This window comes from Molothrus ater, chromosome 7 (assembly GCF_012460135.2).
Source record: "Molothrus ater isolate BHLD 08-10-18 breed brown headed cowbird chromosome 7, BPBGC_Mater_1.1, whole genome shotgun sequence".
NCBI lineage: Eukaryota > Metazoa > Chordata > Aves > Passeriformes > Icteridae > Molothrus > Molothrus ater.
Window position 1 is genome coordinate 32832066 of NC_050484.2, and position 1153433 is coordinate 33985498.

Below are 1153433 nucleotides of genomic sequence, written 5' to 3' on the forward strand. Positions count from 1 at the left end.
TTGAGAGCTGGAGATTGAGCAGCCAGGACATCTGACAGGAATTGTGTTTGTGGTTTGGGCGATGACTGTGGCTGAAAAATCCCACTGGTGTGATGGCCAGGTCAGGCTCAGCTGTGCAATAGCCTTGCAAACCATTCTGGTAATCAGACAGATCTGACTGAGGATAAGGCATAAAAAAGGGGGAAAAAAAGTTCTCTAAACTTGAATGTGGCCTAGTTTGCAGCTGAGCAGTCATTCAACTTCCTTTCAAATATTCTATAACCTTATTTACATCTTCCACAGGGTTAACAAGGCTTTATTCATTTACCTGTTAGCTGTTTCAGTTGCATCTGGTTATTTTTGTTGTTACCACAAGGATCAGTGGCTTTGGGCCTTACCTTCTTCTCACATGCTGAGCCAGCATAGCCACATGTGCAAGCACAGACATTTGGTCTGATGCATCTGCTCCCAGATTAGCAGTTTGGCTCACAAAGTGCCACAAATGAAGAACAAAATTCTTTGGAAATGCACTTATTCTAAGTCTTGTAATCAGGATGTGAATATTTGGAAATACTGAAAATTAAAGATGGTTTGTCATAGGCTTCTCATGCCTCTGTGTCTCTTATGTTTACAATTTCTAGTATTTCATTTTTTTCCCATTTATGGGGGAAAGAGAAGACTGACAAAGTAGTGACCTTGGCTCAGTTGGAAATGGATCAGTACAAGGCCTAAATTTGAAAGACAGGATACATTCTGGGCATTGATGGTTGGGCAAGATTTGTGACAAAATTGATTTTCTTTTGCTCCAATTAAAATAAATTACAGCTGTTAAAAGAGCTGACCTCTAGCTGAGATGAAAGAATATGTTAAAATATGTACTCCCAAAGGTGGTTCTATCACAATACACAAATAAATGGGAGAATTTGGTGAACTTCACACTTCACACCTCTGGAAACCAAATAAGAATATGTGATTTCATGGTCATAGAGAGTTATTAATGAACTACTTATCCCAAGGAAAAAAAAAACCCAGAGAAATGTTTTATCTAGAGCACCACTGCATTTCTAAAGACCCATCAATTTGAAGATATTCTGTAAATAAAAGAATTAGTGCTCTATTATTTTTTTAAGAGAGAAAAAAGCAATTAGTCAAATTTCAGCTGGTTTTTCATCCTCATTAGCAATTTCCATTTGTTATGACATTGTTTTGGCATAGAGGAAAAAGAACAGCCAATTCAGAGGGCACCAATTCAAGAAGAACACACATCACAGTATTTTAATTAGATCTCATGAGCTAAACCTTCTAAAAATATTGCCAGAATATTGTATCCTAGTTTCATGCAGTCAAACTAAGTGCCTTAAAAACTGGTCAGATGTGACTCAACAAGTGGTTTCTTACATTTTCTTGTGTGGCACAGGAGTACAGGAAGCTGCCAACCATGCTGAGCTGAAAATAAAGTAGACACATGCCTGTGAACAATTTCCTTCATGATGGAGCAGGATGTTCCATCAGATTTAAATGAATTTGCTGCATTCTATGAGATTTTATTTCCTACAGAAGATCAGCTTAATAAATTAAGTGGCTGAAGGACCAAATTCTGCAATTTCAGTTTGTTGCACTTAGGTTCTGATTCAGACATGGATTTAAGTTGGTGCAAAGTCTTTGTGTTGAGATCTGAAGTCTCAGAGATAGACCAGGGCAAACTTTTATCGAAACACATTGTGGGATCCTAAGGCATCCAAAAGTGATTCTCAGAGTTATAATCATTGTTATAATGACCTTGGCTGCATGGAATGATCTGGAATTGGGCTTGTTCTGTCAGGTTATTATCCCATTGAGGGGGCAGGGTAAGGAATAATAAAATGTAAATATCTCTAACAAACTTCACAGCTATGGGGCAGAGAAGCAAAGAACCAGGTTTGCTGCTACTCTTACACATCTTAAAGATGAGAGTCTGTAACCAGCTTGGCAAAAGAATGTTTTTATGATCAGGTGGTGAGAGCTCATGCTGTGTCACATGCACTGCCCCAGAGCATGTCCAGAATGAGAGCACACACAGACCTGCATGTGCTGGTGCCCTCCAGGTGCTCCTTTGGGAAAAGCCAGCTGTGCCAGAGGCTGTGTGCTGTAGGACTCCAGTGACCTGGAGCTGTGAACTTGCCTTCCTGGTCTATGAGTTTGTTGATGTATTCCCGTCTCTCTGAAAAGGCAAAAGTGCTGTTCTCTTGAAACAAATTTTAAGGAGGAAACTTTGTTTTGTTGGGTGTCTGTTGCAAAAATCTCCTTAAGATACAGAATAGTGAACTGCAAACCTTAGAATTTCTCCTTTTTCTGAGAGGGCAGGGGACAAGTTTGCATTCTGGGTGTGGAGGGGGCAGAGGAGGAATGAAATCACACTCAGGCTAGAACAGGGAGCTTATCATTTCTGGAGTGCTACTCCAGCTCTTCCAGGAACCTTGAAAGGACAGATTTACAATTGGAAAATTAGGGTTTGGCTCACTGGAACAAAACCATTTCCCAACAGAGATTGCATTGTCAGCAGAAAAGGCTCCTTGTGCCCCACCCAGTTTTGTTCGACTGTATGGTAAGCAGGAAGAGAGAGACCTGTCTGTGTTAATGTTATTAGAGAAAGAATTGTGTATATTTCTATTATTTGTTTGATATGAATATGGGCTGGAGAAAAATGGAAGCTGGGTTTTCTTTCATCTTGATAGCAGATAAAATAGGAACAGGTAATGCAAAGATAAGTGGATTTTCTGCAGATCCCTATAGCATCTGGGGGTGTTCTGGTACACATGGGCATTAGATGAGGTACTAGGATTTTGTTTTCTGTCTGTGGTTTCCCTGATTCTTGTGTGTGAAAATAAATTTTACAAAGGAAATATATTTCCTCTTTTTTTTCATCCTTTTCTTCCTATCTCCCCATGTTCAACCCCCCAGCTTCTTTCTGTAGTGCTCAGAAAAACAAGAGCTCAGTTAGGAGAAAAGTTAAAAACATTTTGGAGGAAAATTGGAATTGACATCACAGAGGATAATAACAGAGCTGAAGTTCAAATGAATATTTCATAAATGTATTTACAAGCGATGCTAAGCCACTAAACACTAAAAATGACACCAGCTATGTATGCATTATCCTGTACAGATTCAGCAAAGTCATTTAACAGGCTAAGCTTATGTTAAAATTATAATCAATAAATGCCAATTACAGAAGGAGTTTTATCCCTGCATGTTAAAAGAACAGAGCTATAATTTGCATGCGAATGGCATTCTTTTCAAAATTATTTGCTTTTTTTTAAGGTTTGGAAGGGTTACAGAGGAAAGCTTGAGGAAATCCTGCCTAGGATGTTGTTCAAGGCAGAGAGAGAATGGGAAGAATATTGAGGAAATTATAAGGCCATAAGCTTGACACTTATAACATGCAAATAAAGAGAAGTTATTCTGAAGGGCAATGAGGAGCCAGTATGGGTTCAATAATATTAGAACAGAAGACAGCAGCATGAATTTTAATGATGAACATCCTTCACAACTACAACCTTCTTATGCTTTATAATTAATTGTTAGAATTATACCTTGATCCTGCATTCAGAGCCTTGAACAACAGACCTGTACCCCTGGCCAGAAGCCTTCTGACTTTACTGAGCTGTGTTTTGGGTGTATCTGTCAGGGTGATCAGGTTCTGCTGCCAGATGCTCGTTTCTTTGGCCCAATGTTTCCTTCTGAGCCCAAGAAAAAGAGAGATGTGAGTTACCAGCACAGGAGGCAAGGGGAAGCCACAGGCATGGAGCTTTAAATTGGTGTCTAATATGGAATAGGAATGGAATAAGTGATGGAAAAACATGGTGACCCTGGGATACTGTTTCTTTCTTTTCAGAAAGGCAAGTTTTTGGATATTTTTGCAGCCATGAAAGCTAAAAACAGAGTCACACAAAAAAGCTTCTAATGGAAGAACCCTCCTCTGTGACCGTGTGTTCACCAGGGGTCTCAGGGTGAGGGAAGAGATGAGGATCTGACTCCATGTTTCAGAAGGCTGATTTATTATTTTATGATATATATTACATTAAAACTATACTAAAAGAATAGAAGAAAGGATTTCATCAGAAGCCTGGTTAAGAATAGAATAGGAAAGAATGATAACAAAAGCTTCTGTCTCGGACAGAGTCTGAGCCAGCTGAATGTGATTGGCCATTAATTAAAAACAACCAACATGGACCAATCAAAGATCTACCTGTTGCATTCCACAGCAGCAGATAATGATTATTTACATGTTATTCCTGAGGCTTCTCAGCTTCTCAGGAGGAAAAATCTTAAAAGATTTTTCATAGAAGATGTCTGTGACACTCCTCTATAAAGCTGCTCTTTTCTATAGTTGAGACATGTTGAATATTTCAAACTACTTTTTTTAACCTGTTCTTCCAAAAGGTTATTTCCCTACATTTGCAGCACAGTCTGAAAATTGACCATTATTCCTTAAACTATGCCCCTCAAAGTCACAGGTATTTATCAAGGCTAACGTGTGTATTCCCCCATACACCTTATTTGTTGGGACAAATGACCTATTTTATTGATTCTCTTTCAGAAGCCATTCTGCTCAGTTACAGATGAGTGAGGAAGAAAACTACTCTTTTGACTGACCTCTTTATTTACAGTCTGATAAAGGAGGACTATTGTGTTTTATCCATTATCAATGTCTGCTGAAAGTCTCTTTTGCTCTTGCCAAGTTCTCTAGTTGCAGCCAGGGGCCGGTGAAACTGTAAATACACTTTCCTGCACAGATGTCTCTGCAATGTCATTGGGAGTTTGACTGATTTTAGCATTAAGAAATCATAATTCACTGCATGACATGCACATGCAATTTCATTGTGCCTCATTGCAAAAGAGACAGAGTTTCTGCCTGTGTGGTTGCATCTCCAAAATGTAGCAGAGCTGCTCCAAATTAGTTATAAGCTCCTTGTTACCTTTGATATTACAGCCCATTCTAGTTCTCTGAGGCATTTTCAAAATATTTTAGACATAAAATTATTCTGCCTTAGACATTGCCAATCTTCATTGCAGTAGAATGGAAAATCTGCTCTAGGATACTGTGAATGGGTTTGTCTGCTAAAGGGCTGAAGCCTTTTGGGTTATCACTTGTGGTAGAGATCTATTGCTTTGTTCCTGGTGGAATGTGACAAGAAAATCTGAGGCATCAGTATTTGAGGCTGTAAATAGTTAAATTATTAAAGACCTAAAGCAGAGAATGTTTTGCCTTTTTTGGTTTAGTAGAAGGCTGAAGGAAGAAAGTGCTTATAGAGAGGAATTATTGTGGCAGCTGCTGCCTCCAAACATCTTCTTGAATGGTCCATGTGGGCTCAGGCCTTTGTGAGTTAGAAACTGAACAGGTGGAGGTGATCTGGGACTCTTATGAAAGATAAATCAAAAAGCAGATGTCCAAGTAGATGTCCAAGATTATTTCTTAGTATTTGTCCATTGTTTCCTTTGTTGGCTTAAGAACCTGCTCTGGCTTTGTATCTCAGTATAAAGGATTGCAACAACCTGTTCCATCTGGGAAATGTCCAGAAAATAGCAGTGGAAGTCTCTGTGTGTCCTGTGGTTTAGTCACCCTCCCCAATGTGTTAGGAAGTCAGGGAGGAAAAAATGAGGGTATAGATGAAACCAGTATCTGCATTTCCATCACCACCATCCCGATAAGGGCACTCAAGTGAATTCACAGGCTGAAAACAAAGAATGAAGCTGGGATTATCTAATCATCTCCCACCCTTGAAAAAGCCCCTGAGAAAAAAAAATTCTGCCCTAATGGATTCTGGATTACAGAGTGATTGTTGAAAAAACCTATACTCTGAATTGTTACTTGTAGAGCGAGATGGAATATTTGCATTATGAAATGGAAACTATTGAGATTAACAATTTAAAAACATAGAAATAGATAGTATGAATCAAATATTAAAATATATGTAGTTTTGATTTAATTCAGTGTCATAGAATAAATATGAAATAATATATTCATATAATGAAAAATATGTGGCAGCTACTACTTTCTTATGTTACAATGTGAAAATTTTGCCTGTTGTTGAGTTTAATAGCCAAAGTCTGTGGTTAAAGTGGTGCAAATCTAGGTTGAATTCAGCCTTGCTGATGTTACAGTGGAACACAGAATTTGGGAATACACATCCGAGCAAGACAGGGGTGCTGAGCTCAGGGAAACCTCAGGAGCTTAAATGTGACAAAGCAGTTTTGCACAGGGGAGTGGGGTGATGAACCAAAGAGCTCCTTGCCAGAAGCTGAGGGGTTCTGGCAGAGCCTCTGGGCTTGGCCCACTGTCCCTGTGCTGCTGGGAGATGGGACAGAGGCCAAAGCAGTACAAGAGCAACAAAAACAGCAACCAGGGGTTGGTCTCAGCCCTCTGTGCTGCTGCAGCCTCTGCCAGGGCTGAGGAGGAGATGAGCAAGGGAGGCAATCAGGAGGCTTCTCGTGTTTAGACAGATAAATACATTTGTTCCATTGAGTCCAGGGTTTGAGGGAATAGCCTCCCATTAAACATGAAACATGACTTACTTTCAGGGTTACACTTCCATACCTAACATCTGTGAGGATGAAGGTTTTCCTGTTCCCTTGCTTCCCCCCTGCCTCGCTGTGAATACCCTGGAGCAGCATTGTAAGACCTCACCATCTGCTCTCTGACAAAAGTCTTCTCTCCTCTCTTTAAAAAAGCAGAAATTTGGGGTTGCTGTGGGACCTGGGAGTTTCAGCCAGACCCTTTTGGACAAAAAAAAAAAAAAAGATTTAACCTCCCACTATGGGAAGAAGTAGTAAAATCAGAATGACTAGCAGATGAAGGGATTTGGATCAAAGTTTCAGAGGTTAGATAAATCTATAAAAAAATTACCTGGCTTGTGTGCCTGCATAGGACAGCAGAAATTGTTAATGCTAGTCCTACTTGCCTTTCCCAGGAGCAAGCACGATTTGTTTATTTATTTTATAAACTGAGTCAAGAATATGCCATCAATAACTTTAAACATTCCCATGTTTGAACTAGAAGACAGCTGGCACAAAGAAACAATTACACAGCCATTGGGAGTTAGCTGACAGAAGATTTCCATAAGTAATTACGCTCTGTGAGCGTGAGGGAAAGGAGATAAAGGAGATAATGACCTTTACAGGGGATAATGCCTTGATATTTTCCTCATACCCTTTTGCTGTGAAGCTAATGGCAGCCACAAACTGAAGTGACCCTGGATGTAATTGGCAATAACAGATCTCTTCCCATTCCAGGTCTTCCAACCCCCCCCAAATGCAAATACTTCCAGCCACCTTGGTCAGCCTGAACAAGCAGAATTTACAGGGTCAGGCTCTAAGGTTAGCAGACACACAGAATTTCTGTGCTTAATGCCACTTGGGTATAGAGAATGGGTACTCCACTTCCTTTTCTCCTTGGCCTCTCCTTTTAACCTTGTATTTCAAATTATTTAATTTAAAAAGTACTTATTTTGTCTGACAGGTTGATGTCAGCATCCATGTGAGAAAAAAGATGAGTCAGGCCTCTTATATTGAGTCTAGAAATGTCTTTGAAAGTACCAGTTTTACTGGCAGCATAGGACAGTTCTGACAAATCAGAGGAAGAATTCACGTGCTAATCGTGTTAGGGTTGACTTTGACAGGTAATAGAATCATGGAATCCTTTAGGTTGGAAAAGACCTTTAAGATGACTGCGTTCAGGCACAAACCTGACAGAATACACACACAGGAGAAAATGCAGTGTGTAAAAAGCTGAGGTGGTTACAATCTGCAGGAATGAGGAGCACTCACGGGTCTGGCAGAGCGTTCCCACCCATCCTGCGGAGCACTGGCAGATGTTGGGACCCACACACTCCCCTCCATGGAGACACCTCTGCAGGCAAGCAGCTGGGAAGGGACATGGAGCAAGTGAGAGCATGGATGGGATGGGTCTGTGTGCTCAAGAACTGGCTGAGAGGTCACCTGCTAGGCTTTATTCCATGTGGCTGATGTCATGAATGAAATGAAATTTGAACTTTTTGGGATAAAGTAGTTAATTAAATTGAGAAGTGTGTAATGTTAAGTGTTTGTTAATACAAGTATAATAATAGTGTAATGCTAAGTGTTTGTTAATACAAGTAACTAAATGTAATTGGTTGTATGAGAAACTAATACTGTTGTGTATTTATGGAGGGGGAGTGGAACCAGGGAAAAGATAAAGTGGCAATCATTTTAAAATACAAGGAACTTTCTAGAAACATTACCTCATGGAGCACAATCTCAGCTAGAGCTAAGATTGGAGGAAAGATCAACCAGTGAGAAGTGAAAATACCAAAATTATTGGTTCAGAACAATCCAAGCTATAAACCAATTAAAGACAGAAAGAACAGACCTGTCACAACACAGATCCTGAGCACCCCAATCAGCTGAGTCGAGAGACTTTGAAAGGCCTGAGGTGCTGGACACCCAGGTCTTTCCTCGGAGTCAGTTTCCCTGGAAATATCCCTGTATTATGATTATAGTTACTAAGTGGTTGATACAAGTCTCTGGCTTATCCAGGGGCTTTGCTTCCAGTTGTTCAGTTTTGCAATTAACAGGCTTACCTTTTTTTTTTTTTTTTAATGCAACAAGCCTAATCTTTGTTCTTTAAGAAATTTATTTTTTTAAGCCTGTTCACAACAGCTGACTTCCAGAGGAATGGGTGTGTTCTGTTCATCACATCATCAGTACGATGATCAGAATTCTTTGATATTTTCTTCTTAAGAAATTTATCTCTGATAACTGTCTACTGTGAGACTTGGCATTTCTAATGCTTAGCTCATCATCAGCTAAGAATAATCTCTCTATAATACATTCATGCACTACATATTCCATGCAAAAAACAAATATTTTCATGGAAAAGTTTGATATGTTTATTGCATATAGTTTTTGTTCAGAGATCCTGAAAGAGTGAGTGCATGATCTGGTGTATATGTATGAGAGACACTTCCTTCCTTCAGCATTTCTGAATAAATTATTAACATTATAAATTCAAGCCACTGGTTCTGAAATCATATTTACTAGCAGGACCTAAAGGGTAAGAAGCCAATATTTTAATCTGGTTTACATACAGTATGTCATCTTGATTATAAATTTATTCAGTTTATCTGTCAACTTCATGGTAATGAATAGCCATGTAAGGAAAAATATTCCTTGAAAATATTTTAGGGTGAGAGGTTTTTTTTTTTAATTACATTTTTATGTAACTGTAGTCAGAGTTACAGAGTAAGAACACGTCATTCTCCAAATTATGCACCGATGACCTTGAGAGTACATCAGTTTGGAAAGCTTTATAGCAGGCTTTAGATAGTTCTGTACTTTGAAATACATGACATTTCTCTGCAGAATATAACAAAATATGTGAAGCTGTTAAAACATAAAATCAATGCTTCAAGTTTAATACTGTAAAAATGAATTTCCATAACAAGATGTATAACAGAGCTGCATGAAGCAGAACCAGGGTTCCCCCACACAGCTTTTTCTCCTCTGCAAGCATCAAGTGTTTACAGCATTTTGTAGTACCTGTACTTAAAACTGTTATTTCTTCAAACTGCTGAAACAGCAAAACAGATTCTGTGCTGGTTTTTAGTATTAGAAGATTGCAAATTGCTGTTGACTGGGCTAATGAATATAAACTTTGATGGGAGCAGAGGTGCTTACGTTTGCTGCAGTGCTTTCCCCTCCAGCCAGACGGGCAGTCACAGACATTGGGGTGGACACATCTCCCCCCATTCATGCACGTGGGCTCACAGACACCTGCAGGAACAAACAAAGGAAGAATGTGGGGCTGGGAAATGAGGGGAGACTTTAGTGGGGGCTCACCTGCTTCCTTGCGGAAGGTGAGTTGGCTTGTAATTAAAAACAAGAAACAGGAAAGTGGTTTGGGATTGAGAATCTGAAACACAGAGCCTTGATAGGTCCCAGAAATCCTCATGGGAAATGCTGTGTCATGTGGAAACTCTTTGGCTGAACCTTTAGTAAGGGCTGCCTCACCAGAGAAGAGAGGCTGATTACAGAGATTCTCAGAAAAGCAAGTGGAAAGGCCAAAGATTGTTGGAGCTTTCACTTCCATGTGGGGAAATTCCTTCTTCCTGTTCTCAAATGTTCATTTAGATAAGAAACCTTGGTGAGGATGGATTGTTTTCACACCGTTCTGGGTGTGATTTTGCATTCAAGCAAGCATAAATCCTAAAGATCTATTCTTCCCTTGCCCTCTTGAACCATTACTTTTTAAAATACTTACCTTTTTACTCTATTCTTTTGTACAAATAAGATGTGAGAGCTGAGTTCTTTCAAACACAAGAAGCCAGATATGTTTATTTGTTGACTGCATGAAAAAAATGAATACCTAGTTTTTGTGTCTTTGATTAAGCTGTACTTATCAATGTTGTTTTAGAACATTTAACATTAAAATCTCAAATTTCTGGGAAGTCACACGGCCTGCTTTGATGTAGGTAGGTGCCATAGGCAGGTACCCAAATTCCTCCTGTCCTGTCTCTCCTTGCCTGTTAAGGTAAGTGCAGAAGAACCCATCAGAGGCTGGGTAATTCAGAAACATGGCAGTGCCAGTATGGTGGGAGTGGGAAAGATTTGCATTTTACATGGAAGGAGGCATTGGATAATTGGGTGGAGTACAAAAAGCTGTGTAACACAGCAAGAGGCTGCACTGGGCTAGGAGAGCCAAGTCAGGAGTTTGGCAGTGAAGCTGTGAGAATACATTTGTGCCCAAGGGCTCCTGCCATGCCCAATGCTTTGTTTGCACAGTGGAGCTGGCAGAGACCCCTTCCCACCCGTGGAAATTGGTGTTGTTCCTCCCTGCCTGCAGGGAGGGGAGGCTGTGGGACACCCAGCTCCTCTCAGCAGAGCAGCTAAAACCCAGCAGTGCCTCCATCAGCCCCCAGGCTGTGCTGCCTTTTTGCACATCAGTGAGTGTTAATGCTGCAGCAATCCTGACTGCAGAGCTGTCACTGCACACAGGACTCTGCATGACCACAGTCCCCCCTCAGACCTCTGCTGTAGGAGCTGGAATCCTGATGGGGCCTCAAAATAGGGGTGATTACTAAAAGACAGCATGCAAAAATGCAGCAACTTTTATTTGATGGGAGAATAACCTTTTGCTCCTCTCTCAGGGATGATCAGGCATTTTTAAGTAGGTAGATTTAGGTTGCCTAGTTATTGCTGTGATGTAGTGAAATATTGCTTTTGTGGCACTTTGTGTGCTGGTCTCTCCCTTCAGCCCAGATGCTGCTGCCTTGGCAGCTTTTGGAGCTGTATTGCTGCTCTTGCTTGGCTGCTGCATTTGCATTTCACTCTGTGCCAAACCTCCTGGATCCCTCAGCATCCTGACCTGCCCTTAGGCAGGGCAGGCATGGCCATGATTATGGGGGCTGCTTGGACCCCAGCCCTCAAACTGTCATCCTCCATTTCCTTCCTTCTCCACCTCTCCTGATCCATGCTGCAATCTTGGCCTCTGCTTACTCAGGCTAACAGGGATCCAGGGTTCTTGCTGAGCTGTTTAAAAAATGCTTCAACCACTGGTTCAAACCTGCATGAGTTCAAAGGGTCATGGCCTCCATAACTCTGAAATCATTTAATCTCTTATTTTCCCTCTTCCTTTTTCTCTCCCCTTTGATCTCACATCTCCAGTAAGAGATTTTTGATCCACAATCTTGGATCAATTCACATTTCAATTATAAAACAGCTCAGACATTCAGAATTTAGAAAAGATGAGCCCAAACCATGAAGTTTGGTTCCAGATTTAAAATCACTTTGTGCTTTTTGATATTCGTGGACTGTAATGCCCCAGCACTAACCTGCTCTCCTAAAATCACTTGAAAATCTACAGATTTTGTTTTGAGATAGTCTGAAACTTGGACAATATCTTCCCACAACCTCTTAGAAAGCAAAATCAAGGAAAGGTAATGAGGACAGCAGCACTTGTTCATATGGATATTTCACCTTTTCTTCTTTCTTTCGTTGCTTACATTTTCTGTACATTTTTAACCTTACACAAACAATCGCATTCCTGTTGTTTTTCGTTTCTTTTTTTCTTTGTACTGACAGCAGACAGCTGTAAGGAATCAAATTAGTAATTCAGCAATGGTTTCAGCAGCAGGTGGGGTCCAGTCTTGATCTGAATAAAACTCATAAGTTCAAACTGACATTTGACTTTCCATTTCTCCCTTTTTTTTTTTTTTTTTTGCTCAGTTGCCATACAAATGACCAGGTAGCTATGAAAATATAGCATGAACTGCCTTTATTACTTACGGCATCTCTGATTTCAGTGTTAAATCCAAAGGAGTTCAATTCAAAGTGAACTGAGGGTTGAAGTCAGTACCAAACCTGTTCTGAACTGGAGGAGCACTTCTGCCTGCCTGCCCTCTGGGGAACAAACTCTCCTTTTGCCAAGATATTCACAAGCACCTTTAGGTAAATGAATGCAGTGTTACCTCTCCCCTTTTCCTTCCTGACACCTCCACCTTGTCCTCCCTTTCTTTAACTTTCTTAAGTACAACTCCATCTCAATACCCATCAGGCAGACTTCAACATTTGTTAATGATAACTAGTTTGGATCCTTTCTGGTCCCACTCCTTGGCCTCTGTGGAGGAGTTCCAATTTCAAAATAGCAAACAAAAATGCTAGAGCCTCTCACAGGAAAACTAAATAAATTATCAGACACTAGGAGAGCAAATCAAATTATTGCAATCCTTCCAGGTACTGGCATGACTTTGAAAAGATTAAATTTTTTTTTTTTTGCCCTCCTCTTAAGAAAGCCCTGGCATCTTGACCCTGAGAGAGCAGGGTTTGGTAAGTTTTCCATCTCTCTTGGGGACTAGTCCTAATGCCATGGGTATAAACACATTTGTGTGGTGTTTCTCAAGCCTTGTAATGTGCCACAATTCTGTAAGGCCACCATTTACAGCTCAGAACCACTTCCATGGTCTTCTGCTTGCCTGAACTGGTGGGTTAGATGGGGTCAGCCTTGCTGAAGGTGGTGATGCAGGATGAAGGAGCAGTGTGGTTCTGTGCTGTATTTCAGAGGAGGGGTGCTTTTGATAAGGTAACAAGCAGCTGCAGGTGTAAAGATAAAACACAGGTGTTGCACAGAGCATCACATAAAACAGGCACACTCCTCCCACACACTGAAAGGCATTCACAGCTTGCTGAGTTTTCTGTTTAATGCAGCAGCTATTTCTCTTTGATGGCTTTAATGTGTTTTGACCTTACAATCACTTAAAATTTCCTGTGACCCTTTTCATGGCTTATCCCCTCTAGGCTCACTTGACACAGTGAAGTGCTTTGTGAAACTCTTTTATCAACCTCCATGAAGCTCCATACCAAACTCTTCAGCCCTAAAATCTCTAAGGTATTCAGACCTTCTGCTTTGTCAGCCAAAGAGAGGAATTTGCCTTCAAAATAAATATTTCTGTGGATTACTAAAACCCCCCAACACCTGAAATGTTGTGTTTGAAGTGAACCTTGTTCTCCTGCTGTGAGTAGCACCAGCCATGAACACCCACAATTTCAGTGACTTCTGCTGCCTGCCTTTGTTCCCATTGATCTGCAGCGACATTCCTACTAAAATATAAACACTATGAAGCAAATTATCTGTTATGTAAAACCAGATGGGACTGGGGGCCAAGTTAAGCACTGGACATGCTTTGCTGGGTGAAGGGTCACTATTAAGCAGCAGGATCTGCTGACCAGATACAGAGATCACAAACAGCCAGACATGTCCTCCAGACCTCCACTGCTTCTGTGGATTATCAAAACCTTTCCTAGTTTAACCTAAGCCACCTTTAGACAAAAGGAACTCATTACACTGTTTCACACTAGAAGGAGATAATAAGTAGTGAAAAGCTTTTAATTTTGCTGAAATAAGATACATCACCACCCTCAGAAAGTAAAGAAAAAAAAGAGGAGGAATATTACACCATGGCCCTGAAATCTTAGAAGAAAGAGATCTTCTGCAATGTTTCAGGAACTGAAACATCCTTGTCCTTTCCTGGCCACGAGACTGCAGAGACTATTTCTTTCTGAATCAAAATTGCCTGTCATCAGGTATCCTGAGCCAAGGCTCTGATGAGGAGACAGTGAATCAGGCTGCAGTGCTGATTAGAAGGTGTAGTTTTCAAAATAGCTTTTATTTTTTTCTCTCTCTCTCTCTTTTTCCTCTCCTGTGGAAGCTGAGTAAATTGACCTGCTTCTGGGTGCATCCTGCCTTTGGATGGAGGAGAGAAAATAGCCTCAAGCAGTAACATCTGTGTGGGCCAGCTAAGGCAATGCATCAGGCTGTATCTTGCTGACAAAGAACACAGAAAGGCAGCCAAAAGAACACCTACTGGTAGATACTTCAACTTATCCCTTAAGTCACCATCCCTGTGCTGACATTTCTGGGTGATTCACAGGCACTGCTCTTATTTCTGGCTGGTGTTGGTTTTGAACTGATGATTTCTCTGTGGGTCCAGTGAATATTTCAACTTGTTCTATTGCTCTTCTGTGGAGCAGGGAGCTTGATCAGCCTCAGGTTTGTTTTTTTTTTCTATGGGTACATGTTGTTTTAATGTTTGTTTCCTCCTTGCTGCTTAGTGGTTACCTTGATTTGGTGTGACATTCTCAAAAGCAGAGAGCTGTAGCTGGGGAGATACAACCCAGTATGGACACAGAGCATGGGACAGATTTAAAAATATCACTGACTGCTCTTGCCAGGAAAATACAGCTGGCAGAAGTCGAGCTGTGGACAAAAATGAAGCCAGTAAATGTGAAAGAAGTGGATTTTGTGCTAAAGCTGGCACTTCTAGCCCTTTTAAGTGTTTGTAGGTAAAATATATCAGCTATTGATAAAACAAAATGAAGGTGGAGAAGCTCTGTGCCAGGAATGGCATGATCATGGCACTGTGGGGATGTTGCTGATCCCTTTCACAGGACACAAACTGGAAGGTCAGACCAGCAGTTTCACCAAATAACACAGTTTAATTGATCCACTGGAGGAAGGCTCTCCATCTCTCTGTGTGCATTATGCACCCGAGCAGCGCTGCTCAGATGAAACATTATCCTGACTGCAGAAGGGGAACAACTCTTTGGATTCTTCTAGGCTCCAAATAAAGATTTGATCTTGCTGAGTGATTTTCAATCCTTTAAAATAAAAAATAAGAAATAAATTAAAAATTATCCCCAAATGGGTGTGTTCTGGCCAAAAAAAAAAAAAAAAAAGATGTTTCTAACATAGGACAACATTGTTTGGATTCTACTGGCAGAAACTAGTGGAGGTAGAAAAATGTCATTCACCCTTTAGAGGGTATAACTGATGCTCAACAGATCATTAGTGAGATGGATGTACCAATATATCTGCTGCTGTGAAGGTCCCAAATGCACACAGCTCTGAAAAACACATTATGGATTCGGGACACCAGCAATTTCTAGTCCCCTTTTTTTTCTGCTTCCAAGGGCAGTGAGGAAATAGTTTTGCCCATGCTGAGTTTTAGGCACATATGTTTTCCCACAGCTTGATTTTATATGAAATTCCCCATCTGCCTTGGTTTGGGTTTGTAAATAAAGGAATAAGTTTCTCTGCAAGCTCTATCTGAGTAACCTCAGATGTGTGATCCACTGAATGCCAGTAATTATAGGCACAGATTAAATTTTAGGGAGAAAGAATACTTGTCATATAATAAAATTCCAAATTTTGTGCAATGCTCGAAAATTTGAATCCTTATCCATATCAAGATACCAATCATTTTGAGGTTTGCTCACCCTATTTCTCGCTTCATGTACCTCTGACAGAGATGCAAAGCACTTCTTCAATAAATTACCTTTCTGAATAATAAAAAATAATCTGGTAGAAACCTCTGAGGGATGCAGTGCGGGAGAACAAATTACTACAAGACACAGAGGAAGCTGTAAATGTAATTGTGATGGTTGTGGTGACAGTTTGCATTTCTAATATATTCACTTTACCACAGAGCTCTAACAATAAGAGTTAGTTTGCATGACCTAGCACACATTTCAGAAGAAAAAAATGGTCAGAAAAATTGCAAACCATATAGATAGCAGTGCAATGTCGGTGCTTTGCCTAATTATGTCTGGGTCTTCATTCTGATGTGTACTCTGATATACTTACGGGGCCTTTTAGAGATATTAAAGCAGGAAATAAATCTAATTTAGTTATTAGTTCAGTAAAAATGAGAAAAATAATTACTACTATATGGAAAAACTACTGAGCTGCCAGGCTGCCCTGCCAGAGTCAGTGTGTGATGCACTGCAATCCTGTCTGCTGTCACGTTGCTCTCAGCAGCTGATAACATTTTCTGTCAGCTAAGGAGGATCCTGATCTCTCCATCTCTACCTCCAAAAGATTTCCTGGGTGTGGTGGTGTTCACAGGGGTCCCAGGACGAGGGAAGAGATGAAAACCATGGCTCTGTGTTTCAGAAGGCTTGATTTATTATTTTATGATATATATTATATTAAAACTGTACTAAAAGAATAGAAGAAAGGTTCTCATCAGAAGGATAGCAAGGAATAGCAAGGGAATGGAATGATAACAAAAGCTCCTGACTCTCAGAGAGTCCAAGCCAGCTGACTGTGATTGGCCATTAATTAGAAACAACCAACATGGACCAATCACAGGTGCACCTGTTGCATTCCACAGTAGCAGATAATTATTGTTTTTCTTTTCCTCTGAGGCTTCTCAGGAGAAAAAATCCTGGCAAAGGGATTTTTCAGAAAATATCATGCTACACCTGGGACTAAGCGGTAGGCAAGAGTCCTAAACCTCAGGAAACCAGTGGGGAATGTCACTGCCATACAGGCAGGGGACTCCCCACTCTCCTTGGACTGAAATGTCTCTGTCTTGGTCTCATGATCTTCATTTTGCCTATTGTCAGGTGACACTCTGGACATGCAGTAGTATGTTGGGATAGCTGTGGAATACTTCAGCACTTTGAAGAATGAAACCGCCATAAACAAAGCACGTGTAGGTGCATATTTAGATGTTTGGGGAATATTCTGCTAGGAACTGTGAGATTTAGAAACCATTAGTAAATCCTTTTTCTCATTTACAGACTGGTTTTAGTCTGATTGCAGCACTATTAATTTGAAAAGGCCTAAAGCTCTACTTTATTCTCAGCTTTGCAACTGTTAGTGTATAATTAATGTGGGGAATTGCAAAGTATACCCTCAGCACAGGTTACATTCCCAACTTGTTAGGGGCTTGAGTTTGGTAACACTTTCTCTTCATTGAAGAATGCTCTGTGTTTTATTAGGTCAGTGAACCATTCCAGCCTGCATATAAATTGTTCTGCTGAGCTGCTTCCTTGTCATGCCTGAATGAGACGTGAAGGAGGGCTCATACACGCAGTTTCTCCTCTGCTGGTTGTTTTTGCAGCTCTGTGCTTGAGGATGACCTGCAATTTAGGCCATTTGGGCTCATTCTCCTTGCCCTGAGCAGGCTGAGGCACTGCCTGTGCTTGGTGCAGTTTGGTTCATTTTCATCTGTGCAAAAGAAAAGGGAGATTCAAGTCTCAAGACAAGGGGAGCAGCCACAGGGTGCAGTGGTCTGGCTGATAACCCAGCCAAAAAATGAGGACTTGGTCAGGAAGTTTGGAATAGGACTGCTGCCTGCACTGGCACTGCACCAATCTCTTCATCACCCTGTTATTTTCTGCCTCAGAAATAAGCTTGAGCTTACATGGAAATCAGTGCTGGTGAGGATTGTCTTGCTTGTGTCTTTTTGTGGATAAACAGACAACATTAATCTCCATGACCATCTGTCCTCTGGGCTTTTCAAGTGGTAGATCCATTGCTCCTTTTTTAAGAGACGTTTAAAAAATATTTTAATCGAAAAGTAGATCCCCAAAATGTTGTTTCTTAAATCAATTAGTGGGCAAAAAGCACTTTTTGTCACACAGAAGCCCACTGCAAAGAGAGATGCAGTAATTCAGGAATCCTTTTTCTTTTGCTTTGAGCATGCTTTTACATACAGCAGCAGATCTGGCCCATTTCTTCTGTGCATTTAAGATACAGGTAAAGAATATTAAAATTTAGATGTTCTACTCCAGTAAAATTCATGCTGTAGTCTGGGGATGTTTTGCTTATGGAATGAATAAAAAATTTAATAACATTTTTGGGCTTGTTTAGGAAATATATTCAGTTCTTACCCAGATTTATTCTTGTTCCCTTCCTGAAAAATAAATTTAGACAGATGCATGTACTCAAACCCCCTATTAAAATAAATGCATCGCCTACATATATATGAAAAAAATGACTTTTTAAGAAAGGCCAACCAATGGTTTTGTCACAAATCCTTACTAAGGGTGAGCAGTGAGGAGCAGTGCTCTGAGAGCACACCAAAAACCAGGTTGTGCCTGAGTCACTGTCTCCTGTTGGGATGTCACAGCTCTCCCTGTTCCCCCCAGGCAAGATTCATGGATCATGTTTTGTTCAGCTGAATAGGAAAGACAGCAGTAGCCTGATTTTTTTTGTTTGTTTGTTTGTTTGTTCATCTTCTGTTGTATTTCCTGCCCAGGGGATGAAGATGACATCTAATGTGGGATCTCAGCACATCGTTCCCGATGTCCAGAGATGCCAGGAGAACCCTTGGGGGGTCTCGAAATCCTGGAATGTTGCCAAGAGTGTTTGGTGGCTTGATTTTGATCCATCCACAGAAGTGACAAGAATTTGAGGACATGAGAATCACTTTAGAGTGAAGGGTGTAAAAGGGACACATTTAGAGGGTGAAATATAGACTTTAAGGTATTTGGTACAGGGGGGTTATGGAGACAAGATGGAGGGATCAGGGCGTGTCTCGTCCTTCTTCTTTCTTCTTCTTGTCTTCCATCTCTGTGGTGATGTTGGCACTTGGGGATTGGTTTATGGTGAAGGTGCACTTGCTAACACGGGTGAAAAGTATTGGAAAATAAAGGTAAATATTATGTACGTAGATTTTAGTATAAAAGGACATGACTGCCCCGTGGGTGGTCAGAGTGCCCTTGGCTGCTTTGCAGATCAGACCTCTGTTGGGCAGACAGAAAATTTTGTAGATAAGAAACAATAAACAATCTGAAGATCGAAAAGCTGAAGAGTCCAGACTCGTCCTTTGAAACGCGTGCCACCCAAGAACCACCCTACCCGTGTCGGGGCAGAGACAGCCGGACCCGACAATCTAATATGAACCTATTCTGTTACATAGACTGGAAAACCAAGTAGGAACTGAGACCAGTGTTTCCTTTTCCTGTGTCTCCAGACTGGGCACCAACCAGGGGAAAAGCCAGCCCACAAACCTTTGTACTTTTGATGCTTTGAACAGGAAGCTACAGGTCTGCTTGCTATAAGCAGCTGCTCATTTCCTTCCAAACACCCTCTGTTCAAGCATATTTGCTGTCCAGGAATCCTAGACAAACACTTGTTGCTTTTAAGCCCATCCTTGCTGTATGAAAGGCAAGTCTGATGTGAATGATTTCTCCATCCATTTGGATGAGATACATGGTTTGTTCCCTGCTTGTTTGTGTGGGAGGGTTTGCTGGACCTTTGGCTTGCAAACTGGCTGGTTTTTGATAGCTTAAGTCAATCTGGCTACTCAGTGAAGGCATTGCAGAGAATATATCACACGGTGTCAAGATGACAACTCGGTGGGAGTCTGATTTGTTGAGCAGTAAAACTTCCTGCTTATGCAGCTGGCGAGGCAGTAATGTACAGAAACATTACATGGGAAGGCTGGAATGTGGGAAATCAGTGACTTTCACAATATGACATTGCTTAGCAAAGAGCTGCCTTTGAAACCCAGTGTTCACATTTCCAATTAGTTTGCCTCTAGCTCTCATGCAAGGAAAGTCCTCATGCTACCAGGAAGGGAGAAGAAAGGAGGAGGGAAGAGGAGCAAGCAGAGCTGGAGGAATGACTGTGAGTTATATTGCCCACTGTGAATTGGCTATAAATCCTGGCTTGCAGGAATTACTGAAATGGAGAAATAGTTATCTCCTAACTCTGAGATCCAATCTGCAAAGCCCCAGTGTCAGTGGGATGATTTATGTGATACAAAGCCCAACACAACGAAACAGAAGCACACAGAAACTCGCTCTCAGTTTTACATGGGGAGCAAACCCCACGTCTCTGGCTGTGTTGCCTGGCCATGGGGTAGCTCCAAAAGAGAGGCTGAGGTCAGGCTCCAGGTGTGCCTGGTGTGCTGGGAAAGGCAGGAGGAGGATGCTGTTCTCCCCTGACCTCTGCTTGCTGATGAGCTCCAGAGGGAGCTGTGGCTCGCCTTTTCTCGCTCAGAGATGCGCTCACAAGGAGCAGACAGCAGAGGAAAGGAATAATGTGTGGTCCTGTGAATCCCTCTTCCTCTCCCCTTCTCTTCATTCCAACCTTTCCTAAGAAAATGCAGCTTTCTATGGGCTTTCATTTTTAAAGGTTGTTTGTAGAGCAGTCCTATGAAAATACACATAGTAAATAAAGGAAACTTACTGTGTTGTCTTTGTTTATAATTTTTGTAAGGATGCAGTAGATATCAGTCAGAACCCTGCTTTAAAGCCTCCTGAAAAGCAGTGACATCCCAGGATTGTTAAATCTGTGTTTTTCAAAAGAGAATTCAAACCATTGCACAAACAGTTTTTCTCCAGCGCCCGAGCGTGTTTGTTGGATGGAAAATTGATCCAGAAACATATTTTATTTTGAGGTGCTGCCAGCATTTGCCTCTTCCCTCTCAACAAGACTGATCACACTGGAAACAATCCTTCTCAAGTGAGGGTATGAGGCTGCAGATTGCTGAAGCACAAGCACACATTTCCCTGTCAGTTTTACACCTGTGCCCGGGCTGTGGGTGTCTGCTCTGCATAATCACCAGGCACTTACTGCAGCTGGCAGCAGGTCACACCTCCCTGATTTACACTTTTCAGGGGTTTGGAGTGATGTTTATTTAGATACAAAACACAAACTTTCAGGCTGAATGCCTTTTTCCACACACTCAGGAAGAAAAGGAGACCGAGCCTGAATAGAAAAGATGAGGAGCCTCCACTGTGTCCTGCGCGTTTTTGGCTGTCATGCAGACAGTATTAGAAATTCCAAACAGTACAGGGATGAAAATAAAATTCATAAGGCAGAAATTCCAAACTGTACAGGGATGAAAATGAAAACCCTAAGCCATGCTTCTATGTGTTTGAAATAAACCAATAGCCTGTTTGGGTTCAGTTCAAAAATAACCTCTTTGATGGGTTGTGTGGCTTTTGGTTTTTATTATCTCCTTCAATTGAGAATCTGAAGCTGCCAAAATTAAATAGACACCTTTTTTTCTTCTCTCTGTCCCTGCAGGTGAGATATTAAGAAGGAAAGAGAAACGTCTAAAAGCAGTGGAAACAATATCAATGTATCAAACAATGACAACATTGAATTAACTGCCAATTTATCTGCCTTAATATTAGGTTTACTCACTCTGTCTTGATAGGTTTTATTAGTCAGGTAATAATCTACCCTAAATTTCTAAGATTATAGACTGTGTGTATATAAGTACATAATAAAGCTGTTTTGCGGTCAGAAGTGTTTGAAACTGTACTAGAAGTGTAAAAGTACATAAGAACTCAGCAATATCGTATTCAGAGTGCAAAGAACAATTAAAATAATTATAAAATCCTTCAAAAGGATTTTTTTCCTCAGAATTGTCACATTCATCGTTGTGGCTAAGCCACCTGTACATTTCTCAGCGTGAGGTCACCTGGCAGCAACAGGGGACACCACAGAGCTGTGATTTGGGCCACAGGCTCACCTCTAGCAGTCTCTCTGACATTGTCCTGGTGATTTGGAAATGGGAGGTGATGCAGTGTTAAACTTCCAGTAAACTTCACATCTGATCACAGCTTTGCTACCACGATATGTGCATTTTTTCCCCTCACTCTTTGTATGGATTTTACAACTCTGTGCAAGCTGAAGTGTCCTGTGCAACTCAGGGCTCAGCTACCTTACACGGAGTCCTTAAAGCCTGACAGAAAGGATGCTTAAATCCAGAAAGAAACCCTCTGTAAAGCAGAAATGTACTGGTTTTTCCTGATTCCTTCCTGCCACACCCTTCCCAGGAAGGCCAGCAGGAGCCCTGCACAAAAAGTCTCCCAGCTGGATTTCTGAGCACTCAGGCACACAGCCCAGGGGGCTGCCTCACCTCTGCAGAGTCATCTGCCCCAGGTGGCCTCAGGATTGTCAGAATTAACCTGATTAATGTATAAGTACAGATATGTTTACTGCTAGTGACACTGCAGAATGAGCAGCATGGTACTCAGCTCTATTTGGAATTTCAAATGGATATTATGGTAGCTTTTACATATAGTTTTTTTTAATGTAGTTTTTACATGTTTTATTTAAGAAAAAGAGGGGTTGGGTAGTGGGAATTCTTCATGCTAGGGACTTATTCTCTACTTTTTCATTTGTCTGTATGTGAGTGAGGAACACGTGCCTGTGTTCACACTTTATCCTTTCAGTGTATGCCACATATTCTATCTAATCCCCCAATCTAGTCCATGCCTGATAAAAAATGATACAAAATCATGCCTAAAAGAGGGGTGAGATGTGTTCTGCATTTGAACTCTGAGAGGTTTATGGGACAGAGAGCAGCCTCCCACTGCTGGAAGCACTGGTTTTCTGCATTTTGTGGGGAGGGAAGTTTGGAAAAGTCAGCTGAGACTGACTTCTGCTGTGCCCTGCAGGCTTCTGCTCCAGAGGAGCTGCAAAATCTGGAGCCTCTGCTAGAGGAGAGAGAAGTTATTCTATATAACAACAGGAAGACATACAGCTCTAACATAAACTGCTTGTTACAAAATCTTGTGAATTAACTACTTCTTTTGATGGATCTTGATACTTGTCCCATGTGCTCTTGATTTTAGGCAAGAAAAAAGAAACATTGCTTAACATTTTTCACCAATTAGCAGTCAGTGGCCAGTAAGAATCAGCAAAAAGTAGTGTTTTGCTTCCACTTAATTATGTTGCTCTTCATTAATCACATTCACAGGCCCTTTATTTGAGTTTTTATAACACTAGACTAAATAAACCAGACTATATAGCAGTTATTGAAGTAGAATGAAGGCTTGGATCAGACAGAACAAAATCGTTTTCATCACCTCAAAAAAAACATTTTTTCAAAAGATTATACCAAGATGGGCAACAAAACCTCAGAAACTTTTGGGAAGTGGAAAGGAACCTGCTGTGAGTTGGTGGGGTTTGGTGGAGTGCTTTGCTAGACTGCAATCATCATCAGCACGCTTCCCTTTGATCTGCCTGGAGATATGGCAGGGTGTTTAAAGCTGGAAACAGCACTTTTCTAATGTTCCCTAACCTCAGAAACAGGATGCCAAACATAAGGTTTTTTCCTCCTTTTTTCTCCCTCCAGCACATTCCTGCCAGAACAGACTATTCAATTGTGCACTGTGCATCACAACCCTCTCTGCTGAAGGAGGGGAGAGCTGCAGTGTGGGGAATGAGAGGGCTTTTGTTGCTGCAGGGAATTTTTTACTGGCTTTTTTTTTTTTTTTTCCCTCTGTGTGTGAGAGACATAAAATGCTCTGGAAATGTACAGATTCTTCCTGCCAAGAATGGTTGTTTTCACAGCTCCCCTCTTGCCAATTTCAAACTGATTAAGAAATAATAAAGAAAAAAAAAAAAAGTTTTCACATACATATCCTAAACCCCCTGGCTGACAGATATTGTTGAGCAATTGAGTCTGTAAAAGTGCCAAAATAACCTATTTCCCCAGAAGAATCGAAGAATCAAATATTAATGCTGATGGTACTGTGAAAAAAGGGAGTTTTCAGTGACAAGAACAAATTCAAGGATAAAGGGCTGTTAACCAATTACCTTAATTAAGCTGGAACTATGACTTTCTAATATTTTTAAGGATCTTAGTCAGCTTCTTGGCCTTTGGCCTTAATTTTTTTCCCCCAAAAAAATCTTTCATGCAAAATAATTAATTAATCTCCGAATATGAATGTTACTCATTTTGAATGCATGAAATATTTAGAGAGGATTCCAGCAAAATGTTCTCCTTCCAACGTTGACTTGACTTATTCTAATTAACAAGTTGGTTTTGGGTATATTATGAGCTCTGATGGAAATATAGGTGATCACAGCACAAATACAGGCTAAATGTTCTGTGGAACATGCACAAAAGGGAGAAAAGCTGTTCAGGACCCAGAGAACTGTTGGAAAACAAAGGGAAATGTGTAACTCACTTTTCTGGCACCTCCTTCCAGTGTAGCCCTCGGCACAGGAGCAGACATTGGTCCGGACACAGTGACCACCATTCTTACAGGGGGGGATGCAAACAGCTGGGGAGAGGAAAGGAAAAGTTCTGAGCACCAAACTCACCTGGGGGATCAGCACTGCCAAAGCACAGGCTCCTTATTTGGGTGCCTCTGTTGGGAGAGCAGCTCACAGAGGTATTTTTGGGGAAGGTGTCTCCCCAAAGGGTGATTTGGGCTGTTGCCTGGATGGAGACCCTGATTCTTTGTGGCAAAAATGTGGGACATGATTCCCAGCACCCGAGGGTCTCTCAGATACTTAAGTGGTCAGAATATTCCCAGTGGTGTCAGGTTTTTAAGTCTCTGTCAAAGGGCTCCTCAAGGGCTTCTCCCCATGAAATATAGATCAGTGTTGGACATTTGCTAACTTGTCCTTGGTGCTGTTTCTTCTCCCTTTCTCCAAGAAGCAGAAGGAAGGGCTTTGCTTTCCCTCAGCATCCATCCATTATATCCTGCTATCAATTTCAGATCCCGTGAATGTGGATACTTATTTTCAAATTTTAGCTCTGTCTAAACCACAACACTTGAGAGCAAAAACTTCAAATCACCTAGATGTTGAAAATCACCTTCTCTGTTCAAGAGCAAGATCATCAAGTTACAGCCTATAATTTTCACTCTTTCCTTCACCCCCAACATCATTAAAAAAAAAGTTTCCAGCAAGCTCCATTTGCAATTAGATTTTTCTGTGTGAATCATTCACTTGCAAAAATATACATCAAGACCACACGAATCTAGGAATGTGGGAAACAAAAGAAATTAAGAGCAAAGAACTTTAAATGCTGAAGTTGTTTTGGTAATAAGCAACTGCTGTTGGATGCAAAGTTAATATTCCCAGATTGAGGAGGAGTTACTAGATCCATATTGAAAATATTCCCAGATTCAGCAGGAGTTGCTAGATCCATATTGGAAAAAGATAAGCCAGTGGTGTTAGCACAGGGGTGCTCCAGCTGCTTGGACCCTAAGTTCCCTTCCTTGTATGAGATACTGGGTCATTAAAGGATTAATTAATTTGCCTTCTGCAGCACAGAGTGAGTGAGAAGCCCAGGACACTGTTAGCCTGAATTTAGAGCTGGAACAGGGATTCAAAATCAGCTCCTGCTCTGTCGGAGCAATATTGGATCACATTTTTAGGGATCTGATGAAGTCCTACAGAAGTCTCCCATGCACAGCACTTTAGGGTGGTCAAGTAGGTGACATTGTGAACCCCATTTGAAGGTAAATTATCACCTGGCTCTGAAACCAGTATAGTACACACCACAGGGTACCAAAATGAACAAAGCACCGCCATGCTTTCTCATTTAATTGAATAGTTGCTAATCAATGATGTCACTGACTCAGGTAGTTTTAGAGTAATTATTTAGTTACCATTAATGGCATCACCAATAAGTTCTTACTTCTTCCCAATACCAATGGGAACAATAAAAAGTGGATTTATGGCAGACTATAACAACAAGGGAGCACACATAGTTATGACAAGGAGAGTCTCTGGATATATTTCATGTGGGGGTAGGTAATGTTATGAGTATATTTATATTTTGAGCCTGGGCCCTTTATCAAGATGATAAATAGAATTTTCTTACCTCTCTGGCACTGTGGCCCATAGAAACCAGAAGGACAGGAGCACGTGTTTGGCCGTACACAGACTCCTCCATTCAGGCACACAGGATTGCACACAGCTGGATGGGAATGTAAGAGAACTGCATGAATCTCTGATAATGTTGAACTTTTCAGAGCAGGCACTCTTTTACTGCTGCACTTGCCATTAGAATGAATATTTCTAGTGGTACTGTGAAAAGTTTAATGCAACCCTTGCAGATCAGTTGTGCTGCAGCACTTATTCATGGTCGACACAGTGGGAGCATTTCAGAGGTGTTTTAGCATAGCTTGGGAGATGAAATAGGCTATAATTCAATGTAATAATTTAATTTATTTCGGATGTATTCTTTTGATTCGCACAGTTCATTTATTTCCATTCCAGTATTCTCACCAAGCATGATCCTAAGGTAGCAAATGTAGTCAAATAAAATACACCCTGGATAAGGTGGAGATGAGATATTAATTGTTTGCTGCTTTGTCTGCGTTCAGCAGAGCATTGTGGCATTTCCATGGACTTGAATAGGTGTGCACCAAAAAACCTGTTTGTTCTGCCTCATTTAAATGCCAGTTCCCACAACACATTGGCTCATTCATCACCAACAAAGCCACTGGCTGAGCTCCCTTTGCCTCTTTATGTATCTGTTATTACTCTAGATGATACAACAGGCATTAGGAATTAAAAGCTGCCTTGCATATTTCTATGTGGCGAGTACCAGACTGTTAAAAACAAAACTATTAGAATTTCAAATTGATTTAGATGGGAAGTCAGTGTGTGAAGAATAAGGAATCTGATAAAGTTTTCATTGTAAAGCAGAGTGATACTTTAAATCAGACTTTTTCTTTCTGTTCCCTTTGTCTTTCAGTATCTTACAGGAAAGTCTATTAAAAATATAAATGCATTTAAGCTTAAATAAATTAGGGGCCGCTAAAATGTTTCAGTTGAACTAAAGAAGAAATAAAATGTCAATTTGGAAAGAGAGAGAAAAAAAAAAGTGAAATTGTAGTCTAGATGAGAGGTTTTTCTGACTAAGGAGCAGTCACTTATGAAGTCAAAATGGATTTAATTCAATGTTTAAGGGGAATTTGGTTTAGTCATGTTATTGTCCTGGCTACTTCATAGATGTCCATAATCGTGTCAGTCTGTCATTGTTTATATTTCCAGTGGTAAAGTCTCTTTTTTTCCATTTTATACCTGTATTCTTCCTGACATTCCTTTTATAACACTTGAGGTGGGAAACCCCAGCAGCGCCCACAAAATATTCTGTGCAGTGCACTCAAAAATGTGCCAGAGAGGGGAGTCTGGCAGCCTTTCACCAAAGCTGTCAGGAGACAAAAAATCCTGCTGCTGTTATTCTGGTCTGGAAGTGACTGCTACTGTTGCTTGTTGTCTGCCCTTCTCTTGGAATGATTCTGTTCAAAGCCACCCCAAAATAAAATTGCAGAACTCCTTGAGAAGAAAAAGCAGAGCTAGTGGGAACCAGAGTAGCAGTGACAATCCCAGTCATTTCCTGTGGATCATAGCTGGGCTAATTTATGTTTCCTCAGTAGGTCTGTCATTTTAACACTTACAGGAAGAGCAATCTCCAGGAGATGGAGGTTAAAATGACATCTCTCACCTTCCAGGAAAGGTAATGCAGGCTGAAGGTGTCTCAGCCATTTAATATTCACCGTGGCAGAGGCAGACTGCCTCTGGAGCCTTCAGGTCTGGCACTGATTCAGGTAGTTCTCATCTTTTAATATTTCACTATTTTGCATGCCTTGTCCCAGGTGAGTTCTGCAGTTTCTGTGCCTTTGGAGAAAATATCCACCCCAGATTTTAGGACTTCGATCCTGAGAGGGGGCTCTGAGCTGTGTCTGTTTAAAACTTTGAGAAATAAGTACCTAAGTCCAGTCCACACCTTGTCATTTTGTACTGATGGGTGGAGGTGGCTTTTTCCTGAGCCCCCCTATTCCTGTGGATGCTTTCTGTAGGTGCTCTTCAAGGGAGAGATGCAGGCAGGAGGAGCAGTGTGAATTCTGGCAGCACAGCGTGATAAGATTCTGTGCTCCAGAATCACACAAGCCTAAAGAGCTGCAAAAAGATTCTGTTTGTAGGTTCCCTGAGATTTAGGTAAGCATTTAAACTCAGGAATACTTATATAAACATCTAAACTTATGAACAATTACATAAACTCAAGCCTTTCTGAGGTCTTGCCCTGTACTTGCTCTCCTCTTCTTAAGCTTTAATTCTTACTTGGTCTCCTCTTCTTAGGCTTTAATTCTTTAAGCAGCAATTCCCAGTCTGAGCACTGGGGTGTGGGGGACTGTCAGGGATTTTTTGGGCACTTTTGGGCAGAGGATGAGGCCCTGCCAAGCACTCACCTGTGTCACAGGAGGGGCTGCTCCAGCCGTGCCTGCACTGGCACTCGTCTGGTGACACGCACACACCCCCGTTGTGACAGTGCCTGCTGCACACCACTGCAAAACACACAAAAACCCCAAAATATCTCATCACCAACAGCACCGCAGACCCTAAAGCTGCCCTATTACAGCCAATAACTGATAGTATTAGTCCTGGAGATAAACTAAAGGTTTGCTTGATTTGCTTTCTCCCTTTCCTTGATTTGCTTTCTCTATGAGAAGCCACACACCTAAAATCCTTTGCTTTTTAAGTATTCCAGCTACTCGGTTTCATAGATAAAATTATATTCCTCTCAAGGGCAGCCTGATATTTAAATAAGCAGTGAGGTCTGTAATGATGGCAGTGCATGTGTTTTGCTGATAGAGAAGGGTTTGAAGGCTGATTTTCAGATATTTTCTGTATTGAACCTCTTTTTAAACTTGTATTGCAGAGTAGCATTACTCCTAATAGGTATGGCTGCTCTTTTGTGTTCTCAAAATTAGCATTACTATGTTCATTCACAATCTTAAATTTCCTAAATATAACTATTAATAACATGCACTTTTTTTCTTCTTTTTTTGTTTGTTTTTCCAGAAGCAATTTTACGTAGAAAATGTTGATTTAGATGTGCATATTTTTACATAATACAGCAATGCTGCTGGTAAATATATGCTGTGAAATAGCTACTGTATTCCTTGAATCCTTTGTATTCAAGAAACATTTTAAGGGAAAATATAGGGGAGAAAAAAGAAAAAAAAAAAGGTTTTTTGGTGGTTTTTTTTTTTTTTCTCTCTTGTAATTTTCTGCTAATTGAAACATGTGATGAAGAAAGCCTGAGAGAGTTCATACATACTTGTTTCACACCGAGGCCCTACGAATCCATAAGCACAAGAGCAGGTGTTGTGAGGCAGGCAAGTTCCTCCATGCTCACACGGGGGCTCACACCGAGCTGCAAGAGTGAAAAAACACAGTTCAAATATGGAATTCTCAGTGGCTGTGAGCACAGCACAGGTTACACCTTTCCCCATCCCTGGATTTTATTAATCCAGTGAGTAATTTGGGTGAGGAAAACACTGCAGGACAGCAGTAGCTATCCCATTAGCAACACAGCACTGATGAGCAGCGGCATGGAGCCTGCAAGAGAATGGTTTCAACATAATCATATTTAACTTCTGGGCATGCACGTTTTTTAGGACATGTTTTGAAGGCCAGTGATGGATGAAGCACAAATGCAGTTACACCTCAAGACCTTGCCCATGCCTCTCTACAAATTTGCCTTGAGGATGGTCAGCAAGCCTTAACAGGTGTCAGAACTCACAATAAGGCAGAGATTGTTTCTTCCTCATAGAAAAGACTTGTGAGTGGATTTGTCAGCAAAATGGCAAACATTTAAACAAAAAAAAAAGTTATTATTTAATGAGTAGCATGAGTTCTGTAGACAAAGCAGCAAGCTAGGTAAAGATTTCTTGACTCATTGCAGAATGCAATGTAATTCTGTGAAATGAAGAGGATGAGTGTGGAAAGGACTGCAGCTCCTGAAACAGCCTGTTTGCTGAAAGCATGTTTGTTTTTCAAGTGTTGATAATTTTGAATCTAAAAACTTTATTGTACAGGGAGCCTGGAAATTTTGGACCATTGAAGCTATGATCTAAGGCAGGTACATGAGAATTCTTTTGTAACCCTCTAATAAGAGTTAATTGCATGTGGCAAACTCAAAAGAGGAGGAACATCACAGAAGGGACAGGATGATCACTGAAGAGACAAAATCATCACAGAAGGGACAGGATGACTACTAGCACTCAAAGGAGAAACTCTGTGGCAGGAGCACAGCAAGAAATGTGTTCCAGAGGCACCTCATGTTATTGGAAAAAAAAAAAAAAAAGGGCACCTCACATAACAGAATGAAAAATATCTTCCCTTGTGTGTGGGAAGTGAATACAGTGAAAAATGTTGTACTTTGGCTCACTTCACTGGCAGAGTTTTGTCTTTTATGAAGGATATGAGGCTAAGCAAGGTTATTCCAAGGAAAAAGCAAAATGAAGCTAACGAGACCTGAAACAAAGCATCTTTCATTTTAAGCATTGTTAACGAGGGAAGAGAACCTTAATGCACCACATTTTGTTCCTAAAGCTGGAAAATGGGCTATGGAAATGGAAAGCCAAATGAAGGACTAATTCTTGGGGAGCCACATAATTTAAATGCAGTTATTGTGTTAAAGACCTCATCACCTCTTGTGATTGTCACCAGGCCATGGAATATGAACTTTGTCGTCCAAAAAAATAATGAAAGCCCTCACACATTTTCTAATTGTATTAGAAAAGACATACTCCAAGAAGGTGCTGTTAAATAAACCACTTTGACACAAATAGCATTGAAGAAATATATTTGGTATTTAATGATGAAATTTTCAATGCTGCATTATGTAACTTTAGGATTTGACCTTCCTGAAAAGAGGAGACTTACAAGTGTATTTTAGAGCATACTGTATATGCTGAGAATGTCATTAAGCTAAATTTATTTTTCATTAGATAAGGTTGAGACATTTGCAAATCAACATGAGCTTAGCTGAAATTCCAAGTATACATCCATGAGGGAAAAAAAATAAAAAAAAGAAGGGATAAACCCAAATTATCTTTGTCTGGACAACTAAATAGATTTAGATAAGTGTTAGGAAGAAATTATCAGCTGTGAAGATGATGAGGCATTGGCACAGCTTGACCAGAGAAGTTGTGGCTGCTCCATCCTTGGAAGTGTCCAAAAACCAGCTTGGATGGGGCTTGGAGCAGCCTGGGATTGTGATTTCTTTGCCCCTCTTTGTAAGGGGGGGTACAAAACCTGGGGAAAAAATGTACCACTCTTTTAAAAGTACATTAAATGTGATTGCCTTTCCTGTAGGATGATGGCTGCATAAAGCCTCCAGGTGCCTCAGAGCTGTGCCAAGCACGGTGACATTCAAGCATTCTACGCTTTATTTCAGCATGGTTTGTGTTAGAGCAAGAGTGTCCGTGTGAATGGAGCACTTTCCATCTGGCCTTTGCACATCCTGAGATGCATCTGAACTGTCAGAAAAGAACATGGTATTTTGGATATTAAAACATTTAGCTCTTAGGGTGACATTTAATAGTAAAATGTTTAAAACTGTTCTATTACTGGTGAAAAGCAAGAGATAAAAACTGAACACTGGCTCCTCTGTGAGAGTAAGAGTAATATTCACTTAAAAGACATTTCCCACTGTAATAGAAATATACTGCTTATGTCAAATTATTTTCCCAAACTTCTGTCTTTCATCTTCTGAAATGAATACTTTTTTCCATGAGCATTTGCTAAATTGTAGGAAGGTATTGCGGTGTTTTTATCCTAAGCGGTTTTGGATAGGGAAAAATAACAGCAAAGAGGAAAACATTGCTGCAAATGGTCAATCTTGCTGTCAAGTGTACATATGTTTATGTTTACAATTTAAAATCTGGAGGTGAAAATGGAGAAGTGCATTATTGTTTCCTTTGAAAAGGCTTTTTGGGAAATATCCCCAAACTTCTATTTTCCATTAAAATGAGATCATACAGTTTTTATAAGTTTCTCTGCAATAACTTCAGGGGCACTCAGGAATACCAGATGCTGTGATTTTTCCCTCATTTTCCATAGCTTAATCAGCAAATATCCTCCAGGACAGAGTTATTGCTTGGCACCTCCACAGTGAGTAACTCCCTGTGCCATCCCCACGTGAGGCCCTGGGTCTGTGCAAATAAAGCCAGGCTTGGAGCTGTGAGAGCTTTGCCTGCTTAGACTTTTGCACCAAAGTCAGATCAGGACAGACTTCAGTGAAGTCTACCTTTTTTCATTGTACATTATTTATTTCCTTTCAAAGATACATTAACCTAACTTCCCAAATGTGCAGATGAAGTTTTAATGTGTTCAGCACAAGGGCAGGGTGAAAAAAGGGAAAGGAAAGTTCCTCAGTTGTTTTTTCTTTTGGAAAGCTGTGGACTGGAGCATTTCTTTTGCATGTAAGATGCACAGATAAATGAAATGAAGCATAGGATTAAAGCATGTATTAGTGCAATTAAATTAACTCATTGCATATTTAAATATTCCAGCACTCTGGAGCCCAGTTGTGAGAGAAATGTCCACCACAGCAATTGGAATATTAACAAGAGAAACTTGACTGAATAAATTGGGAATAAAAGTGCAGGTACCATTGCTGGCTAGGTTGTACCAATGCATTTTGCTTTGTGAAATGTCAGCTGAGTGCTCATCTGCAGTCCAAAAAATCCCAAAAGAAGTGGTAGGAATTGTTCAGAATGGAGCAGAGCACAGAATGCCAGACTTCCTTATGGCCTGAACCCATGGTGAACTCCATCTCAAATACCATGGACAGGTCTGAGCCCTCAGCTCAGAAAAGCTACAGTGAAAGTAGGAAAGATGCAGAAAAAGAGGCAAGGATAAATAAACAAAATTATAGAAGAGCTTTTGTACAAAGAACAAGTGAATAATGAGGTCCTTCAGAAAAATATGACTTTAGGATAGAAAACTCTGAAATCAGATGTGACCTGGAAAGGGTGAACAGGATAAAGTTCCAAGGCATCACCTTGGTGCACATGATCCATAATTTCTGAGAAGCTATTTCAGGCAGTATCCCTATAGCTTTCCCACATATTGTCAGACAAATGCAGTTGGCAGCTCTTGGAGAAAGGGAGAGGACTTCTGGTTTGATATGGTAGATCTTTTTTGGGTGTAAAATGTCAAAAAAATTAATGTGAGCTACCCAATTTTTTTTTCTCATTTCATGCAGCTGTGCATAGTGAAGCCATAATGCTTTCCCAATTTCTCCATCTCTTCTGTTATGATGAAAATTATGAAAAGTGGTTTTGTAATGTCAAGGCAACACTGAGTTTTTGACTCTTGAGCAGAAAACATCACTCCCACTGTTCTAGACTTCCCATTGTTCTAGACTTCCCCTGCTCCTAGAAAATTCTGCACAAAAGCAATTAAATAATTCAAATTTTTATTGACTTCACCCTCTTAAGAATATTTTTCTAAAGTATTATAATTTTATCTTTGACAGGAATGCTGAGGCTCTTTTATGACTGCTGAAATACCAGAATGATACCACTCCTTAGCTGTCAACCTAATCCAAAATGGTTTTAAATAATTGTCTGTATTCTATGAAATGGAGGCTGACTTTTTAATGGTATAGGTTTAGGGACCAGACAATCCCTATCAAAGGAGCTTGGAATCAGGAAAATGAAACAAAACAAACAAACAAACAAAAAAGGATGACAAGAAATTTGATTTAAATCCCTATGTTTCATCAGTTTTCAGGTCTAGGCCTCTCAGAAAGAAGCCCAACAATGATACCCAGAGCAGAATTTTTCATTCAGATCAATTCTGTTATCAAATGGAAAGGCAGTGTTCCACCTTGGGGCGCCCTAAGGAGCTCCAGGGCTCCAACAGCTGCTCTCAGGCAGTGCCACATGCACAGACCCTGGGCAGTGAGCTGAGCCCAGGGAAATGGCAGCATTTCCCCCTTTTCCTTGCCCATGGGTTCAGCAGCTTTGCAAGTGATGGCCTGTGCACCTTGGCAGAGTGGGGAACAGAGGCAGGATGGCAAGGAGCTGCTCTGGGGTGACTCCCAACACTAACAAATATTTCAGAGTGTTAGCCCCAGATGTTACAAATCACTGCAGCACATGTGCCACTTGTAACACACCAGATAAAATGTCAGAAATGCTTTGATATCTGATATCAGTCCTGTCTGGGCTCGTTCTGCATCATTACAGTGCTAGGTTTTTATTCATCTGGCACATGGAGCTAAATGTGTAAATCTCTGTTTGTGCTCTGCTGCTCTTGCAGGGCTCCTTGGCAGGTGATTCGTGCTGTCCCAAAACCTGCTAGGAGGAGACTGTCCCAATGCATTGGTTTTTACTGCAGAAATCCTTGGAAACAGCACTCAGAGTCAAAATTAAGTATTTAGCAAAACCTCCCTCATCACCAGAGGGATGCTTGGCTAAGCTGACTCCAGAAATGCCAGAGAGCATCTTCTGCTGGAGAAAATGTGGGAGAATCCAGTGGACTACAGCAGGCCTTTCCCCCCCTACTTATTTTTTATTTTTGTATAGGTGATGCTGATTGTCTCCAAAACACTGCTCTGAAATGAAGATTTTAAAGCTGGCCTGTTGGGCTGTGAAGTCTTAATATTAGGCTACTAAAAAAAGGTCTCATTGCCTTTGTGCAGCAAGGGGAAAGAGCAGCAGAGCCTTGAGGAACTGTTTCATCTCCCCTCACCTGCAGAGTACATGGCTGCTAGTAGAAGGAAAACAATCTGTAGTTCTTTATAATAATAACATTCTTTATAATAATAATAATAATAATAATATTACACCAAAGCAGGAGGAGCAAAAGCAGGGTTCCACTTCTGACAGACAACGCAGATGTCAGCAGTGAAGGGAGTCATCCAAATGGAAATTGCTGAAATGGCCTGAAAATATCTCAGTTTAGAGATCTTAAATATGAGCCAAACACACTGACATTTAGCTGTGTTTGCCCAAGAGAAGGTAGGGGGTTACACCTGATGGTCCCCAGGGCTCTCTTCCATCCTGTGGTCCTGAGATTGTGTCACCCCCAGTGCAGCGGTGACCCAAAGCAGAGGGAGAGGACTTCCAACTGAACTGTGACAAGGAGGCTGAGGGGCTTGTCCAGAGGGATAATAATATTAAAGATATAAAATTTTATATATATATAAATATAAAATATCTTTATCTATTAAATATGTAAAATGTTATAATTTTAATATATTTAATATTTTATATTAAATTTATTCAATATTTTAATATGAAAAATAATAAATATATAAAATTATATATATAATATAAATATATATCTATTAAATATATAAAATGTTATATTTAATATATTTAATATTCTATATTAAATATATTTAATATTTTATATGAAATACTTTAGGAAAGAAATTAATTTTCAGGATACTCCTTATGTTTTTTTCCTACGAGTCCTCCAAGCCTGGTTTTGAATCTGCACATTTGGAAAAAAATAAATTGCATTCTATCACAACATACAGACCACTTGGTAAAGTACTTCTTATTTAGATTATTTTCAGGCATTCTTATTAAACAAAGGTCACATCCCCTCAAGATCCAAAGGCATTAAAACTTGCTATCAGCAGGCTGGCTCTTTTATCTTGTTGAATTTTGATATGAAGTAAGATGGTGACAACTGTCAATAGTGTCTGAGTCTCTTGACATTTTTGCTCACTTGCCAAGGATGTTATGTTGAAGCCTGGAGATTTTGCAAATGTTGGTCTCATCCAAGCTTTGATTTTTTGCCCAATAGTTGTGCCTCCTGTTCCCAGAGGGCACTGCTGTCTCGAGGGGAGTTGGTACAGTGTGGGCATCACAAGGTGCTGATAGCTGAGGTTGTGACAGGCCTTAATCCAAGAAATTGCCCTCATTTTTCAGCCTTGTTTCTCAGGATGAATCACCTTCATCTGACATGGGACGGGACATCCACAGCTGGAGAAACAATGGGTGCTGTTCACAGCACTGGCTCTGCTCAGGGGGGCAGATGTGCAGGGGCTCAGGATGGAGAAGAAAAAGGAAGGGACAGGATAGTTATTGAGTCAGTTGTCATGGACACTGACAAGAGACAAAAAAAGATGTTTGTGCATTGTGTCATCAAGCCCCAAAAGGCAGAATGATGTTGGTAATAAAGTATTTCATCCTAAGGACTCTCCAGGGAGATTTTCAGTAATAGAAGTAACTGAAGGAAACATCTCACAAGTAAAAGGCAGAGAGAGATTTACATTTTAAGGTAGATTTATGTTTTAAGGAGTATACTGATGGGTCGCTAAACACACAGCAGCCTTATGTCCAGACTGTAAATATTCATATATATGTGGGAAAGGTTTTTGAGGAGAGGCCAGACTTGCTTTAAGCTTCCCGGTACCAGAACCTGCTTGGTGCTTTTTCATCTCTAGGTATAAACCAGAAGTTAAAGACAAACTCCTTTGTGCCAAGTAACTCTAAATCCTTTAGGAGGGGCGTTTCAGAAATGTGCAAATAGGCAAAAAAATGAAGTGCTCAAGGCTGCAGAAACCTTTTTTTGTACATTTTATAGTATATCTCCAATAGTGCTCTAAGCTCAGAGAGCTGCAGCAGTGTTGGGGGCTTCACACCCCCACAAAGCCTGGCTCACAGCAAGGTCCTTCCCAGGACATCATGGCTGAGACCCCCCTGTTCTGTGCATGAGGAATGAGAGACCAGATGAGAAAGAGGGGAATGAATGTTACAAATACTTTTGCTTTTTGTGGTGGAAGGCCAGTTAAGATATCAACTTATCAGAGGGATGTCAGCAAAAGGTGTGATTAATGATAGCAAAGTCAGGGAATTCATTGCTTCAACAAAGTACATAATCTTATGGGTTTATGGAGGGATTCTCAGGTGCCTAATAAATAACTCAATATATTGTGAAAACCCCTCTGGTGCTGTACATTTCAGATGACAAGTTCAGTTTCAAATTTGAGATATTAGATAGATATTTACAGGTAATTTTTAAGATATTAGAAAAATTAGTTTTTCCTAGAATGTGTTGTATAGAGAAGTAGAATCAATTTTCCTGTTTCTCACAGAAATTTTATATGGTTTTGAATGTGATGACTTTAGTAGAATGAATCTGGCATTAAGCAAGATCACAATCTGTCCCTGGTTTTAATAGATTAGATGGTATCAAATAAACAGGTCATTTTTGTAAGCAGAAAGAGCTGTTTCAAAGGTATAGGTTTTATTTATCATTTTGAAATATAATTGGTTTTGAAAACAGAATGGCCCCAAAAATCTCCGAATTTATAACAAAAAATAATTTTTACTTTGGAGAATTATTAGACTTGGAGATATTAGAGCATTTAAAAGAGGATTTTCTCCCTTACCTTCACATGTAATTCCATCACCACTGTATCCAGGGGGACAAGGACCACACTGAACCTCTCCATCTGCAGCTGGCTCACACTGCACACCACTGAAACAGAGCAGCTCAGCACACACTGCCCTGGGCTGCACCCCACCGCTGGTTTTCAGCACCTCCACAGCCCCCCTTGCTCTGCTGAACCCCCTCCTGGCTGCTGTGGGGTGTGCTGGGAGCCTTGCTCCAGGAGCAGAGCCTGCACCCCGGGATGGAGCATCCAGGGAAGGACCCAGCCATTGGGGAGGGACCGGGAGCTGCGGGGCCACAGGAGATGCTCTGGGCTGCTCGGTTGGGAAACCCTGGGGGGGTTTGTTCCTCAAGACTGAGACTCCACTGGGCCATTTCCTGGGAGGATAACCATGCCTGGAATGAGGCTGTGAGCTTGCAGGGAATGAACCTGGATTTGTGTTGGGATGAGGAGGAACAGTCCGTGCTGTCGCTTCTTTGTGCTGCTTAAAATGGAGAGGAGGGTGGGAGGTCACACTGGCACCCGGGGCTCTGGGCTCTGGCTCCTCATGCAGAAGGGGTGTGAGTGTGCCACCTTTCTCAAGAAAAGGTTGTTTCTCAGGTGCTGTGAATTCCATATCAGGCTGTTTTTCTGGTGGTCTCTGAGCTTGGGAAGTCTCCCTTTCCATTGTAAGGGATGGAGTGTGAATGGCTGTGGGGTTTCTTTCCAAAAGGAATGTAATATCTCGTCTTGGAATTTGGAGTTGGGAAAGAAGGGAAAATGCATTTCTTGATGTCTTAGATGCATCTTCTTGGTGAGAGCCTCCAGCATCTTCAATATTTCTTCCAGGAGAGTCCACGTGGGTTTGGAAAGATCTTGAAACTAGGGCAGAAGGAAGATATATATTAGCTACATTTGCTGGTCTAGAGTTGAAAGGAACCACAGTGAACTTTTGAGCTTGGAGCAAACAACAGAACATCAATTCTAGAAGTAAAAGAGTTAATTATCAGTTATTACAGGGATGCTTATGCCAACTGGTTCAGCACTTATGTGGGGGCTGTCTGCTGTGGGTGACACCAGCACTGATGCATAGGGAACTGCAGTGATGACCCTCAAAGGGTGGTATTCATGAACCAGATGAAATATATTTTTAGTAGCAAGTCTCAGGGAAGGTCAGGCATTATTTGAGTTGCAGCACTGGGCTGACATGCAGGGGTTAAATTGCAGCCAAGCAAAAACTTGCCCTGCTGCTTTACTAATTTTGGCTTGAACTAGTCCATGATGTTTTGGTACTGTGCACCTTTTTTGTGTTGAATCTTCCAGTTCTTGACCTCCTGAGCCAGAATTTGCTTCTTATTACCTGCCTGTGCTGGGAAATGCTCTGAGGGCATAACTCAGAGTTTGCATTCCAGCTCCTAGAGTCAAGGAGACAGAACACCACAGCTTGGCACAGACAGGTGCTGGAGGTGGAGAAACACACGGTGTCAACATGGCCCTTGGCAAGAGCGTGCCCTGGAGAGGCTCCAGTGCCATCACACCCGTGGGTGACTCTGGAATGCTTCTGCAGCCCTTCTGATGGCAAAGGGAAGTTTTAGGAGAGCTTTTAAAGGAGACAAATGGAAGAGCTTTGTTGGTGCTGCGTACAGCTCCCCGCAGACGTCAGGGGCAGCATGCGAGGGAGCGGCCGGTTTGTTACTGTCACCCACTTGTCCCAAAGCCAGCCACCTTTTCAGCTGTGTAAGGAGGGATGATAGATGGGCAGAGGGGACTCTGTGAAGGGCCTTGAAAGTGGAGACGAGGAGTTTGAATCAATACTTTCAGGAAGATTAATGGCCATCTGCTGACGCTAATGAATGGAAGAGGCTATTTTTAACCGGTTCTGGCACATTCACTCTGTAGGATATGGAATATATTGGATCCTGAACAACAACCCTCACTTGCTTCTGGGGTTAACCCCATGCAGGATGCACCTCTTTCTTTAAATATCAATATTAATCACTTTCTAAAAACTCCCATTGATGGAGATCTTAACCATATTTAGCAAGGAAAGATATTTGGATGCTTGGCAAGGGTCAGATGAAAGTTAGGGCATTGACTGGACCAAAACAAATCCTGGCAGCCAAAGCAGTGTTTATTTGGCTGATAAATAGTGTCATTCTGCTGGCAGCTGATGAGTTTCTATTGCCCTGAAGCACAATGCTTTGGAGATTTACAGTGGTGCTGGATCGAGCTGTGGCCATCAGCAGGTAAATATGTGTATTTAGTGGAGCAGAAGGCAAATACATGGATTTCAGTATCCAAAGTAAGGCTGGTGAATGATGAGGGACACACATTGGGAGAACAGAGATGATGAAGCAGGAGGACATCAGCAACAAGAGCATGTGAGGATAGGAGAAGTCAAAGGATTTTTAAAAATGAATGAATGAGAGAAAGATGAAAGAAGTATCTCCACAGAAAATTATCAGTAATAGATGATCATTAGAGCCCTTAGAAAATTTGATTCAGGGACAAGAAATCAACAGGAATGACAGTGAAGGGCTGAATGACCTCTCTGACAAATTTCCAAAATGAGCCCTGATTATAGCTTTGAGCTCCTTCTACTGTGTCATAATTAAATGGGTTTTCCTCCCAATAAAATTTGAGTAACTGGTAAGGGGATCAGACTGACTACCTGAGAAAGAGAAATCTTTTATTTCTTTAGCAGATAATAGAGGTGAGATACCCATCCTTCAAATAAACTTCATCTTTCCCTGTAAGGGGGAGCATATTTTTGGAGTATTTCTGTGATAAGGTAATTTTTTACATCTCAAATGCTACCAATGAAGAGTAGTGACACATTTTTGTTGGTCATTCATTATGATATATACTGATAAAGGTCTCTCAGCCACTTCGTAGAGGTGACTAAACTTCATGAGATGTTGGTGTCATTCAAGGCTGTTGACCAGACTGCCCTCTCTCATCTTTCATTGCTTCAGATTTTTGCTTGTACTGATAGTATGCAATTTAGTTCAGGTAAGAACATGATAGATTTTTCTCTGGAATACCTGAAAATTTCTTTCTGCAGCCCTCCAAGTATCTAAATAAGCTTAAACAAAGAAAGCAAACCAAAAGAATGCAGACTCAGTTGTCTGTAGTCAGCAGCTTTCCTCAAATCCTGCATTACTTCAATTTATTTTCCTTGCTCTGATCAATATCTTCAAATGGGTAACCCATTATCAATGCACACTGTGAGTGTGTGAATCTGGTTTTCCCTGCTATGCCAGCCTATGATTGCATATTGGACTGGGTGAAATCACCACAAAACCCCACAAGGTGAAGTGCTCAAAGTTATATGATGGAACAAACCCACATTTTCACTCCCTGTCAGTATTTCTGCCTAAACTAACAGGGAGATGGGCAGCAGTGGAATGACTGAGTTTATTTTTCATGGAAGTAGATAAGAGACCGAGATGCTTCTGCTCTGCTCCAGCTGGGCATGGCAGGACCTCTGTTCTTATTGATGCACTGTGAGCAGAGATCATTCCTGTATGGATCAGGTCCCAAAAAGACAGATCCCTCTGCTGTCCCCCCTCTTGGGGACATTGGAGCAAGGGTGACAGAGAGCAAATTTCGGAGACACAGGTTTAACATCCCTCATCCAACTGGACACCAGGACACTTTCCATCCCTGTGGTGCAGGGGTACCCCAGCCTGTGACCCTCCAGCCTCTGGTTTTCCCAGGGTTTCCCACTGGGATTTCACAAATCAGAACTGTCTCAGGCAGCCCCTGGTTCTCCAGTGCCATCATGGTGTTGCTAAGGCACAGCAAATCTGGAGGATCCACATCATTCCCAAGGGAATAAAAATGACCACTGAGGCTGGTGAAAACAGCCATTCACAGAGAAGGAACTTGAAATCTCTTAAACCCAGGGTGAGATATCAACATTCTGAAACAGAAAAGAAATCCAATCTATTTTTTCTCTTCTGAGTTTATGATTTGTTCGATTGGAGTTTCTTTTTTTTTTTTTTTTTTTTTTTTTTTTACATTTACTGTCTTAAAAAAAAAAAGACCAGATCCAGACTGGAATTAAGAGAAGCCATGTCCCCTTCTGACCCCAACTATTTCTGCTCCAGTGAAGCAGCATACATTTCACAGCCTGGCTAGAGCAGGGTGCACCAGGCTGGTTTCCATATTCCTTGGTGCTGTTCCCCCACATCTCTGCTGGGCTTAGACTTATAAACCTTCACACAGTTCTTCCAAGCCACGTGCCGTGGAGCCCCATCCTGACCTAAACTGGCAGCTGGCACTTCAAACACTTGCTTAAGCTTCCTGCAGATATCAGTATTTATCACCTTTCCATTGCCATGCTTCTCTTTGCAGCTGTTGGAGTTAGAAACCTTCCTTTTGTGTTTTAAATATGAGTGTAACTTTATTATGTAATGATTTGAGCATCACCATGTAACCTCAAGTGCTTCTCTCTCTTTTAATCTAATAAAATGCCCCAAACCAATCTGATCTTCAGGTGGAGACGGGCTCCTTCTCCTTAAACTCCTCTGGCTGTGGTCACTTCTGCCTGTGACTTCAGTGGTTATGGGCACCTTTAATTCTGCTTGAGTTACAACTCCTTCAGAATTCTGTGAGCAGTTTAAGGATTCATTATTAACACAATTCAATAAATTTACAATTTGTGTAGTTTTAGAGCTATTAACATTTAGTAGTACCTGCTGTCCAGCCCATTTCTCATTCAGAAGAATGTTGGCAGAGAAATGCTCTTTTGACATATTACACTGTGTGGGTCATCATTTAAAATTTGAGACATCTACCAGCACATAAATCTTATTTAAAATGTCAAGAGAGAGCAGAAAAATTACACTGGTCTAAGAAGTCTTGTTACTAGAGTGCTAAGGACATTCCTATTCCCTCTGTATGTTTCCATGTTAATATTTGTTTCTGTATTTACTGAGTGAGAAAAGGAAAACAGGAGCAGCTGTCAATAGGATGCTCCAGGGAAATTCTGGTTTTTCATCAACTCTTAGTTTCCTATTTTATATTATTATGTCCTGGCATTACTTTCTTTTCTACTCAGAGTGTGTTTAATTCCTACATCTCTTGTTTTGCCATCCAGTGATACCCTAATGTCTTCACTCTCCTAAATATTCAGTAACACAGTTTTGATTCTCCTTTCCTTCCTCTTAAGCATCCAGAGGCTCCCCATATTAGATGCTGGGAGTAATTCCCAGTCACCATATCCCTTCTCCTACAAGCACAAGCAGTAACTCCCAGAATCAATTCTACACCACCTTTAAGTGAAATACAGATTCAACCTCCCCAGTTTTACACAGAGTTACTTCCAAAAAAAAAAAAAAACATTTCAAAGGCTCATTGTGATTGGGATATTAATGTAAATTCAGATAGGAGCTTAATTTTTGATCTAATGATCCTTGACATATTTTTTAATGTAAAAAAGTGGAAAGTCAAATGTGGTGTGCCTCACATCCACACAGCTTAGCACAGAGCAGAGCAGTCACACGACTGTCTCTCCAGCTGTACAGGAGTGTTCAGTCCTTGTGCTCTCAAACCACCACTTCTGTGATGGGCAAATTTACTCACTTGATGCTTTAATGATGAAATTAAAAGGTGAACATCTAGTTCACTATCCCTGAGCTCTTTCAGCCTGATAGAAAATGAGATTGTGTCGCTGATGTTGCTGTCTGGTGAGCAATTTTCTTCCCCTTCACCTACCAAAATCATGAGCAGCAGGGAATAGTTTGTGGACTCTGCATCACTCAGCCACTTCTGATTATAACAACTCCTCTGCTCCAGACTCTGTTTGCCAACGTGGCTGCAGCTGCACATACACAATTCCCTAACGCCATTCAGAACTTGCAAGACAAATTTGTCTTGTGCCAAGGAAATACAGAATCATTCTGTTTTAACACAACACTTGTGGGGAGGAGAAAACATGGGATCTTCAGTCAGCTCACCCACTAAACCTTGTTTATGAGACTTTCTGTGTTCAGAGTAAATGATTCCCACAAATGGAAGGGGGTCTAGACTCTGCTGTCAAAGAAAGTCTAGACCTTTTCCAGTTCCAGTTCCAGGATCCTTTTCCAGTTTCTAGATCCTTTTCCAGTTTCTAGATCCTTTTCCATTTCTGGGATGTTGAAAACCTATGTGAGTATACAAGAAAATATTACCTGAGTGTGAGGTAGTGAGTTTGCTTATGCCACGTTAAAGGTCATTTATAATTTTTGCATCACTGTGCAGTTCATTTGCTTCAAGGTTTTCAGAGCTATATAATTGACATCTCAATTTATTAACTGCTGTCTTTAAAGAAAATGGGGATTCTGAGATGGCTGGCCAGGAAAGAAACTGTTCATGAAGATACAAATGATATTATTGACTGCTTGACAAAGTTTTCAGTCTGATCTAAGATGTGTCAAGGAGTACATAAAGATTAGCCATTTCATCCTGAGCAAATACAAAACAATTGTTAGAAAGATTTTGCTAAGGTATAGCTCTTTTTAAATTAGGAATATTTTTCCATTTGTAAAATTTTTGCAATAGAAAGCATTATGATTTAGAGTTTAAGAAACAGAAAACTTTTCATGACGTTTAAGAGATTGTGGAGATTAATTAAAGACAATTATGAAGAATACATGACAGAAAAAACTAAGAAGAACAAAGAGTTGGGGCACTAATAGTGCCTTAGTTTATAATCATTTAAGCCAGATTTCTCATAGATTTAAGTGATCAGCTCCTTTCTTGGCCTCCTGGGTAGATAAGAGCACTGTTAGGCCATGAGTTGGAGTCCAAGTCTGACACTCAAGTCTGAAACTGATGAAACAGCTTTAAATATGAAATGTATCCTAATACATTACATTTCCCTCTCTTATGTGGATCTGCTTTCCAAGTAAGATTCTTGGGACTAGACATCATATACAGGCAAAGTGCAGGGAGATGATTAACACCATGAGAGAAAAATGGGTCTTTGAGGAAAATAATGTATTTTGAGCTCTTTCTTTTCAGACTCTTTGCTGGGGAGGTTTTCTTTATTTCTTTTGTGATTTTTCTTCTGTATGTTTTCAATACAAATTTTACCATCAGGGTCACAAGAGACAGCATTTTTAAAATGGTGTAAGAATTACTAATTGTAAAGATATGAACATGCTCCCCACACAAGGATTTTTTTTCCCCTTCACTACCAACAATTTTCTTTATCAGTATCTTTGGTTTTTTTTTTTTTGATTGCCTAGGGAGATTTATAAACCTGCTATGTTTTTACTAAAAATGGTTTCTCAAACATCTTCCAGTTTATTTCAAGATCTAATTGAAAACTTCCCTCATGTGGGTTGGAAAAAACCTCAGGATGTTTGAAGTGCTTTCACCCCTGGCACAGGAGCCGTGCTCCTCTCACTGCTTTGTTGCCAGATCTCCTTCCGTGCTCTTTATATTCCTTGGGTCTAACCCATCCTCTGCTGCTGCTTTCAGAAGTGCTCTTCCTGTGCTTTCCTCTCAATTCCCAGCCAAGAAAACAGGAAGAGAGGGAGAAGTGTGGTTGTGTTTCAAAACACACCCTGGCTCTCCCACTTAATCCCCCTGTAGCTGATTTATCACCCTTCCTTTCACTGTCCCTTGTCCATCTCTCAAGTGGGAGCTTTTACTCCTCCTCCTTTGTGTTCTGCCTCCTCCAATTACTGGAGCCTGAAACTGCATTATTTCAGCAGCTACAAAGGTGGTGTTAAGATTGAGTTCATGGAACCAAATTATATTTTCTATTCAAGAATTGACAGTATGTTTTACTTCTCAGAAGTGAGATAGATGGAAAAATTAATAGAAACTGTGTTCTTATCTGGTGATGCCTCATGGGCCTTCAGACTCTCTCATGGCATGAACAGGTTGATAGATATATACAAAATAGGCTAAATTAAGGAAGATCATTTCTGAAGCATCCCTGTCTAATACTCTGAAATATCTATGTAGAATCCTTTAGAAGAGTAATAATAGATTATAAAGAAAGTTCATTTCTTCAGAAGAAAAGCCCTAATATTTCTTCAAAGAAAAAAATAGCTGAAATACTTCAAAGTATTTCAGCAAAGAAATAGCAAAGAATAAATTACCGAAAAAACTTCTTTTATTCAATTCAAGAAATAAATGGTCTAAAACAATAATTATGTTGTTTTGGGCTGTAAACATATAAAAATTGAGCTATTTTACATATGAAAGCCAAGACACAAAGTGAACTATGCCTTACTGGGAACCAGTAATGAATCTATTTAAAAATTGTGTAAGCATGTATAAATACTCTCGGTAAATTCATGTTTTTATTGAATTCTTCACAATTTCAGCTGATTAGGTTGACAAGTACCTAGACTTTCTTCCCAATTTAGAAAGCAAAAGGCAAGGAATTAGAATAATAAGATTTCAGATGGTATGGCACAGAAGAATTTAGCTAGTTCTCTTAGAGAAAACAAAGGTTGGACCGGATATCTTTTGAGGTCCCTTCCAACACTGTTATTCTGATTCTCTGAAATTCTAAATCTAACATATTATCAGCATGGGCAGTGATTTTCTCCTCCATCCCAGAGGATCATTTGCCTTGTGTTGGCTATAGGCTGTTGCTGTGTCCCTTCAGGAATGAACCAACCCCATTCATGTGATGTGTAATATTTGGGGCAAAATTCACGAGATTTGGCAGGGGACATCCCCTGGTTCTGCAAGAAAGTCCTGTGAAGTCCTACTATACCCTTATATACCTGTTCAAAACCAGAAAGATGTTTAGGAACTGGTCCTAAATTTCTCCTGACCATGGTAAATCTGTATATTTCACACCTATTTTTATTTAAACCCTGTACTGTGTTGTGTTCTGTGTTGTTTCCGAGTCCTTTCTCTTCAAATCCTTCTTTGCTTTGTCCATTAGTGGAAAGACTCTTGTGTTGCTTTATTGGGGCCAGGATATTGGTCCAGTCTGAGTTACTTCCAGTCTAAAGGGGCCTTTAAGTGCCTTTAACAAAACAGAAATCTTGTCAAATTTGTGCAAACAGGGCTGGCTCCCTTTAAAAGCCGTGTGCTATTATAGCTGGATGATTAAATGAGCCTGGAAATTGTAAGAGAAGATAATCTTGCTCTGCTCTGTCAATGTAAAAAACTACTGAGCCTGTATCCTGTGCAGATTATTTGTTGGAGACTGAGTTGTTATTATCACTTAAAAGTCATGATGGCCCAGTGATTGCTTAAGCAAAAGGTGGCACATTCTTGGTAGGAGAGAAATGTAATCTGTACTTGATATTCTGATTGAATGTAAATATTATTCATGGCATATAGCTGAGTCCTCTTCCCTAGTGGTTTTATGGCTTGGGCTTCATTGGTCTTCTATTGCTGAGCTACATCATTTCCTAAATATATCATCTGTATTGGAAGCACTTAACAAGTTCTGGATTGACAGAGTGTATGGATCAGTGAAGCTGGAGACCATTTATCTTTTAAATTATCTAAACATATTCTTCCCACTGTGTCTACTTTGGTTGTTATGTTTGGGTCATGACATATACTGTAAAGGCCTCTTGATATTTTTCTGAAAATACTTAATATTTTATGAGGTATCCTTAAGGAGGAGAAAGACATCAGAAAGACTCTTTCTGATTCCCTTTCTGTCTTGACAAGCCCAGGAGTGGATTTCCAGTGGCAATTACAGACTCAGAGGGCAGGAAAGGGTCAGAGCTTATGTCCAAAATGCCAGGCTGATCCAGGCCTCATGTGAAGATAACTGGTATGCCATTTGCAAAACTGACTCTTTCATAAGACCAAATTTATATGGAATGTCTTTGTGTGGCATTTCTAACCCCATTTCAGTGGCCATTTCATCACATACCCCTTGAAGGAGACATCTTTACATCCTAACTGCTCCATCTGAAAAAAATGTACATTTTGTCCTGAAATACACCCCAGCTAGAAACACTGAAACTGTGTTTCTGAAAGGGATCAGCAGCTCCCACCATGCATTCCAGGCATGGATTGTGGACAGAGTTTCCATGGCCTGAGTCAGAGCTAGGAGCTGGAAGCCATTTAATTACATTCAATGCTTCCCAGTTTTGGAGCCCAGAGGCAGAGCTGAGAGCTCTTACCCCACAGAGGCAGATCAGAGTATCCTTTGCTGTGTGTTCAGTGTTTCTGTTTTGTGTTTGCAAGGATCTGAGACAACCTCACAGCTGATGGCTGCAGCATCTCCATCCCTGCCTTCATTCAGGCCGTGTAACTTGTTGCATAAACCCCATCAGGATGGGTTAGCTCCTCTTTGCAGAGCACCCTCTGAATGCTGAACAGCGCTTGCCTTTTATCTACACCTATTGGTACACACAGAACTTGGATTTAAAGGTCCTGTGTGTGATGTGCCTGCCTTAACAGGGGCTTTTTGTGTCTTCCAGGAGCTGTGCTCAGCTCAGTCCATTAGGGTAATGCTACTTGCTCAGTGGAGTCACTTATGATTTACACTGGGGTAAGTGAGACTGGAAGCTGGGCCTTGATCTTTTTAATGCAAATTCATCAATTCTGTTAGATAAAAGATGAAAGGAATCTATTACATTCCTCAGTCATCTCTTGAAACAAAATCATTTGATTGGTTCCAGGCAGTAAGAAGTCCTTACTCCTGCAGTTATCTCCAGACTTGAAACCTTGAGTTAGTGACCAAAGCTCTTACTGGAGATATTTATTTTTCATAGGTAGTGATTAATGATGAGTGCTAATAATGACAGAAGTGATTTCCAAGTTAAAATGTAAGAATGCAAAACTTAAGGTGAACATGTTCCTCTGGTGTTTGAGCAGTGTGTGTTTAAAGACACACACCTTCTTGTACTTCAAAATGTTTCATTCTCCTTTGAAATCCACACCTTGATGTTGATCTGACCGTGGTGCAAATGAGAGGGTGACAGAGGTCTCCCTGATGTAAAATCAAAGTGAATTCAGATGCACAGTGCAGACACTGGAGGAGTGTGAAGCACAGAGCACGTAAACATAACAAATAGCTGCACATGCAAAAGTACAGCAAGTGCCAAATGTCTACAATACTGCAAATTAACTGCTATGACAGGAGATCTTGCAGTGCTGTTCTGAATGGGAAAGCAGAACTCGATTACAGAGATCATAAAATCACCTCCTCCCTTGATCTTCAGCTGCCTAAACCAGGAGAGGCAGGAAGAGCTGGCTCTGAACTAACAATCTTTTATGGGTGATGGATGTGGCACTGCTTTGTCCAGTAAAATTGCTGATTTACTAATAGTTAAAAAATAAATCCTTTGTGATGACACCAACCTCTCCAACCTGCTAAAGAAAGTGCAAACAGATGGGTATCTGTGTGACTGTGAGTGATGAAAGCAGTCTGCAGAAATATCCACAGCTCCTGAGCAGAACGGATATTGCAGCGTGCAGGAACATCACCAGCATCCCCATTAGGATATATTCATTTTCTTTGTGCCAACAGTATGACCAATGATACTGGGTGGTTTGATTTACTAGATCTGCCTCTTCTAGCAAAAAAGAAACAGATATTTTATACAAAAGTGAAATGTGCCCAGGGAAGCCTGGACAGATTTAAATTCCTCAGGCTTTCCTCTTTATTGCAATGCCAGCAGACTTAAGGGACTTTTGACCCTGCTAGTAAATTTTTAAATAAATGTAGGATACCTGCTTTATGGGTCTGAAAGGCACAGGAATAGCTTTTTGTTTCTGATAGGAGAATCTGTTTAAAAAAAAAAAATCACTTCCCTCTATATGTGAAATTCCATACTGGCTTTTCTTTAAGACTGTTCTGATGTACTTCAAAAAAAATTGCAACCAAGTCTGGTCTGTTTAAAGTGGTACAAACTACAAATATAAGCCAGGTAAAATATGTGAGAACAGAATGAGGCCCTGCATTTTTAGAGCAGATAAATGTAGCTCAGAAACTTATTTTTAGAGTTACATAGTTTGCAGTAAGTCAGGCACTTCAAGAGATGAATACCTATCACATATCAATGCTGAGGAAATGGTACTTTGTTGATTATAAATCAAAATTGAAGGAATTTTTGGGTGCAGCTCATCAAACACTGACTTAGGAAACAATTTTCCTCTGGAATATTTTTCTCCTCAGCAGCCTACAAAGGCAGTTGGGTAATTTTTGTGGTTTTGGTATGAAGAAATACTTATCCTTTAATCCTTAAATCACTGCAATTGACTATAATTTCATGTGAAAAGCAGCCAATAAAAGTACAAAATAGGGATTAGCAGGAGCATTTTTAGATTAAAATTACTTGAGTTGGAAAGAAGTGGCACATAATCTCAGTACCTTCACAGGCACTGTAGCAAGTTGAAGAGGATTTGTTCTGTTTCATTTGAAGACTGATGGCATAAGTTACAAGGGATAGAAGCTATTATTACAACAGGGAGGATTTCACAATAATCATAATCCACAACTGTACATAAATTTAATTGAGAGTTAATTCTTTTTTGTCTGATATCTTTTAATAATCAATGCTATACAATACTTCTGCTTCTACTGGCAAAGCACTTGGGAAGCAGAGTTAAACCCATCATTTTGGCCATAAATTAGGACACTCATAAAGCTGCAACAATTGCTTCCATTTCTAAGTATTAAAACAAATGACTACTCTCATTTAACCTCGAGGCACAAGATTCTCATTGCTTGCATTGTGATATAACTCACAGGAGTGAATATAAGCTTCTGTTGGAACAAAAAAAATAATTCCTCTTCATTCCCTTCCTGAAGTAGTGCCTCTGATGTACAGCTCACTTTTGAAGGAAGCAAGTACTTGTTTCAGGTCCTGATACCTGGGATATTTCTTAAATCTTTGCCTGGAGTTGTATATGGCAGGTATGAATCACAGCAAATGGCAGCTTCTCTCTGCATTCCCCTTTCCAGAACACAGACAAATTTATTGGTTAATGTTTATATAAGCACAGTGTAAGTGTGCCTGATTTACTGTACCAATACCTGCAGCTGTAGAATGCCTGTTCTACTCAACAGCATTTAAAGGACCTTTGGGGTGCACAATGTGTGTCCCATTATCCCATTAATGACAAGGCTCAGCTTTGGGCAATAACAGAAAAGTTATTTATATGCAGAATGATTTTTTTTCTTCCTCAACCACTTTTACAGCTTCCCCAAGTTATAGAAGAGTCAATAGCTGGCTTAGTGATGCTGGCAGACTAAGTAATACTTTGTACATACTCATTGCTAGGGAGAGAAAAATGTTGAGTTTATTTTTGTGACCTTTAGATTCTGAGAACTGGCTAAAATAAATTTATAGTTCCACGAGATTGGATGATACCTACACTAAGCAGTAAAATTGCTCCCACTTTGATAGAGTGTGTGAAAATATAACAGCAAGGTAACAGCCATTGATTTGGGTACAGAATGGGAAGCGAAGGGGGGTTGGTCAGGTGTGGGAGGTCAGGGAACAATTTGGCAGGTTTCAGCCACTCTGACTTGAATACTTAGGAAAAAGATTTCAAGGAATCTAACCTGGCAACAGCTGTTATTAAGGAATAAACATGAGTAGCCCTGGCAGTAAAAATGGGACAATCATCCAGACTGTGCCATAGAACCATACATTGAATTATGGGAATATCATTGAGAGAGAGCAGGATCAGATGACAGCTGTGTCAGTGCCATTTTGTGCCTGGGGTCAGGACACAGCTTTTCTTTCACCACAGCAGAAGACCTCTTTTAATGAGGCCTTCCCTTCAGTCCTCACAGATTAATGGGAGCAGCTGATTTTCAGAGCTCCCCGAGGAAGATTACTGCTTAGGCTATGAATAATACTACAAAAATTCTTTAATTATCTGTTGCCTTCAGTCGTTTGTATAGTTCTTCTTACATGACACTTTGTTTATTATTGTCTTCACAGGTCACCTTGCAGAACAGATGCCTTACAGAAGAATTAGGAAAGAAGGAGGGCTGAGTGATACTGGCACGTATCTATCACATCATGTTCTGATCTTACTGAGGAGGAAACGAGTCCTGCATTCCTGTGCCAGGGCATGGCAGAAACACAGATGTGGTGATTCAGTACAGATGTAGTGATTCATACCACTGAACAAGTCCTGACATGAAGAATTCCCCCTAGTAGCAAATGAGGTGGTTCATCTACTGGATTTACATGGAGCCATGTATTGCTGAAATAATTCCTGCCGGCTGCTCCTCAGCTGAGAGTGACACAACACAGCCACCAGCACTTGACCCCAGAGCTCAGAGTGTTGTGGTGCCCTGCTAGGTCACACTGTCTCACGGCCTTTCTGTTGTCATCTTATTGTAGGGGTTCCGTGCTGTTGTCTCCTCATCACAAAAGTTTCACACCTTCTTGGTGTTTTCTCACAGGCAGCTCCTCAGAGCACTGACTCTTTCTTCTTCACAAAGCAGCCAACTGACTCCAGTTCCCTTCTCACCCACCCCACTCTTTTATAGCACTCTCCTTCTCATTGCTTACACCTGTGGCCTGTTAAAGGCAGGCCTGTTCCTAATCTTTGCTAATTGGCCCAGCTGCAACTCCTTCGGGGTAAGATTATTTTCTACGCTATCTTTATTTTCTTATATTCTATCTCCCTACACCTTTCTATGCAAAACCTTTGTAAAAATTCAAAAAAACCAGCACGTACCTGCTCTGGGGACTTTGGTACAGCTCCGACCATTTCCAACAAAGCCAGCAGGGCAGCGGCCACAGAGGTACCCGAGGTAGGGGGGCTTGCGGTCAAAGCAGGGCGCTCCAGGGAAGCACGGCCTGCTGGCACAGCTGGGCACCTGTGCCACAGCCCCTGCACGGCCAAAACAGGACATTTATTCACCATTTATCAGATGAAACACATACCTAAAGTTTAGCCCAGCTAAAGCTTTGTAACTGCTTTTGTTCTTTTCACGTCTAATTAATGCGAAATGTTTGCAAACCTTGAGCCGAAGATGGGAATGTGGCACCTGTGCCACAGCCCCTGCACAGCCAAAACAGGACAGGTCAAGCATTTATTCACCATTTATCAGATGAAACACATACCTAAAGTTTAGCCCAGCTAAAGCTTTGTAACTGCTTTTGTTCTTTTCAAGTCTAATTAAAGCGAAATGTTCGCAAACCTTGAGCCAAAGATGGGAATGTCCTGTAGGCACAGTGCAACAGAGCAGCTGTTTCTCATTAAAGCAAGATTTATTAGTCCTCTAATTGCATGTTTTCAAGTTTATTACTCGAAGTTGTTTGGCGTTTATCATGTAAAATATAGAAAATGTAATTTTCAGCATAAGTGAAAGATTAACTGAGTGAAAAAAGGTATTATTTGACATCTTTTTGGTCTTTTATAATTGGAAGGTAATTATCAAACCTTACAGCACCTATACTGTACTTTTGAAATTACACTGTGAAGTACATATGTTTCTGAGCTGGAAATCATCCTTAATGTGCCAAACCTTGTATTACAGAAAACTGCTTTAATTATCTTAGGACTATGTGCAAAATTTGACACTCTGGTAGTATATAATATTTTAGAACTTATGATGTCACTGAATAGCAAGTGTATATGAACTGCCTGTGAAGTATTTAATAGTGTCAAGGCAGACAACAGATGATGAATAGAATCTTAATGATGGTTGTAGATCCTTTTTAATTGCTTCCAGTGAGGTCTCCATCGTGATTCTCATGTATCTTCTGCATTATTCTTGAACTTTACCTAGAGTATCATGATATAGGATACCTGCAGGAGGCAGGCTCTGCTTAGGGGCTGGCTGGACTGGTACAGATATTTTTAAAAAAGAGAGTAAAAAAAAATTCTTTTATTTTACATGCAAAATATGTTATTTTTACATATAATATATGTATATAATATATGTATATAATACATGCACATATTAGATATAATATATATACCTATACATAATACACATATATTATATATAATATATGTATACAATATATACATATATTATATGCACACACATATTATATGCACACACATATATGTTATTTTTACATATAAAATATGTTATTTATCTGTTGTCTCTGTACAACATATATGACCAATCTCAATTTTTTGCTGTCTGCTTTCACTGGAAAATCAATTAAAAATGTAACACTCATTAGAGCGGGACCAACACAAGCATGGTGCAGGTGCACACCCATGTCAGAGAGTGCTGCACCTCTGGGAAAAGCTACTGCCACAGGCAAGTTCATTCCTTGAGTTGATCTCATGATTAAAACTCAGTAGCAATTCAATGGCTGCCCATTAAATACTGAAATAAAACACCAGCATCACTTGGTAATGGCAAGCTGGCATAAGCTGCCACTTTTATCATCTTCCTTGGCATTGATCACTATAATTTGGGGTGGTTTTGTCCTACCTCAGAAGTGGTGATGTCTAATTAAGCCTGACCACTCTGATTGTTATCGTTGTAATGCCTCACTTCCACGTCAAATTGTTTAGCAGCAGTCCACAGTCTGATGTATTGAGTGTTTTTTTTCTATCTCAAATTTTCTTTTGTTATAAACAGCTAGTTTGTGTTTGCTGTTAAGGTGTTAAAATTAATGATTTCTGAATCCATAATCTGCCCCAAATGGAAAAGATTTATATCCTTGTATACCTACCTTGCCTATCACTTATGTTAAAATTCTTAATTACAGGAGAATCCTTTGTCTCCAAGGATTGCAGTGGCTGCTTAACCTTAGTCCTGTTCAATTCACCTTTGCCACTGCTTAAAGCTTCTGTAACATCAGCAGCAAGCACAGCTGTGGAAAATATCACAGAGACAAAAACAAGGTGTTAGAGCTCAGCTGTGATTGATGATAAAAACCCACAGCAGCAGCAAATCAGGTAACCTGGCACAAATTTACCCTGGAAGCCAACAAGCAAATAAAGGCAGGTTAGGTGGGTCTAGCTGCTGGCATACAGCAAAGTTTTAACCAGTTATTATTATGAAATTATTATGGCTAAGCATTCTGAAATTATTATGGCTAAGCATTCTGAACTTTGCCTGTCTGGGGTCCTGAATGTGCACTGTGATTTTTTTTACTGGGCTCAGGTCAAGCAGTGTCTGACAGCGCTGCCCCTTGGATGGGGATGCTGTGCCTCACCCTGGGAGCTGTGCTCTGGCTGAGTTTTGCCTCTCCTTGAAACCTCTGCTTCTCTCTGAAACTCTGGTGGGTGTGTTTGTCAGTCAGTTCAGCTGCCAGCTTTGTGTGAATGGAAACACTTTTGTGAAAAGTGCACGTGGATGCCATGAAGAAACTCTGAAAAAATGGGATTTTCTGCATAATTTTAAGGTAGTGAATTAGGGGTAAAGTCTATGTGGATAGTGCTGCAAGCTAAACAATTATTGCCTTGGGTGTCTTGAATATTCTTTGCTCTTAATAGAGCCTGAAATTCTGACTCTTTATATATATATTAAACAATACAATGAGCTGTTTCTCACTTTGGAAGCTACAGAACAACTTCAATCCTTCTTCTCTTTATACTCATTTAGGCAAGGAAGGTAAGAGCAGGAATGTTAAGTTTCTGAATCAGAGCTAAAAATAATGATTTCTGTCCTATCCTAGGTGAACAAATAAGCCCTCAGGTTTATTCCTTCTAATAAACTTCCATTTCAGAAACAGTTTTTTTTTTTCTGTAATTAAAAAATGCAAAATAAGAAATGTTACATTTTTCAAAAGCACATTATTTGGTATATCCCTCCTTTGTGGATCAAGTTAACCACTAAAACATGCATTTGTGAAACAGATGCAAAATCACTTTGAAATAACCAATGTGGCCAAATGATACAGCACAGAAAACTTTATATACAGGTGTTTGGCAATGTGATTGAAGGAATGTTTGGTAAATCTGGCAAAAGCAGTGCTGCTGGTGCCAGGGTCCTGCAGCTTCCACTCAGTCTGTTTACAGTGGATATTTCTTTCCTTTCTGTAGTCAATATGAGGAAATGTTAATGGCTGCACAGGAAATATCTGCATCTTCCACTTGGATTTCTTTGGAAATACCAAGAAACAAAACAACCGAAAAAGTCTTCAAGTGTTGATTTATTGCCTTCTGCTTAAAAAAAAAAAGAAAAGAAAAATTCTTTTGGAGAAGGCTTTTGTCATGTGACTGGAACAAGCAGACTGTGTGTGAGTCACATCAAGTGCACTGGCAAGGTCTCAGAGTCACTGTAGGCTCCCCAGTGAAGAGTCTGTTGCTCTAAAAGCAAATATTGAGCAGATCTAAAACTGTTCATGACCCTTTCCTTCACCTCAGGGATCTGAGGAATGACTTCATGCCAAGCATTCCCTGGGCTGTGTCCTCTAATGAAAGCACACCTTGGAAACAGAGGTGAAAGGATGGAAGGGTTGGGCACATTGGCCTTTCTCTTACTCTCCTAGCAGCTCTCACCCAAAGCAAAATCAGCCCTGGAGGTGCTCACCAAATGGATGTGTATTTAGGTGTGAAATAGTGGGGAATGTGCAGTGTCCTTGGTAAATTATCTATCTGTAAAGTGCTCTTTTGTAGGCTGTGGTGCTCCTTCTCCACCAGAATGAAAGACAGCAGAGCAATTTGCAAATATCCATTAATATAACATGACAATAGTCTGATTTGTACATTTAAGGGTCTGTACTTGAAATGAGTGGCAAAATACTCAATTAGGGATAATAGTAGTAGAATTGAACCCATTCCCCCCCAGTCTCTTAAAATAAATCATGTAAAGCACTTACATTTGCAAGTTTTACCATCTCCCTCCATCCCAGTGGGGCAAATTCCACATGCATAAGATCCAAAGGTATTCATACAAGACACTCCAGGAAAACAAAGACCCTCTTCACATTCATTCTTGTCTTCCTGGCAAGTGAGCCCTGTGGCAAAGCAAAGGGGAAGTTAATCAGGAAAGGTTCCCTGTTTATAGTTCAGCTCGAATGTTGAAGCAGACAAAGGGTCACTTCTCAGCTGCAAACTCATTACAGGGTATGTCACTCATGTTCCAGCCAAATTCCCCACTGTCTCACTTAAACCTGCTTTTATCACACTGTTTATTGCTGTCATTATTGGCACCAGAAGTGCTGAATTTGAGACTACTGCTCATGGAAAGCTGTGCATGTTAAATAAAAATGCACATAAATGAAATTAATATTGCCCCTTCATGTCATGCCTTTGCTGCTGTTTTTGTTATCTTGTTAATGTGAGATCTGTGGCATGTACTGAAGAACCTCATGAATTTCACCATTTTGGCTTCAGGATATGAGGAGCCATGTACTGACCTCTATTGTACTTTCTGTTTCCATGTGAACCTCACACAACTGTGAACTGGCCTGATAGAGTCTGCTTGAAGGTAAACCTTACAAAATGATCACAGTTCTAAAAAGCAACCCAAATTTTTCAATTTAAAATCAAAATTTGAAGGAACATTCTGAAAATGTCACTGAGCCACAGCGCTGGTATTCAGAGGACAGGCTGCCACAGGATCTGAATCCAAAACAGTATCTCTTGACTATTGCTGATTTTAGAAAGAAGGTTTTAAAAATCCCTTAAAGCAACTGATTTTCAAATTCACAACTTTGAGTGATTTAATGAATCAAATTAAGGGAGAGTGACCCAAAAGATAAAATCACTATCTGAACAGCAATGAGGCAGAGTAACCAAATGTAATGTTGTTTAAAACTTCTCCAGGCTGCAGGTGCTGCTGTCTCTGCACTTGGGCAAACTTGCTTGGCTACTGCTGGTCACAGGATGTACAGCCCTGGGGGCAGCCACAAACCAGCCCTGACCACTTTTATTAATTTAATATAATTTTATTCCCTGCAGGAATAAACAAGGAGATTGGGACAGCTTCTGGAGAATCCAGGCACATGCCTCAACACACAGCACCAGGTACAGAAAGGTTTGATCCATATCAGATATCCAGCTTTATTGGGACAAAAGGTCTAAGAATAAAAGAATTTTTTTTTTCTTTCAAAAAATACATTTGTCACAGAGGAATGAATTGCAGGATGATAAAACCAGAGAATTATTATTCACCTCCTACAACATAATCTCTCATTGCTTCAGCATTGCAGACAGCTTCCACTAGTCCTTTCATGTTAAAATAGTATCTCACTGTAGAAAAACTCAAATTGAAGTCTCTTTATAGTTTGAGCTGCCTAAAAAGCCAGTGACATCTTCCCATGCCTGCTTCTTCTTGAGGAAAAAAAGAGCAGCAGCAAGAAAGCTGCATCCCTTTTCCTGTGCCATCTCAACATAATTTATTAAGGTTTTCATGCTTCTTGCTTCATTAATTGAAACTGGACATCACACAGCATTGTAGGTCTGGGCTTACCTTTTTCCTTCCCTTGTTAAATTTTGGCTGACTGTTTATATTTCATCATATTTCAATTATCACATTCCTGGCATCAGGCTGCTTTTCTCTGATGCTGATTTCTGGTGATGCATTGGGAAATTATTAGACATCACATGGAAAATATTGAATGAGTAGCCCTCTGATTAAATTAGCAATTACTTTCTTTCTCTGAGTATCATACAAAGACTGAACATGCCACCATAAACAATGACAGGAGGATCAAAGTTCCCAGTTCCAGTAACAACAGTCACTTCTCCCTTGGTCCCTCTCATACTTTAAATACTCTTTTTTTATTTTCACTGCAAAGGGTTGTCTTTCATATCTCAAAGACAAGGGCATTACAGAAATCAAAGGAACACCATAAGTAACAAGATGAAATTCAGCCCCTTGGCTGATTTTTGTGATGTAAAGGTGAAACTATGCAAGCACTGCTTGTCACACAGAGATTTTAAACAGTGTCTGACCAATTTGGGCATAATGACAAACCTGATGAATCCAAGGAGAAATGTTTGCAAAGACTGAAACTTGGCTGCATGATGCTGAAGAAGCAGCAGAAATGGACATGAAACTGCACCAAGAAGTGTCAATTATGCTGTTTACAGGACCTCCTGTGCACTGTAGCACAGGGGAGTCTCAACTGTCTTGGCACTGCTACAGTACAAATAAAAATAATAGGAATAGAAGTTCATCAAATTCCAAGGCTGAACCATCTGTTTGTGTGCCAGCTATATTTCTCCATCCCTGCATGGGAAGTTGTTTGAGAAAATAAAGTCCTTTCATGCCTCGATAGGAGCTGACCACATACAGATGCAAAGAAAGATTTTTTGCTCACATTAAGCTGACTCTAAAGGAACAGAAAAATCCCCTTTAGGGTCTCTATGGCTATAAGAAACCAGTAACAGATCCTGTGAGTTTCTTCAGTTTCCTGAAATATAAAATGAAATTGTGGTTCCATCTTGCTGCCCATCCCACCCCCAACTTTGTACTAATCACTGCTGTATGGGGAAAGAAATAATGATTTTGTGATTGGAATAGTTATCAAGGATGAGTTCTCAGGTGGGTGATGTTCTTGCTTTTGTGGCCAAAAGAATAAACAACAGGGAGCTTTGTTATCTTGTTGACAATGCAGATGAAAAATGAATGAGCTTTGAACACTCAGAAATCCAGTAATAACTCTGGATCAGCCTTCTCTCAGATTTCCTACTGGTTTTTCTCCCTGCCTTGTTGCCATTCTTACGTTTTACCCTCACACTGGTGCACCTGAGCTGCTGCTTCCCTTGCAGGGCTGTTGGGGAAGCTCTCACAAGTTCACTTCTTGTTTCTACTGCCTGCTTGCTGTCATTTGTAAAGGTTTGATGGGGAAGTGGTGCTGTCACTTGAGCTGCACAGCACTGCCTTCTCATTAGATTATTGATGGTTTTCTGGGGAATTGAGGCATAAACACAGCATCAAGAATGAGCTTTTATTGTTGTCACCGAACCTGCCCTGAAGTAAAATCATCTGCTTCCCAGCTGGCTTGCAGCTCCACTTGTTTATAATTTTTCACCTGCTATTAAAACTTTGAGATGTATTCCTTTTTCACTCAATCATATCTTATTTTATTTTCTTTTGTTGCTTGTGTTTTGGCATTTTGGGAAGAACAACAAAACCTGTTATTTAACTTGCAAGATCTAAAGGTGCAGGAGAACCTGGTTTTTCTCTGCCATCAAAGTTCTGTGTGCCCTTGTCTCTCCAGCCAGCAGGTCCACTGAAGTTATTAACTCATGGAACTATATTGATTTTTATTCATTTAATCAAACTCCTTACAGGCAATCAAAACTTTTTCTCATTGTGTAGCTCCATAAATTACACCAAAAAAAATCCCAGTTTTTCCTCTACTCATTGGAATGTTCTTTCCAGGGGACTACAGACATTCTGCATGTGTTTGGTTGGCTTAGGGATTTTTATATTTTGATCAAACTTCTATGTTAGAGCTTTATTCTCCATGCATAGGCTTAGTGCTCTTGCCTCAGTGGAGTCTCAGGTGGTTTAGAGACTTTGGACAGCAGCAGGCTTTGGCCATCAGGTAGCATTACCTGGAGTCAACACAGATGAGGTGTCACAGAACTTTTAGGCCATTTTCATGGACTTCTGAAGGATTTTTATTTTTCATTTCTGCTGGAATTTTACAGAAATGCAATCTGGGCTTGCAGTCCCACATGACCAAAGCAATAAAGCTGCTGACAGGCAGGAGGGGTACTTTGCCCACTGAGGAAAATCTGTTCACTGCTTCTGTTTAAAAATTAGTGTTTTTCTGTATATATGCACAATAAGCAGTAATAATTATGTGCATTTGATGTTGCTTCTACTTTAGTTTTAAAACCTATAACACTGGCAGCAGCCAACCTCAAGAATGTGAACAGAGCAGGGGGTCAAGTGATCATCTTTCTTCCCTTTATTTCTTAAAATCACATTTTGGCCAGCTGTTCTGGTTTTGGCTTGGATGTAATTTTGAAACCAGGGCACCAGCCTGGAAGAGTTTCAGGGGTTAGAGTTTGTTTCATCATCATGTCTGACAACTCACTGAGCTTGTGATTTTCTAGTGCTTAAATTTAACAAAGCTTCAAGCAGGACTAATTTATTTTTCCATGTTTTCCATATCTTCTTCTTCTTCTTCTTCTTTCTAGACCTAAGAAACCTCATTTAATTCTTGTTCTTTCCTCAGCTTAATTAAGTGAAATCCTCCTGTCAAGTGCAAAAAGGCCCTGGATCTTTGCCTTTTCTCTCTTTCACTCAGTCTTCTCCTTGCTCCATGAGATCATTGATCCATGAGATCCACGAGATCTCCTTGCATCCATGAGATCATGGATGGACAAACCCATGGAAATGAGCAGGAAGCAACAGAGATCTGGGAGGTTCACATCCTCCTTGAGTGATCATTGCAGGACAGCAGAGCTTTAGGCCATTTTCCCTCATTGTTAGATAGAGAAATATTATCTTTCTCTGTCTACAGCTAAGCCATGGCAGCAGAAGAGCAGGACTAAATTTTCAGTCCATTTGGCAGATGTTGGTGGTGCCATACTCAAAGAATCCTGTAGCTCAGTACATCTGTGGTTAAAGCAGAGATGCAAACAGAGAAGTGTTACCTCCCAGACCAGGGGGGCATTGACAAGAGTAGCTCCCCACGCTGTCCACGCAGGTCCCGCTGCCACAGGGGTTCGATTTGCAGTCCCTGATGTCTTCCTGGCAGAATTCTCCATCAAATCCATTTGGGCACAAGCACAGGTATTCACCAAGGCCTGGAGGGTATTTAATATTGGTGACACACGTGCCACCACTGAGGCAGCTGCAGGGCTTCACTCCAACCTGGAAAAGTCAAAAGGGGATTCTGGTAAGGTTCCACTGAATAATCACAGCTGGGATGTGGATTGCTATCCTTTAGGAAGGGAGAGATTTGCACTGCAAACATGTTATCCACTATTATGGAAACTTATTTCAATTTCCTTTGTCTAGATGGATGGTCTTATACTCACTGTACTTATTTATTTGACTGAGAGCTCGACTTCAAAGGGATTTCTTTTTTCATCATTTAGGGGCACATTCTGACTTCTTATAAGGATAAAAACCCCAATCCTGTTTGCTGTAACAGCAGATTTCACATTGTATCTGAGGGCAGAATTTGTTCCTTATTCTTCAAAGAAGAAAGGAGAAATCTTTTCTCTTTGCCTGCCTGCCCACCTTCCTCTTTCACATTACAAATGTCTCCCAGGCAGGAACATGACTGTGGCATTCCTTATCTGGTGTCTCCCTTCAGGAAAGGGAGATCCATAGGTTGTATTTTACGTATGTACAAGAACTGCATTTCCACAGATTCAAAGCTCTGCATTATCTCCCCCAGATAACACAGGTCTAGCTTGAAATATTTCCATTAAAGCCATATCTAGGCTCCAGTTTCCCTTTTGCTGTGTGGGTTCAGCAGATTGGTATTTTGTGGTTTGAATGAGTAAAAATAGGAATCTCTGGGAATAAAAATCTTTTCTTCACGAAACTGTTCTTATGTCAAGAGTCTGTGTCCTGCTTTATTATCTTATCTGATCAGAGGATTAATATTAGACCATACAATAAAGACAAAGCCATGCACAAGCTCTGCCAAGAAACTTAGAGTGTGGAGTAAAGACATAAGAGCAAGACGTCCTCTAAAAATATCATTGAGAATGAGTTATAATCTCCATTTTATAGTTAAAGCCTGGTCTTCTATGTTATATGCTTTTTTTTGTGCAATCCAGATGCAAAATGTGAATTTTAAAGCAGATTAATGAACCATTAAAAGGCTCTGCAAGAATGTTCTTTCAAACAGCAATCAATAGCACTCTCTCTGTGTATATAGTTTCTGTGTTCTCAGAGATATTTATTCCATTAATTGATCATTATTGCTGTGCTGGATATTATACACTTATGAGGAAATAGCTGAAGCCTTCTTTTTCAAGACAATAACAAATTATTAGCTATGATGACAATTGCACAATGGCGTTGACGTGACAAAACAGGTTTGTTTTGTTTTTCAAGTGTTCTTTCCCTTACCTCAATGGAGTATCTGCTCTGTGCATTGCACTCATCTGACACAGTGAATTCAAAGGTCTGCATTTCTTCTGAATCCACTTTCCAGAGGAGCAGGCCAGCAGGAGAGAGCCTGGCATCCCGTGGCCCAGCCTCCAAGATGAATAGCACAGCTGACCCTTCTGGATCCACTGCTATTAGCTGGTAAACAAAATTCTCACCAATAAATGTCAGCAGCTGGCTGGAGGGGGCCTGGAACACAGGAGGCAGGTTGTCTAAACAGCAAAAATGAAACCATGATTACATAAACTCCAGTTTCTCCCACGTAAAGGTTCTCAGTGAGGGTCTTTGAAGGAAGGCTCTCAAAGAAAACATGCAGATCATACCCAGAGGCTGATGGAGGAAGAGATTTGTGTGTTAGAGGCAGCAAATAGCTTTACCAAAAGAACACCATTTCCCTCCCCCTTTTTTTGGTGCCCTATGCTGAATTTTTGTCCCATCCTGCACTTGGATTAATTTTGATGCACTATCTGATACATGGGAGTAAATAATACATGATTTCTATAACCTCCCCCTAGTCCCAGTTCTTCTTAAAACTGTATTTACTTATATACCTTATACATATTTACATACATATTTAATCCACCTATCATCCATCCATTTAAACATACATAAAATGAATCTCAAAATGCTGAATGACAAATGAACTGGGCAGGCAACTCAGAAGGAAAAATAAATTGTAACCCTTCCACTGAGTAGAGTCTCTTGCCTTTACCCATGAGGAGTAATTAAACAAGCAGTTTGAGTGAATCCAGTTGGGCATTTCATCAGGAACAAAGGTCATTTCAGTGCCAGAGACTGTCCATCCCCAGTGACAGGGGTGTGCATCATGTCACCACTGGCACTGTTATTTCCAGGGTTGCTGTTTACATTCACTATTTCCTTGATGAAGATAAACCCCCCCTAATTTTACAAGGGTATTTAGCAGTAGAAGATAAATGCTACCTGAAGACACTTTCAATGTACATAGGTAAGGAGGACAAGGTAGAGAAAATGATTACATTTTATAATTAGAAACCAAGGAAAAGTAAGATCAGATGAGTACCCTGAGGTGACAGCAGCTCTTTTTGGGCCAGGAATTTCATCTCCATGTCCTAAGCCTCCTCAGTCTCAAGGCATCTTTCCTCTTTAGCCAGCAGTACAAATTGACAGGTATTGATATTTAAAGGAATCTTCTCACAGTGTAATTTGACTATATTTATGTTTAACTTAAAGCACATTTCTAATACCCAGGATTAATTTCAAGCCGTGCTCTAACATTATGAACTATATATGTGTTCTCATAAAGACTCCTTGCACTATGCTCATGGGAAATCATCATTAGGAGTTTTTTTTTTTGTGGTGCATATAATTTTTATCCAACTTTGCTTTTCATAGCACGGCTTAGATGATGCAATTATTTAAATATGTGTCTCCTTTATTGCTGCTGTGTTATGAGAGCTTTCTAAAATGCTTGTCCAGCAGCTTGTCCTGGCATAACTGTTGAAAGCTTCCATCTATTCATTTACCTTTTATTTTCCAAACACTAAAGCCATGGAGCCCATAAAAGTTGTGCCCAAAGTAATCGATGAAATATTGATGCAGGCTATGCATTTATGGGTAAACACAAAGGTGTTAACTGAATGGATGGTAAGTGGAAGTGGTAGGCACAAAATAGCATAAAATCAGATGTTCTGCAAGGAGTCTGTGGAGGAGAGTTTCTAATCCTACAGAGATCTTCTTGCCATCCAGTAAATATATATTCACTCCCCCTATTACTGCAGAACTTTTAAAGAAGTTCTCACACTTTTGAAAAAAGGCGTGACAAACCCTTTCTTCTGAATATTTTTAAATTTTGACATCATTTAAAAGTGAACCATGACGTGCGTCAGAGTTCCCAAATCACTTTTAGTTTTATAAATTTCAAAACAAATGCAGTTTTTATTTTTCAAACCCTTTCCTGAATTTGACAATCAAGCTGTCTTGGTATTAGTAATGAGTCTGTCTGTAACACCCAGGACCAGCTCATCCCTGGGGATGCTGCTGCTCTGGCCAGCAGAATATGAGGTCAGGTTGGATGTGGCTCTGAGCAACCTGGTCTAGTGGAAGGTGTCTCTGCCCGTGGCAGGGAGTGGGACAAGATGATCTTTGAGATCCATTTCAAACCCTTCAAAACTTTCTATGATTCTATGACAGAAAGGAGGCAAGGTTTGTGAGTCACAGATAATATCCCTCGTTGGATTAAATATTTTTCTGGTGAAAAAAACACAGCTTTCAAGTGTACAGACTCTCTTTCACATCTAACTCACCCTTAGGCATTTTAACTACTCATCCAAATGGATTTTTAGTTGGCCCATTTTTGGGATGTAATAAAACCCCAAACAACTGAAGCAGGCTGGTTCTGTGACTCACACACCTTTCTGTAATGTGTTTGGGTCTACAAAGCCTAAAATGCAGAGAAACACCTTCTGGAAGCACCACATGAATTTATATAAAAGCAGTAATATAATCTTTATATTGACCAGATGCAAACATGTGAGGGAGGAGATGGGCTGTGAGGATAATGCTGCTGGAAGCACAGATTGTCTGTAAAGAGTGGGCTGAGCAATGGTTGTTGTTTACACTGGGCAGGTAGCCATGAAAAAACTATGATTCAGTCTTCATCCTTCAGGAGATGCTTCAAAAGGCAGCCTCCCCATGACCCCTGCCTCGAGGGGCTGCAGAATGAGGGTTCTGTGGCACTGAAGGTAATGAGTGCCTGATCCCTATCACTTGGACTCCCTGCCAAGCCAGGCTCTGCTATGAGGCATTTCATAGGATTTGGTTCAGCAAAAGGAAGAAATTCTTGCAGACACCAAAAATACATGCTAGTGTTTTAAAAACAGTATTTTCCCCAAATTGCCTCCTTAAAGATTTGTACCTGCGAGATGCTGACAGAGATATTTAGGGCTCATCACCTTTAGCTGATAGACTTGGGCACTGCATGGGGCACTGGCATATCAAATTCTAATTTTCAGGCATTTTTTTCATTTATTAATCTGAGATTTATCAGGTTTCAGACAGAACAAGGTGCATAGTGCATGCAGAGGAGTCTGCATTTCTGATGCACCCAATTATTCCCACTAGAAACAGCCCATGTGCACTCACAGGATAGATTCAGCTAAATGGAGGGATGATATATTTCATAAATTAAGTCATAAATTCCCAGATAAGTGCTTCTAAATTCTAGAAAAGAAACCCCTGTCTTACTTTCATTAACAGACCAGGTGAACTTAGAAATGTCAGGTTCACAGAGAAGACAAGGGCTTGTAGGGCTTGACTCTCCTTCACCATAGCAAAGTCCATCTATATTGCATGTATTTTCCTGCCAAAAAAAAAAAAGGAAATAAAAAGAGGTGGGAGCTGAAGGTAATGAAAAAAAAAAGGAATAAAAAGATAGGAAATTAGCAATTATTAATTTCTGGATATAAGCAGAAATTCACTTGTCTCTTGAAACAAGGAAACAGCGGCAATTTAAATGTTGGTGCTTTTTGCTTGCAGTGAGGAAACTGTGGAAGTTTTCCAGCCCCAGACTGGGATCCTTGTAGCTTTGAATGTTTTAGCTTAGAAGAAGGGGTGTTGCTTTGTCATAAATGGGTGATGGATCCAGGAGAATGTGACTCTAATGTGACTCTTTTCCCATTTGCACACTCATGTGGTCGATGTCGTCACTGTTCCCAGCTGTGACTGTTCATATGGGAAGTATCAGGTGTCCATGAAAGGTCAGCTCCACCAGACTCCCAAAGCCTGAGACTAGACTATTTCCATTTGAAACACTGGAATCGTGCTCTTCATAAACATTTGCAAAAGCAAATTCTGCTGTAGCAAATTCTGCTATAAAGGCAGAATAAAGAAGTGCATTAGAATTAAGGCTCCCATGAGGGAGCTGCAGAGGAGAGCTGAGCACATCCCTGGTGCCTTGGTGGGGCAGAACATCCCAAAAGCCATCTGTGAGGGGATGCTCTGTGGGCACAGCAGCCTTTGGGCTGACCTGCTCCTCTCATGGGTTGAAGGCATTTGGGTTATCTAAGAAGGGAACGCAGGAATTGACAGATGGAGTTAAAGATCTATCCCATGGGAAGATCCTATGGAGGAGTCAGGCCTTGTAGCCTGTGCTGGGCAGGTGAGACTTTATCTGACCATGCAGATTCCCAGAAAAACATGGAATAATCCTGGGAACAAGGGGGATGTCCTTGCCACAGTGGGACAGCAGGACAGACAAACTACCAAACATATTTTTCTCTTTCCTTCCTTTGTTTTTCTGAGACTGAGATGTGTCCTGTTACTGGCCCTGTGTTTTCTGCCTACTGCTTTACTGGTGTCCCAAACTACTTCTGCAAACTGCATTAGTCAGTAATACCACTTTAGGGTAATGGGTCAGGTAGAGAAACAAAAAGCATTCTCATAATGGCCACAACATGATAGAACATGACAGATCTCCAGCACTAAACCCTGGATGTTAATTAGATTTTATTACATTGTTGTTTTCAAGGGCTTGATGCTATGATAAAAAAAAAAAAAGATATTTTTTTTCTGATGTGATACAGTGTGGTGCAGAATGGGCTCCATAAAAGAACACAGAATGTGAAATGGGCTGATATAAAATGTCCCCTAATTGAAACACCTTTTCTGAAAGCAATTTAGGTGTTGCAGAGTAATGCAGAAAGGGTATAATTAGACTGTGGTCTGATGCAATTGGAAGCCTAGCTCAAATATTCCCTTGAAGCATCTTAGAATAGAAATTACTATAATCCCTAGAGAACACCATATTGAGAGACCATATACATATCTGAGTTTCAAACATGTAAGAATTAGTAAAGCCTTTGACAGAAAGCCCTCACCTTAGCTTTAAGTGAAATGATTCTAACACAATTATTTCAATCTATAACTAAAGTGGTTTTGCCCTCAGTTGGGCTGTGCTGGGTTTCCCTGCCCTTATCTCTCTGAGGGCAGTGACAGAGGGACTTTGAGACATTCAGTCAGGGTCAAACTACCACACAGGCCTGTAAAGTAACTTCTGTTCACTCACTCACTTGGAAAAAAAGTGAACTTTAAAAAGATTTTGGTAACTGGTGTGTGCTTGCAATCAGTGCAGATTTTAAAACTGTATTTTCTCATTAGCATTAATGAGAACAGTGAGGCAAATGAGTTAAGATGTACCTGATTAATCTTCATTTTACAAAAAAGCAGACTGGTGGCCTCCTATTAATTCATTCTTGCCTCAGGGCGGGAAAGCAGAATCAGCACATTCAAATATCCCACCTAAATACCCTCCAAAAATTTTTTGAAGCCCCACTGCAAACCAGATAATTTGCTTAATGCAGGCCTCTGGAAAAAAGAGAAGGGAAGATCTTTTTAAGGGATGCTACACCAACGATTCCACGGGAAAACTGAGGATTATAGTGCTCTGCAGGCAGTTTTTAACACGTTGGCAGTTTAAAACATAGCTGTAGACTTTTGGTTAGGGTTTAGAGACTGTCAGAATACTCAATGTTTGTACTTAGCAGTGTTTAATGCAAGCAGGAATGGTTTATGCTCTCTCAAGGGTGTTCTCACATGACAAAAACTGTATAACATGCATCTTTGTGTGCCTCTTGCTAAGGCAGAAAATGGGAATAGAAATGATGTACCCTCACCAAACAGGCTGGGAGAGGGAAAATAGCAGAGACACTTCAGAAGTGAAGCTAAGCCTCTCAGGGCAGGCTCCTCACTCTTATTTACTCCCACTAACAGCTGCAAAGGATAAATATTGGCAGCCATGAGCTTTCCTGAGGTGTTTGTGTGAGGAAGGTCCATCATAAAGCATGCTCCATCAGGTGTAAATATGAAAAGGAAATAAAATATCGCAGACACGGGGCTGTGAAAGAGAAAAGCAAAGTGTGGGGCTGTGCAGCTGATCTGTGAAATAGGCTTTTCCCCTTCCAGAGCAGTTATTACACCCAGCCCATCAGAGGGAGGGAGAGGGCTAAGGAAGAGATGAAGGATCCGTTTGAAACCTTGATGATCTTTAAATTACCTTTAATTTGCAGAGTGCGGTGGGGTGGAATTGGCAGAGCTGGCAGAGCGCGTCGTACAGGGTCAGCACCCGGGAGTTACTGTACTGCACGCCATCATTAGTGACCTGAACGAGACAAAAATCTTCCTCAGAACTCATCATGCTCCATATGGAGACTGTCTGCTCGTTGTGGAGCCATACCACTGCCCCTTGAGCTGGATGTGGGCCAGCAGGATAAATTAAACCACTCGTGAGCAGCTCTGCGAGCTAACAAATTGCTTAATGCTCCAAACTGGAAATTCTTCATTAATAACCAAAAGATCTTTTGGCTCAGCTGGCATTCAGCTTTCTGATTGCTATTAGGTTTTATCCTGAAAGTGTTTTTTTTTTTCTTTTCTGATTTCCTCATGGAAGCTTTACTCAAGTACTACAAGGGGGATTTCAAGGAGTTGTGAAACACAATTAACGTTCTTGGCTGGGACTCAGAACCACTCTTTTACTAAAAGCAAATCAGTAAGTAAAATCCTTGGCCTGAAAAAAAAAAAAAGAAAAGAATGTGGAATGTGTATTATATAGGTCTATTTGAAATGAGAATGAGAACAACTTTTTTACTAATAGCGAATCAGTAAGTAAAATCCTTGGCCTTGAAGTGAAAAAAAAAAAAGAATGTGTATTATATAGGTTTATTTGAAATTAACCTTATAAAAGATGCAAGGGATGACAATATGAGAGAGAAACAGTCTCATTTCTGTAGGAAGGTACATTACAGCAGTCACCTGTCCCAGCTCATAATGGATAATTCAGGAAGCCTTACACATGCCCTTTTTTATATGAGTGCTTGCACAGCACAAAAGAGTTGAGTAAATTTATATTTTAATTTCTCCACAGTAAAAATGAAAAGATACCAGAGAAGTGTGGATAAGAGGAAAGCTTTTGAGAGTGCTTTGTGAGACGTCTTGAGAGGTGTGAACCTTGAAGAGCACCTCAAAACCCTGGGGAAGGCCACGCTGTAGACACTGATGAGAACCAGCAGGAAACCCTTTTGTCAGGTATTTTTCAGGTTTTGTCTTCTCACAGTCAAAATAAAGCTGCTGCTTAGCAAATCTAACAGGCTTTGCTTTGGATTCATCAGGTACCCCTGTGTTTTCTTGCTATTAAAAAAGAATCCCCAGCCCTCCTCCATCTCTCCCAAGACCACAAAACTGAAACATCCTTGGTCCCTTTGCAGGGGATTTTTACAAGACTGAGGCCATAAAGTTTTGATCACTCAATAAACTCTTCCAGCTCACAGAAAAAAAAAGTTAAATTTAACAAAGATAAACAGAAGTACAGAGATCAACAAATATTTGGTAAGTTTCGTCAAAAACAGCAATTTTCATGAATTGGTTGAAAGTTCATGGGAGATAATAGAGCAGATTCTCCCATAATGTCTCATGGGATGGTTCTACATTTTAAGCTGAGTGTTTGTGTTTGCAGAAACCACCACAAGGGCAGGAACTGGCAATATTCTTAGATATTCCCATTTTCAACTTGTAGAAGTGAAATAACTTCTTTGGACTAATATAAATTGGTCCAAAAATTCAGTAAAATTCATTGATCTAGTAAAATTCATTGGTTTAAGGAAAATATTAGACTATTGACATATTAGATTATAGTGTGTTGTACTATAGGTAAAAGTGCTTTTAAAAGAAATAAAGGATTTCTCCTGCAGTTTGAGAAAAAACTGAAACCCCCCTGTAGACCTGCTCTTCACTGAAGGACTCTGGCAGCAAGATTTCCATTAAGAATTTCTTATTCCTAATGCAATTTAAGCTTAATTGAAATTCATTATTTTACTGGAGTGTCCAGTGTTGTCTCAATACCCGTGTACTAATAATGGGTGAAAAAATGGCTAGACAGGGAAAAAAATAAAAAGCTGCAAAATTGTACTAATTGTTCTGTCTGAAGTGAGTGTTGTGAGTGAGATGTAACTCCTGTAATTAGATTATTTTTTAATCTGTTTTGGTTTTTTTTTTCCTACATTCTATTATAAACATCTATTTTGGTCTCTTTTCAGAATCGGGCTGGTTTATAGCTATTTTAATTGCTTTTTCATTAGTCATCTTAGTGATGTGGAACAAACACTTTGATGAGAACTAAGCTGAGCAAACCTTTAATTTGTTTGGACCTTAAGAGGCAAAAACCAACTTAGAGCTGGGCCTTGTTTGCTTGGGCATAGGTATCATCTGGAAAGAAGGAGCTGCTTCTGCAGAAATGCAAAGGATGCTCATGAACTCTGTTGCTTCTGCCTCAGGTTTTTCACCCATCATGAAATGATCTTGGCTATTGGCAGCACGCTACATAGACTTTGTAAGAAAGTTTCTAAAAAAAAAAAATTGAAAGGTGTAAAACTGTGCTGAGTTCAAATTCAGTTTTTGCCTCACTGAATTTTTTGTGATTTTTTTTTTCCCATTCTAGACAAATACAGCAACAACAACTTAATGAAAAGGATGAGAGCTGCTTCCCAAATTAGATAAGTGCTGCCAAACTCTTTCACCTCTTCACCCAGGCATCTGCCTGGACAGCTCGAGTCATCTGCTGCCCAAGCATGGGTTTGTATTTTGATATCTCAATTAATTATGCCAAACACTCTGGTGTAGCCACATGTACTTTCTTATCTGCGTTCAGCAGCATGTCATGGGAACAATGGGCAAAATCTGAAACACGACTACAACAGGAGATTAAATGAAAGAGCACTGAGAAGAGCTCCTGCTCCCCCAATGCTGGTAGTGAAAAAAGCTGTAGTGGAATTTTTCTGATTCCTTTGAAATTTCATTTGGGAAGGGGGAAAGATTCTGAAAATATTGAACAGTGACATTTCCAGAAAGAATTGTGTTGACTTTTGGTTCTGAAAAATCCTTTAGCTATGTTTTGAAAAGTAGATACATAGATACATAACCCAGATCATCAATAAGTCTTATGAGCTGCAATAAGTCTTAAGAGGAATTTTCTGGAACACGAATTTTTGAACACCTGTGGAATTAATTGAAAGTAATTTTTTATCTTGAGAAGCTCCATGATTTCGTTCTTTGTGCTGCCATGTAAGGCCAGCTGCCTTTGAAAGTGAGCACTAGGCTCTGCCTTCCCAATTTGTTCATCTAAAGATCCACAGGAGTTCCAGACTCACGTGCAGACTGAGATGATTTAATTGAGCATTCGCGGTGTAGCCGTCAGCCTGGTTCCTCTGCAGGGTTTGAAGGAGAGGGAAAGGGCAGAAAGCTTGCAGGTGCAGAGCTTTTCTGGAGCTTTAGTGCATGGAAAGAGTTTTTGTAGCTGTTTTTGAGGGGAAAGAATGAGAAAAATTGTACAGACCTCCTCAGGGCTGAAAGGAAGCACTCGAACACAATCAGAATTGTAATAGACCTGTGCTGTGAGGACGATGTCCTGGAACACTGGAGAAACCTTCCTGTGCCCATACCAGGATTTTCTCTCTCCTCTTGGGCCAGGAACACCCAGGGTGTCTCCCTCTCAGATCCTTCCACCATGAGGCAGCATTTTATCTCACAGCTGGCAGAGTTCAATACCTTTTTGGAGCAGTTTTGAGCAGAGCACCTTCCCTCCTGGTTCAGCCCTGGTGTGTGACACAAGGGAGGTCCAGGGTCCACCCCAGCAGCAAACAGGCTCTGCACCCACAGGGTTTTACCCTAATGTCCTTAACTCCCAAATCTTTAACTTTTAATAATAAATGGCTGACTAGAAGATGTGCCCTGCCAAACATCCTTTTGTTTCCCCCAGGCCACACGGCAGGACATGTCCCCAGCTGGGTGCAGGCAGCGGCAGGGTGCAGGACAGGCAGTTGTGAGGGGAGTGTTTTACGTGTTTCATTTGGCATTCTGCAATTTTCAGGGCACATCTGCAGTCTCCCTACAATGGCAATATATTCTTCTCAGCTTCAGAGCCTTAAAAAAAAAAATCTCATTTTTGTAAAAAACAACTGATCTGCAGAAAAAAAACCCCATCCAGGCCTAGAGGGAGACCAAGGGCAGCAGGCACGCAGGGTCGGGAAGGCAGTGGTTTCCTGGGGATATTTAGAAAAATAGGTACCATTTTGTGAAAAAAAGAGGCTAAATCTGCAGCAGAAAACCCAGAAGAAGCAGATAATGCACATGCTTCTTCCTTCAGCCATTCAGACCATGACTGTGACCGTGACATCCCAGCTCAATCCTGCCCAGGAGCCAGCCCGGGCACGCACCGCTCACGCACCCAGGGAGTCAAAGCTCTCTGACACTTGCAGTCTAATCAGGAGTTCGAGCTGGGGTTTTCAGAAATGGAATACTAATGATTAACAATTGATTAGCACAACTGCATCAATTTCAGGTGATTACCTCTAGAAGTGGTTGTAATTTGCCCTTTTGGATTGGCTACAGAGACACCTGGGTTTAGCTCATTGTTTTGGTTGGCGAGGTGTTTTTTCTTTTCCTCTACATGACATTAGTGTGAGTATTTCTACAGGCATTTTCATTTCTGAAAGGAAGAAAGCTGTGCTTTGCATTTTAATTTACCATGACAACTGATTTTCTCTTTCTAAAGCGTTTCTTAGAAACATAATAAAATTCCTACTTTCACTTGCCATCTTGCGAACGGCTCGTCACCAGCCACGAAGTGCACAGCCTCTGTGATGTTCAGGAGTGGGATCTGGCAGTCCACAGCCTCAGAGCTCAGGAAATCTGCTTTTGTGCTTTCTTCTTCTCTTGACAGCCATTCGCCATTGAGATGCTACAGGAAAGCAGAGGGAGAGTGCAGAAAATGAAGGCTCATAAAGAGATTCCAGTTGTCAGTGTATGCTTATATTTATAATCAATAATATCAGGCATTCCACGGTGGTTTATTTAAAAGGAAACATGCTGTTACTATAGCTACAGTAAAGGGGAAGCCATGCTTAGCTAGGCATGCAGGTGGTCTATTGATTTAGGAAGTGTTGTGGTCTGCACTTGGGATGAGCAGCCAGGATGAGATGGGCTGATGTAATGGAGTAACTTTGCGTTTCCTGCTGGAGCTCAGCAGCCGGCTCGTGGCTCCTTGAAGGTGATGTCAGCTGCTCCCCCGGATCAGCTGCACAAAACATCCCAACTCCAGCCCATGGAGCCCTAAGGGGGCACAGCAAATCTCAGCTGTGCCTCGTGAGCATGCCAGCACCGACTGGGATTCAGGCTGAGTGTCTGTTCTGAGGTGGATTTATGAGTTTAATCAAACATTTCATAACTGAGGATGCTGATCCATCAAATCACTCAGTTGCAGCATTGCCTGTATATAGCTGTTTATGATAAAATTACAGTGCTTGCATAAGAGATGGATTTGATGCTCATCAAAACCTCTGATTTGGTGGTGAAGTATGACTAAGAAAATTCAAATAGAAGCCTCTGTAACTGTGGTGAGGAAACCCTATATTCAACCACAAAACTTAACATTTAAATGTGTTTAGGAAAATAACCAAGTGTAGTGATTCCAGATGTACAAAATGAGAAATAATATTGTGATTTCAGGCTTCAGTGGACTACAGAGCAGCTGAACCAAAGAGGAGTCAAAGAAAACTCCACAGAGATTATGAGCAAGAACTCATAGCTGTGCATTTCCAGGGAACCAGTCCTGGAAAGGTCTGAACCTCTTCAGCTCCCCTCACTTGTAGCAAACACATTGGCAGTGGGCTTGGAAGGTACTTGTAACCTGCTGAAGCAGTGAGGGAAGATAGCACAGATCAGAGTAAAACATTTCTATATAAACATGTCAGTGTTTGACTGTATCATCCATATTTCATATTTTAGGAGCCAACAGGAGGCAGCTTACAATTAGCCTGGTGACCTGGCAGTGCAGGCTGGGAGACTCTCTGAAGCCGAGGCCAAACACCCGGATCCTGCTGCACTCCGAGGCGCGCACATCACAGAGACCCCCGTTCTCCAGGGCTGTGATTTCCAAAGCTGGCTCTGCAGGGTGAGATGGATACAGAGCTTCAGAGGGCAGCACTTACACTCTGCTCTGCTCTGCTGCAGCAGAGATTTTGTTGTAGTTGTTCCTGGTTGTTGCAGTTTAATACTTTTCCTTAAGGAAGTCTTGTCTCCCTGTGGATTTCTCTTGAACACAAAAACAGCAGTTGTCAGAAGGGGAAGCAGCAAACCTCCATTAAATATTGTCCTGTGCACCCAGTGCTGCAAGATGTATTAGAGAGTGTCAGAGCTCCTGAATCAATTCTCTGAAGCTGTGGCTTTGAGTTAAAAGGTCTCCAGGGCTAAAACTTTTGTCGACCTAAGTATCCAGTGGCAACACATCCCTGACCCAGGAAAGAAGAGGGGCAACACATCCCTGACCCAGGAAAGAGGGGCAACACATCCCTGACCCAGGCAACAGGATGGGAGCACAGCTGAGAGGACAAACCCTCATCCCATAGCATAGAGAAATATGGGAACAAGAGATAACCGTGCCACCAGGATCCCTGGAGTGTTAAAAAGCAGGGAAAAAGCCAGCCTGATGTTTTTGACTTTTTGTTTGTTTTTCCCCTAAAGTTTTGGCAGCAGTAAAAGGATCCTTAAAGTAAAGCTTTCTTACGAGGGTTAAATCATTAATAGTAGCACTCAGCTCTGCACTGTGTCAGCACAAGGGTCATGCACCAGCTAAGTTTCACTTAAATGCTACATTAAAGCCTTAAGTAGAGCTTAAGTGAAGTACAGCCTGTGCTAGCCCCCTTACAAGGCTGACTTCCACCCATTACTGTTTTAAAAATGTTTTATGGCTCTCAGGTAAAGTTTCATTTGGGTTCATTTGTACTTTGGATATTCATCTTTTAAAATTGCTCATTGCTTTCAAATTGGGGTTATTTCGACAGAGGAAAATGCAAGTCCATTGGATGTCAGAATTCACATCCTGAATTAAGAAAAATTATAATTTGGTAGATATTTGCACCAGCTCTTGGATAGCACAAGACTCCAATGGCTCCAATGATAGCATCTGATGTATAGCAGATGCTATCACTGCTGTACATCAATGATAGCAGTCAGTTGAGATCATGGCTGAATATTTTCATTTATGCCATTTGTAGATCCAGTGGTCAGGAGAAGCCACAATGATGACAAGTAACACAAAGCAGAACACTTTCTTCTTGTCTCCTGAACAACATTTAATAGCAGAGGCATGACCAGGAGCCCTGGGAGGGATGTTGTTCACCAGCAGAGTGGAGTCCCAGTTGTTATTCCTGCTTGGTTCCTCTTCCCTGCCCCATCCCCACTGCTCTGGCAAAGCAATATTGCCCATCAGTTTTCTCTGAGCTGTAGCTTGGCTAAAACAGAAGCTCTCCATCACCTAATATTTTAATGGTACCTTAGTTCAGCTCTGATTTGAGGGGCAAAATGCCCTGAGTGGAGCTGATAACCTTTCCCAGCACCTTGCTGTTCCTTAAGGGCTCTGCTATTTAGGCTGTCATTAGGAAAAATGCTGTTTAAACACTGCCATCCCACCAGATTGCAGCCTGTAACAACAGAGCCACATGACTTGTGTTTTTCCAGATGAAAAAAAGGAAGGAAAGCAACATAAACATGAAAAAAAAAAAAGAAAATACTTTTTTCCCCTGCACTTCTGAAGTGCTTTTAGCTTTTCTTTCATTTTTTAAAAAAATTGATTGTATTGCAGCAGTATTACCAACACTGCTGGACACTTTGCAATATTTACAAGAAGAGAAATCATTTACAGCTTATCAGCTTTCATCAGTTACTGGTGGATTCCTGTAATGTACAAAACTATTAGTCAGATGTGGTGACTGGTTTTGATAAATTGCCTTCTTCTGTGGTTAGTGCATAAAAATTAAAAAATAAAAATGCTTCATTATGTTTTTCATGAGATTTTAATAGTTAGCCCCACTAGTACTGAGGCAGCTTGCATTGCATTAATGTTTTCATTATCACTGCAGATTTTCAGGCTTCTGTGGGTGCAGCAGAATCTCAGAGCCTGGGAAGGAGTGGGGCACAGGAATGTGCTCCTGCAGCCCTTCCTGCTCCACAAAAGCACTCTCAGGGCCCAGTGCCTTACAGTATCAGCTCAAAAGCACTCTCAGGGCCCAGTGCCTTACAGTATCAGCTCAGCATTTTGAATTTATTTCTCTCAAACCATTCTGTACACACTTGTCAGGGTTGAAGCCCATCCAGGAACTGAATATCACACAGGCACTTCTCACTGCTCCTCCTGGCAGGATTAGGGAGACAATCACAAGGGAGAGAGTGAGAAAATGTGTGAGTTGACTTAAGGGCAGTTTAATGGGAGAAAAAAAAGGAAGAAAATGCAGTAATGATAATGATAAAATATTTAGAATATATGCACAATGCAGTTGCTCACCACTTGCCAAGAGATGCTCAGGTACTGGCTGGGATGCCTGCCCAGCTTTTCTCCCCGATTATGTACTGAGAGTGATGCCATATGGAATGGGATATCCCTGTGGCCATTTGGGGTCAGCTGTCCTGTTGGTGTCCCCTCCCAGCTCTCTGAGCATCCCCAGACTCCTCATTGGCAGGGCATGAGAACCTGGAAAGTCCTTTCCTTAATGCAAACACTACTTGGCAACATCAGTGTCTTACCCACTTGAAATCTGATGGAAAATAAAAGTAATTACAATGTCTCTTTCTTAAAGAAATAGATACTAGAGTTTGGCTTTTAGACTTTAGTTTAAGCAGTACATAAATATTGATAAGGGTTTTTATTTTTATATTTTTTATTTCTTTTTAAATGTCACACGTAATGGGTGTGGGGATTTTAGGCATTTGGTTTTAATGAGGGTTTCTGTTTGTCTTCCTCTCTGCCTTCTAGTGTTGTTGCATTTTAGCCAGTTTCAACCAAAAAAAGGAGAGCAAATCTCCAATTCCACTGGCTTTGGAAAAGTCTCCTGGCAGCTGGGCACTCAAACATCCAGACCCTGTTCTTGCTGGGTACAGGGATCAAGGTGTGGTTCATGGAGGGGGAGCTGGAAGTCCAGAGAGGTGCTGACATCAGAAGGAAATATTGGAGAGCCTAAGAACCTCAGCAAAAGGGCTGCAAGTAGATCAGCTAAAGTCTGGAGGGAAGAAGGACAGGAGAAATAAAAAGAGCTGGGAAACATCACAAAGGTGAGAGTGAGGGCAAAAGTGCAAATATGTAGAGAAAGCTGAGGTTGTGGAGACCTGGGATGGGTGTCTGATGTCTGTAGAGGGGCAAGTTAGAGAGGAGAGAAATCTGTAGGTAATCAGGCAGTTCCTGGAAGGTGCTTATAAAAAGTACAATATATTTGAGCATTAATAATTTATGTTTAGGGAGTGTGAATGTCAAAATACAACGAAATCCAGTGCAGAACATCCTCCTTCTTTTCCTGTATGGCCTATAGGCCAAAAATGTGCTTTGACTTTTACTAGTAGATTAAAAACTGAAGCTCAGGGTGGCACCCTGGGGCTCAGATGTGTGACAGGGTAGCAGTTACGGAGGAGGATTTGAGGAGCTGTGTGTTCAAATCCATCCTGGCTCAGACATGGGCCTCCCACTGCATTTCCAGTACCCAGTCTGTACCCACAGCAAGTAAATGCAAAAAAAATATGCATCTGTCACCTGGCAGAACATTGCATAGGGACAGTGTGAACAGCAGGAAATGTTGGGGAAAAAAAGTAAAAAAAATCTTGTGTTTTAATGAAACTGTCTTGAGATAAATTGGAGAGAAGGGTCTGGATTTGAAGGTGGAAATCTCAGAGGCCTCCAGACAGAATAAAGGATCTTTCCTCTTTGGTTTGCAATGCTTGCCCTCAAGGCACACCTCCCCTGCCTTCCTTTCCTTCTCCTCCCATCTCCAGTAGGAATTTCCAGGAAAGAACAGTAAATTCAGAGTTGCTGACGGTGCAGTTTCATTCTGTAATCATTTACATGAATCAAACCTGACAAGGAGCACAGGCTAAATAATGGACTGAAACCCCCACCCCCCCCCCATAAATATACAGTTGGTTTTACAGGTATTTTTTGCAGTGTGTTATGTAAATAATAGGCACAGATTTAGAAGTAAAATGAAGACAGTTGACACAAAATCAAGAATATTGCAAAACTACACTTATGGAAGTATAACTGACATGTAGAAATGGTTCATGTTGGATTCACTATTTGATTAGAAAAGTATCCCAGCACAAATAAACTTTCTTCTGCAATGTTTGAAAACTACACATGAGGCTTTGGGCTGGAGCGGCAGACCTGAAATTGAAACCAGCAGGAATTTTGTTTGAATAAAGAAAAGGAAAGGAATGGCCTTGCTTTTCTTAAAGGGAATGATAAATAAGCAATCTAAGTCATGAAAAGCAAATCAAGAACCAGATCATAAGTGCTGGGTTGGGTTAAATCTTTGCTGAAGTGAGAAAGTAAATGGCCCATGATGCCCAGGTGTCCCTTCCTTGGAATCAGGCAGCTGATTGAACAATTTTCCATGCCAGAGCTTGCTGGTGTGAATGTGGACCTCCAGCTACCATAGGTATCCATAGGTATGAGGGCTCTGTATCAGAGCAAACTGATGCCCAATTATCTCTGCAGTTTGGACAGAGCAAGTCCGAGTCTGCCTCCATCCAAATGTTTGCACAAACATTGTATTTCTTTTGTATATAATGTTATTTTGGTAATCATAGACACAATCATTGAATGCATTATCCTGGGACTTGTGCTATCCATGACTCAAAGTTCATTTGATACTCCTCCCTAAGAAAAAACTACCAGCAGCCACATGCTCTTTGCCAGAATTCTTGCACATCAGTGACCTCCCTGCTTTCTGTAGGAAAACTGTGTTTTTCCTGCTTCCAAAGACAGGTCTCAGAGGACCAGAGCAGCTGAAGGAGCTGGGGGTGTCTATTCTGGAGAAAAGGAGGCTCATGGGGACCATCCCTCTATGACTCCCAGAAAGGAGGCTGTGGCAAGGTGTGGGTTGGTCTCTTCTCCCAGCTAGGAAGTGACAGGACAAGAGAAAATGGACTCAAATTGCAGCAGGGGAGGTTTAGATGGGATACTATGGAAAGTTTCCACATGAAAGGGTGGTCAGCACTGGAATGGGCTTCCCAGGGAAGTGGCAGAGTCACCACTCCTGGGATATTTAAAAGCTGTGTAGATGTGGCACTTGGGGACATGGTTTAGTGCTGGGCTTGGTATTGCTGGATTAACAGCTGGACTCACAGACCTCAGGGATTTTTCCCAACCTAAACAACTCTGTTTCCACAGTACCAAACTCTAGATCTGTGACCTTTTGCTGGCATGGAGTGAATCTGGTTTTCTGCTTTGAGGGTCCCTGGTATCCAGTATGGATTGCAGAAATGAGCCCTGAGAGAGAGTAGAGAAAAAACATTTTGCAAGAGCTCCCTGCATGTGAGAAATGGCCTGGCTCAATTTCACACTGAAAGCATCCATGTGCTGCAACAATATGGTAGATTATTTTTTGCTTTAGAAAACTCACTGTGACATTTTAGGTTTATTTAATCCTTCTATTTTTAAAAGGCTTGTTAGCAATGTACTTCAGCAATAGAAAAGAAGAGGATTGTGCTGCTGACTACAGACTATTTCTTCTTTTCCAGATGGCCTGGAGAGGTGACCTCAGGTAAAGTTCTGGTTGTGCATTCATGGTGCTCACTGGCACACCAAAGAAGGTCTCGGTTTTTGTCCCTCAATGGCACTTTGGGGAAGAATCCTTGGCAGCATCTTGAGGCTTCCTAAGAGTGAGTGCAGTGATGCCACGAAAAGGATTTGGGTCATTGTGGTGTGATCTTGGTCCTTATGTCCACTCTAGTGCCCAATTAGATGGTTTTAGTAATTTTCCCATGTTTAAAGTTACTGAATTAGATTAAATCTGGTAATTACACTCGGGTTTTGTTCACAATTGGTTGGATGTTCTGTATCTGGTGGATTGTGAGCTCTTTACACAACATAAGATATTATGTAAAGGCCTTAAAGGTTTGCTCTGAATTTTTGATTTTGGTCAACTTAAATCAGACCTTTGAATGGTTTCCAAGTTTTAATTCTAGTTTATAAACTGTTGTGAATGTGTTGTTTATCTTGTATGTGCATTGTGAGTATTTGGAGAAGGAGGTTGCTTTGTCATGGCTTTTTGGTTATTTTTTTTGGATTTAACAAGATTCAAGGTTGAAATTTCCTGTGGTACCTGATGTAAAGAAGTTATAGGTATGCTTCTGGCATGTCTGGCTTTGGTCAGTTTGAATGAGACCTATAATTTTTTAAACTTTTGTAGAAATTTAACCCTATCTTCCTTGGAAAATAGTTTTGTTTAGCTACATGTTTTTTTTGGACTGTTTTCACTGTTTTCATTTTGCATTAAAGCAAATAAACTAATCTGCAGAAAAGACTGATCTCCCTAGCCTGGTTTGCAGGGAATAGTATGGATCACTGAGCATGCAACCTTCCATGTCCCTTATCACCAAGATTTGATATCCTTTTAAAATTCATTTTCTATTGACTTTATAACTATAAAGCTAATAGTCCTCTTCCTGCTCAGCCAGGTCTGTGCCTCAAATGGAAAGAACTGGGAGTTAAAACAGTAGATTAAAGCTGGTATTGATGTTTGCCTCTTCTGATGCTTGTTTATTGCATCTGCACCAGCAAAAACTAAAGTAAAACTGCTATGAAAAGAAGAAAGGCTTCAAAACTAGCAAGAAGTCCCCAGTCCCTGAGAATTGCCCACAAAGATGTTTGATGTGACAGAGAAAAATGTTTCTCTGAGCAAAGTATGTGGGTGTCAGTGAGGATGCATCTGTGGTAGTTAAAGTTTGTGCTTTTCCTCTCTTTTGATTCTAAACTGTTTTTCTTTTGTAAATTTTGTAGTTCTTGCTAAAACTTTTGTGGTTGGAGGTGTTCATTCCTCTAAAAGAACAAGAGTGCTATTTTCAAAAGGTGACAAGTCCTAGGCTCAAAAATTGGTGTTTTGACAAGTAATCTCAAAGCTTAATATTTGATCATTATACCTTTTAAAATTATGTCTGCTAATACCGGCTCTGTTTTCTGCTGAGAAGAATGTATTTGTTTAAATTTTTATGGCCCAGACCTGAAGACATCATAGAATGATTTTCTTCAAATAGGATGCTCCAAGTCCTGAACACTTCCAGGGGTGGGAGATCCACAACTTTTCTGGGCATCCTGTGCCAGGGCCTCAATGAAGATGAGGACCACTCCTCTGCAGATGGCTGGGAGAAGGAAAGTGCGTTTTGCAAACAAACATTTAAAAGATATTTTCCCCAGTTTTCTTTCAGTACTAAATCATAAATTGCTTTAACTAGGAAAAAGCTGACTAACTGAACACAATGTAATCTTAAATTGCATAATATGTATCTTCATACTTATTCTTTATCTACTTTCCAATATTGGTAAGCTGAGGGGAAAAATTCACAGTAAGTGGAGATAACAGGTCTCAAAAGAAAAGTTTTCATTTTCAAGCTTTATAGAACCTCTTTTATGGAGTATTGATATCTTAGTGAGTCTTCTTTAATGTCAGCTTAAAGGAAATAAGAATATATCTTTAATATCTTTGAGCCCAGTGTAAAGAACACAGTCCCAGTGGGAGGGGAGGCGTGTATTAAAATGTGGTTTATGCTTCAATGGTACACAGGGATCTGCTTGAAATATTCTCTGCCTTACAGGATTCACTACTGAAGAAAAATGTATTTGATAGAAACGGATGCCCCAGCTTCTAAACTTTAGTCCAAGAACACAGCCTCACGCCCATCAGCTGCTGGGTGAACCTTTAAACAGGAGAGGGAATGGGCAGGCTGCAGGCAGTGGAGAGCTTCAAACCTCCCTCAGCTGGATAGACAGGAAAATTCAACATTGTGGAGTGCAAAAGTCAACAATTAGTGTGAGAAAAAGGGAAAAAGAAAAGAACACTTGTGAAAAAAGAGACCTGATTTTTGTCTTGATAGTGTAACTTCATCAATGTGACAGGAACTGTGATTTTGTTAATACTGTGCTCACCAAAGTCAATGGGATTGTTATAATGAAGAGTAGAATTAAGCCCAATGACTTACTATTTGAAAAGAAAAAGGGCTTTTTCAGGGATAATGCAATTTAACACTTTTTTATAGCAATGGTAGTTTGGTGAGAAAAGTTTAAAACAGTAAGAATGGTTTTTGCTGTTCTCACGCGCACATTTGACTCTTCTTATGAAATCCAATTTTGAAAAATCAATGGAATTGCTAAAGTGTACTGCATCCTCTCTGCCATAGAACATGTTTTGCCATATTAGCAAAAAGCCTGGTTGTTTTTTCTTTGTTTACAAGCCCAAGTGATTTGAAAAAAAAAAAAAAGATCAGTTCCAGTGGAAAGGGTCACAGTTTCTGGTAACTGTTTCTGGGGCCCTTGTGTTGCTATTAAATGGAATTCTCCCTTGAAGGCCTGGTCACCACAGGCTGGTCCCAGCCACAGGGAACACCAGCCTTACACACAGTGAGCAATATTTTTCATTGTAGATATCTTGGGGATTTAAGAAATGGATTATATTTCCTTTGAAAAGTCTAAGATGCATTTTTTACTCTGCATAATATTTTAATTTATTTACTTTAATTTATGCGAGGACAGCATCTATTGTGCCAACACACACTGATGGCTCCCTCTGCATCTTATCAGCAAAACACATATTGAAAATATCAGAAAGTATTAATTTACTTGACTTCCTAACAGCCCTCAAATAATCATTATGATCTGGAATTTTAAGATCATTGAATTGATTCAAGTGGGAGGAAAGTATTTACTTCAGCCATTATGCTCCCATACAAATGCTCCAATCTCCAAAACAGATTGGAGTTTGATGTAGACAACTGAAATACTCTGTCCACTTTCACCTGGGGATCCTGAAAAAAAATTAAGTATTTTCTTTCAATGTCTTCCTCGTGCTTTGTCTTTGAAAATGAGAACTAAGTTTAAAATTAGATCACAATTACATAAATGGTGAGATTTCTATAATATGTACCTGACCTTACATACCTGGTCTGATCAAAACTCTGAGCTTATTCTTCCAAGGCAGGAGAGGCATTATCCATTGGAAGACCCAGCCTGAGGAACTGCAATAGCTGACCTCACACTTTTGCTCATTATAAATAAATTTTTAAAAATATTGCGCGCTTTAATTCATATTATTTAATTACAGCACATGAACAGGACCCAAAGCAGACTGCTGAATTCAGAAAGGTCTGTGTAACCACTCTAAAAATAACAGGGTGTAGCAGATGGGTCTGGGGGACCTGTGTGGTTGTGGTTCACAGCTCTGAAAATGCAGTTGGGTTCACAGCCCCTCTTAATATCACCACTGAAACGCACTGATATGAAAATGGGATCTCTGTAAGTGTGGAAGGTGAACATTCCCTTCTCACCTTCTCACCATCATTTTTTGCTGGCTTTGATTTCTTTGCTGGTTAATTTTTTTTTCGCCCCAGAACTTTCCACATCGAAATTTAAACTTCAAGTGTCATTACTTCACTGAAACTAATTTGTCGTTATTACTCCTCATTACCTTTTATCTTGTAATTGCTCTTTAGAGCTTCATACAATCTGCATATTACATTACTCTATGTGTGCTTTACCAGTCCTGATATTTTTTAATAAGCAACATGGTCAATATATACAAATGGTAAGCACCAACCCGATTTGCTATCTGCTGTAATTGGATTCTGCCTTTAATTACAGGTGGTAATGACATTTTAAGCACCTTATACAGGTGTTGGGGGGAGGGTGGGGGTTATGAAATGTTAAGCAACATTAAGAAATTCTAAGCTTCTGGAGTGCTGCCAAGTTTCAGAGGTGCCTTTCAACTCCAAATAGCGATTTTCATGTGAGGATAATTATAGCTCTGGCCACCTGGACTGCTCCTGTTGGAGTCAGGCAGAGGAGAGGAGTGAACTTGTCTGCAAGCCACACTTCACATCTTCTCTATTTATTTCTGCTTTCATTTAAAATCACTCCAAATATATCATGGCCTGTATTTTGATTCCTAAAAATACTGCAGGACCATCATTTTGGGTGTGTTTGCTGGCCAAAACCAGTGGCAGAATATATTGTTCTGTATTGGCAGCGTAGCTGAGGTTGGGTGACCTTGGAAAATATATTTGAATTATGTTGATAACCTCCTTGATCTTGGGGGAGTTTTAATTCACATCTATAATTCCAGCCTGAGAAAATTAGACAGAGATTTGTTTTGGAACTGATGGGAAAATATATAGCCAGCAAAAGGAGTTGCCTTCTCCTTCATTACTTATGTAGCTTCTCCTGGAAAATAACTTCTCCCTAGCAATAGCACTTAAAACTCAGCATTTCTGAGATTAACACTCATTCTCCTGTTTCTTCTGTCCTGACTTTTTGAAAAGAAAGTGAAAGAGACAGCACTTTTATGTCCTGCAGGAACCTAATTCAATTCTTAATTTCTCCTCCTTTCTTTCCCTTCCTACAGAACCCCTGCTCATTAGTCACAAAGCCCAGGGGCTTATCCAGCCTGTGCTGATTTCCTGGGCTCTGCCAGCCAGGCCAGGACTCCTGAGCTCCCAGGGATGGGGCTCAAGCTGCTCTGGTTGGAGCACAGAGCTTTATTTCTGACATTTACATTAATTCTTCATCTCTAGTAACCAATTCTGTTGTGAAAGCCTTTAGTGATGTCAGCAGGACCTTGTTCTGAGTGCTTCCTGCGAAGTGACATTTGAGAGGCTGGTGGTTGCTGTGGGGCGCTGCTGGATTTTTCCCTGGAAAGAGGTGTCCCATCACCCATGTGCCTTGGGATCTGTAGGGGAACAGCCCTGGGGGGTGTTCAGCCTGGAGAAAAAGAGGCCCGGGGGGATTTTATTGCTCTCTGCACTGCCTGAAGGGAGGTTGTACCTGGTGGGGATTGGACTCTTCTCCCAAGTAAAAAGCAATCGGACAAAAGGATCTTGTTGCTGTCATCACCAAGAGACGTTTAAATTGGATATTAGGGAAAATGCATTTCCTGGAAAGGTGGTCAGGCATCGAAAGAGGCAGCCCAGGGAAGTGGTGGAGTCACCATGCCTGTAAGTGTTCAAAAAACCACCTCGGATGTGACACCTGGGGACATGGTTTGGTGGTGAAGATGGCAGTGCTGGCTTAAGGGTTGGATTCCATGATCTCCCAGATCCTTTCCAATCTAAATGATTCCATGCTGTCTGTGTAGAACATTTCTTTCACATTCTGTGAAATGTGAAAACAAGCAAATAACCTTAAATATATTTTGAATTAAATTCAAAAATCAAGAACAGCCAAAGGTGAAGTTCCCATGGAGGCTTGCCTTGATTGACTGTACCAAATAATCTAGATGACCTTTTCTTGGTATAATAATGTCAGGATGATTGGCATGCCAGAACTAAGATTTTATTTCTCCTTGCAGGGGATCTGACCTCAGGCTGTATGTATAGATCTGCTTTATATTTCATTCACAAGATCAGGTAATTTTATATGTATATATCTATATCTATCTATATCTGTGTATATATATATATATATAAAACAGCTTCTCAATTCTTGTATATATAGAAAAATATTCTAAATCACTAATAAATGAATTCATAAATGGTCTTTAATAATGGATCTCATTGCAGCTCATTCCACTGATTCACTCCAGAAAGTGGCAGCACTTTTTCCTCACCATAGTTAATGTTGAAATGAATTTATTGTGTGATGTTTTCTCCTAACTTTTCTGCATTTATACCAAAGACAAGGAAGAATATCCTGAAAATTAAGCATGCCACTTGTTAACTTGGTTTTAATTTTTATGTTTTTTTTTTTTATTCTCAATTTTTCTCTAATTCAGGAAAAAGCATTGTCTAGACAAGATGGCCCAGCACCTTGTCCAGCTGAACATTGGAAATGCACAAGGCAAAGGCAGCAAGAGGCAGAAAAAGCAGTCAGGGAAGAGGAAGGCAATGGTTTTGGGGGTGTTTGCCACAGCTGATGCGTGTTTGTTTTCCAGTTCTCACCTCCCTGTGCAATCACAGGCTGAGCTCTGTTCCCTGTCCTTGTTTATATTTGATGTCACAGCAAGATGACAAGGTGCCATTAGCTTTTACTTGAAAGGTCATATTGAAGCTATTTTCCTCCAATCTGAGAGATTTCAGCCATAGAAAAATAAAATTTTAAAATTTGGCCCAAGCAAGCCCCCTAATCTCTTTGTATCACAGAGAAATAAGTTAAACATTGAACATTGTATGTTGGGCAATTGCTTCAAAATTGCTCAACTCACTTTTCAGTCCCTGGTGTCAGTTATTCTCTGTGTGAAAGAGAATTAGTTCTTCCATATTTGGGAAGTTATTCTGCAAATTTTAGCCTGTCATTAACAGAAAAAAAGGATGTCAGGATATATTTTAACTGTTTTAAACCCATGCACTGAAGTTATGTTTAATGTGAAGAATATTGGTTAACCCATCCCTGATAATAAATTCATTGGGGTATCAGATGTGCCACTGGGCTCCTGGGGCTGGCTGAAGATTTGGATGTCTCAGCTAAGCCATGGTGACTGACCCTAGACTGACCCTATCTGATGGCTTTGGCAGAATTGCTTGTTCATTTTGTCACTTTTAATTTTGTGTTGTTACTAGTATAGTGTTTGAAATTAAGGCTCAAACTTTATTTTCTCTTGACCAGAAAAAAAAAAGAAGAAAGACATATCTCTACACTGCTTACATGAATATTGACCACAAGGTGAGCAGGACGCTCCTCTTCTTTTTTTGTGAGAAGCCTGCTTGTCAGCATGCCAGTGATAGATCAGATGTAAAGAAAATCACTTCTGCAAAACCAATTTGCTAAGGGGCTTGTAAAATCCATTTTTAAAAAGTTACTGAGGCAAAAAAAGCGAAGGACCAGCCAACCAGATATTTTGATTGGCTCCTCAAGGTCAAAACCTGATTACTAATTCATCAAATACCTTACCGGTAGCGCCGCTTGAAGAGCAAACAACTCTGTGCAGATGTTCTGCCTAATAATGCCAATATGGAAGGAAGGTTTTACTCACTGCCAATATGGAAAGAAGGTTTTACTCACTTTTGGCAGTGCTGCAGTGGTGGGAGCTGTGGCCTGCAGGGCACTGGCAGCCCTGCTCCGTGCAGGGACACCGGAGAGCAGCGAGGATCTCCTCCCAGGCAGCAGAGGGCTGGTTTCCAACAGGGAACTCTCCCTTCCTGCTCCCCAGCACTCTCCTTTCACACTCATTTTCCAAAAGGGCGATCAGTGCCCTCGCCCAAGCCACGTCATCTTTGAGCTGCAGGTCCAACAGGCAAATATCTATTGCCTCATCCAGGTGTTTGGCCAGGAGGCCTTTGCATGCCAAGCCAATGGTGGAGTTTGCAAGAATTTGGTGGCAAATCTCCTGAGCTTTGGTGGCAGTCAGGCCATTGGGAGTGGGCCATGACAGTGGAATTTTCATCCGAACCCCTTCAAAATAGTCCTCGGGGAAAAAATATGCAAAGCTCTCGGAGTGTCTCTGGGCTGGGCCATGCACTGGGTGAAAGGATGAGTCTTTAAAATACTTGTCTTGCCTTTTTGCTTTCCTTAGCTCTCCTGTTGGTTTGGTAGAGTCAATGGAGCTGTTGCTATTCATGGAAACATTGTGTGGGAGGTGCTTTAGTGGGACCTCGGGGCTTCTTCGCTTTTGGACTGATTTAGAAAAATATCTTTGACCAAAAGCCTTGGTCGGTAGTTTCCCATCTTTTCTCAGAGTTGACTCTGCTTCTGAGTGAGTGACAAACTCAGATGTAACATCCAGATATGGGATTGCAAAGCTGTGGTCCACATGGTCATGATGGCAACCAGAGGGCTCCGGAGAAGGAGTCTGAAAGGCATTTTTTGTGTTTGCCACGGGCACAGGCTTGGTGCTCTGCTTCTGGCATCTGCAGAAACTTTTCCTTTGCTTCCTCTCAGAGGGTGCTGGAGTCTTGTCAAATAAACTCTTCCCTGGAGGAATTCTGATTTAAAAATAGGAAGGGATTAGAAGAAGAAAGCTTTCAACAAATTAGTCTATCATAGAAGGAAACTTTCACTTAGGGTAGGGTAAACATAAATTCCCAATCTGCAAAAGTACTTGAAAAAACACTTAAGTTTAACCTGTTTTCTTTAGTCACTTTTGCACTGCCCTTCTTGAGTTGTCCTGTGTGTTTTCTAGCCATTCATGGAGACTTTTTATACCAGATGTTTAAGTGGTTTGCTGGAGCATTGCCCAACTGCTTGACTTCTCTTTGCAGGACTTTTTCTGAGGTGCAAGTTACCCTTTGTGTATTGTACTTGAAAGAGGCCTTTGATTTGTCCCTGGGTGTCACAGCTAACTCTTGGAGAATAAAAAAAAAAGTCATATTTGTTTCAAATCCTATATTATGAAAATAATCTTTATCTGTGTGCCTGATCTGTCCTCTAAGATGTATATTGCTAACTTTTTTCTTTTAAATGTCTTCCCCCTCTTTTTTTTTTTCATACTTCATTTCATTCTTTCCTTGTACTAGAGGTTTCTCTGATTTTTTTTTTCTTTCTACACAAAGCAGTTCTCTATTGATCATAGGGCTAGGCTATCATATAAGTTGAGATGATTCTCTTCCCCCTTTTAAATTTAGTCTTTAATGATGGATGAACTTCTAGAGACTTCAGTTTGAATAAACAGCCATGATTCAAGTTTCTTCAGAAATCTCATATCTCTTATTGATCTTGTTTGTTCAGCACAAGAGGAATCCTAGAGCTTCACAGGAAAGGATATGTTTTTTGTCCCAATATTTTGCAGCATGTCATTACCAGAAAAATTTGAAAGAGCACCAAAAATTAAAATTATTTTGGCATTAATTTTGTCCTACAGCCAGAATGTTGGGGTTTCAGGAAAGGGAAAGCATTCGCCAACATATTGGAGCCAAACACTAGATACTGTTGTTGGAAACTGTAATTGCCTTTATCCAATTTGTTAGAAATACATTTTAAATGGCATATCTGATAGTACCATTTTAATCATTGGCACAATCATGACTTTAAAACAGAACATCTTAGTGACAGTGGCAAAATGAACCTATTTCTCCTCCTGAAACATGAGCACAAACATTTACGGAACTGTTTTGCCCAAAGTGTGGGCTCAGCAGGAGACAGTATGAGACAAAAGGGTGGTTTTCAGGCTCATGGAAATGCACAAGCTGTTCTGCACTTCTCTATGGTCTAGGAAAATAAAATGTTTTTGGTGATTGAGAGATTTGTCCTTTGAACAAAACATTTTAGTGTCTGAATGAGCGTCCTTCACGCTCCATTCCTCTGGTTCTAATAGAGGGGTTATCTGGCCCTGAAGCTTCCCAGACTCAGCATCAAGTACATTTAAATCTAGACTAAGGCAGCAGTAGTAGCTCCTCCTTTGATATAATACTACATAAACTAGAAGCTATTGTAAATATTATTTATTTAATAAAAAAATAATTCAACCACACAAACTGGTCCGGAATCAGGACAGAAACTTAATGCACCAATGAAAATTTCACTAAAATGAAACTCTTTTGCCTTGACTTGCCTTTCTTACTGAAACAAAATCCTCTGTTAATCCCACATGAAACCAATTACGTTCTTTTGGTCAGCCCCTGTCCACAGAACAGAGGTGTATGGTGTGGAAAGAAAGGAAACTCCCTCCTTCCTCACAGCCATGCATGTACAGCTGCTCCTCAGTGAGCTCAAATGCCCCTCTGTCCCCTGCATGAGATGACCAGACTATCATTCCTCTGACCCACCCACTATAATCCAGGAAGAGCTAAAGAAAAGTTTTTTTCATCCAATTGAGTTGGATGCTATTACAGAGAAAGTGTCCAGAATTTAACAGCATTGCTGCTGGTCTCTTGGAGTATTTTTAAATGTCTGAAGATTTTATTTTGCCTACTTAAATCACATGTTTCAAAATTCATCTCTTCTCTGGTTGCTATTTAGTGGCTGGGAAGCTCTGATGTTGTTTTACTGTTTAAAAGTTGTGTAGGAAAGCTGGTGTGTAAAACTGATCTGTGCATGCAGGGCCCTGCAGCTGCTTGAGAGAGGTGGGAGCCAGGGAAAGCTCTGAACTGCCAGATGGTGGGCACTCAGATGGCTTCAGGTGCTGGAGAAAGCCTAGCATGCTTTCAGGGTTATTTAAAATGAAATTAAAAACAGCAGCAGAAAAGTCACCCTCCAGCTTTTGTTTTTTACTGGGCTGTTTCTCAGTGAGTGGATCAGAGAAAGATCCAGTCTCCTCTGGAGGTGACCTCAGTTTCTCTATTGGTTTGGTTTTTTTTACAGGTTCTGAGGACTCCTTGAGAATCCATCCTTGGGAGTACTGCAAGATGAAACTCAGCACCCCTCCTGCCCTTCTCACTTAGCAGGAGCTTCTGCCTTCCCTGAGGAATCTCCATCACACAGCCCTAGAAAACTCCTCAGTGCTTCATAACCAAATTCCTTTGCACTGTGCTTTGGCTTCAGCTTTTTCAACAAAATTGCTTTGAGCAAGTGCTCCTAAGGACCTTTTAGCTCCTTTTTGGGGCAGTGAGCTATTGGCTGGTTCTAGCACCAAGCTATTTCTCCATCTGCCTTCTCAGAAGCAATCTCTGACTGATTACCCCATTATTAGGATGTTTATGATGGCTGTTGAATTCTAAATAGTAGAATTCATAATGACAGGCCAAAATAGACATTAGGTAGCCATTATTTAGGCCCACTGAATAGAACTAGAATATGTCAGAGGTGCTTGTTTATTTTCTGAAGTGTAAGAAGCCTAAAAATTCGTTGCTCCTATAGGATTGTGCTGACCTCCCATATACAGATTAAGTGCTATGTTAGTGTTTTGCCTTCTTTTTCCTTACTTCACAAACCAGGCTACACAAGCAAAACCATTTTGGTTTTAGGAGCACCTATTAGGCATGTTTGAAGTTCAGCAACAGGAATTAAAATGTGGGATAGGGATAGAGACAGGAGCAGGGATAGGGACAGGGACTGTGACAGGGAGATGTCAGAGTCAGACTCCTGGCTCTGTTTCCAGACCATCTGTCCCAGAAAGTCCAAGTTTTCAGAGCTCACTGTCATTATTGGTAGAGTTGATATTAGGTTTTAGCATGGTACATATATTACCAGACTTTGTCAAAATGTAACATTTAATCTATATTCACATGTTGTAATTAGCATTCAGGAATAAAAGAACAAGAGAAATCCGAAACCCTTAATTAATCCCTTTTGTCAGCTACCTACATTTTCAAGGGTGGGTGAGAACTGCACTTATTTTTTAACAGCTGAGAGGGATCTTAACACAGCTGTTAACATGACATCACTTGTGAATATAAAACTTCTCTCTTGGAAACTGCTGATGTGTTTTGTGCTGACTGAAGATTAAGCCCCTGTGCTGTTGGGATGGAGATGGGTCTCCAGGCTTCTCCCTTAGGTTAAGGAGATCTCTTTACAGGCCATTAGGGGAGTCTGTAATGAAATAAACCCATCAAGGCCATTTGGAACAGTGCTAAGTGTAAGAGTGGAAAAGAGAGATGCAGGACTCCAGGGGCTCTTCAAAATGCAATTTATCCCATCCAAGAGGTTACAGCAGTCCAGGGTCATGGGTGACAGAGCCTGTGCCTACAGCTGTCAGCTCCAGCTGCAGGCAGCCCTGGAGACCCTTTGGTTTTGGTTATATTGCATTATAGACTTTTCTTTTGGTCACAATGCATTATATACTTCTCTTTGCTGAGCATTTTAATACAGTAGAACCAACCTATACCTGAACTTTTATCTATAGCCTATCATGACTACTATAATTACCATATTCATGTTACTGTTCTCCAATCACTAAAGTCAGTACATTACAGTTTAAGCTAGAAGTTGTGTTTCAGTTTTCTTGCAGTGGAAAATTCTGAGACCTTTTCTCTACTTGCAACATTTGCTGAATTGTTTGCCTGTGCTATCTTTCTGCTTGGTAAAAGCATCTTCTTGTTTGAGGTGGGTTTATCCTTTGCTCTAAGCCATAAAAACCCCTTCTCGCTAACACACCCTTTGCCTCCTTGGTTATCCAGTAAGACTGGCTCAGCAATTCTTTTCTTCCATATCAAAACTTGCTTTAATTTCCATTCCTTCTTCAGATTCTACATTCAAAAATCTTTCTGCTAAGCACACATATCTGTGAGACTTTCTTGTCAAACTTTCGTCCTTCCCAACAGCTCAGAGCATCTCCTGGCTGGGATCTCTGTACCTCCACTCCTCTATGAAGTCTTCCTGAGGCATGTTGTTGAGGTCGTTGTGAGCCCTCCCATCAAAGAGGCCACACAAGCCCCGGGTGCTGTTGAAGTCCCTGCCCGGTGTCCTCACTGTCACACCCATTCCCCGCTCGCTCAGGTCTGCTCGAACAAATGCCCCAGAAGGGAACAGGATCTGAAAAGGCAGAAAAAAAACAAAACAAAACTCCAGTACATTGAAGCTCTTACCAAGCTTTTTATGCAATAAAAAACATCTCTTTCCATAAGCAAAAATTTCAAAGCAGGATGTTAGTGATGGCAGAGGTAATTTAAGATCACTTAGAAACACTATAAATATTTATTTGTGCTATTATTTTGCTTGCTTTCAGATTCCATGGCATTAGTATCTGATAGCATTACATAAATATATAACTCTATGAGTATTTTCTTCTTAAATTAATATTTGCCTCCATTGAAGTTTTCCCAGTGGTAAGTTACCAGCTAATTTTTGAAGTGACTTCCCTGACAATAAGGCCAACATTGTGTCTTTTATATTATATTATTATATTATAATTTTATAATAATAACTTTTTTTAGAGAAACTGCCAAGATTGAAAAATATCTTTCTTCCTTCTAAGCAATTGTTTCATTTTCCAAGGCCGGATTATCCAGAAAATGATTGTGTTTTAAAGTGGATAAAACAATTTTCTCATTAAAGGACTAGTGGTAGGCTTACACTGACCTTTAAAAGGGAAAAAAAGCCTAGCAGTGTTCAAAACAAGAAGTAACTGTGTGGATAATGGATTTTTCAGATTGGTTTACTAACCAAATAATATAAGGGGAAAAAAAAAGCAAAAAGAAAATATCTGTTCAACTGACTTTTTTTTTTTTATTTGCTGTATTTTTACAGGTTAAAAAAAACTCTTTGAAAATTTTCTGAGCCTGGAGAGGGAGCAGGAACATGCTATCCTGATAAGTAGCATTAATACTTTCTTTTTATCCAGAAGTAAACATTTTCAGTTAATCTTAAAAAATACATTAGAGTTGCCAACATCTCATTATAATAATTTCAAAAGTATTATTTTCCTTTTTTTAAGTGGCCCCTGCCTAAATATAATTTATTCATCCAAATAATGTCCTTCGTTTTCCTTTATTTTGGGTGGGGATTTTCTGGTCCCTTTGAAGTTCCTCCCCATCATATCTACTGATACCTGTGAAGGTGTAACAAGCTCATATTTTTATTTTTGTGCTTGAATCCAGAGTTTAATCAGAGTTTGGCTTCACTAAATTATAATTCTGCCCATTTTATTTCCCCATTACTTCAGGCTTTTTCTAGAGGGCTGCGTGTAAAACCCTTGCAGTCAGAATTGCTCAGTCTTCTGCGCTGACCAGATTAATATTTCCACGTGTGAATTTATTCTGGCAGTTTGGAGGGCTCTAACCCTTTCCTATCCTGCTGCCCTGGGCAAGGCATCACACCTGGATTTAATGCTGCTAATTGAGGCTTCAAAGAACGTTTTTTGAGCCCTCAGTTTGCCTAGTTATTCAGTTATTATTATACTCCCTGCTGGAAGCTGCCGCTTTGCGTGACCCAACCCCATTCTGATCCTCCTTGAATGTTGTGGGAGCCTGTGGGAGCCAGTTCCTGAGCTGCGTGAGGATAATGATGGACAAGTGCTGGGAAGATTGGGATGCATCCCACTCAGTGGTGTGCTCTGGGATCTTGCTCTCTGCTGCACGGTTCCTGTAGATTCCCACTCACCTCACAGCAGCATTCATATTGTGTCCCCAGCCTGCCCTGATTTGCTTCCCTGAGTTTTACCTCAGGTGTAAATGAGAGTAGGGATTCCTTGCTAAGATTATCCTAGTAATAAAACAGTAATTATATTGCATTCAGGTCGCAAAATGAAATGACAGCTTGATTCCTGCTTTTCTCTATTCTATAATTAACAGACTTTCAATTACTGCCTTCCTGAGGTCTATTCCAAGTGAGATCACAAGGAGAGCCAAGCACAAGGCACTTCCTGCATCATTCTGGCTCTGCTGTGGACCGATCTTCATCCAAAACATTTCATAGCAATAAATCTTGATGATACAACTCTAGGATAAAATTATCTTCTTGGCCTTAATTTGCAGCTCTTTTCTTTACCAAAACCCCTGGTGCAGCCTGCTCTTATTTTTCCAGTGATTTCAGTCTATTAGTGTGGATAAGCAATACTTATGCAAAGTAAGTTGTGGCCATATATTTGTTTAGGCAAATGCTTTATGTTACAGCAAATGTTGCACATTTACAGCCCATTTTCATAGCTTTTGGGGGCTCTTAGGCTCTGGATAATAGTGTCTTACTGCTCCACTCAAAAATTCCATTACTCTGCTACCTGTGATCTTTCCTTGCATATTTATATCTTGAGCTCTGCAAAGAAATTTGCTTTATGTGATGTGGTTGGGTAGTGCCTGGCATAAGCAAACATGGAGTGCTGCAGAGAGCAAGCGGTGCTATCAGAGCTCCGCTGTGTCGCCAAAAAATTTCCAGAGGTACTTGTTTTGTTTGGTTTCACACTTTGCTTAACCAACACTTTAACCAGCTACTTCCCTGCCTCTCTTTTTGCAGTACCTATGGCTGCAGGCACTCTGATGGCTTCAGATATTTTCATAGGAACTGTTGGAACCCAGGACATCCCTCTGGGTGCCCTGGATGGCTCGAGCCCCTGCCAGGGGGCTCAGAGACGTTGGCATAAAGCCAAAGACACCTGCGGCTTTGATTTTAGCCCATGGAAAAAACTGAAAATTGCCAACCTTATATGAGGATTCTCAAGCCAAAAGAGTTTAAGTAGAATGACAGTTAGTTTGCTACAAGATAAAAAAGTAGAATGTTGAGTTTTTAGAATGGGGGTTCAGAAGCCAAGATGGAGGGACTTGGGCGTGCCTTGCCCTTCTTCTTTCTTCTTCTTAGCCTCCATCCTCTGGGTGATGTTGACACTTTTGGATTGGTTTAGAGAGAGACTGTCTAACATAGGTGATAGGTATTGGGAAATTATTGTAAATAATGTAAAGGTAGTTTTTAGTATAAAAAGATAACACTGCCTCAGGGGTGGGCAGTGTGCCTCGGACTGACTTGCTGGACAGATCTCAGCAGTTCAGGAAAAGAATGTTTTAGATAACAGAGAATAAACCACCTTGAAAAGCACAGCCAAAGGATCCTGACTCCTTCTTCAATCTCAGGGCTGGGAAAAAGAGACTTTCTAACACCTCGGTGTCATCACGACCACAGAAACCCTGAGAACAACTTCAGTGATAATTCAGAAATATTAAACACTAGTTCTCAAAGCGCAACCGCCACCAGAGCGCTCAGCCATCCACTCACATACTGTTATTTTCCTGCCTCCGTACGACTTCAGGATCTTGACTTGTGGTGATGCCTCGGTGCTTATGATGGTCAGCTCGGGCCTGCTGTCCTGAAAGTGGCCATTGCAGGTGTCCAGCACCACGGTGTCCCCCCCTTCTCGCGCAGCCACGCCGCAGTTGCAGGCGGTGGCGGAGCGGTGGCCGCCACAGTCCCACTGGCGGACGTGCACCTCGAACGCCCGCGACTCGCTGCGGCTCAGCAGGAACGTCCCGATTTTATGGCTGTCGTAGCGCCTGAACAGCCACAAAGAAACAAAACCAGACAGGGTTAGGCACCCTCAGCATGCACCTGTGTTGGGAGTCGCTCAGCAGCGCGCCATCATTAGAGCAGAGCGCTGGCTGGACTTGGGGAAGAGTTTCTCTGGCTCTGTATCCAAGGGAACGCCGTGGCAGTTGTTGGCTGGAAGTGACTAAGGATTCCTGTGAAAAGCAGGAGTTGTGTCCCAGCTGCTGCCATGGCAATGGGCATGGGCAAAAAGGGTAAACATTTGATGTAAAGCAAATGGGAAGAAGTTTCCTGCCTCAACAAAATTGGTTGATTTTTAGAGTGTGATGTTCAAAGGGAAATCAGTGCTCAAATAACCTCTTCTGTGACTAATCACCAAATTTTACAAGTCTGGCTGTGGCTAGGTGAAGGGTTCCTGTGAAAATCTGGGATTCTACTGAAAGCCAGCTAAAATGAAGTTTGTTCCTCCCCCTCAATGACTTTCCCCTAAGCACAACTACCACACTCCGTGGATCAGCAATCAGCGTGGAGAGCAATTTAGGACTTTCATTCTTTTCTGTAAGGAATGTCCCTGCTCCGTCTGGGTGAGGCCAAGAGCAGGATAACTTTAACAACTTTGCTTGGCCTCTGCATGAACCATCTGGAACCTCTGGGGTTTCCACCACAGAGGCCTGTGAGAGGACCCTCTTCTGCTTGTTCTTTGTGCTCTCACTCCATAAGCTTGTCTCATTCTCACTCTATTTTATTCTGTTATATAAAAGGAAATAGTAGCCATATAATTAATATATGTTATTGATGTTTTCTTCCTATAAGCCAACAGCTTCTATCTTTAAAAACAATGGATTATTCTGCTTTCTTTTAAGGCATTGTGATTAGTTTTCAACTCAATTTTTATGAAATTAACTAATGTGGAAACTAAACTATAAGCTTATAATAATAAGCTTTATTATTTTGTACAATAAAAAACATTAAAAGCCATGTATAAAATGCTTCTGCTAAATAACAGGATTATTTTTAAAACAGTACATACAAACATCCTCATTGTTTCAGGCCATTAATGTTTCTTATGCAGAGAAGCAAATGGCTTATGAACTGTGACTTTTTTACATGTACATTTCTGTGTTTTGCTCCTCTTCAGAAAAAAAAAGCTAGAGATAACTTTGTAGCTTAAAACATAGTAAAAAATTTAAACTTCAGCTCCTTTTCTCTGATAGAAAGCACATCTGACTTTATCTTTCATCTTGAAAAACTTAGGTTGGCCATAAAGTGATAAGATTTTGAATGGTTCTGTCTCATCCTACTTTCTAATCAGATACATAAATCCTGTATTACACTGCATAGATGCTGCTGCTAAGATTGATCAGAACTAAGGACAACATAAAAACCAGATAATCTCTTTAAACCTCTAGTACTCGCTCCATTTGGACATCTTTGTGGGGGAGAAAGAGGATATTTTATGAGAGCACCTTCACAGTTTCCTTCCACAGGATCAGCTTAGAAGGAGAGGAGTTTAAGGAGGCTGATGGGAAATCAGGCATCAGATTGGCTGTACCCAGACTAATCATCTCTGCCTGGTAGAGAAGGCTCTTTTTGCATATGCATGTAAATGTCATTGCAGTCAGGGGAGCTATTTATTGCTTAATAATCACTGACAGTGGACCCAATCCAACCCTCCTGGAAGTCACTCTGAGTCCCTCAATTAAGTCATGGCAGAGATTGCACAGCACAAGCCTGCACTGTGCCTAAAATAGAGCTTCCAGGAGCCTTCAGATCAGTTAGATGGATAATTGGATGTAGTCAGGTAAACTTTTGTGATGTTTACACAACTGTAATTGTGATAATGATTCTTTGGACAACCTTGGAGTTGCTTGTAGTACTAAATGCCTGAAGTAGGCTTGGAGCAGCTTTTGCAGGAGGGAGTTCTGCATGTTCCTTGTGAACCAGGCACCACTGTTTGTGTCTAAATCTCCCTCCACAGTGCCCTTCCCCACCCTGTTCCCCTGAGAGTCTGCAGCAATGGGCAGATGGGGTGAAAAGGGGTTCCCTCCCTCCCCCTCTTGTACTTAGATTGTTTTCCAAGGGGGGAAGCAAGTTCTTGTCCTGGCATGAAGTCATGGCTTGAGTTATGCTCTTTATCCAGTAATTGTAAAACACTCCTGAGTGTTGGTTATGGCAGTGAGCTTCTATAGGAACAATTTCTGTTGGTAAATCATAAGAGAGGGACAGAAGGGGATATAAACATATGTAAACAACTACTACCTAGCAGCGTTCAATTAACTCACACACTGCACTTCCTCTTCACCAAGCTGCACTTTACCTTTGTATTTGTTCAGTGTTTTTTGTGGTCATTCCTGAAGATTTTCCACCACAGCTTTGCCACCAAATGATTTGATTTGTTGGCCTGACCCTCTAGGCTCCATCTTTCTCTGCTACTAGGAACAATTTCACGGCAGGCTTGACCCTATGAGGAGCTGGGTGGTGCTGAAGGACGTTCTCTGCTTTCAGAGTGTTCATCCCATCACGTCGCTCTCAGAGCAGATGTTGGGTTATATTCAGCAGGCACTGGATGCCTGGGGACAGCTAAACTGCTGCAGACTATCAAAACCCCAGCACCTGGCAGGGCTACTCATGCCCAGGACTTAGCTGTGGGCTCCTATGATGAAAGCAATTAAAGCCAACCAGCAAATGGTGCCATTTCCTTGGTGGTAATATTGTTGGGATAATATAGATTAGTGAAAATTTTTGAGAAGTCTGAAAAATCTTTTAACTTTTTTTGGTTAGGTAAAATGCAAAATAACATAAATGATGTATATAGTTCCCCAACCAAAAGAAATTCCCCTTTTTACTTTGCCCTAAAAGGATTTTCTGCATATTTAGTTTTAAGCTAGTACTTCATATTTAAGAATCTGCGATTTATGGCATGAAAAGCTTTTATATTTATTATGTGCCATAACCAGTAATGAGGGCTATACTTTTGCTTTACCAGGCTTTCACATTTGTTTAATTTAGAAGGTACTTTGCTATAAAAGGAAGTGCTCTCTCTGGATTTTAGCTGGTGTAATTAACGTTATTTCACATCTACGCTCCAATATACACAAATTGATTGTGCTTATGCTGTAAAATATGACACATTCTTCTTTGATTTTCAGTCACAGCCTTTGGTGAGAAGAATGAAAAGATTACAAGATAAATATTCCTACAGACATGTATTAGCAGGAGGCACAGCAAAGGGGAGTGCTATTAAGGAGTGGGAGTTGGGTATTTCAGTGGTCTAATGAATAGCTAACTACCTCAGATGTCACGTGAGCTCACTATGTCAGATTAAAACCATTGGAAACATCACAATAGAACTCAAAATTACATTGGAAGTGGCCCTTTCAGTAAGAAAATTGTACTGCCAATAAGAAAAACACTTCCAGACTTTTGATTTTTTGTACCATTTTTCAATTTTACAAATTTATTTAAATAACTATTTTTACTGAAGTTAAATTTTAAATTTTTCACGATTTTCATTTAACTTTTGAAACCACAAAAAGTTTCTCATTTCAAACACATTTTCCCACCACATTTCCTTACATGAAAAAAGGGGAACGCTTCCCTTCCAGACCTTGCTTTCCTCACTCCTTAAAGGCAGAGCTTTAAAATCATTTGCTAGTGTGGTAGCAATTTTTTTTTGGATAGGCAGTCAGAGAAGTTGCTTAACTGATGTGTAATAAGGTAGTCTAATCATTATAATAATTGAAAGAGAAATTATTTACAATAATAAATGGGAATATAAGTAGGAGTAATGGGACTGTGAAATGATGGGTAAGAAACTTGGCTGAATACCAAGAAGTGATCTATCTTAGGGACATAACCTGGTTATTGAGATGGACGAAGCCCCACCAATGTGGCTCATTAAAAGCTGCACTGGACAGAGCAGGGATGAATTTGTGTCCACAAGGAAAAAAAGTGCAGCTTTTGAGGGGCCAAGCTGATCCCGGGTTTTTCCTCTTTTGAGTTTGTGTGACTCTGAGGAAGGATGACACAGACTGATGGGCTTTTTCAAACTCCCTGGGTCAAAATAGAACATAAATTGCTTAGAAGCATTTCTGCGTGACATCAACAATAGGATTCAAAAATGAGTTATTCAAATCAAGTTGCTTTATTTGGTTTTAGACCTTTTTTTTTCATGGAAGCAATGTAAAAATGTGCTACATGGCTGGAAGGGTATCCCCATTCCAAGAAGTACTTTTCAGCTATTTATAATTTCCTAAACACAACAATCTGACAGATAACTGCCTGTTCCCAGCCCTAAATCAAAAGGGAGTATTTTAGAATATAAACGTATGGAGAGGTTTGAAATAATACTCTGATCTAGTTTAATATCCCAGAGTTGAAATAATTGCAGCTACATAAGGTATGGGAATACCTTTGAACCTCATGCAGCTCTAATGAAGCTTCCAAGGCAAGAAAAGCACCCAAACTTCTATGAAACAAGTTCCTGGCCACATTTAAATGCTGTTCAGCAAAGCAGAAGGGGGACTGGGAAACCATGGATAAGCAGAGCTAATTTCCTATCTCAGACTGCCCAATTTACATGAAATCTTTGTTAGAAGCAGAAGTGTAACCTTTAATGGAGTCACTGCCTTTCTTACTCACATTTCATCAACAGATTTCTCCAGCTTTGACATCATTTCAGATGCCACCTCCAGAGCATGTTGGACTGAAATTGGGATGTCAGGATAGCAGAAATTCCCACCTGCCAAGCCCTTGTGGATGCTGTGCACCCAAAGTCACTGTCTGTGCCATCAGGAGGTCAATGGCAGAATGACAAAATTGGAATGTCATCTCAAATATTGGCAACATGGGATCAAATGTGCCAGGTGCAAATTTTAAAAGCTTTCAGTGATGCCAATTAGCTGGGATAAATAGATTAATGAATGATTAGAGGAGTTAAATGTGGAAAAGTTCTGTACAGTTCAGGCTGTCAAACACAAAGGCACCACTTTGACTCTGTAAGTCTTTAAGCAGCTTATTGCTGGGTAATACAGAAGGACATTTGGACACTACAGGAGGACGTACAACTTTATTTTTGCATTCTTCTCCTGATATTTGACATTTATAATTTCTGCACTTTTTTATCTGAGACATTAGAGCCATCTTTTTGGGGTTTTTTGGTTGTGTTTATGATTGGCAACTCCAGCTAGACACAAACCAGCTCTGGAAACAGAAGAAACCAAGAGCATCCTTCTGATGAGTGACTTTGCAGCAGATCTTGCTAAACTCCTGTGGAGGCTGTCCCTGTGTGCTGTGCAGCCCTGGTGACATAAAGTGTCACTTGGGTGGCACTAGGGTGTCACTAACACAACAACTTGTGGTGTAGACACCCTCACAAAGACACTGGTGATGGTTCTATTTGAAGAACATTTTGGAATCTGACCTTTGTCTTTTAAAAATTATTCAGACTCAAACGCATTGCTTCTCAAAGATGAATCCATTTCTAGTCCTTTTGTTAAAAGAAGTACACAGCTGGAAGGAAACCACTTGTGCTGTTGAAGGAGAAGATTCCTCATTGTAAGCAAACCTGTTCAATGCTTTTTTTGATATTCTAATGTAAGCCCAAATGCATGCCACGTCCAGAAACTGATAACTGCAGTAATTGAGCCAAATTATTTCAAAGTAAAATACTCACCATCCATCAAATGTGATAATGTGTGGATCAGTGAAAGAGTAGCAGTTCCCTGTTGGGAGGTCTCGAACTGTGACCTAGTTAAAATGAAATGTGTAATGAATACAGTCTACACAGCAGTTTTCCTTCATTACTGTTCCTCACAAAACATTAGGGGCAGGATTCATGGGTTAAGTACAAACTACAATCTGACTTCTGAAACATGATTGCAGATAGGGACAAAATGGGCTTTGCTTTCAAACAGCAGCATTTAATCATAGCCAATGAGGGAATTCAAAGTGTTCCTGTTCATCTGATGTAATGTCTTCCTTTATCTGGTAAAAGCTGAAGTATTTTTATTAAAATTTTTGCTAAGGAGCAGATCATTCACTGAAATTACCAAGAGAATAGAGTGCTCATTAAATTGTACTAATTTTACTGCCTGAAGTATGGTAAAAAGGTATGCTATAATTAAGTAACATTAGCATGTTTTAGTAGTAGCTGCCTGTCCCCCAATTTGACCTCAGATTTCCCATTACAGCATCTCAATGGCTGATTTATTTATTTGATGTGGATATTGATCAGATATTGATGAGGAAGCTCCAAATGACACTGATTTAGGTATGTGGGTGAAACAGGAAAGGACCTACTGCAGCTGCAGTGATCTTCATCTGCATCAGCCCTTGCCTCCTTGGGCACCAGGTGGGTCACAGAGAGAGCCCTGGTGCCCTGCAGGGAGCAGATGTGCCTGCAGAAGCCAGGGGCAGGGCTCTGAAGCTGTAACACCTGAATCCCAGGCAGTGCTGCACCCACACTGCCAGGTCTGCTCAGGAGGGTGTTTTTTCAATGGCTGAGTGCTCTGCTGACCAGCTCCCAAAAATGCAGGACTGGGTTATGTAGTGATTTGTGATATGAAGAGCTCCCCCAGTCATACTGGTGGGAGTGATGGAGTGTTATGGTTTTCCATTATCCATCCTGACAGACTGATTTCTTGGCCAGGGCTGTTAATTCTTTGCTCCCTCCCTGCCCATGAGGAGCCCAGAGGTGCACTTCAGTTAGTTCTACCAGGATCCATGGAGCAGGGAAGAAGGATGGCTGCTATATCCCTGTGCAGTGTCTCAGTGACAAAGCAGAACCTGGCTTTTGGGAACAGGGGTGAAATTAAATAAATGAATTAGAGGGTGAAGATAGAACTTCAGTTCCCGACAACAATCCTCACCTGCAGCAATACATCATCTGTATTTCAAAATACCCCTTAACCACGACACAGAAACACTGAGATGCCCACCTGTGTCTGGCACGCCAAACTTTTAGAATGATGGTCTTGAGGACTCAAAAAATTAACCTCTCTTTGAACAACTTTTTGATCTGGGGTCAGCTGTGTCATTTGGATTTACTGTGTGATATGAAGTGTCTCAGAATTTTCCCATTTTCTCCACAGCCTCACACAACCTAAGTAAAAATTTAGCACGAACAAATCCATGTGGCTCTTCCTGCTCTGTTCCTTCTTGCATGATGCCAGCAGAAGACACAAATCCTGGTTGGAGGCAGGAGTAGTTTGCTGAGGAAGTCCTGTTTACAGGTATCTAGATGTGTTAGGATGTTCTGCCCACCATTTCTGTTCAATTTTCAGATAAATCAAAAATATCTGAACAAGTCAGAAGGATTAAAGATTATGTGGATTTTAATACATGGACTTTTTCTTGCTATGCTTCAAGAGCCATGTTACATTAAGGCCTCTAATTAACTACAAAGCAGCAATGTGAAAATGGGGGGGAGGGAAGTATTGTCTGTTATGTTTCCATATATCAAATTTTAACAGAGATAAATGGAATTTATTATTAAAATTGATTTATTCAATTTCACACTTGATACATCTTCATATTTTAATGAAAGCATTTGTAATTTCAAGAAAAAATATGAGTGTGTGAGTGCATGATGCTGAATTAGCTGTAATTTCTGGTTTAAGAACCTTAAAAAGAAGCCAGTTCTGGAGATGAAATGTTATACACCCATGCTAGGCATTTTACCTTTGAAGACAAACATTCTTTTGGCCCAGTTTAACCTTATTTTCTCATGACAAAATCCACAAAAATTAGGGCAGGGAATTTGTGGATTTCACTGGGGGGTTGCTTTCAGTTACTTAAGATATTCCAGCTTGGATGTGCCCCTGCTCTGAGAAATTCAGCTCAGTCAAATCTGTGCTCTGGTTAATTTTTTGGGACGGTGGGATTACAGCTCTCAAACCTCCCAGCTGAGGTCCTGAAATAACTTCATGGAGAAAGGGCTGGTCCTTGCTCACCGCATTTCTTTAGCCAGGCTTTCTACAGGGAAAGTGTGGCTTGCCTTCCTGATTGTTTCTTTTTGTTTGTTTGTTTGTTTGGTTTTTTAAATTTTTTTTTATTTTGGACATTTTGTAGTGGTATAAATGAAAAGGTGGGGCAGCCACGTGTCATTGAAAGTGTCCTGGCAATTCACAGCACAGTTACAAATTGAACACGGCACTGCTGAGTCCCCTTCTCCTCTCTCCTTTCTGAGGCTCTGCCTTTCCTCTGCTTTTTCAGAAAATGTTCTCCAAACACTCAGATTCCCCCTCCCTCCTTCTCAAAAGGTGCTCATTCCCTAAACCATGTTCTCCCTCTCCCCTTTTCCAGTGGACAGGAGCATTCCTGGTGACCTCTGTGTTCCAGCTCTTGGCCTTATGGATGTGCTGACTAATAATCAAACCTAAACCTGTCAAAGCACAGGGAATTCCATTTCATTTTCTTGGTGTGTAAAGTGACTGATTTGCTTTATTCTGCTGAAAGAGGGATCAAATATTAGGGAAAAAAAAAATTTATTGTGAAGGTAGGGAGGCCCTGGCATAGGTGGCCCAGAGAAGCTGTGACTGCCCATTCCCTGGAAGTGTCCAAGGCCAGGTTGGATGGGGCTTGGAGCAACCTGGGACAGTGGAAGGTGTCCCTGCCCATAGGAGGGGGTAGAACTGGATGGTCTTTAAGGTCCCTTCCAACCCAAATCATTATGACAATCATCCCTAAAATTTTATTTTCTTTGGGAAAAAAATGAGGAAAAAAAAGGAAAAAAGAAAAGATTTGTAATATTTTCCAAGTGATTTCAGGACCTCACCTTCACATCCCTGGGTGTGTAAGCCCTCCAGAGCACATCCCCTGGCGCGGCCAGCCGGGCGCTGAGGCGGCTGACGCGGTTCCCGTCCTGCGCAAAGTCGGTCACGGCTGTCACTGTCACCCTGGCTGCTGCACAGCTGCTCCCCGAGCACGGCCCCGGCAGCAGATCCACCTGGCAGGCCGAGAGGGCGATGTCTGGGGGCCCTGGGACCTGGCTGCCTGGAGTGAACACCAACACAGAGCCTGACAAGAGTCGTCCAAAGTGCCACCCATGCCCTGCTCTGCTCAACAGAAACGCTTCTGGTTCCAGGACACACACCCCTTGTGTCTTGGGTTGAAAGATTTAGCTGGGATGTGTGTTCTGTTGCCATCTGTTAGAGGTGGGGCAGTGATTCTGTTCATTGGGCAGTTTTCTTTATCTCTTCCACAGCCAATCCTCCCTTCAGGAATCCCCTGTTCATGGCCAGCGAGTGTCCCTGCAGGGCTGATCAAATTCCATCATCCCATGGGGAGATGCTCCGCCCAGGGGGAGGCGCCAAGCATTCCTGCCGGGATATAATCTGACATTTGGAGCAACAGAGCCCCCTTTTCCCACTGCATTCCCAGAGGAGCAGCTTTCTGCTCCCCTGCATTCCCAGAGGGAGCCAGGCCCATCTCCAGCAGCCCTGGAGCTGCAGAGGAAAACTCCCCCCTTGTGCAGGATCCCTGCTCCAGCAGAACCACAGCTGGCAATGCAGGAGGCTGAGCCACCATGGGATGGGACTGTGCCACCACCCTGACACACAGCGTGTCAGGTCATGTTCTGACTCTGTCTGTAGTTTGGTTTTTTGTTTTTTGGTTTTTTTTTTTTCCTACTATTGCATTTGGATTTTTTAAAATTCTCCTAGTAAAGAACTGTTATTCCTATTCCCATATCTTTGCCTGAGAGCCACTTAATTTCAAAATTATTATAATTTGGAGGTTTATATTTTCCATTTGAAGGAAGGCTCCTGCCTTCCTTAGCAGACACCTGTCTTTTCAAACCAAGACACCTTGGAACGAGATGGGCTTTGCATGAAGACAGTTGTGACTGACTGAATCTGGCATGCCCCTGCACTCTTCAGGGTCCTGTTTTTTTATCCTCAAAGTTTGCTAAAAGCTCGGTGGTCTCTATTTTTCCACAGGTGCTAATATTTCTGGGACAACGGTGTTACCTTTATGGGTCCATGCCCAGGCAATGAAGACAAGTGGTTCTCATGACAAAGAAAAAGATGGATCTGTGTTCTGGAAAACATTTCTCCTTCACTGTCTGGATTATAAGGAGGTATCTGCTGAGAGTTATTTAATTTAAAGTAAACAGGTGTTTTGATGTGAAAAGGGAGGGTTCTTGAGTAAGTTTTTGGTGAACTACGGGTTCACAACAGCAAGGCAAATGCAGCAGGTCTGTATTTATATTTTTTTGGCTTAGTTATGGTGTTTTGCTTCCAATCAGTAAAACGATGGTAGTTTTATTTGTGTCCTTTGCAGAAGAATTGTGCTGATAAATTCCCTAAAAAAATGAGGAAAATAATAAGCTATGGAGATACTGGCTATGTGAGCATCTGTGGTGGGTAGAGAAATGATGTATGGTGACAAAACCAGTGTTACAATGGCACTGCACATCATATCTTTCCTAAAGGGACCTCTACATGCAGCCAGAATGGCAGTGTCCACTTCTCTCAGGTGCTGACCCTTTCTGCTGAGGTCTCAGGTGAAGGGCAAACCTGGATTTTTATTTCCATAGGTGTGTTTTCCCTTACACACTCTGAATTATGATAGCATTTAGTTCTGAGCCATCTGGTCTGCACTACATACAGTGTGCATTTTCTTCTCAAGAAGCCACTCAAGCTTTCATGAATCCTTTGGTTGATAGGAAATGAAACTGTGGTCCCACTGAAACCAGTCAGAATCTAAATGCTGATTTTGGGACTTACAGTGTTTCTTGAGGAGTACTTAGTTTTCTGTCCCAGACTGCTAATTATCATCAGATGAGAATAAGGTTCTAGAAATGGTGGACATAAAATTAATCTGAGATGAAAACAAGTGGTTTTCTGATATTAAAATAAGTGATTTTTGTACCATTTTTCCCATTTGTAGAATTGCTTAATAATTTCTAGAGATGGCATAAAGAATTTTAAGATGGCATTTTTAACACAATCAAATAATCACTGTCTTATTCCTTATGGAAAATCTCATGAAATATAATTTAAATTAACCCTGTACAGTACTATGGGAACTGAACCAAAATCTACAGATATTAATGACATTTTATCTCTCCTATCAAGTCCTTAAAGGCTGCCTCACCTCACATCTTAGAAAAGTCCTGGTTCATTTTCAAGGTTCTTGATTCAATTAAATTGGAGGTTTCCATGAGGAATAGCTATTGCCATTACAGCCCCATGAGCCGTGCTCAAAACCCAGAACAAAAGTTTAAAATCAAAGAAAATCATCTTGTCAAAATAGTAGCGATAAACTTAACAGGAGCCGAACTCCAGTGGCTCTGCTGTGCCTTGGCATTCATTATGATATTGTCTGAACTTGGAGAGATATTTCTGTGCTTGTAATTAGCTTTCTTATCACTTATTCCCTACATAATTAGCACAAGAATGCAGTTATATGGATTCAGTCAGACAAGGAGCTTGTCAGTTAATTTATTCGGTATAAACGAATTGCGGCTGAAATGGTTTTTATTTTTAATTTCCAGCACTGTGGCCAGCACACATTTTTCAGAAGCCCGCAGTGTTCCTTCAGATAAACTAATGGAGCCTAAAGACAATAAAGGCTCAGAGCAAATGTGGTTGTGCAGACACCCAGCAGCAGATCCTCAGCCTTAAGTATATATAGATAGCTCAATAGATAACAGCCCGAGTGTCATTCCAGGAAACAGCCTCAGGATGGAGCAACCAAGGGCTAGAGCTGGGTCTAGTCTAAGCTGCAGAAATGAGTTGATCAAAACTAACAGGAATTTTCCACTTCAGTGACAACTTCCTTCAAATATGAGTTAATTGGACGAGCTGTGCCTTCCTCCTGGCACCTCTTGGCACCAACACATCAAGCCCATTGACGGCTTGGAAATAGAGCTGCTTCTGCAAGTCCTGCATCCTCTCTTTCTTCCAGTCAAGGGCACACTGTGGGACTGGAGGAGACCTTGGTGAGAGTCAGTCTCAGTCCAATGTGCTGAGCTCAGCCTCCCCCACCTGAGAGCTCCTGGCCCAGGCTCCCAGTGCCAGAGAGATTCTGAAAGCCTTGATGGATGCCTCAGAAAATGTGAGTTAAACAAATGGCCTTGACTGGGGCTCATTCCTATCTGATCCTCAGTGCCTGAGCTGCTCGGGGTCTGTGGGGATGCCCCAGCACGCACCAGCCCTGGCACCCAGTCCCTCAGTGTGAGGCAGCCTTTCCTCCACCTGGCCATCCAAGGAAATCTGCTCCCATGAGCTCAGAGGATGTTTGCCTGATGGAGCAGCCCAGACTCCAAGCCAAGAGCAGGTGTAGAACAGAGCAGCACTGAGCCATGGAGAAATGCAAAGTACTGCATGTATGAGAGCCAGCACAGCTGCTGGAACCATAAGGTGCTGCTCAGTTTAAGTTCATTGTGTTGTGGTACCATTTAAATTATTTTTCTTTCTTCTGTCTAAGCACTTGGCTGATGGTGAGGAGAGCTAGGAAAGGGAATTAAAAAGAGAAAAATATCAGGACCTATCTGGGTTTTGCCAACATTTTTTAGAGCTGCCTTTTTGTGGGTAGAGAAATTGCAGCTGTAATCCTATCTCTAAACATTTCTCTTGTTGAATCACTTATGGAAGAGAAAGAAGTGACTTGTTAGAAAAAAGCTTGGGTGTTTTATTTGGTGCAAATGGAAAGTAAATACCCACATGCCACCCTTAGGCAGGACACTTATTCCACCTGGTTGACATGAAGACAGCATTTATTGACTAAAAGGGCAAGAGTTTTCTCAGTGACACTGTCAATGTTTTCAAGTTAATAAAATAAAAAAAAATCCTAAATGTTTAGAAAGAGAATAATACATAAGCACAAAAATGATTTTTTCTTACTGTATTAAGTTAGACAAAAACTATAAGCCAACAAAAGAAAGAAAAAAGGCTTCACTATGCATTTACTGAATAATAAATCTGCAGGGGAGCTTTTTATTGATAATTAATGAAATTATTCTACCTAAGAACATTCCTGTTACAAAAAAAACCCTAAAAATGGAATTTTATGCTCCTGGAATTTAAAATAAATTCTTCTACTCTCAGTTATTTCATCCATAAATCTCAACAGACTACTGTTCAGGTTATTGCTAGTCAGATTTATGGCCTTGGGGTTTTTTTCTCTCAAAAATCTGTCTGATATAATCAGCTGTTTTATTTTGCAGATAAAAATATGGCCTAGTTTGCTGATTTTATGGCTTCCGCCCTTTGGTATTATTGATATATCATATTTTCTATTAGAATTCATTGTAACCTAAATACTGGCAAAAACAATCACATTGATTAGATGTCAATATGTAAAACTCTTACCCAAGTCCTCAGTACTTAGTTGCAAAGTGATTTTACAGGAATCATCCTGCCCAGGACAGGCAATGGGCACCGTGCTCAGGACAGTCAAAACATGCTCCTTGCCATCCTCTGCAATTTCTAGTGACTCTGGCAGGAACTGGAAATAAGAAAAGAACTTTAAGATAATTTTGACAAGCAAGAGTGATGACAGATTAATCAGGCAACGCTGACATCTATGAAGTGTGAAGTGGTTTTAACCAATTATTAAGATATTACTTGCAAAATAATAATAACCTTTATCATAATCTCCTTAATAATAATAATAATAATACATTTTGCCATAGTGATCTTCAACTTTATAAGGTAAAATTGCTGTTAACATACTTAAACTACATTATTTGCAATTAAGAAAATGTTTGCGGTTCCCATATAATGTGTAATTGCTTCTCATCTCCAAATCAGAAAGCCAGCCTTTATTAAGCCTGAGAATAATACTGTGGAGTTTATTTAATTTTTAATATCCCTGGTTTAAAGGAGCTCCTTCCCCAGTGCAGTAGGAGAAGTACCATGGCATAAAGCCTGGCAGAACCTCATGGTCATGGACTCCATGTTTGTAGTCTGCATCAGGTGCAAAAATGCAATTTTTCACCAATTCCTCTTCCCTACTATGGCAGGAAGAATTGCTCTGCATATAAAATATTACAGGTTCGGAGAGAGAGCTGGAGTTGTGCCTTTTCTGTCTGCCCATTGTCCTGGGAAAAGAACAGCACTCAGGGCTAGTTGGAAATGGGAATTTCCACTCCCTGGAAAATCCTGACGTTTAAAAAAATTCCTCAGAAACTATTCTTCAGATGCCACACAGAATGGGCTGCCAGATGTTTGAAACCCCTTTCATGCAGGCATGACACTCAGATACTCAGAAGATCCCAAAAATCTCCTGACAGTCTAATCCTCGAGTGGGATTAGAACTGGTCCTTGCACTCAGTGTGAATTTATGTCCAGCAACTTCTGTTTTGTAATGCCTGACCATAACAGGATGATGGATAAAAATTCATATTTTGTCTTCACTTTGTTCTGGTTTATTTGCAACAGAATTGTGCATCCTTTGTTTGTAGGTTTGTTGGTGTGACTTCCCATCCCAAAAAACCCCCAGAGGTGTTCAGGGCACCTTTACTAGCACATGGAGCTTTCCCATATTTTGTGGCACATCAGTGTCTACACATGCACATGGTGCCATGTCGCCATGATATTTTATGAAAAATCCCTTTGCCAGGATTTCTTCTCCTGGGAAGATGAGAAGCCTCAGCTTCTCCATGTTTTGCTCCTCTGGAATGTGATTTGGAGAATTGTTTATCCAGCATGTGGCTTGTTTTTAATTCATGGCCAATCACAGCCAGCTGTGTCAGACTCTGTCACGGGTTTTTATTCTTCATTCTTGTCGAGCCTTCTGATGTCTCCTTTCTCTTTCTTTAGTATAGTTTTAGTATATAATTTTCATAATATAATATAATATAATATAATATAATATAATATAATATAATATAATATAATATAATATAATAATGAATCAGCCTTCTGAGAACTTGGAGTCAGATTCTCATCTCTCACCTCGTCCTGGGGACCCTGACAACACCGCAACAGTGCCAGTGGTGCTTCAGGGTGTTTTACAGACAAACTGAAAGCCATTTTCTCACAGTGAACAGCACTGCTTGTGATCATCAGAACTTATGTTTCTTCATTGTGATTTTCAGATATTCCCTAGTCAGTGACTCAGGGCCATGGTGTTACCTTAATGCCAGCATAGAAACCTTTGCTGTCCTCAGGCAGTGACTGCTGCTCAGGAGAGCCCCTCCTAAAAGCTGTGACAGTGCAAAAGACCTGTAACAAATAAATAAACATCACATGCTATAACATTTCTTGAATAACACTCATATAATTATGCATCTTCCTGTTGCTCAGAATTTTTAAGCTTTCATTCTACTGCTGAGATATATTTTGGGGATTTAGACTTTGAGCATATTTATGTGTAAATTTTGAGATTTGGAAGAATTTTTGATGCATTTAATAAGCAAAGAAGTATGGCTTTTGTCTCAACAATTAATAACACTTTATGCTTACAATGTGTTTTCTTCTTCTTAGGATGTGTTTTTCTTCTTTCTTTAAACACTTTGGTTTGTTATTTTGACTCATTTTACTCAGGAAAAACTACATTGTTCATAGATGTCACTGTCAGAATTCAGACATTTGCTCTTGGGATCCCAGACTCCTGTCTGTCCACTGGATCAAGCATCTTCTCTCTCTACCACGTTTGTAAGCATTTTATTTTAAAATTTGAATTTGTTTGACAGTCATCCAGTCTCAGAAACTGTGTCAGCAATAAGAGAAGCTCCTTTTTTTTCCCTTATAGTTTTATAAAAGATGATGCAGATGTGCCTACAGGGTTTATATTGTATTAAAAAAGAAAAGAAAATTCACCCAAATAAAAAAACTCCTCCAAACACAATGTACTAGGACACTTATGTTGTATTCCTAGCACAGCCACACAACTTTTATCTCTGCTGAGCCTGCACACCATCTGCCAACTTAATGTTTCATTGGTTTCAGAAAAACCAAATTGCAAAAATAATTTCTAGGACCATAAGATTAAAATACAGAAATTTTCCTTAAAGCAAATGACAATAGACTCTGAAACTGTAGCTCTGAATATTTTTTTTTAGTCTTCTTGGAAATGAAGTAACAGATTGTGACATATTAAATCAAATTCCAGATACTCAGATGACATATTTATAGCTGCTGCCTTTTTTAAGCCTCAAGTAACCCACAAGGAAGAACTGGACCAATCCAATTTATTTTCCATTATAACAAATGCCTTTGGATAGATTTTCCAGCATCACTCACTGGCCATGCTGATGCTTGTAGCTCTCACCTGCTGGCTCAGGCACAACGCTCATGCCACAACCTGCAAAGCAGGTTCTACACCAGGATATTCCCAGATTCATGTGGCCATGAGCTGCATAACACCCTGCAATATTTCTTTTAGCACCCTAAAAGTCCCTCCTCGTTACCATCAAGTCATGAGTTCCCTCCAAACTGAAGAATCCTCTTTCCCACCTCATTTGTGCGCAGCAGAAATTCCCCACCAGCAGTACAGGGTCATTTGTAGGGCTGTGGGGAAAAACAAGTGTTTTCTGTGCTCTTCAAGTGGATTATTTCCAGTTCAGCTCAGTCCCAGGCTTATGTGCCTTTTGGGATGGTTTTACCTTCACAATTTTTCTCACTCTCTTGCAGACAGCTCCAGACAGTTTGGCCCAGTGAAAATGGTGTCATTTGTTACATTAACAAGATGGAAGCCTTGAGGTCATACTGGGTGTACTGGGGGAAAAAACAGACAGATCTCACCTCACAGAGACACTTTACAGCTAAAATTCCTCAGATATTTCATAGTTATCCAGCCTGCCTCTGAAGGAGAGCAAGTTGTTGTCTCCTCAAGGTAATAAGCCCCTGTTATCATTAGATATTTATTATCTCCAATCCTCCCCTAAAGGCTTGTGTTCAGCTTACAGACTTTCCTAAACACTTCATCTGCTGGGAAGGCAGAAAGTGAGTGTTGATCATGCTCCTGCAGCTTCTCCTGCTGCTGCCACAGGGAGAGTCTGCAAAATCAGGATCTGGCAAGGTGGTGACAACAGAGAAAGGGCTCAGATAATGCATCTTCCCCCTACCAAAAACAAACAGCACTGACCCCCTTGCAGAGCTCATGGAGCAGATCACATGCACCCACATTGCAGGTGATGTATTTGCACTCGCTGGGCTGTTTGCACTTTTGGCTTCAGTGCTTTTAACCAAAAATGCTCACACTGAGATTCCCTCTGAGCCCAGCACGAGGAGGGTTTGTGCCAGGGAAGGAGCAGCAGCTGCCATGGACAGGCACAGGGATGCCCAGCACTGACAGAGGATGGCCTGGTGATCTTCCCCAAAGTGATTTTCTGGCACATATCAGAACCCAGCTTCATTGTATTTCCTCTCATATCTATTTTAGAAGTATATTTTATTGATAAAGCACCAAACACTCAAATAAAAACTTACTCCCTAATGACACACAGAGATCTCTGTAGACTATCAGTCCATCCCAGCTCAATCTTCAGTGCTTTTGGAGGTCAGCACAAACTTTCAAAATTCAAAATGTATGGACAGCCATCATTTAAAATACAATTTACATTTTATTTCTGTCTTTTATATAATTCCCACCCTTATTGGGTGCACACCTCACAATCAGCAAAGTTCATCAGATACCGAGCTACAGGTTGACAGTTTGTCACATAATTATGATAGTCATCCCAAGGAGGAGGGATTTTTTTGCCTTTAGCTAAATACTAACTCTTTTTTCTGCACTTCAGTAATCAACTTCTTCTTTCTCTTTTTCTCTTCCCCCCCTACACCCATCTCAGGATGCAGCCTTTTTAAAGCAAAGAGATAAAAGCACCACTGACAGCAGTATGCTGATGGCCGTGACAAGTTAGGAAGTATTTTTCCACAAACTCATTGGATCTGTTAAAAAAAAAGTCAAATTCTATTTTTTCATCATCTCTTTTAAAGGGACAGGTACCCTTGGACAGGATGACTGGATTGCTTCTTATTATGGGATGCTTTGCTTTCCCTGTGTGCTGGCAAAACTTCCCATAGGGCAGAAGGCTTCTTCTAGGCACAAAACTCTTATCAAAAAAGGCTCTTTTAGGTAAGAAGAGTGTATGTTGTGTGTGTTGGAGCAGATTTCCCCCCTTCCATGGACTCAAACAGAGTTGTACGCATTTTGACATGAACCCCATGAGCAGCTTCTTTAGCTAAAGGCAGAAGTCATTCATTAATTTGGTGAGGGTCAGTTACTTCTGTGAAACAATTTAGGAGAATATTTTAATCTCAGGACCTGTCGCCATCCCCAGAAAATTTCTCCTTAATAACTTGCACATTAAAATGTGAGTATTTTCCCCTATAGCTTTCAGAATTCAGGTTTCCTCCAAATCAGTTATTTCTACTTGTTTTGATGATAATAATGTCTTCAATTTCACCTTTTCTCTTAACTAACTCTGAATGTGGTCATTCATTAATTTGGTGAGGGTCAGTTAATTCTGTGAAACAATTTAGGAGAATATTTTAATTTCAGGACCTGTCACCATCCCCAGAAAATTTCTCCTTTGCACATTAAAATGTGGGTATTTTCCCCTATAGCTTTCAGAATTCAGGTTTCCTCCAAATCAGTTATTTCTACTTGTTTTGATGATAATAATGTCTTCAATTTCACCTTTTCCCCATACTAATTCTGAATGTGGTGTGGGCAGCCCAGGCTGGGGCAAGGATGGGGTCGTTTGCCAGCAGATCCAGCACTTCCCTCTCCATCAGCCTCTCCCCCTGTGCTCATACAGGAGGTTCAGTTAACCAAGGCAGTTGTGGGGAGCTCCCCTCTCCCCACAAGGAGCCCTTTAGGGTCACCTCCTGCTGGCCATTCCCTCAGCAGGGCAGTCTGGGGGCTGCAGAAGGTGCAGAAGGGGATTATTAACAGGAAGGTGATTGTTAACCCTGGGGCTGGGTCACCCTCCTGCAGTATCACCCGTGTCAGAGCAGGCTGGGGCTGCAGGGCGCTCCTGGGTGGAAGGTGGAGGCTGGGCAGGGAATCACCAGGCCAGGTGAAAGGGGGCACTGCAGCTGCCATTGCCTTCTCCATTAAACACTAATGGGCTGAGGTTAGAAACTCTGCTGGGAGCTGGGAGGGAGCTGTGGTTTGCAGCCTTGATGAAAAGAGCAAAGGATGAGCAGAACTGAGGGATGGCATTTCTAGGGAAGCTGGAAGAAAAGAAAAATAGTTCTCATTAGCTTGAGAAAACGATCTGGCTGTAGGTATTTGCAGAAAGGGGTAGGAACAAAGTCTCTGGGAAGGGTTACAGGAAGGGGAAAGTCAGGAGAATCTGTCTTTGATTTAATTAATGAACTAGACCTTGCAGCTTTAGAACACAAATCACTCCCTGTGAGGGGCTGTTGGCTGTGCAAAGGAGGGAGCAGGTGCAGCTGTGTGACCTGGCCCTGTGGGTAGCCCAGCTCTGCTCACTTTGCTGCTGGCTGCACAGGAAGGAGGCAGCTCCTCCTTCCCAGGTGCCACATGGCCAGGCAGTGTGTGGGAGCTGACTCTGGGTCATCATTCTGCTAAGGAAGGGAATTTTCCCAGGGTAATAGTAAGGTGTTTTATCATCTGCAGAGTTTTGCTCATCAGCTCTCTGACCCTTTCTGCTTTAAAATCTCTGCTCAAGTTCACCTAGAGTTCTGTTTCTGTGGGGATGCTTCTCATTTTCTACCTGAAGGTTGAGGAAGAAATTGCTGTTGTTGATTTTGACAAATCCAGTGGCTGGGAGGGGATTAGTGCTCGAGATGGGGAAATGCCACTTTGTCACTTTGGAGTCCAGGTGGTGTTGCAGACCTCTGGACTGGGCAGTGACAGAGTCTGAGTCAGTGGGAGCTGAGCCAAGGGCATGAAGTGACCCCAAAGGGGAGATGCTGAGAGCCAGTGCTGACTGGGGGTCTGTAGGATGAAACCTTGCTATATCTGGGAGAGGAGAAGGGGCAAACCCTCAAGATGGCCTTCTAAGTGCTTGAGTATTTCCATAGGTACAGAATTAATATGATTTAACATTTATGAGCCCGTATGCCCAGGATTTTCCATCTAAATGCAATAAATGTAGTGAATCCATCATCTGGAATGAGCTGCTTCTCTGCCCTGGGCTGAACTGGGGCATCTCTTAGAAGTGCTGGCAATAAGACAAAAATCCTATTTTCCCTGAGAGATGAAGTGTAAGTGCTCTGCAAGGTCTGGCTTTCTTCAGCACCAAGAACAACAGGACTGCAAGATCTCTTGCCTCATCACTGGAGGTGTTTAAGGCCAGCTGGAATGGGGTTTGGAGCAACCTGGCCTAGCAGAAGGTGTCCCTGCCCTTGCAGGGGGGTTAGAACTGGATGATCTTTGGACCCTCCTCCAATCCCAACCACTCTATGAAATTTCACGCTTTTTCCCCTGTGAGAGAAAAACAGTTATTTTATATATTGAGGCAATAATTTGCTATCTGTTTGGCTGGGGCATAATCTCCTTCTGTTGCAGAGTGCCATGCAAAGCAGTCACTTCTATCAGAGAGCTCAGAAAGGCTGGTTTTGCTTAAACATTCTTATTTTACAACAAGCACCGTGGTTTATGTAGGGTGACAATTGCTCCTTGCCATGTGAACTTTTGGATTGCTGTGCTGAGCAAAATCTGCACAGTTTTCTCCTAAACACCTTTCTTTCTTAGCATAACTCATTACTCACAGTGTGCTGCTATAATTTATAGATGGCTGTGCCTCGAGGAATGAAATGACCTCTGTCACTATCACATAAATAAGGCTTAGGAATGCCAGGATTTTCATATCAGATGGAGTGGGCTCCTTTCAGAGCTTATAGAGAAATAGTGGCATGTTATAGATTTATTTAAGACTGAAATAGTTTCATGAACATTGTGCTGCCAGCATTACTGTCTGGAATAACAAAATTGGAACCCAAAGATGGGGGAAGAAAGGACACATGATGGCTATTAAAAAATAACTGGCTGTTTAGTCAATACAAGTTCAGGGATGTTGGCTGTTAAATCTCAACTCTTCTCTAAGGTTTGACTGCGTATTAAAATATATCAATAGCTATTCCATTATGTGACTGACCTATTGCCTGGAGGTGTTTTTACAAAGAATAGCATTGACATCAACCACCCAAAAAGTGATGTAAAAAAAAATATCGTCTTGCTTGGCTGTGGTTTTTTGTCAAGAAAGGAACAGAGAAGATGCTGACTTCAGGCCATGAATGTGTGGAACCAAATGCAGGTTATTGTGCAAGTAGAAATTATGAGTTAAAAAGGTTCAAAAAAGGCAAGTGGTTTTCAAAATGCTGCAAATTCTCTGTCCTGGGGGACAAATTCTGCCTTGAATGCCCCTCGTGCAACCTGGCAATGCTCAGCCTTGGGGATGCTACCACTGGGCTCTGCATGGAGAAGGGGAAAAGTACTGGAAAGTGCTCCTGATTTACTGTCTCCCCTCTCCTATCAATGTGAATCTGGCCACCCTTTAATTGTGCCTGAGAGAATATACTTCCATCTGCATCTTTCCTGGGCAGGTGAGAGTCACCCATTGCCTCTGGGTAACTCTCACCTGGTGGTGGAATTTGGTGCCAGGGTTTGATTCTCCTCTTAGAGGCATCACTTTTCCTCTAGAGTAGCCCTATAAATGCTAAATTTCTTCAGATTTACACCACTGGAGGTGAGAGTCCCTTTTGACTCCTGTTAGACACCCAGACTGGGATGGCAAACAGTGACGTGCTGTTTTTAAAACCTTTATTTTGTAAAACTGAATTCTCAGTTGCAGCTGCAGCTTCATTGCTTGGTTTTCACCTGTGATGATTTATGGATAATTATAATTAGTCTAATAGGCCATGAAGACCTTTAAAGAAGCCTAACAAGGAAGAGAATGCTTTAGTCTCACTAAACCCACTAAATTAAACATGTAGTTTCAGCAGAGGACAAAGAAGGACTTACTGGAAACTCAATACAATAAAAATAGTCTTATAAAGATTTGGCAATGCTACTTGTTAACAGAACCATATTTTCTCTGAATCCCTCAGGACTGTTAAAACAAGATTTGAAGTGATTGCAAGTGAAATAATTTGGATGAGAATATCTCTTCATAGCACAAACTTGTCTTAAACTGGCAGAATGATCTGCCTCATCTTATTACATGCAAGGGCATCATCAGTCAGACCCTGAACTGGGCTAAAGAAATCGTTATCTCAGTCAGCATTTCTCAGGCCACATCTGGAATATTGTGTTCAGTTTGGGTCACCACCACACAAAAACATGTGGGCAGCCTGGAGAGGGTCCAGAGAAGGGCGACAAAGATGAGCCAGGGCCTGGGAAGCTGCCATGTGATGAAAGGTTGAGAGAACTGGGTTCATTCAGCCTTGATAAAAGAAGGCTTATGGGAAACCTCATCGCCTGCTTTTAAAGAGTGGATTCAAAGATGGAGGGTCCCTTTTTACAAGTAGTAACATGGAAAAGATGAGGGAAAATTCAGATTGACCACAAAAAGAATTTTTTTTCACAATGAGAGCAGTTAGCCATTGGAATAATCTCAGGAGTGGTGGATTTCCCTACATTGGACACTTCAAGTTCAGCGGGAAAAGGTGCTGGGCTGTCTTGTCTAGACTGTGCTTTTGCCAAGAAAATTTAGACCAGATGAACCTTGAACCCTTGTGAGGGCTGGTATTCTATGATTCCATGGTCTCAAAGAAGAGCTGCAAAATGCCAAGACTATTTCCTACTTTTAACACCAGGACATTATCCCTATTTGTTCTGTCTGCTGTAGCATCACTAATGTCCCTCTGCCTGTAAAAGTTCTGAACCTAATTTAAATTTAAAAGCCTTGTTTCTGTACCATAAAAGGCCATGAATTCATACACAAGTCATTTTTTTTCCACATCTGTATTGGTTTCTGTTTTGTTGTTGTTGTTGTTGTTGTTGAGAGCAGATCATTGTTGCTGTGTAAGCCATCAAATATACTTCTTAAAGATTGTTTTGTAATGAACTCTATCTTTCAGTATGCTATTGAACCAGGAATTTGGAATCAGAGAGGCAGAACAACATGAAAAAAACCCCATAAAATGAATCTCCCTCTATTTTAAAATGTATAATTTTTTTTTTTTCCCTGTGAAAAGATGTTATTGTGTCTCTGGTCCATGGATATAAAAATTACTGAGTGCATGCAGCTGAGCCTGCCTCTGCCGCAAGATACAAAAAGTACTAAACAAAAATTGGCTCAGGCACATGTACCCACCACTTACACAAACCCCACAGCATTCAAGGTGTAATGTAACTGCAAATATTCAATTTGCCTTTAGAATGTGGCAAAATACCTTCCAAGAACTCAGTGCAATTCACAGAAATTTTACAGGTTCTGAACCCGGTTAACGTTATTAAATAACCTTGCCATGAAACAGTCTCAGGTCTCTTTTTGGGCAGTAGCTCTAAGCACAGGGAGTGAGGAGCAGCACTAATAAAAACACCACAGAGGTTTAGGAAGGAGGTTGGATCCCCTGTGGGTGTGTGACTTGTGCTGCTGGAGGTGGTGGCATTACCGCGTCTCCCACGCGGAGATTCGTGCTGTCCACCTCCACGTAGGAATAAAATAAAAGGTAAATAATAAAATAAAAAATAATAAATAAAATAAAAATAAATGTAGGAATAAATCTCCACGTGGGAATAAAATAAAAGGTAAATAATAAAATAAAAAATAATAAATAAAAATAAAAAAGGTAAAATACCTTCCAAGAACTCACTGCAATTCACAGAAATTTTACAGGTCCTGAACCCGGTTAACGTTATTAAATAACCTTGCCATGAAACAGTCTCAGGTCTCTTTTTGGGCAGTAGCTCTAAGCACAGGGAGTGAGGAGCAGCACTAATAAAAACACCACAGAGGTTTAGGAAGGAGGTTGGATCCCCTGTGGGTGTGTGACATGGAGGCGGTGGCGTTACCGTGTCTCCCAGGCGGAGATTCGCGCCGTCCATCTCCACGTAGGAAAACGGCTGTGGGGTTGTCTCCTGCTGGATCTGCTCCCTCTTCCCTGGGCTGGAGAGGCGAGACCAGAGCACCCTGAACTGCACTGGGGGCTCAGGGGGAGAGGGGCTGTAGCTGCATTTCAGGTGGACTCGGCCTTGCACGAGCTCGGGGGTGATCGCCGGTTGCAAAGCCAGGCTTGCAAGCTTGTCTGGAAAAGGAGAACAAAAGAGGGACGTAGCACACAATGTTATTTTGGTGTTATGGTTGTTCACCTAACAAGAAGATGTCAATGTAATTAAACATGGGATGAGCACTACATTTTGTCTTCTGGTGACTTAATTAGTAACCATGCAAGCAAGAAGGTGTGTTTTGTATGAAATGTTTTGTATGAAATGCAAAAATTGCTAATTGTGTCCTGACTACCTATTGCTGTTGTACCGACCTGCTGGTTTTGAATTTTTTTTTTAATTTTTTTAATTTCTTTTAATTTTGCAGTGAGAGAAACATTATTGAAATGGAGCACTCAGATTAATACAAATTAATTACTCTGGCAAAGGTCCTCAGCTTTGCATTTCCCTGGAGCACAGCCTTTTGATCCAAGTTTTGCAATAAGCCCAGGAGAGATATGAGAAATCACTATGTTGCAGAGGTAAACTGACTCCCAGAAAGCAGCCAGCCTCTATTGCCTTACTTTTTTGCCTTACTCTATTGCTTTACTGAACATCCTTTCCAGGCTGTTTTAGGATGTATCTAGGCTAGGTCTGCTCAATATAGTCTCCCTCTGCCCAGAATAATGCTATTGCTCTAAAAGTACAGCTTGCTTTCTGTAGGCTTCAACAAGTAATGAAGTCTGAAACCTTTCTTCCTGTTAAACTCCCCTAGAAAGTAGAAACAAAGAAAGGTATAATAGTGTAAGGAGATGTTTTTCATCTCTAGGGACCCAGACTCAAGCAAAACACGAAGCTGGTTCAGATGCTTTGAAAGGATAAATTAAGTAACTTTTTCGGACAAGTGTAGAAAATATAATACGTGGGAACCCAAGAGAATAAAATATGAAGCTGTTCTAGCAGAACAGAGAACCAATGTATTAACATCTGTCCAGGGCAAGCAGCAAGAGGTAAGAAACAAGTTACTTAAAAGATGAATAAGGACCAGTTGTTTATACCCGTTTGTGTTTCACTTCTTAGAGGAGCAGCCTCAAACCTGTGGCTCACATCATGACTGTGTGCAGGAAATTATCCCAGAAGGACAGAGTTAGGTGATCAGCTTAGGGGAGGATGTGAGTGGAATTGCAAGCACAAACTCTGCTTTTCCCAGCTGTGTCCTTTCTGCCAAGTTATGGAGTTTTAAATTCAGCTTGTTTTGCAGCTCGGAAGTGCTGATTGCTGTCCTGCTCCTGAACCTCCAGCAGAAGGAGCCAGGGAATTGACCCCAACACAAAGCCATGGCAGCTGGACCCAGCTGAGCCTCCTGTGGTGCAATATTTACAGCTGAATTGAAGCCATGAGGTAAAAAAACCCCAGTAAAAAAACTCCAGATTTAGATTTAGTTTTTTTCCATCCAATGTATGAGACTGCAAAAACATCCTAAAGGCTAGAAATTAAAGACTCTGAAGGACTGGACCTCACTGCAAATGAGATTGGGAAGGGATAAGCATTCTTTTCTTAGAAGTGCAGGTGGCTTTATATCACTGAACAGGTGTGAATCATCAAATAGGACAAAATTATTCACCCAAAATGTATTGGCAAAAAAGTTCTTTGAACAAGAATAGTGGAAATCTTATAGTTTATAAAAAAGCCAAGCTTAAACTGAAAAATGACTATTCAGTTAAAAAGTAATTTCTGAGTAAGAATCGGTTTCATTTATTTTAATGGATTTTTTTTTATTTCAAATACTGAATTAATCTTATGTCCTTTGAGCCTTTCTTCCTTCCTTCCTCTTCTTCAAGTAGAAATGTTAAAATATTGATAAAGATAAGAAAATAGTTATCTTTCTCTTTAAAATTTATTTAAGCTTGGATTTTGAAAATTGAAAAGCTGATAACCCTAGTTTCTCAGTGTCATGTCTCTGTCCAAAAACACTAAAAGGAAAGTATAAAGGTAATTTTTTCATTTCGAGAAAGAAGCATGTTTTCTGATGAAATCTACATGCACCTGGCCATGCTCCAAAGTTCAGGAGGTTTAACTGAATGAGCAATTGCTTTCTGCTTTCCCTTTGTTTCCTAGCTACCGAGCAGGGCTTACATCTCTCGTAGTAGGCTGAAAATTATTTCTGACGAGAACAATTATATAAATGTCATGAAAAAGATGTTATCAATTTGGTTTGGGTTTTTTTTTTTTTTTTTCTCCTTGAAGAGTTTCAGAATTACCTTTTTTTGAGGGGGGATACTGCATTATTAAAGATAAGGAGAGGCCTTAGAGACAGTCTCCTGGATACAGCTGAGATGCCTCTGCTCCCTCGCTTTGCAACTTCAAGCCAAAGTGGAGCCAAAGACAGTGGGAAAGGTTACATGTGAGCTGTAACCAAGCAGAGAACGCTTCAGCAATACACACCAGATTACATTTTGCACTGGTAATAGGAGCTATTCTTCAGGAACACCTTGGACTGCCACTGATTTATTTCCTACACGCTCCGCGCCTTCGCGGGAGTGACGCTTGACTCGCAAGGTCAGCGAGATGCACACTGCAACACCGGGGCCTTTGAGCACCCAGCCTGAGAGGCACAAGCAATCTTATTGATAAATTCTGTACTGGTCCTCACCTTCTGCACAGTAGCCCATGCATCCTGGGGTGGGCTGCAGGAGATACACAAAGAAAGCGCCGCAGTTCCTGACGGCGACTGGGATCCGGAACAGGCAGCAGTCCCTGGTGCCCGCAAAGCCCTGCCAGGTGGCACAGCCCGTCAGCCTCTTGCTCTCCCCTGGAGCTGGCAGGGATTCAGACTTCAGGGACAGCCACACCGGGGCTTGGGTCCCACATTTGTTCATCTGAGGGTGCGCACAAAGGAGAGGTTTACGTTTAAGTGTGATAAGATTCCTTTCAGGAAAACAAATGGAATCGTGGAATCAGAGAACAAAGTCTAACAAACACTCTGGAAAGAAGCATTTGATATGATCAAATTGATATCATTTGATATGATCAAATAAAATGGAATTGAAAAAAAAATCCAGAAGATTTGGAAATGGAGTGACTACAACCAAATGGACTGAGATGAAATGAGGGGCAGTGCAAATGACCAAAACTTGCCAAAATTAGTCCAATTAAAATCCTGAAATCAGGGAAGAAAAGTAAACAAAGAGACAGAAGAAATGAAACATTTAAAAAAAATGAAAAAGGAAAAATTCTGGTACTAATTAAAAACAGTAAAAGTGAATGAGATGATGAGAAGTGCAGGGAAATGGACCAAAGCTTGCCCAAATAATCCTCGTTGAAATCTTGAAATCAGAGAACAAAGACCAACACACACTCTGGAAGGGAGATACAATCAAAACCAATGCAATTGAAAAAAACCAGAAAATTAGGAAATGGAGTGGCTACAACCAAATGGACTGAGATGAAATGAGGCGCAGTGAAAAGGACCAAAACTTACCAAAATTACTCCAATCAAAATCCTGAAATCAGAGAAGAAAGATAAATAGAGAGGAGAGGAACCTAAAGAAGTGAAATGTTAAATTTAAAAAGGAAAAATTCCGGTACCAAGTGAAAACAATAAAAGTGAATGGGATGACAAGACGTGCAGGGAAATGGATGGAAGCTTGCCCAAATAATCCTCATTGAAATCACAAGATTTCATTCCCTTCTTGAAAGTGGAGATCACTAAAACCCAAGAGCCTGTGTGAACCTGGAGGGTCAGTGAAAAAGCTGTGTAGGTGGGGATAAAAATGTCTTGCTCGGTTTTGAGAGGTGGCTTTACACAGATAAAAATGCTTAAAGGACACAATAACAGGATTCCAAAGTATTTTCCTCTGGCTTTGGTTGGTTTGTATGAAGAAGATGAAAGCATGAAATCAAGCTAGATCACCTGCCCCCAAACCATCTGCTGCCCTGCTGCTGGCAGCTCCTGCCCTTCCAGCACACCCTGGACACATTTGTGGGGCCTGTACCTCTCCCTCACTCTTGAAGAGAGACACATATGAAGATGGACAAAACATATGTGCAGGATGTGCATGAATTAATTGTCTAAATTTTTTTTTTTATTTTTTTTTTGCTTTCAGGCTTTTATCTATTAACAAATTTCCTGAATACAGAAAATCCCAAAGCAGAAGGCATTGGTCTTAAATGGTTTAAATGACAGCATGTTGAGTCATGGCCAGGAGAGATTGATTTCCATTTCCCAGCTTTGGGATGTGTGTTCAGGAATCTCAGATCTGAGCTGCCCTCTGTACCTGTCAGGCTCTCTCCTCTGACTAAAGGAACATGGTTCTCTAAAGCTGTCTTTAATTTAAGCACCTCAGTGAGGAGATTAGGTGTAATCAGGGCCTTATTAAATATACAAAGCCAATTACAATGGTGACTCATTTTTCTGCACCATTACCTAGCATTTGCCAATATGCAAAGCACAGAGGTATTTGAGCTAAAGTTTGGAAATTATTACCAAATACTGACAATAATTTGCTCTCAGACATCAGTCATATTCAGCAGAGCGTGACTGCTGCTGTCACTTTGCATTTCTTCAGCCAGTGACAGTGAACCATCTCTACTAGTCCAGCTTGGGGAACGTGATTCTTCCCAGTGTGTTTGGCTATAAATCACATTGGGGGGAGAAAAAAAAAAACCAACCCAAAACCCAGCATTTTTTCCCATTGGCCCGGGTTTGCTGTTTCTCTTTCAAGATCAAAAGTTATTTGTGACAGCAGGGGAAGCAGTGAAAGCCAAAGGATAAATTTATTAAGTCACGCACCAGTTCCCTCCTGCGGTCTGGGTTGTACCTGGGAGCTATTCAAGCCAGGAAGCAGGGGCAGGGGAGAAGGGCTGCACACCCAGGAAAGCCAGGGTACTAGAGAAACAATCAACAACGTGACATGGCACAGTCTGATTTCCATTTGGAGCCAGTTATAGTCAGGCTTCTGAAAACAAGGATTCCAGAGAGACACCACTGAAATTGTCCAAGGTTGTTGGGTTTTTGGTTTTTTTTTCCTCCTGAAAAGTAGCAGCAGCTGAGCAGAGAGGCTGACCCTGCCTTCCCTGCTTGGTGTCCTGGTGGTCTTGCAGGTGGCACTGGAGTTCCCTGGGGAGCAGCAGCCTTCCAGCACCGTGCAACCAAAGGAGAAGAGGGGCCAACATAAAAATTCTTCTAGATGGAATTTAGACCAATCCCTTCCCTTGTTTTCTTTAATACCCACATAGTGTGTAAGTTTAAAGAGGTTTGTTCTGTTTATTTATTTACAGCTTTAAGGGACACGGGTGTTTTCTGTGCTGGTAAAAATACAGATGATGGGAATTTATTGCATCCTGGTCAGTTTTTGACCTAGAGTGCAAGGAGTGGTGTGGAGAAGCGCGTTTCCAAAGCATGCTTATGAGCATACACTTGTGATGACCTGGGAGAGTGGAGAAAACAACATCCAGAGAAGCAGCATGGGAAAGGAGGAGAATGGAAACTGAAGCTCAGTGGTCTCTGCTTCATCCTCATCTGGGTGTGATACCTGCAGCCTGAATTTCCTCTTACACAAGGAAACCACAAGCTTCAGTGCCTCTTTAAAGATTGCCAGACTGGAACATTCTTTTTGAAATTGCACTAAATGCAGGTATTAGTGAGTTCACCCTGGAGGTGTTTGGAACCACACAAGCTGGAAGAATTAGTTATGGGGAGCAGAGCAGCAGGGATGAGTGAGCACTGGATTTCAATGGATGTGTGCAAACTCAGAGAGTCTTCTAGCATGGGGTTTGGTGAGGAGACACAGCACAACCTACCCATCCCAACTGAAAAAATACTCTTACAATTCTCTGTAAAATAACTTTTGTTGCTTAAAATGAGCTACAGCATCCATCTGATGCTGCCTTTACCAATGTAACTGGTGCCAACATGTCAGTGCTGCTCCACTGGGAGTGCAGCTGCTGAGCTGCCTCTGGCCAGGCACACACAGTGCCTCAGTTTCCCTGGCTGCTTGACCTTGGGCAAATAACAAATCACTGACTCTCTGTGTACCTCACTTTCTTATCTCTCAACCAGAGGTGGAGGTGGCTGAGATGGTAATAGCCTTTGGTGCCTTGCAGGAGTGCTGGGAAGATAATTCCTTAATGAGACACCCATCTCTCTGTTGTGCTGGGGGCCATGGAGATGAATAGATGTGAGTGCATTCTGGCTGTGAAAAAAGACAGAAAGTCATCCATACATAAAACTGGGCCTGGATCTCTTGTTAACACACAGAGGAAAAACTGAAATGCTGGAAGAAGAGGATGGTGGTTTTCCCCCTCTGTTTTTATCCTCACCAGCAGTCTGTGAGGCATTTCAGTGCTGGAGAAAGTGTGGATTGGCATCACAGATGTCAGAATGCAGCTTTCTGATAAACCCCCACGGGGATCTCCTGCATTTGCCCTGGCCAAAAACTGAAACCACTTGAGAGACAGTTTGTTATATAACATGCACAAATTACAAGCAATGACCAACCCTTTTGAGGGTAAAAAAATCAGACTGTGAGACAGCAAGTCATTGCAACAAACTGTGATACAGGATTACAGGCTGGCCAAGGAAGGATTTTGGTATAAATCAAGTATTTCTGTTTTCCTGGCAGCTCTATGACGCACATGAATTTATTTTCTGTTATGAGCTGCATGTGGTCCTTCTGAGTCAGGCAAGTTGCCACACACTAGCCAAAAGGATTTGCTGCATGAGGCCTCTGTGAATTAGAAGACAGACCTGGGAAGGCAAGGGCAAATGTATATTCATGTGTTCAACCAGCAGTAGAGATAAGAATGGGAGAAAAAAAACAACAAACAAAACAAAAAAGCAAAGAAACTTAGAAGAATAATCTAGGAGAAGAGGCTTCAAAGAGCCAAAACTTTCAAGTCCCCACTGTGGCATGATTTGCATTGAATTTTGTAGCTGTCATTTGGGAGAGTAACCAGAAAATTGAATACAGAGGTAGCAAATGATTGGCATTTCAAACAGAGCATTTACCTGCAATGCCTGCAGTCACTGCTCCTCTAAGGATGTTGGAGAGACGTGGGAGTCTCACTCAGCAGCATTTCCAAAAGGAAGGAGGAATTACACAGCTGCCTCTATGGGAGAGCAAACTCCACAGGTTCAGGTGTCCAGCGACACAGATTGCACAAAGGAGAACTTCTCCAACACAGAAGGGACACTTCAGGCTTTTGGCAGTCTTCTTTAGTATCCTTCCATACTTATCCAATCATAATTAAGTGGTATTTTTAATCTTCAAAGCATTTTATAAACCTTACCCAATTAATCTTTGCAACACCTCAATGTGGCAGGTGAGCATTCATTAAGTATTTTTGATTCCTAATTAGACACCAGATAATAATTTAAATAATCCAATTTAGAAAACCTAAACAATAAAAAAAAAAAATGTTTTCTCCCTTTGCCAAAACAAGGGAGACAAGCCATTATTGTTTAATCCAATGATGTCTCCTTCCATTTGCTTGGGGTTTGGAGTATCAACCAGTTTGATTGATTGGACACTGTGGTTCTTCATAATTGCACAAAGAAATCAAGCTCGATTGTTCTTGTCACTTGGGTATTGCTGAAATTATGCTGTTAAAAATAAGTAGCACCATATGTGAGGAATGCATTGTTTTAGTTGGATGGAGATGGAAGGCTTTTTGGTGTGCTGCTGGTTGGCAGTTAAAGCATTATGATTTTGCATCTGTTATCCACTCAAAACTTTACTTTAGCTTTTTTTTTTTTTAATTTCTTTGTAGTTAGTTAAAGTAAATAAGTTTGGGGTTTTTTTTTAATTTAAGTCTGGGGCCAAACTCCACAGTAATCAGTTTACGTCAGGAATATCTGTAGTAGCAATTAAACTGGTGCTTGTCTTGTTTTTCTTTTAAGCACATGCCTCTGAACAATAAAGGCTGTTATTGTAATTTCTACAGAAGAGGTTTTAAATGTCTGAAAAACAATCCAGAAAAACAAAGCCTCTTCATACCTAGCATTATGATTTGGAATATTCACATAAGTGTTCAAGAAAGAATTAAAGATTAAATAATACCTTGAAGGTGTCACTTGCTTTTAAATTCATAGAACAATTGCAAATCAAAGTGGGGCTGGATTCAGAGCAAAATAATAATTGAAACAAAATAATAAATTAATGGCATGCAGCGGAGGTGCTGTGTTTTGATTGTGAGTATAAAATGTTCTAGAAGAGGTTTAAGAGGAGGGAATGAAACTAAGCATGGAAAATAAAATCTTCTCCTCTAGGAACTGGCACATTAAGGTTAGATTTGCCATGCTTTAACATGACCTTGTTTTATACACCAAAGATTAACATTTAAACTTGTGTTTGATCCTAGTATACACGTAAAAAATTAAACCTATAGTGCTAGAAATGAAACTATTGAGAAAATACCCACCCTTACTGCATAACACATCCTCCATTTACACATGCACATTTTCAGTTGCACAGGAATTTAGAGCATGCTCAGATTTGGAGAGGGTTTTGCTCATTCAGAGGATGAAATTTCTGAAGAAAGGCATTGGAAGTTATCTTGATAACCCATCACAGGCAGGTATTATTGGACATTTCTCAAACAGAGTCTCATTTCCATAAGTAGCCTGTAGAAAAGCTCACTACAGAATGTGTGTGTCAAAAAATTGCAGTTATGGGGCTGGCTCATGGGAGAGAAATTAAATCACAGAATCACAGAATCTGTGGGGCTGGAAGGGACTCACAAGGTCCCCATTAAAATCAAGTCCAAATCCTGGCCCTGCACAGGACAAACCCAAGAGTCCCACCAGGTGCCTGAGAGCATTGTTCAAACACTTCTGAGCTCTGTCAGGATCTGTGGATCACTTCCTTGCACTTCTTGGAGCTGTGACCGCTTCCCTGGGAGCCTGTTCACTGCCCAACCACCTCTGGGGAAAGAACCTTTTCCTAATATCCAACCTAAACCCCACCTGACACAATTTCAGGCCATTCCCTCGGGTCCTGTCACTGTCACCACAAAGCAGAGATCAGGGTCTGCCCCTCCTCTTGCCCTCACAAGAAAATTGAACAACCCAGAAGTGTTTGAACCCAGAAGTCTCTGAACCAGGGGTTGCTGGAGATTGTTAATGTGCAAAAAATGAAATTATTCCCCTATCCTGCCATTCCCTCCAGAAAATGACATTCAGCTGCTGGTGAGGACAAGCACCTGGGGCCAGTGGAACTTCTCCACAGGAAGAAGAGAATTTTCAGCCCATTTCTGGCTTTGCTGTGAGTGTGGTGTGGCACTTGAATTTACATTACAGGCAGCATTACAGGCAGCGCTGCTCCGCTGTAATCCACAGATTGATCTTTTATCTGACTGTGGAGCAGAGCTTCAATAACATTAGTGTGTGATGTTCCCTCACATTTCTTTTTAATGTTTGTGCCTCCCACGGGGCTTGCCCATATGTACATGAATCCAGGTGTATGCATATACCCTGTATTGTTTGAATTCAGAAGCTGGATTTTCTGTAATTGATGTATGTTTTCCCATATTGGCTGTTAAGTACTTCTCTGTATTTTTAATAGATTTTCTGTTGAGCTTTAATTTTCACATCTTTTGTTCTTCCTCTGAAGGTCATTTTACTATGATCTGGCCATGTCTGTGCATTGTTTCTTGCTTCTTAATATAGTGACTTAATCTTATTAAAAGCTCCACTATACTTTTTTTCATTCAGTGTTTTTGCCTTTCACAGAAGATTTGGCAGTTCTTGAAGAACAAACCATGATCTGTGACAGCAGCCTCAACACATGAGGATCCAAAATTTGCAAATTTTTATTGGACTTCTACTACAATATATCTTTGGATAGGGAAATGGCTGTGGCCAGGAGTGCATGTCCAGGATCTGGTAATTGCTGAGCCTCCTTTGGGAGCATGGGGGGAAAGGCAAGGAAGAAATAGAGGGAGGGAGGTCAGGATCATTTGTTACCTGCCCTGAGAAATTCAGTAGGCGAAGCCTAAATTGGAAAGCTCCTTCAATCAAAAACATTTTGCCACTGGAAGAATAAGTTTATGGACAGCAGTTGGATTCAAGGCATGATAAGTTCAGGAATGCAATTAATATTTTCACTTTCTCAGACATAAAAGCTTTTGGGTTTTTCTTCTGTCTTTTTTTCCACTTTGTAGCTTGTGGGGTTTTCTTCTGTCTTTTCTCCCTTTTTTTTCCCCCCTTTTTTAATTAAATGAGTGGATGGGAAGCAGCTCCTTAAGAGCTGCTGCTCGTTTTCCATTGCAAAGTTTGCTGTGCCCCTGAGCTGTGGCAGGGCTGCATTCTGGGGCTCACAACCCCCCTGTGTGACCTGCTGGATCTAACACTCCCTGTGCTTGTGAAACAGCATGCAGACAGGGATGTATTTTTGTTGTGGAGGTTTATTTCATGGCAAGATTCAGAGCACAGGCTGTCTGGAGGAGTCAGGCTGTGGGAGCTCCCCTCCCTCGTGTCCCCCAGCACGTGCCATTTGTCCTCCCACCCTTCTCCCCCAAGCTCCAAATCTCCAGCATGGCTTAAATCCCTCCTGAGCTCAGCTGGGTGGCAGGAGTCCTTACCTACCAGCACTGTGAATTAAGAAGTTAATCTCATCTGTTGATAAGCAGCTAATTGTATCTGGCCAGTATCAACATGCTATCACTGGGTATATATTTTACAAGGTGCTGGAGTAATGTACTTTTTAATTCTGCAGCTGTATTGTCAGGCTTTATTTGGTCTCTTTTCTCTTCTATCTGTTCAGGGTTTTGTCTTTGACTTTTTTAATTAAAATCAGCTCGCTCCAGCCAGACTGGAATGTCCAATAATAACTGCTTATTAAGGAGTGGAAGCTGCACAGTTATTAATTTAAATTATTTTGTTCCAGAGGTTTTGCTGAAATTAAATGGAAAACCAAATCAAACAATGATTTAATTAAGTGGAAGAGATAGAATGTAGAGGCAGATTTAGAAGGTGAAGATCTAAAAGAAGTGTATTCTTTCAGTTTTGACATCTAACAGATGTAATCCTTCATCAGCATGGCGAAGAAGAGATTTACTGTCATTCAGAGGATAATGAAGAAACCAATGGCAAGAATTATGTGACAAGATAAGAAACTAAACTAATGAATATACCTTCACAAACCTGAATGAAAAACTCCAGAGAAGAGATTAAAAGAAACAAAAGCATGCATTGTTAGAAAGCAACCTCATGCAGCTGAGCACTGCTGCACACTCAGAATTGCTGAAATAGAATGAAAAATTAAATAATATTATAGAATATATTTGTACACTTATAGAGCAACCTGAAAAACTTCATAGTGCATTGGGATAATTGAGGATGCCATGAAATTAATCTTTCAATCATAAGCCCACCACTTAATGTCAATAAGATTTATAGTTTATATATTCAAAGTGTTAAAAATTCTACAGAAATAACGACTATCTCTTAACATTTCACTAAATGTTAAATTATTAAGGTAAACTTCAGTTGTGATGAGTTCACAGGTCCAGTTTGAATGGATATAAAATGTTTTTGCTAATTTTGAGAGGGTTCTCCAGCTAGAGTAGAATCACCCCATACCAAAGATCCTGGCACCCTAGGTTGAATATTTAATCTTTTAAGTAATTTATGGTAATTAGTTTATTATTTTCTGAATAATTTTGTTTAACTTTATGTTTGAAATTATGCTAACCTCCTGCAGTTGGGATATTTGAGGTGGCAGTGACTTTAGTGAGGGGCTCAAGTTGCTCTGGCAACAATGATTGCAAGTCAAACATTATTGTCATACATATTAAACACAGATAAAACCAGATAATTATTGTTTTGTCTCTTTTACAGAGAATGGTGAAGGGTTTTTTGCTCCACAAAGCCATTAGCATACTTATGAAACTAAAGAATGTAAGAATTGATTCAATGCAGAAAGAGATTCAACTTTAACTTTTCCTTCAGTTTCCCCAAAGATCTCTTTAAATATTATTTCTTCTGATTTTTCTCTTCTAATTTCATCAGCAGAAGCAGTCCTTAACTCATAATAATTTATATGAGAGAAGAGTCAGGCTGCAGAATCCATTCCTAAAGCCATACAGTTGCTTGGAAAAAGCACAGCTTGAGGTGACATACATGGTTTACTAAAAATCTCTCTGTGGAGCTGGAAAACACCTGGCTTTATGCTGGAATATTTCCTAGCCTGGCTGAATATTGGCTGTTCCATGGGGATCCTGGTCTCTGACTGATGTCCTTGCATGTGACAGTGGTGTTGTTGGTTTTGATGGTGAGGGTGGTGGTTTTGTTGCTGTTGGTTTTATTGTTGCGGCCATTATTCTTGTAATTATTATTATTATTATTTCCATCATCATCATTCAAGTGCTTTTCCCATTACTACCCCTCTCGGGTTTTGTGTTGGTGAAATGGCTCCTAAGGTATTAAAGAGTCTTTTTCCCAGCCCCACGACCAAAGAAGAAGTTGAGATTCCTCAGCTCTGGTTCTCAAGGTTGTTTATTTTCTCTTATCTCTTACATCTTTCTCTGACCTGCTGAGATCTGCTCAGCAGGTCGGTTCATGGCACACTGACTGTGTTATCTTTTTATGCTAAAACTATGTGTGCTTTATTTACAATAATTTTCCAATACCTATCATCTATGTTAGACAGTCTGTCTCTACTTTAAACCAATCCAAAAGTGTCACCATCACAGCAGAAGATGGAGGACAAGAAGAAGAAGAAGAAGAAGAAGAAGAAGAGGACACGCCCAGATTCCTCCATCTTGCCTCTTGAACCCCATTCTAAAAACCCCAAAATTCTACCTTTTCACCTTGTGACAAATTTACCATCATTCTACTCAAACTCTTGTGGCTTGTAACTCTTCATACAAAGTTGTTCATTTTTTCCATGGGTTAAAATTGAAGGCACAGGTGTTTTTGACTCCATGCCAAGGTCTCTGAGCCCCTTGCCAGGGTCTCAAGTCCTCCAGGGCAGTCAGAGGAATGTCCTGGGTTCTGACACACCCCCCTATCCCCACTGGATACACAGCCTAGGACAGCACAGAGAGGGATGGGGAAGGAAACCCCCCCAGAGGGTTTTATTGCAGCTCCCCAGGGGAGAGCTCATGTTCTGCTGACCTCGACACATCTGGTGGGCATTTCCACGGGCCGCTGGCCGAGCATGAGGCGGTACCATGCCGGTGGCAAGGAGTGGTCACACACCAGCTCCTGGCTGCCTGCCCTCTGCAGCTCCAGGGAGTCGAAGCTGGTGCTCCTGCGCGGGTTGCGGAGGATGCGGTGTCCCCCGGGCCAGCACTCGGGAGCTGGGAAGGATGGAGAGGGCAATGAGTCATTAGTTAATCACTTTAATTTAGATGCCACTAATAGCTGCCTAAATTCTTGTCTGAGATTGGAAATAGGGGTGTGTGTTCTATTCCTATCTGTTAGAGGTGGGGCAGTTATCTTCTTTTCATTGGGCAGGTTTCTTTATCACTTCCACAACCAATCCTCCCCCGGGAAATATCGTCTATGAATGGGCCATTAATTATTAATTATCTTCTGTTAATGGGCCATTAAATATTAATCATCTTCTGTTAATGGGCCACTGAGTGCCCCTGCAGGGCTGATCAAATTCCATCATCCCACTGGGACATGCTCTGCCCAGGGGGAGGAGCCAAGCATTCCTATCTGGATATAATCTGAGGTTTGGAACACCACAGCAGCCTCTACCCACTGCATTCCCAGAGGAGCAGCTTTGTGCTGCCCTGCATTGCCAGAGGGACACCAGGTCCATCTGCAGCAGCCCTGGAGCTGCAGAGGAAAACTCCCCCCTTGTGCAGGATCCCTGCTCCAGCAGAGCCACAGCTGGCACTGCAGGAGGGCTGAGCCCCCATGGGATGGGGCTGTGCCACCACCCTGACACACAGGGGGGTCAGATCGTGTTCTGACTCTATCACTGTTGGTTTTTTTTTTGTACTATTCCATTTGTATTTTAATTTTCCTAGTAAAGAACTGTTATTCCTATTCCCATATCTTTGCATGAGAGCCCCTTAATTTAAAAATTATAATAATTTGGAGGGAGAGGGTTTACGTTTTCCATTTGAAGGAAGGCTCCTGCCTTCCTTAGCAGACAACTGTCTTTTCCAGCCACGACAATCCTATACCCTTTTATGTTCTGATTCATTTTAGGATTGGGATAATTTTCAAGGCAAACAAATCCAGATTTAAATATATCAAGATGCAAGCTTAGTAACATAAAGATTTTAGTTATCTAGATTTTCATCATATCTGAATCAGGACCAAACCCCCTCACCTTTTAACGTGATTTCAGCCTAATTTTAGGGATTAACATCTGAGTGTCTCCTCCTCAGAAATCAAGTCGTGTTTTGGGGTTCCAAAGCCTTGTGACCTTTGAAAGTATGTGGGGTTTTAATTTCATTTACTACATGCATGAACGATTTAATCATGATATAAATTGATGCTCAAGTACAAAGCGCTCTTCAATGCTTTTAAATATGTGCTGAGAAGATGCAGAACAAGAAATATCGAAAAGACAAAAAAAAAAAAAAGAAGTGGTATAAAAACAACAGTAAAGGGTTTTGAGAAATCAGCTCAAGTTAGGCTTGCAAATATTGAAGCTACAGGTCAGACTCACTTGAGCTTGGCATTAAAGCCAAGCGCATCAGGGCTTGTGTGTGTGCATCTCAAAGTCTGAATCAAACCTGCTGCCCCTTGACGTGTGTTTGTTTACTCACCTGCCCTGTTTATTTTCATACATTTCTTGACTTTTACAGAATATTCAATTCTTTTCTTCTCACCTAATAAAAAGAAGCCTTGTGGTGATTCTGTTAGAAGTTGTTTATCTCCAAAGAGCTGATCAAAAATGGCCTTTTCTTGGTTATCTGAGCCATTCCCTGATGAGGCCAGGTCCCTTTTCCCCAAGTCAGCACTGCAGAGTGGGCATAGGAGGGGACTGAGGTGGAGCTGCTCTGCTCTGTGCCTCAGCAGCAGAAGGCTCAGCTAATTTCTTGCTGCAGTAATCTTTAATTGCTAATGATGATGTAAGAGGCAGAGGCCACATCACAGGAATTGCACAAGCTGGCAGTTAGCAAAATCACCCCTTTTCACTGTAAATAGAGCTTATTTATGTGGCACTGCTGACAGAGAATAAGACCCCTCCCCACAACTTAATTTTTCAAATGTCACTTTTCAGATTGTAACTCTGCTTTAATATTGCGCCAGTGGCACTCTGAAACACATTTATCATTTTTATTTTATTGACAAGATACTCAGAAGGTCAAAGTCAATCCATTTATGGCAGTATTTTTAAAGATTATTTTGATTGTGCCAAAGGCAAGGCAATGGTACACAAGACAAATGGGGACAAAATGTAGTGTAACGAAGGCTTTATTGCAATTTTCAGGGAACTAAACTGTCAAAGCCATTGCAATTCCAATGCAAAATTCTGCTGAATTAATACAATTGCCTTTTTAAATAAAAAAGAAGTGCCCTAAGCTTTTCTTTCCTATACGTAAGAGACATTTCAGAGAGGGAACACTTGGAAATATTGCACCTCTAATTAAATATGGGATCAAATTCCTTCCCTCAGAAGTCCTTTCTGGAGACCACATAGAGACTGTCCTTTGCTAATTCTCAGCCCAAGGGAAGATGTGACATTTCAGCAGACCAACTATTTTACAAAAATTGAAAGTTTACCCTATATTTAAAACCCCTTAAAAAAATGCAGACCCTTGCTGACCCCTCCAGTACCACTCAAGGCTTCAGGAGTGTTAATGGGAACAGAATCTTGGCTCCTTATGCCTTTTGCTTGCCTGAATTAGCTCCTGTCTGAACAAAAGGAAAAAGAATCTAAAAGCAAACAGCTCTTTGCATGGTATTGCCACAGGAATCTTGCAAGGACATTGTAATATAATTAATTGCATTCAGTCTCTCAATAATAATAATATCAAATAGTGCCTTTAGATGTAACTAATAGCCTTCTGCTTGATATGTATTAGCTATAATCCAAATTCACACCACATGTTGTGGTCTTACCAGTGATTAACTACTCTGTCTAAACAATGCAAATATATCAGACACTGACACATGGCTAATTATTTTTCATGGTTTTGTTTGCAGTAGTTTAGAAAAGGCTTTCTCACATCATCACCAGAGGAGCTGAACACTGCAGGTGGGCCTGGCAGAGGCCAGGGAGGCACATGGGGGACACCTCCAAGGTCCCTCAGGAGAGGGGTGCTCATCCAGTAAATTTAACAGCATTTGGGACAAAAAGCCATGTGTTTGGTCCCAAAGGAGCCCTGTCTCAAACAGCCACCTCTGAAGGTGTGTTTCACCCTGAGCTCACTGCCAGAGCGTGTTTCTGTAGCTGTGCCTGGGTTTGGCTGTGCTGGCAGGCTGTCACTGGGGAGGCAGGATGGCAAATTGATCTGCTGTCACTGCCCCGGAGCCAGCCTGATGGGCTCTGTCCCCTGCCTGACGCAGAGCAGACCCTGGTGGCACAAAAAGCCTCACCCAGGTTTTGCAGCGAGCCAGGAGCAAAACAAACCCTCAATTACTGAGTTCCCCTTGTAAAATGGTGCTTATTATGGCCCCGTGGCAGGGTGATTGTCAACTTTAACATGCAAATTGCAGGCTGCGGTGCGAGTTAATTACCACTGGCTTTCCTGCAGAAATAAATGAATAAAGGCATCAATGTAATCAGACTTTATTATGTTATTTAAAAGAAAAATGTTATTTAAAAGAAAACAACAAGAAGGCACAGCTGAGCCCTGTTGGTTGTTCATCTGAGAGATGCCCACTTGTACCTTATGGTGGCTGCGGCTACATTCAAATCAGATGAAAAACTTTCCTGTTCTTTTTTACTTCAGGTGCAGGTGTCAAGCTTATGGACAACAACAACATCCCAGCTGTTCCCCTTCATGTCCACATTCATATCTAGTATGGAACCAGTGCTACTCTGGGCTATGCAGATTAGGTTGTCTTAAAAAGGAAATATTTGTTTTATTAAGATAACAAATTTAATTTAATTCAGCTCTATTCTTACTATTGTATTTAAGGGGCCCATGGAAAAAAAAAAAAAAAGAAAAATCTGGCTTTTTTGGGAACTGGTCATTGTGACCATTCTGCTTTCCTTCAGGAAGAAATTAAACATTGCAGTGAGATTTTGTGGCTCTATCCAGAGCTGTTGGAATTAAATGCTGGATGTACCTGGTGCTTTAGTCTCCTGCAAAGAGCTGCTTCTTGAACTACCACCAACTCAATATAGGCAAGGAGCTGTTGCTGAGACATAAACATTTGTTTGCTTTACTATCGACTCAAAAGCTTTTTTTTTTTTTTAATTTAACAATTTTTTGTCAGAAAGTTGTGGCAAAGAGACACTGAGTAGCTCCTTTTTGACACTGAAAGCAAACAGATAATAGTACCTGCTGTATCTGCTAAGTGAAAATGACATTTGAGTAACTCTGGTGGCGTGATGGAGCAGGTTCCTTGGGGAGAAGCCTGTCTCCATCGAAGCCATCAGGAATGCTGCTGTTAATGCCTGGGTGTTGAGAGTCGCCTGTTAATGTGTGGGAAAGGAGGGGCAGCCTGTGGGCTCGCTGGGGGGAGGAGAGCCTCCTGCAGAAGGCAGAAGCATCCAGCAATATCCCATGGAAAATGAGCAGGAGTTGGGTCTCTGAACTGCATGTGCCGCTGTGGGCACATGGTTTGGCTCTCAGCTAAAGGAAACATCGATGTGACCACAGCTGGGGAGATGTTTGTGTCAACAGGTCCTGGGGGCAGCCTGGAAGCCCTTTCTGTGCCAAACATGACTCTGGAAAGGTGAACACAGGGCATCATCACTTTGGGAGACTCCCTGCTTCGGGATACCCTCCCTGCCCACACATTTAACACCGGAAACACCCGCTGCTGTTTCAAGCTGGATGCTCTGCAAACAGCTGAGTCCCTGTACACTTTTTGGGCAGAGGTATTGGTGAGAAAAATGCTGCTTTGAGTCTTTTTGCTGAGGGTCTGTCCCTCCTGCTTATGGCTATGGGAAGAAGCATCAACCATATCAGAGATAAAGCCAGGAAACTTAAGAGTGGCAGGCTGAAAAATCATAAGGAAATAACTTGCTAAACCTTTGCTTTTATTTCTAAAGACAGATAAGTACAAGTGTAATAGAGCTTTACCCATCCCTCTTGCTCCCAGTAAATATCAGTGGCTTAGGTGGAGGAAGGTTTAAGAAGTTGTGAGATTTTGTTTGTTTGCTTTGAATAGCGGCTGCAAATCAAATAATATCAATAGGTGATGGCAGCCAGGAAAACCTGCAAGAAATATAGTCCACAAGCCTGAGGTGCATGTTTGCTTTGGGCAAAGCCACACAATATATCTAAAGGGCATTCTAAAGCCTTGGGAAATAGCTGGCAAATTGTAAAATAACTTTTGTGTGGCGGATGATTGAAAAGCCAGTGACTGATGCAGGCAATGCTAACCAAGAGCAGCGTTTGGTGATTGATGGGCTGTGATTGCTCTGTGATCAGGAATGATGGGTCCCCGCATGCAGATTTCCTTCTTGCCATCATCTCCCATCTTGTGAGAACTCAATCTGGAGTTTGCCCCAAAAATACATGTAGGCACATGTATGTAAGCATACATACATTAAAAAAATATGTATTTCAAATTATGTATGAGTACGTACTTTTGACACTTGTATGACATACAGTAAATTTTTGAGGTCTCTCCCTCTGTGGCAGATTTTCACATTTCTGCTTTTTGTTTCTTACAGTCCACAGTGGAACAGGACCTTTTCCATTGTGTTTGACTTTCTCTTCACGGGAAAATTATGAAATATTTTCATTTGGAAAACTCATTCTGAAATGCTGAGGCTAATAATAAGCCATAACTCCAAATTAATTGCAGACAAAGGATGTGTTGTTCCCTTTCTTATATTTCTGTTTTAGAAACAGAAGGAAACATTTTAATCACCAGCCACTTCCATGCTCAGGGGCTGGATTTCAGTGATGTAGAAAACCTCAGGTAAGAGTTTCTGAAGCTTTCAGCATGTCAGTGCCATCACTTCCCCAAATTGTCATTTACCACACATTGAAAGAGAGTTTGTGTAGAGAAGGAAGGGCAGATGTTGGGGAAGGGAAATTCTTTCCAAGCTCTTAATGGATGTGTTCAAAATTACAATAGAATCCAACTGATCTCATAACATTTAAAAATTCCTTTTGGTGGGTGCACGTTCCAGGTGAGCAAACATCTATTAGTAGATATTTGTAGCTAAGGAACACCTGACAGTTTATTAAAGATAAGAGTTCCTGCCCTTGTTTCACTGATACTTTAAAGATTTTTGCTTCAATTATTCTTCCTGCTGATGACAAAAATTTTCATTCTTAATTATATTCAGAGGCAGAAATTTGTTGTGAATGTGACAGTGATCACTACATTAAAGTGCTTGAACCATGAGTGCCTCTCTGGTAGATAAAACATAATAACTGTATTAAAAAACCTTGATAGCTAATAAATAAAGCTATTTTCAGAGATTTCAGAAGCAGAGGAGCCTCCTACTGAACTGAAATGATAAGGGAGCCCATTGTACAAACACCACACACTTGTAGTGGCCAGGTCTTGAACAAGTCACAAAGCATTCATAAGGCAAAATTGATAGAGACAAATGAGCCATTGTGCAAAATGAATGTAATTATAGAAATTTTGACCCAGGAAGAGGCAAGAGGCTGAGCACCTGCTGAAAAGAATATGACATGTTATTTGTACTGAATAACAGGCAGATCTGAGAAAAAAACAAAACAAAACAAAACAAAAAACCTACAATCTGAAGGTGTTGCTTTATAATGCATCTGAATTTCATTTGTTTGGGAACAAGGTCACTTGTCATCCTGGTCTTCTGTGGAGTAAAGCAAAGATATTGACAAACCAAGGGCCAATGCTCAGTTCCAGAGCAAACAATTATTTATTCACGCTCCTATCTCTTATCTTGCCTTGCATTTCTATTTTTAACTTGTGCTTTAGAAAGGAGGAATTGATTATGTGAGATATTCTTCTGGTTTGTGTATCCCCTGAATAATTTGCAGAATAATGAGCTGCATAGAGCTCCCACAGGAGGATGCAGGGACAGGCAGAGAAGCATTTTGTGTGGGGCCAGGGGAGGTGTCAGGAGGGGCTGATCAAATAGGTGAAAACAAGGGGGCCCTGTGAGAGTGGGAGCAAAGTCTGAGGAGCTTCCTGGCAGGTTACAGTGGATTTTGGAGAACTGTCACAGCAGATGGGACAGAGAGCACTTTCTTCAGAGCAGATGAAGGAATGTTTCCTTTTCGGGGACAATGCATGTGTGGCCAACTGAAGTAAATGAGGCAAGAAGTGTCCGGCAAAATTGTTTTCTTTTAAAATGCTTCAATCTCCAAGAATCACTGTCTGGCATCTCTCATCAATGTGGAAATTGCTCATGGATAATGTGGTGGACACAAAAAGGACAGGATAAAAAGCACATGGATAAAAAGCAATGGGCAGTTGTACAGGCCAGGTGAAGTCTGTGTACCTGCTTTGCAAAATGCAGCCTTATTTATTAAGTGTGCCACTTAAAAAAAAAAAACAAAACAAAACAGGAAAGCCACATTTTGTCAATAGTTCTATTATATTTGACCAAATCTCCTCCTCACTCATTCTGGTTCAGTCCTAAAGCTAGGAAGGTTGAGAATCTGAATATAGAAATCACTTACTATTGCTGTGTCACAACAGAATTCAAAGCCTCATAAATTTCCTCAAGTTTTCTCTAAGTTAATCATGATGCCTTTAAGGGCTTCTCAATAAAAATCAATAAAAAGAAAATTATAATTATTGTTATTGATTGGTCTATTTTGCTCTTATCCCTCAGAATGAAAAAGTGAAATCAAAGGAAAAGGGTCTTTCTTACCTCCTAATCTCAGCTGAGCATGCAGTCACAAATTTAGCTTTCCTAAATAGAAGCAACAAAAACAAACTCACAGGTTTTGATTTTAGAAGCCGCTGGGCTCTATTCAGATGGAAATTTGATTTCCATGGAGAGCTGGAGGTGTTTCTACACCTCAGCTATGACACTGGCTAATTACCATTTGCGAGCCACACATTTTTCCAGACTGCCCCCATGGATAATGCTGAATTTTGGCCACATCTTCCTGCACTTCCTCAATGCAGTGCTGTATGTGGGTGATATTATGCAGGGGAAGGTGTCAGCACTCCCTTGCTGTCAGTGCTTCCAGGCTGCAGCAGGGGCTGGTGAGCAGATAAGGGCACTCTGAGTGCAGGCAGCTCAGCGCTGCCAAATTCCAGGTCTGCCGTGTGGCCTGGCTGTGATTCAGCCCCTGTTGGATGCAGGGTGACCAGGCAATTTTTCCTGCTATTGTTTTGCTATTATTCATTGCTGTTATTCATCCCATTCACTGGCACAACAGTGGCTTTAGCTCCTCACGTGTTTATAATGGGCTTTTCTGTCAGGGCTCTGACATTTAGGATGAATGGCTGGGTTCCCTCCTGCCTTTGGAGTAAGGCTTTATTTGTTACAGTGCTGCAGTAATGCACACAGACATGCTCCACTTCCCAGCTACTGCACTAACCTGGAAGGATCTCTCCACTAAAATTTAGGTTTTCTTTGACCCTGTCCTCCATCCCTTTGTGGGCTGTGTGAAACTTGGAGAGTTTCGAGCACAGGCTCGAGCACATAGCAGCTCCTGCTGTGGATGCAAAACATTCTTCTCATGCATTATAGCACTCTGGATGGATTTAAAAAATATTGAAATAAAAGGTCATGAGCTAGAAATAGCCAGCAGCCTGCCTGGCCACTGTGATAAGATAAAGCCGTGTACTCCCAACCGTGGAATTGCGACATTAAGCCTAATAGATTTCTAAAATCCAAATTTATCAGCAATCCTCACTGTTTGTTTCTTCAGCTTTTGAAAGGCACTGATTGGGTACATATAGTCATGGTATCTTCAAACCTAAAAGAAGTCAGTGCCTTCCTCCTATGGAAACAGGATTGTATCAGTTCCAGCCAGCGTTTTCCCTGGGCCATGATGGAATTCCAGGGAATCTCACAGGCCTGGTTGTGTGTCTAGCACCTGACAGAGGTCTGGTCATGCCCATTCACACCATGAAACAGCAAGGCTTTCAGTTCCTCTATACAGAAACCTCCAGATAAATGTATTTGCTATTTTTATTTAGTTGAATTTAAGTCTCAGTTCTAACAGGCGCTGATTTTCCTTTTTTTTTTTTTTGTTTGGTTTTTTTTTTTTTTTGTTTTTTGTTTTTTGTTTTTTGTTTTTTGTTTAGGGTCATCTCTGCTTTGGTTGCTCCACAGATCTCTGCTTATTTACCAGGAAGAGTAGGACCATCAATAAAAATAGCAAGGTTTCAGGAACCTATAAGGCCTTCAGCTATAAGCTGTTTTTTGATGTAAAAGAAAATGCAGCTCAGCTGGTATCAGCTGAGTCTTCACCACATTTACAGCTGCTACCTGTGCAACATTTTGGGATGCAATTACCATAATAAGAAAAACCATCTCCATAATTATATATATGTAAAGCCCAATGCCTTTCTGAGGCCATCCAGCCAGAGCTGCAGGTACAGATCTGCATGTTCCCAGGGGATTAGGGACGCACAGAACAAACAGGAGACAATTGCTGCCCCATATGGTGCACATTATTGGCAGCTGTGCTCTGATCAGGATCAGCCATGCAGAAGGCAAACCTACTGATTTCTTCTCATTTACACTGAATTAACTTTGATCACAGTGTAGGTTTGTGTGTTTTAAAGCTTCTGCTGTCTTAAAAATGTGCCTGTGTCCTCAGAAGAGAGGAAATGAGCAGAAATGAGCCCTGTCCCTCAATGGGTGATGGGGCTGTGGGAGGGTTTCCCATGCAGGATGGGTTGGAATGGGATGGGGATTTCTTCCACCACGGTCTACATGGTGTTTCTTACAGGAGGTATAGCACTGGCACTTTCTGTTCTTTAGAAAGAAAAGAAAGGAAAATCAGATTGCCAGATGGAGTATTCTCAATGGGAACCACTCTGCTCCTCAGACACTGACAATGCAGAACAGTTGCTTCTCACCAGATGAGATGAATCCTAGCAATTTTTTATTTCTGTGGAGCCATTTCCATGCTGAGCTTTTCATTCTACTCTTCCACCTCCTTCTTGCCTGATAACAGCCAGAACATGCTTTTAGATTATGAAATAAAGTTATACCTTTTAGTGAAATACATGCTTTAAAAAAATAGCATTACTGAAGAGAAGGGGGAAGCAACCAGATCTCAGTTCTTTTGCTAGGGAATAATTCAACTGAAAATGTTATCTGTGCATCTCCATCCCCAGGTAAACAAGGCAGACAGGCAGCATTTCAGGTTTTCTTCCATCTTTCTGTCATCAAAACAACTCAGTTTTCCATTCTTAGTTGGTAATTGGCTAATAACTGTAATTTTCATCCTGAGAAGATAGGCCAGTAACCAGTGCTCAGAAAAACCCTACAATATGACAATTGATCAATTCTTCATTAGACTTGATGCATTCAGGTTACCACAGTCATTTCTTTTGCAATTTGAGCTAAAAATAAAAAACAATCAGCAAAAATCTACTCAAGCAATTTCAGATTGGAAAGCCATAACACAAATTAATGCACAAAGAACCAGCAGGCAATCAATTTATCATTTGCTACTTTATTCTTTAGCAATTTGCAGTCATTGCTGAGTTGCTTTTGAAACTTGTAAAATTTGATTATGTGAAGCCTGGTGAGTGTCAGGCTTTGGTCATTTTGTGTTTTATGAGTTGTTTTATGACAAAAGGATGTAACCTCAAGCTGTGCCAGGAGAGGTTCATGTTGGAAATCAGAAACATTTATTCACTGAAAAGGTTGTTAAGCATTGGAATGGACTTCCCAGGGAAGTGGTGGAGTCACCATCCCTGGAGGTGTTCAAGAATTGACTGGATGTGGCACACAGGGCTCAGGTCTAGTTGAAAAGGTGGTGTTTGGGCAGAGGTTGGACTCAATCATCTTAGAGGCTTTTTCCAACCTTAATGAAGCTGTGATTCTGTGATTCTATTCTAGGAGCTGGTTGGAGAGCAGAGGGTTGTTGGTACAGGTAGACCTGTCTGGCATCTGCTGATATCCTGCACAGGCACACGTAGCTAAGTGTTAGCCTGGAAGCCTTGGCAGCAATCTTTCTGCAGTTTTCTACAATTAACCCTGTTCAGAGAAGGTTTAGAAGCCCCTACAACTTCAAATGCCACTTTGAAAGCTGCAGTGTGGACCTACAAGTGCAAATAGTGCAGGATTGGCTGTGGTTCCTTGTGCAGGAGTGGCTGCTGCCTCTCCCACTGCACCCCCAGGGTGGGTGGGGCAGCACAGAACTGTGATGATGATTTTGAGAACTGTGATGATGATTTTGACCCCGGGGTTTGGATAACTCGCCTGCCAGTCCATGAGCAGGGAGGGGTTTGCCTGAGAGACTGAGGAGTGGTGGTGCAGCCCTTACAGCTCTCACGTTCACCCACAGGTGACTTCAAGAGCCCCTTCTCTTTTATTATCCCCCACAGTGCTCATCTTTTGCATTCAGAAATGAGGACCCCACTAGCCCTGATAATGAAATGAGTTGAATAAATGTTGCTTGCAAGCAGCAGGAATGCTCTGAGAGGCACTGGGTGTGTTTGGAGCACAGGCAGCAGAACAGGCCCAGCAGAAGGCAAAAGTAAAACAGGTGAAAGGGGCAGGGTGATTTGGGGACGTTTTCTGCTGGGTTTGAGCTTCATGGGCAGATTTGGAGCTGGCTGATTTTCCCTGACTTCAAACCATGACTGCCATGTGCTGGGGCAATGGCCTGAGCATTTGGCTGTTTCATGGCAGATCCCCTCCCACTGAAACCACTCTCTTTTCTGTAATTTTGTTAACTATTCAAATATAAATATAAATAAGAATGCTCTAACTTTGCCAACTTCCAGTGCTGTTTCCCTTCTTTGAATTTTTCTTTTCTTTGATTTTTTCTTTTCTTCGCGTTTTTCTTTTCACTGATGCATATTCAATTCTGTTTATAAAATGCATATTTTCTTGAAGAAAACCAACAGGTCTAGTGCCAAAATGCCTCCTTGCTGGACTCTCATTCTCACCCCATGTCACTTAAGCAAGCTTGCCCGTTTTGCCACTGACTGCAGCTCTCTGTGAAGATCTCTCAACTCTCCCTCCATGACCCTTGTGGGTCCCTTCCAATTCAGGCCACTCTGGGATTCTATTTTTAACCCACAAAGGCTTTAAAATGTGGTGTGGAAGGAAATCCAGGGCCCAAATTTACTGTGAAGATCTCTGCTAGATATTCCTCAGCCTCTCATTGCTCCTCTGTCATGCCACAGTAACACTCTGGGCTAAAGTCAAGTTCCATTTCATCCTTTCTATTGTGTGCTGAAATAAATGTCTGCTGCAAAGCAAGGCACTCAAATCTAGGTTATTCCCTTACAGAACATGTAGATTCAGCAGCATGGCTTGATATTAATGACATCTGAATGGCTAAATCCCTGCAAAGTGGGGTAAAAGTTTGCTCCTAGGGATCCAGCAAACACACTTAAACCACTGAATTATCTTAATTCTAAAATAGCCTCCCAGCAGCACCACAGGGCCAGGATACACTCAGGGGTTATTTTGCTGTATCTGGAATTTTGAGGCTATTCCAGAGACATGAAGGCACAATGAAATGCAGAGTTGGACAAACATGTGAAGGCTTGAGGTATAAAAGGATTAACAGATGCTAATGTTCTACATTTTTCTGCTGCAGTGATATAAGTACAGACAGCTCCCAGAGCAAAGCAGAAAGTGAAGGATTGCATGTAGGAGGGACAGAAAGACATGGCTATCATGGTGTGCTGCTGTAAATTTTGAAAAAAGGCAACTGTTGAACAGATGTTACCAGCATACAGAAGATTTAGTGTGCAGATGATTTGCAATTCACTGGTCCACTGAGGAAAAGTTATTTTTTTCCATCTAAAGTAAAATCTTTCCAGTTTCCCAGAGAAATAAAATCTTTAAAATCACAAAGAATGATTGATAATATTGAAATTCAAGCTAAACCCCTCTTTAGCCTGAAATTAAACATTTTGTAAGCAGGAGGCATTGAGGCATTTTGTTTGCAAAGACATTGAAAGGAAAAAAAAATTAAGCTTTCAGAAAAATATAGCTCTTTTTCTCCAGGCGAAAGAGCTTGTCAGATTCTAAATGAAATGAGGGTAGATCTTGCTGACGTGGGGAAAAGTGTCACTGGTGCCATTTGAACCCCCTGTTACCCCAAAACACTCTCCCAAGGGCGCTCACAGCTTTGGGTCTGCACCAAGGGGAATTATCCCTGTGTTTTTGTTTTCCTTATCTCCATTGCCTTCATTCACATGAAATGCTTTGTAGGATGAGCTCTTTTTTATTTTTTTTATTTTATTATTTTTTTTAATTCTGGCTGTGAGATAGCCAGGTCCAAAATGCAGATCACCTCAAGCAAGGATGTCTAATTCAAATTTATCTCCCATACAGTACAAGCACCTCAATGAATACCTCCCCTAGATACTCCTGCAAGATTTTTACATATTTCTTCAACAGCACCGCAGTCTTCATCCATCCTGAGAGACAGCTGCCCTTGCCACCATTTTGGACCTTTTGGGTTGCAGTTCTTCATGGTCCCAATGGAAATGTGTTGACTGACCTGCCATTGGGGCCTCAGTCACTGCCATGCTGAGGCAGGGCAGGCCTGACTCCAGTGGCCACAAGCCCCAGTTAATTTCTGTGTTTCTCTCAAGCCCATTTCTTGGTATTTTTTGCTTATTCACCATGACTCCTGGCTGCAGAGAGCACATCAAAGTGGAATTTTTCCCTTTAATCAGGGACCAAAACCATTATCACTCTGATCATAGGATTGCAGTCTCCATATTTTCTTCTCAGACATTCTCTTGGAATGTGTCCCATCATTTAAAATCCTCTTCTAAGGCAGGACAAATTCGCTTTTCTCTTTCAAGGCAAACCTTTTCTTAGGAGATAGACCTTGTGGGTACATGCCAAGAATGACACAGATTTTTATACAGATTAAATCTTATTTGCAATAATGATTTGCAGTATTTTCACATCACCAAAGTCCTTTCCAAGATTCCTTACAACAGCAGGTTATTTTGGCTGTGATTACATGAGAAATGACAGTCTAGCTCTTTGCAAAAGCCTCTGCAAATAGTCATTAAGCTAAATCTCCTTTCCTCTGAGAGTGGGATGTAAAGAACTGACATGTCATCATATGAGTGTGCACATGAAATAGGCAGAGGAGACTGCTTTTCACCCTTTTTAAAAGATAGGTGCATAACAACTATATTATATAGTTATTATATATTTATAGTAGCTAAAATAAGAGTTGTTTTCCTGCCAGATCAAGCAGAAGTTGGACCTGGTAACAAACAATGTCAAGATTAAACAGAATAAACAGACCAACTGATCACTTCTTCTGGCCCAAGTAAAATTAACACTACAGCTGAGTTAGCACCTCTTGCACTGAGAGGGGGGAAAATCCCTATCCACAGGGCAAAACCTTGCCAGAAGGAGAAAGAGAGGGATGATCTGGGGACAGACTGCCTGTCCCTGCTGTGCTGAGGTCCCAGCTGAGCAGCAAGGAGCCACAGGACACTTGGGCACTGCAATGGGAGGTCAAAGCAGACAGGGCAGGAAAGGACTGGGGAAGGTAATTTAATGTCCCTGCATGCAACAGCACCCCCAGGGACTGTCACACACCTGGTAACTCTGTGAACTTTAGGGATGCTCAATTGCTGGGTGTGTGTTCTTAGCAGAGAGCTTCTTTGGGGTCGTTTTGGGGTTTTTTGGGTTGTTTTGGGAAAGCACTTATCTCTCTGAGCAGCTCCCAGTGCTGGAGCTGTGCTCCTCATGGGAATATCTGCAGGTCCCTCTAAGGAGAGGATTCCAAGCATTCCCCTGCTGCTCTACAGCAAGGGGGGCTTCTTCACACCCCTGTGTGTTTAGGGCTTGGCATGGATTTTCTGTGCTTGTTTTACTCTCTCCCTGCTAACAGCTTGCCCCTGAGTATTTGGATTCAGTAGCAAGTAAACAGAGTGAGATGCTATATGTTAATTGCAGCATGCTTTTTGCCTGATAAAAGTGAAAAGTATAAGCTCTTGGGGAGATTATTGCATATAAATAGGCCAAGGCAACGGCATGGAGAACCCAGCCAAGCAGCAGCTTCACCATTAAGATTTTATCTAAATGATCCAATGTTGTGAAGGAAGGAAAAAAAAAGCAGCAGAAGGCTGGGTAGCAAAATCAAACCACCTAAAAATCTGATTTCTGCTCATGCAGAAGTTTTGAATGTTGAGGTTTTTAGTATGTCTAGGAGGTGCTCAGGCTGTGGTGGTGCATCAGAACAGTTAATCTCTTGCTGGGGTGACTGTGTACATCTTGCTAGAGCAAACAAATATAAGTGGCAGGGGAAAGGACATTGTTCCTTGACGCAGTTGTTCTCCTGACACTTCACACTGTGAAATACACTCCAATTTCCCACCAGAAAAGAAACTGAAATTATGAAGAGTAAGACTGACTGAAATGGATGGCAGTGTTTAAAAAATGTTAGCTGGTATTGATGTTTTGGAGGGAAAAAATGACTCCAGGAATGCTGGCCCGAGGAGGTGATGGATAGGGCTGCCATGAGGGCTGTGTCATGCTGGATAAGTCACTCCAGCCGTGTCAGGGGTGATCATTACTCCTGTGCTCCTTGTTTTCTGGGTGCCTGACTGACGACCCTGATATGCAGAAATACGAGGCACTTAAAGTTAGCTGCCTCTGGAATCTTGGTGTTGGAGCAGGCTGTGAGCTTCTGATGGAAATATTTTTTGTTTTTTCCTCTGTTGGAAAGCATTGGCTCGCCACAGCTGAGGTTTTCACAGAGTGTGTTTCTCCACTGAAGTTCTTGTTGTGTGATTTTCAGCACAGAATTGCTGGAGGGCAGAAAGGGAGAAAAGAAAAGGGAGAAAGCTCTGCACTTTGGCATAATCAAAGCACATGAGAAAACACAAAATGAGGGGCTTGGGCTCTGCTCTGGGTCTGCCTGAGCAAAACTTCCCAAATTAATGCCACTGTCTCCTGGGCTGATAGCTACTAGGGGGTTGTGGATGTGGGGAAAAGGGAGGAGAAAAGGATCTTTCTCCCTTTCCTTCTCTTTCTGTGTGCTTTGACTAAACATTTCAAAAGAATTTGTTTCATTTCAGTGTGAAAGAGTGGAAAAAAAGTCTTTGAGCTTTTCATGAAAGGGAAGAGCAGCTCTGTGCTTGCTCTGCTTTGGGCAGCTCTGGGTTCAGGGGTCAGACACCTCAGCAGATGGGACACACTCAGCCCCGTTTCCCTGTCTCTGCAATTACAAATTAACAAAAACAATTAACTCCTTGTCCTGGAGATGCTGGTGAAGTCAGGATAACCCTCACCTCACACTTACCTCTTACTAGACCAGTAATGCTGTAAGAAAAGAGAATTGGCTCTCATGCTGCAATTGGCTTTTAATAATCCAGCTTTTTCCCTGTTTCCCTGTTTCCTGAGGCAGGATTAAGTTTGCTAAGCCATGCACCTGTGGGGTTTGCCTGCCCCCCTTCCTGTCCCAGGTGAAGGAGTTTTGTGAACAATGATCACCAGACAAGGTGTCTCAGCACTTAAATCATGGCTATCCCCATTCCAGCCCTGCTCAGGCTGCTCTCCCTCTTTCTCCACCATCTGTGGCCATGAGGAATCACCAGCTGTTGTCTCCCTGCTCTACATGTAAGAAGAATAACCACAGCCCCTTCCAGTGCTCCCTTCTCTGAGGTAAGCCCGTTTCCTTTTCACTTTCTTTCAGGTCATAATTCCAGGTCCCTTGTTAGCATTGCAGCTCACTTTCTGAACTGCCTCTAATTTGTCCAGCTTTATTTCAGTAGGATGATCAAAATTAGTCACAGTAGTCCAGCTGTGGCCTCTCCAATCCATGGGCACAGGTCTAATGAGTTGCTGTGTTTTATGTGCACTGTGCTCAGTAACAAATTCCAGTCTTAATTTTTCCTAATAACTTTGCGAGTTGCAAATCATTAGGAGGAACCTGCATGGAAGGCAGTCTGGCTGGTTTGTAGCATCTCAAACCATCCTTTTTTTCCCCACTTTTTCTTGTTAAGCACTGAATTTTTGCCTCTGTGTTTGCCCTTTGGATGTTAGAAGTTCTGTGTTCATTTTTGAAGGCAACTTTTGTTTCTAATGATTTGGTTTTTTACTCATGGTGGTATAGCCATTTTTAGCTCTTTCTCTCATTTTTGTGCCTTGTGTTCTTATTAAGGTTCTTGAAATAAGCTGCTAAATATCTGATTGTAATGAAATGTCTCTGAGAAAAACGAAGCAAAAAAAGATTTTGAATGCATTTATGTTCCCTTTCTATTACCTGCTCTTTTCCCCTCTTAATGGCTCTGCACTACTTCCCTTTGCCTTTAACATTGATATTATTTTGCCTTCACCCTACAAAGGCTATGAAAGTAAATTAAACCCTACAAAGGCTATGAAAGTAAATTAATGACTGCAAATTAAGTACCCAGTTAGGCTTTTTCCTTCTTTATTATACTGTCTGGAAATAAATGGCATTTCCAAGATGGGTTTTGCTACTTTGAGCAATGCATGCATTAAAGCCACGTGCTCACAATAAGAATGACGTGAAATACTGGCTCACTGCTCTGTCATCTGTCCTGGGAGCTGCAGGAAGCACCAGTCCTCCAGAAATCAGGGCTTGGTGGTGCCACAGGGGCTGGATCACCATTTACAGGCACCAGGAGCAAATTGCAGAGGCGCAATTTGGGGTTGCAGCTGCACTTTTGGGGTTTCCTGGTTGGTGAGAACTTCCTACCGTGACTTCATGTGTTGATAGATGGAAGGGGAAATATTTGCTCTGCCCTTGTAGTGTCATGTCAGGTTTTTTGGGGTGAAGGGAGTTTTGTGAACCATGATCTCCCGGGCAAGGTGTCTCAGCACTTAAATCATGACTATCCCTATTCCAGCCCTGCTCAGGCTGCTCTCCCTCTTTCTCCACCATCTGTGGCCATGAGGAATCGCCAGCTATTGTCCTGTCAGCTTCTTCAGGGCTCTGAGTGCTTCCTTGCCTTGGAAGGAGTTGGGTCTTTCCCTCCTGCCTGGGATTGTACCTCCATCTGTCACTGTTCCGTGCTTATCCACTGGAAAAGGACACAATAATGAATATACTCTCAGTGAACAAATGCATTTGTAGCCATTCCCACTGCTGAGGTGGGTGGTGGGTGTCTGATTGTGCCAGGCAGTGCTGCTCTCTTCAGTGCTGGCACCAGGTCTCATGTGAGCATCTGTTTTGGGACTTGTATCCGCTCTGCCCTACCCAGAGGGAACAATTAAGGTGAGCTATGTTGTCTCTGAAGTGACCAGGATTTCCTGCAATAAGGCTGTTCTTACCTGGTGACCTGCAGCAAAATTAAGACCTTATTTTCTGCTGGAGAGGTGTGAACAACCACCAGAGTGAGTCCAGGCTTGACCTTGCTTTCCTCTCAAATACTTTCTCTTTTTTTTCCTTGTACTTGTTTTTTTTTATTCTCTTGTCCAATCTGGCTGCTGGGGATTTTACTCACAGGCTGTCATCTGACCTTTCTGCCCACGACTGCAAAATTAATTAAACATGCCTCTCTCCATGCCTGCTCACCAAACAGTCTGTCCATTCCAGCATTAGGGAGTGCAGCGTTCCCATCAATATTAACAGGAAATATCTGAATACAGGGCATGGCAATCCTGCACTCTGCCTGCTGTACAAACCAGCTCTCTGTGCATCCTCTCCATGTCCTGTATGTGTAGCCTCTTGTCTCCTGTGTCCTTTTGACTTAATTTTAGTTTGCCCTCTGCTTTCCCCTCCATTACTGTGTTATACATGGGCAGTTGGCCGTGTGACTTAATCATATTGGTCTCCTCCTGCTGCTTTACCTCAATCATCTCCAACCTTTCTCCACTGAACTGACAAAGGGACTTTCTCCTGTGCCATGGAAAACATGAGCTAAGCCAATATGACAGAGCTGGGGTTCTGCATGCATAATTTCAATAACACCCCGTGGAACCAGTCACCACCGGGCTGAGCTCTTTTTAATGAAATCACCCTTGTTATCAGCCTGTTCTCATTCAGTTCTCACAGAAGGATTGCTCACAGCATGAGTCATGCCAGGCATTTCAGTGTCTCTCTCAGGAAAACAGTGAAGATAATAAAAAGGGGTAAAAGCAGAAAAAAACCATTTGGAAATGCAACACTTAGGATCAGTGATGCTGCTGATAATTTTCAGCCATTTTGCAGAACATTAAGAAGAAGAAAACCCAATCAAATGCCAAAAGTGACATTTTATTCATTGATTTTTTTTTTCCTTTAGATTTATTTCTGGGCTTACATGCATCATTGTGCAACTCTGAAGTTCCATCTTTTTTTTTTTCCATTTAAGGTTTTCTGCTCTCAGAACTCTTTTCTCCACAGAATAACAGAAAGCTCAGCAGGGCAGGAAAAGACACTCATTTAATCATGTGAGGTTGGGGCTGAGCCCCTGCCATGGCTCCAGGGAGGAGGTGCTGAGGCTGAAATGTGCCCTCCTGCTGCCATCCCTAGGGAGCAGGGTGAGATCTGTCTCTCTGGGGAGGTGGTTTCTGACCTCAATCCTCTCCTGTCCAAGCAAGGAAGGATCACACCACACACAAGTGTGCACTGAGCTCATCTGTTGGTGGCTTTTTTTGCACACGTTTTCCTCCAAAAAATGCCTTTTTTTTTTCTTTTTTGCAAAGTCAGTTGGTGATATCTACATCATTATGAAGCTTTCCTGGCACTGCATCTGCTGATTGATGGCTGTGAAAATGCAACATATTTCATTTTCTTTTCCTAGACGTGAAGCCAGCTGCTAATGGTTTTCCCAGGGTGAAGCTGGCAGCTGCAGGATCAGGTCTGGGGCTCTGAAATGTACATTTGCAGGAGAGCCACCTGGGCTTTTGGCTGTTTCATTAGTGGTCATTACTGCTTGTGGAAAAGGATCTGAGCAGAGTGGGTGCTGAGCCTGGCTGTAAATTCTGGGGTTTGATTTGGGAAACCACAGCCATTAGTGTCAGGTGGAGGCGAGCTCAGTGACCTCAAAATCTTTCTGTCTGCAATTAAAACTTCCATCTCCTGTTTCCAGAACCATATTGAGTCCCATGGTTTAACAGTTCACATTTATTTACTTTTATTCATCTGCCTCTTCAAGTCAAATACAGAGACTAATGCACAAGAAGCACCCTTTTTATGTTAATTGTGAGTGCTTGCTGAGGGCTGGAGTGTGAATGCCAGAGCATCATTAAGATGAAACTGTGGCTCTCTGCAGACACCAGACAGCAATAAGTAATCTTCTCCTTCAGTTCTTGGGTAAAATTATTATCTAATTCACTCTAGAAAGAGGTGCTTTATTTCAACATGTCTATATTTAGTCTGACTTTCCTGTATTCAATACACAGCAAGGGACAAGGGACTTGTGGTGGTCTCCAAGGCCACCTGGGCTGTGGGATTGTTGTTCTGCTGCTTCAAAACCCCTCTTTGGCTTTGAAAAAAATGGCTGGGATTGGTCCCTCCTAGACGTGTGTGCGCCATGTTCTTCAGGGAGGTGGAGGCAGGCAAACCACAGTGTTGGGATCTCTGGCTGCTCAGAGTGACCCCGAGAAAAGCTGGAAAGTCTCTTTTCCCAGCCCGGCACTTGAAGAGAGTCAGGGCTCTTCATTTCTCGGTCTCAAGGTTGTTTATTGCATCTTATCTATAAAATTCTTTCTCCTGCCCTGCCGAGGTCCGCTCAGCAAGACAGGCAGAGGCACTCTGCCTGCCCCGGGGGTGGCGTTATGTCTTTATGCTAAAAACTACATATACAATGTTTATCATTACTTTCCAATACCTATCACCTATGTTAGACAGTGAGCTTCTACTCTAGACCAATCTGTAAGTGCCAACATCACAGCAGAAGATGGAGGCCAAGAAGAAGAAGGAGAAAGGCTGGACACGCTCAGTTCCCTCCATCTTGCCTCGTGAACCCCCATTCCAGAAACCCCAAAATCTACTTTTTCACCTTGTGATAAATTCACTATCATTCTACTTAATTTGTCATGGCTTGCAGATCTTCACCTAAGGTTGGTAACTTGTTCCACGGGTCATAATAAAAACCAGAGGTGTTTTGGGCTCTGTGCCAGGGCTTCTGAGCCCCCTGGCAGGGGTCTTGGCCATCCTGGAGAGCCAGAGGGGGATGTCCTGGGTTCCGACATTACAGGGGCTGGCTGTTGCTCCCTAAGCTGGATTTTAAAAAGGCAGGCAGGAATTCTTATCTTTCCTAGAGAAAGATAGACTCACCTGGATGCCTGGGGGAAAAAAAAAAATAAAGTAAAGCAGAGCTGTGAAGAGATTCCCCATCAGTTTTGTAAGCTGCTGTCAGGCAAGGAGCAGGAGGATCTGCATTTGCATTTCGTGGAGTGTTTCACAGCCACTTAAATGGGGAGGAACAAAGCAGGAATGATTGCTTGTGCTGCAGTTTCTGAGAGCAGCAAGAGGATTTCATAATCACACAAAATCACGCAAGCACAAATTTTGCATTGTTGGCCCCTGACAGAAGACTGACCTTGACAAACACTTGAATGATCTTAAATGGGAGAAATAGGTTCTATAAGCAGAAATACTGTAAATCAGAACCTTGCTTCCAGAGAGGAAAGTCCTGTTTGCTGGATTTCTAATCTAAATGATCAAGAAAAAGCATTCATAATTGTTGAGTGGTTGAGAAGTGGCCCTGGAGTGTGCATCCTTTTCTCCTGTGAGGCTCCTGGGTTGAATTCTCTCTCCTCAGTGAGTGCCACAGAGGCTTTAGATAAGGAACCTGTGAAGAATAGCTGAGCAGTGAAAGCTATTATCCTAAAGACTGATATTTACTGGATTCCTGCTTTTTGCCTTTCTAGCTGAGTCACAGAATTTCCTTTGTTGCTGCACATTCATTTCCCGCCGTCCCCCAGCAAATCCCATTGAATTGAGCAGGCACACGTCTTATACACAGCTATCCAGAACCATCTCCAAAAACCCTTTTAAGTCCTGCTCACACACAAATGAGCCTTGAACACTCCCAGGGCAGAGCAGTACATTAGCAAGCCTGAGAATTAACAACAGAATTGGGTCAATAAAAAAAGGCTGTGCTATCTGATCACAAGGTGACTGCTCCCACTGCAACGTGAAAAGCAGTGCTGGAAATGCAGTAGAGCAACAGTTAAATTGGTGCCACTGTACAGAGCTCATTTGGATCCCTGCCTGCTTGTTCTGATTTGCACAAGCAGTGGGAAAGGCTATTAAGATAATCAGGAGAATGAAAAGCTTGCTTTTAAAGTATAGGTTGAAATTAATTTGCTTAGCCTAGCAAGAGGGAAAGCGAGGATGCATTTTGTGCTGCTGATATGTGCATAGCAGGGAGAGGAACTTGGGTAGGGGAGAATGTGACGAAAACATCTGCTTTCAGAGCAACATCTGTCAACATATTTGAGGTGGAAAACAGGGAATTTCTTTCTTTTGAAAGGTAAAGATCTAGGTGATTTGAGCAAAATATCTTTTTTCCAAGATGGATTTGTCCCTTGCCGCTATAGCAAGGGACTTGACCCGAGCAAGGGCCATGGCATGGTTGGTTCAGGAGGAGCTTCTGTCCTGGCACTGGAGGAGCTCTGTGTGCTGGCATTGGCCAAATCCTCTCTTTTCTCTGTCTCAGAACGTGGGTATGACAAAAACAAGCCCTCTGTGTGGCAGGCAAAAAAACAGAGATACCCCAGGTACACTGACTGGGAAAACAGGTCTCTCCTACCACCCTCTTTCTCTTGTGGCTATAATGCCTGAAAAAATTTCAGGAGACAAAAAGTGACCATGATGCAAGAATCTCTTCCCCCATTACTTATGTATTAATAAGTATATTTAATGAAAGGAAAATGTCTGCATATTGCTGCAGACACTGAAGCAGTGAAGCTGGAAGATTCTAGATCGGAGGATCACAGAGCTCTAAAAGTTTTGAAAATATATTCTTGCCCTCACCCACTGCAGATTTGATGGAATGCTTGCAAATCATGTTATTGTTTACAATATTTCACTCTTCTGATGCAAGTATTTTGAAACCTGTTATCTATTTTGTTATTTTATCATCAGTTATTGAATTATTGGTGGGGGGAAGTTTATACATTCACCATCTTATCATAAATATCCTGGAATATAAAAATATCCGATTTTTACGCTCTTCCTATGAATAAATTAAGTTGGATTTATGAGGCTTATGGCCAGTTCTTCCTCTGTTCTTTGGAGGGCTTTGTGAATGTGCAATGAGAGCTCTTATTTCTTATTATGGAATTTTATAGTCAGCATGTAACTGGGTTAATATAAGAAGTATAAATAAGGATATGCATTTGCCTGTGAGATATTTGAATATGGAGAAGAGCATCTGAAGTTCAGAAAATATGAACTGAAGCACAGACTGTATATCTCACTCTGCAAATAGGAAGAGAAACTGTTTCAAGTGGTGAAAAAAGAATGGAGTGTGTGGGAATTGTCCCCTAGGAAAGGTAAAAAAGCCATTGGATTTTTATTTTTTTTTAAGCCATCATGCCCTACTCTCCAACTACATTTTAGCAAACAGCCTCAGATGCTGCAGTTGCTCCCTCTCACCTGCTGGTCTCCTGCACAGAGTTCCACAAAGTGAAAGGAAAGGCACTGAGAGCAAGAGAAGCTGGAAAGGATTAACAGCCAGGCTGCTTTGCCTTCCAATAGCTCCTCTTCTCTTTGGTCTACAGGAACTTGGGTGATGTTAGCTCATGCAGCCTGAGACCCAGACAATAACCCCATGCTAATTTTAAATAAATAGAGACACACAAAATGGTCTTTTTAGTAAAGAACACAGGCTAAATCCTGTGATTCTCTCTCCTGTGTCTGAGCAAAAATTATCCTCACTCTTCCCTGCTCTGTGTTGTTGTCCTTGCCACAGCTGAACTCTGCTTGAGCAGCACTAGCTCCAGAGGGATGCAGGCCATGTCCATGCACACAAAGGAGGGATGGGGATGGAGCCAGCACAGCTGTGCCTGAAGAGACAGCAGCTGGACAGGACTGGGGTGCCACCAAAAGAGACAACAGCTGGAAAACAACAACAAAAAAATGTCTTAAAGGAGGCACAGACAAGCTGGCTTAAGTGAGAGGAGCAGGTGCTGGCTCTGGAGAGACAGCATTGCCTGGGAAAGGAGCAGAATGGGAGATGGGAAGGAGGAAAGAGAGTTTGTGCTTCACACAGGTTGGGGGAAAAGCCATTCCAGCAGCTCTGCAGCCTCTGGGCTGTGGCAGTAAAAGGCCATGGGGAAGCGGCTTGGTACAAGTGGCATTTCTGGTTTCCCTTCAAAGCAGAAACACAGGGGGAAGCCAGCACGAGGCTGCTGCTCCCAAAGGAGCAGATTTCCTTCTGCTGCCAGCAGGATTGGCTGTGGCTGTCTGTAGGAATGGCACAGCCACAGCTCCATGGACAGGCTGACTCTAAACTCAGTGTTTTGGAGTAGGGGTTCACTGCTCTTTGTGCAGTACTGTAGATGAGAACCTTTGTACTCCTTTCAGTGTTAAAAGGCCCATTTTCCTTTAGCCCTAAAAGTGAGAGTGCAACAGGTATTCTAAGCATAATGGGCACTTTATTCAAAAGGTTAAAAATCACTCTCCTGTAAAGGAAAATGGTGATTTCCCACTGTGCCTCAGTGCTGTACCCATCTTTGGTGCTCTGGGGTGTCAGAGGGAGAGCCAGGCAATTGTGCTGTGTTCTGCTTTGCTGTGAAATACAGTCAGATTAATGAATCTGGGGTCCCTCGAGATTTGCATAATTTATATCCATGACTTGCTGTTTAAAGTGTTTTACAAAGTCAGGAAATAAATTGTAGTTTTTCTAAAAATATCATAATTAAAAATTGACTTGTACTAAATATTGGCTCCAGGAACGTGTATGAAGTTCAAGTATGATGGATTGTTTTGCTCACTGAAAACTATAAAAAACCAGGAGAGACTTATGATGATAAAAAGTACCTTTTTTAGGTGGTTACATTATCAATCTTTATATTGAGCCAAATGCTGCTTGCATTTCTTCTGTGCATATTTTATTGACTTCATTGTGACCCATTGGGAAAGGACAGAAATATTTGTATTACAGTGAAGAAATATTGTCACATACAAAATCAAACTGTGTTCTTTAACCAAATATAAAATTTCAGAAGACAGAAATGCCTTTAATATGACTTAATCACTCCATATTCTGGCAACCTGCAATAAATTTTCTGCTGTAAAAACAGAAGGGGAATTTTCTTGCCTTCCTTTGCCTTAGCAATACAGATATCAAGATGATGAATGTTATTTTTTCAATAGGTTGATTCAGGAGAAAAAAATGTAAAACTATGCAAAGGGGAATCTGTGACATGTAAGGCTGATCTCAATGTTTTTTTAATGAAAATGAGTTTGAGGACAGCTGTTACAATGAAAAAATGAGCCAAACTCTGTTCACTGTATGGCTGTTCTGTTCCCAGTGAAAATCAGTGGAGCTGGACAGGACCAACAGCCTTGAATTTCCCATGGTATTGCATGTTAAATAACATGAGTTTAAAATTAGACACACACTCTTCTATTTTCATGTGCTATCAAACCAAGACTCAATTGTTTGAGCAGGGTACAGAGACATGCAAAAGAACTGCTAAAAATGTAAAGTTCCACCTTGCTGCCATGATTAAGTTTTTTGTAGAAAGGGTGAGAAAGTTCTGGAATGGTTTCCCTGGGAAGGTGGTGGAGTCCCCATCCCTGGGTGTGTTTATCAAAGCCTGGATGTGGCACTGGGTGCCAGGGTTTAGCTGGGGTCTTGGGGCTGGGTTGGACTCCATGATGTTGAAGGTCTCTTCCCACCTGGTCATTCTTTGATTAGAGATGAAGCAAGAAATGCTTTCCTACCCTTTTCCCCTGGAATGAGATGTTGGGAGAGACAAAATATCCAAGGAAAAGACTGAGCAGGAGCTGGAGAACAGCAGGTGGGATGAGCAGGGCAGGAAGGAAGCAAAGCCCCTGGACAGGGATGGGAGGCACAACAGAATCAAAACCTTCTGCTAAAGCTCCTCTCACAGCCCTTGGCTTGATCAGAGTGACTTGGGCACACAAATGTCTCCTGATCAAGCACTGGAACGGCTGCCCAGGGAGGTGGTGGAGTCCCCATCCCTGGGGGTGTTTAACAAAGCCTGGATGTGGCACTGGGTGCCAGGGTTTAGCTGAGGGGTTGGGGCTGGGTTGGACTCCATGATCCTGAAGGTCTCTTCCAACCTGGTCATTCTGTGAATTCTGTTTGTTTGGGCCACAGTGTGAGACTGCAGGGGCAGGGCAGGGCTGGCTGGAGGCTCCTGGAGCACAGCCAGGAGCTCTCTCCTGCTGGATTTACTGCTCAGCAAGCTCTGCCTCAGTCATGGAATAGAATGGCCAGGCAAAAGGGAGGGAGGCGTCCATCCTTCTGGTGCACTCTCATGATATAAATAAGCTTGAAATGAGTTTTGATCTCTATGTCAGATATCTGTGAAAATAAAAATTAAATTCTCCTCAACAGCTGCTTTTTCTCCCATTTTGCTGCCCAATTCTTGTCTGTTTCACTGTCTTACCTCGCTGAGAGCCCTGAGAGGAGCCAAAACAGAATGTGACTCTCTTTAAATAACAGCACTGAGATGTGACCGTGTTCACAGGGGCCTCAGGTTGAGGGGAAGAGATGAGGATCTGACTCCATGTTTCAGAAGGCTTGATTTATTATTTTATGATATATATTACATTAAAACTATACTAAAAGAATAGAAGAAAGGATTTTCTCAGAAGGCTGGCTAAGAATAGAATAAGAAGGAATGATAACAAAGGTTTGTGGCTCGGACTCTCTGTCTGAGCCAGCTGGGCTGTGATTGGCCATTAATTAGAAACAACTAACATAGGCCGATCAAAGATCTACTTGTTGCATTCTACAGCAGCAGATAATCAATGTTTACATTTTGCTCTTGAGGTTTCTCAGCTTCCCAGGAGGAAAAATCCTAAAGAAAAGATTTTTCATAAAAGATGTCTGCAACACTGAGATCATGAGGCAAATATGGGCAGAGCTGTGTAAAAACTGCTTGGTGATGAGCACATGATGAAAGTGGTCCCTTAAAGCCAGGAGGCTGATTTTGGGCAGTGGCAGTCCCACAGATGCTGTTCTGCTGCTTGGTGCTGTCTGTGACTGCCAGCTCACGTTCCTCCCCAGCTCCACTTGGGTTTCATATCAACAATCACACACTGATAAGTTTCCTGGGCCTTCATTTTCCAGTTCCCTGAATTATGGGCTAGTGGCAAAATCACACAGATAAAATCTTCCAGATGCCTTATCTGCGTCTCAGAAGTAAATAACATGCTGGGTTTACTCTTGAACTCTCTCACAAAATGCATCACTAGGGGTCACCAGAAAGAAGCAAAACTTTTGTTATTTAACGTGGAATGCCTATGAATTTATACAGTGGTTTTCAGCTAATCTTTTAGAGAAGGTAATTTAGTCTTCAAAAAGCAAGACAAATTATTTTTCTACAGACAACAGGTATTTCCTGCTAATGAAAATGCCATTGTAGAAGGCCTGCATTAAAAAAAGAGAGTGAAAAAAAGAAAGGCTTGTGTGCAATTCCCCACTCCCATAATTGCATGCTGATACTGAATGGACACTGTGATTTGAAATTTTACTCCAAGCTAAAATAAGATGTTTGCCTTTCTGGTTTGTGTCAGAATGCTGACTAATTTAGCAGTCTGAATTTTAATTTTTCAGCTGGGCTTTAACCAAGCAGCAATGATTTGATTCTGATAAAAACTTACTACAATATCTTTAGGTTCAACATTGTAGAAATACAGCTTTTCAGAATTTGTTCCAGCTCTTTGCTTGCAAATCTTAGAAAATATATCATGTGAGGTGATGAGGACTTACCCAAGGACAGTCTGCTGAGGTCAAAAGATTCATATTTTGGGAGAAAAGAGCAAAGATAACATGGGTGGAGTTCAGTGGAGATTTGAGAAAGAATGAAGAGAAGAACAATAAAATGATGCTAAGCCAAATTCTTGGTGCTGAACAGAGGCCAAGTTTACTTGTGAACATTCAGCCAATGGCCAGTTTGGCTTTAACAAACATTAAGAACAAGTCAAGGGATCAATCTTTTTTTGAAATAGATCTATTTCTGCATTTTTCCAATGGCTTGATGCCTGTTACAGGAGAGGCCAGTGTTTTTGGGGGTGTTTGGATGTGCTGGGAACAGAGATCTGCCTGTGCACAGTCTGTGCTGCCATCAGTGAACGTTCATGCAAGTTCTCCCACGCTTTGTCTTGTCCTCCTTCAGTTTGGGTAGAAATGACATTCTTTCCTCCTCCCTCCTTGAATGTATATATTTTACAGCTAATGAAAAAGCTCAGGAAATATAACTGTCCCTTGTATTGATTTTGCTTTTATGTAGTGCCTTTTCCCCAAATGGATGCCAGAAGGCACTCTTAAAATCAAACTACATAGAACAATAATTTCTACCAGAATGGAAAAACATGGCAGCAGCTTAACAGAGCACTTTAGTACTAGGCAACACTTTAGGAAATGAAGGTGGCTTTAAAGAGCAGGAATAAGCTCGTGGCCTTGAAGAAGTTATTGGAAATGAATAAAGAGCAAGATCAAGAGCAGCCTCTGTAATCCACAGCTGCCCACTCTGGATGCAGGGAATATATTTCCAGCCCCTTGCTCGGAGCCTCTGATATTAGGAAAGGGGTATTCCCAAGAATATCTTATAGGCTGAAATGTTATTTAAGTTATGAGGGCTCTTAAGGTGTCAGATTTCAGCTCATGTCACAAATAAGCCCAGAGCCCCCAGCCCTTCACACAGAAATTGCTCCAATATATCCCTGTCTGCTGTGTGCCTGCTGCCCCAGCTCCAGGACCCTTCCAGAACCTCCCAAATTAAGGGGTCTTGTGCCTTAAGCAAAATGATGCTCTTTGTAAAGTAGAAATCAGGTTCTCTTTATCCCTTTTTCTTCATGCAAAATATCTAGTTGCCTTATGTCTTCCCTGAAGCATAAAACAATAGGGGAGTGCAGGATAGTCCATGGCTTTCTTTTGGCATAAAAGGACCTCTGATTAAAAAAAGAAGTTGAAAATTGGTGTGTTAAAGCATTGCTTCCCAAGCACAAATGAACATAAATCACTCCTTTCTGCATTGCTGGGGACTCACAAACGAGTATCATTACTAAAATTGAAATGTATTGCCCCTTTTATTCAGCTTGTTTATTCTTCTAAAAAAAAAAAAAGTATGTTCTGGTTGGAACTGGTCAGGAATTTCAAGTGTTGTTTATTTTACATGCTGTTAATGAAACTTTTTATAGAAATTTGAAGGCAAATTTCGTTGTTGGTGAAGGTTTTATGTTAGGAAAGGAAGACTTTGAAGGTTCATGCACTTGGACATAAGATTTTGACCAAAATAACATGTATTGATCAGTCCATCTACTCATCTAACTATGCCAGAACTGCTTTATTATTATTTTTTATAAATAGCATATCTTCATTATGCCATAGAATGATTGAAGCTGCTGTCCATCACAGGTATTTATACCTTTACTGAACACATGGGACGCTGACACCAAAGCCCTCATTTTGAGATGTATTTAATTGCTAATAGAAAGTGAAGCAGTTCAGATAAGATCTTCTCTGTGGCATAATTGACAGAGCAGCTCTGAGGGCACCTGTCTGTGACAGAAGAGATTGATCCAACTCCTGTATCCTAAAACACAACCTCTTTCCTGTCAGCAGTGATCAACAAAATATCGCTTAACACTTTGGGCTTCTACTGGCTATGTCTCAGTGGGAAAACATTAACATTTCCAAATGTTTGCAGTTGTGAAAGCAATCAGAAGAGAAGCTCTCTGTGTGGACCAGCAGTGGTTGCTCCAGCTGAAGTAGGAGCTCTTTGGGCAGTCACCTAACCTGTAATAATGCAGGTAATCACACAGGAGCTGGGCTGGAACAGCAGCGATGGAATTCAGAGGCAAAACCCCCCCTTAATGGGTGGATTTGTGATTTGTGAGGTTTAATTTTTGTGACTGTAATTTTTCTTGCAGCATTTCTGCAGCACTAATTGCTGTGATTATTGCATGAGGCAGGGATAACTCTGGAGGCCAGAGGGATATTTCCTGTGTTTAGGTCCCCACCTGTGCCACCTTTTTTAGGACTGCAGTATTTTAGTCCCGTACTCATTGAAAACAACATAAAGTTGTCTTCTACAGGTCTTTAAAAATAAAACCTGATGCTACCACAAACCCCAGATTTTTTTTGTTTCCAGAGCTGATTGTTTTCCAGCTAATCAGGTACTTAGGGTTGCTGCCTCCAGCTTTTTTTTTCTGCCTTCTTCCAACACAGTTTTTTGCCCTTGTGGGGGTTTCTGTGCCTTGGGAGCAGAGTGGGGCTGACCAAGGACAGCTCTCTAGGTCCCCTCACATCCTTCCAGCACCTCATGGGGGTGCTTGGTATTCTCAGGAGGAAAAGCTGCAAGCTCAGATCTAAGAGAAGAGATGAAGTTGCTTGGAAAAAAGCAGATGGATAAGATTGTCAGAGGTGCATTAATGAGAGAAAGTGTCTCCACACCCATGCAGAGTAGAGGTAATAGCAAACAGAACAAGAAATCTTGGTGGATAGCAGACTTTAGGAAGCAGCAGGAATAACTGTGGGGGATTTTCATGATTAAGATATCAGTTATTGGGGAAAGGCAGAGAAGCAGCGAGGGACTGGGGTGGACAGGAAGCAGATTTATGATTTATGTCAGAGCTGTTTGCACTGTAAGGCAGCAATCATGTCAGGAGGAGCAAGGAGTTGTGAAATTCCTCTGGGAGATGCAAGGGCTGTGCAGGGATCGCCTGCAGCCCCAGCCCAGCTGCCCTGAGCACATCAGTGCTGAGAGCCCAGTGCCTTCAACCAGGACAGGGGCTGAGTCAAACCTCATCCTGAGCACATCCAGCACTGAGAAATTCCATGTGCTGTGGGCCCCCAAGGGAATGGCAAAGCTTCCTTCCTCTGAGGGGCACGAATGAGCCCTGGGAGGGCAGATGCTGAGCCCAGAGGCGATGGCACAGCCTGCCCTGCCCCTGACCCCACACCCAGCCAGGGCAGGGGGAGCCAAGTGCATCTTTGCTGCAGCCTGGGAATGCTCTGAGCCACTCCAGCTTCCACAGGGAGTTTAGGCTGCATGATCAACTGGAAAAAACTAAACCTGGCAAAAGACTGAAAATTGTCTGAAACTGGAGGGTTTGTATATTTAACAGTTGTGAGTTAAAGGATAATATGGCAGAAAATGATAATAAAGGATAACATGGGAGATATGGGATAATATCTCCCATATTAAAGGATAATATGGGAGCAAGGATAATATGGGAGAAAAGGAGCCCAAATGCTCCAGGAAGTTTATGGGATGTGGGTCTCTGGCACTTACAAGGCTCCGTTGGATGCAAAAACTTCTGGGATGGTTCTGGGATAGCTAAGGGAAAAGGATAGATTTCTTTGCCCTTTACCCTGCTTTATACATGTTCAGAAAATCAAATATCCATGTATTTTAGCATTTGAAGAGGGAGTTGCAGGTACAGTGGGATAGGAAATGGCCTTCTCTTCATTTTCCTTCTATTTCTCCCAGAAGAAAACCAACAAATTAATTAGATTTCATCCTGTTTATGTCTTTGTTGCCAGCTTTAATCTTAACATCTAATAGAAAAAACAGAGCAAATGGCTTTGTGAATTTTTATATATTTTTTCCTCTAGTCCATTAAGAAAAGAGCTGATGATAAGGTAGCCTGAGTGAATCAAAGCATCTGTGCTGTGCTGTTGAGGGAGGCTGAGTCACAGACAATGAGTTTTATAGCAAGCCTACAGTTGATTATAAAGTAAATAACTGGGGGAAAGGGAAAAAGAAGATTAAAGTAATTTCTGAATCATGTTTGTGAATTGGTCTGATCTGGTACCTGGACCAGATCAACAAATAACACATCTGATGGATGCAGTGAAGTCTAATATGCTAATTCTGAAGAAATTTTTGATTATTAAGTTATGACTAACAAAACATTAGCTTAGGTGTTGAATAAGCCACTGCCTGAATTTTACCTTCCTTTGCTCTTTATACAGACCTGCAGGTGATATCGGGATATCAATGAGATAAAACTCCATGAAAAGTTTGCATGATGGTCAAACATGAGCAAAAATACAATTTCAAATGGAGATGAGAAGGAAGAAAGTGTTGACATAAGACAGGCTCCTTTCTGTGGAGGAATTGTCTCATTCAGATCCCAAGTAATTTTTCATATTTACCATTAAACTCATTAGAGAGCTATTCAGGAACTTCTGAGAACCCTCTTGTCTTTGTATCATCTTCTAGATTTATTTTTGTTCCACAGGCTTTTGCCTTCTGAGACAAATTGAACATAAATTGATCAGCCATTTAAACAGTGGAGAGAAAGGCTGGGGGATGTTGTGCATCCTCTTATTAGAATGAGGAGGAGGCCAAGTTGGGGCACCCTCCAGTTTTGTATTCCAGATACCTAGCAAGGAAGTTTTTTTATCTGTGGGCAAAAATAACATTTGGACAAGTCCTCCCTTCCAAGTTCTCCCTTCCAGATAAAATTGCAGAACTCAGAGGTGGAGGTTTTTTTGTTTGTTGTTTGGTTGGTTTTTGTTTTGTATTTTTTGTTTGTTTGTTTTGCTTTATTTTGTTTTTCAGGAGGGTTTTTTTTTTGTTTTGGTTTGGTTTTTTTAATGGCTTAGTGGTAAACCACTGGGCTAAAAGAGTACTGGCTGCCAGGGAAATATTTGGATGCATTTTGAGATCACTTGAAGATTTTCTTTGGGTACCTTTCTTGCTCTTGCTTTTTTTTGTTTGTTTTTAATAATCATGGTTAAGCTTCTATTAACCAAATTCATAGGAATTGTGTTTTGATAAAGTTGACCAGTATGTGCATATAAATGATGGGATGTGATTGGGATACCTGCTTTAAATTTAACTATTTCCCAAAGTTCTGATGACAGAGATTTCACAGACAGGGGGAAGAGCAGTGGCTACTGAAATGATTGACAAATACTTCAGGAGGGGGCATTTACTGAAGCAGTCAGCACACAAAGCTGCCAAGGGACAGCTGAGTTGTAAAACACTTCAGCTACCACAGGACGTGCATTACATTATTGTGGCAAGCAGATAATTTGCTACCCAGCTCTGGGAAGCTGCTTTGTAGAAAAAAAAAATAAAAATGGGGGAATAAGCAAACTCATTCTCAATCGATGAATTAATATAAAACCAGCAAAAGGAGCAGAGCAGACTACTACAATCCCTCAGCTATATTAGGCAATCAATTTTTTTTCTCTTTCAATATGTAGAATATTCCCTGGCGGCTGCCTGTGGATGCCATGCAGTGTGAACACAGCAATCAAAGTAATAGACGTCAGAATAATCAAAATAAGATGTGTCAGAAAGAAGCAAATGAGTACATACTCTCATTAAGTAAATCTCCTAAGAGCTTAACATAGAAAACTCTTCCCAGAAAAGCTGCACAAACAATTGCCTGCACTAACACATGGCTCTATTGCTGTTTCAGAGACAGATAAAAATATTCTTCAATCTAATCCGTGTTTTTTCAGATTTCACCATAAGTAATCTCTACCTGAGGCAAAACACATAATGTAGCTGTCACAGTGACATTAATAAAGGTCATAACTAAAGGTAAAATATACTACTTCAGAAAAACTTCAAAATCATTAAACAAGCAGTGTGCTGCAAACCATGTTAAGGACAAGATCCATTTCTGCAGTGGACTGGCAATGTGCAACACCAAACTTCCATCTGTTAGGTGACAAGATGCTTCATCCAGCTAGCAAGTACCAAAAAAGTCAGTGCAAATCTTCCAGGGAAACAATTTTTTAGACAAAATCAGTAATCTGTCTGCCTTGAGGACTTATCCCAGAAAAAAAAAAAAAAAATCAAAGAGATGCAGTACAAACCCAGTCCAAAATGAACAAAATGGTACTTCCACAATGTTCCCAGCCTTTTGAGGCAGCAAGCTTATGGCACAAAAAAAGGGGAGGAAATGTATCTGGAGGAAAGAACCATTTCCAAAGCCTGAATTATTTTAATACATCACAGAAGTGGTCTAGGAAGAAGTAGGAACAATTGGAAAAGAAATTCTGTCTCTAATAAAGCTAATTCAGGATTAACTTTTCCTTCTGCTCTCCTACTATATTTGTATGATAAAGAACTTAGAGCATTTTGGGAGGCAAATGGATCGTTTCTCATGGAAAACAAAGGGAATTTGGGGGAATTTCAAGTACTGGCCACCTAAAACCTGTTAAGCAGACTAGAACCTACCAGAAATACTTTGTGTCCCCTTGAGTTTGAGCCCCATTTGACTTAGGCTTTGCAGGGAGGGTGGCGAGGGGCTGAGCGTTTTTATTGCCCTCAAATTTACAGGATTTTGTGCCGCTTCTGAGCCGTGCCAGAGCTGATGGGGCTGGGTTGTGACTCCTGGGACCCCTCTCAGCCTCACCAGAGGGTTTTCCTCACGACCTTGAGGCAGTGCAGGTGCCCATGCCATCCGTGAGGCAGAGGGATGATGCTCCCTCTCTGCAGTGATCTGTCTTGTCAGCTCAGCAGCAAACACTGATTTGTCTCGGCTCCTATCGATTGCCGGGGGACTTGGATGTGCACCATGCTTCCTCAGCTTTGGCATCCTGAGACAAAATAACTTTGAGGAACTGGACCATTAAAGGAAACATTTTGGCCATGGATGTCCTATACTGTTATGAGCAGTGTCTCATAAATTGATTCTCAATTTTAGCACAGGGCAGAGCAGTAAATAGCTGCTAAGGGGTTTAAACAGCTTACACGTTTGGCAGGATCATGGGAAATAGGCAAATCCTTGGGAGATGCAGCTGAAAGGCAGCCCTCTCACACCAAACATATCTTTGAGCCTGTATAACTTTGAAGACAATCATTAATTTTCGTCAGAAGATTAAAAAGCAAATGCGGGAGCAAAAAATTATTTCCCTGAAAAGTTCAAAGTCTAAAATCCCATAGCGACACACCAGTACAGATCAGGAGAGTCAAAAAATTAAGGTGACAGAGGTTCCTTCACCTCTAGACTGCAACAGTGCCCAATTTTGCCTTCCTTATAAATGAACTTTCCCTGAAGTGGCACGGCCCTTGTCCTTCAGGTAAAAAGGAAGAAAAAAGTTATCAGCAAGCAGAAATAATTGTGCAGCTCCTGCTTCCCTTTGACAGCACAAAATCCGATAAATTCAAATTTCTATCTTAGTTTAAAAAGTACAAACTGGCTTAATTTGGGCCAGTGGCTTGGTCTGGCGGGTGGCAGCCCTGCCCATGGCAGGAGAGTTGAAAGCAGGTGATATTTTAGGTCCCTTCCAACCCAAACTGTTCTGGGACTCTGTGATAATTCCAGACAGGGAGGCTATAGTGGTATTTGATAATGACAAAATCTAATGAGAGGGAAATAAAATATTAGCCTGTGAACAACTTTTGATGATTAAAAATAACGTTGGGAGAGAAACATATGGTGAAGGTTGTTCCTCTCCCTTGCTACTATATTTTTGGCATGTGGCTCTACTTCCACAGGAAAGCATTCATTGGGTTATTGTTTGCTTGTGAATGTTTGCTGTGTTTTGCACAGAGCAGAGCCACAGAGCCAGATTAATCCCAGGGCTATTTCCAGAGGAACAGGAATGGTGTGACCAGACCCACTCGTGGCCTGAGAGCTTGATCCCTGTAAGCTGTTTCCAGGGATTGGGGATCCCTGGGATGGCCAGACCCCTCTCTGCTCAGGGACCCTGAGGGTGGAAGAACTCCAGGGAGTTGCTGGAGATCTGTGTGGAATGTTTGAGCCTGACCAAGGGATGGGAGAGTTTGTCACCTGTGGCCGATACTTGAAGCAGGTGGGAAAAGTCCTGAATAGTTTGATTGGTTCCTTTTGAAGTACTCATGGGGAAATGCCTTCTGAGCTCTAGCAGATTTTTGTTTCCAGGATGGACAGCCCATGGCACTCAGGTTTTACAGCAGAAGCTCACAGTGAAATCATGGTTTGCTTGTGGGTAGAACACAAAGTAAGTTAGATACTCTGATTTTTATTTCACTCCTGTACAAAACAAGACCAGGACTCATGTAATTGCAAGATATACTGGGTTTTGCCTATTTCTATTTTGACTATTTCCATTTACTTTCTTAAATCAAATTAAACCACTTGGGTCACTGCAAACACACCATCTTGCCACGCTGGCTGTAGGCACCTCCCCTTCCCCTGACACCATCCTCTCTCTTCTCTTTCTCCACCTCTGGATACGCTCAAATTTCTTCTTGTGTGTTTCAGAGTTGAGGGGAACCCACTGGAGTAAACTTGCCAACAATTAATTGTAGCTGAGTTTACTACATATGTAAGACCTTGCAGTGAAGCCCCAGTGGATTTTGGGAGCTTCAAGGGTACCTTTGCAGGAAACTCATATCCAAATACATTATGAAATGTATGTACATTATGAAAAGGCTCCAGAGGGGATGGGGAGAAATTCCTTTTCGCTGGTGATGTTACAAGCAACTGTTTTAAGATAAATGTTTTCCTGTACCACTGTAAAAAATCTATTGCCTTTTTCTCTTGACTGACTTATTTAGAGAATTTCATCTCAGAAAAGTCTGACAAACTGTGCTGTGTCAGCCCTCCCACATCTGTGATTCTCTGAGTTGCTTTTGTCCTGTAATAGAGAACAGCTATGGGTATTGCTGGTAACATTTTTCTGTTTCTCAGTCTTGGGATTTAATGTAAAAATCCCAAATATTGAGAATTCCCTTATTCACAGGGAGCATCATTTCCTAAATTAAGAGCGCAGAAGATTATAAAGTTCTTCCTTAGTCTTTAAATTACTTTTTCATCTTCCTCTTCTTTTTTTTTTTAACAAAGCATCTGCAAAGAGCTCTTTGGTCAGATCTTTCTTATTCACCATTAAATTCTTATGGGATTAGTAGGTTTATTAGAGTACAAAAGTAAACAGCATATGGTTCTGTTAATAACCTTGTAATTTCCCAGCCCAATCTGTCAGAATGTAAACTTTTTTGAGCAGTTTCATTTACTTCAAGCTCCCTTTATGGAAAAAAAAAAAACCCACACAACAAGCCTGATGAATCCTTCTGCATCACCTAAGAGACAGCACAATACTTAATTCTTTTGTGTTCCCAGTTTATTAAGTATGTCCATACGTATTACCTGCAGCAGGAAAAATACAGTGGCAAATGCAGTTACTTAGTTACTAGGAGTTAAAAGGTCGTTTCCCCCTGATGAAAAGCCTGTTCTATCAGATAAGCTGCTGCTACACTCCACAAAACTGGCAACCCTTCAAAAGGTTTCAGAAATTAAAGGCATTGTTTGAAGATAAAGGCGATAAGGTCATTTGCTTTGAGTTTGGTCCTGCAGAACTTTCTGGGTGACCCTTTGATATTCAAGTGAGGAGAGCTCCAAATTGTTTCATCTTCATAGAGCTAATGAGGGCTGGCTGACAGTCACTGTTAGGACCAGTTGGGATTCTGCTGGAATTAAATATCGTAAAATATTGTAAAATATTACAACACATTTCCTTTAAGGGGGAGTGCCTCTGCAGAGCTTGCCAAAGCTGAACCCATAATCACTCACAGCACTACACTCTTTGCTTTTCTCAGTTTCTTGTATTAACTCAGTTTTCACTGGCTGAATAATGTCTAACATGATTCTCAATGTATTTTTGTGTTCAATTAATAAAGCTGTATAAACAAGCCACACATGTGAAATCTATGTCCCCTTCAAACTCTCTGCTAGAGTGAAACAAGACTTACATTTCATGTGTACAGTAGTAGAGAAATTACTCAAGAACTTTTTATTGCCAGAGGCTGTAGAGCTGTGTATGATTATTATATGTGTAATTAACTAATCTATAATGTTCCTCTGATATATGGTGTGTATAATTCTTTCCTAGAGGAATAGAATGTTATTTTAAAGCGGTTTTTTTTCTTTTATGGTTTGTTTCATTTATTCCATTTATGGGAAAATATTATGTATTATATTCCTTAAATAATTTTACTTTTTTTTTCCTCTAGTAGGAAGTAAGAATTTTTGCAGGTTTTAATTCTTTTTTTTTTTGTTAAAAAATGTAGCAAAGGGAATATCCTGTATGATCAATATACATCGTGTGCTTGGCTTTCACTGTGACCTTCTTCATTACTTTAGTTGTTTATTTTAACCTTACTTCCATCCTATTTCAGAGACTCTCTAATAATAACCCCCTGTCACTCTAACCCACATTCAAAAGTAAACGTAAACAAGATCATCTCAGCTTCAAACACACACGAACTCTATCCCCCAAATGCCCATCAGGTAATTAAAAAGCACAAAATCCTTACCTAATGTCACTGACTCAGCACTAATGGCCAGCAAGGGAATCCAGCAGAGGCAGGCAACGAGCTGGAGATGCTGATGGGAAGGAAGGGGCTGCTGCATAGTGTCCAAGGCAGCTTTTATCCCTCATCTGCACTTGCTTACAAGTTAACTTTTGAAGTCCTAAACTTTGCAGGAAAAGCCATCAGCCCGCCTGCCTGTTTCAATTTTTTTTTTTTTCCTCCCCGCCTTTCTTTCTTTCTTTCTTTTTCAATGCACTCTCTTGGAGAGGGTTGATGTGTCATTAATCCCCGAATTTCCAGGAGGGAAGCCCTCCAGCCACACACACACACACACACACACATACACAGAGCACACGTGTCCCTGCAGCTGCTGTGCTGCAGCTGCCTGGGTTTGTCCCCAGAGCTCCAGGACAGCCTGAGCCTTGCTGGGGGAGCTGATCCCAAAGGAGCTGCGGGTGGGAACGTGCTGCTCCTCAGGGTTTGGAGGCTGCCAGCACTGAGGGAAGATCAGCAGCCACATCTGAGGAATGAGAGATGCTTTTCAGCGTCACCACAGCCAGCCGGAGTGACAGAATAGAGCAGAGAAGCAAAGGATTCCATCACTCAGGTGGCACTGGTGCCTTAGGATTTTAGCTTTTATATTTTTCATATGTCTGTAATCCTGCAATTCTTTAGTGTACAGCTCTCAACTCCACAGAGAGCAGAAGGTGCCGTCTTCACATTTTGGTCAGACACAACAATTTCTCTCTAGGCTTGAGAACCAAGCACACCTTTCTGTCTCAGGCCCTGAAAAGCGTAAACAAAAGTGATTTGGGGGGGAGCAAACTGGAGCTAAATAACTTCACTGCCTGTAGCTGTAATTGGAAGATTAACCCCCAATATTATGGTCCAAACTTCTGAGAAAACCTGTGGTCCATTTTGGGTGTAGCCCCTGGGGAGGCTTCATCTGCCCAAAATGTACCTGGGGGCCTTTCAATAAATAGAACAGCTTTTTATTCTCTTAATTTTGTCTGGCCTCTGCTTTAGGTAGCCCCAAAAGGCATCAGCACTATCACATTTCTCTGAAGTTTGGTCTCTCAAGGGGGCCTGTTGCTGGCACATGGCTCCTGCTTTCACTCAGTGTGAGCAGAGTTTATTGTGTGACAATGCAGTTCCCACCTTAATGCAAAGCAAGATGAATTTGCTGTTGAATTGCATTTTATACTCTGATATTTACACTCACAGTGTTTTATTTAGAAAATATTGCATCCCCACCCACTGTTCAGTGTTTTCCATACCTGCCAGCACTCCTTTTCTTTGACTTGTCAGGTTTAAGTATCTTGTGTCTGCTTGTTTAAGTGAGGATATTGTGAATTATCTGATAAGAGAATATTATGCAAGGCTGTAAACATTCCACACAAATCACTGTGAGGAGCATTTCATGGCAAATCACACTCCAAGCCATTAAAAATATTTTGCAGTATAGCCATGGAGTTTCAAAAGTTGTTCATTTGGCTTAACTACAATGCTCAAGGAGTTTTATTCTTGGATTCCTTGAGGAAAAAATAGGCTACTTAAGAAGAAACTTCTAAATCTTTGTTCCTAATTTTGATTTAGGATTTTGCTGTTGCAGAATCACTGGTTATAGCATCTCCTTGCATTAGCCATTTTAAAGGCTTTACTTGTAGCCCTTTGGGAGTCTTTGGAAGTTTTTCCATTAATTTCACTGATGTTTAGATTTTATTCCTTCAAGATCACCAAGACTCCAAGTCCAGTATTTCTGATATTTTTTAATAAGAGATCTCTGTCTGTTTCCTGTAAATGGAAAAAAAAATATTTTTAACAGTACACAATTTTTACTTTTCTATGGCTTTCTCTGCTAATGTTTGAATTTATTTGTGGCAATTTCTGTGCACTGGTAGGGGTCCAGTGTGGATTTTGACTCTTAAGTTTTGGCCTAAAAGGCACAGCTCTGAAATCTGTTGAAGGGTGAGATTTATCCTTGCCAAAATATTGGTAATCAAAACCAATTTCCAACAAAGAGAGTTTTCCAAAATCAGTCCAGGCTTTTTTAGTTGTCTGTTTACAAAAAAAAAAAAAAGTAAAAAAGAAAAAGTAAGTGGAAGGTATTCAGGTCAACAGAAAAGGGAAAATTTTGGAGACTTGCTTATCCTCTTATCTGTGTTCTCCTGAACAGGTTTTAATCAAAGGGAGCCTTTGAGGGTGGTAAAAATGAAATTGAAGCTTCCCATTGTCTCAAGCAGGAATTTTCCCTGGGCTGGATATGGCTCCCTTCATTTCAGGAAAACAAAAAAATGGCAGGTCAGACAATGAGGTATTTCCCATTCTCCCCATCCAAGACAAGACTTTACAGAATTCAGAAAAAAAGAATGACACTGGTTTCTCCTTTCCCCTCAAAAATGTCCTAAAAAAAAACAACCAAGTGAAACTAAAACCATGAAGAACCTGCATAAAAACATCAAAAAATATTTTCACAGTTTCCACAATTATTAGTGTGAATAAGAGGAGAACCTGAAACTCCACAGAAGATTGGTGTAGTCAGGTGTGGGCAGTGGGTGCTTGGAACAATTCTCTTCACTGTGAACAGCACTACAGTGAACCCCTGACACCATTCCTGCCAGTATTAAATGAATTTTCAATGGTGGGGATGGATACAGGGAGGTAAAACAAGCCAAAAGTCACAGCTGGGAGCTGCCAGCAGCATTTCAGACTCAGCCAAAAGTTGCCTGATGGAGACACACGTTGGGTACTGAGATGTCTTCACTTTGTAAGGAGGAGAAAATGTTTGCCTGAACATCCCTGCTGGCATGCCAGAGTGGGGATGGGCTGGCTCTGCAGGGAGGATGGAGCAGCCTGGGGGAACAGCAGAGCGGGAGGAAGGCTGGAGGAAGAGGATTAAGAGCAACAGTCTTTCCCTTTTCCTTCAGGCGCAGGACTGAGTGTCAGGATGGAAGTGAATGATAACACTGTGATAAAAATGCCAACACATAAAAGCCTCCAAAGATGTGGCTGCTTGACACTGTGCTCCAAGTGTGAAATGCTCAGGCTCCAGAGTCAGTGTAGGAGGTTTGAGTGGCCCACAGAAGATCTGGGTTACAGAGGAATGCTGAGAGATGAATCCCATCCCTCACAGATTTTCTGAAGGTCAGGTAGAAGCATCCTTGCACTTGGGTTCCCCCAAGAAGGAAAGGAGAGGGGAGGTTCATGTTCTGCTTCTCAAAAAGTGTGGCTAGCAGTTTCCTTTTGCACTCCAGCCAGCAGGGAGCTGTGCAATCTTTTATTTCCTTCTGCTTCCTATGAGGAGTACCCTTAACACGAGGCTGTCCCCTGGGGTGGCTTTCTGGGCAGAGAAGTGATTTGTTATTCACAGGTGACACCGAGAGCATGACCCTGCCTGTACACACAGGACAGTGTCCTTCAGAGGGAAAAGATGTCTTCGCTATAAAGTTTTATTTTTTTCTGCAAGTCTGAATTTACACATTTCTCTTGATAAAACTCTCCTCTGTCCATTTTTGTTTGCTTTCTTTTTTTTTTTTACCTGACTGAAAATACCTGCCAAGTCCAGTGACAAGACATAAACTCACTGTGCCCCCAGGGTAATCCCCTCTCTGTTGGTATGGGCTGGTCGTGTCCTCTGATCATCCCAGTCCTTTCTGCAGCTCCTGAGCAGGAGGAAAGTTTGGCATAATGGATTTTGACTGAGTCCCAGCACCCCTCCCACCAAAGGATTTTCCTAACAGGGATGAGAAGAGGATCAGTTTTGGGATTCTCTCTCCCTATTCCTTTTGATCACCTTTGTCCACATATTTTAGAGATATGCCAAAAATCTTAGGATCACCAAAGTGCAGTATTCAAACCTCTTGTTAGCCCAAAAAACTGCTCCTTCTCTCTTACCTGAGGACTGCACAGATGACATGGAATGGGAAGAAATTCATCTGAGTTTCTTTGGGGAAATACACAGTGGGCACACAGTGATTAGAGTTTGTGTTTCCCTCTGTTTTTTGTTGTTGAGTACAGAAGAGAGCATGGCTATTTCTTCAGAAAATCATGAAAGGAATACTGTATGTAATTTAGAGGACCAAGCTCTTCATTTAAGTGAGAACTAGTTGTGATTTTTAGGGTAATAATTAATTACACATGAGAATATCCTCCTTCTCAGAGCTCTGGGATTACAAAGAATGATTTCTACATTAGATCATTTGGTGTGTTTATCTTCCAGCTCCTAATTCCCTTGTGAGAGGGAGAACTCTTTTAGAGAATCACTCCTCATTATCCAGTGAAGGAAAATGCAGGACTTCAAACTCCAAAGCAGAGACAAAATGCAGGAAACTCATGATCATCTCCAGGTTTTTTTCAGGGTAGCAAGAGCATGAGTGCCTGGGCTCTGGGACAGCATAAGTGCACCTATTAGAGGCAATAAATCAGCTCCTTGTAACTGCAGTGCCCCTTGGCATGGACCAAGGTAGGCTGTGCTCCCTGACCTGACCTGGAGCCCTCCCAGCTCTGGCAGAGCAGGGGCAGGAGTCTCTGCTTCTCTCTCCTCACTGTTTTGCTGCTCTGACCACCCTGTACTTCATCTGTGCCCTTATTAAATCTGCAGAGTGCCCCCTCAGTGCCCTTCTTGGATGGCACCACTGCCAGGTGCCAGGGCACAGCCAGAACTGACGTGTATCACGGACATCTTTTATGAAAAATCCTTTCCTTAGGAGTTTTTCTCCTGAGAAGCTGAGAGGCCTCAGGAACAAAATGTAACCAATGGTTATCTGCTGCTGTGGAATGCAACAGGTGCATCTGGGATTGGTCTCATGTGGTTGTTTCTGATTAATGGCCAATCACAGTCAGCTGGCTCAGACTCTCTGTCTGAGACACAAGCCTTTGTTATCATTCTTTCCTTTTCTATTCTTAGCCAGCCTTCTGATGAAATCCTTTCTTCTATTCTTTTAGTATAGTTTTAATGTAATATATATCATAAAATAATAAATCAAGCCTTCTGAAACATGGAGTCAGATCCTCGTTTCTTCCCTCATCCTCAGATCCCTGTGAACACGGTCACAGACGTGTGGATTATTCATATCAGCTCCTTATTTAATGGAAAACCCCAAATTGTTGCAGAGGTGTCAAAATAAATCACATTGCAATTTGCCTCTGCTCCAGAGTGCCCCAAGACATGTCTGAGAAGGGTTGCTGTTGCTCAGCAGCTCAAACCCAAAGATGATTATTCTGTGGGAAGAGATTGGCAATTTCCAAATATTCATAAAGAGGACACTCATGTATAAACTATGTGTATTGGAGCTGGCTGGTGATCTCCCATCAGAATCCATTTTCAGAAAAGCATATGATTTCCACAAAATCTGTATAAAAGAGAAATCTTTCATTTTTTACAAATATTTTCTTTCCTTCTTCTTCCTAGATCAGCTCAGTATTTATTTCACTTTTGTGAACTGCTCTGACTGTCTGAATTCCTTCTACCAGGGATTCCTTCAGCCTCTGCAAACATCATTTACTGTGCAACTTAAGTGAAATGGATGCTTGATTATATAACCAAAAAACTACATTTTGATCCTTCTTCTGCAAAATTAATATTAATGACTATGGAATTGTTATTGAAGCACTTTGCCTCTCCTCCCTAAGTCTTGACTTATTTTGTCTCAATAGTAAAAGAAAGAGTAAGAGAAATGGCTTCTCACAGCCTTCATGCAGTCACTATTGCTCAGGAAATTTTCTGGCTGAATTTTCCCACTGAGTGAACTTTCCATTTAGGAATGAATTTCCTTTGAAAAGGCAGCAGAAAGACATTCCACAGGAGGTTTTCATCAGCATCAGCAGTGGAAAGGCATGAAGTGGAAAGGTGTTGCCCAACCCTTGAACCATTTCATTCAGCCTTTTCCTTTTCTGTTTTGAAGAAATCAAAACACTCCAGGGCAATCCCCTCCTAGGTGCTCCAGCCAGGGGTAATAACGAGAGTCAGAGCAGAACCACCAGCTTGGACTGGAAACAGACTGGAACCAGCCCTGGAACTGGCTGTCCACACATCTGTCCTCTCTTCTCTCACCCTGCTTTCCCACCCTGGCTGCTGCAATTTGATGTTGTGGGAGAGGTTGTGTGAGCAGATGTTGTGTTCATGGAGAACTCTATTCCTGTTGTGTTCCTGTTGTGTTCATGGAGAGCTCAGTTCCTGTTGTGTCCATGTTGTGTTCATGGAGAGCTCAGTTCCTGTTGTGTTCATGGAGAGCTCAGTTCCTGTTGTGTCCATGTTGTGTTCATGGAGAGCTCAGTTCCTGTTGTGTCCATGTTGTGTCCATGGAGAGCTCAGTTCCTGTTGTATCCATGGAGAGCTCAGTTCCTGTTGTGTCCATGGAGAGCTCAGTTCCTGTTGTGTCCATGGAGAGCTCAGTTCCTGTTGTGTTCATGGAGAGCTCAGTTCCTGTTGTATCCATGTTGTGTTCATGGAGAGCTCAGTTCCTGTTGTGTCCATGTTGTGTTCATGGAGAGCTCAGTTCCTGTTGTGTCCATGTTGCGTTCATGGAGAGCTCAATCCCTGCCCCTGGCCTTGCCAGGACTCCTCTGGAGCAGGACTGGAGATTTCTGCCACTCCTTCCACGCCCATATTCCCTTTTCCAAGCTTTCAAACAGGATGCCAGGAGTAAATGTTATTTAAATGGTATGAGATGTAAAATATGGCGAAGCTATTGGGTGAATGAAAACAAGTGGCAGAGAAATGTGAGTATTGCAGTGTAGATCACTCCCCTAATTTGATTCAATTGCCTTTCCACATTCATTCCAGACAGAGGAATGCTGCAAATATAATTTCTTTTCAGAGCTGATGGGTTAATATAAGTATTAATGGGAGTTTTCATCACTATCAGATTAAGTCTAAAGCCCTAAGAGGCAGGCATCCCAGCAGATTTAGGAGGACACTTAGGCTCCTCCATAGGATGCTCACCATAATTTATTGTTTCAGGATCCCTGAGAAATCCCCTGGAGAATCCTCACTGCATCCCTGTAAAGGAAACCAAGGCACCAAAGTGTGCTTTTAAAACTCCTCCTCTTCTTCCAGTCTGTGTCATACAGAAATAGGAAATGAGGTTTAACAATTTTGTTAAAACATTTGCAATTACAAATAAGAATTTTATGTCAAGCTCCCAGTGACATATGTTTCACTCTACAACCTTATCTCAGAGTAGATTGCTTTGGGAAAGACAGAGATTTATTCTGAAACATTTTCCTTTCATCTCTTTATAGTTCTTTTGATGATTTTAAATGTTTGTGCTATTGGTACTTACATACAGTAAATGATAAATGATATATTATAACAACAACTCCACGAAGCTGAATTGCTTTTTTTACTGAATTTAGTGAATTTACTGCCTTGAAAGGTAACAGATTGATAGCACTAGTGAATTAAAGCCTCTCTTTATCCCCAGAACAAGAATAATATGGGCGTGCAAATATTTTCCAGGCCTATAAATCAGCCATGGCACCTCAACTCTCATCCACAGGGACCTGCTGCTCCCTGCTTTTATTTTGCTTTTTTTTCTAAAGCTTCTTTAGGGATTTTACAGAATGTATCAATTTTAAGAAGAAAAGGGTGGTGGAATACCTCATAAGCCTCTGGTTTATGTATGAAAATAAAAGTTATTAAATTATAAATTGTTAGAATTATTAGGAATACGTGATTTTGTGGTTAGTGCTGCCTCAGAAGGTGGAACAGGAGCTGCTGAAATAAACTCCTAATCCAGCCATGGATGGGAGGTTCTCCTCCACCTCTCACAGACACTGTTTTCAAAATCTCCACTCTTTTACTGCTGATACTGTCATAAACCTCCAAGTGACCACCTTGGAAACACCAGAAACCATTGAAATGTTGGAAATACAGTGCTGTATTCTCTCAGATATATTTACTTCATTGCTCTCAGTGAAGTTAATCTGATTTATACACATCATCCCACAGGAAAAGCAAGTTTCCAACAGAGCTCAGAAAGACCTCATGGGAGCTAAGGGTCAATTTCTAGCCAGCCCAATAATTTATTTTCCACAAGGCTTCCTCTGTTCAGTATTCTCCACCACACATTTTGCAAAATCCAGATTTTCATCTTTTGAGACAGGTAAAAATCAATTCATTACTGAATTTTTCTGAAGAAAATTGTGTGCAGGGAAAAAGCAGGTGTTAAATAAAAACTGAGGCACTCCAAACACATTATTTCAGCTCTTATAAATAACAGTTGTCTCTTAAATTCATCTCTTGTAAAGAGATCTCATCTAATTCACCTGCCTTTGAAAACCCAGTAATATAGAACTAATGGAATAATATTTATTGTTATAGACCAGTAGCATTTTAGAGGCAATGAAGGGGCTAGAATGGGTTTTATTTCATGTGGATTTTTTTTTTCCACCAAGGTAAGTATTCATTTCAAATATCACATAAATTGGAATCATAACTCTGTGTTACAAACCTGTGTGGCGTTTTGGGCAGTAGATAATGGGCTGCTCCTAAATAATTGCCTTCCTGTCTCCCACTGCACACAGACCTCCCTCGGGCTAGTTTTGCAATGATTCCTTTCTTTCTGCCTAACTTTTTCTGTTGTTGTCCATTTTGACATTTTTATGACCTCATTTTGGATTAGCCACCTTTTTAAGGGACATTTCACCTTCAGTGCAATGGCCCTTGGCTTCTAATATTCATAAAATTCAAATCTTGCCTTCAGCCAGTTATTCCTGTTGCTTCCTTCTCCAGCTGCTTTTCTATCCTTTCAGTTTGTTTGGCAACAGGAGCTTTGCTGGGAACCACCCAAAAATTCTGCAGTTGCTGTTTCTGAAGGTCCATGAATACCACACAAATGCAGCAGAGATAATTTTTCTGTTTTCAGCTTTATTTTTTATTGTGGCTCAAACCAGTGCAATATGCAGGGACATGAAATTAGTGGTGTAGCAGAGCAAATCTTTTGAAAGCATTCTGGTGTTTATTTATACAAACCCAAGAAAAAACATTTTTACTTTATTGGAGGCTCTAATAACATTTACCTGTTTGGATTTTACAGCCTCAGTGTCACATGATGGGTTTTACACAGCTGACTGCTTGTTAATTGAATACTCCAATTCAGCCTCTAATTCTGCCTTTTAATGGTTGAAAGGCCATTAAAGCAGTTATTTCTCTAATAGCTGTGTAGGAAAGGGGATTTTTTTTCTTTCATCCCAACCAACTCTCCCTCTCACCTTTGGCTGAGTGCTCTGAAGGGGCTGACCAGACCCTTTTGGTTCAAGCCTGGTGCCAGAGCAGCTCAAAGCTCATTTTCAGAATTATCTCACAATGCAAATAAGCCAGACTTGCTCTGTTTGTGTTTTCCACAATAAAACACTAAGATCAGTGTTTCCTGTTAGCATATATTAATTTTATCTATATTATCTATATTATATATTATTATTATATTATGTATTTTAGCTTTTTATCATTCTATATATTATAATTTATAACACATTATATATAATTTATTGAAAATAATTATTTTATATAATTTTATATTTATATATAATATATATATTTATAATGTGTACTATGTTGTATATAACTTATAAGAAATTTATAAATTTAAATTTTAATATATAAATTTATAGATTTTTATAAATTTATAAAATTTATATATTTTATATATATTATATATATCATCCATTATAATATTATGTAAAATATATGTTATAAATATCTATTTTATATGTATATAATATCTATTCTATATATTATATCTTTTTTTTGTTATTTTATTAGCCTAAAACAATGGTCTGCAGAACTCCTTTCAAAAATTCATCCAAACATTTTTCCAGCTAGAGAACATGGATGAAGCTAAATAAGTCCTCAGAAAATTGCATAGGAGGAAGGAAAACTTGATTTTTTTAATTTTTTTTTATATTTCCGTGGCATGCCCAGAGCTTCATAAAATTCTGGTCCAAGTTGAAGCACACTGGGTTACAGGGCACTTCTCTGCAGCTATAAAAAAAGAAGCAGCTGTTTGCACCTGCCAGATTTGCTCCTGACTGCCATGCTGTGAACGTGTAATCACTGCAGGTAATGGCACCTTGCTGAAGAGTTAACTCAATAATTTGCATTAAGGGACATGGAGCTTATGATTCATTTTGTTACAGCATTTTGCTGCACACTTAGTAGAACTCACTCAATACCAATGGCTAAATTATGACTAAATACCATTGGCTAAGTTGGTATCTGATTTTATAACTCGGTCTTAATGTGCTTTGCTCTTTTTTGGGCTTGCTAATGCATTGCAATTGTCAATTCTTTAAAATATTCTAGAAAATGTCAACTCACATCGTTGCTTGGCCTAAAGTCAAATGTAACAAATGCTTTGTTAAATAATTGGTGTAAGACTAGAGAACAGAGTCATCCATCACCCAGTCACAGGTTTTGTTTTGTTTCCAGTAAGTTCCTTCAGTGCAATTTCCTTTGGCAATAAATCTTAGATCTGTGATATTCAATAGCATTACCCAACACTGAATTTTCTCTGTGTGCTTAACGTAGGCTAAACACCAATATGAAAACCAAGAGCCTGCACAGACCTTTCACAGCATTTTTGAGTGTACAGTGGACATAAAATATTTAAGATATGAGCCAACTACTGCTCAGCTGAAGAGGAAACTTCTCTTATTCCCCCAGTGCTCATTATCAAGTTTGCTGAACTTTCCTCAGGAGCAGCTGGTGCTGGGCAGTGCCTGATGAAACGAGCAGTCTGCCTTGTCACATCACAAATGCTTCCTCGAGTTTGGAGAGGGTCACAGAGCAGAAATTGGCTGTTTCATGGAGCAGGAGCTGTTGCATCAGCCACACTTTCAGCTCTTGGATAAAGCCCACCCCAGTGCCCCTGAGTGAGGATCCCCCTGGCCCTGCGGAGCCCAGCGCTGGAGATGAGGATTTGGGGAATGAGGATTTGGGGAATGAGGATTTGGGGAATGAGGATTTGGGGAATGAGGCACTTCAGTGCTGCAGAGGAACCTCAGCAGCCGCTTTGCCTCCTTTGCTGGAGTGAATCAATGAATCTGAGGATCTAATTCCCATCATATTAACCTTCTCTAATGCTGTGGTTTTGGTTTTGATTTATTTTAAATTCTTTGGAAGGCAAATCAATTAGTAAAAGATTCAGTTGCAGAAGCTCATAGAGACATGAGGGTCTAAGTGGTTCATTAAATCAAAGAATAAATGGAAATATTTTTGAGAAGTTCTGGCTTTTTCTGTGTTTTAGGATCTGAGTCAAAATGGTACCAAAACACAATGCAATTTGGTCCATTTTTTGGCTGAAATTACTGAGAATTTCAATGATTCTGTAAGATTTTCAGGTGAATTATGAAGACCCTTTTATCACAAGTTTCTCTGAGACTCTTACCAAAACTGGCTCCAGGTTTAGCTGGGAAAAACTTGCATTTTTTTTTCCCATAAAATAGCAGTATGAACCCATTTTCTGTTGGCCAGGATTCCACTAGCTGCTCTACCAGGAGGTGCTAAAGCAGAGATTAAACTCCAGGGAAATACATGAGCACAGACCCATGGATCTGGGGTCTACAGGCAGCTTCCAGGCTCTCATCAGGTTTCTTGTTATTTTTTTTTGCAAGGTGAAGACAAGATATTTATTTAACATTGGCACAAGGGCAGTGGATGAAAGCATTGGCATCTCAAAAAAGACTTTTTGGAATTTCTGGAATACCTGCAGCATTTCCTCCAAATTGCTAATGTCATTTGGTGACAGGCTGCAAATAACTTAAAATGGTTAAATGTGATGTTTGTAGATGGGCTTGTTGAAAGCTTTGATCACAGAGAGAAAGGGGTTCTTTTAAAAACCTACTGTTAACAGTAGGTAAAAAGTTAATGAGAAACATGTAAATAATTAATTCTGCCTCTAGAGCCAGAAAAGATTTGTTGTTGCTGTTAATGGGCTCACAATATATGTTGTATTGTCTTTTCTGAAGTAAGCACTGAATTACTTGATCTCCATACAAAAGAAAGTAATTTATTGCACCAGTAGCTTTAGTACTGTTTTCCCAGAAAATAATATTTTCCTGGATCAACTACAGCAGCATGCCTTGATCCTAACACATGGCACAGCTCAAGTGACGCTTCAAAAATAAACAGGATACTTTGAATCAAAAAAACTGGAGAAGGAAAATATGGAAAAAAAATTCTGGCACTTGATATTTGCAAAAAAGCTATTGCAAAGCACACAGAACTGTCTCAGATGACCCAGCTGTAATACTGCATTTAAATAGATTTTCTTCCTCCACACAATGTTCCCTGAAGGAGTTGTTCCAGGAGAAGCAAACTGATTTATTGGTATTTATTTACAAATATAATAAGCAGAGTCTGAAGGTCACAGCCTGAAGGTCATTCAGGTCAAAAATACTCCCAGGATTGTTCAGATGTGGTCATTCCACAGCTGAACTGAAAATATCCTCTCTCCACTTTATTTGGTAGGTATTCTGGCAATGTTACAATAATCTCTCCCATAATTTGACAGTGTGGTATTAAGTAATGTGATTGCTCTTACCTGGCTCAAGGAAAATAATTCCTTGATAGTTGTGATGAACTCTTAATTTTGATTCAACCTTTCTGACCTCATTCTCTGCATTGTTTTAGAAACTGGGCTGAAGCAGGGCCATCTCGTGTAGTGGTATCCTGTCATGAACAATAGGATAGCTGGGGGGACAGGTACTGGGTGTAAAAAACACAAAAAAATTGTCAGGTTCTTTCTGGATAAGATAGTCAGCTCAGGGTACAGCTTCATCCAGGTGTGACAGACACCAATGGTATTTAATCATTATAAATGCACAGGGCCTACTGCTGCCCCAGCTCCTGCTGGAAAATTTGCACCTTGGCTATCTGATGCTATTATTTTTTCATTTATAAGTAAATATAAGTGAAGAAATATAGTGGAAGGATATTTTTATTTTTATTTATTTATATTTTTTATTTTTTAGGTTTTAAAATTTTTTAAAAATTTTTGTTGTTATTTTTATTGTTAATTTTATTTTATGGTTATTTTTATTTTTATTGTTGTATTTAAATTTTTTTCTTAGGTTTTAAATTTTTTATTATTATTTTTTATTTTTTATTTTATGTTTATTTTTATTTTTTGTTTTTATTTTTATTGTTATATTTAAATTTTTTTATGTTTTTAATTTTTTTATTTTTTATTTTTATTTTTTATTTTTAATTTTATTTTTATTTTTTTAGTTTATTTTTTGGTTTTTATTTTTTGGTTTTTATGTTTATTTTTATTGTTGTATTTAAATATTTTTTCTTAGGTTTTAAATTTTTTTATTATTATTTTTTATTTTTAATTTTATTTTTATTTTTTAGTTTAGTTTTAGTTTTTATTTTTTGGTTTTTATTTTTACTTTATGTTTATTTTTATTTTTGTTTTTGTTTTTATTTTTATTGTTATATTTAAATTTTTTTTAGGTTTTTAATTTTTTTAATTTTTATTTTTATTTTTTATTTTTTATTTTATTTTTATTTTTTAGTTTAGTTTTAGTTTTTATTTTTTGGTTTTTATTTTTATTTTGTGTTTATTTTTATTTTTTGTTTTTATTTTATTTTTATTGTTATATTTAATTTTTTTTAGGTTTTTAAATTTTATTCTTATTTTTTATTTTTAATTTTATTTTTATTTTTTAGTTTTAGTTTTCTTTTTATTTTTATTGGGCTTGGTTTTTTGTTTTGTTTTTTTTTTTAATGAGAGTCATAGTAAGTTCCAGAGGCTAGGAATTTACCAACAGCTGCAAAGATACATACTAACACTAAACAGAAACTAACCTAAAACTAAAAAAACCCACAGAAAAAAACCAGGGGGAAGAAGCAATTTCAGTGTCCCCAGGATATTTTTTTGTACTGATCATGCCAAGAGGAAGCCCTGGAGAGGCCCCAGCAGGGCTGCAGCCACCCCCGTGCCCACACTAGAGCAGGACCCGGCCTGAGCTTGTGCCTTCCCTCAGCCTTTGCATCACCGCATATTCCCCCAATCCCCACGAACTCCGTAATTCCATGACAAAGCATTCCATAATTCCATGACAAAATTCCATTCCTTCAGCAGGTGCCTCCTGCAGCCTCCCCATCCTCCCCAGCAGCTGTGGCACTGTCCCGGCTCCAGGCAAACCCTTGCACATCCCCTCTCCTCTGAGCATCCCAAAAAGGGAAGCACTTTAAATTCCAGTGTCACCCAGCAGGAGTTTCAGGACCTTGAATTACACCATCCTGTTTTCCCTTTTTCCCCATGGGTGTCTGAAATAGCTGGAGGTGTCACAGCTTTTATAACCCTGTGAAAACCAAGGGGCTGCTGGAGTGGGGGCAGGTCTCTGGTGTCACCCCAGCAATTGTTCCCCTGCAGAAATAGGGAATCCCAGGGACTTTTCACGCGGGGGCTGTCCCTCCTCTTCCCCCAGCAGATTGTCACATGCTTGAGCCTTTTTTTCCTGCTTCCTGTGAAAGCTTTGCTCCACCGATCCAACTGTTAGCAAGTCTTTGGTCGCTTGGTGGGTGGGAAAAGCTTCACACAACCCCAGGCGCTGCCATCCCTGTTTGTGCCTTGGGCTACAGGAGGCGATGAGCCTTGCCCACGGGTGTGCTGAGCTGGCAGCCTTGTTTTCTGCAGCTCATCGCTGCCGAGTGCCACCCGTGTGCCACAGGCACCTCCCGTCCTCCCTGGAAACCACCTGGGTCAGAAATGAGGCCACATCCAGCAGCGTTGGTAATTCTGCTTGGTGATCCCGCTGCATTGGTAACTCCTGCAGGAATCACCCCTGGCCCTTTGTGACACGCCTGCTCCCCACACCTGGCTGTGGCAGGCGTCTCAACCTGTCAGTGGACGTGGCTGTTTCTGGGTTTCTGCTTCCCAGCTGCATGTGACCTAGCGATAGGTCTGGGAGAGCAAATGATACCAGTCCTGATGGGAATTAAAATCATCTGTCTTTTGCAGGGCACAGCTGCCGGAGGGGTGCTGCTCCCCACCCAGAAATGCTGTGAAAAGTGTTCCCCAGCTCCCTCCTCGTGCCATGCAAGGCAGACATGTTTTGTTATGTATCTATTTAGCTGAGCCTCACACAGCAAGCAGCCTGGGAAAGCATCAGCAGGCATCAATAATAGAAATAATTAAGAGTTACGTGATGAGGGCTTGCCAGGCATGTTCCAGTGTGTACCAGAGTCACGCAGGGAGTCACACTCTCTCCAAAGCAGCTCTCCACTCCCTGAATTATCCAGCTGCCCAGCAGATGGTGGTATTATTTCAACTACTCTGCTCTGAGCTCCCTGGGAAGCAGCCAGGCTGCACAGAGCGACCATTGGAAAAGTTGGTTCAGGATTTCACAGCTCACACTGATGCATTCACAAGTTATTTCCTGCACTATCGTGATATTCCTTCTTGTAGAAATAGATGTTGCTGATGTATATTAGCCTCCTGGTACCCAAAGATATTACAAGAAGGTTGAAGAGGGACTTTGATCAAGGACAGAGGGGGAATGGCTTCACACTGACAGAGGGCAGGGTCAGTTTGGATATTAGGAATTTCCTAATATTGAAAATTAGAAATTTCCTCCCTGTCAGGTGGAGAGGCCCTGGCACAGGGTGCCCAGAGAAGCTGTGGCTGCCCCATCCCTGGAAGTGTCCAAGGCCAGGTTGGATGAGGTTTTAAATGACCTGGGATAGAGGAAGGTGTCCCTGCCTGTGGCAGAGGGATTGGAGCAAGATTCTATGATTTATTAAACTAACCTTCTTTCAGTTGTCTTGCATAAAATGCTGGCAACACGAGGGAGATCCCCTTCTCACTATCAGGAAGAAATAATTCTTTGAAAGATCTCTTTTCCAGAAATTTCCATCAGCTACAAGCAACATTTGAGCCATGGCCTTGTGGTGTCATTGCCTCCTGGGAATTCCAGCCTTTTCCACAGTTCATGTGGGATAACCCAATTACTCATCATCTTTACCAGCAATAAGCTGTTTCTTTCTTTTTCACTTCTTGTAACATTTTATCCTGCTCTGGTTTTCCCCCTCCTGAGCAGATACTTCAATAGATTTGGGTTCTCTCTTCCATCTCCTTTTTGCAGTTTGTGTTTTGTCCTTTTCCCTCTGAGCAGGGCACATTTACAAACATCAGCTCCTCTCCTGGGTTTTTGGCTGCCATGGAGCAAGATTCCCCAAGGGAGAAGTAAACCCCATCCCAGACCTGATGGTGTTTGTGCCTTTGGATGGGAGCTAGAGGGGAAAATAGCATTTTTAGTGTGGAGTCTCTCTCTCTACTCTCTTAAGCTGTACTTAATCTTTTGCTTATTTTATTATAAACCATTGAAGCCTGACATGGCCAGATACCAGCTGGGAATGATCATCCAAAGGAAGTTGGAGAAAATTGTTTTCTGAATAATACTCAATAATAATTGATAATATTCAATCAGTTGTGACCTGATACAATATCTGGAGGCTTTCCAGAGGAGTGAGGAATGACTTGTTTCAGTGCAGACTTCATGAACTGCTGCACATATTTATTTATTTAGCTGCTGTGGATCTCCATGAATACTTTATATGAACCCAAAGTTTGGAACATGATGCAGGTAATTTTCCTGATGCCAGTAGGAGCAGAAATTTGTCATACCTATTTGAGTCTTGTGACTCTATATTAGAGTGCTAGGAAAGCAATAACTGATTATGAATATTGAATATTATGTAAAAAATATTTAGGACCAGACTTTTCTTTTTTTCTTTTTTTTTTTTTAATATTGCTCACCTGCAGCTTTCCTTGAGCTCTATCACTCAACCTGCAGCCAGGTTTCACTGAGCTGGCAGAACATCCCAGCCTCTGGAATGCTGGCCCTAGTGGGAACTCTCAGAAAAATCAGAATTTTGAGGCACCCACAGTGCAGATACAGCTGAAATTTGAGGGTGGGACCCAAAATTCTGTTTCAAGTGTTTCCTCAAACAGCACAGGCCATGCCTGACCGAGGTTGGTACTGCAGAGCTGTAGCCTGGGTTGCACTTATCCCACCCACTCAGCCATGCACAGTTGAGGTATCAAAGTGTGAGAGACATGAGACTGCTCATGAGAACTACAGAGTATAATTTGTGTAATATAAGGCAATTTATATGCAAAATGTCTGCAATCTGAAAAAAAGTGCCTTAAATGCAATATTCAAAATTCAGCAATAAAACCCCTGTATCCGACAATGATAAAACAGTGTATTAAAAACATGTCACTCAGAGAGGAGGTGTTCTTTGTGGGGGAAACAAGGTTTGCAATGTGGAGTTAAAATAGTGGTGACAGGAGCAGGATCAGTCATGCACAGCTGATCCCTGTCCCCAGCAGGGCCAGGATGGGAGCTTGGAGGTGCAGAAATACTTCAGGATGCTGCTGTGGGCACCAGGACTCTGCACTGGGGCTGCCAGGGCTGTGGGTTTGTAGAATTGGACCCTGCAGTAATAGGAAATAGTTGCTGGTCAAGTGGTAAATTCTTCTAATTCTGGCTCAAATGGGAATAGTCTAGCAATTCCTTTCTTCTTTGTGTTCCAGACCCCAAAGCACTTCATTTTCAAACAGTTAAAAATAATTAATAAACTAATCAAGTCTTACCTAACCATCCTGGTTATGAATATTATGAATATTACCTTTGAATCTTAAATCTCCCTGGTCTTTTAGATGGCCTTTCACTGCACTTGATCTCTACACAGAAGATCAGAAGAAGATTTCCTTGTAACCCAAAGACAAATAAACTAAGGAGATCTCTCGAAGTAGAAAATAGAAGCAGTTCCCTTACTTACAGAAAAAACAGCCAAAAAAAATCACCAAAGAGAGTGGAATAATGCATACCCTACATCCTTGAAATGAACTTTAGACAGCTGTAGAGGAACTGGGACATTTCAGTTGTACAGTACCAAAAATGAGGTCACAACCTAGCTTTCATGGGAATTAGATCTTTATATATCTTGTCTGTGCTTGATTAGAGCAGTGGGATGAAGTGCAAGTATTTTTATATATTTCTAGTATTTTCTCTCTTTTTTTTTTCCAGTTAAATCTACTTCCAAAGTAGTAAGATGTAAGGTTTAGATGCTGGAAAGCAGATATGCCATCAAGATATACTTCAGTCACAGAAGATGCAAACATGTAATACAGTGTGCAATCTAACAGGATTATCAGAAATTATTACCCAAGGTTTTGTTCTACTAAATGTTCACCCATCCTTTGTCAAGTATTTCTAATTACCAGGATTTTAATGGCAATGTTTAACAGCCCCAGAACTCCAGGGTCGTTTAGTATCTGCCACAACTGAGTTTTCAATTATCATAATTCTGTGCTTAATTTCCATCATCATAATTATCCTTCATTACAGCAACATTCTTAAATCGGACTCATCAAAGCAAAATTTTTCCTTGCTTAACTTGTCTTGCAACTCAGACTGGGATTTAACCTCTCAAACTGTCATTTCACTCTGTACTTTCAATAAATGGAAAAAACCACCAACCCACTTTGGTTTTCCCCATGCAGCAGCTGTTGTTTCAGTGTTGGGGACACACCATGATTTTTGTCAAAACCGAGAGTCAAGGGTTGAGTATTTATACAATTCTTGTAATAATAGCAGGAAGAGTGCAAGATGGAACTGTGTGATATTTGCAACAGTCACTCACAGCACAGCATGGCTGACCTTCAGAGAGCCCAGCACGTAACAAAAGAGTATTTGCAGCAGATAAGAGCCATCTCTCTGATAATTCACCTATCTTAGAAGAGCAATCCATTTGATATGCTATTAATTACATGAAAAAAAATCCTGGGATACCAGTAAGCTACAGCTCTTAATTTATTTAAATTTCTCATATGCAATTCATTTCCAAAGTGCCTCAAGGTTTGCATTTGGAAAATGTGATCAGCCTACAAAGGAATTTCCATGTTCTCAGTGTCAGATCTTCCAGCCTCCAGCAGCTGTGAGCGACCTCAGTGTGATGGCAAAGCAGGATGGAGCCTGCCTGCCTCCAGAAGTGGCTTTCAGTCCCACTGCAGCAGGTCACTGGAGGCAGTGCTGCCCTGCTGCAGGGAGTCATTCCCCACCTCACCCTGAGCTCATTGAAGGCAGTTTTAGTGCTGATTTTGTGGGAACACACTCCAGCTCTCCATCCCTCTCAGTGTGCTTTCAAAATCCCTTCTGCAGTGCTTCATCCAAGAACTCAATTTCACAAATTCACATTAGGAGGACTGCAAAACAAATGTGGCTGTGACAAGCAGGTCATGATAAAGGGTTTGGTGCTGTTTATTACTTTGAGCACTTCTGTGGTATTTCCTCTCTTTAGCAGCCTCAGCTTAGAAACCTTTAGAAGGTTTCTAAATTAAAACTAGAATATAAGAAATACTACATCATAGAGAAAAATAACTGGCAATCTCACTTTATTTGATGGAGAAAAATAATTGGCAATCTCATTATCCTCCTCTGTCATTGCCCTGTGGGATGCTGTGTGGTGCAAGGAGATTGTGGGGTGTAAGCCAGCCCTGGTACCCAGCAGAGCCTGGGAGTGCCTCTGGAATTTTGGAGCAGTCACTTGACCTTCCTCCCTTTCATTCAAACAAACTGGAAAATCAGAGGCAACACAGAGCCAGAGTGTTGGATAAACTGGACATTGCTTATAGCAGTGTTTTCTAGAGAGGTGAATTGCAAGGCATAATTTTGGAGCAGCAGCTTTGTTCAGTGCTGTAATAATGTGTGTGCCACATGCAAGCAGCAATTCTGTATATACAGAGTGCAATATAAATGTATGAGATTTATAGATGCATGTCTTTGCTTTTTGGCTGTGTGCTATGCACTAAAGAGATCTTGCAGCTGCTTAAAATCTATAGATAATAAAAGTGCAGTCCATACTCAATTGCTAATTAGTCTAGATCTTCTCTTTACATTTTATTAATTTTAATGCAGCTGATTAGTGGGCAGAAGACATGATTTATATAAAGGCTGCACTTAGCTCATTGCAAGAGGCTTAAGCTCTCAGCAGGAACACGAGAAGGAAGGAGCCTGGAAACATTTTCCTTTTCTCTCTGTTCTGCATCTTTGCTCTCTGCAATCCGGTGTTGACTGCACAGTCTGGCCAGGAGGACACAGAGCCATTCCTGTTCTGGGCCATACCTGATCTTGGTGATCATCCTGCACATTCCTGTTACTCCTGGTCTTGCTGACCTGACCATCCTGCTCCATTCAGGATGGAGTGGATGATCTCCAGATGTTCCTCCAATGGGCATTCTGGGTTCCCTTGGTCCTGCTGCTCAGGGGTACAAAATCAGCCTGGATGGCATCATCTGTGAGCAGGGGACTCTGCAGGGCCTGAGGGGCCTTACTGAACCTTTTAAGAGGTATCTTGGAAACCTTGAAATCCTCAAGAGTTCTTTTGATTCATGTTTGCCTGGGAGCTCTTCTGGAGGTGCAAATCTGGATCTGGGTCTTAATTTTACCCCCTCTAAGTGCCTTTGATCCAAAATCTGCAACTGATGTAAATGGGAGATGGTAGGAGATGCTTGTTTAAAAAAAAATAACCCCTCTCAAAAAAACTAAAACCAAAAATTAAAACAAACATACAAACAAAAAAAAAACCCAAAACAAACAAAAAAGAACACCATAAATATATTTTCCATCTAAGATTATAGTTACTTTAATCTTTAAAAGTTTTACTTTTTGCTACTTTTTAACAAATTTTTCCATTTCACATAACAGTACCTGAACTGCTGACAATTCCAGCAATTCCAATTCCAAAACTGAGAGCAGTTTTGTTCTTCCTTTCTGATAAAACTCCTCCTGTTGTCACAAATGTAGCAGTAGGATAATGGTAGCAGTGAAATCTACCTGTGTCAGATCAACGTGATTTGATTTACAGTCTAGATGTAGCTACTTAATTCACAGCTATATAAATAAATATTTTAAAAAATCAAGCACTGCAAATAAATATGTCAGAGTGGGAATAACTAAGACAGTTTATGGAAATATCAATAATGCCATGAGTTGTGTGTGACACCAAAGAAATAAGCAATTACAAGGCATGGCTTGAATTCTACTACTGTGGTAAGAAAGAACTTTGAAGCAAGGATGAGGATTTTTATTTCCTGGTTGCATTTTGAGAGCCAGCCCCCTTACAAGCTGGTCATCCTTAACTTAATGCTGCTGAGAACTGTCAAGATTAAAGCAAATTTGTGCACATGAAAGGGTAAGTAAATGCATGTGCTTGATCTTACCTTGTTTGTTTTCATGCAGTCCCAGTGTAACTGGTCTTTACATCCATGAAGTTAATCAACATCATGACTGATAAAACTCCTCCTGTTGTGGCTCATTTAAAATCTTTAGAAATTATTGGGTGGCTTAAATGAGAGGATGAAGTAGCATTTGCTTCTACTCTTTGGTCTGGCTTTGTGCTGCAACACTTGCAATGTACAGGTATGTATAATTAAAAATTATCTACCACGTTTTAAAAATATTCACTGAAAATACTTTTACTCACACAATATTGCCTATTCCTCTTCAATTTGGGTTTCTAGTGAAAACATGCTGAATTTCAGGGGTGATGAAGAGAGGCAGCAGAAAGCATTGTCCCAAGTCAAATAAATTCATAAACAAGTTTTATCTGTCCTGGGTGAATTAGCAGCTCTTGCTAAGCACTGCTCTGGGTATGGCCCATCTGCCACTCCAGCACATTCTACCCAACATCTCCTGGAAGATGGAAGCAAAAAAAGTGTCATTCTTTGCTTAACCTCTGCTTGAAGGAGAATCTGTGTCTCCTAAAATGTTGGGCCCTGAGTGGGGAAAGTATCAGAGCTCTCTCAGAGCCAGCTGTGCTGGGGGCTGGCTGTATTGCAGGAGTCCTTCCCAGCTGGAATTCCCATTTCATCTGCTGGGAATGAATTCAGTGCACTTCATCCAAGCAGCCCCCAGAAGAGGCAGGCAGGCAAATTCTACCAGAAAAATCAAAATTTGGCTGCATGTGGAGAGTTGACTCTGGCTGGAGTTGCCTCTGCGAGCACAAGTGCACATTTCAAACTCTGCAAGCACATATGGTAATGGCTGGCAATTAGGCATCCCCTGACAAGGATATTTGTCTTCAAAGTCAACAAATGCAGTATGATCACCCTTTGTCTAGGTAAAGAACAAAAGTATTGCGGTTCCTTGTTTAAAATTATTTACTTTGTTTATCATTCATGAAAGTCTAATCGCACCATCATTTAATAAAATAATATTGAAAGAGCCAGCAAGATCTCAGCAAGAAATTTTATCTGTCCTTTGATTGCAATAACTTACAGGCCAAGCAGAAAAGCACTAAAGAAAATGGAAAACATTCATCCTGTTCACTTTTCTATTAGCATGGGATTGTTTTGCCTTTTCTTTCATCAGTGTCTTATCTAGTCTGGTCTCCAGTGTTCCTGTGAGATTTCTGAAATAATTTAACAATAAAATAGATAGTGCTGTTAAAATTTTCTCTTTGATATGTATTGGCATTTGTTGTTAAAATTTTCTCTTTGATATGTATTGGCATTTGTCAGATATTTCACTTTTCTCTTATTAAGAAGTGGCTAAATGTAAACCTTAACCAAACTTTTTTTTTTTCAGGGATTTTTTTATTATTATTAAATGCAATGAAAACAAAGATTGATTTTAAAAAGTCATACAAAAATTAGGATTTGGTTATGATCATGATGGATAAAATTTAACAAGTTGCATTTACAACCTCTGAGTTAATGTCCTGTCCAATGAATCATATTTGTGTGTCCTTTTTATCACATTTCTGTCATTGATAAGAAGAAGCTGCCCTACAGTGCTTGTGATCAAATCTGTTCCTCATAGGCGTGTTTTCAGATGAAGCTGTAATAAAGAAATATTTTCAATGGACCTTTCTTTAACAAAATATTAAATGCATTTTTGCAAATTAAATCAAATATAACAGAAAGCATGATAAATGTGAGTATGTCAACAGTCACAGGCTCTGCAGACCTGCCCTTGAGTGACTGAGGGAAAGCTTTTCTGCTTTGCTAAATATTAAGAGTAGAATCTGTAAAATACTAATTAATGTGCACAGCCCCTACTGACTCTCAGAAAGACATAACTTTTCAAGGTCACTTATCCATTTTCAATTATTCCATCTTTAGGCTTTAAAAGGAGACTCACCTCACCATGGTGTTCAAGAAAAAATGATGTGTCATGTATCAGGAGATACTCTAATGAGTGAAAAATCTCAATTTATTTTATTTAACTATTTAAAACCTTCCATTAGAGGAGCCTTGCCTGGAGTTTGGATGGGAGATTCAAAAATTCCTTGGATGGAGGGGAAGAAAGCGTGTAGCAATTCCCTCAGATAATGAATGCAGAGCAGCTAATCTTCCTCTGACTCCAAAACACTTTTACCTGGGCCCAAAGTGAGCTGTCACTGAAAAAAAAACCATAAATAAGTTATGATTTAGCTATACACAGAAAAGAATGCAATGCTTTAATAGCAAGAGCAGATGGAATGACTGCTTGTAGAGAAGAGTTGTTGGTACGACCAACATCAGATTAAAAAGGAGTGTTCCAGAATAAATTCCTTATTGGATGTAAAACCCACTACCTGTCCTTCCCTGAGGAACTGAAGGTTGGTTGTTTCTTTTTTAGGGAAAAAGCCTAAAGACCATAAAGGCAATAAAGAGGAATCACACAACCTGCAAGGCAAACAGAGAAGTCTGGATATGTGCATCCCATTTTGCCTTGTGTGCTGACAACTGATACTGAGAAATACCAGCAGCCCAAACCTCTGTCCTTCCACTGCTCATCCTAATCTTGCCTCAAAAGAGAATAAAAAAGATGGAGTCTGGTTATAAGAATACAGAGATTCCTGTCCTGAAGCAATGGGGAGCCAGATATGAAAGGAAACACTGAGATAAAAGCAGGATTTCATGAACAAGTAAATATTTCTGTTATAATTAGCCCAAGAAGAAAAACGGGCTATGTGAGCATCAGGAGGCATATTTTGTCCTGTGATACCAAAATTTCAATTCACCTCTGTGATGGAGGCTTACAGAATCCTGAGGTGGGAACGTGCTAAAACAAACTGTTCCATTTCCAGCTCTGGCACCAGCACCACACAGGGTGAGCCACCCACTCCTCCTCTGTCTCAGCTTGCAGCCCTGAAAAGCAGGTTAATAACACCAATCTCACAGAGAACTCGTGAGCTTGCATTTCCCAGCCAGATTGGAGACAGCCAGAAAACAGCTGAGGTAATTGACTGATAGTTGCAAAGCACTTTGAATGTAAATATCCAGTAGCCTGGCTTTATTCAGGAGTTCTTATCTTTAATTTCCCATTTACAAACATGTGGCACGCTTTTTTAGTTGCAAAAGGCATTTTTAAAGGAGCTTACAAGAGGTAGCATATCAGAAGATCTCAACAGGGTGGATTTGTTGTGCTTCTTTCAGGTTAACTGTTTGCAGCTTTTACCACAGAAGTTTCAAAAGTGCAAGAAAACAAATCTAAATGCCTATTTAGCTTCAAAAGCATTTGGAAGACTAATAGCATAATGTTTTTCTTCCTATAATTTTGGTGATTTTTCTTCTTTCCATTTCTGTCTTAATCTTGTGCTTTTATCCTTTTTAAGTTTTTTTTTTTTATCTTGTGTTTGATTTCTTCCCAGGCACCTCCAAAAAAGGGTGAAAGGTGGGATCCAGAAAATCTGCTGGCACCAGCTGCAACTCCTGCCTCACAGAAATGCTCCCAGGGACCATCTGTTCTTCCTCAGGGATTGCAGAGGTGGGTTCCTCCTCTTCTTCCTCCCTTTCCTTTAGTCAAATGCTGATCCATGTGCTGTTTCTCCTGGATAGGCGTCACACAGTCATGATTAGATAATTATTATTATAGGTATTCAACAATAATTCAACTATAATTCAACTATTCAACAAGAGCAAAATGTGTGGATCAAACCCATTTCCTTTCTAGAGGCTGCTATGTTTTTTGAAGGTTGAAACAGTGCCTTTGGATGATCCAGCACAAACTTTTATGGGTTTAATGAAGAGACCAGGAAGGCTTTAATAGGGTCAAAGACCATTTTAAGCACCACACACTTTGGTGACCCTGGTTCACACATGTAAGGAAAGACCAATCAGCTGTAATAATATGCCTTGCCACACTGAAGAGTATTGAGGCCTCATCAAAGCTCCCGTTTTCCACTGTGCCTCCAGCCTCCCGAAATCTGAACTTCCACCAACTGGCAGCACAAGTATTCAGCCCTGCATTCCAAATGGTGATGTTGTTTTTGCTAAATGAGAGTGCTTTTGAGACAATTGTGCTCCTGCTCCAATAATCTGTGTGGCTGCTTTTTCCATCAAAGCCTTCCTCTGTGCTGGAGTGATTGCTGTTTCTTCCAGTTCAGGAGCACTGCTACAGGCAGGCTGGTCAGAACTAGCTCTGGCATGCCTGAAATCCTGACTCCTGCTTCTGCATGTCACTTTTCATCTTGTTTGGGCTTTAAGATGAGGGATCATGATGCAGTGTTGTTCCAGAAGGCTTCAAAGTCATTGATCAAGAAATATGAATCCATCACTGTGTGTAATTGGGTGTGAACTGTCTTCATCCCACAACTGGCACTTTGGCAACATCAGAAGGGATGCACTTTTACTGAAATAGTCATCATAGCAGCGTCCTGTGTCTTGCTCATGCAGCTTTTACTAACTGAGAATGCAGAACATAATTGGACATCACTGGTCAAAGCAGCTGGGGGCAAACCTTGAGCCTGCTGCACGGGCTCTCATGGGCAAGTCTTCTCTGGCATTAAAATAAAAGAATTTATGGTCCTAGAGTTGGGTAGGCAAGTTCTCCCCAAATCAAAATCACAGCAGTATCCAGAGCTGTCAACAGGAGAGTTTCCAAAGGGTCTCACTGTTGTCAGTCCCATCACAGTGGGTGAATGAATATTTGAGCTGGACAACTGCTGCCAGGGAGAGAGGCTGCTCTGACAGGGACATTAGGTAGGAATTTCAAGTGGCTTCTTGAACAGGAAACATTCCTGGTTTCCTGAGAAGTTCTGATACACTCTTTTTTTCCTGCTGTACTAATTTTAATCCATTGTTTGACCCTCTTAGACACCCACTAGAAGCTCAGATGCTTGCCTCACACTTAACTCCCTCTTGTGAGCTCTGTTCTGCTGGGCTGTCTGCAGAGAATGAGGGTAACCAGTGTGTAAACTCATATTATTCCCACTCTTTATTCCCCTTTTATCCTTCTTTGTGTGTGAGAGTTGAGGAGGGATTGTATTTCTGAACTGTGCAGAGATCATCCCACTTTTAGGTAGTGCTAAAGAGAATAAAAATGGAGCAGAGGTTATTTTCTAAACACCTCCTCGTACTTCACTGGCTCCCATCAGTCCAGGATGTGCATGAGGAAATCCTGCACACAGATGACATCAGAAACAGGAACAGACTTTTGCTTTCTACCCAAGAGCTCTTATCAATATTTGATGCTACTTCCACTTGGACTGTGTCTTTTTAAATGTGCCTTGAAATATTTTCTAATGTGAATCCAGTCAAATAGGTGTAGAAACTGCTTCTTTTTATTTCTCATTATTGCTTTGACAAAATATTTCCAAAAAAGCTCTGGCAGTGCATGGCAGGCTTCATATAATAGAGGCTTGCAATGGATTTGCTGACAGGCTCTTAGTTAGTGCAGCACTAGCCACCAGAGCTATGATAAAGAGCTTTATCTGGGATTAAAGCTTCTGGAATTACTCATTAATTGGATTAATGAACTGTAATTCATCATGCATGTCAATCCTACTTTGCTCTAGCTTCCTCTTCCACCCTCCTTGTAACATTCATCCAAAGGAAGACCTCTGTTCTGGGAAAGTTCAAGAACAATGTTAAGGCTTCAATGATTCATTTTAAATCCCTAATGTGATCAAAAATCCCTTTATTTCTCCCTGGAGCACCTCTATAACTTTTCATTATATCATACTTAGAGCATTTCTTTAAAAGCCCTCATTTCAGAGCTTAGGTCTGTCTGAGGAGTTTTTCTAAGGTTTTTAGGCTGTAGAAGCACCTTCATGTTGGTTTTTGATTTTTTATTTTATGCAATTAAAGTACTTCAAGTCCTTAACTTAGATTTGTGTGTGTGTATGTGTTGTAATGCATTCTATTAAAATATTTACTTAAGTAGAGCCAGAAAGAAACACAGGTTGAAACTTCCAGTTGATTGTGGTTAAAAAAATCTTTGGAAAATATACTCTACCTTTTTTTTTTCCTCACATTTTTTTCCTATGTGCTGATAAATGCTCTAAAATATTAGCATGTGTTGTTTAGCTTTTTTGCCTCAGATAAGCTGTTTCATTTGCACCTTCAAAGGACACTTCATTGAATATACAGAATATATATTGCTCTACACTCTGAAACAGTAACATTAGCCCTGCTCAGCTGTCAAAAGCTGAAAAACAGATTCTGCTGATATCACTCCTCCAGAGCTGTTAATAAATTGCCTCGGAGCCTGCTTGCAGAAGAATGTGTGCGTGGCAGGAAGTCAGAATCTGAAATGAAGATGTTTCTGAAGTTTGGGAGTTACCTCATCACACATCCTCCCGTTTGCTCTGTGAGCGCCCAAGCCCCCTTGGCCTGAAACTCAGAAGGGTGAGGAGCTCCCTGCTTTCAAACCTTGCTGTGGAGAAAGGGATGTTTCATCTGCATATCCCAGCCACTCTCAGTTTTCAGCAGCTCCTGAGGGATAGGAGCTATCTGCTTCCATTTATTTGCAGAGAGAAAGTCAACCACGGTCACAGGGATGGTTTAATGTACGTGTGCTTTCCGTACGGAGCGTTTGCCGTGAAGCGGCAGCGCTCGCCTGCCCGAAAGAAGTCAGAATATACTGAACAGTGGAGTAAGAAGAGATTCTGCTGTTTCATGGCAAGGAGATCTTTCTCTGCTCCTGTGTTCCTCCATCCTGGGGAAGGATGCTCTGAAGGGAGCCTGCACCTCACTGAGCAAAGCCCCTGTGCAGGAGGAGAGAGGAGATGAACCAGCGCCGGCAAGACCTGCCCAGTTCAACCTTGGAACGTGAGTCGCTCCTTCAGAGCTGGGTCAGGACCTCCAGAGAGGGCCAGCCTTGGCACACAGGCCAGAAATCAGTCAGGCTGCTGGCACCCAAACTCTGACATTGCCATATTCCCTGGCAGCAAAGCCAGGAGCTAGCCCAGCCAAGGAAGAAGAGTGGGGGAGTGAAATTTTCCCATGTGCCCTTCTCTTAGTCTGGGGGAGCTGAGCTAATGAAATACCAACAGTGAACACACTGCTGAACATTATAAGAGAAATATCCTTTAAAAGGAAGGGTAACATCTCTTTTTAAACCAACTAATATAATAAAAAAACAGAGAGACTTTCAAGCCAGAGTCACTTTGTTAGTCTGACAAGAAGAACAAAATTCAGCTTAATGTGGGCCAGACACAAAGCTCATAATTCAAACTAATTGTGTTAATCACTTTGTGGCAGAGAAGGGAGCTGGCACATCAGTGCAGGGAGGGCTGATATCGGTAGACAAGGGACCATGACCTCAGTTTGGGAGTAATATGAAGGTGCTCAGCGTTGCAGAGTGGGTAGAGGAAGGTTGTAATGTACTGTAAAACCAGAGCTTTTATGGATTTTTATTAACCAGTCACCTTCTAACCTTTAGTTCCTGGCTTGTCTTTTGAAGATATTTTTCTGGTATTTCGTTTCCTGAGGATCAGCTCTGAGAAATTAAAGATGGAGCATGTGCTTGGAGGAAATGATCCTCTGGAAGAACAGAATTGTGATTCATGTGGCATCTCTACTTCCTAACAGGACTGTTCACTGTCTTTTACCCCCAGAAGTTTCCCTTGTTGTGTACACAGACTCAGGGTGGGATTTACATCACTGACATTTAGCTGTTTTGAATAGGAGAGCCATCACCCAATCAATTAAGGGAAAAAACACTCCTCCAGAGAAAAATTCACGTCACCCACCTTCAGGAGAAGCTGCTACTGGATTCAGCATAATGTATTTGACAGAAAACCCTGGTAATTCAATAGCTGTCATGTCATCAACAGCATCCTACAAAGGGGCAATGACTGAGGGATCCCCCCAGGGATGGAAACCATCGAGGTTATCCAGCCTATGCTACTCCTGATCTTTCAGATGTATTTTTAAAATGGGTTGGATCAGCCTTCAGAGGTGGTGAAACAGAGAGCACCAAGGTAAGCAGCTTTAACCATCTGCCTTACCAATGCAGCTCTCCCAAGTTTAATTATTTCACTGTTTGAAAATAGGGCTTACCAAAATATTATTGATCCCAGGAATTCACAGAGCTGCACATGACAGAAGCAGTTTTCTTTAAAGAGATCAGCTTGTTATTTGAATCTGGCCCTTGCTGCTAATAGTAGGATATGAAAGATTAAATCTAAAGGTAAGTGTGCATGGAAGATGTTTGCAATTAAAATTATGCACTTTAAAAAACAACTTAGAATAATAAAAGTGAATTGGGTGGAGTGCCTAGTTGATTCTTCTGCTTTCAGGACACCTGGAAAACTCACCACTGCTCTGAGGCTTCTCAGCATGAATAAAAGACAGAAATTAACTCAGCCAGTGGGATCTCTTAAACATAAAAGACTGCTGAATTAGTGTTAAGCAGGGAGATTTTTTTCTTTTCTTTGCTGCAGATGCACACTGGGATGGTGACAGGGGGACACTCCTGTGTCATGGACAATGAAGATGAAAGAGAGAGCCCAGGGCTCTTGGGAGGATCAGCCTCCTGCCATGGAGGTTTCCTGAAGGTGACTCCAGCCATGCCAGCAGTGACCTGTGTGTGTCCAGGGAGCGCTGACTCAAGGCAAAACCTTCTCCCCCAACCCTAAATTTGGAACAATTTGCACGAAGTTTAGCAGACAGAGCTCAGGCCCTGGAACACAACAACAAGCAAGCACTGCGTAGAGATGGCACTGCACAGATTAACATGCCAGAGGAGCATGATGCTGAATGGAAATTTCATTTTTGGCTTTAATTTCCTTAGGTGAGAAAAAGGGCTGCAAACTCCACGTCTTGAACCACAGTGCTGGCACATCTCCATCCCACCTGAAAGTGTCCCCTCCACCAAAGCCCTCATGCAGTGTAAGTGACACCTTTCTATATTCAAATAACCTCTATAGATTGTCTTTTCCTTTATTCAAAGCAGACTATGAGTTTTTTTTTTACACAATATACTCTGTATCTTGTGATCAATCCCAGTGGTTTTTCTCTCCAAAGCATTGATCTTATCCTGTTCCTGGATCATCTCTACTCAGATTTGTTCTGTGCTTGACAGAGCCATGATTCCCATTTGCAGGCACTGCTCCAAGCAAATGATAACACATTACTTGCATTTTAGGATGTGGATTGAGGCAAAAGGCTGTTTTTTTTCTGAAAAATCCCACATCTTCCACCATTATGGAGCTTTTCTTCAGCAAAGCTGACACCACTTCAAACGGAACATTTTTAGATGGCTGTCACAAAAAACATCAGACTCTTCTGTTGAGTGTAACAGTCGGTGCCTGAACCCCAGGAAACATTGCTCAAATTATCATTTCAAATGTCAGCACTGGCTATAATGAAAACTGAACTTCTAACCACTCCAAAACCACGCTTACAAACTGATTTTTCTGAAGTTTTCAAAATTCTGTGGTGTATGGGTGAAAAAAACCCAGTGTTATATGTATATAAATTAATTTCCAGAAGCACAGATTATGTTGCATTATTATTTTATTACACTTAATGACTGGATCACCCTACCAGGGAGATGACAGTTTCTGCAGAATTGCAAAAAATACCTGAGCCTAGCAAATAGAATCTAATACAGCACAAAATAAATTATGATATGTAGTTTTCCCAAAACATAAATGCCACAATATTAAAGAAAAAAGTTTATTACAGATAATTGCTTGCTCTGTTTATGCTGTTTCTGTAGAACTTGGATAAGCAATTTAAGTTACAGAGATTTATAACTGTTTCCCTGAAGATGTATGAAACTAAAAAAATTGCAAACCTTCTTAATCCACCTATAAATCATTTTATACATTTAATTTCTTCAGTATACATTTCATAGGTTCATATATAAAATACTACTGAAAATTGCTACGTGCTTTCAGATGAACCAGCTTTTGCATTTCTTTTCACCTCTTTATCATTACTTTATGCATTCTCTTCAAGTAGAATATATTGAAATTCCCACAGGTTATTTAATATTAAATATGTAACGGCCGTAGAATTCTGCATTTAAAAGTATTTTTGTATGGATGTCAGCGGTGAGTGTTGCATATGTTTCTCCTCAATAGGAATGGGAATGTGGTGATTACTTTGGAAGCCTGAGTTTCCAAAGTAAGGGCTGGCTGGCTCAAAGGCCAAATGTGGCATCCACATTCTCTGAAAAACTCCCTTCAGCCAGGATTTTTGTCCTGGGAAGCTGAGAGACCTCAGAGAAAAAGGAAAACAATTCTTATCTCATTTGCTTCTCCTGTGTGGAATATGTTTGGAGATTGTTTACCCACAGGCCATTGTTTCATTGGATTCTGCTGTGAGTTGTTTTGACTCTTTGGCCACTCAGTGCCAAGCTGTGTTGGGACTCTGGAAAGAGTCAGGAGTTTTCATTATTATCTTTTTAGCATTCAGTAAGTATCCTCTCTGTATTCTTTAGAATAGTTTAGTATTCTTTAATATGATATAGTATAATAAAGTAATAAAGTAGCCTTCTGAGAACATGGAGAAAGATACATCATCATTTCTGCCTTCATTGAGGCATTCCCTGCAAATACAATAGCCAAAGACTTGGGAAGGCTCTGGGGAGACCAAAGAGACCCTTCCAGTGCCTCCAGGGGCTCCAAGTGAGCTAGAGAGGGACTTTTCACAAGGACATAGAGTGACAGGACAAGGGGAATAGCCTGAAGCTGAAGGAGGGCAGGGTTGGATGGGATTTTAGGAAGAATTCATCCCTCAGGGGGCGGTGAGGCCCTGGCACAGGTTGCCCAGAGAAGCTGTGGATGCTCCATCTCTAAAAGCACTCAGTGCCAATTTGAACAGGGCAGTCTGGTCTAGAGAAGGTGTGAAACTGGATAATTATGGTCCCTTCCAACACAAAGCACTCTGTGACTCCATGATTCAAAGGGAAACCCCAGCTGGGACCCAGCACTCCTGGATCAAGCCAAAGTCTCTTACATTGTCCCACTTCTGATCCCTGCCCTCAAGGCAAGCCCTGGGGAGCTGGGTTCACCACTCAAAGGCTCTCCTGCTCCAGTCTTCTCAAGGTGCAGCAAAATCCCTCATCTGCTGTCAAGAATCAATGTATTTAACAGAAAAAAAAAAGTGGCAGCACCAAGGCTCTGACTCCTCCCTACCCCAGGCAGCTCAATCTGAGATGTCTTCTCCCCTCTCCTTGTCACACCCACCTGGCCAGACCCCTTCCCGAAAAGCTAATACAGCTTTTGCTCTAATTTCAGGGGCAACAGGACCTTAAATTCTGAAATGCTCTAAAGAGTTCTGAAATGTGTTAGTCTGAAGTGTGACTGTGTCGCTCTAAAGTAACAGCATGATATTGTTCACTCCTGGTGGTTTTGACTGCTTATTTGTAACAGTGGATTATTGTGCACATTTTTTCTTTGTGAGAACTGATTTCTTAACCCCCCCCCCCCCAAAAAAAAACCAACCAAACAACAAACAACCAAACAAAAAACACCCACTGAGGAGGATAAATTAAAAATGTCCATTTAGCATAACATTCTGCAGATAGGCCAAACACATATGGAAAAATTTAGGTCTATTTTATTTGCATTTTATCTAATAATAGCAGAAAAAGTCTGACTTCAGACATATAAAATGCTTGGTTATATGGCTTGATTATATAGTACTTTTAAAATAGATTCACTTGACTGGTGTCTTGAACCGAGCAGCTTGGCAGTGATTAATCAAGACGATATTCAAAATTCAAAGAATTGAATTGGCTGTTAAAAATTAGGATTTCATTTCATTGGGAAGGAATTCTTGGGAAGGACTTCAGAAGTGTGGAGATCTGATCATCAAGGTTCCTTAAGTATAATTAGAATGTGAAAAAGACTTAGAGACATAGTAGAGACAGAGAGATGAAGTGTCCATTTTCCCTTAATGTTCCCTAGAGGAAATCCAAAGAGAAAACCACAGCTAGGGGAAACTTAGCACTGCTCCTACCTGAGAAAACAGGTGGGGACATAATTGCCATTATTATTGATAAAGAACTCCTGTTTTCACTGAGCAAGGGGAAATTTAATCTTGCTGTGAAAAGCCCTGGTATTGTGACTTCAGTCATGGCACTGAGGAAAAGAGCATGGATTGTCCCTTGCCACTTGACTTTCAGTTCAAGTTCCATAAAGTGTCTGAGCATCTCCTTCACATTGTAGTTCCTCTCACAATTGTCTTGCTCCTTTTGTAGTTTGTTGTTTTTTTTTTTTCAGGTGTGTGTGTGCCTGTGGTTTGGGTGGTGTGTGCAGTATGCAAACCTAATAATGAAAGGTGTTCCTAATTTCTGCCCAGCAGCTCCCCACAGTTTGCTCCGGGGCACATATTCCGACTGGACCACCAGGATTTCCATTTTCTTCTACCCTCCAGTGAACTCAGAGTCCTTGTAGGCTGTTTAATGATTTTTCAAAAGGCTTAACAAGGTTATTGCCACTAAAGTGCTTATATCTCAGAGGACTGAGAAAAAAAAAATACGCAGTTTAAGCCATGGAATTTTACAAAATGGTTTTGGAGAAGAATCCTCCAAACTTTGCATTTAGGTATCTTAGAGATATATTTTGATGATATGCAACTACGATCAGTGTGCTGCTACACAAATTTAAAGGGCTTCAGTTATGGATTACTTACTGTTTTTGAAATGGTAGTTGAGAAGTTCAAAGCCATTTTATTATTACTGAGAAATTTATCTGTAGGGCCATTAAAATAAAAAGTACTTATTTCTTTGTGACTAAAATTGCACTATTGTGGGGTATCAGTTTGCATTTTAAAGCTGTAAATTCATGAAATTGCATTATGTTTATAGTTGTCATCAAAATATGAAAAGGAACATTAATCTTTTCAAATTTAATTTTTGCCTGGATTTTAATTTCATTGCTTATTATCAGAGGGATTTATTGATTTTTTTTTCTTCTTAATATCTCTGACTTAACAAAGTTTATGTTTGAAAAAAAATATATGCCACAGTACTAAAGAGATTTTTTCTAGTTAATTATTTTTCCATTTCTTTTCATAGCCAAATATTTTATTGAGCAGATGGGACTCTGATACTCCAGTATCAGAGAACATATGTAAAATATAATATCCCTGGCTGCCTTGCTCACACTGGTGTGAGAGAATCCTATTTTGTCCTGCAGCTTTGAAGCCTTGACTGAGATGCAAGATGAGAAATGTGTGTAACATGGTAGATGTACATTTATTTGTCTCATAGCTAAAGGTGGGAAGAGCAACTGAAGTAAGAAGATGCTATAACGAAATGAACTTTTGGCTAGATCTCAAAGTGCTTTTGTTTAACAGTTAAGGCTTGTTCTGTTTCATAATAAAATGAACAGAATACACTGAGAAATGGTGAAAAATTACCTGCAGTGCTTGTTTCCTGCTCTGTGTCACTGCAGGATCCCCCGTGACATTCACTGCCCATGTAGGGTGAATTTCTCATGGTGGAGATGGCCACCTAAATCCAAGTTCAGGAAGAAATCTCTCTTCTACCTATAAGTTGAGCACTTTTCATCACTGCCTATCCCACTCTTTTGTTGCCTTAATTTTTCTGGGCTGTATTTTAGCTCTGCCAAGAGAACAGCAGCTCCTAAACCACGAAACATTTTCACACAGGGCAGCTTAGCCCTTTGTGCATTTCCTTATGGATTTTGCTTCTTTCCATTTTTTAGTACAAAATCAGGCAGCAGATCCAGTTTCCCAAAGGAATGGTTTGCTGTGTTTGCTAACCTTGAGAGAGGGAAACAGTTAATTTGGACGTGCTCATTTAGATGATCTTTTTACCAGTCCTTGTGGGAAGACAGAGAATTACTTGCAGATATTAAAATCTCAAAAATGCGACTGAGATGCTACCTTAATAGAAGTCAGACCTTATAAATATTCCATGTGCCTGGGATTGTATATTACATTTCTGCAATTTTCATTCTGCTATTATCTATTTTTATTATGAGCTTTATTCCATCAGCAGCTCTGATAACTTCAGTAAAAATTTTATTTAGAAAAACAAATCCAGAAAAGTTTTCACTGTAGACTGCTAGGGAATTTTTTTGACTGCCAGTCATTCTTATTTCCAGTTGGGATTTATTGCCTGTTTGTCACTTGTAGTCTACAGATTATACTTATCAATAAACAAAGACTTGTTTTTTCATTGCAGCTTATGCATGTCAAGGATGAATTTTCCTTCACCTGCATCATCAGACAGGTGAATTTCTGAATATCCAACACCTCTGGTTTGTCAGCTCATGGGATGACACGACAGTTCTGCTTCCATCCTTGGAGGGTTTTTACATGAAGTATTATGTTAGTGTCACCCTCATGGATCTGTGACTGAAGGTACAAATGTGAACAAACTGGGAAGGGTGGGTTGGTTCTCACAAGTTCCCTAGGTTTAACATGGTTTGGGGTCCAACTTAAAATGAAGAAAAACATGGTTGATTTCAGAGTTTCAAGAGTTCTTTTTCCATGATCAATCTGTCAGACTCTGTTCCAGGGAGGGAAGCTAAATAGAGAAATAATTTACCTGTCTTGTAAAAGCTGATCCAGGACCTTTCTGCTTACCTGCCTACATGGGTTAGAGCAGTGACACAGCAAGGAGGAGGCACTTGCACGGGGCCACCTCCTCCAGATGGGGTTCAGACACACTAAATAAATAATCCATCCCTTCCTAATGTCTCAGCAGGATGATCTTTCACCCTCTGGCTCTGGGCTCCGGGAAGCCATTGTAGTTCCAGTTACAGTCATGCACTTCTAATTTTTGAAAAGGTTAACACAGTTTTATCTTTAATAGCTGCTTGATCATTGCAGAAGCTAACAAGTCATGTTGGAAGCATTAGTCAGGGAGACAGGGGAATATATCTGGATGTCTCACACAATTATAAGGAGGGTTATTCTCCTGCTGTTATCACTGCATTGCCATGGCTGGTATTGAAATGACATATTTATTAGAGAAGAGTACATGGGGTTCAAGAAGCTTTGGGTGCTTGCCAGCAGTGGAGTGTTTGCCTCTCCTCTCCTCCATCTGGTCATCTGCTTCTCCAAACCATCTTGTGAAAATAGTCAGGCTATTGCTGCTCCTCTTATGTTCAATGATTTCACACTGGCACTTCCACTGACCACGTTCTCTGCCATAGTAATTTGATTAAATGGCAGAGTGCTGTGTTATGTAGAGAGTCAAATAAAACAGCTTCATTTTTTTTCAATGTACTTAATTAAGCATATGCAACTTTGTGTCAATTGTCTTTGAAAAATGAATTACAATAGACATTTATTGCTCATTTTAAATCTTTTGATTTTCCCCCCATCTTCTCTCTGACCAGATCCAGCTGAGCTCTCTGTTTGCCAGGACTAATTAAAATCCCTGAATCTCTCCTGCTTTGGTTCTCCATCTTGGGAGAGATTCATATCAGGAACTGGAGTCCTGTGAAAACTGGAGTCATGGGACAGGTCAAGGAACATAAGCAAAATCAGTGGCCCCTCATGTGGTTTCAGCCACAAATCCACTCTCTTTCCAACAATTCAGACTAAGAAATGTTATCATTCTTCCTGTATTTTAAGTAACTACATGCTCTGGGAAAAAGGTAGGTGGATGCAAATTTGTTTAAGTTGCTTTTTCATTGGAAAATAAAAACTGTATTGACTTGGGGATCAGCACACAGATATAATGTTATTTGGCAGTCGTCCATGGCTACGGCTTATTTCTAGTGATGCATTTCTGTGTTGGCTTTAGTTCATAAATTACTTTGCAAAGATGGACTACAAACAAAACTGTATTTCTTTTAACTGCAAAAAATATTATTATTCTTTTTTGAATATTACATGTGAATACGTAAATAATTACATATGATAATAATATAATATGAATAGAATATATATAATATAATATATACACATACATATTACATACACATATATATTATATATTATTATACATAATAAATGATAGTATATATTACTAATATTTCTATATCAATATCTACATTTGTAGAAAGAAACAGATATGGATATTGATATCATTATAGATATAAATATCCCTATGAATATTTCCAAAAGCATTTTGTGTTTAAGGAATGAGTAGTCTAAGTCAAATATAACTAGCAACATCTGCAGCTGTTAACAAGGTTGCTCAGGCAATTTTTAATCAAGAAGTAACAAAAACTGTAAAATCCATTGGTTTAGAGAAAACACACATTGCATTACATGAAGAAATACTCAGTGCAAGATTGACATTTACCCACACCTAACTACATTTTAGCTGAATATAAGTTAATATCATAGCACCTTTCGTAACAATTTTCACTGAAAGTAGTATTTTACTGGCAATATTTGTTGCTGATTTCACACTGAACCACTATCAGATTGCATTTACGCTGTTTCAAACTTTAAAGCTGTGGTTGCCCCATCCCTGGGAGTGTCCAAGGCCAGGCTGGATGGGGTTTGGAGCAGCCTGGGGCAGTGGAAAGTGTCCCAGTCAGAAGGAGATGAGCTTTAAGTTCACTTCCACCCCAAACCATTCCATGATTCCATTTTTTTCAGTGACTTAGTGTTACTACTTGAAGGCTAATTATTTGCTGTAATTGACTAAAGATTCTGTATTGCCTTTAAGTGGGGAAAAGAAAAACTAATGAAGTTGTACAATTAGAGTAATCATGGCTAATAATTAAATAAGGCTGGAAATTGCATCTATGGAGATGTTCTGCAGCGTTTTGTTTTTTTTTTAATGTCCTAAAATGACTTTGCTGAGTGTTAAGAGCAGAAGCTTAAGAGAAATTTAATGTTCCCCATCTAAGGCGGATGACCAGAGATTGTGCAACATCCCAAAATAATTAAAATTCTAGCTGAAAGTTTAGCCCACATTCATTGCAATGTAATAACATTTTGATTTTTACTGCATCACATGAAAGTATTTTGGAATTAGAAAAAGCAAAAGTGGCAGAAATAGAGTCTTTTGGCTTGCAGTTTCAGCAGAGGTCTCTGACCTGTGCTGCGGGTGTGCAAACCCTGACATCCTTTCTTGTGGCCACCTCCTGGTGAGCAGGGAGGGTACTTGGGGGGCATCTCGAGCAATGGAGAGGGAAGAAATAACTAAAACTTGTTAGATCCGCACCACAAGCTGGGAGGGAAATGCTTTGGCTGATAACTGGGGGCAAGTCTGTAATGGCTGTGGGCAGTAGAGCACCAGTTTGGCCACACCAGGTTCCAGAGAAAAAAAGATAGCACTGATTTTTTAAATCATTTTGAGCTAAATATTATTTTTATGGGTTTAGGTTTGGTTTTGGTTTTGTTTTTTTGTTTTTTTTTCCTAGCTAGAGCCCTCTCTCAATTTTCTTTATTTAGACTGTTTGCACACACATATTTTCTAGTGTTGGAATTCTCTGCTGCTAAATGTAAACACTGGGCAACATCTCGGTTATTTTATCAGGAGTGTTGCACTAAACATGAATGTGTCAACACATGAATAAACCTAGAAAAATTCAAAATAATTGGACAAGTAGCTTCTACTTCAGCCTTCAGTTGGCTAAACTAATAGCAAATGAAAAGGCCATGATAGAAATATTGAGGCATGCAGTGCAGAAAACACATGAAATGCTAAATGAATCAAGGAAACCCTGACATTAAATTAGAACAGTGAAGAAAAACCTGACTTCAAGAGTAGGAAAATGGAACTGAAACTTCTGCTAAAATTGTGGCTTTGGCTATAATCCACTACCTAAATTCATGTGTGTGTCCCCTGAGTTTAACCTCAGTGTCACAAAAAACCCCAAAAAACAAAAACCAAACAAACCACCCAGCCTGCAAAATACAGAACAACTGGGGTAAATTAAATAAGTGTCTGTTTCTGCCTTTCCCCCCAGGAAAAGGTGCTGCTGGTACCAAAGCTCTGGAGTCACCTGGAACTTCTACCAAAGAACAAAACCAATGTGGAGCAGCTCACAGTCTGGGAAGAGCATCTCAAAAACTCTCTGAGCCTTGCAAAGCTGTCATTTAAAAGGCTCCTTCAACCTGGGTAGTTTTAAAAAAAAAAAACAACAGAAAAAACCCAAACCAACTAAACAGAAGATAAGAACAAACTTCCAACAGATGTAGCTGTCATTTAAAATTAAAGCAAAAAGCTGTGGTACAAAACCTTCCGATGTGTGCAATCACCCTTGTTTCTAGCAAAGCAAAAGCAGCAATGTCTCCCAGAATAAATCCGTTAAAAATAGAGGAACAAAGTGCACCAGCAGTAATGAAATCAAGGCACTGAGTAGAAGAGCTCCACAATCTGTCCACACATGCATCCTATAGGCACCTCAAAGCCCCATCCTCAAGGACCAACAATCCCTCCAAGAAGGGATTTACTTTCCTTGCCATAAAACGTGCTGAAACATGAAGCCATGAATTCTCCTGCTGAAAAGAGGAAAATATACCTGTCCTAAAAGTGAGAGGAGCAGGGAAGAGGAATGGTTAACAAAACCCACAGCATTGTGCCTTGAGCCCCCCTTGGGCAGGAGAACGCTGCCGGAGGCCTTGGCTTGGGATCAAGTGCCTATGAAAGAAGCAGGGAAGATGATTGTTTTAGGAAAAAAGACGCATTTCAAATGAGGCAGCCATCATATCTAACACAAATTAGTGGTGCCTCCAAGAAAAAGTCCCCAGCTAACCTGGAAATAAAGAAATCTTCCCAAACTCATCTGTGCCAGGTCAGAACAGCACTCGTGTCCCCTGGCCACAGGTGTGGATGGCACAGAAAACACCTCATGTCTCCAGAGCCTTTTTCCACTTGTGGGATCAGAGGACAGAGGGAATAGGTGATTGCACACCCAAAGTGGGAATAACTGCTTTCAGGTGAAAGAAGTTTACTGTCATAGCCAAATCCACTTTTACTCAAGTAGCAGTGAGCTGTCTGTGTATATAAAAAAAAAAAAAAAAGGCATCATGGAAATATGTCTAAACTCCTGCATATTTTAATTAATTAATAAAGAAAGAAAAAATTAGTTGCATTTTTTTTCTGAAATTATGTCTTTCCTTTCTTTAATTATGTCTTTAAACCATCCTTCTGTGCTGTTTCACCTAATACCTTAACACTTGCATACAAGGAAACGTCATTTTCAGATTACTGCTTCTGCCACACACATTAGAATTCCTTCCCAAGGGAATGAAATCCTAATTTTTAACAGCCAATCCAATTATTTGCATTTTAAATATCATCTTGATTAATCACTGACAAGCTGCTCTGTACAAGACACCAGTCAAGTGAATATATTTTAAAAGTACTATATAATCAAGCCATTTAACCAAGCATTTTATATGTCTCAGGACAAAACAAACCTCTGTCAATAAAATTACAAGGCATATCACAATCTACAACAGATGCTTTATTGAATTCTTTAAATATATTACTCCATTAGCATCAGTTCATGTCAGTGTGGCACATCAGGTGAAGGCTTCTTAAATGAACACCAGATAAAGGATGAACCTGTTGCAGCAATAGATTTACTGTTATGGATTTAAGAGGCCTCTGCTGTATTCACATTACTTTATTACCATTTAGCACATTCTAATTAAAAATAAAAAGACTTCTCTTCGCCTCCTTCCCTTGTGCATTGAGAATTGATTTAATTCTACAGAGAAAGAGCAAACGACAGATCAAAAGAAAATGTTAGACTATAAATTACCTGCTTCTCTGGACATATGGACTATTCATTAAGGATGAGGTTGAATGTTAGTTAAATTGCTTGGCTGTCAGATATGGTAATTCAACTGAGCCATTTTCTACATCGTGTACGACATTCCCTCGCTGTGATTTAGGGAATTGCTTCTCAACTGGAAGCTCTGGTTCCCAGACACTCTCCAGCCACATCTTTGCTGCTGTGACAAGGACTGGCACTGCCCACAGGGCCAGGCAGGTGTGTGCTCCATCACTACCACCCAAAACCTGATATTCACTTAATTAACCTGAGAAGGTAAGCAATCTCACTGGATGAATGGCTAGGAACAAAAAAAAAAAAAAAAAAAAAAAAAAAGCTAGGAATAGAAATGACAGCAGGACAGATTTTTCCTTCTCTAGGAAAAGCTCAAGTTTGTCTTTATGGAAATGAAATGCTGGGTCCCCATGTTTCAAAGTGTCCACATCTCTAAAGACAGCCTGTGAACATCAGGGCAAGGCAGGCAAATTGCACTCACAACAGAAATGGAGTTGCAGAAAAAAACTGTGCTGTTGACAGCCTAGAAGTGTGTTAATGGGAGAGGGGGTAGCTCATGCCTTTTGATACACTTGGAGGGGGGTGTGTAAAGGACCTACATTAGGACTACATTTTATTATTTAATTAAAACCTCCCACAGACTTTTTGTATTTATGCCAATTTTTGAGAGTGGAAAAATTGTTGATGTTATGAATGAAAGTCCTGAATCCTCGTTGTTGGATTTTTCTTTTAAAGTGTTGATGGCTCTTAGCATTCATAAAAATAATAATAAGACAATTTGCACTGGATAGATCCTGGTAAAACCCTGCCAGAACCAGCTTAGCCTTAGCAGAGCTGAGTGAATAGAATTTAGCATTCTCCAGCAACCCTTTGCTCTTCCAGGCTTCCTTTCATCAGAGCCTTGCCAAAGTGTTTTGAACTGCTTGGTTATTTCTGACTTAGATAAACACCCTGTAGGAAATGAGATTAATACTAGTTCACAATGGGAAACCCTTATGACCCCCTTTCATTATTACCACTCCCATCATCATTCACATCATGAATAAAGATGTGGGGCATTGCTCCTGGAAATACATTATGTTGCTAAAAGGCTGCATTTTTAAAGTTTCCTTTGCTTTTCTGGAAGGGAAGAGGGGGTGTCAAGGCAGGTTGTCTGCAAAAGCTTCACATTTGCCAAAGTGAGCTGATTCAGTGAACCTCCAAAAAGCAAGGCTAAGAAACATTAAATACTGCCTTAAACTAGAGATTTGTTTTCTTTAGGATCATTTATAGCTTGCCTAGTCTCAGGTTAAAATTTTTCCCAGCTGTTGGATAGGGACAGATTAAGAAAGCTGAAATTTAATCACGGGCTGGCATTGCGCTTCAAAATGGTTTTTGCTGGAAGAGTTTCCAACTCAAAGAGCCCATGGTTAAAATTTATTTGGGACATTTTCCTACACAGTAAATTTACTAAAAGGAAATTCATTTCTGTGAGAGGAGAGAAATCTTCTGTGTGTGTCAAACTACTTGAGTCATTTGGGCTATAATGAAGAACATGTTATCCAGCTTTAACTGGATATTCATGTCAGGGAGAAGATTTCACCTACTTAGCAGGAATTTGGTTATAGAAATCAGTCATTTCTCTGAAAAAGTACTGCTGATTAATCCTGTTGTGGCAGGAGTCACCAGGCAATTTTGTTAACAACAGCCTTGAAGTTATTTTATTCAGAGAGAAAGCAAATCAGAATTTTTCTCTGAAAAAGCACAGTGTTGTTCTCTGCTCTCCTAAAGAGTGGCCCTTTGGGAGAAGTTGTCAGATAGTGGAGAACACGGTTTTGCATTTTATTCTCCATCTTTCAAGGAAGTTTCCAGGACAGAGCAGTTTTCTGGGAACTGAACTCTGGTTCATGGGCCAAAGTTTTCAGCAGACTGGGTTGTGGTTTGCCTGAATATGCCCTTTTCCTCTGATCAGACTGGTGTGGATGTGCACAAAGTAAGTCAAAGCAGACTGTAGTTAATCTGTAAGTTAAACCAGACTCTACTTCACTGATTTCCCCTCCCTGAGCTATTCTCTAAGGGCAATGCTAAGCACCCAATGTACATAACTTATTAGAATGACATTGAAAGTCTGGCCAGTTGGAGAGAGCATAAATCTGAATTTAAGTGTCAGCTTTTGAAGATTTTTGGTTACTGACACAGATTGCAATATCTTTGCAATCATACCCCAAAAATGCAGTTGTGCATGAGTTTGCAGGGTTTTATTTGTACATAATTAATATTTTGTCTCATTGGCAGTGGGTACAGAAGGTTTGCAGAGGTTGGAAAGATGAGGGGAGGACTTGGCAGTTCCCACCTCAGTACTCGGAGCTGCTAAACTTAAAATTCAAGCAACAATTCATAAACATGAAATATGAGGGTGAGAAGTGATTTAAATTTATGAATGGGGAATAAAATTCTCCTGCTCTAAAACTCTCTCTTGCCATTTGCTAATGGTAGAATGGTAGATAATGATGAAATGGTTTGTGAATTTGCTTAGTGACTAAATTACAGATTGAAGCAGTTCTGAGCTTTCAGAACATCAGAGTTAGATGACACACAGCACTATGTAATTGTCAAGTATCACACGATATCCATAAAGAAAAACTCATTAAATAGCAGTGAAACTGCAGATGATTTGAAAGGTATCTAAATGTTTCTAAATTTACCTCAATTAAAATAATAGACCAGTGTGAAAAATAGTGCTTAAGAAGTCTGAGGGGAGAAAAAAATTATTCTAGTGATCTAGTAGTCTGTGCTCTGTATAAACAAAGCTCTAAAGATTCAGAAACAAGATACTGTAATTGAAGTCCATTAAAATCAATAGAGGAATAAAAAGCAGAGGGAAATAGCACAGGGAGGAAAACATGCCAAGGGAGTTTCAGGGTACTGACTGTACCAAGGGAGTTTCAAAATATCACCTGCAATTTCCACTGAATTAACAAAAGCCACTGATGGTCAAGAACTGAGGAAGCCTTGGAAATCTGTCTGCTGGTAAATTTTGGCATGAAACTTTAAGGACATTATTCTGCTGACCTCGCTCAGCCTGGGATTCCACCCCTGTCCCTCTGTTTTTCCTTTTCACAAGGTGTGGACTATAAATAAGTCATAATGCTGAATCACACCCTTTCTGCAGTGCAACATTCTCTGATCTGCTGCATTTGCTTCATGTGAAAGGGCAAAGAAAAGTATTTATGTGTGTCCTTAGGCTTGCCACGAATTACCCTGTCAGCACCCAGCATCTCTAAAAATATATCTGTCATGCAGAGAGTTCTTGTTCCCACCCTGTCCTCTTCTCCCTCATGGCCATGAGCATCCTGAGCAGCCTCACCAGTTATAGGAATTGTACACCAGCAGTGACAACTTTCATGTTCTGACTTCATGAGCCCTGCTTCTGCAGCAAAAGATTTTACTTCTATTTGTGTTTTCCATCTGTTTTTTTCATCTTCAGCTGTCATTTTCACGACTTTCTTCCTATCTATGAAGAATGTCATTTTTCCCATTCAGGGAAATGCAATTTTAAAGAATGTGATTGTCATTTTTCCCGATCAGGGAAATACAGTTTTAAAAAAAATGTGATTCTAAGTGTTGATGCTTTAGAAGAACATAAACTAGCATGAGATTTATAAGATATAATTAAATGAGATTTTGTTGGTTTACCTTAGAGGAAATTTTCCCTTATTTTCCTGACTCTCTTCTCTATTAAAATAACACAAAAGCAAGGAAAAATCTGCAGCATCCCCATACAGTCACCACTTGAATTTACTGTGTTTGGGTACCCAGCAGACCCATTAGTGGGTATCATTACACACAGAGAGTGCTTATTTCAGGAAGAGCATCATATTTGATTATAAACTGTGGAACACATATAATTTTAATATGCTATATTGGCCAGATTAATTGGTCCTTCCTCTTACATTGTAAGTGGTCTCATTTATTTCAGTACAGCACAAAATTAAGTTAAGGAACAAATAAAAGCAACAATGGGTCAATTTAACAGCCAGGAGGTTGCACAGCCTGCACCACTTTTCTGCTTCCACTCCAGACAGGCTGCTGTGATAATTTTAACTCTGCCTGGTTAATGATGATGTGAAATGCTGGCCAAGTATTGTACACCTTGCTCATGCCAGCAATCCCACTGAACCCTGGTGTTTATAGCAGTTTCTGTACTCCATCACCTGGATGCCATGAAATGAAGTAGGATAGTCCATTAATTTCTTTTAGTGCAGGACTGGCAAAGTGAATACTGCACCAATTGGTGTGCTGAACAGGGGGCTGGGAGGCTGGAAATGCACCTGATGCTGCATCTTTGCACACAGCTCAAGTAAAAAACAATCATTAATCAATAAACAGCAAAATGCATTTTTCAGAGGAATTTTTTTCCAGTGAGAGATCAGCTGCTAAAATGGCTGCCATGGGAAAGTTTTCCCATTTAAAGTGAGATATTTGTGTAAACTGGCTGATAAACAAAAGAAACAAGAGTATTTCACAGCCATCCTTAAAAGAAATTTTAGGCCCATCAAGCAAAGAGATGATGTGTTTCTGTGCCTGTGAGTGCATCCTTGCCTCAGAATTTCCTTTGCCTTCGTTTGGTGGGCTAATTAATTCCCATTTACGTTTAAGTAAATGATTCTTCACAGCATTCACTGACTTAGTCCTTATTGAATAAACATAACAAATTTATGGATAACTCTAAGCCTGAGTCCTTGAACTGCTGAGAGGACTGTCTTGAGAATTCAGCCTTCAATTCCCAACTTCTATAAGTCCACAGTAAGTAATGATGCTCAGTATATCAGCCTGATACTGCCTCTGCACATTAGCATTGCTTGGATGGTGTCCATAACTCCTGAAAGCTGAAGCCCACAGTAAAAACAAGTACCATCATGAGGCTTTTCTCCCTCAATAAAAATGTTTCTTTGCATGGAGACCTATAAGCCTGTATCAAGACAAGGTGTCTAACTAAATAGCCATTTGCTCCGTGGATTTTGGGGAGCAGAAAGGAGCTGAAAGGCACAAGTTTCAGTGGGCTAAGCTGCTGGTCTGGCTTTATTTCCTCTGCCATCTTAAAGGGGCTCAAAAGTGGGGGACATTGGATCAATTGATGTGGGAACTTGTACCTATGTGTTATTTTCTCAGCCTGGAGAAGAGAAGGCTCTGAGGAGAGCACACTGAGGCCTTTCAGCACTTAGAGAGGGCTTATAAAAAAGGACAAGGGCTTTTTACCTGGGCAGATGGGGCCAGGACAAGAGGGAATCATTTTAACCCAAAAGAAGGAGAGATTTAGATTAGGTATTAGGAGGAAATTCATGGCTGTGAGGGTGGTGAGGCACAGGGTGCCCACAGAATCTGGGGATGCTCCATCCCTGGCAGTGTCCAAGGCCAGGCTGGACAGGGCTTGGAGCAACCTGGACAGTGGAAGGTTTCCCTGCCCACGGCAGGGGTTGGAACTGGATGAGCTTTAAGGTTCCATTTCAACCCAAAACATTCTCCAGTTCTCTGCCTATGGAACCAAGCAATCTGGCATTTCAGAAATACCCACAGATGTGAAGTTTAATAACGCCCCTGTAAGTGGTCCCTTTTAGATCTTCAGGCAAAGGCATAAAATTAATATTTATAAAATAAAAATAATGATTTTTATTTTATCAAATAATTGATTCATGATTTTAATAATACTTAATTTTGCATTGGTGGTATCTACTATCCCATACTGCCATTGCCTTTGGTTAAATTTGGACAAGAAAAGTGAGTGTGGACCTGACCCATGGGCACTCTGCCAGTGTAAGAAATCTGCTTAAGAAACAAAAGCAGGCAGGTATTTAAAAGAAAAAAAGCAGACAAACAAAACTACATTTTCACTTAGAAAAGGAATTTTAGAGACAAAATGGAAACAGGCACTGTAGGAGCAGATAGGCAGCATTTTAAGAGAATATTCAGACTATAAGGGCAGTAAAATTAAAATAAAAATGGAGCAACTCAATGAAAAGAATAAAAGATTCCAAAACCACTGGAGTACCTGTTTTACATAATGAAGAATTCAAAGGAAAAGAAGAAAAATAATGAATTTTAAATACTGTTTTCAGTAATACCTAAGTCTCTAATCAAAACCAGAAGCCTTTGTACAGAGCACAGCAATTATAGTTATCAAATACAGTGTACAAGTTTATTTCTTTGGACTTTTTCTAGTTTCTTCTTTTTCCTTTTATTCTTTCTTTATTACTCAGTTATTTCTTTTTCTCTCTTCCTTGCTTTCTTCTCCCTTACATGTGCACTCTATCCCTTTTTCATAATTTTTCAGTGCTTTTTCTTATTTTCATTAAGTTATTTCTAGAAACATTAAGATGACATAGTGAAAACGTGTGAAAGCCACTCTTCTTGATTCCTGTAATACAAAATTTCTAAAAGTGTGTTTGAGCTATGGCTCTGAATAATTATATTTAGGTCCCAAGAATGTAACATGACCCCAGTGGAACACTATTGCTTGTTACCTGTTGAACTCTATTTTGTAAACACGAGGATGTCTCCCAGGGGGAATAGATTCCAAAGTCCTTTGGCATCAGAGTTCTGACAGCAAGATAAAATAGGAAATTAGGCAGGTGAAAATCATTATCTGTAGCTGGGTTCCCTTTGCTGAGGCTGCAGACTCCAAAACAGAGTTTACATTGGCATCACCCCCAACAGCAATGGCAGCAGACAGGAAATGTCTGAGATTATAAACCAGCCCATACTCAGCCCCTTACCAGCAATGATCACACCAATCATTTCAACATCAAATACAGAGTGTATAACCCTACAGCAAAAGTCTGAGTAGCTTTAAAACATTTTTCTTTAGAGTGGTTTAGCGTGTTGCTCTCTCTCTGTCATTATATATCTCCTTTTTTTTTAAGGCTTTCATAATATAGCATCAGTAAGAGTTGGGAATGAAATTGTCTACATTAGAATAAATAATATAAAACAAATAAGGCAAGTAAAGCAGAAATCTTTTGTTTATTTTATCCCTGGATCTTAAAACCAAAACCATAAAAAAAAGTACTTCAGAATCTCTATCTCTGCCCAATTTGGTTAGGCAAAACACAAGAAAACTGTGGCTAGAAGCAGAAAAGCTGCTGTTGAATAATTTACAGTGTAAAGAAACACATGCACATCTCGCCTTTCTCACTTTCCCAACTGATGCCAAGCTTTGTGAAATAACACATCTTGCCAGACATATCTGAATGCCATCCCACCCTCAGGATTTTCTACAGAGGACAACCTAGAATGCTTCAGCTTTCATACATGAAATAGTTTTTGTTTTCTGCCATTTTCAGGGCAGAGGAATATTTTGATATACACAGACTAGTTCCTCACAACATCACTGATCTCATAAAAATAATAAATATCAATTAGGCAATATGAAGCCTCCAAGATTATTGATGCCCATTGACAAAATTTCCATTTCAAGAAAACCTTAAAGACATTTTAAGAGGCTGATACACAGAGCTTTTAAAAGGCACTGCTGATTGTCCTTTATCATGTCTGCAGCTTCTAAGTCTTCCAAGCTGTTCATTTTCAGGGAGATTTACATTAGAGAGAAAATTAAAGGGTTTAGATTAAGCATGAAGATTTTTAGATTACAAATAATAAACCAAACCTGAGTGCCCGAATAAACCAAATTATTGAGATTTTCAGGCTCACCTACAAGATTGTTTCTTTTATCACTAGTTCTTGCACTTTTGATAATTCAAGTTTTAACTGGAGAGAAAATAAATCCATTCCTTCAAAACAAAATTATAGTAGAATTAGCATAAAGCAGAGTTTATTATTTGTTTTTCAGCAAGGTGCTTGATATGGTAGATTTTAACTAGGAAAGAAGAACTCTGTATTTCCTCCACTAGGGAAAGACTTAGGAAAAAAGTAAAATTATGTTACTTTACTATTTCCTTGGGAGACCTCCTCTTTTCCACTTCTTTTATGATTTCTGAAGTCCCCAAAAGAGATTCTCTTATCACATAAAAGAAGAAAAAAACAGAAGCCATTTTCTTTCAGCTTCTGTGGACTAGACTGTGAGTAGGAGTTGCCGCTTTTTCACCCAACAATCGTTTTCACACAGTTATCAACGCTGACAATTTTACCTGTGTAGGAAAGACATGATTGGTTGTGACAGGTCCTAGTGAAAGATGCACCCAGTTGTGCGCACTCCCTGCTCTGATTCCTGTCCCAGAAGATGAAATCTCTGTTTCCCAGCAGCGCGGGTGGTGTCCTCTTCTCCTGAGGAGATCAATTTCCTCGCGGCCAGGAAATGAACGAATGAACGAATGAAGACGCTGCTGCTGCTTCAAAAAAGTCCTTGCTGGGCACCGGTGGGTCACAGTGAGGAGAGGAAAGAAGCCAGTGAGTGATTCGTGCAGTTAACCTTCACACACACTCAGATGGGTCTGAGCAAGAGAAAACGCCACGGAGGGCAGAGCTGCAAAGGCTGATCGGAAAGACAAACGCTCCTGATGGAAAGTGATCTTTCACCATCAGCTCCTTGGTTCAAACCCATTCAAAAGCTGGGAGATTAAACAAGGGTAAAGGACTGAAGTTATTGAGAGCCCAAGGCTCCAAGAGTTACCTTGTCCTCTCTGTGTACTTAAAAGGAAAATACGAATACACAGCGGCACCTGCGAAAAATTTCAGTGAAATTCGGATGCCCTTTGAAAACTACAAAAAAAATAGAGTTAATACATTTCATGTATGCTCTGCTTCTAAAGGTTAACATGGCCACATTGTCCCAGAAATTAAAGGAGTTAAAAGTTGAGTGGGAAAATGAACACTGCTCATAATAACAACAAAATGTAGAAAGTGGTGATAATGATAAATAAAATTAAATTTGTGATATTGATGCATGTTTCTGAAGCTAATCTCAGAAGTGAATAGATAGCTAAATGTAATCAAATCAAAGAAAAATTGGTGATAGGAGCAAAATATTATTATTAAAAATATTATTTAATTATTATAATATTATTATTATAATCCAATATTATTGTTACTAATATTATTTCCATTTCCTATGATAATATATACTGAAAGGTCAGTCCCCAGAACATCAATTGCACCTCACACTTCAGCACACACTCACTGAAACTTTTAACCCCCATGTGCACCTAAACTGGAGTAGAGATGATTAACAGAGATTTTCTATCAGAAATACTTGCCTAAGAAATATCAGGTGAAAAGCACCTGCACAGGTACCCTCTTAAAATGTTTTCCTCACAGGAAATGCTAGAAAATTTAAATAGGAAGCCTTTCTATTCCATTCAGTCAAAGTTTACATTTCCTGAAGCTTTCAAAATGCCTTTACTTGTGGAGCAGGTAATAGTATTGTCTTTTCAAGAGACTAGAATTGCTACATTTTCTGTACTGCTGTGATTAACTTTTAGTGAAATTATTCCTGGAGCACCTTTATTATCTCAGAGAAATTTTCAGTCTGTCCTTGACTCCCATAACCTGGATAACGTGTGTGAACTGCCTCAGTGTGGGCAGTGCAGGTCATGGCTCATATCTTAAGCAGGGAGTAAGGTTCCTGATTATAGTTAAATATCTGCATCCAAATGACTGGGAAACAGGGATTGTACTGACCCCTATTTTGGTGCTTTTGGAAATTCTGCCTTTCATGGCATTTATTATTGGTGCCACTTAACTGTTTAGGAGAGGAATGAGAAAAAATAAATTTCACATGTCAGGTGTTAGTAAATTGATTAATGCACTTCTGAAAGATATGCAGTTGATAGAAAATTAAGCTGATATAGGAACTTGCACAAAACAATACTTCTTCAGCTCTTTTCCTAAAGTGAAATACATACTCCCCACATGCACCAATCAATTTCACAATTCACCATGTTGAAAAATATTTCATTTAGAACTCTTTCTGGTTTGGTTTTTTTTTTTTTTCCTTTTCTTTGTTTTTTTTTTTTGTTTTTTTTTTTTTTTTTGTTTGGTTTTTATTTTTGTTTTATTTCTTTATTTTGTTTTGTTTCTTTATTTTTGTTTTGTATTGTTTGTGTTGGGTTTTTTCTTTTTTTTTTTTTTAGTTTGTTTTTGGGTTTTTTTTGTTTCCCTCACTAGCATGAGGTTTTAATGTTGGCTCCTGAGTTTTGAAGCATGGCTTATTGGATAGATGACAAAACCCAGCATGGCAATTAGCACAGACAAGTGTGAGGGAGCAGAATCAAGCTTCCTTGGCAGCACAGTGAGTGCTATGCCCCGATGGGTCCATTTTCTCCTTTGCTTGCAGAAACAACTGCACCATTTCCTCATGCTGAGTCTCAGTTAGAATTCAGGAGCAAATGGGGAGAAGTCATTGACAAGTTTTTTCCAGCGCAGAAAGTTAACTTAATTTGCTAGGAGATGGTTCTTTTGTGCAAAAACACCATGATATCTGACATGAGGAGCTTTCTTCTGAGACCTAAATTGTTTTCACCAATTCTTACCCCACCATTTGCTTCACTCTCCTTAATGGTTCAACTACCAAATGAGATAAAGGAAAATACTCTCATATCTCTTTAAAATTCCAGGAATAATTAACCTCCAAAATAAACTTTTGTTCTACTTTTGGAGGAATCATTAAGCAATAATGGAAACAATAGACTTTTTAATTAAACTTCACTGGAGAGGCAATTCTGGTATTTGCTGAGCTTGTCAGATGCTTTGATAGCATTTCCCAGTTTTGCTGGCATTTTGCTGCTTTTTCTCCCTGACCCTCCCTGAACTCCAGCTTTATTTAGGGAATCTTGATGTTGACAAAGGTATTCCCAGCAAAGTGAGTTTCCATCTTGCTTGCAGACACTTTGTGGCTGCCAGTGTCACCTCGGGCACTGCCAGGGCGTGCTGCTGGCTGCCTTGCTGAGCTCTCAGTGGCAGGTCAGGTTCCAGAGCAGGGAATATCCATCGTCCATCCATCCATCCATCCATCCATCCATCCATCCATCCATCCATCCATCCATCCATCCATCCATCCATCCATCCATCCATCCATCCATCCATCCATCCTTCAGACTTGGCCATTGGCTCTCTGCTCGTGTTTTCTCATGAACCACCTGAAGTCCCGACTTCTCCAGGAGCAAGCCAGAATTCTGAAGGTGTTCCCACTCTGTTTAAAAGGGATTGTCCCTTGGCATTTGAGCCACCATTGCTGACCATGCCAATCTCTGTTGAGGACTTGTGGCGGTGTTCACAGGGGTCTCAGGTTGAGGGAAGAGATGAGGATCTGACTCCATGTTTCAGAAGGCTTGATTTATTATTTTATGATATATATTATATTAAAACTATACTAAAAGAATAGAAGAAAGGATTTCCTCAGAAGGCTGGCTAAGAATAGAATAGCAAAGAATGATAACAAAAGTTTCCTCTCGGACAGAAAGCCTGAGCCAGCTGACTGTGATTGGCCATTAATTAGAAACAGTCAACATGGACCAAACACAGATGCACCTGTTGCATTCCACAGCAGCAGATAACCATTGTTTACATTTTGTTCCTGAGGCCTCTCAGCTTCTCAGGAGGAAAAATCCTAAGGAAAGGACTTTTCATAAAAGATGTCTGCGACAGAGGACTCACAGGCGCTTCGAGGAAATCAGCCTGTGAAGGATCTGCTGGGGAAAGGCCAAGGAGAAGAACCACCCAATAGGAGCAACTCTGGATTTTGTCTCCTTTTGAGTAGTCTGTGCAAGAGCAGAGAAAAAGCACAGAGTAAGAAGTGGGTGAAAGAGGCAGAGCAGTAAATTAAGATGTGAGAGGCAGCAGAGCATGATGAGTTTGGAATCTGTGTTAGACAAGTGTCATGCTTGAAATGTGTTGTGTTTGAAACATGGAAGTTGCCAGACAAGGACACACACAGAAGAGTGGTCAGAGATGGGCCACATTTATATCTATATTTAAATTTATTTTCATCTATATTTAGATGGTAGTGAAGGTTGTTGGACATTAATGGTTTTTCAAATCTCAGAGTAAAAGGGGTATCAGGAGCTGAAATGAGAGCAGCTCATCCATACTCCCCAGGGGAAAATAAAGAGAATTCACCTTCCGCAGTCCCTTTGGGTGCAACAGAAGGAAAATCTGCTGCCAAACCCTGTCATGTTCCAACCATCTGCAAACACAAATTCATGAAGGCACCAATACAAGTCTCTGTTAGTGGCTCAGCTCTCCTAAAAATGGGTTTTTTGAAATCTTGGGTAGACAATCCAGAGGTAAAGGTGGGAAGAAAGGAGACAGCTCAGACACAGTGCAACAATTACACCTTCTCACCCAGTCAGGTAACAGAGTGTAAGGAAAATACTTACAAGCTCCTTATGGGAGGGGAAACCTGGATTAGATAGGTATATTGAGGTACTATAAAAAAGGATCTCAGGAAAATACCAAAAATTGTACTAGGAGATTATTGTGGAAAGGGAGTTATGAGTAATCAATAATTGTCTGGATGTGAAGAAAGCCTTGGCTGTGAAAAATCATCCAGAGAAAAAACTGTTTACTGTATTATAAAAAGTAGTAGTATTATAAAAACTAGTCTTTTAAGATCAATGTCTATTTTAGATCTCATAACTTCTCTCTGCAGTTATCCAAAAATTACAGTTACAATTTGTCCATTGCAGATCTGGTAAAAATTAAAAATAAACTTTTCTTATCCTCTTCTACCACCTGTTTAAAGAATGGCATTCAGTTCTCATATAATAAATGCAAAATATATAAATAATATGTTTGGGTTTTTTTAATTCCACTAAAGAGAAAATAATTTGGTACTTGAAAATTACAGTTTTCAAACACCAGGAGCTTAATTTCTGACCAGGTGATTTTAATGGGAGTGACATTGGATTACTGCCAGGCTTTTCATGAAAAATATCCCCTTAAGTGTCTTCATCATAATTAAGAAAACAGTGCAATTCAGCTAAATCTAAAAAACTTATCCATAAGTAATCGTGCCACGACTTTTCATTATGGTGCATTAGTTTAAAGCACACGTTGAACCCAGGCCAAATCAATACTTGATTTAAAGAGGAAGAACGGAAAGTTTTGTAAAAGTCTGGAGGTGTCAGCGTCTGTACATCTCTTTTTCCCAATAAAAATGCATTGCAGTAGCATTTTCTATCCAAGAAAATATTTGGTTGGCAGGTTCTAAACACACAAAACCCAAACCTGACGCAGATGCTTTATAAAAAGCCTGGGAATCCAGCTGAGACCCACAGCTGCAGGAGGGACATTTGAATAACAGAATAAATAGGGGGCCATTTTCTGACTGACCAGCTCATTTCTCAACTCATGTAATTTGAGAAGTGCCGAGTTTTCCCTTCCAAATCTTCCATCATCCAGAGCACACCTAGCAGAGTCTGATCTAATCCTTCCAGGAGTTAATTTCCTTTGTGTTCAGCAAAATGTTCAAGACTGCCTATTTAATCTTTTGTCTGTTATATGAGCTTTTAGAATGGGTTCAGAGTATAGCAGTTTTTACATTATGTGTTTTTCACTGTTTATTCTGATCTATGTGAAATCTCACTCAAATAATTTACTTAATTTTAAAATCATATTTTTATTCCTTTTCCAGTAACATTAACAAATATTGTGTTAGTGCATAGCTAAAACATGAGCATTAAATGCATGTTAAATAGCTGGATGATTTCTAGTCTGAATTACCCCTTCAGCTGTTGCTGTTTAACAGTCATCAATCCCTGGGAAATGGAGGAAAGTTCAATTTTTCTTCCTAATTTCTCCCTGACACAATTTCAGCTTTCAAACTCTGTGGCCTTTTGGGGAATATTCTCCTTTCTGGACATACGTGTTACAGTACTGTGGCCGTGGAAACTGGAGTCCCAAACAAGAAAGAAAAGCAGAACAGGAGTTTTTGCCTCCTCCAAGACCCATCACTAGGTCCCAAATCATCTTCTGCTCTTCTCTTCCAGATAATTGTTTGCTTACAACTATTTATTTTTCTCTTGAACTGCTTTAGTTTTCATCTTAGTTTTCAACTATTTTTAAAGGTATAAAGATTGATTACATTCTCTCCCTTTCTTTTTAGCTGCCATTTGTCACTGTTGTGGAAAACATCAGCATGAAGGCTACTTCTATTAAATGGGAAACACTATAATTCCCATGCAATTTGTCCTTGTATAAGGAACAAAAAAAAAAAAAAAAAAAAGGAGAAATAGCATTTCCTCCATGGCTAGATTTGATTTCCCCACATAAATCCACACCTTCACACATCCCACCCACACATCATTTCATACATGCTGCCAAGTTAGTGAAATGCCACAGCCTGCAAGGAAATATTCTAGAAACAATTGCATTTATCTTGTGAATGGCACCCTCTGATTAGCTTCCTTATGATCAATCACACTGATATCTGATTCACAAAAGCCCAATCTGTAAGAGCAATTAGATGGAGACCTTAAAAGAACAGATTAAAAGCTTTGAATACTTGGAGAGAGTAATTTAAAAATATTTAAAGGAAATTACTTTTTAATTTTATGTATTCATCTATTTGTAAGTTAATGAAATTAATGAGGCAAGAAATGAAATGGAAATTCCACAACTTTGCATTTCTACAGTTAGTTTGTTTGCCCCAAGCAAGCACAGAAAACCATATTTACTACCATTCTGGAGCTAAAAAGAATAAATTGTGTATAATTGCAAGAGTAATTCTATTACATATCTTGCCCCTTTTATCTCATATAATCTACAAATATCCTAAATATCTCCCTGAAGGAGTCTCTGTTGGCCAGCATGAGGCTGAAATTCTACTGTAAATGTGTATAAAGTGGCCCTGGAAAAATCAAGCTTTTCTATTAAGATTGTTTTTTTTCCCTTCTGCAAACAGTATCTGCTCAGCTTTCCGTGTCAACCCAACTCTGAAATGAATGATTTGTGGAACTGAGAGCTGTGGCCTAAGAACTGTGAAAAAGGCAGTTTTCAGAAGATATGTGTGTACTTGAAATGTTTTCTTCCTGCTTCAGATGGGGAGAGATTTGCTCCTTTCCTTTGTCCTAGCTTGGAAAAATCAACACAATCAAAATAAATATAAGAAATGGCTGAAACTCAAACCTACAGCTCCTTTGCAATCACTGAACATCTGTAAGTTTTGATCAAGCACCCAAGCTAAGGAAGAATTCCAATGATTGATGAGCCCAGGGACTCTAACGAGGTAACTGGGCAGCATCTCCTCCTGCTGACAGCTTCTATAGCTCACTCTTGGTGGGCTGCCATCCTGATTTCTTTTGCTTATTAAAAAAAATCATAATTCACCATCCCAATGCAAGGGCACACTAACATACACAAGGAATTAGGTTTTAGGGTCTTTGGTTGGGTTATGTTGTTTATAGGTGGTTTTGCCACAGGCAGGATCACACCTCTGGGTTAGGATGGGCTATGGGAGCAGATGGGAGGCTCCTAAGAGACAGTGACTGACATTTTCTTGTTGTTTAGGCCCAAAAATCTATCATCAGTAGGTGCAGACACAGAGCAAGAGAACAAAAACTGACAGTGTTGAAATGAGGCAGGAAACACTGCTCTTGAAAATTCTCCTCAGAAATGTTAGGAAGGTCATTAAATAAAGCCTTGCTCGGGGAGGTGCTGATATTTGATAAAGTTCTGAACCTCAGGATCTGACATTATCACTCATGAAATTGGTGGGTGCCACTTGGTTGAATCCTAAGCTTCTTTTGAGAACATCCTTAGAAGGATCAAAAAGGGGAACAAGCAAAGCATCAAAATCTGAATGAGTACATCTACAGTAAAAGGAAGTTCAAATATTCAAAGAAAGTGGCATCAGTAGCCTTTAGGTCCTGTGAGAAACAAAATGATAACTTTTGAGAAAAGTAAGAAAAAAGTACATCATCAGGGCAGATGTCCCAAGCTAATATAACACCAACAGAACATATTTTACTTCTACAGGAAGCCATGAAGCACTTAATTAAAAAGATCAAGTTGGCAAGAAGCCTTTTTATTAGTTATATCGAATTACAAGCAATTGCTCTAGTATTAAACAGGTAATATAGCAAAAGTGTCATTTATTGTTATGAGATTCTGTGTAGTTTAAAGCTCTGTTTAATAATACCAACAACAGTGATAATAACATTAATGTACAAAGCATTAGCAGGAAGTTTATGAGGTCATTGTCCCTCTTGTCCTGCTCAGAAGGAATCATCCTGGTAATTTTGGGTCTCTACTTGGACTTGTAGGACTCAAACAAATAGAAAATCTCTAAGTGGCAATATCTGGGTCTCAGTCCATGAAATGTGAATGTTTTCAAGCTTGTCTGCATCTCTTGCTCTTGATCCCTCATCCTTGGAGACCAGGATGCAGCATGGCACCATCCCCAGGATCCGAGCATGGGAACATTCTTTACATTGGTCTCTTTTTAAAAGAGGATGGTTTAAACCAGGTGGGATTTTTTAAGATAGAATAACTCCTCTAAAATGAATGGCTGGACACACAGCACTACAAAAGCAGCAGACTTTTGGCTTTAGATGATCATTAGTTGTTTGGCTGGGGGAACAAAGGCATCCAGCTGGATTTGATAGAGAAATCCTGTAGGTATTTTTTCTCCTAACTTTCCCCACTACCTTTACACATAGACTCTGACCTTACACTCCTTCCTGTATCCCATTTCTCTCCTGCCAAGCAGGAATCCAAAATCTCACCTGACCCATGAGTTCCCTTCTTCTTTCCCTCATGTCCCACTCAATGGTGACCACAATGGTGATTATACTTCAGGTCTGGCCGTGGTCCACGTGCCTGAATGGTCATCAAGCTTTAACAACTTCCCATCATTTCTAGCCAAAATTATGCTAATGGAAAACTGCACAGAACTCAGATCTATCAAGGCATCAAATTAAGGAACCATTTTAGACTTCCACCCAAAATTCATAAATTCAGCACAAACAGATTCCTGGAGCCATCCCCGTTAAGTCAACTGTGAATATCTGTGGGTAAGTGCAATTGCTTATGTAAGTAAAATAAACAAATAAAGTAGCAGATTATATCATCATATCTTCAGTAACACAAAAATAAATCTTCAGAGTAGAAATAGGATTCAGTATGAATTTGTGGGAAGACAGAATCTTGCCCAAGATGCTAAAAAACATTTCAGCACATTAACAATGCCCAGCAGTGCAATAGTTCATCCCCCTGTTTGCAGCAGCCCACTGCCCACACTGAAAATCTCAGGCCTTGCTATGCAAAAACTTGACTTGGAGAGGGTTTGGACCAAATTGAGTCAGCTGCATGAAAAACTTCTGATGAAGAAAACCTCTTATTGTAGATTTGATTTTAGAGTTGAAGGACAAACCCTTTAAAAGTTTAAATCTAGCCAAAGTTTTACTTTCTTTATGATCTTTATATTATTTTTGCAGAGAGAGATTTTGACTTCAGCACCTGTAAACCAACAAGATATCTTGATATTCTCACCTACACAAATTGTTATATGTAAAGTCATGCTACCTCCTTTGATGCTTTCTCATTGAAATTGGCATCATTGATACTAAATATATTGACATCTATGTGATTTTAGGTGCATCAGCGCATCCTTAGGTATTTATTATTTTTGTATTTCTCACTGCTATATTGTGTTTTTCTTGGCAGCAGCTTTCTCACCTCTGCTCACGTCATTGTCTGATACAATTAATCAGCAGGAAGTGCTGGTGTCTACAGTCAGTGACTCATAAATATTATAAACACTCCTTCAGTGCATCCTGAAAACATAAAAATAACGATATCAAAGTGCTTTTCTGTGAGTCATGCAGTTACTTCTATGGAACCAAAAAGAAATATTTTTTCATGTTAAAAAAAATTTATCTTTTTGGCAGAGTTTGATTTCCAGAGAAAGAATTCACTGGATCTCTGTAACTCTGCTTGTTCTTAATTTGCTTTATGGATGATTATATTCAGATTATGGATATTGTAATGACTGAATCTTTATTCCAATGACAGTTTGAGAATGAACTATCTGAATTTGCTCAACAGAAAATAAATTCACAGTAAATAACAAAGTACCTTTGTCTTACAAAGCAAACTAAATAATGGATTCAAACTTCCTTGAGAAGAAGGATGGAATGTTTTCAAAATGTTAATTTAGAAAATTGGATACTGACATTTGTTTCCTACATTTCAGGATGATCTGCAAGCAGAATCACTTCAAAACCAAAGCATGAAAGAGAAAGAATAAATTTTTTGGGAGTACTTACAGTAAACCTAACTAATTTTTTTTTTCCACTTTGAAAATAGTAATTAATATTGATATAAAACCATGTCAGTTCCTGCTTTTGTGTTTTCCTATATATTGGCAACTTTTGCAGTGTGATCGTAGCTCCACTGAAGTCCGTAGTACAAAATAAAATTTCTCAGTGGATAAACACAAGCACACTGTGAAAAAAGTGGTACTCTGTAAAAGAAGACCTTGAAAACACAACGCACATTTCCTTTCATCCTGCTTTATCATTTCTACCTCTGTAAGCCCCAGAAACCCTCAGCTTATTTTTCATGGAAATTATGAACACTTTTCTCTCTCTTGTATTTTAATCATCCACCAATGCAGAAGACACCTCTTCTCTTCTTATTTGCAAAGCAGAGGTTTGGAGCTATTATTTCTCCCCAAAAACACATAATATAGGCAGCAGCAAACTGGTTTTGTGATCTTCACATTTTGCTCCAAAATGCTGCAATCTTTGAAATTAATGCTGGAGCTGGAGGAGTCCTACATTCACAATCCCCTCAATAAAGCGAAGATTTCTTTAGTGGCCCTGCCAATAAGACATGACATTTATTTTGGCCAGGATTCATATGTGTTGACAAGGGAATGAGCAAAGTCCTAACCCACTTTACACAGGCCATGAAACATTCCCATCAAAGGGCTGCACTGCTAAACTAAGGCTGATTTTAACAGGTGAAGAATGCTGTATAAGCACGATTCCTTGGAGCAATTGTAACCTTCAAAAGGCAAGCGTATAACAGGATTTAATCTAGAATAAGAAATAAAAGACCTACATTCTTGGGTCACATATGAGATAAAGCTCAAATTATGTATTTTTAATATTTCTCCCAAGAAATGATTTGAAGAACATCCACTTTATTCAACTGCCAGACCTAAATCTTTCCAAGCTAATACACTGCTTCCTTTGATCCTGCTTTGGTGCAGGCACAATCTGCCTCATTGTAATCTGAATCCTCTCTTTTGTTTTCTGTTTAACATCAGACACTTTAAGAGAAGAATAAAAGTCCCTGTTCCATACAGGTCTCAAAAACCTCTTTGCATCATTTGGCTTTACCTCTGAAACTGGCAGGTCTCACAAGTACAAGACTCCAGCTATGATTTTCCAGTGATTTCTGGAAGTTTCCCAGTCCCACAGCTCTTGTATTCACAAACCTGAAGTTTGCACCCATAAAATTCCCTCTGTCCTTACCTTCTGGAAAACACAAAATACATACAAGTATTAAATACTTCCAGTTCTCCATCACATCAAGATGGTTGAGTTGAAGTTGCTGCCATGAACTCAGACCCTCAGATTATTCACCCTGAAGTCAAGCCTTGAATCTGAGCTCACTGTCATTGGCTACAGCTGGGATTTGTGCCTCAGCTTCTCTGTATCAAGGAATCATTTCTGCTTTTCTGAGACAAGCTGGGCTTTGCAAAATCACCAGCATTGTCACATTTTCAAAAATGTTCATAGATTTCCTCCATATAGCCATTAAATATTGCCCAGGCTCTGACCCACCTGTGACAGAGCAGAGTCCAATTCTGCAGAGCAATGTCACAGTGCCCAGTGAGGGCTGGTTTTGGAAAACAAATCCCACAACAAACAAGTCTATGCCTGCAAGTGACCACTTCAAATGGTACAAGAAGTTTTGTGATTCACAGCACAAGCACAGCATAACAGAACAGTCTGGGTTGCAAAGGACCTTAAAAAATCATCTGGGTCCAACCCTCAGCCAAGGGCAGGGACACCTACACCAGACCAGGTTGCTCAACACCTTCCACCAGAGCAGCGGTGTGTCATCACATCTGTCATTGCATCTTGTCAGAAAATCTGTGTGTTGCTCCTCACTAAGGAGCAATACTCCTTTTAATTACTCTTTTAGATATGATGGGCTCAGGTTTTCCTGACTACTTTGAGAGAAAACTCTACAGTTTTTAATTTGTTTTTGTTTACATTTCGCTGCCACAATTTCAGAGAATTTGGACATGTCTGTATTATGGAGAAATCCTTGTGTTGGAATTTTGGTTATTGAGAATTTTGGATTTTTTGTGTTGATAGGTATTGATTTTAAAGAGAATATCATACTTGACTTGAGTTTGCAGAGAAGGTCTTTAAAATTGAATAATACATTTAAGATTATAGGTGTAGAGTTTAAATAGAAGTGTGTAATATTATATAGTAGAAAACTTATAGAATATAGTAATATATATAAAGTAAAATAAAAGTTTTATGGTAGAAACTAATCTTCTTTTTAAATTAAATCTTTTTAAATTAAATTCTTTAAATTTAAGTAATTTTTTTTTGCATGGCTGAGAATTTAACAATTTGACTATGCAAACCAAACATTTTCTGAGTGCAAAAGCACTGCACATTCTTGCCTGGCTTGCTCAGAGGAATATAAATGAGTGGGTCAGATGGGAATCTTTATTCTTTCGTTTTTAAATATCTACTAATGAAGCAATTGTCAGAAGGCTGAGTCATAATGTAAATGTGTTTCTGACCAAAGGTCTGAGTGCTCCAGCACACTTCAGAGTATCCGGAGGAGTACATCTAATCTGCATCCACTCTAGTTATTCATCAGACTCCTGCAATTATCTCAAGAGTGCTGGAAGGAAACAAGCAGACACAGGGAAATTCTTGGAGTAAATTTTGATCTAACTGAACTGAAGCTGCTGCTTCTACTACAAGAAAGATTCTTTACAGAAGCCAAAAACAATTACAGCAAAATATGTTAGAGCTCATCCTGGCATCAAAAAGGTGGCTAACAAGTGTTTAGAATGATTTCTCCTGGAAGGAACATTTAAAGGTCACCTAGTCCTACCCCCTGCAATGAGAAGGGACATCTTCAATCAGATCAGGCTGCTCAGAGCCCTGTTTTCTAAAAGGATGCATAACTCCATCCCTTTTGATGCACAGAGGAGGGAAAAGAGCCACCAAATGAGAGGGAAAAAAAGAGGGAACAATGGCATTAATACAAAGAAGAACCAGCACATTTAGTTCATTCAAATACTTCAACATGATGTAAAATAACAGAAACCAAGCTGCAAGTTATATTTGAAATTAATACAGAGTAAAATCATAATGTATGGTGAGAAGATTTAGCATTGCTCACGTAAGAATAATGACACTGTCCCTTCCCCATAAGAGTATGGATCATTCATAATTGTTACTCCAATTTAAAAGCTTCTGAACACTTTTCAAGCACCTTCTCTAGATGGTGGATATAAGAAGGTCAGAAGTTTTGTAAGTATATAGGAAAAGAAGGGACAGCTAGCAAACAGAAGGAGGAGAGAGTGAGAACGAGATGTTAAACTGGTAAAAAAAGAGAGACTGGGATAGTTGGTAGCTTTTTCTGCAAGTACTGGAATGGTTTGCAGAGGTGAAGACTTTCCCTGAAGGGCTTTTTCAGAGCAAAGATATATTTACAGTTTGGTAAACCCTGAAATCAGTGTGTGCTTTCCTATGGGTCTACACATCCTCACATCTTCCTTCCACAATTTCAAAAGATATTACCAAAATATGCAGCCACAGTATTTATTTCCTTAATGTTAATTGTTGTCAAAGGCCATGATCTGCTTTGACAGCCAGGGCACATTTCTGTGCAGCCTCTGAGCTGGAAAGGAGCTGAAGCAGAAGGAAGGATTTTTCTGGACCTTCCTGCTAGGACAGGAGATTTTGGCTGTACAAACAGGCTCTGACTCTCAAGTAGGTATGTGCATGTGCTTGCACTGTGTTTCAAATATTTTTAGCTTTGGATTGCCACCAACGAGTAAACTTTCTGTGTGCCTGTGCACATTAATTCTTTTCCTCACTCTAAACTTCCTCACCTTCAGGGAAAAAATGTCTTGAGATCATGTCAGGAAAAGAAACACACTTGGCCCTAGGTCTAGGTCAAACATTGACTTGAAGAAACAATAATTGTGTCAGTAAATTATTTCTGGCACAATATCTGTCACCTGTTTCAAAAGAGTTGAAGGCAAACATGCCCATTCCTCAGCTTAAACAAATCTGGCCTCCATGCTGCTGAGCTGGCAAGATATGCGTATATTCCTTTTCTGATTTTTTTTTTTAATCAAGTTTTAAAAGGTCCTTGTTGCCAGGTTTCTAAACAAGCCATTTCAAGCCAACTTCTGGTTTCTTCTTTGTTTTCTCAGGGGGAATTGGAGGGCTTCACTCTGAGGCATTCAGACATTTTCCTGTGCTCATGTCTCCCCTTCTTCTGGACAGTCAGTGTCTGGGAAGAACTTAAAATTTGGGGAGCTGGTAGAGACTAGGAGTCAAAGTACTCAATGAAAGTATTTGTGTAAACATTAGGAAACCAAAATCCTAGGTAATGTTAACATTATTGTATAGGAGAATAACAATACTGAATAGATGTAGCCACACACCTGCTCTGGAGAGCTCATTTTAAATTGATTGTTCAGGTCTCACCAAGTGCAGCAAGTTTTTCTGTAGATGCTTGTGCTAGTTTGAAGCTCAAGTGCAATGTTATTATTAGTTGTTTCTCAGTTGCTTTCTCACTTTACTCGTTTCTGAAGGATTTTAGACCAATCTTGTTATTTTTCATACTAAACGAGGAAAACCAGATGGACAAGATGGATCACAGACAGCCTTGAAATTATGCTTGTTCTCCAAGGAAGGGATGAAATCCTGCAGTTATATCATTTATGAGTGGCTGTTTACTTTTACTGCCTCATAACCAGACCTTGGAATCCATTAATGACTAGAAATCACACACCCTGGAGCCACCATTTATGCAAACTTTAGTGACCAAAAAGAAGAGTCATCTGCATTTTTCACATTATGCTATAGCAGAATAATAATATCAAATAATCCAGAATATGCTGCAATGTGAAAGTATCAGCTGCAGGTCTGCATACAAAAAAGAAGACACATAAAACTTTATAGTCGATGTCTTTTTAATATTCTAAATTAACACATAAGTGTAAAAAACTACTTTGCCTGTGTCCTGTTAGCCAAGGAGGGCAGGGGTCTAATGTTTCATCTCATAAATTTATTTTAAGAAATAAGAAAACCTGCCTTTGAGAGGTATGTCAATGCAAAAATAATTATTGCATGCAAGCCCCTCAGCATAAAATGAAATTAGACAAGAAATAAGGGAAATGAAACAATACTATTTGAATGATTAAATCAATTTTGGCTGGGGTCATGTTGCATTAAGGGAAGACATTATGCAGCAGGACTATATTTTCCCTTCCTGTCAAGAGCACTGCAGTTCATTTGACTCCTACACCTCAGCAGTACATGTGCCACACAGGAATGTTATCTCCCAGTGCCATTTTAGTAGGAAATGAAAGCTGTTCCTCTTCAGTGCAAACCTCATCACTGTGACCCAGGTATTGTTGAGTTTGGGTTGTTTGAAGAGGTTATACCAGTAGCGACCTCAGCAAATTCAATTATCAAGGGCAATCATATGTCCCCTCTCAATGTCTGAGCAGAAAAAAGGTCTGATTTTGTAAACAAGTTCTCCTCTGAGATCCTTTATCCCTTCCTGTAGCAATTCCAGTCTGGATTCACCCTCTCTGAAGAGGGAGAACAGTCAAGGTATGCAGCAACACACCTCAGGGTCTCACTCATTAAGACACCTAAATGCTTAATTATCTTCACTGCAATTACAGCCCCTCAGAGCAGTCTGTAAGCAGCATGCAGCTGAATATGATATCTTATGTTTTCTCAGGTGTCAAACTGATGACTCCATCACCCTCTCCTCTACCTGAAGTAATAATTTTCCATCTTGCAACATATCAGATGTGCTGCTGAAACTCAACCCCCAAAATATCATTTTACTTTTAATTTTCTTTTTTTTTTCCCAAGACACATCATATCTAAAAAAATGATGATGATTTAGAGATATTAAATTTATAGAGCATTTTGCTTTATTGCCTCATATGCATTTTTTTCGTTCTGAGTGCAGATAGAGTGAGCCTAGCAGTGGTTTCACATCTTGCCTCAAACCTTTCATTTTCTCCTTCTAGGAGTTGTAAAGGCTACATCAAGATGTCTAGGCAGTGTTTGTGTCAAGTTGTGTGTCAATCGATTATTTAAGATTCTAAAGACTCTTAAATTATTATTTGTGTACATGGTTGGCATCTATCAATTAGGCTGAGGAAAGGTTTGGGTTTGGGACCATGAATCTGCAAATTTATGAACTTATTGCTGTCAGATGGTACCCAGGGGAGGAGTTTAGGAGGATTCAAATGAATGATGAGCCATGGGTGTGGATGAACAGGAGGCTGACTGAACCTCAAATGAAGGGCTGTGGGGCCCTTGCTTCAGGCCATAACAAGAACTGCAGAGCTTAGGAGGAAAACACTGCTGTGACTGGGTCTTCCCATCACCACCAGGATTATTGGATTTTCCTATTCTTTTCAAACAGTGCCTAAAGAGCAAAGGATGCTGCAGTGGCTGGACCATAGGACAGTTGTGATAGTCCAAGGAACAAACTCAGAAAATCAACACTCATCAGTTTAAACATCTTAATCTATTCTATCATTTATTCTGCCTATTCTGTTTGTAAACTCCATTAAAGTGAATTAACAAACTATAATACTGAAGGCAGACAAGAAATCTAATTATCTTTTGTCTCAGAGCACCATATGCTTCTTTTAACTTCAAATAATAGGCTGAAAAACATTAGTATTTTAAATGAATCTTTGATGAAGTTGAACAAGAGAGAGAAAAAAAAATAAGCTAACCAATCCTTCCAGTTATATTGTTTTTTACTAGATGGGTTTACCTTTTTCACATGCTTGTTTTGCAGCATACCAAAGGGCAAATGAAAACAGGTGACAGGGTTAGTCACTTTTATGTCAGACATCACTTTGCTCCCAGCTGTGGCCCTGAGGAAGGTTTTGTTCATTGGTTTTTTTATTATTACTGTATTTTTGGCATGCTCATCTAGCTGCAAAAGCACCAGATGTCTCCATCGACTTTTTGAATAAACAAGCAAACTAGAAAATTATAATAATTTAAAATCCCTTCATATGTTGCACGCATAAAGGAGGGTCCTGTTCTTCGGGATTTACTTTTTACTCCGAAATGTTACAATAAAAAGCAAACAACACCCCACACACCAAAACAAAACAACCCCCTGGAGCAATACCCTCTTGTGGCTGATGGCAAGGGTGGATCCACTGGCTTGGAGAGCATTTTCTCAAAAAGTGGAACCCAGGCATGGCCCCTCCATCCTGCTGGGTGTCTGTGTGCACCAAGGAGAGCCAGGAATAAGGGCCATTCCTTCATCCAGGAATATTGGCTGTGCCCATTTCTCCAGGGGCATCTGTAAGGAGGAGAAGCCTGTATGGAAAGATAGTTTAAATATTTATACTAAAAATATTTCTCTTAAAAGTATTTCTATTAAAAATATTTCTTTTGCTTAGCTCACTTTTGCTCACTTTTTCTTCTCCCTCTTCCTTGTTCACAGGTTTTACATGAGAGGTCACTGGTTTATCTGCACAGCTCTTACTATCAGCAGCAGCTATCAGAATTTTTTAAAATGCATTATTAGTCTTCTATAGAATAATATACAAATAAACTTAGAGGGTAAAAAAATGGCTGTTTCCAATACTGATGATAAAAAAGAAAAAAATCTATTTTGGATACTTGGCAAGAGTCCTTTGTGCTTTGTCTCCAGGCAGGAAGAGAACAGGAACCATTTGTTGAGTGTGTGTGCTGGTGATGGCGACATACACATGGAACTACCACCAGCTCTGCTTCATGAAACCATTCTGTGCTCTTCAGGTGATTAATAAAAGGCTTTGTGGTTGAGATTTAAGGAAGAGAAGAAAAAGGTTTTCATACATTTGCTCTGGTTTTCTTTTAAAGGATTACTCACACTCTTTCCAAAAGAAGCTGGCAATACTTTTTATTGGAAAGGAAATTAATTATAACAGCAACTTCTGGTTTCATTACATATATTAGTGCTTTAATATTTTATATTTGGTTAAGATCTGAAAAGAGAAATAAAAGCTGTTAAATCTTTAGCACATCACTTCAATTTCCTCAGAAATTCTGGGGAAGCAATTCCATCTATTCTATTCATTACATAAGGGAAAAGAGGATTATTTCAAATGTATTCAGAGACCTTAACTATGCAATATCCTGGTGGAATTTGCATGTAATGAAGATTTTAGACCAAATTCTTCTTTCAGATACAGTCACAGCAGTATTTTTTGATTTCAGGGCTGGTTCAAATCAAATCAGATCTTGACCACATTGAGCTCTGGCAGGTTTTTGGGCAATGCCTCCTCCCTGTTCAAAGAACTGCTCATATGGGTCAGCCCTGCTCTGAGTGGAGTCTGAGGGACCATCAGTCACCTGAAATATCCTCTGATTCTGAGTGCGAGGTGAAAGGATATGGAATTTAGATAAAGAAATGCAATATTGGTTAACAAAAGAATTTTACTCAAAGCAATAATCCACAAATAAAATATGTTTAACCAGCCCTAAAAATGCCCTTTTTCCAGTCTCACCTGCAGGGGAGGCACAACTGACTAATACAAGTTCCAGACTGGAAAGAAATATTTTCCTTTCTAAGCATTTCATTTGGATCCTGACAGTTCTTTCACAATCCTTTGGGTTTTCATCTCTACACTTCAAATATATTATTCCAGGTAATAACTACAGTATTTACCATTTTTATCTCCTCTCAGTGGTGCTATGAAAGTACTTTTTAGAGGTCTAAAATGTTTCTTGCAGAGCATCTGAGAGGCACTGCAGCCCCTCTCAGCTGGAAGTGGGTGCTCACAACACTTCTGACCTTTTTACCCTTTTATCAATGAGACTTTTGTAGTCTCACTTTACAATTAGACCATCCCTACCAGTCTTATTTGTGTTTCTCTATAAAGTCTCTCTGCTGCTGAATCTCCTAGCAGTGATTCTTTTGCAGCTGGCCTTGCTTTTTTGGGCTGCATGTTCTATTTTCCTGGAATGAATCTCACATCACTTCTGAAATGTGGAATACTGTCAAAGGGAGGGATATTGACTGCATCCTCACAAAAAAAAAAAAAAAAAAAAAAAAAAAAAGCTGAGAAAAACACACAAAACTGATCTCACCCCTGGCTGAGGAGGACTTAGCCTCATCCCAGGACTACTAGAGTAAACTAGGCCTACCAAAAAAATGCCAAACTGCCTCCCTTTTAGGAGTTCTTTTAGGAGTTCTGCTCCACCTTTAGCCAGGGATGCTGTTCTTGCATGAGCTTCTCTCAGCTGTTCAAATTCAGTCCTTCTCTTCATTCAGTCCTTCCAGGTGAGATGCACCTGGATGTGGACAGGTCTAGGAAGCCCCAGGTGAGAAACCTCTGTTGCAGTGGGGGCAGCATGCAAAGGGCTTTCCTCTTTAATATCTTACTTATTTTAAGTGGATGTGCCCTAAATTGTTCAGTCAAAGACTTTAAAGGTGTCTCCTCACTGCACAGTTTTGTATCCCAGACACTTAGGACAAAGGCTGGAATGCAAATAGCTGAAATCCACTTTTTGAAAAAAATTAGGGCTTGATTGTTTGGTTTTTTTTGTTGTTTTTTTTTTTTTTTCCTTTCAGTTGGATTACATTATCATGGTAGGTCTCTTTTAAGTCAAAATAATCTATTCTGTCCCTTTTAATTAGTTCGGTCTTAAGCAACTATTGCATGAGCAGCCCCTCCTCCTATCTTGGGGTAACAGCCTGTCTTCACTGCTGAGTGATACTCTGATCAACAGGAAAAAAACAGAGAAATGGACAATTTCCCCTAAGCCATCATAAACATTTCCTGCCAGGACCCCCGTGATAAGATGGAGCTGCTGATTTCATATTGCAGCTGCATCCCAGACTGGCAAAAAGGAATTGCATGGTGTTGCTGCTTAGGGAGCCCATAAAGTCCTGGTGAGATCTCTGTCCCCACATGCCCACACCAAGGAATGGATATGATAAAGCCTGGATCTCATCCAAGCCCTGCTTTCTGTCTCCAGCTCTCTGTTTGCAGCAGCCGAGCCTTTCAAATTTATACTGGAATAATGCGACCTCGGGAGATCTTTATTTAAACAAATAGAATTAAGGTTGTATAGCTATGTGGTTAATGACAGCTCCTGAAACACATTCTGCAGCAATTTTATGTTATTATTACAGCTAAGTAGCTTCCATAAGGTCTCAGTTAAATATTTCTCCACTAACTCATCGAGACAAAGAGTTGACCTCAGCTTTCTTTCGGAGTCCATCAATACAGCTCCTTGCAAAGCAGAGGGGCTGTTTAAAACAAAAATAAATCCATGAACTTCCACCTCCTCCTGTTCCAGATTAGCTAAACACACTGAGTCGGCAGGGCTGCCCATCCCCTGATGGCCCATAAGAGCTGTTTTCATTCTATTTTTAAGGGTAAAGTTCTCTGTAAAGGTGGGCTGCCTGCTGGGCTCATGATGGATTTAAGATGCTGGTATTCAGATTAGGGAAGAAGTAGCTAAAAAGGAAGGAAAATATGTTCCAGTCTTGCTGTTGTGTTCAATGAAAGTCTAATCACATCAGGCATATTTTTTCAAACTGGCATTATTTGTGTTTAGCCTTCATTAGCGCAGTTTAAATTGAACAGTTGGTTACAGTAAACCCTACAGAAACAGGGACATGCTTCAGCTTCTTTGCAAAGGGGCCTGGGGGCTGCATATTTATAGAGATCCATGGAAAAGATTACAAATAAAAAAACACAGATGCTTTTGTGTGAACTTAATTCAAATGGGTAATGTGAAGCTATCAACATGAAGGAAAAAGATTCTGTTAATAAGGGAGCATCCCTGCATTTGTCAGTGTGACAGAAATGTTCTGTAGATGGGTATTTTCATTAGAATATGCACATTATAAGGTTCACCAAGCCTGACTTTGCCCCAGAGTCTGGGTTCACGTTCAGGGGCAGATGTGGAATGCTTTGGGTGGAAAGGAACCTTAAAGATGATCTTTGCAATTCTCTGCCATGGTCTGGGACAATTTCCGCTATCCCAGGTTGCTCCAAGCTGTGTCCAACCTGGCCTTGGGCACTTCCAGGGATCCATGGGCAGCCACAGCTTCTCTGAGCAACCTGTGCCAGGGCATCCCCTCCTCACAGGGAAGAAGTAGAAATACAGACATTAATTTCCCACTGAGCACAGCTACATGAGACCTGCATGAATTTTTGAGGGTGGAATGCACATTTTTTGCTGCTTGGCCTCTCTGGTCTTGGAAAGCTCTCCTGGACCCAGGGAATGGTGTGGGCTGCCAGGCAGATCTGGTGCCCCAGAGGTGCCCAGCATTCTCTCAGAAAGGTTACCTGAGAAAGAGCTACCTGAGCTTTGCCTGCTGCCTGGAAAAGTTCTCATGTCCTTCTGTGAAGCTGCCCTGTTATCCCAGATGTCCTTGTCCATGCCTTCTACTTGCCCTCCATACTTTTAATCCTGAACTAATGTAAAACTACATCCTCCAAAACGTCAAGGCCCATTTCCTTCAATCTTCCCTTCATGAGCATTAACTCCTGAAGAGTGTGGGATACATCCAGTTTCCTGACTGGCACACAGCCCTCTCTTCCCATTCCAGGTAAATTAACTGCATGAGCTGCTCTTCCCTCTCTTCAAGGTTGCAGGTTTGCACCAAGCCCTTGATGTCTGGGGACTGAAAAGGTCATGGGATGCTGGAATTCTCATGGTTCACCAGCAATGGGGCCCTTCTGGAGGCAGTGCCTGTCCTGGGGGCCCAAGGACAGTGCCAAAATCTGCCACAGGCCCATGAGGTTTCTGCCCATTCAGCAAGCAGAGGTGATGGCACTGCAGCAGGAGAGAACCAGCACTGGAGGAGCAGGACTCACCTCTGTGTGAGTCTCCACTTGTTCTCTGCGATTTTAAAAAAGTAACTGCAGAAAAATAAACAAGATTTTGCTTACAAATATGTAAAAGCACCTCTGGAGGCAGTGGGTGGCTGCTGGAGGCCGAAGGAGAGTGCCAAAGTCTGCCACTGCTCCATGAGGTTCTGCCCACCCATCAGGCAGAGGTGATGGCACTGCAGGAGGAGAGAACTCGCACTGGAGGAGCAGGACCCACTTCTCTGTGAGTCTCCACTTGTTCTTCATGATTTTAAAAAGTAACAACAGAAAAAATAAACAAGATTTTGCTTACAAATATGTAAAAGCACCTCTGGAGGCAGTGCCTGTCCTTGGAGCCCAAGGACAATGCCAAAGTCTGCCACAGCCCTGTGAGGTTCTACTCACCCATCAGGCAGAGCTGATGGCACTGCAGGAGGAGAACCAGCACTGGAGGAGCAGGACTCACCTATGCCTGAGTCTCCACTTGTTCTCTGCGATTTTAAAAAGTAACAACAGGAAAATAAACAAGATTTTGCTTACACATATGATTGAAGCAGCTCTGTGGAGGCTTTTACAGCAACCTAGGGAGCACACTGTGAGTTTGTAATCAGGCCATGCTGTACTGTCAGAGACTGAGTCCTTTCAGCAGCCGTGGCAATGACGTGCATGTGTTGAAAAGTGAAAAAACAACTTTGTTTTTCCCCGTGGGGGAAAACACTGAAAGCCTTTTTTCCTTTTTAATATACTAAGAGGTGTAAAAGATTTCATGCTATCTTCAGATGTCAGAGTTAGATTAGGATGTGATGACAGAGGACATAAGGTATTGCTGGACAGTAAAATGCCTCTGGCCACAAGCAAGCCTGTCCTCGTTAATTTTATCTCAACCTCATCTCTCTGATTTGTCACTGGCTCTGAATTCTTCAATCCCTTCTCTCCATAAAAATGTCTAGCTGTCTCTTAAATTCATTTATGTCGTTGCCTTTTATGACCTTTCTTGATAACTTACTCTTTGTATTTTCTATCCTGAGTAAAAAGCTCTGCCTGAATGAATTCTCTCATTGGTCTTAATTTCCTAATTTTGAGGGTTTGTGGCTGTCTGTCCAAGTTATTCAATTCTGCACCAATAGGAGCATTATATTTATGGATATTTCGTTTTTTCACTAGCTAAAAAACTTGGGGAGTGTTGTTTCTTTTTTTTTTTTTAATGGAAATTCATTTACTGAAACACCCATGGGCAGCTTTTTTCATGTTTTTCACCATTGTAAGTTTGGAAAGAGTTTTAAAACTATCCATTTCTATACTGTACCCGGAGCAGGGACTCTAGCAGGGTTGGGTGTGATCCAGATAAACACAGCCCTGAGTCAAGTTGCTGATTTTGGCAAGTTCCTTCCCAACCTACTCTTCTCTTCCCCTATTCTATGGTTTATGTGTTTTAAATCATCATCTCTACTCTGTCAACTGTGAATGCAGCTACTGCAAAAAGGTTCCTCTTGACTGTCTTGATAATTTTGCAGTACTTGGAATATTAAAAAGCTTTGAGAAACATTAATAAAACTACAATGTTCACATGTATCTCTATTCATAGGCATCTCTATTCTTTTCACTTCTGCTTGGGCTACCTATAAAAGTCTCTCATATGCATTTTCTATTTCCAGACTTTGTGCTCCAGACCAGCTCAAAAGGCTTTATTATTAAAACTTTACCCATTTCATTTCTGTGCAGATTTCATTGTCCGTCATGGCCAATATATCTTCCCTTAATTTTCACAAAGTCCAGCCAGGTAGGTCATGACCAGATTCTTCTATAATCTTTTTATATATTTAGACACTGTAATGAGATCATCATCCAGTGTGCTTTTTCTTTCAAGCTAAATATGCTACACTCCTTGAGTCCCTTTCTCATCCATGGCATGAATTTAACTCCTTACCTTTACCACACTGCTGTAAAAACTGGCTGGAGTCTCAAAGCTCTGGGTGGCTTTTCAATTTTTTGAGTCAGTGCATGATTTTAAAATTTGGTGGGTCCCTTCCCTTCCCTTCCCTTCCCTTCCCTTCCCTTCCCTTCCCTTCCCTTCCCTTCCCTTCCCTTCCCTTCCCTTCCCTTCCCTTCCCTTCCCTTCCCTTCCCTTCCCTTCCCTTCCCTTCCCTTCCCTTCCCTTCCCTTCCCTTCCCTTCCCTTCCTAGCTGAGTGTTGCAGAAGCTGCCATTTGGGAGCACTAGTCAAAAAAAAACCCAAAATCCAAACCCAAAATTTTACTGCTGTTCCCAAATGCTGCCTGTTCCATGGTTACTCTTACCAGCATCCAGCCCCTGGCTTGGAAAGGAGGATAAAGGATCAAGACTTTTTTTTGTTCCTGTATTATAGACCACACAGGTAACAGAGTTGGGTAGAAAATTGAGTAAATTCTCAGCAAAACAACTCAGGTTCTGCTCTGGAATGTGCATAATGCTCTCTTATAAAGGGATTTTTTTCTTCTGGACTTATTAATGAGAAGAAACCATGAAACACTGAGCACATGGATTGTTCTGCAGCACTAAATAATTACAGCAAGTTCTTCGAGTTCTGTCTGTGGGCTGGCAATGAAATGACTCTGTCCTTCCTCTCAGTGTTTAGCAATATTAATTCCTATGTCTCTGAGTTATTTGGCAAGAGTAAGCTGAAAATTCAGAGGAAATGCTGCATTTATTTTTTAGTACTGTCTTGAGTCTCATGGTTTGTACCGAGGGAAGACATAATTTGCTCTGCTTACAAGAAAGAAAAAAAGTAATTGGGAGGTGTTATTTACCATTGTTGTATAAATAAGAGCATTTTGATGTTGAATTTGGAGGCAGATGTGATTGGAATTGTCAGACAGGTAAAAGAGTGCTGGAGCTGATGCTCAGCAGCCAGGACAGGGAGCACCAGGGACAAGGTCCCCCAAGGGCAGGGAGGATGGTGGGCTGATGCCTGCATTGTCATCCCTTCCTGCATGACCAGCTCACACACATGCACTGTGCATCACTTTAAGATATTTGTTTCCAGCTGCAATTCTGTGCATGAGCTGCAGCTGCTTTGCTTGGAGGCTGCATGCCCTGCTCAGGTGTTTCCACAAAGATGGGAAAGTTTCTCAGCAGAAAAGGACCATGTAACAGATAAAGCACCACAAGCAAATATTTTTTTTCATATTATGAGACTAGGACTAGATTAAAATGATAATTATCAAGAAAAAGAAATGCCATGATAGGCTTGATTTGCTCAAGTCTGGCTGATCATATGAGCACAGAGCTACATTCCTCCAAATCATGCCTGAGATCTATTCCTGAAACTGGATCCAAGTGATATTCATTAACAGCTCTAGCATGCATATTTATTTTGCACTGCACATGATAATGTGTGAACAACAAAAGGGATAATGTCATTATGGAGGTGCAAGTAGCAGCTCTGTACTTGTGAGCAGGTTTATCATCCTCTCATTTTCTGCTCCAAAGATCTGTCTGCCTGATGTCTTTGGTTAAAATAGCAGACAAAAAAAAATTTAAAAAGAAAAATTGTTCCAGGAAATTTAAATCCAGATTAAACAAATTTGTATGCTGATTATTAAAATGTCATTTAGGTATCATCTCATGCTGTGCTTTTCACACAGATCTCCCACACTGAGGAAAATTTGGCAGAGATGGACTCACAGCCTCTCTTTGCTTCGGGAGCAGAAACAAGAGATGCAGTTTAGGCAGCCCACCCTGGAGATGGCAGCACTGGCCAGGTTTCCCGACATTATGAGTGTTCTGTCCTCTCATGCTTTACTTGAGCAAAGCTTTGGCACAAACCCTGGTGCCAGGATTTATATCAGAAAGTGTGGAAAGCCCACAGGGCTCCCCTGAGCTGCCTTTTGCAGCACTGGTCTGCTCATGAGCTCCACAGTTTCAGTAGCTCAAAACTGCATGGAGAAAGATGTGTTTTTTGAAGGAAATGAAAGTCACACCCAGGAAAAGAAGATCTAAAATAACCCTGAGAATATCAAGAGAAAAATGTTAATATCTCAGCCCAGGATGGCTCTGAAACCGATTTGGAAGCAAACAAACAGGCAAAGAAAGTTACAGGAGAGTTTTAGAAAGGTATTTCTGGAAAAAAGCAGGCTGCTCCTGCATTTGTTGCACATGAGAAGGATTCAGGAGCTTTGTGCATGCCCAGGCTCCTTTGGTCACAGCAGGATTTGCTCTGTCCTGCCTTGAGCAGAGCAACTGCTGCCACCCAGCCCCGAGTGCCAGCCACACAAACAAACAAACAAACAAACAAACAGGCTGGTACCCACCACACTCGGGAATTTATTTGATGAATTGCCACCAGTGGAGAATAATTTATCATAGCTGAACCATTTTTTGGTAGAAAACATTGTCTGAGCAGTGAAATATGTCAGGAAATACTTTTTAGCTGGAGGTCCTGTTCAGGATGAAAAAAGCCTTCCTTGAAGGAACAAGCACACTGATTCCCAGGACAGGAAACAGGGAAAGGTCCTTTATCCCAGGAATGGAAATGGAATCCCAAAGCCTCTTGCCTGCACAGCCCTGTGGTGAGGGATGTTTTTGGAAGACAGAGAAGTGGCAGCATGAGGACGTGAGTGTGTGTCCTACACCTCCAAACAGAAGATGTCACCTCTGCCCAGGAAAATTATTCAAATCTCAATGCTTCCTAGGAAGGGAAAATTCTTCTCATGAGGGAGATGTGTCTTAGGAAGAATGTACTTGTTCTGCAGCAACAGCCAGAACTTTCCACCTTTCACCAGAAGTTCTCAGAAGCCATTGACTCTAATAATTTTTTCTTGTGCCATGTGTGTTTAAGACTTCCCTCACTCTAAATTAGTTTGTGGTGTGCTAGAAAAACCTGGGAACCAGGAAAAAATATTAACCTTTGTTGGGGCTTTTTTTTTGAAATTTAAGAAATATTACCATCTACCCTAATGGTATAATAAACAAAGGACCAATTGGAACAAATGGACAGCTTTGATTTCTGTCTCCTCTCTCTAGTAAATAACAGCTTATTTGAAAGAAGCAGGAATTAGCTGAAACTAAATGAAACAACTGTCTATGATAAAGGTTTGTGACACCAGGGCAGGAAATGGTTTTCTGGTTTCACCCAATTTTTTTCAGTCTGGGACATTTGTGGCTGCCTGGAATGGGTGAGGGCTGAGATCTCACTCTCCATTACAAAGAGGCTGTGAGGTTGGAGGAGTTCTCATGAGTCCACCAAAACTTTTATTTTTCTCAGGTTTCATTTCAGTTTTGATTTTCTTATGTTTACACTGCAGTAAGGGAGAGCAAAGTATCAAAACAAAACTCATTTCCAGTCTTCAGAAAACATATAAGTGGTTTTAGAAAGGGTTGGAATGAAATACTTCAATAACATGCAAGCCTTTCTCTCTGAAGAGTTTCACATCAATATCTTTGTGGAAACAAACATTTTCCTGATTTCAACAGGCCAGTGCTTCTCCTCAAAACACCTTTCAAGGCTCTCACCTAATTCAGAATGCTACACAGACACAACTCCAGAAATCCTATGGCTTTTTGAACTTTCCTAAAACAAAGGCATGAATTTCTGTTCCATTTTCTGGGACAGAAAGACCTGTGGAAAATTGTAATCGCTTAACATTCACTGGAGTTTTGCAGCAAAGGGTGAAACACAAAACCTTATTCTCAGGTTCTCCAAACCCCTACACTTTACAGCTGGGGTCCAGAAGAGAGCACCTCACATTTCCTCAGTGTCCTCACCTGGCTCTGGGGATGGGCACAGGCAAAAAGCTCCATGCAACTGGAATCTTGCTTTGAAAACCATGACCCTTTTTGGGAAGTTGAACATACATTGTTCAAACCCCACCAGCAGAAGGAGGGAAACCAGCTGCATCCCCATTTCCCTCCCAGTGCACTCCTAAGAATCCCGGTGGGTAACAGAAATTTTGCTTTATTACAGCCCCTCTCAGTATGGATTAATGCACTCACTGCAGCCTTCCAGCACTCCACTGCTCAAGTAATAGACTGTAATATCCCTGGCATTCAGGATGAAAAAAAACCAGAATACAATTAAAACCAGAATACATAATATTCACTGAAATAAAACAGATTTCCAATCAATTAAAACAGACTCTCCTTCCAATAGCACCAGACAAATAATACATTTACAAAACTAATCGGTTCTACACAAGCTGAGCTAATGAGTGTCATTTGGGTCACATCCTCAAATTGCAAATAAATGTTATCATTTATCAACCTAACACATTACTCAATAAATCTTCTGCACCACTGTTCATACTTATCAGCTATGTCATTTAATATTCCTTTCTGGTTTAGAAAACTATTTCCTCTGGTTCCTGACCCTTTGTAATGAAAAACTCCTGAAAACAGACAGTAGCTAATTCAAGAATCATATAATTTGGAGCTAAACAGAGCTGTGGCTGGTGTTGAAATGCTCTAATATTAATTTTTCAATGGGTCTCCTCCCAGGCTGGAAATACTACGAGCTGTTGAGATGAAATTTTCATTTAAGGAAGGTCAGAATGCAGTCAATGCCACAAGAGGTTTTACAGTCTATAAAAGCATGAAAATGATTTTCTGTTTTTTCATTTACGCAAGAGCAATTTGGACACTCCCAGTCTGAGGCATAAACCCTCTCCATCTCAGCCACTCGATGCACAGCACTCCATCTCACATGCAGATTGGTGATTCTGGTGATTTCAGCATCCCCCAGTCCCTGCTGGCATGGAAAGGAGAAAGGGGGAGCTTCCAAACACTGCTGACCAACATCCCTCCATCCCTCCCTGACAGCCATGGGGCAAACAGGTCTTGCTAGCCCATGGGTGATACCTGGGTGTCCTTTCCTTTGTCCCAAATGCTTCCCCAGCAGTGGCATCGTGGCAGGGCTCACTGCAGGCTCACACAGAGAGGCCCCTTTCCCCAGCACATCCATTCCAGAGCTGAATTACTCTGATTCATCTTCAGTGCCCTTCTCCAGGAGCGTGCGTGTGTCTGCAGAGCATGTTCAGAGGGACTGCCAAACACTAAAGGAGCCATGAGCTGCTGTGTCCTCTTGGTGCCCCTGCTTTACAGCCCACAGCACAGCTGGACACCACCCACAGCTCCACATTTCACCAGCAGGGCCCTCACCAGCAGTGCTCAGGGTAGTGAATGATCTGTTTGATGTCCATGGCTGAGCTGGACATGCTGGTGGTCAGCTGGCTCAGGTTATTGTGTGGATCCAGCTCACCCCTCATTTTCAGTTCTCTTTTTCCTAACTCCTGTTTCCTGCTATTTCCTCCATCTCCTGCTGCCACCGGCATCTTTTATGAAAAATCCTTTCCTTAGGAGTTTTTCTCCTAAGAAGCTGAGAGGCCTCAGGAACAAAATGTAACCAATGGTTATCTGCTGCTGTGGAATGCAACAGGTGCATCTGGGATTGGCCTCATGTGGTTGTTTCTAATGAATGGCCAATCACAGCCAGCTGGCTCAGACTCTCTGTCTGAGACACAAGCTTTTGTTATCATTCTTTCTTTTTCTACTCTTAGCCAGCCTTCTGATGAAATCCTTTCTTCTATTCTTTTAGTATAGTTTTAATATAATATATATCATAAAATAATAAATCAAGCCTTCTGAAACATGGAGTCAGATCCTCGTCTCTTCCCTCATCCTCAGACCCCTGTGAACACGGTCCCATCCTGCCCCACTGCTGCTCAGAGAAGAGCCCTTGCATTGATTCCACCCCCCTTTAGCACCATCATTGCTCCTATCCCTTCGTCTTTATGGCTCCCAATGTTCTCATCAGCTTCCTTACTTTTACTTTCAACTCACATCCCACCCATTTCCATTTCCCAATGGACCACAGTCCATTTCCTATCAACTCCTTTGGTCCCTCTCCTTCATTTCCCTCCTTTTCATCCTTCTCTGTCCTTACCTTTCATCATTTGAGCCAGATATGTTTTGTGATCCCCTGCCTGCCTCTGCACAGCCAAAAGCAAGGATGAGACAGCATTTTGTTGTCAGCTTGAGCCTGGTTGTGACAGAAACCCCCAAATGCAGAGAGGTTTGACTGCCCCAGCAGCTGGAGACCCGAATAGAATCACAGAATGGTTTGGGTTGGAAGGGACCTTAAAGGTTCCAAACCTCTGCCAAGGGCAGGGACATCTTCCACTAGAAATATGGGCAGGCTGTCACCCCTGAGTAGGAGCAGTGGAGGTATGGACTGTGCATGCCTCATGCAAAGCTCTGCAAAGCTGGGACACACACACAGAGGTGTGCAAAGGTTTCTCCCTTAGGGAAGTTGTCGTTGCAAAGTCAGCAAAAAGCACCTCTGGTACAAGAGGATCTGCTGACAAGTAACAAGCTCTCATAGCAGGAGATCAAATCAAAGTAATATGGCTTAAATCATGTTGCCAGAAGCAAACATAGGTGTGGGTACTTATAAACAACTGAAAATTAGAGGTTGATTGTGGGAACTGTTAGACAATTTTAGCTTAAACATAGAATTCTCACTATAGATATGACTCCCACATTGTTTATAAACAGGCTTAGATCTACTGAAATGTCCCATCACAAGGACATTTTTTGCATCCATCAAAAACTGGCCACTTTTAAGTTCTACCTTATCTGATTTCACTAAGAATGTATGGAAACAAGCAAATCTGCTATTCTGGATTTCCATATCAACAGAACTCAGATAAACATCCCAACACTTCCACTGCTCCTTGGAGCTGTAGTTTTGATCTTACTGCTTTCAGTGAGAGCCCTGGAAACTTAACATCACTGGAATATCCAAACTGTTTTCTGCTGTGCAGATCTGAGGGGGAACTTTATACTTGACTGTTACATTCATTTAAATGTTTGTTTATATAATGTAATAAACACATCAGTACTATAGATGGAATTTAGCAATGTGTAAGTACCTCAAAAATAGTATGCCTAACATTTATGGTACAGCATAGTCATAACACATCAACCACTATTAAAAACCCATTTACTTGAATTTTAGGGTTGCACTTCACACTGCTAAATGTCTTAGATAAGTTTATCCAGCCATTTCTAATGTAACATGCAACATTAAAGTGAAGGCATTTGCAGTGCCCGTTGACCACTTTAACCAGTTTAATAAACCATGAATAATAAGGTACATGCACAGAAGTGTCAAATAAGTATAAGGTGAATCTTCATTTTTAAAATATTCATCTCCTCATCTAAAAGAAACACCTTTTCTTTGAATGACAATGTGCTGAACTCCTGTGAGCATAAGAGTCTCTTTGTGCTTTCAGTAAATATTTTCCTTTGTGAGCTCAGTCTGTGTGCATTGTGTAGGGGGGTGCTTCAGATGAGTATTTTCTGGCAGTATTTGCATTTCTATAATCACATCACCTGTAGTGACAATGAACAGTTGTTAAGCATCTTGTAGAGCTCTGTCTTGCTCAGAACTACTTCTTCCTCTTGTGCACAAAGAGACCGCTGATGCCATAACTGTGTTAGAATGTTTGGATTTAGAGCAAACTTCACGTTTTTAATCTGGAAATGTCTTAACTGAGTCATGTTACAAAAGGCAACTTTTAGGTAGCCTGGCATGGGGTGGACATGCAACCTGTTCCATCTATTTTCAGAGATACAGCAGTGAGACCTGAGAGCATCCACAAACCACATTCTGCTCTCTGTGCACACTGCTGCACAGAAGTAGCAAGCAGATTTTCACAGGGATGTGAACTTAATGCAAATTCCTCACCTGTTTATTCTGTGAAGATACATCCCACACCTTTATTCCTTCACTAAACAGTCCTTCATTTAACTACAACTTTGTAGCACATAATCATTACACCCATGCCCAAACTCCTGTCTCTGTGCTTTCCCTTTGTCCTTCTCCCATCCAACAGTGTGCAAAGCCCCAGCCTTGCTCTGCATTTATCATTCCTCTCCCTGCTGCAGCTCCTGCAGAACCTGGCTTGTGTGCTGAGAAAAAAACACCACCCAACCATTTAACAAGACTTTGAGCCCCAGTCATCTGGATTTACTCTGTGGAGCTTGCAGCTGGTATTGATCTCAAGGAATAACTCTGAAATAGTAAGTTCTGGGAAAGTAAATAGAAACAGCCACCAGGGTTTTTCTTACCCATGCTCCCAAGTATAGAATGCTCCATTATGAAAGCCATTCTGGTTATAATTCTTCCCTTATCCCAACTTCTTTCTGCTGCTTGCTATTTTCAGTAAAACCTAATAAATAGTTTCTCCAGGGTTTTGTTTTCAAGGATACAGGATAATGGCTGTAACTTGCCTCAGGTGCCTGCTCACCATGGTTACCACATCGAGGTTCAGAGAGCTGCAGAACTCTGGACAGAGGGACGTGGGCTGAGGGAGTGAGCCCCTGGCAGGGCAGGGAACCAGCTTGGAGACTCCTAAGGTGGCAGAATAAATTACAGATTAATTGCCACTGTCTAAGCAGTGACAATCATAATTTGTTTTTCAACAAGAGATGACATCAGAAGTCTTAAAAAAAAACCAAACCCACATTATTTTAAAGCCACGCAAATTAACACAGGTGTGTAATATGTCTCATCCTCTGGTTATTTATAATTGCAAAACTTTCTTGACCTTTCCCTGAGATGTCAAAACTTTTACTCTGAGCTCTGTAATTTCTTAGTTTTGCCCTTGTTCAACAGTATGCCTAGATTTTTAAAAGATTTGTCCACAGCACTAAGAAGCAATCAAAGGATGATGAATTTTAGACTTTGATTGCATGTAAAGTAGAGAGACAACAATGCATCAATATTCTGCTGCTCTGGGCAACAACTGAAGCTTATTCTCTCACCAGCTTTATGGCTGTAGGAGTCTGACTCATAAGAAGGTATTTTATTTACTTATTTCACAGAGCAGGTTGTGCTCTGTATATTGCAGTGTCTGCTGACTGAGTCTTCAAGATTAGTAATTATTCTCCAAAGATGAGATTCAGAAAAGCATCACCTAATCAGTGTGCTGGCTTTATTGCACACGTTAGTTGACATTAGCAGTCTGTTTTACTCCAGGCTCTGCAGCATTTTGGACATCTTTTTGCAACTACTTCAATAAAGTTTTGGTAGAGAGCTCAGGGTGTTAAGCACATGTTCAACATTAACAATAATGGCAGTCATGCACATATTGCTATCAGGACTTCATTTACTAATTACCTCCAAGGCTTTATATTCTAAACCAAATACATTAAGTGTAGCATTTGCCAGAATGCACTTGAATTTCTTTCATTCACACTTCTGTTCCAGGCTCCAGACAGACCAAATATTCTGATCGTGTCACTCTTTGATGCTAAATTGGATACAAATGTACTCGGGCAATTAATCACACTCAGTGTTTATTGTGCATCTTTCTTATTATTATGCAAGCAGATTTCTCACAGCTTGTAGTTCATTATCAGAGTGCATGAAAACAGCTGATTACCTTTTTTCTCATATAATTACATTAACAGCAAGGCCAACTTCCTTTTTTCATGTATCTTTGACCATGCAAAGTATTTTGGAAAGAATCATCAGGAAAAAAAGAGCAACATTTCACAGGTTTCAACTACCACCAACAAACAGAAATAACAGAAATACCCAGCATTCCCATCCCTATAGAAAAAAAATCTACAGTGCAGAAAACAATTAAAAGACTGAAGAATAAGTCTAGGTTTAGATAAATTTGGCTGAAGAAACATGTTTTTCATAGATCTGTGGTTTCATTGTTAAATGATTTAAAAAAAACCATAAATTACCATGACCCAAGTTGCATCAATTCACTGACTTTTACTCATCAACCCTCAGGGTCACCGGGGCTGAGATTTTTTACCTTACACAGGTATTACTTTACTCTGTGTCTGTAGTCCCCCAAAAAAGATCTTTTGGGACCTTTCTTTGGAACTGGGTGCTCATTTTCCAGCCATCCCACAGCTCCCTCTGTTGTTTTGGCATTCCCACCTTGGGGACCTGCCCAGACCTCTCTGTGTTCCCCTTGGCCAGCTCCCTGTGTGCTCTGAATGAGATGTGGACATTCTGAATGAGATCTGGAGCAGTTAAAAGAGGATTGATCCCATTTGGATTTAAGTTCAGCCTTTTAATGATGGATAGCATCTAAATAGCTTCACCTAAACTTATGCTGATGATGGACATTTTTAAAACAAAGTAAAAGTGTTATTTAGTTAACATTATTTTTCTTTCTTCTTGAAAGAATATGCAAATTTTTTTTCATTAAATTACAGAAAAGTGCACTATGAGATTTTAGCTTTCTTTTTCAGTTCCTGTAGTAGATATTTTGCTTTGTATTGAATCTGCATTGCATTAGTATTCATAATTGCCCCATTTTGTCTGTTAAATTACAGGGAAATGAAGAAGAGTGACTTAAATTCTACAAGGAAATTAGGAAATTTGCTGGCAAAAGATGAACACCATATTGACTCATCTTAGTGGTTTTTTTAAAGACTATTATTAGGGGAGAATTCATCATCTAAACTTCCCCTAAATATATCAAGCCTCAGCCCATCCCTGATATAGAAAAATACCACTCTAACAAAAGTCATGGTACACACAAAGCAGAGAAACCTTTGTTCAAGGTGCTCTAATTGGCCCCATCCATTGGAAACAAACACAGAGCTGCTGTGTCCCAGAACAGGGGGAAAAATCAGCCTTGTGCTCCCCGTGCAGCTTTTGCAGAGGTGAACAAACAGGTGAGCAGATGATAGATTTTCCTCACTCAATACTTCCAAGGGGAAGGGCTGCCAATCAAGGACCTGTTCCAGGAGATGGATGAATGATGGCAGGGGCTGCTTGCAGCCAGGGCTTCCTGTGTTTGTAGGGAGACTCCTCACTCCAGTTCTGCCCCACAGCGCCATTACAGATCCTCATTTTGTGCCATGCACCTTCTTTTGTTCAAAGAACAGAATGCTTGAGCATTAACTGTGCTTATTTGCATGTGGACATTTTACAGCACACGTCATCAACCCTGCTCCCTTATGTAATTATACCAGTCCAGCTTTTTCCTGGGGCTTTCATCTCCTTCTCATTATGCCTTCACCAACACTAAAATTCTCTGTGCCTGCCTCTGAATTATCTTCTGGACCCAATCAGTGTTTAGAGCTTTAATCAAACTGAATTTAGACTCTGCATCCTTTCTCATTACTTTGGTTACACTTTAAGAACTGTAGAGACAAATAGCAGTATTTCTATTATGCTCTGGAATTATTTAATTTCTATTATGCTTTGGAATCACTTCTGGGATCAAATTATCTTTCACATCTGGGTGAAGCTGTTGACTTCACTGAGACTGCATGTGCAGATATGAAAACAGAGCACAATGAGACCAATGGATGCTTAATAAATTAATACTTTCAGAAAATTACCTCTCTTCTCTGATGGGATAAAGCAGTGGCACAAAATCAACCATAAACACATACTTACAACACAGAGACCTCAATTATTTTCCTAACATTTATTTTTATTGTCTGTAAATTTACCAGGAGGGTAATTCCCTTTGGTAGCCCTTATGAAATTTCATAAACCTGTTATTTTCTTATTAATGACTTCCCTCTAGAATTTAAGGTGGAAAAAAAAAAGGGGGGGGATAAGGTAGGTCATGAACTGTACTGTTCTGGTGCCATATACATATTTAAATACTTACTGCTTGCACATGTGGATCCCACTCCAACAGCAAGTAGGGAAGATAAACTTTCAATCAGCTTCTACAGCTCCAGGGTTTCTCTGATCACTGCCTTTAGACTTGTATGCTAGAGGGACAAAAAACGATATTCACTGTTAATTTCACATATAAAGTGGAGTAGCCTTTGAAATTTTTGTATGGTTCCTGTACATATTTCCTATGAATATGCACCATATTTTCACTGCTGAAATATTGGAGCTTTTTCAGATGACAAATTGTCCATGAGATTTATTCTTGCAAACAAGAGCATTATTAGTTCCTTCTTTCATTTCTTTTCAAAAATTGGTACATGAAAAAAGAGGGAACTCTGCCCTCAGATAATTATTCAAGTAAACTGTTTTCATCTTATATCAAAAGCAAGCCAATAACTATGGTGCAACAAGAGACAACCTAGCATAAATAAAAGGGGATTTAATTACTCCTATGATTATATGAGATGAAGGTAAAATCACAGGTCTCTGATGGGCAAAAGCTGTATCTCATCTTGTCGTTTGTGGAAATTCAGGATGTTTCTACTTATGCTGTTTGGGGCCACTGTTTTAGCTTTCAGTCTTTACCCCCCTTTGTCTCCTCCCATTTTTATTCCTATTTTACCAAGAGCCCAAATTTAATTTCTTCAGAAAGCCAGGTTAGAGCATCTCACCCTCTATAGGTGTTTGAGTTCATATGCTGTGGGACATGAGATAAAATACTGTTATTCTCTCCTGATATTCCCCGGGACTCAGACCCAAATTATCCTATTTGGATTAGCAGAGCTTGCTGCATCCCAGGAGGAATGGAGGCAGCACAGACCTGTCCTCTTCTTCCTGTGTAAGAAATAAACCCTGGATCAAACATCCTCAAAATCTCCACCCTGGTGAAAGAACAACAGATGGGCAACCACAATTTAGAATCTCTCTGGAATTCCACTGGAACACTTAGCAGCGTTTCTTTTGTTGTTGCTGTTGCTGCTGTTGATTTATGGAATGGAGCAAGATTAAAAAGTATTGTCTCACTGGAGAAACTGAAAATTGTAATGTGTGTCGTGGTCAGCAGTGATCATATTATGATCATATTAGCTTTCCTTAAAACAGGATACATCCAAATTCTCATCTAATTATAAATTCAAAATGAAATAGGGGAGAGAAAGGTCACAGCATTATAGCCAGCATATTTTGTTTTCCTCTGGAAAGAGTACAAGAATAGTTTCAATGGAAGCAGTTTGTGATTATGCTTGATAATTTGTAATTAACTCTCCAGGGTTCTGGTGAGGCCTAATTAATTACTTATTGGAAAGAATTTGGAGATCTTTGGATCAATGTTGTTATAATAATGCCAGGAATTGCTGTTATTGTTATCATTAGGTGTTTCCATCCCCAAATGCAGTTAGGTGGAAAATGTACATTTATTACTTTATGATGTCTTACAGGCAGGACTAATCTGCAGAAAAGCAGTATTTAAAAGCTGAGAATAATTTTCTCTGCAGTGTGAGGCTGGAGATGTTTATTCTAAACCTGTGAAAATAATTTATGAGTAAGGCAAACACATAAATTGCATTCAGGAGTTTCACAGTAATAACACACTTTATATTCTCCATCTGCAGATAAGCAGGTGCATCTATTTGTAGGATTTGTCTTAAGTTATGAAACTGTCTTCAGTGCTGTGAAACTAGCATATCATGAATGCCTCTGTGTGTTCAGCATCCAGCATTCATTCTCAGGCCTGTCAGCAGTAGCATGCCACCTCTGCAATTAACCCAAATTAATACAGAAATGGAGGTTTGTGAAGAGATGAGGATCTCCATCCAAACCAGGATGATACCTTGCTGCAAAACACCAAGAAACCATTCTATACAATATTAGTTTTTCATAGAACTGGGTTTGCAGGGTGGGACAGACTCATGTGTAAAAAAGATGACAGATACAGGCTTTTCTCCCAAAAGCTAGAGCAGAAAAGAACAGTGTGACCGTGTTCACAGGGGTCCGAGGATGAGGGAAGAGACGAGGATCTGACTCCATGTTTCAGAAGGCTTGATTTATTCTTTTATGATATATATTACATTAAAACTATACTAAAAGAATAAAAGAAAGGATTTCATCAGAAGGCTGGCTAAGAATAGAAAAAGAAAGAATGATAACAAAGGCTTCTGTCTTGGACAGAGAGTCTGAGCCAGCTGGGCTGTGATTGGCCATTAATTAGAAACAACCACATGAGCCCAATCCCAGATGCACCTGTTGCATTCCACAGCAGCAGATAACCATTGGTTACATTTTGTTCCTGAGGCCTCTCAGCTTCTCAGGAGAAAAAAAATCCTAAGGAAAGGATTTTTCATAAAATATCATGGCTACAAAACAGCACCTTGAAGGAGGCTTGAGCTGGAGGAAGGAACTGACTTTGGCAGCCTCTGCTGCTCATATGGGCTGTGGAGGAGGGAGGTGAACAATGGAACAAAAGCTGTATGCAAGGACCCAGGAGCCTTCCAGTGTCTCCAGACAGAACTCCAAAAATGCTCAGTCTTGGTATAGAAACTGAGGAATCTGTAGAGAATTTTCTCAGCATTGTAGATGTTTTTCTTCCCCCATCCCAGATCTTATGTTTTATGGTAGGTAAATCTAAAGCAAATGGTTAAATTATGCTCTGTGATAATCATAGCTGCAGGTTTATCTTCAGTATCCAAACCCCACGGAAATACCTGCAGTGAAAAAATATCTAATTGTGTTCCACTGAAGAGTCCAAAAGATAGGAAATATTCCTGAGGTTTCCTCGCTGTGAAGAGCTAACAACCTGGGAGTCTAAAGCAGGATGCTTTGCTCTACACTGTTCAAACAAAGAGAGGCTGAAGTCTGAAGATAGTGAGTGTCTTTCAAGTACAGATCGACCCTTGAGGAGCCCTGCCAGTGCTGGGAAAATGAGGGTAAAAATAGACACAAATATGCATATGATCAATGGAACTCATAATAATTACCCAGAGAAATATGGTTTACTAGTAGTAAGTATTCATGCTCCCTTCAGAAGAAGAAAGATCTCAAAATATATTGCTTTCAATATTTTGTCCTGTGTAGTAATACATTCATGAATAAATCTCTAGATAACCATATAACACTCCTTTTTTTTAATATATATTTATTTTTTTGTGGTGTTGAATGTGTAGTTCCCTCAAGCATTAGCTGTCTCTAACAAGCAGGTTGTGGTGGCTCTCTGTTTACCTTGTCAACAGTACTCATTTCTGTTATCACTCTTCTGGAAGAACAAAGTTTCTAGATATGCCTCAAAGGTGAATATAATTACGCTGTTTACATTGTTATTCCTACAGGGATCATAAAACAGTACTTAGAATGATGTTTACAGTCATCAGCGAGGCAGAAATCACTCTGTACGCTGGAGAAAGGCAGCAAACAATGCCCCATCACCAGCTAATTACAAATGGGACTGTGCTGTGCAGAGATCCCCTGCCTCACACGTGAGCTAGGTGTGGGTACATCAGTAGCCTGAAGCATTCAGCAATTAATCTGTCCATCAAAACAAAATTTCTCTGAGGTGTTTTCATTGGGGCCCTGCAGACAGTATGACTTACCAGTTTCTAACCTGATATTCAAGGCAAAAAAAACCAACAAACAATCAAATATAATGACGTAAGCTTTAATGTACCAAAACCCTCACATCCTTCATCTGTGCCAAACTTTCTTGGTTTTCTGCTAGACTCAGCAGCAAAGTAAAGTGAAGCCCACAGAATAATTTCCTTTAACTTCAGAGTGGTTTGGGTCAGACGTTTGCAGAGGGGCTCATGAAAAACAGCAATGAAGTGGAAATTCTGCTGCAGGGGAGTTCACACCAAGGGAGCACAGCTGCTCCACCTACCCTGTGAGCTGCCGGTGAGATCACAGACACAGCAACACTTCTGTAAAGTTACTTCTCTAATATATACAAGAAATACTGATTTTAGACAGCTTAGCAATGATCATTCATGCTTTGCTTAAGACTAAAACTTCAATTTTTGCACAAAACCAGGTGTTTTCCTTATTTCCTGCTTGCTAATCACCAGCAAGCCTGTTCCATTCAACTGTGGTGTTATTTGATATTCACAATCTTCCTGCTGTAATATGAAGTTTATCCTGGCTGACACTTTCCTTCCCTCATTTGGTGGCTTGGTAGTCAAACATCTTTGCTGTTTGTGGGGGAAGAGCATCAGCTCCATTGCACATCCATGGCAACGTCAGCCACACAAGTTCAAATTAATCAGCCAATATCATCGAACACCTATCATAAAAACCCAAACGCTATCATTTTGGAGAGGAGAAAAATAATAGAGGAAGTACAGCATATGAAATGCATGGAGAATGCAGCAAAACCAATTTTTGTGGGAATCCTTGGAACTTGTCGACAGAGCTCTGTTGTTTATGGAGGCAATTATGCCACTGCAAACACACTGCTGGGAGAAAAGTGCAACTTTTGAAGTCAAACAGATGGAGGGTGCACCTCTGCCCTGGTTAACCTGGATAAAGGTCTGGGACAGTCATGCTGTGCTGTTGGTCACCTGTGGGCTGCACTGGAAACCCAGCATTGTCCTGGGGTGCCATGAAAGGACAGCAGGGCAATATTGCCACATTGGGGAATGTAAAACACAGAATCATGGAGTGGGGTGGGCTGGAAGGACCTTCCAGAGGTCACCCAGCCCAAACCCTGCCATGGGCAGGGATGGCTTCCAGGAGACCAGGTTCCTCCCATACAGGCTGTCCTTGAATCCAATATTGAACTGAAATTACTGTCCAGAGATAAAAAAGGGTTTTGAGAGGTTTTCAGTAATTTGCTTTTTTTTTCTTCTTTTTTGTTCTGTGTAAGAGTGAGAGCTGGTGAAGTCACTGAGCACATAACCATGGATGACAGTGAGGTCAGGGTTTCCACCAAGCTGTGAGGTTTGTTCTTAGCACAGCACTTCCAGCTGCAAAACAGAGGCCAAACTCAGGGTCATTGCTGTCACATATACTTAAGAGGTGACAGTCATGAAAGAAGGGGCACAGAGTCACCAGAGGTACAGTTCATACATTAGCAATTTCACAACCCATCTGTTAAATTCTTATCTCTTCAGATTTATTGCCAGCTTGACAAAATAAAGCTCTGACAAGACAGAGGCATCTTCTAATCACTCAGAAGGCTGGAATAAAACATTTCCATATCATGGTTTGCTGGATACTTTTTCTTCATTTTTACAGGATGTTTCAAAACACTCATGGAGTGTTTATTTAAAGTGAAACTGGAGACAGAGTTGTCTGCTTTTCTCTTACTGCGCTGCAAACTAAAGAACTTATCAGGTCTCAAAAAATTCATTGTTGAATCTGGTCTCATAGTATAAAAAAAAGGAAGTTTTGGTGTTCTTGTCTTTCCAGAATACCATCAATACTCTCCTCTGCAAATGGGAAGACATTTAGAAGCCTGCACCACCTGTAAAGCATGGACAAAATTTTTGACATTTCTGGTTGACATGTATGTTTTTCTTAATTATTTCTTATTTTATCGTAGACCAAACTCTCCAAGTTCAACAGCCATTCATATATAAGGACTCTCATTGATTGTGATTAAATTCCTTCTGCATCTCAGTAATGATGGATAAGTGCTCCAATTAATTATAGAATTAACTGTTCTCAATACCATTATAGAACAACCTTTTAAAAAACTATCTACATTAACATGATTTAGCAATTAAGATCAACATAGTTTAAAAAAATTAAAATTGTACAAAATTGAGAGGATCTGCTCACAGACTCTCAGACACATGAACAAAACACAACTGGAAGCTGAGGAAGTACAGATAGAAGGCTTCACCATGGCGCTTTCACAACTTGTGCCCCTGTCTGAACAGCCATTCTCTTTAGAAAAATGTTTTTGTTATGGCCCCAACCATACCTTCAAATTAAATTTGCTATTTCCATTGCTGGTTTAAACTCTGACTATTTCACTTTTCTGAGTAACACCCTACATCTGTTTATTGTAATAATCTTTTAATTTGTATGTGGATAAATTAACGTACAATTTCTTAGGTGGATGAGGAGGATGAGAATATATTTTAGTAATAACAATCAAGCCTGTCTCATTTCCTTGGGATTAATGATTAGTTGGGAGAGATGATGGCCTCAAGTAGGAGTCATTATTTTATTAGAGGTAATTGTTTTGTTTTGTTTTTAATTAGGCAACAATTAGAAAAAATCCTGACTTCTTAATGTGTAAGAGGAATGAAAGCATCAAAGGAGAAAAAAATAATACAATCTCTCAGACAAGGGAAAAGGTTTCTTTAAAGTGTTTGATAACCTTTGGTAAGATAAGCAGGTTAATACTGCAACAAACCAGTATTTTCTGTGGGTTTCATCTGTTCTCTCAAGTGTTTGTGTTTCTCTGCTCCCAGTGGGGTTTTTTGTTGATGTTTTGAAAAATGAAGCATGTAGATTTTGAGAAACATTTGTAAATCTATAGTGCATGCTTGGAAAAGGTTTTACAACATAATCTTTTATGATGAGTGGCTCTGTCTGAGTTCAAGTCTGTCAGGTAAAATGGGTGAGGAAAAGCAAAACTGGAAAATGTCAAAGACCTTTAAAACGTAAAAGCCCACAAACCCCTGGGGAGATAAAAACCTAAACCAAACCAAAGCACAAAAGAAGAGTCAGAGGTTTACAAACCAGTCCATTTAACCCCTCTTACCAAGAATAAAAAAATTAGAACAAATAGTTAAACTTAGTCTTTGAAAGTACCCAGATGACATTAGGGAAATGGGTAACAATCAACACAAGTTCATCAGGAACCGTGACATGATCGTGACAAATTTCTTCATTGTCAGTTGTGACAACTATTTTCCTATATCAAACAAAAAAGCTTGTGCTACTTTCATGTGCTTTTCTTACACTAACACAGCTTAAATGAGCTTGTTAGGATGGAGAGTGAAAAACTGCCAGCAAACACACACTGAGAGGGAGGGCAGGAGGGGCTGGAGTGTCAGAAGGTCAGAGCTGGCAAGCAGCTCCTGAGAGAGCTGCAGCACCCTCAGGTTCCTGCAAGGACAGGTTTTATCAGGGACTAGGGAAGGTCAAAGCACAGGTTTATAAAATTTAGCTAACATGGAGCAGCAGGGAACTGTAAATGCACTGGAATATGAAAACAAGCTTTAAAAAATCCAGATGATCTTGAGTGGTGGACTTGATCCACAAAGAAAAATAAGGGAGGAAAGAAAAATAAAGGAGGAAAAAAATCAGCAGGAGATAATTCTGTGCTTAATCAGGGACAATCATCTGCACAACTACAGAATGGTGAAAAGCACCCAGTTATGGGTGCTGTAAAACAAAAGAAGTTGTGGAGCTCAACTAAAGGTGTCTGAGAAGTGCAGAAGGTATGACCAGAGGTTTACACAGAAGCACCCACACAGAGCTGCCATCCCTGATTTTGGGGAAAGAAGAGGCATGGGACTGTATGACAAGGTGATACAGGGACTTCATTGATAAAGACAAGGGCAAAAATGCTTGAGATCAGATGGATTCTGAAGACAAGTTTTTCTAACTATGCCTGACCATGTTGCTCTTCGGTTCCTTGGCAGTTTTTTGCACTTCTCAAGAAATGTTGTCAGGAAAAGGGAAGGGAAGAAGCCTTCTTGGTGTGTCTGACAAGCAGGATCACACATCCTGAATTAGAAAAACCTGAACCCACTAGAAAAACTGGTGTGCAAAGTTCAGATCAGTTTGATCTTCATTTTCCAAAAAATTTATAAATTAGCTTCACCTTGCAGGTTTTCACTCTCTTTAAATATGTTCTTTATAAGGCTAAGTGTTGTAGCTAAGGAGAACCAGTGCCCATGACAATGCTGTTTTCAGTTCAAGCACACTCTTGATGACTTTGTCTTTGTTAACTTATTTGTCTTTGCTTTGTGAAATTATCTGCCATTTGCTCATCATGTTCTGCAAATCCTCTGCAGTAATAACTACATGAGGCAGCCCCTTCTGTCTAGTCAGTCGAGATTTGACAGCCTCTGTTTGTTAAACGAATCACTTCACTGAGACTTTGGAACACACTTTTCATCTCCCTCCATTCTCATTATCCAGCTAAGGTCCTTATAACATATGGTCCTATTTTCCTAATTGCATCCTCCGTTCCATGTCAAACCAAGCTAATCTTTCAAACAGTCAGGCTAATCAGGACAAAATGCATGGCCACTGTTTGCACACATGCTGGTAACAAGAGGGGAACAGGACCTACACAAATCAGGAAATGCCACCGAGTCCCAGCTGCCTTGTTTATTCCTCCCTCATTTTCTAAGATTATCTGAAATGCATCTTCTTTCGCATTTACATTTTCCCAGTGATTTTCTCAGCAGAGAACCATTAGCACTGGTGGCTGCTGTCCTACCCAGCCAGACCTCCACCATAAAACACAGCTTTCACTTGTGATTCCCATGAGACAGATCTTCAGGTGAAGGAATAATGCTGTAGAAAGTGTTCCTATTATCCACAAGAAAACACTACATATTATTTATCCAACTTTAAGGCAGCAAAAATGTAGTTTGTGTGGCAATTACCACTCAGTTGCAGGTTTCTTATTTAGTAAAAATAAAAGGTAACATGTAGCTTGTAATCTACTTATCATAACTTTGACATAATCTCAGCAAGCCTGATCATTCCTCCAAAGCAGGCTGGCTGGGCAGCTAATGCAAGAGGGGCTGGAGAGATGGTGGTTTGTACATTTAAACACACAGCTATAGACTAAAAGAAACAAAGACAAACTCCTTCCTTGCAGTTTAAATATATTTTTGGTATCTGGGACAGCTGATAGATCATAGACAATTCCATCAAAGCTGTATGAATTCGGTAGACCTGACCTAACTCCGAGTGCATCTCCAGACTGAATTATCTTTACTTATTATTAAATGCAACAGAAACATGAAATCTGAGACAGTTCTGAATTGGGATTTTCAGGCAATTTTGGTTTCATTCCTCAACATCCCACATGACACATTTGTGCCCTGGGCCCCTCACATACGTGTGGGGCTGAGCCTTTAACCACACACAAACAAAACCCACCCATTTTCTGTGTTTGATCTGTGCCTGTGGGGAGCATTTCTCACAGTGTTGTTCCACAGCAGCACAGGAAAAACTGAGAGCATCTTCTCAGTGAGCAGCATAAGAGGTGTAAACCTTCATTAAATTAAAATGTGGGTGCCAAGGGACAATTGGTTTATATGATCAGAATCTGGACTATCTTTAGGTATAAGCAAATGTTTCAAATATAATTAGTACAAATCCTCATAGGCCTATCTCAAAAATTAGTTCCTGTAAGAGCAATTTAGCAATTCCTGCATTGTGGACTATCCTGTAACTTGCTCCTGGTTATACAGAACCTGGTTTACCTGACCTTGCAACATCAAGGTCTGTTCCTAATCCACGATAATGAGCAGTGAATGAAGGAAAAGTCAGTATTTTCTCACACAAAGGGAAAAAATACAGAATTGAAGGGTCCTGCTCTCATTTCATTCACACCTTGTGTGTCTCAGATTTATCTGAAGCAGGAATTGTGGAACTGTCTCCTGTAAAAGACACCTAAGTACTGCTCCATGGAAATGCATGTATTCACACTGGGGCCTTATTTAGTGCCTTGGTTTGATCTCCAGTCTAAAGATACCTCTGAAGTAACATCAAAGCATGATTTTAGAACAGTTTTCCTCACATGTATTACACGGAGTTGACTTTATACAATTCAACTGATACAACTCAGACTAGAAACCAGGTAGGGAGGTATGAAATGTGAGACACATGGCAGTGCTGGGAGAGGCACACAGCAGAGGAAAAGGCTGCTGGATCTATGTAGATACAGATACAGCCTCTGAGTAGGGAGAGATTAAATGGGCTGGTGTGCAATCTGTTTGGGAAAGAGATGGCTCAGGTGGGATGTCACAGAGGAAAGTTATGAGCAGCACAGAAAAAGTTAATAGGGAGCAATTATCTGCTGCTTCTCAACACAGAAGGGTTTGGGACAGCAACTAAATTAATTTGTGTAATTTAAGAAGAGGCAAAGGGCAGCGTTTTTTTTCATGCGCTCGCGATTAAACTGTGGAACTGGTAATTATAGGGTGCTACAATCGTAAAGAGGTTCAAAGGCAATTAAACTAATAGAGGGAAGAAACACACTTCTGGGGCCAATCTACAATGATGTGGATGCTGTGTGGGTGAGAGCAGAGGAGCCAGGCTGCAGGTGTGCTCTCCTTCCTCAGGCATTTGCTGACAGCCACTGCCAGAGATGAGATCCTGAGTGGGATGACTCCACAGCCTAGTCCATCACAGCCACTCTCCTGGTTTATATTCTGAGTTTTCCCATAGTTCCAACCCTGGCTGCTCCAGAGCCTCTGGTAGGAGAGGGCAGTCACATCCCACAGCAAAAAAAAAAAACAAACCCCAGGCTACAGTGCTGGGCAGGCAGCAATGCCTGGCAGTAATTAATACAGGTCACATAAATACAAAACCATTTGCTTCTAAACACATTACCAAAGTTCACCTAATGGCCAAAAGAAAACAAAACATAATTAAGGAAATTATGTGCTTATCTGTATTTTTGAAGCTTTCTGAAGAAGAGTGGGGGGAGGGGGGAAGGATGCTTAAGAGCTTGAATTTTCAGTTCCAGATAATTAAGTTCTGCATTTGAGGCTTATTAAAATATATTGCCCAAGAGACCAGACAGACTGTGAGATGGCTGGGTACAAAACTTTTAGAGATAAAGAGAACAAAGCTGCGAGGCCTAAATGACCTTTTATTATTCCTGAGTACCGTATGATGTTGGGAAATGAAGACTGTGAAACAGATGGAGCTGTTAACGAGTTTAGGCAACAACAAGACATATGCTCAGAAAGGCTGTAGCAAAAAAGCTTGAATTTCATGTTAAAAACTGTGGGTCAGTTCAGAGCAGTCAAATGTAGAAGGGGAAAAGCAAAGAATCATAACATTTTTTATTTTTACAAGCCAGAAAGGTTTCTCTCCAAATGAGGTGCCAGATGATACCCCAGCTGCCTGCCCCTGGTGGGCAGGATAGGCTGGGGATATCTCAGGAGAAGGGACCTGAAGCTGGTCTATACCAGAGCTACCTGCTGTAGTTTATGCCTAAATAAGTGAATTGAATCATTCAGCAGAAATCAATCAGCAGAATTCAATCAAATCCAGCAGAAAACAATGGATATTGCACCTGCAGGCGATTGCTGCTTGAGAAAAATAAAAGCACTGAGTTTTGTTTGAAAACTCAGGGCCTAGTAAGAGTTGAGATGAGGTCGTTTAGGGTGCTAGGACAGACTGTGTCAATGCTTCTTGCACGTGTCCGAGGTGCTGAACTTGGTCTGTCTCACCAAACTGCACCTGACAGAAAGGTTAGATAAGCTTTCTGCTACATTCCGTACCCACCACGCACAATATAGAAATGTTAATAATTTATTACCATTTGTCATTAATATTGCAGAGTCAAGCATTCATAAGCTGGGTTGTCTGGGCAACCTTCTCTTTTACTCTCTTGTGCACTGTATTGATGAGTTCTGTAATTACAGCCAGGCTTGCCATTATTTCTGCAGGACCCTCGACTCGTTTGGTGCACGGATCAGCCACGGCTCCTTTAATGAGCACAGCTCGTCAATATTTTATTTCAGCCCTGCTGTTAATTGTGTGGCTGCATCCCATTTACCAGCCCTGTTTAAGCACAGTGCTGAGGACTGACCTGCCAGGCTCCCCACTGACCTTCAAATCACATTCATGATTCCCCTGGTTTTGTGCAGAGCAGCTGTTGGATCCCCACACCGACACCACAAGGACAGGGCAGGAACCTGCTCATCTCATTGTGGGAAACTGAAATTCCAACAGAGGAAGGTCAAAACAGTTTGCTAGTTTTGGATGTCCAGCCTGGGGCCTCTGGGAGGTGAATTTTTGAGTGTGCTCAGCATTATGTGACATGAGGTAGCTGCAGTGCAACCCTCCTATTGCCATTAGCTGCATCTACAAGCGCTCAAAATTTCTACACATCACACAGCCAAAAATAATGAAAAATATCAGAACTTGCAAATGCTGCAAGACTTGCCACATTAAGTTGAATTAAACAGTCTTTCTGCTCAAATGATGGTGTGTTTCTATCTTGTAGATATTTTACATTATTTGGACTTTCCTTCTCTTGCACAGAATCCCATGAGTTGATGTCCTGATGCTGCTTTCATGGAATAGCAAACCTTTCAATGGTTTTAACAGAGCCAGGCTTGGCCTGAAATGAACAGTATCTAATGCTCAGTTCAATTTGGTCAGTAATGTCTCCTCACAATACTGGAAACAAGGATGGCCTGACCCATGCAGTGACCCCTGTCCTCCTCTCATTCCCCTGCCTTCCACCACGCAGCTGAACAAATTAATGCAACTTCAAGGCAACCGAGTTCAGGAAGAACAGTAAATGATGTGTTCTCTTCCAAGCCCCCAAATAATCTACATTTGTTTTGGAACACTACCATGAATCACTTTAATCTTTCCTTTCTTGAGATATTTTTTTGATTTCTTTCCATGAATTCCATCCTTCCCCAGCTGAACGTGTCTATTCGGGGTGCATTTGAAAACTCCTCCGAGGAGGGTTTTAGTCATTTGCTTTTTGGTGAGTAATTGTGCTCATTTTCAGCCAGAAGGCAGTTAACCTTTTGAGACAGTCAATTGCCCTCTCTGTGTACCTACTGCTGCTCTTACGGGTGGTGGAAGGCTAAAACTTAATAACCTAGAAAAGATGAAGCATTAACTTCACTCTGACAAAAAAACTCATTCTAAGTTTTAAGGCCAGAAATTTTCAAGAGAACTTGAAAGATTTGGTTCTCAGAGAACTGTTGTAGAGTTGGAAACCTGACTAACTTAGTACTTATTAAATCACAGTCTGTATGGCTCAGACAGCATCTGTGACACTCTCTTATATTTGATTGTGATAACTATGTGAGTTTGAAGACCATTACTGAAAGATAATGCAAAATATAAGAATTGTACAGATGTATATATCCTTTTTATCAATTAGAAAATCTTGCTTTGCTTCAGAAAAAGAACCCCTTGCTTTGCTTCAGAAAAAGAGCCCTATGCACTTAAACTAAATGATGGCAATCTTTAACAAACACACCAGGAGACTGTGATTACCTATAAGCACATTAAACTCTGCACATCTTTGTAAAAATCCCATTTTAAAAGTGTTATATGCATTACGTGTCCAAAACAAATATTGCAACTTGATACTCTTAGAGTACTACACGTGATAGCAGCCAAGTTATAAAAGATTGGGCAAACCCAGCAATAAATCTTTAACCTTTATAGGTGAAATTCTACCCCACTTTTTGGAAGGGCTCACAGTTATGCAGGAAAGCCCCAGGTGGCCTTTAAAGATGAGAACAAGGGGGAGGCTCTTTATCTGTGCCCTTGAAGGTGCCTTTAAGCATTTCCTCCTTGTTCCTCCCTCTTTACCCTGGGGGCCACCAGAACTGGGACAACTGGGACAGGAGGAGACTGGGGGAGGTCAGAGGGTGATTAGACCCATCCAGCATCAGTGATAAAGTGAGGGAAAAGAGAGGGCAAGAAAAACAGGAAGGGACAAAATCGTGGCTTGGGGAGCTGCCCTCTGTCAGTCTGGGAGTCCTGACCCAGCATGGGCGTAGTCAGAAATCTGGGAGGTGGCTTTGAGGGGGAGGAGGAGGGAGAGGATGATGTTGAGGAGACACAGAGGTAGAGCACGTAATCTGAAAGTCAGAGACAGAAAAATAACTAATTATGGCTTTGGGGACTGTTCTCTTTTGTTTGGCTTTTATTTTTTCGCTTGATAGAGAAAGAGGAAACAGGACATTTCCATTGGGTTTGGATTTAAAACGGATCTGTAAAATCATTCTTCACTCGACAGACTTGGTCTCCTGTGTAGGAAACTTTCAGAAGACGGTTCGAAAAAAAATAAAAACCAAAAAACAACAAACCACCAAAACAACCCAAGACAAAACCTGCTTAATATCCCCACGAGTATAAAATCCAAATAGATCTGTGTGAGAGATGTTCCTACCCCTGGCAGAGCAGGCTAATGATGATGTTGCTGTCTCAGAGAAGAGCAGATGTAAAGTTGCAGAGTGAAGGGAGTCTCTGATTCACACACTTCATTATTTCCCTGTGCATCATGAAAAATCAGGCTCTATCCATGCCATACCAAGCAGGTGTTCTTTCACAGCTCCTCATCTACCCTGATCAATCTCAGTGTCTTCTCACCCCTCCCCAGCTTTGCCACCAGGTGCTTTTCCTGCTCCAGCAGCAGGAGAACAGCAAAACCCCAAACTGGCACATCCACAGCTCTTTCTTATCCCTATTTGTAGGAAAAGGTCTCGTTTCTAGAAGCTTTTGTGTGGGCTTGAATAACTTAAATACAAATTAATTCTTTTTTTGAAGCGCTCTAAATTCTTAATTCCTCAAATGCTAAGAACATTTGCTGCTGAGAAATGCTTTATAGAAAAAGTTTCTTACTGCAAATCCATCTGTCTGCTTAAAGGTGAAAAATTACCCACATTTCTTAACAGACCCCAAATGACATGCTCTTCTGAGGGGCCTATTTTCAGGTATTTTGTATTTTACTGCAATCAAAATCACAAAACTTTTATAAAATGATAGCTCAGAAAATTATATTTTTGTGTCTTTTTGATTTTCTTTCCACTGACTACAAAGTCAAAATTCTTTAGGCAGTCATTATCTGGCAATTTTTAAGCAATTTCCTTGCCAAAACTAAAAAGAAATATCCCTACAAAGATACTTAAAAAGAGACAATACCTGCTTTGGTGATCACTCCATGCAAAGCCTTTGTGAGAACTGAATTTAAGCAGACATGCTTGGAGCTGGAAGTCTGTCTTTGTTGAAATAAGAATGAACTGACCTGAAACAGCATTTTGGCTCCCTTTCAACCCCTCAGAAACTTAAAGGTGTAGCTCAAGGAATGTCCTGCATGAAAGAATAAAATAGAAACTTTTACAATGCTCAATAATTTCTGCCCATACAAAGGAGACACTGCCACTGAGCTCAGGAAAAATTATAACCCAACCTGCACATGTTATAGCATATTAACTAGGGATGACCTGAGCCTGCTGGCATGGCACTTCCATGGAAACACTCTGCAAATGAAAAAAAGTTCAAGGAATGAGGATTTTTAGCAGCCAGTGCCTGGCAGAGCTGATGTCTCATGCTGTGTGATACGTGGTGGTGAGCCAGGTGAGCACAAACACTTCTTCCAAGAGCCCTTGTTTTCGTTATTTTCATTGATCTGACAAGACTTAATTGAAAATTCAGCTAAAATGAATTTTCATTTTAGTCCTAAAACTGTTTATTTAAAATGGTTTTGTACATCAAGCATAGTTCCTGAATTTTTGCATGAAGTTATTCTGCACCTTTATAAGCAAATCCAGTTTTCCTTGTAACATCAGGATAAGGTGCTGTGGCACACAAGACATTTTGGCCTCATGTCCCTAAGGACACATCCCTGGTCCAGGGCAGATCCACCAGTGGCCTGTTCTGCTTTCACAGCCCGGGCATGGAATTCCTCTTGATGAATCCATGTTCCAGGAAGTGGGAAATTTAGTTGCTATTTGGAACATCATCTGTCTTTGCAAACCAATAAAAACACATGTATTATTTATTTATAAACACTTTCTGCTCTCTTGGATACTAACCCAGGCTATGCTTTCTATACTGTTCTTTTATTGAGAATGTTGTCACATTTTTTATTTTTATCAGTTGGGTTTTTCCAGCTATTCCTCCTCACCCAATGCCTGGAAAGTAAAAAAAAAAAAAGTATGAAATATGCTGGTTTCTCTTAAGAAACTTCAAGTATTTCTCCAAATTGCCAGCAAATCAGGCAACAATTATTAAACACTTTTCACAAATCATAAACTATTCCAGAAAAGCTCCCTTCCTTAATACATCCATGATTTAAGAGAAGCAATTATCACTGCAAAGGCTTATTTTAGGGCTGCAGCTGTAACAGACTGAGAGCACTGTGATTTCATTAATAATCAATAAAAGAGGCAATAGAAGCCTTCCCTTTAAGCATCCTATTCATAGTGAAGGAATCTTCTAGTTTGAAGCAAAAATGCAATGCAGATGGATGATGACAACATCACTGGAAATATCTTAAGGCATTTACATATTTTTCTGATTCCAAAACCCATTAGAGAAGTCAGGCACATTTTGCACTCACTTTTGAGCACTGTGAACACCAGGAATTTAATAACGAGAAATGTTCCAAGTCAGTGCTAGTGTAGTGCTAAATGCAACCTGTATTTATCATAGGTTTTTCTTCCTAAGTGACAATCTTGACAAGTCTAGACAGGCTTTTTCCCCCACATGTTCACTGAATTCCTCCCATTTTGCCACTGAAAATTTCCAGCAGCCTCCACAGTGCAGCAGTGCAGCCAAAACCAAACAGAAAATGGTGTTGCAAACCCTTGGTGGGGAGTGGTGGGGAAATAACATTTTTTGCTATAGAACTGGTATTTATAACTTGAAAATCTTGTTTTTATGCATACAAGTTAAAAAAAAAATCATAGTCCCTGATGGTAACAGGGAATGGTTTGCAGAGGGATAGATGCTTACCTTTTCCTGATGATATTATGATAATAGTGTAAGAACTGGAATATAAGAGAGATGAGGTTTTAAGGAAAGGAGGAAATACCTTTTAAAACATAGCTGGAAGAATGATGAATCTCTATCTGTGGTAAAAGTTTTCTATCTGTAAGCATCTATTGGGGTTTGGTGTTTTTCCCCCTGTATTGAGAGCAATTTTCTTCCTACAACCACTTTTAACTCATTTACAACACCTATGTCAGGGAATCCTCCAACCCTCACCCTCTCTGACATTGCCAAAGAAAGTAAAAATATTACTCTAAAAGAGACACTCAGAGCTTCTTCATGGCCTTTGGGGTGAAAACTGTCCAAAAAACACGGGGAGAAAAACAGGGCTGCAGTTCTCTGTCCTGGCTTACCTACCTCTGGAAGTGACTGACACACAAAGAGGAATAAACAGAGAATCATATTCTGTGTTGGAAGAGACCCAAAAGGATCCTTTGACTCCAACTGCTGGCCCTGAGCAGGGTAATCCCAAGAACCCCACTGTGGTGGTGTTCATGGGGATCCCAGAACAAGGGAAGAGATGAGAACCTTGACTCCATGTTTCAGAAGGCTGATTTATTATTTTATTATATATATTATACTAAAAGAAAATGATATATTAAAACTAAAATATAAAGAATAGAAGAAGGATTTCATCAGAAGGCTAGCAAGGAAAGGAAAGGAATGATAATAAAATCTTGTGGCTGACCCAGCCTTGACAGAGGTGGCTGTCACTGGTCATCAAGTAAAAACAATTTCACATGCTGGGTAAACAAACCTCCAAATCACATTCCAAAGCAGCAAAACATGGAGAAGCTGAAACTTCTCAGCTTCTCAGGAGAAAAGATCCTAGCAAAAGGATTTTTCATAAAATATGTGTGTGACACCCCACATGTACCAGCACAGAGGATGGAGGAGGACGATGCCCTGCGCAGTCTCTGTGTCCTTGTGCAGACCCAGCTGAGCTGAATGCAGCCAGGGCTTTGCAGAGAGGAACCTCCAGCATCTCCTGGAGCCTCCCACCAGCCTGGTCCCCTTCAGACAGCAGGGAGCAGGGCTGGCATGGCACAGCCATCCTGGCTCAGCTCCTGCGGAAACAGCCGGGACAAGGAGGAGGAACAGCACTCCAACCAACACAGCGTTCCCTAACAGCGAGGTCAATGGAGAAAAAGACTAAGGGATCACTTTGGTTGTCAAAAGTGCCATCTTTTAATGAAAATGGCAAGCACAAAGTCGCTTATTTCTCGTGTATTACATGGCAACACTTGTCTCGCAGTCAAGTATCGCAGGCGTGCTTTCAGCAGGGCTTTTAATGAGGTGCTTGATCCTTATGTAAAATCAGCACCAGAGCCCTTATCCAGCAGGAACTAACAAGGAGCTATAAATGGCCCAATTACCAGACTGAAATGTCATTCACACATTTGTTATCTCCCACACCAACAAGGAAAAATAACACAGAGACACAGTAGCTGAAGGGGAATTGAAATTACTGTTGATTGAACTAGAACTTGTGAAGCTCTTCATGCAATTCAAAGCTTTAAAATTTAATGTGAACTATATTTAGTTTCAAACATTAGCTGGGTTCATTGATACATTTTGTTTTAGCCTTGCCAAAAGTCACAGTATCGTTATTAACAATATTAGCAGCTTTGAATGTTGCCTACATGATGATGAGCTCTCAGGAGAAGTTCTCTAGAGAAGTTACTCAGGGAGCAGCAGCCCTCAGCACAGAGGATTTCTGGGACATGTAGTCTTTGAGGTCAAGTGCTCTTCCTTCAAGCCACCATCACTTTTGTGTGAAGCACGATCCCTGAAGAAGGGATTTTGCATGTTTGATTTTTTTAAACTGAATTTTTCATCTTATCGTTCTGTTGCCAAATCATACGCTGGTTAACTTTACAGAACAGATGTTAATCCCATATTATTTAGATCTTTATATTGGCAGTACTATAATAGTAGAGCAACTAAATAATAAAATTATAGAATGGTTTGGATTGGGAGGGATCTTAAAGCTCATCTCCTCCTGACTGCCTGCCTGCCATGGACAGAGACACCTTCCACTAGACCAGGTTGCTCTGAGCTCCATCCAACCTGGTTTTGAACACTTTGAGGGATGGAGCATCCACAACTTCTGTGGGTGAACAGCTCCAGAGCTTCACCAGCCTCACAGTAAATAATAACAAATAAAAATTTCTTGAGAGAAAAAGAGAGCTGCTGATAACATCATAGCCTTTAATACTATAATATGATTTTAATAATATGAGCTCTGTCAAGCAGTGGGAGCGCCTTGGCCATGGCACAGCAGCCCTCAGCCATCTTCCCCTGTTTCACAGGCACATCATCTAATCCAAGCAGAGCTCTGAAATTAATGTTTCCCACTTCAAGTTAGCACAGGCAGCTCCCAGCAAGCAGACATCATCTAAATCCCTCACTGCTTTCTACAAAAATAAAGTTGTTTTTCCTCCTTCCTTTCCTGTGAGCTGTGTTGTTGCTGTGGGACACCTGGCTCCATGCCCGGGGGGATGCTGTGATCCCTATAAAGCCCTTTGGATGAAGCAAAGCTGAATGTCTCATTGCTGAGGTGCTCAGGGGAGATACAGGGCACGTTCAGATCCCAGCACTGTCACCTTTAAAAAGCCTGCCAAGGAAAAGGAAGAGTTTTGCATTCCCCCTCTCACTTGGAGCTGTCAGTAAATTCACTAATTGGGGATGTGAAATTGCTCATTCCTGGTGTTCTCTGGAAGGCAAACAAGGGGTGGGGATCAGGAGCTGGAATGGAGGGTGCAGGTTTGAGACCCACTCAGTTCCAGACACACCTCACACAGCTGCAGATCACATGTTTGCAGAATATTTCTGTTGATTCCCAGCCAAGAATTTTCAAGCAGATTTAAGTAAATGGGGTTAAATTTGCTTGCAGGAGCACGCCTGTATTGCACTTTAAATAAAAACAAATTATGGTAATGTGTGTTGCTGAATGCAGAGGGTTATAAGCACTGAAAAGAATAAACATGCCTTATCTTCTTACCTTTGTAAATGATAATGCTTCAGGCTTTTAATAGTGAAATAGCATTTTTTTTTATCTTTGGCATGTCATATACATCCATTAGATTTCGCTCAACTTTGGTGCAGTGAAAGGAGACAGTTTAATTTTCAGTAATTTTGGTAAATCTCAATTTACCATATATTTAACAGAAAATACCAAACACATCATGTTAGGGACTGATTTGAGCCACAAAAAAAAGTGCATTTTTTTTTCCTAATTCATTTTTTTAAAAGGTATTAGAAAAAAAGGAAAAAAGTTTGATTTTCAACACAACTATATACAACATGAGTATTTTTCCTGAGAATATTGCTATAAAACATCAACATCTTAACACAATAAAAAGGGCCCCTTTTTCAATGCTATTTCTTGAATTAATATTTAAAACACAAGGAGCTACTTACTTCCATTGAGTAGGTCTTTCCTTCTTCTCTTACATTTTTCCTTCTGTTTTGTTCTTTTGGTTGTTCTTTTGGAGACTTTTCAGGTGATGAGGGGGTGGTGCTGGCTTTGCCTTTTTTCTTCCCTTTCCAACTATTAGGATGGAAGAACAAGATAAATTACTTTTTCTACCCATCATTTTTCTCCTGGAGTATCCTTTGCATCAGCATTTCCCTCCAGCTAAACTCATGCTTCACCAGCTTTTTAAGCACAAGGACCATTCTCTGTGCTCCATCTCAGAGCAGAATTAGCCCAGCCTGCAGGAGAGGATATTCCCCTCTGCTCCCCACCCTGCACACATTCCTCCTTTGGGAATATTTGCTGGTTTTTTGTTTATATGGGAATATACAGCTTTTTCCTGCTGTTGAATGAGGGAAGATTTGGCCTTTGGGCCAAATGTCACTTGCAACACCCATTGGAACAGTGTGCGCGGTGGATTTGCTGCAAAACCCACTATTTTATGGAATTTTCCTTAGTGGTCCCAGAAAATAACCTAATGAACCACAGATAGACACAGAGGAAGCCATTGGGGTGGGTAAAGCAACTTCACTTTATTACATTTTAAAGATCACCTGAGTGAAGGTGCCTGGCTTTGGTTTGGAGGGGCTGGACACTGTGATCAAGGCAGATCCTCCTTTTAAACAAACTCTCCTCTGATCTGCTTTTTTTTTTGTTTGTTTGTTTGTTTGTTCTTTGGTGGGTTTTGTGTGTTCTGTTTGTTTGTTTGGTTGGGTTTTTTTGTTTTTTTTTTTTTTTTTGTTTTTTTTTTTTTTTTTGTTTTGTTGCTTGTGGTTGTTTTTTCTTTTTTTTTAATATCATAGAATCATAGAATGGTTTGAGTTGGACAGGACCTTAAAGATCCTCCCGTTCCACTCCCTGCCATGGGACACCTTCCACTGGACCAGGTTGTTCCAAGCCCCATCCACCATGGACACTGCCAGGGATGAGGCATCCACAAGGACTGTCACAAGTTTTGCCTCTAAGCTGTGAAAGCTTCCACAGAATTTTAGTTATAAGCAAACAAGCAGGAGAGTTTAAAGTACATCCCTGCTTGAGTCAAACAAGAACTTAATCCCTGAGCAGGAGCAGTTCCTACACAACAGCCTGACTTGTAGATTAAATTTGCTACAGGACAAGAATTTTCAAAGGGAGTAGATAATCCTACGGACGGCCAAGGTATCCAGAGACATAATTAGCAGCTCCTGAAGAAGCTGGAAGGAAGTTCAAACATTTATATTTCACATATTAGTGGGCTGGATTGCATTTTGTATCTTTGCATCCTGAATTTAGGGGAAAAGCTTACTTTTTACTTTTTTTTCAGGCATCTCACCACTGACAGAGACAGATTGCTGAAATGTGTGGTCTTTAGGTCTCATTCAGTTCCTAATCACTGGATCCTTAGACGCAGTCAGGCAGCATTTTTTCCTGCAATCACATTACAATTTGTAGGTGAACGCTTTCTAAACTTGTTTAATATTTCTAGTGCAGTTGTCAGCCAGTTTATGAAATGTTTACCTGTGCAGTGGTTTTCGTGTTCCTCTCACTGAGTTTCTTCTTTGGAAATTAAAGCTATCCATGATCTTGTGCAAAGATATTGCCAGTGCTGCTGACTAGAAGGAGCATGGAGCTTCCTGTGGCCACTTTATAATTGCATTTTGGAATACAAATGAGTTTACTCTCCGAAGCAGATATTTCATTTGAATTCTTCCCAACTTAATTTCTTTTATAAACTCCATCATCCAGTGTTCCTGCAGTCTGTCCACAAATTAAACAATATTTTGTGACTGTGCAAAGTAGCTCCTGTGTGGGATTCTGACACCTGATTTTGTCCCTGTTTTATATCCTGCTCTCTGTGAGGATGAAGGACGAATGGAGCAAAGAGGGCACAACCAAAAGCCTGTGTGATGTGCATCACTCTGCAGTGACACTGAAATTGCAAATCCAGAGTCCCTGACTTGAACAGCTGTGAGTCAAATCAAAATAAAATAGGCAATAAATTGCAAGTGAATGCTCTCTCAGACCACCCAGAGGCTCTGTGATGGAGCAACGCTGAAATAACTCTGTCAGGTGGTGGCAATTGCTATTAGAGCTGCCCCACTGTGGGGATTTGGGTCAAAAGTCTCCTGAAATGCCAGAATGTTCTCCATTTCATATTACTGTTTTCTGATTTCAAAAGTTGTGCATGCTAAGCCCCCCCAGAAGTTTGGAAGGGAGACTTCTATAACTCGATAAATATCTTGTCAGAAAAAATGTTTCCACAACTAAGTGGTGATTCTGTCCTTCTTGTATTCATTTTTTTTCTCTAGCTTTTGTGGCATTTCCCCCTGCTTCACCACTAAAACACACACTTTTGCACTAGGCAAGAGCTGCTGAAATCCTCTGGTCCGTCTCCCTGCACTGTGGTGTCCCAACCAACCCCAGCTGACCACCATAAATACCTAAAAAGGGATTTTCCACTCTGTGCTTTGTGCTCACATTACCCGTGTCAGCCCTTCAGCAGAGTTTTAATGCGCTGCATTCCATTCCTCTATCCATTTTTACATCCTTTAAGAATCTCTAATCATGGTTTTCCTGCCAGTCTAGACACTGATAGCTCATTTTATCTTTCCACACAGTGCCTGCTTTGCCGACCTGCGAACCATTTTTAGAGCTTTTCGCTAAACTCCTTCCAAATTAGTCAACATCTCCCTGCTAATGATGCATTCAGAGTTAACAGAAAGGTGAAAAAGCACCACTAAATGAGCTCCTTTCTACGTTAGCAGTGACTTAAATGAAAGCAAGTTCAAGTGAAAAAGCTCATTTTAACAGTAGTGGTGTCTGAGCAGAGTCTGCTGGGATGTGGAGCACCAGGCAGATGAACGGCTGAGTGCATCTGAGCAGGCCAACATGCTAATGAGGGAATGCCAACAAACACAACCATTTGGATGGACATTTGATGGATTCAGGAGAACTTCATAAGGATTTAAATTTCATCATAAAGGTCTTGGAAATTAGAGGACGGCTGAAACGTGTTCCCTTCCTGCTGCTTAAAGGGAGTCGTGATAGTTTTTTTCCATCCAAAAAATAGGAATTTTTTTTAAAGAGGAGGAATAGTGAGCATGGAATCCCTATAGCTGTAGACAGATCAGTCTTCAGGGACGGCCTGGAATATTGATTCAGTCTGCAGCAGGAGGGAGATTTGGGGCAGGGGGCTCGAGGAAGACAAGGAAACTTTCCAGAATATCAGTGGGGAAAGCACTGAGCTGGGATGAACCCCAGCCTCATGCTGCTCCTCTGCGTTCACAGGCCACACTGCACATCCTTTGGTGTTACAAGTAAGCAGTAGAAAGGACTTGTGTGGAATTGCTCAGCTTATAAAAGCTTGGTTGTACAGAAAGATGCCTTTCAAAGTTAAAATTGAATATTGTTCTGTACATGCCTTGAATGCAGCACAGCACAAAAATAGAAGAAATTAAGTATTAAAAACATCTGCTCATGAAACACCTTTTCAACAGAAAAGAGAACCCTAAAAGTTGGAGAAGATTAAATGCCAGCAGCTAGATCCACAAATGGTAAAGCAAATACTTAATCTTTTGCACTTTAATTACAGGAGTGCTAAATCCATGACAAAGAGTCTCTGGCTGGGCTAAGAAAAATACAAGTAAAGCAACTTAGATTCAACATCAAATAATGAGAAAACTTCTGATGCTTCCCACAATTAAGTTAGGTTAGGCTCAAAACATTTATGAAATTCATAAGAAAATATAACTCTTAGTGAAAAGGAAAAAGGTTCTTGTAAATTTTTAATATGAACTATGCAGACAATTACATTAATAAGATTTAATTATACCATGAAGTATTTAGTGTTTCTCTCTATGCTAAATATTATTTTGAACACAGTTCTAGAAAGATTATAAAGCTTAAGAGATACCAAGAAAGAAAACAAGAACAAGTATTGAAAAAAAAATTTGAGAATGCATTAACTGTAAGGACCATTGTTTCAGTCTCTACTTAAAACAAGGGAACATTTTGGTCATCTGTTGCATATTAATCTCTTTATAATTACAGATAAAAGAAATACTTTGTGTGCTATGTTTAATTAACAGAAAAAACAGCTCATGTCTCATAGGTCACATTTAACAAAATCTACAATTAACATCCAAGTTTTGGCAGAAATGCATAACTATTTATTACGTCTACATTTACTTTTTATCATACCAGAACTAACCAGCCATATATTTACTATCAACCACAACATGACTGGCTAATTAACCAAATTGTGAAATACTGTTTCCTAATTTTTCTGCTGTTGCTATCTTCATTCTATGGCTCTTTGGTCTCACACTATTTCATAATTAAGGGAAGCCAAGTTTCCTGCAGGAAGTGCCCTGGATTCTGTCCATCCTCAGCCCTGATTCTGCTTCAGTGTGGGCTGCATCCCTACTGACCCACAGGATGGGCTCCCATTCCCACCCAAATGCTTGCCCTGATGCCCATACACCTGCTGTTGGTGCTGGGACTTCAAATTGTGATTTAAACTTATTGCCAAAAGCAGCAGAATACCCCCAGGACAGCTGGAAATGGATAAATAAGTTGTTATTCCTTAAAATGCACATTTCTAATGACACAGCAGTCTCCCCTGTCCCACTCATCTATGCCTCAGACCCACTGATTTCACTGAGGTTCATAAGGAATTAGGTGCCAGAACACCATTAAGTGTGTTTTTTTCACCCTAAACATGAACAAAATACCTTATGAACTTAATAAGACCAATATTCAATAACCAGAAGGGGACTCCAAGGGCTTACCTGACTTCCAGGTGAGCATCCAGGGCAGTGTGCTGGAAACCTGGGCTGCCCAGAAAAACATGCAGGGTAAGACCTTCCTGGGATTGCTGTCTCCTCCTGAATGGGGATGAGTGCTGTGGAGGTGGCCCTGAAAATATAGCCATCATTTTTTGTAAATGGGATGCTTGTCTTTACATTTCATAGAGCCAGAGAGTCACAGAATGGTTTGGGTTAGAAGGGACCATAAAGATCCCTTTAACTACTTAAGGGATCTTAACCTTTAGTTAAGGGATCTTAAACTAATCATAACTACCCTTAAGCTAGTTCCAACCCCAATGCCATGGGCAAGGACACTTTGAGGCAGTAAATTCATGTATTGACTCAAATCTGTACACATTTCAAGGATACAATATATAAAATATACTTGCATATGGATGCAGAGCTGTCCATATGTACACACACACACACAGTCTGTATGGAAGCAAAGCCTGCAGCCTCTGCTCTCCCCTCCCCTCCCCTCCCATCCCATCCATGTCAGAAACACAAATTAGCTTTATTTCTGCAGGGCATGACCACAGTTTGAGGAAGAAAGAGTGAGGAACCTGTGCTGCTGCTGGCACAGAGTGTGTCCCTGTGAGGACAATCACTGCTTCCCATAGGAAAGTGGGAAGATGGATTTGGAGCCTGTTCCCTCACCAGTATCACTTGACATATGGAACAGGGAAGTGGCACACTGTATGTCCAGCCCCAGCAACTCCTAATGCTTTATTTAATAATTTGTCACAGAAGGAGGTGCTACGATTAATTCTGAATACAGAATGCTCCCACTGCTTCAATATGGTGAGCTCTTTAAAGGATCTGCTGGCACCAGCTGTGATTTCCCATCCTACCTGGTCTCACCTCAGCTGGGGCACCACAACTTCTGGACCAGCCCTTGATGGGTGGTGTCTCTGCCCATGGCAAGGGGTTGGAACTGCATGGTCCTTCCAGCCCACACCACTTCACACTCTATGATGTCATTCTGTTCTGTTTTACATGTTTTTCCTGCCTTTCTCCACCATTTCCCCTTTTTTTTTTCTTACTTTGAATTCTCTCACTTCTATCTCTTTTGCCTGCAGCACCTTGTTAGCTTTAACTTTATTTCACTCTGCCTACTCTGCCAGGGAGCAGCTTGGGTTTGTTTGTTTTGCATTTGATTTGGAAGCCCACAAAGGAGGGAGAGGAGCAAGTGGTCCCAGGTGCCCAGGGGCAGCCACCTGCCCCTTGTGCCACACGGGGCAGGGGCATGAAAAGCAAAGTTACAGACGGGGAGCACGTAGCTCAAGGAGAGAGGCTGCAGGGAAGATGAGGAGCCAAGAGCCCGGGCTCAGAGGAGGTGAGAAAATGAACCTGCCCAGAGATGAGAGAGAGGAGGGCACAGTTTGCTGCAGCTCAGAAAGAGAATTAACCAAAGCAAATCCCACAAGCCAGCACAGAGCTGCAAGTGTGGCAGGGGAGACAGGAGGAGATGCACAGAAAACTCTTTTTTTTTGCTGTTGTTCTGTCACTGCTCAGCTCATTCCTTTGAAGATTTCTGTTTGTTTTAGATGGCAAATACTAGGCATAAGTGAACTGAAAAAATATTTTGTAGGTATTTCTTCATTTGTTTTTTTTTTTTAATTTAAAAGTCTCTGTTCCTTCTTGAGATCTCAAAACCCAGTGAAGGCAAGTGCAGATCATCTCTGACTGGTTTGGGGTCTCATCACATCTGCCCTGGGAGACACAGACAGAAAAGGGCAGGGCTGGCTCCCTGCATAGCACACCAGGCAGAAGACATTCAATTTTATAAGATGAGACAATAGTTTTATATTTGTCTTTGGTGGGGTTTTGTTGTTTGGTTTTTGTTTGTTTTTTTTAATCTTTTGGTTTTTAGTGTTTTTTTTTTGGTTTGTTTGTTTTTGGGGCTTTTTTGGGTTTTTTTTTTTTTGGTTTTGGTTTTTTAATGCCTACAAGGGTTAGGAATATCAATCCCTCAAACTTTCACATGTTGAGGTGCCTGCTGGGGCACTGTGTCACACCTTGTGTTTAGTGAAGGAGAGGATTTAGCTGTAAGTCAATCCTATTTCCACCTCTCCTATTTCCACCTCTCCAAGCAGGAAACTGGGCACAATGGACCTCACCTTTTCTTTTTATGTGTAGAGCAATCATCCATGCAGCTCTCCTCACTGGCATGAAGGAAGGTTGCCCACTCTGGACCAGCATTCTGTGGGTAGAAAAAGAGGCCACTTGCTGTCAGCACAGCATCAGGCTTTGCAACAAATGTCACCATATTTGGCACCCCCAGAAATTGAATTTTCTCACCTCGGACGCGCTGCCATGCACATGGGCAGGAGGAGGGAGGAAGAAGAAGCCTCTGCATTAGGCTGACAGTGGAGAGCACCAGGTTAAAATTTATGCTTTCAGAATATATTGATTGTAAAATAAATATCAATTTACCTTGCCACCCTAAAAGTTTTTTCTAGGACACTAATTCATGAACTTTACCCACACACAAACACAAAATAGTTGAGAAGCCAGAGATAACACATGCTGGTTGAATTTAAAATTATTTCTGCCATAACAAAAAAATCCCCCTTTTTTTGGGACAGATTCTCAGCTAAATCTGCACAGCTCCTTCCAAGTGAACTGACCCATGATGTTTTGTACTCCAGCTAGAGAGTTTTTCTGTATCAGATTGATCCTGAAGGACACAAAGGCAGCCATCAAATCCCCTGTATTTTCAGCAGGGAAGGATTGGTTCCATTGTATAAACATGGTCGAGTTGCTAAAAAGAGGAAGGAAGAAAAAGACATCATAAAGTTCCTGGTTTCCTAAGCAGATGGGAGAAAGAAAGACAATTACAGTGTAAAGCATCATTTCACCAGGAGAAGAGTCCATGCTGGAAGAGCTCTCAGCAGAGAGGATTTTGCTGTGCCATGTGTGGTCTCTGGGAAACAAAGGAAGGGTGTGACTGAAATGAAGACAGACAGAACGCAATATTTCCCTTTGATGTGTAAACAGATTTAATGCTACAAAAATCAATGAGGAAACTCTCCAAAGGAGAGTGTTTTAATGTGTTATCATATTTCACATGGATTTCATAAAAATTCAATTTCAATTATGGCACAGTTTACAAACAGAGGAAAGCGCTGTGCCTCCCTGGAAAACATATGGCCATCAAAACTTCAAACAAAACAGTGCCAAAGTCACTCATAAAATATAAATAGCCATAAGCCAGTGTGTTATTGTCCTTTTAATGTCTGCTGAATGCCCATAACTCTTCCCGAGCCCTGCCTCGGCTGTCAGCTCCCTGACACTGCAGCCTCCCGTTCTCACAGCCCCCCTTGACGAGCTCTGGGGGCAGGAGCTGCATTGTGAGCAGGGCTGGATGGTTCTGGTGCTATCTCACATCCCCAGCTGGGCTGCTGCAGAAACAGGATCCCATTAATAACCCCAAAGAGCCCCAGCGTGGTGGTGGAGCGGCAGCAGGAGAGGCTGAGCCCAGCCACGGGCCAGGGTTGCTGTGGCTGCTGCAGGAAGGGAAATGGGCTCTGTCCCAGCAGCAGCAGTGGTTTCCTGAGAGCTCCTGGCTCCAGCCACCAGCTCCTGCCCTCCCAAATTAAAAACCCATCTGGTTTGCCCCAGCTGGATGGCAGGACTCGGTGTGGGGCCTCAGTTCTGGCTTTGCTGCAGGTGTCAGGGGAGCCAGGCTCTGGTCCTGTGCAGGGTCACAAAGAAGGCTGTGTGCACAGGTGGGGACCTACTTTTGCACCTTTGTCAAGGGATTGGGATAGGAATGAGAGGAACAGTCCAGGTGGAAGGCAGAAGTGGCTGTGAAACATCCCTCCCTTGGCAGATGTGCAGCTTTGACAGCAGCACAGCCTGTACCCAATGCCCATTGCTGGGACACATTTGTGTGACAAACCCCTTTCCTGCCACTGGGATACAGCTAAAGCTTTATGGAAAAGCAGTAATGCTTCTCCCCCACCTTTAACTGCTAGAAGGATCACCATGTCCCTCTGAATTTTCCAGCTGATGGAGAGAAGAGCTGCTTCTATTGACAACCAAACTGTGCCCTTTTTCTGTGGGAACCCAGGACATCCCTCTGGCTGTCCAGGATGGCCAAGACCCCTGCCAGGGGGCTCAGAAGCCCTGGCACAGAGCCCAAAACACCTGTGGGTTTGATTATGACCCATGGAGCAAATTACCAACCTTATATGAAGATCAGCAAGCCATAACAGTTTAGGTAGAATAATAGTGAAGTTATCACGGGGTGAAAAAGTGGATTTTGGTGTTTCTGGAATTGCGGTTCACGAGGCAAGATGGAGGGAACTGGGCGTGTCCAGCCTTTCTCCTTCTTCTTCTTGGCCTCCATCTTCTGCTGTGATGTTGGCACTTACAGATTGGTCTAGAGTAGAAGCTCACTGTCTAACATAGGTGATAGGTATTGGGAAGTAATGATAAACATTGTATATGTAGTTTTTAGTATAAAGACATAACGCCACCCCCGCGGCAGGCAGAGTGCCTCTGCCTGTCTTGCTGAGCGGACCTCGGCAGGGCAGGAGAAAGAATTTTATAGATAAGATGCAATAAACAACCTTGAGACCGAGAAATGAAGAGCGCAGACTCTCTTCAAGTGCCGGGCTGGGAAAAGAGACTTTCCAGCTTTTCTCGGGGTCACTCTGACAAGCTAGAGAGACCCTGACAATTTTCCCAATATTTTCTCCTTTAAGAGCTTCTTGCTGTTGGATGGAGACCAGCACATGGAAACGAAGGGATGCCTGGCTGGGGGAGAATGTGCCCCATCCCTCTCTGAGGTTTTGGCCCTTTGCAGTGCTCACAGAGGGAGAAAGGGGGGGAGGAACTTCTCTTGGGACAGGGCCAGGGGACAGCAGGGCAAAGGCAGCATTCAGGGAAGAGCCAATCTCCAGGGCAGCACTCCCCAGCCCACTCACATCCCAATTTAATTTGGAAATACAACAGGGAGCTGCTGGTCATAGGGGTTTTGCTCGAGCTGGAGGGAGGGGAATAAGGAGCAAGTGCCAGGAATGAAGCAGAAGAAATGAAAACCAGAAATGCATGGAAGAAGGAGGACATTATTGATGGCATTAGGGAAGTGTAAGTGTGGGGGAAGAAAACGTGATGCATGCTGGCAAGGGAGGATGAGGTCACAAACCTGATGTGTTTTAGCTGTGAGGGAGAGAGGACAGGGCTCAGAGCTGACACTTTTCTCAGGGCACATCTGTCTGGCACAGCCTGGGGGATGTGGTGGCAGCAGTGGGGCTGCCTGTACCTCCACGAGCTCTTAATTTTGCTCTGCCTTCACTGGAGCACAGGACAGACACCCTACATAAATATAAAGAAGAAGAAAAATCATTTCTCCTTTCTCAATAGTAGCCTGCACCTAGGCTAGAGAATTCTTTTTCCAGAAAGGCCATAAAATGTATCATCCCTACCCTCCCACTGGCATTAATGCCTTGCCTCAAAATACGCCCAATCTCGACTTCAGGACGTGTGGCCCTTGGAGTAAGGCCAAATATCCACACATCTGCCATTAGGATTTTACAGGAAACCATTTAGGGGCAAGGTTTTCCCACAGGCAGTTCATCTCCTCGCTAAATGAGCCATCCTGACAGCTTCTGGACCATCTTTCTCTGGCAGCTCTTTGGGGCAGTTTGGTTTTAAGGCTCCTGAGCATAAACAGCCAACAGCTCGGTGGGTTTGATCACTTCTAGAACAATAAAGGCAAAAAGGAAAGACTGTTTATTTTTATTTTTGTCTGTTTTTTCTATTACAAGCAATAGTACCTAAGCTCACAGTGGCTATCACAGGAATATTAAAATAGATCATTCTCCAAGGGCCTGAGAAAATAGCAACAATTAAATGTTAAATATAAATGCATGACCCTTTCAAGGTAGTTCAAGCCAGCTTCATCAATAAATAGCATTGCAGAGAAAGATGAGTCTCACAGCATCTCCCAAAAGGAACTAAAAATGATGGGAAAACTTCAGGCACAGTCACAACAGCACCAGGGCGCACAGGAATGCACATTTCTGCACACTAAATATTCTCCTTACAGCTTTCCATCTGGGTCTTTCCTGTGGGGGTAAATTTATCCCAATAATGTCCAATCCTCTATTTACAGATCTGTAATGGCAAGGCAGCCAGAAACACAAATTCACAGAGACAAAAGCCCTGGAGAGCATTCACAGGTGTGTGCCTCGACTCAGCCTCACCAAGGAACACAAAAGCCCTGAATCTGCAGCAGTTTTGGGTCAGACATAAAGTACTTTTCTTAATTTTTTGGGTTTTTTGTGGGGTTTTTTTGTTTGTTTGGTTTGGTTTTTTATAGGGTTTTTGTTGTTTTGTTTTGTTTTTTTTTTTTGTTGTTTGTTTTGGTATGGTTTTGGGGGTATTTTTGGTTTTTTGTTTTGGTTTTTTTTTTTACTTTTGTTTCCTCCTACCCTGTTAGCTGGGTGCCCTTCCTCAGGGTGGGGTGAGATGCTCAGGTGGGAGAGCTTTGGGTCTGTGTGCTAAAGAAGACAGCACATATTTGGAAGTCATCTATAGAAAAGCCTTGGGTTGATACCTAAATTCTCCTAAATATTTACCCAATAGCAATGAAGAGAAAAGTGGCCACCTTGTTTAACCTGTGACGAGCTGGGCTGTGCTAGCTGTGAAATAAAAGTGTCTAAAATGCCAAGAGGAAGGGAAAAATAAAGAAACACAAACAGAGGGGTAATGGAGACATAAAAGCACCTGTGTCAGTGGATAAGTTGGTAGCTTTGCTCTGCATGGGAGGTGGGACTGGAGCCTTCCAGGGATCATGCTGTGGGTTTGAAGGGTGGTGGTGCTTAGAGACAAAGCTCTGCCTGTCCCCAGGACAAGGCTGGAGGGGAGGAGAGCAGCTCAGATATGTCACCTCCAGATTTCTAGCTGCTTCTGGCTAAAGCAACAGAGAAATAAATCCCCTTCCCTTCCAAAAAACTCTCCAAGGATCCACAGCAGTAAAATTAGAAAGCTCTAACCTAACATTTATAAAGAAGAATATAAAAGAGGAATAAAATATATTGCACTGGTGGGTAAGCAGTTGGTTAAATCAGGCAGGAAAGCCAGGAAAATGCCATCCCATGTGATGAAGTGCAGCCAGGAGGACACAGCAGTGGGAGGAGGAGTGTGGAGCTCTGTGGTGAAGCCCCTGGGGTGCTGCAGCAGCCTGCAGGCTTGGGCAGTGCCCCCATGCCTTGGGCACACTCAAAGGGAAGAGAGAAAGGAGTGGAGGATGTGGTTGTGGATCTGCAGGCAGGGCAAGGAGGAGAAAGTGGCAAGACTAAAAGAGTTTTGGTGAAATTTGCAGCCTGCTCAGGGCTGACACTGGAATGCTGCTGTGGGAATCACTGCTGGAGCTCCCAGCATGAGCTGACTCTCAGAGAGATGCAGTACCCCCAGCACAGGGTTGGGCTGCTGAAGAACAGCCTCAGGAGTGCCCTCCAGGAGAAGAGCAAATAAATTTGGGGCACAGCTCCCCCGCTCTGCCCAAGGAGCTGGGAGAAGTCGCAGTGTGGGAAAAGTTGTGCTGGACTTTAATGAGGCTGCCTGTGGGTGAATGTGAAATGAATAAAAGCTGATGGGAACTAATCAGTGCCTAAAAGGGTGCAGTACAGATGTGTTTAAGAGACAGTTATGAAAGACAGGATTGAACATCTCCTCCAATAAAAGCTGTGTCGAATGACAGCCAAGGCCGAGGCAGTTAATTAAAGCACAGCGTTGAGACACTCATGTATAGAAAGCAATAAACAGCTTCTGCAGTTGATTAAACAGTGAAGACTGGGGGTTTTAAATTGGCACAGGAGATATTTGCTGTAAGCACACCTCAGAGTCACAGGTATCGATGCCCCAAAAGGGATGGTTTGCTCAGCTCACCTGCCCCAGAGCGGGAGCAGCAAGTGCATGGGCACAGGCAGATGGATTTTCTTCTCAGCAGAGGTGGCTGTGGTCGTGAGGGAGGCTGGGGAGAGGCTGCTGTGTGGAGCAGAGATGAGCTGAGCCTCCAAAAGAGGGTAAAATGCTTGATGACAGACACTCATTTTGTTGCAGTTCATCTTTTCCATTTCGCGAATGCCCCTGTTGGTTTTCAGACACACAAAAGCCATTCCAGAGCTGAAAATTGCTCTCACTGTGAGAGCACCTGGCTCCTGTGGCTTGCAGCTTGCAGCCATCCCTGGCAGCAGCACCAGACGTGCTGTGTGACACTCAGGACACACACACAAGCAGCAAAGTGCCTCACCCCAACTTGTTTTTATAGACAAAGCAAGAACAAAAGCAAAGCCAGAGGCGCATTATATGAGTTTCACAATGCCCTGCCATCAAACACAGCCTCCTGCAGCCTTTCCTCCTGAGCAAAGAGTTTTACTGAACAATTTACCAGAGCCACGGAGAGCTAAAGCTGGGAGTGAGTGAATATTTTGCTTTCCACCTCACTGGTTCATTAAGCACAATTAACCCTGCACTCGAGTGTGCCACCAGCTGTGCCTTCCCACTGCTCTGTCCTCTGCCCTGCCACTCCCAGTAGCCCAGGATTTGTGAGCACAGCTCATACTGGACATGGAGAGCCCCACACTTGCAGAATATTTGCATGAACAGGGCGTTCACAGCCTAGATTAAAAAGGGTAAGGGGGTGAGACAGAATGTTTGTGGTGAAATTCACTTTTAAGTGGCAGCACCGTGTTTCCCAGCTGTATCTACGTGATAAACAGTGTAAGGAATTCAATCAGAGGAATTCTACTTGAAACATCAGCTGAGAACTGTAAATAATTAATAAAATATTGTAGTGCAATGTATTTCAATGTAAGGTGCATACAGGTGTCAGTTGACAGCAAAGAAAAAGAAGATGCTGGATACAGGGGCTAATTGACAGTGCTAGCTATTTCTCATGAATAATAGAATATATAAAATTATAATTTGTATAGGATCCTGAATGCTGAAGAAGATAAAACCGTCAGGTTATGCCGGGAGGAGCAAAGGGACAGGATGGATTCCAGGGAAGGGACACAGAGCAGTGACCCTGTGCTGCTTTCAGCCCAACTTCTCCAGGCTCAGGAGCCAAGCAGGGCTCCCTGTCCATTCTGTACTGAACCTTAAAGTGCAGGGAAAAGCAGGAGCTCAAAATGAGTTCCAGCAGTGAAGCTGCTGCACTTTACTTTTCATAGCAATGGATTTTTTAAAAGGTATGTCAAAGAGAATTGAATTTGGGTCCATGAATACAGCAGTAAGTGATGTAACTCAAGTTAATTACATTCTCTCTGTCTCCCAAGAACTGGATTTTTCCTTCTTCCAGCAGATATACTCTCTATATTGTAGGCTTGGTTAAAATCTAAGTGTTCACTTTAGATCAAGGTGTTTTCCTAGTGAAATAAACTGCATCCATTTTGAATTTATAAAATATGAAATAAGTAAAGAACCATTGAGAATGAAGATGGGAAAATAGGGACCATATGAAGCAGTTTGTAAATATATTCTGTGAAATTCTGGTGTATGTGGAGGAGTGCCCCTCCTGTGCTCCAGGTGTGGGGCCCCTTCCCTTTGGCCAATACTTTCCATCAATATTCTATCTATAATAATATACTATCTATACTTTTCTAGCAAAAAAAAAAAAAAAAAAGCTCCACCAATGCATGAAAGAGCCTGCGGGACCAGGAAATGGCCAAACTGTTACTGGCAGGGTTAAATCATGGAATGTCCTGAGGTGTACATTGGGAAAACAAGTTTTTTTCCAGGCTATGTGGAGAGGATGGTGCTGCTCTGACAGAGTGATGGCTCTTATTTCTTTTGGCCTTTGGCATGTGACTCTCGCTTCACATCCTGATGCCCATCAGCAGTGTCCAAACAATGCTCATTGCAGTGACATTATTGTTATTGTTGCTGAGAAATGGAAGTAAACAAGGGGCCTGGATATATCCATAGGGCAACAGGGTTTTACAAGCACTTTTAAATACACAATTTTTCAAATTTTTCACTTGAGTACTCTCAATAGCAATACTGTGTGTTCTTGCAAGGGTTTCAGCCTGCAGATTTATGCTCTAGTGTGAGCTACATTGCTACCTTCAGCTGTAAATTTGGTTCAGGAAAAAAAAAATAAACTCATATGCTCAGGCTGCACAGTGAACCTAAAAAAACCTCCCTGTCATTAAGAAGCAGGTTTGCTCAACAGAATTTTGAACAGCCTTTAATTTCCACTGTACATTCACACACACACACTGGACTAACTTCAAGCTCTCACAGGAAACATCCAGAGAAGGGATTTTATAATCTAAAGTATAAAAAAGCTGATTTAATCAGCTTAAGCATGTTGATAAAATAGTTAAGTAGATTAGATTAAAATTCAACAGTTTCTTCAATGCTTCATGAGTAAAGCTGTTTAGTCCCTATGAGAGTGGCACTTTTTTGCCATCATCTCAGGAAAGCAATGGACACTGAGTACATGCCACATCACAATAAATGCTCTTTCCTGGCAAACTTGGAATTCAGAGCACTCTTAAAGAGCAGGTTATGTAAATATCCATTTCCTATTAGAAATTTAATTATGTGATACCACGCTATGAAAATCAGAAATTCACTTCCTGCCCGTGTACTTGGACTTTAGAAGACATCCATGTGTTTCTGCAGCACAACAGTCTCAAATATTCTGGAATTCCTAAAAATTCCTAAAAACCCCTAAAAATCAGTGTCACCACATCTCACACTGACACAAAATATACTTACAAAAGTGATGTTGACATTCTACTAGGAAGCTAAACAGCACCATGAGCAGAATCAAGTAAAGCAGATCCATCTCTGAGGTGGCTGCTGCCAAGTTCCCCCAGCTTAGCAAGCAGAACAGAGAACAGAGAACTCATAAAAACTGAAGTCAAAACTGAAATTACAGGGGGGGAAAAATGTAGGATAATGGAGCACTTTGCTTTGCAAGGCTGCTCTAGGTTAGGTCAGGCAGAGTTTTCAATGGAAACAAAAAATCTCTACGCAGTGACAGCAAAGGAAACTGAAGGAGGAGATGCCCTTATTATCATAAATGTCGATTTCCCTCTGTATCCTTTAGAATATAACTTTTCATGAGCCTCACTACTGTGTAAGGTTATCATGAGCCCTGAGGGGGCTGTGTGAGGGTTATCCTGAGCCAGTCCAGCCCAGCTGGCTGAGATGTGCATCCTCTGCAGGTCGTGAGCCTGGTGCCCAGAGCAGGTCAGCACAGAGTGGAGCTGAGAGAGAATTCAAGAGCCATCAGGAGGAGGAATGGCAGAACTTCAGTTCCTCAGGGCAGAGAGCCTGGTGGCAAGGGTGAGGAGTGAGAGGAGGGAGCTGAAGCTGCTGAAACCAGGAGAGAGAAGGGGTGTGATCATTGTAACTGCACAGAACAGACCCAATGCCTTACACAACCACAGCCTTTACAGAAAAGCATTTTCCTGCCCTTCATGAAGGAAATGTGGTGTCAGTGCCTTCCTAGAATTGCTCTCTGATGTTCACTTCTCTTGCCTTATTTTCTGTTTTGTGAAATCCTCCCTTTAGCAGCTAATAATCCTGAAGGGGTAGGTTAGAGGAATCCCAAACAACAAAAAGAATCCCACCTCACTGGAGCACCTGGCAACATGACAAGACACCAGCTATTTGAAATGTTGTCCTGGGGAAAGTCTCTTCTTCATTCTACCAGCACAGACCTTCCTTCAACGCAAAAAAACCTCAGAGGTTTCTAGAGCAAAAATGATTCAGAATGTTTTTGTAGGCACAGATCTTGCTCTTATAGACATAATGAAATTAGCTGCATTGGCTACATTATCATAGAACATCCAGGGTTCAAATTTACCCACAGGGATTGAGTCCACCTTGGATACATTAAATTCTATCTGCATGACTTTCTGATGCCCAGAATTTTGCAGAGGTATGGATACAGCCTTGTTTGTTTGGAGTTTTTCTCTGCTGGAATATGAAGATATCTGCTCACAGTGCCAGTTCAGTTTAGGGGTTAGCTCCTTACAGATCGTGCCTGGCATCAGCAAGGGATCAATGCATCTCTTCACTCACAATACAGGATTTACAAGCAATGAAGTGACAATTCAGAGCTCTGTGATCACTTGGACTGCAGGACTCTCCGTGCTCATGAGGTGTAGAGCAGGTCCCACCACAACAGGGTCATCTCTGCTTCATTTTAACTCCTCATTTTCTTGAGGGCTGTAAAAAGTAGGGTAGCTTGTCCACGTTGGATGGGACAAGCAGCTTTAAACTTCACCAGTGGAAACTGAGACATATGCATAAAAATAAAAAGAAAATAAGGACAGCAAGTGCTGAAATTGGCTGTTTAAGGATATTGCTGTCACTCCTGAAATTGGCTGTTTAGGGACATTGCTGTCACTCTTCAGAAATTCTGGAGAAATGCCTATGGAGGCTGCCTGAGCTGTAGCTGATGCTGTTAGAGAAATGTGGAGAGGGCAAGAAGAACCCCAAGGTACTGTCAAGCCCTGTGATTCTGTATTTCTTATTTTAATTAAGTAGTTCCCTCCCTCGGTGCTGTCCACAGGGTTTCTGTCATCTGTAATGAGTATGATTCCGTTTTTCTGTCATTCAACTCTTCCAAAACACCACAAGTTTTTAAACCTGCAATTTGAACTCTGAAATTGCAGAAGTATAAATAAAAGGAACTGCTCTGTACAAAGAACTCAATTTCATATTATCTGTACCCATGGAAATCCAGTTAATTTCCCTGACTTTTTTCAACCTGCCAGGGAGTAGGAAGTGAAAAACCCTATGAAAACATTAAAGAGATAGAATTGCATTTGAGTACTTTGGACTAGGAATAAGGACGGATTGAAAACAATTTAAGAAATAAGAGACTTTCAGTGACTGAGTCCTACAGACTCAGATACACATAGTATCTACAGAGATAGTTACTCTGAAATATCTGAAAACAAGAATTCAAAGGATCCTATCAGATCTAAAAGGTGTTTTACTAGCTAGACTCATTTTCCATAACTTCCTGTGAGGAGCTATTATCCTGAACTTTGACATCCCTCAAAGTCCCCTCCGCCAGATAAGGCAAAATCTAAACAGAATAATTGCTTCATAATATCCACATTTAAAATACACCACACAGCTGCCAATGAACACCCCCCACCAAAACCCATAAGTCTCATTATTTCTCCTTTTTTTTCTTTTCTTTGTTTTTTTTTTTTTTTTAATTTTAGGTAACTGACATGTAGCTTTCCATGTACCTCTTTAATCTTCATCATTTTGCTCCACGCCTCTGGAGACAGTTCCCTCTCCCAGCACTTGTTCATGGAGCCAGGCAGATTTTTGTGAGCTCCCCAAAGGATCGTTCCAGATCTAATCTTGCTCTCTTGACATTACAAAACTGTGTAAGTGGTTATTTTTTTTTTTTTTAATTAAGAAGGGCTTCATTCCCCTTCCTCTGTGACACAACTGTTGCTTTGTTAGGTCAAGAAACATTTCCGGCCCTGATGGACTAATCAACTGCTCCTTGTCCCAGGGAATGTAACACTTCTGTCCCTCCCTCTGGAGAGTCACCAAGCTCATCTCGGGGTGAAGTGTCCTTTTGAATGAACTTTCATATTTTACATCAAGCTGTACAAATAAACACACTTGACCCAGCAGTGCAGTGGAGTTTGAGTGCTCACAGGTTCTTGCCTGCTCCTGGTGACATGGAAGCAATTAACCACCCTGGGGTGACTGACCCCAGCATTTTTCTCTATGGTGGACTGTAGCAATTGTTCTGATATTAATGATGCCGACGAAAATAGGATGTGATACAGTAATATGTGACAAGATCCAGGTTGTCATGCTGTATTTATGGGATATGGCTATTTAAACAGACAATATGATTGCTGCTTTTCAATGCTCATTATGGTAATTGATTTGCTGTTTCATTTACTGCTAATGTGCTTGTTAACCTAAATTATTTTATTCCTTCATTAAAATGTTAATTTAAAAAAGCATCTTTCTGAAAGTCTACTTTTAAAAGATGTGCGAGAAGAAAATTCCTTTAAGGTACTTTCAAATATTGAAATGGTAGCTACATTTTAAAACACTTATAGCAGTAGACACAAGTTGTAATGGATGCATAAACTTTTTACTACAAAAAAGAGGTTTGTCCTGCTGATTATAGACCCTTAAAAGTAATTTAATATTGTTTCATTCAGTTTTGCTATTCCTTAAAGAAAGACGCTGTTGTCAAGTCAGATGTGCCTAATTAGGACTTTTTCAGCGACAAGCGATGCTGTTCAATCCTTTAAGACTAATTAATTCTATAACAAAATGCATGAGAGCTCTCGTGTAGTTTGCCAGATATTCTTAAATCTGGGTAGATAATATTTGGGTTAGGATTATGGAGAACTGTAACTGTGTCCAGTGTGACTTGGTCTGGGAAATAACCAGATAAGAATTTTGTTGGGCTGAGGAAGTGGGGCCAAACCCAGTGGTGGTGCTGGTGGTCCTTCACCCCACGAATCCATCCTGGGACACAAGGATGTGTGATCCCTATTTCCCTGTTCCCCTATTTCCCTCCCAGTCCTTCCATGCCTGACATTCCCTTCCAGCTGCTGCCGCCACACTCAGGGATTGCTCTCAGCTCTCCCAGTGCTCGGTCCCCCTGCCCTTGCATATTTAATCATAATTGGAAGTCAAGTGACTTTTACGAGACATGAATGTTAATTACCTTTCAGATTGCTGGAGAGGGTACTTTGTTCTGGAGTTGCTCTGATTGTGGTAATTAATTAGTGGTGCGAGGTCAGCCTCCTGTCTTGCACAGTTCATTGAACAGTGTCTTTTCAAATATTTATAAAGATGTTTTAGTACCTATCACTGAAAGCTGCATTCATGTTTTAATTTAAGCAGAAAAAAAGCACAACTTAATCCTATCAGACACAACTGTGGTAGTATATCTACAGAATAGCAATCTCAAATTAGGCATTATGTTTTATTTTATTCATGTTCATTAAGAATAGGGGAGAAATATATCTGACTCTGCATGGTAGGAAACAAACTAGAAAAAAATGTACTAGAGCTAAAACTATAGAAAAATTTACATTAAATTACTTTTCAGGGCAATGAACTACTAGGATTTCAGGAATTTCAAGATGATTAAAATAGCTGAATATATGCAGGAAATCATCACAGCTCTTCCACTAAGGCTTAACATCTTCTGAAAAGTGTCAGATAAGACACATCAGGGCAGAGCAAGGGCTGAACCCAATCATGCACACACAGACAAATCCCAAAGAGGGTCTCTCTCTTTATGACAGACCAATTTTCACACTGCCTGCTGAGGTACAGAGCCCTACAGGTGAGATAGGTTTTGTTGGCACCACCACAGCTCACCAGAGTCAGTGGAAAGGGCAGCAAAAGTCCTTGGGATCTCCATCCTGGGGGAGCAGGGGCTGACACCAGCCTTGGGGAGCTCACACTCAGCTTTTAGTGCACAGTGACTCTGGCTCTGCTGCACAAAGAGCCCTGCCACACTCTCACCACATAAAAGAAGTTCCAGTGACTGCCAGGCTCTAATTGGGATATTGTGACTCCTGAAGTAGGGACAGACACACAGCACTGCTAGTCCAACAAATCTGATTGTTGGAGAATGCACTGGACACCTTTTCCCAGTTCTACTCCTCAGTGCACTCCTCCTGCTCTGAAAAGCAGCAGATAAGCCCAGGCTTTTGAAGTTGAACATTTAAAAGTGTACACAAAAACGCAGGATTTGCACATATTCCATTTAAGAGCTGTCCAGAATTCCAACTTACCTGTAGAAGAGCAACCTTAACCTTATACATAAACCAGACCACTCACCCCATCTTGTTTTATTCTTCCTGAAGGACATCTCTCCTGATGTATTATTATAAGACATGGCAGACTGTCTCCCAGTATTTGGGAACATTACTTGAAAATTTCTTCCTTTTCCTTTTAAAAAGAAAAATTTTCTTTTTTAAAAAGAAATTTTTTATGGCCCTCTAACACCTCAAATAGCAGCACAACTAGAGCTGCTATACTTACATTTCAGTAATCACTGCCTGATTTAGCAAGCAGTTCATCTCACATTTCACCAGGTGTGCAGAATTTCTGTTGGCTAGCTCTGGGGATAGCTGGCCACACTGCATGTGTGAAGGAAGGGCAGGGTGTGATGATGCCAGCACAGCATGAGGGCAGAAAGCTGCCCCTGAGCTCCCTGCTGCAGTTCTGCTGTCAGGTGTCACTGCTCTCACACCCAGCAGCCTCAGAGCTCCATTCCTGCTCTCCTATCAGACCAGGGCTCCACTTTGGGATACCCCAAAGCTCAGAGTCCTCAATGGAATTAAAGCTTTGCCATAGCATTGGCTGCTGCTCTTGGACAGAGCAAGTCCACCGTGGCTCCTGCCCTGGTTCAGGTGTTGGTCTGTCACAGAGCTCAGTGAGCTGCTCACACACACAGGGCACCAGATTTAAATATCAGCAGGTGGAAACCCTTTCCCCAGGGCTCAAATGCAATCCTTGCCACCCCCTTGAGCTATTCAGGAGCTTGGACACTCACCTGTTGAGCAGGTCATCTCTTCAGCAAGTGTTCTCATGAATCGGCACACTTACCTTATTCTGTTTATCACTAATGACTCATCCAACACCAACTCATGGGACAGAATGCTGCCTGTGCATTACAAACAGGGAGAAACTACTGGACTACACAGCTTGTTTCCTGAAATCTTCTGAGGTGCCAACTCTTGTAATGCTCAAAATTGTTTATTTAAAAAATATTTTAAGAAAAAGCCAGTGGCCAGTTTCTAGAATCCTTTTTTTTTTTTTGCTCTCCAGCATGAAAGAGCTTTAGTAGTAATCCTAAATTAATATTTCATTTGAGTTTCCATGGTAGTTTCAGCTCTTCCTTTCTATTCAACTGTGAAAATTATTTTTTACTTAGAGTAACTACAGATGAGTTCTGATCCTATACTGTATATATACGTATTGTGGTATTTTAAAGGTATTTTTTTTTACCAAAAAATGGATCATTAGTAGGCTTAGTAGTGGAGGTCAGCAGTATCATCATCTTCATTCCAGGGAAAACTGATTGAACATCCTTTGAGGCCAGCAGACAGTTCCCTCTCCACAAGTTCAGCTTTGAACATCACTGCCAGAGGTCACGAGAGGCACAACACATACCAGTGATGTGCAGCTGCCACAGGCAAGCAAAAAGATTCCTCATGCTTTTTTCTTCCTTTTTGTCACCTTGAAATATGGGCACTGAATGAGCAACCCCTGCCTCCATGAGATCTGTATTTCACACATGGAGATAGCAAAGCACCATAAATTAGTGACCTAGGATGATAAATTATCCTTCCCTCCATCAACCATCCTTCTGTCCAGCTAAGACTTGAAAAATTCCAAATGCCTCAGTACTTTTGCAGAGATGCCCAGGGTTGGACAGACAAGATTCATTGTTGGTCTGCTTCTTCCACATGAAAAATGTCTTCACTTCTAAGGCTGACAACCTTGAGGACCTTTTATCATCACTGACATTGCTTCCCTATATCATCTCATCCTCCAAAATGGGGATGCATTGGTTCTATTCTGATACATTAGGAACTTTCACAAATTTTCTGAAATGTTTACTCAAAATTCAGTTAATATATGTGAGTGCACTGATTCTGATAAAAATAAAACAATTGCTGCTACATGAGGAGTTTCTCAGCAATCTCACTGCCAGGTAATTGACTGAAGTAGGAATTTTAAAGGCATTCAACTACAGAGCTTTCCTTCTTCAAACATTGAACACCATGACTCTCTTAGAAATGAGAAAGAAACAATTAGAATATGCTCAGCAAAATAAATATTCTCAAATCTGCTTCCTAGTGTGTTCATCAAGAGGACTGCATTGCAATCTCAATTTTGTGGAGAGACTAATCAGAGTACCAGGAGCATCACCCATCTCCATTTGTCATTTAGAACTTTGTTGTCATCATTCAGAGTTTATGCAGACTCTTCTATAGACCAAGAGGCCAATTACAAGGCAGAGACTCCACTGCACTATTATGTAAATAAACTAGCATAATTTCTGTGGGGAAATAAAAAATCTATTAGACAAAACTATAAAATTTTCAATACATCCTTTTTTTTCCCCATTCTTTACATAGAGATTCTCCATTCAGCAAAGAATTTTAGAACCTAGTTTGTGATGGAGCACATCACATGTCCCCCTTCAAACTTAGACTTATTTTTGTTGCCTATTGAATGAAAATGTGGGTATTCCTTAGCCTAAGAACACAAAGTCAATGAACAATTCCATTTCTGTAAATAATTGTAACTCCTGCTATTTATGGAACCCACAGACAGCTTCCATTGCCAAGCCAAATCATTAGTACTGTGGGAGAAAAAATTTATCCCAATGAATTCTGTGGAATAGGACAGAACTGGCATTTCACCTGAGTGTTCACTGAATGTTTTCCCAGGAAAACAACCAGGAAAAGCCTTGCAACTACACTCTGAAGAGACAGATGCTTCTATCTGTGATGCAGCCAAATTTTTTTTTGCTTCTAAGCTTGTGTCAACTCACAACACACATGAATCTGTGCTCTAAATAACAGCAAAAAGGCTGTGGAAATGTAAAAAGTTAAACATTTCTCTTGTCCCTTGTAAAATTTTATAGAATTTCCTGCCCAAAACCATTTTACTGAACTTATGAGGATGCATGTATAAGTAATTGATCAGGTCCTCAATCTTTCACCCTTCAGCTCCTTGTGTGTTCTGCCCACCTACAGAACCTGGGGATTCTGGGGCTGTGGAAGGATTGTGGAAACAGTTCCTGTGGAGAACCTTGGTAAAGTGAAAAAACAAACAAAAACCCATTGTGGATTGTTACACCTATGTGCAATTTAAAGATTATTAAGTATGGCAGTGGTAGAACTCAGTGTCTCCATCAAATTTTTGCCTACATATTTATGACCTCATTCTGATCTAATACCAAATATTTAATAGCTCCACTAACATCAACTGTGTATTTATAAGGAAATAAATTATTATTTATCAACTAATTAATTCTCAAGCAGATATAAAGTGAATAAAATGTCTCAGTGAAGGACACTGAGACATCACAATAAGTAAAATTCCTCAGGCCTGTGTAAGAATTCAAGTTTTAAAACTCATGTTACTTCTATACCCACCAGATAAAATTTAGATCTACCTGAGTTTTGAAGATAAGGGATTCTCTTCCAGAAAATTAATGGCAAAGTTTCTGAAATTTCCAACTACTTATGCCTCATAACAACTGCAATTGTGGGGGAAAAAAAATAAATAAAAGAGGGCCTAGTCCATCTCTGATGATGTCAGCAGAACAAAGGCAGAACCTGTGGAATCGTAGCTGTGTGGTATGAAACTATTTAATACAGTATTTTTATAGAAAAAATAATAGCTTTAAAATTCTATTGACATTAATATACAGCTATACACCTAAGTCATCCAAACACGTGCAGAGCTGCAAAAACATTCAAATAGAATTTGTATAAAAAGCAAAAATTTTCATTAAGAAAATGGATTTAGCCATTTGTACAAAGTAATGTTTTTTCGCTTCAATTTGCTCTTTCTTTAGCTTTCATTTTATAAGTTAAATTTAAAAATTAGTCAACACACTGAATTAAGTATGTAGATTTTCATTTAAATAAATCAGTCAACAATTTTTTTATAAAGTATTTAACACTTCATTGTAGAAACATAGGCAAAATGACTATTATAACCAAAATGAAAAATACTGTTCAATTTAAAAAAATGTACTTAAACAAGAACCTGAAAAAGTTTATGATATGCATAACATTGTTCAAGCAAAATTGCACTAGTATTACATAAATCAAGAGTTTTATAAAGGCCCCAATATGGCAAAGTTTAGAAATAGGTAGTATGCATGCACAATAGTACAACAAAAATCTCTTATAAAACAGCAGTTATTTTTGTAATGCTTGTACAAAGGGAATAAAGAGCAACCACAAACATATTTAATCTGTTAGGTTAATATATTATGATAGCTAAAAGTCAGTCATGTCTAGCAGAGGAAGGAAGAGTCCTCCACAGGATATGTGTGAACACGTCTTTTGTGCCTTTAAAGTTATGTATAAAATATTTTTGATTCAGTTCAAACCTGAAAGTAATTGTATTCTTTATTTCCATCAAAATTAAAAAAAGGTGAGTTGGATTTTGCCTCTTAGCAACAACAGAAAACAGGCCAGGTCAGAGAAGTGCTGGAAACTGATACTGATGCTTTTCACTTTTGATACTTGGACTTGATATTGAACCCAGACTACTGAAACTTGGGCTTTGCTAAGGTTTCACTTATATGCAGCTCGGCTCCTTTTACCTCCACAATACCACAGTTTATCTTAATTTAAAGAAACTGCTGTGTTCCAATCCTTTAGTATCACTAAATAGGTGTGAGGGTTTTATTTATGATTGTCAAAACTGAATGCTGTGATCATCTGAGTGTGCTTAAGGTTTGGGGTCTGGCTTTTTCCCTACTGCTCGGTGTGAGTTAGGGAGTTATTAATCCATAAGAAGTGCGTGTGATTAGGTGAATAGACATGTAAAGCATGTGTAGGCAATGCCCTCTTGTGCTCTAGGGTGGCTACTGTCCTACAGGACTGTTGGAGTTTGTATGCTTTGTCCCACAGCAAGTAAGGTTTCAGCTTCCAAGATATATCGTTACTATGTTCTATAAGGTTTTAATAAATACAGAGCTTGTTTACATGGTATATATGTTTAGTATATCATGTACAGTCACTGAATTTCTGAAACATAATCATTGTGTTCATGCAGATCATTAGATGTTTCACTTCTATAGTCTTGTTTACTTCTTGGCAACCTAAAGCTAATTTAAAAGCAAGTTATGTTTGTTTGTGAAAAGTTATCTAGCTTCATCAGGATCTGAAGAGAAGTTCTAATGGGCACAAAGAAGAGAGTAGACCATTCAATCATTCTTTCACCATTTAAAATAAACAAAATTACACACTGTACTACAGCTTCCAGACTACATAATGAAAAAGTGCAGATACCATCTTCATCGATTAAGTAGAACCAAAAAAGTTCATAGAAAATAGATTGCTCATTTTCACGCTACAAACGAATATGTTGTTTGCCATTTTAACAAATTTAAAGGTGTGTTATTTCAGCAGCATTGTTGTAAATTGTACCGTAGTGCAGTTTCTTTTTCATAAAAATACCTTACAAATGGTCAGTCAAAAGTCATCAGCAAAAGAAAAACCCAGAAAACAATCAACCAAACAAAAAACAGAGGTAATGCTGATGCCAAAACAATTATAATACTGTTGGTACATAGAAAAGTAATCCTTATATTTTATACATTTATACAGAGTATAAAAGGTAACAGCAGATTATGCCACAGTCTCCCTTATCCCAATATCTATTTTCTTTGGAAGAAGTTCTCTTCTTTCATCAACACTTCCTAAGGAGTTTCGACAGTTTTGTCCATCCACGTATAACTTTGCATATACTGGATTGGCGTAATTTGTTGGCTGCAGAGAAATGAAGCAAACATTAGACCAGTCAGATTGAATCAAAATTAGCATTTATGGAGATGGAAATGGCTTTGTTAAAGCAAGAACAAGTACACATAAAATACAACAGGACATATTTAATAGATACCTGGACGTCTGCAAACCTGATGATGAGTTAATTATTTAGTTGAAAATTAAATTCATGATGAGACATGCTATTATAGTAACCAATGACATGACATGCAGCATATTATGATATTAAAACCATAAAAAACATTGACAAAAATTAAATTAAAAACCTTGAAAAAATGTCTCTGAGGTTGATTTGTCCACCTTATTACACTGGAAGATTTCAGAATAGATATGAAGGAGTTTATAGAGAAGGTGCACTGTGAGACCATGTGACAAGTTTAACAGTAGAAAACTGCAGCCAACAGTTTCCATATATTACCTGTTCTAAGACATCAGCATCCCATCAATAGCTGACCATGTTTTCGAATTCTGTGGCCCAAATACACAACATGATTTGACCAAAAAATTCAAGACTTTCGTCATGTAAATTAATAATAAACCAGCATAACTGTTAAGATATCATAGTAGTTACAAATTGATAAGCCTTTTCTCAGCAATTTTGGTGGTTTGGACTGGAATGAAAAACATCTGTTGAAATGAGTGGCACTTCAGCATTGGACAAGTCCGTTTTTAATGCTGCAAAGCACTTCCTTGTGTGAGAAATCCCTGAGTCTCCACTATTTCCTTAATACTTTGTGCCTTTATTGTCTCTAGAAGAACTGTGCTATCCAATTAGAGTTCAGCTTTTATCCATGATAACAGGAAAGGGCACCTTGTGGTCAAAATCCTCCTCTTTTTACAACTAATTTATCAGCACTGCTCTGCTTGCACAGACTGAGTGGACCATCAAGAAGCTCTAAAAAAGGGAAATTAATTCGTTTAGTGTAATAAGAAGTGGCTAAACTTTGTATTGGCCAAAGCAGAACTGGGTAGGTTTTCCTGACTTGAAAATATCCTGAGTACACCCTGGGAAACAAGGAATGAAAAGCGACTTTAAGTCTTAGTTCTTCCTTTCCTTGTTGCTCAACTCTGTTTCTGAGCCCAGGATTAAGATACTCCTCAGGCTGGATAGCTACAGCAGCTGCTCAGTTAATGAATTAAAAGCTGCCCATTCCATCTATTACAGATGAAAAAGTGATGAAAAGCTTTGTGGTCCAGACTTTCCTGGAATGGAGACAGAACAAGGGGAGCCAAATTTATTTAATTAAAAAAAAAAAGAAAAAAATTAAAAAGAGCTACTCTCAGTTCTACCTGTCTGTCCCCACAGATCTTTACTTTTGTGGTCATGATTATAATGAGAAATTTATAATGAGAAAATCTTTCAATTGTCAAGACTTTTTTACTCCATTGGCCATCATTATTAAGGACGATAACCACAACAGAACAGAGATGCTTTGCATTTATGTAGTGCCTTATTGACTTATTAAAATTATATATAATAGTAGGGTCTGCCTCATGATCCCTCTGTGAGTGGTACTGATTGTACAAGGCAGTACAGTGAGGTACAGAAAGAAGCTGGAGTGACCAGAATTTAGGAGAAAAAGTTAAAGATGGGTGAATATTCTGGCTTTCATCATCCAGGGTTCTGTGCTCCATCCATCCAGAAAAGAACACACCCCATAACAATTATTAAATTTCCAAATACAACATATTACAGTCATGCAAGAACGTGAATGGCACAAAAAATGGATATATATTGAGGCACATGAAAATGAATGTCATATTGATGTCCCTTTTGTATCTTAAATCTTTGTTTGCAAACCTCATGCTAAGTTGTAGTAAAAAAATCAGATGTTTAGAAGGAGCTCTTTTATGATACAAATCCATTGAAATCTGAACAATTATAACATGCTTTGCAAATACTGAAGGAAATTGTTAATTTTTATGTGCATCAAATTCCTCTAAAATAAAATCACTTGTTTCCATTATTTGGGACTATCTTTCAGTTTGATAAACTTCACTAAATGCCTGTAATTACATACAAACTTAAAATATATCAGGATAAATGGCTGTGGTGACCATGCTAAACTTATATAATAACTTATAATATGGCAAAGCATCACATTGCTTATTAGTTTTTGTTCCTTTGCAAAGACATTTGCAGTTTTAGATCATGTTACGATGATGGGTACAGATGAAATTTTGTATGCAGAGGGGGACCCTTTATTTCAAATAGAAAATGTATTATTTAATGTCATTCTTCATTCCAGTAAAAGAAGAAAAACAAAATTAAAACCAAACAGAAAATGCCTCTACTCAAAAATGACAGACAAACTTTCTTTAGAAAGGGGCTGTGGTGGAATGGAATGGACTTGGATCATCATTTCTCACCCCTGTTGATAGTGGTCCTTTCAAGTCAGAGTTTAGGTAGATTGATGGAGCTGTGTGGGGAAGCTTGAATGCAGTGGACCCTCCCCCTATGTATCTGGCCTGTATAAACAGAAAATTTCAGTTTCTGTGCTAATAGAGCATTTTCCACGTGTACTAATCAGCACTGTTAAATAAACAGGGCACCAACTAAAAACATTATTTTAGAGTGATCTACATTTATAAAAACCTCCTTCCAGGCAATCCTCAGCATGAAAAACTTACATTCAACATGAGAATAAAATTCAGCACTTTCCGACCATTTTCCACTGAGGATTAGGGCCAGACCTCACAATAAGCATTGGCTCAGCCACTCTGCCTCCAGTGAGTAACTCCATTTTCAGCTTACCTCCTGCACTGAGCACACTGCCTGTGTGATGCAGTGGTGACATTGCTAGAGCTATCAGTAATCCTGTTATTGCTTTGTCAGAAATGCCAGGGAGTGATGGCTGCCCTTTGGTGTGTGCCCGATTACGGAGCTCTGGGAGAGATAGCGCGGCATTACCCCGCTCATCCCGTGTCACATCACTCAGGCACTTCAATCACTGCACTGCTGCTGCAGGACTGACAGCATCTCTCACAAGGAAACGATAATACTTACTAGCTTTGTGCAAACATTTAATCTATCTGCCCCGTCAGGGATCCCGGCTCCTTGTGCCTTGGCAAGTTTTCACATGTGGAATAAGTTAGTCTTGCATGCACGCAAGCACTCTTTGGTGCTTCAGACAGGGGCTGGACAATAATGTGCTTCCAATTTTAAATATTTGCCACTAGGTTGTGGTTTGCCAGCTCATAGACATGTCTGCCTTGATTAAAAAAAAAACCCCAATCATTTTGTAGTTAATTTCAAACTCTATTTTGATCAAATACGGGGCACTAGGAAAAATGACCATCAGATGGCATCAGACTACAAAACAGCTGTTAATATATACATGACATTTATTCTAATGACATCTAACTTGGTTTTATGTTCATTAACTAAATCTAAATGTCATTGTTCTACATTTCTATTCGTTACACTTAAAGACAAAACCTTTGCAAGACATAAAATGGCTTTGCCACTAGAAAGAGAAAAGAAATTACCTTTTCTGCATTTAGGGTAAAATCTGAGGCTAAAAGACCACCTTCACTGTGGTCATGGCCCACCTCATACATGTTATATGATGGATTGCCAATTTCTACATTGAGTCCTCCATTTATCATGGGTTGTCTTCTGATAGTTTTTGTCCTGTAATGCATAAACATACAAAAAAAAAAAAAGAAGATAGTGAACTGTTGGGTATTTTGTTTCTCTTTAATCTCTAAGATCAATGGGATGAAAAAGCATTTCCTACAGAGACAATCATAAAATCCTTCAATTTTCCAAGCAAAGTAGCAATCTGATTCTATGTATAGATAGATACAGAAGCTGGAAACAGTTTTATTGTTTTTCTCAGTTTGGCTGTAGTGGTATGAATCCATACAAAGCGCTAACTCGCTGTCTATAACCCTGACTTCCTCCAGTTATTTCCAGATTTCCCTCACTTCCAAGGAAAGCCTTGCAAAGTCATTGCCAATTCCCTGCAGGAATGAAGGCAAAGAGAATATGAGTCATGTCCCATTGCTCATTCATTTCACTTTTGTTTCAAACCAGTTGCACAAAGTCAGCTGTAAACTGAGGACAAGCGAATGGTTCCATCAGGATGCATTAAAAATGCATGAACTTCTCCTCATTCCAGTTTGCATTGCCTGCCAGTGGTGATTGGAACACTGAGGTTCAACTTGAATTTTCTTTCAAGCTTTAATAAAAGACAGAGCCTTATTTTTAACCTTGAATTAGGTATCAGTAAAGATAAGTGATTGAGTTGAATTGTTTCTGTTGCTGAATTCATTTCTTTCAGCTAAGGAGGTGATTTCAGCCCAAGCAATTGAAATAACCTCAAGAGGGTAATTTTTTCCCAGTGCAATATGTTCTCTAGAATTACAAGGGAATAATAGGGAGGTCACAGTCAGGATGATAACAGTCGAGTCCTCTTTTTGGCTGAGTAAGATGCAGTCAGTATCTGAAATCCAATATACTAAATGATCTGTATTTTTCAGAAATGTCATTGAAAAAATATTTCCTAAAATAGGCACTTAACAGTAGCATGCGAGTGTTGAACAGCTACACCTAGTTTAATACTTGACAGTCTTCTCTGAAGAGATAAAATAACTCTAAAATACATTTTCAAATATAATTTTAAGAAGAAAGCCCTTTATTGAGGCTAGTTCTATTTCTCCAGTGAAAATCTATTATTTAACAAGTGATTCTCAGTAACCTAAATAATTTACAGAGCAGCAACTGGTTTCAGGATTTGGCTATCACTAAACTTGGCATTTTAGGTGCAGCAGCACATAATGACATCCATGGACTCTGGCAGGGTCAGCATTACTAGCAGTATGGTCAGGAGATGTATTTATCTTATTGGCTTTACAAAAAAGGTTTTAAAAATTGATGCTCACAAGTTTACAGTAGAGTTTGCAGGGGAGAGATGCTGCATGTGATGCCAGATCATAGTAACTTAAAAGATTCTTTTAGCCTAGAGAACTGAAATAGCCTCATAAACGGCCACATTTGCAGAAACAGCAGAGTCATCACTTATTTTTAAAGGACTTAACAAAGAGACATTATCTTGGTTTCAGATGTGGGGTAACAAGGCCCAGGAGAAAGGAAGACAGCTGCTCAAGGCCAGCAAGCAGGACAGCTACAGGCCTGAAGTAAATGGTTTGCTCTCTGATTCCCACTCTGCCTTCCCTAGTGGGCCATGTCCTTATTGCCAGGAATCTTCCCTTGCTAAATCTACAGCAGCACCATCAACGTGATGTTCTTTGAACATGTGAAGGGCAGCAGCTCTCTCAGGTGTCTCATACAGCAGAAACACTCCTGCCTCCCCTGGCCACCAAACATGGCCTTGGAAGAAATGCCCAAAGTCAAAATGTCAAACTCAAGCTCATTACCAGCTCCAAGGCAGCTAAATTCAAGAGAACAAAATATTCCCTACTCAGTGCTGGAATTTATCTTCCTGTGCAAGATACTAAAGGAACATGTAGTAAGGAAAGGGCTGGGGACTCTACAGTAAATATTTTGAGAATTGCTTGCATCTTCAATATAACTTGAAGGTGTAAACAATACTCAAAATTTGAGTATGTGGTTTCAATGAAATATATTAATTCTGTTAAGTTCTCTAAGTCTCTGGATAAAGTTATTAACACTTATACAGTCTTGTCAGGACTGAGCAAAGTGGGTAAGAACTACAATTTTTGCAACTACTGCATGAGGAACTTAAGTATCAATAACAGATGTGGTTGCTCCAGAAAGAACCAAAACATAACTGATTTGCTGCCTCCAGAAACAAGTCTTGGGTCATTTGTTGCATTTTTGTTTCTCACATAAAGTGAGTTTTTGTATATCAGAAAGATGAAAATACTTGAAAGATTTATTTATTTTTTAACTTCATAATACAATAACTTCAATATAAAAGCACTTACCTTCGTTTTCTTTTGCAAAGAAATAGTCCAATTACAAGAGTAGTGATCAAAGTCACCAGTAGAACAAGAGGAACAATGATTGCTATGCTTCCTAAAACAGAAGGAAATACCATTGAATAATCATGGCTTCACAGCTGTAAAACAGTTAAATTAATTAAAAGAGAATAATTTCCCATGCCAACAATGCAATTTCATATGATGAGCTTCACTCATCAATTTGAGATTTTAATGCTGATCAATAAAAAACTTCATTACAGTTAATAGTGTACACACAAGTACTTTTATGGACAAATCAGGAGTTCCCTCTTTTTGGATACCAATATAATTTGGATAAATTCCCTGCCCTCATTTGCAGCAGCAGTCCATGAAAATCTGGAATTGCCAAACAATTTGGACTGGACTGGCACGGCCAGGATCTTCAGCAGCTTAGGTCATGCAATTATTAATCTAAAATATCCAGTAGGCCTAGCTCTGGTTGAAGAATTAATTACTATTTATAGGTATCTATTATCTTTATTTGTGGAAAAATAAAAAGCAGCCAGCAATCTTCATTTCTAGATGGTTGGTGCATTCCTGCATTTTGCTGCATTTTACTGCATTGTACTCGAGAGCCAACAATTTTGTTATGTTGATATAGGCAATCACAAAAACTACAATAATGCTTAATGCAGCAGAAAAACAGTGCACAGATCAGACAGCAATGTTAAAGGAGAGGAGGGAACAGGGAAGAACAAAATGGGCTTCACATTATTTTGGCAGATGATTTCACTGAAATGAGAGTATCTGCAAAAATAAGGTCAGTAACTGTACCTTTATTTCTGAGCCTTGCTTTAAGTATCTGCTCGTAAAGAAATACATGCAACAAATAATTTTATGTTATAAATACAGGACTTATAAGAGCAGGAATTCAGCATAAAGCCAGTGTGGAGAGGCATGTATTTTCTTTAATATCACAATCCTTAACTGGTGGAAAACAAAAATATTGCTGGTTGTTTCACTGACAACATTTATTGATTTATTAAAAAAATAAGCTGCTGGCAGTGTCTACTCTACATTAACCACAGTCTAAATAAAGAATTGAGAACTGAATTCAGGCTTTGAATTCTGCCTGAAGGCTTTCTGCCTGAAAGCCAAGTCAGGTTGTCAGATACACAGAATGAAGTACTGAATAAAAACTTGAAGCATCCTGAGTTCACTTCAGCTTATGAAGATTCAGCATGTAAAGGATATTACAACAAGGCTTTTTAAAGAAAACATTTGATAAATAACTGCCTTAAGTTCTACCTACGTGCCAAAAGAAAAAAAAAAAAAGTTAATTTTGGCTTGGCATGTAAACATTTCAGAAAAAAGCCCTGAAAAGTTTCATCTAACCACAAGGCTGACCTGAATAGCAGGCAGCTCATTGTGCTGCTCCACTTGGGCTAAATGTGAGCAGGGCAGGTACAGCAGGGCACCAGCAGCACACTCAGCACTCTGCAGGCAGCCTTGGCCACTTTCAGATGCCAATACTGCAGCAATGCCATCCTTTTATGCTTTCAGAGGTGTTTAAAAACATTCAGCAGGAGCTATTCTTACTTTGGGATGATTTTCACAGTAGGTAAAACTCAGCCCTCTGCAGATGGCCAATACAAAAGTTATGCACTACTTACAGCTCTATTTTTGATGCTTTCAGTAGGATTTAAATGGTCAGAGGTCTCCCACTAGCTCCCTGCACAGGGCTGATATGGCCAAATGCTTTTCACTGGATATTCTTTCCTTAAGAAAAGTGCAGCTAGCCCTTGGAGCAGGCAGTGCAAGGCCTAAGAACTGCCTTGTGCAACACCAAGTGGCAATCTAAAAGTCTAGAATATCTACTTTTTTTTTTAAAGAAAAAGATACCAGTAATGAGCATTTTTCATTGCATAAACTCATGTTTTAAGATAGCACAAGGCTTAGATTTCTAAAGTGAGCCAAATTTGCCAAGTGACAGCAGTGAGTGGAAATACTTACTGGTGCTGATGTTGTCAGACTTGCTGCTTTTGGGAGCTGGCCTCTCACACTGTGTGCCTGACCAGTTGGCTGAACACCTGAAAGGATCCAATTACGATGGGGAAGTTAATAAATGTCACCTATTAACACAGCAACCCATGAAAGAGACCACCAGCACCTTCTCAAGAGCTACTTGAACCACAGCAGTGCTTCTACAAAACCAACAAGAATCCTCATGAAAGGAGTCAGCAGGACCCTGCCACAGCAATGACAACACTCAGAGCAGGGATTTAGTTTAAACCTACACCTTTGTGTGTTTGATTCCTGTAATTATCACTACAACTTTAATTCCAGAGTTCTTTTCTAACTTCTCAAATAATAAAACAAGTTTAATCAAAGGTATATTGGCATTTTAACTTTTGAAACCTTGAATTTCATAAACACATGTTTATTTGCAGAAATATAGCCACATGTATGTGTGTGTGTAAGCAGGCCTGAGAGTCAAAGAATAAAGAGTTGTCCTAAAGGGACAGGAGCATCTCCTGCCCTCAGAAAGCCCTAAATACTATTTATATTCAGAATATGTGTTCCAGGAGCCAGGTGCCTGGATTATTCACAGCTATTCTGCTCTAATTTCCTTGTGTGAATATCAATATGCAAATAGTTCCTCAGCTGGGATTCAGAACACTCTCCATGCACACAAGGAAACACAAGGAGTCCATGGAAGCAGACTCAGCAAATCCATCAAAAACAGAAACAAATACCTGAATGAAATTCAATTGCTTATTCAACCTGCTGTAAATATGATTAAGTTTACTACAGACCCTCAAAGTCTCCTTGTGGAAATGGCAGGAAGTAGTCACTTTTCATCTGTCTCTGTTGCATATTGTGCAATGAATCATGTTTTTTCTAAGTCTTTTTGAATTATTCATGAATTTCAACATTAGTTATCTTTAGGGAGGTGCAATAGAGCATTACCCTCATTCAGTTCCAAGAACTACTGCTATCTGATGCCTTCCTAAGGATTTCATAAATTGCAAAGTTTACAGCTGGTTATGCTTAACAACTGATGTTGCTCTATAATAAAAGAAGTTTTGGAAAGACACCAAACATTCTAGACAAAAGCAATGCCATTCTCAGGGAGGAGCCCTGGGCAGCTGTGCTGGAGATGCTTTGGGCTCTCTTCTGTCCTTGCAGATCACTGCAGAAGACTGGCTCGTTTCTCTCCTTGCTCCTAAACCTCTTCCAGCACAACCTGACATTCAGATAAATTTCTTTACTGGGTTTCATATTAAGCTTGAACTTCTTTTGGAAAGGTAATTTAATTTTTGGTAGGATACACTATGAAAGTGCTTAAGCTCTGCAGAGGGTCTTTAGAAGCATTATTGATTTTTTAAATATATTGATTATTATTGCTAGTTGATTCATATATTGTCACACACTAGCTAAATTGCATTATAATTTAGAAGTTCTTCATGTTCATTGAAATAAGTTTGCTTACTTAAATAAATATGGCAAATACACACTTAGGTTTCCTCACTGCAAAGAACCCCCAATTCCTAATTACACACATGCTTCACAATGATATATTTTATAACTGAACCCAACTGACTTTTCCACCTGCTTACCATCACTTCAGCACACTGCAAGTCGCAGGGAACACAACTTTAATCTTTCAAAAGATGCATCTGTTCCTTTTTCTTTCCAGATCTCTCTTTAGCAATTATGTAAGAAAAAAATGCTTGCACTGACAGCTTACCTTACTAAGATACTGTTCAAGGAATTTGCTTTTTAAAAATATCAATTTTCAACATACAGCTGCAAAATAAGGGTCTCCATTCTTGTAGAGAAACATTATATATCTTTATACTTAGAATATTCTACTCAGCTCCAAGCTGTTGGCACATGACAAACATGAAACAAAGTCTTTCTATTTCTTCCTGAATATTTTGCATCATTCCTGATCAGGATTCAGCTCATGCAATTAAAACTTGTGATGACAGGCAATTTGCATTTAATAATACACTAGTGAAGGGAAAAGAAATATTTTCGAGTTAGATATATCTAACTTTGTAACTAAATTCTTATATTAAATGTTTCAAATGCTTCCACTGTATATAAAATCATTATGATAAATCTGTCATAAAAACAGTTTAGAGAATATAAGATAGTGAGACTAGCAAAAGGATCACCACGAAGCATTCAAGTACAAGCTCATGAGAAAATTGTATAATGTACAATTACATTCTTCAAAACCTTATAGCAGACAAGATATCAAAACAGCTGTTGAAGAAAAAATCCTACAGCTAGATATGCAGTAAACAGAGGAAAAAATAAGGCAAACATATTAGAAATTCTTTACCTATCTTGTCATTCTAATTGCAAAAAATCAGCAATATTGAAACACCTGAGGCATTTGACAGAATTCTCATAAAAACATTGTTAGTTGCCACTATATTTTAATTTTTTTTTCCAAATGCTTGCTTTCTCCAATAAACTTTAAAGAGACTGAAGCTGGAAGGATGTCAGTCACTTCCTTCTGCACTTTGAGGGGAAATGACTGCCCTTTGATGGTCCAGCAAGGTGTAAAGGCTTGTCTTGTGCAGACAGAGGAGAAAAAGGAATTAAGCCCAGGGGAAAGGGATGTTTTCTGCAAGGGAATTTGACACAGCAAATCAGCCTTGAGCAGGCACATGAATAATGATGGGGCTGGGACATGGACAACTGTTCATGCAGGAAGATGGGAAATGAGCAGATCTTCACCAGTTTTAGTTGTCTGCAGAGAGAAATTGCTCTTAATAACAGCATTTTCTGGTGTCAGGACATCTAAATTCAGACTGCTCAGTTCCTAGCATGGGAACTGACTCCTGCTTGAGTTGGATGTGCAGTGGTTTGTCCTTTCCCAAACTCTTTGGTACCAGGAGCTGTTCTGTGCCATTTTCAAGGGCTGTATGGTCAGCCAGAACATTTGCATACTGTCACAGACATCTTTTATGAAGAATCCTTTCCTTAGGAGTTTTTCTCCTGAGAAGCTGAGAGGCCTCAGGAACAAAATGTAACCAATGGTTATCTGCTGCTGTGGAATGCAACAGGTGCATCTGGGATTGGGCTCATGTGGTTGTTTCTAATTAATGGCCAATCACAGCCCAGCTGGCTCAGACTCTGTCTGAGACACAAACCTTTGTTATCGTTCTTTCTTTTTCTATTCTTAGCTTGCCTTATGATGACATCCTTTCTTCTATTCTTTTAGTATAGTTTTAATGTAATATATATCATAAAATAATAAATCAAGCCTTCTGAAACATGGAGTCAGATCCTCGTCTCTTCCCTCATCCTCAGACCCCTGTGAACACGGTCACACTATGAGCAAACTAAAAGGCATTAACGAAGCAGAACCACATAAAGCCACTTTGTTTCATCAAAGATGTTCACATCATCACAAACTAAGGAGAGAGAACAGTGGAAATGCCTGATTTGAGTCACTCCCAGACAAATACAGATGGAAACAGATGGGGAAGCTGACAGTGAAGGACAGGCTGGAGTCAGCTGAGTGGTGCAGAGAACATCTCAGGTGCAAATCTCCAGCTCCCAGCAGAACCAGAGAGAGATCAAAGGGCAGCAGTTCCACAGGGGATGCCCATATGAAAACTGAGAGTGAGTAAAAGTAAAAAATAAAGGTTGCACGCATTCTGCTGCCAAGGTCATTAATAAAACTGCTGCAGCTCTCTCTGCAACAATTCAGTTCCACATTTATAAAGAGATGAGTGCTTGGGAAGTGGCTCTGAGGTACTAAATGCCTGTGCCTTGGGAATTATCTATTTTGAGGAAATAGCATTGTAAAGAGAGATGTTTTAAAAAACTTTCAATTGAGGTCATGAAGGTATTGCACTTGGAGTGAGGAATGTTTAGACTGGAGATATTTACATTTCTGATCATGCTGTTATTACAGAGTCCATTCATGACAGAAAATGTCTCTCTTGTCTATTTCTGTATAACCCTTACAGGTCAGTGTGAGCAAACTTTCTAAACTCCATTATTCATGTACTTGACCATTTGACTACGAAATGACTGAATAAATAGAAAAAAAAACAGTAAAAAAAGAGCTAATTTTGGTGCAATTTTTAAAAAAGTTTGTTTCTCCTTTTTTCTCCCTCTTTGTGCCACAGGCATTATCATAAAAATATAATACAGATGGCATAACATGCAGTTAAAAGTGCTTTTGTAGATAACTGTTCTCCAACTCAATACACCAGTGCAGATCCAAAAATGACAACAACATTGAAAGATTAGTCTGAGGTGTACAAGAAACTGTGGAACAGTCCTTACAAAACAGAGGTGGAAGGGGAACTGAAAATGTTTCTTAGCTATAAATGATATTTCTTCATTATAAAAAGTATTTTTTTAACTTTGGTCTTGACATAGCAATATATTCTAAAACATCCTAATGAAAGTATCTAGCCTCACTATTTTAAGAACACTCAACATTAAAATTTCACTGGAACTTGTCTTATCATTAATATTAAAACTATAAGACAAGGAAACATCTGGATTACAGTTATTTACTATCTACATTAAATTGCATTGAAAGAGAGAAATCAAAATTCCCTTTTCCCCAAAGCTCTAGGATGCCAGAGGATGATAAAAGCCTTGCACTAAACCAAATAATTAATCTGTTCCTTATAATAAATTTAGGAATACTTCTGAAGATATGCATTGTTCATACAGGGAGCTGATATAATAAAGTTAAATCCACTGATTAACTCTCTAAATTAAAGCACTTTTATAACAAAGACAAGTCCCAACCCAGGGCTGATCGATAATTGCACATTCTGCAGCTTCCCCTCTACTGTAGCTTTTCATTATTTTCAAGTAGCAGCTTTTCCATGATCATTTTAAACGTGAAAAAACCACATTTTAGTAGTTTTGTCTAATGAGCATTCCTCAACATCATAGAAAGAAAATAATGTAGAAGCTAAGGGATACGAAATTTATACTTGCTACCTGAAAATGAAATACAAATTACCTTGCAATCCAATACATTCAGAATAGGACAATGACATCATTCAAAAGCAAGCAAAACAATAAAAAATTTCTTTTCAGGATGATCAAAAAACCACTGAAATTTAGTCAAAATACATGTGGGAAAAAAAAAGTGATTTAAAAAATTAATTTTAATTTGGGCATGAGATTACTATGTACAAAGGATTATTCACAGCTGCATGATGCTCACTGTAAGGAAGAGCTTCCAAGTGCCACTCAGCCTCACTCATCCCAAGGTAAGAAAAAGAAGGAACTGAGAGTCTTTAACCACCATGCAATTAGCAATATGTATACAGTACAGAAGCCATACAAATACTAAAAATAATAACAGAAAATACATAAAAGCATGTACAGGTGACTACTACTGTAGCTGAAATTACTCTGAGCAATAAAACAAAAGAGGTTGAGATGGTAAAACTAAAAAGAAAAGATGAGAAAAGACTGGGTAAGTAGGCAGTTAAAAACCCAAGCATGTTTTTCCCAAGCAGTGATACACAGCAGCAAATATATATATATATATAAATATATATATATAAAATATATATATAAAATATATATATAAAATATATATATATATATATATATAATTGTTCAGATAAAACTTGTATTATATATATATATATATATATATATATATATATATATATATATATATATAATACAAGTTTTATCTGAACAATTTTAAACTTGTGGACAAAGGATATCTGCATTACAGCCTAGTTAGTAAATGCTCCATGAAAAAGATACATATTCCTCTTTTCCAAGATCTTAACATTTCCTCCTCTGACAACCACTCTTCAAACACCTGTTTTCATTTGGTTCTTGAGCTACTACTAGTTTGTGGTACAAAGTGGATAAAAGATCCTTTATCATACAAAGGTATAACCTGCGGATTACATTCAGTTTCAAGATATTTATAACAAAGATATTTTTAGTTGAAAAAGAAAGCTCTCAAAGGACTGGCAGAATGCTGTGACATTCCTGTTGCAATTGCAATTGGGGAGCTCATTAAATATACCCCAGGAAATCATATGGAAAGCATTTATTGCAGGATACTTGAAAAAATTTCCTGGATTTTGCTGCCTCTCAGGGTTACCAGGGCCTTCTCTTAGGCAGGCTTTTCAATCCTGTGACTGTTCTACACCACAGAGGCTTTTTCTACTCAGCCTCCAGAAAATGCCAGTCAGGGACTGCAGGCTGTGGTCCCTTATTTGTCCATAACTGGACCATGGATGTACCTGAACGTTTTTTGAGCAGAGGTTTGGTTTAATGATGAGTTTATTTATTATAAACCTGTGTGTATATGTAGCACTTGTACAGCTGCATGTGCACTTACATAAAAACTGCTCATATGGGAAGATTTTTCAACAGTAGAGGAATGTCAGGAGGAAGGCCCAGCATCACAGGAAGCACTTGAGCTGCAGGGGAGCTCCTCCATAAAGAGGAATGCACTCTGTTATTCCTGAATTCTGGGACCTAAACACACACACACACACACACACACACACTCAGGTGCTCACCCCCACACTCTCCCCTCACACAGTGCCTCTCTCCAGCCTCCTGGCTATAAAGCTGGCAAGAACAACCTGGCAATATTGGACCAGGTTTCCCAGAGCAGCTGTGGCTGCCCCATCCCTGGAATGTCCAGGCCAGGCTGGGTGGGCTCTGAGCAGCCTGTTCTAGTGGAAAGTGTCCCTGCCTGTGGCAGGGGGGCTGGAACAAGATGAGCTTTAAGGTCCCTTCCAACCAAAACCATCCCAGGATTCTGTAAGAACAGCTCTACTGCTTGTTTCACTCCTGCAGGAGCTGTTTTTCCTAATTTCTCCACGTCTGCACTTCCAAGTTCAAACTTTGTTATCAGTTTTAGGTAATTCCACAACTTGTTCTCTCCCCAGTTGTTTATAGTCCTTAATCTGTTACATGACCAAAATTACCTATTACGAAATGAAATTATTTATTCTTTCTCCACCCTTTACTTTTCAGTTTCCTCTGTTACCAAACTCAGGCTTTCTTCCAAGCTCCTGCATGGTCTGTGGTCTGTGCCTTCTCATTAACTCCCCAGGATGACTTGTTCTTCACTACAGAGGAACTGATGTTTGTTCTAATATTGAAATACAACACACACTTGAATCCCTCTGAACAGTTAGCACATCCAGCCACAGGCAACTAATGCAATGCTGTACTTTGGCTTCTGATTTTTATACTTCTAGAATGCCTCAGGGGGTTGTGTAAGGGGGTTATGATTTGATCACATTTATTCTTAGATAATTATTATAGAACACATCCATGTGCAGGTACAAATACCAATAGTAATAAAAAAAAAATGGAATTCTAGCAATATATAGCTATGATGAAGGTATAAAAGAAACAAAGCTGAGAGAGAGCAATATTCTGTGCTAAATATTCTGTAATGAAAGCCCTGCCCATTCAACAACCAGAGCCACTCTGGAGTACTTGAAAGTTTCAATTCTTTCCAGTTCTCTTCTCCATGGTATCATACAAGGTGTAATCTCTCTCTAAACCCTGCTTCTCTTGAAGGAGTGAATATACAGGTGGCTAATTAGTGAGAAGGAAACAAAGACATAATTAAAGGTATTTATTTAAAGACAGACTGATAGAACAGATGGAACGAACAGTTTGCGAAATACACAGAAAAAGCATTTCTTGATTATTTCCCATATGAATCTGATCTCCTGATCATTCTTTTTTTTCAACTGATTTGTGAATTACTGGGGCAATTCAGGCATATCTCACATGCTTCTCCTGTTATGCACATCACACACAGACCCCACCCATTAGTGGGCAGTACTAAAGACATCCTTGAAAATGTAGTGGGGAAATACTAGAATGGCACTAACTATACACAAGATTATGCTACTTTAAGACACCCTAAGTGGAACATTTTTCAGAAAAGGTCATTATCCCAAATTTTAACATTCTGAAATTCTCTCACAACCTTTGTATCTGAGCAAGAACAATTATGTGGGGCAGAGGGGGAATAACAATCATCACATACCTAAAAATAATGCGAAGAATTAATATTCTAGATTGCATAGAAGTCCAAAGAGAAATCACAGCACATTCTGCATATTTGAAACCATGACAGAGCCTTCACTAAAACTGGCAATAGTCTTCATAAAACCTTCTTTTTTTTTTGGTGGCTTATATGAAGCCGCAGCAAGGCCTTAATTCATTCCTAAAATGGTGAGGTGAAAACCACAACTCCTCCTTCCAGAGTACAAGTGATATTTAGGTCATTTAGTGCATTCATCATTAAAAAGACACCTTGAGACAGGAAGATAAAATAAAAATGTGTGCTAGCTGTGCAGGCTGTTGAGAGTCTGTTCTTACAGGCTTAGAGTTGTTCTATAATTATGGCTTTAGGATTTCCCTTTGGAACTGCTAAATCTTATTCTCTATTGTCTTTACTGAATGATAATAAGGGCATGATTATGTGTAAAGTTTGCATTCTCAACTGATGCTGACTGTGAGAGAGAGCAGAGCTCCTGCTGAATGACAATAAATCCAGGCATCTCCTATTTCTTCTAAAAATCACCCACTCCCCAATTAAAGGCTGGTTTAGAAAAACATTGACCTGTGGACAAATGGCTCATGGAGCATTTGAGAGAAAAAGCACAAAAGATACATCCAATGTGTGACTTTGTAGGCAGCAGTATGTTGTTCTTAGGGCTGCATGATTCTGAAAACACAAGCATGATACAAGGAGATACAAAAAGTTCCAAGCACCCCTGTCCCACACTCTGCTGACCACTCCATGCTTTTCCAACCCTAAGAAGTGGTAGTTAGGAAATTAATTTTGTTTCCAATGGATTTATGGTACCTCGAGTCAGAGAGTTTCATTGCATGAGAACATTGACAAAACAACTGAGACCATGTTTAAACAAAAAATTAGATTATTCACCCTAAGCAGTCACTGTCTTTGCTACTCACCAGACACCCACATCACATCCCCACAGCATTCTGTGTTTCCATAAGCCATTCACCGAGAGAAGTTTAAATCTGTGTGAATTTCACATTTTCTCCCACGTCTAGGTCTTTGGTTCATGATTTCACTACTGACTTTTGCATCACAACCACTGAGTGATGCTTGTTCATCTGACAGGTGTTTTGTATCTCTCTGGACATCTGCCTTACAGGATTTTTAAAGACTATGGTTGTTTCTTTTCCTGATGAAGATTAAAATTTTCTCTTTAAGAAACAGACCTAAAATCCTTTAGAGAAGTAGAGCATACAAATGTAATTTTCTTTTTAACCAGAGAAGTCAACATTATGATGTAGCCCATATACTTTTGTTTAATAGTTTCTATAAAATTTCTATAAAAATTAACAAGACTTATAAATACAAGCTTCATTCCCGAAGTAGCACCTAAATAGCTGTTTTGTTCCCTTCCCTGTTCAGATAAGAAATAGGAAGTCAGACTACAGAACATGTGCAATATCACTGCTCACTAAACTTTATGCTATGTAGAATTAACTTGGTAAAATATCTCAAAACATGAGCAATACAGGCCAAGCGGCATTTTCAGTTTTTTCCCAATTTATTCAGTAAAATAAAGCCTTTTATTTCTTCCTCTGATGATACACACACTCCAAATGTATTTTTAAATATACTCATCAGTGCAACTCTCAAAGGGTAAGTGTGTATTATAGAAATGGTCCCCCAGATTAAGTATATATTGTGAAATGTATGTGAATGTGCATGACTTGAACCAATGAACCGTGGCCTGGAATGATGTCACAGAATGTGCAGCATTAAGTGGAAGGTTAAACCTACTTGCATCTCGGTTCATTAAACGTGGTTAAAGTGCAAATTCCCTCATTCTGACAGTAGTAATCACAAGGGTTCACTTTCTGGTCACAGCGCTGACTTTTAAACCCCACAGAGCATCTGCAGAATTTCAGTAAAATAGACCTACATAAATATTCTGCCTTGTGCTGGACAGATTTCAAACGCGTTATACACAACGACGGCAAGACACGCACACGTACACGGGCACACACCCACAGAAGACAAAACCAAGATTTTCTTTTCATGGAAGGTCCATCTGACAACACTGAAAAGTTTGCTCATGAGTGATGATCAAACAGTTTTTAAAACAATGGGCCTGTGCTGCCTGAAGGGATCTCACAGTATTGTTGTCAGATGTACATTTCTATCGATTGATCCAGATTGCAATGGTCTTAAAGATGGTCATTGCCATTTTCTTGGCATTGTTAGTGGTGTTGGTGTATGCTGCTGCATTTATGTATTGGAAATCCACACACAAATTAAAAAACAAAACCTTTTTTTTTTTTCCTTGAGATGCTATGGTGTTCCATGTGAATTGAGAAAGAATATGAGAGTTTTATAAGAAAAAAATTAATGAAAAGTCACAAGCTTCCAAAATAGCATTCTAGGTGTTTAAGCAAATGAATCACCAGGCTTAGTCAGCATATTTGGGCCTTACATATCATAGTTGTGATACTCTCCTTTTGTCAGGATTTATCAGTCTCTAGTCCTCAACTAAAGATGTTTAAGGAGGGACAAATAACAGGCAAAATGGTAAAAACAGGAAAAAAAAAATAAAGGAGAAAAATAGGCATCAAAAGTATTTCCAAATTAGTAAGGGCTACCATGCAAAACTAAATTACATTATCTTCAGCCCTGCACCTGCAAACATACACTGACAATTTTTCAGTGATAGTGCCACTACAATTGTGTGTCCTTTTTCTCAAGCAGAAGTGCTTCAGCTCTCACAGGGAGGAACCCTTGGCACATCTCTTCCACTGGTCAGACTAACGAAATCTAGGCATTTATGAAACTCCTTTGAGAGTCTGAATAAAACTCTCTTTCAAGATCACCTGCATCAACAAAATGAAAGAGTGGCTGTGTCTTTATTCACAAAGTTGTAGTGCCAGATCCCTTTGGGCAATAATTTGCTCATGTCACCCAGGGAATGAGACACTCATGTCCAATTCTCTTCCAACACCTCTCTCTTCCAGCCCGGAGGAGGCTCTGAGCTCCAGGTTGCTTGGAGAAGTGGAAGACCGTTGTGAAATGAATATTTTTAGGAAATAAATTAAAAAAAATAAAATAAAAAGAGTGTGACTAGGTAGCTCAGAATAACTGAGAGCAGGAAAGAAATTAATTTCTTGCTACAGTGACTACTTCAGTATTTTATATTGAGCAGCTGAAAAAGAAGATACACCATAGATCTCAAGAGAGGAGTAGAATGTAGGCTTTTCTGCTTGCAACAGTATTTCACTTCTAAGCTAGAAAATACCAATTTCTTTTGCGTTTTATGTCTGAGTTTAAGAAAAGCACCCTGAATTACTCTCTTGACCATGACAGAGGAGGGAGAGCACAATCTCACCCCAGAACAGCCACAATACTCTGGGCAGTGGGAAGGTTAGGGCAGAAATATGAAATACATGAGCATATCTCCATAAGGGAAATAACACTGGCATGATTTTTCCTATTCTCCAGCTATCAGGAGAAGGGTTTTGCCTTCAAATCTGACCATCTCTGTATGAAAAAAGACTTAATCCACCTCTGAGAAGCAGGACAGGCAATCTCGAGTTTCCATTCCAGAAAAAAATGCCTGAACAGACCTAAAATTACTATAAGTCTCCAAAGATGTGTCTTTGTATCTATATGCATTCACAATAGAGCCCTTACTTCTAAATTTCAACATACATTTTGCAAAAGGGTATGCAAAGCATGAGGTTACACAAACAGCTAGAAAACAAACAGTGTAAGTTGAAACTGCAACCAGCAGCTAGAGAGACCAAAAATACAGACACATGCACAATAATTTTATTATTTGTAGTCACACAGGCATTATAATGATCTGCAGGAGGCAGGATACTCACAGACAGACAGGTATATTTGTCTCTGGGTCCAGCTGACAGGTGCCACCATTGTAGCAGTAGCCATCACACAGCTGACAGGTAGAGGCAATCTTTCCATTAGTGCAACTGCCATGGTCAAAAAATTAAAAAAAATGGCAAAAAGCAAAGTGTAATCAGTATTTCAGTAAATCTGAGCATTTCGTTGTAAAATCACTATTTTAATGTATTATTATAAGATCTACTGATTGAAAGAATTCTAGGTTTCTGGTTTAAAAAGTTAGCACAGGCAGTGAGATTATTGCACAATATATATTTAATCTTTCTTTTAATGAAAATAAACTATTAGAATACAAATAGCTCAGCAATAGAGCAGCACATGTTACCCATGCCTCCAACAGTATTTAGTATGTCTCTATCACTGTCACAGATAATGCAGAATTTTCAACAGTGAAGAACAATGAAGAAATTTCAACAGTATAGAAGAACACCATTGCTAGCTTGATTAATTTCAGTGTTTCCAAGTGAAAAGCCATTCAGTTTCCTGTTATATTGTGCTTCCTCCAGTGAGGAGTGCTCCATGAGTTGGTTTTGAAAGCCAGGAGGCAGTTGGTTTGGTACGGGCAGGAGCCACACAGAGGAACTGATGTGACATGACCACTCCAGGCACAAACTACGGTGCGAGAGATGTCAAGGACAACGCAGCCGAAGTGCTGTTAAATGTGGGATTTGGAACAAAACCTCTTTCCCACACACACTCACTTGCACACCACGTCACTGCTGTCCTTGTTGGTGATGCAGTGTCCCCCGTGGCAGCGGGTGCACTTGTCCACCTCACACTTGGGGCCCTCGAAGCGCGCGGGGCAGACGCATTCCACGCGGCCGTCGGCCGAAATCGTGCACGACTCGGAGTTCACGCAGTAGTGGTGGCAGACATCTGAAACAGCACCAGACCTAATTACTAAAAGACGTTAAGGAGCATTATAGAAATAAATAATAAGTTGTTTTCACGTTTTGAAAGGTACTGTAGTAAAAACAAAATGGAAGCTGAAGCCGGCGACTCACTGGCAACCACAGGAATCGAGAATACCCCATAAACAGATACATAATATATTAACAATGTAATCCTGGGAAGTGAAATGGAAGTATAAACTCATAAGAGGTTTTTTTTTCCTTTCTAGTTGTCTAACCATTTATGGCATCATTCCACATAATATAAAGACTCCTGATGAGAAAAGCAGAGTAATGTTAATGTATTTAATGGGACGTTGGCAGAATAAAAATCTTCTGATACATTCACATTACCATTAACAGCATTATGCTAAACTGAAATTGAAACGATATTTTGAAATAATTAAGTTTTATTTTCATTTATCCACATATTAAAATTTCATGAAGTTCTAATAATAATATATAAAGACATAATCCATAAGTTCTACAAAGTACTACAAAGAGGCATAAGCTTCACAGACTGTGCAAGACCCCATTATGGTATTTAACTGTTTAAATGCCAGTAAGACTGAGATTTCAAGTAGTAAATTCTTTGACTCTTCAGAACCACCAGTAAGTGTCTCAGTTTTCATCCCTTTTAAAAAATCAAATTGCCTAACTGAAGAAGCTTCCAAGGGCTACAAAATACTGGCATCCTAACATTGTGGTAATTTTTATTTATGTGGTAGTGACAACTTTATTTCATGATTTGTTTTTTTCTTTAAAGTCATTATTTAAGCTCCTTGATGGGCAGGGACACCTTCCACTATCCCAGGCTGCTCCAAGCCTCATCCAGCCTGGCCCTGAACACTTCTAGGGATGGGGCAGCCACAGCTTCTCTGGCCATCACTTGAGGATATCTCAAAGTCAGAAACACATTTTGCTGATGTTACTCTGTGCTGCTTTTCCTCCTCTCCAAGGAGAGAGTACTGCTGGAAGAGTTTTGCTGAGGGACAGAGCATGGCTGTTGAGGAGTTATTTCTCTTTGAATATTCATTTTATATCTCCACTGTCTATGCAGGCTTTAGGCTCAGCTGCTTAAGGAATTAGCAACAAGAGCGGCTTAAAAAATGCTAAATGAAGTTGTTCATTGTTTCTTGTTCCCCAGTTCCAGGTATGGAATGGCAATTTGCAGCAGGGGGCCTGTTTTTGGAACAAAAACTACTGCAGTTTCAAAGCTAATACTGAGAGTGATTTTATGTAAGTGCAGTACAAGGGCCATATGTTTGCATGCACATTACAATTAAAAAAGAAAAAAATCCAAAACCACAAAACACAAATACATAGGAGTAGGAAGGTCATATGTCAAAACAATTATTAGTTTTTAGGACTGATTGCAACCATAAACTCCTATAGTCAAGTATCTAAAGTATCAAGTATCTAAAATGTTTATGCTACATTTGGGTTGAAATGACAGAAAATTATTTCTTTTTTCTCCTAAAAAAAAGGGATTTCAGTTTCAGAGAAAGTCACAGCTTGTGGGATCACCATATCCACTTTGAATGATTGTAACTGCATGAAAATGTTTCCTATTTTTAAGGTAGTTTGGGCCTTAAATGATACAAGAAATGAACTTTAGCTACTCTATGTGTCTTTTTTCTGGAATTTAAAACAGGGAGCTACATTCAAATACATCAGATTTATGTGTATTTAATAACATGCACAGTGTTAGTAGAATTCTATGTAAATTCAGTCACTTAAATTTATTTCAGCCATGCCAGTGCCTTGACACGGAGCACTCATTTAGGTTATTATCCCTTATGTGAACTAATCACAGGAGAAACTCTGCATTGGGTAATTGGAGACGATAAGTGTGGGGAAAATGAGGTCTTTGCAAGCTGGTAATACTGCAAGCAAATGTCTTCTCCCTGCCATAAAACCCTACTAATAATATTTTAAGCTTGGGAGCAGGAGTAAAATACCTACACACATTCATGTGTCATCCTCTGCATATGAACTACCTTCAATCGCAGCAAAGACAGACTGAAAGAGATGTCTGGGAGGCAACCAATCTTTGCAATGATGCCATATTAATGTATTCCACCTGGCATACAAAGTGAAGGTAATTAATAAAGTAAAACATCTTGCACATGTGTGAATAAAGCAAAAAAAATAACAGATATGGCTTTATAAACACATTATTAACTGTAGACTGGTATAATATCACAAAACTTATTGGGCAGCAAAAAGTACTCTAAAAGATTGTAAGACTTTATTTTTCCCCCATAAGATTTATGTTTTAAATCAGCAAAAGCTTAATTTTATTTTGTATTTTACAATGTCTCTGAGTCTCTATATTGTGGCAGTTTCCCCGACAATCCAAATCTGATAATAAGCACTGTTTAAAATGTACCCCTAAATTCCAGAATTTACATTTAAATTAATTCTCTTTAAAAAAAAAAGGATGTTTGCAGAAGCATTCAACTAGAAACAATTTGTTTGGTTTTGGGTAAGCCTCAAGTAAATATTTTTCCTTAATCTGTGTGTCTGTCTGTGCATGATTTATGTGCTATACTATTTTCAAATACCCAATTGTGTTTGCAGATACTTATTTGTGGATTCATGCAGTTTGTTTAATACTAAGGGGGAGAGAATCACAATTACTGCTGGTTTTCCATTCAAAGGTTTCAATTTATTTCATAGTCTCCCAACTGGAAATATATTCAGTTTACTTCAGTACAAATCCTATTTAAGATACACACCATCCCTTTCCTTGTCTGACAGACCTTTCTCTAAAACTAAATACTTGTTTATATTGTAGATAATTCTAAACCAGTCCTTTATAACAGCTAATTTCCCATCCTTTTTTTTCTTAAATCAAGCCTTCTTCGGGAAATTCACTGAAGGTATATGAGAGATGATAGCTTTCACATTTAATGTTCTCTGACAAGCACTATGACAGTCTAACAAGGCTATGACAGTCCTTGCCTTTAGAAAGTTACAGTCAAAGAAAAGCAGGAGCAGAAAAAAGAATAATAATGATTAAAAAACATTATTCAGATCTCAGTAAAAATAATTTGTTCTAACTTAAGGAAGGTTGCTTGTGAATCATCATTTTTGAAAAGACATGGGGAAGACAAACTTGTTTTTAAGTGAATAACCAAATGAAAAAATTTAAGATTATGTTAAAATGTCTTGGGTTACTGAAAAGAGATAATGAAAGAAACCAAAAGCATGGCAAGAAAAGAAATATAAATGAAGTAAGAGCAAAATGTCTATTGGTTGATAATCTACTTTTCTTACTCCTCTGTTAAAGAAGTGAAAAATTAGAGGACATCGTAGAAAGTGAGTAGAGCCTTTCTAAGGGCGTAGAAACCTTGAGGAAATGATCTCAATGAGGAGACTGATGGCTCAGTGGGATGAATAAACAGGCTGAAAATCAGATACAAAAGACAGAACCTAAGTCCTGAGAACTAAACAAGAGTAAGATTCAGAAATCCTTTACAATTCCAACACCAGGATGGGGCAGTAACCATACTCAGGGTGATCTTTGAGCCAGCTGAAGGAACACAGCATTGTGAAACTCCAAGCTATCCTCAAACTGCTGCTTGCTGGGGTTAGGAATCGAAAACAAAGGTAAAGGAGTAGTTTAAAACACTTTTTTGTCTGCAAAGATTAGGGACACAAGAAGGTTCTTTAACCAACTGTGTCAATTCATTACCAGCATAACAAAACACATGACAGGTTGTAGTAGAAGATTTTAACACAATTATCTCATGGCTACTGACAAAGTCATCTGTCTTGTACCGCTCCACTCTACGGCTTATTCATGAAAATAACCATAAATCATTGCTAAAAAAGCTCTTTCTTCAGCCATGTAGAAGGGAAGAAATCTGCTCAAAGATCACCTGAATGCACCAGATGACATTGCCTCAGCAGCACGAACAATCTGGGGCTAAATTTAACAACGTCGTAAAAACAAAAAAAAATCACCCACGCGGGGTTTAAACTTCCACTGAGTGGAGCTTTTCCTACCAACCCACATGGAATAATTTGAGGGGATTACTTACAGTACTGGCACCTGTCTCCTGTGTACTCGGGCAGGCAGGCACAGAAGGGCTGGTTGCCAGCAGTGACACTGCAGGTGCCCCCGTTCTGGCAGAAGCGCTCGCACACGCTCTGGTCGCAGCGCGGCCCCGTAAAGCCCAGAGCGCAGCTGCACGTCGGCCGGCCTGTCCAGAACAGAGAAAGCTGGTTTATGGTGAAAATAAACACAAATTGAAACAATGATCAGCACTTTCTCAACACAGGTTTATCGTAAGAGTAGGAGGTTTCAGGGTTCCAGCCCAACCGTGTTTCTCTGGACGCTGAGAATGTGCCTTTGTAAACATTGCTTGAATGCAGGACTTCTGAAAAACTAAATAATGTCTGGGAGTTATGGGTGCTCAAAAACTGAATCTGTGCATTTTTATGCTTGTGCATGTGCAGTCATTGACTCTTTTATGAAAAAAAATGTCATTATTTAAATATACAATTGTCACCACGATATTTTCTGAAAAATCCCTTCACCGGGATTTTTCTCCTGAGAAGCTGAGAAGCCTCAGAAAAGAAATGTAAACCATAATTATCTGATTGCTTGGAATGTGGTTTGGAGGTTGCTTACCAACAGGTGCATCTTTGATTGGTTCCATGTGAATTGTTTTTAATTAATGACCAATCACAGCCAGCTGTGTCGGACTCTCTGTCATGGGTTTTTATTATCATTCTTTTCTAACCTTCTGATGTCTCCTTTCTCTTTCTTTAATATAGTTTTAGTATACAATTTCTTTTAATATAATAGAATATCATAAAATAATAAATCAGCCTTCTGAGAACTTGGAGTCAGATTCTCATCTCTCACCTTATCCTGGGGACCCTCACAACACCACAACATGCAATCATTTCAAAGGCAGTCCTAATCAGGAATTCAAGATATGACTGAACTCTTCAAGTCATCCTGCCATGCTGGGTTCCTCCTGTTGCAGAGGATAACTGTGTGATCACCATTGGTGTCTCTTCAGAGTGCACTACGTTATTCTTAAATCTACAAACCTTGAGATATAATCACAAGAAAACCAAATATTTACTAGTGCACTAATAGCTACACTTTGCAGAACAATTTTTAATAAACCACAAGTATCTGTGCCTATTTTGTGTTGTTAGTCTCCAGATAATGGAGACTGTTACATAAAAATTGCTGTCTGGCATCAGACCAAAGATGCCTGTAACATCAATATTCAATGACTGAAAAGCAGTAAACACTTGGGGATGAACATTTGCACACAGTGAAATGTCCTAGTCTACAGCTTCTTTTCAAAGGATTTTAAAATAGTCTTTAAAACCCAATGCATTTTCCTCCTATGACTCTTCTCTATTTAGTTTTCCCATTTTTTTTCCTTATCTAAATCTCATGTCTAAAGGATTTATAGCTTTTTTACAATTCCACTGTTTTATTAAACCTTTCCACTTTCCCGTCTTATTTTCTTAAGGCTTATCTTCTTTAAAACAAACTTCTAGATCCCATTAATGTTGTTCCATCTCCTGACTTTGCTTTTTTATCTAATTTATAATATTCAGGTAAATTACCTGATATGTCCAACCAGCCATCTCCCTTCTCACTTCCTAATAAACTATTCTCATTCTTGATTATCTCTTGCAAGACATTATTTTTCCCTCACCCTCCTCTTCAATTTCATTCAGCTTTAAGGATTTTTCCTCAATTTATGGAGAACAAAGTTTAACACTTTTATTTTTCCTGGCTTCTCAGGAAGGAAGGAGATGAAAATTAATTAAAATCAATTAAGAGATGAAAATGAGGACTCTTCTGAAATAAAAGGCCAGACAGGACAGGTTGGAATAAGATGAGCATTAAGGTTCCTTCCAACCCCAAACATTTCATGATTTGGTGTTTATCAGGTTAAGTATGTAATGTACTGCATGTGTGATGCAGAATCACTGGACTGGAATTACAGGCAGAAACAGGAATAATAACCTCTCAGATTTTACCACTGACAATCAAATGCATCCATTTTCCTACTTGCCTCCTGATGTTCACCACAGCTGCATCTGAAACTCTGAGATGTGCAACCCTGCTTACCTTGCTGGTCTTTCTTCTCCACTTAGCTGGCTGTGTTATTGAGTAATTAAGACTAAACTGAGTATTCCACAAACCCCACAATTTGTTTTTCTTCTGGTCTGCCTTTCTTTTAATCCTGTGTAATCATTCAATATCAAATTCTTTGGGGAGTTTTTCAATGCAAGTGAAGCACCCAAATTTTGTCACCTCTCTCTGACTCATGCAGAATAATTTATTCCATCTTTTTCCTTCACTTCTTACCCTTCTAACACGACACACTTCATGTAATTCTTGTCTGTATTTTCTATTTTAAGCTATGCTAATTTAAAGTGTTTTGCAAATCATCCTAAGGGCCATGAGATCAGTTAGTCTCTTTCTCTAATGAGTACAGCAGGAACAAAACCATTGACCTAAAAATAGCTCCAACTCCTTTAATATGCATCAGCCTGGTTATTCATATCTGTCCCCTGTGATCTAAACATTAAATCAAAGATGTTGAACTCAGATGTTAGCACACATTCCACTTGTTTTTCCCCATGTATACAGATGTATTTCAATTTCTGCCCCCAAGACAGGGGGTTTCACATCATCCTTCATCTCTGAAGCAGTGTTTCAGTAAAAAAAGATAAAATAGTGGTAGAACAGTAGAACATAGATCTGGAGGTCTGAAGTCAGTTTTCATTATAAATACTCCTCTATCTGTTAAAAGGATGAGACAATGATATTTTTCTAGTTTATAGAAAAGATTATTCTGTTCTTTACTAAATTAGACTTATAAATATGCCAAACTGTTGACAGCTAAGTGAAAATTTAATACAGTATAGCCTAAACCCCATTTTTGTCAGTCAATTTAACATGACTTTCAGTAATGTTAACAGTCCATTGCCTATTTATACACAGACTGTTGACATCAGAAATAATACTAATAATGACATTTTCATTTGCCTTATTCTCATAAATTATTTCTGATACAAAAAAAAAATTGGTTCCAAGAACAGTTTAACAAAACTGCAGCATTAAACAATGCCAAACAATGCCACGAGGTTTTGTATCATGGAATCAGAACAGAGATTTATGTTTGCAAAGGAAACAGTCATGTAACTAGGATGCCACATAACCCAGCTAGCAGAAATTGCAGGAGGAGCTCATGCACAGAGAGCTCCAGCACCTTCTCTGGCCATGAAATCTCAGAATTTGAACTCTACACACACAGAACTAAAACTCCCTCTGAATTCTTGACCATCACCACCACAGAAAGATTCACAACACATTAGCATGTAGAAAAATATTCACATGGAAAGTTGTTTATAGAATGTTAAACAGCTTCAAATGCAGAACAGAATTCAGTAGAATAAAGGAGAATATATTCTGGTGACTCTCAAGACATAAGTTATTTTCAGCAGTAGGATATGAAAAAATAGATGAAATTTTTGACATAGAAATGAAATGCAGCTTTTCCCCTTCTTACAAAAAATAAATCATTCAAAAAGAAAAAAAAATAAAAGATACCAGGGATTAAAATCTTTCAATGTTCAATTAGGTTTGGATACAGAGGCTGTAGTTACTCCTGGTTTGTCAATTTAATTTGCTACATAATAACTTTATACAATTTAATTTGCTACATAATAACTTTATAATAATTATATATAATAGTTAATAACTTTTTAGTTATTAAATAGTTTAATTTTTTTTTGTATATAATAACTTTTCAAATAAACTTCAAAAATTGCTCAGAAATATCTTGGTTTACTTTCTCTGTAACATGTAGGTGACTTCTTTTGGGAATTCAATCATATATCTTAAGCTTATATTTACATATATTTTGCAAGGATTAGAATTCTAAGATCAATTTTCATTCATTATATTGCCTAAGCAACAGAGAAATACCCTGCATTTTCAATAACCAAATAAAGTTTAAAAAAAAATAAAAATAATTAAAACCTAAGTCAATAGCATTATTTTTGTCAGCTTTCTTCATGTTTTGAAAAATGACATAATCCAGATGAATGCCTTCACCAAAACCTACATTATTTATTTCTTCCAGTCACTGGTAAATTCACTACCAGAAATGTGTGTTTTGAAGTTGTTATGTGTGAACATGCACAATTAATTTCAATATTTAACTTGCTGTCACTATTAAAGAAAAGGAGGTGGCTCTATATGAGCTTTCTGCAAGCAATATCTTGTCCTTTGGAGTTGTTATCAGCAGTCTGTGGGAACCACAATAATTCATTTCTGTGTGGCTGATGAACCATAATTAGCTTTACTGAAACAATCAGAGTGGAGAGAAGCTGCATCATTGAAGATAATTAGTAGGTGAGCTGATTGGGATCTATCCCAACAGCTACAGAGTCTCTCTGTGTTATTGGAAAGGAGAAAATAACAATTTCTAAATATCTCTGAGGAGTCTCAGGGACTGCTCCTTCCAGTGCTGCTGGTGGTGGCTCTGCTGGGACTGAGATCAGCTCCTGGGAAACATCACCCTCATGCTGCCCGTGGTCCCTGTCCTGCTGACAGCACCTTGGGAAACTCCTGGGAATGATGTGGCATCAGCAAAACAGCTTCGCCACTGACCGTGTTTCCAGTAGGCACCAAATCACCTTGTTTTGCTCATAAAAAAGAATACAAAATAATACCTGCTCATACACAATGATTCTTTCAGACTATTTCATGCATTTTCATTGAAAGGAAAAACTTTTTTTCCACTCATTTTGATACAAACTTCACAATTCTGTATGATTAGACATACCTTAGACAATCAGCAAACTACTCCTGCAATATTTTCACTTTAAACTACATGGAGAAACAAAGTGTGTTTTTATGGCAACAGTGACTTTATTTGCCCAAATTCCCATTAATTTGGCTTACTGGAAAGTGTTCATTATTACACTCAAACTTTTAATTACATGTCTCAGATGTGTACTTTTAATTAACTGATGACATTTTCTTTGTTCAATTATTGTAGTTCAATACAACTGTCGTAAACTTATAAATTTTAATTAAAGCTGCTCCAATCACTGGCTATATAACATTCACATAGGAATTTGCCAAAAGGCTTAGCAGTAAGTAAGCCAACAGTGAATAATCCCTGAATTGCCAGTGGGATTTGTTTAACAAATTAACATTTGTGTGCAGATAATGAGGTTCTACAACTTAACACATCCAGCAAAGATTTAGCACAATCATGTTTTAAAAAAATTAGTAATACTCTGCAATTTACTTAATTAGTTATCACATTACTATTCTATATGAGGTGGGGAAAGAGAAGAGGATTTACACATTCACTAGAACACACACATTCACCAGAAGAGTATTTTGTGTGCTGCACCATTTTATATGGATCAGAATATGAAGCAAGGTTAATTCCCAGGAGATCTCCTCATTTTTTGAGCAAGAAATGATCAGTAAGGAAATTCCCTGATTCCTGGGGAAGCTTCCAGCTGTGGGGACCCTTTGGAAGCATCATCTCATGAGGCTAAAATTGCTGGCAGCCCCTAAGCTCTCCAGGGGCCACGTGTACAAAATGACACTTGTGAGATTGACTGCATCAAAACTGTTAGAATAACATGCCAGAACTGACAAGGGCAACTCAAGCCTCCGAGAGAGGGTCAAGAAAGCTGAAATGATCACAGGTCATTTGTATTTTGAAGTGATCGCAGGTCATTTGTATTTTGCAGATGGGTTTAGATTGGCACTGGTACACGTATGGCTCCTGCAACTTCCAGAGGAAAATTTGTCATCATTTTGAACAAAAATACACTTTAAAAAAAGGCAAAGTTGGGGAAACATGTAGAATTTGATTGCATGAGTTTAGCAGGCCAGTTTGATGAGTCAGATGTATAATGGATCAGAAGGATGAGTGCTGCTTGTTGAGGAGGTGTTTATGAGCACAGACAGCAACAGCACAGCAGATCAAAGTCAAATGATACTGAGCTGACTTAATTTTAAAATAGTAATCTTATACTGCACAGAGATTGAGGGAGTTCTTTACCAAAATCAGTTTGCAATATACCTGTTGGAACACAGGGAATTTAAAGGATGTGCCACTTGTAGGCCTGGTTTAGTGGGGCACCTGGCAGAGCTGGATTAAGGGCTGGGCTCAACCTCAGAGGTCTTCTCCAGTCTTAATGATTCTATGATTCTATTGCTGTCAGACAGATCAACCTGGTAGGACAAACTACAAATCTAGATAAAATACAATGCTGAAGTTCTAAAACCATTAATGAGAATCAGCAATTCCTGGTAATAAAGCAAATTTTCATTCCTACGTGTAGAAATGTGGAAGACTAAAGCAACACAGACTAGCAACGCTCACACGAGCCTGGCACAGCAGCTCAGCTCTGCCTGGAAGGCTGAGACAAGGAGAAGGCTGCTCTGGATTTCCCACCCTCAGTCCAGCTGCAGAGGGCTTGTACATCCCCTGCAGCTAAAAGTGCCTTGCCCAATTCGAGGGCTGTGTATCCAACTGGAAAGATGAAATGGTTGCTGCAAAAACACTTGAGGAATTAAGCTTTCTTGGTTTAATTACATTTTTCAATGCTTTTGGGGGGGTCCAGTGTAACTTCTGTCTGTAAAACATGTAGCAGCCTTAGTACATCATGGGCCAGATTAAACTGTGATAAGGGGCATCTCACTGGCATGCTAGTTTGTTTCAGTACCACACGATTTATGGACTGATAGAGATAAGAAATACAGCCTGATAAGAAATAGAGATTTCCTCTTAATAGAATATTTACCAGGTCCAGGGGCTAGGTATGCAAGGAAGATGAGATGCACATCGACCTGAACATTTTATCTGGAATATTGGATGGAGTCACTGTGATTTAGAAAGATACAAGGTCTTTTTTCCACATTTCCAGCACATGAAAGTTATGGTGCGGGCTCTAAGGCACAGCCACCCTCATGAATTGGAAATGGCAGATAGGACATCTGGTTAACTTGAAATATGGCTGTTAAAAATTTGATGAAACTAAAGGGAGCCAGCACAGCAGAAGAATACTGCTATCACTGGGTGTGCACAGGTACAGCCATCAGAACCAGTTCTGTGTTCATCTCAGCTCTCAAAGGCACACTTTGGTCATGTGTGCTACAATAAACTTCAGCTGCTGTTAAAGGTTCAGATTGCCCCAAATCAGGCAGCTGAACAATGAAATGTGGACTGTGGTGGCACCCATGCTGGCTCTCCTGATGCACTTTAGTGCAGACACATCATTCCACTTGGGACCAAGCATCAGGCTGATTCCTTCATCCCCAGACTGATTCCTGCCCTCCCCAGACTGATTCCTTCATCCCCAGGCCCATGCTAAGAATTCAACAAAGTGTATTGTAGGCCCTGCTCATATCTTGCCTCTACCCACTGGTGGCAAAACCTACTGCACTAATTGTTTTAGCAGGGCTGAGAGATTTCAGAGGCTGGATTTAGCAAATGAAAATTAAAAATATCCATGCAATGGCATAGCTGTGTGAGCACAGCAAGTGTGAGCTGCCTGGGAGAGGGAAAACAAACTGCTGGAGGTGAGTGAGCCCTGTGGCTACTGCCAAAAAAAAAGGATTAAATAAAACCCTGGGGCCTCTGCAGGACTCACAACAGAGCTGAGTTCCAGGAGCCAAGTTATTAATTTTATTAAGCCTTTTAACCCCACAAAAGAATCAATTAGATGCCAGACATGTAAAAATGTGGGAATAAACATCCTCTCTTCAGATGATGAGGAAGCTCTGCACACCATTTAAACCATCACTTCCACTCACTTGCATGTCCTCACTTAGCATTTATTGATCCCACCACATTGATAAAAATCACTGCTTATCACTTGTGTCAGTAGTTCCATCAGCTGTTAGAAGCAGTTTAAAGGCTAATTCATTAACTTCCAGTACAAGTAATTCTCATTTTCTGATATTTAGTCATTATTATGAACAACATTATTAACCCTCAACGAGTCAGAACTGAAAGAATAAATGACTAGACTTGCATTCACTTGGAATTTTGCCACCACGCCTCAGTCAATGGGAGGAGGCTCCAGAGAAGCCAGCATGTGGGGCTAAATTAGCAAATTACATAGGCTTACATAGGTTAATTAGTAGGGATGCAATGGAAATCTTTACAATCTAAGCCCGCTCTGCCACAGAGACTCAGATACAGAATTCTGCATTACAGGGAGGAATCTCTGATGAACAGCCACAAACTTCTCGAGGTCAGGTGCCTGGGATTTTTTTCAGAGTGTGGTGGCCACTTTATCTCACAAGAGAAAATGGTTCACAGCATCTTAAGCAGATGAAAGCTTCTGAGAAGGAGGCACCAAACTCTTCTCCAGCTCTTTTATTTTGAATAAAATATTTAAATATTCCTTGAAGCAGAAAATAGAGTTCTACTTCTTTCTCACAGAATTGCTACATTTTAGAGTACTTCTTTTTATACTTTTCCTCCCTAGCTTAAACACTATAAAAGATACAAAAGCTTATGTGTTAGGGACAAAGACCAGTTGTCAAATTCCTGCTTTTTAACAGGATAAAACCCCTGAACCCAGAAGATGTAATTTCAAATTCCTTCAGGAAAATAAAGCATGTGAGCTCTCATCTGAGAATTAGGTGAGTAAAATTCCTATTTGGTGAACCCCAGTAAGACAAAGGTAAAGGACTGAGGTAAGGTATTTAAGTAAATACCTCTGTGTATGCACATATAAATTTAGGGGGTGAATTGATATAAATTTAAAGAAGATGTCTGGACTTGTTGAAGATGTAGTTTGACTGGACATTTTGCTTCACAATTCCACTGCTAGACCTCAGCGCGTGAGTGCGTACACTGAATATTTAGTTATATTCTCCCTTATCTGGTATACATTTTAATTGTGCTGAAACACTCAGATAAGTAAATGAAAATCCCTATTGATTACAAAGAATATATATGGAATATGCTGCTAATTTTTTTGCATGTTTTTTAAGCACAGACAAAGCACGTAAAGAGAAAAAGAAAAAAAATGAAAAGGAACAAATTCAAGCATTTAATGCAGGCCAGATAGAGCTGTTCAGAAATCCTTACCGAGGAGTGAGGCCCCACAGGTTCCTCCATTCTGGCAGTAGTTGTAGCAGTGGTTGGTTTCACACCTCTCACCAGAGTAGCTTGGCCAGCAGTGGCACCGGGCGTCCCCCTTCTCATTTATGATGCACTTCCCTCCGTTCTCACAGGTTAATTTACAGCTGTCATCTGCAGCAAGAACACACACACACAGAGCTTCAACATCCCCAGCTCCATGGAATGGCAGAACAGAGCCTTGCCTCAAACACAGCCACGGGTCTCTGTCAGTGAGGGGCAAAATATCACTTTTCAGAATGGAGAAAGTGAATGGTACCTTCTGTTTGCAGAGTGACAGAAAAACCCCCACAATCTGGGGACCATAAACCCTGGAAAGGTTGGTGAGAGTTCTCTCATGGCACAAGGAGGTTGGCCTCCCTAGGATCTAAGTGAGTAATGATAGTATGAATTCTTGCTTGAAACTGTAATTCCAAGTTCAAGAATTGGAAAATTCAATGTTGGTTTCATCGGGAGACCTCGGAAAACATCTCAGTCATTTTCTGGAAACCTCAGGCCTTTTTTCTTAGCCTTTTTTGATTTCTCTCCCACACTCTCTGCTAACTAACAGCCTTCTTAACTAAGCCCTGTCCGAAATATTTAAAAGGAAACTATTTAGCTTTTAAATCCTCTTCCAAAATTGGTATTTGCATACAAACTTGTTGCTCCTAATTAATATTTTCTGCTTATTTATTTTTTTCTGCTCAGACTGTAAAATCTCTGAGAAGGGAAGCAGCCTGCTGTTCTGCAATCACATTTCTTATGGCTGCAGTGCCACCCTCTTAGTAATGAGACAAAAGGGGAGAGGCACAAACTCTGATCAGGCCAGATTCAGTCCTCATGTAAAGCTCTTGCATAATTAGAGTTGTCTCTCTTAGAAACACTTCGAACAGTAAACCTCTATTAATTTCAATGAACAAGGTACAAGATCACTCAATGATAACAACAGCAAATTAATTGTAGATGAGCACACATACAATGCTCAAACATACAAACAACTGTAATCCTAAAGAAGCAGAAAAGCACCTTTCCAGCCCAAATCATGCTGTCAGCAATTAGACTTCATTTGTCACACAGCAAAACAATCCTGTGAAGCCAGACTGCTTCCTAACTAATCCAGGAATTTAGCCAAAATGGCTTTAAACAAGAGAGATGCCACAAGTACCAAGAACTTTTCAATAATGCATCCACCAGCTGCAGGATTGTTGCTGAATTCATCTGCTTTAGTCAAACAATTCATTAAAAACAGTCAAAGTCCCTTTTTGTCCCTTTCTGGTTGAGGTCTAACATTGACTGGCTTGGCACAGGCACAGCAACCCTTTTGAGTTTTAAAGAAACATTTTGTCTTCCAAGTGCAGAGTTTAGGAATGTTGACACAAAACCTGGGATGGAACCTATTTAAACAAAACTTCTGGAAACTGTCATCTTTCAGATAATTGCACCTTTCTAAAATTAAGCTGCAACTAGGCAGCAAATCTTAAATTTCCTGTGATGGACTGGCTGGTGCCTCATTATTTCATGAGTGGTACAATAAAAATATGAAATCCTGTTTTCACTTGATTTTTTGGTATCCACCCTGTATATATACAATTGCTGTAAGAAAGCTGCTTAGTATTTGGGAGTATGAGGATGCTTCAGTGTTTTATTAATTTGGGTGGTCCATTAAATCCTTTGATGTTCCATGAACCGTTCTTCAGTTACTCATTACAGAAGTTGTTTGAATGGATAATGTAGCATATCTTATTGGAGAGAAGGTTTATTTTTGTTTTGCTTATCTTATCTGTTTTACTTATCATTAGTCATGAGTTTATGGAGCAGAACTTGGCAAAAATAGAATAAATAACAGTGATGTACAGACAACTGCTCATTTTTATGAACCTTTCTGATAGTGCATTAAAAACATGTTTTATTTCTGTTTTAGAGTAATTCCACAGAATTAAGATATAAAATTTGGGGGGAAAAAATGGAAATTACCACTGAATTTGTTCTCTATGAAACATTTTAAATTCAAGAGTCTCAGTACAACTCTAATAAGGAACAGAGAAATGGTAATAGAGGAATTTTGGACTTTCAATAAGCTGAGAAAGAGGATTAAAAGATGCAATGGAAAAGGCAGTTTTAAAATAGTGTATTAGACTTGAACAATATATGGGGTTTAATGCTGCTGCTTTGTTGTCTGGAGGTAAATACAAGAAACGAATTACAGTGATTCACATCAGCTGAGTACAAAAAGGGACTGACATGCCTGCCTTTGTGTGGGAAACATGAGAAGAATGGTTCCACAGGAGAAGACAGGAAGAAAAGGAATACAGGAGTAAATTACAAAGAATTACTAGAAAAAGCTGAATACAGTTAATTGGAATTACTGTATAAATACTCAGAAAGAAGCAGTGGGAGCAGTTCTAGCAAGTACCCACCCTTGGAACAAACTTGTTAAAAAGACAAAATCAGAAAAGTTTCTAACTCCAGTCTTCAATATTGCTCTGAGCTTCCTAAACTCAGACTTAAAGACCTCTCAGCTGCTCCCTTCACTTCTGAAATGACAGAGGTATATCATTTCACTTCTTATACTACCTCTAGTCCAGCTACTGAATCTCTCTAACATGAAAGAAAGAAAGGATTGCAGATCATGTAATTTTACAGATTCTCCTCTAATCTGGATATTTAGTCTTCTGCTGTCTTGTTTTGCATATTTCAATCTTAACATCTTTAATACATAATCAAAGAATTTTGATTTGCCATTTCTCTTATGATTTTCTTCTTCCCACTAGAAGAAAAGTGTTTGACATAAACATTAATAGACTTTATCTTATCAGCTTCATCGTTGACTCTTCCCTTTTACTGGAAGCCAAGGGAAAATCTTACAAAGAAGAAACACTGATAAAACAGCAAATCAAAGCTTTGCTGGTATTTTATTTTCTTTCCCTTGTTCAATTTTTTGATATTCCATTCCTCTCCCCCCACTTACACAAGACACGCCTTTTATTGGCATTTCTATAACAACCCTATTCTTTCTTGAGAGAAATGCATCTTTTTGATATTTTCTCCTTTTTGAAGTATCCCCTAGTTTCTGGACTAGACAAGTTAAATGGGGATTTGATGTTATAGAGCACAGGGTTTGGGATCTACGTTCTTTGGGACAAAAACAGTTTCCCCCACAGTGGGAAATCCTCATCCCACGGGGGAGAAAGTTCTTTGCTCTTGGCTCTCCCTTGGACAAAGGTGTAGCTCATCCTTTACTGACCTGAATGCACCTAACAAAGACAGAGAGCAGAATTTTAATGTTGAAGTAAAGTTCTATAAATCTTCCTTCAGATGAGAGTTGTACTACACCTGCCAATTTGCCATATGCTGAAAAGTATCAGAACAAGTTGTTCTCCCCAAATTTTGTCTGAAGGCTGTAACACAGATGCTCCTCTTTGTTTTCTCTTCACTTTTTTTTTTCCTCTTAAAACATCTGTTTTCTTTACCATTTTAAAAGGAAGAAAATGGCTAAGAAAAGAATGCACAGTGTGAAAATGTAACTGGCACCCATTCTCTTCTTCACTGGGAAACAACCCTCCCAACAATGACCCCTTTGTAAATACAGAAGAAATGCTGTAAACCGATTTTTTTTTCCCCAAACCAGAAGCAGATTTCCTTGTGACCCTTGGTTTTCTGAAATCTAAGAAGTCTGGAAAAGCAGCAGAACCCCCAAGAAGATGGCACGGACCAAAGTGCAGTAGCTCCTCCTCCCTGAGGCAGATTTTGGGGTTGAAAAAGAAGGTACACAGGGATGAACCTCTCCAACCCCAGCCAAAGCACCTTCCCTGCCTGCAATCTCTGTGTGCAGTGGGCAAGTCCCCACAGAGACGTGCTGAGGGAAGCGACATGATAAATTAAATGTTTCATCCCTGTTCAGAAGCAACACTGGTTCTGAGTCTTTGGAATTCTTTCCTCAGGCTTTCCATTCAACCAAAAGAGCAGAAATGTTTCCCTCTTAAGAGGAAAGTGATAAGTGTGAGGCTACAGAAGAGGGAACTCTTGGAAGTGCTCCTTATCCTGCTCCTTCAGCTGTGGGACTCAATGTCTTCCTCCAGTGCAATTCTCCCCATTTTCATCCTCTGGGTTCATTTTTAGCTTCATTGTGCTACAGACAATTAGATACAAGAACCCAAATGGATGCAAATCCAGGAGCCTCTTTTAGGAAAATGAGATGGTGCTCTGCTCTTTCCTTTAGGAAAACTAAAGGGTAGCTTCTAAACTGAAAAAGTCCAGCCTGTTTCAGTCCATAAACAAACCCCAAAAGAATTCTGGTCTGTCAGTCACAATCATCCAGGGAGAAATGAGATGGGAGCTTATCTCAGAAAACACTGGAACTTGGACTCACTCTGTTATGAAAAAACATTCTCAGTGATGCAACAAACCCATATGTTGTAATGACTCCAGCTTGAATACTCCAAACCAAACCCAGAAGCTGTTTCTCCTCAGTTGCTTGAGGTGCTGGGGAAACAGCTGTCTGAGGCAATCTGGATTCAGTCCTACAAAAAGTCAGTATTTAACATTTCTCACGTAGGGCTCATGAAGGAAAAAAAAAAAAAACAATGGACCAAGGCAGGAGTAGTGGTATGCAGAATTTTAGGACTTAGCTAATTTTCTTCTGATTAAAAAAACAAAAACAAAGGAAGAAACTGAACAATCCAATGAATGAAAATCTGTGTCATTTTTTGGGATGTAGCACAAGGAACAGAGCAAGACTGAGATTATCTTGCAGTCACCAACCTTTATGGTAGACAGACGAAATTGAATTGAAATGGAGATGGCTGTCCCATTTTGGCTCTGCCAAGTCATGGACAGAGAAACTAGAAACTATCAGTAGTTTCCTTACTGCATTTAAAAAGCCTTAAAAACCACTCAAAGACATTAAAAATATTATGAATATTCAAGATCCTAGTATTTTCTATTGTAACTTGAATTATATATTATTCAAAAAGTACAGTTCAACCCTACAAGTTCTTCATAGCCCCAATTGCTAATTTCTAAGAGTAAAAGCCTTCTTACATGACCTAAAATAGCTGTGTGCAATCACAATAAAACCAGAATGCCTCAAAAACCAGAAGACTACCAAAATCAACAAGAATATTTTGACTGACTTTGAATCAGGATTTTATTGCAGAGCAACAGAAAAAATATTTTTGTCTGACCTCCCTTTGGATTGTTAGGTTAGCCTTCAACAATATACAGTCAAGTAAGGCAGGATTTTCTGTTTTGGGTTATTGCCATCCTTAACAGTCCCAAAAATGTTCTGAATAACTTTAAACAAGGTGAATGTGTGGGGTCTGGAATATTTCATATACATTTTCTAGATCTTCATCAGAAAAGGAAAACTGCAGCACCTAGTTTTTTATTCCATAGTGTATAACCTCCTAATGGAAAAGAACCTGATTTATAAATTGATTTTTTGTTTGTTTGCAGGCTATTAGTGACCTATTAATGGCAAGTGACTGTCAGCCAGCCTTTAATTATAAACCTGTATCAGTTCAAGATGCTGATCTTGGGGTCAACTCTGATCTTTCCAGAAATCTCTGCTGGTCCTTGGGAGCTGAAGTGGAGCCTCAGCAAGAGACAAACATTTCACATCCCCTAACACTTAAAAAAGAAATAGTGCAAAAAATTATTAGAGTACTACAGAAGTTTCAATTCATAATTTGAAATCTGTGATACTACAAAACTTGCAGTCTTTTATTACAAAAATAACATAGGTGAAAGAAAAAGTAAGAAAAAACCTACATTAGGCATTACTTGAAATATGATTGTATACAAAAAACTAAGGAAACACTTATTCAGCAGCCTTTTATAAAGTCATAACAGATATTGCAGCCATGGGAAGGTGCTGAAAATTATCAATATATTAAAAATGCTTCTCTAGGCATTTTCTGTCCATCCATAAAAATTTATAACTTGTCATTTAAAAACCACTTCAGATCTCTCTTTAATAAAAACACACATTCCTGAAAACATTACCACAGCACAATCCTTTGCCCACTAGTAAAAATAGAGCATCACTGAAATTGTGAGTACAAACTCATAATTTATAAGTCAGCAAGGAAAACCAAATTTCTTCTATTTGTCCATTCTTCAACACCAAAGTATTAACTATGGGAAGTTTGAAATAATTTTTAGGTGGTGCTGTAACAGCAGAAATTCTTGACATGTGTCCACCTGAGAGGGACAAAGAGCTGACACTTGGAGGGGCAGGGAGGGTGTTCAGCCTGATTTGTGTCCAGAGTTGGACAGTTTTATTCATACCATATCATGAACCACAAAAGCACAGTGTTGTTAATTCAATACTTAAAGCCTAGGCAGTATAGATCAATGAGATTTTCTCCAGAGAATTATGACATTTCAGGTAAATCAATTTAATTGCTAAATTGAGCACATTAAGCACAGAGGATCTCACCAAAATATCCATCACTTACACTTCTGAGCCTGGAATTAAACATCAGAAAAACATCCTCATACACATAATACACACAAGAAATGCTATTCTGTGATTTCTAGAACATTAAAAAAATCAAACCGGCTTAGAAATAATTCCAGCAGTGTGACCAAGCTAGGTTTGGCCTAAATTAAAGTGAAGACATTTTAAAGTACTTAATAATCTTCTATGGAAAAGATTCCCTCCCCACCCCTAAAAGACAGCAAGAACTTAGAGGCTCTTTTCTCAGGAAATCTGTGTCTCAGTATTAGTCATTAGAGAGGTTCTCAGAATATATAATTTTAGATAAAAATGCTGCAGGTTTTTTTTCCTTTCTTTGACTGTTACTTCAAAGTCATTATTGTTTGCTATGTTGCTCTCACTGCCTTTCACCGTTTCTGCAGTGTTTTTTTTCTCCTGAATGACTCACTTTTAATCTGGGATCCAAAACACCTCAGTGTTTTTCAAACTTCTTTTGGTCAGAATTTATACCCACACACTTTTAATCATCTTGTATCAGTTAAGCTGAAAGCCCATTCTTCATTTTGATGAATATTAGCAGGGGAGGTATTTTTTTTGAATCAGGCATTTTGTTTCCTCACCTTTCAGTTTCAGCTAATTAATGTGTGCATTGAACATCGCAAAACTCTGCACTCACAGCCAGCCTGGCCTTTTGCAAAAACTGACCAGCTGTTTATTTTCTGGTTTTCCTGCAGTTTTCAGCACCTACCTAGGAGGCTCTGATCAATGCATGTTCCATTCATCAATGCCTTTCCTTCTGGACAAGCACATGTTGCACCAGAAGGGTTGAGTAAACAAATGAATTCACACGTCAGGTCCAAGCAGGGGTTAGGCACTGTTTAAAAAGACAAAACATTAGAGGCATTGATTTTGATTTTTTTATTAAAAAAAAATTAGAACTATGTTCTAAAGCTAAGAAAAGATAAATAATTAGATAGAAAAATTCTGATACACTTCCACTTCCCAGGATATCAACAGCCTCGAGTCTGTGAACACATTCCCCAAACAGCAATGGAAGACCCACAGAAGGACAGAATTTATTCCATTACCAAAAAATCTATTGGTAACATGGAGTAAAAAATTTCATCTGCTTCTGGCTAGAGGGATTGTTATTCATCTCTCTTCTAATTTTTTTTATGTCTCAGTTACAGTGCAGGTACAAAAGGCATTTGTGTACAAATTTGTCCAGCATCCTTTCAAATAAGTGCAAACACATCAAAATGATATTAAAAAAATATGACTAAATCTATTTTCAGTTTGTACAATCAGGCTCTGGTTTATGTTTGTACAACTTGGTTGCTTTTCCCCCCCTGAGGTTGAATTTAAAGTATTTACAGTAATTATGCTTACTCACAGTCCGTTTGTTTGTAGCGGTGAAAAATCAAGGCACTTTTTGCTTTATCAACATCCACACTTAGATATTCTACAAGGCTCTTGCCAAATTTGTGCACTCTAAATGCACCATTTTTAGGGCCTGCTCCATATATGTAATCCTCAAAAATGTCAATTCTATGTGGATGCAGTAAACCTTGAATAAAAATGGATAGTAAATACAAATACATATTCACATTCCAATAATAAACAACTTTTCGAAATAAAAAATTCAATTCATTACTGCGATTTACACCTAAGGACATTATTTTTCAGACAGCTTGTTTGGTCCTCACAAAAAATTACTTTTAAAAAAGCAATCTTCTCAAAGGAACCCTTCCCATTTTGCAGACAACTTAAATTTCAAGATTTTTATTTTCAGTTTTCCACACAATTGAGTTTCAGAAACTGGCTGATAATTGAAAAAAAAAGAAACTGTGTAGTAACAACTCACTAATTAGAGCAGACTTGTTCTACTTGTTGTAACTTAGGTACAACACTTTAACTAGATATATGTGACAAAGAAGAAAGAGGTCATCTTGCTTCACATCAAAGACATTATTCTGACAAAACATTTCTTCAGCTCCTTCCTAACATATTTGAAATGCTAGTTTTTATACTACACTTATTTTAATTTATAATTATAGTAAATTAATACAAAAGAAATTGTTAACTCTACCAACTCCTCATTTTTAAGAGCTCTGAGGGCCTCTTAGGCCACCAGTTGGATTTCTGTGTACAACTGGCTGTAGAATTTCTCATATCCCCTAACAAGGCAATGGCCTCTAACTAAAACATCTTTGCCTGGGATGCATCTCTTCCTGAAGCCATAAAGAATCAGAATATATTCCTTGTGATACCTTGTGCCTGCTATTTTCCCCATTTACTCTAAAAATGGTTTTGTATATCCCTTGTATTTACTTAATTGCATCAATCAGCCTTTATTTCTTCCTATTGTTCTTTCATGCTATCAGTGCTTGGCACCCAGTATTTCATTTTCATTAAAAATATCAATAAATTCTAATTAATTCTTATAGGCCTGTTTCATTCAATGGGTTGAAGGTTTTAGTCTCATTGCAAAGCAATTTCTAAACTCCCCTAATTTTCCTTTGCTCCCGTGCTAGAGGAGGTTGTGGTCAAATCCCTACACCCAAAGTGACCTCTCTTCAGATTATTAACTTAATGTATATTGATACAAATTGTGGAATAAAATGCTTTTAAACCAAAATAAGATGTTTTCAATCTTGTCCTGCTCAGTTAGGATTATAGTAGATTCCTCCTAGTATATTCCAGAATATCCTGGTGAATTCTGGGTTAAAACACTCAATAGGGGAGTTCATATTGCACCCTGACAATTCTCCAGAACCAGCTGTGCACTAAGCAATCCTCCCCAAATGGCTGCTTTCAAATCTTTTTTTAATGTGCGCCTTTTATTTTCTACTCAAATTTCATAAATTTCTTACTTAACAAATTGTTAAAAAGCCATTGTGCAATTGAAAACAGTTTGCTTCACCAGAATCTCTTTTTTTTTTTTCATCAAAAAGGGACTTTCTTCATTCACATTCTGTTAGCAAAATTCGGTGATTACTCACTGACCTGAAAGCCAAGCCCATTATTCTCCCAGAACTGATTCAGCCCAACTGTTCTACAACCCCTAAAACTCCAGTTCAACGCAGGCAGCTCTAATACAAGTCCAAGTGAGATCAAGCCTAAATATTAATCACAATGCTACTCAGTAATACCTATACTTGGAGATCTGTACATATCATTGAATCTTTGTCCCCCTAAGGTAATTTTATCAGATTATCTTAAAGCTGATTATCTTAAATCTTTATCTTATCTAAAACACTTGCTTGGATAATGTTTGAAGCATTGTCTAACAAAAGCACAAACTATTACTCAATAATCACTGCTCTTTGCTTTTTGCTTACATAGTGTTCTGAATAGTGAAACTTCAGCCAAATAAAATAAAATAAAATGAGAATCACATTATGCCAAGGCTCTCCATACCTTGTTTTGTGCTCACAGACACAACAGAGTCGGACCCATCAAAAAGAACACTGCCAATAACAGATAACTCAAAATCAGCCCAGAACAAGCGCTGGCTGAACGGATCAACTACGAGACCTACAAAGGAGATAAAGTTCAAATAGGAACGTAAAACCTGAAAAGAAAATTAGTATTTTTCTATAACTCTACATTTTTATGTCATTCATATTCTCATGTACACAAAATATTGTGGCAATGAAAAGATTTGACTGGAAAACAAAGAGAATAAAATATTACAGCTCCCACTTAAACCTTCCCCTCGGGGCAACCATGGTTTTTTACTTTCTTTACCTTACTCTGCCCAAGGTCAGCACCTTTTCTAACCCATTCTCCTCAGCAGGTAGTGCTAGAAATACCAGGAGGGAATTAAATATAGAGTCAAATCCTCTAACCTGCTCTCCTAACCAAAATCTAATATGCCAATTGCACCAGTGTGATCCTGTGTTGAAACCAAGGCATTCAGAATTCATGGAGACTTTGCACCCTGTTTCCACACTTATTTAATTCTGTTCTCATTTTCATCACCAAGACTTCCCATTCAGTCTTGCAGAATTAAAAATCAGATTATTTTAATTACATCACTGCTGCAAGACTTAAACAGCAATATTGGAAGATATATGTGTATATATATATATATATATTCATCTGTATATGAAAAGAAAAAAAAAGAGAATGAAAGATCAATGGCATTATAAATACCCAGCCTCCAGGCAATAATCACATAGTTAAATCAATAGTCCATGCTTCACAGAGGAAGATTAAATGGTTAATATGCCATTTTAGGTCATGTCAAACACTTCAGCCTGAAGAAAATATTGAAACCATAAAATAATTTCATTCTGAGCTTTTGAAGTTGCAGCGCATCTTTAATAAGAATGGGGAAAGGTATTTTTCTTCCTATTTATGTAAGTAGGTAAGTCAGAAAAAATACATCAAAAGAAATTATACATAACAGCAAAAATACTCCTCTTCAGGTCATAAATTAATCAGCTGCAGATAGATGAGAGGAAGTGGAGAAAATCTGACTCACAGACCAGTGAAATATGTTTACATTTAAAACTCCATTAAAAAAACCCTCTTTTAAAGAAACACTGGCATTCAGGAATATGGCTAAAGAGAATAATTTCTGGTAAAAGGCAATCACAATGTGTCATTTCTGTGTGATGCATGGGACCTGTAAGGGGTATGCTTTAGAAGCAGTTCCCACTCTCCAGCTTTAAATTATTCTTTGCATTTTAATGAGAAGATTTAAATACAAATTAATACATACCTAGCATTCTCAATGTTCTTTCATGGTATCAGAGATAAAGGTATTTCTATTTGTTTTATACATATAACACTCCTGTGATAGTCATTTCTATGAAGTCAAGCCATTGTCCAAACTCTCCCTCCCTCTTATTTGAAATAGGAAAGCCATATGTGGTAATAAATTTAAGAACAGTGTAAATAATACTAGTAAAGTCCCATTTGGGAGGAAACTTATTAAAGGTTTGAACTCTTTCTTTGCTTTCCCTCTATATGGGCCTGTGTTAAGTATCTGACAAAAAATTTAAAAACGCCATGAACATCTATTTTTTACCATGAAGGAAAGGAAGAAAACACAGAAGGATGTTAATAAAGTATTTTCAGGCAGTAAATACAGGAAAATGCCCATTTCTTGGGTGTTTTGTCAGATTGGGTTTTTTGTTTGGTTGGTTTTTTGTTTTTTTTTTTGTTTTTAACTGAGAAACTGAAATCTTCCTGAGCTAGTGAGTACCAGGTATTTTGGAAAAATGAGTTGTTTACCTGTAGGTCTTTGCAGGTTCTTTTGAACCAGTATCCTTCTCAGAGTGCCATCCATAGATGATTCCTCTATGTGAGACCGGTCCCCAATAACTGTCCAGTACATCATCCTGAAATATTAAACACAAAAAATTAGGCTGAATGCCTGCACAGAGCCTCCAAATACTTCACTGATGCTCAATTTTTTTGTGAGCCTTTCAACATTCCCGGCAGAATGGAGATCTGGGTTTACATTTAGGTAAGTTGAGCAGGAAATTAAAGAAACAACTTGGAAAAGTTTAGATAATTGCAGACATAATTTCCTTTCCCTTGCTGCGTTTTGCAATTTTATTGGAATTACCAAACCAGAGTGGTGTTGAAGGATACATACCCCTTTTTAGGATTGACAGCAATTGCATATGGCTCTCCTGCAATGCTGGTGAGGAGCCTGGTGCAGTTGGGTCCCTTCAGCTGTCCCACATTGATGGAGTACCTGAGGCTGGTCCAGTGAGTTGTGTAGTAGCTGAACCAATGCATTCGGGAATGATCAGTCCAGTAAATATTCCCAGCCACCCAGTCCACAGCAATGCCCCTGGGCCTCTTGAACTCTGGACACTAAAAAGAACAGATGGTGCAGTCAGATTTGTGGAAATGGCCCTTCACAGCAGCTGCACAGCCACGAAGTTGTGTCGTTTTTTCAGAAACACTGTATTGGAAAGACTCTAACTGCACCTGCAGGAGTTCAGCTCTGAGGGAGCTGCTGCCACCTCTATTCCATGCAGAAGAACAAGTCAATGCTTCAAATCTGTTTTCTCAAGTTTAAGGCTTCCCACTTTAGGGAAAAGTCACTTCGACATCAACTACTTGAACTATTGATACTGAAGCAAACAAGTGTTTTGGACTGTAATTTGAAACCAAAGGAAAAGGAAGTTTTAAGATTATGCAGCTATTTTATCCATGGTATGGTGTTCCATAAAATTCCCTCTGTATTCATGAATATTCATCTTCACACACAAAAGATGTTTGAGTGATTATAACATTAAATTTATCAACTGCAGGATCTCTTATCATTATTTTTTTCACAATCATTAAGGCTTAGCTCTGAAAGATGGTCCTGAGGACAGGAGTTCATATTGCAAATAGGAGAGCTATATGAACAACTCTAAAGTTTACTGGAATTCCTGCAGAAATGAGTATTCCCTGTAAAACAGGATTACCCAACTCTTTCTAACATGAATGCAGTGTATCATAAAAACCTCAAGACCATCATGAGCTAAATACACATACAGTTGTTTGCCTATTTACTTATATCAAGTTAAATTATGAAAAAAACCCCCAGATATTCCTTAAAAATGAAACAATGAAATGCTACTAAGCCACATAACTGAAAACCAGGAAAGAAAATGCTAAGATAACTGGTTTTCCCTTAAGTGTCAGAGTTCCCTAATACCACAAGATATTTGTAGACTATTTTCATCATAAAATAATGGTCATTTCATTCTCTAGGTGAAATAACAGGACCACAAGGGTGAATTTAGAGAGTTCATTGCTCATAAGCTTTTTAATTCTGCAAAAAAATTCATTGAAGGTATGCATTATGGATATGCAGAACCTTGATTTTCTATTTAGAGGAATAGTAAAGCAGCAAAATCAATCACTGCATTTACAAAACAGTAATTTTTTAGAAACACTGTCACTGTTGATTTTTAAAGCTAAATAAAATATTGTACCATAATTCTTTGGTATGAGACGATGACAGTGGTGGCAGATGCTTCCACAAATAACAGAATTTTTTAAGTGTAGCATTTGCATATAACAAACTTAATTTCTTTGTTGCTATCCAGGCAACATTCACATAAAGGACCAGATACCAAAAAATAGGTATTTTCACATATGACAAACTGTATTTTTAGTCCAAACTCCTTTTAATTCTGGGCAATATTCAGGCACCTGAGTCAAGAAACCTCTCATGCCTGGAGATCTCTTTGGATACTACAAGGATTAATGGCTTAGAATGCTTACAAATATTATTTTAAAAGGAAAGCACTGTCATGGCCAGAAAAACCTCTCATCTTTTCTTTTTTTTTGACTGTTCAAACCCACAATTTACAATAAGACTCTTTTTTGAGAGCCTGGAAAGACCAAGATGAGAGTTGCCAAGCAGAATGAGAGATGGTTCCCAAAAAAGGTGGTTCTAGAAGCAGATGAGACATCCTAAAAGAGACATCCTACAAAAATTGGGGAATGAGGGTGGGGTTTTGTTGAGGAATACTGACCCTGACTCCTCAACCAGACAGGAAAAGTCTGGTTTCAGTTCCAGTAATGCTGGGGGAATATTAAAGATCAGATGAAGAAGGAGATGAACAGAAGAAATGTCAAGGAGCCATCTGGTTTAAGAGATTTTAAAAAAAGAGGAAAAATACCCACGAGCTGATGCTGTGGCTGTGTAATTTCCAGTTGTGTTGATTAAGTTGCAGCTACATCATATTTCTGAGCTCTTCTGCATCTTCTCACACTGTCTAGTAAAATTGCTAACTGGAAATGAGCTCTTACCTAATAGCTTATTTGGATTATGTTAATTTTGAAGAATAATTCTGCATATAAAATAAGGATGAAAATACAGGAAGAAAATCACATTAATGTTTTCTACAGTGATTTTAGCCCACTTTGATGGTAATTATAATGTACTACAACTTATTAGAAAAATTGGGGTTTGAAAGCTAATTGCCTTTCACAGTTTGGAAGTCTCTGCACAGCTACAGACCATGTCAGTTCAATGACTTTTGATCAGAACTGCTGTCTTTTGTAAATTCTGTTTTCAAGGTAAAGAATTAATAACCAAAAAAAAAAAAAAATCAAAACCAAAAAATAAACCCAAACAAACATAAAAAAAAGAAACTGCAGTAACAACTTGGATCTGGAAACCTTTTCCATATAATGGCAGATTACAGATTTTCAGCCCCTAAAGTTGAGTTTGACTGGAGAAAACGCTTTGCACATGCAGTAGGAACACACCCCTTTGCAAGGTTTAACAGGAAGAATAAATGGCAAATCTAATTTGTATCATAAGCAGTATTTAATCTTATTTCTTTTGCAGATATTTTGGGTATGGAATTGCTGTGGAACAAAGTAATGGTTTATTTTGCCTCTTCATTAAAAAATAATACATTAGCTAATGTTATACTATTAGAACAGTAAAAAGAAATTTAAAAACAACAAAATGTTCAGAATTTTGCCCACCAAAACACAACATTTTTGTTGATAGATGAGCATCCCAGTGGGTGCAGTAATTCACCAAACCACCACTGGTATTACATAAAGTAGGATCATTTACAAACCCCAACCAGCTGATTCCAGAAAGAGCCTTCTGAGTATATAAACTTTATCCAGACAGAGCTGTAGTTCTAAGACAGAACCATAAATTCCTGCTGTTTGGGGAAAATGGGCTGGAAGCAGTTTGCATTCACAGGGGTGCACTGGGCCCTGGGGCAAGCGTTGGGAAACAGAGTGGGCTCATCTCAAGGGTGGTTAAGGGCTCTTGTGAAGTTCCCAGAACTCTGGGGCTGGAGCAGGCTGGGGATAAACTGACTGGATAGACCACAAAACCTGTGCTTGTCTCCCTGTTGGGTGGTACCACCATTTTAATGTTCATCTTTTTGTCCTCTTCCATAAAATAAAGCACTTGAGCTGAAGTGTGGGGCGGCTCCGTGTTCATTGTTCACCTCAGATAACTTGTGCAGCTCTCCCCAAGGATTAGGCAGCAAACAGCTGCTCCAGTTATCACCAATTCACTCTGACTGCCTGAACTCAGTTGGGGTGAAATCCTCTTCTGCATCTGCCAATAAACTCTGAAGAGTTGATATTTACTATTTCCTTTAATGCTCGAATTTGTACCAGTCTTAAACCCCTTTTCACAGAAAATCAGGAGAGCTACTTAAAGCTATTCTCTGAGGAAGGCTCTTGATATGCTAATTCTGTGGAGCAATTTCGGTTGAGATGGATTTTTGCATTAATGTAATTACCTGAAAATGCAGGTGACTTTGTTCAAGTTTACTGTCCTGATTTACATATCAAAGTCTAGATATAAAAGTTATAATGTAACCTTTGAAAACTTACCCATTAAAAAAAACTTGGGTTAAAATTAAGAAATTCTCAAGCCTTTTAAAACCAAATTTCGGTGACAATATTAAAGCAACACAATAAAACCAATTAACCTATTGATCAGCTGCAAATAAGGCAACAATATTTGAATATTAATGAGATAACACTGGGAAAATAACTCATAGTTAAGCACAATGAGTAGCTAATACTTCACAAATATAAATGGGAAGTGTCCAAGATATATTTAAATACTGTCTGTATTTGCATTTTCCACATTCAGATTTGTAAAAAAAGCTTTGTCTAGCTTGGATCAAGCATTGTCACAAGGACCTACCTGTACTGAAGAGATAGGGGAACATGGGGTATAAAGAAAAACATCATTTTTTCAATATCTTTGAATAGAAAAGGAAGCGACTAAGAGATATTCCCAGGTAACAGTGAAAAAGGATACAAAAACTGAATACTATTTCAGTATGTTAGAAAAATACTAATTCTAAGAAAATTTTATCTCTCTTAGCTTAAACAGACAGTGACAAATGAGGTGTGAAAATTTCAGTCCCTGGACTAAAAGATTTGAAGATTTAGATCATGAAGATTTCTGAAGGAAACTTATGCTCAGTTTTATGGACCTCTAAGAAAGCATTCAATCTATTAGAGAGGCTGCAGGTATGCAAACTGCTCTTGCTGCAGAATGCGTCTGCAGACTACCCCCCAAAAAATAAATAAATAAATAAATTAAATAAATAAATAACACCACCACCTTCTCAACACTAACCTCACAAGGTTTTACACTTTCATTATTTTCTAATGAATAACTCAATACAGAGATCTGTTTATTGGGATTTTTTAAACAGAAATGTACGCCACATTGTTAAATGAGACAAACTCCACAGTAGAATGACTCCACGTCCTCAATACAGGTATCCTTCTGCAAAACTCAAACAGGACAGAGCTGACCTGTTAGAGATCCTAGGCATTATTTTGTACTTCACATCTGCCTTCCATACACTTTCTGTGAACAGAACCTAGACACTTCTGCTGGGCAGGTGGAAGCGTTGCTTTTAAACCGCTCTTATCAAGATGCAACAACAGATTCCAGGTGCCTTCAGGGTCCATTGGTGCCTGCAGCAGGAGGCTTTTTGCCCTGCTGGTGTCAAAGGTCAGGAATGTCACTCATTTGGAGAGGAATATCCTCAGGTGGAATGTACTCAGAAGTGGTTTGAGAGGTGTATGAATTATAGATGAAAGGTTGGGGTACTGTTGCTCCTCCTGTTTATTGTGGGTGTATAAAAGCAGGCATGTGATGGGAGGTCATCACTGTTACCTCTCCTAAGCTTAAGGAAATGTGAAAAAGCCAGACAGGTGTTTTTTTCTAACTGGCCAAGAAAAAAAATTAAAAACTCTACCCTGCTGTCAAATTCAAGGAAGACTAAAAATCCCAAAATCTAAATTGACAGCATTATAGAACACCAATGTAAAGACCACATAGTTATCTTCAGTTCAACAATATCACTTCCTAGAGAACTTTGTAGAAATATTTTAGGCAAAATGAGTAACAACCGGCATTTATTTTATTTTCAGGTAAAGACCACTAAAATTACCCAAGTTCTTGAAAATCCACATTTCTGTTGCAAAGTCCAAACCTACATTTATGCTTATTCAAAATAGGATATTTTGCAGTTTAACAAAAATGGAAATAAATTGTTCTAATGTTTCAATACATGTCATAACTTTACCAATATTATTGTTTATATGATCACTGTAGAAATTAAGCTTGTGTTTAATCTCCTTTTATGTCTTCCCAAGATTTGAAATTCATGGCTTTCTTCTTCTATATATTACATCCTTTCCTTTTCTCTGTTGCAATAAAAAATCTTGATGGTATACAGTCTTCCCAATGCTCTAATGTAGTGTTTACTTCTCTGCAGGAAAGTTTTTTAAATCCTACAATTGTGTTGTCTTGGAGACCTTACCAAATCTGTCAGAGTCTTGAACAGAAAAGCTTTAGGAACCATATATATAACTGAAATAAAATCATTCTCAGATAGACATTTTAATTTACTGAATCACCCCATGCTATTACAGAAGAGTCAGAATAGAAAAATAAATTGAATGAAATTTGTGCGATTTAATCTTTGATTTTGATCACTTACTATCAAGCCACTGTTACTCTGCCTTCTCTCTCTGTCGTGAAGTTTTCTGTAGAAAATCCCTCCTGGATTAAACTGAGTGCTCCAAACAATCATATCCCCTTGAAAATATGCATCCATTCCAGTTATCCTTGAATTGTGTTCAATATGTGATATTTGCTGATGAGCATCACTGTAGTTGAATGGATATGCAAAACCCAGGATGTCAGTGTCATTAGCAACATAGAGAACTTGATCTTCAGAGCCTAGGGATTATTATAATGAAACAAAAATAAGGTAAATGTCAACTAATGCAAAAATCAGAGTGTTTTACTCAAGTAGCTTTTTGGTGTTCAGCTGATAGAATTTCTGAGGTTAAAATTATTTTCTGGTTGTTGAAGACTGCAGAAATACCTACACTCTGAGCAATGAATGCAACTCTTGATATTGTGATATCAACATATCAACTTCAGTGCACTCCAAGCACACGGGGAGACACCCAGGACTATATTTTAAGGTGTATGTAATATAAGAATTTGAATATTTTTAAGAAGTGTACAAAAATACAGGATATGCATTCAGCCCATATGAATCCCATATTTTTATATGCATGCTGTCTTTAGAGGGTCCTAAATGTATCTATTAAAGGAACACAGAGCTGTCAATAAACATGGTTTTAAATTGCTCTATTGGAAATCAGAAGTGCAATGATTTTATCTTTAGTGAAGGCTGTAAAGGTTAGACTGCAACAGAATCTGTGTCTTACATCTCATTTCAGATAGCCAGATACCATCTTGATCCAGATGCTGTAAAGTATATTATTCATAAGAAAATGTTCTCTAATAACGATACATTGAGTTTTGAGAAAGTTAAAATCTGCTTGATAATTTAGAATCTATTTGGATAATTTTTATTTCTCATTCATATCTCATTTATCCATAGAGAATCAATTTAAAATGTCACACTTCCTCCTTATGAATATGAAATATCAAACATCATTTGTTCCCTTCCTCCTGATAAATGCAAGAACAAAGAGGAGGTTGGTTAAAGCAAATATCGGTGAGGAAAGAAGGAAGCATGAACTGTATTACAATGGAAATGAAGCTGTGGAAAATTCAGATTTAGGATAATGATTCCCAGATTTTTAAATTATTAGCTCAGAATTATGTCTGTGTTCCTATAATAACAAAGCATTATCTTCCATTAGTAACCCTATTTGTTCCCATGTCATAATCTGATTTCCTTAGTAACAGGCAATGATTCCAAACCCTGAGAGAGTCCATGTTATGTGTGAATCTTTAATATGATCTTCCCATGGCAAATTTCCTTCAAAAATATGGAAAATCTATATAACAAATGACAGCACTGTCTATTTTGAAATTTCTTACCTTTTGCTATGCAACTGTTGTTCCTCTCCTTATAATTTTTCTCACACTCACATCTGTAAGAGCCCTTTAAATTATGGCAGTTTTGGGAGCAGGTACCAAATACCATGCACTCATTGATGTCTATGAAGAAAAAATTGTAATTTATATACCTGTAGTTTAATAGACTATTATTTAAAAAGTTCTTACAATCATGGAACAAAGCAGATGAACAAAGGGAACTCATAAACATTTTCTTGTTGATTACTATGGCACCATACATATTAAGACTACATTTTCTAAGGAATTTCACTTTCTATCTGTTCACTTTTATTTCAATTTTGTATTATGAATCTTCATTATTTTAGGCATCTCAAAATATCCTCATATGGCAACTTCAACCAATGTTAAATAATCTACTAGACCTTAAAAATCCATTTATTCCTTAAATTATTTAATAGCCTGACTTGAACCTTTTGACATTCTAACAACTTATGTTCAATTAGTGGTTCTTAACAACCAATGTTAAATCTTTGATAACCTCTCCAGGTAAAATGTATGAATCTACATTTTGTAAGTACTTTCTGGTGTTCGTTTTCTATTGTTTTAATTTTTTTGGGGTGGGTTTTTGTTGGTTTTTTTTTTTTTTTTTTTTTTTTTTTTTTGTTTTGTTTTGTTTTTTGTTTTTTGCGTGGGTTTTTTTTTCTTTTTAATTTCTTAATACCATAGCCATCAAACAGCTTTTTATTTTGTGGAAAAAAAACCAAAAAACCAAACATGATATGTATCTCCTTCTCCAGCACAAAAAATTGACCACAGAATTTACTTTTAATACTTCACATGAAGGGAAGATGGAAAATATCTTTACCTTCACATTGTCTGTTCCTCCTGTTTCTCTGAAATCCAGGTTTACACTGACACAGAAGGGATGATTTTGTTTGATTACAGAATGCATCATCTCCACAAGGATTCACATTATCTTCACATGTATATTCAGCGATGCCTAAACATTAAAAAAATGTCTAAAAAATCCCTGATAGATTTGTTTAAAGTGTTAAAAATTACATCTAAAGTGACAACAGCAAATAACAAATTAACCTCTCTGTTTAAAGAACATCAGGTGAATTTTTAACAAATAAATGACATTACAGTGTTTATCTACATCTGCATAATTTAATGTATTACATTTTATGCAATGACGGTATTTAACAGTTACATTTCCCATCAAGAATTTAATACTAAAATTTTTCTTGTTGCAAATATGAAACCATACAATCAACTTGTACCTAAATTTTGTAAAGAACTCGTAGCTACACCAAAAATCCTCTACAACTTGAATTGCTATCAAATTTGCCTGGCTCTTGTGGTACAGAATTCCATCCATTTTTAACTAAAAGAAGGAACTGCATTAAACTGAGTTCTGTATTGTTCAATAGGTCTTGCACAGATGAATGTCTGGGTAATTGTTTCTTCTCTGCTACAATCAAGAGAACAGATCTTGCAGGCCAACTCACTTATTTTGCAGTCTTGCTCATCTGAGCCATCTCCACAGTCATCAAACCAGTCACACTGCAGCTCCATGGGAATGCACTTCTTGTCATTGCAAGCAAACTCATCTTTTTTACACGGTCTGGCTTTATATGTGATTTTATCTATATAATTACAGATTAATAAGAGAAAAAATAAATCAGTATTTAGGATTCTCAGGTTATTTCAGACACATACAAATGGGAATGACTGCCAAGCATTAAGCAGCTGGAATTTATTTCAAGCTTAATTTCTTTCGGTTTCAAATTCTGAGCTGCTAACCTGCAGTTAAGCCTTACTGAAGGACAAGCATGTGATAGATGAGTAATGCAATGATTGACTCTCACAATTAATGGACAAATATCATGTATATAGGTTAAGAAAAGTTACAGATTTATAGTTATGTTGTACTCCATTGAGTGGTTATCAAGGGACGATGGAAGTTGGGACATCTGGGAGGGCTGGCTTGTCACTATGGAACACTGACCTCCAGTCAGGATTTGAGGAAGAGATCTCCACCACTGGACAGTGAAAAAAGGCTTGATGGACAGAACTTTGGGAGGGGTTAAAGGGTTAAAAAGGAAAAATCTCCATTGTGAGGGGGTTGAGCACATGGCGGGGGAAACCTTTTGCTCCCAGTGCTGTAACCTTTTTTCTTTATTCAGTCTTCTGTTGTATTTTTGATAAGGTTTAATAACCCTTCCTATGAAGGGTATGAAAAGTGAGTAGCTATTTCTCACAAGCAGATCTGTGTAACAAACTTTGCCTTCAAGGTGTTTTCTCTGATCTGAATGCCTCGAAAGGTGATATCACCTACCACAGTGATCTTCATCCGAGTTATCTCCACAGTCATCGACCTCGTTGCAAATCTGCTCAGGCCGCAGACAAACCCTGTTGTTCCTACATCTGTAGGGCCTCGTTGGAGGGCAGGGAAACTTCACTGCACAGCAAAGAGAAGAAGCAGCTGTTACCCAGCTATTAATCCTTTTTTAATGACACATCAAAGCCAGATATGTGTTGGCACTGTAAGTTCTTCCTTTAGAGATTTTGTGTCATGAGGGTGATTTATAGCTTTTTTTGAGAACTAGTAAATATGACAGAAAAATAGCAAAAGAAGGATGAAGTGTAATGATGCTCAATATTACATCATACAAGCAATTTTTTCCTCCCACTGTGGGTGTCCTAAAGAAAAGTTTCATTTCTCAAAAATAGCAAATATCAAATATCTGAAATTACATGACAAGCAATAACAAAAGAAAACTATATCCCCACATTTCAAGCTTATCTTTTAAAAGCAAAACAAAATTTAAGACACATGTGCCTTTATATATTTCTGTGTCTTAAATGTCATTCTTGCTTTATTATACAAAAAACTCTGAAAAATATAATGCCATACCACACATTTCAGCAACTTCATCAGAGTTATCTCCACAGTCATCCTCACCATCACAAACCCAAAAATGTAGTTTGCAGAGGGAATTGTTGCACAAAAATTCATCAGCTCTACATATATTTCCCCCTGGGAAGATGAAACAACAACAGAAAAAAAAAGGCAGGAAAACAAAAAGATGAAAGAAAGTCAGTTTTTGATAAAACCACTAGAACCACTTATCGCATACTATTTGCAGGGAGTAACATACGTAGCATAACTAAATTTACAGATCCCAAAGGAACAGGTTGGAGGGGCAGAGCAATACTCATTCAAAAACCTCTTCCTTGACCAAACAGCTCATGTTCTCAAGTTCCAGCCACGTGGGCACAGAACTGATAAAATTAAGTGACCTCTGACAGGATCTTCCTTTCTGTACCTTCTGAAATGACTCATCAGGATGTTTATTGAACACAGAAAGCAGCAAGAATAAAATCTTCCATATATTCTGAATCATCTAATAAAAGGGAACATAGGGTAAGGGAAAATGGTTTAGGGCAGAGTGCTCCCAGGCTTTAAAAATTAGTTTAAGGTGGATTCGGTTTTAATGTGCGTTGTGATAAGAAAGAATTTCTTTCTCAATTATGACTACATGTTATCACTACCAATCAACAAAGTTATGGAAAGTTCTTGCAATTAATTTCCTATAAAACATATTTTTGGTAACTGGATTTTCAGTTTCCTAAGAGGAGTGGAGTATAAAATAAATAAAGCTGTGTAACTGCAGAGAAGGAAACAATGAAATTTCATATGATAATGTTAAAACTCTCACTGTGGCTTACCTCAATGCATAACACCCACTCTAAGAGCTAAATCAGGCTTCAGTGGCTTTTTACTCATTCACTCACTGCCCTGTTCACACCTCATTAAAATCAACAGAAAGCTTTCTTTTTCTATAAAGGTTCAGAATGGCCGAACTTTTTTCCCCCCAAAAGCTAATTTCCATGAAATACCCATTGCATAAAAGGATGTTCCAACTCTCACACGATGCTACCAGGTATAATTCACTCCCATGGCAAACATAACTTAGCAGCATTAACAGAAATATCCTGTATAATTATCCGAGGAAAATATATAAAATTCAAGTACTCTTCATGATGAAAGGTATGAATGCAAATAATAGTGTGTGCAATCACAAGATAACCATCATTCTAGTTGTTTAATAAGATTGAAGGGAGTTATTTTTGTAAACATGCACAGTGGGCCACAGATAAATATTATGGATATTATTTTAGAACGCTGTAGAATAAAACTCCATTTGTGTTTGCTGTATTTCCAAAGATGAAAAAATTAGTTATCAGTGAGATAAACTGGCATTTCTTTCATGTGATCGCTCTGCCTGTCATAATTCCTTTATAAAATAGATTTCTGCAACAGAATCATAATTGTGACATAAATACAAAGTATGATAGCAATAACCAACTAGGAATAGGCTTCTTATTGTATTGTAAGCAATTTGCAGTTCACAGAAGCTCCATTATGCTACTCAAAGAAAAATGTGGGCATCAGATAAAATAAGTGTGTTACTATTTACTTCCATTTCATTGGGTTTCAAAGAGATACAGTCCAGATATTTTAAAAGCAGTTTTAAAATGGACTAGATGGTTGTTATTTATTTGACTTTGTTATCTGTCTTCTTGTACCTAAGCATCTCTGGAATATTCTTCACATTCTCTGAATTTTCTGGTCTGTCTGTCAAAATTAATCATCCCCACAAGATGTCCTTTTTTCCCCCTTTAATTTTAAGTACTGTGTAACAGACTTAAAACAAAGAAAGGATAATTTACTATGATTGCTTTGTATCTGATTATTATCCCATATAACTGTACTCCATTATGTTTTGAATTTACGCACAGAACATGTGACTGTAAATGGCTAACCCACAGAACTACCCACTTTAAAGAAAAAGAAAGAAGAAAAATCCAGGAAAAAACTCAAGAAGATGACAAAATGCCAACTAAAACTGTTCTTTAGAAAAAAAAAATCCTTTAATTTGACTTGGAGGAGGGCCTGGTGAGGAATGTGGAGCTCAAGGACAGCTTGGGCTGCAGTGACCATGGAATGGTGGAGTTCAAATCCCTCAGGGCTGCAAGGAGGGTGCAGAGCAAGCTCCCTGCACTGGGCTCCAGGACAGCACACTTGGGCTTCTCCAGGATGTGTTGGGAAAGCCCTGGAGCGAAGAGGGGACCAGGAGAGCATGGCTGGTATCCAAACATCACCTCATCCAAGCCCAGGAGTGATGTATCCCAACAAAGAGGAAGTCAAAGAGTGCCAGAAGGACTCTGTGGATGAACAAGTTGCTTCTGGACAAACACAAAGAAGAAGGTGAAGCACTGGCACAGGTTAACAACAGATGCCCATCCCTGGAAGTGTCCAAGGCTAGGTTGGGTGGGGCATGGAGCAACCTGGGATAGTAGAAGGTGTCCCTGCCTATGGCAGAGGGCTGGAACTGGATAAATTTTAAGGTCTCTTCCAACCCAAAGTGTTCTGTGATTTTCTGAAATAAACAGAAACCTGGGCTCTTAAGATGACTTATTTAGCAAATGTTCATTATATTGCACAGCTGTGTGATTTATTGTGTATGGCTTTGTAGTTTATTGGGGCCTATAAAAGCTTGAATTAACCAGATTTACTGCTGACTTCCTTGATGAAAAAGAACATGCTTCCAGTAACAACATGACCTTTTCATCCCTGGGGAGGGAAACAGAAAGGAGGAACAAGTCATAAACAACCTAAGTTTTGCTTATTCCTGCAGATCACTTGTTAAGCTGCTGCACTGCCTTTGTCAGGAGAGGTCACAGAACTTTCCTTTCTCCACTCATTTTGGCCAGGGTACCACTAACTTGCAATGTGTATCCTCATGAAAAGCCCAATAAACATTTTTAGAGCAGTGTCTCTTGCCTTGGTCACAGTTTTCCTCATCGCTGCCATCCACACAGTCATGGATCCCATCACAAAGCCATCGCACAGGGATGCAGTAGGCCTTGTTCCTGCACCGGAACTGATCTTCCTTACACTCTGACACACAGTCCATCTGTGGGAACACAGACATCAGCTCTGGGCTCATGAATGGGGGCAACAACAACTTATCCAAGCTGCCAGGAGGGAGCGGTCCCTGATGGAAACTGCCCCAGAACCACGCTTGGGGGTCGACTTTGAGAAAACAAAATTTCTGCATTTCAAAACCTGTCCACAGAGCACAGAAATGTACAACCATGGGGTTAAGTTATCTGACAGCACTCAAGGGATGCAAGAAAACCCTACTTGCCCTTTCAATTATTTTGAGATCTAAAAAATTTACCAAAAAAAAAAAAAATCAGGAAAAAGAAACAAATCACAAGAAATGTGTCAGGTACCTCATCAGATCCATCAGCACAGTCCAAGTCCCCGTTGCATTTCAGGGATGCTGAAATGCAGCCTCCACTTGCACACACGTACTCACTTGAAGAGCAGGTTGGAGATGCTGGTTGCAAACACATATTTTAGCATTAAGAAAAAGACAATTTATGAATAAATTGATTTTTAATTTAAAGTTTCCTTCTGGTTAATAGTGAGCCAACTTGTGTCTAAGCACTTTTGTAAACTACAATAAAATATTTGACAAATCTGAATTGTGGCATCTTAAATAAATTGCATAATGATAGTGAAAAGGTATTTGTGTTTTTCCACTTAGAAATTTAATTTTGTTTTCTCCTTATGCTTGGTAACAAAGGCAACTACAAAAATGCATATAATCATAGAATGAGCATATTTTAAAAATTGCATTCCTTAAAATGGGCTTAGAGTTTAGATAAATTTAGCTAATTTATAATTGAATAAGCTAAATTTTTAGGAAACAATCTCATTGGAAAGCATACATTATTACAATTAAAACACATAAATATTAAACAGGATATTTTAATATAAAGGTGGATAGTTTTTTGTTGCACTCTAAATCAGGAGAGTCTTGTCAAAGACTTTTATCAGTTACATCTAGCTTACAAAAAAATTTAGGAAAGTTCCTGCAAAATAAACAAATGTATTTTCCAAGAAAGCAAAAATAAAATAAAATAAAAATAACAATAATTTAGTAGACAAAAATCTTTGCATAAGGACTATTAAACTTTGAATGCAGACCACAAAGCAAAACATTTCAGGATATGACAAGATTTCCTGAGGTTTTCACAGCAGAATTTTATGTTGAGTATTTATTATCAAATTACAATTCAAAATATTGAAATACCTGTGCCCCAACAAGCTTCGCACTGCAGGGTTGTGCATAAGTAGGGTTGTGCATAGTAGGTCAAAACACCAGTAGGAAGACATAATGATGCAAACTCAAAAGGTAAAGTTTCAGATTTTTTTTGCACTTTATCACTACTAGTAGTACCCAAGAAATCTTGATTTGATGATTTATATTTTTCCTTCACTCTGATTCATCCCTGGCTTCACTTTATAATTCAGAATTATTTAAAACAATACCTGGTTCACAATTTTTCTCATCATCCCCAAGTTTGCAGTCCTCATGCCCATCACACTTCCACTTTGCTGAGATGCACTGGCCATTGGAGCACTGGAACTGATCCCTAGAACAGCCTGTTTCACAATACCTCTGGTACCAAAGAAACAACCAATAAACAAGATCAAGAGTTTATATTAAACATTGGTAAATATGCAGCTGGTGACAGAAGTTACAGCCCATAATCCTCCATGTTATGAAATATGTAGTAATTAAAGTCTTGTGAAATGAAATATTATTGTGGATATAATTCAAAATGGTGGCTCACATGCTCTAAATAGCTGGAAACACCTGAAGTCTAGTATTGAGAGGAAAAGAGAAGGGAAAAAAGGGGAAAAAAAAAGAATAAAAAACCAGCAAAGTATTATCCAGTAAGCTTCTGATGCACAACAAACAGTCTTCATTATTCTCTCAAAAAAAATAAAAATCTCTCAAACCAAAGCAGTGCTGTGGTAAAAAGAATGGTTTCCCAATCAGGACACAAAGTATTTCTGTGATGGGAAGAGGTTCAGATCACTGCTGGGACAAGAAAATGTAGAGTAATATTCAAATTTACTTGATTTATTTGTATGTTCTCTTTTTAGAATAATTACATCAAGAGGTTTGGTTTTAATTTCGTAATGATATTTGCATACAGGGATTCATGTGTAGACTTCCCACTGCTGCCTTTTAGAAAATTTCTATGCAGGAATCCATTCTCCAAAAGTTTAAAACTACTAATTCTCTAAAGAAATATTTTTTCTGGAAGATGCCTACCTCATCTGAGCCATCTGCACAGTCGTAGTCTCCATCACACCAGAATCTTGCTGAAACACAGTCTCCATTTGCACAAGGAAAATCTTTCAAAGTGCATGTTTGAGGCTCTGAAGAAAGAAAAGAAACAAACCTAGGTTTATTATCATTTCCTTTAAATATTTTACACATAACCCCCCTTCCCCCAATCAATCAATGAATAAATATGAAAAACTCAAAACAATTAGCTTGCAAATGATAAGGAGTAATTTTCTATAGTATTTTATTCCACAACATATTTTAACTAAATTTCATTTACATATAGGAAGATAAAATCCATTACTTTCACACATTTGGGTTCTACCAGATTTCTTTGCAAAATAACATGATGTTGAATATATATGTTATGAATTTCCACACATGTATGTCATTACAGGGTTTGTGAGACGTGCACCAGAGACCAGAAATGCATTTTGCATGTCAATATCCAATGTAATTAGAACTAAGTAGATTTCTGACTTTCCATAACATGGTAGCACATCATTTATCACATATCTTTTAGAGTGTGTGGGCTAAGAGTCAGCTTCCCCTGTGCTCAGCATTCAGGGGAATGGCAAAGGGAACACAAAATTTGGTGTTTCAAATAAAATAAAATTTTTCACTACTGCTGACACAAACGTTGGCAAGAGGGACCTCTGGGGAAGAGTCCCACAGGAGAACATAATGTGCTTTCCTCCTGAGAATGAGGACCACTCCAAATGACACTTTTTGGATGCTGGAGCATTAGAATAAACAAAGGTAGAGAGGTATTGGGGATTTAGGAGAAGTTAAACAAATCTCTAAATGCAATTTAGATCTACCAGTCAGAGAGCTTGGGGAAAAAAAAGGACTTAAAAGGCGAAAAAGGATTATTTCCACCACAGGAAACAATGCATTATGTAAATGATGTAAAATCAAGAATAAGGATTAATTAGTAAAACCTTTTCAGCAGAGAGATGGGGAACAACAAATGACAGTTACTGGACCAAGGAAGAAAGGGGCAAAAAAGAGAAGAGAGAGAGCCGACAGCAACAATGGACAGCAGGAATGGACAGCAATAAATTGAGAAATGCTGAAGGGTCCTTTAGTGAGTTATGGAAGGTGCAAGCATGAATGCTTTTGTAAAATGTGCCACAGCGATAAAGAAAAGCAAGCACAAAAGTAGAGGACTCAAACTGATAAAAATTTGGTAAATACCAGTATGAGAATACACTACACACAAGTTACAAGGATGTAACAAACTTGAGTCCATGTGTTTTGGTTTTTGTTTGTTTGGTTGGTTGGTTGACTTTCCTAGGATTTATAAAAATCAAAAACTGTTCCAGGAAAGGAGCAGCTTTAATAAACTTTTTGACTGCCTTTTTTCCAATCTTTACTTCATAAAAAATACTCAAAATGACTCTGTTTGAAATTTTTTAAGAGAAATTTCATTTTTCACGTAGGAACGAATTTTAATTTTGAAGTTGTAGGAAAGTCATTTTAAAAGCACATCTAGAGCAATTGCATCAGTTCTCCAGAAATGTTGTATTTCAGCAAATCAAAGGTTGGCATTTATGTGGACTCAGATTATATCCACACTCAAATTTTTTTTCAAAGTGTAAGGTCTAGCAAATCCTTGACATTTGATTCTTTTTGTTTTCAACAAGCCAAGAAGGAGTATTTCATGATATGATAAAATATAGAAAGGAAATAATTTGTGGGAAAAGTAATTCACCAGCAAAAAAAAAAAAACAACATTTATCATGTTTCTATATTGATTGGAAAAATATAAGCAAATACTTTTGCTATACTGCTAATAAATTATTTATAAACAGAGATTTGATACTGGAAAAAATGTACACAAAGAACTAAGTACTCAATTCTCTGTTTGCAAGAAATATTTCTTCTGCTGCTGGGATCCAGCTCTGTGATTTACATACGAACACAGAAAAGTTCTTTTCCATCAGTGCTCAGATTGTTAGAAAGGAATAATTATTAATACAAAGCAATATTAAAGGAACAAGCATTAATGGACTTCTGTATAATCCATGACGGACAGCATTCTTTAGCTTCTGCTTTACCAAAACACTGAAACTCCTTCCTAAGAAAAGCATTTGGGATATAAACTTATCCCAGGACAAAATTAACTAATTTGTTTTCTTGGCAACTTGTAGAAACAAGAAAAGAGCATTAGGAAGAGCTCGTAGCAGCACAAATATTTTCACACTGATTGAATTCATGCCTTGCTACAACATTATTGTGTTTGCTTTGCTTCAATGGTTACAGTACCTTACATTTTCTTTAATCACATTAAATAAAAAAAAAATACTGGTGCTTTCATTTTGGGTTAGATAGAGTAAGAATAATTCCTATGGAATTTTCCTTTTTTGGAGTTTCCTTAAAGAGGAAACCCTATTTTTGCGGTAAATTGGTTTTAAAAATACAAATAAACTCTGAAAGCAAATTCTGCCTCCAGACAGATATTCCATCAGAAGAGTTAAAAATGTATTCTACATTTCTTATTGTGGACTCATCAGGTACCGATATCCAAGCTAAAAACTCTTATTTCACAGTGTCCAAAAATAGTTAAAACCAATAGACTCTAAGAAAAATAATGACAAAAGCTCTTACAAGGAGCTGTATGAGCTATGAAAAAATGCCTCCAACTGCTCAATAATCTGCTGAATTAAAAGTAAATATTAAAATTATTTTACCTTTATCAGTTCGTTACATACCAGATTTCTTTACCTCTGAAAAAGAATCATAAACACTGTTCAGAGTAAAGTGATAAGCATTTTTTAACAAGGAATTTGGGTCAAACACTACCTGCTCATTGCATGTTAAAAAAAAAAATAAAGCCAGAATGGGTGTGAAAAATTATTAGTGCTGTATCATTGTGCCCCATTTAGACTTCATTATGTTATGACCAGAAGAGTGAATTTCTTGCATGTGAAGAAACTATAGAGAAAAGTGCAAATGCTTGAGCTGAATTTCTATAATTCAGTGAATTCATTCCTCATTCTTGAGAAACAACTCATTTTCTGATATAGTTCCCTGACAGCCTTTTGTATATTATATTCATGGATGCCATGAACAATTTATCTCACTGTGCAATGCAACTTATTTTGTCAAATGCTTTTGAAGTTCTAATTTCATATGTATTTGTTTCATTACACTTTATTCTGTAAGTGGTTTGATGGTCTATAAAAATTTTATTCAACAATGTCAAATAGCTGAACAGTATTATGTACTGTCCCTGTGCTTCCAAGATTTTGGATTTTAAAACTGTGCCAGACCACTGTGTTTAATTTAAACAGAAGAATCTGTAGCTAGAATTTAACTATTCATTTAACAAGCAAAGGCAAATTTAAAAAAAAAAAAACCCTAGCACCTTTTTTACCTGGGTACTGTCAACTCACTAATTCCATCCATTACAATTAATTACAATTTTTTTATCTTCAAGTCTAGAAAACAACCAAGAACTGAATCTATAACTTAGCTATTAATATGGACACAAAGCTGGCTAACTTAATTTTTTTTTCTTAAAAACTTCAGATTATTTCTCTCTCATTATTTGAACTTTTAAATATCACTTTGTATTATGACGATCTGAACTTTAAGGAAGAGAATTATTACTGCTGAATCATACACATGGCTAATTCCAAATATGAAATTCAGCACTTATTTTGCTAACAGCAACAACATTTTGTGGAAGTTTTTGTTTTTTCCTTTTTTTTTTCAGATTTTCAACAAACTGCCCAGTCCTGTAGATTAACACCACCACAGCACAACTATCACTCTCTATTTGATTTCTACATGAATATAAAAACTTAAAATAATTTCTTGCTATTTGTAGTACAGAAAACTGACACTAATAATCAATCCCTAAGTAAAATCTCCCACAAAGCTAAGAAAGCTTTTGTGTGCCAATATCCCTGGGGTTCAACAACAAAAGGCTCTGAGTGATTACTGAGACACACAACATTTTCCCTTTTTTATGTACCACAGCACTGCTGCTTGCAGTAATAAAACTCACAACATTTTCAAATGCAGGGTGTAATTACCAGGCAGATAAATCCACTTTAACCTGCCAAGCTGAATGAGACACTCTGTACCTATGGGCACCACATCTTGGACTGGAGAAAGGGGCAGCAGCATCCACTCAGCATTAAAATGCCTAATTTATTAATCTGCCTAGCTCATCACCTTGAGGACACTAAATATACACTCGTGGTATACAAACAGGAATGCGTATTCAAGATTATGTGCAAGAAAAAGATATTAAATTCTGAGTATTTCTGAGTAAAATGAAAAAAACCCCACAGCAATTGTCAAGAGAAGGCCCTTCAGAACTAGTTAGGGAATGTCCCTCTTGAAATATTTTATAAAGACAATAATTATTAGATAAAATCATTACAAATTTTTCATTTCTTCCTGAGACCCAGATGGAAATTAACTCCCTGAAAGTGGTATTACAGAGATTTATTAGGCCTTCAGGTTCCTCATGGGTAGGAGAGAACTGAGCTACTTTGAATAACCACATTTACTTCTCAATGCAATTAAATAGTAGAGAAATTGACTTCTCAATATGAAACAAGGCAAATCATCTCAAGAATACAATGAATATAACAAGCAGGTAGAGTTTGATCAAAATTCCTTGTTAAAAAATGCTTATCACGTCACTTCTGAACAGTGTTTATGATTCTTCTTTGAAGATAAGAAATTTGATATCTAACTAACTGATAAAGGTAAACTAATTGCAATATTTCTTTTTAATTTACCAGATTATTGAGCAGTTGGAGGTCAGGCATATTTTCATAGCTGATACAGCTCTTTATAAGAGTGAACAGAATTGGAGAATTACAGCAAGGGACATTTTCAATTGTGGCCAGCTGATTTTCAGCAGATCAGAGGGTGTTGAATTAAAATACACAGCTTGTTTTTATCAAATTTTCCTCTTGCATGTTGCCAACCTGACTCTGTTCTAACATGGACTAAGGTAAAAGTTACTTACTACAGTTTTCTTCATCAGAATTATCTCCACAATCATTCTGGCTGTCACATCTCCAGTGATCTGGAATGCAGTTGTTGTTTTTGCACTGGAACTCATGAGGTCCACAAGTTTTTTTATCTGTAATTAGGGTGAATAATATTTACAGCATTGCAAACAAAGAGTCAAAGAGAGAAAGATATATATGGATACATATAATGACAAGCAACCATAATATTTGAAGTTTTACTTTCAGAAATAATTTATTTCTCATAACATTCTTTAAACTTCTATTTATACATTCACACCTTAATCTTAAATTTTATTAAATTAGGATACTCAGTGTATAAACAGTCTTATAAAGTTAAAAAAAATTGAAATTCAGAAGGGGTCATGAGAGAGTATTAGTACACTGAATCTCAAGAACTGAATTCATTTTTCCTTGAATTTATCTGTAAGATTGTCCTAAAAAAGATCAGACCACATGGTTTACCACTGAAATATTGATTTTAAGATTGTACAAAATAGGTATTTCTCAAAAGTTATTTTTGCTTATAATAATTTAGAATAGAAAATCTTGCAATTGATTTAAATTTTTACCTACTGATGGACTGGATTGGATGTTACTCGTATGAGGTAAAACATTACAAAGCCTATAGTGCTGAATTGAGGGAAATTTGCTTCAAGTTCTATATTTTCAATGAGCTTTTCAGAGGAGCATTGGAAGCCTCTTAGAGAGATACATGAACACCCTGAACTCCTCCAGCAGGAAGGAGCTGCCTCTGTGTTTTCTGTGAGCAACTCTTGAATAATTTGTTCAGCTTCTAAGGACTGATTTGAAATGACGTAAATTAAAAAGTTATCAGTGACATTTTCATTGGGGGAGGAAAAAAAAAAAAAAGGTTTGCTTTGTAAAAGCTTCAATGACATATTTAAAATTACATGTCACTGTGATTTTGCACTAGAAAATGTTTAAATTTCTGTTAGGAAAAGTCAAAACATGTCAGAACAGCTTCACTCTGCTCTCAGGGCAAGCCCAGGGCTGCTAAGGACTGACAAACAGCAGCTCCAATCACCTGATTCCTCTGCAGCTGAACCACAAATCACAGCTGCTAATTTGATGCTAGAGACCAAATGTTGCATTTTCTCTGTTGTTTTAGGTGTGGCTCTGGAACCAGACTGATAAAACCACATTTGATTACCAAGATTGGTGTTGCAGCTCAGTTGTGTGCACTCAAAAATCTGGTCACTGAAACTCTGCCTTTTGTGTTTATTCCTTGTTCCCTGCCAATGTCACAATTGCAATAAGTTTTCTCCCAAAGTATGTGTTTTTTTCCATGACATTTTTAAATATTACAATTGATGGTACTTTGATCATGATATCTCAAATACTTGCACTGGCAAACAATTAAAAATATTCCTGCCAAACTCATGACATTCTTCTATTTTCGTTCTGTAGCTCTGCAAAGGAAAAGGTTTCAATCCTGAAATCCATCCTATATTTATTAAAATACTTCCAGTAAAGATTCTAACTCAAACTGCTCCATTTTGATGTAAAGTATCAAAGTTGTGAGCAAGGACTAGCATAATCTAATGGTTTTCTTTAATTGCCTGGACAGTTAGCACCAATTAACTCTACCTCTTTTCCTCTGAGAAGCACCAGACACTCCTAAAGGAATCCACGTCTCCTGATTCTGCCTCAACTCTCTGAGTTGGAAAGCAACCACAGAAGAGTAAATACATTTCCACTGCTTCTAGAAATGTGCTCAGTGTAATATCTCCAATAACCCACAGCAGCAGAAGTTGACTAAGCAAAATACATATGGCCAGGCAGCACTCAAGCAAAATGAGATTCTTGAACACAAATTTTGCATTGCAGACATTTTAGAAATGAACTCCAAACAATAACAAATTAGTGTTACATCAACATATGTAGATCCTTTTTATATTCATTCATATACTTCATAGAATTTAATTCTATCAAACTTTGTACATAAAAATAACAATCTTTAACTTGAAAAATAAAATGAAGAAGACCAAATTGTGTTGAAACTGCTGCCATTGTAAGGTCATCTAACCATATTTCAAATGCTAAAAAAATATGGAAAACTTCAAAATGTGATTAAACACACCCTGTTCTTGTCAAGGCTTAGCTGTTCCATGTGTACTCAGCCATGTTTGGCACAGAAATTGTGGCTATGGATAAATTTTTGTCTCCTCCAACACGAAAAAACAAGAGCAGTGTATGCAGCCAGGAGATTAAAAATAAAGATGTGGGTGTTTTTTCAGGGGAATGTGTGGTTAAGCTGGGGGACACCTCACTGCAGCATGTTGTGAAAACTTTACAAAGGGAAAAAAGTGGAATCTATGATGAATTATTGTAAACAGAGACATATTTGACTGACAATGTCTGATTCTCCAATTGTTAGAGGATGAAGGGTATCCCAGGGAGGTTTCAATATGGGCCTGCTCTGCTCACATATTCCTGCCAGAGACAGGACAAAAGTCAAGATGAGTCTCAGATATGAAGCAACACCTCCTGCTGGATATGCTGTGATTTAAAGAACCTTTTGAGCTTGGGACTGCATACAGTCCCAAAATTTTTCTCTGTACTTTTTAGTCATATGAGTAATTTTTATTCTATCTACTGTAAAATGATGGCTCAGAGTGAAGTACTTAATTCTAAACACATTTTTTCCTATTTACTGTCAGTATTATTTCTTTTTCTCTTTAAAAAAAATTAAATTGTGACTTGAGGATAAATATTTTACAATGAAAATATTAGATGAAATTTATGACCATTTGTGCCACATCAGGTTGGCCAAAATGTGAATCCACAGTTTGGAAGCTTGGAATGCTGTCCCAATTGGAAAGCCACAAAATGTTGGAGATCCAGGTGATGTGGAATGGTAGAGGAGAAAGTAGCTGTGACATAGATCAGAAAGTGAGCAGTGCAGGGCTGCTTCAATAACAGCCCTGAAGTGGAGGTGAAGCTTCATCTCCTTTGCATTCACTGTTTCCTCAAGACAAATGATTCCTTGCACTGTAAACTTCTCACCAGTTGACAGGAGTAATTATTTTCCCCATCCTGGCAATTCAAACAATGGTCTTGGATTTTCAGTGTTGAGAAAGTTCATTTTCCCAGGCATATTTTCCACCTTCAGCATTTTTTATATATGCTCATGTGTCAATTATTTGAAACACCTCCATGGAAAAGCAGCTCAGTGCTTTGTCCTTGACTGTAGCCTGTAGTTTTGTTACTCTGTTGTCCCAGAGATAAACCTGTCCAGACACAGGTGTTTCATCAAACCATTCACTGATGCATGGATGAATAATGGTGAGAGCTTTAAATGTTCCATATTTGTCTTGTTCTCCTCTACCTCAGACCATTTTTCTGTATTTTCCTTTATAGACCAGTCTTGGAAGTTTCACAAGGGTTTCTGCACATGGCTGGTGTGTGTCTTGCACTGCTACCCATCTTGATGGGTTTTCCAGCAGGACTGATCCACTTACTCTGCCTCTGATTGTCTGTAATCCATTTCCCAGGCAGAATATTTATATTTATTATTTTCTCTAATTACAACAATAAGAGCTGACTCATAACTCCCTGGAGCTCACAGAGCATGTCAAGTTAGAAACTGCTCTGAACCCTTCTATACCATCAGTCTTAACTACCAGGGTTTGCAAATTATTGTATTTTCGCTATTTATGAACTTCAGCAGCAATTAAATGCAGACTGAACTGATAGAAACTGGATAAAAACTGTGAGAAAAATGAAGAATATCACCTTATCCTATGACAGCCACTACATTCTGTGACACTTCTATGACTCTAAATGCCAAATGAGAGCCTCATTTGCAGCTCCTGCCAATGAAGTGGTACAATGGGAATTTTATGAACTACTCATACAAAGATTGCCATTCAGTAAGAACTGGATCAGCCAGAGAATTCTCAGATAGGTATTATCAAACACTGAAAGAGGATATAAAAAGTGGGATGATTATTTCCTTTTGCTAAAACTATTTCAAGCCACAGCAACAGATGCAGAACCACTGGCATACTCACCACAGTTTGCTTCATCCGACCCATCTGCACAATCTGGGTCTTCATCACACACCCACAGCTTGGAAATGCAGTGTTTGGTTGTTTTACACTGGAAGTGGTCTGGAGAACAACTGTTTTCAGCTTTAAATAAAAGAATTCCAGATAAAAAATAGAAATTTCTGCTAATATTTAAAATATATGTGTTTTAAATAAAAAAAAATAGGGATTCAAGAATCAGATATTGGGTATCTCTAGCATAATTTATATAATATCTATAAGAAAAAAGCATTCAGGTTTATACTGTTTATAGTTTTGTCATTTTCTTCTATATTATTTCATATAAACATTAAGGCACAATAAATATAATTAATAAAGTGCCTATTGTGATATTCTTTTAACTGCAAACAGACTTACCATTGATAGAGTCAATCCACTGTAGCAAAAATCAGACAAGTTTTTTACCTTACCTTTCTAAAGTGCCAATTATAAATTCTGAGAGTCAGTTTATAAGGCTAAGGCAGCTCTGGATGCTTTGATCAAAAACAGAATCAAAATTATGCATGATTTTTGTGAAATTCTGTGCTCTGTTAAATTGGGCAAATGTTGAGAAATTTTGACAAATATTTCACTTTATCAGTTTAGAACAACAATTTTTGAATGAATCCTGCAGCAAGAAAAAGATGCAAAAATGCAGCTGAGCTTTCAGCCTATTCTTTAAGGATGGTCTAAGTTAGAGTTTAGCTGCATTAACCTTAGAACAGCCATTTAAAAACAAAACAGAACCTCCAAGCACACATGTGATTCTAGATGTTCTTTAAAGATAGGTACTCCAAATAATTTTAAACTGTATTGACCATAGGGGAAAACCAGGAAACTTCTGATAAGGTTTTCCCACATGAACATATGTCCCACCTTCACCTAAGGAATTCTGTAGTGCCTTTAAAAACTTCCCTACCCCTACTGAAAAGCAATTTGCTCCCTCATATTACCATTCTTGCCTCTCGGGTTTGCTAAGATGAAAAAATTTAGGCTTGCTAAAAGTTGGTGCATTATTTCACTCAATGTCACATTTCCATAGACTTGGGTATGGTCCTGACTGTACCACAACAAAGAATTCTGATCCTCAGCTAGGACACATCACCAGGGAATTTAACAGTGCTTCACACCAGCACAATGACCTTCATTGTACGTAGGGAAAGCCTTCTGTATGAAATGTGACTTTGAAAAAGTCACCTGGTAAGCAAAACAGAACAGTGGCAAACCTAAAAAAACATCAACAACAAAAAAGAAAGTATTTCACTGGTGACATTGGACTGAGAGAGAATCTCACCTGTTACCTGTCTTGTGGCAGGAGCCCAAGTCAATATGAGCTCACAGCCCCTGAGCTGGAGACTCTGCTGCTCTGATTTAACTACTGCCAGCTACACCTCAAGGTTTTTAGGAGCCTTCCATGTACCATGTGTAGTTCTTTCCAAGGGGAAAAAGTAATCTCCCTTATCTTTCACAGGAGCTTTCCTGATCCCTCCTAATCAGTTTTTAAAGAAACCCAACATGCAAACCATCATAAAGAGCTTTCTGCAAAACTTGTATTTACATCTCTCCTGAGCAGTTTGGAAGACAGCCATTAAACAATGACCATCCACAAAGCCTTTCTGTCCTTAGCAACCCTTCTCCCCTTGAAGAAAGATTTGTTCCTTGCAGAAATGCAGCACACGCAAACGTTGGGAAAGCTGATCCAGAACAAGCAGCTCAGATCAGCAGCAAATCTGAGCAGTGAAATGAGTAAAACACAGAACTACATAGCAGCCCCATCATCTTTGTTGCAAAATGATCAGACACAAATTTATTCAGCAAATTTCCATTATAAATCCAAAAAATATTTTCTCCACTTATATCTAAAAATGTAATGTGAAAATAAATGTGTGGAAAGTAAGTTGCACTAAAGCTGAGCAAATGGAAATCCAGTTACATAGATAAATTAATGGAATCCCTAGAGAAAGGTGAACAGAAAAGGTAAAAATAATGAAAGAAAAATAATGTAGAAGGAGCTTTGGATCTACAGCTTTTCCAAGAAAAGAGTCTGAAAAACATCTTTTTCCATAGAAATGTATTGCTGTAAGGCATGGCAGATGAAAGCCTCAGGAAGATGAGTCATTTATGAGGTGGTTCAGAGTAAAATATGTGTTTCAACCTCAGTCAAAAACCCAATTAAATGCCTGAAATTGTCTTTACCCCTCTCTTCTTTGCAATGACTTTAAATTTAGAATTAATAAATGACATTTTAGTTTTCTCTTCTGTATATGAAGCATTGCACACCAGTCCTGTGTGAATTAACTGTTTGCACATTCTCAAATTGTTTTAGAGGACACTTACAGTGTTTTACTTCAGTTGCCTGTTTAAAACCAGCTACAGAGCAAAACTCTTTAAGCATAACTTACGACAGTCTCTTTCATCTTCTTCATCACCGCAGTCATCCTGGCCATTGCATCTCAGGTTTATTGGGATACACTTCTGGCTCTTTGTGCACTTGAATTGCCCCGACAGACACACATGTGTGTCTGTAAATTCAAGGAAAACAAAAAAAAAAACAAGTTAAAATGATTAAAAGTTGAAAAGATTCAATACTCCAAAGGTAGATGAAGAAAAATGATGTTTGTTGACGAAATGTGAAACATGACATTTAAAGAAGTTTGGCCTGTTTCTGAAGCCTGCAGTGTATACAAGCACCTACCACAGTTCAGTTCATCGGAATTGTCCCCACAGTCGTTCTCTCCATCACAGATAAAGGCTGGAAGAGCACAAAGCCCAGTTCCACACTGGAAACGTCCTGGCTGACATCTGAATTCAGCTGGGAAAAGACAAAACTGCTTATGAATACTACCAGAGCAATGGTTAAAGTCTCACTATTGCTGTTCTTATGCTGTGGACTAATCAAGAATACCTATAAACTTGTATTTCCTTTATAATCTCAATCTGAGTATATATTGTAATTAAAGGGCACACATATGATTGCAAGACTAATTTCAAAGTCTGATATCTTTAATTTGCGCAGCTCTAGTTACAATGCTAATGACACAGAGTGAAAACGCCCTGCAGGTTGAAGCTTACCAAAGGCTCAACAGGGACCTGTAATTTCGGATCTAAATTCTTGAGTTCAAGTCTGCTTTAAGAAACTCCCTACCCCACTGTAATTCTATTTCCCAAGAAAGGAATTGTTCCTTCTCCAGCTACTCTCATTAGAAATAATGAGCAATTATGTACCTCTATAGTAATATTATATATAAGCATACAGTAGCTTAAAATAAAAACTTATGTAGAATGATTACATATGGTAAAATTTGCTTCAGAGGCCTCTGCAGCAGGAGAAGAGAACTAATTATAAAATTGTAAAAATAGGGGTGAGGGATTTCAATACAAAAAAAATCAAATTAACTGTTAATTAACCAGAAGACTAGAACACACAGAGCATTTTTTTCAAGTAAAAGCTTAAGGAAGGAAGACAAGGAGAGAACATTGTTATTGCTCAGAAAACTGCAGTGAAGAATAATGAGAATCTAAATGCCTACAATTGCAACAAAACGCAGGCAAATGAGATTAGAATCCCACATTTTTATTACACAGAAAAAAACCCCAAGTAAACCTGTCAGAACTTTGTGTTCATGCAAAGAATTCCACAATTCAAAATTAAAATCTTTAGTGAAAACATAGCTGGGATGAAGTAGAGTGTTTGAAAGATGAAAAATGTGTATGATTTTCCAAAGATCTTAAAAGGCTCAGAGACACAGGAACATAAAGTAGTGCTGCAAACTAAAGTGCCCACAGAAATCCTCTCCCTAAACTTTATAAATAAGTGTTCTGTTTGTTTTGGGCCCTGGTGACAGAGCCAGCGCGCACTCACGGCACTCGGCGGGCTCGTCGGAGCCGTCCCCGCAGTCATCCACCGTGTCACACTTCCACCAGAATGGGATGCACTTGTCGGTTTTGCAACGGAACTGCAAAGAGGAAAGGCCAGCAGGAATAAAAGATTTCGTGTTGACATTCATGCATTCATTCATTTATTTATTTCTAAGCAGGAATGGCACAGTTTATGAAAATCGGCTCTGCCGTGAGACACGGCTTAGAAATTTAACTTAAGGTAGAAACCAATTTTGGATTTAACTGGAGTCTGCTGTTTAAACTTGTTCAGTCTGTTAACTTGTTGTGCTTGCAGAAGAGAAAAAAAGAGATTCTCTTCTGAGAAAACAATGGAGATTGCATGCATCCAGGCTGAAGAGAGATAACGAGGGGCTCCACCAACCTTGGGGCTAAAGCAGACAGAAAAGCTGAATCTGGGTTAAAAACACCACATTACAACTACATGACTGAAGAACTGTGCAGGCTTGTAAAAATTGATAAAACAGTTTAACGCATATGCAACAAGTTAGAGGGATAAAATAAACTCAGGAATTTTTGGAGGTACATGTGTCCTTTAAAGGAACCTCTCCCACATGCGCCCAACGCTAAAATAAATTATACCAATGTTACAACTTCTACAAGTTGTGGAGTGTTTTTTCCACAAATCAGCTGCTTAAGGTATTGAAGCATCAAGGATTTTCTGGCTGATAATTTTACAAAACTTGTATTTTAAATTTTGGGGTTTTTTTATTTGGAGATGTTTGGCTCTGAGGTTGCCAAGGTGATAAAAATCACTGTAGTTTCGATGACTCTGTTACACTGGCTTACAATGCCCCAACACAAACTGCTCATCACATTTTGCTGCATTCTGTGATTTCATTCTTGAAGGTCTTATTCAAAGCAAACACTTCAATTCTGCTTTTACAGACTGTTGAAGCCGACAACATCATTTTTCCAGATAAACCCAAACACCCACAGTTACAGAAAAGAGCCTTAATGTGTGGTGTTGTGTACAGTATTGCTTACATTGTTTGAATTAAATGAACAAACCAAACGTAAAGCCTTCCAGACTTTCAAAAGGATAAAACATCCGTAGAAAACACTGAAATATCCTTTGTAAGAAGGCTGTGCATTCACTCTCTACTCAGGTGACTGTTCTGACTGAAAGAGGAATGCAAACAAAACAAAGTACAAACTGATGTAATTTTCTAGGGCTAAACCTAAAAACTGAGTACATTATGTGGCTCGTGTCAGGGAGAAAAATCTGGGTAGATTATCAGTCAGCTTTTAAGAAATGTTGGTTTTCCTACCCTGTGTCTCTATGAACAGAGAAAGTAAAGAAACCAAGAGATTTAGAAGGGCAAAACATTTCATTTTCTGTCTCTGGGCAGCTTTTTTCCACATTTTAAAAATCGTTGATTATTCAATAAAGCTGTAATTAAATGGTATATTACATTTGGTGCCTTAGCTCAGTTTATCTTTTCTGCCAAGAAAAATTAGGGTTTCAAAGGCACTTATGATATAGCACCTATGGTTGGAGTTACATCATTCCTGTAGCACCTTGAGGGACTTGCTGTGTAACAGGCTGGGCTGAAGGGCAGCTGTTACTGCCCCACACAGATCTGCAGCTCAGAGGGGTCAGCAGGAGGATGCCAAAGGCAGGAGACAAATAGAAACTCGGACAATTATCATTCTTTGTGTTCTCTACTTGTTCTGCTCACCACAAGGGAATTCAGGCTGTCAAAATGGCATCAGAAAGTTATTTCCAGGAAATAGGCACTCACTCTGAGATGTTGTTATGAAGATACTTGCATTCCCTTCTAAACTGCAGAGACAAAACCCTGCAAAAATCAGGGATCAGGGTCATATGGGTCTTAAGTGGATGGAGTTTTGGTGTTCAGGAGTCTTCTTTAAGTAATAGGGAATACAGTTTAGTGTTTTAATTGATTAATTTTTTCTGTTTTACCTATTGGATTGTTTTTAACACAAGTCTATAATTTTCCAATCTTTCTAACTGGACTGAGGTTGTTTTCTTTTTTTAATGCAAAATTCATTCATGCATCCCAAATCACTGTTACACACACTTTGTATTTTGATATTTCAGACAAATGTTTTTTCAAGGCTATTTTTACGGGTTTAGTGGCTCTGTTTGTTCTGATGACTGGCAGGAACACCAACATTTGAAAGCGAACAAGTCCTGTATTCTCTGGAGAAAAAACCATTTGCAAGTGTTTCCCACTAACAGCCTTGGAGACGAAACGCTCTGTGGAATCTGGTCCAGCTGGGATTCCTGCTTCAGATGCATTTGCAGAGGGCTTTGGCCACAACCCATGGCAGGCAGGGCACTGAGGGGAGGGGACGCCTGACCAGATGGGAAGAGTGGTTTCATGGGAGTTAGTGGTATGCTAATAGAACCATCCTATATTTGGTCAAGTTTCCAGTTCTCCTTCTCTGTTGGTTCAGGACTTTTTTCTTATAAGGTCATGTTCTGAGCTCACCCTCCTGACTGGACCTTGTTCCCTTATACCTGGCTGCATTTGCCCTGCCAAAAGGTTCTTTGGACCCAGCTCTGTACCCTGAACCCCCTTTGTTATTTTTGTTAATAAAGTTTTTATTTTCCAGGCTGGATTCCATCCCTCCCATTCCTCTTCCATCAGCCAGCTCCTCCCGGCTAAGCCGAGCAGGGACATCACTGCGAGCTTTCAATCTCGTAACGCTCCAAGTGCCCCCCCGAGTGCTGAGCTCCTTTTGAAGCTCCCCATTCCCTGTTGCACAGCAGGAGCAGAGCAGCCCAATCCCCTGCACCCCATACCTGGCTGGCAGTGCAGTTGGACAGGCACGTCCTGTTGTCCGCGGCCAGGTAGAAGTTGGTGGGGCAGGCACAGGAGTGCAGCTTGTCAGGGGCCAGCAGGCACAGGTGGCTGCAGCCACCATTGTTCAGCGTGCACACGTGTCTGGACACTGTGGACAGAACAGGGAGGTAGCTCAGAGACTTTTGTCTCAGCACACTTTGGGGTATCTGCTTTATGGATGAAGAAAATTGTGTGCCGTCTTTACAATGCAATGTCCTAAATCAAAAACCCACAGAGGCAAACTCTTCCTGCTGCCTTTAAGCTGTTCTCTGTTGTATGCAAAAATGAATTATTACCATGGCTGTAAGTTCAGTACTGAAGGAATGAGAGGAATAAAAAAAGCTCTTTTTTTAAATATAATGAGAGAAAAATTAGCTTATCTAGGTCAATTGCCAAATAGCATTCAGTTACAATTCAAATACAGTGATATCAGCAGATAAGACACAATCATACCACTCACATTCTCTGACGTTTCCCTCAGTCTAGCAGTATTCTTCTGCAATAGTAACACTTTTCAAAGGACCAGGTTAAAAGTTTCCATAACACACTGTTCCCCTTTTAAAAAATGGTAACTTGTACTGTAATGCAACTTAACAGTTCTTTACTTTCAGTCAGTATTTTGGTTAATTTTTAAGCACATAAATTATCTCTCTACTGAACAAGTTTTTTTTAGATGTACTTAATACTGGATGTGCTTAAAACATTAATCACAGATTTATGTTTAAAAACTGTAATTTGAAAACTTCCACAATCTGAAGCAGAACAGAAACAATCATTGCAGATAAATGAGCATGCAGTACCTCAGGACATGGCTACTCAGTTAAATACATCCATGTGCTGCTTGGGAAGCAGAGACAGGATAATTACCATCAGGCTGCCTGTAGGAATGATACACCTGGATGTCTGTGATGGTGTGCCACGAGTTAATCAGGGAGAGCCTGTCTGAGCCAGAGGTTTTGTGGGCACGGCTGAGGGATTTGGTTTTCCCGTCTGTCCAGTAGATGTAGTCCTCAAACAATGTCAGTGCAATCACCCCTGAGATGTCTTGGTTAGGGACTGGAAGGAGAGATCCTCAGATTAATGCTCACCCTTGGGAAAGTGCCAGCTAATACATTCCCCACTGCACAGTATTAAAATATTCCCCACTGTAACTTTCCCTACTCTGCATAAGCAGCATAAATTGACTCTTTTACTGGAATAAAAATTATTAGAAAACAACCAGAACATAACATAAACATCTCCTGATGCTTTGTGTTTAATACCCTTTCATACAATTAATAGCATTTTATTTCATCAAAATATACTGACAAGAGAGACAGGAAAAATAACCAAAAAGTGACATTAAAAAAATTTTGCAGTAAGAGGGATTATTGATCATTTCTAGCATCACCAACCACACAATATAAAAAAAAAATAGTCCATAGCTACAGTACCACAGAATTATGAGCCAGCATCATTTGGAAAAGGATGGAAGGACAAAAGGGAGAAAAAGCTTTGGAGCATTTTTTATCCTGCAGTACAGTCCTTAACCTGAAGTATTTGTTCTTGGTAAACAGTAGCTGAATGCCACCTTTTTTTTTTTCTTCCTCCTTTTAACATCAATAGGAGTAATCATAAATGTTACAGGAGAATATCTGACCACAATAATTAATTTGTAAATTATAATCTTTTGTTGCTGAATCATCTAATTACTGGTAGAGGTGAAAAGGCAGAGCAGCTGTCACATTTAACTAGCACATCTTTAACACCTTTACCTTATTTTCTGCATCTTTTTACCTTAAAAGTGTTGACATAGAGTAGGCAAATCTCAAATTCCTGTTGGAACGTTTTACAGCTCACTGAGATCTGATGACTGGTACTGAGTATATGGAACAACAACGTAGAAAATTCAATTTTCTACCCAGCAATCCTCCCTGTACTGAACTCCAGTGCAGGGCATGCTGCTCCTGGTCAAGGAGACCTTGCTGCTTAGGCCTGAAATGATTTTCCCTTTTTATATGTCTCCACGAAGCACATCTATCACACTGAAATAAGAATATGATATTTTTGAAAGAGCTTCAGATCATTTCCGAGAAATCAGTCAAAGTCTAAAGAAATCTTGGCAATTTTAACCCTAATCCTCATTACAGAGGTCCTTGCTACAGTTCCATACACGGTACAGTACAAGAAAAGCTCTTATAATTTCTGTGACTTTTAGAGTCCCACTGTGTAATGTTTCCAATGAGGAACACAAACCAGGCTGACAGGAGGAGAAGGATGGGACATCAGAAGCAGCTGCCCTGAATGAGGCCCTGAAGCTTTCTATAAAACTAATTATTTTATTTTTGCTTCAGTTCTGAGACAGTATTGGTTTATATAAATTATGACCCTTGCTTCTACTTTTGGCACCAAATTAAAGACGTCAAAGGTCTCACTTCAGTCTCTCTAAAGACAAAAAAACCCCTTTTTTTATTTTCTCTTTTTCTGATCAAAGTTAAGTTTAAAATCAGAATAAAACAGCATATAAAAGCATTAAAATACGTGAAGAGATTTAAATTTAAAAAATTATTTTGATTTCATCATCTTTATTATTACCCACCAATGAAAAATACACCCAATAGTCATTCTTATTTTGGCTATCCAGGAAGCAAACCCCATATCCTAAGCATAGATATATGAAAAAAAGCTTATTCTCTGGTTTTGTGTATGTTTGTGTGTAGCCAGACAATTTATCCTGCCTTCATTGGATTAGACATGAATCAAAATCCAGATGAAACTTTATATTCATGAGCTAAACAAGATTCAGGAGATTGCCTTGCACTGCCTGAATTGTCCCATCACACTGCATTAAGAGAGAAGCCAAGTTAAGTGTATGGCACAAAATATTAAATGATACAGTTAGAACACTGCACAGAAGAACATTGTTCATTGACTCAATTACAATTTTCATTTATTAAAAGAAAAATAAATTCTGCAAGTACCAGGTTGAAAAGCTTAATTCTTTTAAACTTCTTAAAAATAAACCCACCTCATCAATAACAATGCAACAACATATTAGACTCTCTTTTTTTATGTTCTTTAAAAGAAGAAGGGCAAAATATATTTGTTTCTAAAAACCAGGTTTCCTATTATTACCATTTATAGCTATGGAGTTAAAACTCTCAGTGTCTCAGCACTCACAGATTCAGGCTGCACTTTGTCCTGTCACTATTTTTATTTCTGAGCAACTCTGTAATTTTAATGGGCTTCTGCATTAACTTTTCATTAGGTCACAATCAACACAAAGTTGCACCATTTAAAGCTGTTAAAGCTAAATGTATTCTGTTGTGAAACAAAGTTATTAAAATATCAATTAAGAAAGCAATGAATAGTACACATATATACAAATGAAAATCCCTTTGAAGTAAAATAGAATATAACTACAGAATCACTGGACAAATATTTCTGACAAAAATCCTACCCTGACCATAAAAATATAAAATTCTTATAAAAGAATAGTTAATAATAATTACATAACAGAAAAACTTATAAAATTTCTTCTAAGCTGACCAATAAAACCCAATGTAGAAGATGAGCCTGTAAAGCCCGAGAGAGTTTTCTTAAAACAGGTATTGAAAGGCAAGCAATTCTGACTTTACTGTTTAAGGAATAGTTCTATCACAGCTGAATACAATTCTTCTTTCCCTTTTAGTAAGTTATAGCAAGGAAACATCAGAACTGTTGACATGTAAGAGGTTCTAGAATTTACAGTTCCCATCAACTGTGAATGACCAAACAAAAGGGAACAGAAAACTGAGGTCATTTTTCCATCTGATTATCTGATGGAGCAGTAAAATAGTCTCTCATGCTCTTTATTCTTTGCCTTTGAGGACATCAGTGTTTCACACTTTCCAAAATTTCAGGCAGTGAATATTGATTTTTTAAAAAATGTATGGAGTAGTAGAAACACCCACTTCCTTTTTCCACTCTTTCCTGTAACTCCAAAAAAGCTTTAGCTGATTGATCTCATCATAAATGACATACAGTACTAATACTGTATGTCTAATACTAATTATTAACCCTAATTAATACTAATTATAAACCCTACAGCAAGCTCTGTGGTGTGAATCAGTTTTAAACGGGACAGGATGACTAATTGTTCCTCTTTCTTTGTAAAGCACTGCAAAACCAGATTATTTTGTATGAATTTAAAGTAAAGGCAGGTTAGTCATAACAAAGCACCTCTGTTTCCTCTGCAGCTATTTGAAAACATTTTATCCCATTTCAAAACCACTAGTAAGAAATGAATATATTCTGTTAAAGCTTAAACATTTACTTTTGGGATTCCTTTCTCCTCCACAACCTCCTCCTCTCAGAGCTGGGCAAGTCCCTTGCACTTCCTCCTCCTCTAACACACCTGCTGCCAACTCTGATTCTCTAGTGGTGTTTCATTTAATGCATAAACCATGTATTTTCTGACACTGAATGCTAATCCCAAACAGGGCTAATCCCAAACAAGCAGATGAGAAAAGGGGCAAGAAAGAAGAGGCAAAAAGGAGAAGGAATGCACAGGCCTTTCAGAAAGCTGCAGAAAACAGGAGGAAAAAACACAGGCAGGGAATAAAAGGGAAAAACGGGGAGGCTTGTAACAGATCAGAAGTGGTGGGAAATAAAAATTATTAGATACTTGAAGACAAAAATGACAATATATAACATAATAAAGGAAGATAAAGTGCTGCATGAATTTAAGAGAAGAGCTACAGGAGGGAACATAGTTATGTAGACACCATGACATGGTTATGAGAACCATGACAGACTCAAAGTATATCTGTCTCTCTCTCCCCTGCATTTTGTATCAATTTTGATCCAAGAATATAAATTCATAGGCTGTAAGTCATATTTGTGATACAAATGTTTACTTTTCTCTGAAAAGTGAACTCTGCTTCCCTTATATTTTCTGAGCACGTTTACTTAAGCATAAAAAAAATGTTCAATTGATTTCAGGAATGAAAATCATTCCATCTAGGATTCCTGAGCTACAAAACCTGAAGCCATACAGAAGTGAAGCCCAGATCCCTTGGCTCTTATTGAAACACAAGTTTTTCCAAATAGAAAAGCAAATACAATAACATGAATAATAATAAAAAAAGGTCTCACTGGTGGATGGTAAAATCAATGTACCAAGAAAAAGTGTCCTTTGAAGGACAAATGTTGACCCCTTCTAAGAGAAAAACAAAATTATCAAAGTTATCAAAAAACAGATTTATATTAAAATATCAAATTTATCAGTGCCCTATCAAGTCCAGAAGATGGTTGATCACTTCCAAGACAGAAAGGGATGTATCCCTTCCATTTCCAAAACCAAGGGACTGCAACCTTGCCCTGCCCTTGTGCAAAATCTACAAAAAACAGAAGGGGTGAAAGATCCCTGTTAGGTTCCTCCCAAAAATTCACCCAACTAGAGTGCCAGTGCTGGGAACCCAATGCTAAAAGTAATCAATTATTGTTAAGCAACAATTTAAATGAGTTTCTAGCTCCCTGTAGCATTAGAGCAGTTTCTGTTTAAGAATTTTGGCACCCAAATACAGAAAACTTACATGGGTGACCCAACCTGAAAAAACATTCTACACTATTTTGAATTCCACTTCCTGAAACTTGATTTTCTGAACTGCAATAAAACAGAAACAAAAAGCCTACTGACATCTCCATCTAAATGGAACCAGTGGCAATCTCCTAGGAAGGGTTACAAACCCTCCAAAGACAAATTGCACCAAGGAAGAACAACACTTAACCAGACTACTTGGAGATTGCTGATCTCTTCTGCAGCAATTCCTGGCCCCTACTGTCCCATTGCCAAGTGAACTCCCTTGTAGCTGTTTCTGTCTAATTTTACATTCAACTTGGAGCCTCTATGAGACACAGTCAATACTTTTTTTATTTCCTATACTACTTACTCCTGATGCTTGTTCCCTTTGATAAAGAATTTGAAGTGCTTAGTCCATAAAATTAATAATGAATAATGACAATAAGATTATGTCTATTAAGCTTGTGACAAAGTATGTAGTTTTGACAGACATAATTAAATTTAAGTATATTACATTAAAATATTCTATTTTAAAGATGAGACATTTTACAATCATTATTACTTTTATGAAATGGACATGGGGTCTAGAAACCTAAACCTGTCAAATTCAATGAACAGCAAAAAAATATTCATGGACTATATAGACTAAGTCTATATATATAGTTTTAGGATGTTATTACTCATGTCTTTAATAACATGTTCATGCATAAATATTTCTTTCTGCAAAATTAATATATACATCATATATACCAGACACATCCATATTGGGTTAAGTATGAAAGCCAAAACTCCTAGCATTCAGTTGTGGGATATTTTGCCAGTATAAAAATATAACTGAAACAATGAAAACTGAGAATATTTCAACAAAGTCACACAAAACTTGTTATACATCCCCAAACTGCTATCACTAAAGAAGCAGGAAATTAAGCCTTAAATCTAAACATCTTTAGGCACTCATGTGTTTGAGATATTAAATTTCACTATTAGATATAACAACACCATGAGAAGAGATGCATAAATTTTTCAAAATCTGCCTATAAAACCAATTGATAAAAACTAGGAATGCAATATTTCATTGTCCCACTTTAAAATGTTTTATTACCTTTTTTAATTCACTGTGAGCAGCTGTTTATATGCCAGTAACTCCACGGCAGTACACAGCAGTAATAAATTACTCTCAAATATATACAAGTCACTATTTGAGTAGAATAACTGTGTGTGTTAGTGAGTTTTAAGGGTTTTTAAATTATTTTTCAGATTTACAGAGACCTTTTACCTGCCTGCCAGCCCCTCACCTTAGACTCCTGTCTTGGTTTTGATATCCATTCCCAGTGACCCCCAAGCTATTCCTTCTTTTATCTTTCCCTCTCCTGCCACCATCCAACTGTGAGGACATAAACCACTGGTTCACTTTGGTTTATCTCATTTGTGTTCTACTGGAACCATGGGAGCTGTCCAACATTGCCACTGCCTTGATCAAAATCCTCCTGTTTTCAATGGTGTTGATTGGAACAGAGAGAAAACAGAAAATCTCTGGTTTATGTTCTCTGTCCCGATGCCCCCTGACAGGAGCAGCTGCATGGAAAGTAATCCCCATCCCTTAAAATTTGGGATAGCTCAAGGAGAAGTTTGTCCAGCTCGTGGAGAAGTTTCAAGTATAGTGAACTATTTTAGAAGTTTATAATCTAATTTGAGTATATTTCCCCAGACCAGGGCAATATACAGAAACCAACCTGCTGGCAACCTTTGATGCCTCAGGTTTTAGCTTTTATATTTATCAGATTCTGTGCTGCTTTAGTGTGAACTTCTGAGCGTCATATTAGGGGATGGTGAGCTCCCTTCACAGAGTAGGGAGACAAAGCAATTCCTTCTCTAGCTGGGAACCAAGGACAAATGATCCAAATCTCAGGCCCAAGAGCATAAATAATGTGGACTGAAGAGAGAAAAACAAGAAGGATGGGACTGCATGGGCTAAAGCTCCAATTGGACAATTAACTACAATATGCAAATGGAGCAGAACTGATCAGAGTGAGAGTTCCTGTGACTGGTCATCCATTTTGTGACTATTTTGGTTCATCTTGGGTTTAGCCCTGGCTGGGCTCTTGTGTTGCCCAAGGTGGAGCCATTGAGGAGATCCTTTTAATAAATCCCTACTTTATTCTTTAGGTCCATCTAGTCTCCATTCTAGGTCAGCTTTCACAAGGCATCACCTTCATAAACTGGTCTTCATAAACTGGAGACTGGGGAACATTAGAGTAAAGTAACTGAGTGAATTGCCTTTAATGTAGGTGAATCTGAACAATTTCTCCTGAATATTATCCTTTAAAAGAGAAGGAACCCAATAGAATAATCAGATTTGGGAAGACATATGGATTGGAGAATTTTATAGGAACAATTATGAAAAGTGAATCCAGAAGTCAATAATGGAGAGAACGCAATTATCAGTTTGTGCTATCAGATGTGGATACAATGAATAATTCTATAGACTCCTCAAAAGCTGGGGAAAAAACTGTTGCCATATCAGAACTACTTCTCATCTACTCTGGGAAACAAAACCTCTTTCAGACTTCTCTAATTTTTGAGCTATGAAAACCTCCACTATAAATCTGGAAGGAATTGGTTTCTGTAATCTTTTTAGATCACTTCTACATCAGGACAATTTTATAAACAATTGGACATACTCTCTTTTAAAACTCTGGAGGCAGAGTCCAGAATTAGACACAAATACTAATTTTCTACCTGCAAACTCCTTACAATGAGCAACATTTGAAATTACAGGCCCTAAAAATTAAAGTGGTTGTAATGTCCAAACCCTCTGTACTTGTTACTTCAAAACTTGCATATATACTCTCCAATTCTGAGAATTGCAAACATTCAGGCAGAAGCTGTCTCAAGAACAGGGTGTTTTTTTCAAATTGAGGTCCTCCAGGAAAGTTATTCTCTGTTAACTATATTAGACCTAAAGAAGAAATTTAACAATAATAATTTATTTAAAGTGCAACACTTTTCCATTGCCTAATTTCCATGCCCCTGTCAGATGAAGGATTGTAGTACCCAACTTTTTGTTTTTACAGTATAAACCAACAACTTGACACAGTTTAAGGCGTAATCTCGGAGAAGTTTCTGTACTTCCTAAACTGGACTGTCAGATTTCCCTTTTATAGTTTCATTTTACTGAAATGCTCATCTTCAAAGGGAAATGGGGGAATGCATGCAGCTCCGGGATTTAGGAGCCTTGAAGGTTGGGAAAACCTGCAAGGAGCAGCCAGATACCCAAGGAACTGTGAAGCCTGCATCTCCTCTGGGCTGTGGGAATAGAAAGCAGCTAAGTCTGACAAATTCTTAAATTTTTTATTTATTTTTTTTTTAAAGCTCACATAAGTAAACCAGCTTAGTGCTTAGCCAGATTAGTGCTTCAATACTTGCTTAATCATTTACAGTGTATAACATTTGTGCATTCTGCAGTGCTGAATTGGCTAAGCTCTAAAGACAGTTTATATAACCAAGCATTAAACTTCAAACAGCTCAGCAAGGTCATCACTGCCCCAGCGCCAAGAAGAGCTCCCAAGCAGTCTAAGATTTCTGGCCTAGTTAGCATGTTTTCAAAATTCTTACTACGAGTCTCTTGGCAATTATAAAAGACAATTTCTCTGTTGAAATGCAGAGGAATTTTACAAGAGAAAAGCAGCAGATGTTCTCCTCAAAAAGCTTTAAGGTTCAGAAGAAACAAACAAATTTTAAAAACCCCATACTTGAAGAAATGTTAACACCAATATCTAAATACATGTAAACTCCCATTTCATGTAATAAACACTCCTTGGTTTAGCAGACAGCGTGTCAATAATTAGCCTAACATTGTTGTGTTTATCCTAAATTATCTGATATGGAGCACAGAACACTGCACACTGTCTCATACCATCCCTTAATGATATGAAAGCCACATTCTGGCAAGTTACTTCTATTTGCTGTGTCTTTTGAAATCTCTGTGGCATTTTCTGATAGATTTTGTAACAGACATTTTAAGATCCAAAAATCATAGTCTCAGGAAAAAACCTCAGAGCAAGCCAGCCTTATCCTCAGAGGTCACAGAATCAGGTGAGAAAATGCTTAGTTTGCCATTATTAGCACTTCAGATTGCATCACTCACAGCATTCCTGTTCACACTTTTTCCTCTCCTCCATGAAAATGTATTTTGTGATTGCCATATCCATGCCCTTATCCTTCTCCATTCGAAAACACAAAGGATAAGAGCAAACTCAACCATCACCCCCTTAGTTAACTTTGACAAGAGAAAATGTCCAAAACGACAAAGGAAAACAGACCATGAAATCCATGTGAAAAACATGCCTTCAAGGAGCACAGTTATCACAAGAGATAAAACCTAATCTTTCTCATTTAAGTGCTTATCAGTGTGGATTACAGATATCAGAAGGCCAAGGGGGAATCACAGCTCGAAACACTGAACTTCCCTGAGTTTCCCCTATTAAAATAATTATTTTACAATGGTTAAATTTCATCATCCAAAATATTTGTAGTTTTGTGCTTAATCACAAAGAAATTAATTTTGTTTTTGGTTGGTTGTTCCAGGAGAAAGCAGGGAGAAAGGGAAAAGACTTTGATTAAAGGTAAATTGATAATTAAAGGTGAACTCTGAAAAACTGTCAAAGCTCTCCTTGGAGCACCCACAGGGCTGTTTCATCTGTTTCAGACACCAAGAATTCTATCACTGTCTTGTTAAATCCACAGAAACTTTTCTATAACTTCATTTTAATCTGTTAATGATGTTTTGAGTGAAACTCCTGACAGCAGAAAGCGACGAGAGGCATTAGGTGTGGGCAGGTGGGAGAGGATCCAGACAAGGGGCACAAAGATGATCCAAGGCTTGGGAAGCTGCCATGACAGCAAAGACTGAGAGAACTGGGTTTGTTCACTCTTAAAAAGAGAAACCTCATCACCACATTCCAGCCTTTAAAGAGGCTGCAAAGAAATGGAGACTCCCTTTTTACATGGAAAAGGCAAGGGGGGATGGGAACAGGTCACTCTTGGGAAGATTTCGACTGGAGACAAGAGGAAAACTTTTCAAAATGAGAACACTGAGCCATTGGAATAATCTTCCCAAGGAAAGGGTGGATTGGACCCGTGGCTGTGGGTCATCTAGACCATGCTTTTCCCAGAAAAGATTGGACTAGGTGATCCATGAGGCTGGACTAGGTGATCCATGAGGTTGGACTAGGTGATCCATGAGGTCTCTTCCAACCTCATCCTCCACAATGATTGCCTAAGGAAAAAAATCTTGCTTTCATATCATTTAAATACCTCAGGATCTTTCTCCCAAAGCTCAATTTCTTATGGCTTGAATATTTATACACCATCTGGACTTCAAAGAGACATGTCCTCAAAAGCAGCATGATTCCAGCTTTACACAAAGTCACTATTGCTTCTGGAGCTTGCCTCAGATATGTCACTGGTACCAAATTTGGATAAATTTGCTGTGGCATTGTGACAGATTTCCTTCTTCTCCAGAAATAGAAATCCTCAGAAGAAGACATTAACTCTGCAGATATAAAGCAGTTGAAACTGATTTTATCCAATTGTTCAAGAGAGCCCCACAGGCTGGAGACCAACCAAGGCAATGGACACTGAGGATGGTCTGGATGGAATTTTGCATCAATCTTCTGAATTTAGTGACATGAGGACATTTTTGGGGGAAGAGAAATTCTGAAACTCTCAGGCTGAAAGGGAAGACTGTGAAAGGTTTGACCACCGTGGTCAGTTTAGGGCTAAGAGAGACACATTGGCAATTATTTACTTCTTTCCTTTGAAAGATACAGAAAGAAGAGTAAGAGGATAATTTTATGGGAATGAAAATAGCAGGATAGCAGCACAGGGAATGACATCAAGAGGAGTAGGGAGCTTTGCTTCCTCTGTCAGAAGAGCAGAATGTCAGCAGGATTCCAGCTCAGGGCTATATCTGAGTGAGAGCTGCTTAGGTGAGCAGGTTAGAACTGACTGGTGTTCATCCCAAAAAAAAACCATGGAAATTATGCTGAGATTAATAGAAATATTTGCAGCTCTTGTAGCTACTGCTAGAGTGTCTCCAATCTACCATCTCAGACAACTGCCATTGAATTATTCATGATGCATTTATAACCTACAATTCATGAATGCAGGGGCTAGAAAACTTATTGGTTTCCATTTTTTATTTCTTGGTGAACCTTTGATCTGAAAATAAAGTAGTTATTTCATCAGTTGTGGTTTGGAGAAGACCTGGAGGCACCCAGTATGAGATAAAAGCCTAAAAAAGCCCAGATCCATGAAGTCTTACCAGCAGTACAGCAGTGCTGAGGTTTGGGTAAAGCTTGAGGAAGGAGCTCAGGTAACAATTTCATCTCAAATAAAATTCCCAAAAAAACTTATAATTTCATATATTTGAATTAAAATGAAAGCTCTTTAATTATACAATTTGGAATATGAGAACAATTCATCATAGTGTAGAATTTTAATTTTTTCGCATACTTTACAGATAAATGACACAAGCTGTTTAATTATCTGTCAGGTGAGAAGCAAAACACAGAGATAAGGATTAGTTCATTACATAAGTATTTCAAAAGTTATTATTTCACCCATCTACCTGGAAAGCCCCAAATTACATTTGAAATACTGGTCTCATGCTGAGCAGACTAATAGCTTTTCCAGGCTTTTTGAGGCAGGAGAAAAGGCTGATTTTAGCCCCCTATTCTGACACATGGCACAGAGGATCCCTTCTACTTTGAAGAGCAAGTTTCACTCACTTTGCAACTTAATCAAGAACCTGTCTATATATGCCAAGGTATAAAATTGAAAGAGTGCCTCAGATTACTGCTTGTGTTCCTAGAGTTTCTTTTCCTATTTGACATTTTTCTCACAAACACATAGTACTGCACGTTTAAAAGTTATTAATATCAATAACAGAACAAAAATGAAAAGCTGATTTAATATATTGATAAAAGGAAAAAAAATCCTCAAAAAAGGTTGGTAAAAAGGTTTTTAAAGGACAATTTTTACATAACTATACATAACATTGAAAGCATCAAAAAGAAAAAAAAAAACAACCAACTGAAGTGTTGACCAACCTTTATGTCTGTGAGATCCATCCATGTCAGAAAACTCAATGTGGTTTTCATCAGCCCAGTACAATCTGTGGTTGACATAGTCTATGGTGAGAGCCATAGGTCTGGAAATCTGTGTTTCTATAACCACAGCTTGCCTGGAGCCATCCATCCCAACACGGCCAATGTGAGGGGACTCACAGCAATCAATCCAGTACAGGTACCTGTGGAACCAAACACAGCAGCTGAGTAACTGTGATGCCTCAGGTTTTAGCTTTTGCATTTTTCAGATTCTGTGCTACTGCAGTGTGTGGGTCTGGGCTTCATGTGAGGGGATAGTAAGCTCTCTGCACAGAGCAGGGAGACAAAACAATTCCTTTTCTACCTGGGGACCAAGGACAAATCTCAGCCCCAAGAGCATAAACGTTGGCTGAAGAGAGAAAAACAAGAAGGATAGGACTTCATAATCTAAAGCTGTAATTGGACAATTAATTCCAATATGCAAAGGCACCAGAACTGATAAAAAAATGAGAGACCCCGTGACCAGTCATCTATTTTGTGACCATTTTGGTTCATCTTGGGTGCAGCTCTGGCTGGGCTTTTGTGCTGCCCAAGGTGGATCTATTGAAACCTTCTAATAAATCCCTACTTTATTCTTTAGGTCCATCTAGTCTCTGCTCTAGGTCAGCCTTCACAAGGCATCAGCAGCAATAACTGACCAGAGAGGTTGTGGCTGCCCCATCCCTGAAAGTGTCCAAGACCAGGTTGGATGGGGCTTTGAGCAACCTGGGGTAGTGAATGGCACCCCTGCCTGTCTTGGGTGTTTGAAACTGGATGATCTTTAGGTCTCTTCTTAATCAAACTATTCTGTGGCTCAATGCTTAATTTATTTAGTTGATCTCAAGAATAAATCAGTAATTAGTCTACAATATTTCCACCTTCCAGATAAATCTTTGAGTTTTCTGGACCTGTCTGTAAATAGGTGTGCTGAATGTAAAGGATTTGAATAGGAAACCCCCTGCCAGGTATGATTTTATTAAATTAATTATAGACTAATAAAATGTGCATTTAAATGGCTTAGTCTTGATACCTTAGAATTTGAAGCACCACCCAAACTGGGCTTTGTGAATCTCACATCCTACATAAATGGTATCATTAATAAATTTATCAGAAATATATTATATCTACTTTTTTTTTTTACACATGTTACAAAACTTTTTTTTTTGCTATTATGCAGCCACATAATGCAAATTGAATTGCTTCGGGAAGTACTAGCTGCAAAACATTAAAACAGTTTCTTGCACAGAGGGTTTAAAAACGGGTGAAACACTGAGAGAGACTGTCAGAAAGCTGAGCAGCAATTTTCCCCTCAACATGCTATTTAACCACAATGCAGAGCACGTTTGCCATAAAGGGAGAAAAATCCGATTATTTAGTACATGGATGCATGTGGCTGCTGTTGTGTGCCATTACTCAGAACCTCAGGACAGATCTTTCCAGCTGGGAAGCTGATTCTGCTCTACAGGCTTTGGACAGGCTCTCCAAAATCCAGATGCAGCTCATATCCTTGATAACCACCTGGAACAGAATTTGTGTGCAGGAGGGAATGGTGATGCTAAGAACAGTTACAGGTATCCTACAACACACAAGTGCAATGTGCTGGCACCCAGCCTGCTCCACACAAGCAGCACACAGAGGAAACCTTCTCCACTCTCTCCAACCTAAGAGGTTTTCTTTGGAAACAAACTGCATGGCAGCAGCAGGATAATTCACTAAGCATTTCTCATTTCTGAGGGGGAAAAAAAAAACCCACCAAAAAAACCAAACCCAAGATTCAAGTAACACCATTTCAAATTATAACTCTGAATTAGAATTTTTATTTCCAGTACAATTCTATATTAAAATAAATGAACATAGGCTTATGTTTAGCAATAAAAATGTAAAAACAGCTTTGGAAAGCCGGCTATACACACCAAAAAGAACCTCGAGTAAGTTATTATGCCTATTTATTTATATATCTAAGTCTTCCTGAAAGACTGGGACTCTGTGTACTAACTTTGTAGAGTGATTTTTGCATACTCAGGGATGCCCAGGCAACCACAGAAAGATCCCATGCATGCATCTCTTGAAAACATTAAACAAAGGTCTGCATCCTCCCTCCCCAATATTACAGGGAAGAAAGGGTACAGTTACAAGAAAATTAAATTTTAGTCCTAAGAAATAGTAGAAAATAGCTTTTATCTTGAAAAAAATAGTAGACTAGATAGGTTATATTTTTATGCAAGGAAAAACACTGCTTTTCTTTGTTTAGGTAGAGTCCAGACCAACACAACAACTTTGTCCTATCACTGAATATTAGATTAAAAAAAACCACAAACCAACAAAAAACTAAGTATTATTTCCTATGTATTTTTTTAATTAAAAAAAAATTAATATCAAATGAGGATTAAGTAGGAAGTACTGAAAATTTCCTGTTTCATACCCAGCTTGAGGATCTAAGGACAGATCTCTGGGAAACTTCACTCTCTTGCTCACAAGGACAGTTGGGTACAAGCCATTGAGCTTGGACACCTCAATAATTCTCTTTTCAGTATCAGACCAGTAGAGATTCTTCCCAATCCAATCTACAGCCAGGGCATTGGGAACAGCTGTATTGTGAACTACCTGGAAAAGCAAAAATTACATTAATTATTTATCTAAATAACTGGGAAAAGGAACAATAATTTGAGCAGTACAGATGCCAGGATAGTGAGAGACTGGATATTTGGTACAGTGACATAAAGCATGTAAAAACTGGGTATTATTCACTGCTAAACACTGACACTTCTCAGGTAATGACACTTAAGTAGCTACAACAATGTGACACTTTCCTCCTCGTGAGGGAGAATGGAGCATACTATGATAATGTAAAGAGGAAATTATCAACATTATGCACAAACTTTTAAAAACTTTTGAGCTTTCATTTTTTTCATCTTAAGTACCTAGTATTCTCTTAATGTAAAAAGAAAAAAAAAAGAAATAAATCAAACAAACGCAAACTTTCCGCTTTTCTCCCTTTCATTTCATATTCCATTTTTTGTTCCACAGAACAGAGTGGAGATGTGGCTGCTCTCCCCACAGTGTGCCCTTGAGCACATCTGCTGCTGTTCATCTCCCCATTTCTCTCAGCAGCCTCCATCAGCATATTCTTCATTTTAATGTCACAGTAGTGCCATATGTCATCGTGACAGAGAGACCATGAGAGCACTCAGAGTTACTGGCTGGAAAGGAAATACTGTGCTCTTATTTCCAGCATTCATGTGGCAGAAGAATGAGGAATTTCCCAAGAATTAATTAAATTTCAAAAGGACTACATTGTTAAGAGACAAAAGCAATTCAGTCACCTACTGGAAATCCTACAGACTACTGACAGGGATGTGTTATTCTCAAGGTTTTTGATGACTTGGATAATTCAGGGACTTGAACAAATTCTTCTAGATATATTACAGATATGTGATTACAAACCTCATCATGGCATAAGTCAGTCCAGCTTGTCTGGGAGTACTTCATGCCAAGTATTCAGTAATATTTGAATATTCATAATCATTTGAGACCAATTTCTTCTAGGCTTGAAAATTCTATTCCTGAGAAGATCTATCCTGACATATTCTATTCCTGATTAAGGTTTGTGCAACTAGAACTTCAGAAAAAAACCCCTACATTTCAGAAAGCAATACTTGAAAATGTATGAGATTTCTTAAGCACTAATAATGGGTTTATTACTGTGGTGCACATTCTAATTTACTGTTATCTTCATCACCAACAGCATGGGCACCAGACTATAAGCTTCATGTATAAACCTGTATTATGTATAACTGAAAGTGCTAGTTTTAAATTTATTTACCATCTGAAGACATGGAAAAGCCTTCAAGATAAAAAGGGATATGGTGAGATGCTTTAAATCAATTTTATAGTTATGAATTTGTAAAAGCACCTTCTCAGGTTGTTACATAATTTATCATCTTATAAAATCTTTTTAAAAAGTTAAATTCCAGGATACACTGCTTTTTTAATGGGAATAAGAGGTTCTAATTTCTAAAACCTCCACACTACCAGCTTCACCAGTTTATAAGTGTGTAATTGCAGCAACTGCTGCACTGGCACAAGGGACATTTCATGCAGAAATGGATAACTGTGAAAATGTAGGTAGTGGTTTGGCTGTCTAAACACTGCACTAGAGCATCAACCAAAATAATGAGTTTCTCTTTCTGATGACTTTTCCTGAGGAGAGTCACCTCAGCCTGTCCCAGCCACTGAGACCACCAGTGTGGCACTTCATGAGCATGGTCCAGCCCTTGACTGCATTTCCCACTAACATTTGAATCTAAACTGTCCATGAAACACTGAACACAGCCGTGTGAAAGGGCTGTCATTTCAATTCTCTCAGTATCTCCTCCGTGGGCAGAGGCAGAAGAAAAATGAGATGCCATCAGGCTTCCCAGAGCTGGTGTGCTGAAGAAATGCCATCTCCTGCAAGGGGAATCCGAGGCAATACATCAAATAGCATCACTTACACTGAGAGCTGATCTATTTATAGCAAAAAATAACATACAAGTGAGAAGATAATAAAATGAGAGATTCATCAGGGAAAAAACCATAAAAACTCCCTCTCTTGACAAAACAACCCCATTAAAAGATGCAAACAGGTTGGCTAGATAAGAAATAATAACACTAGCATTTAAATAACTAAATAAAAATTATAATACTTTCATTTGAACTAATTTTTAATAATGTCAGTTATTAAGTATGTCCTATAGCAACCTAATAAGAAAGTCAGAGCCACAAAAATTTGGCACTGCATAAAAGGTTACTGATAGACTATTAGACAGCTATAGACAGTATATAATTATTAGAAGTATATATTTATATTAGAAAGTATATAATTCTTGCTATTTTTTTTAACCTTTTTTTTAGCTTTCAGAGCCTAAATCTGGGCCAAGTTTTTCACACAAAACCCCCTTTTTTTTGTATGAAAATTAAATGGACCTATTTTCATGATTCTTGCTTTGCATATGGCATCCTATACGAGCAAAATTTTCATCAACATGACACTTGTGCAAATTGCAAATTGATGGAAAAATTAAATATCCTCCATGTCCTCATCCTAATTTTCTTCTAGTGGTTGTTCAACTTCTTGATGCCTTTTTTTAAAAAATTAAATTAATAATGAATCAGTAGAAAGCAATTTTGATAGCCTCCTACCTGGCTATTGGAACACTCTTAACTGGGAATAATTCTTTGTTGTTGAAATAGTGAGGATTACAAATAAAGAGTCTGAATAATCCCCAGCCCTTATATAAAACTGAACGATCCATAAGGGACAGAAGCTGAGGAGGATGCTTTGGAAACTGTTTAGGGACAATAAGTATGATTCAAGGATTTAATGGATTTTGAACCCCACGCTTGCCAGTGTTCTATTTTTTTCCCTACACAGGTACAACTTCTGAGTGCATGCTGAGTTTTACTTTCACCCCAATGCAATCAGATTGCCAGAAGATTTTCATCCACTTGCTTTTTTTTCTTTTTAAGAACTATTATTTTGGTGTGAAGGATGCAAATGAGGTTGGAGCCAGTGATTTTCAAACCCTAATTCACATAAGGAGCAAAGCTGACGCGCTCTGAGGTTGTGTCAGTCCACACACCAAACTGAGAATGAAAAACACAAATCTTTTCTCTCTGCATGTTTATTGGTGTGCAGAGAGGGAACAAAATTCACAGGATATGTTGCTGCTCATTTAGGTCCCTGTTTCAGAAGGTCAGACATAATAGAATAAACAAAGCATTCCTTACTGCTTATCACCAGTTCTGGGAAAATGTTCACACAAGTCAACAAATGTGCTTTATAGTGGATTTGTGAACTTAATCCACTACAGAGGCAGAACAGGCTGTGCAGAAATGGGAGTGCACTTTTACCCTTCACAGCAAAGACATTGAGTTATTTTAATTATCAGTGTAGTGGAGGTGAAACAAAAACAAACTGAAGATCACAGGAAATGTCACATAGGAAGAAATAATACACCAGTGTATTTACACAGCTTACACCTAATTATAGCTCTCTTTTTTCTTTGGCATCCTGGAAGCCACATGGAACTGCCAATTCAGTAAGCTGTCAGATAAGTCATAAGGAATTTAGCTCCTAAATGCAGTTCTCCTTGTGCCTATCTTTACTTCAAATAAGATACAAATGCAATTAAATTTTACTAGGACTCACTAGCTCATGCTGCGTTTGTATTCATACACCAAAGCCTCCCAATCTGGGTTAAATGTATGAGGGAGCATTTCCCAAAGCACTCAAAAAATATAATTCTAGTAGTGACATTATTAATCCTCAATTACCTTGATGTCACTTCCATTTAAAGACATTCTGTTTATGCGACTGCCATTTGGTCTGCTGGAATCAATCCAATAAATGAACTCTTCTCTGTAGTCAAAGTCTATTGCAATCACATTGTTCAGCCCCTAAAAACAGAAAAAAAAAGTGCTTTTATTCAAATGTTTGAACACAAACTGCTGGATAGCATTCAGAATGCAAAACACAGTTAAAATTCCTAATGCTTTATTTTACTGTCTGCATATTTCTGAAGCACTTCCCTCTCTTTTCCATACATTACTTGTAAACAGAGTAAGACAAAGACTGTAACAGAAATAAATATGGTGACAAATTAACTGTGTCACTTCAAAAAATGCAGATGATACATGAAATTAAATGAGGCTCCTGTGTTTTTCTATGCTCTTATTTAAATGAAATTTGGCAGTAAATACTTCTAATTTTTGTTCAGTTTAACTGCTGATTACTACCTTTAGCCCTTCTTTGGCAAATGAAATGGGAGAATCAGAAATAGTATGATCTTTATGACATTTAAATAATGAAAAAAATTCCCTAGTAATATAAATTAATCAGGAATTCAAAATGGTAATGGTGCAAAAAGACATTAATGTTAATTCCTGAATGAGGAGGTTTTGACTTAGATGCTATATTATAGGTACTCTATATATATGTATTTATTTATCTGTGTGTGTGGATACACACAGACACAGTGATAGATCCAAAAAGCATGAAAGTTGGAGATCCAGCAGGAACCTGGGAATCTCCTATGGCTCCAATTACAAAGCCAACACATTTTGAGAGAGTGGTGATTATATCTTAGGTACTCCAACATGCTGGGAGGAGCAGTCATACAATAATGGCTTTTCATCCCAAATGGCTGATAAGTAAGAAGAAGGTTGCATTCATATGATGGCTCTTATTTCCTTATCTGCCCCATAACCTGCTGAATGTCCTGATAGGTAGTGAAATCACAATTATTGTTAATATGCCAGTTTGTTGTTATCAATGAAATAGGGAGCAGCAGCGCTGAAAGGAACGGATGTGGTCTGTATTCCCTCTATAAATTCAAGGTCAGTTAATCAATTCCCTTATCAGCCCAATGGCATCCTGCTCTCAGGTAGATCAGCAGCCTCCCTGTTTAGTGTAATTCGTTGCTGGGAAGGGGTGTGCTGGACCAGCCAGCTCTGAAGTAAACAACTAAGGACAATATTTAATCATACCGAAACTGATACACGGCTTATCCACCAACTACTGCTGTGCAATTACTGTAAATCTACCTTTTGATCAAAATGTAGAGGAAAAGAGGAGATAAACTGCACAAATCATCATTATAAAAAGCCTGAAACAATTCAGTGTAGGAAGACCACTCTCATTTGTCAAAAATATCATACACATGCAGACACTTTTCACAAAACCAGCTGCAGCTCTGTCAGTCATAACTGGGCTGCAAAACACTTCTCCTGCCTCCTTTCCTCCTGTTGGTATAATTGCATCTACAGAGAAACTCCCACCTCAAATTCTCACTTAACCAAGGAGACAACAGGTCAACAAATACAAAATAATACTTCATACAATTTCATAACATTCTATAAATCAAAGTCAGCAATTTGAAAAAAAATATGGCCTTATCTCTATATATTCCACAACACTGTAAAAGTTCCTTAAAGAATCAAGACTAATACAGAGAATTGACTGCCTGCACATCTTTGGTTTCAAGTGTTATAATTTGGGTCAGTTTAATTTCAATTTTTATCAGAACATCAACTGCAGGCAAAGAACTCTTCATGTCTGTAACAGAGTTCTCTGTCCAGACATAATTTCCTCTTTATCATATACATATCTCACTTAAGCCCTCCTAGCATAATTCTTTGTCATTTCACAAGTAATCTGCTTTTTAGAAGGAATGGGGAAGATTTCAAATGGTGTCAGCTGCCTCAGTCTCTCATGTTAAACCTGTGGGTTTGTTTCTGTTACACACAGCACACAATATATCCTTGGCTGTGATTGCATTCCCTTGGTGCCCCACTTAAAAAAAGGGAGATAAAAATCACAAATAATGAGAAGGAAGATTATCTACTCTGCCTATTGAAACCCTGAGGATTTTGATGACTAGGAGTGAAGGAAATGGAAACAAAGATGATACATGAGACACATTCAAACAGTTGTACTGTTTATGTGTATTTGGAAAAAAAAAAGAAGAAAGAAAAAGAAAATAGAGGAAAAAGCTGACACATAACTCAGAGAAGACTGAAGGAGCTTGTACTTTGAGCTCCTTTATTCTGACTTTATATGAACAACTATTAGAATGGTAATCACAGAACAAATACACAGAGAGAAGGGTGGGTTTGCTCCTCTGCCAGAGCCACTCTGGTGTTTGCCAGGTGTGCAGGAAAGAGCCAAATCCATCATGGCACTACAAGGACATAAGGATGTCCTCATGAGGGACACAACCCCCCTGTCCTGCTGGTAAAGATCCCTCTTTCACATCTTTGTAGGAGCAAAGACCAGTGGGTTCAACAGCAGAGGTGTTTATCAGCCCAGTGAATGAATGGAACATGGGAAAAACACATATTTTGTTCAGTGGCTGGAGCTGCTCCCTAATGCATTGAAGTCCATTGAATTCAGGACCATCTGTCAGGCACCAGCCACGAAGAAAATTTCCTGTTGCTCCCCTCTTTTCACAGGTTTCTATGAACAGGTACACCAGTAAAAGAGGAGAGAGGCAGTGAGATGCAAATGACAGGGAATCAGAAGGATTTCAGGATAACAGACAGACTTTCACAATGTCTAAGCTTAAAAAAAGGCAATGTTTCATTCAAGGTGGTCGATTTCATAATTACTGTTGTGAAGACTTGAGCACCTCTCTTGTGACATTTAGGTGCACAGCATAGTGACTCAAGAAGTTACAAAAAGCCTAATGATATTGATGGGGAATAAATAATTTCCTAGTCTTACTACAATTGACCCATTATCATTCAAGGAAATCGATATTTTTATTAAAACATATTTTGGAAATCTAATCTGTGTTAAATAACTACACTTAGGTGAAGCACAGAAGGACAGCAGACTGCTAAAAATGGCAGCTCTGTATTTACTGGGTGACTTTCTGTTTTTGCAGTTTTTCACTTTTTCTTTTCTCTGTTACAATATTTTAGAGCAATTACTTTAAAAAATTAGATTTACACAAAGATAAGAGTTCACATTTTGTAATACCAAATAAATATTGGGACTGCCTGTGTGAAAATAGATTTAGATTATGACAGTAAGTGGTCCAAATAATACATGGCCAAATAGGTGGGGATTTTTGTTTGGTTTTTTTTTTAACTGAAATAGACAAATTGCACAAAACATATTGTGATGGAAGAGGATCACAAATAACATAATTTTTTAGTACATCAGAATGACTGACAAAACAACTGCCTGAGCTTTAATCATGACAAATCCAGAAAAAAATAGTCAATTAAAGTATTGTAATAACTCTGAAGGCACTGCAGTTGTTCTGTGGTGCACACAACGCCAATTATAGGATGTTTCTGTCAGTTGCAAACTTTAGAAAAAAATAAAAGTACTGAGTTAAACTTAGAGCATGGTACTATGGTTATACCTGTTTCAACAAAGTGTAGTTGGATCCATCAGTGCTAATTTTTCTTATTTCATGATGATCAGCCAGAATTAAGAAAGGTTCCTCATCTAAACCCCGGGAGAAAGAATATATTAGACTAGCTTTTACGTTAATTTATGGAAAATCAGGAATACAATGCTGAAATACAGATGGCTTGAAAAATAAATGTTACATGTTCTGATCAATGTTATGGATGAAAGAAATATTTAAAACATTCAAATGCTCCAAGAAAGATCAATGATGCAGTATAAAAATGAACAAAGCAATCAATTAGTATATCTTTCAATGCAATTTAATTCTTTTGCCTTTGCAATATGGGAACAACACTGCATTTTATTCTAATTTAATGTCAGAGATGAAATGGGAAATATATTTAATTCCATATGTTTTAATTTCAACATTTCCTTTCAGTTTAACACTGACTACTAATTATGGTTGCAAACCAAGCAGGTTTTGACTATTGCTTTTTGAGATTTCATTAGTCTGAATGATACAGTGAGAAAGAAACACCCACTCATAAAAACCTTGCTTTTTTAAAGTTTGAACTGAAGCCAGATTTGACTTTGTGTTACCCCGGCTTTCTAGTTTATAAAAAGTATTTACTTTCAGATACTCATTCATGACATCACTGAAACATCTCTGACACGGACACACATAATTCTAAAAATATATTTTTAAGGCTGTCTTTATTTTAGTTCTATTGAGAGACACCTTGACTAAAACAAAACAAAAAAAAAAAAGATCACCAGTGATAAATAAAAATGTATAAAGGCTTTGTATCTACTGCTCTTGCACTCTAGAATGTAATGTGTTGTCCAGCCTACTCTGCTCCTGTAGTGAGCACATTTGTTTGTTATAACAGAGTTGCATTTTCTATTTTTTTTTCCTGTTCCTCCTTTTCAGATGAGGAAGTTTGACTTACATTCTAATATTCTAAAGGTGATGAAATCTTATGATAACCATGCTATTATCATCTGACTCAGAAGCAGGACTAAGTGATGTATTTTAACTTTTCTAATACTTTTTCTAATAAAGTTAATTATTCACACTTTCAAAAACCACTGTATCTATTTATTACAAATGAGCTGAGGAAAACACAGACTAAAGATATAACTTATTATTGCATTCAGACACAGTCACATTCCTGTTTTATATTGAAAAAGTAGCAGATTCAAAGTAACTCTGTTTTTATCTTGCATATAAAGGTACCACAGACCTCGGGGCTAAGTTTTTTTTTTTTTCCACAAATTATTTTGGTACAGCTGTGGATTATAAAATCATTAAATAGTAATACCTGAAAGGGATTTGCAGCCATTTGGGTTATCAGGCTGTGTTTCATACCCTTCTGCACACAAGCATTTGTAGGTTCCATAGGTATTGATGCATTGCTGGCTACAGGGAAATCCAGATGAACATTCATCAATATCTACACACGTTTTGCCATCATCCTTCAGGAGGAATCCAGGCCAGCATTTGCACTGGGAAAGAAAACCAAATACATTCATTTTTAATTTTGTTTATCACCTGTGTGTACTTGCTTCTGAATATGTTAGCATCATAAAAGTTTTATGCATACCATTTTTTCAAGTAACATCTTAATTACATTGCTGCTTGTATGGTTTACAGGAGGCATGCCTACTTTTCTTTTCAAATATTGCTGATGTGATCCTAAACACTATTTCCTCCATAAAAACCCAAACAAAACCCTGTGGAATGAGTAATTATTCTTCCTACTTTAACTGAAGAAAAAGTAAAGCGCACCTTTTCAAAAATATAGAAAGGATTTTTTTCTTGAAAATAATGATGGATGGACCCTTTGAAGTTCTTAAGTTTCAATTATACCTGTGTTTTTTGGTAAAGATAGACAGTTTTCAACTATTTTCCTTGGAATCATTGATACCACCTAGCAATCTGTGTAACCAACACAGGAATGTGAATGAGAACTCTTGAGGCTGATTAGGAGCTGGACATGGACAATTCTTGTGGATCCCTTCTAACTCAGAATATTCTCTGTTTCTCTGACATTTATTTGGGTTTGGTAATGATCCTGGCAACGTTATCACATGCAATGTGAAAGGTGCAAAATACAACTGGCCAGAGGGGTTTTGAAAAAGGGGCATAAATTTTATCTACAGAAGACTTCCTGTCATGTTCCCTCCTTTATTCTCCATTTCTCTTTGCAGAAATCCAGGACGTGCTTTCTCCACCACTTCAACAAGGTTTTTGTTGAACCCAACAGCTCCTGAGTCTCTGGCTCAACCCTCACAGTTCCAGAGGGCTGAATACCTGCACATCTAAGCCAAGCTGCACAGATTTTATTTAGTTCTCAGTGGGCCAATATTCAGCAGAAAAGATGAAACTTTGGGGGTGCAGTTAGGGTTACTTCAGAGTTAAAACCCTGGAAAAAGTCTTTCTTCTATTTTTAGCTGCTATTTACAGGCTACTGCAGGCTGTTCCTCTCTACTTGTCAAGACCAAAGAGCAGATTCAAAAAACATCCTCACACGCAGACAATGAACAGTTTTATTCTGCTACTAAGGTGATGTTACTTTAAATATTTCTATAAGAGTCTCTGTCTTGGGAAAAAAAAAAAAAAACACAAAAAAACCCCACAAGAACAAAAGAAAAAACTGGAGAAAACCACTATTTCTGCTCTTCATTCCTATGTATTGGAAAATTTTTACTCATTGATTTTCAGTGCTCTGTATACACCTGTATGATTTGTTGTATTTAAAGCACCTTTCCATAGGTTTAAAATATGCACTATACCATTTTTTAAAATACAATTGGCAATTGTTTGCTTACAGGAAATGAAAATTTGAATGTTCTTATTTTGGCATGTAAGCTACTTCACTACAGATACTACACAGTGAGGCTTTATAATAATCATGCAGTAGTTAAGCACTTGAGAGCTAAAAAACTCGCATTATATTAAACCACATTTTGCAATTATTCACCTTGTATCCAACAGGAAGGTCCTGGCAGTCCTGGGAACAGCCACTGACTTTCTTACTGAGGCATTCATTAATGTGGCAGCTTTTCTCATCAGACCCATCACTGCAATCTTCTTTGTTATCACAAACCTCACTTTGAGGAATGCACTTGCCATTTTTGCACATAAAAAAAGAGCTGTTACATGACTGCTCTGGAAAACAAAAAAAAGAACACACAACTTGGTGTCATCTCTTAGTATTTGGAATTAATTTTCTCATGGATCAGCTGCTATGTGTATGCAAAATGAAAAAATTGTGTAACAACTGAATATTTATGCCTTATTGATAGCTTTATAATAACTTCCCACTTTTCTATGTCTTTGAAGGTTATTCCTCTCCTGGAAAAATCGGTGAAGACATCAACTTATTACTCCCTCCTACATATTTCTTTTTCATATAATGGAGAACCCTCTACATAATCTCTGCACAAAACACTGTTCTACTTTCCAAAAAACATGGGTTCCTCCCCCTGTGGATGCTGAGGTGTTTAGGAACACAACTGGCTGAATTCCAATGAATTCCTTGTCTAATGGAAATATTTGTCTTCCTGCAAATATGTTCTTCCCTGTTTGGCAAAACTTCAATACATCATTTCAGCTACATTCAGATCCTTCAAATAACGATTGGAACATTCAAATAAATATAAGGTAGGTGTGCTGCCTCACTTCACAGCAGATGAGTGTGTTTTCCATCAGAATTGGAATAAAGAACCTGGCTGCAGTGCAATGAAATGCTCAGATCTAGACAGAAGAATTGGTCTTTCAAAAAGCCACAGACTAGAACAACATATGCAGATCAGGACTAATTTCCCTCTCAAAAACAAGTCAAACCTCATCAAACTTACTAATGTAAGCAGAAAATATCAATAAAACCAATAGCATTGGGTCAATAATTTACTAAAAAATTTAAGCAGTGTTTATTATTTATAGTGAGAACAACTTTATATCCCCTTTTATATGAACTCCTTTTGTGTGATGAATATCTGGAACACAATAACCATTATAAGAGCAAGGTAGAAACTTTGGAAATTACAATATTAATATCATCTTATTTAGCATCAGCAGGAGTTATGCACTGAGGAACTGTCTGCTATTCCATTCCTTAGGATCTGGTGGCTTGGACTTTGTGAACTGAAGTTTTGGATGCTCAGAACACTTTGTCTTTGCAAGACGTGAGCAAAATCACCATGAAAGCACTGGAAATTTAAGGAATGAGGTTTTACATTTGCTGACTTAGAGCCCTAAACCATCGCTCTCAAAAAAGAGAGGTCACACATGCTCTTCAAAAAATTTTAAACCAGAACTTTTGCTCTTGGTGCAAAAAATTACAAACCTGAACTTTTGCACTTGGTGTTGATAGGGGCTTCATCAGAGTGGTCTGGGCAGTCAAAGTCCCCATCACATTGCCACTGGGAATTCAGCAGGCAGCGCCCATCAGCGCAGGTGAACTCTCCAGGACGGCAGCGACGATACCCTACAAAACCAGCAACCACCCACCTCATGCTTGCTCTCATAGTTTCAACATGAAATTCCGCCTTTTTGAAGCAACAGAAAGAAAATTATTTTTTGCTCCATTTAGAGATGCAGCGTGTTGTGCTCATACACCAGCAAAGAGAGAAATCAAAATAAAGAAATCTATAATATGCAGATATTTTCTAGCAATTTTCTGTTGTGCTTCTCATTTCTGGAGCAAATTTACGAGTAAATAACCAATATAGATTGCAACAGCACAAAACCAGGCATGATAATTGTCACTGCCATATTTTCTGGAAAAATCCCTTCGCCAGGATTTCTTCTCCTGGGAAGCTGAGAAGTCTCAGAGAAAAATGAAAACAATAATTATCTGACTTGCTTCTCCTTTGTTTTGCTGCTTTGGAATGTGGTTGGAGATTGTTTATCCAACATGTGAATTGTTTTTACTTAATGACCAATCACTGTCCAGCTGTGTCGGGACTCTGGAGAGAGTCAGGTTTTTCATTAGTATCTTGTTAAGCCTTCTGTAAGTATCCTTTTTCTATTCTTTAGTATAGTTTTAGTATAGTATTCTTTAATAAAATATAATACCATTCTTTAATACATATAATACCACATACCAATATAATACCATAAAATAATAAATTAGCCTTCTAAGAACACGGAGTCAGAGTCTCAATTCCTCCTTCATCCTGGGGATCCAGCAAATACCACAGATAATCACCAATTTGTCATTTTGAAGGGGATATTTGCTCTGTATTTTCCATAAATATTATTCCTATAGATTAATGCTTCTGAGTATGGCCAAGATACATTGAACAGAGACTCAGAACATATAAGAAACCCTAAATTCATGTGAATGGGGAAAATTAAACATTCACATATGGTTATATTGTTAGAATTTAAATGAAGCGATAATCATGACAGACGTGTTTGATTCTTTGATAGAAAAAAAAACTATATATGGAGACAAAGACAAAAATACATATAATAAAAGATAAACTTATTAAACAAGAAATTCTAGGGCATACTTTTAAAATTCTCCTAAATATTATTAGCAATCAACTGTAAGACTCTATGGAAAATAATTTGTCACTGTAGCCCCAGATCCATGTTAATTCCAAGCTGTATTAATTAATACATAATTTAAAAGTGAGAATTAAAACAACTAAAAAAAATAAGAAGAGCTTTCTTTTTCAATAATGCCTTAGACCCTGAAGAATGCCTTACAGTTAGCAGTGTGAAATTGTTTTATTTACTATATTTTTGTTATACTTGCCACATTCCAAGGATTCATCTGATCCATCTCCACAGTCATCATCGTGGTCACAAACAAACTGTTTGGGAATGCAGACTTTGTTATGGCACATGAAAGCATTCTCATCACAAGTGTTATTGGGAGCTAAGGAAAATACAGCACATAAAAAAAAAAAAAAGAAATTGAGAACAATGAGATAAACAACCGATTTTCTTACACAAAGATGAAATGAGAAGTGAATTTGAGGGAATTCAATGTAAATAACCATAACTTTTTAGTCAGATAAAAAGCATCACACAATTCAATACCAGAAAAAGCTACTCATCACAAAGAATGCTACAGAAGTAAAGATAGCTAAAATCTTCTGTAATCCAAGAAAGAAAAGCTTCAGAAGTCGATGCTGTCTGTGGCTAAACTGAGGTCTGGCTCTGAAGAAAATAATATTTTTGGGAAAAGAGATGTCTTTATATTGGTCTGCTCCTGAACAAATGCTCTTTGAAGTCCACAAACACTCAAAATATATAGAATATACTTATGTACCATTTTTATGTATTAATAAAAAAAAACCCTCCAATTAAACTATTACTGAACTCCTGACCCTGTTCATGGAAATGTGTCTCAGGTAGACTGGAAGTAACATTTTATAGGGCAAGAGATGTCAGGATCTGAACAATTACACAGAGTAAATTGAAGACAGAATTTGCATCTCCCTTCTATGATGCACAACCTGCTTGACATGAGCAGCAGCAATTTCTTCAGGAAGAGCAATAAAACTGTAATGTCACTGAAGTGTTGACTTTCACCAGTAAACACTGCATAATGCCTGTGAAGCGCCACACATCCTGACCTCCAGCTGGGCTGCCTCCCTGTGTCAGCCTGAGTAAAACTGTGAAGGATCCTCTCCGTGTGCTCACACATGGGTCAGCACTCTTCACCAGCCAAGTGGACATGAAAATAACATGAAATAGCATGAGAATTATATTGTTTCTGGACATGCAAACCTACCACAGCCCGCTGTGGAGAGCTCATCACTTCCGTTGGGACAGTCGCGCTCCCCGTCGCAGAGCCAGTGCTGGGGCACGCAGGCGTGGGAGCCCAGGCAGCTGAAGGTGTCTGCAGCACACGTCACTGAGCCTGGGGACACATGGCAGGGGAGCCCTCAGCACTGAACCATCCCAAATCCCCAGCTGGAATACCCGTACACCTAGTTTGTATGGTGACTGGTAATGGTTAAAAAGGGTTTATTTTAAAATCTCAGCGATTGTTTCATTCTGCACATTATGATAAACTGTAGCCTTGATATTTTCTGAAAAATCCTTTCCTTAGGATTTTTTCTCCTGAGAAGCTGAGGGGCCTCAGGAACAAAATGTAACCAATGGTTATCTGCTGCTGTGGAATGCAACAGGTGCATCTGGGATTGGTCTCATGTGGTTGTTTCTAATTAATGGCCAATCACAGCCAGCTGGCTTGGACTCTCTGTCCAAGACACAAGCTTTTGTTATCATTCTTTCTTTTTCTATTCTTAGCCAGCCTTCTGATGACATCCTTTCTTTTATTCTTTTAGTATAGTTTTAATATAATATATATCATAAAATAATAAATCAAGCCTTCTGAAATATGGAGTCAGATCCTCATCTCTTCCCTCATCCTCGGATCCCTGTGAACACGGTCACAAATAAACCTACTGGCTGGGATTGTTTTACAGTCAAATTTTCACAGAATTCACAGAATCACTGGGTTGGAAGAGACCTTCAAGATCATCGAGTCCAACCCAGCCTCAAGACCTCACATAAACCATGGCACCCAGTGCCACATCCAGTCTGTTTTAAACACATCCAGGGATGGTGACCCCACCACCTCCCTGGGAAGACCATTCCAGAACTTTATCATCCATTCAGTAAAAAACTTTTTCCTAATATCGAACCTTGGTCTCCCTCATTCAGCATGACTTGACCTAACCCAGAACTGAAAAGATCAGAACTGAACTCACCACAGATGGCATCACTCTCATCTAAACCATCTCCACAGTCATCCTCACCATCGCAGGTCCACTGCTTGGAGATGCACTTGTTTGCAGAGCAAGCAAACTGATTCCAGGAGCAGGACGAATCTGGGGGTGACACCAGGCCCTGCATTTGTTAGGTTCACAACATCACTGCATTCCCTGCTGTTTCAAGCATGGTTTAGGATTTTTTGCACTGCTCCTTTCTCTTCTCCCAGTTTCTATGTACTAAAACGCTCCAAAACTCTGCACAATCCCAATCTTGTTATTAAGTATTTTATCAGTTTCTGCAAGTTTGCATTCACCAATACATTTTTAAAAATAAACAGTGAAATATTCCAAAAGATATTCCAATATTTTCAAATATTTTGTAAGTGGGATGAGGATAAACACTTAAAAAACCTGTAGCCTGGTTTGCATATTTAACAGCTGCTACAACTATAGTGAACTGCTTTATTTAGATAGTAGGACAGTGAGGACACAGTTCAAATTTTCCAACTCAGCCTTCCTCCTGGTATTCCAGAAGTTAACTCCATCTTTAAAAGATATCATGTTATTTTTTTTCACAAGAAAAATTTTTGTGTTTTTTTAATCCCATTTACACTTTTTTATACATTGAAAATAAAATCCTAGTTTCTACATTCCAAAATCAGACTGCAAAACTGTCCTAAATCAATGCTATTCTTTTCTGAAAAATTCAGGTCTTGCATTTTTCCCAGGCTTCTTTCTTTGCATTTTGTTGCAACTGATATTGATGACAACAAATTTTAATATTAACATTAAAAAGAATTTTAGGTAAGAAATCTGAATTTAAAGGAGAGCATTGTAACAGGTATCTCAAAATGGGCAAGATCAATCAATGGGTTAGGAAGCATTGACTTAAGAACCCTTCCCTTTTGCCCACAAAAATCAGCTAATTCAGTTTACAATACTGTACACAAGAGTATAAAACCTAAAAATGTAAACACCAAGTTATGCTTGACAAATGTGGCCAACAAAAAAGACACTGATTGTCACAGTGCACAGCACTTCCTAATTTCAAAGTTATGAGATAAAAATATACAATGTAAACTGCAAATCAAATAGGGAAGCATGTCAGTGGGCACTGGGTCATGAAGAGAGTAATAAAATAAATAATAAGTAATAAAATGTTCAGTCATGGTAAGAAGTAAAGGAAAAAACCACAAAAAACTGAAAAAAAACCCAAATTTCAAGTCTTATTTAAATTGGGAATAGAAACGTTGACACTACTTTCTGGTACAATTTCATTACAAAAATAATCCATTCAGGTAATCCACAAATTGAAAAGACCAGCTCTCACTAGGAGTAAAACCAACTTGCTTTGTGCCTCAGTTAGGTAAAATTTAAGAATCTGAAAAGATCTGAGACAGAACAGACCCTTGACCCAGTTCACAGTTCATGCTGTGTTATATTTACATCACTTTTGTCATTACTTTAAACAATTATAGCTGTATGGTCTCTGATGCAAAGCAATGCCTACTTTGAGCTTTGCATATTTCCTGCTGGGGTCCAGACACTGATTCAAAGTCATTATATCTGTAAAACTCTTCTAATGAGGAGTTGTGAAGAATTAGTGAAATTGTTAAATATTAAATTAATAGAAAACTCTGTATATAAATATGTCCTTAAGAGAGAAAAAAGTAAATTAAAGGGCTTTCATTCTGGCACAAAATAGAATTTAAGGTATTGGCAGCATGAAGTATTAGAGTTGAATCTGAAAACACGGCATTAAAGATTTTTTTTTTATAGAATCTCTGAGATATAAATACACATTTCTTTGTTTCCAAAGTGCATTAGTGACTAGAGAAATACTAATAAGACAAAATGCTCACCACAGTGCAATTCATCTACTCCGTCCTCACAGTCTTTCTGCCCATCACAAAGCCAGGTGGTCAGAATACATCTTCCACTAGGACAACCAAAATAATTTTCTTCACATGTGGGTTTGTTTTGAACTGTGATAAAATAAAGAATGTAATGTAAAATGGTCTCTACTAGTATGATTAGGAGCCTAATACATTTCTGCTAAATTTCTGAATACTGATGGACAATGTGTTTATGTCTAAAAATGGGGAAAATAAAATGTGTTCATAAAAATAACTAAAAAGTGATAGCTAAGTCGTTTAGGGAGCTGAAATAGTTATTTTTTATTTTCTTTTAGAGAAGAATCAGAGCACAGCTTCAAACTAAATCAGAAGGCCTAGAGAGGAAAGTATTTCAGTTTACAGGTTTTGAGGTCAGGCAGGTCAGCATTGCTTGCTGTTTTACACCAGCTTAAGAAATTGCCCTTCTGAACTTTCTGCTGTCATTTACAAGATAATCTAATTGTGGCAGTATTTTTGTCACTGGGAGAAGCCACAAATCTCATGCGTGCACTGACTAACAGGAGCTCCACCAGTGATGCTGGAGCAAGAGGTTTAGACTTGGTCAGAAATAAGTTCTTGGTCATTAATAAGTTCTCCCTTAGCTTTTTAGTTTTGTTGAGTCAGAAAGTAATTTAAAATTTGAATTTTATGAATGATTAAGAAACTAGGTGTGAGGAAGGAAAACATGCCACATGTGGAGTTTCATGATGCAAGCACAAATATTGGTCTAATAACAGTTTATTTTCAAAATCTTAAGCAAGATCCTGGGAAAACCCAGGATGGAATTCCAAGTACTGCAGACCACTGAAACTCTCTGCCATGATTTTCATTATTCCTTCAGTGTACTGGATTTGTTTTCAGCCTCCTCTCTTTTAAAAGGAAAAGTAAAGTAAACATTTATGGATTCTACAGCTGTATGAATAAAAAAAAAAAAAAAAAAAAGACTAAAGAAAGAAGTGGAACATCTGTGATGACATGGTAGGTATTAAGAGTTCCCTAAGCAAAGCTACCCTCCATGAGTATTTTGCTGTAATTTTCTGTAAGAACAATGACACTGAACCAAACTGCTAATGGGAATTGCAATATTCATAACAGAAACAACACTCAAAAACTTAATGTGCCAGAGCTGGTCAGTTTTGAATGAAATGGCAAAGGAAATCACATGTAGGCTGAGTGGGAATGGTATTGCTTCCAAGTAAAGGGAGGAACGATCCAGGCAATTAGTCACACATTAAAATGATGAAACATTTTGGCACACATTCGGAATTCAGAGAGAAGTAATACAAATAAATGGACAATGGAATAAAATGCACATTAGTGTACTTATGCAACATTAGTTTACCGAAGCTGTAGCACACTGCTCTCAACATTTTCCTTGGTATGGAAAAAAAACCCTTTCTTTGTCTAAAAATACAGCAAGTTAAGCTATTTTGGCCTTAATGAAGTGTTATATACAATAAATTCTTCATAATTAAGAGATAATCTAGAGAATGTAGAGATTAGAATGAAAACTCTAAGTTAATATGCATCTATTTTATAGGACTAATGGAAGTTCTTAATGACAGATTTGGCTGACAGTACTGCTGAAGGCCCAGGTTCCTCTGGATCCTGGTAATATTTTTGTCAATAAATTTGGCACAATGTACATGAGAATTCTAATAGAATCTTCTGGTGACACAACAGGATTATCACACAGATAAAGAGAATATTAAATGGAAAGAATCAGATTATGTCCACTGCTATGCAAAAATTTGATGGCATTGAACAACATAAAATTAGAAGTTCTAATTTTACAAACGAATAAAACTTATTATTATTTAGTAAATATTTACTTTTATTTAACACTAGTTCTTAGAGGAAAGAGAGTTACTGGTCAACAGGAGGTTAATTTTACTCTAGAATGAATCAATTATAAAAACCAATAGAAATAAAAATGTTTCCATTTTGAATGTAATATTCTCAAACTCAGATGTGGAGTTCTGGATAAAAATGAAGCAAACACATAAATTCCCTCCTTCATTAGGTAAGAACTGAATATTATGAATAATTCATTGGTTAACATTAAAGAGAACTCCAGTCCTGTGTCTGGGGCTCAAGTTATCATGATCACTTTTTCCTGGCTGCTATCACAAAAACAACCCTGGTTTCTACCCTGGCAGCCTATTCCAAGGACCTCCACCAAATAAAGAGAAAGTAAAACAAGTCAGCAAGAAAAGAAATACCACCCACTAAAGCAGTAGCTAATAAAAGTTCCTGAGTGATTATGCTGATGCTTGATGAGCTTGACATTTTAATGACTCGTGTTTTACTTAAATAAAAATGATAAATGACAGGCCTAACCTGGAGGAAATAGAAAGCTAGACATTACAGTTTGCTTCAGAAAAAAAGTCAACATTCATTTGCAATAATTTACATAATCCCAGGAAAAACAAAATAAAGGTGAATAAACTGCATTCAGCATTGTAATAATGTCTATGTTAAATAAACAAGTATTGACCGAATAAACATTTTGCAACACAATGAGAAACACTCTCCCTCCCCAAATAGGACTTTTTTTCTTTGTTTAAAAGGTAAATTAATGTTTTGGGTTTGTTTTTTTTTTTTTAATTTTTTTTACAGTTACCTGGGCATTTTAGTTCATCTGTATAATCTCCGCAGTCATTAGACCCATCACAAATCCATTCTGGCAGTATACAGAGGGAAGTGGAGTTACAGCTGATAAATCCTGAAGATTTTATCCCAAGTTTATAGAAGTAAGCACAGTTGGTATTATCTGGAAAGAGACAGAAAATTACCACACACCTAACACAGCCCGAGAGCCTCAACGTTTAATTTTCACGTTGGGCTGGAGGAGCCCATGCAGGCTTGGAATCCCAAGCAGCAACACCCAGGAATGAACTGCTCCAACACAAGGAATAATCAGGGAGCAGCTGCTGGGAGGGAGTGGGAACACAAACTCACTGCAGTTCTTTTCATCAGAGGCATCTGCACAGTCAATGATCTGGTTGCACCGTGCTGATTTCCCCACGCAAACCCCATCTGCACAGCGGAACTCTGCCGGGGCGCACGCCGCGTCTGCAACACACGGTTATAAAAGATGAAAATCTGTGTGCTAAACACACTCTGCAGATGCACATCAGACACATGATGATGCTTAATCCTTCTGCCTTTCAGAATGAGGCATTCAGAACACACTGTACCCTTCCAGCAGACGTGTGATTTGGAGTTTATTACACCTTCTAAGTTGCTAATTTTTTAATTTATTTTTTTAGCCTAAAAGTGTCTCTAGGTAATTCAATTCATTTTGAGATAATCAATTATCCTGGTTTTGCAAGATGGCAGATTTCCCCAAGAGGCTGCTGTTTGTGAAAAAATTGTGAGCCATGAGAAAACTGGGGTTTTTTCTTGTGGAGAAATCTCCATAATATTAGCAAGAGGGACTTCTCTCCCTAAGTGAACTGAAGAAAGACATTCTTAGAAGTGGCAACTTACTGAAATTTTAGGTTTTGTTTCTTTACATTGCCAGTGGGAAAGAAAAGGTTGTGAGGGAAGAAGTGGTGTTCTGAAGGTTTTTTTATGATTCTTATTACTCTTTCTTCTAGTTACAGTTAATAAATTTTTCTTTATAGCCTTTTAAAGTTTTGAGCCTGCTTTGTCTTTCCCCTAATCCTACCTCACAGCAGGAAGTGAGTGCACTGGTGATTGGCCAGCACTGAACCCACCCCACTCATTGGTGCATTGGCCAGGAAATCTCAAGATTGATGAAATCTCAGATTGTTGAACCAAAACCACTACATGAAATTGGTGTTTCCACCTGGTTTCAAGCTGAAACCACCAGATCATCACTTGAGGGAGGAAGCAGCATTTTCAGGATCATCCATGAATCTCAGTTTATTTCCTGTAAAACCAGTTCGGGGTCTTGCCTATATGTTTTGCCCCTTACTTATATTTAGATAAATGATCAAAAATAATTTGGTGCCTTCAACAAATACTTGTTGCTATTTAGCTTTTAGTTATAAATCACATGGAATAATATCCCTGCCAACCTTTCTCAATTGTAACTAAGGATTTGTATGGTCTGCTTGCTGGTCTATATGCATTGGCTGTTGCACAGATATAAATATTCATGTTAAAAGATATAAATCAAAAAACAATTCTGATATGAAGAGGAGAACAATTCTAGTAAGCTTTGCAAAGGACATGGATACTGCCATGCATCTGAGAAGCAGAGAAATGGAGCATTTCCTGCTTCAGAGGAGAAGCACATGCAGAGGAGAAATCACCATCTTTCAATCTGTCTGCAGTAAAGTTACTCTCTCATTACTTCACAGAAGATACAGCATCTGTGTTTTATATTTTATACATATAAAATATAAAATATTATATGCATAATGCACATGTATATTTTATATTTTATGGCCAAACCCACTGTCTTTCTAGAAGACTGTAGGTGCAAACCAAAATCAGCCTTTGCATCAATCCCACCATATGATTAAATTACATGTTATTTTCCAGCTACTCCTATTTGCATAATGAGTATTTACAAAGCAATATTCAGAAATCACCTAGGAAATAGGATGCCATTTACCTTTGCAGTCAAATTCATCAGAGTTGTCACCACAGTCATTGGCACCATCACAGACTCTGTCACTGGGAACGCAGCGGCGATTGGAGCACGGCTTGAAGCCCTTCCGACAGCCTCTGTTCTCTGGAAAGTTAAATACCAGCTCATGATTGGATTGACACCTCATGAAAACAGCCTCACCCTCAATCCAAACAAACAATCCAGAACAATATTTTAATTGGTGATGCATTCCAAGCTACAGGAAAAAAAAAAAACCTTCAGAAATTGTTCATACATTATGCAGCACAACTTGGATGGATATAGGGATAAAGAGCAATAAATGAAAGCATAATGAGAAAGAATGACCAAAAAAAAAAAAAAAAAGAAAAAGGGTGGCCTAATTCCCAGCTTTCATTATCTTGATACAAAATGCCCATGTACTTTAAATGCATTTCTTTTGACACACTTTTTTGGGGAGAATGTTTGCATGTGGCATCACACAGAATGAAGCATACCAAATTTGGCCTAAACCAAAACAGGGATAAATAGAGAATAAAATAAAAACAAACATTAGCAGAGATTTCTGGATTTCTGAGCACCAATACCAACAGCGTTCTGCTCAAGAACACTATAGAAGAATGTATGAATTTTACATATAATGATATGTTTGAAAATTCAGGACTGATTTACTAAAGCCCTAGTTATGGCAGAAGTCACAATAATAATGTTCACTGCATTACTTATTCAAAATAATGAGTCCAGTACTCTGTTCTTTATCAGATTCAGAAAACAACACCCTGTATATGATCTAGTGCATGAAAGGACCCCAGTTCTTCCAGGTTTTTCCTCCAACATGTAGCAAAATATTTGGTACAGTTGATTTAAATGAGGCAAGATGTTCACTGTCACACTGCAAATTAATAGAATGTCCTTCATAAAATTATGTGGCAAATCCATGGAAAGACAAATTGTTGGTTCTCAGAATCACAGAATCATGGAATGGGTTTGAAAGGACCTTAAAGACCATCTCCTTCCACCCCAGGCCATCCCAAGGACACCTTCTACTATCCCAGGCTGCTCCAAGCTCTGTCCAACCTGACCTTGGACACTTCCAGGGATGGGGCAGCCACAGCTGCTCTGGGCAACAAATCTTGTATTTATAAATCTATTTAAAAATTTAATAAGTAGAATTTATATATTTTACATTACTGCACAATAAGGTGTCTTCCATCTTTAAAAAAGCACTTTGCCATGTTTTTTCCTTATTTTTGTTCTAGACAGAAACATGAGAACATTTGAGATGCTTTTATTAAATATGTCAGTTAATACATGAAGTTTGGAAGAAAAAAATATTTTCAGGTCATTTTTTCCATGTCATGTCTAGGTTTTCTTAACGTGTGTTGGCATTTTCTTCCTGAGCATCTTGGCCGAGCAGTTGGTGTGAATAAGAGGAAGCAAACTAAGCATGTTTAACACGAAAATGACAACAGGAAGGTGAAAGATCTGGAAGTACCCACCACAGTAGAAAAGTTTCTCATCAGACTTGTCCTTACAGTGAGCAGTGCCATCACAAGTCAGCTGATAATCAATGCATTCACCGTTCCCACATTCAAACTCCGAATAGATGTTGCAAGTAGAATTTTTACCTAAAAATAAACCACATTAACACGTAATTTTTAAAAGCTTTTACAACTAGTGAAAATGAGAAAACATGCTGGCTGCATTTCAATTTTGACCCACATGAGTTTTGAAAACCTGAGTACAAAACAGTAAAACACACCATGGCATCAGAACTTAAAAGCTTCTACAACGCGAACCTGTAAAAGAAAATACATTGACAAATATCCATGAAGGAACATGCAGTGAAACAATTCACAAGCACCTCATTCTGATAAGATAAAAACTTTGGAACTACTGTGCTCAGCTTCCTTCAAATCACCCATGCCTTCTCAACCCCCAGCTTGAATGATAGAGCCTAAACCCCAAGGCAGAAAACCTGCTGCTTCCATTTTACTTTTTTCTTTTATTCACAAAAACCCTCCTCTTCTCCTTTAGTGGATGTTTTATCTATTATTTTAGAGAGAATCAGGAGCAGTTAAATTTTTTTACTCTTTTACTTAAGAAACAAAAACATTTCAGAAAGTGGACGCAACAGTTTGGTCATGAACTTCAGAATAAGTCAAACATCTGCTTTGTGAGTCTGGTTCTAACCAAAATATCAAAGTGAAGAGAAATGAGGAGGATTTAGGACAATTTGAGAAGAAGAACAATGGAGAAATTATATCCAATTGTTATGCTTCTTTCTTGTTTCCATTATAATCACTTCTGCAAAAATTCAGAAAGAACCAATGTCTGTTATATGCAATAGCCAAGCCAATATAAATTCAATGCATTTCTTGACTTGATTGAAACATGAAGAAAAAGTGCTGAAAACAGATTCTGAATAAGGTGAGATCTGGTCTTGAATATGATTTATTTAAAGGACTTCAAATGTCCTTTACATTTGAAGTATTTTTATCTCTTTTCCCTCCATTTTCTAGCATTGTAAGAACTTACGGAGAATAATTATCAATTACATTTGTAGTTAATCTAGTTCAGCATCTTAGACTGCAATCTTTAGAAAAAAAAATTAAAAGAATAAAAGTATATATAGCATAACCTGCCCTCAGTTTGAATCTGACTGGACACCCTTGTAGAGATTTCTTCAAACTCCATCTTGCAGAAACAAAGAATTTAAACGCCTTTCAAATGGTTTCCTTTGATGACAAGTAAGTAGTCAGAGCAGTCATTACCCATATCATCATCTCTCAGAATTTCACTGAAGCTTTGTCTCAAGACTCTTGACTGGCAGTAAGTTACACAGCCTAATTACACTGTGAAAGGGCAGTTAATTCCTTTTCTCAGCTGGAATTGCTAACTTTCAATTGCATTGAGTATCACTTGCAATTCTTCAAAAATGAAGAAAGAACTTTTGATCTCAACGCTAAACTGAAGTCTGTCTTGTTTCCATCCTTTCTGTGCTACTCTACCCCATCATTTAATGTCTTATTTTTTTTCCTGATAGCTGAGATCAACATTTCCTGCAAACACTTTACAGAATAATTTAGAAGATTAAATCTTATTTCATGTCCTAGATGACAATTTAAACATGGTTTTACCTAAGAGCAATTTTAAGAGTTGCAATGAATTTGGAAAATATAAATGCCATATAATTACAAAATAAATTGTTAGGCATGTGAATTCATCTGCTGAACCTCTCTCACTTCCACTGCCAATCACTGGTTTGACAACACAGAAAGATAGGTGAGAAAGTGCTTTAATTAAGCAAATTCAGTAGCTTATCCCCCATAACCCTAGGGAAGGATACATACACATATTTCTATCTATCTTAGCAGTAATTGTGATAAATACATAAAAATTCTATAAATAGGAAACAGCAACCCACTACCATAATAGGAGTTTAAGGAGAGTATGAACATGTTTTAACCCCCCAAAAGACTTACAAGACAAAAAAGTTAAAAGCCTGGTTTGTGCTGAATAGCCAGATCATTTTTTTCAGTATACAGAAGAGATAAAATGAATGGCTTGGGCCAACTGTCCTATGAAAGCCAAGTGCCTCACAGCACAGAAAAGCATCGTGTCAGCCACCATTACTTACTCACACATCTGTTATCATCTATCAGGACTCTGTCCCCTCTGCACGAGCAGTTCACTCGTCCATCAGGCGTCAGAAGGCACAAATCATGGCAGCCTCCATTCATTTGTGCACAGGGAGATAACTCACCTGGAAGACAAATGACAAGAGATGAACTCTTATTTTATTAAATTTGCTTCAGTGGCCAATGTCTTTGAGGGAGCAAAAGTCACCATATCTCAGATTCATAGGCAATTGATTCGCGTTTTATCGGTCAGATGAAAATGTCAGCATCCCTCAGATGCTGGCATGCTAAAGATAAACAAACACCTGGAAAATAATAGTTTTAAAAACCTGCAACATTCAAAACTGCAGAAATTTGACAGGGAAGTATTTAGCTGCTATCCACTGAGCTTCAACACCCATAGCAGAACATTCCAAATAATGCTTATTTACTTGGTGTACTGGGTTGTAAGATATGTGTGTATTCTATTGCCATCTGTTAGAGGTGGGGCGATCACCTTCTGTTAATTGGGCAGTTTTCTTTATCTCCTCCACAAATCAATCCTCCCTCTGGAAAAATTTCTTCTGTTAATGGGCCAGGACACTGTTGAGTGCCCCTGCATGGCTGATAAAATTCGATCATCCTATTGGGAGATGCTCCATTCAGGGGGAGGAGCCAATCATTCCTACCTGGATACAATCTCAGGTTTGGAACACCACAGCAGCCTTTTCCCACTGCATTCCCAGAGAAACAGCTTTCTGCTCCCCTGCATTCCCAGAGGGAGCCAGGCCCATCTCCAGCAGCCCTGGAGCTGCAGAGGAAAACTCCCCCCTTGTGCAGGATCCCTGCTCCAGCAGAGCCACAGCTGGCACTGCAGGAGGCTGAGCGACCATGGGATGGGGCTGTGCCCCCACCCTGACACACAGGGGGGCAGGGCCTGTTCTGACTCTGGCAGTGGATTTTTTTTTTGTTTGTTTGTATTATTGCATTTGTATTTTAATTTTCCTAGTAAAGAACTGTTATTCCTATTCCCATATCTTTGCCTGAGATCCCCTTATTTTAAAAATTATAATAATTCGGAGGGAGGGGGTTTACGTTTTCCATTTGAAGGAAGGCTCCTGCCCTCCTTAGCAGACACCTGTCTTTTCAGACCAAGACACTTGGGAAAAGGTTATATCCCATCTTTTCTTAACAAAATTAGAAACACCAACAAAACACTTTTTACACAGCTAAAGCTAAGTAAAATCCCCGAAATGAATGATATTGGCATTAGGAAAACTGCTTTGTAGCTTACAGCTGTTGGTGTCGTTGGCAACAGCGATGATTCCCATGGGCTGGTGCGGGATGTCGGAGCGCAGAACTTTGGTGTCACCTCCTGTGTACTTGCTGGAACGCAGGATGGCTCTCCTCACTCCATCTGACCAGAAGATGTACTCATCATACACAGCCAGGCTGAGGAAGGTGCCTGGGCCAGACTTGACAATGACCTAAAATGCAGAAGTGCAGAAGAGAAACAGGAGAGGAAGTGCTGTCACTGAATGAGAGAATTTTAAAGTGCAAACTGCGACTCCCATGATGTTGATGCAAAACACTTAATACTTTTATACCTGCAGCACCTGGGGAAATGAGATAACAGCACTTAAAATGTGTTAAAAGGATGCCACAGGCATCCAAATTTCAGAAAACCAGGCATCTGTTGCTTAATTAAAAAAAAATCACAGTTTATCTAAATGCACCTGTAAAAATACCTACTCAACACTTTACCTGCTTAATAGCTCCAACAGAAGAGAGAAGAGGTTCTTTCAGCATGGCTGAAAGTCTCAAAATTCAGTCTTTAGGAACCAAAGTGAACTGAAGAGCTTTAGAGCTGAAGAGTACTCACCACATCATCACATTAGAAACTTGAACCCTAGACAATAAATGTTTCAGGTTTTCCAATTCAGAAAAAAAATACAATCACACCACAGTAATAACTAATTTAAAACCTAGAAGGAACAAATGAATTGAAGATCACTATATACTTTGAAAAAAACTATCACTATAAGGTCACTATAAGGTTTGAAAAAAAATTCTAGAAATACAATGAATTTTATCTCAATCCAAATCACAGCTCCTGTAAAATTTTTGCATATGCTCTTTCTTTCCATATATCAGAATTTAAAATTTCACATTATTAGCTTCCCTTCTGAAGAATATGATGAATTTATATCGGTTTTTTAGTTGAAAGTTTCATTTTGGCCGAAGAGAATTACTGCAAGGGGGTTAACATTTCTCTATTAGATAATGGATATAAATAATACTCTTACTATTTTTATTTAATTGTATTCTAGGTTTCTGTGTGAAAAAAGTAGTAAGTTATGTATATTTATAAAGTGGGAACAGTTCTCATCCAGGCTATGTAAAAAAAAAAATCCTTTGTCTATGTGCAACTTATCATAGGGAAATTGGGATAAAACTAGAAAAATAATATCCTTTAACACATGTACTTAGATCACCATGGTTTTCCATCTGCTTCATGTGCTTTATCCCCTTTCCCAGAGGGAGTGTATAACAGTGATGGGATTTCATGGAAATCTCCATGAATCAGCAATCCTTTGTGCTTGCAAGGGGATGCTGTGTGACAGCTCTTTAAAAAATGCTGGGATGAGAAGAGAGCAGTAATAGTCAATCCCATATTTAATTATTAAATAATTCATGGTGGGTGTGTAGCAGTCTTTCTCTACATAGAACAAATGCACCTACTATAGAGGACATCCAAATTTCATGTTGTGAAACAAAAGCCCCCACTTTTGATACTACAGCTGTGCCTTTGAGACTGAGAAGGTGCCCCAGTTCTGCAGATTCAATACCAAAGGATGCTCCAGGTTTGCTCCCACCTGTGCCAGTTCAGGCTATCTCAACAACCTGCTAGCATAAATAATTCTAGTCCTGTGCACAGGAGCACTCCTGTCCATGTTTAAATTCACTTATACAGACAGAATGTCAAAATTGCTTACATTAATCAGATAATTATAACAAATTCTGCTACACTATGTACATCATGTATTTCTGCATATTTTAAAGGGGGTTGGACAGCAAATCATTTTACCCAGTAAAGATTTCTTCCCAGTGATAAATATCCCAAGAGGACAACTTTTCTCTACCCAACATTTTTCTGGAATAAAAAGTATTAAAAGAGAAATGGGAATAAATTAATGGTAAAAGATTTTTTCTCTAATTGTGTACATTTCCAGTAAGACATTTTTCCTAATACACTCTGAAAAGCTTACAGTGTTCATATTCAGACATTTCAGGGGGAAAAAAAAATATAAAAATCATCTATGTTTCTGGAAGATCTTTATGAAATCTGGCCATGCAGATTTTGCAGCCCTATATTCTTTTCTGTGATAGTGTGAAACTGTCCCAGTTGGAAAGATTTTATTGTAAAAACCAAGACTAAAGCGCTGCCCAGCTCAGCTTTTTGTGCTGGGGAGCACTGTCCTAATTTATCTCAGATTGTAACAATAGAATGCAAGTTCACTACAGAACTGATCATTGCTGTTCACCCTTGGCAGAGCTGAGATCCAAATACAGTGCTACAAAACCAAACATTTTTTCACTATTGCTCACTGTATTTCATTTCCTGGAGTCTCTGTATTATGTCACAGTCCTATCCAAGGACATTGGTTTTATTCAAGAAACTAAAAATAAAGACTCCATATTTCTATCAGCTTTTGGCCACCTTTACTGCTCATTGAAATTCTAATTCTGTTATTTAATAACACAAAGTTGTGACAATTTTTATTTCTATTTTTTTAATTCTAAATTTATGCTTGCAACAACACAAGTACAATTTTAAAACTTTAAGGAATCATGAAAAGACATCCCTACCATCTCTTCACCTGCAAGAGTGGAAGTCAGACACATCCAAGTCAGACACACCCATGCTTTAATTCTAAATGATACCAAGGTTCAGTTACAGAAGATATTGCAAGCTTTAAGTAATAGACGAAAATTTTTCTCTGGCTTCTCTGTTTTTTTCATAAATGCACAGCCAAACCTAAAGCTTGCACTTCTGCTGTCGACTGAAGAAGATATCTGATAAAATCTGATTGAATAAAACAGAACTTGGAATGCAAACTGTGAAACTTCTTGAATTGCATTAAAACAGAAATTCAACAGAACAAAAACAAACATCCTAGAAACTGAAAGTTACAATTACTGGCAGGTTGCAACTACATGAAAGTTATAATTACCAGAAATATCTCTAAACCCAGATTTATTTTAACAATCACACCTATAGGTCTTCAAAATTATAACTGAGAACAAAACATTCCTTCTGGATGTTTAAAAAATAACTGTTTACAGGAAGTTAACAATGTTTCTAGTTTTTCACACATTAAATGTTGCAAAATATTTCAAACTGACGAAGAAAAAAATAAATCAAAGTAGCTCATAATTTATTAGAAAAATAAGTCCAAGACTTGAAATTAGCCTTATTTGCTGAAGGCTCTTTTTCTGTGCTCTTAAAAAAAAAAGTATTTAAAGCACTGAGCAGCTAAAACAAGATGTAGCCATAATATTAAATCCAAGTAAGGGCAGGAGAAAAAAACAGAAGAAAATGGGAAAGAATAATAATAATAATAACAATAAATGTCACTTCTGTTTTTTAAACCAGAAGATTTGACAGAACAGAACAAAAAATGTTAAAAACCCAACCCCCAAAAAACTTTATATCTTTGAAGCAATAAGGAGGAACAATAGTGACAAAAAAATCTTCCAAACTTGAAAGAGCATTCCTGAAACCAAATACTGGTATTAAAATATCAGCTCAACACAAAAATCAATAAACTCTTACAATCCACTTTAAAGAGTCAGTTCAATATTGCTAAATGATTTTCTACTAATTCATTGCAGTAGATTATTGTGGTGAGCAGAATGAAGAAAGAAGCTGCTATCTGGAAGGAAATTCATTACATTGCCATTAGCCTTTCATGTTCTGCTACCCAATTTCTACCCTTGTTAACCTAACTGAAACCAGAGAGCAATGAAGCAGAGATACTGGGGAAAAGGCTAATCTGTCTAAACAATTTTTGACAGGTGGTTGAGGACTGAAACACCCCAAAGAGTCCGAGATCATCAGAAGAGCAGAACAATTATTACTTGCATTGAGGTCACAGAAATTGGGGATCTCATCCAGATGAACAAGCACATGAGCAAAGTAAAACAACTGTCCTGGAAATATTATTTTTCACTAGGGTAATAATAGAGTCAACAGGCTGGATTCTGGCATTGCTTGTGTCAGTAAAAATGATCTACAGGGTGATCTGCCACTCTGCTGAAGTAGTGCCAGAGGCCAAGCAGCCTGCTGGGCCTTTCCTTCTGCCATAACAATCCTCAGCTAAGCGATGCAGGAAGAGTGAGAACCCAGACCAGTGCTCTTGACCACAGAATCAGCTGATTATCCCACAACAGGTATTGGTGCAACACACCAGAGCTCCCAAAAACCCTTCAGAAGAGCGTGCTGGACACAGATCACTGTGTTCAGGAGGTTTTTGTTGTTGTTGTTTTTTTATTTTTTTTTACTGCAATGGAGAAAAAGAGGTAAATTGTCAGAAAGCCAAACCAAGAGGCAAGGTACACAGAAAAATTGGAAGTTTCAATGTTCAATCGCTGAGAAAACTCAATGATCCTTTTCTTCTTGCTGCTGCAAAGTGACAGCCAAAGGCCTGCTTTAAAAAGTAGTATTCTAGTAATGGTTTCTGTAACGAAGTGGCATCATGTCCTACATCATGTCTGTGATGCCTACTTTGTTCTACCTTATGTAAAGATGAAGTTAAACTATTTAATCACAACCTACTATTTACCTTGTACTTAACTAGTTACCTTGTACTTCTCTTTTGTGTTAGTAAGTATATAGTCAGAGACTGAAAACTTCAGAACCCATTTGGTTGGTTTGCCAAGTTTTTGATACAGTTACTGCATCTGAATGCATTACTGAGCTGTGGTCAATTTTTATAGAAGGAAAACAAAAAGGGAAAGCACACGCCTATCCATGCTGATTGTACTTCAGTTCTGCTATTACAAGCTTGGCTCTCCTATTTTATGCTGAAAAAAAATTGTCTAAAAATAGCGTGGGGAACAACTGGATAAGATTCCAAAAAGCCACGTAGTTTTCGTTTAAGATGAAAAAAAAATATTTCAAAGTTCATATATTGCATATGAAGCACTTTTAAAAAGTTAATACTTATCAAAGTGAGATGATGCTCACTCTTGCAAAGCTGGGAATTGAATACAAGCCAGAACATGCCCTTCATTCATTATATCCTGAACTTTGGGAGTTACAAAGTCCCTGAAATGAAGATTTCATGAAATACAAGAAATGTAGTGCTAAAGATGTAACAAAACCACAAGCACAGATCAGCTGCCTTCAGCACAGTCCTAGTAAGAGATCTGCTTGAGCTGAAGCTAAAAGAGTGTTCAAGGACCAAAACATATTATGATGAAAGACTAATGGAGAGCAGTTCAATATCTGAAAATGTATAGCTAGAAATTATTAGAAATAGGATTTGAGTAACACATAAGCATTACACAAAAGAAATTCTGAGCAAACAAAGCATTATTTGTATTTCAATAGAGTTTAAAGCCTAATATACAACTAATACTAGGAGAAAATTAGGCAATTATTAATCTTTCTGTAACAATTTCACTTTGAAGATAGTAATGAATGCAAACAAACATACAATGGGAATGCACAGAATATATGTTTTACTTACATATCTTTGTGATCCATCGTATTCACACCTCTCAATTTTCCCCAAGCTGCCATCTGAAAAGTAAAGTTTCTCTGCCCTGTGATCAATGGTGAGTCCATTTGGTGTCAGAATATCAGTGCTAATGATAACCTGGGCATTTTTGCCTGAGAGGGTGGATCTCATGATGCTCGGGAGCTGCTCATTCCAGTTAGTCCAAAACATTAAGCTGTATTAAAATCAAAATAACAAACAAAACCATAAGATACATTTTATAATTTAATTCTCTACAAAATGAGCAACAGAGAAAAAAAAAATAAATGTGTTCATGAACAACTTTGAATGGCCTCTATAAATAATTGTGGTAATCAATAGTGAATAAGAAAATGCAACAGCCTATAAATAAATTATATTTACAAATTATAGCAGTTATGTAGTTCATTAATTTGCATAGGAGTACAATTCTTTTCTCTTACAGATCTGTTCAATCCTGATCTTGTCTCTGTAGTAATTTACCATTAGAGAGAGGCACAAGCTGTGTAATGATATAAACTTAATTCAGTTAATGTGTGTATTAGTAATATTTAACAGTGAAATTAATCTGCAGCTTCTCCCATGTTAGAGCTCTAATACAGACCCAAGGACTGGTGTGCAGAGAGTTGATAATTGGAAGAAAAGGACCTTAATGTGCTCTACAGGAGGCTCAGTCAGGCCCTTGTTGCTATTAACAACAACAGAAAATGTTGTGGACCGGGCTGCTGATGGAATTCTAATCCATGGACTGACAGAACCTGCCCCTCCTCTCATTGCAATCTCCATCAGAGCTTTGGGGTTTATTGGTGGTACTTGGTATTGTATTTACAGTGAAGCATAAACTCTTGACTTGCATTAACAGGACATGAAGTCACACGTGCAAATATGCTCCAATACTCATGCAGCTTTGTACATTCAGCTAACACAACTTAAAAATAAAATTTAATACAGCAGAAATGTTCCCCAGCTTCCCCAAAAGACAGAGACAGTTACAAGAAGCAGAAAAAGCAGGTTGCCTTTCTCCTAGAATCATCAGAGAAAAATTAATGTATCTCAAATATGTAAGGCACTAAAGTAAAAATAAAAATCCTGTCACTAACACGGTATTTTTGAGAGTGGCAGTAAGGAACTAAGTTAAACTTTTTTGCAGGATTTTTTCCATTGATACATACTTTTATACAACACTGATTTCTGTGATAAAATCATGGGCCACTATGTTGCACACAAGAAATTCAGACTTCTTTTTGTAAGTGCTTAAATTAATTTTGGACCTTTTTTAAACTTCAGCAGTAACAGGGATGATGCCTTGTGAAGGCTGACCTAGAACAGAGACTAGAGAGAGCTAAAGAATAAAGTAGAGATTTATTAAAAGGCCTCCATGGATCCACCTTGGGCAGCACAAGAGCCCAGCCAGGGTGAAACCCAAGATGAACCAAAATGGTCACAAAATGGATGACCAGTCACAGGGAACTCTCACTCTGATCAGTTCTGCTCCATTTGCATATTGCAGTTAATTATCCAATTACAGCTTTAGACCATGAGGTCCCATCCTGCTTGCTTTTCTCTCTTCAGTCCACGTTGTTTGTGCTCTTGGGGCTGAGATTTGGATCATTTGTCCTTGGTCCCCAGGTAGAGAAGGAATTGCTATGTCTCCCTACTCTGTAAAGAGAGCTCACCATCCCCTAATATGAAACTCAGAAGTACACATTAAAGCAGCACAGAATCTGAAAAATATAAAAGCTGAAACCTGAGGCATCTGTGACATGTCTGAGAAAACGACTACTCAGTAATTTGCATTTAGCTCACTCTTAAGAAAAGCAGCTTGATTTTTTTTTTACATTCCATGAAAATGCAACGATTATTTGATCTGAAGCGTAAAAACATATGAAATATTGAATCTTAATTCTGCAACTTCTTTATAAGAGCAAGACAACAAAAGATATCAGCAATAAAACATGTTAACATTTGCCTCCTACACGGAGAAATCTAATCAACCTCCGTAGGGTTCAGCAACATCGGCTGACTGAAAGGAAGGAGTGTTGCTTGCCACCAGGCAAGAATTAGGACTTGCAGGAGAGATGTAACACCTACTTTTGGCATTCATCCAGGGCCAGCACGTGGGGATGGTCGTCCTCAGCCATGGTGATGACGGCCTCGCGGTTGAACGCCCCGCGGCGCCGCTGGTCCACGCTGTGCCTGGTGATGGAGGACGTGGTGGAGCTGGTCCAGTACAGAGTGTCCCAAGCTCTGTGATAAGCCAGGCCCTCCACTGACCCAACATCTGCAAGATACAGTTACAGACGGCAAATCAAACTCCAGCCAATGGGTTGGTTTTGTTTGTCCTCAGGGCTGATCCTGCAGACCCGCAGGGTTCGGTTATTTCAGCTTATTATAATTTTTATAATTTCTTCTGTTTGTTTCTATTGTAATAAAAATCTTATGATTTTCATAAACTTAAATTAAAACAACATAGAGGGAAAGACCACTGTTAATAACACTTTACTATATTTATCAATTCTAACAAGCATTAAACTGGTATTATCTATTAACTGTACACCACTACAGTGTCCCCAGATAACACTTTAGAAATAACAAACACCTATTCCAGACAACAATTATTTTGTTTCATTTTCAAATACCATTTAAACCAGGTCTTGGCATTTTTTCAACAGTTACTTGTATTGTTTAGCACCATCTCTCAATGTATTTTGTAGCACTGATATGTTATACTAATAGGGATCAGAGTACCCTGTTGTTAACAACTGGATTGGCTTTTGCTAAACACCTGAAAATTACTGAAAGAATACCAGCTCTGAAGGTCTCAGCATCAATATATAATTTTAATAAGCCATGACACCACACTCATTCATTCAACACAAAAAACTGTGAGCTAGGAAAAAAAAAGGATATTAATAAGCAGCTAAAACACAAATTTAATGTCCTGGAAAGATAAATTGTATTTAATCCCAATATATAAAAGTGACAAACTGTGAGAAATAGGAATAATTATTTTCTACCACTATTTGTGAATTACTACAGAAATATGTATGTTGATAACTTCACTTATTTTGCTAGAAACAAATATTTTTAGACCAGAAGGTTCATGTAGTTTATTAATGAGCTACAGAAGGCAAAAATTTAGAAATATCATTAGGATTATATCATGTTGGCTATTACAATTTACATCCAGCTTGCTGAAAATATGCAATTCATACATACAGAACAAAAAGTCCCAACTTTTTGGCTTTTTGGTTGATCACTTTGAAAAAGCAAACACTGAATCAAAATTTTGAGGCACATAAATCAAAACTATGAGGCCAATAATAATGTATCAGTTTTTTGTATTTTTCTTGTTAATGCATTTGGCCATCTTCTGATGTCACATTTTGAGAGATACCTGTGGAGAAGTAACAACAATTTGTATTCAAGAAGAAACAACAGAAAAAATAAATGAGATGACACTTCTTACAGGGAGACGAATATATGTAAAAAATATTTTGCCCACTTATGAAACAGAATTTATGAAACAAACCCCATGTGCCTTCAACTCACCTACAAGTAACTCAAAATATTGAAATAAAGTGAAGGTTTTAGAAATCACCAACTGAAATTCAAATATAATCAGTTCTCAAATATCGTAACAGAGATTTCCATTAAATTTATACACTGAATCCAAATTCAAAACTACATACAATTCCTCAAAATAAAACAAATGTTCTTAGATATAAGATTTAACTACTAGGTTTCCCTGTGTGGAATCACAGGTTGGTCTCAATGGTCCTAATGGATCCCTTCAAACTCAGATATTCTATGCTTCTATTAAAAAATTACAGAGATATTGACATTTTCTGACCATTTCTACACTTCATTTGTAAGGAACAAACCATAAAACCATTTATTACTCTTCATTTTTAAGATGACAGAAAAAATAAAAAAAATCATCTTCCTGGTGTAACCTCTTGAATTTCTATCCATTTTTTAGCTTTGTTTCCTGTCTGAATCTGTAAGAAATTTGAGAGCAAACTGATTACACAACATAGTCCAAAACTTTTCTGTAGCAGACAAAAAATATTGATGGTCTTCCTGTCACAGCGAGATGTGATCAACTCAAACACAACCACAGGGATGAAAGTGCTCTTCAATACCAGATTTGTTGTTTGAGTAATTCCTGTACTAAAGAGGGAAACTCAATTTTCCCAGGGCTATCAGAAAGCAAAGTTCCCCTTCTTACATCATACTGCAGTTCCATGTTTGGGCCTGTGAATGGTGGTAGAAGAAGGTTTCATTTCAAGTTACTGTTTATAAAATGGTAATTTCTAAATTTTTAGACAACAGCTACATGGGAGGTTATGCCATGTATGGAGAAAAGCAAACATTTAGCACACAGAGGAAAAATGTGTTAATCAATTATCTAAAATATGCAGTTTTGCAAAAAAAACCATTGCCATATAAATTGTTTGATACATAACTGAAATAGAAAAACTCAGAGTAAAAAAAAGCTGTTTCAAAAAAAAAAACCAGAAATTCAATTGCTACAAGACAAGGAGAAAAAAATTAAAAAGAAAACCAAGTGCTGCAAACACACACCAAATGCATTTTCTTAACTCCACCAAAAGCATCCATTCTGAAGGATTTACACCAGGCACACAGTTTATATTTGCTAATAAACTTTTATTTTTATCATGTTCTGTACTTATGGAATTGACAACTCAACCGATAGAGAAGGGACTCATTAGCTTTAGAAAACTATAAATAAGGTGGTTTTAAAGTCAAGGGCAATGATTTAGAGAGTGATACAACTTTTAGATAAATTCTTACAAAGGATAAAACAAACAACTTCGTTCTTGCTAGCATGTGGTGTGAGCTGGATATGGCAGCAGAGCACTTTTTTTCTTATTTTTATGTTTCTAGATTCAATTTATCTGGTTTTTGGTTTTTTGGGGTTTTTTGTTTGTCTTTTTGTTTTTGTTTTCTTGTTTGTTTGTTTAGTTGCTGATGACTCTCCAGATTCCTATAAATCTTTTTATCAGTGATAAAACAGTGACCAGGGACAGTTTTATCTTAGAAAATGTTCTCTAGGCTTTAGGCTGTTCCTTAAAACATTTCAGCAACTTTATATTTCTAAGGACAGGACTGGAGAAGATTCCTGAGCAGCATTATATCATTACTGATTTGCATAGATATAATTTATATTTACTTATTTCATACGCCTTTAAAGAATATTCTAGAGCACTTTTTCCTTAAATTTAATTTATCATTACATACTCAGTTACTAGAAAATACATCAGAAATATGTACTCATCCTCTCTGGTGCTACAGTTGGGGGATTTAGTCCCAAGGTTGAAAATTAGCAATTTGTTTACTCTAAGCTTCATATTTCTGCAGCATCATGTAATATTCTGAATTGGTAAAGCATAAAGGAACTGGAAATGAAAAGAATCCCATTTGTTTCGCTGACATATTGAATTAAAACACTGATGGCATTAGATGCCTACAGCACTGATTAAATTTATTCTAGCCATGAAGCAACAGTTTATGATTTTCACATGAATAGCATACTTAAATGAAAAGAACATTAATACAATATGATATTAATATACAAATACTCACATTATTCACCTGCCACTGACGTTCTGAATTAAATCAGTAATGGGGTGTATAACTGATTAAATATCTACACAAGAGAATGCAACAGCCTATGATTTACAAAGGCAATGCCAGAGTGATCACATCATTATGTTGCCAAATGCTATCTATCACTTTTACTGAAGTTAACGAAGATGGATTGTGTTCCACAGATGAGATGCAGCCTATAAATATTGCCATGCTGATCTTCAGCTGACTTTCTCGGGGAACAGACAAGCAACAAATCAATAACTGAAGAACTCAGAATACGCTCCCTTAGTAATGCAGCCAGAAAATAAAAATACAAAAGGGCAAAGTTTACATTATGCAATAATAGTTCAGTTTGGTTTTATATATATACATATATATATATATATATATATACACACACTAGTTCTCCATTTTCTAGATTTTTACCTCTTATCTCTTGTTTTGAAACCATCTAGAAAGTTTACAGTCAAAACTTTTCCAGTTGCACCACTTCAATTACCTTGTTCCTTTAATTTCCCATTTCAACCAACTCCTTTTCTTTAACAATGATGTAAAGCAAGAGCAACTGTCAACATCATCATTTTTTTAACACTGAAAAGCCATCAAAGTAATAAATAAAATTGAGCATAAACAGCACTTTGCTATCAGAACATTGGCCACGGCTTTGACGATCAGTACTCATTCTCTGGCTCAGTTTTGCAATTTCCCTTTCAGGATTCAGCCTGTGGATGGTTCCAGCAGGCTGGTCACAGGAGGGGGCTGTGGTTTCTGTCACTCTGTTTGTGTAGGATTCTGGTGACAGGTAACAGGTGGCCACCGTTTGATCTGGGCTGAAAGCAAAGCCTCACGAGCACCTGAAGCAAAGTGTTTATTTTCACATCTCTCACTGACTGCACCATCAGAACTTCACATAATTCCCACCCTCACTTTGCTCCTCGAGTACCAGAAAGCCTTTTGCCAAACAACAGTTCTAGGACAGAACTATGTTTATAATAAACTGCAATAACCAATCATGACATCATTCTATTTAGCCGGAGAATATAATTTAGTTTCAGAGCAGATGAAAATTCTGCTAAGATTATACCAACAATGAGGAAATATCTGTATCATTTTTCTCTGTCTTGAAAAAATAAACCCATGCTATAAGCTATCCCATATAAAATCTTTTTAAATGCAATAAGACATCAGGAACAAAGAAAGGCTTTGGGTTCTTCAAGGTAACAAGTAGCTTAAGTTAAAGACACTACAAACATCTCCAGGGATGCAACCTTACTACTCAAACTTCCTGAGACAATATTGGAAAGAATGACCATTTGTCGGGAATGATATAAAGAAATATAAGACTATTCTAAAAGCAGAAAAATCACTCACTCTTTTTGTTGGTTTTTTTTTTTTTTTTGGTTGGTTAGTTGTTTTTGTTTTTTTTTTTTTTGTGGAAAGTGTAATAATGAAATATCATATCTAACAAAACACTTGGTGTCTGCCAAAACCATTAACAGCTTTTTGACAAAATCTATACCTACCTCCAATTATTTTTTTCCAGATAATGGATATAGTCCTTCCACAAATGTTCCCTGTTTATTTACCAAGGAACATCACAAGAGAGATGCAAACCTGCAGGACTCTGTGCTTTGTTATCTGAGATATAGCTTACTCCTTTAATAAATTTAGGGATTGTCTTAGGGTCAGCAGGAATAATGTAGCAAAGGACTACAAAAACAAGAAAATGCAGGGAACTCAACAATTTAGGAAGGCAATAGTATTTTGTGTAACTCGAACTCTCCAAGGATGTTTCAACAAATCATTACTAGTTAGCAAGTGTTATGATATCATAACTTCAATGTAGTTAAACATATCCATATAAAAGAAGTTTTACAGGCAGAAAGAGATCTGGAATGGAAAGCTAACACATGAAGATGGAAGTGTTTTACTAGATTATTAAAAATCTCAACAATTTTCATGGAAGAAATGTTTTCCTAATTATAGGAGCTCACATTATCTTTTTATGCATTACATGTGCACTCTAAAAAAACCCAAAACTCCTCACCCTTACCACCTTCAGAGCAATATCACAACAATCCTAATAAGCTTTCTAATAAATGTGTATAATCATACACTTTTATTGCTGCTGTTGAAAAAGAGCTATTTGAGGCATTAATGACAGAATAGCCTAGTAAAGCCTCATGATCTAATAATATTTGCTAGATCACATTACCCTTTAGAAAAAGCCCAATTAAATTAAAGGGATGTTCCTCTGCAGCTTTTTCCTAACAATCCACCAAGCACAGTTTTACATTTTATGCAACTAAATCACATCTGCTGATGGAAAAAAATAGCAAATACATACATCAATATAAATTTAAGGGTAATGCTTGGAGTTGAATAAGTCACAAACATTGTTTATTCTTCATGAACAATCTCAAGTGCAATAGGCAGGAACACTTTTCCCCAGTAAAGAGTTTGGGAATGCTCAGGTCATACCAAACTAAAAGATCAGTGTGAGTCAGCTCCCATCATGAATATATTTCAGAGTTTCACACCATGAACATCTAAACTAAGCATGAAAAGTGCAGGAATGCACATTTCTAAAAAAAAAAAAATTAAAAATATTTAATATAAAATTAGTAAACTTCATCCACCTATAACAGCAACTCATAGATGTTACCCACTGATCTTAGTCTAGCAGAAGATATCCCTGCCCTGGCAGTGTCTTGGAACAAGATGATCTAAAGGTCCCTTCCAACCAAAACACTCAGTGATTGACTGATTCTCTAATATCAGAATAGAGAATATTCTCTAATATCAGAATAGAGAATCTGCATTCTCTAATGCAGCAACGTACATTAAAAAAATTGCATTGACAAACCAGACAAGACACTTTGTTTTCCACTAACAATGTTGGCATTGTAGTAATAAATATTATGTTTTATTATTTAAGTATCCTAGACTTATCAAAAGCCTGTCACTTTCCCTCCTTTAAAAAGTGAATAATCACTGGACCTTTATTCCAACACACACAGTTATCATGACTCCCATTCATTTATGAAATGAAAAATGGCAATATTCAAGTATTTATTGTTAACAGGTTAAAAAGTTCTTTTCTGGAGAAGAAAGCTCCAAAACTAAAGGGATCTCATACAATGTACAAAATGTAATGCTCTGTAAGAGAAATGGGAACATAAATGCCTTTTTGACAGTTAAATTGGACCCATTTAGTTGGGAAGAATAGCAGCACACATTGGAACATCTTTAAAAGATTCAGACTGTAAAAAGCCTTAAAATAAATCACAGGATCTGACACTTTACGTTAGCAGTGAAAAGATTTTTGCGTTCCTTAGGCATGAGCGCCTCAAGTTCAAAACAGGAACATTTTTTTCACAAAACATTTCCTTTTTGTGCTGTGAAAGACACTACACTGGCAAAATGTCTCAGTGCCATGGTTTACACAGGCAGGAGAATAAACAGCTCACTGAGTGTATCTCATCTTAATACTTTTCCCTCTTTCTCATTTTTTTTGTTTTTCCTTGCCTCCACCTTTTTTCTGTAATTTTTAACTTGCTCATTGGTCTTCTGTCTACTGTTGTACCACTGTGTAAACCCATTGGAACACTGCACTGCTTTTCTAAATACACTGAGACAGCCTTTGGTTAGTGAATATATTATTTCAAACTTCTTCCTATGATAAATAAATTTTAAAAATAAATGAATAAAACAACTAATGAACTAGAAATTGAAACTTTAATTTCTAAAAAAGCTGCTTGGTATAAACATAAGTTTTGAAACAACTTAGATCGCCCAAAAGATCTTTTATGGGAAATCACAGACAAGAACAAGGTTCTTGTTTCTAAAAAGTGGGAATAAGAAAGATTAACCTGATAAAGTTAGTTAAGGAAAAAAAAAAAGGAGAAAGCTACTGCTGATTGACAGAGAGTTTAGAGACATGAAAGAATCCCCTCAAAAAACCCCTTACATTGCACCAATAATGAAAGTGTTAGGGCATAGCACTGTGCACATCCTGGACTGCTTTATTGTTGTTGTTGTCACTGTTTCTTCCTGCTGAAGACAGGACCCCACCAGGTACAGGAATCTTGGTGAGTTTGGAATCTGTTTTTAGTGAACCGGAACAAGTTAGATAAAGTTGTTTATACGCTGTAAATCTACTTTCCCTGAGCCGAAAACGTGTTAGCTAATGGGTTGTTTATGAGTTGCAAATCTGTTCAGTGAGGTGAAAATTTGTCAGATAATGGCTTGTTTATGAATTCTAAATCAATATTCAGTGAGTCGGAACTATGTTAGATAATAGCTTTCGTATGGGTTGTAAATCTGTTTTCAGTGAACTGGAAACATGTTAGATAATGGGTTGTTTCTGGGTAGTAAATCTGTTCTCAGTGAGCTAAAAACATGTTAGATAATGGGTTGCTCGTGAGTTGTAAATCTGTTTTTAGTGAGCTGGAAACCTGTTTTACAAAGAGCTCTATGAGTCTTAAGTGGTTTTAGTGTGCAGAAAAGTTCACGGATCTGTTAGATTTGAGTGGCACATCTGATTTCAGGGAGGGAGAGATCCATCTAAAAATAGATCCTTTATGAGGAGATTTATATTCAGGGAATAAAAATCTGGGACAACACTTTCTTGGATGTATCATACCCTATTTTCTCTATTAAAGTCAATTACTGAGTAAAGGTTTTCACGATTTTTAGACTTCCAACTTAATGAAGCAGAAAAAGAGTGTGGAACTGATATAGCCACACTAGGTATTTCCAATGTGGTTTTGAATCTCTTCCTAATAAAGGAAAACTTCCTTCAGGTGCATTCTAACAATTTTTGAGGAAAAATAACAAAATTAAACATCAAATACATAATTTTTCAATACTCAAGTGAAATATTATTACTAAAATCTCTCAGCAGGATTCCATTTAATAATTTCTAGATCACAGATTCTTAATGTGGAAATAAGAAAATTTTAGAATTTTTCGTCTTCCAGTGGATGGAATTACTGGTGTCAACCAATCTTACCACTGCTTTTCTCCTTATAGTTGGAGGTTGAACAAATACCTCCACTATATCAAGCAGCTTCATGAACTGCCTGCTGTTTACAGTGAGAGAAACAATCATGTGCAGACTGTGGGATGGAAGGCTACAAAAATACCAGCTGAAAAAGAATTACTCACCATAAACTGAAGGAGTTTAAAACACATGAAAGAGAGCAATAAATATATTCATGCATGTTTTGTCCCTTCTCACTTACAAAGAAGCCTTTCTACAAAATGCCATAGTTCATGTGTACATTCCAAGTATGTATAGTTCATGTGTACATTCCAAGTATGTACAGTGAAGGCTTTTACAAGGACACAAAATTTCATCTGACATTCAATTATTCAGAGTGCTGACTCTGCTAATGAAAAATGAAATCTGGCATATTAAGCTACAAGTAGAAACACTCCCTTACAATTTCTTAAAGCTATAATTCCCAGGTATGCTTTATGGAATGTCTTTAGCTCTTGTAGAGCAACCTATTATGAACTAATGAGGAATACTTTATTGTTCTTTTAAAAACCAATTTCTATCTGCATTAGTGTTTCACCAGTATTTATTTCTCCTCTTTGTCTGTTTTAAATGTTGAAAATTCCAGTGACTTTTCATATAATACTTTTATCTCTTATAAAACAAGAGTTAAAACTGTACTTCCAACATCATCACTGCACATTTCTGTCTCTCCTCCAGCTAAGCTCAACTCTGAATCCCTGGGTGCTTTTCTGGGAGTAGTGGGAACATCCTGACAACATTGCTTAGTTTATCTTCAACATATCTCAATAAAAATGTCATAAATTCCTCTAAGATATCCACATGTAGGAAATCAATGGGAAAAAAGCTCAACACCTAGGATCACATAAAATCACAAAATGGTTTGTCCACATCTTAAGGAACAAATGCTACATAGCACAAAGGACATTTTAGAAAACAATTACTAAATTGTAGCCCTCAAATAAACCGGAAAGTATTGAAAAAGGAAAAGAGAGAATACAAATTAAATATCTTCATCTGATAAGTAACTACAGATGAATGTGGTTTGTTGCATACTTTAGAAAAAACTAAGTAGAACAGAAATGAAAGATACCAGAAATTTTTACAATCAACACTTTAGTCATACAGATTTGTGGATGTTCAGCATTAAGGGTGTATTCCTTATGCATTCACATTCAGATTTTCCTCAAATTCAGATTTTCCCATGACAAACTGGTACCTTCCTACATACACCACATATTACAGTTGCGTCAGACTTGGTTGATAATTTATTACTAGATATTGAGATTTTATTGAGACCTCAGATGTAAAATATGGTTTGTCTAATTCTGAAGACTTTGGTGATGATGCTGGCAGAAATTTCTTGATAACAGTGCCAAGCTTCAAGTTTCAAAGGCTAGAAACAGGTTACATTTAATGAAATTTCTCCTACTACTGTGGTTAATGAAGGCATAATAAACATGAAGAGTGAATAAGTATATTGCTAAGCAAGGCTTTAATAAAACCAAATAGTTCTGTAGGTTGGAATTTACCTCTGATTATCAATGAGCACAAATCCTTGTCTTGAGCTTCACTTCAAGAAGGGTGAATTGACTAAATTCACTGACCAAGGTCTTAATATTTTATACTGGGAAATGGCTACAACCTAGAATTCACCCTCACTAACTAGAAAAATAAACAACCAAATGGTTTCATATCCAGGCAATGCACAGTGAGGTTTTGTTTAAACAGTAAAGCTCCTAAAAATCACAGTAAAATAAATTAAGCATTGCCACCATCACTTCTGTGTTCTAGTAATACGCATCATACCTCATAAACCCATTTTAAAACAAACTATTTTGAAGTGGTTAATGTTTAAATATATCTTACAGGGATAAGACAGAATATAAGAATTAATTATGGTAAAATTTCATTGACTTTTACACTCTATAAAGCCAAGTGATCACCAACTTTTCACTCAAAGTTTAGTGAAATAAAACAGGTGTGGAAGGGGCTAACAGAAGGCCTGTTAGCTAAAGGAGCGAGAAGAAGCTGAGAAGTAAGAAGAAGCTGATAAAGAGCTCTCTCCAAAGCTGTAACCAAAGAGACCGAGAGAAGAAAGATAAAAGAACTTTGCAGCTAGATGAAGCATTTTTAAAAAGTTAGTTAAGTCACTATAACTTCTCACCAACAGTATTATGTTGATTTATTGTGGCCAGTAGTAAAGATAGAAAAAGCATAAACAATTAGAAAGTGTATAAAAGTCAGCCATGTTCAATAATAAAGTGTTGCCAACTGAGACTGCTTGTAGCCTCTGCTTTATGTCGTGACCGCCTCAACAGGCATTTTGGGAAATATGGGTTTGTTTTGTTTTTTTTTTTACTTACTTTCAATTAGCACTTTTCTGCCAGCCCAGTTGTCTTTAATAACTTGGATGTTTCCATAGTGGGCATCACTGAAGAAGATGCGATTGGTGCCCCTTCCCTTCAGGCTGTAGTCAAAGGCCAGCGCTATCACATTTTTGAAGTACTCTGGGTTTTCGTAGGGCCTCACTGGAGAATTCAGGTTGGTCTCATCTGAAAGGTGGATGCTTTTTAATATTGTCCTTCCCGAGTAGAGCAGGTAGCCCTCGTGCCTGAGGCAGCTGATCCCATCCTCTGCCAGGTACCCGTGAGCGCAGGCACAAGTTCTCTGCGCGTTGCCGCGGTAAAGGCAGAGCTGGTGGCATCCGCCGTTGTTCTTAGCACAGACATTGGTACCTGGGAAAAAGCATAATAAATCCTGTCTTTTATAAATAAAAATATACTTAGTTAACTTAAACAGAAATTATTTTTTATGTATTCTGGGAATTCTCCCCTTAAAAATTATTTGGGCTATGTTCACAAGGAAAACAAAGGGCCAAAAGAGCAAATAATGCAACTTTAACCACACTGAAAGATAATTTTAAAGAATACAATCAATGACCAAATACAATTAATGTCCTTTTCAATTCACAACAGCACATATTTTATGAATAGAAAAAGATAAAATGGGTTATTCCTCCAAAACCAGCTGAAGACTTTGAAAATGTTTCAAATCCTTTGCGCTTTAATTTTTTTTTAACACCTGTTACTGGCAGAAAGTCAAATTTAGCTACAATCAGAATATAGCACTGCTTTAAGGTATTTTCTACCAAGTTAAATATGCATGTATTTACTGGTAAAAAACTGTGTGAATGCAGTTCCCTGTTTTTAATGAAGACATTTCCCAACATTTTGCTCTGATTTAATTCAAAAGCTGACTTCAAAAACCTACACCCCGACAATTGCACACCATTAAGGAATCACTGTCAAATTAGAAACTACAATTGTTACAGGTTATATTTAAAAGAACTATAATCATCAATAATTGGGAGCTATTTGTCTTTTTTATTTTGGACTATCTATGAATTACTATTATAGCTAGTTGAGATAATTCAGTTTCTGTTTCTGACAGCCTTTTCCACCTAACAACTCAGCTTTTTTAGTAGAGTAATTTTCCCATTTCTGAAAATTTTCCACATAATGAAGGTGAATAAAACATTTTAATAGAATGTTTTGAGGTACAAAACTGTAATTGTTGGGAAGATGTAGTGTCTGAAAGTGTTGATTGAATTCTTTAACTGATACATTCCAAGCTGAAAATCCTTTTAAGAAAAAAATCATGGCAAATGAGATGAGTAACTTGTTCTTTAAAGAAGAAATATTTAATTTTGTTCTCCTAGGAAAAATTCCTTGAGCTACTCCTCTGGAGTTATGTAAAACATGTGGAGATTCAGGTATAGACATTTTTACATTCCATTTGCTTAAAAGATACTTTAAGAGCTTTATTAGGCTAGAAAAGTTAATATCTGTTTGGAAGGATGAGAGGTCAAGAAGAAAAAAAAATATATATGAAATAGATCCTCAAGTTTCTAAAATCTCTTGGAAAACTTCAATGCTTCCATGGTTCACCAGCTGTAAACATCTTTAAAAATGGCCAGTTCTGAAGCCAGGGCAGTCAGGGCATATCCTTGCACACCTGTAAAATTGCACTGAAGGATGGGAACATTTGCAAGTCCCACTGCAGGATGGATTCATCAGAAAGGGTAAAAGAGATGTTTGAAAAAAAAGCATCAATCATAATCAGCATAGCTCATTGGGGTGTTGGACTTTTTTTGGTTTATTTTTTTTGTTGGTTTTTTTTTTTTGCTTGGGGGGTTGTTTGAATAACAAAAGTCAGGAAACTATTTAATTACATTGGGTTTTTTTAAACACTTAACTACTTCTAGTTCAATAAACTTAAAAAATTATATATATATATATATATATATAAAATAGCGTGAGATAGAAAAACATTCCAAAAACATTTTTCACCTGTTTTTTCCCTTTTGTCCTTCTGGCTCACTGACATCCCCTCCCAATGACATTAACCATTTGTACCCTAGTAAAATTTGAAAAATGTATTAAAAAATCATTCAGGTATGTTTTTCAAACTAGCATCAGTAGATTTCTATCCTTAGTAACCATTTCTCCTGTTCCTTATGTGATCAAGTCTATAAATCCATCAATAAAAAATACACATAAAGAAGCATTGTTTTATCCCACTGTTCTATTTTCCTAATTCTATAATATAAAGCCCTTCCAAGCCAGCAGACATTAACAATTTCTAGCCTAGTTAAAGGAAATGGATTTTGGTGTGGATTTATTCTTATCCACAAATTATGATGCTCTGAAATTGCATGCAGAAATCCATACTAAAATTATTATGCATATATATTTACAAATGATTTTTCTTAAAAAAATTTAATTTTTTAAAGCATTTTAATAATTTGTAAATATGTTCTCTTTCAAAATGCAGATTTTTTAACATGTCATATATAATGCAATTATTTGGAGAGATTTAAGTAGAAGACACAATCTCTGGATATAAAATGCTGAAATTAAAGGAAATTTTGAGTACTACTAACACTGCAATTATGTTTGTATTTAAAACTTTATATATAATGGTGCTAACATTATTTTTATTTTTTTCCTCTCTTTTGAGTATATTTCTAGAAAATTTTGTCTGGATTACCCAGTAGCAGTTTTTTCTGAGGAAATCATCATAATTTTTGGTAGACATCTAACAAATTTTTCTCAGTAAAGCAAGTTTTTCAAGGTCTTGTCAAAACCAGAATTTTAGAAGTAAAAAGATGGTTAAATAGCAAGAATATTCTTAGTCAGGTAGTAGAGAATAAAGTTTAACCATCAGTACCATAAATCACAGAGAGTCTATAACAACTTTTGTCTCTTGAGTTGGCTAACCTAATTGAATAAAAAGGAAATCTGATTATTTACAAGGTCTCTTTCCACAGAAGGAGCAAAAAAAAAAAAAAAAAAGGGAAAAAAAAGACACTCAAACCGAGTAATGTCAGCAAATAAATATTGAGACACAGAGGATGGGAATTTTTAATAAGAACATCTGGTTTGATTTCCAATAGAAATCTGAAACTCCTGAAATTACTACCCTGTAAAGCACAGCTCAAGGTCTCTCAATCCTAAGACTGTCTTTTAAGAAAAACAAAACAAAAACCATCAAACCTGGAATGATAGGAAGTGTTTTGGTTTTAGGTTTTCTTTTTGAAACACTCTGATAAATTTTATTCGGATTTGTACTATATGTTTTTCTTTAGTACATTAATTTTAGTTTTAAAAAAAAATACTTCAAGAGTAAAAAGTGGTGGTAAAATCATTGCTTACTTAATTTTTGGTATGCTTTAATATACAGAAAAAGTAGCAGGTGATATTAACACAATCAATAGCATCCTTAAGAACAGCCAACCTTTCTCTCGTGCTCTATTAAAGACTTTCACTTCCTTCAGGTTTATCCCAAGGCCAGTCCTCATGGTCACAGCATCCGTGGCCTCATTCTTGTGGCCTCTTCTAATAGAGCCATTTGCATGTGCTCTGCCAAAAAAGTTGAAGATGTCTCATCAACAATCCTCAACTAATTCACACCGAACAAATGACTGAGGAGCAGTGGAGAGTTCACTTAACAGGAGGTGGAGAAGCCTGTTCTCATCTATGGCACTGAGGCACTTTTCATCTTTCAGAACTCCCTCTCCTTGGAAACTGCGCGGGACTCCGCGATCCCGCCTGCGACCTTGCTAAGGAACGGCTAATCCTACAAAGGTGAGGCACCTGGCACCGAAACAACGTTTTGAGATTTAAAATACTTATGAAAAAATAAATTACCTGTCAGACCAGTAGATGTAAGCTCCGAACACAGCAACTGAAAACATATCCACATTGCTCCCTGACAGCACAATCTCCCGACTCCCTCCACTCTCAAGGTCAATTCTTTCTATCTTGTCGGTACGAGCATCACACCAATACAATTTATTTTCCTAAAGATTAATTTCAAAGGAAACATCAACAGGCTTATCCAAGTATTTAATTAAGAGTTATTAAGATTACATCAAGGTGGAACACCAGCTGGCTTTAATGAAACATAACAAATACTGCGCGTTTTAAGGTATTCTGGAAGACAGAGGAACCAACCTCATAATCGATGGAAATCCCATTAGGCCATGCAATCCCCAGGCTCACGAGGACAACCTTCTCAGAGCCATCCAAGTGTGCTCTGCCTATGCAAGGGCTCTGTCCCCACTCTGTCCAAAATAAATACCTAGAATGTCGTAAAAATCACCAATTAAAATTGCAAACAAAATGAACGATTACCATTAAATGGATATCAAAAAATACCATATGGTGCTCGTGTCTCTAAATAATCTTAAGAAGGTAAATGTATCATAATATTTGTTTATTGGACACTTTGTTAAGATATTGTTTTCAAATTATATACATGAGAAAATTCTTAAAACTGTATTCCATGAATCCATATGCAATTCTATTCCTTAAAGAATTCAGCTTTGTGCTTGGGAAAAAAAAGGTAAGTTAAAAAATAAAAATAAATTTTGGAAGAGAGGCTTTTGCATCTAATCACTAACAAATACTTGGATAGTACAAGGGATACCTAATTTTAAAATGTTTTAGATGTGAAGTAGTGAGAAACACTGTAGGAAATGGTAGAGAAACAGGGTCTTTTTGAGAAGAAAATATTTTTCAAATTCTGCCAAATGCTGCATGGAAACAATTTGAATCTTACTTATCTAATCTCATATTATTATCTAATCTTACTTATCTAACCTTCTATATACTTACTGCCACAGTTGCATCATTAATTTGGGACAAGATGCTTCGTCAAACTTCTGCTTTAATAAACTTCTGCATCTGTTGCTTCAGGTATAACAAAATGAGGTCAAAAAATCTACACATAACACTTCCTTTATGAACAGTAACCTTAAAGACTACAAAATCTTTTGGGCACTACTCAACAGTTCTCCCCTGTGTCTGGTGATATCATTACACCATTCTGAGGTTAAGCAGCTGCATTTGACTAGATGACTACAGATATGTGAAATAATGAGGGATAATATTGTGATAAGGGTGAAAAAAATATGAATCCTGTAATTTGCTCATCAAGTTCAGCTTCTGAAACAACCCACTTTGGCTCTCATTGTAAAGCTTTCTGGCTCCAGAAAAAATGAATCTGTTCTCATAGCTCTTGATATAATAAACAATACCATTTATACTAATGAAAAAAAAAATCACGTGGACTAGGAAACAGAACAGCAATGTGAGTTAAATTAAAAATATGTTGAGGAATGCCAAAATAGGCAGTATTAATCAGCTGAATTTTAACAATCACCACATAAGTTTAATGCAATTTTAACCAGATCATTAACAGCACCGCTAAACAACTGAAATTGCTTTCAGGTGTCTGGTCAGAGGTCAGAGAGTTATTTGAGACTTTCAAAATAGGTATGAACTAAATCTTGACCATAGGAAAGCAGACATTTATATACTCAAATATTCCTTAAACCAACCCATAATTATCAGGTTAAATGAATCTAAAATACTCCAAAGAAAATCATAAACAGCTGCCAAAAAATATTATGTGAATAAATGTACTTGATGAGGGACAAAGTCACCCTTTTGTAGGGCTACACGTTCCTCACTTTTTCCTCAGTGACAATAAATAATGTCACCAACCAGCTGAATGCTGCCTGCTTCACATCTTGGCATAACTGGCAGATTCAACGAGCTCTAATAACTGCTATTTTCTTCTCTATTCTTACAGCTGTCAACTCCAGCTTCCAGACAAATGCAGAATGTAGAGTCAGGGCAAGAGGAGGGAAGAACACCTTTGAAAGTTTTACCTCAAAAGGGGAAGAGACTTAACAATAATGCAAAGGGCAAAAAGGCCTTAATCTTGGCACAGAAGGCAGCCCTGTACTTCCCTAGCAAAACACTGCTGTGCTCCTCCTGGAGGAACTGAGTGGAGACATTTCAAGTTATCAATATAATAAAACAAATGAAGATTTCTTTCCTTTGTAGAAGATACACTGTTCTAACCAGACACGTAAAACAGTAGTCTGTGATCCTCTAATTCTCCTTAAGTATCCTAAACAACCCCCATGTGTGGGGGTCCCAGCAGAGACATGCCTCTTCATCCTTCTACTAGGCCAGGGTACTCAGAACCCCATCCAGCCTGACCTGGAACAACTACTGGGATGGGGATTCCACAAGGAGTTCTGGAGGTGGAAGGGGATGGTACATTCCCTATTTCTGTCAATGCTGCAGAGTAGTCCCTGCCCTCAAAAATCAGCTGGGTGAACACAGATGTCACTTTGCCAGCTGTTACTCTCCAATCCACAACCTTCATCTCACGTGACCTTCAGCTACCCCGGCCACTCTCCCTGGTTGTTGCACTGGGATGTCACACGATCCTGGAGTTTACAACTACCAAGGATTACACAGCTGTGGGATTTCATCATGAAGTCCCTCATCAGCTGGCGTGGCTTCCTTGGATTTGCTGGGCACTTCAGACCAAAGCACGCCTCCAAGCAATGCCTAACCTTGCGGTGGAACGGTTTCCTTAGAAAACCAAAACCGTTTTGCAGAGAACTTACAGAATGTTATGAATACAGAGAGCAAGGCAAAAGCTCTGTGTACATTAGGAATAACATGTTACCCTTTCTCTGGGTGTACCGCGATAGAGCGTGGCTGGTCCAGCCCCTGGGAGATCACTACGTAGCGGAAGGAGCCGTTCAGCCGCGCCACCTCGATCAGGTTGAAGCCATGGTCTGCCCAGTATATGTTACCTGGAAAAAACACCCTGAAGTCACTGCCTGAAGGAAAGGCTACTTGAAAACTACTACTTAAATCTTGGGACTTTAGCTGGTCAGAGTGACCCGAAGATACGTTAGAAAGTCTCTTTGACTTTCGGCACTTGAAGAAGGAGTCAGAACTCTTCAGTTCTTGGTCTCAAGGTTGTTTACTGTTTCTTATCTATAAAATTCTTTCTCCTGTCCAGCTGAGGTCTGTTCAGCAGGACAGTCAGAGGCACTCTGCCTGCCCTGGGGCTGTGTTATCTTTTTATACTAAAAACTACGTGTACAATATTTACAATTATTTTCCAGTACCTATCGCCTATGTTAGACAGTGAGCTTCTACTCTAAACCAATCTGTAAATGCCAACATCACAACAGAAGATGGAGGCCAAGAAGAAGAAAGGCTGGACATGCCCAGATTCCTCCATCTTGCCCCCTGAACCCTCATTCTAAAAACCCCCAAAAAATCAATTTTTCACCCCCCGACAAACTAATTATTATTCTACTCATACTTTTGTGGCTCAAAGATCCTCATATAAGGTTGGTAACTTGCTCCATGGGTCATAATCCAAACCACAGGCGTCGTGGGCTCTGTACCAAGGTCTCTGAGCCCCCTGGCAGGGATCCTGGCAATCCAGGACAGCCAGAGGGATGTCCTGAATTCCGACACTTAAACAGACTACTTCTGCTTAAGTCAGAAGCAGAAACTAACTGCTATATTTTCATTTGCATAGGCGTTATGTTTGTAATTTATAGCATTAGCCAGCCTTTTTATAGCATGAACTGGTATTGAAACTGTTCATCTAGGAAATACCATCCTACATATATATATATGTAATTATAAATATTTATATATATATAATTATACATATTATATATATATATATATATATATATATATATATGAAAAATTAATTTCCAGACATTTACATTACTAGAAATTAGAGCTGAAAGGAATCAAAGTTATTTAATCTTGGGCTGAAGAGGCAAGCCTGTACTCTCAGAAATGATGACAAGTGTTGCAGTAAGGTAGAAAAATCATAAAGGCTTCATAAAATTAAGCCTGGTCTCCTGGAATCAGTGGCTGGCCTTTTGAAAGCTAGCATTTTGCAAGTTCCCATGTAAAAGCAATCCTTTTGTGAGCAATTCATTAGTATAACAATTTCTGGGTAAAAACAGCTTGCACTTGTATAAACTGGTTTTGCACCCTTAGATAGAAAAATGAAAACTACCTTTCACAAACAACTTCCCTGCACATATGGAAGAGAGTTTGAGTGACTGATCAACACAGAATAACAAGTTGTTACTAACCAGTAAAAGTAATTGGCAAGAAAACTAGTAACCAATTGGACTCCCACACAAGGTCTGTAAAACTGTATGAAAAGCAGTTCTGTGAATAAAGAAGAGCCTTTTTCCACCATGAAGAAAATGGAGTCCCGTGTGATTTATTCCCCATGCAGACACATCCTGGAGCAGGCTCAGACCTACCTGCTATCCAGTCTACTGCAATGCCTTCAACTCTCCCCAAACCATTGGTGACAATGTCCTCTTTCCAGGTTTGGTCTCGCTTAGCTCTGCTGATCTTGTTGAAGCCCATGTCTGTCCAATAGATTGTATCATTTCCTATAAAAACATGTGCCGATGATTCTCAGATTAATTCACTTACTTCGGTCCTAGTGTCTGCATTAGCAACTGTAAATATTGCTACTTATAACTTTAACTTGTATTAAGTATCAAAATTATCAGCTTTATTTCATCATTTGTTTGCCTTTTCTTGAATTTTGTTTAAACTAATTCTGTCAGAATTCTAGGCTGTTTAGTACAGCACATGTAGCACAATAGGGCTATGACAGGAAGCTACTACCTCTGTTAAAAATCACAATAAATATGCTGTCTTTACCTTTTCCCTAATGGAATAAATGCTTCAAAAACATACTATTTTGTTTGTCACTATTCCAAAATATTCAGGAGTCTGAAAAGCTACAGTGTAAAACTGCTTATACAGACTTTTCCTTCAGTAATCAGACACATTGAATTTTAACAGTGTAAGGAAAAAAAATTAACTAGGGAAATAAAAAGTGACATTTGACAGTGATATGCTGACAAAAGAATAAAAAAATATATTCCATCCACAAGTCAGTTTTTATTTTAAATGTCCTGACAAGCTTCCACTAACAGTCTTTTTGTTTGGTGTTTCAAGACATCTCAGCTGTCTTTCCAGCCTTTCTGCTGCAGTGATTGTCCATAAAGTAGAAAAAAGGGACAACTTGACCATTTAAACTCAACAGCCAGATGGAGAATTTTAAGTGGCTCAAGCACAGAAACAAACTGTCTTCTGTGGCACATAATAACCTCAAAAAAAAAGGTGGGGCAAATGGCGTGAGGATGTCCCTCACGCAGAATTGTCTCTATTTTCACTGCCAGGGTTCTGTAAATAAGCTGCAAACAACATTCTGCTTGCAAAGTAATGAGTTGATGACCTCCTGAGTGACCTCCTCTGAGTTTTGCAGAGAGATATTAAATAATATTTGTTTCTTCATTATTTTTCTCATACTTTGTAAATCTGCTTTTAATTCCATAATAGCGTGAGTGTATTTACAGAATATGTATTTCTAGGTACAGCATAGAAATCTTACCAATATAAACAAATATAAATATTTCATATCCACATATTTACACATGTATCTATATATATGTATGTGTGTGCGAATATTTGTGTAGATTGATAGATATATTTATAAAATAAGACAGTTATTTGTGACCAAACAATATTGGTATGCTCAAGAATCTTACCCCACCTCCAATTAAACAAATGACAGTTCTGACTTCGAGTAGTCAAAACAAATATGAGAATCATGCATTTTGTTACTTATTTGCTAATTAGAATTTAGTTAGAAGTATCAAAACACAGGGAGAAAAAAGGTGTATGCATCTTCTAGATGGTTCATCTCTGCAAAACCATTGTCATTAGACTTTTAATTAGGACATGCTATACTACTAGCATATGTAAATACATTTTATCCACTTTGTATACCTAAATTACTGAGATAACAGCAAAATCTGGGAATCCTTCACGATTAAGAGTGAAATGAAAGCACCACTCACTAAATGGAAAACAGAAAAACTATATGAAATCTGAAATGGCCTCCACTTGCTTTCTGTGTTACATTTGATATATGTAGGTTTTAGAAATGAATTTATACAATTGTATATGTATGTATGTATAAATGTAAGGGACCAAAATAAGAAAAAACAGATGTTGTTGAAGCTGAAATGCAGTTGAAAGCTGTAACGTTTTTATAACACACTATCCCCTTGTGATTTCACTGCTGCACACCATTTATATTTATCTTTGCAATGCATTTATCACTGCCAATTCTAGTCATGTTCCCTGTGCTGTGACTTCACCAAGCCAAGGGGGAGAACCTCATTTCATTCTATGCAGCCTCAAATTTCATTTTTTACAAAAAGTCAAAAATCTCATTCTTCCAAAATATTAATTTGGTGTTTATTAGCTAAACATAAACCTCTCTAAAGTATATCATATGACTATTGTAAAAAAACATGAGATGCAAAATAGCTAATAAAACCAATAAAATTCAATACAATACTGTTATTTTAAATTGAAAAGGTCAAATTTTACTCTTCTGTGTTAGATGCAATAACTTTGTAAAGTTTGCATAATTTAAATTTAAAAAATAGAAAAAATAGATAAAAATAAATTAGAAAAATAGAAAACCCAATTGCATTGTCTTGGAAGTCTCTGTCATGAATATGTGTGGTCACCACTTCTCTCTCTCCTATGTCTTTCCAGGAACAGATTAAATCTCTGTAACAGAGTCTTTCCCATCTCAGGTATGTGTACAAAGGTTCTGGCTTTTAAGTGATTTTTATGTCTCTGGAGACTATAACTGAGCTATACCCATGATGTGAGAAAAGTTCTGAACATCAGCTGCCACTGATTTGAAAGTAAAATATCCAACTATTAATGCTGTAAAATGTTGAAAGAACTTGAAATTTTGCTACTCAGAGATGCAAGAACATCAGTGAAGAAGCAGGTAAAAAAAAAGGGAAGATCTAATGAATTGAACTTCCAAGCTGATAAAAAAAGTTTAGTGATATTTGTGTGATAAAGCAGTCCAACAGAGCCAACAGAAATAGTTCTGATTTCAATTCCAGGACAAATATATTAATATACAATTAAGAAAAAAATTAGGATCTCTCAATGTTGAGTTCCCAGGCAGAATCTATGTCAAAATAAAAAACAATGGAGTATGGCAAAATAATTGTATGTTGCAAGAGGATAATGTCTGTATTTAAATAACATAGGTAACTTAAGATTTTATTTCTAGACTGCCAGTTTGGAAACTTGATGGGCAACAAATGAGTCTGGAAGGAAGGCTGATGGATTAAAAATATAGAGATACAGGATATGTTTCAGGTCATTACTTGGTCACAGATTATTTATTTTCCAAAAACTAATCAAAACTTGCTAACATGTTTGAAGATATCCAAACACCATCACCATCCAGTCACTTATAGAATCTGATCTTTAATTTTTTTCCCACTTTTTTTCATATGCATGCAAAATTGAAACCTCCTAATTTCATAGGAAGTTTGTAAGGCTGTGTAAATTCAAAACTATTTCTGTATATATAGTGGAAAGGTGTGTAGTGCAGTCCAGGTGGAAATGCTCCTTCAGGCTGTCAGAGCTCCTTCCAGAAGGAGGGGACAGATCCAGACTTGGCTTGTGCCCTGCAGGAACGTGGCTGAGCTGGGCTGGACAGGGAGAAAACCATCCCACTCAGCTGTCAAAGCCACCTGCCAGGTACAACACCACTCAGGACTAAGAAAATTCCACGGAAACAGTGTCAGAGCAGGAACAAGCCTTTTCATACTGTCTCTAAAACCACCAGTTTCCTACTCAAGTTCTCAGTGATGACTCTGCCAAAAGTGAGCAGCTGCTGCTGACAGAACAATTGGCTATGCACAATATTTCCTATTTACTGTAAATATTAAATGTAGAGCTTAACTCGTAACATGATGCATTGCCAATTCCTTTAAACACAGCTGTAATTTCTTAGAAGGTTTGAGAACAAGGGGTTATTTCATTTATGAGAAGAATTTATGATTTTAACCATGCATACAATAAATTTTACATTATATTTACCTGCATGGAAGTCTATGCCCACAGCAAATGAAGCCCCAGATATAGGCATTAAAGCATCCATTTTATCATTTGGATCAAGAGGAATTCCTCTAATTCCCTCATGGACAGAGTACATGAGAAATGATTCAATACCTAAGGGAAACATAAAGCAGCCAATGAGAGCAAAGGGGAAGCTTTCCAAATAACCAAGATTAGAGGAGCTAACATACATTCAACATGATTTCCACAAGTGCTCCACAGGTTTGCAGAGTGACAACTCCAGGTCTTTGAAAAGATATCCATGAGTCATTACTGCGCATTTCTAATTAAATTACAAATGTGGTCCTATCAAGAGAAGGGAATCAATGTTCATGTCAAACACCATCTTATAATCAGGTAATTAATTCAATTTATTCAATTTCAGCAGAAATTAAAATTAAAATTTAAGAAAAAATTTGGTTTGAATTATGAGAAATTTAAGAATATTTTCAGTGCACCTCTGTGCTTCCTAAACATGTTCAGCAAGAAATAATTTTAAAGAACTTGTAGAAAACAGGAGAGTAAATTGTCTTTTGAGGTACAGGTTTCATCTCACTTCAGTTATGCCCATTTCCTTTGCAGAGACAAAGAATCACATAGCTTTAGTGACCCATTTTAAATGTCTATTTTTCTGTTAGATTAATCAAATTCCAAATGCACCTATTTCTCTTAAGTAGGAATAAATTCTACTGTTTAAACGTCTTCTTACATAGTAATTCTCAGGAATTACTTAGTCCTAATTAATAGTCATAAATAATATCAAATTTATAAAACTATAAGACACCTTGACCATAAGGTTGTTATGCATTATTCAGGCAAGGAGTAAGAATTTGGCTGTGAGCTATGTTCTGACTTCTGCCAACTTAAAAAAAGAAAAAGATTTAAGAAAAAAAAATTTGCTTTATTTTATATTAAGAGCAATACAATAGTATGAGATACCCAACCATTCAGATACTTGTAGCCTGTAATTTAAAGATAAGTTATATGACCTTGAACAACTATTAGTAAATGATGGTTCATATAGTCTGCTTTTCTGTCTACATTAAAAAAAATAAATCAGAGTTACCACAGCAATTTATTTATCTGAATAATTTAATGAAAAGCTAAATTTAATTCTCTCCTAACCACTGCAGACATTTCTCTGTTACTGTTCAATCAAGCATATTAAGTACAGTTATTTAACTAAAAATGACTGAATGAAGCTTATTTACTCATTGCAATGCTCCCCTGGAAGTTAAGTTGGTTAAAATAAAAGCTGCAGGGCATTTTACCTTTGCAGGCCATGCGATTCTTTTGGAGGTTGTAGCCGACTGTGCACACACAAGTTCTGGTGGTTTCTGATGTTGGCAAACAGAGCTGGGAGCATCCCCCGTTGTTTAACTGGCAGGAATTGCTGCCTATGACACGACAGGAGAAGAGACAAGAGAAACCAAAACTTGAGCAATGCAACCCTGGCTAAAAAGTTAGTGTTGTTGTCAATATATTATGATTATTTCCAATTTTTGAAAAATTGAGATATGCATAAAATATGTCATCAATTCATATATCTTTCCATGCTTCACTCATGCATTCACTTCTGCATATTCATGCAGAATTTCAACCCCACATTTCCCCTTGGAACATAAATAATTCTATTTTCTGAAAAATCTGCCTATTTTAAAGTAAAAGCATATAAAGAACCTGAACATTGTATGTTGAGTTAATGATGAAATCTCACTGACATTAGTGTATCTTAATCTAGACCACAAACAAATCATTGCCTATGTACTATTCATTCATCAAATATTATATTAGCCTTGTTATCTTCATGGATGAGCCATTTTTAGTATATTTAAGACATGCTCCAAAGTGATATCACAAATCCATGCTCTTAAGTACCTGATTATTACAATATTTAAGTAATAGAAAATATATTTTAATAAGATTTACAATAGACATTATACACATCTCAGAAATTTGAAAGCTTCCTGAAGAAAAAATATAAATTCACTAAGATACTCAAGGAATTAATTGATTACAAGTTATTATTTTCTTCACATTGGGAGAACCACATGAGAAAATATACTGTGCACTCTAAAAATTGGTCAAACACCCTTCAAATGTGACTTACCCTGCTGTGCTGCTTTATCATACACTTTCATATGAACCACACCTGCAGTTTTGTTTCTCAGGACAGTTGGGTTTCTTCCATCTTTTTTATTACAGGTGCCAATCTGAGCCAAGTTCTGATCTGCCCACCAAAGCTTTTTATCTGTAAAATTTAGTTTCAGAAATTAGGAGGATCACTATCAAACAGGATGTGGTTGAAACCTGAGGTGGAAAAAAGCTTTTGAGGTTAATTCTGAGATCAGTTTTAAGGGAATTGCCTAAAGAGGTTATACAGAAAATCTGAAGAAATTGTGTTATTAACATTCTGCAGACATGAAAGCAGTTTTCAGCAGTTAAACTTTTTCTGAGACAACTGCTGATTTAAGGCTACCTGCATAGAAAAATGCTTCGTTTTTCATATATACGTGGAAATTCTAATGTTACCCTAGAGAAGAAATTCATTTTCACAAGCAAACAAAATTGCTTGAAATATTAAACTAAGTCTTTTATTAAAAAAAAAAGTTGCAATCAGCTACTAAGAAATCCTGGAAAAATTGAAAAGCAGGCAGTGCCTCCTAAAGTTTCAGAATTATAATTTTAACTGCTTTGATTTCAAGCTCAAACTTCAGTGAACTAATGGCTGAAGACTGTAGCCAATCTTGTGATTGTCCCTGTCACAAGTCCTCACTCCTTGAATCCACACAGATGAATGATGAGGTGGGCTCACGGCTCTTCATTTCAGACAGAAAAGATAATTACTGTAGAGGAACCAAAAATAAAACCTTGAACTGAAAACCTTTAAACTTCAGGAACACTGTGTTCTCAACAAATACTGTGTATTAACTTCACTTTTAGTTAATTCTCTTTTCAGTTAAAAGAATTTTTGCCTATCCTCCAGTTTTAATATTTAAATAACAAATTTATAGAGCCACACAGCTGAGTGATTTGCGATAGGAAGTGCAGATCTAAAAAATAATTTTCACTGTGGTAATTGTAAAAAGTTACCCCAGAAAATACAATATCTAGGAAAAATCCAAAACATACTCTCCACAAATATATGATAAGACCAGAATCTGCGGAATGAAAAATATTCTAAATATCAAGATTTGGGGACACAACTGGAACTCTCTCTTTAAATGTGGATAAAATTTAAAGAAATTCTATAATTTTATGCATTGACTAGACAGTATAAAATTGACTGATTAAAAACATCATCATGCAATAACGATCAATTAACAGCAGTTTGTATCTAAAGACACTTTTATCAGAAAATCCTTAGAACAAGAAGTCCCTGTGTTGTATTTTGATTATGTCAATTATAACAAAAAGGCACATGAAAGCTAAAAACATGACTGTGTGCTATAATCCAGATATGAAATATTGGGAATTGGAGTTGGTTTTTTTCCTGTTAGATGATGGCCCACAATCCTAAAGGTCAAGTGAACTTTTTCAATGAAATGTTTGTACGTGAGGAAGAGTTTCTGTTAGTCACATTCTCTTTGTGACCACAAATCAGAAAAGGCCATTAAATAATTTTGGTTAATTTAATTAAATTAACCAAATTAAATAATGACTAGTGTTTTGTGCATAGTAACATGAACTTACTGTTTTACATATCCAAATCTGTTTATAAGAAATGAGTTGTTTTGTAAGACTGGGGCACAGGAAGAAAGCAAATTACATCTAGTTTTGGTGTTTTCATCCTTTATTTCAAGTAATCAAACTGTTTTTGTCATTTCTTTAGTATTTTGTGCAAAACCTCAACTTTGGCTATGGTTTCAGCGATGTCCCAAACATGTCCTTGACTGACCTGCTGTCTCCTTAAGAAAAGGAAAGAAACAAAAACTCCAAATAACCAACTTGTCCTATTGTTTTACCAAGAGATGAACACATGGCTTGTACTTAATCAAGAAGTTTGATCTACACCACAAATATTTCTCCCTTTTGATAACGAGTCCAGAGCCAAACGCGTTTTTACATGAGCAGCTGAATGTTCCACCAGGTACCTCTTTTGTTTATTGAGGTACTCAACGAGACCACATCTGCTTCCATGCACAGTTAAGAGTGTCTAAACAATTTCCATCAATGGTGTCAGACACATCAGATCCTGGAGTTCTTCTCCTCTGGTGACAAAAAATAACACTTCATAAACTCATTACTAATCCTAAGGCACTCGACTGTGACTGCAGAGGTTGAGGAGTCTCCTACATCCCCTACACCAATATAAAGGACAAATCATAACAATTCACAAGTGAAATATCACATTACTCTTCAAATTGATTATTTTACCTTCCACTTGCATTCTTATTATTGTGAAACCTGGATAAAACCTTTAAATAAATGTGTAACTTACAAAATCTCACTGAACTAGTGTTTATTCTTCTCTCACACAGAATGGTACACTATGACTTGTAGAAAGAGACAAGGATAGAGTAGGGGGATTTAAATGAGAAAGGTCATACAATACTGCTAGATGACCAAAAAACACCACTGCAGTCTCAAGTAAAGAAAAAAACCTAAAAACAATTACATGTCTATTTTACCATAATTCTAACTTAAATTTGGAATATTTCTCTCTGCATTATTGATATTCTGTCAGTAGACAACTCATCTATGATGTCTAGTATTCAGGATTAACTAATTATTTCAATATTTACTTTAAAATATAGTAGATGATTTTACAAAAAACCCACTTCAGCGTAAAGGCAACTTGCTTTCACACACAAGGGAAGAAAAATGCTGTTTTGGACCTTTAAACATCAAACTAAAGTGATTTATTTGCTTGATTATGCTAACAAGAATGTTGCTCGATCACTAATTACAACCTTGTTGCTGAAACTGGATTATAATATATATTAAAATTGTTGTATTTATCCATTCTGCTGGGTAATTAGCATTAAGCACAGCAACATATTGGGAAACAGCAACTTCAGATGCCAAAAATTGCTACCCTGGCTTTGTGGACAGTCCTTTGGAGACTTCAAGTAGTACTCTGAATACAAATTTTGATGGGCCATTAGTTTTCATTAATGGTGGTTTGAGTATTTATGGAAGACAACTATGTACTGCACTTAGAGCTGGGCAAATTGCCTAGATATATTTCATATATTAATGCTAACATAATGAATGGTGTTATGGCAATTAGAAGATTGATGACTCGGAAAATTAAGGTGTGTGTGTTTGAAGTCCCCTGATCTGAGCAGCCCCTTTCACTTTGCAAACAGATCCAGCAAAGTCACAGCATCTGGACTACTAAGGAAGCATTCTGGTGTTAGTTTTGAAACCTTATTTAGGATGAAACAAAAATCAAATGACCAATATATCATCTAATGCACAATGAAAATAAACGGGAGCATGAATATATTTTGGTAATATTAACCTACATTTTCTGTCTAAAATGAAATAATATAATTGTTACTTTCTGTTTTGATGGCTTGATAATACAACTTGATGGCTCTATTTATATACAGTTTTTGTTCAAAAAAATGTTCTTCTAATATCTGCATGCCTATTGAAAAGCTATTATGTATATTTGATTTTGTTGTATTGCTGATTGAATTTTTTTAATATGAACTTCAACAGAAATAGCACTTACACATAAAATCATTCACTATGTGGAGTTACTCTATTTTATACTAAAAAAAGACCAAATGCACAACAAATTATATCCTCATTATACAATCTACATTATATTCCTATTTTGTAGGGACATGAGCTGAATGTTGTGGTTTTGTGTCAATTGTATTTCTGGGAGAACCTGATACAAAATCCAATCAAATGCCACCACCAAAACTGCTGACAGAAGCCTTCAGCATCCCTTTCTTCTCAGCTACAGACTTACAGTAACTAATCAATACTTTTCTAGTTTCTCATTCAGAGTCATTTGTCATTCAAGAAACAACACACCAGTTTGGAAACACATCAGATATTGCAGCGAGCTCCTCTGCAACTCAGATTGTGTGAAATAATGACTCTGCTCCCCAACCCAGAAATACAGCTCTCACATCAAAGGAAAATTTCTAACCAATCTCACTAACAGTCAATGAATCGTTTTCACTAAGTGACTTGGAAGGCAGGAAATGAGACTTTATGCAGAATTCCAAATATATCTTTATCATTTGATCCCACTGAAAACACTGGCTACCAGGAAAATGTCTAAAATCAGATATTGAATGGCAGATTAAACTCAAACTTTAAAACAAATATAGAAAGCATTTTATTCTTGTTGAAAAGAATTCTGCTGTACTGTATAAGACATTCAGAGATTCTTTCACATGGAACATGCTGAATATCAGAACAGGGGATCTATTTCATATCAACTTATAAATTGTGCCAGCAGCAGGAGTTTACAATTATGTAGGGCACAGGGTGCTGTGAATCAGATAAGCTTCTAAATTACTAAAAAAAATCAGCAGAGGTCTTTGAAGAAAATAAAATGTCAAGTTTACATAGTAAGAGAAGTAAATTGCTATGACCAAATGCAAGACAATAACCAGTGGGAGGTACTAGACAAAGCATTCATGTGGTTTTGAGTGATAGATTAATTAAAAATGGCTGATGTCCCATCCACTGACATCTCACAGGGTGAATATGGATTTGAAGAAGAAGTGGTAAGAGTGGGAAAGCATATAGGACTTCATAGATTTACAGCAACTTTTTTGTAATACAGAATAGCAACAGCAAAGTTTTTTGGTTTTTTTTTTTTTTGGTATGGCTAAGGGATGGAAATATAGACATTTTGTACTTATCAAAAGGAATATTATTTTCATCCCATAAAAATGGGATGAAAATAATATTCCTTTTGATATGTACACATTCAAAAGATTTAGCAAAAGCAGGCACCAAAAGACTAGGAATTTTGCTCAGCATATTGAAAAAGAAAGATGACTGACACTGCTGAGTAGAAAACCAATAAATGAAAGATCCAAAATACAGGAAGATGTGAATTATATATTGTTTCCATTCCCCTCAAGGATAAACCTGACAGTTGCCTTGGCACCAACTTGTTTGCTAACATTATTTTTTATGTCTTATCATTACCTTCTATAGGCTTCCACTAAAGAATGCAATAGTAGGAAAATGTTAAACAGAGCCTGGAAAGGACTAAACAACAGCAAACATCTGAAATAGAAGTGGTAACTTCCAAATGGTTTCCAACAGTTAAACTGCAATGCTAAAATAGAGGAATTGGAAGCAATAAAAACAATGTGGAGATTGAGGGGTCGTGCTAAAGGAGAATATTCATTGCTGGTGAAGCTCTGAGCCACTCTATAAATTGCATTGCAAAGCAAACCAAAAACTTTACTGACTTCACTGGCACTGTCTATTGAGTTCAAATCATAGAGCACAACCAATGCTTCTCTTTTCCAATACTGAAACTAAGAGAATCAAAGATCAAGAAACTCGAGCTTTTAGAATAGCACAGAGATCACCAAGGCAAACCAAAGAAGTCTTGGTTGGGCCAGCCTTGCCCAGTCATTGCCTTTTTATAGCTCTGAAAAATCCTCTGGAACCTGAAGTGTAAGATACAGCAAAAGGCACTGGAAACTGTCAGATCTGTGAGTTTTCTGTGCAAAATTCTGTCCACACGTGGGATGGAAGGCATTAGCCCTTGACAAAGGCTGTGGGATTCTCTTTGGGTGTCTCTGAGGTCATGCTTTCTCACAAGGAGACTGATGGCTGGGGAAGATACTTCCCAGACAGCTAAAGAAATTTTCAAAATCAACAGCTGAGGTGCCTGAAGAGACATCAATCGTGTAGTAAATTTATTAGAAATTCAATTTTTCTGAAGATCCTTCCTCCTTCAGAGCACTTAATCTTGGCAGGGAATGGGTGCATGGCAGCCAGGGCTACCTCAGACCACATTGCCCATCCCCTCAATCCACTGAGGTGCCCTCCACTGTGTCCTTGTTCCAGCTCCTCAGTCCAGTAAAGGTCCTGGTGATCAACGAGTGACCAACTCTGTGACCTGGTGACACAACTGTGCAAAGGCAGTTTCAAAATACCAAACTCCATCTCCTTTTTCTGCTCAGCGGAAACATAACCCAACAATATGACAAGACCCTATAGCAAAATATACCAACAAATAAAATTAACTGTCCAAAACATTGCTTTTAGCTGGGAAGACACTAAATGCAAAAGACAGAATAATGCAAAAGAAAGCTGAAGATTACAGAACTCTTCAGCACTGAGCAGAAATTATATCTACAAAACAGTTAAGGGTTTGGGCACAAGTATCATCTCTTTCTTCAGTCACTGATGAATTCAAATGGTATCAAAAAGATAGCTCAGTATATTCACAGAGGAGAAGTACTTCATTCATGCTTTATTGTGTTTACTGTGTTTAAATTTGTAGACAAGCAGATCAGCAGGGGTAGTAAATTTTCATACACTATCACATTAAATCTTTCATTGGAACAAATTAGTCATTGCTCTTTACTTATATATTATTAGTTATGACCATTTATCAATTAGATAAACTCTTATCTTGCTTCATATGGCACTGGATTTTCTGTTCTGACCCAATTTGCATGCACAAAAGCCTGCTTGTAAGAAGCTGATGCACATCCACTCAGGATTCCACTTTAGGAAAATAAATGGCATTTATATTACCACAGTGTGTTCCACAATATGGAAACTTACAGGAGAAATTAATGCAGGAACTTTTCATGTTTCTCAATCAGCACATAAAATCCTGCTGATAAAACTCTATGTGCTTGTACTTTTCTCCAGCAGATTTTAAAGGGGAATCTCACTGCAACGCCAAGATGCAGTTTAGCACAACTATGACTCTAAAACCCCAAAGCAAAACAAACAGAAAGCCCCATTTTTGTTCACCGTTTTTGAGGTGAGAGAATTGTCATCGCCCATAAAAACCAAGCATCCCAAACTATGAATATTAGAGGTATATGTGATAAAACCTGCACAGCAGATATTCTTCCATCTCCAGATGTGCAAAAATTCAACTACTTTCATGCACTCTTCTTTACATGGCAGCTATAAACTCTTTATTCCCTGTCCCAGAGGGATCATCACTGCTGTAGCTTCTGTGGATGGCAGGTGAAGACCTGGCACCACCACCAGCTCAGTGACAGTATAAACAAACAAAACACATTTTACACCTCCAGGTAAAGACTTCCAACAGCTCCCCAGAGTAAGGGTCATTTATTCAGTCTACTTCCAGTCACAATCCAATCAATGAAAAACAATTTGTCCAAATGAACATTCATGATTCCTTCTGACACCAAACCTGGTCATGGTTATGAATGCACACATGAAAGCATAACACCTCCAACAGACACTGACAGCGTTTAGAGTTCAGTACTGTCCAAATGGGTGTATAATAAATCTAATTTAGTAATCACCACTTTAAATAGGACATAATTTACACCATTTGCATAAAAATAATTTAATCTTATTTAATTTTAATAGCACATATGTGCATATATGTGTGCATAATTATTTATGTGCATAATTATTATTTAATTAATCAATCAAACTATTTCAAAATAACAAATATAAAAATAATCAAATATTAAAAATAAGAAAATACAACAGTAATAAGAAAATATAAAAAATAATAAGAAACATAAAAATTATAAGAAATGTATAAATTAATAGGAAATATATAAATATTTCATTAAAAGACTGGCAGCTGATAACCCACTCATCCCAACAAAAGTCTGTTTATCAATTGAACTTTTTTTTTTTTTAATATCCAAGATAAATACAAGTGATTTTTGAGCGAACTAGAATAGAGGTCAGTAAATTACAGGCAATATGGAAAGCTCCAAAGTCGTCTCTAAAAAAGCAGAAGTGTAAGTGTAAATTCTGAGTCAACCTGGAATTTCTTACTACACTCTGTCCCAGCTATAACAAGGACCAAGAGCTGCATATGAGCAAAAGTCCATTTGAAGCAATATTTTTATAATATTCAGTGATCAGCAATTAGCTGATTTTTTTTTTTAGGAATTTTTCCTTATACTACTGTTGTTTTGATTTTTCTGATAGATGTTTAAGAACATTCTAAACATTTCTTATTTACCAAGTGTAACAAATGGAATCTTTTTCTTTCAATCAATTTAATACATGGAATATGAGCAGACATCTGAAAATCCAAATCCTCAAACATCAATTCATAACCCAAAGAAGTCTTGCCAAAGTGACAGGCAATCCAACAAACTAGAAATATTCTGAACTAGGTAGAGGAATTGAGCAGAGGAAACACATAATGGATAATTCTGTGTAATAAACAGTGCAACAGCTCCTTCCCCTTTCAAAGTTCTTTACATGTGACTATGGTAAATATAAGCCATCAATCTGTTACCTCCATGCCTATATACATATATATATATATATATACACACATAAATAAATATATCTATATATATATATATATGTGCAAGTCTACATTTAGAAATATCCTTATAATTCAATTGAACATAAAGAACTTTTCATGGACAACACAGTCTGACTCGTGAATGCACTGTGTGTACTATTTACATAAAACCAACAATAACTTCCCTAAGCTTCTTATATTTCATTATTAATTAGCTTTGAATAATTAAAAAATATATTATCACTGGACTTACCCATAATGGTTAAAGCTGTGGCTTTTGTTAAGTCTTCTTTCATTGATTCAATTATTTCGAGATTACCACCATCCAAATTGCATCTACTTATGGTTCCATTTCCTGAACTGATCCAGTAAAGTTTGTTCTCCCCATAATCTATTGATAAACCTGTAATTAACACATACAAATTTAACAGTGGCTTTAATGGATGATATACATTGTTAAACTGTTTTCATTATGAAAGTGCATTACACATGAAAAAAAATAATTTGAGAAAACTGAACTTGGTCATTTCCAACGAAACAAACAGGCGTTTGGAAAGATTAGTGCCTTTTGTTTCTTTCAGCAGTTACCAAAACCAATGACTGACTGATGAAAGAGCATTATCTGGCAATGAAGAATTGAATAAGCCAAGGTCATTAACAACTTGTAAATGCAGACCAGAAACCATCATTTATATTTTAAAATTGTGATTACACAGAGACGTGGTAAACAAGGTACTTTTTGTGATTCAGAACTATAAAAAGTCTGTTCTCTCCCTGCTTAGGATGATGAAATACCAAAATCTAATCCAAACTCCTGATAAATTTATAGTATTATTTTTCATTTTGATTCATAGTGAACTGACCTCATAATCAGTTCTTTGGAGCTTGAAGCAAGAGAACTGTCAACATAAAGATACTTGCAAAATAAGCTGCTAAATGAATAAAGCATAGAGTTTTCTGAAAGCAAGGGCAAAGAACTAGGAGATAATGTATTTCAGACTTCTGTAATCCTTTAAAAATGTTCAAGAAGTGGTAGCAGGAGATTTTCCACAGTGAAATATTCTTGGCATGGTAACAATACCCGCCATAACAATTTGCTTCGGTGCTCCAGCTTTCCCAGAACTCATGCTAAGTATCCAGCAGCAAGTTGCCAAAAAACAGTGTATTTTACTGCATGGGTCAAGCTCTGGATATTGTACTGTAGTCTTTTCCATCCTGTGGAAAGCTGTTTTGGAAACCCTGACAGGAGAGAGCAGTGCCATGAGCTACAGCCCTTACAGCTGCCATCGTGTCACTACTTCTTCACGCACATTTGACACAGCAGGCTAAAAGGTGTTTGCTTTCTAAGCTCCTAAAAAACACCTTTCCAATCCCTGTGCAGGGACTGATATTTCCTTCCACCTCTCTGCAAGGGTATCACCCAGGATGCAACATCACACACTGGGGAGAGGATCTGGAGCAGTGCCTTCAGGAGGGACTCGTCTCACAGCGTCACATCCTCACGTTTGCACAACCACCCTCCCTCCGAGCACAGAGCACCAGGGATCCTGGACACAGGCACAGCACAGGCAATTCTCAGCACAGGGAACTTCCCTGGGAATTCAGCGTTGGTTCACAGGGAATACACCAGCAGGAAGATTCCCTTGCTCCGAGATGAGCAGCTTTTGGGATGTGCCACAGCTCCTGCCCATGAGCAGCTGCCCAGATTGCCCCCGGATGGGATCTGCTTGTGAGGCACTGCCAGTGCCAGCTGAGCACCAATTACAGTCCTGTCCTGTCTGGTTTTATACTTCAGATATCCAACTGGTGCTTCTTCACACAGGCATTCCAACTACACAGCATCAATTGACATGAAAAACTTTCCTGTCTCCTTCTACACAAGTCTAGCACGTTATTGTCCCCCAAATACTTCCCACCTATTACCAACCTTTGCAAAAACACATTATTTCTAATGTAGGCAGAGCATGTTTAAATAGATTTTTTTCAGGAATTGTCCTGCTTTACTAATGAAAACGAGTGGTTTATTAGCCATAAGCATCACAGATATTCATGATGATCTCAAATGTAACTGGCTTAAACCTTATGAGCTGCTGAAGTGAATCTGAAAATGAGGACTGCACAACATTGCTCTCAGGGAATTCAAATGAGAAAATTATTTGCCCAACAAAGTATAAAATTAAGCATGAACTCTGAATTCCTAAGAATACAGATTGTTGGCAGTCCAATGACCGAGCTTTTTATCAACAAATATATGTGCTAGCACTGGAGACTTTTAGAACTGCAGAATGGACCAGCAAAACATAACTAGTTTTTACTAGTTAAGAGAAAAATAAATTATACCATCTGTCATCCTCAGAGTATCAGTTCCCAAAATTTCCAAACTAAAATATTCTTGGTAATAATAGAAAATACTGTAATTGAAAAATTGTCTCCTTGTTTTGATGGAGCTCAAATAGGGAAAATAAATCCATCAGCTTAATTCAGGTCACAGATTGGAAAATTCCCTCAGTTTTCAAATTCTGCAATTTTGCATTAAGAACATCCCATCAATTTCTAGGATATCCAACTCTAACAAAACAGATATTTGTCTTTTTCAGCAATCTACCTGAGAACTCCCCAAACACTCAAAATTAGCACTGCATGAACTGGAGCATCAATTAAGGAAAAAGACAGTTTTCTCAGAGAAAAAAATGAAATATTAAATTAGGGTTTTAAGACTGCTACTTTCCAAATCTTTAGAAGGATTTTGTTGTTCTTAGCATGGGACTGTATTTTGCTTATGGAAAAAATATTTAAACCATTGAAACTGGCATTTTGCATATATTTTATTTCAGAGTTTGATACTGGAAACACTAAGCATTGCAATTTAGGACCTTGAGACTTCTGATCACAAAATATTCAGAGCACAGTGTTGCACAGAGCTGTCCTTAATATTGTTCCAATGTTATTAAAAGTGTTTTTTCTTCACCTTAAAATTAGTGGGTTTGCCACTCTTTTCTCTCCAGATAAAAAGGTAATTGTCTCTTCAAGTGGATAGACAGATAATCTTATCAACAGTAAAACAGTTATCAAGTAATTTCTACAAAATTCATTGAATTTAGACTCTAAAATGCATGTCATGTTGCTCTTATGTCAAATTTACTGAATTCTTTAAATCACTTTCACTTCTGCTTGCTTAATGCATTCAGTTGTAAAAAACCAAATGTTTTAAATTCACTTTATTGGTGCGCCATTAATAAGGCAGCAACAATTGACATTACCACTTTAACTCCCTAAAAAATGAAATTATCTACAAAGAGAGACTTGAACAAAACCAAAAAGTACACATGAAAAGAGCTTTTTTTTTTCTTTAAGTGCCATAATTTTATGATAAACTATGTGAATCTCCAGATACTAAAACTGAGGTTAAGTCATGATTTGAAATTCATTCTTCATCTCTGGCTTTTTTCTCTGTGTAAAAAGTTAAGGGTCAGTCTCTATTTTGATTATGCAGCTGAGATTCTGGTGAGGAAGGATCTACATTTGCAGTCAAAGCATCCTCTCACAAATATCCATGACTTATTAAAACCCTGACCTCCACATTTTTGTAACCATGATACAAAAATTGATAAATATAGATGGGGTCTCCTTCAGTCTACTGTAGTCCTAAAAGTCAATAATATTCCACTAAATCTACAGTGGATTTCAGTTAGAATGGGCCAAAAGCATCTTAAATTGTGAAACACAACAGTAACACAAGTGTAGTTCATTTCTTTATGTCTGTTCTTATCAAGGTAGATGAAAAACCTCATTGTACATATAAATAGGAATTCAAGATAATGTCCATAATAAATCACTCTCAGTTAAAAAAGAAACAAGAAAGCAGGTATTTACCAACAGGATCTTTTTGATTCTGAAAGAGAATTTTGCTGTTGCTGCCATCCATGTTTGCCATGTTGATTGTGTTGCCATCCGTCCAGTAGAGCTTCCTGAAGAGGAGAATTTAAGTATTTGCAATATTGCTTTGTGCACACAGTGTTTCCAATGAGTTAGCAGTGAAAACATTCATCAGTTTAGGAGACAAAGTGCAAAACTAATAAATAAAATTATAGTTACATGATTTTATCAGCAGCTTTCTAAGGGAAGTATTGTTAAGATATTTTCAGTAAAGTCTTTAAAATTTGTGCTTTTAAGTTTGACAGAAAACTTAATGGCCAAACTTAAATATGAAGAATGGCCAAACTTAAAATATAAATGAAGAGCCACCTTCTGATGAGTTTTACAGCAGTTTATTTATCCCAACCACGGACACCTTACCCTTTTACTGGGTGAACTGCAAGACACTGGGGTTTGTCGATTCCATGGATGATTGAGGTTTTCAAGGAACCATCCAAATGTGCCACGTTAATTTGGGTTTCATCAAATTCTGAGCTAATCCAGTATAAATTACGGGATATCCAATCCACTGCAAGACCTCTGATACTCTGAATATCTGCAAAAAGGGAAAGCAGTTTGTTTGATTTTTTTTCTGGATTGTTGTCCGTGTTAAAAAAAAAAAAAATATATTCTACAGTTTGTTAACAATACTGTGCAATATTCTATTCAGATGGATTTATTAAGTAGTTGCCAAGAATTAATAATCTTTATGTTTCTTCCTGGGCCTGATACACTAACAAAAAGAACATGAAAATCTCACTGAATATTCACAGCATGAAACCTATTATCCCAAAAAATTAATCAGAGATGCTGAACTTCTGCATTGTATTTTTCTTCTTCAGAAAGTTGCTTTATTGCTCAGTGGCATTCTAAAACAATGCTATGCTGAAATTTAAAAGCCTCCTTCCTACCTCAGCTCCACAAAGGCTCAGTGCAGAGGATCTGGATTAAAACCACTGTAGCTCTTAAATATTTGTGTCACTGGAGAAGTTCACTGGTTTTATTTTTGAAGGGTTTGAAGATGTCAAGTTACTGCCCTGCCTTCCCTGATATGGCAAAACATCTGTCAGCCAATGGGAAGCAGGGAATGCATTCTTTATTTTGCTTTCTTGCTGTTCATAGCTTTTACTTTTCAAATTAAGGGTTTTTTTTATAAAATACACAAGACTTTTCTCACTTTTACCCTTCTGATTCTCTTCCCCACCAAAGAGCAGCTGTGGGGGCTGAGGGTCACAGCACAATTATTACCTGAGGCAGCAAAACAGGAATATGATAAGACTGATTTGGTAACTTGATGGTCTTCCTTAGCAAGGTATTTAAATAACTGTCAATCTGTGTTAAAATCTGCCTGAAATACTGGGTGGAAAGTCACTGCTCCATCTCTAGGTACCAACACACCCCTCTGTCCTGAGTTAATAGTGGCTGGCATCTTTGTGGAGAAGGCAACAGGCCAAGGGTGATCCAATGATTCATTATAGTTCATCATTTATACACATCTCCTGTCAACTCCACATGGTAATTTGCCCTGACAGGATTACTGCCCTTGACAAACTGACATGGAAGTGGCTGAGGACTGCTTTGCACATCCATGAGGCTGAGCAGTGATTGGGCATTAGGAAGTTTGCCAACACCACAAAATGCAGCAAAGGACATCAAACACACAGTCCTTGACCCATTTTAAATTGCTCTCCTGCCCTTCTGTTTTTTTAGTTTTTCGGGTTTTTTTTTGCCTGTAGGATAGAAAATAATAATTTTATACTCTTAAAAAGATTAAAGAATGACTTGGCATCTTTGTGACACTGGCATGAGACTTCACCCAATGAGAACCCCAGCAGGACGTGCTTACACAGCTTCTTATGTTCTTATAAGAAGTATAAGAATAAAACTGTAAGCAAATAAGATAGTTTACATATAATAAATAGTCTTTACAATGTTTTGATGTGTCAGAACATTGTAATTTTCTCAAACTTAATGATTAAAAAGTTAGATCTGGAATTAAAAAAAATTCCATAAAAGAAATCAAAACAAAACAAACCACAAAAAAACTCTACCACAGAAACTACCATAATAAAAGGAATATGAAACAATAGTATATTTCTTTTGGTTTCATTAAGTTCCTTGACAAGTTCAGCAGGTTTTTCTATAATAAGCAACTTTTTTGTTCTACTACTTTCTGAAAAAAAGCAAGCAACAAGTCCCTCTGTTGGGCACCTGAATGCCTGATATAAAGATCTCTAGCAGGTATTCTAAGCCTTGTTCTGATTACTGGGACTGAAAAACATATCTGATTGTTAATAAAGTTGTCTCTGAAATAGCAGGGAGAAGAAAAAGTAGCTATGCAAAATAAATGAATTCACAGTCAAGAAAATGGGGAAATTGCCATATTTGTCCAAACATTTCCCAAAATGTGCTAACACAGAAGTAATTTATTCTAAAGTGAAACAAGAGGCAGAGCTTGAACTATTTATTTTCTAAAGTCCCCAGATAATCAACTACATGGTTTATTTGTTCTCCAAGTCAGAAAAGGTCTGATCTTACACAACTGAGCTATTTCTTTTCTCTTCTTCCCCACCAAACATTCCTTAACTGTTGGGGAACCAGAGTTAGAAAAATTTGTTTTCACATAGTCAGTTTTTCCTATTTTCAAGCAGGTAGGGTCACTACAAAGTAGAACAACAAGTGCTGCCAGGAGAGGAGCTGACAGTGGTTGGAAACACAAACCAAATGTTACCAAGGACAAAAAATGGCTTTCACTTCAGTACCAGGGCTACTGAAATAGGGTTGAAGCAATCAGGTATAGACTTTACATTCATTAAGTTTCTCTACTTATGTACATATTCTGTACAGAAGAAAACCACATTACAGCAGTATCACCAAAATTACACCAATATCACCAAAGGCTGCCGTGTTGTGGTTTCACCAATGGTCCCAAAGCTGAGAGATCTACACAGACTAGAAAGAGAAAATCACCCTGACAGAGCCCATTGCATTGCTAGGTCAACATAGGTGACCAAAGGACACAGGAAATTCCTCAGTGCAAAGCTATGTCAGAATACCGTGCTTCTCCTGCTTTTCGTCTTTATTCTTTCTACCTTCAAGACATTAGCTTCCTTTTTCTTACTACACATTTCAGTCTTGCACAAAATCAGTGCAAAATTACAGCCCAATTTGTTTACATAATATTGAATTATTAATCAATAAAGTGAACTAGTATCCTAAAGAAAATTCTGCTTGCTTATTGTTTAGATCAATTATCCAATACCGGGGCAAGTTACACATATCAACAACCTGCATGTTCCTATTTTAGCATGCTCATTTACCTAGAAGGAATTATTTTTACTTCAATGCTGTGCTATTTACCTCTTGAAATGATGGTTTCTAAGCCAGTCCCGTTGATGAAGGCACGTTTGATGGTCTGTGTTTTCACATCAGTCCAGTATAAACGTTCCTCAACAGCATCAAAATCTATGACTGTCACATCATCAATGTCAGGAACAGTGAAGGCTGTGATGAAGTTGAAATATGGGTTCTCTATATCCACCCCTCTTATTTCTGAACGCCTTGCATAAAGAAGAAACTTCTTTCTTTCTGTTAGAAAAAGGGAAAACGTCATTCCTCATCCTCTTCACAACATCTCTAACAGAAATCAAAGTCATTCATTTGAGAGCACTTCACAAAGGTGCAGATGACATTTATAAACGTGATTAAACATCTCCAGAAAATCTGCAGCCTAGTGACACTTGAGAAAGAATGTTATAGAGCATAAAAAACACAGAAAAAACATAAGAATTCTGTATATTGGACATTGTTACCATACTTCTAAATCAATATGGTCTTATGAGTGTGAAAGAAAAAAAAACGTTGAAAATGTTATTTTAAACATTTCACCCTCTTTAGTCCATTCAAACAAATCCTGTTTCACCTGCACATTGTAAGAGATACTAACATTTGGTATCTCAGGGCATCAGATTCACTGTAAAAGGGAAGTTTTGCAAACAGCAAATGTATGTATGTGAAAAGCAAACAGCTAGAACAAAAAGGGCAAATTGGTTGTTTTAATTTACACCTCCACTAGTGAAAAAGGATGATAAATTAAAGGCAAAGCAGAGCTCTCTTTTTAATCTCAAAACTCTGAATAGTTGGAGTAAGCACCTGCAAATGAACAGTAAAAGTAACTTTTTTTTCCCTGCAATATCCCTGATGTGCCAAAATATTATTTTCTTTTCTATTTCTTGAATGTTATTAATCAACAGTAAAAAGGATGATTTAGTACAAGCTTTTATAGATAATACACACAATTATTTGACATTTCAAGGGCTTTTAGAGCTTAAAAGTGTGTATTGCAGTTTTTTATAAAACTTCCCTGCAAGGATGCACTTCTAATATTTACTCTTTGTTTTTTAATCCTTGAAAATGAAACTAAGACAACTCCAGAGCAGGTAGAGATTTAAGGTATTAAGCATCTTTTTGTTATTCAGCTTACCTGACTCACAATGTTGGGCGGATGCACGTTTCAGTATAAAGCTTTCTGTTTTGCAGAGATAAATTTTATGAACACATCACACACAGCAGCAGCACAAAAGAACAGCTGTGGCAGCAAATATCAAAGCACCACAGACCTCAGCTATTAGAATAAGTCATCGATTCTCAAAAAGCAGCTTCACCTTTTAAAACACACCATTAAAAAGCACCGTGCAGATTTTATTTTTAACATTAATTTGTCCATTGATTCTAAAATCAATGCAATTGACAGGCTGTGGGAGGAAAACTTACCATAACATGTTTTTTTGTCTGAAGACAGTTTCATCAGGTGTGGACAGGCACAGGCAGCACTTCTGTTGTGATTGATCAGACACATGTGAGAGCAGGGACCCCTGCCCTCGTTAGCAGCACAAGGGTTGGGAGCTAAAACACAATCATTGAAACACACAACATGTAAAACACTACTAAAAACACTGTTAAATATCAGGGTTTGCCAAACAGCTGGGAGAAGGTAAAAATTCTGTCTGAAGACAAACCCAGTCTAAGTGATTAGCTAAGCTTGTACTCTAATAACTTCTTATAGGCTAATATTCAACTTATAGGCTAATTTTCAACTCTAGTCCAAGAAAATATATATATACATATACATATATACATACATATATATACATATAAATAATATATTCGCCCCACAGCAACACCTTTAGATATATCTATATATATATCTATACATATTTAATTTTTGCTTTTTAATAAAGTCACAGTTTATAATTTTAAGTTTAGGAACCAGCTGGATATAATTTTCCCATGGAGATAAGAATTTTGCAGCCTTTTCATAAGATTTAAATCTTACACGCCTAATCAAGACACATGGGTTTAAAAAAATGTCAATATGATGTGGACCTGAAAAACAGATTTAATTGTGTGAAAGCAATAGTCAAAGCTTAGATTATGAGATGAACTATGGCAAATTCAATTTTCTTCTCAATTTGATTTCCTTACTAGAATATTAGTTGGAAATCTAACACAGAAAGAGAATCTGAAATGGAAAAAAATCCCAAAAACCCAACAAAAACATAGCAAAGTATTTCTGCTTTCTCAAAGAAAACCTCTCCTATGTGTAGCTTTTCACAAGTTGTTTCCTATAGTTCACTGATTGAATAAGATGCGCTGAAATTGCTTTAAAGAGCAGGAAGAAAGCTGACCACAGAGGAGCCCCTGAGTCCAACAAAACCTGGAAATGGTTCTTATCATCTTCATTCCTTGTTATAAACCCCAAAGCTCCAGAGCACCGCTGAAGAGACATTTCAAGCATAAACAGAAATAATGTTGAGTCTTCTTTTGTGAGAAAAAAAAACCCTTGAAAATTAACAATGATGAAAAAGGAAGTGGATTGACTAACTCAAAGACAAACTTATAATTAACAAAACAAATTAGTGTAGAATATGTTTCCCTAACATTGTGCTAGGCTGCAATACAAGAAATTAGATAATCACAGGAATCAAATGTATGAATTTCCTTAAAAAATAAATTAAGCTCAAATTCAAGCACTAAAATTTGAAGACAAAGTTTGCTTCATTGAACCATTTTTTTTTTTACACCAGTGCTTGCTTCCTTAAATTTATCCAGCAATTCCTGAATCCTTTAACTTCATACTAGTCTAACCTGTACTGTGGGAAGAAAGAAGCTTCCAAAATCTTGGAAAAACACGTTAATTACAATTTAGCCATCATTCTATTAAAACAACAACAACAAAAAAACAAACCAAAAACCCCCAAAAACAACAAAATAACAAAAACCAAAAACAAAACAAAAAAAACCACCAAAACCAACCAACCAACCAAAACAAAAAAAAAACCCTAACCCAAAACACCAAAAACCACAAACCAGGCTTTTACTGTTTTCTATAAAATGATCCCATTTGCCCCTTTTAAGCACTGGAGGCCACTCAGCCTTTCCCAGGAACTAAAAAAGAAGAATGTTTATTTAACATCACTTTTCTTGTATCGATAGGAACACAGATAAAATCTAGGGTGATCTCTTGCAATAAGTTCACAACTTCATGTGGAGGACAAAAAAAAAGTGGAGTTGAAGAAAAGACACGGAAGTTAACAAGGCTCAGGGACCCTTTCCAATTATTAATAAACTATTAGTAAAGAGAAGTCATCTATCCCTAAGGAGTGTACATCAGGAACAAAACATAAATTAGCGTTTTGAAAATATTGTGAAGGAGATCACAAAATCATTTATGTTCTAAGGGATATCAGGACACCAGCTAGAGATTCAACCTCCTGCAATTTTTTGGCATTTTTTCCACAGGTGTTGCAAGACTGTAAAAATCTGGTCCTGTTTTTGCAGAGAAGCATTTCCTTTCATTTATTTGCCAAAACAGAGCAGTAATTTCTGTGGAATTTCAACCTCTCTGTATGCACACAACCATCTGTGACAAGGATTTACTTTGAGCCGAAGAATAATTAATCCCTGTATTGTCTTTCCATGCAAGTAGTGCTTTATGAAATGGAATTTAAAAAGAAGAACAGACAAAAAAAATAAAATAAAAGGCATGTTGGTTAATGATTATTTTAAAGAGAGTGTTGTAGCTCCAGTGTGCTCCAAGCGTCCACCAAGGAGTCAGTGCAATTTGTGTCCTGTTCACATCACAACTCCCCCCATACTGCACAGAGCACAAAATTGGTGAGAAAAGAAATGTTATAAAGCAGATGTGTTTGTTTCCACATGAGTGCACAACTCTAGGAGCAAAGTACCATGATCTAAACATTACTTCTAGCAACACATATTTATAGGTTCCTTTCATATTCATACTGCTTTCATTGAATAACAGCTAAGCCTACTCTTTATTTCCTAATAAAAACTAATTCTCCTGAGGGCACGCTGTTATTGCTCTGACTCTCAAAAACTTAGGTTTTTTATTTTCTTGTGCTCATTCTAACACTTCTATTTCTATTGTGAATAACCTCATAAGCATTTGTTACTCACCTTTTCTGTGCCATTTATGATTTCACAGACTGCCACCATACAGAAGCCTGTCTATAAATGGTATTTCCAGCAGCATCAGCCAACCTGTCCCCACAGCAAAACCTGTCCCATACTCTTGATCAGCCTGTCAGGCTTTCTTGATGTGCTGTATATGATCTGTATACAGTATTCCAGCTGTGGGAGTGGTATGGATTTATACAGCATCACAGTTCACTACCTGTGCTGCTTTATTCCTTTCCTAATCATTTCCACCAATCTGTTTTCCTTTTGATCACAGCAAGCCACAGATCTGGCATTTTCCCTGACTGGACAGCCTTTTTCATGATTTGATTGATTTCCAGTGCTGATTGCTTGTCAATCTGTTTGTGTCACAGTGCTGTGCACAGGTGTACACATGTCAGTGCTGTCACATTGCTTCTTGACTGCTCTCTAAAACTTCATTTAAACAAAATGCTTATTTTTCTTGACTAGTAACCCTTAAAAAGAACCCACTCAAGACATTCCATCGCCAGCTGACAAATGAAAACTTACTCTGACAACCTCTCAATATGCATTTCCTGTGGCCAACTCATCCCCTGCATTAACTTCATATTGAGCTTGTCCCTTCGTGGCACCAGATTTTAGTGAGACAAAGTTTGATCTTACACTTCAACAGTGCTCAAAAGGTTTGAATTCTGCCTAAACATTCAAATATCTGCGCTAGAGTCACATCAAAAGGTGCTTTCACATTGCTGGCAATTGACTCCCCCTCATATTTAAAACCAGTTGCACATCAAATCCTCTGCTCACTGTCAATACCTCCAACAGAATTGCTTTTCCTAAGGCCAAAGTACTCAGCCAAAGTAAATCTTTATACTGCCCGATTATATCTGGTTATTTTAACACCAATCTTTGAAATTTGCAGGTTAGGACTGATCAGATGTGGAAATTCTAAAGTAAAATATTTATTTCCTCTAATCACTCCGTTTCAGTTTTTAATCGTTCATTTCAAATATTAGCCAGTAAAGAAATTTACATATTCACCATGAAACTAAACAAACAGAAACACACCACAATTCTTGATAAAGCGTAGAAAATCACATAAAAATTATATATAGATAAAAAATAAGTAAATATATATTTATAATATAAATAAAATAATCATACATAAAAATATATTTATAAGTAAAATAATTTTTTTTTGTGTATATATTTTGCATTATTTATAATATGTATACCAAACATTCTGCTCGTTTTGAAGTAAAAAGAACATATACAAGGTTGAGATAAGATCTCAAATTAAAATTTCTTAGTTCTTCTCTTCTTTAGCTACATTTCTGTAAGAGTTTATTATTTTAAACAGCTGGCAATCTGGGCCTCAATAGAATATTGTAACAAAGCAGTGCTATGAAGTTAAAAGTTCTTCATTTTATTAATTACAAAAGAGCCCAGTGGCACCAATATACTATATTTCTTATTGTACTGTTTGTCCTGATTTCTAAATAAAAATTTAATCTGCAGAAAGAAAAATAATGTCATAGCCATGTTTGTTTTTTAATTTTAATTCAAATTAGTACCTTGGAGAAATAAACAAAAAAAAGCGGGGGAAGTGTGAGAAATTCACAGTGTTATGTTTTTAAGCTGTGATCCTTTCAATGCTCTATATTTACCCCCCTTACCACCATCCTCAGCAGTGCACTGCTACAACTTCTTGTGAATAAAATAGACCTTGTTCTTTGCAGCAGGTGGATTTTTAAAATAAAATGGACGCTGAAAAAAAAAAAATTTACATCTTCCCAGATGTTTGCCATCTTACCAGCACTCCTGACACACAGCTTTGATTCTGGGAAGACAAGTGGGGCTCAAGCTCACATTCCTGAGAACATTCTGCATTAGGGGAAAAGCTTCCCCAATCCCTGTGGTTTGCTGAGAGCTGAACTTATCATCCCTACAAATATCTCACTTTCACTTTGCTACCTTAAATTAGCATCTGTCATAGATTGACTCAAATAAAATGGCTCTAGGCTAGGAGAGTTTATTTAGCTCTGCTCTACTTCATTTCAATCAAAATAACTTCCTTGATATATATATTAAAAGCTAATAAACTTTCACCCACGTAGATGACCCAGATGGAGATGAAAATACAAAATGTTCATCCTGCAGTGCTCTGCTCATACTGACAATTTGCAGTGTAAATCTACTCCTAATTTTATTTTAAGATTCTAACCTGCGCACTGTCTTGTTCATTTATTGCAAAATAGCTACAAATTCAAAGGAAAATTTAACAAGTAATCAGGCAGTATCATCATTTCTTCAGCTCAAATAAAAAGGTACTGCAGTTTTGAAGAAAAAAAATTGCTCCTGCTGGAAGACAGTAATTCAGAGCCAACCCAGAATGCCAAACATAAATCAGAATCCAGTGCTTTCTACATCATAAAATAAAAGCTGCAATTACACAACTTGATCCTTGAACTTCTTGATTTTGGCAAAAAACAACTGAAGACTTTTCTACAGCTTTTCTTTGCCTGGGGGCCAAGATACCTGTGACTGTGGAATACTGCCTGATGTCTCTCAAGGCTACAGAATCCCTCTGAAGATGCTGTCTGGCCCCAGTCCAAACAGAAAGGAGTTGTTCTTTTTCTGAGAGCAAGAAAAGGCAAATAGCAAATCTCCTGCTGCTTTAGAAACATCAAATATGGAACAGTGTTCCTCAAATACCAAAGTTATGAGCGATTAAATTAAAAGAAAAATTGCCAAATTAAAAAAAAAAATTAAAAATTGCCAAAAGCCCCCAAACAAACGCACCCAAAAACCTAAAACTAAAGGAAAAAAAAGAGAGAAAGAAAAAATAACTTATTTGAAAGGTGTATGCAGAGATGCATATCTGCTCCACTCCTATTTTAACTGCCTGAGCACACATATTATCTTCAGCAGAAGTCAGACAGCTTTTAAGAACCCTGCCCCAAAAGGTAAATTCTGAAGAATAAGGGAAATCAATGCCTTATTTCAGAAAGCGATGAAGTCCAAGAGACTTCACATCCACTAAAACCCTGTAACACATATCTTCAATATACATTCTTTATTATTAAAAAAAAAAGCATCAGAAGAATGAATCCTGACAATTTATGTCACATATTGAGAGGCCACAGTTATCACTACTCTTGGAAACACTACCCAACAATGAGTGGTATTCACTGCTTTTCCTTTATTCCATGTGAGAACATTCCTCAAATCTTTTGCCTTCCAGTGTGCAGTAGAATTTTACTTGCAGGTACTCATTTACATTAGATCTTTAAACATCATTTTCTAGGGATAACTAATGCAGAACTGGGCTCCAATACATTTACACAGCCATCGAAAACTGTCAGGATTGAAGTTTTCAAGTCAAGATTGCTCACAACCTACTAACATAAAAGTTCCTTACTGAGAACTAGAAACCCTGGGTGAGGAGAAAAACAAAGTATCATTTCTCAGTATTAAAAAAATTAGAAAAACAACAAGTATTCATGAGATAAATTCTAAAATATTATTATATTAAGATTAACTTCTTGCCAGGAAAGTTGAAATTTATCCAGAGAATGCAAAGATTCTGGAACTAATTAGTGGTCATCCTCCAATGGTATTTTTCACTTTGAATATTTTATAGAGAAATATCGGACTGCCTTTTGTTATATCTCACCAAAAAAATTCATGCTGGTTTTTCCTCAGCATTGCTATTTTGCACATTACGTCCTAACCTATACATATATATATTTGTAGCCAATAAAAACTTCTGCCACATGGGTTGTGTGCTTTTGACTTCATCCAGTGCTGAACACAACAGTTCAAGACAAAACAATACACAGATATTTATGTATAAAAAGAACACTTATTTCCCCTCTCAGAGGAGGAATAATTATTCTACTAATAATCCAGATATTTATATATAAAAAGAATACCTATTTCCCCCCTCAGCAATAAATTATTCTATAAATATTCACCTTGTGGCTGGCGACTTGGGTGATAAATCTGGAGGTCAAATGGCTGAGCACTTGTTTTTTGTATTACACTGACATTTTGGCCAGTCCATTTATTGGCTTTGGCGAGGGTATTGGTCCTCCAATCTGTCCAATAAACTTCACTCCCATACAAAGAAACAGCAAAAGGGTGAGAAAGATATTCGTGACCCCGAATAATCTCTATCATGCTGGTTCCATCATACAATGCAGAATAAATGGCATCCGATCTACAAGACAACCCCAAATTTAAGATTACGTAAAAATAAAATAAAAATCACATGACCATTATGACATTGGGCAAAATGTGTAAAAAACTTACTTTGTAAGAGTGGCAAGACCAAAGAATTTTTGTAGTGCAATCATTAACTTGATAGATTATAAAGTTCATATTATTAATTTAACTACACATATGAAATACTTGTTTGTATAATGCTTTAATTTGCCTCAATGCTATGAGAAATAAAACAGAAAATTCAGTTTTCTTTCAGATGAACTTTAAAAAATAATGAACTAACTTGGGCCTTGCATGGATGAGTGTCAAGGAGGACACATGAAAGGCACAAGGAGCCAGGACTATGGGTGATCCCACAGCTGGCAGGACAATTAAAGCAATGTACATTTTGTGTATGTGCCTGCCCAGGGCTCTTCATGTCCATATTGTCCATAACTACATTCCACTTAGACAGCAGTTCACATTTCTGCATGGAGGAATGAGCATAAGGATGCTGTGAGCACTTTACCTGGCATCTGTCCACACTATTCTTTTCTCAAAGTGATCCACAGTGAGGCCATTGGGCCAGGCTCCAGTGTCCATGTCCTTGTAGATGATTTTCCTCTCTGCTCCACTCATGGAAGCAGACTCAATGCGAGGGAAATTTGCATCCCAGTCTGTCCAAAACAGAATTCTGGTGACAGGAAAAGGGAAAGAAAGGGGGACAGAAGAAAATATTAAAGCATGAAGAAAACATATGAAATGGTTTATGAGGCAACAGTTGGAAAGAAGGTTGAACCATTCACATACTTGAAATGAAAGGATTAAACACAGAACAATCTGGGTCTCTATATACATTCCTCAGGGTAACATGGAGGTAATATTTCATTATTAGTTAAAGCTATCATGAAAATAAAGAACACGAAAAAAAACAAAACTAGGGGTTTAATAGCATTCCCTTTTCCATGTCCACTTACAAAGTGGCAGCTTGCCTTGTCTTCCCTCTATAATTAGAAACCCAGCTCATTAAAAGGAATTATAATGAGAGGCTTTGAAAGCAATCCATGGATAAGAAGGATGGGGAGGGGAGAATGGGAAGAAAGGTGATTTGAGGTAGCAGGGATCAAGGAACAGGCTAAACAAGAGATTTTCAGCTACTCTTAAGAGTGTTTTAATGAAGACCCCTGGATTTTGTTATGTCACTAATGAATTTTATACAGATTAGACTTGCTAAGAAAACTTCAAAGACAGGTTTTATTGTCGTCTCTCTCAGTTTTGTACCATCTCTAATGTTTTTCTAATAAGGAGAACTTTCATTGTTATAACCAAAGAAGTGTCTTGTTAATTAACAGAAGCAGCATCACCAAGAAGACAGAAATAAACTCTAACTGTTCTTAGATTACTGAATTTTCAACAATGCACAGACCTGTTAAATTATACTTTTGATAGGAAAACTTGTGGTAAGCTGTAAAGAGTTAATTGCAAAGAGCCAGACAGGAACAAAACTTCTGACAAGTTTTTTGTATTTCCACTAAAAGATCTTCAGCCTTAGCAGCCAGGGGGGTTCACAGGGGATGTTTTTATCTAGAGATGTTTATTTTGCACACATCTGTATGGGTGCAGACTGAGAACACCTGCTCAGCCCCACTGCAGGCTGGAGTGCAGCTCTGCCTCCACTGAGACACAGGATTTGTGCACTCCTAACACAACCCTTCTCCTTGAATCACCAGTGTATATTCATATTTATTTGTGAAAGGATGAGGAGCTATTCCTGTCTGTGTTTAAAGATTTTCTTTTCTTTCCTGGCTTCTAACATAATGTAGCATCAATTGCTCCTGGCTCTTCAAAAGGCAGATTAAGCCTTCAGTTTCAAGAACAGTGGTGATTTGATTTTTTTTTCCCTCACAACCATTTAATTTGAGCAACTTCTCCGCCAATTTTTCTGCCAACAGGATGCCTCCTTTTAAAGATCTTTATAGATAAGCAATGCACTCTGTAAATAAGCTTTCTAACAGCTCAGTTGAGAGGGTAAAAGACTTAATCATTAAGGCATGTACATCCTAATTCACAATTTAGATCCCAGAATTTAGGACCTTTATCAATATTTATTTTTTTATTCACAGCTTTGCTTCTGAGAGAAATATTCAGTGAAGACACATGACAGACCACAGCAATTTCCTAAACAAAATGAAATATCTTGACTTTGAAAACAGGTCAGTTGTGTTATTTTTGGCCACATTTAATTTATGGTTGGTGCCTTGTCAATTTTGTTGTTTTTAAGAACGTTTTTGTTTGTTTGGGGTATTCCCCCCTCTCTGAAAGAGAGATAATTCTGGGAAGAGGATGGAGGTATTGAATATACATAATATTCTGATTTATAGCATATCCCTAATGTATAGGTAGAAAAAATACTGACAGGAGCTGGCAAGCATTATCTCCACTTTAGAGATGAAACCCAAACACAAAAGGTGGCATTCATCTCACTCAGTCATAAGGCTTCCAGTAATATCTAAGCCGTATTTTTATAGTCCCACCAAAACAAAAACAACAAAAAGCAACCAAAAAAACCCAAACAACATAACCCAAAACAAACACAATAACAAAAAACTCACGAAAACAAACAAAAACATTGGTCTCTAAGTGAGAAGAATCACCTAAATCTGTCCATTAACCACACAGAAATGTTAGCCCAAACATTCTAGCTATCATCCACATTGAAAAAAGGAAATGAAACAAATATCACATTTAAACATCCTTAAAATACTTTGCAACAAGGAAAAATAATGTTTTTATAATTTATAGTTACCCATATCTGGGATCCAAAGCAATAGCTCTTGGGTGCTCCATAGCTCCAGCAATTAACGTTGTCCTCAAAGTGCCATCGAGTTTTGCCACTTCAATTTGGTCCAAATTGCTGTCTATCCAGTAAATGTTTCCTGCTATCCAATCCACAGTCAGACCCTCAGGAGTGGCCAGGCCATGTTGCACCACAACCTCAATGGCACTAACACCTTAAAGAAAAAGTTAAAAGTAAGAAAGAGGAAAAGAGATTCTTAAAGAACTGATGTAGAGACTGGTAGAATGAACATGGACATACAAGCTTTTCAGATGTTCTTGGAGTAATTTCTGGATTTTTTGGGGTTTGCCTTTTAGATGAAAGCACTGGAACATACACTTCAACAAAGAACATTTTGTAGAAACTCTTTTGTATATATCATGAGATTATATTGAGTTATAGGCCATCAGTATGTCACCAGAGCAAAGAAAAAGTCTTTCTGGATGCTATAAAATTTTAAAGGAGAATCTCTCACCTAGTGAGAGGAGCTAATTTATCAGACATCTGAAAAATTTTTATACTTTTTTAATAAGGTGAAGATAAACTGCAAAAAAAATGAAATAAATCAATATTGCACTCATTGGAGCAGGAAGAAACACCAGTTCTTTGCATTTGCCATTTTCTTCCCTCTGCAAAAGGAAACTTTGATAACAAAAGTCTTTTTCGGCCTGGAAATGAAGTACAGCCTTGATATGGCCCTTGTGAAAGGCAGAATGCCATCATAAACTCTGTTTCTGAGATGGCAGCTCAGTTACGACTGACCCGGTCTCACGCCCTGTAACTGCAGGTGTTCCAACTGTTAAGGAAATAAAGATTCAATCCATACCTCCAGTATCAGAGAGCTTCCCTCTGTAAATTTTATCCTCCACCACATCTGTCCAGTACAGTAAACTCTGACTGAAGTGAAAATCCAGGGCTATTGTGTTTCTTAAACCAGGAACTAAGAGGCTGTAGTCACGCTTGTGAAGATCAATTTTTCTGATCTCATGTCGAATAGAAAAAATTATGAAAGCCTCAAATGGATCTGGAAGATGAAGATTAAACATTTCAAAGGAATAATAAAAAAAGATATTGCAACAAATTGATATAAATGACAAGTGGAAGGTGAAAAACAGAATACTTTATCAGGAGAAAGAGATGATTAAAACAATTCATCTTTTGATAAGGAGTCTTTCAATTACTTTTTCAGTCCAACAGACTACTTAATTCTCCCTTCTAGCATTATCTTTGATCCCAACTAGAGATATTAGACATTAAATTTGGGAATATCAGACTCAACTGTTGAACTGTATTTTGTAGCTCTAGCATTATGAGCCCATAATTAGAGCATTATCAAATTTAAAATCTGCTTCTCAAAAGGTTCAGAAAAATGAAACCATTAAAACATACATTGTTTCAAAAGCCAATCAGCTGAAACCATTTACTAATACATAAAGCACCTTTTGAATATACAGTGTACCTTGTGTTTTCAATTGAAGTGCATAAAAACCCCTCATGCCAAACAAGCAAGAAAATGAACATTTGATGTCACGTCATCACAAATCGAGCTACCAATGACTTTCTCCTTCCATTGTTAATGAATTAATGCTGCCTGATTTGTGCCAAAGTGATACCAAAGAGCATAAAAATATCTCTAAACATGATCAGCATTGGTCAACCATATGATGAAATTGATTTTTTTTTTTATTATACTTCTACCACACATTAGGAAAGGTTTTTCAAGCAAGTAGCTGTGTTAATAAAACAAACAAAGAAGACAAAAAATTGGATTCTATAAACTGTTGAATCAACTCAGTACATCCACGTTGATAAAGATATTTTCTCACAGCAAGCCTTTTCTGTGGTGAAGCAGTTGCTCCCCCCAAAATATTCTGAGTTCCTTCTCCTAGAGTGAAACACAGTTTATACTGGGAGGCTTGCTTTCCACACAACTAAACTTCTTTATGTAAAAGTGTCCTAGGGTGACGTTATGATGCTTCTATCCCCATTCATGTGTTCTGTTAATGTTGGATATTATGTTCTGTACCTTTAAGACCGGCTCTGAAGAGGGAAAGTTTTGTTTTGGTTTTCTTATCAGCCTGGCGGGACACAGAGACTGCAGCTTTTGCTTTTACTGCTTTTGCTTTTCGCTTTGCTCTCTCTCGCTCTTGCTTCGCTTCTGCTCCTTACCTAGTTTAGCTAAACTGTCCAATTTCTTCCTGGACTGTTTCTCCTTTCCTTTTTCTGACCATTTTGAACCTGCTCCGGACTGGGACCTGGGAAACACCAAGAGTCTGCACCTTGTGGCCTAGCGGGGCCTACTCTGGGCAGCAGCTGCCCCAGTGCCGGAGGGACTGAGAACAGAGTGACCACCCCCCAAGAGAGACTTTCTGAATTTATCATCTCTTTTCAGAGTGTTGCCATCCGGTATTGTTCATTTTGTGTGCTGGGGGGTGCTGTGCCTGTTAAATAAACAGGTTCTTTCCACTTCTCTCTGAGGAATCCTTCCTGAACCAGTTGGGGGGAGGGGCCATGGGGGTTTGCTTACTGGAGGGGCCCTAATTTGGAAATTCTCCTCCAAATTTGCCCTAAACCAGGACAAAAAGATTATTGGCAGTTTACGGCAATAGGCAATACTCCTGCTTCTCAAGGCTCCTGAGAGCTACCCAGTTTATCCCTTCTCATTCCCTTGAACACTTCACTGCTCACTTCCTCCTGCAGCTCCTCTCTCCTGACGCCCACTGCACACACACATTAAATTATCTGTGATGTTTTAGGCTAATCAAGCAGCTCAGAAGAGCTGTGTTTCTGCTCTTGAAGCACTTGTTCACAACCTGCCTTGAACGTTCCCAGTGACCCTCCCATCTGTTAAAGCAATGAACGACTTTCTGCAAAGCAAATTATTCAAAGCTCTGCAGAGGTTAAATAATTTAGTGCAGAACAGGATCACTGACATTAGGACCTGTTTCACAAGCACCAGTTATCTGAACTTGAGACACACTTTAATGGAACTTCCCAAATTCTGATTAATTGGCAACTGTTATACAGGAGGCTACTGATCTGTGGGGTTTTTGGCAATTCCAACTCATAAGGACACAAGTCATAATCCTCACTATCAACTTTTTTTGTAATTCTCAGCAATTAACAACATAATGTGAGAAAAAAAAAATAAATCTGTGCTATGTTAGAATTTTTTTTTCATTCAAAATAGAGGAAGCACAGTTTAAGATAAATAACCTACAGTGCAAATTATGAGAAGGATTAAACTTCAATGGGATCTTGACAGGATTTACAATTGAAAAAAAGACAACAAAACCCTAAGCTCTGCTGACAACAGGCTACAACACTGCACCCTCCTCTGAGCACAGCTCTTGAAGAGGAGTGTGAATCAGTACAGCAATACAAGTGGAAATGAGCAGCTGTTCCAAGGGGTCCAGAAATCATGGCCTGCAAGGGAAGAATGAACAATCTGGAACTGCTTAGTCTAAAAAACTGGAATAAGAAGATGAGTGGAGGCATGTAAAATTCCCTTAAGACATAAAAGGCTTATGAAATGAAAACAGGAAAAATCCTGTTTTCTGTATAAATAACAAGGATTAAAGGCTTAAACTGGACCAGGAAGACTCAAAAAGCCCAGAAAAACAAAAGTTTTCAGGAGAGTGAGTCAACAAAACATTTCACCCCTGGGACACTTGGAGTTTAGCACTGAAGGTGTCCTGAAGGTCTTGGAAAGCAGATAAACAGCAGCAGCATTAGCTGGGCTTTGATCTTCCTTCCAACCTGATCATTCAATGGCTCTATAAAATCAGCTACGTTACAGGGAATTGGGATTTTCAGGCTCAATCAAATAAATTAAAAAAAAAATGCTTCCATTACCCAATAAACTCAAAATTTGATGTTATTTTCCTGATTAATCTTCTATAAATCGAGAGCAAATACTTTTTATTCTGTAAATTGATTAAAATAATTTCTGTAAAGTCTAAAATCAATACAATGCTTATTGATCACATTCTTTAAAACTTTCAGGAAAATAAACTCTTATCAATTTGTTGAGAAAAATCATACATTTCTGCACTCTGTGATTTCATAAATGCCTCAATTTTTTTTACCACAAAGGTTAGGATATAAAATATATGAGGCAAACAAAGTATAAGCTACATGAAAAACTGTAAAAGAAATAAATCTCTGCTAGAAGAAAACTGCCCCCACAATGCCATCAAAAAAGATTCTATAAAGAATAATGCCTCACATTTTTCAGTGGGTTAAATTTCAAATTCTTTCTTAGGAAAAATTCTGATTGAACCTGATTGTTTGATTGAAGCTCACTGTAACAACAACAGCACAGCAAGTAATCTACACTGTGCTTTTATGAAAATTACCTTAAAGAAAAACAATAACTTGATAAAGATTCTGAAAAGAAACCTTAATTAAAAGCTTGATGAAGCTCAGAGAGGATTGGACTATTCCCGTCTCCATTTCAGTATTGAAAGGTATCTGGGAATTATAACAAATTTGAGTTTCAAACCAGCTAAGACAGATCAAACAGTCAGACAGACCATCCTCTATTAAAAAAAAAAAAAAAAATTGATATATATGAGTGATATAACAGTTTCAATATATTCATATATATGAAGTGTTATAACAGTTTCCAGTGCTTAGGAAAGGCTGACAATCAACTTAAAACTAAGTGTTTCTGAGCTCATCTAACATTTATTAAAATATCAGTCTGAAAGGTTGAATGTAAGTATGAAATTTAAATATCTTTTAAGATCAGTTGGTTTTTTTCCCGAATGCTTATCATCATTTAAAAGAGCAAGTGCAATATATCAGCACAACCTATTTTGAAATGTGTTTTAAGAGAAACCAGGAACACAAGAATGAAAACATATAATTTGTATTGACTTTCCATCTGAATAATGGAGCTCTGTAACATACTCTTAGCTCAATCAATACAAATTTAAATCTAAAGGAAACATTTAAAGTTTGGGAAGTCAGTAATGTCACAATGCCAGAACAGCAACAAGCAAAGGAGATGAAAACAGGAGGCATGGAAAGTGTAGAAAGCCTGGAGGAGAAAAAAGGCAACATTTAAAATGCTCAAGAAATGAAAGCAAAATAAGCAGAAATGAGATACAACAGAGGGAACTAAGAGAGGCTTGGAAAAAGAAACTGGAAAGAGAAGAACTGCTCAATTCAAGCATTTTAGTTCTATATACTTATTATTCTGTAACTCATTATATTTCACTGGCAATTCATTAGATTCCCTGGACAAGCACACTTTCTGATACTGAAATGCAATCAGGAAAAAAAGTTAGAATCACATAATTCCTGCATTTTCAGCACTCATATTCCCCTTCTAATGGGCTCACAAATTAATGTTTTTACCATATTCTGAAAATATGTTGCATACTAAGTTCACATGTTATTGCTGTGTACTTGTGAAATGTTTCTTATACATGGGAAAATGCTATTTCAGATAGAGGAAAAAAAGGTAAAGGGCAATGTTCTCATTTTCTTGTGAGTAATTTATTTTTTCTCCTGGAAAACAGATTACAAGTTACTGTTCTAATAGAATACACACCTGGTTCAAGGCATCTTAAATCACCATGGCTATTCTAAGAATTACTTCATAACAACTGAAATTGTTGAAATAGTAGTTTGGCATTTGGGGGACATCTTGTCTTCATAAGGTCACTTTGAACTTTATTTCTAATAGTATGATATAAAAGTATTTTCTTCATTCTAAGTTCATTCAGGATCTCATGCTCAGAGACTCAGATGATAGGGACATTTTGAGTCTCACAGGTTCACAAAAGAAACCAAAATTATTCTCACTCTCCTAAAATGCCCTTCACACAGTCAGCAACTGAAGTGTCAGAGCATCTGTCCTCCAGAGAACTTCCCATGCCTCTTGAATTAAATAAACTGAAAAGGGCCAAGATTATTTGTGCCCCTAAAAGCACATGCCATATTTAATATGGAATAATTTTGTCACAGCTTTGATGGCATTAGGGTAGCATCATTACAGTTTGTAAAAAAAGGATCATTTTTCTTTATATCAGCTGACACCACAGGTCTCAGATCATATATTTAGTATTACATTCTTTGAAAACAAATCTGGAGAAATCAGTTTGTAACTTCAGATTCTCACCAACAGCAGTAAACATTAAGCAGAAATATCTCATGGGCTTAAGAAACCCAAGAAACTGTGGTCTAATTTTTCTTATCTTATACCACAAGTGAGTATACTTCACTTTTTTCCCCATTTAGTTTCCAAATATCAGTCATTTCTACCTGATTTGGTTTAAAGTTTGTTTCAAGCTTTCCTCATATGAGTTACTAACACTCTCTTAAATTCCTTTAATCCTCTCCTTTCCCTAACCCAATAAGAATGAACTATTTTTCAGTTACTGGAAGTGTCCATAATATAGAAAATCAGATTAGTCAAAACTCATTGGGAACCAGACCAAAGCACTGACATAAAACAAGAACTTTGGCAGCAATCACTGCCAGAAAGAATAAATAAAGAATATCTTAATCATATTTACTGAATTGTGAAATATCCAAATAAGCAAAAGAGAATGTGGAAGATATTTCTGTTCAGAGTTGATAAACTCTATGAAAGAATAGAGACAATATAGAATAAAATTATCAAAGAATCCTGAATCAAAGAAAACTGAATTATAAAAATGTAGAAAGCAAACTCAATATTATTTTTAAGTCCCTAGCAGGGAGGTAAAGGTGTGATAACAGTTTATATTGCACATGCATGTTTCTGTTTTACACACAACACTGCACCTGAAAAACACACTCCCCTAACATGGTTTCCAAATGATGCCTCAGTACTTATTAAGAGTGAACAACGAGGGGAATACATCCCCCTCTCCTGTTTTGGCTCATGTTGGTTTTCACCTCAATTAGTGAGCTGAGCAGGCTCTTACTGCTGCCAAAAAACAAGTGCCAGAATGCCTTAGGGAAAAAAAACCCATCTTAAATATTGAATGCTAACAGGCAGCTTATAATTGCACATTCAAAATTAACCTTCTAAACCCTCAACCAATACTGATCATTATCATGATTGATCCATTTCTTAAAAATACATATTAAATCTCCCATAGAGAATGCAAAACAGTGTTTATACATATATGCCCATTTATATTAACTGTACATGAAAAACTATATAGTTTTTTTTTATGTATAAAATTCAAACAGTTTAAGAATTATACCATATTAACACTCCTAGAAACATCTGGTATTAGCCTTCTTAGGTTAGCAACAGCCTAATATTTCAATATCCCTTTGTACATCAAGAATAGGGACAGTTTTAATGAGTCCATAGATTGCAATCAACCCCACATTTAGGCAATCCCAGCCTGCATTTCACATATAGGAAAAAATAAAAAGTGAAAGAAGCTCTCAGTAAATTGCCATCACAGCTATTAACATCCTGAATATTGAACATGCACCAAATTTCAACTTACCAGTACTCACACAACTCTCTCCATCCTTACTGAGCTTCCAGCCTTCATAACATGAGCACTTGACAGTATTTTTATGCTGTTCACAAACTTGGCTACACTTGAGGTGCTTGGTGCAGAAATCCATAATCTCACAAGTTTTGTTGTCTGCAGTAAGATTGAATCCTGCAGGGCAGGAGCACACAATTCTTCCTCCAGGAACCACAGAACACTGATGGCTACACCCACCATTGTTAAGCGAACATTCATCTGAAATAACGCGGAAAAACAATAATTATGGACTGCAAAAGCTGCCAGTTAGGTTGTATATAGCAAAGCCAACTAAAACACCTACAAAAGCCTCCAAGATGGGCAAACAAAAATTTATATTTCTAAAACAGATTTAATACTTGTTTTTAAAATTATCTGATGTGCAACCATTCATCTGTTAGCTTTACTGAAACCTTCAAGGTTTTGGCATAGCTCCATGTCCAAGTGGTGATCCTCAGGACTCTGTGTTAGGATTGACACGGTTTATCACCTTTATCAGTGGGTTTGAGGGCACCCTCAGCAAGTTTCTGATCAGACAGAGTTGTGTGAGTGATGCAGCAGGGAAAAGATGGACCAGAAGGACCTTGTCAGGCTTGAAAGGTGGGGCCTGTGCCACCTGAATGCTGAAATTCAACAAGGCCAAATACCAGGACCTGTACTGATTCAGGGCAATCACAAGCACAAGAACAGGATGGGAAAATAATGGATTGAGAGCAGGCCTGAGTGGGGGGAAGTGGAGGTGTTAGTGGATAAGAAGCACAACATGACCTAGAAGCTTGCAGCCCAAAAAGCCAAATGTGTCTTGGACTGCATCAAACAAAGCTGTACCTCAAAAGGAGGAGATTCTTCCCCTCTGTTCTTGTGAGACTCCACCTGAAGGACTGAACCCAGCTCTGGGGCCCCCAAGATGAGAAGGATGGGGACATTTTTGAGCCAGTGCAGGGAAAGCCACAAAAACACTCTGAGGGCTGGAGCAGTTCTGCTCTGTAAACAGGCTGAGAGCTGGGAGTGTTCAGCCTGGAGAAGAGAAGGCTCCAGGGAGACCTTAGAGTCCTTCCCAGGGCCTAAAGGGGCTCCAACAGAGCTGGAGATGGACTTTGGACAAGGGCCTGCAGTGACAGGACAAGGAGGAGTGGCTTCAAATTGACAGAGGACAAGTTAGATTTGATACTGGGAAGAAATTTTTGACTTTGAGAGTACTGAGGCCCTGGCCTCAGAGAAGCTGTGGCTGCCCCATCCCTGGAAGTGTCCAAGGCCAGGTTGAAAGGGGTTTGGAGTAACCTGGTCTAACAGAAGTATCCCTCCTAAGCAGGAGGCCAGAACAAACTGACATTTAAGGTGCCTTCCAAACAATTCTATGGTAGGAACTCAAGTTCTGTAGTTGGAGAGAACTGCAGATGAGCTGAAGTCCTTTCCTACACATCGACACCCTTTAAATTCTTTACCTCCAGGAATGTTTTAAGGGGCTTGAAAACTAAACACTTGTCTCCTTTGCCTTATTTGAAGAAAGCTAAAACTTCAAGCATAAACTCAGTATGACTTTAACTAAACTAAAATCCTCACATAGGCCCCAGTGCTAAAATTTCAGTAGGAGAACCTTTTCCTCAACAGGAGCTATCACAACAGGCAGCATCATGAGCAATCAGAAAAAGGTGTCTAAAAAGTACCACAAAGATCGCCTTCATCAGATCCATCAGGACAATCTCTTCTCCCATTGCAGAGCTTCTCAGGCTGTAGGCAGATGGAGGTATCATTAGCACAAGGGTATTTTGGTGGTCCACACAAATAGCCCTCGCAATTATCCTCATCAGACTGATCCTCACAATCAATATCGCCATCACATAGCCACGCTTTGCTAATGCATCTCCCTTGGGGAAAAGAGACAATAAACACAGCAAATCAGACTGGAGGCAAACTTTAGGAGGAAAAAAAAAAACCTTCAAAACAATGTACAGATTTCTCTTTTATTATTATTATTATTATTTTCTATTAATACTTTTTTCCTCTTTGATGTGCAGAAAGAAACCAACTTGCACTTATACTCTGAAGCATCGTTCACAGCACTTTTGACAATCTAATTTTCCAAACAACACCAGCCCTACTTATTTGTGCGCTGCACAAAAGTGCATACAGGCAGGACACAACCTCAAAATCTGTGAAATACACCAAATGATGCTAAAATTTCCTAATTATTTTTAATTTTTGCTTTTCTTCATCTCTCTTCTTTTATCTTCTACAGCAACAGCCCTCCATGGAAGCAATGTTTCAATACACGACTTTTAATTAGCATGGGTGTGCAAAGCAAAAATCTTTCTAGAAGCAGACACAACCCATTCCCCAGTGATGTCAGATAAATGAGCAGCTTTTAGGCAAAATAACTACAGCAGACAAAATTTCTTAAATTACCTCCGTTTTGTCAAATCAGTGTTCAGATCATGTCTCAAAAGGGAGAAAAGGAATTTACAATGACCATCAATGTTTAGAGAGGCAAGGAAGCCTCTTGATTAGAAAAAGGGTTTTAATCTTTAAAATCATGGAGGTATTAAATTAGAATCAACAAAAGGAGGGATTTAAATGAAAAGAACCAAAACTGAGAATGCTGACACGTACAGGTGTGTATGTGTGCTCCTGTCCTAACCTATTTTTCTACTTGCTACCTACAGCCAGGAGGGTTTAGCTGTAAATTTTGATAACACTGAGCCTGAACAGAAATGTCATGTATTTTATTTTCCAATTAATAGAGAGAGAACAGATAGAACCACAGCTAATGAAGCTCATCTAGATTTTTTTTTTTCCCATGAATTAGTTATTCAGAGAAAAATTCAATTGGAATGGGAAAAAGATCCTGGGAATGTTTCCATTAACAGCAATTCTGGGGGATGCCCAGGCACTGACTGGCAAAGCCTGAGACTCCCAAGTTCAAACCTCCTCAGCATGAACGGACACAACTTTCTGCCCACCCTTCCCAGCTTATACAATACCAGATTTCAGTTTTCTTAAAAGGACACATTTGTTGAAGATTGGCTTAATGCACTTGGTTCGACATTTTAGTCTTCTTTTGATGCAAAAATAGTTAATATCCTCACAGAAAGTCAAGGGGATAAAAGACAGTGAAACAAGAAAACTGAAAAAGACCCACAATTCTGCTGCACTCATGAGGAAAATGTGAGATTGTTCTCACTTTCGGTGAAGAAAAGCAAGAAGTGAAACTTCAGAATCATACTACACTGAATGTGAGGTTTAAACAACAGAACATCATTTTGCCAGCGCAAAATCAGCTTGAAAACAAACAGGGAGGGGTGGCAATTAGAAAGAAAATCTTGCACCATTTTCTTTAGTGGCCAAAGTCCCAAATATCCCATACTGAAAAGACAGAACTGCACAGACATGAGGAAACAAAACTGTATGCACTATATGTATGCAGCTTATCATTGCATGCCATCAGAAGTGTTTAAAAAAAGTGTCCCTGTTCTTTATTATCTTGAATGCTCATTGATTTTATATATTACTATAACACAGCAGTAGAATGCAAGCTAATGGAAAATACCAACATGAACCAAACCAACCATAACCCAAAGTAAATTGAAGTTGCTTCCAGTAGTGCTCCTAATCTGTTATTCTAATCTTTAATGCATTCAAATGTTTACAGAGAAAATCAGTTTCCCTGCTTTTCTTGTACCTTAGTGAAGATATGTTTTATAATGAAAGATTCATCTTTCATTATGATAGATATGACATGTTCTTAAGTAGAATATACTTTCGAGGAATTAATCTTTGCCAAGATTCTGAAGAGATGGACTTCATGAAATATTATGACTGTCTTGAAATCATTAGTTAAAATTCACTAAAGTATTTTTCCTTTATTGCCCCTTAGTGAAACTCACACTTCTGGTTTCCAGGAACCTCTTTAGTAAAATTCCATCATAAATTAATTGCCTCAATAGCTGTATCTGCCCTTTTCCAAAGCTCTTTTGTGTAACACAGTGAATCAGGAAGCCTGAGCAGCAGCTATGAGGGAAAGCCTGATCCAAATGCTTCTCCAATGCTTTTGATTTCCTGCAAATATTATCAACAGAATTAACTACTTATACACCCCTTCAGTTTTTGTCAGGATACTGAAGGAGGTTTTTGACCGAGTATATCTTCAACCACAGGAAAACTACTTTGGTGGAGCATTAATTGCACAGTTTCCTCTGGCAGATAGTTCTTACTGCCTAAAGCTGTAATGTAACACCTTCCTAAACTATAGCATGGACTCAATCTCCATCCCATCAATATTACAGGATGTTCCAACCTGACACATTTAACAGAATGTTGTGATGGTTGGTGATCTCACTTGTCCTGTAGAACACACATGGGACTTAGACTGAATCACATTGGTTCAAAAATGTGGTCATTTCTCAATTTACAGATTTTAGTACAAAGCAGATGTTTATGAATGACTCCTGGATGAGACAGGAGGGAAAAAAAAAAAGCCAAAAAAAAGGCCTAAAGAAGAAGAGAGCTGATACCACAGAAAACAATGTGGCCATGAACTAAGGATAAAAAACACTACCAATTTTCTCATCACATTTCTGGATGGAAAACCTTTCCTTCCCAGCCTTCCTCAGCACCAGGTTCTTTGGTCACAAATCTAATCTGGACTCATCCAGACAGCACCAGTGCTGCTTTTGTTATAATCTTCCAGCATCACTGTGATCTGCACCCGTTGATTTGATTTCCTCTATGTATAGTCCTTATTTTCCATTCCAAACCAATACTACTTTTGTCCTCAAAATCTTTTTTCCCCTCTAATATACTATTACATGTAAGGAAAATAAAAACAAAAAACAAAGTATAAAAAAGTAGTCCAGAGTAGCATCAGAAATGGTTGGATACCATCAACTGCTGCTTGAAAAAATAAAAATAACAGTAAGTATGACAAATAAGCATTACAGCTCAGATGTACTGCTTACTAAACTGAAGTATTCATGGCTCTTCTGCATTTGTCTTCACAGAAGTACTTTATTATGATCATTAGAGTAATTAGATGACATTTTAAGTGAGATTGCACAGATTCTGCTCTTGGTGCAGCACTACTAACTGATAAGTAGGGAGATGGAATAAAAAGGATAAATTTATGTAGTACATAAAACTGAGCTGAAGTACATGCCTGCAATAATTTTTGGAGGACAGAACCAGAATTTAAAATAGAAAGTTGGACCTTTGTACAATTTAATCTAGTCTAATTTAAAAGAAGCCTAATCTAATTTTAAACCAGAAAATAATTGGCTAGCAGCAGCCCAAGAGTAGTCAATCTCAATCAGGTAATGACTGCTTCTCACATCCTACTGCTGTGCAACCTCTAGTAGATTTTTCATCACACATCACTACAAACAAACATGGGATGGTTTTGAAAAAAAAAAAAAATTAGAAAAGCAATTCTGAAATCTGGTAGCTCAAGTACCCTGCAGCATTTTGGCTGACTTTGGATACAGCAGCTCAAGGACTGCCCAGGCTGGACAGTTCCAGCAAGACCAACCAAAATAATAAAGGTGTAAAAACACAAAACAGAAATGGAAGACGTGCAAGGGGAGAGGCAAAGTATTTGTTTATTCAACAAATAATGCTTTTAGGGACCCATAAGTCATTTAATATCCAAAGGAGTCAGATGACTTGCTAGGAATAAAAAGTTCCACTACCAGAGGCAAATGACAACAGGGAATCTCTGTAAGTTTTAGAATACACTCTGCCATAGATCCTTAACTGAATATTGGAAAAGGAGCTGGGTATGATGGGCTCTTGAGATCACCTCCCCTGTAAGCAGAAAAATCCCTTTTGGCTGAATGCTGACAAACCCTGGTTTTGTAGCTTGGCACTCATCCCTGTGGCATTGTGAAACATCAGCCAAAGCCACAAAAGCCACAGTAAGGAAAGACCCTGCAGCTACTAATTACAGGCACAAAATGGAAAGAAATAAGCAAAAAATGGGCAGTACCATCTCACTATTACTGTTCTCACCAGCTGCCCCTTCCCTCCTCAAGCACTGGCTGTTTTGGCTCCCTCCACACACATGTTCCTACACAGACCCATCACATTCTGTATCAGATGTCCCCACCCAGCAGTGTCTGAGGGGACAATTAGCCAGCGCCTCCTCGCCAGAACACTGCCATAAATGAGCAAGCCAGACAGCATTATTTCTTTAGAATCGTGCACAGAGAAAATTGCACTTCTTCTGGAACATTCCAGTAACTATTTCTCATAAACCCATTATTACTCCTTTGTCCAAACCACATGGAACAAATGGAAAAGTAGCTGAACAAAAATTTATTTGCCTTTGCTGTTTTCTGCTACAGTGCATTACTGCATGCCTCTTCCAAATTTTGCTCCTTCCAGGAGGAAGGAATATTGCAAAAGAGAAAATTATGACTGTCATAACTGCTTGCTCCAGTGGTGTTTCCAAACAACAAACAAGGACAATTGCATTTTCCTTCAAATCAAAGCCATGTAGCCTTGAATTTAGCAAATTTTTGATGAAAATTTTTGTTTTCCTGTGTTTCTATGTGACAGCCAGAGAAGTCACCTTTCACCTTGTACACTGAGACAGTGCCCTCCTTTACCCTTACTACAAACATAGGGACGTACATAATGAGGGAATGCAGCTTGGACTGTGGACTTTGAAATGGAGTTCTAGCTCTCTGTTGAAAAAAAACAGCTGATTCAGACAATTATGCTGAATTTAAATCCTTGCTATTTCCTGTGTTTGGAAAATCTTAGCTTACCACCATCATGGGTTTCCATTCTCTGTGTCTAAAATCATTCAGGACAAGTAAGAAACCAATACCCAGCCTAAGAAGCAAGCTTTTCTGAAAGGAACAAAGCCTAATAACTAAAATCTACATTCCATTTTGAATTCCACACTGCTTCTAACCTATTTTGCTTTCTCTTAACTAAAGTAGTAATATCTTGTCTCATTAGCTTTCCAAATGCAGCTGATGAAAATAAACCTCATCTATTGAGATTTATTCACCTTTCTTGCCTCTAATAATTGTGCTTTGGCCACTTGGACTGGTGTTAGCTTTTCCCCATTTAGGCACTAGGAAACACACTTGCTCCTGGTGCTATTTCCAGTATCAGGGTTTCCATCACTCAGTTTCAGGAAACAGACCACTCTGTTGGAAGTGAATAATCCATTTTTACCTATGGAAAAAAATTAATGTGACAGCTACTTTTTCTACACATCTTTTGGGACACAAAAGGAAATGTGGTTTTTTAGACACAATTCAGTGTTCCATACTTCTTTTTCAAGACATCATGATTTTTATAACTTTAAAATCCAAGGAACAGCAAGATACTTTTGTACAGAGATCACACATCCCCTCTGACACATCTATCATGCTTAGCTGTAACACAGGCATTAGAATGGGTTTTCCCTTCCTTCAATATTTGTAGTTGTCCAATGGCAACACTATTCCTACTTCTTACAGCTTTAAATATTGCTGTGGAAGTTGTTTTAGCCCTAATATCACACAAAGCTTTGATAGAAATCACAAAAATATTAATACTGTGCTGACATATATTAATTTCTTCTTTAACTGGACTTTCCCTTAAAAAAAAGTTCCATCTAAACATTTTTGTTTATATCATTTCATATCCTTATGCAATGATTGCCACATTCTTACCCCACCTTTTAGTGTAGTACACTTAGAGAAAAAAAAATTGGTTTTAAACACAATCAAATAATGTATTTTTCTTCCAATACTGCACTTCAAATTTCCAGTGCTGTAGTTGTAATTCTTCAAATATTCAAGGTACTCTATACTGTTTCATTCAACTTATTTCTAGGGCCAGAAAGGGGAAAGTGAAGAAAATATCTGAACTTCAGAGTACTATTAAGTGCTTTATTTAAGTATTTGGTGTGATGTACTATCATAGAGAGTGGATTCAGCTTTAAGTAATCTCAAAACTCATCCATTTCATATTTTAAATCAGAAAACAGGACAGGTAAATCAATATTATTTTCCTGGTAGGAATACAATGGGTAACCTCACCTTATGAGTATTAAGCATCAGTTAAAGAGTAGATATGTGATGAAGCAACACAAACTCACACCAACCCACGCAGAGCAAGTGAGAGGAAAATGCATCTGCAAGCCCCTACCTGTACTCCTGCAGGAGAACTTTGTTTTCTCATCACACACCCGGAGAGTTCCATTGCAGCCTTTCTCATCGCTGCCATCCTCACAGTCCTTCTCTCCATCGCAGCGCCACAGCTCAGGAACGCAGCTCCCGTCAGGGCTGCACTGAAATTCCCTCCCACTGCACCTTCCAGGAGAGGGAGTTTCTTAGAAAAATAAGAATTACATTGAAGAATTTGCTCGTGTGAGTTTTTGTTTTTTTTTTCCATTCCAAGTCTACACTGGCTTAGAATCCTCTTCCTAACCCAAGCCAAAATCAGAGTTCCCCAGTACAACACTCAAAACACCCTATTCCACCTTATAACTGACCACTTCAACACAAGCTTCAGACAAACTCTTTCTTACCTCCTCACTTCCTTCACTTCCCCCTCCAGCACATGCTCAATACTAATTTTTATTTCTTTTTTTCACATCTGTCAGACAGGAAGGAGTTTGGAGGTGTAAGGAACAAGGCTGATGAAGTTTCCCTGGTGTTTCATAAACCCTGTGCTTAATCCTCAAGCTGCTTTCCCTCATCCGTCCTCCTTCTCCTTTTTTACCCAACAAGGTCCCTCTCCTAATGCACAGAACCTGAGAGGTCCCACCTGTGCCCCAACAAGGCCCCCACACCTGCTGGTTTGTGCTGTCACAGCACTGCAGGAGCAGCTGGAGCAGTTCCAAACCCCACAGCAAAGGGGCTTCACTCAGTGCAGCCCTGAAATCAGTGCTGACTGCTTCAAACAATAATTACTGGGAGGTTTTAATTATTCATCACATACATAATTCTCTAAGCATTTTCTAGCTTATGGCCATTTCAATTTTATTCTTGCTTTTCTTTTCCCAAGCTATTACAACTGTATTTCTATTATTTAATAACGTACTAACGACAATAGCATGAACTTCAAAGTAATGGCATACTTATACTTCCCTGCTTGTACCAAGAAGCATTATTTGAATCAATTCTTATAGCACTGCTTATAAATATATATTTTATTTTATTTAACATTGCTTTGTTGGTTTTTTTCCCTTACATAATCAACATTTGTGTATTCTATTGTAAAAAGTTAGAGCAAGGGTTTAAGTTTAAAATGGAAATGAACAGGGGTAAAAGTGGGTTGATCAGATAAAAATTACTTTTGTGAATGTATAAAATTAATATGACATTCTGATAATTCATGTATTTGTATGAGGTATCCAACTAGATTTAAAATCTAAAGTTAGGGAAAGGGACCAATAACAATGTGTACAATTACTTTGTTGTAGAAAAAAACATTAAGAGGAAAATATGAAAGATATTCCCTCATTCTGATCTGATTATTCTTTATCCTTTGCCATAAGCATCCTTCCTTTCTCTCCCCAGCCCAATAAATACAATGTTTAGCATTTAAATAGGGCTGAAGTTTGTTAAAATACTTTTATATAAAAAAAACCAAAAAGACTTACATCACACAAAAATGAGAGTATTACTGTTGAAATTTAAAAAAACCAGAAAATATCAATAATAACTTAAAGAATGCTTCTGTCTCTTCACCTAGACAGCATGCATCTCTGCAATAAGACAAACACCACATCTAGCAAAATTCCTTGAAGTAAAACTGTAAAACTTATCTCTCTGTAATACATGTTTTGGTTTTTTTCTCTTCATGATACACTTCTGTGTTATCACATTGCACCTGACATATTTCCCATTCCAGCCTTTACCAAGGTTAAAAGCATCTCCTCTTTTCCCATTGGCTGGAGGTCAGGTATTTATAACAAATTATTCTCCGTATTAAAAACTTGGGGGGAAAAAAAATAAATAAATCTAACCTTCCCTGCTGCAGTTTGTTTTGGTTTCATCACTGAAATCTCCACAGTCATTGTCACCATCACAGGCCCAGTGCCCTGGGATACATCTGCCATTCTGACACCTGAACTGATCAGCTGAACATGAGTGAACACAGCCCAGCTCGTCACTGCCGTCACCACAGTCATCATCTGCAAACAGCATTTTTAAATGTTAAAATATAAAATTTCTGAATTAAATAGGTAAGGAGGGAAAATCATTTTGAAAACGGCAAAAAAAACCTGTAAATAAAGTAGTATGTTTTCTGCCCACAGGCATCAAATCATTGCTAATGCACAAAATACTTTAAATATTATTTACCAACAGCACTCAACTCTGTCATTTTGGATAGTCTAACCCCTTACTCAGTTATTCAATCAGAGACACCAGCAAGCATGAGAAGCCTGTAGATTTTCTTAATTTCTTTAACTGTGTGTGAAAAACCCAGGCTTTCAAACACGGTTGGTTTACTTTATTCTCTGGGATAACCTAAGATAGTTAATCACAGACACAAACAGCTTCATATAAAACAAAATGAAAACCTGACAAATTTCTTTTCAGTACTATTAAACTTTGTTTCCATGTGCTTACGAGAGTGCAAAGTGGAGAAAGCACATAAATAATCATGGACTGCAGTTTCTCATTACTCTAATGTTGCAGTCATTACAACAGTCTTAAGGCAATTCCCGTAATTTGATCGTGGTCATCAAGGGAAGAAGGAGATAAATATGCTAGGTACACTCTAAAGGGTCTCCATGCACAGAAATTCATCAGCACACTGTGATAATTTCGGGAATTCGTCCATTTACAGCTAAAAATTCCTGTCAGACAAATAAAATTATAGGAACACCAAATGCTTTGGACCAACCCAATGTTATTAGGACTGGAGCAAAATCACTTCCACACCACAAGCTCTGAGAGGAGATTCATTTTAACATTCAAATATGTACTTTTCCAGCCAAAAGAACTAAATACATTATAAAGTTTTGCTGGCCTTCAGTCTTCAAGGATGCTATTTATTTAACTGAACTTGTCCACAAAAAGCAAAAAATCAGATATATTGGTCACAGAAATCATGTTGTTTTCTTGTTTTCTAAGAACAGAAAACACTTCCAAAGCAATAGCTTTGCTTTTTTTGCTTTCCTTTTTTTTTTTTTTTGGTAGTAATGAATCCTCATACTTCATTCTACATAATATAGTATTTGTACCCATTACAATATCCAATGCCCCATTCCTTATCTGAATCTTCAGTGTTGCTGATTTCTAGGTCAGGTCAGTAATTCTAAAATGCTTTATTTATTCTCTGACCACTTACAAGCCAAGCTGACAAAACGAGTCTCAGAAAAGAAGAACATCAAAGCAGTATTTATGTGATATCCCTCATATTCATTTCAGATATAGAGGACTTGATACTTGCCTGAATCACAGAGCCATTTGCTGCTAATGCATCTTCCATTTCTGCAGATAAACTGAGTTAGTGGCTCACATGTTGGGAATTCTGTGAAAGTGTTCAAAAAGAAATAAAAACTATTTAACATAATTGAATATTATTCTTCAGTAATATTCTGTCACCTTCCTGCATGCATAAATTACACAAGTGTGCTGTAGCAAACATTTGCACCTTCCAGGTCTTTAATCTGGAGAGGAGAAAAAGTTGAGACACCAAAAAGAAAAATAAAATGGCTTCAAACTGTAAATACTGTCCAAACTCTACTTTTCATCAACATGAAATTCATTCCTCTCTGATAAATGGTTAGGTCCTATATTCCCATCAGACCAAGGCTGGTTTTCCCACTATGCCAATATTTAAGACTAACCAAAGCTTGATGACTGATACAAACTCTATTTTCTATGTGCTTATTTACAGAAGGGTTCTCCAATTGCAATAGCACTGCCAGGAAGAGACAGGAAATGGAGCACTATAAAATGGGAAGGTTAAGTACCAAGCAAAAGAACAGCCAAGAAATAAAGTTACTCTACACTGGCATAATAAAATACAAGATTAAAATGTCAGCCTTCACAAGCAATTCCTCCCAGCATTCCAGTACAGCAGTAGAAATCTGAGACAATATTATTCACAAAGGATCATCTGTACTGAACACACATATTTGTTTCTATAATTATCTAATATGCTTCTGAACAGAGTAACTTAAATATAGTCTGAATTTTTTCAGACTTCTTTTTCTTCTAAAGCCAATGACATAGGTAGATGTGTGAATTTATTATTTACCTGCTAAACACTCTGAGAAATACTGAAGAGTTTTTTCTAAATTTTTAAACCATGCCACATAAATATAAAAGTCTCCTAGGACGAGAACTAGAATCACTTTGTTTTTACTGAACCTCACAAAGTTTTGGCTCAAAAAGAGTCACACTCTGATGAAGCACTAAACCAAACCAGCTTCATCAAATAACAGATTTAAAATAAAATAAATTTTAATTTAAAAATTACATAGAGAACACCAAGAACTTAACTGAAGTGATTATCCTGCTTCAAGGGTGGAAAAGGGTAAGAAAAAAAGCTACCATTGATGATAACACTTTGTCAGTTACTTCCAGAAAGTTCTTGCTTTTTTTGTTTGGGTGGTTTTGGGTTTTGTTTGTTTGTTTTGGGTCTGGTATTTTTATTCATGTAAGACTACATTTTTTGCCCCATGCCTGCAAGTGCTCCATGCCAGTTTGGGTGGAGCTCTGGCCTGGTGGGAAGTGTCCCTGCCCATGGAGGGGGCTGGAACAAAATGGTCTCTACGGTTCTTTCCAACCCAAAGCACCCTGTGCTTCTACGCTGCAACGCATCATGTTCTGTGATTCTGCATCTGCAGACAGCTCATTGACCCTCGTGCTCTCAGACTCACAGCAGTTACCAGTGCCCTGCAAAACAAGTGACTATTAAAATCCTTAATTGTTTGGAAGCAGCTGATTAGAGAGAGCACACCACACTCTGCAGTATCTCAGCAAAGGCAGCAGTCAGCTGCTGATACTCTCTCATGATAGAACCAAGATTATTTTATTTTTTTTTTTACTGAAAAATACAAGATCAAATATACTTCTGTTGAGGTTTGAAACAGCCTGATTTTATTGACATCTAGAATATGCTGAGAGGGCCCATTGGAGAGGTATGTGGCAGAGATAAAGAATAATTTTTGAGGGTGACAGCATTTGATAATGGGCTGTAAATTAAAAAAGTCTTGATTGATCTGCATATTTGGTATTGTAGTTAAAAACTCATTAAATAGAAAATGCTGCATTTGCTTTGGGTTTATTTATCAGCCAAACTCTATTTGCCATTTCAGAAACAGCATTATCATTTCATTGGACAAAAGATCCCTATATGTTTTATATGTTACAGAAGAATTTTCCTTTCCCCCCCCCCAAAAGAAAATCCACTTACCACAGGATGTCATTTCATCAGTTCCATCTCCACAGTCATCCTCCCTGTCACACAGCCACGACGTTGGAATACACCGTCCATTGCCGCAGGAAAACTGATTAACCTGACAAGTTCTTGCTGTCAAGACAAAGCACTCCAAAAATACAAGGGAAATGGACTAGATCCATTGGGTCTCTTTGTGGGTGCCTGATTTTAGAAGCTGCAGGGCTGGAGGGCACCTCCTGGCCTGCTGCACCTTTCCCCTGCTCTGACTAAACGTCATTCACCTCCTTTGATTTCAGAGAAAACTGGGGTCATCTGCAGGGCTCTGTTCTACCTCTGCTGTGTGGGATTATTAGGTGTCTCTTCCTTGTAAAATAACATGAAATTCTAGATGTAACTGTGCAAAGCTAGGTGGTAAGAAAACAATTAATATGCACTAATGCTTGAAGTAAATAAAAATCAGGGCATAAAAATGCCCACCAGTTGGAATATTGACAACCTGTATTCCACACCATGAACAAGGATCTTGTGAATTTTGTATTTACACAGGAAAATGGGAATTAGCCTGTGTGTGATGTGCCTGGCCTCACTGCTCTTAGAATCCTTTCCTTTGTAAACACTTAACTGCAATCATCCATTAAAGGAATCAGTGCATGTCTTTCTCCTGAAGAAATAAGGATCACTTAAAGAATTTGTGCTATGTAGCTACAGAAATTACTTTGAACGCTGATGAATACTAAAATGTCACTAAAAATCTAACTTAGAAAACTGTCATTACATATAATTTTGTTTATTTAAAATTTTAACCCATAAAAACGGCAGAGATAGCAACACAGATTTTGATTCCAAATTTAAACTTTTAGAATTCACCTGCATGTTATTCTACACTTTAAAAAAATGGCTGATATGTCAAAGACCCCAGTGACCGAAATAATATTTCTTCATTTATTATTTTCAACTACCATTTTCCTTTTTGTTTGGAGAAGTAGCCCAAAACACAAAAGAGGAACCTAAGTTTAAAATATTTCAAAGTAGTTTTTAAACATTAACTGTGTTTGCCACTGCAGGAATAAATGGAAAAACAAGAATACAACATTTGATCCATTGCCAACTGACACAGGGTTAAAAACATGGTCTTCAAATTAGACTCTCACCCTACAAACAAACAGTTGGATATCAAAGAATATCAAGGCAGTAAGGCAACAGGGAATATTTTAATACACAATGTGTGTTGTCTTGCACTGCACTTCAGTTCAAAACACTCATCAGCTTATTGATGGATAGCATGTTGCGTATTTGAGATTTAATGCTTGTTTAGAGTACTCTGACAACAAGCAGTAAACATCACTTCCACACAAGCAAGGGATAGATTTGGGAATTCCATTATTTACTAGAGTGGAATCAGTAAACAATCTTCATCTTGCTATTTGCTTAAAAACCCACTCACCAGTTAATAACTCAGAAATGAAAAGAATTTGAAGGCACTGAGTGGAAACTGAATAACTAATTATGCATAAACTAAATCACCATTAAATAAAATTTACTGGTGATGTGGCACCCATCACAGAACGTTATTAAAAAAAGTTCTAACTGCCAAAAAAGATTTGTACCTCAGAGTTTGTACCTGAGCATTGCTTTGACAGTCAACCCATATGGAGAGATTAAGAGCTGAATAACTTTGGAAAGCACAGCAAAGCACATGGATTAAGTAAAATATAATTTGCATTCCAGCCTTGGTGGTATCAAAATCTGAATTAATTTAAAATGTCAATAATCAGATTAAAAGTAGCAGCTTGGTTCAGTTCAGTTCAAATCAGTCCTGAACTATTCATGGAACTGAAGTTAGAGAATCTGTTTGCACAACCAAGTAAAATTTTTACCTGCACAAGTTTTATTTGATTCGTCTTCGTTATTACCACAATCATTAGCTCCATCACAAAGCCACCTCTTGGGAATGCAGCGATTATTCTGGCACTTAAACTGATCATCAGGACAGCTGTGATTGACTGTGGAGGAAAAAAGAGAGGAGTTTTTTTCACCCTAAGAAGATAACCTGAGAAAAACAGCTGTGAAATCTGTGAAAAGAACACATTCAATGCTGTTCCCAGTGATGCAGTTAGTGTGGTTATCTTGTATGTATAACTACCATGACATAAAGATTGTTCAGCAAACCAGCCAATTACAAACATTGCAGTGCTTCAATCATAAACTAAATAGTATCTAATAAAGATGCCAATATGGGGATCCTCTTCTATTAGGTGATAAAAGGTAGCAGCATTTTATGGAGTTGTTTCCTTAAAGAAACACGTTCTGAATCACCTTTGGGCAGTATGATGAGGTTTGCAAACTAAAATGCATATAAACAAAGGAAAACACCAAAGGGAACAGCTGCAAGCTGCTAAGTGCAGATCCAAAATATGATACCACAGTGAGCAGGGATTTGGGCAGGTCATAAAATGCTTCTAAAATGAGGCACATTACTGTCAATGGCCACATATAGATCTGCTGTTTACTCACCATGAAATTGTAGGTGTCAAAAAGTGAAATATGCAACACAGTGTAAAACTAACAGAAAAAAAAAAATCTGGTATTCAGGAGTGAACAAGGTATCTCTCAAACATGTTTTTGCTGGCTACCAATTCTCAAGGAAAGGATGAAGCTGAATGCACAGGATTTATGTAAATACTATTGGCCTGCTCTTGCAACTGTAGTAAGTGTTTATGTTCTGCTTCTTTCATGCTAATAACATCTATTATTAGCAGATCTTGCTCATCTAGACAAGAACAGTAAACTGCACACCATTCCAAAGGCTGGGTTAAAAATAATCTCCAGCTATTTTTCACCGACTCAGCCATCCACAGGCTCTTTTTTAAAGTTTAACATACATCTGGAAACAAAGGGTATTTAAAATGAAAGGATGTCTAGCAGGCTTATCCTTGACATTTCAGTAGCTTTTATCTTTGACCTTTCTGCCTATTCTTGCAATTGAAGACGACACAGAGCGAGGGTGATATCAATAGCACACGAACCCTGCTCTGTGTGCAGGGTGCAGAAGCACAGAAAGCAGAGATTAATTAATAACCTCAGCAGAAAGGTGTCCCAAATCTCCTACTTCCAAAGTTTGCCATGTGACTGGAGAAAAAAACTGGGAGCACCCAAGTAATAAAATCACAAGTTGAAGAATTATTTTCTTTTTTAAATTTGATTTTAATACTTGACATAGGTACTGCTTTAAATGGTCACTAAGCTTTTGCTCATATATATTTAGTAACTTGTATTCTACTCATAATTGCAAATATTTCAAACTCATAAAGAACTATTGGGTTACTATGGCAACTGCTGAGAAGGGATCAATGTTATCACACTGGCCATGTAAACTATAGATCACGTTCAGGTTATTATTTCATTTATATTTGTATAAATCCTCAGAGAATTGCAAGCTTTGATCAATGAACTGGTCTTCCTCACACTAATTTAAAAGACAATCAAGTCAAATCTGCTGAAAGATTTTCTTTCTCACTCTCTTTATTAGCTGAGCTCCTTAATTTAAGTGCAGGAAATGCTGGTTTCAAAACAAAATGAGATCAAGCTCTACAAGTCAGAACTAGGAAAATATTTTTTGAAATATTACTGAAATCAGCAATGGCTACCACATGGACCTACCAAAATACATAAATGCTGAGGAAAAAAAACCAAAACAATGAAACAGAACAAATCCAAAACTGGCCATCTAACAGCCATATGGCAAAAGGTCTGGGCATTACAGAGGATCACAAGATCAGTTTTATCAGCAGAATCAGCCCGTGTGAAGCAGGCAAGATTTACCCAAGGGTGAATAAACAATCACCCTTCACAAACACATTCTGTCAGCCAGCTTCACAAAGGCCTCAGCAGAAATACGCATGTCCAGTTTTGGATATCCAGCCCCTAAAATCACTTCAGAAAAGAGCAATGGAGTCTAAAAAAAACCTGCCATAATCCACTAGGAAAAAAAAAACAAACAAAAACAAACAAACCAACAAAGCACAACAACAAAAAACTAACCAAACCCCAGAACAGTTTAGAGTGTTTGGTCTCAAAGAGATAAGAAAGAGAGACCGAAAAGGGTTTTCAGACTCAATGATACTGCAGAGCAGAAGAGTGTTCATGTCTACAACTGATTGGGAGAAGTATTGTACTTTCATTTCAGTAAAAGAGATTTGGTTTAGAGAAATGATCTAAGGACAGAAATAGAAAGCTTTGTGACAAACAGAGTAAGGAAGAGGATTCTCAGTGCTGCGACACTAATTTGAAAGCAGGCTACTCAAGAATCATCCAGAAATGACAGGGACATAATTGGTATGTTTTCTATTATTTTTCATTTCAACAGTAGAACTGCTCTACAGCTAAAATATATATCTCTTGTAAAACCATAACTTTAAAGACAACGTACATTAATACTCCAAGTCATGTAGGGATCTGAGTTTTGGTTTTGTTGCTGGTTTGGTTTTCTTGGAGGAGTTTTGCGGAGGAGGTGATTTGTTTACTTTTTTGGTTTGAATACTTGTGGGGGTTTTGGTTTTGTTTGTTTTTTGGTTTTTTCCTTTTTTTCCTGAGGAGTTTTGGATTTTTTTTTAAGAAATGCATTATACATTCTCAGAAATTTTCATGGTTGGACGGGACCTGTAAAATCCCCTGGTGTATTCCCCTACTTGAGCGGGGCCAGATAGAACAGGTTTATCAGGACCAGGTCCATAGAAATTTCAAGCAACTCCACAGACAGAAATTCCACAACCAGTCTGGGCAATCTATTCCAGTGTCCAGTTAAAAACTGTTATCTTTCAGATGTCCAGATAAAATGAATGATTTTCAGTTTGTGCCCATTACCTCTTGTTCTAGTGACATTACCAAGAAGAGCCTGGCTCCCTTTTTCCATCCCCTCCCATAGGATGTTATACTGTGACCCATGTAAGAAATGGTGGAAAACAAAGCAAAAATCACCAATATTTAAAGAATCAGGAATGACAATGCCAACCCCAAAAGATGACTGGTCTGGCACTGTGCTTTGCAATGAGTGCACCAGCAAGATTTGAAAGGGCTGCCATTCCTGCACGCAGGAAAAGAAGGAAACGAAAGATTTGCAGCAATGGCTGCAGGGTGATTGCTTTAGTTTGGCTGCATGGTTTGGTTTGCAATCCTTGAAGCTGAGCATGGGCTGTGGGGTAAAAGGGAAGTGCCTACGTACAGCAGATCTCCGCGTGCTCGTCGCTGCCGTCCAGGCAGTCGTCGTCGCCGTCGCAGCGCCAGCGCTCCTGGATGCAGCGCTTGTTGCTGCACTGGAACTGCTCTGCCTTGCACAGCTGGGGCAGCACTTCTCCCTCTTTAACTGGGGAAAACATCCAACAACAACATCTCTTTATCTGCTTGGTACAGCCAGAATGCAATACTGCCCCTACATAAATGCATATCACAGAACTCACAGAATCACTGGGCTGGAAGAGACCTTCAAGATCATCGAGTCCAACCCAGCCCCAACACCTCAACTGAACCCTGGCACCCAGTGCCACATCCAGACTTTGTTAAACACCCCCAGGGATGGTGACCCCACCACCTCCCCAGGCAGGCCATTGCAGAACTTCATCACTCTTTACATAAAAAACGTTTTCCTAATATCCAACCTTTATCTTCCTTGAAGCAGCTTGAGACTGTGTCCTCTGGTTCTGTCAGTGCTGCCTGCAGAGAGAGCCCAACCCCACCTGACCACAGCCATCTTTCAGGGAGTTGTAGAGAGTGGTAAGGTCACCTCTGAGTCTCCTTTTCTCCAGGCTAAACACCCCCAGCTCCCTCAGTCATTCCTCACAGGGTTTGTGTTCCCAGCCCCATCCAGCCTTGTTGCCTTCTCTGGATGTGCTCAAGCGTCTCAACGTCCTTCCTAAACTGAGGGAAATATCAATTCTTGTTCTTGCACTTCAGAGCACTTTTATCTAAACTCAGCACATCTGAGGTAATTCCACCTGAAGCCTGTAGTGACACACATATCCGAGCGTGTGGATGAAGGAATGAACTTTTAATAAACAGAAAAACTCTGAACAGAATGGCATTCAAACTGGTTTTTTGAATTGGTGTACAATCGATTACAGTGTAAAACACCAGTTTAAATACTGCAATACCTCATCAACAGCAAGCAGGAAATATTCTGACAGACATTGGCCAAATTCTGGTGCACTTTAAAGATAGGAAATGATTACTAAAAAGCTGATTCTTGTATCCAAGCAACAACTCAAACACCTGCATTATGCAGTGGTACAGACTCGGCAGAGAAGAAAGGATAAAATTTTGCTGGGGTAGAGTTAAGTAGCAAGCTAGAAGCTTATTAATAAATCCAGGCAGCTGTACTCCTCAACATCAGGTTCAGAATGCTTCATGTGTAAATGGCACACGAGTCCAGGACCCTCTGAGGAATACCAGAGTCCTTGGAAAGAGCACACACACACACAGTGATGTGTGTTGGGAAAAATCCAGGAAACCTGCCTCATTCCAATCTCAAAGTCTCTAACTTCTCTTCCTAATGCCTACATTCCATCTTACCAGTGTAGAGTCCCCATTCCAGTTACTTCTACTAAAAAGAGTTTCTTTTTTTTTTTAAGAAAAGTGATGGTTCTGCCTGGTCATTGCAGGCTCCATAATGTTCATCATGTTATGAAATAATCCTTATGCTTTACCCATCTCTACTAAGCTTATTACTGGAGACTTATGTAAAATGTTACAATTAATTTCAAGAGATACATCAATGAGACTTTAAAAAAAAAAAAGAGAAAATTTTTAGAAAGTTACAAACAACAAGTCTAAACATTTTAAAGAAGAGATATCTGTAGTATCTGGCAAGTTATTATTTTAATTGAAATCCCCACCTTTTATTAGAATAACTTTTATCATTGTTGCAATGAAGATATATAAAGAAAAGATGAAAGACAGCAATATTTGTACAGTCTGTGTAAGACTCTATCATACATAAATAGATCTGCTTGATGTGCTTTATGAACAGTTTCATCATGAACATTTCAATGTCAGATTTCTGTTTAAGATACTTAGTAGAATAATCTGAAAACTGTTCATATGTATCAAATTTAATAATTGTATGGACCCATTTCTGATATTTTTTAAATATTTCAGTGAACTATTTAAGTGTTTTATAATATCAGATATGCTGAAATATTTTCCAATGCATTTTATCCTTAAATAGTGTACTTAATATTCTGTTTTCTTTGGAAAATCTTTCATATTCTGTAAACTGTAAACTAGAATATTTATTCAAGTGATATTTCTTTGTCTTCTAGACCTCCTAGGAGGCCAGACTTTCAGGTTTTATTTTCATGTCTGACTTGATCCCTTAACAGCAGCATCAACTCAGATATTCTGTAAGAATCTTACTCATGCAGGTTGTACTGTTTTCCTCCAAAAGCTGATTATCAGCACAGGCACAAACTCTGCCTCCAGGAATGGCCAAACAAAGAGTGCTGCAGCCTCCATTATTAACACGACAGGCATTATCACCTGGGAAAAGAAATAAAAAGCAACTTTAACAGCCATGCTAGGACTAAACAATGGGGGTTTTAGTTGCCTTTTTTTTTTTTTTCCTTTAGGAAAAGAAACAAATGAAGAATTTTTAGCAATTACTTTCCTCTTGCGTTAGGAGCACATTACTCTCACATATTTTGGTTACTGTAGGTTATGATATTTAAACATAATTAGTTCCAGGTTGCAATACTCAATAAGAATAATAATAGTAATAATACCACCACAAAAAACTGCACCATCAGTTCACAGCATTTTATCTGCCTGTTTTATGAACGGAACAAATACTGCAAAATATTTGGCACAGCTACATGCACACAGTGGCTTCAAGGAATCAAACGGCAGATAAAGGAATGTTCTGAAGTTAATTGGCATCTGTACACGTTAAAACAAAGTGGCTACAACTATAGATTAGGGGAAAAAAAAGAGAGAAAACAAAAGGATAAGGAGATTTATGGCAGATAGAACACAGGCAAATATTCCATTACTCTTTTCTGAGCACATCTGCCATTGCTGTGCTTTGCTTTTCCGTGTTATTGTTCCTTCCCCAAGCTGTTCCCATGAAAACACTGACAGCTGTCAGGTGTTTTACCATCCACCCTCACCTCCTCATTCCTGAGGCAGCCAGACTTCAGTCACTGAGAGCCCAGAAATGTCCCAATTTCTGTTTGTGTCACTTTGGCCATGACCTCTGCTTAGATCTGCACTGCTGGGGACACTCAGCTTCCCATGAGCAAAGCTCTGCTGATTTCAGGTGCTGGTGAGAAGTGCTTATGACCAAGCAAGATACAAAACTTCATGTCTGCTGAACCTTTAAATGAAAACTTTTTTCCTTTTTTTTTCATCTTTCTGTGCTAGTAAAAAGCAGTTCCTCCTTTTAAAGGTGTAGAAAACATTTATCAGCTTGCTGGCCTAAACCAGACTCCATACAATTTCCTCTCATCAAAGCTCCTCACTTCACTTTTCATAGAAAATAAAAAATTAGGTTCTCATGGAGCTATGAACATGGATATGAAAATGTCCCATCAGAGCCAGTCCTGCAGGTGCAGGAAAATCTCTTTAAATTATCAAATGAATATCAATCAATGAACAAATAATTTAAGATTTTGAAAATTTTTATATTTTAAGATGCACCTTAATATGTCTTACAGTATTGAGCAATGTTTAATAATCTTTTTCTATATTTTTTCTGATCCACCGTACACAACATTTCTTAGAAGAAAATGTGTCAGCAGTCCATTAAAGACCCAGTGAACTTTTAAATAAAATTGTGCAAAATGATTAATGGAGAATAATGTGAAATATTGTGGTGCTTGTACTTTCAGTGGACAGGGTGTGAGTGAAATGACAAGAACACAGCTCTACAACCAGGGAAAATGGGAATTCTCTGAGAAGTCTGAGGGCTTGATCACAATTTTAGAAAGACCTTAGACTGGACACTTAATACACATTATTAGATCCTGACTTCAGGTCTGAGACTATGATCAAATGACTAAAAAAATCAACTGTTACAGCTGTGGTCACTAAAACTGAAATATTATGAACAAAACAAACAAAACAAAAAAAAAAAAACAAAAACAAAACAAAACCCTAAGAAATGTATTTGAGTCTAAATTTCGGAAAACCTCAGGTGAAAGAAAGCCTCAGAAAAAGTAGCCTTGAAAGTCTCTCCATCTTTACAGGGCCATCACTGTACAAATCAAAGGATGTCAGTAATACAAAGATTTTAAAAGTTCTCAGAAGCTGCCAAAATAAACAAACCAAAATACAATCTTCAAAAGTGACTCTGAAATTTCATGGTCCAAGTCAAAACATTTGCAGTGATTTAATTAAAGCATGTACATGAGTTTGTCACTTCACTAAAACAGAATAAACCTACACAATAAAAGACTATTTCAGCCAAATATAGAAACACATGATGATTCTGAAGCCCAATGGAAGCTGAAAATAAATATATAAAAATTAAATCAGTAGATCAAAGTCAAATGGTCCATCTTGAAGATGAAAAGTTCCTACTTAACCTCATAATTGGGATGACAAACTCCTGCACAGTGGGTTATGTGCTAGGTAAAGTGATAAAAGAGGGGATGATGACAAGGAAAATAGAAGTACCAAGAGTTAAAGCAAAAAGATCCAAGATAAAAAGGTTTATAAAGTGCAGCCTTCAACCTGAAGGTGCAATGAGACCTTCAGTCCCATCAGTCTTGCTGAAGAGACTCCTAGGCTTAAATGTCTCCCAAAAAACAGTTCAAGTAGGTTAAGCCTCTTTATTGAACAAGCTGTAGAACCTGTAAAGCCATCAAGTATTTGGGGAATTAAATTTCCTCAACTACAATTCCTAACAGCTATTTTATATGGCTGTTCTTAAACTAGTCCCAATCTTTAAAATACTTTCTAAGCTATTACCATATTTTTCATGTTTTGACAGCTTTTAAAACAGTTGTTGCCCTGTTGATTGCATGTGAATAAATTAGGCCAAATCCATTTTAATTAGCTAAAAAATTAGTCCAGAGCTAAACCAATTACAACAATGTAATTGCATTTCAGTCATCGTTCTCAGAAAAAAAAAAAAAAAATGGACACCACGCACATGTGTTTAATCTTTTCATTTAAGAGATACACTGAAGTATTTATTGCATTTGTAGCTTCTCATGAACCTAACCTCAAGTACTGTTAAATTGGGCAAGCCCACTGTTAGGATGACCCTCCACACATGAGGAGCAGCAGCCTGGTGCTCCAGCTCTTCTTTGCAATCTGAGGAGTTACAACATTAGCTGATTTCAAAAGAGACTACTTTAACTGCTGTAAATGCACTTAATCCAGAGTTATTTACATGGAAGTAGCAATCCAGCCTTTCAAAGCAGTGGAAATACCTGCAGGGTCATGTGCTGAGTGTAAATCCAACTCCTACCATTACAGTGCCTCACCCTCCCATATTTTATGATGCACAGAGATCCAAAGACTCAGCCTAAGAAAGTTAGGTAAATTCTAACCTCTGAAAGTAAGTGAAAAACAAATGAACAAACCAAAAAAATTCCTCCTCAAGGGGATCATGCCTCATGAGAGGGAGACAATGAAAAACACCTTTCCTTGAGGAGATCCCAAAAGCTTCATGTTCCTACCCAAAGCACAAAGCAAAGCAGGATTGGAACAGTATCCTGGAAAAGCCCCCCTAAAAAATGCCAGTCTGAATTGAACTGTGCCCAAATGAAATGACAGTTCCTGCTTGTGTGACGAGACCAGCAGCATCAAAGCAGTCCCCTCAAATGATCACAGCCAAAAGTTTCTGAGGCATGCGCATGTTACAGCATGCTATATCTTTAATATACAACGCTTCATAAAGTGGTTTTCTGTGGTTTTCTCTGTTCAACAATTCAGCCTTGAGCCTGCTCTTCTACGAGGAAAACATGCACACACGCACAAATAGTTTCTTTAAAAGAAATTTTTATGCTCCTTTGGGAGGGAGCAATGGCAAGATCAACCTCACTGAGCATGACAAAAAGGGAAGTTCCTAAAGGCTGCAGTTAGCTTACAAAATTCCAATTACAATTTCAAACAAAGAATATATTAACAAGCCAAATTCCCTCCCTTAAGACTTTAGCTCATTCAGCAAATCTGTCTAAGAGGCAATACTTTCTCTCTCTGGTGTCAGCTTATTTGGAAGCCAACAGCAACTGCATTAAATGTCCCTTTTTTCTGAAAAATAAAGGAATTTTCTGAGTACCAAATAAAGCAGCAGTCATATTGAAAGCAAAAACTGCATTTTCTATTAGCAGGCATGGCATTCTGAAATTTGGCCACCTTGAGGGTAGATTAGGGCCCAGATTTTGCCTTAAAAACACCAACCAAACAAACCCCACACTAAATATAAGAAAAACCCCAAACAAACTATACTTTTACATGACTTTGAATGTCAGAGAGAGTCCCTGAAAAGCAGCTGTGGTAAGAGGAACACTGGTGCAGCAACCCTGACTTAGCACAGTGCTACACAGACCAGCTTGGTTAAAGGAAAGGAAATTTAGATGCTGCAGTACCAGAAAAAAGAAAATTTAAACAGTAAAAAAAAAAAAATCTTTTAAACAGTATTTTATCTATATTAATTCCTGATGCTCATTTTTATGTTTGGTAGCAGACCAAACTATCTGGTAATTAGAAATATGCTTTAACTAAAGCAAGCAAATAAATACTCAACAACTCGTAGGAACTTTGCGTGTAGTAAATGGAATTCAAAGTTTCCTTCAGTAAAACACATTTTTATCTTTACCTGTAGAGTAGCAATTGTATTTTCTAAATTCCATCCATGCAAACCTATGGCTTTTATCTCATTTCTCTATTGATACAAGTAGCAACAACTATGGATTTTTCCACTACTCTCAAATAACTTTTATCCTGTGCAGCAGTGTTGATTGTAGACCAAGATGGGGGAGCAAATTAAAAAGAAAAAAAAAATGCAGACAGGATCTATGATCTTATTTAAGAAAAGATAAATGTAGTCATATATTTTATATCTATGAGCCAATGCAGATATGTTTCCCTCTGTAATTGATACTTGCACAGCATCTCTTGGTCGCACAAGGAAAAAAAGGGCAATAAAGGCAGAGTGAATGCACAGAAGGAATTCAGACAGGAATAATGCTCTGATTCACTTTTTAGTATTTATGAGAAAATCAATTTCTACTTCAATGGACTGAAACTCTGGAGAGTAAATTTCTCGTGCCACAATCTGTATTTGTTTTTCTATTTTTGTTCATCCAGTCACCTCAAAATGCTTGGAAACTCTAAGGGAAAATGTCCTTTAATAACAAAACTCTGGAGAAACTGTATAAGTACCTTGCTGTTTGCGTGGATCATAAATCTGGAGCCCAAACAAAGGTGGCCTCTCACTTCTCAACAGTGTCACATTCCTTGTTACCAGATCCAACTGGAAAATTGACCCATTCATGTAATCTGTCCAGTATATATAATTTCCATGGTGTGACAGCCCAAAAGGATGATTCAAATCTTTTCCACTGTAGACTACCTGCAATTAATTAGTGGTAGGTGAGCATCAGCAAGGTTAAAAGAATCTTTAATTTTTTAGAGATGGTAAAACAAGAAATAGGAAAACTGAGATCATTACTGTCCCAAACATAACGACCTACTGCAATAAAATGAAATAAAGAGTGCAAAGCCCTTCTGTGCAGCAAAACCAATATCTAACTTGAAATAAAAAATTCATAGAAATGCATGTTATGTGGCCCCCATCAGAGAACACAGGAAGTGGTGCAGTCTCTAACCCTGGAAGGATCTGAAAGACCTAGAAGTGGGGTTTGGATCATGGTTATTGGTGAATTTGGCAGTGCTGGGTTAAGGGTTGGACTTGAAGATCTCAAGGACTTTTCCAACACAAACAATTCTATGATCCTGTGATTTTATCCCAGCAGATTCAGTTTGGAGTCATTGGTCTCATTTTTCTGGCCAGGATCCTTGCTTGAATTAAGAGCCTTTTTTCTACCTTGCCTCTAGAGAGAAGGAAGCAGCTCCTCACATGCCCTACCTTGTCTATTTCTAGACATAAACCCAAGAGAACAGGGAGACAAGGACAACTAAAATACTCTTCTGAGGTGATTGACAAACATCACCCCCTTTTACCCTTTAAATTTTCTCATTGGGCTTGAAATCTTAGTCAAAGCTCCTCATCTCTGAACTACTTTTGATCCAAATTCATCAATCAGTCAATAATCTGACAGCTATTAGTGAAACTAAGGACCTCCCTGTCCCCCAAAATCTTTACTGTATTAAAGAATTATAGATGTGACTGATGCAGGTAAATTTTGACCAAAATAACCTATAATTCAATACAAGTGATTAAACATCAAAAACTAGTATCTTATAGTTATTTTCAGCTACATAAATTCAAGTAATTAAGCATTTTTTGTTACATCTCAGGATTATTGAGAACTCACTTTAAAAAAAAAAAAGAACCATTCTGTGACACACTTCAAAACAAAACCTGTAGACATGTGTTTCTTATTATTCACCAGTCACTAATTTTATGAAGCAGATGGTAAAACTTCCCCAAATTATCAGACTCCAGTCTGAGCCTTAACCATTGTCAGAGTGTCTTATTCTATGCTTGTTGCTTCTACAAACCCACACAGAATGACTGCACAGACTTGTATCCAGCTAGTAAAGGCATAAGTAACAACTAAAGCAATCTCTCTCTATCTCTAACAGTATTTGCTGAGTGCTGCCCCTCTGAATATTACCACAAATGCTCAGAAGGGGCACAGAGACTCAGAAAAACCCATCCAGCAAAGTTCAAGGAAAAACCTCTCTCCGGCAAAACCAAAAAAAAAAGGGTTTTTCTACTGAAAAGCTCTTTGCAGATTCATGGCTCAATACAAATATAACTCATTGTCACATGAGAAAAATAGGTAAAAAAAATAAAATAAAGCCAGGTTTAGTGTCACTTAGGCCAGAGGAACACCCTAAGCTGTGTTTCAGCCTCTCACTCGAGACTGCCACCATGGTTTCACCCGGGACACGCCGCGGGTTCCGCAGACTTTAAAATCCTTGGGGAGTATTTTAACACAACACAATGAAATCCAGAGACAGAACATGCCTGTGGCAAACCAGCAGCATTTCTCTTTTACCTTTCTGTCAGTCCCATTCAAATAGATCCTTTCAATGTGATCATAATAGGCATCACACCAGTAGAGCACGTTGGCGCGGTAGTCCAGAGTTAAACCATTTGGCCAGAGCATCTTTGATGTGACAAAAACCTGCCGGCTGTAGCCATCCATCCAGGCCTTCTCAATCCTCCCCACGCTGGCATCTATTTCATCTTCCTCCCAGTCTGTCCAATACATCCATCTGGGGAATTACAGAAATGAGCATTCACATCCCATTTTAATCAGGTGAATTGTACCGCAGGCTTTCAGCAGCAGCTCCTCCAAGCCAGAGCAATTTTGACTTTTTCACGTTTCTTTCCATTGCTGTTTCTGCAACTCTATTTACTGTCCCTGACCACTGGATGCTGCTGAAGTGACACTTATGGTATTTTGCTCATATTGTGATAAATTACATGAATACCAGAGAACCAACAGACAAGAAAAGTGAAAGAATTAAGACCTTATTTATTCCCACCAGAATTATAGGGTTTCTTTATCTGTTGTTTTTTTTAAAACCATTACTTGTATTGACTTTGTCAAAAACCTCACATTTACAGTGAGCTGGTTCTGGCCAGGTCAGTTGCCTTTGTGATGTAAATATCCTTTTTATTACACCTAATTCTATCAAAGAAGTTGCAGCACAATAATTATTTGCACTCTGGTTTTAGAGCTAAAGGGTGACCTTGACGTTCTCTGAACTTCATGAAAGCAGCTAAATCACTCAGAAAAGTTAAAGGTGTACTTTGCCCATCACAAAAATGTTTAGAAACAGTTGCTTTGAAAATTAGTTGGAAAAAAAGCCAGTAGGCAATTTGAGCATAGTTTTATGGCTTATAGTAGAGCAATATAGATTAAAAAAACCAAAGTCTGAAAGAAAGGCACCAATATTGCTTTCAACAAGTTTTAAAAATCTATTAATTCCTCTAAAAGTATTGGCTCAGAGGAATTCTATGAGCCATTCTCTACTGGAAACTACAGAATAAACCTTTCCTTATTGAATTATTCTGAATAGCATATTCTATTACAGAATTTGCCCTTGAAAACAGTGATTTGAACCATCTAAAATATGCAACTTGAACTTGCACAAAAACAGAGGGTAAAAAAATATGCTAAGAAACCACTTTTCTTTTTTCACTTTTTTAAAACATGTTTTTCCCTAAGGAAATGAGTTAATGGGAAGAAACACTTAGAAACCTGTAAGCAGTCTGTGAATCATCTCAGATTGTATCACATAAAGTCACATCATTTCATAAATGAAAACATTTGCCAGACAGCAGATGTTTACTTTTAGTCAAACCTAGGACTTCAATTAATAAGCAAAAACTTCATGCCAATCTTAAATCCTATTTGTTCATCCTGCTTTAATGGCTGTTAATATACCTCACCTTTTCTTTCACCAGATTTATGTTTCTGAAATACCCTCTGTGATCCTAACCCATTAACCATTTAATTGGCCTGTACTTGGAAGAATAAAGTCCTGAAATTTAAATACTGAATTTTGAATGATACACTGAAGTGAAAAAATATTTTCTTATCACATCTGTGTAAATTATATCAAATCTACTAGTCAAAAAAAAATTCAAATGTAGTTTTATGTATAACCATAATTTGATATTTATGAGAAACTGGATAATAAAAAGAAAGAAAAAATGCATTACACAACTTTTCAGATCTGAACATGCAGCTTTTTTGTTGACTTTTCATTTCTCTCGAATTGCCCTCTAGAAGGTTGTTTTGGGTTCTGTTAATGTTTTTGTAAATATGTGCAAAGAACATCAGTCTATTTTTGATCCACAAGCCTTACAAACTCCATTGCATGTTTGACTCTAACAGCACTAGGTTTAATCACAGAATTATAAACTCTGCACATGCCCTGAGGCTGAGGTCACTGTGGCACTTATTTTATTGGGAGACAAAATATATTTTACAAATATTTACATGACTTCTCAACAGCAATTACTGAGCTTTTCCCCATTAACTTTTTGTCTGGCCTTATTCCATTTATCCTGTCATAAGCTAAAACCTGCTCACAGTGACAGGCATTTATGTCAGTGTGCTTTAATTGTATCTCAAAATGCAGTTAATGCTCCAACACTGGTTAAATCAGGACTAAAATTTTGGAAACACAATTAAAAAGCCATAATAAATGCTATCCCTCAGGAAGAGCTTCCATGAGAAGTCTAATCATGAAGGACATGCTATTTTATTAGAGAAGTGTTTTATATAATGGCCCTTTTCAGGCAATACATCTTCATACCCTGCTTCCTGTGCCATGCATTTACTGAGCTGGAAAATTTAACAAAGTAATTGCAGGTGTGGTTATAGCTCATGGTCTCATTTTATACCCTCACTGTCTGACCTTAATGAATTGTAGCCTTTCCACAGCCACTTCCACTCCTCAAAGGACAGGCTCAAAAGGGAAAACTTGAGAGGGTAAATATTTTCTATAATAGGAAAATAGCAATCAATCCAGCCACATTGAAGCTACCCACCTACATCATTCTTCAGTGATTGTTTAAGTAAATGACCATTATACCACAGTAATATAATGTGGTTTTCTTTATTATGCAGCCTACCAAAATTGATTTAAGCTTATAAGTAATGAAGAGTACCTGTCTTGGTTTTGTAAGCCAATGTGTGCAAGGATATGGTCATAACTGGCTCCAGAAATTGAGATTACAGAGAGAGAAACACAGGGGAGCATCTTAAAATTCACTTGATATTAAAAATTCATATAGGAATTACTCCTTCAATTTATTTGAGAAAAAGGTGAGTCACATTCAGATTAACAGGACAGACATGCAACAGTGACGGGCATACAAATTCTTCTGAAGGCTTCAGGGCAAGAATACTGGGCAGGAACTACAGATACATTACAGACTCCTGAAGGATTACAGATCACTACACGACTCTACAAACCTCATCCTGAGCCAATTGAATCCTGTATTTATGCCACAAAGACAACCGTTACAGAAAAATCAATTTGCTTCATACCCATTGACAGGATCGACAACAATTCCTCTGGGGTGGGACATGTCTCCCTCCAACAAGGTTTTCCTGCTCTGAGCAGCTTTTTCCAGTCTGGCAACAGCAATGGTTTTCCTGTGGCCATCATTGGTCCAATACAGATTATTTCCAATCCAGTCCACTGCTATGCCTTCCACATTATCAAGATCTGTTGAGACAGAGAGAACAGTATTATTTATGTTCTATATGTTCTATTTATGTTCTATATGTATTTATGTTCACTATTTGTTATGTGATATCTATGTCATGTTTTTAAAATTGCTTTTTTTCCCTTACCTACTGAAGGCCCAAAGCAAATTACAGATATTTGGTACCAACCAAACCTTGTTCACCTAAGAAACTAAACCTAAATTTTGTAAATCAGTCACAGGTGTAGAGATGACAATATGTCCTGTGTGAGACAAAATATGAGAAAGCTATTTGGGGAAAAAAAAAAAATGTGGTATGAGCTCAGGAGTCTTGCAAAACGTGTTTTAACATTTTTATCGATATCTCTGATACATCTGAACATCACTTTTGGGAAATTATTTTTCCTTGTGGTTTAAGAAGCTAGAGGGAAGCAAAGTGTCAGAATGAGCTCTCTGGGACATGAAACAAGAAGATGATGAAATTTCTAACCCAGCAACCACCTGGTCTGACGGGAATCACCCAAAGCACAGAACAACTGTGTCTGAGAGCAGTGCAGCAGCTCAGCCAGCTTCCCCAGGCTGATGGACACTGCCAGTTTTGTTTTTCATCTCTCAGTGCCTTTGCTACATTCTTTTGAAAAGAAAATGTCAGAGGACATTGAAAGTTCCTGAAAGAGGAGAGTGGCCTTTGGTCTTGGAGTGGTCAAGGAGGTTGAGAAAAGTGCTAAGAATGGAAAGGAAAAGAAGAGAGAATTTAACCAAGCCAAGGATCTAGAGCCCAAGGCCTAGAGAAAAAAAAAAACCAAAAAAACCAAAAAACACCAAAACCAAAAAGCTGCTGAACAGAACAGGCAACACAGAGAGAAACTTGAGCTGTGCAAGAAATGTCCTACTGGGCTCTGAGGGGCCTCAGCAGATTTTGCTCAGGTTTTGCTCAAGAAACCACTGACATGAGCATAATCAAGCTTGAGGACAAGGAGCTATTTGTTCAAAACCCATTTTATTTTTATCCTCTCTGATATGGGCAATTTGAGCTGAACACAGTTTTTATACTAATAAGATCAGATTTTTATATTAATAAGATCATATTTTTCAGGAAAATATTTGCTGATTGCTTTGCTTCTTTGGGAGTCAAACCAGACCAAATATGGGCTGTATTGGTATCAGCAGCAAAACTGTTAGATTAGAATGCTGAATACCTCCTAAAACTGACAAGACTTTTGCTCCACATCTATTCAGCTTCATGTAATACTGCCTTTGAGCTACCTTGGTTCTGCAGGAATTTTGGGGCAAATGTGACTCTAAACAATGTATAATTTAAGTCAAAAAAAAACCCCTTCATGGTAACTAGATACTAAATATATCAGAAAGTTTGGGGTTTTTTTAGGAGAATTCTACAGCACGACCCTATAGAGATAAATTGCATTGGTTTGGTGGAGTTATAATTGAAAATTCACTTTTATTTCACTAAAAGCTTTAAATACATTAATGACTCTTCACATGGGTTTCACATCAAGTAGTAAACAGGAAGAAAACAATGGTCATTCTGCCATTCCTGTCTTGATTTGACTACAGGAATTCAGTCCTTCTGCAGTAAAGCCCTTTCAGCATAAAAGGGATGAGGTAATAAAAAGTGATCATTCTCCACTTGCTAATTGAAAAGTTAACATTTGTAACTCTGGAATTTCCACCAGAATTTTCCTACCAACACTAATATGAGCACTCCAAATGTAGATGGGAGGTTTTTAAAAACAGTCCTAGAGGCAGCAGTTTGCCACACTGCTTTTCAGTATGAAACAGAGAATGGGCACAATATGTGATTTGGTACAGAATGGCCAAGCTCACCAATACCATGTGTAATAAATAGTGCCACAAATGCTAGATTGACATAAAACCTGATGGGGAATAATTCTTCTATAAACCAACAATCTAAACAGCTTCCAAAGAGTGTTACAGACTAACTGTGGCCTTGTTTAAGCAACAGGTCAACAAATCTTGAATAATATTTACAAGTAAATGTTACAAGAATTTTAGTGTCATAGCAACCCCCCAAAAAAGAAAACATTAGGGGTACAAAAAACAAATAAAAAACCCTGAGCTTGTGTTTATGTTAACTGAACAGTATTTAGATCCATTTAAAAATGTCAGTGGTATTTAAAAACACAGACATTAAATTGTCTGGTTGGGTTTTTTTTCCCTATTTTTAATGTAAAAGACTGATTTTACATGCAAGTTTGAAAGGTTAATTATAATTCTTGTTGCTGGTGGAAGTACAGTACTGCTGCAGCTGTGCCACCAGCTCTAAGCCAGGCTGTGCTGCGGGCTGTCAAATTGTTATCAACACTACCCAGCAGTTTGCTTCCCAAAGTGAAGAAACAGAAATCACAGCTGAAACTATATGGGAAATCAAACTCCAGCAGTGTGAGGTGCTCAGTGATCTCAATTCCCAGTCAACAGCTGTAGGATCAGGCTCTCATGTAGGTAAACTGTAATTATCTGAGCTGCAATGCTGTCTGAACAAGTGTATATATTCTCAAAAAAAACCTGATAGCCACCAAAAAAAGGCAACTTCTAATCTGAGAAGTGGCACCTACCACAGCTAGAAGTTCTTAGCAGCATGCTGTTCAAAGCAAATATTACACCACCTCCTGACACACCTGATTTTCTGTAGTAGCCTTCCACCAAGGAATGATTTAATCTGTCCCTGCTGAGTCCGTGAGAGTTGACAAGAATAAAAGCTGAGGTGTTAGGGCTGGAGGCCATATTAATTTTTTAAATCATGAAAAATACATTAACAAATGTTCTTTAAAAATACTTAAAAGTTATGAAACTACACCAAGTTAGAACTAACAATGTAAGCTCCTGGGAAAGGGGAGACTGACAGTGACATATTTTTGGTCTTTGCAAATAGAATCACCAAAAATAAACCATAGATAATCCACATCTCTTTCAGTACTGCATTAATATTTTTGCTATCTTGTACTTATAAAGAGTAGACACTGCACTTAATCATTATTTACAGGAATAATACCAATTTTCTGGTTTGGCATACAAAGTTTATTCATGTTTCACTAGGCCAATCCCAACCTGTTTGACCCTGACTGTCTGACTCCAATCTGTCTGACACCTCTCAGCCAGGATGCTCCTTGCTGCTCCTCTATAATGCTTTGATTTACATATTTCCTGCTCCTTCCTCTACTCCACATTTGAACTACTTCCCTGTCAAATGAAATGCACAGTTAGGAAAGGAAAGTCAGCAATGGAAGATGTGAGATGTACATTATCCATTCCCGTGCTGGCAGTGAAATGAAGAATTACCAGACTGACAGCTGAGTATTTGTTATTTTCTGAGACAAATGCCCTTTATTAACCATTCACCAGAGCAGGGTAAAGAGCCTGTCACTATTCCTTGCAACTGCTGCTGAAGGGATCTTTGTGCAGACTCTGAGGAGAGACCTTACACTAAAAGAGCATCATATCACTGCACAGAGGAGATGGCTCCTCAGAAGTGTGCATTAAAACATGCCTTATGAATGACAGGGAGTGAACATCCCTCTGCTGAAACAATGGTATTTTAGTTACTTTCACTGTCCTGAGCTTCCATTCACAAGTAAATATACTAAGCTCTCTGAAGGCTAAGATGAATATTTATGCTTCTTCTTAGATTGAGGACCAGAAAATAATTACTGTAGAATGAATTGCAGCTGAGGCAGTTGCTACCTCCTGCTGAAGCAATATTTCAGAGAAGGGTCCATAAAGGAAAGCAAAATATAAATTGACAAACTGGAAGATTTTTTCACTACAACAACATTTGGTGTGATGAGATATGATTCTAAAACAAGGAGATTCAGTGTAGTGGGAGATGTGGAAACTAAAGACTTGCTGGCATTTTCTCTTATTGCTATAATAAATGTTACAAGCATCTTAATTAAGGTTCTAATAAATGTTTAGGTCTAACTGTTGCTTCCACACTCACAATGGAAAATGCATCAGGAAAGACAATGCTTTTTTCCTAATGAGTTTTCAAGCACTACAGACGGTCTCATTCTGCCAAACTACTTGAATAAGCTCCAGAATCCACAGTGTGATGCAGGCTGGAGTGAAGAAGTCTTAAAAAGTCTGCAAGGATTTGGGATGGCTCAACAAATATCCAGCTAGTGGAAGGACAGAGTGGAGAAATTGGAATTACTCACCAGTGGTGAGCTTAAATGGACACAGTTAAGAATTCACAACAGAGTCACTTAACCAGACTTTACATTTCTGCCCTCAGGAAAAAAAAAGAAAAAACAGGAGGCTGTAAAAAAGTATCTCCAATTCTGTTCAAGGTCAAATTTGTGTCTGTTTTCCACAGGGGACCCAAAAAACCCTTTAAATTATCTGCAAATATCAGTTCCACTTCTTGGTAGTGAGCACCTCTGAATGTCACCACCACTGAGCATCACCCACCATCTTTGAGGATTGTTTCTCTCTCTGTGCCATCAATTTTCTGTCGTCCTATCAGGAAACTGGTGGTATCAGCAAAGTAAATGTAATTGGTTTCAGCGTGGAAGTCCAGAGCGCGAGGATTGACCAGGTTCTCGATGGGGATCATGTACTCATCTGACATTTTGGTATTCAGGTCCATTCCCCGGATTATTCCTGGCCGTCCCTTCCCATAAAAAAGAAACAATTCATTCTTTGGTCCTGCAAAAGAAAGATTACAAACATAAACAACTGATGCTGCCTAATCTTCTTCACAGTGCATAATGTCCCTGTTTAATTAACTGGCATAATTAGTGGGGAGCAGGAGCCTTATTCGATACCGAAAATTAAACTAAATATATTCTGAAGGTATCTAGATTAAAAAAACAAACAAACAAACAAAACCCCCAAAAATGGAAAAAAAAAACCAAACCCAAGGAAAAAATAGCTAATTCCATTACCTTATTCAAAATACAAGTTAATTCAGTGAGCTGCATACATCTAATTCTTTTTTTTTTGTGTACAAGTTCACACTGAAAAAGCAGTTGTGAATCACAGAATAACTTTGCATCTGCTGTGAAGTGGACATATAATTTTACAATTATGTAAACTACTGTAGACATTTAATTTTACAATTCATTAGGATCTATCAAGGTAATGTAGACCGCGACTGAAGTATTCTTAAAATCTAACAACACCATGAAGGCCAGCATATACAAAACATTTTTTTTCCACCCAAAGTTTCTCAGAATCAAACAAAAAAAAAGATAAAATTTCATTAAGATTGAAAAGAATAAAACAAACCAACATACTCTGTTCTTTCCAGCTGAGGTAGAAAACATGCATATCAAAAGTTCATATTTCTAAGATTTTTACAATTTAAATAATTAAGCTTATTACAAACAACTGGAGCTTAGCAAAGTGATTTTCTTTCCTTAAAGATACTTATCCTGAGAGCATTCATGATATCAATATACCTCTTAAAATTCTCTCTATATTTTTCCTGCAGGCTCTCAGGGTTTTTTGATGGAACTGTCAGTGAAAACTGCATCAGGTTTGAATGAGGTCAAATAAATCCATCTACCAAATAAATCCATCAGAGTATCTAACTGCATGTCTTTTATCTGAACTAAATCAAAACCAGGCAAAAACCAGGCATTCCCCAAAACTCCTGTTGGCTGTAGGTGACCAACAGATTGTGCACATGTAACCTCAAGTATAACCACAGCTGCACAAATCACGTTTGTTTTCACAGGGTATTCTGAGAAAAAGCTTGACTTGTTCACATGAATGTTCTGCTTTTGTGCTCCACGTTGATTGTATGGGTGGAAATTGTAGCAGTACCTGTGTGCTGTGAAAAGCCCTGGCAAATAAATAAAGAGTGAGGCTGATTGATGCAAAGCTTGTGATAATGTTATTGTTCTTTGAGCATTCCAGGTTTAACCTGTCACTCTTGTGAACTGAGCCAAATCAAACAACTTTAAGGGAATTAAAGGAGCAGGTGAACAAAACATCAGGTACACGTTAAAAGTGTGTAATATTATATAATGGAAAACTTAGAGTTTAATGTTTTAGAATATAGTAATATATATAAATTAAGATAGAATTTAGGTTTTTCTTTACCTTTGTTATGAGTTTAAGTAGTATTATAATTAATAAATTGTAATTAAATTATAATAACAGTTATCATTAATAATTGGAATTAAATAAAAATATTATTTACATTACTATAGGTCTATATTATAGGTTATAAGTAATTATTATTAGGTTTAAAGTAAAAATAATTTAAGTATTATTTTTTAATTAGATATTTTATCTTTAAAAAAACTTTATAAAAAAATAAAACTCTATTTTTAGTTTGTTAAAGTATTGTAAAATTCACAGTCTGTGAGACTACAATATAGATAAGAATTAATAAATATTTGAATTTCACCAAAAAATACTGTCTCACACATTTAACTTGAAACAAACTCTACCCCAAAGCAGCCCATGTGATTTGCTAGAGAACACCCAGAACCATCCCCTGGACTATTCCTGGCTGGCAGCCTGTGACCTCAAGGACATACTTTTGCATGACCTGCCATCACTCCCCAGGATGAAGCCAGTCCTGCAGCGACAGGTCCTTGCTTTGTGGCTGCTGCTGAGCAGGCAGATGTGGGAGCATCCCCCCGGCATCCCAGATGGATCCAACTCACACGCGTGGCTTCTGACTACGGCGAGGGGAAAACAGCTCACATCATTGAAGGCAAGGCAATTACATCAGCATGGGGAGAGGTAAGACAGAGGGAAAACACAGGGAAAGGGGGTTTGTGTCACAAGAAATCTTTCCCCAGAATATAACTGTGGCATTCACATTCTCTGAAAAATCCCTTCCCCCAGGATTTTTCTCCTGGGAAGCTGAGAAGCTTCAGAGAAAAGGAAAACAATTCTTATCTCATTTGCTTCTCCTGTGTTGTGCTCATGTGGAATGTATTTGGAGATTGTTTACCCACAGGTGATTGTTTCATTGGATTCTGGTGTGAGTTGTTTCCACTCTTTGGCCAATCAGTGCTAAAAGTCATTATTACCTTTTTAGCATTGAGTAAGTATCCTTTGTGTATTCTTTAGTATAGTATAGTTTAGTATTCTTTAATATAATATAGTATAATAAAGTAATAAGTTAGCCTTCTGAGAACATGGAGTCAGATTCACCATTCCTGCCTGCGTTGGGGATCCCTGGAAATACAACATATAACTGCTAAGGAAGGTGTTTTTTAAAGATCGTATCCAAACCAGGCCAATAATGCCCAGGGCTATCGTGCCCATGGCTGTGTGCAATCACCCCTTTGTGAATGAGCTCCTGCACTGCATTTGCTGGGCAGTGCTTCCCTGGGGAGCTGACACTTCTCCCCTTTTCCATTTGCTGCTTTGGTTCGTGGGGTTGGTTGGGATTTTCTGAGGACAGAGTGCATCCCATGCCCACACAGTCTGGCATTCCTTCTACTCCATTAGACAGCACCATTCTGGGCAGATACATATGCTGAAACTAAAGAACAGAACAAACATCATAGAATTCTTCCATAGTTATAGAATCACAGAATGGTTTGGGTTGGAAGGGGCCTTAGAGCCCATTTTATTCCAAACCCCTGCCATTGGCAGGGACACCTTCCACTAAACCAGGATGTTCCAAGCCCCATTCAACCTGACCTTGAACACTTCCTGGGATGGGGTGCAGATTTGTACAGTTGGGATATAAATCCAGCTGAAGAAGTCAAAGAATTCCTTATCCTTGATTTCATATTTCCAAATGCATGGTTCCGTATTAGCAGCCTAATTTTTTAATTTTTTTTCTTAACTGTTTAAGGCAATATGCTGAGGAAACAAAAACTGCCAGGCTAGCTTACATTTTATAAGCTGGCTTAAACCAGAAAAGAGTATTCTAGTTGAAAAAAATGTTCTGTTCTTCCTACTTTACCTCAAGCTTTTCAGGTTTGTTTCTTTTAAAATAAAGCAATCAAGTGGTTTAGGGTAGATAAGGTTAAAGGTAATACAGAAACTTCACCACGCTGAGACAGCTGTTACAGAGAATCTTGACAAGCAACAAACATGTCCATTCAAAACAAAAGGAGTAGTGGAGTAATCACAGGATGTAATAAAAGATTACACTGTGCTCATGTCTCTCCTCTACTCAACCTCCCTGACTCCCTCAGGAGTACGAGAGGGATGATTATAGCAAAGAAAGAGTCTTTGCAGCCTCCTTCAGACATTGACATCTGCAAATCAATGTCCTCAGCTCCAGGGTGAAAATTAGTTCACCCACTCTACATCAATTTAGAGTTTGCTCCCACTTCACAAACTTCTTCAGAAGCAGTCATTCTGTTTAGAAACATTGACATTGAGAATTGATGTGTTGGCTTTTCTGTCTAAGCAGTCATGGCAACGATTTATTGTTATCAGTAACGCCAAAAACATTCCCATAAAGCGTCACGGTAAACATTTTGGATCTTGCTATCCTTGCACAAAGTTCCCAGATCTCCCACTGATGTTCTGCATACAGAAAGGATGTGAACAGATTACAGTCACACAGGACTACAGACCTCAGAAATTGCTGTTTAACCAAAAAATTCAGAGATAAAAAAGAGTTCTTTCATTCTAGATGGAAATGAAGATTTCTTTCACAGATGGCAAAGCTGATATTCACACAAAGCAAGGACACCCTGTCAGAATTTCCCTCTCTCACCAGGTCTGTGCTGGCAGCTCAGCTGTCCACACCTCTGTGCCTTTTTGGCAGCCCCAAAGATGGGAGCCCACCTGAGGCGTGGGTCTGTCTGAAAAGCAGACCCAGAGATATCAGGAATCTCTGAGGTCTGAGACCCAAAGCATGTGGACGACACTGGACATCCAACAACCCTGAGGGTGTTAAATTCTCAGAGTGCTGAGTGCCACAATGTGCAGAGCAGGGCTCTTGGGCAGTTCTCCAAACTGAATTCTCCGGAAAGGGTTGAGTTGGAGCTTGGGAAAAGTGGAACAACCACACAAAACTCAAGGAACACAAAGTTGTGGCACAAGGACAAATTTTAATTCCATCTTCAGATACTTTTTTTTCTGGTAGGACCTTTTTGACTGCACTAGCACTTACTAATCTGGTTTTGTGCTTTCTGGAGAGAGGAAATTTGATCTTACCTGCTGCTTGAGTTCTCTTCTGGAACACACGGATCTCTTTGGCATTGTCCAGCCTGGCAAGAGCCTGAACATCAGTACCATTGTACCTGTGGATTCGTAAAATGCTGAGGTTGTCTGAATTAACTGTATACAAATAGTTCTCAAACACTGCCAAACCACAAAGATGCCTAATCTGGAAAAGAAACAAAGGGTATCATTATTTTAGCTCGATATTTTAGGCATATCTGTGGATTGTAAATGTCAAACACTGCTGTGGATTGTATGTGATAAACTGCACACAAGGCTTTCTGAGTATTTGTAAATATTAAACACAAATGACACTAAAAGTATAGTTCACATTTTTGTAGTCTGAAATTTATAATTAGAAAAGCTTTGTACAAGAAAGGTAGAAAATTCAAATTATTTAACAATCTAAATTCCTTTACAAATTACCCAGTTTCTCTGCTTTTAAATAAAATCTTCTACATTCTTGAAGTGCAACAGCTACATTTGTACTAACTAATGATCATTAACTAACAGTAACTAAGATAAATTAACTATTATTAACTAAGAAATATACCAAACTTGGAAATTTAAAACACAGTTCATAGGTGTAATTGATCCATTTTGAAATTATTTTATGATCAAATCAGGGCAAATGGTGCAAGATATACCTGCTGAATATTTTCTTGAGAAAATATTTTATAAGAAATAAACAAATTCTGTCAGCTCTGCTGTGTTCCTTTTGTGTTGGTGTCTCTGAATATGGTGGTGGCCACTCGGTAGTGCTTGTTTATCAAAAAAAGTGAATTCTAAAATTGTGATAATCTCTGATGTGTCTGGTTACATTGATTAAAAATTACCTAATAGCTGGTAGTTAGACAATCACAACTCAAACACAAAGTGGTCAATAATTTAGAGGCAGTGCTTGATTTATAGATTTAGAAAATGTAAAGTATCTCACTGGCAATTCCAAAAGCTGAACAAATTAAAGAAAATGTTTTTGGGAGATGTTCAGATATTTACAGGCAGAATATCTTATTACTTTAACCATTCAATTGCTCACCACAAAGTATTTCCTTATCTCTTTCACTCCCAAATTCAGACACACATCACCAAAACCCAACCCAAACAAAAAAACCCCTGTTGTGCATCAAGTATTTCAGTCATTCTGGAAATTATAGCACAGTTGGCCAAGTCTTACCATTGTATTCTGTCTTCACCCAGAAAAAGGAATAATAATTGATATCATTGGAAGCATTTGATTAAGACCCAATAGAAATTCAATGTAATTATAGTAAGATGGAAAAGAAAACAGCCTTGAAAATAAATCCACATCTGTACCAAAGTGTGGAATTCTCCCCTGAATTACAATCCTTTCTTCCCTATTTCCATTTGCACTCAGTGTAAATCTTTATAATTTAACTCCCATGAGAGTTTCTTTATTAAAACTATTAAAGCTATGTGGCTCATTTTGCAATGCTTTTTACAATGATCTAATTATTTGTATTTATTTTTTAATTTGTTGGGTTTTTTAAAGCTCATGAAGCTTTCCAGCAACCCTCTGCATGAGTAAAAACATTACTGGTTTGTCCTTTGAAAGCCAGGAAGGCTGTCAAACACAGAATCCAGTTTTGTTTGGAAACCACATCTTTGACATGTTTGTACTTACACAATAAACTTTAGTCCCTAAAAATTCTTGGGAACAGTTTTGTGGTCTGCTGTTTCCTTGGACTAGTGAGGAGTGATTTGGAGAAACAGTCATTCTAGATAAGGGCATATGCAGCACGAAACATACTGAAATTACCAATTCTTCATTTGGAAAGACAATCAGTGCCACTTGTGACAACAGGGAGAGAGAGTTGAACTTCTTAATACCCTTCATCCATATCAAGAACCAGAGATTTCATGTTTTTAGCTAGTTTTGAGAAGAATCCCTCTGAACTTGATAAAGTATCCTCTTCTGCATCTAAATGTCAGCAGGAAGAGGAAGAACAAGCATCTCTCCTATGACACAAGTACAGCTCTGTTAGAAGCCTGTAAAAGTATTTTTAATGACTTCTGAAAATCATTTTAGCTTTTAAAATATCTAATCCAAAATTATACTTAAAAAAACAAAAACAACAAAAAACCCAAAAGTTTTCAAGACCTCTTGTTCCAGAACTGGTTAAAGACTGGGGATAGATTGGCAAAAATAGGAAGGGGTTTGCCAAACCACCACTTAGACTGCTTTTTGGCACATTTTCTGTCTATTTTTAGTTTAACAGTCTAACCAGTTGCATCTTGCTCAACACTGATTGCTTGGAAGCAACAAATGACAGAAGAACTGATAAAATGTTTCTTCTTTTTGCACATTTTTACATTCCCTGTTTAACCTCAGGCAGAAATATATGCAAACTTGGTCCCCACACCTGGCAGTCCAGAAGTGACCAGAATAGTTTGGTCTTTGCTGATTTTCCCTGGATTTACATAAAACTCACAAGTGCCAGAGAACTCTTCCACTCTCCAGGCTAATGGACTGAAATGCTCCTGCTCCAAGACTCACAGTCCCAGAGTTTGTATTTATGACTCTGAACATCAGGATCAGCTGTGAAAAGCATCATTGCCACCAACAAAAATAAGATTTAAGGGCATCCAGATTAGTCTGAATGGGTGAATAGCTTTTTCTATTCTATTTCACATTATTGTGCCTGTTAGTCTCTCCTTCCTGAGTGGGTAAGGACATCTTGTCATTAATGATTTATCTCCCTGCACCTTTCCACCCCAGATTTTCCCTCCTGAAGTCTTTAACAATGGTGACTTACAGGGTGCATTGTTAATGAGGCACTGAATGGAAATATTCATAAGTTGCAAAATTGCTAAATTGCAGATAAACTAAAGCGTGTAGCTGGATCTTTTAAATTCTAACACATCTGAATTGAAAAGGTAAAAAATTATGAAATTCCTGTAGCTGCTAGCATTATGTGCATTCATGCATAGATATCATTACTTTTTTACTGATTTGCAAATACCTACTTGTCTGCCTTTAGTTATTGTTTGCCTCCTTCTCCCCTGATAGTCAACAACTTCCAGACTCTCCAGATATATGTCAAGCCAGTACACATATTTATTGATGAGGTCTAGTGCCAGAGCAGTTGGCTGTTCAATTTTTGAGTCTACTATCCACGTCCTGTTCATTCCATCCATGTCACATCTCTCCACCTTGGCAGCATTCCCGTAGTCTGTAAAGAAAAGCTTGCTGTTGAAAGAAAATAAGATGTTGTGAGTTTTAAAGGGTGTGAGCAGAGTGCAAAGCTCCTGCTGGCTCTGGAAAAAGGAAGTTTTCATTCTTTGTCATTTCAATTTCCCATATACCCCATAATTATTTTTAAAAATTCACCATATCTTCTTACAAATTAACAATTACACAGAATTATCTTTCAAATGTAAAGCACAGAAGTTCTAAATACATTTCCTTACAAAACAGATGCACCATGTAACACTCTAAAATTACCATCTTAAATCAATTTTTAGCCATTATTTGTACAAAATGGTAGGATAGTTACAGATAACAGTGACAAAAGCACAAAGCACTCAGGTTGTCTGGAGAACAGTTATTGCACATAAGCTATAGCAAATACAGGGATCCCCACTGCCAGGTGTTTTAACATCTATTTCTGAAGGAGCTGCTTTAGTCTGTGGTACATTTGTCTCCAGCCTTGGAAAGGTGCTCAGGCTTCAAAACGCTTCCACAAATCCAGTGAGTCATTCCATCCAGGAATAATGGGAAACTATCAAAGACTTAAAACTGCTGCTAAAGATCTCCCCAACCCAATGCCTGATTAGCATTCACTGGGTTTAGCAAATCAATTCTGATTAACCCGACAATATTTTAACAGGATTACCTATTTGTGAGAACAAATTACACTTGCAGCCTGAAGACCACCTTGCCATGACTTTAACATGCTGTAAAGAATAATCTGATTCCAGGCTGAATGTTACTCAAACCACTTTGAGAACAAGGATTTCATTATCCAAATGAAGTGAGTTATCTCCTAGTTATTACCACTAATGGGAATAACTTTGGATCAACAGCATATAAAACTTCAGATATCTTTATGTGGCAGTAATTTATAGCCTTGTAACTTCTCATAAAAAACCAGTTTTAGGCTATTTGCTGAACCCGTAGAATGAAACCCATATCCTTTATTTTTAGTCTTCAAATAAATAAGAATACATTGTAGAGGTAAAGTGTTTCAAGTGCAAAAATTACAAAAAAAATAGAAAAAAAACCTACACAACAATTTAAAAAAAAATAAAGGCATTAGAATAATCTATGTGCAGGAGCTGTCAAATGCCAAAATGAATTGATCTCAGAATCATAAAATAGGGCTGGAGGAGACTTTGAAAGGTCATGTAGTCCATCACCAGGCCATAAGGCAGAATAAACTTTACCTATAACATTCCTGAGGGATAGCTCCATTCCTGACGGGGATTTTTATTTATCAAAATAATTCCAAATTCCTGTCCTGTCCTTCATTGTCATTCTTTATCCCAGCTGTATGCTGAGAATATATTTTAAAACACAAAGTTAACATCCAGGTCTACATAAATCAAAATGTCCATAGTACAGAATATTTGCAAAGTAAAAATCATGCCTGAAAAGCAAAAGTAATTTGGACTGAATACAGGGAAAAAAAAAAGGGTATGTAGCAGTATCTACACTTAGTTATGTATGTATTCAGATCATCAGAAATAACAAGGCCAACACCTATATATATTTAAAATAAGTTGTTAAAATGTTATATGTACTCCAGACTACAATCTGTACTCTGGGGATTTGGTTTATGTTATTTAACGGAACTTTTTACCTCAAGATTCAACAATTCAAATAAAGCTCATGTTGGAATCATAGAACCAACTGGGTTTGCTGGGATCAGACACTCATGTATAAATAAATATATAAACACACATTTATGTAAATACACATCAGACACACAGCAATTATAAACACCTGAAGTTTGACTTCACACTGGCTCTTCTGCATAGTGTTTGGTTTAATTAATAATTTAACATTTCTAAAGATTAAAATAAAAGTTAAAAAGAAACAAAAATATATTAGCTTTTACAACAAGACTATCTTTTCAGATCAGACAAGAAATTAAATGTTTGTATGTCAATAGCAAATAGATCCAGTAAGGAACATCTAAGAATTAAGAATATATAAGAATTTAAGAAGTTGGTCCAGCTTTGTGGAATAGGGAGTCAATTTCTTTTTTTCCTCAATATCTGTCTTATATTAACATCATTTGTGCAAGTCATCATGACTTCATGTGTAAATTACACTCTTCTTACTCTCAAAATCATTATTCTTCTCCTTGAGGCTGACAAAAATGAAACTTTATAATAAAGGAAGAGGTAAAAGACAGAACAAGAAAGTAGTTCCCTAAGTGCTGTTGCACGATCAAAGTGCTCTGAAAATTAAATTAAGAAAATTAAATGCTTTAGTGTGTAATCTTTAAATGCAGTTCTGTATTAAATGAGTAATGCAGATTTTTAGAGTGAGGTTTAAAGCAGAAGTGCATTTCTAACACAGGAAGTCGGCCCACAATTACACTGCAGTGCCTTTGCCTTGGGAGCTCTAAAGGATGCACTGTACAATATTTATTTCAGCTCTAGGCTAATTTTTGTGCTCACAAATGGTGCTGGGTTTGCCTCTCCATTTTCAGCAGAGGGCAATGAAATCTTTTATCCATTCACAAAGCAATTTTGGGAGGAAAACTGAGTGTGCATGTCCCTGCAGAGCCCAGCTCAGGGCACTGGGGCTATCAGAGAGCTCAGTCCACTGCAGCCTTCATTTCCTGAGACTGCCAATGAGGCTAATTGACTGCTAATTGAGGCTGCTACAACAGCAAACATGTTGGCACTTTGGGCAGGTTATCTTTTGAAAGCTATAGACTTCAGGTGTGGAAATTCTGAATTCTGCCTCTATTTAAACAACAACGAAAAGGGGAATCTTCTTCATCAAGTCCTGGTGCTTTGCAGGACTTGATGAAGTCAAGGATTAAACTCAAAAGTATTCAGTTGTTTTGACTCTTCCAGAATGGTTTCACTGTGGTCCCAGCAGTTAGGAATCTACATCTAACAACTAATGTTGATATCTTCCAGGCTGAGTTACACAGACTGATTTCTGCAGCAGCTTATTTGGCTTAAACAGCGATTTTCACCTGCCCTCCTCTCCAGAGCTATTTCAAGATGGAAATCAAATTCTTTCCTTCCCTCTGCCTAGCAGCCAGAGATAAGCAAGGCAAGGCAGATCTCCTCCTCTCATAAGACAGGCCCTTTCTGCTGCCCTCCTGTGCAGTTATTCCAATTTCAGGTCACTGATTGAACAGGCATGGCCAGCACTGGGTTTGCTGTTCCAGAGCTGAGTTCACTGGGGTCTGCACAGCAGCCCAGCAACTCCCAGCACCAGCTGGAGTCTGAGCCACCCCTGGATGACATTTGCTGTTTTCACTGCTCTGTTACACTGCTGATATAAACTCATCCTTCCCTCTATTACGTGCACGCTCCTCAGTCTAACAACTTAGTCTTAAAAAGTGATGGCTGGAGATTTTCCAGAGAGTTTGGTTCCAGCTAGGAATAAATACACAGGGACTATTCTGTGCACATCTGAGCAATGACAACTCTCCAGCCTTTTCAAATAATCCTCCCTGACAAACCCACTGACTAAAAAGAGCAATAAATGTTACCAAACAGAACCAGTTCCAGAGGGAAGGAATGCTGCCATGAGACAAAAGTGCCAGTGAACTTCCCAGTCCCTGCTCTCACATTCATCTTTCCTTCATTATCAAGCCCCAAAAATATGTAAGGAGGGCCTCAAAAGATCTGTTGTTCTCTCCTTACAGAGTCATCTGTAGGATAGTTACTGCCTTAGCTCAGATGCCAAATCCCTTATCACCACTGGTTTTGCCCAGAACATTCTCTCTCATCACTTCCTTTTGTTTTCCAAGCTTTCAGTCACCTCCTTCATAATCCACCTATTTAACTAGCTGAGAAAGAATGGTTTTCCCTGTAAAGCTACATTTGGGCACTTGCATAACTGAAAACTGCTCATTTCTAATGCATCTAAGGTGCCAAACACTGCACAGAACAATCAGAGTTTGGGGGGCAAAAATACAAATTCTGGATCTTCTTGACAAAAAACCAATGAAATATTATAGGAAGCAAATTAGTAAAGCATATATAGAAAAAAAATGATGCTTTCTTAGGCAAAAGAAATCATCTTTCTATGGAGAAGACCTATCTAGAATAAAGTAAAATAATTCCTTGCACATCTCAGCAGGACTTATGAGTAGAAAGGACAGGGTTTAATTTTCAGAAATTACACTGAGAGGGTAACTTTCAAGACAGAAGGCAACTAAAGATATTCAGTTGATCTTAGCAAAATGAGCAAGTCACAAAAAGTTAGAGGCTTTTTACCAATTTAGGAGCAAGATTATGACGCGGGGAAAAAAAGTTTGAATTGGAATTAAGAGAAATGCTGTGCAATTTAATTGGTTTGAACCATAATGAGAACAGCATTGGCATTGAGTGGCACCATCCAGATTTAAGATTTATTAATTATATATAATAATAATATTTATATATTATATATAATATAATATAAATTTATATAATATATAATATATAAATATTATATATTTATATAATATTTATATATAATATATAATTTATAAAATATATAAATAGTATTTATATATTATATAAATATTAATTATCCCCACAATTTCAGTTATCTTATTTATTAATAAGATAACTGAAATTGTGGGGACTGTGGTGAACAAGGAACCTGCTTCAGAGGAGGTGATGAAACCAGCTCATTAAAAGGACTCTGTGAAAACACCCCTGGGGCTCTCCTGCAGCCTGTGCTATGAGGTGATCCACTGACTGCATTCTCAGAAGGGGACTGCCACACAGTCCTGGCTCTGATTTCTACTGCATTTCAAAAAATTAATGGGATTTGATTTAGTTGACATCACATTTAATTAATAATAAGCTTTATAGCGCAGTTCAGGAGCACCTTTAACTCTGATTATTTTTAGGCTGGTTTCTGGGTTCAGCAGTTTTCTTTTTCATCCACATCTAAAGAAATTGGTCACCCTCAGATTTGGCCCATTTTTGGTAATAAATGATCCATTGGGCCCTCAGTGTCCCAGACAGATTTGAGGAACTTGAAGAGCAATGTTTGCTAGAACACACATACACACATTGAAAGCAATTCTCAGGTTTGGAGCAAAGGGAAAATTTTCCCCAGAGGAGGAACTGAAATACCACTGGATTTGAGTATTTGGGTTTCTCCTTCCTCTGCTTCTTTCCAGCACAAGGCAGCATCCATCACCTGGAGGATAATTTCCCACACTATTTTGGGCGTTTAGAAACTCTTTGGCTCTCCAGCAAAGTGCCTTTTTTTTTTTTTTTTTTTTTTTTTTTTTGTAACTGCTATTGGAAGGAAAAATGGAGTGGATGTTTTTGTGCTGCATGGGAGTGAAATTCTATTAAAGTTCCTCTGTGATTTCTGCCGCTTAAAGGAGGACATATGTTCCAAATGTTCCTGGCATTTTGGAAATCTAGCAGTGAGTGAAATAATAATGGTTTCTTCTCCTAGAGAGCTGCAGATTTAGTGCCAGGCAGGAAGCAGCACAGGGTCGAGCTGCAGATAAAAGTAAAACCCAGTCAGACAACTCATTCTCAGCACACAGAGCCCAGCTCCACTCACTGCTTGCTGCACAGCAACAGGCAAAAATCAGCAAAACTCAGCCCCCAGGGGGGACATTAGTCATGAAACACACTTCTCTTTGCAGGGAAATTGCCAATTCAAACAAAGGTTTTCTTATTTGAAGCGACAGGGGTGGAGGCCTGAGCAGCAAATGGGGAAAGTAGCTGAGAATTTGGGAATGGATTAAAAACAAAGCCAGTCTGGTTCACTGCTAAAGAAGATGCAAGTTGTCATACTTGTTTCTATTTAAACTGTTTGTCATGCATTTATAAAAATATGCCTGTTAGAAAGCTAAATTGGTTTGCCATTAACAGGTCCCCCCCAGCTCCCATTTCCTTACAGACACAGAAATGTGAATTTTCAGGTGCTATAAAGTGAACACAATTTGCCAATCAAGTATGGTTGTTTATCATATTGTTATGACTGTACTCCACATTTGTTTTAGCAATCCTGCATGTTATTCTTCAAGTCTGATCCCTTCCACTACAGAGGGTATAAAAGCCTTTACATTATTTGTCTTAGGGATGTCAACCAAATACACATATTTAAAGTTCATAATTATAATAATCCTTAAAAGTGTTTGCCCCTCCTTTTTCCACCCAAATGTGCTTTTTCTGCAGGGTGAGAGTGCAGATGCCTGCCCTGTGCACTCATCTACCATCTCTGGGTCCTGCAGGGATGATGCAGGATAGAAAGATGTACAGCTGAGTTTCTGTCTAATGATGTTTTGTCACAGTTGCAATTTTCTCACACAAGCTCTACTTCTTCCTATGCAGAGGAATATGTAAAATATGAAATATTTTATCTTACATATTATATATATATATACACACATACACATATTACATATTTTATATTAAGTATGTTATAAACCCATATCAATCCTACCATGTTCTATTTATTGCTCCATTTATGAGTAGTTGTGGCTGTACATGCTCAAAAAAAGCACATTTGGAATATAACAGCAATAAATCAAACATACTGAGAAATGGGAGTTCAGTTCCAAGGCTTTGCCTGTGGATGAAATTGCAGAGAAAGTTTGTCTTGTACTCTCATCACTAGAATTTTCTGGTTTTTTTTTTTTTCCTTATCAAGACTAGAGCAATGGGATGTATTCTTGAAAAAGTGCATCCCTTAGAATATATCAAATTTATACTTGCTTAAACCTGCTTTCTGTCTACATACAATTCAATATCTTTTCATTAAAATAATCTAATTACCTTGAGCAATTTTATGCACAACGAAATTTTCTGTATAAAAAAGCATCTTCTCTGAATTTTCCAAATTTATTCCCAATATGAAATTTTAGTAAGTAAATCAAATATTAATTTTCAGCCACATTTTTTCCATAAATACATGCAAAGTTTTAATAACTGTCAGTTTGAAATGGAAGACACATTGCAGATTTATTCCTGGATTCATTAAGGGCCCTGAACATCAGTATTTATTTGTCAGATTACTGCCCTTTATCTGAAAATGTAAGGATTCAGACTTAAATCAGATGCAGAAATTTGGAATTAAGAGCCCTTTCAGGCTAAATGTGTTTCCCCATGTGCAACTACAAGCTCATCAATTAGAACAGAAATGAAGAAACATTGATTATTCCTATTTTATCACAAACCAGCTGTACCAAATCAATGTGCTGATCCACTGAAAAAAATCATTGTATAAACAAAGTGCCATGTTACATGGCTTTATATCAACATTTAAGTAGACTTTTAATGTGATCTCTAAATAATACCATAAAGTATTTTTTAAATCATATTTTTAAAAAGTAGATATAAACCCCCCCTAAAATAAAGAAAATATTTAGCAGATTTTTTATAGTTATACAATATGTGTTTACTTTCAAACCATACATTGATGTTAGAGACACTGAAATCTGGAACATGATGATGAATAGTCCTTGGATTATCCTGAGTATTTATTTTTGAAGGTAAGATGGTTCATTTCCACTCCTTTACCAGATGTACAAGATGCACAGAAATAATTTTGCCACAGAACATTAAAATTCTCTTTCTTCATTGGCAACTCAGGCTCTGATATATTTGTTACCCTTCAAACTCAACTCTAGATAGGTATTTTAATGTGCAATTTTTGATTATTGTGCTTTGAATGATTTCTGGAGCATCAAAATGGTGCCATGTGACCTTTTATACTCTTTACATGCACTCTTTTATGTACAGAGCAGAATACACATATTCATACACTGATTTTCAGAGATTTCCTCACTATTGTACCAAAGCTCTTTCACAGAAGAAATAAATGCAGCACTTTTCCTGAAGGTATTTAATTTTCACAAGTTATTATGTGCAGTCAGACTCTATTGCTCCTTCCACTTAATAAATAACCTTTTCCCTTAGTTGAAAAGCGACAATATTAAAACTTACTTTGAAAATAGGATTTTTTTGGGAGGGAAGGGGGAGGAAGGGGGGAAAGTTTTCATTAATTGTTCAGTGATTGTAGGGCAATAAAGGTAGAAATAAAGAAGATCCCTGAAATTGTGTCTGACTTGCAGCCTGAGGAGCTGCAGGCTAAAGCAGTGAGGAGTTTGGAGGGTTTAACTTTTGTCCTAGAGCTAAGCTCAGGCTCAGAGCAAATCAGGACAGCACCAGCAGCAAGTCCTTGTTTAAAAATGACTGTCTAGACACAGGAGGCCATCACTTCCCAAACACTGCCTCACTTCTCCAGGGCTGTTTTCTTCCCAGCATTTGAGACATGGCCTTTTCAACCCAGCCTGAGAAATGATGGTTGCATGGAGCATTTGGCACTATGAAATGTGGAAAATGGGCCCACTCACTTTGTCAGGGATTTAAAATCCTGTTTTCCACACCACCAGCATCAATCACAACACAGGATGCTTCATCTTCAACTATGTGATTTCTGTCAACCAACTTTTTTCCACTTAGTGACAAGCCATGGAAAAAGGAAACATTTTTGCAATATTAATTTCTTTAAAATGTATTATTGATGAGAAAAAATAAATTAAAACAGTTCTTCCACCTTGGTATTTGATGACCTATACCAGATTAAATGTCAGTAATAGCTGGCATTTTAGAACCTGTCTCATCCATCTTATGCAGAAAATGCTACAATAATCATCATTATGTAGGATTACATTAAATTAATCAAAAATCCACAGTATGCAAGCTTTAGGAATCTCAGGGCTCCTTCCCAGGCAGAAAGGCCAGGATTACACTGAGACTTTAGATCCCAAAGGCTTCAGGCCCTGAAAAGTGATGATTTTAAGTTATGATGAGTTAGCAGTCAACAGAAGGGAGGGGGATTTTGTTTTTTTCTTTCCAGCAACAAGGAAAGGTGTATCAGTTGCTATTAAATGCAATGATACTTCAAACTCTGAAAATCCCAGCACTGCACAGCTGGAAGCTGGCAGCTTTCCTGTGGGAGCTGCTGCTGGATTATTCTTTCTTTCTCATCTAAGGGGTGTTTGGGGCTTTTTTTTTTTTCTTGTATTTTTGTTTGTTGTTCTTGTTGTTGTTTTGTTTGTTTTTTTGGGGTTTTTTTTTGTTTAGTTGGGTGTTTTATGGTTTTTTTTTTTGGTTGGTTTTAATTTTGTTTTTGTTTTTTTTTGGTTTTTGGTTTGTTGTTTTTTTTTTTTGTGTTGGTTTTAATTTTGGCTTTTTCTTTTTGTTTGTTTGTTTTCTGCTTTTTTCTGCATGCTGTGGGAAGCAACAGTGCTGGTACATCCCTCAGTGCCCCTGCTCTCAAAGCTCTTGGGATAGATTTAAGTCATTAAATATAATCAATGACATCAAAGCTCAAGATGATCTCGGATGAAGAAACAGGTGAGGCTGTAAAAATAGATTATTCTGACAAAAATAACACCTGAAATTTATATTTCAAATAAATATATAAAATCTAATTGGTACAAAAAATGACTTCAAATTAAGCTTATGCAAGTTAATGACCTTACCTTATGCCAAAGAGGAGCAAAACCACTTCATATTTGATCTGCACAAGCAAACCTCACTAACACAATAAATCCTTGAGCTGGTTTAAACTGTGCCAATGGTTATTTATCACAGTGTGGAACAGAAAATAGACAGCAGAAAATAGACAGCAGAAAATAGACAGCCCGTGCTTGGCAGCAATGGACAGAACTGATCTGTGTCCTGGCTTTCCTTTGGGGTGATGCAGTAAACTTTGCAGGATTATTACAAACTGAATTATTCAGATTCAATTGATGATTCCAGTGGTGAACAGCAATTAGATATACTCAGGGCTCACCAAGGAAAAAAAAAATAAATCTAGCCAAACCATAACTGCACAAAATGAAATAAAACCAAGATTCTCATCCAGCACTTCGATGCTCCTGTTTAGGAATCTCTGTTATCTAATGTTTGTGGGTTGGTTTTTTTTTTGTTTTTTTTTTTGCAAAATAATAAGTTTTGAAGTGAATATTAGAACTTACATCTGAATTTCTGATGTTTCAAATATTTTTCAAGATTTGAAATATTTCAATATTGAAATATATTTATGAATTTCAAATATTTTCTGCTGCAGAGTTTGGTTTGGATGCTGCTGGTCCACACCAGGCTCAGTGGTGACACATCTCTGTGCAGGACTCAGAGCTGCAAATCTTCCCACTACAAATTCCTACCTGGAGCGTTATTTAACATCAGCAACAAGTGAATTGCCTAATTTCATGTCTTATCCTGGCATTTGACAGTAAGTAAAAATAGGCAGTTTTGCTTCCTCATGAACTACTGAGTAAACGAGTAATTTCCTCATCAAAATTCTACTTCCAAATTAAAATTATAAAAAAAACCCAAACCCCAAACCAAAGTCTTGTCTAAAACAAAGATCATAGGCAACAAATTATCAAGTTAGTAAAAAGAAAAAGCAAGGAAGGATTTTTACAGAACTGTAATATTTGAAATTAGGTTGGAAGTATTGTATTTGCATTGTTTTATTCCTTCTGAGATCACAAACTCTTTAAATCTTCATGATATTTTTTCTTAAGGCACTACAAAACAGAACTGAATTTCAGTTAAGTGTCAACAAAATTGGTTTTATTCCACCACGGAGAAGGCTCTTGTGCTTTTGCTTTTGTTAATCTATTCTTGATCTGTTAACCTTTAATTTACAGCAGCAAGGCCTAGTGGGAAGGCAGAATTATTTATGATACCACTAGTAATTAGTGCCTAATTACTAGAACTAATATGAAGCTGCTAGAAAGCTGTGCATATATTCAGATTTAAAGTTAAGGAGTGCTGATTTGTAACACAAATACATAAACAACACAAATATTTCCATTTTGACTTCCAAAGGCTCCCCAGCTGAGAGCCCACTGATGATCTGCCACATTACTTAATAAATTTCTAATTTGGCAGAGAAAAGTTATACAAATAATTGTTAAAAAGGAGTTCCTGCTTTTGGCTCCAGTTAGGAAATATTTTCACAGAGTTTCCCTAAAAGATTTACTGAGTGCCAAAAATACAAAGACAAAAAAGTTTCAGTATGTGGTAGTATGTAATGATATGGAGATACTGACTGGAGTGTAACAGTAAACTGCTGGAGGTTCTGTATTTTGGTGTTCAAAGTGATAAATATGCATCTATTTATTTATTTCAGTCATTGGTTTGAAATTTCCCTTTTCATTAGAGCGGATCATTCTAATAATCCCTATTTACTGAATTATCTGCTGCTACTTCCCACATGAAGTTCGTGTCATTTGAAGAGCAGTGAAAACCTGTGCTGGCATGACAAAGTGCTTTAGAAAAAGCCATATGTGCAATACACTCACTGTGCTTGTTACAGAGCTGTGAACATAAGTAATGAATTAAATAAGAGGCTGCAAGAAGCAACGTGGGAATTGTAGGATTAAAGATGTTGTCAGCTGATCCAGAGGCACAGCATCCACTTCTACTCCAAACACACTTAGATAATTTTTTTAAGCAGTTGGAAAAATGTGGTAGCAAAAAAAAATATGCTTTGTTTACAAAAATGATGAAGCGATTAGCTGAAATCAAACAAACAGAGATAGCGATAAAATAAATAAAATAAATTCCCTGTCTCCTCCCAGAGAATCTGCAAAACCATGGGAAAAAATTTACCAAGATATTTAACAGCAAAATAAATATTATTTCAGGGGATTATTGGGTTATCTATCTATCTATTCATATCCACCAGGAATTTTCTGCTATGAGATTTTGACTCCTCCTTGTTTTCTGGGGATAAAAGTGTAGAGAAATAGCATGTTCAGCATGGAAAGAACTCCAGAAAGTCACAAATCATAAATGATTAACAGAACAGAAAAATAAGGGCAGTTTAGCCCTTCCCCTCCTGCCCTGCTCCACTCTGTGTGCCCTGGGCTGTCCATGGCTCTGAGGAATGGGACACACAGGATCACCTCACCCCACAATTCCTCTGCAGTGCACAATGAACCCATCCCTGGATTTCCTTATTCGTGGAAGGAATTTCACGAGCAATTTTGAAGCCAGCAAACAAATCTGCCTCCTGATTACTCTCCTGCAACACCAGAAATGTAGAGATGTATTAGCAGCCCTGGCTCCAAGCAGAATGAGGAGAAAAAGGGGGGGATTTGTACACCCCAGAGATGGCTGCAGGCACCAAATCTGTAATAATGTTTCAAATACCAACCTACCCCACAAGAATTAGCTAGAAAGACAATTTCTGAAAATTACTAAAATGGAAAAAAAATGAAGAAAGAATTGCAGGAAAAATAAAATAGAAATACTTTTCTGGCCAAGTATAGGACTATATTATTGTGCAAAGAAGTTAGGTTATGCCAGCATGAACTGATAGCTGAGCCATCCACACTACCTCACATATTTTATTATCAATTCCAAGACAATTTCAGAACTCAAAGAAGTAAGTTATGGCTGATGCCATTAATACTATACGAAAAAAGGAATTCTAACATATTTATGATTCATGCCACTCAGTCTCACAGGCTTTTGGTCACATCAGTGCTCACTAAATCACTTTTTCCTTGCTCAAAGTAGCACTGCTCCACAAGTCTGCAGTCCACCAGGCACAAAGTGATGACTACAGTTGCATTTTAGAGCCGCTTAACTTATCAGTGTTATTAATTAACTAATGATCTCATTTTAGGAGAAGAAGAAACAATATAAACCCCAATACAAATGCTGAGTTCCTGATATCTCATGTACTGAGTGACAGCAGGAAAGGAGGTTGAGCTACACAAGAAAGGCAGCTGCACGTGCAGCCCAAGAGGAATGGATGGAGATGCTTTTATTAAAACAGATGATACAGGCTCAGGAGAAGATTCTCTCTGCAGCAGACAGCCTGAAAGCAGAGCATGGTGTGCCTACCTGTCAGGAAGGCTTAACTTCTTTATTTTAAGACAAAACTGATATACACTGACACGAGTGAGAGTGGATCAGCAAACAGCCTGGTGGGATTTGGAGGGGAGCAGGGCGCTGCCTGTTTGCTTGATGAGAGGATAAAATCAATAATCCACAGGCATCATTTATGAAACTGATCCTTTGCATTATTTTTGTCTGATGCCAGAAATATAATTAATACCTACTTTGCATATTACCTGCAATGGAAGTGAATTTACTCTAATCAGCCTGAGGTGAAGGGAGCACAGATTAACTTGGGGCTTTCTTCCCCTCCCTTTGCCTCACCATAATTGTCCTCCTCTGACACACCCCCAGTGAATCATCTCACAACCTGCAGCACTTTATAATCACTCACATTCCTCACTGCCCTCTTGGAAGAGGCAGAAGATAGCTTGGGTTGGGACACACAGGCACCACCTGCTGCAGAGCACTCATTTCCTTTCTTACCTTATTAAAAGATCTGCTCCTGGTCTTTTCACATTTTTTTTTTCCCAAAGAGGGAAGACTGAAGAGCAGTAAGGATACTACTTTATATTCCTTAAGAGCTGCTCCTGTGTTCAGCAAGCAGTAATTGCTTGATTCAACCTGCTTCTCGATGGCACCTGGCAAGGGAGGTGCTTGCTTGTCAAAGCATAATGGGGAGGCAGCAGCGGTGACAATCAGCACAGCAGATCAGATGGTGCCCAGATCCCTGTGAAACCTGCACCAGTGAAAAGCATAAACCCCTGGGATCCAGCTCTTCTTGGAAATCCTGATTGCTTCCCAAGTCACTGACATCCAGTCCCATCCTCGTTAAGTCAGACAAGGTCTCACCACACAAGTGATGAACCCCAAGAACTCCAAACACAGAAGCACCGCTCAATTATAATTCAAAACTCCATCCTTCCTGCTATTATTTGGTTCCTTTTTTGTTTTTTTTTTTCTTTTTTTATTTTCTTCTTCTTAATTAAACTAGTAATTGAGGCTGTGCTATGAGCTGAACTCAATTAAATAAGTCAGGCTATGTTCAACACATGCTCCCAAAACTCTGCCACTCAAAGCTTAGGCTGGAACATCTAATCTGCAAGCATCAGACAGCTGTAAAGAGGAAATAAATTGCCATCTGAGCATTGTGCTATTGAACACGTCTAGGAAAAGGCAGCACTCTCCTCAGTATCTAAAGAACAGCTGAAAATCTAAGGACAATTCCAAAGGTGAGGAAAAATTCAATCAAAAAGAAGTATTTACTGGAGAGAGAGGGGCATTTCTTTGCTTTATTGGGTAATTAATCTGCATTAGGGGTTTTGCTTTAATATTTAATCAAGCACAGTGATTTCAGCATCACATGAAGTTTTCTGGTGAGAGGGCAGCAGAAGGTACCAGATACCCCAAGGGCTGGGATAAATCTGTTGCTGACTTGGTGAGGTCTTCAAATCTCCATGTACCTACTTCTACATCAGAAGAATTGGCCTAAATTTACCTTTTGAATCTTTCTATTACTATTTAAAACAGAAGAAAGAAAAAAAATCAATAAAACTGGGTATGAGTTAGACAAAAAATTTCCCAACTCTTCTCTTACACATTGAAAAAAAGCTTAAAAAGATAATATTTGGTGGCTAAACGCTTCTCTGGTGTGTTGGAGGAGTGGAGATACTTGGATTTGAAAGCACCAGACATTACATGAGGATCTCCTGTGGCCATGGTTTTCCCAAGATATTTCTTTTTTCATTGTAACTGTGAAAGTTCCCAGGTTCACCTCAAAATAGCACAGAAAATCTTTTGCAGGACAGAAAAAGTTCTCCCTATCACCTCAACTCCTGAAACATTAAGAGATAAAAATGATTCAACTTTCTTTGTAAACAAATAAAAAAGCCCAATCAAGTTTGATGGTAGAAATCCCAGATATCAGGTAATTTCTTACAGAAAATGCTCTCTTCATACTTAGGCGTAGCCTAAAGCGAAGGAAGCAGCTCAAAAGGGCAGTATCTGTAGTGTTTCTTTTGTGTTTTCCTAACCTGTTAAGGATATGCAGCTATCCTCATATCCAGAAACAGATAAGCTGCCTCAAATCAATGCTCAGAATGTTTTCAACAGCACACTGCCATGATATACTTGTGAAAACACCAGCTATTTATAGAAAGAAATAATTGGACAGGAAGCTCTTCCATTGTCATAACAGATCACTGGACATCATGAGATGTTCATTAATCTTTGTTTCAGTTTGAACACGTTCTGTTTGAAGCCCATCAATGGAAGCCATAAGAGCAGAATACACATGTGCTTTATTAGCAGCTGTTTTTCAAATGCATCCTCTAATGCCACATAACAAAGTCAGTGATCCAAGAGAGCTAAGAAATTCACAGGGTAAAAGGACTGAAAAGGATGATATTATTAAGCCTCTTTTCAGGTTTTCCTAATAGAAATCCCATCACTAATCAGTCATTCGTAACAAATACTCATTAATTGTCATCCTTCTCAAAGCACTCAGCAACAGGCCAGCATTTTAGAGGTGGGCAGGTTGAAATGTAGAGCAGTGAGCTCACAAAACTGACAAGTGTGAAAACAGGAAGAAAAAATCAATGTTTTTTTAAGCTCTTACACCTGTGCCTTCCTCATCTGTTTGTAGCTGGGTCTTTACTGAACACCGAGCAGGCGGCGTGCCCAGAGCTTAAACACATCACGGGAGGCACAGACGTATTGGCATCTCCTTCTTTGCCAGCTACAGCAAATATTTGCTTTCATTTCCCAAGCCCTGCATTGACATCAAATAATTTATAACTCTATTGAGTATAAACCTCAAAATAAGCTCATTTGGCTGGCGCAGAATTAAGGGTAATGTGCTTCTGATGTGCTGCAGAAGACGAGGAGGATTCTCTGTGCCTGTGACACGCCCCAAGGACTTAGAAACACAAAGTGCTCAGTTCTGCCTTCTGCTAAACACATGTCTAGAAAACTTGATAAAAATTGAGTTTTGCTAAGGTTTTACGAAAGCCTCCTCTACGTTTCTGGTGAAGGTTTTAGGTCTCTGCCACAGCAGAGACCTAATCTCTCTGTAATTAAGGCAAGATGCTTGATTTAATGCAAACACTGATGCAGTTTCTTTGGTCTCACCTTTTCCCAGACATATTTCTGTACAAAGGATTCTCTCCAAGGGACTTACACTTTACAACTACACAGCTTTGTGCTCATAAGTCCTTGTTAAATTCTTACTGAGATCCTGTTGGTTTTTGCATGCAGGGGGCAAAGTTCAGTTTTCATGAACGTGCACTTGCTACGAGAGAAAGATGCACGGGCTCTCTGTGGGTTCTCCCACAAAACCACTGTCCCATCACTGGTTACAGTAAATATTCCAATCAAATATTAATATTCCAGTTTAATAATAGGTGTAGCACAGTTTCCCAAGAGCCTTGAAAAGCACTGAAACAGCTAAAGACTGAGATTGTCCCACTTTGCACAAGGCTTCTTTTTCAAATATTGAAATTTCTTTATATTCTTTCTTTATATCTGTAACCTGAATAAACAGAGACACCTTCTTATATATATTTTTTTTTTGTCCCCTTTAATTCCCACCTTTTCTTCAAGTCTCTTTATCCATCTATTTTTCACACTACTACTTGGCTCCTTAACTAGATATTTATCCTCACCTCCCTGTTTCAGAGCACTGCCCCTTGACTGGAAGCCACAAAGGCTGAGCAGTCTCAGATGTCCCCATTTGGGAAATAAAAGGTTTAATTCATCCAGCTTGTTTTTGAGATCTTAGAGTTTGGCATTCAATAAAGAGTAATTGCATAATCTTGAAAAGAGCTCATGGTGCCCGTAGATAAATACACTGTATTTTAAGTACACAATGAATTTTAAAATGCATATAATGACTTGAAATATTTCTTCATTGTTGTCACAAAACTGTTTAATTTTTTTTTCTTTAATCTATCATGACTGTAGCTATAAATCGAGTGATGGAAAATAAGCATTTTCATTTGATTAAGCATTTTGAAGCAGCACTGAGTTTGGGGAACACTCGCTTGAAGCACAAAATGAGAAATAAAATGACACAATGAAATGTAAATGTCACCAATCTTATGATTAAAAATACAATTAGAGAAGACTTAAAACTAATTCTGTGTATGATTTTTTTTCTTCTTCTTTTTTTTTTTACCTTTAAACCATAAAACGTGCAAATATGCAACACAGACAGCTCCACCTAGAGAGCCAGGCCATGAGCAGCCAGTGACCTCTGACAGGTGCCCTGCAAAACACTCCTGGTGCCAACAGAGCTGTGGCACGACCTTTGCTTTATTTATTGTGAGGGGCAATGGTGTTAGAAACAGAAAATAGGAGTTAAAAATCACATAAACCAGAACTGGAACAACCTTCTAAGCCGTGTCTAAACTCAGCAGCAACACAGGAAGGGTTCTCCACTGGAAATTTTCACAGGTTTTTTTCAAGTCTTTTTCTTTGCAATTAAAGGAATGAAGTAATTACAGCTGGCTAAGTTTTCATGAGGCATTCTGCCAAGGAAAATAATATATAGCCACAGACAAGATATTATATATATCTGCAGGAAACCAGAATGGTTAGATTCACCTCCCAGATAAAACTTCAGCATCTTTCCTTTTTCTACTCTGATTTTATAGCAAATTCCTGTTAAAGTACCTTCCATGAACACCAAGTTCTTCAGAGAACCTGAAATTTGAACAGTTTGCCTAATAACCAGTTTAGGGAAAGGGGGGAAGCAGAAAATCCAGGTCATGGACATCCCCCCAAAGCTGGAGGGTGAGCTCAGCATCCTCAGTGTGAGCCTGTTCAGAGCCTGAGTGGCTTGGACATGATGCTACTGGGTTTAAATGATCATATTTGAATGATCTGTGCCAGAAGACACAGTCTCAAAGTGTGTCAAAGAAAATACAGGTTGGATATTAGGAAAAAGTTTTTTACAGAAAGGGTGATAAAGTTCTGGAATGGTTTCCCTGGAAAGGTGGTGGGGTCCCCATCCCTGGGTGTATTTACAAAGCCTGGATGTGGCCCTGGGTGCCAGGGTTTAGCTGAGGGGTTGGGGCTGGGTTGGACTCGATGATCTTGAAGGTCTCTTCCAATCCAGTGATTCTGTGAATATTTACTTTCAAAGAGATAAAAAAAAAAAAAAAATATGGAAACCACCAGGCTGAGCTCAGCACTGCACAGAAAATGCCCTTAGGGCTGGACTGAGTGCCAGCACTACCCCGGCTATAGGGGCTGCTGAGCACCTTGAGAGCCAATTCACCTTCCCTTCTCCTCCAGAATTCAGAGGGGCTGGCACTTTCCTCTGTGCACCTTCCATGAAAATATCTGTTCCAGGATGGTGCTGGTTTCAGGAGTATTGGTGTAAAAAGGGCTGGAGCAGCTCTCATTTTACTCATTTTGGTTGCAAACAAGCAGTGACTGAGAAGAGTTAAGTACAATTTCTTTCCTCCCCAGTCCCTCCCAGCCCAAATCGAAACATCTTTCCCCAGAGGTTTGGCACTGACAGTGACAGTCATTACTCCTAATACTGAAAAACAGTATCATCCCCAAAACCTGTAAGAACTCTGCTTAGAAAAGAAAGATTCTGCAATCTTCATCTCAGGGTTTTCTTACCATTTGCAGAAATCCATACTACACTGCAGTGGCAAAAGCTTCCTATCAACACCTGTGGATTTCAAACTGCAAATTAGGAGCTCTATTTCTCTGCAGTATCACAACAGCAAAATGAAGCACCAGCAGGACACCAGATGTGAAATGGTAGAGATTGTCTCGTCAAGAAAAAATTGGGTCCCATCCAAGAGTAAGGGAAAATCAAAGCTTCTACAATTTGTGTAATTCTGCTCTATGTGAAGTGGCCCATTCATGGCTCCTATTTTCTCTTTACCTAAACAAAACCAGGTTGCTCAAATTAAAATGTAATTCAGCCATAGACAGTTAACAAATGGAGATTTGTGTCACAGCACTAGAGCAGCTATTTTCCCACCACAAAAATATATTCCTTTCATTTTCCTTTGGGTGTTCAGATAGGTGCACATTTAGGAACATATAATCTGTCTGTGTGACTGCATGTAGGAAGACATTGAGTAAAAATGTCATTTAAATAGGATCAGAGCTGCTTTTGAGCTGCTTGGAAGACTGAAAATGTTACCTAGAATTATTTAATACATGCACACTTTGTAACTGCAGATAATTACTTACCTGACAGTAAGACAGAGCCTACAACTTCATAAACATAGGAAAGCTGCTGTCATAGCTCTTCTATCTCCACTGTTTCTCCTTCAGCAGATAGAAAAAGGCTAAATTATCTTTCTCATCCCAGGCAAACCTAATATGAGCTCTCAAACCCACCACATGCTGAGGAGAAAATACAGCTCAGGTGCCCCTGGTTATTATTAGCTGTCATATTTTTTATTCTAAGAGGTCTGTAAGACTTCATTATCTGATTTTACAATGGTACTTTGCTGGTAACGAGTAAAACCAAGTAAAGAAGCACAAAGAAATGGAATTGTTCACTCGGGGAGGTGCAGAGTGGCCATCCTGGAGAGGCTTCTCCAGAGCAGACAGCCGGGGTTCAAACTGAGGCCAGCTCACCTTAACACCTGTAAATCAAACCCAAACCTGTGCCCTGGGAACCATCCACACATTGCAGGAATTTACAGCAATGGGCAGGATCACAGCTTTTCTTTTTTCTAGTACCTCTGCCTGTCTGCAACAACCTAATGATGTTCTTCATGCTGAATCTTTCTTAGCTTTGTTCCTCCTTTCCTTTTTCTCTTCTCATTTTTTCCCCAAATAAGTTTGTCCACTCTTCGTGTGCTTTCGTCCCCTCTCACCCAATTTGCTCCTTTTGCACTTTGAACTGCATCTGCTTGTCTGACCTCAGATTATTTTTACTGCCCTTTCTACAAGCTGGCATTTCATATTGTCTTTTCCACGTCTGTCCATACTCATTTTAAGCACTAAATTGTACTTTCCCTTCTACAGCTTTCCAATGTGATTTGAAATTGAAGAGAGAAGCAATAGCCTCGAGACATTCAAACCCATCCATTTAAACCTGATCACAGAGAAGGCTCTGTAACTGTGAAGTTCACATCTTTTTTTATGGTCTCTTTTCCCCTGGAACACCTATGCAGAGAAATATCATGGTAGAATAAAAAACTCATCATTAAGCCCCAGTGTGTGTGAATATGGAGGCAAGCCAGAACATAAATAGATATTTGGCTTTTGGCAAGATAGTGTTTGGCATTTAATACATCAAGCAGTAATCTGCATTGTATTTATTCAGCTGAGCATTTAAGGTGCATTTGAATGTGAGAGTGATAAATAGAAAGGAGTTACACAAACTGCAATCAAATTGTGTGCTATTCTGGGCCTTGGAATTACTAAAATGAAAATACAAATAGAACAGTATGGGGGTGTTTCTGTAATGGATGTTTTAGCTAATAGCTCTAAGGGTTTATTTGTAGGTGCAATTCTTTTTCTCTCAGTGGAAAACTGCACCTCTGAGGCAGCTCTCCCAAAATCTCATCTATGCAAGCAATAGCCTATGTATGAGACTACTTTTCCCATTCAGCTTTTAGAAACCCTCAAATGCAATCCAAAACTTTCCAAAGCTGGCTGGTAACGAGCCAGTTCAACCATCACAAATCCCACAGATCAGGCACTGACTCAGGCAAAATTGTTGGGATTGTAGCTCATATTTATTTTTGGAGTCTTATACTGTCATTTATCTGTGGGCCAGCCCCAGGAACTGGATTGTAGCTTTGTGTCCCTCCCCATGGCTCCAGGTGAATTAATTGCCAGATATTTACATGTTGTTTGTCCTGTGTTTATCTCATTACCTTCAGGGGACAGATGTTGAACAGCTGCTGAGGTGGACAATCTTGTGTATTGTAAGCAAATAGGTTTGCAGTTCTGCCTGGGATTTCAATCCTTATCTTTTTGCAATATGGCATTTACCATTAAATACATTAGAGGATAATCCCTGTTGTATTTGTTTACAAGTACAAGTTGGGCTACTTGGAACAATAAAATCCGGGAACATTTTTTTTTCCTGCAACTTTCTCAATGAGTTGCAGGGGTTGAAAGCAGAATTTTCTGGAGATCTTTTGGCAGCAGCTGTTCCTCTAGTTTGCTTTCTCTAGCTTATTATGCATTGCAGTCAATCCTACAACCACTTTTACTTGAATGAAAATGCCCAAAATTGTTTGTGTGCAACTTTTTAACACGTGGAACTTGGAGCCACTGAGACAAAAGGAAAAGAAGTGTTGATACACAAATCAGCATCATATTTCCATAATGAGAGAGAAAGGAAACTGTCAGCTGACTGAAATCCCAGTTTGTCCTTGCTGGTGCTAAGGGCATCTGGATTTCTGGAACTCAGAGCTTTTCTTTGCAGGAGCCTAAAGGTCTGACCTGTTGCTGCAGGAATGGGGCAGGCTGCTGGCTGCTCACTGAGGTGTGAGACATGGATAAATTCAGCCCTGTCCACAAGACACTTCCACAATCTCATGGCAATGTTTGCCCCACAAGAGGACTGCCCTGATGTCAGTGACCTCAATACAGCTGTGGGACTTTCAGCTGTGACTTCTTACACATCCCTGCAACCCTGTTACCTGGTGGGTGTGTTAGGGCTAACTAATACATCTAAAACCAAACACCACAACATGCATCAGCTCCTTCTTTAAAGTGATATAACTGAGAATAGTCTACACAGAAATGAAGAAAAGCATATTTGAGAGCAGCACATTGTGAGAGATGATTGGAGCTTGCCTTGCCTGCAGGAAGGACGTGATCACTTCGCTGTTGCTATTTTTAATTGCATTCTTGCTGTCCTGGAATTCAAGCAAAACTCTACATTAAAATATCAACATTTCATCTGCAGCATCACCTGCTGCATTCATCTGTTAAAGCTGATGCCTTCAAGGTGATATAGCTCATTGGTTTTCAGGCAATAAAATACCCCAAAACATTCACAGAAGGCCAAAGCACCATCTGGCAGAGCCCAGAAAGTGCCACGGGGCACAGGAGGCACCGAGGGCCCTGCCTGGGGAGAGCTGCACTGGCAGCAGGCACAGAGCACTCACTGCTCATAACTCCTTGTTTAAATTTTTGGGGAGATCCTGTTGGTTTTTTGCATGGTGAGATCCTGTTTCATGCAGGAGGCAAAGTTCAGTTTTCAAGAATGTGCACTTGCTATGAGAGAAAGATGCACGGGCTCTCTGAGGTTCTCCCACAAAAACACTGTCCCATCACTCGTTACAGTAAATATTCCAATCACAATATTAATATTCCACTTTAAATACTAATAATAGGTGGAGCAGTTTCTCAAGAGCATTGAACACTTGTACAATAAAGCTAAGGACTGAGATTGCCCCACTTGCACAAGGCTTCTTTTTTAAATATTGAAATTTCTTTATATTCTTTCTTTATATCTGTGACCAAACTAAAAGGAGACCCATTGTACTTTTCTTTTTTTTTTTGTCCCCTTTAATTCCCACCTTTTCTTCAAGTCTCTTTATCCATCTATTTTTCACACTACTACATGGCTCCTTAACTAGATATTTATCCTCACCTCCCTGTTTCAGAGCACTGCCACTGACTGGAAGCCATGAGGCTGAGCAGTCTCAGATGTCCCCATTTGGGAAATAAAAGGTTTAATTCACGCCCTGTTACTGGTCCATGATGTTAATTACAATTCCATGTTCACTGCAGAACTTTATGGCTTATATGGAGAGATGAATAGAGACTTGATTAACAAGCTATGGAATAAATGGATTTATTTCTGAGGCTGATGTTTCTGAAAACTACTAATGGGGTTTAGTAAAGTAATATTTCCTGTTATTAAGTGGCAAGAGGGAAGCAGATCATACACAGCCATATCTCTAAGGAGTACATGAGATGAAAGACATGAATATCCTCATGTAGCCCTGTGGTCTGTGTGTGAGTATTTACAGTAATAAATCTCTTGTCAGAAAGCTTTTGCATTCCATCTCTCAGCATCTGTACTTCTGGTACAACAATCTTGTCCTGTATGTGTTTTTTTTTTGTTTTTTGTTTTTTTTCTTCCTTTTTTACAGAAGGGTCAAAACCAGCTTAAACATTATTCTGCTGAGAGGCAACTGCTGCCAACTTCACCCTCCTCTAAGTTGTGCAGCACTGAGGTGATGACAGACAGGAGTTCACACTCCCACACTCTGGCAGCTGTGTCCCTCTGTACCTTCCAGGGTCACTTTAAAAAAATGGAAGTGGAAACTCAGTAGAAATCATTTCAGAAGTTCTGCTGGGCATCAGAAAGCTATCTTTTAGAATAATGAACAATGTGTCACAGAATAAAGAACATATCTTGCTCTGAACAGCATCAAAAAGTAAGGGATGGCAAGGAATGTGGGAAGGGAATTGGACATCCCACTGTTCCAGCTGAAATAGGATGCAGGTGAGTAGGATGTATAAGAAAACCTCTCTGTATAGTGTGATTTCTACAGAACCATCCCAGAGCCTTCCCCTGTGCAAAGTCCCCTGTCACTGTCATATTTTCAGAAAAATCCCTTTGCAGGATTTCTTCTCCTGGGAAGCTGAGAAGCCTCAGAGAAAAAGGAAAACAATAATTATCTGATTCGCTTCTCCTGCGTTTTGCTGCTTTGAAATGTGGTTTGGACATTGTTTACCAACATTGTTTCATTGGTTTCATGTGAATTGTTTTTATTTAATGACCCATCACAGCAAGCTGTGTCGAGGCTCTGAAGAGAGTCACAAGTTTTTCATTAGTTTCTTGCTAAGCCTTCTGTAAGTATCCTGTCTCTATTCTTTAGTATAGTATTCTTTAATGTAATGTAATATCATAAAAGAATAAATTATCCTTCTAAGAGTATGGAGTCAGATTCATCATTCCCTCCCTTTGTTGGGGGACCCTGAAAATACCACAATTCCCCTTTTTTAATCCTTCTTTATAATCATTAGTGACTCATCTACACAGAAACAAGATAGGGAGGACCTGGATCAGCAAGAGCACTTCAGGAAAGGATCTAAAATGTGAGGCAGTGACAGCTGGAAGGGCACAGAAAGAACAGGAGAAAAACATGTAGAAAGAAGAGGAAAATTCAAATCATTAAATCACTTTTACCAAGGTAACACCTGACCAGAATCTAGACCCACATCAGTTTTATCACAGTGCCAAGAAAAAACTCCAGATAAATAGCAAGTATTACACTCAAGTGTTTACAACAGGAAACAAACAAACTTTCCTACTTCCATCAGCTTCCCAGGAAAATGGAGACCAAACAGAGACTATATAGAGTGCAGTAACTAAAAAATTCGAAATTTGGATGAAGAAGGTGTTAGTGGTAGGGAATATATAAAAGACTATATTTTTATATAAATATATATATATATATTTTATATATTTTTTTTTTTCTTAGTCTGGATTAAAAGAAGTATCTGCTAGTTTTCCTGAAGTAGCTAAAAAGCCACTGCAAAACGAGGCAAATAAACTGTTCTTCATGCCAGCTCACAGGATAATTAGAGACAATAATCCTAAATTGACAAAGATGTACAGTTCATGCAATCTCCTCTCTGAATATTATGGATTATGAAATTTAGGCAAAACCTGCTTGTAGAATGTCACAGGCTCATTTATTCTGCCTTCAAAGAATGTGATAAAATAAGCAACCTCTCAACCTCTTTCTCTAATCTCTACTCCTTTTCCATACAAAGTGGACAAGGTAGGGCAGGTGTGGATCTGTGTAACTTATCTCCAGGCTGTGAGATAAGTAAGAACAAAACAAAAATAAAAATGCACACAAAAGAGTTACAAATGCAAATCCAAGCAAGCATTACAATTCCTGTGTTGCCTTAAATGTTCCCACGATGTGAGCTATCAGAATTCTCTGATTACATCCACTGGTTATTATTTCAAAACGCCCTCCTCATGCTCTGAGGAGTGACTGCTGCTTCCTTACATAAGTGCTGCCTCACACCCTTGCACAGAGATGCATTTTGTTCAACTCCTGCTCAGAATGCAAAGCTGCTCATTTCCAAACAGGCACTTACCAGTGTTCACACCTCTGTCTCCCACTGCTTCCCAGACATTAATGAATTCTTCTTCACAAAATCCTCCCAAGCTTAAATGAAGTGAACCTCACGCAGAATTTAAACCACAATTTCAAGCCTACCCAGTAATTATGACTGCTCAGCTTAAGCTTGATGCTGCAGAGCCTGATTCTGCCTGTGACACTGAGACTGTTATTTTCAAAAACCTCATCCCAAATCACAGGCAGCTCAACACAGCCAAAACTTCTGCCTGAGGACACAGGTGGCTCATCAAATATTTATATATATATATATATATATATATATATATATATATATATATTATATTAAAAATACATAAGCAGAAGAGTCTTGTAGAACATCAGGCTAAAATAATTTATCCACAAAAGAATCCTCTCCTAAAGTCTTAGAAATCCAGGAATCCTCTCCTAAAGTCTTAGAAATCATACACAGGCACAACATGTATTATGTAAGCAGCCTCACTTCAGCAGTCTCAGCTGTTCCCTGAATTGGGTGAGACCTGTGGGCATTCAAACCTTTCAAAATAAAGCTGCCAGCATTTTGAGAGTTTAAGCACGTGTGCAAATTCCAATATTAAGATTTCACTCTTGAAAATGTTAGAATAGACATCAAGTTTTCTGAAGTGACAGCTGCATACACCAAAGTATTGTGATCTGCTAAAGTATTGCTGCATTCAGGAAACTCTACGTGACAAGTAACAGAACAGCAATTTAACAAAGAGATTCATACATAAAAACAAACAAACAAACAAACAAATCCTTGAACTTTCTGAAGATGCAATGTTTTCACATCAGAAAACCATGTCAGACACTCAGGAATCCAAACAAGAGCTTGGCTTGGTGTAGTCAACCCAGTTCTGTTCCAATTTAAATATTTTGGTTAGAGGTCTGATTTTCTGTTGAAGGCAGTGTAATCCCTGTTGGGAATGCAGTTTGCTTTTTCTCCTCTCCTTCTGCTCAGCCCCAGGAGCTGTGCCAGCAGAAAGTACAGTGCATTTCTGTTCTGCTGGAGGAGAACAGCCAAGAGGTGGTGCTGTGCAAGCCCTGGGTCTGGAGAAGCCTGTCAGCAAAACCCTGTGTTTGTAAAACTTACCAAGCTCTCAGAAATGCAAGCAGTGGTTCCTCAGCATGTAAAAAAGGCAGTGAGGTTCAAATATTCTACTATTAATACGGCATTTTCATTTAATATCTGTTGAATAAAGATCCCTGAGTATTTTGGTTTGGGGTTTGTCGATTTGCTGTCAAATGCTAATGAATAAAAATGATCTAAACAAAACTGAAGCAGAGTCAATGAGATTTTTTTTTTAACTTGATGGCCTTTTCCTAGATTTCCTGTGCTAAAGGTTTGCCTCCTCAGTGAGCTAATTACCCATTGATTCAAAGTAAACAAGTTTTTCAAGTGCCAGCCTGGACAGTGGCCAAACTCCTAAATTCTGTTTCTTGGAAACACCAAGACTGAGACCAACTGCAAATCTGGACCAAGTTTTTTGTGTGCACAGGAAGGTGTTTGTGTGTGAAAATGAACCAACTAGCCCAAGCTAACTGGTAATGAGCAAACTTCAAAAGGTTTAGAAGTTGCTAGCACAGAGCATATTCATTTCAGAACCAAGACAGAACCAGTGCTCCCACATTTTGAGGAGTTTTGCTGGAGTTTTCAGGATGGTGAAGCAGAAATTGATTCTCCTTCCACTTTAGGCTGACACAGTTGTGTTTCAATAGATAACTTTGGACAGTTTATTTAACAGCTCTGTGGCTGATCAAACACATTAAAGTGTGGAAACCCAGGGCACCAGGAATATTTCTGTGTCTGCTCTGGGGTGCCCTGACCTGCAGGGCAGCACTGACTTTGACCCTCATTCATGGAGAAAGTTTCCTGGACTTCAAGATAGACTGGAATCCACAAAAGTGTGAAATAGATTATAGAGAGTAGTGCAGGTGTGCCACTGGGTGAGAAATTTAGGCTTTGGGGTTTTTAGTATGTTGTGGATGGAACTGAGATGGAGGGCACAGGGTGTCATCCTGGGTTTCTTCTTCATGCTTCTTCTTCCTCCTTCTTCTTCTTGGGTTTGGGTGGCATTTTGTAATTGGGCAGAAAAGTCCCCATTGCAGCTCTGTGGGATCAGTTATTGGGTTAAAAGGGAAAATAATCCAGGTGTCAGTTCTTAATTGGAGAGTTTAGTCTATAAAGACCTTGTAACAAGAGATTGTTGTTCATTTTGTGCCTTGCTGCCAAACTCACAGCAGTGAGACTGTTTTACTGATAAGAAATGATAAACACCTGAGTCCCAACATGAACTACTGTCTCAAGTGCCTTCAATCCAAACCCAGAAATCTGCTCCTCATCCCCAGTGGCCACAACCTTCTACCCAAGGCAGCAATTTCCCTTCTCGACCACCAGGTGAGAAAGCTGCTCATGCTGCTTTATGAAGACAAAACTAAACAATTAAACTTACAATTTAACCACTCAAATCAAGGCAATTCCTAAAAAGCGGGGGAGGAACTTTAGTAGGATAAATTTTTGGTATCAAAATCCCTTTAAAACCCAATTTGAGGCAAATCCTCTAAAAGAAAAAAAACAGAGCTTCCTAGAATTTATGTTTTAACCCATTTTCCTTACAATCTCTCAAATTCCTCCAAGTGGAGAAACAAAACAAAGGGTTACTTTGGTAATGATTCAGCCATACTTTTAAATAGCAGCACTGAAACGTTAGTAAATAGAATTATTGACATTTATTCTTCTAGCACACCATTCTTTGACATTATAAGCTTACAGACCTGCACAGACATACATCCTGATGTGAAATTCAAGGCTGAACCTTGAATCCCTTCCAGACAGACAGTCCCAAGTGACCTAATGACAGAAGGACTTCTAAATCAGTTAAATGCTAAGGTCGCCTCAGACTTGATTTTTTTCCTCTATTTATCAGTATCTGCTAATTAAAATTGTTTTTCCTGTTCTTTATTTAATAAGAATTAAAATCTACCTTGCTATTCTACCAGTCTTTTATAGGAATAATATGGATTTTCTCTTCTAGAATAGGTTACCACAGTTCCTGCAAGTTTTCCATGGGCCATGAGCTTTTTATATTTTGTTATTTCCTATTAATATCTCCAGATTTCCTCCAGCTTTTCTCTATTTTCCACCAAAAGGGGTCATGTTGCAGCTGAGCTCAGCAAGGCACGTTCACCCTACTGAGCATAGAAACAAGACCACTGACATGCAAGAAACCTCAGGAAAAAAATAAAATTGGAAAATCAATATATATTAAAAAAATAGCCATCCATGTAATCAGCCCTGAGAAAACAGCAGCTCCATCAGGATGATATCATCACACTGCTGATGAATTAACTGAATTGACTGAATTCATCATTTTTGTTACTCTGGGTGGTTCTGGTTAATCCAGAGCAAGAGTAATGGACTCAATGATCCTTTTGGGTCCTTTCCAACTCAGAATATTCTATGATTTAGTGGTTTTATGCTTCAAACATGGCATCTACACAGGCGGTTATTTATCTTGTGGGAAGAAGGGAAAGAATGGCATGGCAAGAGTTTATTAGAAAATTCATGGTTTGCACAATTTTGCACTACTGCAATGTTAAGACTCAGTTAAAAAAAAAAAACAAGCAATATGTGGGCTGCACTAGGAGAAAAGATTTGGAAAACTTTAGAACACCATAATACACTATCTGTGTTAAACACGAGCTTTTTGTTCCTGTTTTCATGTTCTTCATTTTAGAGGAAAAAAAATCTCTATCAATAGCTATCTATGGATATTTTTAGGTCTAGACTAATGCAAGTACATCTAAAAAAAAAAAAAGGGTCCTTAGCAGCTATATTTTCAATTCTGTTCTTGCTCTAATTCATATCTGAGCCTGTCTTCGAAAACACAAATGACCTTACAGAAGATGGTTAGATAATAAGACAATCAGGTAATAAAATAAAAAATTAAAAAAAAAAGAAAGGAGACTTCAAATGGATGTGAACATTATGTCCATGCATTATGGAGGCGTAAACTCCCATTTATATTCTCATTCAGCAACAAAGTAGCCTCAATTGCCTTCAGCTTAATTGCTTTCAACTTGAAGAAAATCACTGACAGGGTTGCTTAAAGCATGTAGCTTTTGCCTGGACATCTCAGTTATTAAAGGAAAAAAATACAAACAAAAAAGAAAAAAACCCAAAAAAACCCCAACAACAAACTTCTAGACTTCTATTCCAGGGAGAATAACAAGTTAACATGTCCATTTCTGGGTCTCCTTAACAAAACAACAAGAAAAAAAAATCTAATTTTCTAATTCATAGGTCTATGGTAATTTCAGTAAAAGAAGAGCATTTTGAGCAGAAGCTTAACGAGAAGCTTAATTAGTGAAGGGCTGAGGGTGAGGGGTGTGAGGAGAGGCAGCAGAGCAAGGACTCCAGTGCCCCAGGGAGGTGTGAAGCTGGGTGGGAGGATGTGTTGGATCAGCTGTGCATGGCCCCAGGCAGTGCAGCTCAGAGTTTCATTTGTGCTGTTGGTGTGCCCAGCCTGGTTTGCTGAGCCACTTCTGATGTTTAGAGCCCCAGAGCAGAAGGCAGAGGTGGTTTGGGTAATGAAGATGCTGAGGTTTGGCAGCTCAGCTCCCCAGGAGAACCTGAGCCCCCGAGAGAGGCACCACACTGACTTTGTGCCCCTCTGCACCAAACTTGGGATAAATGAAGAAAAGTTTCACTGACTTACAAGCTAGTTTTTTGGGTTTTTTTAAATTTTTCTCTTTACAAACCACAGCTATCTTGTAATTCCACAAATGTTTTTGTATTGTGTTCCCACTGATTTCTTTTCATACTTGCTGACACTACTCAAATGTTGTTCCTCTTAGTAGCAATATATGAAATCCATTACTGGGCACATGCTGCATAAGAAAAAAGGCTCACTTTAGTTCATGCTTCACCAGTATTACTCTAGTTAGCTTTTCATTCTCCAGGCACTATTGTTATAATACCAAGTCTCAGAACATCAGTTCTGAACTATTCTAATAACATTGCCAATGTTCACTTTGCCAGCTCTTTCACAAAGGATTATTATCAAAAAATACATCCTTTGTCACTGCTATCAGTACCTTTTTTTTCTCTGAATGCAGCTTGTATTGGGCACCAAATACAGCCCACCTTCAGGGTATAGAAGAAGACAATATTAATTATACTCATCCATCTTTCTTTTCAGAAACGTTTGATTAATGAAAAGGTATGCACAATAGCACAACACTCATCATTACTTGAGAACATGCATGTACCAAACATGTTCAAGCCTATTCTATTTTTATTGTTTTGATTATAATTGTCACTCATCCAGACCAATAACCTGACATGGTGAGTGAGTTCCTTTTTAATGCAGTTAGGTCACATGCTTGGTATTTTAATTCCTTTAGATTTGTCAGGAACTCTGAGCCCTTTTCAACTGAATTAGCTGACTTTTTCATACAAGCTCATATCTTTGCATGTCCATAAATCAAATTTTATCTTTTAGTTTGCTGTTAAAAAGAACTGTAATTTCTCCTATCTTCTGTTTGCACATGAATGCAGAATTGTTGTATCACCTTATTTTGGGAAGGAGACCAGTTCTTCACTAATTAAGCTTCTGCTCAAAATGCTCTCCTTTTCTTGGAATCACCCTAGATCTATGAATTAGAATTTGGGGTTTTTTTGGGGTTTTTGTGAAGAACACTCAGAAACAGACAGTGTTATTCTGCTTTTCCACTCATGCAGGGCTCAAATTCATATCAGAACCTGTCTTCAACATAAACATGTCTTCAGCATGTGACAATAGCTCTTCTTTTTCTTACCAAGAGCAGCAGCCACAAGGTTTCCCAGTGCTGCTGCACTGGAATTGAAGTTTCAAGGGAGAAAAGATCCAGGGGGAAATGCAAAGGTGAAAGAGTTTTCTGTCTCAGTTTAGTTACAACAATTAAAATTAAAAGATGGAATAGCACGGAAATGGAAGCAGTTTTGTAAAACCTGAGATCAGACAAAAAAACCCTTTTTTTTCATAATTTTCTAGCAAGCATTTGAGCTAAAGGGACTAAAAAAAAAGCTGAAATAATTTTTAAAAGCTGAAATAATTTTTAAAATTTTTGGGGTTTTTTTTTTTGGTCTGATTAAGTATCCTTTCTTCTCTCATCTTATTTTGGCTCCTCTATTACACCTTCTCCAACTGTTCACAGCCTGAAAGAGGTTGTGGAGGGGGAGGACGAGCAACAAAATATGAATTCTTAATGAAAACTTTCATATTATGATTAGTTATGATTAGTTATTACAAAGTTTTTAGTGGGTTTTTTTTTGTGTAAGGGTTTTTTTTGTTTCTTTTGTTGGGTTTTTAATAATTTTTTTAAGATTCCTTTTCAGGCCATTTTTAAAAGTTTTTTGAAGTGAGTGAGTCTTATATGTATCTTACAGCTCTTTGAAAATCTTTGTGACAAGAAAAGGAGCTGAGCTCTTTTAATAATGGCATGTTATTAAACCACTAATGATTTGGCTGTTTAAAAGTGAGCTTTAATGATTATAACTATCTTCTTTGATCAGCAGAAAATTGTGACTAATCTGATAGGGAAAAAAAAACACCAAAGTTTTAAGACTCAGAGTCTCTCCTAAGCCCAATGGCTGCTATAAAAGCTCAGAGGCAAGAGAGTTAAAAGAGAATAAAACAGGCAGCAGACAATAAGTGCAGATGTTTTATTTTTACCCTGAACTACTCTCCTGTTTAAATAACAATGAAGGAAATAGAGAAAAAAAAAAGTATGTCTGACCTCCCTTCCTTTTTGAATTTCTACTCTTCCTCCCTGCAAAAATTTTCAGCTCCTCGCTGGTACCTCCAGGCAAATATGAGTTGAATGCAAACTCTATTCATTTTGCCTAATACAATTTGCATTTGTGGCTGGATTTTTTTTTTTTTTTTTTGGAAATACATAGGTACAGAAAGAGAAGAAAAACAAAATGACTGTCAATAAATTTGTTTCAGGAAGGTCCCTCTCCACCCCTCACCAGCTGATTTGCTCTTTGCTGGCTGTTGGGGATTTATTCATCCAGGATTTCAGGGCTGGCCTTGGGTTCTGTCCCATCAAGCATTCCATCAGAGACCTCACCCATCTTCTGTCCAAAATCCCACCAAGCAGGACAGCTCTGGCTGGCTTACATGTCTGCCCATGATGGCAAAGAGGTTGAGTTGTCAGCCCAAATCTCTTTCTATTTATACCTTCAATCTCTTTGACTCATTAAGGGCTGTTTTCCATCCTCTGGGATGGCTTCTCCAGACCCCAGGCACCATCTCCTGAGCATGGCTCTCTAATAAGGAAAACTTTTCATTCCATGATGTGTAAATTCTTTTCCATTTCCTTTGATTTTGAGTGAAAAGTGCTCAGGCAAGCATTGCATTTTGATCTGACCAAGAAAAGCAAACATCCCACGAGCATGGTAACACAGATTGAGAAAAAACCTTTGCAACAGCATCTGAACACCCTGATCACAACAGGGGGATGACCAACCCCCAGTTTCCTCCTCTTACCTCTACCAGATTTGAGAGGTAGAATAAGTTCAAAAATAAATCTTAAAAAAAATTAAAAAGGCATAATTAAATATTTCTTATTATTCTTCTTCCAGATCTCTCAAATATGGTATCTTAAAGCTGCTGTTTAACTCTGTTTTTATACAGAAGGCTGAATTTCAAAATATCTTTTTACCCCCTTGCTTCCTGCTGTCTTCTGAAATTTCAGACTGAGGCAAATTTCCGTATTGTGTTTTACACAATGACATGGTGTATTTTAATTATCATTATTATTTTCATACTGTGGCTTTGATTTGAGCCACAGAAGAAATCTGTGCTTAGCATCTTCAGAATCAGCAAGGAAGTTCACAGAATAAATTTTTTATATTTTTTCCTTGGAATAAATTTCTGAGATGATGAAGTAGACAACTTCAGCTCTTAATTTTTCCCTTGTTCCCCTTTGTTAATCCCAGAGGTATCAACTGATTGCTATTGCAGATTTAAAATGCAACAGAGTATTTGGTTGGGTTTTTTTTGCTGTTGTGCATTTATTTGTTTTTTCCTGACTCATTAACATTACCAAGAAATGGTACATAACACCATAACACGTTAATAGCTGTTGTTCTTCAGTCATCATAACACAATCTCTTTTTGAATGCATTCACAAATATTGTGTGGAAGAAATAAGTGGAGCCTGTGGGTTTTTCTGTATTTCTACACCATAGCAGAAAGAAAAGCCGATTAAAAGATTTATTCAAATATTTACATGACACACACTGTTGCAGTATTAAAATGTGAGCTTGCTCCTTTTACAAAGCTCTTTATAAGTCTTTTCTCCCCTTTGTTCCCAATACAACTTTTAAATGGCAGTCACAAGTTTGAATGACTCCAGCAATGACTCAATTGTTCATCCCCTCTGGCTCTTCTCTTCCCTCTCCTCCTCTTCTCCCCCTCAATCCAGCATCTCTTGTGTTGGCCTCCAGTGTGCCCTGGCAGCCCAGAAACCCACCCAGGTCCTGGCTGATCACAGGCAGAGTGAGGTCAAGGTGAGACCCCACCTGCAGAGCTGCCTCCAGCCCTGGCATCCTCAGCACAGCAAGGACGTGGAGCTGCTGGAGCAACTCCTGGAGGCCACAGAGATGCTCCCAGGGCTGGAGCCCCTCTGCTCTGGAGCCAGGCTGGGAGAGCTGGGGGCGCTCAGAGGGGAAATGGGAAGGCTCTGGGGAGACCTAAGAGCCCCTTCCAGAGCCTGAAGGGCTCCAGGAGAGCTGGAGAGGGACTTGGGACAAGGGATGGAGGGACAGGACACAGGGAATGGCTTCACACTGAAGGAGGGCAGGATCAGATGGGATTTTGGGAAGAGATTATTCCCTGTGAGGAGGTCAGACCCTGGCAGAGGGTGCCCAGAGAAGCTGTGGTTGCCCCATCCCTGGAAGTGTCCGAGGTCAGGCTGGACAGGGCTTGGAGCAACCTGGGATAGCAAAGGTGTCCCTGCCATGACAGGGGGTAGAACAGACTGAATTTTAAGGTCCTTTCCAACCCACACTTTTCTGGAATTCTGTGATGATTCTATGGAGGTTCATGTAGGAGGTATCTAAACCATTTCCTTAGTCCATTATTGCTCCTCACTCTGCTCCACACATCCTTCCCTGCTCCAGCCTTGCTCGGCACATCCTCTTTGCAATGTCACCCTGTGTAACCTCTAGTCACATTCTCCTTATGTTTGAACAGTTTTGTCAGTGGATGCTACATCAATACCCTCCACATTTCAAATCTCACCTCCTTGAAGTTCATCTTTTTCCATAAGCCTGGGAAATAAAGTAGAAAGTTGTGGCTGGCATCCCAAAAAAAGCATCACAGCCATTTGTACAAGCTGCACATTTCTGGAACCAGAAGTAGCCCCAAGGCTGCAGCCTCATTTGCAGCTCTTCCTGTCATTTCCCCATTTTCTGACATTCCCAAAAAAATCAGAAAATAGGTATGAAGAGAAATTAGGACACCCTGGTATTTATATTATTCCATGTCTGAGCAGTATGAGCAGGACTGAAGTGTTGGGTGGGATCTGCAGCACATCCCCCTGCTCCAGGGCATTTTTGCTCTGTAAAATGGTGCAGTACATTCTCCATGGCCATCGTGGTGCAGTGGAAGGCAACAATTTGTCTTGAACACCGGAGGCAATTAAGTAGACATATTTACAGAATAAATATGAAGATGTACACAGTTAGCACCCCACAATATTAATTCCCAGTGTTCCTGAATGCATTCAAATATCACAGAGCTTGAACAACAGGCATTGCATCCTTCTTATTGAATACAAAGAGATGCAGAGCCATAAAAAAAAATAAAATGCTCTGTGTAGAGCCATTTAGCAGGTTGTGGCAGAGCTGAGAGAGAACCTAAATCTGATCCATCCTCTTGTGAGTTTTAAATGTGTTACCTTCCCCCATCATCAATGTCTGCTGATCAAAGTCTCATGAATATGCCAATGGAATACTGCCTGGAATACTCTGAAAAACCATTCCCCAAGAGTACAGCAGACCTAAACTGAAGATCTCAGCTAAACCCATTCTAACCCAGCTTGTATTTGTTTCATGTTGACAGCCAGCAGCACCATCATCAATTTTACACCAATTTCATGGACCAGCAAAAGTGATTGCTTTAGTTCCTTGACCACTGAAGAAAAGAAGTCCTGTATTAAAATTTATCAAAGCTATCAACTGCAGACATATGGAGCCAAACATCTTAGTTCAAAGGCATTTGATAGATAATATATTATTGTAAAACAATTTATCCTCCCTCTCTGTTACCAGTTTCCACTTCATTTCCTACTCTCATTGTCCCAGCTTTTCCTTCAGTCCATGTTTCACTGCTGTGTCTGGGCTCTGAAGGGCTCCCAGGGACAAGTGGAGGCACATTCTCTGCCCCTGGAAATGCTGCTCTCCTTTACACAGGTCTGATACTTACTCTGTGCTAATCTTAATTGATAATTAGTTAATGAAAGAGATGAGGACCAGCACTGCAAAACCCCTAACTGGGTAAGTCACCAGCTCACTGGGGGCAGCAGGAGTTTTTCTGGTGGTTGTGCATTAGATCTAGTCTGGAATAACCAAAACATCAGACACAGTTCAGAATGATAAAGTGCTGAAATCCTGTCAAAGTCACGTGCTTGGAAGAGAAATATAACAAACGTGGCTCTTCAAGAGCTGCATGAATAGCAAAATCTTTTCTTCCCCTCAATTTCAAATTCAGTTTTATGAGAATAAATTTTTATGAAAAGTTCTTTCACTCCCTGTGTGATAGGAAAGAGGCTCAGTAGCTCCAGTTCCATTGTAAGCTCACAAGAGAATATATCAAACCATCACCACTAAACATCTAACAGAACTTGCAGGCACACAGATGTAAAATTAACCACACTCAGAACAGATATTCCTGAGTGCAGCGAGGGGAACCATTTGGAATGAGCAAATTTTCCACCATGCCTTGGCTGTTTTATGGATAAAAGCAGAATTTCTGGTTCCTGACATAACTGAACTCCTAACACACGGATGTGAACATGCAAGAATAGCAGGGCTTGACCCTGTGCTACTACAGGAAGTTTATCACAGACATAAAGGCTTGGGACCACACTCTGAATTTTTTAGAATTGGAAATGGTCCCCTCTGAGTAAGCAGCAACTCATTCAGAGCTCAACTTGCACTGAAGGTTTTAATATGGATGCTTTTGTCATTTTTAAAATAAAATAAACCCACCAAGTTATCAAGAGATCAGTACCACCCTAAAACTCTGACACCAAAATAAGTCGCAACTACCATCAGCATGAAAGGGTTCAAAGAAAGAAAGGACAGAAAACAAAAGAAAAAAGAAAGGATCAAGATATGTTTTTTTAAATAGCCAGAATGCTTTTTCATTATCTGTTTACATTCTGTATCAAAACCCAGTCAAAAACTAACAAAATTAATATATAAATTGGGGGTTAGCAGTTAAAATGTAGCTTAGTTATCCAATTAACAGAACAACATACATCAGATAATTAATAAAAATGCCAAAAAAACCAGTAACGAAATAACTGCTGAACTACAAAACATGCACTCTGATAAAATTTTCCACACTGTGTTTTAACCACAAAATAAATGGAGATTGCTTAATAAGAATAAGAAACAGTGTAAAATATTATTGTGACCGTTCCTCCAGGCCAGCCCTTCCCTCTCCCCAGAGCAGCCACTCTTCACCTTGCACTGAGCAGGTGGCTCTGAGGTTTGTAGCCAGCTGATAACAATTGAAATCTCTCATTTTCCTGTCCCTCCTGACAAAACCAAAGGCTTGGGCACAATTCCTACATCCCTGACAGTTAAGATTAGCTAATGACAAGCTTTGGATTCATCCAGTAAATCCAGCAAAGAATGTACAAGTAAAGGCATAGAAAAAAAGGCTGCTGTCAGCAAATTTGAAAGCTTCAAGTTCTTTCAGATCAGAACTTGCAGAAAATCAATTTCTGCATGAATTTTTATTTTTCTTTTTAAACCACTCTGCAGTCAGATCAAGTCAAGCTTACCATCTGCTGCAGAGAGAAATACAGCTATACTCAAGATCACATTATCAAACTTCTTTGTAAACTTTACATGCAAGCTGTTCCTGTCAGAATTGAAGTCATTGTGATAATGCTTCTTAATATTCGTTCAGGCTTTAAATAAAGACTGACAAAAGTCCACATATGGATGACAAGCTGTTCTACTGTAAATATTTTTGTATTTGTTGAGAAAGGGCTTATGGCAGTTTAGGACATATTCCATCAGGGATTTTGGTCTGAACTACTTACTGACTAATAAAACCAAGGTAAAATCCTTGCTCAAAACCATTACCAAAATTTAGTTATAAATTAATTTATCCTATTCTACTCCTATTTAGTAATGCTTTTACATCATTATTGCTTAAAAACTTTTCCCAGGTGGTGGATGTTATAAATTGGAGGATATTTAGTGCTCTGTATTTTAAGCAAGGCTTAATTCCCAGCTGGCACTGAATGTAGTTGTCTGTGGAACAGAAAATGGTAATTTTACCACTAGAGCTGACCCTCTAAAGAACAGTAAAATTCTTCCACTTTTTTTTTTTTTGTGTAAATAAGCTCAGTACACTCATTTCCAATATTCCTGTAAATGAGGGGATAGAGCATAAAAACCCTCCAAAAACTCCTTTCCGCATCCTTTAGTTAGAAGCACAACTTACAGAAAAGCAAACACCAAAGCAAATGTTGTGACAAGTAGGGATTAAATTGCTTTCTCAGTTTTGATTCCATTTTGAGAAGTCACAAGGCACATGCTGCAATAATTATTGCAATTAACACAGTTAACTATTTGCTCCACGTTCATTGCACATTATTGCTTTAGTACAGCAACTATGCAAGTAACTCACTACAGCAAAGGAAAAATAGTTATTAAAACACTCATGTGAAATAAATCTTAGTGCAAAGAAAGAACCTTACCCTGCTGTTGGATCAAGAGCTATGGCCTTGGGATTGCTCAGGTCCAGCTCGATGAGGGTCACACACACTGAGCCATTCTGGCTGCAGACAAAGATCCTGTCACTGACGTGATCCACAAAGTAAAAATTCCCCGTGATCCAGTCCATTGCTATTTGCTGCACATCTGCCAAAAGAAAAAAAGGAAAAAAGAAAAAAAAAAAAATGAGCTCAGGAGTGCAGTTTCAATCCAAGTAAGCGAGTGCGGGCTGCTCTGCCAGCAGATGCTCCTCTCACTTAAAGGGCTCCAGCTGCTTTACATCTATTACAGGGTTTCTAATAAGGAATCCAATTCTCAATACACAAATAGGGGTTGGGGAGAATTGTTTCCTTTTAAGTACAGGTATCTGATTGCAACCACAGTGGTTTGAAAGATGCACATTTGTTTTGAGCTCTGTTAAATATTTTAAAGTCTGTCATTGTTATTTTTTTGTGGCCTCCTCAGAAGCAGCTCACTGAATGATGGTGCACCTGTGGAACACCTGGTGGTACCAGGTTGCTGGGGAAGGCAGCTCTGAAGGCACTCAGATTCTGGATTTAGTGTTCTAGGATGTCTGCCAGACCCTGGGGATGGTAAACTTTAAATTTTACATTTGTAAAATTTAAAGGAGTTTGTTGGTTATATTTAAAGGGGACTAAAAACAGACCAGAAGTACTTAACAGGGATAAATAAAATAAAATGTGATATGCACGTGTAAAACCACCTTATCTATGCATTCATTTTCATTTTAAATACTTTTTTCTTGTAGTTCTGGGGTATCTGGATGCTGCCAGATTTCTGATAGTTGCCACAAGAAGTAGAATTGAAGTAAATTTTCTGTAATAATATAGAGATGTTCACTAACAACCAAAGTTTTCTTCTCAGGACTCTGTGGCAGCTCCACAGCACCCTAACACAGCTGCTCCCTCCGTTCTTTTCCTTGTGGAACCACCCTCTGCAAATGCCTTTTAAATTCTTCATTTTTCTTATAAATCAGCTGACCTGCCCATACACCATCTTAGTGTTACAGTAAGCAAAAGTACAGAGAAGTGCAAAAAACATAACTTTATCAATTTTATTTAACTAAGATTTCTTCCTCTTCTTATTGACAGTATTGTATTGATACCACTCTATAGGAGAGAATTAGTTATTCTTTAATAAAGGACACTGCAATTCATAGAAAATTATATCATGTTAAATGTTTTCAATGATCAATATCAATGATTTTTGATTTAAAAGCTTAAATATGTTTATTATACTACAGTGCTTTCAAAATAGTCCTAACATAAGCTGAGATTCTGTCATGATAAAAGAAGCCAGATATGATAAAATATTATTACATAGAGAAGCTGGTTTGGGTTTTTCTTTAACTTTTAGTTTTCTGTATGTTTATGATCCTTCAGATGGAGGATTTTTAAGTTTGCTTTCCACAATCAAAAAAAAAAAAAAATTGCTTCCATCACATTCATGCTGCATTGGAGAATAGTAAGTAAACTTGACTGAACAGAAATTGAATTCATTGACTTTTTGATGATAACTCAGGGCTTATGAGCCTTGTACTTAAAACAGACATGGAAGCTCACTTATTGTCCTTCAAAGTGCAGGTAACTTAAATAAGATTTACTCAGTGAAATACCAGGAACACCAACTGTATCCCACCTCAGCCACCCCATTACACAGTTCACTGCTGTCTTCTGTCTCTCCCATTCCTGCCCTTCCACTACTCATTTCCCTTTTAATTCAAAGGGAATATTGTTCCTGATAGGTCCTATTACCAAGATCTGCTGAGCCAGAATAAAGAAATGCTCCATTTAGCCCAATAACCAAACTCCAGAGAAGGCCAATGTCAGATGCATGGTGAGATATGTGAGAGCTGATAGATTTCAGACAATAGGAAGAAAACACTTTTTTTTTCTCTCCTTTTTCCAAACAAAATCTAGGGCATGCTTTTAAATATGCCAGAAGAAAACTCTGTGCCTCTGGAAATCAGTAACAGTTAAAGCATTTTCAACGTGCCCGCTTACCATTTTCTAAAGTTGGATTTGTGGAATGAAAAAAAGTATGGTTTACTGATTCAGAGAGACTTTTGAAAATTGCAGATTATCTCCTGTGTAACAGATGCATTTCAGAAAATATAGTTTAAATGGGACAAAAGGTACAAAAGGGATCCAATTTCAGACATTTGTAGAAATAAAACTAGTAATTAAATTCCTGCAATGAGCGCTCTAGAAGATTGCTGTAGATGAAAAGTGGATGAAAAGGAACAAGGTTAGGTAGCAGCCTGTTGGAGAAGGGTGTGTTTTTTCTTATTGTGTGAATGTACCTATTTTGAGAGAAAAGTGATACATATGTGAAAGGCACATCACACACAGGTTATTGGATTTAACATAACAGTACTTAGAGTTATGAAATGTTTGCTCTGTTCTTTCCTTAGGTTTTTGGTAGCATATCACAATAAATTGCACCAAACAACTTGGGTTTTCTTTATGGAAATCAAGAATAATTTTTTTCAAGGTCATATTAGGGATAATCTTTTGCATTAGGTTGTTAAAACTGAGCTCAGCATTCCAGGAAAAGTGAGACATCCAGAAGCAATACCACACCATAAACTTTGTGTCAAACAGCACTGGTAGCTGTTGGAACACTTATTCATCCAAGTTCCCTGCCCAGCAGGATTTGGGAAGGGCATAGAGCTCCCAGCAGCACGAGCATGGGCTATTGGAGAGCTTTAGGCTCATTCCAACTCCATTCCTTGTAAAGCTGTTCTTTCCAGAGCATGCCATGTTTCATCACTTCTATCACAGAGTTTCCAGAGCAAGCAACACATTAATTCACAGTGATTTTCTTCAGAAGAACAGACTGCCAGAGAGATGTCCTGAATCAAGGGTTTAAATAAACTGAAAGAGTTAAAAGTTTAGCTAGATTTAGTTAGGGGAGGGGATAGAAACAATTAAGAGTATAGCAAGAGGAGTAGAAATAATAAGGGATAGTTAATTATTAGCAGATGGAATAGTTAAGGCTAAGATGTAAATCATGTGTTTGTCTTTACTGTGTTCAAAGAAGCAGGATAGGCTGTGGATCTGATTGTGAAAAAGAAGAGGACCTGGGCCCTGAAACCTGAGCTATAGCCAAGGGGTCCAAAGACTGCCTACAAGGCAAAAGTGAAGAATCACTTTGACCTCAGAGGACCAAAGACCCATTTGAGGTGAGGAACGGCACAAGTATGAAGGAACTTTGGACTCATTTAAATACATTTTAATACTAAACAGGGGTAGGCAGGGTTAGGTAATGAATATGTATTAGGTGTTTTGGGAATTATATGAATATATAAGACTTTTTTAGATCAATAGAGAGACAGAGCCTGTGATTCCTTGCACGTGCCTTTGGAAATTGTTCCACTTGTGCCCGGTGCTGTAATAAACACACCACTTTTCAACTTTAATTAGTTGAAGTGTCATCTGCTCATGCTTCAGCCCTGCTGTGCAAAGAACACTTCCCTCCCAACCAGCCCATCACAGTCCTCAGCAATTCCTGTGGGCACTGAGCACATTTGGCATCTGTGTGTTGGAGGCACCATTGATCTGCTCTGGGGTTTGTCTCTGCTCCTGCCTTGGACACATCCACCTTCCCACCAGAGAAGTTTGTAAAGAATTGTCCAGGTCCACTCCCCCACCGAATTAAATTCTCCATGAGAAATCCCCTCAGCTGGCAGAGAATGGGTTGTGTGAATCCCATTTTATCTCCATGGTTTGGCAGCAGCTCCGCATGAGGCTGCTGTGAATGGCTCCCCATCTACCACACGAGTTGCACCCACTGCAAATCATTGAGGAAAGGCTCTGGTTGAAATGGGGACTTTTAAAATATATATATAAAGCTTTTGTACTCAAGAAACTCCTGAATTCATTTCATGCCTATTTCTGGATTCATATTTAAACCCCACTATGTGCAGATGTCTGGTCCACTCACATCTTTAAAATAATTAATCTTTTTTTCTTTCATTTGCATGGTTTCAGAAGTCTCTAAAAAGAAATGTTTTCCCTTGAAAACACATATATTTATTCTGAGCAATCTTCTATATAGTTCTGAGAGCTTTTCCTATGTTAATAACAGTTTCCTTGGAGCATTTCTGCCAAATGTGATCATCTTTCCTTTATTACTTTCTAAAAACTAGGATTTCCTCTTAGGGACTTCATAAAGAATAGTTAAGACAGCATATAGGTTAAATTCTGCTCTACTTAATGACATTATGTAGACTGTGGGCACGGCAAAAGTGTGTCTGGAAGTGAACTTTTCCTATGTCTTTTAAACATACTGACATTATTAGACCTTTAGAGAAAACAATAATTACATATAAGGGTGGCTAAATCTTCAAAGGGTTCTGGAAATATATGTCTTATGGCCAATCCATAGTTTATGGAAATCAGAGAAAAACAGAATGGCTCTCTTTTTCCACTTTGATTTTCACACGTATATCTTGTACTGTATGAATTATTACATTTATTTCCATTTCAAATCAAGACTAGCATAAGACTTCAGATTTTCAGCAGAAGAGAGGCAAAAGCAGGGACATATTCTTGGTTTTCTGTTACTGCTATAATCAAGGATTCTGCCTATTCATTATCTATTAAAATCAGTGTTCTATTAACAGATTTCATTTTTCCCAGATGTAGAAACAAAAATTAGCAAGCTTTTTCCTGTTAAAAACTTTAGTATAAACATTCCTTATTTTTAATGTAAGAACTGATCTGAGCAAATTACTCAGTGGAATTCTGCAATTGTTGGACTGTTTTTGAGAAACTTCTGAGTGAACTGGGTAATGATTTTGGATGAAATGTAATTAAAATTTGAAATATTCCTTGAACTCTCCATATGCTTCTTGTCACTGATGAAAGAGATAGACTTAGGTTCTATTGCCTTTTATAGTCAATTTTTCTTTAGTCTGGACATTACTGCAATGACAACTTCCTCATATATGCATGAATAAATCAGTATTGAGTTCATATTTAGATTTTCCCCATATTCATATATATTTAAAATATATATATTTGAAAGTGCTTAAAACAATCTCTGCTTTTCACATGGAAATGCTGGGTTGCTTTTTAGGTTTTTTGTGGGTTTTGTTTTTAATTTTTTTGGTTTTTTTTTTCTTTTGCAAAAATTGATCATAAAGGATCAATTTTAAATTACTAATTTTTCTTCTATAACCCTTATATCTCGTTTCTGAATGCAATGTCCAAACTGGCATGGCCAGACTTAGTTTAATTTATTATCTAATTAGAAAGAAAAAAAAAAAGAGATAAAATTATATATTTATCAGGAACAAACCAAATTTATTGCAAAGACAAGCAGAAAGTCACTTGGGAGTACTTTTTGCCTTCCACTGAGTAAAAAGCCACATTTGGAACAAGACAAGGAACACCAAGTCTTCATTTTTTTTCCTCCAATAGCCAGTGATGGTGAGAGCAGGTAAGAAGAGTTAAAACACATAAATGACAAGCTGTGAAACCCTGCAGCATCACTGCCTTTGCTGTGCCACTCTTTTGACATTAATGCTCCTAATTAGCAGCCCAGACAGCCTTGTACTGACACTGTGCCTTGGGAAAGTGAAGCTGGAATTCTGTCGGCAACGCCACTTAAAAAATATGATTTTTATTAAAGATGTCACCATTCAATAAGTCAGACACACAATAAATTTCAACTTTTAACAGCCATGTCCGGAGTGATTATTACATAAGTTGAAAAATGAAAAATCAAGTGAAAAATATCCATCCATCTTTTTCAAATTACTCATCCTCAAATATCTGATTCCTCTGAATTAAATCAGCCTTCGAGGATACTCTTTGTGAGAAGCACAATGAAGAACCTAAAATATACTAAATTTAAATAGGCACTTTAAAGCATCTAGACTTCAAGTTCCTCAAAAGAAGAGAAAGCTTTTCCTTTTCTTTGTGGAGTAAAAGCATTTCAATTTCAATCAATTTGGTTACTGACAAAAATATTGTTGGCTTTCTTTCAACCCGGAGCATAATATACCACATTAAAAACCTATAAATGTGAACACTGAGACAATAGCATCTTCTCCAAGCTAAAGAATTTTCAAAAATATAAGAATAATCTAAATATTATGAATGCTTAATGAAAGCATTCTGATGGCTCAGAAAGACACAAAGTCTCTCAGAGACGTGGTTGATTCAGGCACTCTGAGATTCAGGCATTCAGCTTCCCAGCACGTGCAGAAAAGAAAACTTCTGGGCATTTGGTGAGGAACTGGAGCAGGTTGTGGCTGGAAGGGGTTGTGGCCCATCCCTGGAAGTGTCCAGGGCCAGGATGGATGGGGCTTGGAACAGCCTGGGACAGGGGGAGTTGTCCCTCATGGAATGAGATGATCTTCGAGGTCTCTTTCAACCCAAACCATTCTGTGATTCCACAATTCTACACTGGCTGAGGTGGAATATTGAGCAGGTACTGAGAGAGAAATGTGAAAGTGTGGCTTTCATAAACTTCCTTCTTCCACTGGGGATCCAAAAAACCGATATTAACAACAATGATGACAACAACAATCATCAGCAACATCCTCCTCTAACAAATTCCCTTACACAGCACTCAGTGGAAATGTGATGATGCCCCAGATATCTTTGTGCCTTTCCCAGGAATTTTACAGCAGGGTAGCAAAATCTGGCCCTAAATTCTTAAGCATTCTTAAGCATATTTCTTCTATTCCTTTTGTTATAGAATGATTCTGTCAGGAAATGCATTGAGCTTCTGGAATGAGTAAGATGAATGGAATTTCTGTTATTGGGCCCTGCATCACAGAGCTGGCTGTGATGCCAACGGGTTAAAGGAGCAAGGAGAAAGTGTGAAACAATTAAATAAGGGCCTTGTGAGTGGCCCTATCTTTTAATCCTGACTGTTAAGATTTTTTACAGAGGGTGAATTTTCTGACATCAACCTCATGTCAGAAATAAGTAAGGAATTGCTTGAAAACCATAACATTCCTAATTTCTGCATTGCTGAGTCTCAAACACATTGCCCAGCGATTGCAAACCTGTAATGGGGTCCCAGTGGCCCACGTACATGCTGAACAATAAAGACAGATTTATAGAGGTACATAGCTATAACAGCCTTATTTTTTTTTCTTTTTAGCTGCACATTCAACAGCTTCTTATAAATCTAGCGAGACTGTAAATCAAACCCAGTTATTTACTTCCAAGCAGTTAAGTCACCCACTGTTGAAATTAAAGCATAATTCAGCTGCAACAGGCGTCCCTTCAGGCACGTGGCCTCGGAGAGCTGCTGTGGGGACACGGCCTGGCTGCTCCAGGCTGTGACATTCCCTTCCTCCAACCACCTCCCACCTCCCTAGGACTGCCCCCTGCATGGGTTATGAGCCCCATAAACCATCATCACACAACAATAAAGCCACTTAAAACGCTTTTTTTTTTCCACAGACAGGCTAAGCAGCGGATGATTGCAATGCAAAGAGATGCCGATAAATATATGGAGTTGCTTTCACAATGCAAAGTATAAATTTGAAATGATTTCCAGAGAAAGTCTGAACAGTTTAATACCAGAGGTAAGCAACAGTGCTTTGAGAAATGCTTTTTGGGGAATAATTGAGGAGTGAATTATGCCTGACAACTCTTAAAAAATGAGTTAGGCAACCCAGGAAAGGAAACTCACTCTCCACTTTTTTGTAGAATGCAACATTTTTTCAGAAAACTCTCGATTCACAGGACCCAGACATGCTGCAGGTTCTTGCAGGTACCATGCAGGCCATAATTCTGTAGGATAATTTCATCTGCTGCCCACTCTAGTTGCTGTTAGCAATGCATGGTCTAGACAATATGAAATGCAGGACATGCAATGACCCACTGGTGTAAACCATTCCCAAAGGACATAATTACACTCAGTTATAATCAGAAGCTAATACTGACCATAGGGTATTTAATTTTCTTATACAGACACTTCACATTGGGCACAAAAGTCTTTGTCTTCATCTCAAACCATGAAAAAAAAACCAGAAAAAAACCCAACAAAAAAAACCCCAAAAACAACATAACCAACCAAAAAAAAACAACCACCCAACCAAAAAAACCCGACTTTATTGCTAAAATAAATAGAACTTGCTTTTAATATAATTAAAATCTGCTTACTGAGTCCATTTCAAATCCAGCTTGAGAATTACAACTTAGACAATCTAAAAATATTCTCAATATTAAAAAATACGACCTGCACGGTTAGTAAACATACACCTCATTTCTTCACACAGTATTTTAGAAATAAAACCCTATCATGTACTTTACTAGATAAAAAAGCCTCTTTTTTAGGGTTGCTAGGAAAGAAAAAAAAAAATCTTCTTTTATTAAGGACATTGAGATTTTCTTCATCTTTTCCTTTCCCCCTAGCAGAGGGATCATCACACCATCAGCAGGCTGGCACTCCTGCAAAACTCTGAAACCACTGCTCAGCACCTACAAAAGTCATCTGAGAAAAACAAACAAATAAAACCCTTCCTGCCTACCAATGCTGCCAACAGACAATAATAAATGTATCCCATGTAAACATTACCTCATCCTCCCTTTCTCCCTCTCTGTCCTTTTCCTTTTTTTCACCCATTTATTACATATTTTCAATATAAGAATAGTAACCTTTGAGGAGAAGACTGTTATTCATTATATGTGACCTCACCAACAAGACAGACAACTGCCCAGACTTAAAATATTGACATTGTTACTGCACTTTAAAATAATAAAGAAAAATTCCTTGTGAACTTCTTTCCAGTAATATAAGAAATAAAAATAAAACATGGCTTTTGATTTATACATAAATTACTTTTCTATCCATTTTCAACCAGACATTGGGCCACTGCTTTTTTTGTTATTGTTTATTTATTTCTCTCATCACCCCAATAGTGCTGTTATTGGCTTACCTGAGCATTATCTTAAACCAGAATGGCACCATAGATCCCATTAAAAGTCTCATAAATCACTCACACAGCCAGTGCTTCCAGAAATATGACTCCAACTCAATGTGCTTTTATGTCAGAGCCTGACCTTTGCTTTCAGAAGGCTTCCAGCCCTTCCCAAAACTGCCCACCCCAGGAAGATGTGAGCCCATAATCCCATCCCACCTCTTCACAACCCCTGAAGCTCCGGGTACCTTGCGCCAACCTCTCCCACCTTGTGTGTGTATCCCCCCAGCATTTGAGGTTTTAAACCTCACACTGTCTCATTCTCTGTTATTCACAGAATGACCAGGTTGGAAGAGATCTTCAGGATTCAATCCATACCCCAACAGCTCAGCTAAACCCTGGCACCCAGTGCCACATCCAGGCTTTGTTAAACACACCCAGAGATGGGGACTCCACCACCTCCCTGGGCAGCCAGCCTAGAGCTTTATCACTCTTTCCATTAAAAACTTTCCTATATTTCCCTTGACATATTCTACATTTAGAGGGGAAAGGACAAAACAAGCATGGTGCCTTTCTTCCTACATCACTGCTCCTTTCATGTTAACAGTAAAAACCAATTGTCCCAACCCGTGCAAAGTGCAGAGGAGAGACACAAATCTGCACCGCACCCTCCTCCAGGTCCCCTTGGATTCCTCCTAGCAATAATTTCTACCCATGAAAGTTTTGCCTACCCTGATGTGAGCTCAGTTCTGTGCTGAGGGATCCCAAAGGCAGCCCAGGCCATGGTGTGACCCTGAGTGGAGCAGGGGCACAGCCCCAGGTGCTCCTCAGACCCTCCAGCCTGCAGCAGCTCTGCTCTGATCACAGTGCATTCACAGGCTGTCATAAATTACATTTTCTATTATTTCATCTTAACTTCAGTTGCCTTTTCTCAGTGGGTTTGTTTCTGAAGGTAATACAAGGGTTGTGACTGTTTAAAACAAATCTGAATTCTGCAAGCAGTTCTACAGACTCAGTGGCAAAACAATATCACCTCTGAAGAGTCTTAAAAGGAAAGTACATATTTTCAGTATGTGCACAGGGAAAATCTTTTAAAACACATTACAATTATCTCCCTATATATCAATAGAAAAAACTCCCCAAAATTCAAAAGTGTGATAATGCATTTAAGTAAAAGAGCAATAAATGACATTCAAGACAAGGCCAAAATTACCAAAAAGAGCAGAATGCCCTGAACTGTCATTTGTGGCACAGATCCCCACACACTCCTCAGTCAGCTCATTATTTTTGCTTACACAGTGTGACAGAAATGTTATGGAATTACACAGGCACAGAGAACCCAAACTTTGTCCCCAGCTCAGAACTGTCACAGTGAATGCCTGGCCCAGCACACAGAGTGGCAGCTGCTGGGTGACATGCTGATAACACTCAGGACATCAATTTTATGCAAGCAAACTGCTCCTTTGCATATCCTGTCCTTATCATTTCATTGTATACAATGGTCCCAACACTTTTTTTTTTTTTTTCCCCAGGACAAAGAAAATCAGATTTTGCCTTTGCCTTCAGCAAAAGTGATCTGCTTCAGATAGGACATTTGTTGCATGCAATTTGTCAGTTTTAGAAACATGCTTCACTCAACTATTAAAAATGTGTAAGAAAAACGAAGATTTTATTATATCAAACTCAACTGACAAATAGTGAAAAACACAAACTTTGATGTTATATTTCATTTATTCCATGATGCATTTCAAGTTCTACTCCAGAGCTGAAGTAACAAGAAAGTTCTAAATAAATTTGTTTCATTCCAAGTAGAAACCCACAATTTTAGGTATTGAGAACGAAAACAATATTTCCATGACCTGGAGATATTATTTGTTGAGCTATTCATTGCTCCTGCCAGTCAAGGGAGTTAAAAACTGAAAAAAGCAATCCTATATTAAATCCCCACAATCAGAGGGTGGTTTTAATTTGTAATGTCCATCACAATCTAAATAATATTCACAACTTTGCAAAATATGCAATCCATCTTTTTGTAAGGGCTCCTGATAAAGTGATGAGGAAAGAACAAACCCTTTATTCTGACACATACAAACGTTTTGGGTGTCTCTGCCACAGACTCCAGTCCAGCACAGAAAAGCCCAGGCTGCTGTGAGTACAGAAAGCAGATTAGGCAGGAGCTTAGGGTGCTGTAGCAGCTGATTTTAATTTCATCACATGCGTAGCTTCTCTTTCAGATTTATTTCCATTAATGCAGTTATTCATTGTTATTCCTTTCTGAAAGGCATGCTCTCTATTTACCCTTTTCCCTGCAGCAGAACAAAGCATCAGATCAAAACCTGAGTTTCAAAACAGCAATTTCCAGAGGCCACAAGTTTGATCAGGAGTTGCATATTTGTGATTTTAGTCTATGAATCTTTTCATTGCATAAGACATACAAACAGATCTTTATTTCTTTGGTTTTTTTAATATATATTTTCCTGCTGCTTCCCCAAGATTTGCAGCAGGTGGAATGTGTGGTTCAGCTGTGCCATCCCCTGAGGGTCACTTCCCTGCAGACTCTGTGCAGCACAGAGAATTCCTGACCCTGCTCAGGGTCATTGCTAACAAAATACTGTTCCCTCATGGCTTTGGCTACTGATAAATCCCTCTCTGGGATGGACTTTGGTCTGCAATTGCTCAAGTGCTTTGTTTTTTATATCTAAACATGGTTCCAGTTATGATGTTGGATGTAAACAAACCATATTTTGGAGTTTATAGTTTTTATGCCCCCTTTGTGCCTATAAAGGCAAAAGTACTTTCAAAGAAGACACAGACTTTTTAAATTTTCCCGTGCCTCAGGAAAAAAAATCTTTAGGAGGCAGAAGAACTCATTTAATGACAAAATCCAAAGTGCATTAAGAAAAAGAAAAAAGAGAATCCAAAACCAAGAATTATTGACTTCTTCACTTGACTTCAGTGGAGTATTTTAGGTTTTTTATGAAATCTCAATTAAATATTTGCATTAATAAGTAAATATCTGTATGGAAAATTTGCTGTCAATTAGTCTAAATGAAGCAAACTTGGTTAGCAATGTCTGTGAGTTGCATTTAAAAAGATATTTTACCACTCAAGAAGACAACCACTGGCTAAATCATAACAGATATGAAATCTATAGAGACAATAAAAAAGTACCAGTAGAAAGCAAAAAAAAAGTTATGCATATGTAATTAGCACACTGAAGTATACTGAAATATTAATCATTTCTTTTATGCCATTAAGAAAGCTTCCAAGAGCGCATCTGAAGGCTCAAGTCCATAAACAACTTTACTGAAATGGGCAGCTTAAAAGTGTTTGTCTCTTATTTGTCTCCTATATCTCTCCTCACTGGAAGAAAGGCAGAAGACAAGCTCCTGGGAATACTGAGGAAATGGGGGATAATTCCAAGAACAGTTTCAGTGGCTACCAAGTAAAGAACAAAATGAAGGCAACATGGTGCATGTGGATGTCAAAGTTTTGTGGAAAAATGTGAGTCTCATCCCATAAAACATGCAATAATTAATGGCACATTTCAGGAAAAATAAATGACTTGTGAATATGGTTTTTTGTTTAACCAACACTTCACTACTATTGTATATGAAGGTATAAGTGTTTTTGTAAAATATTCACTATAAAATTGTGATTTACATTAGCAGAAAGCTAGTTATCTACACATTACATCACTATAGTCCCCACAATTTTTTTATTAAAAAATAAATTAAAACCTTGTTAACAAAAAAACCTTAAAAACTTTGTTAACAAAATCAAAATGCTACTGTTTTACAAGCAGCATAATAATTCAATTTGACAGAGACAAAGAATCCCTCAGAATTCTGACTGATAAAAATAAATTCACCTGGTTGCTGCTACTTTGAGAATAAAGTCCTTTTTTCTTAAAAAACCCTTCTGCTGCTGTGGGAGTTTGCTTGCTTGCTCTTGTATTTCCTCCCTGGTGCAGGAGCTTTTCTACCCAGGATGGGTTGGGATGTAAGGAAGACATAAAAAGATCCAGTCATGTCCCACTTTAGGACAACAACAAATCTGGAATTAAGAAGAAAGTCCAAAAGTGGTGAGCTAAGCAATTGATAAAGCAGGGAAAAGGGAATAGACAATTCAACACTGATAATTTTTGATCATTTTGCAGAGAGAGCATTCAGTAGACTGATCCAGGCAGAGCCTAAGAGTTTAGAGAAGGGGAAAAATACAAAAACAAAACAAAAGCAATCAAAAATTTGCACTGAGAAAGGCCATTGAGATAAGGCTTTTTATTTTCTGTACTCAGTCTGAGATGTAACTGTCCAGGACACAATTACTGAGGAGTAAATAAAGAAGAATAGATATCAGTAGGAACAGAAGACAGACACAGGCTTCTGACCAATGTCAATGCAAGATCAATTGTGGAAGCTGGATGACTAACAAAGCTTGAAAAATAGTAACATCACATCTCTGAACAACTAAAAAAATCCATTTGTGGCAATTAACCGTCAGTTAATAAATAGCTCTGGTGTCAAAAAGGATTAAGTGCAGATCACCAAGCTTTGGAGGGAAATGCCACCAAGTCAGGCTGTCTGCCATGGGAGCTTGTGCCTCAAAGTGACACAACACAATGTTGTGGTGACAATACTCAAAGCAGTAGAACAATCCCCAAGCCAGATGGAGAAGTCTGTACCCAAAAGATGCAGCAAGACCAGACAGATCCTTCACAACTAATATTTGGAACCCCCTAAGAGAAGAAAAGCCTTCTTAGGGTTCCAGCTACACAGATTATATCTTTTGTGCAAACACCATTTGAGAATTGAGGAACAGACCTGATTATATGAATATTATTCACAAAAAAGGATAATCAATTTGCAGTACACACCACAAAGGATGATGCCCAAGTGATTGTGTTTGCTGGAGCAGAAAGGCTGAATGAAGAGATGAACTACCCTTATCCTTCCACTAACCCTGATAATCATCAAAAAGGCTGTGCAGAACCAAAAATCAGCAGAGACAAGGAGCTAAAGAGAGGAGCACACTGATTAAAGGAAGATTCTGTACAGGCCTAAGTCCCTAAAGGAGTCTTGGCATTACCGGGGACAGAAAAACTATCTGAAAAAGGACAATTATCAGATAGCACCATTTCCTGTACTAAATAAAAGTCCATACTGTGCCTGGAAAGCACCTTATTGAGGCTGTATCAAATCCTAGATCAAAAGTTCTGTAAGTCCAGGGACACCAGAATGAGGAATAAAACAATTGCAAAGACTGCATTTCCCATATAATGGAGTATGAACATCCAAAAAAAAAAGATTTGGGCTTAAAATATCTGAGAGCATATGGAAATTAAAACAAAATGTAAACAGAGAAACACAAAAATCCCAACAGACACTGAGGAAAACATGAAGAAGACTCAGGGAAGATGTAGCCTGACATACAGGACAGAGATGGACCAAGGATGACCCAAGTGGATCAATCCTGGTTCTCTGTGGAGCATCACCAAGTTCCAGAGCAACAGCCTGTGCTGGAACCTGTGTGAGACAACATTCATGAGCCCCCTGGGAGGTGACATGAACAACAAGGTGAAGAGGCCCAATGAAAATGAGATTTCCAAAAGAGCAAAGAGGATGGTCTGTTTTGAAGAACAGCAGGACCTCAGGAGACTGACTGGCTGGACAGTGAAAGGAGATGGGAAATTACAGCTGAATAAACAGTGAATGAGAAAATTATCCTAGTTTTGTATATTTACTCTTGGCTCTGTCTAGAGCACTTAAGAAGGAGATGTTGACACTATTAAAAAAAAAAAAATAACATTAAAGTCAAAAAGCGGGAAAGCCCCCTTTTGAACAAAGAAAGAAAGTCCATTATCCCAAAACCAGCATTTGACCTGTCTTCTCAGAAATGCAAAGACAGCAAAGCAAGAGCAGCCAGAGCTTGAGAAGTCCACATTCAGGAAAATTATTCTCTGAAACTCCCTTAGGACACTCTTCTCACCTCTCATTTGGGCCCCATGACTGATTCATGTGCTCTGAACACTACTAAGAAACCATGTGAGGTATAAATCACCTTTGACATGAAACCTTCTCCTTTCTGTGCATCCTCAAGGCACATGGGCTGTCTGTCACAGGAGGAAAAGCAAACCCACATCCTACAACTGTGTGACAGCTCTTAGTGCCTGTCTGGAGCCAAGTTTGGGGCAGACTATGTAGGAATAAACACTTTCCCCCAGATCTTCACAGTTTTGCTCCTGCAGAGTAAGCCAAACTTTGCTCTGATTTGCCATGAATATTCATGGCAATTCACAGGAATTTCTGACAGGAACACCATCTCCAGTGCTTGGGGTTTCCTTCAGTCACTGAGCCTCATCATTGCCAAGGGAAATTACTGCAGCTACTCTGAACACAGCAGTGTTTATGGATAATCCCTGCTGGGAAGTGGTTTAGCTCAGGAGGTGGAGGAGCCATTAAGAGGGACCAAAATCAGGGAAGGAAACAGTAATGTACCCAAACAGACACTCCTGGATTGTGGCCAAATTCCCTGGGCTCGCTGTCTGATGTTCTTCACTCACATCCAAAAAGTGGGAGATCCAAAAAGCCAGCCTGGATTGTGCCCAGCAGGTCAAGCAGAAGGTTCTGGGTCCCACAAGCAGAGAGGCAAATCCCTCTCCCTCCAGAGACTCCAGGCCCTCCAAACCACGCCCTGCTCCCAACCTTGGCAGGTAAAAACTGAATTGCTACAGAAGAAACAAGATGTTTCTCTTAATCCAGAGCAGTCCTGTCCAAACACAGCTGCCAAGAGAAAAGCCTGTGCCCCTTCCCAGGTGAGGTGTGATCAGCTGTGGGCACAAAGCACAGGTGGCAAAGCTGAACACAGGCACTGCATCATTGCTTGTGGTGTGCTGAGATAACTGAGTGCCAAGAAAAGCTGAATCAAACATCAGCCAAGCAGAAAATATCATGCATCATCATTGAAGCATCATCCCAGAAGAGATTTTGTTATATTCTGCAGAAGAATAGCAGCTAAAACCCAGATTGTGCTGCCTGGTGCTGGTTTGTAGAGCATGAAAGGTGCTTGGTGCTTGTAATGATGAAGACACAAAATGCCTCCTAAAATGAGGAAGAAGGGGATTCTTGCATCCAGAGGATGCTGCTCTGGCCACCTCTCAGCTCCCACACACCAAAGCATTAATGTAAGATTGCACATCATAGCTTTGAAAGGGCAGAAAATTGGGAGATTTTCCACATTCGTACCATTAGAAGGAATTTTTGTTGCTTTGGGCCTAGAGATATCATTTTAAATAAATGATTGTTCCTGAAAGTCTCACTGTACTCACTGAAGTGGGCTGTGAGGTGTCAAGGAGCACCCTGTTACCATGGACAGAGGTTGCAGCAGCCTCCCTGACAGGAGAATCACTTCTGAAAGCCCATTTGGCTCCAGTACTGTCTGCATAAATCTTTCTCAAGAGGAAAATTTCCAGCTTCCCAAAAAAAAAACTCTCCCAAAAACTTCTTGGTCTTAAAAAGACAAAGGTGAAACCATGTGCCAATGCCTGGCCTTGGCTGAGACCAAAATGCCTGTGCTGATACCGCTGTGCCTGCAGAAAGCTCTCCTTATGTGAGGGGATAAAACTACCAAACAAGCCCTGAGATGATAAATATTAAGAGTGAAATTAATCTAATTACTAAGCATGAGGGAGCATCTCTGGAGCTGTACCCTGTTCTCCAGAGCAAAATACACCCACAAGGGCAGGCTTAGCCTCTCCTCAGCCTTCTTTCTCCTTTTACAGAGTGAGACACAGACCAAGTTCCCAGTGCTTCAAAGGATCAGATTCCATCCATCTGGGACTCATCCTCTCCTAAGTGAAGTCACATTGGACTCTTCTGAGGGTGAATGATAGGAAATTAGAGTCCTCTAGTTTCTTTCTTTTGTGAATCCAAAGCTTATGTTCAGTACCTGGAGCTGGTGTTGTATGACCCATCATGAAAACCAAGTCCTTTTCATAGTCCCTGCTTTCCTAGATGGAGACTTTCATCTTTAAAGATGATCTTTATTCTTTGTTCCTAACTACAAGACTTACTTGCCTTCACTGAAGAAAACACTTTGAATAAATCTACTTCAAGCAGTCCCAATCACTTTGTATAGCTGACTTTTCTAGCACTTTTTGTGTCAAATGCAGATTTTCTTTTTTCCACTAACAAAATGATTAGAAGATTGGAATAAAAAAGATAAATTCCACAAACACTGCTAAGAAAGCCTTTTATGTTTTTTTTATTCTCCTAGTATTTTGAGGAATAACCAATTTCACACAAACACTTGTGTGAAAAAGCTTCCTATGAAGAACAGAATGTACAATTTTATGTGAATCACCCCATGGCCCTGACCATTTATTTGGCTTGAGCTGGCAGAGAATGCAATTACACTGGAAAACATTTTCCTTGACAGAGTAACAAAATTAATTTCCCTCATCAGGGGTAGTGCTGTATGATGAAGAGAAACAGCAGAAATTACCTGACAGGTAACAGAAGGTGAAGCGAAGGAAAAGGAGAATTTAAAATTAAAACTCAACTTTGCAGCAGCCACAAGATTATCTGACAAATATACCAGGCACAGCAACATGAGATCCCTGCCATGTCCTGGCAGGAATAACTCCAGGGGTGTTTAGAAGATCCTAATTAGCTGAACAAAAGCAAGTCTCATGCTGTTCCTTCCTCTGAGGAGACATGCCCAGACCATGGGGATTGATGCAGCTCCACTGAGCAACACAACAGAAGTGTCTGTGGATGTGTGTGCTTGGGAAAAACACTCCCACAGCTACATCTGTGAGAGTGTGTCAGTCAGAGCTCCCAGCAAAGTTGTTTTATTGAAGTCCCTAAGCACTACTTCCCAAATCAAAACCAAAGAAAAAGTCAAAGCAAGTCTCTACAGTCAGTTCATGTCCAAGGGAATTATTATTCTTCATCTAAATAAGATTGAATGATTACCATGAAGTTTGAGAAGAATATTAGATGCCACAAGCTGGTGTGTGCTGGCACGATGAAAAATGAGCAGCTCATTAATTCCAGAACTGTTTTCATTTCAAACCCATCCCAGGGCCTTGATTTTGCAAACAGATGCAGTGCTGCAGGTCTGGCCAGCACAGGGTCAGAAATTCCCTGGACATGCAGGGAACAGAGGGACAGGAACACAGGGTGGAAGGCTGAGGTCCACTCTGATGGTGCAGACATCATGACAGAACACACACACAGAGTTCAAAACAAAGCACATTTTGCCCAGGACTGTGGTTAGAGTAAGTTGTAACATTAAGTTCTTGGTCTGCTGCCCAGGATGTGAGCTGCTGGCACCTTCCCATTGTCATAACCATAGAATGGGACTGATGATGGAAAATAAAAGAGCTCAAGGCACGTTCCCAGCAGTCCTGTCCTGATTTGCACACAGACCCCCCAGCCAGCAATAATCTATAAAACCACACATCTTAAAAACCTTTGCTTAGACACAAACACTGCAGCTCAGGCTGAATATATGAGTGAAAACCCTAAAACCACTTCAGTGTGAGCTGCAATATTTAATGCCCCAAGACTGTTTAGCTGCAAGACCAAAAACACTTCTGCAGGCTCCTGTTTGCCAGGACAGACACCACTGCTGTGCCAAACACTCACTGTGAAGGTTCTGGGCTATGTTCACTGTCCACTCCTCTGGAAAGGTGCCGGCTGTGGAGATCTTGGAGCACTTGAGCTGGCTGGAGAGGTCTCGGGACTCCAGCCAGCACAGGGTGTCCTCTCTGGAGCTGTAGTCCAGGGTGACCAGTGCAGATCCCTTCACAGGGCTCCAGGCAGACATCCTGCTGCCATTCAGGTACAAAACCTCCATTGCCTCAGGGCTTGCGATCAGAAGAAGAGGAGGTCGATCAGCAGGTTCTGAAAACAAAGTGAGGAGAGTTTAAAGGATTAACAGACCGTATATTTCATTTTTATCTTTTTTGGTTTTAATGTAGTTTTTAATGTTCTTACCTGCTTGTTTTAGGATATGTAATAAATTGGTTTTGTTTTGATTTTCATAACTATCATATATTCCCAATTATTAGTCTATTTTATCCTGCTGTTCCAACGGTTCACATCATTAAAGAAAATTAATTACCCCAGCCTCACAGCCTCTGTTTAATTCCAAGTATCATTATTGCAACATTTTTCATGCCTAAGTCATAAAATGAAATACAACTTATGCAAATTATCTCTATCCAGATTACTGGAATTTCAAAAAGAATTAAGGCCAGAAAAACCTGCAGAGCTCATGAGGACACATGAAACTGTAAGATGCTTTTCATATAAGAGTCTATAAAATAGGACAAAATCTGAGAAGTGGGTGCCCCTCAGAGAAGTTATAACCAACCTGACAATAAATCCAGTGCAGTGAAACCTTAAAGCATAGGAACTCTGAAATTTAGGCACATGTGAAAAAAGTATGTGTTACCACATCAGGAGCTCTAACCCCAATGTAATCTGCTTGTTTTCAAAGGACTGCATCAATGTTTGAACACTGCATTGACATGCAGCACTTTCAATCAACATTTCACTTAATGGAGTTCTCAGTTTTTCACTAAGCAGTTGCAGATGTCTAAATGGTGGAAAAAATGGCATAAATAAAAGGATTTGACAAATGCCACTTCATCAGCAGATCTGATTAAAGAGAAAAGAATATTTCAGTGAGTACAGTGCTCAGTGGTCTCACACAAAGCCACAGCAATAGGTGTTCTGTTCTTTGGTAATATCTGCTTTTATTTAAACATCTTTATTTATTTTATGATGTTAAAAAAATATTTCTATATATCTTCAGTGTATATTCTTTCTAATGTGGATTTCATTTACTCCTTATTTATTCTTTTTTCATTCTATAGTGTATATTCTGTCTTGTTACACATCTTGTCCCTCCTCAGTAAATCCCACATGAACATTTGTAAATCCACACTTCTGCAGTGTTACTTTTGGAACTTACTGCCTGTCCTCATCATCCCCACATTCCCTTCCACCCATCACATCAGATCCAAGCATTATTTTGCTTTGAATTTCAAAAGATATCCAAGAACTGCAGGGATTGAATTTCTTTGCAAAACAATCCCTTGTGGTGTAAGCCATGAGTGAAGCTCTCAGAGTCTTGTTTGTTTTTCCCTTTCCAAAAGACAAAGTACTGGAGGGGAGGAGGGTGGTTCTCACTAAGCAATTTTTTGTTTGAAATCTGCCAGGTAGGTCCCTTTGCAGTCAGTGCCTGTGAATCTCTCTCTTTCCCCTTGTTCTTAGCAACTTTTGCTACCCTTGAGGAAAGGGAGATTTAGGAACTTCTGTCCCTATCACCCACTCACCCCAGACTGGTACAAAAGGAGAGATTCCATCTGCATCCTGCTGAGTCCGGGGATTTATTTTCACATCCAACAGCTCTGTGCTCAGCTTCTCTCCCCACAAAATAACACCACTGCCTACTTCTGGATTCAATCACTCTTTCCCCAGCTCCCAGCAGTGTGGAAAGACCTTTATTATGATTTTTGCTCTTATTCTGTGTGTTAAGCTGGATATTTCCACAGTCTGCAATATCTAAAGCCTCAAAGAGAAGGCAGCTCACAGGAGCTGTTTGCAGTTTCAAAGCCACCAGGCGGTTTAGGGCTGGGAGAGAGAACCAGATCTTTTCTTTGAACTGACCTCCTGAAAACTGTAACGAGGATTTAATACCTCACTAAACTCCAGAGAAAGGCTGTATTTTGGTCTTAGGGTCTAAGACATAAAAGAATTCTTAAAAGGAATTCAGTTCAACCCTCTTGAGCAGCAGTTGTAATCAAACCTGGCTGCAGACAAAGGTGTTGGAAGGACCTGTGGCATTGCCAAGAGGTTCTGCTCAGCAGGAACCATTGCACATTAAAAATACAGAAACTGGATTACTGGCCTTGAAATTGTATTTTTAAAGCATAAATACATTAAATAATTCAATGGATTGAAGCAGTTAATCATGGTTTTGCACAGTAGGGTAGATTACCTGCTTCCTTCAGCGTTGCTTAGATAAAGGCCGATTTCAAAATTTGAAAAATATAATGTATTGATAATAAAACTGTACAAAATATATACATTTCATAAAATATATATAAATTAACTTACTGCATGGCATAACAGATGAAAAACAGGAGATACTAAGAAAAAATCATGTCTTCATTCTCACAAAAACTGCTTGTGAGATTCTCCAGGACAGATTCTGGAGAACAGATTCTACACAGCTTAAAAGTTTAGTGGACAGATTTAGGGTGAGTTCCAGTGAGCTGATAGCAGCTTTTCAAGCACGTGGACTTCATGTGTGTTATTTTCACAAGTTTTTCTTTTTTTTCTTTTCTCATTTTATAGGAAAGATAAGATGTGAATAGCTCTTTAATCCAGGGAAGTTTTATGATTCATCCATCTTGACTAAAATGAAAGCATCCTCCTTTGAATTATGTTTAAGATAGAGTAGTGAAAAGATGAAAGGCTTGCATTTCCCTCCTACCTGATCTTGTCTAAAATACAGATCAATAAGTGATGCCACAACAAATCAGAAATGAAGGTGTTTTGCACTGCCAACAGACTTCTCATCTGAAAAAAACCTCAGAAACGCCAGCATTTTCTATTTTTTCCACCACAATGATATGAAAGGCATAAACCCCAGAATTCAGGGTTTACAAACAGCTTCAACCCCCTTTTCCTGGGTTATACATGGTAAATCATAAGAGCTTGCTGTCCCCATGTTATGTATTGTATAAAAATCTGAAAAAAATACTCAGAAGACCAATTGATTTTTACATTATTTTTGATGTTTAACCATATTGTACATCAACAATGGGTTGTTTAATTTCTAAAGTTTTAAAACTTATTTTCATGAGATTTTACAAGAAAATTGTGTTGTCAAATCAGTTAAACAGGGCTGATTTTTCTTCCTAAGAGCTAGATTTTTTTTCTCCTTTAGTCATTATCAGTTCATCCCAGCTTATCTACATGACAAATGTTTCTCACCGCACAGCATTTCTCTTTAGATTGGCTTTGGAAATATAAAACATACCAGGAACTTTTGTAAAACACATGAATTTCTTTTCCTCAGCTAGATAGTCCCAATTCTGTAATTTTCTTTCCTTAAATACTCTTCTCATCACATGCAGACTTTCCAATTTAGGCATAAGAACTTGGTAAACAAGTAAGTTCTTAAATTCTGTTCAGCAAAGCTGTGTTTTGTTTCATTTTCACCTCAGAAGAAACCATTAACTGCCTCTTTATTCATAAAAGAAAATATGCTTTAAAAGTCTGGGGGAAAAAAAAAAACCCACAGTGAGCCCCCAGCTGTTTTGATACCCATTTTAACATCCTTCCCAAAGGGAATGTGCAGCTAAAAGCTTTCAGCTCCAGAGTTATTTAATTGTGCTGAGGAAGAAAATGCAGAATTTAACGAGGGAGAGACCTCAGCACCTTCCCAGCCGAGCGTTTGGCTCCCTGAAGGGCAGCAAGGAGCAGATTTTGGGGAGATCTCTGCTAATTGTGCCACCCCACAGGTGCAGAGATGGTTGAGAGGGCGCAGGCTCCGAGGCCACCCAGCAGCGGAAGGACCTGTGGGGTCACCACGCTGTCCCCAGCCCCCTTGGCTCCCGCAGGTACCAACAAGTGCCACCTGCTCAGCGCCTCACTGCTCCTCGTGGGGAAAATAGGAAAGGTGGGAAGATTTCTAGAGAGCTGTGAAAGGTCTCAGAAACAGTAAAGAACATATAGCTAGTTGTGGCTGTAAAGTCTGAGAGGAGAAAAGTTACAGTAATACAGCAAGCAAGGACATGAAACAATAATTTGAGTTTTAGGCTTGACCAAGATAGACCTTAAGACGACAGAAAAGTAGTCTACAGAAGAAAAAATGTAGACAAATACATTTAGCAAGATAGTAGAAGGTTTTAAGCTAATAATGGAATATTGTGTATTGTTAATGGAAGGCATACAAGCAAGCACTGTGTGAAGCAGGTGCACATGTACTTTTAGTGATTGGCTAAAACAATGATCTGTAAGCTTTAGTGTCACAGACACATTTTATGAAAAATCCTTTCCTTAGGAGTTTTTCTTCTGAGAAGCTGAGAGGCCTCAGGAACAAAATGTAACCAATGATTATCTGCTGCTGTGGAATGCAACAGGTGCATCTGGGATTGGGCTCATGTGGTTGTTTCTAATTATTGGCCAATCACAGTCCAGCTGTCTGGACTGTCTGGTCAGTCACAAGATTTTATTATCATTCCTTTTTTCCTTGCTAGCCTTCTGATGAAATCCTTTCTTCTATTCTTTTAGTATAGTTTTAATGCAATATATATCACAAAACAATAAACCAGCCTTCTGAAACATGGAGTCAACATTCTCATCACTTCCCTTGTCCCTGGGACCCCTGCACACCACCACACTTTAGCAATAAGCTATTGGCTAGAAAATTTTTAAAATGCTCTGTAACAAAGAAATCTTTGGCTGCTGCTGGTTGCACATGAGCTTTGCCATCTTCCAATTGTCTCACCCATGAAATGGGGCTGATGCCACAAGAAAGGTCAAGGGATGTGTGCCAGCAGTGCCATCCTGTTTGTCCAAGCCTCCAACACTCTGCTCAGTGCTCAGAGAGCTCCCAGCTCATTCCCACAGCCAGCTGGGGCGTTTGGTACTCTGGGTTGTGTCGCGCCCAGGATCTTGGCATGGGTGGGAATTCATATTCAGAGCAGATCTGCTGTTATTAACGTTGAAAGCTGCACAGAAAGCCCAGCCTACAGCTCTAGTGCTGCTTCTTATCTCTCACAGCTTTTCCACACAGAGCTGAACGCTCCTCAGCTCATCTGTTTGACAACTACTTTTGCCAAATGTCGACAAAGCAGAGAGGCTGCTCTTTTTCCATCCTTATTTGCTTTAGGTTCTTTAAGGAGAAAATTTGATAGGTTTTCTAAGGGCTGGGTTTCCTTTTTTCCTTAGACACCTGCTTTTTTTTTTCTTGGATTCTGTTCTTCTGATCCAAAGCTAGCTTTTTTTTTTCAAAATACCTAAAGTAATGGGGAACACTCATTCCTGTGCAGCACCATGACCTGGTTTGTACTGTCCTACAGGGCTTTCTTTGATTAATGAGTAGTGATTCCTTTCTGAGAATACCAAAAATGTGAAAAACTCTGTCAAATAAACATGATAAAGTAGCAAAAACTACAGAGAAGTCCCTTATTAATGTGATTTGTTTCATCTCGACACCAACAGCTAACCACAACTCTCAGTTGTTACTCAGTTTTCTGTGTGTAAAAAGGGAAAATAAAAGGGTCATCTCAAGTCCAGTACTGGCACCCGGACTATTTCCTGATCTAGAATTGCATTTTTGATTTTCATGAGGCAGAGAAAGAATAATAAATTATTCTTACTTTGCATGGGCTGTTTTATCTCACAAGACTTGAGGGTCTTTTTTAAAAAAAAAGGCCATGTATGGATCAAGAAAAAACAGTATAAGCAGGAAAACACTCCTTTACTCCTAGTGGTGATGAAGGAAGGACACATTTAGTAATGCTCTTTAGGTGAAGAAGCCTCAAAACCATCACTAGACCTTTCTATTTTCTGATGGCAAAAGAGTTACAAAAAGGAAGCCTTAAAATATACACAATAAACATGACTTCATACTCAGCTGCACATGCTTCAGTATCGTGGATGTTGAAGAATTCCTTAAGGAACGTTTTTGTATTTTAATATAAAAGCATTGTTAATTCATTATGCTGAATAAGAAAACACTGTGTACTATATTGCCTCATTAAGCACAATTGACTAATTTCCTCAAATACCCAATCCACTATAAGTAATGAAAACATGCACTAAGCAACAAAAAGCCTCATGCGAATATGTACATCAGGAAATTTACCTCTTGGGATGATGCAAGGACAAAGCAATCTCATGTCTTTTTTCATCCTAAGGGTACAATTACCTCATGATCATTTCCCCTGTCTCCATTGTCTTCCCAGAGTAAACAGCTTTTTTTTGTTTGTGTGAGGAAAATCTTTGATTTATTTATGAACAGGGAACTGGGAACTCTTCTAATCTTGGCTGAATTGAGTATTTTGCTTTAATTAATAATATCCAGATAATAACTTTTGATATTTCCCTTGGAGTATTGTCTTAATAAGGGAACTTTTTTTTTTCTTGGCTTGTTGTGCAGCTCTTTGTAGTGGAGTGAAGGAAAGTTCATCTCACCTGTGTTCATCTCTGGCTTTTCACATGACTCCTCCGGGACCAAACCACAAAATATTTTCAGGAAGGTAAAAAAAGAAGTTAAAACTTACTATTTTTGGCCTTGCAGGACTTGTTATCAGGCTGAAGCACATAACCCTCCACACAGCTGCAAGTGTAGGATCCTTCTGTATTTACACACATCTGGCTACAGCTTCCATACATGTCACATTCATTCACATCTAAAGGGACATTAACAAGATCTAGTTTAGGGATTAGGAAAAAAGAAAGAAATTCAATAAAATTGAGTATTCTAAGCAAGTTTTATAAGTCATGAATCATTTTGGTGGGAGGCCTGATGTTTTTCCTTTCCTAAACCATGAATTTATCAGGGATGTTGGCTGTTGAAATCACTCAAGTAGCCAGGAAGAAGGGCAGGAGTTTTCAAGTTCAATAGCTCTTAATTTTGAAAGATAAAACCTTCATTATTTCAAGTAGTCTCCAATGCCTGCATCATGTCAGGGAGACATTTGGGTCCTTGTTAGCAGCAGAGATCACTAGTTATCAGGGTTGATGAATGGAGCAACATTTCAGGAGAGCAAGTAATTGATTACCCTTCTCAACCTATTTATGCTGGCAATGTCTTACAGTTCCTTAAATGAGCTGTCACCATGTCTCCATTAAACCACCATCCAACATCAAAAACTATATACTCTAATAAATATAAAGAACATTTTTCTCAACTAGGGTGTATAAAAATAATACCATAAAATCAAGATAAGCTATTTAACAGTGGTTGAGGGTTTAAGTAATAAATTGACATTCTAAAAAAATCCACTGTTTAAATTATTTCCTGAGATATATATTTTAATCACAAAACATGACAGCCATATAGAGAAAGAACTTATAATAAATTATATTTATGAAGAATCTGGCTCAGTACTTTTAGTTGGAGAGAGAAGTGATTGGTAGTGAGAACATCCATAGGGCCATAGAACTCAATTATGATTATTAATAGAGACAAAAAATAAAGCAAGAAACAAACACCTGGACAGAGATTGAAGAAGTCATATATTTCAAAAATGGAAGAGAACAGTCTACAATTTAATTCTACAATTAATTACTCCAAAATAACATTCCCAGCTAAATTGTGTATCCTTGGGAGGCTTCATTTATAAAATCCTAATCTAAGTAAGATTTCATGGCTGCAAGGTGAAACACTTCAAGTTTTAGAGACTCTCCTGGTGGGGAAGTGTGGAGAGAGAGCAGCTCACACAACTGAGCTGTAACTCCAGAACTCCTCCAGTCCAGCTGAGCTGTGGGAAATAGTAAAGGGAAGATGATGCTTAAAGCAAACATTGTTTGAAGCAGGCAGACCTGAACTTTCAGTGATTGGCTAGAACAATTGTCTGTAAGATCTGGCAATAGTATATTGGCTAGAAGTTTTTTAAAATACTCTGTAACAACAACAAAAAAAATCTTTGACTGCTGGCAGTATGTGAGCTGTTACCATCTTCCAATTGTCTCAGTGATGTAACGAGGCTGATCTACAACAAAGCTCAACGAACATATCCCAACAGTCCCACCCTATTCGTGAAAAACCCCAGCACACTGATCCTTCTGTGACTTCAGGGGAGCTGCTGCAGGGGCACAGGAGCATTAGAGAGTCAGGAGGGAGGTCCTGATTCTCATTTTAGGGACACTCTTTCCTATTCCCTGCCCCAAAAGCCCACGCTTGTCCCTGACCAACGCCTTTGAAGAAGGATGAGGAAGCAACGTTTCTGTGCTGGCTGTCCACCAGCTCCCTGGCCCTGAGAGCCAGCAGGGAACCATGGAGCACCTGGATGTTGATGGTATTTCTGGTTTACCTGTGCAGCTTCTCCCGTCAGCGCTTGTTTCGTATCCATCCCTGCAGTAGCAGCGGGTGCCGTTCCTGGTGATGGCACATCTGTGCTGGCAATTCATCTGCTGGCACTTGGGGAGCAGCTCTGGGAATGGCAACAGAGCAAGATGTTACTAAATGTTTGTGTTATTCCTAAATCACAAACTTTTAGAAACACTGAACTACATTTCAGTGCATGTCTCAGGAAGGAAACACCACGACCATTTACGTTAGCTGGGAATACATCACACACACACACACCCTGTAAAGAACTTGCTATGACAACTCTATGTCAGCAAGTTAAACACTGGAAATCAGCATTTATGTCTATCAAGAGTTGCTCAAAAGTTTATAATTGAGGTGTACTGTTGCTCTGCTTAAACATCCATTTTATGCATGTTAGCCATAACTATTGTTGGGAAAAAAAATAAACCAAGGCAAAAACAATCCTGAAATATTATATTATATCCTGAAATATATATTATAATAGTTATTAAAAAAAATTAAAAATTTTTCAACACCTATGTCTTTATTATTCCTCATACCAATTGATTTTCTAACTTTTAAAAGCTTGCTTTGATTTAATGATGTGCACACACAACCTTCACACCAGACAATGGAGATACATTCAGCCTCAATAATTTAACGTTGGATGTGTAATACTGGATAAACCCATGGAGATTATATATGTCATTACTGCAGACATCCTTCATAGAATCTGCTTAAATACACACCATCAGCACAATGCATGATGCAAACAAACTGTAGAAATCTTGTAGAAATACAGACTGCAATGTTTTCCAGAATGAAACAGCACAAAACCAAACAAAAACCACTCCAACCCTTCCCAGCTCAAGCTGTCATGTTTCAATAATTTTGCTGATCAAAAAAACCCCACTATTTTAATGAACAACACTTTTTTCCCCCTCCAGGAAAAGGAAAAAAAAAAGATTGAGAAACCCAGCTTAAAGAGGTGCTCTGAGGGTATTTTTCAAAACTATTCAGATGAGTCAGAAAGTAACCTGCAAATGGACAGAGAAATTTCTGCTACAGGGCTGGCTTTAAGTAACTGGGTATGACCTAAGGAAAATGAGAAATCTGTATCCTAATATGGGAACAGTTTTAATCCATCTGATCATTATTCATGGAGTTCTACTTGGAAGTAGAATGAACTTGAATATGAAGAAGAGTCTCTATCAGCATCTGAGCCCTGGAGCTTCCATTCTGGAGCGACTGCCGCTGTCAAAATTAAGCTGAAATTTTGGGAGAAAAGCGGATGTGGCTGGCACACAAAGTTACTACTTATTCTAATGCAACTACTTTAAAAAGAAAGTGGTTTCACACAATTTTCTCAGGGCATTCCCTAGAACTCTTTGCCACACAATCTACAGACTGCCCAGAGGTCCATAAACCACGCACTCTGTAAATCTGCCCATTTTCCCAGTGGTTTCTGGTATATTTCTCTGCCTTTTGGGCCCCTGTGCATAGGAAGATAATGCATTTTGTGGCTGTGGCTGGCCTTGTTGTTTTCCTGTCCCTAGTCCAGTCCTTAAAATCTGCTACACATTTCCAAGAGCAAGTCCCAAATAAAGGGTAAACTGGAGAACTTCCCTAAAATGGTTCTGCAGGCTGAGATGTAGAGCTGTTGAGTTAATACATCTATCTGAACAAAATCACCACATACATCTCATTTTCTGAGCAAACATGGATCAACCATCTTTTACCACCTATAATTTTCTCCCTCCAATATTTGGCTGATGCTCCACAGCCAGGAGCTCCTACTGGATGAGAACTGTTTGACTCACAAACAGGGAGTCTTGGTTTGTTTGCACTCTTTCCTTAATGGGTGCAGACAGGCAGCAGCTTGAACCAGAACAGAGCTGCACACAGCCAGGAAAGCTGGAGAACAGTGACAATAAATTGGCAAGTGAGGCCCATTTGGGGAAAATTAAAAACAAAATTAAAAAAAAAAAAAACAACCAAAACAACCCCAAGCAACAACAACAAAAGTCTATCTGCTCATTTTTTTCCACAAAAAAATGGCTGTATTTCATTAATTTTAGGTTATTCCAGTATCATATGAGTGGCTTTTAGCACTAAAATAGTTGCATTTTCCTTACAAAACCATTAAAGAACCACTGTTAGCTGCCATCTGTTTCTGACTTCAGACTGACATTTTCCCCTTCTCCCCTAAATTATACATCAGATCATTTCAAATACATTTTGGGTTTTTTATTGTGACAGACACTTTTTGGCCCCAGAAATTTTTGCTCTGTTGCTGATCTGCTAACCCCGCTGAGGGAACCCATAAGTGAAAAAGCAAAAAACACAATAACAAAGTAGAATAGATTAATAGAATATAACAAAACAGAATAGATTAGGAAAGAATATTTCATTTGAAAGGGACCTACAATGATCATTTAGTCCAACTGCCTGAGCCCTTCAGGACTGACCAAGAGTTAGGGCATGCTATTAATGCCTCTACCTGATGCCTCTAATAAATAAAACATTAAACACTAAAATAGCAAATGTATTTTCTACTTTACTAGCTAGTTTGTAACAGCTGTAATAGTGATCCTGAAAACCTTTGGAAGAAAACAGAGTTTGACTGCCTCTGGCAATGTTTGAAATATTGAAGGACAAGCTATGGAAGACAGTGTATACATTTAAGGCTTGGTTAGATTTGTAACAGGTTTCTTGGGAAGTGAGGAGGCAAAGAAAAATCATGAAGCAGAACACTGATATTTTTAATGCTCCAGCTAGGACATTTAAAGAGATAAAAGCCAGGGACTGTCATTTCTTGTCTCTTCTAAGATTCTGCACCCACTTTGATCTTCCTTTCTCAGCCAGAACTGGTTTACAAAGTACACAGGCAGTGAAGAATGAGCATCACTGAGCCTTCCACTTTCATCACAGCTACAGAAACCTCTGCATTTGTCAAAGCCTGGTATTTCGGCTGCAAGATTTAAAGGAAGGAGCTGCACTGAAGGAAACAACAGGAGAGAGCTTTACAGCTCTCTGGCAGAGCCACAGTTCAAGACAAGGAGCTGCAGAGCAAGCCCTGAGATTTGCAGAAATACGGGGGAGCAGAAGCAGCTGTGAGCGCCTTTAGGATGATCTACTTTCCCCAAACCCAGGGAGTAGTGATTTAGGTCACTTTGTTCAGTATTTTCTTTCTTCCACAGGAGACATGAAGGGCAGCATTTTTTACTTCCCTACATCTCCATGAACTCTCTGAAGTTGTGAGCCAGGTCTGCCACAAAAGCCACCCATGCCAATCTTAGGCTTTCCGCCTTTCATGCTGCTCTAACTCCCAGGCATCTGGTCCCACAGGAGAGCAGTCAATCAGGCAAAGATGCTGCTGATCTCACCTCCCCTAAAGTGATACACCTTTGACAATGACTCAGAGGAGCTGTAAGCTTCCTGGACAAACTGCTCCCACAGGCATTCACCATAATAAAATCCTGCCTTCATTTATTCCTTCTGTGTTCAATGAAACACACTGCTTATCACAGTTCATTCAAGATGAATGATATAAGGAACTAACTTCCCCTGAATGGCTTTTTAATGAAAGGTTTAAGCAATTGATCTGACTATCCTTTTTGTCAGTTCCTCCCGAGCTGACATGAGGTTCACAAAGGGTTCACACCAGGTTCTCATGCTCAGATGTTTTGGCTGTTTCTACAAAGTGAAAAAGAAGCTCAGCGTGGAGCTTCTTAATACTGAATTTATTTGTTTATTTGGTGGCTATTGGGGACTGTGGAAAAAAAAAAAAAAACAAAAAAACACCAAAAAAAAAAAAAACCCACAGATTTACCAATGTACCTGTTTGTCACAGTTGAGACAGCCACAAAACACAGGGAATCACCAAATAACTATGCTAGAAGTCCTCACCCCATACAGAGTAACACCACAACTCACCAGAAGGCTTAGGCTTCAAGCATCTACTCTTCTTGTTCTTTAGCCCAACCTTTTACACCCTCATGGTTACTGCATTGCACCTGTGTGCCCTCTGTTCCCTTTGGTGCTTGGTCAGCACACCTCACCTCATTACCTTCAATGCTGCTCGCCTGCTTCTCACAGCTGTACCCACTGGGGATGAGGCTGGGCCAGCCCCACTCCCAGTTACCACAAACTGTGTGCCTACACCTGTTAGCTTTGTCTTTCCAGACAGGGAAAACAACCAAGGCCAGGTTGGATGGGGCCCTGAGCAGCCTCACCAGGTGGGGTGAGGACTGGGTGCTGTGGGATGCAATTAGATGCTCTGTAAGGTCTCTTCCAACCCAAACATTTCTGTGATTCTGTATGATCTTATGAAAGCAGACTTGAGGCACACACAGAGAAAAGTGTACTTAGGTGCCATTATTCCTGAACCTCCTGCATGATAATAAAGTCTTCTGGCTGCAATGGGTTCCCAGTTATGTAATATGAAAATCCTGTCCTGTTCTTTTTGTAATGACAATATATACTGGAGAGTACTGACAATATTTCAGTACTCTGTGAATTAAAATTTACTGACTCTGTAATGTGGATAAACATCAAAAATACAGAGCTGGTGCATATAAAAGAAACTGGCTGAAGTTTACATGCTGAAAGTGCCAGACAATACACCAAGGGGATAAAAGCAAGAGCTTCTGTTGTCAGTTCAGGACTTCCCAATTTGAAACAACAAAGGATCCTTGTCACATAGTTCACCAGAGAGTGACCAGGAGCTACCAGTGCAATGCTGCCTGGGAAAAAGGGAAATGCATCACTGAGAGCACTGGGAGAAATGTTTCCCATAGAAAAGTGTTGATGTCAAGGCCCAGGATGCTCCTGAGTGCTTCCCTTCCAGGAGGCAGCTGCTGGCAGCTGTGCACACCCCAATGGGTACAAGGAAAATAAACTCAGCTTTAAGCAGAATCACAGCCTGAGGGATTAGCAGGGGAATGGAGAGCTGCAATCTGATGGGGAGACTGTAAATTTTCATCTTGATTGGTGCCAGGGGATGAAAATGAAGAGGAATTAGGACTGCTGTCTATGAATATATCAGAGGATCAACAGCAGGGAAAGAGACAATTTAAACTAAAGGGCTATTGGCAGAAGTACAAATGAGTATAAATTGCCCATTAATAAATTCTGGCTGAAAATGAGAAGGTTCTTAGCTATTAACATAATCAGGTTCTGGAACTCCTCTTTGAGTGGGAAGAGCAGGGACAGAAAATAAGTGCTTGCTTTTGACATGGATCATGATAGACCAAGGAAAACCAGCATATGGAAAGGGCCCTGAAATACCAGAAACCATTTATGTGACCCAGGAGGTTCCTTCACTCTGTTCCTCAAGCAACATACTACCTGATGCTAAACCACAAGTTTTCATGATGGAACTAAGATATTTTTTTTTTCCTTGTGTCTGAAATATACCCAAAGGAAAACTTACAGGAGCTTGTTACTCAACTATTCTTCTAATTGAACTCTGTGCAATGTCTTTTTTTTTTTCTTGAATATTAGTATTCTTTTTGGCATCTTTATGTTTCATAAATTTACTTGATTTTATCTCTGTTTTATTCAGTTTTTGTGATTCAATATTCATACACTGATGTCTAGACTATTCTTATCACACACATGCCATAACCCTTATTTTTCTTTTCTGGCTTATGCTTTGAGTTTTTTAAGAACAACCCTTTCACAAATTAGATTTTGTTGCAATCTACTGTAAGTTTTTTGTTTGTTTGTTATTGTTGATGCTAGAGAGACAATATAAAGCTCCATGGATTGCTTCTCTGGCAGAAAAGGGTGGCTTGATTGATAGAGTTCAACTGCTGGACTGAAATAATGCAGCATGTTTTTATCTTACATTTGTTGGGTCATGTTATTAGTTTTTAATATCTTACCACAAAAGCAAAAAGGACAGAACTGTAATGAACTTTGTCAGACACCTCAGCCCATAACTCTGCTATGGTAGATGCAGCATAGAAAAAGAGACATGGAAATCAGAGATCATGACCTTACAGCCCTGCTGTGAGTGAACTCTGTCAAATTCAGCAGAAAAGCACAAGGAGTCAAATTTAAAAATGTTGGGGTTTATTTGCTCCTAAGGAAAAAAACCCAAAAAACATCAATTTAGAAAAATAAACTGGGCTCTGTTAAAGACTCAGCCATTTACAGCTGAAGTCTGTAGCCAGCCCAGCTGCCCTGCCCCAGGATGCATCAGGCAGTGCAGGATTTCTGTACAACTCACAGACAGGGTAGTCAGGTCCCAGAATGACAAGTTAAAACTCTGCATCCTGAGCTCTGACAGCAAGCCAAAGCAAACTCTAAGTCCTGGGTATAACCACAAGCCTTTTCCTTCACACTGCTGGGATGTCTAAGTTAGGACTGCTGATAGGTAATTCCATGAGGTCAAACTCCTGAGGGCAGAATCTCTTCATAAGGCTGAAGTGTTACAATAATAATTTTAAGACAGAGGGAGAAAAATGATGCTTGAGGATGGTGCTTTGTCCTGGGTACCAGGCTGCTCCTAAATTTTCCATAATTTTTTTACTGGATAAAATGTATTAACAGATTGCTGTATTTCCACCCTTTTTCATTACTATCATCATCAGGCAAGCAAGCCTTTTTCCCAGCAGTATTGATTCAACCTGAGAACACATCGTGCAGCAGCTGGTGCATCCTGTGGAGGAAAGGATGATGGGCTGTGATGTGTGAACACCCCTGAGGCTCAGGAAACACCTGGGAAGTCCTGGCTGTCCCTTCCTAAACCACTGCTGTGAGGACAGTGCTGTCACATAAAGGCTGAGCACCTCATTTTGTCACGTTAGTTAGAATTTATTTGTAAAAATGGCCTTAATGCGCTGTGTCAGAGCTCAGCCCCATCAGCAGGAGAACCTTGGCCTGCAGCAAGAAGTGATGCAGGAAGTTTTACTGGGAAAAGAGCAGCTGATGGTGGCACATGGATTGTGCTTCACAATTTCACCTGATGTATCTCAACCCTCTATCGTATCTTTCCCCACATCACTGTCTATGTGTTGGCAATCAGTCGCTGAACAACTTAATTTGTTAGTTTAAATAGACATTACAGCATGTTTGTCTGCTTTATGATTACAGGAAAATTACATATCTTGTTTAATCTGCCTGTCAGTCTGCACACAACCAGAAGTGTCTCACTGTGATTATTGTTCAGTGAAAATGGGCACGTCTTGCTGAGTAAGTTCAGGCTGCTTCTGAGTAACAAGATATTTCTTACAAAAGACAGATTTTTTTTTCCCTCTTTTTTTTTTCCCTGCAGTCATTTCAAACACATCAGAGAGAAGAAGGAATGTTGCAGAAAAAAAAAAAAAAACAAAGGAAAAAAAAACCAAAACCCAACCAACCAAAAAAAAAAAAAAACCAAAAAACCAAACCAAACAATAAAAAAAACAACAACCAAAAAAACTAAAAACCAACCAAATAAAAAGCCATTAAAAATATGTTTCCATAACATTCAGCAGTTCTTTTCAGAGTATAACTATCTTAAAAATATCACTGAACAGTATCTCCCTACCCAGTCCATGGATAAATTCATTTTTCAAGGATGTACTATTGAAATTTCTGCCTGCCTAAATCTTGACCTACAATATTTGGCTCAGCTTCAAAACAATTTGTTTTATGTGGTGTTCTTCAACCATAGCATCACACAACACTTTAAAAGATGAGATCAGCAGGTAAGGGGCATGTAGAGAAATATTGGCTTCACCCATGGAAATGGCTCATTATCCTGACCTTTTGCTGTTTTAGTTATACCTTGGCTGCCATACACAAGCATAAGCTAAAGAAAAGTTCACCTGGGAAAAAACAAACTGGGTAAATGATTTCATGGCTGAAGAGAGTAATTTATCTGTTTTTTAACCTGGACATGAGATATATAAATTCAAAGGAATAGCTATGAGAAGAATACACATTTATTTAAGTTTATATAAACCCATTTATAGTTATAGGCATATTCAATGCCATTCAATATACCAATTTTCATAGCACTGAGTACATGTTCATGAGGTACAGGTAATAACCTTTATGGGTGTCTAATGAGATATGAAGCCTGACAATACTGCACACGTGAAAAGGCCAGAGATGAAAGCAGGGAGTGATAAAGTCTGAGAATGGCAGAATGGAAAAAACTACAGAGAGGTCCAGAAGTCAGCAGGAGCAGATCACCTGGGCTTTTTAGTGGTCCGGACTCAGTAGTATAAAATGCATTTCCAGAATGAGCTCACAATTTCTCAGCCTTGTAAGCAAATCTCAGTTGAGTGCGTGAGGAATGCTTGGACACCAGAGCAGCAAATTGCTGGCAGGAGCAGAGCAGGCTCTGCTGGGAAAAACGCTCAGGAACATTTTGTGGCAGTAAAGGATGCTCAGAAAGCTCTCAGGGGGAGCTCTGGAAATCTAAGTAACGTTGGAGTCCCTGATTGTCTCTCCTGTCCCCTCACCTAGGCACACAGTTCCACCCAGCTCATCTGGTCACTGGATGACAAGGACTTCTAAGTGGAAAAAGTGTGGCTTCCTGTGGTTTTAGATATGTTTTTCAGCTTTATTTATATATGGGAAGCCAGCTCACAGTACAGCATCATCAATGCTCAGTGCCCCTCTTAAAACAGTCTCTGAACCATCTCACTCCCTCATGAGCTCACCCAAAACCCACGGTGTGTTTTCATACCTGGATTTCTGGGCACGGCCCAGTCCAATGGCCCACAAAAATCAGCTGAAAATCTCTATAATGTGCCTCAAGTGAATACACCCCAGCATGGCAATGCCCTGTTCCCTACATGAGGCACACCAAGATGTCTCAGTCCTCCTCTGGAGCAATAATTTCTAGAGATAAATAACAAGTTGAGACTCTCTTTGTTGTGTTGCCTCATCTAATGCTATAGATATAACAGTGCAACAGAGCTGGGAAGGGTGTGGAACTTTTAAAATATTGCAGAGAGGCCAAAAAAATATTATTTTTCTTTTACTGATACTTGAGGGGGAAGGAGGTGAAGAAAAAGGGAAAACAAAAAAAAAAAAAAGCTGGCAACTTTGTTTACTTTGCTCGGTTTGTAGTTATGTGGAAAACCATAATTAAATCATTCTGAAATCACAAAAGACACCTGTAATAGCTTTTCCCAATGCCCAATTTCATGCCTCTTCATGGAAGTAGTACCTCAGAAATTGCTTCTCTTCGTGAACACAACTACACTTGACAGATAAAATCCTCAAAAAATTGCCAAGCAGAAACCTCAGGCTCATGAGGCAGAGCCTTTCTGGAAACTCAGCCAAGGACTTGGAATCAATTGCAAAAATAGCAGCAGGTTCCAGAGAACCAAACATGAGATTCAGTAAGTGAACATTGTGTATGTGCAAACTAAACCCCGTGAAGGATAACAGAAAGGACTTTAGGTTAGAAGCAAAATTAAAAACTGGTAGCAAGGAAAAATTATGCTAGAGAAATAAAATCCTTATTTAATTATTGACTGTTTTTATCCCAAGGAGACAGACATATGTACTCCTGGACCCTGGCAGGGACTACAATAAGTGACACACTCCCTCACAAGCAGATGTTCAGTCACCTAAGGAAGCTGAACATTTAAATTTCTCCCTGCAGCAAGCAGGGTGGGACTCAAGTTGACTTTTGGAGCGTGTTTGTCCCAAATGGAAGTGAACAATTCATGACAAATTTTGCTTTAGGTTGTATATTGCTGCTGGTGCCTGGAAGCACTCACAGTTGCCAGTTTTCAAGGCTGGCAGTGTTTTCCTGGGCATTTCTCACCCATGGGTGTCACCCATGTGTCAGGGTGCACAAGTGCAGGTGTCCAGAGAGCCGGGAAATGGGAGCCATCAAATCCCAAAGCCTAGGAAGTCACTGTGACTCAAACCTGCTGTCCCAGTGCTTGGGAGAACACACACAGTTCCATCTTTGGTGATTTGATGTCATCTCACCTGGCACCCAGCTGGGATTGCTCAGCAAGAACTTTTCTGGAAGCACCAAAGTTGGAGCACCAGCTGCAAACACAATCAGCAACTGTGGCAACATTTGCTGCCGTTTCCTCATGATCCATCTCCCCTTGCTGCATTTCTTATATTTTAGCCAGCTAATGAGCCCTTGGCAATGTGTGACTGATTCAGTGGCACTGAGTTTGAAGGCCAAGAGTTGCTTTTCATTCATTTCTTCCTTCAGCTGCAAGTCAGAGCTTCCTTATTGCCCATGCATGGTATTGCCATAACCACACATAATATATGCAGGAAACCTTAATTTTACTGAATATTTTACATAGGATAACATCATTCTGTATTTTTTTTCATTGTAGGTTCTCCAGCTGTTGTTTCAGGATTTTATTTTTTTTTTCTTTGCAAAGCATTTCAGGTCTCTAGAGCCCAAAATAAAACCCCTTCCTTTTCCCATCCTATAAATCAAAGAACTGGTGAACAGAAAACTCCAGTGATGAATCATTTCAGCCACCTGTAGCTTTTATGATCAAGTACAGTTATATTTTTATGTAGCTGCATGCACCTTTACATGTAAAGGAAAAGAAAAAAATGCAGTTTTCACAGGAGATGTCATTTACACATTTTATTAGTGGCCATAATGTAAATAAATGCAATCCCTGTAACCTGCCCCTTGCTTCATTCTTGGGCCACAAGCAGAAAAGGCTGAGAAAAAAGTTAATAAAACATGATGGTTCTCATTGCCAATTTCAGGATTCCAGAGCCTGAGATTATGGGAGGCACAGCTGCAAAGGATAACACTGAAAATGAGACTCAGGTGATGTGCTTTGGAGGCTGAAGGGCACCACAAAGATCAGCCCTATTTCCACCTCCTGAGAATAAACACGGAATTGCCAAGGTATTTACACCAGGGCTACATGTGTTACTTTATTTAGTTATTTGTTTACTGACTTTTAATAAGAGCCATTAAATACCTGAATATCAGAATGATCTGTAAAGAAAAAATCTGAATAGATGATTACTGTGGGGGAAAAAAAAAACAAAAAAAAAAAAACAACAAAACTCAAAAAACAGTTAAAGAGGGAATGAGTTTGAATGGTTTCAGGACAATTAAATTCTTCCTGAAGAAAAAGAAATTAAATTGAGAGAGCATTTCTAGCAAGAGCAAGATTTAAATATGTACACTTCACCTTCACTTTTTCTAACAACCAAAATATAATAACTCTACTCAAATTTAGAAAAAAAGTCTTGCTTTATTCAGAAAAGTCTATTAGCATTTTTTTTTTTTGCCCTGTTTGGACATGTCTTTTTGATATCTCCCAAGCTTTCTATTTTGCTCCATTCTCCTCATTGTCCCTCCCTCCACTGCACTACCAAATACTCTCCATTCTGAACACATTCAATTATTCTCCAAAAAGCAGCATTTTCTACTTCTCTCAAACTTCTTCACTGCTCTCAGTCCAGCATACAGAATAAAGGACAGCAGAAACAAAAGGCTTTTCTTTCAACTGCCTCTAAAAGACAGGGGCATATCTAACTAAAAGAAAAATACACAATACTTGCATAACTGTGAAAAACAATTCCACTACCACATTTAAAAGGGAGAGGTTCCAGAAGGCAAAATTGTTATTTTGCAGCATTTTTTTTTCCTTTTTTGTTTCTTTTTGATGAGGTTGTAGGAAAACCTCATCAAATTAGGATTAGGAAATCCATTACGAAAAACTCCTGTTACCTGACTACACCTGTACAATTAATTAAAACTATTTAACATGCATTAAATCCGATGTGGGTTTTTGTTTCATGCTTTAATGAGTACTGTGGTGAACTCCAGCCACATCTGCTGCTGGCCTCCCTGTGGCACCACATCCCCTCAGACCAGGTTACCACCATAAGGTTCCATCCTGCCATCATCTGAAGCTTTGCAAATGCCACAGTTCTCATGAATTTAACCTGATTGATTTTTTTTTCTGTGTGTTTGTGCCAGTAGCAATTCAGAGTGATGAGGAGACAGCAATTCCCATTTCCTGCCACAGCTTTTTCACCGTCCTTCCACACATCTCTCCCCAGACACAGAAGAAGAAGGACAAATCCAGTAGCCTTCAGTGGTTAAATGTCAGTTCACAAACAGCTTTGGTGATTTCTTTGGTGTAGTGTTAGTAGTTGTTGCACATGCATTTATTTTAACGCGAGACAGAAAGTTGGTTCTGTGGTTGGAAAATAAAAGTTGCTGGTTTGTCACTCCAGTTTTGGTGCTAAGTTGCTTTTTCAGCCCTGTCATGTTTTCCTTTCCTAAACTGATCCATTTTCAGAAGCACACAATGGGAATCACCTGGTTAGAGCTCCACATTTTTAAAGAGAATACAGGAGATCACAAGAGGAATCTGCATCAGGCACAAATCCACAGAGGGTTGTTTTCTTCTTTCTACAATTAACCTCATTGTGGCATAGCATGACTTTCATAGTTTTAATAGTACAACTGAAAGTAATACTCAAAATATCTGGAGGAAATCCTCCACCATCCTCTGTCCATCCCCTAAGGAGCTGTTCCAAAGTGATGCCACCATTAGCCCTCCTGTGTATCCCACAGGGTAACTCCACATCTGTGGTACAACTCATGGGGTGGCTGTGCCCTGTGAAGGCAGCAGTTCCAACTTTCATGAGATGAATTTTGAATTTACATAAATCCAGCCATACATATTTAACACACAGCTCCAGAGCTCCTTCCCAAGCTTCACTGTCTCATGCAAAGTCAGCCTGATGTAGCCTGCAACATCCAAGGAATCCTGTGGTATTTGCTGGGTCCCCAGGACGAAGGAGGAATTGATGAATCTGACTCCATGTTCTTAGAAGGCTAATTTATTATTTGATGTACTTATATTATATAAAAGAATGCTACACTAAAAGTATACTAAAGAATAGAGAAAGGATACAGACAGAAGGTTACAAAGAATGGTAATGAAAACCTGAAAACTCGTGACTGCTTTGAGTCCCGACACAGCCGGATTGTGATTGGTCTTTAAGCCAAAACAATTCACATGTTGGATAAACAATCTCCAACTGTCACAGACATATTTTATGAAAAATCCTTTCATTAGGATTTTTTCTCCTGGGAAGCTGCAGCTTCTCCATGTTTTGCTGCTTTGGAATGTGATTTGGAGGATTGTTTACCCAGCATGTGAAATTGTTTTTACTCGATGACCAATGACAGCCACCTGTGTCGAGGCTGTGAGCAGTCACAGGATTTTATTATCATTCCATTCCTTTCTATTCTTTGCTAGCCTTCTGATGAAATCCTTTCTTCTATTCTTTTAGTATAGTTTTAATATATAATTTTCTTTTAGTATAATATATATAATAAAATAATAAATCAGCCTTCTGAAACATGGAGTCAAGATTCTCATCTCTTCCCTTCTCCTGGGACCCCTGTGAACACCACCACACCCAACCACATTCCAAAGCAGCAAAACAGGAGAAGCAAATCAGATAATTACTGTTTTCATTTTTCTCTGAGGCTTCTCAAGCTTCCCAGGAGAAGAAATCCTGGTGAAGGGATTTTTCAGAAAATATGGCAGTGACAGAATCCTAAGGCAGAACACAACCCAGAAAAGAGTCTGTATCCTCACAGTCACATCCAGTTTTAAGTGATGCCCTTTAAGTGGCTGATGAATGGACATTATTATAAAGATGTCTACAAGACAGGTCTATTGGAGGATCCTGAATAAAATAAAGACTTCAAATACCATTAAAGTTAATGAATTAGGTCAAGACAGGTAATTTATCACCTGTCTGAATTGGAATCCAATCTGTGGCATCCTTTAAAAAAAGACACATTCAAATGAGGTGGTGTTCTCAGGGAAGTTCATAGTGAAGCTAATCATAATTCAAATGAGAAAATGACTGCAATAGTTTTTTGCAAAGCCTGACAAGGGATTCTGTGCAAAAGCAGCATGGTAAGCAAAAGCAAATTTCCTCAAATTAATTTGACCTTGATGAAAGGAACATATTTTTATCAATCAGACTTAACAAATATTGACTTTAGGCATTAAGTGAAGATATACATAAACATTCAGGTTGTTGAAACAGTTGTCAAGTTCATTTTTCTTCTGAAATCACAGTTTGCTGCTGAAGATCAAACTGAACTTAACCTCTCGAAAAAACCTGCGGCGCCTCATAAAGCAAGAGTCACATGGATTGGTCTTCTCTGTCTATCAGCTGCTAAAAAAAGATGTGTCACACAGGCAGACTGAAACCTGGAGCCAGAGTGCTGACTAGGATACACACAGCTATGGCACTTGGAATAACCAGAACCACACTGGGCCCTGTGCCATGGCCCATCCTTGTTCAGCAGCACCAGCTGCAGGCTGTGAGGACACTTCTGCTTGTGGGTCCCCTTCACCACGGAGGTTTTATTTCCATAGGAGGGGCAGCAAAGCAGCTTGCTTCAAGGAGCATGATTTATGGGTTACCAAGTAGAGGACTTGCCTAAGAAAAGACTAGAACACAGGCACTGCTTAATTTTGCAAAAATCTGAAAGATGAAAAAAACATTTTAACAGTACTTTGTATTCTCTGCTCTTCGTGGAGGAGGGAGGGGAGAAGAGCAGCTCGTGTACAATGATGCTGTCTTCTTTCAAGTCACTCTAACAGAATCTGAATGAAGAATCAAGCCTCACCCTGGGAGAAACAAGATTCCCAGCACATCTCCCCAGAGCTGGGGCACTCACTGAGCAGGTACAAGGTCTGTGCCGCCAGGCAGGGCATGAGCTCCAGGCTGAGGCTGGGAGTCCCTGCAGGAAAATCTCCCTGCTCAAGAGCTCTTCCCTCCTTTGAGCCCAAAAGCTTCTCTGAACTGTCAGATTCCCTGGGAGAAGGCAAGAGCAGGAACCACAGCAGCAGCAGCCAAGCATTTGCAAACATTCTGTAAGGTGAGCGCAAGACTGGACTTGAGTACAAAAAGGCTTTTTCTGCACCACAGTATTCAGGCATCTATTTTGTGTCTTACCCAGCCTTCACCAAAGAAACACCTTGGGGCATTTCATGGCTATGTTAACATTTCAATTATGCTGCATTTAAATAGATTTTGTTGTGCTGAGTCTTGCGTCTTGCTAAAATACTTCCCCTTCTATATATAGAGTTATAGAGTTATTTACTAAGGTAAATTCTGACAGAGACTGTACCAAGGAAGCAGCAAAGCAGAAAGTCACAGTATTTGCCTCTCCTTTTTAAAAATTCTCTCTGTCTCTCCATTTTTCATCTGCTCCCTGACTGGAGGCTGTGCACAGAGAACACTGCAAAGACAGAAGCAGAGCTCCGTAAGGAATCTTCAGAACGGATTTCGCGTGAGGAATAGCAAAAGAAGGTTTCTTTTCTCCTAGAACTGGCTGTAAAATGAGCTGGAGATCAGCCTACCTGCTGGAGTGGCCAAAAAGGGACCAGGCCAACATAAGAAATCTGTGAACAGCCTGGGAATGAAAGGCTGTAAGTAACTCAGGGAGCCACTCAGCCAACCATGTACGCCAATACTTCTCCCTCAAATATTCCTGAAGCTTATAGGAAGCTATAGAAGCAAAGAACTGGCAGATAAAAATTGCCTCCATAATTTAGCAGCCTGTCTGTAATGACTGACTTCCCCACAAGCCCTGGAAATGTCAAAGCCTCTCCTAGCATAGTTTGCAGAGCTCCCTTAAACACTCGTGCACAGCGAGGCCTCCGGAACCTGCGGCTTCCTGAGCCATGGAACAGCCTCACACTCTTTGAAGAAAGAAGAAAAACTAAGAGTCAGTTAAGTTTCATCACTGTCTCCTCTTCCACCTATTCCTGGCTCAGGAAAGTGACAGTTGGCTAATTCCAGACTAGCTAGGTATAAAGGTTTTTTTTTTTTTCCCCAGCACAGGCTGTGCCTTTCTTCTGCTGCCTTAGCTGTTCTGCAAGTGACAAATGGTGCAGAGCCTGAATATTTCCCTACATGTATATTTAAGATTTGTACTAACTGCTGTTTATCCAGAGAAAGTAATGGCTTTCAATCCTGGTGAAAATTATAACAGATTCAGGCCAAGTTTTTACTGAATCTGGTTTTATGAGAAAGAATAAAACAAGTGTGCAGAGCTCTTCAGCAAGTTATACTGCTCACTTTTTTTTATGTGCCTAGAAATATTTGAGGCAGTGTGAAGGTGATCTCTGGAGGATGTATCCAATACCCACTGTTACCCTTACAATCCCATGCTGAAACATCACTGCCAAAAATAGCCTCCTAAAGGTGACACTTCTATAAAAGATGTCACAAGTTGCAGCAAGAGGCTCAGGAGTATATAAGTCATCTTTACAGTTCTACTGCACATGTATTTCCTACATTTTCTTTTTCCTATTTGATATCCCTTCTCCAATTTTACAGCAAGTTTTTAGGTTTGAAGCTTATTTTCAATACATGCAGTTGTGCATGGGGTTTACTTGAAAAACCTCATTATTATATGAATGTGAATATATCTACAGAAGAGTGGGTTTGAGCCAAAAAAAAAGGAATCTGGAAGCCAAAGAGCAAGTGACCACTTTGTACATTTACAAGGCAAAGAAAGCAGCTATTGCAACAAAAAAAACAGCCAAAAAACAAAGCAAGAAAAAACCCCACAACAAACAAACAAAGAAACAAACAAAAATCCCAAAAAACCAAAAGCCGCAACCAACACCAAAAAAAATCCCCCATAATTTAATAAAAGTAGGAAAAATGAAAACATTCCCCACACGGCTTCCAAAGAAACAAGTAACGAACAGATGTTAGCACAGGTATTTGTGCAAAGATTTTCATCTGTGTGTTCACTTTTTAAAAGCATCAACACCATCACATGATTTTTATTGTAATATTTCCCAAAAACTCACTTTTCTCTACAGTGACCACTTATTTCTGCATTTGCTTGTCATTCTCAGCACAGCTAAGGCTCCAGACCTGATTCAGATTTTGAGGAATAATATCTGTCCACTGGTAAAATCCAATGGAATATTTACATAGAAAATGCTTATTATTATTCAGGTGACATAAAGGCTGTTGTGGGACCTAGAAGTGATGCTAATTTTAGGTCATATTTCCAACTGCAGGGAGCAGCTTTTTTTATTTTATATTTTATTTCACTTTCACTTGCTCTACTTGTCACTGCAGTAGGTGATTCAGGTACAGGATGCAGATGAGCTGCAGGATATTAGCTGCTGGTGTAAGAAATATTTCTACAGTTTTACTACAATGCTTCAGACCCATTTCACATCCACAACCATTACGATAAAATATCAGGGGAAAAACAACCCTGAATGGTTAAATTAATAAAAAAGGAATTGTGTAAATGAGGTTGTATGAGCATATCCCACCTCCTACCCTTTTTGTAGGAAAGAAATACAATTTTTTAATAGCTTTTAGTACAACTAAGGAAAACTAACATTTTTCTTTTAAAGCTTGAAAAAATTAGTCAAGAAACAGAAATTTTAGCTTTCCTTCAAATACAATTTGCTCCATTATTCAAATAAAACTATGATCCTACTAGAAGTGCCCCTCAATCAAAGTTGTTGTAGGGTTTTTTTTTTTGAGATAGGAAACATTTATTAAAAACAAACAAAGGGACAACATCAAATGATGTAAGTTTGTTATCTCAAATGATATAACAACTTCAGTGATGTAAGTTTAGGGCAGTTAACAGAGGCTACCTTTGGGGGAAAAAAACCAAATTCACAACCTAAAGATCCTACAATCTTACAAGTAGGATTCATACACATGCTCTTGATCCTGATGAATAAAATTAACGAGGATCAAGTATTTTTTTTTTCTGACAGGGTTGGTTTGCAAACAAGATGTGCAGATTGTTCTGAGGGGATGCAGGCACTGCAGTGACAAAGGGAAATATCTTTATATCTTATGACAAGTGGATATATCTGTATACTCTGCTGAAATGCTCTGGTATTAAAACCATGTCTGTTCAGTATGAGGTCAGACTGCCACAGTTCATGTGCTTTACACACCTGGGGGTGGATGTGATTAGTTATCCCCTGTCCCAAAATGAACTCAGAACTCTACCACTTCCCCTCCATCAGGATCCTGGAAGGACACGTAAGGTTTGGGCTCCCACAATATTTTACTGAAAAGGCACCCATTCCTGTAGTTCTCTCCTCTTGGCAGAGCAATTCTTGTTTTTAAAAAGCGCAGCAATTCCTGTGACAGCTACACAGGCATGGAAATAAAGGGTAAAGAATTACATGTTCTTTACTACTCCCTCTACTACTCCTAATATATCTACACTACATTGCTACTACCATCTGTGACTGCACTATTGTGATCCACCCAGTTGTAAGAAAGGAGGACTTGGCTGACCTCTAGGATTTACCATAAAATACTCAAACAAATTGCTAGTCATCATAGTAATTTCAGCTCCTAGGAGTAAGGAAAAAAATGAAAAGGAAAGTCAATTTCCTTGTAGGAATGAGGTAGAGTATCAAGCAGAGATGTGCCAAAATTCAAGCTTCACCTTTTAAAAGCAAACCCAGGTCTTTATTCCAATATAAATGAGAACAAAACTGGGATTATACTTGGATGAAAGGACTGGGAACGAGACTCCCAATTAAAATCATACCAGCAAAATCCAGCAATGCATCAACCAGTAAGAAATCCAATTGTTCTGTAGCCCCCGGCTGCCTACCAGGCTCAGCTGTAAGAAAAATACAACTACATCCAAAACTATTTCCAAAAATTCGTATGGAGAACTTCTAAGGGACCCATATTACTTTTTCTAACTTTTTTCAATGTATCATGTTCTCTGAAGTGCCTTTATTAGTGCATTCAGGGTTTTAATAAATTGAGACACTATCCAAGATCAGAGATCTACTTCCTTTCAAGCAGCACCTCCAAAAACCCTTCCAACATTCAGAAGTTCAAACTGAATGCTGACTATCACAGTGTGCTCTTCCTGACCTGAATATTTCAAATTCAGTTTTCTAATGAAAATCTCCCATCAAACACTTTTTTTTTTTTTTTATTGACAATGCTGCTCTCCTCGGAACAAAGAGAACGACACCTCGAGAATAAGAAATGTGTATCTGCAACCCTTCCATATTTTACTGGCGACAAAAGTTCTCTGACTTCATGCTTCCTCCATACAAAAAAAACCTACAGGGAAAGCTGTGCCATTAAAATCATAGGAGAATCAGGAGTGCACTAAGAGCCCATTATTGCTGCTAATGAGGCTGATACCGCTGCGTCGAGGTGCTCTTTGGCGGCTGCTGCTCCACAATTGAGGCAGCCTGATGGACTCAGAGCCGATTGTCAAACACCCAGAAGGCAGCACCCGAAGGGAGGTCACGGGGCTGTGCAGCACCAGACACGTGGGGAAAGCCAGGAGAAGGAAGATTGTTTGGAAAACAGGGAGTATGCAAATGCTTTGTCTTTATGGTAGCAGTCAGTGTCTGGCAGAGGAAAGCTCTGCTGTTAAACCCCAGGATGGCTCCTGTGCTCCACCCAGGTCTCTGCAGCCTATTCCAACCTCCCTTAGCCACTGCAATGGAGCAGAAGGATGACTTAAAGGAGCTTTCAAAGTGCCACCACTTCCCATGAAGATCCTGAGATATGGCACACCGACATCCACATCCACCCCACCTGTGCAGCTCGGCGTAAAACTGCCTGGTTTAAAACACCACAATCATAACTCCACATTTTCAGATGGCACCATTTGTTACAGGGTGGCTGTCTGCTGCCTGTTTTATCTTCTGCAGATGGAAAATCTATGGTTGCTCTTGAAAATGTTTCTGAGAAATTCAAGGAACTCGCTACCAGCTTCCAGGGTACAGCAGCTCCCATCAGTTCCTGGTGGTGACACAAGGACAGCGGTGCTTGGTGAGGGGAAGCAGGGTTCTCACAAGCAGCAGGTGACTGACTGTGCTCACAACCAGCACACACAAAATAAATTAACCAGCAGAGGCATGACCATGTGGGGAAGGCTACACTGAACTCAGCATTCCTGTTTTCACTGGAAGAAAAAGACTGGACAAGTGTGGCTGTGGCAGGCACATCAATGAAGTAATAAAATGGATTATTGGATCATACATACTACAAAAATACTGCTATTTATACCCAAAGCATGAGTCAAAACTGGAAAAAAAGAATCCATAAATGTCTAAGTCCATATTAAAGATACTGATGTCTCCCATGATTCCAGAAATCACTTCACCTCTGCTTTAATTTTCCACAATTAATGAACATATACCCACTGATAAGCAAGTATTTATTAGCTAAAGTTACAATTTAATTCCATATTTAAACAAATTACCTTCAGATTAAATTATTTAATTTCATTCTTTGCAGACAGACAGCAAATATAAAAGGTTGATGTTGATAAAAATCTGTGGAAAAGCAACTGAAAACTGGAAAAAAAACAACTAGTAGAACATCAGAAATTCCATGTTAAGAGACCTAGTAAGGTGACAATTACAGCTGAAAAATAAAAAAGTTAATGTATTTCCATGATCTCCCATTTCTTGCAAGAATTACTGTATCCCTCGATACAATCTTTTTTTCTTCCTTTAATGAAATGCCATTCAGAAGCCCTTCAAGAAGAACTGGCAGCAGCTGCAATATTCTTTAGATTTTTATAAAAAGATGAGATGACCTGATTGAAAGATGCTGGTCAGTAACAATAGCTTTATCCCATCTTTTTTTTTTTCCCCAAAGAAGAAAAGTGCTCCCTGACTGAGAAGAGTGGGCACAAAGTGTGTTCTCCTAATCACTCAGAGGTAACAGGTCCCAGCTGAGCTCTACCACACAAGCTTTCTATTTTCTTTCAAAGAAAGGGAGGTAGACCTCATTCAGAGAATTTAGAAGTTGGATGATTTTTCTAATTCCCTCTTGTGAATAGAAATGGCTACAAAATAGGCTGACTAATGCTGCAGTGGCTCTTCAGTGCCATATTGGGTTTATTGTGCAAAAAAGAAGAACTTGGTACCTCTTCTGCAGGAAACTAACGTTTGGACATCCAGGGCTCTCCTCAAATTGGTCAGTACTCATAATTTTACAGTCAGTACTAATAAACCTGAATTTTGATCTGTTTAAAGTTGTTTCTAATGAATCATTAAAGTTTTCTTCAGAACAGATCAGATATATAGTTCTATCCCTGTTTCAAATACTCTAAATATGTAAGGAAAAGAAAAAGCCAATGGATAATTTGGACTGGTTTTCCTTGACCCTGACAAGGAATGACACAGAACACAGAGCCTGGGGTTAATTTGGATTTCATAATTTAATGACTGGGCCTGTCAATCAGAGAGGAAATGTGTTAATAAAATCAACACAAGTGCTAGGGGGGATTAGGACTCCTTTCTCTGTGTGGGACTGCAGTGGCCAAAGGTTATCGTGGAGAATATTAAAACCAAGAGATGCTGATAAAACAGCTTAGCATGTTTAGCAGCTGTTGTACAAACACAATAATCATTTCCACACTGAGCACGGAATCAATAGAGAGAATTACTTCCAAATGCCTGCCAGTTTGTCCTCAATGTCACCAGGGAAGGTCTGTCTGAAATGCCAGAGTCACCATCCAGCCCCTCTCCCACCCACTGCCCTCACTGACACTGTTTTCTATCTCTGAAAACTCTGTTTGACATCCTGCTCTTCTTCAGCTGCACTTCTTCATCTGCCCTGGTCCATCCTCTCCATCCCATAGTTTGAACACAAGGGAGACCAGCAGAATTATTTAGTTCTTAGGCTACTCCATCACAAAAAGGGAGACACAAATTTTGTCCAGAAGACTTTCAAAATAACTTAGTCAACCATCTTCACTCTCATACACGCACCCACCCCTTAAAATTAATAAAGAAAATTTGTGAATTTGTGTCCAGTTTCTACTCCTCTCTCCAGCTTTGCAATTTTTTTTTTAAAGTTTTCTTTCCAGTAAATAATTTGAATATTTTCTTAACTTTTTAAGCTTCAGTGCTTTGCACTTACTAACAGAACTTCTAGGTCTGCTTCTGATTTTGTCTGAGTCTTTTATTTTTGAGTCTCTTTTACTACCATATCTTCTTAACTCTTAAAGAATTTATTTTATGTATTTTTATGTAAATTTTCAAATGAATATGCTGCACTTAACAGATCTACAACTCAGTGTTCTGTGCATCCCAAAGCAAAGCACCAAGAGCCAACACAAGTCAAGCAAATAACAGTAATTACAGAATTAATCTACTTTTACTTTTGATTTGAAGTAAACTAAAGCAAAATTAATGTGGTAAAGAATTCCAAGGAGTGTTGGATGAGTAAATTCTGCTTAAGAAATAAGAAAATGAGACATTAAAACAGAATGAGTAATTGAGTGGAAAACCACTGGGCATCTACAAAAAGAAAAGAAATTGAGAAGGCTAAAGTACCTGGGCAGGGATAATGTGCTTATATCTAACACTTTGGTAGCAGAACTGTTATAATCCATATTTCATCCTTGAGGAAAAAATAAAACCAAACCCCTCACCCTTTCCAAGCTATGCTGCAATATTTAATTGCCAACTTGAAACTGTTTGCAACAACTCATTCCTTAAGATCAGAGAAAAAAAAATAAAAAAAGGAAAGATAGGAAAGATTAAATAAACCCCATAGTCTATAAAATCATGTGGCAGGATGTAACATTTCTTTTTCAAAAATAGTTATAAACCTATTGTAAAAATCTTTAAGAATACTGAATAGCTCTAAGTCTCTTATTATAACCATTTTTTTTTAGCTTTTTATAAGTTTTTGCTCTAACTGCATCTGAATCATGCTGAAAACAATACATGTGCAGTAATCAGGAAAATATTAATTCCAGAAATCCAATGTGAAAAACACGAGAAGCTGCCAAAATAATGTAAGTTCTGATGCTTAAGTTTCAATATCCTTTTAAAAGATGGAGAATGTGTTCACTTGCTTGAACATCATTTATTGAACTCTAGATCACATTACAAGAGCTACAAAGGATAGTAATTAATGTTGAAAACACAATAGTTGTCCTGAAATAGGAATAGAGATAGGGAGAGAGAGACTGCTCAGTCTGGGAAGATCTAGTACACAATTTCAGTTCTAGTGTGGAAACTACTGTTTGCTGACTCTTCAGCCAATCCCATGCAAACTAACTGTTAAAGCAATGTTTATTGTTGGCATAAATCTGCTTTTCTACACCTCTCTAGGTCTGAGTTTCTAAATCAGAGGTATATAAATTTCTCAGCCAGCAGCCTCCCTCTGTTAGGAAGTGTGCAGGCTCCTGAACTTTTACTGATTTTCAGAGCTCTGCATGATACAGGCTCACAAGTCAAAGCAGACTGCCTGGATTTTCAGAACAGTTATAATTTCAATATTATTTTAGAGGACTGAGATTTAGATTTGAGCGTGATTTTTTTTTCCCTCACCGAATACCCTGTCCTTCATGGCTGGAATGGAAAAATGACATCGACCATCCAACTGGAATATTCTTATAACCCTAAAAAAGGGGCTGGACAAGCCTATGGAAAGAGATTGAGATAGAGGTGGGGTAGGACTGGAAAGAAAGAAGATTTAGAGGATAAAAAGGACAATTTTAATAGTCAGAAAAAAAAAAATACAGCAGGCAGAGGAGGCAGTTTATACATACATGCAACCAGAGCCCTATGGTGTGCTGATACCTGCCCATGCCTCCAGATAACATGAGCACATCATCAAGAATCCTCCCAGGAATCTCCATTCCTGGGATTTTGAAGTCTGGGACTTGTCAGTGCTCTGTGTGACAGCTGTGGTCCTCTGGGAGGGTGACAAAAGGCAGCTCTTGAGCAGGAGCAGCCTGGCAGGGCCAGGGGCAGGTGCTGAGCTCACCTGGGAAGCCACAGGAGCTGCATCAAGCAAATGCCACCACAGCCAGCATTCCTGCAGAATGGCTGGGACCATTCCTCCCTGAATATTGTCCTGATAAGAACTCTTACAGCCCTCATTCCAAGCTGTTTTTTATTTTTAATTTCTTTTTCCCATGGTATTTCAGGAATACCAAATGCCAAGTGTTTTCCTGCCTCTAACAATGTTTTGCTGCACACACCTTTGTTTCTTCATTTGGCTCATGGTGCAACTAGCTCTAGCCTAGATTCAAGGCCTGTTTTTCTAACAACTTCTTGTGTTTTGATTTGTTTTACTGAAAAGTAAGATTTCCTTAAATATGAACATCCATATTTCACACATGACACGAAATCCTGGAACAAATAAAAATACCTTCCCAAGAAGATGAGATGAGATGGGTGCTGAGACCCAGCTTTTACCAGGAAAAGCTGCTGCCTCTACAAGTTCCTCTTTGTCACAGGATTCCAAACCAAGAAGCTTAAATCACTAAACACTATTATAATTTTATTAAAATTTTATATTTGATTTTGATAGCTTTGTTTTAAAGCTTTGTGTTCAATTAGTATCAAATTTTAAAAACCACAGAAATATTCTTTAAACCACTAATAAATACCTGCAAAGGTTGAACTCGATAGTCTTAGAGGTCTTTTCCAACCTTAGTGATTTTATTATTCTGTATTACATCACATTAGAATTGTTTTTACTATATAATATTTTGCTTATATTTGTCCCTGTGGTAAAATATTTTCCCAGCTAGTGTGATTAAAATAATTGTCATCTACTAAGACAAGAGTCCTTTGTTCTGCGATCGTATTTTGGGTTTAGTTTCAATAATTATGCTGGCCACAAGTTGAGATCCTTGTAATAAGAGCTCAGATACTGGGTGAATTATGCAGGAGCCTCACCAGCACAAAATATATTTTCCCATAAAAGAATTTTATGACTTATTATCTACATTTCTCTAAATTTTAGTTTCTCTTTGGGCAAGGAACACTTTGAAAAAAATTAATTCTGTGGAGTAAATATTTTAAAATGTGTAATGTGTGCTACCCTGTGGCTACTCAACATAGATATAAGCTTATTATACAAATTATTATTTTTTCGCCAGTAACTCAGGGCAGAAATCCCTTTTACTGTAATTTACCCATTTTCTTGTTGATGCATGAATAACTGAATTTCTCTCATGCTGAAAATACAGTAGAGATGCCCCTCTACTAAAAAAAAAAAAAAAGCAAAAAGCAGCAGGTATTTTTTCTTGACTGTATTGGATGTAGGTAGGGGCAGGTTTAACATATAATCAGAATCCTCATTTACAGACTTGGATTTTATAACAAACTGCCTTTTGAAGTTGGTACTCTCTGATGAGGCATATTGGATCTACCAAAACTTGAATTATGAAGTGTTAATTAACAGAGGTGATGCTAATGAAATCTAAATATTCTAGCAGCATAACGATAAAGAAAATTATTTTCAGATAATTTTTGGATCATGCTTGTCAGTACCACATTAAACTGTGCTATACTTTAAAATTACCCTTTTACTTGCCTACATGTTTGATAGCAGCTTAATTAGTGGCGTACATCCAGTGAAAAAACATAATTTCTTATACTTTTCTTACTTCTATTTTGTGAAATGCTGCTTGCATTAAAAGCTCCTTTCTGGTTTGGTGTTTGCAGCCTGGAAACTGAGAAGTTTGGCCCAAGCTCCAAATGGTTGGGACTGAAGATGAACGAGGAAAACAGGAAGAAGCACAACCAGACGAAAACCATCAGGAAAAGACACAAAGTGCACATTTTTCCTTTTCTGTCTTCCACTCACACAAAAACCTGTTCTGACATTAAAAGAAATCATTGCAACAAAGCAAAGGGTCCTTGTTACTTCTGAGGTGTGAGTCTGTCTAAATTTGGGACAATTGAGCAAGTTGAAGGCATTTCAATTTCATTTCAAAAGGACTAAGGACACTCTTTACAAAAGGTCCTCTATTATTTGAAAAAACTCCCTACTTTGCTAAAAAATATAAAAATTTATATATCACTTTGGTTTTCACTTGGTATATAATAAGCAGTGAAAAGTAAAACCACTTCAGCAAGTTCACTTTTCCATCTGCTAGAATTTACACCAGTATTTTACAATCTAAGGGAATTTTTAAATATACCATTAATGGCTATTTCATTTTCAAGTGGAAATGGTGGAAAGCTCATCAAACTTACACTCCTGGGAGCAATCCTGAACTAAAACTGGGGTGACCAGAAGATACAACATAAATATTTCAGCTCTAATTTCTCAGAATAATTGATAAATAGCTCTATGAGTTGATCACAGTAATTGTTAAGAGTTCTTTATAAATTAGCTCAGCAGTGCCATGCCCATAATAAGCCAGTAAAATAATTCTCTATCCTTAGATCAAAACTCACAAATTCAGATTTATGCTTAATAATAATTAGTAGGGAACTACAGGATCTCACCCTGCTTGTTCAAAAATGGTCACTGTCATTTTGAGTGAAGAAATATTTACCTCTGTACTTGTTCCAGTAGATTACGGAATGAAAAAAAAAAAAACAGAATATTTGATAATTTTCAGTTTTTAATTGAATATTCATTTTGCATTTTGTCCAACTCTTTGGCAGATATACTAAATCAAAATTCCTTCTGGAGTTCTACTGAGTGTGCTTAATTGATAACACCAGCTAATTAAATTTACAACTTCTATGCATATTAATTCTTCATTTTTATTTTGGCACTCTGAAATTCCATCAAGCTCCTGTTAATAAAGTATGCAAACATGGGTATGTAGCTGTTTCTGTTGCTTAGTGTACATGTGGAGTTTCAAAGCACAGAATTTAGAACCTATAATAAAGTGGACACCTTTTGAACTCACTTGGAATATAAAAGACAACCTCAAAAGGCCAGACTTTTCTGAACCTGTAGCGATCAAAGCTGTGGTTTACTTAGGAAAGATAATGATTCTAAAATCTTTCAGACCAAGATACACATTATCATATATTAAAAGCCTTAGGGATATGTTTTAATGTACAATATCCACCTTACAGTTTCCTTCCCCTACACAATTCACAGGAAATAATGCACAGTTTTCACTGACAGTGATGGGTGCTGTCTTGATTAACCCAACTAAACTCAAAACATTTTGTGACTTTGATTTTAAATCTTTGTATATCCTGAGATCCAGAAAAACTTTCCAATCTGTGGATTTGTCCTTAGAATGCATTCACAGGTGGTTGAATTATTTTTTCCTTATTGATCTGAGGCTTCTTGTGCACAGAAGAATTCAATGAAGAGGGCCACATCTGTATTGCTAAAATTGTCACAATCACTCTCATTTTGCAGCCACAGCTCTGATTGCACAAGTTTCTGTTGGATAAAAATAAAACTATTTTTTTCTTTTTTTCCTTTCAAAAGCTCATGCCTATTTGATATCAGCATCATCTCACACCATCCTGAAGGAAAGCAAAGTAATAAAGACCGGAAAGGACAAGGAACTCTTGGGTTCAGAGCAGTACCAGGACTCCCTCCCACTGGTGCTGTGCATTTGGCCACCCACCAGAACATTCCAAATCTGGGATTATATTACTCACACAAGAAAAAGGTATTTGACAGCAGTCAAAAAAAAAAAAAAGAAAAAAGAGTTGTAGGGTGAGTGGGAGATTCAATTATCCTTGGAGTATTTTCCTCTTTGATTTATCGTCCTATTTCAAAAGATATTTTCTGGGCATTACAAAGGTAGTATAACTACTAGAGCACCCCAAAGCAAAGAGATGTTTGCAAAACTGATTTAGACCATTTAATTCAATGAACTACTTTATCTGAAGTCAGAGAAAAGTGGCTTTGACAACCAATAATAAAACTTGGATCTTTCAGAATGTTGTGTTAATAAGACTTGAATTTGATGGATGAATTTTGCTGACCTCACTGTAAACCTTTTACATTATGGGGATGTCTTAAATAGCACTCAGCAAACGTGCTCATTGGAGAGAGGAATGAATGTGGATATATTGGCTCCTATTGGCACATCATTGCTTTGTTAGATTTCACTTTTACTTTTGAAATCCTGATGCACTTCAGGTCACTGATAATAACCAGCAGTCATTCCCAAAGGATTTCTCACAGTGTAACCCCAGTGAACTCATGCTGCTGTCTATTATCCACTCCAGATGTGTGCCACTAAATAAGCTGAGATTTACAGCCTTTGGGAGTAGTTTGCAAGTGGAAAGTAAAAACAAATAAACTGTGTCGTTTTCTGCAAGATAAATTATATCTAATTGAAGGAAGACTTTCACTGTGGCCATGACTCTCCAAGAATATGGCAAAATATACAACTGTTTGTAAAAAAAGCTGCTTCCTTTCTTGGAAAGAATGAGGCCCACCCTGTGTCAGCTTCTGAATTAGGCAGCAGCATTAAGCTGTAGTTCAAATCCTTCTGAGAGCTGCCAAAATTCACTCCTTCACAAGGGAAACCAAGTTTAACACAGGCAAAGCAAAAGGACATGGAGGAGAAGGAGAAGCAGGAGGTTGAGGAGGATTTTCCTCTGTCTCAACTCCTCTGGAATTTCCACAAATCCTCCCTGAGCTGAGGGATGAGACCAGTACAGAGCTTGACCTCACTGACCCAGCTCCATCTGCCAGGTGGTGCAGTCCAAACCTTAAACACAAAGCTGTGAAGGCTGTGGATTCTGCAGCTGTGAAGAAGTGCAGGACATTTAGTGTGGGTCTCTCCTGTGCCTGGCCTGGTTAGAATTACTGATTGCATTACTAGGAGCTAATAGACAACAAACAGCATGGCCGTGGTGTGACCATGGAGGAGAAAGTTGAGGTTATGGAGGTGAAAACATAAAATTTCTCAAAATGGATGAAAGAAGTTCATAAAATTACATGGGAAAAGGAGATCCAGATGCAACACTGTGGGAGATGCTTATCTTCCCAAAACAAAGGGCACACACTCCTTGTCTCCCTACCAGCTCTTTTTCTAATATATTCCCCAAACAATGACTCCTGGCTCCTGGAAGGGATTGGATCCTTGGCCAGCTGGACCTTTGCAGAGAAGTTATTTTGGGGTCAGAATTAAAAGGAAAAGTTTCTCCCCTTGCCTTCTAATCCCCCTTACATTTACCTTTCTCGGTTACAGTACATAAAGCTATTGAATTAGCCAATAAAGGCCAAGTATTAAAGCTATTATTTCTGCTCTTCTGAAGTTACACTTGAGAATAGAAGGCTTGGAAGAAGTTCTGCTTGATCCTTAGGGGAAGAAAAGGCTTATTTATAAAAAGGAACAGATGTAGCTAGATGAAAAGAAGCCAACCATAACACTTAAAAAAAAAAAAAAAAAGAAGAAAAGGGAGAGTAATCCTTCACTCAGCAAAAAAATGGATACTTGCAATATGTGAAGATGCTATTAAAATGCTTCTTTTAATAGCATTCTATTATGCTTCTGAAATTTTCAACTTAAAAAATTATTTTGCTCATAAGTAAATTTAACTTTTTGGGAAAAAAAAAATCCTAAAATCACTGAATCACTTGGGCACAATGTTTTAGAGAATCATGTAGGAGATTTCCTTTAGTTTTATTGATAAATGTGTCTTTTCTTCTTCTGTTATAATTCTTATATTCATTCAATGAGCTTCAAAAGTCTCAGTTTATATTCAAAATTGTTTATTCTGCACCTGACAACTTGCACCAGTAGGCCATGGCAGTGCATGGAATTCCCTGCTGTGCCCTTTCAACGTACGCCTGAGAAGAATTTAGGCTAAATTCAAATGGTGGGGCAGACAACAGAATGGCACATGGGTGACAAATGGTTGCCCCTCCTGCTCTCTGGGCACGTTTACAGCCTGATTTGGAACTACATTTCTTTTTGTACCAGGCTGTGCAAGTACCATGGCATGGCAGCACATTCCTGAACAAGAGCCTTGTGGCTTATAAACCTTAACATATGAGCTTATTTAAATCCCTTCATCTAAAAGCAATTCTCCCAGGTGGCTTCTAAAGACTGAGATAACTTATATTTGTGTGACAGAGAAGCAGAGAGGAAGCACAATATTTTATTGATGATTTGAAAAAGTCATCAGTGAGCTGCAATTTGTATTCTAACGAACGTGAACTGTGTTGTTGCCATCCCTTAAAATAACTTATCAACCAGCCAAAATTACCCTAACTCTGGTCTCTTAAATTCTACCACACATCCATAGTAAGTGGAGCTCAATGGGCCTCATCTAACACTATTTTTGCTAACAATTTAGTGAGCAGTATGGAAGTAATTCACAGCAGTATCACAACAGACTGTGCTGGAGGACATTTATGGTGCTAAGGATTAAAACCCAATGACAATGATTACCATAGGTATGGGGTTAGTATTTGCAAACTGCTTTTTGTGTTTATCTCCTTACAGGAATAATTAGGCTTGTTCTTGGAAAGACTGAATAAAAGCCAAAAAAGAACATAAGCATAAATGCATAAATAGCTGTGGGTTGATATTAGGAGGAACAGAACAGCTATGCCCCTTGATTTTTAATAAACAAGGCATGTTGTGTGGAAGAAATAGAAGAAATTTGAATGGCAGGACAGGGGGTTGAGAAAAAAAACCTCTTCCATTGCTTATTCCAGGATGCTCAACTGCAGCAAATGTTACCTGTGCTGCATTCAGTGAAAGTAAAAATCCATTTCCCTACATTCAACACCAATATGCCTTTCAGAAGCTGGGAGTTGATTTTGTGGGATGTTTTGTTTTGGTTGGTTTTTTTTTCTTTTAATTTCTTTTGATTTTCTTTGTCTTTTTTTTTTTTGTCTTTTTTTTTTTTTTTTTTTTTTTTTTTTTTTTTTTGGTAATAAAACAGAAGAACATTTAGGACACTCAAACTAGGACAGTAATGCCACTCTAATTCTCCCCAGTTTCCTGCTCAGTTTTGGTCCTGTGTAAGCACCAATGATAATCCTCCACAAAAATAAAGAAATAACCAAAACCTTGGTTGAAGCCATAACCCCTCAGAACCTTTTTGATCAGAAGGCTCCAAAGGTTGTTATTAAAACAAGCTTTACATGGTTTTGTGCAACAATTATGCAGAATTTAATGTTTTTCTTCTGCATATTTACAATTTAGAATTGATCTGAGTGCTGGAGGTTATTTTCCTCTCATCACACAACAAGTACAGTAACAACAGCTACACCCAAGAGAATAATTCCTTCAGCAGGGAAGCCCAGGCTCATCCATTTCCTCTAAGATCTGAATGGGAATGACTACTCAAAGTAATAGGTTTTAAAATGTTTTCTGAGATAAAGCAGCAGCACTCCAGCACTTTTTTTTTTTTTTCATTGTGATTCTGTTGGAAACAGGTAGGCAGCAATGCTTCAGTATGTAATTCCATTTACACACAGATCTGAATGCAGACTTGAGACTCCTTTGTGTAATTCAGCGCTCTGGAAATGTCACACTGGGTGTATCTCACTAAAGCCTTGTATTATAGATTGCAAATGCAGAACAGTTGTTAAGTTCCTATCCCTGGGGAAAGTGCAGGCACTGCAGATTTGGAGTGCTCTGTCTGCAGTGAGAGGGAGCCAGCCAGAAGCTCTGTGCATCAGCTTTTCTCCTGGCCAAGGAAAAAGTGACCTTGCTCCTGTCCTTCTTAGCAGCTCTGAAAGACGTGCAGGAAACTGCATGAGAAGTGGGCAGCAGCAGAGGAGAGGAAGTGGATACCTCACCCCTGGGGGCTGCAACACAAATAAGACTGCAAATAAATGCGTGTCTACCTTTCACTGTGCTTTTTCTCCTTGCATTTTTTCATATTCACCTTCTGTCTCCTGCCTTTGCTCCCAGGCAGGCTGTTCCTGTCTATCACCCTGCCATGGGACCAGGTGGCACTGACACATAGGAGAAAGCAGCAGCAGCAGCAGCAGCAGCAGCAGCACTGATGAAGGATGCAGGAGCCACAGGGATAATTATGTGTGGCACAACAACTGGCACCCAGCTCCTCTGTGCCCGTGCCCTGGGTTGACTATATGATGCTTTTATCCCCAATTGTCGTGTTCTGTTTAAGATGAATAATAAGTTTTGCACCTTTAAGACTTGTTCCAGAGAGTGAAGGGGAGGGAGAAGAAGCTGCAGTTTGTTTTCAGGCACTGTAATCACTCCTCCACGTTCCTGCTCCTGGACTGTGTTGTCTGCGGATGGACAGACAGCAGGACAGAGCTCTCCTTTGCTTTTAATTAGTTTAGCTAGCTGAGGCAAAGAAGTTCCACGGACTGTGGGTTTTTTTCCCCTTTTCTTTGGACCTGTTTAAACCTGCTCTGGCCTGAACACCAGCAGAGCACCGGCAGCTCCACCTGTGGCCACCGGGCTGGGCCTGGGCCGCGGCATTTCCAGCACCAGAGGGACTGATCAGAGACCGAGTGAGCTGAACTGCAGCCCGGGGAGGGGACTTTCTCAGTTTGTCATCTCTTTTGGAGCAGCAGAGGGTTTTATTGTTTAATATTGTTTGGGTTTTCTTGTTTAATAAACAGTTTTTTTCCACTTTTCTCCAAAGAAGTATTTTCTCCCGGACTGGTTGGGGGGGGTGTCCTAGGGTGACGTTATGGTGCTTGTATCCCCATTCATGTGTTCTGTTTATGCTGGATATCATGTTCTGTGCCTTCAAGACTGGCTCTGAAGAGTGAATGTTTTGTTTTGGTTTCTTTCTGATAAGAAACCATGGCTGGTGGGACATACAGACGGGACAGCGCATTGTGCTGCTTTTTGCTTTTTGTCTGGTTTTTCGCTTTGCTCTCGCTCTTGCTTCTGCTTGCTCTTGCTTCTGCTCATTAGCTAGTTTAGCTAAACAGTCCAAATTTCTTCCTGGACTGTTTCTCCTTTCCTTTTTTTGGACCTACGGGAACCTGCTCCGGGCTGGGGCCTGGCAAACACCGAGAGTTTGCACCTTGTGGCCTAGCGGGGCCTACTCTGGGCAGACCCCCCTAGCGGGGCCTACTCTGGGCAGCTGCCCCAGTGCCGGAGGGACTGATAATAGAGCGACCACTCCCAAGAGAGACTTTCTGAATCTGTCATCTTTTTCAGAGTGGTGACAGAGTGGTGTCACCCAGTATTGCTCATTTTGTGTGCTGGGAGGTGCTGTGCCTGTTAAATAAACAGGTTCTTTCCACTTCTCTCTGAGGAATTCCTCCCAAACCAGTTGGAGGGAGGGGCCGTGTGGGTTTGCTTTCTGGAGGGCCCCCCCCTTTGGAGATTCTCTTCCAAATTTGCCCTAAACCAGGACAGGGGGAGAGGCCAATTGAATCTGCTTTTCTAGAGGAGCCCCTTTGAGGGTTCTCTCCCAAATTTGCCCTGAACCAGGACAGCCCATCAGCAGCTGCAGCAAGAATCCATGGATCCAAACCCTGGGAATGCAGGGGCTGGCTTCAAAATAATCAGTCAATGGGCAGAAAGGCTGGGCAGACTTCAGCCTGCTTCTCTGCTCTGGTTGTGCTGCTCAGCTGGGCACCCTTCCATGGGACTGAGCTGATGCATGCTCTCACACACACTGAAGAGCCCAGAGGTGCTCTGGGAGGTTATGTTATGTATCTTGCTGGGTGAAAAGTCAGCCTTGCCTGCATCCACGTGTCCAGGTCAAGCTCCTGTCCCTGAGTCATGCAGAGATGCTCCTGTCCTCTCTAATAACACAGCTCCCAGAGCAAATGTTGTGTGTCTCATGAGCTCCAAAATCATAAGGCATTTAGAAAAAATGCAAAGGAAATGCTGGGATTTGACATGACAATCTTTTCATGGCAAAGCCACTGGACATTCATTTTTGTTCATGTATAATTCAGAGTGGGAATTCAACCTGAAAGGAACACATTGTGTGTGCAGTTAGGCACTCACAGTAATGAAGAATTTAGGAATAATGTTAAAAATGAGAAGAGTATTGCTCTTCAGAACACAGCTACACTTTTCAAGTGTGTTTTTCCACTTGAACAGACAGTTTATAGCTCTTGAAGCTGTTGGACTATTTCAACTAAGCAAAAGGCCGACTTTTAAAGATATTATATTCTGACAAGATTTGTGCAAATCAAGAGCTTCACATGTGAGAAACTTATTTCCAGTCTCCATTACCAGGGAAGCTGTGAAAAACCTCTCTCCCTGGTTTGTCCCAGTGAATTTGGCAATCACCTCACACACTCTGCTGCACCAATGAACCCTGGGCAGCGCTTTTGGGATACCCCACACAGGGCTGCCCACCGGGGTGAAGGGTGGTATCACAGATATATTTTATGAAAAATCTTTTTGCTTGGATTTTTCTCCTGAGAAGCTGAGAAGCCTCAGAAACAAAATGTAAACAATGGTTATCTGCTGCTGTGGAATGCAACAGGTGGATCTGGGATTGGTCTCATGTGGTTGTTTCTAATTAATGGCCAATCACAGTCCAGCTGTCTTGGATTCTGGTCAGTCACAAGATTTTATTATCATTCCATGTTTTTCTATTCCTAGCAAGCCTTCTGGTGAAATCCTTTTTTCTATTCTTTTAGTATAGTTTTAATATATCATTTACTTTTACTATATCATAAAATAATCAATCAGCTTTCTGAAACATGGAGTCAAGATTCTCATCTCTTCCCTTGTCCTGAGACCCCTGTAAACACCATCACAGGGTGGGGGACAAGGGAGGGCTTGGGGGGCACTGCAGGGAGGCAGGGAGGGAGGGAGACTGTGGAGGGAAGGATGGGAGCAGAGTCAGGCCTGGAAGAAATGTCTGGGCTAGCTTAGGAAAGGGAAAGGGACACTCATGGCTTTACAGCAACATGGCTTTCTTTTCTGGGGGATAGATGAAGATGCAAGATACTATTCCATTTTTAAATATATTTTATGATTATGAAAGAACTATTCCTTTTTTTTCCTCTTGGTTCTTGGTGATTAAGGATCTCTTCACTTTATGATTCACTCTTTCCTTGGTCTTTGTACTGATTCCAGTAGTTGAATCCTTCTTTTCCCTCTTTCCAGAAGGCTGCTGCATTCTTGCCTTTGAGAACAGCAGCATCTCTTCTTACTGATTCCTGCCTTTAATCCTTCCAATCCTCCTACAGTGCCTTGATTCACATCTAACATTCCTCTCTCTGGTTTTCAGAGTTCTAGTCCCACATTCTCCTTCAATTCCTATCTCAGCTGTTTTTCCATCTTGTGCAAAGACCAGACACATAATTTCCCTGCCTCTTCCACTGTGTGTTATTCTCATTTCTGTCCTCTGCTCTGTAGCATGAAAGGCACGGTGCCCCTGCTCTCTTTGTGCAAAAGCAGTTTACAGGCACCTCCAGGACTTTCCCTGCCATCAAACTCCTTGAATGGCCTGCAGCTGATTTTCAGCTGATTTTACAAACGTCTTGAGGTGTTAAAGTGAATACAATTCCCTTCAGCCTGAGTGGCTTAGAATCAGATATTTCTCCTCTATACCAAAAGGCAAATGTGTATTTGATGTCTCTGACAGGTGCCTTTGTTCAGGGATCTATATGTCTGTTGCTAGACTGCTGTGGCATGATAAAAAAACTCAGAAGCAGTAAAAACATTACCTGTATTTCAGCTGACAGCACATACATCTCAGTATTAACCATGAGCACATAAAGAATATCAGCTTGTTTCGTGAACAGGCTCTGCTGCAATTGTAGTAATAGAGCTGGTGCTATTAGGGAGTGACAGTTTGTTGTGTTTGCATTACAACTGTCAGGTTCCAGGCTTGTACAGACCTCACTCTGCTGCCTCTGCCTCGATGAGCATGAGAAGCAGAGCAGAAAGATTAACTGCAAATCAAACTGGAGGAGCTACACAGGTGAGGCAAAGTTTGTAGGAGGGTAATGGCTCTGTGCTTCTCAGGAAGAGACAAGCTGTGAAGGGGAAAGTGTTGTTTCCCAGCCCCAGATGACATCAGGAATGTCAGAGATTTAACACACAAGCTATTAACTTGCACATACTCCAGCAGGATGTGATGGAGCTCAATTAATGCTTGCAAAATGTTTGAAAATGAAATGCTAAGAATTGACCTTGCTATCATAAAAATCAGTCACAATTATGGTAAAATCCTGTTTCTCAGCTGTTGGTAATTTCTCCCATAGATTCTCTTTTAGAAAAGAGCTATAATCATATCTTGCTTGTGATAGTCTATTATCCAGCTACCAGCTCCCTTTTAACAAAATCTTCTTAGTAAATGGGTCTGGTTTTTCCTATTTAAAATTGTTAATTCTTATCCCTCTCTTATGTTGTATTGCACAAATCCAAACCTCAATTAAATGAAAAAAGTAATTGTGCTGACAGATTATTATCAGCATTTTTCAAGGAAAAAACAAAATACTTAGAAAAGACTACAAAGTGCAAATATTGTTTACAATTAAAATGCAAATTCTAGGCCTTTAAGCTGAAACTCACAACATTAATTCTGTACAACAGAAGCTGGCCAAAACAATATCACATTTCGTTTATCACTTGACATAAACAGACAAGAAGGAATCTAGTAGTCAAGTCTTTCTCTCTCAGATGTATGAAGCTTTCTGCTGAGATCTGACACCCATCAGGACACCCCAGGAAAACTCATTGTACTGCTAGGAATGATTTATGGTGAGCTGAGAACATTGTTGTTTCGTGTGGTGAGATCTTGTTAGAATGCTGATGAATTTTAAAAAAGTATCATCACCTCTTAAACTCTATGATAATGTATTAAACCTGTCTTGGTGGCCATCCAGCCTCAGCACTGCCAGCTGTAAGAACCAGCAGCTTTCCTCTCCAAGGAGCTTTTTGAAACACAGCCCTTCCCTCAGAGCTGACAGTTTCTGATCGATCCGGAGCATCCAAAACCACATCAAGGAAAGACTTTTTATACTTCCATCACCAAACAGAATAATCCAATCCCTCTGCCATTTACACCAGTGTGCTTATTGTTAGTCCAATTCTTGTTTAAACATTTCTTCTTTTACAATTGACTGTATTGTGGGTCCTTAAGCAATGAAGAATAAACAGTTGAGCTGTTGTGACTCTGCAGTGGTTTCCAACTTAATAATTAATGTATTAATTAACTCACAGAGCCTGAAATATGGGGGGTATTATTATGGCAGCTAAAACTACACAATGTAGCATTTTGGCCAACTTGTATTTCCCTGATGGTTTAAACCATAAAGTAAGAAGATGAAACAGAGTAATAAATTATAAAAAAAACATTCCAAATACTGATGGCTGTGCCCAACCAAATTTCCCTTTCCCAATTACCCATATTTCTGATATTTCATAAACAAATACAAACCAACATAAATCTCCCTCTGATGCATAGAGGACAATTATAGATTTCAGCCTCACTGCATAGCAGATATGAGAATGCAGATCAGCAGAAACCTGCTGAACTGAAGCAAGAAAAGAGTTTTATTCCAAAGAGATGTTATATAGATGTTAAATGTAGGCCTGAATCTCTATCTAGCTTATGTACAGGCTTACATCCAGCCATGGAAAGTGTCTGAAAAAGCCTTTAGCAAAGAGAGAAATAGGAAAGCAGCCCAGGTTCTGCTCACTTCCATTAGTATGGCAATCAAAGACTGAGACAAGAAGCTCTTTTGTTTTGTTTGAATTTAGCAATCAGACTGCTCCAGCCTATGTTTGAGTGTATATTTAGCAAAATTACAAAGTTGTCATCAAGTAGCTGAGAGAGATCCTCCCATGCATCCAAGGAGGCACAGAGGTTTCCACCCCAAGGAGTTCACAACAGGGTCTGTGTGCACTGCAGGGAAAAGCTGCTACAGGGACAGACACCATGATCACCCGTGCCCGCAGGGCCAGCTGATCAAAGGAATGGCTAATTGATGGGTTAATTATGATTGGGTTGCTCTGATCTTACACATTTTTAGTTAAGTAAGCTTCTGCCTTGACAGATGGACAGTAGCCTGGTGTCTCTGGAAGCTCAAAGGGTTGAACTTCTAATGGGGGTTATAGGAGTGAGGAAATAATGTTCCTATATGCAGCATTAAGCATCCCAGATCTGATACAGAGCAGGGTCAAGAACATTTTTTTATATGGATGAACTATTATTGGATGAACTATTGAGCAATATTTCCAAAAAACCCATAATTTGATGAAAATTAGTTTGACTCCACTATTAAGGTAGCTGATGAAAATGTCTAAGTGCCAAAGTAAAGGAGGGAATAAAGATATCAAAATGGGATTGGTCGGAAGAAAGAAGAAAGAAGTTACAGGCAGTGGATCCTGCAGCCACAGGGTAATAACACTCATAGCTGAATATTTTTACTACTACTTTAAAAATTCGTATTTTACATACTGACTATTAAAACTGTTCTGTCTTTGGAAAAAAAAAAATCAGAGTAAGGTAGTTTTACAAAAAAAAAAAAAAAAGAAGTCCTGAGTAAGAGGGATCTTCTATGGATTTTTACTAGATTGTTAAAAATGGAACAAAATGGAGTGATATTGTTTTCTTCACTGGTTGGTAGAATGAAGTTCTCTTGAACATTGAGGAAAAAAGTGAACCTTTCACTGGCTTCACCAGATGAGAAAGAGCTTCATGGGAACCATTTCTCTTTTTTGTTTAAGATCACCTCATCCAGGCAGCTTCAGTCTATCTGAGCTCCTTTGAAAGGCCTTGGCAGCACACCCACAAAATTCACCAAAGTCCCCTTTGCCCTTGCAGTTGCTTTCAGTGGAAGTTAGAGCTCCTGTTATGCAAGATTTGACCACTCTGACATGAAATTCTTGGGTAAGCTACCGCACATTCCTTCTTAAGAGCATCTGAACCCTCAATTTCCACCACTTTTGATGCTACAGTAAACAGTGCAATAACAGACAGCAGTAGGAAAAGATGCTCTGAAGCAGGAGGTTACATTGGGATTTCAATCCATGAGTATTCACATTTTAATTGACCATTTTAACAAATGCCCAGATATAACTGATTTTCCTAGCCAAGGGTATAGTCAGCCAAATTACACAAAGCTGAAGGAACTGTTGTCATTTTTATGTTCAACAAACATGTAAGAAAAAGACCCTGTTCTAGGAGAAGCTACAGAAGGGAACATGATCATTTGCTCTCTATTCTTACCTCCTGTAAAAACTATTTGTATTAAAGAATAAAACTTAATGACAAGTGCTCCACACATCCAAATCCAATTATTTTATTCTCTGATGACTAATTTTTTAATGTACTTGTTAAAAGAAATGTGTGAGGTGAACTGTGATCTTTCTCACATGCAGCAGGTCTGATTGCTATGTTTCTACAAGGTGTAGCCAATACAGCATTCAAGGCCACAGCAAACTAAATAATCTTATTATTGTCAGTCAACTACAATCTTTTATTTACTTGGACTTGACACTAATTATAGTAGAGCTTTCATAGTAAGAAATGTCTCCTGATACATTTATCAAGGACAAAATAACAAATGCTGTAATAAGAGAGTAACTTTGGGTCAAATAATATTAATTTACATTGATCTAAATCAAGATCAATTCTTTGGATTTCCACCATAATAATGGAACAAAAAAATGTTCCTGTTTTATATTTTGATGTTGTGCTTCCTGAATGAAGCTGTACATTTCAAAGCCTTTATGTGCCAGTTACATTTTTAAATGTAACAATACTAACCATTCCCACCTCAAAATAACCTGACCAAAAACATTTCCATGAAACAATAGGGAAATCAAAGTCCTCACTGTTTGCTGTCAGTGCTTCAAAATGCCTTTTGAGAATGTAATTTTCGAGAACAGATTTTAGATGTGTAACTAGAATAACTTCTGCAATTGTACTCAGCTCTGGGATTTTCAGCTGAGTGTGCTCACAACAATCTGGCCTGGCTCAGCCCCTTGCCAGAGCTCTCCTCATCAGATGTACACCAGGTGTGCTGAGATCCAGCATTTGGGGCAGATGCCTTCCAGGGTGAAGAATCTGATTCTTGACAGTGGCACAAGAGGACTTTTAATGTCCTACATCTGGCAGCTCCCAAGGCAAACATCAAAACCTCTGAAGTGACATTCGAACCCACCCCAGAAATGTGATGTCTGGGGGTTCAGACTAGAGAATGGAGCTAGCACGTGCTGTTTGCACTGAAATCTAAATAATCATGTTACAAACACAGAGATGTCAGCATTTTCAAAGTTTGCTGCAGACAGCTATAGTGGGGGTAAAGGAGATCTGCTGCTCCTGCTGGCTGTACTTTGGGTGCAGCTCAAGGGGCGTGCAGGAAATCCAGGACTGACCAAGATGATCAAGCAGAAGCCTTTTATGGTTTACATTACATACATGTTTATAGATTTTACAACCTATTAAGTACACCAAATACACACTTCCTAATTGGTGCCTTTTCTGCCTGCATTTCTCAGAGTTAAAGATTGGTTGCAGTCCAGGTGTTCCACAGTCCTTTGTTATCTAGTACTTGCGGTCTTGGTGTTTGGTTTCTCATCCTCTTCTTTCTTAATTTAGCCCAATTTATGTTCCAGTAGCCTTGATGAATTCCTGAGGCTTTGATAACAAACTTAGAAGCAGGCTGGGTGGTGCACACTATGACCTAACCCTTGCAAATCCATTCCAAGGGTGCACTAGTCCCTGTTCCAAAACAAGGAATTTTTAAAAGGTGGCTGAGTCTGCCCCAGCTCTGAGGAGCCCTTCCAGCAGTGCAGAGGACAGCTGATGGCAGCAGATGGGCAGGTCAGTGGGGAGGTCACCCCAGGCCACCAGCAGCCAGCCAGGACATGGAGAGCAGCCCTGGGGTGTGATCAGCAAAAGCACCACACAGCAGAAAGGCTTTGGCTCTCTGTTCACCATGAGCCATTTATCACACCGTTTTTCACACCTGTTGGGTTTTGTGATTGTCTCTTTCCTAAGGTATTTTCAGGGCATGGCCAGCTCTCTCTCCTCACTGACAAAGCACAACCCAAACACTGCACATTCCAGCAGTGCCTTTTTGGAAATATGTATCTTGTCTTAATCCCCATTTGAAATGAAGATGTGGTTATTGTACAAACTTGAAATTGGAAAGAATTGCTGAAGACTTCTGAGTTACTGTGGCTGTAATGACCACTGAGCTGTAAGAGCTGAGGACAAGGAAAGCAATGAAAAAAGGTAAAGGAAACACACAGGCAACATTGCCCTATTGACTGTCACTGTGAGGCATATAGCTCAAAATATGAAAGAAATTAGTCCCCTAAATTTTAGGGTTTTAAAATTCATTAAAACAGCACTATTTTTCTTTGATGAAAATCATAGTAATGGAATAGAAAATCAAATTTATCTGAGGCACTTCAAACCCTAGTTGTTGGTTGGGTTGGGTGTTTTTCCTATAGCACAGCACACAGATATCGTATTGGCTCAAAGTACAGGCGAAGGATACCCCAAAATAAACTCAATTCTTATGCATGACTTTGGACTTGAGCTCCCATGTCAAGCAGCATTTGATTTTTCTGCAGAAGTTCACTTTTGCATTCCCTGTTACACAGAGTATTTCATCTAGTTTTATTTGAGTTTTCTTTCTTGGTGATACTTTGGAAAACTGGAAAGCCTTACATCAGTGGCACTTGGTCTATTTAGAGAGCAAACAGTAAGTGTCTAATCTGCATTTTATCAAAACAGAAAAAGAAGAAAACCTCCACCAATTCAGTTTCTCTGTCTGCTCCCAGCCTTCTTTTCCTCTCCTGCTGCCCTTCCAGACCTTTCCCAGCACCACTGGAATTAGCCCATCTGCACACACACCTTGGACAGACATAATCAGAGGCTCTCCTCATTTGATTCTTATCAAATCAACAGCAAAAAATGTAAATCCTCACCAAATCTCATTAGGGACCAACCAATTACATTCACTTGAACTTCCAAGAAGAGATGGATAAATAATTAACAATTCACTACGATGATTTAGGATCTCATTTTTACTCGTAACAAGATTGCAGAGGTTTGTGTTTTTTCAAATATTTTTATTATTGCCTTTGGAAACACCCTGTGAACTTTTTCTGTAAATAATTCTTTGTGTGCAGTTTCTAGTTGTGTTTGAGTTTCTCTAGGGGATTTGTTACTCAGCACTTACAGGCTGAGATAATTGCCTGAAACCACAGATCCCATATTATGTTTCTATCATGTTTTTGCATGGCTGCAGTAACTATAATTATTTCCTGAATATTAAATCAGTGCATCTGAAACAATTCTTCACTATTATTTTAAGAACTGAGTTTCTGCAAGCATTCTTGTAGCTAAAACTCAAGATGGCCTTGTGAACACCCCCATGTTCACCAGAACTACTGGAATTATGTGTGTGAGAGTGGTTTGCAATCTTTCTGCAATGTCATTGGAGAGCAAGATATGAAACAGATCCATCACTGCATTCACTGAGGGTTCCTTCTATTCTGGTACTCTTCCAGCCTCAGGGGCAAGAGAGTCAAACACCAGACTCAGATCTGGAGTCTGAATGAAAGAAAAAAGGGGAAAATCTCAGTAGGCAAGAAACCAGCGTTGGGATAGGTAGGGAAGAACAAGGAGCTGTGCTAAGAACAGAAAAAGATATGGAACTGACAAGGAACGAAAGCCAGCATCCCCTGATAACAATGTATGGAATATTTAATGGTTTAGTTCCAGACCTAAACAGCTCTCTCTATCAATAAAACATGCCCCTCTCTGTTGCAGACATTATTCTTCCTGGTTTTATATTTCTCACAAGTCTTTAGTCTGTCCAGAAACCACAGAAAACAAAAGGGAAATAAAAAAATATGGTTATTCAGGCATATACAGGTTAGAAAAAACGAGTATATATAAATTCAGAGAGCTCTCAACTTGTACAGCATGAACTATCAATGAATTTAACCCATACTTACTTAACTCTATTTCTCATTATTAAATCACCAAAACTATAAAGAAATAGGTGCCTGGAAACCATCCTTCTTTCCAAACTGTGTAATAACAAATTCCAGAATACTGAACTCATCCTAATATACTAAAAAATAATTTATCTACTAACAGAACATGGTTTGAATATTTCTAGATAACTGAAATTGTGCAAAACTCTTCACTCATCAATAATAATTAGGAAGATATTTACATACACAGCTCCTGCTAAAGAAATGTGGAGGTGGACATTTTTTTCCATGAAGAAAAATACCAAGAAATAAAAAGATGTACTAACACATCAAAGAAAAAAAACAGTGAAATCCTTCTGGAGAATAAACAGTGTTAAGAAAGGAAACCTCAGCAAAATGTTTGTTTGCTTCTTCTAAGACAAGGATTTTTTTGCCCTTATAGCTAAAATTAGAAGGGGGGAAAAAAACCTGTTGTAAATACACACCAAGAATGAAACTCATTCCAACACTCCAAAAAAATATATTGTTTTGAATCTTTCTCTCTAATTTCTTTGAAGAATTCCTTGCATGCAGCCTATTTCTAGGTTAACTATTTATATTTCTATTTCTGGGTTAGCTCCACTATTTCTAGTGGAGTTAAATGCCAAATAATCCAAAAGTGAACTGCTTTGGTTATAAGATTTCTGTGCTCAGCTCCTTGAGTGCACAATAGGTCTTAGAATTAGCTGTGAATTCATTAGAAATGCTGGTAAAAAGCTGGAAAACTCCTTTGTGGAACAAGGTAGATGAAAAAAAAATTGGTACTTAAAAGTCTGATAGCTCCCTCTATTCAGCCTGATAGGGCATGGACAGGACATTTGGGAACAGGAGATTCACTGGGCATTATTTTGGGGTTGTTTTTCTATTTTTGGGAAAGAAGTAGAAAGACTGGTGAAGCACAGACCAAAAAAAACAAACAAACAAAAAAAAAAACAACCAAAGCACAAAAAAGCTGCAAATAACCTGGGGCACAGCCAAGGAGGTTTTGGAAGCTCTGCCCTTAAAAACAAAAAAAAACAAAGCTAAGTTAAGCAGGAAAGCTGCTGGGCTGAATGCTGGAGAGCCAGAGACATCATCTGTGTTGCAATTCCTGGCTGAGGGAAAAGAGCTTTGGATGTTCTCTGTGACTAAATAGTATTGTGCAAGCACCAAAATACAAACTAACAAAAAAAACCAAAGCTTTAAAGATCCTGGATCCAGTTAACAATTTCAAAGAAAAAGGTGGAATGTAAATGTTGCAGTGGAATTGAGTTTCCAAGGGAAGCAGCAAGCAAGGAACTCATCCTCCTGATGATCCATGATGGAACAAACAGTGCAGGTACTTTCATAGCTCACAGATGTCTCAGAAAAAATGAAAAATATGACTTAAAACAAAGGCTGGACACATAAAATTGAATTAAAGCTGTGTCTGAAAGGTTTCTAGAAAACAGCAGAGGTATGTCTTGCTTTTGGAGATGAAACATCTGTTAAAGTAACAACCAGACTGTCTAGACAGATTATGAAGCCCATTTGTCTCACAATGGTAAGAGAAATCAGGACAAAGTGACTAGTAATGCAATTACTACTGACAAAAAATATTTTTCATTGTAAAAAAGGTAGAGAAGTTAAAGGATACTCTTAATGGAAAAGAACTGCAGTGAGGACTTCAGCACCTGGGAGAGGGCTGAAAACCCTGCAGAGAGACTATCTGGTAGTGTTTGGGATATTGACAGAAAAAAAATACAGCCCAGCTCTAGCACCAGCAAGCAACCACAAGTGCCAAGAACATAAAACTTCTATCAGTTATGTGACTCATTTATCCCAGTTTAGAGCCTGGTCTTTTTACAAGGTTTCATTCCAGTCATTTGCCAGGGACAGGTAAGGCACAGTTGAAAGCTAAAGAAAGATAGAAAGAAGAAACTCTATCCAGGCTGATGGAGGACCTTGGGAAAGTTGCCTCCTTGGAATAACAGATTAAAATTACTTCTGGCATAAACCAGAAATGACCTGGTTTATGGCTTCTGTGAAATTTGTCATGGAACTTGCAGTGATAACCAGGAGAAGCAGAATCTACCAGGGCAGGGAAAGAGCTTTTCCCAATAGTCCCCAATACATCCTGATGTCTGAGATGTCCATAGGATTGAGGGTTCTCATCTGCTCCAGGACACTCCTGAACAAATATCATCAGTTTGTAAAATAAGAAACACAAAAAGTAGTGAAAAAAACCAGAGGAAAGTGGCTGGGGGAGATGTATGTAGTCCCATATTGGCACAGTCACAAAATCTATCAGGGCTGTGTCCTCTTCCTGAAAATTGCCAGGAGCAAATGCTTAGGAAAATATACTACCAACAAGACATGTTCAGAGTCATCTTTCCTCTGTTTTTTTTTTCCCAGGAGCTGACAGCCAGAGGCCAGTGAACATCTCCAGCTGATGGCTGTGCCAGATGTACTAGCCACTGATCAATAGTGCTACCAGGAATGTGATTATTTCCTTTTTTATTAGGTTTTTTTTTTTTCCTTTAAATTTACTAGCCACTGATCAATAGTGCTACCAGGAATGTGATTATTCCCTTTTTTATTATTATTATTCTTCCTTTAAATTGTAGGGATAATTTAGCCATATCCTGAGTAAAAAAAAACATATGAAAGGAATAGCCACAAAACCCCATGCACCATAACTATTAACAAATCCAGTTACACAGAAGATCCAGCACCAAATACAAAGCAAACATGAGCTGAAAGTCACTTTCCTGTCGTGAGCACAAGAGGCAGCCCAACTTGGAGGCAGGCAGCAGTCTGTAAGTGCTGTTTACCTCTGCACCTCTGTTTTCTTTGCTTACTGCAAAGTAATAATCATGTTAGTAATGCAATTATGTACAGGAATGGTAGAGATTTGCTGAAATGTAATAGTTATCAGATGTGACACGCTGAGACAGCCCAGGGGAGTATTAGCTGCTAAAGTTCCTGTGGATCTGGAGGAGAAATGTTGTACCTACCTATCACTGCCTGCTGAACATTTTAACTGGCAGGAAATGGTACACAAGGAAATACTGGAGCAAATCTGGGGGAGAAGCTTTTGAGAGAGAAGTGAGTGCAAAAAGGTGGCATTTCTGTACAAAGGAACAAGTCTGCCTTTCCAGCCTGGGACAGCCTTTGCACTCTACAACAATCAAAACTCTACTGGTCCAGCCAAAAACTGAAACTGAAAAATTTTTATGTGGGACTCTACTTGAGTGTATAGTAAAGACAGAAGAAATCTCTCAGGCTGATTGCTCATTTAATAAATGGGTGAGTGAGCACTGGGTTTTAGAAGTTTTTGCCCCAAACTAAAAGCCCCCAAACTTCACTCAATATACACCCCAAGAAAGCAGGCAATGCATGTTGATCCTAGTAATTTTATATATCTGATACTTCTGACCTATAATTACTGATGTACAAAGGTGTCTAATCTTCATTTGGTATCCAAGTGATTAATTTCTGTTTTTGCCACTCAGTATCAATGCTCCCTGTATTTCTAACTTGCATAATTTCTTACCCTTGCTTTATTCCCTGATCAACAATTTAAATAACCTTTGTGGGTTATCCAGTAACTTGTTTCTATCAGCATTCCCACAGTTTGATCCACCCAGGTCAGGCAGGAGAAACTTCTAATTAACCATGTTCCCCAAGTATCTAAATTGCTCTGCTTGAATTTCTGCAAAGTTAAAAACCTCAACAGGGTCAACAGCCTTTTAAAGGATTCTTAAGTCACAAACATCCTGGATGCAACAGCAAATTCAAGCATTTATTCCTCCCACATTAAAGGACAGTGCTGGCAGCTGGAAGGGGATCTGAGGAGAGGGAGAGATTCTTGCAGAGAGAGCCAAGGCCCTGTAATTTAAAGTCAAGGCTTTTGAACCTGGCCACACTTAGCAGGCTAATGGTGGTGACAGTGCATGACCTGCCTCATCACTTTGTTTGTTCTATTAGCCCATAGATTACTTTTCTATTGCATGCTCAAACCTCTGGAATGTCTGAAAGATGTGTGAATAATCTGGCAAAACCCTGAGCTAGCTGTGAGCTGAAGCTGTGAGTGAGAATTCCCTCTCAATAAATGAAAACACAGATGCTGTGGAACTGTCTGTGGCCAGACACCAGCTGCACAGGGGTGACTCTACTCTTAAAAACAACAAAAATGTTGTTAATTTATTGCTCTCTTGGTTCAGATAAAATATTCACTATATGCACTGAAAAAAAAACCCTGTATTTTAAAGTTTGCAAAGTTTTGGCATTATGACAAAATCTGCCATGAAAATATATAAAGCTATTTTCAAAATCAGAACTCCCAGTGGAGCAAAGCACAACAAGAGTGCAATATTTTGAAACTCCACAGTTAAGACAGATTCTCTAGATATTTTTAAGTGAATGATGAAGTCAGCTGAATTATTTTAGCTGAGATCTGATTATCTTCTCCTAAATCTCATCAAATTTGAAGATCTGTTGTAGATTTACACTGGGAAGCAATGCTGTCATGTCACCTGGTTGGTGGCACAACAAGTAAATTAGTTATTTTAACTATTTTCATGAGTTATTCAGCAAGGTGCTGAATTCCCAACCTTTTTTTTCCAAAAAAACCATATTTGATAATTTTAAGAAATACACAGCAATGGCTGAATGCACTGAAATTCCCAGCACTGCTAGAAGTGTGAGCAGTAAAAACCTACCAAATCCAAACATGGTGAAAAGATCAATTAAGAAAGGCTGGAATCTTAAAACAAAACAGGCAAAGGTGTTGTGCATTTGAAATGCAAATTAAAGGAGGGATGAAAAAACCAAAAAATAGTAGAGATGAAAATTTCTTACTGGTAAACACAGATATTTTACTTTTTTTTTTTTTTTTCCTCTTGGAGGACACAGTGGACCCTGCTAGAATTGAAAGCCAGTGAGCACTTGCAATGCATGCATAATTCAGCAGGTAAAGTGCTAACTGTTGAAAGCATCAAAATCCAATGGGTATGTTCCACTGGAATAAAGGGAACAAAATTGTTAACCTCATACACATCCACACACAGAGTTTAACTGTATTTCCCCTAGAATATGTTTTTAATACAGAAAAGCTCTCAAGAGAGTTCTGGGGACTAAATACTACTTTGGAAAGAAGATCACATTTCATTTATATTGGGCACTCCTGAAAAATTATGGGCTCCTCGTACACAACATAAAGGTCAAGTCATTAGCCTGGAAAATTTCTGCATTCAGAGGTGGAGAGAGGAGCTGTCTGAGGCTTCTTATTCTCTGCTCAAAGGTCTGGCTTGGTGTTTCATCAGATACCACAGAAATCTTCAGGCTGGCAATACATTCGCCTCAGCTTCATCACACAGTGCTCTCTAGAATACAATATATCTGAGTCTCATTTTATTTGCCCTGAGATGTTTCAGGTTGAGCACAGTTTCTGTTCCAGCACTATGAGCATGTCTTTATTGCTCCTATTGACAGATTATCTACATACAATGATTTTAATGTCAAGGTGAATTATGTGCAGGGTCATCGATGGCTTGCACCCTTTTTCCCCTTTAAAAAAACCATAAAATTTTGACCTGCCAACAAACTTTCCACTCTTATTTTCACTGAATTGCCTCAACAACAAGAAAAAAAAACCCAAAACAAACAAACAAAAAAAACCCCACAAAAAAACCCTCCAAAAACCCCTCAAAAAAAAAAAAAGCAACAATCATAAAACAAAACTAAACAAAAACAAAACAAACCCCAACAATTCTGGATGAACTGGTTCTGTTAGTTCTTTAAAATATTATATCATTATCAGTATCTGAAGAGATTTATGTGGTACAGCAGATGGATGGGGATATATCTCAACTAGGAGATCTATGATGCATGTGTGTCATATATTGTGACAAAAAAAAAATGATGGGACAATAAAATATTAACAGGTGTGGTCACATTAAGCAGGCTTTTTTTGTTAAATGTTTTAAGGAAGACCACAGAGCAAAAGAATTAATCTTCATCCTTTATTTGCCAAAATCAGAAGCCAGCCAAGGCATGTATGTTCTAGTAATTTAAATCACTTGTGCTGGCACCTGGTATTCAATTTTTTTTAGGTTCATTCCTTCATAGGAAAGGACATGTATACATTTAAATAAAAAGGGAAAAAAAACCCCTAACTTATTGGAGTTCTCTTCAACTCTCTGCACTATAAACTGTGCTATCCTTGCCATTTTTACTAATTTTTAAAAAAATCCTAGTCTGTATATCCTGCAGTAATCCATAGGGATAAATAAATAGCTTATAGGAAATAAAAAATTGTTTCTGATTTCTGGTCCTCCCTAGCTTGTTCTTTGACAGAGTTTTTATTTTTATTTAGTTTCTTTAGCACTGATGACTCAAATCCTGAACTTTCATTTCCAGTCAATACCTGAGCTGGGGTTTGTCCTCAGCCTGGGTTGATTCTAGAACTGAACCTGAAATGCTTCACCTGTAGCTTAAAAGCACAAAGAAGCCAACACTCTTGGATCAAGGGGACACTTTTAGAGCAAATCTCTCAGAGATTTGCAGATACAATGTCAAGGTCTCAGGTTTTGGCCTCTCTGTCTCAGTGTTTTAAATATCTGGGGTTGTTTTGTTTCTAAAGGAGCATGGGGAAGAACAAAGAAGCCAACAAATCACTCAGGCTCACCAATTTGATGCTGCAGAATGCAGATATTTACATGATGACTTTGTACATTTGCTGTAGTTCCATTCCTATTTTATTTTCAGAATTAATTTATACTGCATCTTGATTACATCTCTGTGTATTCCCTTAATCTCACTGTGTAATTTGGAACATTGAAAATTTCCTTTGAACTGGCTTCTCCCGACTGCTTAATGTCATTAGCAAACTTCATCATGTTACTGCATTGTTCTCCTTGGAATTAAAATACAGAAAAAAAAACCCCACATTGTCTGAAGGCACTCTTTTAGTCACTGACTTGCTTTAGAAAACCCATCTGTCATCAATATCTTTATCCACTAAAGTCTCTCCTGGTTCTACCCTTGATGCAGTCACCAATTAGTGTTTTGCATTGCTCTTTATCAAAGCTTTCCAAGACCATTTTTTTGTTGTTGTTTTTGTTTGGGATTTTTCTTCCCATTTACATAAATGATACTGCCTGGAAAAGACACTTCAGGATGACCAGCTCACAGACCTCTTTAATATGTACTGATTTCTAAGTTGTTAACAAGAGTCCCATGTAATCCCCTCAGTAATTAATGCAGCTACACACTCAGCAGAGGTGGGCTCCTGCTTCAGTGAGTAAGAAGGAAGAATGTGGAATTGCTGAATTACAGTCCCAGTGCTCCAGGCTGGGATAACAACATCATAATGAGAAAATCTGAAACAACCATCAAGTTCTGCACTAATTTTGTAAATAACACAGTTAAAGACATAAATTGATGTACAAACCACTGCTGAGTATTGTGTTGGATTCATGTCTAGGAGCTTCCCTAATATCAAAATGCTGGAACAAGCAGTGGGAGCTGCAGGGTGGGACTGGACATCCCTCAGAGACATCCCACAGACCCTGAGCTGGTTCTAATCTACATCCCCTGAGCATGCTGAGATCACACATCTGTGTGTAAATAACTCCATCCCCAGCCTGGGAGCAGAGTGACCCTTGGAAGGCACACAGGGAGCTCCCTGCCCTTCTCACCCCTGCAGAGAACTCTGTAGGTAGCTCTGGGACTTTGCTGCTCCTGCCTGGCTTAAGTTGAGCTGAATGATTCCCCAGGTTTGCTTTTGTGTTTGAATGCAACTTACTGCACGACATAAAGCAGTGTATCACCATTTAAAATCACTGACCAGGCAGCCCAGCACTTTTAAAATTTGTCATTCTCTCATTTAAAAGAATTCTTGATGAAATTTAAAATTTGTCATTCTCTCATTAAAAAGAACGCTTGACGAACATGAAGAATTTTATTGTAATAGATTTTTTAATTTTTTTTTTCTGTATTTTTAATAAGCTAACAAACACTGTGTTTCATCTTCTGGAATGCTTTAACAGCCCACATTTCAAATGCCAAGCTTGTATGTATAATGGAAATGCTTACACACATTTATTGTTGCCTCGTTAGCCGAGCCGATATGATAAAAGCAGCTTCATATATCCTGTGATTTTGACCTGATTGTTTGTGTCAGCCAGCCTTGTAAGAGCAAGGGGGAGCACAGCGTGCTCTCCTGGTCTCTAAATGGCAACATGAATTGTGGTCATTAGAGCATTCATGACCTGTGTACAAAACAAGGCATCAGTGCTAGCACAGGCTGAAGATCCTGCGGGACCAGATAATTGCTCCTCCCGCTATGGATCAAACTCTGCCCCCGCTGCAGCACAGCCTTGGGAGCTTCAAAGCTGAAGGATCTCTCCTCTCTCAGCTTCAGGATTGTCAGAGTCTATTTCATTCTAGAAATGTAATTCATTGCTAATCCAAGGATAAAATAAGCATAATAACAAGAACTGGGAAAAAAAAAAAAAAAAAAAAAAAACAAAAAATCAAAACCAAAAAACCAAAAACAAACCAAACTCCCACCAAAAAAACCAAAACAAAACAAAAAAATAATTACAGCAGTTCAAAGAGGCCTAGATCTGACCACTCTTAAAAGAAAACACATCTCAAATTATGTATCTTTTTCCTAAACAATATGCCTTATTTATTCATGAATACACATCTGCATGTGAAATCTATAAGCCTGAATATACATTTAAATGAATCAAGTGTTTCTATATAACATTAATTTTATTTCTTTCACCAAATCCCCCGAGCAAACTGAAAACAAAGGAATTATAAAAATGTCGAGGTCAGCAAAAATGTGTATTCTCAGGTATTGATTTATTCACTTTTGGCAGAATCACCTTTTCTCCAGCTATTTTCTAGTTCAGAATTAATAAGACATTTGACCAATGGTGGATCTGGCTCGGTTTCTAAGAGTGGCCCTGTCTGATGTCCAGGGAAGACCAAGAAGAGGCCGCGTGCGTGACGCTTCCCCTTAGCAGCCTCTCACACTCTAAATATACTAATGTCAGAGATTTTTCTGCATTTGCTGTATATCTCATAATGGTTGTCCTTGCAACCATTAAAACTGCCATTTACAACATTCTTTGGAGAGGAATTTTAAAGGCTCCTTTTCCAATGTGCTGAAGAAATACTTGCAGTGATTGGTCTGAAACCAGTCACCCATCAGCTTTGACTGATGCCCTGTAAATTTTGTCATTGAAAAGACACACAGCAACAATCCCTATTCCTCTCACTCATTTCAGATCCCTGAAATATTCCAACATGGACATGGTGGCTTGCTCTACTCATCCTAAAAACACATAACTCCACCATCCTTGTTCAATAAAACTTGCTGCCCTACACTCATTTCTCCCCAGTTTTGCAGAGTGGGAGAAGCAATCTTCATTCCCCAACTACTTTCCTTGATATCCCCTTTGTGGGAGATGAAAAAACAGACATCCCACTTGCCTGACTTGGAATTACATCTCACCAGGACAAGTCTTGGCTAGGATTTTCTTCTTTACAAGTCAAATATATGTTTTACCCAAAAGATAAAAAGATAATTTCTCTAGAAGTCGGTACTTATCCTCCAGAGGTACAAACCTAGGCTCCAGTTTGTCACTGAAGGATATCTCATATTAAAGTATTTTAGCATAAATCAGCACCAATGGAGATTGAGAGCTACCTACTCAAAATACTTCCCAGAATGATGGTCTAGTCAGCTGTGTTAAGAAATTCAGGGAAAGGTTCACATTGAGTCAAGCAGAGTATGAAAGAGTGTCTCATGCTGCCTGATGAAATAATTTGAACACTTAAATTAAAGAAAGGAGTCTTCTCCCAAAATTTTGTGCATCTCAGGACAACATGTTCTGAAAATGTGATTAAAATTCACCATCACTTTCAAATTACCCAGTAAAACCCAGTAGAAAAATTAAAATGGAATTTTAATTGAAAACCACCAAAACCATTCATTGAGTCCTAGTCTGTTACCAATCTCTGCTTTCCAAGAAAAAATGTACTATTTTTTTTTTTTTTAATTCAGATCAACACAGCAGATGCATCCCTACAATGCTTTAGAGCTTTACAAATCTCAGTTTGTAAACCACAATGTTTTCACACAAAGCACTTTGCAGGGCAGCAGCCAAGTGAAGCAAACACTGCCACAATCTCTGAACAACACATCTCATCTGGTGCTCAGAAAAGGAATGGCTTGCCAAAGTTGAGTTTGGAACACTGGGTGACAAAGAAAGGAGTGATCAGGATATGGAATCATTTCTGAGGGATGAGTCAAGTGACATATGAAGAAATATTATCACCAGAAGAGATGGGATAAAATGCCTTTGGACGGACACAAACGTCCCCCCTTGCCTGGGTCTGGTTTTCTATTTCTCTCTTTTCCCCTAATTGGGTTCACAGCACACAACAAGTGCCTCTTTATGGGGAAGAAGACACATGTAGAAGTTTAAAGCTGTTTGTGGGTTTTCTATTTCGGTTCATTTCCCTGTATCTATTCCATGTGGCTGCAAATGGATGCTGGGTGTCCCAGAGCTCAGAGGATGTTCCATGTTTGTCCAAAGGTACTCCCACCACCCCTGTAGTCAGTGAAGAGCTTCCTGGTGTCATGCTTAGAAGATGCTTTAGGAAAAATATCTAAACTGCATGAACTACTTCATTTTCTTCCTCCGTGTTCTGCAGGGAGGAGTATTCTTGCGCTGATTTTGTAGCCATGAAGAAAAAAACAACATTCAATAACATTTTATTTTTGCTTTTCTTCCAAAAACCTTTTCAAAGTGTTCATTTGAATGCAAATTTATTTTTTAAAGCAAAATTTTAAAAAATAATTCCAACAGCTTGTTTTACTCCAAGTACTTTCCAGAGATCAATAATGAGATCCCCACAACTCATTCTTAGAGAGTCCCTGTCCCAAAATGCTTCAAATGTCAATGCACAAAACGTGGAAGGATTAGAATATACATTATGTCTATCATATCTCTGGGGGGAGGTTAAGACTTTTGTTATAAATAAGTGTATGAGTTTTACTATAAACAATATTAATAAAAATCACTTTGGATAAGAAAAGAAGGGAAAAGGTCATGGTTTAGGTCCATCTCTGTAAATGAGGTCCTCACCAGTGATTTAAGGGATTTGCCTTTAGATGATGCAAGTTCATAGGAATCTTTTAAAAAGGAACTATTAATTGTGCCAGTGTCTGGTTCCCCAGCTGTAATCACACCTGCCTTCCTACAGGTAGATGTATAACCATAAAACACCACATGGATATTATTCCAAAGTGTTATTATTATTAAGACAAAAATAAGACCGCATGAATCAGCTTATCTCAGTTGTGGAAGCTGCAGAGTGGAGGAAGAAAAACAGAAATCCCAAATGCCTGAGGTTGTCCCTCAGCAGAGTTTGGGAGCACGCAGGTGTTTGTCCAGAGCCTCGCAAGCAGGATGCTCCAAGTGACATCGCTGTCGTTATGGCAGAGGTCACCAGATGGCACTGTTAAACATTCCAAGATTCAACCGATAAAGAGTTATTCTATTTTTCTTTTTTTTTTTTTTTTCAGATGAGTAACGTTTTAGTCTTAAAGAAAATGCTTTTGTGTCGCTTTAGGGACACTCGAGGTAAATCGCTGACAATTAATTAAGAAGTTTTCTGTTCATCTTGATTTGTCTGTTTAGAGTCAATAACAGAAGGAGTTATCACCTGAGAGCTCTGGCTTAACTTCTGCAACGAGAGGCAGCTCTATGTGGGATGCTTCTGGGCTCTTTGTTTCCAAGACCAACAAAAGTAGTGTAAAATATACTAATTACATGAACTGCATAAAGCTCTAGATATGCAGAGCCTTTTTTTTTTTTGCTTCCCTCCCCATTTGGAAACAATCCACAAAGTTTTGATATCTGGTACCATGTGTCAAGAAAGAGAAAACTAAACTACAATTCTCCATGGAAAGGGGAGATAGGGAGACTTCTCCAAGTCTTTAACAAATATTTCCTTCTATTTTTGTTCATACATAAAAATCCAAAACATTTTCCTGGAGTATCTATGGGGCCTTTTGTAAAAAGAGGAGAACACATTTTGAGAGAAATTTCTTGGCAATGCTTTACATTAATTGATACTTCATTCAGCAGGGAAAACCATACTGGGAATCCCTGAATATTACTCTGTCCTCTTGGGAAATTCACAATCTTCCCAACAATGATGATTAGTGGAATTCCACCAACTTGTTAACCTGAAATCTTTATTTTCTAGCAAGGGGAGATATATTGATCAGCACTCTTGCACAGGATACATCGATCATACCTGTCTACTCAGATCTAACAGCAGTGGGGAGGAGTGGGAATGTGTACAAACTTGCACATGCGATGATAAACAGCACGGTTGTGTCTGACACAAATTTTATCACCTGGCTGGATGCTGAGGAGATTTATGGAGACAAGTTGTCTAACTGGCTGAAACGACACATAAAGTCTCACTAGCTGGTCACTTAGGCAGGGGAAGCTCTGAGGAATTTTGGCCCATGCTTTTATATTTAGTGAATTCTCTCGTCACTTAACGCGTTCGTATAAATAATATCACATTTTTAAAATTTCGACCTCAGGAGTATAAAACTGTCAGCCTGTATAAATTGCTGTAATAATATATGACAGCACAGTTTGGGCAAGTCAGCAAAACTGGGGTTAGATTAACCCAGTGATTAATTTCATTGGCACCAATTGAAGAGAAAGTCAGCAAATACACTACTTTTACAGTGCCATAATCATAAGGGAGAGGAAGGACCTACATGCTTTTTGAAATTTCAGTTTATTTCCCTGTGAAGCAGCAGACTTCATGAAAAAAACACTAAAACTCTTTTGGTTTTCATCTTTATCAGTAAAATCCAAATAAAAATATTGTCTGATGCCCTTTCAGCTGTGGCTTGAAGCTGTGGTCTGGCTGTCCTCTCTGTCCACCAGTGATGGTACCACTGAGAAGGATCCACTCAGCTTTTGGGTGTTTTAGGGTATCACTATGGGCTTTTTTGTTGAGAGGACAAACTGAGAATCTCAAAGCCATTCTAACATAAATCAGAAAGCTTTTTGAAATCTCAAAAAGCATCCTCAGAACATTAGAAGGAGCTTGTGCACTGTGGTTGTCTCTAGACTATCCAATTAGTAAATAAATAGCATTATCTTAATAATTTTTGCATTGTGGAATCTGCTTTCTCCTTGTTTATCTTAAATGCAGACATGCTTTAGGGGAAAAAAATTGTGTATTTCCTTCTTTGTAAACTTAAATTTGCTTCAACAATTAGTTCCACCTACATTTGGAATTCTGTCAAGAGTCCAAATAAAAGTGGCAAACACAATCAATTGAATATTACAGAAATAAGCACAGACCATGTAATAAATCTCCAGCTAGGATAATCTCAGTGAAATCCACTGACTTACACCAATTTCCAAGATTTTTAACTTAAATTTAAAAAAATAATTGAGATCATTACAGATTTCAGTTTTGTCCCATGGTGTTTTCCTGTGCATATTTTTTTTTTTTGATCAATGCATGGCTAAACTATAAAGCCTAAGGAAAGGAAAGAAGACAGAGTGTTATTTTAATCTGTTAATTCAAAGGAAATGTTTTTATTCTTTTTCTTCACATCCTAATTAAGTTAAATGACATTAAAAGAACTAAAATGCGCAAATTTTTGACCAGGGAATACTTGGCAAAAGTGTAGCATCTGTTAAAGCTTGAGAAAATGAACTAAATTTAGTTTATATACCTGTAATTGTCATTTAGGGGGAATCCATACATACAAAACCATACATACAAAAAACCATATATACAATACAAAAAATAAAACAAACCCCAAAAATCTCCTAATCCAAAACCTGAGAAGCTCAAAGGGAACATTTTTATGTAGGACATTTATTTTTTGCTTACTGTCCTATGTAATATTTATTTATTACAGACCAACAGGAATGAAGACCAAATTGTAATTAATATTATGGTAGGTATTTCAGCCTTTTATTCACAACCAAAGTTCATAAACCAAGTCTGATTTTTAATATGAAATCTATGTTAAATACATATTTGCTGCCTTCCTTACATTAATTAACTGCTATTACTGGCTCTTGTCAGCTTCCATTGTCAGAAATTTATTTCCATGGACAGAATACTTGTGGGATCCTTGTAATACTAAGTGGTGCTGGGCAGTGCTGTGGAAAAAAACTTAAAACCTCCCTTTAAAACCAGCTCTGTGTATAGGATTTACTTCTGAACATGCACAAATTCCTGGCTAAAGCCGCTTCTAAAGTTCACTTCTGAACGGGACAAGAAACAGATCAAATGGATGGTCAGGGATGGACTGGCATTTGCTGGTGATCTAAATAGGCAAATCTGCTTTGCAATCGACTAGAAAACATAAACCATGATGTTCTACAAAGTATTTTTCCTTGTAAATGTATTATTCAGCAAAGTTTGGCAGTATGGCCAAGAAACTCCAAATGAGATTGACTGGACAGTTGGCACCCAGTAGGCACTGCCTGGAAGTGTGAAAGCAAAACCTGGTTCATGTCCAGCTCAAGGCTAGAGGTCATGGACTGGAAAAACCTCCTCTTTGTATTAAACAAATTCACAGACACTCCAGTCATAGCAGAGTTCTCTGTTCAAAAGCACAGACATGTTCCAAGGAGAGCTCTTGATAGTGCACTTCAATCCTGTGTCCTTGCTCGCAGGAGTTTCCCTTAGCATGAGCAGCAGATTGCAAGGTTTTCCATGGAGAAGGAAAACGGAAACAGGTTTGATTTCCCTTCTAGAGCTCCAGCTTTGTAGTAAAAACTGTCGGAACTTGTAAGAGAAATGACCCTGCAGCTTGGCCCTAAAGAAAGCACATCTGATATGATGAGCAAGTGTCGGGGTGGACACACAAGGAAGAAGGAACATCATTAAAATGGATTCTAATTCTGAGCAGTGTGGAATATTGGAGCAGCACTCTGTGGAATATGGGACAGCATTCTCCATTTGCTGTCCCCTTTGTGCTGCAGGGGTCATCACCCCCAAGGTCACCCCTCCTGCTCAGGACAGACGGTGGCTTCCCGCTGGTTCCACTGCTCCACAGCCAACTGTGACTGTGTTGGTCACTCAGGGGCAAAGAGTGTGAAATACGGAATTGTCGAGTTCTTTTTATGGAAGCAAGCAGTCAGGAAGATTGAAAAAATCAACAATGGAGATTCTCAGCTGTTTAACTGCTCTTCTTACAGCACATAAGTGTCTCTGGGAGACTGAAATGCTTTTCTGGGTTGTCATGTCACCTTAAATTTTGGTGACTCAAGCATCCCAAATGACTTCCCTGAAGTACATAAAAAAACCCAGCAGGAAGTGTTGAAGTAGCTGCTGAATGTCTGTGGATATTCAGCACAATTTAGACTCCATGAAATATAGATTTTTCAGTACACCTTGTCCTCGCCAATAATGCGCTGATGTTTACAACAATACATTTGATAATTTGTGAGCACTGCTATAAAAAAAGGAATAAAAAACCCAGGAAATCTGAATGTGGAGTGGATGGTGGGTGTTTTCAATGCTTTGGCTGCTCTCTGCTACCTTTATTACGCAGCTCAACACAGGGCAGGATCAAAAGTCTGTTTCCACCTTTAGGCTGGGGCAGTTGGACTCTAGAAAGGAGCAGTTTCTTGAGGTAAGTATGAGAATTGTTATCACAAACTACAAATCCCTCTTTTGTGGATGATTATTATTATTATCCCCCAAATCAATACCAAGGAGTAGGTGGAGAATGCAGAAGGGACAAAAGCACAGACAGTGCAATAATGAACAACAATTTTGTTTAAAAACTGTGTAAAAATGGCCTACTTTCATTTATTGTCTTCCTAATATGCACAGTTGGGCTTCTCTCATATTTATGCACTTTTGCTGATATAATCTTCTTTCCACTGAAACTGTACACACCTTTGTTGTACTGCTTCTAATGTGCAATTTATTTTGGCTATAATAATCCTCAGCATTAGGCTAAGTCAGAAAAACAAATAAAACCAACAAAATGAGAGTAATTTCTTTTCTATTTGATTTCCATGCATAAGATTTAAATGTGTTTTGGGGAAATGCATTAGGATTGAAGAGACTCTTCAGAAAGCATTGAAGGGAAGGTGCAGCAACATGAGAGTCCTTTGTGCTGAGCCTTCCTCCCTCCTGTGTGTGCCAAAGGCTGCCAGGAGGAGAAAGCAGCTCCTACACTACACAAATCTTATGGCTGGGCACAGGAGCAATGCATCAGCCTCCTAAACATCAAAAGTTATGAGCAGCACATTAGGATTTCACAACTGTTTCCTAAAGCCACTTCATACTACAGCTCCTTGGTGTGGGAGGTTATGCTTTTTTATTCCTCAATTTTGCTTCAAAGTGCCAAGCAGTTGTATTAATACATAAGAAAAATATTCAGGTCAATGCTGAACAGTAATAATCTTCCATGCAAAAGGATCATAAAGTAATTGTGAGCTATCTGAGAGTCATCCTCAAACTGAAATGCATCCATGTCTGGGATGGAAGGAAGAGGATTTGTTACAGCAGCCCTGGTGCTAGTAGTAGCAGCTCAGGATAAAGTAAAATAGGGCAGTTAATAACAGTTCAGTCTGTGCAGTTCTCACAGAACAAGGCCTGTGTAGCCAAGATAATGAAAGCAGCACACCAGGACTTTGGGATAAAACACCACAGGAACCAAGAGCTTCCCTAACCTGAGCTGTAGAGCTCTGGTTCTGTTGTGGACACATCCAGAGTCCTTGTGAGAGAGGCAGAGCAGTGCCAGGCCCAGCTCCCAGCTCCTCCAAGGCCTCTGGCATGACCATCCCTCTCCATTTCCCCTCTCCCTCCTGGCAGTTCACCTTTACCATCTCACCTTTAGCCCAGTGCCACTCAGGAACAGGAATTTTGGTGCCTTTTCAGCCACCAAGGCCATTGATGCCAGGTACCAAACTGCCCTCCATGCTGCACAGAACACCCTGCACACAGCTTTAGGAACCAAATTGTGTAACATGACTGAATCAGACTCAAGCTGCCCTGTATCAATAACTGGAGTGTTCCTAGACTACCTGCTTTTGGATCTGCTTTGGCATGGCAACGTTCCTACTTCTGCCATTACATGAATGAAATAAAGCAAAAAACGTTAAAGCCCTGGAAAGAAGATAAAAGAAGAAAAGCAAACATTCCTCTTTCATTGTGCTGTTAATTTTCTCTTTAACAGATCACATTCCCAATGCCCCCTGAGCCAGGAGAGGGTCTCAGTTGTGCTGTATTTTGCAGAGCACTCAGTAGCACACACAAAACCCTACCTATGTAGGACACAGCTGCTTGAAATTTCCATGCAGCTGCCACATTTGTTTTTGTTTGGGAGGATCTCCCTGCAGTTGATGCACAGATGGAGAAGGCAGTCAGCTAACAATGATAATAATCATCCTCCATGACAGGCCCAGAGCTGGATCCAGATCTGCAGTGAGCTTTTAAGGCATGGAGTCAATGCCCTGGCCATTAGTGAGAGCTCAGTGTAGGAGAGGCACAACCCTCTGTTCCTGTTGGGGATGGAGGCTCTCTTTAAGCCTCTAAGCCCAGGCAGAGCTGCCAGGCTGAACTATTTATTAACAGGTTATTATCCTGCTGCAGTGCAGGACACACACCAAAGAGAAGCCACTGTTTGAAACCACTATTAACCTTGGTGAACAGGTGAGTTCTCTAATCATAAAAATGTGTTATCTTGGAGGCATCAGGGCAGGGAAGGACAGTCTCTCTCATCTCCTCATCTCTCCTGTGACTCCAACAGGAATGATACAAAATCCCTCAGAGGTTCAGAGGTGAAAGGTTTTGATATTTCTTTTTTTTTTCTTTTTTACTACACAGTCCTATTATCCCAAAGAAAAGTTTATCACACGAGTGTTGCATCCATTATCTTATTAATTGTCATTATTGTAATGTTAGTTGTGGGAAGAAGGATTGAATAGTTTGGTTTGGGTTTAGATACACATGATAATATATGAATGCTCAGAATATTTAATTTGCAGCTGAAGTGGAAGCCCTCTGAGGCAGACTTTAGAGCATGTCTGGCTTCACAGAAGTGTAAAATATGAATAATGGGCGAAAATTATATCAATGCACCAGAGCAACCATGAACTATTCGGAATATTGGAATTCAAACACTTTGAAGTGCATTAAATTCCTGTTTTGAAAATGTTACATCAGCTTTTTACTATGTAGTAAGAACTAGGGCATAAAAAGTTCTTCCTCACCCTGTGAATAACTATTCTAAAGTATTAGTTTTGAAGTGCTCTAAAATAAAAGTAATCTTAAATTTTCAATCTGTAGCACCAAATTAGGAGAGGAAAGGTGCAGCAGACATTTTGCAGTTAATAACTTCTGAGGCAATATTACAAATATAAAAATATGCATATATACAACACATCTGGCTTTTCAGTTTTAAAACAATCCAGACTTCAACAGTCCCCAGACTGCAGTTTGGGTGAATTTATGATGAAGGAGATGCCTAGCTTACTGTGCTCCTTGCCTACCAAGACACCTTCCAGGTTGCATTGTCTCATTGTTTGGTCCTTTGCCAGCAGTCATGGTGCAACCCCAGCAGAAAATCAGCTGAACCTAACTGGGATTTATGCTCCGTGCAGCTTCATTGGAAAACAAAAGTTTAGGTTGTTTTTTATTCTGTCCAAATGGCATCAACCACCCTTACACTGCAATTGCACAAGCAGAGGACAAAGAAGGTCAGAGAATAATGAAATTATAACTCAATGACAAAATAACAAGCAACAAATGAATGCATTGGCAAATCAAGCCCAACGACAGAACATTAGTCAAACAACAACAAAATGATTAATAGATTTAAGTATTCCTGGTGATGATTAAAATACCTGAATCTGGACTTATGGACTTGATCATTCCCTGGCTGCGAGTAACAAAAGCCACATGGTAATTGCCACCTCCTTAAAGCCACTGGTGCAGACTTAATGTGCTCAGACTAAAGTCCTTTGGCTTTAAAGCCATGAGGAATGACTGCAACATTTTCTGGCACCTATCAATAAAAAATGGGTTTGTAGTGATATTAAAAGATGAAAATCACTTTATTTTACTTACTGACATCTCCTTTTTGAAGTTAACTTTATGATTAAAACGAGAGCAGGCGCTTTTTGTCACTGCTGAAAGATGGATGGATTAAAAGCACATATCACCACTGCAAAGAGGCTCCAGATCTTCATCAATATAAATCCACAAAGCATTTGACTGTGCCAGGGAAACATATTCTCAAATTTTCATTCCACTAAGAGATTATGGGGACTTAAAAGGCAAATAGCCATTGATTCTTATTACACAAACTGCTAAAGCAAGGAGAAAAAGCAAACATTTAAACCGTTCTTTTAAATCTCTTCCTTAACTTCTGCTTCTTCTCACTGAAGTGCTGAGCACTGTTAAAATTTTTGTGCAGTCTGTGCTACGTTTTCCCCCTTGCACTTTCTTTCATTTCACAGATCAATCAAAACTCTTTGAAATTATTTTGTTTTTCACTGAAGCACAGGAGGCAACATTTTCCCTTACTCTTGGTGTGTATTTTGTCACTGAAGGGGCTGTTGAGTGTTCTGAGCAGCCAGGGTGGTTGCATTCCACCCTAAGGTCTCTCACAGGCTCACTGATCCCAGCTCATGGAACAACCACGGGTTTTCCCTTAGGCACACACCTCAGTGTGTGATAATTGTCTCTGGGGTGATTAGCCATAATTATTATAAGGTAATTATTATTAGCTCAGTGCCCAGGAGTTCAAACTACACAACCAGATCCCCTCAATCAAGTGAGGCATTCCTCTGTCACAGGAACCTTCCAATCCTTCAGCAGGCAGCTATACAGGTAATTAAGGAGGGAAATAAGGACATTACAGCCAATACCATGGAGAGTACAAGAGGCAACTCCATCATGTGCCAAGGACTCCATTTCACATTAGAGATTTCCGTGTTTCCAGAACATCCCTGAGTTTAAAGGTATCAAGTATCCACAATTTTAAACACAAACATAATTTTTTAAAAAACATTTTTGGATATGACTCATTTTCAAGTGTGAATTAAGATTATGAATTCTAAAAGAACTTCAAAACAGTTAGAAAAGCTTTATCCTGCAGGTTTTGGATTGATCATCTTTTTTTCCTTGAAAACATCCATATTTAGATGACCCTCTGAGGAGACTAGAGAAGTTTTTGTACGATATGCTGAAAGTAAATTACACTGCAGCTGGTGAGACACATCTCTTTTTAAAAGAGCATTGAGGTAAGAACAATTTTCATGCTGCTTTAGAATGGCCAAGCTCTCTATTCCAGGCAGCATTAGATGGGCTTTCAGAGCCTCTGACCAGCCCTACTCATCCACCAGCTCCAGGTTATTTCCTGCCTGCTGGAAAATCTGTCCAGAGCATACAAGAGGAGAACACCCAGGAAGAAAATATTTGAACTCTGTGATTTCAGGAAGCACAGTGAGCTCCTTCTCCCTTGGGCATTTTCCTGCCTGGATCCACAGGTCTTCTTCATCTCAGCACCACCTTCACCTCCTCCACCTCCAGAAAGTTCTTGATCAACTATTGTTTTCCCAATTTCATCAATTGTCTGTGCTTTGCAAGTAGCACAGGAGAGTTTCCATCACAATATCAAAGGACAAGACACCTCTCATCCAAATGCAGGGAATTTCCAAATTTTAAATTAAATTTTTGAAGAATCAAGTATTGTTTGTTCTTAATTTCCAGTAATTACTTTAGATTTTTACCACAATCAATAAAATCTAATTTTTCAAAATTCTAAACTCTAATTCTATAATACATTGTCTGACCTTTCCTAAAGTAAACTCCTCTATGTAGAGCATGGATTTTCTGCAATTCTCAAAATACATCAGCATGGGAACACAACAAAACCTACACTTATAATTAAATCAGGCAGAGTCTGTGGTGTTTTGCTAAAGACATAATATCAAATTGTTTTTAAATTTCATGCTTGATTTTTTAATTTACAGATATTCTAGCCTTCTGTACACAACAAGCTAGATTAATTTGTATTAAAAACTCCATAACTTGTTGGCTAATAGCTATTAAGAAAAAAAAAAAAACAATTATCATTTTATATTTTTGCCACACACATTTTTTTCCCCAAAAAATGTCCTTTCTAACATCCAGATGCAAGTACAAGCAATGTTTAGCACTATAATCAACATTTCCGAGCTACCTGCCAGCAGAACTCACCGTGCTGAACATCAGCATTGTCAGCTCCTTGGAAGCCTCAGACATATTTTACATAGTCCAAACAAATTATGGTCTCCATTTATAATCCTTGCATGCAGGGAGGGGAGCTCCTGAGCAGAAATTGAGGCTAGAATGTGCATTACAGCTGAAGAAGGTCACTGCACAGCAGGTTCTGTGCCCAGAATCAGCACTGGATGACTGAGCTGAGCCCACCTCTCCTTGAGGAAAACGCCACTACCAGGGATGAGACAAGAAATGGCAAGAAGATTCCAACCAGGACCAAAGGAACGCCCAGTTGTTGGTTTCTCTGGGTCTGGATTGAAGGCACTTGAGACTGTAGTTCATGTTCAGACTTATGTGTTTATCATTTCTTATCAGTAAAACAGTCTCACTACTGTGAGTTTGGCAGCAAGGCACAAAATGAACAACAATCTCTTGTTACAAGGTCTTTATAGACTAAACTCTCTAATTAAGAACTGACACCTGGATTATTTTCCCTTTTAACCCAATAACTGATCCCACAGAGCTGCAATGTGGACTTTTCTGCCCAATTACAAAATGCCACCCAAACCCAAGAAGAAGAAGAAGGAGGAAGAAGAAGCATGAAGAAGAAACCCAGGCTGACACCCTGTGCCCTCCATCTCAGTTCCATCCACAACATACTAAAAATCCCAAAGCCTAAATTTCTCATCCAGTGGCACACCTGCACTACTCTCTATAATCTATTTCACACTTTTGTGGATTCCAGTCTATCTTGAAGTCCAGGAAACTTTCTCCATGAATGAGGGTCAAAGTCAGTGCTGCCCTGCAGGTCAGGGCACCCCAGAGCAGACACAGAAATATTCCTGGTGCCCTGGGTTTCCACACCCAGTAATTTCTATTTGAACCAATGTTTTCAGATTTTACACAGTCTCACTTGCTCATCCAGACCCAACATCAAATGCAGCAGGATATAAACTCTGGCCAATGCAAAGATTCACTGAACTGCCACAGCTTTTCTGTGCTTCTACCTCCAGAAATGCCCTCAGCACAAGACAATAACGAATCTCTCCAAGAATTAGTTGCTAACAACAACTCTTTTTGAAGGCAGATAAAATATTCTGGAAGTCTAGAATCCCTAATCACACTCTTTGTCAATCCCTAAATGCACAGCTGTGCCTTCATTAGGGGAACAAGCCCTGTGTGAGCAGCACTTCTGCAGCTGAAGGCAGCAGCAAAGGCCTGCAGATGTACCCTTAACCACAACTGTATTTCACTGGCAGTACTCTTAGTTAGATTCTAACACAGCAGCAATTCCTACTGTTATTTACAGTCCATCTATTGAAAAGAGCTTCCTGGGTGCCTTGGTGAACACCAGGAGTTGGTGCTGTAAGACCAACAGAATGATTTTCCAGTACTGGAGGGATGAATCCTTTCAAATCCCTGTACTCAGGGGATATTTTCAGAGCTGAGGTTCAAACCCAGTCAATCCCTGTCCTGTGTGCCTTTACATCCTGCCCAGCTTCCCTCCCCAGCTGCCTGCTGCTGGGACCTTGGTATGATTTGTGTAATCCTTAGGGATGTATCACATCTACCCTTTAGATACAGCAAGGGATCTTTCTAACTTGGTGATGAGTCTTGGAAAACCTGAGGCATTCTCCAAATGGTTCCCCTCAGGTCTAGACATCTTTGGCATCAGAAGGAAAAAAAAATAATAATCCTGGACTGGCAGAAAAAAAAATATTGCAAGTAATGAATGGACTTTTTAAGAGATATAAATCAGGAGCTTGCAAATTTCTGCACTTAACATTACATTTATATCCCAAAAACTTGACTGTTTTTGCACGGGAATGATTCATGTCCTTGCTGCAGTTTCCAGATGACATCAAGAAATTGGTGGACTTCAAAATAAAAAGTTTTCAATCAGCAGAAAGTCTGATTCAATATGGGAATCATGTAAGGGCTTTTTTTTTTTTTTTTTTGCCTTTCATCTGGTTCTCCTTGGGAAAACCAAACAGGACATGTCTGTAGGACCCAGCAACCTTTTCAGTCAGAGAGGGACCCTCCATGATCCCCATTTTCCTCCAGCTGAACTGTAACCCACACCATGTCACTAAAAGCCATGCTGCTATTTAAAGCTGGTTTTTCTCCCCTCCATTAAGCTCAAGAGAGAAATTACAGTTTGAAGAGGACAGTGCTTTATCCTTTAATAGCAGACGTTGTGACCAACATCACATTTGGTTTAGGTTTTGTTTGGGATATTTTTTCTCTTCACTAAAAATCAAAACATCCAGCTCCTTTGGGAAGGGCAGGATGCATTCCAGATCTTCCTGAAGAGCTCACTTCACAGTTTTTTGAACACAGGACATTCAAGTTTACCACAAAACAGAAGCATGGGCCCCAAACTGTGCCCAGTTAAATTTATAAGTAATTCATTGATTATTTTTTAACATAAATTGTAAGTGTCAGCTCATGGCAGAAAGCAGAACAGTTGTGCCTCACAGAAGTATTTTTAGTGTCCATGTACCTTCAATGTGAGTCCTCAGGATGTCTGAATAATTTTGTTTTAATGTAACTGTGCTCATTTTATGTAACATTTTGCAGAACAGAACTTATTCCCATTTTTCTTTATCCTCCTGATGCCACAGTGTGCCATTAGTCTGAGAATGTAAAACTATACTCATGTCTTTCCTGTAGAAACCTAAAAATTACCTGCACATAAATGTTTTGCGTAGCTCTGCTTCCTTGTCTCTCAGTGGATTAAAAAAGCTCAGTTGATGAAAAGACAACCAAATGTTCTACTTCAGAATTGTGAATTATCTTTTTCTTTTTTATTTGTAAGCTGGACTCATCTCTGCTAAAATTCCAGGAGATGAACATCATTAAGAGAGGGAAAAAGTCAATTAAACAAGTAGCAGGTCCTCCATCTGATGCATGGTTTTGAAAGGGGCTATGAAATATGCAAGACCATTAGAAAAAAGAAAAAAAGTACCTTAGACAGCAACTAATTGTGCTGAATTGCCTGCTGGTAATTAAACAGGGCATTTGTTAAAAAGACCACATTTAGTTCTTAATGAGCGAGGATTTTGACCTTCTGTATAGTTGGGCTAAAAAATGTGTTTGGGGATTGAACCACTATGAATGATTCTTTTATTGCAAACCACAGACATTTTCTCCCTTACTGATCTTGCTCTGAGAATGTGACATCAGCTGTTGTGGAATCTCTCTCACATGAGTGTGAAAACCGAGATGAAAAGTCAGAAAAGTGTCACTGTGCGTGGGATGAACCCTTTGTTGGAATTATAATCTGAACTGCTGCTAATTTTTCCTCATTTTCAATCCTGGTGGCCAACACTTCCTTGGGGAAAGTGGGCACTGACACTTTGTTCCAGTAATCTATCCCATGTACAAGATACTTCATCTTCCAATCTGCATTTTTGGTATTTTTCCTGCATGTTAACAGATTTTAAGAAGGACCAGATTGACGGAAAATATTTTAGAAAGATGCTAAATGTAGTCTCAAAAAGTTTGATTTCATAGGATTTGTTTCACCAGGATATCCCACCCTAAGAAAGAGACACAGAGAGCAGCCAATGCAACTGCAGCAGCCTTTTACAACAGCTTAATCTCATAAATTATTGTTGATTTGCAGAGAGTGGGTCATGGTCACATCTCAAGCTTTGAATATGGCTTATTCTTCCTCAGATGGAACAGCTACCTGGAGGTTTTTTCCTTTTTCTTCTTTTTTTTTTTTTTTTTTTTTTTTTTACATGTAAATGCTTACAGCACCTGAATAAAGCAGATTTTAAAAAAATACCCTTATTTTTTTCCCAGTCAAGAAGCCCAAACCCAAGGAAATGCTGTTATTCATTCCAGTAGGACTCAGGTCTCATCATAACTATTTTTTTTTTCTTTCTTTCTTATACACAGCTCATGTCCTGTCACCTATGCACAGCAACAATGCTTTCAACACACTAATTTTCACAAGAGATAAAGTATTTTTGAGATTATGGAATCCCCTGGAAAACTCTTTATTATCATACTGGAGTTAATGCACTTGGAGCACATTCCCATTCCTTGATGGACATTGCTCCAGAGAATACTGATTTGAAGTAGTTCTGCCTGACAATCCCTCAAATAAAATGTCATGAACCTTGCTATTGACTGGGCTCTGTGTTCCCCCAGTTTTCTGTTTTACTTGATTGCTTCCAGGTATTTTTTCCCCTGTTGCCCACAATTTTTAACTTATTCACTTTCATCTCACAGTATTTTAATCTGTACATTTGTCATATAACTAAAATCATGAGCATTACTGCAGTGAGTTAAAGATTAAGTTACACTTTCATCGAATTTTGTGGAGAAAAGATGACTGGAATCTGAGAGGGTATAATGAATTCTGAAAATCAGCTTTTGTACGCTCTGTGCATGTTCTTGCTTCTGAGTGGAAGAGCAAGAGTAATTTTTCAATGTGTCAAAGCAAACTTCACACCATTGAGTAGTATCAATCTCACTTAAAACTGCTGGTGACATCTTGACTTGTTTATCATAGTCTCAGAAATAATGGCAAATTTTAATTTTTAAACCATATTACACAGTTTGAGAATGACTTAGGCTTTTGGATTATACAGTTCCATGAGCTTAAAATTGAAAAATGCAAGAAGTGGGGAATGGTAGGGAACCAAAGCCCTTGTCTGGGAGAAAAAAAATATGGTTTCTCCTTAATTCAGCTGTGAATTGCAGTGTGTTAAAATGCAGAATCTGCTGTGCTCTGTGTACAGGTGGTCAGGCAGGTGGATGCATTCCAGGTAGGAATACTCCTACCCCAGCTCCCAGGATTTACCACTCTGGTTAACAACACACAGCTAATTGCTGAGATGGGAACGAGTGAGAGACCAGAACTCACTCTGCAAATGCAAATGAACGCTCCTGCGGCTTCAAGTATTTGGACAATAAATGTTTAACTGTTTATGGCTCCTGGAAAAGAGCCCCGAGGAGCAAAAGTACCCCCTTCACAGAACAGATGTAGTTTCCTTATTTGTTTATTCACCTTGGGAAGATCAGGAGCTGGGAAGTCTAATCCCCCCAGGCAAGGAGTGGAAGAACTTGAAACCAAGTCTTGTAATGTAGCTTGGCTGAGGGCTCCCGGGGCAGAAAACTGACAACTGCACTTCTGACAAATTATGTGATGCTAGCCCCAGAATTTGCTCTTTTCTTTCTTCTTCTCTGTCTCCAATTTGATACCATTCTGTAAATTTAGGCTGACATTATAAATTGCTCTAGGAGGACCAAAATCACGTTTTTCAGCACACATGCCTGTCACTTTTTTTTTTTTTCCTCACTTCAAACACCAGGTTGCCCAATTATTTTAACACTGTTGAATGAAGCAATGAATAGGCAAATAATGTCACTGGAAAAAGAGTACATGGAAATTTAATGACATGTTTTATTGATGGGCAGATGCCTCAGACGTGTTTTTCTGCAGCAGATATAATTTTACTATTAGTTAATGTAAGAAATAGTAATTAAATTCTCACACTAAATCCTCAATGTAATAGTTTATGTATATAATGAAAAAAAAAAAAAAAAAGGAAAAAATGCCCAAAAGGAAACTGAAAAAGAAGCATTATTCCTTCTAAATAAGATGTCAGGATGCCTAAGCTATCCCATCTCCTCAAATACAGGTGGTGATAGCTGAAGACAGACCCCGTGCTGCCACTCTCCCTACGCCTCAAGGTTACCAGTGCTTCACAAGCATTTGGTGTCAGGTCCCAGTCTCTGATCAGTGAAAAGCTGTCCCTGAGGCCTGGATATTGAAAATACACTGAAGATTTACTCTGTGATGTGGTCTAATGGCAGCCAGGCAGCAGCCACACGGCCACAATTGCTGCTCGCGGGCTGAGTTTAGGAGCGTCAGGGTTTTTTTGCCATGCAAATATGTCTGGAACTCCTGATACACAGATTATGCCCACAGTGTTTATCTACATAAAAGTCCTTTGAGATTTATTAATACAAAAAGCTTGCTGCATTTCTTACTCCTTAAGGAGTTTTATTAGATTATTTGTTTGTTAACAGGGACAAATTACCAGGTAACTCTGCACACTAATCGACAGAAAGGTAATAAAACATCCCTAGTAAAACTGAAAAGGAGATGCTCATAGGATGAGTTTAAATGTTTGTTTTCTCAAAAAAGGGCAGCCTCAAAACAGCAACAGCAGGCACCAACAACAGCAGGCAACGATAAATAGCATTTAACCTAAATCCCTGGCAAGCAGAATAAAGATTTCTCAGATCATTCCTTGCCATCCCCTGAGTCACTGTAGCTGCTTTCCTTGGGTCTCTGCAGCCCTGTCCATGAACCAGTTAACCACCACTAACTGGCCCTCTTAACCACCATCATCTCATCTTAAATATGATAGATTAACATCTCTGCTACACTTTGTGCATTTTATTGGGCAACAGGATCATAGGAAACCTGAAATATCTGACTTATGATCTTTACTCCTCTTTTCATAATGTAGAACTCCATGGGTTAACCATCCAACACTGCATTTGCTATTGCAAGCATGGTTTCTGTGCCCTGAAGAAAGCATGTGTATTTAAATGTTGGTGCTAAAAATACTGATCAAAATTTGTATTCAGGGAGGCCAGACCTGACCAACACTTGATTTCACCAGTAAGGAACAGTAGCCAATATTTTCTGTCAAGAAAGTGGATACTGCAACTGAGATAGAAACACTGGCTGGGAGCAGTATTTCCATTTCCATACATTGCTCCTCCAGTGGACAAGATCAGAACACTCTCAACAAGCCATGAACCAATTAATGATCTGCTGTCTCATATTATCATCATAAATGGCCAAACATTTAAATCCTACATTTAATTTGCCACAGAGACAATGCTGATACCTTCACAACAGCTTTCCTTTGTGAATTCTAGCCTAAAAAGTCCTCAGCAGCAGCCCATCAAGGTGGGATGAAATCACATCACTCAAATGTCTTCCACTGCTCATTCCCCCACCAGCCTCCTCTAATTTGCTTTGCTGCAAAAGGATTTTGTGATGGAAAGTTATTAAATCACCAAGCCCATGACTTCTTTATCTTGACAGTAGAAGAGACTAAATGACCTTGGCTAATTTAAATGAGCCACATCATGCTGTATTGAAGCAAAAATACAGGAAAGACCGTAATATGCAAGAAATTGGATGTTTGGATGCTGAAATGAGGAAATATCATAATACTAAACTATGCAAATTGAGCCTTCAGCCAGACAAATAGAGCTCTTTACTAGCAGCTCTGTTCCAAAGCAAAAACACTCAGTTTTGGGTTTGTTTTTTTTTTTTTTTAATTTTAATACCCCACTTTTTCCTCTTTCCTGCCTTATAATCCAAATGGAAACCTTGATGCAGAATGCAGAGTGGTCACAGTGGGAATCTTTCCAAATGTTACCTGGTGGTTTCAGCAGCCCCACTGGTCCATCAGGAGCTCTGGGAGATGTCCTGGGGGGTTCCAGGATTCAGTAACCTCATGTGAGGCTTTGTACATCACAGCCTTAAAGGATGAGTGATTTAAAGCTTGTCAGAATAAATCAAATGAGTTCACAGGGAAGTCTCATGCAGGTGAGCATTACTTCCAGAAAAACTCTCATGAGAAAATGGAGGGACATTTATAACTCCTGACTGTTTCAGGTTTTTTTTGTTACCTTACTACACAACTTCACTAGGAAAAAATAAAAAAAAAAAAAAAATTAGGACTAGGATCTAAATGTAGGTCCATATCTTTCAGTTTTATAACTTTGCATCATTCTTGAAAGGTCTGAATTTTCCTTAAAATTTGAAATTTGTATTTTCCCCTCTGGCAAACACTACTTAAAACTTCCCACTGTTTCAGCTGTAGAAAGACCAGAACAAAACATGATTGAGTAACAGCAGCATTTATCTTCATCTTCTGATACCAATTCATTCAAAAAGCCTAAACAGAAAAACAATGCTTTGATTATAGGCTGCTAAAACAGAACAGCTTTTGGCCAAAACTTCTCAATGTGTGTTGGGCAGTTTTTTTAATACTAAATTATCCAGAGTTTGCCTTTGAATATTTTATTGGAGACTTCAGAGATTATGGTTCAGTTCACAATTAATAAAGACCCAAATAATCTGAAGACTTGGAAGGATTCTATTTGCACTGGTATTTTTTGCAGTATTCTTCTAACATTTTCTGGCTGGAAAGCTAAAGTACTAGCACAGACATTCCAGGAGCTACTAAATAATAAGTTAGTTAATTAAAAAAGGAAATCTCCATATTCTGTACAAGTTTTACTTTCCTATAGCTCTAACTCAGACCAAATCCCAATTTTGGCACACCTCTTTCAATTGTGTGCCATATACAGGTATATAAAGCACTGATTTATAAAACTGTACAGCTCACCCCTACAGCCCTATAAAAAAATTTAAAAAAAAGGTATTTTGGCCTTCAAAAGACCTCAAAATCAGACTGGGACAAGCTGCAGGCCCAGCTTTAACTAACCAGAGCCAGCCCCAGCCCCATACTGGGATAAACCCTGTGAAAGAAAGACTTGGAACTAAAAAGTTCAGTTGGCGATAATTTGGCAGCTCCCTGGGGCAGGAGAGTTCTCAGCTCATTGCTCAGCTGAGCAGTAAAAGTGGCTGCAAGCGTGGCTGAAATAAAGGCCTGGCTCTCCAAAGAAGCCTGGAGAGGTGTGTCAAAGAAAGAAGCTTAATTGCCAAGAGCAGATCTGGAGTAGTCTTCAACTAGAACTACTCAAGCTTGGCTCTAGGTTTGGCACTGGTGAATTTTATCTGAGATTTAGCAACTCTCCCAGCAGCTGATGGGTGTGAACCCCCCAGTCAGCAGGGCTGGATTGTGCTGGAATTGTTGGGATTTTCAGAAAGCTCAACAGCCCCAATATAAGCTTTATAGGAGATGTTAATATATATTTTGATTTCTCCCTTATTCAGCCTCTCTTAAGCATTCTTCAATTAGATAAAAAATGAAAAGGAGTCCAAACTGACCAAATATAGATGTCTTATCACTATTGTATGCTCTGAGGTTCAAATCCAGTGAATTACACACCCCTTTCTCCTCTGAAGGACATTGGAATACATAATGTGAAACAACCATGCGTAATAAAACATTTTTTATTTCATATTGCCACAACCTCTCCTGAATTTATGCATTACATTCACCTGAAAAAATGCATATGTGCCTGAAATAAAAGATGATCATACAGGAATGTCATTGTATTTACTACTATTCCCTTGAAATTTCCCATACATTACCATTTCACACTGGAGCAATGACCATATTTCCCCTTGCCAGGGAAAGCTGCAGGCCTGAATACAACTCTAAAAGATTGTTAATAATGAATTAATGTGAGAATGTTAAATTTAGAGAGAGAAAATAGAATAATTCCACTTGCTGGATGCTTATAGTCCATCAGTTCTCGGAGATTTCACCCCTTTGGAGTTACCTGTGCCCTGAAATGGGCTTTGCCCTGGTGCCACCCCTGATTTCAAACCATGACTGATTTTCCTGGTGCTTGGACTGTGACTCATTTACACAGCACTGTCAGTGTCCCCAGCAAGAGATGATTTTAACACAGCTCTGTGACCAGCTGGGCTCCTTGCAATTCAAAATTGAAAATTGCTGTTGCCTTCCTCGACCACAAATTTCACACGGCCACTGTTAATTACAGCACAATTGATAATGCCACTCTTGTGAGTAATACAAAGGAAAAGCTAATGGTTTGGCTGGATTTCTGAAGTAACTTTGCTACTTTTGGCCACAAAAATGAGTTCAAAACATGACTTGTGTGTTCAAGACTCAGAAAGTAACGAGGAATGACTCAAAGGTCACCCAAACATTTTTCTGATAAACAGATATATAAATATTAATATAAATATATTTTCTAGATATATATATTCATATATATATATATAGAGAGAGAGAGAGAATAATTACAACTATAAGGAACTCATACCAAATATTTGATGTATAGGAATGTAACATAATGATACTTTAGTTGCCATTGCCTGTAACAAACGACAGGATCATAATGTAAAATTATGGTTTTCTATATTCTTTGGCTGATATTTTCACTGATCTTTCCACTGATATTTTCAATTCTGCCCCCACTAAGCAAGTAAAAATATGGAACTCCCAGAAAAATCAATATTAATGAGTTGTTAACTGTTTCCTAGATGGTGGCACTTCATTATGCAAGTGTTCTGTGTGATCTAGAAGAAATATCTATTTAGAATGTTTTACCAAATTCTATGGTGATGTATTAAAGCAGACGTTAATTTTTCCACTGGGAAGCTTTCATATTCATGTATGATAATAAAGAAAGGAGTGGGAATCCACATGAACCTTACAAAGTGTATTTCAGCATAAATTAAAAGGATGTGAATATAGATTGGGTATTTTATGTGCTATCACATTCCAAAATACCTCCAAAATACACATGAACAATAAGAAAAGCAAACATATTCCATTGCCACTAACAGAGTATTGTACTTTTAGTCCGTATTTTTTTCTGATCCCATTAATCTTGTGGTTAAAAGACTTAAACTACAATAAAAATATAAGACAGTTATAATATAATGATTATTCAGCACTAGAGGTTTTTAATCCTCTGTCATTTAATCCAGAGTAATTTACAGAAAAGCATGAAATATTGAGGAACATAAATTTAAACAGAACTTAATGAATCAATACTATTCTCTGAAAAAAACTCACCTGCAACTTCAGAAAGTGTCAGTATAGGCCAAAAAGTGCTTTGACCAGTTTAACTTCTGGGGGTTTTTTTTGGATGCAGGGCCCAGTGCTAAACCCAATATGCTGGCACAAATTTTGATTTTGTGTAATGCTCATTGAACAAGGACTATAAAACAGTTGAGCCTTCAAGAAAAGAAATGATTCCTATCACTGTGAATAAGAATTTTCATCTATTTTATGACAGCCTGTATCCTCACCTGGCTAGATAAAAATAACTATTTGTAGTTTTGTGAAGTCAGCAGTATTGCACTGATTAATTCCAGATGGCTATTTTTTTTTTTCTAATTTTAATTTCTTTTTTCATGTGACTTATTTTTGGTGTGGGCTTAGATTTCACTCTGACAGCTCTGAAAATATGTCCACATGAAATTTTAAATTCTAATTTAACTTTCTGAACTCTACCATTAATTGTATCTTTCACTGTATATTGTCATTTTGCATTGCAGCAGAAGTCCCAGCACCTGTCTCTGGGTTTCTGGTTTGGAACATCAGATCTGTTGAACAACATCAACAATCATTCATCTGGAAATCTGCTGATTAAAAATAATTGATTCAAGGTATCCAAGATTTGGCCCTAAAGCTATCCCCCATGCAGACCTCAAAAAGTCATCTCAGTTGAGCTATTAAATAGTTGACCTTCACCAATTTCTATTTAAGATTTCTCATTATCAGAATTTGGTAACTACATTATTAAACAGTAGATCATTTGCATAAAACCCTCCTGAAACAAAGTCCTCCGTGCAAAATAATGCTCATAGCAAATTTGATATATTTTATGTATTTACTGATATATATTGATATATTTTATTGATAATGCTCCTAGAAAATTTGATATATTTTTCAGTGGTTTTCTTTGACTTTTTTTTTTTTTAAGCAGAAGTTGTAAGGAAAAGAAAATTCATTGTGGCAAACATTGCTTGTGCTGCCAAACTTTTGCTCAGTAAAGTTTCCTCATCCTTCTTTTGATAGAAGAGTTTCCATCATATAAGCTTAGTACCTAATGCAGTAAAAGTCCCAAAATCTCTGTGTGTTTTTTACTTGCATTTGGTTCACACAAAGTATTTTTTTTTTAATTAACTTGAGACACGCTTTAAATTAAAATACACTTCTATTATTAAAACACGTTTCTATCGGTTTGCTTTTGGATGTTTTACACATATTCACACACACATATAGACCTATATGTATTCCCAAGGAGTAAATTCTGGTTCTCTTTGAAGCCTCCCCAAAAAAAAAGCAGTGGAAGATTTGAGGTTAAAGCAATTTTCACTCACCCCTGCAATGAACTCCCTCATCATAGCCATCGGAGCAGTCGTAGACCCCATTGCAGAGCTGGGACAAGTGGATGCATCTGTTGGTGCCAATGCAGCTGATGAAATTCGGGCTGCACTTGAAATCCAGCTCCTCAGGACCTAAAGAACAGATGGAAAATTTCTTACACATCTTTTTACGTGTGGCAAAGAAAGTCCTGCACCTTGTTTCCTTTTAAAGTTAAAGGTGGCACTCTCTGGATGAGTTCATTTTGAAGAATTTGTTCATTTGGTAGACTTTAGGACCTTGTTACCACACATAAAGTCATCAAGAAATAATTAGTGCAATTACAAATTAATGGCTCAGAGGAATATTTCCTAAAATACAGGTGTTTTGTAGTTGCCAAAATAAGCTTTGCAGACACTAAAAAGCACTATAAGGTTTTCAATTGACCTGTAAATATCCTATCAAGAGTCATATCAGGAGTAATAGGTACCAGTATTTACTTCCACTGTTGTGCTATGCAGATAATTGTAGATATTCATGAAAATACATATAAATGTCACATCTTTGTGGCTGCATTAGATGAGAGAAACTGTTTCTCCATCCCAGGAGACTGCCTCAGAAACTGCAGAGTCCAGGATGGAAGGGGGAGGATAAGGATGCTGTGATTGCTCCCTTTGGGATACCACCCCAGCTGCAATCACTTCTCTCTGTCCCCTTTTCCCTGAAGTGTTTGGTTCAGGGAGTTTTGAGGGAGCTTAGGGACTCTTGAGAATCACTTTTGTTTATCTCTTAGAAATGGTTCTGACTGATAAAATCCCCCTCATAATTCCACACTATAAAGACTTTGAGATTTTTAACACAGCAAAGAACATTTAGAGGTCTGAAGGGTTTGGCTCAGTTAGAGGTTTCAACCATAATTTACACATTGTATATCATTAGCTACTCACAGACCAAAGGGGTGGAAATTTTTTAGGAAAACAACTTGAACCTCCTTGATTTCTCACACTGGAGCCTTGGGTCTGTGCAGCTTGTAATAGTCCTTTAGGCAAATCCATCCTTGGATGCACAGTGCTCAAGTGCAAGATGCTTTCACCTCCCTCAAGGCACTAACTCCAGGAGGAAGGACAGAAATCACTGGCAGTAGCTGAAAGCTCTCTAATTAATAAGCTGGAAAATCTCAGCTTTCTCAGGTCTTGTCTCTTGGAGTCAGCAGGACAAACCATTTGAGGGGAATCTACAACTTCTACAACAAATGGAGATGCCTCTCAGCACAGACCATTAAAGAAAAAATCTAATATACAAAATTTGTCCCAGTTAAAAACCTCCAACAGCACAGGGCAGTGCTCTCCTTCCCCAAGCAAAGCAGGAGCCCTTAGCAGGGTCCATCCCTTGGGCAGGAAAAGGGAGCAGTGCCCTGCTCCCTCCTCTGACCTTCCAGCTCCACACCTGGTAGCCCTGAGGGACACCAATGGCATCCTTGAGGAATTCCTGATGAACAGGGACACAGCATGCTGGCTCTAGGCATGGAAAGGTAATGCTTGAGTGCATGAATGTATCCTGTCTCAAAGGATTTGTGTGCTCCCAGGATGAAACACAAACTATCCTCACCATTCTCCAGGTTAAATACACGCAATTCAAATGCAGAGGGATTAAAATGTTTCACAAAGTAACATATTCCCTGCATTTTTCAGTGAAACACATGAAGAACTTAACAACAGAACATTGAAGATTGATCAAAATTTATCCTAGATATCAGGATTTGCTGACTATGGTAATGAGAAAGAGAGAAGCACAGAGTCTGGCTTTGAGGCATTTTCTTGCTCGTTTTGTCCCCTGGAGGCAGGACATTTCATGCCATGAAGCATCCCATGCACCTACAGCACCTACAACCCCTGGCAGTGCCAGGACTCCTCCAGGACTGCTCTGACTCTGCAGACCACTCAAGGAAGAGCATCAATAAAACATCCCAAAGCTCGGTGCCAGGTAGGTCATAAAAAACACAAGGCTGAATTTGATTCCCATCTCAGCTGCATCAGGACTTGAAGGCACCTGACATGTAAATAAAGCAAACTGAGTTTCTGATTTGACAGTAATAACTTGCTTGTTATTTGTGTTAGAGCACCTGTGGTAGAATGTGAGGAGTAAAAAAAGGTCTTTTCTACTAAACCAGAGAACATCCTTTGAAAAAAAAATAGATCTGTGAAGCATGTGAACCATGGTACCTGCATTACTATAAACTTTAGATCACTAGAGGGTTTCATACTTTAGCAAACAGATAATTTCAGATCTGTGATCAAAACTATAAAAACACATTTACATAAATTTAATGAGTGAAAGAAGGAATCCTACTAACTTTTAAACTTTCAACAGACTGGTCTGACACGTTCTATCACATTTTTGATTTGATGCTACTTGCTTTTAAAATACAAGATTCCTCCAGGACACAAACATTGTGCAATTCGAAATATATTTTCTAACTCAAAATCCTAATAGAGGACCTTCCTAATTAAGATTTATTTGATTGGGAACATAGGATGGGACGCTGGAAAACATTCCAGGAATTATTACTCAAATTGTTTTGGATTTCAGAGAAAGTTTGTGCACCATTGGTGAAAGGAGAAGACTGGAAGTGATTCCCTTATTCATGTGATAAATTCATTTGTACTTGGACTTGTTACAAGCATCATGTGCGGAGGGTAACTTGACTTAAAAATGAAGATGAGCTTCAGTCCCAAAAAGTCCTGGTTTATAGAAGTTTTGTGACTTATTTTGTCTGTAAAATAACTCTAAATGGTAAAAAGTCTCAACAATCAACACCAGTAGAATGCAGGCCTCCCTGCCCACAATTTCTGTGACCTCTATTGAAAAAACTTAAAAAAAATTAAAAAGTCAAATCAAGCTGCATGTTGTGATGCCTTTGAAGCACTGAATCCTGAATCCCACTGAATCCTTCCCAGCTGCTGCACTTTCTGAAATGTCTAATGCAAATAAAGAAGAGTAGCTTTTTATCTTGTTTACCCCTCTTCACTCTCCCTTTAACAGACAGCCACTTCTGGCAGTGTTATCAAGTCAACTTGGGGAAAAGGAATTTAAAAGTGTTCTTCTTCAAAATAATCTCAGTGTATTTTACAGCAGTGCAAGAATGCTAAGAATATAAAAGACTGATGGTGTCTTTTCTTCCCTTCAAAAGACATCATAATTCCTAGCCTTGCCAGTTGGTGGAAAAATAGTCAAAACTACTGGCTGCAATTATGGTAATACAACATCTCCATGTTTCAAACACTCATCCTGGGATGCTGCTTGGAGGGCAAAGAGGATGCAAGCAGCTCAAGAGAGTCAGCTCAGGCAGCAGAATATCCAAGTGTCTCTGGCAGTAATTGTCTGGGAACAGATGGCTGAGGAATGGGGGAAGAGCTGAGCTGCAGAAGCTGAGCCAGGGCTATAGGGGAGCCCCCAGGGCTATAGAGGAGCCCCCAGGGCTATAGAGGGAGCCCCCAGGGCTATAGAGGAGCCCCCAGGGTAATGGGGGAGCCCCCAGGGCTATAGAGGAGCCCCCAGGGCTATAGGGGAGCCCCCAGGGTAATAGGGGAGCCCCCCAGGGTTATAGGGGAGCCCCCAGGGCTATGGGGGAGGCCACAGGGCTATGAAGGAAACCCCAGGGCTATGGGGGAGCCCCCAGGGCTATGGGGGAGCCCCCAGGGCTATAGGGGAGCCCCCAGGGTAATAGGGGAGCCCCCCAGGGTTATAGGGGAGCCCCCAGGGCTATGGGGGAGCTCCCAGGGCTATGAGGGAAACCCCAGGGCTAAGGGGGAGCCCCCAGGGTAATAGGGGAGCCCCCAGGGCTATGGGGGAGCCCCCAGGGTAATAGGGGAGCCTCCAGGGCTATGGGGAAACCCCCACGGCTATGGGGGAGCCTCCAGGACTATAGGGGAGACCCCCAGGACTATGAGGGAGCCCCCAGGGCTATGGGGGAGCCCCCAGGGCTATGGGGGAGCCCCCAGGGCTATAGGGGAGCCCCCAGGGCTATGAGGGAGCCCCCAGGGCTATGGGGGAGCCCCCAGGGCTGCAGGCAGGGCTGTCCCAGCCCTAAGGGAGGGGGTTTGGGCGCTGGGTGCTCCCCTAGGGACAGGGGGATGCTCAGGACTGGGGAGGGTACCAAGGCCAGGCACATCCCATGGCCAGGTGCACAGATTATTGCGGCTTTCCCTGAATCTCCAGAAAATAACCTGTGCCCAGAGATAGCCAGGCTGGAAATAGGAGAGAGATTCATTTCGGATCCAGATTGCTTTGGCTGTCAAATCACCCAGGAAGGCCATTTCTGATATGGTCACACCAGGTCACACTCACTGGAAGGAAACTGGATGGAACTCCATTTCTGCTGTGGAATATGACATTTAAATCTGCAGAGTTGATTTCAAAACTTTATTCCTTAAAATCACTCTTGGCAGCAAGAAACAACCTGCAACATATGGTCAAAGATAAAATATCTGATACAATTTTAATCGAGTGGTCTTCTCACAGGTGGGGTTTTCAATTTATTTTCTGCCCAGTTCATTATCAAAAACCAGGGGTTTCAAAAGTGCTTATCTTTTAGAAAACTTATAATCACAACATCTTAAAGGAATGTCTCTGCCCCTGCCAAGACAAGACATATTGTACCTTAATGAAGATGTTGTTTTTATGGAAAATCAGATGGTTTTGTATTAGCTTCTGTTTTTTTTTTTTTTTAAATAAACTTAAATATTTCAACTCTCACAAGAGGTTGAGTACTATGTATTAATTTCTGTAGCTGTGAGTTCATGTAAGTGTAAACTAAACACATAGGGTATCTAATGGTATCACAACTGCTTTATAAAGTCAATTTTTACACAGACTAGCGGCACATTTCTCATACCAAGACTTTGAAACACTGAGATAAATGTATGGAAATGACTTAAAGTCCCTACTCTGTGCTATCTTATATATATGCAAAGAAAGAATTTCATATTTAATAAGGATTTATGCTGCATAAGTAACCCCTTATCCACAGTTACTTTTATCCATATGCTTCATTCAACCATGCAGGCTGATAATTAATATAAATTTGAAGTCACCTTCAATCAAATCAGGTATTCAGCTGCCCATGTAAGGGGAATAATAAACATTTACAGCAGGATGTGGATAACTGAAAAGAACAAAGTAGAACAGCACAAGAAATGCAAACTGTGACCTCACAGACACATTATTTAATCTCCAAAATAACACCTCAAAGAAACAATAAAACCAGGGGCAACCAGTGGCTTTGTGAGCTGGCAAATGAGCAAATGCAGCTCCAGCACACAAAAGTCATGGCTTATGACCAAAGCTAAGAGAGGAGTTAGACTGTAGAAATCAACACCAAAACAAACAGAAACAAAAGAGAAAATTAAGAACTTCAGAAATCAGAAGATGCCTTTGAGTCCCCACAGTCTGACCAGCAGTTATCTGTGCTGGCTGCACTTGTCACATGCCTGGTGACAGATGTCTGCTCTTTACCTGGGGGGTAAACAGCTCCTTCTGCTCTGCACAGGCAGCAGAAAACCCAGCCAAACATTCCCAAATCCTATCAAAACAGCTGCCCCAGCCAAACATTCCCAAATCCTATCAAAACAGCTGCCCCAGCCAAACATTCCCAAATCCCATCAGAACAGCTGACCCACAAAAACATCCCCAATCCCATCAGAACAGCCACGCCAGCCAAACATTCCCAAATCCCATCAGAACAGCTACCCCAACCAAACATTCCCAAATCCCATCAGAACAGCTGACCCACAAAAACATCCCCAATCCCATCAGAACAGCCACGCCAGCCAAACATTCCCAAATCCCATCAGAACAGCCACCCCAGCCAAATATTCCCACATCCCATCAGAACAGCCACGCCAGCCAAATATTCCCACATCCCACCAGAACAGCCACCCCAGCCAAACATTCCCAAATCCCATCAAAATAGCTACCTGAGCCAAATATTCTCTGATCCTACTAAAACAGCTAACCCAACCAAACATCCCCAAATCCAACCATAACACCTACCCAGCCTAACATTCCCAAATCCAACCATAACACCTACCCAGCCTAACATTCCCAAATCCCATCAGAACAGCTACCCCTGTAGCTACCCCAGCCAAACATTCCCAATCCTATCAAAATAGCTACCCAGCCAAATATCCCAAATCCAATAAAAATAGCTACCCTAACCAAACATTCCCAAATCCCATCAGAACAGCTACCCCAGCCAAACATCCCCAATCCCATCAGAACAGCAACCCCAGCCAAACATCCCAAATTCAATCGAAACAGCAACCCGAGCCAAACATCCCAAATCCCATCAGAACAGCTAAATCAACCAAAGATTTCCAATCCCACCAAACCAGCTACCCCAGCCAAACATTCCCAAATTCAATAAAAACAGCCACCCCAGCCAAACATTCCCAATCCCATCAAGGACTAGCATGGATCAGCTTACGCCTTCTCTGAATCCTGCGCTCAGTTTTGTGCTCCTCATACATGACAGACTTTGAGGGGCTGGAGCATGTCCAGGGAAGGGAATGGAGCTGGGAAGGGTCTGGAACTGCAGGAGAAGCTGAGGGATCTGGGAAAGGGGCTCAGCCTGGAGAAAAGGAGGCTCAGGGGGGACCCTCTGGCTCTGCACAACTCTCCTTGAAAGGGGCAGTCAGGTGGGGTCTGTCCCTTCTCCAAAGTGATGGAACAATAGGAAATGGAGTCAATTTGCACAAGGGGAGGTTTAGCTTGGATATTGGGAAAAAATTCTCCTCAAAAGAGTGATCAGGCACTGGAACAGGTTGCCCAGGGCAGTGGTGGGGCCACCATCCCTGGAGATATTTATTTAAAAGACAATGTGGCCCTTGGAAACATGGCTTAGTGGTAAGCACAGTGCTGCTGGACTCAATAATCTTAGCAGGCTTTTCAGACCTAAATGATTCTGTGATATATAATTTGGTCAGTCAATTACACATAATATTTTTTTTTTAAATCCACATTAAAATTTCCTTCCAAAGGATAGTTCCCAATTCTGTGCATTACAGCAGGAAAACCAGTTCAAAATGTTATCTGGCTGTAAAGTGGCTCACAAAACTCCCATTCCTGGACTCCTGTGACACCCTTAGCACCAGAATTGTGCACAAATGAACTCACAGGTGCAGCACAGAGCATATGGATATGGGCTTTATGAGCATCACACTTTTAGAGTAATGCTCTCCACTCCCCTTCTCCTCTGTGTGGATTTGTACACACCCGACAAGCAAACAGCAAGACAGTCTAAATCTAATATTACACAACAACTTTGATTTTGGAAATACTTCATTTCAAACCACAATAAGGGTTCTGTCAGCTCTGTTTGAGATGGCTTTTCAGCAAACACTTCCCCTCTGGCTCTGTTTCCTGCTCACTGCTTTCTGTGTGTCAGACACTTGCTCATCCTCACTGCACAGATGTAAATAATTAACTGAGCCACAGGACTCATCCTTCCTCCTGTAATGGAGCTGATGGCCACTGGAGACAGGGGGAAAGCTGTGCTGAAGGTTGCACAAAAGCTGATGGAGAAGTAAAAAGAGGTGGAGGAAATCTTTCTGAAACAGCTCAGTGCTGAATCATTATCCAAAAACCCCTCTGGGCAGGCTCAGGCTGGGGTGGAGCAGAGCCCTTGGGGGGGTCAGGCCAAGAGCTGCCACAAGAACGGGACCTGAGTTAAGTGTGGTTGCCACCTAACATTAATGTTGCCACTAAAGCTATTAAAGGCATGCAGGTATTCAGATTTTTAATAGTAAAATCAGCTCAAGAACAGCAAAGTCCATCTGTACTCCTAAATGAAGTAGGATGTTCTGCATCCCTAAAATATCTCAAACTAGAAAATTCACCTAGCAAAGGGAGAAAAGATCATGTCCTCAACGTCCACCTAATGCTACCATTCAACAGGATTGGGGTATTTTTTCACTGAACAGCTCTAAATGCAACCATTTCTGGATTAAATACAATGACAAAGTGGGTTTCTTTAGGTTTAGGGTTGTTTTTTGTGGTTTTATGTTGTTGGGTTTTTTTTGAAACAACATTCAGGGTGATCAGGGAAATCCATGACCACAACTGGAACACCAAACTTTACCTCACCCACACTGTTCTGGTGACAGAAATAAGCAAAGAACAAGTGATGGGAAAGAGAAGAGGAAAGGAACTGAGGTTAGTGGATTAGTGTAGCCTGGGGAGTTCCAATATTCATTCTCTCAGTGTAAGGAGATCAATGTAATAAGTAATTTAATATATAAATAAAAATAAATCTAAATAATAAATATAAAATATAAATAATGTAAAAAAGAAATTAATATAGTGCTCAAACACTGCAACACTGTGCCAGAATGAAAATTAAGTTCAGGGGAGAGGGTAACACAAACACCTAACTAACTTTACTTTATAGAGGAACTGACAAGGACCTAAAGTACAAAATATGTTTTTTGCTTGCATTTTTTTTCTGATATCAGTGAAAATATCCATTCAAAGAATTGATGAGGTTGGAATGTCTACTGTTATTGTCAGCAGGGTTGCACCTCTATGCAAACTGACATTTTCATTCCTATGGAACAGGTTATAAAAATCCAGCCTTTACTAAAGTCAAGATAAATATCCTCATTTTTACCATTTTGCTTAAATCAGAACCTTATTTCTACTGCTTCACATGCACATGAGACCTACTACCATGCTAATATGATACCTCACCTTTCCCATTCTCCATTCTATAATGTCCTCAAATTGTGAATCTAGATATAAGGAACACGTCTTGCATAGTTTTTACGCCTCTGATATGGCTTAAATATTCCTAAATTTCACGTTTCACCTTAAAATTTTCATGTAAAATTGCTGTAAATAAAAAGATGTAGTCTTGCAATATTAGACAGTGTGGAAGATAAAGCATTATCTCACACAAGCTAACAAAAAACCCCTCTTTGCAGTCAGGAAACACTAACCAAGATATTCACCTGTAAAGAAAACTGGTTGGGGCTTGGAAGCAAGAACAAAGAACCAACAAGAGAACACATCTTACATGACTTTTTCTTAAAAAATCAAATCTCTGTCTAGTCTTTCAAAGCTCAGTGCGGCAGTGCCGTTTTTAATTAAAAACAGCAATAAAACAATTCTGTTCTGTTAAAACTAAACTACACAGAGAATGACCTTATTTTGTGCAAAGGAATAATGCAGAATAATCAGAGACACGTTCTAGTCACGTAAAGTTAATGGAATGTTAATGCAGCTGATGGAGATCACAGTCCTGCCTTTAGACCCTATGTCAGTTATGCTGACCTGGAACACATTACAACCCATAAATCATGGGTCTTCAACAGCTTCTGGGAGGAAGCACATTTGGAAATGTTCAAAAGGCAAAATGACTACAGAAGTCCTCACAAAACCACCTCTCTTACTCACATAAGCTAAGAGGCACAACCAGAAATTTATAAAACACTGGAATGTACTCGTGCAGTATGGAAGATAAAGCATTATCTCACACAAGCCAACTAAAACCCCTCTTTGCAGTCAGGAAACACTCACCAAGATATTCACCTGTAAAGAAAACTGGTTGGGGCTTGGAAGCAAGAACAAAGAACCAACAAGAGAACACATCTTACATGATTTTTTCTTAAAAATCAAATCTCTCTCTAGTCTTTCAAAGCTCAGTGTGGCAGTGCCGTTTTTAATTAAAAACAGCACTAAAACAATTCTTGCCATTACAATCTTCCATCACAATGGTCCAACATAATACACTTATGCATCAATGCATTTTATATCTTGTTCAATGAGCACAGCTTCAGCTTGAGGACAAAAACTTCCCATAGAGATGAGAGAATTTGTGTTCTTTGCCACAGACCCTAAAAATTAAAAACCTAATCCTAAGGTCTTGCATGTAGCATGCATCAGAATATCAAGGGAGGTTCTTGTATATACCAACATCAGCAAATTGCTGATTTATATTCCCTGGTTATTTTTAAGGAATGGCTTTGCAAACATTTGTAAATGATGAAGAGAAAAAAAAAAAAAGTATGTTCTCAGGAAGCAAAAATAATTAATATTCTTTGTACTTGCAGGGACAAAAAAGCTTTGCTGATGGATTTTTTGGTGATTTACTACAACACACCACAGCAATAATTTATGATCAATGAAGTAAAAAATGAATATTGTCTCATGTAGATGGTCACTCCGCATTAGTTATAAGGAACCTATTTTTAATTTGGAGATTTTGATTTAATTAGTGTCACACATCTCAGGGCTGTGCTGTAATGCCTTGGAGTCTGTGTGTGGCACAGCAGTGGCTGCTGCTGGGGCTCACTGAGGAAATGGCAGAGGTGAGCTAAAGTGTTAATTACCCAAACAATTAAAGTACCCAACAATAGTGTTGGCAATAGTGTAACACAGCAACACTCACCTTATAGATGTTATTTATACACAGCCAAAAAAAAATATAATCTTTTCTATTTTTGTTGAATATATAAGTGTTAAATAGAGAGACAGTAACCTTCCCACTGATTTACCTGCAGCAAACAGACCTGGGAGATGATGGTATGGAAACTTCTGGTATGAACTTGGTATTTTCAAGTCCAACTTTGTAATGAGTCCTAATCTTCTGGGAAAAGGATGACATGAATAACATCAAAGTGATTATTTTTCTTTTTTATATATATAAAAGCCCTACAAAAAATTTAAGACATGGTTCCAAAATATTACCGGTGACTCAGTATTCAGTAATTCTTGCTAGGAATCAGCAGTGCCTAAAAAAATGGATAGGCTCAGTGCAGCTGGGAATAAGTGCTGCAATTTAAGTATCTTTAGAGTAGGAACATTTATTGTTCACTTGAAATAGAAAGCAGAAATTTTCCAGGAAAGTGACAGTACAGAACAGATATTGGTGGGGTACTGGTGGTTTTTGAGTTTTTTTCAAGTCTACAATGGTTGACTAAATAACGACAGAAATTCTATCTTTGATAACTACAGAAGAGACATGGGTGAGTCTGAGTGCTGCCAAAATCATTTACACCCTTTACAGACAGGTTCCAGGGTAAGTAACTCATTTACTTGAATATAATTTCAAGAAATTCCTTTTGTGCTTAGTGAAGCTATCTGCTGTGCTCTGGCATTTGGTGAAGCACAAAAGTCACTTTATTCTGATGAGAGCAGCTCAGAAAGAAAAGACTGTAATATTCATATTTTACCTGAATACAATCCTAAGCACTTTTAGGACACATATGTTTAAAGGATTCAATTTAGAGCCTGCTCCACTGACAATGTTATCCTATTAATCTCCACAGTTTGCCTTTGTGCTGTGTACTTCTGGGCTAGAACCTAAAAAGTAACAGAATTGTGCTCCTTTTCTTAGCACTGCTTAGTTTTCATCCATGCTCAACTCCTATCAACCTTAGGCAGTTTCCACAAGAGCAGGATGTGATTTTAGTTATCGCCCATTCACATCTTTCTAACATTCAGCTTCTCACTGATAAATGCCTTTTATTTCTTTCCTAAGTAAAGCAGTCAATGGTGTCCACAGATATTTTGCTTTAAAAAAAAAAAATATTTTACAAATATTTAATTTTCTGTCTGTTCATTACCTCTCACATCTTCAGAAAGTTCTGGGTGTAGATCCAGAGCTCATAAAGCACATGGAGTGAAACTAGATGAAATTTGGACAGCTAAAGTCAATGTTAAGACTGGAAAAGTCTCCAAAACTCCATGAGTGAAATTCACTTTCAGCCCAAAGCACTGCTATGCAGAAACACCTGGAAGAGTTGGAAAGGGAGGTGTTTGCACAACACACAGGAGCATCATGGAGGAGATGAGAACTCAGCTGCCACAAACTAACTACAAAATAATTCATTCATTTCCCTTTACCTTAATTCCAGCTAGGATCAGCCTGGGCTTTGAGGGCTGTATCTACATCAATGCTCCTCTTATTGCTCCAAGAGGAGACTGAATATTGTTTGGAAGACCTGAATTGCAGATTTTGTACTGTCCTTTAGTGTTTGACTGAAGAAGATGGAGTAGGTTCATTGCCAGAGTCTCCTTTTCCAGACCTCTCCCATTGCTAGACAAACACCCCACAGCAGTTTGCTCTGTGAAAATGCCTCATTTTTAAAAACAAAGCCTGTAAGGATCCAGTGCTGTGCCCGAATGCCCATTTTTACCTTTCCAGTCTTGCTTAAAAAAAGGAAAAATGTCAGGATCTCTCCATAGTGAAACGTGCCTTTGTCCTGTGACTAAAAGCAGACACCAAAATAATTTGTGTTGGTTTTACTGTCCATTAGTGATGTTGGAGTTGCCCCTTCTGTCTGAGATTTCTCTGATGTCCTTCTAAGAACATCAGTAGCTGGGATAACATTTTATCCCCCTTTTGCTGGTTCAAAAATGACGTTTCATTCTAATGCCATTGAAATTTGTTTCAATTTTAAAAGAATGTATGAATTTTTTTCTTCTTCTTCCTGAGCTTTGACCCAGATGTCTCAATTATAAAGAGTTTAAGTAAACAATGGAGTTGGATGGAAGTATTTTAAATGTATCTTTTATTCATGCCCTTTCTCACAAATGCTTTTTTCCCTTTTTTTCCCATGCTAGATAGATTAAAAAGGAGAAGTCTACACCATGAAGAATGGTCTCTGTCTCTAGACCTCTTAACTACAACAAACATTTAAAAGGTGATGTTTCCCTTTCTCCCTGCTATTGTGCCTTGGATAATTCTATGGAAAAAAAATGTTTTATATATATATATTCAATATGCTGTTTGGAGGACCTTTCTCCCATTTTTTTTATCTCTGCCTCCTGGTGGTCTTTGTTTTTTGAGTTTTATTTTAAAAAATCCACTTTTAAGCATTTCTTTAGTCCTGACTCGTGTTCTGCTATTCACATGCCTTTGCCTGGCAGTCACAGGCTTTACCCTGGTGCATTTATTCTATACATTAAAAGAAAAGTATTGAAGCTGAGATGACAATATCAAAGAATTGGCCCCATTTTTCCCAGCAAATATATTGCCTGCTTTTCAGATCCATTCCTTGGAATCTTATTCCTCAACTTTGCCTGTCTCAAGGTAATTCTCTCTTGTCAGAGGAACAATAATGAGTGACCTTCCCAAGCTATGAGCCAGTATCCAAATCCATTTCAAGGCTTTTATTCTGCAGTTAAACAGAAGCGTTTTTCCCACTTACTTTCATAAAACAAGAGTTGTGAGGCTCCTTGCTGCAGGCAGTGGCTCATGTAAATATTAGTTTACAAAGTTTCTCCCCCTCACACTGCCTGCAGAGCAGCTACAGAATCCATCAGTCAGTACAGACATCAAGGAGAAAATAAAATGAAAAATGGTATTGCTATGAACATATCTGCATAGACAAAGGAATACTGGAAGCATAACCCAGGATCAGAGGCAAAGAAAAATCACAAAATGTTTAGGGTTGAAAGGGACCTTAAAGATGATTTAGTTCCTTTCCTCCTGCTGTGGGGAGGGATGCCATCAAGAGATAAGAAATTAGGCAACAGACACATGCAGCAAATGGGGGAAAAAATATAAAAACAAAGTCAATCCCCTCAAGATCTTCATCTGCTATAATATTTTTGTGCACTTTTTTTTTCTTTAAAACCTACAGTGCTTGCTGAAAGGCTTTGATCGATGAGTAGGAAAAAAGTTTCTTTCCTAATTTAAATGAGTTGAAAAAAATAAGGTCTGTCATATCTATATATTCAATGGATGTATCTGTATGTCCACAAATAGATAAATGGATCATTTATTCCCTTCCATGAAGGCACCTTTATGCGTTGGAAGATAAACAAGAGGGAGATTTGTAGAGCTCCATAAAAGTCCCAGTACCCTGTCAGTACTCACATTGTTTCCCTGTGTATTTACTGGTGTGCAGACACAACCAGCTATTACCTGAAAGATTTTCAGTCAGAGGTCTAAGTGAACTTCTTTAGTTCCCAGTTGAGCTTTTAGAGAAATTGCCATGGTTTCTGAGAAAAAAGAAAAAAAGTCCTAGACTTAAGTGCCTCAAAGCAGAAACCCATTTTTAAGCTACTTCAAGTCTTGAGTAATTCTGAGATCCAAAAAATCCATTGTTCTCAAGAAATGATCCAAAGTTTAAGTTTTACATCTTCAAATTTAGTTCATCAGATTATTAGAATTCTGTACATCCACAGATGTGGATTTGAACTGGTTTAAAAGGTGGATTTCAAGATGGGCTCAGCTTTTGATTCATCACTGGGCTCCCTTTTTGGGGGTTATGTTACTTGCTGACTAATTGCTGTGCTGAACATCCTCCTCCCTGTTCCACACTTTGACTTTTACACAGTTTTGGGCAGTGTGCAGTGAGCTTTGCTTTCTGTGCCATGGGGATAATGGAATTCATGCTTGGCCTATTGTGCAGAGCTGCCAATTTTGCTCCTGCCTGGCTGTTTCATAGCATGACTTTTAATTCAGAGCAAATCTCTCCCTTTTCTGAACATGAACTGTGAATTATACAATTAGTGTCCTTTTATATCTGAAGAAAGAAATCTAAATGTTAACTAAATACAATTTTCCTCTTGATGTGTATTCACAATGGTGGCTCAGTCTTCTTAGTCCACCAACCACACACTATTAATAGCCCTTTTTTATTTTCCTTCAGACCTATTTCATCTCACTTCTAAAACTCTATTTACTGCTAAGGTTTCATTTTTTCTGAACACTTCCCATCTTTGTTTTCACCAGCTTCAGTTAGTGCCTGTGCCACAGCAATTCCAGGGAGACTCTGCATTTTACCATCATTCCCTCATCTTCTAGAAAAGCAGATTTCCCAACAGAGCTCAGTAAAAGCAAAGGAGATTTTTGTAACAAAATGTAGGCACACTTTGGAATGCTCCCTTTTATCATTTATAGAATTGTATGGCTTTTTTAACTTGTTCTTTTTTAGTGATAATTTTTCTAGGTTTTCTATTGCTAATATTCATTAGCTGGTTTTCTTTAACTTTTTTTATTTTTTTTTAAATGTCCAAGTAGAAATGCAAAAGGAAGAAGATTTTTTTTTTGTTGTTTTGTGAACACTGTCCACAAAGTGCTATAATCTAATTGAGCTGTCTCAACTGGAGCTGAAGGAACACATGAACTTGAGTTATCCACATCTTTGATGAACAGTCACTGGATTATTCCGTGCTTTCTGATTTCATCATTTGCTCAATAACATTTAATTAAAACTGATATTTCCCATGCACAGTAACTACTTAAAAATTCAGCAGCTCCTGTTCACCAAAGTCCATATATTCCAACAGCCCAATGTAATTTTCTCTCTTGCACCAGTTCATATTTGTGAGACTATACCCAAAGTGCCTTCACTGCTCATTACTGCAGCTCTAGGACAACCCTGGTAAGATCAGCAACTAAAATAATTCTGTTTTGCTTTGTTTTTAATGGGCAAGCTGAGACTCCTTCAGCCTGTAGCTTCAATTGTTCAGCATTTCAGATACCATCTGGTTGGTGCTGGACACATGCCACAGACAGATAAATACTCTTAGAAAGAGATGTGCTTGTTATTGCTTAATTCATCTTTGGCTCTGCTCCATTTACACTGCAAGTCTTCCCTGGTTTCTAAATATGAGTTCTAAAAACTCATATTTACTGTCACTTGCAGGAAATCATCATCTTTTAATAAAGTTTTAAGTTTAATTAAGTTTGGGGGTTTTGTTTGTTTGGGGCTTTTGTTTGTTTGGGGTTGTTTGGGGTTTTTGAGTACAGCATCAAATGAACTTAAGAAAACAAATAATCAATTTTCATAAGGGCCTGGAACCTTTTACCTCCCATCACTTCTGATAAGAGCAGGTACTGTTATCAAGTAGGCAACTTTCAGACCAAGCACAAGTGATGCTCCAAGAGTTATTCCAGCCTTGACAGACAACTCCAGCTCCTGACCCCTCATGGACATGTTAGGACTCAGTGAAATGAAAAGCAGTTTTCAATGGGGAGAAATCGATTTTATGCCTGCATAAAAATTTGCCTGCCTTGGCAAAATTGCCTCGTGGAGAAAGGAGTATTTTTTTTTCTTCCAATTTTGGAAAATGACTTAAAAAAAAAAGTTTTTCTGCTTTCTCTCAGCTGTTTGTTCGTTTGTTTTTCTTTTTTGTTTTATTTGGTTTTTGTTTGTTTGTTTTTTGAGGTTTTTTGCTTTTTTGTTTTGTTTTGTTTTGTTTTTTGGGTTTTTTTTTAATAGAAGCATATCTCTTCCAATCACAGCCTGTTGGAAAGCCAGAGCACAGTCATGTGTGTGAACCCCCAGAGCAGTCAAATTCTCCTCAACTCCTGTTATGCCTTTGGAGAGTTCCCCAGTAGAAAGCTGCAGCTGATTAAACCCCTCCTCCCTCCCCTGTGCAGGTCTGCAGGCACCGTGCCTACTGTTGGTTTTTTGGGTGTTTTTTTGTTTCTTTTTTGGTTTTTTTAACAGGAAGTTGATAGGAGCAAAACCCAGCAGTGTGGTGACGGTGATGCTGGGGAGCCAGGGCAATCTCAACCATCCCTGGAGCATGGCAAAGTTGGATCCTGTTCATCCTGGAAGGCACCACTGCCCCACGTGTTACAGAAATGGATTATCACTTCTGATTTGTCTAAGTGCCTCCAGATCAGCCAAGCCTGCCATCCTTCAAACTCTTTTTTTTCTTTGGTGGTAAAGCTGCAATGACCAGCTCCATCCCTTAGATGAATAATTTTTAATAATTTCTTGCTTGAAGGCTGCATCATCACAAGCTTCAAAAATTCAAGTAGGAAATATGAATTTCTTTAGAGTTACTGATGCTGGGAATGAATTCAATCCTTTAATTGAAGCTGCTTTTCCAGCTCCTATCTCACTTTTCCACCTAGATCTCCCTGTACCCTCTCAAAAGTGGTTTTGGTTGTTTTTTTTTTTTTTTTTCTCTTCACCTAAAGTGATTTACAGCTTATCTATGTTCAACAACTGGGAGGACTGCTTGAGTGGCTTGACATCAGTTTCCATGCAGCGAGAGATGTCCCTCTCACTGTGACCTGGGGACAGCTGGGGACATGCACAGAGATTCCAATGATTGTCACACCTGACTGGAATTGGTAGAGCTTCAGTGAGCTGCAGAGCACACACAGGCTCAGGAGAACGAGTCCCTCAGCTCTGACATTTATTCCTTAGGCCAGCAAAACAATCAGGCTTTGACATGTTTTGGGGCTGGATTTAAAGCCTAAATAACCCTGATTAAAAACAGTAAAGAGGGAAAAACAAAAACAAAAACAAAACAAAACAAAACAAAACAAAAAAACCACAAAAAAAACCCCAAAAAAACAACAAAAAAAAAAACCCAAAACCCCAACCAAAACCCCAAAAACCAAACAGACAGAAAATAAAGAAAAAAAAAACCAAAATAACCAACAAACCAACCAACCAACCAACAACAACAACAACAAAAAAAAAACCAACAAAAAAACCCAGAAAAAAAACAGAGAGAGAGAGCAGAAAAACTTATTTTAGTTTTTTGTTTTAATTTTCAAAACTTGGAAGAAAAAAACTACTCCTTTCTCCATGAGGCAGTTTTGCCATGGCAGGCAAATTTTTATGCAGGCACAAATTCGATTTCTCCCCATTGAAAACTGCTTTTTGCCCTGCCCTCATCTAAGCCCCACATCTTCAGCAACAAACAAATTATTTAAACAATTTGTTTAACCACTTTTAAATACAGCTCATGCCACTGAAATCCAAGAAAGTTCTCTGTAATAAAAGCAAACTAAAAAGGACAACACAAAAGCCAAATGAACTCTGCAGATAAGGTGCATCTGATCAAACTTCTTACTGAGTTAAAATTATTCCAGATTCTGACAGGACTATGAGATTTGATTCTTATTGAGTTCATTAACCCAATTTTATCAAAACCCATGTGCATCTGACACCAAATGAGCAAGGCAAATGTTAATCCTTGCAAAATCCAAAGTGTCAGTGCGGAGCAAGATGTCACAGTGGCTTTGAGGACTTGGGATGAGTCCTGTCCCCACTGGTTAAACTGGTGGGAGGACTGGAGAAATATCCCAGGTCCAGCTGGGATATTTGGTCACTTGTGAGAGGAAGGGAGAGCACAGAGTGGATACAGAAACACCCGCACCAGTGATTTTTTCTCTTTCTGAATTAGCTAAGCCATGAAGAAAGCACATGCAAATGCCATTTTACACTGGCAGGGACTTCAAAAAGAGAAAAGGCAAATGTCAGTGAAAATATAATGTATGTGGGATCCTTTTAAGACAGAAAGAACAGGAAGGTTGAAGAACAGTATTTACATTTAGAATATAAAAAAGCTTGAGAGCACTGGGTTTGCTATGTGTTTCAGTGGATATAAGAGCAACAGCTGCTTTTGGGCTGCTGACCCTTTAATGAAAAGCTACCAACTTTTAGTAAAATAAATCTTTTCTGTTACTAAATCACTCAGCAAAAGCCACTTCTCGTGTGTTTGTAACTGATTTTTTTTTAATGCTCTTGTAGAGACACACCTGATCTGTGTTCTTGGCAGAAAACAATCTTTAATCTGAACAAGCAATGTAATCAAATGACAAACGTAATGAGCTGGGAGAAAAACAATAAAAAAATAATAATAAAAATCAGATATCCAAAAAAGCCAGAGTGAAGTAGCAAGTAGAAGACACAACAACAAAAAAACTTCTGTGATGGCCTGATTAATTATTCTACTTATTCAAAACTATTTAAAAGAAGTTCAAAATGACAATTTCTCAGTTTGAAACAACATACACAACTGCTGGACAAATCATTCACATCCATGCGGAGAACATAGACTAGAGCTGAACACCTGCACAACCACAGCACATTTACCTTTAAATTAAATGTTGCTACTAAAGGTATATAAATTAAGGCACAATTAACTTTATTTTAATTCTTCTGGAACAGAACGAACCTCACACAAAGACAAATGGTTTAATATATTTGTGATACTCACAGTTGCCCCTTGCTTCAAATAAAATGTTTACTGTACTATGACACCCTGTAATTCCCTCCAGAAATGCATATAATTATAAAAATCATCCAGGAATATTAATGGAAAAATGTGAAAGCTTGATTTTGATAAAATCTTCCAACAAAGCGTAGATGGAGATTTCAACATGAGTTTTATTGCAGACCCTGAATTCCAGCAGGAGTTGTCAATATTGGTTGGTCCTTCTCATTTTTCTGAATTATATATTTAGCTTCATTTAACATAACCAATGAGGCTTTAATTTGGGAAACATCAGATGAGGGTTCCCAAGGGTGTGTTGATGAAAAGTACATAAATTATTAAATTCAAGTAATCAAATATAGAGGAAAAGCAAAAAAAATGCCTGCTAGAACATGCATAATTAACTGCATACTAAGAGCACACACAACACAACTTTGGGCAATTTGTTTATTAGGCTCATAATTGAATTTTTTCTTCTGTTTAGGGCTATTAATATTCTCTAACCTTTCTGTTGAACACCTGATGTTCTTTAGTCCAGATTTTCAAGAGGGATGCTGAGAGGCTAATCCAGCTCACATCTGTGTAATTGCATGGAGGCTGTGTGGCTGTATTAGTTAATATTTGTTCTTTATTTATTTATAGCAACATAAATCACGAGTAAGTTGACAGAAATCAAGGCAATTATAGGGCTATAAAATAGATGCAGGTAAAGATGACCTACACCATTAAAACTGGGGCTCATTAAGGCTGCTTTTCAAGCAGGAAAAGTTGATGGATGACAGGGGGACTATTTCCCAGGAGCAAAGTATCCCAGAAATATAGAACCATTTACTTGGCTGCAACGATCATATTTAGTCATCACTCAAAATCAGATGAATCATTAATGCAATGCACTTGCCAGCACACACCTTTTACTGGTCATTTGATTATTTATGCATCCCATGGTGCTGCACAATTAGTTCCTCAGTCCCAGTGACATTCCTGCCCTGATCTGATCTCTCCTCAATCAAACCACCTATGAATATCAGGTAACAGGGGTGGTCCTGCCATTCCCTTTGCACCATTTTGTGAATAAAAGCATGATATTCTTATTGTGGCAAAGTGGAAAAAAAAGGCAAAAGGGGAAAATGAAATAAACAAACAAAAAAAAAAAAAAACAACAAAAAAAACCAATGGATTTTCTTGCAGCTTGGACCAGCAAAAAAAATTTTTGCAATATTTGCTTTGCTCTAATTGCTGATATATATAATGCCATTTTTACTTAAACTAAAGATCAAATCAAGCTTATTTGCAGTAATTAAAGCTGCAGTCTTCAAGCACCAACTGGGTGAGGAAAAAAAAACAATGTACTGCTGGAGGAATTCCTCCTTCAGACTTCCCTTCTGTAGCTCCACAGGTGGAGAAAGCAGCCAAACATCCACCCTTGCCTGGAGCAAGATTCTGTCCACTATTATTCAGATTAACAAGAAGAGATGTAAAAATAAAATTAAAAAAATATTTTTTTTTAAAAAAAACAGCAAAAAAACCTTTATCCTCCTAGTACCCCCACTGCCATTCCTTCCTACCAAATTTTGTAAAATCTTTTCTATATGATAGTAGTTTTTATAAAATATGAGTAAATTATCTTCTATATGATAGTAGTATTTACAAAATATTAGCAAATTAAGGAACTATGAAAATTTGTACCAATTCAACATAATCTCTATTTAAATGAATGCAGAATGGAAGGATGCAAAATTGCCAGAGTAGAAAGAACTAGTTCTGAAAAATTGCCAAACATATTTATATGGTGAACTTCCAGGGTATTGGAAGATCTCATTTATTTACCTAGGAACTGCACCATAAACCTTTTTTCCCTTTTCATTTTGTAAAAATATAACTTCATCTGTTTAATGAGACACTAAGCAAAAGTAGCGAGGTGATTTTTTCTAATGATATTTTCAAGGGAATGCTGATTTTCAGTCTACACTCTCTCACACAATTTGTTTAACCACTTTTAAATACAGTTCATGCCACTGAAATCTAAGAAAGTTCTCTGTAGAGTATCCACAAAGTAAGAGATAACTCAAATTTCTATTCATGTACACAGTGACACGAGATTCATCAAAGTCCTACTTCTTGCTTATTTTTCTTAATTCAAGTTAGAGACGCTAAGACAGGAAGCTTTTTCTGACATTGGTAGCTGTCAAAAAGCTTTCCTAAAAAAAGAACCTGGGAGACAGTGCTGCATTTTAATTTCCATCTGATTTCAAAACAAGATATTTTTCTGTCCTACAGGCAAATTATTTCAGAACACAATGGTGTGGAAGTGCCATTGTTTCAGCCTGATAAACGCTCTGCTCCCAGGCTACTTTTTCCACTCCTCTACTTTGGCTTTAGTGTTTAGTTCCTGTTGCTTCTGCTAATATTCCTTCACCCTCAGTATTTCTCAGATTCTCCTAGTTTGGTCCTCTGCTCTTAGTTTTGATGTGGGTTTTTTTTTGGTTTTTTTTGTTTGTTTGTTTGTTTTTTGTTTTTGGGGGTTTTTTTGGGTTTTTTTGTGTTTTTTTTTTTTTCCCTCCTGCTATCTACTTTCTTCTTTAATATATGACCAAGCGGGTTTTCTCTCCATAGTCCTGTTGCTTCTTAGTTTTTCCCCCTTACTTTCCACAACAAAATGTTAATCCAAGTTCTGGCAGTAGCTTGACCACTCAGTTTGTATTGAGGAGCATATCTCAAGACTATTTCTGCCCAGTTACAAAGTCCATATTAAATTTACCTAAAATATACTAAGGGCTAAATAGAAAATTCTTCACAGGTAGGCCCATGACTTTTATCATAATCATTTACTCTATGATTCACTGTGATAAACTCAAAAAGGATTCAAAAACTTGTCTTGAAGAAACTCTAAAAATTGCATCTGACAGTATTCATCTCTCATTTTACAGCTTTATTTTCTCTCAAACATCAATCTGAGTAGCATTTGGTTTCCACAAGTGTTTGCAGAAAGGAAAAAACTTTTGCATCTTTTCAGTGTTTTCTAAAAAAAATTATTTGTTCAACAACTTTAAGATGCTCTTTATCTTCCCTCCATTCCTGAAAGTGTGGGATTTCACAGAATTAAAACTATTCACAGTTCATTACTCTGCCGACTAACAGCGTTAATTGGTCAAATAATTATTTGCTAAGAACGTTTCAGCCAATTATCTTGAAGTATGCTGCTGGGGGAGAGGGAGGGTTCTTTGTCAAGAGGATGCAGCTGCCAAACACATTCTACATTATCATAAAATAATCTGTGTCTGGGTAGGCTGAGGAACACTTTTTTTATAATTTTTTTTTTTTTTGTTAAAAGGAATCTAAAGAAATCCCTCTGCCAGCTCTTCCTTTTCTCCAAATTTCACAATAACTTTTAATCTTAGAAATAGAAAAAAAAACCCAATAAACTCCAAAAAACTTCTATGGGAGGCAGTCCTACTAGGGTAGAAGAGGTAAGAGAAAAGATCTGGTTAACCTTTGTGTCCTGCTGTAATTGCAGCACAGCTCCACTGTCCACAGGAGAACTTAAATTCTCAGCAGCTGGTTACAACCAGAATTAAATTTTGTTAGAGTAGGACCCATCTCTAGTGGCAACTTTATCTCTGCAGCTTTGTTTACTTCTCCCATTGATTTAGATCCAGAAGATAGGACTTATTTCAGTGATAAACTTCTGAACCATGTAGACACAGTGTTTATCCTCTTTTGCGCCACCTTTTCCAAAACTCATAAATCTTTTTATTACGAGCACACCTTCAAAACGTTACTGATTTCCTGAGATGTGCCCCTCAGTTAATGTGTCACATTTCATGAGACAAGTAGGATATGAAAATTCAGATTTAAAGAAAACATACTCCATGTCTCAGCTTTGAAAATATTAAGATCTTGTGAAAGAATAAAGGGGGGAAGCCAATCAGAAGAGTATATACCAATTTCAAAGGACAATTTGCCAATCATTTACTCTACTCTGAGCTGCTGTGGGGAAGTTCTCCTAAATAACAATAATTTGACTGGTAAATTGTAGAGCTGCAAAAGCTCATCTTTGGCATCCCCATTAAAAGGCTTTCAGCTACTCCTTAGCTTACTGAATGTAGTTTTATTTTGTTTACTTGTTTGGCTGTAATTGCATGCAATTTGTAGTTGTGCCTTCCCTCTAATTACGCATGCCACTTTTCCTAGTGAAAAAATGATGCAGCAACGTGGCAGTCTAAAGATATATGTGCTGAAAATTGACAGATTTTCACTACTACACGTTTTTGATGTGTATAGGTGTCATGGAAAAGAATGGAGACCTAGCAGTGCACACAGATCAAAGCTGCTCAGTTTTGCAATGGAAATCTAAACATGCATTAAAATTCTTTTCATCTTAATGATCATAGTGTAATAAATACTTTGCTAAATGAAAACTCTTTCATTGTTTCTTTTTTTTTTTTTTTTCAGATAACTTTGTAGACTCACAACACTATAATTAGCTGGAATAGAGATATTTTGCAAACTTCTGTAAGGTGCCCAGTGACCATGAGGGTTGTATAGTGCAGCAATTCACATGCTGTACTTCATTAATTTCTAAAAATAGGGCTAAAATACCTAAGTCTTTCAGTCACCAAATGGATGCTTTTGATAATCCTTTCAGAAAGAAATGGAAGAACACTGTTTATGCAGAAATGGGGATGAGTTATATAGCAAAATTGTACAGTAATGGAAACAGATGTTAATGCAGTTCACTGAAATGAAAACATAATCCAGATTTTAAGAATTCCAAACCTAAAGAATCCAGAATTTGACCCTGAACTAAGATTACTGCAACTGTGGATGAGAAATTATGAGAAACTAGAGGAAATCCTCATTGTCCCTGTCGCACAGATTAAAAAACACCCTAAATACCAGCTCATTAAAAGCATTTGGATTCCATTAGGGTTAAAGAAAGAGAAGTGAAGGAATAACACATCTCAAGCAAGTGGCCACACTGACAACATTTCAGTCAGATAAATAGCTGCAATTTTAACAGCAGCACTCCTAACACTGCATAAAAAGGCATGAGCATGAAACCTGCTAACCACCAAGAGTGTGTGCAGTGCAGCCTGAATGCTCTCCTGCTCCAGTACACTGGATCTTTGGAAAACATGGATTCAAAAGCTGTTCACGAGTCACTGGCCACGTTCATGTGATGACAGCTAAATTACAGTTTATCTATCACTTCACAGTCACTCCTCTGTGTGTGTGTGCATATCTGGGTGCAGGCAAAACACACTTCATTTCCCAAGGATAATGCACATGGGTTGAGCTTTCACATTTTACTTTCAGAAATAATGGAATATTCATACTGGTTTTGCTGCTCCTTTGACAAGCAGTAACTTCCTGAACTATTGCAATTTGTGTACGTGACCATGTTCTGACCAACCCACCCAACAGACTGTCCTCATTTTACAGATAAAACAGCTGAAACAATGGTGACAGATAAACTTCTGGTTCTTCATCTCAAATCTGCCCCTGCTGTTTCCACACTGTCTCCAACTGACAGCCAGGCTTCAGTAGTCTTCCACACTTTGCCTTTTTTTAAAACAATTTTTTTACAATCTTTTTAGTACTGCAATAATTGTAATATATGTGTGTGTAGATCGTTGTGGGAAGTAAAACTATTAAGAAATTTTACTAAAATAAAGCATGTCTGATATTAGAGAAGCTTCACTGATGTGACTTTTATTGTTTTCCCATTTTATTCATATATTTTATCCCTTCCAACCCCAGTTGTTATTCGGAGCAGACTTTTGTAATGCTATGCACAACCTTTTACTGTCTCCATCAGTAGCTGGAAATGCTCAGAATGGGTAAATATAAAAATGCAGATGAATTTCTAGTCAGTGCCAGTCCATCAGTCTCTAACATTTCCATTGGCCAGTTATTTCTGTTGACTGGGAAGGTGGAGGGAAAGAATGAAAAATCCAAGCCTTATTCAAATGCCTGAGAACATTCCCTTCAGAAACAAATCTCAATATATTTCTCCATCAGCATTTCAACTGACCTCACAGAACAAACCTATTTCTGATTCCTCTGTCATCGACTGAGAATGGGAACAATAGATGTGATGGACAATGAGAATTTCTGGGGCAGGCAGGAGAGGAGAGCAGGAGTTTCCTGCTGGGCTCTCTCCCACTTCTCATCCTGTCCTTTACAACATCTGTGAGCTGTCACAGTTACCACTGCAATACTGCTGCTCTTACTCAGGCAGTAAGCTACTGATGAGCTGAAATGAAGTTCCCCCTGCTTTGGCACCTTTTCCCCTGGCTGTAGCTCCCTGCCAGAGGGCACCACTCTGGGGCTGGTCCTGCCAGCTGAGAGGGTTTGGTCCCTCCCAGAGGTGGGGCTGTGATCAGGGACTGCACCCTTGTGCCCTCTTATGGCTGCTATCTCTGCAAAGTTGTGTTTTGCACTAATGAAAAACATTTCCTCCAACTGAGTAACTACTCGACTATGTTCTAAAAACTGGCATTATAAAACAAACAAACAAACAAACAAACAAACAAACAAAAAACACAAAAAAACCCCACCCCAAAAACAATAAAACCCCTTCATGCATGAAACTACTGTTTAAATATATCCAAGTTTTTATCCCATATAGTTGAGTGAATCTATAAACCAAAGGAAGTTTTCTCCATCAAATCATGGGTATTTGGCATTCTAAGTTCAGCCACCTGTGGTACCTTTCTCAGACCCCTCTTTTGCAATTGTGGATTTGCAGCTTTCAGAGTCTGTAACCAATATCACAGAATGGTTTGGGTTAGAAGGGACCTTAAAGATCATCCCATGGGCAGGGACAACTTCCACCAGCCCAGGTTATCCCAGCCCTGTGCCACCTGGCCTTGGACACTTCCAAGGTCAGCCCCAACCTTCTCGGAGTCTCTGTGGTCGAGACGACCCCGAGGTGTTGGAAAGTCTCTTTTTCCCAGCCCTGAGATCGAGAAGGTGTCAGGATTCTTCAGCTGTGGTTTTCAAGGGTTTTTATTCTTTGTTATCTAAAACATTCTTTTCCTGACCTGCTGAGATTTGTCTGGCAGGTCGGTTCATGGCACACTGACCACCCCTGAGGCAGTGTTATCTTTTTATACTAAAAAACTGCGTGTACTTTATTTACAATAATTTTCCAATACCTATCACTTATGTTAGACAGTCTCTTTCTACCCTAAACCAATCCAAAAGTGCCACCATCACACAGAAGATGGAGGCTAAGAAGAAGAAAGAAGGACAAGGCACACCCAAATCCCTCCATCTTGGCTTCTGAACCCCCATTCTAAAAACTCAAAGTTCTACTTTTCTATCTTGTGACAAACTAACTATCATTCTGCTTAAACTCTCATGGCTTGTACATCTTCACATAAGGTTGGTAATTGTTTCCATGGGTTTAAATCAAAGCCGCAGGTGTCTTTGGCTTTGTGCCGAGGTCTCTGAGCCCCCAACCAGGGGCTCGAGCCATCCAGGGCACCCAGAGGGATGTCCTGGGTTCCATCACAGCCTCAGTGAGGCACCTGTGCCAGGGCCCCTGCCACGCTCACAGTAAGGAATTTCTTCCTGATACATGCTCTGGAATATTTGAAATCCAGATAATGGAGACAAAATTTGTGTGTTGCTTCTCTTCCACATCAACAAACCCACTGTGGGGTGAACTGGATCTTCTCCAACATGCTCTACTGCTGCAGATGGCCACAATCTACTGAAGATCCCCATTAAAAACTCGGTTTGCAACAACAATATCACAGCACTTAAGTCCCTGATTTTCCTCCAGGTACAGACATTTGCAGCTATGACTGTGGGAGTACCAATGGAAAACAGGAGTTGCTAGTACTGTATGCATTTTTCATTTAAACTCAGTAATTCCTTAGAAGGCTCATTATGTCAATCATTTATAGTATCATTTATATCCTTCTGAGAAATAGATTACCTTATATATCAAGAAAACTAATTAGAGCCAAGAACATTGTTTTCTGGTCCTTTCTAAATTGTACACAACCTTTTTATTGGCACAGTGAATTGTCCCTGGTTGAAAGTGATGATTCCTTCAGAGCCAAACACTTAAATCTTTATTTAATAGTGGAGCAAGCCCTGAAGAAACAATATTCCCATGTGTCAAAGTAGTGTATTTTTGAAAATACAACCTTCTGCAGAAACAGATTTCAATTACACTTCTTTCATGCTTAAAATACAGTTACCTCATTGACTAATTTTCCATCTAGCATATAACTATAGAATGTATAACCATTTCAATATAAATGTAGCTGGCTATAACAAAAAAAAAATTACTTGAGAAATAAACCACTGCAAATCATTGCTTAATTGACTCACAAATGTCACTAGCTCCAACCATGTCACAGCAATGACAAGTTACTATGGAAACTAATGTATAAATTATGTTTTAGAATAATTAAAATGTGCATTACTTCAGCATTGCAGCATTTAATAGAGTTATGTAGAAACAAACCATCTTGCACAGAGGCATCCACCACCCCAGAACTGCCTCCTGAACCTCATGGAAATGAGAAAGGATGCATTTTGCTGCTAATGAAATCCTTGAGACCTGAGCTAGCTACACTTGTACTCTTTGAGAGGAGCCATCATCTGTGTTTTGTATCTCCATCAGGCACCAAACTAAATGTGGAATTCACAAGCTGTGTACTCTATTTCTGCTTTTTCCCAGGGAGACAAGGGCAAAGCAGACTGGAAGGAAGAAAAGACAACCACGTTGGATGCCCTGAACATTAGATGGAAAACAATTCTGAAGTGGATGTAGGCGTAAATGCATCCTCCTGATGTGTGTCTTCAGAGACAGCAGCAAAGTAACTCATTGTTTTCCCTCACATGTTAACATTGTGATAAGCAAATGAGAAAAAAGAAAAGGAAAAAAGAAAGAAAAACATTCCAGCAAATTATTTTCCCCAAAGATCAAGTCCTCTGTTCTGCAGAGCATGTCAGTGCATCTGAAGAGGGGTCCATGAGAGGGGAGGGAGTTAATTGCTTTGTGAGTCCAATGCTCTGTTAATAGAAATTTCTTCTGAATAAATAATGTGGAAATAAGAATATTTAGTAGCTCCACAAAACACACTGGCTCTACATAACACCATTCCAGACAGCTTTGTGTTGTGAGAGCTGCTGGGTTAGAACACATTTCAGTGACAGAGAATCATGATTTGACACTCATTTGCAATTTCTCATTGCTGGGAATTTATCTGAGAAAGACAATGTATCAAAACATCTTTTATCTTTTATCTTTTTTTTTTTTTTGGCCTAAACTGAGTAAGTTTCCTAAAGAAAAAAAAAAAGAAAAAAATCAAATTTTGCTGTTCAAAAGACAGTGCAAATGAGTTTGGAAAATTGGCTTCTAGACAGCAATGGGAAATGTTCCTTAAAGGAAAGTCTAGCAGGACTTTCTTCTTCCTGCTGTCTTGGGGTCTGCACAATGTCACATTTTAACTGTTAAATATTGAATTTTCTTAATTTTCTTTCCCCCATATAAGTTGATTATGGAAAACTTCATTTAGAGATGGATTGAGAATTTCTAAGTGAGTTAAAATTCTGTTTCACTATATTCCAAATTTAATCATGAAGGCTAAATTTATATGGAACAATTCTTCAGAGGCAAGTCATTATCATAATGTGAGCTCAGTAAAAACCCAGATTAAAAAAAATAGCTAAGGGAACCTCTTTTTTTTTCCTCTTTATGTAAACAAATAGCCACAATCCAAACATCCCCCAAAGTAAAATCAATGCAATGCACTACAAAAATTAAAGCATTTCTCTCAATGTCTTTTCTTTTCCAGGACAAATGAACAACCTACATGTGACAGATCTTGCCCACATCCCTTAGTAGCAGGGGCAGTATTACAGCAATTAGTGGGTTATTAGTATTTACATAAAACAGAAGTTGGTAGAGCCAAAATGAGACTTCCAATCATAGAAAACAGGTGGAAATTGTATCAAAAAAAGAACTAATAAACATGATAAAATAATTAATAAGAGAGGAATCTAAAGAAAGACATAGATTAAAATAGAAGGAAAGTTTCTTTCAAGTTTACATAAGCCTATTAAGAAGGTGAGAAGCTTCTGGAAAAGAATAATGAATGTAAGTCATATCTATATGATAACCCTTTTTACTAGTGTCCCTTACCTAAATATCTTAAAATAACTGTACCACCATGAGGTAAGGGAGAAGGTTCATCCTGTGAATTCAAGAGTCTCTAAAAGATTAAATGTAGGTTATTTCAAGGATCAGGCCTCAAAGCTGTGCTATTCAACATTTAAGTAAATCATGTGGCAAGTTGGAAGGTTTGTACACAAGTTTGAAGGAAAAGGCACAGACGACACAGACTGGTGATAAAGTGGCAGATCCATCTAAATGGCAGCACTGAAGTAAAAATAACCCTACCTAGAGCATTAATAAACCCTAGATAAGACATTGCCACTCATACAAGACATCTGGTGTCGTGTCAGACAGTTCCCTAAAAGTGTCAGCTTAATGCTCAGTCAGCTCTCAAAAAGGCAAAGAGAAAACGATTAAGAATATCTCAAAACCATCATCACTCCATTGTGTAAATTCATGATGCACGTCTGGAATTTTCTATGCAATCCCAGGCATCTCGCCTCAAGGAAGCCTTAAGGCAGAACTATGAAATAAAAAGAAAATAAGTAAATAAATAGATAGATAATTAAATAAATAATAATAAAAAAAATTACAGAAGTTTCTAAATAGGAAAAAAATGCACATGCAATGAAAAGGGAAAAAAAAACCTACAAGTAGAGCAAAATTTTTCTGAGCAATAAAGGAACAGAAACAAAACCAGACAAAATGAAATACCAAATCATATGAGGACATTAAAAAAAATTGTATGTTTCAAAGAAACAAAAGAAGATAAATTTAAACAGAATCTTGTAAAACTACCATTTGAAATCATAGTTTTTGCAACAGTGTTGAGGATTTTATTTCAGTCAATGTGTTCAGTAACAGGTTAGGGCAAAGTCTGTCATTCCCAACCAGTTAGGATGGTGCAGATACAAACTCTGGCTCAGGAGGGATTTTTCTTGGTCCTCAGTTAAAATCTGTGAAATATCCCAAGGTTGGATAAGTCTCCCTGTGTCCTGGATGCTTTATGTTTCCCTACTGGCCACTTTCCAAAAGACTTTATTGAATTGGTTGGGTCCCTTGGATTCTCCATCTTAGAAATTTTTATGCTTCTGAATCCTTAAGCTTGTCTATTGTTAATGCACACCTGATCCAACTAAACTTTGATTTAGCTACTATTTTATTGGATGCTTTATTTGGATATTTTATTTTACTATTATTGGATGGGAGTTATCTAGTTGAGATATGAGATACCTCTTTATAACAGTCCATTACAAAGTTATTTCTAAGTATCACACATTTTTTCCTCTTATTTTCCATTTATTTTTTGTGGTTGCATTCTCACAGCTTTCCAAAAAAAAAAAAAAAAAAAGTTATTTAAACAGCCAGACAGCATTTAAACCAGTGTGAACCTCCTCACACAGAACTATTAGCTAACCCAGAGCTGAAAATTGGTTGGAAATTTGCTGTACTGCAGAAATTGAAAGACAACTCCATGGCAAAGGTCAAGGACTGGAATAAACAGGCAGAGATTCTGTCTGAGTCAGTGGACAGTAATATCTGAATTTTTTCTCTAAAACAAACACTTACCCAGCAAATTGCTAAATTGCTGCCATTGAAAGCATGCAGGACTCAGAAAACACACTGGGACTGCAGTTTAAAATATCTGCTCCTGCTCTGCCTCTGCTCCCCAGGCTTGGCTGTCCTCCTCCTCTGTGCCAGCACTGGCACTTGTGGCATCCCAGACTGCACAGAAAGCTGGAGTGTGCCAAAATTATCCCATGATAGAACAGCACAGGCTGCACGGATCAGCTCTGAAAATCAGAGTTATCCAAACTCATGGAACAGCACAGAGCAGCTCCCAATACCCAGAGTTATCCCAACTGATGGAGGAAAAGCACAGGCTGCAGACAGATCAGTTCCCAACACCAGAGTTATCCCAACTGATGGAACAGCACAGGCTGCAGACAGATCAGTTCCCATCATGGCTCACTCTGCTCATGGGTAGATTTGAAGTGATGGAAATGAAGGAAACAACAGAAACTGCTGCTGGAGAAACCATATGCAAATAGTCCGATTCAATCTATTTTTATCATCATCATCATCAACATTGTTACTCAGCATAAAACAAGAGCCAATACTTCCATAACATGTTATTTCCATTAAAAAGTCCTTACTAAAGAGGAAAAATCTGGAGTTGTCCTCATCTTTTCAGAGGACTATTCACTTCTCTCTACAAAGATCTTTTTTCCCAGAGAGATTTAAAATGCTTTCAGTCCCATGGATAAATAAAGACCTGCCAGCAGTACAAGGAGATTCTAATGGATTACCATTAGCAACATGTCCAGCTACAGAAAAATAATTGAATTGGTCAGTGAGTCTGCTTCCTGTGTGGTGGCATTAGGAAGGCACAGGAGAAATGGGAGAATGTGCTGTGGTTAAAGAACCATGTCAGGTTCTGTATTCTCAGCATTATTAGCAGGCCATATCTGATAGGCAGCTAAATGTGGTGGAGCACTGACACTCCCCATGCATGGCACCTCTGGAATGTTTCTGTGGGATGGGATACAGACTCACAGTCTGAGTTTGAGCTCTAGAGCCCTGTCCTGAAATTGGAGAAATGATTCTTCAATCATGACAAGCTATGGGACACCAGAGTGAACAACAACCTCTTAAATCCATTTTTAATAGTTCTTTTTAGACAAAAACCGCCAACACTGGCAGGCAAGGAAACTCTTGCAAGGCTGTGCCAATACTTTACCGTAGCATTTTAGTATTTCAAAACCTATGGTTGGTCTAAATTGAGAAAAATTAAGTGTATTGAATAGTTACCCAGTGTTGGGAAGGATGAAGCTTTGAAAGAAAGTCTACAGATATGTGTGCTTAGCAGAAAGATTTTTAAATGTAGAATCTGAAGAAGGAATAGAGATGGAAGCAAGTTTTGATATAGAAGAAAAGAATTGCTGAGCCAGTCTGACTGGCTAACCAAGAAGGCAAAGGGTGTGTTAGTGAGAAGGGGTTTTTATGGCTTAGAGCAAAGGATAAACCCACCTCAAACAAGAAGATGTTTTTACCAAGCAGAAAGAGAGCACAGGCAAACAAGGCAGCAAATGTTGCAAGTAGAGAAAAGGTCTCAGAATTTTCCACTGCAAGAAAACTGAAACACAACTTCTAGCTTAAAGTGTAATGTACTGACTTTTAGTGATTGGAGAACAGTAACATGAATATAGTAATTATAGTAGTTATGACAGGCTATAGATAATAGTTAAGGTATAGTTTGGTTCTACTGTATGAAGATGCTCAGCAAAGAAAAGTAGATAATGCATTGTGACCAAAAGAAAAGTAGATAATGCCTTGTGACCAAAAGAAAAGTCTATAATGCATTGGAACCAAAACCAAAGGGTCTCCAGGGCTGCCTGCAGCTGGAGCTGACAGCTGTAGGCACAGGCTCTGTCACCCACCACCCTGGACTGCTGTAATCTCCTGGATGGAATAAACTGCATTTTGGAGAGCCACCTGGACCCCTGCATCTCTCATTTAAGCTCTTACAACCCAGAACTGGCAGATTGAAATATTATTTTCAAAGTTATATTCACACTCCTTCCCCTCCACGTTGATGTTCAGGATGGTATTTGAAAGGAACATAAAGCCCATCACAGCCCCTGCCCAAGGTTCTGCTCTCCATGCTCAGAACATTCAAACACAGTCATTTTAGATGATTTCAGCACAATTCTTACACAGTATTTTGGGAAGTCCTTCTTCCCCTTCCCCTCTTCACCCAAAACATCAAACTGACAGATCCCTGCAAAATATTTTGGCTGTACAAAGCCAACAAGCTCTACATGTAATATTTGCTGTTCACCAGCACCTTGTCATGTCAGAGAAACAGATGTTTCCCTGCTTCCCTTCTGACAAGTGTGTACAGTGTGCAGCAAACCTCCATCTCCCCTCTCTGGCACCTCTTTGGCTGTCAGTCACGAGCACAAAGTGTTTAATCAACTCCAAACAAACCTCCCAGACACGAGCCAGCCTGAGAAATCACAAGAGTGCCTCGAAAGGGGGATGCGCTCCTTTCAAAAATAATCATCTCTCATGCCGTCGTTTTTCAATAGCTTAGATTTGGGATTTCTCTGCCAGTTCATGAGGCTTCCAGATTTCCTTTCACATCTGCTCGGAGCTGGAAATCCTACATGGAATGAATTTTATTCAGCTTCTCCAGAGGGAATTTTATGTAATCATTTAATTAAGGCTTCCTTTTGTTCAGCTGGCCAGCCTGGGTCAGGGGCTGCAGGGATCCCAGGCCCAGGCAGGATGAGTTTGAATTACACTGATGGTGAATTACACCAGATTTTTATATCACTATAAGGAAAAAATGTCAAAAAAAGAGAAAAATTCTTTTGCTTTCAATTAAATATTTGTTCAACACCAGCTAGAGATGCAGTTCATTGAGCCTGTGGCTAATTTATGAGAAGGTCCTTCGTGTCACTGATGTTCAAAAGAATCTCCATTAAGAGAGAAGATTGGAAAGTCAGAAATCTGCTTCCAGTGGAAGATTTCAAGCACTCCTCACACTTCTAGCATAGCACAAATGAAAACTTGCCTTAGATTATAGTCAACAATATTCCCCTCACCCCAAAATGAGATCATGAACCAAAGGACAGAGTTGTGAAAAAACAAAATATACTGCCACTATGTAAAGCATATTGGTATTTAGGAATTTTGAACCAATATTAGCTTTAGGTTTACATGATATTTTAGTCTGGGGTTTACTCATGTTCTTGTTTTATTATCCTGACTCCCCTGAAGTTAGAGTAATGCACACTAAACAATGAGGCAGTTAAAAATATCTATATAACAATAGCATGGCTGCCTTGAGGATGAGCTCTGCACACACCTAAGCACTGATTTACACCTCTTATTATTTAATAATAGTGAGGGAACTCTCCTCAATTTTATGAGCTCACAAAGGTAGCAGCAGTGAAGAAAAGCAATTTTAGGTGTGCTGAAAATCTAGACTAAAAATTATTGTCTAGGATCCTTTCAGAGACATATTTTACTAAATTTAGCCTTTAAAACAAAAATGAATTTGTCACAGAAATTCTAAATCAACTCTAAATTAAAATTAGCACAAACTTTCCTAATGCCAGTTTCTTCAGTCTTCCCTACATGATCATCTGCTTTTACCCTTTACCAAAAAGAACCTCTCTTAATTCCTCAGCAAAACTGAGAATGAAACTCCATTTCATGTCCTCTCATACTTTCAGTGTAGTTTTACCAGATACTTACAAAAAAATTAAACAGAAAATTATGATTTTTTTTTTAATGGAAGCATTTAATCTACTTTTGATTTAACAAATGAATATGTGAAGAACATTTCCTCTGGAAAGATCAACTGTAATGGCTTCTTTTCATTTGCATTATGAAATGCTGACAAAATTTCAGCCTTCTCTGTCCTATTTCATTACCCTTTCTCAGATTTTAACAACATATGCTTTGTCAGCACTCTTCATTTATAGCATATTGCTCTGTTCCCTACGACTGCTTTATCTTACTAAAAATAAAATTGGGGATTTGTCTTGCTTAACTTGGCTATGGGGCTTGTTCTGTCTATCTTCCTTTCTTTCTTACCCTCCAAAAATCCACTTACTGTCATTCCTGTCTTGAGGCTTCTCAAATAATATCTATACCAGTAAGGTTTAGATATTATATTGCTCTTTCTTGACAGCTGATTCCTTAGTTTGATAAAGATTTCCCCAACCTTGCACACAGCACTAGAGCAGCCAAAATTTACTCACCTTTCTGTTTATGCATGGAATTTTATAACATGTCTTTAGCTAGAAAACCCCACTTCAGCGCTATGAAGACAGAAATGTGACAATATATTTACCCATACTACTGTGAGTGGAAATTTTGGCTGAAATAAGTTTTGATTCCCTCGCTGAGCAAAGCTCCAGGATCCATAATTCTTGAAATTTTTGGTGAACAGTGGCTCACAAATACAGCATTTCCACCAGACTGGTGGAATCCTTCAGAGTGAAATGGAGTCAGATTGTTCACTGCAGTCAGATTGTTCAGCTCTGTAATTTTGGCTAAAAAAAGTTTGCATTTTGTACTCTGAGGTGCCAAAACTGTTCACACCAGGCCTGAAAATACACCATTTGGTTATTGCTAACCTCCAGCACTGTGTTGTGTTGCTGCTGTTCCTGAGGTAGCTCGTGCTGCAGTTATTTTTCCAAGGCTCATGACTAATGTCAACATCTTTGTTTTATCAATCAGCTTCTAATCTCATCAAAACCAATAGCAAGGTAGCTTGCTAGGATCTATTTCCCCTCAGCCAATGCTAATAGGCATTAATTACATTACATTCCTTACATTTTTATTAAGCAAGCCTTGCATTAACCACTGCATTATTTCGCTCTGGATCAATACCAGGCTAACAGGCCAGCAATCACCAGGACCAGCAGTGACTCTTTTCAAATGTCAGCACAACTTTATCCTTCTGCTGGTATCTGTGCCTTCCCAAGATGAATTATTTTAGCTATTACAAAAAACAATTCCACAAAAGCAAGAAACATGTCATTGCTGAAGTAACTTTAATTTGGTATTTTTTGGTATAAAACTAAAAAATATATTTTCAAGGAGCTTTGGGCATCTAAACATAAAAACTTTAAGATCTTACATCCAACATCCTGGAGTTTATGGGCAAAACAGGTTTGCTTAAGGGCAAAACTGTTCAAATTTATGGTCAAGACTCAGCAGGACAAGATGACATTCAGCCCTTTACCTGTCAGGTTCATTGTGTTAATGAGCTCTGATTATTTTAGGAAAAAGACAAAAAAAAGGCACCCCTTTGCCTACTGCTGCCACAACATTCCCCATGGGAGATCCTGCTCCTCATCCTCCTCCAGCTGAAGAGATTTTCATCCCTGATTCATCTCCCTGGAGGGTTCCCCAGTGCTCTGCTCTCAGGTACTGGGCAGCTCCATCAGTTTCTGCCAGCAGGATTTCTATGGACTTTGTGGGTAGAAATTATTTATTTAAACAGTATGTTGAAGGTATTGATTAAGAACATCCACGGGGAAATTTGCTCTTGAAATTTCTTAAACTAGGTTTGCAAAGCTGCCTTCATAGATACATATATATATATTTATGTACGTGTGTGTGCGTATGTGTGTGTATATATATATATATATAATTTATAAATATATAAATATATATATATATATATATATATATACACACACACATAATCACACAGATATTTATAATTGACATTAAAGACCACACTGAAACAAAAATTGACATCCCTATAGAACATGAAGAGTACTGGGAGTTCTGAAACAAATTAAATGTCATTTTGTTTTCCTCCTGCTTCTGGATATTGGACCATAGAATGTGCACCCATTTGGTGTCTTCAAAAAAAATGCTTTTACAGCAATGATCGAGCATAGTTTAGTCATCTCAATAAAAGAATAAAAATTGTGAAGCAAAAATGAAAATAATGTAGATGTCCAGAAGAAATTTTTGACACTGTCAAAGACAAAATGAGGAACTTCTAAAACTGACTGAAGTGAAGACAGCTGGAAGCTAATAGAAGATTTAGGTCTTATAAAAGTTCATATGCTGGTCAAAAACAATGGATAGAAAATTGGTGTAATTATATTCATATCCCTTTTTTTTCTCCCTGTGAAATAAACTATCTTCTATAAAACTATACAGTATTTTGAATCACTGCAAATTATTTAATTGGTTTTCCCTAAAATGTTCGAATCAGTGACATAATTACAATAGTTCTTTTATAATTTTTTTTCCAAATATGGACTATTTTGCTTATGGCATTCAACTCTATAGTGCCCAGCAGATTTCCTATTTCTCTTTACAAAGCTTTTGTAGCAGCAATACTAGAAAACCAAAGTACACAGTACCCAGAGGAGCAGTTTCTGTTCACTGCCTTTCTACTTCCCCACTGAAAGTAACCACGTTCTTAGGCTAATCTATGCCTAAATATTTTAGTATTTCTTTTATTCATTGAAAAGAGCAGCAGAAGTGTATAATAAGTCTAAACCACATCAAATAATGTTCTGCCCTGGCACAAAGAACACAGCATCTTTGAAACTTGTTTCCCAACTCTGCCTCAGAACATTTGAAAGAAGCATGAGGTGATGTGGAAGTCTCCCTGACATGCTTCCCAAAGTAAGAGAACTGCTCATTCTCTAAGAAATGCCCAGTGGTGTATCAAAAAGGAAAATTTTGTATTGTTTCCAAACCTTTTAATCCACACAATATAACAATGACAATGAGCTGTTTGCATTGAAGTGAATAAGTGGCACAGCAGTAATTCCAACACATGTGAATCCTCTTCTGCATGACTGTGCTCAATGCAGTGGTAAAACCCTAAATGCTTTTCCATTTCATTCATCAGCAAATACACATAAATAATGCACAGCAAAAGATCACAACAAAAGATTCTCCATGGAAACACTGTTCAAGAGTTTGGATTTTTTTTTCCTATTAATTCTTAATGCATAATGAAATAGCTGGTGTTATAGATGAGTAACACAATAGCTGACTCTCACAACTGAGGGGTGAACATTATGTTAAGGTGCATAATGTTGTTATTGTTATGTGTCCTGCCATAGTCCTCTTTCCCCTCTCCCTTGCAGCAGCCTCAGTAGTCAGGGCATTTGGACAGGGCCAGCTTGTTACCAGGAGGTGCAGCATAAAAACATCCAATCAAGATGTAAGAAAGTGATCTCCACCAGAGGATGGCAGGGAAAGAGTTAACTGACAAACTTTGGGAGGGGCTGAGGGTATAAAAGGCAGAACATCCATTTTGTGGATAAGCATGTGACTGATAGCCATGGAGACACCCAGTGGTGCAATTTTCCTTATGAAGTCTTTTGTTGTATTTTTTGTTAGAGTTTAATCAACATTTTAAAATGTTGGAAGTGAGGGTCGTTTCTCACAGCTGGTTTCTCACAGAGCACTTTGCTCCTCTAAAGAAAGTGGAAGTCATGACCTGTATTGAACCATGGAATGGTTTGGGTTGGAAAGGACTCTAATAAAGATCATCTTAACACCAATCCTGCAATTGCTCAGGACCCTTTCCACTAAACCTATGATGTCAATCAGCTGCCTCATTTTGTCAAATATATTCCCATCATATTCTAAAGAATTCAAAATCTGGCTTTACAAAACCTTCCGATATTGAGAATATTCTTATTTTGAATATCCTGACCAGCCTAACTGGAACAGGCTGGGGGGAGGCAGAGATTGAAAGAACATCTCTGGAGGCTCTGCAGCTGGAGATCTGCAGAGGCAAACCTTGTCTTTGTGCCTGATACAAACACATCAACAGTGACAATATTCCATCTGGGCTTTCTGTTTTCTCAGCCTTTCCATTAAAGCTTCTATTTCTTCAAAAATATTTCCATTTGCCTACTGTCAAATAAACTGCTGCTGAGCTACGGGAATTCCAGGTATTTGTAGCTACCCAAACTGATTCATTAGTTCTCAGAATAGTGTGGTAGACAGCTCTAAAAATCACATTTTCATCAGATGAAGGTTGCCTGAGCTTCAGGGGGTAGTTATATATCTGAAATAAAATGTATTCTAAGGCATAGTTCCAGAAACTACAATAGAGAATTAGTTGAAAATTGCTGAAAAGTACAAATTAAATGGCTCTTTTGGTAACATGATTCTAGAAATAACATTGCATTATAGGAAACATGTCACAGCTTGACTTTTGGGTGGTTTTGATAACTCAAGAAAAGAGGTTTTAGAAGATTACATTTCTTAAACATTGCTCCTCAAATCAGAAACACAATTTTTAGTTATAGATATATGTTTAAAACCCACATGAGCTTTGATACAGGTTCTGTATTTTGCAGAATTCAGAGCTACAGAAGAGAGGGCAAAGAGGAGATAGAGACTACAAAAAAAAAAAATCATGTTAAATAATGATGCTTCAGTGGCAGAAAAGCATAGAAAATTAATATGCCTTTTATCTGAATAAGCTCAGTAAAGAGGAAAAAGGTGTAATTTAAATTCATTGCCTAATAATTATGTATGATTATAACCAGAAACAAGACTCAGATCAAGTTTTGTTGTTTTTTTTTGTTTTGTTTTTTTTTTTTTTTTCCCTTGACTCAGCCACCCCTTCTCTCCAAGAGGCAAAGTTTGGAGAGTCCCACTCGAAGGCTTGGTGGCAGCTCCATGTGCAATGGAGCACTAAACAATCCAAAAGAAAAGTACATGCAAATTTTTGCCAGCAATTAGCAGGGTTTATGAGCTCACTCAGAATGTTATTCTGTGAATTGATGGAAAAAAACTGTTATTTCTTTCACGAGCAGTTGACATTTGTGAACAACAAGGCACCAGACCATCAGGTGGCTAATTTAAGCATTAACAGTCCTTGGCAGGAAAGACAGCCAGACTGCATGCAGGCATTTATGACAGCATTTCTAAATGTAGGTTTTGGTCTGTAATCCTATAAATGAACATTCTTTTGTGCAATATTTTGACAAATCAAGGGAAAAAATGCCAGGAAAAATCCAGCAGATAGCATGAGTCACACCTTTCCTAAGCCATTTCAGGCATCTGCTGCTATGGGACCATATGGGTAAAACAGAAGATGCAGGTACCTTTTCCAGTCACAAGTATTCTAAAGATAAACATATGGGTAGAAAAATGCTAAAAAAAACAAGAGACTGATTTAATTGTTTGTTAATAGGATGTACTATGCTTGCAACAGCTTTTCTTTTATCACTGTTACAGTTAATTGTGATTCACTGTTGCTCTTGACACTCTGACATCCAAGTGTCAAAACCAAAAGTAAAACAATTTTAAAGTTGTGGGGTTTTTCTTGGTTTTCAGGGTTTTGTTGTTGTGGGTTTTTTTGTCATTTTTTTTAATTGGGAGTGGGTGTATTTTCTGTGTCAACACTAACCTCAGCCTTCACCCATATTTTAAATTTTGATCATTTTTCTACAAGTTTATTGTTCTGTTAGGCAATGGACCAGCTGAACAGAGTAGGCTGGAATTGTATTTTCCCCATATCAGAAGATTGCTGAATGATGAATGTGCAAATAGCTTTGACACCAGGGGTTAATGGATCATTACCTGCATTTGCATAAGAAAGACTTAATCATGGTTTGTTCTTTTGTTTTAGGGTAGAAGATGATTCCAAGAGCTATCACCACCAAAAAAAAAAAAAAAAATTAAAAAAAAATTGAAAACTCCACAGACATTAAATGCTATAAATAACATTTGCTTACCTCATGTGTTTCTATAAATGGGTTCCAAAGTGCTGGCAGACCTCTGAAGACACAAAACCCTGGAGGCAGAGTAGCCCCTGCTGGCGCTGCATATGCCCAGCTGCACCTCAGAGAGAGGTGCCACCACCAAAATCCCACCTTTGAAACACAGATATGGGAATCAAGGCACAGATCATGTCAGGGCAATTTATCTTCCTCATACTGATCATAACGAGGATGTGACAGTGCACGAATTGATAAATATTATGATTTTTGCACTTTGTTCATTGTCAGATTAAGATTTGTAAAAGTACAGGTTACTTTTACTGTATTTTCCCATTTTGGGTACCAGAAAAACATTCAGGAGCAGACTGGTAGGTAATTTTCAAGCTGTTCTCAAGGTGTGAATGAACTTGAGCAACTTCCAAAACCATGAGAATTCACAAATTTGAGGAAAGTGTCATTTTCAGGCACCCAAAGAGCTCCTAAAACTAGAGAGCAAAATCACAAGTAATATGTCCTTTCAAATGAAAGATTACATACATATATATATATATATATATATATATACATATATGCCATAGAATGGTTTATTTTGGAAAGGATCTTAAAAATCATCTACTTCCAACCTCTCTGCCATAGACAGGGACATTTTCCATGACACCATGTTGCTCAGAGCACCATAGATATATATATATATAGATAGATAAAATTCAGTATATCAGAATTTCAGTTCCATTCAGCTGAGGTAAATTGATTGAAGAAGGTGAATTGGACAGCAACATTTAAAGAATTTATCACAATATTTTGAGGAATATCCAAGTCTTAGAATAATTTACCATAGTGTTGTGGGTTTTACACGCCTTTTGTGTTAAATAAGTGTTGCTTTGTTCTGGATTTCAGCTCTTTCATTTGTATCCATGCTTTTGGCCCTGCTGCAGGACTCTGTGCTGATTTGGACCCAGCAGAAATGTTAACACTGTCAAAGCTTTCACCTTCCTTCCCTCTTCTCTTCCTTCCATCATGAATATTTTTTTTTTAAATACAATATTTCCTTATCAGCAAACCATATGCAGAGCTAATCATGAAAGCTGTGTTATCACCTCCACTCTTCCAATGACAGTTCTAACAGAAATCAGCTTTAAATCAATTACAGCATCAATCAACCTCCCTGCACTCCAAATTCAACAGGACTTTGTGTTTGAAAATATCCACTCCAAAGGAGGGTCTGACAATATGCACAGCTGACTCTTCTTTCTCTCAGTGGCAATGTCTTTTTATCATAATGATAAGCAATGACACTTGAAATAAAAGTGCTGGAAATCTGAATATCACAGCCTGAACAATGTTAGTGTCTCAGGACATTTAAAATGAAAAAAGCTCAAATCAAAGCCTAATGCTGCCCGTTTTATCTTCTCTGCTTCTTCCTGTCAGGTGAAATAAAAGCACAAATCCACAGAATACACAAGGATTATGAAATGCTCCTGCTTTCCCTGAACACCCCTCGCTGGCCTGCACTGAAGGTAATTGCTGTTGAGTCAGAAACTGCTGAAAAATAAGAGAAGAAGCTGCAAAAGGCAAGAGCAATTGTAGGCATAACACAGGGGTGACAGGGCCTGCCTCAGGATGTGCTCTCCTGCAAGCCAGCATCCTCCCATTTGTCCTTCCAAATCTGGCTAGAAAAAAGGATTTCTTTTCTTTTACAAGTTGTTTTCCAGATCCAGTACACAAATAATGCTCCTCTACATTGAAATGTGCATTTATTATCTGTCTCTTAAGTTCATATTTCCCTAAAATTCCATTTCTGTATTTTTTTTTTAATTGGTAAAATGTATATATCAACAAATAGTTTTGACTTGGACACCACTCAGTGTCCCACCATACCAGTGCCAGCACCAGTCTGGCTTCAATTACAACCCCAATACTGCTGAGAATATTATTCTCATGACCACAGAAATCTTTTAGTCAACCTTCACAAGCTGCTGTAATGATATTCCATTTTGAGATTTCCATGTGTGTAGCCCAACACAAAATTTTAAGCAGATCTGAAAACAAATACAGTATTGAAACATATTCTAACATATATGGAGGACTGTTTTAGGTTGCTTTGGTTAAAAGTGGACCCAGATATACATGAATATAAATGCAGATGGGTTGGCTTCTTAAAAATCAAAATAAATTAAGAAAGATGATGTTTCTTCCTCTTTTTGTTTACTCCAGAGGAAGTAATTGAGATGCATTTTGAAAACTAAAGGATATTATAGCAAAATTATTTTACTAGGTACAATTGGAAAATAATCTTATTTCCAATTGTCAGTGAGAAAGATGGGCTCTTACTAAAACATTAATTACAGATAATTTAATTATTACTTAGAATTAGTTTTTGGGGTTTCGTTTAAACTTTTGTTTCTATTTAAGGCAGTTCACAAACCTCACTCTCATAGTGGTTAGAAAATTTCTTTTTTAGATATAGGCATATAATAGTATGAAAACATTATTCAGTGAGAGCCTTTGACCAAATCCAATTCCCAACCTGAACTGAAGGCTTTGTAAACATTCTCCAACATTTCATTAGAACTATTTGCATATCTTTGATCTTCTAGTTTGTCTCTGGGCTGAGTTTTAAGTGTCAAAATAGAAAGAATAAAATAAAATACAGTCAAGTCCAAAGCTGGAAGGGTCTACAATGGCTATCAAGTTCAACTACCCAACCATTTAAGGGATGACCAGAAGTTAAACTCTATTTATCATTAAGGAAATAGTCCCAATCCCTCTTAAACATGGACAGGGATGCAGCAAACTCAGGCAATACTTCAGTGATGCTCACAGAGAAAGAGGACCTTCCTTCTAACAGGAATATCCAATTATATTAATTTTCTTCTGGGAATACAACAAAAGAGTGATCAGTTTTCTCATTAAACCTTGTAAACTTTGTATCACGGAATAACAATATATATGTATATATTCCTCTATACAGACCACAAACTCCAGCAGTCATTTTTTGTTCATTTAATAATTTACAATATTTCTTTGAAAGACTTTTTCCCTTATTTTTCCTCTGTGTATATACACTGCCTCTGTAGGCACAAGCTCTGCTCAAGTCAGAGGCAGAGGTGATCATCCTGTAGCAAGCAAAAAGCCATGGATTTAACCAGAGAAGAAAAATCTGCAATGGAAGATCTTACAAAGGGCATTATCCCCTTGGGAAAGACTCCATTTCCTGGTCATTATCCCAGCAGTCTTTCCCTAGTATTATATTTAGCCATGTATTTAGGGCAAATCAGCCAAGCCCAGATCTGTGTGCCTACACTTAAGGATGTGTCTGAGCATTTCTGTGCTCAGCACAGGCCCCTGACCCCATCCAGCAGAGCACTCAGACATCTCTGCACAAGCCTGAAAGCACACACACTGAGAAACTGCAACTTGCACTGCCACCAGCTTTGCTTAAAAGCAACTAAATTGCCTACAAAATACTTAAATCATTGCCATGCATGTAAAATACTCTTATTCCTGTTCAGTGTGATAAACCCCTCTCCCAGGAGTTAATAGCTTTGCTATATTCAGAGCTCTGCAGATAGGCAAGCGCACAGAAGAAAGTAAAGTATGAGTTACTGTGTGCTGATAGCAAATGTTGCAATTTTCCTCAATTTCTACAGTCTGGTCCACAATGCAATCCTCACTGGAACATGATTAAACACTGAGCAGTTCAGTGTGTTTGTCACTCAGCCTCTTGGCTCTGCAAAACCTGAAGAGAAATGGAGAGGCCACTTGTGGGATTCACTCTGCATGTGTGTGGTGGAGAGATAATTAGTCTGGACACAAAAAAAGATGTGCTGCCCTGCACAAAAGACACTGACACTGCCCTGATGGTATCCTATTAGCCCTAACCCTCCCAATAGGCACCAAACTTTAAGAGAAAATACACAGAGGAGAGGAAAACAGGCACAACACAGCCAGGCTGGATGAGGCTCTGATCAGCCTGCTCTGCTGGGAGGTGACCCTGCCATGGAAGGGGTGGAACTGCATGGTCTGAGAGGTCCCTTCCAACCCAAACCATGCCATGATCTTAAAATCCAGCTCACAGCTTTGAATGACACCACACAAATATCAGAATGACAGTCTTGACCTTTTAGAATCTGCTGAAAGACAGATTTCCCTTCACCTTCTTCTGGGAAGGCTGTAGGTTGAAGGGTTTTCACAGAATTTCCTAGAAAACTAATCCAAAATAGACTCTATACACTATAAAAGATTATGCTTTGCTCAAAGCTCCTAAGTTTGCAAGTGTTAGTATAATTCAGAGTACATTTATAAAACATTTTCTTCAATCCCCCTCACAGTTTTTAATACTATGGACTGTTTGTTTGGATTTTTTTTTTTTTTACTGAACTTGTTTCTTGGTAAATCAATAGATCTTAAAAATAAAAATGGTCTAAGAAATTTGCTTTGAAAAATTACATCAGTAAGTTGCAAAACACAAAAAAAAAAAAAAAAACCAACAAAAAAAACCCCAAAAAACCCTGACTTCAAGCACAGAATTTCCTAAAGACTCTACTGGGAAGACAAAATTGCACTTAGTATGTGAGGTTATTGTATAGAAAGCCCTGGGGAATTCTGTACTTGCAGATCAGACAACATTTGAATGCTGCTTTAGGAAGGCTGGTTTCTGAGAGGCAGTTGTCGCCCAGAGGCTCTCTGATATTAACAGCAAATCACTCCTGATGGTGTGTTTTGAATCAGAAGCAAGAACATGGTTATGGCATTTTGATCTTGTGTTAAATATTCATGTCATAGCCAGGAGGGTGAATAGTAACTATTCTCCAATGAAATCACTCTTTGGATACAGGTGTCAATATGAAAGAGCCAAAGATGAACGTTTCCCTTTGGATGCCACGGGAGAGCATGGCCAGGAGAGAGGAGGAGTTCTTAGAACCCCCAACCCAGAGTTCCAGGTTAAGCCTGGTTTGTGTTGCATGCTATGAACCAGAGCTAAGGTCTCAGTGTTTCTGAGTGTTAAAATGCTCCTTTTGTGTCCCATTTCTGTTTCAGCAACTACAGTGATCTAACACCATCGACTTTTTGAACCTCTCAGGTTTTCTTTCGTAATATTGAATTAACATGGTTTTAGGTATAAGGCAGAGATTTAAGAAGCTATTCACACTGATTCCATCATAACATGGTTAAAGGTTTTTTTGTGGTTTTTTTTCCTCCCCTTCTTGTTTTGTGCTATATTTAAACCAAATCAACCCAGCCTTTGCTAATCAACCAGTAGAACACAATGGCCTTCACCCTGTTTGTCTGATATGGCTTCTTGATGAGATAAAGGCTGCTAATAAGGAAATTATTATACTACATTTGTTCTAATTTTGGATATTAGTATCTTAGATATGAAATTATTAGAAAACATAATGACCTGAATTGTAATTAAACCCAATATTGAAGGTGTTGTGCAATAATGAATGACTAATGATGACCCTGCTACCACTGGAGAGAAAGCAGTGTGCAACCTAAAGCTCTTTATCTCCCTGTAATGGGAACATTTCCTTTCCCTTGATGCCCTGCTAAAGGTTTAGCCTTTCTGACATTGTGGTTTGAGTCAAAACCCCACACAAAGGCTAAAGAGAAGAGCTGATCTGTTGAGCTTGTTCTGATATTCTCCTTCTACTGCTTATCCCCCCCATAAGCATCTCAACCTCGACCGATGTCACTGCAAAACGCCAACACACCTGGAGCTGAGGAGGGAGAAAAGGTGAATAAACACGGGCTGGGTGTGGATTAAACTGATCCTGAGGCTCCTGGCAGCTTGTCACCACAGGACAGTGAGAGAGACTGGGCAAACCACAGAGCAGGGCTGAGGATGCTTGGGGTGTGCAGGACATCACCAGCAGCACTGATCTCTGAGCTGTCACCTACTGACTTCAGAACAGAACAACCAAAGCCTCAGAAATACCTGAGCAAGACCAAAAGGAATCTTTAAATACCTTCTAAGGTGATTTTAAAGAGAATTAAGTACGAAGCTCTGCTCCTGGAACAGTTCATACCCCGAAGCTAACTTACTTCTATTTCATGCCAAATAAAAAGCTTTATGAATCACATAATAAAATGTTATGGCTGCTGGCACAATTAATTAGAGATGGAGGACAGCACAACTTTCACCTCAAACACAAGTGTCATATTAAAAGAAAGAAAGCTGTTAAAATACTGTGACCATTTTGAACTGATTCAATACAGAAATTAAGAGATGCTAAGAAAATATTAATTTAAAGGAGATAAGGACAATGAATTATTGTAATGTTTGTAAAACACCTGGAGATCATTTTGAGAGGAGGGTGGATCAACACTTCAGATGACAAACCTCTAATTTCTCTACTGCTACTTATAGCTGCAAAAAAAACCAAAGGGTATCAGCATCTGTACATGGACCAATAAAGTCCATTTACACATTTGGGAAAAAAAAATTTAGAGTTAATGCACTGATGTCCAACTTCCTACATAATTCTGAATCTTCCTTCTAGATTTAGACAATTATACTCCTTCTAACATTTCAGAAACAGAAATTCATTCAAGAATTAATCAGGATTGCTCAAAACTTATTATCCTACTGAAGGATGGCATGAGTGCTCATGGAATGGAAACCCCACTGTGTATTTTATTTGTGGCTGGGTTCATGGAGCACTGTCTTTATGCAATTTAGTGCATCAAGTCCATACACTATATGCTGTGCCAGGAAACACCTTAAAAATACAGCAAAGCAACAGTTTTGAATCAATGAGAATAAATGTGACATTTTTTTAGAGGATATTCCTATAGCAAACATAGGTAACACCCTAGTGTCTATTACCTACCCCTTTAGTTCCATTCACATTGACAGAGTTTCAGGTGTGACTGCTTAACCTGAACAGAAAACTTGCAGTCCTCACTCTGAGTTCTACATCTCTGAGTGGTATGGATGGTTCATTCAGAAGAAATATAAATATAACATTGCTCAGGTACCAAAACAAAACAAAAAATAAAAAAAAAAAAACTAGCAGTGGTGAAAACATTTCTTCTGTTCACCAAACATGCTCAGTCACTGTTCCCAGAAAAAACATGGATTTGGAACTCAAGTTCTGGCACTCAAGGATTACCCTCCCCACATCCCACTCCTTTTACAGAAAATGAGCAGTCACCCTTTGCAGTAAATCATTGTGTGACTGCACAGTGACAGCTGAGATGTCACTTGTGACCTCTGATGCCTGATTATGTCACTTAACAGAAACACTGTTTTAGAAGTGTTTATGCACACAGTGCAGTGCAGCAGAAATTGGGGATCCACTTTTGACAGAAGCAGGCAATGGTGACACAAGGGCTCATTAATAATCTGCCTGCATGTGTCAGCTCTAATTTTTAAAAATGTCTATTTGGAAGACCTAGAGATTATATCTAAGTATTTGGATTATAGGTAATTACTAAACATGTTTATTTCAGCATTTTTAAGAGAGGTGCTCTTTGCTAAAGATTCCAGGAAACTTTCTGCAGAAAAAGTTGTTCGTAAATAAAACTTTTCTTACTCTTTGGTTTTGTTCAGGGTTGTTTTTGGTTTTTTTTTTTGTTATGATGGTTTGCATGGTTTGTTAGGCAGGAGTTCTGCTCGACTGGTCGATGCAAATTGCGGCACTGCTCAGACGCAGAGTGCCACGCTTCTGTCTGCACCAAACCTGATTAACAAGGAGCATCCACCAGGAGCTCTGCCTCTCACAAATGGAACTTAACTAGGTTGCCTTCTGTGATGTTTACCCACAGGGAATGAGGAAAAATTTGTATTCCTACTTAGAATTTCTTCCTCTTTGCATGTAAGAGGAAGCAAGTTTCCCCTAGGTATACATCCTTCTATGTTTATGAACAGATGTAGGAAGGAAGCAGAGTTTATAGTATACTACTTTTAAATTGACTCATTTGTGATTTCATTAAAATGCAGAATAAATTTGATATCCCCAGGCAATATTTCCACAGAATTCTTTAGGTTAAGATTTCCTATTTCTCTAAAAAGCAAAGGAGATTTTCTAAGGGCATGCTGATTTTATATATCATTAAAAGTGCTGTTCAAAGAGCAAAGGAGAAAAGAACAAATTTTATTCCTCAATATTCATCATTACTTCTTAAAACAGCATACATTTCATGAAACTTAGAAACTCAGTCAGAAAGTTAGAGAGCCTCCACTTGTGGAGCACCTATGAAGAGTAAATGTCTTTGCATATGTTACACTTTTGAATTCTCTGTCTTTCCCTGTCTTTCTGCTAATGTATTTATTCTGGATTAGATTAACATGATTTTTAAGCATTAAGAAATGAAAGACAGCTGTTGGTATGAAGCTACATAGAGCAGGAAACTACAATATTTTTGCTTTCATCTCAGAAGTCAGTAAAATATACATGAATATTTCCTAAATTCTATGATCAATAAAAGAAAGGTTCTATAGTTTAGCATTCTACATTCTATAAAAAATTTATTCTTACAAACTGCTTTGATGATGAAAAGTCAACTTTTGTGAACAAAAAAAAAAGTATTAATGTACTTCTGGTTAAATATTCATTAGGCCTAGAAAATTTTTATCTTTAATGACATGTCTAAAGATGCCATTAGTAACCCTATATGCCATCCTCAGACAATTTTTGAGGTTTGAAGATTTGGCACACACCGCGTGCATCTGAAACACCGAGATGAAAAATCATTTCAAAATTTTGTCATGGGAGATTTAGTCACAACCAATTATAGTGAGGTTCTACACAGGCAGTAAAAGACAACCCCAGACCTGTGCTGCAGGTGATCAAGGGATATTATTCTTTGAAAAATATCCATTTCTGCAGTTGCAACCACAGTAATTAACTGAGGAAGTGACAGGAGATACTTTTGATAGAGCAACCAAGTCTCAGGGCAGAGTTTGGAGTCCTTCAGCTGCCAGCTTGTGTTGGCCTCCTGGTATCACCTTCTCTGGCTGAACTCCTCCTGGCTGGAGTATTCCTTACCCTACAAAGCAGTGAACTGTTGGATACATGGATTTTAGTGGAAATTGTGCTGTTTTTTAAATTTGACTGTCGTATTTGCAGCTGGACTTTTAGTTCAGTACCAGGAAACACTTAATAAACGTACAAATTGCTGCTTAGGCAGGAGACATTGCACACAGGCTGAAATATTTCTCTGATCAGTAAAGCCATAGGGCAAACACCACAAAACAGTGTTTATCCTACTCTGCTTATGGTGAAGATATGATAGAAATGCAGGGGGAAATAATTAGAAGAAAAACACTTTTACTTTTGTATAATGTTCCCACCTTACAGATCCATCATTACAGCTATTATTCTGTGAACAAAGAATGAAATCTAGTTTGAAAGCTTAATTTAAGTTTTTTGGCTTTGTAACAGAACCAGTCTAGATCTATTTGCTTCAAATAATCTCACTGCTCCTTCAGAAGTTCCTGGACTTGAACAACAGCAGCAGCATAAGTGATGTAATAGATTCTACCACTAAAACTCTCTCCAAAATTAGGAGATATTAACATGAATGCCACATTTCTTATATAACAAGAAATAACAAAAAAAGTAGAATTATTTCTACTACTATACGTGCTACTATAACAAAAAAGTAGAATTATTTCCATGAAGCGTTTTTTGTTAGCATACACTGCTTATTTCTAAACCAGCTGTTTGAAAATCCTGACCCTTGGGCTGCTGCAAACCACTCAGGGGGAGCAAGAGAAACAAAGACTGAGGGATGAGGAAGATCAGGAAACTGGGTCAGGGTTCAGTCCCGAATTAATGTGATCTGCTGGGACTCTTGAACTTTTCTGAAAATTGGAATTCAGGGGGAAACATGCAGCATGACCCAAGTATCTGTGACTGGCCTGCATTAGACTGCAAAAGCCTTGGGGACAGCCAGACAAACACTTTTCTCTCCTGCATAATCCAGGCAATAAGTGATGTAAAAGAAGGCAGCATTTCCCAAGTGGCCACCCGAAGGTAAATGTTGTAAGCCAGGCTTTTATTATTTCTGTCTGAACTGCTTATCTTCTGGAAAAGCATTTCCCTCAGAAAGAGATGAACACTTCATTGCAAAGTTAGCTGGAGAGAGGCAAGTGTGGGACCCACTGGGAACCCGAGGTTGGAAATGGAAGGCACTGTCACTAAGTAATAAGTCCTATTTATCACATTGGGGGATTTTCTTTCATTTTGGTTTTGTGCTAAACAACTGTAAGTGAGGGAAAAAGCCAGGCTCCAAAAACCTTAATTTACACACAACCATGTACTCTAGATAAGGTAAGGGGAAATAGATGTATTCCACTCGATTAGGTTAGAACTGCTCTGAGAACAATATAAATTGAGTAGAAAACAACTGTGGGCTACAGAGTGATGCAGGGAATATCACTCCTCTCATGCCAGCTTCCAGTTTCAGCTCAAATCCAAATATTCCTTCCCATTAATAAGTGCATACCTTTATTACTAATCTACTTAACTGAATAAATTTAGCTCTTCTGTAAATAGATGTTATACCAGGTATTTCAAGAGTTCAGAAGACTAAATTTGGCCAAACATACCCTCTGGAGCACGTCTGCAGATTTCAGTTTCTCTCTGACCTTGCAAACATTGAAATTCTTGTGAAAAAAACCACCCTTTTATGTCTTGTGCATTGCTCACTTCCAGCTCACAAAGGCCTAATTAAAAATTTGTTACTTTTGCAAGGTTTCAGCTCTGACTAGCAACACTGAAAGCATGTGAAGATTAAATCTTCCTGTCTAATGGGCAGATTAATGCATATCAGTGTTTTGGTAAGAATCCCATTCTAGCAGGAGACCTTTCCTGGGATGACACCTGAGACTGAGCTTTACATAAAGCAAGCCTTTAGAGGTGGGCAGCCATGAAGGAATCTGTCCTGTGCTGGTGACAGAATGGGAAACAAAAACCAAAGAGAGAGGAAAATAACACTGCACTATTTTCATGGGTGTATGGAACATGCCCTGTGGAAAAAAGCAAAGGACCAGCAAAGAAAGCAGGTGCTAAAATGTAGGAAAATGCAGTAAATGTGAATTTTTAGATGTTTATACCTTGGCAAAATACAGATTTGAAGAATACAGATTCAGGAGTACATCATGGGCAGGAGTAAGAACAGAACACGTGTAGTTTTAACAACATCTTATAATGTTTGAAAGAAGAAGCTCATAGGTCACTTAAGGAATGGAAGGATAAAGGAACTTGGGAAATGCTTCCTTTCTTCACAGAGCCTTTGCAACACATCCTATGAAAGGCTGTACTATTTGTATGTAGTAATCAGGTAAAGAATATATTTCCCCTTAACCTCTCTCTCTCTGAAACACTGGACATATTTCATAGACTGAAATATCAGGGTATTTAGCTTAGCTCATATAACTGACACTAAAGTTTCTGCAATATATGCAAAGCTCAGCAGAAGAGAAACAACCCCTGAGAGCAGGGTTTGGTCTGGGAAGGCAGCAAACTATCCCCACAGGAACCCCTGCTGCAGGTCCTGCCAGGAACAGATACAAAGCAGAGCTTTTCCATAACCCTCCAAAGATATTCCCTTGGATTCTTGTCAACCACCAAATTCTGAAGCTGTGACTGAACTCAGCTGCCACCTGCCACATCTCAGGTGCCAGAGAAGACATTGCTTCCAAGAGCACTCGCAGGAGCTGTGACTTCTGACATCTCTAATGCTTGCTTAGAAGAGTAACAGGGAAATTGGTCTGTCTGAAGAGTATTCAGTTCAAAAAGCAATTTACATAGCAAAACAACACACAACAACAACAAAAAAACCCTTTTAGAACAGAAAGGGCACTTGCAAACAATGTATTCCACAGAATTTCTCTTTTAATTATTACTATACACACAAAACACACACTGCAGGCGTGGTGGATGACAATTCTCAGTCGCTCTCATCCTTGACCCAATTTCAAAACATTAGATAAGATGTCACAAAACCACTTTGAGGGATGGTGAACATTTGCACCTCAGGACTTACATAATACTATTTTCTTCAATATTTCATCTGCCTGTCTTATGCCTGCTTAGTAGGAATGTTCTTTATTAGCCCTCACGTAACACGACTGAGTGTCAAGAATACAAGCACTCTAAATGCTCAGGATATTTCTCTCTTGAAAATGGTAAGGATAATTGAATACTACTTGCCTGGGGAGATTAGACTTGCAATATGCTTTATATATCCTAGTTGATTGGGTAATATACTTAATGGAACATACCTGGGAAGATGAACTGCTTATCTGGCCGTAGCATGTCTCCAGGAAAGATAAGACAATTGACTTTTTTTTTTTTTTTTCCTCCTGAACCAATAGTTCTTGATAATTCACCTGTTTGTTCATTTGCATACACCAAATGTTTCATGGAGCCTTTTACACCCACTCAGCAAGCAGCAGCTCCCTGACATCCCTGAGTCCATGGATGGAGCAGCACATCAGACACCTGCACATGCCATGGTCTGTAACAGGGCTGTGGCAGGAAAAGCTGCAGCCCAGCGAGATCAGTCAGCCTTGAAGGGGTCTGACCTGAAATTTTAGCCTTTACACAACAATTGAGCATCCTGGTATGAAGTTAAATCAGATCCCTTCTTCACCCTACAGCCTCTACTGCTTGTCAGCAATTGCCGGAAAGGCACCTATGGCTAAGAGGAAAAATGCAGGTAAAAACAACTGAGATGCCCAGCAATTTCTTCTCCTGCAAGCCCTCCTTTACCTGTCTCATCTCAGATCCAAAGAGCATCAGACATTAGCAGTTTATGATCCTTCTTTTCAGAAAACTTTTTTGTTTTTTTAACTGAACAGAGATGAGATCTGTTTTTCTGTGACAGGGTGCAGTCAGCAACCCCTTGACTTTGAGTCAATACATCCCAGAGCTTTCCTGAAAAGAAGAAGTGGAAATGGTATTTGGTAGGTCAGTCTTTGTTTTGAGAAGGAATTTTAGTCACAAGCAAGAAGAGTGGGGGTCCAGCTTGGAATTCACACTTCCTTCTGGTGGATTTCTGGGGAAGCTGATGGAGCTGCAGAGTAAAGGCTGTGCCCTGTTGGGCTCTGACAGCTCAGCAGGTGGGTGGTCACCAACAGCACAGTTTTCTCTCAGGAAATAAAGGCAGCACTGAGGTGGGAAACCAACTCAGTAAACACCATTTCCACAGTCATTTGGCTGACTCATGGCCAAAATCAAGAAAACAGTTATATGAGCAAAAAGGTACACAAAACTTCAAAAATTCTGAAGGGGCTCTGGCGCATTTTGCTGTGCCATGTGTAAATTCCAAACTACCTATGCCTTTAAGGGTCAGAATTCCAGCCTCTCAACTTTCAGTACTCCACAGAAAGATCTACTTTGGGAAGGCAAAAAGGCTCCAGAGAAAGGACAGAGAAAGAAAATGGCTTTTGCTAAATTCCTTTTTACTTTCATTACTAAAGCAAGGGAATGGACACCTTTTACTGCCAACAACTCTGCTAGCCAGTAGCTCACAACAAAATTACTTAATAGATTTAATAAGTGAATCATTTCCTATATTAAGTTACCAATAACTATAAATACAGTTATGACAGCTGAAGTTCCATAGTCTGGGAGAAGCAGGTCACCCTAAGGCCACTGTTTTTTTACAGCAGCTGGCTCCTGATTTAAAAGTCAGTTTTAAGAGCTCAACTTTAAAACGTCACTGAGTCACCATTACCAAGGCAGGAACAACAAGTTCTTGGTTCATTACATCAATTAAAATTGCTGATGCTGCTCACAACTGAAAAGTAAATCAACAAACAAACAAATCCAGACCAAAAAGAAGTGGTGTAAGCTCACCTGCAGTTCTTTATTTAATAAGAGTAGGTGTTACTGAAGGCTGAACACCTACTGTAGTAAAATCTTTGTGAAAATCACCATAACCCCACAATAAATTCAAGAGTGTTCCCTTTGAGTTTAGTGAAAACAGTAAATTTGATTGAATTTATACTACATTAAAATATTACCAGACTAAGAACATTCATAGAATCATAGAAAGATTTGGGTTGGAAGGTTTTTACAGATAATCTCATTTCAAACCCCCTGCCACGGGCACCTTCCACCACACCTCGTTACTCAAAGTCCCCTAGGTGATCTTCCTGATACCTAAAAATCTCTCACTTTTAAACATTTCAAAATATTTTCTTTTTATTTGTTGCAAACTATCAAATGTTGTGAACAAAATAGTTGGGAAAAGCCCAGTACAAGATCTAAAATGTCTTTCTGCTTTTAATACAGGTCAGTCTTTTAGAACAGAGTAGAGTTTATGAAAAAAAAAAAAACCCTTATTTCGTCTGTTCCTTTTCTCACTCCCTGCTGTTGTTTTCCTCATCTTTGTGGCAGTTTTCCACATCAATTTCTATCAAAAGAATTGTTAAGTTTTACTGTCTACATCTCAAAATGCCTTTCAATAAAATGAACCCGCAGGTGCAGTGCTTTGAAGGGAGTAACTTTTGCAGCTGGGACAAAATTATACCATTTTATTGACAATAAAGAACAAAACCAAAAAGAATGGGGAAGAGAAATAAAAACACACCTAAAGCCATACCTTAAATCAAATAATTGTGGCACTAAAGATGGGACAGTAAAAGAGAGCAAAAGCAGTATTTAAGGGAAGAAGAAATCCATCCACTTTGATATCCCTTATTTGGGCTGATATTTGAGGAGTTATTCCAGATATTTTGAAAATGGAGATTCTGACTGGACATTTCTCTTGCAAGACTGCTGTTCAAAACATGGAATGTATTTCTATTTATGTTCTTTAGTGTCTAGTAGCAGTGTGACAAATGGAACAACTGATTCACTAATTCACAAAAACATATTACTCAGAGTCCAACAGAAGGCAATAAGTAGTTCAACATTAATTGCACTTGTGAAAATGAAAATGCTTCAAAACCAGTCAAATTGATACACAGCCCTGATACTCCTAAACACTTAATGCCAGCATAAAATGATGACCACCACACCAATCCCTTCTCAAACCTATAATTCAATTTTTTTTTATTATTTCAGTATGGCCTCTCCTTAATTCAAATATAAAGTCTATCTGAAGCATAAATTTTAAATTAACAATTAATAATTAAATAATTATAAAGTGGTTAAGAGTAGCTTTGATCCGTGTGTTTGCTTGGAATGGTCAACTGCAGAAGCAACACAAGTCAATGCCTGCCAGTAGAACATTTTGAATATAAAGTGCAATGAATGCTTTCAGTCTTGATGTATATATTTCCCCAACACTAAACTGCATAACGGCTTTATACTTGCATTCCTCTGTTTTCCACAATAAATCTTTAAAAATGTCTAAAGAACAGAAGTTCAAGGTCCAGCTGTTCTCACAATCAACTTTATCTTTCAAAACAGTTGAAACAAATTAGATTAAATTGATTATCTTGAATTTTATTGTGATTGGGGAGCATGCTGTTTCCAAGCATTTGGATTAATTGCATCCCTTTGAGGCCTCCTAGGCCCTGCTGTGGTACAAGGAACCCATAAATACTAACTAAGTTTATTTTTATAAGGTGAAATATGCCAAGCTGGAGGAAAAAAAAAATTACAACTGGAAGGATGAAAGCAAAAGAAAAGTATAAATAACCAAATAGTTTCTGTTCCTTTGACTGTGAAGCATGTTAGCTGTCTGGCCTCATACCATTCAGCAACCGCAGAGAGAAAGTTGGGTTTCTGCTCTCTTTAAGAGAAGGATTAGCCAGAACTTGTAGTTGCAAGTCTTATTTAAGCCTAGATTCTCTGCTCCTGGTTAAAAACAGCAAGATCACATGGGTTCATATGTCTTGACAGAGCTTTCAAGTAAATGAAACTAATTTGGATGAGCTTACTTGATTAATAAAATCCTCAAGCTTTAGAATGTTTCATTTTGATGGACAGGAAAGAAAACACACAAAGCTGTGTGAGAGAAGAAATGTTACTGAGCTGGCAAGAAGCTTTGCATCACCAGAGTTTTGAGAACCAAGCTCAGGATGTCACCTTGTGTTTGCCTGTATGTGGAATATCTTGCCCCTCCCTAATTCAGTGGCATGCAATAGAAATAAAACACTTGCCAAAGAGTTGCCATCAGTTACTTTTTTTCAATGGTCTACCTCGATTTAAACAGTAGAATCTAAAGATTTTTAAAAATCTGAGCTCAATAAGAACATTTATTTAAAATTCCAGATGAGAGAACAGAAGACCAGATTTTGAAATCCCCTTTCAGGATATGGTACATGACAGCTCCCATATACTGATAGTGAATAAAAACATAACTTATCTTAATTACAATATTTTTAAATTGGTTTTGAAGTACTACTGTAACTCACTAAGTGAAACTCAAAAATTGAAACTGAGTGAAGTTATATGCTAACATGTTGCATATTTCAAATCTTCCATCAGTTTAGCATGCACACTCATGCATCACTGACATTCATTTATAATTCATGAAACATTTCTCCACATTATCAGATTCAAAAACATGTTTCTGCTTTTGTTTTGCAAATGCTACAATGAGACACATGGAAGGATTTGAGAAACTGCAAAGGGGAAATCACTGAACCAAATTTGTAACAATAACCAAATCCTACCTACAAAATGTGTCTGACTGAGCAGATTAATTGTTCTTCTGCTGCTCCCTTGGCAAGATAAACCACACAGAAACAGGCCAGGGCTCCAGAAACTTTTATCACTTGTCAGCTTCATGCAGGGATCAAAGCTTCACAGCCACACGCAGATTTGAGAGAAATGGGAAGGGGCTACCTGAACTTACAGCAGCTTCTGCAGCAGTGCCCACAGGAGCACAGAATGATTTAGGTGCCTACACCTTCCCACTGGAATGATGGAAATGGCTCAGTCTGCAGTGCTGAGGTGCTCTGGGAACACCTTCCCCTTCAGACTCACAGTCTAGCAGCAGTGTTAGAATCACCATGGGGTTTAAATCTGCAGTCCTTTCTCACTTACAACCTGACTCAAAGCCTGTTTCGGCACATGACAAACTCAAAGCACATCTGCCTTCTCTAAGTCACTTCCAAGGGACTCACTCTGGCATCAACCATCATCTGCAGTATCAGAGATGGGAAGGGGCAGGTGACAACAAAGTATCTTCACATCATCCTTGGGAAAGGTCAAAGCCAGAAAATCTGATGTTTTCCCTTTTCAAGGAAACCCAGTGATTTTAGCTGTAGGAGTTACTAAGGTTGCTCTTTGTCTTGTTTGTTAGTAAAGCACAAGAATGGGAATAAACAGAGTAAGAATATTTACAGAAATGTGCTCATTAGAATAAAGTCACCGTTCCTTGCATATTTTCACCCTTCTGTGTAATAATTACAGATCAAACCTCAAGGTCTACCTAAGCAAACACATTACAACAAACACAACACTTCAAGGATCAGCACCAAATCTCTCCCAGTGAGCACTTCCAAGCTGAGTATGGACCAAAATGAGACAATCCACAGGTAAAGAAAGGAGGAAATGTAAAACAAAATCAAATTGTGCACTAGAAGGATAGAGAAAGATGTTTTCTTGTGAAGTATCTGTGTGGCCTCTTATTACTCTAAGGGACACCTGCAGGCAAACCTCGTCAATAGAGCCACACACTGCTGTTATTTCTCTTTTGAATTTTACACAGCAAATTACTCATGTAAGATGCAAACTGTTTCCTCAGTTATGTGATTTTACCCTGTCTTTTGAGGCTTTTTTTCCTTGATTAATGGTAAATTACTGTGACTATTCAGTGTCTTTCAGTAGTCTACTTCTACATATTAGCAACAAGATAATGATGGGTAATTCATTTTAACAAAATTAAAAGCTTTCTCATGTGCTACTTTCAGCCCAAAGATGATTTGCATTTCTTCCAATAAGACTGCAGCACATGGACAGGTGCCAGTACTTTTCTTATTGCCACTTTACTCCTGGAGTTTTGCATGAATTCTATTTCTTAATTCTGAAGTCCTTTTCTTCAACATCCACACCAGCACAACTTTTGAGTCGTTGAGCTTTTGAAATGAAGCCCAACATCATCAAAATCAACGCAAGCAATTTCTGTTCCAGCGAGGCAGGCTGCACCTGGCATTCAGCAAATACCCTGGGAAGGCCTGGCAGGGGATGCAGTGGCTTTTTAATTGCTCCAACCTGTCCTGCTGCCTCACACCTGAGCTGGCAGCAGCAAAAGTGACTATTCAGCCTCCTGTAAGACCTTCTGCAGTTGGATGTGCTCTGTAAGAAATCCCCACTCCGCGCTTCCGCCTCTCTTGAGCTTTTGTTCACAGCCGCTGTTCTGTGTGAGGACCAAACTTTGCCATCAATTTGTGCACAGCACTTCCCCATTGATCCCAGGAGGATCAATAGAGCAGGGGCTGCCTGCTGAGCCAGCAGAGCACAGGGAGCATCCACCCCCTGGGAGGGAGCAGAGGTTTCAGGGACCACAGAGCCACCCCTGCTTCCCACAGCTCTGGAATTGGCTTCCAAGAGTCTCCACCACCCTCAGCTTCTCTCTGCAGAGGGAATGCACCACAGAAATCAGACATATAAATCATGTGCTAATTAAAAGCTGCATTGAGGGCAGCCTTGGCAGAAAATAATCCTTTAAGGCCCCCAGCTATTTTTTTTTATTTTTACTGTCATTAGACTCACATATTCCTATCCTGGATCACCTAAACAGAAATGCACACACACCTGGATATCCCATAATTGGTGTCTCCTACTTATTTGGGCTTACTGTGGAGCACAAGTGCTCATCTGTTGACCCACTGTGGCTCAAGAGCAGACCTGGATTTTTCCAGTCTAACCAAAGCACTGGCTATGGCAGACCTACAGGATGTCTGTCCTGAAATTTTCCAGTTCAGCCAGAAAAGATATTCATTAGGAAAGTAAACACATCCAGACACACAGCAGTTCTATTCTGCCCAGTTCTGCCAAACTAGAATGCAGAAAGTATAAAATTTATTAAAAAAAAAAAATCAAACATATTTGATTTTTTGTTCTGTTTTTGATTTTTCTTCTGTTGTGCAATGCCAAATTTTGCTACAAAATTTTCAGGAAGAAAACCAGATAATAAAAAAAAACCAAAATTAAGAATCAGAAAGAGCTGAAGAGTACAAATTAAAATAGATTCAAACTCAAGCAAAGGAAAAACTTTATGTATATTAAATATTCTCTGCCACAAAATATAATTGAGACAGGCTGCTCAGTAACATTGGCATCTATATGACGTTTTGGCATCTATATTAATCCCTCAAAATTTTCAAAGTTGTCATCACTAAGAGTGGCAAATTTGACAAAACAATATAAAAACCATCTATAATCAGAAATAACTTTACACATTTGTACATTATGATAGAAGCAAAATAGCTGAAATTTCATTACAATGTTCCCGAACTATCAATTAGAAAAGTACTAATTCCATCAATAAACAGTTGTAAAGAGATGACACTTTCTTACAAGTTTCTGATTCATGTTAATGCCTGAGGTTTTAGCTTTTATATTTTTCAGATTCTGTGCTGCTTTAGTGTGTAGTTCTGGGCTTCATATTAGGGGATGGTGAGCTTTCTTCACAGAGCAGGGAGACAAAGCAATTCCTTCTCTACCTGGGGACCAAGGACAAATGATCCAAATCTCAGCCCCAAGAGCACAAACAACGTGGACTGAAGAGAGAAAAACAAGCAGGATGGGACTGCATGGGCTAAAGCTGTAATTGGACAATTAACTCCAATATGCAAATGGAGCAGAACTTATGAAAGTGAGAGACCCCATGAGCGCTCGTGCATTTTGTGACCATTTTGGTTCATCTTGGGTGTAGCCCTGGCTGGGCTCTTGTGCTGCCCAAGGTGGATCCATTGAGGCCTCCTAATAAATCCCTACTTTATTCTTTAGCTCTGTCTAGTCTCTGTTTCAGGTCAGTCTTCACAAGGCTGAATTCTGTGTCATTTGCTGGCTTTTCCACACATTTCCTGTTTAATGTGTATCTTAGCTGTCTCCAGATGCAGCAATTATTTTGAATTCTCATAGAATTATTAAGGTTGGAAAACACATTTAAGATCATTGAGTGCAACCAGTAACCCTGCCCTGGCAAGGCCAGCACTGAACCTTGTCCCCAGGTGCCACACCTACATGGCTTTTAAATCCCTCCAGGGACAGGGACTCTGCCACCTCCCTGGGCAGCTGTGCCAGGGCTTGGCAACCAGTTCAGCGAAGAAATTTTCTCTAATATCTAATCTAAACCTCCCCTGGTACAACCTAAGGTTGTTTCTTCTTTTCCTGTTGCTTGTTACCAAGGAGAAGAGGCAGACCCCACCTGGCTGCATCCTCCTGTCAGGGAGTTTTTGGGAGTGAGAAGGTTCCCCCTGAGCCTCCTTTTCTCCTGGCTAAGCCCTCTCAGCTGCTCCTGGTTCTCCAGACCTTTCCCAGGCTCTGTTCCCTTCTCTGGACACACTCCAGCCCTTCAAAAGTTTTCTTGTCATGAGGGACCAAAACTGACTCTGGGATTGAAGGTGTGGCCTCAGCAGTGCCCAGCACTGCTGAGCACAACATTCCCAACACAATCCATGCTCCAGCCCCACCAGTCAATCCTGTACATTCATGCCATGGCCACCTCTGGTTATGAATCTTTCTGGTGCAAAACCAAGCCTGACCTTCCCAATCAATCCTAATTGATGCTGTTGATTCATTTGCAAAGAGAAGACCCAGGGGAAGCCTAAGCCTTGCTAAATAGACCATTTATGAGAGAATATCCCGAGGAAATAAAAGGTGAAAATCCATTGTTTGGGAGCATTAAAACACAGAGTGACAAAATCCATTGTAAGGATATCACCTGGAACATCATTGCCCTGGAGGGGAGATTAACTCCTCTGTCTTCTCTCCAGCTTATTTGCTCTCTATTGAGCTCTTCCTCATCTGCTATTCAAAGCAACTTGGAGGCAAATCACTTATCACTAATTGCTATCTGTTCACCGTGCTACAAAAATGTACACATCAGTTTTTAGGGCACTTCTCCTGTATTTCATTTGTAATTTAAATTAACTCTCAAGTCAATATGAAACATCCCTCTTTAGCTCAGTGAAACGCTCTTAATTATTTTTGTAGTTATAGGAGCTATAAAAATCAATGTCATTATAAAGACAAATACATTTGATGCAAGTCACAGAAAATACTGTTACAGGCAAGTCCCCTTTTCAACATCTATTTTGTTTTCTTTGTAAGAAAAAAGCTCTTCTATTTAAAGCACAGTTCTGTCCATTCATAAATCACAAGGTAGCTAGAAAGTTTTCTAAGTGAATTAACCAGACCTTGCAAAAGTCCAGATTTAGGCTGTGGCAAAAATGATTTTTCAAATGAAGACCATGCTTTTATGCTAAAGCAGAATTTAATTCACAAGTTTGACCAATACCCAAGCTGTTTATGAATCAAGAGAAAACTCATCCTCACAAAGCACTTCTGAGTCAAACTCACTGAGTAACTGTCAGAAAAAAGCTCCACTGATACTTCTGATTATTTATGCCATGTCACACTGATGGGCTGCAGAAAAATCACTATTAGTTGAGTTAATCTACTATGGTTTTATGAACCAAAGGAAAGGAGAGATACGTTCTGTGCCATATTCTAAAAAAGCAGTTGTTTCCACTTTTACACAATGGCACCAACTGTCCCAGGGAGCCAGAATGCAATTAGATCATTCATAATATCTGAAGAAATAAAATCAAGTGAGAGAGAACAACAGAGAGATTGTGTGAAGGCCATAAGTGGAAAAATAAATTTAAAAGTAAGTAAAGGAAGAGAGGAAAACCATACCACCATGGACTAAAAATAATAATAATAAAATATTAAAGCCTTCAATTTTAAAAATAGAAAAATGACAAAGAGTAAAGAGTTATGGTGGAGGGAAAGAGAGTAGGGAAGACCTTTGGGAGCAAGGAACTGTTGCTGCAATGATTAATCTGGATCTGTCTTAGCCACTCTGACCCATGATTTCATTGAAGATGGTTTATCCATGAGGCTGAAAAGCTTCAGAAGAACAATTTTATATACTTATATCTTGGCAAGAAGTGACTCAAAATTCAAAAGTTCCTAACTTCCCAACAAACTGGAGAATGAAATAAGGAGCTGACATTTATTGGGATTGGCCTTCCCATTTTTGTTGCCTGGTTGTGACATTATCTCCCTTGTTCTGTTACAATTTAAATATAAATCTATTTGGTGTGTTTTATGGTAGGAACTCTGCAATTTAGTATTGTAATACAGAGAGTCCATTTAAAGCTCTAAGTGCTCCCAAAAGGTATCTGTCATAGTGCCACGTTTTATTATTCTCAAACATCATCGAGAGCAGGGAGAGGGCCAATTCTCACACATTATGCTGCTTTACACCCAGTTGTTTTTTTCCCCTGGTTCTTCAGGAAACTGCAGATCTGTGCACTTTTGGATATGCTCTTGATCATACTGATGCTCATAAAAAAAGAAGAAAAAAAAAAAAAGAAGCGATTTTACTTTTAGGGTCATTAATACCGAAATGTAAAGAATTTGTTTCAAATTCTTTTAAGATACCCAAGTTATTTAAAAGGATCTCTTCAAGCACCCCTTTTGTCTCACAGAAGTGTCCCTTGACAAAACACCCATCTCGAGCATTCTGCATAAAGCTGGTGCACAGAGGCAGTGCAGCCTGCCTTGAAAGGGTCAGGTAACTCCCCATCAGCCAGGAGCTTTCATCACATGCAGCCTTTTATTAGTGATTCTAAAATCCCCTCAGCCAGCAGGGTCAGCAGATAATGCTCACAGGATCCATTTCCATGACAGGATGCACAGGCTGATTTTAGCATCTCCTTTGACTGAGGTCCAGGGCTGCTTTGGGTAAGGATGACTTCCCTGCTCCACACAGCATCACTGTGGGAGCTGGCTAATCAAAAATAACTGTAGCAATTACATGATCAGCAACACCGTGGTGACAGAATTGGTAAGATGCAGTTTCTGATTTAACAGCAAGTATCACATAAGTATTAATGTGCAAATAGCAGAGCATTTATCCCACTTGGTACAAACACAGTCTTGGGAATAAAAGACTCAGGGAGGAAACTTACACTTAACAGAATGCAGAGTTGAAATTTCTCCCTATGACTGAAAATTCGACTGTTATTTCCTTCAGTCCACGTTAGGCAATTGTGGGAAAAAAATATTTCTGTAGACAATGCACAAAGCAAGTTCTCAAGAAAAGCTTTTGAGAAGATACTTCACAAATCGGCATAGTAGGAAATGCTGGGATGTTTATGCATCTCCTTGAAAAATACATAAATTGAGAACAGGAGAACAGCTCAGGAGGATTTGCTCTTATGAGTTCCCTATACAGTATTTTAGTCCTATATACAAGTTATAAACCTGTAAAGCCAAGTTTATTTTCTAATATAAAACGCCTGTGGTCACATGATGCTCTAAATTGTGTGGGATGACCAAAACCTGCAGCACCACTATTGCAAATCAGATCAGTTTTCATGTTCTTTACCATCCAGAGGTAAAGCACAGGCAGATCAACTGATATTGTCAATGAGATTATTATAAAAATTATTTGGTATTTTGAATTCTATCCCTCCAACCCAGAGCTTTGTGATTTCAATAAATACTCACTAAAACATACACTGGTTTTGCAGCCCCAAAGTCCATGCTTCATAGGCTGGACTAAGTCTCCACCTATCCAACAATTAAGTTGGATTTAGGTGTTTCAGTGCTCATGCAACTCAAAGCAATATCTTCTCATTTGTATGAGTCTGACCTCATTGGATTCCATTTTTTCCCAAAACCTCAGAGGTAAGATAGAAATGTCAATACAAATTAAACTCTGGCCAGTGTAAATCTCTTTAGTCTTTTATTTCTTTATAAAAGAAAACAATGTGCAAGAAAAAAAATAAACAAGGAGAGAAGCAGGCTTCAATCTCCCATGACTTCAGTTTGCAAATAACCATTTAAATAAAAATAAGTATTATCCTGAGTATAAGCAGCCACATTACCTTGCACTAACTGCTAAATGTGAAAATTACCATGAATAGTCTGAAATTTCCCTATCCTATGAAAATTCTACTTGTGTCTTATAAACAACCAGTCCAGCTTCTCATTTAATGTCTTTAAATTCAGTGAGTCTGTAGTAGAGATTTATAAAATGGAAATTTTATAGTAAAAATAGATTCAGGATCTCTAATTTTATTGACAATTACTTTTAAAAAGGACATAGATTTTCTGTGCAGCTAAGAGAGAAACCAATGGCATTTTCTGAAGTGCCTGTGCAGCACTTCAGCACTTCAGCCACTGTTTACTGAAATCAGAACTACAAGGTATAAAAAAAAATCCTATCCCCAGCTTTTTTACCACATCACTCCCTGTCTCCAATTCATAAATATGTGGGATGCATTTAATGCACATTGGGATAGGGAGGCTTTGATATCACTTCTTCCAATTTTTGTTCAGCTTCCAAAAAACCTTAGCAGAACAACCAGAGCATGACGGTGGGAAATCTGGGACCAGCAGTATTCTCTTCTTCCATCCTCCCTCTTCCTCTCAGATGTGCTGTGCTGCCTCCCACCACCCTCTTGAGCCCACAACACAAACCAGACACATCCAGTCTCCTGGATTTGTTTCTCAAGCTTTTTAACAGCTCCTTGCTGTAACTCTTCCCTTTTTTCCCAAGTATTTAATCACACTCCAGCAGCCACTCAGCGAGTGTCAGCTGCCGTGCTCCAAGTGAAGGATATATTACAGGGTTTTTATCTTTATAAAGTTTTACAAAAGCTGCATGCAAGTTTGCTGTCTGCCTTTCCCATCAGTGCTGATAAATAAACAGGGACAAAGCCACAGCTTTCTGGTGGAGAGTTTGCAGCTGGAACTCCCAAATGAATGAAAATTAAATGTCTGTGCTGGCAAAGGACGAGACCTTCACTTCTGATTCCCCTCAGCTTCAACTTTGAAAGCTCTTCAAACTCAGCCCAGCAGAGCACTCCGTGCTCCAAGGCTCACAAATCCCCACTGCTGAAAGCTCCTAATCCTCCTGCTTCCTCCTGCTCCTCCCAGCTACCCCTCCACATGGTGCTATTTTCATAAATGGCTGAATTTAACTGCAACAACTGCTGCACATCCAGAGCCCCACTCAATTCAATGCCAGGGCTGCTCTCAGTTCCAGATGAAATCATATTTTCAATTTTTATTTCTTGGCATTGGGAGAAGAAGAAAGAAAGGAAAGGGATGAAAATATACTCTTAGCAGATTTTTCAAAAATACGTGAATAACATTCATTGCTCAGAAAACATGAAACAAATTACATTCTAGAGCAAACTGTTAGTAGGAGCTTGAAACAAATTCTGCTAATTGTACTTTTCAGAAAAAGCCCTGCGGTTAAGATAACTAATCAGCTGGGAATATTGTAATCTGGCAAAGAAAGCTGTCAATTGGGGGAGGAATTTTTAGCATTGCTTATGAGCCAGAATTAGGACAGCTACAAATGGTTCATAGTATTTGGAAATATTTGAGGAAAGTTTAAGTAGGTTAAAAAAAAAAAAAAAAAGGAAAGAAAGAAAGAAACTTAAAGCTATGACCAGCAAAACAAGACGGTTGGGGAAAATAATACATATTTTTAGCTCTGCAGGCAGATATATAAGCACTGCAAACACACACTGTACATATATTTAGTGCTAAAATCCAGGTTTCTAATATTCCACTATTCTCATTTTCACTGGAGAAAACGATATTATTCCTTGTGCCCCAGTGGAAAATCAAGTAAAAAGCAAGGAAAATAATAGTTTCTAAAACCTTGAAGTACACTTAGAGATTCCAGCGCGTAGAAATTCTCAGGAAACAAAAGAAAGGGTGACTGATTGACAGGTAAAAAACCAGCTCAAGAAATTGATGAGACATTATACTCAAATCTTTTCCAAAAATCCCTACTGCTGTTTTCTTGTCTCCTGTCCCAGCTCCTACATCCTGTCCCATGTTCCATTGAAAGAAGGATGGTTCAAATTGGTCACAGGGATTTTTCTGCTGTGTTATAGAGCAAGAAAAATCTGAAAATAATGTTTATCCTGATAATGACAGCAAAAACAAACACCAACCAAAACTCACATCCTCGTTAAGGAAACTTCCCTGTCTGACTGTCCACATCACTGAAGGGGATGAAACCATTCTCACAGCAGAGACCCAACTGATGAACTTTTGAGAGCAAAATGAAAACTATTAAAAAGTCTTATCAAAGCTTCTGTCTCCTCTGTTTTCAAGAGAAAGTATGAGCACCAAAATAACCCTTGTGAGTTCTAATTTATCATTTTTATATCTTGCATAATTACGTATTATTAGCATCTGTCATCATAGATTGATAAAAAAAGTGTCCTTGGACTACACTCAGTCCTTACTCTGAACAAAATACAGTTCCAGCCCGAAGAATTCAGATGGATGGAAGCTGTACAGAAATGTGGTGTCTCCTGCTTGACTAGTTAATATAATTTTGGAGTAAAACTCCACAGCAAATAGATAAAATACAGAGCTTTTTTCAGATAGCTGGTATGTACAAGGCATGTATTTTCTATCTATATCAAACCACAGACATTCCCTATTCCTACAAAATATGAGTATTTAACCTTGAAATAGTAAAATTAGTGAAGATGATGTTATATGACAGTGTCACTTCACTTTACTTCCTATGAAGAAGAAGAAGAAAAAAAAGGCAACTTTAGATATCCATGCATATTTAAGGAGTTCCTTAGACTTTTAGTTCTTCACTAGGGTAGATGAAGTATTTGTACTCAAGGCTAATAAGCTCATCAGGGGAATAACCACTAATGATTAAAAGTCAGAAAACAAAATTTGCAGCATTGAATGGCACTCAGGCTGAAGTGATCCGGCACATTTAGGAAAGATCACATCCCAATTAATTAGAATATTTAAGGCATTTAAGGAAATGTGTAGTTCTGTTTCTCAAAAGTTAATAAATAGATTTTGTATGATTAGCAACTGGAGTATTTGCCTGGGTATATGTTATATGATATCTTTATTAGAACAAAAAATATTATAGGATCTATACTAGGATTGAAATATTATTGAAGGAAACCTAGAGCTTCTAAATTAAAAGTAATAAAATAATGGCTAACAGATGAGACAGAAAGAAAACTAATGGATTGCATTAAGTAAACGATGTGTGTTGGTACAGACATAAAGCAAAGGAGGAAATTTACTTCAATTGACTTTACTCCAATCTAAAAGCAGTAATGCAGATCTATAAGTAAAAAAAAATAAATTAAATACTCAGACTGGAGCTAGGACAGCGCCAAGCAGCACTGATGTAACAGGGAAATGCTGATTAGAGAAAGAGTATCAAGGTCATTCTCTAATTGAAGACTAATTGATCCCAGTCCACTGGAATCAATGAAGCCTTTCCCAATGACTTCTGTGGCAGCCAAATGCCAAAGGAATCCCCCCACAGCCTCTGCCCAGAGCACACAGGGAGCCCAGGGAGGGGTCCAGGGCTACAAACCCAGCCCCACGCCACTCCTCCATCATGGATCACACCAGGTGGCCTTTATGCTTGGTAGTTTGACTTACTAAAGATCACAGAACTGGAAACTTCCAGGAAAATCCAAAAATGACATGGCATTCATGCTGGAGATTTAAATAAAGAATCTACAGAATATCCAAAGAAAAAATCTGTCTGGCTACCATGAACAAAAAGTCAAGGAGGTGACACAGCAAGGAGTTGTGGTGCACACAATGATTCACAAGGTACCCCTAATGAGAGATGAGCCATTACAAGCAGTGCCATCTAAATGCTGTGGTTTTGTTCTGGATCTCCCATACATTGGCACAGTCATCAAAGACTTAGACTGGGACCGCTAATAAAAAAAATTTAGTCATTTCTAGACCTACCACCAGAACACCTTTCCCCCTGTGTAATTACTTTTTAGTCCATCTCCTGCTTCTCCAGCAATTCATTGCTTTGACTGTGACTCAAATGGTATTTGAGTGACTCGAGTTGATTGGCCTGTGACTCAAGCTCAGCTTTTTCTGAACACACTGAACTGAAATTGCATTGTGGGGATGAGTGTGTTGCTTTTGTTGCCTCTCTCGGTGAGTCCCCTCTAATCTCTTACTCCACTCCTGGTGACAATTTGTGGCGCAGCTGGAGGTGCATTGAGCCATCACCATGGGACTGTCAGTCACTGCACCTCCCCAGAACATCCCCAGCAAAGTGAAGGGAAATACACAGCACAGAATTTAGGAACTGCCCACTGACAATAAAGTTGACACTGCACTGGACAAGAAATGTATTTGACATTGCATGCAGTGACACTGGAAGCACTTTGGTCATTAAAGGAGGGTCTATGTCCATGAATGCTCCATCCACAGTTGGGATTATCTTTACTGTATCATTGTGTTTTATCTCTTTCTGATTTTCTGTCACTGCAAAAAAGTTTCTGTAAAGGCTGTTTCAGATCCAAACTCAGAACAGGTAAAAATGCAATGTCAAAAGAAAAGCCAAACAAAGAAATCCCAGCACTGCACAACAGTCAGCCCAAGCTGAACCATTTCCACCTATACACTCTGAAGCCTTGCATTTCTGTATTTGATTCTTTTTTTCTGTCTCTGTTGAACAATTACAATTATTTCTAATCCCATCTCCCAGTTAGTACCTTAATGGTGATACAGAGATAATTGAATCACCTCCAAAATGTGTTCAGGTTTTACTACTAATTCAACAGGAACACAAGAATGTATATTCTCAGTCTTTTTGACGGAAATGTCTCTGTTCCATAGGAATTAGCAGATTTGGAGCTTAATATGTAACAAGATGCAAACTCCCACTCCATGTTCCAGGTCAGCTCTAGAGAGCAGAGCCCTTGGCATGTCAGGATTGCATGGAAAAAGTCCCCATGATCTGAGGGAACAGAATTGGCTGAAAAACCAGTAAGAAACTTATGAGGAGTTGGAAAACAACAAGAACCAAACTCAGGGACAATTAAATAGAGAGATTTCGAGCAAACTCTTAAAATTAACATGCTTCTAAGTAATTTCAAAATATCTGTTGTAGGCTGCTAAGAAGCAATGAAAACAAGAGATATTACAAACCATGGATGTAGTGTTTATACAAAGGCTACTGTTCACCCTCCAAGACAGAAATCATCTCTGGAAGGACCAGGGCATGCAAATGCATGAGCTCTGAGTCCAAAACCAGAGCCAGATGTTGCAGACTTGTCATTAGAATCACATGAAGAGGCACTGTTTGCAAAACAGATCCATCCCAGAATCTCTTGACTGATGCTTGAACAGCAGCCCAGTTTGCCAACTGGCACCAGGTTAGGGAGGCTCCTGAGCAAATTGTCATTTCTGTCATCTGCTGGTTCTTATGGATGCGGCACACTCCATTTCCACTTCCCCAACTCCATTTCCACTTCCCCACCCCCAGAGCACAGGGACAAATACAAGCTTGTTCTGGAAACTACAAAATCACTTTAAATTTCATCCCTTTTCACCCTCTTCACTGTCTCCCCAGCAAAGCCCATGCTCTGAATGCTTTACAGCACAAGGAAGGCAGCTCCTGACATGCCCTGTACCAGGTCTCTGTGTATGAAAGCAGCCTCAGCCTTCCTGCTGCTCCTCCCCAGCTTCCCCTGCTTTGCTTTGCCTTTTAGGACCTCAAATTTAAAGCAGCATTAAAGCTCTCCCAGGCCTCTGTGGACAGCAGCTTAGAACAACCAGGGAGTGGGACCTGATATGTTTTATCTCCACCCTGTTCTCCTTCAGAGGGCGAGCTTTTATGATTTTGTACACCAGATGGACTCTGGAAACTCCTTTCTGCAGGAGGTCATAACTTATTTTAAACAACAGAGTCTGTGTTCAAGTCCCAGAGGTGAAGGGAAATTACTGTATGCCCTTTCTAGTTTAGTGGGGGCTTTAAAACTACTTGTGCTTTGTTCTCCACAACCTTCAAAGAGGAGTAAAAGATAAACAGGGCCAGTTTGTTTTCGAAAAGCATCATCTTGAATAAAAATTAGACTTTACTGATTTGAAACAAACTATAATCCTATAGTTTGTTCCTATAGTGCCAGCCAGGATTTTCTTCTTTTTGAATGACTGTCTCTTCTTTTTTTTCACTAAATGATAGCTGTAAGTGATATCAGTATGACAAAGCCACCAAGAGTATCATTATCCCACAGATAAAATATTCAAACTATGACTTTAAAAATGAAATACATTAGTTGCACTGGAATAATAAGTTTTTTCTGAATCTAATATAATTCCCACTGAAACAGATTTCCTGAACTGAAAAATATGTAGTTGAACACTATTCCACTTGAAAAATTTTTGAAAGTAATTCTCTAAAAGGAATTCCTCCATAAACCACATTCCTGCTTCATTAACCCTCATATAGTTACAAAAAATTATAATGTAATTATTAACCTTAACAAAGATTAAAGCATGTCTGCAGAGACCCTACGGTATTAAGAAGTGTGGTACAACTCTGAATACTTTTTCATTTAGTAGGTTCAATTCCTTTTCAGAGATTTAATATCTGTGACACAGACACATTACAGGCAACAAATAAATGGAAGAGATGCATGAAAGGAAAAGCCAGAGGATGAAAATATTGCAGTTTACAAAGTGAACTTTTCTTGTTTCTACATTGCATTGAGAAAAGCTGTTTTTTACTGAAGCACTGATCCTTCTTTTCCCCTGAACACCCCACAAGCAAACTGGGTCACCCAGAGCCACTGAAGGGGCACAATTTGGGCTTTCAGTCCCAGACGGTGAAGGCACACACCGCAGGGCACTGGTGCTGCCAGTAACTGCCCCAGCAGAGATGCTCTCTGCTCTGCAGCAGCACAGCAGCTCACCTGCCCAAACACAGGCTTGGCTGGCCAAGAAACTCTGCAGAAACCAAATTTCAAACCTTCCTTTGGCCCATTCCCGTCCCCTTACCCTGGCAGGGCAGGATGAAGAGGATGCCAGGATCAAGAGATTCCTGAATTAAAGCTGAAAGATTTTAAGTCTGTCATAACTTAAAGGGGAGCAGTAGAAAGTGAACTGAAATGTTGAAGGAGGTGAAAAGCCATTTATGATTAATAAGCTTTTTATTTTTTCATCTTTCCATAACTTTATTAAAACAAAAAAAGCAGATATGAAATACAGCCCCTTACTTTGAGGCACTAAGATGAAAGCATGCTGCTGCTTTTCATTCCCTTCCCAGTGCCCCTACACCACACCTCTGCAATAAGTTTGTCTTTCAAAAACTGTCCTGGGCCACATCAGAAGTGTCTGAGTGTGCATCTCCTGATCCTTCCACTCCACAGGCTGCCCTGTGCAGCATCTCTGAGCAAGGCACTCTCCTCCTGCTTGCTGGCACTGCTCCATGTCACAGATAATGTTCACTGGGTCGGCATCAAAAGAGCATTTTGAGTCAAAACTCACATTCGAGACCCAGCCAGCCAGGACAGTCAGCTAATGATGACTGCCTCACTTGGTGTCCTGCTCCAGTGAGTGCCAAATACTTACTCTGCAGCTGCCACCAGTGTTTCCTACATAACCCAATCCGTCACGCACCTCCGCGGAGCTGAGCGCGATCCCTGCGAAAGCAGCTGGGGGAAGCTGCCAGCTTGAGTGGCAGCTGAGCTGCCTGCTGAAGATCTGAAGCCTGGACTTACACTTCTGAAGTGACAGGCATCTGTCTTAACTCTTGGATGCAGCCTTTAATCGTTGTGGAGCCTGGCAGCTCAGGCAGACAGGAAAATGGCAGTGGCAGTGTCCTGCTCCAGCGGGGCGCGGACACGGAGCCACACGCGAGGGACGGCACGAACAGTCAGGGAATTTCCCTGCCAGCTGAATTTCCCTGTACACAGCAGAGAAAGGGGGTCCTGAGACAGCAGAGGGAGGATCATCTCTGCTGGAAGATCTCCATTTCTAATTCTGGAGGATCATCTCTGCTGGAAGATCTCCATTTCCAATTCTGGAGGATCATCTCTGCTGGAAGATCTCCATTTCTAATTCTGGAGGATCATTGTCACAGACACATTTTCTGAAAAGTCTTTTCCTTAGGATTTTTCCTCCTGAGAAGCTGAGAGGCCTCAGGAACAAAATGTAACCAATGGTTATCTGCTGCTGTGGAATGCAACAGGTGGGTCTGGGATTGGTCTCATGTGGTTGTTTCTAATTAATGGCCAATCACAGTCAGCTGGCTCAGACAGAGAGTCTGAGCCACAAGCCTTTGTTATTCATTCCTCCTTTTTCTATTCTTAGCCAGCCTTCTGATGAAATCCTTTCTTCTATTCTTTTAGTATAGTTTTACAATAATATATATCATAAAATAATAAATCAAGCCTTCTGAAACATGGAGTGAGATCCTCGTCTCTTCCCTCATCCTTGGATCCCTGTGAACACCGTCACAGATCATCTCTGCTAAAAGATCTCCACTTGTGATCCCAGAGGATCATCTCTGCTGGAAGCAGAGGAATGGCTCCAGTTGGAGCTCCAGAGGGTGAGAAAGCAAACAGGGATTGTCTGGGGGTGATGCTCTCCCCACTAGTCCCCCCTTGTGTAATCAGAGTTAGATGAAAAACTTATTAACACAGCCTAAGAGACGTGCTAAAAATGGGAAGGTGAAGTTCCAGAAGGCAAATCTGTAAAACCACTCAGGTCCTGTGACCCATTAGGGCCGAGGGCTGCAAGCTGAACTTTGCTTTTCCCAATCCAGTCTGTTCCTTCTGCAGCCAGGACACTGGACTGGGAGACAGAGCCACTTTTGCAATAACTTTCTTTTAAATTATGTTACCCCTTGCACTTTTCAACACAAAAAGAAGGAGCACCTTGCTGATAGATGACAATTGCTTTTGTGAACCTGAGATTTTGGCATTGTACTTTGAACAGCAACACCTGGGAGATCTGCATAAAAAAGGTGCAGGAAAAGCACAGTACCTCCAGGGAGCTTAGACTGCAAGTTACTGATGTGCTAACGAGATTCTTTATGTACAAACAGGAATAAAGAAATGAGGAATATAGGCAATATCAGTAGGATACATACAGATAAAATTAAATAACGCTGTGGGAGTAATCCTCTGTAAAAGACATACTTTGGGGCATTTTATTTCTCTCTGCTTAGTTAAATAAATGAATTGCCTAATAGAATGTCAGAATTATAGTCTTTTTTTTTCTTTTTTAATTTAACTAATGCTTCATTTTTTTAATTGCTTATAGAGTCTAATTTTTCCAAAAGTACACATGCAATCAAATATGCTGGAGCTACAAAAATTCATCCTCATATATTATTTTAGAAAGTCCTCCATATATGATCTAAAATTTGATAGTTAAAATATGAAAAAAAAAAAGGGAAGGAAATGCTGCCTTTAATTCTACTGAAACATGCTACATGCTTAGAATTATTCAAAATACTTAAAACTTAAAAAAAACCAAACAACAAAGGCACATTTGTGCCCTTTTTTTAATCTGGTTTCATAGTCCTGTTTTATTTTAGTTAATTAAGCCTGCTTACAATTCATTTTGGCCTTCTATTATGAATATCTACTTCTCTAAGAGCACACGGACTCAGGATACTGAACATATAAATCCATTTTTAGTTTTTGTGGTACAGAGCAGAAACCTGTTTCCAATCTTAAGCAGCACAAACTCTAAAAGACTTAGTTTGACTTCTGAGGAGTATATTTCTCATGTAGAAATAATGATGAGAAAAAGTTCTATACTGATAACTAAGAGGGGTTTCAGACTAAAAAAAAAAAGAAAAAAAAAAGTATTTGGAAGAAAAGAACAAAGAAAAATCACAGTCTGAGATTAACACCAAATTAAATTCAAGGGGACAGGTTCACCCAAAACTCTGAAAACTTGAGATGCTTCTTCTTGCTGTATCCAGAATGGTCTCTCTTTCTACTTTTAAGTAACATCAAGAATTTTCCTGCATTAAACATTAAAAAAGGAAAAAAAAAAAAAAAAAAAGACTGATTATGTTGTGGGTTTTTAATCAGCATAAGTGATTTAAGTCATCCATTGGCATCAGAGAGAAAAAAAAATAATAATAATAATTTACAGAGCCCTTCTTGTGACATTTTTTTTCTTTTCATTTCTTTCCAGAATCACACAAAGATTAAACCAGGAGTGATTAGGAAGTTGATGACACATTTTTAAACTAGAGAGGAGTTTTAATTTCTGAACTTATGCTTCAGTCACTGGCTGTGACATAAAATCCAATGTGTCAATTGGAAGAGCAGAGAGAAGTCTCTCTTTCAAAAAAGGTTTTCTTCTTTTTTCCATATAATTTCAATTTTTTCCTCTTTGGAACAGTGTAACAATGAGAGAGTATCTCTCATTTAATTGGAAGTTTAAAAAGCATGGATACATTTTATATGTTACATAAATCAGAGCAAGAGATTAGAGTTCCTCTCTACAAGATTTTTTTCCAATTTCCAAGGGGTTGAAAAGATGAAGTTTTCTAATATATAAAGTTTCTAGAAACTCTCTGACTTTGACAAAAGATTTTCTTTTTTTTTAATTCTGGGGTATTCTAGAAGACAAATAACTTTTAATATTGTAAGAAATTCAGTATAATTCAGCATAATTCAGCACACTAACCCACAGGCATATGGTCTTTCATAGTATGCTACACTTTGCTGGTCTCAATGTACTTGGGACTCATGTCTGAGCATCTTCCTCCAATTTTTTTTAGAAAAAAAATACTTTCATCCTCTTTAAAATAAATCCACAAAATGAAAAATACTACTAATTACATTTAAGTACCTGGTAATATTTTCCTAATTATTTTCCACCTTCAGTCATTTGTAGCCTCATACCATTGCTAGAAATGAGTCAAAATAGCAGCATAAAAACTGTACTAAAGTGATTTTCTTTAGATCCAAGAGCTTCCATCCATGTGGACAGTTATTTGGTTATCCTGTGTGGAGCATTTCCTGAAAAATACATTTTTTGGTTCCTCAACTAAATACTGCAAATCCTGCTTGTGCTTTTTCTGCCTAATAAAGGGCAATTATCTTGGTGGAAGGAAGGCAACTTGGGCAGGAAACAGACTTAAAAGGCTTGCAAATATCACTTTTAGAATTCACTATGAATTCAAAGTCTTGACTTAATGCTGGACTGGAGATTTTTTCTTTCAACTTTCTCCCACAGCCGGGTTCCTTTTTTCTCTTTTCAAGTCTCAGGAGCATCGTCCCATTCTAGCATCCTGTTCCTTTTACACATCCTTTTTATTTATTTTATTTTTTTGAGAGGGAATAAAAAAAAAGGGGGGGGGGGGAATAATCTATGCAGTAGTGGGATTTTGACAGCTACTGAAATTTTTGGAATTTTTTTGCTACATGAAAGCAAAGAAGCAGCAAGCAGGCAAGGAGCCAGAAGTGAATGGGTTTAGGATTTGCCAAAATGCTGCTCAGGGTCAGCAGTGGAAGAGGAGTTTCCAGGAGGTCAGTGGGGACAGGGAGCTGCCCATTCCCTCTGGGATGCTCCAGGCTGCTACAGCAAAACCTTGGCAGGAGCCCTGCAGGCAGCTCAGACAAGAGACACAATTGCTCATTTGCCTCCCTTGTCTGAGCTCAATATCCCTGTTCCAGGGCAGTGTCAGCCTCTCTAACACAGCCTTGTTCTTGCCTAGAACTTTCCTCACTCACTCTGCCTCTCCTTGGCATGGACAGGGACTTTATCCATTATTCATTGGAATGAAACAAGGACTCCCCAAGGCCTCTCCAAAAAGGACAGGAGATTAAGGGGACAGGAGAGGAAAGCTGGAGGTGCTAAAAGTGCCTCTCAGAAAAACCAGCAGGATCTGTGTGTGTCTGCATAGCTGTTCAGAGGGATGAAATTCCTGATGCATTTCCCATTCTATTGCATGGCTTTGGGGTGCAATTTTCTGGGTAATTAAGAGACCCAAAAGCACTGCATCACTGGTTTCAACAGAATTTAGGTCAAAACCATTCTTGACCAAAATACCCATCACACCAACAAACAATACTCTGCCCTCCTGTGCTACAGTGTAAACTATGAGTAGCTACAATTAACAGCAGAACATCTACACATGACTTAAAATTAATGTTTGGTTAACGTGGCACTGGAGCTGTAGATGATGTATTATCAAGACTATTGTTACAAAAATTCTGTACCAATCAATTTAAAATAACCTTGTAAAGCTTAATTGCTATCTTACAGGAGTAATGAATTGAACAAATGTCAGATCCCAGTAAAAGTGCCTTTTATCATAAATCAGTATTCCACATACAATAATTATCCCATTAATGCTGAATGAAATGCTTATTGAGTTTGTTTAGCATGCACTGTAAGTGGATAAAGTGACCAGGAATACCTAATAATTTCCTGGCAGGCATATTCAAAAAAATGTTACTCTGAAAGGGAAATTATAATTTATAAAAAAGTACTATACAGACGATAATTTAAATAGAAGCAAAAGTATAGTGTCCTAAATTCTCTTTAACATTTTCTGACTTTAATAAATAAAAAACACACCAGCAAACTCCAGCATCTTCCTAAAGCAAGAAGGCCTCAATGTTTCATTCTGGTTTAGTTCTGTCTTATGAGATAAAAAATGGAGCAGTTGCCAATTTATCTAACTTAAAAAGTCCCAGACTTGCCAAGTATGCTGTGATAAATAGCTTTAACTACCTTCTGCTCATATTTTATTATAGGACATGACAAAGGGATTTGTAGATTAAGTCTTCAACTTTACTTGTGATACTTTGCAGAAGATAGATAAGAAGGGCACTTTAGAGGTTTAGCATGAAAAATACAGTCTAAGAGGTAAACAAACAGCAAAACTATATTTTACATTGAAAATATCTCCAGGTTGAGAAAAGGCTTTAAAGAAAGCTCAGTGTTGGAGCAATGCCCTGAATAACCGTGATCCCCTTGCTTTCTGGAATCCACCTGTAGAGATCCTGCCTACCTGAGGAAGCCACGTGTCTGCCTCAGCCTGGGGCCCTGAGGGAAGCAACCCTCTGCTATGACATGTGAGAGGAAACGCAGGCAAACACACCAATGTGCCAATCATCCCATTCAGTGAGCTCTGCACAGCTGGAACACTCCCAACACCCAAACACAGCCTCCCACTGCCTCAAGGATGGGACACATCAAAGCTGCCATCTCCTCTTCCCTTTCCCTTCCCAAGCTCAATCCCATCACACAATTTTCTCGTGTGGGTTTCAACGTGAGAACTCCTTTTCACATTTTTCTCTCTGAAAATCACTGTGGCACAATTCTTGCCTCTCATTGAACCAGCTTGCCTGCAGGCCACCACAAACCTCTTCTGACAACTTCACACTCCTGTGACCAGTGAAAGAAACCCATGCATCTCTATTTGCTACCTTGGAAATTAAAGACTTTCTAGAAAGCCCAGAAAAGCTTACAAGTGTGCCTCCTGATTCATTTGCAATTTGTGTGCACCAGTGATAACCATTATCATGAAATCATTAGCATAAATCATTACCATTACGTGGTCCTTGCCCTCATCCTCTAGAGCACCTGAACTGATCCTGCATCATGACAGAAAGTTTTTTGAACCCTTTTATTATATTTTGCACAACCTATCAGGTAGAGCACTTCATGTTGGGGGACACTTTTTGCCTGATATGGAGCAAATAGTGTCCAAGTTGTTAGGCAGCTTAATTTACCTTTTACCTGCTACGAGCTGCAACTCTTCTCCCACCCCCTCAAGCAGTGGCTCTTACCTGCCAGTTTTAACAACCCCATGTCCCAAAATGATGAGTCTGGAAGTACATGATGATTGCAAGACAAGAAGAATAAACAATAGTTTAATTATCACCTTATTCTATCATCCTCATGACAGAAGGCTGGCAGTTGCTACAAAACCATCATCCAACAAACTACTGTTCCTGAATCAACCCAGATTTGAAAAACAGTGGAAAAAACCTCAACATGTTTGTGTAAACGTGGTAGGAAATGTAGATGGTATAGAAACTTGCCAAATATGAAGTCACCACCGGCTCTACCTCTGCCTACTATTTCTGGCACTCAACATACTTTGCTCCCCTTATATGTGCTTAGATCATTTTGAAACCTGTTTTCTTTTACAAGGTAAACACCACTGTTATCTTATACATTATGAAATAAAAATAATTACTGGAAAAACATTGGGCAAGTGTTTTACTGATAGAATTTATTACATTTCTAGGAAAAAAAAAACCAGAAAACTGCCTTAGAGAGTAGTCCTGCAACAGTAGAGGAGAAAGGTCTATTTGTACAGGACCCTGTGCAGGGATGGAAACAACCCTTTGTCTCACCAGGACACATTTCCATTGCTGCTTTTGCCTGTCTTGGTTCCTGGCTTCAGTGCTCTCTCAATAGTTACACTGCCAACTCAGGCTATGGGTGCAGGCAATCAAATATTATCTCTCTTGAAACCCCCAAATATTGAATTTGCTCAAACAATTTAAGTGATTGTGACCTACTTGCAAAAAAACTCACCACCAAGAAATAGGATCTGAATTGCTGACTCAATTCAGAAACTCTTTCAACCTCAGTTGAAACCTCAGGTGAGATTCTGTGACTCCTTCGTCCAGCAACATCACTCTTTTCACACCTTGCTTTCTTCATGGTGTTCTGTTAGTTTATGCCAGCACACCAGACAAAGCACCTGCTTCTCTCCCCACACTCACACACTTCATCTGAGGCACCACAAAAACCTTTTCCAGAATAAGCTACCACTACAAGAGAAAATTTTATTTTTTTTATGTAGGTCTGGCTCCTGTGTGCCCACGTGTGTGTAGGTGTCAGTCTGCACCTGAATTTACCTTTAAGAGAAACTAAAATGCTTTCCTTTGAGCCACATCTCCCATGTGATATCTGTGACATCTACTGGCTAAGCTTCACAGAGGTTCCATAGCCATGCTTTTTATTTCATATGAGACTCTTTTCATATAGGATCTCCTCCAAAAGGTATTTATCAAATGCTGACAAGATGATAAACTGATTATACCACTGCTCACCACAAAATCTGATGATCTTCCTTCTTCCACCTCACTGCTAAACAAAAAGTAAAACAAAAATGGGAAAACATCAACCTTTTTTTCTTCCAGAGACAACCTGGAATTAATAAAATATCAAACATATTTCCTTTATAAATTTCTTTTCTAGACAGAACAATATTCTTTATGTGCTACTTTACATTTTGAAATCAAACAAGTTATTTCTGTTTCTTGTTTTCTGCTCATGTTTCCACACACTTCACAGATAAAAATCCTCAATAAATGTGGGACTAACACATTCCTTGTCCTCCCACAATTTGTGGAACTTCTCAGAGCATCCTTAACTTGCGAGAATCTGTAAAAAAGTCTCTGGGAAGAGTGTGAAAGCATTGGTTATGTTATGCCAAAGCTAATATTGCAATATACTGGCCACATTTAAATGGCCCCACCTCACCAACCTTCCTTCAGGCCCTTCCTGGCTGAGTGATTAAAGAATAACATTTGTAACTCTATGAGGTTTTTAATGGCATGGCTGAAATTGAGCCTATCACAGGCTATGCTGCTCCTCAAAATGTGGGGTGAAAATTCTGTTGGAACAACAAAAATTTTCCAGGTGACTCACATTAGAAAAACAAACCTGCAAAACTCAAGAACCACAGAATTGTAGAATTAATTAGGTTGGAAAAGGGCTCTGAAATCACTGAGTGTAACCTCTGACCATGGCACTGAGTGCCACATCCAGGCTTTCCTAAACACCTCCATGGACCCCACAACCTCCCTGGGCAGCCCATTCCAATGGGTCTAAACACTCTTTCTGTGATGAAATTCTTCCTAATGTCCAGCCTAAACCTTCCCACTGCAGTCCACATAAATATGAAAAATAGTGATTGCTATCTCGTGCTACAGGTTATACAGAAAGAAATGAAAAACATAGAAGAGATTCAAGATAATGCAAGACTAAAATGAGCATGGGTCATGAATGAATCAGCCCTAAAAAATAATTTAAAAATATAAATACCTGTGACAGTGTTCACAGGGGTTCTTGGATGAGGGGAGAGACAAGAATGTTGACTCTATGTTCAGAATTATATCATAAAATTGTATATATTATTTTATGATATGTATATTACATTATAACTATACTAAAAAGAAATAGAAGGAAAGGTTTCCTCTCAGCAGGCTAGCTAAGAATAGAATGGAATGAATAACAAAGATCTGTGGCTTGGACAGAGAGAGAGAGAGACAGCTTTGCTGTGAGTGGTCACTAAATCTAAACATCTACAGGAGACCAGTCAGGGACCCACCTGTTGCATTCCACAGCAGCAGATCACCATTGTTTACATTTTGTCTTTGAAGCCTCTTAACTTCTCAGGAGGAAAAATCCTGAAGAAAAGGATTTTCACAAAAGATGTCTGCGACAAATACCCCCAAAAAAGTGTCAAATTTCAGGTCCAGAATTCACATGGGTAGACAATGTTGATTAAAATGTTGGGGGTAACACAACATTGAACATTGAATATGCCCCTAGGCATCCTAAGGCTCTGCCCCTCACCTCCAAACAACCTCCCTTTGAGAGGGGTCAAGTTCTCTTCCAGAACTGGAGGTTTTACACCATTTCCACCACTCAAAGAATGGCCCTGGGGTGAGTGGTTGCCCTGACTTGCAGAGGCACTCTGGCCACCAGGCCAAACCCACAATAAGAAGGCAGAATTTGTCAAAAAAAGCAACATAAGAACCAGAATTGCATCACTTTGCAGGAATTTGGATGGCATGGCAAAGCTCACAAAACCACCTCCTGAGAGAGCAAATCCTTCACAGAAGTAACTGGAGATACTGCAGCCCAAAATGAATTGACTATTAGCCTTCAGCAAATGGGGTATTTATTATTTTTAAATCGTGCATTAGTGCTCAAGCAACAATGATATTTATACTGCGCATCAAACCACAAGAGTAGGAAAGTGGTGAGCTAAAACTGAGGACTCAGATTAGTGATCTTGTATGCCCTGAGGGAGCAGCAGACCTAAACAGATGCACACATTAAGTAAATAGGATGCAACGATACTGGGGAAACGATGCCAGCTGAGTCAGCAATATGAAAACCCTACTGCACAGAAATGTCCTGTGGACATCAGACTCCAATCTGGAAAGACAGCTTGGGAACTGGAGAGATGTGATCAAAGGAGGGAGCAATGCTGAAACAAGAGCTAAGAACACCTCCAGGAAGAGCAGTGCCTGGCTCTTTCCCAGTGCAATGTCTAGAAAGCAGCACATAAAGCTCCTTGCAGAGCACAGAGTGAGCTGGCACACAGCAGAATGCTATACCATCATGGTATATTTCTGTCTTCGGAAGCTCTCCTCAGAGAGCAAGCCGAAACATCAACATATCACCATTAAAAATTCCTGTTATCCTCCTACAGCTTTTAGGTTGTGGATATTAACAAAGATGAAATGCTTATCTGTTCAAATAGAAAGGCAATTTTGATCTTAGTGCATTAGTGTAAAAACAAAATGTGCTGTTTTGATATTTACAAGATGCCAGAATTAGCTGCAGTTCATAACCAGCCTCATGGCATCCGTGCTGCAACAGCCTTCCAAAAGTCTCTCTGGAGGAGGAGAGAAGAGAAAAAGCAAGAAAAAACAGTTACCAGTAGAGGATTTACAAACCAGCCTTTAAAAAGACTAACCTGAGCACTTGAGCTCTGTAGACAAAGGATTGATGAAGCCCAGACTAAGAGCAGGCTTTGCGTTTCTGTCAAACCTTTCCCAAGCCCAGCTGCAAGCCCGTGATTGCCAGAGCTGCTGGGGAGGATGAATCCTGCTTTCCAGGTACTCCTGGAGGTGCCACGAGGATTAGGGAGGAAAAGCTGGTTTGCACAGGCCAAGTTCATGCTGATTTGTCTGTACACCCTGCCAGTTCTCTGGCAAAACACGAGGCAGAGGGTGTTTACCTGGAGATGTTCTGGCCAGCACTGCTGTCAGGGAGCCACCCTGAGCACACAGACACGCAGAAAAGACTGGGTTGAACCAATCTGAGTCCTCAGCTACAACAAGCAGCAGCACCACGGTGAGCACTGCAGTGCCATCAGCGACTGGCTGTGCTCTGGGGAGCTGGAGGAGGCCCTGACACCCAGCAGGGAAACCATTCACACCAGTGCCAAGCTTTTCATTAAACATCTCCCAGCAATACACCTGGCACAGCTCTGAGACATTTCTAGTTTTTATTTTATTCACTCTCTATTTCAGCAGCAAAGATCCTGCGTGCTTTTAGAGGAATATTAATGAGCAGAAGACCCAACCCTGAACCCTGTGAAAGCTATTACTGTTTGCTCAGAGTAACTGGGCTGATGCCAGCTCAGTTGATTATATCTCCTTTGTTTGTTTCCCTGAAAACACGATGCTACAGTGAACCAGGCGATGTTAATGTATTTCCATGCCATGCTGCATTTGTTTTTATAGCCAGGACTCCTCACTTAATATAGCTGATACCTTCTTGGAGGCTGAGACATCTTAATGAGCTCAGCACAACCATGCACGGAGGCCACACCAAAGATCACTGCCTCGTGAGCAGTTTGCTGGGGAGGGCATGGATCACTCTCCAAATGCTGCTGCTGGCTGCAGACTAACTAATGCAGCTCTAACAAGCTAAAAACATCCTGCTACAACCAATCTGTCATTACAAATAAGGAACAATAAAGTGGGCACATGGGCAGTGCGTGTGCAGAGGCCGTTGCACAGCGATGGGAATTCCTTTTGGTGCTTGGCACTGAGGGTTTTGCATACACTCTTTTATTCTGGTAATTTCAGTTGATAAAAGAGATCTTACAGTCAACCTGATGCATTATAAGGCAAAATCCCTTCAGCACCCCAGGTTCATTAAATGGTACCACTAATAAGGCTGTGCCTGAGAGGAGCCCTGCCCACCCCTGAGCACAACCTGTGATCTCAGCCTTTCCAAGATCACACAGTGCCATGCTAGGGGGATGCCAGGGGAGCCCTGCTCTGCTGACCTGCAGGGCTACAGGTGGACCATGCACATATCTGTGATCAAGACAGCAAGATGCTCTCCCTGAGGGATGGGGCTCAGTCCCAGCCCAGCACTGCAGCAGAGCAGCCCAAGATTTGCTGTCAGGTTTAACTGAACCCTGCACTCTGCAGCCCCAGGACTGGGGCTCCTTACACAGGTGGAATTGCTATAGGAACATGCAAACACACATTAATGACAAGGTTCTTCCACACTGTTCTGAGAAGAGAAAGAAATCTTTAAATTCAAGCATAACTAAAAGTGCATCCAATGAAGTGCTGCTCTACACAGCCACAAAACATAAACAGAGATCAAAACCGAAAGAGAGATCCCAGCAGACTCCCATATTAAACCCACCTTAAATCCTACACCTCCTTCTGCCCTCAGTAACTTTTCACATTGATTTTCCAAGTGTTAGGAGTTTTTCAATAAAAAACCCCTTTCAGTGAGGGTTATAGATGAAAGGAGTCAAAATCTGCTGATGTTCAAGACCAGCTTGGACAGGGCTTGGAGCAACCTGGTCTAGTGGAAAAGTGCCCCTGCTCATGGCAGGAGGCTGGAATTACATGACTTTTAAGGTCTCTTCCAACACAAACCATTCTATGTCCCTATAAAACAGGGATTTCTTTTAAAAAATAGAAGTTTGAGGTAATTATGGGTGCTGCATCACTGTCTTTTCTTCACAGTACTCTCCTCAGGTACAATTTTACATGTCTCTTAGCTTTCTTCTCCACAATGGAAAAGAAACATTTCCCTTGACTGTACATGAAGATTGTCAGCTCTTTACTGTCATACAAAAATCAAGCTGAAAAAAGTAAAATCTCCCTAAAGAATCTCACAGTAATTTTTATACACTCAAAATTATAAGCTTGCTGGCAGCTAAAATGTAGCCACAAATGCAGCTGAGTCACAGGAAAAAAACAGAATAAACACACCGCGATTTATGGCTTTATGATTTACCCCAGAAAAGCCACTGGGCTGTCTGGATGACTGCAATTTTCTCTTCCTTTCTCGACTTGGATTGCTCCCAATTAGAGCAAACTATTTTAAGCCCTTTGAAAACTAATTCTTAAAAAAAAAAAAAAAAATAAAACAACTGTAGGATGCAGACAGGAGAAGATAAAGCTGTTTGACTGTAAGAAAAGGAGCTGAAAAGTGCTCAGTGATGGGGCAGTGACTCAGGAGTGCCAGGCTCTGTGAGCTGTCCCTGCCTGGCAGCAGCACTGCATAATCCAGGCTCAGGAGCGAAGGCAGCTCCATCCTCACTGACCTGTGTAGGCTGTGAGAAGCCTTGAACACTGATCAGATCCTGTAGCTCCTCCATCTCCAGCTCTCCCCTGCTGAGCCATTTGTCCTGCACAGCCCCAGGAGGGTTTTCCAAGGGGCAGCAGCAGCAGCTGTGCTCCCTGCTCCTGTCTGTGGCTGCATTAGGGATGCTGGAGGTGTAACCACGGTGTGCTCTCATCCTTCTGGGTGCTGCTCCTGACAGCAGCGTGCCAAAAAACAGAGCCCAGGCCTAAAAGGTCAAGGAATATAATATGCATCATTTCAACCTATCATCAGCTCAAAGAAACCAAACCAAACAAACAAAAAACCACCAAGCCTCTTTTTCTTTAAGCTTGGATTAGTCAAAGTTGACCTTCTGGCTTATTAAGAAACATTTATCCTATTTCGTGGTTCCAGTTCTTGCAGAAAATACAAAATGTTTAAAAAAAAAAAAAGTTTAAATCCATATACATGCCTTAACCAATTAACACCACACTTCACAGAAACATTAGATTAGCCAAGTCCTTCTTCCAGCATCCCTTTCTGTGGCAGAGCTAAAGAACTAAAGCTGTGAAATGGCTTCCTTTAATATTCTTGTTCATCTGCACCACCACTGTGAGCTGTGCTGGTAAACAAGGAAAGGAACAGTTCAAAGGCAGCCCTGTGCCCAAGCCCAGCCCCAGGACTGTGCTCTCTCCTTTACAGCAGGATGGAAACCAAAAATTGCCCCATCTTGCCCACAGCTCTGCATCCTACCCTGCATATACATGAATTCACTCTCCCCCTAGCTAACTCCCATTTTTCCTGCTTTGGTGACTCAACCCCAAACACCCAATCTGAAAACTGGAGGAGAAATTCCCTTTTATCTAAAAAAAACCCCAAAAGTGTGAGTAGGATTTTTCCAATTTGGGGATACTCAGCAGTGTGGAGAGGATACTACACAAAAATTCCTGTCAACAACAGCAGATGTGTTTCTAGTAGAAACAATTGGCTGGATATTTATTTATTGACATTTTGGATGACTGAACATTGTTATCTTTTGTTCTTAATAATCATTTATACAATTTTTCTATCTGAGTGAAGATCAAGGACCTTCCCTGACCCTTTTTAGAGGTATCAGCAGTGTTTATTGATAGCTTGAATCCTGAATATGATTATGAATATGGATATGTGGAATATGAAACTTCAGCTGAATTAATATGGCCCAACAACTATAAAGTAGCAAAAGCTTCTGGTTTGGGTCAGTATAAAACACTTGCAGAAAGGAAATAAGCACCTAGCTAAATCTATACCAAATTATCAATTTATAGCAACTTAAATCCTCAATGCATCAACGACTCCTGCAGAATATATTCCTAAACTCCTGCTCCAGACTCTATAAAATGCTTCCAGTGAATGCAGGATTTTTCTCTGTCACACAGCCTTGGGCCAGTTCTGGACAGGTAATTCACAACAGCCTGTTCCTCTGGCCTGGGCACAGCAAGCATGGCTGAAAGGCCACAGAAAATAACTTCAAGGACCAGCATTTAATGCACATGGACAGAGAAGAAAGCATTCATCACTTAAATTGTTCCAAAGCCCTTCCTTAGGCTGGAGACAGTGGCTTGCTCATCTAGAGCAAATTCAAAGATCAGGGTTCTTGACATGGTAGATTAGGCTCTCCTTGCATGCATTTTGCTTGCTGTGTAATTTGATCATTAACAATCTCTGTGCCATTTCCAGATAAGAATGTCTTTAATGTCCTTAAAAGGCAGCATTTTTTTCTCCTGAAATAAAAACCTTTTCAGGTAATTTTTTTAAAGCACAAAAATTTTCTTGCTGCTAGTATTAGAAATATATTAATTATTTAAGTGAAATAAATGCATCTGTTAATGTGTTTAATTAAGCATACAAAGCTCTTTATTTGATGTTATTTGTATTTAAAATTTCCTGTCTTCCCTGAAGTATTTATTATCCGAGGCATGATTTTTCTAATCTTAGACATACTCTGGGACTGAAGTACTATTTTATATCAGCATTTCTCAGCTGCTTTTATCATGAATAAATATATTACAAACCATGTTAATGAGCTGTTTAGTATTCACATATTAGACTTTTCCTCATTTTATATGGAAATAGCACTATAAAAATTCTAAGAATACTAGTTTTATGTGCACGATAATGATGAGATTCAAAGCAAATAAGGAGGAGAAAATCTGTGGTGGCAGTGAATATGAAATGGATTAGTGCATCACCAATGTGCTTTACATTGGTATAAAATTATTAAGCATGTAATTAAGTAGGATCAATGGTACTGTTTGTTTTGGGGGTAATGTTTTAGCTATTTTAGATGTGTCATCTTTAAGAATTTAATTTCACACCTTAATGATCTTTTTGTAATTTCCTCCTCCTGCCACGAAGTCACACAGTCAGGGCAGGCGGGACATCCACTGCAGATCAAGGAGTGACTGAGGTGGAAGGCCAGGCCAAAGCCACCATGAAGGAAGCTGAGAACAAGGCAAATTAATAATTTTGTAAATACAAAGGTAGTTCATTTCAGCTGACCTCATTCATCAGGCACATTCAAATCCTGGGACTGTTAGCAGGAAAGAGGTTTTATGGTTACCTGCAGAATCTGCAGCTTTGACCTGGCTGACCCCAGAGACATCTCTAGTGCAGCCAAAAAGAAATAAAGAAATGAGACTTGGTGTTAGAGAAGCCTAATGAGTCAAACCACAGCCTCCAGTACACTTACATCTGCAAGCAGAAATTTAAAATAAAAAAAAAAAAATCCAAAAACCCAGCTTTGGGTAAAGAGCGAAGAGAGAGAGATTATTCTCTGTCTTGGACAGAGAACTTACTACTGATCACTGAATAAAAACCCAACTGTGAAAACCAGGCTGCTACTAAACTGAATTGTCTCACTTCAAACTTGGAATTACAAATCAATGGAACAGAGCCTTTGTTGTTATGGAAAACAGAGTGTCTGAACACGTTCCCTTATTAATTTCAGATGCTGGACAAAGCAGATGCTGACACTGTGGCCCCAGCTCATGTCCTCCTGCATGCGACTTCCCAGCAGAGCCAGGCATGGCAGCAGCAGTTGGGACTGAAGAGGGTTAGGAAGGTGAAGACAAATCCATTGAAAGGCAAAATGACAATAGCTGCTATTTTTTCTATGAAAATACAGTCAGATTTCAGTAGACAATAATGTGTTTTTTACTTTGTTACTGAACCAAACAGGTGCTATACCATATAACTGCTCTCTTCATAGTAGAGCAGGCATCCATTATTTATGCTATTCACTATTTGTACCTGGGTTTTGGTACCTGAGCTCACTGGCTTCAGGTTACACAGCACGCTTGTAAATGAAGCTTCATCTTGCAAAAAGAAGAGAACCACCTTAGACAAGTTTTGTCTAAATAGTTTTTAAAAATTGTCTCAAAGATCAATAGCCTGGTGTAGAAGCAGAGAAAAAAAAAAATAAGAATGAGTTAGAAAATGCCATCCCAATATCCTCCACAGCCTGAGCACAAGGGCAGCAAGAGACACTTCTTGCAGCCCTGGTCTATTTATGAATGCTTAACAAGTGAATGAAGAAGGAGAAAAACTTCAGAAGTAATTGTATTATACTATGAAAAAATAGGCTTCTCCCCCCACTCCTAGATTTTGTTACAACAGTTAAATAATGAAAAATAAGTTTGCCACATCCTTACTCTGAAGTAACTCATGTTATTGAATATCTACCATTAACAGCTATACCTGTGCCTTTAATGAGGTGATAAATGGCAGATGGTAAAAATTAATTTAGCATTCTCTGTGAGGAAGTATAAACACAAACTTTGGCCCGGTCCTATCAGTGGCTGCTCTCGTGAGTAAAACTAACTTGAAATTACCTCATAGTGAGCATATTCCAAGTTTTACACACAGTTTAAGACCCACTTCTGAGGGCACAGCTCACAGTCCTCCAAAGTGGTTGCACATGCTTTGAATAATGTGACCTGAAGGTGTTTAGCAATACAGGCTTGAAAATGTTTCCTCTGGCACAGTTAAATTTCCCCCAGAACTACCTGGGCATGAGTAAGAGCTGTTAAAATATGGACTCTCTGGATTAGACTTATACATTTGTAAATTAATATAAGGAATTAAATACTTATTGAATCTCAATTTGTTTGAAATTATTTTTCATCTTTAGTTACGCACTACTCTTTGTGAGCAGAGGTTTTGGTGTTGCACTGTTTCTTCATCCATGGCAAAGTGCCCTCTTTGCTGACTAAAATTACTGTGCATGTCATCAATACAAACATATACAAACTCTTACTTAAAATCACAGCCCTGTTTTCAAAAAAAAAGCAATTTTACTTTTCTTCCAGAAATTCATCTGCTTGCTAATGAGAGCTGTGTTCATCGGTAATTTTGAAGGAGAAGAAAAATGATTATTACCCTGGCAATTTCAGGTGACAAATAAGAAATCCATCCAGCCCTCTATTTAAGTCCATGACATTTCTCCCAGTGTAGGATCTACAGGCCAGATGCATCATTATAATTATAAACATCTGTAATGAGCCTCAGTGCAATTGAGTGAAGTAGCATCACCTCAGATAAAAACCTTTCAACAAGCCATTTCATACCCAAGATTGCTGTAATTTCTAAATCCCTGTGTTATCAAAAATTACCTTTTGATGTCAGCAGAGCCAAGAAGGGGTTTGATGAAGCTATATTCTTATGTTTTCTCCTAAATATGTTTCTACATTTTGTCAATGTCTATTGATTAGACATTGCTGTGATACAGCAATTTCTCCACTTCCCTTATACCAGAGCTGTTCCTGGCAGCCTAAATGACAGCCTAAAAATCAACACTCTCACAATCAGCTCTGGGATTTGGCTGAATTATCCTGAAAAAGGTGCATTCCTCATTTCCTAACATATTCTCTCTTCCTGATGTTGACTTTAGAACAACAGCATCACAGGACAGCAAGGCATAAAGGACTGGTAATGGGATGAAAAACTGAGACAAAATGAATTAGTAGGTTTGGGTATCAGCAAAATTGATGAGACCTATGAGAGGGGAAAGGGAACCTCTGTTGATGATGATGAGAGAGGAAAAATAAAGGAATGTGGAAAATGAATAATAGTTTTCATAGCAGTTTTAATAGTTTGTCAGCAGAACTAAGAAAAAAAGCAAGGAAAGTGTGAAAGTAATGAATAAAGCAACAGCAAGGATTAGGGAGAAACAAAATACTGTGTGAAAATGCAGTGCTACAGTGAAAGGGCTCAGCTGATGTACAGAAGGCCTTGAGTGATTTGCAAGGACATAAATATGAAAGAGGAGAAAAGAAAATTAAAAAAAATAAAACTGTTGTTAAATAGAACACAAATGAAATGGATTGTAAATAAATGTGCATAGAAATGGGGACCAAAATATCATAAAGGGTTTGTGAAAAAAGCCCAAACACCCAGCTCACATCTCTGCTCCTTCACTTGCCTAGTGAACAGTTCCTGGCCCCTTTGGGGACATTTTCTGCCCCAGTGTAACTCAGAGGTGCAGTTCCTTGATCCACAGGGCTCCTGTTTAGCTCAGGGACACATCTCTGCTGCGAAAGCAGAGTGCACAGCCTCTGCACCTGACAGACAGCCCACACTCCAGCCATGCCTCACATGAAACAAGTGCCTCACCTGTGGCCAACTGCTGTCAGGAAGGTCAATTCTTAGGAAGAAAAACTAAAGCCATTAGGCTCAGTTTAACAGCCAGCACAACCTCAGGAAAGACAAACTGTGCCATGTCTTTCCATCTCTTCTCTCCCCATGGGCAATTCTTTTTTTAGGGGGTATAATTTATAGCTTAGGTATGAAAATAAAACTGTTTTGGGTTAAAAAACTTAAAAACAAAGTTTTCCTCAACGTGTAACTTACTTTTATAGGTTTTTCAAAAGATTGATATTTTAATTTCTCATCTTATGAGTATATATCACATTAGGTCTTCCTCTGTGTAGGGATTGCAATTTTAGCAAGCAATTAATCCATAAATGAGCTGTTTCAGAGTTTTAGGTATTGGGTATCACCCTTCAAAGGCTCTCTGTGCTGGCCTTGGATTACATCTCCATGTTTCCACAGACCTCAAAAGAAGCTCATTTTGCTGGCAGTCATTTAATTGAATTCCCCATAAATCACTTTGGAAAATCATGCTCAGGATAATCAGGCACAGGCAAAAAAAAGGAGGTAGTATTTCTAATAACTTTGTCACTGAGAGATACAATGACCTTTACATCCTTCCACACTGAACTTCTTGTTGCTTACTTTATTCCAAAGGAAAATACACAGTCATGGAAATTATACTTATTTGATCCTGGACCTCTTGCCAGGGCTGCTGAGTTTCTGTGGAATAACAGGCCCATGATTCCTCCACATGTGGTTCTCATCTTTGACACAGAGTAGAAAAGTTGTTGACGTCATCAATTCAATTAATTATGAATTTGGGAATTCATAATTAAAGATCTCTAAATATTTTGCACCATGTGCAAAGGCAAAATAAAATCTTATTTTATGCATTACGCTGCATTTTGTGTACTCAGATGGTGACAAACTTGAGCACTTTGTTGAATAGAAGTGGAAATCTTGTATAAGGTTATTCTCTTACTATGCACTGAAGCATTTAAAAAACAAAGGAACTCTTCTTAAACTTCTGGTGCACCACACAAATCTTCTGTATTTATATGCAAGGCAAGAATCATTCCTGACACACCAGAAATAAGCTCACCTCACCAAAACTATTTCACTACAGTAAGAGTTAATGTAACAGCTTATATTTGAAGGTATAAATAACTGCCTAAATATCTGCATATGTAACACACCAACTTCAGGATGATAATAAAATTTAAAGCCTTCAACTATTTTTTTAAGGTAATTATATTTGGCTGAAGAGGTTTGGGTGTTTGGACTATGTAAAGGGCAATGATAAAGAACTTTCAGACTGAAAACCAAAGTGAAATGAATACACAGAACAGAAAATAAAGTAGGAAGAAAAAAAAAAACAAACAACAAAGCACAAAATGGAACTGAGCATTTTTAGTCTTTAAAATGCTTTAAAGAAAATTAGCAGAAGCAAGTAATTCTATTCCCTGCCAAATTCCAATGTATACCCGAGTGTAGCAGGCACTTGCAAAATAATTACTTAAGAAAAATTGCTTTTTATTCAGAAAGCTGAAATTGCAGCCCCTTGCTTAATGAAGCTGCTGGGGGCTAAGCTGCCCTTGTCAGCCCTTTAGAGCTCAGGCAGCAGAGCCTGACTCACCAGGAATGAGAATCTCTACATTTCTGACTCAAGTTGCACAGACTCACACCTTGCTCTTCCAAGATCCTTATGTTCAGTCTGGTATAAATTTTAGTTCTCATCGTGTTACCTGACACTGTCTAATCCCACCAAGTATTTAAAGTTACTTCTCCTAAAAAAAAAGTGAATAAACTAATTTATGTAGAGAAGGCAAATGCTTGTATCCCAGTGATGGGACAATGTGCTCATGCCTCAGAAGTAGCATTAGAGCCCATTGGGAAATTATAAAAAGGAATTGCTTCTAAATGTTCTCTGGAGCCTCAACAGCTCTGCCTAAATGCTGGCTGTGGCAGGAAGTAAATACATCAGAAGCATCAAAGTTTTATCCCCTGGTCCCAGGCAAGTGCTCCCCAGCAGCCAAAGATGGGGAGCCCAGGGGGAAAAGGAGCAGAATCAGTGGAGAGAAAGGCAGGAACATCCTCCAAGAATGATCCCCCTTAGGATGACAACTGGCCATCATCAAGAGCAGCCCCAACACCCCAGTGGAACAGGCTGAGCTCCTCCACACTGATGGCACAGCAGGATTTGCCTCACTGGGGTGCTTTGGGTAACCTTCCCAAAGGTCTTAGCACCATGGACACCCATCCTTTCCAGACTGTTTGCTCTAATACCCCATTAACTATCAGAGCATCAGCAATCCCATCTTACCAGCAAAACCACATTTCCTGGAAGGGCTGAGCTCTCTGGTTTTCCAAATGATGGAGTAAGGAGAAAATGAGGTCAAAAGCTGAAGCCCGGGTCACAGTCACTGAGATGTTTTCCAGCAGCCAACAGCAAACTCCCTGGATGGGATGAAGCCAGCAGCCCTGACAGGCTATGTGCCAGTAAATAGGATGGCAAAGGCTCCAGCCAGAATAAAAATGCCTTTATAAGTCTTTTCTTTACCAGTGATCACCAACCACAGAAGCTTTGCCAGGGTAAACTGCAAGAAGAGCCTCAGTGGGAAGTGTGTTTTGTTTCAGGTCTGTAAAAGTAGTATCAGGAAAGTTAATATTCCTTCAAAACATTCATCCTGTTCTGTCAGAAACACTTCTCACCAGCTAACATAAAAGCTGGCAATATTTTATTGCTGCATTAAGCATTTACTTAATTTTATGTAAACGAGCAGCAGTTGGATAAAATTTGTTGACATTTGTCATTTTGCTGTGGTTCATTTCCTACAACAGCTTAAGAAGTTCTGCACTACTGATAGGAACAATCCTGATGCAGAGAAAAAAAGGGAGTACCCATTCATCATCTCAAATCAGGTTAAATTAATATCTGGCCAGTAACATGTTCAAATATCTTGCTGAAAAATAGGTGTAAAGAGGTATTTTATATAGCAGATTCTTTGTTCACCAGTAACTACACACACCAAAATTATAAAGAGTGAAAACACAAGACCACATTTTCCCTTTATGTCCAGCATTTTCTTCATTTACCTTTAGCAACTTTATGGCAGTGCACCTTCAATGTATGCACATTATTTATTGAGCTGGGATTTTCCAAAGCTACTAAAGAGTGGTTTGGGATCCCAGCTTCTATTGAATTTCAATGAATCTACTCATAAAAGAATTAGGAGCTTTAGGAAATTTTATCTTTATTGTTTCATACCACAAGAGCAACATTGCATCCAATTATCTTATCCTTTGCTGGTAAAAGAACTACAACAGAGGTACCCAATTAACAATTTTTAAGCTTCTGAAACTAGTCTCCCATAATTAGCATCCAGAGAATGAAAGGCACACTTTTAGCAACCAAAGTGAGACTCAAGCTTTTAAACAAGGCACTTCTGGGTTGCTACATTTCTTTTGCTCCTCCAACTTCAGTTTAATCATGATTATAGACACTGACATTCCCTAAAATCCCAGAGGAAGATAATTATCAGAAATACTTTCAACATTCAACAATAAGGGGACATCTACTCAAACTACCAGAGACAGGGACCATTCAAATTTGATGATTTATTAATGGCAACCAGAGTTGTTTCAATGCAGGGCCAGTCAGCCACAAATAAATTGTGTGGGTGGAAGGTATTGCAAACAGTATTTGGATAACATTAAGGAAAGCTCAAATACCAGAGCAGCAGAGTAAGGATCACAAATAAAGGCAGTTGAGGACAATAGGAGGGACAAGAGTTGAGGTCTGGCTGTGAGGAGTGAAATGTTTTCAGGATTTTGTTGCTGCTAAAATAAATGAGCATCGAGCACTTTTGGACTTGGCAGCTCCTTTTAGAGTGCTGCTCTGTTAATGGGAGATCTGATATTGTAGGGGTTCATTCCCCCTGGGTTATTCATGGCATTCAAGCAGTATTTGGGGTCATAGATGGGGGAAGCTGTGCTGCTGCAGAGCTCTGCTGCCTCTTCTGTCACAGATGGATACAAAAGGAGCTCAGGGGAACCTCGTTCCAGACCTCAAGTGTCTCCTCACAGGGCAGCTGTCAGGTACTGTTATAGCATCTTTCTCTTCTCCATGGCTGAGAGACAGCAAACAGCCTTTGCTGGAGCTGCTGCACCCAGCCTTACAACACCCAAACACAATCAGTGTGCACAGTTTCAAAAAGAAGCTGTAGGAAGTGAGCAACTTCTCTCCCTGCTCCTTTGTTTCACCTCGCCCTGGCAGAATGCATTCTGACAGAGATGTTGGTGAGCTCAGGTTTGAAAACAACATGCAAGCCAGATGAGTTCTGAAGCTGCAAACACACAGAAAAAGCCTTAAGTACTAAATGGAAGGAGTAATTTTCCAATGCACTTTTTAGATCTCAGCTCTGTTAGTAGGAGGCTGAGGATAAAAGCAGGTAATAGCACATCACATCAAATATTTGTCTGGTTTCAGAAACCACAGTATTCCTTGGACATGGCTTACTTAGGATGAATATGTTATTGAGAGGTACAATTGTGGAATACAAAACACACAGGTTAAAAAAAACCAAAAAAACATGTTTTAAACTGGATTTTTAAGATACAAAAAATTAGTGAAGTTTTCTATTTACAGTTGCTGAGATGGGCAAATACAGCTTAAGACCAACACTAGTGGCAAGAATGGTAAAATAAGGCAAAAAATCCAATCAAAACACCAAAAATAAAACAAACAACCAAGAAAGCCTCAAAAACACCACTAAAACTATTCCCAAAAAAAAAAGAGTATTGCATTGATGTTTATAAGTGGTAACTGCCTACAGCACACAGTAGTGCAGTCAGTTAATGATAAAATACACAAATTGTCGTCAATGTTATGTTTTTAAACTCCATGCTTTTCAGCAATGGATTTGAGTTTTGTAATTGTCCCACCAGAATCACATGTCAGGTGAGTCTGCAGGCAGCCATTTTATTTTTCCTTTTAACAGAGCCCTGCTTCTGAACATTTTCATCAACCTCCAGATTCACTATCTGTAAAGCCAAACTGTCTGGCCAGATTCTGGGCTGTCTGATAAAGTTCTATTGATTTTCAGTGAGCTTGCTGATTTAGCCTACTGAAGAACCCAGCATCATCTGATTAGGTTGAGTAAATTGATTTTTGAATCCTGACTATTTGCAAAAACCCATGAACAACCGAGAGACCACCCAAGAAGGCATAGAAATGACTTGGTCAAGAGTTTTTTAATACATTTTGTATTTTTCAAAAATCAATTTTCTCATGAACAACTCTGGAACAGAAAAGCAACAGAATTTGTTCACTAAATTATTCATTATAAGTTACTGAGGTACCTTGGTACTGTAAAAACCAGCATCTCTTCAGAGAGCAGAAAGAAGTACAGCTGCTAAGAAATGGACTAGAACACAAGTGTAGGTGCTGTAGCAGTTCACTTGTGATTTTACCAAGCTGTTTGTGAGACCATTTAGAGGAAGGTGGGAAGTAGAAGGGGAACAGACTGGTGCTGGAAGCTTTCTGCTGCCTGAAGAGAACACACAGGCAGAGCCAGGACTCCCCCAGCACACCCCTGACAGCTCAAGGAGGTTGTGCCTGCACAGAGCCCTGCCCAAGCCTTTGCCAACAGACACTGAAATCCAACACTAAATAAGGATGCCACCATTTCCCCCTTCTCTGTCCCATCCCAGATCTCCTTACAAGCACAGGTTTGTGTTTGTAAAATCACTGTTTGTGTTTATAAACACTAATAACCTACCAGATTGTAGGATTTCAGGTGGGTTCCTGAGGCAATTAGTTTACACAGGCATATCATGTGTGTTTGTAACTTTCAGGTTCCATTGCAAAACTTGGTTAAAACATCACCAGGAGATTGCTCACAAAGATATTTAGTTCCTGGATGTTTTCTGTAAATAGATGCTTGAGTGATGAGACTAATAAGACTTCTCATATTCTCACCATGGGAAAAGCTGCAGCTTGAGAATTTCTCTCCTTTTCTATACTTTGAAATCCCCACAGGAGAGAAGTTAAGAACTTCCACTTGCAAAAAAGCTTTGATCAATGCTTGCACATTATTAGAACCCAGAAAACCCTATTACTAGGCACAAATCCACAGAAAATCAATCAAAATCCATTTGTTTACGGCTATGGGAACAACTAGCAATATCTGTCAGGCTACACCAAATAATTCATCATATGCAAGTCAAAAAAGAGCTGACAAATTCATCTAAAACAAACAGACACATGGCATTGTGCACAAAAACTGAATGTGCTGTGTCCCTGGAATTAGCACCAGGGATCAAACATACCATAAGAATGTTTTTAATGTAATTTGTAAGTTTCTACAGACACTGTGGTGCAAAGTATCAGCAGGAAAAATCAGGAGCATGATATTATTTTTAATTAAAAACAATTTACCTGATGAAGCCAGAATAGGCACATGTTTCAACAATTTGACAGAAGATTGTGCTGACTAAAAAATACAGAACCATCAAACGCAATACAAAATTGTGAGCAATTATGTAACAGAGTTTCACCCAATGCCCCAGCGCTGTCGCTTGGTTCTCACTCAGTCCTGGGCTGAGGTACACTGAGAGGGTGAGGGAGGGCAGCACACCTAAGGCAATTCTTGTCTCACACACTCAGCTGTGGCCCAGGCACCTCATTACCCAGCAGCTCCTCAGCAAAGGGCCATGGAAGGTGCAAAAGAATAAAGATTCAAACACCTTCCTTCTCTACAACTAGAAAGGCCACGGTGCTGACTGCTGCCTTTGGCTTAGGACAGCCTAAGGAAAGCATCTGACATAAACTGCTCACATTTGCAAAGGGAAAGGAGCTTCCAAGAGGACCGTGCTGGTTGATGTTGGGAAAAGTGTAGACTCTCTTTCCCACTCCCTTCCCTTTTCTTCCAGCCACCAATAAACTCCAAATGCCAGGTTTTTAATATGCCACAATTTTAAATGCAAAAGAACAACGATTCGAACACCTTCCTTCTCTACAACTAGAAAGGCCACAGTGCTGACTCCTGCCTTTGGCTTAGGACAGCCCAAGGAAAGCATCTGACATAAACTGCTCACATTTGCAAAGGGAAAGGAGCTTCCAAGAGGACCGTGCTGGTTGATGCTAGGAAAAATGCAGACTCTCTTTCCCATTCCCTCCCTTTTCTTCCAGCCACCAATAAACTCCAAATGCCAGGTTTTTAATATGCCACAATTTTAAATAGAATTGCTGAACACGGGTCTTACAAAACATGTGAAGTTCTCAAGAGGAAAATACCTGGGCATGCAGCAAACTGTTGGATTTGGAACTACATGGTGAATATCAGGAGGAAAGTTAAAAACTCTGTGTGTGACCCTTTGTGTGCTCCTACCTCAATAATCATTACTAGAAAAACTTCTACGTGCACATATCAACACTGAGCTTGAAAACACATCAGAGAAGGGGGCAATCAGCAGTGCAGTAACAAAACCCCAGCTGTACCCAGCACTTCCCACTGCAGGATGTGGTGGCTGAGAATCCCACAGTGTGGGGAGGGTGGTTAATCAGAGCACCCTTGCCACAGCCCCCGAGGCAATTTTGTGATCAGTAGCAGAGAACAAGCTCTGGAGCAGGAAGGCTGCAATCAGCACTGCAGTGTTTGCCCAGACAGAAATGGCTCCCAGACATCTTGAGCTCTTCTGTCCCTCATTTTGAAGATTAGACTCCCAAATACTATCTGATGTTTGATATTTTCTTTTCTTTGAGCAGCAAACCCCATTTCCAGCCTTCCTGATTGTCAGTATTGCTTTGATACAAAATACATGGTTCTTCTCTTACATTAAGTGATTATCCTGGGGATAAAATCAGGAAATTCCCTCATTTTCCTCAGAACACAGGAAACAAGGGAACATTAAGATTTAATAACACCTCATCAGTAGTCTACAAGGCTGATAAGAAAAAAAGTCTGTAAGGTTGTTACTCTGGTGTTCAAAAGCTCTTAGCCACATTAAAAACCAAAAAAAAACCAAATAGGTCTTCACTATAATTAAATATGTTTTATTAAAGCTTTCCATCATCTTCCTTTCTTTGTTTATTTCCCCCCTCACAGCTCTCACATCGTCTTTCATTTTTCCCTTTGATGTTTGTACGCTTTTCATATTTGTATTGAAAATACTTTGCACTCTTCTCTTCCACCCCAGCTCCTCCTAAATGTACCTAATTAGAGGAGCACATTTTCCTGTGCCTGACTCTGCCTGTCCCCTCTGAGCCCATGGACAGCTTGGGGAGAGCAGAGGAGTGGCACAAGAGCAAAACACCTTCCATCCCCATCCATTGCTTCTGTCTCTCACCCACACTAAGAATGGAACCTGCTCCCCTCAACCTGCTGCTCCTCAACAAGAACATTCGTACAGGATTGATAAAACAAAATGGGATCTGCCCTTCCAGTTGTATAGTCAGTGTGACTGAAAAGGTTTCAGTTTAAAGGGAGATGAAAGCAAAGAGCAGCTCCTCTCAGCTTTACTTACAGGTGTCTGAGGACTCATCAGAATCATCAGGACAGTCGGGCTCCCCGTCGCACAGCCAGTGCCAGGACACACAAGTGACACCATCGTGGCACAGGAACTCCCCTACGTCACACAAGGGGTGCTCTTCTGGAAATGAGAATGGGTTAGAGTGAAATGGTTAAAGGTGCACAATGAAAAAACAAACAAAAAAAAAGACACAATGAAAATCAAAAGTGAACACGAAATGATTCAAAAAGCAAAAATCAAAAGCAAATGATAGGAATGATATGAAGTAATAATTTAGTGGTATCTGATACCCTCACTTAGGGAGCTGTAAGATCTCTGAGGGTTCAGTGGGAGCTGCCCATCACCCTTCCAGCCTGACAGGAACAACATCACCATGAACTATATATTTCTCTATAGATTTCAGCATGAAGTAAATTTGCTCACTAGATAGAAACCAACAAGCTTTAATGGCACGTTACCAGCAGGGTGGTTCCCAATTCACTTCTCCTGCCACAGAAAATATTTTTTAATTGTTTCAAGTAATCAAATTTTCAAAGATGTATTTTTGCCAGCAAAGTTCTACTTAAATAAACATATCTATTTTCAACTATTTCCTCAGACACCTTTTAATGACCAAATCCTTCCTCCATTTTATATAAAAAAATATTTTATAGTTCACATGACAAATTAGCAAACAAAGAATTTAAAGTCAACACTGGGGCACCTTGAAAACAATGGCTTTTAAAAGAGGGCAATTCTGGAAGTTTGGCACACCCACACTATCTGCTGCATTCAACCACCACAGGCTGATGTCCTTGAGATCTAGAGTTAATTAACTCAAGACTATTCCATCATTATTCAATGTAAAACTATTCTAACATTAATTAAAGCTCACAAAACCTCTGTGCAATATATTATATTCATTTTATCAATATATAAATTACAGTAGTGTCTTCCACAAGGTTACATTGCAGATTGCTGGGAAAAGGTTTTCTCATTATTCTTACACTGGCACAAGAGAGAAATAACTTCACTGGAGTCAATACTGCCACAAAGACATAAAACCAAGAATAAAGGAGGAGACAAAACCCAATCCACTCATAGATCTCTCCATTGGCTTAGCTCCTCCAAAAGCCATGGGATGTATTATCTCTAAAGGAAAAAAACCAACAAGAATCCTTTATTAGAGTTATAATTTAATTATTTCCTGTGTGCAGGTCTCATTTCCGAGGTCAGGTTCTCAACTACTGATGCCATTCAATTTTACAACAAGCCAAATTTGCAACTACAATGTAGATATATTTCATATTTCTTAATATAACTATAGCACAACTACTTTTAAGCCTGCAAGAACTAAAGTATTTTTGTTATATCTTAATTCCTTCCCCTCAACAGCAAAAATGAGCAACTGGATAATTAAGAGTGGAAGTTTACATGGAGTGGTTTTGCTTAAAGCTTTCAGGGAGATGATTAAAGGCCCTGCTTTGATAACATATCTTGAAAAACCATCCTGGAAGTCAGAAAGATGGAGAGAGTTTGGCAAGTTTTAGCATTTCAAAGATGTAGAGTAGTGTGAGAAACACACGGAAGAACTCTATAATATTTGGTTTTAGAGTATTCTTGAAACCCATGATACATTTCTGCTTTTACTACAGGATGAACTGTAATTTTCTGTGTATTGCACATCTGCTTCTAACAGACCTGGAAATATTAAAACTAGCATTGCCAAACATGTCCACTTACTTATTCAGCTCTGGAATGATTATTCCTCAGAGCAAAAAATAGTTGAAAATTCTTTCATTATTAAGAGTAACAAATGTGTTTATTTATTTAGAGAGGTTTCTGAACTGACAGGTAAGTGAAAAATATTACTGAATAAATATAGAAATGTAAAGTTGTGAAAACACTTCTACAGTCAAGGTCACACAAGTGAACCTCCCCAAATAACTCCGTGTACAGCACCTATAGAATAGAAATCTTGTCTGAAACAAAACCTGGCAGGGTGATTATCCCTTCCTCAGTGCAACGGCTTCTTTCAAATCTGCAGATGGTCATACATGTCTACACAAAAAAATCTTGCATTTGCTCCTCTTTTGGGCAAAGTTTATGAAAATACCCTAAGTAACTGGAGATAAAGAAGTTCTAAAAAGCAATCTCACATTGAGCTCAGAGCTGAATGTTTGTACTTGAAAAAAGGCTTCTTTGCTACCTTTTTTTAAAAAATGGAAAAAATTAAGATATTTCCATACTATTAAATTCTTGCTTTCCATTTTATGCAACAGTACAGAAATTATGGAGATCTGAGCTTTTTATATTCTCTACCTTGAGAAAAACTTAGCAGAGTGAAAAAACCACTAACTTATAAAACACATTGAAAAAGAGATTTTGTTTATAATAACGCAGTTTAATTTTACCTCAGGGTTTTATTGGCTCTGAAAGTGCTTTCTCAAATGTTTTTGTTTTGCATAACCACAGAATTATTTTTATTTTCAGATGTTTTCTTTACAGAATGAATTTGACCAGTTAATTGCGAACATGCACTAATTAGTGGGCCTTAAAAAAAATAAAACAAAAAAATCACAACAACCCTTTTGCTGAAAAATAGTCATCTATTATGGCCCAGAAGTAAAACAGTTCTTTTCAGTGACATCTTTTTCTTTCTGTAATACGTGAGCTGTGCAGGAAAGCTCCCAGCGGATGGGAAAATTCACATTTTTAACATCCCAGTTGTCTGAGATGCAGAGCAGATGGTGAGAAATCATCCCTCTATGGGTAAATGAAAGCCTTGCCTCCCTAAGGATACTACTCCTATGCTCCCATCCTATGCTGCAAACACCTGGCAGTGCCTCTTAGAAGGAAAGTTTAAAAAAAAGAAATAGAAAACCTGGTGCCTTTGTTTAAAGTCAAAGTTCCCACAGCCAAAAATGTGTTGATTTTTTATTTTTTTAAAGAAGACGAAGCTCAAAATCTTCATTAGGAAAGCAACTAGAATTACATTGTATGAAATTACACCGAACTTGGAAAACCAAAATTCCATTATGATGATAAAAGCAAAGAGGAAAAAAAAGGAAACAAACCAATCAACCAACCAACAAACCAGCACACAAGGCAGTGGGCGATGTCTGCCTGGATGAAAAAGGCATTTGCTTCTGTAAACTTGCATTCAGCTCCTAAATAAGTAGGGATGAAGATCACTGCCTGTGGTCACTGTTTAGGGTCAAAGGGATCTGGATCCCTCCTATTTGAGGGAATGCAATGAAGAAAAGCAGGTCAACAGGGCTCTTGAACAGAACTAAATGGGAGATAACATTTATATAACTGAGGGCTCTCCAGCTCTGTCACGAGACTGGAAACAATTCGCCGTGAATGTGATTAAGAACTGCCTTGGTCAAGGAACCAGGTGCCCAGAGAGGCTGCAGAATTCCAGAATTGCTCTTCCCATTTCCAGCAGTCCTTGCTTGAGCACTCTGTGGCTCTGCCAGGCTCCTGCTGTGGCCCTGGTGACCCCCAGGCGCTTCCATGGGAGCTGCTTGGTGCTCTGTCTTCCGAGCGCTTCCAGCTCCATCTGCCACCAGCACCTGAGAGAGCCCAAAAAAACAAACCTCCCATATGGCAACGCTCTTCAAAGAGCAAAACTCAGCCTAATAAAGTCTTGATCTGCTAGAGCAGGGAGCCTGCTCATTAGGCTTTCACTAAATATTCAGAAAAACCACATGTGCACGCTAACCCAAAAAGCACATTCCTGGAGAAGCTTTTGAAGGATATGATACAAGCACGATGGGAATGAATGCTGAAGGATTAGAGATCATCAGAACATCTTACTTAAAAGCTTTTATAGCAATACCTGAAGATCAGTGTGAAGTAAGAATACCTCACTAATAGATTTCATTTAACTTTGAACTTAAAAAAATATTTTCAATCTGTTTCAAGTGAAACAAAAAAACAAACAAAGCTGAAATTTTCAATTCCCTCTCCATTTTCAAGGAAGAGGGCAAGAAAAGATGCACACAGACTAGGGGGATGTGTGTGAACATGCTTTCTTTTTCCACTTGAGAATGGTTAGATCAAGGAATGAACCATGAAATCCATGAATAAAAATGACAAACTGATAGACCTCAGCTGGTTTGTCCCTTAGCTGCACACCCATAAAAAACTTATAGGAGAGAAAAGGAATTTTCAGCCAAAATAGCTTTTTTTTTTTTTTTCCTAGAAGCAAAAGAGCCGGAATAGAGCAGAAAGGCCAAAAGGAGTGGTCAGAAAACTGCAATCCAACTGTACATTTCCATTGGGATCCACTGGCATCACCTGTCTGTATGACCAGGAATTCTGGCAATGATAACAAACCCGTCCTGCCATGTTTCAGGGATGTTATGCAACCAAAAACTTCCACTTTAAGTTCTTAATTAGTTTTGCTTTGATTTTAATTAAGTTATCTTCATTGCAACAGTTGAAGAACTCAGAACTATTTTTTTCCCCCCTCTCAAAAGCATGTTTTCCATTTGGGATTTTCTTTGATCTCTCACTGAAACATGGGAGGGTTTCCATATTAATTTCAGCAAAATTTACTCCAAAGCTGAAAAATGTATTCTGGTAGTAATTTATGACAGAATTCATCATACACTAAAACCTAAATTGCTGTAACTGAAAGGGAGATGTGAGGAAAAAGCATGCACAGCATTTCCTACTTATGAATTTCAGACTTTATATAATACTAATGAAATCTTTCATACCTTTGGAGTTAAAGCTACATTTTTAGAGCCCAGCACAGAGTAAAACATTTATGTTTTGGCCACACTAAACTACAGACAAAATCCTTGAGATTTGTCTTGCAAAACAGTAAACAGAGTTTTACATTCAGGGTATAGAAATGTTATTATGATACCATTTATTTCTGTCCTACTTGGTTCAGTGTAATGCTGTGTTCAAAGTCATGGCATTTTATTTAAAGAACCCAAAAATCTCACACAAGATCTACCAAGCCCTGATTTGTGCTTCTACATTGCAAAGGGGCTTAGAGAGCTGCTGCTATGTTCACAAGTAGCATCCTAAACAGGAATACAGATGTTTTATGTGTATTTATTCAGCTCTAGGCATTATAGTTATCACTTATTCAGCATTTACTAATCAGCTAATTGCTTTATCCATAAGCAAGGCACATGCACAGGTACCTGTCAGTAAAAGCACCATATGCTCAGATTAAGCCACATATGTTTAAATTCCATGTGTAAAAACTTTCCTCAGTCTCACATCTCCCACCCAACAAGGTCAGAGGCATCTTGTTTGGAGTCCTAGTTCTCAGCCCATAGTATTGATGCTCAAATTCCTTATTTAGTCACACAGCTGCAAGAGTTCCTCATATTTTTTAGACTTGCTGTGTGCTAATATAATGTATGGATCAGATTAAGCAAATATTGAGAGATCAGTACTAAGATCTCATCAGGAAGATGAGAAACATCCACTGATTGATGAAAATCCTGGAGCATTTTTGGAAGTGGGCAGGTGATAAGTTTAGGGACTGTCTTGTTTCTTGTTCTTTTTGGCAAAAACGTATTTCCATTATGAGGGAGGACACCAAGTTCCCTCCTGGATTTAACCAAGAGAAGGTTATTCAAACTCAGCTTGGCACAATCTATGGACAGAGAAATTTAAGAAATACTCAGATAATGAGAAACACCCAGATATTCCTGAGCCAATTTTTATCTAATCAACAAAGGGTCACAGAATAATACCTATCTCAGCAAACTACAAAATGGCACGATAGTTGTGTTCCTTAATGGCTCAAAAATACCATGGAATAGCCAGGTGCCTTCTCTAACACAATAGAGAGGCCCTAATAGAAACACATTACCTGCAATCCTGCCGTTTGCCAATCCCTGCTCCCAGTAGCCCTACAAAGAAAGGAGGCTGAAGGCCAAACAAGCTCCCTCTGAACCTTTTCTTCACAATTATCCTTCACCTCCTTGAAAGCTGGAGGAAACATGCAAAGACATTCCCCAGGGTGAAGTGGTCCTTCTTTCCAAACAGCCTGACGTGGATTCAATGTAAATGTCAGGGTGGAGGGTCAAAGTGACCATCACTTTTCCCTCTGTGTGTGAAGAGTGACAAGCCCTGTACCAGAGTCAACAAGGTGCCCTTTCAGCTGCTGACAGCCAGTGCCAGGGTGAACATGAGCAAAAATGTTCTCACTTGTGGAAAGCCTTCAAAGGCTCCCACTGAAACAACCCATCCTTATTTCCCATGTCAGAGAAAAAAATTACTTTGAAAAAGGCATTTATATGGAATGTGAAAACCTCTGAGCCTCTCCACTACCTTAGCCTGTATTATCATAGTGTGCTCATAAAATTGTAATTTCATTTCCTATTTGACAGGAGGAAATAGTTGCAACAGACTACTTGAAAAAGTTAATAAATATACAGGAATAAAAAAATGGGGTTTTATAAGAATGGCAAGCATCTTGGAAAGACCCTTCACAGGAGCTCTTATATAAGAAAAAATCCTAAGGAAAGGATTTTTCAAAAACAAGTCTGTGACATCCTATACACTTGGATGTCACAGACATGTTTTATGAAGAATCCTTTCCTCAGGATTTTTTTCTCCTGAGAAGCTGAGAGGCCTCAGGAACAAAATGTAACCAATGGTTATCTGCTGCTGTGGAATGCAACAGGTGCAACTGGGATTGGTCTCATCTGGTTGTTTCTAATTAATGGCCAATCACAGTCCAGCTGCCTGGACTGTCTCAGTCAGTCACAAGCCTTTGTTATCATTCTTTGTTATCATTCTTAGCCAGCCTTCTGATGAAATCTATTCTTTTATTATAGTTTTATTCTTCTATTCTTCTAGTATAGTTTTAATATCATATATATCATAAAATACTAAATCAAGCCTTCTGAAACATGGAGTCAACATTCTCATCTCTTCCCTCATCCCAAGACCCCTGAGAACACCACCACGCTTGGATAAGCAACACAAACCTTCACGTGAAAAAGGAATTCTAGGAGCCGTGACTTGAATAAAACGTTTCTTGTACACACGTTCCCTGCTTCATCAGGAGGCTCATCGGAGAAAAGACTGAGGTTTTCAGCTGCTCCCAGGATCAAACCTGCAGAAGGTCTGACAGGCAAACTCCCGAAGAGCACAAGGAACGAGCAGACGGACGGGGACGGAGGAGAAGCCACCCGGCGCGATTTCAAACCCAGCTCGCCGCAGCGCGCCGCTCGCCGTGCCTCCAAGCAGGACTTCAAATGAATCTTTTTCATCTCCTAGCTCTTGGAATTTTGATATTTCCAAGTTACACTTCTTCCTTCACTGAGTTGTAAAGCTTCCAAATTCAATTATAATGTTTTCACAACAAAATTGCTTCTTTTTCTTAAAGTGGGATGGAAATCCCAACTTGAGACAAATTATTTAAATAAATGCCACACAAAATATTTTCTCTTTTGAAGGCTGAAACATTCATTACATAGCTTATTACAATACCTTTGATAAGCCCTCTGCTGAGCAGATGTTCTATCATTGTGAATTTTCACATATGAACGTTTTTAGCAAATACTAAAAGATAATTAATTTAGATAAATTTCATCTATCAAAGGGTAATCAATGATGTCATTGTTTTAATTTGGTAGTTTTCTTACCATGTAAAAGACATTACAAAGCCATTTCAGTTGAATATTTCAAACTGTAATAGAATGACATCTGTCCACACAGGGAAGGAAAAGCACATAAACTGCTGAAATATTTTAAGATACTGGGAACATTATGGGAATATTAAGAAAAAAAATATGCTCTGCTTATCCTCACTTTGAATAAAAGTTTTCAGTTTTCTTTTAAAGCACAGATAATTTCATGAGGGAAAGATATAGATAGGTAAGATCTAGGTAACTCAGATGACTGCATAATTGGGCAAACAAAGTTATACTGAGAAAGCAGAGAAAATAAGTGACAATAAAGGATAAAAAAAATTAAAAGCAGTATGGAAGGAACTATAAAGTAGCTGGATTGAATTGAACCATCTTCTTTATTTTCTTATTTATTTCCCTGGAGGAGGATGTTGAGGCTATGTTAGCATTAGTGCTTATTTGCTTGTTTTACGACTCAAGCACAAATTTTATTCCTTTTCCATATCCAAAAATTAATCTTGGATAGGATACCAAAAAGGTTAATCCTGAAATCAGATAATCTTCTATAAATTAATTGGTTTGTTCTCATGAAGTTCCCCAGCCCAGCTCCCTCAGACGTTGTCCATGCAGCTCGTGGATGCAGCAGTGGAATTCCTGCCCTGCCTGGCTCCTGCTCCAGCAGATCCCATATCTGCTCTGGCAGGCCCTGATCCCATTTACCCAGATCCTGCTCCAGAGCAGCAGCACAGGGCCATCCATCCATCCATCCATCCATCCATCCATCCATCCATCCATCCATCCATCCATCCATCCATCCATCCATCCATCCATCCATCCATCCATCCATCCATCCTCCCTGCCCACTGCTGTGTCACTCCAGTGCCACCACTGAGCGCTGCCTGCCCTGCTCAGCGCCTCAGTGTCCCCCAGACAGGGTGGGGCTGATGGATGGCAGCACTGAATTATCCTGCAGCGATCAGCACAAAGGGCTGGGGGGGACACGGGGAGGAGACTGAAACTTGCACACAGTTTAACAGCACAAATGAAACACAGAATTCTCCCAGAAGATGGCAAGGCTGGAGAAGTGAGAACCAAACTCTCGGAGAAAACCTTCTCAGAAGGCAATGCGTTCATTTTTGCAGCTCAAAGGGAAGGAAGCTGTGTCCTACCCGGCCAGGAGAGCCAAGCCTGCTGTCACTAAGCATTTCTCAGAATGCTCCCACTTAAAATGACACAAAATAATGATGAACAGGTTTCAATAGCAGATGGAAGCCTATTACATAATTCAGTTTTAATGACCAGAGAAATCTTAAATATGACGGGTTTGTTTTGTGCAACAAGAGACTTATATTAAATGGAACAGCCAAATCTGCTTCCGTAAGAAACTGCATAAGTTTAATACACATTTGTTTTATATTAGGATAATTAATCTACAGGGAAATGGGGTTAAATAGTAAGATAACTTTAAACTATACTCAGTTATTAAAAGCATGAGAGAACTAGGGGAAAACCAGGCTGAAATTCCTTTCTAAATAGTGTCGACATAAAGAGCTAAAAGGAAAATCTCATTACCAGGTTAAACTATTTTATTCAAGTTGGATTAAAAAAATACGAACATTAAAAAATATAACAGTAATATTAGAAACTTGTAACTAAAATAATCTGTTTCTCATATATACCTTTAAAAAATTACTCTAATCCTACACAATTATGCTGGGCCCTACTGAGATTGTATCCATTATTTTAAATAACTACAATCAACAGTTCTAAGTTAAATTGTAAGAATTGAGTAAAAGGCACACCAAAGGGTCACTTAATATAGGTCTAATTGCAATTTAACAGTTGGGAAAATAGTTACAGTTGTGATCTTCCGCAGTTCAGGTCTGACTTTCTTGATAGCATGATCCAAGACTGATAATTTAAGGTGTAATTTGGAAATGCATACTATGAATAATAATTTTCACATCACTAGAGAGCAATGTATTTTGATATTAGCTGCTCCTATCCGTAGGTCTTCAATGCGATTTTCTGAACAGGCAAAAATATTATTCACAGGCAGCAAGATACAACATTTAGCAAAAGGTTTCTGCCAAAATATTTTCAATGGCATTTTGCAGGGCAGCTTGCATTTCACCCAAAAAGTCCATGTTACAAAGAAGGATCAAAGTAAAAAGTAAAAGATAGATGTGACATCAGCCTGGTGTCACCCAGCTACCTGCAAACAAGTGGTGAAACCCTCTCTGCCTGGATTTATTGCCCCACTGTGAGTGACCACAGGCAGGATTGATGAGCCCATCCACCCATCGGCTCCTTGGAAACAAGGAGGAAATGGCCAAAGCCTCAACACTAAGGACAGGAGTTGGATTGATAAAAGGATGAGAAGAATATTACAGGCTTCAAGTCTGGACTGATAACAAAACCCCTTTTTTTTTAAAGAGAGCCAAGAGTCACCTTTCTCTGTCAAGAGCTTTTTTGCAGGAACAAGCTCTTGTCCTAAGTTGCATTCTACAGCTACCACTGGTTCATCATGCAAGGAAAATGAAGTACCACTACTCAAAATTATTACATGTTACTAAAAAAAAAAATCATAAAACATTTATTTATTGAATGTTTTAAAATATAAACTTTTTAAAAAACAATTATATATAAATTAAACACTGAATTATTCAAAGGCAAACAAAATCCAAAGAACTATCAGTTTAGATAATTATTCACTTGATTTATTAAGGTGATGTCTATTATAATTCATAAGTATTGACTACTATTTTTTTTTAAAATACTGTAAAAAAACAGCTATCAAAACAGATACAAGGGAAACAGACAACTATAGATATGTTATCAAGCAACTCGGTCAAAATAATTTAAAAAGTTTCTTGCCAAGACATTTGGACACTTGACAAAAACCGAAAGACCCCCACATATCCTTCTGGAGGAAACATTTAATTCAAAGGCAGCATTTCTGTGGGAAGGCTCTCCTCAGCTCCTGCTTTTTCAAAGCCCTGCCATCCCTGAGGCTATTTGTGTCACACAGGATGATCAAGAGAAACAGGCAATTAGAAAATTAAAGACAGCATCAGGAACAGAATCGATGGGATGGTATGCAGGATTACACACAGAGTAAATGTTTTAGTTGCACAAAAACCAAGGAAGAAATAATTTAATTTTTAATGTAACTGCTTTCTTCAATCAATCCTGGAGTCTGGGGACTGAAGGGTGGCCAAGAAGACTTTTACTTTTAAGAAATTCCACTGCAGTCATGGAAATGAGGCTCGTAACCCTGATGTACTGAACAAGGAGTTGGTGGCCACCTGAACAAATATGACAGACCCAGGTTTCACAGGGGAAGGTCTCACCACAGAACAGGCTGGAGGAAATCCATCACAAATAAAGACTCAGGGTCCTCTTTGTCCCCTCTCTATCCAAAAATCTCTAAGTTATTTTTGAGACTTTCCATATGTGAGGAAAAGATAATTACAATTTAAATGACAGCTGAGGAGGCAGGAAAGGAAATCAAGAACTTCATATTCAGAAAAAATCAGTCACCTTTAAATAGAAACTAAAAGGCATGGGGCAAGTGGTAAATTCAGGATCAAACCTGCAGATGGAATAATTGTAGCAGGTCAAAAGATGATGGATGTTTAACCTTTGTTAACAATAGCAGATTTGACTTCATCAGCAGGGGTGCTGAGGATTTTATTACCAGCTTTGCGAGCTGCAGAGATTGTGAAGAGAAAATTAAGGCCTGGTTTTACCACACAAAAAAGTGAACAAAGACTCCCTTTGCATTGAGCTACTTTGCCTCTAAACGCTGATTCCAGCTCCCCCTTAACTGATTTCATGCGTATCAAGGGTGAGCCAATATTTTATACTGTAAAATACCTAAAATCCTGTCAACTGTCACTTCCATGGTTGTCCCCAGCTACATCCAGGTGATGCAAAAACTCAGACTATGTCTGCTGGGATTATTAAACAAACAGAGTGCTCTGCAGACTAAACCCTAATTAGATACAATGTCGGTATTGTAAAAGCACAGTAATTATAGCCCTGCTTGTTCTACTAATTTCCTCAGCACTAAGAATGTAAATTCTCCCAGCTAACATGAAAGTGGTAGTTTTCAGTTCAGAAGTCTCCTCTCTTCTGATGGGGAAAAAATGCTTCTGTAAAAATAACAAAGCCAGCAGACTCCACTGTACAGTATATATATGAATGTATAGATATAAATTTAAAAACTCCATGGGACTTTGGATCAGGCCACAGGTAAGGAGCTTTTATATCCCTGTGCAAAATGGACCACTTAATAGAGTGAAGTGACACTCATCTTTATACCATCTCCTCCCCTGAGAACAGAGTAACAGCAGCCGCCTACACAGAAAAAACAATATTAGAAAGCATGTATTTTTAGCAACTTTAATTATATTCTAGCATATTTAATTATATTCTAGCAGCAGGAAAGAAAGAGATGCAGAAGCGTACAAGCAGGCAATTTTCCCCAGAAGACAGACACAGCTTCAGAGCTCTGCAGCACAATGGTTTCACTTGTGAGTGGGCTCGAGTCAGGGAATTACTGAGGGGAATGCTCTGTCAGTGCTGCACTGGTTTATCCTCAACAATTCCTGCAGAATGTATGTACACACACTGCAGAGGGAGACGGTTTGGCCTGATCTATGAACACAGTAATAACAATACTTATTTATGTTCTTTATTTTTTTTTTAGTGGCATCCCATTTCTAATTTTCCCCCAGCTGGTGGTTTGTTAAGAACAGTTCTCTGTACTTTAGGGCACAGAGGTAAAAAACCAGTTTTACCTCTCAAATCCACTGCTGTTAAAAAGCTGTGGACCTGAATGCCAGCCTAGATTGTGCAATATTGTGCAATATTTTTAATAAGTATCCAAAGTAAATGATATTCCAGCAATGTAATGGTCAAAAGTCCCGAGGGAGAACCAGAGAAATGGGGTTCTGGACTAACCCAGTTGGATGAACTCTAGTAATTTCTTTCAATACACTAAAGCAGCAGCTTTTCTGGGCAGTAGGCTGAGGGAAAATACAGGACAAAACATTGAAATCACTACTGCTGCTGATTACATGTAATCAGACTTTCATCATACCTATTGCTTTTGCTGTGTGCAGGGCATGATGGATCATTTAGATTGCATTTAAGATGCAAGTGAAGAAAACAGCTTTATCCCATTCATAAAGAACACATTTTCCTGCTGCAAAGTCCGTGCCTCTCCCTGAGCAGCTCAAATAACTGCAGGATTTGAAAGAAGCTGAGCTTAGGAAATATTTACATCACAAAGGTAAATGTTTAGATTGGTGGTTTAGTGCCATATTAGTTTGGGGAAATAAAGCCTCATTTCTTGACTGTGAAGGGAGGCAGTTCTGGAGGTGCTGAAGGGGACCTGTGTTCCTCAGAGCTGCTGCCTCTGTATCCAGCCCAACCTGAGGCAGCTCCACGTTTTTAGGATATCAGAGATTAAAAACCTGTAATAGAAAATTACTTTTGTAGCAAGCAACAGAGCATCCCATGCATGTTACATTTTCAGGGTGGATGTTATCAGCGTAGACAAAATTATACCCACGCCAGAGACTTTCTATTGTAGAAATAAATAACCAGTGAAAGAAACCCTTGCTCAAAATGCCATTGCTTGAAAGAACTGCATTTAAATGCATGAGTTTTACAACCACTATTAAAATAAGTGTTAATAAAAACCACACACTTAGAGCATATGAATATGAATTCTTGTGGGGGTGTCTATTACAGCTTCAAGAACCAGGACCAGAAGTAAATACAGTAAATACTCCCCAGGTGGCTCAGCCCACTTGCAGCTGAGACAGGGGAAGGATCTGTGAGGATTCCTTCCCACTCTTATTTAAGCAAAACGGAAAGAATTTAAAGCCTGGCAATCAATAACCCAGACAGAGGCCTCCTGCACGATGGGTATAAACATTTTACAGTGCCATTAGCACATCTCTGTGCACTTCACAACTGAACCTTGATGTATTCTTTAATAATCCAGGAGGATTATAATGCTGACTGCAAGTTCTTAGCAAATGAAGTTGTGCTCACTCAGGAATACTTTTTGTCTAAAACTCTGCCAGGAACACGTGCCCTGCAATATCCAATACGATCCCCTTTGCAAACTACTGCTGGGGCCAGATGAAGTACCAGCTCTTATATACCAACAAAGAAAAAAATTAAAATATCAAATTTTTACTCATTTTATGCTGACAAAATCATACACTACATCAGCTGCTGAATTTATTATTGGAAGACGTATAATAAATATTTTAAATATTTTATTTCTCAAAAACAATTGCAATAGCTCACATTATGGTGTCAAAAAATATTAACTTTCGTTTCACTTCCTGTATTTACAGAACAAATACAAGCCTGAATTAGGGCTCAGGGAATGGAGTATTTAGTTTGTACAATCTAAATATATCTCCCAGGGAAAAACAATTAATTATCTTTGTTACTGCCACTACTGCTGAGAACAGCTGCAATTTCTGGCTTGCCAAGATCACGTCATCGAGGGTTATTCCTATTAATATCAATTAAGATCTAAACTGTTTGAGTCTCTACAATAATGACGCTCAAGTAGATTTAAAGTGCCATCTCATGGAAAGCACACCTGTGGCAGAACAGTGACACCTATTTTCTATCTAAAAATAAAAAATAAAAATTCAAAAATAAAAAATGTATCAAGATTTACGGCTATGACCCACTGAAAGGTGTTTGAGCAATGGTAAGTGAGGCACATGATTTCATAAGATGGCCCCAATGACCTGTGTATTTACTTTCACTTAAAAACTGTAGTAAAAATTTAGTTCCTGGATTGAATCAGAGACATTATTGCACCTTCACTTGGGGACTGCCCCTAAAGCCATGTCACACTGACCATGTGTTCAAGTGTTTAAAAAGAGATTGGATGTGCTTAAACAAGGATTGGATGTGGCACTGGGTGCCAGGGTTCAGCTGAGGTGTTGGGGCTGGGTTGGACTTGACGATGTTGGAGGCCTCGTCCAACCCAGTGATTCTGTGAAATTGAGTGACTTCACTGCTGAGTGCCCCTGGAGACCACCACAGCTGGAGAAAACCCCTCCCTGGCCACCCAGCCCTGCCCTGAGCCCATCTATTTGTAAAATATTTAAATCTATTCCTCATTAAGCCATTGAGGGCTGATTAGTATAACAACAATTCTCTCATGGCAACAAGTTCCTTTAAACTCTAAGAAAACAAGTTCACATAGCAGAACACTGGCATTGATTGAACAAGTCTAACTAAACTGAGCTCTAGGAATTAATAAACTAATCATTTTTCATCATTTGCCTTTAAACTGACTGATAAAAATACAGCTTTTTTTTCTCCTCTTAGATACATTTTCTGCAATGGTGCTAAAGGAGAGGGGAAAAGTGACCAAAACAAACCAAGAAAAAAAGAACCCAAGAAAACCACAGTAATGGCTTTGAAGACATTTCTAAAGATTGCATAGTGAAACTAAATTTATGGTAGCTTGGCAGGGAATTTTAGGTAAGATTTAGCAACAAACCAAGGCTGTTTGAAAGCTGCTTTGTGTATCTGCACAAATAAAAAATAATTTTTCCTGTCATTTACTTCTCATTAATGAACACTATCATAAATATTGAGATAGCTTAAGCAAAAATAAGTCTTCCAATCCTGGCAGATATAAATACCAGAAAAAAAAAAATCCTAGAGATTTTAAGGGCAATTTGACAAGAAAAATAAACCATATGCTTCATTTTGAAGAAAACCACATGTTATCACTGAGGACAAAACCAGGTAGAAGACATGAGTATTGAAGATGACCTAAGGTGATGAATGCAGATGGATACACAGGGGAAAAACTTTTTAAACTCACACCACCTGTTAAAAGATATTTCAATGATCCCTTGAGGTATTAATTAAAATGGCTGGATATTTGAAAGCATTTTGGAAATATGCCTTTTGAGGAAACAGAAAGATGACATTGTAGTATTGTAAACAGGCATCAAAATTGTGAAACTTTTGATCAATGAAAATCAGAATAAAAACAGGATAAGATGCTCTAGTCAAGCAGTATTTTCTTAACTGCTCTGCTAAATGGAGTGAGGAATAATTTTATTATAATTACTGGAACTTGAAAGAAAAGATGGTAAATCAAATCTAGGTATTAATGAATTTCCCAAGATCTCCAGCTAGGAACACTGAGGTGTTTTAAGCAGCCCCTGAAAGGGCAGGGTGAGGCCTCCTGAGGACACTCCAGGAGAGCTCTGTCTCAGAGCCCCAGCAGGATTCAAGGCTCTGCTGAGATCTCTGCACCCCATTCCCATCACACCCAGGGACTGAGGCACCGACAGGCAAACTATCCACACTGTGCTCCACAAAACAAAGGATCTTTCAGCTGCCTTGGCTCACCTTTTCCATCTCCTGCTGTGCTGATGGAGATCCACATCAGAAGAGTGTTTTACCCCAGCCCACATCTGGGGCAGCACTCTCCCTTGCTTTTGTTCCATCAGAAACATCCCACTGGGAATGATTTTAGCTAAAAAGGGACGTGACACAATGTGGTCTGAAGAGTGAGGAGGTAGAGCTGGATCCATAATTCCCCTCTTTAGGTGGACATGTGAGCAGTGTAACCTCCCACAGAGATTAATCTGCCAGGCCAAACAAACTCTACCTTCTGCAGCAGAAAGATTCATGGATTTGTGAGCACTAAGGGCAAACTGTACAAGCACTCACAATGTACAAAGATTAATGAGTTACAAATCCACGTTTCCACTGATTTTACCTATGAAAACAAGGTCTTTAAGGTTTTCATTGGACACTTGCACAGAAACCACTCTTCGTGGTTCCACTCCCTGACTGTGCCAGGCCTCAACAAGGACATTGTGTCCAGTGATGTTTGGGCCAGCACAGAAAAGCATGAGGACCAATCTCCCTTCTCATTTCTGCCAAGTGAGACTATTTGTCACATTCAGGTGTGGTCCAGAGGAGACCACAAAGGCAATTGGCAACTGGAGCACCTCTGCTAGGCAGAACGGCTTGAGGGAACTGGATTTGTTCAGGCTGGAAATAAAGCTAAAGTGAGGGCTTTCTGACAAGGGCCTGGAGTGGCAGAACAGGGGGGAATGGCTTCACAGTGACAGACAACAGGGTTAGATTAGATATTAGCAAGAAATTCTGCCCTGTGAGGGAGGTGAGGCCCTGGCACAGGTTGCCCAGAGATGCTGTGGATGCCCCACTCCTCAAAACTTCCAAGGTCAGGTTGGAAAGGGCTCTGAGCAACGTGATGCAGCTGAAGATGTCTATGCCCTGCCCATGGCAGTGGATGTCCTTTAAAGGTCTCTTCCCCAACCTATTATGTTATTTCAGGATTTAAGAATGCCCCAGACAAATTGATGGGAAGAAAGAGCTCTCCCTCATCTGAAAAGGGTAAAGGACAGCAGTAACAGGGCTGCTATTAAGGAAGCAAATCTAGATTAAATTATGTTAAGATAGGCAAGAAAGAGATAAAATAGAGACAACTAAAAATATTAAAAATTAAAAGCATGAAAGCAAAACAAAAAGCAGATCAAGGAGTTATTACCTTGTGTGAAATGGTTTTCATACACTTAGAAACTGACCTCAGCACATCAAATCCATGGAGGGACCAGGTGAGTCAAAGGGAACCTTTTAGCAGTGGTACACTGAGTTTGCACCAATAGACAGAGAAAATAACCTCTGAAAGTGAAGCCTTATTCATCACTCAAACCCAAATGCAGGATTGTTCCTGTTTAACTCAATGCTGCTTCTAAAAAGCAGGAGAGACTCACTTTATTGGCTTACAAGTTCATTTTTATTCTGATCCAATTCACTGATAGACAATGTTGTGCTTCCTCAACTTGTCAAAGGAACACAGGACCAAGACATTCTCAAGGCTGACATTTCAGTACATAACAGGACATTCATCACTCAAAAGCAAACTTTTTATTTTAAAAATCTCCCAATAGCATCCTGTGGCTGAGTAAAATCTTTCCAAGTTTTCTCGTCTTGATCTGGTTGAACAACACCAACATAAAAGAGACCTTAAAAGAGCTTCATGAAAAATTCTGATTTTTTTCCCCCCAACCCTGAAGGTAACTGCCTTAAGTACTGCAAAAATTAAAATTCAGCAACACCAAATTTAACATAGATAATTACTTTACATAACTTAAAAGTGACAAATAGCAAAAATCTGGAGAACTACAAAAACTAGAATAAAATAATTTTATGAGTTACCTAGAACTAATGACCTCTTCAAAAAGTTGCCTTTTCTTTTTCTTTACCAAACCCAAGCTAACATTTCCCATTTTCTCCATTTTCTGTTATTTTTTCTAATAGCTCATGAGAAATCCTGTTATCATTTTTCATGATTCCTGGCCAGACTGTTCCTGCTCTGGGCATGGAAATACATCATTAATCCAGGCAGGCTGTCTTCCCTGAGTTTTCTGGTGTGCTTCCCAGAGAAGGAATTCTATTCCTACTCCACCTCTGTTTCTGCTTGCAGTTATGCTACACTGGTATCACTCAACTGCATTTGTATAAACAAAACTCATCCATGCACCAACATGAAAGATAAGTTCTTCCTTGAGTATTATCACACCCACATAAATAATTTAGAATTCCAGCCAGCTGAACTATAATCTGGGGAATAAAGATCATCAAGAGAAGAAATCAAGTGAAAGTTATTTATTTAGCAAAATGAAACAGAGGTTGATGGGAAGATCATCAGCTCTGAAAAAGGTAGAAGAGACTCAAGAAAAATGAATGTTTATACAGGTGTCCTTGTCCTGAATATCTAGACTGGCCATGATTTAATGTTGAGAAAGTTATAAAATCTAAATTTTGAGAACTTTTCCCTAATGACCAATAAAGGCATAAAACAATAATAATAAAATACAGTGGATCTTAAAGAAAGGGATGTTTAGGATATAAAGCTGTTGTGTACAATACATTCTCAACATTCCTCACCCACAAAGCACAGACAGTATGACCAGAACTTTCCTAACGACCATGTTTATACTTTATTTTTCATGTGTTTACTTAGACCCATGATCAAAAGCATTTTTTCACTGCAATGCCAAGACCAGGAGCTGGCACCTGCCAACTTGCATTTAAAGATAAAAAGGAAGCCAAAGCAGCCAAAAAGGAAGTGTAATGCTACCCCTTGAAAAATCTCTGTCCTCCACTTAATTGCAATGACCCCAAGGTAATGAGCATTTCCTGGAACATACAAAGTATTCTTTTCTGATGAGGACAGAATATATTTGTTTCCCAAATTCGGTAGAACCCTACAGATGTTGGCATTAAGTGTACTGATGGGAATCATGATCATCTGTCAGGAAAATGTATAAATCCTTGGGGCTCTACAGCAAGTTGACAGCATTCCTGTGAAATATTAACTAGGCACAATGCAGACATTGACATTTAACTCTGTTTCCACTGGATTTTTCTTCCAACTCATCATTGCTGTCTCCTGTTTCCTCAGGCTCTGTATTTTAGAGAAATGGCCATATGTTGAGATTTGTATTTGATTACATAAATGCAAAACTGCAGCAGCTTGAGCCCTGCAAAGGAGCTGCAAAGCTGCAGAAACATTCTGCAATGTGGTGAAAGCCACATTAACAGCTTCCAAATCTCAGCAATGAAATGGATATTTACACTGCCAGTTATAGCAGAAGCAGGAGACCAGGCAGCCCTTAACATAAACCAGGCTACATTTACAAAAGTACCAGAGGAAATGGCAAATTTGAATCTGTCTGGGTTTTTGGGTTCTGTGGAAAAGAGGGGTTGGCCTTTCTGTAGATCCATCACCATTTACAAAACAGCACTATGGTAAGACAGAAACTTTATCAATGTTTTATGAAGTTGCAGGTGCTAGAAAACAGCTTCTTGCTCAAAAGAGAAAAACTGGAGATAGACTCTTTCTCTTCAAGAATTCCTTCATGAGCCTAAGGGCTCTCTCCTTGAGGAAAAGGATTCACTGGAAGGGGTATGGCTTTCCAGATATATTTTTTTTCCAGAAGAATAATCACTTTTTATAAAGGTCTGGGGTTTTTATTCTGATTAATCTACTTAATTGAAAAATTTTCCAACCAGAACTTCTGAAACAGCCAAAAGAGACTCAAGGGACAGCAGCACAGGATGGGCAGAGGGAATTTAAGCACTACTCCTTTTATCTGTCCTGATGTCTCATTCCACCCTGTGTGGGTGCTGAGGCCCTGGCACAGGGTGCCCAAAGGAGCTGTGGCTGCCCCTGGATCCCTGCAAGTGTCCAAGGATGGAGCTTGGAGGAACCTGGTCCAGTGGAAGGTGTCCCTGCCCATGGCAGGGGGTGGAACTGGATGAGCTTTCAGGTGCCTTCCAACACTGCCATCCCTTCACAGCTGGGGACCCTTGAGCATCTCAGAGCTGTGCTGGACATCAGGTCATGCACATTGGGCTCCCCCATGCAGGAGATCACTCCAGTTTGGAACACTTGAATACTTCTGCTTGAATTGCTTTATTCTTTTTATATTTTAACTTGCTATATTTCATAGACTTTGAGATTACAACTGAAACCAAAGTAAGTATTTAACTAGGTGTGGTTGTAAAATATCTTTCTACATTATGGTATGAAGTGCCTGGTTGTATTCCAATGCTACAGAAAGCCAAACTCCAAAATCTGACATAGGACAAAAGTTCTGTCTCATTCATTCTTCTAATCAGAATATTAAAGTAAGTAAAACTCATCCAATTGAGCTAATTATCATTTCAACAGAAGCAGAGCTAAGTTTTAAAAAGGGAAGCCTATTAAAAAAAAAATACAATCAACAAAATCTTGTACTCTCTAGAAAAACATAATTGTTCTAACTTGATAGAGATGTACATTATTTCTTGGGTGCAAAAAGCAAAGCTTGGTTACAGCAGCAGAGAAAGCTACCGTGATTATCCTAATTAAAAATTTGCCAAGTTATTTATAGTATAATACAAGGAAATGACATTCATTATCCTATAAACTATTCAACAAACCATTAAGCACTGTAATAAAATCAATTGGCAAAAAGAGGTGCAATTACATATATACTCATGTAAACTCCTTAGCAAACTAGAACCAAACCGTCCTTTAGACTCAGCACTCCTTCTGCAAGCAGTGCAAAGAGATTTGGAAATACAAAAGGAGCTCTTGATTAGTATGTGAACAGTTGTCTAACTTCTCATTTGGTAGCCAACTGTAATTACACAACAGGTTTGCAGAGCACAGAGTTCAGAAGAGGAAAAAGAAATTTCATAAAGCAGGTACAGCTCAAGAGCCATAAACACAAGTCGAAAACTATTTTGCCACCTTTTAAAATATGTTGATTTACTCTTAATTAACTGATGAAGCAGCATTCTGAAGTCTTTCTTTCACTACACACACAATTAACTCATAAGCAATCAAGGAAATTAGAGGAAAATTACAAACAGGGTTGTCATAAAGGGTTGATCATCCCCACCTGCAATACACACCTGCTGGAATTTAACTTGCATCAAGAAACAACTGGTTTGTAAAACACCACTTTATTCATTTTTATTCTTTAAAATCTATTTTAAGCACAGCATTGTCCACAGCCTGGACTGTTTAAGCTATAGAAAATAATTGCCCTGTAGCCCAACCTTTCTGATTTGTGGTAACAATAAGAATGCAATAAACATTTCCCAAAGGTAGAAGTGAACATGCCATAATTTGCCAACACCTCTCCAGAGCCAATCCCATTTAGGCCAATTTAGAAAGGCATTACACTACATTTCTATCAGCTCTGCTGCCCCTATCAATTTCTCAAGCTAGAAAATAGAAGTTCATCACCTTTATCTCTCTCAGCATGTCCTGTATCAGCCCCAACACCCAGCAGCACTCACAGAGAGCTGCTACCTGCCAGGCTCTGCTTTTGTGTCAGCTGAGCTGCAGAGGAATCCCTCATCCATTCTTTTGACATAAATTGCAATAAAACATTTTTTTTTTAAGCTCAAAGGTTGGTTGAGCACCTGCAATAACACAACTAAGCTCTGTGGCTTTGCCAACAAAAGTATATATATTTTTTTTTTCTTTTTTGAGAAGCAATTAATACCTTTGAGGGAGTGTGTTAGTGGAAGGGGAACTCTGTGCTTTGATCTCATTAGTGAGAATGAATCATGACTGGAATTCACCAGGGTGAATAAAACCAGGAGACTGAGCTCACATCCATCTCTCCTGCTGAGGAAAAACATGAAACTAACTAGAACTTCCTTTACAATAGTGTAGATTATTCTGCAGAGTCATCCTTCCACATCTTAAAAGGACTAATAAAATAGGAGCTTTGCTATATTTTTTTTCAAGCAGCTTATCTTTTCTTCCTTTGATCTAAGAGATGTTTGACAATTCCCACGTATAGGAAATGTTTGTACCACTTCTCACACATTCTTAATCCTCTGAATAGGAATACCCCCAACCCTGATGCACATATTTCCTAAAGACTTTGAAATGAGCATTACCTGCAGTGTAACTTCCACTTACAAAAGCCATCAGCTACACAAATAAATCCAATGCCCTGCACTGAAGATATCATTTACCCACAAAGGCCAGCTCTGCCCACACCATGCACTGTACAATCCACTGGCATTTGCAGGCATCAAGAGTCTCAACACAGGGCTAGGCAAAAAGATCACTGGAAATGTGGAGTTGGAGCTCATGGAAACAGCTGTTTTCTCCCTGGTAATGCACAAACTAAGTTTCACATCACTCCCTCTCTCATAAGAAATACGAGCAATGAAAAATTCAGTTTGTCCCTCTGCAGCAGGACTCTGGTTGAGAGCAGGAACATCTGTTTAAGCTGAGAAACCTCTGCCAGCTGACAGCCTGCACTGAGAAACACTCCAAGGACCAAACACCAAATAGCAAATTTTGATGTTTCCTTTCTCTATTCTTAATATTTCTTCCCTTACAATAAGGCTTTTGTTTGGGTTTTTTTTGTTTGTTTGTTTTTTTAATACTCAACATCAGAGTCCACATGAGGAATTTTGGAGGGGAAGAAGTGCCAAAATCTAAGAGCAGCACGTCTTCCCACTTATTTGTGATGCCCTTCAGGTTTATACCATAAACAGGGATGCATATTCATGCTAGCAAAACAATAATTAAAGGGGGAAATCATTCAGCATAAGAAATTGAGGCATCAGATATACACATTGGGCTACAAGTAAATCCAGGAGAGAGCATCAAAATCCCTGACACCCCCTCAGTAACGTACCTGCAGTCATGCCCCTCCTTCCTCCATGCCCTGGCAAATGACTCAGGCAGAGATTCAGATAAAAATGTTTTCCTGACACAAAAGTTAAGGATTTCCCAAGAGGAATTACTGACTAAATTCCTATATTTATGTACACACACACTTTTATGCTGCAGCTGGGGGCTGGTGACATAGAACAGCTCACTTGGAGGGGACCTACAGCCCTCCTCTAGTCCATGTGCAGCACAGCACAGCTGTGACCAGCTGGCTTTAAATCCCCACAGTGCACAGGACTCAGGGGAGCAGGATTTGGCCCTGCAGAGCCATCAGGGAGGTTTGTATTTCTTGCTGTGCATCTTCCTGTGTATATCTCAGCTTCATGCCCTCTCCTGCACTGACAGCACTATTAATCTCCTGGAGAAATACAAGGCAATTAAAATATTACCTTCTTCCTTAAGCCTGCTGGGACTCCTGAACAGTGCCATTTCAGAAAGGAGAGGAGAAAAGTTCAACCCTGCTTGTTTCTCCTCTCAGCAGCTTCAAACTCCCACGTTTAATATCCACAGTGAATAGAAGTGACTTTAACAGCCCTACTGGACTGCACTTTACAGGGCAGATACAAAGCAATGTGGGAAAATAGCAAGCACACAAATGAAACTCAAACAAGCAATTAAATCTGTTTGTGATCCCTCCTTTCTGAATTTACACAGCCTGGGAGGTGCAGATGCACCCAACCAGTGCCCTGGCTGGAGGGGAGCCAGGGTTGGCAGCACCCAGGGGTGCCTTCAGCACAAAGCTGAGAGAAGAGGATGAATTTGGGGCATAGAGCAGTGAGAAGCCATGCTGCCTTAACTTTTAATAGGTTTGTTGATAAAACAGGAATATTGAAGGAGTCATAAGCAAGGAAACAAGCCCCCCATCTATGGAACCTAAACCCATTTTTTGTTAAAGTAAAATATGCTGGAGTAGCATCAAGTGTTTCCATTCTAAGAAATGTTAATTCTGCTTATTTAGTATTACTGAGAGAAAAGATGGAGAGGAGGATGAAGAGGAGGAATGTGGTACATGATGAATTTATTATGAGAACACACTGGAGTGAAAAAATCTCCCTTTCCTCCAACTTCAACTTTCCCAGTCCTGTAGACCCCTGCTAGTTTTGGCCCACACAAACTTCATGTCTGGTTTCTGGACAACTGATGACCTGTTTGCAATTGCAGCTAATTGTTATAAGCCACCAAAGAGATCATGCAATATTTCCTGAAGCTAGACTCTGGAATGGACTTTCATGAGCTCTAAAAGTAGGATTAAGCACAGACACACACAGAGTGCTGCAAGCACACACTTCTCCTGTCTTCAAACCCAAGTCTGCCACTTCTTTTTACTTACTTTGTGCTGGACAAGTGCAAAGCCAAGCAAGAATGTGTTTTTCTCCCTTGAAGTAGCCCCTCTGGTAGGGTTATGCCTTTTCATATGCATTCTCTGTTAGCTGAATGGCATTCCCTTTTTGCTTTTTGGCTTTTTAGCTATTTCAGTTTTTATTTAAATAGAAGATAACAGCTACTAACAGCTTTTTTTCCTCAAAAGAAAGCAGTTCTTGTCAGACATCCTTATGAAGTGACCACTTTTTTCTGAAATCTTGGTTTGGTAATGGGAACAGCTAGAGGCTGATGTTCTTCAAAAATGTACACCTCAAATTACCTGCTGCTGTCTCTAAGCCTTCTAAAGAGATAAAGAAAATGAAGACAGGGAAATATTTGATCTTTCATGCTATCTCCTGGTAGAAATTCCTTCCTATCTTTTAAACACATTTAAGGCAAGTCCTGGAAGTAAAAGCATATAAGCAGTTGAAAGTAATTGTATGATACTGCAGAAGATCTGTCTTTGAAGAAAATTGGAGTTCTTCAATGTATAAATAGTACATGTGCTGCATTTTGCCTGGTTTTAGTGTTCTGTAAAACCTGCATGCATGTACTGAGGCTTAGTCAAAGTCACAGAAAAAGTTTATTTTCTTGCATGGTTGATACACAGAGGGTTAAAGGCTGAACCAGTCAATGGCATTTTGCCACTGACTTCAAAAGGGTTGGGATCTTCCCCTTAGCAAAATTACATTCAGAAGAGCCACAGAGTTGTTACTTTTCTCTAACTTTCACTGGATTAGCATAAAATAAGCAGAGCTCTTTGCTCAAAATGACATTAACCTTTGCAAGCTTTCAGTGCAAGACCAGCAGTGTCCTGTTTCCAAAGAAAAGAAAAATGTATCTGGCTCCTCAGACTGTTTGTAACAAGCTTTATGAGACCAAGGATGTGAGCAGGGCACACACCCTCACATTCAGGGAAGTGCAGCAGGTTCTGAGTCCCCCTGCCAGCCCTGCTCAGTCATTCCTGCTCTCTCAGGGATACAGGCACAAGAAGGAGACTGAAACGCCCAGGTCTCTGTCCAGGGACACCTGGAAAAGCCCAGCACTCATGCTCCAAAGCACACATCCTGGAGGAAGACTGGCCTAGGATCAAAGCTGATGGAATGTTGCTCCTGCCAGGTACTTTTATTGAACCCATTGCTCTGTACCTTCATCCTCAGCACAGATTCAGACCAGATCCCTCTCCTCAAGGCTGGTATCAACATCCACTGGACAAACACAAGAATTATCTCATTGTTTCCCTCTCAAACCACCTTTTTGTCAGGAGCCTAATGGATACGAGCAGGTACATCAAAGCATTTCACTAACTGCTCAAATTCCTCAGAGCTAGAGCAGATAGCTCACCCAAGGTTTCCATCTCCCAGGGGACCACCCAAAGGCAGGATTTTGCCTATGGACTCCACACTCCCCTTCTGAAACCTTATCCCAGTCAGCTGTATTTAAAAAGCACCTCTTTCTCCAGAAGAGAGAACTTTTGCACCAAGGATCCCATCAGACAGGTCAGGATGGGCTCCAATCTCTGCTCCTAGCAGGGCTTAGCCAGTTTTGCACTGAACAATTATTGAGCAACAATAAAAACAACTCAACAGTCACCTTGAAAAATCTAACTTTTCCAATTACACCTCTTCAGCATTTCTGCAGGAGAATGCTCAAACCTCCCTGAAAAAAGTTAATGGAAAAGTTTAATAAACCTGTGAAATCTATCTTGAGAAATCATCCAGAATTAATTGCCAACAAAAATCATCTTCTGTTCAAGATGGAAGGGAACAAACCACCTGGGCATGGCATTATGGACTGCTTGCAATAAAAGATACTTGATTAATCCTTTCAGAAATTAAAACCAGTGAAACACTAGCACTAGCTGATGGTAAATAGCTGAAGTAAAACTCAACAAATATAGCACACGTGGCTTGGGGGTTTTTGGTGGGATTTTGATTGTTGTGTTTTCAAATCTTTCAGTCATATCACGTCCTTATGAAGAAAACCTAAGCATAGGTTTTCTTTAGTTGGTCATGAGACACCATCAAGCCCATGGTTCTGTGGAGTTACTCTGTGCCCTACCCTGCCTTTTTCATACCTATCTTCTAGAAAAGTAAAATAAATTAAAAAAAATAGTTTTAGCAGTTTAGCCATGTGATAACTGTTGGTAAAAAATGCAGGTAGAGTGTTCTACAATAACTACAGTACAGGATAATGTTATCAGCTTGTTTGGAATTGCCACTGGATACAGGAAGATATCAAGAGTTTAATTAGCTGCTAATTAGAGACACAGCCTTATCTTGGAGGTTCCCAGTAATCTCTAGATCTCTCATTGGTGGTTATCACATCCTTTACAATTGTTTAGAGCAAATTGGAGGGATCCTTTGTCACATGTGATGTTCCACCTTGGTTTTTGTGAGCACATCAGTGACATTAATGCCAACAGGTAAGTAAGGTCAGAAATGGCCTAGGAAGGGAAAAAAAAAAAAATTAACTTAAAATTAAAATCTATTGAAAAGGCTGTTGCTTTCTTTATTAAAAAAAAAATAATATTTGTGCTTCCATTTTCTGAAAAGGGGGTTTTGAAAGTTTGATTAAGCTTCCATCTTTCAAATAAATAAAAATATGACTATATTTGAGGGATGTCTCTTTGCAACAGTGCAAAAAACAAGAACTTCTTACAGATTTCAGATATTTCTGAGAAGGAATGCTCCCATCACTACTTATGTAAAAATTTAAACAGAAGCAATCAGTCAAGCTTCTTTAAAAGGAAGGAAGTACTTGATACAAAAACTCCTCTCCCTTGGGCGGACACATTTTCCATTAGCCCTGGCCTACAAAACTCAGCACTGAATAGCACAGGTAGGGAAAGAGAAGAACAATTTAGATTGTTCTGGGACTTGAGGGAACACTACAGCATCCTGAGACGTAACCCTGGCATTTTAAATTGCACAGCAGCTCTGGGGCTGCCACTCAGCCTCCAGCTCCAGCTCGTGCTTCTCAATTCAGATTAAGAAGGGATCCACTGTGTGACGCTGATTACATGGACACGTTTTGCTGACATTGTCAGGAACATTCATTTTAATACAATGGAGGAAGTGGCTGAAGCAAGTTTAATTTTGACCTTGAAATAAGATATTATGCAACAGAGAGAATGCTGAGCCTATGATATATATATATAGAGAAATATGGGAAAACTTAAGCAGGTAAATCAAAATGTTCAGCTATGGAAATCAACATGATTTACCTTATCTAACCAAATTTGGGGTCAGGCCCTATCTATGATCCAGACTGATGAAATTATGCCATTTCAGCAGCCTCTTCTCCAAAATACAGGGAAATATGAATGAGATTTTTGCTGAACTTTGCACAGAACCAAAGAATATCCCAAACTGGAAAAGCTGTAGTTATTTTCTAGGTGTGTGGATACAGCACACTGTGCCTGAAGAGAAGAAATACTCTATCTTTGCTTTCAAAGTGGCTGCATCAAGCTTTAGGAAACACAATTGATAAAACCCAGACACACAAATCACTTTCAAATAACCAGTCAAAGCCATTTCTCCATCCATTTATATCCAAGAACCTCAATGATTCTCCCCTGCTTTCACCAGGGACAGGGACTGGCTTGGCTAAAGTTCATGGCAGAATAACACATGTGGGTATTTTTCAATCCAAGTTGCTCTAAGAGTTATGTACCTTGGATATGGTTTATTCCAACTGAGAGAAAGACAGCACTACTTATCACAAGGAGTTTTATCAATACACAAATAAACCTCTGAGCTGGTTCATGCCATGAAAACCCACTGTGCTTTCACAGCCAACTAAAAAGAAACTGAAAATGAAACTGAAATGAAGCATTTCAGAGTTTGCAAAATCTCTCAGCTCTGCCAGGGCCAACACCAGCTCCCATCCAGGTTTCCCCCATGGCCTCAGGGCAGGTTTTTCTCTTTCCTTTTGTCCTCCTGTGTCTCTCAGTCCTGGCAGCACTGCTGTGCTCCCATTTCTGTACAGCAATTAGCAGTCCCAGTTCAACCATGGCTAATAATACAACATTTGGCTGTTTCTCCTCTCTGTATTTAAACTTCCTTGAGCAGGTCTTCCGTAAAAATAAACTGACTCTTTTCACCCCCTAAATATTTTCTTCCACAGACTCCAAGCAAGCAAACAGCAAATTTCTTTTACTGACAGACCTGAACAACACTTTACTGGTTCTGAACTTTGAAAACAATCTTTGCTCTTCCCCCAAGTATAACCTGAGACTCATTAGCAAGAATAATTTATAATATGGGCAGAATCAGTTCATTAAGTTCTGAGCAGAACAGCTCTCACACCTGAGATCCCTGGAGTTCCCAAGGGCAGGAAAGCTGGAGACCAACCCCAGGGACAACATCCCCTGCCTCACCTTCCTGACATACAATTGGTTGTTTTTTCAGTGTAATCACTGCCTCAAGGTTTCTGTAGTGTCCTTTCCCATTCCCCTTCCCTGCTCCTTACAAGCCTCACCCTCAGGAAGCATAAAAACCAACACTTTTTCTAGACTCAAAGCCCTCCTTAATTAAGATCACTTTTCCCTTTTACTCCCAAACTGTGTATTTTATCTAAGTATAATTATCACTCACCCTGTTCATTCTGCACTACTCCATAATCCTGATTATTCCTTCTTCCCAGATTAAATCCCAGAAGCTGCTTTCTCTTAGAGCACCATAAGGCTGCTGCTTTTCTTTGTCCACCCTTGCCTCCTAAATCTTCACTGGGTTCAGGTGTTTTCCATCAAGTTCAACGAGGAGGCAAACTATTCATCACAGCTGATCTGAATTATTCTCTTTAATCACACCTGACCTTTAATGATCTTAAAAAACCAAAAAATCTGAAATCATGCAGTATGCTCTGTAGCTTTATGTATGGTTTTGGGAAAAAAATATAATGATAGAACATAAATAAAATTTAAAATGTGTAACTATAGCTTGTTCTATTGCAATGGTGTGTTTCTAGATATGGGGATCTTAGGGGAATCGCTACTTTTTGTAGTGTTTTGCTCAGAATATGCAGTGTCCCCTCTCTCCAGCAGCACAGCCAGGTCTTGGGGATTTCTGGCAGGTGAAGAGGCAAATAAACCAGTTGCTGGCATAATCCCAGTACGTTTTATAATGGTGTGGGGTCCCAGCACCTGCATGCTTTAGAAAGCTGGGGAATGCTTGCATCCCCTCAGAGCCTGGTACCTCTTTTAAAAATAACAAGGGGTTTCTGCAGAATGATATCTGGGTAACCTGTAGCCAAAAAAACCAGCAGCTGCAGGGTGGTTGTTGGATCTCAGTTCTAGAGCAAGTACTTAAATACTTCATAAATCTCCCATTAGTGTCTGGGTCTCTCAGGGAGGATCCAGTGATGGAGTTTATAAAGGTTATAATTGCTGCCATCAGACGATGCTTAGAAGGAAATGATAGATATGTGCAGGCTCACCTGCCAGGGGGGCTGTTAAAGAACAAAACAAACTGGACTGGAAATTATATTAATATATGGTGTTAAAATAAAACTCATTCTAATTTCATCCAGCTTTCCAGTAATATTACCTAATGCACTGCCTTTCTTGTGTTGTTTTTACCTCCCAAAAAACCCCCTTTTAAGTAACATGTCAAAGTCACACATCACCAGGATGGGGTTTTGTGGGTCTGCACATTTGAAAAGCAGCAGGTTGCCAGAACCCTGGTTAATGGCTGGATTTCCACTCTTGTTTTTTACATCACTTTTTATAACTGCCTATTGATATTTCCAGCAAATTACTTTTACACCACAGCCTGTGTATTCATAGAGCCCAGGGATGGACAACTCAAATTAGAAGTTGGAAACACTGTTCTTCCTCTTCTCATATTTTTTCAGGGGTTTTTTTGCACATGTTAATTCTGTGCCATCTGCACTCATTCTGTGCATACACTCTGTCCAGTTCCCTTGAAATTTCTTTTCACCGATTAAAGATGGATACTAAGCATTTATCTGAATACTTTAAAAGTTTCATGTGTATCAAAAAGTTAAAATCCACAGATGCAAATCTTATAGCAGACTGTGTTACTACCCTAGTCAAATAGGAGCACTATTTTAAAAATATAAAAAAAATTTAAATATATTACAAAATAGTCCAGAGCAAATCAGACAAAATCACAAATCTGAGGGTCAATATGATCTTCTGATTCAACAGGAAACAAATACATTGCAAAGTGTTGCTTTCCAGGGATCTTATTAATACAGTTTTGCTCTCTGAAAAGGACACTTGCCAGTGGCTTACCCAGAGGACAATTTTTTTTTTCAATGTTGGCTTTTTTTTCCTTTTCTCCTGTCTTTTGTCATTGTTTTGATGAACAGCAATTAGGCGCATATTTTTTTTTCCATAGATTTTGCATTTTTTCTAGAATAATAGTAAATATCATAGACAAAGTAGAATAGTCTGATTAGATCTATGATTTGACATCATAATTTTGTATTCTATTTGCATATTAATGGTGCTGATGGGAAGAACAAATTGAAAGCAGTTATTAGAACATGTAAGGAGAATTTTCTTGCATAAGCCATTTTTATATCATGTCGCCATTATAATAAAAAAAAAAAATTGTGATGAATGTTCCCCCTGAAGCTGACAAGTTACAAGGGCTTGTACTAAGGGAATAATAACTCCAAGATTCATAAAAACGGTAATTACTTTATCAACCTTCTAGTCACATTGCAGACACACACACTGAATCACTCCAAAATAACACTGACAGAAAAAAAATTAGACTTTATGTTGATATTACACTTCTTACCTGAGGTTTCCTTCTAAAAACATACAGGCCCAATATATTGCTAATTACCCTGAAACCAAGAAAATCAGGTTTGTGTCACGTATCGTTAAACACCCAGGTAAGGCTGGGAGAAGGAGCAGCAGATATCAGGAGGAAGGGAGTATTCAAGTTCAAGGATGACACTGCCAAGGTGTAAGGTACCACATATTTCCTCTAGGAACAGCAAGGCTCAGCTTGACAGCTCCTGGTAAGACACCATCATCTTGGACAGTGTCCCAGGAAGGGCAGCAGAGATAAAAGTACATACACCATAAACCCAAGCAGCTTCAAATTGTGTTTAATTAATTAATGAATTAATTAAAGAGATTATGTGGTCATGCCGCTACCAAGGAACATCCACATCCCTCTTGGCTTCGTCCATTACCACACCCCCTGTGAATGAGATCCAAAAATGGGCCCAAAAAAACCCTAACCCTACATCTTATTTCTCCTATGAAACTGCCCAAAATATCTACAGCTGTGCAGGTTCAGCAATGATGAGGAATAGCTGGATCCAAGTAAATATTCCTGTGTCCAGAGGCACAAATTCCCCTAGCACAGCTGGATCCCCCAGAGCAGAGAGCTGAGAGAAGCGCTGCTCTCTGCAATAAGGACAAAATTGTGATCCCAGAGCTCATTCCTGAGTGAGATGGGGATCCCTGTGCGACTTTTGTCTGTAAAAGTGTCAGAGTCCTGCTAATCCTTTGCCACCCAGTTTAATCCACAGCCCCTCTGACTCCATTTCCAGCTCTTATCTGCTCTTGGGCAAGGATAAGGACAGGGAGCACTTCCCTGGGGCTGTGGATACCAAAGGATGGGAGGGCTCTGGGCTGTGCAGCACTCAGGTCCTTCCCAAAGACCCAAGAGTTAATCCTTTGGGCCCTTCCCAAAGACCCAAGAGTTAATCCTTTGCAGTGTTCAATGTCTGCATCGGTATCCCTGTGAGATAAATAATATTACCATCAGGGTTTGGAGGTAGAAGCATTTAATGTACTTCTCAGAGATGAGTGGATAAGCAGCATTTGTTCTGTGTTCCAGTAAAAGGGTGCAACTGGACAAATAAATGCTCATTGCTTCTTACTTAACTCATTAATCACTATGTGCTCTTGGAGCAACCTGAAGGGATGATAACATCATTAGGCTGAAAATTAAAGGGATAGTGTTCCCTTCATTTCTTTTTTTTTTTAATTTAGGGTTTTGGTTTTTTTTTTTCAAAATTTTAACACAAAATTTGTCTCATCCATCAGAGTTAGGAGGCTAAAAGATTCAAGATGTCTCTCCCTTTAAAAGGTGTCCATCAGTTCTCCAGCAGGAAATCAGTGGGTCACCAAGCACAGATTCTGTTTTAGGAGGAGAGAGTGAGATTAAATGTATTTCAGTGTCTCCTGTCCATGCAAATGCATGGGATTAGAAATGCGTAAAATTAAAAATGTAAATACTATTATGATTTCTTTAAAGAATGCTTTCAGGCTGAGGCAGAACACCATCTTCAAAATAATGCTGCAGTTTTTCTCTTAGATACACACTGCTTGTTCTCTCTCTAAGAGCCTGAACTACTCATTTTTAAACTCTTAATCACATTATTTTAAATTCTAATGAGTTCTTATGTGTGGCTGGACATTTGGGCCCTTTAAGAAGAGTGCCTTGCAGATGGAAATCTCTTTACAGAGGGACTGCATCCTCCCTGTGAGCTCCCAGGCTCAGTGTAGCCTGAAAGCAGGCAATAGCTCAGCCTTTGTTCCAGCTGGGTCCTTGACCTCCTTGTTTACAGTGCTAATGGGGACAGCAGTTAGTCAGAGTCAAGATGGCATTTCTGAGATGTGAATAATCCCACAAGAAAACAGCCTGGAACAGTCGGCACATTCACAGCTCGGCCTAACCCAGCCACTGGCTCCTTGTGATGTTCAGCCACCACCACTGATCCGAGCAGGAACAGAGACAGTGACCTATAGGAAATATAATCTCTGTCCCATTACCAACTCCCTGAGACATTTTTCTCCTACTAAAGCCCAAAATCGTCAATGCCATCCTTCTCAAAAGACCCTCTTTCATGTCGCTTTTATCATCCTGACCTTGTTCTAGTGGGAATTTCCATTCTGCCTTTTGAGACATGCAAACGATGCAAGATTTCACTCTCCTCTTGCTGCACAAAGCTCCAAAGAGTTTTTAAAACCCCAGCTTGGGATGTGGCCTGTCCCCCCCAGCCTTTGTGGCCAGCACAGCACAGAGTGTGTGCTCCTGCACAGGCTGCCTGTTCCCACCACAGAGTCACAGCTGGCCCGTCCCTGGAGCACCCGCTGTGCTGCCAGGAGCATGCAGTGTAAGATTTGATATATTAAATAGTTATTACATACAAACTCCATTTACAGAACTTGTTTTTGCAGAAGAGTGAATTATCCTGTTTGACAATACCGTCTTTACAAGTGGAGAAATGTGACATTCAAGACATCAAAAATCCATCTCGATGTTTTGCTTGGCAATCAAAGTCCCAGATACAATCCTTGAGAATTTATTACATCTCTTCAGCAATTCCCTGTAATGCTGCTTGAGTGAGCATAAAACACTCTGTCTTGAACCACTGTGGCCTGGATTTCCTTAATTATATTGGAATAAGATGAAGATTTCCCCAAAGTGCAGCTGTGACTCAAATGCACTCAGCTTTGCCCAGCTAATGGGGTCACACCCTGTGCAGACACCAGGTTCACAGGTATCAAGGCTCAGGAGCTGTGGCCTCAAGCCCAATGCACTCAGCAGAGTTGTAATTATAACACTTAAAGCTATTCCGAAGACTGAACCCACACATTAAGTAAAACCAGTAAGTATAAAACACTGTATGGAGAGTATTGTTTGCACAGGCTCATGGTTTTAAACTTCCCAATTCAAAACCTTCAGCGTTTATCACTTTGCTTCTGAGTTTTTTATTAAAAAGCTGTGTTTGTATCTTGGGGCCAGTAACACACAGGAAAAAAGAGAATAGTGAAGAGAAGATGATCAAGGCTGTGTTAATCTATATTTTTCATAACACATTCCTTACTATTCTCTAATATGGCTTTGAGAAATGAAGGCTCTAAGGAAAACTTAAGAGACCCTTCCAGGATCTAAAGGGGCTCCAAGAGAGCTGAAGAGGGATTTGGACAAGGGCCTGGAGGGACAGGACATGGAGAATGGCTTCAAACTGGCAGGGAGCAGGGGATTAGGTATCATGAAAAATTCTTTTGTGTGAGGGTGGGGAGGCCCTGGCACAGAGTGCCCACAGAAGCTGTGGCTGCCCCTGGATCCCTGGAAGTGTCCAAGGCGAGGTTGGCTGAGCCTTGGAACAACCTGGGACAGTGGAAAGTGTCCCTGCCCATGGCAGGGATGGAATTAGATGAGCTTCAAGGCCCCTTCCAACACAAAGTATCCCATGGTTCTGGGATCCTTGGCAAGTGGAGGACTTTAACCACCAGTGTTGGAGTGTTACAGGAAGAAGAATAATTTTAGAATAGAGTCTCATCTATTGCATAAAAAAGGGATTATTGTTTATACTTCGCTTTTTGAACTTTGATCAACAAGAAACAATCTTATCTAGAAACCTCAGAAACCACTCTTCTGTATGTTGGTGGAATCACAGCCCTTCTAGCTCAATTCACATCCTTAATAGGTTCTGTCATCTGTTCTTCTGAGTCTCACTCCAATGTGCAGAAGAGCCTTATTTTAATTTATCTGTGTAGGAGATGCCAGAGTGCACCTTGTACTGTACATACAGCAATCGATTCCCTACAACAGTGCTAAGATTACACAAATAAAAGCTATAATTTCCTGAATTTCACAGATGAAGAGGGGAACATCATTCTGTCTACTGCACCTTTTAACTTGTGAGCTGTATAGAAAAATCATAAATAATTTCCATAGGAAGAAAAGAGCCATTGCTTCACCCTCAATTTTGCTGTAACTTCAATGCATTCAATTTTCAAATTAGTTTGATATAAAGAAAGGGACATCAATGAAATGCTATTATCCATCTGACTTTCTAACTAGAGCTGCAGTCATGAAAGATTACTGGAAATGATGTGGTTAAAGCACTGCAGTACATGTAGAAAATGTAGCAAGTAAGGTCAAACTTGCAAGCAAATTCACAGATAAGAAAGAATTGCTTTGATGATTTTTAAAACATCATAGTCATACTATATTGGGTCATCCACACTAGCTTGAATCTTTTTAAAAGTCATAATAAATTGAAAAATCCAATTTCTTGGATGAAATATTTTTATTTTTAAGTCAAATTCAAGCTTGATTGAAATGTACTTGCAGGATTTGCAAAGTAAGCCAAGTCTGTAAAGCAATCAAGAAATTTTGATGTAGGTAGCTGGAATAGTGTCATCCGTGATCTCCAAGTTCCCAACACAAAGTTTCTCAGCAATGAATGAGGGAGGGGAGCTCCAGGGTTCAGAGTGCCTGGTAGATATATTCTGTTCTGGTGGAACTAATGCATTTTAGTTGCTAAAACTAAATAGGAAAGTTTTAAAGGTGTATTTGAAAATGCATTAACAAATCCCGTAGAAGCTGTTTCTGATCAGATGAAGTTGAAATAAAATAATATTTAAAAATTTTCAAGTAATTTTTCGTGTTTCACCTACTTCTCCTACCAATTAATAATATTATGTTTGCTGCTATGGAAACTCTCATTTAAGCAGAGAACTATGTAATTCGGATGGCTCTGATCAAACAGAATTCTTGCACCTATTTTTCTGAGCCAGGTCTAGGAGTGGATCTGCCTCCATGATCCCACAACTGTTCTGTCTATGACACAGAGATAATGAACACAAAATATTTTCTGCAGAGTATAACCTTGGGAGGCCTGTCAGTACAGTGCACCGTGCATAGAATTTCATACCACCATTTGTTTTAAATCCAGCTATCTGTAAACTAAATGGGCAATCCCGCATTTTACCCTCTAGTGTCTACTGGCTGCTCCATGAGGATTTCTGGATGGCAGAATATAACCAGCATAATCAGACTTTTTTTCTTGAGAAATAAAAGTATTTTGTTCACTGCTACCTTCTGCTTGAAATGTGATTATCAGGCCAGGGACTCATTGTTATTTTATTGTCTGACAGCTTCAGAATAGAATTGAGATATTACATATCTGTTGCCCTGGAAGCCTTGGTGAGATTTTGTCTTGGAGAGCGTGTGAAGCTGCATTTCCCTTGGATCTCTGGCCACAAAGGGCTCTGACCTGTCTCTGCAGCAGCCTCTGTGCCCTGTGCCTTGAAAGGAGGCTGTGGCACAGCATCCTGCAGCCCAGCCTGCAGGGTGCTCCAGGCCAGGCCTGCAGGAAAAAAACACCTGGCAGATTTAGGATCTCCCCCACAGAACTGGGGCGGGATGTTAAAATAGAGAGCTGGGCTAGGAAGGACTGCAGACAGCAGGTTATTTCTGGGTGATGTGAACTGGAAAGAGCCTTTGATTCTCTAACAGTTGGTGGAGTCACAGCTCGCTGGCAGAGAAACCCCAGAGCAGGAGAGGAGATTCTGGACAGAGGCAAAGCCCGTGCAGAATTCCTGTTTTCCACAATGTTGTACAGAGAGGGGTAAAGGGAATCATGCTCCAAGGAGACCCCAGCTCGCTCACTCTTGCAGGTTCTCCACGTGCTGTAACTCTTAAATAATATTGCTCTGTTTTCTGTATAATTTTAGGAAGGTGTAAAAAAGTTGTTGGTTTTGCTCACACACTCTGCAATGGCACTCCAGGAGGCAAAACCACCCAACTTCAAAAGTAATTCACAAATGCCAGTGTTGTTTTCCTTGGATGGGCTACCAAAGCATAAAGCAGTATTAAAAAAATCTTTCATGTCATCAAAGAAATCCTCATACCATTAGGCATTTGCTGGGATAAAAATATCTATATATTGCTGGGGGGGATGTTTTCTGCTCTTTCTGTAAAAAAAATTACTGCCAGAAGTTCAGAGAAATGAAAATTTAGAGGAGCTCATGGCAGGTATGACATACAGGATCAACACAGGCTCTTCATTGTTTTTTACTCTTAAAACTATTTTAAATTGTCTTGGGTTTAAACTGATTTTCCTCAAACCATGTCTCCAGTTCTGCCATAGCTTTGAAAATGACAGTTGGCAAACAGTAGGGAAATGCCTGCTGTGTCCAAGGCTTTCTGCAAGGCTGGGAGCCAACTCCACTGCTAGAAACCCACCTGGAAAAATCTTCCTGAGGGATCGTGTTTGGCTTAGGGCAGAATCACTTCTGCACTGTGGGCATGGAAAAAAAAAAAAAAAAGGTTATTACACCTCCCTACACCTCCCTGTGCCTAATTACTCCTAAGAGGGAGAGCCCTTTGGGAAGAGGCTGGGATGTTTCTCAAATGCTCATCACTCCCCAGGGTACCCAGGGCAGGGAACTCACATGCCAAGGCCATCAATATGTGGGCTTAGCTTTAAATTGCCTGTCACTGCCACAGGTAATGGTACAATTACTGGCATCCCTTGACATTAAACTCTGTTTCATACGGGTGCGCGTTGCTGCGGAAAGATTTCCTCAAGTTCTCTTTAAGGCAGAACATTGCACCTTTCCCTTTAAATATCCTGATCCTAGATGCAACTCATGCCAACATTATTACATTTTTTTTATTTTTTTAAATCTACCTTCAGTTTCTTTTTTCTGCTATATAACCACTCCCGACCTCTGTCCTCTTTTGCTCTTGGACATTTGCACCAGGAACAAACGAGGTCTGTACTGGTCTGAATTCGCTGGGAAGCTTCAAAGGCAGATTTTCTTCCTAAAAAGAGGCTCATTTGATTTGATGGCAGGGGATTGAAACGAAGATCTATAAGATCACTCCCAATCCAAACCATTCTGTAATAGCTGAAGAGCTGCAGAATCAAGAAGTATGAGATTAATTAACGTGGGAAAAGTTGATAATATGACTTTGTTTTGTTGCTGTTAAAACAGCAAAATAAAGTTAGTATTAAACAGCCTACTAAAATCATCAAAGTGAATAATTAAACGTGAGATTTCAGGGAGTATTTATACTGCTATTCAATATTGCACATAAGAAAGAAAAGGCCATTGACTGATGTATGTAACCCTGAAAAAAATCTTAGCAACTAGTAGAAAAGATAAAGAATACTTAAAAAAAGAAATCAGATAATGGATCAATCTTTTGAATTTTGGCTTAAGGTGCAGAAACTTTACTCTCATATACATAAATGGAAGAGTGATTTTTTTTTTTTTAAAGCAAACTTTTAAAGATAAGTCCTCAATACACTTGTATTATACTGGCAGTAAATAATTAAAATACCCTCTAAACATACTCCCCCATCAGTATGGGAAAGGCTTAAGGAGAATTTCAGATTCAGATGTTCTGTTTGTTTTTATTTCCAAGACCATGGAAATACATGGGAAATGGACCCTTGTTGGAGCCACAGGGCACCTGAACAAATCCTCCCAGTTTAGAGATGGCTTCTGACAAAAGTAACTCACTTTTTGTGTCTTTTGATTATTGGAATCTTCCACCACGATCCCACCTAGCACTGAGATACCTTGTGAAGGACTAGAAAGCTCCTACACTAAACAAGAGGCAACACTTTTATATATTGTTCATAAAAATTTGGTGAAATGAAAGCTCTAGTACCACCCGTAGTGTAAAACCCCATCCTATGATGACATGATCTCTGTCTAGATAGAGAATAAGTGAGCTGTGATTCACCAGGGCAGTAAAAGACACTTCAGCTGTTGATTCCTCAAGCAAACTGTAAAAATGGTGGGGAGACATTTCAAGGAGAGGGACTCCATCTGAGAAAAGTGCTCTGGTATTTTGTGGAACCAAACGTGTCTGGCTTTGGGATGCAGGGCAGGTATGTTTGTTCTGGCAGCCTTTTAATTGAATCTCTTCTCTGGCAGAGAGGCCGTTCCTGTGTGAGGCAGTAATGTAGATTTATGGAAAATAATAAGGTGATCAGCTGCCCTGCAGAGTTATTATTTTGTTTCATTAAAAAAAAAAGAAGGCACTACACCTAAACTGATGGGTTGATGAATGCAGTGACATGCAGTGCCTGTTTCATAGTTCAGTGTAGCTAATGGAAAAACTCCCATTGCCTTCACTTAGGAATCAATCAGCCAGTGTATAAACAAGGCATAACAGAAACTGAGAGAGAAAAAGCCCTAAAGTTAGGTAAGTGCCAGAGCAAAGACCGTTTTATAAATGCAAGAATGTCTTTTGACTCCATTCTTGTCCCTTTGTGTTCCCTGGGTTTCATATTTTGGCAGATTTATTAAAGGCAAGATTAATCACCAAAGCAGTGAATTTAAAATTAATATCCCAGAATATGAAAAGAATATAATTAGAACATTAATTTTAAATATATAATCATGTTTATGCATAAATAATTATTAATTTTTTCACTCATCTACCTCCTCACAATTATCTCATCCTAATCATCCTCCGTCAGATCAATGGAAGTACTTTCTTTGACTTTGCTGGGCACAGGAAAGTGCCCTAACAGATTCTTAACCAGAAATACAACCCCCTACATGATCCAGTGCATCCAAGTAAAGCTGCTTAGGTTTCAAATTTCAATCTACAAAACCACTCAACACAAAAAAAAAATCCCTGAGAAAACTCTTCAGTGCTGTGAATACTAACAAGAAATTGCCTAGGGCAGAAATTACTTACATGAACAGACCCCCTTCTTTTCTGTTAAAATTTCAGCTAGACACAGCACTTTGTGCCCTTCCTCCTTTTGGTTATCAGACCAGAGACATTTTCAGGAAACCAAACATTTTCAGTTTTTCAATTAATATTTCCAAATCTTCTTTTCAGGGATGCAAAAATTGCGCTGAAACAGCTGGAAGTACCAGAAGAATCCAGCTGGCTTCACAAGAAATGAAACTGTGGTTTTCACCACATACAGTATCAGCTAAAAAACATCTTTTGTTTAACCACAAGGAAAACATAATGGTTGCAGGCAGGCCAAGTTGAGAGGGATGCAGTTTCCACCAGGATACAGAAGACAAGATGCATCACAGCGTGTCACTGTCACCACCCAGAAAACCCCCTCAGCTGAGCCCTTCTCCACCCAGAGCAAACATTTCCAGCGCTCCTTTCCAAATGCAGTAATGTTTGGAATGGTGATATCACATCCTTTTAACCAAGCAGTCCAAATTCTGGTCCATCCTTTGAGCCTTTTCATGGGTAAGGAAGTTTCTAACTGAGGAAAGAGCAACCTTAGTGGTTCTCCATTTGTTACTTCAGCTTGCTTGCAAAGGTTTTTCTCCTTTCCCCCTTAGAACACACACACAGCACATTTACTGTGAGTTCCAACACTGGATTTGCTTAATCTTTGTATACTTAATTGGGGTAGATAAGACAAAGTAAAGAGAGTAAAGTAAGTGAGGCAGAGGGTAGTGGGAAGAGGAATTGTGCTCCTGATCCCACAGGCTGAGCTGTACCAATTTATCTCTTGACATTTTGTCCCTTGTCTCACCCTACAGGCCTGGGAACACCAGGCCAGGGCACAACTGCAGCACTGTGGGACAGAGATGAGAATTGAAGAGCCATCAGTTTCTGTTCACCCTTTCCCATCAATGCACAGCTTCTTGGTGGAAAAATCCACTTAGGAACATCTAAAATTGTTCCCTGCTCCTTTTTAAGGGATTGTGCAGCTGAAACTTCTTCTCTGATGAAGGAAGTCAGGGATGAGCAGCTCCCTGGAGCACACTGTAACGTGAAATATTTTCCCCCTCTCCTTTTCCTGTGTAAAAGGCAGTAATTATTTGGGATTGACATATGGCACATGAATTTACTCCTGGAACTTTCACACAGTCAAGCACCAGCAAAACTTGGAGGCTGACACAAGCAAGTCCTAGAGAATGAAGTTTCTGATATTCCTTGTGGCAGTGCTACTTGTGGGAGAGGAATAATTTCTCTCCCTTTTCACTTGGCTTTTGAGTCCAACCCTGCCATTGATCAGCTCACCAAACTCCAAGTGACTCCAACGTGAGCTCATATACAGCTTCCTGGAAAAGTGGGATTTATTAACACTCTGCTGGAGCTCTCAGGCTGCTGCTGCTGCTCCTTATTGATCAGGTCCTGTGAAATGGCATGTCAACCCACGGAGATTATGGGTAGAATCAACTAAGGGCCATCAGGCTGACTGATATTTTTAATAAATTTCATGTTGCTTATTATTTTCCTGGTGCTGCGTGTGGGGAAACAAAGATGCCACAACGCAGGAAGGAAATAGTCCCTAAAAAGGGAATATCAAATCAACTTACAAATTTAAGTAGCATTTACAATAGGCAAGAAAAGATTTTATCTGTATCTTTCTGAATTCCTACAATAGATATTCCTGGGTCTGGGGTTTTTTGGCGGGGTTTTTTTGGGTGGTTTTTTTGTTTGTTTGTTTGGTTTGGGTTTTTTTTGGGTTTTTTTCCTCTCCAAGTTTTAATCTTCCAGCTAATCTAACCCTATTTTTTTTTCTTATAAAAAATCCTAGCTGACCCATACCCAGGGTCTACCTAAATCTTCTGGGATTAAAAACCACATTTGCTTTCCCATTCAATATTCCCAGGCTCAAGACTTTGGGTGGACTTTAATCAACTGCACATTGCCCTTTGCTTGATCTGAACAATCAGCTTAGAAAATTTCTCATTATGGCTTTTGTAAGAAGAAATAATAGCCTGTCTTCTCACAAGCAAACACAATTTGAATGAGCAAAATTAATGGCTGCTTCTCTTATTTTTTTCCTCCTACTGAAGTGATGGGTTATATATGAGGTGTAATTACAATAATGTCAAAGTTGCTGCAGAAAGAGTTAATCTGCAAGGAAAAATTCCCACCAGGAGAAATAAAATAATCTTTGGTATGCAGATGAACTGTTTACTTGGTAGCTCTTGTGTTATCAAAATGAAACTAAGCTGAACTGCTGAAACAGTAAAAGTAAATTGTTACTGGGGCTTTGCAAACCTCAATTAAATAAATATTATGCAGTAAACAACATAGTGGATTTTAGTTAGGATAAAACAACTGAAAAAGGAGTTACCAACCTGTTGTGTTATCTCACAGTAACCTTCAAACACTTATTTCAGGAGACTTTTTCATTTTAAAGAGGTTTAGCTTAAAAAAAAACCCCAAAAACTACGAAACTCCCACTCCCACTTTATTGTTATAAGCATCAAAAGTCATCTTATTATATATTTTCCCTCCTAAAAAAGTTTCTATAAAACTTTAAATTAGATAAATATGGGTATTGATGGTGGTTTTCTGGTCCCAGCTTTTCAATTACTTTTAAGAAAGCAAAGCATTTTGAAAATAATGTGATCAATTTGTTGCACTTACTCTAACAAAACGAAATCACCATCTAATTATCCAGTCAAACAAAAAAAGAGTGCTAACTGGGGGGAACTAATTTTAAATGGCAGGTACCAGAATGGACATCATGCCTCATTTTGCATTTTTTTTTTTCTGGTAGGTATAATGCAGTGCAATACAGTATTTTTATTATTCATTTGCTTTTTTTTTTTTTGCAGTGCTGTGCACTCTGTAACAGAGATGAATTCCCTGCTGAGCTACCAGATCCCAGGATGCCTTTGGCAGTGGTAAAGCAGATTTCTACAGAAACTGAAGCACAATCCACACTTTGACTCCCCACCAGTCTGTCCCAGCCCTGAATCTGGGTCCCCACAGCAAACCAAGAGTTTTTCATCCCAGAACACAGCATGGAGCCTGTGTTAGTATGGCTTAAAGGGGAATAAAATGTCCTGTTTCTTCTTCTTTCTTCTTCTAAAACAAACTTCACCCCTGTCTCCAGCAGCCTGGAGAACATCACCTTCACAAATATATTTATGTATGCAGACTGTTTAAGTGTCAATTATTATCAATTAAGCTGTCTTCAAAACGTTAAAATTGCAGCCTCCTTATCAACATTGTTCCATTAATTAGCAGTGAAACAGCCCATTCTCATTGGAGACAAAATTATTGGTCTAAAAATGAAAAGTTGAGCTTGTAAAGAAATAGCAATGACATTTGTAGGTGCTGACATTTCTGCACAACATGGTGAGCTATTAATTTGCTAATTACACATGCAACACTATTTCAGTGCATACTTTAAGCAACAGTCTAAATTGAACCTGAAGATTAAAAATCTCACCCTAAAGGCTTGGATTCCTCCCTTTGTTTTACACGAAGTGAATTAACAGGCTGCTTTTTTTGTGACTCTCCCAGGAGGGAAAGTGAGAAGCTCAAGGGTCAGACTGCAGTGCCCTGGGGAAAGAGTCACCACTGCCCTGTGGTCTCCTCTGTACCTGCAGAATTTGTACATTTGATTGACCTTCCTGCTCTTGAGAGTTCCAGCGGTGTCCAGAAGCACAGCTGGGCTTTGCCACCTCTGTCTCCTTTTCCCTCTGCTGTTGGCACAGCTGCATTCACACCTGGAGCGTGGCGATGGCTCAGGGGCTCTCAGCCTTCATCCCTGGCAGGAGCTGGGGAAGGGATCACACCTGGAGGTGTCAATACCTTCTGCTGCTGCTTCTTTAGGTGGTGATTCCCTCAATCAGCTCTTAATTCCACTTTATTAAAGAGGCGATGCCTTACAAAATGTCAGTACCCCCGACCTTTGCTGCCAGCTAATTTTCTCCCATTCAACACCCTGATAAGGAGTGTTCATGTAGAAAAAACTTTTTCTTTTTTTCCCCAAGAAAATGACAGAATGGCCTACACACAGCAGGCCAAAGAATCAGTCAGATTTCCAATGCCATCTCCAGCTGTTCCTCAGCCAAAACTCAGAGGCCATCTGTGCCAAGCTGAGTAAAGTCTCAGCTGATAACAATCCTCCTGGCTCTCCTTTCACTCCCTGCATCTTATTTGCTCCCCTTACCCTCCCCAGGCTCCTTGCTAGCTTTTTGCTCCTGCTTAGAGAAAGATAATTTCCTTAAACAGGGCTCTTGACCCTATTTTAGAGATCTCACCAGAGACTCTGGCCATTCACAAGACCTCAGCAGTTTTATTCTGTGTTACTCAAAGGACAACTGTTGAAGGTCAAAATGAAAATTTTCCACCACCCTCACACACATATGGACTTTACTTCCATATGACCAACAGCTTCCAGGTTCACAGAAGGAAGACTGACAGTTCTGTGATGTGGAACACACAGAAATCCAACCTAATTAATTTAAAAGAAAATCCATCTTTTAATGCTTCTGTTGGTTGATTTTTTCTGCCAGCAGAACACAAAGCTCAGATCTTAGTCAAATACAAAAGTGACATTGGGCCTGTTCCTTTCTCTCTTTGTGCCCACCTTCTCAATATCCAAACAAGGATAAAGTGTGTTAAAAATAACTGGAAAAGCATCAAGAGAAATCAGGGAACTTCAAGTTACCTGGCAGTATGGTACATGGCACTCTCTGGAAATCAGCTCTTCCTAAGCTCCTGTTATACCTCTGTCCTATTTCCCTGATGACAATAAGCATTAGAAGAAGAAAACCCATGCTTAGAGGATTTAGAGCCCTTCAATTATATATACATATTTTTTTTTCTTTTTTCAAAATTTTTGTCTCTCCTTTGAGGAATGCTGTTTCCTGTGTAAATTATGTTCTCCCCCAGCAGCCACCTCCCACAGCTCAGCACTCAGCCAGCCCCAGGCTTCTCCAAGCTCCTGAGAACGGGCACTTGGTGACCCTGTGAGGACACACAGGCTGAAATCAGTCACTCATCTACAAATGGGGGGTTTAAAGGCCTTGTTTGACCAATCCCCTCAGCTACATTGCTTAATGGAAAGCTGATCCAAGTGTATATAGATGTGTATATATGTTTGAGTGCATTCCCTGCTTACAGAATGTCCACATGCAGAACTTTCACGAGTTTTCATACCCATCCCCAGCCTCATCACCTACATTTTTCTCTGTGCAGTTACATGTTTGGGTTCCATTAGAGAAAGGGATAAGTCTGAGCAAAACCTCCTCTATCCAACCTAAATTCAGCTGCTCAAGACACCTCCACTGCTGTAAATTCTGCTCTAAGAAAATTCTTTCATAATGTACCAGAAAACTGGGATGTAACCAAGCTCTGACCAGCTGGCTGATTTTTTTTTCCCCCAGATTCCTTGTTGTAACCAAGCACAAGCTCAACCAAAACCTTCCTGTCAAGAATCCCAGAATGCTGAGATTAACAGACTCTGCAGAGCAGGATGCACAAACCTTTTTCATGAAGACAAGGAAGAAAGTAGGTGGGTTTCACATCAAATGCATCTAAACAGCATGGTAGGAGAAAAAAAAAAAAGGTGTTTACAAACTCTAACCTATGAAAAATTACTGTTTAAGACAAACACAGTAACCTCACATGTGGAACAGGAAGGTTGGGTGATTATGGGTATGGAGAAGTAGGAAAGACAAGAGTGTGATTTTGGCAGAGGGCGGTACAAATTTTTACAAAAACACTGGTAGCTCACAAAACTGCACTTAGAAGTTGACTTTTCTCCTTGGTCTCTCAGTAGATGTTGCTGTGACACCTCACTGCTGCTAAGTGAACAAAGAAGCCCTGAATATACTTGTGGTGTGTGGTTAAACCACACACCACAGCAAACATTGATTGATATTTGAATAGCATATGGAGAGCTTAAGAGTTGTACAGCTGGGACATGGGAAGTGTTCACTCAAATGTGACATCTCTGGTATTCCCAGCTCTCCATGCAGCTCCCTGGTATGTCAAGAGCTGTGATTTTGGTGAGAGACAATTCCTGGTGATCTCATTCCTGTGGCTCGGGTGTTACGGTGGGGATGGTGGGGATTTGCTTTCCATGTCACTGCTAGAGGCACTCATGCTCTCTGTGCACAATGAAAGGATGTAGGTGATCTTTTACTTTTGAAAGTCTCACAGCATGTGTATTTTTATTCAATTTTTCTGAAAGGTCAATATACTACAGATCACTTATCAGTGATCCTTCCTTGCCTAGGCATCATTTGTACACTGCAGCATCCGTTTTCCTGGTTCAACAGTCAGCTCCTAATAAAAGAGGATGACATGTATAAGAGGTAAAGAAAAATAGCTGTAATAATAGCACTCCAATCCTACTTACTTGTCTCTTAACCTCTTTCTTTCAAAGGCTCCCACGCTGCACTGCTCAGAAGAAAGTTGCCATTGAATTATCCACCGGAAATCCATTGGCATCTATTGCTGCTCTGCTGCAGCAGCGTTCAGGGCAACAATAACTGATAACACTTCTCACATCCCTGCCCCTCCTCCGCCTCCAACCATGGCTCTAGAAATAAAACCCCGTGCAGACAACGAATATTTTTTAAATTAAGCTCACAGCTGCAGACAGAAATCAGCTCCATCTGACAGCTCAGCCCCCCAGGACCTCGGTGCTCACTCACTGCCCCCCTGCTCCTCACAGCATTGTTCTGGGGAAGCACTTCTACAACAATTCTCACTGATCACGAAAGGCAAATAAACCAAATCCCAGAAGCAAAAGCAGAAAGCATCAATACAGTTTTCTCCAGCAGCCTACTGCTATTTATACAGGTGACTGTGAACATTCACACATCAAAAACAGTGGTATCTTGGCATCTCTTCCAGGAGCAATCATCTCCCTAATGGATAGCACGGTAAATACACTGTCCCTGATGAGGAGAAGATGCTTGAATCATTACAACAGCAGTCTGTAATGAAAAGGATGCAGATGCAGTTCCCTGTCAGACTTCCTGAGAGGAGATTTTTTTAGAAATCTCACAGGTACCTTTGGATTTCAGTACAAGGATCTAGGTGGCTTTTAATGCCACAATTAAAATTTCTGTGCTTTTCCTAACTTCACAGAGGAATTATCAAGATTGATACATTAAAGAACAAGGGATTCATCAGGGAGCTGGCAGCACACAGCTTTGGTATCTAAAGTGGAAGGAAATTCAAACTGGGTGAACAAACCCTCCAGCCTTAAACTGTACTGGTTCCACCAATGATTGGTTCAAGGGGACAGAGGAACAGCCATGATCTGCTCCCTTTTAAGGGCACAGTAGCTACATAACTGCTGAGTGACACCTCTGTCCCCCAAAATGCCCTCTGAGAGGGGCCCAGAAAACTTCCCAGCAGATGATGATGTGGTCTGTCTGCATGGCAAAATCCCAGAGTGGTTTGGGGTGGAAGGGACCTTGAACACCATCCAGTTCCATCCCCTGCCATGAGCAGGGACACCTTCCACTGTCCCAGGTTACTCCAAGCCCATCCAGCCTGACCTTGGACACTTCCAGGGATTGGGATCTTGCTGTTTCTTACTGTAAAAGTGGCACAAATGCATTCATCCAATGTTTTTCATGGACAGGCAAGACAATTTAAAACACTTTTTTTTTTTTAAAGCACTTCTTATGCTGATCTTGCAGGCCAGGCCTTCACGCTGCAATCTGTGCTATCTCATTTCTAAGATTAAGCAGTTAAATAGTCTTGGCCTGGATCTTCTTAATCACACTAATACCACTTTTACAGTGATCTGGGCAGAAAGGTTTAGTATGAAGGACAATCACCCTCCTTTATTAACAGCCAATGCTGAGGCAGTGCATTTAACAGGAAAGTCATTGTGGGCTTCAGAAAGCATGAGATCAGAGTTAGACTCCTGTTGACATGGAAATACTCTGAAAAGTCTCTTAAGAAGAGTCCCAAGCACTGAAGTTCTCTGTATTCCTTATGCCCTAATGAAGTTGCTGCCACAAGTCTGAATTTGGAGCTTTTCTTCCTGTTGAATGTTAGTGTAAAGAATAAATAAGATCGATTAGAGTCATTTTGGCACTAAAAAAAGCCAGTGTACTCCATGTCCTTGCCAGGGCTCCCCTGTGTATCTGACAGGAATAGCTGCAAGGACTGGAGAAGCAGTAACTTTTGGAAAGGACTGTATCTCCTACAGAAGCACCACATTAAGTAGACCATTTCCAATGAATCCCAAATGCTCATGTTCATTAGCTTTTTGTGAAAGCAGAATACCATGTAAAATGTGCATTGCACAGCATGACTTGTACTGGTGCCCTAACCGGAGAAAGAAGTCAAATGACATCCACAGATTAAACATTGAAAGGCAAAAGAAATTATCCCCAGATTAAAGATTTAAAGGGAAAAAAAATATCCCCAGATTAAACATTTAAAGGGAAAAAAATTATCTGAGCAGAAGAAACATTGCTCTGTAGAACTGCAGTCAAACAGAACTGGGAAGAATACAATTTCTTTACACCAGAGCACGAAGTATGTGTATCTTAAAATCAGCTAATATCTACTTAGTAGACCTTTAAACCAGAAAAAAATGTATTTTGCTATTTAGATAAGCAGCACAATATGAGTTTGGGGACTCTGTTCAGCATGGAACGAGATATTAAACATCAATTGAGTCAGTTATATTAATAAATCAAAATCCCAACATTTATATATTATCACTTTTTTTTTTTTTTTCACCTGAGAGGCGATGCCTTAGATAAACAGTTTTCTCCATGAGTAAGGGACTATGGGAGCTCTAAGGCTTTGCTCAGACACGGGATCTGCTGCCAGCTCCCAGTTCCTAAGATGGATGTGGCAGGATGAGGCCTCCCCTATCCCCCTCCATGCATTCTCTGGTTTGCAGCTAAAGAAACTCACCATGTGGCCCTGAAGGACCTGCAGCTTGTACACCTGCTGGGAAACTTTGTTCTGTGGCAAGTGTCAGGTATTTCTGCTTTTTACACAGACAAATCAATGTGTCAGACATCAAGGATTTCACAAACACCACTGTGAATGAGTAAAGAGGTTGAGTTCACTAAATGGGATATGACAAATGTCATAGTTGACTGGAACAATTACTGGTTTTCCTCATATCTTTATAAAAGGTGACATCTAGCTCATAGCTAGAAGAAATATTGTTTGCCATGTAGGTGAGCCAGATCAAAGTAGAGAGTGAATTTAAACTGGAATATTCTCTTGTTTTTACTACTGTATAAATTTTGCACGTGATGTGCATCAGGATGTTCTTGCCTACTGTGTGCTTATTGCCAGTTCTTTTGGTTCATTTATATGAAAGTAAAAAATGAACAAAAGTATTATCTAACTCACTGGGGAGTTATGAACTGTCACTGCTATTGATAACAACAGGAAATGAGATCTGTGCCTGTTCCCCTTGCTCAGCATCAACATGGTAAAATCATAAAACAGCTGAAAAAGCTATGTTAGGCTGTGTTTGCAAGGCAAGGCGAGGGAGCAGCTTCAGCACTGTGACACCTCTGTGGCTCCAGTCACTCCAGCTGATTCATAATGGAGCAGTCAATCACAGCCCTGAGGCAACACTCCTGCTCCTTCCTCATTTTCAGCTCAAAGGGCTTTGTCTAAGCAGTCCAGCAATACATTTTTGCATGTCCTGACTCCAATAAAACACCTCAGAGTCTGCTGAGCTGGTGTCCAGATCAGAGTATCACTACACAGTAAAGAAGATGTAAGTCATCTTACTTAATCAAATCCAGGCAGCCAGGATGCTGCACTGGATGGACCATGGCCAAGGACAAATGCTTCAGACAGAGCCAGACTCTGCAAAAGCAGATTAAGATCTGATTATCGATAAGAAGTCATGCTTTAAGTGTGGCAAATTTACCTAAAAAATATTTTTTTATTAGTTCTTTTGAAGGGGTTATAAATCTTTCCCAGCAGAAGTCCAGCAGTGGGATTCTCTGTGGAGGGGAGATGGTGCTGGCTACCAGCATGGACCATTGGCTTCTCCCATCTGGACACCTCAAGGTGCAGGATAGACCCTGCTCTCCCAACAGCCCGCAGCACCATAGATCTGGAGCACATCCTGCACATTCCTGCTATGATTCTCCAGGAATCTGTCGAAAACATCCTCTCCTCTCAGCCCTGGACAGCACTGCAGACCCATCATGAATTCCAGAGGGCACACAGCAGGGACAGAGCAAGGAAAAACACAGGGAAAGGACAGTGAGAAAGAGAGGTGTGATTTTGAGAACAGAAGGAAGCCAGCACAGATGAAGGGAGAAAATCCCTTTTGAGTCATCAGGTGACACAACTGCCAACATGAATAGCAAAAATCAGTGGCTGCTGCCAAGGACTGAACACTTCACACACAGACAGGATATTGGCCAAAGTCCTCAGAACAGCCTTTAAAAGCAGCCATTCCAGGGCCTTGATGCCCTCTTGTTCTCCAGAAGTAACTCTGTTAACTCACCCTGGACTACTGAAAATACCTGACAACAAGCAATACAAGCTCAAGACAAAATCTAATGTTGGTTAGATTATCCATGCTCTTGCAGCAAATTCTCTTTCTTCTAAAAAGATCACAGAAAAGAATCTTCCCTTGGATCTGAGGGTCTGATCACCCAAGCAAGATTTATGTCAGACCATGGAGTCAGAGTGACAGAATGATCCACTTCTGGAAGGAAATGCTACTGGACAATTTGTGGCAACCCAGGGCAAAAGTCTAAAGATGAAGAGGTGCACAAACCTTCCCTAACATGTCAGTCCTTTCCCTCATTATTTCCTTGGCTCCCTTTCCTTATGATCCTCCATCAAGCTGAAAGCCTACAATGGGAACAGGATGCTTCGCTTGCAGGCAGAGCTACAACTGTTCCTATCAAGTTTAGGTCTCGATCAGAGAAAAAAAAATATATCCCAAATTCTGCCAGAGCAGTACAGCCTTCAGCTTCCATTTAAGAAGATTCCTTGTGGATCTCTCCAACTGTTCCAATGCCCATAGACTGGATGTCTCCACAAGGATGATACAGGAATGGCACGAGTGTGGGTGTGTGAGGATGCTGCCATTCTGCTCCAGAGGCAGAATGACATTCAGCTCTGCACGGCAGAAAGGGAAGCACTTTGCTTCAAGTAACATTAAAAAAAAAAATCCCAAGCTTGGAAAGCTGAGCTGCCAGACAGCTCTAGGAACACAGCTTTTACCCTTGTGTTAGTACAGCTGAAGAAGGGAATCAAGAAACACGGATGAAATGGAACAAGCACTGGATGTTCTCAGCTGCTGCCTGGTTCTCAAGTACAGCCACTCCAGCAGGCACACAGGTACTGAGCTGGGCTGGTTCCAGTTAGCAGGGTCTTCACAGCAAAACTACCAGTGTCAGCTTGAACTAACTGCTGGAAACATGTGAGGTGGACTGAATGCAGCAATTTCACCCTCTCCAAAACCTTCCAGCACCTGCAAAGTTCTTTGTATTCACGTGAGTGAGAGGAAAGATGCAGATGCAGCATGTGCTGGTGCTGCCATGATGCCAGAGTTGGAAAACATCCTCTGCCATATCCCCAGCAGTCTTGGCCTCACAGAGGGCTTTGGGGCATCACTGCTGTGCCCTCTGACAGCTCCAGCAGCACGAAGCTCTTGGAGATGATGTGCTGGTACTCAGCAGCTTGTTTGGCTGCTCAGCCAGGAAGAGAAGCATTGGTGTTGCTTCTATTTGTACTTCAGCCTTTTGAAATCAAATATTGCCTTTTTTTTTTCCCTTCAAATCCAAGTCCCCTCTGAGAGCCCTCAGTTTTCCATTTCCCATCAAAACCACAAGGCGCTCAGCGACTCATGCATAAAAATTGGTCACGAACTCATGCAGTGTTAATGTAGTTACACTTGATGAATGAGGCAAGAGATTTCCAATTTGTAAAGTTATTATTCCATAAGCACAGTTTGCCAGGTAGCAACTGTAAAATTCAGAAATATTTATTCAGATAAGATCTGATATTGATCTTCATTGCATTTCCATTCTGGCAGGGATTTTTAAGGACCCTACCAGCTATCTCTCCCAGGGATACCACCAATAATGAAACAAATCCCCACCATTTTAGCAAAAGCACATGTGAATGTGAATTCCACGATAATCCTTGAAAAATGAATACAGTTTTATGCAGTGTTAATAAGGCAATTATCACACAAGTGGCAGTTTTTTTCTGTGATTTCCTAATTAACATGATTATCAACTGCTTGTTATTAAAGCAGTTTCCTATGCTTTGACTTACAGCATACTGTAAACAAATTTAAGATGACATTTCCTGCTCCATCGTTTACATCACACTGTGCATTCACACTTGCATTTGTTTTTCCTATCTGTTAGTTCATTTCAGAGAAAACCCTACATTGCGATGAGGAAGAAAAGTGATATTAGAAACAAAGCCACAAAAAGCAGACTGGTGGATTATTTCCAAATAAATCATGTGCCATGGGATTTTTTTTTTCATAAATTTGTGAAACTACATATCAATAATCTGGAAAAACTACCTCCTTGTGCATCAGCATTTTATTTGCCTTTTCTCCAACAGATGCCACTGACAGTTTACTAAATGGTGCACTGCTTAATAGATTTAGTGGAGGAAAAAGAACACTTATTTTCATACAAATTAAATCCTGCACGAACCTAACTGGAGCATTCAGGGGAAAAAGGCTTCGGTCCAGTAAAGTGGGGGAGCAGAGTAGGAGAGCAGAATTTCCACTCTTTCTGAGGTTAACATCAAGCAATTTCCAACACGGCACATTCTTCTGGTTTGCTGTTTCCTGTAAATGCCATCCCGTGGCTAAATTTTTCCAGAACCAGCAATTTAAATATCCAGCTCTTTGAAATGACATCTCTGTGGTGGTGCAGCTGTCAGAGAGTGCTGAAACCCTCAGGTCCCATAAACATCCACTAATGAGATGAAACAAGATCTAAAGTGCTCAAATGTTGGTAAGTACAGAATGTAGCTCACGATGTACTCTTCACAAATTAGTGAGGGGTTGCTATGACTCCTTAATGAAATGTTATTATGTTTTAAAACTGAAACCAGACATCTGGGGACGGGGGGAGGAAATGGGAGCGAGTGTTTGAACACCGTTGTCTAGGCTTCCTTTCATCAGCCAGCTGAATTTGCTTACTTGTCCTGAATGAGTGGATCCATTTCTTCAGCTGGTGCAGTGCCTTGCAATAAAGCCGAGCAGTGTGTGCCGAGTTCCGCTCCCTGGGAAGTAGAAATCACTGCTCTGGGAGAGGAGGCTTCTGTAGGAAAGGCTACAGGAGCTGCTCTTTCCTGGCTGTAAAAGTCTCCTGTCTCCCCGCAGCATCCAAAGGATTTGACAAATGCAAACATGCCAATGTATGCAGCACGTTCTCAAAACGAGCCGTCAGATCTTCAAAAAATTAAGCACTAAAGTGGTGAGAATTGCTTGTTTCATGCCAGACTCAGATGGAAAAATATTTATTTTAAAGTTCTTGTATGAGACTATGACAACTTCTTTTCTTACTAACCTTGATATACATGCACAGAAACACAGAGAGAGAGAGGAATACGGGTATCTATATACATATACCTGAACACAAAACATATGTATACAAAATTTAGGTGACAGACAATGACGGATCTGACTCCAGCTACAGATTTCTGACCTCTTGGTAAGCACTGACTTTTTCAACAGTGCCCAGCACTCACAGAGCTGTGATTTCCCTCCTGAGTCACAGAGCAATCACTATATTATCAGACACAATAAGAACTAAATGCTCCATCCCTGGCACTGGAAGTGATTCCAAAATCACACATGTAGAACCATGGGTTAAACTAGAGCCAATAGACACTCAGGAACACACTTCCTCCAACGAATCCTAAAAACATTTCTTTAAATGCGTCCTTTAAAACTTTCTTTTGAGCGGATGAAGTGAGGGAGGACCATGCTGACAGAGATTAAACGAGCTGGCATTCACTCTGCAGCACTCCAGGACGCTCAGCCTGCTGCTGGCACTGCATATCAACACCGCTCGTGGGCGGCCGGCGCAGCCCCCAGGGGTGGCTCTGCCAACTGATCCCATCTTTCCTAACAAACAAGCACACAAATGTAGATCCATTTTAAATCAGATTCAGCTTAAATCTGATCCATTGAACCAATTTAACTGTCTTGTCTACCTTACATGTGGCAGCACCTCCAGGCTGAGGGCCCCTCACCCCATGACGGGGCTGAGCCTGAGATCCTGCACCACTATTGCCTCCCCAGGGTCCCTGTTTTCCAAACTAAGGCTACTTTTAATATTGGCAATTCTGGTAATACCTCTTGTAGGGAAAATTTTTAAAAGGAGACTAAAGCCATGCAGTTCAGATGCCTGACAGCTACTCCTGGCCTTGGCAGACCTACAAATTGCACTGGGGCTCGCGCTGCAGCCCATGGCGTCAGCCCAGCCTGCAGGGATGAGTTCACACACCTCCTTATCCATCACTCTGGCTGCTGGATCAATTGAACCCATACATCAGAGCAGAGACCCAACCTGCTTCTTAGTATAATCAGAGAGATATTTCTTACATTAATTACTGAACACAGAATCATAGAATCATTTGGGCTGGAAAAGCCATCTGAGATCGAGTCCAACCATTCTTCCAGCACTGCCAAGCCCAGCACTGAACCATGTCCCCAGGTGCCTCATCTGCACATCTTTTATAGACCTCCAGGGATGGTGACTCTGCCACTTCCCTGGGAAGCCCACTCCAGTGCCTGAAAACCTTTCAGAGAAGAAATTTTCCCTAATATCCAACCTGAACCTCCCTCAGCTCAACTTGAGGCCATTTTCTCCTGTCCTAGTGCTTTTTACCTGTGAGAATAGACCGACCTCACCTCACTACAATCTCCTTTTTGGGAGCTATAGAGACTGATAAAGTCCCCCTGGGCCTCCTTTTCTCCAGGCTGAGCCCTCTCAGCTGCTCCTTCCTGGTGCTCCAGACCCTTCCCCAGCTCTGTTCCCTTCTCTGGATACACTCCAGCCCTTCAGTGTTTTTCTTGTAGTGAGGGGACAAAACTGACCCAGACTCAAAGTGTGGGCTCACCACTGCCCAGTACAGGGGGACAGTCATTGCCCTGGTCCTGCTGGCCACACCATTCTGATATAGCCAGGTGCCATCAGCCCTTCTGGCCACAGCTGGCTCATGTTCAGCCTCTGCCAACAACAACTTCCCCTGCATATACTTCAGCTGGACATTGAACAAGCAGATGACTTTGGCTGAACCCTGAGAACTTGATTATGACTTTGTCATTTGAATATAAATGTGAAATTGTAAAACACCTCTCAACCTACCCAACAGGACCCAGCTCTCAGTGCCTGGGCAGGAACCCTCACCCCCAGCATCAACATTTGCAGGAGGAATAGCACATCAGCATCACAGAGGCAGTTCATCTGGTGAGGCTTGAACACAAACCATCCTGAGGGAAAAGCTCTGTGTGAACACAAGCACTTCAGTATGTAGACGGAGGAATGAAATCTTGCCACTTAAAATTCATGGTAAAAATAATAGATTGGATTAAAATCAGCTTTACTCCTTGGTAATTATATTATTTCCTTCCCCTAATTGCTATGTTCACATCATAAAGTGCCATGCATGAATTTTAAACATTTATAAAGAAGGATAAAGAAAAATGAAGGAAAATTTATGTATGCACACATATATATGTATTTATACATAGCCTAATTACTTTCAAGCCATTCAAATACTGATTTCAACAATCTAGTACTGGAAATCCCAGGCCGGTACTACAGTTCTGTAATCAATACTCCCAGAGTAAGTACTTTACATTTCCATAAGAAAAAAATAAAAATTAAAAGACTCAAAGTGATTTAAAGGGAGTGATTCAGATGATACATTACATGATTTCTGTTTATTACTACCTACTCTTTCTGATTTTTAATACCAACATAGAGGTTTCAGGACAAGATTTCCAAACAATTTGGTCTTCTTCCATTTGGCAAACACTGTGTCTAATGGAGCTTGAAATTAAACCAGCTTTTTTTGGTAATTCCCTCTTTGCAAAATCCCAGCAGTGCTGAGGGACTCTCCTGTTCACAGGCTGCAGCAGAGGATGCTCAAAAGAAAAGAGCATCTCTCACACAAACAGCTGAACTACTCTGTGAGGCTCCAGAATGAGGTCAGTAGGAGCTAACACCTTAAAAATGGATAAAATGTAATTGTATACTGTATTTTGATTTGTGCTGCGAGTACGGAAGAGTGTGATTTATGTCTTTGACCGCCTGTGCTGGGACAAATCCAAGTGATAAACGGCCACTACAAATGACAAAGCAGTGGATGTTGTTACCACCTCACTGGGAAACTGACAATATCCCCTCGGAAATCCCTGTCTCACTAGATTAGGAGTGCATGCAACTTAATTAAAGAGACTTCTTCAACTCTTATTGAACATTTCAGTGACTCAAATAAATGCACTCACAGGTCTGTTTAAGTTTGTCTTTTTCTTCTTAAGGGTACTTGATCTTTTCCTGTATTTCAGAATCCATTTGGACATCCTAATCTGCTTTAAGAGATGAGTGGTTATGAAAGCAGTGTTTTGAAATGTCTTGGAAACACTTGACAGCCACAACCTGGACTTTTCCTTGTCTATTTGGAAAATTAAAGATGTATTTAAGTTGCAAGTTTCTCCTGCTGAGCCTTTAACACATTAGTCTTCATCCAGACTTTTAGTTTCCACCTTCAAAGTAACAGTCACATCTCCATATCCATACCCGCTACAGCTACTCAGGATATTTCAATTTGATTTATAGTCTGGCGCTAGGAAAAGTATTTTGCTAATTTTTCCATTTGTTTACTCTGAGCCATCTGTTAATTCTTCATGAGCACTTCATTCCACTGCTTCCTACACTGCAAATGTCTCCCCCTTTTCCCAGAGCACCTTGTGTGTCACCATGGAAAAGGGGCTGGGTGTTGCCAGCTTCACTCCTCGTGGAACACAATCAGCTGTCCTCAACTGATCAGCTGTGCTCTCTCAGACCATACAAATCTGCTGCAGTGCAGTGACAGACTGACATTGCCCAAGATTTATGCTCTATTTTCCAAACAATTCTGGGAGATCGTGACCTTGTTGCGGATTTTCTTTTGAGGAAAAACTTAGAATTATTAACTTCAGATGATATGTAAATATATGGATCAATGCTCTCTCAGCAGGTGACTGCCAGAGTATTCAATGACTGCTTTTTTGGTACAAAAGACACCTTCAACTCTCTCCTTCCCTGAAAATCCCCTCGTAAATGTCTCTGATGGCAGATCGTTAAATGCTGAGCTGTGGCATTTCCCTGAAGATATAATTATAAAGCCGTGGGAGGAAAAGAGACAACTCTTTAGACCACACTCTTCATTATTTTATGGCTGTGTAGTTCAGTGGCTAATGTGTATATTGAATTTAATTTAATCACTTCTGTTATTCTACCAGTTAGATAGCAGCCATTTCATCCAGACATATTATTAAATTATTTATATGGGACTTTCTACTAGCTCAACATCATTAAGATGGAGTTAAAAGTTTATAAGCCTCCAAAATAGCATGGCTGGCTGAGGTCATGGCGAGAAAGCCTCAGTACAAGAACATTACATTTCCATGTTGGAATTCATAAGCCTGTTTGTGAGCCAGATGCCAAAAATCCATTGCCACTGGAGATCCAACATGGAGACACAGGAATTTGCAGTGTGACACGATGGGCCAGCCACTCCCCAGGGCTCTATGGCTTCATCAATCAGGTCTCCCCTGGCATGGCAGATGAGACACACCAGCTGCATGTAGATGCTGACATTCAGGTTAGTCTTGTATTGAATCCCACCCAGACAGCCTGGAGGTGGAGCATCACTGAAGAAGCTTTGAAAAGTTTGTTAGTTTTGTTGTTTTGTTTGTTTGTTTGTTTTTCCTAGAAAAGAGTTACATTTTTCACAGAATTTTTTTCTGAACTTGTTTTTTTCTCAGTATTTGCTTGAATAGTGTTTGGCTCCTTGGAGGATAATTTGGATATTATTGTGTTCATTTTTGCTAAGGGCATCACAGCCTGGTTTTAGACGCTCAAAAAAAAGCTAGGGATGCTATCAGGGATGCTAATCCATCCTACTCCCCAGTACCACACAATTAATGTAATGCCAGATTCCAAATTTTACCTGTTTAGCCCTCCCACTTTCCCTACACAATCCTTGCTACTGCCTACTTCCAATCCCCTGTTCCCAAAGTACCTCTCAGGGTGCTTTGCAAGGTACACTCAGCTGGTGGGATTCAGAAGGAAGAGCCTGTCCTCAGCATTTCTGGCTGAGCTAAGTGAAAGCCTCTTTCCTGAGCATTTGTGAATCCAAAGATGCCTCTTATACAACATGTGAGGCCACTCTTGGCCTTCTTGCTCTCCAGAGGTGGGACAGCAGCAGGATTAAGGGCCAGGCCAGGGAAGCAGGGTATGAATAGAATGGGCTGGCAGCTGGTGCAACCACATCTCTTTAGCACTGAAATCACTATATACAACTACTTGAAGTTAAGATTTCTTCCAAAATTGCCTCCTTTTACTATGTTTAACTAGAATTGGCTATGTTCGATTGACAGTTATTTCATAGCCCTCTCTTTGTTTCCATTATAGGAGCCATTCAATAATCACCTGTCCCACAACCACATTCTTCCCATCACGTGCTCTAACTAGACAAACTCCACGTACAAATATCCCCAGGAGAGTGAACTTTGAATGTGAAGTTTCCACCCACAGATCACGGGACTCGTGCAGCAATATTATGGTGCCAACCTATTTCCCTTCCCAAATGTTGTACTGCTGAAGTCAGTTAGGTTTCAGCAAGTTATCAAAACATGAACATAAATTAAATCACTGTGTTCTGGACTTCAAAGACTGAGACATTTCCTAGACATTTAGCTGACTGGGCATGTGGGGATTTTCCATGAGCCTTAGGTACTACAAGCACCATTTTTACAAGAGAAAGCTGCAACTATCTCCTTTCAAAAATCTGGCCATTTCCTGCAGCTTGCAGGGAAAAAGCTCAGAAGCTCTTGTTGTTAAATTATACCAAAATATGTCATGCAATATACATAGTCATAAAAGATTATAAGAACAAGGGACATGTGAAAGAGAAAGATAGGGAAAGAGTAAGGCCTTATCTACCACAAGTTGTTATTTGACTTAGCATGATTTTAAATTAATCTTGCTAAACTAGTGGAAAGACTTTGTAAACCCCATAAATCATCTTTACCGTGGTTTAAATCCACTTTTTTTAAAACAGATTAAAGTCGTGGACACAGGAACTCGTTACCACGAGTAACAGATTTGTGCACCGCAGGCAATCTGTGGTAAAGTGGAATATGTCACATGAACTGAAATAACACTGTCTGTGGAGATGCTTGTTTTAATTTATCAGAATCACCTAAGTCTGTAGGAAATGGAGACCTCCTGTAAAAAACACCAAGACTGTGAGAGGCAAAGCAACAAATGTGTGAGAAAAGAGCATGGATTGTGTTTCGAATTACACACTGCATGCATAGAGGTCTGGAGATAAACATTCATGTAACACCAATTTATAGCACTGCTGAGGGCTTTCCATCACATCATAACACCAAAGAACAAAGCTGGAGTGTTTTCTTGCCAAAATGGGATTTTCTAGCACTTTGCTGATTGCTTGTTTTTATAGCACAATCGGTTTATTTGACTTGTTTCAGTCTTCCTGCATCGCAGCTTCTGAGCCTGACCTGCAGGAACAACAGCATTTGAGAACTCAGTTAAATATTGCCAAGCACATCAAAGATCACTGCAGTCAGCTGAAAAAATGACTGTTGACCTCCATGATCTCTGGTATGATCCGTGTCTGGCATGGAAAACATATATAAAGCATTCTGGAAGCTTGGGGAAAAGAGGCAGGAAAATTGAGCTGCTCTCCATCCTAAAGACAACGTTGTCACATTAAAGATAATCACATTTACCATTAGAAATGTACAAAAGCAATCAAAGTGAAGTTCTTAAGGATCAAAAGGCTTCTGTAATTCTGGGTCACCAAGACTGTGTTAAAGTCACACTACTACTGTTCTTAAGAACTGAGTAATTCAGTTCAGAAGAACTAAACAACCTGCACAAGTGTCTTCAACTGCTGGATGCTTGCCATTCATCTCCTCTGCTATTTATACTCTTAATTTAGAAATAATATGGATGTACAAATTCTTTTAGCACAGGTGGCTGGTTTCTTCCTGTTTTTGAATTGCACTACAAGTTGGAAGAATTAGAAACAATTTCCATGACAATGCAGGGCATTGCCAGCATGTGCCACTGCAAGGTTTTCTAAGGAACCTCTCGCCATCCTTTTGCCAAAAAATTGCATTTAAAAAAAATTAAAAAAATTACTAGGAATCCCATCAGATCAGGTTCTGTCATACAAAAAAGTTTGCAGATTTTTTTTTTCTAGTCTGATGCTCACTCTCCAGGGAGTTCAACTGAACTTCTTGGAAAAAGCAGTGAATATAGTTTCTTTAAAAAAAAGGGAAATGCTATGGTCTGGCTCCCAGCCACAAAAGTAGGGACACTGAAAATTAAAAATGACATTCATGACTTTTATTCACACTACCAGTTTCTTTCTTGATCTTACACAGCAGCCTCGTTTTTCACTGACCTTTGTGGTGCTTTAAGAAGAAAGAAACGGTTTGACATAATAAATCATGATGTCACTTTTGCTGTAATTGTATAATACCTGACTAGATTTTTTTTTTCTTTAATCAAGGTGAAATATAGGGCTACCCTGTCTTTAGTGGGCTCAAATCAACTCTAAATCCCAGTAACAATTAATTTTCTTGTCCTAATCAAATCCCCAGTTGATCTGGGCTTGTTCATGGCCAAATTTAGTTTAGTATGATAATACTAATAAAACTGTGAGTTGAGTACATTAAAAAACAAGCTAAAACTTTGCATTGCTTGAGCCAAGCCTGTCAGGTTTACTTGCAGTTATTTTTAAGGAAACCCATTATGCAAGGTTTTTGCCCTTAGGGCTAAATGAGCAACAATTTTGAAGCTTATTACTTTATTTCTGACTCACAACTCTGTGGCAATTCCCAGGAGAATTCTACCCTTCTGGGGTTAAATGAAGTTGGAAAGGTTTGGACTGGGACTAAATGTTCCATGTCCTTTAACATCTTTGTAAGTGTTTTATTCTATGAATATTTCATGGTGAAGAAAAGCCTTGTTTGTGCATGCCAGATAAGAAAGGTTTCAAGGATCTGCCATCTAGCCAAGAAAATAAGAAAATCCATCAGAAATCATTACCAGGGAGAAAACAGGAAAATGCAGCTCCAGGAACAAGAGTCAGACACTTGAAAATGTTTCATCCTCCCAAATTTACATCCTAACCCAGCAGAAAAATGTGCTGCTGCTGCTGCATATTACTGAAGCCTGAGATCAATAGTAAGTGGGTAATTAAAAACTTAGTTATGTTTAAGGGACTTCTGTTGCTTGTTTGATAAGCTCAAAATTGTGCCTCTGTGTTTAAATCTCATATTTTTAGTTAATTATAAAAAAATGAGCAGTAAGAGGTAAACTCCTTTTGGTTGAAGGGAATTCCTATAAATACTGGGATCCAGGCCTTGGAAAAAAGGGCAAGAAGACAATCCTAAAAAACCCAAAACAACCAGGAGCAACCAAACAAGAGGAGCAAGGCCAACAACTGACTTGCACCACAGGCACAATGATGCTCTCAAAAAGTCACCCCAAATAGTCAGATTATAATCCATTTTGCACAGATTATTCTTGTCTTTGCTTTCTCAAATTCATTGAAGTAGGCTGGTTTATTCTCCAACCTGTGAACAGAGCAATGACCACATGAAATCCAAACTGGTTTGTTTGGGGAAGCAATTAACAATGAAAAGACAGAGCTGCCAGACTGCCTTGGTCCTAGGTTAGGAACTATATTTTGATGCAAAATTCCTTCACACAGGACTGAAATCAGCTGTGTGCATGGGAAAGGCTGCTCAGTACTGAGCAGTGATTCCAGGTCTCATTAACTTGACCCTGGTGTGATACTTCAATATTACTCCAGTATTCCCACATCCCTTTCCTAATAACCACAAAATAAATATATTTATACTTATTAGAAAGGAGATGTGAAGATTTATGGCACATTTTTTTGGGAGCTATTTATATATTTGCAAAACCAACAACCCTTGTCATTTTTTAAAATTAATAATGTGTGTCATGGCCTTGATATTTATAGGTAAGGTTTTTTGCAAGAAAATGTTAATTACATTCACCAGCCATGAGCAGAATATATAAGAAGCAATTTATAAATTAAACACAGTAATTTGGGGTTTCAGGAAATCAGAAGTAAACTGAAATTATATTTAGATTCAAGGAACAGAAATAGGTAGTGATTCACTATAGCACAGTAAAACATAATCAACAGATGGCAGAACAGTATTGGTCTTGGGGAGTTTTGTGTTTTTTGGTTTTTTTTTTACTTAGTACACATTAATCAACATTAGGTTTATAAGACAACAATGTCAGTGCTTAATAAGGGTTTGAGAACAAATTTGTAGGTTTGAAATGTGGCAATTAGAACACCTAAGAAATACAAAAGGGGTGAACCCATGCAACTGGTGATTGGAAAAATAAAGTTTTAACTTAGATCTGGAGGTAACAGTCCTAGAAACCAGAGGGATTCAGAAGAGGGTCAGTTGCAATATGAGATTAACTTTTAAATTAAAACCACTGATACATGCACAGAGAAAAAAACAGAGGACAAGCCTAATTACTGTCAGCTCATTCTTGTCCCAAAACTGAAGTAAACCTGAGGTCATTAACCCAAAAAGCTGTTCCACAGCATTATGAATTAAGGGAAAACCAACTGTGGCACCTGAGAAACCACCAGCAGAGCTAAATCCCTCATCTAAGTATTCATTGGGAAAAACAAACACAAAACCAAACCAAACAAACAAAAACCCCAAACAGCAACAATGACAAAAAGGAAATAAATTCACCTACACACCTGCTTTGAACAAACTCAGTACCAGAGAAGGACCTGCAGGTAAGCTGACCTTCTCAGTAGGAACAAGGCAGGTTAATGAAGAAAAACATTTTTTGTCTCCATCTATTGGTGAGAAGCCCATTTAGCTGCTGGTTGGGTATGTATTTTGCAGTACTATTCCAGAAAGGACATCTGTGTAGCAAATACCCCAATATCCCCATCTTTTCTATCTTGTGATGAGCCTTTTTGATGCCCAGGAACACATTCTCCATCTGCCTGATCAAAGCCTTTTTGTACAGAATGCAGGTGTCCAAGTTCATTATTTTCCTGTAAGGCTGCAAATAATGCAGCAACCTTTGACAAACCACCTTTCTCCCAGGGAAATAAAGTATGTGCATTCACAAAGGGAGAATATTACAGAAATGACCAGAAACTGAAGAAGTAATTTGAGTTTTTAACTAAGCACAGGAGTTAGAACAGCATATTGACATGATTTCTGGTGACCTTGAAACCAGAATGGTTTAAGGATTATTTCTTTTTTTTTTTTTTTTAATAATAAATATAAATGCAATGGTTTGAACTGAAAAGAATAAATGTTATCATGTTTTAGGAATTCTTCAGTCAGGGAAGTGCATTAGCACTTCAGGAGAGAAGGTGCAAAGGGAATAAGCAGCTATTTAAATGTGAGCAGCATCCCTTGATTTTTTTTTTCCTTATTTTTTACCATTAGCTTCCACAGTAAAGCAACCTGTATATAAGTTAATATTGGCATACTGTCCCTGCTCAGAAAGCATTCCTGCTGCATCACAGAAGGCAGCTGGGCGGCACAGTAAATGTGTCATTTGCTATTTAACATCTCTGTGACCTGGATTTAAATTCAGAGTCACACAAAATGAGACTTCAGTTCCCTCAGAGGACTATTAAGGCACACACAGAAAGACTTGTGAGGCATCCAAAGCCAGAGGGAACGCGCTCCCCGCGCTCGCCCCTGCGGACACACACCCTCAGAGCCCACGGGGGAAGAAGGAACTGGATAATTTTTATTAAAAGGATGCCTTCAGTTTGGAACAAGAGCACCCAACTACTGTGAATAAATCTTCTGTTTATTTAAAAGTTTACCCACAAGGCTTCAACCTCCCCGTGAGAAAAGGCATTTGATATGTCGCTTTATCCCAGAGCCTCACACAGAGCTTTGCAGGTCTAATTGTTTTCCTGTCCACAAAGAACAAAAAGGAGAGCTGTGAAAATTCAAAAATGCTATATTCACTCCCTTAAAGCATCATTACCCACCATCTACTGCATAATACTCCCAGCCTTGCTGCTGCATCTGTGAACAGAACGAGCTCTACGTCTTACCTTTACAAGGCAGGGCATGTGCTTATGATGAGGCTTGTCTCTAAATTAAGCTCAAAACTCACCTTCTTTATTAGTTTTACATTTACCACCTCAAAACAATTAAAACTTCAGCTTTGGCATGAGTCAGTATTTTAGGCTCAGTTGTTATCTTTTTGAGAACTGGCACAGCAAGACCTGGAAACCAACACACAGGTGAGGTGGAATCTGTGTACATCACACATCCCAGGCGATGTGATCAGCACCTCTCACCCCACTGCTGTGCCCTCCCCTCCCTGACCCCACACCAGCCTGGATCCCTGCAATGATCCTCCCCTGCCCCTGCCTCCAGCTCCAGACTCCTGTCCTCTGCAACCAGCTACATGCAGCAGCCCTCCCAGCTGAAATAGATTATCTTTATTTTAATTTTTGATATTATTTTTTCTTTCCTTTTTTGTTTTTTGGATAGACTTAAACAGATTAATTCCTTGATCCCCTGACTACTATGGTAGTATTGGCACAGAGAAGGAGGTATAAAGGTATCATCTACATACATTTACTTAGATTAAATCTGACCCCCTAGACATGAACCCCAGAAACTCAGCTGCAAGAAGAGACACTTGTGAAGTTTCCAGGTAAATATTTCCCATAGAGTTTGATTTTTGCCATCACTTCTTTGAAAAATTGAAACAAAAAAATTGTTTCAGAGAGCTGAAGATTAACCAAAGCATCTCAAAGTGTCAGTCTAAATCAAATCACTCAATATTAATGCACACCTGTCTGAACCTCAACATGGGCTTTTCACTTCCTTAAAAAACAAAATATTGTGAAACCTTTCTGAATAAAACTATGAGGATGAACTGAGTCGTAAGTAATGCTGAAAGGTTCCGGAGAAGGAGCAACCAGAAACAGCTATATCTTTCTGCACACTTTAAATTGTCCTTTTCTATGCAGAAGACAGATTCAAAGGAGAAATTTAAGGATTTCGATACCTGTCTGATGTGTGACAAGCCAAAATTAACTCTTCAAAACCCCCTTGGCCCTCCAATGGTTGCGTCGCGCAAAGTTCCAGTGGCCCTGCCAGTCATCACTCCCCCTCACTGCCACCCATTTTTAGCATGAATTTCCTTCCCCAAAGCATCTTATTATTATTTTTATTATTATATTAAGGGACTTGCACAGCTCAGGCAGGTCCCAGAGCAATGTGAGGTCTGAGAGTACCAGACCAGGCTGTGACCCAGCTGTGCTTGTTCCCCTCTTCAGGTATGAAGGTGCCACCTCCATCATCTGTCTCACTCCCACTCTCCCAAACTATTTCTTATTTTATTGTACCAACCATTTCAGAAGGACACCTGTCTTCAACCTTTGGCCACACCAGGAATTTTCTGCTGGCACAGAAAATCCCACACCCACAGACTTCAAGTGGACCCAGTAAAGGCTTCTGCATCTCTCCATAGTTTGAGTCATACACACACAGAGTTAAACCCACATATTTTTCTATTTACATTCTCAGTTTTATCTGTATTTTGTCACTGTCACCAAGAGTTACATGTGCTAAAACACCTATGAGCCCCAGGTTTCATCAAGGATCTCTTTTTGGCAGAATTTCCTTTATTTATCTTATTTCCCCGCAGAAAACTCTAATTGGGATGTTATCTGCTGGCTTTATTCAATTCTAACAGGACTCTTTGGGGCTACGGATAACTATAAATCGAATGCTTCAGAATAAATCAAAGCATAAAATTACATTGTCTCTGGCAAGAAAAAGATTTGATTATCTGCATTTCCGTACGAAGAAATTACAGAAGGGCTTGCTTTGGAGTTTAAAGGCCTGACTCGTTCCCAGTTGAAATGTAGCAAGCAAACAGGTTTGTCCCTCCAATCTTATCCTGACAGGCATCAGTTTGAGCTGATTTGTCCCCTCCCTGGTGACAGGGAGGGAATGCAGAGCACTTGGCATTGCAGATGGAGCTATTCTGCTCTGCACAGACCGGTGGGGATTTTATGTGTAGCAGGAATTGAATTGTGCATCTCTCCCAAATGATGGGAAAATCACTCCCCATGAAGGTGAGGCTGTGGAAGGAATCAAAGAACAGCACAAAGCACATTACAAATAAAGGTCAGTTTCTTGCTGAATTTTCTACAGTGAAAGACTAAACCTGGGGACATGTTGGAAACAGGTAATTCATTATCTGATGAGTATTTGTGGTCTATACAATCTCATATCCCAAAACTGTCAGCAAAGCTAAAAATGGGCAATATAAGGATTAGCTATAAAAGTCAGTAGTTAATGATTCACCATAATGCATGACTTAGCTGCAAGCTAGGAAAAAAACTCATAAAAATAGCTCAAGAAACTAATTTCTTATGCTTTTTCAGGCATACAGATGATTTAAACTCAGGCATTTCCATATTCTTCAGATCCCTGAGCAATGGCATTTGATGAGAAACCGATCTGTTTAGACATTCTCTTTTAGGGTGAATAACGACACTTTATGGCATCCTAGAAAAGATTGTGTAGTTCCATAATTGGTAATTTTGTACAGCTTGCATGAGGTCCCTTGTCATTTCACAAATTTCCCAAAGCAACTGCTGTGACTGGGGTGCCATAACTGATTACACGGAATTGCTGGGAGAGAGAAACAAGCACACAATCAATTACATTGATAGAAAATTGGTGGGGCTGAAGAGTGATTTATAGCAACCACAGCTGAACTCCTAACAGCAGAACAGGTGCCATGCTCACATTGTGGGCTGTGTTAGATTACAGAGCACCTAAGGAGAGATTCTGGATCACCCTGGGTTAATTCCTGCAGGACAGCCCAGTTTTCCAGTGAGAGAAAAGCCAGAGCTCAGCATTTCAATGCCTGCATTTTGCTCCATGAAGTTAAACCCTGAGTTCTGTCCTTGGCTTTCTACAGCTGATGCCAACCTAACAGGAGATTTGCTACTAATGTCTTCACTCTCCTGTTCCCTTTGCCCAGGATTAGAGCCCTCAGCGATCAGAAAAACTCCTGGGAACAAAAGATCTGCTTTCAAGTTCTTTAACATTTCTCTTTGTGAGCAAAGTTGAGTTTTAGCTATCTAGTGCTGCTTGTATCAGATTTATCTCTGGTGAACAGAGTGCTTGTGATTTCATGGGCTCAGCTGATGAGGTTCAAATGAACTTAAATGGTTTTCCATGTGCTACAGTGAGAGAGGTTCTGTTCTGCCCCTGCTTCACCACAGCAGGTCAGATCCTGTAAGGATTCTGCTTCCCACCTATAGCAAAGGGAAGACTGTAGGACAACATAACGACAAACTCTCAGTCCTCCTCATGTCTTTTGGTCCTACATCTACCTCCAGTATTCTCATGGGGTCAGTCCTGGTTTCTGAAATTTCACCACCTACTACCATTAGTGGTACAAGAATGATAGATTTTCTATACAAATAAAAACGTTCAGCTGAATTCATGTCTGACCCTCTGGGCAGAAACATTACTACGTGCCAGAGAACAGCCCCAGACTCCTTCCCTTGCCATTGCTGGCAGCCTCATGTGCTAACTGAAGCAGCCATCAGAGAATTAATGAGCAGAACTAATGAAGAAAAATCTTAATGAAGAAAATCTGTACACATTTTTTTTAATATAGAAAGTGGCTATGCAATTTTTATTTATATAGAATATATATATACATACTTCATATTTATGTATATGTGTGTACTTTATACTGGTGTCTTTCAGACTAATGTCAGCAGTAGATGCGCCAATTCTTGAACTCAGACCCCAGTGTTTTTGTAAACACTGCAAAAAACAATCTGAAAGTGCTTGTAGTACCAAATTCCTACACTGAAACCTTTTATGTCACCTCAGAGCCTCCCATAAAGACATTAAGCACAGTTATGAAAAACAACAGTCTTCCAGGAACTACACTACAATGACTCTTTTCCAAGAGCAGCCATCAGAAAATCTCTTTAAGATGTTCGATGTGGTAAAATATGTAAATGACATACAGTTGCTAGGAGATAAAAAACTACATGAACTTGTGAAAACATTGCAATCTGCTGCCTTTGCATCTGCAAGGTCAGCTGTATTTTTCACGAAGATAACTTATTTATATTTTCTCCTTGCTAAAGATGAGCTTCTATGCAGGTTACCTCTTTACTTAATACCAGCTGACCTACTGTACCTGTAAATTGGTGTTTATTACAAGGCTGGTTAACTTCCTCACAGAGTTTATAGCCCTTTAATTACATTCACCAGACTAATTAATAAATACACCATACACTACTCTTGAAACAAGCAAGGGGTTTATACTCAACATTTCTGTATCCATTTATTTATTTATTTCATTAAATGTTAGATATGTCTCTCCTTAATGAAAAACACTGGAAGAGGAGAATGAAAGTGTGGTTTATTGTCCAATTAACAAATCTAGTAGCTTACTCTGTCACTCAATGAATGATAATGTCTGGCTCATAAATCAGGAAGAAAACTACTTAGGCATAGACCTCATAATCAATGCTACAAGTATTGGCTGCTCTCCACATAATCCAGCCCTAAATGTGCAGCATGATTTTATTCCAGTAACACATTAACAGAATGTACAACCATTTTGACTTTTAAAAGTGGGCTAACAGTGCTACAGCAAAAAGGATTTGTCCATTTTTTAAAATAAATGTGTCCCAATGATGAATGTGTTCAGCATTTTTAGTGATGAAGCATGAACATGAACTGACTGTGGCCTCACAGTGGAGGCTCTTTCACCACCATGTTTCAGATGGGATCTCCACCAACCAAAGTGTGCTGGCTGGGATTCAGTTTTCACTTAACTGTTTTGTGCTTCCATGAATATTCTTGGGATTTCCGTATCTGCACAGGAAGACACTGCTTTTCTGGGCAGCATCACTTGCTCTGTTTCAAGAAACAAGAGCCAAAGCACTGTAGGTTGTTGGTTGTCATCTTACTGCAAAAAGTCCCTTACCTGTTCAGTGATTTCTCATGAGCATCTCCTCACAGCACAGCCAACAAACTCCATCTCTCCCCTCATCCAGCTACCCCACTCTTTTGTAGCACTCTTCTTCTTATTGGACACAGCTGTAGCCTATTAAGGGCAGGCCTGTTCCTAATCTTTGGTGATTAATACAGCTGCAACTCCTTGGGTATGAGACTACCTTCTGCACTATCTTTATTTTCTTACATTCTATCCCTCCACAGCTGAGGCAGTGGCCAGAGGATTTGTTATATCATTGTGCCACAAAGCTTGGAATGAAACCAGCAGCATTCCCACTTTCATCCCCACTACTGACTCTGAGGCATTGTCCTGCTCCAAGGACTTGCCACTCCTCTGTGGAAAGATGGCAACATTTCACTGTTTGTACTTGTTATAAACCTCTCCTGATGTAAAGCTGCTGTCTTTTGAATGCTCAGAGGGTATTAAACAGGGTAAGTGCTAAAAGCATCTCTCAAGAAACAAAAAAAATCTTACTAAAAGACTTGACAAATGCATCGACAGAAGCAAAGGCCAAGATCCATGGCTTCTGTCACTTCTTGGTTGACAACCCATTTTTGCTGATGCAGACACTGCAGGAAAGCCAAGGAACTGGAGACCCCAGCAAAATGACATGTGGCACTGATGTGTCAAACATAAAAGCTGAGTGAATCCAACAATTTTATGTTGTTTTTGTTGTTGGTTTTTTTTTTTTCTTTCTTTTTTTTCCCCAAAGTGAGCTCACTTATTTGTTAAGCAGCTTTGCCTGAGCTTTCACAGCTAGAGCTGTGGAGCAACAGTAACAGAATTATGAAAGATCCCCCTGGGATATTTGAAAGGGTGAGAAGGTTCCAGAGTAGTTGAAGAATAAATCCTAATTCTCATCCAAAAGAGAGAGAATGGGATAATCATGAAAATATTAGCAGAATAAGCCTGTTGAGTAACAGCCAGAGGATCTTTTACCAAAGTCATCCTAAGCAGGATTGAGGAAACACTTAAATTAATAACATGTGGATTAGTACAGTTCTAGGATGAAATGGTGTTTATGTACCAAATCTTTCTGATCGCACAAAATGGAGAAATAGAGCAATTCTGTGTGATGTTTTCTTGCAGAAATTTCTTCACTTAAAGAAATGATCAAGATGTGCAATAATGGAAAAACTCTGAAACAAGAGAAAACAGGTTTGACTTTGCTCCACTGTACTGTCTACACATGTACTGAAGCAGATAATTTAGATTGTTTTAGAAATATAATGGAAACATATTTTTTTCCTGTTTTCTTCTCTTCCTGGAAGAAGCAATACCTTTCCTAAGGGAAATAGTTCATGTACTGCCATGATGATCTTGGCACTACCAGAACAGAGCAATCAATGCACGTTATTTTGAGAATTAATGGGAAATAGGACAGAGGAAAGAGACAGATATGAAATATGTCAGAAAAAAACACTGACAAAGAAAATAGATATTCTGTTAAAAAAATCAAAAAACAACAGCAAAAACAACAGTTTATTTTTGAGATAATTTGAAATAGAATCAGAGAAAATTCTCAACAGAAAAAGCCTCTAGCACCGATGAAGGACTAAGCCTTCCTTCTGCAGCAGAGGAGCTGTGAGGCAGGCAGGAAAACTCACTCACAGTTCAGTGAAGTAGCAGAACTGCGTTTTATCATCAGTGGCCAAACACATATGGGATGAAATACAGGTTTTCTGCAATGTTTTAACAGCTCCAGCACTGCTGGAGTGTTGAGGAATGACCCCATGCATGTGTCTGACCTTCCCAATCTCAGGCCCTACTCCAAGCTCTGATTCAGAGGGCACCATCATGGATTACACTGGAACAGCCCAACCAGGGCACTATTTCAGAGTTCTTGGGAATGAGATGAGCCTCCATCTGCCTTCTCCAGCTGTCTTTGCCACCCTCCCTTCTCTTTACCCTGCTAAGGTATCATCTTGCTGGCTTTTAGAGTGCTCTCCAGTTGCCAGATTTGATGGACATGGCTACAAAATGGAGGTGTGTCATTGCCCCTCTTCTTCAGACTACGTAATTATAGAGGTTTGTAAATATTATAACCCAATATAATTGGATTTACAAACCTACTGATGGTTTATTCAGGCACTGGTCTTAATCACCTGCAGTTTTCAGTCTTGTAACTGGATACCTGTGAGGGGAATATGCTGGGGCTGAACATGTTTGGAATGAGTCTGCTTGTTTAAATGGGACAGCCAAGAAAAACCAGAATGTGGCAGAATGGTAAAACCAGAACAAAAAAAAAAAAAAAAAAAAAAAAAAAAAAAAAATCTGCCCAATCCATTTCAATACTTCCCATCACAAATATCTTGGGCACTCAAACCAGTGGTCCTGCACAGGGAACCTCTGTGTCAAAGGCTTTCAGCAAGTTCTTGTTGGAAGCATCTTCTCCAGTGTACCACCAAAGGAGTCCAATTCACAAATGTCATGGTGTGCAACACTCTAACAGAGCACTAAGGGCTGCAAATTAAACCCAGAAACAAGAAAGGACTCCTTAGACTTTCTGACCTTGTCAACCCCAGTGATTGCTAAACTGGCTGGAAAATTCATGGCCTCGCCTGATTTCACAAAACCATCCTTGCTTCAGTCTGCAAAAGTCTGCAAAATATAAAGATATCATTTTTTGTTTGCCCCCATTTTTTCCATTTAATAATTTAACTTCTGAGATTGAAATTGTCAGTATGTTTAGAAGTACAAAGCCTTGCAAAGTTTTATGTAATTACTGTACTTTTGTAATCAGGTCATTCACACCAATGAAGGTTTTTTTCCTTACTGCACATACTTTCCAGAGCACATCTGTTTTTCTTTTTCCTATTTTTAAACAAAAGACAGATTTAATACTTTACCTAAACAGACTAATTAGTTGGTTAGATGTTTGTAGGCTGACTGCTGAAGGAATAAGTAGATTGCATTTCATTAATCAAAATCAGCTTTAAAACCCTATTACTCATAAAACATTTACATTTTACAAATCAGCTGACATATTCCTAGACTATCCATTAGAGATTTGCTTGTGCTTATCTAGGATTCTACTCCTTCCCAAGGTTTCTGTGTATCTAATGAGAACAATGTGTTCCAGTGACCTCCACAATGTAAAAAATGCTGCCCTTGTTTAGACACAAATTATTTCCCTCTACTTTACTTGGTGAACATGAAAGTGGTTAGGGCACTATTACAACATGCATAATTTAATGTTATATTTATTATTCTCCTGCTTATATGGACTTGGGGTTCAAAACTTCAATATTTATGTACTGAACTCTAAAATAATACTGGGGGGAAAATAAAACCAAAAAAATCCCCCATAGCACTGGCATATGAAGTAAGAGAATGTCTTTGAGCAGTGGTTATGAACTAATATCTATGGAACTTTACAAACATGGGGAAAAAAGTTGTCATGGACTTAAACAGAAATTTTTTATTAATTGAACTGAAACACTGAATGTTTCCAAATAGCAAAGGTGGAAAAGGTACAACTTTAAATGGCAGAATAGCTCAAAGGCAGTTAACAAATTGTCAGCTGGATTTCCTCTTTGCTTACTAACAGCAGTGCAATGCTGTGCCTCAGACTTCCCAGGAGCCATTTCCGAATTGCTCGATCTCTCTAAATCTCTGAAATGAGAATAATAACAATTCTTATCTCCTGCTCTAAAACCCTGCCAAGGTCTCTTGTCAGGTGTTTGTGCAAAGACTCCCACAGTGGCTCTGAGCTCAACTGAAGTCTCTGGGCACTGCTGAATTTTAAATAAAATTATTACTAGTGACTATTACCAGTGATCACCATCTCGCAAAACTTAACCGTCAGCTGCCATACGAATGGTCGGTCTGAACACGGCAATTGTAATTTTCCCTATTCCAGAAGTGATTTCCATCTATAATTTATGTGGCTATAAAATTTAAATGGCTCAGCCTCTCCTCCTCTGAGTTTGTGATTCACCTGATCGAACAGACACAGTGTGCCCCACGCTGAAGGGATGCTGTCTCATCCACATAATGGACTTCTTCCTTCTTTCCTTTTTTCCTTCCTTCCAGAGCACAGTTCTACAAGGATTTGATCCCACTCCTGAGGAGCTCTGCTGCTGCTTTCAAAGGGTGAAGGAGGAAGCAGCGTGGGCTCCATCCACAATAGCAGAGGCCAGAATAAGCAGTTGGATGTTATTTCCAACTGCTACCTGATATATGCAGTTTCTCCCTCAAAGCCAAGCAAACCCTGAATTCATTACAATATCATGAGCTTTAAATAAATTAACACCCAGCTTGTGTCAGGACTCTGTGCATGCTGAGCAATTTGCATTCCATGCTTCCACGGATGTTTTTTTCTCCTTTGGAACTCTCCTGTTGGTAGAAATCAAATCAGGACACGACGGATTGCATCTAATTCTAATTCTTTACATCTTTTCCTTGAACCATACTTAAAACTAATATGAAAATTGTAAATTGAAGTTTTAATAAAAGTTTGTATTAGGGCAGAAATTAAATTAAGCAAGTGTGACAGAACACCTGTCTGTCAGACTGGACTGAACGTGGCCATTCTGGTGGCCTGGGTTAATGATCAGTGCCCCTCCCCAGGCAGGCTGGGTCATGCTCTGAGAATCACAAGGAGTTTGTGACTCTCCAGCAGCATAGAAACCACAAAAATTCAGCTCAGGGATGAATGCTGAAGCATCAATGCCACTGCAGATGCTGGGACCATTCCTGCAGCACACCTTGGTGCAGCCTCAGTGAGATGTACATCTCCCTCTTTCAACCAGCAGTATTTCCTCACAAAGCAGCCCTTGAATACTCCAGATGTGATTTAGAACTGAACATATCTTACTGCAGAATTTTTGTATTTATTATGCTCAGGTTTTTCCCACTTCAAATGTTTTTACTTGCTGCACTAACTTGGTGCAGTCTTGCAGAGAAGAAGGGAAAAAAAAAAAAAGAAAAAAAAGAAGGGTTTTTACCTGCAGGTTCTTCTATGTATCTCACGTTTGCACACATGCACAAGCATCTTGATCCTGTCTGCCCTCTGTTTCTTACACAGAGAACTTGACAGCTCCTATTAGCTTTCTGAACAATATCATCAAAGAAAATTACTTCCTAATTATGAAGAAATAAAAATAACAAGGGAATAAAATAATATTTAATCTTTTTGTTAATTTAGGACCTAGCCTGCATTTTTCTAATAAAATCTCAAAATATATGAAATAATTCTTTCTAAATTTTAAAACAAAATACAACTCTCCTTGCAGAGAACCAAATGACCAAATTACAAAATTATGCAGGGCAGCCTTAGTGTTCCTCTGACAACTCATCTGGGACACCATGTCCAGGACTTTACTGATGAAAGAACCACAAAGAGATTGGTTTCCAAAAAGAAAGAGATGTTCACAGTTATTAATAATTTTATGGATAAAAACTGTACACATCTTCCTTGCATGTAAAAATAATATTAGTATTTAGTGTGTGGACTTGTTTCACATCCAGCCCTAATTTCTTACTGCATCACAATCCCTGTGTGCTGTGTACTCCTCCTGCCCCTGCTCCTCTACCTTCCACCTCTAAGTGATAAATTCAGAAAGGAAGGTGCTTCTTTGTGTTCTGCCCCCCTCCTTCAGCAGTTACAGAACCACAGAATAACCTGAGTTGGAAGGAACGCACAAGGATTATGGACTACAACTCCTGAATAGCCACAGAACAACCTCAAAGTTTTGGTAAAATCCTGCTACTATCAACAAAGTTCTCCCACGGCACTAAAATGCTTCCTTGATCATTAAGTCTTGAGTTTTCAGAGAAACATTTTCTTATTTATCTTAGTTTGAATTTGATTGAATTCAGTTATTTATGAACTTTGTTACCTTCCACCCTCCTCGCCCTACTGTACCACGGTGTGTTGATTAAAGATCCATCTATTGCACAGCAAGGTCGTCTCAGCCATGAAAGCTGTTTATGTATGGGATGCAAGCTCAGGGCATATTGATCCATGGGATGAAAAGAGATCATAGGGCAAAATGCCCTGACTATTTTTAGTTGGGTTAATTTTTTTCCCCCGCTATCAGATAAAAGGAGACGGCTGCTTTAATGCATTGTGCTGGCTCCCTTGCTTTTCAAGGGAAAAGCCATATATGCCTGTATGTGCTGCAGCTTCTCTGTCACTTCTGTTCTACTTCAGTTTGCATTAGTGACACTAAGAGAGGCTCTGAGTGCTGGCCATCAGGTCTGATTGCTGGCCCACGCTCAGGAGCTCAGTCCAGCTCTGTGGTGAAACAACACCAGGCATTTCTAGCCCCAGACACAGTCAGTCCTGGATGGTCAGGGATGGTTTGGCTCATGATGTTTAAATTGTATCTAAAAACTGTTTGCAGAAGCTATCCAACCACAGGGTGAATCCATCTAATAGAAAAAAGAATATATTTAGAAAAAAATAAGCTTCAGTTGCCCCATTTACCTTCTGTTTGCAAATAAAAAACCACTTCAATTTATTTGCTGAACAAATTTCCATAAAATATTAAAGGAACCACTGGCATCAATTTTTCTCCTATTGCATAAAATATTTTGCAACTTTATACAACACCAGTTAGAAAGCTTTTATTGCATCTATTTCCATAAGATAAAATCAGAACCTGCTCTCTTTTACAAATCTGATTGCTTTTGCCTTCTGGTCTGCTTTATCTCTTTAATGTTTATTCTTTCAGTCAGCACTTTGCAGTGCTGATTGCTTCAACTTTTTTTCCCCCATTAGACAAAACTTTTTTCCCAAGTCACAAGCTCTGAGCTGGGCTTGGCTCTAGCACCAGCTCTCACCTGCATCTACAGGGCTGTGCTGCCTCCTGCCCACAAGGAATCTATTCCTGAAATACCTCACCACATGTGGCATTTATTACCACTTTTCTCTCTCATGTTTGGACATCCCTTAGTTTTGATGGGCAACAGAGAGCCATTCCAGCCATGTTCAGAGCAGGAGTGCAAGGCCTCTGCAGGTCTCATGTGCCAGCACAAAAGATTCTGGGTTTGGGACAGGGGGATGTAAGAAAAGGATTGTCAGACAGAGTGACTGAATGCTTTGGATGAGGAATATCATCCATGCCATCCTCTCCTGTTTCTCTAACTCTGGTTACCTGCTTGGAGTTCAGGCTCTGCTCCCTCAAGGCCTCTCCTGCTTCTTATGAAGCTGCCAGCTGACATGGACCAAAAAGTAGCCTGAAAAAGCAATCCTTGGGAGCAGCTCTGCCATGAATCAGCCAGGAGGAAGAGACACAGAGAAACTTCCAGGTGGAGGAAAGTAGAGAGATTGCCATGACTTGTTTCCAGGCTTTTGGGCACGTAAGGTTGAAGAAGTTTGTTGCAGATATTGTTTTATGCTCTGCAGAAAACCTAGCAGAGGTTTAGATTTCCTCTGAGCACCTTGGTTTAGAGAAGCAGTAAATACTGCTGGAACCTGCACAAAGAAAGAAGTAAAAGAGAAATGACTGATCAACAATGCTGAATAGCTCAGTATTTCAGTCTGGGAATGGGTGATAGGGAGCTGAAGATGACACTGCCTTCCTACTAGAGGATGCTTACAAATGTTTACAAATGGAAAAAGGAAAACCCCACAACTTTCCTACAACATGAGCTTATCTAGAGCCCTGAGCACAGGAAATCACTGAAATCGTGTTCAGCACAATTTCACACATGAAATATATGGACATTGTCTGGTCTGAAAGATGTGAAGCAGAATTCCTCTTCCTATTTGTCCTGAAATTTATCTATTGCAGCTATTTAGGGAAAGCCTTTCAAGGATGAAAGGTTAATTATCTTTTCTGCTATTAGCCCCAATGATATTCTAAAAGTTCTTGAGATGTTAAGAATTAAACCATCTGTGCTTTTCAGGCTCATTGCAACCTCCTGCTCTCTCTGCTTGCAGGGGGGTGGGATTTGGGAACTGCTTTGTAAAACTTGTAGGAAAAAGGATGGAGACGAAGTGGCTGGTGCCCACTCAGCAGACAGAGAGGGGACTGGTGGTACTCAGTGGAAATCAGAGAGGTTCCCAAGTTGTGCTAAGTGCTCTAGGAAGGAGCTGAGACAAAAGTAAGGACTAAGAAACCTTCTGTTATGCTGCAAATCTCTGAAACAACAAGGCAAGAGGCACTACAGAGGAGCTCGTTTTGGTTTGTGAGTATAAAAATACCTGACATTAAGCAGCTGAGCATCCACAAAGGGAAAGTCAAAGAGCATTTCAAATGCTCTGCTAAGTTATGTACAGCAGAGCCTTCTGCATTCATTACAGACCACCTTTTGCCATGCATCTGCTTTACTTATTAGTATAATGAATCCCTAATTTATTAAAAAACCCCAACAGAACAATCCAAGTCCATGGCTCCCTTTGCACTTGCAGTGTGAAAATCACGTAGCTCGTGTATATTCAGTATCAAAGCTCTCTCTGTTCTCTGAGAATGTATCTCAGAAATCATCCCTTGCATCACACAGCCAGTGATCCTGATGCAAAACACCGGCTCTGAAGGATGTTTTCATTTGTTTCCATTTTCCCCTTTGTGTGTTTCAGAGCTGCTGCTTCAGATGGAACACACCGAGTCGTGTTTGACTTTCTGTGAGCGCCACTTTGAAGCTCCCATTCATGCAACAGCCTTGGAGAGGGGGAAAAAAATCACTTTGACAAGACTCTGCATAAGCAAATTGAAACAAATACAGGTATGTGGTGAATTGTACCCTGACAGCCCACGACCCTTTGCCAGAATCAAATGCACCTATATGCTGATGTTCAGAAAAGCTCTATTACCATTATTCTCTGTTTTTCTGCCTTCCAGCCCAATTTTGAACCAGAAGAGATGGAATGGTTGCATAAGTCTCACAGCACAGTGTTTTATGTAGGATTAGGCTGCAGCACATTTGGGAGGCAGCTGAATTCTATGCCGGAGGCAGAGAGGGCTCCAGGACTTGTGTAGGAATTTGGGCTGAGCTGTGGAAATGCTCTGAGCTACACTCTGCTGGTCCCTCTTGGTGGGGAAGGTGCTCCTGTTATGGTGAATCTGGGTGAGGCTGCTCCCTGAGCAGAGGGCTGCCACCACTGGATGTGTTTATACACACATGATTTAGAGAAACACCCAGGGATCAGCTTCTGAGCAATTCAGCCAAATTCCCCCAGCAAAAATCTGCAAAAATAGGAGCCTCTGATCTTTCTGATAATTGCAAAATGAAAAATAGATATGTTTTCTGCTGCAGATTGTGCCAGAACTTGCAATCTGTTCATAAGCAGCATAAAGTCATAGGATGGAAAGTTCTTCTGTTATTGTCTCTGCATTGCCCTCTTTCTGTCATAACATTTCCAAACCACTATGAATTTACTAAACTCTAAATTCTTGCTCCTCTATTACCAGCCATAAAGAGCTCAGCTTCATTATGCAACCGTAATTTTGTTTAATTTTTGAGACTTCAACGTGATTTTCTTCATGCAGAATAAGAAAAGTTATTGAAAATGACAACATTTTAGTTAGGTTGAATGAGCTTATCTCAATCACTCTGCTAGGATAATAATTTTTGTTGCCTAATGTGAAAACCTACCTAGTTTCTGTTTAAATGCAAAAAGGAAGGAGCATTTACTCTGGGTTTCACGTACAGATTTTAGGTAAAACAACAAAACATTCTAGCTAAGCTCAGATCTTTTCAAAGTTAATTTGTGTATGAGCTTCTGTATGGAACAGTATAAGCAGAAATAACTTTATGTACATTTTCTAGCAACTTCTAAGAAAACCTGCGAGTGTTTTTAGAGAGAAAACAGATTTTCTCTGCTTTCAGAAAAGAATTATTGTAACCAGCTTCTGTTTTTTATGGGGACACTTACATTTCACAAAAGCCTGGGGCCAGCCCAGGTTGTTTTAGGGTTATGGTCTGGGTACACAGGGCACAGTGACAAGGACAAGAGTGTCTCAATCAATCTTTTGGCCAGTTCTGTAGGAGCCACAATTCAGGCTTGGTCTGCAGGATGCTTTTCAGGTCTTTTATGAATGCTCCATGAGTGACAGCTCTTCTGCCACAACACAGGGTGTGGACTGGCCACAAAAATGACAGTGGTCTGTGTTTTGATGGAAACCTTGCCTTGAATCTTAGGCCTGTGGCTATATCAGGATTTGTTCATAAAAATAAAGATAAGCTGATTAACATGGACACCTCTCAGTGCCAGTGGAGTGATGTTTGTGGGAGAGAGTCTGCCACAACCAGTGCTGCACGAGCAGCCTGACAGCCTCTACATCTTCCCAAAATCCTGATGCGGTGTAAGTGAACACTGTCCTTCCCCAGAGCAACCTGGCAGCTGAGGGTGTTTGTCAAAGAGGGACTGGCTTCAGCCAAACAAGTCACCTCTCAAACTGGAAAACTTTCCCTGAGCTCTGCTGGGGACACCAAAGTTAATCCCTCAACTGCTCACAGCAGTGGTCACCTCATCTCCCACTGCTGGAACCTAAAACACAGAGAGACATTTTGGTGACTATCCCACCCAGCTACAGGCAGCTGGCACCTAAGGGAGAAGCAAGGCTTTAATGTGATGTAGTGTCATGATGAATTCCTCTTTTATTATCCATCACTAAAAACCAGTACAGGAAAATAGAATTTTGTTTCTTAAAACCACACTGTTCCCCAAGTCTTTTTATTAGAAGCTACAATTGCTCACTCATTATCATCCCCACAGCACTGAGCTACAAGTAAATACCAGCTTTTTGGAACACACATATGTGCAACATCCTAACAATTCCCAGTGAATAAAGGGAAAAGCTGAAAACATGTTTCATAAACAGGATATTCCCCAAAGTTTTAGTGGTTGTTGGTTTAGTTTTAACTTCATTCAGCTCTTAAAAACCCCTGTATCTTCATATGCAAAAACCCTGAAAACAAAATGCTAAAACATTTTGAGCTGGGAAAAAGTCAGGAAGACAAAAGAGTCACATTCTAAAGTGCCAGCCTTTCCCTTTCTCCATGTTCACTTTACTCATAGGAGAACATGAGTTTCAGGGTAAAAGGAAAGAGAAAAAAAGGCTAAAAGTAGGCCGAGATGTACAAAGCAAGATAAACCACTTCAGCCTAATGAAGCCAATTGAAAACTTGGAAACTGTCTTACAAAAAGGAGTCAAATGAAGCCAAACTGTTGCTCTCAGACTCCCTGTGCTTGGCATGCCTTTCCCTGCCTCATCTCGCGGTGGTTTTTAATCTATCAGACCACATAAGCACTGCTTCCCTGTCTCTAATACATCTTTATTTTTTTTTCTCATGAAAAAGACAGACAATATATTGTGAGTAAGTAAAGTCTAGAATTTTAACTCCATTCGTCTGCTCTGGTTTTTGAACTAATGTATTTTGTGTGAGTATCATCTATGACTACGCTGGCAAATTGAGACAAATGACTCTGAGAGCCAACAGCAGAAGGGCTGGAATATTGGATCTTCTTTTTCTGTATCTTGCAGCTCTTCAGAGCTCACCTGAAAAAGCAGCAAGACCTAATTTGAGTGTATGCAACACACGAGGTTATGTACAAGGCTGCTCTCCTGCAGACATCCCAACATCACTGGGTGGACACAAACCCTTCCATGTCCTCTGCAGTTATTTTGACTGCCTTATTAAAAAAACCCTACGTTGCAGGAATGCAAGTTTGGCCTCTCCAGTCCATTATGCTTTGAGTGTAGCACAGCTGCCAGCAGTCAGCATTTGCAAGCAATTAATATAAAACACAGTGAGGTTCGAGATCCCATTACTCTTCCTTCATTAGCCTTAAAATCTTTCCTATGACAAGTCTGTGGTTGGCAAAATCTGACTTTTAAGAGCTTCTATAGCCCGCAGTTTTACCTTCTAGTGTGTTGACATCTCCAAGGTGCATCTTGAAAGGACAATCAGAAACAAGGAGCATCCTGGGATGCTGAATGAGTAACTGAGTGAGAGTGCAGGGGCTCACAGGCTGCATGGCAAGACCTGACACGTGTAATCAGCACAGTCTGTGCTGGTAGGACATACAAACCCGACATCTCAGAGAGATGGATGGCTCTGAAGAGAGTAGATGAAATCTTTAAAGGTAAAAACTTTAATAAAGATGGCTCTACTATTATTTCCCCTATATATTTTATACATATATATATGTATATATATTCCTATATAGAAAGCACAGCTTCACTTATGTGAGTCCATCATTACCGACATAAAAAAATGTCTTGGGAAGAAAAGCAGAGAAGCACAGAGAACAAACACATGTCCATTATTCATTCCCATCCCAAGTAATGGCTAGAACAGATAAAAGTAGCAAAAGATGCCAACATTTCATGCCACATTCACCCCAAGCTTGTAATTCTGGGAGTCTTATACTTGCTATGTTCTTGTTAACCTCCTAGAACCAGTGTGTCATGATTAATTATTAATGAAAATTTGTTGAGATATATCCTTTGGGGAGTACAAATACTCCAAAAACTCTGTTCCAATCAGCACATTTCTACTTTGAAGCACATGGTAATTTACAATATAAATTTATGGTACAACTTATAGGTCACCTTGCCAATGGAAATATTTGATTTTATTAGTTTATCGTTATTAAATAATGAAGGCATAAATTTCAACAGATAACACAAGTGGCACTGTTGCAATGGTCAGTCATTATTTCTGTGTCAATATTCATCAGGTCTCATGTCTCAGAGAAAGGCACTGCAGACCTATAAGGAAACAGATGAGTAACAGCTAGTTTAGAAATCTGCATTTATTTCCCAGTTGTTTACTTAAAGGAAGGTCTTTCCCAAAAGGAAAACATAACATAAGATTTCCAAAGCAGAAGGATTCAAAGTCTTACTTATTTTTTTGAACCACCATGAAAAAGGCACCAAGGCTGCAAAGGCTGCTCTGTGCACAGGGATGCAGAATAGAGTATCAGGCAGAAAGAGTGAGGAGGAGTGAGTGAAATGCTGATTACTTGACTGACAACAGGGGTGATGCTGATGTGTGACCTTGAAATTATGTCCAGAAAGCTCAAATTGCTGAAGGAGCAGAGCCTCTGAATGTTACAGTGAGTCTCTGTGCTGCTTCAGAACAGAGTTATTGACATATAAGAGCATTTTTACATGCAAAATTACTCTCTCCTGTTCTTCCTTTAAGACTTGATGAAAATCTATGCTACTGCTTGAAACTTACCTGCATCTATCCTGCTACTTTCTGACTCCACAGCTGATTCTGTCCCATGATTTTCTCTGCAATAATCCTTTGCCCATAAACATGGACTTATTTACTTTCTTTAAATCATCCCAGCCATGATATAGCAGTGTCTATCATTACCAAGTGACAAAGTTCATCCTAATTCCTCACTACCTTTCCAAAAGATGATGCTGAGGTGCTTTGCAAATTTTGCAAACAAGCACCATCAGGCTGCTGGGATGTGGCATCCATTGTGAGCGACTTGGCAGCCTCTGAATTGGCACAGCAACACCGCACAACGCTGACAGCAAAAACAACAACAACAACAACAACAACAAGTGCCTGAGCTCATTCCTGATGGCTCTATGCAGGCAGAACAACAGGAGGAGTTATTTTTGGATTGCCTCTGCAAATATGTTTGTATTATTATGCTCTCCTTTGAGGCGCAGATGGATTATGATCAAAGACGGTGCCGGGCGATTTCTGCCTTTATCCAGGTTTCCATTTCATCACTTATAATAGAGATGTCCATTTGTCCACAGTTGAACAGGGTTTTGTTGAATCACACTAAGGCTGATCAAACCTAGTCTGTAGAGTATTACAGATAATAGATCACTGGCTCCTTCCCCATCCCTGAAGAACTTGATGTTTGAGATAAGAGATTTTCCTCATCTCATCTTAATAATACTTAGCACTTTACAAGCTCTGCTTCAAAGTGTTATACAGACATGAATTGTCACAAAGCCCCAGTGAGATAGCAAGGCATTATCTTCATGTAAAAGATTTAAGAAAAAAAAATATAACCCAGACCCAGAGAGCTTTAGTGACATCTCATGACAGACAGAAACTCCGGGTCAGAGCTGGAATTAGATTGCAGTGGTTCTTTGCTTTATCTTTAATCTCTAAATATAATTTTACCCCATCTGCCTCCTCTGGATTTTAAGTATTTATAGAAGTATTGTCTCCTCCTCCCTCTCCCCAGATTCTTCATTTTCAACATTAGTAGCATAATAATTACACAAAAATTGAACTATTAGCACCAATTTCTATACAAATCTATAAACTCTGAAGCATAGCCTCAGTGTCACATTGTCTAGGAGAGGAAAAAGGGCATGATTTAATTGAATCATGACTTTTCTTCTTCATCTAATTAATTTTGTAACAACCTCACTGCACTGGCAATAATTCTTCTCTCTAACAGGTGGATAAAGTGCCCATTCCTCTGATGCCACCCATTTCACTCTCCTCTTGCAGCAGTAACTTTGTGTAGGATTGAGGCTGTGCAGCCAAAGCAGACAGGCCCTCTTTGGGGACTGGAAGTGATCAGAGGAGATCCAGGCTCCCATTCCCACAGCTGGCCCAGTTGGCAGCATCTTGCATCTGGTGCCCTGCCATGGCCACCAAATTTATTGGCAGTAGGGAAGAGAGGAACAGGATGATACAACTCCCCAGCCATCTGGCTGTGGTGCTGATTTTTGTAACCTTGTATATGCTAAATAGCATAATAAATTTTGAAATAAGATTTTGAGAAGGCTCAAGGGAGCCTTTATGATGACAGGATGAGTCTGTTCTAAACAAACATGACCAGCCATGTCTCACAGATCTCCATGTACCTGCACCCTGTGATTTTATCTGTAGGTTTACTAGCTAAGTAACACCTTGTGTAAACTTTTCGTTGTTGTTGCTGTTGTGTAACCCTGCTCTGTGCACTCAGAGCTGTGGCTGTAAAATAAACACATCAGTCTGGGAGCTGTAACCACATCATATACAGAGAGCAGCCTTCTCAGGGAGTCAGGAAACTTGAAAGTAATTTCTGCTTTCCCCACTGATCTGACCCTATTACTTCAGCAGATGAGAAAGCAAGTGAAATGAATTCTCCTGCACGGTGAGACTCGTGTTTTGGGCCATAGAAAGGGGGGAGGCTGTGCCCTGAATTCCTTCAACTTCATCAGTGGCAGAGCCTGCCCTCCACAGGCTCTGCAGCATCCCTGGGGGTGTCACAGAGCTGTGGTGCTCGTGGCCATGCATTGCCCAGGTGCCAGGTGGGTGCCCTCAGCACCACCAGCTCAGATGTTGAGATCATGGTAGGCAGGAGGCAGAGAGAGCTGAGAGAGGGAACAGCACACCAGCCCAAAGGGAGAGGGTTCTGGGCTTGTTTTTAACTCTGTCACTGGCTTTGGCCTTGAAGAAATCAATCTTCAATCTACTCCTTTCCCCACCTCATACCCTGGTGAGCAGTCTGGGCTGGAAACTCACATCTGACATTTGCCCACAACATTTTAGGTTGGTGCTTCTTAGCACTTCTTCAATGCTGACAAACAACTGGCTTTTCAGAGCATTGAACTGGAGAGAGGAGGACATGGAAGAAGTGCTCCCAGTGCCTGTCTCAGTCCTGTTCCTGTAGCACAGGACACAGACCCCTCTGAGAGACCAGCCAAACCAGACAAGTCTATTTCTGAGCAATTTCTTCAAGAGCAACTCAAGAGGGCAAAAGAAGAGCCTTCCATTCTTTTCACTACTGATTCAGTATCTATTTTAATTTAAATAAACCCAAAGTCAGGGCCCAATCTCATTTAAAGTCACTCTCTATTTGTGAAGTGCATTGGTAGTCTTGCTCACTTTGTCCTGTACAGAACTGCTGGTCTCTACTTTCCTAAGGAAAACATTCTGTTCTTTCCACCACACCACCCTAAATTAATTCTCAACTGACATCATATTTGTAAATTGTCTGAGTTAAGTTTGTAAACTGAACCTACTCAGAGAGGAGGAAAAAACACATTTGCAAGCCCAGGATTGTTCCATATGAGTTTTTCCCTTTTTTTGGGTTTTTTTTTTTGGTTTTCATTATCAAATTCAAAGCTACTGTTCCATGCTGTAGCATTTCACAATTAACTGCAATTAATTAACCTTTGAGAAAACCTGTAAGTTTTTATGCTCCTTTTTTTCCTGGTCTGTTTTTCTTATAAGGCTGTTTTGGGGAGATGTTAGCTAAGGAAGGATTAAGAAATTATGGATACTAAGGCTGAATACTAATTCATTGCATGTTTCATCTGAATTTCCCAGCTCTTTCTGAAAGCATTTTAACTCTCAGAAAGCACAATCATAAGGAAAAATAAAAGTAGTAATTTCTTTTTGTTGCTTTCTTTATCTTTCCATAACTAACACACCTTATGGGTTCACAGTATTTCTGTACCTGCTCTTTTCCAGTGAAAGAGCCTAATCAACAAATACAGACTTGGTGGAAACCTGGCCAGGAGCAGAGATTTGAAGGAATTGGTGCCATTTACAGATAGCAGAGTCCATGGGGAGATATCCTGCTCAACACAGAGCCCGTGGGCCTCTCTGAAAGTGGGACATGATGACCTTTCCTCACATTAGTCCTGCCGTGTGCTGGGCTGCCCTTCAGCAGCACTGCCTGCAGATCCTCAGAACCTGCACTTTCCCAAAAATCTGCTGTCCTGATGAGCTCCCCCAGAGTGAGAACACAGCAAGTGTGAGGCAGCTGAGTCTCTCACAGCACAGAGGAGAAGCACGATCCATCCCATAATGGGTGCTCTCCTACAAACCCTAATCATGACTGGCATTAGCTGGCATCATTACTTACTGCTGCTGTCTGTGATATTCCTCCAGGGGAAAAAAGTTTCCTGTTCTTTACTCGAAAGGCTCAAACCTGCATGTGTGGTCCCTGTCAGTGTCCACACAAGTCAAGAGGTGCGTGGGATTTTCCAGGGTACTGCAGGGAAGTGTACAGCATTCCAAAACTCCAATATTCCCAAGCTTCCTCTGCACTGGCCCATCAGCAGCCTAAGCTCAGGAAAGCAATTCCATTGAAACAGAGGACACTGCAAGACCATAAGTTTTCTACATAAGATTGCAAGTGGGGACACTTCTCATTTGTCTTTCCAGAAGAGATCTTGGCTTGTGCTGGAACAACGAGAACTTAAGAGCTCCCAGGCATGTTTTTATGTAAATCAGACTTTGTATTTTATGTGAAGACACATTTTGTAATGTAATTTATTAGTAGGTAATTTTTTTTTTCTTGAAAGTTGAGATTCTTTTTCATAGAAGACTGGCTTTTCTCAAAGCCTTTCTGTGTATCTCAACTTCCACTATTGTTTTACTTCCCTAATATGAACAGAAGGAGATGCAGGCTCATTAACAAGCATTAAGAAATTACAGGAGACAATGCTCTCAGTTTTAAATTCACCAGCTATTCCACTTAACCTTTTCAGTTATGGTAGCCTGCAAAGGATGCGTCAAAACCCAGGGGAAAACAGTTGTTATGCACTCACAGGTGCATGAAGGGAAAAGAATCTTTACCCATGATTGCTGGCATGAGGATTATCCATCACCATGACTCTGCCTGTCCATGGCATCTCCATGAGGTTTGCCAAAAGTGTTGAAGGACAAGGACCCAAGGAATCTTCTGAACCATGTGGAAAACATGGTGTACATTAGGCTGTGCTCTAAGAGAGCAGCAGAAATAAACTACAATAATAATCTAACTAAGAGAGAAGTTGCTAAAAGCCCACAGAGCTGTAGCACTGGAAACAAGAAGAATACTTTGGGTTGGAAGCAACCTTGAAGATCATCTAGTTCCAATCCATGTCCCATGGCAGGGACCCCTTCCACTAGGCCAGATTGTTCCAAGCCCTATCCAGCCTGACCATCAACACTTCCAGGGGTGGGGCAACCACAGTTTCTCTGGGTCACCCGTGCCAGAGCCTCACCACTCTCACAGGGAGTATTTTTTTCCAGCTAAGGGCACATAAACAGCATTTCTCTCCGTAAGTGAAGGGCACTGGCATCGACAGAGACAGACAAAAGGTGGCTTTAATTTTCATACCATCTGGCCTGACCTTGTCAATACATTTGCACTGCAGCAACAATTAAAAGCTCTGGTTTGGGATTAGGACTGGAGCAGGCTAAAAGTGCTGTACAAACAGCCATCCCAGGCAGATGATCCCCACAACAACCATTTCACAACCACAGCATAAGGTGAGGCACAGACAACAGATGGGTATAACAAAAGGTTAAAAGCTGCACACCATGACAGTGAAATGATGATGATCACTGCCACCATCAACATCTAAAACATGCAAATGCAATTTGTTATTCAGGATGCTGCAAATACCTCGCCCGAGGCAAGTGAGAGGAAAGAACATGATTGTGAGTCTCTAATTGTGGCCACAGGTCTACAGAGCAGCCGTGGTAAAAGCTGAGAATTGCTTTAAGGAAAACTGAGAAAGACTTAAGGGCAATGATATATAACTAAAGACATAGGAGGGGGCAAAAGGGAGACAATGACAGTGCATGGGAGGTAAGAAAACCCCTTAAAGATGAATCATTGGTATTTCAGGATCCTATTTCCCTCTGCTGTCAATGTTTCTGGAACATTGGAACACCAGCCCCTACTATCTGATGCCTTTTATTCAGGAGTTTTTCAGTGGAAAATACACCATTCTTTCAATATTCAGGAGAAAGTGACCACTAATAGTAAAAAAGAAATCCTAACTGCTGTAGTATATTGGTTGTCATTCTTTGAGACTCACATAGCACCTGACCAAAAATCCATCTAACAGCGGTGTATTTTAGCCCAGAGGAGACTACAGTGCCATACAATCAGTGTAACCATGCTTAGAACTCAGTCTGTCAATATGGGCTTTCAAAAAAGTATTTCCAGGGGCTGCTTTCAGCCTGAAGGCTTTGGCACTTAAAGCACAGATGCTTTCTGTAGAATTTTTCCAATTGTAGTTCCACAAAGCAGCCTTCAGATGTATAAAGCATACAATCATCCACGTGCCTCTCTGAGGAGGTGACTCCAGGGACTGCAGTTATGAAGTGGAGGGGGGAAAATCCATATTTTACTGGTGTTTAAATAAACGACATCATCTCTACCTATTACAGCCATTCTCTTGTCCTGCACACATCAAAATGTCAGGGATACAGGAGAAAAGAGAATCACCCATCAAGTGAATCATGTTGATGTCCATCTCCAACATATCTCACCTTCAGATATATGTTTACAGGGAATTCTGTAACTGTCTTTGCTCAACCAACAGCTACTGCCCTGCGTGTCCCAAAACGCCTTCTAATCTGCATTTATAGCAAATGAGATGGCAAAAACTTCACACTTCTTAAATGTCTGGTTTGGGGATTTTTGAGGCATGAAGTGTATGATTAACTTTGTCAAAACAGAAATACACTGCTATAGAGGACACCTTCATTTGTATCTCCTATTCAGCTAACGAATTTTGGAATAGGGAGGAATCTCCTAATCAAGAGTGGTTCCAATTTCCTCATAACACATCCTACAAACAAATTACAGTCAAGTGGCTGCTTTCAGACCATTTAAGACAAGATCTAATGCCTGCTGAAAATTAGTGAGCATCCTTCCACTGACTCTGGGCACAGCAGAGAGGACAGGGGATGGCAGGGAAGTGGCCACTTGCCATAATGGTAGCAGCCAAGCCAGGTAGAGGGAACCCTGGCTTCATGTTGAAAATGCCTCTGCTCCCAGCAGTTGACAGGTCAGGACAATCTGTTGTGGCCTCTTACAGAGGTACAGAACTGTATTGATATTAATTGGCATGTATTGGCTAAGTCTGAAGTGCTAAGGAGTAGTTCACTTCTGGCAAAGCAGCAGAAAACACAGCTTTTGAAAACACAGCTATAATTTAAAGCACCTTTTCTATCTCTAAGGGCATGAACACAAAGGAGAGCTTCACTTAGTGCCCATCTCTAACAGAGAAAAATAAGAATCTCAGTAATTCTGTACCTGTACTCAATCACCAACTATCACCTGTACCCTTGTGTGCTCCCTGGCTTGGAGATATCATTGCACAATGTAGAGCAGCAGAAATAAACTACAATAATAATCTAAGAGAGAAGTGGCTAAAAGCCCACAGAGCTGTGGCACTGGAAACAGGAAGAATGATAGAACACTTTGGGTTGGAAGCAACCTTAAAGATCATCGAGTTCCAGTCCATGTCCCATTGCCGGGACTCCTTCCATATCCCAGGTTACAAGGTCACAAGGGTGACCTTGTGGTTTTCCACAACCACCTTCCAATGCTCCCAGGTGTCCCTTAGCCCAGCACACAGGGGCAGGCAGCCCATGACACCTCCCTGCCACTGACACCACCCTGCCCCAGAGGAGGATCCAACACCTTCGGTTCATCCCAGAGCTCACCCCTCCGAACCCTCCTCTGAGCCAGAATAGAGCTCTGAGAAGATGCACAACCAGGGGTTAAAGCACAGGGCTGGGAGTCTGAAGACACTTTTATATAAAGACCTGCCTCATGTTTTGGGGCAGTATCATGAATCTGGCACCCCTGCAATGTGCTCCTGCAGGAACGGATAAAATGCCCCACATTCGCCCCGAGAGCCGCTTGCCACGATAAGCTTGACTTTAGCACAAAGAGCAGCGGGGTCCAGGTGAAGAGACCATGAGTTACCAGCTCAGCTCTCCCACTGACTGCCTGCACTATTTCTCTGCTCTCCCTAATTCTTAATAACCAAGGTCCCTCACCCCTGCCAGGGCCCAGATAACTGTAATTTACCAAATGTGCAGCTGCGGTGTCGGAGGGGCTGGGCAGGTCAAGGCAGGCAGACCTGCAGCAGAGTCCTCACTGCTGCCAGACAGACTCTCCTCTTATCCATTTGCTCTTTCAGGAGCTGACAGAAAATGATAAGATCACTGAAGGGCCGTCCAGCTGGCTGGCAGGTCACCTAATCACCACCAAATGAGGGCACGGAAGGAGATTCATCAGTGCCTTTTTTTGCACTGTACTTGACATCTGAGATTTTAATACTTATTCACAAATATTTATGCAGTCTGGAACAATATAAATGATGTTTTCTTGCACTGGGTCAAAATCCCAGAGGGCAAAACAGGACTACAGTGAATGCTGTCTAATCACACAATTAGTGAAAAATTGTATTTAAATGAATTTGATGAACCAGGTGAGATGTCAAAAGGAGCATAAGATGCAAAATGAGCAACAAGAAGGTGAAATTGTAAGTTTATGGATCTTATCACAGGCTGAAGAACTTGTCCTGTGCCATGACTGATGAAATTAAGGAGGACAGCACAGGAGCTGTTTTTCTGTTTATAGCATTCTAAGTCTGCTTAGGATGGCTTTAGACTGGTCATGATTCAACCTAAAAATTGCATCCCTACAATGAAGATGCATCTTTTTGGAGCAGAGAGCAGTAAAGCTAATTAGAGAAATTGGGGTTCTCAGAAGCTTTTGCCTGTTTGAATGCAAAGGCTTGAGTCTAACCCAAGCAATTAGGCAGTAACGGGCACTGCCATCACACAAGTATTCAGGACTCCAAAAATATTTTTTTTTTTTTTAAGTTAACTTGAAAGTACTTTCTCTAATTTGCAAAATTTGGTAAGAGATAATTCCTGAAGGTAAGTTTTAAGCAGAGTCTAGATTTCCACAGAAAGCATTAGCAAAATGCAACATGAACCATTCCACATACCTTGGTTTGTGAAAGTACAGCCAAGTCCTGGTAGGATGATTAAGGAAGAGGAAATTAAAAAGAGCTTGGTCTGTTTAGCCTAGCAAAATGAATTCTGAGAGGGGATGCAATTATTCTTTATAGGTACATTTGGAAGTAAACAGCAGGGAGGGAGAAGAATTATTTAAGTTTGAAGGCTGATAGTCATACAAGACCGAGGGGCTATAAATTGTTCATGAATAAATTTAGCCTGGAATTTAGGAGATTTCTGACAATTTGCAGACTTCCCAAAGAAGGTAAAATATGCAAACTGATTTGAAAGAAAGCTTGATACATTTCTGGAAAAAAATAAGATAGAGCAGAGAGGATCTTGGAGGCAGAAATTAAAGTTTTCAGTAGAGGATTCAGGAGTTTGATTGTTGTGATTGTTCAGATTTGTCTAAAACAGACTTGAAAGCCTTGTGTGACCCTTTGTATGGATGTCCCTGAGAGTCTGATTTTCTTGACCACACAAGACAGCTGCTGTGAGTATCAAATGCTCAAGATCAAGAAATAGTTTTCAAGGTGAAAGGCTGTTTCTGGCATGAAAGTGGCAGGTTAGTTTTGGAAGTCATGTTTCCTGGGATTTAGTAAGCCAACTTTCTATCTTTGCTAAGATGTATTTTCCCTTACTGCTTTAGAAATTTTCCTGCTTTGAGTGATAAATAAAAGCAGACTGGACAGTTCTGTACTGGCCATTTGTGGAAGGTTTGTTTTTTGGTTTTTTTGGGTTTTTTAACGGTTACATGCACATTTTCCACACACATTAATTAATACATGGAGACGAAAAATAGCAGCCAATGCTACATTTGCCAACAACAAATTTTAGGATCTAAGAGCTCATTTACTCTGATCCTGTCCTTTATTCCTCTCTAATTTTTTGACACAAATTATATATGAAAACTAATTTTTCTTCTACAAAAATGTTTGCATGTAGGATGTTTGCTCTAAGTACTCCTAAGCAACTCCATGTTTTAAATTTACTGACAAGCCATTTAACTACCTCTTCTAAAGGCTTTTGTGTGCCAGACAACACTAAGGTTTTTCCAAAGACTGTCCACAACCCAATACATTTTTTTTAATTACACAATACAAAAATTGAATTAAAAAGGATGCATTTGCAAATCTGGTTGGTTCTTTTTTTTTGCCAGTTCAGTACAGGTTTTGATCTTATGATCTACACATTTGTTCAAACATATCTTTTTTCCTAATATTCCCTCATCCCTTACAAACCCAGCATGTTTCACCACAACATCCTTAAATATTCTTGCATACCCCTGCACTAAACCTGTTTTCTCTTCCAGCGCGTTTCAAAACGCTCCATTGCCACTGCAAGGATTTTAGTGCAATCCATCAATCTCACTACATTATGAACATCAGTAGCGACAGAAAAACCTTCATAGAATTTTTCTTGCTTATTTGGAGAGGGGAATTGATGAATACCATGATATGTTTGAGCACAGTGTTCAGGAATTGATTAGGGCAGCCAGACAGAGGCAGCGGACTCAGGTACGCAATGCCCCCCACAAGTCTCTGGAAGGGCTCGAGGGCTCTTCCTGAGCTGCTGGAAATTCTGGCACCACAGCTGAAATTCATGGGTTGCTCTAATTTATATGGCATATGATTCCTCTGTAATTAAACCTGAATGGAGAAAAAACAACAAAAATAAGAGAAACTTAGCAAGAGGGAGAGTGACACTGACTTTGTGCCGTTCTCTCTGGCAGGAATGTGGGTCACATTGGGCTGAAGAAACCTCCTACATGTGCTGGGTCTAACACCCATCCATCTTCCCAGGTTTGCACAGCTATTCTCTGGAAACCTTGTTCTTGCCTCCTCCCCTCCTTCATACTGCTCCAGCTTATTTAAGGAGCACGGAGGCACATAATGATGGAGATCACTCTCCTGTACCCTGCACAGCACGCTCGGCAGACGTCAATGTCAGCCCGTGAGTGCTCAAGGACTGCGGCTCGGAGACTGAAGAATGAGTCTCTGCAGGATCTAAATATAAAATTATAAAAACCTAAAAAGTGTTAGAACGTCAATAGCAGAATCTGACTTTGGCACCTATGAAGATATGGTATATTATAGTGAGTTAGATTATAGTGAGATTATGGTAGATTATAGTGAGTTTAAAATGTAGGCATGCCTGCAAGGTTTATTTACAGATGACCAGTAAATACACAGACTTCTATTATTTTTAGCACTGTAGCTGAGAAATTCAGAATAGAGTAGGAGGGGGGAAAAAAGAAAGGTTGTAATTCTAGCTTTTGTTTCAAATTAGGTATAAATGGATGTCAGTCTCTCATGTGGGACACAAAAGAAAATAAATCCAACATCATTTACTACTCCACTGTAGAAAGAAAAGCAAACTAAATGCAGCAATAACAACATTAAAACTGCAATATTTTCCTAGACCTTATCATTACAGAAAGCACATCCCTTTCAAGTATCAGCCCTCCAGCACTGCAGGTCCTTCTATCACGTTGTTATTACTAACCTCTGATCCTCCTGGATTCAGCAGCATGATAAAGAGAGCTAATTAAGTAACAACAGATCCATAGATTTTTCCCTGCTCTCATGTTAGGACGTGACATCATACCATCACTGTCTAAATAAGCCCAGGGAAGAGCCTCATCTCCCTGGCTCTGTGCACTTAGTGGAGAGCAGAGACCTCAAATTCCCTAGGGAGGATGATAGGAAGGTGGAAAATACAAGTGTTATTCTATCTGCCTGAATAGGAACAGGCAAACCAGGTTTTTTCACACAATTTTATTGCATCTTATTAGTTTCACTAATATTAAATACCTAATAAGCTGAAAGGTAGTGGTTGAGACTCATTTACTTTAAAATAACCACTTAAATAGTTTTTCTCATTCTACATAATTATAAATTATCCTCACAGAGCTCTATTTGAAGCTTTTGTATGATCATTAAGCTTACAGAGAGCCCTGTGCATAGAATCACAGAATCACAGACTGGTGTGAGTTGGGAAGGACCTTAAAGATCATCTTGTTCCAGCTCCTTTGCCATGGGCAGGGACACCTTCCACTAGACCAGGTGGTTCCAAGCCCCATCTAACCTGGCCTTGGACACTTCCAGGGATCCAGGGGCACCCTGTGCCAGGGCCTCACCACCCTCACAGGGAGTAATTTTTTCCCTGCATCTGACCTAAACCTAATGTCTGTAATTTTAAATCCATTCCCTCTTGTCCTCTCCTTGACCTGGTCCCAAATCCCTCTCCAGCTCTTCTGGAGCCCCTTTAAACACTGTAAGGGTCTGAGCTCTCCCTGGAGCTTTCTCCAGGTGAGCACTCCCAGCTCTCCCAGCCTGGCTCCAGAGCAGAGGGGCTCCAGCCCTTGGAGCATCTCCGTGGCCTCCTCTGGATTCACTCCAGCAGCTCTACATCCTTATACTGACGGCCCCAAAGCTGGACACAGCACTGCAGGTGGGGTCTCAGGAGAGCACAACAATTATCATCCAAACAGAACTACTCAGCAGCAGGTAATCCATGCTCAAAATTCATATTTTCTCACTGGACACTAGCTCTCAGGAGACAGTCTCCTGAAAAAACTGCCACTTATCCAAATCCCAGCAATCCATCATTTATTCCAATACTACAAACTGCCTCCCATTACTAAGATGTTGCTGTGACAAACCACTAGAAACTGCATGCTTTTTAGTTGCCTATTAATATCATATCACAGACAAAAAGGCATTAATCTAGAAATGGTTTCAAATGGGTAGGACTATAGGATCTGAACTAATGATTCATAAAATCATTTGCAGCTATTAGTCTACAAGGATAAGTGAAGCTACTGCTTTTATTTCAGTGCTTGGTGTGGTACCATCAATTTAAAATCTATCTCATCTGCTCTGATGGATTTATGTATGCAGTGGAACCCAGAGCAGCCTTGTCAGGATTTTAAAGTCTAGATTGCTATATACAATTACAGGTGTCACAATATGAAATAACAATTGGAGGCACTGAGAGGAAAACTCCAAAAATTCCCGTGCACACCAGGCAGGAAGGCAGTTGTTTAATATTCCTGTATCACGCTGTGATTATTTCACTTGATGGAAGTGATGTATTTTTACATAGCTTGATCTAAGGTTACAACTCTCATGAAAATGATTTGCAGTCTTGAAATCCCCAGGGATAAGGAAAAGTAAGAGGGATATTTTTAATGGGCAGATGTCATTTTTGTGAACGTTTCACCAGCTGTCAATACAAAATGTGTCAGCTGGACTCTATCTTGGAAAAACAGTAGAAAATACCTTAGCTGGCAGATATTTTCATTCTTAACCTTTTTCTTGAGTAGCAGAAAGGCAGAAATATGCAGTGCTAGGCATAACTAGCAGCAACTGCATTATGGAGGTGAAATCAGTCACCGAGCTGAAAGGAATGAGCAGGTTTAAGGACAGAACTCTTGGAGGACACACCGTGGTCCCTCTGGGTGGAGGTTGGGTCTCTGACACCTCACAGCACTTTGCTCCCTCTCCCCTGTGCAGCAGTGACAGCAGCACTTCACTCCTATCTGCATTACAAATTAGATTAAATTGTCGGGGTGTTGAGAGACCTGTGAGCCCCAAGGGATTGCCAACTTGATGAAGACCTCATTTTTAAGTCACTAAAAGACATACAATAATGGGAAGAGTAATGAAGAAATCATAATTGTCTGGAGAGCACCTGGGGCTGACTGACAGGTCCAATCCATTTTCTGTAGGACAGACGTGTCAAACACAACACAACAATACAATCTGCACTTATTTAGGGCAAGGGCAACCTGTCCAGGAGAGCATTGAAGGGGCAGAGGGTGACACAAATAATTTCAGCCTTTTCAAAACTGTACCCATCCAACACTTGGCTTACAGGAAGAGCACTTGACCCCCTTCTTACATGTGCAAAGGGCCCTCACCAGGATCTGGGTTTTTGGGGACTCTTTATTCTCTGCCACTTCCTTGCACTGAATATGCTGAAAAAATAATCTCCAGTGAAGACAGGGAGAGTATGTCTGGCATTATGAAAATGGCAAATGTGCTTTATGAGGACTTTAATTCAGCAATGTTTAAACTTAATTAAATTATTTGTATTGTGCAATTAATTATGCTAAACTGCCTAAGCCTTGAATGAATGTCTTGCTTTAATCTAAATAAAACACATGCACAGAAAACCAGCAGCAGCAGAGAAGTCCACAGCTGCTGCCAAGACCTGCAGAATTTGAGACTCACGTGGCCTTTCAGGAGCACTGCTGAAAAAACAAACCAACCAGGGGGAAAAAACTGCTAAGAAAGGAGAAAGTGAATATGACATTTTGTCAGGATATAAAACACCTTGTTATGCAGTCACCAGGACAAGTTAAATGGGCTTTACCAAATCCTTCAAGCTGCCCAGAAAGTTCTTTCCAGTGTCAGTTAAAGAAGTAGTAAAGAAAACAAAAGCTCACTTTGAGGTTCATCATGTTTGCCCCTTACAACACGCCCAGTGATGGAAACCCAAAAGGCCAGAGCCACTGCTTTAGCCAGCTGGTTTGCTGGGAAGGAGCCACCAGTGATTCTGAGTTCATCTGGATTATAACAAAGGACACAGTGCTTACTTAGGGGAAAAGGAAGGATTTGGGAAGTCTCCTCTTTTTTGAGTAGGTGGAATGAATCAGTCGATGCAGGTCTGTATCCAATTTGAAATTACAGAAGAGCTTTATACAGACACAACCTCATTAGCCTTTTACAAGAGTAACTGTCATTTTTATTCTAATATTATGACTGTAATGCTGAGGCTGGTTAATGCTTCTGATATTTAATCACAGACTACAAACCATAATTGTTCTATTTCTAATACGCCTCTAACCTCTGGCCTCTAATGATAAACTATGTGATTGGTTTTCAAAATACATAAATGTGCGCAGATTTTTAACAGTCATTTACTTAAAAATTGATATTTGAAAATATTAAGAACTTAAATTAGGCATTTTCATCAAGACAAAAATATTCCAAGATTTTGAGCTATGTATGAGGACATTCTTTCAATATTTTTAAGACTATTGGCAAAGAAATAGAAGTACCATTTGCATATTGAACTGGCCATTTCCATACAGGCAGTTAGATGATGATGTTAAAATGCTCCCTGATACCCCTAAAAGAGACACCAGTGTTAAGATCTTGGGCACATTTGGATCTTGCAACCAGTACTGAATCAATGTTTGTGCAAAAAGCCTCTCAACATCTCATTCACTTGATAGGTCCTTTGGGGCATAATATTGTTCCTTCTGCTATAATGGACCATTGCCTTCAAATACTGTAACATCTGTGGTACATGATTACCAACTTCCTGGGCCAAATTAATCCCTGGTGTAAATTCCTCGAATCTGATCAAATCATGCCAGGGTGAGTCTGACTCTTTGCCTCACCACATTTCTTCTCAAAATTTAAGAGTGTAAATGCTGTAATCCTTTACTTTTTTTTTTTTCCCCAGTCGTAAATAAATAAGCCAAGAAAATTTTAGAGGCCAGGAAAGGATAATTCAAGTAAAATCCATTACTATTATTATTGTTATTATTATTATTATTTTGTATTTAATTCTCTGTTTTCTACATGGGAACAGTCATAATTAATTTTCTCTATCTCAGAACATAAAACAGGAAAAAAAGCATGAAGTTTCAGACCAATTGGAACCTGATATTTCAGACTAATTGGAGCTTGATTTTTCTTTAACTCTTTTGGAAAGAAGCCTAATACCCCAACTGTGCTTTTAAGTGTGGATTCTTTGGGACGCAAAATGAAAAGCAGAAATCCAGATGGTAAAGAAGAGGAGATGCTTCGTGCATCCTTAGGGAGTCTTACACATCTCTTTAAAGAATACCTTGGGAAGAAGGCTATATTTGGAACCAGACAATGATTTAGGTTGTAAGGACCTCAGGAGGTCCAACCCCCTGCCCCTCCCAGGGTTGATCTTCTAACAAGAACAGGTTCTAGGGCTTTGTCCCTGTGTTCAATCTTACCCTAGGGTTAAGAGAGCACAAACCTGCAGGGGGAATCCTAAACAGGGCTGTAATTGTCATTAATTGCAATGGCTGGCTTATCAAGAGGACTATTTTCCACAGCTGGAAAAGCAGCAAAAACCACTTTTGGGATTTATGGCAAAGCTTTGCCATGGCTGTAGTGGGAACACACCATGGTGAAGGGCAGGAGAAAAGAAATACTGCCCAGGGCCAAGCACAGCCTTGAGCAGTTCACAACTGGAGAAAATATGAGAGGCTGAGGAAGGCAGCATTTATCCAGAGGAGGAAGGAAAAATGAGAGAAATAAAGCACAGTGGAGTGGAGAAATTTGTCAGAAATGGCAAAGAAGGATCACAGAGGAAGAAGAAAAACCTGATTGTAATGGTGGAAAACAGATTCTCTGCCACACAGTATCTGCTGACTGCAAATGTCTCATCAGTCCTGATTTCTACCAATTTACAGCATCAAAGAGAAGAGAAGAGAAAGGAAAAAACCCAGAACATAATTCATATGATTAATCCAAATAGATGTATGTGTAGAGCAGAATATGATACCAGTGATAGCACAGGCAATCATAAACCTACCCCAGTCAAAGAAATCCAACTGGACCTTTTGAAGACCTCATTTGTATAATCCAGTAGATACCAAAAGGAGAATCAAAACCTTTGGATGTGAGGAGGGTGAAGGTGAGTAAATGGCAGGGAGGGAAGTGGAGGGAGATGAGCCAGGACTTTGCAGAGCAGGTATTGAGCTGCTGCCACCGGAGCTCTGCGACTCTGAGAGGAGATTTCTGTCTGGAGATAAACTGTCTCCATTGCCACAGGCACTGAGAAACTGCCCCTTCTCCTGCTACCAAATGAATATGAATGGAGTTACAAATGAGCAGCACTGATGAAAAAAATCAGACTGATAATCGATAAGACTCTTCTGTAGTGGGCACACAGGGAAGGCTTATAAAATTCACCCATACTGCAGTTTATTGCTCCATAAATTGCCATAATGATTTTTTTTTCCAAATAAATACATACTAAACATTGTAAACGATCCAATATGTGAGAAATACATTTTTCCAGCAAGTATATCCCACCTTATTTCCAGTAGGTAGTCCCTATTACTGATGTAAGTTTCAGGGGTCTCTTTAGGCTACTGTGATATTTTAACTGTCATTAACATAAATGATGGTTTCTCACCATCACTGACAAGACAGCAGCTCCTTGTTGTCTCATAAGAGTGCCTATATTATTCTATAAATTATTTAATGCTGTCAGATACTCTCATAGAGGACTAACAATTATTGCACTCTTGTAATGATGGATAAAAGTAAGCTATGATTGATTAGGAATTACAGAGTTATTGATTAATACAGGCTACTGAAATCCCATGACTCATTTTCTTTTCATGGTATGCAGAAAATAATTTATCAGTGGCCCAATCTTGTCTTTTTAATACCTGTAGCGTAATTTAACTTTCATTGTTAGCAGGAATCTTCAAGAGCAGTTTATGACCTTGGCTAGCTATGGCTAGAAATAAAACCACTTAATAAATTCTAAGAATTTACATATTTTTTTCTAAAAATAGGCTATAGGCTATATAATATGCAGATAATATATGCTGAAAAAGATTAACTAACTTAGGGACAAGAAAAGGGGGAAAATGAGAAGAGACTTTCTTTTAAAAAAAAAATAAAATGGGAAAAATTAGCTTCTTAAAGATATGGGACATAGAACAGCTTTTTTTTAACTGATGCTTCCATTAATAAGTTATATGGAAAGGCACAAGGACACAGAGGAAATGAGACAGAACTGCTCTGCTGAAATTCAAAACTCTTCCAAACAGCAACAACACTTCCGCTTGTACCAGTGGATGCAGTTGATTTTTCATCACTATGATCATGACTTTCAATAACATTTTTTAAACATTATTTCCTTGGAAGCAAGTAAGAGTTAACAAAGTAATTTTAATAAAAACATTATGCATTTGCTTAAAATGCAAAACTTCTTCATGACAAGCTGTTCGTCATACTTTTGGCAAGGTTATCCATGATTGCCTTTTTATTTTTTGGCTATTACAGAGGCTAATGGCATACTAAAAAATCTCCTTTCATGTACAAATTAATTGTGTCCTTTTGCAATTCATATCAGCCTGCCTTACTTTTCGTTCAGATGCTTTTAAAAGGTTTATATGGAACCAATGGATGTTCTCCTTTGTTGTGCACACCACTTCAATTACCCACTTTCCACGAGTTGAAAGCAAAAAGAGACTGTAAATGCTGGATACAGACCATTGTCAACATGCAGTAATTTGGCAGAAAAAGAAAAAAAAAATTCTCTTCAAAATGAAATTAGTAAAAAAAAAAAAAAAGTAAATTTAAACTCTCAGCTTTGGAGATTGCCAGCAAATTATTTTTATATTTAGCAACTACAAAGAAGCATGTGCTCCCTAATGATGGAACAGGATGTTAGCTATTTGCAAAGGTCTGAGTTTCACTCCTCCTGTTCCTGAGAAAAATACATTATCCACTCTTCCCTCGCCATTAAGTGAAGTTCAGCCTTCTCCTTTCTGTCAGTTCTTTGCACAAGTGAGAAGTTGTGTGGTTTGTTTTTTTTTTCCCTTTTTCTTTCTTTTCCTTGTTGAAAACACCGTTGGGCGCAGAGCTGAGCATGGCTGTTCTCCACACAGAGCCAGAGATCCAAGGGACACCCTGAGCCCCCATCCTCCCATTTGGGCATGGGAAACAGAGACATTTGGTATAAACTTACAATTTCTGCAAGAGCTGATGGAATTTCAGCAAGCAGATAACAAGCAGAGGGCGGGCAGGAAAACAGGACAAGGAACGACTTTGCCACCACAAACACTTTTGAAATCTGAAATTTTAATGCTGCACTTTAAGTTGTCCTGTCTAAAACACCTACAGGAACACAGACTCGGTGTCTTTGCAGGTTCACCTCTATCACTGTAACCAGACTGAAATCAGCCTTTATTTTATGCTGGTCACTGAGATACTGCATCTTGTAAACACTGCTATTAAAGCTAACAAGAAATAAGTCCATACTTAAGAGGTATTTCTTCTCCTTGGATTCAAACCACAAATTCCTCAGGCAGATACTGACTATGCTGTAAGCAAGTAAAAACAAAATAGAGTAATATAGAGCAAAAAGAAAACTAAAGTTTTCATGTTTTTTTTCCCTTTCCTTTATCTTTAACAATACCTTTTATGTGCTGTAGCACATTACTACTTTTTCAGCAATTGACTATTTTTTTTTTTTTCCTGTGTTTCAAATTACTTTACCAAGCAGATAGTTGCAGGCAGAGATGGAGAAAGTTTCCTTCCATGCAGCCACCCCAGCTGCAAATGCATTAACAGATTTGGGGAACTCAATTCATTTGGGTAGAAGGAGGCACTGCATATCAACCCTGGCAATTATGTGTCAGGGTATGAGATCCTGAGTAATAGATATGTGTCATCCAAGGACTGTTACATTAATATCAGCCAGAACTTGCTTGTCTCATTCCCTGTGCGCTGGAAAACAAAAACTTTTTTAAAAGTAATCAAAATGTATATATATACATATTACCTCAGCTTCTTGTTTCTATCTCCACCAAAAAAAAAAAAGTAGGTTTTTGTACAAGAATGCTGACATTTTTAAGGAAGGAAAAAAATAATTTTCTTTTTCCTTCCCTCTTAGCATTTCATGCTTTGTGTCATTTGATAATATACATGACTAGGTTTAATACTCAATCGTTTCCCAAATCCAATTTGACTACCTAACAGGGTTTAATTTACATGATGATACAATTTCTCACACCAGAAAGCATAGTAACCCTTCTTCTTGGGAGGTTAATGGTGATCTAGCTTCAAGCCCAAGAGATAATTACAAGGAATGTGCTTCAGGTGACAAAGTATTTTTGACAACCCCAGACTGTTGATAGCTTTTTAATTATACTTCTTCCCACCATAGGAAACAGTATGCTTTTTCCTAAATAGTTTGCAGGCATTTGGAGTTTATTTATTTATTTTTCAGCAAATTGCTATGCACTGTAATCAATATTTTAACTGACTGCTACCCCAGGCTCTGCTCTCTTTCTTTCTTCTATTTGGAACAGAAATTAAACTTGGGGTTATTTTTTTTTTTCCACAGAAAATGAAATACAAAAGAGCATCAAAAGAAGAATACAAACATTTATTGACTTCCTTCTTATCTTCTGCACCCATTTGATATTTTGTGACATTTAGAAATTGAAACTTTGCAGGATTTTTCGGTGCGAGCTTTGCTAACAGAGAAGGTCAGGCTCTTAAGCAACAAGGAAGTTTATGATTATTAAATATGACCAACCAAAAAGGAAAAAAAGGAAAATCCCGTAGCTGTTTTTTGCATTTCCTGAATATTTTTCTGCCCCTGAGTTACTCTGTGGGTAATAAAAGAGCTGGTTTGGTTGAGAGCAGAAAGTGATTCTTGTAAATAACTGTGATACACGGCAGGAGCAATAATGTGCAGGGGCACTTGTTTTCCATTTATTTTATATGCAAGTGTTGATTGTTTTTTATGCCACTGAAATTAGTTTCCCACTAGTATTTATGTGTCTTACAACAAATTGTTTGTCACTTTCCCTGATTAAATGTGCTCTTAATAACACCCAACTTTAAAAGTCTTTTCGGTTTGGAGCCCACAGTTCAATCATGATGTCTTCCCCTCCCAGCACCTCTCACTTGTCGTTAAATAAACACCTCTATAACTTAAAGAGAATGCCAGAAAAGTAAAAAATGAGACCTGGGTGTAAGTGCTCCAAAAAAACAACACAGGTCTTGGAACAGAACCAAAAAAGAAGAAAAACTGTAATTGCTGTAAAAAGTAATTAAAAGTGCAACAGTATCTGTGCCCCTAAACATTCCCTGCATTTTATTAGTGCCCCTGCAGGTTCTTATTTACATGCACAGAGAAAACTAAGTTCTCTGTTGGGGCAAATAAGAAATTATGGAACTCCAGCATGAAGTAAATACTTGAACAGCCAAGGATTTTTTTGCTTTTGCTTTATGCTTTCCTTAGTTCCCCCCTCTTGTTCAGCTCAGACTCAGATCTATCCCAAGCCTCAGTTGGATGGAGCCCTGAGCAATCAGGTCAAGGGGAAGGAGTCCCTGCCCATGGCAGGAGCTTGGAAGGAGGTGACCTTCCAGCCCAAATCATTCCAGGATTGCACAATTCTATGAAATACATAATTTTAAGGTAATGCCAGAAATTCTGGAAGCTGAAATAGTACAGCTCAATCTATTTTTGTCCTATTAATTGCCAGTCCATGTAATTAATCCTGGGGTACCTGACACCAGCAGGGAGGCCCTTTAGGCTGGGTTTTGGGGCTTTCCAGGGAAATTGTGCAAATTCCTGTGCCCTCATTCCTGTGCTGGAGCAGCTTTACAGTGCCCACTCTTGTTAGCAGCAATTACAGTGGTGCAGCTCTGCTAGCAAAGCCTCTAAACATCACTTCAACTTATCTCAATTCTTCTGTTCTGCTTTTCTTTCCCCTTAAATGTAGCTCGTTTTGCCTCACTGAGTGAAGTAAGTGCTCCTGAAATAAAGTTTAAATATTGAAAAAGCTCAACCTCCCCCAAAAACCCATTATCCATCTAGGCCAGCTCTCCCTATGGTGGGATTGCACAGGATCAGCTTAAAGCAGCCACAGACAGTGTCTGCTTCTGCAGACAAAAAAAAAAAACTTCAGCATAGTACGAAATTTATGAAGAGTAATTTTTGTTTATAAACAAATCTTTTAAGCTACTCTACCCTTACAAAAGCTAGACTGGAATGAACTCCCTTAACTAACTCCAAGGCATATTTTTTCCTATGGATTTAGCATATATTTATATTCTTGTCATAAATGACCTTTTATTTTTTTGTGTGATGTTTGCTCTTATTAAAGCCTAGTAACAGTGGAGAGCAGATCATAAAAGCACATCATAGAGAATATTCAGAATTTCTATTTCTAAAAAAAAGAAGCTTTGCATACAGCATTGATCACACTTCAAAAGATGTGTTATTGCCTAGGGTGTGGCTACAAGGGAGTGCATTGCCACTGATGCTACATTTTAATCTGAAAATAATCAAAAACCCCTTTTGTAAACACACTGCAGCTGCATTGAATGATTGCAATGAGAGCCCCAGTACTTTGTCCCTGTGAAACCCAGCTCTGTGCAGTGCTAGTGGAAATCAGAGTGGTCTTATTCTGTCTGATTTATTTGAAGTTTCAAGGGCACACAGAAATAGCAAGTGGCAGATCTGCACTCTTTTCCCCAGGATGGACATATGTAGGTTAATAGATAGATAGAGCAATTGGCACTGAGGCACATTATGTAAGTTAAAAAAGTACTGAGTGAGGGGTTTTTTTCAGGGCCACAACAAAAAAGTTCGGTCCAGAGGGTTGATACTGGAGTTCACATCTCCCCCCTGACTGTAGATCAGAGCAGCACCTCTGAAGTCAGTAACACTTAAATTAGTCTCCACTAAATTGGAATAAGTAGAGCAAATGAGATCCAGTTTAGGCCAGGCCACTGAACCACTTTTTTTTTTTTTAATTCTCATGTAGTCCTGGGCTTCTCCAGTGAGCTCTTTATCACTACTGAACCTTAAACAGACTAAATGTAATATGAGAATTGCAGGAGTTAGGAGTTGGGGTTTAGTTATGTTTTTCCCTACTTAGTCTAATCTAAAAAGAAAGTCAGAATTATAAGTATTTCCTAAATCTAAAAAGAAAGTCAGAATTATAAGTATTTCCTAAAATCATTCACCTTTCCTTTACTTCTCCTCTAGGTATCATTTTCTCTTCATATATCATGCTGTCAAACACTTTCCTGTGGTCATCACAAGAATAACGCTTGATTTACTTCCCTTCAAGAGTTGATTTTCTACACAGGTCAACATTTTCACGTTTATTTTTTTCTGTCACATTATCATCATGTTTTCAAATAACTAAATGACAGCATACTCAATGTATCATCTTGCAGCAACAAAACTCCCTTCTAAACCAGACTTCAAATATGATGGCTTTGAATGTCACTTTTCCCGACACCAGGCAGCTGTGAAATCTGCACAGGATGTTTCTGCTCTCTCCAGACAGCTGTACAGTTACAAAACTCCATAAATCAAAGCAATACACAGTGAATTCTAAGACTAATACAGATTTCTAACCACTACAGGGATTTTAATATCAGGTATTTGTGTAGCTGCTTTGTCTTATTTACACGGAAAATAAAATCTGCATTATCTGAGCTATGCATTATATAAAAGATTCTGACAATTCATCCATTTACTCAAGGTCCTGCTGCAAGCCCTACACTGAGCTCCAGCACAGCCCTCTCCTTTGAGACCAACTGCTCCTCTGATCCTTACTGACTTAGAGCTTTGCTTTCCAAAGGTGCAGACAGGCAACAAGCTACAGAATAAAGTCCTTCTAGATATTCCTCCTTTAATTTGTGTAGGTTAGGCACAGGAGCTGCACCAGTTAATACAAACACTGCAAGACAGAGACTAAAAGTTGTTTTATCTGTGACAAAATCATTAATGGCATCAGCAGCACAGGTTCCGTGCAGGAGAGCAGCAGGAACAGAACCCCTCGCACCCAACACGACTCATACAAGGCAGCTGGGCAAACTCCAGTGATGTCTGATTCCTATTTCCATCCCTATTTCAAGTGTAGGACTCACACCTGTTGAGCTACAATCCTTATGTCTGCACAAATCCATGTTTCAATCAAATTGCGTCTTTTCCGGTTCTTTCTTTTTTTTTCTTCTCTCTGCCATATGCATAATGATGGGTGACAGCTGAGTAAGAGAATAGGCTGACATGTTCATCACTGTGAAGGATGGCCTCCTGTCACCTCAGCTGTGACAGAATGGTCACAGCCTGAAAGGGTCTAATGAATAAGGAAGGCTGGATTTTGTCCTTCCTCCATGAAACGCTGCAGTAGTGCCTTTTCCCCCCTTCACGCAGCAACACAATGTCACAGTGAGCAATCCTGCTTGGATCTGCTTCAGCCAGACACTCAGTGTCTATTTTTACAAAACTGAAGAGTTTAGTAAAACAAAAGCAGCACATTTCAGGCTGTCCCTCAGCAGAAGAGAAACGTACAGGATGGGCATGTCAAAAGGTGGTTTTAACCCTCACCACCCCAAGAGGCCAGGAGAAAGGTGCAGCGCTTGCCCATTCAAAAGGCAACTGTAAACGCCCACTTGCTTTCAAGGATACCCTTCCTGGAGCTGTTAAAGCCTGGGAAAGGTCATTTGTCAGGACACAATCCAGCAGTACATCTTGTCCTTCTAACAAGAAGGATTTCTTTCCCCTCATAGCAGCGAGAGAGAAACGAGTACTGAGCTAAATTCCTCAAATTGGCAGTAACTAGGATGTTTATGGGTGTGCTAAGAATATGATCTGCACACTGGTAGCAGCTAGAAAAGATTTTGCAATTCATTTGCTAGTGCAGAAGGTCATCCCTTTGCAGATGGAGAGCATTTGCTGTGTCCTTATGCACACAGGACCGTAACTGTGCATTTGTTTGCCTGTGAATGCATTCTGATTTTTATGGTTTATAGGTATTGTGTGTGCATGCTATCCAAGACTGGGTTCATTGCCACTGTTAATGAATCATCATGTGCAGTTCCACGCAGAAATCATGATTAATTTGTGACAGAGGGATGGTAGGGAAGAAAACCCTGTATTACCTGATAAAGCAGATAACTAATTCTACCTTCAAATATAGGAACGTTCTGAAATGTTTTTATATGTGCAGTTTCTTATACTTTTGCTTTTTCAATTAAGTAGCAATTCAGTCTCAAGGCTACAATGAGTCTAGATGCAAGTCCAAAATGACCAATGAGTTTTCCTCGTCTTGATTAAAAAACTACAATTTACATATATAGCATATTCAGTAAAATGTAACAAATATATAAGGCTCAGACTGTTTTATTAGCTTGCATGGTTGGGGGGGCACAGAATATTCTGGACTCAGCACAGTATAATTTATTCAAATCAGATATGAAGCACAGAACTAATACCCTATATGAAATAGGTACTTGAACTCTTTTTTTTCCCCCAATCATGAACAAGCCCTAAATCTGCAAAATGTGCATACACAAACATTCTAAAAGCATATTAAGTGGTTCCAAATAATTTATTTTAAATCAAGCCTGTCCTTGTTGTCTTATATCTTCTTGTAATCATAAAATAAACCACTTAGAAAGTATAATTTCCAATTAAGAACCAATATTATTTTTCAAAAAATTGTCAATTATCAGCATTGCCTCATAGGAGAAATTTTCCAGAATTCCCTCTGATACAGTGTCCCAACATGGGATAAATCCACACAGCCCAACTGAGCAAGTATAAAAACTGCTTTTGGAGTAGCTTTCAGCAGTAGCTTGAAATGAAACAGAATTAATAAAGCAGTTTGGAGTTCTTAGCCTTACTAGTTTTTCTCATTTAAAGTAGTCCAGTGCACTCAGTGTGGAGGGCAAGTTCTTCACCACACAAAGTGTACTATAAACACACATTGTGCTCTAAACCACAAACCTTTACCAGACAGCGTAAACTTCTGAAAATCCAGCTGTCCTCTCTTGCAGAATTTTGCACCAAATGCAAGGAATTTCAGTAGGAACGTGGGTATGGTGGATCACTATGAAATACTGCTTTAAGAATGTGAAAAGGTGGCAACCAACTAAAAGGATAAAAATAAAAGAGTCAAGTTTTATTTTGCAACAAATCATGGAAAATATGCCTATAAAGAAATTACTTGCAGATGCTGCTTTTAGGATGGGAATTAAAAAGCAGAGGGCACGAGGGCAATATACTGCTCAATGTGTGAATTACACATGTGTAATTTAGTAACTTCCTACTACATAAAATGTGTAATTAAAGAGTTACATTGCTTCCAAACTTATACAATATAGTCTAAATAGCCCATGTATCTACTGAGCTGAAAATGCCAGGGATTACACAATACAGAAAGGTGTTAATGTTAATTTATATGTGCACACCAATTCAATTTACAAGGGCTGTACGGAGGGGGCTGGGTGCTGCTACACTCGTTGGTTCTTAAACTTGGAAGGGGCTGTTTTGCAAGCCTTTAGTGGGGCAATTACACAGGAGCTCTAGGAACTCCCAGACTGCTCAGCAAGTCAGTAATTTTATCTGGAAGACAAAATTATGATATTTAATCGCTCTGTTGTCTAAATGTGCAGAATGATTCCCTTCCCTAAGCAGCTCCTGTCAGAGGCAGGATGGGTGATGCTGAGGGATTCCCAGGCTCCCAGTAGACAGCTGAGATCTTCTGCTGGTCCACAAGGAAATCTGAGAGACACTGCCAGAAAGCAATTGCTTCTGTCTCAATTCCACCTCCATTTCCTTGCAATCAAATTACTGCTGTTAAATGTTTTCATTCTGACAGTTCAGTCACCTTCTGCTAGCATAAAACACACAGAATGAGTAAATTCCCAGCTGCATTTTGTCAGGACTTGGAAATCTGGATCATTTGGAAGTTACCCTTTGGGATTACACTGCTTTTGGTTTAGTAGGATGATTAATTTAAAGAATATGTTTGGAAAAGCATGTTTGGCATCAGTAATAACCAGTGCTGGACATCAGACTTGGGAGAGCAGAGATTTTTGTTTTCCTTAAGAGTTAATACTGCATTGGGGGAATATTTTGAATTACATGGGACAGCTTTCTGAGGCTGAAACACTCTGAATTTATTGCAATATGGAATTTATCCATGGATATTAACATACTGATACATCAGTCAATTATTTTGTGGTCAACACTCTGACTGGAGTGCAGGACCCAGTTTAGATCCGAAGTTCTTTTATAAAGGAAATCGTAACATTTTTTTTCTGTCATTGCAATTCTTTACCTTCCCTTATCTTTCTTGATGGAATGATTTTTTTTTTCCCCCATTGCTTGCAAAATACTGGTAAACAACATATCTACATAAGAAAAGAGAGGAAGAACCTTTTAATAGGACAGATGGATTAGATTATCAAAAGTTACTTTGAAAAGTCACGCTGCAAATGGTTTAGTTTAGAAAGTTCATACACAAAGGGAAGTCTGCAAATTAACTGCAAATTAGAATATTCCTATTATATTTGTGTACAACAAAAAATAATCTTATGACATTTCACCCTTATTTTGAACATGGTTCTAAAAATTAATGAGGGCAATACACGACAATAATCCTCAGTGTACTTAAAATTTTAGAAAATATTGACAACACTGGTTTTCATAAGATTATTTTGATAATATTAAGTTGCATAAACATCTAGTATGCACCAGATTGAAGTTTTAAGGTTTGAAAGTCACATGTTTAGCAACACCCAGAACTGGTGTTGTTACCCACACCTCTGCAGGTGTGTGAGGTGGAAAGGCAGGTGAGACAGGGGCTTTTTAAACACCTGATTAAGAGCAAAAAATGTTGAATCCAACAGCAGCTGCACTGGAAACAGTGTCACGAAAGCAGCAATGCCATTCCTGCTATGGGCTTGGTAGGAACAACATGAAACTGTCCTCTCTTCCCACACTGCAGACAAAGGCTGGCAAAGAACCTTTGGCACAGCGTTGCAAATTAAGCCTGTTAACAAGTATGTATCTGAGCTTTTGTGGCTAATTAAATGGAAAAAGATTTCCTCGGGAAGCAAAGAGCACAGAAATGCAAATGGAACCAACAGACAAAAAAAGCTAATATGCTGTTTCCACAAACATCAAAGAGTTTTCTAAGTGACATTTTGTACACTATTGAGATTTTGTGCTGGTTATATCAGAGTTTTACTGCTGTTTTCTGCTCTGTTTTAGGTACAAATCTGAACCTAAGTTAGTACAGTAGTGTAGGTAGTACACACTACCTATAATAAAGATCAGGAAGTCAACAGACCCAATTGTAGCCAACACAGCTCAGCCATTTACCAGATCCCTGATAAAACAAGTACAAGTTTTTAACTAGTAGAAAAATCTTGGGCTTTTGTACAGAGCAAATTATTCCAAATTTGCGGTAAAGCTCATTCTTAGAAGAATACTGTTATTTTATTGAACCACTGGCACAACAATCCTGTTAATTTCTGATTTGAAGTCTTAATTTGGCAACTTCTGGTTTGCATCTGGAAGGAAAAAAAATAAGATTTTAAGTGTAAGTGCCCATCCCTGAAAATGTCCAAGACCAGGGTGAATGGGGCTTGGAGCAACCTGATCTAAAGGAAGGTGTCCCCACCCATGGCAGTGGATCTTTAAGGCCCCTTCCAATTCAAAACATTCTGTGATTCTGTGAAAAACTGATGACATAATGTCAGTGCTACCTAGTCTTTAAAGAGTACTTTTTTTTAATGGTTAAACATTAAATAATGGAATTTTAAAACTCCAGCTTCAAAGTTCTGTTTAAAAGACACTGTGAGCTTTGGGAAATTCTTTATCAGTTTGTGCCATATTTGATCTCCATCCTGTACACAGGGATTGGACTAAAGTATTTTGGCCTACAATGAATTCTGTGCACTACCACCCCTGCAGGCTGATAACCAGCTCTGACTGACAGTTCTTTAAATTAATGGCATTTTCACAACAGTAGCCAAGATGATCCAGCTTCAAAACAACATAAAAATTAATTGGCAGAAAGTTCAGGCTGCTGTAGAGGCCCCAGGTGCCCCATAATGGCCAATATGGGTGTCCTTGCTTCTGCTGGTGTTTGAGCTCACCCTCCTGTTATTCTACAGACCAATCTGCAGCATTATTTTGGCCAAGATCTTTCTCTTTAGGGCTTTCCTTCCACAGCATCTCTTATTTACCATTTAATAAAGCCTTTCTAACATTTGACAAGAGGCCAGGGGGAACTTTGTTGCTGCCACCAAAATCTCTGGCAGGAGCATCACCTTTGACACAAAAGTAGAGAAGAAAGAGCAGAGCGAGACCTTTCTCAGCTCAGCCGCCCGCCCCCAGCCGAGATAAGACAACAGCCCCATTACTGCTGGCAGTGCAGGGCCTGCAGCACAGGGAGAGCAGGAGTTTAACATCCCCTCACTCTGCAGAGTTGGCATTCAGCATCCCCCCTTTGATCTACATGGGAATTCTGCACGGAAAACGCCTCGTCCCCAATGAACCCCAACGCGAGCACCTCTCCAGTGCCCAACGGGACGGATCCCCCTCTGTGAGCCAGGCTCCACCTATGGCTTGCAAGGAATGCTTCTGTTGGATAAGCACTGTTTGACATTCCTCTTTTCCATCCCCATGGATGGTTCATAACTCAGAGCCGAGCCCCTGCTTGAGTAATTTGCTAAAGCTGCTGGGGGAGTCTGATCACAAACATGGTAAGCAGCAAACTGGAGGAAACAGCAAACACCAGGCAGGTCAGCCAGAAGTCAGGCATTTCTTCCAGCCCTCTGGACAGACAGGGAAGAACAGCTTGTACTGACTTATTTTTTTATCTAGTTCATCACTTTTCCTAACTAATTCAGCCTTCAGAATTTTATAAGCAATTTAAGCTCTGCAAGGTCACTACTTCCTAAAGGGATTTTAATTTTTAAAATTTACGGATGGTTATTCAGTTCAGACCTGTGAGTTCATAAACAATATTTGAGCTGCATGGTTTAGGGTTGTATTCTAATTGTAGCGAGATGAAAAAGGCCTGACTTCCTTTAATTTCCATAGCTTCAAGCAGAATATTTTTTTCCTTTCAGCTATACATTTCAGCCTTTCTAAAATCATCTGAAAGGTAAGAGAGCTAATATAAGAAAGATCTTCCTCCCACAACTAAAATAGCAAATACTTCTACCTGCTGCAAGATGTGTCATATTAGAGTTTACAGATATTTTGAAAATATAGCATCACTCTCTCTCTTTTCCCTGACACCAGCAGGCACCTGGATTTGTGGGTTAATTGCAAGTGCTTTCAGTTAATGTCAGTGTGTAGGTGTGAGCTGGGGATCAAGAGCTTTAGCACCAGGAGAAGTTCACAGACAGTCCTTATTCCAATTACACTCCCCACCTTGCCCATCTTTGTAGCATTTCAAAGAAATGCTGACCAGGAGACAAATGATCCAAGAATGCATTAAAACATGTATCTACATTTACTGCACTTTTTACTGGTTTATTATTTTTGCTGAACTTGTAATATCTTAATTAACTGGGAAATTCTCCTTGGGTTCAATTTGCCCTAGTGAGAATGCCATTCCTCAGTTACTGCTCACCAGGGATGACATCCAACAAGCTGAGGCACCCCAAAAAGATCCAACCACAGTAATTTATGAGCTTTAATGATAAACAATCTTTTGCTTCTACTTTTCCTGACCAACTGCACCCAAATTCTTATAGGTGACACCATTTGGTGTCCACTGAGTGGAAATGTGTGAAGCTTTTGCCAGCAGGCTTTGCAGGGCTATCTCCTGTTTGGCAAAGGAGGCTGGTAACACAAAATTGAGTATTTTCATTGTGAAACATGCTCATTTATGAGAATAACCTCTCTCAACTGCAGAAAGGCTGTATCTTCTTTAAGAGTATGTGGTGGTTTGACAGGAAATGTGTTTTTTGGGATGCTGTGTTTTTGGCAAAACAATGACAGAGTACTTAAAATAGGGCTTTCCCCCAAATTATTTTCATTTACCCTGATTTGCGTTGATGTCATATTCAAAATGATCAATCCAATCTGATTTTCAGCACTTATTCCAATCTGTCTCTCAAAAGCACATCAAAAAATCCTTTTTTTTTCAATTTTTTTCCAACATTTCCAAATGATTTGCACAGCTTGAACAAGGATTAGTGATGCAAGCTATTTAATTTATCTTCTGGTACTTTTAAGAACTTGAATTTTTCCTGATGAAATTCTCTGCTCGGTAACTACGGCACTTTATTTCTTTTTTTCTAATGGGGATTTAATATTCTTTATTTTTAACTGTATTTTATACATTTATTACTGCATATGTTAAAAATACATGCAGAGCAAGATCCTGTCAGCAGTTTTTGCAGTGAGTCACCAGCTTCACAGCTGCTGTTCTGAAATAATATATTTAATCTCCAGTTTTTCCAGCTGTGTCCAAACAGACCACTGCTCCTGTGCTGAAATCCCTCCATTTTAATGGGTACTATGCACGTATATTCCTGTCAGGAGCAGACTGTAGAATTAAGTCTCAGTCTGACTGCCTGTTGCACATGTCAGGCTCTCATGGAGCTGTAGAGGTGAAAATTGAGAGAAAGTGAAAAAATTACAGTTGACACCCTGGGCAGTTATATCACCTGCAAGTATGTGCAGAGTATTGAAAAAAATATAATAAATTAATTTAATTTCAGGCCAATGATGTTTTCTGAAATAGAGCATAGAATCACAGAATCATAAAGTCACAGAACTGGGCTGGAAGGAACTTCAAAGACCACCTAGCTCCACTGCTCTGCCATGGACAGGGACACCTTCCTTCCACTAGACCAGGCTGCTTAGAGCTCTACCCAGCCTGGCCTTGGACACTTCCAGGAATGGGGCAGTCACAGATTCTCTGGGACACTTGTGCCAGGGCCTCACTACCCTCACAGCAGAGAACAGTCACAGACACATTTTCTGAAAAATCCCTTCCTTAAGGGATTTTCTCTCTTGAGAAGCTGAGAGGCCTCAGGAACAAAATGTTAACAATGGTTATCTGCTGCTGTGGAATGCAACAGGTGCATCTGGGATTGGGCTCATGTGGTTGTTTCTGATTAATGGCCAATCACAGTCCAGCTGTCCAGACAGACTCGGTCAGTCACAAGCCTTTGTTATCATTCCTTTTCTATTCTTGCTAACCTTCTGATGAAATCCTTTCTTCTATTCTTTTGGTATAGTTTTAATATAATATATATCATAAAATAATAAATCAGGCCTTCTGAAACATGGAGTCAGATCCTCTTCTCTTCCCTCATCCTAAAACCCCTGCGAACACCATCACAGACAACTTTTCCAAAAATCCAATCTCATTCTACTGTCACTTTGAATCCATCCTCCCTTGTTCTGTCACCACACCCTCTTGTCAAATGTCCATTTCCTCTTCAACCAAGAGGAAGGGGCTGTCTGGATCCCCTCTCCACCAAACTCCTTCCCTTGCTCTGCTGAGCAAGCTGCATGCACAGAGTCTGTTTCCTTCCTGCAGAGGATGAAATACACCCCACAATAAAAGTCAATGAGGCTGTGCAGCACAAGGCCAGTCCCGGGGGGGGGTGTGATTGACGGAGGCAATCGGAGACGCTGATGGCAAAGGCTTACACAGCCCACTAGGAATATTTACTCTGCATTTCATATCTGCCACACGAGCCTTAAAACCTGTTTGCTGAATGTCACTGTTTCACTCCATCAACACCCAACACGATGATCAAACTCTCCCCAGTGGGGATCTGGGCTTTGCTCTGCCTTTCCTCCGCTGAGCAGCACGGGTTAATAAACTGGGGAATGTCTCATGGCATCCTATCTATGAAAAATAATAATCTCTTTTCTGAATCTTGAGTTTCAAAATTGGGCATAATTATAAAATAGTACAGGAAGAGTGATGCTTCCATCCAGGTTTAAATATTCCTTATTTCTCAGCTTCCTTCAAAGTCATCAGACTTCTTAGCAGCCATATAAAGAAGACTATTTCAAAAGTTGAATTTTAAAAATAGAACTCCCTTTTCATTTCTATGATTAAAAAAAATTTAATATTTAGACTCCTAAGCTAAATAGAGGAATAAAAATAAAGGAATTTAGAAGATCCGTTATTGCTGTTTTATTTACAGTTTCCCTTCTTATTTACAGTTTCCCTTCTTATTTACAGTGAGTGCTTAGAGAAATCTGGAATCAAAAATCAGTTATTCTTGAACGTCTATTGAAAATAAGAATGATATGGTTAAGAGGCCTGGGTTTTATTCACCCAACCTCGGTGTCACTCCTTCATGTGTTCATTCAAAATAACATTATTGATAGGACGTGTCTCCCTTGTGCTGTCAATGCCATTTGGGATTTGGTAGCTACAAGCATATGTTTGCTGCCAACAACCCCAGCTCCAAAGGGATCTTGGTACGTGCTGGTGTCCATTCTGTATCTGAGTACCAGGAGAAATGTGTGGGCTTCACTGCCCAACAACAGCTTTGTGCTTTATGCTTTCTTGACCTAGAAGACTTCCTGTTAATAAGCATCTGCAGGCAGATAAATGGGAATATAATTTACTTTCCATGGAAAAAAACTTGATTTATCTCAGTGTGGCAAGCGTATACAGACCACTTTGTGAATCTGGGCCAATTTGAGAAAAAAATCCTGGAGGCTTCAAGAGAGACTCCCAAGGGGATGCAGAGCTGCTTCAAAGAAGGGACAGAAAGGCCCAGCACACAGCCTGGAGGCACTGGGCTCTCCTGCTTTTGGAGACCAGGCCTGGGCCCACCAGGGACCAGAACCAGCTGAACTGGCAGCAAGTGAGAGAGGTGAGCCCAGCACCTCTCCCTCCAGCCCCATGCACACAGAGCGATTCCAGCACAGTTCTCCCCAGCACATGCACATGTCCTAGAGAACATCCACCCTCTTGACAAAAGGAGGAGACAAAAGAAAGAAAAACAAGGGGCAAGTGCTCGTAAGAGCACAGGCTAGAACTAAGCTTTTTGGAGCCCCTAATTATTCAAATAAAGCAATGATGCTTTCCTTTCTATTAATTCTACCTTCCCCATCAATGCCCAAGGCTGTTATTTCTTAATGTTGGCTGTAAGAGCAAGTTCAAAGGCTCTGAAGTCTCAGTCCCCAGCTCCTCCCCTGCTCTGGTGCATGGACTTGGCAGGTTCCTGCACCTCAGGAACCCCCTGTGAACTGAGGCACTTCGTGGATGCCAAAATCTCACTGTGCCAGTACCGCTCCTGGGGAGAATCCTTGGAGGAAAAAGGTAAGGAAACCCCAGGAGCTGTGCTAATTGATTTTCCATATAAACAAATAAATCATTAAATAAGCAACTCAATGGCTTTATTCGCATGAAGTTAATAGCTAAATGCTCAAAAGGAATTACACTTAAGTCCTGGTTAACTCTTAAATCTATATATACTGCTTATGCTGAAGACTTTAACATAGCAGTAAGGAATAACCACGGTAAATGAAAATATTTATTTCCTGTATTCATGTGAAACAAAAGCAAATGGAGCTATTTGTCCTAACAAAGCTACATGTTTCAGAATAAGCAAAGCCAACTGTTTATATTTTAGGTTTGTTGGGGGAGGTATTTCAATAAAACACACTCTGCTTTTAAGACACTACACATGAAAAAATGTATTAAGTAAGTTAAAAGTTGTCTACCAGAAAGGAGCTGAACTGCAGTCTGAGCCAGGGCTGTCTAATGTCCATGAGATCTCTGGAGCACAGAGATATTCTGCATTTACTCCCCCAGGCAAGCCTCCAGCACTAGGGAGTTTTCACCAAAGCATTGGCTCGATCAACTCACTGCAAGCACAGTCACACTAAAACGCTTTTCATCCCAACCCCTCCTTTCACTCTTCTTCATCCCCACAATTTTCCAGACTCTCAATAATGATAATTCTAATTTTCTATTCTCTAAGCTTCCAAGACTCTCTTGGACAAACCACAAAATTCCAAGCTACTAACCCCTTTGCTGAGCACAGTGTTTTCCTACTAAATGCTGTTCTTCTCCAGTTTTTTGGCTTGCCTCCAGTTACCAATCTACATTTGCAATGCCACCTATATCTGTCTGCAGTGGTCCCCTCTATCCCGCAAGAGTCCCCTCCTGCAGCTCCAGCTCCAGCTCTCATCACTTTGAGCCTCAGCATCCATGACCAGCTTTCCCACATCACTTCCCCAGTAGTATTTTCTTTAATTTCAACATTTTGTCTCTGCCAAGATCTAAGTAATGACTCCCTGGAACGAGCAACAGTTTTGCTCTTTGTTGTAGGATATGGTAGCCAATGTTGTATGTAATTCTGGGAGTCAGTCTTGTAACTCTTACCAACAAGACAGGAGACGAACCACAGAAGCTCAGCAGCTCACAAATATATATATATATATATATACACACATACACACACACACATATATATAATACATATGTAATTTTAAGGGATAGCTACAACCTCAGCTCAGTCTGTGCAGCCACTGGGCAATATTGTGATGCCAGGGGGCAAGTACTGCTGATCTTAACTAAAACCTCACAGCCCAAGTGAGGGCCAGTCCTGTCCTCCAACACTGGGAAAATCACATCTGTTCCACTTAAGAAGCAATAAAGAAACAAACAGAGGCAAAAATATGTGTGTATTAATAATTCACATAAGTAACACTTGGCTGAGATCACATATTCATCACCACTGAAATTCCAGCACTATTGTTCCTTCACTGTCACAATCTGTAAGACCAACATATTTCAAAATTGCAAAAGGCAGGCATAAAAAAATGAGGAGAAAAAGCAAAATGTTTCTTCATTCTAATATTAATAATGTTTCTAATAACTGTTTTCATTCTAAGTATCTTGAGATAGTAATTTTTACACAAAACTCATTAATTTTATGAATTTTAAATTAATGCAATAACTTCCAAATATCTATCTTTGCTAATTTCTACTGTATTATCAGTTCTTCATTACTTTTACATATTTTTTCATTGACTGCAACAGCAACAGGCTAGGCTTATAAATTTTTAAAACACTGGGTATTGGATTCTGAAGAATTAAAACCAAATGGAGAATCTTGGGAAAGCTGATGAGATTGTTGCTTGGGCACTTCCTACAGATATTCTGTTCCAACAGTAGGCAGTGGGAGGATTCTTTTCAATCCAAGCAAGTCATTATGGTGGAGTAAGACACAAAATGTCTGTCTTCAAAAATCAATGTAAATTCCTGCAACTCCAAAAAGAAAAGAGGGAAATGTGATAACTCCAACTCTCTGTAGCTTGGGCTTGGTGCTCAAACATAATTCTGAGACTTACAGATGACCTAAAATAATGACAGTAGTCCAAAGACATAAGGCAATGGATACAGAAGGTTTTAAGAAATAAATTGCATCTGAGCCCTAGAGGACTCTCCTCTGCTGTGAAATTTTTCCAGGACTGGCTTGGCAGAGAGCACCAACCATTCCCAGCCCAGAACAGCCCGGGATCCCAACAACCTGTGCTAGTGCTGCTCACAGAGGAGACCCTCAAGGGCACCTGGATGTCGATCCCAGAAGGCATCTGCTTATTGCAGGATTTCTCACAGGTTCACTGGCCTGCAGCGATTTTCACTGGACTCAATGCATTCTTTAAGACACTTATTTAGGCAGAATGTGAATTTCTGGAACCTACTGAGGTTCACCCACCATTGCTCTCAGCGCTTTCCAAGGATGATGCTCTAAAGCAATCACTCTTAATTTGACAGGTAGGGTCTTTCTTGTATTTTCTAGTAAACACTGCTTTAAAGGCCTTCATGTTCCTGCCAAAGAAGTGTGGCATAAACCTTGGACAGACCTTTAACTTTTTCAATCTTTAGTGCAAAAATGGAGGAAATACATATTTTCTATGTGAAAACTTGTATTACAGCCCCAATACTAAAGGAAAAATGGTGATAATACATCAAGTTTAGTATGTCAACAATAAAATCCAAATTCTGTTCTCCTTTGAAATTCTGCAGTGCCTAATTGACTGGAATGGTGGAAGAGGAACCATGAAGAGAAGCATTAAAAATAGAGGTTTAAATTACAGTTCAATTTATTACAAATTCTGTTTTATTTAACAGTCTATAAACTCAGGCAAAAATTCTACAACTTGGGTTCTGTACATTTTTTAAAATTAATTTCTAGAAAGATTGTGTTACATAGAAATTCTAATGAATTATTTTTTGGTTGAGCTCCTCCTCTGTTACCTATCAGATTTTCTGATCATTAGGTATTTCTCATGCATGTCGGACCTTTCATTTTTAATGCTCAGAATGATCAAGGAGCCTGATGTTTTGTCATTTATTTTAAATTAAGATGACCCTGAAAACTAGCTCAGTCAGTCATTTCTGTACAGCAGTCCCTTATCATTAAAGCAGCAACATTTTCCCAACCTCCATAATTAACCTTTTTGTACAAGGGAAAGCAATAGCAATCTATCCTTTGAAAGCCCTTCTGGGTCTATTTAGCACACTTCTCTCACAACTGAACAGAAATAAGCCAGCAAAGAGAAAAAAAAACCCAAAAACAAACCCTGAACCACCCTGCTTAGAATAAAATTAGATACTTTGTTCTATATCAGTCATAAAAATATCGCAAATCAGAATTAAAACCTCATTTAACTTCTTTTTTTTTCCCCCCAGGTCATAAATGTCCTGCTTTATTTTTCATCTCTACACAGTCATGGGTTCCTGGTAAAATGTGTATTACTCAATTGCTTTCAGCATAAGATTATTTCCCCCTTTATGCAATTGTTTGCTTCTACTCCCTATTCAAAAATCAATTTTTATTGATCCAGTTAGTGGCACATTGTTTCCCACTGAAAAGGAAAACTACGTTGTGCTAATTCATACACAGAGGCAAGTTCTGTGGCTGTATCTGCCCTTCTTTTTCACTATGAATATCTTGGGTTTTTCAGTTTGAAACCGGGAGAGGAGCTGGCAATAAACACTGGCTTGCTCCATGAAACTGGATGCAACACTAAAGGAAAAATTACAGCAGGAGCACTCGGGCTTAGGTCAACAGGCCTTGAAGCAGAGGGCTGATTTACCCCAAGAGCTTGGCTCTCCTGGAAAGAGGCAGGACAGTGATGCTGGCAGAGGCTGATGCATCACTTTGGAGCTCTTGGTGCCTGGGACTGCAGAGGTGTTCCAATGGAAATGTGGAGATTGACGCCGGGCAGCCCAGAGCACGGCCACGAGACACTCCAGCCTCGTTCCACAGACTGCAATCTTGCTCAAATTACCAGGATAATTTTCAATTTTCCTCTTGGAAAACAAGCTACAAACACAGGAAATTATACCTACGACCTATATTTTAAAGTTAGTATTTGAAGACCAATCCATTTCTTTTGGTTTGGCTGTGAGCCTCTGTTTCTGTTGCTGCAGGGAATGGAAATACCCGATGTATAAATTTGCCACAGTAGCAGAGAGAAACCTGTGTTTGCAGGAAGAAAAAGAATCAAAGTCTTGGCAGAAGGGTTTTTATTTGTTTGTTGTTTACTGTTTTCATTTTTCTGGCAGCCACATGAATCAGTTGAAGAGTTTTGAACACCAGAATAAATCTCAGCAGAGATACAGTGAGCAAAAGCAGGTGAAGTGAACAAAGCTGAAATTTAATCACATTTCTATTATAATCAAATATGCATTCACAGTTGTGTACAACATATTATACAAACATACAATGAGCTAAACTGTGATTTCAGCAGTGCAAATAGCAGAGAAAATGCATTGATCTCAGGAGAGTACTTGTGGCTTCTCACTGGTATTCTCACAGAAGAATTCTGAACAACAAATGCTAATTACATACAATATCATATGGCAATCTGTGCAGCCATCACTGAAACTCAGCTCTGATCACCCTGCCAGGAGGCTCACTGGTCTGAAACTTTGCTGCGGGAAGAAATATAACCCTCGATTTTCATCAGGCAGCAAGTCAAACTTTGAGTCCCGTTAAAATAGAAAACATCAATAAACATGTAACAAAATATCTGCATTCTATTTTGCCTTCCCAATTCAGTTTGTAGATAAAGTATGATTTTGTAACATAACAACTCACCAAAACCATGAAGAAAAATAGCCTGCAAATTTATTTTTCCATCCTCAATTTTACATGATCTGCTGTTCTATTGGTAGAAGCATGCAATTAAAAACAAAGCTCATGTAATTAAATTAGGAACTGATTTATTTCTAAATTGTATTCCTCATTGTTAGAAAGCCAGCAACAAAACTCAGCTGACATACAGAGATAATACCCATAAGAGGCAACACCCATTAAAAAAAAAAAAGTAGGAATAAGTGGGCCAGTGAAGGCAGGCAATACACCCAGCTTTTGGGATTTTTCCTTTTCCTTTATCTGAGCTGTAATATGCATTTATTCCCAGTTTATCAAGTGCTTAACAGGCAAAAACAGCCCAAAAGATTAAGACTGAACCCACTGTCATTATCTCCTCATTCTCCAACTGGCTTTTAACACAGTTAGTAGAAGCGAGTGCCTTGTCTCATTTTCATCAGCTCTAACTGCAATCACTGTGCTTTCACTGATACATGAACTACTTTACAGCCCAATCCCTCTTACCTTCAGTGAGAAGAAGGGATGCCCTGGCCTGTGGAGACTCCAGCTCAGTCCTGTGGAAAGCCTCTCCCTGCCCCACGGGTGCACAGTTGGCACCTGGCTGAGCCCAGCAAACTTGGAAAAATGCTTTTTGAGCACGCTGGACTGGAGCTTTCAGGTTTAATCAAAATCTGAAAATCAATTCTAATATTCACATTTCCAGATGTTGTCCAAGACAAGCATGGAAAACCATCCTGCAAACGTTTCAATTCAATGTCTCTAGTAACTCTGATGAGCAGAGTCTCAGTATCACCCCTAAGGCTGCTATGCAAAAGTGCCTCCTTCCCTAAATGCATTTTAACATCTTCGCAATGAACTCTTCCTCAAAATCATCTGCTTTGAACTCGAGGTTACAAGTAAACCATAGTACATGTGATGATTTGTTGCTTCTGACACCTTCCCTTTTTTTCCTCATTTGAAAAATTGATCATTTAAATACCAAAGAAAGTTTGTATTAACGTAAATCTATTTCACTTAAGCACTGGCTTGGACAACGAATTATTAAATCCTGACAAAAAGAATATTTATGAGATACAGAAGAGCCTTTTGACATAGAGAAATCAATACTTTTTTTTCTTCAGAATTCTCGGAATCATCAAAAAGATAATATTTATAGAGAAAAAAATCCTAAGGCAATGACAAGCATGGTATTGTATATTTCTTAAGTCAGTGCAATAAAATAAACAAGAGAAGAAATTAACTCTAATGAAAGAGCCAATAATATGTCACAAAGACGTGTTATTTTATATGCTATGGAAAAAAGGAAGAGTGCACAGGGTTCAGGAGAAGATGCTGGTACAGGCACACCAAGTCACACCCACACACTCAGCTTCAAAAACCACATTGTCATGGGGCACACAAAGGTGCTCTTATGGGATTTGGACCACCATATTTTGGCGCTAGACATCAGCACAAATCTCAACTTGGATGGTTAAGATATGTACAAAAAGGCCTAAAATCTCTCTAATTGATAGCAAAACCTCCCAAAAAAACCCATCACCTCATGAACAGACATGTGCTGAGGTCCCGTCGTGCACCAGACCTGGGACAGCCACCTGCTTGGGAACGCCTGGGATGTCTCCAGGGATTACTTGATTTTCTAGGATGTCTTAACACACAAAGCTGCACCCCAAGATTTGAGCACTTGCCCTTCCTTGTACTCCAAATGAACCCTTGCAATTTTTGAACAACCCAGCCAAGCTCATCTTCCCATATTTTAGCTACCACAAACCCAGAAACAGTAACAGTATTACTTTCCTCGTACTTATTTTTAAAGGTTAATTAATGTTCATACAACATTCTTTGATGACTAAATTCCATTATTATAGATTTGCTCATAGATCAGTGCACAAGACAGCAGATTGGCATTCTTTGCTTCAAACTGATGCACTACAGGAGTCACAGAGTATTGATGGTCATGGCTGAGGTGCTGCACAAGATAATGTTGAGAACTGCATATATTACCTTGCTAAAGTAAAGCTGACCCTTGCCAGCACTATTGATCCTCCATTAAATTCACCCCTTAAAAATCAGAGGTGAAAAAACCACCTAGCTTCCTCACTTCTAATTCATTTTGCTCTTATTTCCTTTTGCCTAATATATAGTTTAATGATTTTAAAAGGTACCAGGTACCCAGATTATGGCCATTTTTCAAACTTATTGATTTACACTCAGGTGAAAATTTACGTTCAACTTCTCTTTGGGAGATCTGGGCTTCTGTGAAATGCAGGACCACTCCCAGAATGGAAAGGGCAGAAGAGCAGTCCACTGCAATACTCACCTACCAGGAAAGGAAACAGCCCTTTTGGGAAATGACAAGATAAATATTAGATCAGGCAGCCTGTGGCATTTGTAGTGTTTGAACTTGAAGGAAGAGAAAATTAATTTCTCCTCTTTTCACATGCCAGAGTGACTGACGACATCTTGACTTTATTCCTAGATTTACCATTCACCTTATTTCTAACCAGGGATAAATAAGGAAAAAGAAAGAAAAGAAAAAATACCACATGTTTCTAGCACTTACAAAAGTACAAAACCTTGAACATAAATTAAAATTAGTTGCAATGCTTATTTATTATTTAAAGAAAAACTCTTGGAGATTTTCCAGTGACAGGCAGTAAATACCAGAGAACATTATTATTTTTACAGTATTTGAGTGCACTCATCTGCCACTGCCTTTCCTTTTAGCCAAGAAAAGCTCAGAGGAGCTCAGCTGACCTAAGTGTTCTGAATTTCCCTCTTATGCTCTGTGGTTCTGTTCAGGCCCATTATGTAATTGAAATGCTAGTTTTCATTGTTCAAACAAAACTGTACTTCTGAGATGCTGCTGATAGGAGATTATTTTAATTTCATTTTGTGGTAGTTTGAATTCTGGTCAATCTTTTGTGTCCTTTCTGTTCGGTGCCAGCTGCTTTGTACCTCAGCTGGCAGTGAGTTTTACATTCCAGGGTTATGGGAATGGACTGTAGGAAAAAGCTCATCGTCCTTTTGTACTGCAAAGGGAACAGCATTGCAACTGAGACAAAAAGAGCACACTTTAAAGACAAGTATCAGTTGATAGTGTAGCAGAAGGTCCAATTTTTATAGACATGGACAAACCAAGCCCCTGGGAACGTGCAGTACTTTGCGTAAGAGGGCAGTAAATAGTTTGGCACTGATTTATTCTAACCTAATGCAATACTATTAATATAAAAAATATTGCCACTGCATTCACCAAGATTGATAGAGTAACAGAAGTATACATGGTCTAAAAGCCATTCTAAAAAGAATTAATTTATAAAATTAAGAATAAAAGATAAGGAAACATTCCAAATAGATTTCTTTTAACTTGATGTGGAGCTGGATAAAGAGCAGCACCACGACATTGCACCTGCAAAGGGTGTCAGAGCAAAGAAGAGATGGGGTTTTTTAGCTCTCTCTTTGGAAAAGATGGACTTTTATATCACATGGGCAAAGGTTTACAGTCATCCTATTGCTTGTAATTTCTAATATGCTCAAAGCAGAGTGTCACTAACTTCAAAAGTGTCATTCTGGACATGATAATAAAAACCCATGTTAGGTACCTACCCAGGCACACCCCCCCAGGGCAGCAGCAGAGTCCTCCTCACTCAGTTATTGGACCTTCCTAAGGGGTGCAGCTGCTCTGTGCCCCTCTGGGCCTTTAAAAACCTTCCCCCTGAGATCACTCACTGTTCTAAACTGTTTTCAAACTCCAGCCATCATTCTCTGAATCAAAAACCCATACACACAGAAGAGGTCTATGGAGACAACGGTCTGTGAAATCTTGACCTTCTGACTTCCTCTTCAAAGAAAGACTCGGATGATGGCAACAACTCCAAAATAAGCATTTGATTGATAATATCATGAAAGCCAAGTTTATGTTCTTTAAACACTTTGCTGGAGCCACAAAACAATCCCCTTTGCCTCCTTTGAGAGAATTTCATACAATACCTGGAAGAAATTCTGGTTTATCATAATTGTATGCAAAGAGGGGGAAAAAACCCATAAACACAATTGGATGTGTGATTTTGAGTCTATGATTAAACACTAAGATGTATCATCTGGAGTTTGTAAAATGCTGCCTTTCATACATCACTGCTCTTACTCTTTAGATGTCAATACTTTCAAACATTATTCACACAAAGCTTGACAATGAACCAAACACAGGTCAGAGGAAAAAAGCAAAAGGGGATCTGTGGCCCTGGCAAATTCAAAGATGTTCCATGTCATCTGAACCAGTCGTGACCCCTTTCCCTGCACACTGTCCCATGGGTGAGAGGACAATCATCTTCCTTGGGAAGACCATTTTGATCAGTTTACCAAACTCCTCCAAATGCATGAATGTTTAAAAAAATAGTGTTTAGAAATCTTCTTTTCCATCTAATTTGTTTTGCCTTAAGCCACTCTTGGTTTGGTAATGGGGTTTAACCACACTGGCCTCTAAACTCCACAGATGGGAGAACAGCACAGGGATGTTGAGATGTTTTTATTGTCAAGCATGCTGTAGAAGAAGCAAATGCCTTAAAGAATAAAACCCCACCATTCCCCCACATAAGATAAAGCAGAGCTGTCTTATTTAGGCTAAAAGCAAACTGCAGAGGTGAAAGGAGAAATCTGTGCAACTGTTTTTTCTTTTCTTTGTTTGCTTTAGTTTGCATTAGAAATTGTGCCTCTCCAGCACAGACTCTGGCTGGCAGGGTGGAGATCTGCACACTGCAGATACAGAAGCCTCCCAGATGTTCAGAGGGTGCAGCCACTCTTGGCATCACCCAGCAACCCTTCTCGGATCCATCCCATACTGAACAATATCTGAGATTTCACAGTGGAGGCACTTGAAAAGAGGCAGCTTTCTTGAAAGGCTGTCTAAAAATGGTGAGAAAAAATGTTTTTCTCTTCTCCCATGAAATGCATCCTTTCCATGGTGATTACCATAATGAGTCCTCTGCTCATGGGGAGCAGAGCTGGTCTGAGGGCACCAGCCTGTGATCATTTCTATTTCAGGAATCTGAAGACGAGTGCATACATGAAAAACTTTACTGAAGCTGTGAACTCTGAAGCTATCAGGGGAAGAAGCACTCAGTTTGCATCAGTGCAACCCTGCAGCTTCCTTGAGCCACCCCTAATTTACACACTGGGAATTGGAGGAAGAAGCAGAATTCACTCTGTGGGCGTTTCAGAGTATATGAGATTTATTCTACCCCAGCACTAACACTCCACCCCGCAAAACAGCACAGGGCAAACTCTGCACCCTCTGCTCCTGCTTTCAAGACTAAGTCAAAGTTTGCATGTTTATTCAAGGCCTAGGAATAACAGTTAAATCAGAACTTTAATTTAGATTAATCCCACACAATGCAATGGCCCTAAAGCAATATCTTATGCTGATCACAAAGAACTGACAGATGTTGTACCCAAATGTGACCCCTGCTGTTAAATATGATCATCACATTTCTATATGCAATTTTGTCATTCGTATGCTAATAGGCAGATGTACACATGGTGTGTCTGTTTTGATGGTAAAACAACAAACATTCCCATTATGGGAAAAAAAAATCCTATATTCATACAAAGCGGCCTGCAGAAAAGATGTAATTCTTCCTAGTACTGAGCCACTCACTCTTCTTCAGGAATGTTTTTAAAGGAGTGGCATAATGATAATGAAATAAGAAATAAAAATATTTCTCATTTACTCCACAACAAGCCTGCAGATGTGGCAGCTTCTGATCTTCTTTCTGGTTGTAACACATCACACAAATCTTCTTTCTTCAGCTGTTTTATTACAATTCTGAGTACAGTTGCCACACCACAGGATCCCATTTTCTCCCATTCCCCTCCGAATGCTGATGGCAAGGCTGTATTTTATAAACACTTCCCAATTATTTCCCTTGGGCTGGATGAGACACACACCAGTGAGCACTTAAAAGTTCAGCATTTCCTCCAAGATCTGCAGCCAGTGCCTACATGAAAGCTCTCTCTGCAGGGCACAGGGTATTTGAAACATAGATTTCCTCAGCTCCCTGCAGGATCTCACAAATACATCCGACCAAGGAGCTCAGCTCTCCACAAACTGATAAGGTTTACATGTGCCTGCGAGGTCCCCCAATGCCCCAGCTCTGGTGGCAGGCTCACAGAAGGAAAAAACCCTCAACCACCTAATTACAACCCTGGAGCATTTGTGTGCCTAAAGGCTCTGTATTCCTGGAATATTTTAATAACATCATCATCCAGTGCAATGACTAGTAACATCATGTTATGCTTAAATAGTCATTTCAATCTGCATGACCCCGTGTGTTCACACCAGACAAGGAAAGCACACCCCACACAGGTATTTCAACTGCGCCACACCAGATCCTTTCCTGGATCTGGAATAACACTGCATATCAGAGGAAAAAAAAAATGCTGACACCAGTCTCAATTTGCAGCACTAATTTACATTCTAGTTTTGCAAGGTGATTTGAGGAGCCAAAATTAAGTGTTTGAAGAAATCATACTGTGAAAGTTAAATTGGTGAAATCCATTTCTTTGTTTCACAACTCGAATACTCCAAGAGCAGCCACAGACACACCTCAGAGCTCAGTGTTCTTGATGCTCCATTCAGACATCTCTGATTTACTGAAGTAAGTGCTGAAACCCATATATCAATACACGAAAATGTCTGGGAATGTAAGAAAATATTTACAAACACCCAGTCCTGTACTCCCACTGTTCTGAAAAGTAACATACATCTTGCAAAAATAAGTGATCTGTAACAAAAGAAACCTTTTTTTTAAAAAAAAAAAAGAAAATCTTTGAAAAATACCACCAGATTGTAATGTGTATCCTTATCTCCAGAAAATCATATAGCAGATAAAAAAGGGTGTCTAAATGTGGACATCTCTGTTAAAGTGCCTGAGCTTGCTACAACAAAGAGATCAATGGCATCACTAAATCCCATTCTAGGACTCAATTTTTTGGGTTTTCAAATTATCCTGGAGCATTCAGTAGCCAGAGTTCAGAGCTCGCCTTTGATTCTTGCAGAAATAAGCAGCAATTGTACATTCAGAACAAGTACAGCATATGCACAAATTTATCTTCATTATCAGTCTCTTTTCAATGACTCCAACAGTTGAAACATGCCAGATTTTGGGCTTATTTATGATACTCATGAGAGTGCAGATATGCAACTAAATATTCACATCCGCATCACTGAGACATCGCTAACTGCATTTCTTCAATTGTAAAATGGGAATAATAATGCTTAGCAGTCCACATTGCTCATTTAATGAAAGAATTAACCAGAGACAATTTATGCTCCAATTTAGATACTCCTTATAACTACAGCAGAAATAAGAGACATAAGTCATGGCACGGAATCTCCGAGGCGATTAAGCGCCACTGGCATCTGCTGAGGCACAGTGCCACAACAGAGGGGTCCATGATGCCTAGAGAGGCTCACTGGAACAGAGGCTAGACAGAGTTAAAGGAATAAAGTAGGGATTTCATAAAAGGCTTTCAAAGGATACACTTTGGGCAGTACAAGAGCTCAGCTGTGGCTCTACCCCAGATGAATGCAAGATGGACACAAAATGGACAACTGGTCACAAGTTTTCACACTTTTGTAAGTTTTGACATGTTGGGGTCAATTGTCCAATCACGGCTCCAGGTTATGAAGTCCCATCCTCCCAGATTGCTCTCCTCAGTTCGCTGGTGTTCACACTTTCTGGGCCTGAAGCTGCAATGGTGTCCTTGGTTCCCAGGCTGGGAAAAGTTTTGTCTACCTAAGCTGTGAAGAGAACTTACTAACACTTTATATGAAGTCTAGAGTTACACACTAAGACAGTACAGAATCTGAAAAATACTGAAAAATATGAAAGCTAAAACTTAAAGCATCACTCAGGTTGTGACTTTGAATATGGGAAGAAAAAAGAAAAAAAAAAAGCGAGGCCACTTGAGTTAGCACAGAAGCTTTTTCATCTTCGTGAACACTTCAATGTGTTAAAACAGCAGAAGCTAAAATTATTGACTGGCTGACCTTTATGCAGATTAGAAAGTTTCATGCAGACTCAACTCATTAGGCTACAAAGCTCAGCCGGAACAAGTTATTGGACACCGGAATGTTTCACATTAATCAAAAAGTTAACTGTAATCAATTATATTTCTGAAAGTCTTCAGGGAGTCACACACCTCTACAGAGCTGTGGCTGCCCCATCGCTGGAAGTGTCCAAGGCCATGTTGGAAGGGGTTTAGAGCAATCTGCCACAGTGGAAGGTGTCCCCATCCACAGAAGGGCATGGGAACTAAAGCATCTTAAAGGTCCCTTCCAACCCAAACCATTCTATGGTTCTATGAAATGTGGCTTTTGTCTTGAGAGACTTTGGTTGGTTTTAATGATTGATTTGGCAATGAGAGGAGAGTCAGCAGCAGCAGAGGCTGCAGAGCCCTGGAGGGTACCACACAAAGAGCATTAGAGAACATTGACCCTCATGGCAACCTAGGGAAACACAGCATTTCCTGGATGAAGGTCACTGCTCAACGTCACCTCAGCTTTGGCTTCCAAAATCTCTGAGGAACACATTAAAGGATATGTCCATGCACATTTTCTTTATCCTAGCCATCAGCAAAGCACTTTGCCAAGGCTAACCCGGAACTCCTCACCTAACAACTTCTGCTTCTGATTCTTTGTGAGCCGTTTACAGCTAGGATGTTAACACAGGAGTTTAGGGATATTTCAGGAGCCATTAGCACATCACCCTTGTTAGGATCCTAAAATACTAGAGCTCAAAAATGGCTTTTTTCAATTGTAAGGTCAGAACAAACATGCAATCAAATTCCTAAATCTGTCATGCACAGGAATTACACATCTGTGTTCCTATGGAAACTGCTTTGATTATGCTTGGGGTTGACATTTATTCATTTTTCTATTTAACCAGTTCTCAAAACTCACCTGTTCATCCAAAATTTTCAACTTCAGGAGATAATCTCAGTTCTGGGAACAATTTCCTTGAAGCAGACAATAAAAAAAGGCTTTTCATTCATGAATATGGAACACACAGTGGGTTGGCTGGGATTAGTGTTTGTCTAAATCTGAGAAGAAACAGAATGCCTAAAGTTGGAGATTTATAACATCTTGCCTGAGTCTGTCTTGTCCTCACACTTCTGATCTGCACCTTCAAAAAGGATGTTGTGCTACTTCAGCCGTTAATTTACACAGCCTTTACTTCTCTTATTTTTATTGCAAGTTGACTGCTCAGCCAGGATTTTCCCCCTGATGTACCCATCTTGTCTGATTTTCCTTGCTACATTTACAGAAAAGTCTGTAGATATGTTATGCTTCACAAAGCTTTTTCATACGTGCAGGAATTCATATTAGTGTAGCTTGAGAAGACTGAACAAATAGCTAAATCCAGAAACTGACCCAAAGGTGCTGTCAAAACTCAAAAACTGAAATTCTTTATTCTTCTAGATGAACATACCAATTTAATGATAAGTGACATTCTTCTGAAATTCCATACCACCCAAAAGGAAATGAAAACTGTTTGTAGGAGATTACAAGTCCAAATGAGGAAACAGTCATTTCAAAGGTTGCAGTAAGGCCATCACTCATTAAATAGCACAATTTTACACCATTATTCTTGATTATCAAAGAAGTACTTCTGATATTTGGATTACCAAGAAGTATTCATTAAATATTTTTAAATTTTCCAATGACTACTATAATAATAATTATATAATTATATTAGTAATATATTAGATAGGTATGTCTAAGCAAGGAAACAAACACTTTGAAACAGATAAATTCAGTAATTAGACATTAGTTATGAGATAAATGATTATCCAACTTTTTAACTTAAAATAAGAAGAAAGCAAGAAGTCAAAACAAGGTTGCTACTACTTCAGACTAAAAATACCATACACTACATGCAGACTATTCCAGAAGAACATAAAGCTGATATTTCTTAACTTCTACAGGCTTTCAGAAAAATTTATTAATTTAGCATTCTTGCTTTGGAAGGAAGGATATAATTTACATTTTCCCTCATTCCTGTCCTATCCCAGAGAAGCATTTCCGTCTCAAAAACATTGTGGTCCTTAAGCAGCCCCTGTAACTAAGCAGAATTGCCACCCATCATCTTATGGGTATCTCATGTTGACCCTGCCAAGCACTGTTTAGGAACTGTTTGCTTTTATTCTCCAATTTCTCTTTTTATTTCCCCTCACATTAACCCTCAAGTTAATTACTACCTCTGGTCCAACGAGAAAGTTGGAGACACCCTTTAATTTTTGTTGTGCCAGTGCAGCAGGACAAACATTGCTATACAGCCTTTAATAGAGAACCAAGTCCTCTACATGTTCTGCATCACATTTGGAGCATTGACAAGTCAAATTCAAGGCTCCCTGTGCCTGAGGGTCAACACCACTTCTGACAAGCCCAGGTTGAAGCTACATTGATGAAGCTGAACTTTTTCTGCCAGTCTTATTATTCTTTTCCAGCTGTTTTTGTGTTGGCAAGGCTCAGTGGCTTTTGTTACAATTCCTGCAAGGATCAATGTCACTGTGCAAAGAAAAACCTGTCTTTCTTCACTTTATCAAGCCACTCATCATATCCACCTTAACCAGCTTTGCAACCCAAAGCTGGGTTGCTGTGAAAACCCACCTCTGAGGCTGACATTATGATACCATCACTGTATTGGCAGCTACCCTGTGTCTTGTAGCAATAACTGCACTGGTTAGAAACACTTTCACAGACAAAACAGCTTTTCTAGAGAAAAGCCTTTTGTATTCTGAAAATTCCCTTTGCAAATTTACATTGTGGCTCTTTCTTGAACTTTTGATATTTTGCGCTATGAACAATAATGGCTTGCTCAGACACCATAGCTTTCACAAATCTTTTTTTCAAATAGACCACGATTTAGGCTAACTGTATATATGTGTATATCTGGCCTCAACTATGGGACTGTCTCTTCAAGGAGCTCATTATTTTGCTGCAATTTTAGGCAAGGTTTTAAGGCTTCTTTCATAGCTCTTGCATTTTGCAGTGGCTGACTGATGTGCCTTTTATTTTTTAAATACATAATAGGGGAGGTGATTCCGAGTCTTCCAAGACTATAATACTACTTGGACCCTCCTGTTTTCCCCCTTTAAGTTGGGATAGACCTTCAAAGGTCCTGGTCCAAACCTGCTTGCTCAAAGCAGAATTAAATTCAGAGTTAAATCTGTTTGCCCTGGAGCAGGACAGGTTTACTGCTGGACATTGCTGGACAAGGATGGAAATATCACAGCTCCTCTAGGCATCAGTACTACCACTGAAGAGTCTCTTATGGTGAAATCTTTTTTCTTCAAGCTGGAATTTCCCTTGCTGCAAGTCATGACCACTTCCTAATGTCACCAAAACCAGAGAAAGCCTCCTCCCAAACACAGGTGGAAACACTATTCCTCTCTATCCAGCTCCTCACTGCCCAGAGGCAGCATTCAAACCACTGAACTTCATGTTTCATTTAAACATACACATTACATATCAGGGGAGTGATTAACAGTTTTATTGTCTTTTGTTGGTGTTTTTGGGGTTTTGTTTGTGTTTTTTTTTATGAGATCAGGCACAGGTTACCAACCACCATGGTGATAGTGCTTTGAGACAAACCAACTCCACTCTTCTACTATCTTTGAGGCAGACTGGGAAACCCCTTAGTTCAATTATCCTTTATCTTTTTTAATGAGCTTTTTACTAATTATTACACTGATGATTCAGAACTTTCAAGATAATTTGAGGAGTGTTGACAAGCAGGAGTGTTGACTGTTACTACTGCCAACATAAAGTAAGAACAGACACTGCAAGATTTCTAGGCCACAGAGCCAGCAGTTGGTTCCATAAGACAGCTGAATTTTGTCATCAAACACCAAAACATCATCTGACACTGCAGGTACCCTTTGAGACAGGACAACAGACAGACAGCCTAAGTCTACTGGCCTGGCAATAGTAAGAACCTGGACCAAGATTTTTAAAACCAGAACCCACCCACCCCAGAAACACAAATAATGCACAACTCTTGTCTGACTTTGCAGGAAGTGCAGAGAACTTTGCAATATTGATGATTAATCTAATCACTTATTCTGGTGCCTATACATGAACTTATATGCTATGCCTTAGAGTAGGTTTCCAAAAATTCATGTTCCAGATCAAGTGATCCAAATTACTTGTAGGAAAATTCATCTGGCTTGGGGTGTAAAGACAGACACGTGATGTCTAGGGGGAGAAAAGAGAAGAAGAAAATGATTGACATGTAAAACCTCATGAGCTGTACTGTAGAACAGCAGAGGGGTAACTTTGTAAATAACATAAAAGATAACAATGGCTCTGAAATCCATTTGACAGGAAAACAGAAGCACAAACACATTAAAAATATGTGTTGATATGCTCAAAGCAACATAACAACTTTCCAGAGTAACATACATATGGATATGTGTTTCCTTAGGATTTAAAATTAACTACTTGATAGATTGAGGGGAATAACAATCTGTCATAAAGAGATCTTTTAAACAAGGCACATATGCACTGTAATAATTTAATTGTACATCACTGTATTTTAGAAACACATCTGACCTTCTGCACACTAAGAATTTATTGATTTTCAGTAATTCTTAATGCTCAGCGGATCCTTGATTCTCAGAGCAAGCCAACAGCAACTGTTTGTAAATACGTCTCTTAAATTATAACTGCCTTAACAAAAGGTGTCTTAGCTCTTTCTTAGCAAATTTATCTTTTGAAAATTTAGCAAAGTTATGTGTGCACCTGTCAATGTTGTGCTCCATCCTTGTGGTTACAGGAATTTTATGAAATTGCAATTTTATGAAAACTGCAGCCAGGCAGCCACCTAGTTTCTCCCTTAAGAATGGAAGCAGAGGGTGGAGTTGTATGCAACAGAGGGGCTGGAATTGTGGAGCTGGCAGTTGGCAGTGGCATGGCTGAGGGTGTCTCTGGGTAAGGACTAACCTCAGGCACAGGAACAGAGGGAGCCAGCCAGGAATGATGCCCTCCTTGATTTGCTGCCCGTTAGCAGAGAGGGCCTCATGGCTGAAGTGTGGTTGGTGACCATTGTGGCCACAGCAGTCACAAAAGAATCGAGTTTAAAACATGGTGACAGAAGGAAGCAAATGAAAACCGCCCAAATGAAACTTGGGCACGAGGAGAGCAGATTTCAGGCTGCTCAGGGTGTGAGTAAAAGCCCCAAGGAAAAACATTTCTGCTGGGATCCATCGGCCTTCTAGCAACACCTCCCAACAGCAGAGGCAATTCTGAAATGTCAAAAGAGAAGCAGACAAGGCAGGATTTAAATCCTCCAGCTGGCTTGGCTGACCAGGGATGACTTTCAGGACCTAAGGCAAAAAAAAAAGAGAAGGGCAGAACCAATGGAAGCAAGGTCAGGTGGCATGAGAGGAATGAGATGCTGCTCATCACTGTAGAGAGAAAATTTGTGCACCCAGCGCTCAATTATAGTTGAAGTTGGCCAGAACAGTGGGGAACAATGAGATTATTTAAATGCATTGATAGCAAAAGGCAGTGTTGAAATAACATTGACTGTGGGAATGGTAAACTCCCAGTCAACCCTGAACTTGTGTGGGGTCTGCTGTTCCAGCTGGATCCCTGTAAGTCTATGGGGCATGATGGGATTCTGCTGAAAACACATAAAGAGCTGGCTGTACACCACAAGGCCTCTCTCAATGATTTTTGAACAGTCTTGGGAATGTGGAGAGGTCCCTGTTGAGCTGACAAACATGTTCCCAATTTTCAAGAAGGATGACCCTGGAAATTGCAGGTCCTTCAGTCTCACTTCAGTGCCTAGTAAAGGGGCCCTGCAGAGAGGCCAGGACAAATTAGAGGGCTGGCAAACAGCAGCTCTACAACAGAGATCAACAAAGACACCATGAGTTGTGGGGGCAGTTTTGGGCATCACAAACATAATAAAGAAATTAAGCCATTAGAGTGTGTCCAAAGGAGGGTTACAAAGATGGTCATGGCTCCAAGGCTGCCAGAGCTCAAGGAGTATTTGGACAATGCTCTCAGGCACATGTTGTCATTCCTGGAGCTGTCCCATGATAGACCAAGAAGAGCTGGACTTTGATGATCCTTAGGGTCCCTTCCAACAAAGGATATTCTATGATTTTATTCTATTATTCTAAATTATTTTCCTTATATCATTTTAGGATCAAGAAGTGGCTTAAACACATAGGTTATTCATAATGAAGCAGTGATAAGAGTCAATAAATTAAATAAAATCAGCACATACACAGTTTGTTGAATTCTACTGAAATACTCCTCGGTTCTCAGGCTGGGCATCCCATTGTCATGAGCATGGCAAAGGAAAAATGACATCTCAAAAAGTTCTCCTTTTTGTCCTTGACAGAAATGATGGGGCTTCAGGGGATGCACATCAGCAGAATCAGCTCTTGCTTTCAAGTTCAAGGGTTTATGATGACTGGGAAGAGGTTTCTTAGAGATCAAGATGTCAAAATACTCCCTTTGCTTTTCTTATTTTGCTTATACTGTTCCTTTGATTGCTTTTGTCAATCTATTGTTTGTCTTCCCCTTGGTTTGATTCACCTCCCATCATGAACCCCTTTGTATTTCAGTCTTCTAAAGACAGTATTTTGCACCAGAGGGGAACATCTCTTCAGAAAAATTTTGTTGGATTTAAAGCCTACCTATTTTGATTTTTGAATAGCATTTAGATCTTGCTTTACACATTCTCTTTGAACAGTTACATTGTTTTATTCATTTTATTTCTTATTTTCATTTTAATCTCCACGTATTTAAAGGTACCTAGAAGTCTTTTTCTGTAATTATGCATTCAGAGTGGTGAGCAAACACTCCATGGTGAACATCACAGTCCATTTTCCCAACCAAAATGAAAAGAAATGTCAGGACTGGGTTGAAAGCCAAAGGACAGGTACATGCTTTAACATATAATTTCCCAGTGGACCACAGCACACACTGCTGTCTCACCAGTAAATACATCCTGGCAGACACTTTTCCCTCATTAGTAAAATATCACATTATTCCACCAATTAAAAATATTGCTATACACTTCTTTTTTTTAAACACTACTTATCTACTGGATGACGTATGAATGTTCTGGCACTGAAAAAATATAATTCTCAAAAAATTGTAGCAACACTACTGATTTTTTTTCCTCTTTCTTGCCTTAACAGCAGCATAAATTATTCTTCAGCAAATAACATCAATTAGCAACAGAAGTAAGATGTGCTTCTATAAAAGGACATTATCTCCCCTTGGCTAATATGACCTTTTTAAAACCAAGGTAAAACTTTTAATTAAAATCTGAGTTGCTCCTAGGACTCCTTAAAACTAGGAATTTTTCATTTAATTGAGGTAATTATGAAGTACCAAACAAGCCAGATTGAAAAGTAGTTTATACATATTGCATATTGATTCATATAGGCTACATAAATTTGTATAACAAGCAGATTGATGTAACCATATTTTATTTAAAAAGTGAGACATTAAATCTATGTCCATTTGCTTTGCTGCATATTGGTTTATGAATAAAATATGTTGTTGCATGGTTGTTTTATTTGCTTGTATATAAAACAGAGGTTCATTTATGACAAATTGATTAATGCATATAATAAGTTGACTTGCAGTTGCAGAATATTAAATGTGGCAGGATTGCTTTTGGTTTTGTAAGCCATTAATTTTTTGATAGCCATACTAGTAGGATTTAAAACACATAAAAGTCTATTTGCCCTTCTTTAACTGCAAGTAACAACCATTAGAGTTGATAGAACTTCTTATGTAGCTAGAGCCTGAAAAAATATCCTTAGACTTATATGAATTAAAGGAAGAATAAACAGAACTGGAATCTTACATGAGATTTTGGGGTAGTCTGACAGCCAAACGTGGAAAAAATATTCAAGTTCATAAGACAGATGAACATGTCAGATAACATTTCCAGAACAGGGAAGTGTTGTACATCTTATCCGGGTATTCCATCTTAGTATAAGGCACAAATGTTGTGGCTGGCCTATAATTATGCACATTTTAAGCAGACTTTGAATCTCATGTCATTCTCCTCAAGCTCAGGGCACAGAGTGATCAGGGGGAAGGGTATTTGGCAGGAGGAAGGGAACAAGAGGAAGGCTTCTCCTCCCTCCCACCCGTGGTCGAACAGCAGAGAGCACAGCAGTCTGCAGCCACCTCACAGGTACAGCTGATTACAGAAATATTGGCTTTATAAGCCATTTGCACCACAGCCTGCTTGCTCCATCTGTGGTAGAGCTGTGCATGTCCAGTGTGGAAAAGAACAACACAAAGAACACAAATAATGTATTTAATTATGAACCCAGGAGCACAGTGCCAGGCATGGGGCTCTGCCCAGCCAGTGAGGCAATTTCAGTGCTGGCAATGGAGCTGAGGTCCATCAGAGCTCCATCTGCTGACACGAACAGCAAACTCAGCCAAAGCTCGTCCAGATTTATCACATCCATAATTTCCACAGATCTTTCAATTCTGTCAAAACTCTGAGCTAGTGACAAATCACAGAGAAGGGAGTAAGACCAAGTTTTTCAATGGGAGATGACCAGAGCAGAATTAAAAGGGGGGGGGGGGGGGGGGGGAATGGGGAAGAGGCACTCCCTAAAAAACAAGTGAACATTTTCTCTTTGACAGCCTTGTCCATGGATTTCAACATGGGAAGAGAAAATATTATTTGTATATGTGGTTTATATATATTTTAGTAAGAATATTACAATATTACACAGAATACAATATTACAAAGAAGATTTACAATTACATACATGAAAAATATGATGACCTTGTGCTCTTTCAAGTGTCAGAACATTTCATGTTAGAACTGATGGCAGGTTTGAAAATATAGCACCTGACCAATTAATGCCCATTTAATCCTTTCAAATGTTATGTTTACTTTTAAATAAAAATGTATTTGCTGAAACACAAGAGCTCTACTGACTCTAGTGCACTTCTAACCAGAACAAATGTATCTACCCCGAAGCCCAAATATTTCAGCCAAAAAATCAATGCATTTTTAACACAAGCCAATAAAATTACATCTGAGACAAACTATTCTTATTATAACCAATACATTTCCCCTGGAATGTATGTAACACTACTGAAACCAACCTGAAGTCATTGACACTGACTTAAAACTGGTTAAAAGGCTAAAGAGTGGGAAAACATACACAAAAAAAAATCCACTAGTGCTCCAAAGCTTACTGTGCTTTAGAAAACTTGCAATATTTTATTTTCTTTATCATCACTCTAGCCTCATTCATCTTGAACCATTTTAATCAGGCAACACACATCCTTAATAATACAGAAAGCAGGATGGAGCAGAGGGTGTCATACTACTACTTTTTTTTCTTGTTTTTTCTAATTTCTTTTTTGTTTACCTGTGGATTTTAGACATTTCATTAAAAGGAATCCTCCAATTCTTATCTCTATTGCCTGGATGCCATGTTGTGGGATTTCCTGGGACAGGCCAAGGAAAACACTGAGCCCAGTGGGAATCAACACCTGGCCCAGCAGAGCAGGCAGGTGATGCTGGTTCCTCCCTCTCACATCCAGCAGCGCTGACCAAATCCAGCCTGAAGCCTGTCTGCACTGCCTGGCCACTTTGTGCCTGATTTGTATGTTAAACTATGCTGGAGAACACAAAGTGCCACTTTTGCATCATAGAAAATATGAGAAATATAGAAAACATGAGAATTTTTTTTTTCATTTAGAGGGTCTTTTGAAAAATGTGGCCTTTATGTATTTTGTGTTTTCTCCTCCATAAATGACCCAAGATATAAAAATTTGACTATATAACATCAGCTATAACATCAGATCTAGCTCTAAAGTGCCTGATTAGATCATCCTGGTTTGAACTAAAACTTCCTGAAACAATGTGTACTCCCTCTAGTGTTCACAAAAATCCACTCCAAATGGTGACTAAAATGCATGAAACCAGTTTTAAAATAAATGCAGATGAAAATTAATATATCTTGTGAATTAATATAGTCACTGAATTAAATCTCACCCATTCACTTTTCAAATAGGAGCTGAAAACTGATGAAGAGTTAAAGCTGAATACAGATCTTGTGTGAAAAAGACACATATAACTGGGGGAGAGAGGAGTGTTTCACTGATAGGCCAAAAAAAGTATCCAGTAAATTTCTCTCTGGTCACAAATCAGTGCATTTACCCTGATACACCAATCAAGTAATTTGCCTCAGAGAAAACCACTAACACTATAAATTCACAATTAGATTAAAATCAATTATTTAAATCAAAGTTTTCTGCTTGTTGGTTTAAATCAGTTAAATCACTTTGATTTATGTCAATTCACCTTATTGAACCCTTTAATCTTTCAGTCGATGACAAAGCTGCCGTTGACTGGGAGTGGATGGTTCGGGAGGATTCCCTTAGGCTGCACAAACCAAACTCCTGCCCGCTCTGCCAGAATCACGTGCAGACAATTATCAGCCCCATCTGATAAATTGGTTTTATAGACTGACACAGACAATGTCAAGAATTACAACACCTCGTGCTCCAGTAACGTGCAGGCAGAATCTTTGCCCGTGTCAGCCCCTGCATGTCTATCTTTCCACAAGCCCTGGTTCAAAGCTAACTTGTTTTTTTCTTGGCCTGGAAACCCAGATCCAGCTCTGTGTACATCACTCTGGTTGAACCAGTGCAGAACTCTGCTTCCATCAGATCAAGTCCCATCTGTCCACTCATGGAATACTGGCTAAAAGTTTCCTGCATTTGATTTGTTTATTTCTGGGGTGTAATTAAAAATGCAACACTTTTAATAAAAAGCTGGATAATGGTGCACTGTCTTTGCAGTGGAACAGAAAGATCCTGCATCCATTATTCACAACTCTCTCTGAACTCATGGCTGGATTTTGCCAACATATTAATTTTCACCATTTTTTTTCCCAAGGAAAAAGAAAAGACCTTTGGAAGAGAATCAAAGTAGTGAGCATACAAAACAAGCACACATGCAAATCCAAATCCGAAAATGCTTTCGGCTAAAAAAAAGGGCTGCAAATAAAAACAGAAAGGCAATTTAAACAATCAAATTAAATAATCCAATTAAAACAAACTAATTCATATATTCCCATGGGTGTCTTGATGAGCTCTAAATGCAGGCCCAAACTGAAATAGTACCATTAATTTAACAAAACAAAGTTATTCTTGCACTCCCCTTCCCCAAAATGGCTGTTTTGCTAGAAATCCCATCTTTATCTATTTGAACTATTCAATTTTTAATAGCCTTTTCTGGGCATCCAAGGGCTTTTGTGAGTGGTTACATCTTTCTGGGAACTGCATGTAGATCTGATTAAAATTGATAAAATAAAATCAGAATCTACCACCCATAATGAGGCAATTATCTTGCAAGCTAAAAATAAAAATGAAAAATCCAATTAAATTACTTCATTCTCACTAATACTGACCAGTTGTTTTTCCCAGCACTTTTGTCTCAGAAAACATGCACAAGTGATCATGCAGTTTGCACCCAGAAATATGCACTTATGCTGCTGCATATATATATATATATATATAAAATAATAAAAAATAAATAAATTATATATATATGTATATATGTATATGTGTGTATATATATATATATCATACTTTATGGATAGACATTTAAGAAAAATTGAGCTCTATTCCAATAAATATTTAGGTTTTGTATTTTCTTTACCTCTTCTGGGTAGCATCAGCAACAACAGCATCACCATATGGCCAAGGTGGTCAAGAAATCTGAAGCTTATTGCCCATGATCACACCAAACTGCAGATGAATTATATAATTTGTCTTTATAGGCCACATTATGACAGCCACCCTGGCATTGTCCCCATGGTTACACCTTGATTAATTCCTGAATTATGTGCAGAACTTCAGCATAAGCAGCTGCTGGGCAGGAACCCAATGTAAACACGGTACCCTGCTTAACTGGGATATCCTATTGAATTATCCTTTATTGTGCCACTAGGATGCTATTAATAGTGACACTTTCAATAAGCTGCATTTTTGAAACTGAACTAGAAATCACCATAGTGGTAAAGCACTTAGAAGTTATTGCTATACCACTGAAGAAATACAAACATAGTTATTAGATGTATTTCTAAAGGAAGACTTTTTTTTTCTCCCCATATGATTTACTACACTCCCAGGTTTTTACGTCTGAAGGTGTTGCCTGAGCAAAACAAAGGTTGTGCTTACTTGGCAAGGAAATTCTAAATTGCTGATGCCAAGCAAAGAATGCTGAAGACAAAATTATTAGGATTTTAAAGAGCATAGTGGGAAATAAACAGCTAAACACAAAGAGAAAACAGCGTGGGATGGAAAAGGTTCATCAACCAGTTCTGAAGGCAGGCTGGTCCAAGAGCAACTGAAAACAGCAAAGAAGGAATGGCAGTTTGTGAACACAGAGCTTCCCACCATAAAATCATGGGAGCTGTGTTAGAAAGGGATCCTTTTCAGGGCTGCTTTAAAACATCTGTCAAGAAGAAGCGAAGGTAAGGCTCACACCAAAAGCACCTCAGAAATTTCTACTGCATGAAAATCATAAAAAGGGGCATGCAGAGGTAAAAGAAAACAAGAAACAAGGCCAAAGTTCATCTGGTGGATGCCCTCCTTGTCTTGCAGCAGTTTTGCTCTGCATCTGTGCAGAATCAGACACATGGATTTGGGCCAAGGAATACAGTTTTGATTTTATTGAACAATCTTTATTGGAGGAGAGGGGTTGCTAAACTTCCATTTAAAGCTTTTTTCAAAATGTATTTCAGTAAAAATGCTGAGGCTCCAGGGATGGTTATTCCAGGATAAATGCAGGAGCTTTACAGAGTGGAGCTAATAATATAGAACAAGGAAGGAAAAAGAAAATACTCCTAAGAAATTAAGGTCATCTCCTACCTTTCATTCATCCTTTTTTCCCTAAAACTACTTATCTCATCCTAATATTTTTTTGGTTCAAGACTTGAGGACTCCTCTGGCCATTTTACCCACTACAAGTTGAGTCAGACTTCCCAGTCTTCCCTGCAATCATGCTAAGAGAAACCTGTTTTTTGGGTTTTTTTTTTTCTTTTTTTTTAAAAACACCTACTCCAATAGTTTTCCAGTCTGTTCACCTTTAGACCCACATTCATCACGAGTTAAGAGGCGACATTTGAAGTCTGGCAGCTCCTCACATTCACAGAGTGGGTGTCTTGATCTCATCTGAGGACAAATTTTTATTTATCTACATGCTCTCTTCCTGAAAGCATCTTTTTTCCTTTACCAGATAACCCCCAAATCAACACACACCCCAATAAACATCTCACACTCTTTTGGTAGCTGGTCCTCCACTTAGGAAGGAATTCAATTTTGCAGGTTCAAGAAAAATCAGCTTGCAAAGGCAAATTAAGTGAAAAATGTATCATACTTGAGAATGCAATTATTAAGCAACCCCCTCATTTATAAGATTCTTCACTGAATAATGACTTAGGGAATATCTTGTGAAGATGAGTTTTACATGCCTATTAGCTGCCAATCCTGAACCTTTTCCCTCACCCTAATAGGCAATAGATGTAGTAGCAGATTTGTCTTTAGTTTTTGTTAGTCCTGGCTTACCATGCAAGGGGAAGAGGAAGCAATTCTTAATCTGCTGTGTCTAGCTAGAACAAAAGGAAATAATACAAGTGAGGCACAAGCAAGCGAGCTCCAGAGCCCCAGTGCTCTGCCTGTGCTCAGCAGACCAGACATAAGGAGACCAGGGGGAAGAAAATCCATTTCCAAGCAGGTTGCAGGAATAAAGATGCCAGGTGGAAGGATGGCATGTTCTCACCGTGTTTGTGTGCAGGTTTGTAGCTAAGATGGTTTAAGGACTTGGCATGGGAAAGACAAGAGCTCCCCCAGGAGCCTGGCTTTGGGCTCACCTGGGCACAGGCTGCTCTGGAGAGGGCTGTGCCTGGCCAAGGGACAGCTCACAATCACCACCTCACCTTGAGGAGTGGTGGAGCCTGGACTGTTTTTAGCAAGGAACCGAAACAAACTCAATTTCCATGCAGGCAGACTGCCTCTCCTGGTGGCCAGGGCCAGGAGAGGCCCCTCTTGCCTGCAAACAAGTTATAAATAGCAGGATTATTCATGCACTGATAGCAGATATTCCAACACGTCTCAAAGACACAGTGACTGCAAACCAAGGCAGGGTGGTACACACCAATCCATAGCATTCCTAAAATAACCTCTTGTTTGTAGCTCTTGGACAAGGCAGGGCTGCATCCTCCTGGTGCAGCAGAAATGTCAAAGGCAGCCTCCTCTTTATCCATGTGGATGAACTCGCTAAGAGAAGCTGTGCTGCCAGAGCAAATCAGGTACAGTTTCAAACAGAGATTAAGTGACTTTCACAAACTGGAAAGAACACTGGAATAAGGGGAATGAAAGGGAGGAAAGATTAAAAGAAAGGTGAAGAGGTGACCTCCTTTGATGAAAAAATGAACAGGTTAAAAAATATGAAGAAAGCACATCTGAAACCCAAAAGCTCAAGCCCTTTCAGTAGTATTCAGACAAACCCCAAATAGGAACAGATTGTTAAGGCTTCTGGGATCAAGAGATGTGATTTTTGTAAAATACTATTTAGCAATAGTTAATATTCTAGACATATTTGGCAAAATGTTTTTCCTCTCAGACTTTAAAAAATACTCTTTTTTAAAACGTAACTATTAGTATACATTTTATATAAGCGAGACAGACTTATGAAAATTAGTTTCTAATTAAATAAAAATCAACAGATGGCACACTATAGGCAAGTCTTTATTTTCCTCATAAATTATATGGCTTTGCCTGAAAATTCTTGTGTGATTTAAAGAGTTAGCAACTTAAACACAACAACTCTGAAAAAGTCACATGAAATCTGTTTAAACTGGATTGTCCCTGACAATGTCATTAATGACAGATGAAAAATATATATACAAGGCAAGAAACCTGAACAACTCGAATTTCCTAAGTTTTACAAGCATAACAACTTTTTTCAGTCTTGGAGATTGTAATTACCTTCTGTCAACAAGGTATTTTAATTCACATACACAAAAAAAAAGCCTTCCTGTAGTTGCAGCTACATGTGCAACTTTGCACAGGGGATCACAGGATTATTTCTTGTTAAGTGTGAAGTGCTGGAACTCTCTGTATGGAGTAGCACAAATAAAAATATCAGTAAACTGAGCTGCACACAGACTGGATCTTGGTGAGGAAAAGCACAAGTGAAGTCTTCCTCACCCCAGCCTTCCAAAGCAAGTTAACCTTAATGTACTTTTCTTACATGGCAAGTACAACTTCCATCTAGCTAACTTTACCTTCCCTAACCCTTGGCTGGAAAACAGGATAGGCTGGGCCTGACTTCTGGAATACAGGGCTCAGACACAGAGGGAGTTTTGTTCTGGGCTACACAGGACACGACTTCAGCAGTGTTTTCTATCCCAGGAACTGTCAGAGGCAACTTCAGCCACAGCAGCACTGGCAGAAGCCATTCTGGGCAAAAAAAATCCCATCAAAGAGTGCTTCAGACCTACTGGAAATTAACAAATTAACATTAAATCAACCCCATGACTCCCCTCATCTCTTTTTAATTAAAACAATAACAATAACTCACCACAGCCATTTTTGTTGGTATCATCTTAAACAATGAACACATAAAAATGTTTACATGTAATTATCACGTTATGTCCAGCAAATAAACAGTTTAACTGAAAATTTTTTTCATGTCTATAATGCAAATTTTTTGATTAAAAATGGATTAACAGTTATATTAGGATTTTATGTCTGTGAATATTTCAAATTAAAATTTGTACATAATATACATTGGAGAAATTAACACAAATAAGTGGAAAGTATTTTCTGGTCTGTTAAAAATGAAATTTATGTCTTTGAGAGCACACATTAAATATGAATCATTATCATTATAACATATGTTATCTTCTGTTAGTGTAAAAATGATGATATTTATGTCTTGAGGGAGTTAGCATTTAGTAATTTATTACCATAAGTTACATTATATGGTGGGAAGCACTGCAGTAAGCTTTAGAATAGTTGAACTTATTTATTTTCAGAACAAGTATATGCATCATTATGTCAGATGTTCATTTAGTGGAATTTACTACTTCAACTTTAGTATTTGCTAGCTATGAACTCAAACAGAGCATGGTGGTGAGGATTGGACACTGGTTATATGTGCAACAAAATATTAGAACAAAAACATCATTGTTGATTTACTCTTGTGTTCCATTTGCGTTTTTTGATGCCAGAATCTGCACTCTGTGTCTTGTGCATCATCTGCAGGGAGACAGACTGAATCTCCTTTTTTGTGCTCTGACCTCTGCGTTTTGTCTTCCTGGGTGTCTTTTTTGCTGTTTTTCTGCGAGGGTAAAAACTCCTAATCCCAGCTCACTTCTTACTAGACAGGCAACATTATGATCTGAGAATAAGTGGCACTAATGGCCAAGAAGTCAAAGTCAAATAGAAAGAAGAGATAGAAGAGTGATATATGGAGTATTTATTGGAATTACTGGTCATTAAATAAATACAGATAAATTGCACTTTCAGCATGGTCACAGAAAGGAACTGGAACAAGCACAATTTTTTGGAACAATATTATCAGAACCTTCAAAAAACTTTACTGTTTCCATCAGCATCTTTTAAACCAATCTGGATACAGCTGAATGATTTTGCATTTGTAAAAATTTACTATACTTGGATGAGTAGTAAATAGCATAATACACACAAAGAAGCATTGATTTATAAAGCCAGCCTTTTTACTCTTTAGTCCCAAGGTGTTTTAGCTTTCAATAAAACACTCGAAAGAAATGAATCCAGATCATTATAGTGCACAGTTTCTAAGGCAGTAGCAAGCAAAACAAAAAAATCTTTTAAGCCAAATAACTTCAAAATGGCAAAGCATTCTGGTTGTGTAGTTGCTGAGCATCTCCCTGGGTTTAACTTCATTGACATGAGTAGTGACAAAGAAATTTATTTCTGACAGGTGCTGAAGAGGGAGAGCACTCACTGGTGGGTAGAGACACACATCCAATGAGAAGCAACTGCAACAATGCACAGCTAGGCAAACAAAACTGAATACCTTTGGAAAGGGAAAAAGCCTTTTCATCCAGGCCATTGTTTAAGGCAATATTTATATAGGTCATGTCAGATTTGACTATGACTCCTTTCTGTACGTCAGTGTCACACATCTAAAAACTCACACTCAGAGCTTGAAAGGAAGAGGAGACTCAACAATAAAGTTTTTTGTGTCTATAAAGCAACTAGAAAACACTGAGGCAGCAGAAATGCATTTTAGAGCTGCTCACTTGAGTTTAATCATGACATTTTGTCATTTCATGGGCAAGCAACAACAGAGCAATACTCACAATACAGAGTGCTCACTCTGACACCATGCGTCCTAAAGGCTGTTCCAACATCTGTGTGGAATAACTTCGTTAAACTGTGGTTAGGACTTCTGCTATTTCTGGTTGGGTATTTTTTTTCAAAAATACTAGTGTCAGTCTTTGTCTGGACCACACTGAGGTTCAAAGCCTTGAGCTTGGAACTACCTTACCCACATTTAACTGTGCAAAAATTGGCACTCAACAAGAGCAGAGCCCGTGTAGAAAAGCAGGGATGGGGTGAATTGGTTTTTAATAGGAAAGACTTTTCTCGCCTTCCCAGGCAGCCTCATGATTCTAGCAGACAGCAGCGGCAAAGCAAATACAACCTCAGAGTGTTTCTGAAAAATACAACTGCATCATTTAACATCCTTGAGGTACTGAGAGCCATTACCCAGCCTGGCCACAGACCACAGCCAGCTCCTCTGCAGAGGCAAATCCCTGCAGCCAGCTACAAGGCTGTATCCCAACAGGAATGTCTGTATTCCTACCAGGTGTCCAAGGAGGTAATAAACAATTTCCATCTACTGTGAAGTTCTTTGATGTGAATTTCAGAAGCACAGGCCCCATACATTTCCACTGTAAACACTGGAGTGTTTGCACCTGTTCTCTCTGTAAATGTTTTGACTTGTCCTCAGAGCATCCTTTGAAATTGCCAAAGAACCAACACCTCCTTGTTTCTTTAACTTGTCAAGTCCTGCACTGCTATTAACACTGCAGGAATAAAAGCAGAAACAAACACAAAACCTCAGCTGCATTATTAGGAGAAGAGAAATACGAAATGCTGGTCATAAATTACACTGAAAGTTCTAAAATGCCCTTGCAGAAGTTGCTGCAATGTTTTGAGGGGAGAGAGGGTATTCTGAAGTGGCACATGTGCTACCTGAAGCTGAGCTGTCATAGCAACAACCTCATTAAAGCACCCCTCTTGGGAGTGCTAACCTGTATTCCAACTGTGGAAAGATGTCATTTATAATGTGATTTAATTCAGTTAAGAGTCAAAGTATAGTAGACAGCAGAAAAGTGAAACTGCTAATTTAAGGAATTCATAAATGAACACGAATACCATATCAAACAGCTGTGAAAAAAATCTGGCTTTTGCCCTCATCACCCTCCATTCCCTGAAACCACGACACCACTATTGCAGTCTTTAAGCCTGTGATTTATAAGTTACTGGCTGGCAATTCCTCTTTCCTTGCAGCATCCCTGTAACCAGGGCTCAGGATGTGGCTCTTTTTGAATCTTGCCACCCCTACATAGAAGGCATTGCCATTTCAACTGCTTGCCCTGATTGTCTCCAGCTCTCACACCGAGCTCTTACCCCAGCAAGTTACACCCCACAAACAATCCCACAGCAGGATCTGCTTTGCTCCTCTACTGCACCATCCTCAAGGTGCTTCCTTCAGTATCCATCCTTCCCCCAGAATCCCCCAAAAATGACAGTTCAAATGAACATTATGATCCTTATTAAGAAACATCTGCCAATATTCAGAGCTGCCTGGATATGATACTCATCACTTCTCTAATGGAGTGGCTGTGCAGCAGCCGAATAAATTCATGCATATTTGGATTTCACTTTTAAAGATCTATGATTTAATAACTAATTGACAGCAATAATGCATCAGTACAATATGTTTTGGAAGGGCCTTTCAGTTTTTAGAGGAGTAGAGATAATTGCAGATGAAAAATGAAAGAAAATGGCACTGCTTAGTAAATGAGTCGTTAACCTTTCAACCCGAGAGCTCCCGCTGGAAGCCTGACCAGAGGGACTGCAAGAGCTCCAGCAGCTGCAAGAGAGAGAATAAAGTTAATTCAGCTTTGGATTTCTTTTCATTTTTTCTAAGTGCTTACAAAACTTGGTCTCCATCTCCCCAAAACAGTTGCTTGCCACAGCATTTTATGCATCACGAGGCAGGCTCAGATATTTCCCCCTTTGGTAGATCTCACAGTGAAGGTGAGCTTTGCATATCCTTGCCCATAATGTGCTGTCTGCAGCATTTTAAGCTAAAACACGAACCAGTCATTTGGTGTCAGTGCTTTGACCTTGAGTGATAAAAATCACAATTTTCCCTTTGTGCTTGCAGCTCCCCAAACAGCAGGAACAATCTCCTCAAAGGTCAGGGAGATGCAGCCCTGCAGGGCAGCACTCCCCCCATGGGAAGCTGGGAGAGGAACAGTGACCAGCAAAGCACACAAACTCCCAGTTTTAATTTCTGTGGATCCCAGAAAGTGTCTGAAGTCATGATCCATAGTGCTATCTCTCAGTCAAGATAGCTTGGACAAACTACATAAATGTATACAGAAATCAGCTCTCCAAAAAATAGTTTTCTTTTAACCTCATTAAATTTTGTTAGGCCTTAATCCACAAACTTGATACAAATTTTGGTAAAAATCTGAAGACTTGCAGCTGTGTATTTGGATCACAGCTTACAGTGCTATTGCTTAGAATAACAACACAATACAGAGGCTAAGCAATAAAAGTATCTGGGACTTTAATAAAATAGGTTATTTACATCGGGTTCCAGGTATGACTTCAGTTAAAAAGAAAATATTGCTCATATTTGTACTGATTTCAGTTATCCAGCACAGCCACACTAAGAGATACACAAAATACAATTATTATCTTCTAGCTTGCTGGTTTGTTAAAACAAGCCATCTCTGCAGTTCAAGGTATGGTTTTATCCAGTACACATGGATCTCTACAAGACTTTTCTGTATTAATGTGTTTATTTGTTAACTGTTGGCAGAGTTGCACAAGAGTACTTTTGCAGCCAATTGCAACTTACAGATTTTACAATAAAAAGGGAGAAATATTGGCCAGATAGTTAATTAAATGGCACCGAAACAGTTTTTTTCCCCTTTCACAAATTCCAGTTAGTATTCCAAACCTGTCTTAGGTGCCCCAATGACACAAAACCCAATAAATCTTCATTTATTGTCAGTAGATTTCTAACCTGGCTGTTTTAAACAGCATGATGAACACATTTTAGCAGAATATATTAGCTGTGCCAGTTTAATAAGAGGGAGATTGATGTAGCCTTTCCTTTCTTCCTGTGTATGAAGCACAGCACTCAGGGAAGAAAATCCTTCAGATTTTCTTTCTTCAGCAACACCATTGCCTTTCCTGGGACACCATTTCTCCTCCTTGGGCTATTACTAGCCAGTCTTCTCCAAAAGAATTGTAATGAAATTCAAGAGGGATTCTCAAGCTTTATCAGCACCCACCTGATGAGAGAGTGGGAGGAAGAAGAACCTCAGCCTTGAGGACTGTATTGCCGTACCCAAGCTCTGCGCAGGTTTCCCCTCTCTGTTTCCCTCCTTGTTGGGTTCAAAATCAACACAAACTGAACGTGGTAATCTGGGCCTGACAGGGAATGAGGGCTGAGGAAGGGGCACCCTCCCCTGGGGAGGAGCCAGGGTACAGCCCAGGTGGGCCAGGGTCCATCCCTGACCCCTCACTCCAGCATTAGCATCAGCAGCACCGCCAGCACAGAAGGTTATGTGTCAGATCAGATTCTCTGGCAATCAAAGGGTTCCTAAGGACAAAAGAGAGATTTTCTTCCCCATTATATAACAGTTAAGACTACTGAGAAAAATAGAAAAATAAAAATGTTTCCTTTTATTATTTTTTTTCTTAAGGAGACTACTTAGCTCACATTCAAAATTGAGCCAGAAACTAATCCTATTCTTGATGCCTGCACATTCACATGAAGAACCAGAAGACCACACCATGAGCAACCTTTCTCCACCACCATCACAGGAGAAGCAGGAGTCCAACCCCACTCCTTCCAGAGGTGCTTTACCTAGTCCCAACTGCTCAGATATTTTCCTTGCAAAATAAACATAGTCTACCATTTTTTCCATAACTTTCCTCAGCCCCTTGTGCAGAAAAGGCTGCAGAGGGAGGCAGGAGTTGTGACCTTGGCAAGTGTATGAGCCCCAGAGGTCCAGCAGGAAGGAGATGTTTTGAGAGGTGTTTCTCCCCCAAGTATGGGTATGCATATTATTACTGGCTAATGAAATTCACACTCATACCTCCCACTTATTCCTTCTGAAGGATATCCTTTTGGATGCGCTTTGTGGTCCAACAGACTTTGACATCTAAGAACCTGTTAGTCTGCTTTTTATTCCTCTTGTAATTAGAACAAATGTTCAGGTTATTGAGAGAATTAAGAAAATCAATATAAATGAGCTTTTGGACCATGTTATTAGATGGTTTCAGCCAACAACTGCAAAGTACTCTGGCTTACTTTGACAGGGTTTTGGGTTTGTCTGCTGCTTTTAAACACTAACAGACTTCTCAGGGCAAAAAAATGTTAAGTCTGTGCACCCAAGCCAACCAAATTGTGAAAACTCAGTTTATACCAGTCATTACACACTCCTGCCCCTAAAAACAAAAGAGCTCTAAAGAACAGAGCACTCCACCAAATACAGTTTTGAGGTATGTACTTACATTAAATATAACCAATTGCTTTAAAGGGCAACTATTCCCACAGCACAAAGTTCACATAAATTTTCCCACAAGTCCCAAATGCAAACACTATCTGCAAAGTCCACACGCTTTGTATTTCACCAAAGCTTTGCAGAATACATTTAGCATAAGAGAAAACAGATTTAGGTTTTACTCTTCACTTCATCTTTTCTGACAGAAAGATGTCAATAGAAAGGTGCTGACAGGAAAGCTGACTGCAGCCCATGCAGCTTTATTACTGAAGTATGGGGGGGATTACGTGGTGTTATTGAAACATCACTGCACTACTGCTGCCTTCTTTTTTCCCCCTCCTTACAGTGGTAGTGATTCCTATTGGGATGAGTTACTTTTAAACTTCACTTATTTATCAGTGGGGAAAAAATAAAAAAAGCAAAAGAATTCTTTAAGTCTAGAGTAAGGGAGGTGAATGCAAAATACACCCACGCAGACTTGAGGTCCCACAGTGGGTTACCATTCATTTCTATAAAAATTAGATCCGGATCATCCATGAACTCTTCACTAATACACTCATTCCCAAAAGCAAGTGCTTCAAGAAGCCTCCTGTATTTTCTGGAAAGAAAGAAAAGATGTTGATTTCCCCATGGCTTATCAAAGACAATACTTGCACATACTAAATGTTGCTGCTTAACTCTTCATGTATTCAGCAACACAAGTTCTTTTCGGTTCAGAAGCACTGTGGAGATTGTTAGGGTTTTTTGGTACTGGACATGCCTTTTTAGCTTCCCATCAAATAAAATAATGCTGTAATTTAACAAGTAACCCTCCTCCATTCACTTCCAGTTTGTTTTTTTTCCCTGTGGCTGCAAACTACAAATGAAAACACAGCATTCTACAGACACCGGTACCATCAACAGCTGTGACTCTCTGATGAGCTCGGCAGCACCTGGCCTCCTGAAGCTGTAAGGGGATTTCCCAGACGTGAGATTTTGTAAATTTGATAGGGAAGGAAAAAAAGGAAAAAAGAGAGAGAGATTCTACTCAATATAAAACCAGAATTCATGAGGTGAAATCAGATGCACACCAGTGGGAGTCACCACTCTGCTGGCCCACTAGCAAAACACTCATGGCTTATGCTTCTCAGGTGTCCCACAATACACAATCCAAGATTTCCAGTCAGGTGGAGCAACTTTTCCACTCAACAGAAAACAGGATAACAAAAGAAATTCAATGAAGATGTTTTTTGATACCAGTCAGGGGAAATTACTTGCATGCATGAGTAAGTGGTAAGCAGTTCAAGATGACCACCATCAGCAGACAAGTCCTCCCTCCCCAAAAATCAGCAGAAGAATCATCAGCTGACTTCAGAACAAGCGCTCTGCTGTGTTAATTTACTCCTAGTAGCACAGCAAGGACATGCTGTGCTATCTTTAGAAAAAAACTGGCTACTGTGGGGCGAAGCAGACTGTTGATATATTACGCTCTGACATTTTTCATTAAGATATATAAACTTGTGGAAGATGCGCTCTTGAATTTGCATATTTGTATCCTGCTTTTCATAGCCACGTAAACAGCCTTTAATGCACTTCAATTTCTTTGAGCTGCTGGATTAGCAAAGGGAATGAATGCAGTGGAAGGATCTGAGTTGTGCCACACCTACCGGATCTCAGCGCTCATTTTATGCAAATGCTTTTAGTTATGCTCCTAAGGCTCAGAGCCACTTATTAAAATCGCCTGAATTTTCAAGTCTTTTGCTGGTAAGTCTTCAGAGCAGCAGTCAACAGCAGAATGGCAATCATGGGCAATCACTGAGAGTTTAGCTATGTTACAACTTTTTGTGAGGCACTTCTGACACAGTGTGATGCCATTGTGGGAAGACAGGACACCAATTAATGTAAATCAGCATGGCTTCATCAAGGAGCATTTAACAATTCTAACTGACATAAAATCATAACATGGTTCATATACTCATTACTGAACGCCACTAATTGGTGTGGGGAGTTATGCTGTTTTCAGAAAAAAATATGGAATTTATGAATTGTTCTGAGAATATTCCACAGCAAAGGTAGCAATAGCATTAGAAACACAAGCAGGCTTTATTCACTCGAATGTGCTTCAAATAGGCTTTAAATACTCAGCCTCACAGTTTGTATCAGAGCCGTATTTCAGAATTTTGTCATCATCTGTTGACAACCATCTGCTTCAAACTTCTTACCGCCCTAAGAGTGGCCAAAATTGGATACTGACAGAGAGAATTTCTGCACAGAAAGCAAACGATTCACAGGACAAAATAAGTGTCAAAGGCTGGAGACCTGGACACAGAGGCCCAGAAATCCAAGGTAAATAAGAAAATTATAGAAATTTAGATCTGACACTCTCCTGCAATACTACTGCAGATGCAGTTCACAGGTCTCAAAATGCAGAAGTAGCAGATTAGCTGACACCAATTCTCCAGAGAAGTATAATCTACAGAGTAAATAGGTAATATTGTGTACTGTCAACTCTACTCAACTCACAGCCACTGGAAACCCAGAGAAAGAAATGTAACACATCAAGTGCAAGCTGAGGAATTCATTCAGGTGGGTCTGTACACACACACTGACCTGAATAGCTTGCTCCAGTTTGAAGAAATGTGATAATGGGCCACTTGGGTGAAGGCATCAGATTCTATCTGCTGAAAAAAGCCCTGGTACTCCTGTGCTTAGCACAGCACCTCTCATGGCTCCCCCTTTACGGCTCTATATCCATATGTATATATGTGAAATATATTCCCACAGAAGTGGTTTACAGAGCCCTACAGCATCACCTGCTCAGGTGAGCCTCCAAAACATCTTTTTGCTCCAGCACAGAACAGCTTTGTTTCCAAAGGCACACACAAACTGTAGGCCTGGGACAGCACTTAAGTTTTCACACTTTTATAATCCAGGCCTGCTTCATCTCCCTTGCACAGGATTTAAATTGCAGCCCCAAGAGTTTTGCCTAAGACTCCATGCTGTAAGATACCACTATGGAGAAACCATTTGCTGCTCACCACTCTTTCTGAAATCTAAATATAAAAATAAAAACACTTGGCTTAGGACTTGGGCCCAAGGAGAACAAATTCCATTTTGCAGCCTTCCTCCACTCCTTGTACTCTTAAACTCCCACTGCCTGCAAACATCCCTCAGAAAAAGCAACTTCAATAGTTACACAAAATAAATCTATTTTAAACCAAGTGTTTCTGATGAATTTGGAAGGCAGGAGAGTTTCCCTCCAGGAGATATATGACTATCAGCACAGGCTTGACCTACCCCTCATTACACTTTACTAAATACTGCTGTAAAAACAGCTGCTTTAGGATAGGTTCCAAAAGAAGGTCAAGCGTGCTCATCCTTGGATCAATCTGCAAAGATTCATAGGGAACTGAAGTGCAGAGTGAGAAGGTACCACCTTTATAATCCTCCCACAACTCCAAGGCCAATATACATTTTTTATGAAGAAAAGGGTAGTGCATCATGTAGAAGACCAGCAGATCCTTCTGTATAGCAAAACACTAGGTTTAACCAACCAATGACTTGCAGACCATACATATCTTAGCATATTGAGCTGTCTGGAATTTTTTCAGGTTTTCTGACCTCACAGGAAGGTAGTTTCCTAGCAAAAACAGATGTTTTTACATGAAAAAAAAATATATCAAATTAACTTTATTAAAATAATTCATGCAATAACTCCTCTTCTAGAGGATTATTACAAATTCTGAAATGAGAAGTAATCACGCATGTGATGCACATAATTTAAAATTAGAGAAGATAAATATAAACATGGGTTCAGTTTAAGAAACCCTACAAAATCAAACCAACTATTGGAATAGAAATATTTCAAGAAATAGGTATTTCCTGCATAAAAGTCATAGGGCAATACAGACAATGCAATTTAATTAAAGGTCCTCTAATAAAGAATTTCCAGTGAAATTTTAATAAAATTTTTAAAAGTTCTTTTATACTTAGATGCAACCTGATTCTATTACAAGGACAAAACAAAGAATCCATTGACTTCAGTGGTCTTGATGAAAGCCTGAAATCTATTTGTTCACAAAACATAAAAAATGTTTTGCTCCAGAGAGGAAAACGTCTCACTGGCAAATGACACATTTTGATTTCCTAAGCACACAGCTTTACACAAATACCAATATACTTTGGATAAATCAGTGTGTGTTTGCATATGCAAAAGAGCATCCAACCAGCCATGAGCTTACTTTGCTCTCTCCTCTTTTATCTTCTCTGTATTTGCAAGCAAAAAGAGGCAGGTGTTTTGTGGAGATCTACCTATCATGTAGAAAATTGTTGTGATTTTTTGTGATCTTCTGACATTAGTGTAACTTTTTCAAACTCACTTTTTTTTTTTGACTACATAACACTACCGCATTTCTCCAAAAAAAAAAATCATACACTAAGAGGGATGTATCAGAAATGGTGTTTTTTTGGTACTTCCAGTGCTTTAGAATCATTGAGATTCTGCATGTTAAAGGAGGTGGAGACTCAAGTGTTCTACACCATATCACAGCCTCTGAGAAAATTATAAACAGCAGCCCAATCTATTTGACAATATCAAAACTGTATTTTACAAAGTAGCACTCACAAGATATTTTTGTTATTTTCCAGGCAGGTAAATTTCAATCAAAAAGCTTTATGAGAAAGCCACATGGGAATTGTTGTGGGAGCATGTCCATGTGTTCACAGAACAATCTTCTAGACAGAGCACTTCACATCAAAACACTGCATTTGCAGAGCACTGCATTGGCATTTGTCTTGCTTGCACACAGCCCATCCCCAGCCCAAAATACCACTGCAAAAACCAAAACTGCACCTTTTTATTCTCTCTGCTCATTCGAGGAAAACCAGGAGTGACTCTTACGAACTGCTGTTAAAAACAGAGCCCTAGAGTAGTGAAAACTTTGAGGAATTGGAGATATTATTTTGAAGGCTTAGATTTTAGCTTCTAGCACTTATTCTACTGCACTTGAAGTGTAAGTCATTCAAGAGTGCCATGCCCAAAAGTTACCAGGGGACATCCTAGGGACAACCAGGCAATAGATGGCCCAAAATACATGGGTATTTCCAAGAAAAGGAAATAGTACATCCTTGTTTCTGAAGTGAAGCCGAGTTTCAGCTGTCTGGCTCCTCTGGAAGGCCTCATCACTCAGCAGGAAGCAGCAGGAGAGGTGTTTAGGAGCATTGTCGGGTTGGGAAGAGCATTTCAGGATGCAACGTACCATATCTAGAACTCGTAATGCTGTAATCTGTTTTTCCGCCTCAGAGAACTAGGCTGTATTTCCAACTGCATGGAAATAAAAATCTCCAGGCGTACCTCACTTCCAGACTGGCATTACATCATCTCTAAAAAGCCCTATTACTTAGCAGCACACTCTGCATATTGCAGTGTTTTGTTATTAATACACCATTGCAATTTATAGCAAAAGGGTCAATAACAATGCGGTTTCTGAAGAGACAAGCAGCCTTCTCTCCAGCATGCAGCCCTGCCCTCAGACTGCCAGGGTTCACAACCACCACACACACAGCCCCCATTCTGGATTTACATACTGCTTGGGAAGCAATGACATATACAACAACAAATTATAACGGGCTCATATAACACTTCCCAGGTACAGAGAAAAACCTTACTCCTGCTATGTGGATCTTGCAAATTAAATCAGATTAATAACATGGTGAACGTATTACTGGCAAAAGCATGTGTTTATCTCTAATGATCCTTCCCAGTTGCCATTAAATCTAATTAAAAGGCACTGACTGAGTTTTATTGGAATTCCATTACTGAGGTCTAATCCTGCTCTCCCACAGACCAGCACCCATGGGAAAATGCCCTTCCCTCCTGTGGAGGCTCCAGAGCATCCTCACCAAAGGAATCCTATCAGCAGGACCACGGCTGGGCTGGGCAGCTGATTCTGCAGCAACAAGTCCTGGTTATTTCATTTTACCAACTGCTTAAACATGAAGATTTGTATCACTTTACAGCACTATGTTTTGGTACATCTTGGGAATTTGTCCCATTATGGTCAACAACTGGCTAGCTAGCTGGGATAAGTTTACAAATATTTTCGTCTCTTCGATAGAGATAATTTATGGGGGAAAAAAATTCAACTTGTTCAATTAAAAAGCAAACTAGTGGGTTGGACAGAAGGTGCAAAGTCATTATTTGAGTAATTATATTTTTAAAGAAACCCAATTAGTTCCTAATTGCACTTACAAATTTAAGACCTAGTTCTCCAATGTCTACGCTTAGCCCAAACTGACATTAAATACAGACTCAATAGTCTGTATGACTCGCTTAGAAGTAGCCAAGTTCTGCTATTTTCATCTTCACTGTTCATCATTAAGAATGTTTTTAGGAAGTGCAATTAAAATGAGTTCTCTAAGCAAATTTTTTTTTAATTGCATTTGAAGAACAAGACTATTAAGCGACAGATTAATGCATAAAAACTAGGGAAAAAGCAACAACACGCTGGGATTCCAAATATGCTACTGTAACAAAAACAACGTTCTATTATCTAAATTGCCAGCCTTTCTAGAGAAAGCCATAATTCTAAATTCACAAGTTACAATTACGTAAGTCTTTTGAGCCAGTGCAAAATGTAGAAACCAAATTTCTTCAACTGCAAATAACCAGGAAAGGATCTGTAAGAGGGTGCTGGAGGAACACTCACTTCCAACCTGCAGACTGAAGTCAATGTGAGTTTTGCCAGGTTAAATGCAGAAAGATTGGTGTCCATATGAACCTCAGAGGTATGGCATAGAGTCAGATTTACATAGCAGCCGTCACACAGCTCTTCAAAGGAAGCACTGTGTGAAGTGAGAGCTTCTCTCCAAGCCTTTGGAGGACAGCTCCTTCAACCTGCCACAGCTCCAGCAGAACTGCTGTGATAAATTAGTAAAAGGCTTGCTGCAGAACAAGTTTACACATAGTCTTTTGACATCAAACACCTAGTTTTGAACTTTGAAATGCAGCTTAGCCTTTAAATAGTTTGTGTGTTTCTACCACTTCCTTTTTACTAAACTTCAGCTCTCAGAAACCACTGAAAGAACAACCCAGGTAAGAGAGAACATGCACGTCAGTTCACAGAAACCCACACACAGAGCTCAGGCTCCAAGAGTGCCAGGGGTTTGTGTGTGCACTCACACACTCAGCTGAGGGCAGACAGACAGCACTGAGTGCCTCCAAAACCAGCCAGCCACTGACACTGTGCTTGTGGACATCTCCCAGCTTTTCTGACTTAAATTAACCCTTATCACACATCCTGCAGAAAAATGCCCCAAATTCCTTGATATATTTTCACCCTCCTCTGCAATTTTGCCTCTCTAATGATAGGCATGTTTCTTAAGTAATAGTTTCTTTAGGGTAAATAAATAAACAGCAAAGTCACTATGACATTGGAAGCATCTCTTTTGCACATAAGATACTAATACTGAATATCTATGTTCAAAACATAACAGCGTTAACTATGGGAACATCCACCTCTGTAGTACAGCACAGAAACAGCTTTTGTAGGTTTTTTCAAGAACACTTTCCAACAGATGGCCAAGCTGGAGCTCAGTCTGGTAAAGTACAGCAGTGCTGGTACACCCAGTTTCCAGCATTAGGCTGCTAATAATGACAAAGTTGTATTGTAAAGGCTCCCGGTGCAGTCAGAATCACCTGCTGTGGCACCTCACCAGGGAATGAAGGCCATCAGCAGTCGTCCCAAGGAGACAAATTTATTTTGCCTGGTTTGTGTTTCTGCCACAGGGTGAGAAATCCAAACTCCCACCAGCCTGACCTTAAGCCTGAAAATTCCATTTCAAAGTAATTTGCTTCTAGATTTCACTTAAATACAGTCAAAGGACACTGCGAGAACAATAAACTCCCTGTTAAGTGGGATGAAGACAGAAGTTTTGGAAGTCTTTTTAGGACTGCAGAAAGGAGTAAAGTTCATGAAGATTTGTCATTCCTTCAAAAAACAGTTTTCAAATAAGCAAAAAATATATAAAAAAATAACGTGTGATATGCCATCACTCATGAACTTGAGTTTTAAGTTATGTGACAACATTTTCCCATCCCATATAAAGTCTCCCTTTGCAGGAGCATCTCTTGTCTGCAAGACTTTGCTGAGGAGCTGTTTCACCACGCCAGCGCCTGCCTGCAAGCTCCAAAACACTCAAACCACACATGAAACAGTGGGAGAAGACAGTGGCTCAGTGCTGCTGACAGCAGTGACGTGCCACCAAAACCCAACACAAACAAGCCTCAGCACAGACAGCAAGTCGATTAATAACGAGCAATGCAACTCATTAATACTGGTGTGGATTCACATCTCACTGACAACACTGAGATTACCCAGTCAAACTCCCATTATCCGGGGCATCTCTGCAATTTGGATCACCTCTAGGTAATCACTCCAATTAGTGCAGTGGGTCCATGTAATGATGCTCACAGCAGCAGACACAGAAATCAAGGATGACAAGAAAGGGTGTGGGAGCAGGGTGAAGCTCCAAGGCTGGGAAGAGCTGTGGGAAGGAAACGCCCACAAGAACCAGAGAGCACCCATGGGACCTGGGAAGTTCCCCTGAGCGTCTGCAGGGAGAGCAGGTAACAAATGTTGCCTTCTCAGCTTCCCAAACTGTTTGCAAGGTTTTTCTCAGGCCCCATAAATTCATTTGTTGCAGCTATACTGTGAAGGAGTTGCAAGTTATCGCAAGGAATCTGGGTCCGTCCGTTTCCTTAGGAAGAACTGACAAGCAGAAGGAAAGGAAATCACCTCTTTGTGGCTTCAGTGGAACAACCTCAGCTGCAGCAGGACTTGGACCTTATCCTACCACACTCTCCTGGCTGGATTCCCTTCTGCTCACTTCCCTTTTTCCAGCTCCCCCTCTCCATATCATTCTCTCTTCACAATATTTTTATATACATGAAGTTAGAGGAGCTGTAACCCGGCTGAGGACAGACCTGGTAAGACTGAAAGAATTTAACTGTATTTCAGAACCAGAGAAAAGGGCTTAGATAATTCAAACTTTGGTGGGGTTCCCCCCCCCCCATCTCTTTTTTTGCTCCTGATGTTGCCCACTGATCTAAGAGAAAGTGTTACCTCTCCCTACAGCTCCTCACTAGTATGTTATATTACCATGGCTACCACAACAGTGCTATTAACACAACCCATGACATTTTCCCAATTCTCTTATTACCTATGGCCAACCTCAGTGCATTCCAAATTTCAGTGCCTTTCACATACAGTAAGCTTAGCATGCTCCAGTGACTCAGAATTTCCTCCTGTAAAGGAAAATCAACTTGGTATGGTCAATAATTTTTGCACTGTATCATAAAGTTTATCTGATGTGCAAATGTAATTCCCTTTCTGGATGCCTCATCCTGAATCCCTTTTAGGTTGAGACCACTTGACATTTTTTGTGAAACAAGATGCCTTTTAAGTCATAATTTGTGCAGTGCTCAGTTTTGATAAGACATGACATTATGATATGATGAGTTAGTTGATTCTAAGTAAATTTGATTTATCCCACTTTTGGGGCTGGTATGATTTACAAGGATGCTGCCTTTTAAGATAGGATTGATTTTAATATAAGCTGGCAGCACCTTTTTTTTGGTGAAACACTAAATCAGAGCAAGGTAACTATGAAAAATAAAAAAAAAGGTAAAATTAAACAAAATTTAAACATCAGAAATTAATACACATGCATAACTGGCACTTGCTTACTGCTATGAAGGAATACAGAGCAACAAATCAGTTTCCAAAACAATTCCACAAAATGTTTGGAAGTTTGATTTTTATTCATAAAATCAGATACAAGCTACAGTTGCTGAAATCTAATCTGACCATTCCGTGAATACCATGGAAAGTTCCTGAAATATTTTCCATCAAACAATCACTACCACGACCACGAATCTTTGTGAACCAAAGGAAAAGCATATGTACCCTTCATAAAACTGAAAAGATTTCCTGAGACCCTTCCCTCTCTGTCTGCTCAAGTGCCGTTCTACCGAACGCTATGCTCATTTCCTCGCAATATCCCTGCACCTTGTGATGCAGTGTTTTAAACATGCAAGTTTGCGATGCTGCAGCAATACTTCCCTCCTTGATAGGTAGTTATTTCTCATTTTCGCAGCATGAATCACCTATGTAATTCTGATGGCTACGCGGGAAAGGGACGGGAGAGGTTTGGTAGTTCGAGTGAAGCAGAAATCCATACCCCAGACGGACTGTGCAGAGGCATCCGCACTCACCCAAACGAGTTGTAAGCAGTTAGTAAACAATTTAGTAGGTAATGTGTACGTGATGGAGAGGAGCTGGATGTCTAACAGTGAGAATTCAAGGCTTTAGAGAGTTACATTTCCACTGAATTCTAACTAAACCCTCGCAGGGTGCGTACATCACCCAGGGCATCTCACTCATGAGACCACGCAGTTTGGGAGCTTAAGGGCTACAACAAGCCGACAGACAATTTTCTGGTGAGCGGGGTTTTCTACGGCGCTAAGAAAACCTGAGTCAGAGCAGCACACCGCCGTTCCCGCACCTGAGCCACACAGAAGGCGGACTTGGGCTATACTTAGAAAATATCCAATGCAAACATCTCGCAGGAAGATGAGAGCGCTCTGGTGACTGTGCAATAAGGGACACGAAACCCAGAGCCCCGCTCCGGCGGGGGAACCGCAACCCTCTCGGATCGGGGACTTCTCTGAGCAGAAGCGAGTTGGAAGTTCCGTGCTCGCCCACCCCGCGGCTGCGGGACCCCGAGCCCCCGTGCTCAAATCCAAGTTCGGGCACTGAGCGAGCGGCAACTCGGGGACATTGAGGAGGGAACTTTTGGAAGGTTGCGGGAAGCGGAGGGCGCTCGCCGTTCCTGCGGCACATCTCCGCCGGCCGCAGGGCTGCCTCGGGGAGCCGCGGCCGGGACCGCGGGGGTCGCCGGCACCAGCGGCTCGTCCGCCCCGTGGCGGATCGCACCCCGTGGCTCGTGCCCGGCGAGGCCATGGGGACCACCGGGCACATCACCCCGCTCCTCGCCCCCGTGTATTCGCTGCCGCCAAGGTTCGCCCCCAACCTGGCGCAGCGCGCCCGCAATCCAGGCGTGCGGGAGCGCGGTGATGGAGCGCGGTCAGGGGAGCGCGGTGATGGTGCGCACTGAGGGGTGCGCTCCGCGGCCGCGCCCGTCCGCGCAAGGCGCAAGGGAGCAAAACTTCCCGAGCAGAAGCGGCGGAAAGTTCCGCGGCTCCGCACCCCGCCGCGGACGCGCCTTACCTCCGCGGGCTGCCGCTGCCAGCGCCTCGGCGACGGGCAGTAATCCCCAGAGCCAGGTCGCCAGGGCCAGGAGGAGCGCGGACATCGCGGCGGGCGCGTGCGGGAGAAGAGGCTGAGGATGAGGAGCCGAGCCTGCCTGCCGCGGGCGCGGAGCGGCAGAGCCTTGTGCGGGAGGAGGCGCGGCGGCACCGGCGGCACTTTGCGGAGCGCGGAGCGCGGCTGGGCTCGCCGCACGCAGCGAGCGGGCAGCGCGGGGCGCCGGCGGCCGGCAGCGCCGCGCTCCGCCCCGCACCGCCCCGCGCACCGCCCCGCGCCGCCCCTCACGGCTCCGCGCGCCGCCCCGCGGGGCTCCGCGCGCCGCTCGCTCGCGCCGCCCGCTCCCCCCCCCCTCCCTCCCCCCCCCCCCCGCGACAAGCGCGTGCCGGAGGCGCGAAGCCGCCTCAAGGGAGGCGCCCCTCAGCCCCTGGCCCGCCCGCCTCGCGTGGGAACGGCGGTGCCCTCTGAAATTTGAGGGCTTGTTTAGGCTTTTTTTTCTAATAATAATTCGCAGAGGCGAGTGGGGCTGAGGGAGGAGGAGTGAGTTAGCAAAAAGAAAAAAAGACATATATATATATATATATATATATATATATATTAAAAATAAAAATAAAAAGAAGCCGCCTCAAGGGAGGCGCCCCTCAGCCCCTGGCCCGCCCGCCTCGCGTGGGAACGGCGATGCGCTCTGAAATTTGAGGGCTTGTTTCGAGTTTGTTTTTTTTATAATTCGCAAAGGCGAGTGAGGCTGAGGGAGGAGGAGTGAGTTAGCAAAAAGGAAAAAGAAATATATATATTTAAAAAAAAAAAAAAGAAACCCCACAAGCCCTTTTGCCGTGTGAAGCTGAGGGATGGCGATGCTGAGGGAAGGGGGTGCGCGCCGCCTCAGGCTGTGATCGCGAAGTCGTCGTCCAAAGATGCCCAGGTAAATTTGGCTTTGGTTAATGACGCTCCACGGAATCGCCGGATGTTTTGTGGTAAACACCAAAGCAGGATGTTTTGTGGTAAACACCAAAGCCCATCCAGTTCCAGCCCTCCGCCATGGGCAGGGACAACTTCCAGTAGACCAGGTGGCTCCAAGCCTCGGCTAACCTGTCCCTGAACAGGGTTTTGTTTTTAAGCAATTCTCAGACAATGAAGGTAGGGGATGGCGCTACTTTAACAACACAACCAATGACCGCTCAATCTTCTCTAAGTGTTCTTTTTTGTCTTGAGGTAAGTCTGAGTTCACAGTCGATACTGCCTGTTTAGACTTTACGTGACTTTACATAGGAGTATTACCTTGAAATGGCCCCATACCAAAACTACAGTTTATCACATCTTCACACATTTGTTTCCTTTTTGTAAAAAAAACAGACCCTTTAAAAGGTGAAAGGTGATAAAACTTCTACATCATCCTCAGATATTAGTTTTCTCCAAAGACAGCCGGGTGCTAATATTGATGGCTGAGACCTTCACATTCCAAGGGTAAAGCACCAGCTCTTTCACCTTCACGTTTATATCCACAGCACAGAACCTAAATACCTTTTATATGAAGCACTGCGGCCAAGAGGCTTCCAGGACAAGACAGACCAAGCAATGCTGAAGGACAGAAAAGTACACAACCTAGTATGTCAAATATTTCATTCATATCTGTTGAACTGGGGAAGTTCAGTTGCCCAAGAACTGAAGAGCCCAGTCTGGGTCCCAGTTGCCTCTGAGGTCAAGGACTATCAGGACTCACAGAGGGTTGCAGGTTTGCTTGTTGACAGCAAAGAATTTACAGCCAAAGGGGAAAATCCAGTTGGATCAAATTCTGCATTCATCTACTGCCTTTAAAGCCTGTGTAATTCACCTACAGTCAATTAGTATTTATACAGCCATAACTGAGCAGAATTATGGATCCCAGAGTAGAAAACCTTTGCTAATACAGAAGCATGTCTGAACAAAGATGAAAAAATCTGGCAGTGTCCGTGGTCTTGGAAATCGGTTGCTTTTATAACCAAAATGAAGTCATGCTGAATGTCACACTGGAACATCATTCCACCGGCTTTATGGAAGAGATTGCCCTGTCCTGCCTCAAACCCCTCAAGCCACCACCGTACGGCTCTTAGGCGTTAATCGTGGCTTTATTTGAGCAACCTACTGCATTTCAAATATGAAAATGTGTAGACACTGGAGCAAAGTGAGAAAAATGTGTGAAGGAAAACAGGGAATTCCAAGTTTTAAGGAGCTCCTCATTAAATCAGTGGCATTTCCCCCGTGCCAGGACTGTCACATGGTATAAAGACACACATATTCACAGCGAGCACGCTGTCCCAGCATCCTCAGGAGCTGTCTCTGCAGAATAGCCTTCCTTCATCTTGACTTCTTGCATCTTCTGCAAAATTTTCAAGGTCTGCAGGGCTGCAAGTGGTGATGCTTTTCCCCAAAACATTATTATCTGTTAATTGGCGTGCTGCCCTTTCGTGGCTCCTCACAAAAGCACCTCAGCTAAAATCCTGCTTTTCTACCATCTAATTTGCTCCTTTTCATTCTTATTCCAAACTTGTTTAACAACAGTCTTCACTACTCTCCGTGAATAATTTCCTTTAATGATACGGTGCCATTTAGTGCCCATTTCAAACATTAGCATTTATGAGAGACTTTGAAGAACTGCTTGATCTTGCTTTCAATACTGCTGATCACATATGCACATAAGCTTATTAAAATATTTAAATTATATTTATAATAAAAGTCAATGGCCTCCTTGTTTACAGGACATAAAGTTTTGATATGGAGTAGGCAATGAGAATTACGACTTAAAACACAATTACTGATAAGTAATTATTTTTCAAATTGCCTAAAAATGTAACTTGCTTTAAGATAACACCATGAGGCGAGAATTCTCATAGAAGTCTCATTTTTAAAATACAGGCTGTTGAACAAATAAAAGTTGACCTTTGATAAATCATTCCCCTCAGCCTCATTTCCATTAAACATCAATTGCTATGAAGTGTTGGAAGGATGGTGCATCTCTATATGACAGAATGGGATGACCTCAACAGTACAGTAAAATTACACAGAAGTAACTGCCACTCTCATCTCTCCACATGCAAAAAAAAGGCTTCACCGAGAACTGTACGAAAGTTTTAATGTATATATTCTATGAATAAAAAAAAAGTTTGCTGAAATATTTGCTGAAATGACCGCAGTCCAAGGCGGTATCTATAGATGTATTATAATTCAGATGCTCCAAGCCATCACCTGCTGTATGACAGACTTTTTGGCCTCAGACTTGAGAAAAAAGAGGGAATGGCAATTTTAGCTGGAAGCAGTTTCTGCATTCCCAGCCTCCCTGTTGCTGTTTGAATGCACACAGCTGTGTTCAGATTTCTGTGTGGTGTCTGAATGTCGAGACACGCAGGACCAGTGCAGGTACACAGCTCAGGAACCAGTCTGGCTTGTCAAATATTTATTGAAGTCTTCACTCAGTCCCACTTGAAAAATCCAAATCAGAAGCTCTGGAGAGTAGCACAGAGAGCAGATACAGTGCAGAGCTACAGAAAAGAATCCAGGGAATCTCTTTTCCTTGTTACAGCCAAAAAAAGGAAGTTAATTGCATAGGAGACTAGACTGAAATACTTGTCAGAATTAAATTCAAAGTTAAAATTGCTGTTAGAGATCTGTTCACACTTAGGGTACTTTATAACTTCTTCCTCGTAATCAGAGTTATTAACACTGACAAGTTAAATAAATTAATTCATCAAGCTATAGAATATTATGAAATCTCTTATTTAGATAAATTAAACAAAGTAGAACCAATCATTCATACTTGCCAGTATAATCCAACACAGGAATATTAATTATCACCAGAAGGTAATTCGGGCATTAGTCATTATAAAAATGCCTGGACTGCATCACTGAGACCTGGGTTGTGCTCTTGTTTATCGTGTACCAGCCACAGCCTTCGAGTGGTTGTGTGGGTAGGCAGGGATGGTGGCATCAGTGCCTGGTGTGACAGGGGCAGTGGGGACAAAGGTTGCTGGCTGGTGTGCAGCCCTTTGCAGAGCATCACAGTGCCTGGCCTGGTTGCTAGGGGATGGTGCTGGCAGCCAGACCAAAGGCGGTCGGGTGCCCTGCCCTGTCCCACCACACAGAGAAAAGTTGCCAGGCAGCAGCTGACACAGGAGCAGAGAGAAGGGAGAAAGTATTTGAGAGGATCGAAAAGAGAAGAAAGACCAAAGATTAAAAACAGAACAAAAAAACCCACCCTATCTGAATTCAGAGGGTTGCATTACATGCTGTCCCTGCTGGAGAAAACATCCCTGAAGGAATTTTTCATTACTGCAGTGCAACGTTGGTTTCATTATTAAAGACTTTCTGAATGTGCATCTCCAGCAGCTGCAGGAAAAGTTCTCCATGTGTGAGCTGTAATGTGGATATTTGCATACCAAGTGTCATGGATGGAAATTGCTGCCTGGCATTGCAGATGATTTGGCCTGGCTTTAATACATAAATTGGGGGGTATTAAAAGCCACATAAAAACAGATCAGTGTGAAGACCCTGCTTCACAGGTGCAACAATAAATGAGACACAAAGCAAAAGGCAAAGTCCTAAACCTGGAAACCATGACCTTGATCTGCACTAAACTCCATCTTCCAGCTATTGTAAAGAAATCCTGACTCTTTTTTTCTTGCAAAACTCTTGAGAAGTGGTGCTGGCCCACACTAGGGGAAATCCAATGAACTGATGCAGCTCTGCTAAAGGACACCTCAACGCCAGCTTGTGGTACCCAGACATCTGCTCAGGACAAGTGACATTTTGCAGTTAACTGGACATGCTTTAGTGAAGGCATAAATGGGAAATCTTAATGCTGATTGCAAGGTTTGATTCTCATAAAAATAGCCTCATAAAAGTTATTAGAACAGAAAAGAACTCATCACCTTTCAAGTCTGTTTAAAGGGCAATTTTGAGACACACACACAAAAAAGTATTTCTTTCAAAAGAAACTTCCAAATCATTCTATTACCCAATAAATTAAGATGTTTATATAAAACAGGCCAAATTCCTTACCTACCATCCTGCTGCATGCACATGCAGGGAGAGATGAAATTTATCTCCCATGAGTGGAGTAGAAAGTCTTTGTCCAAAAAAATAATGTTCACAGTCACTGCTCAGAAAAAGTATGAGAAGTAGAAAAAAATATAAAAATATCTGGTTCTATCTGTTTCAAACTCCCATGGTAAAATTTGTGACCAGATCATGTTGCATATTAGTCAGTTCAAAGTACTTCCTTCACCAGCTTATCACAAAATAAATATACTACATAGCTCTAAATAACACAATAAAATTACCTTTGTTTAATGTAATGTGATTTTCTGGGATGGTGAATATCTAAATTTCATCTCCCAAATACCCATGAGCATGTGCTTAATCATGAATTTGTTCTACATCTTTAGTCCTGAAGGTCCAATTACTGAAATTGTTGATATCTGGACAACTAAGTGCCTCTCCAGTAGGACCAAGGGGTAGCCGAGACAACCAGTCCTACCATTAATAATTTAGGATTAACTCCATAATTTATAGCATTCACACAACACCTACTCAAAAGCCCACATGAATATTGCCAAAGGAGAGAACTCATCTTTTTTTCTTTTTTTCCCCTTTCAAAATTAGATCTCAATGCAACTTATTTATGAAATTTTCAATTTCATCATGCAAGTGTTGTGAAGTGAAATGTACAGCTTTATCTGCCTCTTTTATTTTCCTAAACACGGCATCAGGAATAACCTACTAGGATCTTTCTTAGTGATGGCAAATGATTAAAATAATAATAATGCATAATGTCTTTGACAGCAGTCATTATCCATTTCCACAATCTCCTATTATGTTCCCATATCTTACTGCTCTCAAGGATCATATATTTGCCATTTGCCAGAAGCACAGAAGGAATATCTTAAAAAAAGTTGTTTTTTTTTTAAGACTTACACGTGGTGGTGCTGAAATTGGAGATACTTGTGCTGTAAATGCATGCTATTTGACAAATATCAATTGTGTTTTCCCAGTCGTGCAGCATGAGAAGAAAAGATGATGTACCACAGAAATAGGGGTGCCTCTCTTGACAAACCTGGGGAGCTCATGGTTGTTTGGCATGCCCAGGAAACACATAAACCATTTCTCCTTATGCAATAAAATCAACTATAGTTAACGTATTTGTTATTAAAAAATTATTGTTGCCACTCTCTGTTGTACATCGGCTCTTCATGCCAAAATGATCCCAGCTTGATGCAAAACAGTGATGGTGCCTCACATTTGTATTTTAGGTGATTTTCCTAAGGGAAGAGCCCTCCCTTTGCACTCCAAACATATCTCCTCAATACTCAATTCAGCAGCCTTATAAACTGAGAACATTTTCCCTTCTTGATAAACCGTAGACACTTGCATTACCGAAGGAGCCTGTAGGAACACTCTCCTTCTGGCACAGTATTTTTCTACAGAGAAGTGGAATTTTACTATTTGGATGAAGTTTAGCCCCGTGGCTGGTGGTGCATCAGCCCAGGCTCTGTCCCACCCCTACTGCAGCAGCATCAGCACTGCCTGGCCAGGCACGAGAGCTTCTGTGCATAACTGTTTGCTATCCAAACTTCCTTTAACTTTCCCTCTAGGAGAAATTAGCGCTATTTACCAGTCTGAGATGTTTGGAAAATTATCCTGCTGACAGCTATTATAGTGACTTTTTACTCTCTTCCTCCACAATGTATCAGAATGAAAACTTATGAGTCTGCACCACAGCGTTTCAAAGGCTAAACGAGCCTCCCCCCCGACTACAAAGCAAATTATTGTGCGACGGCAGCCAGGTGCCAGAGCAGGGTTTTCATTCTGGTTTTGGGCTAAATCTGATTAATCATAAAACAGATCAAATAAAAGAACATCTGGTACAAGATTTTTGCCATCAGATAAAGGCTTTACGGTGGCGGTCCAAATGACTGCTGTGGCAAACAGCCACCACTACAACAGTAGGCAAAATTTGCCTTCATGGGGAAAAAAAAAAAAAATCAAAACAATTTGCATAAATAATTGTTTCACTCCATAAAGCCAAGAACAGAGCATGCAAATGCTATTAAAGTTTAAAACAATCCCAAAAACTCGGTAGGCGAACAATAATTGTCTCTACTATTGAAACATCATGTAAAAGGTACCTTGTTTAGAATTTAAAAATGCAGACGAGCTCCACAGTCAGCACGATGCTCTTACGCTTTTAGCATAATCAGGCTCTGAATGTCATTTAAATGCACCTTTTAATATAATTTTGTCTTTCATCGGGGAATAGTAAGGCTGCGACAAAAAGTGGTTTAGTTTATTTTCCTCACTTTTGTTCCTTTTATAAAACGTAATGTGAAAATGTGCCCCAGGGTCTGCCCCATCCCGGCGCAGACGATCTGAGAAGTTTGGGAGGAGAGGGATCTGTTTGCGGTCCTTGAGTGCCCCCCATAGGCTACTGCTCAAATGATCGCTTTAAACTAGGCTCAAACCCAAAAATCTTTCCATTTTGGGGGAAAAGGAGCATAAAATCTTAAAATCGAACTCTTCCCCCCCGCAATAAAATTATAGATCACAAGATAACATTACAGTGGTTTACATAACTGTAGAGCCAGTCACTATTTGCATTGTATTCCCTTTTTTGAATAGTCTGTGTTTGGTAGGGTTGAGGCTTCAGATAATTCTAAACATAACTTATTTTGATGTGGCCATTCAAATTAAAAAAAAAAATAGATATAGCATATTTTAAGAAGCATAATCTTTACTTTTCTAACAGAATTAACAATGAATTCAAATTTTTAATGGGAATAAAAACTGCAAAAGCATACTGTAACTTGAAATGATATAGTTCTCAAAATAAGATAACTATATTAATTCATAAATTCGGATAGAAAATTTTAAGAAAAGCTAATGATGAATACTTAAAAAGTAGGACTTTTAAACTTCTGTAAATATTCTCTCTTTTTTATAATTGACACTAAAATATGTTGTCCTTTTATCTGTGGTTGATGTTAAAGTAAACTTCACACTTTGTAGATAAAGAAACTTCACAGATATGATCTTGGCAGGGTCAGATACCTCCTTGTCACATACCTACTCGCCTTTGGAGCACCTCATGTCTGCACAAGTGTACTTAAGGAGCATGAAGAAGGAAAGTGGTGGAAGAGTCAAAGGAAACTATTGAGAGAAAAAAATTAACTGGGACATAAAAAAAAAAAGTTCAGTGGGTGCAGTCATTGAATAATATGTTAGAAGGTGATTCAGAATGGAACATAAACCTCTGAGGGGTTAATTCCTCCAGGCTTATCTGGCTAATGCTGTTAGAGAATCACAGCTTTTACTCTCATGTCTGTAGATGGAATAACAATGAAACACCAAAATTGCTACATGGAGGAGAGGGAGAGCTGAAAATGAGAAACTACAGTGAATGATGCAGAGGGAAAAGCCAAATTCAACTTCTAAACAAAGATCACATTCATCTTTATGTCTTCCTTGTAACAGAAGCAGGTAGATCTGCTGCCAGTGCAAGTGCACACATCAGAATAATGCAGCTCTGTACATTGAATTTAATCCCTGAGCTAAAACTGCAGAGTAACTGCTCCCATGGAATGACTTTGGCTCTCCTGGGTGTGAAGTCCAGCTCATTTGCTGTTACCCTTCTCTCACAGGAGAGACTTCAGCTCACGTGGAAGTGGCTGATGCAGTGGGACACTCAGCAGCCAGTTTCTCCTCCCAGGCTCTGCAGTGCACACTGAGTCAGTCTGGAAGAAGTTTCTTTAAACAAGTTGCTAGACAGACCTTGACTGACAATAGTTTTGCAGTCACTGCCTGAGCTTTTAGAAGGATTCCTCTGAAAAATATGATTCTGATTCAAAATGCTGATTTGTTCCCTTTCCCCTCTCTCTGTCTCCTCTAAAGGATGGGTATCCCCCTCCTCTGGCCAGGACAAATTCTGACACTTCTTTACCTGGAATGAGGATACCGGTAGTGCTGGTGGGGGAAAGGAGAGGAGCAGAGAGACAGAAGATCTTTATGTTGAACCAGCTTTGTGTTTTGGTGATCCTGGTTAAGGTGGGAACTCACTTCAAAAACCTGAGCAGCTCTTTCATGGCTGTGTGCTACCTTGCCCATCTAAAGGGGGAGCAGAGCAAGCTGTCCACTCATGCAGAAATGAAAGGGCACTGGATATTAGGTAATATCCAATGACAGTTACATGTGCAAAAATCTTCAAGGGCTTCAACATCTTTTTCAATACAAGCACAGCAGCAAAACAGAGCAGATGATGTCAAAACACACGTGGATGTCTGTGGGTGTGAGGGACCTGGCCTGAGGTCATTTTCAGCTCTAATCATAAGGATATGAACATAAACCTCTTCTCCAGTCCTTTTCCCTTGATAGCAACATACAGTTCTCTGCACATGTAGAAAAATGGGGCTAAGCTCCTCTTCTCCATATGAGAGGGACACAGTTCAGCATCTGCCTGTACCTTTGCAAAGGGCTTTCAAGGATTCTGTCATATAAGTCTGAAAGGAAACTGCATCAGGATAAAACAGAAAATTTCTTCATGGATAAATAGCTAGGTGATTAGAAAAAAAGGGTAGCAGTAAAATATTATTATTTTCTCCGTGAGGAAAGTGGAAGTCACTCCAGGAGTCCCCAAGGATATTTCTGCAGTATCACATGCAAGCCAAGAAGACATCTCCTACATTTCTTACACTGGAGTTTACACTGTCCTAATATATGCAGAAGCCTTGTGTAAACCAGTAACCTGGTGCCCTTCCTCTGAATGAGAATGCACGGGATTGAAGAGTGAGGAAATGGTACAGGGAGCAACAGAAGACAGAAAGGGAAACCCAAGAAATGTACAGAAGGGAAAGTCACTGGCAGCCAGGCCAGCTGGGAATCATGGTCCTGAGGGAAACATTCTCCAGCTGATCTGAAAAGCTTATTCAAATTAAAAAAAAATATTAAAAAAAAAAGGAAAGGAGAGGCAGAAATGGAAATGAATTATCTGATAGAAAGAGATATTAAATACCATTGGTCTACAGGAGGATTATTGACTGAAGGGGTCCTGCAACTTTCAAAATCAGACCTTATTTACCTCTTTTATGTCTTTCTTTGCAGCAGAATACACCCTGAAGCTGGCACTTGGCCAATACTTTCAGATTATGAAGAAAAACTTAAACTAGCAGATTCCTCCCATTAACTGGTTCTGGACACTATCTTTAAGGGGTACAAGTCTGCAAAAGAAACCCAAAACAAGCAAACAAAAAACCCAGACACAAGGGACTGTACTTATGTCTTTTCTCAAAGTAAACTGAAGCATCTCTGCAAACACATAAACTAGGAAGGAGACAAAACCATTTAGCAATCTCTCATATTAAACACACTTGAAAGAAAGCTTAATTCCTTCTTTCTGAAAAAAAAATCTACAAGGGTAATGCTGTAGCAGGACACGTGGCTGGGATTATTTGAAATGAAGGCAGGAAGATCTTGTAGTGCCCTATGGCAATCCATCTGGGGAAGATTTCAAAAATATCCAACATTTACTTTAATATAGTCTGTCCCAAAGGCAAAACTATTTGCTTTTCACAAGGATTTTTATGAGCTACATCTTAAAAGTAATCACTGGCAGAGATAATTTATTGTTAGCCAGGGAGGATATTGAAAGGCAGGGGAGCTATTAATCATCTATGCAGATATGGGTGAGATGCTGGCCCTATGGAAGTCAATAGTAAAATTCCCATTGACATCTGTGAAGCTGGGCTATTACTCTCCGTGCTAGAGGTTTAAGTGTTTGCTCTGCCTATTAGGTCAAGTTTCTCGTTCGCATAATTTTCTGATTTACAGAGTTACGCCAGGGTTTGACCGAGGGAATATCTCCAGTTTGCTGGAATGAATGTTTTTCTGCAGGAGGACTGCTTCAATATTTATAATAGGAATTGTTTCTGTGTTACAAGGTGCAAGCATGCTGTAAACATCCGGGTGTAGAGGTATAGTCAATCTTTGTTCAGAATTGTGAGTAGGCTGTGGCTGTGGTGAGTGAGACATTGTCACGCTTTCCTCTTGGCAAGTCCATTGGTGTTTAATTTTGCTTTCACTGGGAGAAGTTCACATGGAGCTGTGAAGTACAACAAACCAACAGCAAGTCCAATAAACAATCCCAGAAATATCTACACTCACAATGTTTTCATACAATTACCAGTGTCCTCCAGCATAATCCATGCCTTTTCTGCAAAGTGGGGATATGTGCCCCAAGAGTTAACTCTGCATAAAAAAGAAAAAAAAAGCCAGAAAAAACACACAACTTCAAGCAAAGCTTTCCCTTTTCTGTTGGAGAGGGTGATATGTTTCATAGCAGATCACTTGGTGACATTATGCCACTCAGATGTCATGATCAACACACTCTCACTCCTGCTCAATATTTAGATTCTTTGTGAAATGTGTTGCTGATGCTTCATAAAGCTCCATCTCCTCTGCAGCCATAAAGGATGTGATCAAATTATTTCTACCTGCTTGTAGACAAAGTGCTCTGGAGGCATCATTTTTAGTCTCAGCCCATGGGAACAGAAGTGATTAAACAATTGCTGTTTAAAAATAGCACCACACATCACCAGCAGTCCATCGCGGAGTCAGCTGTAAACCAGCAGCAGCAGAGATGTTTGTTTTTACCCTCTTCTGGGCTGTCATTTCAGACAAAATATTCTCTTTCTCCAAATTGATTTGTTCTGAAAGCCCAAGTATATTTGTTTTCCTGGCAAATCCTTATGATTAATAATAGTCGGTGAGAGTTATTCTGTGTGCTTTATTTTAATGAATAAAACCCAAATCACAGGGAGGTTTGTGCTCAAACAAGGCTGGAACAAAATTCAGTGAGAGATTTTTGCTTTTCATGTGTCTTTTCTTTGGTGTTCAGGATTCAAATCTGTAGCACCACACTCTAAATCCCTATATGGGAAAAGCAGGGTCAGGCCCTAGTGATGGATTAAATCTCACTATCCAGAATATTTGAAATCGCTGTTTTGTTCAGAAGTATGAGGCTGATAAAATGAATGATAGCCTTATCTATGTATTTGTTTTCATGTATATTCAAAACAGGTTGAAAAGCCTGGTCTCTCTTAATTAAATCATGAATAAATATGAGATTTCCTCCTGTTAAAGCCCAGCCTGCTTCCTGAGCTCAGACTTTCCCCACTGGGCAGGGTTGGATCGTGCAGGTTCAGCTGGCTGAACCCTGTTGTCAGCAGCTTGAGTGATATGTTCAGAGTGCACGATCTGGTCTGGCACATAGAGAATGAGATCCATTGAACACGATGCTGGTGCCTCAGAGCCTGAAAGTCAGATTCAAAAGATGTACTGGCCTCCTTCCCATGACTGTGGGATGTCAGTCTTGGCATTCAGAACAATGATCCCACTTCCTGGGACCCACATTCCTTATTCCCATCTCAGAGAGGAGCATATGCTCCTCTCTAAGGAGTCAGGCAGCACAAGGTGAAACCCCAAGGTTGGGGACTCATCTGAGCTTCCTAAAAATACAGCCCCACCTCATTATTCCCTGGAGGAGTGAGCACATGGAGCAGCCAAGGAAGCTGGGACAGCAGATCTGGACCAGCAACCAAACCCACCAGGAGCACACCCAGATCTCAGAGGTTTCGGCAGGCTTTGTTCTCCCCACCCTCAGGTTCCATGCATGAGCTGCTTTCTGTCTGTCTGTCTGTCATCCTGTGGCTGGCCACCCATCCATCCCCACTTTGGGAGGGGAGATGCTCCTGGGTATGGAGCACATGCTGCTGTTCCCTGCAGAGAAGGCAGCCAGCAGCAGCAGAGGTGGGTGGTGGATGGCATGGGAAGGAGCAGGAGGACAGTCCAGGCCATGTGATCACTGTTCGGCACGCAGAAAGGCATCAGATGCAAAAAGCATCTTAATTATGGCAATTCAAGGCTGAAGTGAAATTGCCTTCCTAATTTTGGAGAGCACTGATAGGAAACACCCACCCTGCTAAGGCTGGAGCACAGATGGAGCTGGACTGCCAGCAATAAGGTCATTCAAGGGGGAATGTGGAAAGGGCAGTGCCTCTGGGGCAAGGTCCTGCTCTTTCACTGGATGCTGGCCTTCTGCTAAAACTGTCAGGCATTGCCTTTCATTGCCCCATTTTACTAGTTCCTTCAGGAGAAGAGCTAGTGAAAAGCATGCTTTTCTGGATCAAATATTTCCCATTTATCCAAGCTTTTCCAAAGAGTAGCTGATTTCAATGCCTGTGTGGCTCTGTGAAAAGCCTGTGACAGTTTGTTCCTCTGGCTTTTCCATGCAATGCACAAAAGCCTTTCCCACTTCCCCAAATATCCATATCCTTAGAAGTGCATCACAAGCCAATATTCATGTAGACTTCCAGAGCACTGCAATATCCTTAGAGGTGAGGGAGATTCCCGAGGGACATGACTAACCCTGACTTTTTAATCAAACAGCAGAGGGCTGTAATGCAAACAGAAATTCAGATGCCATTTTCACATCCCATTCCTCTGTGTGTTAACCCTCAGTAACACCTGATCTGTCCACAGGCTGTGGAAAGAAGAGTTGGCTGTGTCCTGCCTGCACTGCCCTCAGCTATGGAAGACAAAACTCCTTTTATTGGATGGCAGGGAGAGGATTCTGAGCCTGCCAGGAGCTCATACAGGCCAGCTCCCAAGCAAGGGACCTGGACAGACTGAAGAAGACTTGATGGCAACCTGAAGAAAAACACTGAATCAGGGTAGGAGCTGCCTTTTGAAGTGCATTGAACACACAATGCATGAGGAATAGTTATAATTCTGAAGCCAGACCATAAAAGCCATGCTCTGCCACTTGCCATATCAATTTGGGGCACTTTAAAATGTGCTGGGGAATCAGTGTGCATATGGTGAAATGTGAGTATGCAACCATGCAAGTGCATTTTTGGTAGAAATGGAGGCAGGGAGTGGGGAACCAGCTAAACATAATTTTATGCTACACTGAAATACTCAACACAGGAAAATGAAGGTCATATTTTTTTGTGTGTATTTATCAAGTCCAGATTTAACGGTCCAATTTTGAGTTATTTTTTTCCCTCACTGTTCCTGTGTTGGAAATCTCACACACATGTTGTAACAGATTGTGTAATGGCTTTATTTTCCTGTGGACAGAATTACTTTGGTGCTTTGAGCCCCATCTCCAACCCCCATCTCCTTATCAGGTGAATCTCCCCTCTCTCATGATGCTTCTACATTAAGTTGCATCTCTTGGGCCAATTCAGGACACTCGCTGTTGGCAGCACAGTACACAAATTTCAAATTAGCTTTCAAAGTAATCAGCAATTTATCATTTATTTATATGTCCTTTTTATATCTAGCTTAACATTTAAGCATTAAGATAAAAAATAGTCTTTGAGTTTACTATTGCATTTCACTCTGCATAATTGGATGTATGAATCCTCTTTTGTTTGATATACGAAATTCTTGTGATGGGGTGTAATTTCTGCTTTTAGCACATCTTTCTTCCTGAATTTCACTAAAAGGAGTGGAAAAAAAGTAGATGTGTGTCATACAGAGCTTTTTACATTATGGAATTCATAGCCCTCATAGGACAATAACATAAATGATGCATCATCGAGTTCTGCATTGTCTGAGGCACATACCTGACACTGACAGAGAAGGAGCTTTTCTGAGTAATCCTTTCACACCATCAGCCTTGGAGGGGCTCTGCTGCCCTGGGCAAAACTCCACCCTCACCAGTCACGCATACAAAGGGGTTCTGAATGTTCTGCAAGAGTCACTCTCAAGACTTTAGAATTCAGCCTTTTTCTGTCACTCATGTAACATCTACTTTTCAGAAGAAAGGCTGCTGCTGTAGCTATTTTTTTCTAAAAATGGAAAAAACTTTTAGTTTTGTGCTTTGTTACTCGTGTGTTTCTTTTGTTGTTTATTTGTTTGTTTTTAATAAAACTCTTCCTGTTCACACCCCATTTCCCACTCTTGTTCCCATTCTGGCTCCCAATGGCCCAGCAGAGGCTGGCAGAGCCACTGCTACTGTGGAAGGAAGAGGCAAAGACTTGCCACCCTGCAGAAAGCCGTCCACCTGAACATGCCAGGCCACCAAAACTGCTCCTTGTCAGCTGCAGCAGGAGCCATGAGCTGCTCAGCTTCACAACAGAGCAAAAGTGAAACAAGTAAGAGTGGTTTGTTGTGTGTCTTGGTGGCTGTTGCTTGACAATAGAGGAATTTTATTAAATTCAGAAACTTTGAAGTTAGAAGGTATCTGGAGAGAAAATAAAACCTTGACCCTTTTACAGGATAAAAAAAAAGAAGAAAAAGGAGATCTTGGAGAACAATATCTAAAACAAACAGCTTGGAATACTGGGTATTAAGGACTTATTTGGTGATGGAGAGGAAAACTTACTAGATATGAGTTCCAGTAATAGTTTTCTATAGCAACCGCAGAAATATGAGATCTGGGCTAAAGGAGAGAGAAAGTGAGAGAGAGAGAGAGAGAGAGTGAGAGAGTTCCTTTTGCCTTTGCTGATGAAGACAACAATTTTTCCTTGAGTGTGTCTGGAGAAATATATAAAAAGCCTTTATTCACCACATGCTCAACACAGGAATGTGAGAATACCTCAAAATGTATAGGTGCCTTGTTCTCTCCTACTATTCTACCTATCCCACTAATGATAGAAGTGAGAACCGATTATTTTAATTTTAAGTTTTACTTCTTTGAACAAATATTTGCTGAGAGGGATTTGCATTTTGTTAAGAAGCCAGGGCAAACCTATATGATCATATACTGAAGGCCTTAGGTGAGAAGATTAAAATGTTCACTAATTTTAAGATAGAATTTGCATGTTCTGGCCCTTAAATCACAAAGCTATAGGCATAGCTATGGCAATTATATGCTTTTTACTTACCAATCTAAACAATTAAGGATGCAAAAAAGTCAACCTAAAAGAGTAAAAATTTATCTCAAAGCTTACCCAAATTATAGGAAAAGTGTTTCTGCTTCAAGTCTAAAGATATTTAAATTATAGCTGTGTTTTGAAATTTCTTTTATAGTCAGAAATAAGCTGATTTATTTTTTACTTACAGACAAAACCTACTTAATTTGGCACTAATGATTATTCGCTACCTTATGCTTCCTTTCAACCATATTTTTAATTTCGGTGAAATTATTATAAGTTATGAACATGAAGATGAGAAAAGGAAATCCTGAGTCCCGAACTTGATGCTTGTTAAATGCTTTGCACTGGTTGTTTATTGCTCAGACACACACAGTTTCTGTTGATCCTCTGCTGCTGTGGAAGGATCCTGCCTGGCTCTGTCCGCCTCTTCACCTTAGCACCTATATTTGTACTTCCCTGTTGCTGCCCCAGCCTGTCCCTCTTACTCCTTTAGCCCAATCCTTGCTCAAGCCCAGGAGAAAAAGAGTTTGCAGCCCTAAAAGGTTTGCTGCTACCTCACCAGTCCTGTCTGGCACGACCTTGTGTAAATTCTTGCATGCCATATTTATGGCATGGTTCCCCTCTTCCTCAGGTCTTGAGATGCTGTTAGGAATAGATGTGAATCCTGACAGTAGAAATGAACAACATGAAAGAACAAGACTTGCTCTCTTTCCCCCCCCACCTCCATCTGAATCTCTGTTCTAGCCAGCAGCACCAAGGGCTTTGCTTTCCCGTTGCAAATGAACCTGTCTCAGCTGAAAGGAGGCGTTATGTAAGATTTATATGTTGCAATTATGAAGTATTATTTTTAGATGTTTCTCTGGCGTTACAACATTTCAGCCAAAAATCTAAAGTTGCATAAAAGAGCACTCGAAGTGTAAACTTTGAAATGCAGTTTAAATAGTGCCCTAAGCTTGGCAGCAACGCAGTATTGCACCAGTCCTGTACCAGGAAGAGTAATAAACTCCCTAAAGGCTCTGGGTGGGGAACATCAGTCAGGAAGCACCTAAATATTAGTACTGGTTTGCATTCAGGAATGCCAAGAACACCCCTTTCACAATGGGATGGCTCAAACCAAAGATTCAATCCTGGGAAAAAAAAAAAAGTCTTTAATCCACACCCCAGTATTGGAGGTCATCAGGATGTATGTCCAAACTGGCTTGGTAGGTTTCTTTTGACCTGATGAACCAAGAATTACTAGGCCTAAAACTGGGTGGTGGTCAATGTAAGCATAATGAATGAGAAGTATATTGATAAAAGCAGATTATTTGCAGAAAAATAGCAACCTTGTTGCCCTAGATCACTTCTCCCCTAAAGGTTCCTTTATCCTACAAAAAAGTTATTGAGAAAGAGGAGGGGGAAAAAAGTCACTGTTACTCCAAACCAGAATTCCTCAGACTTTTATTGAGTTTGTTCTGTGCTGCAGAATGTTCTCAGGTATCAGTGATGCCATTCGTGCAGAAGTAATATACTTACCTTACAGTACCCATCTCTTTGTGAGGAAAACAAGCCTCTCAGACATCTCAAAATGATGTATTTCTTTTTTTCCCCTGTAATGGTTGTGTCCTTCTGTTTTATGTCTGATAATGCTCTGTTAATCAGAGTTATCTCCATGTATCTGATAACTATTTAGAGTATAAAGGGAGCAACACATGGAGCCAGAGCTCCTTTCTATCAACCAAGAGCCCTAAATTTCAAACCCAGAAAATCCTGCTCCTCCCTGCTTCTGGTCCTCTGGCAAGTAGAAATGGGAGAACTGGAAGGTGTCCCTCCAGCCTGGCACCCAGAGGCACAAGAGTAGAGGAGTTTGCATCTCCTTAGAGTGCTTCATACTTCTGAGGCATTCAACTTTTAGTCCAAGTTCCTAATTCCTACATTTTTGTGTTCTGCTATTCCTGTCCATATTTTAAACCTAGACTGAGGTGACTTGTGGCTGTTTGGTGAGATGTGCTTGCATTTCCACAGACCTGCTGCTGAGCCATCCTCCCTCACCATCTCAGGCAGACAGGCCTTGGCACCATAGCAGCACTCGAGCTCTCCCAGGTCTCGTGTGTTTGCATGTGAAAGCAACTCCTCTGAAATTCATCCTGCTCCTACATAATGGCTGTTCTGCCTACTGCAGGATAAAATTAACTTCAAGGTGAGAGATTAAACTGTGTGCATCGTCACAAAAAGAACTCACCCCAAAGTTGCCAGCAAGAGATCATGCTGCAGGAAAATTGGTTCCATCCCATTTCTGATCCAATCTCATGTTGATTCATGTAGCTCAAATTTGTTTAAAGGAATGAGATAATATTGTGCCAGTGATATGCAGTCGTGATTCAACTTACACCTCTGTCTTCTGCTCATTACAAAAACCTGAAAATGTTTGCAAATTATTCATTAGAATGGATTCAATTGTATTGATTTATTTTAAATTTATGCAAGGTCTTGCTACTATGGGCCTTACAGATGTTGTCCATTCATAGCAACACTGAGTTCATGTAAGTCTGAATTTCAGGGCAGTACCAAAACTAAAAGATATTATTGCTTAGAACAATGTTAAATTTAGAAGTAGGAAAAAGGGGCCCATAATCATTGCAAATATTTTTAGTACTTTCCTGGACAGGATGAGTGTGTGGAAATAAAGAAAATAGGTCTGGTACTGGGGATTTTGAGAAGACACAGCTTTAGTTTTATAGAAGTATAAGACTCTACTGAGCAGTATCAAATATAGCTCCCTACATAAAGTGTTGTTAGTTTGCCTTGTCAGCCTGCTGATGCTCCTGAGCTGCTGAGCTTGGCATGGAGGGGAGCTGTGGGTGTCTTGCTGGAGTAACAGAGCCACAAGTGAATATGCTCACAGTTTTAAAGTGATCATTTTTTTCCCCTTTCTCTTTAAAGATCTCACTGGAAAGGTTTTATGTTTCTTTGAACTTTTTCAAAGCTGACTGTTAGGACAAGAGGGGGCTTTAATCAGCTCCATGCTTCTCTCGTTCCCCTTTCCTCTCTTGCTGATCCTGTTTGTTAAGCAGAGATTTCAGGATATTTTCTTTTACCTCTTCTTTTTGGAATGATTTTAGAATAAACTCCAAATCAGAATAGTCTTACTAGATAAGTCAATAAATATCTAGTAAGTAATATCTAATTTAATCCACAATGCAATGGGCATTTAGATTTACATGAAATTTATTGATGATAACCAGTGATCTTCTGTAAAACTCACCAAGATTTGAAATGGAACACTGGATTATTTTACATATTTTTTTCTTTAAAGAATTTAACATTAGTAAAAACCCAAACCCAAGACAATAATTTGATTTGGGACATTATGAATACACAGAGATGGTTTCCTTAATTTTGAATTTAAAGCCTTACTATTTTTACCTCAAAATATAATTCCCATAATTTAGGAGCTATTATAGAATCAGTGGTTAATAGATTTTTATTTTCCATTCATTTAGTGTGAAATAGAGAGCTGTGGGCTAAGCCCATTAATCCAGGATAGCTGCTATATGAAAACTACAAATATTCTGAATTTTTCAAAACAAACAACCCCAGACTTAAAAATTAACTTAAAAACTCAGAAATCAGCCTGAGGGAAGCTCAAGGAAATGAATAAAAATATCCAGAAAGAATGTGAATCTACACTGGAGAGAGAGTAATTGGGTCGACTTCAGGTTGACTAATTCACACACTGAAAGGCGATGATTTTGGGAGTTGAAATTTTTGTTTTTGTTAAGACTTGTCTTGTCTTCATCCTCATTCTTGGCCTTAGCAGAGGGATCCACAAATGTGTATATTTCTACCTGCTTTTCCTCATTGCTGTAATATACACACATTTGTGTGTGTACCTACTATACATTTTCAAATTTATATGAAAAGAGCTTCTTTTAAATGAAATACAACCCAGGCCATCCAGGAAAGTAATTACTACCTGTGGTAGGCAGGCTGCAGTGCTCATGTGTGATACTGTCCTGGAAATTGTGTGACACAGGAGCTAAAGCTTCCACTTCAAATGTGGTGCTAAGGCCTCCTTCTTTGCCATCAAAAAGTAAATTGTGATAGTCTTCCTTTCTAGTAGGGGAAAAATGCATAATGGTGCAGTGTGACTGGATTCTGAGCATTTAGCTCAAGGTACCACAAAAATAATTTCACTTACTTCTATTTAATAATTTCAGATGTAAACCAGAGTAACTGAAAATAGGTATTTTTCATTTGAACTCCAACTTATTTCCTAACTAAATTATTCTCACCCAGCACAATGCAGAGAAATCTTTTTTCCCCACTTTGAAAAAATAAAACCTTCCCTTGCTGTATTAACCACCTAGATATTCCTATGGTCAGCACAAATTACAGGGATGACTCTGCCAAAGGGAGATGTTTTTGCAGTCAGCAATCTTCTTCCTCAGATGTTAGTGGACCTATCAAGAAAGTAAACAAAATTAGGAATTAGGCTGAGAAGAAAAAGAGCAGCAAACACCTCCAATTTGATGCGTCCAGTATACTAAGAAATCACTTTCCTGTGAAACTTTCTGGGCTATTTGTGCAGTTTCTTCAGCGAACCTGACACTTTTTATACCTATATATATAGATAAATATGCATATATATATGTATAGATATAGGCATGTACAGATCTGTACAGCTCATGGTCCTCAGGCAGCCAGTGCTCTGCAGAAAAACACACCAGCACAGCCTTAAAAAAGAAATGAGATCCAAATTTGGCCCAAGGAATGTGAGGAGTCCGATACAGAAGTGAGACTTGTATCTTGATTTTGTTAGTGCTGCACTTCTCTTTCAGAAAGAAATGAGGGGGCATTCTGCAGGACATCTAGAAAGCTGAAAGGAGAAGGAAATGTTAAGAAAACTGAGCTGAAATTTATCCTTTGCTATTAAACAGGATGTTTCTTTCCCAGACTGGTTCATAGAGTCACAACTTATGGTTTGCACTCCAGGATTTTTTTGGATGAAATGGATTCAGTGGAAGCCTCCATGTGAACTCCCATCCATTCAAATTACTGCCTTCCTCCAGGTTCTTCCATGCAGCAATATCCTGCCCTTGCAGGCTGACTCAGCTTGGCCTCTGCATTGCTCCAGGAGCTCTCAGAACGATTATGAGCTGGTAATTCCACTCCTAAGGTCTGGGAGAGACAGGGTGTTTATCAGCTTAAATGATGCTACAATTGCAAAAGAACAAAAAGAACCACCCAGTCTGCACCTTTTAAACAGAAATATCTCTTAAAAGCATTATAGTTGCTGGTGAAAGTACAATATCTACTTTAATTCATTCTTGAAGATGTTTGAGTTGTGTAGTGGAATATTTATTACTATCCCTGCCCATAATAGTAGAATGAAAGGCAAACAAAATACTCTACTATTTTTCTACTGCATTTTTTACTCCTGGAGAGGTTATAGTATCAGCAAATCATTCTCAATGTTATGGTCTCACCTGCAATTATGTCTTCAATTTTGGTTATTTCTTAGAACGTGTAATACTAATAAAGGGATATATGAGCAAAAAACATAAACTGTCAAAAAAAATAAAAAGAGACCTTGAGATAATTTTGGTATTATACTACAGGCAGTAATAATGGTTTAACTTCTGCAGAAATAATGAAAACTGAAGCAGTAAATAAAATCCTAATTGCTATATATTACTTATCAGGAGGTAAACTCTGAGAGCATATCAACTTTCTTAGTGTAAGAGGGATAAAACATTCAATAAAACTGAAAACTCTCTCTTTTCAGACATATAAGAAAATGTAAAATTATACATCTCCTCTCCCACCTTCTTCTCCCACTCTTGACCCCTGGAACTCGAGGTTAGTGACTGCTGGGGTTCTAAAGAGACGAGTAAGGGGTTTTATGGATAGTAAGAGCATCACTGACAAATGTACAGTGAATACTTCCTAAAATGCTCGTGCTTAATGCAATTAGCCACATAGTGGAATAAGAAAACACTCTCTCTTGCTACCCGTTCTGAGGTGTTCTTGTGTCTTTCTTGCAAGTGCTTGAGAGAAGAAAACTCCTGTGCTTTGATCATGCAAGGTCCATAAGTCACATTACATCTCTCAAAAAATAAAAAACCTGATTTTGACTTTTTCTGCTTCCAAACTAATTAGGAACATTGCAGAGAGTCCCTAAGCCCCTGTGAATGTGAATAATTTCATTTTCCATAGAATTCAGGTATTCTGTTCCAAAAAATCTTTCCTCCTAACTGTTTCCTCTAGAGGTCGTGGAGACCTCTGTTTCTCACTGGAGGTCACCAGGGTGTTATCTCTGCAGATGGGAGGAAAACCATAAATAAAGAGGAGGTGAGATGCAGTGTTTGAGTGAGTGAGGTCTGGGCACTGTGCTGATACAGGCTCTGGCTCCCACGTTGATAGAATGATCACTCACTACTCTTCAAAATGCATCATGCTCTATTCCTTAATCCCACGTGAATTCATACCCAGGTGAAATAGTTCTCCATCTACTTGCTTTTTTTTTGCTGTCAAACCTCATGTGTGCTGTGAGCATCCTATAAACAATTCCAAAAGGCAGGGCAGGGAGGAGGATGGTGTAGTTAAACAGAACTTGGACCATTTAGAGGTTTCCCAGTTTTCCCAAGCTGTAGGTTGTGGTAGGTCAATGTGATAGGGTACAGACACTAGGCTACAGCCGTTCCTGTCAGCCTCAGAAGTGTCATGTCAGTATTCAGCAGACCTGAGTGGAGAATAATTTGCTGATGTTGTGCACTGAGCTGTTGGGTCTCTCATGCCACAATGATGTTGGCATGGTGTTTTCCTGACACAGAGGGGACAGAATCAATGGCAGCTTTGGGTTACAGGTTCCCCTCCATCCTCCTGCTAATCGTGCACAGCAGGGATGCAGGAATGTCCTTAGGAACACATAAATCTCTCAAAGTGAGAACCCAGGGGCAGTCCCCTTCCCTGAGAGGGCTGCATGTAATTTATTTTTATTCACGCTCTTTTTCCTTTCGTGCTAGCGGATAAGTAATCTTCCTCTTCTCAAATACATCCTTAATTATAGCAGACAGAAGATTATTTACCACATTGAAATTTCTTTCAGATCCATTAGTTTGCTCAATGTACAGCTAACCATGGCATTATTTTCTTTTGACAGTGTTCTTGTGAAAGAGTTTGCTAATACACACAGCAACACATTGGTCTAACAATGCTCAAAACCCAGCATCCACACTGGCTGTGTTTTAAAGGGTTAAGGAGGTACAATAATATCCCTTGGATTTGCACAGTCCACCCCCCCAGGACCATCAGAAGGCTTTAATAAGAGTAATTGATACAATAATCTTGGAAAGCACTTTTGAAATGGGAAGTATATTAACTTTATTAGCATATAACAGAACTATATAATAGATCAAGTCATTAACTGGAATATTATTATAGACTGAAGAGAGAATATGATTTAAAATTTTTACAAAATCCATTATTTTTTCTTTTATTATTATTTTAATAGTAAATGCCTGTTTTAAAATGTGCCTTGAAATATTTGAGGATGGATTTGATAATCCATCCAAAGTGGACACCTTCAGCACCCATCAGCTGGTTACTTTCATGTATTTCCTTGCTCTTATTCATAGCTTTGATGGTTACCAAAAAAAAAAAAAAAGAAAATTCCATTCACTTTCTTCATTTTAAAAGAAATGCTTTTCACATCATTCCCCAAAGTGGGGCTTTCAAGTCAGAGACTAAGAGAGTTCACACCACTCCATATGAAGTGACAAAAGGTGGATGGAGTGGACAAGGAGTACCCAGGCAGTGCTCAGAGGCAATTGGACTATTTCAAAAGGCTGGAGCAGAGCAGAGGAAGAGGAGGAGGAGTGGGAGAAGAGTGTCAGCACTTGGCCTTTGCTGGGTCATGTCATAGGGTGAATAAAGGATTGGGAAGGATGGTGGCTCTTTAGGGTCTGTGCCACAGTGCCAACAGCCAGTCCCCGCCAAAACCTGGCAATCAGGTTGCTGGGCTTTTTAACTCCATTTATATTTTCAAGACAACTTCTTTGCAGGGGATCTCATTCCTCTCTACAACTACCTGGAAGGAGTTTGTAGAGAGTTCATAGTGAGGGAGAGGTCAGTCTCCTCTGCATTATCTAAAGGAAAAGGATGAGAGGAAATGAGGAAATGGCCTTAAGATGTGCCAGGGGAGGTTCAGATTAGACATTACAAATAAGAATTTCACTGAAAGAGTGTCCAGGCCGGTAGTGGAGTTGCTGAATCTGCCAGTGTTCCAGAGGTGTCTGGATGCGGCCCTTAGGGAACATGGTTTAGGGGTATTTATGTTGGAGCTAGGCTGATAGTGGGACAGGATGACCTTGAAAGCCTCTTCAAACCTTGATGATTCTGTGATTCTGTATGTGTTAAAAATTGAAAACTGTTAAAAATTTTTACAAATCCTGTTAAAAACTCAAAAAAAATCCCTGAACACAGCAATAAGACCCCCCTCAGGTGGTACTCTTTAAACTGACAAAAAGAAAGTTGAAACAACTTTTGCCACCCCCAGAGCTTGTTCTCCGAGCAGGGCTCCTTTCTGGTGCCCCCAGACATCTTGCAAAATTATTTCCTGGCCTCGGTAGATCATTCAGTTCTTTTTGCAAAACCCCTCACGAGTGCTGAGCTGCTCCCTGAGGAGAAGCCATACAAGGGGTTTATCTGTTTCCCCTTCCAGCTGGGCTGTGGGAGCACTCCCCTGCATTTCTCAGAGCAATTCCCTCCATCCCATATTCTTGCTAGCAGCAGAGGTTTTGCTGCCTGGGGAAGGAGGATTATTCTCTCTGGCAAGCACAGCCGGCATCCTCAGGCAGAGAGCGCATCCCTGATGGCATGTGATGATGTGATGCAATGCAAGGCACATCCTCAGGCTTTTCCCACTATCAGCACTGACTTTCCCTCATCACTTCTTGGTGTGTTTTATATTTTTTTTCCTTTCCAATGCTGGATTTGCTTCAACAAATTAGAACTTTTTTTTTCCTTAAACCTGACAGCAAGCACCTATTCTTCAACACCACTTTTGATCTTGCACATAGAAGTAGTTCAGGTGGTAGATTAGTTACTGGAGCAGTGAAATGAATGAAATCTTTGCTGTTTAGTTTCATGATAACAGGGATATGGCCAAAGGGGAAGTGGAGTCTGAATGGAAAAACAGAACATCATGCAGTTACAGCAACAATTGTGTTATATATTGATTTAGAATCCATTGTTTCTTTAGATCCCCACACATTGAATTCTCTTCCAGCTCTTGCTCCAGGGTCTGGGATTTAATGAGTCTCTCAGATGAATGCTTCATTCCTGCTTCTCACGAACTCAATTTCAGACTTTGAAAACTCAGGGATATATTCTTGCAGTGTCTTACCTTCAGCTAAGTTTTTCAAGCTCTTCTGTGTAGGCATCATGACTAGTGGCAGAACATTTGAAAACCGCAGCCTGGGATTCCAGAAGATGATTTCAGAGTGAAGAACAGTTTTCCATGCAAATTCTAGTGCAGGGCTAGGCTTTGCAGTTTTCCATTCAATGGTTTTGTTTGTAGCTTCTTGAAGTTATTAGGGAAACTCCAGGTGACTTCTGCAGACTGAGTCTCAGGCTTGTGTATGTTAGCTACTTGTATGAGTGACCAAACTCATGTTAATACTAGATACCCTCATCATTTGCAGTGTTTCATAATGATTGACTCATTGGTTAAGTTAAATCTAAATCTAAACATACTTATTGTAACATCTTAATTGAAGAATTAAAAAAAAGGGAAAATCCAATTGAAGCAACAGGTGCTGTTAAAGCTCAAGAATAATTTTCAGGAAAGGTTTTAAAAAAATACACTCATGTTAAATCTGACTTCTGATTTTTCTTTCTTTTTGAAAATATATCTTCCTTTTCAAACTTGTCTTTCTTTGATAAACCTCAGAGCACTACTGTTAACAGACATTCTGAATCAACATATCTGTCACTGCTTTTTTTTTTTTTAACATGAAGCAAATAAATTAAAGATTAAAACGAGTATTGGAATAATAAAACACCTTTCTTTTGCATGAGGGAGTGACCTCGCTTGCCACTCTGCTTTGCAGGAGCGATGTGCCAGCACTGCTAATAAAGTGCTATCAATTCATGTGCTCTCTCAGTTAAATAATGGTGACTTTGAGAAGTGACACATCTTGAGTGGTGTGGCCCTGTACACACAGACACACAGAACCTTGTGTGATGCAGAGCTTTGCCTGACTGACCTGGCAGTGGGATGGAGGTTGTGCTGGGGCCATGGATGGTGCTGCAGCTTTCTCCAGGACTCGCTGCCTGTGGCAGAAAAGGATCAAAATATTGTGTCATGAGTCATGAAAAGAAAGCTCCTGCCCATCATCGCTGACGTAAAATAACATGTGGCTGCAAAATGTGCACGAACATGAGTTCAACATGTGAACCCCTGGCAGGGGAGCAGGGGCAGGTTTCAGTGGGAGCTGGGAGGTTTGGGCTCCCAGTTACCAGTCCACATTAGGTTGTCTTTGCTCCTGTTGCTACCAGTGGCTGCTAAAATAGAGTTAACCTGGATGCTCCTTCTTTGCTGAAATTCTAATTTAGCTTTTCTGTGTAAACACCCATTTAGTATCTGTATCTCGCTCCCACCTTTGTAAAGTAAAATAATAATATTCTCCTGCCTCATATGCTGTAATGGAGTTTAATACATTGAAGATAGTGAGGCACTAGTTGCTATAGTAATGTACTATTTAAATAACTAAGGGGAAAAAAAGCCCCTCAGAAGTGTTTCAACAAATGCAGTTGATTGAGGGCTACTTGTTTTGCACAGAACATCTTTGGGATAGTGAACACACCATGGGGAAAGTCTCTGTGAGGCTATTCAGGAAAAGAACCGATAAGGGCAGTGCGGTGTGTGGCGTTAATCAGTGCTGAGAATGGAGAAGTCTTTCCCATCCTGCCACATCCAGGCTTAGCTGTCTGCTGGCCAGGACGTGGCTGAGGTGGAGGAATGGTTCATCTGAGCCCCTCAGCCGGGGAGAGGCACCTCTGACCATCCCTTCACATGCTGACAGGGGCTTGTTTTAGAAAGCTGCCAACTCTTTGATCATTTGTACAGACACAGAGCCTGGAGTGCAGCTCCCTTCCCTGCTGGAAGCAATTAAACTCTCGGCTGCTAGATTAAACTGTCTTTGGAAAATACCTCTGGTCCTGAGATCAGAAACCACCAGCACTGCTTAAGGAACTGCACTGTGGGGCTGGCAATGTGGGCTTGCACCTTCCCTGGCAGAAGGTGAAATCAAATATATATTCTCCATTTCTTGGGCAAACACTGTAAGAAATAGCGTATATAACACATGAGCACTGCCACCAATCATTCTCTCAAGGGCCAAGTTTTAAAAATAAAGTCACTTCATCTGTATTCTTCACATGTTTGTTGGCTGTGATCTCTGAACAGCTATTAGATCAAATTCCTCAAGGGATTTAAGGCAAAAAATTCTGATTTCTGAGTTCTGATCAGCTTGATGGGTGCAGGAGAGAAGCTGTGGGTAGCAGAGGAGGTCAACCCCAACGTGCCCAGGGTACCTCACAGCTGGAAGGACATTTTGAGCAAAATCTTCAACTGAGTTGGTTCAACTTCACCTGAGTCACCTTTTAGGCACCTCTATAATTTTTAGATCTTGTCCACAATCATACTGAATAATTTCCTAAGTCAGGGAGACAAAATTTATAAACCTAGCTCATTCTGTAAAGATTCCCCTAAGTTATGAATGCAAGGATACTGATTTTAATTCTATTTCTGATCATGATACAGAAAATATAAATATAATAAAAAGATCAGTCTTGATGAACAGTTTAAAAATTGCTTATTTTCTGATTTAGTTTTGAATAAGAAGGATTTTTTAAATGTGTAGATATATATGATTAGATGCTCTATTCCTTTGTAAAATTTTGTTTGGATTAAAATGCATGGACAGCAATAGAGAATATGGGTAAAAAATGTATCTTGGTAATAGGTCAAATGCAAATGTATAACTTGCAAATCAAACCTTAAAGCAAGTGAATCTCTGTTGGAATCAATAGGAGCTGAGCTGGTTGACTGAGCAGAAGGTGGGAAAAATAATAGTTTGTTGCCTCTCTGCAGCAAATATAAGTCAAGTCAGTCCACCATGACCTCAGTGTGAAGCAGACCTTATGCTTAAATGGTTTATTTTACATATTGAAAATGCTCCTCTGAACTTGACTCCAGATTGCAACAACTTCCACCAACAACTTTACTGGTGGAAAAAAAAAATGTTATACTTAAATAGGATTTTTTAATTTATTTGCAGAATTTTTGATTAAAAAATCTGACTAACAAAGAAAATTGTTTAATGGGAAAGTAACAGTTTTGACAAAACCTTTGCCTAAAATGTTATACAAATTGGGAGTGAAAATTCTAATTCCAGTAATAGAAAGAGAAAACTACACCCATTTTTGTTTGATGTAAACTACCTGAACACAACCTTCCTCATATATATGAACATCTATCCCCACTGGGGTATAGAACCATAGGATCATTAAGGCATCCAAGATTCCTTTTCCAAACCAAGAGGAAACACAGTAATAAAGACTTTCTGAGTGTCTTGGTCTTCACCTGGAAACAGAATCATGCCATTGTTTTGAGTCAAGTACTTCTTCAGCCTCCTTTCCTCCCACTGACACATGTATTTGTACAAAACCTGTTTATTTACCTGTGAAAAGCAGCCCCATCCAGCAGCCGATCAGCAGAGGAATATGCAAGAGGCTGGCAGGCACTGATGTCCAGCAGCCTGAAAACCCTGAACCAGACAGGGGAAGAGCCAAGCTTGGCTCGGTCACACCTTGTGTGAATGCCTCCAACAATGAGTTTTTATGTTTGTTTTGTGGTGAAAATTTCTGAAACCTCTTGGTTCTCCCTCACCCCAGAATGGGACTTTTGTAATCTGAAAGTGTTTTATGGCATGAGAAAATTGCTTCCTGTCTTGGGCTACGTTTCAAATTGGGCCCAAACTACCTTTATTGAATAGTTTTCTGCAGTGACTCCATCATGATGAAGCTTTCAGGCCTTTTAAAAAAAATTTTGGCAGCAATTGCCTGAATTAACTGACGGGAATTTCAGGCCTTGTATACTCCTATATTCAGTGAATTGTAGGACTTCTTTTTTCAGTGTTCTACAGGTATTAATTAGTTAGGAAAAAACCATTAACACTTTGCTCATATTCTTAAATATCTGCTTATGCAAATCAGTTTCTGCTCACACAAATCAACATATTGATTTCCTTTCAGCATTTCAAATAAACAGTTAACAAAAACATCTTTAATTATTTTATGGTCCTTCATGTTAAACAAGTGTTCTCCGTTTTTTAAGAGGAAAGCATTTGAAACATCATGGGGTAAAATTAAGTTATTTGACTGAGACCACAGAAAGGCACTTTCAAAGCCCAAATCATAAAGCAGCAGACCTTACTTAAATCACCTCCACAGAGGTTTAAGCTAAAGTGTTGTGCTTGTCATTGTAAAAAAGCTCCAACCTGTGTACAAAGTCAGCTGCAGTCACCTGGCTAATAAGTATAATCTGTTTTACTGCTCTAACTCAGCCTGGTTTGATTGTGTGCCCAGCAGTGGTGGCTCTAATGCTTTTTAGCTGGGGAGGGAGGGGTCAGCAAAAAACCCTCTAGAGACCCCGTGTGCATGGAGGAGAGATTTGAGAGAACAGGATGGTGCAAAAAAAGTCACTGTGGATGAGTAATTTTTATGACATTTTGAGCAAGAGAATATTTAGTTATATTTGAGAAAACAGAAGATGGCTATCTGTAAATATCCTTGCAACATCCTTTCTGTAACATCCTTCTCTGCAGCACATTTAGGGTAGCTGGAGTTACCCTATGCTTGCCTTTGCAAGGTTGGGGTAGCCCATGAAACCCCTTGTGAGAGTGGTTGCATGAAGACACCAGGATCCACTAAAGCATTCCCAGATCTTGTTTTCTAGCACAAAACATCATAACAAAGAGGATTGAAGTGCACAACTGCACAAGGAATTTGCACACACGCCCTACACAAATAAAAGAGGAGTGGGGTGGAGGGAGTCCTCCTCTCTCCCAGGTAAGAGCTCAGGCTAATGCAGAGCCTGAGTTCAACACCCACCTCACCAACTCTTAGAAATCAAACCAAGCTCCATTTTCTGTGGAGCAAGGAAGGAGAAGGGGAAAACAGGAGATGGGACTGCTTTTGCTTGTCCTCTTTTTACCAGGGGTAAAGTGACTCATTGCTGACACACTCACAGGAAATTAAGGTGTGTAATGTTGTATTTTTCCAAATTTCAGAAAGGTTTGAGAGCTAATTTTAGGTGAAATTGGAAGCTTTGAACCAGTGCAATCACTATATATAGAAGAAGATGGAAACATTTTTAAAACTGGAATTATCATTGGCATTTATGGATCCATCCAGGCAGGAAGTTGCAGCTACTGTGTCTTGGGCTTGATGGGCAGTGCTGTGAATGGGTGTTTGTCTGGTTATGAACTGAGAAAAACCCTAAAGGTCATCAGGATTTAATTATATATAATTCTTATTCAAAATGCATAAGCATTGAGAATATTTATTACTATTATTATTATTATTATTATTATTATTATTATTATTATTATTATTATTATTATTATTATTATTATTATTATTATTATTATTGTCTGTTTTTGAAAGATGCTCAGGAAGACATGGGAAATACATATATACTGTGATCCCTCAAACCTCTCACCTGCAAAGAGAGGGAGATGATACTAAGGAGACTAGTCTGGGTACTTCTATGACCAAATAGCAATTTTTTTTTCCCTTCTGGAATACTGTGGGTCAATTTCATGCTGAATTTAAATATCTGCAGAATCACAGGTTTAATCTAGATAATGTATTTTGTAATTTTTCATGATTTAATTTCCTGGCATTATTTCTCCATTGTGCACTGTAGGCTTTGTTACATAGAGCCCCGAGATGATTGATAAAAATAATTTTATAATGAAATGTGAATTAACACTAATTCAATTTAGTGGGTTTTGGAGATGACAACTATTGATATATGGATTTCCTTGTTCCTCAGGAATAATAGTCAATAGCACTGAAATTGGGATTGATCACATGGATTTTCTTACTTGTGTATGCAGCTCCCTTCAGGACTCATAATTTTCCAAAATATTCATAACTTTTAGGGATAAAACTTATCACAATAACTTAGGATCAGTCCTCACGTTGTCCAGAGAAGCTGTGGCTGCCTCATGCCTGGAAGTGTCCAAGGCCAGGCTGGACAGGGCTTGGAGCAACCTGGGATAGTGGAAGGTGTCCCTGCCCATGGCAGGGAGTGGGACAGGATGAGCTTCCAGCCCAAACCATTCTGTAATTCTATAATTCCTTAATTCTATATCATTGTGTTTGTTGTTATATTCAGCAATTAATCTCAGGACTTCTGGTTTTCAGTGAGTACCTGGAATCATCCAAGGAAATGCAAGATAAACATGGAACACCGCCTTTTGGTAGCTGATTTTGTGAAAAGCTTTATCAGTTTTGGAATCATTAACACTGGAAAATAAACATAATTCTCAGGGTAGTGTGCACATACAAGCAAAATTTGGAAAAGGGGGAAAAAAAAGAAATCAGGTCTAATTAGCCAGTTGTTCCAATATATTTCATGGGAAATTCATACTTAAAAAGGGTTCAAAGCCATTTAAAGAATGCATTTATCTATGAAAAAAATGCAGAGTTAGATCCAACTGTATCAGCTGCAACAGTAAATTATGAATAAAAGATCATCTATGCCATTTATGGTATCTTCAAACAGCAAGTACCAAAATGTGTTTCTGTGATGGCATAACAAGGTGTTTCAAACTCAGGATGCTATCCAATGTCCTCTAAAGTCAGATTTAAAATAACTCCTCCAGAATCTGACTTCCTTGAATCACTGTGGGTAAAAGCAATATAAGAAAAATATATTAGCATTTAATTGTCTAGTTAAGAACAACATGCAACAAAGCACAAGAAACATGTTATGATCCAGGGAACTGAAATATTTCCAATCAGGAGGCTATGCATCCACCATCTTCTGGGATGAGCAAGAAGGAGAGGAAGAAGAGAAAATCCCACCTGGTTTACTTGATTTTTTTTTTCAGTGGAACCTAAATAACGTACAGCATAGTACACAGACAACAAAAACCTTTACTTTTCAGAGCTCCATATGGTGAGAGACTGCAGGAAAGGAGAAGCTTTCCACCCCCACCAGCAATCCATGTGCACCAAGTTATTTACCTGAACCTTCATCCTCAGACAACTTTGGCAATTACTTGGAAGTTGTTAAAAATGTAAGCAAAGCCCAAACTGATGGAATGATGGCATTAAAGGTGCCTGTGAAGTGATTTATTGGGTCCAGGCACTGCCCCACATCTCATTTCGCTCCCCATGTGATGTGGTATTGTTGGTAGTGGTGCTGGCCTAGCTCAGGCTCTTGGGCTGGATATCCCTTCTGGCTTGCCCCTTTGGACTGGTGGGAGTCAGGGCATGGCTGCTTAGCCCTATTTCTTCCTTATTTTCCCCAAAGAATGGGGCCAGTGAGCTTCTGAAAAGGCTTCTGAAAAGGAGGCAGTTCTTTAAGGCTGGAAAAGAGGAAGAACATGGGACATACATACACTTGTTCTCTTTAAAGATACACTTTTGCATGCCTCTCCTCATCCAAATAATTTTCCATTTTTTTGGATGATTTCCCAAAGTTGTCTTGACAGAGGAAAAGCCTGAAGGGGATTTAAATTAGGAGGGATTTTGTTGCCAGATCAATACAGGGTTGTCATTCAGAACGTGAAAGTGCAAGTATGAGACACTTGTGAAGGAACTGGGCAGGCAGAAAACAGTTGAGGGGATAGGTAACAGAAGAAGAAGAATTTCATTTTGTGACAGATGTCCCCATGTTTTTATTTGCATAGGGCTAAAACCTAATATGTAAGAAATCTGACAAATGTATGGCCAAGAAAAAGGCTTTAGGTAATTTTATCTTAAATGACAAGGAGAAAGGTGAAACTGGTCAGTCCAACACTTGTCCTTTTTTTTTTTTTTCCTTTTTATTTTTTTCTTTCCTTAATGTAAATTATAGCAGTCCAGAATGGATATCCATGTTCAATCCTGTGTAGGTGCAATTCACTTGAGGTCTTGCTCCAATCTGGTCATCTCTGTTGCTGAGAGGAGGCTGTTATTACCCCATCTCAGGTGATCCTCTGTGCTCACTGCTGATGTTCACAGCCTGTGTGATGATGGAGAGGTGTTTACACCATATAATCACTGGTGGCCAGCCTTGCAGAAAAGGGAAAAGGCAAAAATTTCCTAGCCAAAATTACATTCTCTGTGCCTTTGAGATGGATCCCATCAAATCAATGTTGTGAGAGGTAAAAGAGCGTGGGTGGCCTTTCAGTGTCACTGAGCAAATTGTTGCTATTCTTTGTTGTAAAATGACAATTCCATTTCCAGAGCTCTCAGTCAAGGCAGCATCGTTCCCAGACACAGAATCCTAATTGTTAGATTCCTTTATTTTATTTTGAGCTAAGTTGATGACAGTGAATAGACAGGAGAAAAAATATGGTAATATAATTGGTAAAAAAATGCATTAAAACTGTAACATTTCCATAAGTAGGGGAAAAATATATCAGACACTTGTCAGACTACCATAATCTCATGATTTGGCTATAGGGAAGGACCATGTAGCTCATCCTGCTCTCACTGAATAAAAGGAATGGGCCACAGACCTGGTGCTGAGCACAAAACCTGGTTATAAACACAGCCCCCAAGATCCATGCACATATTTTAGATATTGGCTTTAATGCACTCTTAGTGGCTGTCTCTGCATCAGCCTGCAGTGACAGCCAGGAGCAGATCCCATAGCAGCAAATTGACCTCTGTTGAGGTAGAGGAGCTGCTGGAGGGTGAGGCTGAAGCAGAGCTGCTTGATTCCCCGTGGTGCTGGAGCCCCCCTGGCCTAGCAGTGAACCCAGAGTCCCAAGGGCACTCCCTCATTTCAGATCCCACTTGAACATGCGGCTGGAGACACTCTTGAGATCAATTTTTAGATTAGCTGAATACTTACTCACTGAAGCTGATTATGAGTGGAGGCTGATTATAGTAATTTTGAGATCTCTGAACAAGTTTTAGATGCCTCTGATGAGTGCACATCCCTTCCTCCCCAAAATGGAGACACTAGAAATCAGTGAGCACTCAGCAGTGCGAAAGATCATCCCTTTTGTAGTTTGTTTTTAGACGTAGGCTTTAATGCACTCTTATGTCTCACAGATGTTGAAAGGATTAAACAAAAACAAGGCCTGGACCAAAGTAACCATTTTAGGCTGCAGAGAGAACATTGATGTGACCCTATATCATATTATTCTTCTGTGGGTCAAAATCAAGTACAGCCACTGAGTTTTTAGAAGGTTATTAATGATTCAGAAGACATTCTCCTTCCTAAATATCTGCATTGTGTGTCTCCCAGAAAAAATTTCCTTCCCAAGTATTGACATTCTTTTATAGAAAACAAACTATTTGACAAAATACCCAAAAAACCCCACAAGCAAACAAAAAACCTCAACAAAACATATTTTAAAGCCTTGATCTCGATGCATCCCAGTCCTGAATCTACCAAAATAATAATGTGCCACTAGAAGACTAATTGACATTGCTTCCTTATAGATTTTTGTCCACTAGACATTGGGTAGGCAGATAAATCATAATATTCTTTTACACTGTGCAAAAATATTCTGTCACAAAATAAATAATATATTTTTGTCCCCAAAACATCATTACAAGTTATTCTACATTAAAAATTTGTCTGTCAGACTCACCTTACCTCTTACCTCCTCACAGGCACAGAACATTCTCCAAAGCCTTCCTGTCTGCAACCAGTTATGCAAGTTGGGGAAAATATAAACAGTTTCTCAGCTTGAGAATAAGGTGTGAATCCACTACTTAAATCAAGAGTTTACTAAATAAATTTAGAAAATTGCACAGAAGTACAAGATTTAGAAACACTTTAAAATGTTGAACTGGTTCATTTTCTTTGTGCTAGATTATTGAAGGAAGTTGAGGAGCAGCATGACAGGTTTTAGAAAGGAGAGAGATAACCTGTTTATTCATTCACATCACCATAAGTCCAAGTATTGACTTCTGGTTTGCCATGCTCCCTGAAGAGATCTCTAGAGACTGAAAATATAAGGTTGGGCTACAAAATTTGTAATCTTCTAGGACTGACTCTAATCTTCTTACCCCTGATTAATGAGAGGACAACATGATGACTCCTAGGCACAAGAAATTCATGTTTTATATTTCCCATCTGCCCTGCCCCAAAAGGAAAGAAAAGTTATATAGATAACAATACTCAATAGATTTTGGAGACATATAATATGTGCACCATGGAAATGAATGTCCAGAGATACCAAATATATCCACCTGTAAGCCTGGTCAACTGCACCAAAAAAAGGAGAGAGAGTTTCCACACACATTTTGGAATCTGCTTCATGCACAGATTTCTGTGCACGGTTCCTTTTATATTGTTTCTGTCTAACTCTTGGAAATGATCCTTAGTGATTTCTATCATGCACTTTATTGCTCTTATATTTAGACCAGATATAATATTAGACATATCATATGTGGTGATTAAATTTACTCTTTTAATATTGTGGGTATAAGAAGTGAACATTAATTCTGGAATACAAAACTAACATTTTCTTCCTTTATGTTACTGTCTTTCTTTTGGGTCCTTTCATTATATCTACAGAATAAACGAAAACAAGCTCTTTACTTTTCCTTTTTTTCCATAACATCTGTTCATATGGAACTGTGAACCACATTTTGAAGAAATGCACAAAATATTTCAAATAGTTGATTTAACTTCTTCCACCTAAATTAAATTTTTAGGATTTTATTTTTTTATGTATTTTTTTTACTATTCTTGTACAATGTTCTGCTCCAGAGATTATTACAGTTTATCTTACTTATCAATAGCTCACTGACATTTATTGAGCTGGAAATATTGTTTGCTCTTCACTGTCAATCAAAATCTTGACTCCTACGTCTAGCTATCCATTCTGCTTTATGCTTCTGATTGATACTGGGAAAAAATCATTACTGGATATAACTTAACACAGAAGTAACTGGTGGGTTTGGTGGTGTGCTGAAGAGACAGCACATGTAGCAACTACTGTCAGAGATTAAAGAAGCAACCCAACAGCAAGCAGGCTGTGTTACTTAAACTTATCTGCTTTCAATTAAAATGAAAATTTAATGCTGGGAGAGAAGCAAGGCAAAAAAAAAAATTCTAGAAATAATTGGCCCAGTTAATTTACATCTGATTTTTATGGTGTCAGTGAGGCATCTTTTGGCTTCAGTTTGAAGAGCATCAGACTTTCTGGTTGTTAATATTTCAGATGTAGGAATAACAGAATACATCAGGAATGGTTCAAAAGTGTTGTAAAGAGTCAGCAGTGGCAAAGCTGGGGGAGAAGGCATAGTTCTTCCCAAAGTTAGAGAAACTGGGTGGAAAGAGTAGCCTATACAATTAATATCCTAAAAGATCTCATAGGACTTATCATCTGGGCAACATCTGCTGTTCCTCAGATTTATCCATATGAAAACGCTTTGATGCTTTAAGGTAGCCAAGGAATGCACCAAGTAAAGCAATGTCAGAGAGTGAATGTGGAGCAAACTTGCTGAAGTGAGAGCTGAGAGTGCCCACACCTCCAGGGAAGCAAGAACCATAATCCCAGCTCCCCATGCCTTGCTTGGGTACTCTGAACTCTCTCCCATTACTGAAGGATTATCCCATGGACACTCAATAATCACCTGAGCTGAGCTCAGGGTATTTTCTCACTCCCGTGAGCCCAGCATTGCCGAGTGACTTTTACACTGGCAGATGGTGATGGGACAACAAGGGGGAATGACTTTGAACTAAAAAAGGGAGAGATCAGATTAGATGTCAGGAGGAAACTCTTGCCTATGAGGGTGATGAGGCCTTGGCACAGGTTTCCAGAGCTGTGGCTGCCCCATTCCTGGAAGTATCCAAGGCCAGGCTGACTGGGACTTGGATAGTGGAAGATGTCCCTACCCATGGAAGGAGCTGGTATTTAAAGTCCCTCCCAACCCAAACCATTCTATGATTCTATGATTATGGATATAAAAAGCAATTAATTTTCCTTTTAGTTATTGTATGTACAGTGTGCTCCTTTAAGGCTCATGGACACAGGGAATAGGAGTAGCCCTGAGCTGGCTGGCTGGGAGGATAAGCAGGAGTGGTGAAGTTAGAAAACAGATATTAAGTTAACTAAACATGGCAGATCAAGACATATTTCTCTCTTGTATACCCACTCATCAAGAAAACTGTAGTGCTTTTTGTAATAAAGGCATCTATTGTGTTGGAGATGGTCAATTTAAAAACAAATTGTCAGTCTGGGAAGGGCTCCTTACCTGTGAAAAACCGGGACCTTAATTTTTTCTTCAAATCAGACAGCTTTTTTATGCAGCTCAATTTCATTACCACTGAGATGACTTTCAGGGTCACTCTGAGAAAAAAACTAGCAATTATATTAAATAGGAGAAGAAAATAAAAAACCCTGACTGTTCTGTTTACTTGAATCCTGCCATTCTGTCATTCCAACATGAAAACTGTCCTTGAAGTCTAGTACAACCTACAAAGACAAACAGTGGAGGGAGTTTATATAAATCAAATTGGTGTCATATGATCCCCAAGCCCTGATGTGTTTCTATAAAGTTAGAAGCAAACTCTATTTTAAGCACCAAATGACTGTGTGGCATCTCTTCTTTTTGTTATTTTCATTGCCAGGGGCATGTTTCTAAATAAAAATAATATCTTTGTAAATAAAGGCATTCGCCACATGGTGAGGCACAGCCCAGGCTGAACCCTAATAAATGACCTGCTTGTAAGTGGTGAGTGCAAAGCCTGAGTTGTTCACTTGTAACATTTGGATCTTTCACTGAGAGGAAAATCCTCATCCAGACAGTCTTGGAAAACACAAATCCTAAAATCTCAGTGGCCAAACTCACTGTGTTATCTCAGGGAATGGGCTCAGACCACTGCTTGTATTATTCCTGTCTGAATGCAGAAAAAACCCTCAACAAACAACGAAAAATGGGTACTTTTCTTTATCCACAGTGATAAGGTGGTAGCAGAGAGTTCTTTTGAATGGGAGAGACATTTATTCAGAGGTGAATATTTCTTCCAGTGCTTCTGGGATCTAAGTTTCAGGTGGAAGAAATAATAAGAAAGATAATAAAAGAAAAAAAAAATTATGGTCTGCTCCATTTTCTTTCTCATTCTCTTTTGTACTGCCTTTCATTCTTCTCCCATCCCCCTCAACCTTTTTTTTTTAGACACAAAAATATTGTTTTTGAAGTTTCAATTACAAAGAAGAACAAAAGCACTAAGGAGCCTAAGTCACTACTGCTTCTGAATCAAGTTATGTCCTTGGATGTGGATTGAGAAGAAAGCCTTCCTACAGAAAAACAAAAAACCCCAAAATCTAAAAAAAAAACCAAACAACAAACAACAGCTATAAAAACGGGGCAAAAAAAGCCTTTTTCTATCAAAATTTTAAAAATAAAATATCCATTTTCCTAGCAAGAAAAGTGAAGGCACTAGACTTGCATTTTTTATGAAAAACAAATATTCACAGCACAGCAGCCTATTATCTGCTTGGCACTAGTTTGATTGTCTATAAAATTATGTGACCTTGGCTATAAACCCCCTATGAGCTGGACTGCATATAAAAATCCCCTTCCCTTAAAAACAATTTGTGTGCTGTTCTTGCAGAAGGTGCACTTGTACTTTCTGCTTCAGCATTGCTCCAAGAACTCCTTTGCAATGACTCTCTCTTGTACACTGAGTGCACTGGTTAAAATTCACATTTGTTTCAGAGAGACTTAGAATTAAAATTCAAAGGTATCTTGTTTTTTTTTTTTAATTTTTACTTGCAGATAGCATCAAATTCACTCTCAGCTTTAGTATAAACAGTCTTTGCTGGTAACCTTTCAGTTACAAAGAATTCAGCATTCAGACCTATCAATCTTGCACCGCAGAGCTGCCAAGTCTTGTAACAAAAGAGTATTTTGTTTGAAGGGCAAACCAAATTGACTTGTGTTTCCAATAACTGTAATGTCCGGCTTCTTATCAGTATTAATAAGAAAATGCAAATTGCATTCCTGTCAAAAAAAAATGAAAATGAAAAAAAAAAGAGTTGAAACGAGCAGTACAAGGAGTAAATTGCTTGCAATATGCTATTATATTCAGATTCTCATTTTCAGCTATACAGTAGTTTACTTAAGGTGAGCAAAAAGAGCAATCAATGCAAGAAAGGACCAAAATGTTCCAAGTCTTTTAAGTATGAGCAAACAGAAGAACATAATGGATAATTGTAGCAGAAATAATAGCACATAGCAATATGTAAATCATCAGCAGGTTAACCGTTAATCTCTTTATTGGAATTTTTATTTAAACTAAAAACAAAATTCCTATTAAATATGCAGTAGTTTAGAAATTCTGAAGTACTCTTGGACAATGATCAACACTTAATTAATCAATTTTCTGTCTGCGTTGTAAAAACAACTTCTGCTTTATTGCTCTTTGGAAACAAAATTAAAATCAAGCCATATAAAAACTATTATACGGGAGAACTTGTGGCTTGCAAAATGTTCCCCTCTTTGACTAAATTGTATCATCTCTGCTTCTTGTTTGATTAGCTAATGTTAGCCAGAAAGCAATGGATTTACTCATTTTTTGCTTGTTCAAATACAATATCTGGTAGATGAAAATACAGCTTTTTCTCTCACAAAATCTCAGTGCACCAGTATTGGATACAAAGGTCACACGTGGGACAAATGGAGCTGTCACCAATGTGTGACAGGAACCTGGGGATGTGCAACCCAAGGATGGGTTAGAGGTTAGCTTTAAAAACTTCTAGAATAGATGAAGTTAAATAAAATGTTCATTTCATTAGCTGTTTACCTTCTTTTCAGGGTAATCTGTAATTTAATTTGCATTAGGTACAATCATCCTGGTTTGCAGAGTGAGTGTGGAATGAAACATCACTGAAATATCTCTCTGATATCAGCATTACTTTGGCAAATATAAACTCATCAAGGGGATCTGTGTTAGACCTGTTCTCTGTTACCTGTGAGGAATAATATCTGGGTACATTAAATGTCCTTAAACATGGAAATTTTTAGGAAGTCCTGGTATGAATGTGAGCACTGAAAATGCTTTTGAAGGGGTTCTATCTTGTAGGAGATCCTCTCAGGAGGAGCTGCAGCCTTTCCTACTGGACAGATCCAGTAGCATTTGGGAATTAATAGATGAAAAAATTCCATCCCAGATCCAAGTCAGAAGCCATTAGAAAAACCTGTACCAGACTCATAGCACTCAGGAGCACACGTGCCTTTTGCAATTCCATCTCTTCTGCAATTCCATCTCTTATCCAGGAGATTGAAGGAGCATTTGCATGGGGAGACTTTGTGGCAGTCTAATCTCAAAGTGCCATGGCAGAGAAGTTGGAAACCTTACTGTGTAGTAGTGAGATGCAGATGTGAAAAACCCTAAATTCATATCACAGAGGACATCTGATAATGTAAAGGCTCTTTAAATCATGGATGAGAAAAACTCACTAAATTCAGCTCAAGCTATAGTATCAGCTACTCAAAATTCACATCTTCTACCTCTGATTTTTATGTTATCAATGATGTGGCATCCCACAAATAGTTATTGACTAACAGTGCCAGCACTCCAAACAACACTGATCACCTGCTGCCACGAGTAGGAGAACAGAATAAAAGGCATTTTTGGTCAGACCACAGGTTTTGTTGATCTTCAAACAGAAGTCATCACATTTATTAAACCTCCAGTTATCTTCTCCAAGCATTTCCACTCCAAAATTCCTTTCCAGTATTGGTTCAGGATGTAGTACTGTGGGTTTGTAAGGTGACATAGCACTGCATGACTTTGCTTTTTCACCTTCTGTGCCATCCTGGAATTTTGTTGGCTTTCCTGATCTGAGCGAGTAGTGATTTCTCACACCACTTCTGCACCTATAGTTTCTTTAGTTATTTTATTGCTGTTACTCAGAGCTGTGAAATCTGCTCCCTGCAGAAGGCATTCACATTGCCCGGGTCTGCCTGACCGTGCTGCCACATTTAAATTGACAGAACTCATACTGTTTTCTATTATTTCCATTATTTGGATTTGATTTTATAAAAAGATTTATTATTCTTTCTAATTATCTCCTGTGTAGTGTTCTTTAACTAAGACCCATGATTTTTTTTCTTGACCTTTTCTGAAAATGGTTTTGCTGAGGGGTTGCCTGAAGTCAAAACTAAGTTTTGGGTTTTTAAAAAATATATAAGTTTTCAGCTTACTGCAAATCATCCACTCTTTTGTCTTCTCCTTTTTGTTACTTTTTAAAACATATTCTTCACTTTCTATAGTTTTCCCTTTGTCATATATTAATTTGAGAGCTATTGTATAAAATTTAATTATTAATTCAGTACATTTGCCAGTACAGGTAGACATTCTATTACACAGTAGACTTTAGGACAGTTGGGAGTTGTTGTTTCTTAACTATCTAATCTATTAAATTTTATTTTTAAAGTGTGTTGTCAAAATTACTACTCCTAAAATTAATCTCCTCTCTTGTTTGAATTATATTCTGCATAAAACTGGGGTCACTGTTGGTTTGTCCGTTTTGTTTTGGGTTTTTTTTTTGTTTTTTAAAGACATTAATGAGGAATAAGCTTCTAGAAATTCACAGTGATCCAAGTTAAAAGCAAAAAAATTTGGTTCTTGCCTTAATTCCGAGTAAGTGCAGGTAAAAACTACTGTCAGACTTTTATAAACATGTGAGCCCCAACACCTGTCCTATTCATCCTCTGGCCAATTTTTATGCATGTCTAATTTGTCTAAGTTAGAGACCTCTAAAATCCACTCTGATAGAGCCCAATGAAATGAAAATGAATTTCACCTCAGAAAATGAACCCAGATGGAAAACTTGGGAAATTGAAACCAAATGAGTATTAGTGTATCTGAAAAGCTAAACTTGAATTAATTCATTTATCCCTCACTCAACTCTTTTTCTTTAAAAATAACAGAGTATAATTGATATCTTGGTGCTTTTGAAGTCAGTGGATTTAAGTGTGCTGAGGGTTTTATTTTATGTCTCTTTCAAAATAGCCTAATGTTAGATAAAGTGATTGAAAGAGAATCAGGTAGTTATAAATAGTTTAGTTATATTGGCTTTTTAATTCCCTATATCCTGTGCCTTAAAGCTGATTTTAATGAGGAAGGTATTGTCACATTTCCTCATCTCTTGTATATTCATGACTCTAGAATGTTCAGATAATTCATTTCTCACTAATCAAAAAGCCCAGGAAAATATCAATAGAATTATTCAAATCTGTAAAATTTCAGAAGTATTTCCATGATAAATGCCAACATTAATGGCAGCACTTCACAAGCAGAGGTTAATCACAGTTCATTGTTCAGCTGCTCCCTGCAATGACAACGATCATTCCAAATGCATGTGTAGATGGAATCTGGAATTTTCATGGATTCTCTGGTCAGGTATTGCAGATGTTCACAATCCTTGCTGTTGATTTCTGTTTGCAGAGGAACCCATTAATGCACCAAATGCTAGAAACCATAGCTACAGTGGATCTCGGCACCCACTGAAATAATTTTTGAAGGCTAGTTCCTGCAAAGTCAGGCATGGTGAAGTGTTAAGCATGACTCAGAAAAGGACAAAACCTCTCAATTCTGCTTGAAAATTATTCCTTGGAGAAACAGAGGTAGAATTGGGAACTACATGGCCCATTGTGGCATTTTGCATTTGTGAACTTGTCAATATACAGAGGACTTCGGGTGCTTGAACTTTGTTTCATGTCTGGCATTAAAAGGGAATTTATCTTACTCTTTAAAAGTAAAATTCTCTCTACTGTGGCCCACACAAAATATTTGCATTCATTTGCATCACTTACCATGAGTGAGTAATAAGCCCTGTGCTTCTCTCAACATTGCAAAAAATAAAAGTTCTCCTTAGAAAACTTAAAAGAATTCATTGCTCTCTGAACCCATGGATTATGCAAACCCCCTCACCCCAGGATGATTAACTGTGCCCACAACACATCCAGAGCCCAGTCCATTGGGGCTATTTGCTGTGCTTGTTCACACATCAGAAAGCCTTGTCTCTGCAGCCTGAGAGTAAATTGCATGTTAATTTCAGTTTTGATGCCTGGTCCCCTACTTCTTCTTTTAGATGAATCGTAGATTATACCAGGCAAAATATTTCTTGCATCCCATTAATTCCAGTGATGGGAGCTCATGATATACACTGCAGTCACTGCTGCCAGAAAGAAAAGGTGAAAATATCAATTGTCCTACAAGAAGTTAATGCACAATCTATGGCTTCATGTGAAATTTTCTAGTAGGACCTATACTCACAGGGTATATAAACTTAGTCCAAGCTGGTGAATCAAACTGTGTGAAATTACTGTGCATCACAGCTGAAGAATGATTATTTTATACATTTTTCCTTATGAAAAATGTGGATGTGCTACAACTGAGCATTGCTTTGAGCATTGGGGATCCTTGGGAAGGAGACCCATGGTCTTACAGGCAAACAGACTGATGCTTGTTAAGAAAACCCTAAATAATTCCAAGCAATCTCTCCATTCAGCTTGTGCGCTGTGCAGTGCTAAAGGACATCTCACCTCCTTTAGTGTCCCTCCTGCTTCTGCCAAAATGCCCCTGTCAGCACAAACTGCAGCGGGCAACCTGCCCTGACTATCCTGGTGACCAAGGGGAAGTGATTGATTACCCAGAGAGAGCTCACCATTCCACACTGGCCACAAATATCTCTGTCCCCCCACTCTGACTAGTACAGGGGAGAGAAGGTGCTCTTGCCAGAAGGGAGTGCCTTAGAAACAGAAAAAAGAAAAAAGAAAAAAAAAAAAAAGAAAAGCAGAAGAAATAATGCTCCTTGGTACTGTTAAATTTTTTATGCAGTTGTCTTCCAGAAGAAGTCTCAGATGTCCTCAAATATTAATACTTGTAATGAAATGCCCAGATTAGCAATTGCATAAATCCTTCCCTCGGACGGAAGTTGAAGCCTGTGGGATCGCGGCCGATTAAAAAGATTGTTCCAGCCACAGTCACCTTTGCCTTAAGCTGATGCCAGGTGCTATCAGCCAAGTTAGAAGTCAACACAGTGTGCAAAATATGATCCTCTGTGGGGCAAAATCTGGCTCATGTCACTGTCAGTGTCCCAGCGTGGTGGATGTGAATGAGGCACTGCGGGACAGGAGAATGAGGGCAGATTGCGGCAGGGAGGATAAAACTGCTCCGCGAAACCTTTTAATACATTTTAACTAAGAGACTTGGGGCTGTATCTTGTTCTCAATTTTGTATTGACCTTTATGGGGTTTTAAAAGAGAGCAGATTTTCCCTGTTCTTAATTTATGCCACTTACCAAAGATCCCTGGAGTCAAATCTGTACTAATTTACACAATGTGCAGATCCTCTAAAGGCAATGGGTTGCAGTGTAAATTAGAGCATAAATCAGGTCAGAATTTGGCCCCTGATGAAGAGCCAATGGAAAGATGTTGTCTTAAATGATTCAAAAGAAGCAGCTAAGCCTATTGATTTTTATTTAAATGAATCACGCTTGGAATAGATCTCAAAACGTTATTAAAAACTGAAACAGAATGCTCTTTATTCTACAAGATGGAAATATTTAGCATATCTACTCTCTTGTGACTTAAAGGGAGAAGTTGTACTGACAGCAAGAACCAATTCCTAAACAGCCCCTGAAAATTAATATATTCCATGAATATCAGAATCAAAACTTGGTGTTAAATACCTAGCTAACTTGGAAATAGCTAAGCAAAGGGGACATAAAGAACATCTGTATTTGTTTGTTTGTTTGTTTGTTTTTTAATGCTAGGATCTTCATGATTTACTACAGTATTTCTTCCAAGGCCCTGGGTATCTTTGCTATCTCCACATATTCATAATATATCATTTTGGAACAAATTCATGGCTAGTTTTCACAGGTGCAGTCACATTAATTTCACACCTCCGAATTTAGCTCTGCTGTGTATCTGGAGACCATTCATCAATATTCTCTGGAAACTAGCTTGCTCTCTTCTCAACAAATAACCATATCAGCCTCTGATATTTCCAGCCAGAACAAATTCCACTTGGTGGCTTTCATTTTTATGTGTATATTATTCTAAATATAGGAAATATTCTAGCAGATGGGAGGCAGGGTATATAGGAGCTTCTATGGCAAACTTTAAATAAATGGGTTTTGTGAGGAGACCTTCTCATCTGGCTATTACATCAATAAATCAAGAAGTATCGAATGTGGCAACATTAATCAGAGTTTGATAACGTCTTCTGGAGTCATTCAGAACAGCTGACATAAAATAGCTGTAATTACATATTGTGGTATTGTATCATGTGTTTCATATTTTATAACATTTATTCTTCAGGAATGTCTCAACAGTCTCCTATTAGTAGGAGAGCATTATCTATTGACAAAGGCCTATTTTTCTGTTCTATGGACATTAACCCCTAATTATATTTTTCTTTTTTTTTGGAACAACAATAAATTAAAGTAAATGAGGATTATGGAAATCTCTCTGACAAATACCCTGTGACTATTACCTTAAATGCTCAGGGCTAGAGAATGAAATTTAGTGTGTATGAGCTCAAAGACGCTATTTACTACTTTAACATTTTACAAGTCATACATTAACATTTAGCAAGTCATAAAAAATTTACATCTTTAAGCGATTTGTACTTAATAGGTTAGTGATATGCATTTCATTCAGGACACCAGGGAAAGAATCTATAAAACAAAGGCATTTTGCATTGTCTGCAAATAGTTTATACTGCTGGTGGATCAAACCATCAAACCCACAGAAGGAGTCTGGTGTGCTGCTCCTCTTTAAAGATATTCTCCATGGGGATAACATCATGCCCGTGGTAGCAGACTGCTACAAACTCTCTTAAAATTACTCAGCTTCTATTAAATGTGATTGCAATTTAAGAAAAAACTCTTAAAATAATCCAGTGACCACTACAACAAAATTAGGGAAGTGGATTATTGTGATTCCACCGGGATAAATATTTCTGTATAATACCAGTGAATATTTGTCCTGTTTCTTTTCAGGAGGTTCCTGCAGTTATTTTTGGTCACATTTGATGTGCTCTGACAGATCAGTCGATAAGGACACAAAGTGTCAAGATCCTGATAACCCAACCCTGGCTCTGTGAATCAGTCACATCCATCCTTAACCAAGTTGGTGCCACTAGGTGGTACCCAAGAATGTGAACCATAGACAGTCACTTTTCCACGATCTTCCTACTTTTGCAAGGAAAGGAGCTTCCTCTGGGCTTCAGGAAAAGACCTGTCACATTCTCATCATATTTCAGGGGGATATCAGAGGCACAGAAGAATTGAGGCCAAATCCCTGCCAGATGTGATCCTGCTCTTCCAGTTTCCAGGCAGCAGAACTGAGTGCTGCCACAGCCTTTCCCTCAAACACAAACTGCTAAAACCTAATGAAGAGGTATTCAAGATGAGACTGCAAGCTGGAAATTTTCCTTACAAAACCAAATAGTGAATTAATTTGTGTAAATTCTGAACTTCTCTCAAGTATATTCCAAATAGGAAAAACACAGAGATAGGTTTTCCAGATGCATAGCTCCTATTAAATTATTTACTCTGCTCTATTCATGATTATATAAGCTAATTTGGACATGCTGCTGTTTCCCTATTTGCATGTCTCTAGCACTGACAGCTGAAAAATGAGCATGAAAACAGTACAGAGTAGGATGTTTAGACAGCAAAGCACAGCAACAGTAACTAGTGAAATGCTTCCTTCAAAATATCCCTTTTAAATATTGTGGTTTCTTTTAAAGAATCCATTTTAGACATAACCCTTACTTCTCTAAAGTTTCTCTCTTCTATGATACAGCTGTTAATTACTTATCCTTTAAATAAAACACTACTCATGGAAAGCCTGGGACTGGGCTCTGCAGGATAGTCTGGCTTTTCCTTTGAGAGATCTCCTGGGGAGCAGCTTGGTGTTACAAAAGCTCTTCAGCGTTTACCCTGTGGAGTTTCTGTCACGTTGCACTGCTGTGGAGGGATCTGCCAGCATTCATGGCATGGGGGGGAGCAGGCAAAAGTGTAAAATTACTGTGAAATCAGGGAACATGTGCTCCAATCCTGCTGCTGTCTCAGGAGGGGCATTAAAAAGTGTTCATGGAAGAAATGTTAATATCTTCGTGTCACAGACTTTAGGAGATGTTTTGCTGTTTGCTTGGTGATATTAATGCTTTTGAAAAATAATTTTTTGAGTTAATCTTTGAAACAGAAATATTGGTTAGATAATTCCCTATCTCCTCCAAAATGAAACCCTTTATAAAGCACTTGGATTAAATCTGATCTTCTCCCCTTGTTTTTTATATGAGTTGTTCGATTCAGTCTAGTTCATCTTTAGAGAAAAAGGATTTTATAAACACTGTATATTTTTTTCCTGTATCTCTGCCACCTTCTGGATTAAAAAGTGCTCTGGGTCATGAATAAAAAAACACAGAAGTTCTTCTAAGGTTTTGAATGCCATCAACTTTGTCAAAAGAATTGGGCCCCTCCTATGTACTCTCCAATCTTCTCAATTTCTGATAGAACAGAATTGAAGAATCACATCATTTGGAAAGGACCTTTAAGATCATTGAGTCCAATCATTCCCCCAGCACTGCCAAGGCCACCTCAAACCATGTCCCCAAGGGCTACACGTACATGACTTTTAAATCCCTCCAGAGATGGTGACTCTGCCACTGCCCTGGGCAGCTGTGCCAGGGCTTGACAACCCTTTCAGTGAAGAAGATTTCTCAATATCCAATCTGAGTCTCCTCTGGTGCAACTCGAGGCCATTTCTTCTTGTCCCGCTGCTTGTGACTTGGGAGAAGAGACTGACCCCCACCTGGAGCAAGAAGGTCCCCACTGAGCCTCCTTTTCTCAGGCTGAGCCCCTCTAGACCCTTCAGACTTATGCTCCAGACCCCAGCTCTGTTTCCCTTCTTCGGCCATGCATGCCGAAGAAGGAGCAGAAATTCCAGCCTTTTCAAAACTATTCCCTTATTAGAGGGGTAGTAGCGCTGTTTCAATGCTTCAAATGCTTGAAACAAATACTGTTCTAAAATGTTCCTAAATAACTTCTTTTTCCCCTACCAGTTAGAGAACAAGCAAACATTTGCGTGTTTTGATCCTGATCTAGTTTTCCAACTGCTGAGTCTAGATATACTGATAGATAAATATACATTTATATATATATATGAATTAATAGCTTTAATTTCCTTTAGGGTTAGAAAAACTTTTTGCTCAGCTGATCCTTTATCTTTTTGGGCATGGCCTGAAGCACAGGCAAACCCAGGACACAAAAATCCTGCTACATCTCACTGAGAGCAGCACACGGTGCCATCTGCAGCGCTGCTGTTCTCCAGGTTGCTCTTTTCCCTGGGGTGCCATCCCCTGCCTCCTGAGTGGATGGCAGAGTTCAGACCTGTCACTCTTTCATCCCTCATGGGCAATTCAGCACCTGCAACTCCCAGTTTAAAAGACCGTGGGGACTTTGAGCAGCCCGCAGAGGAAGAAGTATCATGGTTAATGTTCCAGCTGATATCAAAGCTCCTGAGGTTAAAGCTGCTCATTTGAAATGTGGGAGTAGTAGCTCTGGCTCAGGGTGCTAGCAACGTATTTTATGTCTTTGTGCAAAATGGTGAGAGGAAAAAGGGCATGGGAATATTCTATTTTGCTTATTTTTAGTAAGGGGTTTTAGGATATCCTGATTGTACAGTCTGGAAAGGTCTTATTTGGTGGGAGGTTCTATAAAATTCAGGCCTGAGGAAATAGATGTAGCTATCTGCATATCTATTTCAATTTACTGGCTGTGGCGTTAGAGAGAGGAAAGAAACAGAATTATTTTCAATAAATTTTACACATAACTTGACATCCAATCAAGCGCATCAACATTAGCAATCAATTAGGAGCTCAATGCATGGTTCTCAGTAGCTGTAAATTACTGCACACTAATGGCTCTTCAGCAAACCTCCCGAGCAGGTTCAGCTTTTTTTTCTCACCAATAAAGCAGTGAACATCATAAAGCCACAACAGGGGAAAATGTTCAAATTAACTTAATCTATTTTAATTTTCAAATAAACAAATCTTACTTATAGAGCAAATAGCAGCAACAAAAGCAACACGATACTTTCTAAATCCCTCTGGACCATTTAGAATACTTCTCATTCATATTATAGCACAAGAAATACATTTCTGCATCCCTTTCTCTCTCTTTCATCTGAAAAGGCTGTCACTCCAGTTGTGCTGGGAGACTTCTGTGGATTTTTTCCTGTTTGATTCTGTTTTCCCTTCTCGACCATATTTAAGGGATAACAGGTCTGTTGCTTTTCCATCCACATAAACTTGTCTCATTCTCACTAAAGTCACTAGGAAAATATACCATGAAAAAAATGATGTTAAGACCTTTTATTTATTTACTGCCTTTCTGCAGCTCTATAGGAGGCACATATGTTTTGGAGTCAAATGTATTTCTGACAGCCTCCCTGAGATCATCAGGATCAGATCTGCTAAGTAAGAGGATGCAATTTTTAAGCCTTTTCTCTAAGCTTTATCATCATTAATGGTACATACTTCATTGAAAGTTTCTTAAGAAGTATTATGTCAAATGCTGACTTCATTGCACATATGTCACACACTGATCTCATTATTATTACTCAAGTCTTACTGGAAAGAAGTTGGGGCCAAAGTACTTAATTTAGTTAATTAATTGTTAACTGTTTGACCAAGTATGTCTTCCATAGAGAAGATGAGAGTACAATGAAGTGAGAAAAATTTCCCAGGGCTTTAGATCAGGCATTAAGTAAAGCAGGTATATCTTTTGGAAAAATGAATGTCAGCTAATGAAGAACTTCTTTCCTTTATTCAGAAGATTCATTATTATTCTTGCTTATGATGGAATATGAGCAAAAGTCGTTCACACAGACACTCAGCCTTCATTTTCCCTGAATTTCCAGTATGCATAATTCACCTTTAAAACCAGATCTTTTAGAAAAACATCATGATATTGATAAAAATTCTCCTGTCTTCTGCACTGCAATAGTGAAATCTGTATGAGTGTTCCTTACACTGGTGCTGAAGAGAAATATCAGGTGCCTGAAAACACTATTCTGCAGTTATTTACAGAGAAAGCAATTTTACTTTCTCTGAGGATTAAATGTTTTCATTTATTCAGGCAGTTTTACAGGCATATAATGAATTGTGATTATGAATGGAGCTTTAGCACATTTACATGTTTAAGTCTGTCTAGTCCTTTCTCTTGTCTCCCTAAAAAGGCATTAATTCTCCTGTCTATCCCAGTCAATATTAGTTTACTCATATATTCTTTAGTTAACTTTGGGAGGTGGAAGAGGACATGAGTCTTCACTATTACAATGTATAATGCCTAAAATTATAAAACTATAGAAAGGCAAAATCAGAGAATCATAGAAAGGCTTGAGTTCCAAGGGACCTTAAAGATCATCCTATTCCAATCTCCTGCCATGGGCAGGGACACCTTCCACCTTCCCAGGTTGCTCCAAGCCCTGGCCTTGAGCACTTCCAGAGTGAGGCATCCACAACTTCTCTGGACAAACAGTTCCAGCATCATATCACCCTCACAGTCAAGACTTTATTCCCAATATGCCATCTAACCCCGCCCTTGCTCAGATTGAAGCAATTGCCTCTTGTCCTGTCACTTCATGCTGTTGTCCAAAGTCCTTCCATGGCTTCAGGCAATTGAAGGGGCTCTAAGACCTCCCCAGAGCCTTCTCTTCTCCAGACTGAACAGCCCCAGCTCTCCCAGCCTGTCTCTGGAGCAGAGGGGCTCATGGCCTCCTCTGGACTCATTCCAACAGCTCCTTGTCCTTCCTATGTAGGGGGCCCAGAGCTGGATGCAGGTGGGGTCTCACAAGAGCAGAACAGAGGGACAGAATCACCTCCCTTGCCCTGCTGGCATTCAGAATATGCTAGAAAGACAAAAAAGTAACCAAAGGCTCCCTTTTCCTCTTTTTCTGAGTACACATCCTACCTTCTTTTACAGCTTAGGGGCACAAAGATTCCAAAAATGCAACTGCTGAGACACATTGGTTTGCTTATTTAGAACCTGCAAAGGATCACATGGGGACAGCGGGGCTCTATGTAGGTAATTTATACAACATCTAAAATGCATTGGGAGGCCAGTTCTGCTCCTGAAGACAGCAACTTTGTGCTGTCTTGAGAAACAGGTGTGCCCTGTAGCACACGTCAGTATGCAAAAATATGGAGATGAGCCACTGAGTGAGCTGATCCCAGGAGTTTCTCGTGGCTTCTCCAGTGGCTGCTTCTCTCTGTGATGCTTGGGAAGCCCAAGGCACTGGTGGTGTGAGTGCTCCTCGCTGCCTGCCAGTGTCCCCTCTGCATTTCTTACCTCTTCTTTCCATTTATTCCCAGAGATAAAGCTGTGAGAAAGCTAACTTAGCCAAAACCTCCCCTTTTGCAGTTAAAGGAGAGGAAGTTCACTTACATCATGCTGCTCTATTTAAGTTCTCTAATCTGAACTATGAAGAGGAAATGGAATTAAAGGTTGAGTCAGTCAGAATTATGCATTACAATCACAAAAAATAAACCATCCCAAATCTCTATATTACATTAAAAATACACTAAAAGAAAGTTAAGTTAGCAAAATCAAACACTTAGAAGCATGGAAATACCATAAAAATCATTGCTACCTTATGCCACTTCAAACTAAGCCTCCCTCTGCATATGAAATTTAATACTGTCTTTAACAGCAGATTTGCATTCCTTTTTCCACAAAAGTTCTCTCTCGCTCCTTCATGGTATTAGTCTCCCTTTGCTTTATCTCATGTGCCCTTAAATCTTCTTACTTCTTCATTTATTCCTGCTTTTCTCTCCTTATCTTTTTTGTGTCTCTGAAGCCACTGAAATCTCCTTTTCCACTGCTGGTCAGTCCTTGTAAGAATTAATTTTTGGTAAGAATTAGTAGATGTGGAGCTGTTGTTGAAGGGCAGAATTCAAAGCCTGTGGTGTCCCAGGAGGGATTAGGCTGATGCTGTGGAAAGTTTGCTTTATAGTTTATCCTTTATTTAAACTACAAAAGAGCATCACCTGGACAGGCAGTCACTTATGTAAAAAAAAAATCTGTTTGGAGCTGGAGAAGTTACACTACAGCCCAAGTTCCCCATGGAGACACCAGTGCATGTCATTGGCCTGGGCAGCAAGGGAGAAAAACAGTGAAAACGATGATACTTAAAATACCCAAGGAGATACATTGTCTCTAATGCCTTTCAAGTAGCCAACCTTAGGGATCACTTCTAATAACAGAAGGTAAAACATTTTTTAATAGACATGCAGTTTTGAAATTGACAGTGTCCCTTTAACAGCTTCAGCAGTTGGAGGGTTTTATGTAGGTGGGTGAATCTGATGCTAAATAGTTAAACCTGTTTTAACTAAGAACTTGTGACTTCCCAAATAAAATCTTGCCTGTAGAAGAAATCAACAGCAATTGGGAACAAAGCGCAGAGGAATGGGCCAGCTCTAATTTATGCAGGTCCAAGGAGGCTCATCTATGTGCTTTATTTTTTATTTGTTTTTTTAATATGAATAATTTAGCCAAGTTTCTGATAACTGTCTCTGTTGGAACAAAAGGTTCCCACTACTGTTGCACAGCAACTTCAGCCTCTCATGGGTCAAAGCTGTCGGAAAACATCTACTGAGCACAGTCTGGGACCTCCAGCACTGGGTATCTGCCACGTTCTGCATTGACCAGTGTGTCCTGTGCTGCACCAGCACATCTGTGTGCGCCCTGTAAAACCACTGTGGGCTGTTTCTTGGCTTGCAAAAGCTGCTAGATCTGCAAATGCAAATGTATTCACATTAATTAGAATAAATGACCACGTGGTTGCATCGTTAACTAAGTTCCCAAACTCCCAGGGAAGGAAGCTTCTGCACAGTCAAACACTGCAGAATTTGCATCTGAGGGAAGCATTTTAGGTTTCTGTATATTTTACCAACAATTAAGGAACTGAGCTGGCACTTTCCTTTCACATTTGCAATTTAAATCTAAAATTTTGGGCCACCCCAACATGTTTTAGTTCCCATCTTGGTGGTCAATTTGCAGGGGTGAAAAGAGTGACCTTGAGTGTGATGATGGTAGAATTTAGAACAAGAATTAGCTACATTGCCTCACAGAAATCGTTTGGCTGGCAAGGATAATTTTTGGGCAGCCTTTGCCACTGCACAGCATAAGGTGATATTTGATGTATCTCTGTGTGTAACTAAACAGAGAAGGGAGGGCAGCAAAGGAGCCAGGCCAGCAAAACCGGGTGGGGAAGCCACGGGGCTTGGATTCAACAGCCCACAATCATCTCCTCCAAAGGAGAGTGCAATTAAAACCCGGCTTGAATTTTTACATATCACCCTGCAGCAGATCAGCCAAGGAAGGCTGGTGACACAGACAGCAGCACTGCCAGAGACACACTGCTCCTTCTGGGTCAACAACAAACCCTTGCCTAAAATTTCAAAATATTTTCCGTAATCATCATAATCCAAAATTACAACAGGCAGTTCCACTCCTTGTGTCAGAAAAAAGAGCCCAAATTTCTGTTCATCCTTGTTATGTGTACTTGGGGAATTACCACTGGCCCTTGGGGAAAGCCAAGAGAATAAACAGCCACTGAGTGCAGGCAGCTCCTGCAACAGAAAAAATTATCATCCCCAGAAAGGGAATTGAAGAAATCTTAAAAAATGGAAATTCTCTAAACCACACTTTCCTTGGGGTCAGTGCTGCAGGAGGTTTGATCTGCTATGCACAGGCTGCCATGTGCTCCCCTAGCAGGGATATTCCTGTACACAGCATTAAGCCCTTTAAAATTATCTGTCCTTCTTACATTTAATAGAAGAACTATATATTTATACCCAACTTTTTAATCTGCTTCACCTCTGTGAAAGTACTGCATCCAGACCTCTCCTGTCCATACTGTTACTGCTATATACTTTTTGCATAATTTAAAAGCTTTTGATCAGATTACATAGAAGAATATGTATTAGGAACAGTTTGCACTTGAGAACATTAAGGATTGTAATGATTTCTGTGTTCCAAGATTATTGGTTGTATGGACTTGTGCTGTATCTTGGTAGAGACTGTGAGCAGTATGTTGCAGAGCTGAAGTACTGAATTAAAAATATGAATGAAATAAGTGATATAAATGTGAATACTATGGGCTTCTGCTTGTAATCTATAACATACCAGTGGTTTTAATGTAGCTGAGATTATAAAATTTTTAACCTTCCACTCAGACCAAATTTAATTTGTGTTTCTCAAGGCTGGCTACCAAATCCTCTCTTTTTCTTGGAAGTCTCCTAACAATAAAAGTCATTACTACACTTTTAGCCAACCAGATATGTAGAACTATGAACTTATTTGAAGTTATGCTTATTAGTATAAAAGTTATATAGTTTATTAGAATAAAAGTAGCAAAAGTTATGCTTATTAGTATCATGTTGGAATATTGCAAGTAAAGAGAACTTATTGAGTTGTCTGCTATGTAACATTTTGGTGAGATGTGACAGCAGATATCTGTCTGAAGAAGGGAATCTATCTGCTGCTGTTGGTTTCACTTTGTCCCTGTTAGAATAATTTAATACTAATATCAGAATATACCCCCCATAGTGAGGATCCTTGTGGGTAGATATCAAAATTATAATCCACCCTCAAAGAAGGAAAATTTGCAGCCCCAATCCTGCCTGCTGCCTCAGAGGGACAGGACTTGTGCTGCCCCATGTCCCTGCACACATCCCAGTCCAGCCCAGGATGAACCTGCACAGAGCAGCTTGGCAGGAGCAGATTTAAAGTTTTTAAAAAACACAATTGCATGACAGCTAATAGAAAACTCAATTATAAGTCACATCACATTAAAAAAAATATGACAAGAGGAGAAAACAACTCATGAGACAACTATTATCCAAAGATGTTTCCAATTACAAATCGCAGCACAGCTTGAGCACCTGGGCTATTCATCCTGAGAGCTGATTACAAGATCATGATATGAGTGATACAATGACTAATACAGTATCAGGACCAGCATCTCCCACTCTATTTTTTCACTATCATGTAAGTGGAAAGTGTTTAATTAGAAAGCTTTCAGTATTCATTTTCTATCTTAATAGGCTTTTCTGGTTGATAACAACCTTATTATGTGTTGGGAATAGATGCTTAGCCAACCCAAAAATATCTTTCTCCCCCTTCTAGTCTTTTAAGAAAAACAAGCAGATATCTTCCCTATCCATTGAAACGCTGTTATTAGATTTGACTCATTTTAATAGAGCTGTGTCAGTTCAATTAGTGTAAGGGCAAGAAATGACAAATTATATTCTAGTTTTTGTGAGTGTAATATCATGGATAAAACAGTGTAATTCCAGGCAATAGATGCAATTTTTCTGGTGCTTTATGGTAAGTCTGTGGAAATGTGTGAGGCAGCAAATTTTTCTCTTATATTCTATCTTATATACAGCAATGCCTTACCAAAGTATTAATGTTTCATCCAAATGAAGCTCTCTCATTGCTATTAAATAGATGTACTAATTTCTTCCAGTTTCAGCAAAGTCACTGGTTCCCTACCAGGTACTTCCTGAGTAAGTTACAAGTGTTGCAGTGAATTACTGGAGGATTTTATGCCAAAATTCCTCTTTTTTGTTTGTTTGACATGAGACTTAAATTAGACCACATAGAAATTGAAGCTTCTGGTGCTCATCAAACATAAAGCTTTCATTTTTGTTCCAAGGAAACTTGTAGTGAAAGTGATAGGGATTGCATCCTTTATGTTCCAAAAGCTTTCCTTTGCCTTTCTTAATAGCTACTGGGAAGAAAGACAATTTACGTAAAGGGGACTCCTTGTCTTCTTAAGTGTTAATTAACATTTTCCTCAGAGTTTCCATTCAAGATATGGGCTGATTTTCAAAAGTGAAAACCTGGGGCTTGCTTTGGGTTGTTCTTGTAAGTAAAGACAGAGAAAAAATATTATCTCCCTTGCTTTAGAGGAAAATTTACATAGTACATTTTTTAGTACTTTAGGAGGGCTTTAGTATTTCAGAGGATTTTTACATAATACCTGAATCAATTTAGTTAGATTTTGGTTTATATGGTTCTAGCAAGCTCTGGAATGTGTAACTTCAACTGGAAATCTAATCCCTGCCAAATCCCATCACTGAACATTTAATGTGTAAAGTAGTTTCAGGTGCCCACACATCAGCTGTGATCCCACGGTCACAGCCTAGGAGCAAAATCTTAAATCTTGTAACATGAGAACAGGTTTGACTTTCACCTCTCTTTCATCTGAGCATAATTACCCTCAAATTTTGCACTGAAATGGCAAAAATGGGGGAAAAACCAAACAAATAATAAGAAACAATTAAAAACTTTTCATTTTGTCAAAGCAACGGTTTTCATTTTGTCAAAGCGAGGGTCTTAAAAGTGTCATGAACAGATGGGTGCAGGCCCACCTTTGACAGCTGGAAGAAGAGGAGCCAGAGAACAAGGGAGGGAGTTTGCTTCCTGACACCAGACATAGAGAAAAAAAGCTTTTTTGAGGATGAGATTTGTTTTTAGTTAATGACTGAGATGTGCTACAGACATTGTTTTGTTGGTTATAACCCCCCAGTTTCAAACTTCATGATTTTCTTCAAGCAGAGTCATGATTCTGACAGTTTTTCTAACTGGGAAACTAAATGATGCTCAGTTTCACTGGGATCTCAAATTCTCTTAGTATCTATATGTGGAATTTTGGTGGTGATTTTCTTAAAGAATTTTTTTTCCTTTTTCTTTTTTTTTTCCTTTAGGGTCCTAGAGTAACATGCATATTGGAAGAGGAGTTTTCATCTGCACTCCTGCATCACCTCCTCTTTCCTCATCCTCAGCCTTTCCTCCCTCTTCAGTTCTGCTTGGCACTGTGAGTACACCTGCACCTTTGTAATTCCTCTTTCAGCACTGTTAGTACCTAAAACATTGGATTATCCTCATTATCAGCTACCACTCTGTGTTTTCCAGGGAAGCTTTGTGTGCCAGAAAAGGAGTATTCTGGTTGCAGTTAAAATATTAAACCATAACTTTATGTCTGTAGGGTAAAAAACTCCTTGAAAAAAATCTGAAAGCAGTGAAAGGGAATAGAGTTGTTGGGTTTTTGTTGGCAGTTTAACTCATAGGAGTGCTTTGCTTATAAGAAATCAAGGACAATGATGATGAAATATTCAAAGCCTAATCGCCAGTAAAAATAGAATGCATAAGGATTTCTCAGGGTTTTTTTCCTGGAACTAATTTAATGTCCTGTTTTCATCATCGCTATAAGGATGGTAAAGATATAAATAATACTCCATACTTTTTATGTTGTGTTACCTTAGTGTGAGGAAAACTGAGTGTTTAATCCTGTATTTTCAGTGCAAACTGCCAGTAGGTCAAAGTCTTAATGCTTTTCCTAAGAAGCACAGATATATTTTTATATCCTCTGAAACAGGCAGCAGTAGATGCAATTAACTGTGGGTTTTGGTGTTTGTTTATACTGCACTCCAAAGCAAGGGCTGAAACCATCTCAGTTCTTCTGGTTTGCTTGTCAAGTGCATGTTCATTGTAATCAGGATGTAATACAACTAGTTGGGTGAGGTTTCTTGAGCTCCAAGTTCACTTTGCACTGATATATAAAGACAAAATATTGTCATTTGTGTGGCACTGAAGAGTTTGTATCTCCTTACGCCAGCACTCAACAAATGGAGAGATCTCATGGAATCTCCATGTTGCTGATTCTTGTCTGTTTATTGTAACTCTTGTCTCAGTTGATATTCCTCTTAAAGAAACTTCCTTTAGGAGCTATGGTTGCTGATGGAAGATGAGTTTTTCAAGAGGGAAAAAAATAAGAAAGGAAAAGGAGAAAAAGAAATGCTAATTTTAAGTTTTGGTGAAGAAGAACTTGAGAAAATTGATCTGAAAGGTTTAACATCAGACGTCAGTTCTGAGAACTCACATTTTTAAGTCACTGTTTTCAGGCTAATGTAATGATCAGGCCTGGCTTAGCATTTTAACAGCTGCATCTTTCCTGACACCCATGGAATTATTCATAAGGCTGACATCAGACTATGCCAAGGTAAGGAACATCAGTGGGATTAGGCCATTATGAGCCAATCTTATGCCTACTGGAAGCTTAATTTTGCTATTAGTATGAAAGGTGTACAGACAGGCCTTCTGATTGCATGGAAAACATTCAGGTTTGTGTTTATAATTTGGTGTGTGTATGTTCTACTTTGTGTAAATCAGACCGTTTTGTAGTGTCTATCCCTGTGACTATGACATGTGCCTTTATGAATGAAACATAATATGTTGTTTTGAATGCATAATGGCTGTTTGCATATTGATCTATAATTTTGAGATTTTTACAAGTCAACATTGACTTTCCTTGTGAATTCTTTTGAATATGTTAAAACACATAATTTTGTATAAAATCCTACTTTTTTCCATCTGACTTTTTAAAAATTCTTCTTGTTTTCTTTTGCTCCCCATTTTGTCTCTGCTTTTTGCCTGCCCTCTGCATGCAGACTGTCTCTGAAGGCAAACAGCCCTGACACCCAATCCTGGATGGTTTCAGAGGAGTACCCATATATAAGGCATAGGTAGCATTATAACAGAGCAAAAACCCGTGATGCATTATTATTGTCTGCATGACCTCCCTCTGAAGCAAAGCACAGCCCCAGCTTTGATATGATTATTCCTGAATGTGCCAAAGCAGTACTTTCTGAAATAGCCCTGGTGTCAAAGATGATGAATGGCCAATTCTGTAATGTCAGTCCCAGTGGTAACTCCAGCAGTGACACAGTCCTGGGCTGTCTGGAAACCTCGACAGGGAGAGGGACTGGGAGGGACTACGGGAATCAGCTCCTCCTGTCTGCATGGCGCAGGGAGCTCCTCAGTCCTGCTTCAGCCCAAAGCTGGGGCAAGTAACCCACGTGGAGCTGCTCTTACACCTGCTGTCAGGTGATACATGTGCTTGTCAGACTCACCAGAAGGCAAAAGAAGTAATCAAAAAAAGTAGCTACTATATATAAAGATAATAAGCACCAAAATATAACCAGGATTGAAAAATTCCAGTTCTGTTGCTTACATCTCTTCATGGTGTTTTTAAAAAAAAATGTCTATGGATATTTTAAATGAGGTTTGTTTTTTTTATGAATAAGTTTACATAAAGTTTTAAATCCTGCATGTCTGAGAACAATGTTCAGTAGTTTGTCTGGGCTATAAAGACAAAATTTCCTTATTCAGTGGCAGCTTGCTCTTCTCCCACTGAACATCTACTGCTGCAAGGTCCCATCTCCAGACTTGCTGCACCCCAGGAGCTAAATCCCACAAAATCACCTCTGTGCTGTGGTGGGAATTTCTGACAGAGTGAATTAGTGCAGTGCAGCTCTTTGCCTGTCAAAATGCACCTGCCTGCAGTGACTGTGCTGCTGCTCATCAAAGACAACTCCCATGGGGTTTAAAAATAAGGTATTCATCTCATGGTGATGACTCACCTTCATCTTTTAAATGTGTATGTTGTCATGAAATTTCTTTTTTTAATCTACTCTGAGCTCCTGTTTACAGTTTTCCATTCCAACAATGCCCCATTTCCCTTTTACTTCACCTAAAAAAAACTTTGTACTTCCAGAAAAACACATGGTATATGTGAAATATATGGTGTCTAACAGGCTTCTTTTTAAAAAAAACCCTAATTTCTCAGTCTTGGCTTGGTATTTACTTTGAAAATTGTTCTCTCTTGTTTTGCTTTTAAAAAAAAATCAAGCCCAGTCATAAAAATTGTTCATCTTTATATGCTGAACTCTTTCAGCTTTAGATTTCATAGGAATTGCCACACAAAGCATGCAATCAATTAAACATTAAATGCTTAATACAGATACATTTTTAGAAAGTTTTTTTTTTCATGAATTAAATCTTCCAAAGCCTCAACTTAAAATATAAACAGAATGGCATCATAATAAAGCTTTATTTGGAGTTCAAAAGCTAAAACTCTTCTGTTTATTTGTAGCTTAAAAGCTAAAACTCTCTGTTCCTCAAATCTAAATGAAAAGTTATTTCTTTTCTTTTGCTTACATGCTCTGTTTGCAAATCTCAGCCTGAAGAATGCCTGTTCCCTCTGCTGTTCTCCTCCCACTCTTAACCAATACTTGAGGACCATTTTTAAACTTGTACATTCTGACTTGGAGGTTTTATTTAAAGAGTGAAAGCCTTTCAAGGATTACTTTCTCCATAGCCAGTGGTAAATATCACATTTGAAGCCTGCCAGTCAGATATAAGTTTTAATATAATATTTCAATCTTAAGCAATCATTGTTTCAAAGAACAATGTAATTTATTAGAGTAACAAACCAGGCTATAATGGACTCAAATCAATACAATACAATTAAAGCATATAAAATATGCAGAGCACAGTGGCATTTTGGCTCTTCTAACTACTTTATTCTCATGCCCATATGCAATCCTGTCTCAAAGCATGGGCCCGTGGGGACCATCTCATGGTCCCCTAATTTGAAAGGGATCCCGCAAGCAGAGCACAATATTTAATGTACATGCATCAGTGTCCATCTCAGTTCTCCTGGTGTTGAGTATGATGTGCAGCCTCTACAAGAACTCAAAATGCTTAGGAGAGCCATTCTTGGTCATATAAACAGAAGAAGATATTGCTATATTGTTCTTTAGGATAATGGATTAAAAGCAGTTTGGTAGATGGGTGGGAGGAGAAAGACTAAAAACAAGACAAAACCCTTTGCAAGCAGTACAAAAGCAGTTTTAAGGGCTTAAAATAAGGCTAATTATTTAAAATAATGCATAACACTTTCCACTGTCAAAATCCTGCATAAAGCAAGTGGTTCATGCATAATAGTGAAATATAGAATACTCTTATCTGATTTCCAAGGCACTTGTAGCACCTCATGCTTTTAGGCTCTGGTCTGGAAAGGTGCACAGGACCCACATTTGCTAACAACACACCAACACTGAGGATCAGCCCTTTTCTCTTTAATTGCCTCCTGATTATAAAACTTCTTTCATTTATGCAGATTATTCCTGGAGTCTGATAACTGCACTGTGGGATTTTCTAGCATGAGTAGCTTTAATTCTGTCAGTTTAGCTTTGTATATATGAGATGCTAAAGCCATAGATACAGTCTTCTGTTATAAATCTACTTAAAATATCTGACAGATTTCAACTTTTGGTAATTCTTTAAAGTTTCTGGATATAAAAGAGCCTTCCACTACTTAATTTTACCACAGATGTTTGTAATCGATGGTAAGTACTTCACAAATATATTTCTTTTTTCTTTTGATACAAAGCACATTTGAACATTTAAAAAGGAGAAGCTTCTGCCTGAGTTTCTTCTGGGAATCAAGATTGGCATATAAATTGTTCATGGCAGCTTCTAGTGGTAATCCAGAGGTTGGAGGGCAGTGTTATATTTAATGACAACCACACAATAGAGGCATTATGGCCATTAAATATGAAGGACCAGAGAGTACACGCTACCCAAATAACTCCTGCAGATTTGAAAAGCAAGAGCTGTTTTTCAAGATGAGTGTCTCAATCCAAGTATCGTGTTCTCACAAGTTTCTCAAAGGAAAACATAAATCTCTCTTGAACTGAGCCTTATCTTGAGCTGCCCTAAAGACTCACTCAATTGGTGCAGCACGGCTGAGTCACCATGCCTGAACTTACAGTCACTAATAGAATTTCCCAATGTCCCTAATGCCACAATAGAGCAGGGGACAAGGGCTCCAAAGCATTATATATATATATATTTTTTTTACTATGTTTGAAATGGTTTCTTTGAAAGTTGTATTTTTGTCAAATAAGGGGTTCTCAGAACTGTTAGGAGTGGCTTCACCTTGCCTGGGTTCTGTTCATGTGTTTGGTGTACTTGCTACAGAGCTTTGTTATTTAGTTTAGTGGAGAGAGAATTTTCTCATTTCACCTTTTTCATTAATTTGAGGCAGTCTATGTGGTCTGGCTTTGGTTCAGAGCTGTCTGACAGGTTCAGACAGTGGAAAAATTAGGAAATATGCTGCTGATGAGAAATCTTTAAAACCAAATTAAAATTGAAAAATCATGAACTGAAATGAAAACCTATCATTTTCCTTGCTGCCATAGCCCAAACCTGACTGTTCAAACTCTCAAAATAGGCCCTTACCTGAACCCCTGACCCTTTTCTCTCAGCAGGGGTGGGGATTTGGTGCTCAGGAGTTTGGAGCCATTATCCAGCACATGTAATTTCAATATTTGCTGTTTTTTGGGTTTGCTGGAGGGCAGCTTTGAGAAGGATGGGTCTGCATTGCATAGAGCCCAGTACCACAATGCTTGGACCAGAGAAGGGATTTCAGCAGATCAGATTCAGCTCAGATCTCATCAAACTCAGACCTAACATGATCCAATGCATCAGTGACCTGACACCCACATAAAGCCACACTGATGCCTTGTTTTGACAGATTCAAAGCCACAGCCGTGTGGCCCAGCAGCAGCTGAAGTGACTTGGTCCTGGATCACCCCTGCTCTCCAGACATTTTTGCAGCCACAAATTGTTTCACAACTTCTGTAGCGCCAAGAGCTTTTGCAGTGTTTAGACAGAATTTGTTTATTCCTTGGGTTTTGTGTCACACATGTAGGCAAAGTCTTTTTTACCACAGGCTCACATATTTGTTTCCTTCCCATGATTGCTTTTGTGGGGTCTCTCATTACTCTGAGACCTCTGGCTGAAGTGGCTTTGCCTTGCCTGGAGCTAGCTGAGCCCTTCCTTATGCCTCCCCTTTGTTGCTGGGCTGAATCATGGAGTTTGTGCTTTGCTCTAACTATATAAGATAAATTTCAATCCCTCAAATTATTTTTTTATCTGTTCTATTCAGTTTTGTGTTTGTTTTCTTTTTTTGTTTTGTCTTTTGTTTTTTTTTTTTTTTTTTGTGTGTGCTTAGGTCTTTCTTCAGCTTTCCTAAGGGGAGGAAGAGCAAGCATAGGGGCCAGGGAAATAGAAATTATTTAGGGAGTTTCTAAACTATTGGAAGGGTGAGACCTCTCTCTGAAGTTATTAATTCTTGCAAGGCTTATTTTTGTGGCACTAAGGGTAGGGGTCCATGATTTTTAATCTTCTCACATATTTAATTGCTTATTTGCATCTGTTTATCCTTGTATTACAGGGTAAATATGTATATCATGTATACCTAGTGCCTTTGAATCTCTTCTCTGCCTTAATCCAAACTGCATCTGACACCCCCAGAGTGGGGAAAATCCCAGCCAATTATTCATGATCCCATTAACATTACTGGAATTGCTTGATTTCATATTGTACCTCGTTTGGTAAGAGAAAAAAAAACCCCAAGCAACCAAATGAAACCCATAAAATTATGTTTCACTTTAATAAGTTCACAATTAGAAGGCCACTCAGCTTATACTAGAATGTTAACATCTGATGGCTCAAATGTGAAAATGAACATTGTCCCTAGCTGGAGTCTGTTTGTCAGATGTCTTTTAAAGTAGCAGAGGGTTTTTACACCTTTATTTTGCTAAGAAGGGTCAATTTTTAGAGACAAAGTATTGGTGAACCGTGTTGGCTTTTCTTTAAGCACTGGTAAGCACAGTTTACTTCAGAGTGACGTGACAATTGTTCTCACTTCTCTTACTTTGATAAAATAATGGAAAAAATATTATCAAGGAAAGTTTATAAATAGTTATTTCTATTTTTCTTCTTCTAGTTTGCAGTATTGCAGGGCATTTCCTCTCTGAATGTGGAATTTCAAACCTCACTTCTCTTTCCCTACAGGAAACTCAGTGCTCTCAAGGCAGCAGCATTGAGGGCAATATCATGATTTCCTATTGTGCTGCACTCAGACTTCATTAAACAGCCTCTCCTAGGTTTAATTTGTAACTTTTGGACAATACAGAAACCTGCATGATCTGTCTCACTTCTCATTATTAGACTTGGAGGTATGACACGCTCGAAAAGAAATTTTCCTTCTTTCTTTCTCTTTTCCCTATATTGAAATGGCTTGCTGAAAGATGGGATCTGTTGGAGTCAGGCCAAAAGCACTTTGAGGCCATATATTTATAATGGTTTTGTTATGAAGAATGGCATCTGGCTAATGGACCCGTGCAACTGCTAGAAAAATATTGATATACATGCAAATCACAGGTCATATACGAGGGAATAAAGCCGTGAAGAACCCTGCAGAGGTTAGTTTGTTGTGTTTAGGCATTTTCTTGCCATTTGTCTGTTTATTCTGTTTGCTATTTTAAAGTCTGTTTGGTAACAGAAAAGATATGTACTGTATTTTTCTGAGATCTTTTCTGTTCCCTCTTTTGGTACAAGATAAACTTCTTGCAGCTCTGTCATCCAATTCAGGCTAGAAATGTTTTAAACCTTTTCACTAAATTCACGTCTTCTGCCAAGAATGCTTCTGTGAAGTACATTTTTCACACTTTTTCCACCATGGCTCTTCGTAAAGATTGGGTCATTTGTGTCAACTTGTAAACAGTCTTTTGGCTTATGATTCTTTTCTATTATTATTATAGATTAAAGTGGGTTTGGTAGCACAGCACTGTATTGTTGAAAGATAATTAGAATGTCCCAGTTTCAGGAGCACAGAAATTCTCATGTTAAGCTGGAGCATTGCTCAAAGTAGGATTTTGACAATAACCCATACCAGATGCTTCAGAAAAAACCCTATACAGCACAACAATATAATAGCAAAATGGGAAGTTTCTTGTTATACCTATTGGCTGGCAGCTTGAATGCCTTCAAGCATAATACAGGAAATGTTTGAATTCTTATTCTACCAGCAGTTGTTCTTATATATATTTGAAAACATGTATTAATCTTTATCCTGCCTTTGCATTACAGTATGCCAGCTTTTCCTGAGGGGCTCTCAGTGCTTTCCCCAAGTTAGAAACAATTCTGAAATACTAAGTAGGCACAAATCTCCTTTGATTCTTCCTTCCCTGTGATTAGGATATATCACCTGCTTTTGGCTTCTCCACAGAGGGGCTATAGCACATCCTACTAATGCTTTTTTTTTTTTTTTTTTGGAAAAGTGTCCTACGACATAGGTTTCGTGTTGTTAGAGATGAAACTTAAATGCTATATTCTAAACTCTCAATGTGTGCCATGAGTCTGTTTGCAAAATCACCTTGTTTATGTACATGAAAGTGCTGTTCATCATCAGTACATAACAAGTGCCACATAACTCATTGCACCTGCCAATAAAAATTGTAACCTGAAGGAACTAATTCAAAATCCCACTGCTTTATCTGCTTTATTAGGGCATGTACTCTGCCTGGGCACATAACTAAAGCCCCAATAGTCTGATACAAATGTCCCCAAACACAGATCTTTTTCCTTCGACTGCATTTGTTCCATTTTCCTGATAGATTGCTTTACTTCATTCTATTTTTTTTTTTTTTTTGTGAGTGGCACTCAATAGAAAACCAGAAGGAGAATGTTTAGAAAATATTTCAGCAAGTTGTTTTCTGTGCTTATGACTAGAACTTTTGCTGAAGAGCCAGACACACTGATAGATCTCATGTCAAGTATATATATTCCATAAAGTAATATGACAGGGGAAAAAAAAAAGGGCTGACAAAAACAATGTAATAAGTGCAATGTAGGAAAAAAATTTGCTAGGCATTTGGATGCATTGCTTGTGATTATTTTTTCACAAATTGCAGTTGTACTGAGTAGTAAGAAACAATATCATCCTGGAAGCAATGGGAAGAAACATGGCCATGTGATGTGTAATAAGAACATTCTGAGAACAGTGAGAAAATTGAGGCTCCCCAGGAAAATCCAGCAGGGGTGACATCAAGTGGTTATTTGAACATGTGTTGGCCCGAGTAGGTGCAGAAGAGAAGAGTCCATTGAATGATGTGGCAATGGGACAATCTGAGTTGTGGGGTTTATTGACAGTACCTGCAGTTCTCCAGGTCACCCTGAGCTCACAAAGTGTGCACCTACCTCAGGGACTCTGGGACAGCAAGACCCAGAAACAGCAAACTTTGCGCACTCCAAGAGCCACTTGGAACACAACTGAAATAGAGACTTCTACAAATTCTGTTAAAATCCAGCAGGAGGGAAGCTGGAAATGTGCAAGGAGAGGGGAAATATGACTACTGAAGGTATGCAAAGCAGATAGTTTTGTGAGTGGGCTGGTTGCCAATTCATCCACTCTCACTGGACACAGAGCAAACAAAAATGGCTATTTGTTATCAGTTTTAGTGCATAGACTGTCTGACCTATGCAGAACAAATATATTTGCTCTCTGTGACTTCTGACATATGGATTTTCTGGAGTTATGGAGCCCCTGGACAGGATTTTCCAGGATACCTCACTTCCTACCTGCCATGGGGGTCCAAGGGACCCTGAGAAAATTCTGAGCTGGGAGGACTTCTACTCCCCTTGTTGTTGCTAGTTAGTTTGTCCTGACTGTGAGGAGAACAGAGTATAACATAGGAATCTCACTCATTCCTAAAGAGATCTCCTATGAAGGACATCATCTGAAGGGCTGTGCTGAGGGTCCAGAAAACACAACAAAAGCATGAAAAGAGTCTTGTTCCTTCCTACTCTCCAGATGGATTTGGTACATACACAATTGTATGCACACAAACTGAAAAAGGTCAGAGATATAAAGAGGAATTTGCAAGGATGGAGAAAACAATAGTTTTAGCACAAGTGTCCCTGCTGTCACTTGGGAGGTCGGTGGCTTTAGAAAATGAATCTTCATTGAGTTATGCAGCTTTTGTCTCCAGCAGACCTTTGTGTCAAATGCAATCAACAACCGTTCAAAAGGAGTTTGTATCAGTCAACAAGGAGCTTGCAGAAGAGCACAGTCCTAGCAGAGAAAACAGGTTCAGGGGAATGAGAACATTGCTGCATTCCATGTGGAGTGCTCAGCTCCTCTGTAAATAGCTACTGGAATACTAAAAATTGTCTAGTTTTAGAAACACGGAGTCAGTTCAGGTTGTTATTAAATATGTGGTATGTGAATCTTCAGAGGGAATTACAGCAAAATGTCTGAGTTTAGGTTTGAAATTCCATTCATATGGAGATATTCTTGCCTTCAAAACCCTATGAATCTGTCTAACTCATCTAAAATATGACATCTTGTTAATGTTCAGATTATGGAAGCATACTAAATAAAAGGAATAAGGATGGAAATGCTTTTTTAAAATTTCTATATATGGCTTTTGTGAGAAAACAAACTATAAATAATAAAAAAAATCCCTCAGCAGTGGTATAAATCTAGGTTTGCTTTGAGACTTAGGCTAAAAATTCATTGGTGGGCTTGAAAAGATAACTGGATGAATTCTGAATAGGAAGGACTGTGGTTATACAATTTCCAGCAACTTTCTGATTCATAATCCTTTCTTTTTGATTCTGTTTCTTTTTTTCAAAGCTTTAAGAACTCAAGAAAATCTATTGGTAGTTTAATTTTGTAATTGTCATGTCCCCTGACTAATTAGGCATGCAATATAAATGAGTACAACACAAAAGTAAATGTGTGGGAGGCTGATGAGATCATAGTTCTACTGCAGTTAGTTTGTTTAATTCTCAGTGAGTCTGAAGTTTGTGGAGCTGTCAAATAATTTTTTATCAGGTCAAGGAGAAAAAATAAATAGTTGGAATTCATACAGAAGAAACAGTATAAACAAAGCCTATTGCTGAAACTTTATGCTTCTGTTATCCACTATTTATAATATCTGAGTGGCATTGTAGTTGGGTGGCTATTTGGGAATTGGGTGCTCATCTTCCAGAGGAGAAATGGATCATGGCCACTGAATATGAGAACTTGCTCTGGTCTCCAGGCTGTCCCCAGAGAGGAAGGAAACATTGACTGTCATGGATGCTCAGCAGTAGCACATCCAACCTCTCTGATATCCCTACAGAATAAGCACTGGTGGTCTGGGATAAAGGATGGAGTCCCTCAGCCTGAGGAATATGGAAGGGGAGGAAGAGAAGGAAACATTGGTGCCATGTTTCAGTGCTCAGGTGAAGTTCTGCTCTGTCGTTTTTTTGTGTGGCACCCGATGTAAACCTCAACAGTAATCTCAGCCAAATCAATGAATGATTGTAGAGAAAGGTGTTACCAATGGGACTAATGATTGGCAGCATTTTGCCCTTAGAATTCAATTAAATTTATTTACCAGATTGCTGTTTTCAGCATCTTTCTTATGAACTAATTTCAAGAAACAATAGCAATTACATATCTGTCAAGAAGTGTGATTTTCAGAGCAGTAAAGAGCAACAGTCCATGTGCACTCCTTTGCACATCTGCAGGAATTGATTCAGGGATTAACATGGGGAGGATGGGATCCCACCAGCTGCCCTGCCATGACTTCTAGAGGTGTGTAATGCTCGCCTGTAGGCTCAGGAATAATGAGCAAAATCCTGATAATTTGTGACCTACCTTGTAAAACTGCCTTTCCTTGCCTCAGCTGAATAACCCCTACCTTTGCACCAAAAGTCTCTCCCAGCTAATTAAACTTATTTCTTAGGAAGAATGTCCCGGCCATTTGGTCACACTTGTTTGATACAACACACGAGCATAAAACTCATTTCAGTAAGCCATGATCATGGAATCTGGGAGAAATCTTTTAAAATGAATACGGGTTTAAAGAAGTGATTAAACACTGAATTTATTCAATGGAAATTCCATATGCCAAATGGTGAGATATAATAGATATCTGATCTGTTAAAAGGAAAAACCTTTTAAACCGATCGATCTTTTGCGCAACAATTTATGTCAGTGCCTTTTAAGATGATCCCGTCCTAAATGGGTGGCTGACAAAGAAATATGTCTGATACAACTGCTAAATGAATAGATTTGCAATGTACTAAGGCCATACATTTTAAGAGGCCTCTCATGCATTTTGAGATGAGGTTAAAAATCCTGGCAGCTCTTAAAAAGCAGATTCTTAAGTGGTGTATTTTTTGTGCCATAATATTATGACTCAATAACATAGAAGCATTACAGCAAACGTGGGTTTTCTTATTAGTCTTCTCAAGACTTTGTTTTTCAATGAACTAAGCAAAAAATATTAGGTTGTGTTTTCAGTCTGAAATAAAAAGAAAGGATGTTTTAAAAAGGGACAGACTATCTACAGCTGTTTTACAAAGCCTGGAAGCAGAACCTTGTTCCCATTCCTTCATCCAGCCCACCATGGTCTTGTCCAAATTATCTGGTCCCTGGCTGGCCTCCAGGACTGACTGATGAAGGCTTTGTTTGCATGATGTTCTATTTCATTCCATCATCTCTACATGTAAGGAAGTATTAAAAAATATCTGAGCTTACCACTTTTTTGCCCTTACAATAAAAAGGAGGTGGTATCATTACCAATTTAACAGGGGCAATTTTAGTTTATTTTATAACACAGTGTAAAGTTTTAATTTATTTTATTCAGTAACACAGTACAAAGTTTTGTCTCTAAAATGTATTACAGTGATGCATCCTGTGTCTCCTGCCATGCCTATCCTGTATTAGTTATTATGCAGAGCAATGTAAGATGGGAAAACAACTACAATTTTTCATCCTAATGGTTGCAAACAGTGACTGGTTAAAGGTGGGGAGCCTTGTATTACTTACTCTTCCATATTCAAGTACGTATGTTACATTATATGTAGTATTCAACTAGGAAACATTTGTCCTGAAGAAGAGGGAAGAAAAGCATTTTGGGAATTCACTTCCTTGTCTGCTTCCAGAAATAAGCACTAAAGTATGACCCCTTGTTGGGAGAAATGTTGGGCTCACAGAGACAGGAATATTTACCTAGAGATGAATCCTATCGAGGGTCTGTGCTTTTCTCCTATAAAACATGAATCAAGTCATGGCTATAACTCAAAGTATATCTCTACACTTAATGAAAAACCACATGCTGCCCACCAGTACATCTCCATCTGAGTCTGGGTGTACCATCTTTTTAAAATTAGAGAACAGTTGAGATTTAATGTTCACCAGTAAATTTCCACTCTGCTCCCTTTAGGAGAGTGCTTCCGATTCGCAGACGTCTTTATAAGCCTATAACTCTTTATTTTTAGTGTCACTATATTGCCTATGAGACCTCATCATAGGGGGTGGGCAGCTATCTAAATAAGGTGAACATGCAGGACATAAAGATGATTTTCTAATCTCAAAGTAAGACAGGCAAGAATGTAGAAATAAATAAAAGAGAATGGTGAATACGAGAAAGCAATGAGGTAATATTGATTAACACGGTGTGTAGTATATCTCAGTGTGGCCATAGCCAATGAAAAACAGTCACTTCACGAAAAGAGAGGTTTGAGGGACATTCTGGAGGAGGAGTAGTTATTTTTTCTCATGTTTATGGGAAGCTCCTGCAAAGAGGGAGTGATAGTATGGGAGAAAGCATCAAAGTGCCAACTTGAAAAATGAATCCTTTAAAAATGGAGTTCAGTGGTACGATCTGGTCAGGGATGGGGATACGACATGGCTTTGGAGGAGGAAGAAAGAAGTTTATGTTTGACACAGGAGAGAAAGCAGGAGGAGTAAGATGAGAAAGACAGGGAATTAAGAACAATATTCTGCTCAAGACAGGCATGTACTCATAAAGCCAAAGAGAAGAGGGCTGCAGAAGCTAAAATTCATGATGAAAAAAGTCTGGGTTAATTTCTAGCTGTTTTGATATTTATAAAACCTATGCATACAAGACATGCTGGGAGGAAAATATCTGCAAGATTTTATCAGAAGAGCTAGAAACTGATTAACTGATGGTGTCACCCACAATGCTCCCAGACAAGAAATGTTCACTCAAATCTTCACTCAAGTGAAGAGTGAATTCAGGTTAGGTCATCTGAGGCCAGAGAGTCTTATAAGTTAATAGAAAATTAGAGATGGAACATAATGTGTGGGTAATGTGGTTAATGCCAAAGGAAATCATCAGCAGCCAAAAGGAGAAGAGTCTGTTGTTCCCCAGGCACACCCTAATGAATGGAAGATGCATTTGTCAGCTGCTGAGTGGGTTAGCATGTAAAGTGATGTTTAAAATCCCAGTTTTTGCTGTTTATCACATTGTTTATTGTAAGATCTCTGCAGAGGTTAGTGCTTTGCCCAAGCTGGTCCCAGTGTCATGGGAAGAGGCACCAAGAGTCATTTGGTGACAAAACCCCATTGCTGTACCTTGACCAGCTGTGGTCCCCAGGAGTCTGGAGGTGACCTTGGCCCAGCACTGCTGCCCTCAGGCCTCATCCTCGGTGCTGTCATGTCTTGGCCAAGAATAGCAATGCAGATGGTTTGATTTTAATCCATGGATAGGACAGATGATGCAGCACTTTGAAGTGCTAGAAACACCTTGCCAAGGTTATGAGGACTTACAGGCTGAGGGACAAGTGCAGAGATATTCCACATAGCATGGATCATGCATGAAATTCAGATAACCTGATGGACACAGCTGGGAGTGTGAAGAGGACACTGCCAGGAGAAAATTAATAGACAGGTTAAAGATAGCATCTCTGATTACTAAATATATTGCCAACATGCTAGAGAGAGACATTATATAAATTGACATAGAAGATAGTGCTGAAGAGTAAAGTAAATTTAAAAATAAAACCAATAAAATTTCTCACTTTGTATTTACAAGATTATATGGGAGGCCACTGATTTCTTCACTTTGAAGAACTCAGCTCATATTAGCCCACAAATGGCAATGCCTTGTAGTGAGGTTCTGGGAGCAAGAGGAAACAATGCATATTCCTATTGGATTAACCTTGATATTTGTCTTGAAAGAAAAATTAATACATTGCCAACTCAGGAGTATCTGTTTTACCTGGAATAGAATGAATTGGTTTGAAAGGGACCTAAAAGATCACCCAGTTCCAACCCCCAACTCCAAGTGGACAGGGAGGGCATCCATGGTCTGAATTTTTTGTGTCACACTTCATTTTTCAAATACTGCATTACATTAGGCTGATGAAATGCGGGAACAAAGCAGTGCCTAGAAGATTTCTTTTACCTTCCATATTTTTACAGAACCCAAGTTCTATTGTAGGTGTGTGTTTCCACTACATACAGGTTTTTCCATCAGTACAAGAATACCTGATTCCATGTTTAACATATTATTACACAGGCTCACTATGCAAGATAGTAGCTGTATTCATGGCAATAAGGATTGATACAAAAGCCACATTTATTTCTATGTGAGTGTTTCCACCTTGCCTTCACATGAGATGTTATTTTGGTGTGTCACTGGACAAGGGAATATCTCCATCCCCAACCCCACAACACTCCACCACTGGAACACATCTTCTGCCACTACCTTTGGAAGCCATAATACAGAGATGTGGTTGAAAAAATATGAGAAGGGGATGGTTCCCAGTGTTCAGTTTGGTAATTTTGGCAGAGGCCAGGCTCCTGAGTAGCCTGTGGACACACATGTGTGTGGGTAGGTGTGCTCAGGCATGAGCAGGCACTGGGAGGCCACAGGAGGGAGGACAGGACATCCCCCATGTCTGTCCCCCCATTGTACCATGGATTATATCTCAGAGCTGCTTCAGCAGGAGCTCTCAGGCTCTGTCTCTCTTCACAGGAATCAGGCTCAAAAGCCCACATATGAATATTTAAACAAAAGGTATTAGCAAACCTGCCTGGCAAATGTAATAAGAATCTTTTTGAAGAAAATATGCTACCAAAATGACAGATAGCCACATTTTTCACTTCTTCCATTCTAAGTGCTCTTAGTGTTAATTTGTGAATTAAGGTTCCTAATGAAAATAGTACTTTATGCAGAAGGGTGGTGTTATATTTTCTTAATCTATTTTACAGAATCCCTTTTGTTGTTCAGGCTGTTCTCATTTAAAAGCTAAGGCTTGTTTTGTATTTCACTGCTTGTTGCCAGCTTGCTGACAAAACTAAAGGCTATGAATTTGTTAGACCCTACTTTATAATATATTCTCTTTATCATCATTTCTTTTTCATTATGGTGGTGTTATTTTCACTGCTGTACTGAAGGTGCTGTCAAAATTTCCATTATAAATACTGTTTCTGAGGGTTTGTGAGTCTAAGAGTTCTGCATTAAAATCCTTTCTGGCTCAAATTTGGCATGCAAGTCTCAGCAAAGAACTGTTTTCTTTACTTTCAGTTTAAATTGGCTTAGTCATCTTTTAAAAAGAAATTTGCATGTAAGTATCAGGAGCCACACATAGAGTACAGTCTCATATATTTAAATAACAGCAAGATAAACATATATTTACAGAAAATGTTTCTGAATTTCAGTAGGTATCAGTCTACAAGCACTAAATGATGTGGAAGAAAAAAGCCCTGATAAAATAGACCTATTCCATAAATACACATTGACAATTTCATGACTCCTGTGTTACTGCAGCAGATTTATAAGGCAATGAGTAAAGATGCTGTGTTCAATGTTTGACAGAGATGCAAAACAAAAGTATAGAAGTTGTAATGGAGGAATAGATATATCACCCCACCAGCACAAGGCAGGTGTTGGTGTTTGGTGGGATCCTATTGAGAGAAGCAAGAACAATCTTTCAGTGACCTCTTATTTCATGAGACATTCAAGATGCTTAGTAAGAGTTTCTCTACATTTTAATTTATGGAACATAATTTTTCCTGTCACTCCTCTGCTTTCACTGACTTCTCAGGGATGATACACCTGTCTGATGCTTTTCCCTGCTGTAACACCTTGTTACAGGTTATTTTTGTGGTTTAGTTTATCTGGTCACCTCAAGAATCTTATGGTTACTGCTTTTCCTCCTGTAAACTTAAAAAATCTTACAATGGCAGGAAAAGTAAGCAGTGCTTGAAAATGCTAGACAAAATATCTTTCAATTAAAAAGGTGCAAACTGTTAAAAACAAAAAAGTGTGAGATATGCATCAGACAGCACTCAAAGAATAACTGTTCTAGAAAAATGAAAAAACACAGATGTTTCTCACGCTTTCATTTCTGGCAGTGTGCAATTTTCTTAAAACAAAAAAAAAAGGATTGAAGAGGGGTGTTTTTTTCCCTGGTTTATTTAATGCCTCCCATATTCCACATGAGGCTCAAAATGTGGCAATGGGGGCACTGCCCGCAGAGCAAAGCTCTGCCTTCCTTCAGTCTTGGACACTAAACATTGTCTAGAGAGGATCTGTCCAGATCTGTGTTCTGCTAAAACCTTCTGAGAAAAGACTGCAGAAAAGATTCCTAGGCACGTTTGCAGCCTTTGTTTCAAAGCAGGCCAGCAGTTGCAATTCCATGGAATGCTGGTTTGTAGCCTCAGTGCCACGCACTGCCCCCTGAGCGTGGTACGGGGCTGGGTGGAGAGAGCACTGTGTGCTTCCTCTGAGGAGCACCCTGCGGAAGCTGTGCTCCCCATTGCCTCCAAGAGACCTCCAGAAATCTTCAGAAACCTCTTTCTAAAGCCTTGACAGTTTGAGGTTCTTGTTTTCTTTTTTCTTTCTTTTCCTTTAATAATGATCACAACATCTGTAACTGCCTTTGGAGACTAAGAAATTTCCATGGCTCGGAGCATATGCAATATCTCGTCTGATTAATATCAGCAGATATCACTGACTATGTGTGTGAGTTAATTTTTTTTTTTTCAAATATTGTTCATTAGAAAAAAAATCCCCAGTGATTAAACTGCATAAGAGATATTATATTTGTTAACAGAGAGAGAAGGGAATATTGTGGCAATATCTGTGAGGGCTGACACTAACACCCATCCCTGTGGTCCATCTCCCTCGTGTTCCTGTAGCCACAGAGATGCCCAGCAGGTAGAGGGGTACAGTCCTAAGGAATCCAACAGCACCCAGTGGGGTGGCAGATGCTGTTTTTGCCTTGTGTGCTCACTGAAACAGATCCAGAAATCATGGCAAGACACCAGACTCCTTTTCAGTATTCCCAGCTGAAATACCTGCAGGAGCTACCAGGTCCTTCAGTCAAGTGATATTTCAGTGGGTATGAAGAAGAGTAACTAAAATAATCCTTCAAGCATAAGAAGCAAAACAGCAAAGGTGCAAAACTGCCTATTTGCTGAATATTTATTTAGTGGAAAACAGTTCTATATAATGGCCCAGTATTGTAGAGGTGTATTTTGCTTCATGTGTATACACAAATGACTGTGCTTCAGGGAAATGCACAGGTGAAGCTTAATCTTTCCCCAGAACCATTTTGTGAAATGACTGATAGTGTAATTCATTTTTCCTTATATGTCCTAAAGTAAAAAAAAAAAAATAGGTAGTCATATGCACAGTCAGTAAGGTATGCTGCTGTGGTACCCTTTTTATGGACTAGATAATAATAGAGCATTAGAGAGTCTTTCAAGTTCCTTCTCCTTCAAAAGCCTTTCTATATTAACATATCTTACAAAAAAAAAGAGGCAAATTCTTTCACTTTTGAAACTACATTGTAGTATTGAGTTTTGGTGAAGAGCCTGGGAGTATAAATAGAATTGTAGTGTTGCCTTTTGAATAACAATTTATTTAATCTTTGAAAGATATTGCAGCAGGAATATAAGTAAAGGAAAAATAAAGAGAGAGCAAATGTGCAAATCTAAGAGTAACATTGAGGTGAATAAGTGTGGAGCTGTAGTTATTTCTCAACAGAACATGGCAAGCTTGTGGGACTGACATTATGTCAATAGTGCATTTCTCTGATTCATTTTTTCATTTTAAAGAAAGGAATGAAAGATGTCAGATAAATACAGCAGAGGCATCTCTAGGAATAATATTCTGCTGATATGTGGACTTCTTTCTAAACATGTTTTCATAACTTCACTCCTGTAATAGTTAAAACCCTTCCATTTATTAATGAACATTTATTCTGTTTGTTTTCCTCTTGTGTTGTGATTAAGTTCAGCAGCTCCTCCTCGTTCCCAGTGTTAAGCTCCATGCTGTATTGAGGGAGGAGATTGTGTCCCCTCTCAGCCTTCCAGCAGTGGTGAATTGTTCCATTCCCTCACCCATGGGCATGCTTTGAACAGGAGTACAATGAGCTCGTCCCTTTTTTTCAAACACTCACTGAAAAGTTGGCTTCCTGCCACTTGTCACTCAAGAAGCAAAGGCGAGAGTGGTTGAAATTGCACAAATGTCTCTATTATTGTTCAGCTTGTTTTGCCTGTCCCTCTGGTGACCAGAGCTGAACAGTAACTCTTGATACAGCTGACAAAAAGCTGCAGTACACAGGAAAAAATGGTCCAAAGTTAACATTCAGGTACAGTTGGGCCAACCTTAGCAACCCCATGGACTATTATAAAAAAAGATTTTCACTATTTCCACTATTAATCATAGCAGAATGGTACCCAAAGACTAATCCGTTTTTTATTACCTGGAGTTTCCTGTAGGAGGCCAAGATTTCCATTTGGATGTTCCTACAGGGAAATATCTGAGTGATGTCCAGCAGTTCTGGAGGACCCAGTGGAGGGTACAGTGGACATTACTTTCTCTTATTACAGGACAGACATAAATAACACTGCTCCCCTCTCCAGGCTGCTCTTTCCTTCATGGAGGTTGCACTGCTCATCCCCACAAAGGCACAGGGCAGTGGGTTCAGAGCCAGTGAGTTTAATGCAGTGCGGTAAAGTCAGGGCAAAACAAATAATCAATTTTGGATGAAAGACACAAACTCCTCCAAGAAACATAAACCCCAGGCTTCATTTCCACAGTCCTCATTGCCATCAATTATATATGTAGCATGTTTAATATTAATTGCTGCTGTGAAAACATTACACTTCTCTTTCTTTATGAATCATAGAATCATCGAATGGCCTGGGTTGGAAGGGACCTTAAAGACCATCTCATTTCAAGCCTCTGTCATGGGCAGGCACATCTTCCACTAGACCAAGTTGTTCAGAATCCCATCCAGCCTGACCTTGAAAACAAGGAAAAAAAATAACATAAAACTACTTATGCTCCCCATATAGCAAAGAGGTGCAAACCAAAATTATTCTCCTGTGTACAGATAACTGTGCAACTTTACTGAATCAAAAATCAAGGATCCAGATCTTTCAGATGCAAGTTTGAAATTCAAATCCGAAAGGAACATTTTCTATGTTCCACTGCCCTTGGCTCTTAGAGGCAACTTTGATAGCACCAAACCTGGATTCAAATCTTGAGTTCACATCCAGGCCTTTTGGTTTGAGACCATCTTTTAAAAGTAAGAAGCAACCCCAAAATATACAACCTCTGTTTCTGCCACATGAGTTACAGCAGGAGAGAATCCTTCCCTAATGACCCTGACCTAGAATAAGTGCGAGCCTGCTTAAAACACTGCTTTCCCATTTAGGAAAATTTATGGCACCCTAAGTGCTGAACATTTGGTCAGAGCACTTTCACTACAGGTTGGCCTAATGAGTCTGTAATCATCATCTTTTTGTTGAGGGTTTTCATCCCATCAGGGCTGGTCTGACATTCACCAAGGTGCTCACATTTTTAAGGCAGAGGAACCACCAAAGCAAAGAGGTGCTGGAAGCAGCAATTTGGGAATGCTGGAAGGAGGGTGGGAGAAGGGATGCAGCTGGGGCTCAATACAGCACTGGGACCCTCTGGAGGGACAGTTGGGCTGGTGGAAAGAGCCATTATGCCACTGCCAGTCATATTGCTCACACTGCCATGTGAAACTGGATCTAATATCTAATTTTGAAAAATACTGATGTTCAGTGAAAAATATATTCCATTTTAAGTGCACGCATATATGCAACCAGATAGGAAAAAGGATATTTAAACTGTGATGTTCAAAGATGGTGATGGTGTCTCATTTGCTTTCTCACAGTCCTGACTCCTCTGAACTGCTGCAAATATATTCCAAATATTTGGAAAACAGCACAGAGTTGTTGAAAGTACATTTTGTAGAAAGGTGACCTCAAAAGTAAACCATTGCTACAGGCAAAATCATATTACTGGGAACTCTTCAGAGAAGGGCGAATTCTTCCCTTCCTTAGTCTGGTTTTACACCAAAGCATCTCTACATCCTACTGGGGTAGTGATTTCAACCAGTGCAGGACAGCAGAGAAGCATCCTTGGTAAGAAGGATGTGTATAAAATAGGAAATCTGTGTCCCTCCCCTGGTGCACTGGGTGCCATTTCCAGTGCGGGGCACAAAGCACAGACAGGGAAGGGAGCACTCCTGTCCTGCCCAGGAAAAGCCCCAACATCCTTGTTAAACAGGGAGAAAAGATGACACTGACATCCCTTCTCCCACTGATTTTTAAAGGCAATTATCTTCAATATGAATTGCAATTTTTCTAGTCTGCAATGGTGGAGAATATTCTAGCATTAAAATTTTATTAGGAAAGCATTCTCCATTGAGAAGAATGCTGTAAGAGACAAGTTTGGTTTTTTGTTTTGTTTTTTTTTTCAAATCTGGGTTTAGTGTCTTTAAAATATTTTCTTATTAAATGTCTTTTGCCTGCATCCACTTCCATTACACAACAGTAGTGCTCACTAAGATGTCATGATATTATTCTATTGCTGTAAAGTCAACACAAACCTAACTGCTTTTATGAAATTTGTTCAGCACAAGATCCTCAGAGAAAGCAAAGTAAATTTGTTAAATGTTTCATGTCACCAAATTTGATTCCTCTTCCCCCCAAAAAAAACTCAATCCTGTCAAGAAAATATCACCCAGCTGTCAACAGATGTCACATTTCATGTTGGAAAGGAAGAATGCAACCTGCAAAAAATTTTATCCAAATTCACATCAGCTTGAAGGAAGTAGAAGAAAAAGAAAAAGAAATCTGTTTCAAATAATTTCCATAAAGTTTCAGGGAGGGTGGCCAGGTTCTGAATTCAGCATGCAGAGAGCACAGGACACAGGGCATGGGCTGTCCATGGGTCCTTGAGCTGAAGGAGCACAGTGTGAACATTTCCTTGGACAGCCATGGGATTTTACTTAGCAGCACCCACAGGCTGCACCATGATTAGAATCACAGAATTATTTAGGCTGGTAAAGACCTCCAAGATCATCAAGTTCAGCCAAGAATCCTGCCAAGCTCACCACTGAAATCTGTCCCCAAGTGACTTCGACAACTCTTCTAAAGTTATAATTTTAGAGCATATTACTACAAAAAGCCCTTAAATAATCATCCAACACATTTGATATTTAAATGGATTCTTCTGAAGTCTGTATCAGAGTAAAACTCAATATGTACAGGAGTATAGATTAGAAATTTGGAGGATAGACAGGAGCTTTAGGCTACCAACTTTAAACGAAATCAAGGCATCTGAGAAGTTACTGAGGATCAGTTCCTGTGCAAACACGTGAGGAGGGAGCTGAGGGCTGAGCAAGCCACATTGAGAGAGAGGAGATGCCTCAGAGAGTGCCAAACCTATAATTGGGATGTACAACACCCCTGTGAAGGAGATGTTATTATTCCCATTTTTACAGATGGAGAAATATTTTAGGTGTGACTTTTTTCACTTGCTCACAACATTAATTTCAAGAAGAAGAAAAGCAGAATGAACAGCTGTGGCTGCCCTGCTACAAAAGAAAACAAAGAAGTACCTCTGTGAAAACAACTTGCAAGGGGAAAACAGCACTTGCCCTTTCTGGGTTTCAGTTTCAGAGGTGACTTCCTCAATGGCAGCAATATATCCCAGGAGCCCCAGTGGTGAAGGTGAGGAAGGAAGCCAGTGTTAGGAATTTACAGCTTCTTCTTTCCATTTACGTCCTGTAATATCCTCCCCCAGTCAGGTCTGTGGCCCCAGTGGTTTACCTTTTGGGGTCATTTGTCTTATGGTGTTGAATGATTTAAAAAAAAAACAAACCAACAAACCCACAAGAAAACAAAAGTTAAAAATCCATAGCCTATGTGAAGAATAATCCAGCAGGTATACTGGGTTGATGGAAGTTGAAAATTAGGTTAATCCACTTTCTACAAAAATGTTGGGCTTGGTTTAGTTGTTAATAAACAACTGAGTTGATAGTTACGAGTTTTCAAGACCCCGTCTGATAGGAATTTGACATTACCACAGTGGTAGCCTGCGTCCCTGGAAGGGCCAGAACAGACTTCAATATTAACATGTGAACTCACATCATTTAATGAGATTTGGGTCCATAACCATTCCAACTAGCCTTTCACAGTGGTCCATCCCATTTCAATGGATCTCCACCCACAAAAGCCTCAAAGGCAGACTACCACATCAGCTACAGGCTGCCTCAGGGCTTTTGCAGAAAAAGAAATCTGGTGGTTCTTTCTATGCCTTTTCTTGTTTTACTTATTTGTCCATTCTTTTATTTTTGTGAAAAAGGCTTCCTGATCCTGCCAATTTGCTGAGGAGAAACCTTTTCCCACAATTCTTCTCTGTTATTTAAGATCATACTAGAAAATTCAACATTTATCTCTGTCCATTATTCCCTTTTGTTCTCTTTCCCAATATCCAATAGAAAGATGCTGTGACTATCAATATATGTTGGTGTTTTCAAGGTTTGATTTTTTTTTCCCCCTTCAATACAATTATCTGTGTCAACTTCTTTCTGTTTCAAAACTTTGACTGCAGGATTGCCACGTTTGCCACATTTGAGCCCTCAGAGTGAATAGAGCAAAATATTTCTGGATAGCCAGGGAGCTACTGGATGATCAATTGCTCTGTGTCCTTTTCCTCGAAGTCTAATTGCAGCCTACCAGCAAAATCCTCCTTCCTCATTGATTACCTCTCTTGCTTTATTTCTTACTGATTCGTTTCTCCCAGTCCCAGCTTTAATTAACAGGGGTTTACTCTTCTTTTCCCAGACATTCAGAAACTCCTTGACCAGCTATGAGACAGGTACAACCTGTTCCTGGTCACATCAAGAGATCACAGCTCTGCTGATATAAATTCTTGCAACTGAACATTTTTAGCTTTCTGTTACCCTTCTGTGTGTGTGTATTTTTAAGGCACTTCTAGAGAAAGCCCTTTATCTTTTCAAACCAATAACAGGTCAATGAAATTCTTTTACATTCTGCAGCTGCAATCTTCCTATCTCTCAAGGAGTGGCAATCATTTGCTCTCATGATTGACTCTTTTTCTTCAGTTTGTTGGAAAAAATATACTAACAGCTTTGCCCTTTTTCTTTTGTTTTGGCTCTTGGCAGTGGGATGGTGGCAACTGATGTGCTCTGTCTGGGTGCATTTACTGACACAGGAGCTTGTTGGAGTGTAAATATGCTGCAAGGAGAATGATATTACCAGCTCTCATGGATAATATAAATGTTACCGTAGAAATAGCATGGGGAAAAAAATAAATCTAATTAAAGACTTTTATCTGACAAGAGTTTTGATTGTACTCGGCTAAACCTGAAATCAAGTACTTGTGTTCGACACTGACTTAAATCTTCCTGAGTGCATGCATAAACCTATTGACTTTGAGCCAGTATTTCTTTTCATATTGGTGTGTGAGTCTGGAAAAATCAAGGCTGGCTAAGTTGACTTCAAGGTTGGACAGCTTGACTCTGTTATTTAGGCACCTTGGGGATGTCAAAGAAAAGTTGAAAGGTTTCTTGAAAGCAAAATATCCTTTCTTTTGGATGTGTGGGAGAAGGTCATGGTGCTCTGTATCACACAAAGCCAAGAAAAGTAGATTTGGAGATAGATGATACCCTCAGAAGTTGTTTTTGCTGTATTTCTGAATAGAGCTCAGCTTTTACTTTTTTGGTTTAGAAGCTCCTTCCTTAAATGCCTAAGAACTGCATTGGACTTGATGAAATTCACAGCTATGCAGACAGCAAACATCACAGATACTTGCCTTCTACTTAAGACCTAACTTGAAATTACAGGAATAGAAATAAACCTTCTTACAGTGCTGGTAACAGCATTGCCTATCTTGATTATCAGCTGGTACCAAACCCCTATGTCTTATGCTTTTTGCCCCAGGGAATCTCCCAGGTTCACTAACACTTGCAGGGATTTATACCAAATTATTCAGCTTTCCTGTTCATCCTCTCATTCTCCATTTACCCACTGGCCATAAACACCGGGGCAGAAGTTTGGATCAAGGCTAAGCACACTGGAAAATATCTCCCCAGCCTGAAGATAATCTGAAAGCGGATTTAGGAGCCCCATTCTACTTTTTCATAAAAGCAGTGCTGTTGGTGTGGCTACTAATATTTGGATAATAATGAGGTGCATTTTTTTCTGATACATTGGCATTGAAATTCTGTGCCTTCATGAGCAACTTTATCACTGCAGGGATGCCAAGCCTGTGAGAGAAAAGCCAAACAAGGTAAATAAGAAGGTTCAGGGAACTAGTAGATCCATCTTAAAATGAGACAAGGAATGGGAAGGGCAGTTAGGCAGACTCAGAAGTGAGTAGTCATGACAAAGAGCTTGTGGAGTTTGCATTGTGTGCACGATGCACAGGCAGACAGCTGGATTTTTTTCCAAGCTCAAGCATAATTTCCCAGTGCAACCACATTGTGCAGATCATTGAGCAAAAGCTGCAGAGCATCATTTCATCTCTAACTCTGCAAGCTCTTGCTGGGCTAATTAACTGCACCAAAGGCAAACTCTTTGGACAGTTCCTACCCAACAAATATGTCAGTGTGTTCAGGTGCACTGCTCCTGGGATTACTCAGAGCATGATTTGACAAATTTTTTAGTTTTGTGTGAAAGACCTTCTGGGAGAACAGCACCCACAATCACCAGCTCACAGCTACCCTCCCATTAACTCCCAACAAAATCAAAACCATAGTTTCTAAGAAGTCCTTGTTGCTTAGGTAATGTCATCAAAGCAAAAAACAAATAAAAGATTCCTGGGCTTATTTCACCAAAATGTTTTCCAAAGGTGCCTTTGTTATCCAGTCATGATGTGTCACATCATCTACCTGCACTTTTTGTCTTCTGGGCAACACTTTCTGCCTTGATGTTTCAGAAATGTGGGTGCATTATAGCTTACTGTGCGACACTGAGAATGGTAGGAGCTTTGAGTTTTGTCCCCTCACTGTGCATTCAGATCTGAAACAACACCCAGTTGTCCCCTGTGTACAGTCTGAAAGAAAGGGCCCATTTCATGATGTGAAAGTGCTCACTAAGGAGCAAAAAAGAAAAACAAAGACTGAGCTCATTCTCCCACTGTAGCAGTGAGAAGAAGCCTGAGAAGCAAAAATGTCCTTGCTGATTTCAGAAAACAGCCTTCAGTTGATAAAGATCTTGCCAATATGGATCTTTCTTTTCAATTTGGAGAAGTCAAGCAGGCAAAATCCTTTCTTGTTGATAAACCTTTCTCTTTATCTGCTTTGTGAGACAATGAGTACATACATTATCTATGATTTGACAGCTTTACAGGTGTAAGATTCTCAGTATTGCTGTGTGCTGCCAATCTTTTTATGATCTGGCACCGTGGACTCCCAGATGTCGCCCATGACAACAGTCCCTACAGCTGATCTACCAACACCAAATTAACTGTGCAATATCAGCAATCAGAAGTGATGCACTTTAATTAAAGATCTACTAATGATTGTTGGTTGGTGATTGGCCACGGGCTTCTCCAGGGTTTGGCCAGGTGTGCGGATTGTCCACAAAAACAACTGGGCAACTTCTGCTGAGCTCTTCCCCTGCTCCGTGCGCTGCTGCCACTGGCACAGCTGCACTTCCCCACACGCCACCATCAGCTCTGCTTTGCCACTGCAAGCCCTGACTGCAATCCAAATATTTCCTTCCTGCAGGATAGGGAGCTGCTGTAAACCACAGGTCCCAGGTGCTGAGCACAGTGTGCACGAGGTGTTTGGCAGAGGAGGCTGATGGAGGGAAATTTTCAGTCAGTGAGCATAGCAATACATGGGTACTTTTGAATAAAGACATTTTAATTACAAAAGTTGAGATAATGGGCAGCCTGGCACTATAGGCCATGGAAAAAACCCACAGCCAGCTTAGAGGGCAACCAAAGTTCCTTTCACAGTGTTGCACATCTGATACCAACTCTATCTTCCCTTTCTTGTTGCTATCTTCCCTCTGCTGAAGAAAAAAGAGGAAAAGAAGTGCAGCGTTTTTACAATTCTGCCTCTTTGTGCCTCCATGTATGGCAGGAAATGGATTCTAAAAAGCTGCCAATAAAACTGCAAAAATGACATTCAGAAGTACTTCTGAAAAATTCTGATTACACTTTACATCTGGTGAAAAGACATGAAGGCTTCACTGATATCAGAACAATCCATCAGCTTTCACTCTGCATAATTATTCCTTGCCAAAATGGTGCTCAGGAAAGAGGCTGGAAAATGCCCTTAAGTTCTCATGACCTCCAGCTGTGGCAAGTGTTACTATCTGTGCTAATATTGCTAGCAACTATTTGTTTGAAATCCCAGTTACAATTAGATTAATTGCAAGAACTAATGCACTTAATTAAGGGAAAGTACATATATTCGTTTTTAAATGAGATTTTTAGATTGCACTTTCTCCCACTCTTTCAACGTGCTGTTTGCTAAAGATGAAGTCAGGCACCACCAGTAAATTTTTCGTTTGCAGCTCTTGTAACATTCACATCCATGTTCCACTTCACCATTATTTTTTAGGATGCACTGTCTGAGAGGGAAAATTAGATCTTTCCAGAAACTGCATATTCAGAATGAGATAATTGCTCACCTGGTTCTCATCAACTCATTCTGGACATCTCAATAGCTGCTGAAGTGTGAGACCTGTGTCTTCCACATCTGCTCCAGGAAGAGAGAGAAACTGTAAAAACAACAAGGTAGTGATCCATGCTCATTGGCAGGGGCTGGTTTGGGTCGTGCACCAGCTCCTCCTGCTTTTGCTGCCCACTGGAAAGGTGCACATCAGCTCAAATCCAAGTGCAGGGTTATGAGGTGCATCTCAGCTCAGCACAGAGGCAAGAACTGCTCCCATCTCTGAGGTGGGAGCAGAGCCTGGTGGCATCTCAGTGCCACCTACTTAGACATGCTTGCCTATTGTATATTGAATGTGCTCCTTGGAAATTTCAGGTCAGTCAACTGAACTACAGGAGGGGTTTTTGGTCTTTAATAATATTCTTCAGTGTTTTCAGACCAGCATGGTCTTCATTTTGTGTTCTAGAAGTCTTGATTTCATCTCAGTGTGATCAGGAGACATTTAATGCATCATCCCACTGGGGGCCCCATCCCACTGTGTAGCTGCTCCTTTCCCCTGCTCTGACTGGGGAGCTTCTGCTGAGGAGAACTCCCTGCAGCTGTAATTTTGGAACCCATTTTCACAATAGAGACAGAAGTGAGAAAGAAGTTTCCTTTCAGAGTAGAGTTTCCATGTTCAAGCTGCATTTGCTCACATACATTTTATACACACTCAGACACAAATAAGTGTTATTATACACTGAAGTGTAACTGCAGCAGTTATCTCCCCTCACTGACCATCCTCTGACCCTGAGCACAGGGACACCACTCCACAAATTAAAGATAGATCATTATATCATCCCTTCTCAAACAGATAAAGAGAAAACACCCTTAGCAAGTTAATCCTACACATTTCCTTATTTAAATATGTAACCTTAAAAGTATACTGAAAATCCTATTGCAGAGTTTATTTGATGTGAGGAAATTGTGCTCTGTGTGGAAGCTCCTGCCTGTGAACCATCACATCCCAGGCTCTGGCACTCCCCACAGTGCTCCCTGAACTCAATCCTTGTGTCCATGCCCTGCTGGAAACACAAACTTGTACACTGAGTATCTGTTTGAAAGACCTTTAGAAGCACAGCACATTGTATAAGAAAGCACATGTTCCACAAGCCAGAGATTTTTCTTCATTTTATAATTTCCACTTTATTTATTCCTATCTGGTTATTTTGGCCATGAATGCCATTAAGTACCCAGAAGGAAAAGGGTATTTTGCCCCCGTGTCAGGATTTTTTCCTTTTCAAGACTTTTCCATTTCAGATGCTTTGTAGGGATTTCCAGCATCAGATGCAGTACCTGTTCGCATTGTCTTATTTTTTTTTCTTTTAATTTTTTTTTTTTTTTTTTTTTACTGTGGGACTACAGACATCTATTTACAAATGACACACCTACACATTATGCAATGTATAGAAGAGGGAAGGGAGCCATGCAATTTAGACCAAACTACAGTGTTTTTGATGATTCTAAATCTGCACAGTTGCTGAAACTGTTGCTATGTTACATGAAGACATTTTGTGGCACCAGAAATTATTGAAGAGATTGAAGAGCTATGCCAGATGAAACACAGTACGTTGCAATTCTAGTACATCCTCTTATGGCTTTGCAAAATTTGAAAAGGTTACTACAGAAGTTTCCTTCAAAGTAGAGAGAAATCCCTTGCTTGGAGCTTAATTGTGAGAAATGTAAGTGCCAGGATATTCTCTGAGTGTTATTTTTCAGTTGTTTGTTTGTGTTTGGTAGGATTTTTTTAACTCTCAAATACTTTTCTTTCAAATGCTTCTCCTTAAGAGCCATGCTAGCACAATTTATTGTATATGTAAGAATGCTATAAAGAATGATTTCCCTATAGATTTATCAGAGTGGGCTCCAGTGAGCCCGTCAAAAATCCATAGTATAATAGCTTTCATGTTTTCAATGAGACTGAAGCTTTCCTGGTATAAAAGATTATTTATCAAACAATTTTACTAACAATTTCGATTAGGCTGTTATTTGTAACCTGCACTAAAAGTAGCACACAACACATGGTTTGAGAGCAGTTTAGAAATCAGAATGAAAAATGGGAAAACCACAGTTCCTGCTTTATCCTGTTTGGTGGTATCTGTTCTGGAGGTCATGTCACCTCACTGTGGTGGCTGCCTGGGCTTGGAAAATAGTTCTGAACATTTACCTTGGGCCTTCTGCCCTCAGTCTGCCTTCTCCTCCTCATCCTCCTCCCTCTGATCTCTCCTTTCCCCTGCCTCACTCTTCCTACCTAAGCACAGTCTCCTAAAGGTAAGAGTTTAAATAAGAGCAGTGGCAGTGACTAGCAGAAAGGGCTCAGCAATTAAAAGGAGAAGGACAGACATCAGAGGATCTGATTTAAAGCTGCTATCACAGGATTAATAATTTGCTGCTATGCCAGCCATCAAATGCTCCAGGCACCAGATGCTTTAGGCTTCTCCCCGTTTGCCTGTGAGATTTCTGCGCTCCCCTGCAGCAAATTGTCCTCAGGTAAATACAACAGGGAGTTAAAACGGTAAACCCAAGGAAACTCTGCTCTTGCCAAATTCCCAGGAGAAATTTGAAACCATCTTACAGTGCATTTCAATTTTCATCTGAATTTCCAGTGATACCATGAAGGGATGAAATTTGAACAATGCAGATTGTCAAATAATTGGGACATATCTACATGAAATGTTCTCATCTCCAGAGGATATCCATAAATTATATATCTTGATTTAGAAGGAACATGTGAGCATCCCAGAAGTACTGATGAAGGCCTGTGAGCCTCACACTGATGTCAGTAACTCTTGGAGGTGCCCAAGAAACCAGAGGATTCACCGATGGGTTTGTGGCCTTAGGAGAATGGCATGGGACCAAACAGAACAATTACTGTGGGTTCTTGTAAAGGGCTACAGGAGAGCTTGAACACAGATCCAGAGTTACAGGACAAGGGGGATGGATTCACGTTGAAATTGGGCTGGGTTAGATTGGATATTGTGAAGAAATTCTTCCTTGTGAAGGAGGGGAGGCGCTGCCACAGGCTGGATAGTGGAAGGTGTCCCTGCCCATGGGAAGGAGTTTGGATTGGATGAGTGTTAAAGCCACAGCCAAACCAGACCATTTCATGAATCAATGATTCAGTGAAATAAGCAAGAACCTGAAAACCTTTTCTTCTCTATTGCCATCACCAGTGATTGACCGTTTCCAAATATAGAGTAAGACAGTAAGCTTTTTGTTTTGTTTTATTTTGTTTTGTTTTTTAGCTGCCTAGGAACATAAATAATTCAATTCATTTTCCTATGTTAGCATTAATAAAGGCTTTTCCCCCTCACAGAAAACAAATAGCTGTAATTCACAGGCAATGGGGATGGGGTGAGAAGAAGAGTGATATTGGTCTGTATACATCCTCATATAACCACTCTGTGTAGAAAGTGCAAAACAAAAGTTGTATATATGTATTAAAAAATCCTTTGTGGGCCAGAAATTTTTGTTTTGATGTACTTTAGATTTACAGTGCTTCTTGTAAGTTTTGTTTGTTGTGTTGTATTTCTTAATGATCGACTTGCTGCAGTAAATAATTCAGGAAATCATCCTGTACTCTATTGTTCTTCGGGCATATAGATTTTTTTTTCCTCTTCAAAGCTCCAGTTTCTACTGTATGTTGAAATTTCAAAGCTCTCTGAGGAACTGAATACAGGTTTTGTAATTATAACAATTTCTAGCCTAGTACCTGTACATCTGCTGTGCCCTTTGGGGAATAGAGCACAACAAAATGTATCAATTCCCTCTAGAGAAAACGTGACAGCCTTTCTATTTCCTTGCTTTCCAGACCACCTAGGCTTATTATTTTTAGAACATTATGGATTGTTATTAAGCAGTAGTGGATTGTTGTGGAAACACAGGCAGACAAGGTGCACAGCATCGCCCTTGTGAAGGAAACCAACCCCACCAGCACAGCTCCTCCTTCTGCAGCGCTGCAGCTGCATTTCCCTGGTCTGTAACAGACACAGAGACAAGGACTTTACAGCCTCAGTCTTTTATAGAAAGATAGCTGGAGGTCTCCAGCAAAAACCTGCTATTAGCAGCTTTTGGTCACATAGAAACATCTTTCATGGGAAAACGCTTAAAGGTGTTCAAGTCTGATAAGTGTAACAAATACTGCAAATTTCCACTTATTCTTTTTTTTTTTTTTTTTTTTTTTTTTTCCCCTGAAATAAACCTTCCCCTGTGCAGGCACATATGCATAGGCAATATAAGCCATTATGAGCAATTGAACTTTGGGAAATGTTTTTTATCACACTGTTCTGTATCACTCCATTGCATACATATTATTTCACATAGAAGGAAAGGCTGAAATGATGCTCTGAGCTATCAAATAAATATTATGCTCTAAAATGAAAATATCATGTTTCTAGAAGACAACTTTATTGCCTTTTTTTTTTGAAAGTATCACACAATGACAACGATCTAATTGATTTTTACCTGTAGAGCTCCTATTAAATAAAAAAAATTAGGACACCTAGGAAGATGTTAAACTTGTAAAGTTAATGGCAAAAATCCCGTTTCACCTTGGTGCTTTCTCAAATCACCTTTGGAAACTGGTTACCTTTCTGCCTCCGTTATCATTTTAATTATGCTGCTACTTTTTTTAATTATACCCACACACTGGGTTGTGTCTCTTGTGCTGCTCCTGCAAATTCCCCCATTCAGGATTTGAAAGCTGGAGAGGAACACCTGATTAAAAAAGGATATCTGAGTGATGCCTTCACTGATCCCACTCTGATTCCTTATATATTTCATTGTGAGGGTGCAATGGGAGCATGAGGTTTTACTCTAATTTGTGCTGTGCTGCTGCTTAGGCAAGAGCAGGAAGAACATGGGAACTACACCAGCCCTTTCTCCCCTGTTATTCCCAGGCCTAACTTGCTCTCTTTGACCCAAGACAGCCCAAGATAAGACCAGATCAAACTGATTCTTTTGTGATATTTTGTGGGAGTAGAATTGTGTTGGCGTTTTATCTTTTTGTTCAATTACATATTGTTATTGCAGACTAAATGAGTAAATCTCTGAGGTGGTGAATTATATACAGGTATGGGGGGGGGTGACCAGCAAAACAGGGATTACCAACATCACCACTCCAAATCTAAAAATAAAAATCTAAATTTGGGGCAGAATATATGCAAAATATTATTATTTCTATTTCAGATCAACCCATAATGTTGCAGATATTTTTTAAAACTTTTTTTTTAACATCCTTTTAACTTTGGTCTGTCCACTCATTTTTATGTAAATTAAACATCACACAAGACGATGAATGTATGTGTGATGTTTAATTTATATAAAAATGAGTGGACAGACCAAAGTTAGAAGGACAAATGTCAATCTAATCCTTACAATCATTACCAAGAGCTGTTGATAATTTTCACCCCAACACCAGAATGTTCACAGCTGCTTCTCCTCTCCAGGAGCTCCTCTGTCTGTCTTTGACCAAACCGTGGGTGTTTTTCAACCCTGACTCAGGCTCAGAGCTCACCCACGTGGAGGAGGAAGAGCAGCTGCAGTCACATCCAGCTGTGCCACCACTCTGATCACAAAGTCCTGTTCCTCCCCTGCTGCTAAGACCCCTGGTCCATCCCTCAGACTTTCTCTGCTCTTTATGCACCATATTTTTTTCCCTAAAACCAGGGAATTGGCCTGAGCTGTTCCTGAGCAAGAGGCAGCTTGGATGGCGGATTGAATGACAGAGTCATAAAGAAACAAGGAGATAAGAATAACTAAAAGCTAAGAGGTGTCAAGGACAGCTTTTTAAAGCTCTCCTCAGCTGTAGCTGGTATGACTGTAAACTTGTATGACCTAATTCACTCCAGTTTGGTTTAAATGACTGCTGAAGAGTGGTTTAAACTTCTCTGCTCACCTTTGCTCTGAGCTGGACTCACATCATTTACCCAGTCAATCACTGCACTGCAGCCAGCAGTGTGAGGGCTTCAGGGCACATCCCAAACCCAGACAACTCTCGGAGCTGCCATTAAGGCCTCCATGCAAGAACATAAAATTATCCACCTCCTGATAATCCAGTCCAGAGTCCTCATTTTCATAAGTTATAGCTTAGAAATTTTTTGCTTATATTGATGGTTTGACGTGATGATCTTAGAGGTGTTTCCCAACCTTAATGATTCTGTAATTCTCACCCACTGAGAAGCCCTGGGATTCACATGGTTGCCCACCCTGCCTGTGTGCTTGCCTGCTCTTGTGACCTTTTCTGGAGCTTAGGTTATTTCTTGAGCTGTGTAGATGTGCCCACAGTGAGCTCAGGTACTGCCTAGAATACAATAAAACCCCATAGCAATGGTTGTACGGACAAGCCTTGATTAAACTCTCCAAATCATTGCAACATCTTTGGTTATTTTAATAATTTCCTGCAGGGAGCAAGGATTGAAGGTGCTGAGTCCTTCTGCAATATACAATATAACTTCCTTTTAAAGTTCAGGGAAAGCTATTTGTAACAAAATTTTCCAAGCAGCACCTCTAAAAGAAAGAAATCATTGTGGTTTACAGGTGAGTGGGATTATGCTGGTAAATTTGCTCCAAAATCGGGTGCTGAGACAGTAAAGAACTGGCTGCTGGTTTTATATACATTTAAAATAGGTCATGTAGCTATGCAAAGAACCATTTTTAATGCTTTCTCAAAAAAAAAAGAAAAAAACACACACCAATTTGTAGAAGCTTTTGATTTATGGAAATGCTTATTTGCTCTGTTCCAATCAGAGTCTATGTTGTCTGCATCCTGGTTTCTTCCCAGGATCCCTGCTTGGCCACAGGAGTCATATGCAGCCCATGGGATTGCAAACCAAGTATTCTACCATTTAGACCACTCTTCTCCAAGGAACAACAACTCTGGACACCCTGGGAGTGAGGTCACCCACCTCCACGAGCCTGAAGGTCAAGGCTCTCTCCTTGGCATGGTCTGCCAAGACAGAGAGAAGGAATTTTCCCTTTCCTGCATTGAGGGGAACTCCAGGAACAGGCACAGTTGGCATGGTATAGACAGCAATGGCTGCTTAGAACAAGTAGGGTAGAGACATCCTGGGTTTTAGCAGTGCTGTTGTAGTCAACTGGCTTGAAATGTGGAGAATGAAAGCGCTATCATGTTCCTTCTGTCCAATGCTTCATAAAGAAACTCTCCTCTCTGCCTCAGAGGACACTGCACTTGAGCAATTGCTTTCTAATCTATGTTTTTCATATCATTCCTGTCACTTTGACATTTGGAATAAAATCCCAGGACAGTATAAACAAACATTTTAGCTAAAAGAAGATGGTTAAATGGGATTGATAGTATCAAAACCTGGTCTTACAGGTGATGCTCTTTATCTTTTCCCTTCCTTTGCCTCATATCCCTTTATCTCCTGCCTACTTAGAGCACAGAACTTAGTTCCTGCTATCTAAATTGCAGGTCTTTCAGCAGTTTGTTAAATGTGAGGAAACATGGATCTTTTGTGTGGTGCAGTAAAGCTCTCGTTTTGTTGGTTACTAAGTCAGCACTCACAGTGCACTGTGATTTAGGTTTTTCTCATGGTGCTGCAACGTTTACAGCAACCACAGCAGCAGTGTAAGAATGGAGAACACGACTACAGAGAGCCAGCTGGGCAGAGGGAGGCTTGAGAATGTGCAGAATGTTTGTACACAAACTCAGAGAAGATCTTTTTAACCTTATCACTCATTTTGAAATGTTTGTCACAGATTTGTGGTCCCTGACAACAAATAGAAAGGTGATGCTTTGGAGAAGTGCATCAGATCAAGAGTACAGCATTGACAAGTTAGTGATGAAAGCTTGTGTTCTTTTCTGAAATGAGAGATGCCTTAGACATAATTTTCCATTTTCTATTAATTGAAAGTATTTCAGAAATGGAATGCCTTCTGAAAAACAAAGTAGAAAATAATACTGTTATCTCCTGTCTTAAGAGTCCAGACAGAAAAATTTGCTTGGAAGGAGGAAGGGTGGAGATGAACTTTAACTCAAGGCTAGAGAGGGCCAGCAGAAATGGAATTTGATGTAGGATATCAGGGATTAGATAGCAGCACACCGGCCAGAAATGATTTGCAGATTAATTGTTGACACAATTTTAAGGTTCTGTTAATTTGTATTCCTCTTCCTGTCCTGTCAATGGGCACACAATAAATAATTATAGATAACACAGGAACTCTCTCCAGCTCTGAGGCCCTGGAAATCAGAAGGACATGGACCTCCTGGAGTGAGTCCAGAGGGAGCCATGGAGGTGTTCTGAGGGCAGGAGCCCCTCTGCTCTGGAGACAGGATGGGAGAGCTGGGGTTTTCCAGCCTGGAGAGGAAAAGGCTCCAGGGAGACCTTAGAACCCTTTCCAGGGCCTAAAGGGGCTCCAAGGGGGCTAGAGAGGGACTTGGGACAAGAGCCCGGAGTGACAGGACAAGGGGCAAAGGCTTTAAACTGACACAGAGCAGGGGATTAGGTATTAAGAAGAAATTCTTCCCTGTGAGGGTGGTGAGGGCCTGGCATGGGTTATTCAGAGAAGCTGTGGCTGCCCCTGGATCCCTGGAAGTGTCTGAGGCCAGGCTGGATGGGGTTCTGAGCAACCTGGGACAGTGGAAGGTGTCCCATGGCAGGAGATTGGAATTAGATGATTTTCATTGTCCCTTCCAACCCAAACCATTCTCTTCTGATGAAAACAGCCTCAGGTACTTCACCAAGAAATAAATTAAACTTTCCATGCCATTTCTGGAAATGTACATAGAGAAGAAAGGGCAAAGAATTCCTTCCCTGGATTGTGTTGGCAGCAAGCAGATGGCAATCACTCTCCCTTTCTGCAGAGGATGATGGAAGTTAATCTGCAGTTCAGAAGTTCTTGGATAGTTTTAAACTGATTATCTCATTCTGAATGCACACAATGCCCTGAGTACAAAGCACATCTCCCCCAGACCAGCTTAGTGGCTGAGCACAGACACTAATATTCAATCAGTGCTGTGCTCCATTTTTTATTAATCATTTTCCTTCTGTATTTGCAAAATGGTATCCTTTGTAAAAAATAGAAAAGTCTGTAATTCTCCTATTGGGGTTTTAAAATGAAAACAACTGCATGGTGTTTTTAACCAGTAATAGAGAAAAGAAAAAAAAAAAACATGTTTTATGCTGAATTCCTTCTATTTATTTGGATTTAAGAGTTTAAGAGAAAAAAATATCACATCCAGGAAAGAGCAGGAAAAATCTCTGTTTTAATTCTACATAAAATGGAAAAAAACAAAAGCATGTCTCCAGTATAACAATCTCATTTAATTTTAGTTTGATCGTGGTAAATGTGATTCCAATTAATTTTACTTAGCAAGTGCAGATGGAGCCAAAATCATATTGATACATCTGAAGATAAAACTCAAATTTTATGTCAGGAGAAATAATAATGAAATTGCCTTGGCATGTTTGATAAAGTCGCAGTGAATAGTCTGGAGTACAAAAATAACTTCAGACTGCTCGGATTTAGGTGATCAACAGATACATCTGATGACAGCAAAGAGAATTTAACATTGTTTTTCTTACACACCAGATTATGAAGATGAGCTCTTAATGAATAAATTCTCAGCATTTCCAATTCCTTTTCAAAGCCCAGTGGAATATATTAATTGAAATTTTTTAACAGAAGTCAAGTAACTGAATTAGTTAAGCAATTATGTAGGTCCCATTAGTACTTGGGTATATATTTTAGGCTGTTGAATAACTTCACAAGTCTGACCTAGGTCATTTCAAAAATTTGAACTGGGGCCAAGAATATATGGAAATATCCATGTGGTTTTAAAAATCCACTTTGATCCTTTTGTACGTGTTTAGTCACTTGAATAAATTCATAGATTTGATCACCAGGTACTTTTGCAAAACTTAGGGCTTTTTTTTCTATGTAACAAATTATTTATCACAATCCCATTAACAATCTGAGTTACAAACCCATTCAATCACACCTGTGTTTAAGATTATTTGGCACATTTCTTGGGATCACCCTCAAAATTTATTGTGCCTTCGTTTTTCCCCTGTTGTTCATTGGCTCTTTGCTGAACTTTGCTAATGCTTCTTCTCTAGTAATGAATTCTTATTTTTCATTAACTTCTTTGAGAAAATACTCCTTTGTGTTTGTTATCTGTTTTTTTCTGCTGCCTGCTCTTAAGATTTTTTTTTTCCCTACCTAAACAACCTGTATTGTTCAGAACCCATTGACCTGGAGATAAAAACCCCCACACAAATGATTCTTCTGATCTCCCTTCTGGTTTTCAAGGGCACATTTCTCCCCTCAGTTATAGAAGTTGTAAAGTTTGGTTTTTTTTTTTTCCCCTTCTGTGGTTCCCACCTCTGTGATCCAGAACTTTACAGGCAGCAGCAGGCCTTAACTCTTCTTGTCTGTAAAGGACCTGCCAAGTCCCACTCACTTCAAATGAGAGATGTCCTCAATTTGATTTTTAAATTGCCTTAAAATTGAATCACTCCACTTTTGTGGCAGATGATTGTGTAGTGTGTTTCAATAAGACATCCAGAATAATGTTCCTAATACTCTGAAATTTCATATATTTCAACTGTCACATTTTGAGTCACGTGTCAGGCTTCCCAGACTTGGAGCTCTTGCCAGTAATAAACCATCTTCCTCTCATTTCTCCATCTTCCTCTGTGTTTGCTGTTGTTTGTGAAGATCTGTGAAAAAAACTATGCTGGCACTGTCTCCTTTCTGCTGCAGCATGGATAATTCTTGGTATTCCATGCCTTATCCTTCATGGTTTAAGGTGCACTCAGAATTACACGGTAAAATCTGAAGTGAAAACCATGGACTTTTTGTTATCCATCCCATTTAATATGGGAAAAATAATAAAAGAGAAAAAAAAAAAAAAGGAAAAAAACTACCTTGGAGACTTGGAGTAGAAGTTTGCTATATTTTTTTTTCCATCTTATGCAGCACTTCCTGTGTGATTATGCTGTTATAATCTACAAAATTAATAGTATTCTCAGTGGAATCCTAACAATGTCATTGAATTTATGAGCTGGTGTGTTACTGTTAGTACAAACTCTGCTCTTCCCATGCTCTTGGCATCCCCTGAAGATGGAGCTCCACGGTTTTGCCAAGAGCTGAAAAAGATTATACCAGATTCAGAAATATCAGACCTCATGTATTGATGCCCAAAAGTGTTGTCATAACAAGAGTCTTTCCAACTTCAGCTGACTCCCATCATTCACCTGTACATTAAAAAATCTAGGTGCAGCAATATACAGCTTTGCACTCAAGAGTTGTTCTAAAAATAAGGGAAACTGATGACACAGAAGGCACAAGATCAGCAAATTATTTAAGGTTTCCTGACTTTTTTGTGTCACAAAATGATGGTACTCAGCCAAGTCAGCCTTTGATGCTACCAGTCCTTTTTTTTTCTATTTTACAAAGTTTAAACCATGAAAAATGTCCATGAGACTGCAGTTCAGAGGGCATTATTCAGGCAATAGATGCTTTCTTTTCTTTTCCCTTTATCCTACAGAGAAGTAAAGTTTAGGTAGGGAAAACAATCCAGTTTCTTTCAGTTTTCTGATAACAAAACCCACGATTGCAAAGAGCTGGGGAGAACAATTTTCTAATGCTTGTGACTGTATTAATGAAAATGTGGCTAATCCAGTGACCCCCAAACCTTCCCAGAATGGGAATGGCTGAATCCATTTCAGGTGAGAGCAGCAGTTGTTCAAGAGCTCACATTTCCTGGGCAGCTCACAGCTGCCCTTCCTCGATTAAGAGACCCAAAGATTTCCCAGACCCAGGGACTTTCCCTGTTGTTTTACACAGAGAAATATGGGCATGCCAGAGAATTGTCTCAGAACCACTGGAAAATAATAGAGTGCTCATTTTTGTCTTCAAATTCACTGCATGAGGACACAAGACAGCTGTGATATTCCTATTATTTTTTTTAATAATAAAATATTATTATTATAATAATTTTGAGATAGTTTGAATCAGGAAAGACTAAGAGTTCTAATTTGGGTAGCAAAGCTGATAGCTTTGACTATCTCATGCTACCAAGATAAGCCACTGCAATGCTAATTACAGGATTAAAAAATATACATTATAAACCCAGAGCGATACTGCTCTGTCTTTTTCCTATTTTTCCCCCTCAAGGAAACTAATTAGATCAGGTGTTAACTTCTGCTGGATATCGTTGTTGTGGGCAGCTAGAGATCGACCTGCAGAGTTCCTGCTGTTTATCCATGGGCTTAAGTCATTCCAGCCTTTGGATTGCATGAAAAAGTCCAAGTGCCCAGTAGCTTCCTTAGGGAGTTGTTATATGAATGAGATTGGTGTTCATGCTGGTGATAACAGTTCTCACATAACAACAACAAAAAAAGTATATCATGACTAGGTGACATTGTGAAAAGCTTTTATATTTTTTATTAGTTTTAAAAGTAGCTTTTCAATGAAAGTTTAAAAAAAAAACAGGTACAAGTGCATAACAACAGCAAATATAGAGACATATGGATCTTGGATGAGTTTTGTTCATGTCTGAAAGATCATGAGGGATACAAAAGAGAATTGTGACATATGGAGGAAGCAGATTAATTAATTTGAAAAAAACCTTTGTACAAGGAACAGTTTCAGCTCAAGTAATTAAATGTAAAATGTTGTATGGTTGTCAAGGTTTGTGTAAGGAGAGGGAGTCAGGACTGTTATCAGGTTCTGGGAGAGCGCTGTGAAACCTTGTAATCTAATAAGGTAAGAAGCGCTGATGTGCAATACTTAACAGCCCATTTTGCTTGCAGAACTATTCCATGTAACCAAGAACAAACACATCACCCTGCCTGTAGCACAAGCACTGATTATTTACTGTTCCCTCTGCCCTGCTCCGAGTTCAGCTTTGGGGGAACTTTCATCACTTTCTCCAGCACCAGAATGATTTTCACTCTTCGTCTCTGACAGCACATCTGAAATCTTGTTTTCCATTGTTGATAGACTCAAACTGTGTTGTCTTTCTTTGCTGCCACATCTGTCACAGCTGGGGATGCAGTGGCCCAGCTAGGTCCTGTCAGACACTTTGCTGGACACTGACAATGTTATAATCACCTCTTTGCGTATTCTGCGTTTTCATGACTTAATCATAGGACTGTAAATAACCTTAGAATGAAAAGCTATTATTTTAGATCTTCTTGACCATTATTTATTTTGAGGAAAATATCCTCAAGCTGTCTAGCGAGGAGATAGTCCAATAAAATATTAAGAACAATTTTGTCAATGTAAACTCTGAAATATTGAAAGGGTTATGGCGTCGGGTTATTTTCTTACCTTTATAAATCTCAGATGCCAAGTAACCCTGGACTGGAGCAGAGAAAAATTGTTGTCTGAGAAGAATGGTAGCTGGGGCACAGCTCTCTCTGCATTAATACTACTTTAACTGTATCTCACTCCTCTCCAGCAAAGTGAGATTTGGATTTTTTTCCTAGGATTTCAGGGAAAAAACAGCACCCCATTAAGTAAATATTGATGGGTCTTCCTTGAACACATCTTGGAAAGAATTTAGTCTGCCTGTGAGGGAAGGTAAAGAGAGCAACTGTAGCACTACCACGCTCAGCAAAAGCAATGTTTAAGACAGAAAGCTTACAAGCCTCTTGGGTTTTGTTTGGCATGTAGTTGGGACTTCTTGAAACCAGTTAACCAATCCAGATCAAAAAAGAAAAATTCCAAAGACCCAGTATCTGAATACATAAATTTTATTTCCTCTGAATTCCTTGCCAAAGTCACTTCAGTCATCAAACTGTCACACAAATGATAAGCATGCATTCTTACAAGCAATTGCCTTTTCCTTTCAAATATTCCTGAAGAAAAAAGTAAACTTTAATTATGAAGAGATAACCAGAGGTGTTACCCTCAGAATTTAATTATTATTTGATTAAATTTCAAAAAAACCACAACTAAGCTATGACAGGGGCAGAAAGAATAGTAAAATGGTAATTATGAAATAAGAGATATGAATTAAGATAAGTTAGAAAACATTTTTGCAAGTGGATCCTTGTGGGAAGGGAAATAAGTGAATGTTCTCTCAGTCTTATAAAATATTAACATTTTGGGTTAGAAGGTGTGTTAATTGATGCCACCTGGTGAAAGGACATGGAATCCCTGCTACCCTTTACCTTCTAAAATAATTTTCTGTGAGAGAAGTGGGACTGCTACTGTTGTAAGGTGGGCTGTGTTTTGTACTGCACAGAGTTTGAGAGTAAAAACCAAATAAATATGGGTGGGATGCACCCACAATAAAAGATGGAGACCCAATTTAGCACCACAGAAGCAGCAGATGTATAAATCCACGTGGCTTCTACAAATCCCCTCTCAGGGCCCTGCAGTTAGATCCACTGCTGACATATTTTGAGCAGCTGGAAACTTGGGCTGCTGGTTTCCTGAAGAAAGCAAAATTAAACATTCTTTCAAGTCTTCATATTCATGATGGATTGTCCTATACACTTCTTAAATTGTCAAGCTGTTCCTCAGCACACAGAGCTGCCTGCTTGCAGAGTGAGTGAAGGATGGAGAGCTGAGAAGTGGAAGTGGGGGAGCTGAGGGTTTTGATTTTGAGGGCAGCCCCCAGGGAGGAAGAAAAGCAGAGGATGAGCTGAGCTGGGGGAATGGCTGAGCTCTGGGTGTAGGATGGAGCAGCAGGGATTGCAGTCCTCACTATCTCCTCCCTCTCCCTGGCACAAGAACCAAAATCTGTTTCTTGGCCCATCTTCCCATCCCTCCTTCTGACTTTTGCAAATACTCGCCGTGGGTTCCTCAGAAATCCCAGAAATTCAATATTTAACTTCCAAGACTTGATTTAAAGGTAATGACCTGAGAGTGTGTGCTGGGAGCTCAGTCTTGCAAACCTTTACCCTGGTGATAATCCACACACACAGAATATTCACTCTAAAATTGGGATTAATTACTCACAAAGTCCTGCTTCTGAGCTGTAATTCATAGGAAAACAAATTTCTTTTGTTAGATTTTACTTTCTTAAGACGAGCAAGCCCTCAACTTATCACTTATCCTTGTTTCTCAGTTTTTTATTACTTCAACTTATTTTTCACTTTGGAATCTGCATTCTGCTGTGGTGTTAATTTTATTCCCAGACCATGAAGACACATCTAAGGGAAGCATCTAATCCTGAAGTCAATTCATAAATCCATCTAAACAACAATTTTATTAGAACTGAGGAGAGGACAAATACCTTTGTGTGTGTGTGTCTGCTGAGATACCTTTGTACCGTCCTTTAATTAAGGATTTAACAGCTTACAATTATCCAGCTGAATTTCCCTTGGATTAACTACTTGGTTTACTGCCCTTAGGAAAATACCAGCTTTTTCCTCCTAGGACTCCTACTGGGAAGTTTCCTTGAGCTCAAAGATAAACCTGCCATGGAGGCTCCACCTTTATTTGTCCAGAAGGATGCACAAGTGCTGCAGTCTTCTGGTACAATTTTAATTCCAATCACAGATGAGTTCTACTGATACTTTGTGTTTCAGTGGAAGCATGAAGCTTTTTTGCTAATGACACTTTTTCTCTGTAGGCACGGTGCCTAATTTTTAAAGGAATAGGCTTTTATGGGCTGAAGGGTAGGAGAGAATAATGGAAATGGTGCATTTATTCTATTTTGTCTTATTTAAGTTTCCCATTAAAAATCTGTAAGGGTCACATTCTAATATGAAATTTTCTGGTCTTATCAGACAGGAGCTCAAACACATATTTACAGGCAGTTTCCGTAACAGTGTAAATTAATTGTAAATACAACTGTTCCTTCCATGTCCAGGAATATAAAAATAAAAGTCTTACCTCGCTTTTTTCACTCTTTTCCTTTGAGATTTCCCTAGAAGTTTACAGAACATATCCTATAAATTGCTACAATTGAACATGGCATCCTTTGAGAAATATTTTAACCAAATGATCACTGTGAGTTTCAAATCCAGTGGCTAGAATTTTAAGAAATTACTTATTTCCTTTCCTTCTGTCATGCCACAGAAGCTTCCCTAACCCAGTTACTTATGTCAGGAATGTGTATCCAGAGAAGTGACTCCATGCCAGAGACCGCTGTGTGCACTTACAAAGGGGAAAGTAAAAATCCTAACACTTGACAACACACAGCAACACAAAGAAGTTTCTTCTGTGGCAAAGTGCTCGTGGTCCCCCTTCCTTCATCTGTTGCTGAGAAACCTTTCTGAGAATTAATCAGGGCAACATCACAAATGCTGCTAAATCATGCGCCACCCTGCAGATTGAGCTGCTCCAAAGAAATGAGCAAACTCCCTTTTCCTATTTACCCAGCCCAGGCTGGTGTGCAGCAGCATTTCCTCCAGTGAGTGCCCTGCTGTACAAGTGCAAAACATTTTCTCTGTGTCTCCAGCAAAGATGACAGCCACATCTCACCAGGAACCACTCGTACAACAAGGACAAACACAGGCACGCTGCACACTGAGCATGGGAGGAGATGCTCAGCCAGCTTCAGGGCATGCTGGAAGTTGAAGGTTGGACTGTGGATTTAATTTATTTTAAAGAGGCTTATGGAGATTATAACAAAGGTTTGATGGGCCCTGCCCACCCTGGAGTGGGGATGAGAGGTGCTAAAGGTGACCAAACCAGAGGTTGAGCTGTCATGGCAAGGAGTGATGAAGCAAACTGGACAAAAGCACTGCAAGCACCAGGAGGTTGAACCCCTTTACCTGTATTGGCACAGATCTGGTTATTCCAGTTAAAATGTGCCTTTTAAGAGCATTGCAGTCCCTGTGTGGAAGGGCAAATAAGTAATTCCTGTATCAGACACTTTCAAATCAGTCTGGCATGTTCCTGTAAAGGGATTGCGGAGAAAAAGCGTTCTGGTTAAAACACACACAGACTTCAACCAAATGCTTAAAACACTGCCAAGCCCATATTTAGAAGAGAGATGAGATTGGGGCTGGCATGGAAAGGAGGGAAAAGCTGGCTCTTTGTGCACAAACTGGGACCCGAGGGCTTAGGGAAGGATGCCGGGGAGCAGGAGGCTGTGAAATGCTGGAATGGAGGGTCAGAACTCTGTTCTGCATTTTGCAACATATGCTCCATAGCTGCTCAGCCTCAAATTGCAGAGATTACATCTCAGATCCTGCCATCAAAAGCCAAAGTCTTGCAAAAATAGCTTTTCTTGTGGGAATTCAACCCTTCCATACGTGAGGAATACATCCCTTGTGGGTTTGGACTTAGAGCTGGGTGTGTGTTCTGATGCAAGAAATGAATAATTTGGCCCTACGTTCCAGTTTCAGGAATAATTATCTGGGCTTTTTTTTTTTTTTTCTTTTATTCAGAAACTTTAAATTTATATTTTTACTCAGGCTGTGACTATTACAGGGACTGAAATTTGCCCCAAAACCTTTTGGGAGAGGACCTTGGAGAAAAGCCTGTGCATAGGCTCAGTGGCAAGAACAGGCTATTTTGCTTTTAAATCTTTGTACTGCATTCTGGGGCATTTGTTGTGCCAAGTGCCAAATAAAGAGCAGTTTTTAGACACAGACAGGAAATTTCAGACCAGTGGTAATAAAACTAAAAAAACTCAATTTCTCCTTTAGTCCATGGCTGGCAACGCCAGCTTGATTTTGGCACGTGGGACTGTGACTCTGCTCTGCTGTTGGTCTTGGTCAAGTTGCCATCAGACAGATGTCTCTCCTGCAAAGCCACCACAGTACCTGGCAACCTGGCTGGAGATTGTTTGCTGCTATTCATGAAGCTGTCTTTGTTTGCTAGTTGGAGATGCTGTTAAATACAAAGGGAGGAATTAATCTTAGTGAAGGAGCCAAAAAATGAATCGACATGGAAAGAGAATTACTTGCACTTCTCAGTAGGTGGTCTGTCCTCATCAGGGCAGGGACACGTTCACGGAATGAGCAAGCAGAGCCTGCTGCAGCAGCTCATACTCTCAATGTGCAGAAAGAATTGTTTTCTGGGGCTTGCAACCTGCTCTCTGGAGTCACCAAGTACATTTTCAACCAAACAGAAAAAAAAGCCCTCCCAGCACAATCTTTTCCTCCCAGCCCCCAAGTGCAGCACACCATATGTTAGCAGGTGCCTTCTGTCAGATCGTTCCTTTGGGGGTGTGTTTGGTGAATGGAATGGGTTGGGATGGAATGGAGTGGAATGGGATGGAATGGAATAGAATGGGATGGAATGGGATGGAGAAGAATAGAAAGAATATTTTCAGTTGGAAGGGACCTCCAGCAATAAACTAATTCAGCTTCCTAACATTTATCCTGGCTTTGTGACACTCTGCAGGAGCCTCTCCACATGGATAAAGTCACCAGAAAACAAGAAAATGAAGTTCCCTTTCCCCTCCATGTGCTCCAGGAATCTTTCTTCTGTGGGCAGAGCAGGGGTGCCCTGGATCCTTTAGTTTGCTTTACCCAGCAGGTCAGTGGGAAGAGGATCAGGTAGGAGAAGCAGGTAGTTCTTCAGAGGATATTTGGAGCTACTGTCCTCTTTAGAGGATATTTGGAGCCCTCTCCTCACCTGTGCCTGCCATGTATCAGCTCAGGGAGGCTGCAGCAGACACCCAGCTCTCACCCACACATCTCACACTCCACCACTCTGATCACAACTTCCTTGCACCTTGCCCAGAGCTGTTAAATCCAGGATCTCCTCTTCATCCCATATCACCAGCAGCGGTGCCCTGATGTGAGCAGGAGCAGATGTCTGTGCTCTGGACTTGCAGAGCAGCGGGTCTGGGGTCTGGCTTTATAAGTGTCGTTTTCAATGAATCCTTCTAGGTAAACACGTGGAGCTGCAGCAAGAGCAGCTGGGCCCAACAGCTCATCATAGCAAAGGGCAGCAAGATTCAAAGATGATGAGAAATTACATTTGAAAATAAAAGAAAAATACCCCAGTAAAATATCTGCAGTTATGCTGAGAGAATGGAAATATATGAGCGTCATAAATCTCTGCGCATCAGGAGAGAAGTTATCTGGTTGCCCAGGGTCAGGGTGAGCAGTTGCAGACCCAGCCAAGAAGTGTTTGACAGTATCAGACATCAATATTGGCCACTGTTGTCAGACAGATCTTGTGCTGCACTAATCTGATCTGCCAAGGTGAGTCCTATATTCATAAAACACCTCAAATAACATTGGCTGTTGATGTAAAAACCCTCAAAACTAAAGCTATATCCCTTGGGCTTCAGTGTGAAATCTCTTCATTTCCATTGCTTAAACCCTGAATCACCATTAAGACAGAGTGCTAAAACTGCAAAAAACCTGGAAAAAACTCTGGAAAAATGGCTCTGGCCATATGCAGGCAAGGAAATTCCCTTTCTTCCATCAGGAAATCCAATCTCTCTGCTCCACCAGCAACCTATCCCTCACCAGCACAGGCTCCATTTTCTGTGGTGGGTTTTGCTGTGTGCCTTTCAGGAGGATCACCTTCTAGTTTTTGGTTGAATTCCTCAGTGTTTCTTTTTTCTCTTGCATGCTGATCTGGGCAAGCAGATGTCTGGAACACCTTGGAGTGCCCATTCTCACGCCCCATCCTCCCTCTTTCCAGGCAGTAATTGTTGCAGCATCCAAAGAGATAAAAAGGCATTAAAGGTAATGACCCTTGTTCTGATTTCACATACGGCTGGGCCTTACCCAACAAAATCCTAATCCCTGTTTTACAGATAATTATGTATCAAAAGTGATAAATGTTCTGTGACAATATATTACCCAAAAAAACAGTAAAAGACTGCTGTAGCTGGGAGTAGCCAGATGTGTGTTCTGAATATGGTGCTGTGACAAACACACACCTAAGGAAATGTTTGCAGAACTACTTCTCCTTTTGGGAAGTGGACAATAATTTTGTGTAAGTATCAGCTGAAATTTTGAGGCAATTCTGTCTGTGTTCAGCATTATTGCATTTTCATAGTTAAATCTTTGTGATGACACATTACCCTTGGATATCTATTAAAAAGAATTTGTAATTGTTTTGTTGAGAGATGCTCACAAAGATGGCACAACGCTGCTTCAAAATTATTGATTAAATCAGTGAAAAGACATTAAAAGTAAGCATGAATAGAGAGCTTATTAAAGATATTGCCATGCTTCTTTCAGAACCAGCTCCTGAAGTAACTTTTAAGCAATGTAAAATGCATTAACACAATACTGATTAAAAAACAATAAAAAAAGAGAGCCTACTTTCAAATCAGAATGAAAGCTGATCAAAATTAACAGGCTGTGGGGGTCAGGAACCAAAAGATTCTAAATGTGAAAGCAGAGAAAAACAAGAAAAAAAAAAGGAAGTTATTTCATTATTTCAGCTTTTAAAGTCCTTTAACAAAGCAGAGTTCAATCTGAGAAATTATTATTGTTCCAGAAAAATAATTGACAACTATAACTTCAGCATATTTAAAACAGTTTGAAACCAATTAGCTTCTCACCTAGACTTGAAGGAAGGCCAGTGCTACTTCTGTAACATAATGTAATCAAAATCACATTGAAGTATAACAGGAACTATCCTGATACAAGCTGGTTTTTGTTCACATTTAGGAACAAAATTAATTGGACAACTGTAGAGAAAGAGTCACCATCCACCAAGTTCATAAGTGGAAAAATCCTTTGTACAGCAGTTCAAACTCAGCCACATAAAGCAACTTTGTAAAAGATTTAACTTATTATACAATAATGCACTGATATGGAAAGAGAGTGGCGAGTATCCAAAGAAACCACAAAGGCTGGATTAAAAAACATTAAAATTTACTAAGATTTTGTATGTAATTCTGTATGAGGACACATAGCTGTTTGACTCTCAAATTCTTCAATTGTGTGTGCAATGGTTTCACACAGACACACGCATATCTTTATACTTTGGTCTCAGAGGATCTGTGCTTCTTAAAATTATTTCAGCTCTTATTTGGCCAACTGATCTCCCCCATGCTTGGGCTTGCAAGATGCAAGGTGAGTATTGCCTCAGTGCATTGCATTCTGACAAGAGCAGGAGTGATGTTTTGCAGTCTAGGAGAAGGGTGAGACCATGGGTATGACAGACCATGCTCTACAAAGATTTTCACTCAGAAATCATCTGGCAGGGCTTCTGCTATGTGGTTACAGCCCCTATGGCCCCTTCATGCAGATCCTGGTCTGAATCCATGCAGCTGAATCAGGAGATTTTGATGGGTTAAATTTATATGAGGAGATGCCCTCCTCATCATTGTCACTGGAGGCTGAGACTTTCAGTCTTTGTCTTCCTCCAATGACACAAAATCCATGTTGTGTGCCCACATGACTGAGAGAAGTGGAAACACCAGGTCCAATCCTGGTGAAGATCTGGCATTGACAGTGCTGATGTGTGCCTGGCAGGACCCAGAGTCCACCACCCCTTGAGGGATTCCTCTGGCAGGTCCCAGAGTCCATCACCTCTTGTGGTGTACATCTGGCAGGTCCCAGAGTCCATCACCACTTCAGGAATTCCTCCAGCAGGATCCAGAGTCCATCACCACTTGAGGGATTCCTTTGACAGGACCAAGAGTCCATCACTTCGGGAATTCCTCTGGCAGGATCCAGAGTCCATCACCACTTGAGGGATGCATCTGGAAGGATCCAGAGCTGTTGCAGTGTGAAGCAATATCCTGTTTCAGCTATCCCAGTTTCCCAGGTGTGCCAATACCTTCTCCCTTCCCCCCTCTTTTGCCTCCTTGCTAAGTGCTGTCTGTCAATCTTAACATTCCAGCAAGGGTGTCGTCTGGTGAAGTTCAAAAGATGCCCCTCAGCCCTGGGGTCATTGGCCTAGCCAAGTGTCATTTGTCCCCTGAGACTGCCCCCCTTTCCACCTGGTTGGTGGCACGCCTACCCCTTCCCCTCCCCCTTTTCCCGGGCTTAAAAGGACACTGGGACCACGCAGTTGCCACTCTGTTGGAGCCATTACAAGATTCAGATGTCTGTGACCCTGGAATAAAACTCTGGATTAAACCCTCCGGCGTAATCCATCTCCTTTTCTCCTTCACCATCGCCTCAGGCCTTTCCACCAGAGGTAAAACTGAGTTCCTGCTTGCCTGGACTTGTTCCAAGTGCCAGCTGCAGCATACAGCCAGCCAGGGGTGTCTCTGAGGTGAAAACACCACAGCTGCTGCCTCTGGTCAAGCAGCACGGGCCAGACGAGCCCAGGCATGTTCCATTCGGTAATACTGGGATCTTATTCCAATACAGAGTCCATCACCACTTCAGGGATTCCTCTGGCAGGTCCCAGAGTCCATCACCACTTCAGGGATTCCTCTGTCAGGTCCCAGAGTCCATCACCACTTCAGGGATTCCTCTGTCAGGTCCCAGGGTCCATCACCACTTCAGGGATTCCTCTGTCAGGTCCCAGGGTCCATCACCACTTCAGGGATTCCTCTGTCAGGTCCCAGGGTCCATCACCACTTGAGGGGTGCATCTGGCCCTGTCCACCCAGTGTCAAACCCTTGGGACCATCTCAGACAAGAAGATTCTCCCAGGCCCTGCACAGGCTGCAGGATTTAAGGGGTGATTTCTCTTCTGAAACATTTGTAACTCTTTTCCACACAATACACGCTTGGCTCATTCTGTCTGTGCCTCCGCTGAGCCCAGACCACCTTTCCCTGCACAATGACAGATGTCTTGAGACCGTCCATGGCAACGGGGCTGGGAGGGAACACCTGCTTCACACAGGCCAGGGCCCACTCCTACAAGCATTTCGTGTCTTCCCCACAAAAATCAGAAAGTTACTTTTATGAAAAATTAACTTTTTTTTTGCTGAGTGAGTCCATAGAAGAGCAGCTCTTTGCATAGAGCTCACGTTGCAGCTCCCAGCACACTTATGAACAGCACTATGTTTTACCCAAAAATAGTGGGGACATGGTGGTTTGGGAGTGCTGGTGCAGCCAGGCAGGTGTCTGCTGAACACACCACAGCAGCCTTTATCAGTTCCCCCTGATTTTGTTCCAGTGGATATGAGGACATGAGGGGCCTCCACCAAGCTGGGAAGCATTGCTGCTTGCTGGAGCTGGAGACTTGTACCTTTACAGGCATTTGGGCAGGCAGGGAGGTGAGGCAGAGCTAAATCTACTCCAAAAGCAATCCAGAAGAAAATTATATATATAAAAAGAGCAGCTGCAATGTTTCTTGGGTGGTGGGGATGCACACAAGGGCTCCATGGGGCACTTCTGGGGCTGACAAGTCCCCTGCCCTGGGAGATATAGGGCTAAAAAAGATTTTACCAACAGGAATAAGGATAGTGGGGATGGGCTCCCTATCCCAGGGAAGAGCTGCCTGTGCTACAGTCCATATTTAATTTAAATGCTGTTAGTAATGTGTATATTACATTTGTATACTATGTCATAGCTTGGTGCTATGAATAAATATGAAGACATAAACAAGGTCATTTATGGGAAGCCAACAGCAATATTACTGCTGGAGAAAGGCACACACAAAAATAGAAACCAGGACTTTTAAGTGGCTAGAGGATGTTGTTAATGAAGAAATAAAACATCTTTTCCAGTATTGTCAGTGATGCTTTAGCTTCTGATAGCTTAAACATATCCTCCCTTGAATAACATTTTCACTTCCTGAAAACAATTTGTTATCCAGAAAACATTAAACACCAGCAAAACCAGGTAGTACTGACTTTGATGCATTATCTACAGTCTTACAAGAAGCATGGGTACACAAGATGTCAGTAAACAAAAAGATGAACCTTCAAAAGAGTAAAGATATTAAAACAAACACACAAAAAAGTGACATTGGATAGATAAAAATAAAAACGCAAAGAAAACCAACCCAAATGAGACACGGAGCTTCCTGCTAGGAGCTGTGTGCCAGTTTGACAATTAATTGATTCAGACTGATTGGTGACTTGGCAGGTACCATCAACACAGTTTCCTGCAATCTGCCAGTCCAACCATCCAAAGGATGTTACTGGATTCTGCCCCACTCTGTTCTCTCTCCCATCTGCTGTGTTATGCAAGATGAGATACAGCAGTCCTGGAGAATTCAGAAAGCATTGCAGAGGAGAGAAAAAGCATCTCCCTAACACCTTACACTCAGCATCACTCTGCAAGAGCAGGATACATTGAAAAAGAAGACACAGTAAGGGAAATTCCTCTGGATATCTTGAAAACTTAAGGAGCTTTTACTGCACAGAAATTGGAGAGCAACAGCTGCACTTTTTCAATTCAATAATCAGAGAGTAATGCAATAATCAGTTGTATCAGAATCCCTACAAATTAGTTGTGGCTTCTTGGGGAAAACTGTGCTTTATATTTTTAAAGTACGTTAACATACTGTTTTCCTTAAGGTGAATAAATATCCTCTGCACAGGTTTTTAACTAAAAGGTGCATGTGCAGGTCTCAAGATCTTCATGGTTCTGAGAGGTCCCAAGGAGCAGGTACCAATCTTTTCCAGGACACTTGGAGCATCCCACACTGTGTCAGGGCAGTGCAGAGGGAGACAGGACACTCCAGAAGTGACCTCAGCTCCTGGCATGGGGGTGTCTGATGCTGGAGCCTCTCCTGGGTGATGGAGAGCACTTGGGGATGCCACTAGGGACCACTAGGAAGATTTTCCATCAGCTTTTACAGATTGATATGCCCAAACATTATTAATATTTACTTTGGAGGATTTCCGAAGAGTCTAGAAAAAATATGGCCACCATCAGCTGCAGACTGATATTCCAGTTGTACAGATAATGGAGAGTTGAGGAAGGAAGAAATGAATTTGGCATTTGGTTTTGGCTGAAGTTTTATTCAGCATAGATCAAAGATCAGTTCAGAGAATAATCCACCCTACTGATCTTTATTATTTCTTGCCTGTCCTTGTTGGCATTTGTCTGGAAGGTATTTTCCGTGGACAATGTATCTAAATCTTGTTTTTCAAAGAGTGAAACACTGATATCTAAAATTATCAGTGAAGCAGCTGAAAATGCAAAATGGGAGAAATTTTATTGGTAAAAGGGATGGGTGGGTGGGCAACACTTGTGGGGCTGATGGAAGACAGCATGGAGATCTTGGATCACTTCCAATGAAGGGAAGACATAGCTCCTTCTAAAATTCCTTCTCTCATCTACTCATTCCTTGTTTTCACTAGATATTTTAGCGCCTTCAAGAAGTTCACAGAAGCAGAAAGGAAGCACTGAGGTGCCACTCTCAGCCCTGGGCTGAATGAGCCTCTCAGCCTCACAAGAGGTGCAACTATAGAGGCACAAATTTATTTAGCAGAGCAGGCTTAAGATCTGGGCAACTCTTGTGATGATTACTCAAGCGATTGCCCTGCTAATGAGCAGCTGAGATGGCTGCTGTGTCTGCATGAGCAAGGATCAGGATGCCCCATCCCTGGAAGTGCTCAAGGCCAGGCTGGACAGAGCTTGGAGCAGCCTGGTCTAGTGGAAGGCACGCCTGCCCATGACAGGGGGTTGGAACGAGGTGTTCTTTTAGATCTCTTCCAACCCAAACCATTCCATGATTTTATGATCACAGGCAAACTTTAGAAAGCCACTTCTTCCTACAAGGATTTTTAGCTTGCAGTTCTGTCCTTCTGCCTCCTCATGTACCATTTCACACATGTGTGATCCTCATTAGTATTCAGTTCTGGATTGTTTGCTGATTTTGCTAAATACATAATGAAGTGTAACAAGCTGCAGCAATCTTCCTGCTGAAAAAAATGGGATACGGAATTAAAACTTTCTGTTCTACGTTGCACATCCTAATGGACAAAGTCAGCATTTAAATTACTCCCTGTTTTATGTTATTTGTAATTTTTGTACAGAATTTTCAATGTCCCTACAAGTGATGAACATTTCATCCTCTTCAGCCATGTAGGCCCACAGCTTGATTTAATACTTTAGATGATAAATGGGCAACTTTTGAGCTCATCCGTTCATTCAAAGAGTTTCTGTGCCAATAGCAAAGATGAAAGGCAAGTATTCCTTCTGTTACAAAGCTCTTATACATGTGGGGTAAGCTTAAAGCTTCAGCTTAATTTAAAGTTTCTAGCTATTTCCACACAGCTCTGGGCATGAAGCTGTCTGGTGATGTTAATATGTTCTCAGTCAAATGTTTTATTTCCCAATGAAATTTAACACAAGACTTAAATGCCGTTGAATTATTATTTTAATTTTTTTTTTTTTTACTTCTTATCTGTGTGGTGTTCATTCATTCTGTCTGGAATTAGATGGAATCTCCAGTTTGCTTCATTCAGGAAGATTTTCTCAGAGAGACCAAATCCATCATCCTTCTACTTCTTGAGCAGCTGAAAATCTACCAAGGGAGAGAAGTCATCATGCCAGAAATTAAATCAAGCAACACATTGCATAGAAAAAAAATCCAATGCCAATTCCAAAAAGCCAGGAGAATTAGTCCTGGAGAAGTAATTCACCCTTATCAAAGACAGGTGCTTTATATTTTCCCTAACAAGATCAGAGATTGATTCAATAGGACATATGGAAAATTTAACTACATTTCCATTATTTTTCACATTTTGCGGCATTAGATAATTAATTTTTAAATGCTCTTTTCTAATGAAGGTCTGCTGCTTTACCACCCGTGCTTGGTGCACTGAAATCAGTGCCTTTGGCTTATGCAGCTCCAAGTCACAAGAATTGCAGCACACAGTAGAAGTAAATTTCTGCTGGAAAAATCTGTCATTGATAACAAAAATTACCTGAAGAATAGTTGTTCTCTAACAATTTTATGTAGCTGTTCCTTTACAATTTTATCTTGCTGCCACCAGAAATTTGCCTTAAAATGGTCTGAATTTTGGGTGCTGCCTAAGGAACTCAAAAAAAAAAAAAGTGCACTCATATCCAATAAAAATCCCAGTTCTTCAAAGATGTTTTTATCTCTAGCCTGTCACTCAACAGGAAACAAATAAAATTGTTATGAGTACATGAAATTGAACTTTACTAAAAATTTCAGGGGATACTGAAAACAAGATCCCAGCCAAACCTTCAGTTTTGTGACAAATCTTCAATGCTGCACAGCAGAGTTTTGAAACCCTTTCAGAGACAGAGTTAGTGCAGTATAGTTAAATAAGACACCCTAAAGTGAAGAAAAAAAAAAGGCAAAAAACCCCCTCAAACTCCATGCTTTTATATCATTAACAGATCAAAATCCCCCACACACCCCTCTTCTTCTCCCTTGTAGAATGAAGCAGGCATGGACTTGAGCACAGGTTTCCTGCTCCTTGATGGGCAGACTCTCTGCCACAGCTTGTTTAATATCCCACCTTGTTAATTCTGACTCCTGACCTGCTGCATCCTGTGACCCCACAGCTGTGCAAGTGCTGCCTGTCTGTGGTGCTTTCTGAGGTGAAAAATGCACATTCTGCCTGTTCACCCAGAGCAGGGCGTTGAGTCATGGTGCTTTTGCTTGGCTTTGCCAGTGAAGTTGGGACTTGTGCAGAGTTAAACTTTCTGAACTTCTGATTTAAACCCTTGGGAATATACTGCAGACTGGGGAGCCTGGAGGGGATGGAAATTGCCTTTTTTCCAACCTGATTCAGCCTGGCATTTAATCTCCAGAGAGAACTGAGGCTTTCAACACAGTTATGTGTTTAGCATTTCCTAATAGCTAATTATGGCCCCACAATGTGAAAGTCTTCTAGATTACTCTTAAGCCTTTAGCTGTCTAAACTCTTAGTTTCTTAGTTTTGATTCTGAGTTTTAAATTCTGTTCTCACCAACAATTCTTGTTGGTTTCTTTTTTTTTTTTTTTTTTTTACTTAGGTGATACAGTATCTCAATCTAATTTAGACCTGAATTCTTGTTTGGAAACAGAGCCTGGTCTGCTCTAATAAGTCAACTCTAAAACTGAAATAATGCCTTTTCAGAAGGGTTAACCTATTGCCTAGTCCAGGCCAATCTTATTGACTGATTGATTACTCTTCCTTCTTCTAAATATACACAAAACCAGAATTTTTGATTATTTCTGGGTAAAATCAGCAGTCCAGTTCAGATAACTTCCACTGATGATGTTTGTGGGTTTTTTTGGTGTTTTTTTTTTTTTTTTTAAGTATCTAGTTAAAAGCTTTTTGGATTTCAGGCTATCAAGCTTCTTGTAAACATTATATTCCCATTTTGCACTTCTGGAATTCTGATTCTAATATCTGCATTAAAAAAAAAAAAATCAGTTCCTTCCCCACAATCTCCACAGAGATAGTTAGAGAGATGTTATGTGGCAAAGGATCAGATATTACTGACAGTAATATACTCTTAATTCCTTAACGATCACTTCATTTTTAGGAGCTTAAACAGTGATTTATGGTTTCAAATTACTGAGCAGAAAACATATCAAGCAATCAAAGCTGGAGTTGTTAATGAAGCATCTGAATGCAGTAGTTTTAATGCAAGAGCCTTCCAGAAATTGTTGTAGACATTTCAGCAAGTTATTTGCCTCTCAACATGTGGCAATGTGACTTTAAAACCTTTTCCCTTTCTCCTTTTGCACCAGGACTGGCTGCAGAAGTCAGACTTGATGATCTTAGAGTTTTTTTATAACCTGCATGATTCTATGGTTCTTTACTCTCAGTTGAACTGTAAGGCCCCTTCCTGCTCATCACGACCTCATTTTACCATCCCTGGAAAAGTGAGTTTCATCCAGGATGAAAACACAGCCACATTCCCTGTTTGCTTTCAGAGAAGGTGGTATCACATCTCTTCTCTTCATACCTGATGGAGAGCACCTGCCTGAGCTGAAAACAACACTCTGAATTCCCAACTTTGCCTGCTAAAACCTGGAGCTGCCATTTGTGCAGCACAAACCAGCCACCAGCACACGGACTGTGCAGGTTGAAGGCACCTCTCGCTTTCTCAAGCTGCCTCACTCAGCATCAAGTATTCAAAATATATTGTGAGAAAGGATAAAAAATGTGAAAGAAGCTTTTGTAGGCTTGTGGTTGGGATGCTAAGGAGCAAGGGACCTTGGAGTGCAGTCCTTGCCTCAAAGAGCAGCTATTTCTGCTGGGGAGTTTGATATAAAGTGTGCAATCATCCCCCTGGAGTAGAGATTCATGTTCAAGCCTAACACAGGATGCAGAGCTGTAGCAGCCAAGTGGAGGCCAGGCTGTCTCTGGTGCAGGTGATTAAAGGGATGGAGCAGCGCCAGGAGTGGGAGGTGCTCTCTGCATTTTGGGGAGGAGCTGTGACTGGATCTCTCAGTAGGAAGATGGGTCATTCTAGGCTGTGATTTTAACAAAAATGATAATAATCATGTGAGCTTTTGCTGCACTCCTCAAGGAATCCAGCTGAGGTCCCTGCAGAGGAGTGTGTGACATTAATGACACCAAAGGGGGAGCCCTGGCTGAAGGCAGCCCTGTGCCGTGTCTCCCTCTTGGCAGCTTTAGACTAAGCTCATCAATTTTAGGCTGCTCTGCTGTGCAGGTTGTTTCCAACCCTAACAAAACAGCTTTAGAAAGGAGCAGACTGAAAGATATTCCAGCACCCATGTAGATGTCTGTGTGCATGAGGTGGTGTGTGGTGTTCACAGGGGTCTTAGGATGAGAGAAGAGATGAGGATCTGACTCCATGTTTCAGAAGGCTGATTTATTATTTTATGATATATATTATAGTAAAAGTATACTAAAAGAATAGAAGAAAGGATTTCATCAGAAGGCTAGCAAGCAAGAAGAACAAGAATGGAATGAATAACAAAAGCTCGTGACTCTCAGAGGGTCCGAGCCAGCTGACTGTGACTGGCCATTAATTAGAAACAACCAACATGGACCAATCACAGATGCACCTGTTGCATTCCACAGCAGCAGATAATTATTGTTAACATTTTGTTCCTGAGGCCTCTCAGCTTCTCAGGAGAAAAAATCCTGGCAAAGGGATTTTTCAGAAAATATCATGGCTACCTTGGTGAGCTGACAGAAGAGCTTATTGCTGCTGGAAAGGGGAGACCCTGATCTTCCCATCCTCTGCTCCTGGTTACATCCCCCATCTATGTATTTTATACCAGTTCTGCTGCCCTGCACACACCTCCACGAGGTAATTCTACAATTCTAATCCAATTACTCATGGTGGTAGAAAAAGCACCCAGCAAAAGAGTTGTTCCTCCAAGATGATCCAGAGCAAGCTCACAGAGAAGCCTAGAGGGAGCAGAGGTGGCAGGAGGGATGAGGGATCACAGAGATGGGAAAGGCAGAGACCAGACCACCACCCACCTGGGAGCAGCAAAGCATCGCAGCCATGAACCTGTGCACAGCCACAGCCCTTAGTTACTTTTTAAAATAACTCAGGATCCCATAAGCAGTGATTCAAAGCACTGAGCTAAGACTCTGCTAAGAGCAAAAAACCCGAGATCCCAGCACCAGACTGGCAGTGCTGAGCTCACAGCTGCACAGAGGCAGCCACAAAAGGCAGGGGAGTGATAAAGTCACTGCCAGGAGTCAAACAGCCACTGCAGCTCCTTTTGTTAGAGATCTGATTGGGTTTTACTGAAATGGTTTGGAAGGGATCAGCTCAGGATAGGGCAGATTGAACTTGCCTGTCTGTATGAAAGCAGCACTTCAGAGCTTGCAGGAATGTGAGTATTAACAAGGATTTTGTTAAGAAACTGAATTACAAAATCATAATCTTCTTTGGATGTCCAGGACACTACTTTTAAAAGGCCTTTTTTTTCTTTTCCTTGCCTTTCAAAGTTTATTTAGTTTCATCAGTCATTGTCCTGAAGCTGCCTGGTTTATCCCATATTGCAATATTATACCCTACCATGTAAACTAAAAGTTCTTTTTGTGGGAAGAGCAAAGCTTGAGCAACTATCACAAAATTAGAAGGCCTATTCTTAACAGTTTTTTTATTTAAGGATGATCCTGTCCTATAGGAATATCTCAAGACAAGCCATTAGCTCAGTTTTATTTTGTTTCTTCTTTTACCAGTTAGCCACCCAGTGTACAATTTCTCTCATATCACTTTCTGACTCCTATTAAACATTTCCTAAAATCTGTTGTAGTGAATAGGAAGATGAATACAAGCACTTTCTGGATCAGCCCTTACAATGAGACAATTGTGACTTTCCAAAATATTCCAAGGAGCTAAACCCTGGTTCTGCAGTTCATGAACTTTACTATGGTTAAAGAAGTGTCAGGACAAGTCCAAGTCCTTTCAGGACATTTGGTTAACTGCAACTAGACTGAAAAAATTGACCTCACAAGTTATAATTCCTTTCTTCAAATATAATTCTGAGTATAAGCCTGAGGTAGGTGACTGCAAGCAACTTCAGTTTAATGCAAATAGGAAAGGTAAATTCAGGTGGATTACAAACATTTTTATTGCATTAATTTAAACAATACTCATTTTCATCCTTAATAATTGTAAAATTCCTATTTCCTCTGCATTTGAACTCAGGTCCAGGTTTTTCATGTGGTGTTCATGGAGAGGCAAAGTAGGAAATATTGCCTCCTGTAAAATCAGCCATAGAAGCTGAATCTCCTAAATGTGACTCACACCAATTTAATGGGGTGCAGGTACCATTATTTTTTTTTTTTCTACTTCAGAGAGGATTCAAGATGCCAGAGAGACCACAGAAACTCTGCTTTCTCATTATATTAATTCCTTCTTTTCTGGAAGTAGTGCTAAAAGGTAGATTAGAAGGAAACTGTTTGGAACTGAAGTTGTGGATAATGCTGGGTCCTGGGTTTGCTGATTGCAGGAATGTTAATAATGCTTCAGTGTGCCCTGACAATTGCCAGGAGCAGAGATAACAAAACCTTATTTGTGAACTCCCTTTAATATAAAGCTAATCTGGGTTAGTACCTCAACAGAAACCCTGCTCTTGGAGATACCTTTGGCATATCAACACACGCTGTAATCACAGAACCTGATAATATTTCTGCAGCATTTTCAGAGGGGAGGAGGGGATAAAAACACTCCTAATGAACATATATGAAACCACACTCATACATCACCTACATAATATTTTAAATAGCTCCTTTGGAGTTTGATCCTCTACCACTAAAGTCAATGGAATTTTTCCCTGTTCATTTAGGTAGGATCAAATTCAAAGACTTAATGTCCCACTGTGTCACTTTGGGGAAAATCTCTCCTTATTATAAGAGAGTCTTGTAATTTGGTTTCCAGCTGTAGGAGATTACTTCTTTCCTTTTCCCTTTGTATGCACTTTATGACAGAAATAAAACACTGCACAATCACAGTGCAAAACAGAAGCCCCAAGGGCATCTTCCAGACACTTGTGGCTCCTTAGGAAACCTTTAAAATCTCTAAAGCCACTGTGATTGCTTTGTGCTGCTTACTAAAGAACACTTTCCCACAACTGGTAAATAATGTGGTATTTTGAAGGGTATTGGAAATGCTTATGGAAGGTCAGCTGTGTTCGCTCACCTGGAGTCACTTGTTGTACTGCAGCTGAGGTATAGTGCAAATATTACATCTTTAATAGCCTATGCTTCATGGAGGGATGACAAGTGCATGTGCTGTCCCACTGTCTGGTTTAAAAAAAACCTTTTTTCATATGTGTTTTCCTTGGTTTACTTGTAATCTTTAGTAGAAGCCCATCTGGAGGAAAAATATCAAATAAAAAAAAAAATTAAATCTGCGAGCATTCAGAGCTATACAGAAAAGCTCAGGAAAAAAAAAAAGAAAAAGAAAAAATAAACAAACACCAACTAAAACAAAGCAGACCAAAATCTTGGAGACTTTCTCCTCCCTTTTCTGGGGCAGCAGAGGGCTGGGTGGATGCTCTGAGCAGCCCTGGCAGCAGGGCTTTCCAACCCTGGAGCTGGCAGCGCTGGTGCGGGAGCTGCATCCAGCCAGGTAAATCATGCGTAAAACTGGCAGCTGCAGGAACAGATTGGCTGAATCCTATGGCTACCACAGAGCCTGCACTGAGCCTCTGCACCCCGACAATGGCTCCTCCCTCCTCTCAGCACTGGCACCAGGGCTGGCACTGCCACCGTGTGTTTTCCCTCCCCACCACGCAGGTCATTATGAAAAAAGGACAAACCCAAAATTCTACAGACAAACTTGGCAGTCTCCGCTCCCTCAGAAGCTTCTTGCTGCCCATGTTTGTTCCTGATAACAGAATGCACTGTGTAGTACTCCAATTTTTCTGCTTATACACGAAGATTTTGCATGCAAAACTCATTTTCGGCATATTCTAGCCTTTAAAAATGGAATGTTTGTTGAACATTGTTCTAACAAGCAGTGTACATAAAGCATATGTATTTGACAGGAAAAATAATCTCTTCTTTCCAATCAGAGACAGCTCGCATATCTTGTGTTACATGACATCTCAGAAAAAAAGCTTTCTGCTCTTTTACTGCATTCACTTTGGTGAGATGGAAGGCATGGATTGCATATGATATTAGCAAGTCAAGATGGGCCCAAAATGAGGTATATGCATATGCTCAGGTTTGAAAGGTATATAAAAAGCAAGGCTGGGGACATAGAGAAAGAAAAATAAGAGAGGAAAAAAAAAAAAAAAAAAGGAAAAGAAATGCTGCAAGGAATTAATTTCTCATTCAGAGAGTTCTGGGGATATTCCTCATTTTGTAGCATGAAAGTGAAGAACTGAGGGGTTCAAGCTGCTTCCAGTAAGGGCACAATTCTAGTTCAGTCTCTAAACTTTGTACAGATTTTAATGGGAGCAGTAAAACATAAGCAAATGGAACTGTGAATATTGTGTCCCTGGATAACACCTGCAATAACCTGGGAGTTTCACTGAAGGGAGGAGAATAAAAAGGAGGATTAACTGATCATTCAGTGGGCAAGAAATACATCCTTGGAAGGAAATAGGTTATATTGATATTTAGGTCCAACCTCTCTGGTGTTCACACTCAGCTTAACTGCATAAACTCTTTCCCCTTCTGCTCTTGCCTCTGCTTTTTGTCAAACCTACACTATGCAGTCAGGTGTCCAGAAACTGAATGAGGGGGTTCCAACCCCTGTGCAGAGCTTTGGGCTCCTGTCACTGGTGGTAGTGGCCAGGAGTAGGGACTCCCTGTGACTGTGACCTGCAGGATGCTCTCACAGGGAACGGAGTTTAAAATTGTCCTGGATGAGCAGGGAGCTGATGGCCCTGAGGAGCTCTGCTGTTAGGAGCTCCAATTCCTTGCAGCACTGAGGTTTTCCTCACTGTGTGGATGCTGGTTTTGAAACTGCACCAGCTCAGATGTTGCATTGTCAAGCAGCAGGAACTGACATGGTCTGGATGAATTCCCTTGGTGTGTTGGATGGGCACCACAACGTGGCTGCTGGGATAAGCCCAGCTCATCCAGATAATCCAGTTATTGCTCTCTGGAAACTAAGAACCTGTACTGTGAGGTGCTGGAGTCTGCATACCTGTCTGCATGGTCTACTGTGGCACCAAAAACATCCAAGGTACAAAATTAATGTCTTTCACCTAGCTGGATTTATGTAGCTGACATCACATCGCTCTATTCTTTTCCCATGAGTTTAATTATTAGTGGAGATCTAAGATTTTATTTTATTACTTGATATTCATGATAGAAAATATTTAGGGCTTTTACCTGGTCTGCCTCATCCCTCCAGCCTGAAGTCAGTGTGTAGGCAATGCAGCCTGAAACAGCCCTGCTGTGGCACCACATTTAATAATGTGATGGGCCTTTGGAGATGAGGGTGAGACAGCTCTGTAGGGCAGGTGGCAGGAATTACCTCTGATGGCAGCAAAGCATTTAAAACTGAAGGAGAGGAAGGGAAAGGGTGATTGCAGCAAGCCTGGTGGTGAGGTAGGTGTGGGTGAGTGGCTGGTGTGGACTGGGGTGGTTGGGCTCCCTTGAAAAGACACTGCATGTTTTTAGCCGTGTTTTTCCTTAACAGAGGAAAATTGGCAGTGCAGATCCCCTGGTGGGTTTTGCCCCCTCCAAATTGTGATTGCCCAAGGACAATGCAGCCAAGGTTGTGTTCACCTTCCTCCTGCCCTTGCCTCCTGGGGGTGTAACAGGGGCACACAGGCTGCAAGTGCGTCCTGGGTTCCTTGGCTCTGCCGTGCCTTTATCCTCTGCTTTTTGCCAGAGGCGCTTTTAAGAAAGAGACACTTAGGGAGAAAGCTGCATCAACTAAGTATGTTTAAATCAAAAAACTCCAAAGGACAAAATATTTCCTGAGGAAAGTGCTCAGTTTGCCAAGCAATAATGAATTCACCCAAGCAAACCTCTGCAGATACTGTCTCGCTGGTGCTCTGTGTTGCCTCCCACTGATCCTGATGTTGCCAGTAAAGATGATTTAAAAAAAAAAAAAAAGCTTTCAAAATGTATACACTTACATGTTCTGTTTTGTTTTTATTTAGGAGAGAAAGTGGTTGTGGCTGCTTGTTTGTTATGAAACTTGCTTTAGGTGGATTAACATAATAAGGGCAGTTTAAATGAATGAATTGTTCCACAAAGAATAAGGTTAAGAATTACTTAGTTGATCTGTATATTTCACAGTTAATTCCCCCCAAAGGAGTGCCTATACCTCTCTTAACATTAGCAAAGTCTACAGCCACCTGCAGCCTGCCTGCCTGAGCCTGGCTCACAGGGATGAGGATAAACGTTGTGGAGGTAGGGATATGGAAAATACTTCATTATTCTCCAGTGCTCAAAAGTACAGGTTGGCTGAGAAAAGCTAATTATTGCTTTCCCTGTGGTGCTGGAAGAATGCTTAAACCCTTTAAGAGCCTTTTGAAATTCCCAATTAATCCTTAAAAAAGGCATTTTTATCCTTTAAGGAGCTCCAAAATTATTTCTTAGTGTATGACGAGAGCTTGCCAAGTGAAATGTGAATATATCTAGTTTTCTTTTTCTGCTGGTCCACCTGGTTATGGGTCCCTCCCTTAGAAAGGCCTGCTGCATCTTAGAGCACTTGGCACAGGATTTTTTCCCAAGCTCTCTTTCCTGTTTCTTGTCAGCTGTGACCCTCCAGCTGGAGAAGGGGAAAGAAAAAATGAAGATTCTCCAGGACCAGCACGACCTTCCTGGTCACACTGGCAGGTCCTTCTGCAGGTGTTGGTAGCTTGTCTGCATAAATTATTTGTATCAGTTTTTTTGTAAATGCAACGATGGTTAAATCAGGAGATAGATAGGGGAGTCTGTTTCTTGAGAGATGATAATGCGTTCATCAAGTGGAGCTATGAGGTATTCACTGCTTTTGAGGATCTGTTCCCTTCATGTACACACCTGGCTCAGACAAAGGAGCCTGAGCAACACAGAAAAGATGCAACAGCACAAGCATAATTACTGAATGATGTTTTCCAAGGACACGCTGTAAAAAAAGGAAAAAAATATTATAAGCTTTTCCTATTTTTCAGAAAGCTGCATTTTCCTGTGGCTGATACTGGCAGAACCAATGCCTCATTGCTTTTAAAAAAAAATCAGTTTAAAGTACAGAACTTTATGCTTTGGAGTTAAAAATGGTATTCAGAGAGGTTTGGTGTCTTTTTAGGTTAGTTGCCATTATTTTTTGTGCTCTCCCTGGGGTCTTATTCCTGCATTAATTTTTTCTTGTTGTTTTAAATATAATGAGGGGTAGCTCTGATTGCCAAACACTCTATTGGCAGGTTTGCAGGCTTGTTGTATACTTTATTTATAGCTGCTGGTTCTGGGATATGTGTGAGGGGAGTCAGCTCCCTAGAAGCACAAGGGGGAACGGGGGCTGCTCCAGATCATACAGATTTTTGGGACACAGCCAGCGTTAGAAGCCGCTTTTTCCCAGTCCAACATGTTCATATTTTCCTTATCACTTGTCAGAGGAGTCAGAACTGAGGCTTTCTTTCCCTTTTTATAAAGGAGAAAACTTTGGATAAGACAAAGGTGAAATAATCTAATTCAAGAGTGATGAGAACTTCCTTTATGCAATTCTGCCTCTATTATCACAATTCAGTTTTGGCCATTGACAGCTGAATTGCAACCCTGACACCTGGTACACTGTTTATGAACAGGCAGAAACTCTTTCCTCCAGCATTTATGGCTCAGTACAGTGAAAATCTCACCTAAATACACACATAAATTCAGAATACTCTAAGTAAATGGGAAAATAGGCTGGATAGACTGGGGAAGAGTGCATGTCATCCCCTCCACTGTGGGGATTAATTTCTCCAGCTTTGATTAAGAGAGGTCATGTATCTCTCTTGTAGCATCATTGTACTGACTACTTAAGACTTGAATTAAATTAATTAATTCCAGCTCTTCTGGTTCTTCAATACCTTGCCAGATATGGGGCACCTTGGAGAGGGTAACAGCAGGCACTGAAATTCTATTTTCTTCATCCAATCTAAGTTTCCCTAGGAGCAACACCTTGAGTTTTTTTAATTCACGTTGGATTTTTTTAATCTAATTTTTTTTCTTTGCCTTGACATGCTTAGAGCTGCTCCTCCTCCATCTGCTTGCGTTTCTTTCCCTGTGTCTGAGGTTCTTGCGCTTTTGACCCCACTTGCTGTGTTTCTGAGGTCATAGCACAGCACAACAGTGCATTACTTCTTTTTATTACATTTATTGGAGGCACTGTGTACACAGAGCAGTATTAGAGATGCACAACAGCAACTTGATACTAAAGCTAAGTGTTTTTCCCAGGTGTGAATGCTTTTGTTGTGAGAAGGAATCAACTCCAGGCTTAAACAGAACATCTGGGGTCTCCTCCCATGGCAGTGGTGAGCCTTGGTGAGTTTTGTGAAGTACTTTTTCTATTTATTTAAGGTTCTTCTTTTAAGGCATCTATTAAAAGGCTGTGAAGACTCTTTCTTAGATAAAAGAATTCTAAACCCAAGGAATTTTGAGCAACATGCTAATCTGGGAATTTTTTTTTCAGGAGTGCACAAAAGGGGAGCTGTTTTAATGAGTGAGGTTCCTGCTAATGTGATGACAGGAGCAGTTGCTGATACAAGGTCAATTGTGCTGAGAGTAAAAATAGGAATTCAGTGTTGATTTCAAAATTTTATCATGTCAGCTTGCATGTTGCAAGAGCTGATTCTTTGATTCTTCCTCTCTTGGTTTTCAGAGGACTGACAATGAAAAATGTCTCTTTATTCATGCCCACCTTGCACAATGGTTTTGTCCATTTTTACCAGGATGTGGTTTCTTGGGGACCTGGGGTTAACCTCAGTCAATGCATCTCCTGAAAGGGTCAGGAATTCACTGCCCTCCTGCTCCATCCCTTTTCCATTTTCTTTTCTTGTACCTGCTCTAGGCTAGCTTGGGTCACTGATACAAAGAGATATTACCTGGTTTTTGTGGGATTGGGTTTTGACTTATTTATTTGACTTGTCTGTCTTGCTGGCTGTGTAACAACCCAGGATCAGGAAAGCACAGAATGTATCTGCTGGGAAGGATTGCACAAGCATGTGCAGCCATGAAATGGAATGGTCAGAAATGAATCCTTTTCCGTGTGTCTGAGCTTCTTCCTAGACTTAATTACTCTAATTATCCACATTGGTCTAATCTTCAAAGATTCATAAGCTACTCTTGCTGAAATCAAATGCAACTCTGAGACACAATTTAACTTCCTGATCTGTTTTGTTTCTTTCATTAGTGCATTCGGGGTAGCTCTCAGGCTTCCTGCCTTCTCTTAGCTTGGCCTCTTAAAAGAAATAAATTATGAGTCCATAATTATGAGTCCATAAATTACGAGTCTTCCTTGGGAATGTTTAATATGGACAACTCCTAATGTCAGTCTTCCTTGGGAATGCTTAATGTGGACAACTCCTAATGTCATCAGAAAAGAGAATTGATTGCAGCTGTCGCTTTTAAAAGTGTAAGAAAAAGCCAAATACATTACATGTGTTGTAGAGTTAGTCCTTATATTTTAAAAACTGCAGTATAAAAGTGTGGTGAGACACTTGAAAGCAGTGTTTAGCAGGGATACTCTTTTGTCCCACAACGTTTCACAGTAAATGAGAGTGAAGAGCTTGGTCCTGAACCCTTAGTGTCAGCTCTACTTTCTTCATGGGTTTTCAAATTTAAGGGAGTTATTTTGAACCAGTAATTATTCAATATTTGTTGAAGTATTGCTCATTTCTTGTGTGTAAATGAGAGGATGAGTGATAAAATGTATGAGATTTCCTACTGAGTATCACTAAAATCCCCCGCTCCTCCAAAGATTAGTGTCCTAAAAATAGCCACAAGATGGGTGATAACTCAGAAGGGTCAAACAGTACAGCAGGAATGGCATTGCCTAGATTGACTAAGAAAATAAAATAAGGGTGAATTGGCAGAACAGATATAGGGACAACATGTGAAACCACCCAGGGAAATCCATTATCTGACTTTATAATCGGTCTCTGACTAATCCAAGCATCAGTAAAGCTGATGCTGGTGGCCTCAGCTGCTGGGTGAGGGTTTATTTGCCTCTCTTTAGCATAACTTGAGGGGCAATAAGTCCTTGTACAAAAGTGTGCAGCGCTGCAATTGGAAAAGCCAGCGTGGGCCTGACCTGGCGACACAGATGTTTATTTCCAATACTCTGCTTGTTCTTTGTGGAGAATGGGTTATTGATTATGTCAAGAGAGGTTTGAAATGCCCCTGCAAGGCTGCAATTGCAGGCCACTGGTGTGCTCAGTGAACCAAGGCTGTGTGTTTGACCATGACTTGGGTAGGAGCATCAAGTGTTTGACTTGGGGGAGTTTTGATAGTCAGACCAACTTTTCATGGTCTAGAAAATGCTGATTTGGAATGAGTCTCTTTGCATGCATCTCATTTCTGTACTGTGACAACTACAGGGCTGAAAGAGTAAATTAATTAGAGCGGCCAGCTGATAAACTAACTTTTCTAGCAGAAACTCGTGTGTCTAGAAAAGCAGTGGTGATAAGCTCACAATAACAGGCTATATGCTATTAGAACCCTAACTACTGAGAATTTTAGACTTTCTATACTGACATGCACTTACCCCCGAAAGAGCACTACATTTAACCTAAGGCTATAGAAAAAGCTTCCAAATCTAAATAATAAAATTAATATTTAGTGTGTAATTTAAATAAAAGTATATAGCATCACATAATAGAAAAATTAATTTATAATTTTGGAATATAATAATATATATAAAACAAAATAGAACTTTTTAAAACAAAAACTGATCCTTCTTCACCTTCTTAAGTAATACTATATAATTAAATTTAAAAATCCACATTATGAATGACAAATAATTAGTCATTAAGTTAAAAATCAAAATAATTTAAATATAATTTCATAATTAAACAGTTTATCCTTAAAAAAAAACTTTACTAAAAATACAACTCCATTTTTAATTTATTAACATAAAATGCTGGCAATGCACCTACTCCCCTTGACTTGACAATGCAAATACTTCATTTTAGAGCTCTTTGGTGGAATGGCTTGTTTGAAATCTCAGCCACCAATTCTTCTGGCATTGATCACTTGAGTCTTTGGAAAGGGGCTTAATTTCCTACCTAAATCCATTCTGTATCACAGGGATAACTTGTGTACCTGCTTGAAGGCTGCACTGCTGCATGGTGCCCCTATGGCATGAATATACAAATGCACAAAGGGTTTTTTGGTTTGTATAAAATACCCAAATAACACTCCAGGGTTTGCTCAAGGGTTTCTTGTTCTCCTCTGTAATTTTATTCAGGATGTGTTTACTACAGCTACTGGATTATGACCCATACATATATATGTTTATTTGGAATTCCATTTTAGTCTACTCCAGATCCCATTAGCATAAAAAGATCCCCAGAGCTTGCTAGTGTAGTTCATGGCATATAAATTAGCAAACACTGCAATTCTCTCAAAACTCCTCATATTTTACCACCATGAACTTTATTACATGTGCCAGCTCTCTTTCAGCATTTAAATTCTTTGATTTTGTTATGTCCAAGGCTAGGATTATGCACCATCCATTTTACCCAAAGTCATTAATCAAGCTCATTAACTATATAAATAGGTTTAAAGTTTATAGATTTCTAAACTATGATTTTCTGTTCGCATGTCAAAGTTTCCTGTGTCCGTGGCTGATTGGAACCATTCAGCACTTAGGTTTGTGAATGAGAGGGAGACTTTTTTGGCTCAATGGATTTCTGGTTTTTTACCCATTTAAATGTAAAAAATGCACTACCAAAGTGAAATCCATGTTTTTAAATAGGTGAAGCTTTGAAGGAAACATAACTTTTTGAACAAGTCCAAGAGAAGAAAAGATGAGAGGTGAATGAATCCCCGAGCAAATGGCAAACCTGGCTGAGGGTGATACCTCCTCAACATGAAATTTGTGCCTTTGAAAGCAATCCTGAGGATATGGATTAAACCTAGGCTCCTGCCTACTTTAGATTAAACAGGAGTCTAAAGTTTGGCTCCTCAATTGAGAAAAGAAAAGGAGTTTTATGCTTACATTGGACTGAGCATATTAAATAAACCTGGTTGAATTTCCCACTTGAATCCTTCTAAACTTTTGATTTTATCCAGACTTCAAATGGCGCCTTCATTTAACCCAGCCTCTTAAGATAGGAATAAGTGGATTTTGGAGTATCCAGGTATTTTGATGTTGAGAAAGAAAATATTTGAGGTATGGGATTTGTAAGGGTCCTCCTTGGTGTGAAGGTACTCCAGGAGCTGGTACCCCAGCTGGGAGTGGAGGGAGGGCTTTGCAGTGTCTTGATGTGTGACATCCACACCCAGAAGCATCAGGGGAGTGGGGAAGGTGTTTGAGCTCTAAGGGTCTTCAGAAAACCTTCAATTCCTGAACTAATCCCAGGCAAATTTACCACAAAGCCACTCCTCCACAGCTATAAATAATTTACATAATCTGCTTAGAAAAAGCATTTTGAGGAATTTTTCAGGGTTGGCTGTAGAGCTTTGTTTTCAGTTACAGCTTCCTCACCTGCTGCAGGCATTTCTGCTCACTGCAAAGCCGCTGGATGAAATGATTTTTATGTCTGTTCTGGCTCAGGTAGCACAGCCAAGGTGCAACTCTAGGGCTGAATTCATCTCCTGGGCTGCCTCAGACATGCTTATTCTGAAGTCTATCAGCATATTTAATTGCTGTAAAATACAGTGTGTGTTGGCTGGTGTGAGCTTGGTTTTCAGCATCTCATAGATAAGAGTAAGAATGATGAATGCTTATAAGGAAGAATTCTTGTTATATTAGTCAAATATATTGGGAGACTGTCAGCAAAAACATAGATAACTTGGGATTGAACCCTGAAGTGGCAGCTTTCACTGTATGACTATAACTTGTGGATGAAGCATGTGACTCTCTCTATTCTGTCTGAAATTTGCTTTATTTCTCAGCGTTTTGTTGTTCAACACTCAAAACTGAGTTGATGTAATGGCAAACAATATCTGTGTATTTTATATATTGCATTTCAGACGAGAGGAAAAGAAAACAACACTGGGCAGACTATGAAGCAGTCAAATAGAACTGAAGAAATATGAAATAGCTTTGATAGCTGCTCATCCAACAGATGTAAACTGAGGGCTGCTATCTGAACAATTGTATGATTTATGCATTGTGGAATGGTTTATGATTTAAAGTTTTCACAAGCCTGTCTTAAAATCTTTTCAATCTTTCTGTACCTTGGTGTAACTTTAAAAAAACCTTCCTGACAGCATATGATATCTTTTCACATATGGCCAGCTAAACAATCCAGCCCTCAAAGAAAGAGAAAATGTGAAAAATGGCTCTGGTGGCTTGCAGTGTGCTGATATAAATTGGGTCAGCCCATTATGACTTGTAAATTCAAAGCAACCTACAAGTTTTGACTTCTTAGGAAACAAGATCTTGAACTGAAATAAATTATTCAGGATGCATCCCATGCTTATCTTTATGTACATAATTTTCCCTGTCCAAATAATTTAACAATTTAAAGGCCACGCTTGTATTGCTGTTTTTAGGACATCATCAGATTTTTTTTCCCCCTTGGTGTACCAGTTAACCTGCTGTGCTTTTGATGAGTTTATCCCAATAATTTATATACATGTCTATAAAAATGGATTTATCCATGTTTACTGCTGTGTGCTTCCCACTCAGGTAGCTGTCATAAAATTGGAGGCAGTTCAGTATTTTTGTGAACCTACCAAATATTACCATTATTATCAACTTGTCTACAGCTTCTATGACCTTTATGGCAAGAATTATTTAAGCACAGGGCAACCCCCCTCCAAAATCTAGTTACTATTCCAAGGTGCTTCGTGGCAGGTGAATTATGATGAGTTTGGAAGGGGGATAGTGAAGTACTTTTAAAGATATTTCTGAAGGGTTGTTCCCAAGAGTAAAATATAGAGGTGTTTGTTTGGAAAACCCAAGTGGTGGAAGCCAATGCTGTGGAGTGAGCAGGGTGGGGTAGGGAAATGTCTTTGCAGCATCACTGTGGCTGTAGATCAGTGGAGCAGGAAGGCTTTGGGGGGCTGTGCTGCACCTGGGGCCCCAGAGCTGGGAGCATGGCCTTAGGGCAAGAGGAGAAGTCACATCCCCAAAATATCCTGTGGGTTAGTTCTGCAGAACTTTAATTTCAAGTTATAAATAACTGCTTGTCTACAGCTGGTGCCAAAGCACGTTATGATATAGAATTGCAGTGTATATTTGTACCAAATTATTTTCAGACAATACTAGACTGTCCTGCATTATCATCCCAAATATCTTTTGAGAATAAAACTTTGTTTCAGAGTCCTCCTAACATGTAGAGTAGCCTCTGCCTTGGTGTAAGTCACCTGCCATGCTGTTACTGAGCAGTTCCCACTTCTGCCAGGCATTCCTGTGATGGGCAGAAAAATAATGGGTCATATTTTGTAAATCACTTTTTTTATTCTTTAAAACTTCTTTTAACCATTTGTCTGATATTTTTAGAGAGCAAACACTCCTGTCACCAAAGTAAATCAAAGTTGTACCTTGATACACTCCCTACTTTCTATTGAAAATGCTACAAAGTCACTTTTTTGTGCATGATAGATTAGAAATCTGAATATCTGAATCCCCATCTATCTTCAGTGTTTACAATCATTGCACCATTATTAATAGCTAATGACTTACATTGTGTGCACTCAGGATTTCTTAAAAATAGGAAAACCAATGCAAGTAAAAGATGTGCTAAAAATGAGGAGTTTGGAATTGCTCTGGAAGCAGGGATAGGAGAAGGAACTGTGGCTATAGGCCAATTTTGAATGGAAACCAGCAGTTTATAAAAGGACTTTTTAAATCAAAATGTGAGTATATCACAGCAAGGGATAGAGTTGTTGGGGAAATTCAATACTGGAGTAATTTAATAGTTGAGAGAAACATCAGAAAATATTCAGTGCTGACTCTGGAAAGGAAGAAAGGATATTGGTCCTATCATTGAAATGACTATTTTTTCCCCACTTGTATTTTCTAAATATGATATCACTACAGGAATAACACAGGTGTAGCAAAGGATGGCTCTTTCCTTGTGGATGACTTGATATCGTGGCTAATTTGAGCTGTTTTCAGCCAGTATTTAACATCTTGTTATCTAAGCCTACTGCAGAAGATCAAAGGAAACACTTAACAGCTAAATAAAATGCTTCCCAAACAACAGCAAAAATAAATCCAGCAGAAAATTAACGTAAGACATGATCTTTCTGCTTTAGAAAGGAATCAGGAAAATATCAGTTTAATGAAATATCACAACAAGAGTGCTGAAAAGCACCCTCACTCAGAATCAATGTTGTCTGTCTGCAACCCCCACTGACACTTCAGCTGCAAACATTTTCCAGAGTGGTTAAGAAGCTGATTAACAGTGCAGGTTTATAGAGACAAGCTCGTGTCAATTAAGCCCCAGGAGGGGACCATCAATTAGTGTCAGTCAGGCAAACCTTTAACCACTTAAATTAACATAATGAAAAATGGTGCTCAGTCATTCAAGGTTCAAGAAACTTTTGCCATCCAAAAAGATAATATTTTTCAATAAAAGCCTTGAAGCCATGAAGAATATTTTTTCTTGCAAAATAGTCATAAGAAGAGTTGTCTTTCTTTTTTTTTTTTGTTGAACTATTGTTTTTATAATTTTTCATTTTTACGCCTTTAGAGAGTGTTCAAGAAACCTCGGCCAAGTTCTTTTTGTTGGTTAACTTGGTTCTCGAAGGTATAATGAGGTGCTGGAAGTCAGTGAGGTGGCAGGATTAAAGTAAATAACCTGGCAAGATGAAAAAAAAGCAGCAATTAGACCAAGCCCTCAGGACCTGCATTTAACTAAAGTTCAATGTTTCATAAGCAAATATTAAACAACCAGAAACTCCAGTGCTTCTTAATTCATCATCCTCCCAGTTTCTGGTTTTTGCCATTTGGCTGGAATTATGGAGATCAGTTTTAAGTAGGAAGATGCTTGAAAAGGAGTTAGCTGGTGTGACGGTGTTCACAGGGGTCTGAGGATGAGGGAAGAGATGAGGACCTGACTCCATGTTTCAGAAGGCTGGTTTATTATTTTATGATATATATTATATTAAAACTATAAAAGAATAGAAGAAAGGATGTCATTAGAAGGCTGGCTAAGAATAGAAAAAGAAAGAATGAATAACAAAGGCTCATGACTTGGACAGAGAGCCTGAGCCAGCCAGACTGTGATTGGCCATTAATTAGAAACAACCACATGAGACCAATCCCAGTTGCACCTGTTGCATTCCACAGCAGCAGATAACCATCGGTTACATTTTGTTCCTGAGGCCCCTCAGCTTCTCATGAGAAAAAATCCTAAGGAAAGGATTTTTCAGAAAATATCATGGCTACAAGCTGGACTTGTTGCAAAAGAACAGACTAAGTGTTTCTACATTTTGTTTGAGATGTCCGTGATGTATTTTTAATTTATGTGCAATATTGAGGGATGTGGCTGTCAAACTCACATCCTCCCCTGCAAATCACATGCACCGGGGGATTGCTTTAGAAATCAGATGATTGTCAAGCAGACAGTGAGGATGGATGCAGCAATCGGGTGAACCCTTGGCAATATTGAGTGAAATTAGTCCCGAGGTGACAGTGAAAAGAGGTGAGAAGTGCAGGAGGAACAAGGCCATTTAAAGGGGTTGGAAATGGAAATCGTACTTTTTAAAGGGTTAATTTCAACTTTGTACTGCCGTTGTTTGCTCTCAGAGGATCCTGTGCTGTCAGAGGCATTTACTCCCCTTGGGAAGCTCTGCTCGGGTCTCCCATCCTCGGGGCAGGCCCTGATGCAGTGTTGGAGAATATTTTTTTCTTAGAGATAAAGTAACTAAAAGATGTTTTAAAAACCTTTTATTCCATTTTCATTCTCATAAAAAAAGGTGAAACAATACAAATATTATCATTCACGCCATCACAATCAAAACCCAACCATTTCCTAATTACACTATAAACATTTGGTAATCTATCAACTTTTTATCACACCTTATTAATACCTTAAGACCAATCATCTAAAACTAACTCTCATAACTCCTACTACAATACATCTTTCATCTTTCTATTTCTCCACAAATATCTAACCTTATTTACAAAACCATCCTTTAAAACTTTTTTCAAGCTCTATTTCTCACTCAACAATATTTATCCTATTCCATAACATTTCTAAATCAACATTTCTTATCTCAAAATTAACATACAAATACATACTGTATAAACCTTCTATCAAACCCTAAAAACTCTTTACAGATCCATTTCCCACAATGCAGGAGTGCATCCCCTGTCAGCCCTGCTGAGCACTTCAGTGAGCATCCCTGGGCTGCCTGGCCTTTCTGCAATAGAGGAAACTTTACTTTTTTCTTTTCTTTTTCCCAAAGAGCTTTTTTATTCCAAAGCTAGCCTTGAAGGTATATATTATTGTATACTCACTGCTGAGGTTACATGGATTTTCTCTTTTTTTTGGGCAGATATTATGTTTTCTGTTTCTTTGGGGACACTTTATTTTTGGAATATCTATCATTTTATTGAACTGTGTTGCATTGAAGATGTTTACCTTATGTATATTGCATCCCATGCTGCAGCCTGTGGCTAAGGCACATATTAGTAACCATATTGCTATTGATTTTTCTTTGTCCCCGTTTTTCTGTGTGCATAAGAAGTTGAAATATTTGTTTGGAATCTGTCCCTTACAGTGATCTGTCTGTGACTTCTGTGGTTTGTGAAAACTGATTGTGCTGTTGAGACACAGAGAAAGTGATTTTTTTTTTGTTTTCATGAGTTCAGTGAGATGCAGAGTCCCAGGAACTGGTAGGGGGTGAGGATTTGGTACAAGAGGAAATATCTGAATCTGGGGAGTGGGAGCTAGCTCAGAAATGCTTCCTATTTGTAGTGCTGTGACCTCTGCCTCTTCATTCATAGAATCACAGAGTGCCCTGGGTTGAAACAAGATGTACAGATGGAAGGGACTTTAAAAAACATAATTTCCAACCCCTCTGCCCTGGGCAGGGACACCTTTCAATAGATGAGGTTCCTCAGACTGACACCAGAATAGAATCCAAATATTCCTAACTTTTAATTGCAGTCCCATAGAGAGCAAAAGGGGGAGAGAGTGTGTATGTTTGTGTATATAAATATATATATATATATATATATATATATATATATATATATATATATATATATATATATATATATATATCTCTAAGCAGCCAAAACCTCTTCTGTCATGAAAGGGAAAGCTCCTCACCAGGGGATGGCAATCAGATTTTTACCTGGATATGCTTGCATGCAACTTTTTCACCCAAAATGCCCAAATCCAAGTTTACTATAAGGGTATAAGTGCATTTAAAATAGCCCCTGTGCTTACAGAAGGCAGTGATGCAGAGCAGGGTTCCCCTGGGGGCAGATAAGGTGACTTCTTGTCCTTCTGAACAGCCCAAAAGCCACCCAAACTAATCCTGCTCCTCAGTGCCTGCAGTCATGTCAGCCCAGCATTGATATCACACTCCTAAAAACATGCACAAATTTAGATCTTTCTGCACAGCTGTTCCACTACGAAGGTTATTAAGTATTACACAGCTATCATCAAAACATTTTTTTTTAATTAGCTTCTTCAGCACTGTGTTTAATTACAAGCACTCGGCCACAGGGAATGTTTGTGCCTCCTAACCTCTGACTGAGGGAACACAGGAGCTCTGACAGGACACAGCAACCTACACATGTCAAATGCCACCAAGGGCTACCAGTTTATCCCCACTGAGAGCCGTGTTGATGTTGAACATCACAGGGCAGGACCTGCAGGAACACCCCTGAAGAACTGCCCAAGCTCCTCACACAGTGGATATTGGTCTCAGGAAATCCTAGGAGGTGGCAGGCTAAATTTGATATTCCTATGGCTTGGTGAAAATGATATTCGTGTTAAAGCTCAAAATTGGGATGTCTTGTTTCTTTATGCACTCATTTGTCCCAGGGTTGTGGGGTGGATGATGAGTCTTAAACTTAAGTAGTAAGGAGAATAAATAGTTTTTAGACAGCCTCTTGAGGCTTCAGTGGAAATCAGTATCAAAATCTGTGATGTGGCTCTGAGATCCCTGAGTAAGAGAGGGAACTAAGTGTAGAGATTCCACTGCATAAGGCCTGTAACATTCTCCCCACCCCACGTGAGCGAAAATGTAAAAATGACTTCTTACCTTTTCTCCTTTTTCCAAGTGTTTCTCCCCTTGACTTTTGCCAGATTCCTGAAAACTTAAGAGCAGTGTTGGCCGTAATTTGAGTCTATTTTTAACATGATATTATCTGTTTAATGATAGGAGGTAAATATGCCTTAAAAAAAACTCATAAAAACCTACATGGACTATTTCTCAGTTTGAAGCTTCCCTTTTTAACTGGTGGTTGTGGAGGAGATCTGGGAAATGTATGGCTTTTCTGAGAGGGCTCCTGGGCAAGAGCCAGCTACAGCACTCATTATGCACGAGCCTGAAATATATTGGCTGGGTGAGTAAAGTGAGGATTTTTTCATTTTGTTCAGGGTTTAAGATCTGCAGCTTTGTGCTGGAGTCATTAGTCACAATTCAGTGAGCTCGGGTGAAAACGCGAATGTGGAAAGCGCTCGCTCCAGGTTCTGCTCCCAGAGCTGGCATTTCGGGGGCTGCATGGCTTGCATGGGTGTGGCAGAAAAACATTTGGACAGAGGAGATTTCTCATCCCCAGAGGGCATTTCCCCTGCTCTGGCAGCTGTGAGGAAGGGGCTCTGAAGGTGCAGAAGCAATCATCTCAGCAGTCCTTGGTGAAAAGATGTGGTGCCTTTTCATCTCAGAAGCACCAAATGGAAGTTGTATTTTGGTGGGCAATTATCCTTGTTCTTCTAGACCCTGTTTCAGGTTTTTGTTTTGGTTGTTATTTCATTTTCGGTTTGTTTTTTTTTTTTTCTTTTTAATATGAAGAGTAGGGATTATGACACCTTAAATTAAAGATTCCCAATTCAAGGGAAAAAACAAAACAAACCCAAAAGAAAACACCAAAAAACCCCTCAACTGACTTTTGTTCTTGAGAGGTATTTGGAAAGGATGTTTTACATGATGTTGAGTGGGCAACACAGGCTCTGCTGGAGCATTACAGGTGGGCAGAGCAAATTCTATGTAGGTGTAGACTTTTTCTCTTCTTACATGACATTTTTTTTTTGCATTTCATGGGTGGAAGTGGCCAGGTGAGGCATAAGGTGGATGAAAATTGAACTCTCTTTTTCAGACATTAGGTGCAGTGGGTTTTGCACGTGACACCAGGCAGTCTCCTGTGCATCCCTGATCCTCCCCAAGCCCTCTAACACATCTGTCAAAACAGTATTTCAATGAAGCTGGAACTAATTTTTTTTTTAACATTGACCTTTTATGTGAAATCAGAACTTAGCATTTGCAATGGCTAATCATTTTTCCTTGCTAAATAGCCATTTAATACCCATACTGTTTCAGTTCTGCACCAAACTTTGCTGTGTAATCAATTATTTCTATTAGAGGATGCACCTGCTTAACCCATTACCATGGGCTGAGGGTTTAGAACAAAGTGCAGCCTGAAACCATCAGGAATATCTAAAAGTTGAACTGAGAGTTGACAGGAAAGCTGTGTGCTGTTCTCTTCTGATGTTATGCACAGGCTCTGGAGGTTCATCAACCCAAGCAGAACAACAAACAGGCTGATTTTCAGTCTGCTGCTGTTACTAGGAACTATTTCAGTAAGCTTTGTTCCTCCTTTGATTCCCTGAGGCGCCAGCAAACTTCACCCTTTGCCACTGCCCCCTAAAAAAGCCATTTGTGATGCTGTGAGGCAGCAAGTACAGTGTGAGCCTCGTGGGCTCTGGCACACACAGCTGTGGGCAGATGTGGCTTCACGTGTTCCAGAGGAGCCAAAGGGCAGGGACCTCTCAGGGGGGAAGCAGGAATGGCTGAGGAGAAAGGGAAGGTGAATCAAGTACAGTGCTTAAAACACCTTGCTTTGCTTCTTTCTTCACCAAGCTCTCTTTCCTGTATGGTGTTTGTTCACCCTGGAGGTGTTGGAGTGGTGTTGAATTCTGATGAGAAAACTCGAAACCCCAGCACAGCTTTTCTGTGTTTGAAGCTTTTTTTTTTTTTTCCCAGGGAAAGGAACACCTGTCTATATTCAGCTTGCTGTGTCCTGTCACCTGTGATAGCACTTCTTCCTTTAGCAAGGAAGTACATGGGGCTAAATTAGGATGAAATATAAAAGCATCACCAAACCAGCCCAGCTGCATCCATTGGTGGCAAAAGCAAGGCAGACTCACCAGTGCTCAGATGTGTGGTGCATCATGGGCTGCTTGTCCAATGCATCTGTGGTGCAACTGTGCTGTAAATTCTGTTCTGCTGGGGCTTTTAAATTTTCCAAGAGGTAAAAATCAATTTTGAAGCAGGAGGTTGGACAATTCTCAGTGGCAGCAAGCATGCCCTGAGGGGTTGATTTGTGCACGGTGGAGAATAAATGAAGGATTTCTGGGCACTGCTGTCCAGGCATCTCAGATGAATCTGAAGAATCTATTTTTCAAAAGGACAGACACAGCCATGAGCCATCCTCATGGCAGCTGGGCAACAAAGAGCTCCCTGGGGTCACTTGATTGACACAAACCTCCCTGATTTCTGCAGCAGCTCCATCACCACTGGTGTGTATTATACCATCATCTACCTGCAGGAAAATGTGCTTTGTGCAATGGAACAAGTGCACAAGTTGTCTGTAAGTGACAGTGAAGTGTTGAAAATTAAAGGAGTTGCTGTGTGAGGGAATTTGAGAGGTTAGTTGTTACTCAGATTGTCGTGGTACAATGGGAAGCTTCAATGATGGGGAATAGGAGATTATCTTGAGCATTTTGAAAATTCTTATGAAGTTATGTGTGTCCAGCTGTCTTTAAGGTAAATTTATCTGGCAATACTCAAATCAGAAATTATTCCCCTCTTCCTACCAGTACAGAAATCAGAAATCAGGTACAGAGGCAAAACAACAGGGACAGTTCAGTCAGTGGGTGGGTAAGACAGGTGGAAAAGAGCTGGAGTTTGTCTACACCTATTCCAGGAAATAATCTTTTCCTTAAGTAAAGCAAATTACAATTAATTATAATTTATGCTTATTCTAGTATGTGCAAGGAAATGATGCAGGAAACCATTGATAGAATTTCATTCATTGTATCCTTAAAGACAAATGAGGAGTTGGTTTTTCTTATAAGTTAATTTCTCACACATGTAAACTTGATGTAATTCTGGACATCCTTATCAAATAATGGATGTGTGCTCCCATCTGACCTGTGAGGGACAAATTACCAGTCCCACTGAGTGCTTCAATCCACACTTGTGCTTCAGCAGGAGTTTGGCATCACTGGACTGTAAGGGTTTGTTTGAAGAAACAAACCTGGCCTTGGTGAGAGATCTGTGGTCTCAGAGGTGAGAAAGGCCACCAAAAAGTGTTTTCAAGAACAGCTTTATTCTATGAAAAGTGAGAGCTCCTGTCTGCCCCTGGGGCAGGGGGATGAGGGGCATAATCAGCTGACTTTTATGCTCCTGTTTTCCAAAGTATGTTTTGTTATGATTGTTGTTATAAAAGAAAGCAGGAAAATACTCTGGAAATGAATACCAAAACAGCCTGGAAGCCTGCTGAAGAACTCTGGTCCTTGAATATATGTCAGCATGACTTTTCTATAGAAAAATAAGCGAGTATTGCAGACATATGTTTGGGGTTTTTTCAGTCAAGTAAACAGATGCAGAAAGGGCTGATCTGGAAATGGATTTTGAATATCATTAGCACTTCTGAACCTTGACCACAGAAAGAATATCTGCAGCATCAGGCAGCAGAGGTGAGCAGAGCACACTGTAGTGCACCACCGCTGGAGTGAGAGGAGAAGATGCATCTCTGCAAGAAATATAGATTTTCAAGTTTTACTTTTAGGTGTCAGACCTCTGTAGCTGCTCTTGGTTTGTAATTCAAGGCTGTGCTCAGGAGGGAAGTATATTCATCTCTTTCTTAATGGGTTTGCACAGCTCTCCTAAGTGTTGGTGGGAATTATAAATGGACTTTGAAGGAAAAATATACCTTTTAATGCTGTGTTGCAGTCTGAAGTCTCAGTGCCCAGTGGGCTCTGTGCATGTGTGTCTGTGTATACAATGCCAGGGGGACGTGGCTTTGGAACACTTCATTTCTTGGACAAAAAGGGATGGTGACCTGGCTTGATGCTCTGTGTCAGGGCTGCAATATTTGTGCAGAACTCTGCTCCTGTTGACATCAGAAGTTTGGTCTCAGTTAAAGCTGAGCTGCTCTGCAGTGACAGAATAGTTGGTGCAGGGAGTACGGCTGATGACAAAAATAGAGCATTTTAGGTAACAACTTAATGATTTTTAAGCAGTATCAGAGGCTCAATGAGTTTGTAGAAAATACATCTTGCTAAAGTGTAACATCTCAGCCTGCCAATCTCCTTAGGACAAGAGTATTCCTGCTAAACATCCTTGTTATTCAGGCAGACTTAGGAAGGCTAATCTTAATTCTACACAAAAAAAAATTCAGAAAATACTTTCAGAGAAGGAAAGAAGCACAAGCCCATTTCCCCCCTTGCTGTTTTCTTTCCAAATATCGTGTGCATGTACCCATACTGGCTTGCTGAGATATCTGCAGGGAGAAAAGTAATAGCCTTAATCTTATCCATTCTTTTTTTTTTTTTGGCTGGTTGTGCTGCTGCTTCACTCCTGGTCCTCAGGCTTAGAGTGAAAGAGCTTTGGTGAGGAAGAACTCCTTTCTCACTGTTCATGTCCCTCTGTGTGAATCCAGTCTAGCTCAATATGGAAACCTCAGCAACTCTTTGGTTCCATGAATATGCAACTGTCATATCAACAATTTAAATTTGCTGTATTGTCCTAGGTTTTATCTTCAGTTCTGCTGTCAAGGTATTCCTTGAATTAACATTCTTCTGGGTCAAGCCGTATTATGCATAAAAATATCTGTGATCCCCTTGGAAGGGGAAGGAGATTGCACAGTTTGTTTTTAACACTAGACATGCAAGGAAAAATACACCAGGATCTGTAGTGACAGGACAAGGAGTAGTGGATATAAATTGTAAGAGGGGAAATTTAGGTTCAATATCAGGAAGAAATTCCTCCCTGTGAAGGTGATGAGGCCCTGGCACAGGGTGCCCAGAGAAGCTGTGGCTGCCCCTGGATCCCTGGAAGTGTCCAAGGCCAGGCTGGAGCAACCTAGGATAGGGAAAGGTGCTCCTGCCATGGCAGGGGGTGGGACTGGATGAGCTTTAAGGTCCCTTCCAACCCTTTATCCTTCTATTATTCTACAATTCCTAACATTGGGCACTTTAAGGTGCATCAGTGGGTTTTATTTCCTTTTTTACAAAAGGGCCAATCTCAGAGGTATTTTTCCTCTAGGAAAAGACAGTTGTAGAGTTTGTTTCCTGTGCTGTATTCTCTTGCTGTGACTCATTGGTCTTTTGTTACTTGTTGTGACTTTCAAACTTTTTTAAGGTTTTGAAGTGGCACCTTCAAGAGGTATTTTGATTTCATGAGGGAAAGTGTGTCCTTTACCTGTTTCTGCAGGGGTCTGTGAAGGAAATCTAACAACAGGGATAAAATACTTTCTGATTCCATAGTCTTGAGCAAGATGTGCTTTGAGTACCAAGAGCAATATTGCTATATTAGATGAGCACCCCCTACCTGGTCAGCCTGGTCCTTATGCTTGGCTGATCTCGAGAAAAATATTCCTGCATGTGTTGTGTTGTTCTGAGGTGGTGGAGGCTCTAAGCTCCTTGTATTCCCAATGACAGAAATAGGATTTGATCAAACTGCACCAAAATGGCTGTTTCTTTGTTATGGCTATTAATATTTTATTTTTCCCCCCCGAATGAGTTATAAATACAACTGGATTGCTAGTGCTTAGTTTGGGAGTGAATTGGAGCTGATGATAAATGCAGCATTCCCAGCAATTTGTAGCTTGCTTTGTCCCCCCTGGTGTGGAGGAGGAGGAGGCAATGCAGTTGCTCAACCACAGTGACTGTAACTAATGAGGAAGCCAAAGCCCCTTATCTCAGCTGATAAATCCTCATCTCCTTATATCTGTCCTCAGCACTGCCACTCAGTGCCTGGCTCTGCTGCAGGACTCCTTTCAGAAGCAGGAGGTAGCTTAGGCTTGCTGAGCACAGTAACTACATACAGCATTTCGTGGAAGACAACCTTTCCAGAAATGTCTCCAACTTAAAGTAACTGTTCCCAGTCCTCTAGCAAAATGCTACTCTATTATCTGTTTGCTACTTTGGGACCACACAAACAGCTGTATTTGTCAAAACATGCATTTCTTGCTAAAGAACTGTTGCTGCTTAGCCTCAGCTGCCAGCTAAGCCCTGCACAGCCACTCACTTTCCCCACAGTGGCATGGACAAAGAACTGGAGAGGTGAGAACCTTGGGGGCTGAGATAAAGGTTTAATAGGTAAAGCAAAAGCTGTTCATGCAAGCAAAGCAAAGCAGATCAAGGAATTTGTCTACCACTGCTCCTGGGCAGGCAGGTGTTCAGCCATCTCCAGGAAAACAGGGCTCAGAATGGCCCCAGTTCCCTGGTTTTCCCCAGGTTACATGCTGAGCATGATGCCAAATGTTGCAGGATGTTCCTTGAGTCCCTTGGGGTTTGCTGTCCCAGCTATGGCCATTCCCAGCTTCTGGTGCCCTTCCAGCCCCTTGCTGGTGGGCTGAGGAGCAGGGCTGTCCCTGGCTCTGTGCAGTCCCTGCTCAGCAGCAGCTGTGGCCCTGGGTGATGCACAGCTTCCAGCAGCTCCACACGAGAATCAATCCTGCCCCAGCCAAAGCCAGCACGAGAATGCGGAACAAAATCCAGAACAGGCCTTCCCTGGAAGGTCCCTGGCAGCACCTCTCCCTGTTAGAGGCTGGTCAAAGGTAAAAGCTTTGAGTGCTGTTTTTAAATCACCTGTCTGCATGCTTCACAAGAATTTCTCTTAGGCCTTTCTGCTGAGTTTACTTATGAAAGCGATGAGAGTTGATCTTGCCATCAGTAGCCTCACCAGACTGCATCTGCAGCTTCCCACGTGCTCCTCAATGTCAGCAATGCCTCTTGTTGGTGACAGGGTTAATCTGCTCTCCAGACATTCACACACCAAATGTTCACATTTTTGTCTCCTCATTTTAAGCAGAGTTCTAATACACTCTCAAATACAAAAGCAAGATTGTATTATCTTTAAATCCTTGGACCTTCTTTCTGTCTTCTCTTTGCAGAGCTGGTGCTCTCTCTGCCCTTCCCCAGTCCCCCAGGACTTCCCTGCCCTCTGAATTCTCAAACATAATTGCTAATGGTTCTTAGATGGCTCAAGTTAATTCCTTGAGTACTTTACAGTGCATTTCATTTGTCTTTGGAACTCAAATATGTCTAACTTAAATATTCTTCAACCTTTCCTTTTCATATTCCTGTCCTATGCTTTTGGCTCCTAGTTAAAATTAATTGTTTTAGTATCTGGCTGTAATTACTCTAGGTGAAAACTGAAGAAAAGCAGGTTTTGGCTACTTGAGTGTTCCTGCATTTGCCATTATTACAACTAAAATAAGGGAACTTGTTGGCTCTTTATCTTCTGTTATGAATGTTGCATTTCTGGAATTGTTTTCCTGCTTTCATTTACATTAATAGCTGGTCATAACTTGTTTTGTGCCTCTGTCTTTTCAATTCCATGCCTACATACTTGTACTATTCATTTACACTTGTCCTTAATTATATATCCACTTTCAGCACAACTCCACTTTAAATACAATTCCTTTCTGATTATCTGGGTTGTTAAAGAGGTCCTGGGTCTCTATTTCTTCTATTTTCCCTGCATCAGGATTATTTGATACTGAATAAGGTGTCCTTTAACAACAGCTGTCCTGAATTTTAAAGGGTTTTTTTGTTTTGTTTTAGTTCCACAGAATGTCTTGACAATTTCTCCACATTTGCTGACATTTCCTTTTAATGTAGATTTTCCTTTCTCTGTTCCTTTGGAATTATGAGCATAATTGTTCTGTGAATCTTTACATCTTCTGCCTTCAGGTTTTTTAGCTAACAATCCATATTTTCATTCTTTTGTTTACCTGATTATGAGCAAAAATAAAGCCAGAAGTCCTAGGTGTACCAATTCAATCTGTGGCAGCTGAGACTTCTAATAATGACCTTCAAAATCTGTTTTGAAGGGCAAGCCCAGCTACAGCTTGGTCATAATTGCCCATTGATATATGCAAAGAATCATCATTTTAGATAATTAAATTGTACAAGAAGCATGGGGGACAGGTGGGTCAGCACACACAGAGTGTGAAAAGCTGTCCCATGAGTTCAGCAGGCGTGGCACCTCCTCAGTGTGATGCTCACCTTCATGATTGCTCTGCACAGTGAGGAGATGTCTTTGTATTGTGATGTTCTGGTTTGGTGAGATACTCAGGCTGTTGGCAATGTGTAATTATACATAATATCTATTGTAATTATACACAATATATCTGTGTACAGTAAATGTACAGAGGACCATGAACAGGTCAAAGAGCAGGATGGAGCAGGGGGGTGAACTTTCAGCCTTGGCTCTTATTCAGACAAGATTTCTTAATTCCTGAAATAGGAACACAATGAAATAAAGCCTGTGCTGATGTGCATCACCTCAGCTTCTCCTGATGTGAAGCCTCCTTGTCCTTCCCTGCCTTTTTTGTGTCTGTCCCCAACCAGCTCCTCTGCACTGCAGCTGTTCCTCTCCCCTTCCTTCTCCACCTCACAGCCCTCACCAGCACAGACAGAGCTATTTCAATAAGTGCAGCTGTGCTGCTAAATTGCAACTTTCCTATTTTTATTGGAAAACTAAATTGAGATATTTGTAATGATCCCAGGAGAAGGCTGGCCCAGCATAGCATAACCCAGCACAGAAACTCAGAGTGGCAATCTAATGGGGGCAGCAAATGAAGCAGTGCTGGGAATCCACAGTCACAACAACAGCTCAAGTTTAAAACATGTCTGGCTCCCTGCATCTGCATTTCACACAGCTATCAGTGTTGGCTTGTTCTGTAAGCTTAGCTGGCTCTTCTTTATCTTTAAAATCCCTCCTGGAAGCTCCTTGCTGCAGCCCTGTTTCCCAATTAGCCTCCTGTTCCTGTGTGTGATAACATCATTTTAGGAAAACTCAGTGCTTGCCCAGGCAGGGCCTGGACCTGCCAGGGCCTCAGTTCTGCACTGTGGGCATCTTGACAGAGCCATTTCATCTTGGGCTAGTCAGTCCTTCCTGATATCCCACCAAAACAGGGCTGCTCTGCCCCTGAGGGGCTGGGACAGACACATGGACACAGCTGCACCCAGATGTGGATGATCAGACCCTTGTGGATCCAGGGCCTCATGGTCTGACCAGATGGAAGGGGAAGGGTGAACATTGCAAAATAAAAAAAATCATTTCTATAGGTAGGCATAGAAATAAGAAAAAAGGTTCTTTTTTCTTTTTTCTAAATCCCCTAGAAGGTGAAAAATCTTGTCCATTCCCAAATTTATTAAACCACAGAGCTAACCATATATCCTCCTGTATTCTGCATTTTTCTTATTTTTCGTTCAAAATCTTCAATCCAGTGTTATTAATCAGCTTCCCAGCTGGGTTACTGATAGATAAATTTGTAGTTGTAATCTCTTGGTATTAAAATTATCTTTCCTCCTTGCACCTGTGTCATCCAGCCACATCCTACAGTAAGCTGCTACCAGTAGGCCAGCACCTATAATCTGCATATTGAAAGATGAAATAGGAACATGGTTAATATTCCCTGTTAGTTGTTTTAATCAAGAAATGAACACGACAAGCTAAGATCTGAAATATGGTGTCTGTGCTAAATACAGACAGAAACTGGTTTTGAAATTTTTTTGTTAACTCTGAGCCCTGTATCTTTCCCATTGCTGTCAAACAGTCCTGGAAACAGTAATGTACCTGCAGGATTTTACTTAGGTGAGTGGGTTGGATTGATTGGAATTGACACTGCATTAATTTAGTGAGTCTGGAGCACCAAGTCAAAAATTCTTAGAAATAGAACAAATTTTACCTTACATTTGGGTTGTACTTTGGTAAACTGATGTGAGAGATAACTTTTCTTACCACCTTTCTGAAAAATAGTGTTAGTTTTTATGGTTTGGTTTGCTGTGTTCTTGATTGGTTTGTTGGTTGGTTGGTATTGATTTGGGTTATTTTTTTTTTTCAAGCATAGTCAATATTTTTAGATGGTAGGGCAATATAGTTTGGTATTCTTTGCATCTTTTCTAGGTTTTATTGTACATGTGTACTCCTTCTTAAATTTTAAGCTTATTATTCTTTTTTTCTGTGGTCTCTGTGTAGATGTAAACATGTGGGAAAAGGGAAACTTGTGAAATTGTGCTTGGATTCATCTGGAGGTCCCTGGGCCATACCAAATTAAACTAATTGGATTCAACCTTCCAATTATCTGCTTTGGTTTGGTTTATGTCGGAGATCAAGCTGGGTGTATTCACTACATCTGAGAAACACAACTATTGGTTTTGGTGTCTGCAGATGGAACTATGACACAGATTTTGGAGCATGATCACAGAGAAAATTCTGCACCTGCTGAGACTAAACTTTCCAAGGAGACTTTCTAGCATAGGTGGCAATTGTCATTATAGGTGACAAATAGAACCACTTAAGCCCAGAAGTTGGTATTTTTAGCATATTTAAATTATTCAAATCTAGTTACTTCTAACTTTAACCTGCTACCATGGCAATAGTGCTATGTATTAATAGACTTAAGTGTGTGGCTGACTAATCAGCTCCAAAGTCTGTCTCCAGAGTGGAAGAGTTTTGTTCAGCTACCTCCTTGCACCTGAGAGAAAGAAGACACCAAGGTCAGGTTAGCAAACCACATGGTCATTCCAGCCATCACAGAAGTCTGTGTGGAATTTGCAGGGAACAATTTCCAAATGGAGACATCTTAACTTCTCTGCATATTTAAAAAAAATTAAAAAGAGATAAAAGTTCTTCCACTACGGGCTTAAAGCAGTTATTCATGCTTTTCACCTAAATGGGAGCTGCTTTTACATGCTCATGAGTAAAGGGCACCTGATAGAAAATCAGACCTGTTTCTGAAAAAAATCTATTTTCAGTAGGTTTTATCTTTAAAAGTGCAATATTTTGATTGCTATACAGAGACATTGTCTTTAGATATTGCATGTTTAGCACCTGCTGTAAAATTCTGCAACTCATGTTTGTACTGTTGGTAAAGAACTGTGTAGATACTGAGATGAACTTACTGATTAAATCCCTGCCCATGGCAGGGAGATTGGAACTAGATGATCTTTTAAGGTCCCTTCCAACCCAACCCATCCTGTGATTCTATGGAGAAAATTCCAATGGATCTTGATATTTTTTATTTTTAATTTTTTTCCACAGTCAGATGATAAAAATACTCATCCTTCTTCTCTCGTGCCTCTTCCATTCCTATTTGTTTTATGGCCACTATGGTCATATAAAATTTAAACAGTCACTGAGACCATAACCTGTACTGAAGAAATTAATCCCAGCCTTGACCTTGCTTGCTTTTAGAGCAGAAACCTGGAAATCCAAGTAGCAATTCTGCCTCTTTACTGCCAATCTACTTTCACGGATTTCTGAAATATTAATTATTGCAAGCACTGTTCTATTTAGTGCATATCTGCACTAAATGTTTGTCCTCTTGGCTGTCTCTATTTCCATTGTAATAATACCTGTAAGAATAATCCCCAGTGTAGACCCAATTAGTGTTAAATCCTGTCACCAACTTAAATAGTTCTCAAGCCCTTTTCTTCATCAGAAACATGCCATGCATCCAGGAAAACCATAATCAAGACCTTAATCTGTGCATACCTGAGAATATAGCTAAAACTAACAATGTTTTTCTAAAAGGAGAAAGACCTCCTTAGTTTCTTCTTTAAAAAACCCCACAAATGAAACCACAAGTCCATGGAAGTCAAGAGATTAATAATAAACTCCTGAAAGACCTGACCCTGAAGTCTTAGGTCATTAGTTGAAAATTATTTATGCTGTACACCACTCTAACCTTTCTTTCCTCTTGTCAAAAATAACAGATCTAAAGGAGTGAAGTACAGTCCTTAAAAATCTTCCAGCGATTTACCTAGTCCTATAAAAGCTTCTTATTCACAATACTCAAAATCATTTGTCAAGTGGGTGGAATCGGGAACTTTTCATTTCAAAATATGGGAATAAAAACTAATTGGTGCCAAACAAAAGGCATCAGTTTAAAAGGTTTTTTGAACTTCTGCAGTAGTGATCAATATTTATATGACCTTTACCAAAACTAAGGCACTAAGCAATCTCTTGAGTTCAGGTGTTGTCCAGGGTATGCAAAATAGGGGCAATGTATATGAAGGAAAAAATTTTAGGGCTGTTTTCCAAGTGATATCCCTGGTCTTTTCCCCAGGGAGCTTTCAAAGCGCCTGCTTGACTTCTTACCTGCTCTGGGCCCTCAACCTGAGCCTCAGGCTCTCGCCCTATTTACTTTAATAGGTCTTTCATACCAGCACGGATAAAAGTTTATGAACCAAAGCATTAGCTGATATTTGTGGCTTCTCTGTGAATTGATTTCTTGCAGACCACAGCCAGATCTGGTTATGCTGGGAAATGTCAAGCCAGCTCTGATATTAAGACATTTCTCCTCTCTTGTTTGTTCCAGTGAATAGCCGCATGATTTTTTGATAGCTCCTTACTGCATATTCATATGTTCAAACAGTGAACTCTGCATCTCAGATGGAAATCTGGAGGTGGCTATGTGAATGTCCCCCTCTGCCCAGCTAAGGGACGAGGTGATCTAGGCCCTCACAAGCAAATCTGGAGGTGTTTGGGAATGAAAACAGAGGTTCTGCTGCTGGGCTGAAGGAGCCCTTGGAGTACGTGGTGGCAGCAGGCTGTGTGTCAGGAGGCTCTCATGATGCTGAGTCACAGCCATGAGTGGCTGTGCTGGCTTTCCACCAGCCTGTGCTCACAGCCAGAGCTTCCCCAAGCTGCTTCAGGGCCATGCTGGTGGCACACATTCCAAGGCTTATGCAAAACAAATCTAGGTTTTCTAACATTTAACTTAGTTTTCAGAGGAATATATTGATGTTTCTCTACCACCGGCCTCTGAACTTTCTATAACGTGTAGGTTTATTTACTCTTCAGAATAAAACCTCTGTAATAATTTAGCAATATATGCATGAGTTTCTCTGTGGGATTTCCATTCTGTATTCAGCATGGTAACCTTAAATCTGAACATCACCCCAACAAAGCAAGGGAACAACTTATTTTATGTTTTTTTGCCTAAAGGAAAGAGAAGAACTCTGCCAAGTGAGTCAAGAATTCTGAAATTTATTGTGTGAAAAATAATTTCAGGATTTTTTTAAGGCCCTTTACTATATAATATCAGTAATGTACCAGTAACCCACTCTAAGTGGGTGAGAGCAGTAGCCTTTGATTAAAAACTGCAGAGCCTTTGGACATGCACAGCCCAAAGAAATTGGCTGTTCTCTTTGCTGGCAAACACAGACCCATGGCTTGTGTTCTTCACTGAGCATTTGCTCTGCCGTTCTGCAAGGCTGTAGACCAATACACTGGCCTTTAATTTTGTCTTTTCTGCTTCCCTGTTTCTGTACAGGTTTTTTTTCTTTAACCCTCATCTTATGGCACCGATGCTGAATGCAGATGAGCCATTACTTTGTTCCTCTCACTGATTTTTTTTTCAGATAATTAGCTGAAATCCCAAATAAGCATTCTGGAATTTTGTGAAATTTTTTTGGCAAGGGGTCTATCCCTTATTCAGCCCCTGACCACAAGAAAGTATTAAGAGGCTGCCATGCAGTAGATTCAGGATCTGTATCTTAGCTGCTTTTGACTAAAAAAAAAATTTAAAAAAAGTAATCCACAACTAAGGTTTTAGATTCATATTATTCAAGCATCTGAGGCTTGGTGCAGTACAAGGGTTTGGTGTAATTATTACTTGTGAAGTGTTGGTAGCAAGTATAGGAGCAGCAGCAAATTCTGCTGGGGGATGTTTGACTCCCTATACAAACCACAGGTGAAAAAATGCTGCTAATTAATGCCTGTGAAGTATTTACTTATAATTATATCTGTCTCCAAAGACTGCATTTTCATTGTGCTTTGCAGTGCTGGCTCTGGCTCTAGAAAGGAAGGGAAAATGTGCTCTTTATGGCTAAAAGTGCTTTTCTAAAGTGGATATTTAGTGCTGCTCTTGACAGGAACTTATTCATCCAGAGAAAGTCAATAGGACAACTGCAACAGACCCAGCAGGTTCCTCACACTCAATACTAGTGGCAGGGAGGCTTAGTTGGGGAAAGCAAAAACACAGAGAAAGCTCTATAATATTAGAGGTTGTTTGCTCTTTAGCTTTGAATTTTGCCCTTTGCCTCTTCTACACCCCTCTGTACAAAGCTGAGTGTGGTAAAAAGCAAAAGCAAGGTGGGGAGAAGAGTAATGAGTGTTGAAAAAGGCCAAATGTGTCAAAATCCCATTACTGCCAGCCACAATGTACAGTTAAAGGGGCCTTTCCATTAGGGAATGGTGTATGTTGAGTGAATTTTCTTTTCCCTGAAAAAACCTACCAAATAGAACTTGAAATATTATTCAAATGCTGCTTTATCCATTCCTGTAGAAGAAAGCACTCTAATGGTTGTTGACTTTGTTTCCTTGCTGTGTTTCCCCTGTGCCTCTTTCAGTTAACAGCCTGGCTTAGTTCTGGTTCTGGGCATGCAGGGTGGTCATGGCAAAAGCCAAATTTCCCCTTTTCTTATTTTTCCCTTGTGCTTGTGGTGATGGACCCATGGTCTGCAGTGCTGCTAACAGCTTTGAGAAGATAAAACTCTAAACACAAGCACCCTTCCTGATGATTTAAACATCAGGAGCCTGGAAGGAAGCAAAGGGTCAGAAATCAATTCTGCAGTCAAATGGCTCAGGGGACTTGATTTCTCTGAAAGAGGTAAACAGCTCTTCCTGTTGTGGGCTTCTTATGGTGGGAGGGCTCTGCAGAGGAGAGTGCAGGGCTCTGAAACTTCCTTCCTTAGGAAAAGTACCAAATACTTGCTTATCCAGCCCATATATTCCATTCCATCTATTTCTTCTTTTGTCTCCTGCAAGAAGAGCCCAGAGCTGAAATTTTGCCTTTTTTCACAGCAGGTTAGAGCTTCTCCTCACCGTTGCAGCCATTGGGATTGGCTTGGTCCCTGCTGTGCAGAGACTAATTAAATAATGGGCCTGTGCAGGGATGGTCACACTTTAAATACCACCAGTTCTGGTTGCAGGGATTTCTTATGTGCTTCAAGTGAGATTGCACCCCAAGGTATGAGGGGGTAAATGGCTCAGTGGTGCCCTTGGAGCCAAGGAAAACATGGGGAGAGGGGAAGGGAGGGAAGGAGGCAGCAGAGATGAGTGTGAGGATGAGGGGAAGTGGTTTCCTTAGCAACAACAGCACTTTGGATGGTTTCAGACAAGAGTACAACAGGGTACAAAGTATCTGATTAAAATTTATTGCAAGGGATAGAAGCAGCGCGAGCCATAGCAGATCCAGCGTGTGTGCTGGAGATGTGATTTGAATGATTGCTGCATTGTCTGGGACATCTTCTGTGCTCAAGGAGAAGAAAAGAGGTTTGGCAAGTGGCAGGTGTGTGAAGGTGGCGTGACCAAGCTTTGAAGACACAAAAAAAAAAAAAAAAATTAAATGCATGCCTTGGGTTGACACTTAGGGAAAACAAAGATGCCTCATATCTAAAAAAAAAATATTTAAGAATGTTCTGCTATAGAAAATGACAATTTTTTTTTTTTTAATAAAGTATGAGACCTATATTTTTCATGATGAGATGGACCAACTGTTGGCAATAGCAGTTGCTAACTGTGCTTCTGTTTGTGAATTGAAGTTTCTGGCTTTTTTTTTCTTCGTTTACCAAGGTGATAAATAAACATCTCAACCACACACTTTTAAGCCAAAAATAATCACTTCTTTTTTTATAATAATAGTAGGTCCAGTGGCAGAAATCCTGTTATTAGTATTTAGATCTCTGCTTTGCCCCAGGGTTGCTGTTTGGAAAGTTACCAGGTAGAAGTCATAAGTCTTTAAATCAGCATAAGATGTTAACTAGGTTATTTTTAGGGGTTTATGTATTTTTATACCTGACAGCTCTTTTTTTTTTTTAATTGGAGCAAAATGCTCATTTCTGAATGTGAATACTTAAGCCATCATTTAGATGCCTGAGAGTCCATTTTAGACATTGAAAGTAAATGTCAATTTCTTCAATTTCTTAGTCATGCACTTTTCTCTGTGCTTAAGTTTCCTCATCTGTAAAATAACTGTATTGAAGTTTCTATCTCACACAGATGTTGCAAGATTTATTTCTAGAAGAAATGTAAAATGCTATGAGTTGCTTGTCTGGCTGTGTAAATATAAATTACTAACTACAAGAAAGACTTCAAAATTTTGAATTTTTATCTGAAGTCTTGAGTCTTCAATAGTGGTCTCAAAACCTGATGACAACATCCTTTCATGCAGTATTCCCATCAGATTTGCCTTTTGTGTGTGTGCAGTGGTGCATAGAAAATGTCTGAAGTAAAATGCAACTCAAAGTCAAACATTTCTTGGGTTCATTTTTGGGTTTAGAGCTCTCAAATGTTGCAGCTCAGAGCATACAAGACAGGTAGATAAAGAGCTCAGCTGACCTGTGAAGCAAAGGCTATGAAATAAAGGTATTTGAGTATTCACTGGACCAAACTCTCCAGGAATTGTAGAAAAACTCATCTGGTCTTTTTAAGCTCTTAACATTCAATGTGAAAGGGAGGTGGGTTTGTAATGCTGTCATTGTCCTGATGCCAAACCGTGTGTGCTTGGAGAAATATAAATTATTGGGAAGCTCCCATGACAGTGAAAGTCAACAGGTGTAAGGAGAGACCATCCTGGCCAGCACAGGTTGGAATTTCCAAACAAAGGCAGCCAGGGGAAGATTGCACAGCCTGGAATACTTGAAGATGGCCATAGGTGTCCCACTTCAGGCACTTCCTTGGAGCCATTATCCCTCTTTCCTTTGTCTTAGTGGAGAAACAGCCCCGGATAATGAGGATCCAGTATACAGTGGATCAAAACCAGCACCTCATTTCACCAGCTGATGGTGAAGAAAGTGCCTGAATCCAGGAGGAACACATCAGGCAGAAATGTAAAATAGTAATGGAATGGCCAGGCTTGGATCTGTATGTTTTCATTGTATATTGCTTGGATTAGAATAGTTTGGTTAAAAAATAAATAAAGGTTCCTTAGAGTTGCCACTTCCTCTTTCCATGAATTCCAAGAGCTTTGAAAGAAACTGTTTCAATTTTCATTATTTAGGAAACAGCTGTGAGCATGCTCCAGAAAGAGTTCATTCTTGCCATTCCCTGAATTAGTATGATAAACAGAAGTGAGCAGAGTTCAGAATTACCAGCATGCCAGCAGCAGACTAAAGGGTCTCTGTGCTCCTCAATCTTGTTACTAACAATGGGATAACTAACAACAGTCAATATTCCCCAAACTGAGGAAGTTTCCTGTTCCTCCTGCTCCTCAAAGTAACTGGAACGGACTGGTCCTTTCTATGGCACTGTCAGCCTCTGTGCCATGATGGGAACATTTATCTGTGTCCCTTTTCCCAGCAAGGTGCCAACATCAGTTCCTTCCTTCCCCCTTGCACAGGAGTTGTGACCTATCCCTCCCCTGCCCCCTGCTGCAGCTCCTCTCCCACCCTCTGAGCTCTGAGGGAAGAGGAGATGACTTTCACAAAGCTTTTAGTGCTGCTGCTCGTTGCGCTGTGCCACCACCTATGATAGATTGATACATCAGGATTAAGAAATAATTTATTATAATCTTCATCAATTTAAAGTCGCCATTTGATTTAATGGATTGAGGGTTTATCGGAAAAGCTTTTATCCACGGTCATTGACTCGAGTTCCCTTGGCCTGGCTGCTGAAGGAGATGCACTCTGATAACTGGTTTGAGATCAGAAGTGGCACAGGTCAATTCTTGTTTGCATTTCTAACTAGGGAAAACAGCAGGCAGGGCTGCTGTCTGACATGCTTGCCATTTATCTTCTGGTTTTGGGTTTGTTTTTTTTTTTTTAACTGATACGATATAGGAGAAGATCTCTTGGGAATGTATTGGTGTTTAAAGAGCTGGAAGATGCATATTCCATCTGGATCTTTACCTCTGAGTTCCTAGATAATCTTGGGCAATTGAATTTTCTGTTAACCTGTTTCCCTTGTATACAGTGATAAAGAAAAATAAAAGAGCATTTTGAAATAATTTCCTTGTCAAGGGCAAGCTAATTTTTGAGGGCATGTCAGTAAAATCGACCTGGTATAGGACACACATCAGAAGATGCTTTGTCTATACATTTTACAGGTCATCTTAATTTACATCTCCTGTACTGAAGGTCTATCCTAAATAAGACAAGCTCTAAAATTCAATATAAGTGAAGCCTTAAAATTTAATATCTTTAAATTTTATGAAGTGGCATAAAGTATCTGAGATAAAATTAATGTTAAAATGCAAAATTAATGTTTTATGTTTTACTGCCCTTTGTAAATGCCTTAATTTTGGATTGTCACATGAACTGAATACTAAAAAAAATATTAACAACAGAAGTTGAGAAATATTAGGATACACAAAAACTTGATCTGTTTTATGTGTCTATAAATGTGTTAAAAAAGGTGGAATAAAATAAATTCCTCAGTGTGAGTTTTGTTTACATGCTACATTACTCACATGTCTTTTTGACTATAGTTCTAAATATACTGGATAAAAAAACTATGGATGTTATTTAAAATACACTTAAGGCTTTCCAGGAGTTATTTAGTAAATTTAACTGCTGAGTGAGATTTGAGGTGTGTTATACTGTTAAAACATAATCTTAACTCCATGAGTTGAACACCTTAAAATTGTGGAAGCATTTTTGCTCCACAGGGAATATGACACAGTTTTAATCAACTACTAGAACTATTTTTAATGGCTTTTTTTTTATTTCTGGACTCAGCTGTTTGGACTAACACCACTCTCCTTTCCAAAGGTGTACCGTGGCCTTCCCTTTTCCTGCCTTTGCAGTCCAGGGAGAATAGATGAGAGAAACATATTTTCCCTCCATCAAAGCAGGAGTAACCACACATCCTCCAGTTTGCACCAGGGCTCTGTGTTGCATATTTTATACCTCTCTCTGCCCAAACTCAGCAGAGAAAAGCAGGAGTGTGGAACAGGCAGCGCTGCTCTCAACCGCGCCTGAATGTGGATGAGAAGGAAGATTTATCCGCGTCTGAGGCCGTGTTAGTGATGCCAAATTTAACAATGACTTCAGGGTGGGTGAGACTGATGCCTCCCTCAAGTACAGTGGTGTTGGGTATCAAATGCATTCTTTGTCATTTCTGATTATTGCTGTTTAACATATGAAGAAACTTTGGGTCGTTTTGTGGGTTTTTGGTGTGTAGCAGGGAGAGTCCTGTTTAAATTTGAGCAAGGTCCCCCATTCTTTAACAGATTGAGTGAAAACATTCAACACAAATTGTTTCGTGTCATGGCAAAACTCAATTTAAAAGTAAAACATAAGAACCCTGAGCATGTTTAATGTATGAAGAAAATTTGGGTTGTTTTGTGGGTTTTTGGTGTGTGGCAGGGAGAGTCCTGTTTAAATTTGAGCAAGGCCCCCCATTCTTTAACAGATTGAGTGAAAACATTCAACACAAATTGTTTCGTGTCATGGCAAAACTCAATTTAAAGGTAAAACATAAGAACCCTGGGCATGTACCAGAGGTTCTGCCTGATGTTTAGGGACCAGGTGTATTTGGATGATTCACACAGGAATCACTTTACATGAGAGGTATGGAAATGAAATGGAGAAAAAGTGGCTCAGGAAAGGTGTGTTTTGGCAGGAAAGGAGGGTGAGAAGGCGTAGGTAGGAGGGAGTGAAGCCTGCCAAATCAGCAAAAGACAAAGTTTTTCAGTGGAGCGGAAGAAATGCCTCTTTAGCAGAGGATGAGCAGAACACCTGGCTGTGCAAACAGCGACTGGGGCTGGCAGCTGAAGGAGAAATCCCTGAGCCAGGGAGCAGGAGCTGCCCCGGAGCAGGAGGATGACCTGCAGGAAAAGCCAAAGGGCAGCTTGGGTGGTTGAACTCCTGCACAGTCAATGTGACTTGAAGGGACTGATTATGCTGAAGCTCCTATTTGAATTTTTATCTTTGCTTTTATTAATGCAATACAATCTCTTCCCTCAAATCACATTTTTATATGTCTGTGTGCCTATGTATTAGATATATGCATATAAATTGCCTCCCGATTAATTTCCAAAGGGAAAAAATGTATTTTCTCAATTTACTGGGAGGATTTATGGTATTTAAATGAAAACTTGCAAAATAAGTTTGCAATCAATGGATCTTCAAGCCCTCTCCCTTCTGAATAAAATAGAGGAGATCGTCCCTGTACAGCTCCTGGTTTGTGCAATACTGTAAAGTTACTGTTCAGCTTGGAAATTCAACTTTCAGGGTGTCACTTACCACCATCAATAGCCCTAAATATTGAGTGGTTTATTTATAATTCCAGCATTAATCCTGATATTAAGGCAGCACTGTACTGTACATCAAAATCCTAAGGGATGGAAAGGAAAGAAATTTTTCATGGCACTAGGAAGCATTTGATATGACAAATACTTCATAAAATTAGAGAAGTCTTATCATTTAAAAGATGAATCACACTGAGTTGTAACTGCCCTGCTGTGCTTTGCATTCTGTTGCTGATATCTGGTATTTCAAGTGTATATATCATCAACCTCCTTATCTGTGCTTTACAATCTTTTTTATTTTTTTTTCTTTTGGTGTTGTTACAGAAGTTTTGCTGATTCCTCATCTTTAAATTTAGTTTTGGAAGTGTAGGGTGGTTAATTTAAAGTAGGCTTAAGGTAACATTTAAGCTCAAATTACTGTTTAGGGATTTCTGGGGAGGGAGGAGGAAAACTTTATTTTATATACTGTCTCTCCCTCCGAGAACACCAGGGAAAAGAGATCTGTGGTACAAGCCACACACATGACAAGAAAAGATACTGTGTTTTTCTCAGTAATTTATCACCTTCTGTATGATGGAAAGCCTAGTTTTCCAAAAGAAATATCAGGGTGGGAAAAAATACCCTGAAACAAACTCATATTTAGTACAGGTGAGGAATTCAGTGACTCAAACCCAAGCTTATTTCCTGTATTTCTGATGGACTTTGGTCTGCTGGTTACAGATTCTAATGGGGATGCTCAGGAATGACCCTGCTGTGTAACTATTGCCTGGTTTGGGGTGGGTTTGGGGGGGGTGAAAGTTGTTATTCCATGACAAATCTGTTTAGATGTTTCATAACACATCTCAAATGAACACCATTTTATAGCTGTTTTCAACCAAGCAAAATGTGATATGTCATTGTGACTGTAACAGAGAACCACATTTTTAAACAGATGTCATTTTTTCTTATGATTTCTGTATTCCATTATGAATCACTGCTGTTGGAGGGAGGGAAATAATCTTCATCTCTAAATGTACAAAACTTTATACCTGGAATACACAGAGTTCTGGAAACAGCAATAAAAGGACACAGTAGTCCTCTTCCTGTATCAGCCTCAAATGCCAAGAGCTCTTCAGAGAAGAAAAGCTGAGGCCTTAGAAGATATTGCTGGGTATTAAAGATATGAATTTTTATATCAAAACCAGCATATTATAATACCAACAAAGTCTTTCAGTATAAACAAACAGAATTGATAGCATTGGGTATCAAATGATCTATAAAGTACTTTATTTCGTGTAAGATGGTTGTGGAGGTTTAATATCCAGGAGAAAGTTGCTATAAAATGCCATAATGTTGCACATAAGAGAGCTGCTAATTAGAATTGTCAATCAGAGATTGATCACTGCCTCATAAACTGCAGAAGATGCTGTGCATCCAAGCAATTGTGTTATCTTAAGGGGACAAGGAACTGCAGCATTCAGCTCGGAGCTGTCAGCAGGATTTCACAGAGTGAAGGTCTGTTCTATCCCTGCAGTCTGTTGAGCAGCCTTGCAGAGAACACCTAGAGCAGCCTCAGCTTCACAGCCTGCTGATAAAGGAACACTCTGCTGTAATAGAACAGATATTTGTAATGCCATTCTTTTTTAATACAGAAAAATATATTTGTAGTGTTATGTTCGCTTGCCCATTTTCTTCTTTTGTGTTTCAACACGTACAGGGAAGATGTTAATGGAGAGATTCTTCTCAAAAGTCAGATCCCCACTCAGGGCACTGCATCCAGCTGGGGGGTCCCCAGCCAGAGAAGGACTGGAGCTGCTGGAGGAGGTCCAGAGGAAGCCACAAAGATCCCCAGAGGGCTGAGACCCTTCTGGTCTGGAGCCAGGCTGGGAGGGTTGGGGCTGTTCAGCCTGGAGAAGGCTCTGGGGAGACCTTAGAGCCCCTTAAAATACCTAAGGGGGCTCCAAGAGAGCTGGAGAGGAACTTTGGAGATGGGCATGGAGTGACAGGGCAAGGGGCAATGGATTCACACTGACAGAGGGCTGGGCTGGCTGGGATATTGGGAAGGGATTCTTCCCTTTGAGGGGGTGAGGCCCTGGCACAGCTTTCCTAGAGCAGCTGTGGCTGCCCCTGGTGGTGTCCAAGGTCAGGTTGGACTTGGAGCAATCTGGGATAGTGGAAAGTGTCCCTGCCCATGGCAGAGGGTGGAAACTGATGATCTTTATGGTCCTTTCCAACCCAACCCATTCTGTGCTTTGATGAAAGCAGCCTCAGGTGCTTCACCAAGGGAGAAAATAGAACTTCATGCCATTTCTATGAATGTAAAGAATAGAGGGAGAAGAATTCATTTTCTGGTTTGGGAAATACATTGTAAAGAAAGTTGGTAGCTACTATCACAATAAAGACAAATCTCATTGTATATTAAGAGGAATCTGATATGAAATTGTTCCTTCTGCTTGAGCTCTTGGTATTATCTGTTTTATCTATGTAAATTGTGTCCTCAGAATAGAAAAGTGTCTCCTCAACCTTCAGGCATCCAAAATAGAAGCTGGTTACAGTTTGCTGTGAGAGGTTTGGTATCACAATGCCATGAGGGGCATGAAATGTCAAAATAACTGTGATCAAAATATTGGTATTTCTGTGCATGACAATCTATTATCACTCCAAACTATCTTTAGAGAGTCTGAAAGGAAGAAATTCTAGGAAATTAAATTTTTTTACCACACCTGAAAACCCTGGTGTGGTAATTCAGTGTCAGCTCTTCTAAGGGGGCAAAGCAGAGATCAGACTTGAAGTTTGGTGGGAAATAATAAAATGACTGCCTTGAACTTTGGGAGGCTTAGGGAGCTTTGGTGTATTCAAGACAAGGCAGGAACAGCCTGATGTCTATGAATTGTCAATCAGAGATACTGGTGCAAGTTGCCTGTGTTGGGATCTGAGGTAATTTAGGTAGGAAAGGGGCCCCAGCAGATCTTGGGTCAGAATTCCTGTTCCAGAAGGGTCAACCCTGGGGTCTGACTCACTTGTCTGGGGCTTGATCCACTTGGATGCTGCAAATCTGTGAGGTTGGAGGTGGGCAATCCTCTCTCATTGACTGCTGTCATGGGGGAAAATGCTTTCTCTGAGTCACTTTTCCTTAGTTTTGAAAGATTAGAGTGATAAATTAAAAGATAGAGGTGATAGTGAGTCATTCGTGGCCAAAAATAAAATTACTCCAGGATATTGTCTTGAAGAAAGGCAGCAAAGCTTATCCAGACCCCTGATTTATTTTATGACTGTTGTGACTAGCCATGGGAAACAATGCCTTGCACTTAAGGCTCATTTGTAGTGTTTTGCAAAGCAATTCTGAAACTGTAAGTGGTGGGAAGGTTAATTTAATACAGAGTTAACGAAGAGACTCTACAACTCATCCTCCCTAATGCTAATCATTCCAAACATCTTTACTTCTTAACTGACTACTGTCAATTACCATCTCTTAGAGATGCTGAATAGGTAATTTCTTGTATACTGATTCTTGTCAGTATTTTATAAAACAGTCAGCATCTCATTCAGAAAGCTTGAATTTGGGAAGAACAAAAAGCCCTGTTAGAACAGATGGTTTCTGTGACTGACGCCCTAATGCACAGTTTCAACTCTGTCTCGTCTTTAACAGGAAAGTGTTTCAGGATTCACCAGTTGGCTTGTCAAATTAGCATCAGAGACTGGTTTGGATGTAGAATCATAAATCATTTGGTGACCTGAGGGTGGATGAAGTACTGGCTAAAAGGAAACTTTTAACTTGAAGAGAAGCCTTTCCCGTGCTCTGGTGCCACCTTTAAGTGGGAGTTTGGTCACTATGGGCTGACCTCTCCTCTGCAGGGTCTGCATCCTTTCACCATGAAGTCATGGAGGTGCCTACAGAGCTTCCATGAAACAGCAGCAAAGAAAGGATATTTATGAGTCCTTAATGCCAAGGTCTGATGCCCCCACTATCCAGCAACTGCCATGGTTTTGACTCCAGACCATCCTTAATGGAGGGCTGGTCAGAAAACCAAGTTTAATTGAACCAACAGTGGTGGGGTAACACCTCACAGACAAGTGTCTTCATTAAATCAATCATCAGGTCCTTTGTGCTGCCTCCACCACTTTGTTCTCAGGAAATTTGACTTCTGTATAAGGGCTTAGCTTAGGTCAAATTCCATTTAGATCTTTCTGTTGTGTGAAAAATCTTTAGCAGCCAAAGAACCAGGAAAGATGCAGCAAAGAAAGGATGGGGCAAACCATTGACTTCACTGAAAAAAATGTTTAGGAGTTTATTCTGAATTGTGAATAGTGCCAGAAGATTTGTCTGAGTAGAATAAAACCTGTAAGAAATCCTGCCTCTTAGGGGATGTGACTTTCCAATTCCTCCTTAATTTTGCAGACAATATTTTTGTGCCAATAATACGTGCCCAAAACGAGAGAGAGAGCTGTAGAAACTGGAGAGAAAAATAAATGTAGAGGAGATGAACAGGGAAATGGTTGGGCTAGAGTGAAAAAGAGAAAATGTAAGCAAATAAAAAGGGAAGGGGAAAAGGGCAAAATAAAAAAAAATATTTCAAGTGATGAGAGATAGGGGGATGAGTAGGAGGTGGCAGATTCAAAACAAACAAGCTATGAAGTGTGGGATAAGCTTTAAAACTCCTCTGCAGGATGTGGGGAAAATTTGTGCTCTCTCCATCGCTTTTTCACAGTCACTATTACTTCCATATGCTGTACATGTTCATCTTAGGTGTCTTTAGCAGAGAGGAGAATATAAAAAGGCATAGAAAAAAGACTTTAAGTTCAAATAAAAGCTGGACACATTGATTGAAGATGAATTCCCTGTGGGCATCTTATTACTTGGAAAGCACATTTGGTGGGTGCTGGGTTGATGGATGGGATGGGATGGGGTGGGCAGAGGCTTTGGCTTTTCCCTGCTGTTGGAGTTGGGATATGGGATCTGACACTGCTGCTCTGGGCCTCTGTGGCTGCTCCTACGTCAGGAAAGAACCAAGCTGGCAGAATAGCATGGTCAGTGCATGTCGCAAAAGGAACTTAGCCCTCAAAAGCAGGATGCCAGCAGAGCCAGAAGATTTCCAGAGGGTTAATATCCATTTGCCATTCTCATGGCACTGGACTTTCCTGGCTTTCATCTCTCTCCCATCCTCCCGATGCAGAGGTTTCCTCTTGCTGCCTTCTTTCTGACACTGCTGAGAGCCATCATTCTCTGTAAGCACACTTTGTCCTGATGGCTCCCCAGGCAGGTATTATCCCTCACCACTCACTATTTAGACTTATGCTCTGCTCAAGTATAGTTTTTACTAATCTCTTTCACTCTGAGGAATTCCTAATGTTTATCTAGAGCATATGCAAGGATTTCTTTGGGAAGATGAGTGTGAGGTACAACTCTGTTCAGATGGGTTTTGAACTGCACAGTTGAGCTGTGTGAAATGGCCATTTGGAGTGAGAGGAACTTTAACAATTACTGTTTGCTGGGTGCCACAAGGCCATGCTGGGGGGATTTACTGCACATCCTGGGCCTGCGCTGCACATCCTCAGCAGAATGATCACTGGGAACTGCATCATCCTCTTACAAGTGGTGCTTGTCTGAGCCCTGCAGAGGTGTGAGGTGGAACAGGAGAGTGGGTGCACATCCCAGGGTTAGGGTGGAAAGTTTCATATTTCACTGTCACATTTTCTGAAAAATACCCTTGCCCAGGATTCTTCTCCTGGGAAGCTGAGAAGCAGTAGAGAAAAGGGAAAACAATTATTATCTCATTTGCTTCTCCTGTGTTTTGCTGCTTTGGGAGATTGGAGATTGGTTGGAGATTGTTTATCCAACATGTGAATTGTTTTGACTTAATGACCAATCACAGTCAGGCTGTGTCAGACTCTGAGGAGAGACAGTCACGAGTTTTTAATTAGTATCTTCTAGCTTTCTGTCTGCATCCTTTCTCTATTCTTTAGTACAGTTTTAGTATCAAATTCTTCAATATAATACAGTATCAAAATAATGAATTAGCCTTCTGAGAACATGGGTCAGATTCATCATTTCATTCCTGCCACAGGGGACCCAGAAAGTACCACAGGAAAGGACTCAGTCCCTGACTTTGTGAATAATAGTTTTGCTTTTTTCGTGGTAGTAGCCCTTTTTAGACCCTTTTAATGCATCCTTTACTAAGGAAAACACCGTGCTCCAAGTCCTTTCCTCCCTCTCGTAGGCTTTCCCAGGTATGCAAGATGTTGCCTTGCAAGTAATGGCCAAGCTTTCTTTTAGCCTGATTAATTTTTGGTTGGTGAGCTATTGAAAATTAATGAACACATTACATAAGAATTTTAAAAGTACTCCTACAGTGCTTTGCAAAATGTCACCCCTCCTTAGACTGAGAAGAATTTTACAATGCTCCAAGTACACTGAAATGTATTCCAAAGTTCCATATCTAAAATGCAATCAAAATTGGGAGATTATATGTGCCTATAAAACAGAAATACTTTTATCTGCTTCTCAAAGATAATTTTATATAATTTAATATATAAGGGATATAATGATAAACTGGGTGCTTAATTTCAAATCTAAAATGATAAAACCCCACACAGTTTTAAAGTGAATAATCTGTGTAAGTTGGCAGTTTGTAATCCCTTCTAGCCACTTTGAGCCAGCATTGCATCACAGACACAGCTTATCACCCATTGCATAAGGGAATTAAGTCAATTTTACTGAGAGTATAGGGGACTATTTACCTCTGACAAAGTTACAGGGTAATAAATACAAGTAATGTCAAAGTTTAACTACCCAAACCATTGTTAATTACCCATTTCCAGATGATTATTAGAAGAAAAAAGAAATTAAAAAAAGAATTACTTTTTCCCTGCATGAAGAGCTTCTAAGAAACTTCAAGCAAGAATAGTATAAGAGTGCCTCCAAGTGGCATCTATCTAAATTAGAAAAACAGTTAAAGCAAGCTTTAGGAATTAGCTCAGAAAACCAAGCTGAACAAATCCTGCCTTTTTAGGTTTTTTGTTTTGTTTTGTTTTGTTCTTCTTAGTCCATTTCATTCCTTAAGTGTTTATGTTGACTAGTCAGTGGGGCTTGCTGTGTCTTATTAAGAAACCACAAGAGAAGGGTACTTAACCTAAATCACTGCTCTTAGAGTCTTATCTTTATATCCTACCTTTGCAGAGGTCATCCTTAGATTAATTTTAATGGTTAAATTAAATTTATTGACACATCATGTCACAGCATTGGTGTTTCCTGGGAACTGCTGCTCTGAAGAATTTTTTTTTCCTTTGGTTTTGTGGTGTTTCCTGCTAAATGTGTCTCCAGCAGAGCCAGCTTCTGATCCACACCCCCCATGGGTTCTTTGCTGCACGTAGAGTTTGCATCCCTGCCATGGATGTCCTTGCAGGGAGAAAGGGGAGGCTGTGCAAGGGGAGACTTTTTACTGTTGGACTGGAGGTAAATGGAGAGACTCACAGAAAGGGAAGATGTGAAAAATATGCGATCTGGTAGAGCTGGAAGGACTGGAAGAGCCTGTACCCTCACACAGGACCGTCGCTTTCATGAGCACAGTCATGTGCTGGAAAACCCCAGGAAAAGAGAGAAGTGCATTGCCCTGTGCTCTTGAAATTCTGGGCTTTGGAGAGACCAAAGAAGCATTTTGATACAAGCCACACTTGGTTCTGAAACTCATTAGAACGAGAAGAAAATCTTCAACACCTACAAAAGAAAATTACTTTTTTGCCATTAAAAGAGATTGCACCCCACATGTTGAAGACAATTGATTACAGAATGGTTTCTTCTCTTTTTTTTCCCTCTGTACTAGAAAATTTGTAACTGTAGTCCTGAAGTTTTAATCACCATAAATGAAAATAACTCCTATAAAAGAGACTTTATGTGGAAATTTAAGAATAACACCAAATTATACATGGGAACAAACCCACAAGCTTCATGATCTTCATGTGTTTTTTTACTTACAGGTGTCTCAAGTTATTGTATCCTTTTTAAGAAGGAGATAACTTGATATCTGGGAGAAAATCACTGTCTAAGAAACCTAGGAATTTAAATTATCTTGCATGATTGACAGGTTTTAACACCCACAACTAATATGGAGCTACTTGATGGCAGACTTCACAGTTTACAGATAGATTAAAAGGAAGCAGAAAATTTGTTCTTACTTTAAAGCAAGCCTATGTAGCGTTCCTTTGAATAAGCAATCTGCTTTTGAGAGAGAAAACCCACTGATACACATTTAAGATAAACAGAAAATAAAAATCGGTGCTGCAGTCACTGGTTTGTGTTTTTGTAGAGGTCTTTATAAAGACAGCAGCATTTAGCAACACCTATCTTTACAAGTCTGTCTACACATCAAAGAGTGGGGACATAGGTTTAGACATGCAATTAATAACAACAGTAATCCAGCCTAGGAAAACACAAGCACAAGTATTTGTAACCTGCACTGATATTTCCCTTTGCTCCAAATGAATGCCTGTTCTTTGTTTTTTCCTGACTGTATGCTGTGTCAATCCAAAAACTGTTGGGTTTTTCATTTTTGTTTGTTTGTTTGTTTGGTTGGTTTTGCATTTCCTTTTTAAAGATAAATCATGTTTAGCTCACTTCAAGGTTTAGGCGTGAAATACTTTCAATGGTGATTTGCAGTTTAGTAATCCTTGGAATGGCTTTGTTGGAGAAAAGAGCTTTGTCAGAGATCAGTCTGCAGGAAACAGAGATTTAAGGGACTAGCTGGAATGGTGGGGAAGTTTGGGAAAGCATATCTGAACAAGCTATCTGAGAGGAAACGGGTAAAAGAGAAAAAACACTGGCAGAATTTCCTCAGATCATAGCATGCAGTTTATGCAGCTGGCACGTAATTATAGAGTGGTTTTGAGGTCGGAAGGGACCTTAAAGATCCTCTAGTTCCAACCCCCTGCCATGGGCAGACACATTCCAGTTATTCTAGAATAGCTCCAGAGCTTGATCCATAGGAAGAGCAAAGGGAGTTAAACACAGGTAGGCAGAACTGAGCTGACAGGAGCTGAAGTGTGTTGGAAAGAATGTGCGCTGTTTACCACTGTCATGGGGAGTACTGCCCCAAATTCCAAACATTTTAAAATTATTTTCACAGAAAAATTGTTAGTAGGCTCCTATTTTTGCCCATTGAGTCTCTGAGTTCTTTTAAAACTTAAAAGTAATTTTCCTGTCTTTAGACTTCACTATTAGTTGGGTTTTTTTCCTTCTTTTCCTAATGAAGGCCCTTTTAATTATTTTCATTCTTCCTGACCAGTGGTCTGTCAACAAATATGAACAAATTATATCATCTTAGCAGCATGTTGTGTGTTCTGCAGCAATGTCTAAGTGCATGTGAGACTGCATTCACTTTAAGGACGTGCTCAGTTTAGCAAGAAAAGGAAAGAGTAAGCTCCATAGCTGGTGAGCTAAAGCACATTTTCAAAATTCATCCATGGGAGCACAGCAGTGCATCAACAAATAAGTGCTTAAAGGAGCACTCAGGTTATGTGCAGGCACAAGCAAAGATGCAGTGAGGTCGTGATGGAACAGCTGCATCTGAGGCTCAGTGCAGTAGATATTTTGCAAGGACAATACTGTTTCTCTTGCAAATTTAGAAGTAATTTTTCCCTTCTCCCTTTTTAAGTCCCCTTCAGTAAGTGTTTGCTGGTATCACCCCATGCTCATGCTGCAGTGACAAGCCAGGGAACACACTGGAGCCAGGATGGTGACATAGCTGATGGCAGTGGCCATGGCAATGGTTTGACATTTTATTTAAGACCTTTAAGCACAATAATTCATAAGAGCTTTGGGCCAGGCCCAGAACAGCTGATTTAAGGCAATGGGATTTATGCCCCTGTCAGCACTTGTCTTGGTATGCCTGGGAGGACAAGAGTTTTCTCTCTCTGGATTTGGAATCTCTTTGGATTATTGTCTGATTGAAATTATTGCAGAAAGAGACAGAATCTTTTTCTCAGTGGTTATGAAACAGGAAAGACAGGCCACCCTTTTGAAGCTATCAGATTTTTCCCTCCCACCTATCGTGAAAGAGAGAAGCATTTTTACCATCTCTCAAAGAACAAAAAGCAAAGAAATTTTTGTGATCGTTGCACTCCGTCTCCAGCCATTGAAATCACTCCTCTGGCTTTTAAATCTCTTTATTTCAAAAGCTTGCTTTTGCTAGCTTTAGCTACTAACTACCTGTACCTCTATAATCTTACCAAAAAGCAATTGCTGAGAAATGCTTTAGGATGTAATTCAGAATTAGGTAACTTTTTAGAGAACATCTAAAACTCGGAAGTATAGAATGAGTTTAATTTTTGTTTTGTAGACTAAGCGATCTCAAGTCATAGTTTGAAGAAAGTGTTGCCTGTAGCTTTTCTGTAGGAAAATTATGAAACAGTGTTGACAGCATGATTCAGCATTAGTCAGGAGTGAGATCATTGCCAAAAAAGTGACTCAGGCTCTACCATGTGTTCCAGTCACAGAGGAAATGGACCTGTAATTCTGAAATTCCACGTAGAAGTACAATAATTGACAGGCCATTGGATTCAGAGACACATTTTTTTTTAACCCTGGGCAAATAGAAATGTAAAGATTAGTTAAAAATATGAAGAAATAGTTAAAAGTAATCTTATAAAAAATTATGCTCCCTTTTAATATTTGGTGTTTTAAGATGGTTTCACAGCCAGGATAAAGGCAAACTTCTAAGTGTAGGAAACAGCAACAGGAGCTTGTCATTCCTCCAGCTTTTCCTTAGTGATCTGTTCTCTCAGACAAAGGGAGAATCCTCATTTGTTCTCCCACAGAAAGCAGTGACTCAGGTCAGTCTCTCCCTGCTCCTCCATGAAGGTGAGTAGAAGTTTCAGGCCTGAGGTTTCTCTCCAGCAGTGCCCTTGACTTCAAGTGAAGCTTGACTTCACCTTCCCTTGTCTGTTCAGCCCTTCTGTTTGTTTCACTCTCAGAACCTCTCAGGGATGAGGGGTGGATATTTCCCCTGCCATGGCAGAGGGGCTCTGGCAGGGTCAGATGTGGCTTGTGCAGAGTTTTGGAGGCAGCACTGAGAGCCAGACTGGTCTGTCACCTCCTCTCTCTTTAACAGGAATTACTGATATTTTAAGGTGTGCTCAAACCTCCTTCCCAGGTTTAGTCTTGTTTTTATCAGGTCTGTAGAAGATGAAAGATTCATGGGTTAAAATCAGAATCACTGACATCAGAAAAGATCTCTAAAATCAGAGTCCAGTCATTGACCCAGCACCAAGTTCACACTAAACCTTGTCCCCAAGTGCCACTTCTGTCTTTTGAACACTTCCAGGAATGGTGATATCCCTGCTCCTCTGGGCAGCCTGTTCCTATTGCCCCTATTCAGGAGACATCTCTTCCCAAAGAGAAATCCACTCAAGCAGTTTGCTTAGGCAGTCCCACACATTCCATGCCTTCCCATATCCTCTCTGCTCTACCAGTTTGTGACCATCTGCTCGTGCTCTTTGCATCTATATTTATTTGTGTGTGTTTTGTTGGTGGATACATCTCACATAGGCACCTTTTCCTGAAGCAACGCCCCCCAAAAGGCAGCAGCAGGAGCCTCAGTTGTTGAGATAATTCTCACCCACCAGTGTGGAGGAAGAACTGGTCCTAGTCCGTTGCTATAGCAATTTTCAGAGGTGTGAATGTGGCTTAATAGTGTCATCCTGGAGCACTATAAATCTAAAGTAATGCCTGCCAAACTATTACATTCTGAAAATTCCATACTAAGGGAGTTAATAAAATTGATATGTGTGCAAGTAAGTTGCATTATAAGTTGCACATTACCAATACAGTGCTCGGTCCCATTCCAATAAAAATCAGTTGCAAAACTCTCGTTGACTTTATGGTGTTCAAGATGAGACCCAACATCCAGCTGTGATTAAGTATGCAGTCTTGACAATTCAATGAAGAAAAGATAAAAAGCAATGTTCCTATGGAAAACAAAGCTCCTTTTCTGTTTATCAACATATGTGTTCAAAATCTTCCACCGTTTAATAATACATCAATAATATTATAAAATGGAAAGGAAAAAAGCAAGTGTCAAACTGAAAGCTTTGATGCATAAACCTGTGCAAGATAATGAAAACCAGAGCCCAATATAGCTGTCTAATAAAATCTGCTAGGTGTATAAAATATGTGCACTTCTCTACTATATGACTTTATAATTAATGCTAAATCATTTATTGTTATAATTAGCATGGTTAAATAATAGTCTTTAGCAAATTTGTAAAATATCCACTGACAACTCTTCTGCAGTTTTTATACGTAAGTGTAGTGAGAACAAAAGGGATTTAAAAACATGTTCAGCCCATGTCAGTTTTAAGGTAAATGCAAATCACCTCAATTGTTTAGAAAACAATAATATTATGGGCTATTTTTTGTGGAAGAGGGACAAAACTGAGGGCACAGACCATTAGTCTGCCATGTCTCTGCAGTCTGTTTATAAACAGAGAGCCCAACCAAGCAGGAAAAGGAGAATGAGTTGTTTTTCTTCATTTCTTTTGCCTGGTTTTTAAGTAGAAGAGAATTCTGTTGTATTTTTTTCATAGCTAAGAGAGGTTACTCCTTGTTAATTCCTTTAGAGTGACTGTTTTCCCTGTATGGGACTCAGAAGTTTGCACTCTGTAACTGAGGTATTCCAGGAATGGTTTTCCCTCTTTATGAAGTTGCTGGTACTCACCAGTGTGCTCCCATCAAGGTGCTGTGAAACATCACAGGCACTGTAGGTGGGTAGGGGATGGGGATTAGCTGGAATTAATGCCTATTTTCGGTAACTTTAAGGGTAAAAAAGGTTATTTGTGTTCTTGCACAATGTGTTCAGTCATGTTTCCATGCAGTGAATATTGCTGCATGGAAGCATGACTGAAATTCAATCAAAATTTTCAGATCATAGAACCATAGAATGGTTTGGGTTGGATGACATCTTAAAAATCATCTATTTCTAATTCCCTGCCATGGGCAGGAACAACTTCTACTAGTAGATGTAAGACTTGTGATTTTAATTTAAGCATCTAAGCAAAACCAATTTTTCTACCTCAGATTGCAACTTCATGTTAAACTACCAGACAACCAATATATTTATTATGTATCAAGGTCATTCTTGTTGCAGCAAAGACTTTAAAATTTTTAAAAAAAGAGAGAAACTGAAAGTGTGAAATATTCTGAACAGATACTTTTTAATTATATGAACTTGATCCTGTCTTTTAAAATTATCTGTCAATGCATCATGGTTGCTTTGCAGTGTTTGCTTTTCAGGGGATGGAGATTGAGGACGTGGCTCTTGTTGCAGTGGAAAATGAATTCAGAAAAAAACAGTATGAGGCAAGGGGGGAGAAATGCTGTGACCACCAGTCCTTCAGCAGGGAGGTCCAGGGTCACTGGAGTGGAGGTGCCTGCAGCAGAGAGTGAGGAACTTCATCTCGGGAAACCTTGAAAGATTTTGCAGCAATTTCAGCAGGAATTGCCTGCCAGGTTGTGTGGTTTAGTTCGTGCTCTGCAGTTCATATAAATAACACAGATTTGCTTTCACTCAGTTTTCCCTTCTCATCTTCTTTCTTCCTGTGCAAGTACAAACCTCAGTCTCCCTTTGTTTCTCCAGAAGGGGTTGGAGCTCCTTTCCAGCAATTATTCAGATGTGAAGCAGTTCAGCATGGCAAAATTCAGCTATAAAAATAACAGCCCAGACAGGAAAAATATTGCATGATGGATTCTAATCTCCTGTGTTTTAACATTAATCACAGCATTGATTTTAACAGGGATGACTTCTCAGCATAGTGACTGTAGCTGCTTTTTTTCATCCTTATTTTACTGTGGCTGATTAGTTTCTGTCTGATGTCCAGTGTGGAACCATCCTCTGGAGAGAGCACTTTCAGAAATACTTCTACTTTTTTCTTAGTAAAATAATTACTTGAAGAGATTAGACCTAATAACTGCAGTTGAGTCAGCTTGTGTTCTTATTGGATTATTATGTAAAATTAAAAGATAGCAAATTCAGGATATATTTATCTAAGAGCCCTGTTCCATTGCATGCCCATGAACTGTAGATGATTTCAGTTCAAATAATTTGGGGAGAAACATTGCAGGAAAATATCAGGGTGTGATGTAGGTCACTTTTCTGTTCTTTCATGATCCTTGTTAAGCCTTCCTTTTATTTTTTTAGAGAACTTTCTAGGAAATGTCAGTCTCATTTACTATTGACTTCAGTGGTGCTGCTCAGAAAATAGATTGCTCAAAATCTTTATGTTTGAGCTGGAGCTGGATAATCAGATACTGCTTTCTGCAGCTTTTGTTGCAGCTTTACCTCTGCTCCTGATGTTTCCTCATTCCCTGCATCCCCCTGCTTTGGGACAATGCAGGAATTCTGCTGTTCAGCAAATCTCTGGGGACGAGTGTCACAAATCAGATGCCCAAGGCTGGGGGAGGGATGCAGGTCCCTCTCAGTGTCACTGCCAGCTCAAGCTGAGTGCAAGCAATGATTTCTGTGCATGTGAGATTTGCTGATGTGTACTAGGGTGAGTTTGTGCCAAAAACCTGTTAATCCCCCACAAAAAAGAACAGGGAGCTGACTGGGAACTGGGAGAGCTGAGAGAGTACTCAGACCCATGCTGGATCTAGTGTCACCATGATATTTTCTGAAAAATCCTCTTTGCCCAGGATTTTCTCTTGGGAAGCTGAGAAGCTTCAGCTTCTCCCTGTTCTGCTGCTTTGGAATGTGATTTGGAGATTGTTTATGCAGCATGTGAATTATTTTAATTTAATGACCAGTCATGGTCCAGCTGTGTTGAGGCTCTGAGGAGTCACGGGTTTTTCTTCATCATTCTTGATAATCTTTCTGATGTATCCTTTCTCTTTAGTATAGTTTTAGTATAGCATTATTTTAATATAATATAAGTACATAAAATAATTAATCAGCTTTCTGAGAACTTGGAGGTAGATTCTCATCTCTTACCTCGTCCTGGGGACCCTCACAAACACCACAATCTAGCAGTGGGTTCTGGGACAGCTCCCTCATCTTTACGTGTTTACATCTCTATGATTATTGTAGAAGATGACAGTGAAAGTGATAGCTCTTAATACATAAACTAATAAAGTTTCATGTCCTTTACCATAAGAATGACCACAATCCACTTCAGTGAGCTGGTGTATTTTGCCATTATTAAGGCTGCCCCTCTTTGTTAGCTCTTCTGCTGCCTAATCGCCATTCTCAGTGTTCCTGCAAATGTATCTTACTTTCCCTGAACTGGTACTTTAACCTCTGGAAAACTATTTTTTTTGATCTAATGTGCAATTCTCATTCCATTGGGGTGACTGGGCTTGACTTTGTGGCCTCTTGACTGCAGTAAAATCACAATAGTAATGCTTAATTACACACAGGGTTGAAAATATATTTTTTAAGATTTGCAGGGCTGTTACTTTCTGAATTTCAAATTTATCACACAATTAAAATAATTAAATATTCAGTCTCTGTTTAACTTAACTGAGAGGTTGGGCCTACTTAACAGACTTTATTAAGCTCACAGGTGAAAATTAATTTGTTAAAACTACTCAAGGCAAGAGATAGTGTCCTGTAATACATCTATTTAATGCTGGTCTCCAATGAAGCCACATACCAGATTTCTAATTCAATGCTTACCAGCCTTCTAAACATTGTTTCAATCCATTTTACTGAGTAAATTTGACTGGGGAAAAATCAAATAACAAAGACAAATTAGTTGCATCTTCTGTTAATCATCGATTATAAATTAGACATGCTAGCTCAACTGAAATGTCTTCAAGGGTGTGAATATTAGAGTTAATTGTTTAATTTGGAAAGGAGCTGGAAAGTTTGTTTCCATTTGTAGTGGTTGTAATCCTCTGAGATTAAGGTGTTTGGACTGTCTCTTTACTCAGTAAGTGGCACTGTCTTTCAAACACTCCCTGACTTCATGGGCCACTGTTTAGAGAGGAATTGGTACCTGGACAGCCAAAGTGGTTTTACACTCATGTTCACTCTTATTTCTTGGTGTATTCTCTATGATCACACTTCTTGCACAGAATTATTACACAGAAAAATGCTTAATTCCTATTTAAAGGTACTCCATTCATTTTTTTTTCAGCCACCTTGAAAGTTCTGCACAGGAAAATTATGCTTTAATTTTGTGTTAATATATGCCTAACACTGTAGAAATCAGATTCTTGGCTGATAGCTCTGGGTGGTACTGTGCTATAAATTTAAACACATACTTTGTATATAGATAATTTCTATATATAATATACTAATAATTTAGAATTTATATAATTTTTATAATTTATAAATATTATACTAATGATAATGGTTATAATAGTTTGTATTATTTTACTTTACATAAGATCATGGAATGTTTTGGGTTGGAAAGGACCCTAAAATCATCCCTGCCATGGGCAGGGACACCTTCCACTATCCCAGGTTGCTCCAAGCCCTGTCCAGACTGGCCTTGGATGTTTCCAGGGATCCAGGGACAGCCACAGCTTCTCTGGGCACCCTCTACCTCATCACCCTCAGAGCAAAGAATTTCTTCAATTCTTTTATGTTCATATGGTTTTTATGCAATATATAAAATGTACCTATATTTTATAATTGCTACAACAATTTTAAACCCTTTTAGACATGGTTTCTTATAGTTCCTACTTCAAAGAGTCAGTCTTCCTCCAATCTTTTAATTAATAATGGGAGGCAATAGGGCTCTTAGAAACACTGCTGGATGCATGTGGAGCATTCATCCGTAAAATTTTAATGACAGGAGTGATACTCAGCTGTGGAAAAAACACTTGGAGGAGCCTTTAATGCAAAGAGATGGTGGTGACTTTGTTGACTCAAGAGCTTAGTCAGGGGAAGCAGAGAGAGGGGTGCATCAAAATTAGGCCCATCACCAACTCAGTGGCAAACTCATGGGTCAGACAGCTTCCTTAGGACTTGAGACGAGGAAATTCTCTGAGGAATCTTATGAAGAGCATTTAGCTCCGTGAATCCCAGAGGAATGGTGCAAAAATAATAAAGAAATAATTGTGGAGCTCAGAAAGGAGAACGGGCAGCAGAGAGAATCAGGAATATTATTTAAATGAACTTTACTCTTCGGTGAACAGCAAAGTTTACCTCTTTCCTCTGCTTTTTACCCTTTTCCTCTGCTGTTTCTGGCAGTGTTTAGATGAGAGTAGGTTGACATGACATCTGAATGTGCCGGCCTGCCAAGAGTCACCACTTCTAACTTATGACAAGGAACATCTCTATAAATGTTATATATTCTCTAAACAGCTGTATAATTAGGACAAAACAACATTTGGAGCAGCATTTATTCTGCTGCATAGCTGGAGGCACAAGCCACCCATTAAACTCTGGAAAGGGGCTTTGTTCTTTTCATGAAAAACAACAAACCAGAGGATTCCATGAAAGCAACAAATTTTGTCTGATTGATATCACATTTAGGACTTTTTCTCAAATATTTTTCTGTTCTGCAAAATATAACTTTGGTTTTACAAGTGCATCTCAAACTCAGAAGAATTGTAATTGGAAGATGCTGAAGGTAATGAAATGCATTTTTGATGAGCTGAACACACTTTTACAGTGCAAGAGGGAACACGACCCAGTGAGGGTGGATGTGGCTGGAACAGGTGGTTTGGGTCAGAGACTGCAGGTGACAGCAGAGCCAGCTGCAATCAATTCTCTAAAAATTGCTGATATTGAGGCAGAAGGCATTTAAGTGCATTATTTAAATGCTTAAACCCAGAGTAAAGTGAGTACATGTTTAACGCCACGCACAGACGGCTTCCTGGGCTGGTGCCTAAACCGCAGGGGGAAAGAAATTAAACATTAAACAATACTTCTAATGGCAAGAAATACTCTCCTGGTGAAATCAATACAAATATTGGAATAGTCTCCACAGGGAAGTGCTGGATTCACCAATGCTGGACACTTTTAAGAGTTGTCTGGACAGGATGCTGGGCCACGTCTAGCACGTGTCTTTGCCAAGAAAACTCACACCAGATGATCCTTGAGGTCTCTTCCAACCTGATACTCTGTGATTTATTTTGGCATTTCAAATGATTATAATGATCAGAATGAGCGAGCAAGTTTAGAAAGTGTAACCTATCTGTGCTATGATAAATTGGATGGGCTTCAGAATATCTGGTCAGCCTTTCTGGTGATTTATAAATGCCAGAGGCCTAATAACTGAAAGAAATTGGTTGAGTCTTTCTATCTGATCATGTTTGCTGGGCTTTGTGGTTTGAAATAAACTGTGTATTTGTATCAGGATTACAAAACATTGAACTAAGCACAGAGATAAATCTATGTTGATGTAATTTGCCTCCATTTTTGGCCCCTTTCCACACAAGCTTTTCCAACTCAGAATCCCATAAAGGCTTTCTACTACAGTACATAATGCTTGCTTTTGTATCACTTTAATTTTTTCTTAATTATATACTTAAAATGTACATTTCACTCTGACACTCTAATCACCTCTAACAGCAACAGAAATATACCTATAAAACAAGCACATATGATATAAAAAATAATAATGAAAAGGATAAATTACTCTGCAGGTGCCTGTTTCTCCTCCAATGTATGTGCTCAAACCCAAAGTTGGTAAGCTGGGCTTTACCCAAGCTGTGAATGAAACAAAATAAACTGAGTGGAAGATTTTGCTGCATTTCTGATAGTGAATATCATGATTACTGATCATTAGTCAAGATTTAGTCAAAGGACTGAAAGGTTTCATACTGCTGTTTTCTTGCAAAAGATCTTTCTCATAACTTCTGCAGGAATGTTTCACTGGCAGCCATGCACTCCATCCTAATATTTTTTGCATATAAATATTTATATGGTATTAAGCAATATGTGAATTCTATTCAACCTATCATGGTGTACATTCTAGTGGAGTGCAAAGATGTGATTCAGCATTTAAATGAAATTATCTTTTATAAACCTTGAGAAGGTGGATTAAAAAAAAAATATCACCAGAGAAGAGTTAGTTTGGGTCACTTTCACCTGTTGTAAAACTGGAGTGGTTAATAGTCCTCTGTCTAGACTGGAAAATGTCTCTACAATAGTGCTGAACTCTGGAATGAAAATTACATGATTGCAGCTAGGAGATATTTTAGTCTTTGCAATATAGATGCTGCAAAGTCAACATCAAAATTTGAGTTAAATCTGATGGCATTGCGCTTTCTTCCCTGCTTCTTAAATTTTGAGGATTTTGCATAAAGTTTGCATTTATTTTTATATATTCCTCACAATCTGATACGCTCTGCCACTTTTCAGGAACTGAGATTATTTCTACAGCCTCATGAAGATTGGCCCCATGTAATCATGTCGCACCATAACAGGTTTCCATAAGATGTGTTATTTCCACTTTTCTGCACAAAGTTGATTCTGATCCCATCCCTCCTCTGTAAATTAGACACAAAGCCTCCAGGAAATCAAACTGAATAATCAAGAACTTAATAAAAAATGCATCATGGTACGTCAGCCTATGTTATCAACTTGGAAGAAAAAGCAGTATAAAATGCTCAGACAATAATGATTTTCATGCATATAAACATTAATGCTAACTTCAACCTCATTGTACTTCTGAGATGTTTAAAGCCTTTTACCAGATTAAGCTTCCCTCAAACCTTTCTGACAAACTACTTTGTTAAAAAGCCACGCGAGTTGGTAAATGATTATGAACAAACAGGTTGTGAATATGGAGTGAAATCAGGTAATGTCAAAGATATCTGTTCCATGCACACTTGTAAATGTTTATCACAACCTCACTGGTAGGTCCTGGTCACTGGTAGGGCCCCCTGAACCAGGGGATTCCAGATATTCCAGTTCCCCACTCACAATTATTCATTTTAAAACAGAGAAAAGAGCAAGACAAAATCTCTCAATAGGTTTAAGGTTTTTTACCTTGCTTTTCAGTAGAAGAGTCTTTCTGGGTTTCTTCCAGAAAGGAAGACAAGGACGAAGCATTTAGAATTCAATATGGTGATTTATGATAAAAACCCCCAAGCAAATAAACAAACAAACAAAAAGCAAGCATGCACTCACCCAACAAACAAACAAACCCCCAAAATTATTCAGCTTACTTTGGCAGTGAAAAAGGAAATTTTAGCCATTGAAAAGTCATTGTTGTGTTTAATCATATAAATTTCACAAATATGAAATGTGAATATCAGATTGGTACTTCTCTCTCTCTCATCTCCTTAAAATATTTCTCTTTAGTAACAGTTTATTTTCAGATTTTGACTTTAATTCCCATTATTTTGGATTGTTTATGAAAGGATGGCAACCTTATCCAATATATAGCATATATTTATATGTATAATTTAGATATACATTTATAGCAATAAATTTACAGAACTGAGTCATATGAGGAACAACAAATTTATCTTTATATTTACAAAGTAAATACTGTGGGTTTATAATATTTGCCTGCTCTGTAATAGTTTATTGAAGCAAAAACAATTTGCTGATCTTGTCAGGAAATGGCTGAAAATGTTTTTAACAAAAGACGCCATGATGATGCTTTAGGACAGTGTGAGAAATCAGTATGAAATTAATAAATTTTTGTATTCTGCAGATGACTTTTACACCCAGACCATCCCATGGTGGCCTTTACCCTTTACTGATCTGTGGATAACAACTGTAACAAGGAAACAAAGAATTTTGATTTGTCTTTTCATTCCCAATATTCAATGATGATGGCCAGCCTTAAAAAAAAAATACAAAAAACTTATGTATGACCTATGTGCTCGAAGGTCATTTTCCTCCTCAAAACATGGTTTAATTTCCCTATGTTTAGTCAAGCCAATTTCTCAAGGGTATCCATGGAAGCTTAGTCCTCGTGAGGATCTAAATTGCACTGGATATGCCCATGTATAATATTCAGTCTTGCATTAACTTTAATGCAGTGTTTTATAGTGCAGTTTTTTTACAGGATATAGTTTAGTTAATGTGATAAAACATTAAGTTAATGCTCTGCTCCTCAGAATTTATTTTACAACTGTTTTTTTGTTAAAAAAAAAAAAAGTCACTTTACAAGGATGTGAAACTTGAAGCGCCTGGCTTGGCAACTACATTTAAGATGGCCAAGTATCAGTGGCCATCAAATGACTGGTGGTAAATGTTGCTTGGAAAATACTTGTTTTACAGGGAGAAAGAACTGTAAAAGCATAAAGTTGCTTTCTAATGCATTGTTTGTTGTACCTGGCAGCACTTTGAAGCCTGTCAAGCAGCCCCTTACAACAATAACACCCAAGACAATGTGAAGTGAACAGGTACACCATTAAAGCACTAATAAAGTTCCCCTATCTTCATTAATGTACCTTGTAATAGACCAGTTAGAAGACAATTTGTTCTTTCTTTCATGCAGGTAGTTCTATTAATGGAGCAGAGAGAATGATGACAATTTAAAAGGTACACTAAAACACTCTGATGAATATATGGGCTGAGTGGTGCTCCTGTGGCTGGGATGTGAAGGAAAATAGAACATTCACATTCTTGGTCTTGCAACTCTTATGAGTCACTTCAGCCCTTGGTCCAGGTTGGTTTAGATATTTAGCAAAATAAACTTACATTTCCAAAAAATAGTTTCTACTGTCACTGCACAGGTACAAATATTATTTGAGTATTAATGCAGATTCAAATACATAGAGCACATTGGATTGAATTCCATCCAGTTCAATAAATTTGCAGTGATGTGGAAGAATGTGGGGTTTGACAAATCATTTCTTCACCACACAGTTCTCCATGTATTTCATCACATTTGCTCACCATGAATACGTGGTTCACCATGTATTTCATATTCTCTGGGCATTTAACTGAGATAATTTAGCTATCCAAAGCTAGAGCCCAAGCAGGCTATACAGGAGAGACTGGCATTACAGATTCAAAACACCTCCATGAGATACCGCAAGTTAAACCATGTGAGGAAGAGGTTTCAGAAGTACAGTAATTGACAGAGAATATTCCAGTGTCCAGCCCAGCAGATCATTGAAGCTTTCACTTACCTTTGAATATAATTTTGAAGTAGTCATTCTGTGTGTCCCCATTGTGAATTTCTTAGTTGTGAAAAGGAAGCTGATTGGGGGAGTTCTATCAGTGTTCTACTGATTAACATTTAGCCTAATCTGGAAAGGGATTTGTATGCATAATATAGAACTATTTGCACACTTAAAATTCAGCACTGGCTTTATTATCTAGCTCAATCAGGATTAAATAAGTCAAAGTCTAAGTTCTTACTGACTGTAGGTAAGTTTGGATCAGGACCTACACTATCATCACCTCTCAAACTTCTTGAAAGGTTTTAAGAATATCATTGAATAGAAATTAAATGAGAATAACTTTGTGGTGCTCTTGGTGTTAAATCTTTTGTGAGTCATCAGCTCATCAGCATGGGCCATATCAGGAAGGAACCCTGCAGAGATAAAGCTCTCAAACTGTGATAGAGTGTACAGGCTGATACCAAAGACTTGCAAAAAGAGTTGTGCAAAAACTTAAATCTCTTTCCTCTAGGATTTCCTTCCAGGAGATAAATAGAGAAGCACTGGTGGCTGGGTGAAGGAGCTGTTTCCTGTTTTCTCTGAGCAGCCCTGGTGCAACTCAGGAATTGCTTGGAAATGTAACACTTAGCGATCATATGCTACCAGGAGAAATACACTCCTCAACATTTCACTATTTCCCAATTTATATAATTTTCCCTTTTGAAGCATTTGGACACTCTGGAAAAGTCTTCCATGAGTCCTTTGTGAAGACAGTCCTCCTCTGAGGGCTGAGCTTTTCTTGTGCATTTATGTTCAGAATTACAGTGGCACCTTTCCTCCCTCAACCCCTGTTAGAATTTAACACAACCTGCTAAGTAACAGCAAACAAGCTTTTTACCTTTTTTATAATTATTAACTTTTTTTCCCTAGAAAGAAAAGCCCTATGGAGGTTTAATCACTTCCTATTATATCTGATGGTTCTTAGAGTGATTTTTGTAGACTCCTATTACAGTTTCATAGTGTCCTATTGATTTTGTTTCTCTTAAAGGCTTTCCCACCAAAAGATTGTATATAATACAAAGGACAATAAAAGAAATTGCTAGGCAGTAAGGATTATTATTCTCTGTGTTTACTGCTGTACCAACTATATGAAAAAAACCCCAGAAAAATAGGCTGAGGTAACAAACTTATGACCACTGGGATTTGTAGTATTTCCTGTGTAAATGCATGATGACCTCCATGGTAAAATCAATAACAAGAAATCCACCCACCGTTTATTACACTGAAATTGTTATTCAGTTTATATATTAAGAGAAGGTTTCATCTGCAGTGTAGTGTATCACGCTACATAGCTGGACTTTTCTGAAAGTACCTATCATATCTGTGGGGATATTATATTACTCTGGCATAATAGCATTGCACTGGCAATCCAAATTCAGTATTTTTTCTTCTTAGAGGCTGTATTTATGGCCAAAGTAGCCACAATTTTCTCCACATAAAATATGGAGTGTAATCTAATCTTTCTCTTCCTGACAGAAGAGTATTGTAATTCTAATCTTTCTCTTCCTGTCAGAAGGGGATCATAATTCTATTCAGTCCTCAGCCATTCTTTACAAAGACTAATGATGGAATTTTGGAAAAAAGACAATAATTTCTTTTGAAAATAAAACTCAACAATGTTTTCTCAGTTATGAAAGTAATTGTACCATGGTAACAAACATTACTGCCGCCCTTCCAATTTTTTTTAGTGGCACAAGTAATTCTTACTCAAGTAAAGAATCTCGCTTGGTGTGGACTAGCATCAGTCTTGGATGTAACAAAGATGATTTTGTGGTTTTTTTGCAACAGGTTCTTGTTGGATAACAGATCCTTGAAAACGCTTTGTTATTCATCAGTTCATGATTGATGACATTGATGAAATTTAGACTTTCCAATGTCACATGGATTTATAGACTTGAGCGTGGTACCCCTGACACAACAACAGAACTCAGGCTGCCAACGGTGATGCCAAGAAAGAAGGAGCTTGGAATCTGAAAACTGACGAACACCTCCAGTTTTAAATAAGAGCAATGAAGGTCCCCCACAGATCTATCCAGCATGTTTAGCAAACATACAATCATCAAATAAACAAAAATAAGTAGATATTTTTGAAAACATTGATCTTTGCATGAAAATATTCCTTTGGGTATTATACGAAAATGAGTATTTTTAGAAATTGTTGATAGGGCTTAGCAATTTTCACCCAGCTAAGAAATGGAATGTACAATGCAGTTATAACACATTGTAATGCTAGAGAAAGAAGAAGATGTTCTTTTAACTAGAAGAAAATGTTGCATTTACCTTTGGGCTACAAAATTTAGACCCCTATGGTTGTTGCAAATTATGATGTACACAAAATTTTCAGTTCTTCAGAAAACGAAGTAGGGATAATTTAGTTTCAGAGTTCAGTATCCAGGGAAAGAAAGAAGAACGCAGAGTGGAGAAATAGCAAAATGACCTCATTTACTGAGATAGAAATGTGCTGTTTACTCTTTGATGTAAGGTATCTCCTCCTCCTTTCAAACCAGGACATATTTCTTATTTCCAGTTTTATGAAGACAAGAAAGTAAGAAGTGGGCAGGAAAACCCAGGTGTTATATAACAGGAAAAAAAAATATTAAAAAAAAAAGATAAAAATCATAAAAAGAATTGTTGATCAAAGAAGTTTAATTCCATTCAGAATATCTTCTCAGAAATATTGTGGCACTTGGAATTTTTGCTTTTGAGGGCCTCTGAATAAGGTATAACTCAGTTCAGGAATCAAAGGCATCAAGATGATATTGCTATATATTTATACCCATTTTCTTCTCTCTCATTTTTTACTTTTAATTGGGTAATGGAATACCTACAATAACCAAACCGGTATAAAAGGTCAGAGCATGAGTTAGTCTCCTCTTGGGACACTTGATTACGTGTCCTTGCAGCTTTTAAGGATATTTCCACTACGTTTAAAGAAATACATCACTAACTTGGGCATCAACCATTTATTTTTTGTGGAATCTGCCTCCTTGGTTTGTCCTCCACAACACATCAGGAAAGTCAGGCTGTTTGTTTGCCTACAAAGGAACTCTGATAAATAATGTTTGCTGAATTTGCTTGTTGCAAGCAGGAAATGCAAAATGAATAAAGTGTACAGAAAGAGAAACCTTTAGAAATGAAGATTAAAATATGGCCTAAGTTAATGATCTATTATCCAGTGTTTCTTTTCTTTCACTAACTCATATCTTGGCTTGCATACACTGTAGTTATTGAAATTATAATAGAAGAAAATATTTTGGTGGAGAAATTATTACCAATATTTAGATTTAGAGGGAATGCAAAGTATAACATCAATTTAAAGCTCATTAAAATTATCTTACTAGTTTATTTCTTTTACAAAAGGATTTGGGCTGGATTAATTATAGCACGACCAAATGTAGAGACACCAATGCAATGTTTTGCTGATATTGTCCTTTATAATTATTTACCAAGTCTTCACTTCTGATACTCTGTATCTGTCCTCTTCTGAAGTTTTTGCTTTGAATCATGGCTTTAGTTTGTGAAGTATATTCTGTATATTCTATGTAAGAAGCATAGTAATAATGAGTATATTCTGTAAGTGAGAATATACTCATTATTACTATGCTTCTTACTAGGAAAGAATCCTCAGAAAGACAACATGTTTTTATTTATTGATGTGATGTTCAGTACAGGAGTCCTCCTTCCCATTTAATGACCTGCAAGGCTTGATGAAATCTGGCCTATGACCTGCATCCAAGACCTTCCTTACGGATTGGAGAATTCTGTGAGTATCAGAAGGACTTTGCAGACTCGTTAATGGGTTTTATTTAAAAAGGCAGATAAAAGTAAAGGAAAAACGTGCAGTCTGTGGTTTTGCTGCAAATGCCGGTGTTTTGGTGTCAGGAATGTGAGTAGGAGTTGAGCTGGTGGTCAGCAGAAATTTCTGGAGAAGCTGGGATGGAGGAGGTCTCAGGAAGTTGGTTTGTCTGTCTGCTCTTCCCACAGCAGCTCAGAGCTGAAGAGCCAGGAACTTGTAGCGTCAAAACCTCTTCACTTTGTTACCCAACTTGTTATCCCAAAAAGCATCCAAATCTTCAACCTAAGAATAAATCAGGTTAAAAATGTGGGAAAAACTTGTGCTATACAGCTGCTTTCATGTAAAACCCAAGAGCACAGATGAGTCACTGTGGAAGTCTTGTAATTTTCTGCCAAGCGATAAATTATTACCTTAGCCTGCACTGGAAATGGGGGAAAAGTTAGCTAAAAGTGTTTGAAAAAGCAAAACCTCCTACCTTTTTGCAGCATAATAATAGATATGGTTATCTCTGATGACTCATGTTATGAGAGGTCATGGGGGGAACTACGGAAGCATTTTGGCATTGAATTTAAAATGAAACAGTTCAAATTGTTCTAAATAAAAATGCTTTTCCCCCCCTCCCATTTCTCAGACATTCTTTTAAAAGCAAGTATTTCACAAGAGATTCAAACTGTGTGAATAATAAAATGTCATTAGCTTTATATTTGAAATCTGAATGGACAAGAAAATAAGGCTGTTATTATTCAGACTTAAGTTTAGAAAAACAGACTTTAGGAAAGTGAAATAATCCACCACTGGAAGTGGTAATATGTGGTTCAGAAAACCATGAGAAAAATTTGTAATAACTTTAAATGTGCATGAAATATTTATTTGCTATAAAAATAAATGTTGTTAGGTTATGACATTATGACTCGTCAGGAAGGTTCTCTGTGCTGTCATTCAGAGTTACTTTTTTTTTTTTTGGCAAAATTCTACCATGATGGGGTTGATTCGTTCTGAAAGGATCCTCATCCAGATTCAAAAAAAATCAGTGAAAAAAATTAATATTTTCTTAATAGTTGAAGTCATCAACACTAAAGTTGATATTAAAAAAAAAAAAAAGTAAAGAAAAAAAAGACAATAACTCCAATGATGGAAAAATGAAGCCCTTGATCCTCACCTTCACATTCCTGATTGACTGAAGAAAAGCCAGTGTCAGATGCAGGCAGTGCCCCATCCCAACACTGAAACCCTGTTGAGGCTTTGCCCTTCCAAGCATAAATAAAGGAAAGAGCATTGGACTGTGACACTGAAAAAGCTTAAATGTTTTTAAAGAAGGTATCAAAGTGTGTAGTGCAGGCTTTAAATAATTTTTAATTTGTCAGGAACATTCACTTCAACGACAAAAATTATAGAAGCTCAAAAATATCTTAGTTTGTACATTTGTGCAAGTTTATTGGAAAAGCAATATATGTGCTGTCCTCTATCATTAGGAAAATTGATGATTACAAGGTAACTTCTATGGGATACAAAAATGTGTGTAGAGAGTGAGCTCAATTATTATTCAGCACATTGACCAAGCATCAAAAAAAAAAAAAAAAAGAAAATGCCAAGCAAACCATATTGGACATCTGTCTCAGAAATGTTTAAATCAATAGGAAAAGCAAACTTTATTTGACTTGTAGTCACAGTCTAATTCCATTCCCAAATTTTCCACAGGCTAAGTAATTACAATTAACCAATGATTAATGCTTTCACTAATAAGAATTTTGTTGAGGAGCTGAATATACCATACTTTTAAAAAATATGGGAAAAAGCAGGTTAAAAGGGTATTTCAGAGGCAGACACACAGAGAAATCTATACAGAAAATGAGTTATTTTTTGATCATTTCTGAAATTTGTTTTGTATTTGATTTATGACTTCATAGTTTACACTTCTAGTTTATCAGTTTTTCAATGTTCATAGACAAAATTATTTCCTCATTTTCTGGGAGTAAAATCAGGCAATTCTATTTTGAGCTGATGGGTGAAGAATATTGATTTTTCTTCAGCCGTAATTCTTGTATTTACTAATATTTTCTAAATATTGCTATGCAATTTAATTTCACTTTGTTCTTTACAGCTAGAGTTTCTTGAGTTGTTTTTTTTTCTTAAAAGTGATCTGATGAAAAATTTGCTGCAACTTAATAATACAATATTTCATTTAAAATGAGGGCAGAAGTCTCCCATTTAATTCAGATAAAAGCAAAGCATAGAAATTCGAGAACTTTTTCTTCCTGGTCATCCAATTTGTAATGTTCTCATAAAATCAGAAAAAGTAGTTCAAAACAATGAACAGATATATGACAGTGCATTTGATCTCATGAGTATCACTGGGATTTAATTATTTTCCCTCTTTTTTATGTGTACGGTTTAGTCAGAATCAAGATATTGTGACAAAATGCATGAATTTACAAGAACTGAATATTTTTTCAATAGAAAAGCATTTCCATTACAGATCTTAATTTATTTCATTGTCTTTCTGTAGGGTATTTCCTGTAGTAACTGGGTTTACTGTCTCCCAGACACACGAAACTTTCCTGGATATCAAATAAATGCCCATGTTGGTAGTCAGCCACTTTTCATTCCTCAGGAACTTGCCAGAAATTTTTAAACATCCTAGAAATATTCACACTGGCAGGAAAACACATTGTCTAGGAAAATCAACAGCTCTGCCATCCAAAATGGACAAACAAGGGGAAGTCTCTTAGCCATTATCTTTGCCTTAGGCTATGGAACTTAATTTTAATTATTTGAGGACTCGACAAAAAATGCAGAAGGTGAGAGGCTTGCTCCCTTGGTGAATTAGGACTTGAGGTCTGTGGCCATGCTTTGCTTGGATGTGATGAACCCCAGAAGATTTCCCAGTTATGTCCCAGCTCCACGTTGAAGAACTCTGGCCCACCAGTCCTCTTTCCTGCCTGCTTTCCCTTCCAGCCTGGATTTTCCCTGCCAGACATGGGTCTTGCAAGTGACCAAGAGGCTCCATCCCATAAGCACAGACCCAAGGACACGTGGGGACAAAGCAGTGGAGGTGAGATATTCCAACACTGCTGGCTGAGGTGCACCTGCTGTAAATCCTCAGGGAATTTCCCTGTTGAACTCAGGGATTTAATACAACTCAGTCCAGTCTCTCATCCCTGGGACTCCTCAAGATAATGCAGCATTCCAGAGCTGGGAGTTCATTAGGCACAGATAACGGGGCTAAAAGGAAAAACACGTGCACTGAGTTCTGTTGCCTTTGTTTCATGGGAGATCAGGCAAAATTAGCCCCTGTACATGGTGCATTGTACATTTATTCAGATATTTTATGTGTAATAAAATAACACAGTTTCCAATGGTGTGGGATGTTTTCCCTATAGATAAACCAAACCTGCTGGGTTTCTTATTGCTTTGGAGCCTACTGCTACTTCTGAAACAGTTAAAATATTCTACCTTCTGAGTTCAGTAATTGCTTAATATTTACAGTAATTTTTATTATTATTATTTTTTAATTCTGTGCATACTTTGAAAGTGCAATCAGTATTCTAACGAGTTTCCAGGTTGCTGATTCCTCTGCTGCAGAATAACTTGCACTGGAGGACTTAAAAGGCATCTCTAATTTCCCTCACTGTCAAAGACCGGGTAGGTCCAACATTTTACTTTGAAATTATGTTCTTCTTATGAACTGCTTATTAGGCAATTAAATGTGCTGTTTAAGCTAGAACTAGCTAAAATTGAAATGAAATTATTTTAAAAGACTCGGTGGTAGCTCTTGTTGAAAGACAGTTACGACTGTGTGGCTGTCAGATAGGGTTTAGAGTAATGAGACACACAGGTAATCAGCATGAGCTGGCAGGAACAGTTTTTCCATGATTTCATTCCAAAGGGACCTGATTAGAAAAAATATTGCACTTATTACTTCTGAGCGAGCATTTTAAGTAGGCTTGGCTAGAAAGAGAATTACATATGGCATTACTATTTCAGGCATATAAAAAACTGTTAAGTATGTGTAAAAAGGGGAAAATTGCTGTTTCTGGGATTAGCACTTTAGCAGGCCCTGCTAGCCAAATGTTACAACTTACAGCTTAAAGGTGCCACTCTCCAGCTGTGGAAGATTTTGCAGATGTGACAGGCTCCAAAATTTGTGAAACAAATGGTATAAATTAAATTCATTAGTTAGGGATAAGGTTGTGATTTCCATCTTTTCTGTGCAGGTTGGTGCTTTTGTGTATTCTAAAATCTTCAGGCTAGTTTTTGATTATTATTTCTCATCATCTAAAGCTCCCTTCATTGAAGTGGACCTCAAAACACTCCACAACCTTCTTTGTACATTGAACACCACTTCTCTGATGTATTAGGGAGTTCTTGTTACCTTTGAGAAGACATAAACCAGATTAACATAAAATTAAATAATAAGAACATCAAAACAGACAGCTGACTTCAAATAATGTGAATAGTCTACACACAGTACAGAAGAATAGGGAAGATGGACTTATCTGCAATCTCTTCCTCTCATCACTTGGGCTGCAGCAGAGCTCAGAAATCCTAAAAGAAATGACTAAATTATTTTTGAAGATGAAATTTTTGCATTTCAATAAACCCCAGTTAGGCTCTTCACCCATTTTTCATTTCTGAAACCTGATGAAGTTTTTACAAGCAGCTACCTGATACTGCCTTATCACCACAGTAGGTCCAGTTCATAGGCAGAGATAATTCTCAGTGATGTAGGCAACAATAAAGCCTGATCATTCCCTTTTGACTTTTCAAAGAAAAAAAGTCATGATGTAAGGAATCACAAGAGCTCCCACAGATTCTCTTGAAGGAGTCCATGACATGCTTGGAAAACATAAAGCTGAGCTACAAAGCCCTACACTTTTAAAAATCTGTCAGTGGAACACAACAATGCTTTTAAAACTGAAATTGTGATTATAAACTAAATAATCAGCTCACAAAGGGAAAAAAATTGGCTGTTCAGCTTTAGCTAGCTACCTGGAGTTATGGTAAGTAGTGCCATCATTCATTTTAGGACATAATGAGATGCCAGGTTTGAAGGCATAATGAGATGCTGAAGTTGAAGGATATTTATTTGATAGTCATCTCCTATATGCTCCCTGATTAGTTTAAGCTGAATAAACCCAACAGCCCAGCATTAGTGACGAGCCAGCAGAGCTCCAGCTGCCTGCAGCATCATATGGGTAATGGATTATAAAATTCATCTCAATGGGTAAAGCTGTTGCCATTCCACATTTTGTCTGAAAAACTTGGTAGTGTCATTGGTAACACAGAGTTAATCCTAATACAAAAAGAACCCAGAAAAGCCACAAAACCCCCTCCAAACTAAAACATAGGTCAGGCTTTGGAACAGGCTGCCCAGGGCTCTGCTTGAGGGATCACCATCCTTGGAGGGTGCGTTATGAGGCACTTGAGGATGTGGCTTAGGGTGGGCTTGGCAGTGCTGGGTTAATGGGAACCTGATGATCTTAGAGGACTTTTCCAATCTTAAAGATTCTATAATTCTTAAATTTCTGGAGCAGGGCACTGGGGAAAGAGGGTCTGATGTCCCTGGCAGAGTCACTGATGTGCTTTGCACTGAGGGTTGTGAAAAAAGAATTTTCAGACCCCAACTTCCTGACTCACCAACAGAACACATTGCCCTCTGCTTGTGTGAATGAACAAGGCTGAAATCACACAAGAAAACACTTTGTGGCAGTTGGATGCAGTCATGACACTGTGGAGATAAAAATCCCATCATTTGGGAACTGTGCATCCAGAGAGGAGCAGATGGATAAACTACAAACTCTTCTTGAACAGGCAGCACCCTTTGGGGAGCAAGGAGGGCTGCTGACATCTAGTGTTTCCCTCTCAAACACATCTCCTGCTCGTGCTTTTCAGGAGCAGAAGTGCCTGTGTGTGGTGACAGCCCCTGGGCTGCTCGAGGAGCACAAGGTGCAGGGCTTCAAGACATCGGATAGGTGAGGGGCTTGTGGGAGATGCTGGTGTGACGTTCCCTGTCCCTGCTTCCTGTGTCTCCAATATCCTGATCCATCTGGGCACCGGGGCACAGGGGACTGCAGGGGGAGCTTTTGAACATTTTGAACATTTGCTTTTGAACATTTACTTCATTTCTCCCCCAATTTTCTTGAATTGAGAAGCAATTTCTAAAATCAAGATCAAAAATTATTTCAAGGAAACATCAAGAAAGGTCAGTAGGAAAATGGGGGGCCTCACTTCCTAAGTCCAACAACAATCAAGTTTTACAGTGTTTGCTTTTCATACAAAGCAAAACAAACTAAAAGCCTGGGAAAGAAGGCTTTCACTGATATCGTAGATGCAGTCAGAGCACATAAATATTGCATGTCCTCACTGTGATTGTCACCATGCTTCCTTTTAACCAAACATAATTCTTCTATAATAGTTTCATTGGAGAATATGTTTTGCCTCCCTACACAAGTTCATTCTCTTTACTCTGTCTATTAACAGTTTGTGCACACTGTCTGATTACGTTAGGACTGTCATTCTGTGCTGTCATTATTATCTGGATTGTTTTGTTAGCTCTGTTGCTGTTAGACTCATTATTTTCAGCCTGCTAAATGTCCTGACCTAGATTTGATTGCCTACCAGGTGACTCATTATTTAAATTAACTGGTAGATCTACATCAGACATTACAATCTAATTCCTTGAATTAGATTGCCTGCTGATTCTTCCTCTCCAGATGATTGATAGTTTGAATGATTGCCATTTATGGAAATAAAAAATAACTAAGCTTTTGTGTATGAATCAGTATTGAACTATTCCTTTTCTTTTATATTTTAGCCTTAAATTTGTCCTTGAGGCCTCAAACAAAATCATAGAACAGCTTAGGTTGGAAAAGACCTCTAAGATCATTGAGATGTAGGCATGTGGATGACAATGATTTTACAGACGAAAATATTTTAATATTTTGCCTGCAATAGCCTTTACTTAAATATTCTAGAAAGATATTTTATGGCTACTGTTGAGGCTGCCTTTACTTATATTGCAGCTCCTTTGACATGCCAGCTGCAGGGAGACCTTTGTGCTAAATGCAGGAGGAGATAGTGACTTCCCTGAACATCTCTTTCAGCCTAAAGGTTACATTGAGAATGTCTTTTTTGGAGTGATGGATGAGTGCCTGCATGAGCTGTATCATTATTTTGTATGGGGCAACTAGTGCAAGTGCTGCTCGTCAATGAGAATAACTGGTTCACAATCTGTCTCTCAAAGATAAGACACGAAAAGGACACAGACCTTGGGAATGACTCCAAATCTGTCACCTTAACCACAAGACCATTATGATGAGGACGTCAGTTTTTATTTTGTGTGTTTGTCTAGAGAAACACAGTTTGCATGAGGAAATTAACTATTTAAAAAAAATTTGTAAGCATTGCCCTGTACAAAATGAATTGTGAATTTTGTGCCTCTTTAATTAATATTGTTTCCAGCTGATGGTGGGTTTTGACTCTGCAAGAAAGAGTTTAACTGCTGCAGCCACACTGAGCTCTAAGCCTGTTACTGTTTAGCAGGATGGGAATTTCTCCTCTTGAGTTTTTGCTTTTCACAGTGGAAGGTGTGAGATTTTGTGGCTCTGCTAAAGGTTGCTCTACCTCTTCCTTTTCACCAGAGCATTTGCTCTCTGGTTTTCAGTTTGACAGTTTTGACTGAGGTTAGAAGAGTTCATCTTGTTTACAGCTTCTCTGGATGGGAGTAATGCATGTATATATTCATGTACCAAAGATGTAAAAGGTTTGTGTTTGGGAGATGGTTTGCTCACCCTCTCATTGAGACAGTTCTATCTGTTCACTATCACAAGGCACTGAGAAAAAGAGTAATGGTATTTTTATTTTTTAATCCATCATGACCGTGAGGCTAAGAGAAACCTCTCAGCTCTGCCAGTGGAGTGACTTCTGTAACTCCAAAGGAGGGCGGGGAGGAGTAGACAAGCACTCAGGCTCACTGCTGAATGGTCTCAGCTCAGTGAACATGCAATCACAGGCCTAATTGTAATCAAATAAGTAATCCAGGCCCCAATCCATAAAACTATGTAGGGGTATAATTAACATTAAACAAGTACTGAGTCCTATTAGGGTTAATAGAAGATAAGCACAGACTAATGTTAAGCACACGCTCACCTACCCAATCTCTAAGTACTTCAGAGTAGCAGCCTTGAATCTCTCATGTGAAAAACGGGCTGCGTGAGTGTGGATTCTAGCAGATAGCAAAGCCTGGGGTGTATAAGAAGGGTAGGTGTTTGACATGTGCAGCTGTAGGCAGAAATACGAGAAATGAAGAAAAGCAGAGTGCTTAAGTCAGCCTAAATTCCCCCGGGGACTATGTATCACTGCATAAGGCACCCCATGGTTTATTCTGTCCTACATGAAATGTGAGAGAGGCTTTATGCATTGTTTCTGCTTATTGAAACAAGAACAATCCTTGGGTGTAGGTCTGCTCTGCGGGACAGGAGCTATTCTGTGATTCTGTAATTCTGTGATTCTATTCACAACACTAAGGACTGGGGGGGCTAAAGCCCTTGGTGCCCAAGGGACACCCCAAGGCCAGATTGGATGAGGTTTGGAGCAACCTGGTCTAGTGCATGGTGTCCCTGCCCGAGGCAGGGAGTTGGAACTGGTTTTAAGGTCCCTCCTAACCCAAACCATTCCATGACCCACAGAAGCAAATAAGGGAGTCACACCCACAGGTGCCCAGACCATCTGATTCAAAAATATCTTGAGAACTCCAGCATTCAGTGAGGGGCCAGAGATTGTATGTCCTTCAGCATTTCAGTTGCTATCTCTCTAAATTACTTATTAATGAAAAATCAAGTATCTTAAACCAGGTAGAAATTAAGGGGGAAAACCCAGGAAAAATAAACTGTGAGAGAACAGCAACTTACTATCACTACAGTGGAGAATACAGCAATATATGTTAACTACTGATTGCAAAAGACATAAACTATCAAACTGTTCTGCACAGCCAGGGTAAGGACTGCAGAATTAAACATTAATGCTAAGCTGCTTAAGATGAATGCTGTGACTCCAGATTGTGTACATTAGAGAGGTTGACAGAAGACTAATTTCTAAAGGAGGAAATGTTTTAAAAATTAAGCACAGCCATCAATAAATCAGCCAAGCTTAAAATAAAAATAGGGGTTTGGATATATTCTGTCATTTGAATATAATATAGCTGTAAGAATAAAGGTTTTAGAGAACCATGTTCTAAAGTAGTCAACTATTTCTTTGACTTCATATCTTTATGTTGGAGATAGTGTATAAAGAATTGTAACCAATGGTACAGTTCATGGATTTATATCAAACTTCATATGGTACTAATGCTACAGTAATAATTTCTCGTGGAATATATAAACCAGTGCAGATATTCAGAGTGCTTTACCAGCACTGTTTAATGGCAGGCACAATGGCCCTTTGAGGTATGTATTGTGGGGATGGAAAAGCTGAGGCATGCCAAGATATTCTTTAAAGCTATTTTGTGCATAAGCAGAAGGGTAAGAATTAGAATTTAAGAGGACTTAGTTCCTCAAAATGACTGGGGATCGTCTCTGCTCAATGCTTTTCAAAAGTGATTAAATTCTTAAAATGCTTTCATTCCAAATGCAAATAACACATGTGGGCTCTAGCCCACTCTGATGTCTCTGGCCTAAACTGTTTCTTTTCACTGCTCGGGGCTAGATCCTCAAAGAAGCTTTGTAATCTGGCCCTTTTTAACCTAGTGCTTACATCAATAAGACTGCACACGTACAAACTTTAAGTACCTGCACTAATGCCTCTGGGGATTAAAGCCATGCAGTTCAGCACCTTAAAAGATTGAGCAGAAAATTTAAGTTTTAGTGTCATATGCTGCTTGAGACAATTAATTTTTAATAGAAAAGGCATTGGTTATGACACACTTCCACCATCACAAAAAGTTAATTTCTCACTGGTCCAGTATTTTTGCCTATGGGCTCCCTCAGTACCACCAAGCTGGCTTGGGTAATGAACAGGTATTTTGGGACAGCACCCAAACAAAAGGTGTCTGAGGAGCTTTCTCCAGCTGGGCTGAGCCACATCCTTGGGGACTGGGGAAAATCTTGAGTTCTCCTGTTGTTGGGCAGCAAGACCCACATGGATGCAGTTGTTCACTCAAAGCCTTAAGGTGAATGTTTGAACAAAACAAGGTGAAAAAAAAAGAAGAGGAAGTGTGAGATGAGGAGTTTTCAGGTATGGCACAGCTTTCCCTTTTATCTTATTTATGGGCCTGACTCCAGGCCACTCTTCATTGTAATAATGAAAAGTGTGCATATATATATATACAGATAAGGTATGACATTTTTTATATATATATATATATATGCATATAAAACAAAAAAAAAATGTCATTACCTTATCTGTTTTCACAAGTAAAATGTTTTTGTTGCTGTTGTTTTACCCTTAGCCCGATAATGTATCAGCTGAATATTGTGTCAGCATTTCTTAAGCAGCTCTCAACCTGGTACCTAAACAAACACATGGGTTCTGGCAGGCAGTGAGAGCTGCCTCCAAGGCACTCACTCCTGTGCCTTGAGTTTTAATTACATCAAGCAGACATTATTTCTGATGTTTTGATTTAATTGTGGTTTTAATGATGAAATGTTGCATTTGGTTGTGATTTTTCTTCTGTTTTCCTTCTCTCTGAAAATTAGACAGCAGAGAAGTGTGCCTTTTCCTCTGACTTGCAACTTGAGCAATTAATTTCTTATTTCCTCTTTTGGTAAGATGATTTTTTTTTTTCACATCTTGTATCTTGCATTTGAGAAGACTTTACTGAAAAATTGAATACCCTTAGGCTCCCACTGCAAGATATCCCAAGAGTGACAGACCTGGCATACAAGATGACAGTAGCTGCCTTTAGCTCTCCATGGAGATAAAAACTAAGAAAACACAGAGTCATTCTGCTCTTCAATCAGAGATGAAAAATTCGATTCAACAGTACATGAATTTGAGCACTTCAGGGATGATTTTATTCACTGGCTCATCTAGAGGATGATCAGCTGTGTTGGAATTTGCAAGTTTCCTATTTAATATTCAGCAATGTTAATATTCAGTAAACTCTAGTCTAATTTAGGTTTATTAGCATGTCTGCTTAGATCCTGAGTTCAGTAGGCTCCTCCAGAGCTCATGGAGCTGATGTTTGCAGTGATCCTTACAGTAATCACTAATATTTGATTAAAAAAAAGAAATTTGTCTTTTGATCAGGGATTTCCACTGTTGTGAGGAGCTGTGTTTCCATGTTAAATGCAAAGTGTTTGCCTTTGACCGATGAGCAACTTTTTTTCCCTGTTTTGTGGTAAATTCTTTGTACTTGAAATGAGTTCCAAATCAAAGTAAGAAAACAAAATTCAGACGTTGAAGTGAAACAAAAACAAGAATATTCAATTGGAGACTATCAAACTGTATTGCTGCTGCATTTCAAGACACATTGATAATATTATTCCAATGTATTCTATTTTATTCATATTTCAATATTGCACTGAATTTCCTAGGTACGTACCATGTTAGTCCTTTTAGAAACCTCTCTGTGAGTCTGATGGGGTGCTCTGTGCCTTGCCTGTTGCAATCTGGAGGACAGTGATTAGCAGTCATATTCTGAAGGTGGAAACTCCTCTCCTGGGAGCTTCTCCTGGCACACATGACCTGCCATATGGCCGTGTGTCCAGATGATCACCGTGCTGCTCCTGGAATTCAGGATACCAGTTCCACAGTACAAAGAGCTCTCTCCCACGTCTTTTCCAGTGCAGGAATGTCAGCAGACAAAGTGACCAGCAAGACTCCCACTTTTCCTGTCCATTACACACGTTTGCAGTGAGCTGTGGCCCACATCTGCTTGTGGAGCACAGGCTCTGCTGAAGGATTCTCTGGGATGTTCCCAGATGCAGCCCTCATTAGGTTAGGCATAGCCATAGCTGAGCAAACCTCCAGTTAACCTATAAATTAATGGAAATATTTATTTCCAGGCTGTGCCCTGTAAATGACAGGACAAGGTTTTGACACTCAGCTGCTCTCTGGCCCCTGAGCTTCCATGGAGGGAAACCTGCACACGCCCTTTGGAATGGAGTAAAAGAGAATCTCATTCTGCAGTTTGAATGATGAGGAAAGCCAGGTCCTGGCCACAGCAGCACTATCAGCTTAGTGACCTTCTGCTAGTTCTGGGTTTCCACAAGGCAATCCCAAAGCTCCCTGTGCTCCATAAAGGGGTGATCTCCTGGGACCATCCTGTGAAAGCAGCTCAGTGAAAGAGCTTTATCCTGGGACAGGTCTAAAATTCAGGCTTTGCTATACTCGAGTGCTAAGGGCACCAGGAAACCTGGAGGTTGTCCCTTATTTTCTTGGCTGTATCTGGTCAATCCCTGCAATCGCAATCTGCTCAGGAGTGATGGTGCAGTGCCAGACATGAATCCAGCGAGATGTTGTCCCAGTGTGGTGCATTCTCTGTACAAGCCTCAGCCATCACCAAGCAGAAGCAGTTTCACAACATATGCAGAAACAGAAGGACTTAGGAGGAGGGCAAATAGGAATATTTCAAAGAAATTTTCATCATTTTCCCGTGTTTTTCTTCTCAGGCCTAAATCTTTCTGTAGGATCCACACCTGGCAGTGTAATTAGCCAAAGTCTGCAGCAGTAGCCACTTAAGCTATGGGGTTTCTGAGGGCTGAATGTTTCTCAGCCTCCTCAATCCATTTTTGCAAATGTGCAAAAATGGGATTACTGGGAGGCTTTGTCTGGGTTGCTTTAGCTGTAATTCCTGAAGAGTTTTTAGAGCTGCTAATCTAAGAGCTTGTCTCCGAAGGCTGATGACTCTTAAATCTATCTTGCAGATTTAAACACCTCACCCTTAATATCCAGCGCTGGGGTTAGAAATGCCACTTACCCTTTCCATCCCCTCTCTGCTCTCTGAGAAGGATGATAAAATTACCAGGAGAGACAGATAAAGACGAGCAGAAGGGTTAGGAGGAAGGAGACAGACATTTTTCCTTGCTCAGCTCAGCTTGCACTCTAACAGGTATTTACAGTCTCTGGCTCGTGGTGCTTGTACTCAACTGTGTCAATCTGCTTCTATCCACAGGCTGACTGTAGCTAGGAGCAAGATAATTTATCTTTCTTGCTCTTACCCTTGTCTGTGTCCCCACACATTAAGGATGTTTCTCAGGCAGCACAAATATGTGTGAAATCTCTTGATTGCCTTTGCCCCTTGTGAAAAGACATTGTGTGCTCTGTCCTTGACCAGCTATTGTTATGCCTTCAGAGCTGCCTGATGGATTCGCAGAGCACGAGCACAAATTCTGATGGACTGGAAAAAAAAAAAAAAAGGTATATAAATATATAAAAAATATCTGTGCTCTGTAGTGGAAGGGAGCAGCTCCTGGTGACATTGCCTGGCAGAGAGCTGCCGGTGCTCCGTGAGCTGGGTTTTCATATTTATGGGCTACTTTCTAAACAGCTGGTTCCAGGTGTTTATGGACTCTGTGTGCTCCTCCTCTGTCTTTCTAAATTAGTGTTTGTGGGTGCTGCTGCTCTTTGCAAAGGTCACTGGTCCCAAAAGGACCAGCAGCATCACTGGCACCATTACCCTTGCACAAGGTGTTCCCAAATCTGCAAAACATCCTGGCTCACAGTCATTTCTTCCTTGTCAGCTGCAAGGATAAAAATCTGTTATTTTTCTCCCTCTTCCTTTCAGTGTGCAGAACTTCTGAGCATTTTTCACAATGGCTAATTATTTTTTAGGAAAAGACTAAGACTAAGTAGAGGCTGGGGGAGAGACACAAATTATTTTCAAGTGGTCATGTTCCTCATTCTCTATTTAATTCCTGATACAAATGGAGCCTTCCACAGATATTTGTCAGGCTAAAGAGAATTTTTGGTGCTGCCAGACCTCACACAAAGCTGAATAATGCAGGTTGCAGTTTTATATTCAACATCTCTCAAGTGATAAATATAACATCTTCCATTTTCAGTACCAGAAAAATATTTAGCTATTACAAAGGAATAATCTGTAAACAAAACCATGACTGTAAACCACCTTTGGGAGACCAATATATCGTTCTGGAATCTTAAACACAAAAATATTTGTGTTTAAGATTACTGGGGTAGTTTGTGCCATGCAATTTGTGATTCTGGCCCACACGCATAACCTGTGGGATTGGCAAAAAAAGTCAGGTTTCTGATGCATCAGAAAAACTAACTGAAAATCAGAGTGAATCTATGATTATTTTAGCTCTCAAAAGTAGTTATTTAAAACAAAATGGGTCAAGTACAAACAAAGCTAGGAGATAGAAAGCTCTTTGTTTTTCCTGTATCGATGTCAGTTGAATAATGTCATTTTATATCAGGGAAACATCCATCTATCAGTGACTGGAGATTCAAAATCCAAGGTTTGATTAAATTAACCATTTTTATTTTGGGAAAAAATGTCTGTGAATATCACATAACACAGACATTAGTATGCTTTATGTCTCTGAAATCCTCACTTCTGTCCTTTTCAAAGGTATTGGGAAGAGTGTTATAGATTAAGTTCTAACACTGTCTTCAAGAAAATTGAGAGCTAATCTGTATTTTACAACTGTAATCAACAGATTTATAGGAATACAGAAGAAGTATTGGGAAGCAGCAAAGAAATACCTTTGCAGATTGACAAAATATACAGGAAAATAATATTGAGGCTGAATAGATTCACCTTCTATTTCAAATGCCTAATACAAATATTAAAATTTAAATTAGGAGAAAGTCTTGTAAGTTCTGTGCAGCTCCTTTGAACTTTGCAGACTTTTTTGTCTGGCAGAGGAGCTTCTTCAGGAGGCAGTTTTGGAGAGCAGCTGCAGACAAATGATGCTGCATGCACTCCCAGCAAATCCACTTTGCAAATGCACTGCCAGAATCCAAATTAAAGACAAAACCAGGGCATAATTAATGCCAAAGCAAAAGCAACAGGAATATTTCGAACGCCTTTTTCAGTTAAGCGGGGAGATAATCAAATGCATGGCAGCTGAAGCCAAAGAAAAAGAGCTAGATGAGAAGGTGTGTGTTTAGCAATGTAAAAGAGGTAACAGATATGGTGTAAGGTCAGAGAGAAACAGCCAAACGGCTCAGGCCAGCTCTGGGACCTCCGTATCAGGGAAGTCAAGGCTCACAGCATGAAGGAAGTCTGTGAAATGTTCTTTTTGACTTTATCCATTGCTATGACCCTACGAGCACAAGCAGGTCCCCACCAGACTGACTCATTTCAGTCCTGTGCTGCTTCATCACAGCTGGGTGGTCATTGCTGCCTTCATTTGCCTTGGAGACTGGGTCTGGAGGTTGCTCACAGGCCAGAAGATGATGCCAAGGCAGCAGAAGAGGCCCTGCAGCACCTGCTGGATTTGCCAAGAGCTGAAATGGGATCCACCTGTGTCTGCCAGAGGTGTGTATTCCAAAAACCCTTTATTTAGGCTGCCATGAGAATTCTGTCATCTCCCTATGGGAAATTATTGAATTGTATAAAACCCTTGACAAACCTCATTTTTTTGGTCTGATGTCAAAGGATGTCAAAGCTCTTGAGCAAGCAGGACTAACTTGATGTAGGAGCAGTTTTCTTGTTCTTTGGGCAGGAACAAAATTCAGTGATCCAAGGAGCACTGAATTTGAGTCCAAACCCTCTAAGAGTTATATATAAATATACATACAACTTTCCTCATCATAAATGGTAGAAGGTGAAGGGCTACAGCTGGTGAGACATTCTAGTACTTTGTTTTTCCCCAGACCAGACCTGAATGAAGGAGGACTCTATCTACAAAGCAGCACCAAAGAGAGTGAATCACAAATTTCCACCCAAGCTTTTTATTTTGGAAAAAGTTTGGCCACACTGAAAATATTTTAGCTGCAGTTTGTGATTGGTTTGTTTGTTTGCTTTGCCTCCCCAAATTTTATTGTAACCTAGAGCTTTTTTTCCCCTGTTGTTCAGAAATGTTCTGCTTCCCCATCACCTTATCCGGGCTCTGTCAAAAGCCTGTGTTGGCTTCAGATGTATGTGCAGCTCCTATTGAACTCAATGGCACTTCTTAACCACAGGTATTCAATTATCTGCTTCTAATGGCCCATCCATTTTGAAAACACCTATTGCTTTCTCTAAGTATTCTCTTAACTCATCCTAATATTGACCAGATTCCTCTGGAAAAGGCATCTGCTGAGTGTGTGTCACGACATCACTTACCAGTGTAGCCTTTTCTTCACTGGATGCTCTCTAAGTCTTATTTCAACAACTTTTTCTCTATTCTATAGTGGTGATTCTGTCTGCGCATGAAAAGTACAAAAATGTGCAAAACTTGAACTTCAGTGAGAACCTTTAGAAAACAGCGTTAAAATTTAAAGTTTATCTCTGGGAGAAGCCAGGAAAGCTGTGGTGAACTCCAGCTTGTAACCAAAGTGCCACCAGCTCTTAAATGGAGCAGACAGGATTTTAACATTTCAGCCCAAAGGGTGCCAACACCTGTAGGACCGAGCCTTAAAGGATTTTCTGCTACAGAAAAATTAAAAGCAAAGCAAATGCTCCTGGCTTGCAGGAGAGTTCTTTTCTGTTCAGAGAGTTCAATCCTTTCATCACAGCGCTGGTGTGGGTACCAGCTAAAGAAAACCTGCTGGGTATGGGACAACCCTGGCTTTACAAAGCAAGCCATGAGTTTTTGTGAGTCTTGCCTTATCACGAGAGTACCTGCGGGCAGCATCCTCACACAGCACAAAAGGTTGAGCAAGTTGTGCATTCAGAAATCTTCCTGACTCCCTGGCGGCAGCAGCTTAGCACGGCCAGCACAGACTTCTCCTCCTCCACCCAGCCTATGGAGAGCTGAAGTCTCTCACATGTTCACCTTGACAGATCTGGGTTAGCAGCATCCCTGACAGCCCAGCTGTCTCGTGTCCCCATGTCTCTATTTGGACGCAGACAGCATATTTTAGGAGGGGCAGGAAGAAGAACAAGAGCAGCTAATTTGCCCTTCTGAAGGAGCCGTGGTTTGATGAAATGCTGCCAGCCGGGCGGTGCCACGCTTTCCGCTGCGCCTTGTCGCTGTCAGGCAGGTTCTCACTCCTGATCCGTGGCTGACAGCCTGAGATGCAGAGCAGGAGATGTCCCTTTTTCTCTGTTTACGAGCTTCATGTACTTGCTAATTACTTCAGAGGATAGTTAAATTTTATCTTGCAAACCATATTATGCCAGGTATTGTTTTTGCTTTGTTCCTGGCAAATGTTTTGCGTTGTTTTCTTTGGCACATCACGATGACAGTATTCTTGGGTCTGGTTGTTATTTATTTATCAGTTCAGTGACTTCACTGTGCTAAGGTAAATACAAGGTATTGTCTCTGGCCATAGGGGACAGCATTGCATTTGGATGCTTTTATTTACTGATTGATCCTTATTAATATAAATTTCTAGGTTTTAGTCAGGTCATTTTCACATTCATTAAAAATGCATGGTTAAAAAAACCAAATTGCACGTGGTACTTCAAATCAGAGTTTTTCTGATTTACATTTATTTTCTGACATACAAGGCAGGCAAAAGTTTTCAAGGAATATTTGTTCATTTTGTGGGTACCAAGCAGGTACCTTAGGTCACAGTACCCCTGTGTGACACACAAATGTCTCTTTCTGAGCAAGTAGAACTTCCACTGTGAGCAATGAGCAGAGTTAATATAAATTAAATCTAATTTTGGCCTGCACAAGGTTTCTGTAGTCAGATTAACCAGGGCTGTGAAAATCTCCATCTTTGACACTGCTGGCACAATCCCAGGGCATTACAATCACCCAGATATAAAAGTCCTTTATCACACAGTAGCACTTCCCACACAGGAATAAGCTCTTCCAGATCATGTATGTGGCAGCTTCTGTTTGTTTGCACTTTCCCCACACTTGTTTTAGTTCCCTTTGAGAAGGTGTGACAGAGCCACATGAAACCTGCTGGGGAGAGGGGACACAGGCTTGTATCTGCAGGGATGGGCACTGGGAACATTTAGGAAATGCTGAGGGTGAATTTTGGGTTGAAACCATGGGCACTAAGGACTGATATAGATGTATCTTTAGTTTAACCTCCATGGAAATATTGCACGTCCTTTTTCATTTTTTTTTCCTCTCTAATTGCTGTAATAGATGGAAGTGAGTAAGTCTCCTTTGTTATTCTAGCATGAAGTGTATTTCACATAAATCATTGTGTCCCCGTGGCCCACTAAAGTCCCTGTGCTAATTTGAATTAATCACTCTGTTCTGGGCAGGTATCTCATGGCACAGTCTTTCATTATTCCTATAATTTGTTTTGTTTTGTTGTTGTTTGGGTTTTTTTTTTTTCCCTTTAAATAGATGGGAGTTGCCAAACAGGAGCTGGGGGTAAAGAGGCAGCCAGAGAGCACATAGGCATTAGTCTCAGAGCTCTGTTTATAAATTGCCAAATAACCATCTCATGCAAGTGAGATGGTGCACAGGTGTTTGGGCTCAAACAAGGGGATGAATTTCTGTCTGCTATTCCAGCAGGATGCTCCAGCTCTGTACCTGTTGGAGGAATGGCAATGGGTTGAAATAAAGATGTTATTTATATTTTTGACAGTGCTGATCTGAAGGAACTTATTGGGGAGACAAAATGGCTGAGCTCACAGGCGTTGACTGCTTAGAAAGAACGATGGCACAAACTCTCCACTGGTGGTTGAAATTAGGTCTAAGAAGGTCTATTTGCTTAAAAGACCTTTGCTGAGCTCATCTGTGTTTTGTAGCAACAAAAGGCTGACCTAAGGCTTCACCTCACATAAAGCAGGGAGTTGCTCTTTTCATCTGAAAATGGGTTCCTGGCTGTGTTAGTAGGAAACTCTCTGTTTAGAGATCCCAAATTGGTATAATTAGGTGAGAAACTCAGCAGCCTTCACTGATCTATGGGTTGCAAGGTAGAAAAGCCTGGTGGGAGCATCAACTCAGCTCTGCAAGGAGCTGCTGTAGGTTTCGTGATTGTGTCCATTCCCTGGAGTGAAGCCCACATGGAAATGCAGCCTGGCTCTCTTTTCAAGGCAAACCACTCTGTGCCCAGGTGGAGCAGGAGGATGGGCGGGTTCTGCCAAGCATCTTTGAAGCCTCAAGGGCAGTGACCACCACATTGAACACCCCGACTCTGCAGAAGGAGTATCGGTGTGTCAGGAAGCCAACAGACCTTTCCAGTCATATGGCAGAGAACTCTCCTTGAGATGAACCTTGATGGCTGCTCTGAAAAGCCTTCCCAAAATTCAGGGCTATTTTGCTTTGTAAATTTACTGACACGATGCTGAGTAAATTTGAAGCAGATCCCAGTGTATCTATTCTACCTCTTTATTCTCTTCTCCTAAGGAAAGGGGTCTTTCCTGTGAGGTGTTTTATTTGTAGAATGATAACTGTCAACTTGCAGGAAGGTTTAGGCCACTGTGCTGAGTGTGAGACCTGGAGAGGGGAAATGAGCAGGAGCAGCTGGGAAAACAGGAGGTAGCCCCATATCAGTGAGGGAACAAGGCAAAGGAGGGGATTTCATGGGTATATTTAAATTCATGCTCTGGAAAAGGAGGAAATCAGATGTCACATATCTGGAAATGAGTGTCCACATGGATATTTTTGTACAGCATTTAAATTTGGTGAATCACACAGTTAATGACTGCGTGGGATATTTCTGGTGTGGGCTTTGAAGGCATGTGCTTCTCCAAAATTTTACAAGAACAAATAGTTATGGTGAATTAATGCCTGCTAATTATTGCATGGGAGGAAGCAGTCTGTCAGGGAAGTATCCAGACAAGGGATTCTCATACATTTCCTCGTGTCTCCTTGCAGAGGTAGAACTTCACTGGGACTAGGGACACTTCATGTGCCTCACTGAGGCAGAATGTGAGCTGCAGAAATCATGGCTGAATAAAGCTGGGTTTGGATTTGGCCCTGGAATTGTCATGCTCTTCACCCTTTGCACCACCCCTCTTAAATCATATTTAAATCACATTATATAAAACTGCTAAGATGGTCTTTGGAGAACTGGATGAACTTTTATATCTGTGTTATCTAATCCTTGCTCAGAAAGGTCTGGCAGTTGTGATTAGGCAGACAACTTTTTAAAGACTTTCAGGTGACAAACTCCACACTTTCTCCACCGTGATCTCTCCACAAAGGTTTGTTAAATAGGGCACTGCACTTTCATAGCCTTTGTTGTTCTGACACTTCTGAGTAATTTAGATTGAGTTTCAGTCTACTGGACTTAGCGATTTGCATTTCAAAGCCCCAGAAAGTGAGCTGCAGAGCCAGACTCTTCTTGAGTTTGGGACTTAAAAAAAATACCCAAAAACTTTAGCAATTGTTAGTTGAAATGCTGACTCATCAGTTGTGTCAATTTTTTTTTTCCAACCTGCCTCGGTGGCTAATTAAGGATTTCCAAAATGAAATACGATGAGAAATGGAGAAGAGCAAGGAGAATTTGGCTGACAGGAGATTAGCAAAGAACAGAGTTGGATCTAAAGGGAACATTATCCTCTGTGCATCCCTGAATTGAGCTGCAGGGGTGTACCTGCTGACTGGGACTGCTGAGGAGTGCACAGCATTTGTAATAAACTGCCAGGTCTACTATATCTTTCATGAGCTGACTGAATGCTTTTTTGGTCTCAAGTGAAGACGACACAGAGCTAATACCCTGCTAACCTGTATCCTGCCTTGGAGCTGCAGATAAGCTGCCAAGACTTGATGAAGGGCTACAAAAAAACCCCAGTTAAGCCTGTGTTCCAGTAGCAACAAAGAAAAATGAGGGCAGAAGACTTTAGTCTGTTAATTTGTTTCTTTTTGCCATTTTGTTTGGTTTTTTGTTTGTTTGTTTGTAAACTGAACACAACCCCTCACTGAACAAAGGTTCATTTGGGTCTCTGGTCCCACATCTGTCTCTTGGAATATACTGGCTTTATAGGAATTTCCACAGCTGTAGGGAAACAAGTTGCCTCTGGATTTCTTAATGATTAAGTAGTGAAGACACTCTAATTTATGCATTTTATTATTTCAAATACCTTCACGGACAAAGGAAATCAACCATATTTGAATTTGTAGATATCTAAATGTGTCTGGCTATTGGATCTCAGCAAAGTGTTGAGCCCTCATCAATTTATTCACATTATCATTGAGACAGAGGGATAGGGATTGTATAAGTCCAAGCCTCAATTTGGGTGGCATTAGAGAATAAGATTGAGCCTAGAATAAAAGGCTAAGAAATAGAATTACACAGATGATCTTGTGCATTCTGTTAAAACATTGACAAGTTTTTTTTTTTCAGGTATTTTCTGATCATTTGGAACATCCCCAGATTATTCCAATATTAATTTAACAATGAATTTTTACAAATAAAAGCTATATTAATGGTTATAATAGCTGCTTTTACAGATATTTAGAAGTTCCAGTGTAGAACTAATAAACTGCTATTTTTTCTAATTTTCTTGTGTACTACAGGCATTAAACAATTTGCAAATAATTTTCAGAAAATCAAATGACATCTAATCTTAGCAAAAGTAGACAAAATTATAGCACTCAGAACAAAAGCTCTTTTCACGATCTTCAGAAAATGAGATGATTTCTTTTGGAAAAACAACATTTACTAAAATTCACATTATATAACTTGACTATCAGTGGAAGTCATTCTTTCTAGACAAACTGTAATTTTTTCTACTCTCTTTTTGGCATGCAAATTAAAAATAACAAATGTCCCAAGAACATTTACTTTATATTAAACTAAATATTTTACTTTCATGTTTTTAACACGTTTGTTTGGAGGTTTTTGGGGTTTTTTTTGTCTTTTTGTTTGCTTTTAACTTTTTTGAATCCTTTGTTACAGTATAAAGCTTAAAAAGATATTATGAACTAGAAAGATGAAAATGAAAAAAGTTACAATACCTGCTTTTCCTTATTTCAAGCTTAAAACAAGTGTTAAGGTATTAATAATAAAATTACTCATTTGAAAATGTGTGCATTTTTGATATCAGAAGACAATCTAAAATATTTTAAAATACCAATGATATATGAAGAAAAAACTTGACACATATTTATATATGAATTTTCCTAAACTATATTCAGTATCTTCTCCCTTGTTTGGTTTTTTTTTTTTGTTTGTTTGTTTGGGTTTTTGATATTTCTTTTGCCATCTCTCTGGTATCTGCTAATGAGTGTGCAGACCCAACACTCTGAGCATGACAGCTGGGAATGGATTGAGATATTCCAAGGGAGGAGACAGGCACAAAACTGCTGGGGACTGTTTAAAATTTAATTAAAGAAGGAAACTTGAACTGGTGCTATAATTTTAAAGTGGTTTTTAAAGTTCACTAACTCAGGAAGTTTAACTAAATCCTTGCAGAAGGCAAGATAATCCAGCAATCAGTAACAAGACCTCTCTTCTTGAACTTGAAAACAATTGAGACAGTGACTTAGGTAAAAAAAAGTCACTATTTGAGTATAAAAAGTCTCTATAGGAGAAAAAAAAAATCCTTTAAGTCTCTGAACATCATACATTTATTTACAATATATCATTATTCTTTCAGTCTTGTGTCCTTTACGATCTTACAGTCTCATGTACTAAGCAGGAGCAGGAGCAAACTGAAGAGGAATCAAAGATATGTGGTGGTAAAATAATTCATCTTTAAGATTTGAGAGGTCTGGCTGGGAAGTTTATCCTGACTAAAAGAACATTGGTGCTGCTAAACTTTCTGATTGCTTCTGGCCCCCAGTTCTGGTCTCTGCCACTCCTGGGGGCTCCCCCAGGAACCACCTCTCTGTGTCACCACATTTCTGTCTGGCTCCTTCTCAGATAACAAAATATGTAAGGACTCTGGTTTTATTAGCATTGAAATTATTGGTTTTTCTCTCCTCTTCCTGGCTTGTTTCCTGAAATAATAGAATGTATTTCCAGTTCCATTGACTTCCACTTCCCACGAATTACCTGGAGAAAGCCAATTTAATTATTTGTGTCTGCACATTTCTTGTCCAAGTGATGCAAATTTTTACCCAGAATCTCAACAGTTCAGGAAGTCCTTTCCAGGGCACACCAAGCACAACTCACAAAATACAAATGGTTTTCCACAGCGACTTTTATTTGGTTGTTTTTAACTTCTGGAATTCTTAAAAAAAAACCCTTTTTTTCAAGTACAAATGTGTTATTAATATTAAAGGAAAAAAACATCCCTATTATGTTGACATAGGAAAGATGAGTATGATGAAGAAAGTATTCATGAATTTGCTTAATGGTCTTGCTGCTCCAGCTTTTGGATTAGGTTGTTCTCATGGTGGGATTAAGAGGCAGCCACAGAAATAAAGGGCAGGAGCACCTGATGAATATTAACAGAACCCAGACAGCTCCAGGTACAAGCAATGATTAGCCTGCCTCCTTTACCTATGCCAAAGCCCCAGAAAGCTCAGCTTACTGCTCCTGCCACCCAGGTGTCAAGGTTTATGCAGTATAAATTACCAAGGAAATCGTAGTCAGACTGCATAAAATACAGCATCAAATGAAACACGGCAGAGCAGCCTGCAGTGCTGTGTGAGGGAGGGCAGGAATTATTTATTTATGAGTTTCAATCATTAACTATGTTATTTTTTTAAACTATAGGTTAAATAAAAATTTGGAGAACAGAAACTTTGGTTTATCTGTAGCTCGAATTCTTTTAAAGGAACTTTTCCTTCCAATCTTTTTTTTTTCTTTGCTTCATCAATTTAATTTTGCAATATATTTGAGACAAAATAACTAATCTTTTGTGAACAAAATTAATTTCTAAGTGGTTTTTATGCACTACATTTCAACTTTAGCATAAATTTTTATTTACACATACAATGGTTCTCTGAGCTAAATTAGAATATTGCACATTTTCTCAAAGAAGCAAGGAGATGGAAAAGTACCATTTTCTGAAGTTATCTGAAAATATCCCCAGTGCCACTGAGAATTTGGCTTTGAGTTTTTCAGGTATGTAGAGTGAAACCTTGACTTGCCAAGGAGCTTTTGGTATGGAATTCAAGCCTTCTCCTCATGCAGCCCTGCAAAGGGATAAGAGAGTCTTGATAAGGTTCCAGGAAGATCTTGGAGCGCCTTCTGGAGCCTAAAGATGTTCCAAGAGAGCTGGAGGGGGACTTTGGACAAGGACTTGGAGGGACGGGATGGGGGGATGGCTTTCCACTGCCAAGGGCAGGGTTGGATGGGATATTGGGAAGGAATCATTCCCTGTGAGCATGGGGAGGCCCTGGCACAGGGTATCCAGAGAAGCTGTGGCTGTCCTATCCCTGGAAACGTCCAAGGCCAGGTTGGACAGGGTTCTGAGCACCCTGGGATAGGGGAAGGTGTCCCTGCCTATGGCAGGGCTGGGAGGAGATGGGCTTTAGGATCTCCTCCAGCCCAGCCCATTCTGTGATGTATGCCAAGACACAATTAGGACAATCCTGCTCTGCACGGGGATGCTACAAGGGAATGAATAAAGAGGTGAATGTAAAGAGCCTTTTCCCTCATGAGGTGCTGGACTGCTCCACCCCACCTGCAGAGCAGCTTCTCCAGCCTCCTTCCCACCCCACCCTGCAGAAGGCCCTGCCTGAGCTGTGTTTGTGCTCAGGGTGCCTGGCTGCACTTTTGGGTAACGCACTCCTGCCCCAGCCCCTCCCTGTTCCTCATCCAGGGGAACTATGGAAGAGCAGCCACCCCTCCTGCACAGGGAGCCAGGAAAAGTTGCAACTGCACTTAAAATTCATAACAGAGCTTGTTCTGTGCTGACCTCCCCGTGTAGACAAGCCCTTTATGAGATCATCTGCAGTTTTGATGATAATGGCGGCTTTATTTTCTTCTATTAGGCCTTGGGGTGCAAGAGCTATTGTAAATCCTCTTGCACTTGTGCATGCTACTGCTCCTTATTTCCCTCCTAATTCACAATTCCTATCCCCTAGACCAAAATACTGATGTAAATAAGGTTTTTATTTTCATTTTTCAAAGTTATAGCTCTGCAGAGTAAGAGACAAAAAAATCCACACATTTTGTTTTTTTCGGGAAAAGCATTTTTTTCGAGGAGGGGAGCTTTACATAAGAAAGGTCAAATGCTCCCTCTCACATTTGATTCATTTAATGGCAGGATGCTCTTTCTGGCCATCTGCTTATTGTTGAATTAATTGTCAATTAATTGTCTCTTAATTGAAGCATTTGTTTCCAATTTTCAATGATTAGCAGGGTATTAAGCAAGAGAGGTCAACACAACTTAGGAGAATGTTTTAAATTTTGCATATAGAAGCTGGGAATTGTAGCTTTCATTAAACATCACTCTGGTATAATTTGTGTCATTAAAAGTGGCAATTTCAGCCAATTGCCACAGCTGTTTTGAGTTTACTTGCTTGAACGATTCCTGATTCCAGGAGTTAAGAAATGCTGAACTCTCACTGTTCTTGCTGCTGCCTACGTCTGTTTAAAAATTGAAGTAGTCTTAAAACGAATCATTCAGAAAGTTGTTTTTTTTTTAGTGAAAAATATAAATCTTTAATAATAAAAAACAGATACTTGTTTATAAAGGCAGACACTAAGCCCTAATTAAGTTTTAAACCAAGCCAGGCTACAAGTGAAAGGCTAATGGGGTGGAAGCAAGAGCCAAGCTCTGACTGCACCAAGGATGGTGAAAAGGTCCCAAATGCCTTAAGGTGATCTGTGGGGTCCAAAAGTCAGCATAGAGACAGTCTGGGTGACATGGAGTGTGATTACAGTGGACAGGTGATAAAAACTCACAGAATCACTGGGCTGGAAGAGACCTTCAAGAACATCGAGTCCAACCCAGCCCCAACACCTCAACTAAACCCTGGCACCCAGGGCCACATCCAGGCTTTGTTAAACACACCCAGGGATGGGGACTCCACCACCTCTACAGGCAGCCATTCCAGTGCTTTATCACTCTTTCCATAAAAAGCTTTTTCCTAATATCCAACCTGTATTTCCCTTGGTGCCGCTTGAGACTGTGTTCCCTCTTTCTCTCAGTGCTGCCTGGAGAAAGAGCCCAGCCCCACCTGAGCACAGGCACCTTTCAGGAGCTGCAGGGAGTGATAAGGTCACCCCTGAGTCTCCTTTTCTCCAGGGTGAGCACCCCCAGCTCCCTCAGTGGTTCCTCACAGGGTTTGTGTTCCCAGACCCTCTCCAGCCTCGTTGATTCCTCTGGACACACTCAAGAGTCTCAAAGTCCTTCCCAAACTGAGGGGCCAGAACTGGACACAGCACTCGAGGTGTGCCCTCACCAGTGCCAAGGACAGGGGCAGAATGACCTCCCTGCTCCTGCTGGCCACACCATTCCTGATGCAGGCCAGGAGCCATTGACCTTCTTGGTTCAGAGCAGCTGAGCCCTGAAATGTGTGTGGGACCCTCAGGGCTGGGCTCTGCACCAGGCACAGAGCCCACCCTCAGTGCTCAGGTGTGGAGCCCAGCTGACTGATGATTGCCACAGAGAGGTCGATTAAGCCCATGGAAGCTCAGGGCTGCCGATAGCCATCAGCTGAAAGTTTTGTTTCTGTTTTACATTCCATTAAGTAATTTAAATGCTTAGATTGAATAAGGCCTTGGTCCCCTAATGCATCTGCTTTATTGAATGGAAATACAAGCTTAGGAAGATATGTTTTTTGAAAGACCCAAACTATTGTGTTTTATTCCCTAGAAAGTGAGATACTAAAGAAAAAAAAAATCATGCTTTAGTTTAATTAAATCTATAACTTTATTAATCAGTGATTCAGTAAGTTCTGGGGAGAATCTTTTCTTTCACAAGTGGGATTTGATATTGCATGTCTTTTTGTACTGAGAAATTTGAGATAAATTTTGGTAAATTTAGAGCTGGGAAAGCAGCTCTAATCCAATGTTGTTTTATCAACACTGCCTTCACCCCAAATTTCAGGATGCCTACCAGGAGGAATCTGTTTTCCCAGATTCAATGCTTAGACAGAGGCAGTTGTGTACGTGCACTGATACAACCATTCTTTTCTTCTGACCACATTATCCCCACACTCTAATCACAGAGGAGATCTTCCAAGGGCCAGGCTAACAGAGTTTAGGAGATCAGAAATATCAGTGCCTGAGCAGATAACACTGATTACTCAAAGACTACAGCATGCTCGGTCTTATTTGATAGAGGAAAAATGAAATTTGATTTTGATGTTTGCACGCACTCGAGCTGCACGAGGTTGGATGTACATCCATCTGTCACTGTGTGGGGATGTCAATTTACAAACTCTGTCCATGCCTAGCCCAGTCTTGCTTGTCTCTTCTCAAAGTATAAAATGTTATATTCAGAATAACCAATATAAATGCATAGGATAAATAAGACAGCAAGAAATGTAAAGTGCTGTTTGAGGCTTCCACCAGGCCTCTTCTCCAAACCCTGCCAATTCCTGGGACAAGCTGGAAAAGGCAGCTCCGAGGCAGGTGGTAGGACAACTGCAGTGGAAGAAAGGACCAGGGACTTGGAGGTGCTCAGGGTTTGGAATTTCGGCTTAAATCCCGAGGAAATGAGTCCAAAGGAATGGTAAAATGAGCATGCATTGTTTCTCCCCCTGGCCCCGCAGTTTGTCAGTGAATTGCCGTCGATGTTTGTGGTTGGGATAAGGAGAAGGATGCTCAGGGAGAACCGAGGGCTGAGCCAGAGTCTGAATGGGATCACAACTCCTCCTCACGGTAATTAGCTCTCTGCGTGCATTCAGGGAAGGGCAACGCGATAAAACCTGTTACAAACCCCCAAATTCCAGGCATGTCTTGTAAACCAGGAGCAGAGATAAAGCTGCTCTTTACTCATTTTAGCGTGAACCACCGAATCCAACAAATCTTTCCTGACTAAGCCCATGCTGAACAGCTGGGAGCCTGTTCTCACTGGGTCACGCCTGCTGGCTGCAAATGATTTATTTGTGATTTACATAAGCATGAGTGGAAAATATGGCCTGATTGCTCTCACTGAGTACTGCTGAGGAGGTGAGTACAGTAAAGACAATTTAGTGGTTCTACACCAAGGTCTTAAAAAAAAAAAAGTCATATTTTAATGACATCTTCACAAATTCAGCAGGACTAAAGCACCAAAGTAGGGGATATTTGTTAATTTTTAAGCAAAATGCTTTGTGGAGGTCCTCACCAAATATTGTGCACAATAATCTTGCAGAGAAAGAGGAACATTTAAAGCAAAATGTAAAAGGAATAGGATCATGCAGCTGAAAAATAAGCATTATTTAAACTGAAAAAGACATTTTCTATTTGGTAGAATAGTCATAAAAATTTGTGTTCATTTAGATATTTATTTATGTAATACAAAAATAAATTTATATAATATGCATCAAAGTTCAGGATAAGCCTTCCACTACAGAAAGTCTGGTTAATTTAATTATCTAACAAAATAATTAACAACACTGTATATTTGTCTCTGGAATAATTTCTCCCTGAATCATTTTATAGCTTAGAATGACCTCTTTTGCTAATGGCTTCCAAGTAACATTTTGTTACATTTAAGAATTAGAGTGGAATAAATCTTTAACCCCAAAATCTGACATTCTTCTCAAAACACTGGGTTCACTCTCTGGATTAGCTCAGATGAGAGAGACATGCTTGACTGCCAGCATTTCATGGACTAATTACAAAAATTTATAGGTTCACCATGAAAAAAATCTAAATAACTGTTTTGCACCCCATGTGCTAAAACGCAAGCTGTTGTTTACATCAAGTCATTGAAGGAAGCAAATAAGATAAACTTCAGGTCTTTTCCTTTTCTTTTTTTCTTTTCATTTTTACACCATCATCTGGTCTACTACCCCGAGATGCTGTTGTGTCACTAAAAGGAAAGCTGTATCCCAGGAAAGCTCCTAAGGACTGTTCTCAGATGCTTTCATTAGCCCTGTATTCTTGCAAACTCATCTCTGCCCAAATTACTCTTATATTTTTCTCAAACTATATCAGCAATTTTCATCTTATTAGTGGAGCTTTAGCCTGAAGACAGTTTCTAACAAAGGTAATTCCTGCAGGTACCCTAAATATCCTAAATGCTTTAAAATATCATTATTTTCTTTTCAAACTTATCAGACAAGGTTATTAATAAAGTCCTTATAGACCTTGATTAATGAATCTCCACTGCTCATTCCCTTATGTCAAGCAAGTTTCTGAAGCTTAGTTTTTTTCTCTTTGCAATTTTGCAATACCTAATCTTTCAGAAAATCAATGCACACGGCTGTTAGTTTAATATTGCTTCTTCCTGACATCGCTTTGAATTGGCAAACTGTTCAGCAAGACACAGAGACATGTGGGGTAATTCACTTTAAATGTTTAGGACTTCATTGCGTTTCTTGGTAAATTGAACACAAAAAAATGTGTGAGTTTTACCCTGGATGATATTAAATAGGTGTTTTGCTCCTGCTGTGAGTAAAACCCTTGCAGAAAAGAAAAATGTGGGACGCGCTGCCACAGTGTAAAAATTGTCTGGCTTGTGTAACAAAGGGCTTTATCTGTTTCAAAGCCATTGAGGAGAGAAATAGTTTAAAATTATTGTACAGTAAAGTTCTAGCATATAAAATCAGAAAAGTGTCAGCTACAAACCACTGGATGTAGCAGGTGACTTGCTCTTCAGACATCTGTCAGTAATATTGGGGCTGTGTTGTCCTAAAGTTTGAGTGACATAATAGTGGTGGCTTCCTGCTGACAAGTTTGAAATGTCCTTGAAATTTACAAATCTTATCAATGGCAAATTCCTATTAAAAAATGTTAAACTGGGAGGCATTCTATAAGGAATCTCATTTTGAGAAAGAAATTGATATTCATCACAAATAAAAATTAGTTCTGGGATCGCTGAAAATAATCCTAGCTTCACTGCCTTGGGTAGGTGCAAAAAAGTCAATCCTGAATAATGTTAATATTTTTAAACACAGAGTCAGTACAGACACTTTTCAAGGAGGGTCTTCCTGATTTGCAATCAGTCATGAGCCTGATCAAAGCAGGACAAAGAAATAAAAAATAACAAAGGGGGATCATAAAAGTGAGATGAATACCTATACACATAGAGATTAAAATATCCACTGGCTTAATTTAATAGCAGAAACAAATTAAAGTATTTTTGAGATGTTTATATTGATTTTAGTACCACAGCTCCATATATATTCATAAAGCATATATCAGATATAAAATAACCTTATTGGCTAAGCAGTATTTTAATTGGGAAGGTAAACACTTCAGAATTAAGAAATGCTAAGTGTGTAATTGTCTGTAATTTTATTTTTGTCCTTTGCATATCTGTTCTATAATAGCTCACCTAGGTGATGCTGTGGGGCAGCAGCAGTGGTTAGAGTGTTTAAATTTCAAATTGGAGGTTTTTTCTTAATTCTGACATCTCTGGTGGTGGTGATAAGTCTCCTTTAGAAGCACTCTTATGTTGATTTTTCAGCTTTCTGCTTTTGTGTTCCTCTTGTTCAGGCTATGCTCAGTCTTGGGAAGGAGGTAGCAACAGGATGCTGAGAGCTACAGCTCCTCTGTGGATGCTCAGGTTCTGCTCTGGGAAGAAAACCAAATCAGGTGAAGTTGCCATGGTTTTTATCTTTTTTAACACGTTTTGTTGAAGAGTTGTACGCCCAGTAAAGCTGCTGTGAGCCAGCTGCTCTTCTCACTGTTTGAGTGAGATCCAGAGAATCACAGATTCTTTTAGCTTGGAAAAGACCCTTAAGACCATTGAGCCCAACCATTCCCCCAGCACTGACCCATGTCCCCAAGAGCCACATCCACATGGTTTTTAAATCCCTCCAGGGATGGGGACTCTACCACTGCCCTGGGCAGCTGTGCCAGGGATTGGGATTGGCAACTCTTTTGGTGAAGAAATTATTCCTAAAATCCAACCTAAACCTTCCTTGGCACAGCTTGAGGTTTAGATGGATAAGCTGAGATGGATATGGGGATAATATTGGAGTTGTTGCATAATTCCTCCCAACAGCTCATCTTGGAAAGGGAACAGTGTTACTGCTGGTTTAAGAAAGGGAGCAGAAGCATGTGGGACTTTACCCCACAGCTCTTTAAATTCTCCTAACTCTCTGTGCTGTCACTGTGACTTGTAGCTGTGATTCTGCTGCAGGCTGTGTTGTATGTGCTGGCTAGGTACGAAGGTAACATGCTCTACCTAACATGTGCTGTACAGAAATTCAATTTTTTTCAGAGGAAAAGGTGCTGTTGCAAGCCTCTAACTTATTCCCAATGGACTCACTGACATTATGATTGGGGTTTAACAAAAATTTCAAAAATACATATTTCTGATATTTTATTTAGTTAATAAGAAATTTTATTGTAATTACCAGTGCCACAACAATAAAAGCACTGCATTATGAAATAACTCACCATAAGGAAAAACCACCTATGAAATAAGGGACCCATAACAGCTCAGCTCCTTCTCTCTGTCCTGAGCTGGATCACTTAGATTACACAGAAGGCTCTGATTTAAATGCATGTTTATTGTGTTTCTTTAATTCATTATAAAGGTAAAGAAAATATTCTGGGAAACTCATTTGGATGGAACCAAAGAAGACCAAACCTAAGAAATGGATTCCTTTGTAGCCCTTGTGATTGATTTTAAATTATGCTAAAGGAAACATCTCCATTCCCTTCATTCTGAAGTGAAGACCCATGTTTCCATCACATACCTACCTCAGCAGTGATTGAATTTTTAAATTCACAGCCAGAGAAGGTAACAGGGGGAGGAAGAGGCTGATACATTTAGTGAAATCCTTTTTATCTCTACTGAGTGCCAGGCAAAGACATTGCTGGAAGGATTTGGAAACTCTGAGAGGAGTGTGGTTATTAAAGCTGTTCAATAGCTGCTTTTGAAACTCCACAGAAAATTTCCTCTGAGAAGAGTTTGAGTCTCTCACAATCACCACCCAAACTGGGGAGAAGTGGAGAATCCAATTGACAAAGAGGCTCTTTTAAGGTCATGTTAAAAACCTTATTCTGTGGCATGGTCATAATAGACATCTATGGATATGCTACATTTGGAAACTTGCAGCAAAATATAGTCCTGTCAGCAGAGGGGTTTTAAATGTGGAACAGGAAATACTTAAAACCTTGCAGCTTTATTTAACGAATTGCAAAGAATAAATCCTAAAATATGAACATTGAAAATATGAAAATATTTAAGGGTAAAATAAAGAATTTCTCTCTGCAGTAAATAATGACTTGTTTCCTCTGAGGCTGCCTGGCAGCTGGTGCAGTTGTTTTCTATTTTTCTGGTTAATGCTAAGCCAGTGAGTTCCCTTGTGTCAGTAAGATGGAGGGCAGGGAAATGTGGCTGGGGGCTCCATTCAGCAATCTGTGTTATCCCTTGCCCAGCTGGCTGCAGCCTGGGAATGTTTTCTGCCTGTTTTGAGTGTGATTAGACCCAAATTTCTCAGTGCCAGTCAATGTGCACTTAATTTCACACACAGAGAGCAATATAAAACACTGAAAACACTTCATGTACCAACAGAGGATCCACATGCAGAAGTAGCATCAAATATTTTGGATTTTTTAACCTTGCCTCCTGCAGGTTTGGCAGACCATAGTTCTCAGAATGTGGTTGCTGAGACTCAACCCATTGCACTGGCCCTGGGAATATAGAAATATGAGTTATTTGCTCTGAATGTGGCTCTATGAGTCCCAGAGATGAGCTGGAGCTGTGGGTTGTCCTCTGCATCATGGTTTTGCCTGATTTTTATGGATCAGTGGTTTAGTGGTGGTATTATATAAAGAAGGACTGACCTGGTCCTGCAGTTTTGTAAAGAAATGTAAATAAAAATGGCTATGGACAAAAAGTGATATAAAAAGTGATTTATCTCACCAGTTAGTAAGGAAAAGACATGGTTAGTGTGGTCTTTGATTTCACTGCTATTTGCAAGACTCACTTTTGGAAACACACATTGGAGGAATGAGAGAATAAGTGTGCTTAAAAGGCACATCAGTAAATGGTAGTAAATGCCACACAGCTTTTTGTCAAATCATTTGTGGTTTATTTTTCCTGTATTGCTTTCTCTCGCTGCACACTAAAAATTCTCTGATTTTTTTTGGGTCAGGGAAAGCACAACAGCATTTCTGGGAATCTCAAAAGTTCTGAGCACTCTGGGATTGTGTTATAAAGCAAAGTGTGATGTAAGTGGCCCATAAACACCCCGTTAGAATCAGGGAGAGCACTGTATCTCACTTTCCTCCCACCTGTTGGATATTTTCTTTTGTGTCCTGATACCAGGGTAGCCCACATAGCCCCTGTTTTATCCCTTTGCAATTAATGTCTTTTGATCACTATAATCACCCGAGCAGAATATGTTACTTCTGAGGAAAGTTAAAGAACATTTTTGCTGCATCTTAAAAAACCTCTCAGCACGTGTCTCTGACTATTTCTTCTTCCTCTTCAGTAGCAACCCCCAAAGTACCACGTGAATAAGCTGCAGATATATTTCTGTTGTTCCTGCAGGGTAGGTGATTGCAATCTTTTAGAGTAAATTCCAAAAAAAATGAACTGCTCAAAAAAATTTGGTGTTTTACAATGAAGACACTCAACATGTTCATCTTTTATATGGTCATTGTCTAGAAGAAATATCTGTGGTGGGTAGTTAAGACACTCCTGTAAGGCACTGGAACAATCAGCTTTTTATTCCAAATTAGGACAGCCAAGCAGTTTTATTCTTTAAGGCTGATGTAAAACTTTAAAAAAATAAATCTAAAGTATTAAATGGTGAAGTTACATAAAGGTGTGTTTCATTAAGATCTTACTGGAAGGTGATTCTGTTTTTTAACTCTTATTTAACTGTATTTCTGAAGGTGTGATATAAATCTGAGGAATTTCTACTGGCACTGAACAAGCCTTGCACATTTATTGCTTAATTGAAGATAATTGGCCTGGCTGTAGAAGTGTTCACCTGGCCATTCCAGGATCACAACATCTAAAGGTTAAGTATCACTTCCAGTAAAATCCTCTCAGGGAATTCAGAAGTTGCAAAGCAAAGTTTGGTAAGATATCCAATTTTCTTGCTGACTGCAATTTTTCTGTTTTTTTAATTTAAGGTTAATACAGCATTGGAATTTATTTATAACACATCTGCCCTGACCAAAAATGATTATTAAAGCACTTAATGTCACTTTAATAACTGCTTTCATTTTTGGCTTTTTTTCTGAATGGTTTGTGAATTGTTAAAGCTATCTCAGTATAACGTAATTATTTGAAATAGAATAGGACAATAAAGATATTCTTCCATTAAAACAGAAGTAATAGAAAAAATGTATAATGTTTCCATCAGCAAATTAATCAAAGCAAATTGTGAAATAACTATTATTCAAAATCACTGTTCTAAGAAATTCATAAATATTTATTTAGCATTGCCACCTCAAAACTATATACCACAATTTTATGGCAGTACAGATATTATATAATTTATTTTGTGTGCTGCTGTAATAAACATTGGGACTGAGTTAATTCTCATCTGGCACTAGATTGAGCTTGATTCCTATGCAAGTAAACTGTATAAAAAAAATAACAATTGCAACTTCCAGCTGTAGGTTTGCCATGGGGACACATCGGATTTTCTACTTCTCCATGTGCCGCCTAGAAACAAAATATATTAACTTGTATCACAGTTCTATTAGAGAGCAAGATTTTTGGGTATTTATGGCTAAGCTGTAAAGCTTGTTTCTGAGTGAAATGCAGAGATTTCCATCTTCTCTAACGAGTTTGTCTCTCCCATTTGCAGACAGAACCAATTTGGTTTATGATATTGTGTGGGTTTGCACTGCAGTTAATGGGTGCAAACACACCATGAGAGGTTGCAGGGGTCCTTGTGTAATATGGGCACCTCTGTTACCTCAGGTGAGGGTAAATCAGCAATTTCTGGTTTGCAATTAGATTGAAAGGTCCAAGTTAGCACTGAATATGTCATCCCTTCACCCCTCTTCTATCTGTGCAAACATCCATGTTTCTCCCACATAAGCCAGCAGTCCAACTTTTGAGTGACCTTCTGGACATCTGGAAAATAAGCTGAAAGCGAAGGTAGATTAAATTAAAAAAAAAAAGGTAGGAAATTAATTTTTAAACAATTTTTAAACAACTTGATAATCAGTGTTGGCATGAGAGAGGTGCTGGAAGTATGTGGCCAACACAAGAGGAGACCTTAAACCTTCATAAAACTGTGCGTTCAATTTTATTTCTTTGCCATAACAAGGCCAAAAGTTTCATTTCAAGGGAAACAGGGAAGGATTTGCACTCTTTTCCCAGTGGCATGTACTGTTTATCTTCAGTTTTCATCATGTTCTGAGACGCCAGGGATCATTTACAGCCACAGGAATCATTAGAAAATGTTCCTATGCAGGTGTATGTGTTCTCTGCTATTCACATTTGTCCTTCTTTAGTCAGAAGAAAGAGAGGATTAGGGAATGTCATTTTCTCAACACACTGTTAATTGTTCCAGCATCTGATAGCAGACATTTCAAACCAACCTCCCCTCATTACTGAGTTTGTGGTAAAACATTCATATTTAAATATAAAACTCCATTTGTATGCACATATACATGGGCTGTTTCCACCATGGATATTTCCCCAGAATATAATTTCCTTACTTATTAGTAGGATTTTAATTCAGAATTTATTATCCTGTGGACTCCATGACTAAATTTCTTTGTGCATGGGATCACTGTTGCTTCCTGATGGGAGCCTGCCCCTCTGCAGGGCAATATCTCCTGGGTTTGTGGCTGTGCTGAGTGCTGAGCAGCCACTCCACCCTCAGCACAATCATGAGTGGTATCACTGCAGCTCTCAGTGATTTCTGACTGATTTCATGAGTAGTGCTTGCTGTGGCATTGAGGTTTTTTAGCTCAACATATATATATATTTTTTTTTTTTTTTCCCATAAAAATAACCTTCTGGAGGAGGCAGGGTATTACTTGAGCAGTGAAATCCCTAAGACTTACACTGGCAAGACAGGAAAGAGCTTTTATTGGTGGTATTTATAGATCTTTTGCACCAGAGGAACTGTAGAAAAATCCTGTGGTGAGGCTGAGAGCTCGGCTGGCAGGACTGGCTCTTACCTGGCAGATGCTGCATCTTAGGTCTGCTTTGAGAGGCTTGAAAATAGTAATAATTCTGTGTGATACAGAACAAGATTGGGTATTGATTAATAGGAGTTAGGGATAACCTGCAGGGACGTGTTTTTCCAATCACTCCTGAGACATCAAAATTATGGCGCTGTCTTTAGTAAAGCTGTAATAAACTCTGTTTTCAGGCTTTTGTAATGGAGTGCAGAGGAATATCTGAGGACATTTTTGGGTTAAGCCTGATATGCTGTAGACATACCTCAACATGCATGCAGCCAGTTTTCAAATAGCTGAACCGCAGGTTTTTTTGGTTGTTTTTTTACTTTGGTTTTGTTTTCTTTTTTTTTTTCTTCTCCTTCTTTTTATTTTTCTTAAATGGGAAATGCATTGAGAATTGCATCAGCCAGGTATTTTATTTTCAAAGGTAGGTAAATATATATACACCAGAGTGGGACAACTTGAAATCCTGACCAGAGCTTCAGTGTCTTTTATTAATGCAATCATTGTCTTTTATTTTTTGTCAAAGCTTATGGAGGCTGTGGGGAGATATTGGGATCCTTTAGTATCTGAACTTGCAAAATGAAAAGATGCACCCTGTTGCAAAAATTTTATCTTAAACTTAGTTCTGCAGCTGAATGTGACTTCATGGCCCCATTTTTCAACACTTATATGGGAGAAGGATGATGGAGAGCTCACAGCCAGGTAGAGCTGGTGGAAACACACACCTGGATGAGTCCTTGGTGTTAAATTGCTGGAAACTCTCCTCCAAGGTCAAGTGAGACTTGCTTTCTGCCAGAAATGTTCAGCCTGTGCACATATGTCAGTAAACCATTTTTATGGGCTCTGTCTCTCAAAATCTCTGTCTGGTATAAACTTCTTCAGCTTATGCCAGTAGGAAGCACATTTTGCCTTTACTTCATTAAAGTAAGATTGTAGAATAACAATAATTTCTGGGGCAAAAACTAGAGGGGCAATGAAAGGGGCTTTTGTTTTTTCATGTTTTAGAAAAGAGTATCTTCCACTACCTCTTGTGCAAAAGATGTTGTGACTGCATGGAGAGCAGCATCTTCTGGAGCTGGATTGGAGGGAGCTGGGAAAGGGGCTCAGCCTGGAGAAAAGGAGGCTCAGGGGGAACCTTGTGGCTCTGCACAACTCCCTGACAGGAGGGGACAGGATTTGCTCCCAGGGAACAGGGACAGGAGGAGGGGGAACAGCCTCAAGTTGCACCAGGAAGATTTATATTGGATTTTAGGGAACATTTCTTCCCTGAAAAGGCTATAAAACACTGGAACAGGTTGCTCAGGGCAGTGCCTGAGGCACCACCCCTGGAGGTGTTTAAGGTGTATGGTTGTGGCACCTGGGGACAGGGGTTAATGGTAGACTTGGCACTGCTGGGGGAACTGCTGGACTCGATGATCTTAAGGTCTTTTCAACCGAAATGATTCAATGATTCTAAAAACCTAGTTTGAATGACTGTGAACGTGCCTGGGGCCATCCTAACCTGGCCAACCAAGGATGGGGTCTTGCAAGGAGAGAAGGTCATCCAGGGGAAGAAAATATCTGTGTCCAAGTTCAGGATACACCTTAAGAAGGAATAAAGATATAAAATAGCTTTATGGTGGCCTGAGAATGGGGTTGGCCAAGAGGAAAAAATGTCTGTATAAGAAAATTATCTCATAAAGGGAACAGCTTGGGCCCCCAGCCTGGATCTACATCTGTGTCTGGCTGTCACTGAAGAATAACTGCTGAGGCATCGTGCTGGAACACGGTTCCTGAGAAGATCCATGAGCAGGAATCAGGTGGTGCACAGCTGTGCTGGGGTCACCAAGCATGTCTCTCCCTCCCAGGAGATGGATGGTGAGGGTGGCAGGCACAGGCTGACCAGTCTGTCCCTCAGGAGCAGCTAGCAGATGGCATTCCCTCAGAGCCTTGGGATGGCTGGAGAGTGTCCATGGAGGTAGGAGGTTTGGGGGATGTTTCAGCAGGGACCTGCCCTGCTCCAGCTCTTCTGATGATGAGTAGCAGTTGTTGTTCCTGCTGAGCCACCCTGAACACCTGCCTGGGCTGCAGAGTGGTCTCAGCAAAGCTCTCTTTGCCCCATGTTAGTCCAAAATCCCTGTTTGGAAAAGGCCTTTCCTGCTCTCCAGCTGTATCTCCTCCCAGCTCTCATCTCAGCTGTCAGGACTTAAAAAAGCCAGTGCTGATTTGGTCAGTGGAGGCCACCAGGCCAGGGAAGGTGTCCTGGTTTTAGGGCAAATTTGGGAAAGAACCTCCAAAGGGGCTCCTCTAGAAGTCAGATTCAAGCGGCCTCTCCCCTAACTAGTTTGGGAAAATATTTCCTTGGAGATAAAGTGGAAAAAACTGTTTATTTAACAGGCAAGGCATCGCCAGCACAAAAAAAAATGAACAATATTAAAGAATAAAACCTCTTGCTGCTATAAAAGAGATGACAAAGTCAGGAAGTCCCCTTGGTGGGCTGTAGCTCGGCGCTCTCAGTCTCCTGTCAGGAAATGGCGCGGCCCAGGCCCGGCCCACTGGGCCACAGGTGCGAGCTGCTGGTGCTCCTCAGCCCAGAGTGGGTTTAAACAGCTCCAAGAAAAAGAAAAACCACAGTCCAGGGAACTTCTCTGCCTCAGCAAGCTGAAAACTAGCTAAAAGCAAAGGAGAGCTCTGTCCTGCTGTCTGTCCATCTGCAGACAGCACAGTCCAGGAGCAGGAAGGTGGAGGAGTGAGTGCAGTTCCTGAAAACAAACTCTGCAGCTTCTTCTCCCCCTACTTTGCTCTCAGAATCAATCTTAAAGGTTCAAAACTTTATTTCTGGGCTAAAAAGACAAATGGGATACACTGAGCATCATAAAGTCCCCCCAGGACAGAAGGTCAACCTGGCCCAGCCTCCAGCAGGTTGTGCAGCTCCCATTTGGAGCATTGCCCGCACTTTCTGCCCTCCAGCTGCTCTGATCACCCTTCCTGTGCCTGCTGGTGATGCTGCCTCCCACTTGAGGCTTTGGATGTGCTCAATCGTTTGAGAATCTAAAACTCAGCCATCTACAAATTCAGTCTAAATCTAACATCAAACCCTGGTCACTACAGTGCATGGGATGCTCCCATCTTACCCTTTATTGCTGTTTGTATTAAAATAATTTTTCCAGGTATTTGGACATCCAAATAGATTAATAGATTAACCCAACAGATTTAGCATATAAAAATCATCAGTTGTGCATCTTTAGTGTAATCTCCTGAGTCATGCAATTTCACTGTTACCTATTTTTTAAAAATATTTGGTATTTTAGGTTTAAAATCATGTTAAAATTGAATGCTAAAACCTAAGAGCTTTCAAAAAGCCCTTGCTTTTTTTTTTTTTTTTTTTGTTCAGAAGAAATACAAGGAACTGTGGCAAATAATTAAACATTCTAATTTGAGATAATCTTTGATTAATGAAGAAGCTGCTTTCAAATGCTCTTCTCTGGCTCTAATAATTGATCTCTAATTGTCTCATCTAAAGGTTATATATTGCCTTTCCTCCTGCTTGTGTCCTCCTAATGCCTTATAACTTGGATCAAGCTATTAGCAATGTTCATTAATTCCTCTGGAAAATGCTGTGAACTTTCCAAACTGGGAAAAAAAATAGTTCTTTCTAAAACCAAATTTAGTTTTGTGCCAGTTTTGAGACTCTTGAGAAAATCACACCAAATGATGTTACAAACATGATGTGTAATTTTTTGGTTCTAAATTATTTAAGAATTTACATATAAACTATTTGAGGATGTTGGACAGAGGAGGTGTAGGAGGATAAACTAATTAAAAAGAACAGAACAGATGCTTTTTGTTCTCTTATTGCATGCAAACAGGTGGTGGATTTGCTATAAGTGCCTTTATGCAAAAATTGAAAACTGTGGAATTTAGGAGCTGGTGAAGTGTTTGTGATGGTAGAAAAAACTCTGGGTTGTTACAAAGGAATTTTACTTGGATCTCTAACAAGTTGGGACATCTAAACATTTATTTCATTGTTTACCTGAGAGGTGAGGCTTTTCATAAACTGTTAATTCATTTCTGGAATAAACTGCATTATAATCTTATTCTACTTTAGTCAGACAAACCCTTTTAACCTGTTGCTTAGCAGAGTTCCTTTTGTAAAGCCAAAGGAATATAGCTAAACTTCATTGCTGTTCCTACTAGATATTGAATTATGTTCCCTAAATGTATGTGTGTGTCTGCTGCTTGACCACAGCCGGACAGCACCAAAGGCTTGTGATTATCCAGCCCATTTTCTTCAAGTTTCATATTAAAATATGCATAAGGTACTTGCATGAGCACAGGTTTTTACAAATCTGTCTAATTAATACAATTTGAAAATGTTGTTGCTTTCTTTGCTCCTGAAATTTTCAGTCTAATTTCATTGAAAATTGAAATACTTATTCATGTGCTGCTTTCCCCAATTTTGGCTTAATTGTTTCCAGTCTGTACAGCCTGGCTGTCTGGAGATGTTTATTACCAAGTAAATGTATTCTGCAAGGAGAGAGCCTGGCTAAATTGCTGGAAAGAAAAATTCTACAGCCTGACCTTATCAAGCCAGGATCCAGAAGGTTCTTATTTTTCATTTTGACTGCAGACTGTTAGTGAGGCAAAAAACAATCCAAAGAAGTTAACTAAAGTCTATCACAACAGTCAGTGGTTCTGGGGAAAGGGAAAAAAAGAAGGGAAAAAAAAAAAAGAAAGTACTGTCAAACACTTATAATCCATTCTGCAGGATAGCAGAAAAAAGCATTACATATCCTGGAATGATACAAAGATATTTTCTTCTGCCTTTGGAAAACACAAATCTCTTGCAGGCAAATGCACTTGGCATTTAGGGAATCTTTTAATATACTTTAAGTATACGATAACACAAAATGAGAGTGCAGCATCAAAGTGTTCAATAATCTATTTTGAGTGATCTTTAGCAACTCTCGTAAGCATTTATAGCTTGCTCGAGGGAAATGCATTTTTCAAAGATCATGAGCAGTCCCTATGGAGACCTGTAACCTTCCTCAGAGCAATTCACCACATCCTGATAGGTCTGATCACAGCACAAGGGAGACAGCCAGTGGAAAGGAAACACTCTGGGAATATTAATGGAGCCCTGTGCCTGCTGAGTCACCGCCTGGAACCAGGGAAGGGGCAAAAAAAGGGTTATTTGGGGATTATAAATAACAATATGGAGTTAAATGTTGGCTAAAGTTTTGTTTAAACCTTGGCTGGTCTGTGGTCTGATCTGCTGCCTAATCAGTTTATTAGTGAGTCAAGCAAAGATAAAGCCTGTGCTCAGGGAGGGCTGGGAACTTGGGCTCTGGGGCTGGGGGAAGGAGGAGTGAGTGTGTGGATAGCAAAACCCTCCTCGGAGCAGCACAAGAACCTGCTTGTTCTCCTGGACAGAGCTGGCACTGCTGTGCTCCCATGCAGCCTGCTGGCTTTGTGAATAAAGCTCGAGGTTTTCTCCTCACCTCTGGCCCCTTGCAAGAGCCGTGCTGTGCCCTGGTGGCCCTAAGGCTTGTTGCTTTTCACATGTTATTTGGCATTAGAGAGTTTTCCAGGATGTTCAGCTTTGCCAAGGAGAATATCACTGTT

General features: G+C 39.3%; 2 protein-coding genes across 2 annotated transcripts; both read right to left on the reverse strand.

Annotated features, from left to right (window-relative positions):
• Positions 1–452: 452 nt before the first annotated feature.
• Positions 453–171562, reverse strand: LOC118688922 (von Willebrand factor D and EGF domain-containing protein-like). The gene is made up of 28 exons (XM_036386867.1): positions 171466–171562; positions 133041–133225; positions 122577–122802; positions 119792–120024; positions 110989–111078; positions 109222–109357; positions 104682–104899; positions 101580–101653; positions 95643–95913; positions 92292–92470; positions 87128–88047; positions 73913–74049; positions 72689–72844; positions 68111–68215; positions 65305–65419; positions 62041–62291; positions 60606–60825; positions 55865–56002; positions 53771–53911; positions 51807–51962; positions 37197–38060; positions 29112–29207; positions 28240–28335; positions 25863–25958; positions 24214–24309; positions 9670–9765; positions 7783–7878; positions 453–475 (listed from the first exon to the last, which is right to left on the reverse strand). The coding sequence occupies exons 1-28, from the start codon at positions 171560–171562 to the stop codon at positions 453–455; spliced, it is 5511 nt and encodes a 1836-aa protein (XP_036242760.1).
• Positions 171563–300331: 128769 nt separating this feature from the next.
• On the reverse strand, positions 300332–932521 carry LRP1B (LDL receptor related protein 1B). Its single transcript, XM_036387231.1, has 92 exons — positions 932342–932521; positions 770787–770912; positions 672045–672182; positions 596129–596248; positions 594374–594502; positions 587712–587969; positions 569135–569297; positions 531000–531222; positions 528006–528177; positions 525410–525553; positions 523329–523565; positions 518722–518902; positions 515710–515929; positions 513905–514094; positions 508931–509053; positions 506745–506885; positions 503401–503526; positions 501539–501655; positions 499565–499645; positions 498132–498299; positions 496307–496489; positions 489835–490035; positions 488141–488386; positions 481507–481704; positions 480651–480855; positions 478374–478538; positions 477616–477860; positions 470951–471082; positions 469538–469765; positions 466559–466733; positions 466136–466230; positions 462516–462665; positions 453947–454087; positions 453108–453233; positions 451819–451950; positions 448137–448271; positions 446510–446639; positions 443974–444100; positions 443668–443819; positions 443255–443379; positions 439822–440193; positions 428908–429097; positions 426808–427012; positions 421347–421539; positions 420073–420198; positions 417932–418060; positions 416439–416558; positions 414812–414925; positions 414474–414623; positions 411818–411940; positions 409953–410072; positions 408968–409096; positions 407984–408106; positions 406565–406705; positions 405197–405384; positions 403535–403718; positions 402223–402308; positions 398627–398749; positions 394734–394915; positions 392276–392475; positions 380489–380677; positions 379582–379730; positions 376774–376867; positions 375607–375723; positions 375314–375433; positions 372897–373016; positions 368856–368972; positions 363848–363954; positions 363055–363184; positions 361950–362056; positions 361495–361627; positions 358561–358683; positions 357982–358104; positions 357152–357289; positions 356506–356640; positions 355662–355781; positions 354298–354539; positions 348435–348658; positions 348068–348174; positions 346244–346360; positions 344217–344390; positions 343572–343697; positions 336355–336519; positions 327274–327435; positions 323036–323210; positions 322298–322402; positions 320220–320333; positions 310406–310482; positions 308417–308507; positions 305993–306137; positions 304874–304972; positions 300332–302488 (listed from the first exon to the last, which is right to left on the reverse strand). Exons 1-92 carry the CDS (start codon positions 932424–932426, stop codon positions 302348–302350), a joined length of 13917 nt encoding a protein of 4638 aa, XP_036243124.1. The 5' UTR covers positions 932427–932521; the 3' UTR covers positions 300332–302347.
• Between the last annotated feature and the right edge of the window lie 220912 nt (positions 932522–1153433).

Coding starts and splice junctions, on each gene's coding strand:
- LOC118688922 (XM_036386867.1), bottom strand. CDS start 171,562: ATGCAGCAGCCCCTTCCTTCCCATCAGCATCTCCAGCTCGTTGCCTGC. Junction 92,471..95,642: donor ACGGAGGCAGGAAAATAACA/GTATGTGAGTGG, acceptor CTGCCTTTTCAG/ATCCTGTTCCCTTCTGGGGC. Junction 38,061..51,806: donor TACCAAAGTCCCCAGAGCAG/GTACGTGCTGGT, acceptor CTTCTGCCCTAG/TTTCAAGATCTTTCCAAACC.
- LRP1B (XM_036387231.1), bottom strand. CDS start 932,426: ATGTCCGCGCTCCTCCTGGCCCTGGCGACCTGGCTCTGGGGATTACTG. Junction 523,566..525,409: donor TGATGGCAGGTCATGCAAAA/GTATGTCCTTGA, acceptor TTTCTTTTGCAG/GACCAAAGAATGAATTGTTT. Junction 356,641..357,151: donor TGAGCAAGACTGCAAAATAA/GTGAGTTGGCCT, acceptor TTTAATGTTTAG/GCATCGCTGAATATACATGT.